The 1,074,898-nt window shown below is 35.2% G+C and overlaps 115 protein-coding genes, 6 long non-coding RNA genes, 1 other non-coding gene and 3 pseudogenes across 215 annotated transcripts; 73 read left to right on the top strand and 52 right to left on the bottom strand.

Annotated features, from left to right (window-relative positions):
- The first annotated feature begins 7,500 nt into the window (after nt 1–7,500).
- Nucleotides 7,501–12,520, top strand: LOC149743589 (sodium channel modifier 1-like). 2 transcript variants are annotated; one of them, XM_089887686.1, is made up of 7 exons: nt 7,501–7,697; nt 8,504–8,663; nt 9,328–9,404; nt 9,671–9,830; nt 10,332–10,532; nt 10,801–10,871; nt 11,447–12,520. In XM_089887686.1, exons 1-7 carry the CDS (start codon nt 7,647–7,649, stop codon nt 11,498–11,500), a joined length of 774 nt encoding a protein of 257 aa, XP_089743812.1. In that variant the 5' UTR covers nt 7,501–7,646; the 3' UTR covers nt 11,501–12,520. The 2 variants fall into 2 exon arrangements, with proteins under 2 accessions (XP_089743812.1, XP_089743821.1); XM_089887695.1 differs by having other exon boundaries at nt 7,507–7,697; nt 10,332–10,420.
- Nucleotides 12,521–13,572: 1,052 nt separating this feature from the next.
- Nucleotides 13,573–17,408, top strand: LOC149743588 (uncharacterized). 2 transcript variants are annotated; one of them, XM_089887677.1, is made up of 7 exons: nt 13,573–13,699; nt 13,752–13,892; nt 13,949–14,101; nt 14,598–14,720; nt 15,140–15,259; nt 15,898–16,020; nt 16,574–17,408. In XM_089887677.1, the coding sequence occupies exons 1-7, from the start codon at nt 13,621–13,623 to the stop codon at nt 16,720–16,722; spliced, it is 888 nt and encodes a 295-aa protein (XP_089743803.1). In that variant the 5' UTR covers nt 13,573–13,620; the 3' UTR covers nt 16,723–17,408. The 2 variants fall into 2 exon arrangements, with proteins under 2 accessions (XP_089743803.1, XP_089743795.1); XM_089887669.1 differs by having other exon boundaries at nt 13,649–13,892.
- LOC149743587 (uncharacterized) lies at nt 17,284–18,671 on the bottom strand. Its single transcript, XM_089887706.1, has 3 exons — nt 18,427–18,671; nt 17,949–18,158; nt 17,284–17,611 (listed from the first exon to the last, which is right to left on the bottom strand). The coding sequence occupies exons 1-3, from the start codon at nt 18,669–18,671 to the stop codon at nt 17,416–17,418; spliced, it is 651 nt and encodes a 216-aa protein (XP_089743832.1). The 3' UTR covers nt 17,284–17,415.
- A 1,147-nt stretch (nt 18,672–19,818) lies between these two features.
- Nucleotides 19,819–34,712, bottom strand: LOC149743586 (uncharacterized). Its single transcript, XM_089887650.1, has 20 exons — nt 34,290–34,712; nt 34,149–34,221; nt 33,276–33,426; nt 32,831–32,957; nt 32,566–32,600; nt 30,509–30,699; nt 30,372–30,441; nt 26,748–26,977; nt 26,231–26,367; nt 25,465–25,722; nt 25,163–25,252; nt 24,642–24,735; nt 24,370–24,413; nt 24,160–24,269; nt 23,887–23,920; nt 23,348–23,486; nt 22,764–23,003; nt 22,255–22,389; nt 21,627–21,770; nt 19,819–21,245 (listed from the first exon to the last, which is right to left on the bottom strand). The coding sequence occupies exons 1-20, from the start codon at nt 34,386–34,388 to the stop codon at nt 20,647–20,649; spliced, it is 3,000 nt and encodes a 999-aa protein (XP_089743776.1). The 5' UTR covers nt 34,389–34,712; the 3' UTR covers nt 19,819–20,646.
- Nucleotides 34,713–34,779: 67 nt separating this feature from the next.
- LOC149743585 (uncharacterized) lies at nt 34,780–41,137 on the bottom strand. 2 transcript variants are annotated; one of them, XM_089887727.1, is made up of 5 exons: nt 40,989–41,137; nt 37,701–37,925; nt 36,228–36,366; nt 35,680–35,788; nt 34,780–34,938 (listed from the first exon to the last, which is right to left on the bottom strand). In XM_089887727.1, exons 1-5 carry the CDS (start codon nt 41,032–41,034, stop codon nt 34,927–34,929), a joined length of 531 nt encoding a protein of 176 aa, XP_089743853.1. In that variant the 5' UTR covers nt 41,035–41,137; the 3' UTR covers nt 34,780–34,926. The 2 variants fall into 2 exon arrangements, with proteins under 2 accessions (XP_089743853.1, XP_089743844.1); XM_089887718.1 differs by lacking the exon at nt 34,780–34,938 and adding an exon at nt 34,952–35,220.
- Nucleotides 41,138–41,878: 741 nt separating this feature from the next.
- Nucleotides 41,879–106,266, bottom strand: LOC149743584 (uncharacterized). 28 transcript variants are annotated; one of them, XM_089887488.1, is made up of 151 exons: nt 105,673–106,266; nt 105,133–105,283; nt 103,617–103,709; nt 103,447–103,557; nt 103,248–103,349; nt 102,404–102,520; nt 101,750–101,857; nt 101,157–101,264; nt 100,894–100,998; nt 100,419–100,502; nt 99,937–100,071; nt 99,163–99,264; nt 98,612–98,722; nt 98,119–98,226; nt 97,665–97,766; nt 97,443–97,605; nt 96,894–97,057; nt 96,405–96,509; nt 95,856–95,975; nt 95,453–95,560; nt 95,284–95,391; nt 95,058–95,220; nt 94,832–94,995; nt 94,368–94,472; nt 93,944–94,063; nt 93,630–93,737; nt 93,463–93,570; nt 93,245–93,407; nt 93,026–93,189; nt 92,833–92,937; nt 92,599–92,718; nt 92,348–92,455; nt 92,181–92,288; nt 91,964–92,126; nt 91,745–91,908; nt 91,565–91,669; nt 91,375–91,494; nt 91,203–91,310; nt 91,031–91,138; nt 90,800–90,962; nt 90,574–90,737; nt 90,393–90,497; nt 90,204–90,323; nt 90,028–90,135; nt 89,784–89,891; nt 89,555–89,717; nt 89,332–89,495; nt 89,102–89,206; nt 88,904–89,023; nt 88,728–88,835; nt 88,562–88,669; nt 88,336–88,498; nt 88,072–88,235; nt 87,683–87,787; nt 87,378–87,497; nt 86,961–87,068; nt 86,561–86,668; nt 86,044–86,188; nt 85,610–85,770; nt 85,422–85,526; nt 85,176–85,295; nt 85,012–85,119; nt 84,564–84,671; nt 84,081–84,243; nt 83,339–83,502; nt 83,031–83,135; nt 82,837–82,956; nt 82,674–82,781; nt 82,372–82,476; nt 81,813–82,001; nt 81,217–81,342; nt 80,915–81,019; nt 80,517–80,636; nt 80,042–80,146; nt 79,045–79,152; nt 78,573–78,740; nt 78,019–78,174; nt 77,507–77,611; nt 76,884–77,003; nt 76,662–76,766; nt 76,196–76,303; nt 75,795–75,896; nt 75,249–75,470; nt 74,915–75,019; nt 74,532–74,651; nt 74,099–74,206; nt 73,686–73,790; nt 73,247–73,438; nt 72,645–72,770; nt 72,158–72,262; nt 71,436–71,555; nt 71,165–71,272; nt 70,744–70,854; nt 70,386–70,493; nt 69,950–70,054; nt 69,096–69,206; nt 68,703–68,807; nt 68,405–68,524; nt 67,921–68,028; nt 67,487–67,594; nt 66,895–67,002; nt 66,533–66,637; nt 65,841–65,948; nt 65,460–65,564; nt 64,748–64,935; nt 64,182–64,329; nt 63,767–63,871; nt 63,353–63,457; nt 62,822–62,929; nt 62,588–62,692; nt 62,083–62,196; nt 61,480–61,584; nt 60,982–61,089; nt 60,520–60,627; nt 60,322–60,411; nt 59,807–59,932; nt 59,325–59,432; nt 58,954–59,049; nt 58,592–58,720; nt 58,072–58,176; nt 57,533–57,742; nt 56,953–57,060; nt 56,254–56,358; nt 55,777–55,880; nt 55,137–55,239; nt 54,233–54,442; nt 53,915–54,044; nt 53,512–53,606; nt 52,997–53,101; nt 52,467–52,550; nt 51,933–52,061; nt 51,279–51,383; nt 50,891–50,983; nt 50,008–50,112; nt 49,679–49,786; nt 48,977–49,084; nt 48,448–48,543; nt 47,984–48,094; nt 47,386–47,493; nt 46,923–47,030; nt 46,530–46,631; nt 46,072–46,296; nt 45,767–45,871; nt 45,141–45,245; nt 44,761–44,868; nt 43,739–43,846; nt 43,564–43,665; nt 43,264–43,441; nt 42,380–42,742; nt 42,220–42,311; nt 41,879–42,144 (listed from the first exon to the last, which is right to left on the bottom strand). In XM_089887488.1, the coding sequence occupies exons 2-151, from the start codon at nt 105,241–105,243 to the stop codon at nt 41,968–41,970; spliced, it is 18,453 nt and encodes a 6,150-aa protein (XP_089743614.1). In that variant the 5' UTR covers nt 105,244–105,283; nt 105,673–106,266; the 3' UTR covers nt 41,879–41,967. The 28 variants fall into 28 exon arrangements, with proteins under 28 accessions (XP_089743614.1, XP_089743615.1, XP_089743611.1 ...); XM_089887489.1 differs by having other exon boundaries at nt 103,617–103,713; nt 105,140–105,283; XM_089887485.1 differs by lacking the exons at nt 105,133–105,283; nt 105,673–106,266 and adding an exon at nt 104,229–105,067 and having other exon boundaries at nt 42,380–42,490; nt 42,551–42,742.
- A 3,227-nt stretch (nt 106,267–109,493) lies between these two features.
- Nucleotides 109,494–113,941, top strand: LOC149743583 (carbohydrate sulfotransferase 1-like). Its single transcript, XM_089887660.1, has 6 exons — nt 109,494–109,885; nt 110,518–110,767; nt 111,386–111,584; nt 112,098–112,261; nt 112,822–112,930; nt 113,509–113,941. Exons 1-6 carry the CDS (start codon nt 109,606–109,608, stop codon nt 113,902–113,904), a joined length of 1,398 nt encoding a protein of 465 aa, XP_089743786.1. The 5' UTR covers nt 109,494–109,605; the 3' UTR covers nt 113,905–113,941.
- Nucleotides 113,942–117,588: 3,647 nt separating this feature from the next.
- Nucleotides 117,589–126,753, top strand: LOC149743582 (uncharacterized). The gene is made up of 7 exons (XM_089893651.1): nt 117,589–117,765; nt 119,687–119,862; nt 120,326–120,458; nt 124,462–124,613; nt 125,195–125,517; nt 125,840–125,925; nt 126,437–126,753. Exons 2-7 carry the CDS (start codon nt 119,692–119,694, stop codon nt 126,577–126,579), a joined length of 1,008 nt encoding a protein of 335 aa, XP_089749777.1. The 5' UTR covers nt 117,589–117,765; nt 119,687–119,691; the 3' UTR covers nt 126,580–126,753.
- A 5,169-nt stretch (nt 126,754–131,922) lies between these two features.
- On the top strand, nt 131,923–153,575 carry LOC149743581 (uncharacterized). 3 transcript variants are annotated; one of them, XM_089893649.1, is made up of 7 exons: nt 131,923–132,118; nt 136,047–136,208; nt 145,567–146,808; nt 149,432–149,585; nt 151,717–151,883; nt 152,283–152,402; nt 152,606–153,575. In XM_089893649.1, the coding sequence occupies exons 3-7, from the start codon at nt 145,737–145,739 to the stop codon at nt 153,292–153,294; spliced, it is 2,202 nt and encodes a 733-aa protein (XP_089749775.1). In that variant the 5' UTR covers nt 131,923–132,118; nt 136,047–136,208; nt 145,567–145,736; the 3' UTR covers nt 153,295–153,575. The 3 variants fall into 3 exon arrangements, with proteins under 3 accessions (XP_089749775.1, XP_089749774.1, XP_089749776.1); XM_089893648.1 differs by lacking the exons at nt 131,923–132,118; nt 136,047–136,208 and adding an exon at nt 143,176–143,335; XM_089893650.1 differs by lacking the exons at nt 131,923–132,118; nt 136,047–136,208 and adding an exon at nt 143,178–143,303.
- Nucleotides 153,381–155,473, bottom strand: LOC149743580 (uncharacterized). The gene is made up of 3 exons (XR_016387092.1): nt 154,855–155,473; nt 154,109–154,170; nt 153,381–153,482 (listed from the first exon to the last, which is right to left on the bottom strand). It is a non-coding gene; the product is annotated as an uncharacterized LOC149743580 (long non-coding RNA).
- A 4,030-nt stretch (nt 155,474–159,503) lies between these two features.
- LOC149743579 (uncharacterized) lies at nt 159,504–171,186 on the top strand. Its single transcript, XM_089872069.1, has 3 exons — nt 159,504–161,390; nt 167,617–167,764; nt 168,036–171,186. Exons 1-3 carry the CDS (start codon nt 160,688–160,690, stop codon nt 169,141–169,143), a joined length of 1,959 nt encoding a protein of 652 aa, XP_089728195.1. The 5' UTR covers nt 159,504–160,687; the 3' UTR covers nt 169,144–171,186.
- A 2,761-nt stretch (nt 171,187–173,947) lies between these two features.
- On the top strand, nt 173,948–181,857 carry LOC149743578 (SH3 and cysteine-rich domain-containing protein 3-like). 5 transcript variants are annotated; one of them, XM_089873911.1, is made up of 13 exons: nt 173,948–174,397; nt 174,761–174,863; nt 175,841–175,966; nt 176,022–176,060; nt 176,667–176,758; nt 178,182–178,254; nt 178,501–178,554; nt 178,871–179,098; nt 179,445–179,470; nt 179,944–180,026; nt 180,159–180,210; nt 180,268–180,408; nt 180,846–181,857. In XM_089873911.1, exons 1-13 carry the CDS (start codon nt 174,314–174,316, stop codon nt 180,951–180,953), a joined length of 1,209 nt encoding a protein of 402 aa, XP_089730037.1. In that variant the 5' UTR covers nt 173,948–174,313; the 3' UTR covers nt 180,954–181,857. The 5 variants fall into 5 exon arrangements, with proteins under 5 accessions (XP_089730037.1, XP_089729958.1, XP_089730120.1 ...); XM_089873832.1 differs by having other exon boundaries at nt 173,949–174,397; nt 178,498–178,554; XM_089873994.1 differs by lacking the exon at nt 176,022–176,060 and having other exon boundaries at nt 173,954–174,397; nt 178,498–178,554.
- LOC149743577 (uncharacterized) lies at nt 180,961–186,559 on the bottom strand. Of its 2 annotated transcripts, none has more exons than XM_089875627.1 (8): nt 185,845–186,559; nt 185,659–185,757; nt 185,357–185,447; nt 184,596–184,660; nt 183,692–183,833; nt 182,891–183,047; nt 182,191–182,287; nt 180,961–181,817 (listed from the first exon to the last, which is right to left on the bottom strand). In XM_089875627.1, exons 2-8 carry the CDS (start codon nt 185,737–185,739, stop codon nt 181,767–181,769), a joined length of 684 nt encoding a protein of 227 aa, XP_089731753.1. In that variant the 5' UTR covers nt 185,740–185,757; nt 185,845–186,559; the 3' UTR covers nt 180,961–181,766. The 2 variants fall into 2 exon arrangements, with proteins under 2 accessions (XP_089731753.1, XP_089731669.1); XM_089875543.1 differs by having other exon boundaries at nt 185,841–186,557.
- Nucleotides 186,560–187,615: 1,056 nt separating this feature from the next.
- On the top strand, nt 187,616–189,098 carry LOC149743576 (interleukin-17C-like). The gene is made up of 3 exons (XM_089875917.1): nt 187,616–187,849; nt 188,254–188,439; nt 188,694–189,098. Exons 1-3 carry the CDS (start codon nt 187,731–187,733, stop codon nt 188,902–188,904), a joined length of 516 nt encoding a protein of 171 aa, XP_089732043.1. The 5' UTR covers nt 187,616–187,730; the 3' UTR covers nt 188,905–189,098.
- A 258-nt stretch (nt 189,099–189,356) lies between these two features.
- Nucleotides 189,357–197,004, bottom strand: LOC149743575 (uncharacterized). Of its 3 annotated transcripts, none has more exons than XM_089871553.1 (14): nt 196,870–197,003; nt 196,287–196,471; nt 195,576–195,677; nt 195,027–195,158; nt 194,510–194,712; nt 193,907–194,047; nt 193,451–193,658; nt 192,911–193,164; nt 192,444–192,540; nt 192,111–192,222; nt 191,728–191,876; nt 191,290–191,395; nt 190,195–190,387; nt 189,357–189,815 (listed from the first exon to the last, which is right to left on the bottom strand). In XM_089871553.1, the coding sequence occupies exons 1-14, from the start codon at nt 196,958–196,960 to the stop codon at nt 189,764–189,766; spliced, it is 2,025 nt and encodes a 674-aa protein (XP_089727679.1). In that variant the 5' UTR covers nt 196,961–197,003; the 3' UTR covers nt 189,357–189,763. The 3 variants fall into 3 exon arrangements, with proteins under 3 accessions (XP_089727679.1, XP_089727843.1, XP_089727760.1); XM_089871717.1 differs by lacking the exon at nt 196,870–197,003 and adding an exon at nt 196,609–196,815; XM_089871634.1 differs by lacking the exons at nt 189,357–189,815; nt 190,195–190,387 and adding an exon at nt 190,394–190,756 and having other exon boundaries at nt 196,870–197,004.
- A 2,196-nt stretch (nt 197,005–199,200) lies between these two features.
- On the bottom strand, nt 199,201–203,158 carry LOC149743574 (uncharacterized). 2 transcript variants are annotated; one of them, XM_089875865.1, is made up of 7 exons: nt 203,004–203,157; nt 202,564–202,624; nt 202,090–202,163; nt 201,412–201,492; nt 200,736–200,875; nt 200,442–200,502; nt 199,201–200,203 (listed from the first exon to the last, which is right to left on the bottom strand). In XM_089875865.1, the coding sequence occupies exons 1-7, from the start codon at nt 203,070–203,072 to the stop codon at nt 200,084–200,086; spliced, it is 606 nt and encodes a 201-aa protein (XP_089731991.1). In that variant the 5' UTR covers nt 203,073–203,157; the 3' UTR covers nt 199,201–200,083. The 2 variants fall into 2 exon arrangements, with proteins under 2 accessions (XP_089731991.1, XP_089732003.1); XM_089875877.1 differs by lacking the exon at nt 200,736–200,875 and having other exon boundaries at nt 203,004–203,158.
- Nucleotides 203,159–204,520: 1,362 nt separating this feature from the next.
- Nucleotides 204,521–206,355, bottom strand: LOC149743573 (sperm microtubule inner protein 11-like). Its single transcript, XM_089876028.1, has 4 exons — nt 206,123–206,355; nt 205,854–206,015; nt 205,286–205,427; nt 204,521–204,800 (listed from the first exon to the last, which is right to left on the bottom strand). The coding sequence occupies exons 1-4, from the start codon at nt 206,214–206,216 to the stop codon at nt 204,752–204,754; spliced, it is 447 nt and encodes a 148-aa protein (XP_089732154.1). The 5' UTR covers nt 206,217–206,355; the 3' UTR covers nt 204,521–204,751.
- A 185-nt stretch (nt 206,356–206,540) lies between these two features.
- Nucleotides 206,541–208,641, top strand: LOC149743572 (lysosomal Pro-X carboxypeptidase-like). Its single transcript, XM_089872926.1, has one exon. It carries the CDS (start codon nt 206,760–206,762, stop codon nt 208,275–208,277), a length of 1,518 nt encoding a protein of 505 aa, XP_089729052.1. The 5' UTR covers nt 206,541–206,759; the 3' UTR covers nt 208,278–208,641.
- Nucleotides 208,642–209,638: 997 nt separating this feature from the next.
- LOC149743571 (small ribosomal subunit protein uS10m-like) lies at nt 209,639–210,831 on the top strand. The gene has a single exon (XM_089875741.1). The coding sequence runs from the start codon at nt 209,755–209,757 to the stop codon at nt 210,433–210,435; it is 681 nt and encodes a 226-aa protein (XP_089731867.1). The 5' UTR covers nt 209,639–209,754; the 3' UTR covers nt 210,436–210,831.
- Nucleotides 210,818–220,321, top strand: LOC149743570 (ubiquitin carboxyl-terminal hydrolase 5-like). Its single transcript, XM_089894102.1, has 20 exons — nt 210,818–210,957; nt 211,173–211,295; nt 211,533–211,596; nt 211,858–211,982; nt 212,239–212,333; nt 212,745–212,980; nt 213,729–213,823; nt 214,237–214,315; nt 214,665–214,782; nt 215,064–215,154; nt 215,445–215,567; nt 215,850–216,032; nt 216,369–216,474; nt 217,187–217,344; nt 217,942–218,050; nt 218,368–218,628; nt 218,947–219,059; nt 219,298–219,454; nt 219,614–219,698; nt 220,070–220,321. The coding sequence occupies exons 1-20, from the start codon at nt 210,853–210,855 to the stop codon at nt 220,155–220,157; spliced, it is 2,514 nt and encodes an 837-aa protein (XP_089750228.1). The 5' UTR covers nt 210,818–210,852; the 3' UTR covers nt 220,158–220,321.
- A 276-nt stretch (nt 220,322–220,597) lies between these two features.
- LOC149743569 (uncharacterized) lies at nt 220,598–231,915 on the bottom strand. Of its 2 annotated transcripts, none has more exons than XM_089894137.1 (19): nt 231,621–231,915; nt 231,021–231,155; nt 230,440–230,589; nt 228,307–228,421; nt 227,329–227,390; nt 226,963–227,011; nt 226,234–226,302; nt 225,975–226,013; nt 225,274–225,470; nt 224,770–224,913; nt 224,197–224,364; nt 223,833–223,942; nt 223,369–223,468; nt 222,958–223,062; nt 222,632–222,814; nt 222,155–222,308; nt 221,861–221,910; nt 221,632–221,680; nt 220,598–221,255 (listed from the first exon to the last, which is right to left on the bottom strand). In XM_089894137.1, the coding sequence occupies exons 1-19, from the start codon at nt 231,864–231,866 to the stop codon at nt 221,185–221,187; spliced, it is 2,196 nt and encodes a 731-aa protein (XP_089750263.1). In that variant the 5' UTR covers nt 231,867–231,915; the 3' UTR covers nt 220,598–221,184. The 2 variants fall into 2 exon arrangements, with proteins under 2 accessions (XP_089750263.1, XP_089750272.1); XM_089894146.1 differs by having other exon boundaries at nt 226,963–227,008.
- A 1,084-nt stretch (nt 231,916–232,999) lies between these two features.
- On the top strand, nt 233,000–236,973 carry LOC149743568 (sulfotransferase 1C2-like). Of its 2 annotated transcripts, XM_089874813.1 has the most exons (8): nt 233,000–233,184; nt 233,677–233,908; nt 234,296–234,409; nt 234,845–234,954; nt 235,216–235,357; nt 235,597–235,706; nt 236,019–236,169; nt 236,661–236,973. In XM_089874813.1, the coding sequence occupies exons 2-8, from the start codon at nt 233,743–233,745 to the stop codon at nt 236,768–236,770; spliced, it is 903 nt and encodes a 300-aa protein (XP_089730939.1). In that variant the 5' UTR covers nt 233,000–233,184; nt 233,677–233,742; the 3' UTR covers nt 236,771–236,973. The 2 variants fall into 2 exon arrangements, with proteins under 2 accessions (XP_089730939.1, XP_089731017.1); XM_089874891.1 differs by lacking the exon at nt 233,677–233,908.
- Nucleotides 236,974–237,123: 150 nt separating this feature from the next.
- LOC149743566 (coagulation factor V-like) lies at nt 237,124–258,439 on the top strand. 2 transcript variants are annotated; one of them, XM_089880144.1, is made up of 32 exons: nt 237,124–237,553; nt 238,065–238,264; nt 238,403–238,546; nt 239,056–239,207; nt 239,520–239,616; nt 240,050–240,264; nt 240,574–240,855; nt 241,157–241,312; nt 241,500–241,683; nt 241,971–242,173; nt 242,657–242,807; nt 243,342–243,466; nt 243,811–243,925; nt 244,348–244,464; nt 244,914–245,023; nt 245,465–245,651; nt 246,041–246,262; nt 246,533–246,619; nt 246,870–246,946; nt 247,328–247,496; nt 247,918–248,082; nt 248,342–248,535; nt 248,877–249,042; nt 249,310–249,422; nt 249,729–249,887; nt 250,317–250,431; nt 250,871–251,016; nt 251,390–252,225; nt 252,557–252,634; nt 253,065–253,160; nt 254,267–254,358; nt 257,331–258,439. In XM_089880144.1, exons 1-28 carry the CDS (start codon nt 237,435–237,437, stop codon nt 251,594–251,596), a joined length of 4,377 nt encoding a protein of 1,458 aa, XP_089736270.1. In that variant the 5' UTR covers nt 237,124–237,434; the 3' UTR covers nt 251,597–252,225; nt 252,557–252,634; nt 253,065–253,160; nt 254,267–254,358; nt 257,331–258,439. The 2 variants fall into 2 exon arrangements, with proteins under 2 accessions (XP_089736270.1, XP_089737017.1); XM_089880891.1 differs by lacking the exons at nt 250,317–250,431; nt 250,871–251,016; nt 251,390–252,225; ... (2 more) ...; nt 254,267–254,358; nt 257,331–258,439 and having other exon boundaries at nt 248,877–248,939; nt 249,729–249,868.
- Nucleotides 252,513–256,586, bottom strand: LOC149743567 (uncharacterized). The gene is made up of 8 exons (XM_089875427.1): nt 256,452–256,586; nt 255,919–256,091; nt 254,652–254,730; nt 254,245–254,323; nt 253,920–254,023; nt 253,419–253,483; nt 253,074–253,155; nt 252,513–252,701 (listed from the first exon to the last, which is right to left on the bottom strand). The coding sequence occupies exons 1-8, from the start codon at nt 256,573–256,575 to the stop codon at nt 252,685–252,687; spliced, it is 723 nt and encodes a 240-aa protein (XP_089731553.1). The 5' UTR covers nt 256,576–256,586; the 3' UTR covers nt 252,513–252,684.
- Nucleotides 258,440–258,748: 309 nt separating the features above from the next.
- Nucleotides 258,749–272,357, top strand: LOC149743564 (EF-hand calcium-binding domain-containing protein 6-like). 2 transcript variants are annotated; one of them, XM_089891034.1, is made up of 19 exons: nt 258,749–260,803; nt 262,976–263,005; nt 263,369–263,472; nt 263,922–264,100; nt 264,313–264,454; nt 264,861–265,033; nt 265,309–265,460; nt 265,738–265,883; nt 266,215–266,411; nt 266,846–267,022; nt 267,329–267,439; nt 267,687–267,773; nt 268,135–268,272; nt 268,638–268,760; nt 269,135–269,255; nt 269,980–270,152; nt 270,506–270,677; nt 271,265–271,373; nt 271,691–272,357. In XM_089891034.1, exons 1-19 carry the CDS (start codon nt 260,512–260,514, stop codon nt 271,819–271,821), a joined length of 2,757 nt encoding a protein of 918 aa, XP_089747160.1. In that variant the 5' UTR covers nt 258,749–260,511; the 3' UTR covers nt 271,822–272,357. The 2 variants fall into 2 exon arrangements, with proteins under 2 accessions (XP_089747160.1, XP_089747895.1); XM_089891769.1 differs by lacking the exon at nt 262,976–263,005.
- On the bottom strand, nt 263,959–267,462 carry LOC149743565 (uncharacterized). The gene is made up of 4 exons (XR_016384863.1): nt 267,321–267,462; nt 264,855–267,006; nt 264,302–264,468; nt 263,959–264,092 (listed from the first exon to the last, which is right to left on the bottom strand). It is a non-coding gene; the product is annotated as an uncharacterized LOC149743565 (long non-coding RNA).
- Nucleotides 272,358–273,141: 784 nt separating the features above from the next.
- On the top strand, nt 273,142–279,270 carry LOC149743563 (prolyl 4-hydroxylase subunit alpha-1-like). Its single transcript, XM_089872807.1, has 12 exons — nt 273,142–273,350; nt 273,696–273,847; nt 274,247–274,384; nt 274,798–274,979; nt 275,387–275,481; nt 275,950–276,088; nt 276,385–276,561; nt 276,880–277,050; nt 277,581–277,634; nt 277,739–277,801; nt 278,055–278,220; nt 278,623–279,270. The coding sequence occupies exons 1-12, from the start codon at nt 273,172–273,174 to the stop codon at nt 278,706–278,708; spliced, it is 1,602 nt and encodes a 533-aa protein (XP_089728933.1). The 5' UTR covers nt 273,142–273,171; the 3' UTR covers nt 278,709–279,270.
- Nucleotides 279,271–279,617: 347 nt separating this feature from the next.
- Nucleotides 279,618–283,276, bottom strand: LOC149743562 (uncharacterized). Of its 5 annotated transcripts, none has more exons than XM_089873499.1 (8): nt 283,074–283,276; nt 282,732–282,888; nt 282,060–282,198; nt 281,804–281,937; nt 281,345–281,582; nt 280,726–280,971; nt 280,188–280,303; nt 279,618–280,013 (listed from the first exon to the last, which is right to left on the bottom strand). In XM_089873499.1, exons 1-8 carry the CDS (start codon nt 283,117–283,119, stop codon nt 280,004–280,006), a joined length of 1,086 nt encoding a protein of 361 aa, XP_089729625.1. In that variant the 5' UTR covers nt 283,120–283,276; the 3' UTR covers nt 279,618–280,003. The 5 variants fall into 5 exon arrangements, with proteins under 5 accessions (XP_089729625.1, XP_089729491.1, XP_089729419.1 ...); XM_089873365.1 differs by having other exon boundaries at nt 279,618–279,927; nt 282,732–282,828; nt 283,074–283,274; XM_089873293.1 differs by having other exon boundaries at nt 279,618–279,927; nt 283,074–283,273.
- A 750-nt stretch (nt 283,277–284,026) lies between these two features.
- On the top strand, nt 284,027–289,944 carry LOC149743561 (serine/threonine-protein phosphatase 2A catalytic subunit beta isoform). Its single transcript, XM_089874696.1, has 7 exons — nt 284,027–284,211; nt 284,454–284,663; nt 286,650–286,823; nt 287,717–287,806; nt 288,220–288,381; nt 289,001–289,119; nt 289,438–289,944. Exons 1-7 carry the CDS (start codon nt 284,095–284,097, stop codon nt 289,508–289,510), a joined length of 945 nt encoding a protein of 314 aa, XP_089730822.1. The 5' UTR covers nt 284,027–284,094; the 3' UTR covers nt 289,511–289,944.
- Nucleotides 289,945–291,847: 1,903 nt separating this feature from the next.
- Nucleotides 291,848–296,323, bottom strand: LOC149743560 (progestin and adipoQ receptor family member 3-like). Its single transcript, XM_089874572.1, has 8 exons — nt 295,901–296,323; nt 294,709–294,857; nt 294,084–294,246; nt 293,592–293,747; nt 293,426–293,514; nt 293,050–293,149; nt 292,408–292,498; nt 291,848–292,061 (listed from the first exon to the last, which is right to left on the bottom strand). The coding sequence occupies exons 1-8, from the start codon at nt 295,985–295,987 to the stop codon at nt 291,928–291,930; spliced, it is 969 nt and encodes a 322-aa protein (XP_089730698.1). The 5' UTR covers nt 295,988–296,323; the 3' UTR covers nt 291,848–291,927.
- A 569-nt stretch (nt 296,324–296,892) lies between these two features.
- On the bottom strand, nt 296,893–300,540 carry LOC149743559 (uncharacterized). The gene has a single exon (XM_089892934.1). It carries the CDS (start codon nt 300,337–300,339, stop codon nt 297,721–297,723), a length of 2,619 nt encoding a protein of 872 aa, XP_089749060.1. The 5' UTR covers nt 300,340–300,540; the 3' UTR covers nt 296,893–297,720.
- Nucleotides 300,541–300,860: 320 nt separating this feature from the next.
- Nucleotides 300,861–305,064, top strand: LOC149743558 (apoptosis-stimulating of p53 protein 1-like). The gene has a single exon (XM_089890238.1). It carries the CDS (start codon nt 301,168–301,170, stop codon nt 303,958–303,960), a length of 2,793 nt encoding a protein of 930 aa, XP_089746364.1. The 5' UTR covers nt 300,861–301,167; the 3' UTR covers nt 303,961–305,064.
- Nucleotides 305,065–305,664: 600 nt separating this feature from the next.
- Nucleotides 305,665–316,564, top strand: LOC149743557 (solute carrier family 12 member 8-like). Of its 3 annotated transcripts, XM_089894155.1 has the most exons (18): nt 305,665–305,818; nt 306,344–306,487; nt 306,999–307,193; nt 307,503–307,635; nt 308,163–308,261; nt 308,714–308,915; nt 309,444–309,531; nt 309,833–309,899; nt 310,644–310,723; nt 311,746–311,946; nt 312,468–312,599; nt 312,686–312,740; nt 312,954–313,000; nt 313,411–313,479; nt 313,885–313,962; nt 314,291–314,386; nt 314,773–314,951; nt 315,411–316,564. In XM_089894155.1, the coding sequence occupies exons 1-18, from the start codon at nt 305,732–305,734 to the stop codon at nt 315,619–315,621; spliced, it is 2,163 nt and encodes a 720-aa protein (XP_089750281.1). In that variant the 5' UTR covers nt 305,665–305,731; the 3' UTR covers nt 315,622–316,564. The 3 variants fall into 3 exon arrangements, with proteins under 3 accessions (XP_089750281.1, XP_089727479.1, XP_089727561.1); XM_089871353.1 differs by lacking the exon at nt 308,163–308,261; XM_089871435.1 differs by lacking the exon at nt 311,746–311,946.
- Nucleotides 316,565–316,796: 232 nt separating this feature from the next.
- On the top strand, nt 316,797–320,391 carry LOC149743556 (small ribosomal subunit protein RACK1-like). The gene is made up of 7 exons (XM_089874457.1): nt 316,797–317,109; nt 317,545–317,716; nt 318,284–318,431; nt 318,782–318,877; nt 319,121–319,265; nt 319,734–319,954; nt 320,285–320,391. Exons 1-7 carry the CDS (start codon nt 316,998–317,000, stop codon nt 320,360–320,362), a joined length of 972 nt encoding a protein of 323 aa, XP_089730583.1. The 5' UTR covers nt 316,797–316,997; the 3' UTR covers nt 320,363–320,391.
- A 1,340-nt stretch (nt 320,392–321,731) lies between these two features.
- Nucleotides 321,732–327,398, top strand: LOC149743554 (uncharacterized). Its single transcript, XM_089875308.1, has 7 exons — nt 321,732–321,957; nt 322,701–322,871; nt 325,428–325,484; nt 325,751–325,840; nt 326,314–326,460; nt 326,771–326,870; nt 327,244–327,398. The coding sequence occupies exons 1-7, from the start codon at nt 321,844–321,846 to the stop codon at nt 327,321–327,323; spliced, it is 759 nt and encodes a 252-aa protein (XP_089731434.1). The 5' UTR covers nt 321,732–321,843; the 3' UTR covers nt 327,324–327,398.
- Nucleotides 323,551–325,309, top strand: LOC149743555 (ubiquitin-conjugating enzyme E2 U-like). Its single transcript, XM_089874339.1, has one exon. The coding sequence runs from the start codon at nt 323,952–323,954 to the stop codon at nt 324,972–324,974; it is 1,023 nt and encodes a 340-aa protein (XP_089730465.1). The 5' UTR covers nt 323,551–323,951; the 3' UTR covers nt 324,975–325,309.
- A 545-nt stretch (nt 327,399–327,943) lies between the features above and the next one.
- Nucleotides 327,944–332,864, top strand: LOC149743553 (endoplasmic reticulum-Golgi intermediate compartment protein 1-like). Its single transcript, XM_089875013.1, has 9 exons — nt 327,944–328,145; nt 328,471–328,532; nt 328,929–329,090; nt 329,375–329,499; nt 329,931–330,035; nt 330,506–330,569; nt 330,998–331,098; nt 331,557–331,679; nt 332,365–332,864. Exons 1-9 carry the CDS (start codon nt 328,126–328,128, stop codon nt 332,470–332,472), a joined length of 870 nt encoding a protein of 289 aa, XP_089731139.1. The 5' UTR covers nt 327,944–328,125; the 3' UTR covers nt 332,473–332,864.
- A 145-nt stretch (nt 332,865–333,009) lies between these two features.
- Nucleotides 333,010–357,535, top strand: LOC149743552 (signal transducer and activator of transcription 5B-like). Of its 5 annotated transcripts, none has more exons than XM_089893909.1 (20): nt 333,010–333,139; nt 337,993–338,075; nt 343,946–344,108; nt 344,435–344,594; nt 344,922–345,011; nt 345,214–345,391; nt 345,840–345,973; nt 347,229–347,380; nt 347,805–347,960; nt 348,341–348,520; nt 349,336–349,429; nt 350,467–350,589; nt 351,260–351,358; nt 352,171–352,312; nt 352,863–353,016; nt 353,317–353,453; nt 353,868–354,050; nt 355,293–355,344; nt 355,771–355,899; nt 356,913–357,535. In XM_089893909.1, the coding sequence occupies exons 3-20, from the start codon at nt 343,981–343,983 to the stop codon at nt 357,043–357,045; spliced, it is 2,424 nt and encodes an 807-aa protein (XP_089750035.1). In that variant the 5' UTR covers nt 333,010–333,139; nt 337,993–338,075; nt 343,946–343,980; the 3' UTR covers nt 357,046–357,535. The 5 variants fall into 5 exon arrangements, with proteins under 5 accessions (XP_089750035.1, XP_089750114.1, XP_089749960.1 ...); XM_089893988.1 differs by lacking the exon at nt 351,260–351,358 and adding an exon at nt 351,126–351,218; XM_089893834.1 differs by lacking the exons at nt 333,010–333,139; nt 337,993–338,075 and adding an exon at nt 343,186–343,420 and having other exon boundaries at nt 355,771–355,890.
- On the bottom strand, nt 357,348–366,356 carry LOC149743551 (epoxide hydrolase 4-like). The gene is made up of 4 exons (XM_089874225.1): nt 365,296–366,356; nt 364,902–364,991; nt 363,801–364,120; nt 357,348–358,028 (listed from the first exon to the last, which is right to left on the bottom strand). Exons 1-4 carry the CDS (start codon nt 365,618–365,620, stop codon nt 357,582–357,584), a joined length of 1,182 nt encoding a protein of 393 aa, XP_089730351.1. The 5' UTR covers nt 365,621–366,356; the 3' UTR covers nt 357,348–357,581.
- LOC149743550 (uncharacterized) lies at nt 364,884–369,706 on the top strand. Of its 3 annotated transcripts, none has more exons than XM_089875906.1 (5): nt 364,884–365,016; nt 367,414–367,526; nt 367,579–367,740; nt 368,284–368,382; nt 368,928–369,706. In XM_089875906.1, the coding sequence occupies exons 2-5, from the start codon at nt 367,491–367,493 to the stop codon at nt 369,120–369,122; spliced, it is 492 nt and encodes a 163-aa protein (XP_089732032.1). In that variant the 5' UTR covers nt 364,884–365,016; nt 367,414–367,490; the 3' UTR covers nt 369,123–369,706. The 3 variants fall into 3 exon arrangements, with proteins under 3 accessions (XP_089732032.1, XP_089732015.1, XP_089732022.1); XM_089875889.1 differs by lacking the exon at nt 364,884–365,016 and adding an exon at nt 366,905–367,226; XM_089875896.1 differs by lacking the exon at nt 364,884–365,016 and adding an exon at nt 366,907–367,129.
- Nucleotides 369,707–370,518: 812 nt separating this feature from the next.
- On the top strand, nt 370,519–391,805 carry LOC149743549 (uncharacterized). Of its 3 annotated transcripts, none has more exons than XM_089882568.1 (33): nt 370,519–370,828; nt 371,301–371,375; nt 371,634–371,741; nt 372,718–372,762; nt 373,581–373,668; nt 374,048–374,077; nt 374,327–374,469; nt 374,704–374,869; nt 375,356–375,472; nt 377,160–377,256; nt 377,457–377,674; nt 380,347–380,421; nt 383,080–383,145; nt 383,842–383,923; nt 384,197–384,272; nt 384,781–384,881; nt 385,425–385,476; nt 385,865–385,901; nt 385,958–386,008; nt 386,229–386,318; nt 386,374–386,445; nt 386,629–386,681; nt 387,018–387,127; nt 387,499–387,664; nt 387,811–387,839; nt 388,105–388,240; nt 388,644–389,888; nt 390,166–390,259; nt 390,589–390,777; nt 390,833–390,919; nt 391,243–391,344; nt 391,442–391,495; nt 391,551–391,805. In XM_089882568.1, the coding sequence occupies exons 1-33, from the start codon at nt 370,771–370,773 to the stop codon at nt 391,621–391,623; spliced, it is 4,185 nt and encodes a 1,394-aa protein (XP_089738694.1). In that variant the 5' UTR covers nt 370,519–370,770; the 3' UTR covers nt 391,624–391,805. The 3 variants fall into 3 exon arrangements, with proteins under 3 accessions (XP_089738694.1, XP_089738149.1, XP_089739451.1); XM_089882023.1 differs by having other exon boundaries at nt 387,496–387,664; XM_089883325.1 differs by lacking the exons at nt 370,519–370,828; nt 371,301–371,375 and having other exon boundaries at nt 371,696–371,741; nt 372,686–372,762; nt 387,496–387,664.
- A 139-nt stretch (nt 391,806–391,944) lies between these two features.
- LOC149743548 (uncharacterized) lies at nt 391,945–393,410 on the bottom strand. The gene has a single exon (XM_089874113.1). The coding sequence runs from the start codon at nt 393,408–393,410 to the stop codon at nt 392,199–392,201; it is 1,212 nt and encodes a 403-aa protein (XP_089730239.1). The 3' UTR covers nt 391,945–392,198.
- Nucleotides 393,411–396,516: 3,106 nt separating this feature from the next.
- Nucleotides 396,517–403,762, top strand: LOC149743547 (serine hydroxymethyltransferase, mitochondrial-like). Its single transcript, XM_089873049.1, has 13 exons — nt 396,517–396,676; nt 397,059–397,178; nt 397,463–397,535; nt 397,919–398,041; nt 398,347–398,431; nt 398,829–398,910; nt 399,540–399,662; nt 400,236–400,396; nt 400,770–400,914; nt 401,322–401,421; nt 401,795–401,950; nt 402,424–402,531; nt 403,008–403,762. Exons 1-13 carry the CDS (start codon nt 396,611–396,613, stop codon nt 403,133–403,135), a joined length of 1,470 nt encoding a protein of 489 aa, XP_089729175.1. The 5' UTR covers nt 396,517–396,610; the 3' UTR covers nt 403,136–403,762.
- A 4,834-nt stretch (nt 403,763–408,596) lies between these two features.
- Nucleotides 408,597–428,228, top strand: LOC149743546 (acid-sensing ion channel 1C-like). 2 transcript variants are annotated; one of them, XM_089894125.1, is made up of 13 exons: nt 408,597–409,049; nt 409,465–409,618; nt 411,107–411,254; nt 412,324–412,441; nt 423,240–423,387; nt 423,926–424,053; nt 424,357–424,513; nt 425,185–425,302; nt 425,535–425,627; nt 426,280–426,371; nt 426,580–426,668; nt 426,922–427,003; nt 427,319–428,228. In XM_089894125.1, exons 1-13 carry the CDS (start codon nt 408,756–408,758, stop codon nt 427,963–427,965), a joined length of 2,268 nt encoding a protein of 755 aa, XP_089750251.1. In that variant the 5' UTR covers nt 408,597–408,755; the 3' UTR covers nt 427,966–428,228. The 2 variants fall into 2 exon arrangements, with proteins under 2 accessions (XP_089750251.1, XP_089750243.1); XM_089894117.1 differs by lacking the exons at nt 408,597–409,049; nt 409,465–409,618; nt 411,107–411,254; nt 412,324–412,441 and adding exons at nt 418,199–419,503; nt 419,740–419,901; nt 420,978–421,180; nt 422,178–422,379.
- Nucleotides 428,229–429,410: 1,182 nt separating this feature from the next.
- LOC149743545 (RING finger protein 32-like) lies at nt 429,411–433,442 on the bottom strand. Of its 2 annotated transcripts, XM_089873520.1 has the most exons (8): nt 432,786–433,439; nt 432,461–432,644; nt 432,187–432,276; nt 431,686–431,870; nt 431,354–431,478; nt 430,968–431,171; nt 430,320–430,454; nt 429,411–429,740 (listed from the first exon to the last, which is right to left on the bottom strand). In XM_089873520.1, exons 1-8 carry the CDS (start codon nt 432,819–432,821, stop codon nt 429,440–429,442), a joined length of 1,260 nt encoding a protein of 419 aa, XP_089729646.1. In that variant the 5' UTR covers nt 432,822–433,439; the 3' UTR covers nt 429,411–429,439. The 2 variants fall into 2 exon arrangements, with proteins under 2 accessions (XP_089729646.1, XP_089729706.1); XM_089873580.1 differs by lacking the exon at nt 432,187–432,276 and having other exon boundaries at nt 432,786–433,442.
- A 413-nt stretch (nt 433,443–433,855) lies between these two features.
- Nucleotides 433,856–438,100, top strand: LOC149743544 (putative E3 ubiquitin-protein ligase HERC4). Its single transcript, XM_089889352.1, has one exon. The coding sequence runs from the start codon at nt 433,961–433,963 to the stop codon at nt 437,048–437,050; it is 3,090 nt and encodes a 1,029-aa protein (XP_089745478.1). The 5' UTR covers nt 433,856–433,960; the 3' UTR covers nt 437,051–438,100.
- Nucleotides 438,101–442,383: 4,283 nt separating this feature from the next.
- Nucleotides 442,384–443,747, top strand: LOC149743543 (uncharacterized; annotated as a pseudogene).
- Nucleotides 443,748–464,692: 20,945 nt separating this feature from the next.
- Nucleotides 464,693–468,846, bottom strand: LOC149743542 (uncharacterized). Of its 2 annotated transcripts, XM_089875197.1 has the most exons (7): nt 468,722–468,846; nt 468,574–468,659; nt 467,800–468,199; nt 467,255–467,359; nt 466,854–466,976; nt 466,365–466,490; nt 464,693–465,988 (listed from the first exon to the last, which is right to left on the bottom strand). In XM_089875197.1, exons 2-7 carry the CDS (start codon nt 468,618–468,620, stop codon nt 465,929–465,931), a joined length of 861 nt encoding a protein of 286 aa, XP_089731323.1. In that variant the 5' UTR covers nt 468,621–468,659; nt 468,722–468,846; the 3' UTR covers nt 464,693–465,928. The 2 variants fall into 2 exon arrangements, with proteins under 2 accessions (XP_089731323.1, XP_089731255.1); XM_089875129.1 differs by lacking the exon at nt 468,722–468,846 and having other exon boundaries at nt 468,574–468,698.
- A 134-nt stretch (nt 468,847–468,980) lies between these two features.
- Nucleotides 468,981–481,377, top strand: LOC149743541 (kelch-like protein 5). Of its 3 annotated transcripts, XM_089872528.1 has the most exons (12): nt 468,981–469,260; nt 469,712–469,876; nt 472,591–472,787; nt 473,277–473,333; nt 473,649–473,804; nt 474,106–474,283; nt 475,938–475,949; nt 476,422–476,646; nt 477,285–477,447; nt 478,762–478,974; nt 479,263–479,375; nt 479,932–481,377. In XM_089872528.1, the coding sequence occupies exons 1-12, from the start codon at nt 469,155–469,157 to the stop codon at nt 480,051–480,053; spliced, it is 1,707 nt and encodes a 568-aa protein (XP_089728654.1). In that variant the 5' UTR covers nt 468,981–469,154; the 3' UTR covers nt 480,054–481,377. The 3 variants fall into 3 exon arrangements, with proteins under 3 accessions (XP_089728654.1, XP_089728736.1, XP_089728810.1); XM_089872610.1 differs by lacking the exon at nt 475,938–475,949 and having other exon boundaries at nt 468,982–469,260; XM_089872684.1 differs by lacking the exons at nt 468,981–469,260; nt 469,712–469,876 and adding an exon at nt 471,197–471,350.
- Nucleotides 481,378–482,576: 1,199 nt separating this feature from the next.
- On the top strand, nt 482,577–488,479 carry LOC149743540 (FAD-dependent oxidoreductase domain-containing protein 2-like). Its single transcript, XM_089872176.1, has 8 exons — nt 482,577–482,846; nt 483,276–483,439; nt 483,773–483,986; nt 484,261–484,521; nt 485,123–485,227; nt 485,478–485,663; nt 485,889–486,070; nt 486,488–488,479. The coding sequence occupies exons 1-8, from the start codon at nt 482,630–482,632 to the stop codon at nt 487,112–487,114; spliced, it is 1,956 nt and encodes a 651-aa protein (XP_089728302.1). The 5' UTR covers nt 482,577–482,629; the 3' UTR covers nt 487,115–488,479.
- Nucleotides 488,480–488,751: 272 nt separating this feature from the next.
- On the top strand, nt 488,752–495,776 carry LOC149743539 (FAD-dependent oxidoreductase domain-containing protein 2-like). The gene is made up of 10 exons (XM_089871962.1): nt 488,752–488,771; nt 489,923–490,150; nt 490,572–490,735; nt 490,963–491,176; nt 491,789–491,908; nt 492,136–492,276; nt 492,752–492,850; nt 493,078–493,260; nt 493,896–494,077; nt 494,608–495,776. Exons 2-10 carry the CDS (start codon nt 489,934–489,936, stop codon nt 495,238–495,240), a joined length of 1,953 nt encoding a protein of 650 aa, XP_089728088.1. The 5' UTR covers nt 488,752–488,771; nt 489,923–489,933; the 3' UTR covers nt 495,241–495,776.
- A 1,256-nt stretch (nt 495,777–497,032) lies between these two features.
- Nucleotides 497,033–502,016, top strand: LOC149743538 (FAD-dependent oxidoreductase domain-containing protein 2-like). Its single transcript, XM_089871837.1, has 8 exons — nt 497,033–497,288; nt 497,509–497,672; nt 497,939–498,152; nt 498,516–498,776; nt 499,130–499,237; nt 499,669–499,857; nt 500,186–500,367; nt 500,626–502,016. The coding sequence occupies exons 1-8, from the start codon at nt 497,072–497,074 to the stop codon at nt 501,295–501,297; spliced, it is 2,007 nt and encodes a 668-aa protein (XP_089727963.1). The 5' UTR covers nt 497,033–497,071; the 3' UTR covers nt 501,298–502,016.
- LOC149743537 (FAD-dependent oxidoreductase domain-containing protein 2-like) lies at nt 502,016–508,181 on the top strand. Its single transcript, XM_089872295.1, has 9 exons — nt 502,016–502,240; nt 503,063–503,226; nt 503,550–503,763; nt 504,126–504,245; nt 504,731–504,871; nt 505,250–505,357; nt 505,654–505,839; nt 506,669–506,850; nt 507,214–508,181. Exons 1-9 carry the CDS (start codon nt 502,030–502,032, stop codon nt 507,832–507,834), a joined length of 1,947 nt encoding a protein of 648 aa, XP_089728421.1. The 5' UTR covers nt 502,016–502,029; the 3' UTR covers nt 507,835–508,181.
- A 33-nt stretch (nt 508,182–508,214) lies between these two features.
- LOC149743536 (FAD-dependent oxidoreductase domain-containing protein 2-like) lies at nt 508,215–520,968 on the top strand. The gene is made up of 9 exons (XM_089872416.1): nt 508,215–508,431; nt 508,673–508,836; nt 508,973–509,186; nt 509,427–509,546; nt 510,346–510,486; nt 518,526–518,630; nt 518,973–519,152; nt 519,461–519,642; nt 519,957–520,968. The coding sequence occupies exons 1-9, from the start codon at nt 508,215–508,217 to the stop codon at nt 520,569–520,571; spliced, it is 1,938 nt and encodes a 645-aa protein (XP_089728542.1). The 3' UTR covers nt 520,572–520,968.
- A 3,896-nt stretch (nt 520,969–524,864) lies between these two features.
- LOC149743535 (fibrocystin-L-like) lies at nt 524,865–576,455 on the bottom strand. 3 transcript variants are annotated; one of them, XM_089885090.1, is made up of 89 exons: nt 576,212–576,455; nt 573,510–573,593; nt 572,093–572,225; nt 571,703–571,811; nt 570,654–570,856; nt 570,059–570,246; nt 569,736–569,836; nt 569,118–569,295; nt 568,513–568,691; nt 567,775–567,931; nt 566,963–567,151; nt 566,334–566,465; nt 565,570–565,807; nt 565,084–565,222; nt 564,573–564,753; nt 564,116–564,247; nt 563,363–563,494; nt 562,963–563,042; nt 562,276–562,466; nt 561,862–562,039; nt 561,366–561,525; nt 560,847–560,999; nt 560,501–560,611; nt 559,893–560,126; nt 559,525–559,708; nt 558,707–558,939; nt 558,022–558,204; nt 557,268–557,434; nt 556,930–557,023; nt 556,476–556,592; nt 556,004–556,161; nt 553,418–553,566; nt 552,868–552,992; nt 552,311–552,457; nt 551,763–551,876; nt 551,349–551,567; nt 550,887–551,050; nt 550,420–550,504; nt 549,920–550,069; nt 549,468–549,633; nt 549,198–549,315; nt 549,007–549,144; nt 548,560–548,697; nt 548,199–548,390; nt 547,745–547,862; nt 547,439–547,528; nt 547,053–547,180; nt 546,610–546,752; nt 546,008–546,105; nt 545,422–545,580; nt 544,741–544,972; nt 544,245–544,503; nt 543,597–543,723; nt 543,082–543,227; nt 542,682–542,868; nt 541,830–541,983; nt 541,329–541,535; nt 540,792–540,906; nt 540,367–540,534; nt 539,761–539,863; nt 539,360–539,543; nt 538,831–539,093; nt 538,220–538,453; nt 537,802–537,905; nt 537,370–537,505; nt 537,040–537,209; nt 536,559–536,728; nt 536,154–536,302; nt 535,683–535,848; nt 535,196–535,307; nt 534,724–534,850; nt 534,056–534,232; nt 533,602–533,779; nt 533,034–533,188; nt 532,548–532,719; nt 532,071–532,148; nt 531,614–531,743; nt 531,362–531,461; nt 530,687–530,817; nt 530,063–530,179; nt 529,692–529,757; nt 528,741–528,920; nt 528,192–528,416; nt 527,728–527,783; nt 527,315–527,460; nt 526,639–526,811; nt 526,109–526,229; nt 525,725–525,794; nt 524,865–525,213 (listed from the first exon to the last, which is right to left on the bottom strand). In XM_089885090.1, exons 1-89 carry the CDS (start codon nt 576,270–576,272, stop codon nt 525,153–525,155), a joined length of 13,269 nt encoding a protein of 4,422 aa, XP_089741216.1. In that variant the 5' UTR covers nt 576,273–576,455; the 3' UTR covers nt 524,865–525,152. The 3 variants fall into 3 exon arrangements, with proteins under 3 accessions (XP_089741216.1, XP_089741226.1, XP_089741236.1); XM_089885100.1 differs by lacking the exon at nt 576,212–576,455 and adding an exon at nt 574,240–574,504; XM_089885110.1 differs by lacking the exons at nt 573,510–573,593; nt 576,212–576,455 and adding an exon at nt 572,588–573,390.
- Nucleotides 576,456–576,600: 145 nt separating this feature from the next.
- Nucleotides 576,601–583,189, top strand: LOC149743534 (uncharacterized; annotated as a pseudogene).
- Nucleotides 583,190–584,756: 1,567 nt separating this feature from the next.
- On the bottom strand, nt 584,757–594,187 carry LOC149743533 (DBH-like monooxygenase protein 1). 2 transcript variants are annotated; one of them, XM_089885289.1, is made up of 15 exons: nt 593,957–594,187; nt 592,534–592,644; nt 592,125–592,274; nt 591,592–591,682; nt 591,366–591,538; nt 590,810–590,887; nt 590,454–590,558; nt 590,056–590,158; nt 589,583–589,752; nt 589,085–589,182; nt 588,628–588,784; nt 586,980–587,116; nt 586,521–586,602; nt 585,905–586,003; nt 584,757–585,580 (listed from the first exon to the last, which is right to left on the bottom strand). In XM_089885289.1, the coding sequence occupies exons 1-15, from the start codon at nt 594,119–594,121 to the stop codon at nt 585,386–585,388; spliced, it is 1,914 nt and encodes a 637-aa protein (XP_089741415.1). In that variant the 5' UTR covers nt 594,122–594,187; the 3' UTR covers nt 584,757–585,385. The 2 variants fall into 2 exon arrangements, with proteins under 2 accessions (XP_089741415.1, XP_089741423.1); XM_089885297.1 differs by having other exon boundaries at nt 590,454–590,549.
- A 3,058-nt stretch (nt 594,188–597,245) lies between these two features.
- LOC149743532 (U5 spliceosomal RNA) lies at nt 597,246–597,360 on the bottom strand. Its single transcript, XR_016387397.1, has one exon. It is a non-coding gene; the product is annotated as a U5 spliceosomal RNA (small nuclear RNA).
- On the bottom strand, nt 597,334–602,832 carry LOC149743531 (uncharacterized). Its single transcript, XM_089885450.1, has 6 exons — nt 601,973–602,832; nt 601,311–601,414; nt 600,989–601,128; nt 600,586–600,739; nt 600,032–600,243; nt 597,334–599,505 (listed from the first exon to the last, which is right to left on the bottom strand). The coding sequence occupies exons 1-6, from the start codon at nt 602,426–602,428 to the stop codon at nt 599,393–599,395; spliced, it is 1,179 nt and encodes a 392-aa protein (XP_089741576.1). The 5' UTR covers nt 602,429–602,832; the 3' UTR covers nt 597,334–599,392.
- A 517-nt stretch (nt 602,833–603,349) lies between these two features.
- LOC149743530 (general transcription factor II-I repeat domain-containing protein 2 pseudogene) lies at nt 603,350–605,182 on the top strand (annotated as a pseudogene).
- Nucleotides 605,183–607,542: 2,360 nt separating this feature from the next.
- Nucleotides 607,543–610,395, top strand: LOC149743529 (uncharacterized). Of its 2 annotated transcripts, XM_089885603.1 has the most exons (4): nt 607,567–607,865; nt 608,253–608,291; nt 609,240–609,484; nt 609,996–610,395. In XM_089885603.1, exons 1-4 carry the CDS (start codon nt 607,670–607,672, stop codon nt 610,206–610,208), a joined length of 693 nt encoding a protein of 230 aa, XP_089741729.1. In that variant the 5' UTR covers nt 607,567–607,669; the 3' UTR covers nt 610,209–610,395. The 2 variants fall into 2 exon arrangements, with proteins under 2 accessions (XP_089741738.1, XP_089741729.1); XM_089885612.1 differs by lacking the exon at nt 608,253–608,291 and having other exon boundaries at nt 607,543–607,865.
- Nucleotides 610,396–610,477: 82 nt separating this feature from the next.
- LOC149743528 (phosphatidylinositol 3,4,5-trisphosphate 5-phosphatase 2-like) lies at nt 610,478–629,191 on the bottom strand. The gene is made up of 31 exons (XM_089885162.1): nt 628,846–629,191; nt 628,233–628,296; nt 627,359–627,506; nt 626,777–626,957; nt 626,298–626,387; nt 625,880–626,029; nt 625,576–625,666; nt 625,121–625,222; nt 624,865–624,951; nt 624,102–624,216; nt 623,698–623,895; nt 622,446–622,642; nt 621,792–621,891; nt 621,261–621,375; nt 620,723–620,842; nt 619,982–620,100; nt 618,504–618,674; nt 617,836–617,925; nt 617,391–617,516; nt 616,643–616,825; nt 616,068–616,188; nt 615,801–615,891; nt 615,152–615,240; nt 614,899–614,978; nt 614,605–614,683; nt 614,241–614,320; nt 613,571–613,761; nt 613,103–613,183; nt 612,281–612,407; nt 611,542–611,644; nt 610,478–611,481 (listed from the first exon to the last, which is right to left on the bottom strand). The coding sequence occupies exons 1-31, from the start codon at nt 628,980–628,982 to the stop codon at nt 611,388–611,390; spliced, it is 3,720 nt and encodes a 1,239-aa protein (XP_089741288.1). The 5' UTR covers nt 628,983–629,191; the 3' UTR covers nt 610,478–611,387.
- A 41-nt stretch (nt 629,192–629,232) lies between these two features.
- On the top strand, nt 629,233–630,251 carry LOC149743527 (uncharacterized). Its single transcript, XR_016385757.1, has 2 exons — nt 629,233–629,436; nt 629,515–630,251. It is a non-coding gene; the product is annotated as an uncharacterized LOC149743527 (long non-coding RNA).
- LOC149743526 (uncharacterized) lies at nt 630,228–635,778 on the bottom strand. Its single transcript, XM_089885361.1, has 8 exons — nt 635,207–635,778; nt 634,448–634,624; nt 633,972–634,029; nt 632,716–632,987; nt 632,065–632,157; nt 631,660–631,789; nt 631,070–631,133; nt 630,228–630,738 (listed from the first exon to the last, which is right to left on the bottom strand). The coding sequence occupies exons 1-8, from the start codon at nt 635,552–635,554 to the stop codon at nt 630,594–630,596; spliced, it is 1,287 nt and encodes a 428-aa protein (XP_089741487.1). The 5' UTR covers nt 635,555–635,778; the 3' UTR covers nt 630,228–630,593.
- A 2,049-nt stretch (nt 635,779–637,827) lies between these two features.
- Nucleotides 637,828–640,897, top strand: LOC149743525 (uncharacterized). Its single transcript, XM_089885575.1, has 5 exons — nt 637,828–638,771; nt 639,012–639,187; nt 639,731–639,925; nt 640,323–640,393; nt 640,604–640,897. The coding sequence occupies exons 1-5, from the start codon at nt 638,652–638,654 to the stop codon at nt 640,825–640,827; spliced, it is 786 nt and encodes a 261-aa protein (XP_089741701.1). The 5' UTR covers nt 637,828–638,651; the 3' UTR covers nt 640,828–640,897.
- A 1,962-nt stretch (nt 640,898–642,859) lies between these two features.
- On the bottom strand, nt 642,860–660,307 carry LOC149743524 (bile salt export pump-like). 2 transcript variants are annotated; one of them, XM_089885142.1, is made up of 32 exons: nt 660,005–660,307; nt 659,680–659,737; nt 659,148–659,198; nt 659,007–659,091; nt 658,487–658,580; nt 657,663–657,798; nt 657,073–657,160; nt 656,591–656,724; nt 656,153–656,324; nt 655,689–655,813; nt 655,104–655,281; nt 654,705–654,818; nt 654,239–654,349; nt 653,794–653,919; nt 653,252–653,455; nt 652,733–652,903; nt 652,014–652,175; nt 651,148–651,208; nt 650,618–650,699; nt 650,021–650,159; nt 649,682–649,861; nt 648,976–649,080; nt 648,425–648,586; nt 647,739–647,942; nt 647,262–647,362; nt 646,663–646,803; nt 646,147–646,303; nt 645,743–645,940; nt 645,196–645,402; nt 644,491–644,626; nt 643,888–644,007; nt 642,860–643,589 (listed from the first exon to the last, which is right to left on the bottom strand). In XM_089885142.1, exons 1-32 carry the CDS (start codon nt 660,099–660,101, stop codon nt 643,498–643,500), a joined length of 4,191 nt encoding a protein of 1,396 aa, XP_089741268.1. In that variant the 5' UTR covers nt 660,102–660,307; the 3' UTR covers nt 642,860–643,497. The 2 variants fall into 2 exon arrangements, with proteins under 2 accessions (XP_089741268.1, XP_089741276.1); XM_089885150.1 differs by lacking the exons at nt 659,680–659,737; nt 660,005–660,307 and adding an exon at nt 659,278–659,603.
- A 3,840-nt stretch (nt 660,308–664,147) lies between these two features.
- On the top strand, nt 664,148–673,425 carry LOC149743522 (pancreatic secretory granule membrane major glycoprotein GP2-like). The gene is made up of 9 exons (XM_089885349.1): nt 664,148–664,341; nt 665,158–665,271; nt 665,652–665,848; nt 666,229–666,377; nt 666,987–667,117; nt 667,582–667,693; nt 668,069–668,251; nt 672,562–672,737; nt 672,966–673,425. Exons 1-9 carry the CDS (start codon nt 664,278–664,280, stop codon nt 673,142–673,144), a joined length of 1,305 nt encoding a protein of 434 aa, XP_089741475.1. The 5' UTR covers nt 664,148–664,277; the 3' UTR covers nt 673,145–673,425.
- On the bottom strand, nt 669,073–672,265 carry LOC149743523 (52 kDa repressor of the inhibitor of the protein kinase-like). The gene has a single exon (XM_089885277.1). The coding sequence runs from the start codon at nt 671,361–671,363 to the stop codon at nt 669,393–669,395; it is 1,971 nt and encodes a 656-aa protein (XP_089741403.1). The 5' UTR covers nt 671,364–672,265; the 3' UTR covers nt 669,073–669,392.
- On the bottom strand, nt 673,341–683,680 carry LOC149743521 (protein sel-1 homolog 1-like). The gene is made up of 15 exons (XM_089885212.1): nt 683,545–683,680; nt 682,611–683,030; nt 682,261–682,422; nt 681,956–682,011; nt 681,307–681,422; nt 680,553–680,715; nt 679,817–680,012; nt 679,071–679,225; nt 677,813–678,016; nt 677,249–677,418; nt 676,774–676,903; nt 675,889–676,054; nt 675,282–675,444; nt 674,435–674,639; nt 673,341–673,991 (listed from the first exon to the last, which is right to left on the bottom strand). The coding sequence occupies exons 1-15, from the start codon at nt 683,594–683,596 to the stop codon at nt 673,863–673,865; spliced, it is 2,487 nt and encodes an 828-aa protein (XP_089741338.1). The 5' UTR covers nt 683,597–683,680; the 3' UTR covers nt 673,341–673,862.
- On the bottom strand, nt 683,647–684,711 carry LOC149743520 (proteasome subunit beta type-1-B-like). Its single transcript, XM_089885625.1, has one exon. The coding sequence runs from the start codon at nt 684,612–684,614 to the stop codon at nt 683,925–683,927; it is 690 nt and encodes a 229-aa protein (XP_089741751.1). The 5' UTR covers nt 684,615–684,711; the 3' UTR covers nt 683,647–683,924.
- A 619-nt stretch (nt 684,712–685,330) lies between these two features.
- LOC149743519 (solute carrier family 35 member G1-like) lies at nt 685,331–687,315 on the bottom strand. Its single transcript, XM_089885532.1, has 2 exons — nt 686,212–687,315; nt 685,331–686,080 (listed from the first exon to the last, which is right to left on the bottom strand). The coding sequence occupies exons 1-2, from the start codon at nt 686,585–686,587 to the stop codon at nt 685,521–685,523; spliced, it is 936 nt and encodes a 311-aa protein (XP_089741658.1). The 5' UTR covers nt 686,588–687,315; the 3' UTR covers nt 685,331–685,520.
- Nucleotides 687,316–687,468: 153 nt separating this feature from the next.
- Nucleotides 687,469–689,032, top strand: LOC149743518 (actin, muscle). Its single transcript, XM_089885487.1, has 5 exons — nt 687,469–687,685; nt 687,789–688,113; nt 688,168–688,329; nt 688,396–688,587; nt 688,655–689,032. The coding sequence occupies exons 1-5, from the start codon at nt 687,554–687,556 to the stop codon at nt 688,978–688,980; spliced, it is 1,137 nt and encodes a 378-aa protein (XP_089741613.1). The 5' UTR covers nt 687,469–687,553; the 3' UTR covers nt 688,981–689,032.
- Nucleotides 689,033–689,175: 143 nt separating this feature from the next.
- LOC149743517 (uncharacterized) lies at nt 689,176–692,057 on the bottom strand. The gene is made up of 3 exons (XR_016385754.1): nt 691,546–692,057; nt 691,178–691,273; nt 689,176–689,957 (listed from the first exon to the last, which is right to left on the bottom strand). It is a non-coding gene; the product is annotated as an uncharacterized LOC149743517 (long non-coding RNA).
- Nucleotides 692,058–692,199: 142 nt separating this feature from the next.
- LOC149743516 (actin, muscle) lies at nt 692,200–693,779 on the top strand. The gene is made up of 5 exons (XM_089885500.1): nt 692,200–692,417; nt 692,521–692,845; nt 692,900–693,061; nt 693,131–693,322; nt 693,390–693,779. Exons 1-5 carry the CDS (start codon nt 692,286–692,288, stop codon nt 693,713–693,715), a joined length of 1,137 nt encoding a protein of 378 aa, XP_089741626.1. The 5' UTR covers nt 692,200–692,285; the 3' UTR covers nt 693,716–693,779.
- Nucleotides 693,780–696,034: 2,255 nt separating this feature from the next.
- LOC149743515 (actin, muscle) lies at nt 696,035–697,594 on the bottom strand. Its single transcript, XM_089885475.1, has 5 exons — nt 697,382–697,594; nt 696,954–697,278; nt 696,736–696,897; nt 696,480–696,671; nt 696,035–696,412 (listed from the first exon to the last, which is right to left on the bottom strand). Exons 1-5 carry the CDS (start codon nt 697,511–697,513, stop codon nt 696,087–696,089), a joined length of 1,137 nt encoding a protein of 378 aa, XP_089741601.1. The 5' UTR covers nt 697,514–697,594; the 3' UTR covers nt 696,035–696,086.
- Nucleotides 697,595–699,328: 1,734 nt separating this feature from the next.
- LOC149743514 (uncharacterized) lies at nt 699,329–708,796 on the top strand. 2 transcript variants are annotated; one of them, XM_089885183.1, is made up of 20 exons: nt 699,329–699,476; nt 699,936–700,186; nt 700,877–701,522; nt 701,578–701,663; nt 701,729–701,873; nt 702,120–702,250; nt 702,644–702,880; nt 703,039–703,161; nt 703,572–703,691; nt 703,878–704,000; nt 704,058–704,180; nt 704,238–704,360; nt 704,484–704,618; nt 704,817–704,951; nt 705,207–705,335; nt 705,744–705,866; nt 706,232–706,354; nt 706,976–707,098; nt 707,800–707,945; nt 708,455–708,796. In XM_089885183.1, the coding sequence occupies exons 1-20, from the start codon at nt 699,409–699,411 to the stop codon at nt 708,551–708,553; spliced, it is 3,189 nt and encodes a 1,062-aa protein (XP_089741309.1). In that variant the 5' UTR covers nt 699,329–699,408; the 3' UTR covers nt 708,554–708,796. The 2 variants fall into 2 exon arrangements, with proteins under 2 accessions (XP_089741309.1, XP_089741302.1); XM_089885176.1 differs by having other exon boundaries at nt 703,027–703,161.
- Nucleotides 708,797–708,999: 203 nt separating this feature from the next.
- LOC149743513 (uncharacterized) lies at nt 709,000–712,032 on the top strand. The gene is made up of 5 exons (XM_089885667.1): nt 709,000–709,211; nt 709,795–709,819; nt 710,559–710,705; nt 711,086–711,155; nt 711,888–712,032. The coding sequence occupies exons 1-5, from the start codon at nt 709,128–709,130 to the stop codon at nt 711,931–711,933; spliced, it is 372 nt and encodes a 123-aa protein (XP_089741793.1). The 5' UTR covers nt 709,000–709,127; the 3' UTR covers nt 711,934–712,032.
- Nucleotides 711,906–714,797, bottom strand: LOC149743512 (b(0,+)-type amino acid transporter 1-like). The gene is made up of 4 exons (XM_089885319.1): nt 713,924–714,797; nt 713,210–713,397; nt 712,624–712,830; nt 711,906–712,352 (listed from the first exon to the last, which is right to left on the bottom strand). The coding sequence occupies exons 1-4, from the start codon at nt 714,726–714,728 to the stop codon at nt 712,101–712,103; spliced, it is 1,452 nt and encodes a 483-aa protein (XP_089741445.1). The 5' UTR covers nt 714,729–714,797; the 3' UTR covers nt 711,906–712,100.
- A 1,667-nt stretch (nt 714,798–716,464) lies between these two features.
- Nucleotides 716,465–721,466, top strand: LOC149743511 (tubulin alpha chain-like). The gene is made up of 8 exons (XM_089885331.1): nt 716,465–716,600; nt 717,769–717,979; nt 718,358–718,462; nt 718,841–719,037; nt 719,191–719,361; nt 719,567–719,893; nt 720,273–720,466; nt 720,634–721,466. Exons 1-8 carry the CDS (start codon nt 716,598–716,600, stop codon nt 720,767–720,769), a joined length of 1,344 nt encoding a protein of 447 aa, XP_089741457.1. The 5' UTR covers nt 716,465–716,597; the 3' UTR covers nt 720,770–721,466.
- On the bottom strand, nt 720,944–731,295 carry LOC149743509 (PRELI domain containing protein 3A-like). Its single transcript, XM_089885589.1, has 6 exons — nt 731,008–731,295; nt 730,574–730,748; nt 730,092–730,184; nt 728,478–728,548; nt 727,436–727,538; nt 720,944–726,564 (listed from the first exon to the last, which is right to left on the bottom strand). Exons 1-6 carry the CDS (start codon nt 731,040–731,042, stop codon nt 726,331–726,333), a joined length of 711 nt encoding a protein of 236 aa, XP_089741715.1. The 5' UTR covers nt 731,043–731,295; the 3' UTR covers nt 720,944–726,330.
- Nucleotides 722,192–725,299, top strand: LOC149743510 (tubulin alpha-1 chain-like). The gene is made up of 7 exons (XM_089890221.1): nt 722,192–722,252; nt 722,688–722,783; nt 722,965–723,161; nt 723,483–723,653; nt 723,892–724,215; nt 724,449–724,642; nt 725,113–725,299. The coding sequence occupies exons 1-7, from the start codon at nt 722,192–722,194 to the stop codon at nt 725,228–725,230; spliced, it is 1,161 nt and encodes a 386-aa protein (XP_089746347.1). The 3' UTR covers nt 725,231–725,299.
- Nucleotides 731,296–736,216: 4,921 nt separating the features above from the next.
- LOC149743508 (uncharacterized) lies at nt 736,217–742,950 on the top strand. Its single transcript, XM_089885225.1, has 18 exons — nt 736,217–736,378; nt 736,455–736,481; nt 736,553–736,609; nt 736,668–736,778; nt 737,053–737,187; nt 737,255–737,428; nt 737,660–737,777; nt 737,860–737,975; nt 738,378–738,560; nt 738,852–739,027; nt 739,394–739,484; nt 739,728–739,948; nt 740,171–740,282; nt 740,663–740,811; nt 741,373–741,538; nt 741,600–741,743; nt 741,970–742,092; nt 742,510–742,950. The coding sequence occupies exons 1-18, from the start codon at nt 736,330–736,332 to the stop codon at nt 742,557–742,559; spliced, it is 2,202 nt and encodes a 733-aa protein (XP_089741351.1). The 5' UTR covers nt 736,217–736,329; the 3' UTR covers nt 742,560–742,950.
- On the bottom strand, nt 742,708–749,268 carry LOC149743507 (deoxyribonuclease-1-like). 2 transcript variants are annotated; one of them, XM_089885542.1, is made up of 8 exons: nt 748,641–749,268; nt 748,048–748,197; nt 747,573–747,745; nt 747,129–747,229; nt 746,633–746,745; nt 746,426–746,580; nt 745,884–745,974; nt 742,708–744,043 (listed from the first exon to the last, which is right to left on the bottom strand). In XM_089885542.1, exons 2-8 carry the CDS (start codon nt 748,180–748,182, stop codon nt 743,996–743,998), a joined length of 816 nt encoding a protein of 271 aa, XP_089741668.1. In that variant the 5' UTR covers nt 748,183–748,197; nt 748,641–749,268; the 3' UTR covers nt 742,708–743,995. The 2 variants fall into 2 exon arrangements, with proteins under 2 accessions (XP_089741668.1, XP_089741676.1); XM_089885550.1 differs by having other exon boundaries at nt 748,795–749,267.
- A 1,157-nt stretch (nt 749,269–750,425) lies between these two features.
- LOC149743506 (potassium voltage-gated channel subfamily A member 1-like) lies at nt 750,426–763,356 on the bottom strand. 4 transcript variants are annotated; one of them, XM_089885238.1, is made up of 11 exons: nt 763,189–763,356; nt 758,891–759,028; nt 758,614–758,779; nt 757,204–757,401; nt 755,150–755,373; nt 753,831–753,957; nt 753,060–753,390; nt 752,497–752,632; nt 752,134–752,269; nt 751,675–751,884; nt 750,426–751,354 (listed from the first exon to the last, which is right to left on the bottom strand). In XM_089885238.1, the coding sequence occupies exons 1-11, from the start codon at nt 763,255–763,257 to the stop codon at nt 751,095–751,097; spliced, it is 1,995 nt and encodes a 664-aa protein (XP_089741364.1). In that variant the 5' UTR covers nt 763,258–763,356; the 3' UTR covers nt 750,426–751,094. The 4 variants fall into 4 exon arrangements, with proteins under 4 accessions (XP_089741364.1, XP_089741372.1, XP_089741383.1 ...); XM_089885246.1 differs by having other exon boundaries at nt 758,891–759,025; XM_089885257.1 differs by having other exon boundaries at nt 758,891–759,145; nt 763,189–763,328.
- A 3,051-nt stretch (nt 763,357–766,407) lies between these two features.
- On the bottom strand, nt 766,408–797,604 carry LOC149743504 (uncharacterized). Of its 2 annotated transcripts, none has more exons than XM_089885121.1 (53): nt 797,358–797,604; nt 797,004–797,045; nt 796,623–796,725; nt 795,962–796,151; nt 795,247–795,375; nt 794,656–794,841; nt 794,198–794,335; nt 793,814–793,922; nt 793,459–793,720; nt 792,903–793,113; nt 792,385–792,556; nt 791,907–792,085; nt 791,291–791,417; nt 790,846–790,948; nt 790,192–790,420; nt 789,313–789,525; nt 788,873–789,010; nt 788,262–788,476; nt 787,807–787,989; nt 787,307–787,421; nt 786,611–786,751; nt 786,024–786,323; nt 785,310–785,438; nt 783,656–785,122; nt 783,340–783,446; nt 781,561–783,201; nt 779,737–781,323; nt 779,291–779,551; nt 778,743–779,055; nt 778,234–778,404; nt 777,741–777,852; nt 777,325–777,490; nt 776,987–777,106; nt 776,442–776,649; nt 776,052–776,177; nt 775,564–775,666; nt 775,136–775,262; nt 774,551–774,661; nt 774,121–774,240; nt 773,622–773,808; nt 773,024–773,173; nt 772,459–772,606; nt 771,760–771,926; nt 771,242–771,340; nt 770,743–770,872; nt 770,221–770,391; nt 769,575–769,786; nt 769,172–769,336; nt 768,582–768,810; nt 767,975–768,120; nt 767,391–767,657; nt 766,931–767,063; nt 766,408–766,682 (listed from the first exon to the last, which is right to left on the bottom strand). In XM_089885121.1, the coding sequence occupies exons 1-53, from the start codon at nt 797,422–797,424 to the stop codon at nt 766,519–766,521; spliced, it is 12,789 nt and encodes a 4,262-aa protein (XP_089741247.1). In that variant the 5' UTR covers nt 797,425–797,604; the 3' UTR covers nt 766,408–766,518. The 2 variants fall into 2 exon arrangements, with proteins under 2 accessions (XP_089741247.1, XP_089741256.1); XM_089885130.1 differs by having other exon boundaries at nt 779,300–779,551.
- On the top strand, nt 770,268–771,824 carry LOC149743505 (uncharacterized). Its single transcript, XR_016385756.1, has 3 exons — nt 770,268–770,406; nt 770,963–771,005; nt 771,745–771,824. It is a non-coding gene; the product is annotated as an uncharacterized LOC149743505 (long non-coding RNA).
- Nucleotides 797,605–799,368: 1,764 nt separating the features above from the next.
- LOC149743503 (NEDD8-activating enzyme E1 catalytic subunit-like) lies at nt 799,369–805,752 on the bottom strand. The gene is made up of 12 exons (XM_089885338.1): nt 805,546–805,752; nt 804,920–805,083; nt 804,298–804,378; nt 803,864–803,907; nt 803,338–803,402; nt 802,823–802,981; nt 802,198–802,300; nt 802,049–802,134; nt 801,535–801,650; nt 801,125–801,307; nt 800,376–800,494; nt 799,369–800,109 (listed from the first exon to the last, which is right to left on the bottom strand). The coding sequence occupies exons 1-12, from the start codon at nt 805,660–805,662 to the stop codon at nt 800,006–800,008; spliced, it is 1,341 nt and encodes a 446-aa protein (XP_089741464.1). The 5' UTR covers nt 805,663–805,752; the 3' UTR covers nt 799,369–800,005.
- A 198-nt stretch (nt 805,753–805,950) lies between these two features.
- LOC149743502 (uncharacterized) lies at nt 805,951–814,814 on the bottom strand. Its single transcript, XM_089885195.1, has 17 exons — nt 814,571–814,814; nt 814,198–814,410; nt 813,843–814,043; nt 813,368–813,595; nt 812,796–812,946; nt 812,120–812,174; nt 811,347–811,540; nt 811,024–811,076; nt 810,809–810,905; nt 810,084–810,342; nt 809,794–809,841; nt 809,227–809,360; nt 807,951–808,812; nt 807,417–807,572; nt 806,884–807,061; nt 806,466–806,537; nt 805,951–806,379 (listed from the first exon to the last, which is right to left on the bottom strand). Exons 1-17 carry the CDS (start codon nt 814,805–814,807, stop codon nt 806,341–806,343), a joined length of 3,177 nt encoding a protein of 1,058 aa, XP_089741321.1. The 5' UTR covers nt 814,808–814,814; the 3' UTR covers nt 805,951–806,340.
- Nucleotides 814,815–815,045: 231 nt separating this feature from the next.
- Nucleotides 815,046–819,304, top strand: LOC149743500 (uncharacterized). Of its 2 annotated transcripts, none has more exons than XM_089885665.1 (4): nt 815,046–815,176; nt 815,714–815,868; nt 816,150–816,292; nt 816,573–819,304. In XM_089885665.1, the coding sequence occupies exons 1-4, from the start codon at nt 815,172–815,174 to the stop codon at nt 816,654–816,656; spliced, it is 387 nt and encodes a 128-aa protein (XP_089741791.1). In that variant the 5' UTR covers nt 815,046–815,171; the 3' UTR covers nt 816,657–819,304. The 2 variants fall into 2 exon arrangements, with proteins under 2 accessions (XP_089741791.1, XP_089741792.1); XM_089885666.1 differs by lacking the exon at nt 815,046–815,176 and adding an exon at nt 815,183–815,557.
- Nucleotides 817,111–818,592, bottom strand: LOC149743501 (uncharacterized). The gene is made up of 3 exons (XM_089885655.1): nt 818,359–818,592; nt 817,964–818,122; nt 817,111–817,643 (listed from the first exon to the last, which is right to left on the bottom strand). Exons 1-3 carry the CDS (start codon nt 818,510–818,512, stop codon nt 817,429–817,431), a joined length of 528 nt encoding a protein of 175 aa, XP_089741781.1. The 5' UTR covers nt 818,513–818,592; the 3' UTR covers nt 817,111–817,428.
- On the bottom strand, nt 819,255–825,596 carry LOC149743499 (uncharacterized). The gene is made up of 10 exons (XM_089885388.1): nt 825,341–825,596; nt 824,288–824,404; nt 823,692–823,789; nt 823,002–823,149; nt 822,477–822,586; nt 822,000–822,115; nt 821,526–821,654; nt 821,063–821,207; nt 820,717–820,861; nt 819,255–819,814 (listed from the first exon to the last, which is right to left on the bottom strand). Exons 1-10 carry the CDS (start codon nt 825,461–825,463, stop codon nt 819,716–819,718), a joined length of 1,230 nt encoding a protein of 409 aa, XP_089741514.1. The 5' UTR covers nt 825,464–825,596; the 3' UTR covers nt 819,255–819,715.
- Nucleotides 825,597–829,672: 4,076 nt separating this feature from the next.
- LOC149743498 (uncharacterized) lies at nt 829,673–831,769 on the bottom strand. The gene is made up of 4 exons (XR_016385755.1): nt 831,139–831,769; nt 830,816–830,960; nt 830,516–830,719; nt 829,673–830,137 (listed from the first exon to the last, which is right to left on the bottom strand). It is a non-coding gene; the product is annotated as an uncharacterized LOC149743498 (long non-coding RNA).
- Nucleotides 831,770–832,232: 463 nt separating this feature from the next.
- Nucleotides 832,233–836,532, top strand: LOC149743497 (uncharacterized). 4 transcript variants are annotated; one of them, XR_016385753.1, is made up of 6 exons: nt 832,233–832,400; nt 832,769–832,957; nt 833,625–833,747; nt 834,265–834,418; nt 835,102–835,181; nt 835,253–836,532. XR_016385753.1 is itself a non-coding variant. In XM_089885664.1 (5 exons), exons 1-4 carry the CDS (start codon nt 832,311–832,313, stop codon nt 834,370–834,372), a joined length of 510 nt encoding a protein of 169 aa, XP_089741790.1. In that variant the 5' UTR covers nt 832,233–832,310; the 3' UTR covers nt 834,373–834,418; nt 835,102–836,532. The 4 variants fall into 4 exon arrangements, 2 of the variants coding, with proteins under 2 accessions (XP_089741790.1, XP_089741789.1); XR_016385752.1 differs by having other exon boundaries at nt 834,265–835,181; XM_089885664.1 differs by having other exon boundaries at nt 835,102–836,532.
- LOC149743496 (cytosolic acyl coenzyme A thioester hydrolase-like) lies at nt 835,808–840,197 on the bottom strand. Its single transcript, XM_089885521.1, has 9 exons — nt 840,059–840,197; nt 839,697–839,820; nt 839,110–839,266; nt 838,590–838,808; nt 838,204–838,322; nt 837,764–837,854; nt 837,343–837,437; nt 837,074–837,178; nt 835,808–836,339 (listed from the first exon to the last, which is right to left on the bottom strand). Exons 1-9 carry the CDS (start codon nt 840,085–840,087, stop codon nt 836,250–836,252), a joined length of 1,029 nt encoding a protein of 342 aa, XP_089741647.1. The 5' UTR covers nt 840,088–840,197; the 3' UTR covers nt 835,808–836,249.
- LOC149743495 (transmembrane 6 superfamily member 1-like) lies at nt 840,126–843,320 on the bottom strand. The gene is made up of 5 exons (XM_089885510.1): nt 842,994–843,320; nt 842,285–842,724; nt 841,700–841,901; nt 841,232–841,315; nt 840,126–840,842 (listed from the first exon to the last, which is right to left on the bottom strand). The coding sequence occupies exons 1-5, from the start codon at nt 843,192–843,194 to the stop codon at nt 840,657–840,659; spliced, it is 1,113 nt and encodes a 370-aa protein (XP_089741636.1). The 5' UTR covers nt 843,195–843,320; the 3' UTR covers nt 840,126–840,656.
- Nucleotides 843,321–843,571: 251 nt separating this feature from the next.
- LOC149743494 (uncharacterized) lies at nt 843,572–847,721 on the bottom strand. The gene is made up of 7 exons (XM_089885561.1): nt 847,562–847,721; nt 847,111–847,169; nt 845,262–845,346; nt 844,744–844,890; nt 844,485–844,582; nt 844,124–844,227; nt 843,572–843,884 (listed from the first exon to the last, which is right to left on the bottom strand). Exons 1-7 carry the CDS (start codon nt 847,637–847,639, stop codon nt 843,667–843,669), a joined length of 789 nt encoding a protein of 262 aa, XP_089741687.1. The 5' UTR covers nt 847,640–847,721; the 3' UTR covers nt 843,572–843,666.
- A 425-nt stretch (nt 847,722–848,146) lies between these two features.
- Nucleotides 848,147–852,069, top strand: LOC149743493 (lymphoid-specific helicase-like). Its single transcript, XM_089885203.1, has one exon. The coding sequence runs from the start codon at nt 848,529–848,531 to the stop codon at nt 851,415–851,417; it is 2,889 nt and encodes a 962-aa protein (XP_089741329.1). The 5' UTR covers nt 848,147–848,528; the 3' UTR covers nt 851,418–852,069.
- A 31-nt stretch (nt 852,070–852,100) lies between these two features.
- On the top strand, nt 852,101–857,433 carry LOC149743492 (serine protease HTRA1-like). The gene is made up of 8 exons (XM_089885375.1): nt 852,101–852,477; nt 852,814–852,928; nt 853,454–853,540; nt 853,956–854,159; nt 854,580–854,709; nt 855,185–855,353; nt 856,004–856,192; nt 856,414–857,433. Exons 1-7 carry the CDS (start codon nt 852,101–852,103, stop codon nt 856,170–856,172), a joined length of 1,251 nt encoding a protein of 416 aa, XP_089741501.1. The 3' UTR covers nt 856,173–856,192; nt 856,414–857,433.
- LOC149743491 (selenocysteine lyase-like) lies at nt 857,430–861,984 on the top strand. The gene is made up of 7 exons (XM_089885463.1): nt 857,430–857,600; nt 857,795–858,037; nt 858,401–858,528; nt 859,130–859,282; nt 859,680–859,898; nt 860,337–860,430; nt 861,307–861,984. Exons 1-7 carry the CDS (start codon nt 857,489–857,491, stop codon nt 861,528–861,530), a joined length of 1,173 nt encoding a protein of 390 aa, XP_089741589.1. The 5' UTR covers nt 857,430–857,488; the 3' UTR covers nt 861,531–861,984.
- A 928-nt stretch (nt 861,985–862,912) lies between these two features.
- On the bottom strand, nt 862,913–865,176 carry LOC149743490 (hepatic lectin-like). 2 transcript variants are annotated; one of them, XM_089885637.1, is made up of 4 exons: nt 865,044–865,176; nt 864,441–864,716; nt 863,746–863,896; nt 862,913–863,599 (listed from the first exon to the last, which is right to left on the bottom strand). In XM_089885637.1, exons 2-4 carry the CDS (start codon nt 864,634–864,636, stop codon nt 863,311–863,313), a joined length of 636 nt encoding a protein of 211 aa, XP_089741763.1. In that variant the 5' UTR covers nt 864,637–864,716; nt 865,044–865,176; the 3' UTR covers nt 862,913–863,310. The 2 variants fall into 2 exon arrangements, with proteins under 2 accessions (XP_089741763.1, XP_089741771.1); XM_089885645.1 differs by having other exon boundaries at nt 862,913–863,248; nt 863,417–863,599; nt 864,441–865,130.
- A 91-nt stretch (nt 865,177–865,267) lies between these two features.
- On the bottom strand, nt 865,268–874,227 carry LOC149743489 (organic cation transporter protein-like). The gene is made up of 14 exons (XM_089885310.1): nt 874,041–874,227; nt 872,308–872,459; nt 871,911–872,026; nt 871,429–871,596; nt 870,805–870,908; nt 870,388–870,542; nt 869,875–870,067; nt 869,384–869,516; nt 868,995–869,089; nt 867,956–868,176; nt 867,487–867,595; nt 866,944–867,043; nt 866,407–866,570; nt 865,268–865,934 (listed from the first exon to the last, which is right to left on the bottom strand). Exons 1-14 carry the CDS (start codon nt 874,043–874,045, stop codon nt 865,868–865,870), a joined length of 1,782 nt encoding a protein of 593 aa, XP_089741436.1. The 5' UTR covers nt 874,046–874,227; the 3' UTR covers nt 865,268–865,867.
- Nucleotides 874,228–875,575: 1,348 nt separating this feature from the next.
- LOC149743488 (uromodulin-like) lies at nt 875,576–880,729 on the bottom strand. The gene is made up of 11 exons (XM_089885438.1): nt 880,601–880,729; nt 880,132–880,149; nt 879,305–879,338; nt 878,979–879,165; nt 878,132–878,292; nt 877,390–877,564; nt 877,022–877,092; nt 876,654–876,846; nt 876,322–876,435; nt 875,951–876,059; nt 875,576–875,779 (listed from the first exon to the last, which is right to left on the bottom strand). Exons 1-11 carry the CDS (start codon nt 880,650–880,652, stop codon nt 875,682–875,684), a joined length of 1,212 nt encoding a protein of 403 aa, XP_089741564.1. The 5' UTR covers nt 880,653–880,729; the 3' UTR covers nt 875,576–875,681.
- A 5,042-nt stretch (nt 880,730–885,771) lies between these two features.
- Nucleotides 885,772–896,489, top strand: LOC149743487 (alpha-tectorin-like). Of its 3 annotated transcripts, none has more exons than XM_089885414.1 (11): nt 885,772–886,072; nt 892,781–892,798; nt 893,277–893,319; nt 893,640–893,829; nt 894,238–894,398; nt 894,594–894,768; nt 894,947–895,017; nt 895,189–895,381; nt 895,602–895,715; nt 895,938–896,046; nt 896,283–896,489. In XM_089885414.1, the coding sequence occupies exons 1-11, from the start codon at nt 886,021–886,023 to the stop codon at nt 896,378–896,380; spliced, it is 1,224 nt and encodes a 407-aa protein (XP_089741540.1). In that variant the 5' UTR covers nt 885,772–886,020; the 3' UTR covers nt 896,381–896,489. The 3 variants fall into 3 exon arrangements, with proteins under 3 accessions (XP_089741540.1, XP_089741550.1, XP_089741529.1); XM_089885424.1 differs by lacking the exons at nt 892,781–892,798; nt 893,277–893,319; nt 893,640–893,829; ... (5 more) ...; nt 895,938–896,046; nt 896,283–896,489 and adding exons at nt 886,249–886,266; nt 886,579–886,618; nt 886,858–887,047; ... (5 more) ...; nt 889,884–889,992; nt 890,229–890,434 and having other exon boundaries at nt 885,913–886,072; XM_089885403.1 differs by lacking the exon at nt 885,772–886,072 and adding an exon at nt 892,554–892,651.
- Nucleotides 896,490–898,559: 2,070 nt separating this feature from the next.
- LOC149743486 (ZP domain-containing protein-like) lies at nt 898,560–905,192 on the top strand. Of its 2 annotated transcripts, none has more exons than XM_089884954.1 (13): nt 898,560–898,710; nt 898,840–898,857; nt 899,346–899,388; nt 899,709–899,898; nt 900,306–900,466; nt 900,662–900,836; nt 901,034–901,104; nt 901,276–901,468; nt 901,692–901,805; nt 902,088–902,196; nt 902,433–903,858; nt 904,444–904,601; nt 904,877–905,192. In XM_089884954.1, exons 1-11 carry the CDS (start codon nt 898,659–898,661, stop codon nt 902,528–902,530), a joined length of 1,224 nt encoding a protein of 407 aa, XP_089741080.1. In that variant the 5' UTR covers nt 898,560–898,658; the 3' UTR covers nt 902,531–903,858; nt 904,444–904,601; nt 904,877–905,192. The 2 variants fall into 2 exon arrangements, with proteins under 2 accessions (XP_089741080.1, XP_089741088.1); XM_089884962.1 differs by having other exon boundaries at nt 898,587–898,710; nt 898,840–898,941.
- A 373-nt stretch (nt 905,193–905,565) lies between these two features.
- On the top strand, nt 905,566–923,387 carry LOC149743485 (WD repeat-containing protein 44-like). Of its 3 annotated transcripts, none has more exons than XM_089884788.1 (23): nt 905,566–905,886; nt 906,405–906,459; nt 907,080–907,182; nt 907,514–907,596; nt 908,823–909,099; nt 909,518–909,665; nt 911,647–911,760; nt 912,180–912,256; nt 913,649–913,704; nt 915,339–915,401; nt 916,704–916,778; nt 917,249–917,447; nt 917,679–917,788; nt 918,133–918,342; nt 918,611–918,749; nt 919,225–919,430; nt 919,908–920,030; nt 920,500–920,610; nt 921,156–921,257; nt 921,655–921,762; nt 922,034–922,143; nt 922,630–922,754; nt 923,100–923,387. In XM_089884788.1, the coding sequence occupies exons 1-23, from the start codon at nt 905,816–905,818 to the stop codon at nt 923,285–923,287; spliced, it is 2,853 nt and encodes a 950-aa protein (XP_089740914.1). In that variant the 5' UTR covers nt 905,566–905,815; the 3' UTR covers nt 923,288–923,387. The 3 variants fall into 3 exon arrangements, with proteins under 3 accessions (XP_089740914.1, XP_089740926.1, XP_089740919.1); XM_089884793.1 differs by having other exon boundaries at nt 905,568–905,886; nt 908,835–909,099; nt 923,100–923,385; XM_089884800.1 differs by lacking the exon at nt 915,339–915,401 and having other exon boundaries at nt 923,100–923,386.
- Nucleotides 923,388–924,122: 735 nt separating this feature from the next.
- On the bottom strand, nt 924,123–929,910 carry LOC149743484 (cytochrome P450 4F1-like). The gene is made up of 12 exons (XM_089884897.1): nt 929,773–929,910; nt 929,103–929,300; nt 928,570–928,714; nt 928,097–928,229; nt 927,641–927,799; nt 927,082–927,241; nt 926,611–926,712; nt 926,272–926,359; nt 925,799–925,901; nt 925,272–925,488; nt 924,899–924,981; nt 924,123–924,686 (listed from the first exon to the last, which is right to left on the bottom strand). The coding sequence occupies exons 1-12, from the start codon at nt 929,773–929,775 to the stop codon at nt 924,518–924,520; spliced, it is 1,560 nt and encodes a 519-aa protein (XP_089741023.1). The 5' UTR covers nt 929,776–929,910; the 3' UTR covers nt 924,123–924,517.
- On the top strand, nt 928,612–932,536 carry LOC149743483 (hepatic lectin-like). Of its 2 annotated transcripts, none has more exons than XM_089885031.1 (4): nt 928,612–928,747; nt 930,844–931,119; nt 931,350–931,500; nt 931,712–932,536. In XM_089885031.1, exons 2-4 carry the CDS (start codon nt 930,924–930,926, stop codon nt 931,992–931,994), a joined length of 630 nt encoding a protein of 209 aa, XP_089741157.1. In that variant the 5' UTR covers nt 928,612–928,747; nt 930,844–930,923; the 3' UTR covers nt 931,995–932,536. The 2 variants fall into 2 exon arrangements, with proteins under 2 accessions (XP_089741157.1, XP_089741148.1); XM_089885022.1 differs by lacking the exon at nt 928,612–928,747 and adding an exon at nt 930,098–930,656.
- A 2,171-nt stretch (nt 932,537–934,707) lies between these two features.
- On the top strand, nt 934,708–960,300 carry LOC149743482 (telomerase protein component 1-like). 2 transcript variants are annotated; one of them, XM_089884776.1, is made up of 50 exons: nt 934,708–935,522; nt 935,814–935,966; nt 936,195–936,329; nt 936,625–936,786; nt 937,086–937,176; nt 937,455–937,504; nt 937,806–938,023; nt 938,351–938,508; nt 938,716–938,825; nt 939,014–939,104; nt 939,238–939,394; nt 939,720–939,886; nt 940,469–940,597; nt 941,063–941,258; nt 941,642–941,744; nt 942,101–942,311; nt 942,529–942,708; nt 943,174–943,292; nt 943,772–943,912; nt 944,199–944,387; nt 944,875–945,074; nt 945,439–945,566; nt 945,998–946,149; nt 946,804–946,931; nt 947,276–947,422; nt 947,884–948,078; nt 948,377–948,517; nt 948,821–948,975; nt 949,323–949,449; nt 949,799–949,935; nt 950,414–950,546; nt 951,216–951,394; nt 951,737–952,059; nt 952,540–952,676; nt 953,057–953,189; nt 953,443–953,585; nt 953,897–954,018; nt 954,303–954,491; nt 954,850–954,995; nt 955,351–955,480; nt 955,986–956,132; nt 956,342–956,526; nt 956,666–956,820; nt 957,072–957,198; nt 957,517–957,644; nt 957,967–958,101; nt 958,442–958,500; nt 958,693–958,817; nt 958,998–959,102; nt 959,322–960,300. In XM_089884776.1, exons 1-50 carry the CDS (start codon nt 934,953–934,955, stop codon nt 959,451–959,453), a joined length of 7,773 nt encoding a protein of 2,590 aa, XP_089740902.1. In that variant the 5' UTR covers nt 934,708–934,952; the 3' UTR covers nt 959,454–960,300. The 2 variants fall into 2 exon arrangements, with proteins under 2 accessions (XP_089740902.1, XP_089740894.1); XM_089884768.1 differs by having other exon boundaries at nt 945,436–945,566.
- Nucleotides 960,301–961,543: 1,243 nt separating this feature from the next.
- Nucleotides 961,544–969,437, top strand: LOC149743481 (ceramide synthase 6-like). Its single transcript, XM_089884975.1, has 8 exons — nt 961,544–961,773; nt 961,937–962,067; nt 964,095–964,200; nt 965,464–965,674; nt 966,043–966,171; nt 966,732–966,838; nt 967,366–967,525; nt 968,985–969,437. The coding sequence occupies exons 1-8, from the start codon at nt 961,598–961,600 to the stop codon at nt 969,111–969,113; spliced, it is 1,149 nt and encodes a 382-aa protein (XP_089741101.1). The 5' UTR covers nt 961,544–961,597; the 3' UTR covers nt 969,114–969,437.
- Nucleotides 969,438–969,593: 156 nt separating this feature from the next.
- LOC149743480 (alkaline phosphatase-like) lies at nt 969,594–977,313 on the top strand. 3 transcript variants are annotated; one of them, XM_089884886.1, is made up of 11 exons: nt 969,594–970,317; nt 971,447–971,560; nt 971,715–971,836; nt 972,233–972,407; nt 972,685–972,860; nt 974,383–974,581; nt 974,856–975,008; nt 975,259–975,438; nt 975,955–976,101; nt 976,394–976,538; nt 976,793–977,313. In XM_089884886.1, the coding sequence occupies exons 3-11, from the start codon at nt 971,723–971,725 to the stop codon at nt 977,073–977,075; spliced, it is 1,572 nt and encodes a 523-aa protein (XP_089741012.1). In that variant the 5' UTR covers nt 969,594–970,317; nt 971,447–971,560; nt 971,715–971,722; the 3' UTR covers nt 977,076–977,313. The 3 variants fall into 3 exon arrangements, with proteins under 3 accessions (XP_089741012.1, XP_089741003.1, XP_089740995.1); XM_089884877.1 differs by having other exon boundaries at nt 969,594–970,407; XM_089884869.1 differs by having other exon boundaries at nt 969,594–971,269.
- Nucleotides 977,314–977,441: 128 nt separating this feature from the next.
- Nucleotides 977,442–979,051, bottom strand: LOC149743479 (serine racemase-like). Its single transcript, XM_089885010.1, has 2 exons — nt 978,312–979,051; nt 977,442–977,993 (listed from the first exon to the last, which is right to left on the bottom strand). The coding sequence occupies exons 1-2, from the start codon at nt 978,793–978,795 to the stop codon at nt 977,512–977,514; spliced, it is 966 nt and encodes a 321-aa protein (XP_089741136.1). The 5' UTR covers nt 978,796–979,051; the 3' UTR covers nt 977,442–977,511.
- An 869-nt stretch (nt 979,052–979,920) lies between these two features.
- LOC149743478 (26S proteasome non-ATPase regulatory subunit 3-like) lies at nt 979,921–985,161 on the top strand. The gene is made up of 10 exons (XM_089884930.1): nt 979,921–980,156; nt 980,543–980,745; nt 980,901–981,020; nt 981,475–981,623; nt 981,873–982,063; nt 982,408–982,511; nt 982,862–982,976; nt 983,544–983,767; nt 984,126–984,281; nt 984,782–985,161. Exons 1-10 carry the CDS (start codon nt 980,021–980,023, stop codon nt 984,905–984,907), a joined length of 1,524 nt encoding a protein of 507 aa, XP_089741056.1. The 5' UTR covers nt 979,921–980,020; the 3' UTR covers nt 984,908–985,161.
- Nucleotides 985,162–985,786: 625 nt separating this feature from the next.
- Nucleotides 985,787–990,380, top strand: LOC149743477 (3-hydroxyisobutyrate dehydrogenase, mitochondrial-like). Its single transcript, XM_089884997.1, has 8 exons — nt 985,787–985,946; nt 986,194–986,334; nt 986,809–986,918; nt 987,516–987,637; nt 988,048–988,145; nt 988,573–988,685; nt 989,056–989,212; nt 989,598–990,380. Exons 1-8 carry the CDS (start codon nt 985,875–985,877, stop codon nt 989,751–989,753), a joined length of 969 nt encoding a protein of 322 aa, XP_089741123.1. The 5' UTR covers nt 985,787–985,874; the 3' UTR covers nt 989,754–990,380.
- A 400-nt stretch (nt 990,381–990,780) lies between these two features.
- LOC149743476 (stAR-related lipid transfer protein 3-like) lies at nt 990,781–1,000,407 on the top strand. 2 transcript variants are annotated; one of them, XM_089884916.1, is made up of 13 exons: nt 990,781–991,020; nt 991,748–991,975; nt 992,502–992,631; nt 993,147–993,242; nt 993,925–994,068; nt 995,693–995,813; nt 996,213–996,350; nt 996,700–996,872; nt 998,181–998,282; nt 998,681–998,740; nt 999,020–999,207; nt 999,476–999,569; nt 999,924–1,000,407. In XM_089884916.1, exons 2-13 carry the CDS (start codon nt 991,767–991,769, stop codon nt 1,000,014–1,000,016), a joined length of 1,548 nt encoding a protein of 515 aa, XP_089741042.1. In that variant the 5' UTR covers nt 990,781–991,020; nt 991,748–991,766; the 3' UTR covers nt 1,000,017–1,000,407. The 2 variants fall into 2 exon arrangements, with proteins under 2 accessions (XP_089741042.1, XP_089741034.1); XM_089884908.1 differs by having other exon boundaries at nt 995,690–995,813.
- Nucleotides 1,000,408–1,000,928: 521 nt separating this feature from the next.
- On the top strand, nt 1,000,929–1,003,121 carry LOC149743475 (zinc finger MYM-type protein 1-like). Its single transcript, XM_089890069.1, has one exon. The coding sequence runs from the start codon at nt 1,000,929–1,000,931 to the stop codon at nt 1,003,119–1,003,121; it is 2,193 nt and encodes a 730-aa protein (XP_089746195.1).
- Nucleotides 1,003,122–1,003,960: 839 nt separating this feature from the next.
- Nucleotides 1,003,961–1,009,927, bottom strand: LOC149743474 (uncharacterized). Its single transcript, XM_089890060.1, has one exon. It carries the CDS (start codon nt 1,009,925–1,009,927, stop codon nt 1,003,961–1,003,963), a length of 5,967 nt encoding a protein of 1,988 aa, XP_089746186.1.
- Nucleotides 1,009,928–1,011,186: 1,259 nt separating this feature from the next.
- On the top strand, nt 1,011,187–1,014,611 carry LOC149743473 (transmembrane protein 8B-like). The gene has a single exon (XM_089884857.1). The coding sequence runs from the start codon at nt 1,011,656–1,011,658 to the stop codon at nt 1,013,528–1,013,530; it is 1,875 nt and encodes a 624-aa protein (XP_089740983.1). The 5' UTR covers nt 1,011,187–1,011,655; the 3' UTR covers nt 1,013,531–1,014,611.
- Nucleotides 1,014,596–1,029,937, top strand: LOC149743472 (endothelin-converting enzyme 2-like). 2 transcript variants are annotated; one of them, XM_089884823.1, is made up of 22 exons: nt 1,014,608–1,014,730; nt 1,016,408–1,016,423; nt 1,017,749–1,017,859; nt 1,018,380–1,018,554; nt 1,019,002–1,019,188; nt 1,019,773–1,019,831; nt 1,020,581–1,020,705; nt 1,021,436–1,021,585; nt 1,022,582–1,022,650; nt 1,023,062–1,023,253; nt 1,023,780–1,023,931; nt 1,024,568–1,024,682; nt 1,025,246–1,025,356; nt 1,025,816–1,025,914; nt 1,026,167–1,026,244; nt 1,026,559–1,026,665; nt 1,027,014–1,027,072; nt 1,027,266–1,027,385; nt 1,027,806–1,027,930; nt 1,028,445–1,028,510; nt 1,028,673–1,028,771; nt 1,029,105–1,029,937. In XM_089884823.1, the coding sequence occupies exons 1-22, from the start codon at nt 1,014,708–1,014,710 to the stop codon at nt 1,029,279–1,029,281; spliced, it is 2,415 nt and encodes an 804-aa protein (XP_089740949.1). In that variant the 5' UTR covers nt 1,014,608–1,014,707; the 3' UTR covers nt 1,029,282–1,029,937. The 2 variants fall into 2 exon arrangements, with proteins under 2 accessions (XP_089740940.1, XP_089740949.1); XM_089884814.1 differs by lacking the exon at nt 1,016,408–1,016,423 and having other exon boundaries at nt 1,014,596–1,014,730.
- Nucleotides 1,029,938–1,030,224: 287 nt separating this feature from the next.
- Nucleotides 1,030,225–1,038,061, top strand: LOC149743471 (beta-1,3-galactosyltransferase 1-like). Its single transcript, XM_089884983.1, has 5 exons — nt 1,030,225–1,030,383; nt 1,030,718–1,031,036; nt 1,031,765–1,031,943; nt 1,032,967–1,033,150; nt 1,036,133–1,038,061. The coding sequence occupies exons 2-5, from the start codon at nt 1,030,770–1,030,772 to the stop codon at nt 1,036,640–1,036,642; spliced, it is 1,140 nt and encodes a 379-aa protein (XP_089741109.1). The 5' UTR covers nt 1,030,225–1,030,383; nt 1,030,718–1,030,769; the 3' UTR covers nt 1,036,643–1,038,061.
- Nucleotides 1,038,062–1,039,542: 1,481 nt separating this feature from the next.
- Nucleotides 1,039,543–1,042,136, top strand: LOC149743470 (transmembrane protein 60-like). Of its 3 annotated transcripts, none has more exons than XM_089885076.1 (5): nt 1,039,543–1,039,728; nt 1,040,319–1,040,417; nt 1,040,732–1,040,800; nt 1,041,204–1,041,391; nt 1,041,699–1,042,136. In XM_089885076.1, exons 1-4 carry the CDS (start codon nt 1,039,648–1,039,650, stop codon nt 1,041,357–1,041,359), a joined length of 405 nt encoding a protein of 134 aa, XP_089741202.1. In that variant the 5' UTR covers nt 1,039,543–1,039,647; the 3' UTR covers nt 1,041,360–1,041,391; nt 1,041,699–1,042,136. The 3 variants fall into 3 exon arrangements, 2 of the variants coding, with proteins under 2 accessions (XP_089741202.1, XP_089741189.1); XR_016385719.1 differs by having other exon boundaries at nt 1,039,545–1,039,728; nt 1,041,204–1,041,445; XM_089885063.1 differs by having other exon boundaries at nt 1,039,545–1,039,728; nt 1,041,204–1,042,136.
- Nucleotides 1,042,116–1,049,514, top strand: LOC149743469 (carnitine O-palmitoyltransferase 2, mitochondrial-like). Of its 2 annotated transcripts, XM_089884835.1 has the most exons (14): nt 1,042,116–1,042,237; nt 1,042,625–1,042,725; nt 1,043,154–1,043,296; nt 1,043,855–1,044,018; nt 1,044,272–1,044,402; nt 1,045,087–1,045,236; nt 1,045,622–1,045,807; nt 1,046,169–1,046,392; nt 1,046,594–1,046,747; nt 1,047,144–1,047,276; nt 1,047,866–1,048,004; nt 1,048,496–1,048,612; nt 1,048,852–1,049,166; nt 1,049,287–1,049,514. In XM_089884835.1, exons 1-14 carry the CDS (start codon nt 1,042,172–1,042,174, stop codon nt 1,049,289–1,049,291), a joined length of 2,028 nt encoding a protein of 675 aa, XP_089740961.1. In that variant the 5' UTR covers nt 1,042,116–1,042,171; the 3' UTR covers nt 1,049,292–1,049,514. The 2 variants fall into 2 exon arrangements, with proteins under 2 accessions (XP_089740961.1, XP_089740970.1); XM_089884844.1 differs by lacking the exon at nt 1,049,287–1,049,514 and having other exon boundaries at nt 1,048,852–1,049,171.
- Nucleotides 1,049,515–1,050,080: 566 nt separating this feature from the next.
- Nucleotides 1,050,081–1,052,040, top strand: LOC149743468 (coiled-coil domain-containing protein 112-like). Its single transcript, XM_089884941.1, has one exon. The coding sequence runs from the start codon at nt 1,050,463–1,050,465 to the stop codon at nt 1,051,840–1,051,842; it is 1,380 nt and encodes a 459-aa protein (XP_089741067.1). The 5' UTR covers nt 1,050,081–1,050,462; the 3' UTR covers nt 1,051,843–1,052,040.
- LOC149743467 (very-long-chain (3R)-3-hydroxyacyl-CoA dehydratase 2-like) lies at nt 1,052,018–1,055,579 on the top strand. Its single transcript, XM_089885042.1, has 7 exons — nt 1,052,018–1,052,157; nt 1,052,512–1,052,629; nt 1,053,056–1,053,163; nt 1,053,495–1,053,616; nt 1,053,932–1,053,971; nt 1,054,332–1,054,470; nt 1,055,109–1,055,579. The coding sequence occupies exons 1-7, from the start codon at nt 1,052,084–1,052,086 to the stop codon at nt 1,055,183–1,055,185; spliced, it is 678 nt and encodes a 225-aa protein (XP_089741168.1). The 5' UTR covers nt 1,052,018–1,052,083; the 3' UTR covers nt 1,055,186–1,055,579.
- A 91-nt stretch (nt 1,055,580–1,055,670) lies between these two features.
- LOC149743466 (uncharacterized) lies at nt 1,055,671–1,057,680 on the top strand. The gene is made up of 4 exons (XM_089885051.1): nt 1,055,671–1,055,789; nt 1,056,070–1,056,162; nt 1,056,476–1,056,545; nt 1,057,046–1,057,680. Exons 1-4 carry the CDS (start codon nt 1,055,783–1,055,785, stop codon nt 1,057,293–1,057,295), a joined length of 420 nt encoding a protein of 139 aa, XP_089741177.1. The 5' UTR covers nt 1,055,671–1,055,782; the 3' UTR covers nt 1,057,296–1,057,680.
- Nucleotides 1,057,681–1,064,431: 6,751 nt separating this feature from the next.
- Nucleotides 1,064,432–1,072,161, bottom strand: LOC149743465 (plastin-3-like). Its single transcript, XM_089878145.1, has 15 exons — nt 1,071,993–1,072,161; nt 1,071,370–1,071,521; nt 1,071,010–1,071,174; nt 1,070,555–1,070,646; nt 1,070,132–1,070,213; nt 1,069,682–1,069,847; nt 1,069,315–1,069,390; nt 1,068,736–1,068,922; nt 1,068,235–1,068,415; nt 1,067,637–1,067,715; nt 1,067,029–1,067,120; nt 1,066,497–1,066,641; nt 1,065,992–1,066,118; nt 1,065,540–1,065,661; nt 1,064,432–1,065,124 (listed from the first exon to the last, which is right to left on the bottom strand). Exons 1-15 carry the CDS (start codon nt 1,072,093–1,072,095, stop codon nt 1,064,989–1,064,991), a joined length of 1,905 nt encoding a protein of 634 aa, XP_089734271.1. The 5' UTR covers nt 1,072,096–1,072,161; the 3' UTR covers nt 1,064,432–1,064,988.
- Nucleotides 1,072,162–1,074,898: the final 2,737 nt, after the last annotated feature.

Here is a 1,074,898-nt window from a genome sequence, read left to right as displayed (position 1 = left end):
GGCAAAATATTGGTCCTGGAACTGTAAAAATGGTGTTGCTAGTAACAAAATATTGTTGCCAGGGACAAAATATTGGTCTTGGAACTGTAAAAATGGGGTTGCTAGTGACAAAATATTGTTGCCAGAGACAAAATATTGGTCCTGGAAAGGTAAAAATGTGGTTGCTAGTGACAAAATATTGTTGCCAGGGACAAAATATTGGTCCTGGAAATGTAAAAATGAGGTTGCTAGTGACAAAATATTGTTGCCAGGGACAAAATATTGGTCTTGGAACTGTAAAAATGGGGTTGCTAGTGACAAAATATTGTTGCCAGAGACAAAATATTGGTCCTGGAAAGGTAATAATGTGGTTGCTAGTGACAAAATATTGTTGCAAGGAACAAAATATTGCTCCTGGAACTGTAAAAATGGGGTTGCCAGTGACAAAATATTGTTGAGAGGGACAAAATATTGGTCCTGGAACTGTAAAAATGGGGTTGCTAGTGACAAAATATTGTTGCCAGAGACAAAATATTGATCTTGGAGCTGTAAAAAATGGGGTTGCTAGTGACAAAATATTGTTGCCAGGGACAAAATATTGGTCCTGGAACTGTAAAAATGGGGTTGCCAGTGACAAAATATTGTTGCCAGGGACAAAATATTGGTCCTGGAACTGTTAAAATGGGGTTGCTAGTAACAAAATATTGTCGCCAGGGTCAAAATATTGGTCCTGGAACTGTAAAAATGTGGTTGCTAGTGACAAAATATTGTTGCCAGGGTCAAAATATTGGTCCTGGAACTGTTAAAATGGGGTTGCTAGTGACAAAATATTGTTGCCAGGGACAAAATATTGTTGCCAGGGACAAAATATTGATCTTGGAGCTGTGAAAAATGGGGTTGCTAGTGACAAAATATTGTTGCCAGGGGCAAAATATTGGTCCTGGAACTGTAAAAATGGGGTTGCCAGTGACAAAATATTGTTGCCAGGGACAAAATATTGGTCCTGGAACTGTTAAAATGGGGTTGCTAGTAACAAAATATTGTCGCCAGGGTCAAAATATTGGTCCTGGAACTGTTAAAATGGGGTTGCTAGTGACAAAATATTGTTGCCAAGGACAAAATATTGTTGCCAGGGACAAAATATTGATCTTGGAGCTGTGAAAATAGGGTTGCCAGGGACAAAATATTGCTCCTGGAACTGTAAAAATAGTGTTGCCAGTGACAAAATATTGTTGCCAGGGACAAAATATTGATCTTGGAGCTGTAAAAATAGGGTTGCTAGTGACAAAATATTGTTGCCAGGGGCAAAATATTGGTCCTGGAACTGTAAAAATGGGGTTGCTAGTGACAAAATATTGTTGCCAGGGGCAAAATATTGGTCCTGGAACTGTAAAAATGGGGCTGCTAGTGACAAAATATTGTTGCCGGAGACAAAATATTGGTCCTGGAACTGTAAAAATGGTGTTGCCAGTGACAAAATATTGTTGTCAAGGACAAAATATTGGTCCTGGAACTGTAAAAATGGGGCTGCTAGTGACAAAATATTGTTGCCGGAGACAAAATATTGGTCCTGGAACTGTAAAAATGTGGTTGCCAGGGGCAAAATATTGGTCCTGGGACTGTAAAAATGGTGTTGCTAGTAACAAAATATTGTTGCCAGGGACAAAATATTGGTCTTGGAACTGTAAAAATGTGGTTGCTAGTGACAAAATATTGTTGCAAGGAACAAAATATTGGTCCTGGAAATGTAAAAATGAGGTTGCTAATGACAAAATATTGTTGCCGGAGACAAAATATTGGTCCTGGAACTGTAAAAATGGGGTTGCTAGTAACAAAATGTTGTTGCCAGAGACAAAATATTATTGCTGGAATTGTAAAAATGAGGTTGCTAGTGACAAAATATTGTTGCCAGAGACAAAATATTGGTCCTGGAATTGTAAAAATGGGGTTGCTAGTGACAAAATATTGTTGCCAGAGACAAAATATTGGTCCTGGAACTGTTAAAATGGGGTTGCTAGTGACAAAATATTGTTGCCAGAGACAAAATATTGCTCCTGGAACTGTAAAAATGGGGTTGCTTGTGACAAAATATTGTTGCCAGGGACAAAATATTGCTCCAGGAACTGTAAAAATGGGGTTGCTAGTGACAAAATATTGTTGCCAGGGGCAAAATATTGCTCCTGGAACTGTAAAAATGGGGTTGCTAGTGACAAAATATTGTTGCCAGGGACAAAATATTGGTCCTGGAACTGTAAAAATGGGGTTGCTAGTGACAAAATATTGTTGCCAGGAACAAAATATTGGTCCAGGAACTGTACAAATGGGGTTGCTAGTGACAAAATATTGTTGCCAGGGACAAAATATTGCTCCTGGAACTAAAAATGGGGTTGCTAGTGACAAAATATTGTTGCCAGGGACAAAATATTGCTCCAGGAACTGTAAAAATGGGGTTGCCAGTGACAAAATATTGTTGCCAGGGACAAAATATTGATCTTGGAGCTGTAAAAATAGGGTTGCTAGTGACAAAATATTGTTGCCAGGAATAAAATATTGGTCCTGGAACTGTAAAAATGGGGTTGCTAGTGACAAAATATTGTTGCCAGGGACAAAATATTGATCTTGGAGCTGTAAAAAATGGGGTTGCTAGTGACAAAATATTGTTGCCAGGGGCAAAATATTGGTCCTGGAACTGTAAAAATGGGGTTGCTAGTGACAAAATATTGTTGCCAGGGGCAAAATATTGGTCCTGGAACTGTAAAAATGGGGTTGCTAGTGACAAAATATTGTTGCAAGGAACAAAATATTGGTCCTGGAAATGAAAAAATGAGGTTGCTAATGACAAAATATTGTTGCCGGAGACAAAATATTGGTCCTGGAACTGTAAAAATGGGGTTGCTAGTAACAAAATATTGTTGCCAGAGACAAAATATTATTGCTGGAATTGTAAAAATGAGGTTGCTAGTGACAAAATATTGTTGCCAGAGACAAAATATTGGTCCTGGAATTGTAAAAATGGGGTTGCTAGTGACAAAATATTGTTGCCAGAGACAAAATATTGGTCCTGGAACTGTTAAAATGGGGTTGCTAGTGACAAAATATTGTTGCCAGGGACAAAATATTGATCTTGGAGCTGTAAAAATGGGGTTGCCAGTGACAAAATATTGTTGCCAGGGACAAAATATTGATCTTGGAGCTGTAAAAATAGGGTTGCTAGTGACAAAATATTGTTGCCAGGGATAAAATATTGGTCCTGGAACTGTAAAAATGGGGTTGCTAGTGACAAAATATTGTTGCCAGGGACAAAATATTGATCTTGGAGCTGTAAAAAATGGGGTTGCTAGTGACAAATATTGTTGCCAGGGGCAAAATATTGGTCCTGGAACTGTAAAAATGGGGTTGCTAGTGACAAAATATTGTTGCCAGGGGCAAAATATTGCTCCTGGAACTGTAAAAATGGGGTTGCTAGTGACAAAATATTGTTGCCAGGAACAAAATATTGCTCCAGGAACTGTAAAAATGGGATTGCTAGTGACAAAATATTGTTGCCAGGGACAAAATATTGATCTTGGAGCTGTAAAAATGGGGTTGCCAGTGACAAAATATTGTTGCCAGAGACAAAATATTGGTCCTGGAATTGTAAAAATGGGGTTGCTAAATATTGATCTTGGAGCTGTAAAAATGGGGTTGCCAGTGACAAAATATTGTTGCCAGGGACAAAATATTGATCTTGGAGCTGTAAAAATGAGGTTGCTAGTGACAAAATATTGTTGCCAGAGACAAAATATTGGTCCTGGAATTGTAAAAATGGGGTTGCTAGTGACAAAATATTGTTGCCAGGGACAAAATATTGCTCCTGGAACTGTAAAAATGGGGTTGCTAGTGACAAAATATTGTTGCCAGGAACAAAATATTGGTCCTGGAATTGTAAAAATGGGGTTGCTAGTGACAAAATATTGTTGCCAGGGACAAAATATTGGTCCAGGAACTGTAAAAATGGGGTTGCTTGTGACAAAATATTGTTGCCAGGGACAAAATATTGCTCCTGGAACTGTAAAAATGAGGTTGCTAGTGACAAAATATTGTTTCCAGGGACAAAATATTGGTCCTGGAACTGTAAAAATGAGGTTGCTAGTGACAAAATATTGTTGCCAGGGACAAAATAGTGGTCCTGGAACTGTAAAAATGGGGTTGCTAGTGACAAAATATTGTTGCCAGGGACAAAATAGTGGTCCTGGAACTGTAAAAATGGGGTTGCTAGTGACAAAATATTGTTGCCAGGGGCAAAATATTGGTCCAGGAACTGTAAAAATGGGGTTGCTAGTGACAAAATATTGTTGCCAGGGACAAAATATTGCTCCTGGAACTGTAAAAATGAGGTTGCTAGTGACAAAATATTGTTGCCAGGGACAAAATATTGGTCCTGGAACTGTAAAAATGGGGCTGCTAGTGACAAAATATTGTTGCCAGGGTCAAAATATTGGTCCTGGAACTGTAAAAATGGGGTTGCCAGTGACAAAATATTGTTGCCAGGGACAAAATATTGATCTTGGAGCTGTAAAAATGAGGTTGCTAGTGACAAAATATTGTTGCCAGAGACAAAATATTGGTCCTGGAATTGTAAAAATGGGGTTGCTAGTGACAAAATATTGTTGCCAGGGACAAAATATTGCTCCTGGAACTGTAAAAATGGGGTTGCTAGTGACAAAATATTGTTGCCAGGGACAAAATATTGGTCCTGGAATTGTAAAAATGGGGTTGCTAGTGACAAAATATTGTTGCCAGGGACAAAATATTGGTCCAGGAACTGTAAAAATAGGGTTGCTAGTGACAAAATATTGTTGCCAGGGACAAAATATTGCTCCTGGAACTGTAAAAATGAGGTTGCTAGTGACAAAATATTGTTGCCAGGGACAAAATATTGGTCCTGGAACTGTAAAAATGAGGTTGCTAGTGACAAAATATTGTTGCCAGGGACAAAATAGTGGTCCTGGAACTGTAAAAATGGGGTTGCTAGTGACAAAATATTGTTGCCAGGGACAAAATAGTGGTCCTGGAACTGTAAAAATGGGGTTGCTAGTGACAAAATATTGTTGCCAGGGACAAAATATTGGTCCAGGAACTGTAAAAATGGGGTTGCTAGTGACAAAATATTGTTGCCAGGGACAAAATATTGCTCCTGGAACTGTAAAAATGAGGTTGCTAGTGACAAAATATTGTTGCCAGGGACAAAATATTGGTCCTGGAACTGTAAAAATGGGGCTGCTAGTGACAAAATATTGTTGCCAGGGTCAAAATATTGGTCCTGGAACTGTAAAAATGGGGCTGCTAGTGACAAAATATTGTTGCCAGGGACAAAATATTGGTCCTGGAATTGTAAAAATGGGGTTGCTAGTGACAAAATATTGTTGCCAGGGACAAAATATTGCTCCTGGAACTGTAAAAATGAGGTTGCTAGTGACAAAATATTGTTGCCAGGGACAAAATATTGGTCCTGGAACTGTAAAAATGAGGTTGCTAGTGAATGAATGAATAAATGAAATTTATTTCGTCTCTTCGGTCACGATAGCGAAGAACAAGAGAGTTGACAAAAGCGAAAAGACAGGTAGTAACGGTAAAACAACAGTTGTTAAAACACGCTTATTGATAAAAAAGAAAGAAATATTGTTTTGGATAAAAGGCGTGACCGTTACACCCTACAGACGATACAATGTGAAAATTAAATAACATTTAATTAAACATATTAAAGTTCTAATTTGAAGAAAAGTGTGCGTAAGGACACAACCCGTACAATGGGGGGAGTCGGCCTTAAAGAAGATTGATCCAAAGATTGGAGCATGATGAAAAAAAAAACCCCCAAAAAGAAATTCCACCAAAGTTTACAGTAAACAGTTTCGAGTGCACACTTATGTAGGATTTAGAATCAAGTGCATTACATTAATACACATCACAGTAATAATAAACATTGGAATAGAAAATAAAACAAAAAAAAACAAACAATCATAATAACAAATAAATAAGAAACAAAATGGAAAAGGGGCAGCAAGTATAATTTCGGATTTGTTGCAAATTGTTTGAATTTGTCCATTGTTGTTGTGGATCAATCCTTGTGATGCCTGGAGCTCGGGTTCATGAAGGGTTCCTTCGATTTTGGTTTACACCTGCAATTTAAAGTATTTGTGGGCAGTAAATCTGTTTATGGTTTGCTTTGGAATTGGAAAGTTAGGAAGAATAAGATGAAAAAGTAAGGAAAAAATATATAAACAAATATTAAAAAGAAGAGACAATCAACAGAATTGAATAAATAAAAAAAAAATAAATAAATAAAAAAAATAAAAAAAATGAGCAAGACTGAGTGACATGCATATGGGTGTTATATAACGATAATGATGTGAGCTACAAAAATAGTAGCTTGATGGACAGAGTTCTATTAGGGCCGGCACAAGGATAATTTGGAAATTAAACAAACAAAACACGAGTGTGCCAACGGCTTGCCAAGTAATAGTACTCATGTCGGTGTGAACACTGAAATAATGTGCAACAAATTATGGTGATAGTGAATGTACATGCTGCAATAGAGTAAAAGTCGGAACATGCAAATGATACAAAAGTAAAAAATTGGGAGTTATGGTGTTTCACAGTGGTCAATTTAAAATAAATCAAAGTATAAAGTGCAACAATGGGAAAATAGTGCTGTGTGACATTGTAGACAAAATATTGTTGACAAAATATTGTTGCCAGGGACAAAATATTGGTCCTGGAACTGTAAAAATGGGGTTGCTAGTGACAAAATATTGTTGCCAGGGACAAAATATTGCTCCTGGAACTGTAAAAATGGTGTTGCTAGTGACAAAATATTGTTGCCAGGGACAAAATATTGGTCCTGGAACTGTAAAAATGGGGTTGCTAGTGACAAAATATTGTTGCCAGGGACAAAATATTGGTCCAGGAACTGTAAAAATGGGGTTGCTAGTGACAAAATATTGTTGCCAGGGACAAAATATTGCTCCTGGAACTGAAAAAAATGAGGTTGCTAGTGACAAAATATTGTTGCCAGGGACAAAATATTGGTCCTGGAACTGTAAAAATGGGGCTGCTAGTGACAAAATATTGTTGCCAGGGTCAAAATATTGGTCCTGGAACTATAAAAATGGGGTTGCTAGTGACAAAATATTGTTGCCAGGGATAAAATATTGGTCCTGGAACTGTAAAAATGAGGTTGCTAGTGACAAAATATTGTTGCCAGGGACAAAATATTGGTCCTGGATCTGTAAAAATGGGGTTGCTAGTGACAAAATATTGTTGCCAGGGATAAAATATTGCTCCTGGAACTGTAAAAATGGGGTTGCTAGTGACAAAATATTGTTGCCAGGGATAAAATATTGCTCCTGGAACTGTAAAAATGGGGTTAATATTACTCTGAGGTTAATATTACTGGGGTTGCCTTAACGGAAATTTTTATGTCCGATCACGTCTGCGTCACGTTCATGTCACGTCACGGACTATAAACACGCAAAACGAGTTATGTTAGGGACTTTCCCCGAAATAAATGTACCTTCTTACAACCATTTTGATACTGAGATTGTAATCTGTATACTATATGAATATGTCATTGATTTGTAAACGCTATATAACTTAATGTAAAACACTAAACCTTTGAGATCATTTCGATGTCTTTTAAGCGAGAAGGCAACGACGCAGCTTTGCTGCATTCTTTAAAGGTAATTATTATACACTTATTAATTTATTCAAAATCTTTATTTGTATATAAAGACTATGGTTTAATCAAAGAGATTTAATCTCTTTGGTTTAATCTTTAGCAAGGTTATTCTTGTTTAGTAATCATATTTACAAACTGTTTACCTGGATATTCATACGCTGCCAATTCAGTTAAAATCTCATTTCAAAAACTTTTGCTTACAAATTATCAATGTTTTGAAATACCATTCATTTTATTAAGATATAAAAGGTTGACTTAGGAAAGGCTAGTGTAGAGTTCTTTTAACTACTAAGCCTGCTAACCCCTAACCACCAACCTCTAACACTTTCCACCAGCCTAATCTAATTCTTCACACATGTGGCCGCTTCTGCATGCTTGTTGTTGCTCTGACTGGCATGTAAATAGTTAAATAATACCAATAGCGTTGTCAAGATACCTCATGTTTAGACACTAGTGAAGAATTTTCTGATACATTACAGATTAAACTGGTGTAAAGTGTTGGAGGTTACCAGATAACGTAGAGGGCGGGGCAGGGGGGGGGGCATTCTTTACTATAGCACCAAATATTTATCAAGTTTCCAACACATTGGTCTGTTGTGTTCTGCCTGAAACTGCTTTAATTATAACCTGGTGCTGCGAAAACATAGCAGACAGAAATCAAGTCTAACACACTGTTTAATATATAAGATCTATATTGTGTCTAAATGGCATTGACTGTCTCTTATTCAAACAGAATGTTCATGTTTTTATTCAAATACAATGTTTAATGATGTAACAATTTCTTTTATTATTTTTATGACATCACAGAGGCGAAGGCGTGATGAAATGTTCTCGTCTGATATCCCAACTGACGAGGCTTCATCCATGCGTGACGGTCGATTAACTTGTCTTGTGTGTCGTGCTCGGCCAATTCTAGATAATCTAGATATCTTAAGAATTCACCGGAAAGGAAAGAAACATTCACGAAGTAAAATATAATTGAAACCTTTGTAAAGAAAAAAATCAAAGTCAAATTGTTGTTGGCTTAGTTCAATTTATATTGACCCTTGTTTTTTTGTTCAGACATTTTTTTCGTATATGGCAGATTGTTTGTTGTAAACTGTAACATTTGTTTCTGCCACCAGGCATAATATTAAATGTTTTTTTTAGTTTTGCTGATTTATGCTTTGATATGAAAAATACCGCTTCAAAATTATTCAACAAATGACTTTTCCATGCAAAAATAATACTGGAAAGATTTAAAATATATAAACCCTTATTTTATCACATGTATGTATGTATGAATGTAACTTACTTTATCCTCGCGTGGCCGGAAAACGACAGTCGTTATTACACGGGTTTAACACCTCGTGCCAGCTTACGAGTTACCATGTATGTTACTTTATGGGTGATTATTTTTTTGGATTTTTTCTTTTTTATGTATGGCTGATAATTTGGACATCCCATTAGTGACCACTGGGTTGGAGCAATTGTCGTTAAGTGTCTTGCCCAAGGACACATAAGCCCACAATGGTAGCAGCGTCGAGCCTTGAACCCATTACCTATTGGTTACAGGCAGGTGCGCTAACCACTTTGCCAGGACGCACATATATACCCTTTAAATAATTTCAATATATTATCTTCTATTTTAGATCTAGAGCAGTTTAACAAACATAAACAAGAACATATTCAACTGCTTGATCAAAGAATAAGAGAAACAGAAGAAAAGGTTTATTTTTTACATTTGTTGTTTTTACATTTATTGTTTGCCAAGGAGTTTTGGAGGTCATGACCCCCCGTTTTGCAAAACAATTAAAATTTGTAATATCTAGTTTTTATTTTAGAAAAGTTTTGTTCCTTAATACAGTAGTGAATTAAGGTGTAAAAGAAGGGTTTCGTTGAAAAAAATTTGCTGCTTTTATAAACCTCGCGCTTATTTTTTCAAGTTTACCTGCCATGCTGCAATAAATATTAAATAAGATTATTTTATTCAAGGGTGAAGACACAAAGCAGTTAAAACAACAAAGAAACAAAGTTTTATCAAAATCTAGTTTTCAAAAACAAACTGTGTACAAGCCATGTAACCGAATACAGCGACCAAGAATAAAACTAAACTTAAAAGAAACATTATGCGAAGAAACAAAACCAGTTGCTAGTAAGATATTTATAACAAAATATTCAAATACAAAGTTGCATATGTGGTAACTCCTAAGATAGTAAAACTACATTTTGATATACACCAGTTTATCATATACAGCTATGGGGACTCTTTTTGATCAAACTTTTATACACGTCTCTTAACAGACCTAAGAAATAAAATCTTCCCCTGTTATAACTTATAGTTTTTCAGCCATGCAAGGGATATATAAAATATTTGCCATTTGTTCAGTGAACGTTATATGGCACAGATTTTTAAATACTCAGTCAATTAAGACATCTACTAAATTATTTTAATTTTGACCAAGGGATCAGAAATTTATTTCAATTCCGACTGAGGTATTTTAATGTTTTTTTTTGACTGAGGTATTTTAATGTTTTTTTTGGCCCAGCGCCAAGGCTCGGGCGCTTGCATTGTAACCGAATGGTATTGATCTAAATCCTAGGACCTTACCCATACAGAATATAATAGAAGTTTTTTTAACCTTATTTTTCACAGAAGCAGCTCCATCTAAACAACCAACCTCTCATAGCAGGGCTTCTTGTCTAGAGAAGGTGACAACAACTAAAACAACTGAACTCGTTCAAGTAATGATGAATTCTGCATTTTATAAACTTATTCATTACGTCCACAATGGTAGCAGTGGCGAGCATTTAATTGTAACCTCTGGGTTAGAGGCAGACAACCTTTGTTTCCCAGGTGCCAGACATTTATTAACATTAAATAATATTGTACAGTGAGTGGGAAACTTACCTTCTGAAAGGAAATACACATTCTTAACTTTGAGTTATTATAGTTACATGTCTAACAAAACCAAAATGGAAAGTCTGAAAATAAAGTACAAATCACTGACAAAGTTGTAAGCGGGTATAAGGTGTATCAAATAGAACACCTGTGTTATAAGTTATAACGACCGTCGACTGCCTTATTCGAAAACAATAAAGCATTGACCTTAATATTATTGTAGAAAAGAGATTTATCTCATTTAAACAAGGAAGAAAAAGAGAAACGGTTGAAAGAAGAAATGAAATACTTAAGGTATATATATATATATATATGAAATTATAGTTTTAGCACCACAAATGCGCTAGGTTTTTTAACAATAAAAAATTGCTGACATAAAATACCTGAAAAAACGAAACAGTAAATGAATGTTTACGACCCCGATTTTTGGAAAATAACCTTTCGAATAGTAACTTTTTAATACTAACACAGGTAGATATGAGAATATAGTGTTCATTTCGTTTTATAAACAATAAAAGATTTCAATATTTACTGTAAAAATGCACAGTTCAAACAGTACATTAAGTATATGTGTAAGTCCCCTGTTAGAAGATAGTTGATATTAATAAACTTATAATATTAATAAAGCAATATATATTACTATGGGGTAAGATGGTACACCTTTAACACATAATATCCGAGTAACAGGGATCGTTTTTCAGCCGTTTTTTTTTAACAATTAGGAAAATTTATGGGACTCGTGAGGATATGGTTTTATAATTCTTTAAATGTTTTTTTCTTTACTACCAAATGGGACGAGGAAAAAGAATAAAAAGGTGTCCAATCTTCCCCCACCTTACTACATTTATTTCAATATTTACTGTTTGCAGCCAAGGTTGGTTAAGAGACAATTGTGGGAATTGGGTTCAAGATCCAAGTGTTGAGTTTGATTCTGATGAAGAAAAACCATTATGATGTCACAACTAAGTTATGATGCCACAACTATATTATGATGTCACAACTACATTATGATGTATTAACTTTGAAAACTATTTTTAAACCAACTTTTATACATAGTGTGTTTAGGCAACTGTTTTTTTGCCATGGTGTATTTAAAACCTCCGCAAGGGTAAAAAAGCATCAATTTATTTATCACCGCTATCTCAAAACATTTGAAAATATTCCTGTCTTTTTTAATTAATATTACTTTATTTAATATTAATGGAACAAATCAATAAACTAAACATATAGATGTTTTAAGATAGAGGTAGACTACCAAATGAAAAAACGAACATATAACAAAATCTGTTTGTTTGCATGCGTTCCTAAAACATGATTGGAATGTGTTTTTTTGTCAAATTATTTTTTCAACTTTTTTCGTAAATCTGGAGTTACTTTAATTATTATCGTGTTTAAAACTGTTGGTTTTTGTTGCACATAAGTAGTTTGATTTATAATAAAACTGTTTTATTTCATTTTGAAATATTGTTGAGCAAATAGAAATATACTAACTGTCATCATGATTCATGATGTCATAATATTTTGGAAAAAACTTGGTTTTCTACATAATAATAATAACTTTAATAATAATAACCACACTTTTTATCTATAGTGCGTTCTAACAACTGTTTTTTGCTGTTGATTTCCTTCTCTTTGTCCTTTAAATAACATGATTTTCACTATCATTTTACAAAATTTAATTAAAAATTGATATGTTTTAAAACTCTAAAGAAGTTTTTTTAAGTGGCAGACACTAGTTACAGTAAAATTCACATTTTTCACAACAAAGAGGTCGAAAAATATTTTATCAGAAATATTTGAAGCAATTTAAACCGTTACTCAAACAATGAGCATCATTTAATATTCCAGATTTGAAAAATCATTTTTTTTTTAATTATATTTTACAACATAAAAAATGAAGTTACATTTCTTGTGACAATAAAAGTTGAGCTATTACATCATAAGCCTCACTATGTTTTATAAGAGACAACTTCCTAGTGGGTGGGTAAACGTATATCCTGTAACGCAACAAGTAGTTAGCAAGGTAGTAACTTCCTAATGCTAAATTATAAAAGCTTATTTACTGAGAGTAGCCTACTGTATATAAAAGTGGAATACTGTATACATAGTCAAAATTATTATCATTTTACTGAAATAGGTACTAAGTATGTACCTTTATAATGGTGACATTTGATGGTAGAATAGGCTATTAAAGTCTATATTAAGTTTATATTAATGAAGTACTGCGAGGTGTTTTATTTAATAGAATACTGCGTTTTGATACTGAATCATATAATTGTGTTAATTCGTTTGCACATTTATTAGAAATAAAGTTTATTTTAAGTGGATTTTAGGGAAATACGGTTCTTAGATAGTTTTATTTAAATGGAATTCTACGTCATCTAAATGAGTAAATTTGACTGTCGATTTATTAAAGTTTATTTAACTCGAAGACAAAACAGCCTACTATATATAAAGCCAAAAAATTATTAGATCCAATATTCATTCCAAAAGTTATTAAGGTCTAATATTTATTTTCGTGTATTCATTTTTTAAGCATTGTGTTTGTCCTAATGATTAAACTTGATAGTGAGTTTAATTAATTGGATACCTAGTTAGAAAAAGGGAAGTTAATTTTACTCAAAGACAGAGTAAAAAGTTGTTTTACTTGCAAGCAGATTACCGTTTACCCATCCCAAAGTATTTTAAATAGAGGTCTTATAACTATCGGAATCAAAATTTTATTCCGTTACCTCCATTACAAGGCATAATGTAAATAATCTTTAGCGGCTCATCTGGTATAAAAAGTTTTTACATCCATATTAAATATTAAAAAACGATGTAAAATATTAAATTTTAAACATTGTGGATTGGTTGCCATATTTTGTCTTTATATTTTAATTATTCTCTGATCTTCGCTAAGGTTATTGAAGACACATAAAGTTATTATCTTTATTATTATGTTGAAAACCAAGTTTGTCTATTTCGTTGTTTCGTCTGCCAATCAACAAGATATTAGGGAACTAATTACAATTTAATCATTATTTTCAGATACTTAAAAATAATGGAAATATTAAATTCCATTATTGTGTTAACAATTATTACTTATGCCGAATATTCTTCAGCTAATGTTCAAAGCAAAGGTGAGGTTTAATATGCTTACAATTCAAAGTAATAACAACATTATTTTTGCAGTGGTTCTGGGATTTACTATAAACATCGATACAGGAGTAGCAATCGAGAATTATCGTCCTATTTTTGCTTATGAAAACATTACATTGGCGCAAGAAGGTTCCAGAAAGTTAACTAATGGAACAGGAGTTATTGTCTATAAAAGTACAGTTTGTTATGGAGACCTAAACTCTTACATTAACAATTTGTTTTATTTTTAGTTCCTGACATTTGCTCACCAATCAATTATTGTGGAGACGCAAATTTAACAAATTGTCAACCATTAGAAACTTCTATTGCTAGATGTTCTTGCCATAGTGGATATTTTTTGATGGTCAAATTGGATAAACAAAACAAAACCAAAATTATTTGCAGTAGGTTTATCCTTTTATAAGTCAAGCTTTTTGATCCAAACTGTATTAAAATTGTTGAAACGCAGTTAAAGCAGGGCCATTTTTTACACCTGGATAACTGATATATAATTTCAAATAGATGAATGTAACTTGCTATATCCTAGCTTGAATGAATAAATGTAACTTACTTTATCCTCGCGTGGCCAGAAAATGGCAGTCGTTATAACACGGGTTAATACACCTCGTGCCAGCTTACGAGTTAGCATGTATGTTACTTTGTGGGTAATTATTTTTTCTAGATTTTTTTATTTTTCTTTGTATAGCTGATAATTTGGACAACCCATTAGTGACCACTGGGTTGAAGCAATTGCCAGTACGTGTCTTGCCCAAGGACACATACGCCGACAATGGTAGCGGCGTTGAGCCTTGAACCCATTACCTCTGGGTCATGCTCGCTAAATGCTGTGCCATGGCGCTGGACAAACAAATTTAATTAGCTAACATTTATTTACAATAGAACCAGGTAGATGTCTATCAGAGAAGCCTTGTAATTTAAACCAAATATGCGAAGATACTTCTGTCAATAATTACACATGCAATTGTCAACCAGGGTTTGAAATGAAATCTTCAAAATGCCAAGGTTGGATGTGTGGATGTTTTTTAACTTTATGTAACTTATTTTACCGCGATTGTTATGAGAGGCAATAGCAAAAATCTAACACATGCGTTGTCAGTGGCACAGCCAGAAACAAACATAACTAAATATTTAGATTATCTAGTTTTAATTTACATCTAAACTATTTATACTAGGACTAGACATAGAAAACAAATTTATTTCACTTATTTATCTAGTTTTACCACGATTGTAATGAGGCAATAGTGAAAATCTAACCCATAATTTATCCTTTTAAAACACTCTGTATTATAAACCAAGATAATACAGCTTGTATTTATTTCAATTACAACAGCAAGGGTAATTTATGTTGGCAGTTTTAACCTGACATAACTTATTATTTATCTAGTTTTAACCGACATCTAAAGTTCTAAACTATATACTAGACATAGATGAATGCACTCGAAACCCATGTAACAACCAATCTTCTACTTGTACCAACACTGTGGGAAATTACAGCTGCATTTGCAGGAATGGTTATGAAAACAAAGATAATATCTGCCAAGGCAAGTCACCCAAAAATATAAATTTTAGGTTCCCGTAAAATACACATGATTAAACAAATTTTGAACCATAAAGTTAAGCATCATTACTGTGGTAGAAAAATATAAATTTTAGTTCCCATAAAATACATACTAATATCATTGGTATATAGGTCAAAATAACCAACAAATATTCCATTTACCACAGTTAGAATAAAAACAGTTAACTTTTGTGCTAAGGACAGCCTAAGGACAAAAAATTAAGGCTTTTTTATCAGTTTAATATTAGCTTAAATAGTTAATACAGATACTTTGGTTCTGTACATTAGTTTCTATTTTTAATCCAATACATTTTACTCTTTTATACAAAATCTTGGGGATAAACAAATTATACAACTTCACCATTTAATTCTAACACTATTAACATCAAAATGCATTAAACATGCATAAATGTTTATGGAATGACAAAAAATAATAGAATATATAACATAAGCTATTTCTTATCTGTTCTACCCTATCTGTTATTGCTATTTCTTTCTGGTACTATTAAGATCAAAGTATAATAAACTGTATTAAATAGGCATAAATATTACTTGTAATTTCACAAAAAAAATAAAAGTCACTACATTATTTAAAACAAGATTTTTTTATCTGATACACAGATAAGAATGAATGTGACTTTGCGTATGACTTTTGTGATCTACAATCAACTTGCACAAACACAAATGGAAGTTTCTATTGTGAATGCGACCCAGGTTTCTATGGCAACGGGACTGTCTGCACAAGTATGTATATACTTTAACGCTGGACAAAATTTAAATAAATGTAACCAATTTAAACTAAAAGCCAAAACAAATGTGAACAGAAACTGCAAACTGATTTTGCACTAGTAACCTCCTAATTTAGTTGTGTAAATAACTTAAAATATTAGCTACATCGTGTCTTTGTCTTTAAAATCGTAACTAATTAACAGGCGGCATTATTTTCTATCCTATATCATATGCCTAAGGTCCTGGGGTTTAGGCCAGAGTTGGCCCATTGCCCTAACACCCAGAAAAACTGCCCTCATTCTAATTATTTTGATTTACATTGTATTGTCTGTAGGGTGTAACGGTCACACTTTTTCTACAAAACATTATTTCTTTTTTGTTTTACCAATAAGGCAATAAGCGTGTTTTAGCAACTGTTGTTGTACCGTTACTATATTACTCTAAACTGTAAAGAGTACTATAGTTACTATTTTCACTCTGAAAACTTTTCCAATTTTCAATGTTATCGTACCGAACAAACAAACTAAATTTTCTTTCAGTAATTTATTTTTATACCTTCTATTTACAGAAGAGATGCTGACATACGAGCTTGCAGAAAAGATAGCTTACGCAACTCTCATTATACATGGGGTGTATGCTCTTATGCTGGGATTTGTGTTCATGTCATACTATTGCCCCAACAAAGTGACCACAACTTTCTGGAAGTTTTGGGACTAAAATCACTTGTTTTTATTACGGCTCCTAAGAACCCATTAGAAAGAAATTGCCACAACTGTCGTTTTTCATGGGACGGGGTATTGGTAATGATTTTAACTAGCATCACTTGTCCATACGCTACTTAATGTATTTTTAACATTTTCTACTATAAAATATCTTTTTAGCAACAATGAACAGGGTGTTCAGAAAGTCACTGTGCGCTGATTTATTATTTCAATCAGTCTATTCCAAGGGAGCAGCTGATTAAGGTGTTTAGAAACAAAATAAGAAGGTCAAAGCCTGTGTTGATGCTAACGGGGTCACTTTCAACACCATTTATAATTGTCATTCATATTTACCTCCTGAATTCTATACTGAAACATGTCTGTTAATAAATATGTAAGTGGACAGTGATTTTCCCAACACTTTCAACCAGGTATAATTTAGTTGCACAGTGACTTTCCCAACACCTTGTACTTTCCGAATACTACTTCAATGTGTTTTACCAACTCATTATGTAATAACTAGCTTTTGGTTAACAATGTATTTAAGAAGTTGTGAGATACAATCACCTAGAAGTACTTTCTTTATACTATTGTAGTTTATTTTTAACAACTTTTATTACATTAAAAAACTTTAATAAATAATGCATTCAAGTTATTACAAAATAATATTACTAAAAATAAAACTTATACAAAAACCAACAACACCAGTTTACACATTGAGCACGCAGGTACAGCCTATTGTTACATTTTCTGTTACAACAGAATAACTGTTTGTTTTATTTCTTCTCATAACTTTGATTTGCGCAACTAAAGGCACCGACTTCCCAACAAGAGTCTCTCTACCTTTACTAGAAGCAATGCACCCGCTACACAAGCATTTACTTTGAGGGATATATCTTGGTATTCTGTAACAAATACATAACTCTGCTTGTTTTCTAATACTTCTGGCATTTATTTAGACATCAAAAAAATCTTTAAACAGTTGATATATGCTGGTAAAAGCTTAACCATTGTTTAAAACATTAAATAAAAAGGCTCTGTCGTTTCAGGATATATGGTAGACGTGGTAAATTAAAATACACACATATCTACATAAAAATAAAACATAGGCTAATCAATAAAAAGTCGCATCCGTCACAACCAGACATTGTATTTATCGTCATCTGCACATATTTGCGACAAATTTTTGTTTAACAGCTTTGAATAGAGCGGTTACAGTCAAATATTAAACTCTTCACTCACCGTTTGTTGTCATAAACTAGTTCTGTGACGTAAGGCGATGTGCTTCTCGCCGTCGGGGAATTTTCGTTTATGACGTAACTTTCAGTCATTGTTGGACACTTGGCGGTGCTAGTGCCCATTTTAGAATTTTTCAAAGCAGATTGGTCAAATCGTGAAAGTTTGTAGGAGTACTGAACGTACGCTTGCTTCATAATACTTCGACATTGTTTCCTTGAAGGTTTTGATTAACTTTTACTACGTTGACGTCGAAGTATGCAAATACGTGGTAACTCGTAAGTGGGCACGAGGTGTATGAAACAGAACGCCCGTGTTATAGCGACTGTCGTTATCCGCTCGCTAAAATAAATAAATGACATACGTGGTAACTCGTAAGCGGGTACTAGGTGTATAAAACAGAACACCCGTGTTGTAACGACTTGGCTGCTCCGCTACGCAAGGATAAATAAGCTACATTCATTAAACATTTCAAAAAAACTACCTGTTTTGAGAGTTTAACGGGATTCTGCATCTTTTTTCGTTCCTTCTGTATCTAACTTCGTTTCCATAACAAACACAAACAAATAAAACTAATAAAAATAGTTTAAACATGATTTCTGCACACTTTGCAACATAAATAAAGTTTCGTCGTTGCCACCATCGAGGGCACGTGTCCTTGGGCAAGACACTTGGCGACAATTTCTCCAACGCAGTGGTCACTAGTGGGGTATCCACAATGTCAGGCATACATAAAAACAGTCTGTCACAAAGCTACATACGCGCCAACTCGTAAGCTGACACCAGGTGTATGAAACAAAACACCCGTGTTATATCGACTGACCTTTCCCGTGCACGCGAGGATAAAGCAAGGTACAATCGTTACGCATAAACAACTATGAAACCGACGGCCACGGAGGACATTTTGTCACTGATCTTGTCGTTTCCAATAAAACACCAACAAAGGTGGCATCGCCGAGCCTCGAATCCGTAACCTTTCGTTAAGAAGCAAAGGCTCCAACCACAGAAATGTAGACTTTAAGTCTGCCTTCTCTAGGTTTAAATCGACACTTCATTCGCTTGTTTTTATAACCCGTTTCTCAGTTTCGCGAAAATTCCAATTTTCCAAGCTAACTTTCGTTAGAAATTTAAATTCCCCCCGCGCATTGTTGTTAAACGAAGCGACATTATGACGTAATTAGGTGTAACAATGCTTCGTTGCATCACAATGTCAACAGTTTCTACCTGTTTCGATTAGCTATGACGTCACATGCTACCCTCGAAGCTTCGCTTTCGTAATCTAATCCTACGGTCGACGAATTAAAGACTTCAAAGTCAATAAATACAGTTTAAAACCTATATAAGATTTCTTAACACTTAAAAATGCAAATAATGTAAATGCGCGGTCGAATTCAAATATTCTGTTACTTCTGCTACCTGGCATATTGTAACTAATCTTTTAACGACTCATCTGGTATGAAGAAACGTAGTGTAATTTTCACGTTTCGTACTTCTTTCTACTGCTGCCTTGACACATTGGTATAACATACAGCGCTCGCCTCTTCACTAGTAAGCATACATATTCTTCAGTAATAAAGGTCGCATATAGAACGCGTCTTGAAGCAGTTTATTGCGTTTTTCTTTTGCGTTTTGTCCATTTTTTACTTGCGTTTGCATGTTGCTAATATAAGAAAACGTTATTTAATGTTTTACAGCAATTAAACATCATACAGAATCTGACTCGCTTTGGACATCACATACGACTGCACTTACTCTCACTTCATGAGTTTTGGAAAATGCAATTCGCTCTGAGATTTGAACCCAGTAACCTCAACTTTCAATCCATCGTTCTTACCGAATAGGCCACTTAACGACTGCTGAAAAATTAAGGCAAAAATCCTGTTAGTTCTTTTTATTGTGCGGTAAATATGCATGATCTGGTACAATAGAAATAATGTAAAATCTTGGCCCAAGTTTCAGTATTTACAAATTTGTCACAATATTATCAGCAAGCAGCACCAAATGTCACTTTTTTCCAAATGTTGGTACAGTTATATAAAATGTCAATTTGATTAACAATGTTCCTTTATGACGTTTGATTGTTTGTTTCTTATTGTTCAGGAATGCTGTGTGTGACATCAAAATACAAAAAAAAATATTGCATCAACAAAGAAACGTACTATGATCTTTCGCATTATCTGCGTATCGTAATAATTGCAACTTAATCGAGAGATCCGCAAGGAAAAAAATTGCAACTCTAAAAGTTCTGCAACAAAATCTGCGCAAGGTGAACAAAAACGGGGTGCAAAAAAACAATCCGAAAATCCCATGCAATACATGAAGCGGCGTGAACGTACGGCAAGTGTGACGAAACAGTGCTCGATTATATGTGACGTCATGCAAGAATGGGGGTTCCCCTGCGCAAATAGGCACTTGGTTGACGCGCGTATGACGTAATAAAAAAGGCAAGCCGGAATTAGTGAAGAATATGAACGCAGTGACGTAATTAGTGATGACGCAATTCGGATGACGTAGGCGAACAGTGAAGAAATTAGGCAGCACGAAAATTATGACGTAACAATATGTACAGCGCGCGCGAGGGGATGAAGAAACGAAATGTTGAAGAAAACAAAGGCGTCGTACTAAGAACAAATAATATTCACGAATATAAAGCATGAAGTGAAAACGTCATAACCATGACGTAGGGACCATGCATCATGACCTTTCATGAAAGGTCAGCGGCAACTGGAATGTGAAGAAATGAAGCAGAACCTTTCAGCGTGACTTGGCTGTCTTCCGGCGCAATTATCGACATTTCTTGCGGCGATGACGACATAATAGAATGTGATGGTGACGTAGAAGGTGAAATTGTGACGTCAGAGGCAGAAATGAAATTTGTTTTCTTGTCTTCGCTTGATTTGCGAGGTGAAGTAGAATTAAAAGGTGACGCGCCACCTTGCGACTGTTTAATCGAGTTATTGTCCTCGCTTGGTGTCGCTGACTTTTCAAAATATTTTTTGACTGGGGACTCAGTCTTGCTTCGTTTCACAGATTTTTCATCTCCGCTACTGTTAGGGTCGCTGGTTAGGTCGTGTGAAGAACTTCCTGAATAAATACTGGATATACGAAGTTTCTCTTGTGCCTGTAGCATCAACTTTTCATAGATTGCAGCCGGTGTTTCGTCGGTAACAGGAGCCTTTGTTAGCGGAGTCTCTATCGCGTCTTTCCCGAAGAATCCACCGAAGAAAGAAGGCAAGTGGTTACGCGATGGGGAATTCCCGGTTTGGGGAGCCTCTGCGTTGTATGGAGATTGTGGGGAAGTCCCTAAAGAAAAATGATATTATCATTTTGAATACTGTGTAATACAATTAGAAGCGGGTTGTTATATTAAGCAATTGTGACCATGGTTGTAACTTATTCACCCTCGGATCAAGTGATGTTATACTCAATGTTTCGCTGATAATTTAGACAACAATAAGGGACCACTGGGTTAGAGCAATTGCCAATATGTGTCTTGCAAATAAACACATGTCCACAATGGCAGCAGCTCGGAGCCCGGAACCCTAAATTCTAGCTGAACGCAAGGGCGCTAAACACTTTGCCACGGCGCCGGACCATCCTCCATTTATATAGTATTACTCAATAATAGACCATGCCATGACGTTATACATTTTAAAATAATGACGTAATAGAACTCATTCTTACTTCGTTTTTTCTGCTTTGGGGCTACGTTTGGACTTGGTGATGTGACGTCACCGTTCTTTTTCATCTGCTGACGTAATTCTTGCATTATCGCATCTTCTGGTTTGCAATAAGCATATCTATGGTTCATATGTTGGGAGTACGAGCCTGAGGAAAAAGGGAGTTTACTACTTGTTTGAAATCATATAATTGGATATACCGTAAAAATAATAAAAAAAACGTACATTAAGGGCCTTGTAGGTGTATTTAAAATATTACAAAAAAAGCATAAAATTAAATACAATGGGAAAATTCATTATTTAAAATCTAAAATCATTATTAAAAAAAAATGCATGTTCATATAGGTCATTTTTAGCCATATAAAGAATAAGCCATCATTTTTGGCCATAAAATATAAGCCATCATTTTTAGCCATAAAGTTAAAGGTATATTTTTATTCATAAAGTTCAATCTATAATTTTTAGCTATAGAAAAGTAAGCCAAAATTTAGCCATAATATTTAGCTGTAAAGTTTAAGCAAAAATCTAGCCATAAAGGTAAGCCCCTAATTTTTAGCCCTAAAATTTGAGTCATAATTTTTAGCTGTAAAGTTTAAGCCATAATTTTAGCCATAAAGTCACGCAACACGTACCCGAATGTGAAAAGCGCTTCCCGCATTTATCGCACTGATACGGCTTTTCCCCGCTATGAAGCCGCTGATGTTCAATAAGATGATGTTTGTGTTTAAACGACTTCCCGCATTCGTTGCAATGGTGGGGTCTTTTGCCTGGAATGTGTATGAATAATCATTATGCTGTTACGCTCAAAATCGGACCCCGACAATGCTATTGTATAGAACTGTGGGGGAAGATGGGACACCTTTAGTACATAATATCCAAATATCCTGATCAAGTTTTAAACACTTAACAGCGGTCTATGGGAGCCGTGAGGATACAGTGTTATATTTTTTTGAATATTTACTCCCAAATGGGACGAGAAAATAGAATGAAAAGGTGTCCCGTCTTTTCCCATCCTACTATACATTATTACCGAACATTCAAACAAATTGAACAGACGCTAGATAGGCGTTTCACTTCTTGAGAAATAAAATGCTATACGACAATTTATTTAAATACATATTTGTAAAAGCTCAATGTTTACCTGTGTGTTCATATTTATGTCTTGTAAGGGAGCTTTGTTTTTGAAATGACTTGTCGCAGATGTCACACTTGTACGGCATGTCTGTTGGCATCGGGGAAATATGAGGTACTGCCGCCGAAAGTCGGTCGCCATTTTGCCGCGGACCAGCCAGTGAGAAGCCGATGTCTCGCTCGGAAAATGGCGGCCCACGTCGAGTTGGCATGGAGTCGTACAGAAACTGTTTGTTCGGATTGAGGCGATCTAAATACAAAAGCATTTTAAAATAACATAGTTTACTTTTTTTTTAAATTCAGTAACCAATATCAGATTAATTAAAACAGCAAAGAGAAGGGAATCACCAGCAAAACGACAGTCGTTAAAATATGCCGCGGGTAAACAAACTAAAACAAGAAAAGTGTAATTAAGAACACTGCGGTTATTTTCTATGAAGAATCTTATAAACTACATGGTTCAAAAATAGAAAATACTCGCATCTAAAGTACAGTCACGATCGAGCTAAATAGAAGATCCACAAAGTTACTTTTAGCACTATAATCTATATTAACATTAAGTACGGTCAACTAATGCACGTCCAAACTACATACTTGGCGAGTTGGCATCTCCAAACGACCTCTTCTTTGGCCGACCTCGCTTGACCGAGAAGTTGCTTGCAGCTGATTGGTTCATTTGATTTCGTAAAACATTGGCGCCATCTAACGGGTACAATCCAGTGGATAAATAATGCTGGAAACAACAAAGAATATATTTTAAAAATAATCTGCTTTAATTAAAAAAATGCTTTAATGGTAATTTATTCCACGGGGCAACCTTCCGATATCCTAATCAGATCGGGTTCACCAGGATAAAATTTGTCAAAATAAAGATAATGGTGAAACTGTTCAGCAACTAGCATTTAAAATACAGTACAATATTGCATGCAAAAATCAAACTGTTTCATATTCTATGTAAATGCAACTACCGTTTGGTTGGATTCATTTATTTAAACTGTAAAGGTGGCTGTACACAGTATCCGAAATTCGTCCGTTTTGTCGGTAATGGGTTTGCATACGACTTCGCAGGCGAATTCGCATGCCGGATACAGTGTACAGCCACCTTAATAAATAGATAACAATGTAATATTCACCTGTAGCTGTTGTGCGTACAATACTTCGGGGGGTCTGGAAAAATAAAAGAAAGTTATTAACTTAAACCCGTTCGGTGTTGAATGTTGGGACAGTATATCTTATATGTATTGTGGTCAAGGATATAAACGTCAGACGTCACAGTTTTGTATGACGTCATAGTTCAGTGTGACGTCACATTTTAGTGTATTTTACGCTTTGTAATTACTGTTCACGTCAACATGTTTTCGTACATAATTATATTTTTGTATTTATTGTTTGATTTGTTTACTTACATTGGCGGCGATAAGGCGGCTGGGCTGGTCAGTGTTTGTGGACTTAGTGGGATTCCACCGGGAAAGAGGCTCGTGAACGCATTCGATGACATTGCATTGTTACGGATCATCTACGTGACAATTGCTGTTATTTATAACAGTTCGTGTTATGACGAAATAACGCAAGACAATTAGTTATAACGACAATGTGATAATGTTTTCAAACAATACCTGCTGAAATGCTTGAACTGCGGTGTTGGGTGTCGTCATTACAGCTGTGTAAAAGTTTTGTACATTTAGAAATGGTATTTTATTAAAATAAATTTGAAAAATATCACATAAATTAATTTTTAATTATCTCTTCGAAAGCGATAGCGAAGATAGTGTTTATTAAAAAAACGTAGAGAAAGATGTCGACAGCAAAATGTCAGTTGCTAAAACACGCTATGGGTGAAAAGTGCAAAAAAGAGTGTTAATCAAAACGAAAATGTATTCAAATGTACCTGAAGAAGGGATACCGGATTCCGAAACTCGTTCGTTTCTTTTCTTAGCTGAAAGATCCAACGGTTCGTTTTGCGGATTGTTGGCGTGGTTTCCCTGGGATTAAAAATAGAACGTTAAATGGCACGTAGGAAAAAGCTGGGCAGACCATTGCATGTATCATGGTGTGGACGTATACGGAGTCATAGCCCACTTGGTTTTTGTATCATTTTGTGGAAAATTTTAAAACCTTTGATTTACAAAATTACTCACATACCGAAACTGTTTCATTGATTAATTTTTATTAGTGAAATTATATCTGAGACCGTTACCCCATACAGTTTGATACGCACTGTTTTACAACCACGGCGAGAGGTTTTGCAGCTCGTTATACGCGCAAACTTACCAGGTAGGAGTTTTACCAAGACGTTGTCATTAATTGCTTTGACACAACCAAAATTAATCACCATTAGAGTCATTTGTTTATTCTTGAACTTTACTAATTACTTTTAAAACTTCACTTATAATTGTTTACAGTACTTACTGAATCCCGTCGTTTTTCCATGGCCGGAACTTCCGTGCGGTTTTCCGTCTTTTCCATGTTCCAATTGTTGGCCGACACAATCGCGAGCGCCTGTTGAAAAAAATGATTAAAATAAAACATTTTTTTCTAAAATAAAAGAGATATTATTATTTTTAGAAAATAAACCACAAATGCGATTTTTTAAAAAATACAAACTATGGGATTTTTTGTATAAAATAAAAAAAACATATCTCGTTGTAGTTTTTTTCTAAAATAAGAATATATAAAATATATAATAAGATTTTTATAGTTGTGTGATTTACCTGTTGTAGAACACTGGGCTGCATCATTGGCACTCTGCCACTTGCGGCGTTAGCGAGCGCTGCTTGCATGATTTGTTGTTGCAGCATAAAGTTGTACGGAGCTATGTTTGAGTTATTGCTGTTGCTGTTGCTCCATGCGTCACGGTATCTTTTTGTGACGTCATAACTATGTGATGACGTAGTAACAGATCTTGGCGGTGACGTAGGCTCGGTATTGTGACGTGGTGAGAGCGACTTTTCGTCAAACAGGTTCGGGATCTGCGGTTCCGTCAATTTATATGAATTACGAAACTATAGTGTAAAATCTATGCCAACCAAAGTTAAACGATCAAAAACTTTTATCTCAGCCAAGGCTATAATACCAATAATTATTTATATTTTTTACCCTGGTTCTCTTACTGCTGAGATGACAAGCAAAAATTGCAAAAAATATTGGAAACAAAAATTGGGATTATTTTTACAGCTCAGGTTCAAGCTGTGCACAAGATTAAAATGGGTGCAAAAAATCTATTTTGGGCTGTTTAATTTGCTGTTTAATTACTTATTTTTACTAAACTGCACCTATTTTAAACCACACTCATAAAAGTGTCATTGAATACTTGCCCAGGAGTAAAATAAATACAAAATCCATTTTTGTCAAAACTACATTTAATCATTGATCTTATTAATTAAACGTTGAAATTACATGCCAAGATATGTATTTATTGTTTATAGTTTAACTGCTTCATTTACATAAAGATGTCAAAAACTAGGTTATAGGACTCACCCAAGGTCGGTCCCCATTTGCTTGTACACTGCTGAGAAAGTTATTCATGACGTAACTTTTGTTTGTGACGTTATCAGCCGATCCTTTCAGCTCTTGGAGAATATTTTGGTCCAGACGATGTCGCTGCTGCTGCTTGCCTAAATAAGTCACGAAATGAAAATACGATTTCAAAATTTGTCACGATCTTGTGACCAAACAATAATCATTTAGACAGGTTACAATCTCGTTATGACGTCACGGAGGCAGACAAACAAAATGTCTTGACGATGAATATGTCGTCATAATGTCCCGACGTTTTAGTGTCGAAATCGGGATTTCCGCGAAATATAAAGAAAACGTGACAATTAGAAACAGACGGTTTTACGAATGCATATACGCCATAATCACCTAAATGGTAAACTTCCCGCAAAAGCTAATTGGGCGATAAATTACTTCCACACAGAGATTATATAGGTCTTTTAATTAGATTCGCTTCGTTAACTTAACGCTACGTTAGGTTTATCGCAGTTGCGCTCACCAAACGGTTCCTGGGTGTTGTTTTCGGAGATTGGGCTGGTTTTCATTATTCGGCGGGCGGTAAAAGAGTCTTGTCCCCGCAGTGAGTCGTTCCAATTCCCAAAATTGGATTCGCTGGATGCCGCGGTCGATGTAATGACGTCAGGGTAATTTGACGTCACAATTTTATGACGTAACAGTTTTAAACTATTCAAGTTTTCGGAGCTCGATGAGCCTGAGCTTTCTGTTCCACTGTAAAGATAAAAAATATATTTAAAACATTCTCAAAACAAAGAATAAACAACAAAAAGATCCCGAAACTCTTCTCGCGGCGCTACTATGACGTAACAGGACGTCTTATCTATTGGTCATTCTAGAAACATGAGACCGTCTGCAATTTTTCAAAGATAGCGAAACGTGTTTTGAATGATAGACACCTGTCAGTCGGACACCTGCAGTAACGTCATCGTGACGTCATAACCATCAACAAAAGCATATGCTTAACGTGTTGTTCGTATCCGCCGTGGAATGAGCAAATAAAGTAGTTATCGCACGCAGGTATGCTAAGAGTTATACGACAACAACTGACACTTGGACGTCATAATAATAAACATAAAACAGCAAGGCTCCATGGTGCATAAACTTAAATTCTCGTTACAAACAAACTATGGTTTTCGTCCCTCAATATTATACACTTTAAAAAACAGCGGATAAAATATAAAGGACACTTTACATTTAACACTGTTTTTGAATAAAACTATAAACCCTCTCGGCGTTTTATATTTTCTAGATACCAATACCAACTGTACCATACAAATGAAGTACTACAAAACGCTTGACAAAAGTTACTGCTATAAGCGCGATCGTCAGGAATCGAATAAATATTGCGACAACTTTTGCAACAAAACAATTTTAGTCAGAATCTATCGCTAAACAAAGCGTTGTAGCGTTGTCTGTCGTAAACTCTAATGCCAAATGCATTAAAGTTGCTATACCTAAAATAGCTTTATAACTATAACTTTAGTATATCGTTCCCAACCAAAATAAGCTTTGTAAGCTTCCGCAACCTTTCACACAATGCCAATCATTCTACGATGCGCGCAGCTTGTATCTGAAAACTAATTTGCATTCAAAAACACGCATTGCACGCGAGTTGCTGTAATTATCAAAAATTACGTAATTACTATGAGCGAAACATTGAAAACTTAAATCACTGACGGGAAGCTAACGAAGTCCGTCGTGTGTCTCACACATTATTTTCAACTTTGCAACACCAAAATAAACCGATAATTAAATTTAAAACCACCCTTGATTACTTGCAATAAACAACTGTGAAGATACGGCGCTCCATATATGGCATTAAAGCCCTTTCGAAACTGCTGTACTGTCTGCTGTGTATCTTGTACAATTTCCCTTCGAGTTCCTGACCATACCTGGACCGAGCACCGAATGCTGTCGAGTCTCATCTTCCTTTGCTTAATATTCGCACCACACTGTCACATACGGCGAGGGGAAATAAAAGAGAAACAAAAAAGAGCAGAGTGAGAAGTGAGAGAATAAGGAGAGCGTTTCCTCTTTGTTACGATTACAATTAAGCTTTATCCTGCCCTGATCTAGGCGAGCGCTGTAATGGAGAAAGTCCACCACCCGCGGTGTGACGTCACGCATGATGACGTAGTGACAGGTTCACCCGAACTGACCTGCTTTGACCGTCCGGCTTGCTGACTCGCCGCTGTGTATGCAAATTTGCGTGACCTGCTCCAAAACATGAATTCGTTGACAATTTCGATTCCGCACTTGCAAGATTTGAAATGCTTACGTAAGGAACCCAAACAGATGACAATATATGTAAACGTTTCAATCTGAACAAACATTGCCTGACGGATCTAAATAGTCGAATGGGTGCGGTCATATATGGGGTTAAATCGACAGTGAGTATGAGGTGTACGAATACACCATGTGTGTCTGGTTTATAAGAAGACACCCATGTTATAACTCGACAGTGAGCATGAGGTGTATGAATATACCATGTGTGTCTGGTTTATAAGAAGACACCCATGTTATAACTCGACAGTGAGCATGAGGTGTATGAATATACCATGTGTGTCTGGTGTATAAGAAGACACTCATGTTATAACTGACAGTGAGCATGGGGTGTGTGAATACACCATGTGTGTTTGGTGTATAAGAAGTAAAGAAGACGTCCACGTTATAACTCGATGAGGTGTGTAAAGCCTCTACGCATCCCTAGGGAAAGAATATCAACTTTTGTGAGCGCGATCAACTTAATACGAAAACACATCGGGTGTAAAGTCTCCTCTGCAACATTCGAACTTCTGAACCAGCCCTTCATTGAAAAATATTTTTCCCATGTATTGCGGAATAATGCATGTCCTTATGACCTCACAATGGACAATGGAGAATAACCGTGTGCCAAGGTCGAAGAGCGAAACGCGTTTTGGCGCGATTATCATTTCCTTCCTAAAGGCGATGCCATCCAGTGTTCCCATCATACGCAACAATCGACACTTATACAAAACAGTTGGCTACTAACATATAGGTGTAGCGACAACTTTATTTTCTCTCGATTCAATATAAATATATTTCTAACTGTAAGCGTGTATTAACGACGGTTGGTTTGTCGCAAATATTTCTAAATCTTCGCTACCGTAATCGAAGAGACAAATAAAAATAAGATTATGACGAAACATATATGACGTGCAGTACCTACAGTCACGTGTATCATTCAACCAATCAAAAAGTTTCATTTCTTTTCGCTTTTACCTTGTGATACGTTTGTGATGTCATAATGCGGGTACTCAAATCTGGAATGCTTGTTGCGCTAAAATCGCGGCAATTGTTCACGTCAGAATGAACTAATCGTCTAAGTTCGATTTCACAGAAGCTAAGCGTTTGTAATTGATCCGATTGTGAGGAAACAGAGCAACGGATAATGCTCTGTGACGTCACAGAGCGTTACGTCACAGGGTGTACCTTATGAGCCACCTTAGCCGAAGCATCCGTCTTACAACGAAACCGCGACGAATCGCGCGACTTGGAACTCGGTCGTTCCCACAACGTAAATGGAACGGGGATTGTCCAGTAATTCCCCCCCGCCGAGGCGTCCAACGGCGCGACTCTAATATCCCTATCTCTTACAAGAGAAGCCGGGACAAGGACATATATCCTGAATGTAAATTACGAAACAATGGAACGTGTGACGTAACAATGACGTAGGCACAGTAGGAGCCGCTTTAATGAAAGTTTTTGACCTCGATTGCTTTCTCTTGTGACGTAACAACAACGAAAGTGATGTAACAATGGAAGCAGGTGACGTAACAAATACCATACAACCAACATATAGTAGCGGGAAGTCACCATGAAAGTTACGAACGCTTGGATACAATGTACTAGAATTATAATACAGTGGGGTAAGATGGGATACCGTTAACACAAAATATCCTAAACTTCCTAATCGTGTTTTTTAAAATTAACAACGCCCCTTCAGAGTTGTAAGGATGCAGTTATATTATGCTGTTAATATTATGTGTTTACTACCAAATGTGGCTGTAAAAGAGAACGAAAACATGGCCTATCTTACCCCACCCTACTACATATAACATTATAATAGAAAGTTTGCTCTTACGAGTTGTGATATGACGGGGTGTCCAGTGGATTGTTGTTGTTGTCCTTGACGGTTCCACTCGCGTTTTCGTCTGTGACGTACAAGCAAGAAAATAATTAGAAACCACGTGACACCTAAAGTTAATTTTTAAAACTCACCCGAGATAAAATCCCCTCGTGACGTAATAAACGTTTGTTGTGACGTTTGAACTTCGTTTTCCTTCGAAATCGTGAAAGATTCTTTCTCAATCACTGACCAATCGTCGTCTTCCATTCTCTGACCTTCATCGCGCTTCCGCGTTTCTTCATTATCGATAACGCTCGTGTTTTCCACAAGCTGCATCATTATGCTGAAAAGACGAGTTATTGCTTGGCGCTAAACGCACTGGAGACGCGTTGTTTTTCTGCAGCTTGGAAACAGACGGTGATCACGTGATTTGACATCTGCGTAATACTACACCTGTTTAGGACAGCCATTTCCCCGCTACCTGCCCGCGCGTGTGTACGGCTTCATTAACCCTATCATCACTATGTGCGCACTTGTTTACAATTAAATGCACGAAATATGCGGTGTGTTTTGAGATAATTTCTTCATTATTACGTCACAAACATGGTTATAAAAGGAAGCGCGGTGTATGGAACATACCTCACGCAGCGTTAGGTTACGCTTCCTGTCGCTCTGACAGACGCATCGGTACAGAGGTGTAAACGGTTTGTGATCGAATAATGCAAAACACACGGACGTTCTAGGATAAGCATAACTCATGTTATAAATCTCCCAGCGGGATATTTTCTGCATGACATGAGTTTTCCTCATCATAGAACACTCGTGTGTTTCGCATTATTTGATTAGCGCACAAAATGTGACTACTATCCCACAAGCGTTATATTGTTCGATCACCAAACAAGCAGTTATGCGACATCTAAAATTAATTTCACGCCAAAAGTAATAACTTTCGCTACGGGCGCTTACTCACCGAAAGCGCGTGCAATTGTGACGTCAACAAAGTCCCCGTTTTTTGACGAACGTCTGTATTGTTAGGTTTGATATTAAAACTAAATTGCGGCCTGCGCGTTTTGCTGCTTGATATCTGCTGAAATGTAACAGCGGTTTTGAGCGCGTTTCCGGTAAAAACAATTCAACGAGAATCATATTCCAAAATTAACAATAGAAACTCACGGTATATTGTTTACGTGACAATGGTCTTTTTCTAGTTTCCACTGCAGTGTGGCCGCCTTTATGCGCGATTACGCGAATTCGCCACACATGATTATTTGCATAATGTGATCTATGACGAAACTATGCAGCGACATATTGTTACGTCACCTAACGATTTGTTCCTAACAATCGTCATTATAATCCAACCGTTTGATTCGTCAGCGCTAAATTTCCATGCTTTTTGATTCCCTTGTAAAGCGTTTATGACGTCATAAAGTAGCATTGAAAATGAACAGTAAGCATTATTCCAAGGCAGCTAAATTAGGAAACAGCAGTGACCGGTGCGTCACGTGAAGACATTTCATTAAATCGCGTTCGTGTAGCGTTTTCCATTGTTTCCAGGAAATTCACCGATGTTGACAATTGATTGATTGCTGACGTAATAATGCAACCGCGCACGAAACAATGAAAAATGTTCCTAGTTTTTATGGCAAAGTTTTAAACGTTGTGAAAATAACTTGGACAATGTTTATTATTACCACGTTTGTTGCGAAGTAATGCAGCGTTCATTACGTCACAATCGGAACAAGAATTTAGCCGTTCTGGAATAATTAGAATCTTGTTTTGACGGCAAGATAGTTACTTAAGTCACGTGGTCGCTATTAATAAACCCACGATTGAGAATGCGACGGTGTATTTATGTCGTCATAATCAACACGATGATCAGGCAGATGCAGAAGAAACCCCCATCCCGTTTCATGAAATACAAATATGGAAGCATCCGCTGTAGCGTTCATTTAATAAAGCACGATTAATTACGACATATATTTGCACCAGCAGTCTGCTGTGGTGGCTACAAGTGTCCAGGTATCGGTACGAGGAAACTATAGTTTAATCTTCGCGAACGGAAACATGGTTTCTAGCAGAAGGAAACAGGCAACTAGTCAAAACACCACATGCTTACTGATGTTTGGTACAGTAAACAAAACCAACCTACTTTGTTGCAGTATAGGCAATATTGCGGTGAAAGAAAGTATATTGTGACGTAACAACTCACCTATTATTTCCATCCTTTTCCAAACTGGACTCGTCCTAGGAAAATTAAACAAGTTAGCCTCATAGTTGCATTTAGTACTGTTGGGTAAGATGGATACCGCTAGCACATAATATCTGGTTTTAGCAATTAACAACGCTTTTTAGAGTCGTAAGGATACGGTTATATAGTTTCGTAAATATTCCCCGTTTAATACTAAATTGTACGACATAAAATAATGAAAACACGTTATCTATCCCCAACATACTAAGGTATATAAACAACGTACCGGTTGTCCTTCATTCCATTCACGTTTCGACGTCACAAAGCCATATGGTGACGTCACAGACGAGTTTTGATGACGTGATAATTCCATTCTTGATGAGTTGATGCATTTCTTGCTGCTTACATGTGAGCTGAAAAATAAAAGCACCTGAGTACCACGTGTGCGTGTCGTGACGTCACACATGCTGCATTTGTGCGATTGACAGCAGTGTTTCCGAGAGTGTTGCCAAATAATATTTTGCTTTCAAAAAATATTTTTTTCCATATTTTTTTTCTTTTGTTATTTTATTTCAAAAGTTTTTTTTGACGGATAAATTTAATAACCGGCAACACTGTATCGCGACGCTGATTATTTGATTCGGAGTCGTGTTTTCGCGACTCATTATGACGTGAAAACAATTCTAATTGTGACGCTTAACACGAAACTGTTTCCCAACCGCATGAAATACCTGTATGAGCCAGAATGCGAAAACCTTTTCATGCAACGTGGATTCGGGCACATGTACGGCTTTTCGCCGCTATGGATTCGACTATGTTCCTTCAGATGATGTTTGTATTTGAAAGCTTTGCCGCACGTGTCACAACTAAACTTACGATTTCCTTTGGGATAAAATATGATTTGTTGGATGAAAAATATGATTTATTCGTGTTATATATGGTAGGGTGGGGGAAGATGGAACACCTGTTCATTCAATTTTCTCGTCCCATTTGGTAGTAAACAAAGAACATGAATGAATGAATGATTTCAAAGAAAACATTCAAAGAATTATAAAACCATATCCTTACGACTCCCATAGACCGTTGTTAATTATTTAAAACAGGATCAGGGTTTTTGGATCTTTCGTGCTAAAATTTTCCTCGTCTCCCCCCACCCTACTATAGATGTATGAATATACCATGTGTCTGGGGTTTATAATAGTGCACGAATGTCTAAACTGTGTCCATACAGTATAGCAATATAAACCACACGTACATATATATAAATAAATTGACAAACGGCTTACAAACTATTTTTGTTACGAAGTGGAAGTGGTTTCTATTTCAGTTACAACAATTGTGTTGTTGCTAAAATTAATTAACTTCGAAACTTGATAAACTGTACAAAAGTTCACTGATTATTTTACTCAATGCATATTGTGAGTGCATAAGCACGAAGTTATATACGTAATAAAGGTATTTATGACACAAAATCGTGACGACATATTAAAAGACATTTTCAGGCAAGACAGACTTTGATACATATTTCTGCTAGATGGCGGTAATGAGCAAATAAAAATTCCGTTAAATTTAGTTAGTTTAGCTGTTTTGTTACGACATAATACCTGCATTGTGCGTCAGCATATGACGTTGTAGGCGATAAATGTTGATGAAAGCTTTGCCGCAAACTTTGCAAACCTGTAAAAGAATCTGCATAAGACGTCATACTTCAAACAATGACGTAATAATTAAAACCATGACGTCACCTCTCGAAGAAAAAACTTCAAAACTTTCTTTTTTCTGCTCCAACGAAAAGAACCAAAATAGCAGCTTTCTGATTGGCTGGTTATTTTCGAATGAAACATTGGCGGGAAAATGGCGAAAAAAATATTTAAAAACTAGCATGCAATTTTTTGAAGTGGTTTTATATTTTATATTTTTGTTCGATTTTTATGCGAAAATGAAAAAGGAAAAGCAATAAAGAAAATAAAAACGAGAAAAATGAAAGTTACGTGATTGAATCTATGTTTGGCGGATCACGAAAAATGAAACGACGACTCAAAAACTGCTGCAATGAAAATAATCTGCTTTCTGACGTCACAATATACTGATCAGGTGAAATATGAAACGCTTGACTGATTTCTGCGATAAAAGCCATTCATGCGTGAAACTGAAGCATTATGATGTGATACCAGCGATTGTTACATGCGAATGACTGCTGGTTTAAACAGCAGACACCTAACATACAAATGCCCATGAGAGTTGAAAACAACAACTGTAGTAATTGCTCTAATGGGGCTTGGCCTCTGTCTAGGTGTTACGTCATAATAAACGTTGTCTCAAAGAAAGTACCAGATCGCAGGTTTCATTTTTCCATAAATTTCGACTTTGGAAAATTCGTCGTCACGACGTTCTCTAGTGACGTAATAATAAGAGGTGAACAGACCGTGATACGTATCGTTCGACCTCTGTATTTCGTCACAATGCCTTTTTGTGCTGTCACAATTGGACTACTTTGCGGTGAGCACGTGTAGTAGGGCACGTACGCATTAATTTTATAATGTCACAATCGAAACACAAGATATATTATTGTTTAACTGTTTCGTCACAATATATCGCGACGAACGTCTCGTTGGCTAATTGTTTGATTCACGTGGTGCAATTCCCGCGAGTTTTTATCTTGGCACACGGCGACAGCTGAATATATGTGATTATTACGTCATAACTATGAACAAAGGTGTTGGCAGCGTTACAACTATATGCACGATTAGCATTATGACGTCACAATATCTATCGAAAGCGAAATTGCAAGCAGGAAGTATCATAACCAGGGAATACCGGCGCCGTGGCAAAGTGGTATGCGCCTGCCTCTAACTACGGAACGGGTTCGAGGCTCGGTGCTGCCATATTGTTGTCGGCGTATGTGTACTTAGATAAGATACTTAACGGCAATTGCTCCAACCCAGTGGTTCTTTATAGGTTGTCCAAATAATTAGCCATCAATTACAGAAGGATAAAAGAATCTTATAAAAAATAATTAATACGTGGTAACTCGTAAGCGGACACGAGGTGTATGAAACAGAACACCTGTTTTGTAACGACTTCCACTGCCCCGCCATGCGAGGATAAATAAGTTACAAGCATTCAAACCTTCACCTTATCTCTCCCGGGTTTATGAGCAGCCATGTGTCTTGTGAGTTGAGTCTTGTACGCAAAGGTGTAACCGCAAGTTGAACAGGTGAAGTTGTCTTCGTTCTTTTCGTGTCTGGACAGTAAAATAAACCAAAATTGAACCTTTCGATTAACTTTTACTATTTTTAGGACGCAATATGCAAATCTAGCCTAATTCATACGTGGTAACTTGTAAGCTTGCATGAGGTGTACGAAACAAAACACCAGTGTTATAACGATGGTCGTTGCCCCGCCACGTGAGGATAATTAATATACAATATTTCTAAACAAATACATTTTATGAACCGGGTCATTGTAAAATATTAGTGAAAGCTTTTTTTTAACATATAAATGGGCACGAGGTATATGAAACAGAACACACGGGTTATATAACGACTGTTGTTGTCGGCCACGCGAGGTAAATAAGTGACAGCTAATCAGAAACATCTTGTAAAACGTCAAATCAATTTCGTGACGTAAAACTGCAATTTCATCCAATGTTATAAAACAGTTGACGAAAGAAAGTCTATTACCTATATTTGATGTGCTCCTTTAGTGATGTCATCCGTTTATATCCTCGCTCGCAATAAGGGCACGCCAGCAGGTCATCGAATAACGAACACGCCGAACTCCCATCACTGATGACGTCACACCTTTTCGTCACTGGCTGACCTGCGTGTGTGTGACGTCGTAACAAGTCATAAAGGATGTACTTAAGTGGTAATAATCTAAGGAATGGCCAAGTTTCAGAGTCCAGAGAATTTGACCGCCGTCGTCTCTCGTCGCTTACACTTATCACCACACTGAGTTTAAGGTGTATAATAAACTCCTTACGTTAAAGAGAATTGGCAAAAGGTGAAACAATATTAAAGATATATAGTAGGCTGGGGGAGATGGGGTACCTTTAACACATATTATCCAAATATCCTGATCGTGTTTTAAACAAATGAACAACGGTCTATGGGAGTCGTGAGGATACGGTTTTATAATTCTTTGAGTGTTGTTTGTTTACTACCAAATGGGACGAGAAAATAGAATAAAAGAGTTTTCCATCTTCCCCCACCTTACTATATATATGTATCGAAGAGTACATAATATTCCGTTTCGTTTTAAAATAAACAACACAGAATACAGAAAAAATATGAATCTTCATAAATCATATGCAAGATTTCAATAAACACATGATCTAAATTGTTTGACCATGTACTTTAAAATGACTCCTATATACCGTTGTTGGTTGGGTAAAACGCGGTCAGAATGCTAAGTGCTAAAGGTGGCACATGTTTTTAATCATGCGCCTACACGTTATATATATTGTTAAGATCAAATGTTATATAACGTTTTAAGTCAGACGTTATTTACCGTTGTTAAAGTCATGTGCTTGTACTTTACGTAACGTTTTAAATCATATGCTTATATTGAAAGTTTTGCGGCAAAACTTTGAAAACCCTAGTATTACGCTAAAATTTTTGCGAAACAGTATTGTGGGGTAAGATGGGTACCGTTAGCACATAATATCCAATATTTCCTAATTGTTATTTTTTAACAATTAAAAACGTATTTTTAGAGTGCAAAGAATACGGTTATATAATTCTGTAAATATTCTTTGTTTTCTACAAAATGGACGGTAAAAGAGAATAAACACATGGAATATTTTAATATTATTTCAAAATTATGATCTTATAAATATATAGTAGGGTTGGAGAAGATGGGACATCTTTAGCACATAATATCAAAATATCCTGATCGTGTTTTAAACAATTAAAACCGGCCTATACGAGTCGTGAGGATACAGTTTTATAACTCTTTAAAAGTTCTTTGTTAACTACTAAATGGGCGAGAAAATGGAGTTCAAGACTGTCCCATTTCCTCTTTTTACTATATTATGCACCCTAATAATATATTATAAAATCAGCTTACGCAATTAAGCCAGGATACATCTTATTCAGCGATACGTTATTCACACTATACTGTTACAAACACAACAAAAATACAACACCACTTACTTGTTAACTTATCACCATTTGCTGACGACACACTCGGGTTTATGACATCAACAATACTTGCTTCTGTCACGTCACTGAACTTCCCCATGACGGAATAAACTTCACTCTTGTTCTTAAAGTCTTCAATAAAATTTACCTTAACACCGAGCTGTAGGAAAAGTCCTGAATGTAGTCGACCGGGATTTTTCCCGTGGTTGGAATTGCCTTTCTTACCAACACCTGATTCTGGAACGAGAAAGGAACTGTGTTACGTCACAATATACTCCCGCGCGCACACTCGAGCTGACGTAGCAATTTTCGATCAAGGTGTTTATTAAGTCACATTCTAGTTTATTACTTAATCAGCAACATTGTTAATTACGTTTAAACACATTTTAATGAACATAAAGGTTTCGGAACAGGTTCGCGGAAAAACGTTTTCTTATTCGAACTTCCGCATTCCATTATTTCGCCATAACAGGTAGAATCTCATCGCTTTCCAAGCCACCCGGTGTTACAATGACTTCGAGTCACGACGTCACAATTTACCGTGTTGCGTCACACATCCGGCCGTGGTGACAAAACAAAACTGATTCAAGGTTGTTACTGTTACTAAATATAACCCATTATGGAGTCATAACGTTCTTTATGGCGTAACAAGCTCTAATTTTGTCTTAAACGATGCTTTCCCATCGTACCGGCTGAGGTCCAAAAACCTATGGATCAATGTATTGGTATTGCCCGACCTTGGACATGAAGTTAAATCTCGCTGGCTTGGCCTGTAATTGATATTCGCTGTACGTGCTCAAGCCAACTCTTGTTACATTGATTTTAAATCGCAGAGAAAAATAGGAATTTCGAGAATTTGTTGCAATCAATACCTTTAATATATTTCTCAGTGACATCACATTGTCTTTTGTCTTATCGGTTTTTAAAAGTCCATGATAAAATAATAAATTCTATTCTTGAACGAACTCACTGGAAGTAAATCGTCCAACAGAACACGCGCCTCTTACCGCGGATTATGCACGTGATTAATACGTCATAGTGCGCATTAAGACAGCACGTGATGAATATAAATCCCCAGTTAGTGCGAGTGTAAAAATAATTTGCAATAAAATAATTTATTTTTAGCGTGTGAACCATTTTAGCCTAAAGTCGGTTTTAAATACAATGTTATATTCTTTAACGATAATTTGGATTGTGACCTAACATTGGGTGTCTGTGACGTTTTATCGTTTGCAATTGACTTGCGGGGCAGTGCTGAAATATATCATTCATTTATATTCCGTTTAAATAAAGCGAAATGGTGTTAAGCTCCGTAATCTATTATTATTGATTAGATGACAGCGGTTATTAGATCTTAAAAACAGTAAAGCAGGTTGAGCAATAAACAAGATGTATTCGCAAGGGGGGGGCATTGGTTTCCGATATATAGCCAACCTGTTAACGTTATCGAAGGGCGCTATGCTAGGTAGAGCCCGCCCAGTGCTGCCTGCGGTGCGACGTATTGGCTTATCGGTGAAAAAATTTCATTGAAATCTATTGGAAGTTACATGAAAGCAAGGTAAGCTGGCAACACTGCCCGTGTGCTGAGAAACACAACAGGCTCTGGCGTCGAAGCGTCATCGCCTCGCAATTATAAACGACAATTTGATGGTGAACAGACGCAAGGTACTCGGTGTTGCACAATTCTTTAGCAGTGTTGCTCAATTGAAAACTTGCTTTCGTTATTTTATTAAAATTTACTTGAAAACTTTTTCTACCGGAAACACAAATTTCAAGAAAGAATTCAATTTATTCTTGAATTGATTTTTTAAACGGTTAATTCAACGTAAAAGTTAATCAACTGTTAAGTACTATGACGCAACAATCGATCAGCGCTCTTTAAAAGCGGGTGTATTTAATTAAACAAAGAACAAGGTGTTTTTAGAAGTTAAAACCTCCAATAAATCTACAACCTTTATTATCTCGCGTCGAATCAATAAACGCACCGTCGCCCCCAATAAGTTTCGCCGCGCTGCCGTGTTAAAGTTAATCAAGCCCACTTGTAGAAAAGGACCAGCCCTCTCGTTGGTACCTGTGTAGGTACTTCAACCTGCAGTTACCACGGTAACAACACCGTTGCCTCGGTTACAGAACGATAAAGGTAAATACGGGATTTGTGGAGTGGCAGTTGTTATGTCACAATCAACTAACGAAAGATTTGCACTTTAGAACGCCGTTAACAATTTCAGTTCACATTATCGCGCGATAATATTAAATATGACGTCATAAAGGTAACTCCATTACGTGTTCGAAAAGGGAGTCGGTTCGTTTTCGCGACTTCCCGCTGCGCTCACAGTAAGTGAGCAGAAATTCGTTATATGACGCAACAAAAGACATTCTCTGTGACTTTCTGACTGTATTCCTGCTACCTATGACGTCACAATGGTCACTGTGCTGCATGAAATTGATTCCGGATTACGCGGTCCTTCCAGAACATTTCGCGCCAATACATGGTCCCTAAAACTTTCGATTTAATTCCTTGTTGTTTAGAAACAATGCGCATTCAAATCCTTGTTGTGACGTAACAATAACACTTCCGATATTACTAATTCGACATTCTAGCATCGCGATCGTAGTAAATTCGGCCATTGTACGTCACAATCAGATAAACGACAAAAATACTCGAACACCGGAGGTTGAAACTCCCTCGGGATGCCCATATGACGTCAAAGATATTGCAGGTGCGCAGTGTTTACCAATAAAAAGGCGAAATCACATTTTAAAAGTTAGTTTAAACGAAATACATCGAACAAGGAAACACTGCGTGTATTTTAAGGTCCAGGTTGTTTGCTTCCTGTTTTCGATGCATTGTTACGTGTCAAGGTGTTTGCAAACCTAATTGTGACGTAACAATGGCACGGACAGATTGTTTATGATGTCCTTAACGCTAGATAATGCTGACTGAACCTAACTGTTTCGTAACAACCGACTTAGCTGTTACGTAACAACACACTTAATGTTTCACCTTAGTGACAATCCTATCACTGACATTCTCTCTGACGTCATAGTAGCCATTCTTTGATCACTATTATTACACAAAGGTTTAAAGCAGTTCGAGATACAACAATCTTGTAACAGTTCCTTACATAACAACCGTATTACTGCGCGTTTACTAAAACTCACTGGTTTGAAAAGCAACCCGACACCGGTGTGCAGGTACAATTCCCCAGGGAGCTTAGATAATTTATCATAAAGCCTATATTTCAACACGGCGCCTTGGTTTCGTAATAAAGCGGAATATAGGCTATTTGGCAGTCTTACCTTTCTTAATAGGAAAAGCTTGCTTGCGTCGGAGTCGCTTGTCCATGGCTGGAGAAGAAATGTGGACTGGTCTGCGTGTGCGCTTGTCCCAGACTGCTCGGCGCAGGCTTCGCTGTTATATGAAAATAAAATATATCAGACAATGGTCATGGCAGCCAGCTAAAAAAAATTTTTTTTTCTCTCATCGGAATTTCGGCAAACGGGTAAATGCAGGCCATTTCGCAGAAGTTGGTTTATAATTTTAGCATTGACGTCAAACAGTCGTATAATTTATTTGGTCTGTGAAATGCATGAATCATCGCAAAATAACATATATGGGAGCTCTGGTTTCATCCTGGTGGCGTATAAAACACACCAGGTTTACTTCGCCGTTTTACTGCTTTCCTAATATGAGTTACCATGTATGATGCATTGTTATTTGGTCGACAATAGCAGTGTCGAGCCACGACCCTGCAGTTAAAAGCCTTTAGTATGACTTGAACTTATTACCCTCTCGTGAGCCGGTTGTGAATGTATTTACCCTCGCATAAAAGCTTTAAGAAAACAGCTTCGTTATGTTTCATACACTTCTTGCCGGCTGTCGATTTACCACGTATGTAAACCGTATGGGGACTGTTTCGTTTTTTTTTATAAAATGTATGACTAACAATTTGGGCAACCCATAACCGTCCACTAGACTGTAGTAATTCCCTTTCAGTGTCTCGCCCAAAAACACACAAAATGGTAGCACCATCGGGACTCCGTTTTTTATACATTTAGATTTTTCACTTTTTCTGTACGACACTCTAGTTACAGCATTGAGCCTTGACCCCAGTACTCCCGAGTTAAGAAACTGGTGACCGAAGCACTGCTTCTTGTCACAGGACATCTTATAAAAACAGACACAACGATCACTGTTGAGTAGTTTTATTTAACCGGTGAACACTCCACAATATTTACAGAACATCATACAAACATTTTGTTATTTACAGAAACATGTTTAAGCCAAAAGTTGAACGTAATTGGCGGGTAGCATTCCCGTTGCACCAGTACGCAGTACAGTACCAAACATCCAACCGTCATCAATGGATTGTGCATTGATTATGACGTCACCATCCTTGAATGTGACCTCATCATCGTCAGCAGCAGCATAATCATACATCGCTTTGAACTGCTTCTGCAATACAGTGGAGTGGCATACTTAATCTGAACCTGTACAGACGCTTTGCAAATCACTGGCAACAAAACGTACCGATACTCCGCCGCCAGATGGTGCAAGAGCTATATGTCTTGAGCTGTAATCAAGCACGGAAGACGGCGCGCCGACGTGCTTATAACCGGACCCTGCAATTAGGTTTAATTAGTATATATATCCCAACGATCATTGTTCTATTATAGAAGTTATTATGCACCCATGACGTAGTTAGTCCAAGGTGTTGGGTGTTTATTTAGGTTTGTAGAATCCCATGTCACCAGACGGTTGTATATTTGTTCATTTTCGGCGCCACCAGTTTTTGCAGAAGCTAAAGAGAAAGAAAGAGAATAAGGAAAATAGGAAAGTGAAAGAGAATTAAAGAGAGTACCAGTAACGGTGTGAGGTTTTCCCATTTCGTATTCGGTATCAGTTTCATATTCAGAAGGATCATAGTCGAATATAGATCCAGGGTTTCGTTTCCAACGTCTAAGCGGCTCAGATTTTACAACTTGGTGTTTCGGAAGTTCAGTTTGGACCTTAATCGGTTTCATATCAAGGACAATGGCCGATTGTTGTTTCCCTGGTAACGTTGACGTCACAAGTTAATATATTCAAAGAAAAGTTTGAAAAAGAAAGAAATTTTGTTTTGTACGGTATTTGGGGTGAAGTGTTAAAAGGTATCAACTGTATAAACTGTTCTACTGCTTAAACCTCAAATGTGTTTGCTGGACATTTAAAACTTTTTACAAATATTTTATAAAGCATTATATAAATGGCCGCAAGAATATGAATGAATATAAATTTTTTTATCATATGAAAAATGACAGTCGTTGTAACGCGGATGTTCTATTTCATACACCTTGTGTGCGCCTACGAGCTTACGAACATAGGTAAATTTGTGGGTGATTGATTTTTTTAATATGGCTGACAATTTAGATACCCCATTAGTGACCACTGGATTTGAGCAATTGCTGTTCAGTGTCATGCCCAAGGACACATACATCCACAACAAAATAAGCGGTGTTTATGTATTCATAAATAATATCCTGACAATATAACATTATAAGATGAAAATCAAATTCCACAAAAGCGAATTTTTACCTTTTTGTCCTTCAATGGTCGCCCTCATTTTGTCCATATCTTCATTCTTTGCTTTCATTCCTTTGTATTTAAGATCTGAAGATATTCTAGTGGCGTGCTTCACTCGTTGCATGTTCAAGTCATCAGCAACTGGCGTGTACTTTCCTTTCATGTTGTTGAAGTCTGACTGGTACTTAATCTGCAAAAAGTTTGAATTTTACATTTATTTCCATCAAAATAGGAGAAGATATATTTAGGCAAACGAAAGGAATCGTTTGGTGGAGTTGTTTTATCCAAGATTGGGAAAAAGCAATAAAAGACCTGGCTGAAGTTTCTGCTATTTTGGCGAGCAGTTCTTAATTCTGGTGTGTCTAAGCAAGCAGAGACAGATTTTCCTTTGCTGGAGTTGTCCTTGTAGTTTATCTGTAGTTTGAAAGAAGAAAAGAATAAGAAAAAGAGAGAAAAGTAAAGAAAAAGGGAAGGGATAGAAACTAACAGAGCTGAAGTTGTAAGTGTTTTGTTTCACTCTTCGTAACTCCGGTGTGTCCAACACGCATGACTGAGCCGCTCGCTTCATGTTTTCAGCTTCAGATTTGTAGTTGATCTGAATAAAGCAAGAATATATATTTAATATATTCTTGCTATGGGCGTATTTTAAAAATATAAACATCTGTTTAAGAAGTGAAATATTAGGTTTGTCTGTATTGGGTAATATTAAGGAATATCAAACACCCTTATCAAATATAAAGTAATTTGTGATTGAGAGATAAATATATTTAGGTTGAGGTGTAATAAATTAGGCATATTTTAAAAATATTAGGTGATTTGTGATTGAATGAATGAATGTAACTTGGATTTTTTCATTTTTTTATGTATGGCTGATAATTTGAACAACCCATTAGTGACCACTGGGTTGGAGCAACTGCCGTTAAGTGTCTTGCTCAAGGACACATACGCCCACAGCGATAGCAGTGTCGAGCCTTGAACCTATTACCTCTGGGTTACAGGCAGGCGCGCTAACCACTACGCCTCGGCGCCGGGTAAAATTGAAGAGATAGGTATGTTTAGGTTACAGTGTTGTAGCAGTGTTACTAAATACTTCATATTTGTAGTTAGATATAAATATTGTGCAGACGTTTTACAAGTATAATTTGTTTTAATTATTTGTTCTTATTTAAGTTTAACATTATTGTTTTTAACCAGTATTTCCCATTTATCTGCACTACAGGACGCTGGAACAACTGTCACTTTTGCAGTTAAGTTTTGTCATTAGTGTTTTTAATCAAAGTAATATTTGGAACTGAAGAGATTAATTATATAATGGTAAAGTATCAATGTACACTACAGGACCATTTAACAACTGTCAACTTTATGCTTAATTTTTGTTTTTTAGTGTTTTGGTTGTGGCCACTTTATTAACTATTAAACTATTAATCAATGTAATCCTTGTAATTAAAGAGATGAACAACATAAGGGTAAACTATCAATGTAGCAGTGTAACTAGTAGCAATGACATACCGTGCTAAAGTTGTAGGTGTTCTTCTTCACTTGTCTCAACTCAGGAGTGTCAAGGATAGTCGAATGGTTTCTTCCTTTCATTGATTCAACATCAGACTTATAATTGACCTGTAAATTGGAAATGTGTTGTTTCAGATTTTTTATAAAGTTTTATAACAATTGAAATATGTAATGATGTAATAGTCCCAAAATTTGTGTTGGAATGTCATTTATACTCTCTAAAACAAGAGCGAAGATCATATTATTTAAACAACAAAAGGAAGGGAATCACCAGCAAAACCACAGTTGTTAAAATAGTCGTTATTTTATGCTTAATGTTACATATCCATTAATTAGCACTTAGTTTGATCAACCGCATGGTAAGAACAATGAAATCTCACCTGAGATAAGAAACTCTGATTTTCCCTGGCACGAACCATCTCTGGTGTATCCACCATCGAATGTACATGACCTCTTCGTTCATTGTAATCTTGCTTGTATTTAACCTGATGTAATTTGAATGAATGTAACTTGCTGTATCCTGGCTACCCGGAAAACAACAGTCGATATAACACGGGTGTTCTGTTTCATACACCTAATGCCTGCTTACAAGTTACCACGTATGTAACTTATTTATCCTTACGTGACTGGAAAAGGACATTGTTATAACACGGGTGTTCTCTTTCATACACATTGTGCCCACCTGAACCTACAAGTTACCATTATGTCTGTGTTAATATTATCCATCAATTGTTATAAATACCTACAACTCAGTGGTGGATGTCCATAGCTAGACAATTCATGTATTAGAAAGATAAACCTCATATGAACACATGTTCAAATATATAAAACACCATTAAGATATGGTCTTCCAAAAAAAAAATGTTCAAATTGAAAAGGTACCAATTAATAGATTGCCAACAATAATTTTGAGTTGTCTAAAGTGGCCACAACCAGTCATTTCATTCATTTTATAAATTTGAACTTGAACACTGGAAGAAATTAAACAAATATAAATTCCTCTTACATCACTAATAAGATCATTTGCTTTCTGAGCATTAATAATGTGCGGGGCGTCCATAACGACTGTTGGCCGACCTTTTGTGGCTTCATACCCTTCTTTATACAGAATCTGCAAGATAGAAATGAAGACAATCTTATTATATGTATGGGCTGTATGCTTATATTGAAACTTACTAAACAATTTTATTTTTCACTCAAATTATTGCCATATTAACTTACACCAGTGTTTAATATAAAGACAATTGTATCATATAAACCGACCAGATTATTTGTGTTTAATTCACCTGAGTCATTGCCCTAACAACTTACATCACTCTTAATATCCTCTGCATGCTTGATGTGACTCATAGACGGAGTTCCGTGAAGATCAAATGTCATTCCTTTGCCTTTTACTGTCCTCTCGTAATCAGCTTTGTATTTTCTGTCGTCAAGGATCTCTTGTGCTCTCTTGTGGTGAAGTGACGAAGGCGTGACATCACCAGACATATTCGTTCCACGAGCGTTTATTTCTCGCGCTTGTTTTCTGTAGTCGATCTGTTACAAAAGACAGTTTTACAATCAACTCAAGATTTATTTCTAAAGCCAGAGCTTAGAAAGCTATAAAATAATTCAGATAACAAAGAAATTACATTTATTGCAATCTGGGTTTTAAAGTATCTCGCTACTACTGAAAAACCATTTTGTTAACTTTAAATATTTATCGAACTCCTAAAAAAGCTCATTTTTTTGAAAACCAGTGATATTTTCTTGTTTGTCAATAAGCTTACATTGTCTACAAGTTTCTGAGCTTCCTTGAAATGTCCGAGAGATGGAGAATCTTCAACCTGCCAAGCTTTGCCAGTGTTGTCGTATTTTCGGCGATATTGAAGCTAAAAGTAAAAGCGAAACATTTTCATCTTAGAATGAATGCAAGAGTTTACATTATTTATCCTCTTGTCTCATGTGGTAGGCAACGACTGTCGTTATAACACAGGTGTTCTGTTTTATACACCTTTTGTCTTCTTACGAGTTACAACATATCCAATTTGTGAATGAATATTATAGATATGTATTTTTTTGTATGTATAAAGACAAAAGCAACCTTTTCAGCCCAAAAATATCAGAAATAGTAAACCAAGTATTATATTTTTGTAAAATTTTCGTTGTACATATCATTTTACCTCACTCTGTGTGTGTGTCACCTCTTCAACATGGGCCTGACTTGGGTTATCAGGAGTGAAGGTGTAACCTTTTCCAGTCATCGCTCGGTGCCGGCGTTTGTATTCATTCTTGACAAATAAAAGATGATTATAATAAATACTTTAACCCCTTTTTTTGGTTTAAACAAATTTTGTTTTAGAAAAATTCTTGAAAATTAAAAGTATATATTTATTATAAGCATATCATTAACATAAATCTGAGACCAATTTAATTAATTGGGACAAATTCTTGCTGCTAATGCAGTAAAACATTTTATTGTTAAGTTATTATGTAAAAACAAATGGTATCCTTACATCACTGATGAATCTACTTAAATCTTTGTGACAAAATATTATTTTTTTGAAAATATACCATGTATTTTAGCAAACGCAGTACAAAATTTCATAATTATAGTTATATGTACAAAACAAACGGTATTCTTACATCACTGATGACATCTTTGCATGATGTTGCATGGAGAATATCTGGTCTATCAGTAACACTTGTGAAACCAGTACCAACATTGTCTCGGTACTTCTTTGTGTACTTGTACTGAGATAAACAGTATTAAGTTAGAGTTGAACTTATAAGTCGAAATGTAAAAAGATCTGATTTAGGTTGTTAAATTAGTAAGAACCACACAAAATTCTTCTGATTCTAGACATAAAATAACCAAAGTTAATCAAAGTAATGAAACAAAATATTCTTCTTTCATTTTTCAAGCTTCTTGCTCAGTCACAACTGTTTGCATTACACCAATCATTTTAAAAACTCACAATTTTAGACCCGGCATACTTTATTTATCATATCTTTTTAGTTAGTTGGTGATAGTTCTGTAACACCAACGTTTGTTTTACAGTAAACAGTTTAAAAGCATTAGATATAACAAGCCTGTCTTTACACAGTGTTATTAATAAACTAATCGTTGTTAAAATTTTGTTCAGTTATGTAATTTACCATCTTTAGACACCACATGTCAACACTTTGTTATCTCGTTTTGATTTGATTTTTGATAGTTTTACAAGCACTAGATTAAACCAACCTGGCTTTGCACGTTTCCAATATTCTCCACATGCTTTTGTTGAGGAGTATCTTTAGTGAATCTCCAGCCTTTTCCTTTAATTTCTTTGTCGAACTCCTTTCGGTATTCAAGCTGTGAACAAACCAGGAATAAATCAAAACCTTCACTTTATTATGGTATAACATTTCACTACAGTGAGTAAAAGTATAAACACTTTTTTACCCTTAAGTTGCCGCAAGAACATTCCTTATAACATTCCTTATATACTTATAACACGGGTGTTCTGTTTCATACATCTCGTGTCTGCTTACGAGTTACCACATATGTAACATTGCAGGTGATTATATAGGTACACTTTTTATGAAGACCAAAACAACCTTTTGAGTGTAAAAAGTAATAAAAGCGCTAGAAAACTAATTAATATTATCACAACAATAGGCAGTTTAATGGGATATAGCCTCTTTGCTATACATATGATCACATACCTCACTCTGCAGCTTATTGGCTCCCATCACATGTTTCATTGAAGGCGTCTTTAGCATCTCAATGTCTTTACCTTGAACCTTCTGCTTGTAGTGAACCTGTAAAAGATGTTGCCGATATTAATGCCATACAATGATCATAAAGCTTGCAATAACTCAAGTCCTTCCCAAAAGAAAATTTAATTCTGACAAGCAATTAAACACAGAGATTTAAACTAAAGTGTCTTGCAAATACAATATTACAAAGCTGTTCTTCTTAGTACAGGTACACTATTCTACAAATACACTTTTATTTTACAGTTAAGGTGGCTGTACACAGTATCCGGCATTGTATGCAAACCCGTGTCCAATTCCGCATGCGGCAGCGAAATCCGGACAAAACGGACTAATTCCGGATACTGTGTATAGCCACCTTTAGGGTTAAGAACACTATTCTGATACACTTAAAAATACCTAATGTGTTACAGTAGGTTTAGGCTGAAATTTATCAGTGGGTCTAAAATTTGTGAATATGTTTGACTTTAATATTTACAGTGCTTTGCATCTTTGCCGTGTTCACTGCATGTTCAATCTCTGGTGATTTCTCCAAGATGGTGAACTCTTTGTCAGTTGAATCCTTGGCTTCTTTCTTGTACGTCACCTGTGTGTAATGTAATATGTTGAAGATGTAATATAGACATGCATGTAACACAGAACAATACAAGCAAACATAGAAAATAATTGAAATGAAAATTAAAGTATTTGAAACAATAATGGTGCTTATGCACAGTAAAATTAAACAGAGATAAGAAAATAGAGAAATGATAAAGTTTTATAGGCATGCATTTCACACGAACAAAGCATACATGACAATCAAAATAATTAAAACAATAACAGTGATTATTCACAGCAAAATTAAAAAGAGATAAAGATGATGATGATATGCTGGAAGAGTCCATTGTTTAAAGAAAAGACATCATGAAGTGATAGCTTAACTTTAAATGTTTGGTGAAAACTTGAATGAAATAGAAGAGAAGGAGGAAGAAGAAACAGAAGAAAGAGTCAGAAACACTACATGCTTGAAGAGATATTCATGATAGAAATATTCACGATCACTCCAAAATCATGATGAAAAAGTACTGATTAATCATGCTGATGAATCCACACTCATGATGAAAAGAATGAAGATAATCATGCTGATGAATCCACAGTCATGATGAAAAATAATGATGAGCCGACGCCCATGGTTACATACATCGCTGACGTTTCTTTGCACTTTTTGCATATGTTCGGTGTCAGGACGATTAGCGATAAGTGTATAACCTTCCTTCTGCATTTCTTTGTGCTTCTTCTTATATTCCGCCTGTGATTAAAATAATAAAATCCATAAAGTTACATACATGGTAAATCATAAGATTTACTGTCATTATTGTCATCCATTCATTTGTTCAATAAATGATTTGCCTTGCCATCTCAGCCATACAGAATACCCAAGTTTGTCTCGAACGATCGGGAACTACGGAACACAGGTGGAACCGGCAAAGCATCTTACCCCACAGTACTATATGTTATTGCGCTACAAACCTTGCTTAGCATCTTGTTAACTTGTGTTGCATGGTTCATATTCAAATCATCCTCAATCGTCTGATATTGGCCTTTCGTTTTTTCAAAATCTTCTTTATATTTATTCTGAAACATTATGGTTTAGATTTGCGGTTCCAAAGCAAGGATTCGAATATGCTTGAAAAGTAAGTTCAGTGGTAGCAGTTTTTTTATATTTTAAAACAAACACAAAACACTTTTTGAAACATCAGACAATGTACTGTTGTTTGGTGAAAACTGATTTAACTTCCAGTAAATAACTATCTTTGGTATGAATTTAAAACAGCTTTTTACAACCTATTTTATAAATTATGATCAATGTAATAAGGTCTATTCATCAGCGAGAATGCTGGAGGCAGCAAGAGTTTATAAATCCACAGAACACCTATGTTATAACGACTATCATTGCTCTATCATGCGTGAATAAAAGGTTACATTCTCTCCACATTAGTTTTTCACACCATGATCCAATTAACTATTAAGGTCTATTCATCAGACTAAATGATAAGAAGCAACAATAACATCATTGTACGGGTCGTGTCTTTACGCACACTTTTGTTTCTATTAGAAGTTTAACTTAATTAAAATAAATGGCTCGTCTTTCCGCTAGGTGTAGCGACCACGTTTATTATCTTCCAACTAAATGTAAATATGTTTTTAACTGTAAGCGTATTTTAACAAATGTTGTTTTGTCGCTATATCCTGTCTTTTCATTTAAAATATTTCTAAATCTTCGCTACCGTAATTGAAGAGACAAATAAAAGTTATTATATTATTATTATTGGTGTTTTTAAAACCATGATCAAATGTTCTATCCGCCTACATTATTAAAACAGCAATTACATTATTAATGTTATCCACAAACCTTGCTAACAAGACTTGACACTTCAGTTGCGTGTTTAATATCTGGTGTGCTTTCCAGTATGGTAAACTCTCCAGCTTTGTCCTTGTATTTCGACTGAAAAAATATACAGAATGATATTGATGTGTAGGCTACTTAAAATTTGACATGTGTTGCTCGTTACATGTTGCCAAAAATTGCTCTACAGTGCTTCAATAAATTTGTAATATATGAAGCCCAATTAAAAGCAATAATTAAAATTTCACCAACTGTCACATTTTTACGACGCAGAGATATACAAAATAATTGGGTTCACCAAACAGGCTATGACTAAAATGGCCATTACTAACAAACAAAAAACAAATAGTGGCAAATATTTGTGAAATTATGACATCATAATGCGAACACTCACCTCACTGACGTCATCTTTAACTTTCCTGAAGCGCTCGAACTCGGGAGTGTCTTGTGGGATGTGATATTTTCCTTTCATCTTACGAGCTTCTTCCTTGTATTTATTCTACACAAACAAACAGTATTGTAATAACTGGGGTTTATGAAGTTCATGAAGAAATTGAAGGATCATTTTTGTGTAGGAAAATGTAAGATCGTTTTTTGCACACTACGAGAGCATATTTTGTTTGCATATTTTTTTGGCAAAAAATTTAAGTACATAGTTTAAAACAATACTGGAATAACAAGATTAATTAAAGAACAACTGGCTAAGAATGAGTTCCATCCCATGTAATAGTTAATTGGGAACTATTTAAATATTACAAAATACCACAAGAAAAACCTTAATGTACTGGAATATTAAGACTAGTTTATTACAAGATTCCCCCACTGTAATTTACTATAATTTATGGGATTTAGATTTTTAGGAGGGATTTTCCTTTAACAATCTATATCAAGAAAAAATTCTTTCCCAACGCTAATTTATGTTATGACGCGTGACATAGATTTTTAGGGGAACTGAAATAGCGAGACTAGTTTAAGAATTATTTTCCCGCTGTAATTTGTGGGACTAAGATGTTTTAGGGAGATTTTTCGTCCACTGTAATGCACTCACCTGACTAACAAGATCTCCCACTTTCTTTGCATGAAGGAACTTTTGTTCATGTGGATGAGAAGACCAACAAACTCCAATGTTTTCATTAAAATCTTTCTTATAATTTGCTTCACTTATATTATCACGTACCTGTTACAATAAGTATTGTTGTGAATGAATGTAACTTATTTACACTGGCACGGCAAGGTAACAGCAGTCATTATAACACGGGTTTTTGTTTCATACATCGCATGCCCATTTACCGGTTATCATAGATGTAACTTATTTATCCACACATGGTAGGGCAACGACAGTGATTATATTGGTGTGTTCTGTTTCATTCACCTTTTTGCCTGCCTAATAGTTACCACGTATGTAACTTTGTGGGTGATTATTTTTTAAAAATTGACTCTAAACGCTGTGGTACAACTCCAGATAAGTCATACTTGATATTTATAGCAGGTGAAAGGAAAACACCAGTCGTTATAACACGGGTGTTCTGTTTCATACACCCCATGCCCACTTACAAGTTATTACTTCATAGCCGAATCTTACATTTTTAGCATGCTTCATGAAGTTGTCAGATTCCTTTAGTTTGTATTGGTGGGCCATGTCTTTGTCCTTTGATTTGTATGTAACCTGTGTAACAAATTGTGTAAAGATTTATATATAAGTGTTGGCATATCTTCTGATCTGCGAGTCGTTTTACATTAATTTTGAACTTTCTGTTATTTCTACAGAAATTATATCAGTAATGGGATAACCATTTGCCTCCAACGGGCCTTATACCATAAATGGTTTAAATCAAAAAAACTCTCTAGCTTAAAAAGTGCACCGATTTTGTTAGCCAGAAATCATATTTACCCTTTATACAAACAGCAGCCTGTTATTTTAAAGAATTTTGTTCTGTTACTTTTGCTAATAGATAAATAAAAATAATGTTTTAGTCATTCATCTGGTAACAAAATAGTGTATTTTCAAAGTTTCATCTGCTATTCGGCAAGAATTCATCAGAAATATGGGAAGGAATTTACATTTTTTGTACTATTTGTGTCACTAATATAATATTTCTAATTAATTCTTACATCACTTATATGTTTGTTGACTTCCTTTGCTTTCTTCATCCATGGGTCTTCCTCTGTTGGATGGACTTGGTGAAGACGTTTCTTTGCAAGCTCTTTGTACTTGATCTGGTTTAAAATAAAGCAATACGTTAATAGGTGCATTATAAAACATAACACACAGTATATGTTTTAATACCAAGCAAATTAATATATGTAATATGAAGACATAACAATACATAATATATACGGGTGGGACTTTGATCTGTTTCCAAACTATTTTGGTCTGTGGGTATTTGTTCTTTTCCAAAAAAAAGCATGTTAATCCTTGTATTATGACATAACAGAATAACAAACAAAGTAAAACTGACAGCATACACAAGCTGCCTGGGTGGGGGTGTAGGACCTCATCCATATAGATTAGAATGTGCATATACATTGTTGGGGTAATAGGCCAACTCGTGCCTAAATGCCATGTCCTTAACAAGAACCTCACCCACATAGAATTAATAGAATAATATAACAATGCATGTAATTACATCACTAATGGTGTGAGTGACTTTCTTAGCATGACCGGTTTCTCTCGTTTCTTTCATCTGAGTGAATGCAGTTGGGTCATGAACGAGCTGTTCAGCTAGAAATCAAAACACACAATTATTTTCTGTTAAAACCCTCAGTTTCACATGAGTTGACTAATAATGTTAATTTTAGAAACTAGACTTGCAACGTATTTGCTTATTTTAAATATTTTATTATTTTAACCATAACTGTTTCCTAATGACTGTCATTTTGCTGATATTTATGATTCATGCCTTATTGTAACTTTGTAAACTTGGTTATCGTAAGCACCATTTAAAATTTATTAACAGTTAAGATTTTGTTAACATTTTTTTGTTTTTTTGTAAGATTTTGTTAACTTTTTTAAAATTGGTTAACAGCTACCTTTATCTTTATACGCCTTGTCACTTGTGAGCGTTGAAGCATAACATTGTTGTTGCATTGTGGCGGTTCCTTCAGACGGAAGTTGGAAACCAGTTGCTAAATCTTTTTTCAAGTTTCCTTTGTATGTTTTCTGGATTAAAAATATAGGTACATTAGGTTGGTGGTACAAGTTTAGTGTTTAAACAAATTGGTTAATTTTTATGAAATATTTTGATGTTCAAATGATGTGTTAAACAAAATCTTTAAATAGAATTTAGTAAAAATAAAGAATTTACCTATAATTTTTTTATGTAACTAAGTATATAACAAACAAGTTACCTCGCTCTGCATTTCTTGGCTTTCTTTTGCTTTCACCATCGTAGGTGTGTCGGACACTGTTGTGAAATGTGAATGCTCTTTTTGTGCCTCACCCTTGTATGCAATATCACTAAGATATGTTGCTGCATCCTTCAACCTTTGGAACTCGGGATCATCAGGAACAAGAAGATAATGCTGTTGGTCTTCTTTTGCCTTTTGTTTGTAACCACTCTGTAATAAAATAAAGAAATCAAGCTTTTTTGTAACGACCACTTTTATTTTCTTTTTCCAATTAAATGTAAGTTTTTAACTGCAAGTCTGTTTCAACAACTGTTGTTTTGTCGCTATATTCTATCGTTTTAAATATTTATAATTTTCATGTTTTAATAAAAGTTATTTTACTGTTAAATCAAGTTGAAAATGTAATAAAAATAAAATAATAAGTGTTTTTATGTTTTTCTCAGCTGTGTAAAACTAAAGTTTAATAAAACACATTTATCTCAATATGTTAACTAGTTTATGCTTGTCAATTTAAAAATATGAAACGAACACATATAAAATAAATTCCATGTCTGGTCTAGTTACAGTAGAGTTACTCCAGGGAGCACACAAAACCTCAGCTCTTAAGATATAAATACTTTATTAACTTGCTAAACAGTTTACTCGTCTTTTTGTTGTTTCAATTTACACAATCAAAAGGTTTGTGGAATATCTATATAGTATGGTGGGGGAAGATGGGACCTTTAGCACATAATATCCAGATATCCTAATTGTGTTTTAAACAATTACAAACGGTCTATTGGAGTCGCAAGGACACAGTTTTATAATTCTTTGAATTTTCTTTGTTTACTACCAAATGGGACGAGAAAATAGAATGAAAAGGAGTCCCATCTTCCCCCACCCTACTATAGAAATACCGTCTTACCTTGCTAAACAGTTTACTATTCATCATTGCTTGCTTGGTCTCTGGTGTTTCAGGTATTGGTATCAAGTTACCACGGAAAAAGTTTTCGTAATCATCATGGTATCTGTATATAAGAATAAATGAATGAATGTAATTTTTTTATTTTTTTTATTTGTGCTACTTTTTTTATAGGTGTGGCTGATAATTTGGGAAACATATTATTAACCACAATGTTGGAGCAATTGCATATTGCCTAAGAACATACACTCACAATGGAAGCAACGAACGAGACATTAATATCAAAATATTGGAACATGCAATAAATAAAAGTGTGTCAGAGGCAACTGCAAGAACTTAAACACAGTTGTCAAGTGTCATAGTCTTCCAATTTAAGAGTTATTCCAATATGTAACTTTGTAGAAATTATTGTTTAGTTTCTTATTATTCTAGATTGATAGCCCCTTTGTAACTTATGGGTTGAAGCAATTACTGTTGAGTGACCTAAGGAGACATACACCAATAAAAGTGGAGCCATAAAACCATGAATCTGGTTACATCTCAATAAGACCCAAGGGCTCTCACTACTGTATGACAGCACATGTAATAGTAGAACATATATAGCCTTGTATTATACACAATACACACTATTATCACAGCTTACTTTGCAGCACTGATACTGTCGGTCACATTCTTCACGTGTTTGTTGAATTTATCCGGCTGGAACTTGCATTTCAACTTTCGTCCACTTTTCTGGCCGTACTTGATCTGTAACAATAGATTGGAAATTTTTACTTAAGTAGTTTTTACCCAGAAGGCCGTCATTTTGTTGCTTATTCCATTTCCTATGTGGTTTTAATTAATTTGATCTTTGCTATCGCATTTAGAAATAAAACTTATTTGTGTAATATATATCATTGAATAATTGCGTCATAAACTCCGATCAATATGACCTGAATATGACGTCAGCAAAATTCTCGCCAGACCAAAATAAAAATCATAATACAAGTATATACTATAGTGTATTGTGAAATATCCACACATGTGGTACAAGCATAGACTTGGTATACCGTGTAATACAAATTAATAAACACTACATATATCATGCTTGTATGGTTTATACACCAGAAAAAATCCTTACATGGCTGATGAACTGTTGAGCGCGTTTAGAAGTTGCCAACCAAGGAGTGTCAGCAACTTGAATGACTTTCCCACGGGAAAGAATCAAATCTTGTCGATATTTGTTCTACAACATAAAAGTTTAAGGGTACACAGTTTATTAAAGGAAATACCTGTATGCTTACTAGTCAGATATAGCCAGGTTTGTCTACTAATTCATAGCGAGTGATAGAATCAAATCTTGTCTATATTTATTCTACAACACAAGTCCAATGTTAAAAGTTACATTCTTACCACTCAGGGTAGAAAAAACAGTTAAATATCAAGTCATATCTTTGTAGCAGCACCTAATTCATATATATATATATAGTTTCAGTTTTAAATTGAAAGATTTTCAGTAAATACTATTACGCGTCCGTGTTTGTGTATATCCATATACATAAATAAGTTGTGCCTATTTTTGTATGTAATTTGTAAACACAGTAATTTTGTAGTTAAAGTTACTATCTTTATGTGAATCGCCAATCCTGGCCTAAATCCTAGGGTGAATCGCCAATCCTGGCCTAAATCCTAGGATTTATTGAACGCCACACTGGAATCTCACCCACTTAGAATAGAATAATTCTGTCTTTTTAAGTTTTCATCTCCAAACAACATTATATGTATTATGTTGCTTTCTAATGAAGTTATTTCATATATATTAATATTTTACATCTCATACTTCACTGAGTTTGTCAGGCATTGTGCGCATGTGTTTCATTTGAAGGGAATCCTGGTAAGTGTCAAAGGGTTGGCCTTTCTCCTTGTTGTATTCCTCTTTGTATGTTGTCTGGGAAGTAGAATAAATATTATAAAGCATAAAATATGTTTGTAGGAGTTATAAGTTTAAAAACTATTGCTACTATTAAAACAGTGTAAATAACTTGAAAAAAAGTTGTTAAGCATAAAGTCTGTTTGTAGAATTCAGAGTTAAATCAATAATTTTCTAAATTTGTAAAACATTAAGTTTTATAAGTGAGGATTATGGTATTTTCCCCATGCCCTAACAAGTACTAGTTACTGTTGAGCTCCATACTAAGTATATACAAATAAAAATGTTATGGGAACAGTCATACATTTATATTATACACTATACAGTTTAACTTTCTCAGCCAATCTTCCTTAAAAACCAATGGCAATCTCCAAAAAGACACCCTAGATCAAATTCCAAGTTGTTCTGGATAAGTAATAGACCTATGTTGTTCCTTTATAATACCAATAGCATTTACATGTTTCATATTAATAAATAACAGTATCCTTACATCACTTAGTAATTGAGATGCTCGCTTAGCGTTGACAATACTTGGTGTAGAAACATCAAGATGATATTTGTCTTTGATTTTTTCATATTCGTTCCTGTATCTTATACCACTGAACAACTCCTGCATTTTCTTTGAGTGTAAGATAGATGGGACGTCTCGGGAATCCTTTACTTTGGCTCCTTTGCCTTTGTGGGGTTGTCTGTACTTGAGCTGTAGGTAAACAAATATAAATTAAAAACAATTTCATAACTTGTAATAAATTCTGCGAATCTGACCCCTAATCTGGTGCTCATTAAGTTGAACGATTCTGGTGTCGAAAAATATAGTAAAGGAACGGATACTACAAAAACATAAGACATTTTTCAATTAGAAAAAAATATTTCTTATGAAATATTAAATTTGCCTATTCCAGTTTCTGTGGGCATGGTCCTCCAGCAGGGAACGACGTGGGTTCTAGGATTTAAGCCAGGATTGGCCGATTACCCCTGTTTAATTAGTCAGTCACTCCATTAATTTTTCCAAAGCTTATTTGTACTTACATCAGAAATAAGATCATTGGCCACTTTTGCTTGTTTAAAGTTTGGTTGGTCAGTTGTGAGTTTGAAGGTGTGTCTGCCTTCCTCTGCTTTCTTTGTATATACATTCTGGAAGCATCAGGTTGTAAAGATAGTTTTAATTACAGTATGTTAAGAATATTCTACATATTGTCAAACCTATGGTTTCATAATAAGATGTATGAAGATATTTTATCACTATATGTACAAATATTATTGTAGTGTTATAATTGTTTCATAATTTGTACAAACAGAACACTCGTGTTATACAACTGTCATTGCCACTGCGACGCGAGGTTTAATAAGTTACGTTCGTTGTTCTTAGCACATGTAGTAATGAGATGCTGAATCAATTGAAAAATTGGCAAAGATTGTAAAATAAAGATGTTGTTCCTTCGGTGGGGGTATAAACATAACTTAAAACATTTTCTTAATATAGGTTTGTTTATTATTAAAATAACAAAATTTTGATAAAAAAATGTAAGTTTAAGTTATTTCTTTTTACCTGGCTTTGAAGTTTTCCAGCTTTCACTTGATTTTCATATTGTGGAGTTAAAAAGTAGGGATAGAACACAATTCCTTTCTCGTTCTCATAAGCTTCTTTGTAACGGAAATCACTGAAGACATCCCTCATCTAATGTGAAGTTTCAAGGAGTGTTAATGTTTTGTGGTTTATCTTGGTTTGATATTTTCAAAATAAGGATAATAAAAAAGAGAAAATAAGGTTGCTTAAAGAAAAAAGAACAAGCTTAATTGGAAAAAACAGAGAAACTATCAATTGATGCTTTCTTCGTTGATAATGAGCAATTTTAATTAAGTTTAGAAAAGAGAGAGTAACAAAAAAGTTTAGAAGAAGAGAATGTTTACCTTCTTTGCGTGTTTCATCTTTGGCATATCTTCCAAACAAGTTAGGTATCCTTTGTTTGCTTCGGCCTCTTTCTCTCCTTGCTTTCTGTATTCAATCTGAAAAAACAAACAAACAGTATATCAGTTTTAATATTTGCATCCAAAAATGCTCAAGTTCAAAAAATCCAAACTAATAATAACGAAAACAGTATAACATTAGTTTTTGCGGATTGTTGCATGAGATTTTTAAGTTTTTTTAGTATTTAGTCAAAATCAGGTTTATAACTGGGTAACTTTCTTGATAATTTTAATAGATAGTTTATAACTTTACAATTATTTGAACTTTTTTAGATTTTTTGTTTATTGTATAGAGCTAAATGATGGCCACTTACATTGCTTTGTAGTTCAGTTGTTTCTTTGTTCTTTTTTATTAAAACCGAATCCTTTAGTTCTGAGGGTTGTCCAATGTCCTCTTTCTGATGTTGTTCTTTGTATTTAATCTATTGGAATAAATTATGAGCAAGAATTATATTAAAGGATTAAGCATATATTCTATATAAGTTTTATGTTGAGCTATAATTATACATATGATGTAATGTGTGAAATCTAGAATAATTCCCAGGTCATCTAGCATCTCATAACCTATTTCTTTCTTGTATAAAATATAATATAAAACCATATACATAAACAAAATTTAAACGTTTAATATATTCAATATGCCCGACAGCAAGAATTATTTACTTAATGCCCCGCTTGCTTTCTGAGAAACTTTTCTGTACATGTTAATATAACCATATAAAACCCATACATTGTTGTAAAAAAAAATATATAACCATTTTGGTTTAGGGTTTCAGATATGCGTGCAAAAGTTTACCTCGCTTGCTTTCTGAGCAACTTTCTGTACATGCTCAATATACGGAGTTGAAGGTAAAACACTGAACGCTGTTGGTATTTTTGAATCTTCTTTGTGTTTTTCCTTGTACACATTCTCACTTACAACCTGAAGAAATGAAAGAAAGAACTGGATAAACTATACGTTTAGGTTTATTATAATCCATTAATGTTTAAATTAAAATTTGAACATTTTTTTAAACTTTGAACAAAGTAACCATACTAAATTCAATAAAAAAATCCCATTTAACTATTTTAAATCAGTTAATTTTTTTACAAAATTAATATTAAATTGTGTGTATTAGTTTATACAAGATAGGTTGAGATAGATTCAGCTACTTAAGGGTAATAAGAAGGCATAAGAAATGACAAACGGTCCTATAACAATATATATAAAACAGAAGCTTTCAACCAGGGCCTTTCTTTATTCAAGATTCGTAAAAGCAGCTTCAAGAGATGACAAATTGTGATGAGATGAGCCTGGTATAGAACACAAACCTTGGCAATAGTAGCAGCATGGGCAATGGCTGGCGTGATTTCATTGCAACCTTGTCCTTTGGATTTCTCATGCTCTTCTTTATATTTGTTCTGTAATGATGGAAAACACAATTAGTTAATGTGGGTTATGAGCTAATGGTATCCAATTCATTACGAAAGGAAAGTTAACATTTGTAAATAAGAGTTAAAATAACTTACTTCACTGACAAGGGCAGTGGTTTCTTTTGCTTTGATAGCAGTCGGTGTATTCGTTGCTTCACTGCTCTGCCATTGATGCTGGTCCTTTGTACCAGCTTTGTATTGGTTCTATAAGTTTTGGTGGATTATAAGTATGGTGTTGTCTGGTTAAACATAACATGCATGGACAAACCTTTGAGTTTGAATTCGTGCATCAATTCACGGCAATCTGATGATTATTTGGTCACAGCAACTCAACAAAGACAGAAAGTATAAAAGGGTGAAAAATAAAGAACAAAAAAGAAAATGGAAACACTGCAAATAGGAATCACTGCAAATGGGAAACAAATGGAAACACTGCAGATGGGAAACACTGCAGATGGGACACACTGCAAATGGAAAACCAATGGGGAACAAAATGAAAACACTGCAAATGGGAAAAAAATGGGAAACCCTGCAAACTTCACGCATGAATAAACACACCTCGCTCAAGAGCGACACCATGTGTTTAGCATGATCAAGTTGAGGAGTAGTATCCGTCGTGAGGCCGCGACCTCTTGTGTGTTTTTCTAGATCCTTCTTATAAACGGCCTAACATATATGATAAACATTGTGGAAAAAGGTTACAATATGAAAGTGAGCACATATAGCTTTAAAAAAATAATGTATACTGACACATAATAGATATACAAGCATTGTACAAACATTGTATATTACACAATAATGTATAGTAACACATGATAAAAAGTAAAACACTTTACAGAAACAGTTTGAATAATAGTGTTTACAATAAACAAATTAATAGTGTTTACAATAAACAAAGGAAGATAAAAGAGAAATAGATCAACTATAAGCCTAAAACCTAGATCCCTTGGCAAGCATTGCCACAGGACCAAACTCATACAGAATAGAAACAAAATATTAAAATTGTTAAGACAACTTTTTTTAATATTTTCATAATACTGAATACAAGACACTTACATCACTTTGAATTTTCTGTTGTTTCTGTGCATGTCGTTGCTCAGGGGTGTCAACCACTGGAATAAGCTGCCCCTTCTGCTCATAGAAATCTTTCTTGTACTGAACCTGTAATGGGTATTGGGTTAGGGGAATAACCTTCAGTGGTATAATATCTCATAAAAATATGTGCAAAAAGGAAGAGGCAAGAAAAGAATGTGCAAACGAATTGGAAGAAGAAGATGCAAAAATTAAGTGAAGAATGAATAACTGTAAGCAAATGCATTTAAAACAACACAGCAATCTGTTTTACAATAATTGTTTATAAAAGTGAGTAAAACTGCTCTATTACAAAACTTGTTTAACAATAATTATAGTGCTTCAAACAAGTTCAAAAAACACAGAAATCTGTTTTACAATAATTGTTAGAAAAATGACTCTGGAATGTCACTCAGTTACAAAACAACTGCCATTGTTAAGTTTCATCTTAAATGATACTGTTTAGCACTTTAGCTTCTCATGATGTCATAATATTTCAACCAGCACAGCAAATTTCAATATGATGTCACACAATGCATTCCATTCATCTTTATGACAAAACAATCGATGCTTGTTCATGCTTGACACCTCAGATGGAAGGTCTTTTATTTTATCAAGTCTGTTCAACTGATAGTTGTCTTTTAGAGGCAATCGGTTGTAACCTTGCATCTTGTTTTCTAACGCATCTTTCTTGTAGGTGATCTGTAACAAAACATAGTTTGAAAGTAAAACTCAAATTTAAACTTTTTAACCCAAATCAGATTCTTGTAGCTGATCTGTAACATTATGTATATTTTAAAGTATCTGTTACAATATACATAGACATTTTCAAGTGATCTGGCACAAAATGCATTTTGAATTTTAAAACTAAAATTTCAACTTAGCTAACTAAGACACAATTGTGTATGTAATTTGTATAAAATATTTCGAATGTTATAATAAAATTTCCATTCAGAAACAAACAAAAAAATTTAAGCCAATTACGACAATACAATCTCGTTTTAACATTAAAATTGTAATTGTTTCAATAGAACAAATTTGAATAATATTGTTTGATTAATAGTTTAAAATAATAATGTTTCATTATACTTACATCACTAACAAGTTTTCCAGCTTCTTGGGCGTGCACAATTGTTGTTGCATCTTCGGGCAAAGTAACTTTTTGTAACTCTTTCAAAGCAACTTGCCTATAAGGTTTCTAAGAAAAAAAATGAAAAAAATAGATATATGAAAATAGGTTTCTAAGAAAAAGTTTCTGGGAAATAAAGAACAAAAAGTAATATTTCTGGAATTAATTCATATGTGACATCATAATGGCCATTCTTACATCGCTAGTGAGTTTTGCAACTTGCAATGCATGAACCATCTGTGGTGTTTCATGGATGTTAGCTGTTCCTTTGCCTTTTTCTTTTTCGTACTCTTCTTTGTATTTTACCTGTTATAAATATGCTAATGTTAGATCACAATTCTAGTTAGGAAGAATGTATGACATAACAATACATTCTGTTTGTCTTTATGATTACACATTAGAATAATGCGCAAGAAAGAAAAACAGGATATTCCACTAAAAGATGGTGCCGCCAAGTGTGTATAATAAGTCTAAAAGAGATCTTCTACAAATATGTAATTCCTTCATCCGTCATTATATATGTATACCTTATTGTTGTATTATATATAACTGTGATAATACCACATGTTGTAAACTTGTAATATATGTATATGTTGTTGTTATAATTGTGTTATAATACAATACTTGCAACTATCATAACATATAAATATGTTCTCATTGTAGCATGTAGATCTATTATAATATATGAATAAACTGTCGTTATAATAACTATTATAATATAATACTTACATCACTAACGAGGTCCATCGCTTGAATAGCTGTCACCATCCGAGGTTCATCAGTAATAAGATGATATTTATCCATTACATCACGGGCAGAATGACGGTACTTTTTCTGAAGTAATTTATTATGTCATATATACTATTAGTGTCGTACAGTACATTATTGACAGGCAATAATTGGTTTACTTTCTATTCTATATGGAAGTCCTTTAGAACATAGGATTTAAGTCAGTTTGCCTCTTGAATGAATGAATGTAACTTACTTTATCCTCGCGTAGCCGGAAAACGACAGTCGTTAAACACGATGTTCTGCTTCATACACCTCATGCCAGCTTACGAGTTACCAAGTATGTTACTTTTTCTACATATGAAGGAACATACTACACACCGGACATAGTACTAAAACAAAAGTTTTACTTACATCACTAAACATGTCTTTCATATCTCGATTGTGAGAGCGTTCAGGGGTTTCTGTGATAAACGGACATTTTCCAACATTTCTGTTGTATTCGGCTTTATATGCGATCTGTAATAAATAAAGAAATTAATCCTGGTTATACCAATGTAATAATACTAAAAAAGCTTTAAAAAAGGATGCAGTTAAACGACATTTAATAAAGGGATTCTATTCCATGTGGGTGAGGTCGTGCAGTGTGTCGCACCATAGGTCCTAGAATCTAGGCCAGGATTGGCCCATTGATTTGCCCATTATCCCACAATAAAGAGATCAAACTTTAACTTGTTAAACAAAATGTGAAACCCAATCTCCCAAACTTTGTTAAACAAAATGTGAAAAACAATCTTTCAGCTTAGTAAAAATAAGAATACCAACTTACTGCACTAATCTTCTTTTGTATTTCGCGTTCTTGTTTGTAGCCTTCTGTTTCATGAACTTTGTAGTTGTTACGGAATCTTTCTTTCAACCAGTTACGTTTGTATGTGGCAGGAGATGCGAACTTGTTTGCACGAATACAAGTTTCATACCTTAGGAAATTGTTGAAAAAATAAGCTGTGATATAATGTTTATGTATTTCAACTTTAATATAAGTTTTAACAATGCTTCCTCAGTATGTTTTAATGTAAACATAAAGACAACTTTCAAAAATTTCATATGATACACCAATTAAAAAACTAATATTCTATTACATGATCGAAGTCCTACAGCAAGGCATGCCATGGAAACTAAGACAGTTGGCCGTTTACCTCCCAAAATTCTTTACTCCAAAATAACAAAGTTGGCTCCCTACCCCCTAAAATGTTACCCCAAAAATATCGGAATGGGCTATTTATTCCCTAAAAATTTTATACCAAAAATAAAACAGCCTGCTTTTCACCTGCCAAAATTGTTACTCGAAGAGTTTATTAAGAGTTTATTATTTACCCCAAACTACCACAAACTCACCCATCAGTAAGATGAACAGGGAAATAGATGATGTTTCTCAGTTCATTATATTCCTCTTTATATTTAGCAGGTGAAATGAGGTCGTTAACTTTACTGGCGTGTGCCACGTCACGTTGTTCTGATGCCTTCAAAAACTGATAACCCCGAACTTTGGATGTAATTTCTTTTCCATCTTTTTTATATTCAACCTGTAATATTATCATGAAAACAATTGAAACATAACAATCACAGTTGTTTTTATAACAATAGAGCTTTTAATAGCATTACAGTTTTTAAAGGAATGCACAAGATAAGTTTTATTTGTATTAATATTATAACATGGGTATTTGTTTGACAGTAAATTTTGTTTTACAACAGTTAAAAACATCCCAACTTATATTATATGTAATATATATATATCCCAAATTAAAAGTTATATATATAACAAAGCACCCGAAGGTATATTAGATGTTAAATCACTATTAACCCTAATTTTAAACCATTTATTCCAAGCACTCAAGTAGTACAGAACAAACATCTTTCTAAATAAACAAATATGTTCACTTTATCTAACAAAAATTTGCAAGAGAGATTTAAGACCATTATCATGGCCTAAAATTTTAAAGTTTTTATACAAAGCCCTGCAAGTATGACAGAACAGATGTGTGTTGATTTAAAAAAATTAAACACAATATTTTATGATCCAACAATAGCATGCATTATGACAACATACATCACTGGTTTGTTGAGCCACAGTCTTAGCATGGGTAAGATGGGGCGTATCAGGTATTACAGAATATTGATGTAGATTTTGTGCGGCTTCATCTTTGTACAAGTTCTGAAAATACATTGTTAGGTTTAGTGGATGTCATAATAGTATTATAAAGGCAATGATAAAATAACATAATTTTGTTTAACTGTAACCTAATAATTGTTATGTTTTTTTATTTTTGAGATAAATAAACAAACAGTACGTTAAAACATCAACAATAAATGAAATCTTACTAAATATAATTATTGATGACATCATTCTATTCTGTATGGGTGAGGTCCGTGAGAACCTGGGATTTAGGCCAGACTTGGCCCATTACCCCATTGATGACATCATACTTACATCACTAACGATGGTTCTAACTTTCCTTGCATGTTGATAGGTTGGAATATCAGGATTATAATCCATTCCCTGACCCTTCTCTTTGTTGTGTTGTTCTTTGTAGAGATTCTATTAAATATGGCTTTAATGGAAATCTGACACATTTAAAAGTTATTTTAATTTATCTTAGTACACATTTCGGGGATATTTGAGAGATTTGAAGAAAAATTGCTACATTTGGAATAACTTGAATAAAACATATGGATGAATGACTAAGATTAATGTTTATTTAACCTGCAAAGTGGAGAAATTTTTAGTATTATTTTAGTTAATATGACACCAACGAGGTATATTATTTATAACATAGGTGACATTTATTATTTATTATAGCATGGGTGATATATGTCATACACCTTAAGCCCACACATACATCAACCATGGTACTAGCATCAAGATTTGAATCTAGTATTCTCTGGTCAGAAGGAGTGCTACTGATATATGGATTAAAAAATAATGTAACTTAATATTTTATTTTGTAACTGAAGCGAAGATCAAGTTATTTAATCATCGAAGAAAACGGAATTAACAGCAAAACAACAATTTTTAAAAGTTCTGGACAAAAAGGTGTGGGAAAGAGTGTCAAAAATGCGTGGCTCTTCTGCACAAATATTTCTTATATGTATTTTAGTAATAATTTATTGTTGTGTAGTTACCTGGCTAACAAGCTTTGATGATGAAAGTGCTTGTCTGATTTCTGGTAGCTCAGCAGTGATGTTGTATTTATCCATCACTTCTTTAGCAGCAGCTTTGTAAACATTCTAAACAAAATATATTTGGTTGGAAACACTGATCAGAAATCTATTCGGCAACATTATTTTATTATTTTGTTTAAAATTAGTGAGAAACATAATTCGTATTTGGTTGCTTCATTTTGTGGTCAATTTTTAAAACCTAATTTTGAATAAAAAACTATCATAAAAATATTACAAACAAAAAACAATTACTTGGAAAAAATTAAAAATAATAATTTATTCGGCAACACTGTAAAAATAATCATGCAACACTGTTAACTTACGTTGCTCAGTCTCATTTGGACTTCCCTGACATGCTGGTTGGTGACATCATCAGGTGAAGTGTGGTAACCCTTCAGGTACATTTCCCTTAGAGCTTTCCTGTCTTTATGCTGTAATGTACAAGTTTTGTTAGATGATTAATTTTCTGACAGATTTTGTATTATATTGAAGAAGTTAAAACCCATTTTAAGTTAAAATCCATTTGAAGTTAAATTCCATTTTAAGACTCTCGTAATGAACATGCATTTTTAAAGAAGATTGAATGTATGGTTGAATGCATTAATGCAACTTTTTTCTCCTTGTTTGGATGGGAGATAGTCATTATAACACATGTGTTTTGTTTAATACACCTCGTGCCCTATGTAATTTTGTGGTTAATCGTTTTTCTCTATGGCTGATAAATTGGACAACCCATCAATGAACACAGGGTTGGGGCGATTGCTGTTAAGTGTCTTAGCAAAGAACACATTTGCCCAAGATGGTAGCAGCCTCGGTATGCTTTAATTACAATACAACCACTAAACCTCAGTGTAGGATATTTCATATGTTATGATGTCATAATACTTATAACATTCATGATGTCATAATACTTACAACATTCATGACTTCATTAAGTTCTTTGTTTGATAAATAAGCAGGAATCTCATGATACTTGAAGTTCTGTTTCCCTTTGTTTTCTTCATAATTCCTCATGTAGTGAGCCTGTTATGTAAATAAATGTAACTTGTTTATTCTTTTGTGGCAAGGCAATGACAGTTGTTATACTGTGACGAACAGTAAATAAATGTAACTTGTATATCTCCTTGTGGGTGGGCAGTGGTTGTTATAACATGGGTGTTATGTTTTATACACTTTGTGCCCGCTTAGGAGTTGCCATGTATGTAACATTTTGGCTGTTTAAATGAATATAACATAGTTACTCTCGCGTGGAGGTGCATGACGTTCGTTATACCACAGTTGTTCTGTTTTATACAACATGACATAATAAACAGTGTATAAATCATAAGTCACAAGCAGAGGGTACCCACATTGCTGAAGAACTTATAAGCATCTGCCTTCTTCTCGTACTCTGGTGTAATGTGGTATGGGAAATAAACGTAATGCTTCATTTCATTGTATTCCTCTTTGTACTTGCTCTGTTGAACAATGAGCAATGTTAGAAAAAAAGATGAATAAAACTTATACTAAAATGGTACTCGTAAAACTAACAATACTATGAACACTGGGTTGAAGCAATTTCCATTAAGTGTCTTCCCCAAGGACTCACATGGCCTCAAAGGTAGAGGCATCAAGGCTTTAATTTGTAACCTATTAGCTCGAGGCACCACTTTATACTACCACTATATCACAGCGCAGAAACCATTAAAAAACACTTCACGATCGAGCACAGAAAAATAAATACCTATGTCACTGAAAGTACATGTAATGTTTTTCAGAAAAATCATTAGAAAACATTTAAGATTCAAAACCGAGCACCTGTGTTTTACTGAAAGTTACCAAACTATTACTCACATCACTGGCATTGGCAGCAACATCTCTTGCTTTCTGATATTGTGGAATCTGAGAAGAATTAAGCTTGAAATATCCTTGGCAAGAACCAGCCACCTCCTGCCCGGATTTCTTGTATTCAACCTGAAAAAGTAAGGTATATTTTAAAAGTGCAACTGTTAAACCATAAATATATTAATAATAATCGGAATTATTACTTTTTGCAAAATTATAAAACAAAATATGTACAGATAAAAGTGCATGGAAAAAAACAGTATCATTATAATTAAGTATTATTTAAAGTTGAAATATATTAACATACATCACTGGTAAGCTTATCAGCAACTAATGCTTGTTGGATATCAGTTGTGTCAAGTCCCAAGGTATAATTGTTCATTCCTTCCTCAGCAGCTTTTCCATATTCAACCTGTATGTAAAATGTGATGCGTCATAAGTATAACATAATGTAAAAATTTCTAAAATGATGTGCCAGAAGTATACATGTATTATCTGCTAGATTTTACAACTGCTTTCAATTTATTAAATTGAATAAACGTGATTTATCTTTTCTTTAAAAAACCTATTTTTCTGCAACAAAATGGGGCGACGACAGCGGTCCAGGTGTTCTGTTTCATACACCCCGAGTATGCTGAAGATACCTTTTTTTCTGTTTTATTAATATTGGTGCATGTCATTATATTTTAAATACACTTACATTACTAGCAAGTTTTGTTGCTTTAATTGCGTTCTTGAACAAAGGTGATGCTTCAAGGTGTTGTGCAGCTTTTCCTTTCACTTCATTTGCATAATCAAGCTTATACAATGCCTGTAACACAATTGTATTGTTACAGCTCGTTTTTTAAATAACAACTTCGCCATCGTTTTTGAAGATATAAATGCAAACTATGTTATGTTATCAAACATACAGTAGGGTGGGGGAAGATGGGACATCTTTAAAACATAATAACCAAATATCCTGATCATGTTTTAAACAATTAACAATGGTCTATGGGAGCCGTGAGGATAACGTATTTAGTTATCTCTTCGAATACAGTATCAAAGACCAGATTAATTATAACAGCGAAGAGAAGGGAATTCTCAGCAAAACGATAATCGTTAAAAGTAACCACAAGTAAAACTAGTTGAGCAAAAGTATCAAATAAAATCAAGGCTGCTGAACCACAATAGAGTATAAATTAACTCATGTAAGGTTGTATCTAATTAAAACAAATTAAAATGTAATTGGTATAAAAGTTAGCTCAAAGGCCTTATGTAAATACAACATAGCATAAGCAGTCTGTATCACCTATTCATGATAGTATAGTAGGGGAGGGGAAGCTGGGACACCTTTAGCACAAAATACCCAAGCATCCCGATCGTGTTTTGAACAATTAACAAGGGTCTATGGGAGTCATGAGCATATAGTTTTAACATTTTTTAAATGTTCTTTGTTTACTACCGAATGGGATGAGAAAATACAGTTAAAAGGTGTCCCATCTTTCCCCACACTACTGTATATATACCATATATATTCGATAAAGGATTCATAATTTAATATATATCCCTTACAGGGGAAAGCATTGCCGAGTTGTAAATAGCTCGAGCTATGACAGGAACCTCCACATCAAGATGATATTTTCCCATCAAGTCTCGGGCAGCTTCTTTGTAATGTTTCTATAGAAAAGTTAAAAATTCAAATCATTTGAATGCAAGTCAGTTTTTCCGGGGCAAAGACAGGCGTTATGAAGCAGATGTTCTGTTTTACACATATCTAACTGCCCAAAAACTAACGTAACTTTGTGGGCAATGTATGGCTAACAGTTTAGACAACTATTAGTCACCACTGGGTTAGAGCAATGTCTGTTAAGTGTCTTGCATAAAGACACATACACTAACAATGGTACCATCATTAAGCCTTAAAGACATACACTCTGGGCAAAAGGCAGGTGTACCAACTATTGCCATGGTACCATAACCGACCAATCATATATCTCAATTTAGTAACCTGACTCATCCATGGTTGAACGACTTTGAGGTTATGCATTTCATTTGCATCAGGGACCACAGTAAATCCGGAGCCTTTGCCCTTCTCGTATTCCTCTTTGTACAAACACTGTATATAAGAAATCGCGCAAATTTATCTTAACATGTTTGGTACCTTGTTGTATATTATTGTATACTGTCGGTGTTCTTACACACTGCAGGTGTCTTAATACACCTTGTACCTGCTTTAGGTACCATGCATGAAACTTTGTTGGCAATATTAAACTTCAAACCGGTATCCTTCAGTTACAAAGCATACAGACTACTACCATGTTGTATGATTCTCAAATTAAAAACTTTTTTTTAATATCTTACTTTACCTCACTGATATATGGCTTCATACTCTGAGCTTGTGCGTAGCCAGGGGTTAGGTTGACAGGAAAGTTGCCTTTACCTCGGATGTTCTTGTTGTACCACCTCTTGTAATCAGCCTGTTGAAGGTATGTTATAAAGGAGTTCTCTAAATATATATTAATTTTATGACAAAATTAGATTTTTGCTTGCACTACATGATTATTGTGACACAAAAGTTAAAACGGGTGTTTTTACAATAAAACAGGCTATTTACAATATTTTACAATAAAATGCAGCATTTTCAAAACAAGGAGTGTTTACCTACATTATGTTACAGCACAAATGTATGGCATACAGATCACAAAGTTGTGTTAATAGATATTGAATATATTGTTCACATTTTGCTGTAAGATACATCAGTTGAATGAATAGGTAATGGTTACTTACATCACTTGCAAATTTGTTTGAATTGACGCACGCCTCGTACCCAGCGGTTAGATGGACGGGGTAATATATGATATTTCTATCCTCCATATAATCTGCTTTATACTTGCGCTAAAAGAGATAAAGATTATAAAACATAGAAACATTATATATATGTATTTCTATTACCTCTATGTTAAAGTATCACCATTGTCCAAATAATAGTGTTTTTTCTTAATCTCTATCTTCACTGTTATGCTTAAGTAATTTGTTATGATATAAGATATCTATGAACCTCAGATATAAGATCCGCAGCTTTAATTCCATGTTGAACAATCGGGTGATGCTTGCTGTCCATGGTTTGGAATCCACGGTAATTGTCGATTGTTTGTTTCAAAGACTTTTTGTACTCCAACTAAAATGAAAATTAATGATGTGAATGAATGAAAGTAACTTGATTTATCCTTGCGTGGCTGGAAAACACAGTTGTTATAAGTCATTACAGTCGTTTTTGTACTGCAACTAAAATGAATTAATGATGTGAATAAATGAATGTAACTTGATTTATCTTTTCGTTGGCGGTAAACTACAGTCATTAGAAGTTTTAAGAGTCGTTTATGTCATTACAGGCGTTTTTGTATTCCAACTAAAATAAAAAGTAATGATGTCAGCAGTGATGATGTCATTTGACAATAGTTATAATGAATGAATTTACCTTTTTTATCCCGGCAAGCCAAAGTAAAGAAAGTCGCTATAATACCAGTGTTATGTTTTATACACCTCATACCTGCTTACGAGTTACCATGTATTTAACTTGGGGGGTGATTATTTTTTGGAAGTTTTTTTATACAACTCATGAGAGACCCACTGCTGGAGCAGTTTCGTTTAGATGTTTTGCCCAAGCATATAAACACTCAAAATGATAGCAGCATCAAACTTTGAACCTGTAACCTCTAAGCTGGCATACTTTCTAACCACTATATATGCCGTACATAGTTGCAATATCAATATACTTACATTACTAATCATATCATCAACTTCCCGAGCATGTTTAATAGATGGCATATCTGGAGGGATGGTGTAATTGTTCATTCCCTTCTCACTATCTTTTACATAGGCGTTCTGAAACATGAAGTGTAATTGAGACATTTTATAAGTTAAAGAGTTTTTTAATAAAAAAATAAAATATTACTTGATTTATAAACCAAGATTTATAAGAAACACAATACAATGTTGTGATTGTTTCTGTTGTTGAGGTTGAAATTAAAAAGGGAATTTTATAAATCAGTGAAAATTGGTTTGATAATTCTGTTCTATTGTGAAGACCTACTATTAGGGCCAGATTTAGTTATATTTGTTTTAGTTTAAAAAAAAATCGATGAAACTAAATCGATAAGCTTGCTTCAACACTGGTTGAATGGTACATGCAACTAGTATCCAACACTGGTTGAATGGTACATGCAACTAGTATGTCCAAAATTGTAAATTAAATGAATTTTCATACCTGAGAAACTTGCTTTCCAGCTTTAATAGCTTGTTGATATTCAGGATAACTTTCCAAGTTTTCATTGTTTCCTTTTCCTTTGACTTCTTTCAACCATTGGTTGCGATATTCAACGTCAGATGCCAACTGGTGTAAAGATGAGAAATTTAATTATAAAAAATTAGCAAAAATAATTACAACACTGTTAAGTTGGAAACCTAAGAATATATTATTAACAATAAAAAATGTCTGAAAAAAAAACGAAATATTGATTACGAAAAATTTAATTATTGATTATGAGCGCCAAAATTATATATAGTTACAACACTAATCAGTTAGAGCCAAAAAAGTATAAAGTTGAGTAACGTTTATGAAATATACAGCATATTCTATGATATTGTATGTGGGTAAGGTTATATAGCATGTTACACCATGGTTCTAGGATAAATATGTCTAATTGAAGTAACAAACAAACAGAAATAAAGATAAAACGATAGTAACAATGTTTTATATCATGTCGCAGAATGGTTTTAAAGGAATGTTGAACTCGTTAGAGTATCAGATTAACATACAAAAATCAAAAACACAAAAATAACGATAAAACGAAAGTAACACGAACTTACATGGTTTGCATGGAGTGCATGCACCATATGGTAGTCAGCCGAATCCACATTGTATTTATCCAGCATTCTTTTGGCTTCATCTTTATAAAACCAATAACTGACCAGAGGTTTGACAGCCCTCGCTCTGGCAAGATCAATGCTGTCTTTAACTGAAGTGAATTTACCACTGGCTGGGTCAGCTTTGTAGCTTGCCTATCACATAAGAACAAGGTATTGTTATAAATAAATGTAACATTTTATAAGCGTGTGGCAGGGCAGTGACAGTTGTAATAACACATATATAAATTTGTACATGATTATATGTTTGCATGAACATATTTTGAAATCACTGAAGCCTATTTTTACATTGTTGGTAAAATCCTTGGTAAGATCTTTAGACCAAATTTGACATCTCTTAGTTGTACTATTGCATCATCAGGGTTATTATTACATCACTTACATCGGATAATTTCTGCATCTCCACCATATTTTTGTAACCATCTGTCTTTGTGACATCATAATGCACATCGTTTCTATCACGGAGGTAATTCTTCTGATACGATTGCTAAAAAATTAAGTTTAATTTATTTGAAAGTTATTTATAACATAGATATACTTGTCTCAAGAAAATATCAGTAAAACAACAAATGGTATATAACTTTTGTGAAATACTTTTGTTAGCATATTGCTTAAAGAATTGCAATTATTTTGCCGAACTAAGTTACCTCTTAATTAATTTCATTAAATTCTCTAAATAATTAAAATTTTTAGGTAATCGAGTTAAACCTTTTTGATCAAATTTTCTAAATAAAAGAGTCAGCCCTAATTGATTTGACCATATTCCTTCTACTGTAGCAGGGGTGTATAAATTACCTTGTTCATGAATTGACTTGCTTTGGTTGCGCATTCATACCCAGCAGTTAGATGGACAGGGTAGTATATAAGATTTCTATCCTCCATATAATCTTCCTTGTACTTGCGCTAAAAAGATAAAAACGCTAAAGCATAGAAACATTCCAAAAAATATTTTGGCAATTTTTGTAATTCCAAAGACTCTGTTTTGACATTCTACTCTGGTAATCGGGGGATACCACTTAGTGTCTTGTCCAATGACACATACACCCACAATGGTGGTAGCGTTTACCCTCAAATCTTATTGAAAACATTATACTTATGATATAAATTAGTATGGTACCAATGTCTAAATAATTTTTTTATTATTAATGTTTTCCTTAATCTCTATGTTTAACGTTTTTCTTAATCTCTATGTTTGAGTGATTTGTTATGATATAAAATATCTATGAACCTCAGATATAAGATCTGCAGCTTTAATTCCATGTTGAACGATCGGGTGATGCTTGCTGTCCATGGTTTGGAATCCACGGTAATTGTCAATTGTTTGTTTCCTTTGTTTTGTGTATTCAAGCTGAAAAAAATGATATAAGAGTGAGAAATGTTAAATGATTTTAATTAGGTTTTGCATTGATGGTTTTTTTTAAAGAGATAAAGATATTTTTAGGAATTCTTGTAAAAGTGACTCATTTTTTCAGAATCTAAAATTTTCTGTGGATACTTTTGGAACATGGACAAGGAACTGTCGCGAGTACGTCAATAGGCCAAATCTTGCCTCAATTCCAGCTCCTCAAGGACCTCACCCTTACGGAATAGAATATGCACACACATACTTACATCGCTTGCATTAATAGCTGACTGCTTTGCCCTGTTAAGTTCAGGTGTATCCAATGGCATTGTGTATTGATGTAGAATGCTCTCCCCTGCTTTTACGTATTCACTCTGTATATTATCAAACAGTGAAGATTATGTTGTCATATATGCGAAAATTAAAGAAAACAGGAAATATTATGATGTCATATATGTGAACAAACAAAGAAAAATAGGAAAGAATTGGATGTCATATACATAAATAAACAAAAAAAAAATTTAAAATTTCATAAATATAAACAAACATAGAAAAACAGGTTAGAATATACTTTCATATGTGAACAATTAAAGTATGACAAACCTTGCTTGCGAGTTTGGTGTTTTCTTTTGCTTGAATATACCCAGGATAATGCTCAATGCCTGGTTTAGAAACACCTTTCCCTTTGAGCTCACTCAAGTACTTTTCCCTATAATTCACATCAGAAACAAGAGGAGATGTAGCCAACACGTGAGCTATTTGAATAACATCAGCACTAAGGTTGTATTTCTCCAAAAGCTTCTTTGCACTTTCAGTGTAAGATTTCTGTGGAAAATTTAAAAAATGAATGTAACGTAACTTATTTATCCTAATGTGCGGGACAACGAAAGTCATTATAACATTAGTGTTCTGTTTCATACAACTTTTGCAAGCTTATAAATTATTTCATTTGTAACTTTGCAAATATTTAATTTCTTTTTTTATAACATATGGCTGACATTGTAGACATCCCATGATGCACCATTAGGTTGGAGAAATTGTCATCAAGTGTCTTGCCCAAGGACACACAAGCCCACAATTATGGCAGAGACTAACCTTGTTTCCAAGGTCCTAGATCAGCAGTTTAAAACATGACTTAGTAATACTTACATGACTCATCATATCTTTCATATCTTTAAGATGAGATTGCTGGAGAGAGTCAGAGACGGGAGTCAACTTGGACATTTCTTCAGAGGAGACTTTGTAGTTTTGCTAAGAAGAGGGAAAATATGATTAATTACACAAGACAAGGGCGTATCCAGCTCTAAATTTTAGGGGGCAAATGTTTTATGTTTGTATTTTGGGTTTGAAACAATTGCAAATTCGATTATTTGTCTGTTTTTTTACCAATAACCTTAGTATGAATTCCAAAATTTGGAGGGCCTTTACTCCTGTTAATGTACGATGGGCACATCACAACATAATAAAAAGAAGTAACAGTGGGTGACTAGGATATTAATTTTAAACACATAAGTATAACACAGAAGCATATTTATGAACTTTGTTCTTACATCCAACAATGCCAATTGTTGGTCCTTTGTTTGCGCATAATGTTCAGTGTCAGCCATGTTGAACCGATGTTGTTGTTTTTCCTTGTTATGCTTAGCTGTATAGGTCGCCTGTAATAAAAGAACACAAATTTAAAGTAATACATAATTTGCAATTAACAAGAACTAAACGGTAGAGAATTGATTGAAGAAACAATGGTTTCTAGGGTCTAGTGAATTTTGACATAGCTTAGGCTTTAGACTAAGGTTTATAAATAAACTTTAAAAAGTGATCCATTTTTACATATTTTAGGAGTAGTAAATTTTGTAAAACCCATCTGCTTTACCTATACAGTTTAAGAATCCCTTTAGTATTAATAAAACTTACTGCATGAATAGGTTTGTAAATTAAACATTTTTTTTTAGTCAGTTATTTTATTTACCCAATTACACAATATGAGAAACGTTTAAATGGAAAAAAGGAACTTACTGGTTTGATTTTATCAGTTGCTTGTGTAGCTTCATATCCAGGTGTTAGATGGACTGGGTAATAGATCATATCTCTATCAGCCATGTAATCCTCCTTGTACCTTTTCTAAAGGAAAAAAAAATACACTTCACTCACAGTACAAGATGAAAATTTTAACAAATTTTATTTTAACAGATTTTTTAAAAAACTTTTGTCATGTATTTGTATGTATTTCTAACAAACCTCGGAAACAAGTTCAGCAGCTTTGATTCCTTGTTGTACAATAGGATGGTCATTGCTATCCATGGTTTGGAACCCTCTGTACTTGTCAATCACTGCCTTCTTTTGTTTCTTGTACTCAAGCTATAAAACAAAATTATATATTTTTTTAAGTAGGGTGGGGGAAGTTGAGACTCCTTTTCAGTCTGTGTTCACATCCAACTTTGTAGTAAATAAACAAAATACAAAGAATTATAAAACCGTATCCTTCCAACTTCCATGGACCAATGTTATTTGTTTAAAACACGATCAGGATATTTGGATAATATGTGTTAAAGGTGTTCCGTCTCCCCCACCCTACTATATATATACAAATGCCTCTTTATAGGTGGTGTTCATATTACAGGATTTTACCAGATGCTTAAAACAGCCTTGTATTATCTACTAGAGGAGTACTTTACTTATAAGGAGTCATGTTCATAATATAGACCTGTATATTTAATATTATATTCTGTAGGCCTGTCTACAATAATGGGCCAATCCTGGCTTAAATCTCGGGACCTGTTGCGTGCCACGTTGTGGGACAACAACCACATAGAATAGGATAAGGAATAATATTATAGAAAAGTTGTGAAACATATTCTTACATCGCTGGCATTAATGGATGCTTGTTTTACTCGGTTAAGTTCTGGTGTATCGACAGGAAGAGTAAATTTATGGCGGGCTTCCTCTCCACTCTTTGTATACTCAGCCTGTGATGTAACAAAGGGAATTATGATGCAAAAAGCAATCATATGAAACTAGAGAATATATATTAATGTTACTGAAAATGAATGTCACTCAATTATACTGTCATGGCGAGTCAATTTAAAGTTATTACACAGGTGTTCTATTTCATACACATTGCGTGTACTTACTAGTTACTGTGAATGCAACTTTACTTTATGATTTATTCATTTATTTTTGTTTTATCTGTTTTTTGCATGGCTTATAATTTGGAAAACACATTTGTGATAACCTTGGTATTATGTTATGAAAATTTCAACAAACTGCTAAAACACATATAACATCGTAATTAAATAAAACATGATCAGGATATTTAGATATTATATGCTAAAAGGGTCCTGTCTTCCCTCACCCTACTATATGACATTCTTACCTTGCTTGTTTGCTTGGATACATTTCGTGCATGAATGTATTCAGGGTAAGAGTTAGCAATATCTGCTGGTGCTTTTCCTTTCACATTCTTTGCGTAGTCATCAATGTATTTGTTCTTTGATGCCAATTGTGACACACAGATAGCGTGAGTGATTTCCTTTATGACAAAACGCAATCATAAGATTCGATTTTATATCAATCTAAATATGTATGTATTGTTGACGCTAGGTGCATTATAAGTGTGCAAAAAATCTGCCGATTGTTTCTGTACCGGCAAAGTTTGCAACATGACACAGAGGTTAGTAGAATTGCTTCTAGCCCAGTGGATACAGATTCAAAGCTGAGCCCAGCTAATATTCCGAGTGTAGTGTTTTTAGACAAGAAATTTAACATTTTATTCCAAGGGAGCAGCTAATTAAGATGTTTAGAAAACCAGTGAATACAGGTTTAAAGCTGGGTTCAGCTATTATTGCAAGTGTAAGGTCCTTAGTCAAACCGAATCTCTTTTTCACTTTAAAAAATACAATCTTTTAAACGCAACAGTCAATACAATACCGGTAGTTCGACGTTCAGATGATACTTGTGTTGTAACTCCTTGGCCAACTTTTGGTATTCCGCTGGTTGCAAAGGTTTAAGTTGTTTTGAAATAACCATCTCGTGCGTCTCGTCGAGCGGTGAGAATTCTGTTGCAAGTCGCTTCATACCATCTTCTTTGTAAGATTTCTGTAAACATAACAAACAAATTGGAAATAATTAAAACAATCAATCAACATAGAACATCATACATTTTTAAATGTCATATAGAATGTCAGATTATAAACAATACTTATAACGCATTGAAGAAAATACTCAATGTTTTGTCACAGTAACTTCGATGACCTCACAATTCTAACAAATATTTTTAATTAACGAGATGTACATATATTTTTTCCATCTAACTTTTATAGTCAAAAAATAGAAGAAACGATTTGATTTTTTCCATACATATTTAATGAGATTTTTTGATTAGGTTAAACCGTTGTCATACCTCACTGATTATTGCTCTTGATTGTTTCAAGTTTCCATATTGTTCTGTTGAAGTTGGGTCAAACTTGTTCGTTCCTTTCAATTTCTCGTATTTCTCTTTGTATTTTGGCTGAAAGAAAACAGTATGATCACTTTTCTTTGTAATTTGCTAAAAAAGATAGTATAAAAAGACAACACTGAAAACCTACAGTGTTTTATACTTGTAGTTTTATCATATTACAAAAAGATTTTACTACTGCAAAAAAGCAGGCAAAAAAGGAATGATAATTTCTGTTTGTAATTTGGCTGGAAAAAGGTAGTACAATAATACTACACTAAAATCCTACTGTGGCCTTCCGCAAGTTTGCATTGGTAAAACTGTGAGCGAATAAGCTGCAGGAGTAGACAAACATATCAGTTCTTCCTTTTAACTGGTTTTATCAGTTTATTGGCCCAAATTATGCCATTGCATTTTTATTTGGTACAGGCGTTTAAGCCATGTGTGGTTTATGGCTTTTTAAGTGAAATGAGGCTTACCAAATTACATATACTTGCCCACAGTATTATTTTTTACATAACTGTATTTTGACTTAAACTAATTACTTATATTATTTAAGTTTGACTTAAACTAATTACTTATATTATTTAAGTTTGACTTAAACCAATTACATATATTTGTCAACAGTATTATTCTTACATAACTGTATGAATGTACTCAGGGTTTGACTTAAACTAATTACATAAGTTTGACTTAAACTAATTACTTATATTATTTAAGTTTGACTTAAACTAATTACTTATATTATTTAAGTTTGACTTAAACAAATTACATATATTTGTCAACAGTTTTAATCTTACATCACTGTATGAATGTACTCAGGGTTTGACTTAAACTAATTACATAAGTTTGACTTAAACTAATTACTTATATTATTTAAGTTTGACTTAAACTAATTACTTATATTATTTAAGTTTGACTTAAACAAATTACATATATTTGTCAACAGTTTTAATCTTACATCACTGTATTGAGCAGCTTTGCTTGCAGCTTCATATGTAGGAGTGAGATGAGCAGGAAAATATATGATGCTTCTGTCAGCCAAGTAGTCTTCAATGTAGCGGGCCTGAAAGGTGAAAAAAAATAATAATATATTAATAAATTCATCTGTCTCATAGGTTCTGGTGGCGAAGATTGAAAAATATTTAAAATGAATAGAAGGGATATACATAGTGATAAAACAAAGAGATAAAAGAACAATTAATATCTAACAATAACAGAGTACATTGGTTTAGGGGATGACAGAAGTTAAACTTGTTGTCATTTTTTACTTAACGTTATTAATAAACGTCTTGCTCACTTCAAGGTTTTTTGTTATAACCAAATTAATTTCTGATAAAGCAGAATACAAATAAAGTCCTTTAAATACCAAATATAAAAAAGCAACAATACTAGTGTTAAAAACAACAATATATCAATGTGTTTATTGCACCAACCTGTGAAACTAGCTCTGCAGCTTTAATCCCATGTTGTACAATAGGATGGTCACTGCTGTCCATGGTTTGAAATCCTCTGTATTTGTCAATCACTTCCTTCTTTTGCTTTTGATATTGTCGCTGGAACGGAAGGTTTATTGTCAATAAATATTCCTTGACGCTTTTTGATGCATGATCACATAAAAGTCGAAACAGTTTGTTAGGCTCTGACAGTGGTAAAAGCCCAATCCTGACCTAATTAATTAGGACCAATGGCATGCCACGCTGCAGGGCCTCACCGGCGCTATTTAAACAATTAAAGAGTCTGCACGATTGTTTAAATATAGGTCTGGTGTCAAAATATGCAATATGTACATAATATTTCACCAAGTAAGAAACATTAGGGTCTTGGTACTCACATCACTTGCATTAATAGCATTTTCCTTTGCTCTGACAAACTCTGGATAATCAAGTGGAAGATTGTGATGGTGCATCATCTTGTCAGCTTCTTTTATGTAAGCAGGCTGCGAAATGGTTTAATGACAATTAAAATAAACTGTAGTCAATTGCATATTTTTGTTAAAATATATCCAATTATATACCTTTGAGAAAATGTGTTCTATTTCATAGCTTTGACAAAATGTACCCACTTATAAAACTTTTTCAAGTGAAAATTCATGTTGTAATTTTCATTTTATTTGTTTGTGACATTACAACTTACTTTACTGATCATTTTTCCAACTTCCTTTGCGTGTTCATATTCAGGGTGAGCTATTGTGACATCAGCAGGGGCTTTCCCGTGAGTTTCTTTCAAGAAACGTTTGCGATATAAATTCTCAGACCCAATCTGAAAGTTTGATCAAGTTTAATACAGAGCACATATCATCAGAAAAAACAGAGTAATACTATTATAATAACAGATATATATATAGTCTCAACTTTCGTTAATTTTTGTTAACTAATGGTTTATCAAAGTCAATAAAGAGATTTTAATTATTGCAAACTTTGTACTTTTGGACGTACAAGGGCGTTCGGGTAATGGGCAAATTTGACCTAGATCCTTGGTCACCCATACAGAATAGAATATAAAACTTCATACTGTCGACATTATAATAACAGTTATAGTCAAAGTTTTTGTTAAGTTTTGTTAACTACTGGTATATAAGAGTCAGACGACAAAGGAGTTCAGGCAATGGGCCAAATTTGGCCTAGATTCTAGGTCCTCACCTCACCCATACAGAATAGAATATAATTGTCAAACCATAAAGATTAACCAACCTGTGTTGCACCTATACCACCCCTATATTTTTAAATCACCTGTGTAGCATGCATAGCATGTGAGAGTCTTTGGTCTCCAATATCTACATTGTAGACATCCAATCTTTTCTTGGCATCCTTTGTATACTTAGAATGACTAAGTATGGTCTTGACCAAGTTTGAAATTTCCATCTCTGGAGTCAGTTCAATTGCAGTAAAGTCACGAGGGTATTCTCCTTTGTATATATGCTACAAATATATGAGATGTGAGCCAAAAAAAATTCAAAATATACAAAAAATAAGATAGGACAACTAGTCAATAAAAAAAGTAAAAAAACAACAAAATAAAAATGCCCAAAAAGGTAGTGAACAAAAATTTATCAAAAAAATAAATTATGTACCATATATCTTCTTATGTGCCTCTTGTAAACAGTGCATCATTTTTGGGCAGTCATTAGGTTTTAAAATTCACCAGTAAATCTTCATAGTTTAAATTTTTACAACTAGGTTAACTTAAAAAGCATATCACAGAATGTTTAGTAATAAATTATACATAGAATAGAAACATACAAAGTGAACATAAGCTAAGATTAATAAACGGTGCTTTAATTAAACTGACGTCTTTGAGTTTTTCCATTTCCTTGGCTCCCTTATATGTGTCTGTCTCGGCAAACTTGTAGTTGTTTTTCCCACCTTCTTTGTTGTGAGCTTTCTTATAAGAGGCCTGTAGGAGTAAAATAGCAAGCGATTTATCTTTGTACAGTGATATAGTCTAGTGGTTAGCGTGCCTGCCTTTAGCCCAGAGGTCACAGGTTTGATGCGTGACGCAGTGACTATTGTGGGTCTTATTTGGCAAGATATGTAAGGACAATTGCTTTAACTCTGTGGCCACAACTGAACACCTATGTTACTATTACTTACATCACTTTGATGTTCATTAGATTTTACTGCAGCTTCATACCCAGGAGTCAGATGGACAGGGTAATAAATGATGTCTTTATCTGCCATGTAATCCTCCTTGTACCTTCTCTGCAGGTGAAAGCAAAAGTGAAAGCTTATGTTATATAGTTAGTTGTGAACTCACATCTGATATAAGCTCAGCAGCTTTGATCCCATGTTGTACAATAGGATGGTCATTGCTGTCCATGGTTTGGAATCCTCTGTACTTGTCAATCACTTCCTTCTTTTGCTTTTGATATTGTCTCTGCATATATTACCAAGTTAACAATAAGTTTGACACATTGATATATTATGCAGATAGTTGCCAACATTACTTACATCACTTGCATTGATAGCATTCTCCTTTGCTCTGACAAACTCTGGATAATCAAGTGGAAGATTGTGATGGTGCATGATCTTGTCAGCTTCTTTTACATATAATGGCTGAAAGGACGTAAACATTACTATAAAGGGTTGCTTCTTAAACCATTTTTCCAATTAAAAAATTATCATAAAAATTTAAATTTGTCAACAGAATAATTACTAAAGCGCCTTTACATAATGGATTATTTCTGGCCACATTCCCAGGTACCCTTGTATTGCCATAAAACCTTAGCCATTAAAGAGAAAAAGCATTATTTAGTCACCTTGCTAATCATCTTGGAGACTTCTCGTGCATGATCGTACTCGGGGTAAGACCCAGTAAGATCAGCTGGAGCTTTCCCAACAACATTCTTCTTGAAGTCTTCAACGTATTGATGTCTGTTGGCAACTTTCTGTGATGAAAGAGCTTGGGCGATTCCTTGCATGGCTGGAATAAAGAACAAGCAAAGTTAGCTAATTGTAATAGATACATAGTTTTTTCTCATCGGCACAGTAGTTATTTTGTTTCTTCGTTCACAGTAATAAAGGTCAGAATAAAATACAATAGTAAAAAGATAAGAAGTACTAGTGAAACCACAATTGTTTTAAGATCACTTGTTGATAAACAGAAGTAAAAAAACTTATTTGATAAAACAACTCATTCAAGGGGGGAAAGCATATAATATTCTACTTCCTTGATTATACTATACGTGAGATAATGTATAGGCATCTTTTACACATGGCTAAAGGTGTAGTTTACAAAATACTTTCATATAACCAGTGGGCAGGAATATTAGAAAGCAAAATGACTTATTGAAAACACCAACTGCTAAAATGCAGATAAAGGGTGAAACAGTAGTTGTGGTGAACTATATACAGTGCATGCACAGAACTTATGCCTGGCTTAATAAACCATTTGGCTTTCATACCTGAAACTAAATTAGTAGACAAATAATTTACAGAATTTAAATAAGCTACAGATGTCCAGGATGGTAGAACAGAAACTGCTAAAATGTGAACACTTACAAGCATCAAGGTTGTATTTCTGCATAATTTTCCTCGCACTATCCATGTAAAGTTTGTTGCTCACAATCGGTCGAAGTGATTTGGACAAAACCATCTCGGGAGTTTCTTCAATTTGTTTCACATTCTTGCCTTTCTTGGATTCGTAATCCTCACGATATTTTACCTGAAGTTGTGGTAATATATTATGTAACATTATGAACAAAAATTATCATGCCTAATTTTTCGCAAATACTTTTACATTATGTCCAAAAACCTTTTTTGTGTGAAAAACTTGCGAAACACCAGTACTCCTGTTTCTTACAATTTCATAAATATTTTCTTAATCTTAATATGAGTTTTCAAATTACATTTTTGAAATGAACCATGTTTCAGAATCAATAGGTACCAGTTATCATACATTAATACCTTCTTTTTGAAATCATGTTCCAAGAGGAAAAAAGGTTTCACAAGTTGAGTTTTAAAACACAAGTTGTTTCAACTTACCTCAGAAACTAAGTCAGCAGTTGCTTTGTTGGATTTATATTGTTCAGTGTCAGTAACCTTGAACTTATTGGAAGCCTTGGTTTCTTTGTGGTTCTTCTTATATTTTGTCTAATACACAAAACACAGGATTTTAATTAATATTTATTTAAGCAAAACTGAATTTGTGAAATTTGATTTAAAACACACACATGGTGTATTCATACACCTAATGCTCACTGTCCAGTTATAACATGAATGTCTTCTTATACACCAGACACACATGGTGTATTCATACACCTCATGCTCACGGTTAAGTTATAGCATGGGTGTCTGCTTATACACCAGATATGCATGTAATATTCGTACATTTCATGCCCACTGTTAAGATGGAACCGGTATATTCCACAGTGCAAGGGTGTACCTTCATATAGCCCATCTCTACAACAGTAAGAATGTATATTTCACTTACATCACTTTGAGCATCACTTGCTGCAACAGTTGCCTCGTATCCAGGTGTTATATGGGCAGGGAAGTATATCATTTGTTTGTCGTATTCCCAATCTTCTTTGTATGTTTTCTGCAGATGCATTTACATAACAAAATAATTTAAACTTGTGTTCGAATATGGCTTACATCTGAAACAAGTTCTGCAGCTTTGATTCCTTGTTGTACAATAGGATGGTCACTGCTGTCCATGGTTTGGAATCCTCTGTACTTGTCAATCACTTCCTTCTTTTGCTTTTGATATTGTCTCTGAAATGTAAAAGTAATAATTGTATAGGTGATGATCAAAAAGCTAATAATTTACTACTACATAACTGGCAGATAAAATAAAGATTATGCTATAAATTACATTTTAGTATTAGTCTTGGTACTTACATCGCTAGCATTAATAGCATTCTCCTTTGCTCTTACAAACTCTGGATAATCAAGTGGAAGATTATGGGTGTGCATCATCTTGTCAGCTTCTCTCACATACCCTCTCTAGTAATAAAGTAAATATTGGATCACGGCCGAAGTAACTCTATACAAGTCCACTTATGAATATTAAAGCCATGGTTTCTTACCTTGCTTGCCATATTAGACACATCGCGGGCAAACTTATACTCTGGGTAAGACTCAAGATCCTTAGGACATTTTCCAAGCACATTCTTCTTGAAGTTCTCAAGATATTCCTGACGTGACATATTCTTCTGGCTGAGCAGTGCATGGGAAATACCTTGGGTGCCTTTGTGTAAAAAAACGGAATAAGATCATTACCTTTACATTGTAATATGATTGCAGTTCAAGTATAAAAAGAGTAAAAAGAAAGTTACACATTTAATAACTCGTAAGCGGGAACGACGTTTAAAAAACAGAACACCAATGCTATAAATTCACTAGCCCTGCCGCGCAAGAATAAATATATGTTACATTTACTTTATACCCGTGTTACAACAACTGACATGGACCCACCATGCAAGGATAAACACTTTACGTTTACTCATTCATTTACACTTACTGCTGTCTAGGTTGTAGTTGTTTAACACTTTTCTTGCTTCTTTGCTGTAAACCGTTTCCTTCAGTGGCTGAAGAGACTTTGCTCGTTCCATCTCATGGGTTTCGGACACAGAATGAAAAGGTCCAAGACCATCAGGGTAATTTTTCTGCCAATAATAGTTTCACTTGTATTACAGTTTTCTGGTTTTTCATGTAAACATATCATAACTATACAGCTGAAGTTTTAATGACGAAAATTTAATAGCCATTTTCGTCCTTTATTCCAATTAAACTTAATTATATTCCTTACAAGTTAGTATCTGTTGTAACATTGGGCATTTCAAAGAAACTTTTTATTGAAAAATGTTGAAAAATGCTTTAATTGTCTGACTATCACTTTTTTTAATAATTTTCATTGTAATTTTGAATAAAAATGTTCTTTGTTACCACATTTGTAAAAAATAAAGCCTACACAAGATTAAGCCTTTTTTTATAAATAGACCAAGATAAATGATTAAACATTAGAACAATAAACTCACATCAGAAACAAGTTCAAGAAGATTCTTTGCTGTCTGATACTGCTCAGTGTCGGTTACTTTAAACTTGTTCTTTGATTTGTTTTCATCATAATTCTTGAGGTATGCAGCCTGTGATATAATTTCAGATGAAAAATAAAATTATGTTTCTTTGACAAAATCAAAATTCAAAGCAGCATGACATTGTCATAATTGGGCCTCTATACAGTTTGGTTAGGTTATATACAAGTTGCCATTAAACAGGTGTTGTAAAAGTTGAAATGTGTTATATTAAAGAATAATAATACTTCAAACCAACTTCCCATTATAAATCTTGATACAGTCAATCTGAATATAGCATTATAACATTGGTAGAACAAATAAATTGGCAGAAATAGCTGTTGAAGAATAAGCTTTTCATTACCTTGCTTTGGTATTTGGTTACATCTAGTGCTTGTTCGTAACCAGGAGTGATATGAACAGGGTAATATATCATGTGCTTCTCGTATTCCCAATCTTCACGGTAGTTACGCTGTATGTAAACAAGTTGTGTGAAGGAATAAGCGCATTAGCTGCAATTGTATATTATCAACAGTATTTCATAAAAACATGTTTTTTATCTGATGGTAGGCTATGATCTATTATTTTATTCTTCTTCAATTCACTTGAAGAGACAAATAAAAAAGGTATATAAGCTTTACATATATACTACCGATACTCTGTCAAAGAACCATTATATTTACTTATGTTATTTTCCCATATTACATTCCTTTATACTTTACTTGAAGACACAAATGAAAATGATGTAACTTTTAGATGCATCATTATTTGTTGTACTCACATCAGAAATAAGATCAGCTACTCGTATCCCATGTTGTACAATAGGATGGTCATTGCTGTCCATAGTTTGGAATCCTCTGTATTTGTCAATCACTTCCTTCTTTTGCTTTTTGTACTCAAGCTAAATATAAATCAAGTTTCAAGAATTTTTGGGAAGACAACGTTTATAACTTGTGTGTAATAAATCCAAAGTAAAATTTAATACAAAACTGGTCTGAAAACCAATACTTAATGTTTTAATATAGTTTATTATTTAGTGAAAAAAGCTCGAAACCAATGCGATATTTAACAAGCAAGCTAACTTACATCACTGGCATTCTTTGCGTTCTCCTTTGCTCTTACAAACTCTGGATAATCAAGTGGAAGATTGTGGGTGTGCATCATCTTGTCAGCTTCTCTCACATATTCAGCCTACAAAGAGCAAGAGGGAAGATGTTTATTACGATTTAATTAGTAAAATTAAACAAGCCTAAATACAAAAATAATGGTAACAAGTGAACTTCTATGGTGGTATAATCTCTATATTGAGTCAGATTATCGGTGTAACACAAAAATTCAAAACCATTCTATGCTTCATAGAATCTGGTTTATTGTACAGTTTAGAAAGTTAGCACAAATCGCAACTTATTGGGCGTGAATGAACAGTGATCTGTATTAAACCACATCAAAAACTTTAACATTATTCATCAACAAACCTTGCTGGATTGTTTTGAAACTTCTCTTAGCTGTTTATATTCAGGATATGCATTGGCTACATCTGCCGGTGCTCGCCCCAGCATTTCCTTGTCATAGTTGGCATGATATGGAACATCAGAGGCAAGTTTTTGGGTGGAAACAGCATGTGATATTCCTTGAACATCTGGAAATTGTCTACAGTTAATACAGCTACACTTACATGGCAGAAGCACATTCCAAAAATGTATTAGTGTCTATTTTAATATAGGTTATCCAATATTTACCTGAACCAACATGGACATTTTTCTGCTGATCCTTAGACTTCTGAGTGTATTGTTTTTTGCTAAGAACTGGTTGAAGCTCCTTTGATAAACTCATCTCATGAGTTTCTGGAATCGAAGTTTGATTCTTCCCTTTGTTCATCTCATAAGCGCTTCTGTAGTTAACCTGGTTACACAACAAAAGTATTACAGGTGGATTGTTAGGATTTAACAAAATATATAGCATTACATCAGATGAAGTGTTTCCAAGTTCTTTTGCAAACTTATACTGTTCAGTATCAGTGACATTAAACTTGTTCTTGTCCTTCTCTTCATTGAATCCTTTTTTATAAATTGCCTAGAAGGTTTGAAATATTAAACAGGTTGCATTGTGTAACTTTTATGTAAAAACTTACATCACTTTGAACTTTCTTAACATCAGCAGCTTGTTCATAACCAGGAGTGATATGAACTGGATAGTAAACGTTCTGTTTGTCATAATCCCAATCTTCCTTGTACGGGATCTATTGTAACAATTGTCATGAAAAAATTGCAGCAAAAAATGAAGTCAGAATAATTCTTCATTACTTACATTTGAAACCATTTCAGCAACTTTGATTCCTTGTTGTACAATAGGATGGTCACTGCTGTCCATGGTTTGGAATCCTCTGTACTTGTCAATCACTTCCTTCTTTTGCTTTTGATATTGTCTCTGTACATATCACCATATTAATATTAGGCTTAACACATCTCATGGAGCCAGATGGTAACAGAAGGTAACATTACTTACATCACTGGCATTAATAGCATTCTCTTTTGCTCTGACAAACTCTGGATAATCAAGGGGAAGATTGTGGGTGTGCATCATCTTGTCAGCTTCTCTCACATACTCAGCCTACAAATCAATATGTAAAAAATTAGGTAAAGAAACAAATAGTAGATGTGGCAATGGCAAAAAAGTTGGATATTTTAGAAGTAATTGCACCTGAATATGTTTTTAATAGAGAGAAATTAAGTTACTTTGCTAGCTTGTTTAGAAACTTGTCTAAGAAGATCATATTCAGGATAGGATTTAGCTGGATCCTGAGGTCCTTTTCCAACAATATTTTTGTTAAAATCTTCTTTGTAAACTTGCTTTGATGCTTGCTGTTGTGTTGATACTGCATGAGAGATCTCTTGCACATCTGGAGAAAGCATTACAGCGTTAGTATTACAGAATTTATAAAGTTAACAAAAAGTCTACCTGAACCAACATGAACATTTTTTTGTTGTTCCTTTGACTTTTGAGTGTATTGTTTTTTGCTAAGAACTGGTTGAAGCTCTTTTGATAAACTCATCTCATGGGTTTCTGGAATAGAAGTTTGATTCTTTCCCTTGTTCATCTCATAAGCGCTCTTGTACTTAACCTGTTACATCAAGGTTACAAGTAAATATCAATTGTTTGTCGCAATTTATACAGGCACATGACTTACATCAGATGCTGTATTTTCCAGTTCTTTGGAAAATTTGTACTGCTCAGTGTCTGTTACATTATACTTGTTCTTGTCTTTGTCTTCATTGAATCCTTTCTTATAAGTTGCCTAAGAAAAATTCCGTAACATGTACTAAAACATGGGAATTATTTGGACATTTTATTATTTTCAAACCATAACTGGATCATTTATCCCAGTTTTGCAAGTATTTGTGGAGTTCAAACTTTAATTATATAATACTTACATCACTTTGAACTTTCTTGACATCTGCAGCTTGTTCATAACCAGGAGTGATATGAACTGGATAGTAAACATTCTGTTTGTCATAATCCCAATCTTCTTTGTATGGGATCTATTGTAACATGTCATGAGAATTTGCTGTTAAAATAAATGAATCTATATGAATTCTACATTACTTACATTAGAAACCATTTCAGCAACTTTGATTCCTTGTTGTACGATAGGATGGTCACTGCTGTCCATGGTTTGGAATCCTCTGTACTTGTCAATCACTTCCTTCTTTTGCTTTTGATATTGTCGCTAAAAATAAACAATATAAATTAACTGATTAAAAGACAGCAATTATGGTACGAATGTTGTTACACTCACATCACTTGCATTAATAGCATTCTCCTTTGCTCTGACAAACTCTGGATAATCAAGTGGAAGATTATGGGTGTGCATCATCTTGTCAGCTTCTCTAACATATTCAGCCTGTGTTACGTTATGTAAAGATTTAGTCATACACAGACTTTAAACATAAGTTTCTTCATTGTAATTTATAAAGCACCTTGCTAGCTTGTTTAGAAACTTGTCTAAGAAGATCATATTCAGGATAGGATTTAGCTGGATCCTGGGGTCCTTTTCCAACAATGTTCTTGTTGAAATCTTCCTTGTAAACTTGCTTTGATGCTTGCTGTTGTGTTGATACTGCATGTGATATCTCTTGCACATCTGAAGAAGGTGTTTTAATGTTATTAAAAAATATTCTTCCACGCAGGTTATCAAATATTTACCTGAACCAACATGGACATGTTGTTGTTGCTCCTTTGACTTTTGAGTGTATTGTTTTTTGCTAAGAACTGGTTGAAGCTCCTTTGATAAAGTCATCTCATAAGTTTCTGGAATCGAAGTTTGATTCTTTCCCTTGTTCTTCTCATACTCACTTTTGTAGTTCGTCTAAGAACAAAATATAGGGATGAAAATACAATGCAACAACTTCTTAATATCCAGCTGCATTAACTTACATTTGAGGAAGTATTGTCTAATTCTTTATTAAACTTATATTGTTCGGTATCTGTGACATTGAACTTGTTCTTATCTTTCTCTTTGTTGTAGCCCTCCTTGTAATTTGTCTAAAACATAAAACGGTGGTGTCATGAGTTTGTTTTGAAACTGCTTTTATGATGTTAAACTTACATTGCTTTGAACTTTCTTGACATCAGCAGCTTGTTCATAACCAGGAGTGATATGAACTGGATAGTAAACATTTTGCTTGTCATAATCCCAATCTTCTTTGTATGGGATCTATTAAAATGTGTCATTAGATTATAATACAACATTGATGGTGTCTTAGCTGTTTGCTACTTACATTTGAAACCATTTCAGCAGCTTTGATTCCTTGTTGTACAATAGGATGGTCACTGCTGTCCATGGTTTGGAATCCTCTGTATTTGTCAATCACTTCCTTCTTTTGCTTTTGATATTGTCGCTGAAATGTAAAGGTAATGATTATATATTTAAAGTTCTTTTATCCAAACAGCTGATGTTGTTACACTCACGTCGCTAGCATTAATAGCATTCTCCTTTGCTCTGACAAACTCTGGATAATCAAGGGGAAGATTATGGGTGTGCATCATCTTGTCAGCTTCTCTCACATATTCAGCCTAAAAAAACAGTTGTGTAAAAAATTTGTACAAACATGAAGTATTATATCACTTAGAAGTTGTTTTAAATATTACCTTGCTAGCTTGTTTAGAAACCTCTCTAAGAAGATCATATTCAGGATAAGATTTAGCTGGATCCTGAGGTCCTTTCCCAACAATATTTTTGTTGAAATCTTCCTTGTAAACTTGCTTTGATGCTTGCTGTTGTGTTGATACCGCGTGTGAGATCTCTTGCACATCTGGAGAAATAATTGTGTAAATAATACAAAAATCTTAAGTTAAGAGGGGGTCTACCTGAACCAACATGAACATTTTTTTGTTGATCCTTAGACTTCTGAGTGTATTGTTTTTTGCTAAGAACTGGTTGAAGCTCTTTTGATAAACTCATCTCATGAGTTTCTGGAATCGAAGTTTGATTCTTCCCTTTGTTCTTTTCATATTCATTCTTGTAGTTCACCTGATACACAACAAAGTTATCCTCATGATGTACAAATAAAACCAACACACTTACATCAGATGAGGTGTTTTCTAATTCCTTTGCAAATTTGTATTGTTCAGTAGCTGTTACATCATATTTGTTCTTGTCCTTTTCTTTATTGTAACCCTCTTTGTAAGTTGCCTGAAATACCCACATCAGAATTAGTTCCATTTATATTTTACTCCTGGTATCATACTTACATCACTTTGAACTTTCTTAACATCAGCAGCTTGTTCATAACCAGGAGTGATATGAACTGGATAGTAAACATTTTGCTTGTCATAATCCCAATCTTCTTTGTATGGGATCTATTATGAACAGTTATTATGAGCATATATGTCTAAGTAAATGCTTCTTTAAATTAATTCGAGTAAGTCCTAGTATTCAACACACCAGAGTTATAAACGACTATATGTAAGTAAGTCATTATTACATAATGATTATAGCTTACATTTGAAACCATTTCAGCAACTTTAATTCCTTGTTGTACAATAGGATGGTCACTGCTATCCATGGTTTGGAATCCTCTGTATTTGTCAATCACTTCCTTCTTTTGCTTTTGATATTGTCGCTAAATCGAAGGTTTATTAGTAAATACTTTTCTTTATAAATCATGCTTTGTACTTGTGAATGCTTGGATTAAAGCTGCTATAAATTACACTTTAGTATTAGTCTTGGTACTTACATCACTGGCATTAATAGCATTCTCCTTTGCTCTGACAAACTCTGGATAATCAAGTGGAAGATTGTGGGTGTGCATCATCTTGTCAGCTTCTCTCACATACTCAGCCTACAAAACATGTTTAATATGATATTTAGTTATTAACAAATGATGATAGTTGTTGTAAATAACCCAGCACGTATATTCAGTCATTAACCTTGCTAGCTTGTTTAGAAACTTCTCTAAGAAGATCATATTCCGGATAGGATTTAGCTGGATCCTGAGGTCCTTTCCCAACAATATTTTTGTTAAAATCTTCCTTGTAAACTTGCTTTGATGCTTGCTGTTGTGTTGATACTGCATGTGAAATCTCTTGTACATCTGGAAAATTTACCTTGTAAATAATACACAGTTAAGAAGTTAACAATAAGTTTACCTGAACCAACGTGAACATTTTTTTGTTGTTCCTTTGATTTTTGAGTGTATTGTTTTTTGCTAAGAACTGGTTGAAGCTCCTTTGACAAAGTCATCTCATGAGTTTCTGGAATCGAAGTTTGATTCTTTCCCTTGTTCATCTCATATGCACTCTTGTACTTTACCTGCGATGTTATTATTAGAAACTATGTTCAAAATAATGATAATTATGTAACTAACATCAGATGAAGTGTTCTCCAACTCTTTGGCAGCCATGTATTTTTCAGTAGCTGTTACATCATATTTGTTCTTGTCCTTTTCTTTATTGTAACCCTCTTTGTAAGTTGCCTGAAATACCCACATCAGAATTAGTTCCATTTATATTTTACTCCTGGTATCATACTTACATCACTTTGAACTTTCTTAACATCAGCAGCTTGTTCATAACCAGGAGTGATATGAACTGGATAGTAAACGTTCTGTTTGTCATAATCCCAATCTTCTTTGTATGGGATCTAATAAACACCATTAGAATTTTAAGTTATAGCTTGCTAAAGTCTCATATATACTGTATAGTACATACATTAGAAACCATTTCAGCACTATATACAAGTATGCGTTAAATATATTGGAGTAAAGTCCTAGTATTCAACACAGTTAGGAACCTGAGCTCTAAGTCTAAGTCTAAGTGTAGCATTGCCACAAAGTGGTTTCAACTTACATTTGAAACCATTTCAGCAACTTTAATTCCTTGTTGTACAATAGGATGGTCACTGCTGTCCATGGTTTGGAATCCTCTGTACTTGTCAATCACTTCCTTCTTTTGCTTTTGATATTCCAACTAATGAAATACGAAATGTATGTAAATGTGTAACACTTGATTTGATTAAATTAATATAGTTTGTTACTTGTACAAAAGAAAAAATTCTGATCAGTTTCAAGAAGATGAACGCAACCTGTTATACATATTGGTTGTTAGGTTTGTACTGATATATACTGACACTTTTTCTCATTCTTATTCATAGCGTGTTTAATGACTTGTGTACTGCTGTTGATTCCATTCTCTTTGTTTGTTAAATAATATGATCTTTTTGCTATTGTTTTTCGAAGAGATATGTAAAGTATTATGTTATAATATGACTTACATTGCTTGCTATCTTTGCGGCTTCTTTTGCTCTTATAAACTCAGGAGCATCAACTGGAAGAGTGTGGTGATGCATCATCTCTTCTGCATCCTTGTGATAATCCGCCTAAACAACAATTATAGGTAAATTATAAGTCGCCAACTTTAAGGGGGAACACCGGTGCACTTCTGCCCCAAATTTATTTATATTTATTTGAAAAATAGATATTGCAACAGCTTTATGTAAAGGGGTAGTTTTTTTTTTTTTTTAAATTTTATATTTATTAATGTTTAGAGATGGAATAGTAAACATTTTTGTTTAGATATTACTGTGTCATTATTTTTATCAAGAATTTGGGTCATTCTCAATCAGAGAAAATCCAGATAGTATAACAAAAAACAGAACATCCAAGTGTTATGTCACGCCACATAAGAATAAATGAGTTAGATTTAAAGAAAATACATTGACAGAGTTTATATACTTACCGAGCTGGTTAAGTTAGTTGCTTTTCTGTGTTGGTCATGCTCAGGATAAGCTTGCACTGGATCCTGAGGTCCCCTTCCAACAATGTTCTTCTTGTAATCTTTCTTGTAAACTTGCTTTGATGCTTGTTGTTGTGTTGATACCGCATGTGAGATCTCTTGCACATCTGGATAAAAAAGCACAGTGGTATTAGCAGAGTATTTTTAATGAAGGTTATCCAATATTTACCTGAACCAACATGGACGTGTTTCTGTTGATCCTTGGATTTTTGAGTGTATTGTTTTTTGCTAAGAACTGGTTGAAGCTCCTTAGATAGACTCATTTCATGAGTTTCTGGAATTGAAGTTTGATTCTTCCCTTTGTTCATCTCATAAGCGCTCTTGTACTTTACCTATGGCGAAACAGTAACATTAATGTTGTAAATAGTGAGGTAATAATACAAATTGTTACTAACATCAGATGAAGTGTTCTCCAATTCTTTGGCAGCCATGTATTTTTCAGTAGTTGTTACGTCATATTTGTTCTTGTCTTTCCCCTTGTTGTAACCCTCTTTGTAAGTTGCCTGAAGAATCCACAATACATTATATGTAATCAACAACAACATAGGCTGATGCCATACTTACATCACTTTGAACTTTCTTGACATCAGCAGCTTGTTCATAAGCAGGGGTGATATGAACTGGATAGTAAACCACTTGTTTATCGTACTCCCAATCTTCTCTATAGTTTTTCTGTAACACCAATGTTGTTAACTGTTTGTTCACTCTAGGCTTATCCCGCTTTGTTCTAAACATTTATTGCACAAGGTTGCTTTTGAGTTGGCTTGTGTACTCTGACCTTTCTCTAGACTTTAGTGTGCTGTGTATTGACCACATAGTGGTAATATTGTACAACGTAATAACGCCTATGTTGTTCAACCTTATTTTGAGGTTGCAACAAGCAACATAAATGTGTTTAATCCAATATCTCAAGGACCTTAACCATATAGAATAGAATCCAACATGTATGAAAAATTATGTGACTCACATCTGACATAAGTTGAGAAGCTTTACTGGCTTGTTGAACTACTGGGTGATCTCTGCTGTCCATGGTTTGGAAACCTCTGTAAGTATCAATGGCTTCCTTCTTCTGCTTGGTGTATTCGATCTGATAACAGAAACACGTTTAAAAGTTTTAAATTGCATTGTTCACTATTTTTGATGGATAGGGAATATTAGTGTTATTGACTTAAAATGGGAACTTATTGCACAGAAAATTCTGATTGTTTTTTAAATTTGCTGGTATCCAACTGTTCAAACTTGTAGCATGTTGTTTGATTTAATTTGGTTGTCAAACGCAGTGGTTTATACAAAGACTTTTGATTGTTTTTGTAAAAGTGAGGTTCAGAAGTTGGGTTGACAAATCTTTGCTACTGATATTGGCGTTGGTTTAGAAACGAACTGTAAAAGCACAGCAGCTCTATTCTTTATCTGTGATTTTTTGGTCGAGGACATAGGATTCAGCCCGGATTTGGCCCAACAAAGCATAGCAATACTGTTGTGTATTAACATCATCCCTATTACAACTGGGACTTACATCACTAGCATTCATTGCTGATTGCCTTGCTCTTGCGAAATCTGGATGGTCAGGTGGAAGATTGTTGCTTTGACGTAACTTTTCAGCTTCCTTTGTGTATTCCGGCTAAATCACATAACATGTTTATGGAGTGTTTAAATTCTATATAGCTGGAGTTCTATTAAAGAGATACGGGAACCTAAGATTTAGACCAGAGTTGGCTGTTACCCCCAATGCCCATTAATTTAAACCAGAGCTGTCCCATTATTCAAATATCCATGAGTTTAGGCTCTTATATTATTTTCATTTATTATAATGATTTAGGCTTTTATAATACTATTCTATTATTATAATGATTTAGATTGGCCCATTACCATAATACCCAGAGTTAGCCCTTTACCAAAGATGGTATCACATGAATCTAACCAGAAATGAGGTGCTCACTAAAATGTGTGTGACAAGAACTTTATACTTTTATGGTGAAATAAATACATAATTTCTTAGCCATACCTTGCTAGTGAGATGTGTCATCTTTTTGTGCAAGTCATGCTCAGGATAAGCAGCTGTGACATCAGAGGGGGGTTTCCCTACCACATTCTGCTTGTAGTCAGTCTTGTAACTGTTTTTCGAGGCTTGTTTTTGTTTCTCTACAGCATGGCTGATGTCTTGCACATCTTTTAATAGAAAGACTTGAATACAATAGATGCAACGAACACTTATTATAAATGTAATTTGCGTTATGCTCGCTGGGCGAAAAAAACAACACGCATGTTTTGTCTCATACACTTCGTGCTACCTTATGAGTTACCATGTATGTAAAATTGTGGGTGATAATTTTTTTTTGAGAGGCTGACAACTTCGACAACCCATTACTAATCGCTGGGTTGGAGCATTTACCATTAAGAGTCTTGCCCAAGGACACATACACCCTCAAAATGGAGCAGCGACGAACATTGAACCCATATCATAGGAAGAATCATGCTAGGTGCTTGGGGATGAGTTCGCCCATTACCCCAATATATGTGCTACAATAGTAACAAATACAAATCAAATTCTAACCTGAACCAACGTGGACATTTTTCTGTTGTTCTTTTGATTTTTGGGTGTATTGTTTTTTGCTAAGAACTGGTTGAAGCTTATGTGATAAACTCATCTCATGAGTTTCTGGAATCTCCGTGTGATTTCTTCCTTTGTTCTTTTCATATTCATTCTTGTATTTCACCTGTAATGGCACAAACGTTAGGCATGCCAAATCAAACTTGCATTAAATTATTTTCTTACATCGGATGTCATGTCAGCTTTCATGTCAGCATATCTGGAAGTTGTGGTGACATCAAACTTGTTCTTGGCTTTGTTCTTCTCAAATTCTTTCTTGTAGTATGACTGAAGAACAAAACAAGTTACTATTAAATGTGTTAACTCCTAAACAGTAAATATCATAAAAGTTATTTGTTATTTTGTCTTCAGAACTACAAGTTTATCAAGCTTTCTGCAATTTATATAACACTTCAACCACCATCAGTTTAAATATTGGTATCCAATTACAATATATCGAAGAAAGGAAGACATTATACAAATATAATTAATTACAGGCATTAGTTACAAAAGCAGAAAAAAATGGACAGGGCCTGACATACCAGAAGTTCTCTGACTGTGCCATTAAAATAGGCAATTTTAATGGGATTATTTCTATTTTACACAAGACCCTGTAGCCTGGGAAATGTTAGGTACTTACATCTTTTTGGACTTGTTTAACCTCAGCAGTTTGTTCGTAACCTGGTGTCATATGTACAGGGTAGTAGATCACTTGTTTATCGTATTCCCAATCTTCCTTATACTCTTTCTGGAAGCGAAAGTAAAAATAAATAACATATATTATATAAATTCTTCAGAAGAAACACAAGCTGTGCAACATTAAAGAAAATATTAATTCAAAAAGTATAAAGGACATCAAAAGATTGTTAAATGCATACTATTTAATTGTTGAATGATTGCTGTTAAAAAAGAGTAAATTTTTATTTTGAAAGAGTAAAAATGATTTTGAAACTGCGGAATTATATTTGTCTTTTGGTGTACTAGCGAATAATGAAATTATTAAATTATAAAAAGTATAAAATCTATTTGCATTTATCCCTGATACAACAATAAAGAACATATTAATTGATAAACTAAAACATAAAGTTTTTCCGGAAACAAAGTAGAAATATTTATCTTATTTTTATCCTCACATCGCTTGGTGTTTTGTTAGTTTTCACAAGTACAGGGTGCATGCTGGGATCAAGACGTTGGTAACCTTGGAAGTCAGCAATCGTCTTCGCTTTCTGCTGCTTGTACTTGATCTGTAACAAAGATTGATTAAATTGTGGCATATAAGTTTGGGCACAAAGTGAAGGATGCTAGCACGAACAGTGATGGTTTAGTTTTAAACTAAAATTTTTAAAAATTAAGAAAATTGTAAACTATGCACAGGCTCTTATGTTCTATGTTGAAGAGAGATTGTGGAAATTCACAACTTCTAATGCAGGGTATTGAATGTTGCCTAGAATGGCATAAAACAAAAACACCTCTGTTATTACCTGCCTAAATAGTAAAAAATTAAGTTGAGTGTGTCATAACTATGGACTGTTAAGTGGGTATTTAAACTAACTAAAAAAAATTATGATTTAAGCACTTAAGATAAATAAGTGATGTGATTAACTATAAAATTAAGTAGAAAACAGTAAAAAAGTTGGGAAATAAACTGTAACAGATTTTATGACTGGTTAAAACCAAAACTCACATTACTGGATTCAGCCGCCTTTTTTGCTCGAATAAAATCAGGGGCATCGGGTGCAAGGGTATAATGAGACATTGCTTTATCAGCAGCTTTGGTATATTCAACCTGTAAAAAAAATTTAAGGTAATGATTGTATCAAAAATTTATCAGAAAATGAACATTCTATTATTACTTTTATATATTTACATAATATAGTGAATAAATGAATGAATGAATGAATGAATGTAACTTACTTTATCCTCGCGTGGCCGGAAAACGACAGTTGTTATCACACGGGTTTAACACCTCGTGCCAGCTTACGAGTTACCATGTATGTTACTTTGTGGGTGATTATTTTTTTTGTTTGGATTTTTTCATTTTTTTATGTATGGCTGATAATTTGGACAACCCATTAGTGACCACTGGGTTGGAGCAATTGTCGCTAAGTGTCTTGCCCAAGTACACATACGCCCACAATGGTAGCAGCGCCAACCCTTAAACCCATTGCCTAATGGTGACAGGCAGGCGCGCTAACCACTACGCCACGGCGCCGGCAGTTGCAATACAAATATATTACTTCAGTATGTTAATAACAAAACAATATATTTCCATAACATTTTTAGAATTTTCACAGTATTTCAGTTGCACATATATTTCTACAGTATTTTTCAATACACATATTACTACAATATGTTTAATAAAAACTGATAGATCTTTGTAACATTTCAAGTATCATCAGAATTCCTTAGTTTGACCTATATTTCTACACAAATTTTAGTAAAACTGAAATATTTTCACCTTGCTTGCAAACCCTGCAGCTTTTCTTGCTTGTTGTAATTGCGGGTAATGTATTATATCAGCTGGTCCTGATTTTCCGATGCAATCACGCTTGAAATCTGCTTTGTACCACTTCTGTGATGTCATCTTGGCAGTCTACGCAACATTAATGGATCATTATGAATGTAATTTACATATCCTTGCATGGCGACGGCAGTTATAACACATGTGTGCTATTTCATTCACTTCATGCCCACTTACAAGTTACTGAAGTGTAACTTTGTTAGTAATTATTTTTGTTTCTTTTTCATTTTCTTTATTGTATTTTGACAATTTTTAAACAGTCCATATAGAACTGCTGGATTGGAGCAATTGCTGTCAAGTGTCCCAATCACACAAAAGTAGAATAGGCAGTTGCTCTAACCCAGCGACCACCAATGGGTTGTCGAAACAGTCTTCCCACACGAAGATAAATAATTGACATTCTATTAAAACAGACATACTTGTAAAGCTTGAGCAATGATGGGGATTGGGACAACAAGATGATAATGTTCCCATAACTTTCGAGCCTCAGCTGTGTACATGTTCTGTAAAAAGTAAAGGTTTAAATATTATGTCAGACTGGTGAGATATAATATTCCTAATATTCATTTGCACCAAACGCTTCCATTTAAATAAAAAAGGTAAATAATTTGCCCAACTGGGTTCGTCAGTCTTTTATTAGAAAGAAACTGACGTTTCCATTTAAGCCAAAAATAACTAATATATACATATATATACTGTTAGAATTTTATTTCTATTTTTCTTATTACAGTGGAAAGAATGTATTCTATATATTTTAAGAATGAATGGACAGTCATTAAAACACACATATGGTTCATAAACATAACTAATTAAACTGACGAATAAAAAGTACGGTCATTACATCTAACATGTAGGCCATTAGTTGTAATGTGCATAAGAATAAGCGAAACTTACCCAATTCATGACATTGCTCAGAGCTCTAAACCGAATCATGTCTGGTGTGTAGGGTATCGGGGTGTAGTTGGCTTTATTCTTCTCATAAGCAGATTTATATTCATTCTGTGAAGAAACAAGTTCGTGTTATTTGGTATGAGATTTTTGCAGCATGCACTTCTAATTTCGGGTATGCAGAGTAAGTTCACATAAATAGATTATAAGATCATGTGCATGGAAAACATGGGAAATATTATTTCCACATGTAGTTACATTAAACTTACACTGCTGGTTGCTTTCAAATGGTCTTGGATTTTCTTGTACAACTCTGTCTTAGTGACATCATAATGCACATTCTCAAGACTTTTTGACAAACCTTCTTTATAATATTTCTGAAAATACACAAAGTTATAACATAACATTATTTTTGAATTTTCTCTTCGAAAAAAGATAGCGAAAATCATATTATTTAAAAAATAAAGACAAGGGAATCAACGGCAAAACGATAGTTGTTAAAAACATGCGTAAAAAGTGTGGGATATATGTAGAAAATGTTTGGGGTGATAGAATAAATATAAATCCCTATAAATTTAGCTTAAATCTTTGGTCCCCTAAAGTATCTTCCGTAGGACCTCATCCACATAGAAGCAGATGCGGTTTATGGATATTATATGGTGAGGCAACATTGTAAAACACCTATATCACTAGCAGGCAACACGGGTGTTCTATTTCATGCACCTCGTGCCAGCTTTTAAGTTACCATATAAGTGACTTTGTGAGTCAAATCGTTAGTCCCTTAGTGTAGGTCCTTATCCGAAAAGAAATAGATATGCTTTATGTTGTATGGAAATATTATGTGCCTATAATATACACTCACATTACTAGCATTCCTTTGAGCCTTGGTATTTGCATCATAGGTGCTCGTAAGTGTGGCAGGGTAACACACGTTGCTTTTGTCATACTCCCAATCTTCCTTGTAATTTTTCTGTACATAATTTTGGTTAAATTTAGAGAAATTCATTATAACAGGTCCAACATAGGCGCAAAGTTTAGGAGTTGCAGGAGTGCTAGTTAACCCCCTAGAGTGTTTTTATGCATTGGTATAAAAGACGCATGCAGCTGTTCATTTCGAAAGGAGAGACGTAACAGACATGACTTAATCTTATACATATCAAGAATTTTATTGGAAAGTTTTTTGAACGATCGACCTGGTTGTTAGGCAACGGTTCTTTCCTCTTATATTGCTGGAAGGTATTTAAACGTATTGATTGCTCCGTCAAATCAGCGTTCGTTGGGATTATTAACCTGTTACACAAAAACCTATCACGTACTTCGGTCCACATATTAACGCATAAGTATCGGCAGGCATGACGTCAGACTTATGACATCAAGACTTTGACGTCATCGTGTCGATGACCGAAACATTGATACTCAGTTATTTCGTCGATCTGTCTACGCCGGTATGGCAACTTTTGCGCGGTCATTTTTATAACGTCTTTATTGCGATAGCGCGCGATTAAATTAAACTTACATCCGAGATTTCTGCCGCTTTCAAACTCCTTTGAACGTCGGCGTAGTCCTTATATTCAAGTCGTTGAAAACCTTTGAACCGATCCAATACGTCGGACAAACCACTTCTATACGCCGTCTGTAATCAGGTGGTGACGTCAGCAAGGTTTCTTGTGTTAATGTTACGTCATGAACTCACCCAAGAATCTTCACACCTCACCATGCGGTTTGTTACGTCACAAATGAAGGGTTACTTCATAAAGGTCAAGCAATGGAAAAATACGCGAATATTTTTGAAAGCACCCGTATGAAAGAAAATCAAAACACGAGCAAAGGAAATAAGTTATACAAAACACACTGGAAATGTGCAAAATATGTGGTGCATGAATCTAAATAAAAGCGAACGCGTGCAAAAGTAGAAGAAGTGCTTAAATAATAAAACTGAGAGCGTGCTGAAGTAAAAAATTAAAAAACTTGAAAAAACAAAAAAGCGACGGTGCAACATGGCCTACTAAAGATACATCAGAGATACATCTCTATAGTGGGCCCTATATGTGCAAAAGTAGAGGTAAGAATAAAGGAAAGCTTAAAAGACCCGAACCTTGCTCGCGAGTATTCCAGCTTGTTTAGCAATCTCGATTTCAGGGAGGTCGGGCAGACAAGCGTCGAGGTTGTATTTGCCTTGCAGCTCTTTCATTTCGCGCTGATACTCAAGCTAAGTCGGGGAAAAGATGGGAAGGGTAAAGTAAGAGAGATGGTGGGAAGATTATGAAGCGGTGGAAAAAGACGGAGTGCGTGTGTTTGTGTAGAAAGAGAAGTTTTAAGGGAGTGGCTGTAGGTGTACGTCATCGTGACGTCATACTTACGTCACTGAGGTGTTTTTGGCAACGTATTCGATGAAGTTCAGGCGTTTCGTTAACCGGGGTATAAGTTCCTTTTGATTTCTCAAAATTTTCGTGATATTTTATCTGGAATTGTGGAGCCTTTTATTTTAAACGATTTTTTTTTGTGGGAAGAGAGTTTAAGCCGGCGGAGAGAACCGGAAGGTGGTAGCAGAGAGCTCACCGAACTCTGAACTGCCGTGTTCTTTCGAACTCGCGCTGCATCGAGGGAATTTCCCGCAGCTGAGAAACCTCGCCCTTTTACTTCGTTGTTGTATTTTTGTTTGTATTTGTGCTGAGTCATTATTACGTCATGTGATTGTTATGATGTGTGAGGATTATGACGTCACATACCTGACTTTGTGTCTGCGACATCTTAAGCGCGTGCATCATCTGCGGAGTCATGAAGTTCCCTTTCCCTTTCCATTTGTCTTGAGACATTCCTTCCTGTGAGACAAGACAACGTTGTTAGCCCATAATAAATAAAGATTTATATAATGTTGCTGCATAGCATGTTAAATGGGTTTTGTAAAATGGTTCTTCTGGCACTTATTGGTGTAGCGACGTTTCGACGTCCTATAGAGGTTGTCTTCATCAGTTTGAATAACAACGGTAAATCCTAGTGTCATTCATGATTCACCCTGATGAAGACGACTTGTATAGGACTATAAATTTTCGACGCACTACTTAAAAAAGAGATGTTTTACGGAATACAATAACAATATTTGGGTGAAACAAGAAATGGACAAGGCAGTATTCCTGAAAAGTTTTATAAAAAACCAATGAAATGTAAATGGAAACACCGCAGCGGAATGCATCTGGCAACACTGTAAAATGAAATAAATCAACTTATGTTTAACAATGACAAAAAAATGACAAAAGCGGTTTCAATATGACGTAGAGAAGCGTTTATCTGCATTGAAGAGCAATCGTGACGTATGAAGGGGGCATTGTGACGTAATAAACCTCATTCATTCCGTTCATCTCTTCACTTTCTTCAATAAAATAATGTTTTTCCGAAGTCTCGCTTTCAGTTGGGGAAGATTTGTTTTGAGATTTTTCTGATTTCTTTTTTGCTTTTTTAACAGTTTTCCAATCCAACGATCTGCCGTTCCCATTTCGTTTCTTTTTTACCAAAAACTTTTTCTTTTTTCCCGATTTTTCTTTGCGGGCTTCCGGTTGCTGTTGTTGTATCATAATCAACAAAATAAAGAGAAAACACGACGCGTTCGGGAATTTGTTTGGAGGCAAAAGACAATGGAAATAACAAAGGAACTAACGCGTTACTCGTTAAGCAATAATTAGACGTAATAATTACCAACTAACGGAAATGCTAATTTGGGGTTAATCGGTTCTGGCCCCGGTCGGTGCTACACTTCTAGATTATGTTTACAGTCGCTATGATATAAATAAAAGCTTTGACCAGAACACAGAACAAAAAGCACATAGGTAGTAACTTGTAAGCGTGTTATTACAACCGTCGTTGTCCGCCACTTGAGGATAAGTTACAATCATTCATAACAATAAACCAGGTGTTAATAAGGGACAACAATATATATAGGACATAACCGCTCCACTGCTAGACTGTAATGCTTGCTGTTGTACCTATATGGTTTACATACAATTCTGCGGCATGTGGTGTATGAAACAGAACATCGTGTTTATAATGAATATGTTATCCGCCCCACGAGGATACAAATTACGTACGTGAGAGGGGAACGACGGTCGTTATAACACAGGTGTTCTATTACATTCACCTCGTACCAGCTTACGAGTTGCCATGTAATATGCTATACTATGTGGGGTAAACAGTTTTCTTTCAAACGAGAGGGAAAAGATAACAGAAAGAAAAAGTAATTTGAAGGAAAACCTGTTGTTGTGTTTCATCATCAACAATCGTTTCCTGCTGAACAAATTGTGCTTGTTGGGCGTCTTGTTCTTGTTGCAAGTTATCTTGTTCTTGTTGTTGTTGTTGAGACATGATGACTAACAGGCGGAAGAAACCGCTTGGGGAAAAGACACTAGAGAGGAAAAAGTAGAGATGGATATTGAAAGAAAGTTATAAGCAGTTTAAAACAGACTGCAAGTAAAGAGTATGAAGTCTTGAATAGGAAGCATAACATGAAATATGGAAAGTAAACGTAAAACCTACAGATCAACTGGTGTAGAACAGCAGTGACCCTATAAAAACTTAGACTGTATACTCTTGTACCATTTTTTTCTTTTATACAAATTTCGGATAACACCTACGAAACTCTACACTCTGCAAGTGCATATCCCGCCTTTATTTTATATATTGATAAATTATTTGGATTTTAGTGAATCTCAGTAGTTAGTGGTATAACACCAGGGTGGACCATCGTGTACTACAAGTGATAACCACATTACACCGACTGTTACAAACATTTACCTGTAATTTCAGTAACTCCAAACTAAACACAAATCTTGTATACGTGTGCGTTGTAAGATACGTTCCAATCGATTTAGATTCGTAAACTTAACCAGTTGGTCCTATTTGAAATAACCCTAATAAATAAACTGCAAGAAAACATAGATACCCAAACTATAACTCAAATACACCTTTGTATATCTTTCTGGATTTAAAAGAATCTTGCTTAGATGTAGTAGGGTAGGGGGAAGATGGGACACATTTCCATTCTATTTTCTTGTCCCATTTGGTAGTAAACAAGAACATTCAAAGAATTAAAAACCGTATTCCCACGACTACCGTTGTTAATTGTTCAAAACACGATCAGAATATTTGGATATTATGTGCTAAAGGTGTCTCGTCATTTCCCGCACTACTATATATAGGCAACTACATTTATAACTTAACCTTTTTGCATATCCTGTAAATTAACACGGCCCTTCCTTCGATATTAGGTATCGTTACTTAGACATAAAGAAAACTCTAATTCGCGGCTTACCACTCGTTGTTAACCAGTAATGGTTGTTCCACCACACAAACTGTAATTTAAATACTTCGCCGGCAACCATAACTAAACTAACTTCATTCTACCGGCGTCTGGCGCGTTACATTTAGAACGCCTTAACATTATCGCGATTGTGACGTAACAAACGTCGGCTGCTACTGTCAATCAAGTGACGTCACCGACCAAGGTGGCGAAGGGAAAGCCTGCGAACTTGCATGTCGACACTGAACTACTTGAAAATTAATTACCCGCGTAATCGCGGACTACTTTATTACACAATATCGAACGAACATGACCTGTAGTGACCCTGTATTCCCGCTGAACCAGGTTAAACGAGTTCGTTTAGACTAATAGGGTATTTGGTCATCTGTATTTACATTATGACCACACCACTAACCGCTGTTACTTAACTACATTATCTACTACTGGTATGAAGAAGCTCGTCCTAGTTTGAATAACTTTTCTTATCATTCCAAGTGCTTGTTATCTGTGCTTACAGAAGTAAATATAAAACCATGTCTTACGGTACTTGTATATGTATGTAGCCTACTCTATTAACCAGTTGCCACCGTGGTTAAGTTATCTGACATGACTGATACCGAGACATAAAGAACCAACTGCCGTATCTAACCTACTTTTAACCAACAGCGTGCATATGAAGAGACCTTATGCATAAGCTCATTTATAATTCATACTACGGCTAAGCCTTGTTCTCATTTACAGTTTCAGCACTCTATTTCAGCATGTTGTTGATAGAGTGCCTTGGAACCAAGACGCAGTGTAAAAGCAATCAATAGCGCTGAACAATGTGCTAATGTAAACGATTTATAAATCGCATCGGTGGTACGCGCATTCCGCAGTTTAAAAATGGATTTAGCCTTTTCATTATTTTATAATACCGTATTTAAAAAGATACCAAATAAACACGTCACTGAAAAACACCCTAAAACTTGGCTTAACCTGGTTAGCTAATGTTAATGATTTATAAATCTTATTCGGTGGTACACGCATTCCGCAGCTTTTAAAACGGAAGTTAACCCAAAGCGCATTGTTACGAATTTTCTATTATAATTTTTGGATTCTTGTTTATCCTAATCTTTGTTACCATATACGAAAGAAAAGAAATTAAATGCATTACTAAAAAACTTTTCTTGAAAATTACCAGCGCTATGCATGTTCTGTACTGTTATTAACCTGCGAGCAGTCACTTCCCAGTAGGAAAAGTTAACACGCAGAGGATGAATATATTATATGTAGTACGGTGGGGAAAATGGGACATTTTTTATTCTATTTTCTCCTTTTATTTGGTAGTAAACAAAAAACATTCAATCAATCATAAAACCGTATCCTCACGACCCCTATAGACTGTTGTTAATTGTTTAAAACACAATCAGGACATTAGGTGCTAAAGGTGTTCGATCTTACGCTACCCCACTAAAAATATTTTTCGGTCCTTTAAAAGGTGGCGTTTTAAAAAGGTTAAAAATCCCTGCATGGTCAGTTCTATTTGGTGCAGCTATTCTCGTGCACGCGGTCGCTTAAAATAGACCTGTTAGGTTCAAAACAACGTGGTTCAAACCAGAGCCCGAGGCACGCATGCAGCCCATTTGGCATACTAAGCATTTGGCCATTATCAGAAAATGTGAATAAATTGTTCAAGCTTTATAATATCCGGTTAAAAATAAGTGTTACTACGGGGCCGTTATTACCACTTCATTTTCATGATGTTTAAATGCATTTGAGAATATTTGAGAACTTTTGGGGATATGTCAAGACAAAATATTCGACATTTCTTATTCGTTTATTTAACAATTAACAACGATCTTTAAGAGTCCTGAAGATACGGCTTTATGTTTCTTTAAACGTTTATAGTTTACTTTCAAATGGGGCGATAACAGAGAATGAAAGCCTGTTCCATCTTACCCCAACCTACTATATAAGCAGGCGGTTGAACCAAGTCTTTTAGAGTCGTGGGATTACGGTTTTGTGATTCTATAAATATCCCTTGTTTTACCACCGAATAGGAGGATAAAAGTATAATGAAAATATGTACCATCCTACCCCGACCTAGTATAAATATAGGCGGTAGTATGTAATAAATGCAAACTGTAAAACATTAATGCATTTAAAGCTTGAGGTAAAATATAAATGGACACTAAGTCAAGAGTTCTTTATAAAATACTTCAATATAATAGCGCTGGTTTTAAAACCACTTGTTTCGTCACAAACGATCGGGTTCAATTTCGTCATAAAAGGGAACAATAGTAGCGCTGTGAGAGATCGCGCGAAGAAGGAAAGAAAAAGTTTCTTTGTCCGTGCTCCGTGCGATTGTTCCACTAAAACTACGATTGTGACGCACACAAGAGAAGTTACGAAGCTAGTTTTAACAGAAAGTTTTAGAAACTATGTTTTGCGTGAACAGTTTACATAACTTTACAAGACATCGCATAGTTTACATGTTTTAGTTGACCATTCACAAGATAAGCAATGTTTGGTACATGGTATATGTTTATAGTAGAACATATTCATTAATTTGAACAAAGTTAAGTCGGGCAAGAAAAGCTCTAATCGCGAAGTAGCGTTTCGGTTCCAGGAACATAAAAGCCTATCATAACAAAGAAGCAATATAGGAAATAGTTGACACAATAAACGAATGTTTGGGTGCTATTATTACGTATGAATCCAAATAAAGAAAGGCTGTTGTCGTTGAATTGCTGCATTATAACGACATAACGACCTTTGTACTTATTATAGCGTCGAAATCGGTTTACAATCTTGGCAGTTTGCGGTTAACGAGAAACTTTAGCGTCGTTACCAGACCGTGACGAAACGAAAGGTGCATTAAAGCGCATGGTTGGTTTAACATAATATAGGTTGGGTAAGATATGGCATGTTTTCATTCTCTTTTCTCGTACTTTTAGCGGTAAACAAAGAATATTTACAGAATGGTATTACCGTCTTCACACCACACTAAAAGAGCGTTGCTTATTTTTTAAAAACACGATCGAGATATATGTATTTAAGTGCTAACAGTATCCCACCTTACCCCACAGTGATATAACTTCTTTTTTGTTTATCTCTTTGAATAAGGTTAAGGTAAATGGTAGATTAATTAAAACAGCGAAGAGAAAGGAATTAGCAGTAAAACGACAGTCGTTAATGCATTAATTTTACTCATAGTTCTTAAAATAACATGATCTTCGCTATTGTTTTCCAAAAAATATGTTGATGTAATATGGTAATTGTTTATTTCCGCTCTAGAGAATCCTAGATTGCAAGGCCTTTTGTAAATATTTAACGTCAGTAAATACCGTCTGATTATTTCTCGCAGATACTTGTTACATTCCTAAGAGTAAACATAGAGTTTTCGAGATAGGCATTATCACTGTTAATGAAAACGAGAATGTGGAATGCGAGGGGCATTGTTAAGCGCTTGTGACGTAATGAACCCAACCGATATTTGGGCGTCGGACATGCGGAAACCAAATGGCAGAAAATCGCGGATCGGGCTTCCAGTGTTGCACAAGAATAAACGAATGATGACCTACCGTGTATTCACCGTGCAGTTGGTGTTGGTTGTTGTTTTCGTATTTGGCGTCACTGTAACGAGCAACCCGTTCCGCAAGCGAGATCATGCTATCTTGAGTATGCACAAGACGGACCCTCCATCTACAAAGACAAAATACAAAGGTTTAATTTCGTTTTGTTGTAAGGGATATTGCTTGGAAGTAGTTGGTGAAACGCTGTGGTTGTAATATTATAAGTAGCAAGCCAAAAACACTTTCAAAGAATTATAAAACCGTATCCTCACTACTCCCATAGACCATTTTTATTGTTTAAAACACGATCAGGATATTTGGATAATATGTGCTAAAGTTGTCCCATCTTTCCCCGGCCCACTATATCTACACAAATGTGGGGACTGAGTGGGTTAAAATAGAACACCTCGAGCACTAACTAACTTAAACAATTTAACTTCATTGAGAACAGATTTTTGTAATCACTGTATAACCCATTACATTTACAGCAAATTTAATAGTGATCAATAGGTTACAAAGATGCATTTTTCATGTGTTTTTAAAGAGCTTTAGTTACTGTGACCGAAAAGACAAAACAAAGTCATTAACTTTCTGACTGTTTATTATTTATCTTACCCTTTGATCTTAGCATTGATCAACTGTAAATATTTGAGATCCATAGATAAATGTATAAACATATCTGTTTCACATGCCAATGATGAGCAAAAATTGTACAACAAGTGAAACAAATAAGCATGAGTGATTGATCTTAGCATATACTAACTTTAACAACTTATCTTACAGGTGTCATTATTGTAACGAACCATCGTTCTGGGAGTACTTTCACTGGTGAGCTCTTCAATCAACATGAGGATGTCTTCTACATCTTTGAACCTCTCATCCAAGCTCGGAGTGGATGTGGGGATGAGGAAGATAAGATGAAGATCCTGATGAGGATGCTACAATGTGATCTTGGGAGTCCTGAAGGATTTGAGAGGATCACACAGGATGCGGGAGTCAGACAGAGATGCATTTCTAACAATTTCTGTTTTAGGTGAGAAGCTGAAACAAAATAATTTGTAATAAATTCTGCGAATCTGACCCTGATCTGGTGTTCATAAAGTTAAACGATTCTTGTGTAAAGAAATACAGTAAGGATCTGTTGCTACAAAATGCGTAACAGACAAAAGTCAACCAATTGTATAATTTCTTATAGCAAATGGTTGGACTTGATTTTTGTATGTTTAGTTTTTGTAGCACCAGATCCAGGCTGAAGCAGAGTATGAATAGTTTTCTACTACATCAAAATATGGGACCCATTTATAGTTTATGGTTGCTATGTGTGGTATTGCAATCGCAACATTTTAAGAGTTATTTAGAAGTTTGGTAATGGTAGAGTTATGTTCTCTCATTGTGAAGTTGGAATGTGATAGGCCATGATTTGCAAATTGATCATCACAAGTCTTATAAAATATTGTGTAGTTGGATAGGCTATGAATTGGAAACTGATTATCACAAGTAGCCTTACATGCCATCATTTTAAATATCATTTTTTATAAAACAGTAACGCGCCATCATTTTAAACATCATTTTTTTATAAAACAGTAACGCGCCATCATTTTAAACATTCTTCTATGCATAGTTTACTAACTTAACTTCATTATGTTTGCAGAGAAAAGAGTAAAGTCCTTTGTTCTCGTGAGTTCTGTCCGCATGGAAACCCACGTTCATGTTTAGGATGTGACGCAGTCGATCCAGTCATGGCATCAGATGCTTGTAGTAAAAAGAAGTTTGTCGTGATCAAAGTGATCAGGTTATGCGACCTCCAGAACCTCAAAGGTTTAATCACAAATTCAAAGTTTGATATTAAAGTGAGTTTTCTGGGAAAATGGAAAATCAAGCCTAAATTCCAGGGTTCTGGGGTAATGGGCAAACTCTGGTCTAAATCCCAGGTCCTAAACAAAGACCTCACCCACATAGAATAGTAAAATACATTAGTTACTTGATTATTCGGTGTAGTTTGGACAATATTTTTAAAATTAAAACTTAATTTCTGTTTAACAGGTTATACATTGTTTAGGAAGTAAAAAGATTTGTTTGAACAAGCAGAGAAAATTAAAACAGACTTATAGCTTGGGTGTTTTGTAAGATTTCAATTAGAGTCTACTGGTTTTAAGCTCAACGGTGCAAACATTATGACAGTGGTTACTTATGGGTGTAAATTGTCTGCCATACAAATAAAACACTCACCCACAAATGTACGAGGTGACTAGTAAGCTGGCATAATATTTATAAAACAAAACACCTGTGTTATAACGACTGTCATTTGCTTGCCACGCTTGAATAAATAAGTTACATTTATTCAAGATTTCTATGTTAATCAGATTCTTCATTTGGTTCGAGATCCTCGTGGAATCTACCACTCGGTGACAGCAGTGAGTCGCAAATCTGCAGATGGACAAATTTTACGAGTTTGCGAAAAAGTTCGAAATAATTTGGAAATAGGGGAAGAAGAAGATTGGTTGAGAGGGAAATATAAACTTGTCAGGTGAGAAAGACTATGTTTTGAACTATCTAGTTATAGTTTATTGGATTAAGGTCTTATGCCAGCTTACAAGTTACCATGTGTGTTACGTTTTTGGGGGGATATTTCATTTTTTTTGTATGGCTGATAATTTGGACAACCCATTAGTGACCACTGGGTTGGAGCAATTGCCGTTAAGTGTCTTACCCAAGGACACATAACCCCCACAATGGTAGCAGCGTCGAGCCTTGAACCCATTTTCTCTGGGTTACAGGCAGGCATGCTAACCACTTTGCCACAGCGCTAAACTAATGTATTTGAATGAGTGAATGCAACTTTTATTTCTTGTGGTAAGGCAACGACAGTGGTTATAACATGGATGTTCTGTTTCATACGCCTCATGGCTGCTTGCGTGTTACCACATACATAACTTTGTTTACTATTTTTTTTAGGGTTATTATTCCACATGAAACCAAATAGGAGATCATTTAAGAAGAACTTTATAAACTATAGCATGTTGTACCTGGGGAATAAAGCTAAATTATCAATTCTTTTTATTGGTAAATATTAAATTCAATTTACAGGTACGAAGATTTATGTCGCATTCCACTTAAGATGACTCGTGATATTTATGAGTTTATGGGCCTTAACATGACACAGCAGATTCAGAGATGGGTCGAATCAAATACAAACGTATGTTTTTGTTATGTTTGTGATAAAAAGAATTGATTGTTATGTAATAAAAGCAGAACCTATTTTACCTTAATTTTAAACACTTTTTTTATTAGATTTTCGGTATGTTTTATTTTTTGTATGCAACTTGGAGAGTTTTTGGTCTTTTTGTTTTAAATATTCCTAATCCTCGGCTACCGTTTTAGAACAAACAAATAAAGTGATTATTATTAGTTATTACAGTATATGAATGAATGAATGAATGTGACTTACTTTATCCTCGCGTGGCCGGAAAACAACAGTCGTTATTACACGGGTTTAACACCTCGTGCCAGCTTACAAGTTACCATGTATGTTACTTTGTGATGATTATTTTTTTTGGATTTTTTCATTTTTTTATGAGTATGGCTGATAATTTGGACAACCCATTAGTGACCACTGGGTTGGAGCAATTGTCGATAAGTGTCTTGCCCAAGGACACATACGCCAACAATGGTAGCAGCGTCGAGCCGATTACCTATTGGTTACAGGCAGGCGCACTAACCACTATGCCACGGTGCCGGACTGATATATATATATTACATAATATTTGTTTACAGGGCAGTTCAACAATGATGGACGCCAGAAGTTTCAGAGTTTTAAGGAAAATGAAAATGAGAAGAAGACGGCCAAAGACCAAGTTAAAAATATTAAGAAACTTGTCCAACTTTCGTTTAAAACGCACAGCGTTGATGCAAAGTGGGGTAAAGTTACCGAATGCAGTGTTAAACAGGATCATGAACGATCCATACACAACGACGCGCAACTCTACTGCCAGCTGGTGGAAGTGGTTACGAACGTTAACTCCCCAGCAGGTGGGGTACGTGCAGCATAAATGCTCGGCTACAATGCGATTGTTGGGTTATAACCTTATAGATAGCACGAATTATACATCAGACGGTAGTGAAGTGGTACTTGAACCTTTGTGCAATGACGTCACAATAGGAGATTGCTAATGCTTTTGTATTTTTGGAATAAAATTTTGTAAACACATTTCGGGTTTTTTGAGATTTTTAAATTAATAACAACTAAGAATAGGAACAATTTTTTTTGAGATACTCTTAAAAGAAAATTAGTGTTTGCTGTTTCTTATTGTGAAGGACAGACTAGTGCTCCAGCAAGATTTTACTGGTGTAAATATAAAATTAGTTAAAATGCTTTATTCTAATACCTATTACTTGTCTATATGTGGTAGCAGCTGTACACATTAAGCAAAGTATCTTTCTTAAAAAACAGGGCAACCAGTGTAAGGTAAAACAAATTGGCTACAACATTCATGTTTCCTTTTTAGCCACATACTGCCACCTGGTGTTCAGGGATATTAAAAAGTTTAAACACTATATGTCGCTGTTATGAGTGTTATATAAACATAAAAAATGGCAACAACAAGTTTAATAATTGTCTAAGAAAACTGTTTTAACTCAAAATATGAAGACTGTATGAACACAGGCTAATAGCCTAGAAGACGTTGCGTATGACCTTGTCAAGCTTACGTTGCCGTGACGTAATCGAAATGACGTCGTGTGTGACGAAAAGTGAAAACACAAGCCAGTGTGCGTAACAGTGGTGGCGATACGGGACAAGACACCAAGAGACGAAAGTTACACTAACGTTTATTGTGTATAATAACATGCATATCAGTAAGATACAGAATGCGTTATTTATCTAAAGCGTTTTTTGTTTTTTTTTCATGTAAACTGTTGATATAAATTGTGAAAATTTAATGTGAGTGTCTTGATCTATTTTGCATAAGTTGGGAAACGGGTCAACGCTTGCCTAAATGTCAGGTTCCTATGGCGTGTCACTTTGCAAGTCCTCGCACGTACAATAGGATGGAATATATTTTGGCTGTAGCTGTTCATTGAATAGATTGGGCCTATTTTTTCGATGTATATCTGTTAGAACGAATGTAGTGTATTTCGTCCTATGTTTGGTTCTAATTTATAATATTGTTCTATTTAGTATAGTAGGGTGGGTGAAGATGGGACAACTTTTCATCCTATTTTCTCGTTCCATTTAGTAGTAAACAAAGATAATCATAAAACCGTGTTCTCGTGACTCCCCGGACCGCTGTTTAAAACACGGTCAGAATATTTGGACACTATGTGCCAACGGTGTCTCCTTTACCCCACAGTACTATATATTATAACACACAGTCTTCTATATTGCAGTGTTTTTACACAATTGTTGTAGACCATAGATAGTGTATTTACTATATTAGAAGAGTCGAATAAATTTAGGTTTTAGCATCTGAACAGGTGAAAAATTACTTTCCAAAAATGTGCGGTAGACTTGGTGATAACGGTGGCAAAAAATCTCCAGTAAATTCGGGGTTGACTTTGCACCAAAGAAAGTGTTGGACAAGCGAGGGAAACCATTTTATCTCAAAAAAGACGGATCTACCGTGAACACAAACAGCGATAAATAACACTTCAACTTTTACCACAGCAAGATAACCTTGTGAGTTATCTTAACCAATGGTAAGCCAGGGTTACATAAGCAATAAGTAGTCGAAGAAAGAGTGAAAAAATCAATCATGTTTTGCAGGAAATGTTTTAAGAATTGCGCACAAGTTAAGGATTACGTAGTGTCTTAAAATAAACCTGAACATTGGGTTTGAATGGGTTGAACTAACAGGGAATTAGAAATAAGTGGTATAGTAAAGTAAACCATAAAATTATACAAGGAAATTTGCAACAATTTAATGTGAAACCAACTTTTACCCCAATAAGGCTTCAGTAGATTTATGTTACATTACGTGACTAATATATCTAACACATAACTTTATTTGTCACTGCGTTTATGGTAGTGATCAATACACTGTGGGGTAAGATGGGATACCCTTAGCATATCATCCTATATTTCCTAATCCACGCGGATACGGTCTTATAATTCTGTAAATATTCTTTGTTTATTTAGCAAATGGGACGATAAAAAAATGAAAACATGGACCATCTTACCCCAACTTAATATATATACCTAGTGTATGGCTACAAATAATTAATGTATTTTGTTATGCCTTGTTTTTCATTTTTAAACAATACACACTTTTAAACATTCGCACACAAGTTGATAAAGTAAGAAGGAAATCCACAATTTTTAACTTTGATTAAAACTCAAGGTTAAGTTTTCCGTCAAGGGTAACTAACTAAACAGAACCATTGACAGATTGATATTCGAACTTTTAAAGAGGAAATGGCTGACATTTTTTCGTGCATGATATCCCAAGTTCGTCCATTTTACTTGTGAAGTCGCATGATATATAGTAGGGTGGGGGAAGATGGAACACCTTATCATTTTATTTTCTCGTCCCATTTGGTTGAAAACAAAGAACATTTAAGGAGGTAAAAAACATATCCTCATGACTCCCATATAAGACCGTTGTTAATTGTTTAAAACCCGATCAGGATATTTGGGTATTATGTGCTAAAGGTGTTCCAAGGCGCTTTTTATAATTTATAACTTAACTTATTTTTAAACAAGTAATCGGTAATACGCGACCGAGAAAAAATATTATTTATTATAAAGTATTATGAAGAGCAGTTATTATTGTTTTGTAATTAAAAACAAATGTGCTTTTCATTAATTTATTTATGTCGCACAGCGAAGCACGCGATATGACTTGGGATTGGGGATTTGGGACAAAGTTGGCCCATATTACCACTAGCCTATACAGTATACGGAGCTATGGCTGAAACATGATGTATAGTAGGGTAGGAAAAGATGGGACACCTTTAGCACATAATATCTAAATATCGTGATCGTGTTTTAAACAATTAACATCGGTGCATGGGAGTTGTGAACATACAGTTTAATAATTCTTTGAATGTTTTTTTGCTTAACAGGTGTCCCATCTTCCCCCACTCTACTGTATGTTAATTGAATTTGAAGTGTTTTGATTTTCAAGTACTCGTAATTGAACCCGAGCCAAAGATAAAATTAAAATTTTACATTGACCACTTGAAAGGTAAGCGCGCTATATAACAGAATTGGTATTTTTATTATTGTGATTGTCATCATATGTGACATCACAGGGGACAATTACAAGATAAATGACGTCACAATTGTTTGAACAAGCTCGTTTATCGTCGTCACAAACTTGACTTTGTTATTGGAGCAGTTTACAACTTAAAACCTAAAACCGAGTTATTTTGCCCAAAATACGAAACGATTTGTAAAATTGCCTTATCTGTTGACCGAGCTATAACATTACCAGTTCAAGTCCCAACTCCCTATTTGCAGGTCCTCACTCAAGCCCTGGTCCGTCTCTTCTCACTTTTACGCTTAAAACAACCGGTTGATCGCTGAACTTTTAACCCGAGAGCCAAACCACTTTGGCCGGGATTTGTTTTCTCAAACCCGGCAGAATTGATCGATCACCCTCGACGTCCCTCGTCCGTCTTTTCGAGTGGACAGTATACGGTGCGTCGGATTCCAGCGACATTTACACCAAGGTTAAAGCGAAGTTCCAGTGGTAGCGTCTGCAGGGCTGGACATACGAGGACCTTTTCAATTCCTCTATGTACTTTTTTTTACCAACCCAACCAACTCAATCAGCAAGGGTATCGTATGTTAGTTTTACGCACGTTGTAGGCAGGTCGAAAGTTAGTTTTAATATTTTTTTTCCGATGAGTGAATTTAGAATTATTAGAAATATCGTTAATGACGTCATACGTGTTAAGTGTGATGCAATAGAGTAATGTTTGCGTCGAAATGAAATGAAAATAGTATGCATTCTCAACAAACGGATTATTATTACGTCATAAACAGTGGAAGACAACAAGCTATCACGTGACCAGCACCCGTGACGTTGGAAGGTAAGTGACGTCATAATGATGGATTGTTATGTGTCGTTCGAAAGCGAAGGCCCCGCGATTAGTCGATGGGAAGGCGAGAGAGTCGAGGAAAAGTAACGAAACTTCTCCAATTAGCGTCGATCAGTGGAATCTAGCGCCGATACAGTTTCAAAGTTTTAAAGAAATAATTACTTCGGCAAATGAGCTTTAATTACGAGGGGGCATCTTAAGAGTTCTGTAGCGGGATTGTGTGTGAACATATTTGGAATGGCTATCACGCTCAACGCGATGTGAACTTCTTCAAATTAATTTCATCCCAAGATTTAAACATCCGGTAAAAAACCCTCGCGTGCCTAGCTCATTGTCACGCAACAATTAATCACAAATAAGCAACGTTTGAATAACAAATGTCATATTATTACGTCACAATTCAGCGGATGTTTCGCTTGTTGTCCAGTTCGACGTCACAATACGTGAAATGCCACTCGAGGCTAAATGACAGCGAAGAATCGCGCTGCACCGCGATAAGAGTTTTGCCAAAATAATCAAAGTATGAACACATTATGACGAATGGTTCGGTAGCTTCGTTAACTATTGTTGGGGTTTCGTTGTTCGCGCGGTTGTTCGTATTTAGGATTTGATTAATTTGGGACATTCCATGGAAACAACTTGAAAGTAATTAATCAGTTTGTGGGATTCGAATGTTTGCGGGCAAGAAACCGCGTGTTTCGAGGGAAAAACACGACTATGAATGGTCACTTTTGTTACGAAACAAGACGATTGTGACGTAACAAAACTCGAACATGGTTCGTTCTTCCGATTCGTCGTCGCTTGAGGTTTCAATTGTGACCAAAAGCGCGACATAAGTTGTATTGTGACGTAATAGAGAAATTAATGGTCGATTGAGGTGTCGCGTTACGCGATGCGGTGCGAACTTATTTCACGTTAATTCCAGAATCCGAACAAACCACAGTCGCCGTTAGTTGTTCGAACTAACGCGATGCTTTGCAGTCAGATAAAGTGGAAATGAATGATAAATGCAGCGTGTCGGTGCTAACATTAATCATAGCAGGATTTTCACTTCAGAGGATGGTTCGGCCAACCAGCAGCGAATACACCGCGTTTCCTTGCAAACAGTAGATTAGCAGCGGTGTAGGAAACAGGACAGAAAGCGACTGCGCTGGAGATATGTTTGCTTTAACTTTACAAACGTTCTTCTGAAGAAATAACAGATAACGGAAAAGCGTTTTGTTGCGTATTATACCGGCATAGCGGGGGTAAAATAAACATGGAAAACGCGAGTGGGTTGCATAATTTCTAAATAAAACAGCTAAAGCGTCCGTATATTTTAAAATATATGAACAAAATTAGAACAACGTGGTTCTATTTATGGATTTTGCGCCATTTTTCATCTTAAATCGTGGAAATGTTAATTTATTTCCAGAACGAAACTGAAATATGCCGGACATGACGTCACATGTTTTACCAAAAACTTTACAAAATTATTTCCGAAATTAGAATTTTCAAAATAAAGTAAATAACTTCAGCGCGAAACCGTATGAACCAAAATGGCGGTTGAGTTGAAAAGAAGAAGGCTCTCTGACGTAGATTAATTTAGTCAGATGGGCAGCACCACTTCACTCTGCCAGTGTGTTATGAAAAGCAGAGTAAGAATGGCCGGCTAGTGTTTAGGGTCTAGACAAGCCCGGGTGAGAAGAATTTCAAGCAGGTGTAATTAATGAACGGCGGGTTTTCTAGAATATTACACAAGTTACGCGCTCTATAAAAAGCGCTTACCGTGTATTCTGGTTTCGGCCATTTTTGTAAATATTTAGTTTGTTTGCATTCTGGAATTTTCCTTTGTTAAGTGTTTGTTACGTGTGTTTATTGTTTACGTTTAATCCAGAATAATTCATTGTTATTGGTAATTCATTATCTCTAGTGACAATGTCAATAATTGATCAAACGGAATTGGATTTCCACAACCGTGGATACGTCACAAACGGCATTATCAAGGACCGTGATGTCATAGACCAAGGGTTGCCATTTTTCCCCACCCATCATGAATCGGCAGCGGCCTTGAACTTGGCCGATATGCACGGCCGTGGGAAAGAACAGGTATTTAAACAAATAATCAAAATCAAATGGTAAACAATAACGAATTCTTAAATTCTTGAAAATGTACATTTCAAATTCTATATGTCGCAAAAACTTAGTTTTTACGTGGCAATAACTCATAACTGAATATACAGTAGCCTAAGTGTATCTTTTCACAACTACAAATCACCTGGCGATTTACCATACAAATTATAGATAACATAAACACACAAATAATAAGATTTCTCAAGTAGAAAGACAAATACTGAAACTTCTTAACGCATATCTAAATTAAACTTAATCTTTAACTTTTGTCAAAATCTGTAAAGTCATTTTAGAAAACCAACGTTGTCCCATACTACGTTTGTATATTACCCGCTATACATAATTATTAGAAAAAAAAACAAATTTAATAAAAAAATGATGTTTTTTTCATTTTTTTAATACCTATTATCACACAACATACCTTACTGTGACGTCACAGGCGATCTCTTCCAGTAAGTCGAGTCCGGAGGGTGACAAGACAGATGAAGAATATCAAGCAATGGGAAGCAGGAGAAGCAGCAACGGGCCTCCCGTTGTTTATCCTTGGATGAAAAGGATTCATGTCAGTCAAGGTGAGGATATTGCATTTAAATTAATTCCCTTATTAGCAGTTGCTGGATGTATGTATGTATAGTAGGGTGGGGGTAAGATGGGTGCCATAGGCACATAGTACCCAATATTTCCTGATCGTGGGCAAATTATATCAAAAATACTTCCTTTTGAACCACTATATTTGGATATATGTTTACTGTGTTTGATGATGCATATTACTGTTGGGTAAGACAGATACCGTTAATACTTTGCATACTGTTTTACCTCAATCCTTTATATGTGTGTGTGTGTGTGGATTGTGTTATGCTGCATGTGTGTGTGTTACTTGCGTGAGCCTGTAGGTGTATGTGTTTGTTGGTGAGTACATTGACATGTTTTGTTGACTTTTACGCACAGTATGTATGTGGGGGTGATGTAAGATGGCACAATATCCAAATATCTTGATCGTGTTTTAAACAGTTAACAACGGTCTATGGGAGTTGTAAGGATACGGTTTGTAATTCTTTGATTTTTTGTTTGCTACCAAATGGAACGAGAAAATGGAGTGAAAAGGTGTCCCACTCTCCCCATCACACATGTTTGTGTTTTTATGCGTGCGATCATTGGTTGTTATGCACTGTACAGTGCTGTGGTGTTTACTGGTGTTAGTGTATTTTGTACATGTGCATTTCAGTGTTGTTGCCAGCCATATATACGAGTATGCTTGTTGAACAAGTGTGGCAGGGAAACAAACGTTAAAGGTACATATGTGTTATAGTAGTAGAACCTCATAATATGCTTCATCCTAATAAATTTTACCCTGGGAAAATTTTTCCACTGACGTAATAAATGGTGACGTCATAAATTCTTTTAGAATACCTTTTGTGAGAATTATGTAAACTTGGGCATACTTGCTAAGTTTTGGCAAATATTGCCGGCAATACCGATACCTATATGGCGAACTAACTCATCGAGGTGTAAAAGTGGTTGTATGACGCCACAATGCCCGGTTGTTGCGTATACAACAATCGAGTTTTGGGATTGAATGGAACAAAAGTATTACGCTGCAAAGATGCAACGCCACAAAACGCGGAAATCGCTTTATACATCGCATTGTTGGACTCTTGTCAATTTTAAGCGGAAATAAGCCATCAATTCTATCGGAAGTCACGTGTTTGAAGTCAACCAACCACGTTTCGTGACTGCTGTGACGTCATAACCCCGAGATTCCAATGGAAACTGTAGATCATTTTGAATTGTTACGTCATATTGTCGAAATTAACATCTTTTAGATGAAAAGGTAAATTGTGACGTAACAGAAGTCATTTTTTACTGATGTTAAGGGAATTGGCAGCAAAACGACAGTCGTTAAAACGCGCTATATTGGTATAAACTATAAATAACTTAATATGGCGTTTGGTTTAATTAAAACAAATTAAGATGTGATTAGAAGAAAATTGCGTGAGATTAATTTGGCACATTGATTGGCAGGTGGCCTAATCTAATACATGGTACTGTGGGGTAAGATAGGACACCCACTCATTCTATTATCTAGTCCAAAACGTTGTTTTTGTTAAAAAAAAAAACAATAAGAAAACATTGGATTTGGGTGGTAACATTATCCCATTTTACCCCACAGTACTGTATTAAAATATGCGATGATTGGCATGGAGGTTAGATAGCTGACCACTCCTATGATATGAATCATGTAGATAGACAAGATTCCACACACAGATAAATCCAAACCCCACACTAACCTATGTGAACGTATATTCCAAATCAAACATTCGTGTTTGCATTGCATTGTGGGGCAGCTTCTTTATTCCATTGTTACCGAATAATCGAATGTTCGAACTTGGCTTCTGGGCGTCGCTGTAAAGACATTGTAAAGGAACACACATTGTATTGTGACGAAACAATGATGTCTCGTGATACCCCTTATATATGTTCACAAAAATATAGGAGGGCTGGAAAAGATGGGACACTTTTCACTCTGTTTTTTTTTCGTTCCATTTGGTAGTAAACAAATAACATTCAGAGAGTTATAAAACTGTATCCTCATGACTCCCAAAGACCGTTGTTAATTGTTTAAAACACGATCAGGATATTGGGATAATATGTGCTAAAGGTGTCCTGTTTTCTCCCACCCTACTATATATTGGACGCAAAAACTCATCGTTGATTAATTAATTTCCTTAGCTAAGTCGAGCGACATTATCCAAACGTCGCACAGTAACAGAATACCAAGAATTGGCATTTCTTGCGACGGTTTTGTAATAAAACGTCGCAGCTGTAATTGTAGCTAACAGGAAACAAAATGGCGGCAGGCACGCTCTTTAAGGCCGGGGCACTCTACGCTCGAAACAAATGTTTTCTAAATAAGGAAATATCAACAAAATTCGCAAACCGCACCTGCTGTGTTGAAACATATGACAATAAAATAATAAAATATAAGTTTGGAATATAAAAATACGTCCAATATTTAGTTTGAATAGTATAAAAGCACGACCACATCTATTTCAATGCGACAACTTATACTTGTATAACACGTTATTTCTGTTTAAAACAAAGACAAACCATCATGCCTACATAATAAATTGTATTAAATATGCTTCTAACTAAAACGAGCGAATAAAATTTTAAAAAGGGCAACAAACGCCTATGACGTCACATTGCTTATTATGTTTGAGTTCTAGATTAAAGTTTAAGCATGACTGACTTTTGTTATGACATTATGACGTAGCAAAGAAAAGCCTGAATCATAAGATTGATGTACGAGAAACTTTCCGTGTATTACGTAACAATGACTATTGAAATTTAATTTAAATCGCGCGACAAAGTCTCTTTTAACAAAAGTTAATAAAAACAAATCTGTTAAATGCAGTTTATTAACTAAACATACCATAACTATATTTATCTTTTTTCACAATACCGAGTATAATATTATTTAGACTTACTGAAATTAACAGCAAAACGATAGTCGTTAAAACATACTATAAAACAAATATAAAAACTTAAGAAAAAAAGTAAGCCATAAACCGTGTCTATTTGTGCAGTGTATGTTTTGCAATGTCCAAAAAGCTATTGGCAAAGTTGTGAATGATCCTACCGTTTATCTAATAAGTTTTGTACTTCGAAATAAAAATACGCGTTGGTTTTACCGTTACTTTTTTCATTTGTTTATAATTACTGCGAGCTTCGTTACCGTAATCTAACCGACAAAACAATAGTTATGTTGTCGTTACACCTGTAATATAATCCGCGAATCTGACCCTGATCTGGTGCTCATAGAACGATTCTTGTGTAAAAAATACAGTAAGGATCTGGTGCTTTGAAAATGTACTAGACGAAAACCAAGTCCAACCAATTGTATATTAAAATATATATATTTCGCCTAAATGGCATCATCAGTCTTTTATTTAAAGAGGTATAAAACCAGATTTTTATAATATATTGGCAAGTATGACTATATTGTTTCCAAAGGTTTTACTAAATAGTTTTTAAGACGTTTTGAGCAATTTTCAAATTTGATTTAAAATTAGAAATTATACAGTGGGTATCAGGGAGACGTATAAAGGGGCATATTAATAGCTACCTAATGTTGTCATTATGGTATTATAAGTGTTCGGGCATACGTGAGTGTATACTGCATAACATAGGCTTGTGTACTGTTAGTTGACTCCAGTAGTCGGTTGGGAAGATAATGATAGCAGCTTCCGTAGTTTTACTCGCTACAGAGGAAGTTAATTCCATTCCATTAATTATATACGTCTCTATGAAGTGTCAATTCACTCTGTGACATCACAGTACGTTGCTCTACACTAGAACTGTTTCAAAACTTAAATAAATTTAGTTTCTTTTTCAAAGGTGGAGACAAAAACTCTTTTAAAACTATAAAATTAAACCCAATTTTTTGAGGATTGTACACTGAAACATTTTTACAGGTTCAGTCTCTGTTTTAAAAGTGTGTACCGTAAAAAAATAAAAACTTTAGATTCAAATATATATTTTTAAACGTCTATTTTTAAACCAATCTTGTTACAGTGATAAACGGGTTGGAGTCGGGTAAGAGACCAAGAACCGCTTACACGCGACACCAGGTACTTGAACTGGAAAAGGAATTCCATTATAATAGATACCTTACAAGAAGAAGACGAATAGAGATTGCTCATGGTCTCTGCCTAAGTGAAAGACAGGTATAATGAATTTGCATTACATATTGTTTTACCATTCTGGCTTAAAAAATACATACAGTGTTATATATAGTGGGGTGGGGTAAATTGGAACGCGGGGTAAGATGGCTCACATTCTAAAACTTGCATTACATAATATATCACGATCAGCCATAATTACTCTAGCAAGAGACAAGTATTATTTTTGTACCGACGTTTCGATAGAATATTAAACAAGCCAGCTAAATAAATAATTATGACAACCTCGAAACGTAGCGTAAAATAAACTATCTAAACCAGCCATATTTTTATGGGGCCCAGCACCGCTACGATTCCATGTTTTATACGCATACATTTTAATTTCCAACCATAGATTTTTGCCTTTTAAAAGTGTATACGAATCGAGGCACATAAAATATGCGCAAAACTTTGCATGTATAGATGGCAATATATAGTTTAGGTTGGGGTATGTTTTCATAATATTCTAAGAGAGAGTTTAGGTTGGGGTATGTTTTCATAATATTCTAAGAGATATATGTTTCGCCATGGCATCACCAGTCTCCTATACAAAATATCCGTTACGTCATTGCTTATTACGTCACCAGGTTAAGATTTGGTTCCAAAACCGTCGAATGAAATGGAAAAAAGATCACAAGCTGCCCAACACTAAAGTGAGGAACCCACCTACGTCATCACTGCCTATTCTCCCGACACCCAGTCCTCCTATGACGTCACTGAACCATATGTTACCTAACTTATCGCTGCCAGGGAGTCAAAGTTCACCCCATAATTATGATAAGAGTCCCCCTATGACTCCTACAGGAGGGGAATACCCGATACCCAACCACGCGTTGATGCACCAGCCGATGACGTCACGAGAGTTGAATGACGCAATTGGGGATTCCCCAACGACGGAAGCGAGTTACAAGTAAGTTCATGAATAAAAGTAGCTTGATTTATCCACACGTGGCAAGGCAATGACAGTCGTTATAACAAGGGTGTTCTGTTTCATACACATTGTGGTCGATTACGAGTTATCTCATAAGTAACTTTGCTGGAGACCAGTTTAAGCCCAAGGACACACATACACTAACAGCGGTAGCAGCGACAAGCCTTGAACCGCCACCCTCTGGGTTACAGTCAGACGCGCTGTCATTGACCCGAAAACAGTTCATTATCAATTACAAGCAATTTTTGCGTTTTGCCGAAAACATTTCGAAAAACGAAAACTAAAAACTTTTAACTTTTAGAAGCCACGATCGAAGGGAGTTAGACGCGATGACTTCTTTCCAAGAATGCAACCCACCACGCAACGACCATCACCCTCTTATGTTTGGTAAGTTAAACCTAATTATTTACAAACCTTAACTTTGCTATTTTGCATAGTGATGCAATTTTTACTAAAAAAACTCGGTTTAGAAGTAGTGATATCAGAATTTATAATCGTAAACATATTATTTTAAATAAAAAAGTTATACAAAAAAACTGTTCAAAAAGTTACTTCTGATACAGGCTGACACGGTTTTAGAAAATATGTGATTAAAATTGAAATCTTTTCGAGGAAAACAACGTGACTGAGCAACATAAGCAACATTTGCAAGCTTGTAACTTTACACAAACTATCAATAATACAACGCTGACAAAATACCGTTAGCACCTAAAACACATATATTCTAGTTCTATTTTGAACAATTAAAAACGTTTTTTTAGAGTCGTAGAAATACAGTTCTGTAATTCTGTAAATATTCGTTGTTTCTACTTAAAAGAAAATATGTAAAATCTTCCCCAAGCTACCATACAAAAATTTGTTTATTTCTAAAATAAATACACTATATCATTTGTTCCAGACGCCACGGGTATTCCACACTCTACTTTCTACGGCGGTGTGATGAGCATTCCCAATTCGTGGAACGGTGATCACTCACGTGCCTATATATCAGCCAATCAGAACTCTCCCTACCCCTCCTACCCTCTGTCGACCTTCCAGTGATCACGTGATCATATGACGTCATTTTGATCGTGATATATCGAGTAATTGTTGTGGCAGGTGTGACGTAATAAGACTGATTGTTTTGTGTGAATACTGCGCTTGTTTTGTAAATTACCGTCGCATTATTTAACAAGAGCTCATTCTTAACTAATAAAAGCCGCTTGTGGAAAAAAATTAACGAGTGTTACGCCACTGTAAGAGTCATTACTCTATACTCCCATCTACCGGCTGTTGAAATATGAAATATTACACGCTGGAGGTCGGTTACTTTGTAGCTTTACAAGACCAGTAGGAATTGAGATAAAAAGTAACAAACAAAATTAAATCTGAAACTTTAAATTGCTTGTCTGGTAATAAACCGTATGACCGACGAAACGATGGTATAAGAATATTTTTTACCAAAACAGAAACAAATGGATTATACCTTTTAACCTGAAAGTCAAAAAACTATTACAATATGCCTGGTATCAACACCATAAGGAATTATATGCTACACAACAATACAGTTGAGGAAAATTTTAAAATAATCTTAAACCCATCTTTCATATTATATTGCAGATACCGAATCGCGGCCGGGAAAAATTAGTTTCTAAGAATAATTTATTTTTTTAGATCCACCACTTATAAAAACAAATGGAAAATTTAAAAGCAAAACTCTTTGCATTGCAGTTTTTGTGAAGTTTTATAAATATAGATTCAATCTTACTAATGTTCAAAACTATATAACGTTTCATCATTTAGTTAAAACACTCCTGACTATACATTAAGATTTAATCGGGGTTTTAGGTTATTTTGTAAAATATTTATTTAAAGTAAGGCGAACAATTAAACGGTTATTTAACTATTTTTGTCCCAATATAATCGTCACAATCGAACCGTAAATATCGGGGTCACTAGAGGTCAAATATCAGCAGTGGACTGGGGTTAAAGGTCAAAGCTTGCCTGATGGGAGTAATGAAGTGGAACAGCCGCTAAACGAAGCAATGATCCCACTTTGTAAAACTTTACGCCAATAAGGAAACTCCTTAACTTTAATCTAATTGTTAAATCCGAAAAATTGTTGCCAAGTCAGCCACCATTCTGCCGCACTTAAGGCTTTTGTAACAAAATTTTAACAAAATTTTGCACAATTTTAAATTGTCAGAATATTTCACATCTTTAAATAGGAAAATTAAAATAAATTGTCAGAAATTTTTACAACTTTAAATAGGAAATATTAAATAACTAACCGTTAAAACTATTTCTGATAAAAATATAAACAGGTGTTGTAATTTCGGATGTTTATTACCATTGAAAGAGTTGTGTAAGTTAGGGTGATTTATTCTAACAAAAATCGATAAGTATTTTTAACAATTTTAGCAAAAACAGCTACTGTCCTGGGCAAAAAAAGTGATCATAAATTTCAGTTTGGCTACGAAATACAACTATTTTTTACCGATACTTGCGAAAATTCTGAATTTTTATAATTTTGATGGATACTCCGTAAAACCAACCACGTTTCGTTAAGTTTTGTGGTTAATATACCTTGTTAAGAAGCTAGAATATATAGCAGTACAACCACGGCCTACTAGATAACCAATATTCATTAACTGTTAAATTATGGTGTGCGAATGAAACGGCGCGTAACAGAAGCACAATTTGTTAGCCGTCAAATTACTGTAAAGCAATATCATTGTAATTTCAAGCTTGGTTGTGACGTAACAGTAACCCGTTGTCTTTACGACAGATCCTAATTAGGAAAAATAGTTTGAATGGAAACAAAGTTTCGTGGACGATTTTTCTCGGCGTTTTGAACGATAAATCACAAGTTCAAGACACTAAAGTTAAATGGGGCGATTAAAAACGATTTCCGCTTCTAGGTTTAAACATTTTGGAGTCAAATTCGCAAGGCATGTCGACATGGAAGTCACAATAAAGTTTAATAAACAAGATCGTGGAGCTCCGGGATGAAATACACCGTGTATTCATAAAAAGGTGTTCTTACAGTCAGTGCTAGTTAGACTATTAGTAAACTATTGAAAGTTAGATTCTAATATTTTAACCGAAACAGTCAAATTGGAATTAATTTTAAATTTAGGCAAGACGCCAGATGTAATGTTTTTGTTAAAAAATAATTTTAAATCTATTTCCGAAACTCTGAAACTACTAATTTAATTTACAAAAAAACGCTTGAAGATGGAAGCAAAATGGCAGAAAGGTTTACAAGCTTGTGTACCAGCAAGGTCAAATACCAAGTTCGGCCGCCATTTTAAGGTAGGTGTGTTAGAATTGTTTACTGTAGTTAAGTTTTACCTTATATGGGTGCAGACTGCAGTTTCTGGTAAAGCTAAAGCATTGAAAAGGTTGTTTTTGAACCAAATTTTTGTCACCGGTTAACGCGGGTTGTATACAAGTTAAACAAAGTAACTTCCCGCACTGAAAAGTTACAAAATGTGAGGAAAATTTTAATTGTTATGGACAAGTAATTTGCCGACCTTTTTAACATGACGAACACACGGTGTAAAAAACTTACATGGTTACAAACGAAACCACAATTGTAGTATGTGGCGTTTTTGCTCTTCTAATAAAGTTGTACATGTAATTCTATGGTTAAGACGAATACTGATAGAAGTAATATTGCATTATTTCCTAAACGTTTTTTTTTAACAATTAACAACGTTCTTTTGGGGTCGTATAAGGATACAGTAATATATTTCTGTAAATATTCTGTTTTTCCCTAAAAATGAACGATAAAAGAAAATGAAACATGGACCATCTTACCCCAACCAACAATATTCAATATTGTGTTAACAACATCCTCAGTAATATTTCAGGTAATTTTAAAATAAATTAAATAAACATGAATCGTGACTTTAAATTTATTTGATTTATTTTAAATTTAATTTGTTGTTTATACAAACAGCGTTTATTTCGTTAACTGTGCGTCACAGTAGTTGTTATGACGTAACAAACCGATCCCGCCATTTACTTGTTTCGATAAATAGAAAATGCTTTTGTAACGCTACTATTACGTCACAAAGCATATTATTGTTTAATATATTACAGAATAAGTAGAGATGGGCAAAATATTTGTAACTTTTACAAAGATACATTGTTATTTAGATGTAATAAAGTTGACATATCTTAACAAGACAGACTGTAATGACGTTTACCGCTATAATTATAAAAAAATATTGCTTCTTCTTAATAAAGTGACAAACCTAAATCAAAAATGTCAATGTGACAAAACTTATTATTAATTGTGACGTAATAGGTGTGATTGTTAAAGGGGCATACCAAAGAAAAAATGAAAATTTGGTTACTGATAGATATGCTCGATTGTAATCTAAAGGTTTCATCCAAGTTTCAATAAACGATACAGCTTCTAAAAAATGCTTAAAAATATGGTAGTTAAAAAAAACACCGCGTGACAATGTATGGGATTTCCTATAAGAAAATATATCACTAAACTTTGACTGTTTCTAGTTTTGAACCTGTTAATGAAAAATAAAATCGGATTTGGTATAAGTACCTTTATAAACAAGCAGACCAGTGTAAGGTAATTATTTTGGGCGGGAAACAGCTGAGCGAAAGTAAAACAAAAGTTCACTTGTTCAAACAATAAAGAAACCGCTCAAACCAATTGTTTAACCTCTGTGACGTAACAACACATTCAACAATTCCGTTTGTGACGTATATTAGGTTGGGGTAAGTGGTCCATGTTTTCATTATCTTTTATCGACTCATTTGGTGGTAAAGAGAGATTATTTACAAAGTTTTATACCCGCGTTTCCTCTACTCTAAGATCGTTATTAATTATTAAAACACGTTTAGGAAATATGGGAAATTATGTGCAAACGGTATCCCGTCTTACCCCACAGAACTATAAGGTGTTTAATATAAACATAACCGACAACCGCGCGACTCGAAGTGTTTATTCCGTAGCACTCAGAATCACGTGACCCAAAACTGCGACATAAGCGAAATATAGCCCGTTGTGACGTCACTGTATGACGAATTCTGGGCAAAAGAAATTCCAAAAATATTACATGAAGACTTGGATATCCACATTTCAAAGGCGCGTGACAGCTAAAATTTAAATCAATTTAAGCGTCATAATAAATGTGGGTAAGTCGCGAGTGCGACATTCATAATCGGCGACGCCAACTCCCATGGGCAGAGATGCACAATTTTCTCTGTGACGTAACAATAGCATAGCGCGATCCATTCCGACGGTGATTCGTCAACGTCAACGTTTGGAAAGACGTCGCAAAGATTCCTTTTTATTTTGTTATTGTTTAAAAGTGCTGAAGTCTTCGATTTTTTATTGTGACGTAATAATCGTTTTAAACCATCTTCTGTGACGGCACTATTTTAAAACGCGGCGTAATTCTTATGCTTGTGACGTCACAATACTTGTTTATAGAAACCTACTGGTGGTTTAATCTCGATAAACGACAACCCAGGTCCCATGGGGTTTAACGTCTGCGAAATAAAATCAGAATAAATATTTCACGATATTTTTATCAAAGTTTGAATCTTTTTTAATCAATACCATGTTATAGCGTGTTGGTGAGATTTGGAATGGTTTTCGGTTTTGCAAAACCTGGTTTCGAAGCTTAAGAATTTCAACGATTTTTTGCAGCTACAATATTGACTATCTACTTGGTTTGGGAATTTTTTAGATCCAACGAACCGTTTCAAGGTAAAAGCATTTTAATTGCTGCCAGGGCCTAAGTATATGAAAGGAAAGTACTTTACGATTATCGAAAGTTAAATTCGATAAATTTAAATATTTTATCTGCAGCTGAATTTTGCCCAAGACTGTGACATCATGTGGGCGTGGTAAACCTGTCAATCAAGCGACGGCCGGCCCTGATTGGACGAGAGAAAACCCCGGCAACGATTAATCATTCAGGGTTGAGTAAACGGTTGATAAGAAGCTGCGAAAGTTGAAATTCATCCCAAAGTTAAAGTGAGATTGTGACATAAACCGGTTTGTAATGTCTTTGTATTTGAACATTTTTAATGGCGGGGTGTGCGAAAGAAGATGGTTCAAAATATAAGTAAAAGGTGCAAAAATACAGCTTGCGAAGCAGCGGTTGTGTTAGAGAGAGAGTGAGTGTGAGGGTAATTAATCAGAATGATTGGTTTCGTTCAACTTTTGCTTCGTCAGCTCGCAGTAGAAGCTTTGCCCTAGAGCTGCAGAGTTAAAGCAGTGATTGCAAAATGGTTTTATTGTTGGATATCTTATCTTTAACGTCCATGCGATTTGGTTAAATCATTTTAATTAGTAGAGAATGCGTCTTCATAAAGCGAGTGGGCGTCTTGAGATTTGAAGTTGACAAATCACTTGAATTTCAGATTTTAAAGTTGATGTTATCACACTCTGTAACACCTGGACGCTTAAATCCCCTTGTATGATTTATTACGAGTGTCAAGACGCGCGTGGCTGGGAGTAACACCGTAGATCCATCAAATACTTCGTAGATATATCTGGGTTACAACTTCTCTAGAAATATTCAAGAAAATCGCGCATTTGGATCACCTTGAAATAGAGGTAAGTCTTGAATTAATATAACTCCCCGCCATTTTGTTTATTGGGTGTAGATTCCGAAACTGCTTCTTATTTTTAAGGTTATTGTTAACTTATAAGATATACTGGTTCGCTTTGAACTACTGAGGTATATCGATATGTTTGAGATTATTTGTTTGTTAATAAATAAGTAAAGAAACGACCATGTTTATATTAAATCTATGGTTTTCTAACCCAGGCTAAATTATTTTTTTTCAATTGCTAGAACATAAGAAATATTATTCGAAATAATAAAATATTTTTACCAGCACTTTTAATAAATTTTAATTTTATAAAACTGTTATTTAAAGTTTATTCTATTTGGTATTGTATGTTTTAACAAATTTGGACTTTTATATTTGTTTTCACTTATTTTGTCATAATGTTAGCAGCAGGTAACTTATGTTCGTCCATAAAGTGACATTAAGTAGGCTTGTGATGTAATAATGCGATGTAATAAAGTAGATTGTGACGTATATAATGCATCATTGTCTACTTGAGATATTTTAGTCCACGGAACAGACGTTATTTGTCACGTAGAGAACCTATCCCGTATGGTGTAGGTTTAATATATAGTGGGGTGGGTGAGATGGGACACCTTTAGCACATATTATCTGAATATCCTGATTTTAAACAATTAACAATGGTTTATGTGAGTCGTGAGGATACGGTTTTATAATTCTTTGTATTTTCTTTGTTTACCACCAAATGAGACGGGAAAATGGAAAGAAAATGTGTCCTATCTTCTCTTACACGACTGTATACGATTTATTTAAATGTGTTTTCAGTTGAAATAATAAAGCAAAAGAGTTCTCCAGTATAAAACTACTTTTGTATTTTTTGATATTCGATGGTAACAAAGTTCTCAGCTGTAATATATTTGAATATTAACAGTGAAAAATACAAGCGATTTTTAAAATAATCTGTGATTTGTTACAACGTAAAAATAATTTAATTAGTAATAACGCTCGCAAGACAAAAAAAACGCTCTTTTTAAATTAAATTTAAAAAATTTAAATACGAGATTTCAGCAGAGCTGAAATAGTTAAGCCAGTTAAGCTCTATATGAACAGATTCAAAGATTTTGGTGATTTTTTTTCCATTTTTTTGTTTAATTTATTACTTATGGCACTGGACCATTACTTTCCATTGCCTCACTTGGACAATGGAGGAAATCTCGATAGCGATATTTGACACTCGCCTTTGTTACGCAACAATCGCTCTGTCTGCAACACCATTGTTAAATTCCAGAATTCTTGAAGCTATCATCGCCGGCTACACTTTCAGTGAAGTGATATACGATCTCTATGAGTGATACACTGACCCTACGTGGTCAAAAGTACCAAAAGATCAAACAATAATTTCAAATTTTGATAGGTTTTAAATAGTTTTTCAAATTTGGAACACTAAAATATCATGCCCGCTAGACGACGCTAATGAGTGAAGGACCGTGATTTTAGGAATATATGTCCTTTTAAGGATCGAACTAAGCAGTTACAGCACAATTAGCGATTCGTAAACTCGTGTTTAACTAAAAAAACAAAGAAACCACCGATAGTTCGTTTGCTTGAGCGGATGAATTATTTATTGAACTAGAGGATCTTATCTCGAGACTGCCTCTCGTGTCAATTCGATTTTACGTAAGTAACAATGACGGTTGTGACATGACAATGGCTTGATTTTACCTTCAATAAGCTTAATTATTCGCTAAAAATCGAACTTTGTGGGAAGGATCGAGCGACTTAAACGTAAAAGTTGGAAACCGACTACAGTTGCTTCGAAATACATGGGAATTTATTGAATCAATGCGAATATTATGGGGATTAGAGCTTATTACGTGCCGCAACATCATTGGATAAAATCGAGTGCTTTATCAACGTCATAGTACCCACATAGATATCATATACAAGCAACGGTACATCGGGTTTTATGACTGTGCATAAGATGTTTATTTAGATTACTATTTTTCACTTTAAATGTGCGAAAAAAGTACTATGTGTTGTTTCTTGACATAAAAAGGGAGCATTTATTTGGACAAGTTTGAAACAGTTTTTATTTTGAAAGAAAACAAATAAGATCAAGTTTCACAAAATGGAGAATAAATAACAATGGAAATAACATACTGCAGGAATTACACCAAAAAAAAACAACAAAAAGCAAGAAAATATAACAAGAAAAAAAACACCAAAAAACATAGAACGCATATAAGGGAAAAAGTGAATAAATATGTAATGTAGGGGTTGCATTTGTGGAATATCTGAGTGAGTGTATGTGGGTGGCGTTGTGTCAATGTTATTGTTGCTTAGTGAGGCATGAAGTGCATTCAGGGTACAGAAGGGTTTGACTTGGCTTTAGGTTTACTGTTGTGGTTGTGAAGGCTAAAAGTTAAAAATGTGAAGTCCGCATATGACTTTACGTGTATTGCTGTGGTTGTTAAGGGTTAAAGTTGTGTAGAGTCCGCATAAAAGTTATATATACGGGCTATGCCACTATGGTAAAATATAAGTGCATTCCACCATAGGGTTTCCCTTGACTTTAGGTGTACTGCTGTGGCTCGAAAGGTAAAAGTTAAAAATGTGGAGTCCGCATATGACTTTAGGTGTAGCGTTGTTAAAGCTTAAAGTTGTGGTAACGTAGAGTCTAAATATATAGGTTTACATACGGACTTTGGTAAAATCCATTAAGTTAAAAGTGCATCAATGTCTGTAGGAATTAGTGTTTTGATTTGGAACAAATTGTTGTATAATTGCAAATATGATTGTTTATATACGAACTTTTATAAAATGTATGCGTGGCTGTAAACTGTGCAATACGGAAATCGTAAGATAAAAAAGTCAAACATAAAATGGAATACAAAATTATTTAAAAACTCAATTTAAAGGAATAAAAGTTTGGTGAAAGCAAAAAAAACGAGTTACAAAATAATTTAACACAGTAAAAAGGTATTGCATTTTACATAAAAAGAAAGATATATGATGGAAAATAATGGTAGATTGTAATGTACGGGAATAATAAATATTTCTGGTAAAGACGCGGCAGTTTAAGAATATTAAGTTATTTCATGTGTATATTTTATTAAAGTAAAACTTTTTTTCAGAATTGTTCTTTTATCAAGTGTTTTATTTAGTTGTAGTGACGTAATAGTTTACCTTTGTCAATTTGAATTGATTGTAGTTTGTTTGTTACGTCAGATCACTTTGATTATTTGTCACAATAGACATTGTTTATTCAACCAAAAACTAGTAGTCTCTTAGATTAGGGGTGTTGGAATAAAAATAAACTAAAATAAAAGCTTTTGGTATAAATTAACGAGGTAGGAGTGCGAACTACAAACTGTGGAACATTTTATGCTGAAGTCAGATGGTTATTTCACATTCTGTTGGAAATATTCAGTTTTAAACTTGAAGTGTTTTGAATTTTCATTGAGGATTGTTCTTTGTATTATGATGTCATCAACAGCATTGTGAGGTAAAGGACACCAATTGTTGCAAAGTGGTAAGAATTGTTATGATGTCATACACACTTTATGACGTCATAAGAAACCGACAATTGAGCTTAAGTGAATGAACAATATAAACAATGAAAATTCCTACTGTTCTGCAATGTATGGAATTTGCAATATGGTTAATTTAAAGCGAGATTGTAAGTTAGAAGTATTTCTTGGTATAATTCCAACTGCACTTTATACTTATTGCTAAATTCTTGCATAGCGCTTCGAAATTAGCGCCTTTTCCACGAAAAACACTTTAAAAGCATTCCATGCAAGCGCTGTTTCTCGAACTGGTCTGTTACGTCATAATTATGTTTCCGTAAACAATACATATAACAGAGCGCGCCATTTTTTAGTTTGGACTAAGCTCCGTGAAGTTTAAAAAGGAAAATATACCAAAGTTAATTTCGTCGCCTTTTTTAGAGAAAGTGAATGCTAAAGTTAAGCCCCGGGCTTGGGAGACCAGCGCATAAGTCGATTCGTCAAGTAAGGCGACGTCAAGCACCTACAGCTCTCTGCTGATTTATGAACCGTCCAGGTAACCGAACACTTGGAAGTGGACAAGCTGACAACTTTGGACTGAAGGTAAGGCTAAAGTAACAACTTGAGTTTATAATGCAAAGTCTACTGTACCAGACTATATCACTTTAAAGTTACTGATAACCGTGGAAAAAGCGCCAGTCCAAAATCCCAAAGCTGGAAAGTTAATTGGCAAAAAGTTTGACCGTTTTGTTGAACCTAATTTAATTATCGCTCTAATTTAAACCGAATTTAAGTCAAATTTAAGTTACGGATGTGTCAGGAAAGTTAAAATGGCGACTGCTGTGCGTGCGGTCTGTACTAAATTAGCCGTGTCTATGAAACTCAGATAACATTTTACTTTAAACCGCACTTTATAAACATGTTTTGTTACGTACAGTTTGTACTATGACGTCATTACAATCCAAAATTTACGTCAATTATAGAACAATAATTTCGTTTATTACGAAAACAAAGGCATTATTCTGTATAAGTCAAGCAACATCAAACATTGTCTACAATAGACTGCGATTTTAGACTTATCTTATTATTTAAAGAAAATGTGTTACAATCTACCAAGAAAAGCTAAATGTATTTGATTTAAACTGTTCATAGTTTGGCCTGTTTAAATTAGATCAATATGTAAGCCTCTCTATAAGCTTACTAAGCCCATTATGACAAAACATATCCATATTGTTATCTGAAGTTTAAATGGCAGAGTTATTATGAGTCATAATCAATGACAATAGGCGGCAAAGATTGAAAGGTTGCTAGCTTTGTGTGTTGGGTCATAAAAGACCATTTTTGACAGAGCAAATAGGAAATGTCACATTTTAAAATTAGAAACCAACAATTTGTTGCATTAAAATATACGACGCTAAATATTTTGTGTAACCAAGCACAAAATTGAAGATAGTATCTTCTGAATGTTAGGACTTCAAATATATTCACATTGATAGTTTACAATTTGTTTCTGTGGCAATACAGCATGTCATACCTTACCAATTAGGTAAAAATTTAGCTTATAAGCTAAAGTATCAACAAATATGTTACCTTAACATAAAATTTTCACTGACGCATATTAACTTATTGTAAGGTTACAATTTATGTCACTGTTTCTAAATTATTAATTTAAGCAAAGGCAAGTGAATGAATTTAAGGTACTTAACAAAATGGCGGCAGTTACCCGATCGCAACTATGACGTAATAAACAACACATAGCCCATGTACAAGGCTGTCGAACCAAGATAACCTGCTCGGATTTACTACCATTTACGGAAGTTTCATAAAGGGTGGATTAATTAATTTTTGCGGTTAATTTATGTTTGTGTTAACATACAACAACAATAAACAGGTAGCGTGAAAATGTTAAACTTTTTCCAATTTCTTTAGCGTCGATTTATCAAAAGTTTGCGGCGACTGTCTGCAAACAATCGGCCAGGTGTTTCGTCATAATTGGGGCGCAAGATTTTAAGAATATCCATCAGAAAGCGGCAAATGAAACGTTGTGAGAATAGGCAACCTGATACGTTCAAGGTCACGTGGGTTGGACAGATCACGTGGTTCTTTGATCCACCGCGCGGCAGAAGAACCATCATTGTGATTGATGGGCCACAGACCCGGATAAATTTGCGCGAATAACTCGCTAATGTAAACAGGCAAAAGAGAATTTAATTGGCCATCTGCTCGCCCGTCTTACCCCACACGGTCAAGATCGATTTCACGCGAAAAACTACGAACCCGGGCCAGTGTTTCCAGAATAAAAAGTTATTTACTCAATGCATTAAAAATTTCCGCGAATTTTAATAACATTTATATATTATATGCGTACAACAAGGCGTTAAAAAAGAAACGATTTTAAAAATAAATCTGGCAACACTTTTTTTACCTATGAAACGAATTTAATAAAGAGAGCAATCGTTGATTTTAGCAGTTACAAAGTTACATGTTATTACAGGTGGTCGAGCCATTCACGCGGGTCTGATTTTGACACACACGATTTGTCATACAAAGTGACGAAATGGGTTATTTTGGGGGCGTCCTTATTTTGCGTTTGCTTTCACGTACGTAAGGCGATAGTTTGAATGGTAGGACGACCTTTACATGCGGTAACCTCATTTAAAAACAATAAATCTGTTTAACTTTTAGAACAGAAATTGATTATCTATTTGGACTCAACTTAGAATAACAAAAATTTAGGGGACAATACTCTAATTTTATGTCTAAACGACCGTCGTTAAAATTGCACGGTGGCATTCAAATCTACTAATGGAGTAATTTAAAAATCGACCTACTCTCGTATGTGACAAACCGTGGCTTATTGAATACTCAAAACATTGAGTAGGGCATGATGGGCAAACTTCGGCAATATGTTTGACTAGGTTTAGTTTCAAAACACGAATTAATGAAACGACAATAGACACGCAATTTGCTATTTCGTCATTTAATTTGAATTAACAAAAAGAAACACACGTCTATTACAGCGCTACCTGGTGTGCATGCACCATGCATAACTTAAACCGCTAGGTAGTGCTATGCAGCACCTAAATTGCAAAGCTTCTCGGTTGCAGCATGGGTAAGTACGCACGCTTATGCAGTTGTTTCTAAACGACCTAACGATTCATTTCGTAGTTATAAATGTTTCAAGTATATTAGGGACAGGGGGAGATGGCCCATCTTTCGTTCTACTCTCCTATACGATTTAGTAGTAAACAAAAAAGCATTCAAAGAATTATAAAATCGTATCCTCACGACTCCAAAAGACCGTGGTTAATTGTTTAAAAAACGTTCAGGATATTTGGATAATATGGGCTAAATATGTCCCGTCTTCCCCCACTATACTCTGACCCAGTTATTATTATCATTTAATAATCACATTAATTCTTAAACTCACATATCCACCTCGGCCCGAGTACAAGTTCGGTGAACAATAAAATTCTTATTAAATATCGAATTCAAATTTTGTTTATTAATTATTTCTTTGATAACTTTGCAAAACGGATTGAAATGAAACATATATTGTTGCGTCTTAAAATTACCACAATTTAAATGGGTTATAATAAAAGCAAACCTATTTCCATGAATGGTCGAATAAATAATATATTGCGCTTATAGTATAGTCAACTAAACTTAACAATGCTATTTCCTATATAACCTTAACCTAAACAACCCGATTATTAAAACAAACATTTATTAAACAAGAGAGCTAATCCTGCAACCGTAAACCCTGCGCCTTAACCTTCCCCTGATTGGTCAATGTAAAGATTTCCATTGTCCTAACTACCAGACACCACCCTGTGACGTCGCAGTGTTTCCGGGTGAAAAATTTAAAACACTACCAAGTGTAAAAATACTCAAGTGTTGCACAGCGGAAGTGTAACGACGTAAACTACACCCGGCAACACTGAGCACAAAAACTTAAACTTCCGGACACCGGTCGCTTCCCTCTACATCCTTCTGTGACGTCACAGAGTTGAGTATGACGGATCACTCTTGACGTCATCTGCTCCACGCATCACTGGGCACCAGCTTTCCCATTGAAACAACAAAACCCCTCAAATTAAACAACTGAATTCGATTTTCAAACTTTATTCCCGCCCAGAAAATTTTCAATTAGCAACCAGTTCATCATCATTTAAATGACCACCGCATCGCCAAGACACATTGTCGCTTGGAGCGAGTTAACAGCCTTATATACGGTTACAACGTGATAAACGAGTCAGTGCTGTAACAATCGGGCATTATCACACGGACAAACATGTTCTGTTACGAGGAGGTACGAGTAGTTTAGAAGAGGCGAGCCAGATTAAGAAATTGCAGAATTACTTTTTGATGTAGAGTTAATTATTAGATGTTATCGTATAAGCCCTAAGCGCAAATGCGACTGTAAAAGTACATAAATCGCCGATGTTTTGTATTGTAATATATGAATTATTGAGTTATAGTATTGTTTGTGGCATTACATTGTGTTTAACATTGCTAAAAATCGTGTTACGTTACAAAGAATTTCCGCTCGGCAGGTGCATAAGGTATTTCTGTTTTGATCACTCGAATCAAAGATAAGCGGGATCACGAAAGCGTAATCTTCGTTTATCCGGATTATAATATGGTTTGTTGCCTCAATAACGCTGCGTTCGCGAGCAGGTGCAACTGTATCGAATCTAGAACGAAGTTTCGCGCTCAGAACGCGAGTTATAGTCGGCAACTCTCGAGGCTTGTAACGCGCGCTCGCTGAAGTGGACGCTTGTCGGGTTCGAGTGATAGATGGACGCTGTCGGGTCATACGGAGGTTAAGAGTTGACGAAAAGTCTTTTGTTTGCTTTACACCGACCCGAAACAACACGCCGAACTCTTCCATGTTGTCCTTGTTTAAATTCTCTGCCCATCTTCCAGCTACAACGCGTGGATTCAATTTTGTTCTAACTTATTTTTCCTAATAATCTATGCTCAACGTTCGTTCATTCGAAACAAAATATAGATTTCATTTTACCTCCCTATTAAAAACAGTACCGTCAGAGGTCTTGTTTTATCGCGTTACAAATTACCATATAGTTAAGTCATAAAACGCAAAATACATTTCCCCAAATTAAACCAATACCGAAATGTATTTTTAGTTTAACAACACAAACTTTACGACGCTATTTATTTAACAGCCGTGAAATAAACATTGCGATTATTTAAGACTAGTTACGCCATAAACCATTTTTCCCACACTCGTTGCGCCATCTTGTTCTCTTCCATCGTCACTATAACATTGAACTCGCCTCTTTTGTGACGTAACAATGATTAATCGCGACATGCGCGATAAACTTGCACAAGTTTAACACCAGCAAGTGAAGTCGTTGTGAGATAACAACACGTTATGTTACGATAACAATGAAATATGCGACGTGTGGAGTAATTTATAAACCCTATCCTACACATAATGACGCGTGTGTTACGTCACTCGACGCAGGAAATCTATTTATTACGTCACACAAGTTCAAGTAAAAGTATGTTCTTTAACGTCATATAAAAGATACATAGTATTCTAGAATTGCGCGGCCTTAGAACCACATTGTTACGTCATAGAACTAAAGAATTGCGAAATTTCGACGTCTTTTTCGCGCGTCATGATTTAAACAAAACCGCTGGTACGTATATCGACTGACAACGTCATTTCCGTTACTGCGCAACGCAAAGTCGCTCTTTTTAAATTGAATTTCCGGTTGATTGAACATACCGGAAGTAGCTGCGTGGGAATGCAACGCGAACACGTGACGGCGATTCCGCGATCGCCCGAACCTTGCCTTCTGCAAAGAACGTGCAGTCGACATCAAAGCGACGTCTCGAAGTGATAAATGAGGATTGTGACGCATCAATGAGGCTTGTTTACGCGCAATAAAGCAAGGGGTAAAGGGTCGTGCGGCTCCCGCGAGACGCAGCGGTGTTGCGAGGCTGTTTCGCCAAATCTGTCATTATAAATCAAACCGAAATTTAATAATAATCCATTAAATCTAGAAGCGTGGCTCGCAATATGTTAACAGCTTGGCGTAAAATTATTTTTAACATTTTTTCGTGGTCTTTTGTAACTTGGGAATAAGAGTGAAAATTTTATCTCTGCATCCCGTGCAACAAAATCGCTGAAATTCTTTCGTTTTGCGATCCGTAGTCGTTCGATCGATGAGGTTAAGTAGTTCGAAACATCAATCTTTAAATAGGAATCTTTGATTGTGATGGATTACCTGCGTTTGTTCCACGTCACAATCGAACAATAGAAAGAAAAATCGCGAGGTTCCGGAGTGTTCCCGTGTGTTTTAACCGACCAGTGTTTCCAGCTCTAAAATTCGACTTATTCTGACGCTAAACCTAGATTGACTTGGTACAAAATTGCGCAACACTGCCGTAGGAAGCAGCTATACCACAAAAGTGATATAAAACGAATCCGACTTCGGTGTTTATTTAATCGATAGAACTGGTGGAGCGTCGCTAACTAAGACGGATGAATTGTGCTTCGATAGTTTGGAAACTTTATAGGATGAGACAAGGCGAAAACAACAACAATTGTCTGATTTTATTTAAAACTTGTAAAACCTTCCTATTCGTTGTATAAAAATATCCTTCATTTATTACATGGTTGCAACAGTTTAAATGAAGTAAGTTGCGGTAGGATGAACCTTGTTTTTAATCTGATTCATCGTCTCTTGGTGGTAAACAAAGAATATTTACAAAATTATATAACTGTATCTTTAAGACCCGTGGTTAACTGATATATAGACACGATTAGAAAATATGGAATATTATGTGATAACGGTATCCATTCCATCTTACCCCACAGTAGTATATATTATAAAGCCAGAACACGTCCCATATTAACGATAAGGTTTTATCAACTGTATACAACTATACACACAAAACATATATATTCAAGTACTTTCATAAAAAGGGAGTTATTTTGATCATTATGCGCTAACGGTATCCAACTTACAACACAGTACAGTTGATGTACATATATTCCAATACAGTTTAGTTAAAAAATATATTATTTTTAATATAATTATTTTACGTCACGCCTTGATTCGCTTGCAAGTAGCCCTTGACAAATTTGTACAAAGGATGTAATCGAAGACAACTCGCCTCGCGCTGATAAACCGGTACCTAATGATCCGTACACTACCTTGAACGTGACGTAACTATGCCCTTTATTATATGACAATGGACCCCAAGATGTGTCGATGTTTTATAGTGTGTGATGTCACAATGTATGGCAGGTGTATTTGTATAGAAGGACAGATTAATAGATAATGACATATGTATTCTGTGACGTAATAATTGAAATAGTGTTCGAATAAAGGTTGCGTTCGAGATTTAGCTAAATAGGAATACGATTGTGACAAAATTTTGATGGATATAAAACTTTGTAATATTAAACATTCTTGTCTAAATTGTATTTAGTTATTTTATTGCTTGGGGCAAAATATTACCCTTTCAAACGTCACAAAGGAATTTCAAGTTTAATTTTGATGAACACCGACGCCATTTTGTTTTCTAACAATATCATTGTCTCTTTAGTATTACGTAACAAGACATTTTATGACGTATTAGATCAGTGATAATTGTTAAGTAAAATTGGAAATCGCTATGTTACGTCACAGTGGATTTTATCACCGAACAAGAAGAAAAGTAAGACCGATCAAGTTTGAATAAATATCATGGTATATATATCTAATATTTCATCTATTTAAATTTTGTTTGAAAAAGTATTTTTTAATTTTAATACACATAATTTAACAACCATAATTATAACAAATTTAAGTTGTGACAGTGAAAAGTGTTTAATAAAATTCGATAATAGTACGTTGGGGGTAAGATGGGACATGTTTTCATTCTCTTTTGTCCCTCCAATTTGGCAGTTGACAAAGAATATTTAGAAAACTACATGCCCATATCCTTACGACATTATAAAATCGTTTGTAAGTGGTCAAAACACGATCAAGAAATACGGGGCATTATGTATTAACGGTATCTATCGTACCCCACTGTACTATATAATTTAAACTAACTTTTAAAGAAATAATTTTGTTTTACAATGCTATTATACTTCCGATAATATACGAAACGTTGGTGTAAACATTACTTAATGGATTATTCTATTTGATCTTGGGTTTATGGCGGCTATAGCGCTTCCATGTACAAGGTTTATTCTTCTGTTTATATAGATAGAGTAAGCCGATTATTGGTTCGCACAGCTGTTTCACGCGCTCGTTACAATCCGCGTTTCTTACGAAACAAACATAGGCGACTATGACGAAATAATGCAGAAGTAGAAGCAGGTGTAGGGCAAATTTAAAATTCATATTCTTAATAAATAATTTTAAAATAATAAAAACTAAATCACTTGCGGTATAAACCTAATTTATTGACTTCTGGGTCGAAATGAAACTAAAATACGGAAATCTTTATATAGTTTATGTTTCCCTCGGTACTGGCGGGCCATGGGCTTTAATAATTTAGTACTAGGTTTTATTGAAATGCAGATATAAGTAAAAGGGGTTATACTGAATGCTGAGGTTGTAAACTAAACAGAATTAAGCCCTGCTTTGATGGATGGAGCTGTCAATACCATGCACTTACAGGTTAACCTTGCTTTAGTAAAGAACATTTACTTAGCATGGATTTAATTATAGAGATTTCGTTAATAGAATTACACATGAGACACAAATTCGAGAATATCAATTTAAAAGCGAAAACTGAATTCTCGTAAAGGTATTATACATTTATTTTTTCAAGCGTTTTTTTAAATTTGCAGCAGCCAGGGCAGGAGTTTTATTTAGAAGTTTAAAACAATCGTTTACATTTCCGTGTTTGGTGTAAACCACTTAATTCGTGCCTTGGCTGGCCGAACTACTTTGTGCATCTGCTCAACTATGTAAATGCCCACTACAGTCCTAATAATGACCACTATGACGTAGAAATGTGCATTATCACGTTTGCAAACATTATCTTTGCCCCATGAAGCGTGTGCTCTAAGTGTCGTAAAATTGTTGTCCCAAACACTCCCCTCCGATCAAGCAAATTTATTCCCCTAATGTGCTGCCACCAGAACTCGTATGCGTGTTTACACTTAGACATCACCTGTAGCTAATTTCCGCACGTAATTTGACCTTCTTTTAAAGTCAGTGGTATTCAAATTTAAAGCAAAATAATATTTTTTGTATTAAATTTACAGCAAAATAATATTTTTATTACATAGTCTGAGCGTTTACGTAATACATTTTACAATTTTTCTTGGATAATTTTTAATTATAAGATAGACATGCTCAATTAGTTTATCACAGTCAATTATCGAGTGGAGCATTTAAACAAAGTACTCTTGAAAAAATAACTTGTTTAAGCTTAGCTGCGATTAAATCGACGATTATTAGTATATAAATACCTTCATCAAGTCGCTATGGTTTATCAGGTAAACCTGAGAAGGCAATTACTTGCTGTGACTAATCTGGAATGCTGTTTTACATGTAACAAACGTTATTATTACGTCATTAAGATTTACTACGTCATAACAACCAATTAAAATCTACTTGAGGAAAACGATATTGTTGCGAAACAATAATCGCATTAACGATAAATCTAGAAACACGGGTAGCGTGAACGTTAATGAGTTTCCTCGTTAGCGCTGAACGGGAAACGTTCTGGTCATAATAATCGAACCACATTTGATGCTTGCGCGGTTACTACGAGTTCGGATTTGTTTACAATTTGCTACAATTCTCAGACTGTTACAACGACTTTTTAAATAAAATTTTGACCTTTTTTGAACAAAAAAATAACAAGTACATTTAAACTTATTATCCTAGAATTCAAGTTATTACAAAATATTCAATAATTAAGCAATATATTAAATGTATTTCATGTGAAATATTGAGAATAATTTTAATTAATGCAGGGCGTCCAGTTTGGATTTGGAACCTAATCTCGGAGATCAATCAACAGTCTTCTTGGGTTTAAAGGAATTATAAAAAAAACAAACAAAAAATTGGATTTACGTGAAGATACGTTTCACCGTAACGTCACAGATTGATCGACAAAGTGCATTATCAACAAACAATCCGAGCAATGAAGAATGGGCAAGAGAAAGCACCAGCTGCGACCAAATATAGCGTCGCCGCGTCGAACACCCAGAATAGTGGAGATTACTTTGGTAAGAAGCGAGCGGGCAATAATATAGAAGATCTTGGTAGTTATTACATGGGGGTTGAAGGACATAACACGACGAATGCAGCAATTGAGAATTATCAACATACAGAATCAGCGAAAGGACGAAATCAGTCGAACGGAACGAGCTCGTCGCGAATCGACCAACCAGGCTACACCGAACAATCAACTCATACTATTGCGTCACAGAGAGTTTACAACCTAGACTACGAGGTGGAAAGAATCGATGGTGGTGACGTCATAGATGAAAACAGTACGTCAGTGACATCACAAGAATGTCGAGGTTTTGGAATTTACTCAGGCTGCGATTCTGTTAGCGAAGCAATCAACGCGAATAACAGTAATAACCGAAGTTCGTGTGGAGCGAAAGAAAATGGAGTCGTGATACCCGCGGCGATATTTCATGATAACGACCTTCAAAAACAGAGCCAAGAATCTATCGGCAGCCATAAGAGTCAACAAGGCGAGGAACTAGCAAGACTATCGACGTCGGAGTTACTTGCAAGCTCTGTCGTTGATGCTAAATCTGATCTTTATTCACCACTCTCTCCTAACTCGGGTGCTGTGTTAATGTCGCCCAGGGGAAGGACACTAATTCAAACGCCGGGTAGCGAAGGGTCGCCCGGCCCTGAAATGAGCAAGTCGCCGGCATCGGAGCTTCAAATTGGCGCCGATCCTAGGCTTTCGGTCCGAGGTTACGAAACCGGACAAGCTGCACAGAGTGGTGCTGTATTGGATGCAACAATTACAGATAGTGGAGCTAACCAACAGTGTTCTAAAGTTAGATCAGGAGCAGAAGACAGCATGGACCTTGATATAAATAGCAAGCAAACGGGAATACGAGAAAATGGCGGCGCTACAACAAACCCTAAACACCAGCAGAACAAAGATCCTGGCATCTTTGACTGGATGTTAGAATCAAGGAAAAATCAAAAGAAGAAACATTCAAGTTCTGAAAGCAACTCATCGTCTGGTAAGAAATAAAATTAGCTTATGTTTAGTAAGAGGATATATAACGACACATTTTCAACTCAATCCTCTCTGTTCAAATTTTGTGTTCCACGATTTTAAACACCAAGTTAACTGGGCTGTGGTTATTAGTATGGAGTTTAAGATATTTTGAATTAGGAAATAACATTTAAAATGTAAAATACATCTTTTAAAATGTGGTACATAAATAAGATAGTTTGAATGCGGTTAAATGCTATAGATTGTATAGAATGCTTAAGATGAGTCCTTCTAAATGGAAAAACTATGCTTTTATAAAAGTAATGGTTTATGTAAGGTAGCTATGGTGTATCCGTATTTTCTATATAGTCTTATGTAGTGTTTTAGTGGTAAATGGCAACTAAAATTATATGGTTAAGTACATTGGTTGGGAAAATTAATCTCTGCTAAATAGTAAATGGAAACCATATGTAAATACTAGAGACAGTATGTGTTTTTACAGTGATGTATACAAATATTAACTAAGCACACATTGACACCTTACAGCGAATATATGTCATGTCAATGCTTATACAACACTAGCTCATCTTAAAACTAACACAAATTTAGTGAAACCACTTCAAAACTACTTGACTTTTAGACTGTCAACAAAATGTACAGACCAATTTAAGGGAGCACGCATAACTGCAATTCAAATACCACCATTATTTCGTCACTTAGAGCTAAATGATGGTTATAATATAGGCTCTGTTTAATAACAGAATCCCTTGTGAGAAAAGCAATATTATACATGAAGTAATAGTCACAATAAATTACATAATAAACCCCTTTATTAGACTATAAACATCAATTGTCATATATTGTAGAATATATTTTCTGTCTTTATAAGACGTGTACATTTCTGACAAGTTCATTAGTTTAATTTTTGCTGTAAGGTTGCTTTGCAGTTATCTCTACATCAGCCTATTTGAATGTTGCAATGGAGATTTACAAACTAAGAATGTAGTAAATCATATATTGAACATGGTATACGTTTGAATTGCTTTAAAATAAGGCATTAAACATATTTTGGGAGACTAGTTTATTAAAAAATTAAATTTAGCTGCGTAACGTGATCATGTGTGATTAGCTAACATCACTGGTTGGTACATATAGGCTAAGTTGGGTCGTCCATTAAAGCTGGGTCGAATCATGTTACAACATCTGAAAAGAACTTTACGGTGGTGATATTATGCTTTGTGCGTGGCGTTAAATCGGCTGAGTTGCTACAATTTTATGCGTTGGGTTTAGCGGTTGAATTAAGCTGTATGCATATTTGGTTTATAGCGTTCTATAGAGTATGTGGATCTGCTGCTATTTCATATGTTGTTTTCAAACGGGGTTTTATTCGTTATCTTACACAAAGGAAAAAGTTAACCTGTATCATTTTAAACATAAAATTGTATTTACATACACTATTTTGAAATGTACATTTTAAACATCTTCACCATAAATTAAAGACAAAACATTGAGTAAAAAAGTGTTTTTAGTTTAACTGCTTCAAAAACTATGAACCGTCAAATTTAACCTGGCGCCCTATAGGTCAGTGACCGAGAGGTTGCGACTACGTGTGTCATGATCAGGATTCTGGTGTTTTCAGCCATAAGCAAGTGGCTAACTTAATTATTTCACCGTGTTACGTAGCACCCTAGACATGCGCCGTGGGCGTAAATTAAATTCATGATCCTCGTTCCAGGAGAGGAAAAGTTGCTCTTGTTTATTTTTGGTCGATATGTTTGAAGTTTTTCGCAGCTGTCCGCCAGGTGGGGCAATAAACAATGAACGCACACTGAATTCTTAGATCACAAACGGAACTGTGATTCATAAATGTAATGCCAATTTTACGCGTATTAATGCGTTTACAGAAAGTCGGTAAACAATAAAATTGTCAAGCTTTTTTCGGTCTATTCATCTCATATTTCTATTCCAAAATAAATATCAACGTGCCTTGGCTAGGTTTGAGATATAAACACAAAAACAAGAACCTATTGTGGCAACTTTAGCAAATTACATGCGAAATTTTAGAAGCCTTTTATAATTTTCTCTACCATATAACCAATCTAAATATTGTATTGTTTTGAAACAAAGGTATCTTTGTTGCGTTTAACGCCTATCATATTTGGTTACCAAAGTTGTTGAATTTGCAAACATATAATAAACTAATTGTTGACATTCTATTGCCAATATGACGTAACGATGAAATCGAAGTTCATATTCCGCGATTCAGCGAAGCGGTAACACAATTAGTTACACGGAAAATGTTAGAACCTTTGACGAATAGTCTCGTCAGTAAAAAAACCACAGTCGGGGTCTTATGACTGGTGAAGTCCGAACGACTGAAACGTCCAAGCCGCGATTCGTAATCGATGTTACGCCTAAAATTTATCGCATGTTCTCGGTATAAGCCTAAACACGCGCCGCAAATCCATTATAATCAACCGAAGATAGATAAGGCTGGAAAAGAACGTCGTGCTGTTATCTCTATCTTTATCAACCTCATAATTAAGTCGGACAATCGCTCCACTAATACGTCACAATTACCTTGTTTTCTTTGACAACAACTTTCACTGATGGTTTATGACATTACAAGATTGATTATTACGTCACAGGGGACGGAGACAAATGCTATTCAGCTAGCAAACGCGAAAGAACGGCATACACCAACTCACAATTGGTGGAACTGGAAAAGGAATTTCACTTCAGCCACTACCTGTGTAGACCACGAAGAATCGAACTTGCACAGGGGCTTGGTTTAACAGAGAGGTAAGGCTGAAGTTGTTGTGTATACAGCGACGATTTTAATACATATAGTAGGGTGGAGGAGATGGAACACCTTTAGCACATAAAATCCAAATATCCTGATCATGTTTTGAACAATTAACAACGGTCTATAGGAGTTGTAAGAATATAGTTTTATAATTCGTTGAATGTTCTTTGTTTACTACCAAATGGGACGAGAGAGTTGAAAGGTGTCCCATCTTCTCCCACCCTACTTTATAGTTCCAATAGAATTGCATGTTTGTAAATTATGTTATCGGAATAATATAATTCACAAACGTAAACCATCAACACAGTTTTAATCAAAAATATGGTCTTACTATCCATACAACTTGCAACCATATTAAATGTTAGAAACGTATAATTTTAGCTGGTGCTTTTACAAAGATAAGGAACATTATATGAATTGCTTATGCCACGTCGGTGTAGAACGAATTGTGTCATGAACATGATAAATTATATGCCTGTCTCATTCGGTAGTAAACAAAAAAATTCATTGAAAGTCAAAGGAAAACCCTACCTTCACGAGTCTCATAGACCGTTGTTAATTGTTTAAAACACGGTCAGAATATTTGGAATTTATGTGCTAAAGGTGTCCCATTTTCCCTCACCCTACTATAATTTGCAAACATAAGTTATTAACACAAGTTTATCTAAAAATATTACCCAAAATAATATCCATATATATACAACTTAAGCAAAAAGTAATCAGCTGGTGCTGTTATAAAAAACATCCGGATTAGATGAACATTAGATAAATTGCTTACAGCATTATCCCACTAACACCATGTCAGTGTACTGTAGGGCGTTGTGGTAATCCAAGGTTACTTTGGTGTACTGCGCGGTTGGAGCTTACGTAGATGGTGGTTTAACTGTGTTGGGGTTGGTTGGGTATTCTAGCATATCAGGAGAATTTCCATGGATGTGCAATAAGTGGTGTAAACTAAATTATACACATGGGGGTTTTAGTAACTTGAGAAAACTTAAAAGCTCCCCGAGACCACAGTAAGGTCGAACAAGTTAAAGCGACTAGAAAGGTTCTAAGCTATATAAGAAACGGAAAAGAAAGTACCATGAGATGGGGATTTACTTGACAATTACCAAGTAATTCCAATACAAGCGATAACGCTGATTAAAACAGAGTGTTACGTGTTATATCAATAAATTTTAACGGAACAAATTTAAACAAGTGTCTAGCTAATTAAGCGACTGTTAATACATGGCACTTGGTGAAGATTTTGCCTGTTAACTTTTCCCTAACTGTGATAATCTGAACTCAAGATTTCATGATAAAATCTCGTGTATTTGTTGTAACCATTACTTGTTAATTAGCCTTTCCTGTACACCCATGTTTAGATTAAAGATACCAAATGCATAGATGTAAAAGATAACATACATGATAATGCTATGCTGTTGGTAACGTTAAGGCATTTGCAAAGGGCTTAACAAATATACGATCAAGTAGATATGATTGATTTTTTTTGCTCAACCGTTTCGTAATACTTGCTTCAGAAATAAGTTGCACTTCAAATATTTATGTTCTAAATAATAGATCGAAAACAAACACTGTAATTACTGAACAATCTTGGTCATTATTGAAATAAGAAAACAACTTTAGTGTGGTATTTAAACTAGAAATATTATATTTTGAAATAAATTCTGACGTTTAAATTCACGGTTACTAGGAGAGTTTAAACAAAATTATGCACATATTTCCTGATTTAAAAAGACAAACATGCTTTTGGGAAAAAACGTTTGTTTTTTTTTTGGAAAAACTAACTACTTCATTGTATGTATTGACAAGCGTAGCTGTTTTGTACATAGAAAATCCAAGCGCGTTTAGCAAGTGTTTTATAGGGTTTTAAACCACCACCCTGCTTTTTATGCAGTAGGGTGGGGAAAGACGGGACAACCTTAACACATAATATCCAAATATCCTGATTGTGTTTTAAACAATTAACAACGATCTATGGGAGTCGTGAAGATGAGGTTTTATAATTCTTTGAATGTTCTTTGTTTACCACCAAATCAGACGAGAAAATAGAATGAAAAGATGCCCCGTCTTGCCCCACTTTACTATTATTATTATTATTTCAACACAAGAAATCTTTTCCAGGCAAATAAAGATTTGGTTTCAAAATCGTCGAATGAAGTTTAAGAAGGAGCAAAAGCAGAAAGCGGTTCTACAGAGGAATAATGGGGATTCGGTTATGGGGGCACATGGTCACCAACACCATTACCCACCTAATCCTTACTTGAGAGCACAACCTATTCTATACCAAGGTATTATTATGGCGTGTACATGACGTCATTTAACTCGCGTGAACGTGACGTCATATTATTTTATTGGTTTTATGGTTGCCATAAACTAAGTTACGTAGCTTTTTGTAAAATAAATTTTATCAATCCAATGTATACCCTACTAGTAATGTTGTGTAACGTTGTATCGGGTTAATAAAAGCTAACACCTATAGAATACAACATCTCTACCAACACTTTCGATGTCTTATATACCTTCTTTTAAAGTGGGGTAAATTGTAATCGATTCAACAATACCGTTTTTGTAGTTTACTAAGTTTTAAAATAAACTGAATATTATTTGAAACGCCTTGGTTTAATAACGCAACAAATTAATCTTGTTTAAAACGACCTATATCAATAAAAAAACTTGTGTGTTTGCAGAAGAAATGAATGGGAAATGCATCCAGAATAATTACATGGGACCAGAAGTTAATGGTGGGCACTTTACAAATGGAGTTGAAGCCATACCTGATCACAATATGTGTGATATGTCTAATACAGGTAATTTACTATTCTTGGTATTTTTAATTCTGGCCCAAGTCCTAGGTCTTCGACAAGGTTTTGTATAGAATAAATTCATTATTTATTACATCACAATATTCTACATGGGTGAGATCCTACAGTGTGACACGTAAAAATAAATAAGAATTTAAGCCAATTGGCCCATAACTTCAACATCATATTATTTGTTTGTTACGTCACAGTGTCACCGACCCACCAGCTACAAGCGTTTGTGACGTCATCAACAATGGCCGCGCGACAAGCAGCTCCTATGCACCGCCATGCGGTCAACTCGCAAATCACTCGATCGCCATCTAGCGGCGCCAGCAACGCGTCATCACCACAAAACATAAAATCAATCTTCCAACAAGATCAAACCTCTACGTCATCGGTCGTGACGTCCCCAATGAACGATCAACGACGTCACAATGACGTCACGGGGTACTACCAACCTCACAGAACGAGCGATCACTCGAATTTCTTCGAAAAACAAACGGAAAGAAACCGCGACGATAAACGCGATGATGACGCAATATACAGATCGGCAGCGAGACAAAACAACCACTCACAAGCAAACGGGTTACGATACCATCAACATCGTCCTATTACGTCATTCAGTGATTACGTACATGGGGGTCGGGGTCAAGAGATCGGGGAAATCCCCCCGCTTAACCCATTCACCCATGCCAGCCAGCGAAACCTGCCTCACCAGTTCCTACCATTATACTACGGTTCCACACCCGAATATATATCCTCATGCTCTGCTATGGGTGTCACAGGGACCGAAAAATCACCTGCGACCCCTCTCGATTATTCAAGGTCTGCCTACCCAACACACGGGGAAAAGACGATCTTACCGCATGGCCACTTCCAACGTCTTACACACTTATAAGACCCCACCCTGCCTTTCGTATTAAAAGTTCCATTGTATCGCCAGTGTTCTTGCGCGCTTGCTTACGTCATAACCGCTATTAATGTGTAACAATCAACAAGTGTTAAATATAAACTTAATGCAGCTCACCGCAAATTTCATCCGTGCAGCGCCGAATATTCTTGATCGAGAAATACTGAACTTCTTTCCTGTCCAATGCAATAGGAATTGAACGATTGTTAAACAGTATTTAACGAGTTAAAGAATCATCAGTGTTTTAAATAAATTTGATTCCAAAACTTTGTGCCGATGAAATTGGTTGGTGTTTTTTACTTGTTATTTTTTTTTGGGGGGGGGGAGGGCAAAATAGGCATATATGCACCACATCGTAGTATTTAATCGTAGTATTTAAAACTTTACATTAAAAAAATACATTACAAATTCATTAATTAGCATACAGTATAGTACATGCTACATGACAAAGCCATCAACGCAATACAATAAACCACATATAGTATGTTGGGGTAAGATGGTATATGTTTCCATTCTCTTATTGTCCTATTAGGTAGTGTGAACGATTGTAGCTTGCTTTATGCTTGCATGGCGGAGCAACGACAGTCGTTATAACACACGTGTTCTGTTTCATACCCCTCGTGCTTGTTTACGATTTACCAAGTATGTAACTTTGTAGGCACTAAAAAAATTACGTTCAAAAAATTATATACCAGTATTCTCAGGACTCTAAAATAGCGTTGTTTATTATTAAAAATATGAAGCGAGGTCAGATGAGGCGAAACATAAAACATGATGACGTAACAAAGCATTCGAGAATTACCTGAAATTTGTTGAATGATATTCTTTTGGATAGCTTCCTGTAGGTGGCGGTGTGGAGCTATTCTAAAAAAATGAAACAAAATTAAACAAAGTGCAATATTTGATTGGCTTTACTGTGGACAAAAGTTGAACACCGCCAGCTAATTTTGGTAATAATTTCAACTAAAATGTCAATAAAATGAAAATTATGATTACTTTTTATTGAGATTACTAGGTTGGAGACCGATAAGGATTGCTCAAGATCTTACACGTTTACAATGTTGGGACTGTCAGAGTTTTGTGCAACTCAAACAACACCGACGTTCTACTACTCTGGTTTTCATACATTGTTGTTACATAGGATGGGTCCATTAACAAAATGCAAACGAACAAATATAACTGGTTGCTATTTGATGTAAGAATTATCGCTTCTAATTTAAAGCCTTAAAATACTTGACCTTTGTTTAAATGAATGAAACAAGGCGGCAACAATTATTATCAACATACATTTCTGTATATATGCTACTACTGTACGGTTAAATTATTTGTACTTTTTTGTAATTGTAATTTCAAGGGTCCGACGTTTCGACGTCTGCATAAAGAACATAAACACCGATAAAAGCGATATGTATACGCGCCGAAACGTCGGTTCTTTAAGAATACAATTTCAAAATTTGTCAGAATGTTCTTTTGCAGTTTTTATATGTGTATGGTTGACATGACACAAAGCCAAAGTTTTGTAATTTAACGCATCACACAGAAACTTACTTTTTTTTCTAAAAAAAGGGAACGATGTCAACTGTATTAATTCTCCCCCGCAAGGTGGGAACGAAGAGCTATTAATTTCATTTTCTTTCACAGTGCAGAACTCAAGTTTGTATTTCCTACTTGCTAAGTATAACTGTGGAAAAGAATGTTTTAGGTTACAAAATACTTCCTACATAAATAAGGTAACGTAATTACGTGTATAATGACTGGAATTAGTGCCCTATTAGCTGTCATGATATAGCAAGTCATTTTGATTAACCATTCGGCAAAACTTAAGATTGTCTAAACAGTATAAGTTGATAAGTCCATAAAGTGTGGTCTATTAATTGACTGCGGTTAATACATGCTGATAAGAAAGATTGATGGTGTTCTAAATTCACTTGAAACCACGATCATGTTTCGTTTACTTTGCATTTGTTAGTTTAATCCTGGTTGTTATCTAGCCCTGCAACACACACACCATCAATCATATTTCTCACCTGACATACGCGTGTAACAAACTCGGTTCAGCAGCATCATACTGAAGTACTGCCAACACCTCTTAACCGCTGCAAAATAAACGAAGCGCTGCGACTGCGATAAAACAAACGCACAAGGAGTAATTAATGCAGGCCAGCGTTGATTATTCGCGGCGCTTGCTTCTAGTAATCGTGCGAAATACATAGAAATCTAAATTACATTTCCACTAAGTACAGTGGGTTGGAGGGGAGATATAACATCTTTTCATTGTACTTTTTGGTCTCATTTGGTACATAAAGAAAGTTAAAGAATTATAAACCCGTATTAACACGACTCCCATAGTTGATAATTGTTTAAACCACGATCAGGATATTTAGACAGTAAGTGCTTTAAGTATCTCATTTCCCCCCCAACCCTATACTATATTACCACTAATACACAGCACTTTCTAATTTTTTTTGTTCCATTTACTACAATTTCAATTTATTATTACGTCAACGTTATTTCGGGAATGTAAAGTGGTTTGGAGTTTCTATAAACCTCCATGACGTCATTTCGAGAGGTCAAAAGGTCACAGACCAGACGGATAAAAATGAAATCGAATATTTGTGCAATCGCCAAAGAAAAAATGCTTGCTGCTATCTTTGAACGAATCTTACAATAACAAGACATTTATGTAACACGTTCTTTACGTATATACATCCCATGTCTACCCCTTTCGGGAACATTTCGCAAAGGGCTCCAATTTGACAGCGATTTAGAAATCAAGACGACACGCGTGCGCAGTGATGCCAAATGAATCTCATATAAACTATTTCCCAACATTTAAACTTATCCAATTTTAATAAACAAATATTTTATGTGCAACACTGTGAATTTTCGTTGGCAACACTGTACGGTAAAAAACGAGGTGCTATAAATTACCGCCTTTTTGAAGTTCCGTGTTTTATTTTCCCAACAAGGGAATCTAAACACAACATTGATCTCCTTTTAGTTGAGCAATCTTGCGGCAACCGCTAGGGTGAGCTAATAAGCGCTTTAATTTATCAGTATGCGTTGAGTAGAAAAAGATAAAACTAAAATATGCGGTTTTGTTGCAGACTATTGGTTGTATGGATCCAGTCAATCACAAACATATTCTACATTTAATTTAACAACCTTGTGGCTATTTAGACACCAAGCAACTTTTGTATGAGCTACAATAAGGTGCAACACGTCACAGGTGTTATTTCGCCAACATTATCAATTATTTATTTGGGTTTTTCACCTGCTGTGTAAATGTAGGGCGAAAATAAACTTACAATAAAAATAATCTATCCCGAAAATTCTATAAAATCTTTTCAAAACAAGCAAAAGGAAGATTATCTAAAACAAACGACTATACGATATATTGTTACACCTAAATTATAACGGTCATTTTACATCGGACTGAACTATGTTAAGAAATTTATGCAACATAAACAGTGTATTTCCTAATTTGTAGTTAGAGACACAAAAGAAAGTTTTTAGAACTTTTTAAAAACATTTTGAGCGAGTAAGCGCGACTAAAATGGCCTAACCGAATCACACCCACGCTGTCGAGCATAAATCTTAACTGTATAGCAAATATACGATGCATATGTTTCAAACACATAGCTACCCGACATTTTGGAATATGACTTTTCTAAAAATAACTGTAGACCGACCACTATAGTGAATTTGAAAAATTACTTCTCTAAAAATAAACCATACATAACACGACTACTCCAGAAAATACCAAACTAGCCTGTTATCATTTGTTTTGTTTACTTTGTTTAAAAGGCTGTAACTATTATACTGGCGAAAATTTTATAAATAAAGTTTCTAAAGTAAACCGTTATTATACCTCTCTAAATTAAACCTGGCAGTTAGAGAAGTTTTTGAAACTGTTCAAACAAACCCTCGTTCAAGTAAAATATAACGTAACTAAATCCAAGTATTCAGCTGTTTTCTTATCCTTTGTAATCAAAACTAATTGGAAAACTTGAATGTTTACCAAAAAAACTAAGCGCTCTTGTTAGAAAAATCCTAAATGAGTAACAGACGCAATTGTCAAAATAGTCTTGACTTTGAAACGCAACAGTGGCAATCGTGACGTAAAATGAAAGATCAGAAAATCAGCTACTCAAATATTAATCATAAAGTGAATTGTAAAGTCATAAAGTAAATTTTGAATGTCGGTTATGACGATTTAATGTCCATTATTCACTCATTATTGCTTAAACTTTGAGATTTATGTTGATAAAAAATAAAAATGAAAACGGCGGCCAAAATTTGACCGCTGGTAAATTGCCATGACAACCATTGAAGCAGTGTTACACGAAAAGTGTCATTATGATGTAACATGAGTATGACGTATGAGCTGCCATGGGTTGTTATGGTAACTGAACACTGCCAGTTAGTTGGTAGCTCAAAAAAAAACGGTGAAAAAGTTTTTTGCTGGAGTATCCCTATGGTGACTTTTGCGTGACCTTTCTCGTTCTACGTCACCGAATACGTCATCACGCTCTGTCGTTTTCGAGTGTACGTAAGTGGGATCATTCAACGGACAAATTATTAGGAAATTAAGCCTATTGTAACGTCACATTGGCATGCTGATTCTCAAGTGTTTGTTTTAATTAGTAACAATGACGATTCTGACGTCATAGAGAAAAACGTTCTTTGTTTTGAAATATTTTGCCAATATCGGGAAGATCTAAACATGAGTTTATTTTGGTGGTATACGATGAATCATGTTTCCTTGTATAATGCATAGATAAAATTCCTTTTGCCTTTGGAGAATTACCCCATGTTGTACATGTTTATACTTGTCAACTTGTGTACCTATAAAAAAGAAATTTTACTCTAGTATATAAATGGTTCTTTTGTACAGACTGATGATGCCCTTTTAGGTGAAATACATATATCTCATAGATTACAGTTCGTCAGAATTGATTTTTGTCTGATTTTCGTAGCACTTAATTCCTACCTGGTAGTTTCTATATGAATTAAAGACTGAGGATGTCGTTTTAGGCGAAATTTTCTCGTACTGTTGGGTAAGATCGAACACCTTTAGCACATATTATCCAAATATCCTGATTGTGTTTTAACCAATTAACAACGGTCTATGGGAGTTGTGAGGATACGGTTTTATAATTCTTTGAATATTTTTTGTTTACTGCCAAATAACACGAGAAAATAGAATGAAAGTACATTCTCGTTTGACTGGATTTTCGTCTGTTTATAGGTGTTTTTTACAGCACTTTGATCTTCCCTATTCCAGCATGTATGAGATTTTTCAATGTTATTTGAAATGTGTTCACATAATTGATCTATAGCACGGTCGTGTGTGAAAAACCAAGAGGTCATTAGCTCAAATTTTCCGCTTCGGACGTCCTTTGATCGCGGCAGGATATGCCTCTTATTGTTTGTTATGAGCAATTAGACCTTAACCTGACTGCTCACTTTTACATCGTCTTGATATGGTTCATAAACTGACTCACACCGTTGGACATAGAAAAATTATAAATGTGATCAATTTTTGTTTGATACATTTAAAACAAATGTTTTCGTGACCCAACAAAAGGGGATTGTTACCTCAGAATATAACTTTCTAGACTTTTAGGATAAATACCACTGCTGGGTAAGATGGATATACCAATAGCACATAAAATCGCATGTTTCCGAATCGTGTTATTAACAACTACCAATGCCCTTATTGAGTCGTGAGAATACAGTTTATAATTTTAAAATATTCTTCATTCACTACCAAGTGTGACCATGAAAGAGAATGAAAACATAGATCTCACCCCAACCTATATTATAAAGGTGATTTTATGTTTGATGAAAAATTGAAAGTTGTTTTCGTCAGTGAACAAGGGGTCATTGTCAACGACAGAATATAAGATACCTTAGAATTTCAATTATGGTCGGTACAATACTTGATATCATAATAAGCGCAACTGCTGATAGAGAAGTGCACGTAGCGGCACTCTAATCATATTGATATCGAAATAATAGGACATTGTGACGTGTATTGGCTCCAATTCAGCTTGGCAAGTTATCTTCCGGTACGGCATCCACATTACGTGACCTGTCAATCATTCGTGTGTCCATTCACAAATAAAACTCGAATTCAAAACAATCATTGAAGCACGCGCGAAAGACACGATTCGATTGTAGACATAATAAACGATCGTTGCAACCACGTTTGATGTATTGTGAGTAAGAATGAGAAAATATGGGACCGGAGGTTTCAATTAATGCAACGGCTGCTCCGCCACCGGTGTTCTATCACGCCTTCTCTGTGACGCAATAGTCGATTCGCGCGAGTGCGCAGAGTGCTCGGAGCGTCAATAAAGCTTGGTTCAAAATGATGGATGAACGAAAAGAATGGTAGACAGAGATTGCATTTCAATATTTAGTGATTTCAAAACGAACATTACGTTGCATTACTATTTGCTTAGCAAGTTAATTATTATCGAAAGTAGGTCAGCGTAGCCAGGCATCAAAATATTGCTAGTAATTGAATTAGCTGGGTCGTATTTAACAGCTACAGGTACTCAGTTAAACGCAGGCATCGCTAAAAGTGAAAGGTTTCTTTCCGCAATTCATCTGTTACGCAATAATGGCGTTTGCGACGTGATACTTTCATCCATTTTGTTGTGCGTTAGTTTTATCTTAATTGTATCTATTTGTTAACTATATGAAATTTGTTCATAATCTTGATTGCAGTGTCATTGTTATGATGCAGCCATATTATTTCACAAATCTAACTTCGACGTAACAATCATTGTATTATGAAGTAACTTTACTTTTTAAGTATGTATGCGACAACAATATTATTTTAATATTTCATTTATGCGACAACAATCTCGATTTATGACAAGTACAAATGTGCAATTGTGACGTATTTACATCAGACGTAAGTAAATTGGAATACCTCCAATAATGCTTGTATTATTACGTCACACAACTCCTTCTTGTTTGTCGTGATAATGCATAATCGTGACGTCACAAGTGCATGTATGAGTTATTTCACCTTGTTCGTATTTTTTAAATTATGTTTTAAAAGCTAGATATAGTTTGAAAAACAACACTAATTAACTAAGTATTCGCGAGTCTTCTAGTGTACTGTTTGATGACGTAATAATACATCGTTTATTCCGCGAATAGCTGTCCTGCGATTCTATATTTATTTAAAATCGCGAAACATTAAACTCAAAATCTGGCAAGTTCAAATGTAAACAAAATGGCGATCGTGCCGCTCGACGATATCGCCGTATCAACCAATCTAACCACTGAGCACTTTATTTCGTCACTGATATATCTTTGTTACGTAGGTTAAGTTAGGAAAGATGTGAGCCAGGATCCAGAGATGATTCGCGAGACTGGGTTCATCAATTCGCAACCTACGTTCGCAGAGTGCCTTAATATTGTGAGTTCGGGTATAGAGGACAATGCTTCTGACGTTTATCGAAAGTCGCCGATTGCAGCCGCGTTTGATCGCGTACAACAGAAGGAAGAGACAATAGCAGATTCCACAGGCAGCAGCTTGCACAGCGACTGCAGCCCGACGTCTTCGCGACCAGTGTCGCTCGCCTTCTCACCGATATCGACGGTTTCGAACTCGCCCCGCGGGAAAATGGGCTTCGTCGGCCCGCAGAATAACTCAACAGTTCCGTGCGCTTCAACTTTAGCCACAAGCCAAAGTCATCACTACCAACAAAGTCATATGTCATCGGAATATATTCAGGGTTCCAACTTTAGACCCCATAACCCACCCTATGCACCAAGGATACAGGAACCTACCCACTTCGACCCCAGATTTAGCTACCGGCCCCAATTCGATGCCCCTCACAGTGCATACGAAGAACCCCAGGATCACGGAGCGTTTACGTTAGCCCCACCTGACCCACCCTACAGGGGAATCCCCTCTTACCCCACAGCTCATGTGTACCCAGTGGATCCATTCTTGCAATATCAAAGAAGTGATTATGACGTAATAAGAGACGAACAATGCCCGGATTTTCCATGGATGAGAGAAAAGAAATCTGGGAAAAAAACGTCAGAAGGAAGAAGTAAGAAATTTATTCTAGTTTCATTTTTAATAAATATTTAACAGATTTTTGCGGGTCCACCTTTTAAATAAATATTTAAAAGATTTTTGCGTGTCTACCTTTTAAAACAGCTCGTGGCAATGTGAGCGCGTGTTTTGTTTTAAAATATCAAACGAAATATGTTCAATTCCGCTGAGCACTTTTTGCACAATAATATTCAAATAACACTGGTGCTCAATACTTTATTGTTTGAATATTGTGACTTATTAGGTAACAGTTTCTTTTCATACGTCATAAATCGCGTACGAATCGCACGCCGCTACCACGCCTTGTAACGCGCGATGCTTCATGTTTTACACGGATTCTTTGACACATAAAGTCATAATATATCATAGGTATGAGTCAAGACTAATGACTCATTCATGAACCGTTAGCACTGTGGGGTAAGATGGATACTTCGCTTGTATAATCCTATATTTTCTGATCTTGTTTTTAACAATCAACAACACTGTTATAGAGCCGTAAGGATACGGTTATTAATTTTGTAGATATTCTTTGTCTATTACCAAATGGGACGAAAAAGTAGAATGAAAATTCGACTCCAATTAGTACAATAATGTAAAATATGAAACTTCTAGAATTTCTGAATATTTTCCCTTGCAACTGCTGAAGTGGCAACCACTTGTCACGTCACAATGTCCATCATCACGTGACGGGTCAGCAATATTTGCCTTAGAGCGGAAATCGCGTAAAATCCGAGAACGCCATTGTTTTGTGAGAGAAACGTTTAATTCAGCGTCATAAAGACTTTAACAAACGCCAGGCCCTAAAATTAATTTCTAAGTAGTTTAAATGAAATGAGTGTTTAAATGTGTCTAAAATGAAATATATTATTCGTTAAGTGAAAAAAGTTGTTCTAATCTTAGTGTATACCTATTGATAGCGCATTTTGTTGGAATAAATTATACTAAAAAACTTCAGCAAGCCCCGAAACTCTTAGGTAAATAATATATATAATAAATACCACTTTGGGGTAAGATGGATGCCGGTAGCACATATAATATCCCATATTTACTTGTTTTTAAAAATTAACACCGCTCTTTTAAGGTCGCAAAAACATAGAATAAAAACATGGACCATCTTACACCAACATAATGTATATATTTTATATCATTGGTGTATTTTATGGCTTTAGTATTATTCAATTACACAGCATATCTTGACTATATTCAAACATACTGCATTGCATTTGTAGAATTCTACCAAAGTTTTGCGTAAGTTTACAATCATTTTTTAAGTTACCATTTTGTTTTTTAATAAAGGTTTACATATCCTACTTTTTATGGCAAATTTATTTTGTAAAACCTGATTAAATATATTTTGGGTTTCAATCATGGCTTTCACAAATCGAACTGCATGGTATGCGAGTTTGGAGTAAAGAAAAAACTAAGTTACGCGCTAACATATTAGTAGGGTGGGGAAGGATGCGACACCTTATCATTCTATTTACTGGTCACGTTGGTAGTAAACAAAGAAAATTTAAATAAATATAAATCGGTATCCTTCGGGTAAGATAGGACACTTTTTGCACATAACATCCCAATATCTTGATCGTGTTTTAAACAATTAACAACGGTCTATATGGGAGTCGTGGGGATACAGTTTTATGATTCTTTAAATGTTATTTGTTTCCAACCAAATAAGACGGGAAAAATGATTGTCTAACTCTACCAAACAATTATTAACTTAACACGTTCATGAACTGTATGCGTAAACTGTGTGTGACTTCTGCTGGCTTTTTGCAAATACGTCTTGCAGAAAATAAGAATATTATTATTCTACAACGGCACTTTTAAAACAAGGTTCTGTAGGTTTACAAAGGGAAAAACTGTCTTCGGTAAAAAATATTTTTAAAAATGTCATAGAATCGATTTACGATGCATGACCGATTTTTAGGGGGCGCAGGTTTTGAAAATGGATACGTTTTTGTAGATGAAACTATCGAATCTGCCAAAAAAACATTAAACGCGTGGTTGTGGTTCATTGTTTGTTGTTCAGTTTAATTCTCTGTTTCGTCAACTCTTCGAATTATTCGGGTCATTTAAGTTAGGGGTGTCAGTAAGAATTATCCGACAGTTAACTTGCTGCACTTAACAAAGCCAAGTATCTGGTGTGTTTACGCTCTACATTATAATACTCCCACACTGTCAGAACTTCAGGATTAATTGAGATTTAAGCGAGCGTAAACCACGTGATTAATGAGACGTCCCGAGGAACCTAAACGCTAAAACAACTAAACTTAAATTTTTGACATGATTTTTTTGACAATGTTATATTTTGTAGCAAATTCTTTTGGCTTTGGGTGTTTTTTTTTATGTGACTATATCTACAAGTATAGCAGCAAGAGTTTTGCTCAGTTAAACCTTCAGCCTTTACTTCCCTTGCGGATGACTTAAAATGAGCAGTGGTCTAGCTGCTACCTTTGAAGATGGGCTGGTCATCCGTCATTGTCAACCAACTGTCCGCGCTGTTTACCTGTCCGGCGGCCCGCGCACTACTCGCTTTGTGACGTGTAGAAAGGAGATATTGTATCTAAACAGACGAAAGAATCTTTGCACGAAATGCAGGGTATTTATAGAAAGTGATTGCAGCAAAAACAAAGGTCTGTTTCTCAATTTCACTTAGCGACGTGACGCCATTTTACGATTTGTGTCATTTTTACCGCTGACATTTTCGGCACTTTTACAATGTTTTCGCACATCGCTGGTGAAAGTGGTGAACTTATGATCACTAATTCTGCAGAAGCTGCTTAACTTTTCGCTTGGACCACATTTTAGCAAAACTGTTTGTGTTGGCGGTTCAAGTTTCGAATTTCACTTCGCCTCGTAACTAGAATCGCAGTTTGGGTGGGCGAACGCTTGGCTAAGCACTGTGACCACATTCTTGACTCTAGCAGCCCCTAAAGTGGGTTGCCGGCACAAGTTGTATGTTAAACCAAGGCACCATGCGCTTTTTAAGGTCTTTGGTTTCAAGCTATAAGTTGCAGGGATATGGGAACCTCTTATGCAGTTGTTTTTCCTGCTTGTTTTGCACAAGAAGCCTAAACAATCACAACATTTCATCTAGTATTTAATTTCAACAAAAATACGTTCACATAAAAACTCAAGTTCCATCACAGAGCATTTGAACCATGCAAATACGTCATAATTCACACCATTATGAGCGCAACAATTGAAGCATTGAGCGAATTTATAAACATTGGTTTTGTTTTCATTCAAATTCAACCAAACAAATCAAGCACTGTGACGTAACAAGACATACTCTCTTCGCATTCTCAAACCATTTTGAGCTTCATAATTTATATTGTGACGTATGTACACGGTGTATATGTTTAAACTACATGTTATCTGACATAATTCTCACCTTTACGCCCACACTAAGTTAACAGAACAGCAGTCTTGTTCGCTTATCGCAACTTAAACTAATATTTGCCAAACTTGTGAACTTCTAAATACTTCAATGATAAACTTGCGAATCTATGAACAAACAATGAGCTTGGTTAGTTTGACAAATAGCTATTCTTACATCACAATTCCAGTTAAAACCAGTTGAACTTTGGACATTCATGCATTTTTAAATGCAAAAACAAGCAGGGAATTTAAATTATAACTTGCACCGTGCGCTTATTTATTTAATGTCTATATATGTAGTGTCTCGTGCCATGCCATATTTAATCACTCGCCCACATGCGATAATATAGTTAGTGCATATACTATGAACAAAAATTCAATTTAAGATATTTTTGATTGATGATTAAAGTTTTTTCGCGTTGCAGACATTTAATCAGTGCCGTTTATTGCTTACAATATCCTCTGACAAGCGCTTTATTAAAAAGTAATATGTCACAGCCAGTCTAAATGTCATAACAACGGTCATACTTCGTAACAGTCGTTACAACTGACGTATCAAATTCTGATTCTTAAATCGACTGAAGAAATGATAAGAGCATAATTTTCTCAGCTACCATAAGTCGCACGATATCTTTGTTTGTTCACAGTAGCAATTGTTTGCTTTAACTAGTAGCCTATTGTTTAATCATAATGTTTTCTGCAAACATAGTTTGCAACTTAAGTCACTGAAACAGTTAATCTTCGTATTAAGTACCAACCTGGGCTGTCAAAAACTTAATTTAAGACGAACTCCCAAATTATTTCAACCCTTTTTCCAATTGGTCGTTTTAATAAATAAAGACCCCTGATTGGTTGTTTTAAAATCGTTTTTAACCAATAGGTTCTCGAGTTAGACTTTGATCAATTTGACCCCGCCCTGGTGTTGTGTAATTCGTGTATCGAAGTAATTAACAGCTGAATAAACACTCTTATCAGCTATACGAGTCGCAATATATGTACGTCATGTTCAAACAAATAAGGAGTGAAAAATACCCGCACGCGAGGGTTTTACATTTTCTTTTATTCTACGTGAGTGAGGTCCTGCAGTGTGACTCGTCATAGAACCGGAGATTTATGTTAGAATTGGCCCAATACCCCCTAGACTGTCACATTCTGTAAAACAAATAAAAACTGAGAGCAGCACGCGGAAGGTTGTCACATTACTTGAACCTTTGACGAATGTCAATCCTAAGTGACAAGCATGACAGTTGCAATTGACTTTAACTCGCTAACTCTCAAAGTAATCGGATTAAAAAGATCGCTTTCCCGAGATTTTCGCGCTCAACCGCGATAAAATGAAGATTCCGCACCCTGGCCAGTGTTGCCGGATTAAAAAATCAACTATTTTCAAAAAACAGTGTTTCCATTATTAAATTATATTTTTAACCAAAACTTAAAATTAATTTTAACTGGCAACACTGCTTTTCAAGAGCCTTGAAAGGTTAATAGGCTTAAGCTTATCCGACTTAAAGTGGAATTGAAACAATGTTTCACACTTAAGTTTACTTTGGCTATTCATGTGCTACAATGCTGCTTTCCCACCACCACACACGTGTTTAAGTTTTTCAATTCGACATACATATAAATGTATGCGACATAAAGATGTTGTTTTAAAATTTTAAACCAGCATTTTCATAATAAAAAGTCTATATAAAAACTCCCTGCGTGTGTGCGTATTACGTTGAACTTACACATATTTTAATAGTTAAGATGGACTTTGGACTACAGCTAAATTTGTGTGCGTTTACTTTATGTTACATTTAGTAGTGTGAGGAAAAATGGAACACCTTTTAATTCCATTTTCTTGTCTTATTTGGTAGTAAACAAAGAATATTCAAAGAATTACAAAACCGTATCTTCACGACTCCCACAGACCGTTGTTAATTGTATAAAACACGATTAGAATATGTGGATAATGTGTGCTAAAAGTAGCCTATCTTACCCCACAGTACCGTATGTGTTTACTTTATGCCATATATGCGTAAGTGCGTGTTTTTGTGCAAATGTGTCTACTGCAAAATAACTAGAAGTAAAGGAAAAAGTACCTACCGTGTTTTGAGTGTGTTTGCGTCGATATTTACACATGAAGGTTACAAATTGTTGGTTCAAAGAACTGAAATTAAAATGTAAAAACATATTACAACATTAACCTAACCCCCTTGTAAACAAATCAAATCGTATAAAACATAACACAGTCCCATTACAAACAAAACACTAATGCTTAGCCAAGGAAGAACAGAACGAAAGCGAGCAAACACCAAAACTTAAAACTTGGCGGCGTGCGCGCGCCTAATTAAAAGTGTTGCCATTTTAGAAACTTTTAAAACATGTTACAAATTTCGCGCCGCATTCATCAAAATCGAAACCTCAATGATTGTTTGTTTTGTGTCTATCTGGTTTACTAGTGGTATTGTTATGTTTAAATTAACAAGAGAGCAAACCTTCAGTTTGTTGTGATTCTGTTTCAAAATTATCTTTGATGTATTCATGTGATTAAATATGATGAATAGCGGCCATTGTTGTAGTGATTTGACAGCGACATAAACGCAATTGTTATCAAACAAACGACCCATTTTGGGGTGGAAAACATTCTTTACATACTGCTTTTGTTAAAAAAATTACAAAAATATGAATAATAATAAAAATATGAATAAAAAACTAAACAAGCACAAATCAAAATGGCGACCCAAGAACCACATAATGCAGTGAATGCGCGTCGGCCGTTTCAAATTTGCAAACTTATCAATTCCGGAGTCAAAGCTACGATCAAAGGTTTTAATAATTTGATAAAATCTTAGGAGTTCGGCCCGCGGGCGCATCCAGGAGACTACGGACTGCTTACACCAACACCCAACTGCTGGAACTAGAGAAGGAGTTTCATTATAACAAGTACCTTTGCCGACCAAGAAGAATTGAAATTGCGACCCTGCTCGACCTGACTGAGAGGTACAGTGTATGGCGATTGATTTCAATTGCTTCAAACCTTACGGGTTGACTTAATTTTCAGGCATAAATTACAAAACAAATAATCTTCTAAAAAAATAATCACCCACAAATTTACGTATGTGGTAACTCGTAAAACAAAACACCCGCGTTATATCGTCTGTTGTTTCCCATCGTGCCATGTAAGTTTAAAACAGTTACATACATTACATTTATTCATCCTACAATATTAAGCGTAGTGCAATTGTAATATATTGTCCCGTTATTTTTCCAGACAGGTCAAAGTTTGGTTTCAGAACCGTCGAATGAAACACAAACGTCAACAATTACAACAATCACAAAAAGACAATGACGATTCTGACGTAACAAGCGCCGACGAAAAAAATGACGTCAAAGAAACCGGTAGTGACGTCGAGTCGGATAAAAACGATGATGTCACTTCCCTTGAAGCATCGGAGAGCGGAAATGGTAAATCACGTCATTCTTCAAGTGATGACGTAACTGATGACGAAAGCAAGATAGCTGTCCCTTCCTCCCCAGTCGTTAAAAGAGAAAAATACAAAAAGTCGGAAAAGAAATTTGAAAATATTCAATGCGGTACTGAGAGTGCCAAGTCATCGGTGCATGACGCTGCAGTTTCCGAAAATGTCAAAAGCGAAGAAGTATTAAGTCCCAAAGACGAGACAGTTGATGACGTGTTTAATATGTCACAAACCTCCCACGTCACGACCAGTGTTTCCACACGTTGTCATCTGCACATGAAGTGCAGTGTTGACCACAGAAAATTTGACAATAACTGGCAACACTCTGTGAATGAAAGCACAAAGACAGCAGACCAAGCAGTCACATGCACACATCCCATGAACATGGAACACTCTTTTCCTCAAGCAACGTTCATGCAGCGCCACCATACGACCACTGCCAACGGAATGTATAAACCGCTAGATGTCATAACGCAGCAGGACGAATGGCATAGCCACACACTGCAAGGCAAGACACATAACAATGAATACGCTTACACCACTCAGCATAAACATGAAGTGCCCCATCCCACCTACCCCCCATGGAAACCCCCACCCCAACCCATCACCCATAACTATCATTCAAAACCCTTCCCTTTATTCGATAGCAACGTAAACTCTTACAACTACAACAACGGTTTCGACTCCAGCTTTCGCCCAAGTAAATACCGACCCTTCATTCCCGATAACGGGTATTCCCCAACTCATGACGTAAACCGGCAGCAAATCCCTCACCCCGAATGGAAAGCCCCTATGGGGAAGTACCCCAAACCGTACACCCCTCAATATGAGAGCCACGGTGTTAATATATCGCAAACAGCTGGCTTACTGAGCAACGCTCAGAAACTGCTGGATTTGTAATTTATATCATTTGTACTAATCGTTGTGTGACGTCAGCAATAAAAGCGCTAAACATAGAACTTGTCACATAACTAAAGTTAAGATATGAATTGTTTGGTTCATAATTGAATGAATGTAACTATTTTAACCTCGCGAGGCGGCGCAATCGCAGTCATTGTAACACAGGTGTTTTGGTTCATACACCTCGTTCCCGCCTATGAGTTACCATGTATCTAGTATGGAGCTTTTGTTGGTCACTTTTTTTCGCTTAATGTTCGAATGACAATTTAGACAACCCATAAAAGAACTGGATTGGCGCAACTCCGAGGAGTATATTCATTACGTAACAAAAGAATATTCTGATTTAAACACGAGCGACCTTTGTTTATTTTTAAAGTTTTATTTCGGAACAATCATACCCTTTATGTATATTTAGAGACGTCATAACACCAATTAAAGCGCCTTGTCTTTGACATCTATTTATAAAAGGAAGTTATTTTAAAACTGCTGTGCCGCGGTGCAAGGGTCGCTGTTAGTCTATTGTTCTATTTAATGATGTCACAATGCACGTCATAAACCACCGCGCAAATCATCGATTCGTTTTAAAAACGAAATGGCATTTTATTTTTAACGACAATCAGGGATAAATTCTTTGAAAAAACATTTCTGTTGTAAAGAGAAGAAGACCTCGATGAACAAACGGCATTGTAGTAGATTACTACGTCATAATCCCCCGCTATATTCGATTGTTTATAAATAATGAGTGGAAGTGCCTGTCGTCATGTCTTTGGCGTCGAGAGTTTATAAATCTATGCTGGAGATTTACCGTCTCAGTCAGCGAGACATTACTTGGAAGACCTCAAGCCGATTAAGTTAAATAAAATGCGGATTTCAGACTTGATGGAAAGTTTTAATGAAAAACAACTTCTTTGAAGATTTAGGTTATAAGTTAAAAACAAGTGTAACGTTATGTGCAGCAACATGTTTTTAGTATACGTCTTGATACTACAGTTACATTTGCATACAATGAAGTGAAATGTAGTTTAGTAGTTGCTCTTGTTAGTTAGTGTTTTTAAAGCTGTATCAAAAGTAAGCAAGTAAAAAACTTGGTTTTAAAAATCGTTGTCGATAAACAGTAAAACGTTCAAGACTGCAGTAAAAACCGTTTGGTTGTTTTTATTGATTAGTTTTATTTAAAGCTATAGCTGTTAAGAAAGTGAAAACTTTTTTTTAAGGAAGTAGTTACTAAAACTTAAACCTTTCGTTATCGGAATTAAATTTAACTTTGTATAGTCGATTTTATTATGCAGAGGATAGGACTCTTGATGTAAATTCGTTGCAGTATGGTTTAAGGCTCGTTAACTAATCGATGTTGTAACTCAATTATAGAGACAACGTACTACGTTATATTGATAAATACTTACATTGAGGCTTGCTTCTCTACCGAGTCGTAAAATTTACATCGCAAGATTAATTAATTTAGTTCCTAAAACGGTTAACTTTTTATTTGTAGTTTAAGAATTCTGACCTAAATCCCAGGTCCTTGACAAAGACCTCACCTACATAGAGTGTAATAAGTGTAATATATAGGTTAAGTTGCAATAGTATATATGTGAAGGAATGAAAAGTACTAGATTTCAGTTTAGACTGTGATAGTACAGTGGGAAAAGATGGGACACCTTTTCGTTCCATTTTCTCGTCTCGTTTGGTAGTAAACAAAGAACGCGTTTAAAGAATTATAAAACTGTACCCTCAAGACTTTCATAGGCCGTTGTTAATTGTTGAAAACATGGTCAGGATATTTGGATTTTATGTGCTAAAGATGTTATATCTTCCCCAAAGTACTGTACAACCCTATTCTATAGTGCCCAGCATAAAGTTGGACGATTCTTGTAACGAAATAACAGTCACGGAATTATAATCTGTTAGATATATATTTCGACTAAATGACATCATCAGTTTCTTATTCAAACAGTATGTTTGGACCTTCGTTTTAAAAATGTAACTAAAAACGCTAAACATAAAATTTGCTCAAAACGCTAATCCTAAAAAGATAAAATAAAATTTAGAAATTTACTATAAAAACTGCAAAGGAAGTAAAGGGGGTAAGTGCAACGTCTCAAAAAAGCAAGATTATTATGTTTCAGTTAAAGGCCATGTTTCAAAACTGAACTAAACACGCAACCAGCATGCAGGTCTCCAAAGATGAAACGAAATTATTGATTTTGAATATAAGTGAATGTCTTGAAGCCAACAAGTCGAACGTCAATAAAAGCTCAACGTTGTTGTGGGAACGATATAGACTATAGAGAACATAGTAGGATCGGGGAAGATGGGACATCTTTATATTATTTAGGCATCTTAATCATGTTTTAAACAATTAACACAATCTATAGGAGTCGTGAAGACACGTTTTTATATCTTTTTGAATGTTCTTTGTTTACTACCAAATGGGCGAAAAAATAGAATGAAAAGGTGTTCCATCTTCCCCCACAGTACTATATATAGTTATAGCGGACTGTAGTGTATAGTAGGTTGGGGGAAGATGGGACATCTTTCCATTCCATTTTCTCGTCCCATTTAGTAGTAAACAAAGAATATCAAAAAATTATAAAACTGTATCCTTACGACTCCCATAGACCGTTGTTTATTGTTTAAAACACGATCAGATTATCTGGATATTATGTGCTAAAGGTGTCCCATCTTCCCCCACCCGACTATATAGTTATATCGGATCGCATGTCATTCATAGAGGGATGCAAGGGATTATTAGAAGTATACTTGTGTGTCAACGTATGGTACTGTGGGGTAAGATGGGATATCGTTGGAGTATATGTTAATACTCCGTATTTTCTAATCGTGTTTTTAACAATTAACAACGCTATTATAGATCCGTGAGGATGCGGTTACGTAATCCTAGAAAAATTTAAATTACCAAATGGAACGATAAAATAGAATTATAATAGCACAATGATAATAATATTAACACTCCAGATTAGAGTAACACTGGATAACTATAAAAATTACACCATTAAATATAATTCGATTATAACTCGCAGAATACATTTCATTAAAAATGATGTTGGCGGCATACATTTGATAAATGATTCACGAAAACCGAGGGACCTTTTTACCCAACTAATGCCTGTTTCAATACAGGACCGAGAAATACACCTGAACTGCACGAACTTAACGAAACAATGCATTATAATAGGCATTGTTCGCGTACATAGGCCTCCTATTTTTTGAGAAGTATAGGTGTATTCCTGTAATGAAACATGTGGTTTAAGTATGTTATTATTGTTTTTGTAGTTATTCGGTGCTATTATAGCCTGGCGTGTTATATTATTATTAATATTATTCCTATTGCGATTATAACTCTATCTATCGCCCCTTTTATAATTAATAAGGAGTAATCCTAAAATTACATAACCGAACCCTCACGACTCTAATAGCGTTGTTAGTTGCTTAAAACACGATTACGAAATACGAGATAATATGCTCTAACGGTATGCCATCTTACCCCACAGTACTATACGTAGCCCCAACCTATACTGAAATGAACCATATATAATACCTTTGGCACATAGTAGTAAAATATTTTGATAGTGTTAACAACAGTCTATGCGAGGAGTCATAAGGTTACGGTTTTATAATATTCTTTGTTTACTACCAATGTCCAAATGAGACGAGAAAGTGGAACAAAAAAATAGTCCCGACTTCCCCACCCTACTATACACACTTTTAATTGAATCTATAAAAATGACCAATAGGTTGACCATCTTTATATATACCCCACCCAAATAAGCTTCAAGCGTTCCCATCGACCCTTAGCAGTGTAAACCTCAATTACTGAATCGCGTCGCTGGAAGAAGGCAATAATATTGATTGAGCATTCCCTGTCGTGCTCTATACAAAACATGAGCGGGTTTATGAGGAAGCGTAGACGCATGGCAGGTTATGAGAGAAGGCGATTTCATTCACATAGTAAACATTAATTGAGAAAAATAGAATATTGCGATAGAACGAACATATTTTAAATAACAGAGGAGGATGTCGTATTTAATTATATTTTAATATTAGTTTAAGTTATTTGCGAGGATTTCAAAGGATATATACAGCATGTGTTACGATTTCATTAAAGAACAGAACGCTATACGAAGATTTTTTATTTAATATTTTCGTTTATGTTAAAAGCATCTTATTCTGTGATTAGAACACCTCGCATTAATCAACTTGTATGAAATGAATCCGATTTGTCACCGTTTGCGAAACGTACTCTAATCAACTTTGTCTTTAATGACGTATAAGGTTACTATGACGTCACATAGGTAGTTAGGAAGGTTAAACACGTCACCACCTTATTGTTACGTAGACATGTAGCGATTGTTTAGACATGTAGTTCGTGTATGAGGTCATAGAGTGAGAATGTATAGACGAACGTGGTCTATTCTAAAACAATTTGACGCTTTGGTATTTATATTTAATTGTTTAAATGCAGATAAATCGAGGTACAGAGTGTAAAGAGTTAGTGAGACATAAATGGTTTAGTTATTAGGTATATGGTTACGTATAGAACACCTGTGTTGTGAGATTGTCGTTGTCCGCCACGCAAGGATAAATAAATTACATACGTGGTAGCTGGTAACGAAAATGTAAATTTTACGGTTGAATATTTCTTGTTTACAAACAAATAGAAATGTTTAGAATTCAGAGCAACCACATGCATAAACACTATGCATTGTTACGTCATAAGAGCAACAGTCTTGAAGAAAGGGCGCGATTTTAATCGGGAATCGATAAATATATAAGAGGCTGAAGCGTCGGCGTCCAACGAATGATGTCGTTCGGAAATAACAAAATTTGTAATAAGTCGACAAAAGATATTGAAAATCGAAGAAAATAATATATGCAACGAAAACGAGATCGAAAGCGGTTCTTTAGTTTCAATACAATGCTATATTTCCCCACGGTGTTCATTACATTGCGCAGGTTCTCTTTGTACGTCACAGGATGGTGTATGACGCAAATAATTACTTTTGTGTGGTCATAAACTTGAAATAATCAATACTTTTTTCTTAACCGAAATTTCTAAATTTTAACTGCAAACGTTTCAAAGTTTTCCATTTCTTTAAAATGTATTATATTTGCAGATTGTAAGTGTATAGTGGGGTATCATTGTTTGAAAAAAATGGAGCCGCTAGGTGGTGTGAAGAGAACGCTTGTATGGCCAGCCAAAGCACTCGTCGAATCGATACCCGAGATATTAATTGAGGTAAGAATTAATCAGCTAAAAGTGAATTAATGATATCGTAGCCGCATATGAAATTTTTAATAGGCTGTATAGAGCGGTATAGCTTTATTTATAATGTTATTGTAATTTGTGTGTAAGAACATACGGTGTTATAATATATAAAATATATTGTGTATAATAGAATAGGTAAGCTAAAGTAACTTGTTTTTTTAACTAGTAATACAGATTAGAGTCAGATCATAGCATTGTAAAACAAGAACACGTAAATTTGCATTAACTGTTGCAACTACTACGTCAATTATGCTTATATATGACGTCATATCTTTAGGACGTCAAACTATATTTTGGAAAAAATGTTTTTATTTGTTTTGATTTTTTTAATAGGGCGAGCGATCTGGCCAGTCACGTGACGACGACAAGGAAATTGCGTCAGAGATGAGAAGAGAGCATCGACCGAAGGGGATTTCCCCTTTAAAACATTTACCATGTATGACGCATAATCAAAACTATGTCGTAATAATAAGGGGACAATATGTACCACTGTTACGCAAGAGCGGCAAATCTAACTGTATGTAGTATGTATACAGCCCAAGGCACAAAGTATAGGAATGTATGTGCGTATAATCTGATTGTATGATGAAAGTGAGATAATTACGTGTTGTGTAGAGACCGGCCCAGTGATATTTATTGTATATATCTTCCTAACCTAAAAACATATGCCCAAAAGGTAAAGTATTTGCAATGTATAGTACCGTGGGGTAAGATGGATACCGTTAGCAGATTGTGTCTCATATTTCCCAATCGTGTTTTTAACAATCAACAAGTTAAGTGCTTGTTTATAGTCGTGAAGAATAGAAAATTCTTTGAATGTTGCAGAGAAGAGAATACAAGCATGTCTCATCTTACCCCACTCTACTATATGCTTAACTGCTATACATTTATGACCACAAATAACATTTTTACTATCCTTAACAGAAAATAAAACATCCAATTCTAAAATTACATTAAAATGTTTAATGTGCGATTTAAATCAGAGTTAATCCTGGCGTTTAATGTCCAATTCATGTTCGTGAAAAAATCCCAAGATTTCATAATCGATTGATTAAATATTCGACGACCATAAATGTATACGCATTTCTATCTTTTCTGTCAGGATGAGATCCTTGCCTGAATTTAAAATCATATTTTGATAGTTTTCATCGTTATCGTGATACTGCTATTTATAGGCCCCTGCCTATATATAAATAAGCGTAACTTATTTATCCTCGCGTGCGCGGGAAAACGAAAGTTGTTATAACACGTGTGTTCTGTTTTACACACCCCGTGCTCGTTTTCGAGTTACCATGTATGTAACTTTGTAGATAATTTTTTTCTGTATGGTCCACAGTTTAGACGACCCCGATATTATCCATTGTCATCCATTGTTTTTTGAATAATTCCTAATTATTACGTCATCAATTGCAGTTTGTGGGAAATTCGGGCGGCATTTGTCTTTGGAAAAACCGGAAGTGATTCAAAACGGTCACGTGTTCTCGAACCACAGCTTTAAGAAGGCGACCTTCTGTGACGTATGTCATCGACTGTTAGTAGGTTGGTATAATGACCTTTATTACGTCACTGCTATATAACAATCAAATGCTTCCAGATGCTGGATCGAAAGAATTTACCCTAGGTCTCCCTTCAGGTTAATGAAGGTTATGTCTGCAGTGTTTCCCAACCGTAATTTGCAGTGTTTCCCAAACCGTAATTTGCAGTGTTTCCCAACCGTAATTTGCAGTGTTTCCCAAACCGTAATTTGCAGTGTTTTCCAACTGCAATTTGGAGTGTTTCTAAATTATAATTTGCATGTTTCCACATTATAATTTGGAGAGTTTCCTATTATTATATTTTTAATTACAGCTTGCAGTGTTTCTAAACAACGATTTGAAGTGTTCCCAAATTATAATTTGACATGTTTTTCAAACATGTTTTTCTGAAACTGAATAAAGTAAAAAGCTTGTAAAAAAATTTATAAAAAAATCCAAAATCTATAAAATCATAATTTAAAAAAATATTAAATCTCCAAAACATCCAAAATGCACAAAAAGCCACCTTTTATATGCAAATGTAAGCAAAGAACTGACGTTCTTTGTAGTTCATTAACTTTCGCGATTACTTGGCTCACAGCCCATTAAGTTTTACCTCATTTGGCGCTGGCTTAATGCTGCCCACGGTCGATATGGGCCTACACGAATAATGTGCGAAATTGCTTCAAAAATCAATAAAAGTTTTAATTAATTTTTCGTCGCAGGTTTACAAAGGCAAGGCCTTCGATGCAAAATATGTAAAGCAAATCTTCATAGCTCGTGTACGAATCAAATAGAAGAATGCCAAGGAAGCCCGGTGAGAAAAATCAATAGAAATCTGTTAAAGAAATTGTGATGGCGCCAAAATGTATTACGTGCTTAAAAAATGTTTTGACCCCCAACCTATAGAATGTCGTGCAGCTCTTAAAGGGTTATCAACGGAGGCCCTACGAGTCTATGACGTAACAAATCCTGTATGTTACATAGTTAATGTTTATTGACTAGCGTAAATCAAAATAATACTTTCATGTGTAAAAAATGGGGTTAACCGTCGGCAAATAAGTGCAAAGGTGAAAATAACTAAACAAGATTAAGACAACTGGTATGAACAATTGCGAAGTAATTACATTTTATCTGATTAATGGCAGGATTAAATGATACGATTCTAAGCATTGGCATATGTACGGACGAACCATAATGATAAACGATATACGGGATAGATCCGACCTGTTTAATGCATTAGAAGAGTCGATCGATTGCCACAAATCGCATGGGGATCACGAGACAGGAATAGGTCAGGCAGCCAAAGCCGCGCGCGATCGCGTCATTTGTTTCGACTAAGCGCCATGGAAGACACGATTTTTGAAGAGGAGACGTGTCGGCCTTTGGAGATGACTCCGGAGAGGGCAAGTCCCAGTTGCGGGACCGGGGAGGAGGAAAATAGGGAGCGAAAGACGAAGTTGAACCGAAACAAATCCATGGGTAGTTTTAGAAAGTTTTTTAAGAGACATTCGCGAAGTTTTAGCGAGGATCACAAAAACAGGGAACGCACGACGACGTTTTCTGCTTCGTCAGCAAAATCGGACGTCACGAATGCATCGTCATCGGATGACGTGTTTCAATTCACAAGCACTGCTGATGACGTAGGGGAGCAAAATTCAGCAACAATGACGTCAGAGCAAATGACGTCAGAGCCAAGACATAACACCCTGCCTCGTAGAAGAAACAGTAAATTAGGGGGAGACGGGGAAAACCCTAAGTCAGGAGCAAGATTATGGCAGAAAGCCAGAGAACGAATGTTCACGGTATATTTAAACTACCACGGCGGGGTTTCGAACATGTAACCCCTTGCAGCTTTGATGTTTATTAAATGAGAAAACTTTGAAGTACAATATGCAATATAAAATATAGCAGGGCAAAATAGCGCTTTTATGAACTTTGTGTAAACCTACAATAAAAACGAAACATTATAACTACATCACGAACTGTAATACTAATAAATCTGTATTGCAATATACTGGAACTAAAAATATATAACACAAAGAAGCAATAGTTAAGATCAGAATAAACTGTAAAATACCGGCTTGGCTAAAGTAAATATAAAACAAAACCTAAATAAAAGAATGTGCGATAAAACCGACATATATAGTTTATGTTGCTTTCATGCATGAACTATATTAACATCGTCATAAACATAGCTACTGTTACGTAACAATCAAATAATGACGTCATAATTTCAGCTTGGATCGTTCAGCTTCAGCAGACAGTTATCTCCCAGTGGGTCGACGCCAGAAAACGGATGTTTCGCGTCGGGTAATTATACTTGATTGTGACGTCACAATATTTTTTAACGTAACTATATTTTTTGACGTAACTTTACTTTTTGACGTCGCTATATTTAAGACGTCACTTCTTTTATGACGTCAATAGTTTTGTTGCGTAACTATATACAGAATAAATCATAAAATATATATATACACATATACTTTGTTATGTAAATCTTATTCATAAACAGGGATTGTTACGTAACAAACAAATAATTGTTCTTTTCACTAGAAGCCAAGGTTGACAGCGTGTATCAGGTTCTGAAGGAAGGATTAGTTTTACGTTCAAGTAAGTTTGGGTTGTATTTAACCTTCTTTTGTTTTTATTTCCACCTTAACTTTTGATATCACTGAAGGTGGTTTTGGTTTTTAAATCAAAATGTTTGAAAATAAAGACAATCGTAAAATAGACTATACTACGGGGAAGATTGTACACCTTTAGCACGTAATATCTTATTACACTAATCGTGTTTTGAACAATTAACAGCGGTCTATGGGAGTTGCGACGATACGGTTTTACAACTTTTTAAATGTTTTTTGTTTGCTACCAAATGGGACGGGAGCATAGAATAAAAAGGTGCGAATCAAAAGCCTTGTTTCCACAGCAACAGTGAGTCCTGGGTGTTCACTCAACCGTAACCAGTCCATCGACTCGACTACGTCATATCCGGGTTCGGAAAACGGGAAACCTTCTGCGGGGAACAGCCCAATAATGAACAATAAATTCAAGAAGCCACAGTTGGGTGAAATCTGCCAAACATCAGCAGATGAAAGAGTGACGTCACCTGCCACGAGGTCGAATTGTTCTGGTGATTGTGTTTCGCCTATCTCAGGTGAGAAATAAAGACCACGAACGAATGAATGAATGAATGAATGAATGAATAATTAAATGAATGAAAGAAAGAATGAATGGATGAATGAATACATGTTTGAAATGAGTAAATAAATGTTTTGAGTGAAGAAATAAGTAATATAAGAATGAATGAATGAAGTTTGAAATGAATGATTGGTTCGTATGGAAAATGGAATAAATGAAACATGTAAACAAAAATGAAATACATATCTTAACTAAAATGACCCTTTATTTGAATATAATCTGTCGGGTGAGAATTTATATAATTGTATAATCTATACGTCACATATGATACCTCGGTTATTTATAAGATGTTCTATTTTTAGATCAAAGGCCAGACAAGAGGAGACAGGTAATGAATTGTGTGAATTGTTCTTCGTATTTTATTTTGTATATTATGATGGGGTAGGATGGGACATCTTTAGCATATAATATCCAAATATCCTGGTCGTGTTTTAAACAAACAACAACGGTCTATGGGACTTGTGACGATATACGGTTTTACAATTATTTAATACTTCTTTGTTTACTACCAAATGGAACGAGAAAATAGAATGAAAATGTGTCCCGTCTTTCCCACCCTACTGTATAGGTGAGGTCCTTGTTAGAGGACTTAGTAATAAGGTCAGATTTGGCCTATTGCCGAATAAATTGTTGCTCTAACACCTTTACCTACAACATGTTTTTACTACTGTCGTTTCGCTGTTAATTCTCTTTTCTTTGTTCTTTAAATAAACTTGATCTTAGCTATCGTTTTCGAAGACATAAATAAAAAAATATGTTATTTAAGTCAGTAGAATATATAACGCCGTCATATACCTTTAGAATGACCGAAACGAGACAGGAGAATACACCATGGTCGCCCTACACAAGTTCGATGCTCAACAAAAAGATGATTTATCATTAAAGTAAGCCGGTGTATATGTGACGTCATAAACGCGATTATTACAGACATTATAATATATTTATTTTTTACATGGTAAAAAAACTACATTCGTGTTTTTGTAAAAAAGGTAAACAAAAAATATTTTCTTTTTTAGACCAGGTGACGTCATCACAGTAACAGACGACCGCGACGAAGCTTGGTTGATCGTAAGTGACATCATAATAAAACTCAAATTCTAATTATGACGTAATAAATAAACACAGGGGTCACGTGATGGTAAAAGCGGTTTCTTCCCCACCAACTTTGCAATGATAATAAACGCTGGGGAAAGTATATGTTCTTGTGTACGATCAAGTTATATAATGGATATCAATAACAAAGAGGTTCAACTGAAAAAGAACCAGGTTAGTACTGCATTGTTTTGGCACGGATGCAGGACTAGTAATTTTTCATTCTAAACTAAAAGGATACAGTTCTATTTTCTCTGTTCTGCATTTTGTACTGTGGGGTAAGATGGAATACCCTTAACATAAAAATCCTAAATTTTTAACCGTTTCTTAAACATTTAACAATGTGAATCGTGGGGTTATATAACTATGTAACACTTTGTTTCTGTGCCATCCTACCCCAACAGACAAGAACGCTGTGCAAAAGTGTAATATTGAAAATCAACACTACAGTATAAATGTTAAGAAGCAATACAGTTCAAGAATTTACTCTAATAAAACCCGAGTGGAACATTGTAACGACGGTTAGACTTTACCGACGTTTAGACTTTTTTGGCAGAAGAGTCAAAATACAAGTTCACGTATAAATTCTCTAATAGTATTTCATGTTTCAGATCGTGGTAGTGGTTAACGACGCCCAAGTTCCCGACCACAACTTTTTATACACAAGGATTCCTAACGTGGAGGGTTATGTAAGAAAGGAAGATCTAAAGCCACTGTGACGTCATACAGCCGTGTGAAGGTAGTTTATTCGTGACAATTATCAGCGCCACAGACACGGTAGTGCAAACGCTTGTGACGTCACAAAGCCCGCGAGAGAACAGCTGCGCTTCTTTCGCCACATCAAACTTACGAGGTTCGTTTGCAGAACAAGCTTCCGTGACGTCACCGGATCCGATTTGTGTTCCTAGCACACTTTGTTGCGCAACAATTATCATTGTTACAAAGGAAAAATGCTCTTTGTTCGTTAAGAGCGTTTTGTGACTATTATAGTACTATGGGATAAGATGGATACAGTTAGCACATAATATCCCATATTTTCTAATTGTGTTTTAACAATTACCAATGCTCTCTTTTAGAGTCGTGGGGATACGATTTTATAATTCATTGTTTATTAGCAAATGGGACTATAAAAAAGAATAAAAAATGTACCATCTTACCCCAGCCTACTATAATGCAAATGTTCCTTCATGCAAAAGACAATAAACCCACGGGAAATTAATATCTTCAAATTAACTACGATATCTATGTTTATCTTACAAAGCGAGATATAAAACTAAACAAAACTAATATTAACCGTCAACAAATTGAAGACATTTTCGTTAAATTGAAAAGAATTGAAAATGCGGGAATTACAAAGTTGCTTAGCTCATAATATCACTCAATTGTGATGGAAACATAAGCGTTAATGACATCACAATAGTGACTATGAGGTTAAACTGGTAAAAGGAATAGTTATTACGTCACCCTATAAATATATCACGTGTGTGTTATTGCGTTTGTGACGCAATAATAGAATTGTTATCTTGTTTCTTTTATCTACTTCTTTTATTCTTTCTTCTGTTTTTTCCCTTCTGTGGCGAATTCTACACAAAATCGCAAAATAAACGAAAAGAAAACATGTTATTTTTCTGTATAAATAAGAAATTGATAGCCATAAGAATTAAATTATATTTAAAAAAGAGAGTAATAATGCAATGTTTCAATGGATATGATTTCTTTGTTTCTTAGTTCCTGGTAGTTCTTAGTTATTTTCACAATATACTTTTATATTCAACAAAATAAAATGTTGGCCTGCTGTGCAGCTTACCACGTATATTCTATATTAATTGAGAACTTGGACCAGAATTGACGTATTACCGCAGTCTTTACAGCGTAACGACTTTAAAAAACAGATTCTGCGTCGTTTTTCAATTTCCATAATAGTATTTATATAGGGGTTTCCCCATACAAACGTACCTCTCTTGAGCGCCCCCCTGTGCCCGCGTCACGAACATTTGAAGCGTTAGTTTCTTCGCTGAAGAAATCCTGAGGATACTGGTTTCCCGCGTCCGATCTGACAAACAAAAGGCATTATGACGCCAAAATAAAGACCAAGTTTAAATCGAGCGACTAAAATGCGCGCTATTCATAGCGACACCTACCGGCTAGATTAAGTCGGTTTGTTTTCAATTTTAGTTGCCGACTGTAAATTGTAAACCAATATAAAAGTTAGGCGGTCAAAATCTTCAGACTAACTTTTAGTCCAGCGACTCAAAAAATTTAAATCTAAATCAAGCGATAGCTAGTTAAGTCGGTGTACTGAGATATCTCTCCTGTTTTCTAAACCAACTCAGTTTTATAAACTTTACATAGATGGTAGATATACTTCTCAACCCCTGGGCCGCAACCAAAAATTGTTTCATCATTTCATTTGGTTGGCTCGCCTTCTACAACGGATCACAAAACATGTTTACTGTCGTTGTGAACTAAAATTTCAAATTATATTTGATTGGGTTGCCTACTACAATGGTTGGCAAAACCCTTTGGCTGTTATTGTAACGTATGTGAACTAACAGTTAAAAGAGTGGTTCACTAAACATGTTCACTGGTATTGTAAACTAAAATTTTAAATTACACCTGGTTTGGTCCCCTACTTCTATGATCCACCTTTCCTCACCGTTTAATTGGCGGTAATTGTCTTCCACCCGCCCCGTTATAATAATGATGGTGTGTCCCTGTTTCACCATCGACGGCTGCTTGACTTTTCTGCAGCGTTTGCGTCATCAACCATTGTTGCATTTGTGCATTCTGTATCAGCATCAATTCCATGAGGTCTATGACGTCATAAAAGATTTTATTGTGACGTCATGAATCATATATGTTACGTCAGAAAATGGAAGCTATAAAAGGTTTCAAACCATGCAACAAACAGTTAACATTATTCCATAAACAATCAATGTTCCAGAAGGATTGTTACGTAACAGTGCTTGTTAGTTCGTAACAATACATGTCAAATATGATTGGTGTGTTCGCATTATAAGCTTTATGAGAGAATAATACCTCTATTATTACTTTCATTAAGATAATATTTATTTTTATTTAACATTTGTTATTGAACAAAGCCACTAGTTAGTTTGCACCTTTAAATAAACAGAGATTCTGGCGAAACTACAACGGGAGTGAAATAATGTTTCTAGTTCTGGAAATTTCTATCTAAACGTTAAAAATCGTTTATATTATAACTTGCTGGTGAACATTAGGTGTATGAATACACCACGTGTGTCTGGTGTATAAGAAGACACCCATGTTATAACTTGACAGTGAGCATGAGGTGTATGAATACACCATGTGTCTGGTGTATAAGAAGACACCAATGTTATAACTGGACAGTGAGCATGAGGTGTATGAATACACCATGTATGTCTGGTGTATAAGAAGACACCCATGTTATAACTCGACAGCGAGCATGAAGTCTCACCCTTTTTAGTATTCCCTGTTTTATTCCAAGCCTGATCTTCCATCCAGGGAGCAACAACTTCAAGCCTTGTCATTGGTCGAGGAGAAAGTGGTGGTAGCGACCTCGCGTGGCGATAGTTCCGTTGATGTGGTCCAAGCTCTTCCTTATGACGTCATAAAAGAGTTACAATTAATCTAGTGACGTCATAATAGAGTATGAACGTATAGAAATAATTGTCCACAAATAAAGTTGCTGTATGTTCGTAAAAAGATGAATATTTTGGAGCGTTTTTTTCTATTTTTGGGGGTTATACGGCTGAAAGACAATCCATAATTTAGACACCCCTTTAGTGACCACTGGTTAGGCTTTCGTTATACACTCACAATGATATAGCAGCATCGAGTCTCCAACCCTTTTAAACTCTGGGCTATAGAAGCAGACATGTTAATCTTTTTAATTGACATGGCGCCGCAGAGTAACAATTACTCTAAAGTTTTCGGATCCGAAAACAATCCTTCTTACAATGGCTAGATTACGAAATATGGCATATTTGAGAAGACAAATTGAGGTTTATAAATATATTTAGTGTAGGATGTTGAAGAGAAATGAACGATTACTGTAATGATGAGAAAAGGTTTTTCTCCTCTTGCTTATCATATATGGCAACAAATTAGGCCTTTTTTTACCATGTCACTCTCTCGCAATTTACTTAATAAATGATACGGGAATGTATAAATATTTAAACTATTCGTATAATATATAGGGTATTAAGTATGCGTCATGTCCTTTGTTACTATACAGGGCATTATGACGTAACACATCCAGTCTGTGTAGTAGCGACGTTTAGACAATAATCAGGTTCTGGCAACATTTTTGTAAAAATATGACGTAATATATATTTTTATATGATTATAAATTGTATTACCCATAGTTTCTGTAGCAGTTCGTTTCTTTTGTCGATTTTTCTGTTGAAAATATCCCGTCGACGTTCTAAAAGACAAATTGCTGGTATTTTTGTAATTATGATGCAACAATAATCTCTATTTTTAGAATTGCGTGTAACAATAGGTCATTGTTGCGTGGAGTAAACCGAAATTGTGACGTAACACACGCCGGTTGCATTGTAAGTTATGAAATATGCGGTGACGTTTAGTTGCCGCGTCTTCAGACAACTGGTTTTACTTTCACGCAACGTCGTTCGACGCTATGGTTCATAACGCGAGCATTGTTCTGAGACAATCCCGGGAATTATTTCACGGCGCGAAACTCTAACTTTAAACTTTAAATGGTAATAACCGAGTTTTTAATAATATTACCCGATTTTTTAAAATAAGAATTCCACCCATTTTTTGTCTAAAAATAACTTTGCAGTTTTTTTGTTCAAATAAACAATGACCCAATATTATTTCAAAAATAAAAACAACCCACTATTTTCTGTTTAAATAAGAATACGACTAAACAATTGTTTAATATACAGTATCTGTGTTATGAGAAAGGATATTGTTAGCACCTAAGCCCTGATCGTGTTTTAAACAAATAACAACGCGCGAGTCGCGGGCTCCGGTTACGTAATTTCTTAAACAACTTTGTTTTCTACAAAATGGGACGATAAAAGAAAAAAAACATGTCCCACCTTACCCCACTCAAAACCCCAAAACATTTTTATTGATAATATTCTAATATTACCAGGTAGCAGAGGTGGTGTCGGAGAATAATCGGGTGAGTGCGCCCTCCTGCGGTAGTGACGTGCCGAATGATGATGGTTATGATGTAGTTTCTATGGAAACAATGACGTCACATAACATATTTTTACTCCTTCAAAAAAAGTTTTATTTTTCACAATCTTTTTTTCTCACTTTTGTTACTACAATGTATTTCACCTCGCTTTACTTTTACGTTTTACTACGTGTTTCTTTTTTTATTAAATTTTATATGTACATATGAACACATATATTGTTTTTACTATTTATTTAAACCACGTGACTTACTTTGTCAATAAGTCTCAACTTTAACCTCGTGAGGTCATCTAATAGTCTTATGTCGTCACCATACTCGGAATCGGTGGGCATTATGACGTCACAATAACCCTAAAAACACAAAAGTTAATTTACGCAAAGTTACGTTATGCTGTAACAATAGCTAGTATAGCGTAAATATGACAATTACTCACTAACTCGTGATGATTTTGACTCAACAAGGACGTTTGTGATCTAATAATAGCCTCCGGTGATTTTGAATTATTACGTAACTATTAGGTTTTAACTAAAATAAATTAACAAAGTTTTTAAAACAATTAGGATTCAAAACTTTGAATGTGGGAAATACAGACTTTTGGTTTTACATAAAACCACTTATGCGCCACAAGTGAAATTTGACGCGCTCGAAAACCCGTTGTTTTCTTTATCGTCACCACCAAAGCATTGTTTATTGCGAAATGGTTAAAATTCAGTTTCAGCAAAGCCACGAAATCTAGATTGTTCAGACTCTTGCTTAGCTTTAACAATGTCGCAACAATTCATGCGACAATGGTGTAATTATGACGTCCACAAATCGTCTTATTACGTATGCAACATTAATTCACAACACGATAATCACACTTATGACGAAACAATGGAATGAAAACAATCTGTCTTGTTCGGTTAAAACGACTTGACCTGTAACTCTCAACTCAAAACAACAAACAACAACTAAAACTGAAATTAATCAAGACTTAACTTCCAGAACTATAAAGTAAGTTGGGATACCTTTATCACACAATATCCTATATTTCCTAATCGTGTTTTAACAAAAAACAGTAAGAACTTTCAGAGTCGTGACCGTCTTGTTATATAATTCTTTGTATATTCTTTATTTACTACCAAATGGGACGATAAATAGAACGAAAACGTGTACCATCTTACCCCACCTACTATATAACCGACGGTAAGTCAAAGCAAAGTTAACGAAATGAATTGTCAGCTTCCTATACGCCCGATGATGTTTCGCTTGTTGCCCTAGCAACTCAGTGCCAAGACGACTGGTGTATCCATTCATATATCTCGACTCTGATTGGCTGCTTTACTGGTGTATACATTGTGACGCAATAATGATCAAGCATTCATTAATCTCTCTGCATAGCGGCTCGATTACGCTACTTTGAGTCATAACACATGCATACTGTCACGTCACAGTACTTGATAATTGTGAATCGAGCGTTTCGATTTTACGCAATTAACGATTCCTATTTCAGTTACTGGTTATTAAATCTATCCTATAATGAACGGTTATGACGACACAAAGAAACGCCGTCGTCACAATCGAAGGCCCATTGTGCGCCGCTGTGTATACAATTATCGCTACCTGTCTATTCAGTCATATAGCCCATTATTGTTGCCATTATTTCGTCATAAAAGGACTTATAGAAAAAGCATTTGCACAGGGAGCCCGATACGTGACTTTATTAGAAGTCCGTGGTTCCTAACTCGAATGAGTTTGATATTAATTTCACAACTACCGATGTATTAAGTTAACAGCTACCGGTGTGAGACTTTTTAAGACAGTGTGAAAGCAAAACTTCCAGGAAATTCAAAAATTACCGCTTTAATAAATGGAATAAAACAATGGCCATTATATTCTTAGACAATCAGTGGAATTTTTCAACCCTACTATTGTGACGTTCCAAGCGCGTATTATTACAAACAAAACGAAAACAATCGTCAGCGCGCCAAATTTTACCAAAAATACTACAGACTTTTTGTAGATTTCCATGATTTTAAAAATTATATAAAATTAACCGAGCGACCCGACACGACGGTCGTGACGCGACGCCAATACCTCTAGATTGTTACGTCACAAGTATTGCATTATGTCATGCGCAAGAAAGTGAAAACAATACGTCGAATGATCTCATCGCGTTTTTTGTTTCTTGCGGCTAAACAGCGGGGAAATATTCAAAACGCCGGGGAAAACGTGGAGGGGAATATTTTTTTTAGTTTCCGACGGACTATATAAAAGGAGAAGAGGACCGAGGTAGGCATCATAATCTCAACAGATACAAGTTCGAAAGATAGAATCTAGAAGAATGACAACTACAATGCAAATATTGATTGTGCTTTGCGCCGTGGCCGCTATAAACGCGACACCTGTTCTAATTAAACGATTTATAGAAGATTTGAAATGCTCGTCCTCAGTTGCAAATAAGTAAGTTATTTGAGACGTAATTTACCATCAGCCACATTTATTTGCGTAATAATTTCACATTTTTCCTTAGGTCTTTTTTATTAGCAGCGTGTTTTAACAATTATTTTGCTGCTAATTCATTTTCTTTGTCGTTTTATTATTATGATCTGCGCTGTCGTATTTAAAGATATTTTAGGGTGGGGGATGATGGGACGCCCTTTCATTCTATTTTCTCGCTCCATTTGATAGTAAAAAAGAATATTCAAAGAATTACAAAATCGTATCCTCACGACTCCCATAGACCGTTGGTAATTGTTGTTTAAAACACGATCACGCTGTTTGGATATTATGTGCTAAAGGCGTCTCGTCTTCCCCCACTCTACTATATAAAAAATACTTTATATCTAATTTAATTGTTTTTGCAGAGAAATATGTGACCTATTAAAGAATCAAAGCGCCGGGAACGTGACAGAAAACCAACATGGCATCCGACATAAAAGGTCGCAATCAACATGCCCCGTTTTGTCCGACGAATATTTACTAACTCACACAAGACAAGAGGAAAGAAGTTTGTCGCCATATGTGATAGAAGATGACATTGATAGGTTAAGGTAAGAATATGTTTCATTCATGAGTGAAATATTCATACACCTCATGCTCACTGTCAAGTTATAACATGGCTGTCTTTTTATACACCAGACACACATGGTGCATTTATACACCTCATGCTCACTGTCAAGTTATAACATGGCTGTCTTCTTATACATCAGACACACATGGTGTATTCCTACACCTCATGCTCACCGTATAGTTATAACCTGTATGTCTCCTATTATAGCATTATTTAACTTAAATTATTTTACAGAATCCCTATGGTGCTTCCACGAGCAAGATGTTTATGTGATGGCTGTATCGACATGTCCAGCAGACGAGAAAACTTCTCCTTTGCGTCTGTGCCTTTGAAACAATCATTCACAGTCAGGAAAAGAAACACAGAAAACGGTCCATTGGAAACTGTTACACAAACCATTACCGTTGGTTGTACTTGTGTTGTGCCTCGTAGAATTAGCCAATAATTGCCCGGTGCTTATTCATTTGCCTATATTTATTACCATATCAATTCCTACATATTTTTATTACCATACCGATTTACAAATATGCATTTTTTAACTTTTGTAATTAAAACACTGTAGTTATATAATAACGTTTCTGTATGTTTAAACGGGATTTGAACAATCTGTTAGTTGCCACTGGGTCGTAACGAACACAGTAAATGTCTTGACCAGACAACGTCGAACCTGGTATCCACATAAACGACTCTGGCGTTTAACCGGCGTCCGACTCAAAAATGCAGACTTCCCGGTACATTTGTCGTTTCTATACCACCACCTAGCGACTACTATATTTCAGAATTTTAACAACTTTCATAGCAAAGTACGGTAACCCATGAACAGTATGCGAATACTTACCGAAACATTTTGTAGGATGTAGAGTAATATCTGGCAGGGATTTATAAACATACACAACGTCACTTGGTGCATTTTGTGCACCTGATGTTATAATTTGTTCCATGGGCGTATGGAGAACATTCTGCCAATTTAAAGCTATCCAAAGAAAGTGTTATCATTCAAGTAACATGTAATCCTAGTTGGTATGTTACCCATCGTCTAAGCGTGTTCATTTACTCCATAAATACATAACACTGAAGCGCACAATAGGGTAAATAAGATTACAATAGTTTAAATTTTAGACGAGATTTGAAGAAAACAAAATAGTACGAACTTACGAAATGTAGAAAAGAATATACGAACTTTAAAATTTATAATTGCAGTTGGCAAATACGTCTTTAAAAAACATGATATTGTCTAAAAAAAAGTGGTTCGGAAAAGAAATAGAAAATTATATAAATCAAATGTAAACCATCTTATTTATTATCTACACTACTTGCAAGAGACCCAAAATAAGAAACACAGTGAAGTTCCATGATCTGGAAAACAGATATTAGTATGGTTAGTGACAAGCATCATGCTCATTGATTATGGATGTCTTAATATACACCAGACACACATGGTGTATTCATACACCTCATGCTCACTGTCAAGTTATAACACGGATGTCTTCTTATACACCAGACACACATGGTGTATTCATACACCTCATGCTCACCGTCGAGTTATAACATGGGTGTCTTCTTATACACCAGACACACATGGTGTATTCATACACCTCATGCTCACCGTCCAGTTATAACATGGGTGTCTTCTTATACACCAGACACACATGGTGTATTCATACACCTCATGCTCACTGTCAAGTTATAACACGGATGTCTTCCTTTACACCAGACACACACATAAAGTCCAAACCTTGGTGTTAAAAATGCTGCTCTCCTTCCTAAAGAAATTGTTTCTGTTGGACTTGCTGCAGTTGTTGTAGTTGTACTGCTTGTATTTATAGTAGTTGGACAACTATCACACGCATTAAACGGGTACGGATCATTCTCTTTGCAAGTTCCAGGATAAGCAGTGCCAGATGGAATGCTGGCAGTAAGATCTGCGCCTGGTAAAGCCATTTGTCAGAAAAACATATGTGGTAGCAAATTTTTAAATTAAGAGATATTTGCTACTATATATTTCTGCAATGTTTCTGTTTCTTGCAGTTTTGAATGTTCAACTTTTCTGTCTCTGCCTGCACAGAAAATACTTAACTTTTCTGGCATTACAGAAAAATTAGGTATTTCTGCTTTCAAATACTACCTTTTCTGCTTTTTCTTTTGTTGCGTTTATGCCTGCCCTACTGAATACATTTTTCAACATGTAACGTAAAACTTCGAAAGTAAAGAATATTCTCCTATAATCTGAGCTGCTGCAAACTACACTTTCATTTATCAACTAAACTGCTTGAACTTGTTGCATTCATCAGAGTGAACTAAAAAGGACAAAACATTAACACTTTAAATAAACTTTGCGATTAAAATTATCAGAGGATTTAGAAATACTGCACACACCATATGTTACATTATCTTTTATTATATTCTTATATATTGCAAAAACTGATTTTCTGGCATAAAAGTTAAAAAAACATTAAATATCTTTACTTATGTTGCGTGTATAGATGAATGTAACTTGATTTATTATCTCGCGGCCGGAAAACAACAGTCGTTATAACACAAGTGTTGTGTTTCATACACCTCGTGTCAGCTTTCAAGTTACCATATATCTTACTTTGTAAAGATATAAATACTATGATTTTAGAACAATTTAACATATGCCATTGGATCAGTCATTGTACACACTATATGCTACAGTATCTCTTATATATGATAAGAACTAATCTTATGACATGAAAATAAATTATGAAATTAACATATAAAATTATCATTTTTTCGTGCTGCAGATACATACCAAGCTGTTTTTGTGACAGTTTACTAAATGCCAGAAGATCAGTTATTGCCTACATACCTTGATCCACAATATCTGCTGTTAACATCATACCAGTATCTTCATGGTTAAGTAAGTGACAATGAACCACAACCTCCCCTGTGTATTTATGTGCGTTGAATCGAATCTAAAAGTGTTGTGAATATGTAGTTAGAAATTATATTGTTTTTTGATGGTAAAAATACAACTATATATGTAGTTATTAATGATCAAGAACAGAAATGTACTGTTTTTAATAGTCAAATCGTAGAAAATAAAATTATATATGTTTTAACAGTAAAATATAAAATATTTAGTTTGTAAAGGTCAAAAATTAAAATACATAGGTTTTAATGGTTTAATGGTCAATACATAAATATAAAAATATACTGTTTTCAATGACCGAAAATAGAAACAAGTTGTTTTTACTGTCAAAAATAGAAATATATATAAGTGTTGTTTTTAATGGTAAATACATACTGTTATGTTAACCAAAGGTGGAACAAGTATGGCGTCTCTAAACAAGCCAGCTTCACTATAACCAAGCGTTCCTGTTCCCCCTGCAGCCCATCGTGCATCATGGCCAAGATACCGTAAAGGATTGTTTGGGGTTTGAACGTTTTCATTGCCTAAGGTGAATGAGTTTTATTATTTGAATGAATGTAACTTATTTATCCTCTTGTCACTGAAACTTGTTTTATTTTTGCGCTTCCGGAAAATGACAGTCGTTATAACACTGGTGTTCTGGTTTCAAAAAAAACATTTTTTTTAAGTTTCCTTAAAAATAAAAATTTCAAAAAATGTTTTTACACCTATGACAGCTGAACCGCATATTGGTAAAACACAAAGTATAAACAAGTCACCAGTATAAGCAGAATGTTGGTGAGCACATACGGAGTTGTCTTGATCAAAGAACACATAACCTGTCCTTCCACTCACTGAATAAGGTCCCGTATACGAGTTGTAACTAATCACCTAAAATTAAAAGATTAGTTTTGGCAAAGTAAATATTTCAAAACATAAAACCATTTTTTACCTAAAATTAGGCATCACAAAAAAAGGATTTTCTAGTAAAATCTGGGACAAGGTGTTTTAGTAAAAGCTGGCACAAGGTGTGTGATACAGTACACCTGTGTTATAACGACTGTCATTTTTTGGCCATACAAGGGTTAAGCAAGTTACATTCATTCATTTACCTGAAAATGATTGACATGAATATGAATGGGATGTGCTGCACCTGGATCAGAGTTGACAAGATACCATTCTTGGTTGGTGTTCAACTGAGCTTTGAACCTGGAATGTATTGAATCAGTAATTGTTAAATGTTGCTTGTATATACTTTAGATACGCGTGGGACTAAACTAATCGGTCACGGTAACTACTGGTTACTGCAATTTTTTTAGTCGGCCAACCAAAATTTAGTTGGTGTATTTTTACATTTAGTTGGTGTATTTTTACATTTAGTCGGCCGACTAAGTTTCTGTGCATTACTTATTCTAGAAGTCAGTCGGCCAAAATTAAGCAAATCAAATTTAAATCAGGCGACTAAAAAAGCAAAATCAATTTTAGGCGGCGACTAGTTTTTTTAATGACTGTCGTTTTGTCATTACCTCTTATCACTTAGGTTATTTGATTATTTTCTTCTTTGTAAATTCAAATTCACCTGTAGTTTGTATTGGATTGAAATCTCTCCCTATTTAACCTTGTTCCTGGGCTTGCTTCGATAACAAACCTCCCAAACACTTGATCTTGAGTTAAGGAACGGAAATCGCCGACAAATGATGGACGAGTGGGAAGGGAGGTTGGGACGGTGATGGAAGAGCTGGTTCCCGTGACAACGATTGTCAACAAGTTTTGGTTGAGGCGTTGAAATCCTCCGATTGAAAGGTTATCAACGTTTGATGATAAAGAACGTAGCTGGTTGTTTTAGAAGGGAATTTTTGTTAAATGTATATTGTATATAGTAGGGGAGGTGGGGAGAAGATGGGACACCTTTGACATATTCAAATATCCTAAGCGTGTTTTAAAAAATTAACAATTAATGAATTGTCAAAATTATCAGTCATACATAAAAAATACTTGGTAACTCGTAAGCTGGCCCGAGGTGTATGAAACACAGGAAATAGAAAACCTATGTTATAAGGACTGTCGTTTTCCAGCCACGCAAAAATAAAGCAAGTTACATATAAAATAAAAAACCCACCTCGTAAGTACCAGCAGTGCCACAAGCAACCAACCAATCAACTTTCCCCGATGGAATAAGAAGAGTTTTCCCAGTTAAAGGGGTTCTAGCTTCATCGAGATATACACCATCGTATGCTATCTCCAACACACTACAAGCTGATGTTGGCTGTTGACTTGTGTCGGTGATTAGCAACTCAAGAATAGCACTACCTCCAGCATTAACCATTCTGGGTAAAGTAAATTGGGTAAAATTCTGGATAATGTAAATTGGGTAAAATTCTGGATTAATTGGGTAAAATTCTGGGTACCTCTCTTTTTTTCCAGTCAAGTTACTAAATCTAATGCAGTCAATCTGTGTCCCCCTTAGCACAGAAAAAACATTTTCGTTTTTAAAGGACCCATGTCAAAACATAAATAAGGCATTCAGATTCAAATAACAATAAAGTTGTTTCACTTCATATTTTACTCAACAAACCTAAATCGTTTGGTTTCTGTCGTTGTCATTGCTAATTGTGGCCAAAGCTGCCCGTTTGTTGTGAAGTGGTCAATCCCATTCGCTTGATTGGTCAACCATTCTTCTAAATTACCTCCAGCAGTTACTGGGTATTGGTTATGCCTGTAGGCATAAAATATTATGTAATGATATATTTGTTAGACTATGACAAAGAAGAAAATAATCAAATAACACAAGTGATAAGAGGTAATGACAAAACGATAGTCATTAAAACATAAGATTGACATGCAAAAAAAAGCAAACTTTAAAAATTTATAAAGCAAACTGCAATGTGTTTTAGGCCCGCTGTTGCTATCATTGTGGGCGTATGTTCCCTGGACAAGACACTTAACGTCAATTGCTCCAACCCAGTGATCACCAATGGGTGTCTAAAAGTTTTAAAGTAGGCATGTAAAGGATATATGAAGATTGGTTGTGTTTGGTAAACGCAGCTGATTGGGTGCCTCAGTTTTGTGCGGTAATTCTAGAGTGTTAACCTAGGTGGAAAGTCAGGAGATTAAAAATAGATTTGAATTTTAATAGCAATTCTACAAGTTATATTCATGCATTTATCCTGTTGCTAACCTATAATTAGGATTATCTTGAATAGTCTGTTGTATGTTTGCGAAACCCCTTCCACCATTGTTAATATATTGCAGTGTTGGTTGAAACATAAGTTGAATATCATGCGCGCAATTCTCGGGGCATGATACTGCTCTTAAGTGGGAGGGAGTTGTTGCATCAGCATCATCTTCAACGATGATCATTCCAGCCATTCCACTGTGAACCTGCAAGTCAATGGTGTTATATTAATTCTTGATACTTTTATTTATAAATAAAGGATTTAATGAATAATTTATTTATGAAAGGAGTTTTCATATGAAAGGATTCTAAAAATTTGTTGCCACAGCCTATAGATTGTTACTGCTAGACTGCCCAAGTATATTACACTTGTTTATTAAATAGTGCTTTTGCTATTTATTTGTGTATCAATATTTTGAGAATTTACAGAAAAACGACAGTCGATAAAACACGTTTTGGATGAAAAGGTTTGGAAAAGAGCGTCAGTTGAAGTGTTGAACCCAAAGTATATATAAGCTACCTGCAACAGGGTGGCTCCATGCAAATGGGGGTGGTACCAATAAGTGCCAGATGGATTCTCACTGTCAATCTGGTAGGAATATGTATACGACTCCCCTGGGTGAATGTGGACAAACACATTGTCCTGTGGTTCCTGCAAAGAAAAAATAAGTAATTGTTTACCATAGGCTCCAATTTAATTTTGCTTTTTGGTGGCTGAATTAAATTGTAGTTGGTAGAATTTAACCACTTAACTTTTGTAATGTTTTCATTTAGCAGGCTAAACGCAAAAATATTACGAGTGAATTTGGTCGAAAAATAGAAATACTATCCCTAGTAAGAACTTAATTGTTTGTTATAGTCTTTAATTTTACCTTTTTGTCACTATTTGCTTACCTAACTTATGTAATGGTTTCACTTAGTAGACTATGCGCTAAAAAAAACGACTAGCTTTGGTCTAGAGATAGAAATACGACGACTGGTCAAAACTTACTAACTGCTCTTTATGCCTTAATACATTCCAATTCCAACGTTAATATCAGCATATGAATTAATTTTAATAAATTCTCACCTTGCTGCTAATATGAAGTCCATGCGTATGAAGATTGGTTGTGTTTGGTAAACGCAGCTGATTGGGTGCCTCAGTTTTGTGCGGTAATCCTAGAGTGTTAACCTAGGTAGAAAGTCAGGAGATTAAAAATACATTTGAATTTTAATAGCAATTCTATATACATGAGAAAATCTGGGTGTTGATAGTTAGGGGTTAGGGATGACCATACGAGTTTAACAAACCAACTTTTGGTACGATACCTCGAATGGTTTTTGAGTTATCGAAACAACCAAAATATCTGCAACCGCGTAATGGTTTTTTGACTATAACTCATAAACCAATCGAGGTATCCGACCAAAATTTGGTTTGTTACACTTGTATCCAAGTTGTATGGTCATTTGATATCTATTGGACGTGGCGTTTCTGGTCGAAATAACCAAAATATCTGCAACCGTTTGCAACTGCGTAAAGGTTTTTTGGTGCTCGTGAAGAATCTCCCCCCCCCCACCTTTTTGCTTACCACTAACTACTAACCCCTATAACCACTAACCCCTAACTATCAACACCTAACCCCCTGGCCCCTAACCTAGGGGTTAGTGGTTAATAGCAAATAAGGTGGAGGGAAGACTCTTCACTAGCACCAAAAAACCGTTAGGCGGTTGCAAACGGTTGCAGATATTCAAAATATATATAGCTTAAGCTTACTCATATTATACTTTGCAAACGACGTACCACTGTAACATTTACTACATCACCACGTTTCACGCGCCATGTTGGGCCGGGGAATACCCCATCATAGCAACGTCGATGCAGCGTCAACCAATCTATTTTGATGTCAGAAACTTGCACTGTCAACGTCATAGAAAGGGAACCCCCTGATGACGTCAGTTGTTGAGGTGACGCAAGGTTCTGACCTCCTACAAAGAATTATTTGATTTCGTTTAAATATACACGAGATACAAACTGACTTTCATTTGAACGAAGATCATATTAGTGCATACAAAACTAAAAACCAGACATAAAGCAACAATTCAATTGGTAAACCTACACTTACGGATAAAAAAGATGCGTAGTCAGAAGTTACGGATTCATGGCTCGACGCTGCAACTATTGTCAGCGTGTGTCCTTTGGCAGGTCCATGTACCAAGTCATAACATAACAAAATATCAAACAAAAAATATCACACAAAGTTACATGGTAACTCGTAAGCGGGCACGAGGTGCACGAAACGGAACACCCGTGTGACCTTTAACAACTGTCGTTTTCCAGCCACGCGAGGATATACTATAGAGCAAGTTACATTCATCATACATACCCATTAAAGCGCACGGGGCGCTGTGAGAACATTGGCCCTCCGCTTTATAAATTCCCACTAACAACACGACAAATAGAGTTGCCAAAATCATATTTATTGTGTAAAGTAAAAACAACTGTAAATAAACTGGGTTATTGTTTTTAGCGAAATAATAGATTTTATAGCTTGTCTTAAGAATTTTCTGGTATTTGTCCCAACATACGTTATGACTCAAATACGTCATGACCCAAATATGAAGTATACATTAATTAAAACTCGCACAAATGAATGTGCATTTTTTCACTTAATTTAACAAAAAACCCTTGCTGCTGTAAGCGGCTACATCTTATTCTTGGTAAAACTCTACCAGTATGTTTCACCCCACCTTCGAGATACAAACTCTTTGTAAACTACGACAGAGAATAAATGGCATTGTCTTTTGAACAGGTTGACTTCTCACCTACAGAGAGGGCCGATTGAACACGTGACAGTTTACCTTTGTCTCCGTTAAAAGCCCACACACAAAATAGCGTTTCAGACATACCGTTCCGTTTCACGTGCGAAACCAACATAAATATTTCTTCGTATACAATATGGTAAGATGGGACACCACCTTTAGCACATAAATTCCATTCTGATCGTGTTTTAAACAATTAACAACGATCTATATGAAAGTCGTGAGGACACGGTTTTATAATTATTTGAATAACCTTTGTTTACTACCAAATGGAACGAGGAAATAGAAAGATAAGGTTTTCCCATTTTACCCCGTCCTACTATATACTTATTGGCACCAACAGCATATATATCATTACACAGCGGTCCCGGATATTTCGAAGAACTAACGTTCCAGTTTATTTAAATCCGGTTGGTTTAACAGCCACGCTTTTATTTGACACTTTACTGGTGCAATTTTTTTCTCGCTGCGTGTTTTTAACGACTGTTGTTTTGCGACTAATTTCCTTCTCTTCGCTTTTTTTCAATTATTCTGTTACCCGTAGCGTGTTTTAGCGACTGTCATTTTTCTTCTAATTACCTTTTATTCGATTTTTTAATTAATGTAATCTTTATTACTGTATTGGAAGGAAGCTATAACTAGAATGTTCCGATTTGTCAGCCCAGTTCACGTCTCAGATCGCCTTACGTTTTGTTATTAATAGCCCGCGCTTGCCCGGCGTTTTTTGTTCAAAGAATCGGTAACTACGTTTGAAAAATATTGCTTTTGTATTACAGGTTTCTATGTGCTAAATAATGATGGATCACGAGGGGTTGGGTAATTGATCCTTCCTTAAGTGGGTATGTCAAAGAAACTATGTGATTTGCTAAATAATGAAAAATGCTGCAAGGTAAGATGGGATACCGTTACCATCGTTCTACATCCCACATTTTCGAAAGTGATTTGAACACGCGATCGTAATATACAAAGTTAGTATAGACCAAGTTAGGAAACGGATTGTAAAACAACGAGTTTTGTTATCCATTGTCTCCGCGTCTAGGACGTCATAGTCGCCGCCATTACGCAGCCCACGGCATAGCATTTTATCATTGCTGAGAGCTGTTTTTCGTCTAAATATTGCAATTTTTTAGGAACCAAGCACTTCTGCGCGTAAAAATGGCTTTCTACTAATGTTATATCACAATAATAAACCTCACATAAAGAATCAATTTTTTTTAAACACTCAATCGATTAAAGAGTAAAAAAACAGAAAATATCAAGTATACCAACCAAAAACATAAAAGAACATGTTTAAAATATAAAAATACAAACAAAAAACGCATAACATTAACATACACTGGTGTATCTAGCTGCAGTTTTGCATGTAAATTGTCGTGACTTTACTTTTTGGGTCACAAACTTAACACGTATACCCAGCAACGAAACTTAATGTATGTTTGTAAAATTTGCCTAATATCAAAGTGACATTGAGGAAAACAACACTGAGTTACTGATTTTGGTCCTCTGCTTAAATTAATAAGCTACCTTTTCTGCGTTCAGGTTCTTTATGAAATCGAAAAACGCGAACACCTTATCTGCTAGTATTAAGCAGTTGGAGCTGCATGTCCACTCATGTTGGATTATAAATGTAGTATGTAATGGTTCTGTAGATTCGTAGGTATGATCATATACTATTGTAAACTAAGCTAATTGCTGCTAATTTTAATCGCTAACGTAAAGTACCATGTTAAACCACACTTAACGCTCTTAACAGTCAAAATACTAATTTACTCCACTTTAATTCTTAGATTTAATATTATATAACAACACTTATATTTAAAATTATATTATAAATATTAAAACAACCGCTATACGTGTTTTCTAGCTTTGCATCGCTTCCAAGAATCAAATAAACACACGCCGACAAAGCATTTGTATTGGCGGTTTACGCTCTGTGGGCTCCATAATGGCGGACACAAGCGCCGTTTCCTGACGCGACGTTGGTAATATATATTGGCCATCCACACTAATTCAATAGTTTGTTTGCTTTCTCCAAAAAAACAACCAGCTTAACAATAGTGTACAAAATATGACAAAAAGAGATTTTCTCAAAACGAAGGAGTTATAATATATACCTCAATCTCACCATATTGTAATCTCAAGTGGATTCAGCAAAAAAATAGTAACAAACTTAGATTCTGTGCGAATATTTCTAAAAACAATAAAAGAAAAAACGCACTATTCTATTTTACTATAGCAGGGGGTGATATAACATAGAACGAATCTGCTATTAAGAAAATCTTCACAGTTTTTAACCTCTAACCCCAATTTTCAAAGATGATCAAATTTCAATATTTGTCACCTAAAATCTTTTTTAAATTAACCTGGAAACAGCTTGGCTTGCAAAGTTACTTTTTTTTACCGCATGGCCATATATAGTAAACGGGATTTTCCCATAGCGGACACGTTCTATGATATAATGGAGTGGGGGGAAGGTGGGACATTAGCACATAATATACGAATATCCTGATCGTGTATTAAACAATTAACAACGGTCTATGGAAGTCGTGACGGTATAGTTTTATAATTATTTAAACGTTTTTTGTTTACTACCTATTGGAACGATAAAATAGAGTTAGAAGGTGTCCCATCTTCCCCCACCCAACGGTATCCCTTCTTTTTATATTAATATTATATAGGTAGCAGTAAAGGAATATGAAAATAATGTAATATGGAACAAAAGAGTGCAAATTTAGGGAAAAATAATAAATCATAGCAACAAACTAATAGAAATAAGATCTACTTCTGGTGCGGAATTAAGTCGTCGCATATTTTAACAAGTTCCGTGTTTTGATGCTTAGTTTGATCTAGTTCAACTTTTAGAGATCTTTTCTTTGACTGTGTCATCTTTAGTTGCATCTTTAAACAATGAAGGAATGTTAATTGTTTATACTCGCGTGTTGGGGTAACCACTGTTGTTATAGCACGGGTGTTTGGTTTCAAACACCTTGTGAGTTGTGCCAGCTCACGAGTTAGCACATGTGTAACTTTGTGGGTGATTATTTAATGAGATTTAAACATAATGTGTGGCTGAAAGTTTAAACAGCCCATAATAAAACACACACATTTCAACAAAAACATAAGATTGAGTCTTCACCTGTAAACTTTGTAGTTTGGCTTTGTTCTGTTTTTGCCTCAATGTAATTTCTTCTTTCGAACTGAAAACAATAGGATTAATAGACCAATGTAATATAATATAATTATATAACAACATATAATCTAATCTTTAAAGTTATCGGTCCCAGATGTGATTTTTATAAAGGCAATCATAAAATACGGCATCACAATAAAGTAGAGAAATTGAACACCAGTGTGTAGTGTGTACAACCAAATTATTAAATGACACCCCCTTTTTGGTTGCAACCCAGGGGGTTGAGAAGTAGTAACTTACTTGGCAATATTAGTTTCAAGGTTTTTAATTGTTGCTTCTGTTTTTTGTTTGGTTTCTTCATCTAAACTTTTAACGTAAGCAATTGCTTTCTTTAATGTTACTTTGTTGGTGTCATAAGTTGACGAAATATCCTTCAACCTCTGCAGACAGTGTATGTTAGAAGCATAGACGTAACACTACAGTGAGGAGTCTGGGGTGACAATGACATATACCCACTTTGAAACAATGGTGACATTATATTTTGCTGCCTAGTTTTACAACTAATTCAGCTTTTTCTTTGCTGTTAAGTCTCTATACAAACAAGTCAAGTCAAAGTATATTGCATTCAACACATTAATCAATGACAATAAGGTTCCCTATGTTCAACAACTATATGTGTAACTGCCTTTTACCATTGGCATGGCAGAATTTGTTCAAAATTGCAAAAAAAACTGTTACATCTGCGATTAGAAGCCGTAAATTTAAATTAGAAGCAAATAAGAAGCGAATAATAATGAAATCTGCTGTGTATATCTGCTTAATGAATGTCACGTACTCGCTAAATGGTCAATACATTTTCGTAAATATATTTGCCTTTTTCTAATCTGACCCTGGTTACAGTAACTACAGTAACCTAAAGGAATAGTTTAATATAAGTTTTGTTGGTGATATTTAATATTTATCTGACAATTTTTACCTTATAATGTTCAATCACTTTGGTGGTCTGTGCATCAATGACGTTCATTGTTTCAGATAATTTACTTAAGACTTCATTTCCCTGCAATTAATTATTGTTGATATTATTTTGAACAATTTAAAAATTAACTAAGATTAAGTTTAATAATTGAAAATAAAATCAATAAACCAAGCGCCCACAGACGGAAAAGTCTTTCTTTAAGTTATTGGCAACAATGGCATATATTTTAATATTTATTTATCATTTGAGTTATGTGACCAAGATTTTTAGCATGGGCCAGTCTGCAGAATAAGGCAGTTCATGACGAGATCACATAAAAATCTACTTTCAAAATAAAAAACGTACATTTCTAATTTTCTTATCCACTTAAAAAACTCAACACATCATTTACGATTGTATTTGGTTTGTTGTTTAAACTAACGTGCATGGTAACTCGTAAGGTGAAACAAGGTGTATGAAACAGAACATCCGTGTTATAACGACTGTCATTTTTTGGTCATGCGAGGGTAAAGCAAGTAGACTACATTCGTTTATTCATTACCAAAAGTTTGTAAACAAAATCACGCGTGTACCTACCAATGCTACCATACAATGCAGTCATAGCGTGGTAAAAAACGCTCGACAATTTATACAACATAAAACATAACAGGTTATGCTTCTTAATATTTAAAAACAAACCTTTGTTTTCTCATCTTGTATTTCTAATATCCTGGTTACTTGTAATTCATAAGATACAAGTCGTTGTTGCAATTCTGTAAAAAATATAAAAACATATTAAACATATTATGTTTCTTTTTAAATTACATTTAGATATATATATATATAACCAATAGCCATGCATTGGCAAACCAGATTATGCGACGCATACATCAGAATACTATTGGGGTAATGGGTCAACTCTGGCCTAGATCGAACGCCGTAGCAAAGTGGTTAGTGTGCCCACCTTAAACCTAGAGGTGATAGGTTCAAGGCTTGTCACTGCTACCATTGTGGCAAGTTACATTCATTCATTCATGAATCCCTTCCCAGACCCCGTGGCTTGCCATACTTAATGGAGCTGAGGACTTTTACAAATTAAAATGCATATTTCAAGGGATTTAAAATAACAACTGTAGATTATTAGACAAGACAGTATACAGTATGCAATTTTACCATCCACTAATTCTTGGTGCGTTGCTTTTGATTTTTCAATCAGTTTTCTCTTTTTTTCAATCTGTATTGTTAAAGAGTAATTAGAATTTTATATGAATAAATTTATCTGTATCCTGTATCCTCGCGTGACAAAACAACTGGCTAATGGCAGTGTTTACACAGGTGTTCTGTTACATACACAACTTGTGCCTGCCTATGAGTCCTATGAAGTTGAACATCACATGTTTTAACGTATACAGCTGACAACTTAAATTCATAAGAAACCACTGTATTGGAGCAATTGCCATTACGTGGCTTGCCCGGGACATTTTATGCAGATGCGCCCACAAAAGTAGCAGAGGCGGGACTTGAACTCAGTGACTCTGGGCTATTAATATGTAAGTAAGCTAACCAAAGTTTCACAGCGCCGAATAAGTCGGTTAAAACAAAAATGCTCAAACCTCTAATTTTAAAGCATCAAGTCGGTCGAAGGTATCGTCTGTATCTTCCTTATCATATTCAAATATCATTTTGAAACAGTACAACTTAAATTTAAGTTAAACTGTAACAAATTAAAGACTGGTCGATAGACGGAGAAATAAAAATTTATTTCTGGTAGGTGGCGCTAACAATTATTTTATAATGTTTAGGGAGCTGTTTGTTCCTACTTTTAAGAATTATTTTTACATTTTTTGTAAATCATCTTTTAAATCTTAACCTGTGTTCGTTACTCGTTCTGATCAACACAAAATTAAAGTATACAGAAAACTTTTATACAATACTTTTCATGGAGCGGCCTCCAATACTTTTCATCAGAGTCCGTACTGCTTTTCATGGAACCTGGTAATAACAAACCAATAAGTTCCAAAGATGACACGGCAACTAGTCACTGACATTTTTTATGTTTTGGTCGATTTTTCTGCAAAGTATAGCATGTGACTATCGCCTCGCACCAGCTGATTATTTCCTCGTTTTTCGATGATTGGCTCTCTTGCAACGCGTGGCATTTAAACAGAGTTTTAGTTTAGATGATGTTAATTCCATACCAGTGTAGCGGTTGATTGTGCTCTAGCACAGATTTAATGATATAAAGATAGCTAAATTTAACACTAATGCATAAAGATTGAATATAAAGCAACGTTGTATAGCGATAACAAAAGCATGACAGGAATGGAATGCAGTTTCGCTGCTTTCGTAACATCTACTTTCCCGTCATTCTAATCGTGATAATAAAACAATTACCCAGTTGTGTGTATGCCAGGCGAGGCAATTGCCACATGCCAATGATTTATTGTTTTGCTACACGTGTTTTTCGTTATATAAACCTTTCACTTTCCTGAACTGGAGGCAGTACGGGGCTTGCAATACCCTGCTGTTCGCACTTTGTCTCTAAGCTCGATGTCGCACTTTCACCGTACAATAAACTGAGATGTGCCGTACAAGTGTCATACATCGGTGTGCAATGCGTTGCGGAGTCGGATAGCGTGTGCGTCGGGGCAGGATGGAACAGCGTCGTCGCGAGGCTTCGGAGCGCGAACCCACAACTTCAACATTAGCCGCCCCCCACACCAGGTTACAAGTTGGAAGGTTTCAACAAGTCTCATGCGGGACATAAGTTAAGTATTAATATCATTAATTTATAACTAATGTAAGGCATTGTAGAAATGTATATTCATAGTACATTACTACTTTATTACACTGATTTTTCTTCTAATTAGAATTATTATTTGTAATTTGTATTGTAACCAAGTTTTGTGCTATGCGCGCAGGACCAGCTTGTGTTTTATAACCGCCGCTTGGTCGCGCTAGGTGTAACCCCATGTTATAAATAAAAAATTTAAATAACAACGCGAATCTGTTTTTCGAGTAAATGAATTTATGCATATATTAACTTATCACTTTGCTATATAATATGTACTATTATGCTAACTTCTGCCACTCCACAAAATAAGTGGCAGTTATTAAATCAAATACAAAATTTCTTTATAGAAGTTATTTATTTATTATCAGTTATTTATTACACCACAAACAACAATTAAAACTAGTAAGCAAGATAAGCAAAGTTAAGCGCTAGATCACAGTAAACACATTTAAAAACTAACAATCCACTAAACTAAAGTTGTATTTAAACTGAAGAGTTTTAAAAGCAAGAGTGCATGAAGGAAAACAGTGGAAGTATTATGGCTTGAAAGGCAGCGGCAAGGTTAAACTAAAAGAGCGAAAATTCTCGATTTGTGAGGGCCATGGCATCCACAAAGCTGTAATAATAAACAGTTGGTGTTATTATGTTACTTATGCTACTAGGCATAATGTCAAAAAATTTATCTGTTATATAAAATTAGTTTGTGTTAATATTTTTTCTTAATTTTTTCTATTCATTGTTTGTATTTTTTTTATTGTATTAAAAAAATGATAATATTTTACTTTAATCTACTATGCCTAGTCATTAATACATTGGCTATAAATATACAAATTGTATATCAGTATAATAATAATATGCTTCTCAAAAAAATTAGAAATTAATATATATATTATATACAGTAGGGTGGGGGAAGATGGGACACCTTTTCAGTCTATTTTCTCGTCTCACTGGGTAGTAAACAAAGAACATTCAAAAAATTATATAACTGTATCCTCACGACTCCCATAAACCGTTGTTAAATGTTTAAAACACGATCAGGATATTTGAGTATTATGTTCTAAAGGTGTCCCGTCTTCCCCCACCTTACTGTAGTAGTCTAACCTTGTCATCTCACTACTGCAATGAACATATCTAGCTGTACGGGCCCATGGATAAGTCTTAGCAGGTGGTGTCCCATCGTTAGCAATCCACCAACCAAAGTTGTTGGCATCGGTAAGTGGGATCCGATATAATTCGTTTGGTGCTAAGTGCATTGTGTAAACATTTATAATAAACTCATGGAATATAGGCCTAGTTGACCCTATATGGCCTCCTGAAATTAGCCATTTGGAATTAGCTTGGTATTAATTTAGTGCTGAGTTGTATTTGTTCACAAATTCAGACATTGTTTAGGTGAGTTATTGTTTCAATTTAAATCTAAATCCTGAGACCAATGATTTGCCATAGGACCTTACCCATACAAAAACAATGCTGGCAAAAAAAACAAGATATGTTCCTTGAGTGAATTGTGGGAGAATGGAACTGCATTATATTTTTTGATGTCTTTAATTAGTAACGCACAAGCATTATCATGTACATTATTACACGCTGCTTTCATGTGTACCGCGCTTCTCATCTTTCCTTTACAGAGTTACTAACTTACTATATCAACTACATAAACCAAACTTACAATATCCAGATCTGACATGTTTCTTCAGCAATGTTATGTGTTTAGAATAACTTCTTTCATTTCCAGCGGTTGGATTTGTGTAGTTATTAAAATGATCTGTAACTCTGCCAGTATTGGGAATTGGCGGCAGTTTAAGCGGTGCTGGTTTAGGTTCTGATGACCCTAAAATGGGAAAAACATTTCTTTAACTGTTTGCTGCATTAAATACCATGCAAACTACTAAAATGTACAACCGGTGCAAATTAATATAAAAAACAACGTTGCATTACCTGTAGATACAGGGCAAGTAGCTGGACGTTTTTCTGCCAACCTTGATTTAATAGAATCCTGATAACCAAGACCGGTTAAACCAAAAAACGCCATAATTAAAGGAAAAAAATTCGGCAGTAGATTTGCAAACTACACAAGTCGTTAAGTAAAGAAAAAGGAACGCGCGCTGGTTGTCATGGCATCACTCTTGCGTTACGTTACAGAAATAGTATAAATTAAATTATCACATGAGCGAAATCGTAAAGTTTGCTACATTTTTGCGGGGAGAGTGCTTGATATGAAGTGTATAATAATTTTGTTATCTACTACTACTATGGACACCTTCTCAATTTACTGAAGCTAAGCGCATTGTTTATTATTTCCCTTCGTATTTCCTGTAATGAATAACGGAAGGTGTGCGTTCATATTTTTCTGGGAATTGACCAACTCACATGCATGCAAATATCACAAAGGTCTCTTTAACCCGAGTATATACTAAGCTGATGGTTTAACCTAACCAATGCATATATATACTACATGTAGGTATAACTAACTATAACTATATGTAACTGTATATATAATATTTGGTAGTTATATTATACATTGGTTTAGTTATATAAGCATTGATTTATCTAAATGTTGCTTGTATTTTAGCGCATGGTGTTAAAAGAAAACGTAGGGTTATCTATTATGGCACAGTTAAACTTAGCTGCATTACTATTGCTGTGCTGCTTGTCGGTTGGATTTGGTTGGAGAGTTACAAAGAACGAAGGTTACATTTATCCAAAGGAACTTTACTTTAAGCAGAATCTTGACCACTTTGATTTTACCATCAATGCAACTTTCACACAACGTTATTTTGTTAGTGAGCAATACTGGACAAAGGTAAATGGACCTATATTCTTTTATACTGGAAATGAAGGGGATATTGAATTATTTATTAAGAACACTGGGCTTATGTGGGATATTGCTCCAATGTTCAAAGCCATGGTTGTGTTTGCAGAACATCGTTATTATGGGAAATCTAAACCCTTTGGGAACCTGAAACCTTCCACAAAAACTATTAAAGAATTCTCATACTTAACAGCTGAACAGGCTTTGGCTGATTTCGCAATTCTTGTTAAGCATATAAAGTCGACTGATTCAAAAGCAAAGAATAGTCCAGTGGTTGTGTTTGGTGGGTCCTATGGAGGAATGCTAAGTGCTTGGTTCAGGTTAAAATACCCCCATATTGTGACAGGAGCTATTGCAGCATCTGCACCAGTGCTTTACTTCCCTTCTACTGTAAAATGTAGTCAATACAACGAAGCGGTGACCAATAATTTTTTGAGTGTTCAGAATGGTGAGACTTGTGTTGCCAATATAAGGAATGTCTGGAAAACAATGAATGAAACGGCTAAAAAACCTGGTGGACTTAAGTTGTTGGGAGAAATATTTCATCTCTGTTCAGCAATAAATTCCTCCACAGCAGTGGAAAGTTTTATTAAAGACATCTTTGGCAATATGGCAATGGTTGATTACCCTTACGCAAATAACTTTTTGAGCAACATACCGGCATGGCCAGTTAACAAAACTTGTCAGCATTTAAGTGAGCCTAACTTGCAAGGGTTGGACTTACTGCAGGCAATGCATAGTGCAATAGGGGTGTATCAAAACTATACCGGGTCAGTCAAGTGTTATAATGTTAAGACAACAGAAACATCAAAACTATCTACAACACTGTGGAACTACATGACATGCGGGGCAATGGTCATGCCATTCTGTGCAAACGGCGTAACCGATATGTTCCCTGTTAAAAACTGGACCCAAGAAAGTTTCGACAAGAGTTGTTTTAAAAAGTATGGTATTAAATCCCGCCCTGAATGGGCCCTTACTGACTTCGGGGGCTCTAAGGCCGTAGAAGCCGGTAATATTGTATTTACAAATGGGCTTCTTGACCCATGGCATGTGGGTGGAGTACCTGAGATGAAAAGTGAATCCGTGGTGTCCATTTTAATGTGGGGTGCGGCTCATCACTTAGATCTACGACATGCAAATGATGCTGACCCGAGCTCTGTGGTGGAGGCACGCAAAACACAAGTTAAGCACATTGCTAAGTGGATAAGTTCAACTCAAGAGCGCTTAAGACCTTCAACGGCACATCGTGTTCGCAGAAAGAGAAGAGCATGTGAATAATTTTTTTCATGTGTTATAGAGAGGGTTGCATGTTAACTTTTATCTCAAAGCAGTTTTACCACTGTAAACATTCATATGACATGACACATGAATATTAAAATCAAGCCTATCATTTTGTTATATTTACAATCTATCGTGGACGTGACATTATCTTTGCTTAACTGTGTGCAGCAGTGACTAATTCATTACATTACTTTCCTATTTTGGGCAGTAAATACTATTTTCTGCTCCGTAGTGCAATACGTTAAGACCCTATTGAAAGGGAATGTATCAGTACCAGAAATTTATAAATGTGTCAGAAACAGTTTTGATTTTTTTGTTGATTATTTGTAAATTTAAACGAAATACACAAAGATTTTTCACAGATTTGTTTTGAAAGTGAACATTATATAAATATAGACGTGGTAGGACTTTGATACACCCACGACCACACTGTTAATTTACAGGGTGATAAACCATTGGTCCAAGGATAAGAAATATCAAAGAGGAAGTATTAGAAAAATATAATTTTAACACAAAAAAAAACTAAACAAAATTCACAAGTGTAGCTTGGAATTCAACTGAATGAGTATGACATAACTGTTTGCAGTTTGTCACTTAACAAGAAGTGCAACTCTTTGGTAAGCTTACAAATAAACAAATGAAACTTAATTATGACTTCACAATAATGATTATGATACCATGAAATTCCAGGGAAACACCCAGGGATTTTCCCATTTTTTTACCAAATTAAAGCTGTTACAATGGTAGCAGCGTCGAGCCTTGAATCCAATACCTCTGGGTTAGAGGCAGGAGCGCTAACCACTTCGCCACGGCGTCGGACAGGCGTAAAGTTAGGGGTGCCAGGAAATCGTTTGAGTATGACACCACAGTGTCTAAATATATGAAATATAACTGCACGAATATGACATGACAATGTATCAGTACTGTGATCTTTCGAATCACCTCGCGACAACAATGTTAACAAAGGTAATGCTTTATTGCTTTTACACATCGTCTATGTCAATAATTTGATAACACGACGTGCCTACTCATTAGGGCTGGGCTCTCTTGTTTACTGTATTCATATTTGTGGTAATTGATATTACACCAACCCTTATATTTATATGTATGTTAATTGTACGTCGTATTTTAAATATATTTACAATTTAAGTTGTCAAACACTTACCAGATTACAGTTTCGCCTTTCGTGCAGGCAGTTTTTCGCGGTAAAACGAAAACAGGTGGCGCTAATTGGTCAATTTATAAGTTGTTTATAGACAGGCATGTTCACTGTTGGTTTATATTGCAAAGTAATAGTAGACCACTTAATCGTGTATTTTAAACTATAATTCTCGTTTGGTTTTCGTTTTACCATTAAGACTTTAAAATGTTTGAATTTTAGGTACTAGGGTAACGGAATTTTGCATAATTTTACTCTGAAAGACGTGCGAATGGTCTGAAATGAATTGATAAATTCGTAAGACACAGTTGTACAATGTTTAGAAGTAGTGTTGCATTACTGACGAAACTACTGCCTCGTACAATACCGAAACCTGGACTTAATCCTCATAACAGCATAAAACTATTACCTGTGAAATGTTTATTTTCTACTAGTAACAAATTCAACGAAAATGGACAAACTGACAGTTTTGAAGTATCTGATAAAGAAGAAAAGCTTTACAGAGCTATTGATGTTTTAGTCAAGGGCCATGAAGCTGAGGTCCTTGAAAGTTATGTTAGATTTTGTGTTCTTGCGGCAGAAGAACTGGATATCCCAGTCAATGGCGTATTAAGACCTAAGTTCATAATGGACCGATTAACATTGCTAAAATCAAAACATATTTTCAAGAAACACAGAGTTCAATATGAAATGCGTACACACCGGAGGGTTGTGCAACTGGAAAAATTAACTGAATCCACAGCGAACGTTTTTCTTGAATATTTACAACGAAATGTTCCAGCTGGTGTCGCTATACATGTCCACAAGTGGGAGCTGGAGCGCATTCCCGCTCACATCCGAGATGAGATGGTGAAGAATATGAGCAAGATGACTCCGGAGGATTGGAAAAGAGAGAGCAAATATGCAGAGAAGATGTCAATTAAGAAGAAAACATCAAACAGCGATTATGAAGAATACCACACAACCAAGAAATATCTCTTAGGCACTACTATATAAACTCTAAACTTTCATATATATATTTTAAGTTGAAACAAGCTACAACTTTGGTATTTATCTAGTGTATTTTAATTATCTGTTTTGCAGAGTTTGCCAAGTGCACAGTTTTTTTGATTTTCAAATGTTTGGTAATGATTTGTCCCTTGCATTTTAAATTATTATCACTGAACACTAAACCAAATCTGTATGAAAGTATTTTCCCAATAGTGCACAGAAGTATACTTTGGGTGGCCATTTAGCGATTTTTAACAATTCTAAGCATCCACTCGAAAAAATATTCATTTTGCAACTTTGTCCATTCATCATAATACCATTGTTAGGACTGACCAGTTCTCATGAAGGTTGTTACACTTTCCAAACTTAAATTGTTGTCAAACTCTCAAACCAATCTAGAAATATTTAATATCAATAGGCAGGATGCCTGATACTGACTTGTTGGTGCCACTGCTGCCTTGTGTGAGGGTTCCAGGGTTGGGAGACAATGTTTATAAAGAAGAATGCTGCTTCTCATTTGATACACCGGTAATCATGCCTTAAATTCTCTAAATAAAGTTTTATAAATAGAATTGATGAATTACCGTGCTAATAGTAATACAGTTGGTAAACAATTTCAGCATCTGTTTATTGAATTAGATGGATTAAAGTGATATTTAAATGTATTTTCATAAAAGGCTAAGTTATATAGATTAGTTCCTTAATTTTTTGTATCCTAATTGACTGTATATACTTTGCTACAGAAATCTGATGATGGTTTATACATCTGTTTGAGCACTTTTCTTGGTTTCAATCGCAAATATGTTGAGTTATTCCATGAAACTACTGGCCATAAACTTTTTCTTCACGTGAAGCAAATAAAAAAGGTTTGTATGTTCATGTTTGTATTATAATACCACCTTTGCTACTGTAAATATGAATTATGAATACTGGGGAACAAATGAACATTCATTGGTTGTTTTTATGCAGTGTTTATTAAAACTTAATTTATTTTTTAAGATATTTGGATCTGTTACTTTCTATTCCATGTTTGTTTTTAAGCTGCAGAAGTATGTTTATTAATTCTTAATTACTATATTTAAACATGTATTGTTTTATTACAGATTTTGCCAAAGTCAGAAGAAGCATCTCCAGTCGAAAAAAAGAAACCAAAACGACTTGCTATTGGTGAGAATACGCTGTTATATCACTGATTAAATGAATGTAACTTGCTTTATCCTCGCCAGGCCGAAAAACAGTAGTTGTTATAACACGGGTGTTCTGTTTTATACACCTTGTGCTAGCTTACAAGTTACCAGCATATATGTTACTTTGTGGGTAAATAATTTTTTTGAATTTAAAAAAAAAAAAAGAGTTGGAGCTGGGTTAGAGGCAAAACCACTAACGCTTCGTCGCTACGCTGAGCAATAATATTTATGACCCTTTCAGGTATAGAAGGTGGGTTTGATGCAGCTAATGGTGAAAAGATTGAATATGAAGATGTCAATGAACTTGTTATTCTACCCGAGTTTAAAGTTATTGGTTTAGATAACATAGAGGAAATTCCATCAGTGGTAAGTTTCATTAAATGCCCTTTTGAATACATCACTATCCGTTTGATGGAATTTACTTTCTTGTTTTTTTTGTTTTTGACGGTAAACTTTTGTTTGTATGCTAAAATTGAATGCAGGTTATTTATTCTCATATGGAAGGGTAATGTCCACACCATGGGTCCTAGGGCCCCAAAACCTGATTCACATCTATTATAGTTGCGCGATCATGGGTAATCATATGCTGATTGTTTAACACAATACCCTGTTATAAATGTAGGTGCTTGCCAGTGTCAGTGGGATTCTTGCTTCAACTTCTGCATCAAAAAAAGAAGAAGAATTATCGTGGGATGGAGAAATAAGACCTGTGTCAAAGTAAGATGGACAAGCTTTTGTTTTAGTTATGTACGATGTGTAATGAAGTGTGTAAGAGATAGTGTCAGAATAGATCTGTGATTTCTTGCTGGCTTTTAATACAGCAACAACAAATATAGTAGGGTGGAGGAAGATGGCTGGTACTGATTGGCTTATGTGTCCTTGAGCGAGACACTTTGCTTCAACAGTCCAACATAGTGTTTACTAAATAGAATTTCGTACCCTTTTGACTTGGGTAAGGAGCCAACTCTGGCCTAAATCTCGGATCTAAAGGCATGCCACACTGTATGACCTTACCCACTGACAATGTAGCATAGAATAGAAATATGTTGCACAAGCTTTGGGGCTTTTCTCTTAAAATAAACTTCATCCATTTTAAAATTTAACATTAAAAATTGTTTTTATTTATAGACATGCAGAGAACCTACAACAACTCGATAACGGGGTAAAGATTCCCCCTAGTGGCTGGAAATGTTGCAAGTGTGATTTAACATCGAACTTGTGGTTGAATTTAACTGATGGAAAAATTTTGTGCGGTCGACGTTACTTTGATGGAACAGGAGGAAATAATCACGCTGTGGATCATTTCAAAGAAACTAAATATCCACTTGCTGTGAAGCTTGGAACCATCACTGCTTTTGGTGCAGGTAGGCTTGAGTATAGGCAACATGTTTTAACTTTTTTAATAACATTTTGGGTGACATCGTTAAAATACAGTTACACTCACAGTTGTCAAACATTGGAAACCTCATTGATTAATGTGGCGAATGCAATATACTTTGGCTCTGCTTGTTTGTATAGATAGCTCACAGCAGGGTAAAACCTGGGGTGACATTGTTAAAAAACAATTACACTTATAGTTGTCAAACATAGGGAACCTCAGTGAATAATGTGGTGAATTCAATATACTTTGGCTCTGCTAGTTTGTATAGACACCTAACAGCAGGGTAAAATCTGGGGTGACATTGTTAAAATACAGTTACACTCATAGTTGTCAAACATAGGGAACCTCATTGATTAATGTGGTGAATGCAATATATTTTGGCTCTGCTAGTTTGTATAGACACAAAACATCAGGGTAAAAGCTGGTTCTTGTTTAAAAATATCGGGTTCAATGGTCGTTGCTGCCACCATTGTGAAGGTTTGTGTATTATATGGCAATTGCTCCAACCCAGTGGTCACTAATTGGCTGTTCCTGAGATATCATCAGTTATAATGTTTATATTAGTTAATACCTTATATACCAGACGTTCATTCATATGATGTTTTTTATTTATATAATACAATACAATGACCTCTAATCCAGTGGTCACTAACTGGCTGTGCCTAAGATATCACAATGGCACACACATATATATATATCACTTGTTATAATGTTTATACCATCTATACCAGACGTTCACTCATATGATGAAGACACCATGGTAGAAGATCCTCATCTTGCTAAACATCTTTCACATTTTGGAATCAACATGATAAATATGCAGAAGGTTGGTTGGTGGCTAGCTAGTTTTGAATATGGCAATAAATGGGTTTTATTTCAACAGTTTATTTTGTGTTTTCAGTTTATTTTTTCTGTAGCATGGCATAAAAATTACAAAGGTTTTAAAATGTAGGAAAAACCAGATTTAAATGTATTATCATTTTCAAATGAACAAAAAATAAAATTTTGTATTTTAATAAACAAAAACATTTATTTTTATTTTCTTATGACAAAAACATGTATTTTTGTTTTTTAATAAACAAAGTCAATGTCATTCTGCAAAGTGACTAATAATTTTGACAGTGAAACTCGAGGCACAGGGTCTAACTTACGCCTATATTATGCCTGTTGTAAACAGAAATAATTTGGGAGAAAAGCACCATGAAAATTGACATATTAACTTCTTTAATTTTTCAACAGACAGAACAAACTATGACGGAACTAGAAATTGAATTGAATGAAAAAGTTGGAAACGAATGGGATCTCATACAAGAGTCAGGTTCGCTGTGATTTTTAATGACTTTGGTTTGAATCGATGAGTGCATGTCATTTTATACACCAGACACACATGGTATATTTAGATACCTCATGCTCACTGTCGAGTTATAACATGAGTGTCTTCTTTTACACCAGACATACATGGTGTATTCATACACATCATGCTCACTGTTAAGTTATAACATGGGTGTCCTTATATATAAAGACTGTCGTTGTCCTCATATAGACACCATGCTCACAAAAATGCTTTTTTTCAGAATACACACATAGCGTATTCATATTCCTTTTTTCATACACCTCATGCTCACTGTTGAGTTGCTAATATCGTTTTATTTTAAATTTTCTTTCAGGAAAAAATCTAAAACAACTCCAAGGTCCTGGTTTGGTAGGTTTGAACAATATGGGGAACACGTGTTATATGAACTCTGTTATACAAGTCTTATATAGCATACCAGAGTTTATGGAGAGGTATTTAATATACTACTTATATATATGTATACCCGTGTGTGGTTTGTGTATGTACTTTATGCCAATTTTACCACAATCTGGTTTGATTATAATAAAAAGAATGAGACATTTCATTATATGTAAACGCTTGATGAGAACATCTGACCTTGGACGGGCTGTCAAGGGAAGATCTCCCATCCACTGCCATTAAATACCTTGCCTCCTACCTTTGGTGAAGGGACAGATTAAACATCTAGTGAGGACCATGCGGTTGATTAAAAAATGTTGCCATTTTGTTTAAGGTACACCACAGAAGATAGGTGCAGAGATTTGTTCAAGAGAAAGTTGTCAACACTGGCTAACCTACATTCTAATGGTTGGTCTGCTGCAAAGGTAGCTACACCATGCTCGATGTCAAGTTATAACATGGGTGTCTTCTTATACACCAGACACACATGGTGTATTCATACACCTCATGCTTACTGTCAAGTTATAACATGGGTGTCTTCTTATACACCAGACACACATGGTGTATTCATACACCTCATTCTCACTGTTGAGTTAAACATGGGTGTCTTCTTATACACCAGACACACGTATTCATTCATCTTGAGCTCACTGTCGAGTTATAACATGTGCTCTTTACACACCCACAAAATTACAAATTGCTCAAATAATTTCAGGCTTCAAATGAAATCCAGAATCGAGTTTTAGAATCCTCGGGTGACTTCTCGATACAATTATGCAAATTAGGTCTTGCACTTACTTCACCAGACATGTTGAAACATCAAGATTCAACAAAACAGGTATGTTGTACTGGTGTGGAGGCTGCTATGAATGAATGTAACTTGCTTTATCTTCGCATGGCCAAAAAAAAGACAGTCTTTATAACACGGATGTACTATTTCATACACCTTGTGCCCGCTTACAAGTCACCACTGTTGTAGTACACATCAAACTCATAGATATATTGTAAAATTTAGAGTTACACCATTTCGATTATGTACTATATATGATGTTATCTTATATTCACAAAAATAAATGACTATATAACTCAACATACAAACTCATACAAATCATATAAACAGGAAGTGACCTCGTGCTCTGTGACCCCACGAACCATGAAAAGGATTGTGGGTAGGGGTCACCCAGAGTTTTCCACCAACAGACAGCAAGATACGCATGAGTTTTTACTTCATGTTCTCTCAGTAATCGAGCGTTCCGAACATAAAAACGGATCAGTTTCTCCAGGGGAGGTCTTCAGGTTTATGGTGGGTAGTTTGTGTGGTTGTATTTTGTTATCTGTATGTGATCTTGTAAAAAATTCCCTGAGAATCTGACCCTGATCTGGTGCTCATAGAGTTGAACGATTCTTGTGTGAAGAAATACGGTCTGGATCTGGTGCCACGAAAAACACACAAAATCAATTTTAACCTAGTGGATACAATTGGCTTGATTTTTGTTTGTTATTGTTTTGTTTTTTATTTGCAATCCTTTTCATGCCTCCCTATCTAATTAATTAATAACCAAAACAATTTATTCTATTTTACAAATGGAAAGCTATATTTAGTTTTCATAGTAACTGTTTACCTCTCTACTGCAACCAGGTGGAAGACAGGATTGAGTGTCAAGCAAGCAAACAGGTTCGTTACACCAAACGTAGCGATTATGCTCTTGCTCTACCAATACCCCTTGAAGCTGCTACTAATAAAGGTAACTTGAAAGCAATAATATATGTAACTTATCTATTGTCGCATGGCCGGAAAACGACAGTCGTTATAACACATGTGCTCTGTTCCCTACACCTCTTGCCTGCATACGAGTTTTCATGTACGTTACTTTTGGGTGATTATTTTTTTAATGAGTTGTTTGATTGGTAGTTAATGGGTGGGGTGTTAGGGCCTGAAGGGAACTTTTTTTTTAAAGTAATTTTTTTTTTTTAATATTAACTTGGCTTTTATGATGTCCTTACACCTACATGCTTACTGTCATGCATACACCAGACATACATGGTGAATTTATACACCTCATGCTCAATTTTTGGTTAGTACATCATTATTATACTAATACTTTCTTTCACCATTTATTTCCACACTACCCTAATTAGATAATAAGGAAACCCTAATTCGGTATGGATTTATTAACATACTAACCAATGTTTACTGAGTCTGCAAAGACGATTAACGGTAACGGGTAAACATGAGCGAAATAAGTAAACACATTGAAATGCAATAATACAACGTTAACACAACGAAATGAAGCTCGAGGCAAGCGAGTGACGTAACAAACGACTCGTTCTGTAGTTAGCCACGCGCGAACGATCAAGTAACAATGGGCGACATAAACATATATATACAATGAATAGTGACGTGGTTCGCTGGCTGTAAACACAATATCATCTACTAATAACCTTCCTTTTCCACAGCTGCTGTAGGTGAATACCAAGCAGTGGTTGAAGCAAACAAGAAAGATGTTTCAGTCAAGGTGGGCGAGGTAGTTCGTCCTTCTATTCCATACACAGCTTGCATTGAAGCGTTCGCACATGATGAACTTATCCAAGATTTTTGGAGCTCAGCAGTAAAGGTGAGGATATATATAGTAGGGTGGGGGAAGATGGGACACCTTTTGAATCTATTTTCTTCTCCAATTTTGTAGTAAACAAACATTCAACGATTTTTTTATAAAACTGTATCCTCACGGCTCTCATAGACCGCTGTTAATTGTTCAAAACACGATCAGAATATTTGGTTATTATGTGTCAAAGGTGTCCCATCTTCCCCCACCCTACTATATGTTGTGATTTGAAATGCTCTTTTGCATGTTGTGATTTCGTCCTTTGACCTGTGCCATTTGGAAAATGTTATAGATTTTGCTATAGATAATGCAAAGATATATATTATGTTATTATGTTTTATTCTCGTCTAAACCACTGAGACACGGCCCACGGCACCAGCCAAATATATATATGTTGTGTTTTACTTGGAAATGCTCTACTGCATTTGCAAATGTTATAGGTTTTGATATGGATAAGCTAAGTCCGTGAATTTTTTTTATAACCTATATACACTAAATCCTGAAATGTCATCATTTTAATTTAATCTTTTTGCAAATGTGTGCCAAATTTGCAAATGTTAGAAATTTTGTAAAGAAAAGTCTGTGAAAAATGATTTTATTGTCTAGGAAAAAGCAGAAGCAAAGAAACGAACTCGATTTGTGACGTTTCCTGATTATCTCGTTGTTCAAATGAAGAAGTTCACAGTTGGGGAAGATTGGGTGCCAAAGAAATTAGGTTTGTGCGATATCTCTTAGTTTGTGTGATGGAATGTTTAACTAAAGAGATCTCATTATTTGTGAATAAACGATAAAGGCGTTTGCAATATTTGGAGTTTGGGTATTTTCATTAAACATTTAACCTTCCTTTTTTGGGCTGTGCCACTGTTGTCACCATTTGGGGTAAAATTAAGATATTTTAAGTCTTTATTTCTCAACGGCTTTTTTTTTGGATTAAAAATGCAGTTGTGATACTTTTTTCTATGTTGAGGAAACACCCCATATATTATTTTATGATTTATTTTTTTCTGACATTGTCGCAATTGTCACCACCAGATGTCAGTGTTGAGATGCCGGACATTTTAAACTTAAACGACCTCCGAGGTGGGGGGTTGCAGAAAGACGAGACGCTTCTCCCCGATATTGAGCCCCCTTCAGCCCCACCTAGTGAGCCGTTAATCGAGATTGACGAGGAAGCCGTGATCGCGATCAGCCAGATGGGATTTCCCCTAACCCGATGCCGTGACGCGCTGGTTGCCACGGGTAACATGGGTGTCGAAGCCGCAGTTATGTGGTTGATGGAAAACAATATGCCAGGTGGGGTTTTTGATAAAAATGTTGGTAAATTTAAATAAAAATTGCAGATAATAAAAGCATCTAATTACAAAAATGCAATAAAAAGTTTTAAAAGAAAAATTACACACAAAAAAAATAAATATAATGGAATAGATAAGATAGTAATATGGTTTATGGAAAAGTTTTAAAGGTTGTAAACATTACATGTAAAGATTACATCTTTTTTCCAAAATACTTTATGAATTTTTAAAATGTTAAAATCACTTTAAAATTTTCTTTTTAAATTACTTAGTTTTGGAAATAAAATAGAAATAAAAAAAACTTGACTTTACATCACAGAGCCAGCAGGTGCAGCAGCAGCACAACCTAGTGGAGCAAGTGACGGGAACGTAGCTTCGATTGTTGCAATGGGGTTTACTGAAGGTCAAGCTAAGAAGGCTCTTCACGCTACAGTGAGTTTATAATTAAATCAAATCTTCTGGCAAGATTTATTTTTCTAGTCACTTCAGGGTCCCAGGATAAAGGGCCAGAGTTGGCCTAACACTCAGAAGCTTATATATTCCTTTATGTCACTGTTTCGGGATATTTGTTTTGTTATAATATTTTTGCAGAATCCACAAAATCATAGTGCATTGGATATTTTGCACGAAATTGTAATATATTTGATGCTTTAAATCGATACCATTTTAGGGCAATAACCTTGAAAGAGCAGCTGATTGGATATTTTCACATCTCGACGAATTAGATTCAATTGAGGTGGACACTCCCCTTGAACCAGCCAATCAGGTGGCAGCTGGTGACACACCCATGGATACAAGCGCCAACCATTTAAAAGATGGTTCAGGAAGTAAGGAGAAAATTGAATAGTTTTTATAAAATTTAATTTTAATTTTTTTTATGTAAATATGTTATTTTAAAAAAAAAGTTTTAATTTCCAGACAGTATTTTTTTGTGATTTTGTTATGTGTTAAAAAAAACTATTTGTAAAATGTTATTATTTTTCTAGATTACGAATTGTTTGCATTTATTAGTCATATGGGAAGTTCTACCATGTGTGGACATTATGTGTGTCATATTAAAAAGGATGGGAGGTAGGTTGAATGGTTTATTTATGTAGGTCAGATTTATTGTTAATTGAAAATCTTTTTTTGATGTGTCATATCTAGTGTATAACTAGGCAATTTTTATCAAGTTTTTAAATAAACTTTATTTATCCTTGCGTGCTGGGGCAACGACAGTCTAAATAGCTTGGGTGTACTGTTTATACACCTCGTTCCCACTTCGAGTCACCACAATTTAAACATGTGGGTGATCAAGTGATTGGTAGGAGATGTATCTACCAATAACAATCTTGATATTATCTTCTAAATTATTTATGCAAAACTAAAAGTGCATTTCATACACCTCGTACCATCGATTGTTTTACTGGCGGATTTTAAGTTTTAACCCCCTAATGTTCAAGGTGGGTGATATTTAATGATGAAAAAGTAGCTGAATCGGAGCAACCACCGAAAGATCTTGGGTATATCTATTTCTACAAGCGAGCGTGAGATTTCTATGTCAATATTTCAATCTACTGTGTCCCCTGCTACATAAACATCATATATCTCAACTCTAAGATATCTATGGTGCAATGCTCCATGCATGTTGTGTTTATGGTTCACCCATGTTAGGGCTGAAGCATGAAATTAAAATAAAGTTCAAATTTATCTCATGTTTGTTTATTGATGGAAACGAAGGACATTATGATGTCATAATGATTTTTCTTTTTGGGATATTAGTTTAATTTGACAACAATTTTAAATTAATGTAACTTATTTATCTTTGTGTTGCGGGCAAGGATAAATAGTTACAACGTCAGTCATTATAACCCGGTGTTTTTTTTTCTTATACAACTTCCCGATTAACACTTTTGTTGGCAATTTTTTTTGTTTTGATATCAGTGTCAAGCATCTTTCGTTACGATGTAAGCACTTAATCACTGAGTCACGACACTGGACTTGTTTTATTAATTATGTTATCATGCAGAAGGACACACGCACATCGTATCCAGCCTTGTACGCACTCTAACCATTAAAACTTCCACAGTCCATTTAAAGATCCCACTATTAGATGCAGTATAGACACAGGTTTAATATAGGATTTTTCATGTATATGGCTAACATTTAGATTTTAGTCAAACCACTAATGAACACTGGGTTGAAGCATTAACTATTACAGCCAATTAATAGAGTTAAGTTTCCAGTTTATAAAGCAATATAGACACATATGTTTAATATCAACACAGTAAGTACAGGTAAAGCTTACAACACTGGTAAATATACTTAGCATACAAGCATAGAGAAGCATTAATGGACAGGCCAGTCTAGTTTCTAAATTAAACTTTTAGTTTAAATATTAGATCTTATTGTTGGTGAACGAAAGTGTTGTATAATAATAAATAGTTTTCTCTATTTGCTGTTCTAGTTTCTATTATCAATCGGATAACTTAAAATTCTGAATGAATTCATCAATCTATACTGAAGATAAAATTGTAGTCATTGTTGCAAAAATGTTTTGTTATGATTTGATGTTGCGTTAAAATCCCACCACTAGAGGCATGATCAATGTTGTCATGGCGACGAGAATAAAAGATATTTTGTTGGCATCTAAGAAAATTGTTAAAATAAATGCATAAAATAAAGATTTTCTGGTTAGTTTCAATACAAACATGACAGTAATTATGATACATTGTTTTTACAATATTAACAACTCTTTAGTGATCACTGGATTGAATTAAATTCTTTAAGTTTTTTCCCAATACACTATAGTGACCAGTTTATGACAAGAAAATAATAGAGATATTTAGGAAAATTAGTGAATATGACACACCATGGTTTAAATAAATGCCAAATTTACCACTTTAGAAACCATAGTACTCTTGGAGTCTGCTGTTATACAGTTATATTTCATACAATCACATAACTGGTGCCATTAAAAGTTATATATAAACCCAAATATATAAATTTCAAACCACCCCCTTACCTGCTCCACCACGGCCACCTCCGTGTCCAGCTGTGTTCACGTTACCAGACTATAAACAAAAACCTAAGTTACAATATCGCACATAACATAAATTCTAAGAAAATTTTATTTATATCTTTGAATTTAGTATCGAAGGTCAGATTAATTAAAACAGCGAAGAGAATGGAATTAGCACCAAAATAATAGTTGTTAAAACAGACTTTGGATAAAAAGTGTGGACTTAATTTACCTGCTTTGCTGGAGACGGTTGTTGAACTATTTGCGCTTCTGCTAGATTGCCTGAAATTTATATTTAAAGTTAGGTTTTTATTTAAATGCTACCACGCATGTTAGAAGCCTGATTGTTCTCATATTTAAGCACTTGAAAGAATTTATGAATTACTTAATAATAATAACTTATTCTGTCTCTTTTTATTTGCGACTTAATTAAATAAATGATTAAATGTAACTTTTTAATCCTTGCATGTCATTGGCAAGATGCAAGTACTCTACTTTGTCACGCCGACTTTAATGTAAAACTTACCCTGCTCAGTTGAACGGTTAGAATTCTCCGAAATAGCTGGTCTCTCCTCCCTCCCTCTCACATTCTCCTCCTCATTTTCTCCTGGTGTTTCTCTTTCATTCTCTTCACTCACCACTCCATCTCCTTCCAATGAGATCTCATTTGAATCTTCAACCTTGAAAATTAATCCTTTATTTTTTATCTTTTTTGAAAATGTCAGAGTGTTTATGTTAAGTATTCCAACATATCAAAGCATAAAGAATAAGGTGTATGAGGCCAATAAACATGGTGTTTAACAGGAAGAATACCCAAACCATGAATGAACTGGTCATGATGTGCAATAAGACAGCTACAACCTGGCAGTGGGCATAAGGTGCATGCAGTCACAGTTTATGGTGTGACACCCTGTATGCGTATGACATGAATTTTTTCTCAATTTCTTTTTTTTCTCAAATTCAGCGAGCATGAGGTATATGTAGTCAGACTAAAAGATGAAACCTGGATTGGAGAATTAGTCGTCTCATGTTCAAACACAGTAGTTGAAGGATTTGGCAACTCCATGGCGCCCTCTTCAGGAAACTCCCTTACAATATCACTGACACTTGGTGTCCCCTCTTCCACATCATGAACTAACATGATTGGTCCGGCGGAAATATGAATTCTCTGCGTTTCATTTGCACTCTGTAAATCAAAATAACACAACATTGTTAAATGCATGGGCGCTAACCACTGCGAAACGTGGCCCAACAACTGCTGTCTTGATGACTGTTACAATACTGTATCCCCATGGGTTAATGCCAAGTAACTGGAAAATAAACAATCACCCCGACATTTCTTCTTCTACGAGACGCATCCTCACAATTGTAAGGACATCTTGCTGAACTTTCACTTCCAACAGTACAAACTATGAGCTCACAATGAACATAGATCTGTAACAATTAAAATAATCAGGAAATAATGAGTGTTACTTATTTATCTTAGCAGGGCAAGGCAACAGCAGTTGTAATAACACGGGTGTTCTGTTTCATAAACCTTGTGTCTGCTTACCAGTTATCACATATATAACTTATTTATTTTCGCATGGCAAGGCAACAGCAGTTGTAATAACACGGGTGTTCTGTTTCATACACTCCGTGTCAGCTTATGATTACCACATAAGTGACTTTGCCAGTGATTGTTCCTGTATATGAATTAATGTCACTTATTTCATATCAATCAGAACTTAGCATCCTTACCTTGGTGTTGAATCCTAGAAAGCGAAATGCTTGGACGCTAAACCGAGATATTTTTCCTGAGTCACTTGGCTCCAAACGAAATGTCTCATCAAAAATACAGCTGTAAAAGTAATGGCTTTTGATATGAAATCATATTATTTTGATTAAAATCGATTTACATGATGACTAATAATTCTCACATAGCGTCTGCCATATAATCTGTGCTTTTATTTTGCTGGTGTCTGATTATTTCCTTAGGCAACAGATTTCTTCATGTTTTTTTATGTATGGCTAATAATTTGGACAACCATTAGTGACCACTTGGTTGGAGCAATTGCTGTTAGGTGTTTTGAGCAAGGACAAATCCGCCAACAATTGTAGCAGCGACAAGCCTTAAATCCTTAACCCCTGGGCTAGAAATAGGCGCGCAAACCACTTTGCCACGGCGCCAATCAAAGACACAAGCTGTATGAATACTAACTTACCCTTCCTCCATCATACGATAGTTGTTTGCATTGTACGGATCTTCGTTCGGGGTTGCTATACACGTTACCGGGTGTAGCTCCACTTGGTTGCTCGTCATTCTTAAACGAATCTTTAACAAAAAATGTAAAAAAATGTTTTTTTGCTATTTGTTTACAAAGGTTTTTTTACTTTTTAAAGCATTGGGCAGACTTTAGCCCCCATTTCAGATTTCACAAAATACTAAAAAAACAAAATTAGTTTACTCAAATATAAATGTTAACAACCATTTTTTCAAATTAAGTAACTATTGCGCAAAGTATATCACAAAGGTGTTTATTATAACAACAAAGATTTTCATTATTACATAACAAGTAACATTCTTACTTCAAAATACAGCCGTTGGTTGATGCTGATTCTTATTGGGTAATCTGAGCTTGGATAGGGACAGCCATATGTGCTATTCTTGTAAATAAGAAACACATGTGGGAGATTTGGACCATTCTGGACGGTGACGCGAATCCTTGGTCGACTCTCAACAGGTCGGAAGTTTTGCTGCAATGTAAGATTTATCTTATTTAATATAAAGTATTATGTTATTTAATGAATTAAGTAACAAATTATCTTATTTACCATTGTCCTATTCAATCAATTATGTAAACCTCAAGGACTAAAACCCACTGTTCTGACTTCTGATAGCCATTATGTACATACCAAAATGAAAACCATGTGTGGATGAATGTGAGTGGCGAGCAACGACACTCGTTATTTATCCTGCATGGCGGGGCAACGACACTCATTTTATTTTTATACACTTCGTGATCGCTTTTGAGTTACCACATATATAACTTCTTAGATAGTTTATAACAGCAGCTTTGAAACAACATTTCATGTTATGTTTTGTGAGCATAAAAATAAATATTTCCAACAAACAGACAACAGCAATAACTCCCCACCCACCATCAACATATGTCTTTGTGGATATCTACAGTCCAATACCATATACTCCAATGACTCAGTGATTTCTTGTTGAGTCCGCAATATAGAACCACGACTCAGCAATCGAACAGTGTTGCTAAATGACATCTCGTCACCTCGGATGTTCTAAAAATAATAGGTTCGTCGTTTCCGTTTTTTTAATTAAAAAAGAGACTATGATTGTAGCCTATATGAATAAAAGAATGAATAAATGTGAATAAATGTAACTTCAACACCAGGATGTTCTGTCTTATACATATCATGCCTGCTTACAAGTTACCACGTAGGTAACTTTGTAGGTGATTGTTTTTCATTCTTTAGTCTGGTGTATAAAAACACAACAACGTTTAAACTTAACAGTGCTGACCACAAGATTTATAAATCCATGTATGAAGTGCTATTGGACACCTATCTGGTAACAAAACAACAAAATATCCATTTTATAATCTGTCAAGTACAAATACCCAACCCTAACACCCTTCTTACCCTTGCTACAGTCCCACACCCATCCAAAGTAACGTGTACAATAAGATGAGTCGAATTACGTCTCGGTTGGCATGAAGCGTTGTTTAACACAATAGTTGCTTCTAACATCTGTGGGAAATATTGCAGAGGGCAGGCAGCCTTCATAATGTAGGGGGTACATTCAAGGTGGCAGGTAGGTCTGTTGTAAGTTGGTGTTTCTGCAATTAAATGTTTAATTAAATACTGAATGTGCGCCCTGGTGTATAATATAATTTCAAACTTGATCCTTGAAATAGTATAAAAATATAAAATAATACAAATATAAGCAAGGCGCAAGAATGGTGTTTCTAGATGTAAATGTAACATAGTATTTATCTCTTTGAGTATGGTGACAACCATTAAATTATTAAAATAACAAAATGAAATGGAATTAGTAGCAAAAAAAAACATTCAATAAATAAATAAGTAACTAAATAAATGTATCTATACCCTAAATCTTTTAAAATGTTGAAAATAATTTATTTGTAACAAAAACAAGAAAATACATTATAATCTTATGACAGGAAAGTGACTTAGCAAACCTAAAAAGTAAAAATGTTATTATTAAAAAGATGTGATTTTTTTTCCGACAAAATTGCAACACAAAATATATTTTGGGTTGAAATAAACACAATTTAAAACATTTCTATAAATATCTATACTCTGTACATATGTATTCTCACCCATATCTCCTGATGATGTTTGTTCAACAGATTCTGCTTCTAATGAAACATAAATGAAATACTTCAGTTATTATGATAATATATAAATCAAATCAACGTTTTTTAAATATTGGGTTGAATTTACATCGTTAATATGGCTGGTTCATGAATAAAAAAGAAAAGAATCTTAAGAAACTTTTAATTAACATTAAAGAAGTTAAAAATGTATAAAATATTTAATAGTTTTAGAGATTGAATAAAACAAATATAAACTTGTGACCTTGTGTTGAATTATCTTCAGTTGAATTGTTGACACCAGGTCCGTATGCAACCACAGTTAGTGGGAGATCTGAATAAATATATTGTTGTTATTTGTCTGATGTATCACAATAATCTGTATTAAATAAACTGACAAACTGTAAGTGTAAATGTAAGTGTAAATACAATAATAATATAAAAGTATAATAAAGTATAATAATATAAAAAAATACAGGTATAATATGCCTGACAACACCATTTTATATATTGGTATTTCTTCTGACAATCTTGTCCGACAAATGTCACCATAATCTGTATTAAATTAACCGTAAATGTAAATTCTTTGTCTGCTAAATATGTTGTTGTTATTTTGTTTTAGTCTTTGGGCAAGAGTTTTGCTAACAGGTGTTTTTTTTGTAAAAGAGCCGAAGCACAAGTTTAATATGCCTGGCAGCAAGAGTACATATATATTGTTATTACTTCTGGCAAACGTCACAATAATCTGTCTTAAATAAGCTGTAAATGTTATTCATTTGTCTGCGGTAAAACTTTTAGTCATGCATTTGAGTTTTAACTAATATTTTTTCCACCGACCAGTCTTTGGAACATATTTCTTTGCAGTTGGGATCCCTTTTTTAATCTATATTGTTTTTAAATTTATATACAACAATTCCATTGTCTCTTTGTTATGAAAATTTTTCATAAAGTTAATTGTATAAAGTATAAGAAACACAGTATAAATTATAAATACCTGTTTCGTTCAACACTTGACTGGAGTTGGTCACTTCCCATGTTTCCTGCTGATAAACCAGGTTATAGTCTGACTCTGCTTTGTTAAATGTATGAAAGAATGAATGAAACTCATATTTGTCCTTGCGTGTCAGGCAACGACAGTCAATATAACACAGTGTTCTGTTTCACACACCTCGCACCTGCTTATAAGTTTTTTACTTTTATTATTTTGTATGGGTGCGATCTTTGAGGACCTGAGACTTAGGCCAGTTGGGCCCATTACCCCATTGCTTATGGGACACCACGTATGTAACTTTGTGGGGGATTATAATGTAATACGAGTGTTAATTTTTAGGAATGCATAAGTGTAGGATAACTTAAGTACCACTGGTATTTCAGGAGTTCCTGTCGTTACTGAAGGTTCTTCTGTAGTTTGTAGAACAACATCTAAATAGAAACCATATTAAATCACGGATAATTTAATCTTCAATTTAAACAACACAAACGCACAATCTTACTGTGTTACTGTTATGTTACAATAAACTGTATTTATTTCTTTGGTCACAGATTAGAATATTATTAAAACAAAACACTTAAGTAGTGGTAAAACAACGCAACAACATAATATAAAAGCTAAAAAATAAATAAATATCAAATAAATTTACACTAAACTGTTTCATCATTGGTTCCTATACATTGTCATTGCATTTATTTTTGATCAAAGTAGGAAAGAAACTTAAACCATGAAAAGTATTGGCAACATTTTTTTTGGCTTAAAGCAATTTCCTATTTTCATTAATTATTTATTCTTGCAGATTACTTTAGGGGTATATAAAGCACGCAATCGCTTAAATCCTTAATTATAACAAGCTTAATTCACAACTTAACACAGTGTATCCTTATGTGTGACACCATTATTGCATTAAAGCTGAGATTTGAACTGAGATTTGGGTCCCTTCCCTAGACTATTAATGTGCATTTAAAGACAAACCAGTGTATACACTTTGTACTGTATGCATTTAATCCGAATTTTTCTTGTCTTCTTCATTATCAAGTAATACCATAGGTCTCTTTTTAAATATCAGGCTCATTAGGATTTTTGACTTATATTTATAACTTTTATATACTAGACTTATAAAGAGGGGAGTGGGGGAAGATGGGACATTTTTAGCACATAATATTTAAATATTCTGATCGTGTTTTAAACAATTAACAACGGTCTATAGGAGTTGTGAGGATATGGTTTAATAGTTTATTTTAATGTTCTTTGTTTACTACTAATAGGGACGAAAAAATAAAATAAAAAGGTGTCTCATCTTCCCCCAACCTACTATATTATAAGACTGTTCAGCACAACAATTACCTTGTATTTGTGGGTGAGTGACTTGAACTTCTTCTGGTTCAACTTCACATATATAAGCTTCCCTGCCCGCGCACACAGTGTCGTACCAGTTAGCGATGCTACGTGTGCCAACCAGCTGTGGATTAATTGAATAATAGAATGAATGCAGTTTAGATATTTTTACGTGGCGGGGCAACGACAGTCGTTATAACACCGGTATTGTGTTTCCTACACTTCGTGTCCGCTTACGAGTTACCACGTGTATGTAACTTATTTATCCTCGCATGGCAGGAAAACAACAGTCGTTATAACACGGTGTCCTGTTGACCTGTTCCATACACCTTGTGCCAGCGTACGTATTACCATGGACGACAGTCGGTATACGTGATAACTCGTAAGCGGGCAGAGGTAGAAACAATACACCCGTGTTATACCGACACGCAAGTTACATTCACTTTTTGCATTCAAGTAATGAAAGTATTAACGGTGTATGTGTCTTATCGCAGGAAATAGATCAAAACAAATGATCACTAATGGGTTGTTTTGTTATATATACAAAATTATATAAAAAAATAAAATAATAAATAGGCCTTTACCAACGAATGTGCATACGTGGTAACTAGTGTTAAGCGGACACTGGGTGTATAGGCTATATGAAATGAAGCCACACCTGTGTTGTAACGACTACGATGGTTTGTGTTTACAATATTTACTCAGTCACTCAGAAAAAGGTTTTTAGACTTCTCACCATTTTGAATTATCAATATTTCATGAATTGGTTGATTATTTGTTTATACTACGTAATAATGGGTTGAACAATTAACCTCAGACGACTTATTGTTCTGGTTTCACTCTAATTGTAGGGGACAATGCTAAAAGTCCGCTGCACGCGTTTAAATGATCGTTTTGGCACATCTGTAACACATAGCGTTAGATTTTGATAAAAATTGTAAAACGTTTTTTTTTAAATCGAGTTTTTAAAGAAGTTTTTATTAAACTCGTTTACAAATAGTCCTTACTGACCCTTATTTTTTTAAATAAGAATTCTAAATTTCCTTAACAAATTAAATTACCACAGCCGTTTAAAATTTTCGTTTTTGTGCATGTTTTTTGTTTATTTTCTCATTTAACGAATGTTTTCAGAACTCACATTTAAAAGCATACGTATAGAAGGGTTGGGGAAGATGGGACACCTTTTCATTCTTTTTTAACTTGTTTAGGACATTTAGACGTCCCATTTGGTAGTTAACAAAGAACATTTAAAGAAATTTAAAACCGTATCCTCACGACTCCTTTAGACCGTTAGTTGTTCAAAACACGTTCAGGATATTTTGGATAATATGTGCTAAAGTTTTTCCGTCTTACCCCAACATATCATATAACGCTAAAAAAAATTCCCGCGTTACATGTTGGTATATGAGTTATATAACTTTGATATTTCTTCCCATTATAGTAGATCATATTCCTTTGCATTTCCCTGCCCACGGCATTGCATTATTTACGACCTAGCGACGAAGTATTTATCCAACATAGCAACATGTACAGACTCATTGCAAAGGTAAAAACGGTGGTCTTTCATATAAGTCGCTCAATTTCATTAAATGGTTTGAAATATAAATCATTCATGAGTTTTCTGTCGCGTGTTAATACATCACACAAGTAATTGCATTGAACTCCCACGTAATAAGTACATGGCGTGTGTTTGCAAACCACTATTTCATAATCGATTATTTTTGGTTAAATTAGAAACGTTATACACAATTAATATACGAATGTTTGCTATTAGTTTACACAATTTAACGGTGGACATGAGGTGTACGAACACACGGGTCTAATATTTACTAGAAATTACAATATCCATTAATATATAGAGGAGTGGGGGAAGATGGAACACATTTTCATTCTGTTTTTTTCTTTCCATTTGGTAATAAACAAACAATATTCAAAAAGTTGTAAAACCGTATCCTCAAGATTCCCATAAACCGCTGTTAGTTGTTTAAAACAGGATATTTGGATATTATGTGCTAAAGGTGTCCCATCTTCCCCCACAGTACTGTACATCAGGATATTTAAACACATATAGGCTTCCAATGCAATTTAACCAAGTCTTATATCCAATATATACCAGGGTACACGGTGTATATTTCAACTTACCATGAATGTTATTTTGACGCAGTCTTGTCTATCCGCCCTCTCACCTGATCTCGCCCCACCACTATCGGGTTCTTGAACCATCCATGGCGCAAACGAACCGTCAACCAACGGTTGTTGGTCGTCTATCCATGTTAGGGTTCCTTCCACTTCCTACAAGGAGCATGTTAAATGATTAGAACTTGTTTTATCCTCGCGTGGCTGGAAAACGACAGTCTTTATAACACAGGCGTTCATGCACCTCCAACTTACGAGTTGCCAAGTATGTTACTTTGTGGGTGATTATTTTTAGCTCTTAAGGTCATAGTTAGCGCCAAATTATCAGCCATACAAAAAAAATAAAAACAAACAAAAAATAATCACCCACAGAGTAACATACGCGGTAACTTGTAAGCTGGCACGAGGTGTTAAACCTGTGTGATAACGACTGTCGTTTTCCGACCACGAAAGTAAGTTAAATTCCTTTATTCGGTTTCCTAAATAAAAACAGCCCCTTCCCCCCAAAGAAAGACAGGAGCGCTAACCAACTGAGCTACCTCACAGGTACATTATAGGCATATAATGTCATTGTATATTTGACCCACTCTGTCAGAAAGGCCAATCCATGCTCTTTGACTGAGTCCATTATCCGTGACGTATTTCGCCAACCCTGTAATCGTTAATCGCTCCTTAGGTGTCGCTAGAGTGGCGCCTATTTCATCGCATTTGTCGATTGCATTCTGTGATTTATGAAAGTTTAAGCATAAGAGAAAATAGCGGAAATTATGATGGGATGTAGAGTGTCGGTCTTGCTGGAAGTTTTTCAGTTATATATTTCAATTTTTTTTTCGCTTTCTATCGATATTTTTCAGAATGTATAGTAGGGTGGGGGAAGGTGGACCTTTAGCACATAATTTTATCGTGTTTTAAACAAAGCTCATCGTGTTTTAAACAATTAACAACGGTTTATGGGAGTCGTGAGGATACAGTTTTATAAGTTGTTGAGGGTTTTTTGTTTACTTCCAAATGGGAAAAGAAAATGGAGTAATTAGCTGTCCCATCTTCCCCCAATCCTACTATACATTTGTGTCATTGATTGTTAGCTGATAGCTGATAGTTCCCGTTTCTTCGTTAATATAATTAATATGATATTGATATCAAGACAGTTAAAATATTATAGAACAGGAAATGTTAAAAAAACTTACTTGAAATGTTGTTTTCTCGCTGAAGAACTTATAACATTTCGGGTCGCCTTTTTCACCTGGCACGTTGCTATGACTAGGTTCCACGTATACGAAGCCACTTGGGCAAAGATGGTCATAGTTTTCCTCCACTGGTATAACAGGTTGGGCAATCACCACAACACTTTGTGCTTGGTTTGTTATTGTGTTTAACACAAGGAAAGCTGAGATCATTCGCCAGCCTTGCTGGGTTAAATCAAAACTTGACATTTTTAACTTCTATAAAAACCCAACTTAATCAGTCTTTGTCCTGTAATAGTTATTGTGGTTTTTGTTTCATTTCGTACAGTGTTATAAGACTGTTTGGATACCACGAGCACATAATATTCTATATTTCCTAATCGTGGAAGATGGGACACCTTCAGCACATAATTTCTAATTATTTTATCCTGTTTTAAACAATTGACAACGGTCTATAAGAATCGTGAGGATTCATTCGGTTTTAAATTTCTTTGAATGTTTTTTGTTTAATTCCAAACGAGACAAGAAACTTTAACGAAAAAGTATCCCATATTCCCCCACTCTACTATATATAAACTAAAGCTTAAAACTCTACGCTCTTATTCTTTTTAACGCACACAAGACTTCTCCACAGCCTATCTGCATATACACCACTAATAAACACTCCTAAATGCAGCGCTCACATACGAACTTGCACAGCCCCTTCGCTGCTGTAGAACCGTTGGAATTTTATTTGTAGTCTAAACAGCGTCTTCACGTTTGCATTAATATTTTATCATCGTTTCAACTTGAGCGGGCTGTTATCGCTTCAAAGCGGAGCCAATTTAAACCGGTACCTTTTCCGTGTTGCTCGATGGAAAGCGCTTATGGATTTTTCTGCGCATAAGAATCGCCTGTACGATAGTAATTAAAGTTATGCCTTGTTATTTAAAGCAACTTGGTGATTTACATTACTTTTTTCGAAGTTGCTCTGTAGTAACCGCTTATGGATTATCGTATATATGGGAGAATTAAACATATAGTAGGGTGGGGAAAGATGGGAAACCTTTTATGATATTTTCTCGTCCAATTTGGTAGTTAACAAAGAACATTCCAAGAATTATAAAACCGTATCCGCACAACTTCCATAGACGATGCAGTCAAACTCACGACCAACTGCAGCGTTGCTTAAAGTTTTTACCAAATAAGGAGATGCACACGTCGACGCTTGAAAAAAATCAGCGTAGCAGGAATTCTGAATTGGGTTAAAAAAACTTTAATACCGTAGCTGGTCTCGCATTGCGCATTGTAGGGGCAAACGCTCCGTATTGTAAAATATGTTTTAACCCGTTCTACTTTTACAGCTCGTACTAGATCGTTGGGCTAAGTAAACACAGACCATACATGAATATAGGTCGGAAACACAGTACAGGAAACAGCAGATGATGGAAATATGAGAAGGCTGGAGAAGTAGCCGGTTAAGCGCGGTTACGGTTCAAGACACAGGGCACCATTAAGACGCATGCGAAGAAGCTATAGTGTAATAATTGTAAAGCATCTACCTCTGGATATTTCATAACCATGGCGGGTAAGTTCGTTAAATTTACTTTTAGATTTTTACGTTTTTTGGGAATTTACGTTTTCGTTTGGATAATTATTTTGCCAGCACACAATTCTCTTCTAATTATACATCTTAATTCGTTTTAATAACATGCCTCTTAGTATAAGTTTCTATGCTGTTATTTGACGCTTTTCCTCAAGTACTTTTAACCCGTAGCGTGTTTTAAGAACTGAAGTTTTGTTGCTGAATCTTATTTGTTTTAATTAATTTACTTTTTTCGCTGATGCCTAATTGAGTGGGGAAGGATGGGACATCTTTAGCACATAATGCCAAATATCATGATCTTTTTAAACAATTAACAACGGTGTATTGAAATCGTGAGGATACGGTTTTATAATTATTTGAATGTTCTTTGTTTTACTGCCAAATGGGACGAGAAAATAAAATGAAAAGCTGTGCCATCTTCCCCCACAGCATTATATATAAAGAAACAAACACACCTTCGTATTAATCACGCAGACACTGAAAAGGAAAACATTATTAATAACGTTCCTAAGTTACTTACCGGAAGATGAGAGACCGGACATGACGTCATTAAAGAATTATTTTTACAATGGATTGTTAAACCCGACAATAACGTTTTGGGACGGGTTTCGATTTCTGCCCCGTTTTAACCCAGAGACCGCCAAATTCGCGTATGAGATGACGTACAAGAATAGTGACGTAATAGTGGCTGCATTTCCAAAATCAGGTAAGACTAATTTTATCGTAAATTTTATTGTGTGTCGTTTTTTTCGGTCTCGAAGTTAATTGAATTTAGGCCAGAATATTAGGTCAGAAGCTCGATGCGGCTACCATTGTGGGCGTATATGACTTTGGGCAAGAGGCTTAACTGCGACTGCTTAAACCAAGTGGTCTCTTTTCGATTGTGTAAGACTATAAACTGTTATTACAAACAATACCCCATAAAAATTAGTTACTTTACTTACATACATGGTAATTCGTAATCTGGCTCGAGGTGTATGAAACAGATCACCCGTGTTAAACCACAATCGTTTACTAAACGCGAGAGGATAAATAAGTTGCTTTCATTCATTCATTGTTGCAAACCTCACATATGTGGGATCATTGTTTTCAGGAACCACCTGGATACGAACAATAGTCCAACACCTTGCGTACAAGAGCGACCCAAAGCAAATGGAAATAAGTTCGAAGCTCAACATGCCGTTCAGTTACCTTGAAACCGGGACTCGTACGTTAAGAAAATTGCTGCAAAATAAGTTTTTTTGTTTTTACTTCCCGCGCGCCGTAGCACGGTGGTTAGTGCGACTCATTGCTACAAGCACAGTGGGCGCTGGGACCCAGGGCAAGTCACTTAACGGCAATTGCTCCAACCCAGTGGCCCCTAATAGATTTTCTAAATTGTTAGTCATGCAGAAAAATACAAAGTGTGGTATGTGGTATTACAAAAACTGGCACGAGGTGTAGGAAACAAAACAATTCTGTTATAACGACTGTCCTTGCCCTACCATACAAGGATAAATAAATTACATACATAGTAACTGATAATCGGGCACGAGTCGTATGAAACAGAACATCCGTGTTACAACGACTGCGTTGTCTCACCGCACAAATATCAACTAAGTTATGTTAATTTAATAATTCAATCAATTACTTTGCACCCCAGCGATAAAGTTTGAAGTTGTAAACAAACTTCCTTTATCACGGAGAGTATTCTCTACCCATTTAGACGCTCAACTTGTGAATTTAAAAAAGATCAAAGAATCTGGGGCAAAGGTGAGCTTCGTGACGTCATATGTAAAAAAACTGTGACGTCATATGTAAAAAATCTGTGACTTTATATGTAAAAAATCTGTGACGTCACATGTAAAAAATCTGTGACTTTATGTCAAAAAAATCTGTGACGTCATATGTAAAAAAACTTTGACGTCACATGTAAAAAACTGTGACGTCAAATATAAAAATGTATGACGTCATGTGTCAAAATATTTGACGTCATATGTCAAAATATCCTGACTTTATTTATCCCCTTGGCAGGTAATTTACTGCATCCGCAACCCGAAGGACCAAGCTGTATCGTGGTATCATATGTACCCAAATATAAGGTGTATAGACCATCCAAACTTTAAGGAGATTTGTCCGAAAACTTGGGAAGAATTTTTCAATATGTACACTTCAGGTTAAATTTTAATGTAACATTTAAACCCATTGGAAATTTAATTTTAAACTGAGTGATTATAAACGAGAATTCCGCTAGGTGTTGCGGCAACGCTTTTTAGCCGTTTATTGGTTAATATGATTATAATCGTATAAGCGTATTTTAACAACTGTTGTTTTGTTCAATATAAATTTCTTAATTTCTGCTGTCGTTAAAGAGACAAATTTTTATTTTATATTTTAACCTTTATTACGTCATAGGCAAACAACCACTATTTACGCGCGATGGAGGATGGTATCCTGATCACGTGATGTCGTGGTACCAACATCGTGATGACGTCATGTTTGTTGTTTATGAAGAAATGAAAAGGGTTTGTAGAATATTAACTGGCAACACTGTCTTTATTTACTTAGCAAAAACAAAAACACTTTATTGAGTGAATTTAACTTAGTTATCATAGCGTGGTGAGGCAACGGCAGTCGTTATAACACGGGTGTTCTGTTTCATACACCTCGCGCCTGTTAGTGATTATATTGATGTCAATGATTGTTTTCTTGATTTTTTTGACCAAGTTGAATCAACTGTCGTTAGAAACTTGCCCAAGCACACATATGCCTACAATAGTCGCAGCAACGAACCAGAGAAAGTTTTACTTGCGTTACTATTCAAAAAATCTTCACAGGACCCTGTCAAGCAAATATTAAGAATAGCAGATTTTCTCAACATTCCGGCAACACTGGAAAGGGTTGAAGAAATAGCGAGTATGACGTCATTTAGTAAAATGTCGGCCGAGTTGAAAGATCGCGCACCTGCCGATAACTTCTATAGAAAAGGTGGGGAAATATTTTAGCTTTTATATTAATTATTAATGATAACCTAAACCATTTTTTTAACTTTTACAAAAAGGTAGGAAACTTTCTTAGCTTTTATAATAATATTAATAAATTTTGACTTGTGTCTGCGGGTAGGTGTGCTTCTGCTTTAATTAAAAGCGAATTATGGTAGGGTGGGGGAAGATGGGATACCTTTTTAATTTATATTCTTGTCTCACTTGGTAGTAAACAAAGAACATTTAAAGAATTATGAAACCGTATCCTCACGGCCCCCAAAGACCGTTGTTAATTGTTTAAAACACGATCAGGATATTTGGATATTACGTGCTAAATGTGTCCCATCTTTCCCCACCCTACTAACATGAGTGGTAAAACGACCGTCGTCTTTTCGCTTGTGTAAACTTTTCCGATCTATTACCGTGACCGAAAACACAAAATAAAGTAACTCATTTATTTAATCTTTTATTCCATTCATCCATTTATTTAAACAGGAGAAGTGGGCGATTGGAAGAACTATTTTAGTGATGAGCAATCAAAATTAATGGACAAGTTAATCCAAGAAAAACTTGGAAACACTGGCATAAAGTTTATATACGAGTGACATAAAAAATATGTTTGTCTTACAGCTCGTGTGTATGAATAAGATGTCGAAACGTCAAATATGTTTTCAGGGTGGCAACATTAACAAATTGCATACTACTATACTAGATGTCTGGAAACAACAGTTTAATTGTTTGTTAAATCGAACATTTGTTGCAGCTTGCGCGATTATTATGTTAGCAAAAGATAAACTGTGCTAAATAAGTTATCTGTTTACTGGAAACACCATCATAGATTGTATATGTGTATCACGCTTATTTATCCTTGCATTCAGGGGAAACCACAACAGTTATTGCACAGGTGTTCTATTACACACACCTCGTGCCCTCTTACGAATTATCATACATAATTTTCTGTCTGTTTGTTTTTCTTAATGGATGCTAATTTAAACAACTCATAAAGGACTACAGGGTTGGGACAACTAACGTTAAGTTATTCAATAACACACTCACATGTACTGATGTTCATGTCAGGCCCTTTGTTGCTTCAGACTCTAAAGTTTATAGGCACGTCAGCTGACGTCATGTTGCTTACGTCATGCATAGTTAGGCGCGCGTTGAAGCGTCATACGGGGTAAATATTTCTGCTAACATTGCAAAAGTAGTCGCCGTATTTTGGACATTTGCGCCGAAAGTAAACGACTATGGTTTAAGTTTATTTGAACAATGTTAATTTTGAGGTTATTTTACCTGCTTGGCCTTACCTTCTCAGCAAATAGTATTCGAAGAACGTATTATCTTGCAGCAGTGGAAATTGACTGGGATTACGGCAACGCAGAAAACAGGTTCGTAGATTATTTTCACTTCGTCGTTTTTTATTCGCAAATTCAAACACAATTAAGCTATTAAGCTTTTGTCTTAACTTACCCCAAAAATGCTGTTTTTTATCGTTTGCCATTTCCGCGATTGCATAACACTACTGTGAAAGGAATTAAAACTTGCATGGTAGCAAAACGCCAATCATCGAGAGAAGAAAGACGACTTTAGTTTAATACGTGTAACTTGGGTAAAACGCATGTTAACTGGGCTACTGGGTACTTACACATGTACAAGCGCAAATATTTTTGCTTTATCATATAGTAGGGTGGGGGAAGATGGGACACCTTTGACACATAATATTCGAATATCCTGATCGAGTTTTAAACATTTAACAGCGGCATATGGGAGTCGTAAGGATACGGTTTTATAATTGTTTGAATTTTCTTTGTTTACTACCAAATAGGCGGAGAAAATAAAATAAAGAGGTGTCCCATCTTCCCCCATCCTACTATACATTTACACATATTTTGTTCGAAGAGAGTTGGTCCCCTTTCGAAAATCCGTTTTTCGCCAATTCTCAGACGGGTATTACAGAAGGGAGATCCCCCATGTCGAATCTTTGGGGTATTTTGGGCCAACTTTGATCGCTGAAGTTGGTGACGCGCTGGTCGTTAGATTACGTAACTTTGCTACGGTTTCATGTAACTTACAAGCACAAGGTGTTAAAGTTACTTCTGGTAAGAATGATATTGTGGTATTTATATATATATATTTATATATATATATATTTATATATGTTTAATAGTAGGGTGAGGTAAAATGGGACATGTTTTTATTCTTTTGTGTCCCATTTAGTAGTAAACAAAATTTTCCAGAAAATCCTTCGTATGTATTACCTCACAATCAGTCAACTTATCAGTGGGAAATCCCCCAAGAAAGTTCCCCAACCTATGACGACCCTCCATGTGTTGCCAGACTTTATTACAGCAGTGTTGACCAAATAAAAGATATAAATTCAGGTAAATACTAGTTTTTATAAATAATTTATAAATTCAGGTAAATACTTTTTTAATAAAGTAACCACGAGGTTAAAGCAAAAAACAAGCCACTCATGTTAACTTATAACATAACTTAAATGAATTATATGTTATATTAACTTATATATATATATACATATAAATCTGTATAAATTTGATATATAAAAGTTATATAAAAATCTTTAGAAGGGTCTTGCTCAAGGACACATACACATACAATGTAGCAGCCTTATTACTGTTACCTCAATAAGTCAGTGGCTCTAACCCCTTTCAGTACATGCATACTTATTTATGCCTATCCATATCTGTACCTGTACTAATGGGTTTAGCAGCCATGCCTTTATTTGGAACTTTCGATTAGTTTTTCCTGCAGCATAATGGCTATTGTTTTGCAGCTAATTCCCTTCTTTTTGTTGTTTAAATTAACCTGATCTTCGTTACTGTTTTCAAAGAAAGAAATAAAATGTTATGTTATGTCGTTACCACCACAGGTTTGGTTGGAAGTTTAATCATCTGCAAACCTGGTTGGATCTGGACAGTAGAAGAAGAAACTCCAAAAGTTTTGGTATTCGCTATTTCTGTTGAATCCAAAAGCCTTTTCCATTACAATCACGTTGTGAATAACACCCACCATCATAATGAAGTATGTTATTTACCAGCACTGTGGCATAGTGATTCACTAACTAATAAAACAATAGTTTTAGATTGGATGCTACATATCTGTCTTTGGCCAAGACACTTAATGGCCATTGCTTCAATGCACTTACAGGTTGTCTAATTTGTCAGCCATACATTAAAAATGGAAAAGATCCCTATAAAATAATTATAATCACCCACAACTTTGCATATGTGGTAACTTAGGGGCACAAGATTTGTGAACATCTGTGTTATTAAGACTATTGTTGCCCCGCTTTCGATGGTCATCAGTTACATTCATTTGTCATTCACTTCACAGGTGTCTTCCCTTCATTACACCATCAATGGGTTCAGTTTCAAGACATTTCCAGCTTTATCAACTTGTTCTGGGGAATCTACAACATTGTTTTTAATAGGTTGGTTTAGTTACAACCAAAACTTTTATTTCTTGCTTTGATAGACCCGTAACTGGAGGCTTCCAGGTTCAAGTCCCACCGCCGCTGTTAAACTATAACTTGTCTGTCTCTCTGCCCGTTGACAAGTTATTACACTACTATTCTTTTGCACACTATAGGCATTAGGCAAACATGGAGGATCCAGGCCTCATATCTGCTGCCGATTTATAACATAGATTATTAAACACATTACAAATTTGTTATAAAATAGGTGCCTCCTTATACATCGGACTGAAGTTATAACACGAGTGATTCCCTATAGCCATTATACCTGCTACAAAGGTTTATTATTGCAATCAACCTACACACTATCCATAGTGGATTCACAGCCACTATTGAGTTATAATATAAATATGTTACTTTATTGTAAACAATACACCCTTTGTACTTCCAGGGCTCTCCGCTAAATCCACATCTTTTTCCATCACATTTGAAAATCACGTGATCCAAATGAGATCTTTTCATGTGACCAATGTCGTGAGTCTATTTACGGGATCAACTGAAGTTATTGAAATAACCCCCCATCAAGATATTCAGGGTCGTTTTAGTTTCTACAGCTTTGCTAATGAACATTACATGAATGGAATGGTAGCCAACATAGATATCTATGTAAGTAATGTTTAGATTTTGAAATTGGGACATTTTTACATAAATAAAGAATGTCAATTATCTGTTTAAATGGATAGGCAAGACCCCAAAATTCCAAATGAAGTTTTTTTTACAGATTTTTAAAAAGTAGCGATGCATGCCAGGGAGAATCTTGAACTGGTCCATTACCCCAACACCTAGCATATAGTCACAATGCTAACTGTATCTTATGGTGTGACTGACCAATTAATAAAAGTTTAGGATAAAATAAAAAGAATATGGAAAAGTATCATTTGTAACAGTATCACGATTCATGTTCGTGATTTTCAGGATTGCTCCTTTCGAGATGACCACCATCGCAAAAAGCGTCACGTTTCACGATTTCATCCAAAGAAGAAGAAATCACGTGACAGAGATCATGGGAACCAGCGGCAACAAGACGTTTCACGAGATTTCGGAAGAAGAAGGCTTAACTATGGCAGATGGAGTTCTTCATATGATCCTTATGATCAACCTCATGGATTGTATCATGAAGATGATGAAGAATCATCACATGAGCACGAGCATCAGCATTCACATGATCAGGATTCAGATCATGATGCTCAACCCCAAGTATGTATAAAATAATTTTTTATATTGTTATTTTAGAACATTTTGTTTGTACTTTCAAATTTTATGAAAAAAAGTTTTTTAAATATTGTGACACTCTCTTGTGACTTTACTTATTATCATTATTTATGAAAAGAAAAAAAATGGTGGGTGTTTTTGAAAACTGTGACTTTCAAACTTTAAGGTGCTGCAAATAGATTCAGACTAAAATTGTGAGGAGCCTAAAAGTTTAAGAATCATCGGACTAGTAGACACAGCACATTTGATAACAGTCTTTGTTATTTTCTTTTATTGACTTTTTTAGGTCCGAAGTTATTTCATTGCAGCAGAAGAAGATTTATGGAATTATTCACCAACTTCATATGATTTGTTTACTGGGAAGAAACTTAAGTTACGAGGTGAAACATCTTACGCATATTATGATGATGGAAGACATAGAGTTGGATCAATATACATGAAGGTATGATGAATGTAACTTCCTTTATCCTCGTGTGGCAGTAAAACTACAGTGTTATAACACGGGTGTTCTGTTTCACACACCTAGTGTTAGCTTACGAGTTACTGCGTGTGTTGCTTTGTGGGTGATTATTCCTGTTTTTAGGAGAAATAAGAAAGCATAACTAATAAGATGAATACATACTGTTCAGGCTCATTATGTGGAATACACAGACGACAACTTCATCACAAAGAAGCCAGGATCCAATTCTCATCATGGAGCATTAGGTCCAGTGATCAGAGTTGAGATTGGGGAAGTGCTGAGGATTGTATTCAAGAACTCTGCATCCAGGAACTTCAATCTTCATCTTGATGGATTCCCTTTTAACAGAACAAGTAAGAAGAAGATGCTTTTTAGCTCCCTAATTATTTTTACAGTAAAAAATTATGTGTTTATAGATTTTTTATTTTTCTATGAAGAATCCAAATTGATCTTTCCAATTATTATTATTCTATAACAATACCTACGACACAACTTATTTGTCCTTGTTATAAAATGGGTGTTCTGTTTCATACACCTTCACTCACTTACAATTTACAACAGATTCAACTCTACTGGTGATTTTTTAGCTATTACTTTTTGTTGGCAACAGTTTAAGTTTATTTAAACATTTAATATTCAGACCTTCTTGGAGTCTCACCCGATGGCAACATAACAATTTACCAATGGATGATAACTCAAGATAATATCCCAACACTGGATAACATTCAATGTTTGACACGAATGTATTATTCAAATGTTCACCCTATAAGAGACACTGCCACTGGGTTGGTTGGGCCTTTCCTAATATGCAGGCCTGGCTCACTGGGTGAAAATGGTGAACAGGTGGGCTGTGTTTTGACTGAACGCATGTATTTGTGTGTATAATTAAAAAGTAACTAGTATTATATTATTTGCCAGTGGCATTATGTGTATTAGTACACCATGCTTGTCTGGTGTATAAGAAGACACCTATGTTATACCTTGACAGTGAGCATGAGGTGAATGAATACACCATGTGTGTCTGGTGTATAAGAATATACCTATGTTATACCTTGACAGTGAGCATGTGGTGTATGAATACACCATGTGTGTCTGGTGTATAAGAAGACATCCATGTTATAACTTGACAGTGAGCATGAGGTGTATGAATACACCATGTGTGTCTGGTGTATAAGAAGACACCTATGTTATACCTTGACAGTGAGCATGAGGTTTATGAATACACCATATAAGTCTGGTTTATAACAAGACACCCATATTATGACTGAACAATGTACAAGAGGTGTTTAAAGCCTCCATTTCCTAACCAAACTCCTACTTACCCAGAGAAACGTGGACAAAGAAATATTTCTCCACTTTTCAACAATCAATGAAAACTTGAATTGGTTTATCAACGAAACAATATCAGCAACAACAATTGGTTCCATGGTTAAATTGAAACAATCACCTGCCTTCTATCAGTCAAACCTAATGTCAAGTAAGTTGTTTATTAATTATTACGTCATAAGGCAAGATGGTAAATGTTTTAACTATAAAGATAGGTTCTGTTCTATGTGGGTCTTATGACGAGGCATGTCATGTGACGTGGGATTTAGACCAGGGTTTGTCTGTTCTTGCTATAAACAAAGAGTACAGTTATGATTTATACTGTAATGGTAACACAACCAGGCAGAATAGGTTATAGAACTCAAATTGTATGCTTAGATAACTAGAGTTAAGGCTGAATGCTGATACTGTTGTTGGCATGTGCGCCCTTGAGAAAGACACTTAATTTGTTAATTGAATGAAAATATGGAAATCCAGTGATCACTGATGATTGCATACTTAGCAACGTATAGGCACGCAAGATGTGTGAACCCAAACATCTGTCTTGTAAAAGTTGTAGTTTCCCACCACACAAGGTTATATAAATAGCTACATTTATATATTTTTTAACAGACATACAAAACTAAGTATAATCTGTTAATGTTTGTATCAGTAAAAACTTTGCATGAATAAAATGTTATCGCAGGTATTAATGGGTTTGGGTATGGAAACCTCATGCACGTGAATGCTCATACTAATGATCACGTGAGTCTTCATATGATATGCACGGGATCTGAACATGATGTTCATAATATTAGGATTGGTAATCAAGTAGGTATATTGGTTATACTTTTGTTAAGTAAATTACTTTTAAATGATTACTACACTGTAGTAGATTTGTAAAGATGGCGTAACTCAGCATAGGTGTCTGTGTAAAGTAGATCTTGTGTAAATGAAACCATGTTGTAACTGACCAGTGAGCATAAGATGTATGAATATACAAAGTGCTTCTGTTGTATATCCAAGTTATAACTTAACAGCTTGCATGAGGTGTTTAAATACACCATGTTTGTCTTGTGTATAAGGAGATGGCTACTAGAATTCTGCAGTGCTTATACATAAGACCTTAAAGAGGACAACAACAAAGTTACAAAACCTTGTTCTTTTTTTCTCAGACTTTCTTCAGCGAGATATCAGCTCTTGATTCCTCTAGTGGTCATTCTGGCATCGGAAACATAGAGATCGTTCCACTCAGCGGGAAAACAGTTTATTTCAAACCTGCTGTACCAGGTTGGGATTACTATTAGATAACCAACACATTATGTGCATAAATGTAAATAAATGTAACTTGCTTTACCGTCCCATGTCAGAAAACAACAGTTGTTATACCACAGGTGTTTCAAACACCTCTTGCCAGCTTAATCCAAATATTCTGATCGTGTTTTAAACAATTAACATTAACAACCGTCTATGGGAGTCGTAAGGATACGGTTTTATAATTCTTTAAATATTCTACTAAATGGTTTGAGAAAACAGAATGAAAAGGTGTCCCATCTTCCCCCACCCCACTGTATGATCTGTTTCATACACCTCGTGCCAGCTTACGATTTATCATGTATGTTACTTTGCAGTAATTATTTTTATACATATACATTAAACTGTTTTTACATCATATATGAAAGCACAGTTTAAAATATAAAATACTTTATCAGGAAAATGGAAAATATCAACAGACAACTTGAAACTATTTGGAAACGGAATGTCAGCTTATTTTAAAGTTGAAGGAAACACAACAAACACTGATCACACTTTTACAAATATCAATGATGGTAAAAATGCATAAATGTTGTGATATATTAGCAGGCTGTTATGTTTCTACCTCTTCTAACTAATAGTATGAACTTTAACTCGACAGTATCTTTTGATAGACACCTTGCTCTATCATAATATCTACAAATAGATTACCCGTTTTATAACAACTGTCGTTGCCTCTACCCCATGCCAGGGTAACTAAGTTAACATTCAGGCATTTGTTAATTCATACTACTTTAATCTACTTTTAGCTATATGTATGAACTATACCTTAAAAACCCCTTTTTATACCAACTTGTTTTATCATATTATATACAAACAGAATACCTGTGTTATAATGCCATTGCCCGCACGAGGATAAAACAAGTTACATCCATTCATTAAAGCTTTTAACTGCTTTAACCGTTCGTATTAACTAACTACACATCTATAATTTCTATTATTAAGCACCTTATTATTTATACAGATGCCACAGTAAGATGGTATTTCATTGCTGCCATTGAACAGACTTGGGAATATGTTGGAAGTGAAAACCAAGGTGGTCAAATGCGAGGAAACAATACTGTGTACAAAAAGGTGGGTAGTGAAAAAAATGGCTATATCGTCGCTGCTACCATTGTGAGCGTATGTGTCCTTGGGCAAGATTCTTAATGGCAATTGCTCCAACCCTGTGGTCACTAATGGGTTGCCCAAGTTATCAGCCATACATAAAAAAAAAATTACCCACAAAGTAACGTACATGGTAACTCGTAAGCTGGCACGAGGTGTATGAACACCTGTGTTATATTGACTGTCGTTTTCCGGCCATGCGAGGATAAAGTAAGCTGCATTCATTTATATATTTGGTTATAGCACCACGTTTTTTTCTGCCTAATTTATATATATTTTTACCCAAAAAGGTCATTTAACCAATTGTCATTTTCATCGCTATGTGTCGTTTCATTTTAACTAATTTTTTAATTTTTGTCATCGTAATCGTAGGGACAAGTAAAAGTTATTATATTATTATTATTCCAGGTTTTATATGAGGAATTCACAGACGCTACATTCACTCACCGCAAACCGCGTGTTCCATACAATGGAATATTGGGGCCTGTGATTAAAGCTGAATATGGAGATATCATTAAAGTTGTGTTTCATAATCAAGCATGTCGACCTTATTCCATACACCCGGTTAAACTGATGCATTCTGTTGAAGATAATGGTAAAGTTATATTGAGTTAAGTTCTAAAACCCCAAAATAATCATCTTTAAAGTAACATATGTGGTGACTCGTAAGTTGACAAGAGGTGTATGAAACAAAACACCCTTATTATATGACTGTTGTCCGCCATGCAAGGAAAAATAAGTTACATCCATTTCTTTTATATGGGTAGGGTTCTATGACAATGTATGTCTGGGATTTAAGCAGAGTCTTTTTTATTTGACACATTTTTTCAAGTAGTTATTACTAGTTTTGTTTTTACCCATTTTGTTACTTTTCTTTTTTATTGTGTTTCAATTAAATTGATTCTCACTACCTTATTCCGACAGATAAATAAAAAATATTGTTTCTATGTATGTTGTAAAAAATATTGTTAAATTTCCTTGCAGGTGATTGGGTTTTAGAAGGTAACGGAATCCAGACAGATTTCCGCCATAGAGATCCCATATTCGTTAACCGGGGATCAGTTTTTACGGGACGGACTCGGACTTATACTTGGAAGGTCCCTCCGGTGGCTGATTATGACAGCTCGCTGAATCCATCGGAGTGCGCTGTTTCATATTATTATTCAAATGCTGACGCGACACGGGATGTTCATTCTGGATTAGTAGGTAGGTAGGTGGGTGGGTTAGTGAAATATCATGTCTCCCATTTCTATAGTCAAATAACCAAATAGCATTAATTTTGGTTGTGGCTTGAGTGACTTATCCATGGTTGCCACTTTATCCGATAATTTTATTCAAGTAGTTTTTACCTGCAGCGTATGCTTAACAACTGTTATTTTTGTTGCTAATTCCCTTCCCCTTGTTGTATTAATTAGCTTGATCTTCGCCACTATATCCAAAGAGATAAAAAAATAAATATTATGTTATGTGTTACAGGCCCTTTACTGCTTTGCAACCAAGGAGTATTGAGAACACACAACATCAGATACGATATTGATCGAGAATTCTATTTACTTTTCAAAGGTAAATAAGAAATCAATCGTAAGTTCTTTGGTCATTTTGTGCCTTGTTATTTTTGTTTGTCAGCCCATTAGAAATGGTTAACATTTTTTCTATTTATTTTTATTATGTTTCTATTCTATGTGGGTGAGGTCTTGCAGCGTGGCAGCAATTTAAACCGGAATTAGCCCATTTCCCCCCAAATTATTATGTTTGCATAAAAAATTATTTCTTTACCTCTTGTTGTTTTATGATCTTTTGATTCTTTTTACAGAATTTGATGAAAATCAGAGTTGGTATGCATCCGAGAACCAACATTATCTCAACCAGTGGAATCTAAATGGAAGCAATGTAAGAAATAAAAATGAATGATGTAACTTATTTATCCTCGTGTGGTGAGCAACGGCAGTCGGTATAACACCGGTGTTGTGTTTCGTACACCTCATGGCCTCTTACGAGTTACCACATATGTAACTTACTTATTTTTGCATGGCGTAGAAAGATGTTCTTTATAACACGGGTGTACTGCCTGATACACTTTGTGCCTGCTTACAAGTTACCACATCTGTGTAATTTTTATGTTGCTTTTTTATTTTTTTTGTATGGCTGCCAGTTTAAACAGCCCATTAATCGTAATTGAACTGGAGAAATTGTTGTAAATTTTAAGTACAAACACACCCACAATGGTGGCAATGCTCTATAGTTATTATATATTATTTAATCTCGCTTCAGATTTTTCACACAATCAATGGTTTAACGCATGGTGGTCTGGTTACCTTGGAAACAGAACCAGGTGAACGAATAGCATGGCACGTGATCAACATGGATAGCCAACCACACTCAATCAACTTTGAGGGGAACTCTGTGTTGACGTATATGAATAGTGCATCACTGTTGTCAGGTGGGTTTGTTATAAATGTAAATAAATAAAAGTAACTTACTTTATCCTCACATGGCCGGAAAACGGCAGTCGTTATAACAGTGGTGTTCTGTTTCCTCGTGCCAGCTTGGGAGTTATCAAGTATGTTACATTGTGGGTCAATATTTTTTAATTATTTTTCTTTGTGACTGATAACTTGGACAACTCATTAGTGACCACTGTGTTGAAGCAATTGCCGTTAAGTGTCTTGCCCAAGGACACATATGCTCACAAATGATAGCATACCCTGCTGTACGACTTCACTCACACAGAATGGAATTTCAATTTTCAACAAATTTGAGGCTCCATTGCCAATTGCCAACCAACCAGTTTGAGGTCCATTGACAAATAGTGTTTTGAAGATATATCAAAAATAATATGTTATGTGACTGCTTTATTCCAGATTACCTCAGCACTGTAAGTTCTGTTTCTGTCCGACCATTACTTCCTGGTGCGTCAACCACCGTTACCATGGTACCAACCAACCCTGGTGCCTGGATGGTTCAGGATTTTGCTTCACAATCCAGTGTCATGGGGATGTATTGCATCTATCATGTCAGACCAAAAGGTAGGAATGTAAAAATTAATGGATTTTAAATTTAGGTTATGTGATACAAGAATTGTAACATGCGCCAAACTTTTTAAAATTCAAGGGAGGCAAGGATAGTTAGACATGCTGCACTGTCAAATAAATCAACTGATTATTTCTAATTTACTAAGTAATAAAATGCTGGAAACTTCCTGGCTGGTCCGCCCACCCTATCACCCCAAGTTTTGCGCCTAAAAACCCCACCATTGTCATTAAACAATGAACTTTGTCATTCTAGAATGCCGGAAACCTCTGGGTTTAGAATCGGGTCTAATCGCTGACCACCAAATTACTTCGTCCTCTGTTTACATCACAAAGGCTGCGTTCGGGTTCATAATGGGAAAGTGGTCAGCACGTTACGCTCGACTTAACACGCACGGTCATATTAATGCTTGGATGCCGAGTCGCTCCGATCGTAGACCTTGGATACAGGTGAGGAACCTCATGCCAGCTTTACTTTTGTGGTGGTTAATTTTTAAGTATTTATATAACTCATGTTCACTGTTGAGTTATAACATGGGTGTCTTCTTATACACCAGACACACATGGTGTATTCATACACTTCATGCTCACTGTCAAGTTATAACATGGGTGTCTTCTTATACACCAGACACACATGGTGTATTCATAAACCTCATGCTCACTGTCGAGGTATAACATGGGTGTTTTCTTATACACCAGACACACATGGTGTATTCATACACTTCATGCTCACTGTCAAATAAACCAAATCTATCAGTGTTTGCATTTTACCAATATCCACAATTACACAGGTAGATCTCGGTTCACCAATGCGCATCACTGGCATCACAGTTCAAGGCACCATGGATGGCCATGTAAGGAAATACGTCACCAGGTTTAAAATACTCTACAGTGTAAATAACAGAGAATGGGCTTTTTACAGCAGGCAGGGCAGTAATGTAGATATGGAATTTAAGGGTAAGAAAAAGTCATTAGAATTACTGTTTTTTTTATTGTAGGTTTTGTTTACTGTTTCATTGAAAAATACAGTATTGAGATTTTTACATTGTCATTTTTATATAGATTGGCCTAGCAAAGTATAAAGAGCTTCATAAGAATTATCACATTTTTGAAAATTTACGAACAAAAGAACATCATGCTTAACTCTTTAATGTTCATACTTTTTCCTTTTTGTATATATATTTTTTCATATATTTTTCATTACTTTTTCCAACTCCATTGCAGGCAACTTATTCTTCAATGTTCCAGTCACTCGTACATTCTCACCACAACTTCTAGCCAGATATATCCGGTTGGTACCCGTTAGATGGCAGAACCAACCAGCTGTCAGGATGGAGGTATAAACATGGTTTTGAACATTCTACATCTCCTTATTTGTGTCTTAACTCAACTTTTGCATGGATGCCTAGACAATGCACTTGTTCATGAAATACAACGTTGTTATACATAATTTATAAATTAGTTCTCTACATTTTTCTTGTGTTTTTATTTTGAATATTTGTTAAATTAAAACCACCTCTCCAGCTTCTCGACTGCAGCTTGTCTGGTATAATTGTCTTACTGGATGTCAGACAAAGCGCAGGAAACCTTTTATACCAGATAAGCCGTTAAAATATTAATTATTGAATAAAAAACATTCCCAGCTTCTTGGTTGTTCCATTGAAGGTCGGTGTGAGGAACCACAAGGTATCGGGTCGGGGGAAGTCCCTGACACCTCCATCACAGCATCATCTGAATATTTATACAAACGGAGGATTTTATGGGAAGCAAGATTTGGGAGACTTAACTACAGGCCTCCTAATGTAAGTGTGAAAAAGAATATAAAAGTATGGAAAAGGTTTTTTGTTTTAAATTTCCTCTATCTTTTTGTGGTCGTAAAACCACAGTTGTTATAACATAAGTGGTGTTTTTTTAAAAGTATTTTATGTCATGAAGGCTTAACTACAGGTTCTCCAATGTAAGTGTGAATGCCCAGCTAATGTGATTCTGTTATGTGTTGTAAATGTGATGTGTTTTATGTTGTACATTCTATTCTATTCTGAGTAGATGAGGTTCTACAGTATGGTTTGCCATGAGCTGTGAGATCCAAGCCAGAGTTGGCTTATATCTCCAATACCAAGGGTGAAAAAGTACACTTGTGACCATTGGGTTTAGGCATTGTACACTAAGTGTCTTCCACATAAACTCCAAATTATTATTGTGCTTGTGATGCAATAATGGTATATGTTTAGAGTGAATCAGGGAGACTGGATTTATTCACTGCAACTCGAGATCACGTATTATCAGCAGCACCAGCGTGGAGTCCAAGTCGTATTAACAGAAGGCAGTGGATTCAAGTTGATTTTGGTGAGTCAGACTCTAGAAGTTACTTGTTTAAGGCTTGATACCATTGTATCCATTTGTGAATTGTTTCAACCTAGTAGTAACCATTCAGTTGTGACTTAATGGTGACTGTTTTAAGTCAAACTATATATAGTGTGGTACAGTGGTTAGCACAGCAGCCTAGAGTTTTCAGGTTCGATGCTGCTACAGCTATGTCTATATATAGCCAAACACTTAACAGCAATTGCTCCATCCCAGTGGTCACTAATCGGTTGTCCAAATTATCAGCCATGTATAAAAGAAAGGAATCAACCATAAAGTTACACACCTGGTAAGTGGTAACTTATACATGGCAAGAGGTGTATGAAACTTAACACCTGGGATATAACTCCTGTTTTTGGGCCCTAGAAGTTACAATAATAAGTTAGATTTATTTTTTATTCGAATTATACTTACATTATAGGACGAATCATAAAAGTTGCGGGTGTGATTACTCAAGGGGCAAAATATGGAAGGTGGAAACTTTATGTCAAAAGTTTCACGTTAAAATATTCAAGTGATGGTTTGAGGTGGGAGGTTTATGAAGATCCTGTTTCGCATCGGGCAAAGGTAAATATTGTTTAACTTTTATCTGAGAAAGAGCTGTTCAAAATATTATTAATATGTTGATATATAAACAAATTCTAAAGGAAAAATAACAAGCACTATGAATAAATAAATAAATGTAACCTATTTATTCTTGAAAATAAAGTCATCGACAGGTGTTATAACACAAATGTTCTGTTTCAAAACCTTGTGCCCACTTACAAGTTATCATGTATGTAACTTTGATGGTTAACAATTTTGACAGGCTATAAGAGACCACTGGGTTCGAGCAATTGCAGTTAAGTGTCCAGTAACATCAAGCATTATTATTTCAAGATTTAAATTAGTTGATAATATAAGATATTATATATTGCTGTGTAAGAAAACATCTGTGCAGGTATTTCGTGGTAACATTGATCCAGACACAGCAGTTACACAAACCTTGCAAAATCCAGTTCAAACCAGATTTATCCGGATCCAACCTCGATCCTGGAGAAGCAGGATTGCTCTCCGGTTTGAAATCCTTGGTTGCAGTGTTGATGCAGAAAGCAGGGACTTGTTAGATGCTACCCCTTTCCCTGACAATTGCAAGAATTCAGAGTAACTTTGGGAAAACAACTTTTTTGTCTTTTGCATTGAAAAACGCTTGATTTTTTTGTTTCTTGATTGTGAGTTTGTTGCAGTTTCTTTTTTATTCATGCAACAGTTATAAACATTATACTTTTTTTGTATTTCAGTAGTAAATTAAATGATTTTTTTAGGTTTATTTTAATTCTAAGCCAGCAACTCCCAAAGTTCCTACCAATATATCCTAAACACTTTCCACTTACAACTATTCTTTAACCCTCAACCTTGCTTTTGTCGTTCTTTATTTGTAACAAGTTTGTAGCTTTGAGCTGTCAGTACACCAACTATCTTTAATCAGTTATCTCTTTGTTTCATTTTGTCCAAAGTGTTTTAAACACTCCATCTTATTTGAAATCAATGATTACTCTGTTTCTGATAAATGCTTTTGTTTTTCAGGAAATTTAAGCATGACTATTTTTCTAGCAGTTGCTGTAATATTAATAAACGACAAGATACGCACCAACATAGCCCTGAAAACTGTAAGCTGGCAGAAGGTGTAAGCAGGTACTTATATGCTATGCAATGTAACAGCCATGTTATAACTCTGAGTTGCACCACCATGCAAAGAACAATAATTGATCATCATCAAGATATGACGCCAATGAGGTAACTATTACCATCTCGTTTTTTTAGATATCAATACCAAGATTAATTTGAACTAGTTTAAATCTAGCAACATAAGTGATCTGTCTGATTATTAACTTTTTAATTACAAAAATCTAAAGTAATTTTACCTAAAATGTGTTGTAATGACAATGTTTCCTTCTGTTTTAAATATCTTTTGTAATTATGATTTATCTTCGTATTACCCAGAAATCAATATTATCGTTTCACCTCAATTTTTTCCCATCATTTGTCTTAAATCTCCTGTGTCTGCAGTTTTGAAACAAATTTTTGATTTTTAAAATGAAGAATTTATTATATTTCTATTTTACAGATAGACAGTGTGCAGCGCATTAAATCGACACGAATAAAAGTTATGTGCAATAAATTATCGATAAAACAACCATGATGGGTGAGTGCCAGCTCATGTATTATGACATCACAAATATAATGATTACATCATCATTTCTTGGATTGATCTGAAAAAATAATTTTAATTTATTTCATTTTTTTAAATAAATGTAAAGTTTTTATCTTCGCCTAACGGGGCAATGAATGTGGTTATAACACTGATGTTCTGTTTCAAACACCCTGTGCCAGCTTTTTAGTTCGCACATGTGTAACTTTATGGAGATAGTTTTAGGTGTGTTTTTTTCAATATAGGGGTTATGGGTTATCATGTATGTAACTTTGTGAGTGTTGTATTCTGAGGGCATATTTATGTATGGCTGATCATTAATGACCACTGGGTTGGGGAATCATAGTTAAAGGTCTTGCCCAAAGACACATACACATGATATGGTTTTTATAGTGTTTTTTTTACAAAGAGTTTTATTTTCTAGGCCGCTTACTGCTAAATTGAAGATTCCAAGGTTGGAAAGGAACTTGTAGCATTCTTGTGGCAAGGGGAGGGTAGGGGGAGGTTGTCGGCAACTAAAGTAAGAATATTTTTGTAAGAATGTTGAAACTTAATCATAGATTAAAAAAATTGCAAAAACATTAAAAAAAAAGTGTAAATTCAAACACTTAGATCATACCAAAAATATTTAAATAATAAGTTTACCAGATAGTTAGGTCTGACAGAAAAAATGTTTTATGAGAAACTAAATCAAAGATTTAAAATTTTGCAAAATGAAAAAAAAAAAAAACTATAATTAAATATTGATTTTACCAAAAGTATTTTAAAAATAAGTTACCTGGTAGTTTGATCCCCTGATGCTCAGATCCAACATTCCATGAATATTTGGTTGAATGAATGGACCTTGGGAAATATTGGGTATTACATTCTTGTTATTTTGCTGAGTTTCTCTGTTTTATGGGGTTTCCGGTCAAGCCACTAATTAAACTGTAAACATTTTAGTCCCCTACCAATTGCTGTTAGGTGTCTTGCCCAAATACTACACACCAAAAATGGTGGCAGCATCGGACCTTGAACCCTGTATCATCCAGTTATCCCTACTACTAGTAATAAAGCCACAACTGGTAGGGTGGGGGGAGGCGGGACACCTTTAGCACATATTATCCAATCATCCTGATCGCGTTTTAAACAAATAACAAAGGTTTCTTGTATAATTCATAGAGTTTTCTTTGTTTACTACCAAATGGGACAAAAAATAGAATCAAAAGGTGTCCCATCTTTCCCCACCCTAATATATACATGCAAGCATAATATAGTATTATAGAACAAATCAACCAACCAGCAACTAGAGGCGGGGGCAAACTGAACGGATTCTTTTCAATTTTTGGTTTCGTATCTTTTTCTGGGAAACCATCGTCTTTTGTTTCGTCACAGTCACTTGTTCTGAAAAAAGATTTTAATTTAATACAGTTTAAAAACATTTTGGAGAAAGAAACAAATAAAGGTCAAACGACAGTCGTTATAACAGACGCAAAGCGTAAAATATATATAAAAATAAAGAAATGAAGAAGCACTCTTTAAAAAGTGGCTGGTAAAAACTTGTAGGAATAGTTTGCGTTTTTGGAACGTTTTTTAGACATAGTTCGTTGTTACGTAATAATTACCTTTCTGTTTTCACTCTCACAGATGTTGTCGCTGATTCATTGTTTAAAGAATCAGCTTTGTTGGATGTTTCGTTCGAATCTATTGGAAGAAAAAACGTGAAGTCCGTGAGAAAGGTATTTGTATGTACTATATTACTGTGGGGTAAGATGGGATACGTTTAGCTCACAATATCCCATATTTTCGAATTGTGTTTTTTAACAATTAACAACGTTTTTTGGGAGGAAGTTCAGACGGTACGGTTGTATAATTCTGTAGAACGAAAGGGGTATAGCAAGAAAACGAAAGTCGGTGAAACACGGTCGTTTTGCGAAGCTGGCACGAGGTGTATGAAGCAAAACACCCGTGGTATTGCGACTGTCGTTTTCCGACCAGGCAAGGATAAATAACACGTATTCCTTTCTTTTACCTGTAACGGGAACACACTCCTGCGTTTTCAACATTCTCTGTTGTTTTCGATATTTTGCTCTTCGGTTTTTAAACCAGACCTGAATAAGTGGGAGGTAAAAAAATAGAATCATGGCGTAACACTGTTGTGTTCTGACATTTAGAAAGGTTTCGGAAGCAATGCACAAAAAAATAATTGTTTCAGCCTCAAAACGGCCACTAATTTCTAGGCAGCGGATTTTTCGTATTTTTAAATTTTGACTTTAATCGAAAAAAACTTTCAGTTTTTGACATTTCGCCATTAGCACAACATACTTAAAATCAAAGCGAAAATACAAGTGTTTTTTAATCCGGCTGAAATATCCAACCACGGAAAAAACAGATGTTTTCTTGTTTAGTTTTCCCACCGTACTCGACGATTAAATCCCCTTGTACAAGATTAACGCGCTCGGTTATCTCAGTCAACCAAAACCCTTAGTAACAGCTACAAGGTTTAAACCTTGCAACGTGTACAGCCTGGTGTAGTCTACCGAATGTATCCGATGCTAATGTGTACGAATGTAACTTGTTTATTCCCGCATTGCACGGCAACGACAGTCATTATAACACTAGTGTCGAATGCATGAATACATGTTATTGTTTATTCTTGCGTGACAGGGCAACGACAGTCGTTATAACACGGGTGTTTCATACACCTCATGCTCGCTTACGAGTTGTAACGTTTATGTAACGTTGTGGGTGCTTTTGTAAACCATGTATTCAAATATCTAATCGTATTGCATCGTATGCTTTTTGTTGTATAGTAGGGTGGGAGAATATGGGACACATTTTCGTTCTATTTTCTCGTCCCATTTGGTAGTAAACAAAAAAACATTCACAGAATTATAAAACCGTATCCTTACGACTCCCATAAATCCTTGTATTTGTTTAAAACACGATTAATATATTTGAATGCTATGTGCTAAACGTAACCCGACTTACCCCACCCTACTATATATGATCGCATGCACCTCCATGTGTACTATCGCCGAATAATCTCACCAAAATAAAATAGTAAAAAATAATATACCCTTATTTTGGTCGCTTACATAACTTTACAGTAGTAACAGTTTTTTTTTAAGTATAAATACCGTATTTAACGCAACATTACCACAACGTATCTACAGTCCAAAATATGCGGGCGCAATATTTCTTCGAAAAAACGTTTAGATTTACGGATTACCACGTAAGGCGTGTCAACTTATTTCACCCCATGACAACATAATAACCAGAAAAGTTGCAACTCCGACCTGTATCCTGGCTTCAGCTAAATTTGTACAGATTGCCAAATTTTCCCGCGTTTCTACGTCCGGGTACTGCCCATCTTTGAACGTTCTTTCCAACGCGTCAAGTTGCATGGCAGTGAAGGCTGTTCTGCTGCGTCGGTGTTTGCGGGGGAAAGTCCCGCCTTTGAGTATTAAATCTGTAAAATAACGTTTCTTATGAATGATTGTAATTTATTTATCATCGCGAGGCGGGGCAACGATAGTCTTTGTAAAAATACAATGGTGTTTCATGTACCCCTCGTGCACGCCTTTGAGTTACAATATTTATATACTATAAACATTTAGCACACATAACCAATACCGACCTAGTAATCTATATACCACGTTGTTTTTAAATGGGTACAACGCATTTTAACCTTGCGTGGCCGGAAAACGACAATCCTTATAACACGGGAGTTCTTTTCATATACACCCGTGCCAGCTTACGAGTTACCACGTTTGTTACTTTATAGGTGATTTTGTGGCTGACAATTAGACAACCCATTGGTGAATTTTACCTGCCAGAGATCCAGCAATTTGCCCGTTACTATTGTAGCCGTTATAAGGGTGTTGGGTGTTGGGGTAATGTTGTTGTAATGCGTTGAACACTGACATTGCACGAATTGCGTCATAATAATTCATTATGACGTATAAAAGCAGTGGAACTTTATCTAATCTTAATAAATTGCAAAAATCTGAAATTTGAACAAATTTATTAAATAAATAAGTACTAGATCTGAAAAAGCATAATTTTATAAAACACATGCGCTTTTTTTCAAATTTTAACGATTTGTGCGTTTCAGATTAAACTTTTCTTTTCAGTTATAGGATGAATATAAAATTATAAAAACGTAAATAACGGAGATACGAAATCGCCAAACGACAGTCGTTATAAAACGTGGCACTAAAACATAGTAAGGTGAGGTAATATGGGACACCTTTTCATTCTATTTTCTCGTTTCATAGAACATTTAAAGAATTTTTAAAACCATTTACTTATACGAATCACATATAGACCGTTGTTAATTGTTTAAAACACGATTAAGATATTTGAATATTATGTTCTAAAGACGTTCCATCTTACCCCACGGAACTATTTTAATCTTATAACGTTATATACCTAAAAATCGTAAATTTCTAAAAAAAGCGTTATTCCTAGTTTTCGAAACGCGAAGCATAAGTTCCGTTATATTCAGCAACATAACAAGAAAATTAAACTTCTAAATACCCGTTTCCTATAATGGCAGCTGGTATTAGTTAATATGACAACTCGTAGTAAAGAAATTATCTGTTTTATTATTACAGCTTACTTAAAAAACTAAACAAAACCTTAATTAAAACAGTTTTATGTATAGTTCCTGTCACCCTAACTGAACCAAAGTACGTTTATCGCACAGTAATTCGTCGGGAACGAAATTTCAAGAGGATTAAATTCAACTTCTCACCTGCACACCCCTTGTTACGTCATAATCCTATCACCGCCTCTATAATACTTTCAGTGTTGCCAGCAACAAATTTTTTTTTTATTTCGCGAAAAATAAAAAAAATAAACCAGTGATGCCGAATTATAAAACAACATTTTACCTAAAAAATTTTGATTATGTTTTTTTTTTTTTTGTCTGGCATCACTTTTGCCACTTACGTATGTACGTTACACTTGATGTATTTACCTACCGTCTAAACAGGGATTAACAGAATCCTGAAGTCACTTGATAGCCCGACAAAACTTCGCTTAAGTTTTAAAGCCCACTACTGATGTATCGTGATGTAAAAACGAGAAAGACAACGAAACTTTTGCTCACAAAAAATATTGTTTAAAAAAATTAGTTTTTTTCGTAAAAAAAATGTAGACAGATAAAAATGCGCTACAGAACTGTACAAAACTATTTTTGAGTTTTTTCGAAAAAGGAATCGTAGAATCGCAGACAACGCCCTTATTAATCACATGTTGTTCTTATATAAGGAAATTATAAGCAACATATTTTTAAAATATTCGATGTTATTTGAATCTGACTTTTACCGAGTCTGACCTAAATATCATATTAATCTGTTACTTCTGCTACCAGGAGCATGGTCTATCATATTCTTTCAACGACTCGCCTGGTATAAAAAACGTAGTGTATTTCCGACGACTTTTTTCGATGAACTTTTTTAAATAAATTTTAAAATCAGAGAATGTGGGAGATCATTTTCTCTGATGAACTCTTGCCGGATAGCGGACGAAACGGCGCAAATGCACTAAATTTTTCCTACTATTTCATACTATATCCGTATTCTACTCTATATGTCGTAACGAGAAAACTTCTACCGCGAGTCACGCAAGTACAATTGGGATAAACGCAAAGTTTTTACCCCAAACACGTCTTTTGCATTGTTCCCATGCATGGCTGTTCTATTTTATATAGGCATACCCCAAGTCTATAATACCCATAACATGCCCGTTATATATAGCGATGCAGGGATTTGGTTAAGATTTGACCTCCTTTTCGAAATTCCGGTTTTTTTTTTAAATAAACCAAAAGTTCTGGTACTTATTACACTACACGATAATATGCATAACCTGTTAATACCACGGCACCGCACATTTAAAATATCTACATACCACTACCGCCTGTTGTTTTGGTTCTACAAGTCTGACCTTCTCAACCCGCGTGTTCATAACACCAGATTATTACCTGCCTCGCGTATCGAAACAACGTTTGATTATTTTGTCGTTAACTTAGCGAGAAATTCATCCGCGTTTACCGTTCAACCGGAGGTCGCTTTAATAGAACAGAACACGCCGAGTACTATGACGTTACAATCCTTATTGACGTAACAATGCTGATTGTTAACCACGAATGAGTATTCTGGTTATTTACGCTCCTAAATATACAGGAATTCGTGCTCGCTAGATGGCGTTAAAGCGAGGTTAATTATTCCCAGCGCGTCGAGCAATTTCGCGCTTCGTTTGTCGCAGATCAGACGCGTTAATTGTGAGCTCATAATGGCAGATGATTCACCTTTATTACGTCATCAATAGCGGATTGTTAAGGCGTGACGTCACAAATGTGTCTTCGATTTATCGGCGACTGCTTGTTAATTCGAATAAATTAAAATAAATCAACTTTAAATTCGAAACTTTATGTGGCTGAATTGTATTCTTATCCATGGTTAAATACGATCAACCTGATCTGTTTAAAAACTTCTTTTAATTGATTAGTTTTTGCTTATTATAAAAACGTTTTTTACTTCTTTATACTAAATGGGCCGAGTAAATGCAACTTATTTATCCTCGCGTGGCCGGAAAACGACAGTCGTTATGACCAACGTCGTATATAACACGAGTGTTCTGTTTCATACACCTCGTGCCAGCTTACGAGTTACCATATGTATGTAACTATGTGAGTGATTATTTTTTGGCTTTACCCCTTTGTATGACTGACAAATTAGACAACTCCTAAGACGTAAGTGAATACGAAGTTGAAACAATTGCCGTTTAAAGTACTAAAGTTTAATTTAGTATTTTCTTTCGTTAAACATTTTAACAGGTGGTGTCGAAACATCGCGATTAAAACAATCGTCTACCCATATGACGTCATAACGATTTAATTGTTCTTTCGCGAAGTGTCGATTAACAAGTCAATATTTCATTAAATATTAACGATGTAGAATACAATCAAATTGAGGAACGCAGGGTGCGAAAATAGCGAATCCGACCACGAAATTTCAATTAGGCGGTTTCAATGGCATAGTATGGTCCGGTTAATCGTCATTGTGATAAAACAATAAACGCTTCTGTCGCGTTTTTATAACAATCAACAACTTTTAGTATTTTTAGTTTGTTTTTTTATCGTTTTTAACTCTTCGAAAAATTTCATTTTGTGCCCTGTCGATTTTCTTTCCCTTGCGATTGGCGGAGTTTCGATATCACGTAACAATGAAAGAAACATTACCTCACAATGGGAGGGTCGGGTCTCATTGTTACTATTGTGAAGTGGGTTGCTAGGGCGACCGGGTACTCGAAATCGAGCATCGGAGCCGTAGCGATTCTTGTTCTATAGTTAAGAACGGGTTGTGAAAATATTGGAACTTATTTATTCAACTAAAATACTAAGCTAATGTAGGCAGATGAGTGACAAGCAGAGGGGTTCGAATTTAGCAAAAGTTTGCAGCGAAACAAGGATTTGGGTTGCCGCAAAATGGTTTATAAAGAAACAGTGCGATTATTAGAAGCAGCAAAATTGACATTTAAGAATTTAAAGGTAGTATGCTTATAGTGCTTAAGGTTATAAAGTCGTTTTTTTATTAAATTTAATTTATAATATGTGATATTATGAAAGTTAAATATTTAGAAATGCAACTTACTACAGATTTAGGCGTCAATAAAAAAAAAGAAATGAATTAAAAATCCAAAAATATGATAGGCCTACAAAGTTTGGGCTGTTGTAGTTACGAGATAGATTACGCAAAACAGACATTAGTTTTGTGTAGCATATAACAGCTACGGATGTTTAGAATATAAAGAAAATAAGCACTAACTTAATTTTTGTTCAAAGGTTGCGCTTAATTTGGGCGAAAGTTTCTTAAAATAGAATTATGTCGCAAACCATACTCAGTAGACCTGCCAGCCAAGCCAGCAGGGTGGGCATGTTACCCCGCATAGAACACCCCTTATCCCGCCTTGAAAACCCTGGAAACATGTCGGTACGAGGGGTAACAAGGGGCAGCAGTCGGGCGGGTGATGTCCCAAAGCCCCACCGTTTATCACGTGACGCTATGAGCCCCAGACGAAAAGATTTAGACCCGAAGATGCCGATTGATTCGATTCCTGAGGGCATTGAAGTCGTTCACTCAAAAGATCCGAATAAACCGACGTTACCTGTGTTCGGTGAGTCATCAATCATATATTCGTATCTGTTTATCATATACAGTCGAGTTTGGTAAAATGGGACACCTTTTCATTCTATTTTCGCGTCCTATTTGGTAGTAAACAAAGGACATTCAAATAATTATAAAACCGTAGGCTATCCTCGCGACTTCGATAGACTGTTCTTAATTGTTTAAAAAACGATCTGGACATTTTGGTATTACGTACGAAAGGTGTCCCGTCTTCTCCACCCTGCTTTATATATACATGCTTCGTATATGTTTTCGTTCGTGATTAAGACAACTCTGGTTTAAATCCCAGTTTCCCTCTCTGCCTCACTATATGACCATATAGAATATATAAGAACCAGGTTTATTCTCGTGCATACTGAATGCGTAACCATATATCGAATAGGGTAATATGTCTCTGGTCCAAATCCCAGGTCCCCTGGCTTGCCTTACTGTAAGACCTCAATCACCTAGAATACGTTACGTTTGATTTAAATGTCGTTATAAATGCTAACACTACACAAGAGACAATCAGGTTAAAAAACGGCTGTAGGCATTAAATGTCAGAACATATTTTGGTGCATATACCCACGGCGGGTCGTATGTTTTACATATAAACTGGATCTGTTTATAAATTCCAAGTAGGCTTCCCAGAACATCATAGATTGCTTTTTTTTTGACCTGGATTCGGATCCGTAAATGGTTTATTTGCCTCACATACGTCAACGTGTTGATAAAAATTTGATGTCACGAAATTCGTGGAATGTTCAGTCTGTCCTATTGCCCGGCATCCAAATTATGCGGCGTTTATTTCTCGTTAATATTACTGGAATTATAATTACCTTATATAATATGTTTACGTACAAACAAGCAGAGCATGCGTAATATACGTGTGGGCCTACGTTAAATTTATTTTTCTCTTGGAATACGGTATACATCGATCGTTTCAACGGAATAAAACAACTACCGTTACTCAACATAAAAAAATAAACAGTCGTTAAACACACGCAATAACTAATTTTTGTTATTCATTTTTTTCAAAAACGGTATCGAAGATCATGTTTTTAAGGGACGATAAAAAGGGAATCAAAAAATGACAGTAGTTAAAACGCTTTCGATAAAAGGTGTGGGAAAGATTGTATAACATTTTTTATCTCTTTGAGTGTGGTAAAAAAGCAACAAATTAATTATAGCAATAAAGAGAATGGTGTAACAACACAATTAAATGACAGTATAGTTATAACATGGATATAACTGCATTGTAGGAGTAATTAATAAGCATGAATGCTAAATCCAGAATAAGTTCCTGATTAAAAAGGTTTTGTTTAGTGTTTGGTTCATAGATCAATTTATAAACTTAACTATTCGTTAAAATGCGTAACCGCTCTACCTATTTATAACGCGTGAGTATAGTAGGGTGGGGGAAGATGGGACACCTTGAGTACGTAATATTCAAACATCCTGACCGCGTTTTAAACAATTAACAACAGTCTATAAAAGTCATAAGGATGTGGTGTTATGATTCTTAGAATGTTTTTTGTTTACTAATAAATGGGACAAGAAAATGGAATGAAAAAGTGTCCCATATTCCCCCACCACACTATAAATATGCATTTTGCCCGGTCATAACATACCGAGACAAATACAGTCAAATAATGAACTTTGGTTTAACTTAGTACTCCGTATGTTTAATCTTATGTGTGTTCACTTCGCTACAGTACCATTGTGGTTTCAATGAAAAGAATATCAACGCCGCTCTAGAGAAAGATTGAAATATGCTTTGTAGTTTTACCGGCAATCGGATTTATTTACTTAATAAACAATAGCGATCGTAGGAACGCGAATACAACGCTCAGGTCTAAGTTATGTTACCGACAACCCTGTAGCTTTAAATAGGATGACTTAAGAATGAAACTTAATCATTTTCGTCGATATTATCTGCAAATGAATGATTGTAACGTATTTATACTCGCATGGCGGGGCAACGACCGTGGTTATAACATGGGTGTTCGGTTTTATACACCTTTAGCACAACTGAAAATTAAGACAATGTACTATCACTGGGTTGGATCAATTGCTATTAAATGGCAACCATCGAGCCCCACACTCATAACACTGGACATAACAACTCCCATATTACCGTTTAGCCACTTGCCCCACATATTATATCACGATTCTGTTACAGGACCACGAGATTTTACCCGGAGTGCGTACGGTAAGACGTAATGACGTCATTAACAGTGACGTCATCACTAACGGTAGCCAAAGCTCGAAAATAGCTGTAGCGCTATTTAGCTGATAGTAATAGCACCAACACGGGGAAAAATGACTGCAAGTAGATTAAAATTGCATTTTATTTACATCTGCAAATAAAATAGCAAAAAGCATGTTGATAGTAAATATAGTAATGTTTACTGTAATTATAGAATACATTACAAAGCGACGTAACCCAACCCTGGTGGGGGTAATGGACTAACTCTGGCCTAAATCTCAGACCCCATAGCATGCGTCACCTATATAGAGTAGAACAGTTTTCCCTTTCCTTATACATTTATATCGTTACATTTCATCTTGACAGGTAATCGAGCTGTTATGAGCCGAGCGGAGTCACGTGGTAGCAACGTCAGTAAAATGACGTCACTGTCAAGACCTGGAACACAAACGCGAATTGAAATTGATGAAGTGAGTTGTGAAATTCTATATATATTCTGATAAATTAAAGAATGTACATTTTATCCTCGCGTTGCCGGAAAACGACAGTCGTTATAACACGGGGCTCCTGTTTTCATACACCTCTACCGCTTACGAGTTACCACGTATTTTACTTTGTGGGCGAATAATTTGTTTAGTTGAAATGTTGTATATTTTATGGCTGACAATTTAGACAACCCCTACGTGATTACTGGGTTGGAGCAATTATTGTTAAACAAGCGTATGCTTACAACGGGAGCAGTGTTAAGCCTGGAATCCGTCTGTATCCTCTAAACTTAACTTTTCACCAGGGGGAAATTCCGTAAAGGTGTTTTTATTATTGTAGTGTCCGTGTTATAACGACTGTCTTTTTTCCAGCACACCAGGATAAATAAGCGTCATTTATTAACATAGGCAACTTACGTTCAATTATTTTACAGCTTGAAATGTTGCTACGCGACAAAATCAAGACCGGTGGTTTCTTCAGTGTAAGACAAGCATTCAAAAATAACGACCCAGAAGGTAAAGGAAACGTCACAAAGGAGGCACTCATGCATATCTTGACGTCATTGTTGGGTAGAGTTTTGTCTTCAAAACAATTCCATCTTTTACTAAAACGGTAAAAAATATCCTGCTATTTTTTTTTATTAATAATGTTTATTGAATGTAACTTATTTATCTTCGCGTAGTGGGCTGTCTTATCTATTTTGGCCAGTTGCTCTTATAGTGCATTCCACTAAATAATATTAACTAATACCACATTCGAAGGAACTAATAAAATCAACACAAAAAATAAAATGCAAAGTCACTTATTTTTTACCTAAACCCCAGACTTCACCTTGATGATCGAACTGTCGTCAAATTCGAGGAGTTTTACGCTCAGTTTCGTGAAAGTGTTTCATCTGAATATCCTCGTTGGTTGGACCCGGTTGCAAGGACGCAGACGGAGCGTGCGAGCATGACAGCGTCACAGGTTCGTGTTAACGACTGTAATTTGTAACTTACTTTATTCTTGCTTGACCAGAAAACGAGGGTTGTTATAACACAGGTTGTTTTATACACCTCATGCAATCTTAAGCATGTGACTTTGATTGTTGTTGATATAGTTTCTTTTTTACGGTTTAGTGTTAATTTTATACACAGGTGAGGAACATTGAATTTAGGCCAGATTTAACTCCTATGGGCAATACAATCCACTACTGTTTATGTAACTTGTGTTAAGCCCCTTGATATCAACATACCATTGTCCTTTACTTGTTAAGGACAATTATTAACTGTCGCTGATAGTTTTAATGACTACACTATACCTACCCCCTTAGCTTCAACCACACTAACCCTTACCCCCCCTAGCTTCAACCACACTTAACTCCTACCCCCAGGTTCACGCCCAGCTAAAGGAGAGAGCCAAACAGAGGTTTCTGGATCTTGCTGATCTTGTTCCACAGATGAATCCAGGAGGCTCTGAGAGGATCATGGCTCCGGAGTTTAGGAACGTTCTTAATAGACTCGGATTCTTCATGAGCGATGCAGAATTTGATAAAATTTGGAAAAAGTAAGAAAAATTAATATTTTTTTGTAAAAAAATGTTGTTTTTTATTAAATTGCAAGTTTTTCTTTACAAAGAAAAACAGTATCTCAGAGTTTTCTTATTTATCGAACATTCTGTAATAAAAAAAAAGTTTTCAAGATTGTTTACTTTAGTTTTTGTCATGTTTAATAGAATCACAAATAATAAAGAAGTTTATCATACAAGAATTTGATACCAGACAATACAACCATGTATGACATCAAAAATATCCAATTTATGTTGTCATATTCCATTCCCAGATACGACACATCAAACCTTGGTGTAGTGAAAGCTAGTTCATTGCTCAAAAAACTTGGAATCGAATTCCGAGAATCAAAATCGCCGTCAGCTTCTGTGGCGAGGTCTACAGGAAGTAATAAGAAGGCACAAGTTGTTACTTACGACTCTGCACGTAAGTCCTTGTTTGTTATAAGAAGGCATTACCTTAGTGGTTCTGTTCTATTCTTTGTGGGTGAGGTCCTTGTTAAGAGCCTGGGATTTAGGCCAGATTTTGCTCATTACCTCAAAACTCACTAAGCCAGGTTGTTACCTACAAATACTCATGTAAGTTGTTGGTGTTTTCTGTACATAAGATGCTCGAACTTAGAATTACTTGTTGACTTCTAAATTCGCACAGTTGTCATTAATAGCTAATAACAAATTGTTCATTCATATTTTTAAATTTTCAGCTCCAACCGGGCGTTCCATGAGACCCAGTGAAGCGGAACGACAAACATCCATAGATATCGAGAAATGGTTAAAAGATAAATTTCGTGAAGGATTTAAATCAATGCGGAAAGAGTTCAAGAAAGGGGATTTGAAAAATACAGGAAAAGTGAGTTTTGTTGCAAGTTTAAAGTTGGTATTTTTCTGTGTTTGAAATCAAAACTATTTTTATATTTGTTTCTAAACTGGTGTCTAACCAGGGGATACCATTCACAAGGCCTAATGCTGTCAACAGAGTGAATGTGTATGCATCTTTGGACAAGATACTTAATGATAAAAACTTAGTAATCGCTAAAGGTTGTCCAAATGGTCAAACATATAGGAATACCTGTTCTAACATAAATGGTTTACAGTAAATTATTATTGATTTTTTCCTTTGGTTGCTTGAATTGCATAAAAATGATTTGGTTTTAATTTTACAACTTAAATGTTTTTTTCAGGTACCACGTGATGTTTTCCGTCGAGTAATCTCGCAATTTGATCTTTTCCTCCGGGAGGATTCATCTTTAAACATGTTCCTTGCAAGATGTGGATTACCAGAGCATGGTGAGATCTCTTACGTCGATTTCTTGAATAAGTTCCAAGACAGAAGCGCGACAGGGATGGCTCATAATATTCTATCCAACCCAAAACACAGGTAGGCTGGTATTGTATTATGTGGATGAAGTTTGTCATTAGCATAACTGGACTAAATATTGTAAAAAAGTTTATACACAGTAGGACACACAGCACAGTGTATTTGATTTGCATGGGCACAAAAAAAACTACATAATTAGTTTTTATTAGGGAAGTAGCCATAATTAACTTCTTGCTGCACCCTTTGGTAAGCAAACATAATATTTCGATTTTTTGGTCAGAATAACAAAATCATATTAGATAAAACAACAAAAAGATCAAAATTAATGACAAAAATGCAGTCTTCAAAATGGGCTGTGATTATAAATACTAGAAAAAATTGTTACATTATTTTTTAATTATTACCATACACTTATAATACACCTGGCGGCAACAACATGCACATTAATATTTTAGAAAAATTTAAAACTGAAGCCTTTACTGTTTTACCAACAGATTCAACAAAGAGCCTCGCCCCATCAGCCCCAAATCCACTGTTACAGCTGTCGAGTCGAAAATGATGACATTATTTCAATCAGACTTCCTTGCTTTGCTTGGAATGTTTCATAAGATTGACAAACATCAAGAAGATGTGATTTCTCAACAAGAGTTCAGAGCTGCCATTGAGAGCAGGTGGCATGTTTGTATTATTGAATATCTTATCCGAAGGTTGCCAGGTTCAAGACCTGAAGCTGCTACCATCATGGGGGCATATGTCCTTGCACAAGACATTTTACTAATATACTATCATTGCTTATGTAACTTTGTGGGTGATTCACTTTTAAATATTCCCCTATTTTTGAATGTTTACCTGATAATTTAAAAAATTTAACTTCTAAAGACCGCTATCACCCAGAAAGTATTAGTAACATAGACCCACAAAAATATTGAATAACATATGCCCATCAAATCAATACTAAACTTTACTTACCCCCGTAGATTCCAGCTTGAAATGAATGATGATGAATTCAGTCACTTCCTTGAACAAGTTCCATTAAATGAAGATGGTGCAGTCAAGTATCCAGAGTTCATGGCTCAGTTTGATACAAAGTAAGTTACTAGTTGTATCAGTGTTTCCCAACCCAAAATCTCAGTGTTGACCAATCATAAATTTCAGTATTATTTTTTAATGACTTTTTAGTATTTTTTAACTCCAATTCCAAAAATATATATAAAATCTTATTTTATCAAATCTTGGTGTGTTCATACCAAATTAAAAGTGTATTAGTCGGTTTTCATAGACACAAACAAAGTTTTTCCGGTCCTAAGCTTATTGTTTATTTTATGTTTTTTACAGACAAGGTGCAAAGAGTTTATGGGATGGCAAGTCTGTTGTTTCAAAAGCTGCTGTGTTTGTTCCTACATCTGATAAACCAAAGGAAAGGTAAGAGCATGCATGCCATGCTAATTATGCAGAAGTTTTTTTTGACTTATACCCCAAGGCAACCTTATCTATATATACTATCTGTGATATGCAAGAAATCTAATAATGGTATAAAGGGAATTACATGCACAGTTTCTATTTTTTGTGTTGTATTTTAGTTACTTTTATCCCTGTAATTTGAGTTGTGTCACAACATGAAACTGCCACAACTTTTAAGATGTGTAATTTGTGTTGTATTAGTATATTTGTATAATAATAAAGTGAAAAGAGTAACTGGCGCAACCTAATAAAAACCCTTATATACCAAAATGTTACCTTATACATTTTTAGTTTGAATTTAATCATAAGATATTTTCTTTAGAACTGTTGATGACCTTCATTCAATATTGAGGGTGATTGTCCGTAACGACATGGCAAAGCTGGAAGGAGAATTCAGGCAGCTGGATGAATACAATAGTGGGAAGCTTACACAAGAAATGATGTTCCAACTATTATCAAAGTAATTTATGGTGTTTAATTGTGAGCATGAGGTGTATGAATACACCATGTGTGTCTGGTGTATAAGAAGACACTCATGTTATAACTTATTAGTGAGCATGAGGTGTATGAATACATCATGTGTGTCTGGTGTATAAGAAGACACTCATGTTATAACTTATTAGTGAGCATGAGGTGTATGAATACACCATGTGTGTTTCGTGTATAAGAGGACACCCATGTTATAACTAGACAGTGAGCATGAGGTGTATGAAAACAAAAAAAAACTTAGTTTACCAGTGCCAATTAAGAATCTGCTTCGTAAGCTGTATAAAGACTCAAAGACTTATTTGAAGTCCGTATATTAAATTCTCCCGTTTATTACAGAATGAACATTGTACCGTCAGTAACACGAGGTGAAATAAGAAGGTTGTGGGAAACTTTCATTGTCAACAAAAACCGAACATTCAGTTTTCTGCAATTTGTTCGACATTACGGTTACTCACTCAAGTAAGTGTTTGAACACTGGAACTAAATGAGCTTAAATGGATCAGTGTAAATGTTCCCATACCTCTATCTTTTAAGAGCAGTCTAGGGATAATATTATTATAATGAAACAATAGCTATTGGGTGTTGAGGTAATGGACCAACTCTGAACTAAACCCCAGAACCCAAAGCATACCTTGCACAAAGTTACATATGTGGTAACACATAAGCAGGCAAGAGGTCTATAAAGCAAAACATCCATGTTATAACGAACGTTATTTTTCGGCCAAGCAATGCTAACTAAGTTATACTTATTCGTATCTGGTCTGCCTATTTTAATGTACAACTATTTTAACCCCATTTAATATTAATGCTACAAATGCTTCTTTTTATCCTAGATCTGCAGCATTCCCGAATGCCAAGATAGCTCCACCACAACGAGGGGATAATGACTTCATGATTAGGTCAAGGAAACTTAACTGTGCGGCAGATATGTTAGAAGATAGTCTAAGAGCTAAGGTATGTATGGGTATTATTATGATGGTGTATATAACACACCTTCATGCATGATATGAAACATACATTAATGGTATAACTTAATAGTGTGTATAGCCTGTAGGTGTAAAAATACACCATGTGTGTCTGGTGTATAAAACGACACCCATGTTATAACTCAATAGTGAGCATGAGGTATACCTTTCTAGTGAACTGTACCAATACACCATAACTAGCACTTCCTATTCATCATGGCTAAAGTATACCTATATATAAATTCCATATATATCCATACATATTACTACCATATACATTCATATATTTTATAATACTTCCATATAAATCTTGTCCGGCGCCATACCACAGTTGGTTAGTGGTAACTCCGAGGTAATGGGTTCAAGGCTCGTCATGCTACCATTGTGGGAGTATGTGTCTTTGGGTAGGACACGTAACGGTAATTGCTCCAACCCAGTGGTCACTAATAGGTTGTCCAAATTATCAGCCGTACATAAAAAAATGAAAAAAATCAACAAAAAAATAATCACTTACAAAGTCACATACTTGGTAACTCAGAAGCTGGCGCGAGGTTTATGAACATCCGTGTTATACCGACTGGCGTCTTCCATATATATCCATACATATTGCTTGCATATACATTCATATGACCATATATAATACTTCCATATATATATCTCCATATATAACTTTGTATACTCTATAACCACTTTCCATATTTTATCACTCACAGGTTGATTATTTATGGGAAGACCTTCGTCGTGAGTTTGTTGAGATGGATCCTTACCACACAGGGTTTGTATCACGGGATGAGTTCCGTGATGTGCTCATGGAGCTGTGTGTTCATCTCACGAATCATGAAGCTGAGATCATTTGCAACAAGTTTGAAACAAACACGGATGGAAGGTAAGAGTTGTTTAAACATTTTTTCCAATTACACCTTAATTTCTTTTATTTGAATAAACTTTAGTATGAGTTAATTTATACTGTATTGTGGGTTTAACAGCCATGCTTTTATTTAACACTTAAAATAAGCGATTGTCTGTTTGTCTGTCTGTTTAAATGTGTTTGGATGTTTTTGTTTCTATACATTACTATTACTGAGTTTTTTTGTTGTGTATCTATGTTTTTGTGTGCATGTTATTGTCTGTGCTCTTAACTTACAGTTTGTATCTTTTGTACATATTTTTATGTTATAACATAATACGTTAGGCACAATCAATATATTCCCCCTGTATTAACAACCCTCTTTCCTTCAGAGTTTCATATGTTGAGTTCCTGCGACCATTTGCACAACGTCGGCAGTTATGGAAGGAAGGAAACAACATGCACTCTATACTAACTCACCCACAAGCTGAACTACCTGGATCCATCACTGCAGGGAAACCAACTAAAGGTCTTGAAGCAGTGACTTCTAAACTAAAGCAGCAGGTATGGGTTTAGATATATTGAAAATTAAATAGCATGCTTTTTATGCAATATTGATTGAATGTTTTTTTTATCCTGGTGTGGGGGTGTAACGACAGTTGTTATAACACGGGTATTCTGTTTTTTGTAATGTATGGAAAACAATTTAGACAGCCTAATAAGTGACCATTGGTTTGGAGCAATTTCTGTTAAGGGTCTTGTCCTAGACCAACCTTTTTTTGATTGGTAGTATCCAATCTAATATTTTAATGCAAATATTGGACATGGCGAATTAAAAGTAGGAACTTGGAAACGTTACTTCATTAGTCGATAATTGGAGATTCCTGTTTAAATCATTTAAATAAACCATGTAACAAAATCTAAAGACCCGGCGTTAGTTTGACCCGCATGTCATTCAGCCTTTTATTTAAACGCTACAATGTTTCTTGTTAAAACTCACACGAAACTAAATCCTTTAATTTTACCATCGCGTGGTAGGGAGTTGTAACATCTCACTGACAATTGTTCCGACTGTAACTTGAGACTCGCTACAAAATACCGGGACTATGTCAATTACTTACAATTGCTTTTCTTTTTTTTATTGTTTAAAGCTTGCGGGTGATTGGCGTACTCTAAGAAGGGCGTTTAAAAAGATGGATGTGTCTGCTGATGGAATGCTGACTCTGCCAGAATTTCGAAGCGTTCTTCGACTCTGTAATGGTATGTATCTCTAGCCCCACCATGAGGTTGAACAATTTGATAATGTTTGCCACTATGAGTAACTAAATGTAAATTTAATCTTTTCTTGTATATGTGCTGCTGCCAGGTGTAAATGTCAAAACCAACAATTGTTATAAGATCTCTTTCCGACTTTTGCTTGTTAACTAATTTTAAGTGAGACCTAAAACTGTAAATGTTTGCTTTGACAGTTAATGTCATAAATTTGTAAAGTTCCTTAACCTGCACTTGACATGGGTGTTATGTATAATGTTATTTGAATTTAACTTGTAATCAACATAAAATAATCTTTTTTCCAGTGGTTTTAGATGAAGACGAAGTCTACCATGTTCTTACACAGTATGACAAAGACCTGTCTGGCAAACTGGACTACAAGAAATTCCTGACAGAAAATTTAAGCCGACCATCATCAAAATTATCGGGTGTCTGATGTGGGGGTTTATACATGAACAATGTATGTGCTATTCTGCTGATAATTTGATGGACTACTTTCGTATTTCATTACATTCACCTCAAATAACCATACATACTAAAGTGCTGGTCAAATATTACTGGATACAAGTGTGTGGTTCAAATTTTATTGAAAAAGTTATCACATTAGTATTTTACCTAAGTATTTTCAAAGCGTTTTCCTTTTTGGATCTAATTGCCAAATTTGTGTGAAATATGACAAATTCTCAATTATTATTTAATTCTTTGCGGATTTATTTAGAGATTATATTGTACAAACTTCTGTATTACTTAATTTAACCTGTTTGCCAAATGTAATATATTTGTGCTTTGTATTTTTGCGACAAATCAGTGTTTTTATTACGGTACTTAAGAGTTCAACAAGTTATAGTTTTACCTAGAGTAGGTGTACATTGTATACGACAGTTCAAAACGCACACGCCGTATTTTGTACAGTATGTATCAAATTCTGTGTTTTAAATCTGTTGTCAGCGCAAATACAGACGCGAAACTGTGTCGGTGTGTATGTACAATATATCAATGCTTCTGTAAACGTCGTGCTGTGCAGGACGCCAGACAGTAAACCTCCAATTTACCGTCTGTAACTAGCACCGTTTTCCTGTTGAGCGGAACGGAGAAGCGAAAAAAGCGACAGCGTCCGATTTCGAGAGTATTCTATAGAGCTGTCAGCTTTTTTCTCACAAACTTTAAAAGACAGACAAGTTGCGTACGTGACTTCTTACATTGGTGCTAAAGAATTTGACCGGATTTTACTGAATATAAAACAGCTGGAAGCGTAGTAGACGTAGTAAGATTGCAATCGCACACAACAATAAGATGGTGGTCGCATGCACGCCGTAGTAAATTACTTAGCTTTGCAGCGAGACGCGCAGAGTGTTGCAAGCGTGCGGCGTATATGTAGGAAACCAAGTTTAAGATAAGAGATAAAACATGCGTAAAAACGGGTATTTTAGGTAAAATAAAAGCAATGTGAATTCAACAATTGTAAATGGGCAATGGTTAAGTCGTGAATAGGCTACATTTAAATTCAAGTTGAATATTTTTAAATAGAAGTTCTGTTGTTTTGCATTATATAAAATATTTTTGGGGGTTTAAAATTTGGTTTCAATTGGGTACAGTGACATTATATTTTAAAACAAGTTATATATATCTGGTAATTCATTTATAAACAAACCTAGAAACCAAGCTAAAAATAACAATTGTTGTAAATTAATACTTTATTAAAAACTAACTTGGCTATGAAGCTTTTTTTAAACACATTAACAAAATTAGAACATATATAAATTATTTTGTTGCCACAGATTCAACGATGGGATCATTTGTTCTCCGTAATTTGTTTTTATTCAATTTTATTTTAATCTGCACGAAGGCAGAATGGTTTTCTTCGCTTGGTCAGATGGAAGATTTGGTATATGACGAGTTAGACCTCATTACTTCATTGAAAGAATATATTAAAGCTGAAGAAGCTAAACTGGATAATATTAAGAAGTAAATAAAAAACTTCAACCCTTAAGTTATTTATTTTATAGGAACGTACAATTCAAATTGTATGATGTGTTATTTTGATGCGTCTATATTAATTTTCCATAAGTCTAAGAATCAATGGACAAGCTACTGCTCATTTTTAGCCTGTAAAAGCTAACCATATTTGTCCTGTATTAAAAGGTTTGGCGCATACGGTTATGGCCACTGCAGCATACCACAAGATTTCTGGACTGGGGTAATGAATTATCTTTGGTGAAAATTTCCGTTCTCTAGGTGTGGCACGCTGCAGGACTATACCGTTGAATAGAATAGCCACAAACAACAGTTAAATTATATTTGTAATCACAGAATAGCGGAAAGGTTTCAACATATATCGGAAAATGCGAGAAGTAACATGGATAAATATCTCGGACATCCTGTCAATCAATATCGACTCGTTAGAAGGTTGGCCACCGAGTGGGCAGATATGGAGGATATTGTTAACGAAAATGTTGCCGAAGGTATAAACATGTTTCATGTAATTAAGGGTACTTCTATAACTAGAGTACCCTTGAACAAACCTATAGAAACCTAGATGCACCAAAACATTGTTACGTAAAGAGCAAATTGAACGCCAATTTATTTTCAAAATAACACAGCAGTTGCAGTTGGACTACTCGGTTTTTATATGACTCTGCCCTGTCTGGAGCATCTACCGTTTAAAATGGTTCTGAACGACATTTGATCGTTAAATAAAATCTTGCATCAGATTTTTGAAAATTTAACAAATTTCTCAAGATCCTTGTGATCCATTATAAGTGGGAAGAAGGTAACGTAGACATAGGCAACCTATCTGCTCAAAATTGACAAATCTTCAGTTTCCGACTTGAGTTTAAAATTGAACTTTTTTTATCCCACAGTGTTTCTTACCAACTTAACACAGAAACAATCACATTTTCCTGGTGAGGAAGATGTTAAAGGAACAGCTGAAGCAATCATGAGGTTACAAGACACGTATCGTCTCGATACACATGATGTTGCACGTGGTATAATAAAAGGTGAGGTTTCTCCATTGACCATGCTATTGATTTTCTGTGATAAGCTAATTATATCCCAAGTCAATAACCCAATGAATACATTACAATAAGTCTACTGTGGTAGTGTGGTGGGAACATTTAAAGTCTGTGTGAGTCACAAAATATCACAGTAGGAGTTAGGTTATGTTTTCTTTGTCTGTGCCAACATTTAACAAGCCAAAATAAAGGTATCTCTTTAGTCTATGTCCACTTTTAGCAATTAAACCCATATATTTACATTCTAAGTAACAAGCTGCTAGTATAATAAAAAAATCTGCATTAGTGAATTTTACATTTTAAATCTGGTCTAAATCCCATGTCCCCAACAAGGACCTCATCCATATAGAATAGAACATTTGACTCCAGATTCAAACCAAACCTTTTTTTACCCACAGGTTTGCAGTCGAACCAATCCCTCACAGCAGACGATTGTTTCCACATCGGTCGAACTGCTTATCTTGAAAGAGATTTCTACCATTGTAGGTTATGGATGAATGAAGTTCTCAACCATCAAGAAAATGGATTGACTTATTCAAGATTTGATGTCTTGGACCATTTGTCATACTGTACAGCTCAAGTAAGTTAAGATTAAACTTGTAATTGTCAATCACAGGAAACCTCATAAATTGATGTGGTAAACGCAATTTACTTGGCTGTGCTTGTTTGTATAGACTGTAGGGTGACGTTTTTATTAAACTCGTAATTGTCAATCACAGGGGGAACCTCATTGATTAATGTGGTGAATGCAATATACTTTGGCTCTGCCTGTTTGTATAGACACCTAACAGGGTAATGGCTGTTTTAAGCTTAAAACTGGGGTGCTAAAACATATGATGTCACTCCTGTTTTAAAACTTGGAGTAGCATCACCAGTGTTACAAAAAGACAGTTCACATGTGCAAAAGCACATAAAAGCCAATGAATTAGAATTATGCAAACCTGTATGTTTTTTATTTAATTTGATTTAAGTACGATTCCATTACAGGGCGGTAACATACAGAAGGCTTATGAGATAACAAAAGAAATGCTCCAGATTGATCCATCATTGGATAGAATACGAGGCAACCATGAACATTACAGGTGATTAGTCTTGGTGTGTTTTGTATTCTATGATGGGACTAATATTGGTATTTGGTTTGGTAAAGTTTTTCTCAGTTTGTTTGTTGGTTTTGAAAACAACACATTTAACAATCGCTGGTTTAATTCAACAGGATCTAAATGGTATCTAAATTTGTGTGTGTCTGGTGACTAGTGCATAACAACACACATGTTATAACTTGACAATAAGCATGCGGTGTATAAATGCACCATGTGTATCTAATGTATAAGAAGAGGCTCATGTTATAAATCGACAATGAGCATGAGGTGTATAAATACAACGTGTGTTTCTGGTGTATAAGAAGACACCCATGTTTTAACTCGACAGTGAGCATGATGTGTATGAATACACCATGTGTGTCTGGTGTATAAGAAGACACCCATGTTATAACCCGAAAGTGAGCATAAGATGTACACACAAGTTAATACAAAAAAACACAATCTTCCCAGGCAACTCCTTGGTGAGCGTAAACGAGGAGACGATGGAGATGTTGAAGAATTTCAACAATCCAAGCAACAAGCTGAATATCCATCAACACCTGAGAGAGTGGATTATGAGAGGTTGTGTAGAGGGGAGGGAATTCATATTGTGAGTTAGTTGTTTGGTTTTGTAACTGATTGTGATTGCACTATGAATGATGTGGTAATTAGTAATTACAGTAATATGTATATGTGAATTTGAATAAAGTTGGTCGTACATTTAAATTAAAACTTGGTTATTATAAATATTTTGAATCTCAGACTTTACTTCTATAAAAAGCAATGTTTTCTTACAACATCTATTATGTTTCTATTCTATATGGGTCAGGTCCATAGTTAACTTATTACCGTGGTGTATTTCTTTTATTTTAGTGATTTTTATTTTTACTCTTTGTATTTGAACAGCCCCCCTCAGTGGAACGAAAGTTGAAATGTTATCTTTATACCAACAATGGTCACCCACGTCTTTTGCTTCAACCTGTTAAACTAGAAGAGTTATGGCATTCACCCCACCTTGTGAGGTTCCATGGTATTATGAGTGACAAGGAGATGGCTATGATCAAATCACTTGCTAAACCAAGAGTGAGTTGTGAATTGCTTGGTTTGTTATGAAGATCATGGTATCTGTGGTTGGGAATTGTTTAAACACAAGCTGCCAAAGGGCATATGTTTAAAGGCCAGTCTATTCAAACTGTAGCGTGTATAAGATGACTTACAATGTTATAACTAAACATAAGCATGAGGTTTATGAATACACCATGTGCGCTGGTGTATAAGAAGACACCCATGTTATAACATAACAGTGAGCATGAAGTGTATGAATACACCATGTGTGTCTGGTGTATAAGAAGACACCCATGTTATAACTTGACAGTGAGCATAAGCTTGTTTTCTACTCAGTTACGCAGAGCCACAGTCCAGAACCCCGTGACTGGTGTGTTAGAGTTCGCTCATTATCGAGTTAGTAAAAGTGCTTGGTTGAAAGATGAAGACCACCCTGTTATAAAGAGAGTATGTCAACGCATATCTGATGTCACTGGTTTGTCCATGGAGACTGCAGAAGAGTTACAAGTATGTGCATTGTGACGTCATTTACCATTGCATCATCATAGTCGAATGTTGCATTAAATTTTATATAATATATTTAATAAACAAACCTTTTTGGTTTTTCTTACAAAGCATAGCAGACATTTATTTTTAGAAGGGTTGCATTGTGATGTCATGTGTTTATTGTTTTGTCAAAATCTAATGTCGTATTAAGAAAATGTTTTATCATTATGGCACTTAACAATACTCTCTATTTTTTCATGGTGTTTAAATATATAGAAGAGTGGGGGAAGACAGGACAACCTTTAGAACATAATGTTCAAATGTCTTGTTTGTGTTTTAAACAATTAACAACAATCTCTGGAAGTCGTGGCGAAACGGTTTTATAATTCTTTGAATGTTCTTTGTTTACTACCAAATGGAACGAGAAAATAGAATGAAATAGTGTCCCATTTCCCCACCAACTATATAATAAAGTATTATATCTGTAGAAGAAGCAGAATCATTCTTGTTATGCATAATATAATGTTCATGATAAATGTATTTGATCTCAGATTGCCAACTATGGAGTGGGTGGGCAATATGAACCTCATTTTGATTATTCAAGGGTAAGTATTTGCTCTCTTGTTTTTAATATAACTGTGCCATACCATCACATGTTAAAAATTTCTCAAATACATATATGATATTAATGGACTTTTCATTCAACCAGAAATCCGATTTTGGGAAATTTGACGATGAAGTTGGAAACCGTATTGCTACTTTCCTGACTTATGTAAGTTCTTTGTAACTAATTTTACTTTCATGACAAAGTTTACATGAAATCTTTAACTGAAATACACAGTTTACACATTTTGGAATATAAATTATTAGGAAAACATGAAATTTTCTTGATCACAATTTTCATCCAAAATTTTCTTGATCATATTTTTCATTCCAAATATTTCGTTTATTTTAGTGATAAAAATGTCTTGATCACATTTTTCATCACAAATTTTCATAATCACAAACTTTTAATTACATGATAGATGAGTAATGTAGAGCAAGGGGGAAGCACGGTGTTCCTACACCCTGGGATCGCTGTTCGACCAATAAAAGGATCCGCCGTGTTCTGGTACAATCTACTGCCCTCTGGTGCTGGAGATGAACGAACACGACACGCAGCGTGCCCCGTGCTTACTGGGGTCAAGTGGGGTAAGTGGGGCAAGAGAAAAAGGTGTCAATTGTGTAGGGAGAACAAGAGAAACAATATAAGGGAATAAAACCCGAAGCATCTTACCCCAACCTACCTTTTAGATCAAACTTATTCTTAAAAAAGTTATTTACCATCGCCATCAGTTTGATATCTGAATAAAGCTCATCTTTGATTTTGAAACTAAACTAAAGTAAAAACTTGGTTATTTTAATCGCGTTTAAAAGACGATCAGGATATTTGGATATCATGTGCTAAAGGTGTTCCAATCTTCTCCCCACAGTGCTATACTATGACTATGTGTGAGGTCTTACAGCAAGGCATGCCTGTAGATATACCTTGTGGACCAGAGTTGCCATTACACCAATATATTTAAAGTTTAAATAAGACATTGTTTTCCACAGTGAGCAACAAATGGATCCATGAGCGCGATCAGGAATTCCGAAGATCTTGCAAAACAAACATCAAAGCTGACAACAGAATCTTTTAATTGATTCCCATAAAAGCTTATGTTTTAATGACCAGGGTACTGACACTGAATTCACACAAAGGTAAAAATGTTTTCACCCCACTATGGGTACTGCAGTAAAAATTGACAGATTTAATCTGAAACACAATTTGTGTTTTTATACCTTTTTCTATCCTGCCCATTTCTGTATTAAAGCTAAAATGAACTTGTTTTGCTAAATATGATATCGTGCTTTTTCAGTTTTTTCTATGCTTGTGGTATGTTAGCTTATGACCTCGGGTGTATCCAGGTCTGGACCACATTTTCATAAATTAGGCATCAAGTACTCATAAAAAAAATGGTATAAAATAACTATAAATATAAGTCATAAAATAAATTTAAAAAAAACGTTTGAAAGTAGAGTTAACCCCCTGGTAAATTCCTGGATACACCCCTGCTTATGGTTACAGTTTTTCATATATTTTGTGCCATCATCAACTTTGCGCAGCTAATCAGTATTACGCAGTTCTTTTCAAGTTAATGATCATATGATATTCGGTTATATTCACCACATACATGCAATACAGTTAATAATAAAAATGCATTTTTTTCTCTTTTATTTCTAACAACTTTTTAAATAAGAGTCATCAGTACAACTCGTGGGACTTGATTTTGATGCTTAGTATTCACATACCCTTTGATCCTGACCATTATTTGGTTACAAAAATTTATGGGATTTATTAGGGATGTGCTGAAGTTGTAAAAGCTCGGGTTCGCCGAGCGCCGAGCTTCAACGAAAAGCTCGGCACGAGCCGACATTATAGCAATAGCATATGAGGCTCGGCGCTCGGCCCAGATTTCAGCCGAGCGCCGAGCGTCAAAAAAGGAGACGCTGGGGCACGAGCTTTTGAGTTCGGTCTCGGCTCGGCACATCCCTAGGATTTATCACAGTTATTTCCAGCAATTTACATTTATTCCATTAAAATCATGAATATAAGTATAAAAAAATTAAAATTACTGATATTGAAGAGTAAAATTCGCCTATTTATTGCACCTTGATTACAACTAATCAACTTTATAAAAATTGCCAGCATCTGAGAGATCATATTCATCATTTTTATAAAGCATTAAATTAAATGTTCGTCTCTGATGGCACAAATCGTACAATAGTCTCACATTGTCCGTAATCCGTTCAATCCCGCATAGATCGGCAAGATCATTGTTATAATTCCATTGGCGATGTCCCATTAAGTGTGCATGCCTGGAGCAACGTACAGGTTAATTGAATCCTGACCTTTACTGGGTTCGACCAACTTTTTTTGACTTAACATTGAATTTTAATGCTTCCTTAAAATAAGATGAAACTTATTTATTTTCGTGTGGCAGGGCAACAATAGTTGTTATAATGAGTGTTCTGTTTTATACACCTCATGCCAGCTTTTAAGTTACCACGAATATACTAATCATACCATTTATACACTAGCAAGTAATATTCAGTTTTCAATCCTATATCATCCTCACCTTGGTGGTAAACCACTTTCAATGCGAGCTTGGAAATCTTGTTTTTCATCTTCCAGCATTTCTTCCTCACTTAGCAGCTTTGCGGAACCATCCATTAGAGAAATGGCATAATTCACCTGTGTTTACATAAAGATGGTGTTTGGCAACCACATTCAACATAGACTTAACGGGTATTCTATTACTTCTGCTACAAGGCATAATATAGTATAGATCGGTCCTTTTTTAAACATATATCATGATACAAATATTGGATGTACCAAGAGATAAATGTGGAATTTTTTTGAATACCCAGCAATTAAGGTTAGTTTTGTATATAGTTCAGTCAGATGTACATGCAGTAGTCCAACATGAATGTAACTAGAATGAATATTTTATCTGGGTCACACGTTATAACATGGGGTTCTGTTTCATACACCTCGTGCCCGCAGTAATTCGGTTAGTGAGTGACCAGAGTGAGTATAGTTTTTAGATTCCAAGGTGCCAGACATTAATTTATCGCAGGAATAGTAATATAACTAATACAGTAGTATCTTCCTACCTGGCAATGAAACTGTGGGAATGGACAGATTACGCAACACACACCAATCAACGATAGTGTTGGATACTTAATGTTGATCAAGTGTTTATAAAGAGGGGTTATCCTGTTATTATCAACTGATACAAGGTTTCCAAGGAATGGGAATGTGTATTTATATCCAGTACAAAACATGAATACATCACATTCTATGTGGGTGCCGTCAACAAAGTCAACGCCGGTTTGTGTGAATCTTAAAGGTACTGGTCTCTGCAAAAAATTGTAGATTATAAAGTGAAATTATAATTGACTATAATAAATTTATTTAAATGAATGAATGTAAGTTATTTATGCTTGGCAGAGCAATGTCAGTCGTTATAACATGAATGTTGTGTTTTATACAGTGCTTGCAAATGTAACTTTGTGGGCTGTTCTTTATGTATAGCTGACAATTTAGACAACCCATTAGTGGCCACTGGGTTATTGATAAGTGTCTTGCCCACGACACATGCGCTCACAGCGGTAGCATAAACAAGCCTTGAACCCACAACTGCTGGGTTAGAGACAGAGGCATTAATGTTGTTAGTTTGATCTTAAAAGTAAATTTGTGTAAAGCAATTAAAATATAATGGTCAGTACTAACCTCTTCCACATTCGATGGCAATTCAGACTTAAACTGTGATCCTTTATGACTCATAACAACCTTTGTTGCATGAGGTGCCAAATCAAGCGCTATGTCGGTACCAGATGATTTAGCTCCAAGAATAACAACGGTTCGGTTTTCAAAGTCCTGTGGTGCCCGGTATTCGTGGCTGTGTAATAATCTACCCTGGAAATCGGACATTCCTTCAATGTCAGGAACACATGGGACGGAGAAGTGTCTGGAATATGGTTACATTGAAACTGTTGTACTAACTTGTATATGATGTTGATGCCATGCGTATTATTAAGTACAATGAAGCTCTTCTGCCAATTTTTACAAATTATAAACAGATCAGTAATGTTTTTAAACATTAAACATTCATTTATTTCCAAATTGTAAATCACTTGTCAAAACTGATGAAGCATTTATGTCAAAAATATTTATTATACAACCACATACCCATTACAAACCATTACTCCATCAAATATATTGCGACTGGTTTGCTTTGTAGAGACATGGTATGTGGTAACTTCCCATTTAGTGAATCGATTATCTGGTTCTAATGGCTCCACTTTTTCCACAAGTGTGCTAAACTGAGATATACATAATACATTATTATCTATTTTTACACTGCAATATATAATAGTAACATTTTTAACAACCACAAATGAGATAGGAAAACACATAACATAATACAGGCAATCAAGCTATGTACCTCAATATGGTTCCTTAGTTTATATTCATCACAATAACTTTCAAGGTAGTTTAAAACATCTGTGTGCTTTATAAATGATGGAAGGGATTTATTGAATGGAAAATCAGGAAATGCCATGACTTGCTTGGGTAGATTGGTCCTGTGGAGCGGTAAGTAGGTATGTAATATATGTAAGTAACATGCGTTATCCTTGCGTTTTTTAGGTATACACTGGGTTAGAGCAATTGCTGTTAATTGCCTTGCACAAAGACACATACGCAATGGTAGCAAGGGATTAAAGTCCTATATCTTTTATACATATTGTATAGATGTGGTTTCTGTAAGACACCCCTTAAAATAGAATACAGTAATTTTTGTAAATCCCAAATTCTCAGGCCAATCTTTGGGTGTTAGACGTATATTTCAACTTATAATACACAGATAACTAAAATGTTTTTTTGGGATCGTGTTGTACCATGGGAGGAAAACCAAGCCAAGTTAAAGAATTAGTAAACTTAAGACCTTAAGTGTTGACTTGGGACCCAGCGTTGGGTCACTTTATTTATAAGAAAGTATTCTGCAACCCCACAAAGTGCGATGTTATCTGAGTCTTTTATATGGAAATCATTGCTGTAATTCAGCTTAAATTATTTATATAAACAAACTCACAAAAGCCCCACAAATATTAGGTACCTTAAATTTTTATACATAGATGAATGAATGGGAATTCCATATTCATCCTTCCCTGTTTGTTCTGTGAAAAACCAGGTACCTCCAACATGGTTTGTACCTTCATAAACCACTGGTGTAAAGTGAGGTTTGGACAAGATGTTTCGGGCTGCACACAAGCCTAAAATGAAGCAGATTTAGGACAGAATGTGTGAAAATAGGTATAGTAGTGTGTAGTATCATTTATATGCAAGGAACCGTGATTCTGCCAGATTGAGTGAAATTCGTTCGACGTAGTTTAGAATAGGCTATCCAAAAAAATACGATATAGGTCACAACGTCGGTATATGTTAGTGTGTTTCGTACCTGCCGCCCCTGCACCGATTACTGCAATTCTTCTTGCAGGAGACATCCAATTGAACTAAGTAATGAAACTAACACTGATTCACATATATAACTACACCATATACACCAGAAAGCTCCAAAAACACAATGCAATCACATATTACGACTCACGTACGCAGATTGTAAATAGAGTCCCCAAATATTTGCGCAGCTCTGTACGATGTCTGTGGCGACAGAATTGCATCACGATTTTTCAAAAGAAAATTTTCTCAATACCTCACTTTAAAAAAGTGGCCTGTTTCTTCAAAATACCGTTTAAAACGTAACTTTAGCGTGAGTAACCCTGGTGTTTTGCAAATACATTAAGATATGCAACAGTTTGTTATAAAAAATTTCGCCTTTGTTAAAACATAAAAAATGACATTTTAATTAGCTTGTTAAATGCTTTTATAGTAACTTTTTATATTTGGCTACATTCTAAAACATTTTTTATGTGTAGTCATGGTAAATTTGCCTTTATTTGAAATAAATGATGTCATGCCCTTCAGGAAATAGAAGTAAAATTGTACGCTTGAACCGTTGTGAAAATGCGTTCAATTGATTTTTATAAACCGTAGCGACTCCCATTTTACGTCATTCGTTCGAAAGTTGAGTTGTGTTGAGTAGTTAAAAAGAAGTGAGATAAAGTTTTGCAATATCCTGCAGTTTGTTGCGTCAGGTTATTCAGTTTTAGCTAAAGATAGCGTTCAATAATATAAGTTTGGAGTAGCGGACGTATTTGTTGCGTTAAAAGCGGTCGTACTTTGTTTGGTACTTCGCAAATTTTATGTTGTTTTTTTAAAGCTTTTAGAGTATAATCATTCTAAATATTTAGCGTTCAATTTTATACGCTTGGTTTATCGTACATTTGCGGACGTTTTTGGTCGCCTGGAAAGCTGACGTTTTTTTTGGTTAATTTTTTAAATGCTTAGAACATAAAGTCATTATACCTCTTTTTAGGTTTTTGTTTTAGTTGTTGAAATTACAGATAATTGAATAAAAAATGGAGGACACGACAACACCTCCACAACCAAGTAGCAAAGATCTCGACGAATGGATTGAACAATTATTTGATTGCAAACAATTGTCAGAAAATCAAGTCAAAACTGTGTGTGATAAGGTAAAGTTGTTGTTAATACTAAATTAAAGCTGATGTGTAATTGCTAATAAACTAAAAATTACCATCCTGTTGGTTTTGTTTCCGGTATTTAAAAAACTTAGATGATTTTTCGCAAATTGTCTCTTGCACAATGAATCATTTATGAACATTCCATTTTTTCCTATTAAGGGTTGTGCCAATTCTGGCCAACATTATATATGTTCCTTTTGATGATAGGTCACAATATTGCGTTTATATTGCAGGCCCGGGAGATATTACAAGGAGAATCAAATGTTCAAGAAGTGAAATGTCCAGTAACAGTGTGTGGGGACGTACATGGACAGTTTCATGATCTTATGGAGTTGTTTCGAATTGGAGGAAAATCTCCAGACACAAACTACCTTTTCATGGGTGATTATGTGGACAGAGGTTACTACTCAGTGGAAACTGTTACGTTGCTTGTGGCTTTGAAAGTAAGTCTGTTGCATCTTAGGTTTTTCATTGGCTAAGAAAAATATTTTTGCAGTTAGCATTGTTGTAGTTTTGACAAGTGTTTTATATTCGAGAATATATAACTGAAAACAGGTTGTCAATCTCCAAAATCACATGACATTATAAGCGCGACAAAATCAAAAAATAGTAAACAAAAATGATAAAAAAATTTCCCAAAAAGCTTTATTTTGCCCAAAAGGAACCATAAATCCTATTTAAAAATGTTCAAACAATAAAAAAAGGTAAACTTGAGTGTTAAACAACAAGCATTCAGTCTTGTCAAAGTTTGATCAATATTTTCTACAATAATGATTATATGGTTATAAGAAATGATTTTTACGACCGAAAACAGCATGTTATGATGGTAGATTGTTGATAAGCTGCAGTAATGTTCCATGAAATAAAAATCAATATGTTTGATGCCCGGCTAGTTGGTATGTCAGTTTGTACAACCGTAAATCTTGAACAAATAAAAAAATGTATTTTGGTGTAACATCTAAATCTTGAGAAAATTGAGTTGTGGGTAAAATTAAATTGTACATTTAAGCTTTAATCATGGTCTGTAAAAAAGTTCTATTTTTAAATACTCATTCCGTTTGTAATGAAACAGTTATTTTTATCATGACAATGACATTATATCAATGACAATGACATTATATCAATGACAATGACAAGTGTTTTGCCAAAATGCCATCACACGCAGGTTATGACTAACAGGAGTTAATACAAATGCCTGTATTGGTATTGGTCATATAAGTCGTCATTAAACTTCTATATTTTCCCAAATGTCAATACTATAGGTTGGGTAGCAGAGTAACACTGACAGGTAGTTGGTATTTGGACAATACTGTTCAGAGTTACTGTTACATATTTCAATCTCTTTAGTTAATCAGTAACCTTGTGTTTATATGGGTTGCCAAAATACACAAAGCAACCAAATGTACAAGGTTCACTATATCAATGCAAATATTAAAACACATATTTTAACTCCACAAGTATTGTCAAGGTAGTTAACCCATTGTAGCATGTTACTGTGTGCTTGCTGAATTTAAAATAGCTTTGTTTAATAATTAATGCTGTTGTTAAGGCTGCATTTAATAAAAAGCTGAATACACAGTTTGCCAAATACATTAAAATGTGTAAGTTGGGAAGAGTATAAGCCCACATAATATATTGCATGGATGCAACTTTCAAGTCAACATTATGTTATGAGTATTGACAGTGTTATGTATGTTTATCCATAGTCATTTTTAAACCCTGGATTCTCACCAAGTATTAGTTGGAAGTAAAAAATAAAACTTCATTTTGTCATAAAGTTTATGGTTGAACATGCTTTGACAAAATGTTTCTAAAACCACTTATGTATAAAAGTTAAAATTGTACAATAACTGTGCTGTTTATTAATATGTATATTATAATGTTAAACCCTATTGACTGCATTTAAAACTTCACCCAACCCACACAAACGCGCTGACATTTTACGTCATCTGTTATGCTCCCACAGACTGAATGACGTTTGAATCATGGTTTAACATGTCATGTGTGGATAGACATGTATCGTACATTTATGTATTGATTGTTTTAAACATGCATTTACATCTATTATGCTCATTTATGTCTTTTTATATATAATATGTGTGTTATACAGTATTTATCCTCTGTTATTTTTGTTTATAAGTTATTGCAACTATTGTGTTCAATCTTACGCATGTTGGTATAATGGTATATATATATATATTTTATTACTGTTCAAAAAATATAAATTGCCAAAAGGAAAAGGCCCAGAAGATTTCTTTCAGGCTTATATTATATAGTTATGTACTTAACTTATATTATATACTTGACTTATATTATATACTTGACTTACATTATATATATAATATACTTAACAACAGCAGCATTGTCAGCATATAAACCACTGTGTTCTATATTCAGCAATGTTAAAGCTAACCATCTTTCCAACATAGGTTCGATACCAACACCGTATCACCATCTTACGTGGAAACCATGAATCTCGTCAAATCACCCAAGTTTATGGGTTTTACGATGAATGCTTGCGGAAATACGGGAACGCAAACGTTTGGAAGTATTTTACGGACTTGTTTGATTACTTGCCTCTTACTGCGTTAGTTGACAGTCAGGTTGGTGTAAATTATATTTCTATATCATATGTATTGTATACCTATTTTTATGTCATAGTTCTACTCTTAACTGTATGGGTCTGATTCTTAAGGGTTCTGGCCAGATTTGGCTCGTTACGCCAACACCATTGTTAGGCTTGTACCTCTGAAAGAGTCGTGCTCTCGGTTGTGACGTCTTTACAACCTTTCTTAACGTTCTATCACTCCAACTTTTGTAACAAGGGTGATATCATACCGTTTAAAACCAAAGTCTAAGACTTAAAACAACTTTTCTCCGCTGTTACGGGTCTATGCAAACACGCAGAGCCAAGTTATTGTTTCCACATATTAATCAATGCAGTGTCCTATGTTTGACAACTGTGGGTTTAACCGCTTTTTACAAAGTTATTCCAGATACTTTTTTAAGTAAAACTAAGTGCCGCCTAAGGCTTTATTAAATAGTTCTTTACTTTGGTGCTACAAAAGAAAATCACACTTTTCATTATAGATTTTAATAAATAAACATGCCTGCTACCACTTGGATTGTCCTAACTTTATATTTTATTGTTTCCCACATTTTTTTACTATGGTGCTACAAGGGAAAACAAACAATAGAATTTTCATTGTAGATAATTTATTAGGTGTTCCCCTGGGAGGCCTGCATGGGACATATGTGGCCACAACAGTTCGGGTGGTCTTACTTTACATTGGGTTTACTGTGGAATTTTTTTTCTTACTCTAAGAGTTTCAATTTATATTTACACTGTGAAAACCAGTCTATATTCTTCAGAAGTAATGAAAACCACTTAATAATAAATATGTGTTGGAAAAATGGAGTTTTTAACCAAAGTCCAAGACACACCAATATGTGTGTTTGGTTATGTATGTATTTATGTGTGTATGTTTACATCCAGATATTCTGTCTGCATGGTGGTCTATCTCCATCTATTGATACATTAGATCATATACGAGCATTGGACAGATTACAAGAAGTTCCTCATGAGGTAAGTTGGCTGCGTGGGTGGTTGTTTTGGAGTTTTTTATTATTTTTGTTAACTTTTGACTATATGAATAACCCATTAGTGTGTGATTACGTTTTGATTAAATTTTGGTTTGTAAGAGAAAAATAATTTTAACATGTTTTTAAGATCTTTGAAAAAAATATTAACAAATAACAGTCAAATGGTCAGTAAACAGTTTCATAAACCCTGTTTTAAACAAAACTTTGTCCCCTACAAAAGTTAGGTACACAAAAAACAAAAATCTTGAAACTGCGGCCATTAAATAAAAGTTTCAGAAACCATAATAAAGTATAAATAGGGTTTGTGAATCACTGTTAAATCAAACGCGAGTCACAAAAATTATATCCGTACTCTTAACCTCGTACAATTGTTAATGTCATTTGTATCCCACCCAGGGCCCGATGTGCGACCTCCTCTGGTCTGACCCCGATGACAGGGGTGGTTGGGGTATTTCCCCTCGTGGGGCGGGGTACACCTTCGGACAAGATATATCGGAAACTTTCAACCATCACAACCACCTTACGTTGATATCGAGAGCTCATCAACTTGTTATGGAGGTAGGTGTATGGTTTAATGAATGGGTAATAGGCAAAATAGGCATGACAGTTAACGGACATTGCTCCAGGCCACTGGTCACTGATTGGTTGTAGAACCCTGGGTGTCAAGTGTAATAGGCCAACTCTGGTCTAAATGCCGGACCTCATATTCCTTAGGTTCCATGGCTTGCATCACCCGTATAGAATAGCATATTATATTTCTATTCTATTCTGTATGGGTGAGGTCCGTGAGGACCTGGGATTTAGGCCAGACTTGGCCCATTACCCCAACACCCTTGTACGTCCGGAAGTGACGTGCTCGCGGTAGTGAAGTTCTTGTTATCATGTTCCGACTCCAGTGTTCCAACCAAGTCCCGTATTCTGTCCCGATTCTTGACCCGTAGGACTCCATCTGCGGACTATTAAAAATATATATATTATATTTACTGTAAATATAAGTTATCATGTTTAGTAAGTCAACTATGACCTTAATAACAGGTACCACAGCTTTGTGGCTTTAAAAATATTTTGCTATTAAGCCGCTAAAATGCTTATTAAAAATATTTAAGCTTATTCTTTTACTGTGTTTTTTTATTTTTTAAGATTTTTTTGTGAAAACTAATCAGTTTATTTCATGCAGGGATACAACTGGTGTCATGATCGTAATGTTGTAACAATCTTTAGCGCTCCTAACTATTGCTATAGATGCGGCAACCAGGCAGCTCTAATGGAATTAGATGATACTCTACGATACTCATTGTAAGTTGGATTATAAGTTACTTGTAGTATATTTAGGGTATGGTACTTTGGCTTATTGGTTTAGGTGCTTGTATTTTTTCCTCAAAGGATACAGCCATATACGGTTCAATGCTTACGGATAAGTGATAAGCATTTGTGCTTGTGCAAGACACTTAACAGACATTACTCCAACCCAGTGGTCACTAATGGTTCGTAGCACCCTGGGTATCAGGATAATTGAGCCCATGCTGACCTAAATCTAAGGTTTCATGGCATGACATGCTGTAGGTGCTCATCAACATATAGAGCATAAATAAACTTATAATTTTGTTTCCACAGTTTGCAGTTTGACCCAGCACCAAGACGAGGAGAGCCCCATGTTACCCGCCGTACCCCTGATTACTTCTTGTAAATGAGCCCCCACTTATGTAGATATCACCCATGGCCCATGCCACACCCCAGGCGTGTTTCACCCCATAATTTTTTCACTCAAAAATTCTCAAAAAAAAATCCCAATTCATTGTCCGCTGTGTTGTAGTTAGCATGTGTCTGTTCTGTGTTTCAAATTCTCAACAAAAAGCGTCAGATTTCAGATTTTTAAATCTTTTTTTTCGAGGGGAAACAAGTTTTCGGTTATGAAAACTTTTTTCTTTCCCAACACAGATGCTACTGTTACATGTGCGCCAAGTATAAAAGTTCTATATTATCTAGTGAATGCTTTAAACTGCTGTTCGCTTTGCCCTGTGCTAATTTAAGAAACTTTGACCAACATTAGGTATACTGTAGCGTATTCGTTTGTAATTTGGAAGACAATTTTATCAAATAAAATACTGTACGACCCAATAATTTTGAGGATACAAAAGATCTTTATTTGTTCTGTTCTTGTTATAAGTGCTTTTATAGCATGGTAACATGTATAGTTGGATGTTCTGTTGTATACATAATGTGTTGGTGTCACATTATGCCTAAATACCAAGTTATCACTTTAGCCTCTCCTTTACACCTCATTTCGAGTTATAACATAGGTGTCTGGTTATAACCGGTCACACATGGTACATTCATACACCTCATGTTCACTGCTAAGTTATAACGTAGGTGTCTTTTATACACCAGACACACATGGTGTATTCATACACCTCATGTTCCCTGTTAAGTTATAACATGGGTGTCTTCTTATACACCAGACTCATACACCTCATGCTCACTGTCGAGTTATAACATGGGTCTGTCTTCTTATACACCGGACACACATGGTGTATTCATACACCTCAAGCTCACTCTTGAGTTGAGTTATAACACGGGTGTCCTCAAACCAGACACACATGGTGTATTCATACACCTCATGCTCACTGTTAGGTTATAACATGGGTGTCTTCCTATAAACCAGACACACATGGTGTATTCATACACCTCAAGCTCACTCTTGAGTTATAATAGGGGTGTCTTCTTATACACCAGACACACATGGTGTATTCATACAGCTTATGCTCACTGTTAATTTATAACATGGGTGTCTTCTTATACACCAGACACACATGGTGTATTCATACACCTCATGCTCACTGTCAAGTTATAACATGGGTGTCTTCTTATACACCAAACACATGGTGTATTCATACACCTCATGCTTACTGTCAAGTTATAACATGGGTGTCTTATACACCAGACACACATGGTGTATTCATACACATCATGCTCACTGTTAAGTTATAACATGGGTGTCTTCTTATACACCAGACACACATGGTGTATTCATACACCTCATGCTCACTGTCAAGTTATAACATGGGTGTCTTCTTATACACCAGACACACATGGTGTATTCATACACCTCATGCTCACTGTCAAGTTATAACATGGGTGTCTTCTTATACACCAAACACATGGTGTATTCATACACCTCATGCTTACTGTCAAGTTATAACATGGGTGTCTTATACACCAGACACACATGGTGTATTCATACACATCATGCTCACTGTTAAGTTATAACATGGGTGTCTTCTTATACACCAGACAGACATGGTGTATTCTTACACATCATGCTTACTGTTGAGTTGTAACTTAGGTGTCTTATACACCAGACACATGGTGTATTCATACACCTCATGCTTACTGTCAAGTTATAACATGGGTGTCTTCTTATACACCAGACACACATGGTGTATTCTTACACCTCATGCTTACTGTTGAGTTGCAACTTAGGTGTCTTATACACCAGACACATGGTGTATTCATACACCTCATGCTTACTGTCAAGTTATAACATGGGTGTCTTCTTATACACCAGACACACATGGTGTATTCTTACACCTCATGCTTACTGTTGAGTTGTAACTTAGGTGTCTACTTATACACCAGACAGACATGGTGTATTCTTACACATTATGCTTACTGTTGAGTTGTAACTTAGTTGTCTACTTATACACCAGACATACACATAACATGCATAATGTAACAGTACAAAATATCACACTCCCCAAAACTAAAAACAAACAAAAAAGCCTCCAATTCATGTGATTTTTCTTTAGGGTACTTCCCCATCTAGCATTTATTAGAACCTGTCATAGTGCCTGTACTAATAGTGTGATGGCATCCACTAGTTTGATTTATTACAGCAAACTTTCGAACCAGTGGACCTTCAATAGTTTGGTTTTCATCATAGAAACCCAAATAAATTTTTTATTTAGATTTTCAAGTTGTTGTCAGTAGTGTAGTAACCCCAGCTAGTTTGCTTTATCACAACACACTCGGTAAAAGCCAATTTTATTGATTGCTTCTTTTTCAGTTAATAAAACACTGGATTACGATAAGATAAATTAAACAACGCTAAGATGTTTGGAGGCAGGTAGTGTTTAATCTATAAGCAAGCACGCTTATTGCAAAGTTCCTCCAGTGCCATAAAGAGATAGCGACAAACACATGCCACCAGTTATGGCTGTGCCCAATGTAGTTAAAGCGACCTGTAATAAAGGTATGAATAAAAGGTTGTTTTGTTTAAAGTTTTTAGTAAAGATGGCAGTTAATAAAAAATTGCGAACCAACGTCTTGTTTGTTGCTATACATGAGTTACAGAGGAAAATTGGTTTGTTTGAAACCATATATAGATTCATAAAAGTCTATTTTGATGTTTAGTTATTTTAAAATTTTGTTTAAACATTTTTTACTACTTATTTCTTAATTGACAGGGCAACGACAGTAGTTTGATTCGATATGACACTATTCAGTATTGTCTTATCTTTATACACCTCATGCTTGTTTACAAATTACCAAGTACGTACTGCTGTGAGCAATTTAAATGATATTTACCTGGAAAATATCTTTCTGGAAATTTAGATAAATAGAAACTTAAAGCAACTCCAAGTATGGCGTATAATATAAAAACACTGGACAGAAACAACTGAAATATAAAGATTTAGTATTTACACAGGAGCAAAACACAGATTACTGGTCAGTTTTAATACATATAAAACAGCCAGCAATATAACACATTTATAATACGCCTATATATATCACAAACTCTTTTTTTTAAATGTTTTAAAATGTGATATTCACACAAACAGATTTTATGGTCACTTTCAATACATACAGAACAGCCCATAGTATATATTTATATATGATATATATAATACAATTGTCTTCATATTTAAACGTTGTGGTATGGTACAAAAATACAATAATTGTAATAACTGCCATTAATAAAATCATACATCACTGGTGCATTGCAAACAAAAAGGGTAAAACCACTGGGTTAGACAACAAAACATTGTGCCTGATTTGCTACATACAGAACTCTCCCTTGCCATAATTAGGGTACCGGCCAAGAAGCCATGATAAAAAAATCAGTGAAAATTTGAGGTCCAACATAAAAGGTGATGCTTATGGTTTAGTAGCATGTATAAATATAGGTAGCAAAATACTTATTTCTTGGTATTCACTGCTTATAATTACCTTGACTTCCATTTCAGTTGATACAATGGACCAATGTAAAGTTGGAAGCAAACCTGAGATTGTGATCATTGAGAGATGGAGTATACGAGTGTTTCGCCATCTGGGATATGGGGTGGGTTAGTGGATTTATTGCATGCCGTTGATATAATTGATATATTGCATAGCATTCATATAGGTGTTGTAGTGTCGGACTTATCTATGATTGCCATAGCAATGGCAACGTGTGGATAATTTTTGGAAGCTTATTACATTCTTGTACATTTCTAGCAAGCGGCAGTAGTGCTACATATTTGTCCATGTTCATTGTCGTGTAAGGCACAAAATATTTCAAGAACTTTACGTTTCAAAAACATTAACATTTCACTTTGAGTTTCACCTTTTTGATAAATATTTTGGATGAATCATGAGCGAGATTGAAACTACAATCATAGAAATAACAATCACTTGATAAAAGAGTTTCGTCATCTGTGATAAGAAAGCATTAGATAAATTACACAATACACACTTTTCATTTATTTTTTATTTGAGTGTATAATACTTACATTAAAACAGTAGAAACCATAGTAAAGTCCGATCATATAACAACCCAGCATTCCCACAGTAATCCCAACTAAGTCAACTGAATACCAACGTGTGGCTACTTTTTCATGAACGTGACAGTTAAACGTGTGGTAACCAGCGGAGCATAACATGCAAGCCTGGAGATGTGATAGTAGAATAAAAGTAGAATAAAAATATGTGCCATCTTTCTCTACCCGACAATATAAACTTTCTAGCAGATCATTTTTACTATTTCTGTTACAATAGACACAATCCGGAATATATTTTTTTTATCTATATTTGAGAACTGTCGATATCATTTATTATTTTATTATATTTTTATAACTAGAACTATGTTTGCAAGCAAATAGGTGGGGAATGAAAAAGAATCTAATCTAACAGCCAATTTTACTTTTGAAAATAAAGAAATTAAAAAGTAAAAAAAATCGGGAAGCAAAAAAAGTCAAAGTAACAGCCTGAGCTGTTCCATTTACCTGACTACACACAGAGAAAGTGAGAAATATGAAATGGTCGGCCACCGATGCTTTTAATGAAGACAGAAGATAGAATTGGTCGTAGAATAACAAGATGAAGAGATAAACAAACATCCCACCATGGGTCCATATGTTCACCAACTCATTTGACTTTATTAAAACACTGGAAGTTAAAACATATTCCGGGTAAGATGGTACGTGGGGTAAGATGGGTTTAATTTGTAAGTTCTCTGCCTTTTAAGTTATTTTCATGTTTTGAACCGAAATTATGCTCTTGCTAAAATATGTAGTCAGAGGGCATAAAGTAAACGATCTTTTAACGGCTCATCTGGCATAAAAAATCTAGTGAATTTTGACAAAAGTGGTAAATTGCCGGTATTTCATCAACTAGGTAAACAGGCAATAGTATGAGGCTTAAATAATAACCTGATTCTAAACAGAGAAGTCAATGTTTAAAAGCCAATATAACATTTAATCCATTTTGCCAAGTTTTAAAGGCAATATCTCATTTGATCCATTTTACCCATGTCTGAAAGGCAATATAATATTTCATCCATTTTCCCCATGTTTAAAAGATAATATCGGCTTTCTTTATATCGCATTTGATCCTTTGTTTTATTTCTACCTTTTACAGCATTGTTTAGCCGATAGATACGACCGATACCCGTGCGTGAGGAATGGATTGTCTTGCTGGAAGGAAGGAACTTCATCGTGTGAATAAAGGTGGATGTCCGAACGTACGTGGAGGAGGGAATGTGAAGGGGTGCGTGAAATCTGGGGTATAACATATTGCTATATAATGAATCTCTTTTGGCGCCGTTTTTGTCTCTTTTGGGGCCGTTTTTGTCTTTTTTAGGGCCGTTGTTATATCAGCGTGTTTTGTTATGTTTATTACTGAGGAAAAATGCCAGGGCTTGAAGGGGTTTTGGATAATAGGATATTATAGATGTAAGATGCTATGGAAGCTATGTCCCTATACCTTTAAACCTGACAGTGACAGTGTATATTACCATTTAAACCTGACGGTGTATATTAACTGTTCCATGTTGTACACCTTACAAAATTAAATATGTGTATATGTATTTATAAATTAGGTATATGTAAAATAAGGTATGTATATGTATATGTTTTTTATTTACCCTTAGGAATTACAACATGGGAAAGACAATACATACTGCCAGGTTTTAGAAAAATGTAGGTATAGGGTACATGTACTGTTGTTGCACTTGCTTTTAAAAAGAGTATATAAATTTGATTACTTTAGAAGGTGTGTGTGATAATATGATACTGCATACTGGTATATTGTTATATGTACAATGTGGTGTAGCATGTCTAAGTGATTGATTAGAAGTATGTGTGTTAATATGATATTGGTATAACGGTATTGTTATTATATTAACTACTAAGGAAATAGGCTAACACACTAAAGGCCTCTCACAGTAATGTGATAATACAGGCATGGGTGTACACTACTTAACACACATGATGGCTTCGTGCTACTTATACAGCTGTCAGCGCTGTGGTTAGCACACCTGCCTCTAGCCCAGATATTACAATGATGCTGCCACTGCAGGCTTATGTGTCCTTGGGCAAGCCTTAAATTGCTCCAACCCATGCCCCTTTGTATTGTCCAAATTATCAACCATATGAAGCACGAGGTGTATAAATTAAAAATTACAACACCCATGTTATAACAACTGTTATTGCACTGCCATGTGAGAATAAGTAAGTTGCATTCAATCATTTACATACCATACCCAGTTATAACAAATGTGTCACTTAATAAATGTATAAACTTCAAACAGGAGCATATCTACCTTGAAAAACTCCCATGCTTTCTGTTTGATCAAAGGTGGTGCATAATCAATGAAAACAGGTTTGTGAAGAGCATTTTGTGCAGACATAAATTATTAAAATATCAACTATAAACGTGTAAATACTCAATGCATAGCTAAATTATGAGGACCTAAAATGAAAAAATATATAAAAATAGGTTAAACATGATTGTAATAATGTAAATTGGAGTTTTAAATTACTAATACTAAAATAGGTGGGGTAAGATGGGAAATGTTTTTATTTTCATTTACTATCCCATTTGGTAGTACAGAAAGATTTTATTAAAAATTATATAATCGACAATCGTATCCTCTCAACTCTTTAAAATATCATTGGTAAATGTTTAAAACGTAATCACTAAATATGGAACTTATTTGGTTACAGTATCCCATCTTACCCAACATTACTATACTTTTAATGTGTTTTCTTGATTTTTTAGCCACCCATGATATAAATTCAATTTATGGTCCCTTGGTTTTACTAATCTCCATTCATTGATACAAAATATTCTGTAAGAGTCGTTTCCATATTTTCCAATCCCGTATAATTCGTTTGGATATCTCCAATCCTTTGTTAAGTAATCATTAGAAAACTTGATAATAGTTTGTGCTCTCAGCTTCTGAAGTCCTAATGGTTTCAGTAACTCAGCAATATGCTGCCATTTTGCTAATTTTGCGACTTCAGGGGAAGGGTAAAGCTGGAAAAACTGCCAGAGTACTGGTATTGCAACGGAGCCTTTAGTTTTGTTGAGAAATATCGTTGCTATAAGCAGTTTCCAGGGATCATGAAACAAAACCTCTTGAATTAAATTATGTGGGGACTTGGGTGGGATCCATAACAGTTGTTTCGTTACAGGTTGGTGGAATTTATATTTTTTCTCTCTCACGAAATAAATGCTTCTTGTCCCCTCTTTATGCTTTAGCGTACACATTGTCAAGTTTTGAATCCATTTTAAACAAATTAAATATTCTGCCTATAAAATTAGAAACATTGCTTTTGGTTAAAAGTTAAAACTGATAAAAATATATAATTTGTAGAACCATATACGAGTATTTGGTAAAGAAACACAATTCCTATTATAAAAATACAGTTTTGATTAATAATTTACACAAAACACAGTGCATTACAGTTGTAAGAAACAGGGTAATGACCCACAGTACTTGTCTATATAAAAAAAACCTGCCATGCTGCACTGTAGAACCTCACCCATATATGGGTATTGAGAAGCTCATGAAGGACGAAGGTAACAAATGTAACTTTTAAACAGACATTACACAAGCTACACCAGTTACAGGCAAGGCACCTTGATAATAAAGCACAATCTTTTTTTGGAGCAGAGTGACAATTCTAATTTTAACAACCTAACAGTTATGTTTAACAGCTTTTGACTGTAATTGCTGCGCAATAACATTAACCAATAGTAATAATGCTGTACAATTTATATTAGAACACAGTGTGTAAGAACAATATGAAATTTGAGTAGATTCGTAGCATATGTACTGACTAACTATAGGCGCCATAGGTATGCATGAACCTATGTTTGCCCTGGAATAGGTTATGATACAGGTTATGTTATAATAATATGTTATGATACTATGATACCTTTTGTAGATGATCTGTATACAATTCTTAATGGATAAATGTAAATTGGTGATATTGCATCTATTAAACAGGAGATATGATATGGTCAAACCTAAAGAACTCCCAGGTTTTCCAAAAGATAGGCGTATATGGTATTAACATTGAACTATTGAACTCACAATTATAAGTGACAAAATAAATATTCAAATCTAAGTTTAGATCACCACATATACCCGTTCTCCCCAGCTATTGATGGACTTGATGGAGCTTGGTCAAGAATCTTAAACACGTCGTTTAACGATGTATTGACACTAGAGGGCATACTTTGTTTTGTCGTCATGGCAACATCACTTCCGCTTTGCTCTGTGGTGACATCACGTGTTGGAATTTGTTTCCTCTGAGCAAAAGCGAGTTGTTGTTTTGTGAGGTCATACTGTAGGTTCTCCATCTCTTTTAACTTACTCTCTTTTTCCCTTTTTTCTTTTTCTTCTTTCTTCTGGAATTCTCTTCTTTCCTTCTCTATTGTGGATTTATTTGGTTGTTTATTCTCATCATCATCGTTGTTTTCCTGAAATCCTCGTAATTTTAAGCGTAAACGGTTCCCTAATTCAAGCAGTCGACTTTTTTCTTGAACCAAACTTGATATTTGTCCTTGTGCTTGTTTTAACTTTACACGCAGCTGTGTATTGGTAAGATTATCAAGCTTTTTAGGGCTGAGTTCCAATGCATGTGATTTTGCAGCTAACTGTGCTTTGAGCTGCGTATTTTCAGTTGAAAGACTTTGTACCAATGGTGCTTGTGATGTTTCTAGTGTCCACGGTGTCTTTGCAGCAAAAGCAAGCGACATTTCGGAGATTTGATTCCGTAACTTGGTAACTTCCAAATTATCGTGAATTCCTTTGCGATAGAATTCATCACTTTCTCTTTTTGCTTCATTGAACTGAAGCGTCAGGTCCGATATTTTACTTCTCAAATTCATAGCCTCTTCATGACCTTTATGTTTCATTGCTGTCAACTCAACTTCAACTTGTTGTAGTTTCTGCGACAACTCTTTCCCAGCGTTCTCGTGTTGCTGGGATACAAGCCTATGGTGATTAACCTGCAAATTCAGCTTCTGTACCTCGGATTTTAGCCCCAATTTTTCAGCATGTAAGTCACTAATTGTTTTATTCAAGGAACCAATGTGACTTTGTACACATGGGTGATCAGAAGACACATCTGCAACTGTTTTTTCAATTTCCTTTTTCTGTTCCAACCCAGAAAGTCTCTCACATTTTTCTTCCAACGATCTTTTCTCTCTCTTTACAAACAACAATTCATTCTCTAAGGATTTCACATATGAGCCATTATCATGAGAGGGGAAGTCCCTTGTTGGTGCTTCATTAAAACCAACAGGTGTATTTTTCTTGATCTCCGCAATTTCATGCAATTCACTCGTCATTTGCCGAATGACTGACTTCAACTGCTGGTTTTGTAATTCTAACTCATTTGCTTTTTGTAGTGGAGCTTCACATGTGAAACACCTTTGATTGTGACTTTGTTCAGAATGTATATCCTCTCTATTCCCGATAGCATTTGGAAAAATATTCATGTGTGTTTCGGTTTGGGTAGTTTTAGAAAATTGTTCATGTTTTTTACTTTCTTCTGATGCCAACATCCTCTGAACAGTGGCTGCTTCCAGTTTGCACTGTAAAGTCACAACTTCTTCTTGTTTTTCACTCAAAGTTTGTTTAAATTGTTGCTCAACTTCTGTTTTTGACCAGATTGCTCGTTCCAACTCCAACTTTGTTGACTCCTGCTGACTTTGCAGTTTTCGGAACTGATCTACAAAGCTTTTTTCTCTGTCCAAGTTTAGTTGTTTCAGTGCAATCAACTTTATGTGCTTCTCATTAACTTCTTTATCCAATTTATTCCTCTGTTCGATAAATTCATCTCGTGAAGTTGTAGATAGCGCCTTTAGGTGTTCAACTTGGGCTTCTAGTTCAAGAATCCGGTCGTTTTTAATCGAAGAAACATCGCAAATATTCCACTTTGCCTTTTGGAGTTTTGACTTCAATTCTTCAACTTTTAGCCTTGATTCTTCATTCTTCTGTCTTTGGTCATTATGTTTACTTTGTAGAATTTCCATTTCTTTGCTTAGCACCTTATGTTTCATTAACAAAGTCGAATTTTCAATTTTAGTTTCTTCGAGCTGTTTTGCGAACTTAGATTCCTGCGTGTTCAAAATATCTTCAAATTCACTCATTAATTCAAGTCGCTGAGATTCGATCTCACCTTTGAGCAATTGAACGTTTTGTTCAAACTGAATTTTAACTTTGTTCAATTCATTCGTCGTCTCTCGATTTTCGTTACTTTTGGTTGTTTTTAATTTTTCCATCTGCAGTTGTTGATTTAGAATTCTTTTCTTGTAATGGTCGTCTAATAGCTCTCTTGCTTTATTTTCGTTTTGTAGTTTCTCTTTTAATTTTTCGACTCGTATTTTTTGTTCACTAAGTTCAACAAGACACGTCTGCTCCAAAACCTTCACACGATTGTGATCTTTGTCAAGAAGCGCAAGTTCTTTATCTCGATCATGTAAAAGTCTTAAATTGTATTTAAAATCCGCTTTTAGTTGGTTAAATTTCTCAAATAAAGTGTCGTATTCGACTGTCTTAGAGTTTAACACTTCTTGCAACGTTGTTACTTGGAATGAAAGAGCAGATTTCCATTCCTTTTCTTTCTCTAAAGCTATTAATTCAATTGCTTTTAAATCCATCGCATATGGTCCATGGAAGTCTCTCACACGTTTAGAATTTCCACGATTTTGAACAGAACGTAAGTTTAGATTTCGAGTTCTCATGTAAACAAACGGAAATCGTATCCCCGAAACTTTTTTTTGCCCTCTCTCGTATAATCTTACTTTCTTCTTTCGCAAAAAGCAACCTCTCTCGAAACATGAAAGAGACCGAGAACATCAGAGAATTATCCAGATATTATTAAAATGTAAATTGAAAAGACATTTAAAACGTGATTTCCCCTCCATTGATAACATACAGAAAAGCTATCAGAATGTATATTTTAAAAATTGTGTCGTAAAATCAAAAATGGTATTTTATAATCGTGTTGCAAATTTGTATGTATTAAAGTTGTTATATTAAAGAAAAAGTAAACATTTCTAGTAAAAAGTACAGAATCTGTTCAATTTTGCATCAATCAGCATAGAAATACGAATTGCCAGATTTGAACATAAATATCTTTTTCGTGCAGGTAATGAGAAAATCCCCATCAAAGCGAAATTACATGTAATCCGAATTGTGTCAGGAATTTTAGACTTTTAGTTAACGACCATGTTTTCATAGTTATTATTATTTGTATTTTACGTATATATACGTATTTATGTTGCTAGAATTGTATGCTGGACATAAATTAGTCGTTTCAAGTTAAAAATAAGCTTTAGCATATACCGTAAGTTTTGTTACGTCGCCGCCTTTTAGAAAAGTCATTTTTTTGTTGCTAAATTATATTTTTCTTCGAGAACTAGATTTGTGGAGGTGTAAAAATATTGCTTTTTATGTCAAATGTGTCGGAATATTTGACCATTTATTTTCCAAACAGATCTTGCATTTTGGATGCTATTGCAGGCTGTACTTAATTATAAGGAGCTGCTGTGGTGCTGTGGGCCTACATTATGATTCCTACTGTGATAAAGGTTTATTTAAGTGACGACCCATCCTCAGTTGTTGAGGTCCCCATCACACCCAACACAACAGCATTGGATGTTATTGATTGCTGTAAAGAACCTGGGGAGACCAACTGTCACCTTGCAGAGTTATGGAGAGGCAAGGAAAGGTTTGTAAGCTTGAGTGAGAAACCATACACCATCTTACAACAGTGGGGTTCGCATGCCCAAGAGGTTCGGTTTTGTCTTCGTCATTTTGTAAGCAACGATTCCAACCCAGGTGAAGGGAGTTGGGAAGCAGGAGATGCATTTAATAAATTAGATGGCGCAATGTTGGGGGTTAATAACTTCGATATGACGCTTTCAGAGCTGAAGGATATAGCTCAACGACAACAGCAGCAAATTGAACAGCAACAACAGACGTTGGTTGGAAAAGAACAAAGATTGAGGTTTTTAAAACAGCAGATGCAGCAGCACCAGGCTGCTATCGGGGAAAATGAAAAGCTTCGACGATTGAGAGAAAAAGCAGAAGCACAAGAAGCAAAACTGAAAAAGATTCGAGCTCTAAGAGGAAAGGTGGAACAACAGAGGTACCAGAACTCTAATATTTCATCTGAACTGGAAGCTGTGAGAAGTTTGTTTGAGGAGAAGCAGAAAGAGTTGAATGGAGCTATTAATAAAGTCCATGATTTGACGCTTCAACTAGATGAGTTAAGAAAAGGATTTCAGTCTGGGAATCAAACCTACAATGGTACTGAGAATGTCACTGCTACAGTTGCTGATGGAAATGCTAATAATGATGAAATGGATAAACTTAAAAAAGAAATGACGATCCTTTACCGAATGAATGAGGAGCAGCATAAGAGGTTGGAAGATCAGAGAGTGTTGTTAAAGAAGAGAAATGATGATGCAGGAGACTTGGATCGGAGAATTGAGGAGCTGACTAATCGTTTGAAGCAAAAACGAATGATGGCAAACGGATTTTCTGGTGACTTTTACAACAGAGATGGTTTCAACTCACAATCTGGTGTCCCAAACATGAAAATGCACACAATAGTTGCAGCGGTAGAGCCTTTGGTTCAACAATCTGACCCTAAAGTGTCCGAAGCACCGAGGATAAATGATAAGTTTAACTCAAACATGCAGCCAGGAAAAGGGGGGATGAATAGATTGGACAGATCGCCAAATAAACAAATAATCAGACGACAACCAGAAGGTCATTACGATCCAGGAACCAACAAAAGTTACACTGAGGATGATGCAAATAATCAACAAACAAAGCAAAACCGATTCATACGACCACAATCAGCTATGGCTCAACTTTTCCCTGAGGTTTCACAACCAAGCACCTCGGAGTCATTGACAGCTAAAGTCCGACCTATGTTTTCAAAAAGCCAAGCACCTGAACCATCCCCTAATGCTTCCAGTGGCTACTATGTGCTTAATACATCAGATAACCAATCTCCAAAGCCAACTACTTCTGCCGGTATTAATCTGTTTGCTTATAAACAGCCCCCCAACACTGCTGTTGATGGACCAAATTACCCCCAGCCTAATATAACAGTTTTACCAAGTGGTAACATTAAGTACATGCATACCCCTGTTGGACATCCACCACCCCCGTACCCTAAAGCCATAAATGAAAACCAAACCCAACCCAATGGTAATATTGTTAATCAAAACAATCCGGTTGCAGAAAAGCCAATACGGGTTGATATTGAAGCTCTGAGAAGGAAATTTGCTCACGCTCCAAGACCGCTTAAGAAACGTAGCTCTATTACGGAACCTGAGCGCCCACAAGGTCCTAATCTATCCAAGTTCTTATATGATCAGATCTATAAGAAGGCGGATACTTTGTTTTATCGGCCAAACTTGGAGAATAGTCAAAGAAGTACGCCCCCACCTGCCTATGTGGATCCTGGTGCGAAAAAAGGAAACGACAAGTCAGATGAAGGAATGGAAGATCTACAAGCTGATGTACAATCTCCGACAGCTGAAATTTCCAAGCAAAATGGAAATGAACAGAGGTCAACTCATCTGGAAACTTTGCAGGAGAAAGACAGCAATGATGATGAAAGAGATATGGATTCTGAACCGAGATTTAAACCTTCTACAGCGCTTGCTACAAAAGGAATACTCAAACCCAAAAATGCTCCTTCTAAAGGACCAAATCGTCGGATCAGATTTGATCCTCTAGCTTTGCTCCTCGATGCTTCTTTGGAGGGTGAGTTTGATCTTGTGAAGCAGAATATTGACCAAGTTGATGACCCAAGTGGAGCAAATGATGAAGGAATCACTGCCTTACATAATGCAGTCTGTGCTGGGCATTTCGAGCTTGTGAGGTTCCTTGTTCATTATGGTTGTGATATCAATGCATCGGATACAGATGGTTGGACACCTCTCCATTGTGCAGCGTCTTGCAATAACCTTGTAATGGCGAGATTCCTGGTCGAAAACGGAGCTTGTATATTTGCAGCTACGTTGAGTGACGGGGAAACTGCAGCTGATAAATGTGAAGAGTTAGATGAGGGTTATACAGCATGCTCTGAGTATCTCTACGGGACGCAGGACAAACTTGGTGTAGTGCGGCAAGGGCAGGTGTATGCCCTGTACACTTACAAGCCAACCAGTGATGATGAATTGGAAATTACTGATGGGGATTTGATCGCAATTATTCGGAAGGAAGACGAATTTGAGAAGGAATGGTGGTGGGGTAGACTTGGTGAGAAGGAGGGTTATGTGCCACGTAACCTTCTTGGTATGTGGCCCAGGATTAAGAATAAAGACCATGAAGTAAAGTAAGCTGTATGTGTGGACAGAATTCCTTTAAAGTGTTGATTGACCAAAGTTTTAAAACTTTTTCTTTATTTGTAAATTTCACCAACTGCCTAAAACACTCTGTGGTCATTACACAATGTATTTAAACATGATAATGTTCAATTTTTAACAAACCGTATTATGGTATTGCATAATGCTCAAATTAAGTAAATTGCATTTTGATTAAAGCTAATAACTGTAAAATTATTGAGATTTATATAACAACTGCAATTTAACTAAGTATGGTTGCCAAATTATAAAGTTGCTTAAATGTTTGTAAGTATTTGTGTTTAACTGTTAACAACAAAGACACTGGTACTGGTATGTAGGTACTGTTTGCTTGTATTCAATTTAAATACCAAATTTTGATGACATATTGTTGTATTTTTGTATGTTCGTAATGTTGCATTGTTTTTTAATGGTACAGATTGCATATGGTGCTTACATTCTGATTCATAGGCGGCAAACTTTTAAAAACACAGGGGGGGCGGGGATAATTAAATACACATTCATATGAAACAACTGTTATTGGTTGTGATGTTTACTGATTAATGCAGTGCAGAAAATTCCAGGGTTAGTTTGCCCACCCTGCCACCCCAGGTTTAACGCTTATGCTAAAATTAATAATTCGGTGCTTATTTTAATTTTGTGGTACATTGTTTAAAGCTAGTACTGTGAAGTTACAGATAAATCTATATAAGGTACTGTTTCATAAAAATTACATGTCTGAAAATTGTACAAAACACTTCATGCTTCATACATTACTCTATTTTCAATAAGTTTAAGTGTTGTTTTCTTTGGTTGATATAAAATAATTCAAGTTTTTGTTATATGTTAATTCATTTTTATGTTTACAAAATTTTTCATATAGTGTAACTTGTAGCAAACCCAGAACAAATTTCCCTTTGTATTCATTTTTTTGTTAAATTTTGTGGCAAGTTAATTTAATGTTTCATATTTTGTTGTTTCGTTGAGGGTGAATGATTTTTCATCCAGTACTGAACGTAGATAGTTATTATTACGTTTCAATCATGCTCACATTACTAACTTGTTCATATCGCTTGTGTCATCAGTATTTTTGCTTTGCAGGGTGATTTAGGATCTGTATAAGATATTTTAATAACTTAATACAATATGAATGGAAGATTTAGCATCTGCCATCTGTACTCTTTAAACATGCAAATTTGAAATACTGATATATCCCCTCTTGTTGGCACCTAGAAAACTGAAATGCACCCAGCCTTTTTGCCCAGGATTGTCAGGAAAGCATGTTTAGTGATTGCTCATGTATAGGAGATTAGGAGTATAGAAGTTTATGTATAGGAGTTTCACTCGCCCTGTAAGGAGCATTAAGGTGGCTGTACACAGTATCCGGAATTCATTTGTTTTGTCTGTTTTGTCCGGATTTCACCGAGGCATGCGGAACTCGGTAATGGATTTGCATACGACTTTGCAAGCGAATTCGCACGACGTTTAATAAACCCTGGTGTAAAATGTTAATGTTTTCTCTCTGGATGTGTTTATAATTCTACCTTGGAAAAATGTAGGGCCTATATAAAATATATATATATATTTTATGTGGTTAAAGTAGGGTAGAAAATTCGACCAAGCAATCTTATGTAAAAATAAATAAATGTAATATTTTTGGGGAAAATGTTTGCATGCTTTAATTTTATGTTTTCTGTATAGTTTCCACTGTAGTTAGGCTTGCATGGGATGGAGTGAAGCTTGGATTGGTTGATTCTTTTAGTTAATAATGGAGGAGGGACTCGTTGATGGTGGTAGTCAACACAGCGGTGAAACGCCCGTGCAAGATTTATTTCATGAAGAAGCCGCACATCAGGTGGGTTTTAACAAGTTGTGTTGATTGAGAAGAAGCCTTTGTTTGGAAACCTTTTGTTCCTTTGTTTTTGATGTGCAAGGTGATACAGGCTATAAAAAGACAGAGCATGTGGTGTATGAATACACAGTACACCATATGTGTCTTGTGTATAAAAATATACTATAAGACACACATGATATAACTTGAAAATAAGCAGAATACACCGTCACTTTGTATGTCTAATTAAGTAGCAAAAATATGCCACTGAATTAGTTCAAGGTGAAGCATGTACACATACAAACACTATAACACTGGCCTACTTGATTTATAGTGGGGTAGGGAAAGATGGGACACCTTTTTAACCCTTTTTCTTGTCCCATTTAGTAGTACAGTCAAAGAATTATAAAACCATATCCTTAGGACTATTATAAACGTTAGTTGTTGTTTAAAACGCAATCAGCAGTCGGGATATTTGTGTATTATGTGTTCAAGGTGTCCCATCTCCCTCACCCTACTATATATCTAATTTATTATTACCCATTCTAGCATGGTAAGAGCCACAAACCATGGTGGAAATCCCAGTTCTTTGTGATTGAGCCTGTGTTATTTGGAACATGGGACGGAGTGTTCACATCTTGTCTCATTAATATATTTGGAGTCGTTTTGTTCCTGAGAACAGGGTGGATGGTGGTAAGAATTGTTTTGTTTATTTTTGGCAGTTCATAGTTTTTTTTCATTGAATATCTTTGTATTGTTTTTTTTTGCTTGCTCAAATTGTAACAATTATAGTTTTAGGTTCAAAACCCAACGTTTTGTTAAATTTTTTTTTTAAACAGTTGTGAAAAAAACATAAGACAAAACTTTGGTATGATAAAATTCTTGTTTTTTACCAAAAGATTTTGCAGAAAATAATGTCTAGATAATTTCCCAACTTGACATTTTTACAAGCATCTAAAGTAGCATTTAATTTTAAATCCAAAGTTTTGTCAAAATTATACAAAGGAACATCCTTGAAAATGTTATTTTTATGTTTTTACAAGCTTTTTACTAACTCTTACTAACAAAGTTCGTTGAAAAAAACTTTATTTTTTATGTTTAGGCAAGTTTTATTTACCAATACTTTTGACCTCTGACATTTAAAGAGCATAATGTTTATTATTAAGAAATCTTGATATAAATGCATTTATTTTCCCCCACACAGGGAAATGTAGGTATCGGGCTTGCTGTGCTAATCGTTATGATCACAATCACTGTGGCTGCTCTTGCCTCGTTATCAGCGATAGGGATTTGTGAGCGTGTCAAAGACATGGGAACAGGGGGTGTATATTACCTTGTGTCTAAAGTACTGGGCGGGAAGATAGGGGGAACTATTGGAGTCATGTATGCATTTGGATTGGTGAGAATAGATTTATACTGTTGGTTTATTTAAGAAATGTCAGGGTCCTAGTTTAGGAGTAGACATTATTCTTTTGCTTTACGTAGCGGTATGAAGAACTATATAAATGTAACTGAAATAATGTTTATTAAAACAAATTTTACTATATCGAATATCGGGTCAGTTATTAATCGGTGTTTAATTGGTATACGACTATTGAGCCAATTTTTTATACCTCAGCCTAAATCTTAAAATTAAAAAATATAATATTTTACTACTTTTTCAATCTTACAAAAAAAGGTCTTAAAATTTTATACCGTGCTCTTACAGTGTGTTGTGTCAGCTTTATACTGTACTGGTTTCGCTGAATCTGTCACGAAAACTTTCCACTGGGACAATGAATGGGCTGTAAGGGGTGTTGCTATTGGCACTCTATTGTGTTTGCTGGCAATTAATTTGGCAGGTAACATAATTCTTGTTATTGTTTGATCATAATTATCGTTCTGTGGTAACAATGATCATTGTATTGTCGCGAAAGTTTAACATTTCATGAATGTTTGCTATAAAGTTATTGCTGCTATTCAATATTGTAAAATTTAGTATATCTATTATATATGCATATATAATAGAAATTTTAACAGTGGTCCAACAAAAGTGAATATCGGCCTACTTGTGTTTCTATTAGAAGTTTAAATTGATAATAATTAAACGTAAATGGCTTGTTTGTCTGCTAGGTGAAGCGACCATGCTTCTTGCTTACAATTAAGTGTAAATATGTTTTTAACTGTAAGCGTGTTTTAACAACTGTTATCGTGTCTTTACGTTTAAAAATGTTTCTAAATATTCACTAGTCACTAACATAACAATTAACAACATACACAAATAAAGGTTGAATATTATTACAGTCCAGTCACAATTACCTATAGTTCCCCAAAATCTGCTAATACTATGTTTCCAAACTCCAATGTTCACATCTTATCCTCCACCCAGGTGTTAAATGGGTGATCAGGTTACAACTTCTACTTCTACTTGTGCTTATTGTTTCAACATCAGATTTTATCATTGGTACCTTTGTTCATACGGACCCAGGCAAGACTGTTTGTTGTTTCTGTAAAAATATACCACATTGTCATTACCAATTTATATTATTAACAATATTGCGTGGTTCTTATCCCCTGGTTTGCCACACAAAGTCATTTTATTCCAATGGTTTTATTCTATGTGTGAAGTGCTACAACATAGCATGACCTGAGATTTAAGTCAGAGTTGGTCCATTACTCCAACACCCAAGGTACAGCCTATAAGGGACCACTGGGTTGCAGACCACACGATATGCATATTAGTACCATTGTTTGTCATTATCAGTATCATTTAACAGTTTAAAGATAACAAAACACCACTTTGTACCTCTTAATTAAGCATGCATTTTAAGCATGCATTCCAATAAGCACCTTAATTAAGCATGCATTCCAATTTCCAACTAGCTTTTTTGGCCTCAAACCACCCACCCCATGACTTAGATTTTAAACCATGCTTCCCAGGTGCTGGGTATGTGGGATATTCACCTCAAGTTCTCCACAATAACACTGGCCCCTCCTTACAAGTGGGTGAAACATTTTTCACTGTATTTGGGGTGTTTTTCCCCACCGCTACTGGGGTAATGGCCGGGGTAAATATGTCGGGAGATCTTAAGAACCCAGCCAAGAGCATTCCTGTTGGGACTTTATCAGCTATTATGATAAGGTGAGTGAAATGTAGGGGAACGGAGATCTGATTTAACTGTTTAAATTTTGTAAAACTATAGTACCGTGGGGTATGATGAGACACCTTTAGCACACAATATCCAAATACTCTGGTCGTGATTTAAACAATTAACAACGGTCTATAGGAGTCGTGGGATACAGTTTTATAATTCTTTAAATATTCTTTGTTTACTACCAAATGGGACAAGAAAATGGAATGAAACTGTCCTACATCTTTCCCCACCCTACTATATATATAGATTTGATAGTTTTCTAGAATAGTAAACTAAAGCAGTGGTCTTCACATTTTTTCCTATTTAATTTTTTTTTTTTAAATACAATAATAAAACCTTAAATTTCAACTGGTGGTATTGTTTATACTTCAGTTCACCTTATTCGGTGCAGATTTTTATGGATATTTTAGCAACATTTAAAAATTCTCCAACAATTTATATTGGTTTGTGATTTTGAAAAATCCTGCTCTGTATTGATGTCATAGTTTGTACTAATCACTGCTTTTTATTTTCAGCTTCATTTTATACTTAGTGTTCGTTTTATTACTTGGTTCAACTTGCACAAGAATTGCTTTACAAACTGACTTCATGATTGCTGAAAAGGTAAAATGTCACTGTTTTACATTTAAGTGAATGCAACATATTTATCCTTGCGTGGTATGCAATGACATTGGTTACCTGTGTAACTTAGTGGGTGATTGTTGTTTGTATGGCTTCCACTTTAGATAATATTATTAATTTATTATGCACATGGTTGGAGCAATTGCCGTTAAGTGTTTTGTCCAATGATATAACTATATATGATTGATTTCGATGCAATCGTTTATCCACAAAGCCATGGTGTCAGGCTTTTTACCTTAACTAACTTATGAATACCCCTTTGTTAATTACCTACCACACACAGGTATCAGCAGTTGGTGTATTATGGCTTATTGGTATCTATATGTCAAGTACCTCATCATGCAGCACAGGTAATGTTTATTACTTTAACTGTGGTGAATATATTTTATTTAAATATGAGACTGATGATGTTAGTTTTAGTTGAAATATATTATATCTAACAGTATTCGTTGGACTTGATTTTTTTGTTACATATTTCGTAGCCCTTGATCCTGATTACTATTACTTTGCAAGAAAATGAAGTCTTTGTAACTTTTTTTTACTGGTTATTCTATTGTATATGGGTGTCTCCTTTGAAAAGATTCGTCTGGGAACGTGTTATTTGGCCAGAGTTGACTCATTATCCCAACATTGTATATACATTCTACTTTTTATGAATAAGGTCATACAGCGAGGCATGCCTGGAAACCTGTCATTTAAACCAGAATTATCCAATTACCTTCCAAACACCTGTGTATTAAACCAGTTTATATTATTTTGTTCGTGCAACAAGCATGCTGTAACTGGTACAATATCTTCATCTTAGTTGTGATTTTCCATTTTTCCGTATGTGTAGTTTTGTATCTCTTGTTTCATTGGTTGTAACAAACACATCTTATTTTTCTGTTACCCCTGCTACCAGTCATAATGTAAAAAATCTTTCAACGGCTCATCTGGTATGAAAAATTGTAGTGTGTTTCCACTTTCGTCCGCTATCTGGTCTAAATATGGGAAATGCGCTTCCTTTTTTTTTAACCAAATGGGTCGTTGAACCATCTTAATCTTAACATATACGTTCCACATTATATATAACAGTTATATTCCATTTTATATAGGTTTATATGGTGCACCACGTGTTCTACAAAGCATTGCCAACGAAAATGTGATTCCAGCTATCAGGTTTATGGGGAAAGGGGTAAGTGATGTCATAATGCTTGCAACAGTGGCTTTTATGATGTCATAATAGCCCCACCAATGTTTAAATAAGGGGTGGCATGGTATGTGATTAAAATCATCATTAAAATTTTGTGTATGCTTGTTTGGTTGGTGGGAAATATTATATAAAATACTAAATTTATTGTAGTATTGTTGTTAAAAACTGGCATTTTTTTATTATGTTGTCTAAAGTAATAAAATATAATCTCAAATCCTATTTTATTGTATTTACAATATTATTATTTTTACTTTATTATTTAGTTCCACATATAAATTTACTTTTAATAAAAAGTTACCCAACTTCAAAACTTTATATTTCATTCTCACCGTAAAGAAATCCACATTTGGTTTTCCATTCTTATATGTTTATACAAAGGGTGGCATACGCTGTTGTGTAAACTTACGCTACAGGTTTTCATACAAGCTTTATCCATAGTTGTTTATTCAGTCAACACATGATAGTAGGCGATGCTGTGTAAATGGTAGCAGTTATTACCATGTTAATTATACTACTATGACACATTGGGTATATTTCAAAGAATTTGAGTAAATAAAATTAAAAAAATTAATCAAAAAGGATATGAAAACAATATTTATAATATATATATAAATATGTTTATAACATTTTTATGGCTTTTAATTAAATTATTTAACAAAACAAAGGGACTACCCGTCTACCCAACACACATATATAAAATATTTGGTATGGAAAACATTTAGGGCATTTTTAAATTAAACATTACAATCAACCAATAAAGTGAAAAACCTCATTGGTGTTTCCAACCTCTGTGCTAAAGGTGTCCCGTCTTACCCCATAGTTTTATATAGATTTTACTTCAGCGGTTTGATTCCATCCAATTTTCTTTAGAGCATGTTTCATTTTATTTAAACTTTGGTGTAACCTATATTCTATTTGATCATTTCTATCTATATACAAATTTTGATATTTTTTGTTGGTGTTTCATTTAACCTAACCTCCCCACTGCATGTTGCATGTTTCAGTTCGGAGCGAACAAGACACCCGTGATCGCGATATGCGTCGTTGGGCTCGTCTCGTTATTGTTCATATTCATCGGAAATTTGAATCTCATTTCTCCCGTGATAACATGTAACTTCATGTTGGTGTATGCTTCCGTGGATTACTCATATTTTGCTCTTGCTATGAGCTATGACAAACGAATTAAAAATTTCAGCAAATATAAGGTGCATATTTACACCAGTAGTGTCTGCTATATTAGTGGCAATCTTTTAAAACTCTCAATGACAAACTAATTAGGACTGCAGTAGTAATGAATGGTAATTTTTGCTATTTTGTTTCACTGCATTTTCTGCCACTCTGCCATTTTTTTGGAAACTGTGAAATGTTTAACCGAAATGGATTCCCTTTAAACAATCCAATATTTTATAAGATTTTTATTTTATGCATGTATTTTGTCATGACCCATGACCCATGAGCATGGTTTATTTGGTTGCTACATTATGTTCCAATATGTTGGCATGAGGTGTTTTTATTAAGGTGTATATATTATTATCTTCATAATGTAACCCATGTGTTAAACTATTATTATAAAGATATTTCATAAAACATGTCCTGTTTTATTGAGTCTGATTTCCAATGTAATGTTTTTCACTTAGTAACAAAAGTAACGCAATTTTGTCCTAAATTTTGGTGACCACTCTCAAAATCTTAACACTAAGTAAGTACAAACATTCAATCGAAATAGGAATCCAGCTCACCCAACCAACGCAAGGCAAGCCCCCGTGTAAGACACGTAAGTTACGGATCAAACGAGATAAGACCTGGAACTATGGATGAATTTACTAAGGACCTTGACACCATGGAAAAAATATCAAAGGTATGTCATTTAACTTTAAACTATATATAATATATATAAAGTAGTATAGGTTAGAAATTTAAATAATGGAAGTTGTTGATTTTCAGGAGAAGGAAAATGAAACAGCAACAGCCACACAGAAAGACACAATACAAAGAACAGGTTAGGTAGTAATGTTTATTTCCCATGCCAGCATTAAACTTGGTGGGGTTGCAACAAATAACAATAACATAATCTTAATTTATCTTTTCTATCACCATCCAAAGGTCTCTTAATTAACATAATAAAGAGATGGGAAATAATAGTGAAACAGTACTCATCATTACATGAAATTTTTGTAGCCTAGATATAGAAATTAACTGACATTATCAACAGGTAGAGAGTATTTAAAACAAAGTTATGGTTTGGATGAAAATGAAAAGGTAATTTTTTTATAGTTTTTGTGGTGTTTGATATTTAGGCATAAAAGAATAAATATTTGCGATTTTGTGAATGAAAAAATCTAGTTAATGTGGCCAAAATTTCCTTTTGAGGTTTTCAGAATCAAACCTTCAAATCAAACTTTATCTTCTATTCAAATCTTCTATTCAAAAAAATTATCTTCGATTTAATTTATCTTCTATTCAAAAAAACTTCTATTCAAATCGAACTTTATCTAGTCTAGTTTAAATAAAATTAGATTTTAAATATAGTAATTTATTCTTTTTTATTCATTAGTTTTTACAAAGGCCAAAAAAGGTAATTTATCTAAATGTTCATGGTTAGTTGAAATGTTCACATAATTAATACGGTTGATTTACTTATATTATTCTCATATATATTGATTTAACAGAACGTTGATCAACCTGATGATAATGCAAGCGATGCAGTGGAAGCTACAGAAGAACAAACTCAATATCAGGTTTGTTTTATAAACTGTATATAATTTATGTATGGATGATTGTGGACCTCATTCATATAGAATAGAATCTGCATATACAATGTTGATGTAATGTGCCAACTATGGCCTAAATCCCAGGTCCCATGTTATGCCTCAGTCCGTCACCCATATAGAATAGAATAGCAGTTTCCAAGTTTGGGTCCGCAGACCAACTGGGGTCCGCACAGCAGTTTTTAGAGGGTTATCATATTTGTAAGTTTGTGTTTTTTTTTTCACTTAAGTGGTTTTTGAATTTTTTTCTATAGCACTCTTTGATTTGTATAGGGCTGCGAAATATCATCAGGCAAAATTTTTAGAAAAGTTTGATAACCTCTGGAATGGAGTAATGTTCCTTCTAAACTAGTTGTAAGATTAAGTATTTACCAGACACCAACCCCACTCGAACCAACAGAAGATGAATTTGTGAATCAACCGGAAGTTGATGAAGATGATTCTACCAACGATGTAAAATATTAAATGTATTTTATCATCTTTGTTTTTAATATTTGAAAGGAAAATTTAAGACAATAATAAATTATGTGAATATACTGTAGTTAGATTTGTCATTTTTTTGCATTAACTGGAAAAAGTGCTGCATATTAATTATCGGTGTGAAAGCACATTGTGTATGAAAATGATTCGTCGTCGCTGGGCACGAGGTGTATGTAACAGAACACCCATGTTATAATGACTGTCGTTGTTCTCCTACCATGCGAGAATAGATAAGTTTTTACCCAAATATTGCTGTCTTTTATATTCATTTCAATTTTAAACAATTTAATTTACTCAACAGAGTGAACATTCAGACTTTAACGACATGGATGAAATATTCCAACAACCACACTCGTGGTATTCCTTCATGTGCAATAGATGGTCCTCATTGTTCGCGGTGAGTATTAACTTCATTAGAAACATATGGGATTCTATATGGCCAAATCACTAAGCTTAACAATTTTTTACGTTTTTTTGAGCATTTTTTGTTGTTTTTTTAGTAAAATCTGGAGTGACACTGCTATGATACAGTTACACTTATAATTCCTAAAAGTATTAACTTAATAACTAACATAGGCTTAACATTAGTGGAACCTAGGGTGTCAATGTAACCATAGGTTTTAAAAATAGCTGTAACTCTGCTGTTAAGTGTATAAACATACTTACATAGGCAAAGTGTATTGCATTCACCACATTAATCAATATGTTCTGACACAATGTAATCTCAGAATTGGTCCAGTCTAATTTTAAATAACAAATAAAATTTATTTCATTTATTTCCAGGCATTCCTCAGCATAGTAGTGATGTTCCTTATACACTGGGTGTATGCACTTGCGAATATTCTTGCTTTCATTCTTATCTATCTTTATACATCGTTGTTTAGCCCGGGTTTAAACCCCGGAGCTGCCGCGCATTTTAGTTTTGTGGAGTGGGTGAAAGAAGTGACCAGCGGGTGGTGCAAGTGAGTAGTGGAATGGTTTAGTATTGGGGAGTGCTGTGTGACTGGGAAGGTTAAATTGATTTATTTATATTGCTTTTATACACACTGTGTTTACACCAGACACACATGGTGTATTCATACACCTCATGCTTACTGTCAAGTTATAACTTGGATGTCATCTTATACACCAGACACACATGGTTATTCATACACCTCATCCTTACTGTCAAGTTATATCATGGGTGTCTTCTTATACACCAGACACACATGGTTATTCATACACCTCATGCTCACTGTCAAGTTATAACATGGGTGTCTTCTTATACACCAGACACACATGGTGTATTCATACACCTCATGCTCATTGTTAAGTTCTAACATCTTCTTATACAGCAGTACCAGTAATTTTTTAATAGTTTTTAAATAATCCTGCTTGAAAAATAATAATCCCACTTGAAAACTCACCCCTCTTATTTCTAGCAAAAAGCCCCCGGTCCCCGAGCAGTTTGTGGTCACCCCGATGACCACGGCCCCCTACACCATGGTACCCACCCAACTTACTGTCGATAATGAAGATTTCGCCAACAGGGGTCGTTTCCATCAGTCGGCAGTTGGCGATTATGATTACGCTTCACTTGCCACTGAAAATAAACCACTCCTAATGAATGGGTCAAGGAAACATAGTAATTGAAATATTTTGGTAAGGGTAAGGGGTTGGCTAAAATCGAATTATAACATTGGCGTATGGGTTGTTTAAAATAATGACATCGCCCATTTCTCTTTGTTTAAGAAGAATATTTCTTAAAGAAGAATATTTCTTTAGGAAGAATATTTCTTAAACAAATACCTTCTTTAGAAAATTAAATCATTGAAAGGAATATCAATTTAAATACATTCTATGGAACAAAAATTAGGATTATCATGTGAGACACACTTCACTATCTGTATAGTTTGCGATGATTAAGTAGCTCATTTGCTTGCGTTGAGAAAGTCTATTTGACATAGATTGTGTTGAGCTTTTTATAAAAACACAAGTTTAATATTTGTAAGCTTTTATATACAATGTTAGAGTATTTTATTTGCTTTTTGAAACGCTACAGGCACCAAGAGATACTTTAATGTCAAACATATTTAAAGTAACAATATTTTCCAATTATTATTAAGGTTCTCTATTTTTTGTTTTGTAAAATATTTGAGTGCTATTTTTTGTGAGGGTAAATTCAGTTTCGTGAGTGTTGGCATGTAAAACTAATATGTAGTATCTGCAGTTGACTAATTTTAAAGTGGGATTATCATATTTACCATGCTTTTAACAGTCTAAAAATGGTTTCTATTTTTATAAATTTCCACATTTATTTGCACTTTTTAATTCCTATTTTGGTGCCAAAAATCATGTGTCTTGCAGTTTTCATACATTTTTTAGCCCACAATTTTGTTTCCATTTGCACATTCTTACAATTTCTTCAACTTTTTGTGTAGTTTCTTTCCTTGTTACTGTTTGTACGTTGCAGTTCTAATTTAGCGTAGTGTTTAATCAGTTTCTTCCGAATATTTAAAATTAGTACTGTTAGAATGTAACGTGTTTTGTATTTCTTAATTGTAATTTTAGAACAAAAATAAAAGTCTTCCTGCAAGTTATTGTGAAGATAATTTAACCTTTATGGTTTTAATAATGTAGTAGACATCAGAGTCCGTATATAAACCGTTTATACGGACTCTGGTAGACATAAGCAAACAGCTGTCTGATAGAATCGGTGAAAATCGTTTCAAACAAAGATAATATTATAACAAATATAAAAAAATGCTTTTTTCCTATTTTTTAGTCATATATTCTGCCTCATTTTAATAAAACAAAACGGTTTGTTATTTTTTCAATTGCTAATAGCTGTAACGTGGAAGGGGACGAAATAAATTTACTCGCTAGCCACCTTGCGGATGTGGACTCCATGTTTCGCTGGATCGAGTGTGGTCTTTCTTTTCGTGGCTGCCGAGTTATGGTGGCTATTGTAGGTTAGTTGGGAGCTTTATCTGCCGGAATCTGACCAACTACAGATTCAATATTAAAATATGGCTACGGAACAAATGACCCTTAGGGGTACCCTTAAAGGGCATAAAGGATGGGTGACAAAAATCGCTACAACCCCAGCTATTCCAGAAATGATTCTGTCTGCCTCCAGGGGTGAGTTTCCTACAGTAGTCGATGCCTCGGCTCGCGTTTTCGACTTGTAGTCAAGGGATAGCTTAATATAATAAAGAAAAGAGTAAACATATGTATTTTTAAGTTTAGTTACTATAGATTGGATAAGTAAATCCGTTTTTATTGACGAATTTTGTACGGATTAACGTATAACCGTGTACATTCGGTTGTAAAATGCACTGGGTTTGCTTGGACTTTAAACCATTTTGCGGCAAATTGTTGGCGTAGAAAATTCTAAGATTTATACAATTTTATGACAGGTAAAAAAAGTCCGTAAAAATATTTAAAACTTCTTTGACCTGTGGATTTACTGTTAAAACTTATTAATGTCCGAGTCAACCCTGTATTTTCCACTTTAAAATATTATTAAAATCTATTTTTCATTTTAAAATAGTAATAAAACCTATTTTAAACCAGATCAGTCTCTGATCGTATGGAAACTGACTCGGGATGAGAACACGTACGGCGTTATGAACCGAAGACTGTGTGGTCACTCACACTTTGTGTCGGACGTCGTTATTTCATCTGATGGACAATTTGCTCTCTCTGGTTCATGGGATTTCGATCTTAGGCTCTGGAACTTGCAACAGTAAGCTGAAGATGTTTTTGTAGTGATATGTTTACTGTGTTCAGTGGTGGACAGAAGGAAAGGATTAGGCTTTCATGTACATGGCAGGAAACTTGTAGTTACATGACTTCACATCATATGAACATGACTCATGAGCATATTCCTTGAAACACTGCCATAACTTGTTTCAGTCTTTTTTATCTTGGTGCGCCACTGACTGCAAAGAGCCTTCATATTTAATTAGGGGCATTTAATGCTTAGTGGCTTCATTATGGACCCACACCAGTTTTTATGTTAGACTCAATAAGGTTATTCTGCTTGGGATGATGTTTTTAACATGTTAGACTACTGAGTCATGATGTCACTTTATTTACTGACCAAGCAGAAATAATAATGAACACTTTGTCTCAAAACCTGTACATGTGATTTTAATAGGGGGATCTAAACCTCCCGTTAACGAACATAAGGGCTGATATTACCATGCTATGCACATCCAGTTTTTGTGTGGTGCGTAAAAATGTTTAAAACTAAGTTCTCTTTTTTAAATTCCTGACTACACTTTAAATTTTACTACCTTTCTTTACCTAGGGGAGTTACCACCCGTCGTTTCTGCGGGCACACCAAGGATGTTATGTCGGTCGCTTTCTCCGGTGACAACCGACAGATCATTTCCGCTTCCCGTGACGGAACCATCAAGTTGTGGAACACCCTCGGTCAATGCAAATATACCATCATGGTGGGTGGGGGTAAACAGTTATATGTTTGGTAATTAGGTAACTCTGGTCTAAATAACTGTGTTGGAGTAATTGTTAGGGTAAAATAATAGGGCACTGCAGAAGCGTAAAATTTGAAAAAGCTTTTGCCAAGCTGTTTAAAACAGCTGGTTGATTTCCAATTAAAAGGTTTATAGTTCTGGTAAAATAAAAGAATAAAAAGCTTGTCCGGTTTATCTACTTGAAGCACAGATCTATAAACAATTATAGTCACAAGTTTCTTGTTTGATTCCAATATAAAAGCCCATGACAGAGTTTTCTTCTGACTCATATTTGTTCATTACCTCATTCACATTATACTATCCCGCTACAGGAGGACAGTCACACTGACTGGGTATCGTGCGTTCAATTCTCCCCGAACCCCAACACCCCAATCATCGTTTCCAGCGGCTGGGATAAAGTGGTCAAGGTAAAAACTAAACCATAACTGTTTGGGATTTTTCCTCAAAGGCTCATCTGGTAGTAGTTTTTACAAGCTGTGCCTACATGATCTACATAATGGCTAGCTTGTATGCAACCCTTTAAGTGTCAAGAAATTATTACATTTTAGTTTGTAAAACAATGAAAGTCATAAGGTATATGGGTTAACCATTAGCTCTACAACTATATAAATGCATTGAAAGTTCTTTGTTGATTAACAAGACACACGCAGGTTTGGAACTTGACTAACTGCAAGCTGAAGACCAACCACTACGGGCACACAGCGTTCATTAACTCTGTGACTGTCTCACCTGATGGCTCTCTTTGTGCCTCCGGTGGTAAAGATGGACAAGCTATGTTGTGGGATCTTAGTGAAGGTAATAAGATGTTTATGTTGATTTTCTATGCCCGCTTTCGAGTTGCTGGATAACTGGACATGCCTTTTACTTGGTTTGGTCATTTATACCCTTTTGGGTGGGAACTTGAACGACTTATCCATGGTTGCCACTTCATGCCCACGGTCGAGTTGCTGAATGTATTGCAGTTCAAGGATAAGCAGACTTTTGGGTTTGAGTGTAGTTAGATAAAAAGCTCAATGATTACATCAATATACACTGTCCTGATTATTATGATGACAGTTCTGCAATGATGAGAGCTTGTAGTTTCTGTAGGAGGGATGTTTATAATAAAAACAATATCCAGAGGGCCAGAGGTATAAGTTTACCCTTCCATAAAGTTCTAAGATTTTTTTTCTATAAGCATTGTATATACAAGTATGCTCAACCGTACATCACTTTTTAACTATTACGACCATGCCATAGTTTTTACACCTCAACTATTTACAGGCAAACACCTTTACACTTTGAGCAATGGTGATAGTGAAATCCACGCTCTTGCTTTCTCACCCAACCGATACTGGCTTTGTGCTGCTTGTGGGCCAACCATTAAGATCTGGGATTTGGAAGGCAAGGCTCTGCTTGATGAACTACGACCAGAGTTAATCAACCTAAACAGCAAGGCTGGACAACCTGAGTGTTTGTCATTGGCATGGTCACCTGATGGACAGGTATGATAATAAATAGAAAATAGATTTTAAGGTATTTGACAGATAGGCAGTGATAATCAGGAACAGACATTGCAATACAGATTGAAATATGATTGTTTTCTAACAGTAAACCAAGTGTATTTACAGATTTAGATAACTGTTTTTTTAAAAGAACGTTGTCAATTGAGAAAACCCCTATTAGGAAATATGGTATATTTATGTGATGATGGTATCCATCTTACCCCACAGTATTATATTTAAAAATATTGCTGTAGAACCCATAACTTAAGCAGTAAAAACAGGTAAAGTTTCTTGGTTATACTAAGTTATCTAAAAACTTCTATTTTTCAGACCCTATTCGCTGGTTACACTGATAACCTTATCCGTGTGTGGCAAGTTTCAATCCTGGCTAGCCAGTCAGCACAGTAATGTGACGAATAAAGAAACTTAAACTTGAAGCTCGTGTTTTTTTTGGTGACTATAGGAGAAAATCAAGCTCCAGTATGTTAGTTTGAAACGCCACGCGAATGAGTGTTTATTTAAAGTGCTATGAAAAGATACATAGGCGTAATGAATAAAAGGTGGGAACGGTTACAAATGACATGCTTTAATAAAAACCGGCATATGCTTATGTATTGGAGTTGCCGGAGTTATGCTAGGGCAAATAGGTAATATCTAATTACACAAGAAAATACAGAAAGGCAGTTGTTAAAATGGTGTTGCTATATGTGTTACTTAGTGGGTCACAATTTAGACACTCCGTTTAGAGCAGCGTTTTTTAAAGTAGGTTCCCTCAGTTTCAGAGGGTTCGCAATGTATCACATTAAACACTTACCCTATTCAATTGTTTTTACATTTTCCTACAGCGTTCTTGGATTATTATGCGCCCGCGAATTTTCTAAATAATTGCAAAGGGTTCACCAGGAAAAACTTTTAGTGAAGTTTGGAAACCGCTGCGTTAGAGGTCATTGTGTGAGCAACTGCGGTTATTAGCAAAGAACATGTCAGTTGTATAAGATGTCAGTAGTATACCCATTTACTTTGGTTATTATAGGGTCTTGTCATAGGACACACGCTCACGATGGTAGCAGCGTCAAGTCCGACCCGTATAACCTCTAGGATAGAGTCAGTAGTGCCAATCACTGGGCTACGCGGACGATTAAACAGGGCTTTGTTCGACAATTTTATTTTGAAATTAGGAAATGATTTTAGCAATGGCGTTGTTTATGTTTAATTAACGCGGTGGTGATTTAAGTATTATTTGTCAGTATTCGTTACGTTTGCTCTCCATAACAGGTCTGTGGGAGCTTAGTTATAATGTTGCTAGAAAAGAGTTATTTGTATATTAAAATAGTCGAATCCTTGGACTTTATATCTCATGCTCACTGTCAAGTTACAACATGGATCTGCACTAAACGATAAATTTCTGTTTATAAATTAAAGCAAGCATTATGTCACTAAATTTCCGTTATGTCACTAAATGACTATTATATTGACAATTTAACGTGAATGGTTGAACGTAGATATTTCGATATATCTTTGGCGTGGTAACAGTATTAATGGGTTTTTATTAATTAAATATTCTTACGTTTGCTATTTCGCAAGGTTTAAATTTCATACGGCATACTATCCGAGGCATAATAACGAAGGTCGTATTAGTTACAGCAAAACAACGAAAAGATTGGACTTTACAGCAAAACAACCATCGTTAAAACAGATTGAGTGTAAGTTGGTAGAAATAAGGATCTGTTACAAAGTGTGGCTGTTATTAAACCCAACATACGGTTTAAACAGACAGTGAATTGTTTATGTTTAATCAAAACAAATTTCACTGCTGGGATCTTATATCTGTATAGAATGTTGACTGTTTAGTAAAACCTGTTGTTTTGAGATACTTTTGTATTTTTATTATGGAGCAATTAACTCGGTCATCTTATATACCGGTGTTGGAGCAGAATGGGAATCAGGGCGCAGGGCATTCTATTGTGGCTGCAAGGTATAAGGGAAAACTAAGAAAACTATCGGTAAGTGTTTTTAGAATTTAGAGGGTTGTCCAAATTATTAGCCACACCTTGCAACTTGACGGATGAATGAATAAATATAACTCGCTTTATCCGTGGCCGGAAAACGACAGTTGTTTTAACATGGGTGTTCAGTTTCATACACCTTGTGTCAGCTTTTGAGTTACCACGTATAACGTTGTGGTTGATTGTTTATTCTGTGTCACTGACAATTTATTTTAGACCAACCATTAGTGACCGTTGGGTTGGACCAATTTCCGATAAGTGTCTTGCCCAAAGACACATAGGCCCACAGCGGAAGCAGCGTAGAGCCTTTAGCCGGTAACATCTCGGTTGGAGGCTGGCTCGCTATAACCGACCAAGACGACCGGAGGTTGATAGGATTAAAATGAAAAAATAATTCGAGTACATGTTTGGAACCGCGGCAGAATGGTTCACGCGCCTGCCTGTAGGCCGCAGTTTAAGAATCCTGTTGCCGCTATTATTGACGGCGTAAGTGTGTTTTGGCAAGCAAATTTGCGACAAGAGCTCCAACACAGCAGTGGTCCATTATGTGTTTCTAAATTGGCAGCCACACAGAGAAACAATCACCCACAAAGTTACATATGTGATAACTCGTATAAGCGGGGCGTATGAATTAGAATGCCCGTATTATAACGACTGTGCCTTATCGCCAAGCGGTGATAAACCAACTTTATTCTTTTACTCATTTAAAAACGTTTTAAAAAACTTGTGTTCTGTTATAGATCGCCCAACTCATCATTGGTTGTCTAAGCGTTCTCATTGGTGTGATTTTATTCGTGTTTACAAAACTGGAACAAAATACTGGGCGATTAAATACCTTCACTGGCGATTCTACACAAAAGAAGGAAAAGGAATATCTTAACATTGGCGAGGGCATTTGGTGTGGTATTTGGGTAGGTATATAGGCAAATATTTTGTACGTTTGCTTATGTTATAGTAGAGTTGGGAAAAACGGGACACCGTTAGCATCTAATGTCTAAATATCCTGATCGTATTTTAAACAATTAACGACGGTCTATGGAAGTCGTAAAAATACGGTTTTATAATTGTTTAAATGTTCTTTGTATACTACTAAATGATACGAGAAAATAGAATGAAAAGGTGTCCCATCTTCTCTCATCCTACTAGATTGGAAAGTAAGAAGCGATATATGCAGGCTAAATGACGATTACATAGATTTTGTTCATCTCTTTAATTACAGTTATAAAGATCAAATTAATTAAAACAGCGAAAAAAAGGTAATTAGCAGCAAAATGACAGTCGACACGTTAGGGGTAAAAAATACTCGAGTAAAAGTGCAAATTAAAAGCGTGGCTGCTAAACAATGATTGTTAAACTACACGGTTAACACATATACCCAATTAATTAGCCAAAAATGTGTGATAGGTAAATTCAAGTAACGTAAAATACCTGTTTTTACAATGTAAAATCGTCCCCATTTTGTAAGTCGTTACAGCGATTTCACGGAACAGCTGTTTGTTCCCAAGGAAATATTAGAAGCCAAAACAAAAGTAAGAAATATAAAAAAAAAACGACAGCAAAGTCAGTATAATTCCTTGAAATGAGGTAATATTAACATAGAAGTGTTGAAAATAAGTGATTTTGTTCTAAACAACAAATAGTGTGTATAGAAAATGTTGGAGTAACGTCTGTATTTAATAATTCGTACGAACGAAAATATATTGTACCAATTTGTACGTTTAAGTTGTATTAGTCGTTTAAAAAACACGTTTACATGGACCAGAAACGTAAAATTACCTGTATAGTTGTGTGTTAATAGTTTATGCCTTAATCTCCAATCTTAATATTGATAATCACAATTAGTTTTTCATTGTTTATACATTTACCAATTTACCATATATATACACAGATATATTTTTGTTTTCTGTGTTAAACAATATTGTATTTTAAGTTTAGTACGATATGAAGTTTTAAGAAATGATTATTTCGTTTTGTTTAACTGTTTGACCACTATGCACTGCCGAGCTGTGCTGCTTCTTCAGCATGAATTGTTCGAACTTCACGAACACCCTCTTTGGGGGATTTCCCTACAATATTACCCAAGTAGCCCCCTTAATTTATTCGTGAATTTGTCGGGGTTACAAAATACATCATGGGGTGATGGGCAATTTCATCTGACTTTACACTTTTCTGAACATTATAATTATGAAGTTCCAAGCATTACGTTTAACACCGTCCCATTTCACCCCAATGTTGACCCACTGTCAGGGAGGCTCTCAGCTGGGTTTCTGGAAAGAGAAGGGAAAAGAGTCACTTCTGTGAGGGGGATTTTATTGGGGGTTCAAGCACTTTTATCGGAGCCTGATTTGGATGATGTGGTGAATAAGGAGGCGGCTGAGATGCTTCAAGATTCTCCTCATGGTTATGAAGAGATGGTGATGAGCTGTGCAGCTGAGAGCAAGAGACTGCAGGAGGTTTTAACTGAGAAGGTGCTGCAGAATATGTCCGAGGCAAAGTATGGAAATGTAAAAGAACCTGTTGAAATTATTCGAGAAGAAAAAACTAATTCGTCAAGTCATACTTCCACTTTGCCGACTCGGCAAATTTCTTTTGATGTTTATCACCGCACGTGGGTCCAGGTCGCTACAACAAAGCCGGTCTCGACTTATATGGAGTCTGCTGTTAATGATGATGATCGTGTTTCACTTCGGATGTGGAATCCAGACTACGCGAACATCCGAGCCTTATCACCAATGTCATCCATCAAGCTCGGACCTAGCAGGGTCAAATCCCCAGGAACGGAAGTCAGGAATCCTAAGATTAATCGGATGCGGCAGAAAAAGCAGGAGCGAATATCAGCAATGAAGCAATTGTATTTGAACCAGACATCAGAGAGAGCTGAACCCGGAACTGCAGCCCCTGCCACTTCCATGACAGATGTAACACAAAGTGAATCTCCTGTGTTAGAATCGTGGGAAAGTGAAGCTGATGAATTGGTAGCTTGGGCGGGGAAACTAAATGAAAACACCATGTAACTTCAAACTTGTGTTAGTTATCTGGAAATGGACGCTGTGTTACTGTGAATGCATTCTTAACTTGGTTATTGTTATTGGAAAATGCAATGTAAAAATTTGGATGTTTGTTAAAAGGACATTATTTTTAATTAAATATACTGAGAACATTCAATGTAACTTGTTTGCTATTTGAAAATTGACACTGTGTTACTGTAAATGCATCCATAAAAGTATTTGAAATAACCACACCAACATTAAGAATATTAAAGTAAGTTGAAAATGTCGATAAAACCGTTCATTTCTATTGAAATGTTATATGTGAGGATGCCATTTAATACAAATTTAAGCAACATTTATATAGCCTGTTGGTTTTAAAATGCATTAAAGACAATTATTGAAAGCTGATTAAAAAATGAGGTAAAATAAGATTCAAATAAAAATTCCAATTTTGTTTTAATGTTTTTGTTTTTCCAGATAGTTATTGCTGGAGCTTCAGGGTTGGAAGTTGGTGGGAAAACCAATCGTCATCAAGTTAGTAATTACCATTATTTTTATGTATATATACTGCCATTATATATTTATATATATGCCGTTGCTGTCAGGCATATCGTAAGTCTGAAAGGAATCCTGGCAATTTACTTAAAGCCCTCCTATTCTGTTTCAATCCTTAATATATTTTTTATTTGGATACTTTTTTGTCAATGCTTGTCATTGGGAAATAAAACCCCATTTGTTAAATCTATAAATGGTCTTATTATTCCATGTTTGCACCTATTTTTAACAATGTTATTTTACAGATCATTGCGAACATAGTGGTACAAATTGTAAGCTGCATATTTTCCACTGTGATGGTTGGGATTTCATTATGGCTCAGTCTTGCCACCAATGTAAGAGTTTCAATTTACATAGGACATATATCAACTAAATTATATATATAGATATTAAATACAATGATTGTGTCATTGCAAAAAAGTTCAGTATTTACATTCTGCTTGGTTCGAAGATTAATGCTGTTACTAATGTGGGCATATGTGTCCTTGGGCAATTGCTGGAATAATGGTAGTGCCCCAATTTATTTGACATGCATTGATTGTAGTTCTGATGAGAGTTTGGCAATTGCTCCAAGCCAGTGGTCCCCAAATGTCCAAATTTGTAATCATCTAAAAGAATAACCATCTTGAAGTTGCTGAAATGCCACAATATACAAAAGTTGTAATTTAAATGTTTGTAATTTAATTAGTGAAAACCCCTCCCCCAAAAAAATGAGCGAAAGAAAACTTGTGTTAAAACGACAGCCATTGCCCCACCAAGAGAAAAAGATAGATTCTTCATTGATTGTATCGTTTTCTTCCTTTTGCAGAAATTATTCTTCATTGGTTGTTGCATCACTCACATTATACTTGGTGTCCTTGGGTTAGTGGTTTCAATATTAAATGCATTACTTACAATTCATATTCATTCAGTGTTGGGTGGTGGAGATGGGATTAGTTGCTGTTCACTAAATAAGGTATAGAACTTTGTTATTTCTCATAAAAATGGAAAGAATGAATATTAAAATTTTTTTTTACAGTTTTTTCTAGGTAAATATTTGGGGCAATGACAGTCATTATAACATAGGTATTCTGTTTTGTATACCCCGTTCCCACCTAAAATAAAAAGAATAAATGTAAAAGTCAGTTTTATTTTACAGTTTTTTTAGGTTGTAAGTAGATATTTAGGGCAATGACAGTGGTTATAACTTCTGTTTCATACTCTTGGCCTGCATAAGTTAGAAGAAATGAATGTAAACAACAAAACAAGTCTCTTGTATTTTACAGTTATCGTTGGGCAGAGATATCGGGCGAAATGAAGATTTTTCGTCCTCACGACTTCAGTTTGTCAGAATGTCAATTCAAAATCCTTCTATTGTGTCACAAAGTAAATATTATTATACTAGTTCTATTGTGCTTTGAAGATTAAGATGATGAAGTATTTGTTATTGTTTAAATGCTTCATATCTAAACAAAGAATATACCATATTTGGCACAACTAACAAGTGCTATGGTATGTAATGTAACTTGTTTTATCCTCGTGTGGCCGAAAAACGACGGTTGTTATAACAGAATGCTCTGTCTTATACACCTCGGACCAACTTACTTAGTTAAATCTGTGGTTAATATGTTTTTAATTCGATTTAATATTAACACCCATTCTAGATTTTTAATAATGTCTCATAATTTTAATAATCCCTGCTTTTAGACAATAATATTTACATTATATTATACAGTCATGTCATTTATATTTTATGTAGAGACAGAAGCCAGGCAAACTCCTTCACATCATGGCCGTCCAAGCATGGCTCAAAACCATTACCAGAGTTCTGTACAATAACTTCAATATTATTATTAATGCTGTTTTATAATTGTATGCACTTTCCAGATTTAATGAATAAATGTATCTAATTTATCCTTGCGTGGTGGGAAACGACAGTCGTTATAAAAAGGGTGTTTTGTGGACATCATAGCTGCTACCACCATGTGTAATTTTATGGGTGATTCAGGTGTTTTACTGTTTGCAATACATTAGTCTGTAAATTACTTCATTTGTAGTTCCTTTATCTTATACGTAGTGTCTGCTAAATGCATTAATCTGCAGTTACATTTCACTTGTAAGTTTAAATAAAAAAAAGGAAACCAAAATTGTTTTTATTTAGCTAATTTTTTATAAAACCAACATACGTCACTTGATAAGAGAATACGTATACTGTGCATATGATTTTACGATTAAAAAGACAAATTTACCTGTTTACGTCTTTATTTACTATTTCACCCCAAATTAAATACCTTTTTTTATGCAAATGAATAAAAACTTTAGAACCAATCAAAACAATAACAGCACGCATGAGTGATTTTGCCGGGAGCGTTGACACGTCAGTGAGGTCAAGAGATTTCTAAACCAATAATTCGGCAATTTTCCTCGAAAAGTAGCGTTATTTTCGGTAATTAGGTTGAAGAAAGACATATTTTTGCTTCAACATTTATTCAGTAGTAGTTTTGTGGCGGCACGCTTTTCTACCGCAATTTATAAGTCCCTATTTTGCAGGCGGTCGCATTTTTCTTAGAACATTTGGTAGGGGGTAGTTTAGTGTTTTGGTGTGTTTTATTTATTTGGGTGAGGGTATACAATCTTTGCAATGGTGTTCGATATTAGAAGGTAAGAAAAATATGTAATTTTGATGTGTTTTTAACTAAAATTCCCATGTTATGTATGTTGTCAAATTTTGTGTGACGTCTGTACATTTGCTGTTATTTCTTGTTCCAATGCTTTGCACTTCACCAAAAAGTGAAATTATGCATCTTATATACATATAAAATATCCCCATATTGTGTCTGTGTGCAACGACTATAAGAAATGATGGCAAATGAAATATGCTGTGTTGCTGTTCATTTGACCATAATTTCTTGTCTGTCAGTAATATGATCTTTCAAAAAGAAAATGTAGTACACAATTTATTGAACCACACATTCTTTTTTTGCAGGTTTGATATTTACAGGAAAGTCCCAAAAGATTTAACGCAACCAACCACCACTGGTGCAGCAAGTAAGAAACTAATTTTTCTGTAATGTAATGTTATTAGGCTTGTAGGAACGAAAAATAACATGCAAGGTTTTTCTGCCACACAGCAGTAGTTTGGGAGGGGGTACCTCTAAAATGTCAATATGGCAGTCTACAGAGTATGGCAGGTGAACAGGCGATTTTGTTTACAAACTTTTGGGTATGGACGCAGCACACCATAAGTTGTCCTACAACACCAATTTATTAAACAATGAAGCAAATTAAGTGGGACTTCTTAATGTCGCATGGAAATATACTTTGCAAGTTGATTTTCAATGCTAGCTTGCAAGCAAAAATAACCGTCTTGCACATGTGAGGTCTTGTCAGGAACTGCCATACAGTGCAGACACCACTTCATTCTAAATATTGTTGTTTCCACAGTTTCCGTCGGTTGTTGTTTCTTCATCTCTTATCTTCTTATCTCCGAGTTGTTGGGTTTTCTCACCATAGATGTCGCCAGTGAGCTGTACGTGGACGACCCACAATCTGGGGATAAAATTCCTGTTCAAATTATTATTTCATTGCCAAAAATGAAATGTGAATGTAAGTGCTGTGTTCTGCATTAGGAATGTCTTAATTTAATATTTATTATTATATTCATTTAGGTTCTTTATTATTATATATTTTTTTATAGTTTTTAAAATTAAGTGAACTTGGTAAACAAAGTTTTTAAAATCTGGTGCGGTCAATGCGGTAGCACCTTGGGTGTTGGGGTAATAGGCCAATCTTGGCCTAAATCTTAAGACCCAAGCCATGCAGTACATCACCCACATAGAATAGAATATAGAACGGTATATCAGTAACCTTATGGAAATTTTATTACATAGACTTGGGAATGGATATCCAAGATTCCATGGGAAGACATGAAGTAGGAATGGTGGACAACAGTGAAAAAGTTCCTACACATGATGGCAACGGTTGTCTGTTTACTTCAAGATTTCAAATTAACAAGGTAACTGCATAGATAAATACTGTTGAAACCATGCCTGTTGCATTGCTTATATTTTATTTAAAATTCAAGACTGATATTGTTTAAGTTTTATATAAATTAAATACGCTGATACTAATAGTAATATTGTTTTTTGTTTTTGCAAAATTAAAAATTTAAAGTCATTTTAACATATGCTGATTTTATTTCAAATGAGTTCACTTTTTGCCATGTACTTCTACTTCTGTTAGTTTTATTAGATTTATAATATATTTTTAAATCACAAGCATTTTATATATGCTAAGTTAACTTCCAGTAGTTTTTTTAATAATTTTTTACTTATAGATTTTTACTGGTACATTTTTTCCTTTTTTTGACCAGATTCCTTTACTCCAACTTTGTTAAAATTGTTACTTACCTGCTGTATTCCTATATCATGTTATACACCCCTGTAGGTGCCGGGCAACTTCCATGTTTCAACTCATAGTGCGAGGTCTCAACCAGACAACCCTGACATGACACATGAAATCAAAGAGTTAAGGATTGGAGATAATATGGTGGTAAGTGTATAATGATCTTGACTTCCTTAGGTTCACCTGACCTACCAACTCAATCATAGGCGCCAAACCTATTAAAATGCAGAGGTATCAGGGATAATTAGATGCACAGTCTCATGCCAAAAATCAAACTATTTGGTCGTAATATTCACTGAATAATGCAGTGCAGAAAATTTTATGGTACCCTACCACTCTGGGTTTGGCGACTATGAACTGGTTGTACTTTATGGCGTTTCCTTTGCACACAGTGAAAGTCATAAACCTAAACAGTAATTATGCATTTATTTTTGCAATTGCTAAAAGGAAGAAAGATTTATGTTAATCGGTAAAGGTCTTTTAAAATCTAAATTATTTATGTATTAATATTAATATATTATATAGTACCCTAATAAAAATGATCTTTATTTTATAATGTACTCTATATGTTTATATATGTTAGGAGAGTCGACTGAAACAACTTTAATTTATTCCAGATCCCAGGAGTTAAGTCTCAATCATTCAACGCTCTTGAAGGCAAAACAACATTTGATAAACATCGTAAGTGGTCACCAACTTAGCCTAATTGATCAACCACTTAGATTAAATAAATCTTGTTGTAGCAGAATAACAGACCTTAATGTTAAGCTAAGTGGATTGCTTCAACCCAGTGGCACTTCCAATTTATCCAAATTGTTAACTATACAAAAAAAAGGAATACTAAATAAGCAGTTCATTACAAACTATGTAGTTGATAACTTGTAAGCAGTGGGGAGCTGTTTGAAACAGAACACCTGCGTTATATGAAATATATGTGTTACTAAACACCTGTATTATGCCTTCTGCATGCCACACTCAGATAAATAAACAAAAGTCATATATATTTCATAACTCATGAACACCTATGTTATGACTTCTTGCATTGACCTGCCACACCTAGAATGTTAAGATAAATAAAGCAACTTTTAAAATCATGACCTTTTTTGCAGCTCTATCATCACATGACTATATAATGAAGATTGTACCAACAGTTTATGAGAGCATTGATGGGAACTTGCGCTATCTATACCAATATACAAACGCATATAAGGTAAAACATTATTTTTTGTTGTCTGTTGTGTTAATTAAACTAGTGAAGAGGAGAGGTGCTGTTTTAAGAAAACTAGTTCGAGATAAATTTAAGTTTGCATTACTCCGCACAATTATTTCAATTAAAACTTTTTCTTTAATTTTCCATGACGAACATTCCCCTTGTAACAATTGTATTAAAAATTGCCAGCGTTATTTCGGCTTTGTGCCCCAAAATTTCGGACCACTGGTCTTTGGTCTAAGTTTCTAGTTTCTAGGTGCAGTTAGTCAGAGGAACTGACAGCTATTTTGTTGCTTTTTTATTTAAAATTCCAACGACCCTTTTTTTTAAACATTTAACTTAATATCTTACAAATTCAGCTGTAGTTGCTGTTGGAAATAGAGGTTAAGAACTCACAGCTTTAAGTTTGTTGCTTTTTGACTTGAAATCCTAAACTCTACCTTATGTTTGTGTACCAGGATTATATTGCATATGGCCATGGACAGAGGGTAATGCCAGCAATTTGGTTTCGATATGAAATGACACCGATAACAGTAAAATATACAGAAAGAAGGAAGCCGTTTTATCACTTTATAACCATGGTTAGTTCTGTCTTTGATTTTAGGCATTTGAATTGATATAAAAAATGAATAAATTTAAATTTACTTATAACAAAATCAGTAATATGGTATGTGCAGTATAGCTGTTTGAACTTTTCTATTACAAATGGTATTGTAGCATTAACCAAACAGTGCAATATATAAAATTTGTCTGTAAAAATATATTTAATATCATGAAGCAGTGTATTGTAAAAATATTCATTGACTGTTGTATTAAATTAATCCAATACTAAGTGTGCATGTAAACTGCAATCATGAGAGTACCTTTGTGCAATACTAAAACATTCAACTATCAATGGCTGTTAAATAATGTGCTGGTGCTAGTCAATGTTCAATTTTTCAATACCAACATCCTGTGAACGTTATGAACATTGTACCCATGATTCACACCATAATTTAACAATTTATACAGTAAATTTTTGTTACCCTTAAAAATGCTAATATTTACTGCTTTGCTATTGCCCAAAAACTGTGTGAGTTTTCTCACACCCAGTCGACTTATTTTTTGGACTCATGTCTACAAGATGCAGTGAAAATGTAGCTATGTAGTATGTAAACTTAAAAATAATTCCTATTTTTATTTCCCAGGTGTGCTAGTCATCCCTATAGATTCAGTGAAATGTAACTGTTTACTTGCAGTAAAAATTAATCTATCCTTTTTCCCCAGGTGTGTGCAATCATAGGGGGAACTTTCACAGTTGCAGGAATTATAGATTCAATGATATTTTCAGCTACAGAGATGTACAAGAAACTTACAATTGGAAAACTATCATAAAATAACAGTACATGTAAAATTAGAACGTAGTGTAATATTCTGTTAGTGTTATTACTGCTAAGTTGCTATTTCATATTAATCTTCTTGTTGCAAAAGAATGTAAAACGTTGCTCCGATTCTGGTGTATTTCACTCTAAGATCTCATATCTATATTATTGTTGCATAATGGCCAAATAATATATTACTCAATATCTGTAAACGACATTTTTAACCCAAAAAGCGCAATTTAATCTATTCCTTTGTTCGCAGTTAATTCTATTTCTGTAAAAATAGTACTTAGGCACATGTTTTATGTAAAGAGATTTTATTATTTGATTGCAAATTCGACAAAATGTTGACGAAATTTTATGTATTATACATTTTGTATTCTTTTAAATAAATATGTTACCAGATATTTTGCACTAATGTATATTCAGGCAAAAAGGTAAAATCCGTACTCAGAAATAGAATGCGTTCGTTTAAGCCACGTTTTTAAAAAAATATTTAAAATTGGAAAGGCGGGAAAAATTAATTCGTCCCCTGTCATGCTGAGAATTATTTGTTTACTCTATAATTACGAGACCGCACGTGGGCGCTGCAAACAACATGTTTATATGCGGAGCGTTTGCAGGTTGCCAGAGCAGCTGCTCGTATGGTGCTAAGGCCAAATGATAATCATCTGCAAAACGTAAGTAACATTTTACTATATATATCTGCATGCTACTATGTTTAAAATACATCACAGCATTGTCACTGGTTAAAGTCTTCCGTCACGTTACACTTTATGCAATAGATTAGGTGTAAACGTGTATTAAAGTAATTAATTATTAGGGTTTAGTCAGCAAGTCAGGTTAATTATTAGGGGTGTTGTTTAAACTTTAAACTATCTCCACGATTTTGCTAAGTGCAGAGCAATGCCAAATGTTTACGTATTGCCAACAAGTTTATCGATTAAACGATCAGAGGTGTAAATAAACGTGTGTAACCGCCGTGTATGCCTCTAGCTACTACCTGCCCACATTTAATGCCAATATTGCATCCTTCTTTATAACTGCTATAGCAACTGTTGCTCCATGATGTAACTTTCATGCATTATTAGGTTAGTTGTTAAAACATGATTTTGGGTTCCAAAGAGAGTATGTCACATTGCATTCTGCTGTTACTATACAAGCATATGCCTTTATCGGACAAGCGAGCAAAGAAAATAACAGAAATAAAACCAGAAACTTTCAGAGACTTGACCTCTAGCAAAGCTTCTGTTAGACTGTTATACCCCATTGAGTATGACTTCCAGGCGAGGATAAAAAGTGATGAACAGTCTTTTAACAGAACAGTGTTCAGCAAAGGCATCAGAAATTTAAAATACCTTTGTGTTTTTGCAATTGCAATAACTGTACTGTAGCTTGTTTCGCTGTGTTGTGTTGGCTTGAAAGGACTTATTGTTTTATAGGTCTCCTAAAAACCCATTTAATTATTTCACTTATGTTCAATATTACATAACGCTGGTCACATACAATCTTTTGAATTATGTTTGCATTTCATATATTGTATACACATTAGCCGTAAATTAATTAGTTAATAAGTGACATGTATGTTTAACACATTTTTAGCCTAGATAAATGTGCCACTGGTTTAATGATTCTTCTTTTTAAGAAGGCAAATTATTTTGGTTGAAGCTGAAATGCTTATAACCCTAAGGAGAGGTTCTAACTAGCAAAAATATTAAACAATTATGTGTTTTGTAAAATATATAGTAATATATGTGTAAAATATATACCAACCTTAAATTTTTAAGTATAATCCAAAATGTATGCGTCTATTAATTATGAAATCACCAAATATCTTATAAAAATATATTTTCTATACTTCTCGGCAACTTTTACTAAAATAAGTCTCTATTCCTTATGTAATGTGTTATATACTTCCTCCAAACTTACTTGTGTATTCTTTCAGTACCAATGGTTGGGCAGGCAAGGGACCTGCCATGCATGTCAGAGTTGTTCATCATATTTTTATAGTTAATCAGTCATTCATAAATATAAAACTAAAGGAGTGGTAACCACGCATTCTGTGGTTACTTTTATTGTCACACTTTATGCGGCTGTTAAGTTTGCGAATGGATGATCAAGTTAATGTTTAACTGAGTTCTCACAAATTACTTCATGTTTCAAAGAATGGCAGGAGTAAATTTTACCAAGGTTTTCCTGAAAATGTAGGAACGTATTGGAATCTGATAGGGGAGAAATTCACAGTAAACATAGTAATATGGGGTTTTATCAGAAAAGCTTTCATGTTTTTATAAACCAAGGGAAGGAGACAAAAATTAATTGTGAAATACGTGGAATATTTTATTAGGAGAAATTTGTCTTTCATTTGTTTGGTTATCCTTTTATTATGACCCAGTTTTAAGATATTATAAGTGAGAGTATAGTACATACTTGAAAGAGTAACAGGCAAGACTAGCATTGTATCAAAATTTTACAATAGATTTGAAAGATATTTTTTAATAAATGACACACTTTGAATTATACTAAGTATTTTGCTGTTTAATTAGAATTGTTATAATTGGTAAAAGCTTGTTACTAAATAGGACTTGCAAAACATATTATACTGAAATTTAGGGGTTCAGTTTAGAGTTTCAACTGTCGTTTGCAGGATACATGATAGCCATATGCTTCCTTACGACTGAGATTGTAATTCGACTGCTGAATCTAACCAGAGTTTTAATGTCTGAATAGTGAGCGTACCAAGAAACATGGTCAGCCAGCCGCAGTTACTTTGAATGAGGTTTATATGAGTTAAATATAAAACATCTGCAAACGAATGCAATTTTTAAGTGCGGCTTCGGCTTGTGTGTGTAAATTATTTTATAATAAACGGTAGTACAATAACGCAGCGTTTTTTTACGTTCAGGTAAATCGTTTTATATTTGTGCATTTGCACGCAGCAAAACTAGAGCGCAATGATGGTGCATTTCCAACCCACGAAAGGAGTGAACACGGCTGATATTGCTTCGAATGCACACAAACACAGCATTATCGTGGCCTCAGGCGTAGTTAAGCTAATACCAACGTTAGACCAGTTTCGAAGTCGTTTTGTTTGATCAAGATTATTAAATATGGTTTTCAGACGAATATCGCTCGATAGCTTAAAAGGCGCGGCGCCGTTGGTTACTAGCATTTATGTGTAAAGGTATTTTAACGGTCTGTGGATAGTAAGATAATACACAAGATAGGTGAGAAAAAGATGTAGCTTTATTATAAATAGACAATGTCGATTTTGTGTTTATTTTAATTATTATCGAAAATCAAAATGTTAACTCTTACGTTCCTTTATAGGCGAAACCAGAGTCGTATAAACACCGAGTAGTCCAACTGCCGTCTATGTGTGTCCAAAATAGAGCAAAAGTGGTGACTTTGACAATGGGTTTAAACGAACTTGTTAAGTTTTGCTTGTGTTTTCCTTTTGTGGGAAGGTGTAAAACAGCTTCTATTTACCTTACCAAACATTTTTTTAAAAAAATGTATAAATTTACCCGCATTAAATGACTAAAATGTCGCAAATCAACCGCTTCTAATTCTAATTTTTGACTTTTTTTGACACAGAAAACAAATAACACATGTTTTTTACATTTTTCAACCTTTAAATTTGTTTTTAGGCCCAAGTTTTTCTGTAATTTACCGAAAAACATACATTTTCCCTATACCTACTGTGTTATTTTGGAACCAAATTGCCGTTCAATTTGTGTTTTACGTAACAATGGGTTGGACTACTCTGTATTTCTATGGCTCTGGGCGAAACCAGAGCCCGTATATAAACATGTTTATATACGAACTCTGGGCGAAACTATATATAACTGTGATGTAATGTGTAACGTCACAGCGTGGTTCCTATATTGTATTTGCGTGCGAATTCATATTCTACGCCAGTTTTAACTCTGGCGATTGTTTTGTTTATATTTTATATCCGTTAGACGGCGCCCGTACGCCTCACTCTGGTTTACAGAATTTGTCGTTTCAAATTCTTAGGACGATTTACATACAATATACAAAGTATTTGACCAACTCTTACGAAGTGAAAATATTCCACTTAAAATCGAAGTCTGTTTAGTACGCAACTGCTTACGCTGGTCGCTGAGTCTAACTAAAGGTGTGACTTGAATATATAAAACAACGTTTGACAAGCAATGTATAAAATTGCAAACAAATTTAAAAATCAGGGCTACTACAAAGTACAAACACATAAATTATCTAAAGTGCCAAAATTAAAGTTAAAGAGTTTTAAAACCTAGCCTAGTCTAATGTATGATGGAAACATTTAAAGTACAAAGTAAATAAAACCGTGAAGGTAACTTGACTATAGTGCTCAGGAAAAGCACGGCTTGTCGTTTCCCCTCAAATACCTTGTAAATGTCGCCGTCACAACCTGTGAGCTAAGATTATGGCTTACGTACTGTAGCAAGAACATGGCCATTATGTTTTCTATGTATAGACTGAACCAATGTATAGTAGGGTGGGGGAGATGGAATACCTTTAGCACATAAAATCCAAATATCCTGATCGTTTTTCAAGCAATTAACAACGGTCTATGAAAGTCGCGATAATACGGTTTTATAATTCTTTGAATGTTCTTTGTTTACTACCAAATGGGACGAGAAAATAGAATATAAAAGTGTCCCATCTCCCCTACCCTCCCATATAACGAGTACCTACTATATACCTGGATTATTTACAGATCCAATGAAATAGTGCTAAAAAATCAGATAACCTTATTTTTTCTGTATAACTATTTTATTAAAGCTGCGAAAATAAAACCCCAAATGTAAAAAAAGGAATGCGATTTAGATTTTTTAGACCATAATATTATTTACAATGTAATGTCTTTCTCTGGAAATCTTTCATATTTTAATCATTCTTCAAGTCCGTATAGTGTAATCACTGGTTGGCCGATCGAGCAGCATATTTTTATCTTTGTTTATAATTGTATAGTACTTGGGGGAAAGATAGGACACTTTTAGCTAATAATATTCAAATATTCTGATCGTGTTTAAAACAATTAACAACGGTTCATTGGAGTCGAGAGGATACGGTTTTATAATATTTTGAAAGTTCTTTGTTTACTACCAACGGGGACGAAAAAATAGAATTAAAAGGTGTCCCATCTTTCCCCACCCTACCGTATAGTAGGTTGGGGTAAGATGGTCTATGTTTTCATTCTCTTTTGTCGTCCCATTTGATAGTACAGGGCCACCACCAAAGAAGTATTTAACCGTAACACCAAGACTCTAAAAGAGCTCTGTTAATTGCAAACGCGATCAGTATTTATGGGACATTATGTGCTAACGGTATCCCATCTTACCCCACAGTACTTACATTTAATTAATAGAAATACTAAGACTTACGTCGTCAGTAAGCTTAAGTTAAAATCGCATGGTATAACACGAACTAGTGCGACAAAATATAACACGAGTGATCGTGCTTTCCCCCCAGTTCGTCACGAAATACATTCTTAACACATTATGTCACGAAATCCTTTTTACAGCTGGTTAGACCTTGCCGTAAAAAATCTGCATGTGAACGCGATGATTTTTGCAACGACGGAAGATAGAAAAACTTCATAACCAGGTAAGTTTTATATTTTATAACGTATAACGCTTACTGTAATAGATTAGTTTTGTGTCTCTTATAAGTTATATAGCATGGATTTTATTCATTTCTTCGAATATACAGTACCAAACATCAGATTCATAATTAAAATAAAACAAAACTTGTTAAAACCAGGCTAGGGTAAAAACCACTCGAAAAAAGTGTGAGATAAAAGCGTGACTGCTAAACACATAAACTCAAAGAAAGTTTTCAAACTTTGAACCTGTTTGACGTCACGACCATGTGTTTGTGACGGCACAATGTTATCAATTGCGTCAGCGTTACATAGCGTAATCAAGACGGAATTAAAACCAAAAGAAACGTTGACAGTTATCGCGCTACACTGACAGATGCAGTGTCGATACCGACACGTAAAGGACGTTTCAAAACAACTGATTTGCCGTCGCTTTATTTCAAGGAAAAACAACGGTTTTGCTCGCTGTCTGTGCTCTGTTGGCAGGCCTATTAAACCAGGCACCCATAGTTAGTAACTGTTGGCAGCATATGTTCTCAGATTCACAAAGAGACATGGGAAACTGATTTAGAAACAGTCAGCGGGAATAAGTATTTCGTGCGTACCAGTTAGCGTCCAGGCATTCTGGCCTTTTCTTTACCGCCTACCAGTAATTCGTATTATAACTGTAGGTTAGGTAAGTGCTAAGAAATTGCAAGACACCGTAGGATTATTGGCTACTACGAAAATTAGTAAACCAGTAGTGCCCTAGTTATAAGTATTTTATCGACATTCAACGTATATTCCAGCGTTCTGTTCTAGATATTTTAAATACAAAGAAATGGACAGCTCTCGTAAAATAATTTTTCTTCTTAAAAAAAACCCAAATCGTTGACGTTGTATCGGTTAGGTTTTGTGTTTTAAATGTAGTAATCAGGAAATTTGTTTAAAAACCAAAACTGTAGTGTTGAGCAAATATATTAAAAAAGCAAAACTGTAAGAATTAGCAAATTTGTTTAAAAACCAATTATAACCAAAACCCAAAATGTAAAACTTGTCAAATTTGTTTAAAAGGGTTCATAAATAAGCTATACGGCAAGGTATGCCATGGGAACTGCAGTTCAGTCCAGATTTGGAACATTATCCATACAATATAGGTATAATAGTAGGACGGGGAAAATGAGACACCTTTTTATTCTATTTTTTCGTTTATTTTGTTGTATTTTTTTTAAGATCATTCAAAAAATATATAAAACCGAACCCTCCGCGACTTCCATAGACCGTTATTAATTGTTTAAAACATAATCAGGAAATTTCGATATTATGTGGTAAAGGTGTCCCATCTACCTCCGCAGCAGTGCTACAACTTAGCCAGCAGTGATAAAACAGAATTGGTAACAATGCACGTATGTGTTACCATCGCCAGATAGCATGTAGCAGTTTATAACGACATATTTCCCCTGAAACATAAATATACGCCATGCTTCTTGTAGCACAAAAAATAATCTTTACAATTTGTTTAATTGCGACATGCACAAATATTTGTATCATCGTGTCTGGCGGTCGTGATACAAATGTATTCTGCCGTCTGCACACCACCTCTTTTGTGCGTAATTCGTGTTGGTTAATTAAAACGCTGCACGAACTTATAGGGCTCAACCAGCCCTTCTTAAATTACAAGAGTTCCGAGTGTGACTTATTGGCTGTTCGTTCTTTTCCTTGCACAAAACAGGCTTTTGATGTAGTGCGACAAAATCCGAAGCTTATTTGTTTTACTTTTATTACTTGGACAAAGGCAATCAACTTCTTAAAGTTAATTTTAAAATTTAGTTTTTAGGAAAGGCTGTAGTAAATAAATAGGAAATTTAAAAAATAAACTGCATAACATAAACGAATCTCAATGTAGTCAGGGCGTTTTAACTAAACGATGAAATGTGCTATAGTTTTGAACATTATTTAATTTTTTCGGTCAATTTTCTCGTAAAGCGTGTCGTTAGTAGCATCAATGGCTTTAAAATATTTTAAAAAAAGTTTGCTGAATTTTCGGCGCACTAGGGATATAGGAATCGTTAATTACCGTTATTAATTATTTAAGCACATTCGGGGTTTTTGGACATTATGTGTTAAATAGCTAAAAGGTACTTAAAGGGTAACAATATGAACGCTTCCTTCATGGCTTGGTTATATTTGCGTGTTTATGCATAAATCGTTTAAAGACTTTAAGGAGAAATTTCAGGCGAAAACTTAAAAAAAATCTGTAAATAATCAAATACTTGTTATTTTGGGGGGCATAACATACCGTTTTTGCAGCATAAAGTTTAAGTCGCTGATGCGATATTAGTTTCCGTAATAGATCGAATTTGTAGCCAAGCTGTTATATTATGTCAAAGGTACAGAGTTCTTGCACTGTTGTACAACTAATAGATTTAGAGGTTTAAGTCAACGCTTACAGTAATACTGGGTTCCAAGGGGGCTCCTTTTTTTGCCGACGTATTTTTTCCTACTGTTATACCTCTGGTTTGAGGGGACCGCGCTGACCACTTTGCCGTGTGCCACGGCGCAGGATAAAGTCATATGAAGTTATAACTGTAACTTTTATATCAGAAGGTTGGGGGAAGTTTGTTCATGCTTTCATTCTCTTTATCGTCTCTTTTAGCAGTAGAAAGGGAATTTTATAACTTTCGCGTATATTAAAAACACGATCAAGAATTATTAGTTGCTGATATGTGCTTTCTATTTTTTTTCGCCACATTACTTAGAGTATTTTCACTGGGTAGCACAGTATTACACAACTAAGAAACGCACAAATGTTTGCATATAAAGTTCCGTATTTTGAAAAAGGTAAAAATAACGGTTTAAATATTAATGTTTGGAAGTCGCTATCAGTTAAACATTAACAACTAGTATTGAACTTACGCGTCTCCCTTAGAAGACAATGTGGGGACTTTTTACATATAGCTTGTAGCTTAAGATAAAAGTTGCTGCGTTGTGTATACAGTGCTTAAAGCGTTAAAATTATTTTTCGTATTTAAAATTAGTTTTCGCACTTAAAATTAGTTTTCGTATTTAAAATTAATTTTCGTATTTAAAATTTGTTTTCGCATTTAAAATTAGTTTTCGCACTTAAAATTAGTTTTTGTATTTAAACTTAGTTTTTGTATTAGATCGAATCATAAGCCAGATTTTTAGGTCTCACGTCGGATTTAGGTCTCACGTCGGACTGTATCCCAAACGGCACAGCCTAAATTGTGCAATTTGTTAATCGGTTATAGCAATGTAGTGTAGCTACCTATACAGTAACTAACAGGTTGTTACATAAAATGTAATAAGTTATAGCTATATATGTGCGAACGAAGACGGGACACCTTTTGCACAAAATAATCAAATATCCTAATCGCATTTAAAAAGGCGGTCTATGTGAGTCGTGAGGATACGTTTAATACTTCTTTGAATGTTTTTTTGTTTACTACCAAATGAAACGATGAAATACAATAAAAAGATGTCTCACCTTCCCCCAGCTTAATATACGTGCACATTCTGGAGAGCTTTTGTCATCAACGTGCCCATTTAATACAGATATATTTTATCGCTAATAATTGTTTACTCGTTATCAAACTAAACTGGGGTGCTACCACATAGGCCAATTACGAAATAATTGTTCGTATTATGTCAACCTGATATTCAATAAACCAGAGGTCGAACTCATAACAGTATTTTGTAATTTTACTACGAAATCGGTTTAATTTCCAAAATTACCCTTCTTATTTAAAACATGTTGTTTGGAATGTCAAAATACACCGTTCGCAAGCTTTAATGTTCCTAAAATCAACGGACGTAAGAGTTGTTAATGCTTATTATAAATTCGCCGAAAAAGCGTGAAAAAATCAGATACAAATAAAGACATTATTTAACCGATACAGTTGTGATTGTCAGCGGATCGCAATTATGCAATGGCCCTTAATCGACACATATACGCCGATGTAGCGTTTAATTACAGTGTGAGAGCAACCTTGCCTTAAGCTCCCTTTGAACTCGATTCAACTGTCTGTTTCATCAAGACAAGGCGGAAAGTTAAACGGAAAACAGTACAGTTTTACAGTCGGGCTGCGCTGCGATTTTATAGCTTCGGATTTTGGCTTCTGATGTTCTTACTGTTGCTATCTCGTAGTAAACTTGTATATAGGCACTTGTTAGCGCCAGTTCCGTAGTGAAGTTATCCGTTTCCCCACCGCAAGTTCAATTTACTCTCATGGGAGTGATATTTGCACGCGTTACATGTTTATTCGTTGAAACCTTGTCTTCTACCGCACTACAAGCCGTACAGACCCTTTTCGCACGCCCGACCCGTTCTGTTTACAGCGCAAAATGCAATCCGTGCGCGGATTTTAGCACAGTATGTTTTCCGTCTCAGATTCCAGCCAGGGTGTAAACAATTGATCATAGCCACACACCGGCTATGCATAGCTATTTCCTAGCCAGCTTGCAACAGCCACTTACACTTAAAAGCTTTCACTCGTAGGTTGGATGTAGTTAGTGCAAGGTGTTCAACAGTAATCGCCTTTACCACTCGCCGGAGTTTGATGCAAGCTTTCATACTCGTAGAAGTCTGTCAACTGTTGTCTAATTTTTCGTGAAATATACTTTAATATTGATATATAGAGACAGGCGAGGGAGTATAGAAGACGCGCTTAATAATTTGGCACAGACAGGCTATAACGCGGCGAGTTTCCTAATACTTTAGTCAGATAAAAAGAAAAATATTAAAAGTTCTATTAGTGCGTCGTCTTCCCCGTTTTTCAAAGTGTTAATTTTTTTATTTTGCGTGTTTTATTTACACATGTTTTAATTTTCTTTCATCGCTATATTTGGTAGTAAACAAAGAAAACATGAAGAAATATATAACAGTCCGAACACCACTCTAAAAGAGCGTTGTTAGTAGCTTAAAACAAGATCCGAAAATATAGAATATTATGTGCTAACGGTCTCCATTTTAACCAACACTACAATATATGCAAGTATACAGTAGGGTGGGGGAAGATGGGACACCTTTAACACAAAATAATCAAATATCCTGATCGTGTTTTAAACAGTTAACACCGGTCCATGGGAGTTGTGAGGATACAGTTTTATAATTCTTTAAATGTTTTTTGTTTACTACTAAATGGGACGAGTAAATACAAAAAGTGTCCCATCTTCCCCCACCCTACTATATAGGAAGTTATAAAGATAACATACTTAGAGCATTTTAGTCTGGTAATCACATAACAACAATAAATGAGCGAAATGCTTCAATGTCAGAACCCAATGTCTCTGGCTCAAGCTGCATACGATTACAGTGGGTTGAGCATTAAACAAGAACACGACTCTGTTGGTAGGTTATACTGTAGTTCTGTTACGTCTGCTACCAGGCATAATGTAAAAAATCAAACCAGTGTTTTAGGTGCTGTGTAACTACAGTATATTTAATCTTTCAACAGCTTGTTTAGTATAAAAAACGTAGTGTATTTTCATGAAATGTCAGAAATACACTAGGTTTTTTTGTACCACACCTTATAGTCACTGTCGAGTTATAACATGGGTGTCTTTTTATACACCAGAGACCAGACGCACATGGTGTATTCATACACCTCATGCTCACTGTCGAGTTATAACATGGGTATTTTTTGTACACCAGACACACATGGTGTATTCATACACCTCATGCTCACTGTCGAGTTATACATGGGTATTTTTTATACACCAGACGCACATGGTGTATTCATACACCTCATGCTCACTGTCGAGTTATAACATGGGTGTTTTTGTACACCAGACACATATGGTGTGTCAATCATGCTCACTGTCGATGAACTTCTTTGCTTTTCCTGTGTTTGATTCAAACATTGTTTCCAAATAGACCAACTTCATTCATCAGCTGGCGGATACACAAGGATGTCATTATGGGCCAAAGTTCGCGAACTGGAAGGAGATTCTTTAAGGCAAATCCAGAATTTATACGGACCAAACTTCCCTATTGAGTTTCGTCATTATTTTGCTGACATCATAGAACGACAACAATGGTAATGATTGTTGGGTAACAATGATATAAGAAAGTACTATTACTCACTTTATATACGGTGTGTTTGTACATCTCATGCTTATTTTCAAGTTATAACATGGGTGTCTTCCTATACACCAGACACACATGGTGTATTCATACACCTCATGCTCACCATCGAGTTATAACATGGGTGTCTTCTTATACACCAGACACACATGGTGTATTCATACACCTCATGCTCACTGTCCTGTTATAACATGGGTGTCTTCTTATACTCCAGACACACATGGTGTATTATACTAGTGATAATACTTCATATAAATACATTTTTCTATTTTTCCACAGGGACCAATTGGACCCCGACAATATTCCCCAAGATGAACCACACGCAAAATACATTCTTGGTTTATTCCTTGAGGAAATTCAGAAACAATGCGATTCCTTGACAGAAGGGAAGGACTTTCTGCAGAGACTTCATTTCAGTGAGATTGCTTCACATTTTAAAGTAAGATAATTTGCTGATATTTTTGCCATTCATTTGTGAATTATTTTTGTCTTATTTTTATGTTGTTCAGCTGCTACTGTTGTCGGTATATTTTCTTGGGCAAGACACTTAACTAAAAATTGATCCAACCCAGTGATTTATAGGAGTTGTCTAAATTACATTATAAAAAATTAAGCGATTTAAAAAATAAAATCACCTCATACAGTTAAATACATGGTAACTCGTAAACGGCACAAGGTGTATGAAACAGAACACCCTGTGTTATAACGACTGTCGTTTCCCAAGTACGTAAGCATAAATAAGTTACATTTTTTTCTCTTGTTTCAGAATGTATATGGACCCGCACCATTGGAGCTTGTAAGGACGGTAAAGAAGATTCTATCGATTGAAACACGGCTTGTTCAACATGCAAGTTCGGTGAGATATTCTTGTTTGTTAACTAACCATTAAAATTAACTTTGGGAATTCATGTAATAACTGTCATTTATGCATTAATCATCAAGTTATACACCTCTGTTTCATCCTCCGTTTTTCCGCTTTTAAGTTACCACATATGTAACTTCTAATCATGCAATAATAAAAAAAGTTTAAACACTTTCTACAATATACATTGTAACAGCTTATGGATGGTGGAATGCATATGAGGAACAACCAACAATCTGAGAAGGTTTCCCACATTAACAGTGAATTGGAACGTTTAGCAGCCATGACGCGAGACACCGAAAATGATTTGAGGCAACTGCAATCGAAACAAGAATATTTCGTGATCAATTATCAGGACAGTCTGAAGATATCTTGTAGGTTTTTCTCTAGTTTTATGATAAACTAACCCTCTTTCTTAGTAGTTAAAAATACATGGTGTAAAAATATCAGTAGTGCAACTAAATTTTTAATTTATTAAGATATGCATAATACAAATGGAAATATATTTATATCCTTTTATCCAAAAGTTGTCTTTCTGGCAAAACTTTAAAAAGCCGCCAAAAGGACACAATCTGTCATGAGTTTGTAAAGAAAAAATTTATGTCTGCCGTAGACATGCCCTGGAAATTATGGTGGGTAACTCTGGCCTACATCTCAAGACCCATAAGAGTGCCTTTCTGTAGGTTCCCACGCTTATTGCATAGAATACCACAGCGGCCCATGAAGAGAAATTTTGGTTTTTAAGGATTCAGTTTACAGACATATGTTTGGACATATTAAGTCGATATTTTACTAAGAAACTTCATTATTGCTTCCCCCCAGCTGAGCTGCAACAGATTCAACAACTTGATCCTTCTAACCCTGCCAGACAGTACGAGACGCAACTAACAAGGAAGCAAGCTGAGGTAGACAAACTGCTACGTGCCGAAGCGCAGAAGCTGCAACAGTTACGAGCGGTGGGTAACGCTTATCATTTGGAAAACATTGGGAGGTCCCAAAACGAATGCATACACAGTGTGTAATGCTTATCATTTGCAAAACATTGGGAGGTTCTGAAGTAACATCCAAATATTGTAGCTGATTATATGTAGGAGGGGTCTAGGACTTAACATGATTGCGGTCACGTATGCAAAGATATCTGCCGCAACTGATAATGTGAATAAGCTATAACAGCTGTGTTTTGTTTTAGCATTTTGAAAGATTAGGTTTTTTTTATTTCTAAAAATATTTATTATTTAGGCTTTTATTTTTTAAGTAATTTGAATTTTATATATTTAAAAAAAAAAAAGATTTCTTTATAAAATTGTAGGATAAAACAGACACAAAGTACATTGAATTTTTTTTTTATTATTAGTTTTATGTTTGCATTAGGATAACATTAACTTTTATACCAGACAAGCCAAAAAGGATATTTTACATTGCACTACTGCCATACTGTATGTGCCATGTAAGTGGCCTACAGATTTGTTTAGACTATTGCTAGTCAGACATGTTTGGGTTTATTCTGATGTTGGCTTACTTGTAAGTGGAAATTCACAACCAACTTGTTGCTTTGTGTGTATATTTCACTCACTCTCTGTTGTGGGGTCACAGTCAGTGCTAAATGAGTCTTTATTCGTATTAACATTCATTTTTGTTGCTTTTTTGTTAAACAATTATAATTTAGATGCAAAAACATAAATATATAAGTCACCACTAAAAATAGTCTAATTTAATACAAATAATTTAAATAATTTTAACCTTTATTTATTTTTAATTGATTAACATCTGATAAGGCTCACTTGAAAAACTATTTATCCTAAAAATTGTTTTTAATAAAAAGTTGCTAAAGAGCAAAAACAGTTTTTGTTCATCATGCACTATGGTTTTTATTTGGGTATTTTGTACTTTTGCTGTTTCTTTTCCTAAAAACAAGCAAACAAAATACAATTTCTCTCAAACTGAAGTATTATTGTTTTTTCTGCTTTGCATTATCATTTTTTAGTTAATAAATTAAAAATGTATTTGTTACATTTCGAACATAATTTAAACTTCTGAATTTAAAAAAAAAATTTTTTACAGTTTTTAAACCGCTTCCCCACACCGTTTCTGTATTGGATTTTTAATACCCATTAAATTAAAAACCTTACAAAAAATCCACAATATTTTTTTTAATTACCTTCAATTAAAAAAATCTCATTAAATCAAAATAATCCTTACATATCTAAATAGAGTCTTGCTACTCGCCATGAAGAAACATTCAACCATCTTAGCCAACTACAGAACCAAATACTTGATGAGGAATTAATCAAATGGAAAAGATCGCAAGCTCTCGCTTATAATGGGGTCCAACATGAGAGTAACTTGGACCAACTGCAGCAATGGTAGGAAATAAAAAAATAAAAAAACATTACCCAGAAAGTTACATATGTGGTAGCTCGTAAATGGGCACAAAGTGTATATACCAGAACACCTGTGTTATAATACTGCTGTTTTGGACCAACTGCAGCAAAAGTAGGACATGCACATAATAAAAAATCCCCCCAAAAAGTCACCAAAAATCACCAAACAATGACATGCATGGCAACTGGTAAGCGGGCACAAGGTAAATGAAACAGAAAACATGGTATAATAACTGATGTTGTCTTGCCACAAGAGAATATGTACATAACATTCCTTCATTCATTCCTATTTTATAGGCATCTCAGAATGTACTATCCTACAGTGAAAATGATACTTTGTGCTTGACTAAATATATATGTTACATTTATTTGCATTAATAATATTCCAACCCTCTATTAACAACAGGTGTGAACAACTAGCGGAAATAATCTGGCAGAACCGACAGCAAATAAAGAGAGTTGAGCTTCAACGCCAACAGCTTCCCATCAACAACCCTGGTAGAGACATGCTGCCCGATCTCAATGCTACAATCACTGCTCTGTTGTCTACTTTGGTTACCAGGTAATTATAGTGTGATCTATTCTAAATGTAGAATAATGTAGCACTTCTCAAGCATATTTACAGAGTTTTATTAAAGGTATTAGTTACTGGGTAATGTCATAGGTGGTTAACTTTTCAAAATGCAAGGGAGACAGGGGTTCTTGGATACATATTTATAAAAACACATTTGGTTCTAATGTTTACTGATTAATGCAGTAAAAGAAAATTCGGGGTGTGTCAGCCTACCGAACCACCCAAGGTTAGGTGCCTATGGGCAATTTAATATAGTTTGTTTTTAAACGTTTAGCATTTGGAGTTTTCTCACAAATAAACACGTTTTTCCCTGTTTTTTCTATCCTTTTACACCAGAAAATATTTTTTAAAAAACATTTTTTTGGCAGCACCTTTATCATCGAGAAACAGCCTCCTCAAGTGTTGAAAACACAGACAAGGTTCGGAGCTACGATCCGTTTGCTGGTTGGTGGAAAGCTTAATGTTCATATGAATCCCCCCACAGTTAAAGCGAGCATCATAAGCGAGAATCAAGCAAAAGCTCTGCTCAAAAACGACTCGAGCAGAAGGTATGTTAAATATTCAAACATGTTTAGCAGGTTTTTTTATGAAAAATGTTTGTTTAGTTTTTTGATCTCCACATTTAGTTTTATTTAGTTTCTTTTAGAAATATTTATTTAAAAATATAAAAAAATATTTAGTTTTTTGGAAAATATTGATTTAGTTTATTATGAAAAACGACTTAAGCAGAAGGTATGTTAAACATTGAAACATGTTTTCCAGTTTTTTTTTAAAATCCTTGTTTAGTTTTTTTATCTCTCACACTGACACTGTATATACACTGGAACACTTCACATGACTTGTATGTTAAATATCTTGCTATTTTTTTCCACTTCAGCTACCTGGCATAATAAAAAAGATTATAAAAGCCGCTGAAATATTATATCTTACACTTTTTATACACTGGCTCCTTTAAATGACTTATATTAACTGGCCCCTTTACATGACTTATATAGTATAAATGTTGGGTGTGGTTACTGGTTATATTACGCGAAAATTGGCTAAATCCCAGGTTTAATGGTGTAGAACCTAACCCATATAGATAGAAGTATTTTGTTGTGTTACTTGTGCGATCAGGCATAATGTAATTAATTCTCCAATAGCTTTTATACCAGAAGTTCCATCAGAAGTATATTATCTAAGACTGTAAGATTCTTTGGATTTTTATTTGGCTTTTCGCACATAAAGCCACTATCCATGTATTTGTAACTTTTGTTGTGTATGGGATTTTTGCCAACCAAAAAAATTATTTACATATTCATAACTTTTATTTAACCCATAACGAAGTCCCATTATGTAATTATAACTTACGTTATACACGCAGCATCACTGAGATGAGTGGAGAAATATTGAACCCGGAGTCAGTGATGGAATATCACACACAATCTGGAATTTTAAGCGTCAACTTCAGAAACATGGTAAGTATTTAGTGAATGAATGTAACTTACTTTATCCATGGCCTGAAAACGATAGTTGTAAACCAAAGTTGGCACATTATCCCAACATCCAGAAAAGGTTTTCAAAAACAAAAAAAATCAGCATATTTTTCCACATTTGATTATTCTGGATATTCTATTATGTAAATAATGTGGTAATATCGGATCACAATTCACATTATGTGGTCACAGTGGTTAATTATGATGTCACAAAAAATGGTTGATCATTGTAATTAAGTACATGTAAAATAACTGTACATCATTAGGTGTTTGTTTTATGAACGTCTTTGATTAATCTATTTAAATATATTTTATTTACAACACCATTATTTTGATACGATTTTTTTTATAACTTACAAAATAAATGTTCTTATTCTCAAGGAATGTCTGTATAGATAATTGCACTTATTGTATATATATTACATTATCTTGCACATAATTATGACATAATAATCTTAATTATGGCACAACATTATACATATTGATTACATTATATTGGTATTCCTAATTATAACATAACATTAAACATAATTACAATATACCATTGACCAAATTACATTAATTTTGACATTATGGCGATTACTCCTTTTACATTTAGTATTGTACAATTACTGTCATTTCCTTTTATACAAAACTCACAATTTTATTCTTTCCTATTGTTATAGTTTTACTGTAAAGTCTGTTTTTAAACATAAAGTCTTGTCATTCTAATAAACATTCCAGCAAACACTCGGAAATGTAAATTTAGGTTATTCTAATTAATTTTTTTATAAGAAACACTATTACTATTGCAACAGCATGAATCACAATATATATTTTGTTTTATCACAATCTTATTTGGTGTGGGCAATTATCGGCACTTACTTATTTACAAAACTCACAATTGCCTTTTTCTTACCGTTTCACACTTGTAAATGTAAATTCTGGTATTTTAATTTACAAAATCTTATAAGAATCAATATTACTATTGCTACGACATGAATTATGACATCACAATAATATGCTATATTTCATCTCAGTCTCTACGGCGAATCAAACGTTCGGACAAGCGAGGAGCAGAATCAGTAACTGAGGAAAAGTTCACCATTTTGTTTCAGTCTCGATTCAGCATCGGTGGAAATGAGCTCGTGTTTCAAGTCAGGGTAGGTTGGTGTGAAGGGAAAGTTTTCATAAATATTTGATAAAAATATGGCATTTTATTAAATAAAAAATTGTGTTCGTGATTTTTTATATAAGTTGGCGTAAAAGTTTCTCAGAGGAATTTTGAAGTTTTTGAAATTATAGGTTTATTTAAACTTTTTATTTTTTGCCTTTTCGATGACATTTTATTAAATATTTTGTGGGAAACTTGAACAAAATTGAGATGGGGAATTTTTTTGTATTTTCTTATTCATCAGTATTTAACATTAATTGTTAAATCTGCATTACTTGAGAAGCTTGCGAAAAAATTTGGTGTTGATACATTGCCACTAACTAACTTTATCTATCAATCCAGAAATCCAGACAATGTGTTTTTTCATTTTTTTTTAATTCAATTAGTCTTTAACACCTAATATTAAAGGTCCATATTTGTTTTGTATATATTGTTAATACAATACCAGTAACTAATCCTATACATATATATTGTTAACACCTTGGTTTATACAACAGCATTAATTACCTCTATGCATCCATTCAGACATTATCATTACCAGTTGTAGTAATAGTTCATGGCAATCAAGAAGCAAATGCTGCTGCCAGTATTCTATGGGATAATGCATTCGCTGAGCAGGTAACCAACATTTAGATTATATTAACCTTCTTATGTTACAGCCATTTACTGTTTCTCTACCAGTGGTTGTGATTGTAAATGTTAGTCAAGAATCAAACGCAAAAGGGACAATTTTATGGGATAACTCGTTTTCCCCTAAGGTATCATACAGTGGGGTAATTTCCACGGCAAAAGAAAACAATTTCATGTTATCATGGATGTCATTAATTGGTGGATGATTGTTCCTTGTAATTTGAAAATATACAATTTAACTGCATGTGTATAAAACTATTTCTTTTTAAAGAGAATTTCTGGCAATTTTTTTATTGTTGTCTTACGAAAAAGACGAATATATTTGTTTTATTACAAACATTTTTGTAGTTTATGTTGATGTCCCTGCTATCAGGCATAGTTTTATATATATATACCTTCGCTATAAAAATGTTAATTTTATTTTACCAATATTTTGTAATCCATATAAAACTTATGATGTAATTTTATAATTATGATCAAAAAATTAAAAAATCAGTTGTAGTAAAGCATTCACGCGGATAATTCATAGATAATTTTGTTTTCATTTGTAGGTCATTAATGTTGCACTTTATACACCTCCTAATCTATATATAATATTCAACATAAATATATTTTAATTTAAAAATTACAAAAAAGTGCTTTGCAAATTTTGAATAAAAAAGTTTACATTTCAAGTTTTCACTTTTATTAAATTAATTTTGTTTAAACGTAAAAAAAATTTAAATACCAATAAAACTTTTTTTTTTAAATTACCCTAAAATTATGCTATTTTAAAAAATCCAAATTATATTAGAAGATTTTATTTTTATTGGAAGATTTTATTTAAATGTTAAAAAATCCAAAATTCAAAATTTCACTAAAAAATTTTATAAAGAAAATTTTTAATGAATCTAATTTCAAGTTAAAAAAAAACTAACCCAGCCACTTGGTGTCACTACAGGGTCGAGTTCCGTTTCACATCCCGGACAAAGTTCCATGGTGTAAGTTGATTGACACTCTCGATTATAAATGGAAGCATGAGTGTCATACGTCCAGAGGTCTCACTCCACAAGCAAAACAATATCTCGCTCACAAAGTTTTCAGTGAGTTCATGGTGTTTCTATTTAAGTACTTAAAAAATTGTTACAAAACAATTGTTAAAAAACATCAAAAGATGTTACAAATATGGTTACAAAAACATAAAAAATGTTACAAAAAAAACAAAAAAAAATGCTATAAAAAACAGAACTGTTATAAATATAGTTATGTGAGTCTTTGATACCAAGCACATTATAAGTTTTCACTCAAGTTTGTAAACAGGGTATTGGTGCAAATTGTATTATAAGTCTGATAGATTTGAACTATAGTCTTTTATCGATTATTTTAAATACTAATACATCCCCTATGTATGCTCCACATTGCATGGTATACATACCATTTCATTATAATTGTGATTTTCCACCAATCTGTCCCTAATCTGGTGCTTATAGAGTTGAACGATTCTTGTATAAGGAAATACAGTAAGAATCTAATGTACTAAAAACGTAACAGACAAAATTTTTCAACCAATTGTATATTAAAATATACATTTCGCCCAATGGCATTATCAGTCTCTTATTCGAATACCTTTTCATATGGGGGCTTTTTTCACAGGACAAAATGTCTCCAGCAACTCAGACAAGCAAATATCATGGGCCCAGTTCAACAGGGAGCCACTACCTAACAGAAACTTTACTTTCTGGCAATGGTTCAACGGAGTGATGGAACTTACTAAGAGTAAACACCTACAGAAGCATTGGGATGATGGGTAAAGGGTTTTGATTTATTTTGATATGTTTTAAGTAAATTTTAAATGAGATCTTTTGGAAGTGTTTGTTTTGTTTATAACATGTATGTCAAGTTATAACCCAACCGCCCTAACAGTGGTGACTGCTTATACACCCATAGGCATCATTATATACCTCATGCTCACTGTCAAGTTATAACATTGGTGTCATACACCAGACACACATAGTGTAATCATACACCTCATGCTCACTGTCGAATTACAACATAAGTATCTGCATACACATCCCTACATTGTTACTTACACACTTTACATCCACAGAGCCATCATAGGCTTCATTGGCAAGGGCGATTCTCAGGACAAACTTGTTTCAAAGTCTCTCGCAAGTTTTCTACTCCGATATTCTGACTCTGAAATTGGAGGTCTGACTATTGCGTGGGTGGCTGACTCGGATAAAGGTAAAATATTCATGTGTAATATAATTATGTGTGAAGTATTTTCATTTGATATAATTAGACAATATTGTATAGGGGTGAGGTCCAAGGACCTAGAATTTGGGCCAGATTGGCCCATTACTCCAAAACCAAGGCTGCGAATGTACTTCTTTTATGCAGCTGGTGTGATTCAGTGTGACCATTATAACCCAGTACTAGACTTTCTATGTATTAAACTTTCTTTTATGCGGTCCAATATATCTACTCAGACATACAATTTGAATTTGTTACCCCAGGCCCTTAAAAATGAATGAATTTGTTACTCAAACTGTTAAATAAATAAAATAAATAAATATGTTACCCCTTTTCCTTGTGTGTATTTAAAAGAATGAAGTCTTACCATCAGTGGAATTTGTAACCACTTCCTCTTGTATTCAGCTCCTGGAGTTCCTCGTGTTTGGAACCTCCAGCCCCAAACCTTACGTGATTATGGGATACGTTCGTTGGCTGATCGTATCAAGGATTTGGATCAATTGATGTACATAATTAAGTCTGACAACACAACGCAACTGAAAGACGAAGTGTTCGGGCAATATTACAGCAAGACAATAAGTAGTTCACGTAAGTGGATTGTTTTGTTGTATTGATTGGGTTTTTGTGATATTGAGGTGTATGAATACACTGTGTGTGTCTGGTGTATGAGAAGACACCCATGTTATAACTTCACAGTGAGCATGAAGTGTATGAATACACCGTGTGTGTCTGGTGTATAAGAAGACACCCATGTTATAACTTCACAGTGAGCATGAAGTGTATGAATACACCGTGTGTGTCTGGTGTATGAGAAGACACCCATGTTATAACTTGACAGTGAGCATAAGGTGTATGAATACACCGTGTGTGTCTGGTGTATAAGAAGACACCCATGTTATAACTTCACAGTGAGCATGAAGTGTATGAATACACCGTGTGTGTCTGGTGTATAAGAAGACACCTATGTTATAACTTGACAGTGAGCATGAAGTGTATGAATACACCGTGTGTGTCTGGTGTATAAGAAGACACCTATGTTATAACTTGACAGTGAGCATGAAGTGTATGAATACACCGTGTGTGTCTGGTGTATGAGAAGACACCCATGTTATAACTTGACAGTGAGCATAAGGTGTATGAATACACCGTATTTGTCTGGTGTATAAGAAGACACCTATGTTATAACTTGACAGTGAGCATAAGATGTATGAATACACCATTTGTGTCTGGTGTATAAGAAGACACCCATGTTATAATTTGACAGTGAGCATAAGGTGTATGAATACACCCTGTGTGTCTGGTGTATGAGAAGACACCCATGTTATAACTTGACAGTGAGCATAAGGTGTATGAATACACTATTTGTGTCTGGTGTATAAGAAGACACCCAAGTTATAACTTCACAGTGAGCATGAGGTGTATGAATACACCATTTGTGTCTGGTGTATAAGAAGACACCCATGTTATAATTTGACAGTGAGCATGTGGTGTATAAAAAGACACCCATGTTATAATTTGACAGTGAGCATGTGGTGTATAAAAAGACACCCATGTTATAATTTGACAGTGAGCATGAAGTGTATGAATACACCGTGTGTGTCTGGTGTATAAGAAGACACCTATGTTATAACTTGACAGTGAGCATGAAGTGTATGAATACACCGTGTGTGTCTGGTGTATGAGAAGACACCCATGTTATAACTTGACAGTGAGCATGAGGTACATGAATACATCATGTGTGTCTGGTGTATGAGAAGTATATGCTACCTGTCTACCTGTTATTAAGGTGTTGTATATTTAGTTAATCCATTACATATATGTATGTTACAGCGCAAGGAGATGGATATGTGAGGACTGAACTGATGCAGCATATTCCTAACAGGTAAACTTTAACCAGTTGTTGAGCACCTTATTCTGCTTACCCACAAAAATAAATGAATATATATCGCTTAGTTATCCTCCAATGGCGGACAACGACGGTCAGTATACTCTGGGTATTTTATTTTCTACACCGCATGCCCACCTATGGGTTACCACAAATGTAACTTTATGTGCGTTCATGCATCTACAGTGGTAGTATTGTGACTATCGTCCAGCCATAAATGTGTAACCACTGAGCCCAGGGCCAGACTGCCCATATATATATGTAATCTCCCATATATATATATATATATATATATATATATATATATACGCATATATAAGCACCCATACAAAATTGTACCCATATACATATATATATATAGGCACTCCAGTATAAAGGTACCCACATAAAGGTACCCACCCATATAACCCATATATTTTTTAGCAACCAATTGAACATGAGCAACATGGGCGACCACAGCGCACCCAACACACCAGCAAGCAGCTACGAAGCTCAACTATCAATCCACAGCCCCAATAACGTTCCACATCACAACAACATACAGTATGACGTGTGAGTCTCTTATGTTCATGTTTAGTTTTTTAAGTTATAGTGGGGTAGGGGATGAGACACCTTTAGCACAAAATATCCAAATATCCCGATCGTGTTTTAAACAATTAACAACGATCTATGAAAGTCATGAGGACAAGGTTTTATAATTCTTTGAATGTTCTTTGTTTACTACCAAATGGGACGAAAATATAGAATGAAAAGGTGTCCCATCTTTTCCCATCCTACTATATCTTAATTTAGTTTATTTTGTTTTTTATCTTTCTTTTATATATTTTTGTTAATAAAATTTCCTGTTTTTATTAAGTTTTGTTATTTTTTACTTGGTTTTAGTATTTAAACTTTTAGTCAAAATAGTTCTGTTTGCGCCACACCAATTTAATAAAACCTTTTTCCAGTGTTACATAACGCTAGTCAAAACTTGGCACACCATGGGACCTGAAATTTACCATATTACCATTTCTCTTATCACTACCTTACTTTTTGTTCTATTTGTTAAAATATAAATAGACTTCATAACAACCTGTGTTTGGGTTAATGGGCAACTCTGGCCTAAATGTCAGGACCCAGGGCGTGCCACACTAACCTCACTCACACAGAATATGAACAACAAGAATAAACCTGATAGTAACCTATCATAGCACCATATACCCTACTTACTATTATAAATTAATTCCAATAACCATGTCCTCACAACCAGAATTAACTTTTTTAGTGAAAACGTCACCGTCATTTTTCTAATACAAAATATCCTATTTATCATAATAAGTAGGATAGGGAAAAGTGGGACACCTCCTATTTTCTCACTTGATACTAAACAAAACAAAAAATCCAAAAATTTTAAAACCGTGTCATCGCGACTCCCATCGACCGTTGTTAATTGTTTAAAACCCAATCAGAATATTTTGATATTATGTGCTAAAGGTGTCCCGTCTCCCCCCAGCCTACTATATAGACTTTATTTTCCTGCTCACAATATACCCTTTACCCTTATAACCATATGAACTTTATTTCAGACCGGACATGAATATGGTGAACAACTTTCAACAGCAGAATGACGTCACAGGCAACATGGAGTATGACGAAACACTTGAATGTTTCGGGCCCTGCAACATTGACGTCAATGAACTACTCAGTCGCCAGCTGTGATGACGTCATCACTGTACTCTGACGTCATCTTGACGTGACATGTGTGGTCGCTAAGGTTCGTCGCTTTTGACGTCACGTTCTCTTGTCGCTTCTGACGTCACGATTCTGACGTTATAGTTTTTTGTTGCCTTGGTGACGTCACGCGGGCGAAGGGGTGTGTCATAATCTTTCATTGTTTGACTATTGTGACGTCGTACTAACACATTCCTGCTCAGCACGCTTTCTGACTTCATAATAATAGTTTTTACGTACTTGTTTCGTCGGTACATATTTCATTTTAACGCTTAGGATGCAATAGAGGCTACGAACCGTACTAGAGTATAATGCAATGCAATATTATGTTACGTCATTCCGAATACATAAAGGGCTCCACGGGTACTTCGACTGTAAATTCGTTTCATTTTTACCGTGGCAGACACGTGTTTAAACCGCTTGATTTACCCATTGCCACGACAAGTATTGCGTCATAATAAACACTTATGCCGTGCAACCATGTTTTGTAACGTCACTAATTGTGATGTATGTTGATGACGTCATTAATCTTCTAAATCGGCAAGAAACTGCTTCACCATTTTCGTTATAAGCTCCGGCTCGTCTTGCTGCAGAAAGTGGCCGGCATCGGGGACAAGAAGCACCTCGCTGCGGGAATTCGAGCTCTCAGTTCCCGGCAAATAAACCTTTGTTCGCTCGGCCATCGCCACGTCCATGTAGGGATCTTGTGTTCCCCATACTAAACGTATTGGAAACTTAACAGTGAGCGAACGGGTCGTTTTAGGCGCGACACCGTGCTGGTATATTGGCAGTACCAGCGCTCTGTAGTAGTTGATTGAAGCGTTGATGCTAGCGCCATCTAGCGAGTACTTGTAAACGTCCATCTCGTCCTGATCGACAATGTTTTTCTTCCATTCCCCGCCCATGTTTAAGTTTTCTTCCAAAAACCAGAAGTCGTTATGGGAAATATAAATCTCCGGCAAAACTGGCAACTAAAACAAAAGGTTTGTTATTTTAAACTGTGGGGTAAAATGGTTAACGTTAGCACATAAATCCTTGCGGACCTAAAAGTTAAAAAAGGTTTATTATTTTGTACTGTGGGGTAAGATGGATAACGTTAGGACATGTGCTTGAGGACCTAGAAACTAGGCTTGACATAATAAAAACATTCAACGAGTTATAAACCGTATCCTCACGACTCCCAAGACCGTTGTTAATTTTTTTAAAAACACGATCAGAATATTTGAATAATATGTGCTAACGATGTCCCATCTTACCCCACAGTGGTATGTAGCAAAAAGGGTTGTCCCAAAGCGGGCACATTCTATAAAAACGACTATCCAAACGGGAAACACTGAAATAATCAACGAGAAGCGCAATTTAATCAACGTTTTATCAAAAAGCCAAATGTTAGAGCCCTTTAAGTGCAGTAACAGTAAACCAGGTCTTTTGGTTTAAATGATTGGATTTTAGATTTGATTTAGACTTTTGATGTTTTATATTTGTTTAAGGGAATTATAAGACAGTTGTTATAGCGGATCAAGAGTTGTATTCTTGATAACTATATGTGTGTACCTGTATATATATGTGTGTACCTGTATATATATATATGTATATATATATTATAATGTGTTTATATGGCCACAGCATGGCTGTTATACTTATGCGCCACATCGATTTACTATGTGCCTGTTAACACATTGTTTAGCTGTATATATGTATTATAGAAAGTTTATATATGCCTACACAACATAGGCTGTTTAACTGTTACCTATGCGCCAACCTGGATCACTGAATTTCCACGCAAGCAAGAAATGTCGTCAGAAAAGGTAAATTAAGTGGTTTTAGTCGCTTAATGTTCGTTCATTCTTGGACTAAAGAGAACTGATCAACTTTGGTCCGGGTTGTAGGAAAGTCGTTAAATACGCAAGGTATGTAGATTATCATCTAGTCTTATGTGTATAACCGGCGTGGTGGGCGCTCGCCCAATAACCATATGGTATACCGAGTTCAAGACTTAATGCTGCCGCCGTTGTGGGCGTACGGGATCCAAGTTCATCCTTAACGGAAGTTGCAAATCTATAGTTGCCTATGTTCATTAGAGTCGTATTTAGCGGGCACGCGATGTATGAAACTGAACATTCGAGATATATATCGACTGTTATTGCCTGCTACGATAGGATGCAGTTACATTCATCGAAAGTTTCGTAGGTATAAAATATTTTATATAAAGTTAAACATTTGTTTGCGTGCCTAATACCTCCTCAATATACGTATGGCTGATACCTACATATTAAAAAAACTATAACCAGAAAATAAATGTTAAAATAAAGAATAAGAATCATCCACTTCCTTGTCTGTTAAATTTAAATATTAATGTAATTTTGCGAATTGCTGTTTTGGAATGTAATCGGTTTTTGTTTATAGTATTGGAAAGTATGCAATGTATACGTGGTAACTTCGATGGGTGTTTGGTTGAAATATTTATGTCCCTGTTGTTTATTATATAGGGAGGAAACGTTATGACTATAACTGCTATGGGTGGGGTTTATATGGGTTCAGTGGCGCAGTCAGGGGGTTCGGGAGTCAAGCCCCTCTTTTGAAAAAATAAATATTCTAAAACACGTGTTCTAACAGTTATAACATCGGGTCTCATTGTAATGCTATAGATATAGTAGGGTGGGGGAAGTTGGAACACATTTTCATTCTATTTTCTCGTCCAATGTGGTAGTAAACAAGGAACTTTCAAAGAATTATGAAACTATATGCTCCATAGACTGTTGTTGATTGTTTAAAACACGATCAGGGTGTTCGGATATTATGCGCCGAAGGTGTCCCATCTTCCCCCATCCTACTATATAGTAGTGTAGGGGAAGATGGGACACATTTTTATTCTATTTTCTCGTGCAATTCGGTAGCAAACAAAGAATATCGTACTCTCGCGCCCCCATAGTTGGTAATTGTTTAAAACACGATCTTGGTACTTGAATATTATTTGCGAAAGTCTTTGCTTTATATATAACGTGACTGTATTTGAAATCGTGTGGGAACTTCATGGTAGATTCAAAAACATAAATATTTCGCTGATATTTTCTCATTTTATTCGTCAGACACACGTGCTTGCTGTAGAGTAATAATACGAACACGTTGAATCCCTACACCTCGCATTTTCGTCACGCGTTAAGGCCTAATACATCAGAGACAAAATATTCGTTATAATTAGTATTGGACCTAACGTGCAGTGACTTTCGAGGTAGTAAGTCAAGTCACCGTGAACAAAAGTGTCACAAATTCTAACTTTACATGAAAGCATGGTGTAATTAGTTTAACCCAACTATTTATAGCCCAAGAAATGTCTGAAATGCAGCAACTAGTCATTTACCGGGTATAGTTTCAACATTAATCACGATGCGAAGTGCTGTATGCAGTTATAAATATGAATTGAAACTTTCCTTTACCGATACAATGACATAGTATCACTTATTCATCTTCGCACTGCGGGGCAACGACGATAGTTATACAGAAGGGTGGGATAAGACGGGACTCTCCGATTTTTGTTCCAGAGATAAACGTAAAGATTACTTCACCAATATAAATAAACAAGTCGCCAAAAGCAGGCATTTATTATTTATCCGATTCGGCAGTTTTTTCAAGTTGATTTTTGATTAGCTGATGGCGTATGAAAACATACACCCTTAACATTTTGAAGTTTCTGTTCTGAAGTGTTTTACAATATTTTACACGCGCAAACCAACCAAAAGTCACGTCTGCTTAGCCACTCACTGCAATAGCTTCAGCAACTCGACTGTGATGAGCACGGGAGTGGCAACCATGGATAATCTTTAAACCTCGCCCCCCATGTAATAGTGACGTATGTGTACCGGTAGGAATGCAAACCAGATTTATGTTTCAAGATTTTGAGATTCTCCTTAATAAAAATTCTCAACACCCAAAGTCCAATTCTTACGTAAAAGGTAAATTAAACAACACGTTGTGTCCAAAATAACGCGGTAGGTCTAGGGAAAACGCATGTTTTTCGGTAATTCGAAGAAAAACTTGGAATAAAATACAATTTTAAAGGTCAGAAAGTGTCTATGTATGGGTTAAGACTTACGCGAGGCGTGTCAGGGGATTTAGACCATGGTTGCCACTGACAGCAGCACAACAAAGCGATTATTTAGATTATACAAAGACAACATAACCACGGAGTTCTGCGTAAAATGTATATTTGGGGTAAGTCGAGATGATTCATAGTCCCCTGCCTTAAAATTCTTATGGGGTCATTTGAATTTAATTTAAAAACAGCTCCTTTTAAAGTTGTTTTGTTACGTTCGCGAAGACTGCATCACCTCCATGGATCCGTTAGCACACAATATCGCCTTATCGTGTTTTAACAATTAACAACGATTTTATAGAGTGTTTACTACCAATTAGACGATAACAGAGATTAAAAACATGAAACATCTTACCCCAACCTACTATAGTTGTTAAAATGTTTTAAATCATTTTTACTAATTGTTTAAAACATTGTTAATTGTTCAAAACACGATAATTTAATGTTGGATTATGTGCCAACGGTATTATGTGTATTATGTGCCAACGGTATCCATCTTACCCCATAGTAGCAAATTGAACCGTAAAGTATGTGTTTATACACCCTTGACGTTCCACACGTCAATACAACACGTTACTCATTGTGTTGTTGCCTGCGTTCCAACTGAAGCAGCATATCATCAATCACCACCGAATTGAATGAATGAATGAATAATTATAACACGGGTGTTCTGTTTCATACACCTCGTGCCAGTCAACGAGTTATACCATATACGTTACTCTAGGAGTGAATATTTTTTGTATTTTTTTTCATTTTTCTATGTATATGGCTGATAACTTGGACAACCCATTAGTGACCACTGGGTTGGAGCAACTTCCGTTAATTGTCTTGCCCAAGGACACATACGCCGACAAAGGTAGCAGCGACGAGACTTGAACCCATTAATTATAATTCATGCCAACTAATCATAGTGTACTTGACTTCTAAGCGTTTGGGCCCAAGTTCGCAAGGTCAGGGTATATAAAGGGCCTACAGGGAGACGCATATACATTATACTTCTCTTAAGGCTTAATGTGTGCCTATTTGCGGTTTAACCAGGGAATGCTGTTGCCCCAGTTGTTAAGAATAGGACTGCATTACAGACGAAACACCGATGCTCAATCAATATTTTAAGTTTACTGAAACGACGTTCGTTTAATTGCGAAACGGTTTTAAACCCGGATTACAATAAATTGAATCGCTTTTTATCTGAATTAAATTATAACTCCGGCAGCTCTCATCTTGTGTCATGGCTTTAATTAGGCAAAACCGAAGGTGTGTGTGTAGGTATGTAGGTTTATGTAGCTCGTTGCATAAGTTGTACTTGAATTATGCATAGAATTTACTTGCTGGCAAGACGTTGCGCATGAGTTCCAAATACAACAAACTATATACAGAAAAATCCATGCGCTTTGTTTTCAGTTTTAAAATCGGATTTCTCCTGTAACTGTTTATAGACCTTAATGTTTGCTCATTTATATCCTCGTGGGTGGAAACTTGAGTGACTTATCAATGGTTGCCACCTATGCCCACAGTCCAGCTGATGAAACTACTGCAATGTGTGGATAAGCAGACATGATTTTTGGTTGGTTAAGTCATTTGTATCCTTGTGGGTGGGAACTTTAGTGACTTTAGATCCATATAGTCGCACTTCAATGCCCACAGTCGTGTTGCTAAAGGTATTGCAGTACGGATAAGCAGACATGATTTAAAGTCGTGTTGCTGACGTATACATGTGACTCCCATTAATTACGCCTCACGTTTACAACTTATGATGTATGATGTACCACACGCACCTTCACTTACAAAACATACACAAAACTAAGCTAAATATTGGTAAAATACGAACGTTACAAAACTTAAATACCTAAACAATATAGTAGAGTGGAGAAAGATGGGACACCTTTAACACATAATATCCAAATAGCCTGATCGTGTTTTAAACAATTAACAACGGTCTGTGGAAGTCCTGAAGATACGGTTTTATAATTCATTGACTGTTCTTTGTTTACTACCAAATGAAAAGAGAAAACCAAACGAAAAGGTGTCCAATCTTCCCCCACCCTACAATATAAATCCAAGCAGAATAATAATCAAATTGTAAATGCCAGGGAGCATTCAACGTTAAAGTCCTATTTGTTATTCAAGTGACCGTATTATTTTCCGTGCTTGTGTAACAAACTAAAGGTGGCTGTACACAGTATCCGGCGTGCGAATTCGCTTGCGTCGTATGCCAACCCATATGGCCAATTCCGCATGCGGCAGCAGCGAAATCCGGACAAAACAGACAAAACGGACGAATTCCGGATACTGTGTACAGCAGGCACCTTTAGAGGTATGCGCCAAATGAGGCGTGTAGTACGAAGAAATAGGTTAAATTCATGCAGCATTTTTTAAATTTGGGGTGATCCGAAAATAGGGGCCTTATACTGAGAGAAAGCCTTATCTTCGGTTTCTTATACACCGTTTCTTATTACTTCCCATTTGGTAGTAAACAAAAAACATTCAAAAAATTATAAAACTGTATCTTTACGACTTCCATAGACCATTGTTAATTGCTTGAAACACGATCAAGATATTTGGATATTATGTGTTAAAGGTATACCGACTTCCCTCACCCCATTATATTATGTCCCATTTCCCCATCCTACGTTATTAATTATTAACTTACCGCGAAGAAAAACATGTACCAGCTTCTAATGAGAGTTTGTTTCAAACTAGATTTTCCAATATCTGTTCCAGCATTCGGGTGAGGGCAGTTGATCACAAACAGGCCGTCCAGAACTTCCGGGTATCTTTCCACTACTTCCCACGCTACAACACCTCCCCAATCGTGGCTCACCAGCGTGCATACGTCATATCCTAATGACGTCACGATGTTCTTGACGTCAGAGCTCAGGTGGGAGAGGTGGTACGATGAGACACCGGATGTGACGTCAGAACCGCCGTAACCCCGCGAATCGATAGCAACAACGAAATATGACGTTTCATCTGGATAGGTGGGATGGTTAGTCATATATCCTAACTATCTTATGTTCTGCACTTATTACCCTAAATTTAACCGTTTGACTTTAATGGTTAATTGACTCTTCCGGTAATTATAAGAATGTGGGGGAAAATGAGACATCTTTACTCTTTAGCACATAATATCCAAATATCTAAATCTAAATTAACAATGGTCTATATGGCAGTCGGAAGGATACGGTTTTATAATTCTTTGCATTTTCTTTGTTTACTACTAAATGGGACAGAAAATAGATGAAAAAGTGTGGCATTTTTCCCCCACCCCATTATATATATTTAATTATGTGATTGATTGAATTTAACTTATTTATAATTGTGTGGCAGGGCAACAACAGTTGTTATAACAGTGGTGGTCTGGTTCATATACTTTGTTATGGAGGCGTTTAGTGTCATGCCCACAAACACCCACGCCTGCCTCCTCTAGTCCAGAGGTTACGGATTCGAAGCTCGCTGCTACCATTGTGGGTGTATGAGTTCTTGGGCAAGACTTATTTTTTAACCCAATGATCCCTGTTATGGTTTTCTAAATTATCAGTTATGCATAAAGAATGAACATGTGCAAAGTTACATACATGTTAACTCGCGGACACGAGCCGTATGAAATAGAATATCCGTGCATAACGACTGCTGCCGTTGCCCCGCCACGCAAGGATATTATTCATTTCTTTATTATTAAATGTAAACGTTTTCTATACAGTTTCTGTCACTTTTGATTGACATGTGAGGTCACAAGATACCCTGTTTCTACCTTCGCTGTCGAATTCACGAAGTAGATGTCTCCACGAAAACCAACATTCTGGAAATCCATGAAGACACAGAACAAGTTTTGGACCACGACCTGCAGCAAGGGGGGAGTGTTAAAGGTACTTTAATATAAACGTGATTTTGTATATCTTGGCGAATGCAGTAACGAAGATCAGATTAATTAAAAAAGAACAGAGTTAGAAGTAGCAGCAAAACTACAGTCGTTAAAAAACGCTACGGAAAAAAGCTGGGGGTAAAATGTCAGATAAAAGCGTTGTTGCTGAACCCACAATACGAATTAGCCGTATATATTTTTTTTTTATTCACATGTTCATTCTTTGATCCATTCATCATTCATCATTCATTCAATCATTCAACCCATTCAATCATTGTCTTACCATTAGCTCGGCTTTTCAGTTTAGTTTGTCCATTTGCTTCGAAGTTTAAATGATCTGGCGATTGCCCCGACCTCACGAAGTGAAATCGCATTCCATTGTTTGGTGTTTTGACGTAACTATGCTTCCATTTTGTTTCCAATCCCGGGTCTTTTGATGGTTTCCAAGATTCGTAAAACTTCGGAATGTTTCGGCTTTTTTTCTCGAAAGTTTTTTCCGTCCCATGACGTAAGCATGACGCCATAATCTTCATTATCGCGTAAATCGACCACAGCGCACCGACAAGCATAAGCAAGAGTGAGCCAATTATTTTAACAGCTAGATTCATCTTTATAATATAAATCACCCCTACGATAGGATAAAGCTAAAATGTTACTTTGTTAAACTACAACACAATAAAATTGGATGGGGAATATGGGACATGTTCTCATTTTTTTTATCATCCCATTTGGTAGTAAACAAACCGTACTTACAGAATTATATAACCGTATCCTCACGACACTGAAAGAGTTCTGTTAATAGTTTAAACCCAGATCAGGAAATATCAGATATATAGATGGGATTTTGCCAACAGTATTCATCTTACCCCACAGTGCTATACACTATAACTCGTCGCTTACTAAACCTGGGGGTAATGAGCTAAATCTCAAATACTAGGTTGCCGACAAGAACCTGAATAGGGAAATGGGTCACCTTTTATTCTATTTTTTCCTTCTATTTGCTAGTAAACAAAGAACAGTCAAAAATTATAAAACCGTATGCTCACGATTTCTATCGACCGTTATTTATTGTTTGAAACACGATCAGAATACATGGATATTATATGCTAAAGGTGGCCCTTCTTTCCCACCCTACTACATATGAAATATAATGCATATATTTCCTTTGCACGCAACATAGATTTAATTGAGTTAACTGACCACAGAAATGTGGAACTTCTTCTTATCTTACATACCAGTATCCACTTATCCCTATAACCAGCCAAGTGGTCTGCCAACTAACTATCATGACAGATTATAAATGTGAGCAACACCACACGCGTATTCCGTAACAATGACAACCGCCTACGCCCACATATAAGCATACACATAAAATGACCTGCTGTGAGGTAATATAAATTATTTGCCATGCCTATTTTCAGTTTATTGACTGACGTATTTCTGTTCGTCGAACTGCTGGCTTCGCTTTGCTTTCTATTTTTAAATGCGACGTTCTGTCTGTTGTGAACCATACCTTCGCTAATGAGACGTCACAAGTCATTAAGTAAACAAAGTCGTGTGCATTCCTGCATTACAGCTTGTGTTTATGATACGATTTTTATCATTTTAAATTCGGACAGTGATTTTATTCTTTAACCGAAACATTTTCTATGATACATGTATTGGCCGTCATGTTTATATTCAAACATATACCGGACATCCTTTTACAAATTCTGTTTGTTACGTCATAGTCAGTTCATTCGCGTCTTCGAGTTCAATTGTCTGAAACAGAATCGCGACCTATGTCGACCCAAAGCGTCGATAACAATAAACAATTGTTGTGTTTTATTAAATCAAGGACAATTGTGAATAGCGTTCGTCGCGTACACGCATCACTCTTTATACGCTCCTTGTTTTTTTGCTTTACCTTTCCTTGCGAGCAAAGCCTAGAAACTGCTGACTGTGTTGTGAAACAATATCTTATAAGACTTGGCTTCCGTGTTCATTCAGCGCAACTTTTGGTTAAGAGATGTCATGGGCCAGAAGACTCGAAAGAAGGTTTTCTTTGACTGACAGATATACGTAATTATAGTTCCAAGAGGTTAAGTACTGGGAAAAAGAAAACCCTTCTTATTAAGGTCAGAGCTACTACGATTGTATGGGGTGTTAAACGAACCGCATAGCTGTCTGCTTACTCAGCAAACATAATGCTGAAAGATATGCTTTGTTGTTTTGGTAAGGCTGGAGCGGTTAGAGGGTAAATATAGACTTTATAGAATTAAGAAGGGCCCTCGCTTAAGTCAATTTTTAAGTGGAGAGAGACTTGTAATGCAATTTAACGTTGTTAAAGTGATAAGATCGTTCTTTGGCTTTGCTTTGTTATGCGATGTGTGCACAGAGGTTTATTGAATATTTTCAACAGGAGTGCGAAAGAGAAGAAACAGAGAGAAAGAAAAGAGAAAAAGGGAATTAGAGAGAGCTGAAGAAGAGAGAAAGAATATGGAAAAGAAGAAAAGGGAGAAGGATGAGGAAAATGTTTGTTTTCCCGCAAAACTCATCAGAGATCTTTAATTCCTCTTGTGTTTAGATTCCCGCCTCCAATGATATATTAACTGACCACGTGATGTCGTACTTGAGCAAGTATATCGGGTATGAATGGGCGCTCCTTGCTTTTAACTTGGGTCTCACAAGGTCCGATGTTGCTCAGATAGACAGGAAGTACACGGGACATAAACAGAAGTCTTACCAGGTAAAGTGAAGATATGGAACACTAAATGTAACTTTATCCTCGCGTGGCCGAAAAACAACAATCGTTATAACCCGTTCTTCTGTTTTAAGAGTTACCACGTATGAATCTTTTCGTGATTCTTTTGTGTGTGTCTAACAATTTAAATTTGTTGCCACTGGGTTGGAGCAATTGCCGCTATGCACATATGCCCATATGGTAGCAGCTTCGAGGCTCGAACCCCTAAACCTTCGGGGCTAGACCCCGGCAAGCAAACCACAATAAATTATTTCATCCTTCAAGCGCGTGACTACAGAAGACACCAGGTTCAAAGCTCGATGCTGCCATAACCGTTATGTCTCCATGAAAAAGACACTATATATCGGTGATAAACCTAACGCCGTAGTAACTAATAAATGAATAAATAAATGAATGTAACTTGTTTTAACCACGCGTTGTCGTTATAACACTGGGTGTTCTGTTTCATATACACTTGGTGCCCGCTTAAGAGGTGCCACGTATGTAACTTAGTGAGTGGCTTTCTAATGAATTGTCTAAATCCTTCAGATGCTTTTGTTGTGGTTGAAACGACACTCTAGTGACTCCAAGCGGTTATTGAGTTTGGTTTCTTCACTGGAGATTTGTGGACGCAAAGACCTTGCGCAGGCGAGTTACGTTTGGAAATTTGTTTTATTTTCCTTGGGACTGGAAATCCATTACATTTATAAATTGTGTAAATTTTGTTTTATCCTAGAAATTTCATAACGACTATTGTTTTAATGCTGCTTCCAAAACGAACATGGTATATATAGCAGGATGGGGAAGATGGGACACCTATAGCACATAATATCCGAATATCCCGATTGCGTTTTAAACAATTAACAACGGTCTATGGAAGTCATGAGGATACGGTTTCATAATTTTTTGAAAAATATTTGTTTACTGCCAAATAGGGAGAGAAAATAGAATAAAAGTTATTCCATCTCCCCACCTTTACTATACGATTTAACTTAGTGAGCACACAAAGGATAATGTATTTTACGCAGTGAATCATCAAGTGTAACCTAATTTGAAAGCGTGGCGGTCAACAACAGTTGTTATGACTTCTTACCAGTTACCACGTTTGTAACTATGTGGGTGATAAGTTAAAAATACCGGTTTTATCCGTTCATCTTTATAACCCATAAACTCAACGATTTTGCTCATTTTAGAAAATCCACTGCGCTCAATGGTCGGAACAAGATTTCAAGAGGTTAGAAATGCCACAGACTTTCCCGATGATGGTTCTCATCAACAAAGTTCGACCCAAAAGTCGTTCCTTAGCTTTCCCTCCAATTAACGACTTAAACCCATCAACTTGTGAACCTGTTCATTCTCTTAGTCCGCGTTTCGTACAAGTTATGTAATGCATGACCAGATAGGTCGTCGTTGGAAGCCTTCCTACATTTATATTTTATTAGACCTATATAGTTTAAATGAGCTTCTCGGACCTATTTAAATGTGCCCCCTTTAAAGACATTTTTGTTTGTACCTGTACTGCTTTTGGGTGGTTTTAAAATGCTAAAACTCGCTGTGTATTGTTTATTGCATTTTTGATAAAATTAACAGTGTACGCTTGTCAAATACAAAGTGTTTATTAACCAAGCAAATTAATTAAAATAAAAAGCTGTTTGATTATTACACATTGGTCCCCCTAAAATAACAGGGATGTTATTTCTATGCCAACACAAGTATTGGTATTAAATTGGATGCTACTAAAGTCTTCTATTATTTTATTTCAAATTTTATGCTATTTTTTAAGCTTTTAACGGGTTTTAAGGATACCTTTAAATACCAATACTTACGATACATCAATTAAATTTGAATATATCCGTCTTTAAGATAAAATGTTAATCTTAAAATATTTTATCTATAATTAATCAGCTAAGCATTGCACCTGGTATCATCTATTTTATCCACAGTGCCAAAAATGCAAATGGCCTAGCTGAAACTTTTGTAAATTGTGATTCTTATTTTTTCGCTTGCAGAGTACAGTTTGAGCTAGGCGTTAAATTATTAATACAATGCAGATTCAAGATCTTCAGGTTCATTGTTATCTATATGCTGTATCAGCACCATAAGCTTTATATTTTTGTGTGCTGGTTTCTGTGCGTGCTGGTTTCTGTGCGTGCATCTTATGGAGTTACTGCACGCTGCAGAATGCTAGTTTAAATGTTATTTTATTGAATAAGTCCGTAGGAGTGCCAGGAAGTTTGCCACCAAATTAATAGTCGGTAATCCTTTAGCTGGTGGCCACCTGAAATTTTTGTTTCAAAATGTTCCTTAGGTCTCCCTGATACCCACTGTATAATTTTTTTTTCAAAAAAGTCGGGCGTTCGTGTCGAAAATTAACTTTGAAAGTGCACGAAATCGTGCTGCGTCACCGTATTTTCCACACCGGCCGTTATGAATTAAACCAAGGTTAGATTATTACGTCATAGAATGCGTATTGTTACGTTTGATTCCTACGTTAAAACAGTGGGAAAAAACAAGGCTGTAACGTATGTAATATACCACTATTGTGACGTAACAGACCGCGATTGTGACGTAATAAATCGTTAACCTTACGCAAATCAGACGAATTACGGTGACGAAGCATGTTTTCGCGCATTTTTAAAGTTAATTTTCGACACGAACGCCCGACTTTTTTGAAAAAAAAATTAGACAGCAGGTATCAGTGAGGGCTATAGAACATTTTGAAACCAAAATTTCAGGTGGCCACCAGCTAAAGGATTACCTTAATAGTCTCTTCATTTACGTCATGATAAAGCCAACCACAATAAAACATGCATGTTGGCGTTGCTAAGATGACATTTTGTACATCACATCTCTGACTAACTGTTGGTCCATTTGTGTTAAACTTTATGGCACGCTCTAGATGTCAAAAGAAATAATCCCATATTCAATAATAATTAATCATACATGTTACATATATATATATATATATGATTGTGATTTGTGATCACAGTGTATTAGGAACTTAGAAATTAAATCTCTGGATTTAGTTTCTGTAAAATGAAGTCAAAACATCGGCCAAGAGTTTTCTTTGACGTTGATATTGGTGGTGTGTCAGGTAATTTATTACTTACCCACATAATTTTGTACGCTTTTAATTATATGTACTATCCTTGGGTACCCAGTCAAAATCTACATGCAAGCATGTACAATTCCAAGCCACATTTTTAAATCTTTTGAACAGATTTGGTTTATTGTTTAATTTATTGGCCTGTAGGACAAAATGTGGAGTGCGTAACCAAAAGTTTGTAAATGTGCACCTGTCATACTTTGCGGACAGGCTTATACTGTTGCTTGTATTTATAAATTCCTCATTGTAATACAGGAAACAGTAAAATTAGTTATACACATAGATGCCAAGCCCGGGGTTGCAGCGTGAGCAGGTCTACCCTGTTGTTTTGTACTGCATTGATCAGTAAACATTACAAACAAACTTGGATTGTTTTTTATAGAAATGTGGACTAACCTTGCCACCCCTGCACTTTCAAAGGTTTTTTGGCACCAACGTATATTAACTTATATTCTTGCAGTTGGAAGAATTGTCTTCGAGTTGTTCAATGACATTACTCCGAAAACTTGCGAGAATTTTCGATGCCTGTGTACAGGTATGTGTTGCTTTTGTGGCTTGGTAATATTTAACTGTTTTTAAAAAGGGTTAGTTTTAGAAGCAAATGTATTATCTATTCATGAAACTAGCGGTTTCCAAAACTTTTCTAAAAAGTTTGCCTGGTGGACCTTTTGCAATTACTTTGATATTTCGCGGCCGTATAAGAATCAAAGAATGCTATAGGAAAAATGCAAAAACCATAGTTTCTATCCATTAACTATAAGTTTAAACACATAGATCTATGTATTTATTCCAGGTGAAAAAGGTATTGGCAAGACGACAGAAAAACCTCTTCATTACAAAGGAGTTCCATTCCACAGAGTTATCCATGATTTTATGTTGCAAGCGGGGGATTTCTCCCAAGGTAGAGATAGAGATCGAAGTGTTGTAGTTTGGACCTATTGCATGTTGTTTTTACATCTAAAATCTTTACTTCATATACTATAAATAAGATAAAATATCATTAAGCCTACGTGTAAATAGTAGGGTGGGAGAAGACGGAATACCTTTAGCCTGAAATATCCAAATATCCTGATCGTGTTTCAAACAATTAACTATGGGGGTTGTGAGGATACCGTTTTATAAGTCTTTAAATGTTTTTTGTTTACCACCAAATTGAACGATAAAATAGAATAAAAAGGTGTCCCATTTTACCCACCTTACTATATATACATAAGTAGCCTACTGTTCCAAAATGTCCACATATACCAAACTCTTAAACCCATACTGCTATGTATGAAAACATAATTGATGTTTATTCAAGTGATGCTGTTAAAGAATATTGGTTCTTAGTGTTTTGTATAAGGTTATATTGTTTGTATATTAGGTACAGAGTTGATTTAACTTACAGTGAAATTTGGCTAAATGTCCGAAGTTTGGCATGAAATTTAAAGTCTATGCTATATTACACTACATGTCCAAGTGTCTGTGCTGCAAAATGTGTTAGAGGTTTTAAAGTTTGGTTTTGCTTTAAATTTGGTATGTTACTATTTGTTTATTGATATTTTTATTATAATCTAAATATTCATTAATCTTAACAAAATGATATTTTTAATGCAATATTCAGCTAAAATAGTAACAATATTTTCATGCAATATTTAACCTAAATATTAAAAAGAATACCTAACTTTATCACCTTAACTAATCAACTTATCTTATTTGTGAAACTGTTTTGTTTCTAAATAGAATTAAGGCTTTAATAAAGAGTTGAATGGTGAGTGTTAGGTACCGTGTTACTTTAATTAGGTGGCTGATAATTTAGTTTGTCGTTACTTTTCTTACAAATGAGTTTAAATTTAACCACACCAGTTGAGCGCAAGTTTACTTCATACATTGTACAGGGAATGGTCGAGGTGGGGAAAGCATATATGGGGGATATTTTGCTGGTAAGTCTAATTTCTAATATGATATGTTATGGTATATAAAGTTTATACTAGTAACCTTTTAGCAGCTCATCTGAAAAACATAGCAAAACAGCAAACGAAACGTCTGTACAGTACGATTTTTTATACCAGTTAAGCTAAAAGATTATTTACATTACGCCTGGTAGCAGATGTAACAGAATATCATTGCTTAAACTGTATGTTTGGGTACATAATTTAAAAGGGAAATGAAATCATTTTTTTCCGTGATTAAATTTTCTATATGTAAATGTGATGTGGTTTTTAGAATCCTAAGGGCCCAATCAATAGTCCTAATTATTTGGCTTGAAGTACCTGTCTAATAATGTCTACGTTTCACAAATTATGAAATTTGCCAATTCAGTATTCACGCTAAACTAAAATAACAGTGTAAGCTAACAAAGCAAAAACGCCAAAAAAGTTAATCTTTTAAACTAAAATCGACTATGGTTGTAAACTTTAATGTTACGTCTACTACCATGCATGGTGTAAAGTAGTTTTTTTACACTCATTTGGTTTATAAAACATTAATAAAAATATTATAATAAATTGTTTTTAAGTAACGTATAATAGCCTATACCAGATGGGACGAAAAACAATTGTTTAACTCCTTCTTTGTTCAAATATAAATATGTAGATTTTATATAGGAGAATAAGGCCTACTTTTTTGTGCAAAAATTCATACAATGAGACATAAATGTAAAATGGTATTTGCAATGGTAGTTGTTATAATACAAATTCTTTTTCATACACCTATGCCCGTATATAACTCCTTTGTTTGAATGCAAATATGTTTATTTCAGATGAATCTTTTGAAGTAAAACATGACAAACCTTTTCTATTATCAATGGCGAACCGGGGTAAAAACACAAATGGATCTCAGTTCTTTATGTGAGTGTTATCTTGTTACAACAATCGTTAAAACTTTCAGTGAATAAGTAAATAGAGGTTTAACCGCCAAACCTGGGGTGGCAGGGTAGGCAGGTCAGCCCTGGAATTTTCTGTACTGTATTTTTCCGTAAATATTTGGAAGTAATTAATTGAAAAAGTTTAGTGCCCATGGATGCAGCTAAAGACACAACATGTTATACCCTAATAAACATGACATGAATAAAATGCCAAAACATTGGTTCTTTAGGATTACAGTTTACCAAAGTTGCTAAATATTTAGAATTACAATATGCCAGGCAGCAATAACTTATATATAATACAAAACCAATGTTCAATAATGATACCAATATTACAAGTGATTGATATTTAATTTCCACAGAACAACTCAAGATGCTCCTCACTTGGATGGGTGAGTATATGCTCCTGTATTTACTCCCTAAATGCTACTACTGAGTATATTCTCTTGTGTTCACTCCCTAACGTTTACGGTTAGATTTATTACCAAACAAGCATGGTCAAAATTCACAGTATTCCACACAGTGAATAATAAGGTTCCTTATCTATTAAGAACAAGAAATTTTTTATATTATTTACCATTTTCCTATTTTGACCATGTCACCCAATATTTTAGTAAAAATTAAAATATAAATTACAACAGAGTTCATGTCGTGTTTGGACGGGTTGTTGACGGAGAAAAAATTGTCAAACTGATTGAGTCGCAACCTACCGATACAAATAGTAAGCCATTGAAGGAATGTAAGATTGTTCACTGTGGAGAGCTGGTGTTGGCTTCAAAGAAAAGTGAGTGTTATGCAGATTTATTAAAGTATTACATTTTAGGTTTTTGGCAGTGTTCTTTAACCAGTTTTTCTATTTTTAAAAATAAAGTGTTTTTATTGTGTGGTTTTGCTTAAAAATAATGAAAATGAATGATTTAGCATTTGCCTTTACCCCTAATATCAAAGTAATGGTACTATTAGTTTTTTACACCTTAATTACTGTTTATAAATGTTGCGTGATTGTTAATATTTGTAGAAAAACACAAGGAATCAGCGGAATCGAATGATGAGTCAGCAGAATCCTCGAATGCTGACTCATCCAATGAGGACGAGAAAGCAAAAAAGAAAAAGAAGAAAAGGAAACATAAAAAGGAAAAAAAGAAGAAACACAAGAAGAAGCAAAAGAAAGAATCAAAGCAGGAGTAAAGATTTTTCTGTTTTGTGTGTTTTAATGCATATCCTAAACACATTTGCACAGTTCACCTACCAAAAACAGTTAAACCTTTTGTGGCAATTGGGACATTCTCTGATTAGTGATTAATATGAAGAATGTGGTTATACTCTGTTTATTTTTAGACACCTTTCACACTGTAGTAAAAACTGGAATGCTGAAAAGTTGTATAAAAATTATTATACACCCCTAACCTAATATTACGCCTATTCACTTCAAGATATTATGTGCTGAAGGTGTCCCGTCTTCTCCCACTCTACTACATTGTTCCGTGCACTCCTAAAAGGCCCTACATTATACCTATGTCCTCTCTGTTTTTAAATAACACCTGAAACAATCAGTGATACTGCTCATTTGTTTAGACACTTTTCACTGTAGTATAAACTGCTAAAATGTATTATACCCCTAATGTACAACTTATGTGTTTTCTTTTTTTAACCAACACCTGACACCACAGATCAGATGAAGAGGCAAAGGAAGAGGAGCCGACTCCATTCAGCACGATATCTGCAGAGGAAGTCCCTCAAGTTCCTGAAAGTCGATTCTTACAAAGAGTTAAATCTAATGATGGAACGTGAGTAGTAGATAAGTTTACTGTTATTTTAACTCTTCATAATTTGACTCAACTTAAAAAAATGCTGATCTTACAAAACAAACATAAGGTTTCACTTTATTAAACATAGGTCTACAGTGTTGGAACATGTTTGTTGCGTATTTTAGTTTAGTTTGGACATTATTCACAAAAACCTTTAATAGCCTTGCAGGATTGTAAAAGTTGTAAATCCGGACGGTGATCGTTTAATTTTATTGAAAATCCGGACGTAATATGTTTTTACGTGCGTCTGTCACCCAAGCTACCAAATCTTGTTAGAAAGCGTATTACTGACCATCACCACGACACCATAGTCTAGTGCGGGCGCCTGTGCGATAGAAACCTTTGTTAAAGCTGCGATCTAATGTTTTATGTTCTTCGCGTGTTCATAATAATCAGCTAACGAAGTCGCTCGAGTAACAAACATTGCCGTGCTGCAATTTGACATTTTGCGTTTAATTGTTACGTCACATGTCTTATTGGAACATAACTATTAACTATGACGTTTCATTATGTAACAATCGGGAGGAATGCCCACTGCCCAACGAACCACGAGATCGAAACATCGTGTATGAACGTCACATTTTTACGCTCTGCGCGGGCGTAGGAAATAAAGGAAGACGCATGCGGTAGCATACATTCTACACCTAACAAACAAAGCAATCGTTGTGAATTTATTCTCGTGAAAAGTGCCGTAATGAAACTCTGGTTCTCGTGCGGTGCCAGCGAACGATGTTTTTTGGCTTCTGTCCAAGCTCGGCCGGGAAGATACCTTACTTTGTAATATCATATTACAATTTGCGTTGGTTCTAATTTACTGATAGCGTCGCTCCTCACTCTAATATTTGCACCAATTAAAATTCACATAAACCCAATTTACCTGCATTTATTAAAGTTTAAACTATTCTTGGTTGCTTGCTTAAAATTATATCGGGAATAAAACAATTATATGAAATATAGAAGCACATAAACCACAATTGTTATCTAAAATTTTAATAGTTTATCAAAGGTATTATGACGTAATCATCGTTACATTTTTAATCCACGATGAACGTGCGTAAAACTTTTCAATCTACCGATTTAGATACGTCGTTTTAATAAATGTAATATCCTTTTAAATTCACCACATAAAGGTTCCATGTGACATGATTTGTGACAAAATTAGTATAGTGGGTGTTAGGAAAATGCATTTTTTTTAATGTTTGCACAAACTGTTTCGTCATTTTAACTATTCGCCGTGTTCTCGCAATGTAACCGATGCGGTTAAAATAGAGCGCACGTTTATGTCGTCAATAATTACGGAACAAAGAAACCAAAGAGTATATTGTCGGCCGAACGTAAGAAAGTTGATTTTAATATAAATAGGATTTATTTCTACTAAAAAAATCCGGTCGTTTTTCGACGATCCGGACGGTGACATTATCACTGAAAAAGGGGTATTTTTACAATCCTGTAGCCTTGTCAAGCACATGATTTATGCCAGATTTGGCCTATTACCACACAATATAAACTTGTAAAGTAAAAAATCAGGGTATCACGTTTCACACATGATTGTGTGACTAACTTTTACTGCCTCCACAAGTTTGGTGTAGACCACTGTAACGCCTAATATGCTTGATCATGGTCATCATCATATACTTACAACTCACGTCTAAATCTCTGATATTAGATCAACATCAGAAGGGCAAACACCGGCTTCCGAACGCAGCCATGCTCGGCAGTGGACAACAAGGTCTGGAAGAACCATTAAAGGACGGGGTGCACTGGTAAGTTTATCATAAGTTGTATAAATACATTATTTCAATTTGAAAATGTATGATTTCAGTTCCTTTATATATTAACAAAAATGTATTAAGCTGTTATTAGGTGAAATTATATTTAAAACCTTACTTTTCTTTACCAGATGAGCCATTAAAGGATTATCATGGTTTTTAATCTTAGTTTTAAGATTATTCTGTTTCCATAGCGATATAGAACCCCATCGAGGTCTCGTTCCCGAAGCCCCCGTCGTAGATCCGATCGTTTCTCGTCACGATCTGCTCGACGGGGAAGTGAGACTCCTCCCCACTGGAGGGAAGCACAGAGAGGTCAGAGGCCTCTTCGGCGCCATCGTGAGTCTTCAAACGAGGAAGAATCGTCCACAAGGTGGAAGCAGACGTCGCCGTCGGCGATGGACAAGGACAGGTCGATGGATAATAACGGGGATAAGTCTGTAGAGGGGGGTGGGAAAGATGGGGTCGAAAACGGGGTTAAATCTGGGGCTAGGGGGGGTGATGGTCACAGGGAAAGGGCACCAAGGGAGGGAAGAGACTCTGGGAGGCGCGGGGTTGGTGAGAGGAAATCTAGGTACGAGAACGGAAGGTTTAATCGAAGAGAGAGTGAGAGGGGTCGTCGTGACGATCGGGGTGGGAGGTTTGGGAGGAGGGAGGAGAATGGACATGAGGAGTCTTCTAAGGATCAAGAGGTTGGGAGGAGAAGAGAGAAGAGGAAGTTTATGGAGACAAAGCAAGAGGAGGTGGAAGGGAAAGATGTTGGGTTGAATGAAAAGAAGAAGGGAGAGTCTTCGGAGTATAGTTCAAGTGATGGGGAGAAGAAACCTGCTGCTAAGTTGCTTGTTTCCAACTTCTCTTCTCCCAGTGAGAGTGAGAATGAAGAGGAGAAAGAAAGAGAGAAGGAAGAGATAAGAGAGAAGCAGAAGTTGGAGCTGAGGAAAGGAATTGAAAGAGAGAAGAAAAAGATGGAGATGGAGAAGAAGATGAAAGAAGAAGCGATGCAGGTTGATGTGGAGGAACAACTAAAGGATGTTGGGCAGCAGGATGTTGTTGTTGAAGAGAAGAAAGATGAAAAACATGAGGAATCTGGATGCGAGGAGGTTGTGGAGGAAGAAGTGATGGAAGATGAGACGAATAAAGATCCTGTGGAGGTTGGGGGTTCTAAAGAAGATGTTGAAGTGTCTGGTGTTGATAAGGAGATTGCTGCGATGGAGTCGATTCAAGATGAAGTTATCATGCTCAATGTTACGGAGACTCTTGCTGATCCCGCGGCGAAAGTGCAACTTCCCGAGGCAGTGGTAGAGGTTGGAGATCAGGAGAAAGTTGAGAAGAAGAAGAACATTCGCCCGAGAAGGGAGTCGAGTGGGGAGGAAGGAGAGGAGGGGAAAGATGGTGGGGTTGTGGAGGGGAAGAAGAAGTCAATGTCGCCAAGCAAGGATGTTGAAAAGTCACGTGAGAGGAGGTCTCGTGAAAGGAATCGTTCCCGTGACAGACGAAGATCACGTGACAGGAGAAGCACATCACGCAGACGCCGTTCTCGAGATAGACGAAACAGCAGATCGCGGGATAGAAGAAGAAGTAGATCACGTGACAGACGAAACAGCAGATCACGGGATAGAAGGAACAGCAGATCACGGGATAGAAGGAACAGTAGATCACGGGATAGAAGAGGTAGCAGATCACGTGATAGACGAAGAAGTAGGTCAGGTGATCGTCCTCCACGTCGACGAAGCAGATCACGTGATAGAAGAAGATCACCGGTTCGTCGACGAGGGAGTTACTCACGATCACGAAAAAGGTCAGAAAGAAGTAGATCACGAAAACGATCAAAATCATCGGATAAACGCCGCCGACATAGATCTTCATCCTCATCTAGTTCTAGTTCAGATGACAACAAGTCCAAGAAAAAACGAAGTCGTTCGAGATCAAGTTCATCTGATTAGTTAAAAAAAAACATGAAACAATTATAAAGAATTTTAAATTGAAGGCATCCCTGTTAGGTGAAAATTCCCTGTGACCATTCCTGCCCAGGGGTTGATACTTTGGGGTTTAAGACATTCTAACCAATTGAATAATATTCGTGGTATAATATATCATTTACTTGGAAATAGTTTTTAAAAGTAAACTATTCGTAGAGTTTTTATAATTACACTGACATCTTGTTTAATGGTGTTTTATGTTTTTCCTCCCCACAAAACGTTATTTCGGCGCGAAATTGAATTGCAAGTCTTTTAATGGTTTATATCAATACTGTGGTGGCCATGAGCAAAAGGAACATTGTTAGAACTTTAAACTAAATAAATTGCCAAGGTTGATCAGTCTGTATATATTCTGTTGTAGCTGTGTGTAAATAAACTTAATTCAGTTGCTTACATGTTATCTATTCTAATATAATGTAATGATCAAATTTATTAATCACCCACAAATAACTTGTAAGGTAACCGGTAACTTGTAAGCGGGCATAAGGTGTATGAAACAGAACACCTGGGTTATAACGACTTCTATTGCCTGCCACCCGAGGATAAAGTAAGTTGCATTCATTCATTGAAGTCACACATGGTAAGTCGGTTCTAGTTTCCCCACAAATTGCAGATTTCTTTACTCATTTGTTCATACAGGTTCGTTGCAGGAGCATAAGGTGAGAAAGTGTTTCACTTTTTAAAAACTCTTTTTTAAAATTATATCCGAAGTCCCATGGCCACCACACTATGATATGTAAACATTAAATGACTTTTTTTCAGCCGAAATATAGTTTTGAAACAAGGTTACCTTATGGAGGTAAGGAGTGAATAGTTAATATTATTAATTTTAAATTTTTGAAAACATTGCTTTTTAAACAAAAATTAGCATGACTTAAAAGTCAAATGTGTTTAAACGCTTTTTGTAACAAAAGTTTTCAATTGTTTAACCTAATGTTTTCTACTCATATTTATGTTTCTATACACTAGTAGTCATTGTTCTGCACTAGTATTAATTTCCGCTGCATGCTAATCCCACAATAATATTTCAGTTGATTTTGCATGTTTAGTGTTGAGCTGCAGTGTTACGCAACCAATTTAAACAAATTTTGTTTACATTGATTAGATCCTACATCAACTCATGGCTTAGTGATGTGGACAACACTGAATTTACTGACAAGGAATGGTCAGCAAACGAAGGGTATGTACTAAAGATAATTGATCTGATTTTATAAATGTAATTTTTTTATATCGGGAAAAAGTTAGGTCCGAAAAAAAGTTATACTAATACCCTTTTTGCATGGTCACTTTTATGCGCGTAAGTACTCGCATATTTACTCGCAAAAACAAAGTTAACACGCATAACGTCATAAGCGTGTCATCTGCTGTAGGAGGTTGGTTGTTACTCGCATTATGCGAGTAAAGAAAAGTATGGTGGAAGTACAGTTTCACTTTTAAGAGCCCAATCTTTTTCGGGTATTATTTTACAGGATTTAGTTGGTAATAGCACCACGAGGTGTTAAAACTTATTTTATACTAGATTCAGGGGCGTATACAAGGGGGGGGGTCACGGGGGTCCGGACCCCCCCCTTTGAATATTATTTAAAAAAATTTTTTTTTTTTTTGTAAAATTGTTTTTTTTTTCTTTAATCTAAAGTTCCACTATTTCTGTGTTAATATTTTTACCCGGGGTTAGTATAAGGTGCTTAATCACGTGTAAAAAACTAGGGATGGGCCGAATCAGGATTCCATCAATTCGGCGTTATTCGATGCATTTTTTATTATGCAATCGAATCCGAATATGCGTGGTTGAATACGTGGGATTCGAGTTTGTAACAAAACCTAGTTCAAACAAATTCGTTCGTTAGGAATTTACTCTTGGAAAGTCAGGAACAGCAGCACCTGCGAGTTACTGAGTGGCATGTGTGTCCGCGTTTGATTTCGTAATTAAAGGCGAAAAATTGTAAAACTACTCATACTTTAATATTGCAAAATCTTTTGTAACAATTATAAATAATTTTTTTTACATGAATTCTACATGTTGCAGCACTGCAATTCACGAAACTCGTGTCTTGTGCGGTCTCTCTGATCGTAAACCACATGTTCGTTTGATCGGAAACCACGTGTTCTGTGCGATTTTGATTAGCGGCTCCTTCCGACTAAAACCGAACGTGTTCGCGTGCGCCTTTTCTCCTTAATGGCGTCGTTAGCGCTCGGGCCCAGGCCATTATTAACTGTTAACAGAAGCATATTAATAAAACTATAACGATTTGCACGTTTTACATGCCTGGCTACAGGTGCAATATCATAAAACAAAAAGTGAATTAAATATTTAAATTCAACCGTATTGATGTAGAGACCAGTCGTCAATACAACATTTCACTCTGCCAACTTTGTAATTCTGGATAATATGTAGATGTAATATCGAGTTTAACCTTTCATGGCATGTGGTCAATGATGGTGCATCGCCTTATATCGGCACTCGGCCGGCGTTGATAGACAGGTTTTTAATTAATTTCTCGGCTTGTAGAAAACGCTAAAATAAAACGTTACCAAGAGAAACGATGCTCGATTTGCACCGGTACCTACGCAGCACCATGCGTCAAGATCAGTTTTATTAATGCTTTGGGATGTTGATCTATAACTGTTTCGCATGTGTAGAAATCATGACGTTATCTCATACAATCGACTATCAAAAATTTTGATTGCGGTCGTCTTTGTACCCATTTTTGCTACACACGCTGTGTGTCACACGGTGAGTAGACTTAACTCGATTACGACTTTTTACTGAGGTATAGAAAGTTGGGTACTATCACAAAAAGAACAAGGAACGTAATTCTAACGTGTTTTTTACATCCACGATGTAGCTAATAACGGACGCGTCAATGGACATTATGACGCAATTAACCACATATAAATTGTTGTTACGTCGCAAAATAAGCTTCGCCGTCGTAACCCAATAACATGACAACGTACGTGGTAATTTAAAAATTTAATTAGGTTTGTAAAACGGGGGGGTTTTACAGCAGAAAGGTGGGGGTTTAAGCAAAATTTTTTTTTGCGCCTTCGGCGCAAATTAGATAGCCTCCCTTTGAACACATCTATTTGCGCCAGCGTGTGCGTTATTATTTATGCTAGTCAGGGGGGGTTTTTATCGAGCACGTTACGTTTTATACGCATCCATTTTCTAAGCAAAAACTTGCGGACCCCCCCCTTTATAAATTCCTGGATACGCCCCTGACTAGATTTACCAATATTGCGCTAAAATAAGCTTACTCAATGTTGATACGCGCATAAACCAATGACCATGCAAAATAACGCGGTTAGCGAGTTATCATATGACGAGTTAATGCGGATCGTTATTCACATTAACTTTTTACCATGCAAAAAGGGTATAAGTGAGTTTATTTCAAAATTAGTAGAATTTTGTTTAATAAATGTACAATTTTTTTACACAATTAGTAAACTATGCTCATGCTAGGATTCAGTAAATATTAGTAAAACTATTGTTTTTTAATTAGTTTTTACCATTTAGGTGTTAAGCATAAGTAAAGCTGTGATTTTACATTTGACAAAATAGTTTATAAACATATTCGGTTTTGGCAATTTTTCACAGAATTTAGGGTCTGGTGCTACAAAGTGCTTAACAGAAAAGTTCCATCAAATTGCATAATATAACAGATACATATTTTGCCTAAATGGCAACCTCATTCACCTAATTAAATGAATCTTTTATTTATTTTTTGTCTGTTGTGTATTCCGTAGAACCAAATCCTGACTGTATTCCATTACACAAGAATATGGGAACCAGCTTTAGATTCATGGAAATATTAAAGTTAAACGTTTACTTTTACCACAGAAATGATGATGAAATGTTTGGGCCTTCCCCCTTTCCTGGTAGTGGACGTCAAAACAGTGTTGCCAGGTAAAAATGATACCACTTAATAATATGCAGTGTTACCAGATCAAAATGTTACTAAAACATTAAAATTATTCAAGAGGTGTACTCTGACCAACATCTAACCCATATACCCACTAACCCCTAACTAATTAGGTCCGGCGCTGTGGCTCAGTGGTTCATGCGCCTGCATCGAAACCAAAGTGTCCCCGGTTCGATGCTCGGCAGCGGTACTAAAACTGATCGGCGTATGTGTCCTTGGGCAAGACACTTAACGGACATTGTTCCAACCCAGCGGTCACTAATGGGTTGTCCAAATTATCAGCCATATCAAATAAAAATCATACACAAAGTTGAAAAGTATGGTAACTCGTAAGCACACGAGGATAAAAATGGTGCCAATATTACGCGTCTGACTGCGATGCGGTGTCGCGCCACCGGTCGCAGAAGGACTTAAATGGGCTTTCCGGGTGTTGGGGTAATGGGCCATATCTGGCCTAAATCCTAGGTGCTTGACAAGGACCTAACCCATAAAGAATAAAAAAAAATATAAAAAAACCCTAACTAAAAAACTAGCAACCAAAAACTTTTAACTCCTAACCTGTATAACCACAAGCTCTGCTCCCGGACTACCAACCTCTTAACACTTTCCACCAGCCTAATCCGTAAGGTATGCAAAGTTCTTCACTAGTGCTAAAATTAGTTGATTGTTTTTTGTCATAGAAACGTGGACAATGGAATGTTCGGACCACTACTACCTCCCAACACAGTTCAAAGAAATAAATCGAACAAAGTCAAAAATAATGTAAGTTGTCTAAAATATTCTTTTTAAAGTATTACTTTAAAACCTTAAACTTGGTAAAAAAAAGCATCCAAAGGTAAAAGAATTTCTTAGATTTTCTCTTGAATAATTTGAATAGTTTACTTTAAAATACCCTTTTCCCCTTAAATGTATAAATGTCCATTTTTCCAACGTTGTATCTATGCCTGTTTGAAGAAAACATATATTAAATAATATTAAAGGTATTCATGTACATGGCAATTCTACTTTTTGTGATTTTTTAAATATTTCCTGCAGTCTGATGAAATACAAGGTGATTCTCAACATTATGACATCACAAAGAGCAAATGGGACAGTCCAAACTCAAATGAAGGTAAATATTTTAAAACACAATTGGTTGGTGCAGTTTTTCTAAATCAGTATTTATGATCTCTCAAACACTTGTTTTCACTTCCATTCTATGGGTTCGGAAATTTAATTGTTTATTTAAAACGCTCTGGACTGTACAGTTTGAGATTTAATGATGTTTTGCAGTTTTTTGTAAAATATATATTTAGTTCAAAAACATGAATGATGTAGAGAAATAACGGAAAATTTATTTTACATTCTGTTAACCTGTTACCCTGCATGTATTTTACATTTGGGCTGTACATTTTGAGATTTAATTATGTTTTGCAGTTTTTTGTAAATCAACGGCTCTTCTGGTATAAAAAAACAAGCGTGTTTCCGAAGTTTTGTCTGCTATGCGGCTAGACATATTCCCTGATAAAGTCTTGTCGCTACATCGGAATTACAGTTTTTTTATACCAGATGAGTCAATTAGGCATTAATAACATTATGCCTGGTAGCAGGAATAACAGAATATGTATTTTACATCCTAGATATAAACGCACCCACGACCCCACCCCAACCCAATGCAAATGAAGATACAAAAGTTATCAGTGGTGTGTTAGGTGTTGAAGATTTGGTGGTGCAGCAAAAAGTAAGTTATCTATGTTATTAGGCCGAACCAGGGGGTATTTAAGGTTTCACTTCCCCCCACTTAAAAAAAAACAATTTTTTAAAAGGTACAAAAAATGTGTTTGCGGAAACTTTTCCCGCCAATTATTCTGCCAGTCAGTTGTTGTTGTATATAGATGTTTTTAAGTTCTATACATCACCAGTTGTCTCATCAGTGTGAATGACACTCAACAGTTCAAAACCATGCCAATATGTAACTTTGTGGGTGATGAAGGTTTTACGACCCCCCACTTAAAAAAAAAAATTTTTAAAAGGGTAAAAAAATTTTTTTTGCGGAAACTTTTCTTGTCGTTTTTTTTTCTGCCAGTCAGTAGTTGTTTTTATTGTATGTGTTGCAGACACAAATATTACGCTTGTAAAAAATAGCTCCACTGAAAATTGATTGTATATCGATGTGTTAAGTTCTATACAGGTTTCTGATCGGTATGAATAACACTCAACTGTTCAAAACATAATAGATATTAAGTTATATCATGTTGTGTGTTATGTAAATATTAATTCACAGAGTAAACATCGAAGTAAAAGGAAGAAAAATTCAAAAAAGAAATCCCACAAAAGTAAGTTTTTGTTAAAATGTTAATTTTCCAGTTTTTCACTCCACCTTATGCAGCAGGGTAACTGTAATAAATTCTGCGAATCTGACCCTGATCCATAGATCGAAGGAGTCTATGCCCTGATCTGGTGCTCATAGAGTTGAACGATTCTTGTGTAAAAAAATACAGTCTGGATCTGGTGCTATGAAAACGTAACTGACAAAAATTAAGTTCAACCATTTGTATAATAAAAAAGATATATTCTAAAATAAAAAAAAGATATATATATTCTTTGTCCAAATGGCATTGTCAGTCTTTTATTTAAATATAATCTGATTCTTAGCACCAGACCGATATAGCAGGATAGCTAAGTCATTATTTGTCTTACACATTTACATTTCTCTTTCCACAGATGACAAAGAAAGTGGATCAGCCTGTAGCAAGTCAAGGTATGATTGTTGTTGTTGTAACACAACTTATTATGATGTAACAATGCATGTTCTAGGTCAAGGCATGTGTCAAAGGAAGGTCATCATAGAAAGAAGCATAAAAACAAGTATGTTTGTTTACAAACAATATTTTAATAGTTTGTTTATCCTTTTTTGTATGTCATACAGTTCATGTTTTAATATATCTCTAATGTACCAAATATATTAGAAATGGAAAAAAAAAACAATGTTTTAAAACAACAAAATTATGTTACTTAATGTGAAAATTTTATTGCTTCAAAAGTTAATTTTATATCAAAAGTTTGAAATCAACATTATTTTGCTCAGAAAATCTCATCATAAATCACCTGACTCCCACTCCTCGGATGAAAGAGAAAGAAAGAGAATACGGAGGAGATCCTCCTCCTCATATCATAGGTTGGTTTATGATGTCACAATGTTTGTTTAATATTTAAATCTAAATATGTTTCAGGCGGCATCACTCTTCCAGTGTTCCCAGATCAAAAAGTCGATCACCTGATAACATTAAACAACATATGCAGAGGTAAAATTTGGCAACATTGATAACTAAAACTGTTTCTTTAACAATTAACTCAGGTAATTTAAAGTGCTAAACCAAACACAACATCTTCTGCAATGCATTAATCAATAAACATTTCGTTTAATGTGGCAAAATAAAACCAACCTAATATTTGATTTTTCGCTTATTAACATTTATATGTTTCAGGCCACCACAATCTTCAGTGAGTCCTATTTCAACATCCAAACACAACAGCAAAGGTATTTTTAATATTAATATGGGTTAATTTGTATAATTTCTATGTAAAAAGTTTGTGAAATGTAGTTGTGGTTTTTTGGTTACACCGGTGGCATGTGAGGTACTTCCATTATAAAAGCAGTCTGGGGTGTTTGGGTAATGGATTGTATCTGGATTAAATCCTAGGTCCCTGAAAGTTTCTCACCAACATAAAATAGTTTGTGAAGTTTGTACAGTAATGGTTTAATGTTAAAGTCTGAGAAGTTTTGCAAAAAACAATGTTTACTGTTTTTTTTATATTTTAAGGGCATAGTTTATTAGTTTTTTTTAACATTGTACAACCTGCATATTTTTATTAGAAACCCCCAAAAAAGAAGAGAGCAAGGCAAAGAAGAGAATAAAAGAAAAAAATAATTTGTTGGCATGGCAACCACCACTCGAGGACGATGAAGAGGAAATTGTTCTCTTGGTTTGTTTTTGAATATTTGTTGATGATTTTTTAAATAAACATCTCAGTAAAGAAGGTACCATTGCAATTTACGCATGCCTGTTTTTGAGAATATAATATTATACTTAACAAACATTGCTCTAACCCACAAATGGGTTGTCTAAATTGTCAGCCATACATAAAAATCACTCATAAAGTTATATATTTGGTAACTTGCAATCAGTTCTGCCGTGTTAAGATAAAAAAGTTACATTCATACTTATATGTGCAAGGAACTTGGATTTTTTCAGTAATGAGCAAAATCTGGCTTGAATCGTAGGTTCTCTATAGACCTCACCCATATAAATATTAAATGCCTAGTGGACTGTAATTATTCTTCATTTTCTTAGAAGAAACACAAAGAGAAAAAAATCACTTCTTCTGCGGAAAAAACTCTTCCTGAAAATATGCTGACTAATAATAATGTGGGGCAAGATTCAAAATTGATTAGTCATGATATGCAAATTAGCAAGAATGAAAATGCGGAAACAATAGAAAATAATGCCGTCACTTCTCCTAGTAAGTGGTTTATGTATATATTTTGCATATCATCTTTTAAAAAAAATCAAGAAAAATAAAAAAGATTTTTTGATTGAACATAATAAACCATAGTTGTAAAATTTCCAAAATAAAAAAAACTGAAGTTTTAAAACATTTTCTTGCAGCCGAATCCACCCCTGAAGTTAAAATAAAGGTGAGACTGTTTTGTTTTACCATATTTACCAATTATTTTTGTATAATAAATAATATTTAATAAATTTTATAAGATAATTTTCAAAACTGATCTTTTGGTCACAAGACAAACAAAATTTTTCTTTTCAATAAATTATATAACTTATATCATTGATACACAATATTAATATTTAATAATGTGTATATATTATACCAAAATCAATTTTCTGCCAAGAATTCTTGAAAAATATTTTTTGCGTGCTAATTTTTTAATTTTTAAACAATAGGTTGATGATGATGTCATAGATGAAATGTTGACCTCTGCACTTGACCTTCAACCTGAGATCAAACCAAGGTCAAAGGTCAACATAAGGTCACGTATGTTACAACTACAACAAGCACAACAGAACAATGAAGTAAAAGGTGACGATAGATTTGTAATTTGTGTGAATATTATTTATGGTTGAATGAATGTAACTTATTTATCTTCTCACCCACAGCAAAGCAACGACAGCCCTTATAACATGTGTGTTCTGTTTCATATACTGCTTACGAGTTATAACGAATGTAACTTATTTACCCTTGCATGACATGGCTACAACAGTGGTTGTACCACGCGTGTTCTGTTTCATACACCACGTGCCGGTTTACAAGTTACCACATATGTAACTTGGTGGGTGAATTTTTTAGATTTTCGTAGAACCAGTTTTTTTTGATCTGAAGGCAAGCTTTCTATTCTTTTCCTAAAAAACAAATATTTTTTGCAATTTAGTGAAAACTTTCTCTCTAGCGGAAATTATTTAAAGTTTAAATATTTATTCCACAGTGAACAACATTGAGTTAGAAGTAAACAATAATGAAACCACGAACAACAAAGCTGAAGCTGTTTCTCCTGATGTGATACAATTGGGTGTTTCACCCATAATTAACGGGGTAACCCCTATCACCCCCATGGAGGTGACCCCTATTACTTCTGGATTAGGGGTCAATCCAAAAGATGTTGAGTCCCATCTTACCCCGGCAGTGTCCCAACTTACCGGGAGTGAAGGTAATTCCCCTGAAAGTGTGGGTTCGACGGGTGAATATGGTGATTCCCCTGAACCACCTAAAGATATTGGGATTTGGTCGGATGACGACGAAAGTAAAGTAAAGAAGGTATCTGTGAAGAGAAAGAAGCATAATCGACGAGGTGACTCAGCGAAATTAAAAGATGATTCGGCAAAATTGACAGGCAACACAGAAAAATTTGAAGACGACCCAAAAGTTGACCCAGCAAAGAATGCTTCAGGTGCCAAATTTCAAGATGACTTAGATAAAATTGAAGTTGCTTCTGAAAAAAATTCAAACAAGTTGGAAGAAAGTTCAAAAGTTTTTCCTGCAGAAATTGTGAATGAACCAGAACATACTGAAACTGTGGTCATTAGACCAGAACCACCCCCACCACCCCCAACCAAACCCACCATGATACCTACCCTGACCCCCGCGTTTACCCCGGCAACAGTGGGTCAGTTCCGGGTAAGCGACCCCGGTCGTGTCATCGAAGATCAAGTAGAGGAAGAATTACAACTCCACGACGGGATTCCCCACAAAAAAACCTTTGTTTTCAACATAAAACTCCCCAAACCTGAGGATACCGGGAACCCCCTGAATAAGAAAAAGAAACATAAAAAGAAATCGAAAAAAAAGAATAAAGAAATTGAAAAAACTTCAACATCTGTTGAGACCTTACCCACTGCGTCAACCACTGTTATCACTTCAGGGATTTCCCCTTCCAACCCGATTCAAACAGCCGGAAATCCCCAGACAGCAATTCCTGGGGCTTCCCCCTCTTACCCCGCAATGGGAAATACCCCTCACCAAAACATGATGTACAACGCCCATTATTACCACACAATGCAAATGCACCAGCACTACATGAGGGGAATTCCCTACCCGTACTACCCCCACCATATGATGGGGTACATGGCTTACCCCAATCGACCCCCCTTACCCATCAACGGACGACCCCCGCTGCCCTCGGACCCCCCACCCTTACCAGACGAAGCATCAAAACCACCGGAGCCAGTTTTCGGTTCGTTGTTTTATAATTTTACATAACTGTTTGTTCGTATTTTATATTTTTAATTTAAGTTTGTTTTTTTTTATATGTACATAAGTTTTACATTGTTATTTATATATACATTACTTTTTATTTTTTTTTATTTTTATATATAGCTTAGCTGATAATTTGGACTACCAATTTTACCCATTAGTGACCATTGGGTCAAAGAATTGCTGTTAAGTGTCTTGCCCAAAGACACTTACGCCTACAATTCTTACTCACCACTAACCCCAATTTTTACCCACAGACTCGAAGAGATTAAGCGACCACGCTGTCTTAAGTTTGTTTGCAAGTAAAGATATCACTGAGGAATCTTTACAAAAACAGTTCAATCCCGACAAGTAAGCCTTTGTATTTTATTTTCCATTTGATCACATTTTTTAACGAATTATAAATAGCTTTTGTGAGTTGTCTGTCTGCTCATAGTGAAAATGTACATATGTTATAAAAAGCTTTGTGTTTATTGTTTTCAGTTTTTTGTTTGATCAGTTGATGTACACTTGTTTTTAACTACATAAGTAAAAGTTTTGAATAAAAGCGGTCTGATAAACCCACAATACAGTATAGTTTGTTTTGCATTTCATTCTAGCATTTTGCCCATGCAAACAAAAAGACACAGTTTAATTTATTAATACATTGTATTATGACAATATACATTATGACATCACAGAGATGACGTCAAACTTCCTTCCCCCGCATCGTCACGTTCAGTCACGCCTCACCGAACACGCAAACGTCATCGACGACGTAAGTCACGTGGTCGTCATTCATCATCAAGCGATTATACGTCACGCAGTCGAAGTACGTCACGTCATCGTCATAGAAACAGACGACGTCATAGTTACAGCAGTAGCAGCAGGTTGGAAAATATGTTCCCATATTTTGTTCAATCAATAATATTCACACACCTTTAGATCTTCGTCGTACTCACGATCGCCATCTAGCGACAGAGATTCAAGCAGAAGTCGATCGTCATATTTCTCTTCCTCGTCGTCGCGAAGGTTGGTTTTTATTGTAACTATCACTGTATCACAAAGTTATATACGTGGTAACTTGGTCACGAGGTGTATGGAACATAACATGGATAACAGATGTCGTTATCCGCCACGCGAGAGCGAATAAATCTCATTTATTTATTCATACTTCTATGCATATGAGCATTCTGCGAGTGGTTTTGTAATGGGTCATGTCTGGCTTTAAAACCACCAGTTCTTTAATGAGAACCATACCCATATAGAATAGAACACGCAACCATCACTGTAATGTTAACTGATACACATATTGCTTTTATGACGTCACACAAGAAATCCATAATCCTTTTCAGCCGCTCACGTGACCGACGACGTCACACCCGTTCACCGTCTACGTCATCATCGGATAGCGACCTTGATCGACCTTGTCGTCACTACCGCTCCACTAGATCAAGGTAACTTAATGACGTCACATACAATGACGTCATGTTGAATGACCTAACATTTAATGACGTCACGTTTTATTAACACTTTCCGCTTCCTTGATTTTAGACGTCATAGCTCACGTGACTACTCTTCCGACTCCAGCGCTTCTCGTCGTGGAAGGTTAGTATTATGACGTCATGGTATGTTACGTCATCACTAATTTTTATTTTAACAGAAGCCGGTCGCGTCGTAGATCACGTGGTCGGTCGTACACGTCACAATCATCGTATTCGAGAAGTTCATCGTGATTATGACGTTACTGTAAAGTTTCAACAAAGCATGTCTGTGACGTCACTTTGTTTAACAAGAGAGATTATGACGTCATTTAATTTCGACGCGCGATCGAAGATAGAAGCTGCTGTTATGACGTGGTACTGCCACCTACGTAACAATGGTCATTATGTGAATCAATAAACTGATATCTCTATTATGACGTCATTTTATAATAGAATAAAAATGTTATGTCAGTTGATAAATAGAAAGCGGGTAACGAAAATGCAAAGATGGTAAAACTTAAATAAACCTTATTTATACGTAGTAAAAGAAAATTTGGAATAAAAAAAAACTTCGCTTGGTAAAAATACTGTTCACTGTCGCAACTATTAACAAAGTTTTATCAGAATTCAAAACGTACAAGATTTGTTTTAGTTCTTTTTAAAATGCGGTTTTCGTTCCAAATTACCGGCTTCAATGTATCGCATTTAATAACAAAAACAAAATATACATAGTTATAAAATGTATGTTCAGAATATAAATCAATTGGAAGTTCCATAATTGTTTAATAAATATTCGCAGTATTGTCTAATAAATAAACGCTCCCCGCTTATTTGGATGTCAGCTCATTGTTCTGTGTCGTGCTTTCCTCTTTCATTGAGGGCGGTGACGTCGAATTGTTGTGTGTTGACGTCACATCAGTTGGTGACGTCACTTTTCTTGTGCAACACGAAAACATCATCGTCACGTAATTCTCGAATGAAAGGATTATGCAAATGAGGTTCGCAAGCAGGCTGACGTCATATGCTACGTAACCGAAGTTTCTTGAACCTTCTCTAGGCAGTGCCTGCGTCGTAATAAGCATGGCTGTCAGGTCAGTAAGAAGACAGATTGAAGCGAAAATAATCGACCGTTTCAGGATCCGGACAACTCGGTTGCTTGGCCGGGATTTGTGTTTCGAACCCGGGCGGTTTCTGGTAGAAACTGCCGATCCCATTCTCGGTCGGGAAGCCGGCAGCTTGCTCATTTTAGAATCACCACGTTCCGTAATTGTCTGTGGTCGGGGTGTCTTCTTACGGAAACTTTCCCTAGCTGAACAAGTGGCTTTTGGAGTTACTAAATGCCGACGCAGAGGAATAATGAACAGTACAAGCAGCAGGATTTGAGCGGTTACCGTTATAACCGTAGCTACTAAATTAAGAATATTTGTGCTTGTATCTCGATGCTCACAACCGCTGTAACCTGATTTTGACGTCACAGGCACGACAAAAATAAACAGCGTAGCCACGCTAGCAGCCAATAGAAACACTATACTAAACCAACTGAGAAATATGATGAAGTTGCTGTACGACTTGGCCATCGTGGGATGAGAGTAAAGCGCTCTTTGTCTCATCCATAATAAGAAGTACACTGGCAGCAAAGCGAACATGTAAAGTGCGACAGTCGCATCGGTCACACGTTCACATTCAGCATCAAACCCAGGCAAGTACGTAGGGAGTGAAATGAAGACAATAGAAGAGCAGATTCTTGCCAACAATGTTACAGTAGATAGAACAGCGAATATATAAACAATACCGCCATTGAAATCCGTTCCACTTCGACGTTTAAATCGGTTGGTTCTGATGCCATAATGAATTAACGAAGCTCCAAGCCACATTGTACACGACGCAATAATAGCTTCCACTATCAGCGCAACAATGAACTGGACTTGGAAAGTTTTCGGTACAATAATGACGTCACTGATTGTGGTGTTTCTTGTAATGACGTCACTCATGGTGATGTTGCTTGTGGTGACGTCAAAAGCTTGAGTCGAAACACCCATAATCTGTATGTCTCTATATCTATAAAAGTAAAAGTTAACATAAACAACATAATATATTAATTTGGCCTTTCTTTTCGAATACAGTAACAAAAAAAAACTTAATTATAACAGTGAAAAGAAAGTAAAGTACTATATAGCAGCAAAACAGCTTATACATCTCTCTGTAACTTGCATAGGTTTTATAGTTAACAGTTTATAGTATATAAGAAACTATTCTGTCTACTGTATACACATCAGTACACAAAGTATAATGCATTATGTTTTGTAGCTCGCGTAATTGTTATGTAGCGTAGGCATCCATACGCATGCAATTCTTTACTCATAAAGCGTTGGCGAAATTTATTCATATTTTCATATAAATAGAAACGAAATGATGTGAATATAAGTGACATATTAGTGACATTATTATTGCGTAATACTGCTTATTGTTCATGGGTTTCTAACTATAGAATAACCTTTAGCCAACCTAAATTAATTCATTTTTTTGTAGGCGTGTATCTTTTGCAAAGACGTAACGATATTTGTTCCAACCCGGGGTCACTATTGGGTCGCCTAAATTATGTAGTCATGTAGAACTAATTTATCCCCGTGTGGCGGTACAACAGCAGTCGTTATAACATGGATGTTCTGTTTCACATACTTCGTGCCAGCTTACAAGTTACCACGTATGTTAACTTTGTTGGTAAAATTTCTCGCGAGGGATTTTATTGTCTCACATGGCAGACAATTTGGACAACTGTTAGTGACCACTTGGTGGGAGTCGTGACCGAGTGGTAAATAAATATAAATTCTTTCCCGCTAGGTGGCAACAAAACTCGGGAATCGATACTGACCAAAATTGACGGTAAAATCTCGTGTTTTGGAACGTAGGTCAATGCAGCTTAATTAATAGTAGGTTAGCCGACGTGTCAGAAAGAGGTGTGTAGCAAAAGCAACATAGGCCAACGCTACGTTCAAATAAACAACACATATGTGGTGGTAAACAAAAAACATTCAAAGAATTTTAAAGCGTATCCTCACAAATGTCATTGACCGTTGTTGATTGTTCAAAACACGACCCTTACCCAACAATATACCATTCTTTATTTATTACCAAAAGTGACGATAAAGGAGAATGAAAACAAGAACCATCCTACCCCAGCCTACGTATATATATTAAAATATATTAATTCTTTGTTTTATTGCCGACATGGCAGTAACACGTGTTTGAAATCATTTAGTGTCTTCAATGTTTTGTGGGCATATCGCAAATATGTATTTATCATTAAATGTGGGCTATGTACATATGATATGTGTACGTTGCGGTTTCGTCTACAACTTATCTAGCTACAAATATGCCGTTAAAAAATATTGCATAATATAATGGGTGTTATTAAACCGCGATTTCGTCAAGACAATTTTGCACCAATGTTTTTGTGTAAAACATTTTTTTGTGCCCGTAGGCGGTTTTTTAATTAGTTTTCTTGCTGGGGATATCCCTGACCGGAAGATTTATTAATTGCAAGGGTATTCAAAATCGTGGCGCCAACCATCTTTATTTTATTTAGGCAAGCCTAATACAGGAAGTTTGCAGCACTGTAAGTGCATACTTAACAGATAATACTTGTAAACTTAAGTAGATTGTATAGCGCATAGCGGTGCGCGGCTATCGAGTTTCCAAGAGTGGAAAATCACCACGAAAATCACCCGTCACGCTACGCTGCACACTATAAAGGCACTAAAAATGTGCGAACGTCAGCTGGAATGCCGCGTGCAGTTGTAGTAATAGCAATGATTGCTATTACTATAACCATCTATCGGTAAGATAAGATAACAGGCCAAGTTTTGTCGCAACCAGGTATTAAATTTGAGCCTTATAAATTGAAATGGTCAAAAAAGTGCTTCATGAACGTAAAGCTGAGATGTCGAATTACTATTGTCGGTGTAAGGTCAAATGTCAGGGCATATCATTGTCTTGTATTCTAGAATAAAATATGAGATGTATATATATATACTGTTTGTACATTAGCAGGAATTTATACGCATTATGACGATCATAAAACAATTTATTTGCGAGGAAAGAATTTATGCGTAATTTATGACGTCATTAATTAGAATGACAACAATTTCAGCTGTCAGGATGTGACGTCAGCAATTTAATTTCGAATTATCGGCATAGGATGTTTTGATTAAAAACATGCTGCACAGTTGTTCGTTTAAATTGTCAGGAAGTGGGCCATTTAGCGTATACATGTAATTTAGGCAGGCTAAGTTAGTTTTATGGACATTTAAGCGATTTTAAAATCGGTTATAACAAATTAGACAGTTACAGTATACGTTTGGTGTTATAGTATTGCTTGTATTTAATCTTTTTTAAACAAAATAAACTACGGTAAAACGTTATGCAATTGCTTATTACGTTATTAGTAAGCAATTTATAACATTGGCATAAAACAAAGTTCTTTTGTTCGTATATTATCATAATACTAGATTCAAGTTACAAGTTTGTATTGACCATGACAATGAACTGTATACTGGTTTAGTGACATAATAAAATGTAGACTATTGGTTTGTATGATGTAATAATAGGAGCACAAACTAGATCGGCGCCTTTTATTGCGTAAACAATATGGCTGTATATTTAACAATGCTATTTTAAATTGAAAAGCCATAAGTCATATTTATATACTGAGTTTAATAATCATAATTGTACCTTTATTTGTCTCTTCGATTACTATATTTAAAAATATTTAAAACAAAATGACTGGATATAGTGATCAAATAACAGTCGTTAAAACACGCTTATAGTTAAAATCATATTTACATTTAAGAATAAGCGTGGTAATATCTTTGGATAGGGCACTTAAGGGCATACAGTGATAAAGGCTTGGTTTTTAACAATAAGATTAACCGACTTAAGTTAGTATATAATCCTTCAACTGGTAACCAGTATAATTTTGGTCTAAAAATGTTCCTTAAGTCACTGATACCGGCTGTCTAATATTTTTTAAAAAGAGGCATTCATTTTGAAAATTAACTTTGAAAATGCACAAAAACGTGCTGCATCACATTGCAGGGAGATCTTTGTCAGCCTACAACATGATAGGCAGCAACAATGTATATATATCTATATTATATATTATGTTTAATATATTGTATTTTGTTTGTAGCGTTTATAATTTGTCGATAATTAAAACATCTGGAGTTCTTCAATATTCAACATGTTAAGTAGATTGTATCCACGCCTTATTCAACAAGTATATGCTGTGAACGCTTCACCACTATCTGTAAGTATGAATGCCAAATGGAGTGAATAAATGAATTAATTTAACTTACTTTATCCCTGATTGTGGAAACAACAGTTGTTATAACATGGTGTTCATACACCGCGTGTCAGGCTGTCAGCTTACAAGTTACCATGTATGTTGACAATATAATTTAAGTGGGTGATTATTTTTTAGGGTTTTTATATGTATGGCCGATAATTTGGACAACCCATTAGTGACCACTGGGTTGGAGCAATTGTCGTTAAGTGTCTTGCCTTGCATACGCCCACAATGGTAGCAGCAACAAGCCTTGAACCCATTACCTCTGGGTTACAGGCACCAATTGTGCTGCGGTCAGCTAACACTTTATCCTAGTTATATGAACACCTTCTTATATCTACAGAGATTCAGTTCCAAATGGACCGGAAGAGAATCTTTAGAATCTGAAGATCCAGAAATATTAAGAATCATCAAGAATGAAAAAGATCGTCAACTAAGAGGGTTGGAACTTATAGCATCGGAGGTTGGTAATGTTATGAATGAACGATATCATTTTGTCTCGTCGGTCAAGATAAAGTAGATAGGAAAAGTTTTCAAAATCGAAGACCTATGTCGTTCTTGTACCGGCATTTGCAATTTAGTGTAGTACCCTTTTTCCTTGTTATACACCAGCAGACTATTAAGGGGTAAAGAAAGTCAAAACCTTTGAAAAAATCTGATATTAAGGACCAATTTTTGTGAACATGTACTGAATCGATAGAAAAAATATCCAGTTTTATTATGTTTCTAATTTGATGTTTGTTTCAGAATTTCTGCTCACGAGCTGCCATTGAAGCAATGTCGTCTTGTTTAACAAACAAATATTCAGAAGGATACCCAGGTGGTTTTGTTATAATATTGTAAATAATATTAAGCATATTAGTCTTATTGCTATGTTGCGTTTACTAATTCAAACCATGGTTCTATTACCTAGACTGAGGCAGTTTATAAACATGTAATAATAGAGATTCTGTTCTATATGGTTGAGGTCTTTGGTAAGGCACAACTAAGACCAAAGATGTAGGTCTATTACCCAACACACAGGAAACTACCATCTAGACCCTCCTCCCTACTGGGTAGTTAAAAATACAATCAATAATAGAGATTCTATCCCAAAAACCCTGCTATTTTTTGGTCTGGACCCCAATGAGTCAATTTAATGTTTATTATTCACTCATAGATTTATATTTCATTTATATATATTTAACACAATATGTCTTCCAGGCCAGCGTTATTATGGCGGTACTGAAAATGTTGATGAACTTGAGCTGTTGTGCCAGAAGCGTGCTTTGGAAGCTTTCCATCTTAACCCTGATGAATGGGGCGTTAATGTTCAACCTTATTCTGGTGGGTGTTGTGGTATAATTATAGACTTAACAATATAATTGCTTATTCTGTATAAATGCATCTGTCACACTAGACCAAAAATGTCAGATATTAATGCATTTCAAAAATCTCGAAGGCCTGTGTCATGTTATGTTTGAATATTTCTTTTTTATTGTTGCGTACAATGGCAATCATTATTACACGGTTGTTTGTTTCATACACCTCATGCCCACTTACAATAACACTGTGCACCAATGCCTATGCATTTGGACATATGCCTTCACTTTATGTTATACCACCACATATATAACAACACATACCTCTAGGTTCTCCTGCCAACTTTGCAGCTTACACAGCAGTATTGAAACCGCATGATAGAATAATGGGGTTGGATCTTCCTGATGGTGGACAGTAAGTTATTAATAAATATATTGTTATTAAAATACAATATGGGGAAATATTGGACACTGTTTCATTCTATTTCATGAACCATTTGGTAGTAAACAAAAAAAAACATTTAAAGAAATTAGGAAACACCAGAAAATAAGTTTTTTTTATACCAGATAAACCACTAATCGGTAAAAGTTTTTATACTGGTTAGTTATAGCAGCGGTTTTCAAACATTTCTAAAAAATTTGCCCAGTGGACTCCTGCAAATATTTTGATATTTCGCATCCCTATTAAAACCAAAGATGTTATAAGAAAAATGCAAAAAAACCGACCCCATTCTGGAAATTGCTGAGTTAGAACATAACCTTTATTTGACTTTCCTGGCTTAAAGTATAAACATACTCTTTGTATTTCACAGTTTAACACATGGTTTTATGACGGACGCTAAGAGAATTTCTTCCACAAGTATTTATTTTGAATCGATGCCGTATCGACTTAATGTAAGTTTATTTTAACATCTTGCGTTCGTGTACCGGTGTATGTATGTACATAATACAAGGCAGTATTAAATGTTTTACTGCTGTTACCTACTACTTGTAGCCTACAAGTAGTTGTAGGTGCCTTATGTTATCTATTGCTTTAAAAATTAACCTAACAGTCCATAGACGTTTTGTGCATATGTCTAAAATGGGCTGTCTAAATGCATTTAAAAGTGGGTGTGTCCAAAAGACATGTCTTTTAAAGTGGGTGTGTCCAAAAGACATGTCTTTAAAAGTGGGTGTGTCCAAAACACATGTATTTAAAAGTGGGTGTGTCCAAAAGACATGTCTTTAAAAGTGGGTGTGTCCAAAAGACATGTGTTTAAAAATGGGTGTGTCTAAAAAACATGTGTTTAAAAATGGGTGTGTCTAAAATACATGTGTTTAAAAGTGGGTGTGTCTAATTGGCATGTGTTTAAAAGTAGATGTGTCTGAAACTGAACTCTGAAAATGGATCTATTTAACCCATTTTAAACATCCTATTTTGTTAAATAAAACAAATGTGTGTTTTTAAAAAGATGGTTTCTGAAATAGAAATGTATACGCGTAGATGTGTTCCGAATATAAACCTAACTTATTGCTCTCTGTAGCCCTCTACTGGCTACATTGACATGGATGCATTAGAGAACAGTGCCAAGCTATTCCGTCCGAGAATGATCATCGCTGGTGCGAGCGCTTATTCACGCCTCATCGATTATAAGAGGATGAGAGAGGTAAGATGATGGGAAAGTTACCGTAATTTTCCGTTGGTTTAATACTGTAAGGTTGGGTAAAGTGCAGAGGAATAAAACTGTGGAATTCAATCTGTTTATTTGGCTCTGATGTTATACCTTGACAGTAAGCATGAGGTGTATGCATACACGTGTCTATTATGTATAAGATAACATGTGTATAAAAACAACATAGGCCTTTCCTGGTGTACAAAAAGACTCATGGCAAACATTATGTGTTTGTGCCCAGATTCCAAAAAAATACTCTCGCCATAACACATACGGAGCCATGTTATAACTGGACAGTGAGCATGGTGCATCTTAATATTGGTATTACTCAAACAGTTATTGTTTAAATATGTCTTTATGACTAGGTGTGGCGACCACGCTTTTTTAAAAAACAATTTTTTTTTAACAAATGTTGTTTTATCGCTATACCCTACCTTTTCGTTTAAAATATTTTTGAATCCTCGCTACCGTAATCGAAGAGACAAATAATAGTTATTTATATTATATCATCCAATCAACTGTTGTCTAATTGCATTATATTTATTATCACACATATCTATATTACAGATAGCAGACCAACATGGCGCATATGTGTTGTCAGACATGGCACATATAAGTGGATTAGTTGCCACACAACTTGTACCTTCTCCATTCGAACACAGTGATATCGTGACAACTACCACACATAAGACATTGAGGGGGCCAAGAGCTGGAATCATTTTCTTCAGGTTTATACTTGTTTTTTGTTTTCGTTGTACTTTGTATAATTCTATGCTGTAAGTGTAATGCATTCTGACCTTATAGTGAGGGGGGAATTTACCATATTTGCCTGGTGTGTAACTGGAAACATGGTTAAACCCGTCAGTGGTTGTGAGGAAATGGGGTTATTGCCAAATCTGGTCTCAATACCAGGGCCTTAAACAAGGACATCAGTTATGTAATAGCAAGCATGAGGTGTATGAATACACCATGGGTGAGAAGAAACACGTTTACATTAAACCCCTTGGTTTCCTACAAAAAAATAAACAAGAAAGCATTATACTTCCACCTTTGTCCATAACTTTAGCTTAAAGAACTCCATATAAACAAGTTCCCACACAGGAAAGGTGTACGAAGTGTTCACAAGAAAACGGGCAAAGAAACGATGTATGATTTGGAGAGTCGTATCAACTTTGCAGTGTTTCCAAGTTTACAAGGAGGACCACACAACCCAGCAATTGCAGCTATTGCAGTAGCATTAAAACAGGTTTGTGCAACACTGTTTGAAAAAAAATGTTTTTTTAATGGAAGTTTATTTTAATAGTTTTGTTTTTACATTTTACTTTTTTATTAGTTGGAGCCATAGCTCAGTCATTAGAGAGATATTCTCGATGGACTTATGTATCCTTGGACCTTGTGCAAGATATATAACAGTAATTGCTTCAACCCAGTGGTCACTAATAGGGTTGTACTTGTAGCACCCTGGGTGTCAGGCTAATAGGACAACTCTGGCCTAAACCTTGGGTCCCATGATGTGTCACACTGTAAGATCTCCCCTACATAGAATAAAATTGTTTTTTATTTTTATTTTTATGTGTTTTGGTCTATTGTGTTGAAATATATAGTAAATTACTAAAATTAGTATGTACTTAAAAAATGATACCCTTTTTTTAGTCAATGGAACCATTTTTCAAGGAATACCAAATTCAAACTTTAAAAAACGCGGCAACCATGGCCAGTGAGTTGACAGCAAGGGGTTACAACCTCGTTTCAGGTAATTTGACATTTCCTAATGATATTTGCATTTAAATGTACGAAATATATGAAGTACAAAAATTTAACAAGTTAGTTGCTTTCCAGCAGTGGTGATTCACTACCATTACCATAATACAAGTTGTTTTCCACATTATTTTTAATATTAGAAATTAGAAATTGTTGCATTACCAATTGTAAGTCTCAGATGCACAGATGACAGGTGTATGACACTTTAAACCAACTTCCAAAGTATTGATTTGTTCGCCAGATGTTTATCATATTTGTGTAATAGCACAACGGGTGCTACTTGGTCAGGGCCCACAGAGTGGAAGCCACTATTGTATTAAGTAAGTTTTATAAACCAAGTATAATACATTTGCACTTTACGTCAGGTGGGACAGATAATCACCTCGTGCTCGTTGATCTGCGTCCCAAGGGAATCGATGGAGCGCGAACGGAGAAAGTTCTCGAGCTTGCTTCGGTTACCGTGAACAAGAACAGCGTTCCGGGGGATAAAAGCGCTCTCATGCCAGGAGGGTTGAGATTGGGTGGGTGGTGTGCCTCATGCTCGCTGTTCGGCTGTAACATGGGTGACATTATGACACACATGCTGTATCATACACCTCATGCTCAATGTCAAGTTATAACATGGTTTATACAAAAGACACACATGGTGTATTCATACACCTCATGCTGACTGTCAAGTTGTAACAAGAGTGTCTTCTTGTTATATAGTAGAGTGGGGAAGACCGGTCACCTTTAGCGCACAATATCCAAATACCATGATCGTGTTTTAACCAATTAACAACGGTTCATGGGAGTTGTAGGAATACAGTTATATAATTCTTTGAATGTTCTTTGTTTACTACCAAATGGGACGAGAAAATAGATTAAAAAGTTGTCCCATCTTCCCCACCATACTATACCTTAAAGTAAGCATGAGGTGTAAACACAACAAACCTGGTATATCACCACCATACAAACCACCCCTCTACAAACATAACACCCCTTTTATACCCAGGTGCCCCCGCATTAACCTCCCGTGACTTTGTTGAAGAAGATTTTGTGAAAGTTGTTGATTTTCTTGATAAAGGGGTTGAGATCGCTATTGAAGCAAAGAAGAAAACCAGTGAGTTTGTGTTGAATAGATGTTGTTGTGTAGTTGTTGGTTCTATTCTATGTGGGTGAGGTCCCTGTCGAGGCCTGGGGTTTAGGCAAGATTTGGCCCATTACCCCAAAATTGTATGTGTAGATTCTATATACATTGGTAAGGTTCTTGTCATAGACATGGAATTAAGCCATATATAGGTCCACCCAAATATTACCTCAATACCCAATATTGTACGTAAGGAATTGTTACTCTATTAATTTTTTCTATTAACCTCCTGAGATGAAACTTGCACAATGTATGTATTAATTAAAATGTTGCTGCATGGCATAATATAAAGTTAACATTGTGGGGAGCTCAGAGTTTCTTGTGTTTCGTTATAACATGGGTTTTCTGTTTCATACGCATGCTTACGATTTACCCGTTGAATATGTAGTTAAAATATATTATATATTTGTATCTTACCTATTTTTTTGCGTTTTCTTCCAAAATTGCAGAAAAACTCGCGGACTTCAAATCATTTATCGAAACAAATCCTGAAACAGTTGAAAAAATCTCAAATCTTCGAAACGAGGTCGAAAAATTCGCTCGTAGTTTCCCAATGCCAGGGTTCGAGGACCATTAAAAGTTTTTATTCATACAGCAACAGACCATGTCAGAATTATTGTAAATTCTCCTCCAAAAATAACTAGAACAATTATTAATCAGTCTTTTTTGCACTTTTCAATTCAAAATCTTCCGTATTTTTTTCGCTTTAAAATTTTAATAAACTTTTACGTTTTAACCCAATATCATATTACTTGCACCTCTTTTGCGATTTTATTCTTACTGGTGCTTCAACAATATGGTATTGTGACGTCACAAGCCCATAACTCCTGCCCCGGTTTACCAGCAAACAGTTATATATCATATAACATATCCGCTATTAAGAAAATCTCCACAGTTTTTAACTCCTACCCCCCACCAAAAAAAAAAAAAAATTCAAATTTTGATAATCGACACCTAAATCTCCTTAAATTGGAAACAGCTTGCAAATTACCTTTCTCCTAAATACGTGACCATTTATAGCAAAACGGGGTTTCTCAAAGCGAATACGTTCTATGATATAACCAACCTACACCAGCTTTTACTTGCAAAATTTTCTTTTGCCTGAACGTTGTATTAATGAATGCCGACCAATTATTATTGCAACTTGTATTTCAAGAAATTGTAGCACAAGACACTGGTACACAATAAATTTTCAGCGTTCCGACCTCCGTTGTCGTGTCGTTTGTATTATATAGTAGGCCAGTATAGGGTGAAGGAAGACGGAACACCTTAGCACATATTACCCAAATGTCTTAAATGTGTTTTAAACAATTAACAACGGTTCATGCGAGTCCGGAGTGTACGGTTTTATAATTCTTTGAATGTTCTTTGTTTACTACCAAATGGGACGAGAAAATAGGACGATATAGGTGTCCCATCTTTTCCCACACTACTATATATCTTGTTCGCTTTGTAACCAAAGTATCCGGCATTCAAGGCTCGGCGCCACCTTTGGGGACATGTGTGATCTGGCCACTAATGTTGCACAAAAATGATATTAATATAAAAAAACAATCACGCACAAAATTGCAAATTGTTATCTCGTAAGTGGGCATGAGGTCTTCGTAACGGAACACTCATTTTATAACGACTGTCGTCGCCACGCCACGCGAGGATGAGCAAGTTACGTTTATTCAAAACAAGTCACATGAAGACGGTGTTTTAGTTATTACTAGAATATCAAAACGTGCACTAAGTTATGGGCTTGCGGTAAGTGCGGGGAGTTTTGCTTGTATTTAAAGTTTGGCGAAAGAAAAAACGTTTCAGTGGCGCATTTGAACGTCTGAGATTGCGTTATCCGGTTCGATGTAATAAGATAAGAAAAGGCGAAGTTAGATTGCATAGCTTAGACTTGTTTTGGGCGAACGACAGTGAATTGCACTTCGGTGGTTTTGTGTTTTACGTTTGGCTGAAAATCCCATTTTGTTGGCTTGCTCGTTTGGCTTAGTTTGGATGTTTCTTAATCCCCAAACAAGCATGTTAGGATTATTTGGGTTGCTGGTGGAGTGACTTTTGTGCAGGCATAACGTACCCAGGGATTCAATATCGGTGAATAATTTATGAGGATAAGCGGCAAAATTATTTCAACCCTGTAGCGCAGCTCGGTGGGAGCTTGAGGTCTCAAGGGATAAAGTCTGGTCCGCTAACGATTTTGTGACGTACCATGATGAGGCGTACGCGTCACAAAGGACAGGTTGCAGCGTCACAATATAGCAGAGTTAATTACATGTCCGCTTCTGTTTAATTTGACAGTCGGGATTTCATTAGGCAAGCGCGGGGAATCAGGGCAAGCTGTGAGGCCAAAAAGTTCGATTCTTGAGACCTTGTTGCGAACAATTATTGGGCGCAGTGTAATCATTACTCGACAATTGTGAAGCGCGAGGCAATGCAGAACTCGTTCCATATTGATTACTATTTCAAAGCGCCAAAATAGAATCTGCCGGTTTGGACTCGACACTTGTAAACTCTGCGTGGTTAGTAGTGTGGAGAAGTTTTAAGTAAGGGCGGCAGGTTAGGGCGTTAGAATGAAAACTCTGCGTGGTGGAGAAGTTTAAGTCAGTGTGGCAGGTTAGGGCGTTAGAATGAAAGCATGTATTGTTCTGACTTGATACTGATATTTATTTTATTACAGCAGAACTAAGTGTGTATTATAGAAGCATACTGACGTCATATCCGTGTACCATGGTTTTATAGTAGAACTTAGTAGTAGAACGAAGTGAATAAATGAATGCATCTTGTTTTTTCCCGCATGGCGGGGCAACACCAGTCGTTATAACACGGGTGTTCTGTTTCATACACCTCGTGCCGCTTACGAGTTACCACGTATGTAACCCTGTGTGTTCACCTGGGTTTTTGGTCATGAAACAGCAGTAAAGTTAGGAATATGCGATGTAAGGAGAACGGCTCTTTGAAGCTTTATAACTGTTCCAGGTCTAACACATTATGTATATAGTACAGTGGGGTAAGATGGTATACCGTCAGCCCATATATCTTCCATGTTCCCCGGTCGTGTTTTTAACAATTTACAACGCTTTTTGTTGTCGGTTATTTAATTAAATATGTTGTTGTTTATTAACAAATGTGATTGAAAAGAGAATGAATGAGTGTTCTTAATTTTGTCTTACTCTAAATGCAGTCAAGTTATGTTAAAGGTTTCGAATACCCTATATCTGCCATACATATTGTCTGCCTGTACAATAGGGCAATATACGTAACAATATTTGGTCCAAAACTATATACAATCTGTATTATATTGATAAAATCATGTGTTAAGTTGTTAGGTATATATATATATATGGATGTCAGGTTACGTTTGGATCTTTAAATAGGTAGAATGCTTACGCTATTGGCCGCTGTAGAAGTTACTTTTGAATATTATACTGTGGGGTAAGATGGATTCCGTTAGCATATAATATTATATATTTCTTAATCGTGTTTGTTTTCTAATAAATTGTAAGTGAAGCAATGTATCGCATCGCATACCGCTATCTAAAGGTCTACAAAATAACGTACAACGCTACGTTACAAGAATATAGGTTCTGTACTGTAGGTTACATTGACCTTGACCCTACAATACAGCGCATGCGTTAAACTAATTCCATGCCAGGGTTGCAACAAAACTAAGTAAAGCGTATACGATTTGCGATTTTCTAAGTAATACTACATCAGTGGCTCCGCATGTTGTTATTTCTGCCCCGCCAATCCAGATCATGAAAATTTTTAAACTTGGTCAGCGCGAAGGCGACCAAGGCGTGACGAATTATCAATCGATTAAAATTAATTTGTGAGGTCCATATGGTTGGTGTTCGCGCCTTTTGTGTGTTATATTACTTAGAGAGAAAATTTAAACTAGATTTGTAAACAATGGTATTTTCGTTTATTTTAAACTTTGCTTGTTAACGATTGTTGTTTTGCTGGCAATTTCTTTTCTTTCGCATATTGTTTAACAAAGTAGGGTGGGGAAAGACGGGACACCTTTCGCAAATAGTACCCGAATTGCCCCGATCGTGTTTTAAACAATTAAAAACGGTCTATCGGCGTCCTGAGAATACAGTTTCATAATTCTTTGAATGTTCTTTGTTTATTACCAAATGATACAAGAAAATAGAAGCCCATCTTCCACAACTATACACAACCTTTGATAAGGTAATCGAACAACAAGTTTATTTAATGTAGTTCCTTGTAACGGTAACAATTCTTTGACCTTGCACACAATATGCATATTCACCGTAAAAGTGTCTTGCCCAAGGACACACACGCTCAGAATGGTAGCAGAATTTTACCCTCTAACTGTGTCACCCCTTAACCCATCCAACCCAGCCTACAATATTTAGTTTTAGGTTTAAGAACTCTTTAAGAGTTTATGTATGTTTTGAAGTATTGATGTCTAAAAACAATAAATGTCCTTGTGTTTTTATACAAGTTACCTAGGTAAATATAAGTTATAGTAGGGTGGGGGATGATGGGACACGTTTAGCACATAATATCCCAATATCTTGATCGTGTTTTAAACAATTACCAACAGTCTATGGAAGTCGTAAGGTTACGGTTTTATAATTCTTCGAATGTTTTTTGCTTACTACCAAATTGGAAGAGAAAATAGAATGAACAGGTGTCCCATATCTCCCCCCACCCTATTATACATTCATTTATTCATTCACTTACCTTTTTAATCATTTATATCTCATTTTATTACCTCATTCATATATTCATTTTTTCATTTCTTCCTCCACCGTATTATTATTCATGCGATTTCGTAAAGCAATTTAGATTCAGTATAAATATTCTCAATAATTTTTGCGAGATAAAAATTTAAATTTTAAAGCGCTTTTATATCGTTATGACGTCCCATGAGATAATTTATAAATAGAATCGATTAGTTTATATATTGAAACTATTATTCAAGTGATTATATTAACATGTTATAGTTTAAAATGCGGTTTATTTATTTTATGCCAATGAACATCAGTTTTTTTAACATTAACTATCATTGAACCGTTAGATTATAGGGTCACGTGCAAAACATACGAATACATTAAGTGTGCCTAGTGTATAAGAAGACACCAATGTTATAACTTGACAGTGAGCATAAGGTGTATAAATACACCATGTGTGTCTGGTGTATAGGAAGGCACGCAAGTTATAACTTGACAGTAAGCACGAGGTGTATGACTACACAATGTGTGCCTATACTCCTATAGTGTATATAAAAAGTTTCCTATATGTTTTAATTCGACAGTGAGCTTAATGTGTATAAAAACTCGACAGTGAATATGATCCACCCAAAGTGTATATATTTGCCAGTATTCCAATATAGCTCTTCTATAACATAATTTAACACCCACGTTCATTCATTTCTAATTATCCTGTCTTCGTATATAGATCTCGCATATCGATTGCTTTAATATAGAGACCCCATGCAACTGTAGGTATTAGTAGATTAGAGTAAGATGGTCTATGTTTTCACTGTCTTTTATCGCCTTATTTGATAAGTTTTATTCCCAGATTTATAAAACCGTATCCTCACGACTCCTATGAATGAATGAATGAATGTAACTTACTTTATCCTCGCGTGGCCGGAAAACGACAGTCGTTATCACACGGGTTTAACACCTCGTGCCAGCTTACCAGTTACCATGTATGTTACTTTGTGGGTAAGAATGAAGAAGAAGAATGTAACTTACTTTATCCTCGCGTGGCCGGAAAACGACAGTCGTCATCACACGGGTTTAACACCTCGTGCCAGCTTACGAGTCTCCATGTATGTTACTTTGTGGGTGATTATTTTTTTTGGATTTTTTCATTTTTTTATGTATGGCTGATAATTTGGACAACCCATTAGTGACCACTGGGTTGTAGCAATTGTCGTTAAGTGTCTTGCCCAAGGACACATACGCCCACAATGGTAGCAGCGACGAGCCTTGAACCCATTACCTCTGAGTTACAAGCAGGCGCGCTAACCACTATACCACGGCGCCGGACAATACCACTATAATAGCGTTGTTAATTGGTAAAAATACTATTAGGAAATGTGTGATACTACGTGCTAACAGTATCAATCTTACTCCACAGTATCAAATAAGTAAAACACTGTTCTTAGTAAAAGTAGGTTTTGTAGCCTTTTGACGTCACTAAGCGTTACGTCATCACACGTCACAATGCACTCAATTCATAATCGTGACGTCAGAGTTTCGTCACTCTCAGCTCACTTCGAGCCCGTTGAAAACTGCGTCGTGCACTCTGATGACGTCACAGTCGCCGATGACGTCAGTTATACGTCATCATCGATGTCGTCGGACCTGGAATCCATGAAACCTTCCAACATCCACGTGTTCTCGTCATCTTCTACCCTGCATGGGTTCAACCATATATTCGCATTACATCATTCATCTCTAAGAAGATTCGCATGGACTGTAGCTTTCCTTACAAGTTTAAGCATCTTACTTTACCAGGTGAGGCTTTATACTTAAACTGTAGGATAGTGGAAGGGGAAGATGGAACCTTTTATTCTATTTTCTCATCCCATTTCATAGTAGATAAAACACATTCAAAGATGATGAAACTATATCTTTACAACTCATATAGACCGTTTTAAACACGATCAGATATTTGGATATTATGAAATAAAGATGTTCTGTCTTCTCACACTGCACTATATATGTTAGCCTTATTCACCAATACAAATATTGTGTTCCTTTAATGGGTGTGTTCGCCCAGTCCAGCGCCATTGCTCCTTAGCGCTAGTAAAGTCATTCTAACCGTAGTTACACCCAACCTTGTACCTCTAAAAAATAAATTTCTCAAGTGTGTCTTGAGCCAAAACATTTAAGAACAACTGACTTAAATTACTCTTATCTTTTCACTCAGAGTTCGAATCGAGCAATCTATTATCTCAGCTACCCACACGTCACAAGGTTGGATGAAGTAGCAGCAGGGAACCTTACGTTTCCTGCCGTCACCATTTGTAACCTCAACGAATTTCAATTCTCAAAGATAACGAAGAATGATATGTACCACGTGGGTGAGTGAACAGTTTGACTTGGTTTGAATTTTATGTTGAAGTGGTTTGTTTTTTATGCTATGGTGATCGAGTTATAACATTGGTGTCTTCTTATACACCAGACAAATATGGCGTATTCATACACTTTATGCTCACTGCAAAAAGTGTAAACCAATTTTAACTCGCATGGTGGCAGTATTGAGTCGTACCTCTTTATCAGTCTATCAGTAGTAGATTTAAATTTTCCACCTGTTGCAATTTTAATGGAATTTTGGTAAAAATGTTCAAAACAAATCATTCGAGTTTCTGAAGCGAAAAGAAAAGAATTCTCTCTTGCGGAAACGATTAAAAATTTAGGCAACATTGATTTTCTGTCAGTTTCGAAGTTTTTCTGCAGCGGACAAACTTCTTACTCTGACATTCCGAATCTTTATATATAATATAAATAGGCTGGAGAAATATGGGACACCTTTTCATTCTATTTTCTTGTCTTGTTTTGCACTAAACAAAGAACAATCAAAGATTTTTAAAACCATATTCTTACAACTCCCATAAACCGTTGGTAACTGTTAAAACACGATCAGGATGTTTGAATATTATGTGCTGAAGGTGTTCCATATTCTCCCACCCTTCTATATGTTAGCCCTTGCTATCTTTATACACTTGCCCTTTGCTTTTATTTATCGTACATCCTTCGCCTGTTCCATTATATTCCTTATAGATCGCTGTCCAACCGCATTAGTTTAACACCTATACTACCCTTTAAGCGTGCCCTATACCAGTGCTCTTCAACCGGTGTGCACGGTGCAGGGTGCACCAAAATATGCCAGGTGTACACCAGAACAAAAGGGTATACAAGGGTGCATCACAAACTTCAACAATTTTCAGCAATAATATTCAGTTTTGAACATTTTTAACAAACTTAGCCCCTTTCCTACAGTTTTTTTTTTATATGAATTCTATATCTTGTATCACTGGTAATCGCGAAACGTCATGAGTTTTACGTTAAAACAATCAGGGGTGCATGAGTTTGTCGCAACAAATTTAGGGGTTGACCAACCCAAAAAAGGTTGAAGAGCACTGCCCTATATCATTTTCACACATCCCCTGCCGGATAACATTAATTTTTCACATCTCAGTATTTATAAATCTTGGGTACTTAAAGCCATATTTTCTATGGTTAGGAATTTCCAACCAAGTGCTCACTAATTGGTTGTCTAATTGTCAGCAATGCAAAAAAATATTACCAATAAAGTTACATACGTGGTATCTCGTAAGTTGGCACGAAGTGTATGAAATAAATCATGTTTCCTTATGGTATATTCCAAATTATCAGCCACATATATAAATATAATAATATTTACTCACAAAGTATAACATACATGGCAACTCGTTAGCTGGCAGAAGGTGTATGAGAAACCCCGTGGTATAAAGACTGTTGTTGTTTTCCGATCACGTCGGGGTAGAGCAAGTTACAATACCAACAGTTAAAAATAATTATAATTTTAGGTGAACTTCTCGGATTTCTCGACAAAAACGACAGCTTGATAAAACCATCTTTCTACGATAATATCGACAGCATAGATGAAAGACTGCAACCGCAAATGCGAGCTTTAAAGAAGAGAATCGAGGACATAACATACTTCAAAAACTTCAGGTAAGGATAAACACCCCTGGCCTAAATAATTATTTCCACATATCCCCCTGGCGTATGCCATTAGTTTCAACACATCTCAATTTTTAAAAGTTTGTGCCATATAAACTGCCACCTAAACCATTATCGTATTTTGGTACCCGCGTGTATAGCGGGGCAAAGGCAGCGGTTATATAACACGAGTTTTCTGTTCCATACACCTCGTGCCAGATAACGAATTACCCTATGTGTAATTTTGTGGGCCTAACCTCTGGGTTGAAGCAATTGCCAGTAAGTCTGTTGTACAAAACAATGGTAGTGTCGAGCTTCGAACCATTACCCTCTCGCCTAGAAGCAAGTGATTTAATCACTGTGTACAACATGGCTGATAACTTGGACAACCCACGAGTGACCACTGGGATGGGGCAAAAACGTTAAGTTGCTTGCTTGTGCTTTATGCTGCAATACCATTGTGCCAGAGCGCCAGACTTTAAATTTTTTAAACATCCAACGTTCAAGTTTCCGTCATTTTAAATGAAAACATGCGGCAAATGATTGATTGCAGAACAAATTTCGTCTTCATGGGTTTAATTTTAACCAATGTGTGTTATGGGTTAGGTAGCATCGATTAGCTGTCACTTTAATTAGAAAAACAGGTTAACTCATTTGCCTCCAATATAAGACCCATGGGTTGACGTTATTGCAACGAAGCGAATTATAAATCGAACTGACACTCTACTCTCTATACTGTTCGTCATTGGGCACGTCTAGTGTATTACAGATCTTTTTCGTCCATATTTTGTTCTTTTTTTTTTTGTTGAACTCCTGTAATAGCTTTTCACAAGAGAAAGGAATGGTCTTTCTATTATTAAGTCTTGCTATAGATGATAGACAAAACTTTAGATGATAGACAAACTTTCCTTTTTCATACCAGATCGGCCACAAAAAATTATTGTCAATTATTTTTTTAAATATTCAAAGTTTTTTATACTAGATTAGAAACAACAAAAATAACTGCCAACTCAAGCTGTAAAACCTTATCTATTAAGTTAACTCTACACTCAAAATTAATAGTTGTCTTATATCTCAACAGCCCACGAGGAACATTTAGCATGAAAGAATTCTACGAACGTGTCGGGCATAATTTGTCAGATTTTCTGCTTGCTTGTAATTATAGAGGAAGATTTTGTAACGCTGACAACTTTACTACTGTAAGTTGCGAAGTATTTTATAATATTTTAGACATTTTAATTAAAAAATCAAAAAGTCAAAAAAAGCAAAAAAGTTAAAAAATGTTGTTAAAAATCAAACATAACAGACACAATGTCACAAACCGCTGCTTATTATGCAGAAGAAGCTAATATTGTTCATTACGAATGAAACTTAATAGCCTACTGGCCTTTTTTGGGTGGCTTCGACTTGTTATTTCATGCAAGTCTGTTATGTATAGATTTGACTTTCAAACACATTCTTCATTACATTAATATTGAAACTTTTTATTTTTATAAAGCTCGCCATTAAAAACAACTAAAACCGTTTCACTTTTTATTTACGCTTTGCATAGAAAAAGGCAACTATATGCCAGAGTTAACGACTAAAAATGTTCGGAAAAATAACCATAATCCAGTAACTATTTTTGTTTTTTAAAGTTTTGCCAAATTTTATACTTTTACTCAAATCATTTAATTTTTGGCCTATAGTCACTTGCTGCCCATTGTACCCACAACATAACACGAGCATTATAAATCGATGATCTGTTTTATAAGAATGTATTAAATAAAGCACGTCCCGTCTATGCAACGCTACAAGGCCTCTTGCCGGCGTTGTCTAATTTTAGCGCATGAAGGCCTGAACAGACTGGCAGACAAGGAAATCGCATTAAAGTTTAGTCGCTTTTGTGTAAGCGGTTCGTTCGGGTTAAAACCGGTAATTTATAAAATTAACTTTATTTATTAGGGATCGTAATTTGCCTACCAGGGCGTTGCGCGTAATGAGGTTTAATCTAAACATTTAATTTAACAGAAAAAAAACAACATTTTTTTCTTAAAACGATGTCTGTGCATTTTTTTGGTAAAATTAAAACCGTGAGTTGGCGGTAAAGAGCAATGCGTGCGGTTTTTAAGGTTGCGTGAAGGATATAGTGTTGTTGGTTTTAATGTTTCTGTAATGGATGGTCCTACCATGTGATGTGTAATCGAAGTTGGATTTCGGCCAGAGTTGGTTCATTGCCCTAAATGCTTATGATTACTCTAATGCGGGTTGTTTTTTATACAAAAAACGGCTTCACTTATTTATCTTCGCGTGGCGGGCAACGACAACAATAAGGATGTTCTGTTTCATAAATCTCGTGTCCACTTACAAGTTACCACGTAACTTTGTGGGTGATTATATTTTAGTATGTATATGTGCCAGCACCTTTTTCTAAAAATTCTCAAAAATATTTCTATTTTTTGATTTCGCCTAATATATATAGATTTCTTTATTGATCGTCACAATGCCCTTTAACACGTCATAAAATATGCAAGTGTCTATATACCGTGGTAGAACAGATCAGCCATTATGTCGTCACAATGTGGGTTTATTACTTATAAATAAAGACTGTCAGGACGAATTAAGTCAATTTTGTCTTAGAGAAATTTATCAAGTTCAAAAAACGCAAATACTTAATGACCATTTTAGCCACGGCCTACTAGCGATATCTCTATAATTCTTGTTTTAGCTCCGTAGTGTATTTTCGACTATCATCTGGCAGACCAACCGTCGGAAATACACCAGATTTTTTTATATAGTAGAGTGGGGGAAGATGGGACACCTTCTCATTCTATTTTCTCGTCCCATTTGGTAGTAAACAAAGAATATTCAAAGAAATATAAAACCACATCCTCACGACTCCAATAAACCGTTGTAAATTGTTTAAAACACGATCAGAATATTTGGATATTATGTGCTAAAGGTGTCCCATCTTCCCCCACCCTACTATACCAAGAGTATTTATATTATGCATGGTAGCCGCAGTAACAAATAGCATGTTTGAATCTCAATCTACAGTCAATTAGTGTTTTACCAAAATGCAAAATCCTGGCCTACTGTTCATGCAAACTTCATTCATCATGAACTTAATAAATAATATCGAATGAATGAATAAAATCTAACTTAAATTTATTTATTCGTTCATTCAACTTGCTTTATCCTCGCGTGGCTGAAAAACGACAGTCGTTGTATTACAAGCGTATTCATACACCCGCTGACGAATTACCATATATGTAACTTAATTAAGGTATTAACCAACATCATTCATCTGCTCACAGTTAGTTAGTAGCAAGACAACCACTGGAGGTTCCAATCCTTATTTTTCCGCTTCACTTCAACTTTGTCGTCGTTTCAAGATGGCTTTAGAACTAATCAGGCGATTTTCAGGCGAGAATTTTTTCTTGAAAACGAAATATTTGAGAGAATTTCCCCTAACTTAAAACAGAATCAAAATTCCACATGGTTCACGATAATGCATTAGTTAAAGTAGTAACTTGAAATAGGGGACTTAATAAGACTTTACATTGGAAATTTTCACCCAACGTATTACACAACGCATAAGAACATGGAAAACCGCACAGTCCACGATAGAATCCATTAATTAGAAAAGTTGCTTAAAATATCCGAAGCGAGTTTACGTTTTCTTGTTTAACCATATGTCGGGCTCTACAAGGATGACGTTGTGACGTCACAGCGGATCTACGCAAAGCTCCGCGGTGCGCGAAATCTGGCGTTCATTAAATATTCATTCGCTGCCTTCTAAGAATTATCCCCGCGAGTCAATGACGTGTTCGAAGTACAGATTCTTGGTTCCTTCGATAATTTTGCCGAAACGACCTTCTCTCAAAATATCACCGGTTTCGAAAGAATTATTTTACGTCAGCAGTTTAGAGCATTTATTAAAGTTTATCAATTTAGGTAAACGTGCCCAAATTAATGTATAATGAATCGCCTACCTTAATGGTAACCAATTAGGAAAAATCCTGAAAATACCGTCTGATTTAGCGCCTATTTTAAAAATTTTGTTTTATAAAATGTTAACGAATCGTTTGAAATTTAAAAAAACAATAAATTACGAAAACCGTTTAAATTACCCATGCTGCCTTGTTCCGGAAGTGACGCAAAGCGACATCCGTCCATCTAAATTAATGCAGAATTCGTAAGTTTGAAGTTCATCATCGATTTTAGATCATGCGTTGCGGTTATGTAAAGACATAGCGACGTGCTAATGGAAAGAATGTACTTGTGGTGTTTTATGCGGGCTGGTAGAAATGTATTCGTTGATATCTATGAGAAAAATGTAACTTTACTAGACGTGAAATAATGTGGATATGTCGGTATATAGGTCCGGGTAACTTGCGTTTTAACATCGCTCGGATTTCATATTACTGGAAAATATTATTTATTGCTTTTGCACTGTTACGTACCGTGTGTCTGGTCTATAACAAGCCCCCGTTTTATAACTCGAAATTAAGCACGAGGTGTATCAATACCACATGTGTGTCTGGCGTATAAAATCATAGTACACTGAAGTCACTTCAGTTGAAGTCACTTAAGTATAGTATGATAAAATGGCACCCAGTATGTCATAACTCGACATAAAGTAAGCATAAACTGTAACTATTATAACTTTAAATAACAAGAAAGTAAGGTATATTATTTTGCCACAACAACAGTGTGTTTTTAACTAAACAAAAACGTTCCGTATATCGGTATAAACATAAAGATCTTACACCTATCATCACAGCTCTGCTGCGCGGTGCATCAAATGGGCACGAGCCATTTAGCAAATCGACAGGCTGTCGGCTTTCACATTTAAAAGTCGTGATGCGAACATAAGTGTCTTCCCCAAGGCGCAATAAACAGCCCTGATTAATGAGCATGCAGTGAAGCATTTACGGATTCTTAATTAAAATGTAAAAGTAGGATTTAATGGACTTGTAATTTATGCTTAAAATAATGAAAGACACATAAAGAGACACAGACACACACATTTTTTTAGTATGGTTTTAGTCCTTTAAAATAGGCTCACTTACTGTATGGTTAGAAGTTTTATAAAAAAAAAATTATAGATTCTATAATTAAACATAACATATTTTTTATGTATCTTTTTGAACCTATTAAAAATGCAACGAAAATAAGGGGATTTACAACAAATGACGTTTATTAAACGCATAATGTATACAAAATGTCTGGAAAACAAAATTTATTAAAAAGTAAAACTCAACATAAAATGAAATATATGAAGTAGTATTTTTTATAAAAACAATAATTTTAAAACCTCACCTTGACTCTATATCAGTGTAAGCCATATGTCACTCAAACCTATGCCTTAATTAAGGAATAATCAGTAATTATTTCTAAAAATAAAGACGTCTTGTTAACAACAATGACTTTTTAGTTCCATACCCGGGGTATGGCCGTACAATTCCCCTGACTATTTATACCCCTATTATACTAGTTGACTGATGATCGATCGTTGTTCATATTCTATGCTACGCGTCGCGAATCCCCTTTGGGGGTTACTTCATTAACTAAAGGCGAAAGATTTCTCATGCAAGTCCAGAATTCGTTGGGTGTTCTAGAAATGGTCATACCGTTGTCCAACCCATTGTTGTATCATTGTGCGGTCTCGCGCGTACGCGGCGGTCGCTTTTCGTTCTGGAGTTTGGGTTCTAGAATAGATTTCGAGCATATGTATGTTAGGGCCAAAGGCTACGAAGACGTAACAGATAAAAACCAAGCAAAACAATTAGTCTAAATTACCATTATCATGGCCTACTCAATACACGGCCTAGGAATACACCGAAACTGCTCCGAAAATAAGAGGCCTATTGACGCGAATAATGCCCATTATAATACATTGTTACGTCACGGTTTTATGAATGGATTTTCTTCATTTTGAATGCAGTTTGCAGTTGTTGGTAGGTTCAATACCAGTTCTAGGTTGTTTTAACTTACAGTTTATCACAGAACGTGTCGCCGGGATATTTTCTTGTTTAGTTAAAATCATACCAGACATATAAAGCAGCGCAAAAGGTTTATTAGTATATAAATATCAGATTATTAAGCATAAAGAGAGACGAGCAATCAGATTCAGTTTACCAACACAGAAAACCTACGTTTTGATTATATTTAATTTAGTAGACAGGCATTTGGCAAGTTTTATAATGCAGCACACCTTTATAATTTTATTTAGATTAATTTGTAAGCCACCAGAATTATTAAGCAAGCTATTTAAGCATGGTCAATAGGTGTTCCGTAGTTGGATAAAAATATTTGGATAAGGGTACCATCTGTGCATGTTATGATCATGAAGAAGTGGCAAGAAGATCTTCAGGAAGGAAGACTAGTCAAATTTAAACAGCGACAAAGGTCTAAAGTTAGACACAACACTTAAGTACGAAGGGAGGCTATCGTGAGTTTGTTTGTATTAAACAGTCTTAATTTATGATGTGGTGTATGACCCATTTTTTGACCTTGAGGAAGAGCCTCTGTCCTGCTTTAACAAAAAAAACCTCAGGTAGAAAATGAGTTATGAGCAGCAGGACAGATCAAGGCATAAGCACTTTGAGACAAAAGGCTGATGCTTGTGTTTATCCAATATCCTATATTCATATTGTTTTTAAGGACCGGTTTTAAAAGTCCGCAACGGACATATCAATTAACTTACTTGTTGTTACTGCGGTGTTGTTTTGCTAGATATGCATAGGCTGTCTTAAAAAACTTCTGTTTTAAGCCAAATACTATTTTCACTCAGCGACTGAGCCAAACTAAACTGTCGGTAAAACTTACTTGTATGCCGCACGTGGTTAAAACTTAAAAGTAACTCCTATCTGTTCAGTCATGCTTAAAGATTTATAAAAAATATAAGATGTTGACAAAATAACCCGAAAAATAAGGTAATTTAACCGGGAATGGTAAATAAACTGTTATTTGATGCAAAACCTACAGCCAGACAGCAAAATCCATTCATAAAACCGTGACGTAACAATGTATTATAATGGGCATTATTCGCGTCAATAGGCCTCCTATTTTCTGAGCAGTTTCGGTGTATTCCTAGGCCGTGTATTGAGTAGGCCATGCCATTATTCGTCTATTTTTAAATATAATTCAGAATGTTTGTTGCAATACTAAAACCGAGTTTTAAAATGAGCAAATAATCAAAGTACAGAAAGTCGAAAGTTATTTTAGGAATAGAATAAAGTTAGTTTAAAGTTTATTTATGAGAGTGGAAGTGTGCGGATAACTAAAACGTGTTCTAAAATAAAAAATGCTAAAATTAATTAAGTGATCTTTTTTGTAGTAGGTTGGGGTAAGATGGTCTATATTTTTATTCTCTTGGGATATTACGTGCTAACGGTTTCTATCTTACCCCATAGTACTAAACATAAATACGCTGTTGTACAAGTTAAAAAAGTTCTTCGAGTAATAAAGCGATGTTAGCAGTAGTAACATTCAATAAATTGTTAAAAACTAAACCAAAAAAATTGGTAACAAAGTTTTAAATAAAGTCGTTATTGTTCATTTTAGGTCTTTTTATTTCACAACTCATTCCATCTATCCAGGAATAACCGTTGTGTGTAATTTGTTCATCGAACCGGCGAGGATAAAAAGAATATTTTCCGTCCTTCATTAGTTTTTCGTACGCTAGAAGAGAGTAATCAATACTGAGACAGCACCTCTGCCTTACGCTCTCTTTTCATATAGCAACTTTCACATGCAAAGCAGAGTTTTAGCTCTACAGTATAAGATAACATAACAACGGTAGTTTCAAGAGTTTTTTAAAGTCCTAACGTATTATTCAGTTTGGCAAGTTTAGTTTTTGGTCTATAATAAGGAAAAAGTATGTGGAAATGCAATAATGTTAGATAATATTGCAGTTTTAATGTTTGCAGGCGAAAATAGATAAAAAAAGGAGTTGTAAAATATACAAAGTTTGCATTGGTTTAGGTGGTTTACCTGCTCTGTGACACGTAACAGTGCGTTTTATGATGATACAACCTAACGACAACGAAAGGTTTGTGACGTCACGATCAGCACCCCATAGCATGTTAAGTTACGCCTCCGGAAATCGCTATTCCGAAACCGGAATGCCAGAAGCAAGGCACAGCAATAGATACAGTTTAACGATGTCCACACACCCGGAATCGGTAGAGCTTTCGCCAGTCGATAAAAAGCAAAACACAAACGACCTAAGAAACGAACACGTTGTAGATGATATGCCGAACAACAGAAAAGAGGTATGCGTGTTATTTTAGCAGGTATATAATCGTTCTATTTGTAGAACATTATAATAATGTGGATATAAAATTGCACTCGTGGTTTATTTCATATATGCCAAAAGTTGGATAATCGTAAAAACCTCCGGTCCTTTGCCGGCGTGCCACGCTTTTTAGATTTTAGAACCTATCCCACAAAACAAACACAATAAAATACACCAAATAATCAGTCGTGAACTAAAACTTATATTTTACAGGAAAATGAAGAAAGACCACTAAAACCATCGGATTTTGTATTTTTTGCATCCAATTCAACATTCCATGGTATCAGCCATATTTTTACTGATGGAAAATTTACATTGCGCCGGGCACTGTGGGCAGTTGCCTTCTTCTCGTCGCTATCTTTATTCCTTGTTCAGGTAATATTTTGATATCACATAACTTTGTTTTGAAAACGTTACAGTAAAATAGTATAAGTAGCATGTAAATAACAAACATGCGGAAAGTAAAGGCAAAACATGGTAATTGGCCAACTCTGCTTGCCTCCCTCCCCGTCAAGGTCGTCACCCATATCAAACGGCATATCTTTATTGTAGAACATGAGTTGCCAGGTATATAGTAGGGTGGGGGAAGATAGGACACCTATTTATTATATTTTCTCGTTCTATTTGGTATAGTGAACAAAGAGCAATCAAAGAATTGTAAAACCGTATTCTCACGATTCCCATAGAGACCGTTGTAAATTGTTTAAAACACGATCGGGGTATTTGGATATTATGTATTAAAGGTGTCCCATCTTACCCCACAGTACTATATGACTTTGTGGGTGATCATTTATTTTGTATGACTCACAATTTAGACAACCCATGAGTGAATATTTAAGACACTTATTAAATTGTGTCTTCATTCTAACTTTTGATAAAATATTTCTACACTTACAGAACACTTAAAAAACGATGAGATTATTTTTATAGACAGTAACCCTATTTCTATCTGCTAAAATTAAGTCATTAGGTAAACATAAAAACAACACAATAATTTTGGACCCCTTAGCATGACTAGGCATAGTAATTGATCACTGTCTAATAGCAAGGCCGCATCAGGCAGGCCAGACTGATGAAAATCGATACTAAGTTACACCAGACGGTCAAAGTTTACTTTATACGATGCCATGAATGTAATAATACAGCGTTATTGGTATTGCGTCGATATTATATACACCACCGGGTTATTTTTATAATAACTATGATGAGAATAGAGTAATAGAAATTAAACATGTGGTGTATCATGAGCTACTTTATACATTGCTGGCCAGCATCCAGTGGGTATGAAAAAACATCATCACCCACAAAGTTACATTTATGGTAACTTAAAATCACCGGGCACGGGTTGTGATAAACGGGACACTCGTTGTTATAACAAATGTCGTTACCACGCCACATAAAGGTACATATTTATTCATTTATTTGTATATTAATTTACATTACATTTTTAGGCATACGACCGATTCATCTATTATCGTTCCCACCCCCATGTTACTAAGTTAGACGAAGAAGAAGCAAGCGAAATTAACTTCCCAGCTCTCACAATATGTAACATGAATTCCTTTCGACTCTCTGCTATAACAACCGATGATTATTACTACGCTGGGCAATATATGTTTGATATATTTGATAATCAGTACAATTTAAAGCCGAGGTAAGTCTTAAATTTGTGTTGTTTTCAATATATTAGGGTAGGGGGAAGACGGGACACCTTTGGCATATAATATCCAAATATCCAGATCGTGTTTAAAACAATTAACAACGGTCTGCGGGAGTCGTGATGATACGGTTTAAAATTATTTGAATTTTCTTTGTTTACTACCAAACGGGACAAGAAAAATAGAATTAAAAGGTGTCCCATCTCCCCCCACCTTACTATATTTATTTGTTAGGTTTTGTAATGTGTTTGATATACGTATGTGTAACTACCTGCTTATGTGTTGGCCCATACATATTATGTTACACACAGTATTAAAACGCTCCTGTTAGACTTTAATAGCGACATGGCTAATCAATACAGATCCTTAACTATCACGAATCCTATATTGCACAGAGACGTATAAAGTTTAATCTGGTATAATAAACGTGACTTGGATCACCCTATTTGCCCAATCACTTTCCGTGTATTGTCTGAGCTTAAAACGTCAAGTTTTCCCGCTATATCGGATCGCCTTTAAATATTCAACAGCGGTTTAGTCATTTTTTTGGGATTGCGCCAATTAATTTTCTCTTAAACGCTTCTAAATTTGAACTTGTCTAAAATTAAACTTTAGCTTTGCTAATTAGTTTTATATTAAAATTAGAGACAGTCGCCTGTTCAATCTATTTTGATTACTCGTTCAATCATTTTTTAATATTGCTTTGCAGTAAAATGGCGGGTGTAGTTACAATCCATTTATACCTCTGTGTGTATGTGCTTACTATTTTTAGACCAAACCAACTCGCAGTGGGTTTAATATATAGCGGGTTGGGGTAGGATGGGACATATTTTAATTTTTTTCTCGTCCTATTTGGTGGCAAAAAAACATTCAAAGATTATAGAACCGTATCTTTACAACTTTAAAATAATTTGTTAATTGTGTAAAACAAGACCCACACTTTATACATATAATCTTCGTTATCGTATTTTAATGGACTTTTATATTTTTCAGTGGTTATCGGGACAACAAAACGTGGCCATATGTATTGGATAAGATACGACCCATCTTGGAGCAAAATAACGACTACCAGCCAACTAAACAGGACTTCAGTATGTTTGAGTTTTACAACCGTACTGGTTACAAAGTTGAAGGCATGGTTAAAATGTGCAAATATAGAGGAATTAATTGCACAAACATGAACGACTGGTCGGAGGTAAGAGTTTGGACACATTGCTTTTATTTCTTTTAATTGTTTTGAGCATTTTGAAATAAACTTTCTTCATGAAATTGTGTGATGGTGTGTTCGAATCTAGACAGCTACCGAATTTTCTTCCTTATTAACAAAAAAAACTATACATAAATATTCATACATAAACCAAAGCATATATAGTGATAGTATAAACGCCCTACATAAACATTTCGTTTCGCGCCGTTTAAGTTAAACAACAAACCGCAACGGAAAACGATTCAATCAATAGGCATTGTATGACCTTTTCTAGTTACTCTGAAACTATGTCTTTAAACCTTATTCTTTTTAATAAGCTTTTAATAAAACCGGTGGCCGTAGCGCACAAGTATTGTATCGACTGACTTAATTACTTTTTGAGTTCAAGTACAAAAGATGCTTTCTTTTCTAAGCCGGTTTTCCAATTAAAATTAATTGCGTTTCCTGTGTAGATAATACTGCTGTGAAAGTTCACCAATCAAATTTACTTGGTTATGTGAGCCGTTTGACGGAACAATGGTCTCAGTTTCGTCATAATATTGGCATTCTAGAATGCTAATTATTATTCAAAATTGAAATCCCAATTTAGTTTAAAAAAATGCATACCAAAACTACAGTATTTTTATCTGTATGTATGTTATAACGACGACTTTAAACGTTTTTTTTTATAAAATGTTTTGAAAGGGTTACACTATATACAAGCAAAGGCAAAAACATCTGTAAAATATAAAAACCCTGTAAAATATAAAAACTGTGTTTTTATACTGATGAAGTTCAATTTGTAATGATGTAACGCACATACCGATATCACTGGATTAATGATATCATTTAACCTACATATAAAATAGGTGTACACGAGGTATGGGAAATGTTACACATTCAACTCTGGAGTGAAACAACCACCGCTTAAAACTTTGAAAGGCGGAGTCGACAACGGACTGGAACTTCTGCTTGATACTCAACAGAACGAGTACATGCCCGTGTGGAAGGAAACAGGTGATAAACAACTAATGCATGTTTATATTTTCCGTGAGTGAGACTCCGCAGCGTGTCACGCCATGAGACGGAGATTTTTTAGCCATAGTTGGCTCATTTCCTTGACGCGCTTCCATAACAGCGAATTTGTAAGCCCGACTCATAATCCATTTATGTGGTGCCGTGGCACGGTGGTTATAGCGCGCTGTTCTGGAGCGATTCGGGTACGAGGTTCCACGTGGCTATCATTGCGACATATACGCATGCCGTTGCTCCCAAATAAGTTGTATTTACTCATTGACTATTGTAACCCTATGGAAGACCGGATCTTTCAGAACTATAGAGTTAATTCGGATAACAATAACAAAGCAATTAAATTAATTGCAATCTGGCTTTAATATTTAGGAACTACCAGAACGCCGTTGCGGTAAACTCAATGTGTTTAAATACTTCCGGAACAACATTTTGATGGGTTCTCGCTAAAATCCTTTCTTGATTACACCAATCCCCTAACGGCATGGAACTTAACTATTTCAAAAGTAAATGTTGTTGTTTTCAGATGAAATTACAATCGAAGCTGGGTTCAAAGTTCAAATTCATGTTCAATCTGAACCCCCATTCATCCATGAGCTCGGATTCGGCATTTCTCCCGGATTTCAGACCCTGGTTTCGACGCAGGAACAGAGGGTGAGATGTTGAGTTTGTCTAAATATAACTCGGAGCTTCTGAGTTCGAAGCTCACTGCCGCTGTTTCGGCGCCGTAATCATTGGATATAGGTTGTGGTCTGCTTTAAGTAGTAGCTGGTTATGGAAGTGTTCTTAAAATTAGAATTTGTAAAACGTGTATTATACCTACGTCATGACATGAGTACAGCAGGGTCCATGTTTCCAAGCTCTTTTCCTCCCATTCGGTAGTAAACAAAAAAATATTTACAAAGACAGATAAAAACACACAAGTGGGCAACTGTAACTTCGATTTTCAATTTACAGATCACATTTCTACCGAACCCGTGGGGAAAATGTAGGAACGGATTCGATAAATCGGAACATTATCATTTTCCAAACTACAGCATCTCTGCTTGTAGAATATCATGCGAAACATTGTACGTTTATCTACACTGCAACTGCAGGATGATACACATGCCAGGTAACGCAGTTCTTTTATTTTACCTTGAGTCCAGAATTATCGACAAATGACAATCGTTACGAATGAAAATATATGCACAAAGTGATTTCGGTAATGCGCCAATTCTGGGCTACATCCCGGATCACACTTGACTGTAATTGCTCTAATTAGTCACTAATGTCGAAATATGTTTAGTTCAAATATGAAGTTTTCTACTGGGTAGCTTGTAAGCAACGCGGTGTATTCTGTTACTTCCGCTACCAGGCATAATGTAGTTAATCTTTTAGCGGCTCATTTGATGTAAAAACATAGTGTATTTCCGACGTTTCGTCCGCCATCCGGCAACACTTAATCAGGAAACTGAGGCGATGTTTGTTGAAACCACATCATTTAGGTTGTTCTTATCAGGGTCAAAGCATTAAATAGCGAAATATTATATAGTAGTGTGGGGGAAGATGGGACACCTTTTCATTCTATTTACTCGTCCCATTTGGTAGTAAACAGAGAAGATTCAAATAAATATAAAACCGTATCCTCACGACTTCCATAGACCGTTGTTAATTGTTTTAAACATGATCAGGATATTTGGGTATTATGTGCTAAAGATGTCCGATCTTCCCCCACCTTACTATATTTCCCAAAAAGTTATGTTGTTCTTGCTTAAACATGATCTACGTTTTTTACCCACACAGGTAAGGAGCGTTACTGCACCCCAGAGGAGTACAAGACATGCGCCGATAAAGCGTTGGACTTTCTTGTGATGACGGACGATCAACTGTGTGTGTGTGAAACTCCGTGTGAAGTCATCAGGTGATTACGTCATGGGTATTTCGACGTCATCGCCATGTCTGACGTCATGAGATCATGAAAATGTCTGACGTCATGAGATCATGAAAATGTCTGACGTCTTTAAATTGGTATATATACGGATACGGTTCTAAGTTGTGTAAATGTATTTTTTGTTTACTACCAAATGGAGCGATAAAACAGGATAAAAACATGAACCAATTTACCCCAAATAATAAAATCACTTTAAATTTAGATACAACCTGGAAATGTCGACGCTTCAGCTCCCGAGCACGCAAGCTTCCAGTTATTTGGCTTATAAATACCAAGTATCGGAGGACTATGTGAGGTAGGAAGGCGGTCCATTAGTCTCGTATCGATCCTGAGTCAGTAATCATCACTACTCCCTGAACATGCAATATTAAACAGCCCTGGGAGTGCCAGGATCTTTTAATGTGTTTTAAATCCGTTGAATCCTGTGTAAATGTGGGGGCTCCACACCGAGAATTTAAATTAATCTGCACGTCTTGTTACCTGCGCAACAGCCGTCTATAATTGGCTGAGCCACGGGCTATACTTAATGTTAATAACTTTGCTGCAAAATGACGTTAAAACACCACTAGTACATTTTCCACTAAAAGCTTTGAACCTGGGCTGTCACTCACAAATAAATTCGGACGTAATGAATTGTCCAAATATAGTGAGTGAGATTTCCGTCATGTTTGCTGTCGCGTTGTTTAATATGCATATTCGTCTGCATGTTAATTAAAGTCCATTTGTAATTGAAATCAGGGAAATAATTACAAATTATTGCACATAAAAAACTAAGAAAATTCACAAATTTTATAATCAATGATTTCTACATTAACTAGTTTTGATCAGTATATTTTGGTTATTTTTCTTTACTTTTTTATAGTTTATTTTAAGTCCATTTTAATTGCGCTTTTAGAGGCTACTTAACTTTAAATTAGTTTTAATTCTAATTTAAGTATTATTTTCAGAAAAAATTTCGCAAAGTTGAATATATTTTTTGAGGCTTTGAACTATGAAACTATTGAACAGAAGGTGGCGTACGAGATCCCGGGTTTGTTTGGTAAGTGGGGAGCAACATCAGCTCATGTTCAAACTAAAGTGATAACATGGCTCTCCTCTTATACACCAGACACACACGGTGTATTCATACACCTCATGCTCACTGTCAAATTATAACATGGGTGTCTTCTTATACGCTAGACACTCACGGTGTATTGATACACCTCGTACTCACTGTTAAGTTATTTTAATCAACCAAATAAACGCAGGTGACATCGGGGGGCAGATGGGTTTATTCATTGGTGCAAGCATTCTTACGATTCTCGAACTAGTTGATTATTTCTATGAAGTCGTAAAGGTAATTTTGACGTATATAGTACCATGGGGTAAGATAGGACACTTTTAGTAATAATATCCAAATATTCGGATTGTGTTTTAAGCTATTAACAACGGTCTATGGGAGTCGTGAGGATACAGTTTTATAATTCTTTAAATGTTCTTTGCCTACTACCAAATGGGAGGAGAAAATAGAATGAAATACTGCTGTCCCATCTCTCCGCCCATACTAATATATAGAAAAGATTACACGCTAACAATGGTACATGTTACAGGATAGGACATGGGGTAGAAAACTGCGCAAGAATACAGATAGGAGTCCAACAAGAGAAGAAGCCAACAACAAAACCGTGTCAGGTAAATTTAAACAGCGATTTTTGTCTTTGGTTATGGTAAGAGAGCAAGCCATTTTTCCTGTGATTACAAACCTAATTTTAGGAGTTGTTTGTTGTTTATACATATATATCGATGGTAGCAACGTCGAGCCTCGAACCGCATCACCTGGAGTAGCCAGCGCGCTAAGCACTGCATCGCGGCACCGGCCAAATTAAAGCAATCATTTGAAACTTTTTGCTAAGAACTGGACTTTTCTATCTTTGCCAGATATACCGAATTTATAAAATATTTCAGTGATTTACAAATGTTGTAATGTTCCGCATATCTTAACAACAGAGAGTGGATCCGGTGATATGAACAACGGGTTCACCATGCCAATCATGCAGTATACGGCACCGCAAGTAACAAGTAGAGAAGATACCTTGGCTTGCAATGAGAAACCGTCTTCATTGAGTACATGCGGCCATCTTACACCTCTCCAGGAGTTTCAAACATCATCTTGCAGCAATGAGCCAACTTCCCGACCTGGGTTTCGAACCCAGCCTGGAGATTTTCGCAGCCTACCCCCGCCCCCGTCTCAATACCTCGGGAATTCTTTAATGACCTTGAGAGAGAATAAAAACGAAGGTGGAAGATTTGAAAATGCTCCCAACAATGTTACAAGGCGTCTTGCTCCACGTGGAGGACGAGAGGCAAGCATGAGTTACAACGACATCTACCGGGCTCCGGAAGAAGGGTGGCCGAACGGCGGCAGCGGTAGCGATGCGGCACCGACATTGAGATATACCGCGAACCGATGCGGGAATTCGACGCGCGAAACCCCGCCACCGACCTACAAATCCATGGTCCCAGTCACACAGCCAAGCCGGCCGTATAATTTCTATCCAACAAGCGGTGACAAGCAAAATGCCATGGGAAGCCCAACTCGACCTCTTCCTAATCTCCGCGAGTTTCCAGCATCCATCGAGACAGATATTCACTAAATAAACACGAAAACATTTTTATGATTTCCGTGGCAACACTTCCGCAAGAATACTTAAAACGGAAACACTGTTTGAAATAGATGCTTATCGGTGCACGAAGCCGCTTGACACTAACTGCTTAACCACCTAAATGTAACTTGACTGAATTTGTACAAACTTGTTCTTCGTCTTTTCGTTTTCATTTCTATTCTGTAAATTTCATTGGCTTTCGATGTCAACAGCGCCACGCAGTGGTAGATAACATGTGTCGCTTGTATTTTAAACTGGGGAGTCTTGATTCGGTTGTATTACGACTAAAAACCAGATTTACTTTTGAAATATATTTTTAATATTCACTCCCCAATATCAGGATGCTGCGCCACCAAGCGCACAAGCTACATGAAGTGCAAGTCCAATGCAGGGAGATCAAGAAAGTCGCATGTAAAGCGCAAAGAGCAAGAAGCGACGTTTAATTATTGGCACCACGAGGTGTATGAAACAACACGTGTGCTACAACGATTGCCCTGTCACGCGCGTGTAAACACGTTGATTCAGTTAAAGTGAAGCATAATAATACCCACTAAGTCGGTGCAAGAGTTTACAACTATACGCAACTTCTTTGCGGTGCAATGAAAAAAGGTTGGCACTTGTTACGTTATGCGTTGTGGTACGGTTGGTAGGACAGTATAGCTACATAGGTACTAAATATCACGTTGAATTAAGGGGAATGTAGTATATTAGCGATCAGTGTTTATGGAACCCGGTTAGTTGGTTCGTTAATGGGAGTAAGAACATAGATACGTTACCCATCTATGGTAAGAATACGAGTGCATTGAAAAAACGATTGACTCTGAATATTTGTTATATGGTTGAAAAATCATCGTTGTAGTATGATCGGGATTGCAATTTTGACGGTCTCGTAAAACGATGTTTTGTGTCGTCGTCGTTGACGCTAACTCGTTATGTGAATCGTTCCACCATATTGTTTGTCCACTGCTGTTGCAGAGTGGTTAATCCATCTGCCTCTAGCACAGAGTTTATGAGTTCTCAATCTTTCTACCTTGGTGGGCGTGTGTGTTCTTAAGACATTTAACGGGCATGCTTATAATTTGACAAAGTGTCACTCCACGCAAGGAGAAATAAGACGATGCGTTTCAGCTCCGCGGCGTTGGGCGGTTGGCGTAGCAGTGGCAACCATTGCTTAAGGTTATCATGTTAACAATTGTAACTTGCTTTATACTCGCGTGGCCGGGAAAAGGTCAGTGTTATGTTGTATACACCTCGTGCCCACTTGCGTTACCACGTATACAACTTTGTGGGTGATTGTTTTACCATGTGGCTGGTAATTTGGACAACCCATTAGTGACCACTGGGCTGGAGCAACTATCGTTAAGTGTCTTGCCCGAGAACACCATATGCCCACAATGGTGGCAGCGACGAGGCTTGTGGTATAAATTACAGCAAAATCAGTTCGCATTTAGAATTTTTATTTTGGTTAACATTCAACTATTCTTTTCCGATACAAAGAACGACAAACCGGACATTTAAAACTGAGAGGTATGTCTGGTGGTTGGTCGGGGTTACTCAGGGTCATAAGGTTACTTGAGGTCAGGTTGGATGACGGCCCAGTGACGTTGGGTGTTGACGTCATCACGTCGTGACTATAGGAACTGGTGACGTCATTATCCATCGAGAAAGACTCAAGTGCGTTAAGACAAGTGGCATGGAACACGTGACTACAGGAAAGCAACGCGATTGGTTCATTCTTGACAATGGCGGTTGTTTCGTTTGAATGCCTGGTAAGAATAAGAATACCTGAGTATTATGACATAATAATAATAGTGGGGTGGGGGAAGATGGGACACCTTTTTATTGCATATTCTTGTCCCATTTAGTAGTAAACAAAGAACATTCAAGGAATTATAACACCGTATCCTCACGACTTCCACAGACTGTTTGTAATTGTTTAAAACACAATCAGGATATTATATGCTAAAGGTGTCCCGTCTTCTCTCACCCTACTATATGCGAAACAAAAAGCTTTAACAGGGGCAATGGCTGCTTTGACCCGTACTATCCTAGTGCCGTGACTGTCACACCTGCCACCAGCACAGAGGTAACAGGTTCAAGGCTCGCTATTATACAAAGTGGATTGAAGTAAGATAGTTTATGTTTAAATTTGGTGGTAAACAAAAAAAATTACAGATTGATATGGTCGTGTCCTCACAACTCCAAAATAGCATTGTCAATTCTTCAAAATACGAAAATATTGTATATTTTGTGGTAACGGTATCAATTCCATAGTACTATATTATATATTAAAGACTGTCATCTTGTTTATCTAATCATATTTATTATTCCTAGTATAATCTTACCTGCAATCTGCCAAACCACGAAGACATATTGGACATTCTGTTACCCCTCTCTCCGTGGCTCTCAATTCAATATCTGTCCATTGCTCTCTTGTTAACGTGTTCAACTGAGTGTTCTCAAAATGCCGGAAAATATTTCTGGATTTAAAAGAAAGTTAAGGTGGGTAGTTATTATATTTTAAGCTGTACTCCATTGTAAATTGGTGTATAATCATACTGGTCAAGGCTTATTGTTGCCACCATTGCGGGTGTAAGTGTTCTTAGGCAAGATTTTAACGGCAATCGCTCCAACTCAGTGGTCACTAATGGGTTGTCTAAATTGTCAGCCATGATGTTTATATGTTTCAATGCAGTTAAAGGCAAAAACCAAGCTTAGATGTAAGTGTATGTAACTTACTTTATCCTCGCGTTGCCGGAAAACGACAGTCGTTATAACACGGGTGTTCATACACCTCGTGCCAGCTTACGAGTTACCATATATGTTACTTTGTGGGTGATTATTTTTTTTTTGTTTTTTTCATTTTTCTATGTATGGCTGATAATTTGGACAACCCATTAGTGACCACTGGGTTGGAGCAATTGCCGTTAAGTGTCTTGCCTAAGAACACAGATAAATTAACAATCATTAGCAAAATACTAAATTTAAATCACCTGCTGCTCTGCACTGATTGGTCAATGTCTTGTAGAAATCGGTCAACCGTGTCACCCATAGTTTCTGCCACAAATCGATCCGTTATCTCGGCAAGTTTATCTTCAAAAAACTTTTTTCTTAAAATTGGATTTTTTGGTGGGTGGCTTCTACGTAGCTCTTTATACCATTTCCTTACAACAAAACCTCTCCATGTGGATTGTATTCTGTAGAATTAGTTTTGGAGATAAAAAAATGAATATGTTGTTGCTCGATGTCATTCTCACATGGTATATTCATACACCTCATGCTCACTGTCAAGTTATAACACGGGTGTCTTCCTATACACCAGACACACATAGTGTATTCATACTTGATATACACCTACTACATAAGATGTAAAACTAACTTGGTAGCAGATTTATGCTTGAAATGCTTAGTTCCTTCATGAACAACTCTAGTTTGATATTGTTGCCTTCTACACATGGGACATGTCTTCTGACCACTGAACCTTTCGAATGCTTTTAGGCATGCCTAGGAATCAAAACAACTGTTAAATTTTTGTTTGCAATGTTTACATGGGATTTATAGTTAAATTTTTAAATCGGCCACAAAGTATTTTCGAGTGGCTAATGGTTTTGATTAATTTTTAATTCATCCCAGACATAAAAATTACAAAATTTATTTTAAGGAAAATAAATCTTTTTAGAGATAACTTCTTAATCATATAATTTAATTCACCCGATGAAAAACATGCGAGCAGCTGAGTAGGACTTGATCTGCAACCCGAAAATCATCTTTACAGATCACACACGGACTTTTGAAATCATCTCTTAACATCGATGTCTTCTTAACTTCTCCCCATTCACTTTCAGTCAGTAACTTCTTCTGGTCCTTATTGTGAGGGATCAAACCAAATTTCTGAGCTGAAATACAGTAGTTGGTTGCTTTGTAATATAACTTTACTAGGTTTAGCAGCCATGCTTTTTAATTGACACTAAAAGCCTACTTTAACAACTGTTGTTTGTTGATCATTTCCTTATCATCATTTTGTAAATTAGTTTAAACTTTTCCACCGTATTCACATGTTATCTTCTTGGTTACAACAACGTAGCTTGCAGTATAAAACAAAAATGAAAACAGATAGGTAGCCTAATATATGTTCTCCTACCTAGGCTATACTGTTATACCGATTATTATTAGTAAAACATTAGGCTATCAACTTTATTGCATTAGTTTTACCAAGAGTCAGAGGCCTTGGTTTTGGATCAAGAACATATTCACTTTGTTTGTTGGCAGTTTTCTGAGGCAATGCCTTTTTTCTCTTGATACCTGAATGGAAATCAAATTTGTATATGTTTCCTTGGGCAGTATGTGACAACTTGTAATTGAGCATGGAGTGTATGAAACAGATCACTTCTGTAATAGGCTAAAGTTAGCCCAGAGCCCACATTATAAATATTAATTCATTTATTAAGTGTAACTTTTATTTTGAAATATATCCATAATTATAAACCTGTGTCAATTGTAGACTTTGCATTCTTAATTGCAACTTTTCTTCTGTGTTCTTGTTCCTTTAGTCTCTGGCTTAATGAAGGTCTATTTGCTTTAAATGGGTCTACCAACGAAAGATTGTTGATTGCTAAATCTTTTAATAGATGATCTTGGTATGCGACTGCTACCAGAGCTGTAGAAGGCACCTATAAATGCAGAGAAAATTTAAAAGGTTATTTTTTATAATAAAATTTTTACACAAATATTGAAATTTAATATTTAAAGTCTAATTTAAAGAATAAAACTATACAAATCTAGTTTGTTTTTATAATATGTATTTTACTAACCTTTTCTGATGTCTGAAGTTGTTTTTTGTTCATCATTAGGTAAAATAACAGTAAATAAACAAGAAATTAAAATTCATAACAAAAACTTAATTAGCGTCATTTGTAACTATGATACTTGTAATGAACTCACGCGTAACGGTTCTGTTATTTCTATGTTTAGTGGTTTTGAATAAAAAATCATTTTAATTTGCGATTATAGAGGCTAATGTAAGTTTCTTTAAGCTTTTGTTTTAATTATGAAACTTTTCTACTGTTCCAGTATTTTATTTTTACAGTAAATATAAATTATTTGTTTCTGTATTTTGTTTTTTACAGTAAAAGGATTTCGAGTAAGCATGAGGTGTATAAAAGTAATTCATATGTTTTACATTTGTCTATAATTACGACAATGAACGGAGAAAGCACGAACGCAGTGGTTTTAAAAGTAATCTCCCATAGAAACAAAATACAATCCAAAATTCGATTTGTTCTTCGTGTGTGAAGAATCATGACGTCATTGTATTTACCATTTTAAACTTCTGATGGTAGAGTTCGTGGGATGTTGTTATGTATCGTGTGTAGGCTCGTTTAGTTCCGTGTTTTGTGGATAACAAGGTATCTTCATTACGAAAATTATTTTTTTACATGATTTGTATTTGAATAAAGATTTTTTTGTTCATACTATCCGTGGGTCGTGAGTCGTGACCGTATCGTATCGGTATCGATCATATTCATATGTTTCAGTATAGATTTAATATCTAATTACCTTTTGTAAGTTAAAGTAACACTTTTGTGTATAGACTGCAATTCGCGCGAAACTATGCATAGGGAATGCCCCTGCATGAACACAATGCACTCCGCTACTCCATGCTTTGGGTTCATTGGTTAAGTAATGTGTTCAAGTGTCGAAAAATAGCGTTGAAAATGGCCGAAAATAAGTCTAACTTTATATAAACAGCATTGGTATTTAATGTAACATTATGCCAAGTTACATGTACATTAAAACATTAACATGCATACTATAAAATTTCCCAACCTTATATTATTGTGGGTTTAGGGTTTTGCTTTTATTTGATACATTCAGTCTCATTTTTTATACTTTCCACTTTTCCAGCAGGTTATGGTTTCTTTTAAGAGTTACATTGTGAACTGAAATTTTCAGATTAAGTGATCTTGAAATTGTTACATGAAACATCATGTATGCGTGGGGGAAAAGCATTATTGGGAAGTCATTTGGAAACGGCGCCAATCTGCAAGTGCCCACAGAAATAAACTGCTTTGGAAAAACAATAATAAAATCAGTTCGAGTCAGCAGGACAATTGCTGTGTTCTTACTCGAAGATGGTACAGTTCATACTTTCGGAGCCGAAAATGACAACATTGGACATTCCGCAGGATCGACCAAAGTTAGCGCCTTAGAAACTGTTCATATTGTGGATATTGCTCTTGGAGATTCCCATATACTAGCCATTGATGACAAGGGAAAGGTATACGGGTGGGGTGGTAATGATAAAGATCAACTTGGGTGGACGGACGGCAACTGCTATCCTTCCCCAAAGAAAATCAAATCGCTTTCAAATAAAATTGTCCAAGTAGCTTGTGGGCATTCTCACAGTCTGTTTTTGGGCAGCAATGGAGCTTTATGGTCGGCTGGTAGTAATAACTATGGTCAACTCGGGTTTGGTGACAAATCCTCCACAGAACTTCGGCCATTGATCTCACTCAAAGGGATTCCATTTTCTCAGATCTCTGCTGGATTCTGGCACAGTTTTTGTGTGACACATTCAGGGGCGGTGTTCTGCTGGGGTAGAAATGATAACGGCCAGCTTGGTCTTGGTGATTGTGTGGATAGAAATGTACCGGTGCTGCTCAAAGCATTAAGATCCCTGTCTGTTAAGTACATATGCGCAGGAGAGCTACACACTGCAGCACTAACCTTAGATGGTGGTGTGTTTACCTTTGGCTCAAATCAGTTTGGTCAGCTTGGCCATGGGAGTTCCGGGCCTGAACCATTACCTGTCTCCACACCAAGGAAAATATTTGAGCTAATGGGTAATGAGGTGACACAAATTGCATGCGGTGCCCAACATACCATTTGCTATGTTGGCAAAACAGGGAATGTTTACGCTTTTGGGAATAACAACCATAGTCAGTTAGGGTATATACCGAAACACCCAAGAAGTGAATTTGTGCCTCACCCTCTTTCAAGTGATATGTGGACAAGTAGTGCTTCAACGTCATCTTATCCCAAGCTTAATTCTGTGTTTGTAAAGGAAATTGGTGCAGGGAAAACGGAGTCATTCATTTCAGTTTCAACAAGACCAAACTCATCTGATTTTCGCCGAATCCCGACCCACCAGCAGATTTTTACTCTTTCTGACGAGTTTATCAGCAAACTACAGAGCTTAGAAAACACCAAGATCACTCCTGATGTTGCAAACTATCTTGAAACAATAATGGGTTCACAATCTTGCATGAACGCGTCTTTTCTTGCAAGCGACCACTACAAAACCAGCAACAGTTATCATGGAATAAGTTTAATGTCAGTTCGACTCCGATTTTCAAAGCTTTGCAAATGCACTTGTAAAGATGTGCAGTCTATTATGGTAAAATCAATGCAAAGTAGCTTGTTACCCAGTATAGCAAGAAGCCAACCAGATATTGAGACATTACGGGTATTTGTTCTACTTCCCGAATGTGACTTGTTTACAAATTCAGAAAATTACGGCAAAATCACATTCCCATTTGCAAACCTTGTAATGTCACTTGATGTTGCGCCTTCTAAGATTCTGGATCGCTGGTACAGAGCAATGGAACCCCTGTATTTTGCTCGCCCCATTGATATATATAAGCAATCCATTAAAAATGTGTTAGACCGCCCTCATTCTGTTGATGCGAGAGTAGCAGAGACAGGTGTACGCAGTGCTCTGGATTTTCTTGGTAAATTAAACACTGTGAACAACACTGGCGAGGTGCCAATAGTTCCATACCAAAGATTCTATCTTCCAGAGATCACTAAGCTCATAAACCTGGAAGATGATTATGTTCGATGGTTAAGAGGCAATTCACAAGTTGTCATCTTCTGCAATTACCCGTTTTTATTGAACTCGGTGGCCAAGTCTTCACTGCTTCATATTGATGCAGTGTGGCAGATGAGAGCTGCATACAGTGAGGCACAGGATAGGAACATGGCTTCTTTATTTAGTTTCAGCACACATGCAATGCTAGAAACTCCTGTTTTGGAACTGGAAGTGCGAAGGTCCGACCTGCTACAAGATGCATTGAACCGCTTAGCTATGGTGGATGTACGCAGCTTCAAAAAACCTTTAATGGTAAAGTTTGATGGGGAAGAAGGCCAGGATGAAGGTGGAGTTAGGAAAGAATTCTTCATGCTTATATTGAAAGAGGTTCTTGATCCTAAGTACGGGATGTTTCGCTTTTATGATGAGTCTCATTTGATATGGTTTTCGGATTGGGAACTTGAAAGTGAGATGATGTATTTCCTGGTTGGGTTGATATGTGGGCTCGCTATATATAACGACACCATCATCGATATTTGCTTTCCGTTGGTTCTTTATAAAAAACTGCTCGGTGAGCCACCTTTGTTTACAGATCTGGCAGAATTAGATCCAACATTGTCACGAAGCATGAACCATTTGTTGGAGTACCAGAGTGATGTCCATTCTATTGAAGACACATTCTGTTTGAACTTCACAGTGAGCCGCGATAACTTTGGAGAAACGACAGAGGTCGATTTAATAGCTGGCGGATCCAATATTCCAGTCACTGCGGACAACAGAAAGGAATATGTTCAGAGTTACATCAACCACTTGTTCAATACATCCGTACAAAGGAAATTTGAAGCTTTTAATAAAGGTTTCCACAAAGTTTGTGGCGGAAAAATCCTCCAGTTATTTCGTGCAACTGAGCTGATGGAAATGGTGGTTGGAAACCAGAACTATAATTGGGAGGAATTTGAAAAGTCTGCAGATTACAAGGGGGAGTATTATCGCCAACATCCAGTAATTAGAATCTTCTGGAGGGTCTTCCACAAGTTTTCACTCGAGGAGAAAAAAGATTTTCTTCTTTTTCTTACAGGTTCGAACAAAATTCCGATAACAGGCGTGAAAATTATCATCCAGCCTGTTAAAACCTCTGAGAACCATTTACCAGTCGCACATACATGTTTTAATTTGCTTGACTTACCGTACTATACAACTGAGCATATAATGGACATGAAACTAAAGCAAGCCATGTTAAATAATCAAGGGTTTTATCTAATTTGATGACCCCAGTATTTAAAGTAGTTCAAGCTAAAATCAAATTAGTTCATATTGTAACCCACATATCTATGAAATACTAGTAGTTCAGTTATTCAAGCCATGTAATTTCACACTGTAGTCAAAATTGCTTCATTAATTCTATGTTGATAGTGAAACTGATATGTTGAACCTACATTTGCTTATTTGCATTGAGCTATTTTAAACTATTTCCTTGGTGGCCTCTGTCTTAGTTGCTTCATATTTTTGCCTTTTGTTTGTGGTGTTACAAGTTACCTTTAACTAATGCACTGCAAATAAAAAACAAACTTTATTTTACCGAGAAAAAACAGTAGTAAGCTTGTTTACAAACGAAAATAGGAATCCATTTAATGTTAACCATTTCCATATAATTTAACATAAAGTCACTCACTAAAGTAAACTATGCGGCTTCTATGCCACATAAATATTCTTATCATACTTAAAACTTTACTGTTTTACATTTTTTCTTTCTATTTGTTGGTGTGTGCAAGTTTTCTTTTTATTTAAAATGCGTAGTTGACATTACCGAGCCTTCTATGCTGGCCTTCCATGTTTTCATGCATTGATGCAGAAGCCTAATATGAACGTTTACTTCGTTATATATCTTTGCTTTTCAACCTTATGGCAGGCACAAAAATATCAAACTTGATTTAGAAAAATAACCTTTGGTAATCTGACTACAAAATATGCCAATTTTTGTAAAAACACCCAATTTTTTTTGTATCCACTAAAACTTGAAAAAAACCTTTGATAACCTGACCAAAAAAATTATGCCAATTTTGTAAAAAATGATCAATATAAAATAATTTTTACAACAGTTTTACATGTTGATGTTATATATATTGCAAATTTAGTAAAATTTTAGTCAAAGTCTTTAAAATTTGTGAAAATTTAGTTTAAATTTTAAAAATTTGTGAAACTTCTTTTTTTCCTTTTCTTTGTTTCATTGTAATTAAATTGTTACGAAATATCGACTGCAATAATTTCATGTCAGGTTACCGATTGTATTTTCACCTGTTGTTCTTTCCCACTAAGGTGTAAAGTTATGGAAACCAATGTTTCTGTGATGCAAGGGGAAGAAAGTTTTATTTCTCCGTATAATTCACCAGAAAAACCTGACATTTCTCGCTCCCTAGATGGAGCAGGAGAGCCCATCTTATCCCCAGGCTATAGTAATGTTATAGAAGATATCTATGAGCATGGGGAGGGTGCGAGTACAAACGGAATCGACAATCATAACGATCATTTTGCTGCTGGAGGTATGGAGTTTTTAATTTTGTGTAGTGTTTCTTTTTTCTAACCTATTTTTTTTTTACAAAACTTTGTTTTAAATTATTTTCAGATCAAATTGACATCGAAAATATTACAATTCATAAACCTTTAAACAACCATGAGGTGAGAATTTGGGGAGCAAAATGTTGTTTGGTTTTTTTGGGGGGCTAAACCAGTTTAACTCACTACTTTCATATTTTATTAAATTGTGTTTTTGCTCATTGTCTTCAATTCGGAAAAACAATATTTACCCGCCCAATATTCATTTTTTTCCTTCATTAAATATCTCGTACTTATCTGAATCAAGACATAACAGAGTAACAGTTTAGAGTTATGTTTTTTTTGCAACAAAAATCTGGCCTAGGTTAAAACAGGATAACAACTTAAGCTTCAAACTAATGTAAAATTAACATTGCTTGAATTATTTCATTGTTTCATATTTCCAACTGATTTACAACCTGATATCAAGTTAACATCACTTCATTTGCATACAGGTTCCTGATCATTCTGCCGGAGATACATCTATGGCAGTGTTGCTAGATGAAAAAGTTCAACCATCACTTACCACTGCCACTGAAGTAATCGACAATCATACTGTTAACACTGCCACTCTAGATACAGAAGTTAGTAAATCATTCCAGTTTTGTAATTATTGGAAGGCTGAACCAGTTCATATTTATTTAGTGTATAATTTGCATCTGGTATAATAATATTTGCTGATGATGGCAGACTTAAATGTCAATAATACACTACGTTGTTAGACCACATGATCTGTTATAAAGATATTTGCATTATGCCTGGTAGCAGAAATAACTAAACCGCCAATTTCTGCAACTAAGCAACTATAAAATATAAAATATTATTTGATTGAATTAACGACCAGTCGGCCACCTATAACCACTTTCTATAGTATTGTAGGGTGGGGGAAGATGGGACACCTTTTTATTCTATTTTCTCGTCCTTTTTGGTAGTAAACAAGGAACATTTAGAGAATTAATAAACCACACCCTATGACTCCTGTCGACCGTTGTTAATTGTTTAAAACACGATCAGAATATTATTAGGTGCTAAAGGTGTCCCATCTTCCCCCCACCGTACTATATATCTGGATCTAAGAAACGCAATGATAAAGTTGGCTTTGCTTGAACAAGCTTACAACCTGATATCAAGTTAACATCACTTCATTTGCATACAGGTTCCTGATCATTCTGCCGGAGATACATCCACTGCAGTGTTACCAGATGAAAAAGTTCAATCATCACTTAATACTGCTGCTGAAGTAATCGACAATCATACTGTTAACACTGCCAATGAAAACTTGCCAAATAATTCTACCGAGAATACCTTTATTGTTATGTCATCGTCGGAAAACAAAGAAAATGTTGAGAACAGCGAACAGAGTATTGAGGATATGATTGCATCTTCGCCGAGAGAAATGTTTGAAGTAAGTTCTGTTTGATTATATTATCTATAAATGTAAGTTATTAATCCTCGAGTTGTGGGGCAACAACAGTCGGATTACACAGGTGTTCGTGTTCTGTTTGATAATACCCTGTTTATTTATTTGCATTGTGATACTTGTGCTATGGACCTTGTACCACAGTTGTTATAGGGCTTTATTTGTAATCGGATCATACCAAGTTTACAACTCATTGTTGCCAATAATATGGGTTTGTGGAATATGTGCCTATGTTTGTCAGTTGCTCAAACCCAGCGGACACTTTTTGTCTACCATATAACTCAAGTGATCTGTTTAAACACCTTGACCCCTTAAAATGCGTAAACACACCCTGCGTTACTTCTATTTATTGTGGTAAATTCAAAAAGCGACCGTTTTATTGATTCCAAAAATACTTTGCTTATTAACATTGGTCCAGTATAGGCGTAGATATTCGTCCTCAAACAGTGATCTCTAGCGCTATCCTTTTTTTACTAAGAGCTCCAGGGTTGTGACGTAGGAACGTACTAGTCACGTGACTGATTCTGGAGTGATTCATTTGTAAACAAGCAAAACCTGCGTTTTTTTTGTTCTCTCGTTTTTCACTAAAAACACTGCCTCTCGCCTTTCTGAATGAGAGCGGCTACGCTTTAACAATTCTGTGACGTGATTTGTCACGTGGGTAGTACACTTCTCAATTTTTTTGCCACGCAACTTTCAAATCAGTTTTATGAATTTCACAATGTTTGATTTGGAATTTCTTGGGTTATACAGAACCGATTAAAACAAGTAAGGTGTCGTTGGAATTAGAAAAACACAATCTATCGATTAAAGCGATGTACATTTGGGGTGTGTTTAGGCCCTTTAATGTTTGCAGCTTAATCATGTTTGCAAGATTGTTGTGAATTTCTTTTTACACCTTGGAGCATTTATTCATTTATTATTAAACTTTTAAATCCATCTTCCAGGACATGTCTAGCTCGGAGATGATGAGCGTTTCACAGAAGATGGAAGTCGAGTTCAAGGAGATGTTGCTCCAGGAGAAGATGATGAAGAAACGATCCTCAGATGCGGTGGTTGAAGGGAAAGGTGGGTTTTGTTCGATGAAACGAGTTTAGTAAAGTAAGAATCTGGTGTAAATGTAACCGACAAAAGTCTAACCAATTGTATGATATTATACAATTGATTAAACTTGCTTTTTGTTTATTCCTTTTATGTAGCACCAGATCCTTAGTGTATTTTTTTACACAAGAATCGTTCAACTCTATGAGCACCAGATAAGGGTCAGATTCACTGAATTTATTACAGTTAGTTTAGTAAAGTGGTTGTTCTCTGTTTATGCAAAGATGCTGTATTTGTGGTACTGATTATTATGGTCCAGAAAATTCCAGGATAAATGATACGCCATGTATCATAACAACCTTTGGTTGGCTGCATGTATTTTTGGTTGACATATTGTATGAATTACACAATTTTCAATTATGTGGTAGGTAACTAGGCTGTTACTACTAAAACAGAGAAGACTTTAATACATCAATATATACGGTGAAAAACAGTAGTTCTCCAAAATTAGGAATGAAATTGAACATTTTTTGAAAATTATTTTGAATATATAATTTGTTCAACAGGTTAATAGTTTAATTACAAGTTTAAATGTAAACTGTAGTAAAACTGATTGTATCTGCTTTGATGATAAAGTATATACTGAAGTGTGTATGAAGTTTGATAATATTGATTTTATACACAAGCTGTAGGCAGTATAATGGGACCAGTGTTTCCAAATTGTTTTTTAAAAAATTTACATTTCTTTTGCTTTATATATATGTCAGTGCTGCAAGATTATTTTCTAAATGTGGTGATTTGTTGGAATAACTAGGGAAACACTGCTGTTTAAATGGCTTTATGGTTTAAAGCCAGGACCTACACATGATAATATCACTACACCATTATACGGTTAATGTAAAAATATTGAGTAGTTTTTACCCCACTGTTATTATAATCTTGGGTGTAGTTGATTCAGAAACATTAATAGCATCGCACAATTTTCGTGAAGAAGAAGAAGAAGCATTTGTTATGAAAATCAAACGTAAATTTGGTCTTTCTTTAGTATTTTAGAAACTAAAAACGATCAAAGTTGAGTGATTTTTTTTCTTATTGGAAATCCCATGCATTGTCCAAACAGCCAAATTTTTTTACTCGAGCCGTTTTTTTACGCGATTTTTTTAGAAGATGTATCTTTTTAGGAAACTTTGATGATACCTTTATATAACATTTGAGCATCTCTATCCATACACAAATTATCATTTTTTCGTTGGTATGCCCGTTTAATCGATCAGTGCAGTTAACTGATTTTGAGGTGTGTGTAATAAGTTGGGCTAAACAGCTAGAAATCCATCAATTTTCTTTGTCGTATTTATCATTATGCATGGCAGATATGCATTGCATTATATTCTACACATACTGCGTGTGGTAAACGGTATACTATACTTCCTGTAATGTAGCGCGTAAAAAAACGGTCTTGATACGATAAAAGTAGAAAACGCTAAAAATCCTGTCGTAAGGTGGCGCAACCGTTCCACGTAATAATGTGCCAAACGTAATACGTTTTTTAATGATTCACGTTTAGTATGGCTAGCGGACGGTTGTCCGCAAGGGCAGCACCTGAAAGGGCCAGCTTCGCTCAGATGGTGGCAGCTAATACACCAGGAATAGTGTTTAAAAGACCAACATGCCTTATGTTTAGAACGAACAAGCTAATGTCAAGAAGCGAGATAATATTTCTGTTAAAAGAAGCAGGTTTTACAAAAAAACAGAATAGCTGGCATTGCAGCAATGAAAGGTAACAAAGTGGATGTCACCTGTGTTACCAGGCAGAATGTTCTGGATCTGTTCGAAAAGTTAACGACAGTAAACGAAATTTACGGCCTTCGACTGTACGAATCCGACATTGTAAATGTAGTAATAGGATGGGTTCCAATACCCTTTCCTGAGAAAACGCTGCTGGAACACATTGAAAAGGAATATGGCAAACCAATTAAAAGCACTCACAAAATAGATAAAGATGGGTTCAAGACCGGAGTCAGATACATAACAATGAAAAGAGAAGATGTGGAAAAAAACCCGATTCCCAGTTATATCGTAGTTAACAATCTTGAGTTTTATGTCTCATACTTTGGCCAAAAGATTACATGCAAATATTGCTCAAAACCAGGTCACAAACAAGCAGACTGCAAACAGAGAAAAAGCGACTTCCCTCGTCTCGAAACTGCCACGCTCGAGCAAGAGTCCGGCCTGAAGCTGAATACTCCGACAGCCAGTGCGAGGCTACCTGACGTCAGAGATAAGAACGCCAGCACGCTGCCGCAGGTAGCGCGTGACTCGCAGGAGGCGTCAACTGCTATGGAGAGCGAAACAACCGCTGCTCGAATCAAGAGAGCTTATCCCAGCCCTGATGACCAAAGAAACACTAGAGTCAAGTCGGCTAGCGTCAGTGAAAAAAAACTACCGGTAAACTGCCCAAAGTGCAATATGGAAGGACTCACCACAGAACAAACCGAAAGCTACTTCTGCTGGAGCTACAGCAACGAATTTTTGATATCCAAAGTGTGCTGTGGAAGCGACCTATTCCTCACAAGCTTCGATAGTGAATCAACTGCATGCCCAGTATGCAAGGAAACTATGCTATTGATGCCGTGCTGTAAAACGATACAACCAGAATACAGATTGGAAGATGGAACATACGAATGTGCGAACTGCCAAAGGTACTCCACACATTGTAAATGCAACCAATTTAACGTTCTTCTTGGTAAACCCTTAAGTAAAGCTTGCACTAACGCTAAATGCAAATGTCGCCTAATCCACTGCGATTGCGGAAAAAGGTATATCAAAGAAATAGAACCGCAAGCACCATTTAAATGTAGCTGTGGCTTTGAATATGAATACGATGTTGATATTGGTGTTAGAAAACTTTAATAACAACTTTCCAATGACTGTAAATTTTGCAACCTTTAATGTAGCTGGTCTAAGAAATGATAAAAAACGTAAAACTATTTTTCGCTATTTACAAAACAAACGATACTGTATAACTTTTTTACAAGAAACGCATTGCTCGAGAGAGAAACAAAAACTTTGGGAAATGGAATGGCAAGGGGAAATTCTGTGGGCCAACGGTACCAATAACAGTAGGGGGGTAGCAATACTCTTTAACAAAAGACTGTCATATGAAGTGCTTACCCACGCTGCGGATCCTATCGGACGGTGGTTAATGGCAACGATAAAGATTAACGGCACGATATTAACCATCACAAACATATACGGCCCCAATAGGGATGAACCTCAGTTTTTCGAGGACCTATTTCAAAAGCTGCTTATTACCCAATATACCGGAGCTACTATAATAGGAGGAGATTTCAATGTAACGATAAATCCTGCGCTAGACAGAAACATCCCAACCCTTCGAAACAAAAACTCCCACCGCGTTTTAACAACCAATATGACTGCTCATAACCTTTCAGACCCACTCAGATTTAATAATCCTGGTCTAAAGGTTTTCACGCGCATCCAAAACAACCCATACGCCGCTAGTAGAATTGATTACTTTTTAGTCTCCAAACTCGTCCTATCAAAACTGCGTGCTGCGTCCATAGTTCCCGGCGTAAAGTCAGATCATTGCGTCGCTACATTTGAGGTTATGCTTGATCCTAACCCACGAGGTAGGGGTACTTGGAAACTGAACTCGACTGTGTTATCTGATGTTCGCTACATAAAAATGATTAAGGCAGAAATTAAAGAATTTTGTACATTTAACCCCCCACAACAGTTTAAGCCGACACTGAGGTGGGATGCGTTAAAATGCCATCTGAGAGGAGTAACAATCAAATTTTGCGCGGAAAAGACACGAGCTCTTAAAGCTGAACAAAAAGAGATTGAAAATAAAATTAAAAAAACGGAATCCGAAATAACGAGTATAATCAACCCGTCGACGGAACTTTTACAACAAAGGGAAGCTCAAAAGAACATGCTTAATACCTTAGTAGAAAAGCGGACCATGGGCGCAATCGTGAGGAGTAGGGCGCTTTGGACCGAGAAGGGAGAAAGAAGCACAAAATACTTCCTAAACCTGGAAAGAATACGCAGAGAGAAAAATACTATCTTTAGACTTAAAAGCGATAACCGGGAAATAACAAACCAATCGGCAATAATAGCGGAACTAGCAAACTTTTACCAGGAACTATATGAGCCAAATCGCACAAATTGGAATACTAAACAAATCGCTGCTCATCTCGCAAGCCTTTCCCCGCCTCGCTTGACCCCAGAGCAAAGTATGGTGCTTGAAACCGAAGTTACAGAAAAAGAGTGCTTATTCGCAATTAATTCAATGCGGAACAATAAATCACCAGGCAACGACGGCCTTCCTATCGAATTTTACAAAGCGTTCTGGCCGACATTGAAACCCGTATTCATGCAAGCCGTTCAATTCTCGGAAAAAACAGGTATTTTATCCACAACCCAAACACAAGGTGTCATTACACTTGTACAGAAAAAAGACAAGGACCCACACTATGCGACAAACTACAGACCGATAACCCTTCTAAATTCAGATTATAAAATTATCTCAAAAGTAATAAACAACCGCATGAAATGCTTCTTAGACGATCTGATCCACAAGGACCAGAACGGTTTCATAAATGGACGATATATCGGAGATAATATTCGGCTCATGTTTAATATGATTGAGTACTGCGACCTAAAACAGATACCGGGAGCTATTATTTCAGTAGACATGTATAAGGCCTTTGATACAATAAGCTGGGAATATATAATCGAAACGTTAAAAGCATTTGGATTCGGTAGTAGAATTATAAAGTGGATTCGGACAGTGTACGATGCGCCAAAATGTGCTGTCACAAACAACGGGTATGTGTCGAAGTATTTTGATATACGCAGGGGTGTCCGGCAAGGCGACCCTCTGTCTCCTACTCTGTTCGTTATGGCTATAGAAATGCTGGCGATCGAGCTACGAGCATCACCCTTTCAAGGTATAAATATTAATAGTCATGAAACAAAGCTCTCTCTACTGGCCGACGATACGGTAATATACACGAGGGGCAATCTACAGGATTTTAATCTAATTTTCCAAATACTGCGACGTTTTGGTCATGCCTCTGGCTCTGTGACTAATCTGAATAAATCAAACGCATTCTACGTAGGAACGAAACGGAATTGTACAATGCGCCCAATGGGCAATGAAGGTCTCGCATGGCCTAATGATCAAATAACATATCTCGGGGTTGTCATTCCACTGGAAATGCAAAGTAAAAGAATCTTCACGCTTAACTCCGCCACTATCATAAAAAAAGTCGACATTCGTTTAAACATTTGGTCTAGTCGTGCACTGACGCTTCTCGGGAAAATAACGGTCATAAAATCCCTCATCATTCCCATCCTCACCTACAAACTTACAGTCTTACCCGAAATACCACCGCAGACGTTTATTAACAAATTAAAACAGAAACTATTTCGTTTCGTCTGGAAATCTAAGTGGGAAAAGATAAATCGTACAAAAATGTGCACAGACATAGAAAGAGGCGGGGCTGGTATGATCGACATCGAAACATATCTTTTAACACTGAACCTACGATGGATAAGAAACGTACTAGACCCAAATTACCACGCTCCCTGGAAATTAATAGAAAAAGAGTTTGTCGACCAAAACATCATGACCGTCGCTATGTTATCACCAATGAGAGATGGCTGTGCCGACTTTCGGCGCATATTCCCACTGCGCGCCTCACACAAATCAGTAATTCTACTGCGGCGATTGTTTAAGAAAGGGATAATTTCGGACTACCGTACGGACCCACGGCCATTGTGGTTAAACCCAAAAATTAAAACGAAACAACAAAGCTTTTTAATCGAACAGTTTTTAACTCATGGCATCTCCTCCTATCATGACCTTATTAACGAAAAAGGCGAATACATGGGATACAACGAAATAATAAAAAAATGGAAGGTCCCATATAAGGAGACAGATTTTTGGAGCTACAACCGGCTTATAAAAGCTATCCCGGACGAATGGGACAGGGAGGAATCGCCTCCAGCAAATCAAACAGAATATAGAGAATACCCCGAAAAACTGCTAAAAACGGTGATGGACTGCCATAACACCAAACATCTATATAAGACATTAGTGAATATATCCTGCGAGCAGACAAATAAACAGGGCCAAACGTGGGCCACGTTACTAGGTATCGACCCTGATTGGAAAAAAATATACAAAACCAATTACTTCTGTACCTTAAAAACAAAATTCCGCTCATTCCAAATAAAAGTAAACAACCTGGCGATAATAACAAATGATAAACTATTCAAATTCGGAACTGTTGACTCAGGCCAATGCGTTTTTTGTGAGAGTGCACTGGAAACAGTGCATCATATTTTCTGCACATGCCCTAAAATAATTTTATTCTGGAAAGAAGTTTCCGACTGGATATGTGCCACTTTACGCACCCCTTTTGTATTTCAAGATGAGCATTTTCTTTTTGGTGTGAGTGATAACCCGATAGTTTCTTGCTTATTACTATGTGCTCGCTTTTGTGTATACCGCTCTAAAGTAGCAAAGAATGAACCGAAATTGCACATGTTCTTAAGTGATGTAAACAGAATGAAAAACGAAGAATGGATAATAGCAAAAAGCAAAAATAAGAAAGATGTGCATAACTTAAAATGGAGTAACTTTTAAAAGTCAATTATATACATCGTATTTTCTATTTGCTGCTGTGTATTTTCAACCAACTGTGCTGTTGCGCCTTTTTATTATAATAATAATAAAAAAAAAAAAAAAAAAAAAAAAAAAAAAATACGTTTTTTAATATGGGTTATTTATTCAATAACAATATATCAGTATTACAGCCTGTGTATTAAAACAAAATGGTTTTTAAAATTGTTTTTAACTTATTTATTTTAAGTTATTTGTGAGGATACTTAAAGATAGAGTTATATAATTGTCTAAATATTCTTAGTTTACCAACCAATAGGACGATAAAAGAGCATGAAAACATAGGCCAACTTAACCTATTTTATATACGCAACTTTAAAAGCTACCTAACTTTATTAAAATCTTTTTAGTAATACAAAAACATAAACTTGTGTCCCTTATTTTGATAAGCCAAAATTAAGAATATTACAAAACCAGCTCTAAACGCCACCAAAGTTTATATTATTTTTATGTTTTATCTTGTAATATAAAAAAAATGTTTATATGTTGTTTAACGATAGCCAAAATTAGGAATAATGCAAAACAACAACATAGCCAAAATTAGGAATAATGCAAAACAACAACGGTATACAGCTAATAGAGCAGTACCAAACACCCTACTCGCAACACCCAAAAGCGTAACGTGCGGTACACCGAAATGTCTCCCAGTGCATTTTTTTACTAATATAAAGTTACTACTTTCACTCAACATTAAAAAGGTCTGTGTATCTATGAACCTACCATATGTGTAACGAATGCAGTCTAGTGGGTTGGGGTTATTTAATTATACGGTTTCTCGTCTGTCTATTTTGACCCTTGTAACGTCTAGCTAGGGTCTAGACGAAATATACCAAGCCGACACCATAAGGCTAATGTAGCGTGAATTTCTTGCGCTGTTTACTACGTTAACGGGAATTGTTGTTGTGACCAAACATGTTAACCTTTTCTGATAACGTACAAAGTTATATAGTTATGCGTGTTGGATTTTTAATACTTAGGTTACCATTTAAAAAAAAATATTTAGAAATTACTGCTGCCTATTAACTTTTTATTTATATAACATGAGTGCGCATTAGGCTTGAATGGTAGCACACTGGGTGTTGTGGTACTGGGGCAACATAAATATAAAGTACGTCTTATGAGTTAGGTGTACCTTGCTGAAGGCCCCACCTTAAAAGATTAAAATTTGTATTTATGAGTGTCTGCCTTAGTGTTTTTTGGGTTATAAATGGTAGCACCCTGGGTTTATTGGTGTCATAGACCTGCATTCCAGGTCTTCGTTGTGCTTCACTGCAGACCATACGTTTAAAGCAGCTCTATTATTGAGAGTCTACATGAAAACGCTTGTAAAACATACTTATAAACCGAATTTACAACTTTGGTAACACATTGTAATATCTATATAAGTACAACTACTCTGTATACGTTTATGTGTACAAAACAATAAGATCTAATCTATCGAATATTGACACGATACTACACACTCACATGGCAGATATACCTCCTTTCAATATATTGTTGTCACAACCTAACCGCTCCAAGAGAAGTGTAAAGTTTCGTTTGTGGTAACTTGTGTTACAATACTAGATATTTATGCAGAAACTGAACTATTTTAAGCGCAGAATCAACGCTTATTTGGTTTTAGTATAAGTTCGTTTGTCGTTATTCGGTAAGTTATATCGAGTCGCTTAAGTGTATTGATTTTTAATTAAGGTAAGGACCAGAGGACTAGCTTAGGAAAGGAATAGAAACTGCTGATATGTGTTTGTATTATGAATTATAGGTACTAGGTTCGAGTCCCACTGAAGAAGCATGTATATAAATACTAACTTAGTATTAGTACAGGTATATTATAATATTGGTACGAGCTTTGTTTAGTGTGTAGCAACTAGCAAGCATTACGAACGATATAAACCTTGCTTGCCGCTTTAGTAGCATAATATGTAAAGCAGTACCTCAGGTAATGGGCCAGCTTTGGCCTTAATTGAGGCCCCGTCGCGTGCCACACTGCCGGACCCCACCTATATAAAATAGAATGCGTATATGGTATATACAATGTTTGGGTAATGGGCAAAGTCTGTTTTAAATTTCAGCCCATAGTGTGTCTCATTGTAGGACCTCACCCATATAGAATAGAATGCGCATATACAATGCTTGGTTAATGAAGCAACTCTGGACTAAATGTCGGCTCTATAAAGTGCTACGCTCAGAATAGAATGCAATACCTTTATTAATGGGCCAACTCTGGCTTAAATACTAGTCCCATGGCATGCCACGCTGCAGGACCCCAACCCATGTAATATATAAAACAATATCGAAATTCATATAAACAGCTTAACCACGACGCGTGGCTGGCAACCCGTTTATCAATTGGAACATTTGTCAATATCTTGCTGAGACAAAGTCGTTGAGATTCCAAGTAGCTCCTTGCACTTCATAGTAGCACTTGAACAGCAATATTTACTTCGTGTTCACCAGTTAGCTGATGCCTCTGTTACTCATTATAGGGTGTCCTAAATTTGATCATTTCGCAGGTCATTGAGCAATCATTGTTAAACGTAAAAGTAACCTTATTTTTTGACTTGTGCGAATTTATTGTCTTTGTTTTAAGATTGTTTATTTCCCTAAATTTAGGCTATTTAGTTTTGCAATACGATTAAAATAAATAACCTTAAATGTTCAGCTGTGTTTGGACTTAACCTAGACTTCTATTGCTTAGAAATGATGTTTTTTGGGACACCGTGTAAAGTTTTTCGTATATCATCACTTTATATTGAATGTCATTATAAAACGGTTACGCAGAGACAGGTAGCTAGCGTATATCATAGCGCATTTTTTTGGATTTAGCCAATTTAAGTAGGAAAGGGTCTTAAAGGTATAGCGTTGTGTACTAGGTGAGGCTAGTATATGCAGTAACCTTGTCTTACAGTCTAAGTGTTCCAGAGATTCCTTACTACAACACAGTTGCAGTTGGCTATCTCTATTTTCGCTTATTTTCAGGTCTCTAAAAGTATTCTCTAAAAACTGCAGTTACAGTAAAAAAATTGGAAAAAAACGTTTTTGGAGCTTAAAATACTGTAGCAAATGGTCATCAACGTAGACGTTATGCCCCTGGACTAATATTATATGCTACACACACACACACACACACACTAATATTGCATATTGAACCGTAATCTCAGTGGATCGATAATACGCAATTTGTGAATTTAATTCATTCCGCTTCGTCTATAACCAATCCGTGTCGTTCAACGTTGGGCGGAGGTGCGCCAAGCATTCGTATATGTTTGAGTATGATATTATACAGTATTTTGGGGTAAGATGGTATATAGTAGGTTGGGGTAAGTTGGTTCAGATTTTATTCTATTTTGTCGTCCTATTTCATGTTAAAGAAAGAATATCTACAGAAGTTTTCGGTTAAAGGAGCAGATACCAGGTGTTAGTTTTGTTGCATACAATTTGCTAGTTTACTATTTTCCAGCAGGGTATAATTCGCTCAGTAGCATATATTATGCTGGAAGGATCTCAAGCATGCAATTTAATGTTGTGTGATTCACACTGTTTATGTGAGGCTTGCGCCTATATTAGAAAGTATCAGTAACATTATAATGTCGTTATAAGACTCAGGTGTCCCTCACTGAAGACCTCACTCTTATTTAATATAATTCTTATTATTAAGTGTCTATAAACTGCCTCAGTTGGGTCTGGATGGTAGCACCCTTGGTGTTGTCGTAATAGACCTACATATCAGGTCTCACGTGTGCAGAACGCAAGACGTCGTTAATAGACAGTTATTACTACTAAGTAAGTCTATACAATTGTTTGCACTTTTAGCGCAAAAATAAACGAGCACCTAAACAGCGATAAAACGACGGTCGTTAAAACGTAACTAACTGGTTTGGCAAAAATACTAACCTGTTCGGTTTTGCATTGCAACAGTTTTTATATTTGACTATCGCGAGCACACGTCATTCATATATGACGTCATGATGTTGCATCACGCGGCAGTTCCGTGTCCTAAATAAATTCAATGCAAAATTGCAGTTCAAGTTTAGTATCAGTTTTAGTTATACGATAACGCAGTGCACCATAATAATATAGATAGGATTAAATCTAAACAATAAGCACTGTGCATGTTGTATTTAAAAGTTCAAAGTAGGGTCTTTTCTCTTGTTTGTTTCTAATTAAGATTATCACAAATACATTTACCGTAGTTCAGTAATATAAGCATGGTATATAAGTGGCAATAAATATATTAACAAAAGGCACGCTCTGCAGTACAATCTCATTTTTTTCCTTTTTTTGTCAAAAATAACATGAAAAATAAACTTGCGTAAACAACCACTAAATCTTTTTTTTTACTAAAATGTGGGGAATTTTTGAAGCGATCTTTTAACCTCTTTTCACAATATGGAACCTTTTGATATGAAGCGTCATATAAGTTGTTTTGACAAGGTTTAAGGCTCGTTTCAATGACTGTGTTTTGATAAACCTACGCCGTTTCGAATAAAACTTGAGCGTAATGCGTTACATTGGTCACTATGGTCATTTTAAAGGTGCGATAACAGTTTTGTGGCTTTGTTGGCCAAGTTATTCTTACCAAAATCAACATAGGCCTGTTAGCAACACGAAAAGACGTCGTAAAGGACCGGAAACAGAACTCTTCGCGAACGTTCAGCAAATTCCCGGCCAGTAAGCGGTTTCCAGCCTTCCAGGTGTTTCGTATTTACAGGTTACTATGGGAAAAAGCGTAGCATATATAAACAGTACTGACTAGGTTTTACGGCTATCGGTTGCAGTGATCGTTGTGTACAATTCTTTGATTCGTATTGATATTTCGTACTTGTGTTTTATGGTAATACAAAAAGCTTTGCGGGTTGTTTAGATGCCAAGGTAAATAGGAAAGTGTATCACATAGTTGCAAGCTGTGTTAAACTGTATTATATTTGTAACTTTACCCATATAGAATAGAAATGTACCGGAGGAGCAATAGTTATTATCACAATGTGCCTGGCAGTGACAGCTTTTTTACATAATAATTTATGCAGGGCATGACCAACGTTTTGCCCTACGCGAATGCGTTCGTTATACTTTACATTCTTTCAGTTCGAGTCTCATATAACGGTAATGGTAACTTTAATAATACGAACACGGCCCACTACCGATATTTCTAGATGCGAAACATACCACTGAGCGTAAAAACGCAATTTTTTTATGAAGAAAACTTTCTAACAGAAAAATCGTTTTGTCGTATTATGAATGAATGTAACTTACTTTATCCTCGCCGGAAAACGACAGTCGTTATAACACGGGTGTTTCAAACACCTTGTGCCAGCTTACGAGTTACTATGTATGTTACTTTGTGGGTGATTATTTTTTTGAGGGGGGATTTTTTTTATTTTTTTTATGTATGGCTGATAATTTAGACAACCCATTAGTGACCACTGGGTTGGAGCAATTGCCGTTAAATGTCTTATCAGTATACCGCATTAGGGTATTTAGGCTTGTACAACCTATACCACGTTTATATCTGTTTTGGATTTGCGTTTATTCTGTAGAGAAGGGTGGTTAATTATAATACACACATATTGATGTATTTGTACGTGTATGAACATATTGCTGATGGATAACAAGCATTTGTATATAGGGATATTGATTTTGTTTGTTGAAAATACATCTTGAAATACCGTTACTTTTGCTACCAGGCATAATGTAATCTTACAACAGCTCATCTGGTATAAAAACGTAGTTTATTTTCTTTAGCCATTCGGCAAGACTTCTTCAGGGTATTAATGGGTAGGTAAAAACGTCAGAAATAAAAACGTCAGAAATACACTACGTTTTTTTCACACTAGATCGGCCATTGAAAGATTAATTACCGTATTTACCTTTTTGTATATTCCAAGCTACAAATGCACGCAAACACCAAACATAGTAGCGTTTCTTAGCTTCAATAGGAAATTACATTATCGATTATTACATAAGCTTTTAATCCCAACCATAACAGCATGCATAATTCTCTCCAAAGCGCGATATAGCAACTGTCGTCTTCCATTAATTTTAATGTGAATTTCCAAGATCTGACAAAATACGTTGATTTTATTAGTATTAGACGAATAGCAATGCATAAAATAATTACAAGTTACGGTATCCATTATTAATTTATACTTTTCCTTAACATTTTTCCAAAGCTTGTTCTAAAAAATATCGTTTGGTCGTTAATTGCTTTCACTTCGTTGTTTTAATAATTAAATCATCATTATCGTGATCTAAGGATAAAGCAACCGTTTGTTAAGTTACCTGCGGTTTCGTGATATTTTTGATGAATTTAACTTTGAATCCTCATGTGGCGAGGCAATGATAGTCGCTATAACAGGGCGCTTTAATCCAACTTTCGTTTTTTCCGCATTAAATTCGAAGTTTTCACTCATGGCCTTGTAGCTTACTTGTCGATAGCTACACCCGAAGATCATAAATTATTTAACTATGGTGTCTCAAAACTCGTCCTGTCTTCGCAGATTTGCCTAAACCTACAATCGCCTGTTTACGTTAGCTTACAACAACATAACGTTTCGTATATCTCTTCGATTACAGTAACGAGGGTCAGGTTAATTAAATCAACAAAAAGAAGCGAGTTAGCAGTCGTTAAAAACACGATACGGGTAAAACTACTTCAAAAAAGTGTCAAATAAAGTCTGATTACGTAAGCCTTTAAAAACATAGCGTTTTTCATCTCTTCGAATACAGTAACTAAGGCCAGGTTAGTTAACAGCGAAGAGAAGAAAGTCAACAGCAAAATGACAGTCAATAAAACACTTTACAGAGTAAAATCTACTTAAGTAAAACTTTTACTGTAAAAGTGTCAAGTAAACGTGTTCACGTAAGCTTATAATACCATAACAGTTTATCTTTAATACAGTAACACAGCGTTGTGAAGCCAGTTTGCAGCAAAATGACAGTCGTTAAAGCTACCCCCCGAGTTAACTACTAGAAGTGTCAAATAAAGCCTGTTTACGCGTTTAGAATGCGTCGTATGTTTCACCTCGATCAGGTTGTATATTAGGACGGGTAGCGCATAGGTTTGACCCGGTATGTCCTTCTATTGGGACTGTATAACCGCGCGATAGGTGTTGACAGTTCAATGTAATCGGCATGGGACTTATCAAACTATGTAGTTAGTGCAGTATGCGTAATGTGGTTGTTCAATCGGTTGTTTACTGTATGTGTAACTGTTGCTTATGCAGTTTTAGTTAGTTTTTTTGGCCATTTGTATATTATTATATTAATCACAGCAATAAATATTGGTTAGGATGTGAATATATATCATAACAATAATGGGTAGAGTGGTTAGCATGTTGATATTATTGATTCTTTAAAAACTTGACGCATTTTATTAATTATTTGCAAAGCTGCAGCTAAATAGTTCAGTGTATTGGAATATACAGTAAAGTAACAGCAGGGTCAGTTACTTTCGTGTAGGTATAAAACTGGTCTATGCTTAAATAACTAATATTTATGTACTCCCCCTTTTACAGAGTAGCTATTTGATGAATGTAATATTAATAAAGCCGCATGTTTATTATTACTAGTTAATAGCCAAACACCAGTGATACCAGCCATACAGCAATATATTTTGACTTTTGAGTATAACTTGAGTGTAAGATTTTGAATCGATTAAAATAATATACCTACCTACCACTTCAGATACTACCTGGTGTTCTGTGTCGTATATTTTCAATGTTTAATATTTCTATGTTACGTTAAAGGAGCCACCAAGCAAGGTTGTAACATCCAAGTGACAACGACAACTAACGTGAGTTTATGATGTTTTATTACCTAACAATGCAGCTTGTTGTGAAACAAGTTATTGTTATATTGGGGTGGGCAAGCAATTAAGTTTATTAAATAGATTTTATTGATCAACTGTAAGCATGAGGTGTATGAAGAGTGAATACACCGTGTGTGTCTAGTGTATAAGAAGACACCCATGTTATAACTCGACATTGAGCATGAGGTGTATGAATACACCATGTGTGTCTGGTGTATAAGAAGACACCCATGTTATAACTCGACATTGAGCATGAGGTGTATGAATACACCATGTGTGTCTGGTGTATAAGAAGACACCCATGTTATAACTCGACATTGAGCATGAGGTGTATGAATACACCATGTGTGTCTGGTGTATAAGAAGACACCCATGTTATATCTCGACATTGAGCATGAGGTGTATCGTGTATAAATATACCATGTGTTTCTGGTGTATAAGAAGACACCCATGTTATAACTCGACATTGAGCATGAGGTGTATGAATACACCATGTGTGTCTGGTGTATAAGAAGACACCCATGTTATATCTCGACATTGAGCATGAGGTGTATCGTGTATAAATATACCATGTGTGTCTGGTGTATAAGAAGACACCCCTATTATAATACCACGATAGGCATGAGTGGTCTTAATACAACAGACATAACAATATCTTATAATAAATTCCCTTTTTTCTTCTCAGAAAAAAGAGGAAACGCGTAAAATAGCGAAGGATCCGAAAGTACAAGGGAAATCCCCCACGAGAAAACCAATAAAGAAAACTGAAATCAAGTTCACTGGAGCGGAACGAACAAAATCAACCCCAGTGAGAATATTTGATATCTATGGTTTTTATTTAAGTGGGTGTTTGTATATGCCTGCTCTATATGTATGTTGTAGATAATGTGTAGCTATATGTGTGTACTTTGTATGTGTGAGTATATGATTGTTGTTGCGTAAGTGAGTTGTTTTAAGTACCTAACATTCACATTGTCGATGGTTCTTGTTGCGTTATAACAGAATACACCTGCTAGCTACTAAATATGCAGCAAAATAAAATAGAGTTGAACTAATAGCATAGCAGAGATAAAATCAAGTGTTTTATATTAATATATATTGCCGTATGCATGGTATCAGAGGTAATAGTATAGTTTATATGATTAACTTACATTTGATTGACAGACAACAATACGAACTGTGACATCACCCACTCGTCAACCCCCGATAAGAAAACCTCTCTCTGCTGCCCCCGTTGGTCGACCCAAGCGTATTGACCCTTCGCGAACTTTGACCCCCACCACCATCCGTGTGACCCCTTCGTCGACCCCTACACATCGACCACTTGGGACGAATAAAATTACAGACGAAAAAGTAAATATAAACTGTTGATGTATGCTATAATATACATGAATCTACTAACTACATGTATAGGCTAATATATGATAGGCACCAAACCATGGGAAGCAGGGCCTGGAACTTTATGCGCTACATTAATGTTACTATGATATACATGTAAGTATTGGCACCAAACCTGAAGTGGCAGGAATAGGCAGGCCAACCCTAGAACTTTTTGCACTACATTAATCAGTAAATATTACTACCAATAAGTTTGATTTGTTTTATAGACATATGTGTTCAACTATCTCTGCCCCTGCATTTTCAAAGGTTTGCTGCTTTTGCATGTAATGAAGTTTTTCTGGTGACATTTTTGTTCACCACTGTCTAGGCAAGACACTGTACAGTAAAGCCCAATGATGTGCAAAGTCTGATTGATTTTTTCTTATAACAGACAAACGTTGGTCCTTAAAATCACAAAATTATAAAAGGATTGTATTCACAGCAGAAAACCCCCACACTTACAAGGGGACGACCAAGTTCTGAAGGAAGAATTAAATCGGCAACTTCTACTCCAAGAAGAGAAAGACCTCCAAGTGCTGGGGTAGGTTGTGGTTGTTATTAATGCTACGCATGGGTAAAATGTATTTATACGGCTTTGGCAGGCTTTAAGATCCAATTAGGTTTTTGCAGTAGCACCTTGGGTGTTGGGTTAATGGGCCGACTCTAGTCTAAATCTCTGGGTCCCGGTATGTATTATGCTGTGGTATCTCATGTAGGGGAAAATACAAGGGTGTATTAAGACTTAGGATGGCATAACTACACAGTGAGCATGACCTGTATGAATGTGTGTCTGGTGTATAAGAAGACACCCATGTTATAACTTGACAGTAAGCATGAGGTGAATGAATACACCATGTGTGTCTGGTGTGTAAGAAGACACCCATGTTATAACTCGACAGTGAGCATGAGGTGTATGAATACAGCATGTGTGTCTGGTGTGTAAGAAGACACCCATGTTATAACTTGACAGTGAGCATAAGGTGTATAAATACACCATGTGTGTCTGGTGTATAAGAAGACACCCATGTTATAACTAGTCAGTAAGCATGAGGTTTATGAATACAACATGTATGTCTGGCGTATAAGAAGACACCTGTCAAAACTCGACAGCGAGCATGAGGTGTATAAATACACCATGTGTGTCTGGTGTATAAGAAGACACCCATGTTGTAACTCGACAGTGAGCATGAAGTGTATAAATACACCAAGTGTGTCTGGTGTATAAGAAGACACCCATGTTGTAACTCGACAATGAGCATAAGGTGTATGAATAACATTAATAACTTTAATACACTGCAGTCAACTGGTAGCGGAAGAATGACGACACGGAACATTCAAAGTAAAGTTGGTTCATTGAACAATATCACACACACCCCTGGTGGGGGGAAGGTATGTGACCATACTGTGCTTTTTAACTACTTTGTAGTTGCACCTACATACTATATTTTCTATAAGTTTAATATAAAGTTGGGTAGACAGGCCGTTAAATATTGGCTCTGCATTAATCACTAATCAGTATATATTACAATGATAAGTGACATTCGTTTCACAGAATTGTGTGTCCAACTATCATAAGTTTGGTGCCTAGGTGTAGGTCTATCAGTCAAAAATATACTCAGCCTATTTTGCTTTTAATATACTAGATTTCAAAATTGTTTTTTTTTCTTTTAATACAACTTTATAGATAACATAACTCCATAAATAACATTTCAGGTTAAAATAGAGAGCAAGAAAACAAGTTACAACAACGTGTCTTCGAAATGTGGTTCGCGAGCAAACTTAAACCACACCCCTGGAGGTGGCAAGGTGGGTATTTTTGTTATGTTAACATTCTTTTTACAATATGTTATATTTTATGGCACTTGATGTTTGATATGGCAACCATTGTGGATGTGTGGGGCTACATATCAGGCTCACCACCAGATTTATAGATATACCCTTACCACTTCGAGAACAGTGAGTCTGTGTGTCTTTAGACAAGAGCCAAACACAACAGCAATTGTTCCAACCCAGCGATCACAAATGAGCTGTCTAAATTATCAGTAATAGAATTATTGAAGGTTTTAGCATATAAGATTTCACAACTTTTTTATCTCAGGTTAAAATTGAACATAAGAAAGTGAATGTGTCGAATGTAACTTCTAAATGTGGATCGTTCAATAACATTACACACACACCTGGAGGGGGAAAGGTAACGCCTTATTTATATTGTTTCTATGATAAGTTAACAACCCACAATCCCATGTTATACTTGGCAGTATTTGTATTGTTTTATACTAAAAGGTATAAGGACATAGTTTGACTGTTTTTGCTAAATTCAAAGGGTTTAGGGACAAAGTTTGTCTTTTGCATGTTTTCTGCTAGAACACTTGTAGATGTACCTAGTGTTTAAACCAAGTTTGTTTCTATTCTATATTTGTTAAGTTCACAGGGGACCTAGGATTTAATCCAGGTTTGTCCCAATAATCTACAAAATAAGTGTAACATTATAACATGTCTATGATATTAATGTGATTTGTTATGTCAGTTATCCTATTTATTATTTTTCTCCAGGTTAAAATTGAAAGCAAGAAACTTGACTTTGGTAAAGTGTCGTCTAAATGTGGATCCAAGGATAATATTCATCATACACCGAGTGGAGGGAAGGTGGGTGGGGTGGTGTTACCATCTTAATGTAACTTATTTATCAAAATGGCCCGGCACTGCCAGGTTAGCACTGCCAGTTAGGTTAATTTGTTGGTTATTGTTTTTTCTATATCCCTGACTATTTTAACAACGGATTAGTGACCATTGGGTTAGAGCAATTGTTGTTAAGTGTTTTGCCGAAGGTTATGACATCAGCACCCAACCAATGAGCCAAGTATCTTGCTAACAGCCATGCTAACTTTAAAAACCGAATTATATTTATTGCGAAACACAGTCTACTGCATTACTTTACACAGGACTGTGTTTTCTGTGTCCCTGTAGCTTGTCTTAAGACTTATATTTAACATAATTTTTTTCCTCTAATAATTATCTCTGCTTAATTTAACATTTGACATCCCCCGCAGGTAAAAGTGGAACATCATAAATTAAACTTTGCGCACGTTCAATCTAAATGTGGATCCAAGGATAATCTAACTCACACTCCCGGTGGTGGAAAGGTAATTATATTATTTCTATTTCTTTACCTGACTTTGTTTAATAAGTAACATACGACCATACATGGTAACTTGTAAGCGAGCACAAGGTGTGTGAAACGGGAGACCCCATGTTATAACATATGTGGTTGCTTCGCCATGCACAGATAAATAAGTGTCATTTATTCCTTAGTTTTATTGACATCAAATGTCGATATGTAAATAAATTTTGTGTAGATCCGCCTAGCAGCAACAGTTAATAATATATTATATAAACTTTATAGAGTGCTGCAGTATTCCTTACCGAAGGTGATTAAAACTAAATCTTCTTTTCAATTCTTGTTTAGAGTTACCATATGCCAGTTACAAGGCATTATATTTTACAAAAATCCATAAAAAATTCCAAATTAATTTAAACATTCTTGTTATTTCCAGGTTAAAATTGAAGCGAAGAAAATGGATTTAAGTCACGTTCAGTCCAAATGTGGGTCCACCGACAATATTAAGCATGAACCACAAGGAGGAAAGGTAACAACATTATTTATTCTCGTGGGAAATCATTTATTTCTGTGGTTTTGCATTGACTTTTCTACTCTCTGAAGAATTGATAATTTATTTAAATAAAATATATATATATACATTTTTTGCAATTTTTGTAAGTGTATTTTTTATTCTGCCCAAAATACAATGAGACATACTTATTTTGTGGCTCTTTTTGGCCAATTTTGTTGGCCTAATGTCCTGTGTTGGGCATAAGTGTCTTGTTTTATGATGTTTTTCTATTCTATATTGAAATACATATGATATATAGTAAATAGCCATGTAGAAAAGCATGCCAGGGGACCTGGGGTTTAGTAAGAGATTGACCTATCACCCCAACACCCACAAAGTTGTTTTCATTTCAAACCTATCCCATTTTTCAGGTTAAAATTTTCAAACAGCGAAAGTTAAATTTTTCCAACGTTCATTCTCGGATAAGTAGTTTGTCAAACATGAGCCACAGCCCTGGTGGGGGGAAGGTAGCTTTCAACGCAAACCTTGCACTAACCTGCCCATGTTAACTTAAATAATATTTCCGGTGCTCTTGACTACTAACTCAAAAATTGCTAAAAAATAATTTTAACAAAAATAAAATTGTGCAAAACATCTTTAATAAACAAGAATAATTTATACAAAAAAAATACTTTTTTTTCTGAAAATCCTTCGTTTTTGGTGTTCTAAATCATTTTTTTCCTTTAAAAAATATACCATTTCTGGTGCTCTTTTAACTAACTCAAAAAATCAAGTTAGTTTGGTAAACCTTATTAAAAATTAATAAGAGTTGCAAAAAGGTGTAATTGATTATACTGATTATTCTGTTAAAAATAGCAAACATTGGGCTAATGGGATACATTTTGTATCTAATCACAAATTTGGGTTTAGTTTGTGTTAGTCAGTCTGTGTTAAATTAATAGATAATGTTGATAAATTAGATCAGTTTGTAATAATTTCTGTCAGTCTAAAGTGAAAGATTTTCCTTTTAGTAACCACTGGACTAAAGTCAAAGATTTTGCTGTTTCATCACCATTTACTAAAAGTTTTGTAATTCAATCAATCTTTTAATCTAAACTTCAAACTAATCCAACTTTTTAACCAAGAAAACTTTAAGGTTTCAACCTAGATACCTTTAAGAAATAAATTGTTATAACAAAAATTAAAATTTGTCAGAAAATTTGTAAAAATGTATGAATTATCGTTTTAAACACAGTATGGTAATTCACATATTACTCGTCGCAGGTTAAAATATTCTCTAAGAAGCTCGATGTGGCACAAGTGTCATCCAAGGTTGGAAGTAAGGACAACCTCAAGCACACCCCCGGTGGTGGGAATGTAAGTGGGGAGTTTGTATATGAGTTGCAAAGTGTGTTCAATGTAAAGTAGGGAAGAAAATGTGGTCCCAAAATACCTAGGGAACACACTTTTAATTTGAAGGATGAAGAATAAGTAGTCTTGAATAGTTAATAACTTTTAACAACAGAAGTGGTTATTACATTCATATATAATGAAAACACTTCAAAAACTTCGTTAAAATTTATTTTTTTTGTAACGTACACAGCAATATCAATAAAGTGTTGAAACTAAACTTTAGAATATAATTAACTTTTATACCAGAAAAGCCAAAAACATTATATTGCAATATGCCTGGTAGCAGAAGTAATAGAATTTGGAAATTTTGATAGAAAATGTCTTTGTCATTGTCGTTACCCACTTACCTATTAGTGGGCGACATTGTGTTAAATAAAAATATTCGCCACAGACAAAGATAATTCATGAAAAGGTTGACGTCTCAGATGTTCAACCAAAAGTTGGCAGTAGAGAGTTCATTGACCACCAGCCACTAGGAGGCGATGTAGGTCATGCATGGGTAGTCGCACAGCTGTCGCACAAATTTGATAAAAAATTCACATTTTTAATGAGTGGAACAATAAAATTATTTTGTCACACAAATGTGGCATAAATTTGATAAAAAAATGCTGAAAAAGGTCACTTTTACAAATTATCTATTTGCACAATGAAAAATCACTTGTAGTCACACAAATTATGTGTTAGCATGTCGCAAAAAATCACTTTGTCGACCAATTCAACTGTTTTAGTTTGTTCCACAAATTTTGACTGCTTTTAAAATTTGACAAAAAAAAAACTTTTTCAAATTAATTATTTGTACAAATGAAAAATCACTTTTAGAATGAAATCAGTAAAGTCACTTTCACAGAGAAAAATTACAACAAAAAATAACTTTTACAAATTGTAAAATATTCCTTCCACATGCAGAAGTAGCGTATCACACATGGTTAGTGAATTTTACCACAAAAAAATCACTTTTAGAACAAAAAAACAATTTTTATTATTAAACCTCTTGTTTTTGTTTATTGCACAAATTTGACCAAAATCACTATAACAAAAATGGACAGAAAAATCACTTTGCTGCCCAAAATTTGCCAAAAATCACTTGTGTTTGCAATCATATCTGTTCTTTCCACACATTTTAAGATGCGTTTCCTTCTCATAAACCAAAACAACATTTTAATTGTCGGCAAAAACTGTATTTTCAATCATTGTTATATTGACTTTGTTCTATTTAGGTAAAGATTAAATTTTAGAGCAAATTTAACGAAAAATCACATCAAAAATAATTGATTATCATGACATGTCACTTGTGTTTGCAACAAGTTCTTTCTACTTGTTGTGTTTTCAATCATGGTTTTACTGACTTTATTTACAGGTAAAGATTAGAAGCAAGAATCTTGACCTAAGTAATGTTGGGTCTAAATGTGGATCTTTGGATAATGCAAAACATAAACCAGGTAATGATGGCTTGGGGTCATGGTTAATTGATGGAAATTGGGCTAAAATATTTATGTACATGGTACAAGAAGATTTAGTTTCTACATGGTTCATGCAAAAATATTTTGTTCAAATAATGGCAAGAGTTGGTGTATTTAAAAATGCTGCTTATTTCCTTTCTCTTCGTTGTTTCAATATATTGTGATCTTCACTATCTTTTTCCAAGAGATAAATAAAGTTTATGTTAAATAACAAACCCTTCCCATGCAGGTGGTGGCAATGTTCAAATATTTGATGAAAAACTTGACTTTAAAGAAACAGCCAAACCAAAGGTGAGTAGGTGGTATATATATTATTTGTATAGTTTGGACTCTGGACTTAGTAAAACAAATCTTTAAAAACAAACTGAACTGCTTCGTATAATATAAACAGCCATCATCCCAAAGTATTCTAAAAGATTCTAAAAAATCTAGCATGGGCATAACGTAACAATCCGTTTCTAACACTCAACCAAAACGAATGATCAAGCTAAGAAACACCAGATGTTATTTGCCGTTACCTGAACTTGTCTACCAACATATTCTTTGCCAAAAAAGTAATATAAGCAATCGTGTTATACAATTACTTTCTTTCAGGTTCCTTTCTCGGAGAATGCAAACCACACACCAGGTGGAGGAAACATAGAAATCTTAAACGAACCGCTTAAATTTCGTGACAAAGCTTCGTCGAGAACTGACAGTGGAGTCAACATGTCAGCTACATGTGAGAGGGTTTATTAGTATGTGGTGGTTATGTGGGAATGATTGTTACTTGTTTATCGAGGAGGGGAGGCAATGACAGTCATCATACCGCGAGTGTGTTCTGTTTCATACACCTCAAGCCCTCTAATGAGTTACTCTAATCAAGTATCAAACTTCTTTATACTTGCGTGCTTCTTTATACTTAAACGAAAGTCGTTATAACACAGGTGTTCTGTTTCATACACCTTGTGCCGCTTACAAGTTTATGTATGTTACTTTGTGGGTGATGTTTTTATGTATGGCTGATAATTTGGACAACCCATTAGTGACCACTGGGTTGGAGCAATTGTTGTTAACTGACTTGCCCAAGGACACATACGCCAACAATGGTAGTAAAGCAGCATTAATCCCTAAACCCAATATCCTCTAACTGTCACTTACCTAATTCTGTCAAACCAAAGCAAAATAATTCACAAATTACTAAAAAGATGACAAAGAACTTTTTTCAGCATCTGAATCCTGACTTGAATGCAAGACAACTCTATGATGCAACAATCGCACTTTGGTGACGTAACAATGAACTCTGTTAATCCACAATACTACGTAGCAACGTCAATGTTGTAAATATGTTTTTTACTTTCCTAGATATTTGTATTTTACCAGCCAACATGGTATGTAGCGTTTTATATTTTTAAGCACATATCTTACCATTTATTTTACCAAAAAAATCAAAATCAAATGTACAGGGTATTGGTACACAACTTTTGTGGTGCGTTAGTAACAGTACAATATTTTAACTGTATACATGATTAGATTTCTACTGCTTTTTAATGTACAACCAAATTCTACCACTTTTCGGTAATTTAGCAATTTTCTTACGTAACTTAACCTACAACACTGTTTAATCAAAACCTAAGAAAAATGAATTGAGTATTGCAACCTACTTTAGTATTCAAATCAATTAAAATTCTAAACAAATGTAAATCTAAACTTAAAAGAACAATATTTTGTACTAAATTTTTATTAAACCTCCAACAGTCAAAAATTCTGTAAATAGTTTTAAAACAATCAACTATGTACATATGTAATGGACACTACCGTTCAGGTACTTTTATTTTACCTGTGGCTGCTTTCATTTTAACAACTGTTTTATAACAGCTGTAAAGAATTTCATTTTTGGGTCCTTGTTTTTTACCTTTATTGTCAAAAATGTTTTTCTAAAAAGTTACTTTGTCCCAAATATCAACATGTTTTGCACCGATGTTTGAGATTAGTATAGCTGCTTATGATGTCATAATGTCCAGTCTTCTTGAACAATGTAACATAGCAGGTTTGGGTGTTAATTTGCGAATATAAACTGCTCATTTTTACTGACAATAAACTGTGAATGTATTCGTGTAAAAATACTTGCTTGATTCTTGAATAGCAGTCGTGTATTGGTCAAAAACATACAATAGATTATGCCCATAAAGATTATAAAAGTCACGAAGGTCTTTAAAACACTGGTGTTTACTTTTATACACCTTGTGCTCGCTTGTAAGTTACCACCTATGTAACTTTTTGGTGATTATTTTTTGTTATTTTGGTAGATAGACTTTTATTAATAAGATGTTAACTATTTTGACTTATATTCACACAAAGATTGCACTTAGTTTGTTTAATATAAGATTTTTATTAGGATTGCTTATAAAGAACTAGTGATTGCCCAAAGCCAGTATCAAACTGATTCAGTTAAAGAACTTAACATTAGTAAAGGTTATGCAGATTGTGGCAGTCATTAAATCAAGTTATACTCACGTATCAAATACTATTACTGCAAAGAAACAGGCAAGCAGTAAGATTCAGCATTAATCAGGAAATATGATAAGGTGTTACAGCAGTAATGTGTGTGATTGTTTTAAATACAAAATAAAAATGAAATAGAAAGTTATGTTTGATGTGGTAACTGCATGGTATGATTGCTTCTTTGAATAAAAGTTGGTTTAAAAACGATAAAATGTTTTCGCTTAGCATCTCCAAGACTTGGGGCTTTCTTCTATGGATATTGGAGATGTTTTGTGGACGGCCTGTTTGGAAATGGTGGGTGATTGTGTGTAGGTATTATAGGCGCCACACCTGGGGTGGCAGGGTGGGCAGACATACCCCTTGAGTTACTGCACTGCATTAATTAGTCAACATTATTTCACAAGATTGTGCGTTTAACTATCCCTGCCTCCCCTGTTTTTATAAAAGATTGGTGCCCATGGAGATTGCATTTGAACACTCTATTATTTAGTAGTCAGGCAGCACCACTTTCAAACCTTGTAAACCAGAAATTCAGCGGAACACCAAATAAATGCTTAAATGTTTTGTGGACATAACAGTCTATCACAAAGCCTATGGACTTCTGCTGTTAACATGAGTTATACACCTAACTACTTCTAAACATAAAAAGTATCGAACCTCAAACTTTTTCTTTAACGCTCTGGTAAACGCTGGTGTGAGTCCAGTTCCAGTTGATTGGTTTTCATCTTTCTTAACCAATGGTGTGCCACCGGGACTTCGAATAATGTTCGTTTTCTTCAACGACTGCAAGAAATTAAAAGGTTTATGAGGTGAATAACTGTTTAATGGTGGCTACAATCTCGGTAAGTTATATTTAAATGGTTTAGTATTTTAGTATTTTATTGTTATTACTAAAGGAAAAGGTATTTGTGATTATTGTTTATGAAAAATAATACAGGTTTGGTAACTGTGTATTATTTTTATAGGCACCACATGCAGCGGTTTAATTTTTAGTGAAAATTGCTGTCAATTGGTAATATCATACCAAAATACTTTAAAACCAGGTATTTTTATTGATAGAGTTAGAAAGGTAAAAAGTCAATTATAAACGGTTGGGAAACACTTAAGATATAGCAGGAGAACAATTAATGATTTTCTGTAAATCACCTTTGTTAACTTGAGTTTACTTAGTGGCAAAATATTTTTATTTTCATCTGTTTGTTTGGTTCGTCGTTTCAACTTTACATTCTGTAAATCCTGTATTGTTACCAGCTGTACTTTGTTTGATTTCTGTGAATTAAAATAAGTGAGTTTACATATGACTGACAATTTAGACAACCCATAAAGGACCACTAGGTTGGAGCAAATGTTGTTAAGTGATTTTCCTAAGGACACATACACCAACAATGGTGACAGCTTCAAGCCTTGGTGTATAATTTGTTATAGGTCTAATTGCCTACAATAAAACTTTACATATATAATAAAATACTTAGGAACCTTGTATGCGTTATAAAACAAACCCACTGGTCTATCAGTTCACTTCTTTTGAATAAAATTAACATATTTACCTCTCCAGGCTTACTGCCTTCATTCTGTTGGTCGGAAACTTTCTTTAGTTTCAAGTTTTTAATCGCGTCAACAGAAATACCGATTGGTGCAGGCAGAAAGGAACTCTGTTACATTAAATTGAAATACTATTATAATGATGCAACTTTTAAAACAAAAATTTGTATGATATTTGTTAAAATAACACTATACGAATTTGTTTATTTCTTTAAAAGTCATAATAGAAAATATACAATGATTAACAAAAACTGTTATGAAAAGTATCACACCAAATGCGTTGTGTGGCTGTTAAAAACAAACAGTATATAGTACTGCAGTAGTCATAAGTTATATTCTTTTAAATAATTTTTGACTCTTATAATTTAAAACAGTTTGGTTTTAAAACCAAACCAACTTTATTCTACTTGAATAAGAGACTGGCGATGCCATTTAGGCAAAATATATTTCTCTACTACCATTAGTGGTTGGACTTGATTTTTGTTGGTTACGTTTTCGTTACACCAGATCAAACCAACTTTAGTGATTTTAAACTAAAACCATGTTTTACCTTTTGTTTCTGAGGTGCTTGGGCAGATTTCTTGTATTTTGGGAGTGCAGGAATATTGCCTAGGGGAGGTGGTGGTGGTGGGGGTGGAATGGATAGAATGGGGGGAGGTGGGGGAGGGGGTGCTAAAGTAATTGTGGGTGCTTTTGTGTTAGAGAAAAGGGGTGGTGTAGAAGATGAAAACTTCTTTTCCAGTTTTACAATCTTTTTTGAAAGTTTTGCGACAGTGGTTTCGAGTTGTTCAATTCTATTTGTTAATCCTGAGTTGCTTTCAGAATTGTTTATTTTTGGACGGAAAAATAAAATAAGGTATTGTATAAAATTATAAAATATGGAAAGAATAAAAAACTTTCTAGAAGGTTTCTGTTGGGGTGTGTCTTCCAATACAGTGCTGGCAAAAGTTCTGTGGATTTAAAAAGTAAAAAATCAGGTGTTATGTGAAAAACTTTTACGAAAGGTAGGGCATATTATTAAGTTAAAACATAAAAATTATTTAATTAAGCTTAACACATATACAACGAGACTAGAAGGATATAACTATTATATTTTATTTATATTTGTGAAAACGTTTACAAAAGTCAAAAGGTGACACAAAATGTTAATAATGATAAAGTTAGAATAGTTAATTTAACAATTATATCTGTGGTAGAAGAACGCAAAAAACACTGTTAAATATTATTGTTATACATATAAACAATATACAGAAGTTTTAAATATTTAGTAACGCCATTTTAGGAAACTATAGTAAACGATTTAAATAATATAACTCACGCATACCTTCGTTGCTTTTTACCAAGCCTTCGTTGTTGAAATCTACGAGCCATGTTTCGTTTAAGTTTTATTAAATAAATAAATTTACACTATATCATATATATATATATATGTATATATATATATATATATATATATATATATATAATAGTGTATATATATATATATAACACTTTGCAGTAACCGGAAATTACCGATTTTAAATTTCCCGGTCTTTGACGTCACGTATTATGGGTTAAAGGTCAAAACATTGCTATTTTATGTTTTGAAATAAAAATATTTACAATACAGAAAATCGTTGCTTATTGTTTAAAAAGCTATTATTAAATTTAAAAAAATTATTTTATTTGAACTTATAGTGCCAAATGTAAGTATCAACAATGATATTCAATCGTCTCTGATGTCTATGTAGCTGTCAGCTGTCAATCAAATATTCGCAACTAAAGCAAAGAAATAACTCGTTCATGTTGTTTGTTGGTTTTGTGACGATATATTGAAGCAAATAATTATGAAATTGTGTTGTTTATCGCAAAGTTAAACAAGTTTAAACTTGAAGTCAAGAATTCCCGATATTTTGACGCCTGGCAATGGATCTGATTGATCATTCAGTTGAAATCGACCATGCTTCGTCCATGATGAAGAAAATTCATGATCATCTAAAAAGAGAACAACTATGTGACGTCATTATTATAGGTAATAATTTGTAATTGTTTAAATGGCTTAATTATGAATTAAATGTTATTTTTGTTGTATCAAGTCCGGTATATGTCTTAAGTTGTTTGTTGGTTTGGTTTTGTCATACTGTAAAACAGCCACAAAATAATAACAAAACGATATAATCAGAACATACCTTAAAGAAATTAAAATTATTTAATGCACTTCGCCATAGCACAGTTAGAATACTTGATTTGTATTGGTTAAAAGCTCGATGCTGCTAAAATCATTAGCGTTACGGCAATTGTTCCAACCCAGTAGTCAGTTGTGGGCTGTCCAAATTGTAAGCTATACGAAAAAATAACCACCCACAAAGCTACATAAGTCATATCTTGTAAGTGGGCCTGAGTTGTTTGAAACTGAATACCTGTGTTTTAAGGACTGTTGTTGCCTGCCATGTGAGGGTAAATAACTTCATTCATTCATCCAGCTGGATCAAAAAGGATACCAGCTCATCGTCTCGTGTTGTCCTCGGTATCGGAATATTTCCGTGCGATGTTCAACAGTGAGGTGAGAGAGGCCGTTGAGGAAGAAGTCGTGATGTCGGATAACGATCCTGATGCGATGGAGAACTTGATCAAGTATATGTATACAGGTGAGTGGCAACACTGTCAATGTATTTTGAATTATGAAGAAAACTCAAATGACTTTGTTTACTCCAAGTCATATTTGTAAAGCATTAGAAACTCATTGATTAATGTGGGAAGTGCTTTGTATGTTTGTGATGCAATCAAATGGCTAACATATAGTGTAGATTTAGATAACGTACACATGTGAGCACCAACATTTTTATATCCTAAAGAACACTGGGGTAAAATTGTTTAATTTAGTCATTAAACATAGGGAACCTCTTTGATTAATGGGGCAAATGCAATATACTTTGTATGTTTTGGATGAAGAGCGATCGGGAAATGTTTAACATGGGAAATCTACAATGGAAAAAGTTATTACCAAAGTCTGTAAAGTATGGCAGTTCGTGAAGAGATTGCGCTAGTTGCGACATATATTTTTTGCAATGAACACATTCACCCATAAGATACAATTATTTAAAATATGACCACTGCCTAATAGGTACTTTTGCAAGCAATGTTCAGAAACGCTACTTAATTTTGATACAGATTTGTTTTGTTGGGGTGTTTAATTAGTTGGCAAATGCTAGGTTACATTATTAGGTGGAAATTGGTAATTAGAAAGGGTTTGTTTCGTTAGTTAGAAAAAGGCATATGTTTATTTGGTTTATAGTAGGTCTTTAAAAGCACTGCGTGCTTTGAATACCATCCTTTATGAGAGTAAAACTTTTTGAAAAAAAAAAACAAAACAAAATATGAACTTTTTAGATTTTACAACTGTGGCTGTGTTAAGAATGAATAAATTCCCCCCCCCCCTCCACAAAAAAATTAAATCAAGTCTTTCTGTCGCTGGCTGAAATGCCACAGTAGTTATTAGGGCTGTGGTTTCATATTAGTTTTAATAATAAATATACCCCTCCCCCCATTATAATCAAGTTTGTACACAGCCAGCTGAAATACCACAATGGTTATTAAGGTTTCACATCAGTTGTAATATATAGGTATATACCTCACTTCATAATAATTGAATTATGTGTTTGCTTGCGCCATTGGTTTCACACCTTTATTTGTTCAATTGTATTTGTCCATTGGGTATAATGGTGATTGGTGATATGGTTTCGAAGAAATTAGTTGGTTATTTATAGATGTATGTGTGTGTGTCTCTCATTCACCATATGCGAACATTTGATTTTAATTGATCATTAATTATTCATTTACTATCACTGCACTGTTTTAGCAGCTGTCAAAAAATCAATAGTAAGTGCAGCAGTTAGTCATTTAAAATAGCATTTTCAGTGATAGGTTTAAAAGCTTATGTTTGGTGTAAAGATTTTTATATATGCACAAGGCAGATATTTAAGCTAAGTATAAAGTGCTTAAGTTAAGTGGGTACATTTCAATTTATAATTCATGTGGGAATTACACAGGACTCATTTAAAAGCATTTATTAGCGAGAGTTTTATGAGGTTTCTATAATTCATTGTGTGACATTATAACAAGGTAATCTTAATTGGCAATTGTTGTTTTTTGATTTACTCATAACATATATAATTATTTTATTATCTGATCTAAGTCCATTAACATAACATTCGCACAATTTTTTAAATACAACTTGATGGTAATTAAGTGCCATACCAGTATAGGGAATTTGAATAAAACTTTTTAAATTTCTTACTCAACAATATAGTAGGGTGAGGAAGATTTTTCGTCCTATTTGGTAGTAAACAAAGAACATTCAAAGAATATTAAAACCGTATCCTCACGACTCTCATAGACCGTTGTTAATTGTTAATACATGATCAGAATATTTGGGTTTTATGTGCTAAAGGTCCCGTCTCTTCCCACCCTGTTATATAGTAACTGTTTATTCAATAGGGTTCTTTACTCATACTATATACATAATGTTGCCAGTTGCCACCAGATGTATTATAAGTGTAAAAGGGATTGTTTGGCACTTGTGTTTGTTACACATGTCTTTGGACAAGACACTTAACGCTAATGGCATATCCTGATTATGTCTCCCTGTATGGCAGACCAAAATGCCAGTCCTTAAAGATTACAAGAGAAACCCAAAATTGCCGGAAGATCTATTTAACACTTAGAAAGTTACAGTCACTAATCAAGCGGTCCCCAAACTGGGGTCCTTAAAGCAGTTTCACAGAGTCCACAAAGTACAGCAATGATTATGATTTAATGAAAAAGTTTTCATTCATTTTTGTGGTTTTTGAATGAATGAATGTAAGAATGAATAAATGTAACTTACTTTATCCTCGCGTGGCCGGAAAACGACAGTCGTTATCACACGGGTTTAACACCTCGTGCCAGCTTACGAATTACCATGTATGTTACTTTGTGGGTGATTATTTCTTTGGGATTTTTTCATTTTTTTATGTATGGCTGATAATTTGGACAACCCATTAGTGACCACTGGGTTGGAGCAATTGTCGTTAAATGTCTTGCCCAAAGACACATACGCCCACAATGATAGCAGCGACAGGTCTTGAACCCATTACCTAATGGTTACAGGCAGGTGCCCTAACCACTACGCCACGGCGCCGGACAATTTTTGCATTTTTCCAAAGTATACTTTGATTTTTATAAGGTTGTGAATTATCAACATAATGGGCAATGTCAAAGGGTCCACCAGGCAAACTTTTTACAAAAGTTTGGGAACTGCTGTACTAATCGTTTGTTAATAATTGGAATTTTATTTCTTAATTAATTTCCATCTAAACAACAGGAAAGTTGGAGTTAAAGGAGGATAATGTAGAGAGGACGTTATCAACAGCTAACATGCTTAGGTTGGACGCTGTGGTTGAATCTGGATGTTGCTTCCTTAAACAACAACTCCACCCATCCAACTGCCTTGGTATTCGATCATTCGCTGACATGCAGTCATGTAGAGGGTTGTATGAGGAAGCACATCAGTACACCATGGTATGTGTGAATGTGTCGGTGGAATGTTCAAATTATGGAAATATTCTGGTTGTGATTGTGAGGCCTCATGGTACACCTGTGTCGGCTGTATGTTTGTTATTTGTGTATTGGTATGTGAGTATAGCTTGTTGGAAAGTCTTGTAAATATATTATGGTATGTGAAGGTTTTATTTTTTGGATATAATCTGGTGTGGTTACTAATCCTAATGGTATGTTAGTTGTTCGTGGAACTCTTAGTTTTAAAGGAGAGTCTTGTACTCATGTACATCCTTTAACAAATGCTGCAAATCTGTACTGTACAAAAGTTTAAATAGGTTGTGATATTGAGAATTGAGATGCCTTTGAACTAGATCGTTTGTTTTGCGAATTCAAGACATTTGCTAATATGTAACCCATAGTAAATTATACCGTATTATGTTCATTTCTAAATCTGTATTTTTCTTAGCTAAGTTTACTATTACTAATAATACTAAACGCTTTATTTGACAGGAACATTTCACTGAAGTTATTCGTAACCAGGAATTCTTGATGCTGCCGTTACCACAAGTGAGTTTTGTTTTAATATGAATCACACCTAACGGGTGCTTGGTTTGTAACTGGTATAAACTGGTTGGTGACATGAATATATAATGTATTGCTTTAGGCATGTTTTAAGCTTATTATTGCTTGTTAAAAAGGTCTAATACCCCCTACTTAACTGTAACCTTACCACAATGCATTCCAGGTTAACAAGTTGTTTAGTTAGTGCATATTAATAATGCTTTTCCAGTTTTTTTGCAAATTGTTTTTTTTTGTGCAAATTAAAATTTCACCTATTTCCCCAACACTGTTATACATTGAAGTGACCAGGATGCGTTTCAGGTATGCGAGTTATTCGGCAGCGATGAGGTGAATGTAACAAGTGAGATCAATATGTTTGAAGCTGTGTTGCTATGGGTGAAACATGATGTGGGGGAAAGGAAAAAGTTGATGGCAGAACTACTAACAAGAGTGAGGCTTACACACATGCCTAAGGAGGTGGGTTAATAGTGCTGTGTCACCCTGTGTGTATATGTGTATGTAGTGGCAAAGTCAGGGTGAAGGAATTTTAGAGGCCACAGACTCACAGCTTCCCTTTAAAAGGCAAAACATTAAAGAAATTGTCAAAAATGTTGTAAGAATCTGGTGTTGCAAAAATGTAATAGATGAAACCCAACCAATTGTATAATAAAAGAATAAAAAAGATATACATTTCGCTTAAATGGCATTGTTTGTCTCTTATTTGATTTATTGCAGTCAACAAATAATATTACAAATTTATATGATCTTTGTGTCACAGTACGTCGCTGATGTGGTTCAATCGAACCCGTTCATCCGTGACAACCTCGACTGCGAGCATCAGGTCATTGAAGCTTTGATCCATCACTTGTTACCTGAGAGACGACCTTGTCCTGTTCGGCCGAGGAAATCAACAACTGGCCATCTGTTTGCTATCGGTGGAATGGATACTTCCAAAGGTGGGTTGGTATAATTGGGTGGGATTTTTAGTTTATAGGAAACATTGAAATTTAGGTTGTGAGATGATGGTTTTAATTGATATTCTCGCTATGCAATAATGAATTTTTATATACCATAGTGATAAGTGTAAAAGATATCTTCATGTGGGCAGGCATGTAAAAAATAAAAATCCGGCCGATACCAGTTTGCATTTATATTTTTCCGGCAGTTTTTCCGGCGCGTGTGTTCTGACGTCAAATTTTGCATCTCTATCTATAGCCCCGCGTTCGTGTGCCGCTTTCACCATGTACGAGGCTTTTGGATATAAGCCTTATGGTTTCTCCCGCGGTCCTTCGTAGCGTAGGAATTTAATTAAAAATGTGTCAATCATGTTTCGTCTTTTCCCGATCAAAGTCTGTTTTCCGCGACGATTTCCACGTGTAACACACGCGTAAGTGTCACAGGACTAAACATTTAGCCGTAAAATTAAAGTTTTGCTACTGAGCTTTTCTAATAAATACGGTATAGTGTCATTTATACTACGCGCGACAAACTTTGTCCGGTCAACATTGAAATTAATAACAGACGCTAGTTTCAGCAAGGAATACTTTACTAGGATTGCTACTTTAATAAAACTATAAAACTAATCGGCGATTACCAACTACAGTTTAAAAAACTCACATGTTTCTACCTACAACGAATTTTCTTTGTAATAATAATTACCGGGAATTTAATAGTGCTTTAAGATTGTCTGTGTTTTATATTCCGTAACACGAGTTGAAATATTTGTTCGTCTTGTTACGTATTACATTAGTCACAATCCCTATTATGGCGCAATCAAATACCGCAAGTGCATTACGACATAGCTAGTAATGTTACGTCACAATTGCCATAGTCTCCGCATAAATGCCGGATTTATGATAATATAAAGCTGTTTGTTACGTCAGAACTGCACGAATAGGTAACTTACGCATACGTTAACACAAAACAAAATGTTACGCAGCCGGCGAAGTAAATAAATTCCGGATTCCCACGCCGGCCGTTTTTTTTGCCGGCAGTTTTAAAAAAATCCGGCCGATGCCGGCGGCATCGAAAATAGGCACTTTTTACACCGCTGCATGTGGGCTTTTATAATGGGGTTTGGTAATGTTTAGGTTGAAGCTGGATTGGGTGTATATGATGTTCTTGCGGTACAAGTTACATGTGTTTAGTGTGATATAGATCTTTTGGCAATTGTTTTTTTTAATCTATTATTTGTGGTCAATCACACGAACACAAACAATTTCCAGAAGATCTCTTTCACATTTATATTACACCTGGCGGCATTAACAGCATTTTCATATTTAAAAAGCCCAATGATACATAAGATGTAGAAGAAATGGGAATTTCGGTTAATTAAATAATGTTTAATAACGTACGTAATTGTAAAGAATAGATTGCCAAGTGTCTAGAATTGCTGAAAAATTCCAATTAGGCTGGTTGCAATGTTTTGAAATAAATTTGTATGTGGACACGACAAGCACACATCAAATAAATTAAAAAATGCTTTTGTATTACTTCATGTCCTTTAAAATTCTTTCTGTCTTTTTCTATAAAAACAACAACAACAAATACATTGCCTTTTTCCTTTCTCACTCTTCTTTTCCTTTTTTCTCTTGGCTTCTCTCACACCAGCTGGATTTTCATGTAAGTAACTTTGTCTGCATGAGCAAAATGTTGCTTGCTTGCCAGTGTTGCACAAACCATGTGTTTAACTTGTCTTGGACTAACCTTCTGCAAGTGCCTGTTGTTATGTGTGGCAACACTGTAAAATAAGTGTGTATTTTGTGATATTGAACTTTTGTATAAGCTTGTTATTGAGTGAAAGCCCTCAGATTTTGAGCTAAAGTTGTTGACTTGTAAATGCATCTCAACCTAAATTGGACAGTGTGTGTATGTACACATGTATATTATGATGATTCTCTATTCATGAAAGGTGCGACATTAACCATAACCCACAAAATTGTAAGGGAACTTTGTAGCCTAAAACTAAAATTCAATATACCAGATTTCAATTAAATTATTATACAATTGCTTGGACTTGATTTTTGTCTGTTACGTTTCGTGGCAGCAGATCCTTTCATACGGTATATGATATCTTTATTCTTTTCACTTGAAGGTGCGGTCAGCATTGAACAATACGATGCACGAATTGACCAGTGGTCCCAAGTGGCGAACATGACGGGCCGTCGGCTCCAGTTTGGCGTCGCCGTGCTTGATGACAAGTTGTTTGTTGTTGGGGGGAGGGATGGACTCAAAACCCTCAACTCTGTGGAGTGTTTCAACACGAGAACCAAGACATGGAGTGTCATGCCACCTGTCGCGACACATAGACACGGTTTAGGTTAGTATTGTTACAACTCCATTGCACTAAAATGGCAACCTCTAATAAAAAGCTTCTCAACCTTTTTTAACTTACCCACTGTAAGAAGTTAATAATAATGCCTATGTTGCTTTATAATTTTTTTAAATAAATCTGTAAATTTAATATCTGGAACTCCTGGGTGTGTTAGGCAATCTGTCAATTCTGGACTAGATTCCAGGTTTCATAGGTCGCAAAGTTGTTGGACCTTACCCATGTTATAGTTATATAAGAATAGTGGGGATATGGCAGAAGTGTTTATGTAAGTCATTAGCAATGTATCACACACTACACTAATGAATGTAACTTTATCCTCGCGTCGGCGGAATCACACGGGTTTGACACCTCGTGTCAGCTTACGAGTTGCCATGTATGTTACTTTGTGGGTGATTACTTTTTGGGGGAATTTTTTCATTTTATGTATGGCTGATAATTTGTACAACCCATTAGTGACCACTGGGTTGGAGCAATTGCCGTTAAGTGTCTTGCTTAAGGACAGACATACCCACAATGGTAGCAGCCTTGATCCTCGAACCCATTACCTCTGGGTTACAGACAGGCTCGCTAACCACTATGCCACAGCGCGGACGAAATAGTATGTAACAATACACCACCCGCAGGTGTAGCTGTCCTCAATGGCCCCATGTATGCTGTAGGCGGCCATGATGGTTGGAGTTATCTTAACACAGTGGAAAGATGGGACCCTCAAGCTCGTGCATGGAATTATGTGGCTCCCATGTCGGTTGCTCGAAGCACAGTTGGTGTGGCTGTCCTACATGATAAGTAAGAAATTCATATATTGGCATGTCGTATCAATCCAAAGCCTAATTTATTAAAATAAGACGAGAAATTAGTAGTGGAAAGAAAACTCTAATTACAATAGGTAGGATATTCTTAATGTGTATATTGCTAGGTTTATATCTATTTTTTGAAACAATCAATGTCCAATTTGAAACTAAAAAGATAAGTTAAAGTTGTTATATTAGAAAGTCTGGAAATTTGTGTTTAAATTGGTATAATTGGCATGTATTTGTATATGTTTAATTTTTTAAAACAAGCAATGACAAATTATAAACTAAAAAAAGAAAATAAAAATTGAAATGTTTAAAAACTAGGAAATTAGGTGTTGTATTTTTTAGGTGTTGTAAAAGATAAAGTCTGGCATATAATACTAATATTGCCAAATATCTGTTTTAATTTAGTTTCACATTGAAGGTTATCTTTGGTTATAGAACAGACATTAGTTTTTATTATGTTTTAAAATAATCTACACCTAAAACTTCACTCTTCAGTCTATTCTTATATCTACACCATCTTCAGACTGTGTTATTTACTTATTTTTTTTATCATTGTAAAGATGGCAGATTGTCTCATATCCTTAACTTTATCAGGAAGTACTTAAGTTGTGTAAATGTTCCTCTGGTCTGTAGCTTGTCTCAACTCATGGTTTTGTGTTAACAATGTGATAACATTTAAGTAAGAGACTGTTAATGTCATTTAGGCAAAATCTATGTCTCTTATATTATACAGTTTGTTGGACTTTTTGTGTTGTTTTTTGATAAGGGTTAGATTTAAGAAATTGCCTTTATTTTGTATAATCAATATGATAACATATGTACATTGCCCACACATTCATTAATGCGCAAATATGATGTACTTTAGCTCTGTTTGCTTGTATATACACTTAACAGTAGCAAGGTAAAAGCTCTTGTATGTGTGAAGTGCTTGGTGTTGGGGTGTCAAACCCTGATAAAATTGTGACAAATGGCAGAAGAAGCGTTTGTACAAATTAACCACTTTTTATACCAGATGCAAAAAATACTATTTTACATTTTGCCTGGTAGCAAAAATAACAGAACATTTGTAAGTCATCCCTATTTCAAAAATTGTGCAAAACTTAGGCACTTATATTTACACTGATGTTTTACACTGTTGTGCAAAAATAAAGGAAATCGCTTTTAAATGTTAGGATAGCAACACAGACACAACTAAGGGCATTTAAACACTGAGAGTACATTGTTTTGACCAAACTGTTGTGAAAAACACATTATTGTGACATAGAACTCCCAATGTTATTTAAACACTGTTGTATTACAGGTTGTATGCAGTTGGTGGGAGAGATGGAAGCTCTTGCCTTCGTTCTGTTGAGTGTTTCGACCCCCATACCAATAAGTGGACCAACTGTGCCCCTATGTCTAAGAGGAGGGGTGGGGTCGGCGTTGGGGTTTGTGGGGCTCACCTGTATGCCATCGGGGGTCACGATGCACCTGCTAGTAACCAGATGTCGAAGTTATCGGAAACCGTTGAAAGGTGGGGAAGTGTTTTATTAACTCAGTGTTTTTTATTCTCATATTACAGCAAGAGAATTATTCATCCTAAATTAATGTAATAATGCGTCAAGTCGGACCTAAATGCCAGCATCTTAATAAGGGCCATCGCTCATAAAATACAATAGAACTCAATGCTTTCCCTTCTTATTTTGCAGCAATCAAATATAGTAAGCAAATATTATTATCATTATTTAAAAAAGCATATATTAACAGAGAAAATTTAAGAACCCAAGTTTTTGGTTAAATCATAAATCTTATTATTTTCCAGGTATGATCCAAAGACGGACCAGTGGTCAACTGTAGCACCCATGAGCGTACCACGTGATGCTGTTGGTATATGTATGGTTGGTGGGAGGTTATATGCATGTGGGGGATATGATGGTAGGTTGAGGTTGAGGTTGTTGTTGTTTTGTATTCATAACTAGAAGATACTAGGTTCAAAGCTCGATGCTGCTACCATTGTGGTTCTTGCCAGGTGTGAATCGAAACAAAAAATATATCTCACTAATTTACTGGTTTAGAGTCTGGTGTAAATACTGTTCCATCACTTTGGCAAGACTCTTCCCGGCAATTGCTTAAACCCAGTGGTTGCTAATTAGTTGCTAAATTGTCAACATTACAAAAACATAATGACCAACCAAGTTACATAAGCGGGCATGAGATGCATGGAACAGAACACCCATTATATAACTAAGAAACAGAACACCCCTGTTAGAAATTTTCCTACCACAATAAAACAAATAATTACGAACTAATCATCATTTACATATGTTACCATACATGCTATATATTTAAAGATATAAATAAAGATGTTCTGTAATGATAAATAGTTCCCCTGTGTTTTTTCCCTATACATGCTATTCATTGAAAGATGTGAATAACGATGTTATGTCATGTAATGTACTAAATAATTACTCTGTATTTTCTCCCCATATAGGCCAGTCATACCTTGCCACATGTGAAGCATACGACCCACAGTTGAACGAGTGGCGTAACATCGCGTCCCTCAACACAGGAAGGGCAGGCACAGTGGTTGTGCACGTTCGCCATCTGCATTGAGATGTTCCAATTACACCAAAGAGATGTCGAGTGTCTTAACGCCAAAGACGTGGTTTCCACATTGTTAATTCAATGGGTCCCATTGGTTTAGCTGAAGTGTGACTTTTTTACGTCACAACAGCTCGTCCTAAGCGTGATTTTACATTGTTACGTCATAGTGGTTTATTTAAAACGTGACAAACTCTCTTAACCTTTGAAATATAAAGTTTTACCTACTGTTTACGAACAATTTCAATTATGTGCAAAAAACATGGTTTTTCGGGTCATTTTTAATATTTACATTACAGCACCCCACATGTAAAATACGATTTTTATCTAAAACATTATAATTTTTAAACAGAAACTTTTAAAATAATATGGCTGGTATGTTCTTTTAAAATTAGCCAGAAAATCTGTGTTTTATGCAAATAATTGAAGTTGTTTGTATGGGATCACTATCATAATCTTTGTATGATACTTGTGACAGCTATTTCATTCTCTAACATAATAGCTGAGTTTCCTTCATTATAATAAAACCAGGAAATACTAAGCGGCTGCATCTGTCCAAAGTGTCCGTTATTTTATTCGTTCACTTCCTGCTTTGGACACCCCAGACTTGTTGTCTGTTTTAATCCTTTATGGCTCTGATTCTTAACTTATAACAAGCCACTTCTGTTACATGGAAAATCCTTAAACAAAACAGTTTAACAGTAAATGAAATATAATCTTTTTGTCAGCTGCACTCAAATTTTAATATGTGATTTAAGGTAAAATGGCACACTAGTAGAAATTGTAAGAACCATTGGTTTAATGCATTTTTCTAATACTTTGTCACTTTAAAACTTTATAAACCTAACTTTTAAGCAGCCATCATAAACTTAATGGTAATCACCTTGATAATGGTAGCAATAATATTTTACACTGTGTTTATATTCCAAACATAACTTTTCATTTGTTTTTATGCGGTTTCATATGACTTAATCATCATGCAAAGATATTTCTTTTATACATCATTCGTGGCATTTACAGTATGTACATTGGCACTTTATTATATTGTGTCTAATGTAGTAGAGTGGATAAAGATGGGACACATTTAGCACTTAATATCCAAATATCCCGATCGCGTTTTAAACAAATAAAAACGGTCTATGGGGGTTGTAGAAAAACAGTTTTATAATTCTTTGAATGTTCTTTTTTATTGCCAAATGGCATGAGAAAATAGAATGAAAGTGTGTCCCATCTTTCCCACCCTGCTATATGTTTGTTTTAATGGTGCAACAGAAACACGCAACGAATTATTAAATGCAAATACTATTCACCAATAAAGTACCAAATGTTAACATTATATCACGATGTATTAAATATCACGAAGTTACCACACACTGCCGTTTTAGCTCAGTTTCGTTTTAATTTAAAGCAGTTATAATCTTATCCCCTTAAAACAATGGTACAACCACATAACGCACATGGCAGGAAACTGATTGCTTAGCCAGCTTCCGTGTTAAGGCTTTAGCGTATGGCGTATAGCAGTTACTAATCTATGGAAGGCGACACGTCGTTCATTTTAACTCTGGCATGGTAGAGTGTCTTAGGCATTTGGTAGGAAATAATGTCTTTGTAACAAATGTGCTAAGTTAGGAGTAAATTCGTGTGCTAATAAGCTTTTGTATGCGAGGTACGCTTTTTAACTAAAAGTTTGTGACTTAATTTATATACGCATGTCGCATCATAAGTAGGGTCGTTTTGTGGTGTATTCGTTTTAATCAATATAAACTTTGTTACATTGTTTAAACGATACATAGGATCAGATAAGATTACCTAACGGAACTATATACTTGATGATTAAATTGAGAGATATGCATGAATGTTTGCATTGGCACGTAACGTCTTGATTACCAGACTGAAAACCACTAGTACGTCACGAAAGTCGTGACAAATGTTAATTTTTATCTCGAATTACGCGTTAGATATTAAGACTGGTTAAATCAAAGCGACAGTGATAGTTTTTTGTCAAAAGAGATAAATGAATATTATTGACTTTGATTATGTATACTGTATATGCGCTTAAGTTAAAGTACCTAAAGGGGGTTTTATTTTTTTACAATACTAGGTAACAAACGTGTTTAATCTTGTACCAAAATAACAAACTATATACTTTTGGAAAAGTTCTTGAAACGTAAAAGTTGGAAATAAGTCCAAAATAATAATTAAAACCGTAATGCTTAAACATACAGTTTGAATTACGAACGTTATCTTCCATAGCCAGACTTAAAGTTTATATATTTGCTTGAGTGCCGCCCCGTCAAGCTGTGCGTACTTTTGTGGGTTTTATGATTAAAACTATCTTGAGTTTGTTTGCATAGTCGTCTTAAGTACCACCACTTTATAGCCTTTATTATTAAAGTACCTTTATAGCTACGGGTTTAATATTTCAGTCAGTTCCCGTGAACTGAATTGATACGTTTGTAGTTATATATTCCATTCTATAAGATTTAGACCAGATTTGGTCCATTTCCCTTAAAATGTATATTAATTTAGGTGTTTTAACTTGCTGTAATTAAATTTGACAATCTTTAATACAGTGGTTAAACAAGATAATGCAGTTAAGCGTCTTTGTGCTTGTTCTGTTTTGTTTGTGTTTGTCTGTTTATGGAAACAACAAACACGATGGTAGTATCAAGCATGATGATCCAATGTTGAACACTGAGACACCAAACTACAAAGAATATTGTGTTATTGGTGCTGGACCTGGTGGACTTCAAATCGCTTATTTCCTTGAGAATGCTGGCAGAGATTATCTTGTATTCGAAAAAGGTAATTTATGGTAAAATTGTTAGATAAACGTATAGTTAAGATTACATGACATAACTCTGGTCTTTTGGTTTGGTCATTTATTCTCATATGTGGGAACTTGAGTGACTTATCCATGATAACTACTCCCATGCCCACAGTAAATTGCTGAAGCTACTGCAGTGTGTGGATAAGCAGTTTGTTCTTGAGCGTTGGGCAAGATATGACGATTACTTCAACCTAGTGGTCACTAATGGGGTGTCTAAATTGCCAGCCATACAAAATCACACCCACAATGTTGCATACGTGGTATCTCGTAATCTGGCACGAGGTGTATGATACGAACATCTGTATTATAACAGCTGTTGTTTTACGTCCACGCAAGGATAAAGCAAGTCTCATTCATTCATTTAAATACAGTTCACACACAGTAATATATTATTTATACAACAGGATATGGAGCTGGTACTTTCTACTTGAAGTATCCAATTCATCGACAACTGATCAGCATCAACAAGAGAAACACCGGTAAAACAAACAAGGAATTCAACTTTAGACACGATTGGAATTCACTTGTCAGTCATGATGAGTCTCTGCAGATTACTAAATATTCGGAGGTATTTCGAATTCAACTTTAAAATATTTTAAATTATTTAAAGTATTTTCAATTCAACTTAAATATTCATTAAATATTAGCTTTTCAGTTGACCTTTTCAGTTATCATTAATCTTCTCAGACTCAACATAGGGTAAAGTTATTTGCCTAAGTAGGCTAGTTCAAAGTTGTAAGTCACTCATTTTAAAGCTAAAAACTCAGTCATAACTTGACAGTAAGCATAAGATGTTATAATACATCATGTATGTATAATGTATGGCGTATAAGTAGACATCTATGTTATAACCTGACAGTGAGCATAAAAACAGTAAACAAGATGTTCTTTCTTTTTCCAGGAGTTTTTCCCACCAGCAGATGTGCTTGTCCAATACTTAAACGATTATGCCACGAAACTGAACCTGAAAATTCAATACAACTCAACAATGCATGATATCTTGAAACGAAAAGATGGTTTATTCCAAATGTGGGATCAACATAACAATGCATATACTTGTAAATACATGATTATTGCAACTGGAATAGCAAAGCCGAATAGACCAGATTTTCCAGGTACTGATAAATTTTGGTAATGTAAACTTTTCATTCTTATTTTGCTGTTAATTTCTCTATATTAGATTTTGTAAACTTTTCCATGACCAAATAGACGAAATAAAATTTATTCATTAATTTATCAACTACTTGTAACATATCATAGTAACACAAGACTTTTCATTGTCTTTTAGTAGTTTTTCATATTTATTCTTCCGATTTTTGTCAATTTTCCCAATCTTAGTTACTGTGACTAAAGCGACAAAATAACCTTTACTCAATAATTTTACGACAGGACATGAATTGATGACCGGGTATGAAGATCTTCCGTTAAATCGCTCCGAGTACGAGAAACAAAGTGTTCTCATCATTGGTCGTGGCAACGCAGCTCATGAAACAGCTCAACACATCATGGGACACACGAACCTAATTCATATGATGTCACGCTCCACCACACGGTTGTCATGGGCAACGCATTACGTTGGAGATTTGAGAGCGTTGAATAACGGGATTCTCGATACTTATCAACTGAAATCACTGGATGGATTGTTTGAAGGTTTGTTGTTGTTGTATTTTAAAGAAGTGCTTGTCAATCTTTTTGTTTGAGTCTTGAATCTTGGCTATGAAATAATAGCTATGCTTCAGCAATTTAATTGGAAGCTACCTTGTAGACAACTTTTTGTAGAAGAAAAATTAGAAACCAGAAGAAAACTTTGCTAAAAATATATTATGTCTGCTATCAACAGAATATTTTATATTATTTGACCAGTAGTATCAGGTTGAAATTTAATTTATTTTTTTTGAATGTGGTTTTCTGTATGATTGACATTAAGACAATAAGACCATAAGTGAAGTGATTTTGCGCTAAATCTGGTGTTAAATCTCTGGCCCAATGGCGTGACATGCTGTAGGGCCTCACAAAAATAGAATAGAAATAGTGACCACCTTGTAGCAGCATTGAGCCTCCAACCCAGTATTTTCTAGTTTTAAACGCAAAAAGTTATTTTGCAAATCTAAATGGTTGATCTGAAGATATCAAATTATTTTTTGACTCATTTCAATTTCACAAAAGTTGAAAAGAATATTTAACGCAAGTTTTTTTGTTCTTCTGTTGTTTTTTAATTTTACACAAAGTTCACAAAACTGTTTCAACATAGGTGATGTTAGACAACTAGTCTTGGTTCGAAGTCCAGTAGACGGTCGTCTCTACATTGAAGTGACAAACACATCCCAATCAACTCCTGGAAAACCAAATCTTCCACGTATGAACCCTTTTATAATTTATACTGTTTATTATACATTTATAGTTTAAATTTTTTTTATATTACACATAATAGTTTATGTTTGTAAGATATACCCCAAAGTTCATCTTATTAACACGATTTATTCAATATTTTTTAATCAACAAGATTTTAATATATTTATATTATGGTTTTAGTTTTTTTTTAATATTTTTTATCAGTTAGATGTTTTTCAACAAGACCATAATATCTATTATTTTTTATCAACTAGCAATTGACAACGACGCCACAAGAGAAGGTTATGATCGCGTCATCAGCTGCATGGGATTTAAGTTCGATTTCTCAATCTTCCATCCTTCTTTGAAGGTCAAGGCTGCTGGAAAAGCTCGCAAAAGCAAATATCCAAAAGTCAGTTATATGTACGAAGCCATTGGCGTCAGAGAACTTTACTTTGCAGGTTAGTCATATGTCATATGGTTTTGTATTTATAAAAGTGCTTTCTAACCTTTCTGCCCGATACCTTCTTTCTATGGTCTTACCTATTCTCTAGGGTCTTATAATGAACCGACTTGGATTTAGTTCCTTTCTCAGTTGGCCTATTACCCGAACACCAGGGGTGCTGCTACATGGTGTGTGCATTCCTGGTGTTGATATTAAAGTTAACATGTACTGTTTACCACAGGTACAAACACACACAGCTTGGATTATCGTAAATCAGCTGGTGGGTTCATCCATGGCTACAGATACACAGTACGTACTTTACATCGGATCATGGAATGGAAACACCATGGGGTTCAATGGCCGGCTGTCAAATTCTCAAACCCACTCGATCTCATACCACATATGTTGAAAAGAATCAACGAGGTAAGTGGATTATTGTAACTTGCATTTAAATGAGGTTTCGTGTTACATTCTATGTCTTTAAAGCAGTTGCATATGATATATAAATGACTAAATGAATATGACTTGCTTTTATCCTCGCATGGTCGGAAAACGACAGTGGTTATAACATGGGTGTTCATACACCTGTTGCCAGAATACGAGTTACCAAGTGTGTTACTTTGTGGTTGATTTTTTATGCATGTCTGTCGGCGACCCATGAACCCATTACCTTTGGGTTTCTTTACAAATACCAAGTAATAATTTTTACAAAAAATCCTTATAACCAAAAAGAATGTTTTTTTTTTTAGTTTATACTGAAAATTCTTTCAGAAAAAGCACTTTTCATTAAAAAAATATACTTCTAAAGAGCTTCTATTAAAAAAAACTTTATTCCATCAGGCCTCCGATATCTACCAGATGTTTTCCGTTCTTTGTGAAATCGTCATTTTCGGTGAAGACAATTTATCCTCCACCTATCTCGAAGCTTTCCCATGTGGCCTCATCAGTCGTCTTGAAATTGTATCCGGTCACAAAGTACCAGGAGCAGTGATGGTGGTTGGTATGGAGTACGGGAAGAACTTCTCCGGAGCAGGAAAAGACCCGTTCCATGAAAATCGTGTTAGTGGTGAAGCTTCCCAAGCTCACTTGTCCAACTTCTTACACCCTGTTGTTTATTACTACAAGAGGTTGCCAACAGACCAAGAATACATCCACAAACATAAGCAATGGATTCTACCAGTACCAGATCGCAACTTCCATATTGTTGAAGACTTCACAACCAAATTCGACGGCTACAACACTCATGTCTTAACTTTACGGAGGTTCATAGAAGACACTCTTAAAACTGACTCTCGTCACTGGTTTGCGGACCATTGCCTCACTCTGTCTCTCACATCCACCAAGCTCCCAATTGGATGCAACTTAACTTCAATAGATGGTTCCTCAAGTTTGGCAGCTTTAAGCCAAATGCTCAAATCTAACACAATCCCAGCAAAGTTTCTTCCATATGAAAGTCTGAAATATTAACTTGTAAAGTATGTTGAAATATCAAATTCCCCACAGGCATAATGGAATATAAGAAATAGCTCTTTTGGTAAAAATGCTGGTGCAAAAATAATGTTTTTACCAAAACAATTAAAAAAAAGGAAAAAAAAATTGTTGGGCTATGCTTTTAAAAAAAACCCCAAGCATTCTCTATAAAGCCAAAAATGCATTATAAAGTTAAACTTTTTACCAAATTAACTCCTTTTTGCAACTCGGGCCTTTATATAATTTACTTGTATATATTTTGTAAATGTAGATTTCAGTTTATTTGCCAAATACTCACTGTACATGGCTGAGCTGTTTTTATGGGAAATTTGTATTTGTATAAAAGAACACAGATTCTGTTATAATGGGAATTACCCTTTACTGAGAAGACAGTGTTGTGGGGATAAATTAATGTGATCTCTATTATGCAAAGCATAAACGGAAAAATTCTGCGTAGCACAATTTGTACTTTGAATCAACTTATTAACATACCAAAGTTAAAAGAAAATACATTACTTATAAAGTGGTTAAATCACCTGTATATACCCATTATCATTCCTCATCCTTTGAAACAAGATGATAAAAATGTTTGTATTTATTCTTTCAGCTTGAACCAGTGTTTCTCAACCATTTGCTGATCCAAATATTAAGTTTAAAAGATTTCTTGTACAAATTTCCAAAATTGTGTTTTACACAACTTTTTAAAAGCATAGAAAAATGAAAACTTACAAAATGCTTTCGGCACCATTGTAGTAGAAGACCTAACCCAATTAAATAATTTCTAACTTTTTTGGTGGCAAAAAGGGAATGAGAAGCACTGCTTTCAACTAAATTTTAACTTTCCAAGTTAAACACAAACATAAAGAATCTAAATTGTGTAATTTTTTCAATGCATTAGCAAGTATGATTTTGTTGTTCCGCTGCAGATTTCACTTATTTTTATTAATGTTGTTTTGTGCCTGAACTGTTGCCATAAGAGATTATTTTGTACAACCTTACGATCACTTAATCATTTTTGTGCAATGAATATAAAAGTAATTTAACAATTCATGCAATAATATCTATTATGATGTCATCTATGCTCCGTATGTTATGTAATAGTTACCAAACAAATTGGAATTAATACTTTTAAATAAAGTTGCAAGTATCATAAATCTTTTTATAAAATTTTTATTAAATGTTCCTGATTAAAAATCTTCAATTTTCTTAATTTTCAAATAATTAATAGAACTAATTTAGTTTTTGAACTAAATATTGAACAAAAAGTAATTTGTGTTTTAGTTTGATGTTTCTTTGTATAAAAATTCATTGTTTTATTTTCATTTTGTTCTCACGGAAAGTAAAATTAAAGTTAGAAATGTATGGATGTTGTGGTTATAGATTTGTGACAAGGTTTACCTGTTAAAATAAAAATATTTTAACTGGTCTACCAGCACTTTTAATCAAAAAGTAGTCAAATATTCCAATTTAAAGGAACAGACAGAAAAGAGCTTTGTAAGACATTTTACCTGTTGTACAATTTTGAAACCCTTATTTTAGAACATTCACTGGTAATGTTTTTTATACAATAACAAAGTGTTTTGCTTTACAGGCATAGGAGCTTAGAAGGCTAATGTCTAATTAAAATATCTGATGCTGTTTTACCTTAAACCTGGTAAGAGAGGTTTGCTGTAGATTCTCTTTGTTTTATAAATAATATGATTTTCGCTATCATTTTCGAAAATGTAATAAAAGATTTATATATATTATGGTATTGTAATAATTAAATATAAATAGCTCAACCTGATTTATTTTGGGAGACTTGGCATTTCAACGTTTTAATTAAAAACCTCTTCACCAGGTAAAAACGTTCTGATAAAACATTGATTTGTCTAGAAACAATTTGCCAAGGTTTTTTGTTTTTAAAAAAGCTTTTTTGATTTTTTTTTTAAACGATTTTCCAGCCAAGCCTTATCAAATTTAAAACACGCCTGGCAGCAAAGTTGCTACATATGTTAGTTTTCTGTTAATTTACTTCTAAAAAATGGCTTAAAATTTAATCAAGTTTTTTCTAAAACAGGTCTATTGTTTTAAGTTTATATAAACCCCTAAAAACTTTTTTTTTCTCATGATGGTTTCATGCTGTGTGACATGTTCTGTTAATAACTTCCTTCTTCCCGCTAAGTTTTAACAGGAAAGCTTCCATCTGTTGTTACCAGATGCTCTTACTTACCTCCTTGTAGCAGTGCTTGAATAAAGTCACTTGTGGTGTCTTATAAGTGTTCTGTGTTTCATAGAAAATATGATACTTTTTGAGATTAATTATAAATTAGTAAACAGGAAAAGTTCTTTTACTCAGAAAATAACGTAAACTCTTTAGATTTAATAGAATTTGTAACAGACGGCTTGTGTGTTGAAACTTTTTGTGATGCATGTTATTATCTTGTCAAATAAGATAATTTATTTATTTGCTGTTAATATAAATATCTTTTGGTATATGTAACTTTTCGTTATGATTATTATAATCAGTTTGATATTTTTTTACGATTTTGTTCCTATATGTTCAATTTGTTGCGAGATTGATTTTCATACTAATACTAATTGTATTAATACTGCATCTAATTAAAAGCAGAAGTTGTTTCAGTCCAACAGAGTTGTGGAAATTGTCAGGCGTTCGTAACAAAAGTTTGAAGGTTGATACATGATAACCAAGTCAAGAGTTTCATAAAACATTTATGTATATAGCTTTCACGTTTTCCCCACCACGCAAGTACATACATGTTTAACTATTCATTCACTAACTTTTTATTTTCAATATCATTTCAGCTAATAGAAGCATGCAGTTAAGTGTCTTTGTGCTTGTTCTGTTTTGTTTGTGTTTGTCTGTGTATGGAAACAACAAACATGATGGTAGTATCAAGCATGATGATCCAATGTTGAACACTGAGACACCAAACTACAAAGAATATTGTGTTATTGGTGCTGGACCTGGTGGACTTCAAATCGCTTATTTCCTTGAGAATGCTGGCAGAGATTACATTGTCTTTGAAAAAGGTAAATCTTGATAAAACGACTAATAATTAAAGTTTAAAGAATAGAGATCTGGTGTTGTATTGTACACCTTGTGTGGGGACTTTGTGCACCCCATTGCTCATTGAGTCTCCTGCTATTATAACCTTAAGCACCATTTTTTACTACTTGTTGACTGCCAATTTAAACTACCCATTAGTGTCCAATGGATTAAAGCAATTGTCATTAAACTTGTAGTTCACACACACTCCCACAGCAGCAGTAACAATGATTTTATACCTGGTGCTTAAAAAGTTAAGGTTTGTATACAAATTTTACACACGCTACAATGACAGCAGCATGAGGTTTTAAACCTGATATTCAACAAAAACCGTCAATACTTTGTTAATGTGTTTTTTACCAATGCAGCCAATACAAACTAACCAACAAACCATTTATACAACAGGCTATGGAGCTGGTACATTCTACTTGAAGTATCCAATCCACAGATTACTGATCAGCATCAACAAGAGAAACACCGGTAAAACAAACAAGGAATTCAACTTTAGACACGATTGGAATTCACTTGTCAGTCATGATGAATCGTTGCAGATGACCAAATACTCAAAGGTAAAGATTTTAAATTCTCCGTTTCTTGTAGCAACGTTTTACAATTATAACATTTTTTATACAATTAAAACAACTTTTTCCAATCATTTTTTAATTTTCTCACAGTGTTTACTAGAATTAAAAAAAAATGAAAAAAACAACTCTTGTCATTTTAAATAATTTATATTTAAATAATTCAAATTGTCCGATATATCTAAAAACTGGTAAAAATTTAGTATATTTTTCAGGACTTCTTTCCACCAGCAGATGTACTTGTACAATACTTGAACGATTATGCCACAAAACTGAACCTGAAAGTTCAATACAACTCAACCATGCATGATATCTTGAAACGAAAAGATGGTTTATTCCAAATGTGGGATCAACATAACAATGCATATACTTGTAAATACGTCATTATGGCAACTGGCATAGCTACTCCCAATAAACCAGATTTTCCAGGTACTTTAAACTTTAATTAATATGCTTCTGTAAGAGTGGGGTTCCTGTGGACCTAGGATTTGGCTTATTACTCCAGAAAAAAAGGATATTTTATATTGTATTTAACAGCCACATTTTGACCCAACAATTTTCCATAATTTTTTTTCTCAAAAAAACTGCTATAAAAATAACATTGGGTTTTAACATACATGTTACTCTAAACTATTAATACTAAGGTTTTTATATACATGGAAGTTTTAAATATTTCAACAGACTTGTAAATGCAGAAAATTTTTAAGCAAGCCACCATTCCCATACTTTACAGCTGGCAAAGCTGGCTTTACAGGAAATATTAAAATTGTCTAAAAGCTTAGAGTTTCCTGTATAAGAACAGAGGATTAAGTGTGGGCTTCCATATGTGATTGTGTAGCTTGATCTATTGTTACATTAACAATCTCCATAAAGTCAATTGTTCATTGTTCAAACATAACTAAATTGTCTTGTCAAGAATGTAACTTACTTTATCCTCGCGTGGCCGAACAAATGACAGTCGTTATAACACAGGTGTTTTGTATCAAAAGCCGCGTGGCAGCTTATCAGTTACCAAGTATGTAAATTACTTTTATATTACAGGTAGTGAATTGGTTGATGGTTATGAAGATCTTCCAATTGATTTGGATGAATATGAAGGACAGAGTGTTCTTATTATCGGGAGAGGGAATGCTGGTCATGAGACTGCTCAACATATCATGGGTTCGTGATTCAAGTTTTAGAAAACTGGAGTCCTCACACCAGTTTTCAAAGAGTTAGGCAGTTAATAGTTTTTCCTTTTTTTTCGTTGGTGTGTTTTTGCATTTTTCCTAAACCATTCTTTGATTTTTTATAAGGCTGTGAAGTATCAAAATAATTGGAAAGATTCCACCAGACAAATTTTATGTTATGCATTCGACATGAATTATTAATTTTATTGTAATTTCCAGGTTCAACCAACGTCGTTCATATGATCGCTCGTACTGCAACAAAGTTAGCTTGGGCCACTCATTATGTTGGCGATCTACGAGCGGTAAATAACGGGTTGTTGGATACTTATCAATTAAAATCTTTGGATGGTTTATTTGAGGGTAAGTTTATATAAAAAATAGATAAAATAACCTGTGTGAACAGTTTTTAATTCAACTATGGTAGAGTTCACTACAGCAGGTTAAACAGGCCTGCGGTGAGTAAAATTAGAGTAAATACACCAAAGAAGTTAATAAATATAAAGTTAGATGTTCTATGCCAACTATGGTGGGTTAAACAGTTTTAAATTTATATGAAAAAAAATGGGTTAAGCAGTTCAACGTAAAGCATTCTATAACAACTGCTGTTTAACCATTACTTTTTTTCTATCTAATATTTGGACCTTTGTCACTGTAACCAAAGAGGCCACAAAAGTTATGTAATAGCTTTACTTTTTAAACAATAATTTCCAAACTTTCGAACACATTTCAGAGTTTTTTTGCTCATTTAAAGTAATGTGCTCACCTCGTTAGTTAACTAATTAAAGTATAGTCAACTATCATCTAAAGTTGATATTTCACCCACTTTGTATTTCAGCTAAAATTGAGGATCTTAATGTTACTCGAAGCAGTTTGGATGGAAGATTATATTTAGTTCCAGATGTTGATGTCTCTCCTGGGGGCTCCATTGTTTCTGGTACGTTTTGTGTGTTGGAAGTCCTTAAAACTCAACAGTAAGCATGAAGTGTATGAATACACCATGTATGCCTGGTGTTTAAGGAGACACCCATGTTACAACTCGACAGTAAGCATGAGGTGTATAAATACACCATGTGTGTCTCTATGTCGGAATTTGTGTATGAACATGTACAGCAATAAATCTTATATTGTAATTCATCAAACAATTCCATTGTTCCATCACAGAGGCGGACAATGATGCAACAAGGGAAGGTTATGACAGAATAATTCGATGTGTTGGCTTTCAATTTGATAATTCTGTTTTCCATTCATCACTGAACGTAGAGCGTGGTGTTGGAACCAGGAAAAAATACCCAAAAATCAGTTTCTTGTATGAGGCACTTAATGTCAAGAAACTCTACTTTGCAGGTTTGTAATATGTGTATACGTGTGTAAGCAGTATGGGTGTTTTGGTAACAAGGCAACTCGGGCCAATGCTGGCCTAAATTCTAGGACCTGCCTGTCATGTTGCAGAACCTTACTCTTGCTGGGGCAGTTGTTAGGAACTCTTGTAGGGCAACTAAGGCCAATCCTGGTCTAAATCTTAGGACCTTTGGCGGGTCATGCTGCCAGGCTTAACCCACATAGAATAGAATAATGGGCAACTGAATTTCGGGTTCTTTCACAAGGACCTTATCCAGATCGTTAAAGCTTTAGCCACAGGTGTTCAGTGTTTCGGAATGAGAGACAAAGGTTATTAAACATTGGTTGAAGGATTAAACAATATGGTTGGGGTCATTTTCTATAAGCTGGGAAGTCTATAACAATAAATCTGACACATTTTCATGTTGTTTTTAAACAACATTCTTTACTTCAGATTTTTTAGGTACATGCTTCTAACTGAGACTTCTTTACATCCTTTATACCCATAGTGTGTTTAAAAACTGTTAATTTGTGGTTGATTCCCTTCTCTCTGTTGTTGCAATAGTATGATTTTCGCTATCGTTTTTAAGGAGATACATAAAAAGTTATGTTACCGCATTTAAGCAACATTTTCACCCCAGGTACAAACACACACAGCTTGGATTGGCGTAAATCAGCTGGTGGGTTCATCCATGGCTACAGATACACAGTACGTACTTTACATCGGATCATGGAATGGAAACACCATGGGGTTCAATGGCCGGCTGTCAAATTCTCAAACCCACTCGATCTAATGACTCATATGTTTAAACGAATAAACGAGGTAAAGTTTTCTTTTTTTTTACTCCAGCATTATGTGTCTTTTAGCTTTAAGAAACTTATTTCTTTCCACATTACTACTTCAGAATATAAATTATTGTATTATATTTGAACATTCTTCATGTCAAAGTAAAGTGCTTGACTTATAGTAAAAGGATGCTGGGTTTGTGACTGAGCACTGAAAAAGGTGTACCTACCACACTTTTTCCTTCCAAATAAACAAAAAATGTTTTTTTTTATTGTAAACGCGTTTAAACAACAATTGTTGTGTCGCTTTACCCTGTTTTTTTGTTTTAAATATTTTTCAATCTTTGTTTTTGTAATCAAATAGACGAATAAAGTTGTTGTTATTATAAAAGCTACACTATCTTTTGTTGTGGTTAAAATACTTCATTACAATAAAACATGATTTCTTTTAAACATGCTTCTGATTTTCAATAGTTTTATGTTTATATTTAAACTTCTATCAATAAAAAGTGCCTTTCAGTAAATTTCATTTAAAAGTTCACATTAAACTAACTTTTATTCCAACAGGCTTCTGATATCTACCAGATGTTTTCCGTTCTTTGCGAAGTTATCATTTTCGATGAAAACAATTTCTCATCTACCTACCTAGAAGCGTACCCGTGTGCTTTGATCAGTCGTCTTGAAAAAGTCTCTGGCCATCCTGTCCCTGGCTCCATCATGGTCACTAGTTTAGAGTATGGGAAAAATTTCTCCGGGGCAGGAAAAGATCCTTTCAAGTCTGGGCGTGCCGCTTATGGGGCAAGCGTGTCTCACCGCTCTAATTTCCTGCACCCAGTCTTGTATTACTATAAGGAAAAGTATAACGACACAGCGTTTATCTCGAAGCATAGACAATGGGTGCTTCCAGTTCCTGACAGAATCCATCACATCCTAGAAGAGTTTACGACAAAATTCGACGCGCATAAAACCCATACTCTACAAACGCGAAGATTCATGGAAGAATCGCTTGGCGTTGATCTTCGTAATTTTTTCGCCGATCAATGCTTTGCGCTATCACTTGTCTCTTCTTCCCTTCCTGCCGGGTGCAAGGACAGAAATGAATCTTCCGCTCTTACAGTTGCAACAGATCCCCTTACCGCTCAACTTGACAGATCATTTGATATATTTACCCAACCGCTGGTTCAAACTCATTTACTTTAGGTATATTGATGTAGGGTAAGATGGATACCGTAAGAACCTAAATCACAAAACTTCCGAATTGTGTTTTCAACATAGCAACGGTATTTTAAAGTCATGAAAATATGGGTTGTGTAAATGTTTTATTAAAGTTGTATATTAAAAGGTAAAAAAGCATGTATCATCTTACCCTGCTCTACTATATTACTTCTAGAGTGCTAAAAATTTATGTCTATAACACAAAACAAATAAAGGTACTGTAATCAATAACTAAAAAAGAGTTTAGATCATGACTTTAATATTATTTAATACATGTAATTCTGGATCTATGTAGTTTTTAAACTAAATTTTAAACTTTCTTATGAAAAAAATTACCACCTTAACCTATTGTGTGAGATTTTACCAGATACAACGTTTTTAAGATGTATGTGTGATGTGACCTATTTTTCAATTTGCCAAATGATATATTTATTGTGTTTTACTATTTGTCTATTTTCGTATGCTGTAATGATGATGTCACAATAAGTATTGTGAGTGAATAAAAGAGAAGAGAAGTAGAATACATATATTTTACTTAAACTGTAGGGCATCTATATAATATATGCCATTTTTATAGCATCTATATAGTATATAGCATGTTTTACTATAAATTTTGTCTTTTACCACCTTTTTTAAAAAAAGATTAACAATCAGATATATTATCAAATTAAAAAAAGCAAAAAAAAACAAATAAGATGATTAGAAAAAAAGCAAATAATAAGATTTTTTGTGTATTTCGATGAATACTACTCAGTTTTAATGTTTTAAATCCTACTACTTTGGCAAGAAGTGGTCTATGCTCAGTTGAAACTCTAAAAACATATGGATCTCATAGAAACTGTTGGTTTAAATTACAGGAAGCAATCAAAGAAGAAACAGAAGTAATAGATTCATATAGACACATTGAAATACCATATTGCGGCAGACACTGTAATAGTGATGAATGTTAGAATGTACCAAGCTGTGGAATAATGTACATCAAGTGGTTTTACTGTTTATGCAGATGGAACTTTTTCCATGGTTAAGACTTAGTAGGCAGTGTTTAAATTTGTTCTGTGAATAAGATTCTTAGCAGGAAATAGAGTTAGGTCTCAAGACACCAATGTTTCCTTTTAAGATGCAGGTTTTCAGAAGCTGTTTTTAGGAAGTCAGTTTGGTTTCAGGATTTGGAGGAGCATCATTGATTTTACTGCTAGTAGTCTAAAAATTGGTAGTATACTAAAAATAAAATACTACCATTAACATCTCAGTTGGCACATAATGCCCTATGTGCTTTGTTCCTACATAAGGAGGTATAACAGCAGATGGTATGTTAAGGAAGCCTGTGCAGGTCTTGCAGGAAGCAATTAAAAGATATATCAGCAATAAATGTATACAGATACAAGTATATGAAGCAGCAGGGAGTTGTAAGACATTAGCAGCGTATGCAATATTAGCAATGACTTGATATTTTGAACTACCATTAATACATACATTATTGTTATACTATATTATTTTATATCCACAGCACCATTCTTAGTGGTTAGAATGCATGTAACCAGAGGACACCAGGTTCAAAGCTCGGTGCTGCTACCATTATCTTCTGCTGTTCGTTTACAACAGAATATTGTGACATAGAATACCATGTTTGAAACTGTTAGCTTTGGTGTGGTGTGTTTTGGGCATGATGGTTAACGGTAATTGCTCTAACTCAGTGGTCACTAATGGGTTGCCCATTTGTTGGCAATGCATAGAAATAAAACAGCCTTCCAAAACTTTTTAATAACTATATGTTTATGTTAAAACAAATGTCTTATTCAATTAAGCAGAGAATAAGATGCAGGCAAGCGTCTTTGTGCTTGTTCTGTTTTGTTTGTGTTTGTCTGTGTATGGAAAGAACAAACACAATGGTGATATCAAGCATGAGGATCCAATGTTGAACACTGAGACACCAAACTACAAAGAATATTGTGTTATTGGTGCTGGACCTGGTGGACTTCAAATCGCTTATTATCTTGAGTCTTCTGAAAGAGATTATATTGTCTTTGAAAAAGGTAAAATTATTTTTTGAAATTTTTTATGGAGTTGTAATTTCACAATAATATAATGTTTCTCATATTACGATTTCCTTCCAAAAAAGAGATTTGTTTTTACATTTTCTTATTTATTAATGCATATATACAGCACTTGGTATAAATACAGTTAAAAAAATGTTATTTAAATGACAGTAAACTATAATAAATATCAATTCAACTAAAACTATTTTAACTTTAGGCCATGGTGCTGGGACATTCTACAACAAGTTTCCAATCCATAGGAAATTAATCAGCCTTAATAAAGTTTACACGGGTAAAACTAACAAGGAGTTTAACATGAGGCATGACTGGAACTCACTTTTAAGCAATGATGAAAGCCTTCTTATGACCAAATACTCAGAGGTATAATGTTAACTTTTGGTTCTAGTTAATAATCCATCCTCTACGTTATCGGCTAATCATTAACCCCTAATTACTAACCCCTATAACCCTCAACCAATACCCACTAACTACTATCAGTCTATCCTACAACACTTTCCACCAACCTAATCTGTTTTTTCACTAGTGGCAAACTTTTTACACTTTTTATGTATTAGGATCCATAGGATCTAAAATTTAGACCAGAGTTGATACATCCGTGCTCTATAATTAAGATGTTCATTTTCCAGGAGTTTTTCCCACCAGCAGATGTGCTTGTACAATACTTAAACGATTATGCCACAAAACTGAACCTGAAAGTTCAATACAACTCAACCATGCATGATATCTTGAAACGAAAAGATGGTTTATTCCAAATGTGGGATCAACATAACAACGCATATACTTGTAAATACGTTATTGTAGCAACTGGAATAGCAAAGCCAAACCATATTGACTTTCCAGGTTTAAATGCTTTTGTTTCTACCATAAACTTAAATACTTTAAAGTCAAACTTTTAGTATTGCTTATTGCTTAAATATTAGTTATAGATTATTAGCAAAGTTTTGGCAACCTAATTTAAAAATTTCAATTTAAGCATTAAATGAAGTTACATAGAAATTACATATTTTAACCAAAAACCTGAACCACTGTAATAAACAGCTCAGCTAAATCAAATGGCAACGTGCATTTGGAAGTGTTAACTTATGAGATGTACCGATATTTGTTAACTTATATAAAAAAATATAAAACTACAATAAAACACATCTATCTAAACTCTAACTTTCATTGTATTTTTGTTAATTTTTTTATATTACTTATTTTTAGGATCTGAACTGACTGTACCTTATGAGGATTTAACTCTTGATCTAAAGCCTTATGAAGGAAAGAATGTTTGGATCCTCGGGCGTGGGAACTCTGCGTATGAAGTCGCACAACATATTATGGGGGTTACAAACTTTATTGCAATGATGGCGAAAACAAGGACAAGGCTAGCTTGGGCAACTCACTATGTGGGTGACTTAAGAGCCATTAATAATGACCTGCTCGATAATTATCAACTCAAGTCATTGGATGGACTATTTGAAGGTAGTTTTTTATTCTTGTTATGCTACATAGCCAAGCAATAGCTAAATTATTTTTATTCAAGACACTTAACAGCGATTGCTGCAACCCAGTGGTCACTGATCGGTTGTTTAAATTATTAGCCAGCATAAAAAAGAGAAAAAAATCTTAAAAATATTCATTATATAAAAATCCTAAAAAAAATAATTACCCACAAAGTGACATACGTGGTAACTCGTAAGCTGTCACAAGGTGTATGAAACAAAACACCTGTGTTGTAACGACAGTCGTTTTCATGCCAGACGATGATAAACCATGTTACATTCATTCATCATACTTATACTGTGAATATTCACTCAATGAACTTTTCATCCTAGGTGATGTGACAGTGTTGAACTTAAAGAGAAGCAACCTTACAGGGAGAATATACACACTTGAACCTGGTAGCGATAGAGATACCATCCCGGGTGGAAAAGATGTAAAAAGTAAGTTTAAAACTTTGAAATGGTATTTAAAGTAATATGTAGCTTAATATATTGATAAAATAAAACAACAAATTATAATATGTTTGTATGGCTATAATTTTTAGAGTCTAATTTAAGAAGGTTTAATAATGCTTTTATATTTCTATATTTTCAAAGAAAAAATGCAATCATTTAACGTTCGAATAAGGTTTCGTTCTATTCTTTGTAGGTGAGCTCCTTGTAAGGACGTTGGGTTTAGGCCAAATTTAGCCAATTACACACACCAGACTGCCTTCATTCTTGTATATGTAAAATGATCCATTAGTGACTTATGTGCTTCGGGTGCCACAATATACCTTGGGGCCTCATGTGTCCAACATGTGCAGGGTGTGTTTATTATGGTTAAATGTTTCATTCATGTTCTCATTCAAATTCCACCGATTTTGTTCCAGAATTCCAAACCGACCCAACACGAAGAGGGTTTGATCATGTCATTACCTGCCTTGGTTTCAAGTTCGATGATTCAATCTTTCATCCCTCCATTAAACTTAGAAAAAGTGGCAGATCCACCTCTAAAGGAAAGTATCCACTCATCAGCCCAATGTATGAATCCTTGGATGTTAGGAACTTATATTTTGCTGGTGAGTTGCCAGACTCAGTGATGGTCCGGCGCCGTGGCACATACTTGTGCTCCTGCCTCTACCAGTAAAATAAAAAATAAATAAAAATATTGACCCACAAAGTTACATACCTGGTAACTTATTATCTGGAACGAGGTGTATGAAACATAACACCTGTGTTATAACGACGGCGTCACCTTGCCACGTAAGAATAACTAAGTTACGCAAAGGGTAAATTTTGCGCCGCACGAGGTGTATAAAACAGAACAAAGGTTTTATAACAACTGTTGCTGCCCCTCAACGCGATGATAAATAAGTAATACTTTTCATCAAGTTTTTTTTACCCCAGGTACAAACACACACAGCTTGGATTGGCGTAAATCAGCTGGTGGGTTCATCCATGGCTACAGATACACAGTACGTACTTTACATCGGATCATGGAGTGGACACACCATGGGGTTCAATGGCCGGCTGTCAAGTTCTCAAACCCGCTGGATCTACTGCCTCATGTTTTAAAGAGAGTTAATGAGGTATGAATAAAATGATTGAATGAAACTCGCTTTATTTTCGCATGACCGGAAAACAACAGTCGTTACCACTTGAGTGTTCTGTTTTATATAGGCCTACCTCATGGCACTTAAGACCTTTATTTAACTTAATTATCCTCGCACGTAGGGACAGAAACAAACAAAAATATCATTTAAATCTTATCAGGTAACAGAAAATAATAAAAAATTATAGGTAATATGTGAGCAGAATTTAGTTGTATTTTTTGTTTTATACTCTAGGCTTCGGATATTTATCAAATGTTCTCCGAGATTTGCGATGTCATAATCTTCGGCGAGGACAAGATTTCCTCCAAATATCTGGAAAGTTTCCCGTGCCCATTGGTCAGTATCCTGCCGCATGTAAGTGGTCACAAAGTCCCAGGATCGGTAATGGTCCTTTCAATGGAGTATGGTAAAAATTTCTCCGGTGTAGGAAAAGATGTTTTTCATGGGAAAAGAGCGGCCAGGGATCCAAGAGAAGGCCACAAAGCCAGCTTGTTACACCCTGTGATATATTACTATGGAAAGTTGTTTACAACTGCAGACCACATTTATAAACATAAGCAGTGGGTTCTTCCTGTCCCTGATCGCATTGTGAGTTTAATCGAAGAATTCACGACAAAATTCGACGCAGAGAGATCTCATGTCCTTATGTTCAGAAGATTTATAGAAGACAGCATTGGTGTTGATATGAGACATTGGTTTGCGAACCAATGCCTTAAATTGTCACTCACCGAAACAAACATCCCCCTTGGTTGTCAGACTCCATCCTTACCTGCTGTAACAGATATTATCTCAAACACAGTGAACGCAACTCCTACATACCAGCAGCCATTAGTTGAACTTGATGTTACGAACAATCATAGAAATTACATCAAGTATCTTCCTAGATATGTAACTAAACTAAAATAGAGGTGTAAATACTCATTATTATTGATTTATGCATTGTAAAATTACAATTTGACAACAACAGCAGCATAGAACCTGAATATATAAATATTTTTAAGTAGAGAAAGAATAAATACTTGTTTTACAGTTATTGATTCTTGTAAAGTACTCTTTATGGTAAAATTACACCAAATTTAAATGTAATTTCTAATTTGGAAACAGTAGCAGAACGGAGAAAATTTCTAATGTGTATAAAATATGAATTGTATTTACTTTGAATGCAATGCCAAAAGTCATATTATTTAAAAATTAAAAATCTATAATTGATGATAAAACAATGGTTGTTCTGACACATTAATGTTAAAATATTGAGCGGTTAAACCAAAGTCATAGTGAATTCCATAACAAAAATGAATCAAATTGTACTAAAAATAATGCAAAAGTTCTAAATGTAACTATTGTGATGATTGTGTGTTTTATTGATAAAGATTTTTTTTATTAATGTGTTTCTTGATATTATGCAGACAGCAGTCAACTGAATATAATGCATTTTTTACTGGACTTTTCATAATCTGCAAGTTGTAATTTTTTAATTAAATGGCTAATTACTAAAAACTGTTTTATATAAAAATTGAACCACAGAAATTGTTTCATAATTTATTTGAGCACTGCTATTTTTGTTAAATGTGCCAATATACAGTTGAACTAATCAAGTTCATAATAATGTTTTAATTGAATTGCAGGGTTAAGGTGAAAATGGAATTGGTTAGGCTTGTGTTAATCTGTTGCATTGTATCTGTGTATGGAAAGAACAAACATGAGGGTAGTATCAAGCATGATGATCCAATGTTGAACACTCAGACACCAAACTACAAAGAATATTGTGTTATTGGTGCTGGACCTGGTGGACTTCAAATCGCTTATTTCCTTGAGAATGCTGGCAGAGATTATCTTGTCTTTGAAAAGGGTAATTTGTTTAACATTTATTTTATTTTTGGAATATTTAATATTTACTTTCTTTTTTTGAAGTAACTTATTTTCATTAATTTTGTTGAAAGTGTTTGTTTGTTCTTACATTAAAATAGACATTATTTTTAATAGATTTAACTCTGCTGCTACTTAAACTTTACTTCAATAAACCTAATCCCAACCTAACTATGCAACTAATATTTAAGTATCCACCCACAAAGTTACATGCGTGGTAACTCGTAAGCTGGCATAAGGTGTATGAAACAGAACACACGTGTTATAGCGACTGTCATTGCCCCACCACTCAAGAATAAAAAAGTATTATATGTGGTAACTTGTAAGCGGGCACGAGGTGTATGAAACAAATGTGTTCGGCCACGCAAGCGTTAATAAGTCACATTCATTGATTTATATATTTATTCGTGGCTCTCTCCCACGCGGCCCGGGTTCGATTCCCGGTCTGGGAACACATTTTTTTCCGGCGCCGTGGTATAGTGGTTAGCGCGCCTGCCTGTAACCCAGAGGTAATGGGTTCAAGGCTCGATGCTGCTACCATTGTGGGCGTATGTGTCCTTGGGCAAGACACTTAACGGCAATTGCTCCAACCCAGTGGTTACTAATGGGTTGTCTAAATTATCAGAAATACATAAAAAAAAAGAAAAAATCCCAAAAAAATAATTACCCACAAAGTAAGATACATGGTAACTCGTAAGCTGGCACGAGGTGTTAAACCTGTGTGATAACGACTGTCGTTTCCCGGCCACGCGAGGATAGAGTAAGTTACATTCATTCATATTCACTAAACTGATATTTCTACCAGACCATATGGCAGCAAGTTTCTTTCAAAAGTACCCAATCCATAGAAGGCTTCTCAGCATTAACAAGATATTTACTGGAAAAACTAATAAAGAATTCAACATGAGACATGACTGGAACTCTCTTATTAGTAATGATGATTCTCTCAAGTTTGGGAAATACTCAAAAGTATAAAATATGATTTATTTTGTCGGAATTTTGCTGTCACAATATAAATGTAATACATATTGTACATTAGGTTTAGTCGCCTTTTTTCTTTAGTTTAATTTGTTTGCTGCAGTATTTTATCCCATAGCATGAACTTAACTGTTGTTTTGTTGCTGGTTCACTTCTCTTAATTAGTGTTTTATCAACTCACTGTTATACAGTAAGGGGTAAACTATATAACTGATAAAAGTACTTGAAAACATGGTTTATTACAAAATTTACACTCATTTATAATTGAATTTATTTATTGGTATAATTAGGTTGCATTTTATTCTTACCCACAGGAGTTTTATCCAAATGCGGATTCTTTGTTGGATTACTTGAATGATTATGCCACGAAATTGAACCTGAAAATTCAATACAACTCAACAATGCATGATATCTTGAAACGAAAAGATGGTTTATTCCAAATGTGGGATCAACATAACAATGCATATACTTGTAAATACATGATTGTGGCCACTGGTGTTTCCGAACCCATTGCCCCTAAATTTGCAGGTGCTAATAATTTAATTTATCATAATATTACTTACTTTTACATTAAGTTCCATGTTTACCTGTAAGCCATCTGTGTTACAAATTGACAAGGAACATGAGGTACACCATGTGTGTTTGGTGTATAAGAAGACAACCATGTTATAACCTGATAGTGAGCATAAGGTGTATGAGTATGGAGTAATACAAAACGTATGTATGCAAAAGGATTCATACTCAATAAAATACGATCCCATGTTATAACAGCCCAGCCAAGATAGAACAGATAAGTGGTCATTGTTATTTTTAAAACAATCACTAAAAATCTTATTGCTTTGAGTTATTTTTCCAAGTAAAAGTAAATGTGATTTTTATTTTCTTTCTAGGAGATCATTTAATTGAAGGATATGAAAATCTGTCAACCAATCTGTCTGACTACAAGGGACAATCAGTTTTTATATTCGGTCGTGGAAATGCCGCAAACGATGTGGCAAATTTTATTAATGGTTTAATAATTTTTCTTACTATTTTTTTTTATTTTATTTTTAGCAAAAATAGAAAAAAAAAATGAAAAAGTGTCTTAATTGGCAAATCTTTTTTAATATTTTTTTTTATTTTGTCAGTACAATTTTAATTCCTTGGCAGTTCCAAATACCATACCAATAGTTTGACCTTAAAATGTTGTCTTGACTGTAAGACTGAGGTAATGGCTAACTCTGGCCTCTATTCTTTTAGACATTATATCTTTAATGATCACACTTACTGTAAGGCAATGGACCTATCCTTGCCTAAATCCTAGGACTTAGGGCATGCCATGCTGTGGGACCTCACCCACATAGAATAGACTGTGGAACTTACACTGATTGTGGAGATAAGACAGAATACACTGACTGTGAAAAATAATAAATTTATGTTTTTAATAAAATTTACTGACTGTTCATCTGCATCCATTTAAAGTTTATCTTGAAATTTAAAAAATATTATATTTCAGGTGTTACTGCTGTTGTTCATATGTTGGGGAGATCCCCCACAAGATTAGCTTGGGCCACTTTATACCCTGGTGATACAAGAGCTGTGAACAGTGGGATTCTGGACACTTATCAATTAAAGTCATTGGATGGTTTATACGAAGGTGGGATAAACTTAAACATTTGGAATCTCAAAATTTCATTTGGAAGTTTCATGTTACCTTCGAATTTTTGCAGTTTCATGGCACAGATAATAATTTGTAAATAATTGTTTTTCGTGGACTCTTATAGTATGTCTGCTCACCTGTTTGATGCTTGTTACTGTCACCATTGTGCCTTTGCCAAGACACTCATGAGTTGTCCAAATTTTCAGCCATGCAAAAATTGGCTATAACGCTACATAGGTGATAACCAGTAAGCAGGCACAAGGGCTATGAAATGAACGACCAATGTTTAGACTATCATTGCCCTGCTAAACAAGGTTCAAATATTGACATGCATTCATCATTTGGCTTACTTTAAAACCAACCTATTCCACCTAGGTACACTTGACGATCAAAGCATCTTAGTTCGTAGTAAACTTGATGGGAGATTGTATATGGACATATTAGTGGATGGTCACACTGTACCAGGGGCTAATGGAACTTCAGGTAATTTGGGGGTATAGACCAGGAGGTAATAGGTTCAAGGCTCTTCGTTGCTATCATTGTAGGCGTATGTGTCTTTGGGAAAGCACAACAGCAATTGCTCCAACTCAGTGGTCACTTATAGGCTGAGTTGTTCAAATTATCAACCCTACAATAAAAAAATAAAAAAATCCCCTTCAAAGTAATCACCCACAAAGTAACATACTTGGTAACTCATAAGCAATTCCAGCCAAGCGAGGATTTAGCAAGTTACGTTTAGTTATATTCAAGATTATAAAGATGTGTAAATTTTATTTCAGAATATGACAATATACCAGACAGGGAGGGATATGATCGTTTCATTCGTTGCATCGGTTTTACTTTCAATAACTCCATTTTCCATCCCTCTATGCAACCAAGTATCTTGGAACATCTATGGGATTTCAAGTTTCCAGGGATTACATATTCCTACCAGGCCATGAATTACTCAAATATGTATTTTGCTGGTTGGTATAGTTGTGTTGGGTGATGGTTATAATAGAAATTATAAAACTGATGTCTTCTAAAACACTTCATACAATCATACAACCTATTTTAATGTTACACCTTATGCCTAGTTTACAAGCCAACTGATGATGAATTAATAAATTTTGCTGGTTGGTATTATTGTGTTAGGTGATGGTTATAATAGAAGTTATAACACTGGTGTCCTCGCTTACACTCCATACCAATACACCTTATTTTATCATGAAAGCCATCTGTCAGAGAACGATAAAAAAGAATGAAAACATGGACTATCTTCCGGCGTAGTGGTTAGCGAGCCTGCCTGTAACCATTAGGTAATGGGTTCAAGGCTCGTCCCTGCTACCATTGTCGGCGTATGTGTTCTTGGGCAAGACACTTAACGACAATTGCTCCAACCCAGTGGCCACTAATGGGTTGTCCAAATTATCAGCCATACATAAAAAAATGAAAAAATCCCAAAAAATAATCACCCACAAAGTAACATACATGGTAACTCGTAAGCTGGCACGAGGTGTTAAACCCGTGTGATAGCGACTGTCGTTTTCCGGCCACGCGAGGATAAAGTAAGTTACATTCATTCATTCATTCATTCATGTTAATTGTGTTGAGTGAGGCCTTCATTATTGTGTAGTATAGAAAATTCGGGTAAAACCGTCCTAAAAAGCTTTCATACATCTCATGGTTATAAAAAAGCGAACCGACTATGAAATACAGTAGTACGACAGTGTTGGAGGTCTTACCCAATAATTTGAATTTATATTTTCTAGTATTGATTCTGTGCATAATTTTTATTTTCTTGTTTTTAACCAGGCAGTAGTGCACACAGCTTAGATTATCGTAAATCAGCTGGTGGGTTCATCCATGGCTACAGATACACAGTACGTACTTTACATCGGATCATGGAATGGAAACACCATGGGGTTCAATGGCCGGCTGTCAAATTCTCAAACCCACTCGATCTAATGACTCATATGTTGAAGAGAGTTAACGAGGTAAAACAAAATAATTTTATAAAACGCTTATTTTAATACGCCAGCACTATGCCACAGTTGTTATCATGTCTGTCTCCATTCCAAAGAATGCAAGTCCAAGGCTCCCTGCTACCATTGTGGGCATATGTGCCTTTGAGTAATACATATAAAACATATACTTTTCAACTCAGTGATCCTTTATGGGTTTTTCAATTGTCTACAATACATATAAAACATTGAAAAATAATCACCAACAGAGTTACATATGTAGTATGTAACTTTGTGCCTAGTAAGCGAGGCGTATGAAACAGAACACCCATGTTATTGTAATGATTTTCATTGAGAATAAATTAGTTACATTCATTTATTTAATTTGATTGACAGGCAGCTGACATTGCTTCTATGTTTAAAAGTCTTTGTGACATTGTTGTTTTTGATGAACAAGGAATCTCATCATCTTACCTTGAAGCCTTTCCATGCCTTTTAATCAGCCGTCTTAGTAAAGGTAGTGGGCACAATGCAAACGGCCCTGTTATAGTAATATCAATGCAAACTGGAAACTTCACTGGTGCTGGGGTTGATCCTTTTCCAGCAGAACGTACCATCTTTGCAGCATCAGCCGCGCACAGGTCTAACTCCCTACATCCTGTGTTCTATTATTACAATCAGCTGAGCACAGACCAGCAGTTTTTAGATCGTCCAAAAAAATGGATTTTACCCATTCCTGACCGCTTGCTCCACCTCATGGAAGACTTTCATTTCCAATTCGACGCAGAAACCACTCACGCTCTAACTTTACGACGTTTCTTGGAAGACACACTTGGACGGGATCTTCGAAATTGGTTTGCTGATGATTGTTTAAAGATGTCTATGACAGCATCATCCTTACCACTTGGTTGCCATGGAAACAATCCTTATGACATCATAACCAGAAACAATGACTTGATGATGTCATCAGTTCAACTGCCGGCAAAATTTCTCCCTTTTCCAGTTTTGTCTTATTGAGCGTATTTAGTAAAAAATCTTCTGAAATTTGTTGCAGTTTAAAGATATAATGGAAACATTATTATTTTACTTATTTATAAAAATCTGCGAAAAGTCTTTAAAATTCCTTTCCTAATAATTGGACTTTGACGGCAAATTTGAGCATGTTCTAGAGCTGTTGTTTTGTATTTTTACCCTGTTGTTTTGCAAAGCAAAGTTTATAAATAGGAGATGTACTTTAATGTAATATAGAAAAAGGAGTAGTGGTGGGAAAAAAGTGCTATAATTTTAAAGATTTTGTACATTTAAAGTTTTTGAAATGCAGTATGGTTTTGTATATAAGTGAAAGTGAAAATTGTTTTTGTTAGTTTTAGAAATAGAACTTGTCTAAATGAGATAGGATGTTGTCTAACTTGTTTTCTCTGCTTCTGTTTTGTTTGTGTTTGTCTGTATATGGAAAGAACAAACACGATGGTAGTATCAAGCATGATGATCCAATGTTGAACACTGAGACACCAAACTACAAAGAATATTGTGTTATTGGTGCTGGACCTGGTGGACTTCAAATCGCTTATTTCCTTGAGAATGCTGGGAGAGATTATCTTGTATTCGAAAAAGGTTTACTATTTACCCTTCTGCTTGTTTATATCTGTTTATTTTATATGTCTTACTGTATTGACTTTACCGAAAAAAATAATATTTTTAACATTTTAATTTTTACTACCAGTTTTTGTTTATAAACTGTATTTCAATTTTGAGGTATCTATAAAAAATTTATTATCATAATCCAGCAAATAAGCATTTATGCTTACTCTCTCTCTCTCTTTCTCTTTTTACAGAAAAAAACTCACTTTTTCAGGTTACAAAGCTGGTACATTTTACTTGAAGTACCCAATACACAGAAAGCTGATCAGCATCAACAAGAGGAACACAGATAGAAGCAACAAGGAATTCAACTTTAGACACGGCTGGAATTCACTTGTCAGTCATGATGAATCGTTGCAGATGACCAAATACTCAAATGTAAAGATTGTTATTGTTTTTTGAAGTTTTTCTTGAAAAAATATTTAATTGAATTAATATTATCTATACGGTAATTAAGTTGCACAAAAATCAAAAAAGGTTAAACATATAATGATATTTTTATTCTTTTCGCCAGGAGTTTTTCCCACCAGCAGATGTACTTGTACAATACTTGAACGATTATGCCACAAAACTGAACCTGAAAGTTCAATACAACTCAACAATGCATGATATCTTGAAACGAAAAGATGGTTTATTCCAAATGTGGGATCAACATAACAATGCATATACTTGTAAATACATGATTATTGCAACTGGAATAGCAAAGTCAAACATACCTACAATACCAGGTAAACCTATATGATTTTTTCCTATTATTTATGATTAAACTCTGGTATGCTGATTAGAGTGTACCTTTGTTTTGCTTTAGACATAACACAAATTTTATTTATTCCTTCGTATGAAGTAGCGAAATTAAATTAATTAAAACAATATAGTTTAAAAAAAATAATTACCCAGAAAATAAAGCTGTTAAAAATTTACTAGGGAAAAAAAAAATAATATAAGAAAAGATACATTCAACTTCTTAGGTAGCGAACTTCTTGTTGGATATGAGGATTTGTCAATTGATCTTCCCAAGTTTAGGAACAAAAGTATTTTGATTGTTGGGAGAGGCAATGCTGGTCATGAGACTGCTCAGCATATTTATGGTAACAAAAATCCTAATAACACTTGTATGGCACTACTTGAATGTAATTTGCTTTATGCACATGTGGCTGGAAAACGACAGTCCTTATCAGATGGGTTTAACACCTTGTGGCAGCTTATGAGTTACCATGTATGTTACTTTGTAGGTGAATATTTTTTTTGATTTTTGATTTTTTTTATGTATGGCTCATAACTTGGGCAATCCTTTAGTGACCACTGGGTTGGAGCAATTGCCATTAAGTGTCTTGCCCAAGAACACATACTGTTCAAACCCCCTCTGGGTTACAGGCAGGCGCGCTAACCACTATGCCATGGCGCCGGACTTTTTGAATGTATGAATGTAAGTTGCTTTATGCTCGCCTGCCTGGAAAACAGTCGTCATAACATAGCCGTCATGTTTCATACACCCTGTGCCCACTTACGCGTTATCATATATGTAACTTTGTGTGAGATAATTTATTTGAGAGTTTTTATGTATGGCTGATGTTGTACTGTGTTAGAGCAATTCAGTGTCTTGCCCAAGGACACATACGCCCACAATGTTTGCAGCACCAAGCCTTGAACTTTTATACACATCAAGTCTGCTAAAAATTATCACATGTAACTTTATGAGTAATTTTTTTCTGTTTACAATTTTGGAAACCGAATATGGACCACTTGGTTAATTGTATTGTCCAAACTTAGATTCTCTGATCAAGAGGAAAATGCTGCAAGCACTGTGCCATGACAGTGTTATTTTTTGCCATGTAAGCCATTTAAAATTAAGTTGTTTTAAGTTTAAAAATAATATTTGTGTCGTAGGAGTAACAAGCAGTGTTCACATGATGTCAAGGTCCAGAAACAAGTTGTCATGGGCGACGCATTACGTTGGGGATCTCCGTGGTGTAAATAATGCAATGCTTGATACCTTCCAACTTAACGCTCTAGATACTTTGTTAGAAGGTAAGTATTTTTTATGCTTAGTTAAATAACATTGTCACCAGCTCCGATAGACTGTTATATAAATGGCGGAAGTGTTAGGTTGAAGAAAGGTATAGTAATCAATGACATGTGATGTAAATATCAACATAACATATTTTTTTATGTTTAAAAAAACGATGGGTGTAATCACATTTTTTTGACTTTAGCAAAATTTTTTTTTTTTTAAATTTTGGTACAAACACATGATACCTGGTATCATGTGTTGGGGTAGAATACCATTTTTTTTAACTTTGGCAAAAAATCATTTTTTTAAGATTTGATACAAACACATGATACCTCATGCGTTGGGGTAGAATCTTAATTTTTTTACTTTGGCAGAAAATCAATTTTTTTTTAGTTTTGGTACAAACACACGATACCAGTATCATGCGTTGGGGTAGAATCTCATTTTTTTGACTTTGGCAAAAATTCAATTTTTTTAACATTTGGTACAAACACATGATATCAGTATCATGCGTTGGGGTAGAATCTCAATTTTTTGACTTTGGCAAAAATTCATTTTTTTTAGTTTTGGTACAAACACATGATACCGGTATCATGCGTTGGGGTAGAATCTCAATTTTTTGACTTTGGCAAAAAATCAATTTTTTTTTAGTTTTGGTACAAACACATGATACCGATATCATGCGTTGGGGTAGAATCTCAATTTTTTGACTTTGGCAAAAAATCATTTTTTTTTTGAGTTATGGTACAAACACATGATACCGGTATCATGCGTTGGGGTAGTATCTCAATTTTTTGACTTTGGCAAAAATTCAATTTTTTTGAGTTTTGTTACAAACACATGATATCGCCGGTATCATGCGTTGGGGTAAAATCTCAATTTTTTGTGTTTGGCAAAAATGCAATTTTTTAAGTTTTGGTACAAACACATGATAATTGTATTGTATCATGCGTTGGGGTATCATGCGTTGGGTTAGAATCTCAATTTTTTTAATTTGGCAAAAATTCAATTTTTGTGAGTATTGGTACAAACACTTGATACCGATATCATGCGTTGGGGTAGAATCTCAATTTTTTTGACTTTGACAAAAATTCAATTTTTTTGAGTATTGGTACAAACACATGATACCGCGTTGGGGTAGAATCTCAATTTTTTTGACGATATCATGCGTTGGGGTAGAATCTCAATTTTTTTGACTTTGACAAAAATTCAATTTTTTTGAGTTTTGGTACAAACACATGATACCGGTATCATGCGTTGGGGTAGAATCTCAATTTTTTTTACTTTGACAAAAATGTAATTTTTTTGAGTTTTGGTACAAACACATGATACCGATATCATGCATTGGGGTAGAATCTCAATTTTTTGACTTTGGCAAAAATTCAATTTTTTTGAGTATTTTCACAAACACATGATACCGGTATCATGCGTTGGGGTAGAATCTCAATTTTTTGTGTTTGGCAAAAATTCAATTTTTTTGAGTATTGGTACAAACACATGATACCGGTATCATGCGTTGGGGTAGAATCTCAATTTTTTGACTTTGGCAAAAACTCATTTTTTTTGAGTTTTGGTACAAATACATGATATCATGCCTTGGGGTAGAATCTCAATTTTTTTGACTTTGACAAAAAGGCAAATTTTTTTAGTTTTGGTACAAACACATGATACCGGTATCATGCGTTGGGGTAGAATCTCAATTTTTTTACTTTAGCAAAATGCGTTGGGGTAGAATCTCAATCATGCGTTTGGGTAGAATCTAATTTTTTGGCTTTGACAAAAAATCAATTTTTTTAACATTTGGTACAAACACATGATACCGATATCATGCGTTGGGGTAGAATCTCAATTTTTTGACTTTGGCAAAAATTAAATTTTTTTGAGTTTTGGTACAAACTCATGATACCGGTATCATGCGTTGGGGTAGAGTCTCAATTTTTTGTGTTTGGCAAAAAATCAATTTTTTTGAGTTTTTGGTACAAACACATGATACCGGTATCATGCGTTGGGGTAGAATCTCAATTTTTTGTGTTTGGGAAAAATGCATTTTTTTAAGATTTGATACAAACACATGATACCTCATGCGTTGGGGTAGAATCTTAATTTTTTTACTTTGGCAGAAAATCAATTTTTTTTTAGTTTTGGTACAAACACACGATACCAGTATCATGCGTTGGGGTAGAATCTCATTTTTTTGACTTTGGCAAAAATTCAATTTTTTTAGTTTTGGTACAAACACATGATACCGGTATCATGCGTTGGGGTAGAATCTCAATTTTTTGACTTGGCAAAAAATCAATTTTTTTTGAGTTTTGGTACAAACACATGATACCGGTATCATGCGTTGGGGTAGTATCTCAATTTTTTGACTTTGACAAAAATTCAATTTTTTTGAGTTTTGGTACAAACACATGATACCGGTATCATGCGTTGGGGTAGAATCTCAATTTTTTTTACTTTGACAAAAATGTAATTTTTTTGAGTTTTGGTACAAACACATGATACCGATATCATGCATTGGGGTAGAATCTCAATTTTTTGACTTTGGCAAAAATTCAATTTTTTTGAGTATTTTCACAAACACATGATACCGGTATCATGCGTTGGGGTAGAATCTCAATTTTTTGTGTTTGGCAAAAATTCAATTTTTTTGAGTATTGGTACAAACACATGATACCGGTATCATGCGTTGGGGTAGAATCTCAATTTTTTGACTTTGGCAAAAACTCATTTTTTTTGAGTTTTGGTACAAATACATGATACCGGTATCATGCCTTGGGGTAGAATCCCATTTTTTTTAACTTTGGCAAAAAATCATTTTTTTAAGATTTGATACAAACACATGATACCTCATGCGTTGGGGTAGAATCTTAATTTTTTTACTTTGGCAGAAAATCAATTTTTTTTTAGTTTTGGTACAAACACACGATACCAGTATCATGCGTTGGGGTAGAATCTCATTTTTTTGACTTTGGCAAAAATTCAATTTTTTTAACATTTGGTACAAACACATGATATCAGTATCATGCGTTGGGGTAGAATCTCAATTTTTTGACTTTGGCAAAAATTCATTTTTTTTAGTTTTGGTACAAACACATGATACCGGTATCATGCGTTGGGGTAGAATCTCAATTTTTTGACTTTGGCAAAAAATCAATTTTTTTTTAGTTTTGGTACAAACACATGATACCGATATCATGCGTTGGGGTAGAATCTCAATTTTTTGACTTTGGCAAAAAATCATTTTTTTTTTGAGTTTTGGTACAAACACATGATACCGGTATCATGCGTTGGGGTAGTATCTCAATTTTTTGACTTTGGCAAAAATTCAATTTTTTTGAGTTTTGTTACAAACACATGATATCGCCGGTATCATGCGTTGGGGTAAAATCTCAATTTTTTGTGTTTGGCAAAAATGCAATTTTTTAAGTTTTGGTACAAACACATGATAATTGTATTGTATCATGCGTTGGGGTATCATGCGTTGGGTTAGAATCTCAATTTTTTTAATTTGGCAAAAATTCAATTTTTGTGAGTATTGGTACAAACACTTGATACCGATATCATGCGTTGGGGTAGAATCTCAATTTTTTTGACTTTGACAAAAATTCAATTTTTTTGAGTATTGGTACAAACACATGATACCGCGTTGGGGTAGAATCTCAATTTTTTTGACGATATCATGCGTTGGGGTAGAATCTCAATTTTTTTGACTTTGACAAAAATTCAATTTTTTTGAGTTTTGGTACAAACACATGATACCGGTATCATGCGTTGGGGTAGAATCTCAATTTTTTTTACTTTGACAAAAATGTAATTTTTTTGAGTTTTGGTACAAACACATGATACCGATATCATGCATTGGGGTAGAATCTCAATTTTTTGACTTTGGCAAAAATTCAATTTTTTTGAGTATTTTCACAAACACATGATACCGGTATCATGCGTTGGGGTAGAATCTCAATTTTTTGTGTTTGGCAAAAATTCAATTTTTTTGAGTATTTTCACAAACACATGATACCGGTATCATGCGTTGGGGTAGAATCTCAATTTTTTGACTTTGGCAAAAACTCATTTTTTTTGAGTTTTGGTACAAATACATGATATCATGCCTTGGGGTAGAATCTCAATTTTTTTGACTTTGACAAAAATGCAAATTTTTTTAGTTTTGGTACAAACACATGATACCGGTATCATGCGTTGGGGTAGAATCTCAATTTTTTTACTTTAGCAAAATGCGTTGGGGTAGAATCTCAATCATGCGTTTGGGTAGAATCTAATTTTTTGGCTTTGACAAAAAATCAATTTTTTTAACATTTGGTACAAACACATGATACCGATATCATGCGTTGGGGTAGAATCTCAATTTTTTGACTTTGGCAAAATTTCAATTTTTTTTAGAATCTCAATTTTTTAACTTCGGCAAAAATTCAATTTTTTTGAGTTTTGGTACAAACTCATGATACCGGTATCATGCGTTGGGGTAGAATCTCAATTTTTTGACTTTGGCAAAAATTAAATTTTTTTGAGCCGGTATCATGCGTTGGGGTAGAGTCTCAATTTTTTGTGTTTGGCAAAAAATCAATTTTTTTGAGTTTTGGTACAAACACATGATACCGGTATCATGCGTTGGGGTAGAATCTCAATTTTTTGTGTTTGGGAAAAATGCATTTTTTTAAGATTTGATACAAACACATGATACCTCATGCCTTGGGGTAGAATCTTAATTTTTTTACTTTGGCAGAAAATCAATTTTTTTTTAGTTTTGGTACAAACACACGATACCAGTATCATGCGTTGGGGTAGAATCTCATTTTTTTGACTTTGGCAAAAATTCAATTTTTTTAGTTTTGGTACAAACACATGATACCGGTATCATGCGTTGGGGTAGAATCTCAATTTTTTTGACTTTGACAAAAATTCAATTTTTTTGAGTATTGGTACAAACACATGATACCGATATCATGCGTTAGGGTAGAATCTCATTTTTTTTGACTTCGGCAAAAATTCATTTTTTTTGAGTTTTGGTACAAACACATGATACCGGTATCATGCGTTGGGGTAGAATCTCAATTTTTTTGACTTTGACAAAAATGTAATTTTTTTTAGTTTTGGTACAAACACATGATACCGGTATCATGCGTTGGGGTAGAATCTCAATTTTTTTGACTTTGGCAAAAATTCATTTTTTTTTTAGTTTTGGTACAAACACATGATACCGGTATCATGCGTTGGGGTAGAATCTCAATTTTTTTTACTTTGACAAAAATGTAATTTTTTTGAGTATTGGTACAAACACATGATACCGGTATCATGCGTTGGGGTAGAATCTCAATTTTTTGACTTTGGCAAAAACTCATTTTTTTTTAGATTTGGTACAAACACATGATACCGGTATCATGCGTTGGGGTAGAATCTCAATTTTTTTGACTTTGACAAAAATGTAACTTTTTTAAGTTTTGGTACAAACACATGATACCGTTATCATGCGTTGGGGTAGAATCTCAATTTTTTTGACTTTGGCAAAAATTCATTTTTTTTGAGTTTTGGTACAAACACATGATACCGGTATCATGCGTTGGGGTAGAATCTCAATTTTTTTTACTTTGACAAAAATGTAATTTTTTTGAGTATTGGTACAAACACATGATACCGGTATCATGCGTTGGGGTAGAATCTCAATTTTTTGACTTTGGCAAAAACTCATTTTTTTTTAGATTTGGTACAAACACATGATACCGGTATCATGCGTTGGGGTAGAATCTCAATTTTTTTTACTTTGACAAAAATGTAATTTTTTTGAGTATTGGTACAAACACATGATACCGGTATCATGCGTTGGGGTAGAATCTCAATTTTTTGACTTTGGCAAAAACTCATTTTTTTTTAGATTTGGTACAAACACATGATACCGGTATCATGATACCGGTATCATGCCTTGGGGTAGAATCTCAATTTTTTTGACTTTGACAAAAATGCAAATTTTTTTAGTTTTGGTACAAACACATGATACCGGTATCATGCGTTGGGGTAGAATCTCAATTTTTTTACTTTAGCAAAATGCGTTGGGGTAGAATCTCAATCATGCGTTGGGGTAGAATCTAATTTTTTGGCTTTGACAAAAAATCAATTTTTTTAACATTTGGTACAAACACATGATACCGATAACAAACACATGATACCGATATCATGCGTTGGGGTAGAATCTTAATTTTTTGTGTTTGGCAAAAATGCAATTTTTTAGGTTTTGGTACAAACACATGATACCTGTATCATGCGTTGAGGTAGAATCTCAATTTTTTTGATTTTGACAAAAATGCATTTTTTTAAGTTTTGGTACAAACACATGATACCGGTATCATGCGCTGGGGTAGAATCTCAATTTTTTTGACTTTGGCAAAAATTCAATTTTTTTGAGTATTGGTACAAACACATGATACCGATATCATGCGTTAGGGTAGAATCTTAATTTTTTTGACTTTGGCAAAAATTCAATTTTTTTGAGTTTTGGTACAAACACATGATATCGGTATCATGCGTTGGGGTAGAATCTATCATGCGTTGGGGTAGAATCTCAATTTTTTGACTTTGGCAAAAACTCATTTTTTTTTAGTTTTGGTACAAATACATGATACCGGTATCATGCCTTGGGTTAGAAACTCAATTTTTTTACTTTGACAAAAAATCAATTTTTTTAACATTTGGTACAAACACATGATATCGGTATCATGCGTTGGGATAGAATCTCAATTTTTTGACTTTGGCAAAAATTCATTTTTTTGAGTTTTGGTACAAACACATGATACCGGTATCATTCGTTGGGGTAGAATCTCAATTTTTTTACTTTGATAAAAATGCAAATTTTTTTAATTTTGGTACAAACACATGATATCGGTATCATGCGTTGGGGTAGAATCTCAATTTTTTGACTTTTGCAAAAAATCAATTTTTTTGAGTTTTGGTACAAACACATGATATCGGTATCATGCGTTGGGATAGAATCTTAATTTTTTGACTTTGGCAAAAATTCATTTTTTTGAGTTTTGGTACAAACACATGATACCGGTATCATTCGTTGGGGTAGAATCTCAATTTTTTGACTTTGACAAAAATGCAAATTTTTTGAGTTTTGGTACAAACACATGATACCGGTATCATGCGTTGGGGTAGAATCTCAATTTTTTGACTTTGGCAAAAAATCAATTTTTTTGAGTTTTGGTACAAACACATGATACCGATATCATGCGTTGGGGTAGAATCTCAATTTTTTGTGTTTGGCAAAAATTCAATTTTTTGAGTTTTGGTACAAACACATGATACCGGTATCATGCGTTGGGGTAGAATCTCAATTTTTTGACTTTGGCAAAAATTCAATTTTTTTGAGTTTTGGTACAAACACATGATACCGGTATCATGCGTTGGGGTAGAATCTCAATTTTTTGTGTTTGGCAAAAATGCAATTTTTTAAGTTTTGGTACAAACACATGATACCGATATCATGCGTTGGGGTAGAATCTCAATGTTTTGACTTTGGCAAAAATTCAATTGTTTTGAGTTTTGGTACAAACACATGATACCGGTATCATGCGTTGGGGTAGAATCTCAATTTTTTTGACTTTGACAAAAATGCAATTTTTTAAGTTTTTTGACAAACACATGATACCGGTATCGTGCGTTAGACAATTTTTTTGACTTTGACAAAAATGCAATTTTTTAAGTTTTTTGACAAACACATGATACCGGTATCATGCGTTAGGTGAAAATCATGTTACTTAAAGAATGAAAAGAAGGGGAGTCGACATCAAAACAACAGTCATTAAAACATGCTATGGATAAAAAGTGTGAGAAAGAATGTCAATTAAAAAGCATGGCTATTGCACCCAGTTTTCTGCACTTTTTTTTGAAATTCTATTTATTTGGAAGGGGAACTCTTTTAGTAATGTGTAAAAACTACAGTGTAAAATAAATAATATTTTACACCAGTTTTCTAAAGCTGTATAATACGTCAAAAAGAAGATAATTAAGTCACATACATTTCCATTCAATACATTCATAGATGACATCACAAAGTATTCTGTCAAAAGAAGCAACCTAACAGAAAAACTTTTCTTGTTGGATTCTGGAGTCAGAAAATATTTACCCGGGGGAAGTGAGACACCAAGTGAGTTACTTTTATAATAAAATAATAACTTTTATTTGTCTCTTTGATTACGGTAGCATGATTTAGAAATATTTTAAACGAAAAGACAGGATATAGCGACAAAACAGCAGCTGTTCAAACTAGCTTATAGTTAAAAACATATTAACATTTAGTTGAGGAAAATAAACATGGTCGTTACATCTAGTACCTTTTCTTACAGTAAGTTATATCTGCCATGTTTTGCCCATGTTTTGCCGATGTGCTTTTTTGGATTTGAAAGTACATTAATGCAATAATATTTATGCCCAGATTCAAGTAATATCTGTCTAGTTATAGATATTTAAATCAGATATTTATGCCCAGTCACAGATAATGATGTTGGTCGCTATGGTTACGACCAAATCATCCGATGTCTTGGATTCTCGTTTGAAGATTCTATCTTCCATCAATCACTTATTAAGTTGGTTGGGACGAACAATCAAAAGTATCCTCCAATTAATCAGATCTATGAAGCTCCCAATGTAAACAACTTGTTTTTTGCTGGTAAGTGTTTTCATTTATTCTTAATTTATATACCAAATTTTAATAGTTATAACACAGTGTTATATTACATACAGCTAATGACTGATTTTTCTGAATTTACACATATGTTGTGAGTTTTATGGGTGTTTTTTATGTACGGCTGACAATTTTTACAACCCTTCAGTATCCGTTGGGTTGGAGTAATTGCTGTTAAGTATCTTGGCGTCTTGCCCAAGAATACCCAAATTGTGTCAGCATTAAACCCTAAATCTAGTATTCTGTTGTAAAGAGATAACAACTCCAATGAAACTACTTCATTTTCACCCCAGGTACAAACACACACAGCTTGGATTGGCGTAAATCAGCTGGTGGGTTCATCCATGGCTACAGATACACAGTACGTACTTTACATCGGATCATGGAATGGAAACACCATGGGGTTCAATGGCCGGCTGTCAAATTCTCAAACCCACTTGATCTCATACCACATATGTTGAAAAGAATTAACGAGGTGAAAAAGAACAATGTTTTTTCTAATCTAATCACAGTTATATAATTTATTTATGCAACATTGTGGTTCAGGTTTTAATAATTTTTTATGTTTAATATTAATAATCTGTATTTTTTCATATACTTTTTTATTTCATCATTTACTAATATTTTTTAGTAAACTGTGTAATTTTCAGATTCCTTTAACTTGTAGCACAAGTTTCCAGATTTTTTGCAACATTTGTTTTTAAAACGTTTCACCACCTCAATGTTTGTTTTTTAATTTTTTTTTACCTTAACCTATTGCACAACAACGTCTTTAATTTCATCGCACAGGCTTCTGATATCTACCAGATGTTCGCAGTTCTGTGCGAGGTCGTTATTTTCGCTGAAGACAAAACTTCTTCTTTATATTTGGACGCCTTTCCTTGTGCTTTGATCTCAAAGCTGCCACAAATATCTGGCCACAAAGTTAAAGGGCCTGTACTAGTCGTCGCATTAGAATACGGGAAGAACTTTTCTGGTCCTGGAAAAGATCCGTTTCGGAGTCACAGAGCCATTGGCGAAGTTTCTGAAGCCCACAGAAGTAACTTCCTACATCCAGTGTTCTATTTCTACAACAAATTATTCTCAGAGGAGGAATATGAATCAAAACACTCACAATGGATCCTCCCCATACCCGATCAAATCCTGCATTTCTTTGAGGATTTCACAACAACCTTTGATGCAGAAACAAACTTCATTTTGAATCTCAGAAGATTTCTGGAATCAAATTTAAGCAAAGACTTAAGATACTGGTATGATTCCCAATGCATTAAAATTGCCCTTACAAGTTCAGAATCACCATTGGGATGTAATACATCGTGGATTGCTGAAAATAAAATACTACAAAGCAACTCACTAGAAATGTTGTCAGCAAACATTCTTTCAATACCGTCATACAAAATTTAGAAATTTTGAACTGAAAATTATAAACCAAAATTATCTAACTATATTTCTGCCATATGTCGAAGTTTTGCCAAATTTTTATCTTATTCCAAAATTTTTACCTTATTTCCAAAGTTCTTATCAATATCGTGTTTTTACAACTGTTGTTTTGCTGTTACTTTTCATTGTCCCTAAATAACACGATCTGTGTTATTATTTTTCTAGAGATAAATAAAAGACATGTGACGTTATGTTATTGCTTTCGCACATGTTTTATGTTTTATGCTGTTAAATTCTCTGGTATTTTCGGTGTTGGTGGGGGGCAGTACGAACTCATACTCTGCTGCCCCCACGTTTTGTGTGTAACTTGGTGCTGCTTATTGTTAGTTTGTTTATTAAAAAGCAAGTTTGAAAATCTTGAGTACCCGAATACATCAGATCTTGTGTACAAAAAAAAATAAAAATTTGTGAGTGCCTGAATACATCAGATCTTGTGTACATGAAAAAAAAAATTGTGAGTACCCAAATACATCAAATTTGTTTACTTTAAAAAAAATTAAAAATTTATAAGTGCCTGAAAACATAAGATTTTGTGTACAAAAAAATAAATAAAAAGTTGTGAGTACCCGAATACATCAGATCTTGTGTACATGAAAAAAAAATAAAAATTTGGGAGTACCAGTATACATCAGATCTTGTTTACTTTAAAAATAATTAAAAATTTGTAAGTGCCTGAAAACATCAGATCTTGTGTACAAGAAAAAAATAAAAAGTTTGTGAGTACCCGAATACATCAGATCTTGTGTACAAGAAAAAAAAAATAAAAAAATTGTGAGTACCCGTATACATCAGATCTTGTTTACTTTAAAAATAATTAAAAATTTGTAAGTGCCTGAAAACATCAGATCTTGTGTACAAGAAAAAAATAAAAAGTTTGTGAGTACCCGAATACATCAGATCTTGTGTACAGGAAAAAAAAATAAAAAAATTTTTAGTACCATTATACATCAGATCTTGCATACATGAAAAAAATTAAAAATTTGTGAGTACCCGAATACATCAGATCTTGTGTACAGGAAAAAAAATAAAAATGTGTAAGTGCCTGAAAACATCAGATCTTGTGTACATAAAAAAAAATTTGTGAGTACCTGAATACATCAGATCTTGTGTACAGGAAAAAATATTAAAATTTGTGAGTACCCGAATACATCAGATCTTGGGTACATGAAAAAATATTAAAATTTGTGAGTACCCGAATACATCAGATCTTGGGTACATGAAAAAATATTAAAATTTGTGAGTACCCGAATACATCAGATCTTGTGTACAGGAAAAAAAAAAAAATTTTTAGTACCATTATACATCAGATCTTGCATACAAGAAAAAAAATTAAAAATTTGTGAGTACCCGAATACATCAGATCTTGTGTACAGGAAAAAAAAAAAATTTAGTACCATTGTACATCAGATCTTGCATACAAGAAAAAAAAATAAAAATTTGTGAGTACCCGTATACATCAGATCTTGTGTACATAAAAAAAAAAATTTGTGAGTACCCGTATACATCAGATCTTGTGTACAAGAAAAAAAAATAAAAAAATTTTTAGTATTATTATACATCAGATCTTGCATACAAGAAAAAAATTCAAAATTTGTGAGTACCCGTATACATCAGATCTTGTTTACATGAAAAAAAATAAAAATGTGTAAGTGCCTGAAAACATCAGATCTTGTGTACATAAAAAAAAAATTTGTGAGTACACGAATACATCAGATCTTGTGTACAGGAAAAAATATTACAATTTGTGAGTACCCGAATACATCAGATCTTGTGTACAGGAAAAAAAAATAAAAAAATTTTTAGTACCATTATACATCAGATCTTGCATACAAGAAAAAAAATTCAAAAATTGTAAGTACCCGAATACATCAGATCTTGTGTACAAGAAAAAATATTAAAAATTTGTGAGTACCCGAATACATCAGACCTTGTGTACAAGAAAAAATATTAAAAATTTGTGAGTACCCGAATACATCAGATCTTGTGTACAAGAAAAAATATTAAAAATTTGTGAGTACCCGAATACATCAGATCTTGTGTACAAGAAAAAATATAAAAAATTTTAGGTACCCGTATGCATCAGATCTTGTGTACAAGAAAAAAATTAAAAATTTGTGAGTACCTGAATACATCAGATCTTGTGTACAAGAAAAAATATCAAAATTTGTGAGTACCCGAATACATCAGATCTTGTGTACAAGAAAAAAATTAAAAATTTGTGAGTACCCGAATACATCAGATCTTGTGTACAAGAAAAAATATCAAAATTTGTGAGTACCCGAATACATCAGATCTTGTGTACATGAAAAAATATTAAAAATTGTGAGTACCCGTATACATCAGATCTTGTGTACAAGAAAAATAAAAAAAATTTGTGAGTACCCGAATACATCAGATCTTGTGCACATGAAAAAATATAAAAAAATTGTGAGTACCCGAATACATCAGATCTTGTGTACATGAAAAAATATTAAAAATTGTGGGTACCCGTATACATCAGATCTTGTGTACAAGAAAAAAAAAATAATTTGTGAGTACCCGAATACATCAGATCTTGTGCACATGAAAAAATATAAAAATTTGTGAGTACCCGAATACATCAGATCTTGTGTACAAGAAAAAATATCAAAAATTGTGAGTACCCGAATACATCTGATCTTGTGTACATGAAAAAATATTAAAAATTGTGGGTACCCGTATACATCAGATCTTGTGTACAAGAAAAAAAAAAATAATTTGTGAGTACCCGAATACATCAGATCTTGTGTACAAGAAAAAAAATGAAAAATTTTAGGTACCCGAATACATCAGATCTTGTGTACAAGAAAAAATATCAAAAATTGTGAGTACCCGAATACATCTGATCTTGTGTACATAAAAAAAAAAATTGTGAGTACCCGTATACATTAGATCTTGTGTACAAAAAAAAATATTAAAAATTTGTGAGTACCTGTATACATCAGATCTTATGTATAAAAAAAAAAAAAGTTGTGAGTACCCGAATACATCAGATCTTGTGTACATGAAAAAAAAATTTGAGTACCCGAAAAGATTAGATCTTGTGTACAAGAAAAAAAAAAATTTTTTTTGAGTACCCATATACATCGGATCTTGTGTACAAGAAAAAATTTTAAAAATTGTAAGTACCCGTATACATCAGATCTTGTGTACAAGAAAAAAAATTAAAAAAGTTGTGAGTACCCGAATACATCAGATCTTGTGTACAAAAAAATATTAAAAATTTGTGAGTACCCGAATACATCAGATCTTGTGTACAGGAAAGAAATTTAAAAGTTTTGAACACCCGTATACATCAGATTTTGTGTACATAAAAAAAATTAAAATTTGTAAGTGCCTGAAAACATTAGATCTTGTGTACAAAATAAAATATTAAAAATTTGTGAGTACCCGTATACATCAGATCTTGTGTACAAGAAAAAATAATTAAAAAATTTGTGAGTACCCGAATACATCAGATCTTGTGTACAAGAAAAAAATTAAAAAATTTGTGAGTACCAGTATACATCAGATCTTGTGTACATGAAAAAAAATAAAAAATTTGTGAGTACCCGAATACATCAGATCTTGTGTACAAGAAAAAAAATTAAAAAATTTGTGAGTACCCGAATACATCAGTTCTTGTGCACATAAAAAAATAATAAAATTGTGAGTACTAGTATACATCAGATTTTATGTATATGTACGTATATACATCAGATTTTATGTACATGAAAAAAAAATTGTGTGTACCCTATACATCAAACTTTGTGTAAAAAAGTTTGTGAGTACATTTATGCATCAGTTCTTAAGAAAAAGAGAAAAAAATTAAGAGTACCTGTATACAACTGATCTTTTAAACATAAATTTAATAATGAATATACCCTTGTAAAAAAAACATCCTGTGGACAAAACTTGAACAGAACATGGACAAAAAAAGGACAGAATATGAAGAAAAACATGGACAAAACTTGCACAAAACATGAGCAAAAATAGCCAAAACATGGACTTAATGTTTTATCAGCAATTTTACTGTACGAGAGCTCCTACTTAGACCTGCAAATCCTAATCTTTGAGGCAAGCATATTACTGCTGGTAGGATTAACCAGATTACAACTACACACAGTTTTGTCTTTCATAAACACACCTATAAATTTTTGTACACCACTAACCCTTTTGTCTGTTGCTGACTGTGTTATCTAGTGTTTTATTGTAAGACTTTCTAAACACCTTAATTACATATCTGCAAATCAACACAAGTTTTCACACAACAAATATTTATTACTACATACATGGCACGCCTTTTTACAGTAAACTAAATGCACAGAAAACTAAATGCAGTGTGAACTAAATGCACAGTGTTTGGTTGATCAATAACTTGATAAACTTTAAACTTAATGAGAGTATTAATTGAATCTTAATCAATGATCACAGTTTCATAAAAGGTATGGGTAAAACATAGAAAAACTTTTTTTAAAAAGGAACAAAAATAATGAATCGCAAAAAAATATTTTAGTCTGTTTGTTTTCCGTGGTTGATGAAACTCCTTTAAAAGTTGACAGGAGCTGCAGGTGGTGCTGGGCTGCTTTTCTCTGATGACCCTGTTATGCTGAAAGTAAATGGTGCAGAGTTAAATCTGTTTGTAATTAATTAAAACTTTCATTTAAGTAGGAAGAGACACTTCACTTTACCCTCAACAAAATTTAAAATCGTTAACGGTGTTTCACCTTAAAAATATTTTATGAATAAACAAAAAAAAGCTCCAAAAATATCTCTTTAGTATTTGTACACTGTCCAGATGATTATAAAGTTAGGTATCCAAGCAAAAAAATATCGGTTTTGAGACCTAATGTTGCTATCATTATAAGATGTATTTTTTGAAGACACTTAACGCTAATTGCTCTAACCCGATGGTTACTAATGGGTTGTCTAAATTGTCAGCCATACAGAAAACAATCTGATACAAAGTTGCATACCTTATAAAACTAGTAAGCAGACATGAAGTGTATAAAACAGAACACCCATGTTATACCTGTTGTAGTTGCCCCACCAGATCAGAATAAACAAGTAACATTCAATTCAATAACTGGAAAATAATGAAGTTTCAAATTGCAACTTACAAAGCACTGGATCCAAGTGAGCTGTGAGAAGAATTCATGCAAACTCCTGAAGCGACTTTACCACGGTGTGCTGGGAAATAAACATAAGATGAAGGTTTACTAACAGCAGGTTGTGCCATAGTTTATTGGCTGGAACACTTGCATTGTAAAGATACAGGGTTTAATACATAAGGCTTTCACGCTTGTGGTCAAATTGGTCACTAATGTGTTGTCTACATTGTCAGCCATACAGAAAAAGAGACCATAAAACACGAAAACAATAACACACAAAGTTGTACACATAGTAACTAGAAAGTGCACTAAACGTTTTATTTAAGGTTTCCATGCAAGATTATCATTCATGGATTTAAATATTATCTGCAGAACACATTGTTTTCCACTCACCTCGTTTCATGTAACAAGAGAATCCAATGAATCCAACAGCAAGCACCACTGCCACTGCTACACATGCAACAATTATAATCCAAACTCCTGGTACTGAATCCACAACAATGTTGTTGGTTTGCTAAACAAGAGATCAATTATTACTTGTTATAAAAACGCTTCTTAACCGGTGAGTGATAACCAAAAATTGGTTTACCATTAGATAAGTACATAAATTGGATGTTCAGAGTATTGCCCACATTATTAAAGTGCTAACAAATATAAAATTAGGATTACAAAAGCTTGGTTGTAAATCATTATTGAACATTTGCGCCATCAGTAAAAAAAGAAAATTACATAAATTTGGGATGAATCATGAGCTTTACATAAGCATCAAAACCTTTTGTGTATTTTTCATTAAATTTAAATTTTAGTTATGAATCATATTTATGTTTCAAACACATTTTTTTCAAGCATAAGAAAATATAAACACAACAAAAATCCTTTATTATTCATAAAAAATCCATTATCGTAAAGTGGTTGCAACTTACAGCTGAGCAGATATCATCAATCTTCACAGCACAAGCGGGGTCAACCACAGTAAGTTGATGACCATTAAATGTGAGTCCAAGATCACTGGTTTTGCTTATCAAAGTTAGCACTGCTTCATCAGCAATGCTGTCATTGTATGCATTGATGGTAAACTTAACAACCGTGTTGCCCTCTGGAAATATTTCAGTAATGACCAACTTTTTTTTAATAGAAACAAAACTTTTTTCAAAGGAAAAGTTTAATCTCATCCAACTATGATGATATAATAATTATGACGATATAATAATTACGAATATACAATAATTGTCTATTGGTATGCTCTGTCTTTCTGGTTTTGCAGCATTTTTTATCCTTTCTAGGGTAGTTGTAGAGAGTATTAAGTTCATTCCATGATAAGTCTTCAGAATGAACCTAATTAGTTTATCATTGGTAAATGCACTGATGCAATGGGAACTTGTATGTGACAAAGTCCCAACTTGTTTGTGTACATGTTATATAGCAAAGTTATAGTTATAAAAATAAGAGTAAATTTCTGGTAAAAATGATGGTGAATTTTCAAGTATTAATGCTCCGACTGTACATTTTAAAATTCAATCATATTTTTCTTTTTTTTGTAAAATCTTTATTAAATTATATCATAAAAAAACCAGAAGTATTTTCTCTTCAATCAGGTACCTGTGTTAACAGTTGCAGTAAGTCCACTGATCAGGACTGTTGGTAATTGAGTGACCATAGCATTGTGCATGTAGGTTGTGAATGTTGTAAATCGTGGCACGCTGGATCTGGCTTTATGCAGGAAACTCTGTCCGTCCAATTCAAGTCTGTTTCAATGGAATAGAAATGGTTGGTTTATTGGGAATATTTTAGGTTATTAGTGCTTGTTAAATAATTTTAAAATGTCCTCTTAAAAAGCTGAAGTGATTAAATAGAAAAAAAAATGGCAAAAAGTTGCTTTTAACTGTCAAAACAATTGCATTCTTCTATTTTCAGAATCAGTGCTTTGGATAATTTCAATTAATTCGATCTTAAATATGTTTCAGAAGATTTAAACCTATTTTCTTATAATATTTATTATAAAACCAACTTACAAAGCTTTGCGTATGACTGTGGTGGAAAGATGGAGAGTATCAGTTGATGATTTGAACTGAAAAATTGAATATTAACTGTAAAGATTTAATAAGCTCGGTGTTTTGGTATCGTGATGCGGCCCAGTAGTAGTTTGAATTGTTACCAAAAATATTTTGGGTTTGATACAGAACAAAAAGAAGTAGGTGTTCGATTTGTTACTAAAAGTCTTGATACAGAAAATAATATGTTCATGGGTAAGATACTTAACAGGCATAGCTCCAACCCAGTAGTTACTAAATGGGTTGTCCTATGCCGTATCACACTCACACAGAATTTAGGTATATTTAGGATTGAAGTAATCAGTTAACTCAGGTCTGAAATCTCAAAGCCCGTGGCATCCTTTCTAAGGATCCCAACTATACAGACCAAGGTGGGGGGGGCTATCAATGAAACATGAAAAAGAAAACCTAGAATGGTTTCAAACCTGAATAGGTTCAGCTTGAGCAAATATGTTGTAAAGTGCAGGTTCAGTTGTCACAGTGAAGAGAAGGTTGTATTTATGATAACTTAGTGTGTTCAATATCTTGAGGCCGGCGGTTGAAACACTTCCAGTTGATGGGTCGAATGTGAATGTTGTGATTCCACTGAGCTGGGCTCCTTTATAAAGGCTGGGGTCATCAAATGAGACAGTGGCTTTCCATGTATGGCCCTGTGAAGAATTTGCATTGAGAAAACAGAGCTAACAAATTTTTCGTTATAAATAGAAGGAGAATTCATAGGCCTCATACCCAACACATAACTAATTATTTGTGCTTTGTAGCCATTTTAATTCCCAAAAGTTGGACACTGATAGTTTAAGAAAATGTTTTTTTGTTATTAAACTTAAACAGGAAAGTTCAATTTAAGTTTCAAAAAATGCAATTTTCTTCCGATAAAAAGCATTTGAATAATAGGCAAGCAATTAAAAGTAAATGAAGAAACTTTTTATTAAACAATTCATTTTTAAATAACTAATACAATCTTTATTTGTCACCTTGTACCCAACCATTGGAAGGGGTTCACCAGCATTGTTTTGTAATTGCATTGTCATCAAAGCATCGTCATTGTGATTAAACAATGAACCAACACCAGAAGTGAATCTGACGTTCACAGTTCGTTGTGTGATTGTTATGCTGGGGCTCGCTTGTATGTTGACACCAATGGGTTGCGAGATCTAGGAACAATAAGGCTGGATATATATACATGCAGTGGCACAACCAGAGAGGGGTTTCTGGAGTTGCGACTACCCCTCTTTTTTATTTAAATAAAAAACTCCTAAAACAAAAATAAATAAAAATGGAAAATGTAATTTTGGAACCCTTACTTTTTTCTCATATTATGATATTGTTAGAGTAATTGCTAGGTTAATGGTGGGAGTGCTGCAGGCAGTGGGGAAGCCAGAAAAAAACGAATAGACAAATAAAAGTTATTATTTTTATTATTATAAAATTAGAAGAGGGTTTTTCAATTTTTTTTTAATTAAAAAAACACGAGGTAGACCTGACCCTTAACCCCCCTGTCTTTGAATGCGGGTGTTTGTGTTGTTTGCAATCTACTAAGAAATGCTCCAACATGATGGTTCTTTACAAGCTGTTTAAATTGTCAGTCATATACCAGAAACTATTTACAAAAAAGTGTGGGCCTGAGAAAGTTTTTTGAGTTTTTAAGTCACCTATCATGAAAGAACTACTGAGATAATCAATGAACTACTGATGTTATACACCTACAACTATGAGGTGCCCCAACATGTAAGGATAAATACATAACGTTTAAATAGATATAGTAGGGTGGGAGAAGACGGGACACATTTAGCACATAATATCCAAATATGATGAGCATGTTTTAAACAATTAACAACAATCTTTAGGAGTCATGAAGATACGGCTTTTCTCCCCACCATACTATACGGCAATGTAACACATCACATATCATATACTTAGTTTACATTGAATCTGAGAACATATCCATTTCCTGAGTGAGTTATCATCAGGTCAGTAAAGGTTGCTGTGCCCTGTAAAGTTGAAAACAATTTAAATAACCTTGTGCAAAATGTCCCACAAATCTGAGGTGTTTTACTTTTTGGAAAATTGGGCACTGTGACTACAGGTCAAAAACTTGCTTTAATAAAAGTGCGCGACATTTTGTTCTAAATTCTTGGAAAAATACAGTTTGCCAGTATAACCTGAACATGAGTGTTAAGTGTCTTTAAATGAAACACGAATCGTGTAAGATTAAAAAACATCGACCAAGTCAGGAAACACAGAATCATTCCAACACTGTAGGTTGTACAATGAACAGAATTTATAAGTTTCTTACATTTTTGTTGAAAGTTGCAGTTGTTGTTCCCATCAAGGTAGCTCTGTTGTCTCCATTAGTTGTATCGAGAGCAACACTAACTGACCAGATGCCTCCAAGTGTTGTAACCGGAATGCCCTGTTTGTAAAACATAGACTATTTTAGTATTTCTAGTAGGAAAACAACCATGTTACAACGTCTGTCGTTTCCTGCTCCCTGAGGATAAAGTTACATTTATTTATTCGTTCAAGAAACCATTTCAGCCCCTTAAAACACATTCAAGTCACTGACCATGTAATATTCATCATCTCTGCATGTTAGTTTAAAGATAACACATAACATAATTAGTAAAACAACAAAGAGACAAGTTTGACAACTAAAACACAAAAATATTTAGGAAAAAGTCTCAATTAACGAAAAGCTAACGGGTGGGAGTAAGAAAATACTCATAAACATCCTATGAATAAAATACATGCAAACCAAATTACTGCACTTAAACTTACAACTTACTTAATTTTACAAAACATTTAAAGTTGAAAAGCTCGAGGCAAAATAACTTTTACTTGTAACTCGTAATGAATAAAATACTTGCAAATCAAGTCCCTGTACTGAGCTTTAAACCCAGTAACTGAGTTACAACATTACCTCGCTATCAAGCATGGTAACAACAGGTTGTGTTGGGAAGACAAGATATTCCTCAGCAGTTGAAGGTAGGAATGCAATGCTCATTGAGGTTGGGATCTTGTGTTCAATCAGGTAAGTCTCGTAATCTGCACCTTAAGTTGGGAAAAATTAGCAATTGTCAAATGAAAGATGTTTAAAACCAGCGGATCACAAACTTTTATAAAAATTTTGCCTGGTCGACCTTTGTAATTATTTTGATAGTTTGCAGCCCTATAAAAATAAAAATATGCTAAAGGGAAAAGCCAAAAACCACACCAATGAAAGAAAAAGTATGGTATAGCATAATAGTACAGCTATAATGTTGAAAACATTCGCTAACCAAAAACCAATATCAAGCAAGCATTACACCGAGAAAACTTTATTATCGAATTACAATCAAACATTAAGGACCCTCTGAAACTGCCTTACGGACACCTATTGGTCTGCTGACCGCAGTTTGGGAACACTGTTTTAAACATACTGAACACTGTGTTTTTTATTTTTTTTATACCATCATACTTTATTTATCTCTTGAATACAATGGTGAATATCAAATTAATTAAAATAACAAAGACAAGAGAATTAGTGACCAATGACAGTATTAGTTATATATACATAATAGTTTGATAACAAATTAATTTAGCGTAATGTAAGTACTTGTAGTTAGGTTAGTTGCTGCTTGTGTGGACGAGAGAGATATTCCTTCAGTAACGTTAAGAATTTGCCACAATTTCCCCGTTTGGTAATCAACAAGCATCTGTATAATGCAATTTTGTAAAATTTTTAAACAAAAAGTCTAGTAATTTAATAAAGCAGACTATTTTGCAAATCGTGTGTGTTTAGAACTTTGTTTTTAATATTGACATAAACATTTTAAACAATATACACAGAAATCTTATATAACTTCACCTTAGTCACGCCTTGGTTGAGGAACTCAGCGGCAAGTGAAGAGTTTGAAGTTACGTTAGATCCGGTTCCGTTAACAATTTCATCTCCATACTCGATGTTGTACGTTACTACTTCTGTGCTACGTCTCAATCTGTAAGAGTGATGTTACTTAAGTTTTTAGTTTGCAAAATCTAGTAAGGTAGGTGCAGTAGAATCTGAATATGGCAGGAGAGCATTTTTTTAGTTACAAACATATATTACCAAAAAAAAAGATATCGACATTTTTCCTATCTGTATCATGTGTTATGGTAGAATTGCTTTTGTAGAGTTTTTGTACAAACACATTTTACAGTTTATCATTTTGTAATATATTATACTTTATATGAACTAGATGTTTTGTCTTAGGAAGCATCATAAATTCTTCCAACACCCAAGTTTCAATACAAAAGGTTAGTTTATAAACTTGTCATGAACTTACCTGAGATCTCGCTTTCTTCTAGAAGTTTCTCTCACAACGTTTACCACCCGTATCTTGTATGATGGAACACCAAGGTATCTGATGTAACAAGAATCAGTATTAAACACAGTCGTAATGATTATTAAAACACTGCAATAGTTTTAGCAACTTACTGTGGACATGGGAGTGGCAACCGTGGATAAGTTACTCAAATTCCCACCCACAAGGATATAAATGACCAAACCAACCAAAAGTCATGTCTACTTATTCACACACTTTTATAGCTTCAGCAACTCGACTGTCGGCATGGGAGTGGCAACAATGAAATAAGTCACTAAAGTTCCCACCCACGAGGATATAAATGACCACAAAGATATATCCGCTTATCTACACCTTGTAACCATGAAAATTCAAAATAATTAAGATAAAGAGTTGCTTAAGCCTACAGTTGACTCTTGTCATCCACTCCATTTCCACCTACAGCAATAAACAACTTACACAGCGAGATTCTGGACAAGGTTTTCCCCAAAGAAATCGTCAATAGAAATAGCAGGGAACCCGATAGCGATCTGGATCATTGGTACCGTGACAATCTTAACAGGTTCTGGTCCTCTAATTGTAATGTAGAGGAGACGGGTCTTCAGGTCAATATAGTTTGCTCCATTTACACCTGAAGTAGGGAATCTTTAAAGTGAATGAATGTAATGTAAAGTGACAATGTATCTGATATATCCCATCTCTTATTCTGTATGGGTGATGTTAGAATTGAGGAAAACCAGATTTGATGCTGCAACCATTGAGGCCATGTATGTCCTTGGGGCTACAGTTGTTAACATTTGTATTTTACTGTTTCTTTACTACCAAAATGGGATAAAAGAGAAATAAAAGAGAAAAAACGCCCGATCTTATCCTACATTATTATATTATAGCTTTTAAAAATGCGCCCATCGCTCATTAAACACATAGTTCAACATAGAAACAAACCTGAATCAATAGGTGGTTTGTATTGATCCGGAGTGCTCGTGGCTGGGTGTCTTGTGTTCCAGAGGTCTCTTGTTGTGTCATAAAAAGAATTCTGTGGGAAGATGTAAAGATCTTTCTCCGCTTGGTAAACGTCAAGTCTCTCAGGTCTTGGAAACCTGTGTAGTATTGAATACATAGATGTGTTCAGTGGCGCAGCCAGAAAAAAAATAAGGGGGGGGGGGGGTTTAATCAACAAATTTCCAAAAAAAGTTAAAAAAAAAGTTTTTTTTTAATTAATTTTTTTTTGGGGGGGGGGTATAAAATGGGAGGGGGTCACGACCCCACCAACCCCTGGCTGCGCCACTGGATGTGTTTTACGGTTTAATAAAGATTATCTACCAAAAGAAACTTTAACAATGTGTTAGTTCTATTCCTAAAATGTATTAGTAGGTTAGATCAGTTGTCGTAAATGTCTTGCCCAAACACATGTATGCACAAAATGATAGCAATTTCGGGCCTTGAACTTGTAACTTCTAAGCTAAAGTCAGGCAAGCTAACCACTGTGCCAGGGCGACCGCCATAAACTTACCAGATGGCAACGCGAACAGTCTTATCATTCGCAACGTTAAGAAGATGAAGCTTCATTCTCCTTGGAGCATAACCAGTAAAGAAAACGTCGAAGTGGGTTCCGCTTGTTACAATGACATAGAAAGTAGAGATTCTCTTCTGACAGGTGTAGCCGGAGCACCACCCATGATCTTGTGGACCTGGAATATTTAATTAATATCTCATTTTTATGCATAAACTATGGAGTCGACATAATGTGTGAAAGAAAAATGTTGTGTAAATTTTCATTTTACACTTAGGTTGCCAACAAGCTTTATAAACATCTTCTAAAGTTGTGCTCACAATGTTTTGTAAAAAGAAGAAAATCCTTGGCATAATTAGGCCTAACAATTGGGACCCCACGTAAAAGGCTAAAAAGCACAGGCCTATATATAAAGCAGATTTAATTTCAAAGGCCAATGTGGTCACAAGCTTACCATTGTTAAGATCAATAGTTCGGCCACCAGTAAGTGCGAGAGGTGATAACCTCCTTGTTTCAGTATCACCATCCAAACTCTCAATAACCAACATCTGGTAATCAAGGACTCCATCGCCATGGCAGTCATATGCTTGCCAAGCTGGTTTGTAGGTGCAGGCACTGTTTCTTATGATACCTGTGATCATAGGTGTTTTTTTGAATGAATGTAACTTACTTTATCCCCGCGTGGATAAAGTAAGGACACATATGCCCACAATGGTAGCAGCGACGAGCCTTGAACTCATTACCTCTGGGTTAGAGGCAGGCGCACAAACCACTTTGCCACGATGCCGGACAATTATATTATGAGAAGTATTACAAGTTGAAGGAATGGAGTCAATATTTCAATGGTTATAATTTCTTAAAACCGGGAGGATAACCATTGCACTAATAGTTTGTGGGCCCATCATGTGTGTTGCTCAATAGCACATCAACAATATAACATGTTAAGTTGTTTAGTTGCATGGAAAATACGTAATAGTAACACTCCCCCCATTATATGTATAAGAAAATAATGTTTAATTTGAGATGTTTTGCTAACAAGAATATACATACATTATCTATTCACATACAATAAATGATACAGATGTTAATAAGTCATACATTATTCAGTCACAAACAAGATACCTCTCTGGTCAGCAATGGAAGACACAGGGATCCTGGTCCCTTCAATTCCGGTCAACATCGGCTTCGGGATTCTGTAGTCTCCCAATCCTCGTGAACGTTGGCTGTGGTCATCCCATGCAAACTCAGCCTGGGTGACAAATCATTAGGTTCTTACACTATGTATTGAGTTGTAACTTGAGTATCTTCTAATACACCAGACATACATAGTGTATTCATACATCTCATGCTTACTATAGAGTTATAACATGGGTGTCTTTTTATACACCAGACACACATGATGTGTTCATAAATCTCATGCTCACTTTCAAGGTATAACATGGTTGTCCTTTTATACACCAGACACATAGGGAGTTGTCAGACACTTCATGGACACTCTAGTAGTGTAAAATAGGTGAAGGGTACACACTCATGACAGGATACGAAATGCTGATGTGTATCAAACATTCTCAATAAAATATTCACAACAACTGACTTGTGGAATAATTGCACCAGGAGCTGTAAGGAAACCACCATCCATATCTTTGATGAGAACTTTCTTCTTGGCATCACATTCCATGTCCACACAATCAGCTGGGTTGATCTTACTGTAAACAACATAGAAGCAACATTTTAAAGTCAAGCCATGATTGAAACTTCAATGTAAAGTAGAGCATGTTTTTCACAAACCTATAAATAAAAAACATAGCTTGATACTTCTGCATATATCTTGACCTAACGTTTCAACCAATTGTTAAATGTTAAAATACCCAGCTTGCTTAGTCAGCAGCCCCAAGATTGTTTAAATGTGGTTTACCAAAGATGTTAAGCAAAAATTATTTTATAGGAAAATGCCGTCAATTGTAGTCACGTGTGTTAGCCAATAAAAAACGCTGTACATCTATCAATTATTTAAACAAATATTCTTTTAGAAATAAATATAAAACTAGATAAACGAATTGAAATAAAATATGATTCATCACCTAAGACTTGGCCGATCAATGAAGACTTTGCTCTCCTCTTCCACATTTACAAGAGAGGTTTGTGAGAGAATGGTTGGATGAACAGCATCTTCATTTGAGGGGTTTGTCCAGAAAACAAGATCTCTGGTCCCGTCTGATTGCAACTTGACGTTGTTTGCGGTGAACTCTGCAACATACATTGACCATGGTTGATGTGTTGTATCTTAACATGAACCTTACCAAGTTTAGTGCTAGCATCATGTATCTAATGCGTTGTAGGCCTACATATATGAATATAAAAGTTCTTAGTTTTACCCAATGCTTATTTAAACTGCTTAGTACACGGTTTGCAAAATTAAAATGAAATATGCAGCTTTAAAGATACTTTTACTTTGAAGTATCTTTGTAACAGAATTTATTTAAAATTGTAAATTACCATTGTAAAACGTAATCATTTATATTTGACTTTTACGTATACAAATTTTGTATTACTTGTGATATTAAGCAAGCCGTGCAACATTGGGTAGTTCTTGTTTGCAATGAATGGTTTGAATGGAGACCCAGTGGCTCCACTTTGGAACAGAGGCAGGAGAATACATGTCTTCCCTCCATGTGGGTTTCGTGGTGCTGATCGTTGTGGGCTGTTTACAAAATAACCCCGTAAACACCAATGTGATAACTTGAAAACTCGTTAGCGAGCACAAGTTGTATGTAACAAAACACCCATGTTATAAAGAGGACCGTTTTTTTAGTCACTCGAGGATAAAGCAAGTTACATTTATTCATTCACTCAACTAACACAATAGTTTATTAAGGTTTAGTTGTCAACATTCTTTTTTAATAACGGCTGATTGTTGTTATGAACTCAACCAAGATCTTGTAATAATAATCATTCACCCAAAGTTTCTGATGCGAAGATTTTTGTCGGTTGATTCATTCATAAAATCCTGACTTGGATCAAAATGATTACTTCGAGCAATACACAGAACATTATCCAACTTAGAGAACTTGTTAATATATGTATGCGACAATGCGGGCGGTCCAAATAGGACAGGAGCAAAACCAATCTAAAAGATGAATACAAATTTATTTTAATAGGAAAATAAAGAAACATTGTCAAATAAAGTATTAGTTTATAGTAATTTCGTTTTTGGTTATCATTTAATCACAAAAAAACAACTATTTTTAACCCAACACCTGAATATTTATCACTGCCACACATTCATAGAAACAACAAACTAAAGATTAAAACGTTTCCTATTTAATGTAGCCTTTAGGAAACGTTTGAGTTACTTCCATTCTTTATTTTAAGAAGCACCAGTTTAAGTTTATAAAATAGTTAGAACCAACAGAAAAAATTATTCAAATATTTATAAACCGTTGAGTCGGCAATAATTGTATCCTTGACAATAACACTTGTCTGCGTTTGATGGTAAATACCAAAATCCCACGACTTGTAAACCACAAAGTTACGAAGCATTGAGCACGGGGAGATACCATCAGATGTAAATATCTGAATGCCATGAAGACAGCCATGTGCCACGTTGCCTGCAAAACATGTTTAAATAAAAACAAGCTCTTTGTTTGAAGTGCATCATATGCATACATGAAATTACAAAAGAAATAACAAATATAGTAGCATTCTACATAATTAAAGACGCTGCTGCCCAAATATATACGATAAGTTACACCATAAAAAAACACTTGCCCATCCATGCATTTTCATCTCCAGCATTACAAGATTCTCCATCTACACGGAAACCAATACGTTCCGATCCCGCAGCTGTGTTGTTCATTACAACCACGTTGGTAGCTTCGGAAAGTTGGAAGGCAGCTTGCCAATCCTATACCGAAAACATACACAGTCCATTCATATACATTACTTGGTTACGGTTGAGTTATAACACAGGTGTCTTCTTAGACACCAGAAAAAAAGAGCTCACTTTTAAATTATAGCATGGGTGTCTTTTTATACACCGGACACACATAGTGTATTCTAACACCTCGTGCTCACTATGGAGTTATAACATGGGTGTCTTCTTTTTATGTTTACTGTTGGGTTATAACATAAGCGTCTTCTTATACACCAGACACATATAATGTATTCATACAAATCATATTCACTGTGATAGTTACTTACCATGAAGTTATCCTTATCGAACCGATCACCATATGATCCCCTGAAGAGTGTGACAGTCACCAAGTTTCCAATAACTCTGTGTTTACTTCCAGTGATTCTGATACCTGCAACAGTTTATTATTTTAACTTTAATTAATACTATGGTAATATCATTTGTATATATGTATAAATGAAACTTTCTTTCATGGCAGGGCAATGACAAGGTTTTAACACAGGTTCTCTATTTTATACATCTCATGCCCGCTTACGAGTTACCACAGAAGTAACTTTATAGATGATTAAAATTTAGTAACAGGGCTAGGATTATATTATTCAATTTTGAATATCATTGCAAAAAAACTAAACCAACAAATTTGTTTTTTTCACTAAACCAAACTCAAACAAATTGTTGAGTCATAAACTAGATTATGATAAATACCGTCATGAATTGCTCTGTGAACGACATTTCCAGTTATGTTAATTCCACTTGCTCCAAAGATCCCAATGGCGGTTGAATAGGAATCATGGAATGCAGAATTCTGCACATAAGACGGACGGCTGGCAGAAACTGTTCCAGTTCTCACAAACGCCACGCCAAACCTGGGATCGTATGGTTCTGTCCAACCCTCCTGACCAGCTCTAATGAACTCAACGTTGCTGATTCTAGCCCAACCTTAGGAGAACAAAGGTAGAGTTAACTGTTTGTTGGAGGGTACAAAACATAACATATTTATATTGATCTCTTTAAATGATAGCAACGATTAAATTATTGAAATAAAAAAGAGAAGAGAATCAACAACAACACGTTATGGACAAAAATTATGTGAAAAAGCATTAGTTAAAAAAGCGGGGCAGTTAAACCCCAAAATTGTTGCTTTGTCATTGATATTTAGCTGTTCTTTTTGCTTAGTTCTTACCATTAAACTGTGAATAGAACGTTTCTAATTTAAAAGATTACAAAACTAAAAACTTTTGAAAATAGCACCGTATCACCGGATGACATTCCATGAGTTTTACAACTTTATATTTTAAATATTTCATACAACTCACCTGTCATTCGGTCACCAGAGCTACTTCTGATGCTCCCAACCAATAGCCTTGCACCAAATGCTTCCTTGTCAATCATATCATACCATTCGCCAACAATCTTAATGTTATGTGTCAGCAAAGCCACTTCGGCTCTCATATCAAAGCGAAAACCATTCACTGAGTATGTCTCGCCCATGTGCCGATACTCCAATGCACTGTTAAGTCCGATTGTCTTCTTGTCTTCTGATACAGAGATTATTGTCTTCTTCTCTGTCTCATTTGATCTTAAAATTTAAAATATTTTTGAAACTTCGATTCTGTTACAAGAGTCTTGATAAACGTTTTTTAAATTTAGATTTTGAGTTTTTTTTCACCACCTGCCATTAGCAGAAAAACAAGTGTCTTAGTGTGTGTTACAAAATACTTAATACACAATTCCTATTTTTAAGCTATAATGGCTGTCGTTGCCTGGCAAACACAGATAAATTAGTTCCCAAACATCAAGTACAAAAGCTTGTGGGAAATATGGACCCATATGACAAAAACTCACCTGTAACCTGTTGTTGTGATCACGATCTCTTCCCCTACAACCCAATCCACAGCATCACGTAATGTGATCGATTGAGCTCCAATGTTAGCAGTTGATGCAAGGTCGCTCCTCAACACATTGTGTTTCTTCCCATGCAAGTCAAGTCCTCCAAAACACCCAATGGCTTTGGTTCCAACTGATATTCCTATGGAAACAAATTAATCCTAATTGGTATTATGTTTGTTTTTATTTAAACGAGCGAACAGCAAAAATCAGTTTGGTTTTACATAAAACATACTGACAAATCATTTTGATTAGAGGCAGACATGCTATTTACTGTGGTTTCCACTGGGGCCCTTATCTGGGACACCCAGTTGTAATACAACATTGATTCCATTAATACTAGATGTCGCTCAAGATACCTGGGTAGATTGTTCCAAGAGATGAATGGTTTCCTCGCAAGTTTATGACAAGTTCATTGATGTAGGGTTCTGTAGGTGAATACCCAGCAATAACACGACCTCCCTGGAAGGTGAAGTTTTGTTGTTATTTGATTGGTCTACATATTTGACTGTTGCCACATATGTTAACTGATGAAATAAAAAAAAAACAAATAAACAAAGAATAAATCATCAATGAACAAATGCATTAATTGTCTCCTGCCGTGCCACAATGATTATTGCGCCTGCCTCTTTAACCTACAGGTTAAGAGTTCAAGGCTCGTCGTTGGTATCGTTGTGGGCATATGTTCTTGGGCAAGACACTTAACAACAATTTTGTCAGTGGTCACTATTAGTTTGTTTAAATTTGTCAGCCATACACGAAAACTAAAAAAAATTTAAAAGAATAATCATCACAAAGTTACAAACGTGAAAACTCTTTATAAAAATCTTGTTGTTGCCAAACAAGGGTAAAAAAGTTACATTTATTCACACATGTATAAATAAATAATGAATGTAGGAGTGAATGCTTAGATGCATAAATGAGTGAATGTTTAAAGGAATGAGTAAAAAAGAATAAATAGGTACCAAGATCAGTAGCTTTTCCACGGTAATGTTTGATGACTGAACAAATTCCAGAACTCCTTGGACAGTTATTGATTCAACATCAAGAGTGAAAAGATCAAATAATACCCAACATATGGCCTTAACTCCATTAATAGTAACAGTGTGTAGAATCACCACATTTTTATCATCCTGAAATACATGATCATTACTGTCTACTGTATATACCTTGGTTAATGCTGAAAGCTAATATCAGAAACCAATGTTTTTTGGATAATGATTAGTCCTCAGTATTTGGGAGCTGTAGGTCAAACCGCATGAAAGCCCTGTCAAATTTGTTTGAGTCTAGCGGTTCAACTAATTTAGAAATTAAGTTAAAAAAATTAGGATTTATTTAAAAATCTTGTAAATGCTTAGCTAAGTGGTGAAACTTATGCATTAAATCTTACCGTCCATTTCATGCACGATGTGTTTTGTGACCACATTTGAGTGACAGCTGGCTGATCTCTGATTGGTGGAACATTTTCCGGATCGGGCGGAGGTATACATCCCTCGTAGTAACATCTACAAGCATGGGGTGAAACAAATGTAACGATTGAATATTATACAATGTATGAAAGGACAACGTTTTCAGGAAATCAATAATTCTTTCATGCCTGTCACTATTCTTATTTATTAACCAAACAAATCATACTGATTAACCGAATTTTTCAAAGTAAACTCAGTAAAAATAAAAATATTTAATAGTGCTATTATTTTTAATAGCAAACAATGTATAGTATAGGCACTCTTCCATTTTTAAACTTAAAAAGGTTTTAATAATTTTATATAGTTCCCCAATGTTCCACTTTAATCTGTGTCATGCATAGTTGTAAATCACTGAATTGATATTTTTGCAAGTATTCTGTTCAATTATACCAACAGACAAGTCAGACACTCCATAAATTTCTATCTTTTGAATAAATTGACATTTTTAAACAACGAACCTATAAATATTTGGACTAATCGGTCTATCAACTTGAGCGTTTGCTTCTGCCTCAGTGATCGCCCTCCTTTTCCTGGATGACGCTTGTCCGGCGACCTTAATACTAAAACCCCGTGTGTTGGGGTTAAAGTAAGAAGAACCATGTGGACTCTTATTGGTAAGAGGGGACGATCCATTAACATCAGTCTTTACTCCGTTAACTGCAATTCTGTGAGAAAAAAAGGTTTCAAATAAATAAATGAATCACACATTGCAACAAAAACTGGGGTGACAGGGTAGGCAGACAAACCCTGAAACTTTCTACACTGCATTAGTCGGTAAACAATACAACAAATAACTTTAGCCAGAAAAGAAGTATCATATTTCATTTGTAATATGGCTCTTTAGGCCAAGTATGAGTTATAGTAGTTGGTTTTTCATCGTACATATGTCAACATTGGTACTTTTATGTAATAGTCAATCAGCCAATGTATCTGTAACCATTGTAAGAAGCAATACTTACACATCAGGTGTTTGCCTCAATATCATAGTGACATACAAGTAATGCTGTGGACTGAATGAGTAGTAAGTTGACTGGTACGTGATGTTGGTAAATTGTGCCCCATTTTTGAAAGCCATCGTGTAATCTTTACCATCAGGAAGAAGAAGCATGTGACCTGGTGGAAACTGGGAGTGAGCATGAAGTGTACGATACACCATGTGTTATTGTTGTATAAGAAGACACCCATGTTATAACTCGATAGTGAGCATGAGGTGTATAGATACACCATGTGTGTCTGGTGTATAAGAAGATACCCATGTTATAACTTGACAGTGAGCACATGAGGTGTATGAATACAGAATGTATTGAATGTAACTTACTTTATCCCGCATAGCGGGAAAACGACAGTCGTTATCACACAGGTTTAACACCTCATGCCAGCTTACGAGTTACCATGTATGTTACTTTGTGGGTGATTGTTTTTTGTTTTTTTTTTCATTTTTTATTTATAGCTGATAATTTGGACAACCCATTAGTGACCACTGGGTTGGAGCAACTGCCGTCTACCAGACGCCCACAATGGTAGCAGCGTCGAACCTTGAACCCATTACCTCTGGGTTACAGGCAGGCGCGCTAACCACTATGCCACAGCGCCGGACAATACAGCCCTTTTATTTTTGTATAAGAAGGCACCCATGTAATAACTTGACATAGGGCATAAGCTGTATCAAAATCTGATGCAAACACATTTATTCAACAATAAACTAATTTTGATTAACATTCTTATGCCTTACAGCATTGTTAAATAACTATTATGCGAAAATTCAATTGTGTTCAAGGTTTAAAAGCATGTTAACTTCTTAAAACACTTACCAAAAGTATGGGTAAGACGTTTTTTGAGGTACCGGGATGTGGAATTGCCGTGTTGGTTTGTAAAGATTAAGTTCTTTCCATTCAGTGATGTTGGCACAGGACTGTTCAATGCAAACCTGTGGAAATCTACTCCTTCATCACAAACAGCACCTTTTACTCCAGAAGAAAATGTAGGGCCTTCTTGAACCTAAAACAGGAGTTTATATTAATTAATGAAAAAAACTTGCTTCATCCTCAAGTTGCCGGAAACGACAGTCGTGTTGCCTTTAAAGGTCTTGCCCATGACATACACGCCCATAGTGGTAGCATTGACGAGCCTTGAATCTGTAATCTCTGAGTTAGAGGCGCGCCCCATAATCACTGTGTCACCCATACTAAAGTGAGATCTGATCCAATTTACCTCACAATCAATAGGGTCAAGTAGACCAGATGCTGGAACAAGTGTAGACCATGCCTTTCCAGTTAAAGTTCCATCTCTGTCCAGGATAGCAGCCTCATGCTCCCAACGGAACCTGAACTTTCTGTTCGCGTTGGTGAATGACAAACCTGCGGACATTTTAGGTCAGAATATTAAAGGTCTTGTGATCATTGGATTTACACCAGTGTTTCTCAACCTTTTTAGCTTGTGTGTCGGTAAAATTTTGAAACAAATTTTGCGGACTGGTGGACCTTCAAAAATCAAGCCAATATGTAATATGACAAAGGTATGCAACTCAAAAACAAAGTAGACCATGAACTCTATGTTACGTCACATGTTGCATTTTACAAAACTGGAGAATTTCAAAATCAGTTTAAAATTTTATGTTTTATTTCTTTAATCAATGGACAAAACTATTTATTTTTCTGTATGGCTATGACAACCTATTAGTAACCACTGGGTTTAAGCAAAGATTCCCAACAGACCACATAACTCACGTTGAGTCCAGTAGTAGTAGCCACCACAAAGAGAACATGATCCACCAACACCAAATGGTATGCCACCCCTGTTAAAGTTGTAGAACTCTGCTCCATCAATTAATAATTTTGGATTCATTGGCATAACCTGTTCAGAAATATTTTAATATTAAATTATAAAAAATTTAATTATTTGCCATAAGTCCCAAACCAGTGTAGCGAATAATAATAATAATAATTACTTTTACTTATCTTTTCGATTACGGTAGCGAAGATTTTGAGGTATTTTATACGGAAAGACAGGATATAGCGACAAAACAACAGTTGTTAAAACAAGCTTACAGTTTAAAACATATAAATTTGAATTATTTAAGCGCGTGTGATGGGTAAACAGCCTTAAACCTGAAGCCTCTAGGTTGTTAGACTTTTACCCACTGTGCCACGAAATTAGTGTCTTATTTTGGAATTCTGTTAAAAACCAATGGCATTCAAAAACTCGCTGTTTATATATAAAGTTTCTGGGACAGTTTATAATAAAACAGATTCAACCGCTTCACTGTTTAAATGAAATTTAGGTTCCAGAAGCTTTGCTTGCAAAAATTCAGCACTGCTTAGGTGCACTTGCATACCTCAATATTTAAAAATATGAGATTCATTCCGGCAACTTACAATTCCAGTATTGGTTTGGAAACTTGATGAAACAACTGAAGAGTAACCAACTATAACCGCATCTTTAATTACAGCCCCTTTTTCTTCACCCCATTTAGTTCCTGAGATAGAATGAAGGTCCATGCCAGCTACTTCATTGTTAACCATGAAGAAATCAATGAACTGTAAAGCCCCACCATTCACCCACTCTGCCCCTTTCTCGCAGTTCCATGTTGTAAGGCTACGAAAGTGGGCAGGACTTGGCACATTTGAACCACATCTAAGTAATTGCAAACAGAAGTTGGTTTATCTCAATTGATGAAAATATTATCTAGATTAAAATCTTCAGCTAACAAAATATGTAAGCGTATAATTGATGTGCGACGTGCCTTAAACCCATAATCTATAAGTTAGAGTTAGAAGCAGGCATGCCTAACACTGTGTTACGGTGCCAGACTTATTATAGAATAGATAGAATAGAGAACTGAATCACACACAACATCACACATACACATACCTTCCTCCTTGCTTAGGGAAGTAGTCCTGGAAAATCCAAAGACCAAACCATCCTTGTGAATGAACCGTGTTGTTTTCGAATTGCCCAAGTTCAACGTTCTTTTGACAAACAGATGGAGTAAATGAAGGACCATCGGGGTGGGTGTGCATTCTGTACCATGCACCAAAGTGAGTTCCTCCAGCAGCGTGGTTGTGTCTTATAATGTTGTTAGGGTTGGTGACCCAGTATGCAGCTGGGATAGAAACAATATAAAGTTAAACAGCTGAATTACTCACGTCATCAGCATAAAACGAAAATGCAAAAAATACGCATTAGGGATACCACTATATTAAACAAAACAAAAGTTCATAACCACAGGATAAGTAACGGTAATATGTTAAAAATCTTTCAACAGCTTATCTGGTATCAAAAACAAAGTGTAAAGAGAGAAGTAATAGAATAGTAATAATATTAAGTAGGCATGCCTTGGAAGTCGATCAGAGATGGGGAACTGGTAATGGGCCAACTCTGGCCCAAATCTCTGTAGGACCTTACTCATGTGGACAAAGAGTTATAGTAGTAAGTAATTACTGCAAAAACCAAAAATTCCCAAAACTATGCTGGTATTGTTGCACCAAAGACAAGAAAAGTCAAGTTAGGTTGGTTATAAATAGTTTGCAGGTAAAATGGCATTTTCATTACCTGGTGTGACATCATCATTGAGTAGCGATGTGCTCTGTTTTACAAAGATGGCAAGATTGTATTGAATGACGTTGTTGGTTTCAATACCATCCTCAATAAAGATGGCTCCTCCCATGACATCATAAACAACATTGTGTTCAACAGTCAAGTTGTGAGTGCCTGGGATAAAGTAGAAAGTTGGATAAACACAAATACACACAGGTTTATGAAACTATTAATTTCAACTTTTTCTTTATGTAGATTATAACTAGTAGCATTTTATAATATGTTGTGAAACAAACTATATACCAGCAAGTCATAAAAAGACTCTTGATGTTTTAGAGGGCAAAACTGTACAGTTAATAAACAAATGTGAGCCATTCTATTAAAATAAACATTCCAATACCAGCATAAGGCCTTTTTAGCTTTGCTTCTGTACTGTAAAATACACCATGAAATATTTTATATTTATATACTACTATGAACAAACTACAATTTTTTTTATAAAATTGTTTATTTTAATAGAATGGCTACAATGTCGTATACAAAGCAAACTACAAAGGACTTGAGAAACCTACTTAAGACTTCTAAAGTTGAAGTAACTAACCGTGTATAGTGACAGCTCTGTTGAATGAGCGGTGGATGGAGCACCTTCTAACATACATCCCCTCTACTTCACCCATCAGGTGAAAATGAATTGGGTATCTGTATTTAAATGATTCGTCATGCAAACTTTTTTTGCCGACAGTTTTTCGGAAGTGGAGTTCAAATAAAGATTAAATACCTTTTGCCAAGATTATAAATATAGTTGTTGTTACATCAGGGTCAAATAAAGTTACAAAAAGCTTAGTGGTCCAATAGAGGACACTTAGAAACCACTTTAATTTAAGCTAGGTGGTCAACAAACACTTGGAAAGCGGTAATGGATCAATGTCCCCAGCTCCAATGTCATGTCATGCTCTAAGAACCCCCCTATATTTAATAAAATGTACATACAAAATGCTAGGGTAATGAGCCAACTCTTTTTTAAATCCTAGCTCCCAAGGCATGCCATACCGAGAACCTCATTCACATAAAATAATATATACGGAACACTTGGAAAATTAATACAGTTCTTGGGAGTTTATAAAACATTAACAGGAATTGGCTTAGTAAAACTTTAGGTAAATAAGACAGTATTGAAAAGATTTGGGCAGAAAAAACACTTACCTTCCTAATCTAAAGGCCTGACCGACATAAGTTGCTTCTATTCCTTCAATACGAGCAAGTGCAGTTCCTTTGCTTTCATCAGCAGCGTGCATCATAATAGAAGCTCCAAACTGGTCCGCACCGGTTTCATCTCCAAAACGACCCTGAATGCATATTGGGCATATTATGATGAAGTTTACAAAAGAGAACTTTAGTTACTTTCACACTCTTTCAAGTTATAATTTAGGTGTCTTCTTATACACTAGACACATATGGTGTATTCATAGAATGCTCGCTGTCAAGTAATACTATTGTCGCATTTTTATACAGAAGACAAATTTAATGCATCAAAACACCCTGTGCTCACTGTCGAGGTATAACATGGGTGTCTTATTTTAGACACTTGTGGTGTATTTATACACTTTCTACAGAAACGCGCATTGTATGGTAGATATCATACCCACCTGGAAACAAGTTTGTGTTGCAAATTGTCCAGTGTTGAACCCATCTGGGCAAGCAGGGATGTCATCGTGCCATACATGATCATCCGAACCACGAAAGACAATGTTACGCGTCAACAAACCAACCTCAGCTGTCAATATCACAATAAATTAAATAAATGTGACTTATCCTCGCTAGGTAGGGCAACTTCAGAATTTATAACATGGGTGTGCTGTTTTATATACCTCGTGTATGCTTACAGATTATTTTTTCTATTAGTTTTCTCGCGATTGAATTTTTTCTGTAGGCTGACAATTTAGACAACTCATTATTAACCAGTGTGTCCGCGATAAAAACAGACACACCTCTAACATAAACCAAACATCACGATTAGCAAAATATAACAAACCTCTGAAATGAATTGTGTGATTTCCAAATGATTCACTTACACCAAGATGTTTGTAATTCACAGCAGCTGTTAAATTGAGAGTTCTTCCATCTGAAATAGAATCCTTTACTTAAAAATACCAACTGGCCATGTAACAGTAAAAATAAATAAACCAAAGATGTCTTTTGTCAAATTGGTTACATACTAATACAGTAATAGAAACACTAAAAATGAAACATAGAATTAAAAAAACAAAAATGAGAACTACTTCCAGGTCACTATAATTTTTTTTGCTTTACCAATTATTAGATAACCTTAATAACCCACCAGCAGATACAGCAGAGATTGTCCTTTTTTCAGTTTGTGACTGTGAATGACGTAGACCAGTTGTTGCAATGACAATCTCATCATTAACTTGCCAAGTAACTGAGTGTTCCAATGTGATCTAATACAAAACAAACTTTAGTTATGATGTTTTAGCCTATGTACAGCTTTTGATGGAACAAAATCTATTATTTTCTATTAGTAATCAATAGGTTGGAGCCATGCATGTTAAGTGTCTTGCCCAAGCACACGGATGCCGACAATGGTATTAGTATCAAGTATAGAATTCTTCAGTTACAATGCAAGTGCCTAGTCACTGAGTTATAACACCAAATAAAAAATGTTCAAGATTAAATTTAATAGTACCCAGTACTTCCCAAGTAGACTACTATAAATCGAGTCTTGAACCTCATCAAAGATGCACACAATTGTAATGAAATACACAACAGTCCAACACCTGTGTGGCACCAGCTTCAGCTGTGCTTGCAAGTTTTGACCAAGTCTGTGGAATAAACTTTCCATGGAGGTCCAATGTTCCATTCCTCACAGCTAATGTTTTTGCTCCATATATCGGAAGCTCTTGTGACCTTAAGTGACCGTGCATCTCTATGATTGCTTTGTGTTGAAACGGAGCATCCTCTGTTCCAACCTAGAGATTAAACAATTTATCTTGGTCACTTTCAAGTTATAAAATGAGTGTTGTCTTATACACCAGACACACATAGTTTATTCATACACCCCAAGCTTACTGTCGAGTTTTAACATAGGTATCTTTTATACACCAGACACACATGATAACATCTAAATTTAAACCCAACCTGGAGTTTTCCCTGATTGGTTATGAGAATGTTCTCAGCCTTCAAAGACACATCTTTCTCATCAAATATAAGTTCCCCTCCGTTGATCAACAACATTTTAAGAACAGCAGTGTCAGTGTCGAGCAAGACAGTTTGGCCCTGAGGTATTTTAAATATGAATGATAAAAACATAATCATTGGAAAATATATATAGAGATATGAACAAAGGTTTTATAAAAGAACTTAATATATTATTGATTGGAACAAACAGACGTTTTTGTCCTTGTGTGTTATGTGTTTATTTATGGACTGTGATATCATGATATCAGCTGTTCTTTTTCACATATTTGTTACAGAAAAAAAGTATTATTTATGTTAACTTGACCAAAAATGAATGAATGAGTATAACTTGCTTTATCCTAGCGTGGCTGGAAAACAACAGTTGTTAAATTCATGCAAAATGGTTACCTTATTTATGACAACAAAATCTGATGTGGTCGGAACGGTGGTTCCTCCCCAAGTAAAGATGGAAGACCATTTGTCAATGTAATAAAAGTCAGCGACTTCCTGAGTCGCGATTCCGTTTGTTCCAACAGTAACTGCAACCTGATATTAAACACTTTGATTAAACAACAACTTTCTGAGGTACAGCAATGTACTTTTGCCCTTTTTGATCCTGTATGTGCGTTTGTGACGCACACAATGCTTGTGTTTGTTGACCTCTTAATGTCACAATTGCTTCCATCGATCTTTACGGTTGGTGTCACGCCATTAAGCCTAAAAATTTATGAAATTTCATCATGGGTGTGCTCATACACACACCAGAAATACATGGTGTATTCATCAACTTCAAGTCCAGTTTCAACATGGATATCTCTTTACACACCATACAAACACACTAAGATCCCACAGTTACATGAGACACTCACTGAAACCCAGATCCCGTGATCGTGATACGAGTTCCACCTGCAGTTCCTCCAGATGATGGGCTCACGCTCGTGACCTTAGGTGTTAATGATGTCTTGTATTGATATTGTGTGATGTGGGTGACAGAATCGTCACCGTTTGCGATCTTAATGTCGCAAGCAGTTGTGGCTGTGAAAGCAAAAGTTTTAAACACGCTTTTGTCTCAAAGAGACATTTTATAATGTTATAGTGTTACTAAAGATTTTAGCAAGTCTAGTATTGGGGAATCAGTTTAGATGGTATGCTGCGAAAAGGGTTTTGAGCTTATTTTCCAAAAAATAATCACTTACATAGCTACATCTGTGATAAAGCTGACATTACATGTATGCATCAAAACATCCATGTAATAAATTACAACTGTCCTTGCCACGCTGCGCGAGAATAAATAAGTTACATTCATTTATTCATAACTTACCACTACTGTTATCATTAGATGGAGTGTGGCAAACAACTTGCATGTTGGTGTCACTTGCCACCATGCATGCGTTGCCGCAAACAGTGATAACTGTATTGTTTGAGAACCCTTGTCCACTTACAGTAAGTAATTGACCACCGCCATAGCTACCTGCAATGGTATTAATTTAACAAAATTTGTAAATGTTAACTTTGTTCATGTTATAAATCTAAAACAGCTTTCTTTACAAAATTATATATAATCTAAATCCGGCATCAAAACAACAAATTTAATTACTATAAGGTATGTTGTAATAAATTACTTGCACTAAGTGATTTGACATGCCAAAAGTGATTTATCTGTAGACTGGGTAAAGCAGCCATACATATTTAAAAAGTTGCATATTATTTTACTAAAGCTGTTGTTGCTATGTTGTAATTATTTTTTGTACACTAAAAAAAACTTTTTTGGATAATTAACACAAACTTTGTTATTAAAAATAAAAATTAACAATATGTTACCTTCCAATGGAGCAACAGTTGAAACACTGAGAATGTAACTGAAGTTTGCTGAAACTGTTGCGTCTCCAGCAGCACCAACGTTTACCTGAGATTAAAATTGGATAACAGTTTCATACATAAAAAATTAACTTGGTATCAGCAGAACAAAGACAGCTATAATTGAAAGAATATTTAACGCACAAACTCATAGGCAAACACTCTAATCTAATAACCGCCCACAAAGGTATAAATGTGGTAACTCGGTACCGAGTTTAAGAGACCAAACACTTAAAGCAATAACCAAATCTTTAAAATGCTGCTTTAGGTGTTGTTTACTACCAAATGAGATGAAAAATGGAAAGAAAAGGTGTCCCATCTTTCCTGACCCTACTATATAACAGTTTAAGAGTAATACAGAGCAGACACATATATAAAATTGTGTTTTAAGCATAGTTTGATATATACTACAGTGTATATTAAGCACATACAGCTATAGGAGCGGTTCCTCCTTCCCTCGATCCCAATGTGCATTCCAATTGTGTGTCACTGACAGTTGTAACAGTGCAAGCAACTCCACCAACAGTAACTGCCACATCATTAGCAAAGGTACCAAACCCAGTGCCTGTTAATCTAAGAGTGTCACCAGACATTCCTGGAAAATTAACAAAGTTTAACATTGAACTGGAGCTAAAGTTAGTAAATTAGTTGGCACTAGCAATTTAATTAAAAAATTAAAATATTTCTTAACCTATTCAGGCTTAAGCGTAAGTGAGCACAAAGTTCATAAACTCTCGGCAGATTTTCTTCAAATAATGTTTATTTGTAAAAGTTTTACATGCGTGTGTGCGACGTTGATAAACCATGGTCAGGAATGTATACAGACAACTCTGGGTATATTTTTTGTATAAAATTAATCTCTAAAAATTGTTTTTAATTTTGATAAAAATTACCTTCAGTTGGGTTTGCAGCATTCACACTTGGTGTCGCTGTTGCCGAATATACAAAATTCTTAGATGGAAAGTCGATTCCCCGTGATCTCACATTGACAGGGACCGTTGCAGCAGAATGGGCGGCTGGTGTGCAAATAATTGTTCCAAAGTCAGATGACATGATTGGACACTCCGTTCCGTCAATCTTAACCGAAACATCGCTGCTAACGAACCCATTACCTGTTTCGGATTTCATAATTTAGTTGTTTATTATGTCATAGTTAATGCGGTCACATTTATTGTGTATACCACTGTGTTTAAATAAACTTGACGTATCCACATCAAATGCGTATTTATAAGTGATCGTAAAAACTTTCTTTTCTGTGTTTATCTTGTTTAGTTTAAATACATAGATCTTAATAATTCACACCATACCAGTAATTGTAAGTTTGGTTCCACCATTTGTGCTCCCATTACTTGGTGTTAGGCTGTCAACAAGAGCTGGGTTGCTGATGCTTGAATCAGCATTGTTTGAAAACTTTGCGTTACCTGTGAAAATTCGAGTCTGTAAAAACTTATAACTTGCTTTATCACGCGTTGCCGGTAAACAACAGTCGTTATTACACGATTGTTTGTTCTGTTTTATATACATCTTGTGCCAGCTTACAGTCACGACTTAAACTTTGCGGTGATTGTTTTTTCTGTATGGTTGACAATTTTGACAGCCCATTAGTGAACACTGGGGGGAAAAAGTGCTTTGGCCAAGAACACATACCCCACTAGTAGCAGCGAGGAGTCTTAAACCCAAAACCTGTGGGTTTTTTTGCCACGGCGCCAGATATATAGTGACGGAAACTGCTCCAATCCTGCTGGAAACGACTCCAATTCGTAGATTACCAAACGAATATCCATGTTTCAGCCAAAAACACTGATAAAGTTTGACAGAAATATTAATTAATGTAATATTGTATTTTATTACCCACCTTTTCCAGCAATATGCACAACGATGTTATTGTCACCAGCTGCAAATCTTCCGATATCACAATTGATTGTTGTATCACTGACATTGCTCGCAACACAATTAACGGTTCCCACTGTGACAGTGACATCACCAACAGTATTTCCAAACCCTAAAATTTAAAAAAAAATGATTCAAATTTTTTAACCTTTCCTACTTTTTAAACCTTTTAGTTTTTTTTTGTTATATGGCAACTTGAATACTATTTATTGGTCAATAACAAATTTAACATTAAAACATATTCTTGTTGCAAAAAAGTTAATGAAATTTGCAGGTGAAGAAAAACTCTTTAATTGTTCATTCAGCACTTTATATCTTGCCTAATGATGGCTTGAAAATTTTTTCCCACTTAATATTGTTATAACATTATGCAACTTGTGTATAAATTGCTATACCCTTTAATCTGGTAAACAGTTTACTATAAAATACAAACATCAGTTAAGCAAGCAAGCCGTAAAATGTTCCTGCACTCTTAGTGTTGACCAATCAATACATGATTTTAACAAGTACATAGTAACTTACCACTTCCATTAATAACCATGGGAACACTGGATCTATCCGTGGTTGTCTCACTGCGGTTTGTTACACTTGGTGTAGATGCATCAGCAAAGGCAAAGTCGCACAATGTGCATGTTGCTACCTGGCCACTGGATATAAAGTAAAGTTTTACTTTGTATTAGTATTTCTGTTCTATGTAGGTGAGGTCCTACACCGTTGCATGCCATGGGACCTGAGATTTAGACCAAAGTTGGCCCACTTTCTAAACACTCAGGGTGCTGCAATCTATTAGTAAACACTAAACTGTTAAAATAAATGGAAAATGAACAACCCAGCTTTAAAAAAACAAATCTAATTGTTTTTTTAACAGAGTTCAATAAAAAAGAGGGTTACCACTTTCCCATTTATTTATCAGATTTTACCAAAGAATTAATATGACCGTCAGTACTTTTATTGAAGAAATAAATTAATATGTATGTAAAATTATGTTAAGGTCAGAGGAAACAAAGAATTAAAAATATGGGTATGAGTTTTACTTTTTCTAGGGAATGTTTACAAATAGAATCAATCTTACCTTTGTGTAATTTTCACTACACCACTGACTGCAGAGCCCACTGCAGGAGTTGTGCACACAAGCTTTGTATAACTACTTTCATCTGCTATCACTGTGCATGAAGTTTCCGCTCCAATCATGACTTTGCTGCTCGTTGTAAACCCTGAACCCTGTTCGTACAATATAACTAGAATAAATATAATTTACTTTTTTCCTCGCGTGGCCGGAGTTACCATGTATGTAACTTTGTGGGTGATTATTATTAGATGTAAAGATGGTCAATATACACAATCATCACTAACTTATCATTCTTAAAAAGTATAGCTCTAGGGTGCCAAATTTTATACACTTCATACAACTTAGGAGTTACTAGGTATGTGGTGTTATTGATTACCACTAGGTTGAAGCAATCAATGCTAGCATCATGTTCCCCAAAAATAAATAAAAAATAAATATGTGCTTAATGGTAAGTGTGATAGTGTTTAAGTTCTATGCCCCACTGAGTTAAAATAAATGTTATGGCCCATTTGGCAACACTAATAATTATTGTGTGACGCGTACACTTAAACGCGCGCCATTAACATTCCTGTGTTTTTTGCATATTTCTTCGTACTGGTGTAAAGTCCTACTGTTGTGTTAGTTTTACTATTGTGTTTTACTGAGACGTTCATTTTAAGTTGAATGAAGCCTATGATCAATTTCGTTCATCTAATAGGTTTCCGACAGTAGACACCAAACCCAGCACAACATAGTCGTCTAGCAATTTAGACAACCCACTAATGACTGATGGATTGAAGCAATCACAGTCATGTAACTTATTCAAGGTAAACTCAAGCGTTATGGCATTAAGCTCTACCTCACAGTTACAAGATAAGCCCTCTGATCAGGGGCGTATCCAGGAATTTATAAAGGGGGGGGGTCCGCAAGTTTTTGCTTAGAAAATGGATGCGTATAAAACGTAACGTGCTCGATAAAAACCCCCCCTGACTAGCATAAATAATAACGCACACGCTGGCGCAAATAGATGTGATCAAAGGGAGGCTATCTAATTTGCGCCGAAGGCGCAAAAAAAATTTTGCTTAAACCCCCACCTTTCTGCTGTAAAACCCCCCCGTTTTACAAACCTAATTAAATTTTTAAATTACCACGTACGTTGTCATGTTATTGGGTTACGACGGCGAAACTTATTTTGCGACGTAACAACAATTTATATGTGGTTAATTGCGTCATAATGTCCATTGACGCGTCCGTTATAAGCTACATCGTGGATGTAAAAAACACGTTAGAATTACGTTCCTTGTTCTTTTTGTGATAGTACCCAACTTTCTATACCTCAGTAAAAAGTCGTAATCGAGTTAAGTCTACTCACCGTGTGACACACAGCGTGTGTAGCAAAAATGGGTACAAAGACGACCGCAATCAAAATTTTTGATAGTCGATTGTATGAGATAACGTCATGATTTCTACACATGCGAAACAGTTATAGATCAACATCCCAAAGCATTAATAAAACTGATCTTGACGCATGGTGCTGCGTAGGTACCGGTGCAAATCGAGCATCGTTTCTCTTGGTAACGTTTTATTTTAGCGTTTTCTACAAGCCGAGAAATTAATTAAAAACCTGTCTATCAACGCCGGCCGAGTGCCGATATAAGGCGATGCACCATCATTGACCACATGCCATGAAAGGTTAAACTCAATATTACATCTACATATTATCCAGAATTACAAAGTTGGCAGAGTGAAATGTTGTATTGACGACTGGTCTCTACATCAATACGGTTGAATTTAAATATTTAATTCACTTTTTGTTTTATGATATTGCACCTGTAGCCAGGCATGTAAAACGTGCAAATCGTTAGAGTTTTATTAATATGCTTCTGTTAACAGTTAATAATGGCCTGGGCCCGAGCGCTAACGACGCCATTAAGGAGAAAAGGCGCACGCGAACACGTTCGGTTTTAGTCGGAAGGAGCCGCTAATCAAAATCGCACAGAACACGTGGTTTCCGATCAAACGAACATGTGGTTTACGATCAGAGAGACCGCACAAGACACGAGTTTCGTGAATTGCAGTGCTGCAACATGTAGAATTCATGTAAAAAAAATTATTTATAATTGTTACAAAAGATTTTGCAATATTAAAGTATGAGTAGTTTTACAATTTTTCGCCTTTAATTACGAAATCAAACGCGGACACACATGCCACTCAGTAACTCGCAGGTGCTGCTGTTCCTGACTTTCCAAGAGTAAATTCCTAACGAACGAATTTGTTTGAACTAGGTTTTGTTACAAACTCGAATCCCACGTATTCAACCACGCATATTCGGATTCGATTGCATAATAAAAAATGCATCGAATAACGCCGAATTGATGGAATCCTGATTCGGCCCATCCCTAGTTTTTTACACGTGATTAAGCACCTTATACTAACCCCGGGTAAAAATATTAACACAAAAATAGTGGAACTTTAGATTAAAGAAAAAAAAAACAATTTTACAAAAAAAAAAAAAAATTTTTTTAAATAATATTCAAAGGGGGGGGTCCGGACCCCCGTGACCCCCCCCTTGTATACGCCCCTGCCTCTGATCACAAAGTGCAAACAAACCTGGATTGTTAGTTTGGTTCCTCCAGCAATTGATCCTGATGTTGGTAAGATGGATGAGACAAGAGGAAGAAGAGCAAAGTATCGGTTGGTAAGCTTTTTGATCTCCACGAGAGCGTTTCCCACATGTGCAACATTGACTACTACTTCTCCATATGTTGCTGGTGGTATAGGTGAATTAGATTAGTAATAAAGAATAGAAAGTTTAAGACAGAGTCAATTATTTAGAGGTCAATATATAAAATAACAGAGATTTAGAGGTACATATATATACATAAAACAGCCTGTTGATGATTTTACATTTTGAGGAGTGTTTAAAAATGTGGTATGGCTATCTTAAATACACAACCCAGTTCTTTAAGGTTTAGTTTCAGAAACTACATTGATGCCCTAAAGGAGAACAATAATAGATCACTCGAAAAAGAAATCCCTAAAATTTTTAAATATTTACAAAGCTAATGCCAGCAGTTCTTACCAACTGGCATCTCTTCTGATGTTAGGACTTTACATGTGATGTACGTGGAAGAGAATGTAAGTACGCCGCATGTTTTGCCTTGAATCTTAACACTTGAGGCATTAGTAAATTGAGTTCCTGTTTAAATACATTGATTACATATTGAGTGGGTGATAAAACATCTGTTATGAATACGACCTACATCTCTAATACTGCACCACCAGCCATAATGAAACATTAAATGAATATTGAAAATTCTGCTCAATGTTCTTAGTAGCACACCAATAACACGTATTGCATAACTAACTATGTGGTAGCTTAGGTAGGATATATAAAATAAACAGGTAGGATTCTATAGAACAGAATACCTGTGTTATAACAACCATCGATACCCTGCCATGCGGGAGTTCAAATTACATTTATTTAACATTTATTTAAAGAAACTTATAACAAACCTACTAATGTAGTAACTTACCATTTATAGTAATTATGGTGTCTGTGGTTCCTATTAGTGGGGAGAAGTTGGTCACTGTGGGCGCGTTACCAAATGAATAACTCGGTGTTCCAGACTATTAATGTAGATAGTTTAACCGCTATGATAATATATGCATGTTACAACAATTTTATAATTTCATCTTACAGTAGTGTTAAAAACAAATGTTATAGTGCATGAATTTGTACATACATTTTACATTATCTTACCCTTAACATAAAAACTTGTTGTTACTTAACGTAGTAATTATATATAGCACAAGTTATTATAGTATTACTTGAGTTCCGTATATATTGGCATTGTTATAATACTTTACATACCGGGTACTGAGCCTCATGGCCTCCAAGTTTAACAGATAAAGTTTGTGTCTTCGCTGTTATAGGTTTAACGACAATCTTTCCCCTCATGAAGATAGAACAAGCATCGTCAAGGCAACCACTGGCATAGAAGTAATCCCCAGCCACAGTGAAGGTGTAGGCGAACCTACCTGAAATATAGCTCAACCTGTTATACAAAGTAACGGTTTTGGCGGCCATGGTAAATCTGGCATCACGTTCTTGCATAACTTCATTAGAATAGTTTACACCAAGTTCAGTATATACTATGTGATATTGTACTCCTTTAAATGATAGAAAAAGTTTTCTAAGTATTCTTATTCGTAAAGACTGGAATTAGTTGCAAAAAGACAGTCATTAAAACATGCTACAGGTAAAAACTACTTTAGTGTAAAATAAAAGCGTGGCTACCCGACGCCGTGGCGTAGTGGTTAGCGCGCCTGCCTGTAACCATTAGGTAATGGGTTCAAGGCTCGTCACTGCTACCATTGTGGGCGTATGTGTCCTTGGGCAGGACACTTAACGACAATTGCTCCAACCCAGCGGCCACTAATGAGTTGTCCAAATTCAGCCATACATAAAAAAAAAGAAAAAATCCAAAAAAATAATCACCCACAAAGTAACATACATGGTAACTCGTAAGCTGGCACAAGGTGTTAAACCCGTGTGATAACGACTGTCGTTTTCCAGCCACACGAGGATAAAGTAAGTTACATTCATTCATATTAAATCTTCTTACCAGACATGGCTGCTGGAATATTGAACCCATCTTCATCGTGTCCCTTACTAACAGCATTAGCTGTTGTGTAAACCCCAATCTTTTTGCCTCTAACCATCTTTGGAACTGACCACAAGAATCGAACAACGTCTCCAACCTCAACCTCCAAGTATGAAGGGTTCCATGCGTAACCAATCCCATAGGCTGGGAATTCATTGTTGTTAATATGGGAATAAAAATTATGAAGAATTTTAAAAGGCACGCCTATAACTCTGTAACTCCCCCAAGCAAGCCCATTACACCATGCCTAAGTTAATCGCCGTGGCATAATGGTTAGCACGCCTGCCTGTAACCCAGAGGTAATGGGATAGAGGCTCGACAATGCTACCATTGTGGGCGTATGTGTGTTTGGCAAGACACTTAAAGGCAATGGCTTCAACCCAGTAGTCACTAATGGGTTGTCCAAAATATCCGCCACACATACAAAAATCACTAAATCAAAAAAAATATAATTACCTACAAAGTAACATACATGGTAACTCGTAAGCTGGCACAAGGTGCACATCCGTATTATAACGACTGTCGTTTTCCGGCTATGCGAGGATAAAGTAAGTTACATTCATACATTCATGTAATCATTGTGTATCAATTCAAATGTGTTAAATAAAACAGAAAATGAATAATAAAACAGATACATGTAACTCACTTGCATGTGCCCCATCGTTGGTTACATTGTGTACAGTCCCTGACGATGATGTCACACAGGTCATTTGTGTCGATGATGTCACAGTGGCATCACAAGTGATGTCACCAAAAGTAACACTAGTGTCAGCAGTGAAGCCTTGACCATTAATAGTAATACTGGTTCCCCCCATGTGAGAACCAGTGGTTGGGGAAATAGAATCCACAGAGAATGCATAAGTTACTGAGGCAGCAACGCTGTAAGGGTTGTGTTAAAGTATATTAAACTATATACTTTATTCGAAAGATGTAAAATGATTAACTTTAAAAATTTGTTTTCTCTTTTTTTAGTGTTTTCTTCTAAAGTGTTTATTTTACTTTATGACAATGCTGTTGATGTTTCTAAACCGTAACATTTAATAATGAAGACAATTTTGTCATACATATGAATTGTAATGGAATAAATGTAAACTCTGCCGCTTTTTGGTAGGACTCGTTTCATGGACTCTCAACACCCATTGCCCTCTGTTTAACAAATAAAATAACCTAGATTTGTTTTAACATCTTTGCGTCTGATATTTTGTTTACCATTTTTTATCAAATAAAAACAATGCCACAAGTACAAGTACTAGTGGTTCATCATTGCTTGTATTCACTAAATGAATATAAACTGTGCTTTATAATGTATTGTCCTATAGTGTAATAAATTATAGCTTTTACCTAATGCTTTCTAATTTAGTAAAACACTTTTTTTATTTAAAAAGAAATAGTAATTTTTTTATATATAAATAAAAGGTTAAACCTTAACGCAAAAATGTATTCTGTACTTTGGATTACAATCACCTGTTTAAGGCGCAACCATTAGGTTGGATGGTAACCTTGAGGTCATAGCTTGCGGGTGGCAATGCTGGGGTGTCAATCTCAATTAAGGTGTCACTCCAGGAGGCCACTGTCACTGAGTTGGTACCAAAAGTTACAGCTCCTTGTGTTGTTCCAAAGCCAGTTCCAGTTATAGTGACCCTGGTTCCTAAAAAGACAAAACATTTTATAGAGATGATTAAATATATGATCATCCTCCAATGTTGGAGACAGTAATCAAGTGAAGAGTTACTTTCCGAAACATATGTTGACAATAGGTTTAGTATCCAGTCAGTTACTTGGTCCTGCATCATTGTAAAACAAGTTGCCATCCACGAAAATACATTACATACCTCCGTTTGAAGTATACGCTTTGGATGAGATCGCAGAAATTGTGGCAGCTCCAATGTCGCTGTATTCGTACATCACTGATGATGACACAGTAACCGATGATGTCGTCACGGTCACTGCAACGCTGGAAGCATTTGAGGCCGCTGAGGTTGTACACACGATGGTGCTATAGGTTACCGCAGAAATTATACAAATATTTCCACCAATCGAAACCGAAGTACTTGAATTATCAAACGCTATAAAGCAAAAAAACAATATTACAATATAAACAAATAACCTCCTTTCTATTCTATTGTATTCTCTTTGGTTAAGTTCCTGAAGGACTTTGTATTTAGGCCGGATTTGGCTCATTACCCATATACCCAAACTAAAATTAACCTTCATGCAAATAACTGTCTTAAATTGTAATAATATTGCTTTGCTCTAGAATTATAATTAAACAAAAATACTATTGGGTTATTCTGTAGAATAATTAAGTTTCAATTATTCCAACACAAGTCAGTTTAATAAAATTAGACAGTAGCTGCAGCATATTCAGAACAACACATGTGCCCACTATCATAAAACAGGTAAAGTAAACATGATACTGACATAAACAAGCGGATCATACCTGATCCTGAGATTGTGACCGTTGTACACCCATTGGTGCTGCCATTAGTTGGTGTTATAGAAGTGACAACACTGGTCACTGTGAACGTACCAGCAGTCGATAAAGCAGAACCTTTGAACATTTAAGAAATATATTACAATGCCAATAGTGGGGAAGGAATAAGATGTACTATAAATAAATCAATTTTATTTAATCTCACGTGTCGGGGAAATGAAAGTCGTTATTACACAGGTGTTCTGTGACACACACCTCATGACAGCCTATTGCTAACAATTTAGCTAGGTAAATAAAAGACCACTGTGCCATGGTGTCTGTCGATGAAGTAACACACCATGATCTTGTTTACCTTTCCTGGCAACTTCAACTGCAACTGTTTGTGTGCCACCAGGGGATTCCCCTAAAATGCAACCAACAGATGTATCTGAAACCGATACCACAGTACAAGCTACTCCACCAACCTCAACAGTAACATTGCCGGCTGTGGTGCCGAACCCTGTACCTGTGCACCACAACTTTTAATTAAAGCAGTAGTGTTAATTAAAAAACAACAATGCAAAGTTTTATCATAAGATTGATGTGTGTTTCAAAGCATATATACATAAAAAAAGGAAAAAACTCATGAAAATAATATGTTCTATTCAGTGTTTTGTTCAACATATGTGAGATTGACATGCCATATGAATTGACATTTGGCCACAGTTGTTCCAATATCCTAACAACTATAGTGCTACAACCAAAAAGTGCAACTGGGTTGGATCAAAGTTTAACTCTTGCCCAAGTACAGTTACACCTGTCAGTCTCAAGCATTAAACATTAATTTCTAACCACTGAGTTAGGGTGTTAAACCTAATAAAATCTATGTTACCTGTTAAAGTAATTGTTTCCCCTTTCTGGGCACTAGTAGGTGCTACATCTGTCAAAGTTGGGGTTGCCGCTGACGACCATTTAAAGCCACACGATGTCCCTGCATCGCTGTCGTAATCTCCGTCACATTTTGATGGAATATTGTTGATGTAAACTTGAACCTGAAGTTACATGTGTAGATGTGTTGCCTTTATTATAGCTATCTTGCATGGTATATGATGTGTAGAAGACAACTTTAGTATGAAATATTGCTGCTAAGCATAATATAAAAGTAATTTTTTACATTTGGTGACTAATAACTCCCATACATTTGGTAAGCAAAGTTATAATAATTTTTGTCCAAATTGTGGAACATATTAGTACAATCACCCAAAAAGTTACACACATAGTAACTCATAAACAAAACACCCATGCTATAACGACTGCTATTGCCCTACCACGCAAAGATAAATAAGTGATATCTTTTACATAAACTTCATAGCTATAGCTATACTAACCTGGGGCTGACTATGTCCAGTGCTGAAGAAATCTCCATAAATCGGGTTCATGTTGATGCCCCCCTCTGTTACTACAGTGGGTGTCAATACAGGAAATTTCCCAATAATGTTTGTACCATTAGCTGTGATGGCTGGGTACTTGCCTCCAGGTGATAAAAATGTCATTTTCCAAGAATATCTATGAAAGGTTTTAATTAAATATATACAAGATAATTTGCTTTTTAAATGCATGAAGATATGGAGCATAGGTTGCTTACTCCATTACGCCAGCATCTAGGGTGCTACCATCTAGAACCTACTGAAGGCTGAAGCATTTATAAACACTCTATTAAAGTGATTCTTTTCTATAAAGAAGTCTTCTTCAGTAAAGCCTTTCTTAACTCTGGCACCTATAACGTGTACACATCAGCTTACCCAAAACAGTTTCCACTTTTGACAACATGCACTGTATTCACCCCAGGCAAGCTTTGTAGTTGCAGAGTTAAATCATCCGCAGATATGTTGGTAGGAAGAGCTGATAAAGAACCATATGAAGCATCAGAAAATGAGATATCGAATGTCCCGGTCACTGCTGGTGTGGCTGATACCAACCTTGTTACTCGCACCTGTGTGGATTGCTTGGTGAGAACCGATGGTTATAAGGGTCACTAATGGGTTGTCTATATTGTCAGCCATACAAAACTAGCAATCACAAAGTTATATCCCTAGTAACTCATAAGGAGGCATGAAGTGTACGAAACAGAATTCTCATGTTATACCGATTGTCATTTCCCTGCTTTAACTTCTTTTAAAAGTAATTTAGAACACAATTATAATAAATATTCTGAAAAGTGCAAAGGTTTTTAACAATAAGTATACAAGGACAGGGCATCACTTGCCATCTTATTATAGTTAAATAATGATATCCAGAGCTTCAAACCAGAAACCGTTGGAATGGCGGTCTGTAACCTCTAATCAAATATTATAAGTGTATCGATAGTTGCCAGACACTTTGAACCTGATTTATTAATAGCTTTTTTACCTAAATTAATTTAGAATTCAAAAAACGCTGATCTTACAAAACTATCCCTGGTTTAAAAAACAATAGATCCCATTACTCACTCTGCTGGTAGAGTTCCAGTCATTTCCATAAACAGCTTCATCTGAACTTACTTGAGTTGTTTGGTTCGAAAAGGCCACACCTGGGTAAAGATTATTTTGTTGTCAAAATTGTTTACTAACAATAGTTAAACCGCTAATTTAAACAAAGTAAATGGGCATGCATTATGTTAGTATTAAACAGAAACATCATTTAAAGAAGGTAGAAATAAATGGGCACGTAATATGTTTGTATTGAACCGAAATGTCATTTTAAAAAGGTAAAATGAATAAGCACGTAATTTAAACATTTCATAGCAAATTTGACCTGTCAACCAAATATCATTAACATGTATACTTTATATTTTAGATTATTGTAAATGTTTTTTCAAGTAAAATGATGTTGCAAAAAGAAACTTCTTACCTAGAAGAGGGAAATGGCTGCCACAGTTGGTTGGGTAAAATGTGACATTAAAAGTGTTGTTTGTTTTTGTCACAGTGAGACGTTCAAGTTTGATTGAAGGAACAGCTGAAGGCTGGATTCGCCTCTGCATTTCTGATGTTATAATAAAATCATTGTAAATTAACAATAGTAGTTGTATATTAAATATTAAATGTCTTAAAATAAAAAGGGGAGCATTAAAACCGGCAATCTTTGTTAATAGGCACATGGTCAAACCCTTAGCTAAAGGTAGCTGTACACAGTATCCAGAATTCGTCAGTTTTGTCTGTTTTGTGCGGATTTCGCTGCCGCATGCGGAACTCGGTAATGGGCTTGCATACGGCATCGCAAGCGAATTCGCATGCCAAATACTGTGTACAGCCACCTTAAGGGGGCTATTATTGTAAAATAAGATCATTCATTTAAATGAATAGAAAAGTATTTACTGTACATATGTGTGTGTAAGTTTGCACGATATATTACTTCAGATAAATGATTTTTTGCCTTATTTATTAAGCTAGTAGGGACATTATTTGCTTGAAACACACAAGTTCAAATTTGTAACATTCCTTTTTAATCTATTTCTTTGTATGCAGTAGCAAAGAACAAATTTTAAAAGAGAAGGGTATTAGATGAAATACAGTAGTCTTAAAATCTCGTAAAACTGTCAAATACAGTATGGCTTTGAAACATCCAATCATTCATTATTATAGAAATAAAAATTATGAAACATACCTTGAATTTTGTGGTCTAACAGATTGACAGAGCTAGCAATAAAGAAGTTATCAACATAGAGGTCAGTATCTGGATCTGAACCATGCGAGATGTAAAGTTGCTGAACCATAAAGTTGTAGCCATTTGCGTGTCCTGTAATATTAGAACTGATGAGACTTATACAAAATATGAATAAGCAAAATTTATTCATACTCGTGTGAGGCGGAAATAGTAGTTGTTTATGACAATTAACCATTAAGTGTGTGTAACTTTTTGGTGATTGCTTTTCTGTATGGAGGACATTTTTGAAAAACCATCAGTGGCCGCTGAGTTAGAGCAACTGCAGTTTTGTGTCTTGTAACAAATATGCCCACGATCATTGTAATGGCCAAAGAAAATTAAATCTTTATTTTAAATCTAAGAATAAGCAAGCATGGTGTCTATGGTGTGCGCAACAAATAAAACACAAACTACTTACTCCCTTTAAGAAGCTGTTCTACATCAATGCAGACGTGTTTCCATATTGTTGTGTCTTCCAATCCCAGCCCATTGAACGGAACAAGATATTGTTGCACGACGGCATTATCATTGTCAACATCTTCAAACAGGTAACTTATCCATAGGTGGCTGTTGATGTCTCCAATATAAGCAAAGCAAACCTGGATGTTAATTGTTAGTTGTAAACTACTACAACTAGAATTCATGCTTCATGTCGAATTATGACATGATTGCATCTTATACACCAGACATACATAGTGTATTCATACACCTCATGCTCACTGTCAAGTTATAACATGGGTGTCTTCTTATACACCAGACACACATGGTGTATTCATACACCTCATGCTCACTGTTAAGTTATAACATGGGTGCCTTCTTATACACCAGACATACATAGTGTATTCATACACCTCCTGCTCACTGTCAAGTTATAATATAAGTGACTTCTTGTACACCAAACATACAAAAGTATAACTCAACCCAACAACCTTTTTATAAATTGCGTTCATGTAAGAATGACTCCATTGGTTGAAAAGAAACCTTGGATTTTTAAGTGAACGGGTTCCACAAAATGAATTCTCACTTGAAATACCACCAGAATAAACACCACTGTTTGTCTCATAATCACTGAAACAAATAAACAGAATAAATGTTTCAAAATATACATAACATGTCATATACATGTCATAAATGTTTTTATTTTTTATAGATTTTAGTTTAAAAACTGACATTACAGGGGTTAGTTTGGTTTAAAACTGATACTTATGAAAATAAAAACAATCGTGTTATACATATATGGTTGTTCGTATTAATACTACATACTAAATTTTAACTTTAAAAGTTTATTTGAAAGGCAACCAAAAAGGTTGCATATACAAAAAAGTATCAAAGATATTATAGACTATAGATAATATAAATTAAAGATATTTATAAACTAAAAGGTAAAAAGCTTCATTGAAGACCAATGAACTTACAAATGCTTGAAAGCATTCTTAGCCAATGCTGGTCCAAGTTCATTCGGACATCTTGACCCAAACAAACCATAGATGGCATTAGTAACAACCAAAGCCGGAGCATCGTAAGCAATTGGTGCCGATATGTATCCATCAACAGTCAGGGTGAAGGTGTCTAACTTTGGTATGCCAGCCTGGACCTCTGTAGTTGTCACCAATAAGTCAGGACTGTTACTGGTGGCGCTGAAATCATATTGGCCTGTACGGAATATGATATTGTTAATCACCATTGTTAATATTTAACAAAAATAGTTTAACTTGAATTTTAAAAACAGGTTTTACATATTAACATGCATAAAAATTATCTCAGTTTGCTACAATTATCAAAAAAAATTGTTAACAGAACTTGGCTAGTTAAACTAGGGTTCCGACCAATGTAGTACCAGCAGATATTACACTTGGTTTTATTTAAATAAACTTATTCTAAAATAATTCCACCATCTATTTTCAAAACTTCTACCACCATCTATTTTTAAAACTAAAAACATATACTGCTGCTGCCAGGCATAATATATTTGTTTTGTAAAACACATTTTCTCGCATTTATATAAGTACCAACTTTTCACTTTTTATACAGGTCGTTTCACCCTGATCAAAACGACCTGTTTAAAATGTTGAAACCTCCATACGCAAATAAATGCCAGAAAGTCTGTTTTATAAACAACTTTATTCGATAAGCTACTAAATAAAGTTAAACGCATAATCACTAAATACACCTGACTAACCTCTGGTAGTTTCAAAAGTGACATTATATGTTCCATTTGCATGCGTCACATTGACAGCTTCATCATTTATGGCAATCAAGGACATAATCGCAGACTTTACTTCGATCTCTGAGGCTCCAAACCAAATAGGATCTGTAGAGATGATTTGAAAAAGTGTAATTTATTTATCCTCGCATGGCGGGTCATCGACGGTCATTAGAGAACAGAATTGTTTCTTTTTATACACCTTCTGCTCGCTTACAAGGTACCACGTACACAACTTTGTGGGTAATTATGTTTGCAGCTTTTCATTTATTTTGTAATGTAGGCTGACAATTTGAACAACTCGTAAGCAACCACAGGGTTGGATCAACTTTCGTTAAGTCATTTGCCCAATGACACTAATGCCCACAATGTAGCAGCATCCAGTAACAATAATCACCCAACCAGTAATCCCATCAATTTGTTACATCACATGTGGTGCTTTTATACACTTTATGCTCACTGTCAAGATAGGATATTTTCACATTATCCTTGAAAACCAAAGAAAAGGCAATGCTAATGCAAACCACAGATGGTGGCTTCATACACCTCATCATGTCAGACTCATATTCCACCCCTTACTGAACACATAACAAGCAAACTCTGACCTGTTGAAGTCTTAAACACAGTGATGGTGAACGAATGTCCAATGCATGAACTGATGTTACACGTTGTCTCAATGGTCCACTGCGACGATACAGAAGTCTGTTCAACCCAGTCCTCAAGTGAGATTGACTGATGCTCCTGATCAACTTGGGATGTGATGGCAATGTTTTGAACTTCAGTGACTGCAAGAGCTGTAAACGAAGAAAGAAAATTTTATTCGTATTCATTTGTTTGTAATAATGATAATATAATAATGTCTTCTCGATTGCGGCTGCGAAGATTTAGAAACACTTTAAAAAAAAGACGGGATATAGTGACAAAACAACAGTTGTTAAAACATATTCACATTTAATTGGAAGAAAATAAGCAGAGTCGCTATGCTTAATAAAAGATAGGCTACCTTATTACTGGTTTTGGACAACCAATAATTGAATAATTTAATTCGTGTTAACTGTCTTGCGGAAGAACACATGCTCACCAAGATATTCTTATTCACTATTAAAAAAAAAAAGTGGACAAAGAAGAATCTGTGTCATACAGGTTTAAGTCGTTCACTCTAAAGCATTTTTATAAGTTGAAGTAAAATGTTTTAAATAAAAAGAAAACATCAAGTCGATACATTTACACAAACTTTGGTAACCTTTAAGCATGCATGAGGTATATGAAACAAAACACCCTTGTTATAAAGACTGTCGCTGCCCAAGCAAAACAATAAGTGTTATTATTATCATTAAGTTGGTATAAATGAAGCTTGTTTAGGATAATAAATGTGACCGTTACATCCTACAGACTATACAATGTAAACAATGTAAACCTGTGTTTTCTGGTGTGTAATTGGTAGTGTCAACCTTTACCCTCAGTTTAAAGTTAGCACCCCCACCCCCTTGGAGGTGGCGGATCTCAAAGTAATGTGGAGTCTTTGCTTGTAATGTTACCGAAGCACTGTAGCCACCAGATGTGATTATCTTTGCCTGTAAATGTAAATTTCAACCTCATTAGAGGGTGGTCTTAATGCAGAGGTAGGTAACTCAAGGCTGGCAAGTCAGATTTTTTTGTGTTAAAAATATAGGTAGCAGTTCATGTCAATTAAAAATATGTACGCTCTATGGCAGCAATAGCCAAACAGGATCCCCGGCCTAAACTGTGTGACAACAAACCACCTACACATGGTGACTTAAATGAAGTTTGAAACAGACTTTTCCACAGTTCCACAAGGCATTCTTTAAAAACAAACCCGGAATACTTCAGTATCCGATTTGGGCCTGTGGGCATATGTTTTTAAACCAGACAAAATCGTCGACCATGTGGTGCCTTTGAATACTGGGAGCAGGTTCATAAAAGTACTAATCTGTTCATGTAACTTTTATACTGCATTACATTGAATATTGCACTAATAAAACTTTATCCTATGTCATGGCACCACACAATGTATAAGAGAAAGAAAAATCCTAATCTTGTACAACTTAATTCTGAATACACAAATAAAAGTTATATATTGAGCGGTACTGCACAATATATGGGAGATAGAAACTAAATTAAACATTAAACTAACTTTTCCAGCTTCATCCTCTCCATTAGTATTAATATAAAGGTCTGCCTTGTCATCAGCAGTGAGATGAAATATATGCCCTCCAGTGACAGCAGGGTAATAGAAACCTCGGGTACGGGAGACAAAGTTATTTCCATTGATGGATCCCGACTCAGATTTGTCAGTGTGGCGAGTGAAGTAACCTGGTTGGACAAAGGAATTGTAAAGAATTCACTAAATATGATCTTTTGGTTAAAAGGGTTTTATTCGAAAAAACTTTTAAGTAACTAGGTACATGGAAAAGGCAATTTTAACCTTGTGCATACTTATAAGTTACTACATGCAATTTTGTGATGATTAATTATGGTGGATGTTTGTAATGTATGGCTGACAATTTAAGACAACCATTAGTGAGCACTAGGTTCAAGCAATTTTGGTGTCCCAAGGACATATTCGGCCAACAAACTGCAAATCACTACACTGTAGGCTAGAAGCAAGTGCTCCAGCCACTGCCCTACAGTGCGGTATAATCTGGACAAGGTTTTGGTCAAACGATTGGGATGTTTAAAAACATAATAAGTTAAAAACCATCTGGTTTGAATTAGTGGAACTACCACTGAATAACTTACCGGACACGGTGGTGTTCAATGTCGCATTAATATCAGTAATGGCCGGGAAAACCTCCACCTTTAGCCCCCGACCCCCGGCGTAGACACTCTTGTTTGTCACGGGTTCGGTGGCAGTCTTACAAATGATTTGGTTGTCAGTGACGCTTGTCACTGTGCAAGCTACCCCTCCAACCAATACCTGTTGAAACCAAGTTTAGTAACCTGGGTTTGTATTAATGTTTATATGGCAATAACTTTATGCATGTCCTCAATAAACAAATAAACGATTAAATATAAAAATACCCATAAAGTAACATATATGGTAACTCGTAAGCTGGCACGGGGTGTATAAACACCCGTGTTATAAGGACTGTCGTTTTCCTGCCATGCGATAAAGTAAATTTCATTCATTTATTCAAATATTCTTTCAGCGCCTGGCAATGGCAGTCATTGTAACACAGGTGTTGTGTTTCATACACCTAGTGACTGTTTACGAGTTACCACGTATGTAACCTTGTAGGCAGTAAAGCCCTATAACTTTTTTATTATTATTTTGATTTCCATTATGTCAGGCAAACAGAGAAAATGCGGAGTTATGTCGGAAAGCAGAACAAAGGTAATAACTATTAAGTTTATTACTCGAGCTCTGATCCCAGATTGATCATCAAAGTTTCTCCCAGATATAGTAAGCATGGTCCCACCAGCAGTGCTCCCTTGTTTTGGTGACACATCCGTCACAACTGCAGAGAAAACATATTTGTTTCAAACAACTCAAAAGATATATGGCTGATGGTATATTAGAGGTTTTTAGTGGAAGTGTAAAAACAGTTCTTTAAAAAAAAACATCAATAATTTATAACTGTAACATGTATATTATAAAATTGGGTAGCTAAGGTGCATAAAACACAAACGAATTGAGCAGCACAAAAGCATTTGCATTATAATTCCACCCCAATACCCACCTGCATAGGTCTGTAGCATGTAGATCCTGTTATCTGCACTTAGATGTTTGGTTGATCCATACGGCCGCGATCGTCCAAATCCATCACTGACGATGAAGGAAAAGTTTTGGTTGCCAACATATTTGCTTCTGATCTTGCAAGTGATGGATCCCCAGTCTGAATGTGTTCCATCAAGGGAGAGGTCATACCTGGTGTTCATGAAGAAAAGCACAAATGTGAGGGTGATTATATAATGAACTACCTGTAATATTATATACTTTTGGTTCCTACAGTTAAAGAATCTACTTTATCTCAACGTTTTATCGCCATTCAGTAGGACTTTATTGGAGTTTGACACCACAACACCATGCTTGTACTATTGCAGACGAAACGTTTAAATTAATTTAATATTTTACACTAGAGGACAAAGATGTTACATACCACAAAGATGTTACAATATCCCTGGTAGCAGAGGTAAGAAAATACTTGTATCTTATTGTAAAGTGATATAAAATAAGTGCCACAATAAAGTCTGACCCCATAATAACACACTGCGAATAAATATGTGATGCCTCTTATATTTTAATATATAACCTAATTAAATTTATAAACTCACGGAACGTCGGTGTCTTTCAAGTGATCACATTGCCCTGAAGTCAACCAGATTCTGGCTATATTTGAAGTTTTTCCGTTTGTTGCTGCAGCTACAGCGGAGCTTATTTTGTTTGTGAAGATTCGGCCCCGAACTTTAATCAGAGATTGAGGTTCCAGTGTGGTTGCATTCAATGATTGAACCAATGGAGTGTGTCCATTGTTCACCTGTTGTATTATGCATTGTAACAAACTTGAATATAAAATATAGTAAGGTGGGGAAAGACAGGACACCTTTAGCACATAATATCCAAATACCTTCGTTTTTTTAACAGTTAAAATGGGTCTATGGGAGTCGTGGGATAAAGTTTTATAATTCTTTGAATGTTCTGTTTACTACCAAATGAGATGAGAAAATAGAATAAAAAGGTTTCCCATCTTCTGTCTGGCTTAGTCTCAAGTCACATGACAAATCAATTTATAAGATAAATCATTTATTCTGCTAATGTTGCTACCAGGCATAACATAATAAAGTAACGTTTTGGTAAAATAAATTATATTTTACTGCACTGACTTTCATGTGTGTCATGTTGATTAACCAAAGTTAAATATAACATACAAAACACCCTGGGTGTCAAGGGTAACAAGGTAACTCTGGCCTAAATCCCTGGTCCATGCTCTAGGATCTTGCGCATGGAATAAAATAGAATACTACAGTGGTACCAAGTTAAAATTCAATTGTCTTATTCATGAAAACTTACTGTTCCCATTCTTCCTATTAGTATTGATTAACCTTTATATTTGGTTAACCCCTCAAAGATTGTGAACTGTAATATGTATTATAACTTATTGAATATGAATAAAAGTAACTTTCTTTACCTTTGCATAGGCAGAAAACGACATTTGTTATAACACAGGTGTTCTGTTTCATACACCTCAAGCCAGCTTATACAAGAATAGCAGTGATGAGTCTTAAACCCACAACCCCTAAGTAAGAGGCAGATTCGCTCACCACTGTCGTACAGCGCCGGACAATATTTTTATAACGATTGGTATTATAACATAACAACCCACATGAAATCTACAATTCCAGCTTGTATAATCATTGTTGCAGTAATGACTGTTTTCCAACCACACTCCATTTAATTTCATTCGAATGTAGTATGTTCCCTGTGTCATCTCTCTATATATAAACTTTATGTAAAAATCTTACACAAGATACACTCTACATAAAGTATAAACATGACAGTTAATGGGTACATCCAGGTTAAAACATAACATAATGTGCATATACAATGTTAGGGTAAAAACAAATCGCAGCTTCCTTGATGTGCCTTGCTGCAGGACCTCACATATATAAAATAAAATGTGCAAATACAATGTTCGGGTAATGTGCCAACACTGGCTTATCTAGGGTCCCATGGCTCGTTATAGAATTTCACACTGAATATAAATATGGTTCACCTTGTGTAGCAAACAGTTTGTGTTTCATCACTTTCAGCTTCGTGGATGTCACAAATATACTGGTTGACTGAGTTGACAAGAAACGCCTCTTTACGCGGATCTTCTCCTGGGAATGTCATTTGAACTGCAAACCCTGGAATACATTAGTTGATTACTATGTTGTGTGTAAGGAGGTGGTTATATTATACCTCGACGGTGAGTATCAGGTGTATAAGAAAAGGCACCCGTGTTATAACTAGACAGTGAGCATGAGGTGTATGAATACACAATGTGTGTCTGGTGTAAAAGAAGACACCCATGTTATAACTTGACAATGAACATGAGGTGTATAAATACACCATGTGTGTCTGATGTATAAGAAGACACTCATGTAATACTTGACAGTGAGCAAGAGGTGTATGAATACACCATGTATTACCGGTGTGTAAGAAGACACCTATTTTATAACCAGACAGTGAGCAGATAATGTGTGAATACAGCAAAGGTATAAGTTACCATGAAAACAATAACGGTGCAACAATAAAGGTCATACAGCAACACAGTGTGATAATATTGCACAAATCAACTTCTGGCCTCTTTATTGTTTAAATTATCGCATTAATTATGCGCAAATATGCTGTGTTAACCGCACTGCCCGTAGGCTTACCCAACGTCTGTTCTGACACGAAGTGTTAAAATAAGGACGTGGGGTAAGATGGATACCATTAGCACCTAACATCCCATAACTTCTAATCCGGTTATAACAACCCTATTTTAGAACCGTGAGGATACGGTTTTATAAATCTGTAAATATTTATTGTTTACTACGAAATGGAGTCAGAAAAAGTAATGAAAACATCGGTAATTTTACTCCAAACGACTAACGGACTAACCGACCATGTAAACCTGTTTGACCAATATTGAAAACTAAATGTAACTAACTTGCTTTATCCTAGCGTGGCCGGAAAACAACAGTCGTTATAACACAGGTGTTCTATTGCAAACACCTCGTGCCACCTTATACAATCTACGACGTATGCACCTTTGAGGTATGTTTTTTTGTTCTGATACTTCTACTACCAGGCATAAAATAATATATTGGTGGCTCATCTGGTATAAAAACGTAGTGTTTTCCAACGTTTCGTCTGCCTGGGTTAAAGAACTTGCCGTCAACTGTATTGTCCAGAGACACACATACGCCTACAATCGTAGCAGGGACAAGCTTTGAACCCATAAACGATGGGTTACGTTAGAGGCACCAAAGCTAACCACTGCACTACGACGCGGAAGGAATTATGTGCATTAGAGCAGCGTGGAAAAATATCATAACTGCTGATGGGGAGGTCTACTCTATCATTACTTCTCCAATATTCGTAGTTTTATTTTTTTTTCATTTGCATTGCTATAATAGTAAAATAACAAAAACAATTTTACGTACCTCGGCCAAATATCTTGATCTGAGTCGCTCCATTTTCTCCGCCGTACTTCGGCGTCATGTATGAGACATACGTGGTTTCCTGGGCTGCAAGCAAACGTATACAACATGCCAATTGCAATTCAAAAAAGCCAAAATTCAACATGGGTTGGGGTAAGATGGGACATGTATTTATTCTAAATTGTCATCCCAATTGGTTGTAGACAAAGGATATTCAGAAATTCCATAACTGTAGGCTCTCGACTCTGAAAGATTGTTGGGAAATGTTTGAAACACAATCAGGATATTTGCATAATGTGTGTAAAGGTGTCCCATCTTACCCCACGGTACTATATTATGCTTAGTGCAATATAAATTATCTATAACTCAATATATAGACTGCAGTCCTTATCCGTATATCAACATATTTTTTTGAGTTTACTCTTAACTCTTAATAATCTGTATCAACTCTCTTGCTTTACGCACACACATATTATCATTATATACAAGTGCCCATTTGCAATGCAACGGCTGAGTAAGTTATACGCTCGCGATATACGTCGCTGATTAAAGATAAACGATCAGTGTGCGACACTTATAAATCTAGCCATCACCGCGTCTTTAATTAGTTGTCCTTTAGAAACTAAACCCAGGCAGCGCAAAACATAATAATGGGATGTTTCTTTATGCAAGGCACGGCAGTTGGCGTGTTGGCCCCAAATATTAAGTAACTTGGCATGGCCGCGCATCTTACCGGAGACGCGGTCGAAATCCAAAACACGCTCACCGCTGACGCACGAGGGGACTACAACACGCTTGTCTCCACGCTGGACCAACACTTAAGTGAGGTGAACGCGTCTCGCGCGAGAGGCCAATTCCACGCCGCGACGAGGGTGCCTGGGGAGACATATGTGAGGTTTGCCACGCGTCTACGCCATCTAATCAAAGACGCGCACCCGCAGCTTCCTTCCAGTTGTCGCGAGACTTACTTGGTTGAACAATTTATTGCCGGGTATTGAGTAGGCCATAAACTTGGACATTTACATTTTTCTTATTTATACTCGCGTGGATGGTAACAGCGTTGTTATCAGACGAGAATGCTATGATCATAAAATTTTACGTTGAGGGTACCTTGCTTTCAGAACCGATTCTGTATTTGTATTAGCATCGAAGTCTTGTTTGTAACATACAGTAGGGTGGGGTAATATGGGATACATTTCACAAAAATTCCATAACCGCAAGCTCTCGACTCTGAAAGAGCGTTGGTAAATGTTTAAAACGCAATCAGGACATTTGCATGTTGTGTACAAAAGGTGTTCCATCTTACCCCACAGAACTATATACCCTCTAAAGGTGGCTGTACACAGAAATTCGTCCGCTTTGCTTGTTTTGTCCGGATTTCGCTGCCGCATGCGGAGTTGGACACGGGTTTGCATACGATTTCGCATGTGAATTCGTACGCCGGATGCTGTGTACAGTCACCTTAATGCATGCGACTGTTAATGCAAGCCACGCTGCTTTGCAGTGCAAACTGCCCTGCAAGAGCAAAAGTTACATGAAAGGATATTTTTAACCATTGTTAGTTTGAAAGGTCATTCTATTCTTGATCCAATTGATTGTCCGATTGTTTACATTCCTGGCATTACAATGGTGGTATCGACATAATAAATGATACGTTGTCATCACATTTGTATTGTTAAATCACAAGATAAGAAAACGTAATCTCGACTTTATTTTTTCCCACAGTGTCTGGTGTCCGCAATGAAAGGGCATTGTTTGGTCACTATCGGCGCAACAAACAAAAGAGGTTCTTAAAATAAATTGATACACAATATGTTTATTGTATCTATTCGCCTCGAATCTATGGACTGTTGGTTTCACTATTATTTATGTTTTATTTATTTAAAATGCCACGTATAGGGGTCACGAGGTAATGTATAATTGAATAAATGAATTATAATGAAAATAAGCTTTATCCTCGCGTCGCCGAAAAACGACAGGGTATTTTGTTTCATACACCTCGTGCCAGCCTACGAGTAACCAAGTATTTTACTTTGTGGGTGACTATTTTTTTTTATTTTTTTATTTTTTATATATGGCCGACAATTTGGACAACCCATTAGTGACCACTAGGTTGTAGCAATTGTCGTTTATGTTTTGCCAAAGGATATACATACGCCCACAATGGTAGCAGCATCAAGCCTTGCCTCTGGGTTTTAGGCAGGCGCGCTTCACTTTGCCACGGCGCCGGAAATTACATAAACAGCGATGAATTGTGAGCACCAGCATCGTTTGGTAACGCAGTTTTGTGAGAATTCTGACTTGGCAGACCTTACAACACACTCGTACTTGGACCGGCAAGCAACGATATTTTATTCTTTAACAGACATAATATTGTTAATATATAGAATGAAACACTTAACAACTACTATCGTTACCTTTACAGCGTACAATATGGAATAATATCACACACTGTTACGACTACATAACTTCCTGCTCATTGCAACTTATATGATTGCAGTTCGAATACGACTGCTACATATACGCGCAAAATAGTGGCTCGGCCACGATGTGTTAATCTTCTTCACTTCTATCTACAACCCACGGTCATAACACTTTTGTGACAATGCTACTTCACTAAATATGTTCTACGATATTTTAACGTCCTTGGGATTTTTTTCGATTTTGTTTAACATTTTTTTGTTTTCTTTTATGGAAAAACTTACCTTCTGACGTCACAAGAATCCCTATGACGTACAACAAAACGTACGGAATGACGCGCCCCATTTCGACGCGACGTCCTCCGGCAATATTTGTACGCAACTTAACTCTTAAAGTTAAATTCAATTCCTTGAATCTACAGAAAGAATTCGACAGTTACTTTTCTTTAGGTTAAAAAAATCAGCGATTTTGCAACAACGTTGATAGATCCGAATGAAGAGAAAATTCTGTAATTACTCTTTGTTTAATACCAAACGAAATGATAAAAGTATACGAACAGGAACATCTTACCCCGATCTTAATATATAGTGGGGTGGGGAAAGATGGGACACATTTTAATTCTATTTTCTCGCCCCCTTTGGTAGTAAACAAAGATCCTTTCGACTCCCATGGACCGTCGTTAATTGTTTAAAACACAATGAGAATATTTAAATATTATGTGCTAAAAGTGTCCCATCTTCCCCCACAGTACTATATATATGCTAACAAAAAGTTTTTTTTTTGTTTGTCCTCATATTTACGGTCAGATTTTACCATTTTATTACTTCATCGTATAAGCCTTATGCTCAAATGAAATAATTATGACGTTCCAGTCTTTAAATACGGTTTGTGACAAAAGACACGGATCTTACGTTACGAAATAGAATCCATTATGCAACATCTCTTTGTAAGTAATACATAGGAGTGTTTTAATTCAAAACAGAGGCTTTATGTAGCTACCAAATTCAATATAACTTGCTTTATCCTCTCATGTAGGCGGGAAACGACAGTCGTTACAACACTGGTGTTCCGTTCAACAGGCCAAAAAAGAAGGGATAATTTTAGGCCAGGATTGATGTGCGTTCACATGGCCATTTAGCCTCATTTTTTAAGCGTTGGAATCAAATATTTGATTTCTCCCCATATATACGCGACACATTTGAAAAATATTTTCACAGTATGAGTGATTTTGAAGTTAGAATTACTACTGCAAAAACCAAAAAAAGTCGAAAATATCATAAACACAAACTTGGTAATAAAATCTATTCTTCACAATGTAATATTATTATTATAACCCGTCCCACAACGTTGGTCCCACACATATAAATTTACACAATCTACGCAAAAGATGAGCAGACTGTACAACAATATAGAAGCAGACTGTACAACAATATAGGAGCAGCCTGTACAACAATATAGGAGCAGACAATACAACAATATAGGGGCAGCAATACAACAATATAGTAGCAGACTGTACATATAAAGTAGACTATAAAAATACAACTCTTTGTTCAGCATAAAAGGAGTTCAAAATAAATGGGGACTTCACAGTAGTGTTTTGACAAAACAAAAATTGTTGGGATAAGTTTTATTTGCCGTTTGCTCTAAAAAGGTCAGCAGTTATCAAAATACATTCATAATGGAAAACACATAGAAGCACTGAAACTACTGGATGAAGTCAAAGAGATGATGCAACCATACAAAAATAAAACAACAGTGGCGCACATGCTCTTATATAAATTATACTCAGTTTGCTACCATGATACCGACAGATATTATGGTGCATTGATGTGTTGGTTGGAATATGTAGAAAACTTAAGCACCGAATACATGATGACAATAAACCAGGCATAAACCTAACATTTTATATTTTATAATCCCTTACATTTGTGCAAATCCACTGCAACAATAATGACAATAAAATATACACAATAGCACTGAAACTTTTGTATGAAGTTAAACAATTGATGCAGCCTTACAAGAATACAATAACATTGGTGACTGTATACATGACTGTATATACGATTTTTATGCAGTTTAATACAACTATACCAACAAGATATTTTGAGGCATTGATTTGAGCAACCAATATCTGATGATATGAATCAAGGCATTAAGCTACAATTTCAACAGTTTGTATTCCGTCATCCCATGAAGTTGTGTGAATCTGTTGAAACACTGATAGACAACAGAAAATACACAGAAGCAATAAACCTATTGGATGAAGTCAAACAGATGATGCAACAAGTATACAAACACAGTTGTGCACAGAGAACTATATCAGTTATACGTACTATGCTACCATAATACTGTTAGATGAAAGAATCTGGAATGAACTTAAGCAACCATTACCTTATTACATCAAACAATGGATTAAAGAAACATTTTACAGATTAAAAGAAGTATGGCAGATGATTTTGCATCTCAAAAATTAAAATAATTAACTAATAGTAAACCTCGATTAAGATCCGCCGCATTACTTTGTTTTCTTTACACTACATTCTTATTTGCAATTTTATTTCTACTTTTATCCTTTAAAATTTTCATGGTTACCATGGTGAATTGAAATTGCATAATGTGTTTATTCCTATGATAGTCAACATTATCCGACAAAGAGCATTATACAAATATTGTATAATTAAATCTGCTGTATAAATACGTCATGCTAATAACTCAATTATGACACATACACTAATATAACATAAAACTCACCATAATAAAGATGATTCTTCCATCGATTCTATATCTTCCTTTCACGATTCTCTTGATATTCACTAAATGTTTGTTAAAAATTTCGCGCTATCAGCACACATTTAAAATACTGGTTGCAACACTGAATGCAACGATTGAAGCATGGAGGTACCATGTAACACAGAACATTTGTTCACTAAAAGGGCTTTATAGCTTTACATATATAACAAACCAAACACAGTGTTTATCCTCATGCATCTCAAATATAGACCAGGTATTATAGTTTAATCATTATATAGTAGGGTAGGGGAAGACGGGACACCTTTAGCACCTAATATCCAAATACCCTGATCATTTTTTAAACAATTAACAACGATCTATGGGAGTCGAGAGGATACGTAATTTCTTATAATTCTTTGAATGTTCTTTGTTTACTACCAAATGGGACGAGAAAATAGATTGAAAAGCTGTCCCATCTCCCCCTACCCTACAAATGTTTTATTCCTACATTTTAAAAGTGGCGCAGACAATAATAGAGATTTAATTGCATTGTTAGGCATCAATGTGCATTGTGTTGTAACAATGAAGCCAAAGGTGTTCCATTATTAAACAAACAATCCCCATTATGATGTGATGTCAAAGTAACAAAGGGAACAATCATGATGCTAGACTGTTTAAACAAATATTGACTTTACTATAAACACCATGGACCTATTACAGAGCGGTTTCTCATGAAATATATACTCTTTGTCCAGCATGAAAGGAGTTCAAAATAAAGGAGACTCCACAGCAGTGTTGTGGCATTATAAACTGTGTCAAGGGCCTACTGATACTATAGTCATTTTTTGGTAAAAAAAGTTTTAAAATGGAATTGACTGAACATGATTTTATACAAGATGAGGTTGGTGAGGAGGAAATTAATCTTGCCCAGAAGTTAAAGGATTTGTGTAAAGATGGAAAAGAAAAGAAAGGAACCAAACTTGAAGCAGCTTTATTATTTCATAAGTTGGCAAATATATATGAAAACAAAACTAAACATAAAAAGTTGAACATGACTCGTAGTGCAGCTCTGTATAATGCAGCTATTGTGAGAGATCCAGAGAAGCAAATATTTAAAGATGAACTTAAAGCTTTGTGCTCAGCAGTTTTGGTGAAAGCAAATGCTGCAAAACCTGACTCTGATTTGATTTGTTTAGCAGTTGAGGTAAAAAAAAGGTTAAAGAAGTTTCGAAAATATTTTTGCAAAAGATTTAATCAGCTTGAAATAACCCCAGATGATGTAAAAGATGAAGAACTAATGAAACTACAAAGGAAGAAAATCTTTGATGTTAAACACAGACAAAATGAAGTTATGAGAAGATACACTGAGTTAATGAGATTTATTTCTGATAAATGCATCAAGATTATGGGAGCACCACCATGCAAATATGCTGTAGTTGGATTGGGTTCCTTGGCACGATCGGAAATCACTATGTACTCAGATTTTGGATGGTAGCCCACGCTTGCATCCGCCCACTTGGACGACCAGCAACTAAAAACAAAGAGAAAACAGAATTCATTAAACCAGTCGATGAAATGATTCAATACTTGGATAGTGATGAACAAGTAAAACAGGGATACCATGTGGCTGATGCTTTATCTAAGGCTTGCTTTGTAGCTGGTGATGAAGCAATATGTGAAGAATATAAAGAAAAGGCTCATCTTCGGATTACAGCAAACAACAGTAAAAGTGATTTCTCCACTGTGTCTTAACAAATAGAACAAAATTTACAGAACTTGAACTTGAAGAATCTACATACAAATGCATTTTTGGGTTTTCAAAACTACAACATAAAGAGAGCAATTTATAGAGGTGCAACCCTCTTTATTTCATACATAGGTCGATTATGTTCACTGCAAGCATCATCTTGCTTTGATGCCATTGATGGATTGGAAAATAAAGGCATATGCAGTGAAGGGATGGCCCACCAACTCCGGTTCATGGTGGCAGTGGCTTGTGAGGTTCGCGCCAAAGTTTATCATTCAAAGGGACAACAAGAAGATGTTTTTATGGAGGGTTCTCTACATGATTGTGTTATCCCAGGTTTAATTGAATTTGTTGGAAAACAAAGCCTTGTTTGCTTCGTGGAAGCCATATTTTTTCTACAAGACACCTTAAACCTGTGTAAAGCAGATTATCGTAAATGGAGGTTTGTAGGGTATGTTCCGAAGAACATTAAAACTAAAATGCTAACTTTACTCTTTCTCGAATTAAATAAAGATTTGGTAGAACTTGTCAAACAAACAATTTCCTCACCACAAGCTGATGAAATTCATATTTATGCTGTTGCAGCTTCAGCTGTATTTGATTGCAATGAATATGATCTAGTTTTGGAAATATGTTCAAAGATTAACCAGTTTAAACTTACTGCCAATCAGCAATTTGAATGTAAAGTTTATGAGTTTGCAAGCATTGTAAATCGATCATACAACAAGGAGACAGAATCTTTTGAAGGTTCAAGAACAGAAGTTGAAGCTAGGATAGTGGAGTTAGAACAATGGGTTGGATCTCTTATACCAGAAAGCAAAAATGTTTTTGGAATTATAAGCACATACTCTACAGCTTTGATGTTGCTTAACGATGGCAAGATTCCAAAAAATTCCAACGTTCATGAGATTTGGAAACAACGGGTTTTAAAACCTGAGTGTCGTACTGAGAATGATTTATATGAAAGTCTACTCTTATCTGAATATGTTAGAACAGCGATGGAAAACCAGCCCGCAGAAGCAATAAAACTACTGGATGAGGCCCAACAAATAGTGCAACCACATGATAATTTATCAAAATGTGCACATATGTACCGATGCCATGCATATGGAACTTGCTATCACAATACTTGCAGATATTACGAGGCTTTATTAAATGAGTTGGAATATTCAAGAATGCGTAAAAAACTCAAACAACCTATAGCTGATGGCTATAAACAAATGATCAAAAATACTTTTAACCTCTTCATGTTCCGTCATCCTAATAATTTGTCAAAATCTGCGTTAACGTTAACAGTAAAAGGAAAACCAATCGAAGCAATAAGACTGCTACATGAAGCCAAACAATTGATGCAACCATACAAGAACCAAACAACTAGTGTGCATATGCTACAATATATTTCATTTGCCGTTTGCTATGAGACGTCTGGCAGGTATTACGAGTCATTCATATGTTGGTTAGAATATGCAAGAATCTGTAAGAAAATTAAGCAACCAATAGATGAAGCCAATAAGCAAGGAATAAAAGATACTTTTCAACAACTGCTCATATTCCACAATCCCACCAGGTTGTGTAAATCTGCTGACACACTGCTAGATTATGAAGACTACACAGAAGCATTGAAACTACTGGATGAAGCCAAACAATTGATGCAACCATACAAGAGTACAACTACAGAGGTGCACAGGCTACTATGTCTTCCACAACATGCAATGTACTATCATAATATTAGAATATATTATAAGGCTTTAATATGTTGGTTGGAATATGCCAGAATCTGTAACGAGCTTAAGCAACCAATACCAGATGACATTAAAGAAATGATAAGAAATACTTTTCACCGATTCATATTCCGTCATCAGCTAAAACACTGATGGATAATGGAAAACACATAGAAGCAATGAAACTACTGGATGAAGCCAAACAGATGATGAAACCGTACCAGAATACAACAACAGTTCTTCACAAGCGACTATATCGTGCCTATGCATTATGCCAGCGTAATACTGACAGATATTACAAGGCATTTATGTGTTGGTCGGAATGTGCGAAAATCTGTAAGAAACTTGAGCAACCGGTACCTGATGACACTAATCACACTAATAGTTATCCTCATCATGAGATCTGCCAATAAATCTTTTTTTATCATACTTTACAATTCTGTTACAGTATTTGCAAGTTTCATGGTTACCATGGTGCATTCAAACTGTTTATTTGTGTTTATTCTTATAATTATCAACCTTGTCGTTATAAAAAGCATTTTACCAACATTTAAGTTTTTAATGTCTGGTGTGCTGTAAAAAAATCTTAGTTCTGCTGTATAATTCCTTCATATTAAGTTATAACTTAATGGTGAGCACACACATTACTATGGCACCACACTCACCGTAATAAAGTCAATCTTTTCAACGATTTTGCATCTTTTTTTTTCGATCTTCTTAATGTTCACTAAATGTTTGATAAAAATACTTTAATTCTTTTATGTATGATGTCTGTAAAATGTTAATCATTATTAATTATTAAAGTGATAGTTAGGTACCGTATTTTCTATGTATATTTTAAACTATCTACTTTTATGTTAACAATGTAAACCTAAATTCAAAATATGTTGTTTACTAAATATGTTTCGATGTCCTTTTATATTTTATACTTTCGTGTAAATATTATAAACCTATTAAAGTGATCGATATGTTGTGTACCTGTTTCCTGTATATTTTAGACTATTATACTCTCATGCCAATAATATAAACCTAAATTCAAAATATGTTGTGTATTAATGTCTTGAAAGTTTTAGTTAGACTGTCATACTTTCATGTCAATAATATAAATCCATTAAATACCCTGATAAAGATGACCTGAATTGGACACCCAAGTCAAAACTTTGGATTCATAAACTTATGAACAAAAAATGTTTAATGACTATTATAAGTGCTTGGTATACATCCAGTAATTTAAAAATAACAGTGTAGGCGACAACCATTAGATTAACACGGGTATACAGGGGTGTATGGTGTACCTCGTATTGTGCAGATATGAGCATTTCCCGTTCCACACTCTTAAGGATTTCGGGCACATTTTTTGATCAGCAACAAATTTATGAATGAACGTGATCAACTAAGAGATGCCTGGTTTGTGAAGTTTCGAACAAATTCTCAATGTTTAACTGTTTGTCTGGAAATACAATGAGAATTAATAATATTGCTTCTTATAAGGTTTAATAACTAGCCTTCTAACCAATGCTATTTTATTTAAATTTCTCTTAGTATGTCATGCTGTTATTTCCCTAAGTTAATTAATATTACATTTGTTATTTTATTCAAGGGAAAAATATATATATGCTATTTTTTATAATTTTGTTACAGAATGAATGAATGAAAAATATTTATACATACTTACATGGTGCATTGCAGGAAATACACACACCAATACTTCCAACAGTTGTATAACTGAATATCTTTACTCAGCAAATAAAAATAACCTTCATTACAAAGTTCGCATTCAGTAACTAACTTATCCTAAACCTAGTAAATACACACTGTGTATATTTTTTCCACATATAAATCAAAGACACTGAAGGTTTAACACATAAATATCACTTTTAGATATAACGTAACACAACAGGTTAATTAATGCAAGAGTAAACACTAAACACAAATAAATCAAAGACACTGAAGATTTAACACCTAGCATCAGGGAGTCGATACCGTTGAGATGGGCACGAGTTTAAACTTGAACTACTGCATCCCCAGCAAAGTGATTAACCACAGACGTAAGGGGTATAACAGACGTACAGACATAAGGGGATACAGACGTACTGGTACAGTGGTATTAGAAAATTAATAACATCATGCGCTACCATATCTTACTAAAATTGTCTGCCGAATACAGTAATGAACACCACATTAACGAAACAGGAAAGACAAATGAATTAGGCCCAAAACTACACTGTTTAAGAACATGCTACGGTTAAAAGTACTTGAGTAAAAATTGTAATAAAAGTGTGGCTGTTAAACCAACAAATTTATATGTCTAATTGGCATGCAAGATAGTCCTCGGGGATAAAGTGCACATATTGCAAACCTTGGTTCTTAGGCAGTGTTTTTATAATCACTCAAACACAGTTGTTTTTATTTCATTTTTTATTAACTATTAAAACAATTAACAATTTAATGTTATTTGGGGAAATAGTTACTATCAAATACAACCACAAAAAAAACATAAAGACCGGCACTGTTAAAAAGGATTTAGTCCGTCGGCTTCTAGCCCAGAGTTTACAGTTTGCTGCCACCTGCTCCAAGGATAAATAAAAGACATTTTTCGTTCATAAAACAAAATGGTTTCACAGTCTCATTGATTTGAAGTTCTTTATTCATGAATCATGATTGTTAATGATAAAGGTAATGCATGATAAAGAGATTGTTATGGCAATTGCATATAATAAACTAAAACAAAGCAGCATACTTTACATAGTTAAAATGTGCATTAATAGGTCTAGGCTTGGTGTACAGAAGTTTTCTATAGATATAAAACTTAACAGATTATGCTGGGTAATAGGGTAAGGTAGTTATCATTTTTTTGCAATCTCATTATTCAGTGTATATTTCATTTAGAACGATATGTTTAAATCTGTTTAAAATATTCTGATAGCAAAAAATGGCTGTTCCGGTTAACTGCTTGTATAAAAACACGACAAAACTACTGATATTTTTAAACAGGTATATATTTCATGCCTAACAGAATGCCAACATCATTGCACATTCTCCAATCAACTGAAGTTCTGGTTAATAAGTTAAAGTCAGAGCTTAATTTAGGCAGAACTCGTTGTTCTAAAAGCTTGTAAATATTTCAAGTCAGCTGCAAGACAGTTTTAAGATTGCTATTAATTTGATTGCTTAGTTTTCTGAATTAACTTATAGTATAAAAAACTTTGGTCTTACAAGTCCAGTAGTGGCTAAAATGGTTTGTCATGCTAATACTAAACTTATGCAGCTGCCATTAAACTGAGTAAAACAAACGCCAATGTTGTAAACATAAACCCATTCATGCTGGGTGAGCCGGAGCCTCGACACGGTTTTTCTGTTTTAGAGACAGGGAATCCAGTATTGGGTACCGCGCATGTAGCAACAGGTTGTACATATGCTTGAGTAACATTCAACGCAGGAGCAGTATTGCCAACCTATACAAAATGGAAAACAATATAACTTGAAACAAGTAAAGTCTTAAGACAGTTATTTCTGGATAATTAAAACAATTGATCAATTTACATCTAAAACAAAAGTTACTTTACCAAAATGGTATTTAGATTAATTGCAAGATACTTTTGATACAGATTGCAATAAATTAATTGCTTTGTTACATTAATTACCTTCGAAAGCTCCAGTCTAAAAAGCCATTGTTTAACAATAACAATGAGTTAGGCTATCAGTGCTGGCATGCAAGCATTGTGGCTTCATACACCTTATGTTGGTATATGCGAAACTGGGTGAATATGAATACATACCCTTGGATGAGGTGAGCCATTTACTCTGCAAAAAACTCTCCTTTCCATATGTTGAACAGCTGAGCTTAACATACTTCCTGTGGTCTGATTCCAATGCATCTGTGGATTTGAGTGTGGAAGAATGTAACTTATTTAAGTTATTTATCCTAATTTGGCAGGGAAAGTTTTAAATCATGGGTTATGTTTCATACACCTCGTGCTCACTTATGAGTTACCACAAATGTAACCTTGTGGGTTATTTTTTTCGTGAATACCTGTTAATTAGGATGGTCTATAAGTGATTTGGAATAATAACAAATTAGTATTTTGCGTGCCTGCCTGTAATGGGTTCGAGGCTCGACGGGGGGGGGGGGTTATGTGTCCTTGGGCAAGACACTTAACGGCAATTGCTCCAACCCAGTGGTCACTAATGGGTTGTTCAAATTATAAGCCATACATAAAAAAATGAAAAAATCACCCCAAAAAATAATCACCCACAAAGTAACATACATGGTAACTCGTAAGCTGGCACGAGGTCTTAAACTCGTGTGATAACGACTGTTGTTTCTGGCCACCCGAGGATAAAGTAAGTTACATTCATTACATTACATTTATTCAACCCAAAGTATTAACTTACAGAGTTAATGATGTCCAGAACATTTCTGTTGGTTAAAATATCAGTGAAGTCACTTAGTCTGGTCCAGGGCCATGAGAAACCCCTATATAGAAATTGTGTGTGTTTATCATAAGGTTTTATCTTTTATTAAAATAAAAGAAAGTTGCTATTCTTGACTATTTCACTTACCTATGAGTTATGACTTATGATAACCTTATTTAAAATGTTTGTGATAACTTACTTGAATAGAACAAGGCTTTCCAAACTGGAGGTTCATGAGCGTGCACTTATTTAATAGTATTGCATATTTTACTATTAACCATTAAGGGTCGCATAAATTTTTAGGAAAATAAAAAGAGTCGCTAGCTAAGAAAATTTGGAAGCCCTTCAATATAGTTGGCAAATTTAAGTGTGGTTGCGCATCTTATTTATTAAAAATGGTCAGAATGACCATCCCAAAGAAATAAAGAAAACACTTACGTCCTCCTGACATTTGTAAGATTAAAGTAGTTCAAGATGTTTCCTGCTATGGGTTGGGTTTCACAGCGTTTTAATGCAGTCTTTGGATAATACAAAATGTATGCAATGCACATCTCATTTCGAGTTGACAATCCACCCTATGAGATAAAAACGTTATTTCTCTTCATAGTTAAACAACATGATGCAGAAAATTTGTAAACAATTTTACTAACAACTGTATTCAAGATTTTTTGTTGACTGCCGCGCAAGATTAAATAAAGTAAATAAAAAAAAGATTAATACAAAAGATCAAAGATCTAATGCGCGAGCTTGTTAATTAAACTAATTAGCATAGTATTATTTAACCCTTTTACTACAACGGTCGACTGAGCTTGATCAAAAACTTTTATTGCGTCCCCACTTAACTGGAAATAGTTTGATTCAGGCGTGAATCGATGTGAGGATTTCTTATCTCTCCAACACGTGCCTCCAAATTCCCAGACAATACAACCACTGTCTCGACAGTGCTGTTTACTAGACCTAACGGTTATTGCGTGCGCTTTACTAACGTCATGTCCCGGGTTCGATCCCCGCCTGCCGCAGCAATTAGTTTGGATTTGTTTTCTTTTAATAAAAGATATATAAGAATAATACTATATATACTTTTTGTTTATATTTGCATACTAACGTAAACAAAGCCAAAAGTTACCGATTACCAGCGACTTCCCGATGCATTGCAGTTTACTTGACTCGCAAGCGTTACAATCATTTTACTCATTAATTGGACGATTTTATACACTATGGTTTATAAGGCTAAGCTTAGTTTAAATTATTGTATCGAATACAGTCGAATAATCAATGGTAAATTACATTTTAAAGGGCCTAAACACACTCAAATGTACATCGCTTTAATAGATAGAGTGTGTTTTTCTAATGCCAACGACACCTTACTTGTTTTAATCGGTTCTGTATAACCAAAGATATTCCAGCTCAAACACCATGAAATTCATAAAACTGATTTGAAATTTGCGTGGCGAAAAAAAGTTTCGCTTTTACGAATGAATCAGTCACGTGACTAGTACGTTCCTACGTCACAATCACGAAGCTCGTAGTAAAAAAAAGGATAGCGCTAGAGATCACTGTTTGAGGACGAATATCTACGCCTATACTGGACCAATTTTAATAAGCAAAGTATTTTTGGAATCAATAAAACAGTCGCGAGTTAGCGCCTTAGACAAACTGAAATGTAATCGTTAATTACTCGCTGATTAGGCGATCATATGCAATATGGTTTATAAAACTATGCTTAGTTCAAAATACTTTATACAGTACAATCATATAGTTTAAGGTGTATTTTAAATTTGGCACATTTGATTAAACAGTAAAGTAATTGTTAATTAATCGCTAATTATGCGGTTTCAGTTCTGAAAATTTAGTCCAAAAATTATAAATATATATCATGATTTGATTTCAATCAAGAGATTAAAGAATAAATGCTAGAACTAAAAATTGAGGTAAGTGCGGAAAAAAGTCGTTCAAAAAACAACAACAAGAACAACTGTTCGACGAAAAAGGATCTATATGACCACTAACGTGCTCAATAAAAGAACATTTCAAGTTACATTCATTTGTTCATGCGGCATATATTCAGGTCACTTGTGGAACTTACCACAGTAAAATTGCTTCTATCCGAGCTGTCATAATCACAAACCATCTGCATAGAATCGCCAGAGCTGATGTGTTTTTCTGTTGTGAAAACCCTCATTTCTTGGTAGTTGAAGTCATAATTATCGTCGTTTAACAAGAATGGACCTTCAGTGCCATTTCTATAAAAAAAATAAGTCATACTTCAGAGAATGTATAACATATTTATCTTTGAGTGAAGCCGCAACAACATTCATTTTTACTTAAGTGTTCTGTATTGAAAATCTTATGCCCACAAGTTACCATGTATATAACTTTTTCATGCATGGATGACAATTTGGACAACCCATAAGACACCAATGGATTGGGGCAATTGGTGTCAAGTACCATGCCACAAAAATGTATAATCTGTGTTATATATGGAGGATAGCAAAAGAGGTTTATAAGTAAGATAACAAGCTACTCTTGCTACAAACACTCACCCATAAATATGGCGTAGTCGCAATTTTCTACCAAGCAAATGACTGTGTAACATTCCTCCAATGAGTTTAATCTCTGAGAGTGAACTGTCATTCATTGACTGAAAAAAAAGGTTTCTAATCATGCTCACTGTCACTAGATGTCAGCTTATACACCAGACACACATAGTTTATTCATACACCTCATGCTCACTGTCGGGTTATAACATGGGTGACTTCTTATAAACCAGGCACACATGGTGTATTCATACACCTCATGCTCACTGTCAAGTTATAACATGGGTGTCTTCTCATACACCAGACACACATGGTGTATTCCTACACCTCATGCTCACTGTCAAGTTATAACATGGGTGACTTCTTATAAACCAGACACTCATGGTGTATTCATACCCCTCATGCTCACTGTCAAGTTATAACATGGGTGACTTCTTATAAACCAGACACACATGGTGTATTCGTACACCTCATGCTCCTTGTCAAGATATTTGTAATGTTTACTTGAGCCAAGCAACCAGAAGTGCATTCACCATATTGAAGATACGATGAGGTGTTCGGTGGAATAATTTGACTAGTAGGAGATACATTATGTCCTACTTGCATAACCTCTCCATCATATTGCCTCAGTTGATCAGTGTAAGACATTCGTATGCCTGAGTTATCGACCAAACCTGTGTGATAATGAAAGGGTAAATACATGTGTACCTCATGCTCACTGTCGAGTTATAACATGGCTGTCTTCTTTTACACTAGACTCACATGGTGTATTCATACACCACATGCTCACTGTCAAGTTATAACATGGGTGTTTTCATATACACCAAAAGCATGTGGTGGATTTATACACATCATGCTCACTGTCGAGTTATAACATGGCTGTCTTCTTTTACACCAGACACACATGGTGTATTCCTACACCTCGTGCTCACTGTAGAAATATTATATGAATAGTATCCTCTCATACAAACAAGTACCTGTTACAAGGTTCGGATTATCATAGTGAACCTCCATTAACACATGAGTTGGTGAATCTGGCTCCCCTAATGGAATACCAACATGATCAGGTAATGTGAATGGCTGAAATGTAAGGATTATATCAAATGTTACTTCCAGGAGTACTGGATATTGAAAACAACTAAAAAATACAACAATAGGCTATGTATAGGGGCCAAGTAACTCACGTGTCGTGGCCCCCATATGCCGTGACCTGCACATGCCGTGACCTCACATGCCGTAGACTCAGGTGCCGCAAGCTTATGTGCCATAAACCCCCTGCAACACCTCATATGGCATGACCCTAACACACCGTGACCCCCTAGTGCCGCAATCTACCTCCACACTTTACCATTATAGAATAGAAGAAGTTACTTACCCCACCCCCTATTGCCCACCCAACCACCACCGAGTTGCAGCTGTAGAAATCCAGTGGCATGTTGGCAGAATAGCATTCAACACTTTCACCAACCCTCTGTACTGACTAGAAATAACAGGAGAAGATTAAAACCAAAAAAAACAGGAGAAGATTTAAACCAAAAAATATTCATTATTCATGCGGGTGGGAACTTAACTGACTTATCAAAGTTTGCCACTCCCATGACCACAGCCAAGTTGATGAAACTATTGTAGCATGTGAATTAGCAGACATATATTTAGATTCAAATTTGGCGAGATTCATAATTTACTTGGGTTAGATAAATCAAGTAATATATTTAGAAAGATAAAACTTACTGTTATATTTCCGGTGCAAGCATACACAATAATATGATGAACATTCAGTTCGTGTCCTTTCTGGACCAAAGCTTCAAACTAAATAAAAAAGAATTATCATTTCATGGTTGCTTGGATTTAGTTTATTTAGAACTAATTTATTCTCATGTGGCAGGCAATGGTAGGAATGTTATGTTTTACACAACTTATGCCAGATACAAGTTACCACATACATCAACTGTCTTGCCCAAAGACACACACATACCAACAAGGGTAGCTCCGAGACTTAAACTCGCCACCCCTGGGCTAGGAGCAGGCGTATACCAACTATGCTCGGTGCCAGGAATTTATTGAAGTAAAGAATATCAAGTTTATACCAGTTGCTGAGATTGTTTTGTGGCCCAAGAAAAATTATATTTGACAAATAGGAAGGGTTAATGAAATTAAAACACAAAACAGACTCTGTGCACAAAAACAGACCATGTGCACACAAACGCTGCTTTTTCAGAAAAAAAATCTGGTGCCAGTTTACAAAGATTAACTATGTGCACAAAACACAGTCTGCACACAAACTTACCTTTATAATATGATGCTTTTTAGTAAGACGGGGCAACTGAAATACTTTGCAACTGTAGAAAGTTTTTTTCTGTGGTAACGGAAACTGGACATTCAACATATCATAAGTCAATGCATTTGTTATTGTTTGTGTACTTGCTCCACCATTGTTGAGAAATATGAGACTCCTGGCACCTGTACAATACATAGGGTTAAAAACAACAAACTTTTTGGGTTGTATTAATTACCTCTGTTTGTGGAATGATAATTGGATCCCACTATATCTGATCCAGTAGGATCTGTGTTTCCATAAGCATATATCACTTTAATTGTGTCGGCCTGTAATAATGTTGTGCATTTATATTACAATATATTTATTATATGTATGCCACCGTTACAAAGTTTTATTTGGATAAATTGTTATACACATACATGGTGTGTATTCATACACATCATGCTCACTGTCAAGTTATAACATGGGTGTCTTCTTATAGACCAGACACACATGATGTATTCATACACCTCATGCTCACTGTCGAGTTATAACATGGGCGTCTTCTTATAGACCAGACACACATGATGTATTCATACACCTCATGCTCACTGTCGAGTTATAACATGGGCGTCTTCTTATAGACCAGACACACATAGTGTATTCATACACCTTATGCTCACTGTCAAGCTATAACATATGGAGTTAATTAATTATCCACCATTCATAAATATTACACCGTATAACATTAAATGAGCAAAATATACGCAACACTGGCAACATTATTACCGTAATGGTAAAATCTGAACCACTTTCACAACCAGCAAGTTGTCTTTTAAACTTAACAACCGTCCAGCCATCACATTCGAACCCAGACAACAGTTCGACATTCTGTTCCGTGTCTTTTGGTGGAAAAGTGTTTCCCACTCCATGCCTATCCTGTGGATAATCACGCAAAATAAATAAAATTAGCAACCGGTTTTGTAAAAAAATAAATAATTACAATTTCTAAAGTCATATGCAGCATTTTTTCTTGTAATAAAAGAGTCAACACAGTCTTAATAGCAAAAAATAGGGTACTTTATTTTAGTGTATGCACCTCATTCCTGTTTGCAGGACACCATACACAGAAGCTTAAATAATTTCTTATTGTTGTTTGAGATGTTCTTATGTCTTTAAATGCACCATAGATACTCACCGTTATATAAGCGGTACCGCTCGCCACCCAACCTACGAACATATCAGCTCCAGTCATGGCACCGTTAGGGGAAAACCCCATCCCGATCCAGCCAGTGGTGTTTCCATGAAGCTAAAAAGATGTTTTAGGTTAATATCCTGAAACATTTAATCAACCGTTAAAGTGTGCTCCAAAAACACGATATCTAAGGTTGGCAGACCAAAGTTCAAATCCACAATGAAGTGTATTGGATAAAACAACGCCAACTGCTTTAGGCTATTAAGGATCACGATTACGCAGCAAGTGCTAATTATTAAGCGCGAACTATTGTAGGTCATCTCGTTTGACCCGATGACAAGGTAGTTTATTCGATCGACATAGAAGTATTGTAGTTCATTTGTTACACTTATTTATTTTCTTTTATTCAGAGGCAACGACATTCGTTATAACACGGGTGTTCTGTTCCATACACACCCTACGCTTACGAGTTACCACGTCTGTAACTTTGTAAGTGACGGATTTACTGCCGCGTAGCGGGGCAATGACAGTCATTATAAAAAGGATGTTATGTTCCTTATGCTCCATACCCGTGTACGAGTTACCGCATATCTAACTTTGTATTGAGTATTTTTTCAGAGTTGTTTTTACGTCACTCGGTCTTACTTCCCCCTTTTTCGTTGTTTTAATTACGATGATCTTCGCATTTAATCATGAATTCACAAAAAAACGAATAAACCAAAATAACATAAACAAATCTATAATTTGCATACACAATTCGCTTTTAAAGACATAAACAAAGTTTCGAATAGTCTTATACTATAACAGCAACATTACGCATGATATTTGCATTCGTTTAGGACACCGAGTGTCTGCGTTCAGCGCACGACCAAACTACGATTACTTAATGCGACATATAATGTAAAGATGATAATATTTACGTCAATATTTCCGGGTGTCATTACAGTCTCCGGCGTGTTGCGTGCAAAAAAGTTAAATCGTGGAAAGGCGAGTTGGCGTGTATGTTTATTGTACAGCAAAAATAAAATCGTGACATGCGATGTTGTTCAGAATCGGTTGTTTATTACAAACATTGCATTACATGTCACTGTCGGGGAAGAGCATGGGAGAACATATAAAACTAAATACATAGAAGGTTGAGAAAGATGGGACACCTTTTGATTCTATTTTCTCGTCCCTTTTGGTAGTAGAAAAACATTCAAAGAATTATGAAGCCGTATCCGCACGACTCTTAAAGACTGTTGTTAATTGTTGTTGAAAACACAATCGGGATATTCGAAAAAATGTGCTAAAGGTGTCCCATCTTCCCCCACGGTACTACATCAGAATTCGTTCATAATTTGTAGGTCGTACGTACTATGAGCACTTGGTATTTTCCTTAGCCAAAAAAGCATTCATATATAGGTACCCGTGTATAATTTCTTACCTCCAACGTAATATAAGATCCGTTCACATTCCAATACAACTTCATTTGTCCATGCAAGTCCAATTCGCTATGGTGAGAATACGGTTCGGTGGTATTAGGCGCTCCATACACAACAACAACGATGCTCGCCAATACAAAGCAAAAGCAATGCAATTCCTTTTGCATTATTGCCAATATATTGAAGACCTAATCTAATAGTTTATTATTCTGCACAAATACAAACTTTTTACACAATTTACTTGACATAGCGTACTATAAATTGTAAACTCGTGCAGTGCGATGAGAAACTACGCGTCAATTAAAATGAGCCGTATAGCCTACATACAGAAACCAACTACCACTAGTGAGAATACAACACAGCCTACATACAGAAACCAACTACCACAACTGAGAATACAACACAAACATCCTGTGCTAACTCACAGCTTAGAGATATCACGACCTGCTATTTGCATTAAAATTATAAATATAGGTAAACTGCTCAAACCTTCGCTTTAAAAAGAGAATCATCTGTTATAACTGCATGGCTTACGAAACATTTCTCACTGAACGAAGAGTTTTTTAACCCAAGGAAATAAATATAGTGGGGTTGGGAAAGACGGGACACCTTTAGCACAAAATATCCAAATACCCTGGTCGTGTTTTAAGCAATTAATAACAGTCTATGGGAGTCGTTAAGATACGATTCCTGCTGCGTAAAGTAAAATACATAATAAAATTATGCTGATCTTATGGTTATAATGCGGTAACATCCTATAATGCGGTAACATCCTATAATGCGGTAACATCCTATAATGCGGTGACAAGTGAGTTCGGTTTTGCTAACTTCGTGACAGACTGGTTTATGTAAATGTACGCATGTAACTAAAGTCACAGCAGCATCTGACATATTTAATAATTAAAAACTTTGAACGTTTTCCTTTTTAACACAGACGGCACGTATATACATTACGACAAATCTACGTTTTAAGCTAATGGCAGTCATAAAACCTAGTAACTGCAAAACATCTGGCAAAATTTAGTATAAAATATTTAACAAAAAACTGTAGGTGACGTAATAAAATCGTTTTTAAAACGATAACACAGAAAATGAAAGCAAAAAAACAAAGATTTGCGTAATAGCAAAACTATTTAGTGTTGGATTCTACAAATATTGAATACGAACTAATCGTTTAAAACGCAAGATTACTCAATCATTAAAATGTCAACTAAATAAATGATCCATCACAATTGTAAATATGATGTTCCGACGCCTACGTTTAAACTGCTCATTTAGCACCTGCAGTCATGCACTGGTTTAGAAGTAACTACCTTTTCTGTCCTCCGTTACTGCTTGCTGCGGCTTATCTGAAGTAGCCAAGTGTAAATGGCTGTTTAATGGTAAAAAAACCAGCGATATATCACGAGACTCACAACCATGTGGCGCAAGTTGTTTTTTTACTGTGACGCTTCAGTAAATTCCTACTATTCTATTCTAAGCACGAAGCGTGGACACTCCGTGACCGCATTATATGCCCCAGGGTTATATAAGCCTAGTAGCCCAACCTAAAGCAATTTAACTTTGTCGAAGCTTCTCCGAGAAAGTATAACAACAGCGTAAGTTATTGGGAAATGGGTACGTCACATGATAATGACGTAATGTAACAACCAGTTTTGTTTCAGGTATTTTTCACGCAAGCGATCGAACGAATAAAGTTATTTATTTAACCTTGCGTGGTGAATAACTCATGCATAGCCTCGCGTGGCGGGACAACGACAGTTGCGACTGCTTTAATACATAAATACACTTTAGTAGGGTTGAAGAAAATGGGACACCTTCTCATTAAAAACGTATCCTCACGACTCCCATAAACCGTTGTTTATTGTTTAAGCACGGTCACGATGTTTGGATAATATGTGCTAAAAATCTTTTCCCACCCTACTATATAACTTTGTACGTGAAAATTTGAATAACCAGTTGGTGACCACTGGGTTGGATCACTTAACGTTTAGTTTCTCGTCTAAAGATATTCATTGCACAAAATCAACACACCAACAACGTGAGGAAATGACTCAACTACCAAAACTTTCCACCACCAGTAAAGTAAAATTTCCCACAAGAACAACAGACATACCATTGACATGAAGAATCAGGTTACGCAAGCTAACGTTGGTAAATTAAACATTTCCATAAGTTGTTTATCTCTTATTGTGCGACAGTCCCACGCGTTTCTATTTTACGTGGTTGTTTTACGTGGTTGAGGTCTTGATGCGATATACGCCAGAGATTAAGGCCAGAGTTGGCCGATTATCTTGTTCTGTGTCATCACACAGAATCATATTTCAAATATATATGTTAGTACGTTTCACAGCAGTTCAAATGCGACATGTCATTAACATATTACATTCTTGTTGCTGCCATGCGATGAAAAATGTAGCTATGTTTTTCTAGTTGAAATAAAAAATAACATTAATTATAACCAACGTTTTTTATCTGTATATGAATCACAAATAAGACAACCCATTAAGAAACATTTTGTTAAAGCATTTACAAGTGTCCTGCCCAAGTACACTCATATTGGTAGCAGTATCGAGCATCGTCGTATGCAATGCCGGCAAAAGGTTCTATTTTGCTTGACCTTAAGCAACATTTGATAAAACACGTCACGCATGCATTATAGCAACCACGTTTGTTTTCTAGAAATCATTGCAATGTATATTCCCCTAAACGTGACGTAACAACTGTTATTTGGTCTGGCGCCGTGGCAAATTGTTAGCGCGCGATTGATCCAACCAAGTGATCTCTATTAGGTTGTCCATAAATTATCAGCCATACATTAAAAATGCACAAATCCCCCAAATATCACCTACAAAGTAACATACATGGTAACTCGTAAGCTGGCACAAGGTGTTTGAAACAACCGTGTTATAACGACTGTCGTTTTCCGGCCACGCGAGGATAAAGTAAGTTACATTCATTCATTCATTCATTCATTCATTGTATAACTGTCTGTCACATGGCACATGCGTAATTTTCTGTTACGTAATGCAAAACAAATCATCCAACCAGAAACACAATTCTTACACACCCAAAATATACAAATATTTTAATATTAACGAAAACAACTTTCTTCTACAACTGGATTACGGCTAGTGTCTTGCCGAAAGACACATACGCATATGGCAGTGCCGAGCCTCGAAACCATACCCTCTGATCTATAGGTAAGCGCCCTAACCACTATGTCGGGCATTTAGGTGTGTTGTTGACGTTAATTTTTTTTTATTTTTATGCGTTTTTACGTTTTTTTTATCCTGACCAGAGTCAGATGTAAAAAAATAGTTGAAGGACTCATTGTAATACTCCTTTCCATGAAATTCTTTAACAAAAGGCGAAAGAATCATGCGTTGAAGCGGGGTCCAATTTATTTTATTTTTAAACAGGAGCGCCACCGTGCGGTATTTTTAAACTTAAGCTACGCATTGTCGAATGGTGGTGAAATTAACCCTTGAATGGAATATTATAATTTACACGGTGATGCCAACAACTTTGTGATTTCTATTTTATCTGCTTAATAAATATTTTACTTGGATTCGCAAGAATAAAAGACCGATGGTCATCGCAGTTTTGTCATTGTTTTCCTTCTAAAACGAACACACAGTACTGTGAAGTTCATATAGTTAATGTGACTTGTATAGGCTATACTGAAACTGCTTGCCTATAGTTAAGGCCGTGAAACGTTTTAAAAGTTTCCGGTTCTGTTTCATATGGGCTTTTATGTTTTAGAAGAAAAAAACACGAAACAAAATATTAAAATCTTAAAACAGAAATTTAGTACGGTAAAACGAAAATATAGGTAACTATGAGAAATTTGTTTCTCTTAAACTATTGATTGTGTCATCGTAACGCTTTCCGCTAGATTATGACAGAGAGAAAGTAATCACATGTTTTCAAAAAACGAACTAACTCAACGAATTTTCGTTTCAGAAACAGAATTACCGTTTTGGATACAAAACTACGTTTTTTTGCTTTTGCAAGTATATAGTAGAGTGGGGGAAGATGGAACACCTTTTTATTCTATTTTCTTGTCGCATTTAGTAGTAAACGAAAAAATTTCAAAGAATTAATAAACCGTACCCTCACGACTCCCATAGACCGTTGTTATTTGTTTAAAACACGATCAGGATATTAAAATATTATGTGCTATAGGTGTCCCGTTCTACCCTACCCTACTATATATAATGCGACAACCTGCGTTCGTAACTACAATTGATTGTAGAACGAGTTTTTTTTGATTAATTTAATGAACGTGCTGTATTTTGGTCCTGGCTGTCAATCAAACTAAATCATTATCTTTTATCAAAATATTATTTTTTCCGATTTTCTGCATAGGAAGTGACTTTTCAGGGCATGCGCAATAGAATTCGGACAAAATCTTGCACTGTCTTACACGATACCGAACAAAATTCGTGAAAGTAGAAATCTGTTACTAAGTAACATGTCTACAGTGTTTATTACATATTTGTTACTATTTTGGATATATAGTAGGGTGGGGGTAAATGAAACACCTTTTCATTCTATTTTCTCCTCCTAGTTAGTAAACAACATTCAAAGAATTATAAAACCGTTCTTACGACACTCATAGGCCGTTGTTAATCGTTTAAAACAAGATCAGGATATTTAGATGCTACGTGCATAAGGTGTCCCGTCTTCCCCCACCCTACTGCATATAATGTGATTATACAAATCAATACAAAAAGTTGTCTCCGTTAAATTGTCCGCCCTTACCAGACAAAACGCAGGAGTCATTTGGTAAACCGTCAAAAATTACCTTATAGCGCGCAAAACGAAGTTTCCCCAAGTTTTATTTTAGCAGTACATATAAGCAAATGCGACTTTTTTTAAGCATTCAGTTTCAACAGTGGATTCCAAGCAAGTTAATTCTCAGTATTTGTCGGCTTTCTAATTCTCTCGAAACCTCAAGATAATTTAACGTCGCAACCGAAACATGAAATTCGGGATTAAACACCGCGCATACAACAAACATGGTGTAGGATGTTGCGTGAGTCATGCGTGGGCCAGTATGAGCCGCATATTAACGTCGTCTATAAATAATTATGTTTACTGATAACACTAAGATAGAGTTATCAGCAGACAGGTTTTGCAACTTTCAGAAAATAAGTATACCTTGGGCTTTAGCATAATATCGAAATATCCTGATCGCTGTTTGAACAATTACCAACGGTTTGTGGGTGTCGTGAGAATACAGTGTTATAATTCCCTAAATGTGTTTTGTTTACTACCAAAGGGGACAAAAAAAAAACAGAATAAAAAGATGTCCCATCTTCCCTAAATAAGGTTTTAGCTTTGCTAATATGTTATGGCAATTTTCGTTTTTTAAATCATAACAATTGAATTGTTATTACATCAACAATTGAAATTGTTATTACATAAGCAAATCACGGTTGTTGATATCCAATGGTAAAATAGGCATTTTCTTCTGATGTCGACTGAGCGCCAGGGCTCGGTAACGGCTGCAGGTACAACCCGTTGGGGTTCTGGGTTGAGATTTCTGTTGAACAAATCAAATTAGTGTTTTGTTTGCTAGAATTTTTCACAATTTTGTTTTTATGTAGCATTAGCGACATACTTAATGATTTGATAATTATAAAGTAAAGCTCTGCGGGGTAAAATGGGAAACTGTCAGCACCTAAATTCTATATTTCCCAATCAACAATTAAGCAACAGTTTTTAGAGACGAGGGACCACAACTTCCTAATGTTCCTTAATATTCTTTGGTTAATAACAAATGGAATAAGAAAGAAAATGAAAACATGTCCCATCTTACCCCAATCTCCTATAAGTGCCAACATTCGTGGCGTACCCGATACATATATATAGAGCAGGCTAAATATAAGAGGAAACACTTCGCTTATTTTCGTCTAACTAAATGCAAATATGTTTTTAACTGTAAGCATGTTCTGCCAAACGTTGTTTTGTCGCTATATTCTGTTCTTTTTTGTTTAATGTTTTTTTTTCTTCGCCACCATAATTGAAGAGACAAGTAAAGTTATTATTATATTATTGACGAAACCCACCTTCGTTTTCACCAACCGAGTGATAAAGAGTGTTCTTCACCGTAAGACTTACACCAGTATGAGCTATGCCGTCACTTCTATTTTGCACCGGTGCTATTTCAGAATAGTTTGGCTGTTCGGGCAGACTTCGATAATTTAAAGGCACGGTTGAAACGGATTCATACCCAGCACCCTCTGTTAGCGTGACCGGCTCACCAGCAGCGCTGCAATCTCTTCGCAAACAAAACTTTAGTTAAATCGTGTGCATATCGCGGTCTAGCACGAAATACTTTCCGGGTATCGAAACTTCTTGATAATTTAATTTTTAAGACTCATATCCGCTTGTTTATCTGACGCAGATTTTACATGATGCCATGCAAATGTTTTGTACAGCAATCACCCACAAAGTTACATTCGTGGTAACTCGTAAGCTGGCACGAGGTGTATGAAACAGAACATCCGTGTTATAACGATTGTCGTTTTCGGTCACACAAGATTACAGCAAGTTTACATTTACCATTACTTTACATATAGGCTATGGTTTAGTTTAAACTCTATAGGTTATTTATACATACCGTTGTTTTGGTTTTCGAAGTCTGCAAATAATAACTATGGCGATTAATGCAAAGCATAATAAAGCCACGGAACCCAGCACAGCAGCAAGCAAAGTTATATTAACCGCTGTTCCAGTTGGCTTGCTTTTCGTTACAGTAGTGGTTTCTTCTAAAACTAAAGGAAATTTTTTACATTTTTACAATGTTTTCATGTGACACTTTTTATTGATGTACAGTACTGTGGGGTACATTGTTACACCTTTAGCACATAATATCCAAGTATCTTGATCATGTTTTAAACAATTACCAACGGTCTAGGGGAATCGTGAGGATACGGTTTTAATTTTTTTGTTTACTACCAACTTGAACGAGAAAATAGAATCAAAAGGTGTCCCATCTTACCCCAAACTACTATATATATTACCTTGGGCAGACAGTGTGGTGACGTTTTGACGAACGGCGTTAGTAGCTAATATTACAAAAGTAGGCGGAAGAACAACTGTTTTTGTTTTTCTTGTTATTGTTGGCATAGTTGTTTGTGTTGTAGTTTGAACAGAAAAAGTCCTAAAAATAAAAAATTACCATAAAGAAATTACCATAAAATTATCACGTTTCATATAAATGCCATGAAATATCACATTTTAATGTATTGACGCAAAATTAGTTTAGTATGTAAGAATACATGCATGCGCGGGCTGTGTATATTTTGTATACACTTTATAGTTACAATTTTATGATAAACTTACATTCCTGGCGCACATCTAAGTCGTGTGCAACTCTGGGTTCGTCTTTCTTCAGAAGAACCATTTCCCCCAGCGCAGTTGTATGCCAGCAGATTGTGGCTTCCGCTCTGAAGTCATTTTGGTTTAGTAGTTTTAAATACAACATAACTATGGGGTAAGATGGGATGCAGTTAGCACCTAAAAGCGATATTTTCTGACCGTGTATTTTACAATTAAGAACGCATTTTAGAGTCACGTGGCCACGGTTATATATTTCTGTAAAAAAAATTTGTTGACTACTAAATGGGACGAGAAAAAGATAATGGAACATGTTCCATTTTCTCCCTACCCTACTATATAGTAGTGTGGGGGAAGATGGGACACCTTTAGCACGTAATATCCAAACATCCTGACCATGTTTTAAACAATTAACAACGGTCTATGGGAGTCGTAAGGATACGATTTTATAATACTTTGAATGTTCTTTGTTTACTACCAAATGGGGTGAGAAAATAGTATGAAAATGTATCCCATCTTCCCCCATCCTACTATAATATAACTTTTATTTACTTCTTCAAATAAAGCAGCGAAGATCTTACTTAAGATGGCAAAGATAAAAAACATTTTTACTATAACATCTTTGTATTACACCCAACATAAGCGTGGTATTGGCGCATATAAATTACCTTGTAGCATGATCTTGCTAGTGTTTGAGTTCCTCTTCCACAGTTGGTGCTACATGGCGTCTGTGCACCCCAGACACTCCATTGACCAGTACATGATGATTCATCGTAACAACTTTTCCTTTCCATACAAACTGCCATAGTTGTGCTGTTCACCATGCAACTTCTCCGCCGAGATCTCTCCGCATTATAACAGTTACGAAGTCCTCTAGCGTTGCCAACGCATCGACTCCAACTTGAAATAGCATCAGAAGGCGCCCACGTTTGCTGCAGCCCAGAGCAATAACAGGTAGGCTGACAATCCCCAAGTTTCAGTAAGTTTCCAATCATAAATCCAAAGAACAAAGTTTCTTTTAACCTAAACATCTTAAAGTTCCGGCCTAAAACAACTAAGGTATCTTGTAAACGGTCCAAGATTGTTTTTGCCCAGTCCAGGAACTCTGTCGTCGAAACTACCATATAGAGAATGGAGAAAGGGAGTTATATTAAAGATACGTGCAGCTGCATCTTATTATTGACGCGTAATTAACAACGCAACATTGGTCGGGTCGTGGCAAGACTCATTTCATACACAGTTTCCGCCGCTACGTCAGAGCATATTACTCCCGAAATAACTACGTGCAATATTCTGGTAACTTCTCGGAAAGATTGTATAAAATCTCCCACTGTTCTAATTAATATCTGTCAATATTTTGAAGTTATGTATTGACAGGTAATCCCTTATGAGGGATACATTGGTGGCAGAAATGCTGCAGGCCTGCATTTATAACAGGTTTGTCAAACCAACAGTCGCTCGACTTAGTAAAGTTTAATATTGTATTTTGAGTGTTCAAAGTTACATACTCTGTTTTAAGTGATTAAGCAAGTTATACCCGTTTATCCATTTAACAACGGTATATAGCATGGTATTAAAATATAAAACACATGCGGTAAACCAGGAGTGTGCAACCTGCGGCCCGCGGGCCAAATGCGGCCCGTAAAGAAAAATTGTGCGGCCCGCGACGCAATATCAATTTTGAATGCTGTGCGGCCCGCGAAACGAGTAATAATTTAATTGAATTAAGGATGTGCGGACCAATATCTTTTGTGTTGCAAAACCAACCGTCTCTACCAACTTTGCCAAAACCTACACCTGAGTCTAATGTATTGTATATGACGTAACAATTCTCCAACGGTTAGCCTCCTATGACATAACCATCCCCGAATTACTAGCTTGTACAAAATGAACAACACACTTCACAAAGCTGTCGATTGCTGAGTAGTGAGCATTCTAAATATCGTCGTGTGGAATAAAACTAAGTCTATAACAGTCCTAACCAACGCATTGCAGTCTAATACTGTTTTATTGTAAACTTGTTTTCAGTTTACTTATTACTTGCAATGGCTAATTATGTAGCTAACGTGCAGAAAACTAAAAAGAGGAAGGTTGAGGAAGAAAAGCGAATGTTTCAGACAAAATGGACTTTTGAGTACTTCTTTATTGAAAATACAGATAAAAGGCCTTTGTGTCTGATTTGCAAACAAACTGTTAATGTTACTAAAGAGTACAACGTTAAACGACACTACGAGTCAAAGCATTCTGAGGGTGTTTATGGTAGGCTAGATGGACAGAACAGAAAGCTGAAAGTGAGGCAACTACAGGAAGAGTTAAAGGCCCAGCGGTCGATGTTTCAAAAAATCCACAGTGATAGCGAAAAAGCAGTCCGATGTAGTTACCTAATCGCACAGAGAATAGCTCAAACTATGAAACCTTATTCTGACGGAAACTTTGTGAAGCAGTGTCTTATTGATGTCGCAGAAGAAATGTGCCCTAAAATGAGGATTGAGTTCGAGAAAATAAGTCTGTCACGGTGGACGATAGCGAGGCGCATCGATGATCTTGCTTGTGACATTAGTGACACTCTCAGGGATAAGGTGAAGAGTTTTGTTTCATGGAGTTTTGCAATCGATGAAAGTACGGACCAGAGGGACACAGCACAGTTGGCCATATTTGTAAAAGGAGTGGACAAAGAGCTAAACGAAACTGAAGAACTTCTGGCACTACAGCCAATGAAGGGTACGACAACTGGTGCTGATATCTTCACCAAAGTAGTTGATGCCTTTAACAATTTTGGACTAGACTTGTCCACCTTATGTGGAATCGCAACTGATGGTGCTCGATCTATGTCTGGAACTGGCATTGGATTTGTAGGTCTCATGAAGTCTGCATTGAGAGAGAAAAAAATCAATGACGATATAGCAATTTTTCATTGCATTATTCACCAGCAAAACCTGTGCGCAAAATCCTTAAAATTCAAACACGTTTTAAGTCCGGTTATTAAGGCAGTAAATTTCATTCGAGCACGAGGGCTCAACCATCGCCAGTTTCAACAGTTTCTGGATGATCTCAATACTACACATCGAGATCTAGTGTACTTTTCCGAGGTACGTTGGTTAAGCAAGGGCTGCATGTTGCGGCGATTTTACGAACTGCGGACAGAAGTCGTAAACTTTTTGAAACTAAAAGGGCACCCAATAGCGGAAATGGAGGACGAAAATTGGTTATGTGACCTAGCTTTCTTGGTTGATATAACTACTCATCTGAATGAACTTAATACAAGACTGCAGCGAAAAAGCCAGTATGCTAATGAAATGTATGGTCACATAAAAGGTTTTATGAACAAATTACGACTTTGGAAAGCTCACATACAAACAGGAAATCTTTTCCACTTTTCAACTCTGAAGGAGTGTGGAATGCATCATGAGAAGAAAATTGAATTTGCAGACCAACTTGAAAAATTGTTAAATGATTTTTTGGCTCGTTTTAAGGACTTTAAATCTCATGAACATTTGTTTGATATTTTTTCTTCGCCATTTAGTGCAGACGTTGACAAAGCACCAGTTGATATCCAACTTGAACTTTTGGATCTCCAAGAGAACACTGATTTAAAAGCTAAGTATTTGGAAATAAGTCTTGGCGACTTTTATCGAAATCATCTCAACCAAAATAACTATCCACATTTGAAAATATACATGGCTTCAAAAATGGCTCTTTTCGGCTCAACATACTTGTGTGAACAATTTTTTTCTAAAATGGGCGTTATGAAATCCCCCTATCGATCGGTTCTGACAGACGAACACTTGGAAAACGGTCTTCGAATTGCGAGTACTTCGATTAAAGCAAATTTGGAAAAAGTCATCGGGAAAAGAAGCCAGCTGCAAATTTCTCACTAAAATGTTTTAAATTCTATGTGACAATAAATTTGAATACCAGTTTTCTTTAGGAATTTATGCGTCATAATATTTTGTTGCAAGGAGATATACCTATTAAACAGTCAACAAGAAAAATAAACTATTTTTTTGTCCGTGCGACTACTAGATAGCCAATGTTACATAAACGTGTGGCCCGCGGTTTCACCCAGTAACTTATATCTGGCCCTTCTGTATCAAAGGTTGCACACCCCTGCGGTAAACCATTAGAATTGTCAGCCATAGAGAAAAAAGCACACCCACAAAGTTAAATATGTGGTAACTTGTAAGCGTGCAGAAGGTGCATGAAATGAAACACCGGGGTTATAACGACTGATGTCGTTTCCCGGCCACGCGAGGATAAAGCAAGTGACATTTATTGATAACTCTCATATATTAAAATACCGCAACCACATTTTTGTCATGAAAGTTACCAAAGCGAGACCAAAATATGTCACTAATTGCAGTCGGCGTTTATTTATGTCTAGTAATTCAGTCTCGGACGCGTTTGCTTATACTAATGGTCTGCAGTACTATAGATTGAACTAAATGACTCATAGGACGATTCAGACTTTCGTTGTCTAGCTAAAAGTTTAATTATATAGGTCTTATTTTTCTATCGCATAAAATTGGATTTGAAAAACGAACTTTAGGCAAGATGGGATACTGTTAGAACATAAAATCCACATTCTATAACCTTTTTTAAACAATTAACATCGCTCTCTTAGATTCGCGGACAACAGCTATATAAACCCCTATAGAACGCAGAACACGATTATGTAAATTATTCCGTTGAATGTTGCACCACTAAAAGGACTAATGACGTTAACCGAGCTTCCACAACTATATGACAATGCATGGCGTGCAATAACGCATACGTTGACAACTTGCATGGAAAGTTGTTGAGTGTCAAATACATGGTATTAGTAGAAGTACACATACTTGAATGTGTCCTTAGGTACATACTTCTTTCAATTAGAACTTAGATTGTTTAATTAAACGCTGTTTACTTAATTTAGGACAGTCTTTTCTTCTCTTTTTTTATTAATAAGCGTTGTTTAACAATTGTTGTTTTACCGTTACTAACCGACTTTTAACACTTTCCGTTTTTTTTTGTAATCGTGACCAAATAAGAGATAAAATGAATTTCGTTCATTCATCCTTAAACATTTCGGGCGCCTGTAGTTTCCGACTGGTTTGTAATTTTCCACATCCAAATCGTAAGTGGTAATTAACACGCAATACGAACGGATCTGCGGCATAGAAATAACATGATAAAATGTTTGCTGCCTCGGGGAGGATGTTTTATCTTGCATATCACCGCAACGACACACCCACTCACATACCAAACACTACCACACAAGTGGGCCAAGCTGGATGACTGAGATAAGCAATTAAATAAGTTACCATTCTCCTAATCCAGCAAAGTGCACGACTTATACAACATTTTCGTCGGTAAAAAAACTGAACATGTAGGCTATGGTAACTCGTAAGCTGGCGCAAGGTGTTAAACCCGTGTGATAACGACTGTCGTTTTCCGGCCACGCGAGGATATAAAGTAAGTTACATTCATTTATTCACATTCATAGTAGAGTGGAGAACAACTTTTTATCCTATTTTCTCGTCCTAATTAGTAGTAAACAAAGAACATTTAAAGAATTATAAAACAACATTCTCAAGACTTCCGTAGACCGTTCGTAATTGTTCAAAACACGATCAAGATATTTGGACATTATGTGCCAAAGGCATCTTATTTTAGCCCACAGAACTATACCTGCTACTATATAAGTAAGGCGTGGTGTTAAACAAGTGACAATGCGTATTTAATGTGGTGATATTTCGTTTCCTGACGTTCAATGACTTTATCGTTGACGCGATATATCGAAATAGATTGTTCACCGTTAAGAACGATTAAGTGTTTTAATCTGTCAGTATAATTAGCACATATAAAGAAGTGTGGTATATTCGTGCGTATTAGGTGGGTGCTTACTATTCGTCATCAGGATAATTATTCGAAATGTGATTGCAAATCCTCTTTAATCCGGACGCACTAGCAGACATAAGGTTGAATCATTTTTCTATCGCATTGGAACATGATCTAAATTTAAACTTTGTTTCTGAGATTATAAAGTTAAACTGCCAAGTGTGATTACTGGTTCAGGTCTTTTACGTCAGAAAATTCGCCGGAACGAAAACCAGTCACTTACAAAGAGCCTTCTAATATGTATTTAGTGTTTATGATGACTCTTGCCAATGTTAATTGCGGAAACATAGATTTTCCAGCACGCGTGGTCCGATGGTCTTTTTCTGACGCATTCGCGCAGTATCTGTGACCTCGATTTTGCGCCCGCATTACTTTTTCCCGCTGCGAACGCTAGCTATAAATACGAGATTATGACGATACGGAATTCACTTTATACGTTTATAGTACAGGTACTATTTTGAGTCGAATTTCGAAAGAGTTTAGGAAAAATGAAAAGTTTAGCGTTTGCGTTCGTGTTTCTTACCATGTGCTGGTCGTTTGTCTCGTGTGAGAATAACGACGTTTGTAGTAATGTAACTGAGAGTTACAAGATATGCACAGCGGTTAGAACATTAATACGACATCAAAACGCATGCGATCCGAACCATGTGCGAGTGCTAGAGCGTCGTATACAAGTTTTAACAGGTATAGGAGTAACTGAATGAATGATATTCCTATTTATAACGTTTTTTTTTATTCTATTTTTAATAAGTTGCTGACAATTTTTATCTTGCCCCAAGACGCGTACGTCCAAATGCTAGCAGCAGGGGACCTTAAGAACCCATACCCTCTGGGCTAATACGACGCACTAAGCAATGTGCAATGGCGCCGGGCAACTAACGAATATAGTTTAATACATTTTTATGTGGTGGAATTTAAATCTTGGCAATCATGTTCCAAAGCTATGACCCAACCCTTTAAATGTTTGTTTGCTAAATTAGAAATTGATCAGATTAAATTAAAGCGAACCGAAAACGAAGTGAATATTTTAAACCCAAGAAAAGATAAATATTTACATTGTATTTTACTCAGGTACGCTTAATCGACTCACCATCCAAAAACGCAGGGGAGGTAAGTATTGCTTATAATCAACTACCCGCGATTTTGTGTAATAATATGTGGTAACATGTATAAGATGGGACACCTTTTCAATCTATTTCTCCTCCAATTTGGTAGTAAACAAACATTCAACGATTTTTTATAAAACTTTATCTTCACGGCTCCCACAGACCGTTGTTAATTGTTTATAACACGATCAGGATATTTGGTTATTATGTGTGAAAGGTGTCCCATCTACCCCCACCCTACTACAACTATACCCGCGATTTTGTGTGATAATATGTGGTAACTATAAGTAGGGTGGGGGTAAGACGTGTTTTAAGCAATGAACACAGATCTATGGAAGTCGCGAGGACACGGTTTTATAATTATTTAAACGTTATTTGTTAACTACCGAATGGGACAAGAAATAGAATGAAAATATCTGTCTCCCCCTTATTATACAACTAACTGCAAACATGTGAAATTTGTGATAACATACTTTAAGTAAACGGACTAATATTAAAAATGAGCGATATCATGAAATTTAATCTATAGTGTGTCGGTGGTTATCATAGATATGCGGAATACAAATTATGCGGTAAATCCATATTAGACTTCTAACTGTGTAATTAAGAACGTTTTGATTCAAATCTGTTCTGAATATTAAAAAGATTTAAACAAATTTTATGATGAAAATGGAAAATTTTATTTATGAATTTATGAACATTTTATCTGTTAACTTTACTGAATATGCTATAATATATATATTAGTGTGAGGTAATATGGGACGCGTTTGGCACATAATATCCAGTTGTCCTGGTCGTGTTTTAAACATTTACAAACGGGTTATGCAGGTCGTGAAGATACGATTGTATAATTTTCCGATTGTTTTTTGTTTACTACCAAATGGGACAAGAAAATATGACCCATTTTCTCTTACTTTGCTATAATACGACTCTGATGTTATAAAATTCGCAGAGTGTTCTGGGGTCATCTACCGCGGAAAATGCTACTTCCTATTGGACGACGGTTGTGAGCCAAACATGAGAAGTTATCAAGAATCTAAGGAGGCTTGCGAGGCCCAACAAGGGCATCTAGTCAAGATAAGGGACGCAGCAAATTACAATTTTCTTTTCAACTACGTTCTACGCAACGCTTATGACTTTATGAGCGAGAACCGAGATTTTGTTCTGGTTTGGACGGGAGGGGCATGGGATTACGAGGTGAACTTTAGATTGATGTATTGAATGTAGTTCCACAACTAATTCCCTATTCTGTTTTTATTTGGGATAGATTGTTTTACACCGAGCGACTTCACAAACGAACCAGTGGCATGAAAATATAGGAAACTTTAATAATAATCAGAAGTAGGGTGGGGAAAGATGGGGCTCCTTTTTATTCTATTTTCTCGTCTAATTTAGTAGTAAACAAAGAACATACAAAGAATTATAAAACTGTATCATCACGACTCCTATAGACCGTTGTTAATTGTTTAAAACACGATCAGAATATATGGATATTCGGTGCTAAAGGTGTCCCATCTTCCCCCGCCCTACTATATGTTAAAAAACACATGCCTAATAAAACAAAGACCCGAAAGACAAGTAATGCGAAACACAGCATCATGTGCATTACTTTTTGCATCTTTTATATTTACCAAACAAGCTGTAGTTCCACCAAAGCTCACGTGTTATTTGGTTACACGAAAAAATTAAACACTTTTTAACTTTCTAGCGTGGACGGGTGAGGTTCGAAAACAACCAGACGACGACATATTCCCCGTGGAATGTTGGTCACCCACTCAACATGACTGACCGTACAAATATTGCTATGGCAGTCGCTACTAGGCCCATACTGCGCGGTATGATTGACGTGCCGCCATCAAACCAGTTTTATCCACTTTGCGAAAAAGTCATGAGGTGTAGGTACGGGAAACGTAATAGGTAATTCTGGTTTCGCATCAAAATTGCCAAATTAATTTATTAATCGATTACCAGGATGTTATTAAACGATGCATAATTACTTATATGTGGATATGCCCATAAGCCGTATGCTGATATATGCGTGCTCGTGTGTAAGCCTTATTTTAACATTGTCGTGATCTTTTCTATTAAAAATATCAAACTTGAACGTAGATCGGTTTGTTTCATTGCATGATAGTGGTTAGTAAGACAAGAGTCACGTTGTCATATACCAGTAATGACTATGCTCGGGTCTAAATTTCATGGTTCATAAGTTTATTGGTCAGAATACAAAGTCCAATTACGGTGGTTACGTGATTCGGAGACGTGTACATTACTACATTGCACTTACGTAGGCGGGGTGTGGTATCGGGTGTAGAACGAGTTTCAAATAAAAAAAAAGTTTTAAACCGCCGGATTCGACCATGGCGACTACGAATTATTTATGATTGTATAGGATTCACGTGATTTTTGTGTTGGGGTAATGGGCTAACTGTGCCCTAATTCCGATGCCATGGTTCGCTGTAGGGCCTTACACTTGTACAGAATTTTCATGAATAACGGGAAACAAGAATAAGACGATACGACGATAATTACGGAGATAAAATTGGGAAGAAAATAGAAAGATTTGAATTAAATACTGCAATGATTGAAAAATTCAACATTAAGGCAATTATTTATAGTACTGTGGGGGTAATATGGGACACCTTTATCACATAATCTTCAAATATATTGATCGTGTTTTAAACAACTAACAACGGTTCATGAGAGCCCGTACGGTTTTTAATTTTTTAAACTTTCCTCGTTTATTAACAAATGAGTCGGGAAAAAGAATAAAAAGGCGTCCCATTTTACCCCAACCTACTATATACGACATTAATCTCCTTGGCCGATATTGAACAACAAACTGAAGAAGGGATGGGAAACATGATAGGGTAGGTAGGTGTTTCGCATAGACTTGTATACAGTGGACACTGCTATGACAACGCTTGTGTGTAATCAGAATTGAAAAAAAAGAAAAATTCTTAGAATTGTTAAAAAAAGAAAGAATTCTTAAAATTTTCGAAAAAAAAGAAAAACTCTCAGAATTCAAAAAAATCTCTCATTAAATTAGACAGATTTTTGGCAGATACATTATTGTATTCCTAGAACGTAAAGTTCATATTTACAAAGATAAAGTTTGAATAAGGTCGATTATGCTGCGGCAATGTTGTGGGTTGGTTATGCCAGAGTCTTGAAGATCTTCCTCAGTAATATCGCTGGGAATAAATTAATGAAGATTTAAATATGTCCAGCGAAAACATATGTAATATACTCACCCTATGAACTCAATACTGTCCCAACCATTCTCTTGCAATGCAGGAGCATATTGTTGCAACCGAAGAATGGAAAGTAGCTCGGTTACCGTGCTTGGTGGACTGACTAAAATAACATTTAATGAACGAATTCTGTGACGTACGATGGACGTTTGGAAAACGGTTCGTTTGGTTAAAAAACGCTTTGAAACAATGTTTAAAAAGCATGAAATTCGGCTCCGTGGCACGGTGGTTAGCGCGGCTGCCTCTAACCAAGAGGTTAGGGTTCAAGGCTCGTTGCTGCGTGGGCGTAGGTATCTTTGGGCAAACATTTTATTAAACCACACACCAACTATTATTGGCATGATAACCATAAACAAAGCCATGTAAATCCCAAGGACAAAGATTGTATCTTTGGGTAAGAAACTTTAACAGTAATTTCTTCAACACAGTGATCACTAATGGCAGCAAAACAATATAAAAACACAAAAAACAATTACCTACAAAGTGGTAACCCATGGGCTGCCATGAGGTGTATGAAACAGAACACCCGTGTTATAAAGACTGTCGTTATCCAACCACGCGATGCTAAAGTAAGTTACATAATGCAACTTGCATTCATTCCTAAAACAATCATTTGTTTAACATATTCATAAAATAAATATGCCAAACGACTGCACGCGTTTTACTGCATTCCTATATCAAAAGATAAAAAGACAACAACGTCAAACAATTTTTTTTCAAACTAAAAATATTTGTTTACCTTCAGCTGAACGAACACGAGGGCCACCATGTGGTGGGAGTAACCGTGGATTGACTGGGGAAATCCTACCGCTAGATGGGGCTGATGAGGCGTGAACAGTTTGTGGGATTTGTTGGTTTAGTTTTACCTTTAATAATAACACGGTTTAAAACGGTAGATGCTATTAAATATATCAGCGTGGTTGGGGTATGATGGACCATGTATATAGGTTGGGGTAAGATGGTCCATGTATATAGGTTGGGGTAAGATGGTCCATGTATATAGGTTGGGGTAAGATGGTCCATGTATATGGGTTGGGGTAAGATGGTCCATGTATATGGGTTGGGGTAAGATGGTCCATGTATATAGGTTGGGGTAAGATGGTCCATGTATATGGGTTGGGGTAAGATGGTCCATGTATATAGGTGGGGGTAAGATGGTCCATGTATATAGGTTGGGGTAAGATGGTCCATGTATATAGGTTGGGGTAAGATGGTTCATGTATATGGGTTGGGGTAAGATGGTTCATGTATATGGGTTGGGGTAAGATGGTTCATGTATATGGGTTGGGGTAAGATGGTTCATGTATATGGGTTGGGGTAAGATGGTCCATGTATATAGGTTGGGGTAAGATGGTCCATGTATATGGGTTGGGGTAAGATGGTCCATGTATATAGGTTGGGGTAAGATGGTCCATGTATATGGGTTGGGGTAAGATGGTCCATGTATATAGGTTGGGGTAAGATGGTCCATGTATATGGGTTGGGGTAAGATGGTCCATGTATATAGATTAGGGTACAAATAAGAAATAGATTAACAATGCAAGGTAATTGAGCAACTTACCTGGTTATGATTTGATGATTGACTGAATGTGGATGCTTGGTTACCCTGGTTCACATAGAAGGGCATTGTTTCAACAGCTATCTGTGAAAAGGTTTATAATTCTATAAGGAAAAAACCAGGACACTTGATTAAATAACATAATTTTTTATCCTCCAATGATATTGAAGATTATGTTATTTAAACTAAGAAGGGAAGGGTATCAACAGAAAAATGACAGTTGTTAAAACAAGTTATGGATAAATGCATGACGTATCTTGGAATTTAGGTAAGAGTCCGTTTGGTAGTAAACAAAAAAAATTTAAGAATTATAACTGTATCCTCACAACTTCCGTAGACTATTACTGATTGTTTAAAACATGATCAGGACATTTAGATAATATGTGCTAAAGGTGTCCATCTTTCCCCACAGTAATTTAACTGCTTTTTATTAATTATATCAATACTTATTACAATTTAATTCATATTTACATTTGTTTGCTGCTGGTTGAGAATCAACTGCATTTTTTCGAACTCTGCAAGTGCGTCATCCAATACATTCGTTACGGTTGCACTCGACGAATTCGGGTTCGGAGAACTTCTTGCAGGGGGTATTTTTGGCCTCGGGGCCGGGACTGGCACATTGGCGCTACGGGGTGTGAAAGTGACCCGTTGGGGAACAACTGGGGGTAAAGTGGCGTTAGGGGTAATTGTATAGATCAGGGTTTCCTAACCAGGGTACGAGTTCTAGAGGGTGTGGTTTTTAATCATTAAGATTGATTTGGTTTTTCCATATACGCAATTCTAGAAGGTGGGCGAAATTGGTTGGTAATTTGAAAGAGGTGCAGCAAGGAAAAGGTTAAGAACCACTGGTATATAGCTTGTAATATAAGCGCAGTCAAAATGTGGTAAGCGCTCTTGCCTCCAGGAGGGTTGGGTTCAGCGCTCGATGCTGCTACCATTGGGGTGTCTTTGGCCAAAATACTAAACTGCAATTATTTCAACCCAGTGGTCCGTTACGGGTTGTCTAAACTGTCAGCCAAGTACATTACAAGAAAAACACCCAAGGATAAATAAGTTGAAACAACAGTATATATTATGTCTTGCGGGAAGAGCAAAACACTCGTATAAACAAGTTACATGCATAATAGAGTTAAATTACCTGGTGGATCTGCACTGAACTGGTGAAGCAGATTGTTAAAGTTGGGGCTTGTACTTATGGTTGTTGTGGAAGCTGGTGGTCTGTTGTGTTACGTATTATATTATAGTATATGTTTTATATTAATGTATTATAGTAAATTTATGTAGTAATATGTATTGTATTACTTCTACCAGGCATAATTCTTCAACAGCTCTTCTGATATAAAAAACTTAATGTATTTCCAACATTTCTTCTGTCATTCCTGCCAGAAACGTCAGAAACACACTCGTTTTTTATACCAGATACCAGATAAACCGTTGAGAAATGATCATAGTATTGATCTGTTATATATTATGGAGAAACTCATTTAAGCTTATAAACTTACCCCGAAATAGTTCGGTTTACGGCTGGTTGGGGTGGGTTCAATTGGCCACGAGGTGGAGCCAGAGAGGTTTGTGCGGCATCTAGAAAAAAAAGTGTTTTTTTCGGGGTAAAGATTTTATATTTAAAACGTGTGCATTTTTGAGTTTTTTGATGCATGTAAACAAGTAAGCATTTTTTTTGAGTATTTTTGTTAGTCATGCAGAAAAGAGTTTTTAATAATTTTCAGAAGTTAACAGTTAGCGGTAAAACGTGTTTGTTGCAAATATGTAGAAACACATAAAAAATGTGGATTTACCATTTTCAGTTTCTCCGTAAACAGCAACTTCTGGCGTATGTTGTGTGCTGGAAGTGTCTGCTATGATTCTATTCGGGGAACTGGGATTGAGAAAAAACAATTAGTAAAACAAGAATGTAAGGTTGCTAGGAAATACCAGACAAAAAACCAAGTCCAACAAATTGTTTTTTACTTTATATTTTTTATGGAATTTGGCAATAAAAACTTGGCAGATATAGAATATTAAAATCCAATTACAGTAGTTTATACTTACGGGGCACGAGGTCTTATGTTGGGTTTAGTTGGGTTTAATCTTTGTTGTTGTATTTCATTTAAATCACTGTATGCTGCTTCTGGTATAATCTAAGTAGAAAGTTAAGATTTTATTTTTATAATGTATTACTGTGGGGTGTTTTCAAGCTAAACTTTAAATGTAAAAAAAATTAGACATAAAGATATGAACCATACAGTCAGTGGCGCAGCCAGGGGGGTTAGGGTGTCACGGCACCCCCCTTTTAAACCAAAAAAAAAATTAATTAAAAAAAAAAAATTTTTTTTGCTTAAACCCGCCAATATTTTTTCCAGCTGCGCCACTGCATACAGTACTGTGGGGTAAGATGGGATACCATTAGCACCAAAATATTTTCTATAGGCATTTCAACAATTAACAACGCTATTTTATAGTCAAGGTGAAATAAATAAATAATTTGTAAATATTCTTTGTTCATTGCCAAATGGGATGAGAAAATAGAATGAATGTACCATCTTACCCCACCAGTCCACCCTACTATAATACTCGTGTGTGTGTGTGTGTGTGTGTTCAATTTTAAAATTAAATTTTGCAACTCAAAATATTTTTTTCAATTTAAAAACTTAATTCTCCGATTAAAAATATTTCATCCAATTTTAACATTCTTCCTTACCTGGGACTTGATTCTTCTACCCTCTTCGTCCCGTGGTCCTCCGATTTGGATGAAGTCGTAAGTTTTCTCTCTCGGAGCTCTTGTGGATTCTCTGAAGGAAAAATTAAACTTTTTTAAAAGTTCAAAAAATTACAAACGACAAACATTATAACAAAATGTTTCAAAATGTTAGTATATATACTGAGTGTATAAATTGGTATTTTATATAAATAACGTATATATTTCAATGTTGGTGTATACAAATAGTATATAAAATATATTCCCCACCTAGCTTTTACATGCATCCTTCCACGTATTTGACCCGATTCTTCTCCTCTTCTTGTTAATCTTTCTTCGAATGGTTGAGCTTCCGTGCCAATCATTGAACGGAGGGCGATCACGCACTCAGCTGTCAATCAAGATAAAAGTTTCTCAGCTGTCAATCAATAAAAGTTTAAAACATCACAATGTACACCTAATGTTTTGCAGATTTGCAATACACATGTAGTAACACTTTTTAAAAATCATACAAAAATATAACCAACAAAATATGAAATGCAAAAATTCAATATAATCATAGAAAATATAAAAAATAACAAAAATAACCCCAAAAAATGTAAATTTTGATATATATATATAAATAGATAAACATAAGCCGGCATACTACATTACAACTTGCATTATTATATTTAATACAAGCAATTTAAGAAAAAAATATAAACATTAACATTAACAAAATATAAAAATCTCCTCAAAAATTTAAAAATAACCAAAATAAATATTAAATTTTATGCCTGTAGATTCTGTGGGAACATTACAAATGGCTTCATTATATAACACATAATACAAGGAATTCTACAAACCATGAACTTCATTGTCATCTTCTGCACGCACAGCCACCAATATATGTTGGTCAACCAGGAATGCTTTATCTGATATGATGGGTTCTAACTGTTCGATGGAATCTTTGTTCCACTTTATACGGGCAAGGTTTGGCCCTACATCGTGCGTGTCGAATTTCGTGTTTCGACTGCTTCGAACTGGTTCTGGATTTATGGAATATTGAGTTTAGGTAACTTGAACTATTATGAACTACTTTACTATTATAATTTACTTAGCCAGGAAAAAGTAAGGTTGCTAATAACTAATATGTTTGGGAATTTTTAGTTTTACAAGTTAAATTGAGTTTTAAATTGAAGTTATTCCGAGTTTTTACAAGTTATTTTGATTTACGACTTTTTTGTACAGCCTTTTTATTATAGGAATTAAAATGAGCAATATGAGGATCTGGTGTTATGAATAAGTAACAGACAATAAATAAGTCCAACTAATTGTACAATATAATATTGATGACTCAACACCTGCCACGTTGCATGTTAAAAACCATTAGAATTGAAATGAACATACTTAATGCGTTTACAAGTATAACACTGTAAGGATACCTTTAACACATAACGTTGTATAAATCCAAAATTAGTTTTAAAAACTAGTAAAGCTCTTTTAGAGTTGTGAGGATAACTATGTTAACATTTTTTGTAAACTATGAATTGAACGATAAAAGAGAATGAAAACCTGGACTATTTTACCCCACCCTATCATATCAAAACTTACTGTTTAGACAAACGGAGTAAAACTGAAGGAAGAAAGATGTTTTTCCTGGAACTTTTAAGATGACTTCCACCCATTCAAATGTAATTGTGGATTTCATGTCAAATGTTGACGGATTATTCCGGATTTCTGTGAAATTACATTAAATAAACATATGGAAGACAACTAATTAAGGTTGATTAGGTCTATGGTCTACTATATAAATACAAAAAAAGCAATACATATGGTAAATACTTCAGAAAGTGGATTAATGTAATTTATTTCTTTGCTTAGTTAAATGGAAAACTAACTCACACTTTGGTACCGTGTTGTCAGTTAGTAATTTTATTAAATGCAGTGTATTTCTAACATTTCATACGAGTCTTGCCAGATGGCATAAGAATCGTCAGAAACACACTATATAGTATTGGTCTGACGCATGTTTTATGACGTCATCATAGTTAATTACCTTCGTTTGATACGTATTGACCTCTTACTCCAACTTGGAAATTGGAGAAAAGCGGGGAATGATCACTGGACATTATATCGTCACTGCAACCTGAGAAGAGGTTACATGTTTGTAATGTTTAGGTTTATTTATAGTTTGTAGTTAGGTTTATTTATCCTATTCTATTGTATGTGGGCGAGGTCCCGCAGCGTGGCATAGAATAGAATAGAATAGGTTTATTTACATTTCCTCACAGCACAAGCACATGTTTAGAATGAATGGCCAACAAGTCAAAATCACTGAACATAAATGCACATGATTGGGGGGTTAACAAGTTTATAATTATTATGTGCTTACTTTGAAGGTTCAATTCGATTGCAAGGCTGACGATGCCATTTAATCGGTTAGAAGTTATAAGTTTAATTAAGTTAGTAGAAGATATTTATGTCACTTTCTGTGTGGTAACTGGTTAGCGTTCATTGTATTTAACAATTTATGACGCAACGCCATGTTATATTGATAATGTCAACAGGTTTGCTTTTCCTGTGTTTTAAACAATGAACAATGGTCTATGAAAGCCATAGAATACAGTTTTATAAATAGAATGAAAAGGTGTCCTATCTTTCCCCACTCTACTATATAATATACTAGCATCACTTACGTTGTCATGAAACGAAACTCATGCTTACCGTAAGCCAAACAAACATTGTGTGTTTCGGGGTAGGATCTCCACAGCACACGGTCACACCACGATGGGACGTTAATACGAATCCCTGTCTTCTTAACCTTAAGATGTGAGTAAGCTTCCCTGGTGCCTCGCTCGTATCGATAAGTTGGTGGGAAACAAATTTCATCCTCGCCTGTGAAAGTAGAGAGTGGTTAAATAACTGTTATTTTGTTAGATAAATAATCTTTAAACGGCTCTTCTGGTAAGAAAAATGTAACGTGTAATTCTGACGATTCGTTCGCCATTTGGCTAAGCATTATTATGGGAATGGTTTATTCGATGTTTAACATCATTTTATTATTTATCTCATCGTAAACGTTTAGCAGTCACCAGTGGGGTATATAACAGATTTAAATTTTTTTTTTGTTTAAATTGAAAAGAGGAACTAATAATATTATAATAATAACTTTCAGAGTCTCTTTAATTACAGCCGCAAAGATTTATAAATATGTTAGAAAAAGATAGGATATAGCGACAAAACAACAGTTGTTAAGACACACTTAAAAACATATATATTTGTCGTATTTTAAAAACAAAAATATATTTGTATATTAAGTCGTATTTACATTTAATTGGAAGAAAATAAGTGTCGTCACTACAAAAAAATTTAAATTCCTAACTTTTTTTCTAATATCTATCTAACCACTAACCTTAATAACGTATGATATGAATCAAAAGCTTTCTAAAACTTAAAGATCATAGTTATTAAATAGGCTTTTTATGACTTAGGGTTATGACTATTGTATCTGTGTCTACGTAAATACATTCTATGAAACGAGGAAGAAACCGGTTGCTTTGTTGACCAATCCCCTTAATATGAATACACCATCTCATTATGTCAATAGAATAAAGAAAGTAAATATCATGGAATGTTTGTACAATGTATGGAGCTGATAACAGAGGAATATTATGGGGAGGAGAATGGGACACCTTTAGCACATAATATCTAAATATCCTGATCGTGTGTAAAAAGTTAACAGCGGTCTATGGGAGTCGTAGGGATGCGGTTTTATAATTCTTTAAATGTTCTTTTTTTTTACTACTAAATGGGGCAAGAAAATATACTGATAATGAAAAGGTATTTTTTTCAATATTAGTTGTCAATGTAACTCACTCTGCTAGGTATGATGGGCTTACTCTGCAATAAACCTCACCTAGCATGCTTTACACTAGAATCTCACCTATATAGAACATAATTCTCGATTATACCATTATGGCTGTATATCATGTCATTTGGCAAGACACTTAACAGCAATTGCCTTAACCCAGCGGTCACTTATGGGTTGTCTAAATTAACAGCCATATATAAAAAATATAGATTTATGAAAAAACTTACAATATAGAAAATAACTCACTAAGTCTATGTGTATTTTAAACTTGATTAATTTGCATTGCACCCACAACAGTAAATAAATAAGCAGATTTTCATAAAAAACTCACAATATCCAGCAAAAGCTTTATTTAATTCCTTTTCTCTTCTAAGTTGGTCAACTTTGTATAGAATCGGATATTCCTTCTTCTGTATATGCGCAAATATTTCAGTGGCCTCCATTTCCAACCTAAGAACAATAGTTCGTGTAAAAAACTTGTATTTATTTAATAGAATAATCTTTTTGCGGCTCATCTGGTAGAAATCGTATTTAACTTGGTATATTTTTGTCCGGCGCCGTGGCGTAGTGGTCAGCGCGCCTGCCTGTAACCATTAGGTAATGGGTTCAAGGCCTGTCGCTGCTACCATTGTGGGTGTATGTGTCCTTGGGCAAGACACTTAACGACAATTGCTCCAACCCAGTGGTCACTAATGGGTTGTCCAAATTATCAACCATACATAAAAAAAATGAAAAACTCCAAAAAAAATAATTACCCACAAAGTAACATACATGGTAACTCGTAAGCTGGCACGAGGTGTTAAACCGGTGTGATAACGACTGTCGTTTCCAGCCACGCGAGGATAAAGTAAGTTACATTACATTCATTCATTTTTCCTGCATCGTCGGCCATTAGGTAAGACTTCAGGAAAAGGGTTGTGGGACAGCAGGCAAAACGTTAAAAAATACACTTGGTTTTATACCAGATGAGCCACTAAAAGAATATTTAGATTATGCCTGGTAGCAGAAAAGGAACAATATTTGGTAATATAATAATATTTAAATTTAAATCATAAGTGATGACACATGTTACCTGTAATTTAGATCACCCAGAAAATAAAGATGATCAAATCTATTGGCGAGATCAAACACACTGAACCTGTCTTCACCAAGGTTTATTGATCGTGAAATATCGTGATAGTTTTGGTTTCGTCTGCGATTTACGTGATTATATAATCATGAAGCTCATGGTGTGCTCATAATTATAATGGTGTTATTAATATTTTATTAACTTTTTATGACTATTTAAAATTTTACTTGGTATTTTCTCTTTAGTCTTATGCCAAAAAATAGGTTAAAAAATAATATATATTTATCTTATATTAACAATTTGTTGGGCTTTGTTTTTTGTGTCTGTTACGCCACCAGACCCTTACTGTATTTCTTTCCATAAGAATCGCCCAAATCTATGAGCACCAGATCAGGGTTGGAATTACGGCATTCATGACAGTTAATGTGCATTGAATCTTAGTTAAGGCTTTTCTTGTAGTTGGGTTGTTGAAGGAATTGTAAGTGAAAAGGCCATAACAGAATAACAGTTAGATATTTTGTCAATCGTTGAATTGACATACCGTGCACATTTCTCTGCTCCAGAGGTTAGATGAGCGTTAATAAAACAGAATGACGTTCCTCCAAATTGGAACGAGACACCCACAGCTCCTTTGTTTCCAAGAGCATTTGCGATTCCTGAGGTTAAACAAAGAAATCTAAATGTGGTGAATGTTGTGGCAAGGTATAGTAAAAAAATAAGGGCAGAAAAAAAAACATTTAGATTTTTTCTATACTTTTTTTAAGGGGGTGTTCAATTTTTAAAAAAAAGTGGGGGGGAGGATAAATAAATTTACAATTTTTTTTTATATTTTTGTTAAACGAGGTTTCAATTTCCATTGTTTTAAATTTTAAATTTTTAAAAAAATAAAAATCCCTTGATCGCCCATATTGTGCATAGTTGTAGATAAATATACATTGACATTTTAGTATTTTCTTTTTATAGGTAAATACCATTTTCCTAATTAGGCTATTACATTTTTAATTCTTGTTTATTTTATGTTGTTTTAAGTTTAGGTATTTAAAAACATTTTGTTTAATTTTTTTAAATTTACCAGTTTTGACACTTGATGTTTTGACATGGCTGACTCTATGCTTGTGTTCTTCTTTAACAAATATAAGTATCTTAATGTGCCATAATGCATCCATTGCCACCTACAATGGTTTGAAAAAATACATAGTGTAAAAATAGTTAAAATTTTAAAAAAAATTATTTAGGCATATTTGTATTAAATAATTTCTCTACCAACTTAGTTTATATAGTGAAAAAAATGTAATCTTAAAATAGTTGCACATTTTCTAAAAATAAATTTAAATATTTTTTAAATTAAAAATGTTTTTCAAAAAGTATGTCTTGAATGTTTCATAGCAACTATAATGTTCCTAATTAAAATCAAGCGGTTTAAAAATCATGACCATTAAAATGCTGTATGCTTAGCAAATATAGTAGGGTGGGGTAAGATGGGGCATGTTCTTATTTTCGATAGCCCATCTTACCCCTTAGTAGGAAATTAACTAAATACTTTTAATTATAATACTCCAAATGCCAGTTACAATAAAATAACAGTTACAACAACATACTGTAAATTGCTAAAAGCATGATCAGAAAATATGAGGTTTAGGTTCTTACAAGTTGTATTAATCTTACCCCAAAGTACTACTATACAAGAACAAATATTTTGCTTTAAAAGTGATTCTTAATAACATACCAGATGAAAAGACATGTTTGTGATATCCTGTATTGTATCATGGACCTTGTGCATCCAATCTTTCTCAGGCAACCCCGTTTCTTGCGTTCCAACCACGTATATATCATGGGGAATGGCTTGTAATGTGTCATCTAATGTCTTCCCACTTCCACTGCATAAAAACCATGAACTAATTTCATTTGGAGGAATTTCATCACCTGGAAATAATAAAGATGAATAAAATTATCCTATTATATAGGTTTTGGTAAGGTGGGGGAAGATCAGACACCTTTTTATTCTATTTTCTTGTTCCATTTGGTAGTAAACAAGGAACATACAAAGAATTATAAAACCGTATCCCCACGACCATAGATCGTTGTTAATCGTTTAAAATTTAATCAAGATATTTGGATATTATGTGCTAAAGGTGTCCCATCTTTCCCCACACTACTATATGGATATCCCTATCAGAGGAAATAGGATTAAAGCCACGTTTTACTGTATCAGCCAGATGAACAAAATAATTTTATGTTCAATTGAAATGCTTAATTTATTAAAACAAATGTATATATATATATATATATATATATATATATATATATATATATATATATATATATATATATATATATATGTAAATATATCTTCAAATGTTTTTTGTTTACTGCCAAATGGGACGAGAGATGTCCCATTTTTAATATATGTATATTATTAAATTGTCTTTAATTTCACCAAATTTCATCCTTATTCAAATTTTACAATAATTTTAATTAATAAAGTCCATTTATTAAATCAGTGTTGAAAGTTGAAACTAGCAATTTCTAATTTTAAAATCTTAGCTGTGATGACAACAATAAAGCTGAGTTTACTCATTCTCGATTGTTAATTATTACAAGGAAATAAACTCGCTGGTGGAGAAATTAATTAGCAGACAAACATGCCTAAGTAAATTTTTTCTCAGAAAAGAAAATTTAATATATGTGTACTTGTGTAGTGAATGAATAAATTTTAACACCAAAACAGAAAACACATCAGCTTGACAGAATATAAAGAATAGTTATAACGCTAAGCAACTATATAAGTCATAACAAGTAAGAAAGAATGGGCCAACTTAAAATTAAGAAAAAAGCATAACATTATGCAACTATGTAATAATATTATATTAAGCAGATATATAAGAAGTGAGGGACCCAAAACTCGCCTAAATCTTAGATCTCCAAGGACCTCATCTAAATAGAATAAAACTATAAAGTAAACAATCACATCATCTCACCCATATTCCATGACCCACAGAATATTGAGATACAATCTGGTTCAGCAGAAGTGTTATGGGTGTTCCTAACATGCTGCATCAGTTGGCAAAATACTTCACGTAGAGAACTTTTATCAAATATATAATCTCTCTTCTTATGTCCCTCAAGCACAATTCCGAGCTTGTTCTTTGATTTGTTATTTTTCACAATTTGGAGAACTAGAAATGTATAAACAACGTTACATGAATTCTAAAAGCGTTTGGAGGGATAATTTTTAATAAAAAAGCGGTAAAATCCATTCAAACAAGAAGAAAATCCATTAAAAAGTTGGCCAACACACAGTAAATATTTTATAAAATCAATAAAAAAATCTACAAAAAATTTCTATTTTTTTATAAAAGCAAGAAAAAAATGTAAAAGTCACCTTGTGAATGATCATATTCCACCGAACCTTCTCCTTTAACAATTGTTAGTTTTCCTTTTGAAGCATTTACCTTCAGTTTTTGTTTTGAACTTGTGAGGGCTCCTTCTAATTTCACCTGAATTGGAAACACGTAATCAGTAATCACACAATCAAAATACATGCTAGGTGCAATTTTTTTTCTAACTGTGTTAAAAACCATTTTTTCCTTTTATTTAATTCATTTTTTTATAATTTTGTTGCTATTTTTTTAAGCTTAATTAGTAAACTTTTTATTTTTAATTTTGTTGGTACAATTTAAACGATTCAATAGTTTTGTGTAGTACATAGGCCCATTGTTAGTGGTGCATAGAGTTGCATCTCACCTAAACTTTTGAAACAGGGGTGACACAAGAAGTTTTAGCACTCTAATTTTAGACCTAAAATAGGTTTGCTCTACTGTTAGGTGCCCATACAAACGATCATGGCAAAAATTGGCAACTATGAGTGCAACATTTACTGAATTAATCAATAAGGTTCCCTACATGGCCATCCGTGTAACTACATTCATCACTAAAGAGTTTGTTAAAAGTTCAAAACGTGACGTCTTTTGTGTAGCACCAATGTTCAAAGCAAAAGCCTTGCATATAAATATGTCAATATTATCACAATGACTTCCTTAATAGTTTGGACGTTATAAAAGAAATTAAACAAGTACAAGTAGCAGTTAACATCCATTTCCTGCAGCAAACTATTCATGATTGAATGACCAGTTAAACAAACCCACCTCAAATATTCTTTCACTTAAAGTACTAACTCGTGATGGTTTACGAGTGATGGCCACTGACCCTGTCTTGGCAACTCCAAGCATTTCCTAAAAATATTGTATTTTTGTAATTTTATTACCGTTTTTATTTAATTTTAATTCTGAAAATTTTTTTAGCGAAAAAGGGACCTATTTAATCAACCCCTTATTTAATCAATTATTTGAATATATGTTAATATACTACTAATAATATTTTTTATTTTTGGGTCAGAAATACCTGAAGGTTTATGCACGCACGCTTGTTTAGCGTCTTAACCACCGTCCCACAATCCCCCAAACGACCAAGGAAAGTATCAAGGTCCACATCTTCATTTGAAACCTAATGTAAAGTAGGGCGGGGTAAGATGGGACATGTTTTAATGCTGTATTTTTTCGAATAATTTTGGTAGTAAACAAAGATTATTTAGGGGATTATAAAACCAACTTTTTATAACTGTAAAAGAGCGTTGTTAATTGTTAAAAACATTATTAGAAAATGTTGGATCTTATGTGCTAACTGTATCCATACTCTCTCTCAGTACTATATAAAGTATTAATTAAGAGAAATTAGGTTGAGTGAATTAATTACTAACGTAGGCACTAGGCACCAATATATTGGTGGCAGATAAAAGCTTGTGTGGGATGCATACTGCAGTGCCTGCACAGGAATTTGCTAAAATGACGTAAGCTTACCCTTTTAGAAGATAACGGCTTCCGTGGTGGGGAGCCCAGGTCAAAAAGTTGTCGTAAAATGTCAATCTTAGTGAGGAAGTTTTCTAATTCACTAGAAATATATTACAGATGTCAATTAAGTTTGGTATTTAATTGGTTAATGTATTTTATCATGTGATAATACTGTTGAATGGAATAATGAAATAAATCAATATTAATTTCTAATTTTCAACCAAACCAAATGTTTATCAGTACTTAGCAAACATTTTGTGTTCATAAAATAATTCATTTACTAAGTTCCAATTAGCTGGCAGATGTTGTTTACCTTTGAAAGACTAACGCTTCTTTGGCAAGTAAAGTTTGCAGTTGCTCGCATTGTCCTACGCCACGCTTTATTGACTGCATGTCAGCTGTCAATCCACCATCTGTGGTATATTGGCTAACCAACTCCATGAAATTTGTGTTCAACCCGGGACTGAAATCAAATAATGGTAAGGTAAAAACGATTAATTGAGTAGATGCTCAAGGTGTTTGCTGGTAACAGTTGATCTATATGTATTTTTTTTTAATTCAAACAAAAACAGATAAATGACAGTTCTTCTACAACAAAAAATAACATTTCAGCAAAGGCATAGGAAATTTGTTTTTCTTTTTATAGATCAAAACTGTTGTGGTTAATACTAATAATATCATTTAATAAATAATAATAAAATAATTAACTAGCAATAATTGAAGGGACATACCAGATTGATTGTAATTCCCTTAAACGCGTAACCAACTTGTTTTGAACTATTGTCTCTTTACTTGCAGTTTCCGTTCTACTTGGTGCTTCCCTGCAATTAAAAACAATGTTATTAAAAAGATATTCAACAGAAAATACAAAAAATATGATTTTTTATTTTTTTAACAAGCATTATTTTACTCAGTGAAAAAATGCTAAATGTAAAAGAGATATATAAAGTTAAAATCTGAATTAAATAAACAATACCGTTTGGTGGCATTTGCCATAGAAATATAAATTATAATCTATGCAACGTTTCCAGAAAATTTCAGGCAAATCAGGAACAATTTAGAGACAATTTAAATTTTTTAAAAACGCGAAAGAGAGAATCTACAATTCAATATTGGGGATCTGGGTTGTCATAGTTTAGACAATAAAAAAAAACTCTGTAAAAAAAAAACATTTTGACCCAATAAAAAAAAATGTCAAAAAGGAAAATACCTTGTTGGTGGAGACGGTAATTCACGCTGTTTGTCACCAGCTAGAGATGTGTTGGATTGGGATCTGGGTATTGGGGTTGGTAATAACCTTAGAGCGGGAAAAGTTGTCCCCCTGGGTGTGGTGGGTAGGGAGGGTGGGGTGGCTGGCAGAGTTTCAAGACGAGATATGGCTAAGGTGGAATCTGAAATGATAACTTTTAGCGCAGCGGTTCCCAAACTCTTTTAAAAATGTTGCCTGGTAGACCTTTTAAAATTAAGTTGATATTTTACGGTCCTATAAAAATCAAAAATGCTATAGGAAAAATAAAAAAAAACACGAATGAAAGAAAAGACAAAAATTAACAAATACAGTAAGCGTCGTTGCTGTAAATAAATTGCATATATATATAACATTGCATTTCAGTATGCAAGGATTTTAGCCTAATAAGTGTAATCAGTGGCACAGTCAGGGGGGTTTCACCGGTGCAATCTGTCCTTAATTTAACTTTTATATAAAAAAATAAAAATTTTATATAAAAAATATTTTTGTAAATTGAGCCATGTAATACTATTATTTACTGTTTACCAAAGATCTAAAATTTACCAAATGCTGAAGATGTTGAAGGCCTTGTTTTGCTATCCAACCCCACAGGATTAGATAAACCACAAACCAATCCATTTTGTGAATTTCTATATTCATGTACAAGTTCGGTCAAACTTTTAAATTTCCTTTGTTGAACTCCGTTGACGGTCTGACAAAATAAATGTGAATGAAATTTAGTTTGTCTCTTGTGTGAGGATAACATATATTAAAAACGGTTATAAAATTAAAAAGACTACAAACAAAAACGTTTAAAAAATTTAAAAAAACTTACAAACAATGTAAAAAATAAACAAAGTGAGCCTAAAGAATTAAGTTAAGAATAAAAACACCCCAGTAATTCAGATATTTTGCACACAATATATTATCCTGAATTAGGAAGCGGTTGAATGAATAGGAAATTGATGATTCAGCAGGTGCAGCTAAATACTATATTTACTCATACTGTATATATATGATCAACTATTACAACTAAAACAGTAAATATTCGTTGCAGACCTTAAGAGCTGATTGGTGTTTTAACATTAAGAAATATCAATATTATAAATTGTCCAGCGCCGTGACACAGTTTTTAGCAGGCCTTTAGCCAAGAGGTAATGGGTTCAAGTTCAATGCTTATCGCTGCTACCATTGTGGGAGTATGTGTGTCCTTGAGCAAGACACTTACTGTCAATTGCTCAAACACAGTGGTCACTAATGGGTTGTCCGAAATATCAACCATATTTTTAGGCTATGCGAATAAAAAGTTCATTTATTCATTCAATTACAACTCTGGCCTAAATCCCAAATCCCCTGATGGTCTAGGCGTGGTATAAAACTTGCAAAAAATAGAACAAAACTTGTAATACAAAAACACAAGCAACAGATTATGTATTACCTGTACTGCCAAGGTATTATTCTCAGTTGGCAGTATTCTATATGTGTGTACAGAATTGTTGAATCTGAAATTAAAGAAGGCACCGGTCATAGTGAAGAATCCTATTCTACATTACAGATTAGGCTGGTAAAAAGTGGTAGCGGTGATGAATTAGTGGTTAGTATTTGGGGTTAGGGGTTGTAGGGATTGCAGGGTTGAGTAGTTGGGGATTACAGGTTACCTATATAAGTATTTAAAGTAGTTACGATAATACCGAAGGGGGTGAAATGTGAAGTGTTCAAACAAAACGCCATGAATTTGTGAGATAAAATCTAGGCTAGGGAAGGGTCCTCTGGTACGTTACATGCTAGTGAAAAGTGTTAAAGGTTGGTAGTTATGGTGGGTCCCTTTAATTAGTGTATGTCCGCTATGTTCACTATGTCCGCTATGTCCACAATATTCAATACATAATTAGTGGACCTAGCGAATATGCACTAATTAAAGGGACCGGTTAGGGGTTAATTGTTATGTTTAGCAGTTAATGTTGGGGTAGTATTTTTCACTAGGATTGACATTTTAGCCAAGTTTCCATAATGGTGATCTAATAAATTGTATAACTAATTTATAAACTTACAAAACACTCAACGCATAAGCCCCTGCCCTTGATTCGCTTGCTCTAACAACAAAACTACCATCTACTGCAGCAGAAAGCAATAGTTCTTCTGATTGCTGTCGATTAACACGCCCATGATACCATATTTCATCGCTCATTATTTATATCCCAACAGGTTTACCATAACGTAAATTGAAAGATACTTTTAACCTAAAAAAAATCAATTTAAAACTGAAACACGCGAATTAAATCACTAGATCGGAAATTACTGTACTCATAAACCAATAATCTAAATTATAGTAAGGAGGCAAAAACAAAATATGCAAATAATCAAAATGTGCAGTATAAGAAAACCCTGCAATAGTTCAAAATCTGTTACTACACCCAAACCAACAAGGAAGCTTATACACGCACCGCACACTATAAACATAGGAGAGAATCGTGGTGATTCATAACAAACCACGAACGAAAATGGCAAACTTTTTTCTTATCTCTCTCATTTGTTTCTCACCTTGCGGGACAAAATCCCAAACGTTGCTAAAATTCTTTATTTCCATTATTATTTTCACTTGCTTACATCAGGTTTAAGAATTTAAATGAACACTATAAAAAGTAATAACACATAAGTGCATAATAATAATATTAGTAGAGAAAAATACTTTCACAGTTAACTAGTATGATACTTTCCAGACGTTACAGGTTCAAGCTTCAAGGCTCGTCACTGCTACCATATCTATGCTGCTACGATTGTGTACGATTCTGCGTTATGTATTTTGAGAAAGACACTTAACTGCAATTGCTTTAACTCAGTGGTCACTAATGAGTTGTCCAAATTTTTAGCCATACGGAAAAAAAACTGCCATAGAGTTACATAGGCCTATGTTGTAACTCGTAAGCGGATACGAGTTGTACGAAACAGAACACCTGTGTGATACCGATACTGTCGAGCAAGTTACATTTATTCTTAAAATTTAGTTCTAACTGTTTGTTAAAATTGGCTGTATCGCATGCTACTAATTGTCATTAGACCAATTTAATTAACAACTATAGGTATAGTAGGGTGGGGGAAGATGGGATACTTTTTCATTCTATTTTCTCGCCCCATTTGGTAGTAAACAAAGAATATTTACAGAGAAAACCAAACTCCAATGATTCCCATTCACCGTTGTTAATTGTTTAAAACATAATCAAGGTATTTGAATATTATATACTAATGGTGTCCCCTCCTACCCTACAGTACCAGTTAGTGGCATTTCCAAGAAACTATATACTTATAATTCACAAACAAAATGATCTTACCAAATCACAGAATCATTTTAAAATTTTTAATTAACTGGCATCACCATTTATAAACTGCTTTCAGATTTTACATTGAATGTTATTAAAATATTTTTGTAAATGCATTTATTGTTTTCATTGTTTGTGATGTTTATTAAGAAACAATATTTTCATAACGACAGAAAAAGCTTTATACAGTTTGTATTCGCAACATTCAGAAAATACTAAAACATGAATGATTCGATCTATTTAAAATACACCAACCCAACTCCCCCAAACCTTCTTTCTATGGTGATGAATAAAATATTGAAACACTTTCAATTGTTTAAAGTGAAAACAACCTTGAAAATTGATCAAAACATGATACAATTATTACTCTTGACTGTAAATTTTGAGTCCAACACTAGGCAATGTCTTTACATTCGTGTACGTTTTATCGGTAACTGTTTGCTTTGCAACAAAGTAAAAAAATCATGCCGTTTGATTCATTTTTATATTTTTACAGTGAATGTAACCGGCCTTGTTGATGTACCAGTACTCCCTCCTTTAAACAGTGCCCTCTGTAGAATATTTGGATCAATTTCAGTTATATCGGCACCAGCAGTAGAACGGCGTGGGGTAATATCTGACATCCAACTAAAAATACCAGAAAATTTTAATATTTTAATATAAAAAAAGAAAACCTCCGAGTTGTTATAAAAAAATCATAAAAAACACCCTAAAATTAATAGCCATCAATAAAGAGCATTTAGTTTTAAGTAAAATATGCAATATTATAGTTAAATGTATATATATTATTATACATTGTTTTTGTGTATTTTATAGCAATTCTGTCGTTCTGAGAAAACAGAAAACTTGTTTTTCCTAAACTAGAGTTAAATCTGTGTATGAAACAGAACACCCGTGTTGAACGACTGCAGTTTTTCTATCAAAGATAAAGCAAGTTACCACCATTCATTCAACTGACCTGTATTGTTTATTACACTGTGGGTTACTTTCTTGCAATAAAAGCTTCATTTGCATTGGCTGACCTAAAAAATAGTTATTTCTGTAAGTTTTAAAATATTTATATATAATGTTTTATTGAACTGCTTTATTTATTTGTAAAAAATTAGCAGGAGGTGTATTATTGTAGAAAAAAAATAAAATCTTTATTTGACATGTTTAACCTATGTGAAGACACAATGTTTTATTCCAAACATGACAATGGCCTCAGTATTGGGACTAAGTAACTGTGTAGTTATATAAAAAAAATGTTTAGTTAACCAACTGAAGTACATTGCAATAATTTACACAAAACTTAATGATGAAATGGCCTTTCCAAGTAGCCCACCCCCCACATATAGCTTCATCAACTTATTAATTCACATAACCAATCAGTTGGTACAGTGGTGCAACCATGGAATGCTGCTATCATTGTGGGAGTGTGTTTCCTTGGTTACGACACTTAAGGGCAGTTGCTCTGACTAATTGGTCCCTTATGGGTTGTTCAATTTATCAATCATACATTACAAAAAAAATAAAAAAGTCCACCGGAACTTTTTACCCTTCACTTACCGTCTAAATCACGATTATTATATTTCTGATAAGCGAGGATTGCGTCATCTCTTCGGATAAACACAATTTCAGCTTTTCCAGGTCCAACCATTCGTGCGCGCCGTACTGGGCCAAGGACACTGAATAATTCCTATAAACGTAATGTCTTATTTTGATGCATATAATAAAACAATTGAATACATCTAAGTCTCTAAGGTATGCACTGTATGCATAAATGTCCTGGAATATGGCATGATACCCCATCTGAAAAGTTTGGGTACACGTAATACTCCCATAGACCTTTGCTAACTGTTTAAAACCCGATCACGATATTTGGATATTATGTGCTAAAGGTGTCCCATCTACTTCCACCCTACTACATGAAGTTTACAAACAGTGTCATCGATATTTTTATCCCAGTCTCACCAAAATATCATCTTCCACTACAATTGGGTGAAGATTGGAGACAAGTATCTTTGTTCCTTCAAATGGACTGATGTATTCATGCGAATAACCTGTCTGTTGAATAATAAAACATATTAAACCTTGGTAAAATAAACTGTTGTTAAGCCAACTTGCAAAATACGCTACTAGAGCTAGCATTTGATGGCAAACCTTTTGTTGATTGTTTAAATTGAAAAATAGTTTTAAATGGTTATGTAGTTATGAATATATGTACCTTTTCTAATTTTTAGTTATATATTTATAATATACATAATACATGAATTTCCACTTTGTAAATACAACGTGGCAAACATCTTGCCCAAAGGCATGATTATTATAAGCAAGTTAAACAAAGTAAAGAGTATCGTGGGACAATAAATTAACAGCTTCCTTTTATTCAATACGAACATCTGTGGTGTAGCAAATCGCTAAGGTGCATAAAAAACACAGATAAACTAAAACCATCCTCTGTGACGTTTTTAGTTTTACCTCACTTAGCCTGTCGAAGTTTTTAAACTGAAACTTTTGCAACAAAGGAAATCGTATCAATCCTATATTATATAAATGCAATTTAAGGTTGGCTTTGAAACTAAATATCTCATAATAATTGTTAACATTATTTCCCTGACTTACCTCTGCTATTGGTGGGTGTGGATCATGATGCCTTACTCTTTCTTGAAAGAAAACGCTATTTTCACCGGAATTCATCGGCCTTGGATGATTATACTGATGTTTCGGGCGTTTTTGTTCAAGTATTAGGTCAGAGTACATTGGTGCGGATGGTGCCATGTATTTTCGCTTTGGAGCAGGAGGGCTTTCGTGCGGGATATGGTGGTGGTGGTGTATCACCTCAGGCTCAGGGGACGGAGTAGGTGAGGGGGGTGGGGGCGGCAGTGACCGCTTTTCTATAAAGTTGGATTATAAGTAAAAAAAACGAATAGTAACACAACAGTACAATGTTTAATAAAATAATAACATAGCATAGGCCTAATTTTTATTAATCGCTTCGAAGCAATAGAGAATACCATGTTATTTAAAGAACGAATAAAAGAGATAACTAGATTAGTTTGTTGGGTTTATGTAGCAAGGAATGGTAGCAAATAGCATATAATTAGTACAAACAATTAGAATATTCAGTTGGTTATGTTGCCAATTTTCTAGTAGATTTGACTTCATGTTAGTTTGCCTTTTTACAATTTAAAAAGAAGGAGTAGCATACAATCAGTACAATAGCTTAATTTAGTTTTAAGATTTCAATTGCAAAGCTACTACGTCTAAAGTACAGCCTTATTTTGACACAATATCATGAATATTATACGTTATAGAAATTCTATTGTTTTGCAGGTGGTAATAACACTGCATTTATAGCTGATGACTCAATTCCAGTTATAAAAGTGGTGGGTGGGAATGTGGGATATGTGACACTGGCTATTACTGACTGCTGTTACGTTGTACAATATAAATAGATAGATAGCTGTCATAAATGTGTAATCACTTTATATTTTCTGTTGCAATATCATTACGAACTGTACAAACTATTTTCACCACAATACAAATATTGCCAAACAAATAAAAACAGTGGTGCAACTAACTGTTTTTTTATATATATTATGTCACCATGCTTATTAATATTATTATCATAATATCATTATATATATATAGTAAGGTGGGGGAAGACAGAACACCTTTAGCACATAAAATCCAAATATTCTGATCGTTTTTAAACAATTAACAACGGTCCATCGGAGTCATGAAGCTACAGGTTTATAATTTTTTCAATGTTCTTTTTTTACTACTAATGGGACGAGAAATGGAATGAAAAGGGGTCCCATCTTCCCCTACCTTACTATATATATGTATAATATATTATGTATTAAGTTCTCACTTACTTGGTTTAGGTGGCTGTTTTCTCTGAACATTAGTTTTACTTGGTTTCGGAGAGGGCTTCTAAAATTGAAAAAATGATAATGTATTATGGGATCTTTCTAAACTACTAAAACCAGTATATGACATAGACCAGGGCAACTGGCATTTGGAATAAAGCTAGCAATTAAATTTGATTCACATTTCAGTTTAACCTAATAGAATAGGAATAGAAAAAGTATCGAAAAACAAGTATAATTATATCCACGAAAAGTACAACTGCTTGTTTTTGTAACATTGGTATCTTGTGTTTTGTAACATTGGTTCACTTAAGGTTTTACAACAACAACCATGCTCTTTTTGCTGTATATATAGTTTAAATGTATACATATATTATACTTGATATACAAACAATATTCTATTTGGGTAACAGTAAAATAATGATTTCAATATGATTTCTGTACATTCGAATTCCATGTTTTTTAAAATGTTATTTATTTACCTTTTCAGCATCTGGGTTTGTCATTGTGATTTTAATTCCTTTATTCACCTTGACAGAGCTATCACCTTGTTTGTTGTTGTTATTCTTTCGTCTGGTAGGTTTTTCTTTCATTATATCGTTACGTATCGCCACTTTTAACCCAGCGTCATCCATTGTAACTTTCTCCATTAGGACTCTCTGGAAAAAATAGGAATATATTATCATATTTATTTATTTATTCTGAAGGAAGGTGAATTATTTTAAGATAAACTGAGTTATGGCGAGTTGCCAAATCATCGGATCTTGCTAAATGATATTCATACTATAGCTTTTAGGCTAATGGAAATAGATAGATGTTTGGGTGATAAGTTAGACCTTATACTACATTATGTCCAATATATTCATTTGATACAATAGGCCAACTTGTTTCGTCGCAAAATAGTTTTTAAGGGCAGCCCAACCAGCAAAGTAGGGCACACTACTGTTTTTGTGTCCAAACTTTAGTTATGCATCCCATAATTTGTCCCACATCGCCAATAAATTAAACAGAACTAAATCTGTATCAAATTAAGTAGAATTTCCTAAAACTGCTCCAAAATATACATACATCAAACGCCAAATTTTAATGATGTCACATGAAAAATAACCGCCTCACATGAAAAATAACCGCCTCACATGAAAAATAAAAATAACACCTATAACTTTGCGAAATTGTTTACAGAGTGGCCTACTTTTAAATGGAAAACATTGCAGAAAAACAAACTTAAAGTTACCACTTACAGATCCATTGGTGACTGAAATGAAACCGATTTGTTTTGATCGTAGCAACAAATTCTTGCCAACAGTTTGATTTTCTAATGGAACAATTGCACCAGGATTACGAATTGTTCGAGTCGTTAGTTTCAACGATTTCTTTTCTACTGGCTTTTCTGGTTTGACTTTTATTGGTTTGTGTTCAATTGTTATTGGGCTTGGAGCTTTTTTCGCTTTAATGGCTTGCCTGGCATCAAAAACTGGCTCGTCTTTTGGCCTCCGCTTAGTCAACTTTGATCTGGCATCATTGTACTTGGATTGTAACCTCAAGCGTGCATCAGGCACTCTTGCTTGCTTTTGCCAGGTTGTATACATTTTAACACATCAACATTTATTTACGCTCCAGTTTTCAGTATATGCAAAACGTCTGGTGTCAATATTATAGGCAGTAACAAGAATACTATTTTTTTTGAACAGAACTGAAATAAAAAAGAAATAAATAAAGCAGCCAACAGTGAATTCTGCAAATACAAACAACTACCGACCACAATCCTACGCCATAGTGGACCAGCTATCCACCTTAAGCTATAAATATGCACAATTTTTCCCTGCCAACTTGTTGATTTTTAGATAAATACGGAACAATCTCTTCTGTCTTCGTTACCAATTCCTAGAAAATGATTAGTTGCTCCGCACTGCCACACAGTGGCGATCACACTTTTATGTCAGCGGCATATAAGTACGATTTTCAACACGAACACGTCAGCTGCCATTAAAATAGACAACGACCAAACAATGTCGACATGACACCTTTGGTATACCTGCATTTTTAATTTGGGTCACTAACTATGCAGAGCAGTTTATGAATATGGAAACGAATATGGAACAAGAGATCAAAGACCTAATATGTGAGCACGGTGTAAACCAGAGTCTGGTATAAACTAATTCAGTGCTTTTTGGGCTGGCGACCCCCTAAAGTTGTTGTGACAAACTCATGCACCCCTGTTTGTTTAAACAAAAAACTAATAACATTTCGCAATTCCCAGTGATGCGAGATATAGAATTTATATAAAAAAAAAACTGTTAAGGAAAGTGGCTAAATTTGTTAAAAATGTTTAAAACTAAATATTATTGCTGAAAATTGTTGAAGCTTGTGATGCACTCTTGTATACCCTTTTGTACTGGTTCACCCCTGGCATAATTTGGTGCTCCCTAGGGTGCACCGTGCACACCGGTTGAAGAGCACTGAACTAATTAGCATAGTAATATTTAACCATAGTAGGCTATACTGAAGTGACTTCAGTTCACTTCAGTATACTATGATTTAACCCTCATGAAACTTACTTAAGACGTATAGGAATTAAACGTTTGGTAAAGAATATGTGAAAATACGATTTGTATAACTCTTGTACCATGTGTTGACTTGTAAACTTTTGTTTTTGTGAATTTGGATAAACAATAATCACGTAGTATTATAGGTAATGTTAGAAGTGAATATTATTCATATTGTGGCGGCTGTATAATTATTTATTTCGAGCGGTAAATTAAAAGAGCAAAGAAAAACGAGATACGCAGATTTAAAACGGAAGATAACGATAGGAAAGGGCATCCGTTCACGCTTCCGCGCACACAGACTAATTGTGCGGTTTTAAATCTGAAAATTTAGTCTAAAAATTATTAATATATTTTATGATTTGATTTCAATCTAGAGATTAAAGAATAAATGCTAGAATTGGGAAATGAGATAATGCGGAAAAAATGTTCGACGAAAAAGGATCTGTATCACCACTACCGCGCTCAAAAATTTGCGATTATTGAGAATTCTCGAAATTCTCTTGTCGCGCACGTAAGTGGCCATATCGACCCTTTTTCGCCAAACAGTCGTTTTTGTTGTTGTTTTTTGGGGGGCGACTTTTTCCGCACATATCTCAGTTCGTAATCTCAGTATATATATTTTAATATCTTGAGTGAAATCAAATCATATTAGCTGCCAACGGTTTTCCATTTATTCCACAGTAATGAATAAACGAATGAAACTTAATCTTCGCGTGGCCGGAAAACGACAGTCGTTATAATACGGGTGTGTACCTCGTGTCAGCTTACGAGTTACCATGTATGGGACTCTGTGGGTGGTTATTTTTTTGAGATTTTTTCTTTATGTATAATATGTCTGATAATTTATAATATGTCTGATAATTTAGACAACCCATTAGTGACTACTGGGTTGGAGCAATTGCCGTTAAGTGTCTTATTTGTCCAAGGGCACATACGCCCACAATGGTATAGCAGCGTCGAGCCTTGTACCAATGATCTCTGGGTTACAGGCAGGCGCGCTAACAACTATGGCACGGCGCCCGGTTTAACGTATGGTAGCATATTACATGCCAGGTGCGCCTTCTGTTAGATAATTGGCAATTTCGAATTCTGGACCTGGGTGTTTAAAAAACAATCAACGGTTTAAAACAATATCTGTATTGGAATTCGCATGTCACACCACACGGGGATCATATTATTTGCAGCTGTTTTCATTTCGTGGAGATGAACAAAACACGTGCGTTAACGTTACATATGACGTCCATGTGCCACATGTGACGTATGCCACAAGATTAGATTTATTACAAAAATTTTAAGCTTTTTCCTTATTTATTATAACCGAATTATGCAATATGAAATGACGTATGCCACACCACACGACTATGAACTTAACACGAAAAAAATTAAGCTCTTGTTGTGTTTAAAAGCGAGATTCCATTGGCTTGTTATTCAATTTGTAAAGGCGGTTAAAAAAATAGCTAAATTTCGGCAGATTCGGGCGCATTCTAAAACAGTATTGAGCGTACATGGGCCAGGGTGATATGCTTCATCAGATAATGCGGAATTTAATAGACGGAGAAGTAATGTTTGACTATTAGCGGTTGTTGGTAAAGGGTTTGAAGTTTTAGTTCCGGAGTTTTTTTCTGAAAATGGTGTTCCGGCAGAGAAAAGTTTTAAACAAATTTCCATTAATTTAGTCACTTGAAGTTAACCTCATAGCTGAAGTTAAGCTCATAACATTTTATATTTTCTAATCGTGTTTTAAACAATTAAACAATATTTTTAGATCGTGAGGATACGGTTATGCACTTCTATGAATATTCTTAGTTTTCTACCAAATAGGATAATAAAACAGAATGAAAACATAGACTATTTTATTCCAACCTATAATGCACGTGTTTTCATTATATAGTAGGGTGTGGAAAAAAAACTTCTTTAGCATATAATATAAAAAATATTCTAAACGTGTTTTAAACTATCAACAACGTTCTGTGGAAGTAGTGAGGTTAAGGTTTTATAATTCTCTTAATGTTCTTTTTTACTACTAAATGGGACGAGAAAATAAAATGGTGAAAAGGTATCCCATCTTCCCTTACCGTATTATATTTAAATATAATTAAATTTGTAAAAAAAAACAGGATAAAACAGTACATACATTATGCTAATTGCTTGTATGCTGGTGATTGGGCTATTGACGGCGCAAACACTGAACCTGGCATCTACCTATGTGTTGGTCAAACACAAAAAGCTTAAGAGTGTTTCCAATTGTTACCAACTGGTAAGAGATATATAAGCTATTATGTTGCTGTTCTTACCATTGTGGGCATGTGAGCCTTCAGGAAAGAACAATTATTCACAAAGTTATACACGTTACTAAGTAACTTTATGGGTGACAATTTCCATACCCCGCGTAAGTCACTCGACTGGAACAATTGACAATTGACAGCAACTTTATCCATATAACTCTACTTTGAAGCGTGATATTTGGATAGAAACTAAATACATTATTTATACGCAGAGTCTTTCTACATGCATGATAATATCTATATTGCTTTCCGCATGGCTGCACCCGTTACGCATGACCTACGGGGACCTCTATGAAAAACACGTCATATTTCAAACGATCCAAAATTGGGGCGAAACCTTCTTCCTAAACTGCGCAGTGCTTAATCTATTCGCACATGATTTTACAAGGTAAAACCAATCGCTATATCATGTACAGTGGAGTGGGGGGAGACGGGACACGTTTGGCACATAATATCCAAGGATTATGATCGTGTTTTAAACAATTAACAATAGTCTATTGGAGTCGTGAGGATACAGTTTTCTAATTCTTTGAATGTTCTATGTACTACCAAATTACACGAAAATAGAATAAATAGATTTCTCATGTCCCCCTACCCTACTATGTATATATCTAAACAATACATTATGATTTACATACGTAAGTCGACACTTTTAACCTAAATTAGATGTGTTTTTACACACAGTTATGCCTTAAACAACATCATTAGATGACTTTTAACAATACATTACAATAATGAAAACATCCAAAACAAAATTCAAGAATAATCTCTTAAAAGACGTAAGGCGTAAGCGCGTGACGAGGTGTATGAAACAGAACACTCGTGTTTTACGACTGTCGTTTCCCGTCATAAGAAAATAAATAAGTTACATTCATTCAACTACTTGAGCAAAAGTGTCAGTAGTGTATATTTCTTATTATTGACATCGCAGATACATTGGACTATCCCGACCTCTCAAAGCAAAGACTCGAATCAGTTTAAACCGAACGTACAAGATTATATGTTTTCTATGGTTCATATCCACTGTGACGTCAATACCTTCGCTCGTGTGCGGTTTCACCCACGAATCAGTGAACTCGGGTGACTCGGAGGGGAATCAGACTTTGAACGTTGTTCCCACCCTAAGGTTGGTTGCGTTGTGTGTTGATAGTAGGGTGGGGTAAGGCGGAACACCTTCAACGCATTATACAGAACGGTGGGGGGAGATGGGACGCGTTTTGCACATAATATCCAAATGTCCTGACCGTGTTTTTAATAATTAACAACGGTCTATGCAAATCGGGAGTGTCCCAAATGTCACAAATGAGTTGTCGAAATTATCGGCCATACATAAAACCAACAACCCACAAAGTTACATAAATAGTAACTCGACAGGGTGCAATGTGTTCGTCATCGAAAAGAAAATTATTTTGATTGATATACGTCACATGAAAGTCATATTCAATATAACATACATCATTCGTCAAACAAGCCAGAATTGCATTATAACACTTCAGTTCAACTTTTGATATATTTTTTTGCAGCCTTAACGCCACAGTCGATGTTGTAAGCCATAACAACCAAACTAACACGGAGAAGCATTGCCAGTACCAAAGTAAGAATATCTTGATGGGTTTTTTTTATTGAATTAATGTAATTTATTTATTCTCGATAACAACGACAGTCGTTATACCATATACGCATGTTCTGTTTCATTAACCTCACGCCTGCTTACGAGCTGTGTCTTGCCAAAAGACACACGCACCCGCACTGGCGGCAAGGTTTTATTTCCATTCAACTTAAATATATACTTTATTACATTTAGACACCACACTGGCCAGCATTTGTCGACAGAGAGAAAACTTATCACCGGTGATTTGTTTTATCATCTTATTCTGCCTACCCCTACTTTCTAACTTGTACATGTTCGTCTCCATTATTCGGCGAATGCGTACAAATGTCTGCGGAAAACGATGGAAACTCACAGCCGCAAGAACCGGGACGTTGGCTTCGACCCACAGTTCGCTACAACACTGTTCGCGAGATTGAGAAAACAATGTCAGTAAATTCAGCAACCGAAACGACAGGTGCTAATCTTGGACCACAAAAACTACTCAAATCAAGTGATGATACACGTAATGTGAGACACTCGTTCATGCAGTTAGAGATGAGAGCAAGGACGACATCAGATATCCGCCCTCTTGCTCGTAGCGGCCTAAACATAGGACTTGAAACCTCGGTTAGGACATCTTGTTATAAGAAACGGGACGACACGGAATTTAGGAGGAGCGCGACGTTTGGCAATATTACTGGCACTAACACTAACCGCAAGGAAGGTCTATATGCTTTCACCGAAAGTCAAAGCGTGCAAAGGATTAATGCAGGGCGGTCATTACGCAACTATTGTTACACTACAGTATTTCCTGATGCGTCATACGAGCTACGTCAGTGCAGTTCCACCAGCAGTGTAAGCAACGTTAGGCGAGTTTTGAAACATAAGAACGACGAAGAAAGCTCAGCGGTTTCGGCTAACTCAAACCCAGGGAAAAGTTGCAAAAGTAACTTGAGCAAAAATGATTCAGTTTCTGCTTGTTCGGTTGGTTTGGAGATTGCACCAACTTGGTTGTGGAAAGTTAGGATGAGGGCAGTGAAAAAGTTAGGTGAGTGAATTTGGGAATGAATGAATGTACCCTTTTTATCCCCCATGGTGGGGAAACGACGACAGTAGTCGTTATAACACGGGTGTTCTGTTTCACACAACTCGTTAATAATGTCGTATAACGATTTACCACACGTGTAACTTTGCGTTTTATTCTTTTTATTCAACAACGTAAAAAGTTTGCATATTGGTTGATACGTCTAGCTTTATTAACCTGCGTTTGTGTATTTTCAGCTATCAGCTTCGCATTTTACGTAATGCATTGGCTACCAGTTCATATAATACGAATAAATTCGGCGCGAAGTTCATCAAATGCAGACAAGACATGGTACGTATATATATGAGAATTGGCCGCAGAACGAAAGTCATAATACAATCCACTGCTAACGTACACCCAAAGTGTAATATAGTGGGGTAATAGGGGAAGATGGGGCACCTTTGACACACAATATCCAAATATCCTGATCGTACATTTACAGAAATATATCACCGTATCCTCCCAACTCTACAGGAGCGTTGTTAACTGTACACAGTTGAAAGAATGGGATACTATAAGATGCTAAGAGTATCCATCTTACCCCACAGTTCTATATTTGCACCACGATATTGGCTACCTGCTATAATAACAAGCTACTAAGCACACCATTACTGTATTCACATTACTTTACAGTACCTGTTGTCCCACGTCCGTCGGCGGGATTCACCAAACTGTATTTGGCTTCTGGATGTTCATTATTGCTGCTTCGACACCTTTCCTACACTGTATATGTTCCAAAAAGTTTCGCTCCATTTACCTCACTTTGCTACGAACTATAGCGAACAAGTGCATCCCAAGTCTAAAATGTCTCAGAATAAATTAAAGTTCTTAAGAGTATAGAGTGCATGTGTCGAGTTCTTATCCCTCAAAGAGCGCCTCTCGCCAAATTGTTTGCTGCAATCGCAATTATTAGTTGAAACCGTTCGTTTGCTTGTTTCTACGGGCACATATAGCCTGATAAATGAATGTAACTTATTGAGCACGTAAGTGGTCATATAGATGCGGCGGCACTGCATTTTTGGTCGTGCGAAAATTCTGGGTGACAGGCTAAATGTCTGACTACAAGCATGGATAAAACAGCAGAGTCTATTCTTCGACACCTACAACGCTATCTGACTGAGGTGACGTGTTGGTGATGCTGTGAGTCTGGCGCCGTGGCAACGTGGTTAGCGGGCCTGCCTCTAACCCAGAGGTAATTGGTTCAAGGCTCGTTGCTGCTACAACTGTGTTGGCGTAAACGTCCTTAGGTAAGACGAAATTATCAGCCATACATAACCCCCCCCCCAAAATGATCACCCACAAAGTAAAACACATGGTAACTCGTAAGCTGGCACGGGGGGAGCATCAACAACGGTGTTATAACGACCGTCATTTTTCGGCAACGCGAGGATAAAGTAAGTTACATTCATTTCCTGATGATATCTTCTATTGAATTATCATCTTTTTAAGGAAGAGGAAAAAGTTTGGAAACCGAATGGATGGTAGCCAATGGAAACTAGATTCATCAAATTTTACCGACAACAGCTTCATAAGAATGTTGAAACAAACAAACAAAAACCAAACTACTCTTGAAGCAATAATTTTTATAAAACCTAATTGACAGTCAATTGCAAGCGGCGATTAAAAAAATTAAAACAATAAATTACACAAAACTACAAACAATGAAGTGAAAAACGATTGTTCACAGGATTATTTAGAATTTAAAACACATTTATATGAAATGTTAACTTGTTAACAAACTAATACTTTTTACCCTGTGTAATAACGTAGCACTTGCAAAATTGCGTTTTAGGTTTTAACAGGATTGCAAAATAAAATAAGTTAGGTAGATATTTCATTTAGTTTTCTTTAGTTAAGAATATTTCTTTGTGAGAGTATGTCAATTATTAAAGGTATTCTCATTTTGTTTTGAGATATTTTGTATCACATGTTTGCAATTGAAGGATTTGAGATCTGGTAACATTGCAAGAAAAGGCGTTGTATAACACTGAGGTTGTTATGAAACATTTTCTTGGCAGATTGTTTAACTGAGAGTTGCATTGGTTGTGACAAGTTTATAGTAAGCGCCTTCCAACGACATCAAGTAATCATGGTCGCCTTGTTCAATCACTTGACCTAATTATAAAACAAGATGCACAACTGCTTAGAATTTCGTGGCACAGTGGTGATTACCTCTAACCCAGAGGTTATGAGTTCAAGGCTCGTCACTGCTACCATTGGTGGGCATAAGTGTCACCCATATTATAACAAATGCGTTTTTTTCCAGTCACGCGAGGATAAAGCAAGCTATATACATTACTATGCCAATATAATTTTCTCTAGGTACTCATAAATATGAAAAACAGGTTAAAACTCAAGCTGTGTTTAAACTTTTGAGCAAAAGATAACAATCCAACACTAAATTATTGCTTACCTTGTGAAACAACTGCAATTTTATCAGCATTCCTGATAGTAGAAAGTCGATGGGCAATCACCACGCATGTTCTGCCTTCACGTGCTCGATCCAACGCGTCCTGCACAATTTGTTCACTCTCTGCAATGTTAATGATTTTGAATGAAATACATCGGGTTCACAACAGAACACTTGTATTATAACGAATGTTGTTTTGGGACCACGCAAGAACTGAGCAAGTTACAATAATGTATTTATAACAACTTTGATGTCTGATGTACTAAAATAAAAATACCTATAACACAACAGTAGCAAATAAGACTAAACATACATACCATGTTTTAAGTACTTTGCTGGTTGTTTGAACAAAAATGACCGTAAACATTAGGTTTGGTATACGTACATTACAAATTGGATAAGTTGACTACAATAAATGGCACTAAGATACAATGTTGCTGCTACCATTGTGGGCATATTCAGCAATACATAAAAAAAAATCATCCACAAAGTTACACACATGGTAACTCGAAAGTTGGTATGAGGTGTTATAACGACTTTTGTTTCCCGGCCACACGAGTATAAAGCAAGTTACATTCATTCTAGCCAAGTGTATATAAGACCTACCTGTATCTAATGCAGACGTAGCTTCATCAAGGAGTAAAATCCTTGGTTTTCTTACAAGTGCACGAGCGATCGCCACTCGTTGTTTCTGACCACGAGAAAGTTGATCTCCTTTGTCTCCCACACTCGTGTAGTAACCCTAGTTTACAAAATAATACTGGTATTAATTTTTATGCAAAAAAGTTTAGGAAATTTGGAAAAAGAATTGTTCATTTCTACATCAGTTTTTAAAATAGCTTAGGTAAGAAAAAAGTAAAAGTAAAATTATTTTTTATTCATGATAAGTTAAAGTCCAACTAGAGGAATGAAGTTGGAGCAATGTCATCAGTCTCTTGCAGCTTGCAGGGACAAAATATAATAGCGGGTAAAATGCATTTCCCCTACCACCCCTGATATAATAGCGGGTAAAATGCATTTCCCCTACCCCCCTAACAAAAAATGAAAACCAATGATTTAAACCACATTTCTCATTCATACATAGACAAAACTTTTTGTAGCTGTTTGAGCACCCTTGGCAAGCACAAACCATTCTACCCTATAAGGCGAGTCTTAGAAAAAGATCCGATTGAGGGGTCTTATTACATAAAGATGTGCCCTTAGGGCGATACATAGTAGGCCCTTTTTAAGAATTTCAGACTTTTTGACCTTTTGCCTCATATATTGATAAAATAGCAAAAGAATAAAGTTGTTACGACTAAAAAAACTCACATCTTTGAGAGCGAGGATGAACTCATGCATGTTTGCGAGCTTGGCGGCTTCCTCCACTTCTTCCTTGCTAAGCTCCCTGGAGTTGTCGCCATAAATAATATTGTCGTACACGGAGCCCCCGAACAACACCGGTTCCTGAGAAACGATACCAATCTTGCCACGCAGAAACCCAACGTTGGTTTTTCTAGTTTCGTGTCCATCAACGAGCTGAAGGTAAAGATTGATTTTATAAAAAAAGAAATAATTTTGGTAAACACAATAGATTGATAATGTTCAAACAATTATGTCAACTTGAATTTTTCAATGAATCAAGTAAACAAACAAAAGTATTTCGTATATTTTCATTTTTCTAACTTTATCGAAAATAAAACTTTGATCAAAATATAAAAAAAATTATTTAAACAGAACCTAAAAAAACAGAACCATTATTTAAAGGACAACTTTAAAATTTAATTTTCAAAACACAACATAAAAGTAAAACATTTTCTAAAAAACACTAAAACAACTTAAAAAACCAGAAAAAACTTATTTAAACCATTACACTTACAACAATGCCTTCATCTGGGTCATAAAACCTTTCCAACAACTGAACGCTCGTACTTTTACCACACCCACTCTGTCCAACTAACGCCAATGTTTTACCGCTGCCAATAGTCAAGTTTAATCCTTGTAAGACAGTAATGTCCGGCCTTGTAGGGTAAGTGAACCTGCAGTTCTTAAACTCAATGTCTCCTTTAAAGTTGTCCTGTGGTTTAAAGAAACATTTAGGCTAAGATTTTTTTTTTCTCTTTTTTTCTACATAACCATAAGAATTTTTTATATTTCAAACATTTTTTTAACACAACCCAAAAAATATTCTCCACGTAATAAAACTAATTTACAAATTATAAAAGCTGCATTTTTTGCTGAATAAACAAATTCATATTTTATCCAAATACAAATCATTCTTACCCATTTGTCGCCCTCCGTGCTGTAAGAATCAATGGCAGGAGTTCGGTCGAGTAGTTTAAATATTCGAGCTGCCGAAGTTTTTGCTTTCGCGTAATCTGGTGCGTAGTTAGACGCTCGACCAAGCGCTGTTCCACCAAATACAATGGATGAGAAAACTCTGGCATAAAAGGATGAGTTAAAAATGTGTTTCAATAAATTTGGGTAACTTTTGCAAAATTCTCACTAGCACCCATTCACTAGTCGTATAATACAGTTTCAATGACAGTATGTTGCAGATTAGGCTGGTGGGAAGTGGAAGACATTGGCAGTTAAAAGTTATATAAGTTAGTAGTTACATTTAGTGGTTATAGGATTCTCCACAAGCATATCTTGGTTTACAGTACTTGTACAAAAACACAAACAACATTGTTCTGTTATTTTTCCTCAAATTGTAGAAACTCATGGTAGCCTCTACTATCCTCTAATATTTATTCTTTAAAAAACAAAACCATTCGTTCACATCAAAACACAACCAACCTAAATACATATTGAAATTCCATCTCTCCGTGCGCGACCAAATAACCACCGAAGCGGAAAGAAGCTGCGTATGCAAAGAAAATGATCGAGTTTGCGATTCCGAAAGTTATTCCGTAGATTTGAGCGTTCTTTTTACCATCTCTGTCACATAAATATATTATAAATAAAATAAATATGATGATAAATATCTGTCTTTTACATAAAGTTTTAAAAAAACAACCGTCTTTTAATCAAATATTTATTATACAAACATTTATCTTTAAAATAAAATTTGGGTTTAATCTAATTTTTCTCTCTCAATATTCCCATAAAACAAAATTAGCTTTCAAATACTTTTCAAAATATGTGTTAAGAATAAAACTAGTTTTGTGGCTAATATAAACACATTTCATGATATAAACAAAAAACACTTTAATAAACACACAAATGAATAATATGGTAAGGTGGTGTATTGGTGTTTTATTTACCAAGTAATTTTCAGGATTATACTGCAGTAGTGCAAACATTAAGACTAAATTAATTTTAAACCAAATCTGGTTTAAATTTAGGGTCCTTGACAAAGACCTCACCAATATAGATTAGAAATGTTGAAAACTTACATGTACGGTCCAACCAATACTTCATTATATTTTTCAGTGAAAAACTCTTCTTTGTTGAGTGAAGCCACAGTGCGAATAGATTCAATAGCTTCAGACACAACCTTTAAGAATGTATAGTTTAAAACAATGCACCAAAACAATTTTCTATTCTGTATGGGGTAAATGGACAAAAGCAATCTCTATAAAGTTACATACATGGTAACTTGTAAGCCCGCATGAGGTGTATGAAACTGAACAACCCGATTATAACGACTGTAAATGTTCTGCCATACGAGGATAAAGTAAGCTACATTCATTCACCACAAAGTTACATACATGGTAACTTATGCCGGCATAGGGTGTATAATACAGTACACCCGAGTTATAGCTACTGTTGTTGTCACGCCATGTGAGGATAAAATAAATTGTATTCTGTATGAACGAATACACATGTGTACGACTCTAAAACAAATAGAAATATTTGCTTCATATAATAACCTTCGATGCTTCCTCTAACGACTCTTTGTCCCTACGTGCGCTGCCGGTCATCAGTCGTGCTTGAATGAGTCCTGACATCACAATGAGGGGGAGAAAAGCAACGACAACGAACGCGAGTTTCCATCCAAAGTAAAAAGAAATGATTAGCGCGCTCCCAATACTCGCAATCGCTGAAACTATGATCCCAATCTGACCGCCTGTTGCCTGGTTTTTATTAAAACAGTTGTTTAAAGGTAAAACAAGTAAAATTCCAGCACCAAACTTGAAATTTTTTTAAAAAGAAACCCTGGTTTTAGAAGTTAAATTAAATACATATTTTACCCTTACAAGGTGTACATTTAATCAATTAAACTAATGGTTTTCCCAAACAACTAAGCACATACTGAGTGTTTGGAAAGTCACTGTGCACTGTTCTAATGGTAGCAATAACAGTGTTTAGAAACAAAATAAAATGGTCAAAGCCTATATTTATGCTGATGGTGGTCATTTATAATTGTTATTCATATTTACCTTCTGTATTCTATACTGAAACATGTCTGTTAATAAATATGTAAATGCACAGTCATATTTTTGGACACCCTTGTAGTTCGAGTATACAAATAAGAAATTAAATTTTCAAGAAAAAAAAAGAAATTTGAATTTTTAGGAAAACAAGAATTTAAATTTTCAACAAGATTCCTACATACCCCTTTTACAAGAGCAGCATCAGTGGCCAAACGAGTGGATAAAGCCCCGGGATTATTCCTATGATCATCATACCAACCAATATCTTGCCGCAACATGCATTCAAAACCCATTTTTCGTAAACGCTTTGTCAGAATTTCACCAGATTTTGCAAACATGTAATTCTAAAGATAAAGAGTAGTAAATATTCAGGATATGGTTTAAGTAAAAGTCACAAAATAAAGGTCGGCCAAAACTTTTTTATACATTCAGGATCTGGTGCTACGAAATACATAACAGACAAAAATCAAGTCCAATTAAGTTCTATTTAAACAAGAGACTGACGATGCCATTTTGGCAATACAGTTGGCTGAACTTTTTTGTCTGTCAAAGACCTTATAGTTAGTAATTTGGTAAATATCTATTGTTCCGAAATACATAACGTGCCACGTGACGGCACGTAATGGCAGTTAAGTTTACTAATTTTTATATCTATTATATCTAAAACATGACAGACCAATAACCTGTAAGAAATGGTGGTATCGACATAATAAAGATACTAATAGTGCTTTACCTGTAAGAAATAAGTGATAAAAGATATAACAGCGATACCAACAAACAGTAGAGCGTAAAGATCAACCCCTTGTTGTTGTTCTTCTAAACTAGGCAGTGCAAACACCTAAAAAAATAATTATAATATAATAACTTTTATTTGTCTCATAGATTATGGTAGCAAAGATTGAAAAATAGTTACAGAATTTAGTGTTAAAACAAAACTTAATAAAACACGGTTCCAGGTATTTACATTTAATTGGAAAAAAAATTGCTTCAACCCAATGATTCTTTATGGGATGTCAGCAACACATTACAACAACAGTCAGCAACACATTACAAAAAATGAAATTCCCTCCAAAATAAAAGTCTATAAAGTTACAAAACTGATAACTCATAAGCCGGCAGCAGGTGTGTGAAACAGAACACCTTTATTATATCGGCAGTTGTTGTTCCACCCCGCGAGGATAAACAAGTTACTGTAATTCATTCATACAAAATAAACATTAAAAATTCAGTTAAAAAATTCTTCATTATTTATTTTTTCTTTTGAACTTACACCCTAGTAAATCAGAAAATAGAAACTCATATGAGATCTCAGGGTTGAAGCAATTCTTGTTAAATGTCTTGCCTAAGTTACATACAAGTTACAACCACAATGGTGACAGCAACATGGAAAAACCTTGAATCCTAGTCTTAATAATTTATAAATATTTCTAAATACTGACCCCCAGTAAACCCGAAAATAGAATAGCGAACACCGGTTGAATTGCTCCGTTGATTGCCGATCCAATCGTTCCCCATAAGATGTACGGCCACTCGGTGATGTTTAGTTTCATGATCCTCTTCAGAGGAGCGGGTTCAATTTCTTCTTCGTCGCTAGAATCACTGGAATCATCGTCAGAATCCTGGAAACCATTAAAAAACGCAAAATAAATCAATTTTCTAAATTCTTTCCTACATTCATTTTCTAAACTGTAATAAATTTCAGGTCATCCCTTTAACAGATGCTGGAGCACTTGCCATAAATTTCCTTTTTTAAAATTTAATAAAAAACAAATACTTACGCCACTGTCACTTGAATCATCAGGTGGTTTAGTTGATGAGATCTTATATTTCTTTACTGGGCTGGGCGAGCTGGTTATTCCGATCGGTGTCATGTCTGTTCCCGACATTTGTGACTGAGTTCGATCTCTTAGACTACGTCTGTATAGTAAGAGGGAATTAACCTAACTACGCAGAAATATTTAAAGTAATGTCATCTTCATAGTGTATACATATGAAATAAATGGTTGGAAATGCTGTGTCAAAACTAATATAAAAATGTCAAAAATGGAAACTTATTTATCCTTGTGTGGCAGGGCAACAGTTTTTTAACTCGGGTGTTCTGCCCACTTACGAGTTACCATGCATCTAACTTTTTCGATGAATGGAATATTATGTTAGTGCAAAATTTAAAGCACAAGTTAAAACATAACATAATTTATATTTATCTTTACGAAAAAGATATGATAGATCATGTTAATTAAAGAACGAAGAGAAGGAAATTAACTAAAATCAACAATTGTTGAAACATGAGAAAAAAGCGTGGAAGAGGAGAGTCAATTAAAAATCGTGACCCTTGGGCCGAGAACATTTGCAACCAATCAACCATACATAATTACCTGAGACTTCTTCTATGGTGGCCATGAACAAAATCAGTGACGTGTTCTAATGCTGTCTCAGGTCCAGATTGAAGAATTTCAGCTGTTTATGTGAATGATTAGTGCACTGCATGCTTTTCCAACGTTAAAAATATTGATTGGGTAAATGGAAAAACAATAATATAAAGAACACAGCCCATCAAGGTAAAATACCACCCACAAAGGTGTTTTTCACAAAAACAAGAATATTTTCATTTTTCAGAACTGGCAGTCAGATACATGAAAAAAGATAATTTTATTCTAACAGCTAACATTTTTTTTATTTATCAGAAAGCAATAATATTATTAATTTACATTTAACACATACATAAGGACAAAATTTACAACTGCGAAAAGACAAGTAGTAACGGTAAAACAACAGTTGTTTATGCACGCTTACGGATAAAACAGAAATTGTGTTTTCAATAAAATTCATTTTATAACTGTTTCAACCCTCATGTATTATGGCTGGTACCGAAAGCTATAAACATTTTAAAATCGAAAAAACTTACGTTCATCAGCATTATTGTCGTCACTTGAACTGTCTTCGTCAAATTTCTTACGTTTAGTCGTCTAAAACACAGATGGGTAGACATAAGAAAATGATCAACATAAAAAAGGGCTAATGTAAAATAAAAACCAACTATCAGAAAACGATTAACATAAAAAATATATCGACCATTAAAACTGAGCAATATTAAATAAGTACCAAATATTAGAAAATATTAAACATAAAAATTGATCAACTCTTGGAAAATGACCAACATAAAAAATACCAACTATCAGAAAATGATTATTTTTATGGAAATGGGGTGTCTAACTATCCCTACCTTTCCTGCATTTTAAAACATTTGGCGCCTATCCCTTATGCCCTTACATATCTAATGGTTATCTAATGTAATATGTTTATTATTAGAAAGTTATATTTATTTTTATATTTATTTTTATATTTATTTTTCATAGTTATATATAGTATATTTATTTTTTTTATAATTTAAAAAGGCGTATTTGTTTTATATTAGTACATATATATATATATCTTATACACTATGTGGTAAACAGTTTTAACGAAGTAAGTGTTTTATTACTTCTGTTACCAAGACATAATTTAATATTTTTTTAACGGCTCTTCTGGTATGAAAAAATGCAGTGTATATAACATAAGGCAAATTCCCTGAATTCTTGCTGAATGGCAGAAAAAACATCAGAAATCTATTTTAATACACTACCTTTTTTCATACAAGATGAGCCTTTGAAAGATTATTTACGTTATGTCTTGATGGCAGAAATAATAGAAAAGTTTATAAGGTATATATTCTAAAATAAAGTAAATATAAAATACATGGCAATTCAAACAGTTTAACATTATGATGGCTACCTGCAATGTAACGAGGGTAAAATACACCCCATTGTTCCGCATCAGTTCGTCGTGTGTGCCTCTCTCTACCGCCCTCCCATGCTCAACACCAACGATGACGTCAGCATTTTGAATGGTCGAAAGCCGATGAGCTACGATCACTGTTGTACGCCCTTGTCTAGCCTAGAGGGGGGGGGGTGTTTTTTGTAAGTAGCGATCACGCTTTTTGAGTTGAATGAAAATATGAAAATACATGCTTTTAACCAAAAACAAGTTTTACAACTGTTGTTTAGTCGCAATATCTTGTTGTTTTGTTTTAAATCTTTTCAATCTTCGCTACCGCATTCAGAGAAACAAAGTTATGAATATTATTCATACTTTTAATAGAATCTGTATTTATTTCTTATTTATCACAAATTTAACCAAAAATGAAAACAAGTGTATACTATATAGACCATAGCAGAAACATACTCTATTTGACTGATAAGTGAATAACTTTGTTCAAGGACCTAGGGTTTTAGGCCAGATTCGGCCATTTTTAGACCAGATTTGGCTGTGCAACTACCAACACAGTAACAGATTTCGCTATTTCAGTAACATAAAATTTTCATTGTCATTTAACGTTGCTTTTTGTACAAAGGTTGCTTTTGTTCTTCTGAATGGAATGTGCTATACATGTGACTATGTGTGTTCGTGATATTTTATAACTTGCTTGAAACCAAGTTAAAGCAGCAACGTACCTTGTCCAACTCACTAAGAACCATCGCTTCACTCTCGGTATCGAGCGCTGAACAAGCTTGATCTAGAAACAGGATCTTGGGATCACGGATGAGAGCACGTGCGATTGCGATTCTCTGCTTCTGCCCCCCACTCATGTGCCCACCACCACTACCAACTTGAGTTTGAAATTTCTACAAAAAGTTTTTACTTAGTTACAAATTCCTACGAATCGTTTTTACCTAAGTTTAAAATTTATATAGAAAAAAATTCTTCTTCAGTAAAAAAAGAAACAGTTTTATATTTTTGATTTATAACCGCTTATAAGGACTTCACCCTTCTAGAATAAATGAATGGAACTTACTTTATATTGCTGCTTGAATTTTTCTTATGTATATATGATTATTTTGACAAACCATTGGTGACCACTTTGTTAAAGCAATTTTTTGTCAGGTGGCTTGCCCAAGGACACATACGACCACAATGGTAGCAACGAGGAGTTTTGAACCCTTCACCTCCACGGTGCGTATAATAAAACTTACATCAGGCAGATCCATGATGAAGTTGTAAGCGTTTGCTGCCTTTGCCGCTTTAATGATGTCATCGTCAGATACACCTTCCTTTCCAAACCGGATGTTCTCGGCAATCGAGGTGTCAAACAAACATGGTTCTTGTTGCACCACGCCGATCATGCGACGTAGCCACCTAGTGTTGAGGGTGCGAAGGTCATGACCATCCAGAGTCACCTAGTGGTCGAAATTAGTATCGGCAGTTAGCAGGTAAAGTTAAATAGGATCTTGGTATAATTTAATGGTATAGTAAAGTGAGGGAAGACGGGACACCTTTAGCACATAATATCCAAATATCCTAATTTTGTTTTTAGCAAATAACAACATTCTATGGAAATCATGAGGATACTGTTTTATAATTCTTCAAACATACGGTTTTAATGTAAAAAAAGAAGAGGGGAGAAGGTTTACAATACAATATGGGGGCGGGGTAACAACCCCCCGCTAACCCCCTAGCTGCCCAGTGGCCACAACAAGCAAAGTTTAACGACAAACACAACAAATAAACCACTTACAACTCCTTTATCTGGATCATAGAACCTCTGGGCAAGTTGTAGTATGGTGCTCTTTCCCATTCCACTGGGACCAACTATGGCAGTTGTTTCACCAGCATTGAAAGCTAACTTCAGGTTGTTTAAAATCTAGAGAAAAAAATCAAACTATATAAAAGAAAAAAAAAAAACTTAATTAAAAATTTCAAATAGTAAATATGTGAAAAAAATGTGTTTTTTTATGAAGACACTCTCTTTCCCACATCTTTTGCCCATAGCGTTTTTTAACAAATGTTGTTTTGCTACTAATTACCTTCTCTTTGTTCTATAATTAACATGAACTTCATTATCGTTTTCCAAGAATGTTATTATACATGGGTGAGGTCCTTTTTAAACAGGAGACATAGGACCCTAAAATTTGACCACATTTGGTCTATTATCCAAAAACAAATATTTGATACAATCTTACCACTTGGTCATCCCTGCTTGGGTAAGTAAAGTCCACATCATGGAATTCAATGTCACCCACCAAGTGTTCAAGTACATGACCGGATTTCGAGAATGGGTCAATCAAGGATTCCTGCGAGTAATTGAATGACATTTATACAGCTGTGGTCAGCTCGCATACCTCTAACTCTAGCCCATATGTTTTGACAATAAGCATATGAAAGAAGTTATAATCACTGTTCTTGTGGATTTGTGTTTTATCAAAGTATTAATTTAAATGTGGATTTGTGTTTTATCAAAGTCTTAATTTTTATCTAAAACTGACGGCTGTTGACATGTGATATAGTAAATAAATTTACAAATGGGTTTGATCAATAAATGAAGATGATACAAATCAATAGTAGTCCAGAGAGTTTCATGTGTGTATTTTCATTGATCTGTTTCATTATATAGGAAACCTATTTTACTAAATAAGAATTTAGTTTTACCCGTTCAATAATCTGATAAACAAGAGCTGCAGCTGATTTTCCAACAGAAAAAGCTTCAAGGTTTGGCGCTGCCTGTCCGAGGTTAATCGCTCCGATTAAAACGGCAAAGAAAACCTGCATGAAAAACAAAAAAATCAAGATAACTTTTATGTATGAGACAATCAACAAAGAACAGATGCTTTATCTAAAAGTATTACTTTTAATATTCTAAATACCAATTTTTAAAGAATTTGTTTACTTCAGCATTTTATCTGCAGATATAATTTGAGATTTTGAATTTGAGAACTCAGCAAAAATGCAATAGAATTTAAAATAAAGTAAAAGCATGTCAAGATGTAAAAAAGCAAATACCGTAAAACGCAGATAAAATAAACATCAAATAATATGTTAAAAACTCACAGTCATTAAATTTCCAGGTGAAAAATTGATGTTTGGGTCAAAGACAAGAGTTGAACCGTACCAGAACGCTAATGCGTAACTTAAGAATATCAGACACCACATGTAACCAGAGAAAAATCCTTGAGTCATGCCTTTTCGAATGCCCTGTTTTTCCGCTGCATCAAGCTTCGATGTGTACCTTTCATGAGAATAATTTGTTTTTAATGTTCTAGTATTGTCTTGCGATTAGTTTTGTCAATAACAAACAATTTAACGATAGTATTTTTACACTTTTTTTTCCTGATGAACATTGTTGTGATTTTCAAGGTTTAAATTTTAAAAAATGTTTGTTTTGTGCTCTTTAAGGAGTTCTGTTTCAGCTGCCATTCAGCTAGACATCATCAGGGTATTTTGTTAAGTTCCTTTTCCTTAAACACTCGTCTTGCCTCTACCCCAGAGGTTACAAGTTCAAGACTTATCGCTGCTACCATTGTGGGCCTATGAGTCTTTGGGCAAGACACTTAACAGCATTTTCTCCAACCCAGTGGTCACTAATGGGTAGCCCAAATGTCAGCCATACAGATTTTCCCTAAAACCCAATCAAACCTTTCAACTTCTTTCTTTTCGCCTCCAAATGCAGCAACCGTTCGTATTGAAGAAAGAACTTCCTCAGCCACGGCCCCTGCTGCCGCGTAAGCCTGCAGTTCTTTTGACGTCATGTTTGCAACAAACTGCATAGAAAGTTTTTCAGCATAAGCATGATTTAGCAACGAATGCCTTGTCACTATATTCAGTATTTTCATTTTAACTACTCTTAATCTTTACTACCATAATAGAATAGATAAATAAAAGTTATTATTATTTTGCTTGTTTTATATTAAGTTTAAAACTTGCTAATGCTTCTATATTTGTTGAGGAACCATTTTTATATCCCTCGCAAAAAAATAGTTTCAATGTTTGGTTACCTGATCTAAACGTTCTATACTGCCATAACAAACATACATATGTTTTTTTCTTTTCTAAATACTGCCAAAACAGAATTACAAAAGGCAATATGTTTTTTAACTTACCCTCCCCATTAGTGCAGCACCCACCCCAAGTAAGGGACTTATAGCCATAATAACAAGAGTGAGTTGCCAACCATTGACGAAGCCAACAATAAATCCACCAACAAACGTTGTCAAGCGTTGAATGAAGACACTGAATTTATCGGCAATGGCATCGCTGATTTTGTTTACATCACTGAGGAAAGACAAAGGATATGATTTATGGTGATTATATATGTAAGTGAAAGCCAACTTTATGTCAAGCGCCTCGTAAGTTAGTAGTTTTACAAGAGGTAAAAGGTTCAAGGCTTGGCGCTGCTACCATTGTGGGCTTAGGTGTCCTTGGGCACGATACTAGTGGTAGTTGTTCCAACCCTCATCAAGGGTGGTATAAAAGCAAAGTTGGCGTATGCACATCGCCAATTGTAAAAAAGGTTTAAAATTACCGAACAAATCACTCACTCGCTCATTCTGGTGTTTAGCTCCCCCATGTGGTGAACGTCAAACCACCCGATTTCTTGTTTCATGATAGATCGGAAAAAGAGAATTCGGATCTTCCTCGTTTGTCTCGTTGAAGCAAGAACCCAGTTTCCCACCTAAGTGTAAAAACATAAGTGACGCCATAGCAGTTGGTTAGCGTGCCCGCCTCCAACCCAGAGGTTATAAGCTCAAGTCTTGTCGTCGCCACTGTTGTGGCCATATGTGTCCTTGGGCAAAACACTTAACTTCGATTGTTCCAATCATTTTCGGCCACGCAAGTATAAAGGAAGTGTGTGTGTTCTGTTTCATACACCTTGTGCCAGCTTAGGAGTTACCATGTATGTTACTTTGTAGGTGATTATTTATTTTTTCAGATAATACATGTGGAGCTTCAAAAAAGAAATGTACAGGCACAAGCTTTTGAGCTTAGAGTCTGCACATTCCTATCACACCAACAAACTTACTTGTAAATAACCACACACAATTACAGCACATGCAATCCCAATGTAATAATAACAGAAACCGGTCAATTCTCCTTCCACGTCAATGGGTCTGGTAAAAAACAAATATATATAATATATATTAATTACATAGAGCAAACATGAATTAACAAACATGAAAAAAAAGAATAATATATATAATTAAAAAAAAATAATAAAAAATATGTATACATAGAGTAAAAATAGAAGTAAAAGATAAAAACAAATATTTATTCTTAATTACATGGCAAAAATAACAAAAATCAATGAAGACATGGTGTACACACACAATTATCTAAAAATACACTATGGATAAAAATAAATATACAAAGCCATCTGAATTGATGAGGCCTATGATGAGCTAATCGAAAATAAAAATATATTGGAATTTTTATATTTAAATGCCGGTTGCTTACTATTTTATGGTTAATATATTTATTTTTACTTTATAGCTGATCTTATGTGCAATAACGGTAAGGGGGGTATTAGCACAAAATAAATGAGTGGTTGTTTTGAAATTAGTTGCATAAAAATGTTAAAACAAAATGAATTTTATTTTTACTTGATTTACTTACACCAAGGTTTGCTCGGTTGCATTTGTGATATTAAGACGAATATAAGTTTCATTTATTTCTGCTGCTGTACAAGTTCCTTCTGTCATTTGTACGCATGTACTGTAGTTTATAAACGTGTCAATCATCTGGCCAAAAACTGGGAAAAAACAAGACTTGTTTTTATAGAAGTATTAAAACTTCTATATTGGAAACTTCTATTTAGTAACAGGCAACAAATGTCTAAAAGGAAAAAATCTCCAATTCAAAATGTTTGCATATTAAATTATGTGCTAAAAGTGTCTTTCCCCACCCTACATATAGTAAAGATTATTTTATGTTTTTAAGGTCAAAGAAGCCCAAGAAGCATGTAACATGCGCAGGTGTTTAAACTAATAAATTCCTTGCTGTGTGGCTGATAACCATTCTGTTGTCAGGTGTCTCAAACAGAAAATTATTGGCAAAAAATATTGATGAATGCTCAATTAAATTTTTAAGCATGACTGATTGTTCAATTTAGTGCTTACTGGCAGCTTGTTGCTAGGTAAAAATGATTATATGACTAAAAAGTAGTTTATTCTTTCTACCATGGTGATAGAGTCATTATAACACAGCACACGGAATTCCTGTTTTACACATCTCGTGCCTGCTTACAAGTTACGACCAATGTAACTTGAGGGGTGATTGTTTTAGGCGGATTTTTTTCTTATTTTGGTAATGTATGGCTGGCAATTTGAGAATTTTGGTTAAGGAACGAATAAGTTAAAACTGCCACAGTAATAAGACTAACACGGAAATTATAAAATGCTGAGACATATCACAGATAGTATATGATGCTAATTCTTTACCCGTCATCATAAATGGAAAAGCTGCTCCATGGACCATTGCACCGAGTGTACCGATAAACATTAGTAGCCAATCAAAAGATTCAGCGTAGCGGAACTAAAAAATAATAAAGTTTGAAAACTTTTGAAAAAGGTTCTTTGCCGCTATATAATGTGGAGAATGTATACAAATATCCATGCTTTTGTATTGAAGTCGGGCACTAGTGAAGAATCCTATTGTATCGTACAGACTGGGCTCATGAAAAAAGTTAGAGGTTGGTAGTTACAAGTTATTATTTTCGGGTGGCTCAATGGTTTAGGCACCTGAATTTTGTAAACAAATTGTATATATCGATGGCATCAAAGTCTTCAAATGGGCTTTCCAAATGTTGGGGTAATGGTACAAACCTGGCCTAAATAAATCCCATCTTAGGACCTAGGTTTTTGACAAGGACCACACCCACAAAAAATAGGGTTATTATTAGGGATTATTACTAAAGCTTTAATAAATCCCAGAAAAATCGGAGCTTTTTTTTGTATTTACCAAACTAAGAAAAGAAACTTGTGGGGGCTTCTCTAATTTTGCTTTTTTCTTTTTCCCTTTTCCTTTCTTTTCTTTTTTCTTCTTCCTGTAATAAAGTGATTTTTAATTAATATGAATGAGTTGGCTTAAAACTTATCTTACTTTGTTTTCTTTCTTTTTTGTCTTGCAACCACTTCTTCTAGAGATTTTCCTCTGTAAAATATAAACACATTATAAGAATAAGATATTTTATATAAAATTAGAAGATAAAAAAGATTTATTTTAATCAGACCTCTCTGGTGATTAAAACACACGCCAAATCTCAACGTGGGCTTTTAGCAGATGCCTCATGACAATTTGGACTCCACTAAACCGAGGGGTCCAGACGGTAAAAACAAATTTTTGACATGTCAAACAAGTCCTGCCCAAATATAATTGCCAATTCTTCACAGGGTGTTAAAATGTTGTTTTTCCATGTTTATCGATCGCCGAGCAGCGGTAAACACGTGTCAAAATATTTTGTAAGTCAAACGCTAAAAACGCGCGAAAAAGTTGTTGTGTGTGATTTCTATATATTAGAGTCCGTATATAAACATGGTTTTAAACATGTTTTATATACTTTACTTATAAAGATGCTTAGTCATGGTGTTTTCCATATACACACAGTGGAATTTAAACTATACAACGTACGCACCCTTTAAACGCGATCTGTTTTTCATCAATCACTTTGTCTGGTTTGTGACTGCTGAATCCTGCAGTTGAAAATATTCACGTTAGATTAAAAATAATAATAAAATTTAACTACAAGGAATGCATCAAACAAATATAATGTTAACCCCCCTAAAAAATCATCACCCACAAAGTAACATACGTGGTAACTTGTAATCTGGCACGAGGTGTATGAAACAGAACACTCGTGTTGTAACGACTATCGTTTTCCGGTTTCCCAAGGATAAAACAAGTTACTTGGATCCATTCATTAAAACAACACGTTCTCAATTTAAGACGAAAGCAGTTACCTGTTTCGTGCTGATACGCATCGTTTTCATATGACGTCATCTTAAAGCTACCATTTCCATCAGTACGATCCTCGTCTGCTGCAACTTGGTATTTCATTTAGAACAGATAGTTTATTGATTATTTAAATATTGGCATATTCTATAGGAAAAGTAAAAATAGATTAAGTCATACGCGGCTGTGCTTTGCTTATAGTACTGTGGGGTAGCATGTTTTATATCTAAAGATCCTAATCGAGTTTTAAACAAATAACAAGGTGGGTCTTGAGGATACGTCTTTATAATTCTTTAAATGTTCTTTTTTACTACCAAATGGGACTAGAAAAAGGTGTCCCATTTCCCCCCGCCCTACTGTACAAAAGTTGGGCGTGTTATCTGTGTTTATATGAGGCTTAAAATCTAAAAATCGTAAAAGTAACAATAATACTACACTCAACCAAGCACTTGGAAAATGTTGAGCAAAACTACATATGGTAAAATATATATAGTCCAAGAAAGACGCCCGATTTGCTAAAATTATTTACGCGAAAATTAATGTTGGATACACGACTAGTAACACCCTGACTAAACCAAATCATTTATGTTTTTGTTGGTCTTTTAAACACAGTAGGCCTATGCTGATTGGTTAGGTTCATCAGATTAATAAATGAACGCGATTAGCTTTCGATCTGAAACTGGAAGTCCCACGTATGCCGCTTGTCCTTTGTGTTCTAAGAACATAGTAACACTTTCTTGTCATAATTTCCTGTCATTCATCACTATCAGATAGCTGCACTAGATATGATGCACAGACTTGCTTACGGGCGATTAGGAAAAATGGTTACTAAAATTAGAGTATAGTATAGGGTGGGAAAAAATGGGACACCGTTTCTTTCAAATTTCTGTCCCATTTGGTAGTAACAAAGCAAATTTAAAGAATTTAAAACTCTATCCTCATCATAGACCATGTTTATTGTTTGAAACACGATTAGGAAGGTTTAATTTTACGTACTAAAGCTGTCCCATTTTGCCCTATCCTACTTTATATAACTTTAAGTTTTAGTAACAATTTTATAGACTAGTGTGCATATAACTATGCACGATAAGTCTAGGTCCTTGGGCTATACAGGTCTATATGCTTCTAAAATTGACAACAACTTTATAGTCACAATCTAAGCGCATAATTCGTAACCTACACTTAACTGCGATTTAGAAACAGTTACTCGCTTATAAGGGAGCTAAATTCTCTTCCTAGCGAAAGTGCAAAAAGGTCTCACTCATTACGCCACTTGGAAAATAAGCGCAGAACCCGCCTGTTCATCATTACCCTACAGAATAGTTATGAATATGTAACAAAGGCCTTGCGACCTAGAGGTCGTTGAACCCGTCAGTCATAACTTAGTCAAACATTGCTCCGGTATCAGAGCATACATACAGATATGAGAACAATATTTCTCGTATAGCGCAAGTCATGGCGGCCAGACGTAGTCATCGAAGCGAACAAATAGATACAAAAAACACCGTTTGTTTACGTAACTTGTAGGTGAAGGTTCTGACCTAATACACGGCGCTTTATCATCTATATGAGTTCAACCCTCAAAATATAAATATTACACAGGGTTTATTATTAAACTTAAGTTAGCATACATAGCAGGGTAATCACCAATTAGGGTGGGTAAATAATATATAATACTGCGGGGTAAGATAGGACACCTTTAGCACATAATGTCTAAATATCTTGATTTTGCTATAAACAAATAAAAAAACGGTCTATGGAAGTCGTAAGGATACGATTTCACGATTTCACATTTTTTTTGACTGTTCTTTGTTTACTACCACATAACAGGAAAACGGAATAAAAAGGTGTCCCACCTTTCCCACCCCAGAATAATATATACGACAGGCACACTTAATAGGCAGTTATACTACTGACAGTAACTTCGCTCTATATGCTCAAGCCGAGAAGTAGGGTACAGTATTTATACGTTAAAACCGTGTAAGCATTGCCAGATACATATGTCATGTTTAACGCCCGCATACCGTTCACCTCCAAACTCACACATACCCATGCGTTCAATGGCCCGACTTGGCGTAGTTTTGCTGAATCGTTATGAGAGTCCATTGCCCGGTAAGGGGTTAGGCGATGTTAACAACAGGTCTATGATAAAACCAAGTTTTACAGAAACGAGGCTTGTAAATATCAGTGCTACAAGGCGCCGAGTTGGGTACAACGAACTTTAGTTTAAACCGGGAGAATTCCTTATGTTTTATATGGGTGTAAGATCGTGCGGCGAAGCAAGCCAGAACCTGAGATGTTGGCCCGTTGGTTCGCACAGAAAGAGAACTCTTTGCCTACCATATACTTCGTATGGATGGTTTAGAATAAATCTAAAAGTTACATCAATTCCGTTCAAATAAAAAGATAATTACCGAAATAGATTGCAGCCAAAACCGAATGTTTCCCATGATTTTGTTTATTTTAAAACATACATTCTACATCGACGTTGCGTGACTTTGCACACGCCACAACAACAGAATGTAACAAAAATAAATCAGTTTAAAGCTAGATAATCTTATTATATTAATTGATAACCTGCGTTTATATGTGCAAGACAAGTGGCAACAAAGTTTGGAGAGTAAATAAAGTTACAAATTTGCGGATGCAATATAGGGAGCAACCGTTTTATGTGTTTCCGAAACTTGTAGGGCGATGCATTAATACAGAAAAGATCAAAAGGATAAGATTTGGCAGAACCAAGGGCACAGCAAGTGACATAAACACATACAGCCACAGTGTCTTCCATGCCCTTTATGTATTCCCTTTGAACTTTCTCGTGAGTTAGTGGTTTGCGAAAGCGTTTCTTTTTTGGGTATCTGACATTTTGCCAATAATACGGAAGAGCTTCCAATAAGAGCGCGTACAGAAGCGCGACTTGGACCCAGCAAATATTTTTTGGTATCCTTAATGATGGATCCATGTAAGCGAACGGTTTACGAATCGCCCATAAGAACTTATGGATACATCTGCCCAGATAGCCCGGCTCCATGGCGATCGGAGGTGTAAGCCGCGCCATGCGAGAGTGAAGCCCTCGTTCAAGATTAAACACAACCATGAAATGTTTCCGAAAAGCTTGTTGGAAGTTTTCCATCGAATGCGAGCTTTCATTAGACTGCGTGGTTTCTTTCATCATCTGACTTCGAAATTCTGTGATGCATTCGTTTATATTCAGTGGAAACCAGCGCGGTAGATTCGGCTTTTCGTCACTTGTGTCCAATGCTGGCATACTTTCGTCCAAGTCTTTCAAAAACAGTTGCCGCGTTTCCATTAGGTTACATCGCACAACCAATGGAATATAAACGTCATCTTTTAAAAAGGTACCATCGGACTCACTACTTCTTCTTGAAAAAAATTGTTTCAACCGATTCATTGTTTGGGCTTGACTGACTTGCAGGTGCCAAGCGTCTTCTTATATAGACCCACAATCGCCCTTTTTTGTTATTTCTCGAAAAATAAAAGACACTTGTTCAAAAAAGGTTTAACAGGCGCCATGGCACAACAGTGCTATTATTGTGAGCGTGTCCGAGGACCGCTTGAAGCGCTAAGTTGGACAATTTTAAGTTCGCTTGAAGCGCAGGAAAGTTGACGAATCGGGTGGCGTGTCTTTGGGCAAGAAACTTAACGACAATTACTTTAACTTCATAACGTGTTGTGCAAATTATCGCCATGCATAAAAATTCCTCCCCAAAAAAACACTTACAAAACTACATATAGATGGTAACTCGTAAGCTGACACAGGGTGTATGAACAACCGTGTTATAACGAATATCGTTTTCCGGCCACGCGAGGATAATTGAAGTACATAACATTCATTCCACCCGGTTTAAAACAGTTTTAGTTCATTGATTTCTTTATAAACATCAAATAAAACTTAATTTACTTTGCGGTAATAAACAAGCCCCCAAGGCAGTTAAACCCCTTAATGAGAAATAGCATGACGGTGAGACACAATAGCATTGCTATTGCATGGCGCAACATTCTATATCGTTCTTAAATATAACCAACAGCTTTTACAAGTTGACTGGCAAGGTTCTGTTGCCCCGGGCGATTATTTCACGAGCTTTGTGTTGTTAGACAGGTATGTCAACTATAGCACATCCGTATGTACAGGTTTTATCAAGGTCTTATTACAGTTAATGTTTTAAAAAATGATAATTTATTTGTTTTGATTTGTTATAAGTTATTACACTAGTGGGGAAAAAGAATGGTATAGGAGTTTAATGTTCAAAGTGAATTAAAATGACTTGGCGAAAGTTTAATGTTTCCGTTTTGCTGTGTCTTCTATTAGCGTTACAAGGCTTGGGTAAGTTTTCTTATATTTGGGCGCTTAATTGTACTTTTTTGGTTGAGACTGTACACAGTAGGGTGGGGGAAGATGGGACACCTTTTCATTCTATTTTCTCGTCCCCTTAGTAGTAAACAAAGAACATTAAAAAAAACGTATTCTTACTTTCATAGACCGTTGTTAATTGTTTAAAACATGTTCGGGACATTTAGATATTATGTGCTGAAGATAGGCTACCCTGTCTTATCCTACGTTATTATATTAATATTTATACATATATAAAACACTATATATAGTATGGTATATTCTCATTCTATTTGTTATATAGTATAGAAATAATATTTAAATAAATATAGAGCCTTGAGATTCTAAATACACGTGTTGTTAATTGTCCAGAACAAATATGGGATTTGGGTTCTAACTTTGTCCCAATTTACTCCACAGTTGCCATATTATATTAAAACAAATATATATATTAGGGTGGGGGGAAACGGCCCCCTTTAGCACATAATATTCAAATTTCCTGATTGTGTTTTAGACAATAAAAACAGTCGATGAGAGTCATAGGGAAATAGTTTTATAATTCTTTAAAAGTTTTTGTTTGCAACCAAATTGGACGAGAATGAAAAAGTGTCCCACCTTCCCCAATCCCACTACATATTAGAATAAGCTGATAAGAATAAATTAAGAGGTTGGGTAAGAAAAAAGATTCGCCTCAATGAAATGTACATTTAGGAGAGCTGATAAAACGTCTTTCTAATTCAGGTCTTAAATAGTTTCAAATTGATACCTCGCAAAAGCAGACGTGCGTACGTGACAATTTTTTTTTTGCAGCTGCCCCTTGTGATTCTAATCCCTGCGAAAATAACGGGGAGTGCGTAGTAACGTCTGCCAGCGAGTATTCTTGTATTTGTCCATCCAATTTTGCTGGAATCCATTGCAATTTGCGTAAGCCGTTTAATCTAAAAATACTAGTTCTAGTGTTTATCACATAAATGTTTTGCAATTAATTCTATTTTGAAGAAAATTTCGTACGTTTGGTTATTAGGTTTACGATTTAGATTTGATTAACGTCCTTTTTTAGCAGAAGAGTGGCTACACGCCTGCCTTTAACTCAACTAAATAATCACCCACAACGTAATATACATGGAAACTCATAAGCTGGTACGAGGTGTATGAAACAAACCGCCCGTGTCAAAAATTATACCGACTATATCGTTGCCCCGCCACGCAAGAATAAAACATTTGACGTTTATTCATTTATTCATTTAAAACACCTTTGTACATAAAAAAAGTGTCGCTTACATTCCAATACACTTCTATTACAGCTCCACCAACCGTAGTATGTGGGGAGGAGTTTATTGAAGTGTCTATTGACAAGAGAATAGTGATTGAACAAGGTCTTGCGGATGATACCAACAACGTATACTTTAAGGGTACCACTGGGTGTAACGCCGAAGATAGAAATGGTGCATATCATTTATCGGTTGCTGCCAGATTTGGTGAATGTGGCATTCAAGTAGAGGTATGACATTGAAAGAGTTGTTTGTTTATTTTGAAACGCAATTTAAAAAAAAGGCGAAAAATGAAAAATTTGAGCAGTTACCCTAAAAATGGTTTAACAATTTTCTCATTTTTTTACAACCATGTATTATAAGAGCGATTGGGTCAATTATAACTCTTTGAAGACTGCTTTGGTAACTACCAAATGGGACAATAAAATAGTTTGAAACGGTGTCCCATCTTTCCCAACCCTACTATGTACTTAAATTCATAACGATTAGTCGGCCAACGTTATGGGAGCATATTGCATAAAAGGAGTTTTAACCATTTACATAGCAAACATCTCTTCAAACGAAATAACTTTATCCAAACGTGCGAATATATTCTTATGTCATTCTACAGCAAAGAGAAAACAGTTACATGTTCAAGCAGCAAGTAGTTTGGAACATGATATCTACAAGTGTGGAGCGACCGACTGTACTTGTGGATATAACTTGCAACTATACAAGGGATTATGCAGTATTGGCAGGACCCATCATTCCCACTGTCAAGTAATTATAAAAATAAAAAGAATATCAATTGTTTTCTTCGCCTGTGATTACAGCGGTGATGCCAAATAATGTTGACAAAGCGGATTGACACGTGGTTATTTTGTTGCACGTCACTATATATGCACGTTCAATTTATATTTTTAAAATGTAATTTTTTCGTATTTGCGTTGAGCTATACCGACCTGAGCATTACTGTATAGTAGGTTGGGGTAAGATGGGACACCTTTTCATTCTATTTTTGCGTCCCATTTAATATAAAACCGTATCCTCACGACCCCTATATAGACTGTTCTTAATTGTTTTAAACATGACCAGGATAGTTGAATAATATGTGCTAAAGGTGTCCCGTATTACTCCACAGTAGTATACCAAACATATCGGTTTCCAACACGTTTTTCTTGACTTTTTTGCATAAAGTTATTAATTTATGATTATGACAAGGCAACGCCGAGTGCATCAAAATTATCCAAATGTTCGCTTCATAGTTGCTGATTCCGTTGCAACATAATATAAACGTAATACGGCAATATAACCTTTATGTTCAAATCTATATTCCTAAATGAAAAACTATATGCAAAAAGTAATTTATTCTTTGTTACTTTTCTACAGCAAAGTGGATTTTCAAACAAGCTACGGTGTCTTTACAGTTCAAATGGAACTTTACCGAAACCAACAATTTTCAGAAGATGCAAAGTTTGGTAGACAACTTATGATACCAATAGAACAAGAAGTTTGTGTGGGTAAGATTATATCACTAAGGACAGTAACCTATTTGGTTTTCGTGATTTGTACAAAGTAAACCGCTACAGTGTTTAGTGATCTACTTAAGTGGACCTATATTTGTTCTCAGTAATATGCTATAACAGCATCTATATGTTATAGTTGTTGCTGTCACACGGCGGTAAAAACTCTTGTAACCAGTAAAGATTTTACACAGTGTCCAAGTCCATTATGGGTTGCCTAAGTTATTAGCCATGCATCACAAAAATTGAAAAAGCACCCCCACAGTAATTACCCATTAAGCTACTCACATGGTAACCCGGAAGCATCAGACACCAGGTGTATATGAAACATAACATACGTTCTGTTCTTTCTCAAATACCGTCGAAGGTGTTGACTGTCAGTATTCGACTTAGAGTGTCTTTGTTATGACGTGCAATATGACGTTTGACGTAATTTACCAATGAGATGCCTTCTGTTTCAGAGCAAAGCCTGATCAATGTGATGCCAGACCATTTAGTTTTGTCGCTATTAAGGTGCTGGGCGTCAACTGTAAGCGATGGTACCGGAGACGTACATGAACTAATATCTGAAAAGTAAGCGAACGTTGTTGCTACATAGCAGTATGCTTAAGTTGGTATTTATTTATGTGTTGTGTAATAGTTTCGCGATTTTTTAACACAGACTTTCCGAGATGTTGTGTATTATGGCAAAAGCAAGGTTTCCGTGTTTATTTTCCAAAACAACAAATTTTTATTTAAAAAAAAAATTTAAGCACAGGATTTTTTTATAAATATTATTTTTATTATTTGTTTCGTGCAAAAATGCGAACACCTTTGAAAAAATAACAAACAACATTTTGGTAGCAAGATATTCCTTCTTTTAAGACAACGATTTTTTTATAAATATATATTTGTTTGTGCCGAAATGCGAACATGCACAAATAAATATCAAAAATCTTTTGTAATCAGATGTGCCTCGGATCCCACCGCACTAGTGATGAGCAACGGACAAAACGACACCGCTCGTTTCTGTTTCACAATGTTTAAATGGCGAGAATCAATGAATTCAGTTTACTTGCATTGCATGGTGAACGTATGCAATGTAACCGCATACCCGGAATTTTGTCAGTGTCAGTCGGAAAGAAAAAAGAGGTAAGCTACGTATACGCATGCCAGAGAATTCTTCAGTTAGTTACAACAAACGTATTGTTTTTTAGGGTAGGTTAAATCATTCCTATATTTATCGTTTATTTTTATAAAATTCGAAAGTTTTTTTTTATATGTAATAGGGTAGGGGGAAGATAAGACACTTTTTCATTCTATTTTCTTGTCCCAATTAGTACTAAACAAAGAAAATTCTAAGAATTATAAAATCGTACCTTCACGACACCAATAGGCCGTTGTTAATTGTTTAAAACACGATCAGGATATTTGAATATTATGTGCTAAAGGTGTCCCGTCTTTCTCCACCCTACTATATAGATTCTATAGAAGGTTGGGAAACTTAACCACATACTCGAGGATATTTTAACACGATTTTTAATGAGTAACATTAATAACAGTAATCGGCTTTGACGTGCCCTTAGTAAGTCGTGGAAATACTGAAGAATATTTTATTTTGTTTATTATCAAACTCGGGTCATATAAGGGCTTTTTTCAATGTCCCACATTAATCCGTGACCCAATTTACCTTCATTCTACTATATGCAGTGGCGCAGCCAGGGGGGGGTTTCGGGGGTCGCGACCCCCCCCTTTTATAAAATAAAAAAAAAAATATTTAAAAAAAAAAATTTTTTTTTTTTGAGAATTGAAAATTAAAAATTTTTTTTTGAGAATTACAAAATTTTTTTATGCGGCCATGACTTTGAAAACGTATAGGTTCGTTTTAATTAAAACATGCACTACGTCGAGGCTGTGGACTATGCTTCTGAAATCTGATAATATCGTTTTTCAACCAACGAAACCAACAAACCTTTAACGAAAACGAGATTTTTATTACGCGATAACGTAAGTATCAAATGTTTTTTTGTATACAAAGAATACGTTTACACAAGTAACTTTAGTCTTCTTGCTTTTTGCTGACTAAACTGCATAACAATTTCGTCAGAATCGATATTAACGTCCCGATGAACTGCGAGCAATGCCAGACCGTTTAGGCGTTCCTGTCCCATTGTGCTGCGAAGGTATGTTTTCAACAGTTTTAACTTTGAAAACGATCTTTCCGACGATGATGTTGTTACAGGAAGGGTCGCTATTATCTAAAAAATACAAATCGTTCGTGGATAAAGGTCACTTAACCCGTGGTAAGCAAGTGCTTTGGGACCAAACGAAAGCAGGTCATTGCCCTTTGAAACAACACAGAAAACCGCTCTTCCATTTGTTTTAATATGTCAACTATGAATGGTTTAAAAACGGAATCGTGTAAATGATCTTCTGCTGTTGCTGCCTGAATTCCTCGAGGTAATATTAGATTTGTGGAAATATTGTTATTAGATGCGAAGTCAAGACATTGATGGTACAATTCAGAAAAAAAATGCCGTGAATTTTCGTTCACACTTTTTATTTGTTGAAGCGTCGTGGAGAGCATGTTGTAGCACGAGATCAAGTCAACACTTTTACCTTGCAATGCGATGGACAGTCGGTGAGAGTATGACAAAACACTGGCCAAAATTCTTGAACGGCAGATGAGACCAAAATCCGTTAAACTAGACTTAAGACTGGATGCTTTGTTGGCAGTTGCAGTATTTGGGGAATCCTTCAGCGAATCCAAGGCATGGAGTATAGAAGAATGTAGCTCAACAAAGATTTGCACAGCCTCATGGCGTTCTACCCATCTTGTCTCGCAAAGTAGTTGTAGCCGTCGCCGATTATTCCTAGGTATTAAAGCTTCAATCGAAGAGCTTAAAACCTTTTGCCGTTGCGGGGTTTTGAAATAAATTGCTGCATCTTGGATAAACGCAAAAGTGCGAGCAATTGAAGGTACTTTGCAAGCATGTGAAACAATCAAATTTAGAACATGTGAATTGCAGTGTGTGTATGTCGCTAGCGGATATTTGTTCAGCACGTGCGCTTGAACACCACGAAACTGCCCTGCCATGTTTGCCGCTCCATCATATCCTTGACCACGTAATTTGGATAGATCGAGCCCCCATATCTTTAACGTTTCAATAATTGAATTAGCAAGCGCATGTCCTGACATATTTTCCACAGCCACAAAACCCAAGAAGTCTTCTCTAATTTCTGGTTTATTGTCGTTGGCCACCTCCACATAACGGACACAAATAGATAGTTGTTCGATTAGCGAAACATCGCTAGTTTCGTCTGCTAGAACTGAGTAAAAGACCGCATCTTTCACCTTGTTCACGATGCATTGCCGAATGCTGCTCTCGTACAAATTAATAATTTCGTTCTGGACTTGCCAACTAATGTAGGTTGCATTACGCGGGGAAGTTTTAATGTGATCTAACAATATTTTATCTCCAGAAGAAACCTTGTAACGTAGCAATGCTCGGAAGTTCCCTTCGTTTACACCACTTTCAAAATCTCCGTCATTTACACTTAAAGGGCCGCTATCTCTATGACCTCTCAGTGCAAAGTTTTGACGTCCACACAATTTCACGGTATCGATGACACTCTTTAAAAATTCTCGATTCTGTCGTACTATTCCACGTTGTGATGTCCCCATTTGCTCAATCACATTTCCTGTTGATGGGTTGTATGAAGCGAGGAACCCTTCTGCTCGAGCCTGAGCTATTCGGTGGTATTCTTTTTGATAGTGTTCTTTTATTAGCTCTCTAGCTTTTTTGATATTTGTCATTGGTTGATTAACGAAAGTGCCTAATGCACTCCCGCCTGCTCGTGTTGGGGCAAAAACGACGCATATTTTACAGAAGGCCCCAAGCTTTACTTCACTATATGCCAACCAGGGATATTGTTCCAACCACTGTCTCTGGAATTTCAAAGAAACCGTTTTGTCTTTCACATTCCGAACAAACTTTGGAAAATCGTATTGTAAATTTGGCTTCCAACATTTCGTCAGTACGTTGAATTTAGCAACATCATCCAGATTTGTTCTGCCCTCAACAAAAGTTCCAATATCGTTAATATTTAAAACTGAAAGGTTCTCAGCAGGTTCAACTAACTGTGCACTTGGAATTGCTTCTATTCTACTCGGGCCTGCAGTAGTGTCTAAGTCACGATGCTGGGTAGATTCGCCTCTTTTAAAAAATGTTGTTAACCTTGCCTGCTTTGCTGGTCGCTGCATATTTGTATACTTGATTTTAACGATATTGATATACTATGGTAATGTGGTATATTGCTTCTTTGTATCATGTGACTTGCAAGCCTTTGTCTTTTTTCTGCGTATGTATGACCTCATAATAAGAGAAAGAAAGATAAAAAAAACGAAGAGAAATCATTAACTTGGACGCATCTTGGGTCGGAGGGAATGCCTGCAGAGTCTGTATATTTGGTTTTGATAAATTGTGTCTGATTTTTGAACGCGAAATGACGCTATCCACTCTTATACATTAAAGGCGCGAATGACATTTTGTCGTTGTCTTAACCCAAGTTAAAATTAAAAAATGAAGAGCGCAATAATTTGACAGCAGACTAAGCAAACGTGAAAAATTAGTTTCTCTTTAAATTTTGAAATAAGCATTGTAGCGGCCCGTCGTAGTATTAAGTCACACAAATTCTTTTGTCCCCAATATTGACCTCAATGTTTGACGTCGCGTGCTAACTTTCCCACAACGTGGTCCGAGATTTCTCCCGTTCAGAATAAAGAAACATTATATCGCTCTAAATTAGTGTCCGAGATTTCTCCCGTTCAGAATAAAGAAACATTATATCGCTCTAAATTAGTGTCCGAGATTTCTCCCGTTCAGAATAAAGAAACATTATATCGCTCTAAATTAGTGTCCGAGATTTCTCCGGTTCAGAATAAAGAAACATTATATCGCTCTAAATTAGTGTCCGAGATTTCTCCGGTTCAGAATAAAGAAACATTATATCGCTCTAAATTAGTGTCCGAGATTTCTCCGGTTCAGAATAAAGAAACATTATATCGCTCTAAATTAGTGTCCGAGATTTCTCCCGTTCAGAATAAAGAAAGGGGGGGGTTTTCAAGCGAAAAGGGGGGGGTTTTGAAAAAATTTTTTCGCGCCTTACGGCGCGATTGAAACCCCCCCCTTTTTTTTTTCCTGGCTGCGCCACTGACTATATGTGTACCCAAACTTTGTATTATACAGTAGTAGTTTTATAAACACAAATATTTATAGGCCGTCTTTGCTTTTAAAATCTATACAATATACATAAATAGCGGGCAATATTTATTTATAGGAGTGCAACAACAGAGCTTATAGCGACATTTTTTTCTTCCTTCCGACGGCCAGTTTTTTGTTTGCATCTAATTAGAACCGTGATAAAAACCAATAACATATTATCGAAATTTCTCAAATTAGGAACGCTCCGATGACAAGTGAGCGGCAACGTCGAGACAGCACGATGGTCAGTACAGGCTTAATTAGGATTGTTCCGAGAGGGACTGTAATACTTGCCGACCCCGGGTTGAACAAGGGAGTGCTAGGAACAGCTGAAAGCCCATTGATACCAGGTTCAAATCCCGTTGACGGTGGAGGCAAGTACAGTTTTATTTGATTTTTATTTTCTTTAAATGCGTCGATTTTTAAAAGCGTTGTTAATTGTTAATGACGTCAATGGAATTGGCATGATTGGATCGTAATAAAACACAAGGTGCTAGAATTGGTAACAGTGCGTCACACGCGGTGCTAAAACGTCATAAAAGGCATATGAAATGCATGTGTATTAATTACATGTCTTAATGATAAAAAACACTTTTGTTTAGGCTCCAATTCGACCGTACTTATTGCGGTGGGCGTTGTTCTGGTGACAGCTCTCATTATACTTGGAGTAGTGATTGCTGTTTACGTCAGCCATCGGAGAACGAACATGAAAAAGAAACAGAGAAAACGAGGAAAGCTGGCGGAAATGGTGAATCGAAGAAGACAGCTGCCTGTTGCGTAACTAGAATCCCATAAAAAATCGATCATTTAATCCGAATACCGTTGTAAATTAAAATTTAAGCTGCAGGTCACCTGGACGTTTTAATTTTCGATACGTCAAATCCTTGGAAAAGGAAAAGGTCTATCGCAGATTTAGCTTTGTGCATTTTTGCTTGTGTATGGTTGTCAAACGCAGCATACTTCACGAAGATTTCAACTTTGAAGTAAAAAACAATTTATTTCATGCTCATTGCACTATAGTAATAACCTTAAGATCCCCGAATAAAGAAAATAAAATTGTAAGCATTGAATCGTCTCCCACCCAGCAAGAAAATTGGTGAAACAATAAAAGACTCGTCACTTCCGGCTCAACTAAGAGCTATACAGTGGGGTAAAATGGAACACCTATAAAACATAATATCCAAACATCCGGATCGTGTTATAAACAATTAACAACGGTCTATTTAAGTCGTGAAGATATAGTTTTATATAATTCTTTGAACATTCTTTGTTTACTACTAAATGGGACGAGAAATGGAATAAAAGGTGTCCCATCTTACCCCAACCTACTATACAGTAATGCGCACCACGGCCAAATAAAGACATATCTCTAGTAGGCCGTGTGGTCAGGTCAGTATAGCTCAACACAAATACGAAAAAGTTACACCCTATATATAAATGTAATCCCTATATATAAGAGAGCGGCACAGTTAACCGTTGATGACGTCATCATCATGACGTCACCTGTGATGACGTCGGAAGGCGACGGTAAAAGCAAGCATGAATGCGAGTATTAGAATAAGATAAACGTCCCAGTTTTCAGTAACTTGAGGAAAATATGAAGACTTGCCAACAACGGAAATCCAACGCTAAAACAAAGTAGATTAGTTACATACCTATAACGCAAACGAATGAATAACGTAAGTTGTTTTAGCCTCACGTAGAAAGAAACGACAGTCGTAATAACATGGGTGTTCTGTTTCATACACCTCATGCCCGCTTATGAGTAACTTTGTAGGCGATTTTATTTTATAAAGTACGGCTGACAACTGAGACAGCCCATAAGTGACAACTTGGTTGGAGCAAATTTTTTTGCACCTAAACACGCCAGGTTCACCAAACCAAAAGAAGATTGAAGATCACTGGCTTAGTGTTATCCATGCAAGTCTTAAAAGGTATTAACTGCCTTTACAGAAATGCAACCAACATTAATAATTAGCTTCATTATTTCAAAAACTTTGAGCCAATTATTGTGACTCAAAGCATGGCTTCCCATATAGACTGCATTCAATAAAAACTTTTGCAAACGTACTTGATTCTGTATAAACTCAAGAGCGTATAGAAATCCTATTTTAATCAATGCCATGGTCACGGGAACAGCGGCATCAGGGCTGTTAACAGCAGCTTGATCGTAATGTCGCTTGGCCAAGTGGATATCTTGTTTAAGACCCAACCCTCTCTCATGCATGTAACCAAGGTTGAAAGTTGCTTGTGCGTTCTTATCAGCACTTGCGATTCTATTGAGTTCAAACAAATAATTATTGCACAATTGACAAAGCACAACGCTTACTTTTTTACATAAACTCAATTGCTCAAATTTGGAATGAACGAATGAGTTTTTTTTTAAAGTAACTTATTTGACAGTTGTTATACCGTAGATGTAGAAGCATCAAACCTTCAACACCCCAAATTCTAATCGCAAAGCTTTGGCGATTGAAGCAAATTAAATGGGAAGCTACGTTAATATTTTAGAAATAGGTACAAAACCATCTTTTAGCCGCTGATCTAGTATAAAAACTTAAAAAGATATAGTATTTCCAACTTCTGCCAAAACGGACAACAGAGAATGTGAAAGGTCAAAAATACACAACATTTAAACCAGTTGGGCCACTAAAAGATTATTTACATTATGCCAGGTAGCAGAAGTAACAAAAATGCATAATTGTTAATCAGTTATGTGCATTTGAATGAATGAATGTATGTATGTATTTATGCACCTCGTGCCAGCTTACTGGTTAGTAGTTACCATGTCTCTTTATGTTTTATGTTTGGCTGATAAAGTAAAACACATTAACTCTAGGTTAGAGGCAGGCGCGCTAAATTGTGCCATGGCACTCAACATTATCTAATAAGATAGATAGAAAAGTAGATATGCTTACTTATAATGACCAGCAGCTGCTTCATAATCAATCTCAGTACCTTTACCATAGTAATAATAATCACCAAGTTTAATACGGGCAATGGCGTAACCTTGTGAAGCAGCTCTGTCCCACTGTAGCAATGCTCTTGCATATGTTTGGTTTAACACAAGAGTTGACAAACCTAAAACAATTGATTGGATTAAAACTCTGCAAATTAATTTGGACATTGTATTACTGCAATCATAGGCGCCTAACATGGGTATGCACCGTACGCATATATACCCTGAAAATAAATCAGAGTACTGAGTACCAAGTATAAATGCATAAACAATATAATAATAGCTTATAAACATGTCTTAAAATAAACACTTTACACAGTAGTGATAGTGCAATGACTCAGTCTATATCCTAAATAAAAGTTATGTGTCACACAGCCAACAATGCCGGCATCCAGTACAAAACCACTATCCTCTAGGTGGGGGGGTTTCAACTATTGTTCTATGTAATGTAAAAAAATAATGTAAGAATTGTAATGTAATGTAAAAGGTGTAATGCTATGTAAAGTAAAAACAGGCCTTACAAAAATGCATTGTAAACAAGCTTCTATACTAATGTCTTATCCTACCTTGGTCAAGTATATGGGCAACATTACTCTGTGCTACTTCATATCCAAGCTCAGCCAACATCATATAAATGGCTAGTGCAGAATTGATCTTGCCAGCTTTGTACTGCGAGTATGCCGAATCAAACTGTGTGGCCCATCTTCCACGCTCACACACATTCTTATAAAGCTGAAACAACGGGTGTTTTATTTGCTTGCTTGCCAAATACAAGTACTGTATTACAAATGCAAGTAATAAAATAAATATAGTGTTACGGGGGAAGTTAGGGCACCTTTAGCACACAATATCCAAATATCTTGATTATGATTTAAACAATCAACAACGGTCTATGGGAGTCGTGAGGATACGATTTATATTTTTTTTAATGTTCTTTGTTTACTACCAATTGGGATGGGAAAATAGTATGAAACGGTGTCCTATCTTCCCCCACCCTACTATACAAGTAATACTGTTGCCTTCAGACACACATTGCCAAAATACAAGTACAGTGAATGGCTGCCAGGCATATTATACTTAAATTTTGATTCTTCCGAAAACAAATCTGCTGACTGAAGTTTTGATGTTCTGTTTAATTCGGCTTCATCAGAGTAAATAATGACCTCAATAAATACTTTACTTACCAAGATAAAGTACAAGTAACAGTTGTTTTAATATGGTAGAAAGTATTAGGGCCACAAATCTGAAGATGTTCCAAGTTTAGGCTATGCAAATTTAAACTACCTAATTAATAAAAGAAAACATTTTTTTTGTTTAAAAAAAAGCTGTATGAGATAAATAATAAATATATAAAAAAGTGGGACACAAGAAACATGTGTTTGTTAATAAAAACTTTTTGTAAAATTTGTTAATAAAAAAAACTGTATATATATTTCGTTTTTATGATAAACCTCAACAGCAGTTCTGCATGAGCGCACAGCACCAACACCAGTGGCGTGCATTCGGCCGAGGTGGTATAGCGCCAACAAGTGACCATTCTGTGCAGCAAGGTTGAACAGCTGGACAGCCTTGCTATAATCCCTGTGGTATAAAATCCAATTAGAAATAAATACCAACGTGTTTTATAGAAGTACACCGCAAACTTCAGCACGGAACACAGATGTAACAATCTTTGAATTTTTAACAAAATTAAAGGTTTTTCAAATGCAGTTACACTAATAGTTGACAAACATAGGGAACCTCAGAATGTGGATATACCACTAAAACTGTAGTGTGAATGGAAGTTTTCAAGCAAAACCTTTTCTATTTTACAAGTGTGAGTTAGAGGCCTTGGGTTTAGGCTAGATTTGGCCTATTACCCCAAAGCAAAATTTTGGGGCAAAAATAAAAAAATACAAACTTTTTACCAAATAAACATTTCTGTACCTTTTTACACCGTGTCCATGAAAATACATGTTTCCCAGGTGAAGTTGGCCTTCTGGCCACCCCTGGTCTGCAGATGATTTGAAATGCATAAGAGCCTTTTCATGATCAACTAGAACCCCTTTCCCATAGAAGTACATGAGACCTAACCCTGCTTGTCCTATTGGGTTGCCCTGTATAGTAATATAATTGTTTCATGTATACGTACAGTACAGTATTCGTTTAATTTATAGAAGTATCTAGGTTAACAAATTTGTGTTTAGAAAACATCATGTATTTAAAAGAAGTAATGGCTTTATTGACACATAAGCCTTTTTTAACAGCAGTTTGTGTGCAGTATCAAACAGATAATTTTGTTACATTTAATTTACATAATAAAGATATATCATGAAAAGAAACTATTGAGGTAACTAGTTTTTCTTGTTTATATTGGTAATATATATCAGTATTGCAAAATCGAATCTGCACAGTTATGTTTCCGTATCAACAATTTTTAAGCGAAAAAAACAAAAAAACATTTTTGTTCAAAATTTTTAAAACCAAAAAAAGAAAAAAAAAATTCAAAACCTGGTCTGCTGCCATTTTATAATATTTCAATGCCGTTTGATTATTTTGTCGAATGCTCTCCGAACCCTCTGCGAACATTTTTCCCAGATAAGCTTGACCATTAGCATTACTGGCTTCAGCAGCTTTACTGAAGTATTCGTAAGCTTTTCTCGAGTTTTGTTCAAATCCTCGCCCACCTTGGTAGTAAAGCTGGCCCAGTGTAACCTGCATGAAAATATGATATGTTTTGTTTCATACACCTTGTGCCACAGCTTACGAGTAACCATGTATGTTACTTTGTGGGTGATTATATTTAAGGAGATTTTCTCTTTTTTGAAATACATAAAAAACCTGCATGAAAGACAGCCATAAATAAATATAAAAAATAAAAAATTTCCCCTAAACTTGAAAGCTGGCTTAAGGTGTATAAACAGAATATCTGGGTTATAACAACCGTCGTTTTCCGGCCACGCGAATATAAAGAAAGTTACATTTATTCATTATATGATTGTGTTTCTTTACAAATACCACGTATGGAACTTGTTTATTCTCATGTGGCCATTCAACGACAGTCGTTATAACCCAAGTGTTCTGTATATACACCTCATGCCCCTTTACAGTTACCAACTGTAACTTGCAGGTGATAATTTTTTTTTTGGGGGTGGAGGGTGATTTTTTTTAATTAGTAATCCGCCTCATTAGGAACCACTGGGTTGGATCAGTTTGTGATGCTTATCTTGCCCAAGGACATATGTGCCACAATGGTAACAGCGTTCAGCTTTGAACCGATAACCTCTGGGTTAAGAGGCGGGCAAAGCTAACCAGTGTGTTTTGACGCCATTGAGTTAAAATAAAAAAAAACGCTTTAGTTTTTTGACATATGTAGTAACAGTATCGCAATATATGGCAATTGGCAAGAAAAACATAAAACAGAATAGTTTCTCTGACCTGTGTTGACCGACATTTATAATAACAGTGACTTTTCTTATGTAGGATTGGAAAATTGATTATGTACGAAATATTTAAAAAAGCCAATTAAAAGAGCATTAAATAGGAATTACTTGACAGCAATTTATAATCCTCAAAACAGCTTATAAATGACACAAAACAAGTTGATTCTACTTGTCAAATTTTGTACTAAGAAAGTGTTTAAATAATTACAATGTAATGCTTTTTTTAATTGTCTGTTTTAATTTTTTTTATAATTAATTTCCCAAACCCAAATAAGACAAAGTCACTTTTGCTATGAATCTCAAAATGTTAAAAACAACAGAAGTACCTGAGCAGGTGCGTCTCCTTTGTCGGCAAGAAATTGGTAATATTGTATTAAATCATCGTCAACTCTGCCACTAGTGGTGCTAGGGTTCTCTTCTTCATCAATCAGTCGAACCCTACTAACCATCGGCCCGCCAGCTAATGTTACTTTTGAAGCAACTGGAAGAAAAGGTAACAATTAAAAGGGATCAGGAGTTAAAACCACAGGATCAGGGGGTAAAGGCATCTAAACCTGGGTTGTCAGGTTTTTTTTACATATTGCAATTTTGCAATCAATTTCGTCCAGAACGAGAGTTTGTTTTATTTACAGGTGCGAATATAACTCAAAAACCTTACCATTTAAAAAAATTAAGCTCTAAATCACTTCAGTAAGACTATTTGTACACTAGTTATACCTTCAACAATATGGAATTTGGGTAAAAACTTATACATTTAATTATTTGTCACTTGAGAATTGTCACCCAGGATTATATTAAAACTTTAAAAATCTGATACCTGTTACGATATTACGTAAGTCCCAATCACTTACATTTCTTTGTTATAGCGCCACCAGGTGGAACTTGATAAGTCAGGTTTTATTAAGTTGTCGAATGACATTGACTAGGGTTTTTGTTTAACATTATTACATTTTATATCATGATTCATGACGTTAAGACACATTTTGTGCGTTTTTCTTCTTTTCTGGGTAATAAATGACGGAGGTTCACAGCATAAGGCCACAAGGCCCACAGCGCACCTAGTTAAGTTTACCTTCTTCAGCTACTTTTTTATAATAGGTTAAAGCAGTTTCACAATTTTTAGAAACTCCAATTCCGGCCCAGTATCGGTAACCGAGCATCATTCGCCCCATTGCGTCGCCTCCAAGTGCTGAAAACGTGAGGTAGATGAGAGCTTTGGATTGGCTAGAAGTCAAACCAATTCCACTGCCGTACATAAAACCAAGACCCTGCAAAAAAATATTTTATTTGTTTTAAATTTTTCTTTTTAATTTACTCATTTTATTTTTTTTCTGAATCTTTTTGATTCTTTATTTTCATTTTTTTTTAATTATAGGGACTTAAGATATCCTGATAATCATATAGGTTAGGCATATATTTAAAGTGAAGATGGCATATAACAAAGACGTTTTGTCATCCAGAATTGCAACTTTATAAACATGTTTATCCTTTGAATAATTTTTTCTTTTTAACAAACAATGCATTCAAATATCAAGTCAAATAGTGGGGCATGAAATGGAACAATTCATATTAATATGATTGACAAAATAAACCATAACATTATATTAATCATAGCGCTAAACTTGTTTAAATGCATTCTCTGAAACAAATCCAGCTCAATGGTTCTATGTAATAATGTGATCATGTTTACTGTTTACTGCAGTGTAGAAAACTCCAGGGGAGGCCTACCTGCCCTGCCACCCCAGGTTTGGTGCCTGATATATTAATATAAGATCTAACTTATATTTATAAATGAGATTAAAACTTACTGCTTGAGATCTTGGGTTCCCTTTCTCTGCTTGTCTGTGAAAGATTTCCACAGCTGCATCAACATTATGAGGTAAATGTTGCCCCGTTAAATAAGCAAAACCTATTTCTACGTCAGAGTCAGCGTGACCTAAATTGGAAGCTTCTTGTAGTTTCTGATAGCCCCTGAAAAGTTAAACAAAATGTAAAAGGTGACACCTTATTCCTTCTATTGGTAACATGCAATCAAACTTGGGGTTGCAGGGTAGACAGGACAACCCTAGAAATATTTACGCTCACAATAAGCTTTAAAATAAATGTGGCAAAAATTGTTTAAAATTTTATATTAATAAAAAGTTTGTCGCTGATAGTAGTAGGCAAAATGCAAATTTTAAAAATATAAGGAAATTGTAAAGCAATACAAATTTATTGACACCAAGAAGGCAAGAAACCAATTCATATATCACATATATCTGCCATTTAGCAGTGACATTCCAACACATATCAATCAATGCCTATTCAACCTTTTTATGGTCTTTAAGCAGTGTGTGATTGGTCAAGATATATAGTGGGGTGGAAAAAGATGGGACACCTTTAGCACCTAAGATCTTAACATCCCAATCGTGTTTTGAACAATTAACAAAAGTCTATTAAAGTTATGAGGATATGGTTTTATAATTTATTGAATGTTCTTTGTTTACTACCAAATGAGAGAAGAAAATAGAATGAAAAGGTGTCCCATCTTCCCACCCAACTATATATAGGAATTTTGCTTACTGTAAAATGCTTGATTTAATATTAGAGGAGTTAATTTTAGTCATCCCTTCGAGATAAAGATCATTTAACATCTTCGTCTTTGCTTCCTCAGCCTTTTCCGCTTCCGTTAATTCATGCTGGATAAAAAATTAAAACAACTTTATTATAGTAGGGTGGGGGAGATGGGACACTATTAGCACATATTATTATGCAAATATCCTGATCTCGTTTTTAACAATTAACGGTCTATGGAAGTCATGGCTTGTGGGTGTAGGAGTCGAAATGGGATGGGAAAACAGCATGAATGAATGTCTCATTTTTCCTCACATTTCTATCTAATAAATTTAATGTCCGTTTTACTCTCCTAGCTTGCTCGAACAAAAACTTGACAAAAATGGAACTAAAATTCTTTGTTTCGTTAATATTTTTCTTTAATTATTGTTAACAGTACCAATACCAGTTGTTTTTAAACCAAGGGGTGTAAATGATTTGATAAATACGGGCTGTGACTGTATTATGAGCAAACAAAAGGTGGGGGAAAATGTGGGTTTTGAATGGCAAAAAATACAATTGTAATCTTTTTAATTTCCAAAACATTTTGAAATAAAAAAAATGAATTACTTTTACTCAAAATGTATAATTATACATTCCTTTCTTTCCATTTGTTTACCTTTTGTGGTTCTTCCTGATCTTGTGGTGTTGTAACATCATCCTGAACTTGATTGGCTGAAAAGACAGGAAATGTGTTTGCTACAAAACAGGGTACACTTTAAAGTCCTGACCACACTTATACGTTGGTTTTAAACGAAAATATACACTTAACTATCTGTGGTATTTTCTTGAAAAAAATGTTTGGTTTAGTTTGGAAAAAATGTTATATTATATATATATATATATACTGGTTTTCCTAAATTCCAGGTCCTTTAAGACCTCACCTAAACAGAATAGAAGAAATACAAGTAAAAACAAGCTTACCATCAGGATGTGTCTGTACTATTTCTCTCTCACGTTCCCGGTCCAGGAATTCTTCAATGTCTCGCGTCAGTGAGTTTACCCTTGGATCTGCCGATGGATCAAGGATCTCATCTTCCGCAGCATTGGGCTTCTTTTTCGACGGAAGCGGTTGTCCTAAAAAGTCTGAAACATTCGCAATACTTCAACTAAAACTAAGCAGTGACAGTTGCAAATTCAATTTTTAAGGTAACTGCTAACAATCTCACATTTATTATTATTTTGGTTGTTCTCACATTTAATATTATATATATAAGCTATATATTTTGTTAGTACAAAAACATACCGAACATAATTACAGAATATAAACAAACCTTTTAACGAGTGTTTGTTAATCAACGTGTTCTTTAACTCAGCTTTAATTTTCTCATCAATTTCAGGACCCCCAACAGCTTTATCAACTAAATCAAACGCTTTTTCCATCAAACTATGAAATTCTTTTTCCAAATCATCATGCATTTGCTCTTGGCCCACGAATTCTGGTTCGGACATTTTTTTAATAGGTGGCAGGACTTCGTTTTCAGATTTTTCTGGAATTTTTGATTCAGGTTTTTCTTCAGGTGGTGGGACTGCATTTTTAGATTTTTCCGGAACTTTTGAATTTGATTTCTCTGAGACGCCATCTTCTTGCGAAGCTGGTTGTCTGGGTTCTTCAATCTGTGTTTCAGCATCTTCATTGCTTTCCTCACTGACATCAACTATAATATCTTTTGGTACCACTGCTTGCGATTCAACTGAAACAAATTGTAGGAAGAATATAAAGATTTGATCAATATTATTGATACTAAATGATAAGTTATCTGGTGTACCTTGCCGTAAGACCTTATCAATATAGAATATGCCAACTTTATCAAACAAAACCAAATTTTACTAAAAAAATAATAATAAAGTCTTTTAGTACCCAATGATTGCGATTGCACTAAAACAACTCGTATAAAAAAGATTAATAAGGTTTGATTATTGATATACTTCATTGCAGGGATTTAATAAGAGTAAACCTTAGGTTCTCTGATGTGACTGGCCATAGGACCTTATCTATATAGAATAGGACTACTTAATCAAACAAGCGAAGCTAAATTTTACCAACACAAGCCAAACGCACTTAAAAATAACTTTCCTATGATTGTAGTGAACAATTATTAGTTTTAATGTTCTGTCAATAGTAGCATGCAAGCGAGCAAGCCAATGGCAACACTATTTAGTAGCAGTTACCACATATGTTATTATTTTTATTTGACATCGACTTACCTGCAATTATTACTGATAGAAAAAACAGAAACAAACATGTTGTAGAATTCATTGGTTTGTTCTATATGTAAAAATATATTAAACCTACTTCAAGACCAAACATTTATCTAAAGAGACAAAACGCACACATTAAATGAACTGTCGGTTAAACAAGTTAACTTGACTTTTTTAATAATATGCATTAAATTTGGACCAAGAATTCGAGTTAGAATAGAAGCAAGTAGCTTGTAACATTGAACTTTTTACTGGATTCACTTATACACATATATAACGCTTGAAATATATAATGCCTTTAAGTGTAAGAGCGAACAATTTAGGCCGAAATAGTATTTTCCAGTGAAAAATATTGTTATCTCAGAGTTTTAGCAGTTTTGTGAATGTTAATCTCTTCTAAGTGGGAACTTCTTTGTTTCAACTCCATCTTTGTCAATGACTTGTATGAGCACGCAATCGCCAGTCGTAATATCTCGTTCAGCAGCTGATATGAAGCAATCAATGCAAAGTTGGACTGCACGCTCTTTGCTCAGTGGTGGACCAGCCTCAGACATATTCTTGAACCCGATTTGATTATCAAGTAAAGGTTGCAGAAGCTCATTAGCAGCACCAGCAGCTCTGTATTGCTCACGTTCATAGCTCCCTACAGGATCATAACTATAGACGCAACCTTTACCTTCATTATCCAAACCAGCCACAATGTTGTAGACGTAATATGGGAAAAACCGTTTGTAGTAAAGCATCTTTGAAATCATTGCTGCAATAGCAGAAGTGGATGGTGTTTTACCATGGTTGTGTTCATACATTCCAATTCTCATCTGAACATGTTTTTTGAGTGTCAGGCTATCACCTTCAAATCCTGACTGGGCTAACACTGTGTTCGCAGTTAGTTGTACAGCTTTTGGGTGGTCACGAGTGTGAATCATAAAACCTTGACTTAACCTTGTGTCCGACGCAACAACAGCAAAATCTCCACCTGCAACAGCTAGAATGTTTCCTCCATTAAAAGCATAAGGCTCGAACCGATGCTGTTTTGGTCCAACGGACGCTTGACGGTGGACTTCTGTCATTGACATTCTTAAACTATATATCTTACTGTACGGTACCAGGAAAAGCTCTACGAATTTAGTTACTCGTAAAGAAATCTCTGTGACATAACATTACATTACAGGTTAATTATACTATAGCACATATGACGCAGGGAAAGATTTTCACCAGCTTACATAAAAAGTCCTTCAAAAATTAATTATCCACAAAGATACTATTTAACATACTTGGTAACTCATAAGCTGGCAAGAGGTGTATGGAACAGAACACCCGTGTTATAACGACTGTCGTTTTCTGGACATGCAACATGCAAGGATAAAGTAAGTTACGTCATTCATTCTTAAATTTTTGTTCATTTACTTTAAGTAAAATAGACAAAGTACTAAAGTATATGTACTGTAATTTACGAATATAACTAACTTTATTGAATGATCTGAATCATAATTTAATAGCGCATATCACGTGACAAATCACAACCAATTATTCGAGCAAGGGTATCTGTTATCTGTTATCTAAGATGATTCGGCATGTTTCAAGTTATGATGTGTCATGGTATAGAAATGTTATTTTAGCTGATATTTATCGCCCTTTACATAACAAGAGAGCATAGCTATAATAAACGAGCACATCATTCTCAGTGCGATGCCATTGCGACAATCGTTGTGGTCTCTCAGGCGTGTGTTTGTACGGCGAAATTCTATATGATTAGCTACAGATCCTATATTGGCCAACAGCATACTAGAAGTACGTGCTCAGTCCACAGTTTTATTTTAGCTTTTTTTTTTAAATAATAACAATTTAAAAAGAAAAAAATCATGAAAACGGTGACGAAATGGTGTAAAAGATATAGGCATATAAGTATTTCAAGCTCTTTGAAATTCTAAGTAGTATTTTGATAGTGTTGTTTTACTTTAGCGTGTATATCCCACCACCAATCATTCTGTCGGGAACTGAAATTGGACAAAAATCGTTCCGATTGAACCCAACAACACAAGTAATGCACCGATCACGCTGGTGACCAGAGGGACAGTTTTTAACATAATACTTTCTAAAATAAAACTGAATACAATTAATGATGTATAAACCATTGACACCGGTCCTGCACGTTCAAGCTGAAGTGCCAATGCCAGAATCCAGTTAGATAGCAGAGTACTTAATGCGCTGGCGATCAAAAGTCCCCAATCGTACGTACATGGAATGTACCACCCTTGGTTGGTAATAAGTGCATATATTGGAAACGCAATTAAAGCTTGTATACAGACAGAAGTCATCATTTGAGAGAGATGTACATTGTCTTTTAACTTTCTGCCTGAAATGAATTTTGCCGAAGCAAAGAAAGCGGTAGAAACGGCTAACGCAACTCCCAAAGCTCTGTTTTGATTCGGATTGACGTTAATTCCATCGTCGTCACCGAACAGGAACGTTGGACGAGCGACAAGGAACACACCAACCATGCTAGCGATGGCCAGAATAATAACCACTGGGTGATGTTTCTCTATAAAGAAAAGTTGAAAAACGGATTAGAGAGTAACTTTACTGTGGAAATTATATAGGGTCACTGATTCGCGACGAAAAATCAATTAACTAAATCTGTGTGAAATCAATACTTTTAATTAACTTATGTACCTTTCAAAAATACATAGGAGAGCACCAGCGTGATAACGAAGTGAGAATTGCATATAGCGAAGCTGTCTCCTGCAGAAAGCTCATCGAGCGAAAGGTATAATGTAAGGCTAGATGCAACGGAAAAGAATCCAAAAGCCACCAAGTACGATATAGAATTTGAACTTAAAACTGGAAGCTCTTGCTTTACTGATTTAAAACTCAGATACGGAATGTTCAAGAAGTACATTAATATAAAACGTAGGAACCATACTTGTACGCTGACTGAGCCTTCTGTCAATTTATAAATTACAGCGCCGAGAGCAATGAAGAAAGCAGCAATGACGCTGCATGTAATACCGGCTAAACGTTTCAAGTCAAATCTTTTTGATTCTACCATACTAGCAGTAGTGTTACATAGACTAATGATGAATAACTTTAACAACTTTAAAATTAGTTAATTATTAACTGATTTCATTGTCCGAACAAACTTTTCTTAACAAAACTTAAAAGAGAATGACGATGCAATTTGGCGAAATATATCTTTTATTGTAGAATTTGCTGAACGTGGTTTTTGTCTGTTACGTATTTCGTAGCAACGAATCCCAAGAAAGTCTACTTTCTGCGGTTGTGTGATGACAAATAAAGCGCTGAACCGTTGTTAAATCGATAAAGTGGCATACCAGAAATCAATATAGTGGCGTACCAGATTTAATAAAGGGGTATACCAAAAACAAATCCAAACTGTTATTTAAATAAACATTCTACAAGTGATTTAACGGTTTTCACCAAAGTAATAAAAACCAGCAGCAAAAAGTAGTTCGATTTGACCAAGCTGCATAAACGTTCAGTTTTATTTCTATGGCGTTTCTATGCCAGCATAAGGTGGTACGGTACAGCGGGTTCTGGCGAATTTTTAACGATAATGATTAAGCCGAACACCAAACTTTTTTATAAAATATATATGGTAGCCTATTAGAGTAAAAAAGAACACTTTAAAATTACAAAAAATCGGGCGGTTGGTTCGATATTACGCGATATTTTTAGATTTTAGAAAATAAATTCCAGAAAATTCGATTTTAAATACAATTGGTGAATATGCACTAAGTCTTCGGTTTTATGCAAAAGACGGCCCTCGTATTCCATCATCTGTTGTTTTTAGCACCAAGATCCCAGCCACAGAGTTCAATGAACTTCACCAAATAAGGGCAAGCGCTGTTTGTCCCTGCGAGTTGATTTGAAAGTGTCGACAACTGTAGATGTGTGAGCGTCGTATATAAGAGTCGTGTCGAACCATTCCAACCACATTCACTCGCTTCAAGCTTTAAGTCTTCACTCAATCAACTCAAGCAAGCAAACTTTAATCATGTCAGACTCCGAAGAAGATCAGACCGCTCTGGTTTGCGACAATGGATCAGGATTAGTGAAATCAGGATTCGCCGGAGATGACGCACCTCGAGCTGTCTTCCCATCCATCGTTGGTCGACCCCGCCATCAGGTAAGCTTTCAAAATTGGAATATTTATACATTTCATTGCTTATTCTCGGCAATAACAAGTTTACCAACTATCAATCTAAATCTTGACATTTGTATACCAACAGGGTGTCATGGTCGGTATGGGACAAAAAGACAGCTACGTTGGTGACGAAGCACAAAGTAAGCGAGGTATCCTGACCCTGAAATACCCGATCGAGCACGGTATCATCACCAACTGGGACGACATGGAAAAGATCTGGCATCACACTTTCTACAACGAACTCCGTGTTGCTCCCGAAGAACACCCGACTCTGCTCACCGAAGCCCCACTTAACCCAAAGGCTAACCGAGAAAAGATGACCCAGATCATGTTTGAAACCTTCAACGTACCGGCCATGTATGTTGCCATCCAAGCCGTACTCTCTTTATATGCCTCTGGACGTACAACAGGTAAAGCACGACAGGAACGTATTAAGTTCGTTAGTTTATTTAATTAATTTTCAGGTATTGTTATGGATGCTGGTGACGGTGTTTCACACAACGTCCCAATCTACGAGGGATACGCGCTCCCTCACGCCATCGCCCGGTTGGATTTAGCTGGACGAGATCTCACAGACTATTTAATGAAGATTCTTACAGAGAGAGGCTACTCTTTCGTTACAACTGGTAAGTTAAATATTTATTATCAAATACAAGAACATATATTTTAAGATTAATTTTTATTAAAACCAGCTGAGCGTGAAATTGTTCGAGATATCAAAGAGAAGCTCTGCTACGTGGCGCTCGACTTCGAGCAAGAGATGGCCACCGCAGCATCCTCCACCTCCTTAGAGAAAAGCTACGAACTTCCCGACGGTCAAGTCATTACCATCGGAAACGAGAGGTTCCGATGCCCGGAAACTCTCTTCCAACCTTCCTTCATCGGTAAGAAATGCCCAATCTCTGATAAATTGTGATGTTTAATGTTTTATTCATGCACTCGTGATCTCAGGTATGGAATCTGCTGGAATCCACGAGACAACCTACAACTCCATCATGAAGTGCGACATTGACATCCGAAAGGATCTTTACGCCAACAACGTCCTCTCCGGAGGTACAACCATGTACCCTGGTATCGCTGACAGAATGCAGAAGGAGATCACTGCTCTTGCTCCCAGCACCATGAAGATCAAGATCATTGCTCCTCCAGAGAGGAAATACTCTGTCTGGATCGGAGGATCCATCCTCGCTTCTCTCTCCACCTTCCAACAGATGTGGATCACCAAGCAAGAATACGACGAAGCCGGTCCATCTATTGTCCACCGAAAATGTTTCTAAATATTTATTTTTCCGTCGACTTTTAAGAATTAAAATATTCGGCTTTATAAAATGAGTTATATATTATACGCTAATTTAGCAGAGAGAGCTTGACTTCACGGCGAAAGTGTTTATATAACTAAAACACGCTACGCGGTCATTTACGAAACTTTCCTTGAAGATTTAGTGTAAGCCTATACACGCAGACGGTGATATATCGATAATATATTATCGGCACTTACTATCCGAGAGCGAAACCAATTGATTTCCTTGACCTAGAGTATAGTATGACATGATCAGAGTGATCCAAACATTATTAGTGGCGTTCATTTACTGGATTGTGCTCCTTGAATGATATTGGCGAATGATCTTAAAAAAGTGACGGTTGTAAATGCGCCACCGTGAAATTTTTAAAGTGCCCATTAAAACAATCTTCTGTTGCATTACCCCTTTAAACTGAGGTTTTTAGATTTGTTTGTACTTTTTATCAGTCCTTATCAAAGAAAATATCTTTAAGTATTCGAGGATAATTGGTTTAAAATAGTGGTCGTGAGTCTGTTGTTTACCGCAAGATTAAGCACTACAAACGACATGTATGTTCAAGAATTCCGAGCTTGTTTTTTGTTTTTTTTAGTTGGTCAGATAAAAATAAGCGGTATATTCATATAAAATTTGTAAAAAATGTTGTCTTACCATTAGGAAAATTTTAGATAGCCCGAAAGAGAAGGATTACCACACTCGTTACGCAAAGTTTTAATCTACTTGTTTTATTTACATTTATTTGCGGCTACAAATATTCCAAAAGCGGTAAGGACGTGTTAATTATACACAAAAGCCAAACATGTTAAATGCGTGTTAGCTCGCTGGTTATTATTTCGAAGAATTTGCAAATACAAGGTGTTAGCCACAATTTGAAGACCCGCCCAAGATTGTTGAACATTTGTATCTGATGGTTCCTGGGCATACCCTTGCCTGGCAAATGTGACAATAGCGATGGTCTAAAAAATGATAAAACAAATCAAATCGTTGATTCTATATATGATATATGGTGCAATATAAGAAATGTTTATGTCATGGTATAGTAGGACGGGGGAAGACGAGACACCTTTACCAAATATTGTCCAAATATTCCATGTTTTAAACCATTAACAGGGGTTTATATAGAAGTCGTGAGGATACGGTTATATAATTCTTTGAATGTTCTAAGTTTACCGACAAATGAAATACAATGATAAGGTGTACCATCTTACCCCACTCTACTATATGAAAACAGCAGTACAAACGTAATAAACAAATCGTTTACTGTTACGTGGTAAGAATACCAAATTTGATGCTCGATGCTGCAACCGTGGTGTACGTGTGTGACTTTCCATAGGAAACGGTATTGTATAAAACCAAGTGGTAACTAACAGGCTTTTTAAATTGCCGGCAATTCAAGTAAAAAAAATACACTAAACACAATATCAATTACGTTATTAATTCGTCAGCGGATGTTAGGTGTATGAAATTGTTCACGTTTTAACCTAAGGCTCTTTATAATAGCTCTATAATAGCTTTGCTTTTAACCCATATTGACATTACCACCCATGTGAGGATAAATATACATGCCTCAATTCAAGTTTAATTCACTAAACTAACTGTGACTATACCATATGGGTGCCTTTGTGGGCGGTCGGGTAAAAAATGTATGTTTATGACATAGCAATTTTAAGTGGTAAATTGATAATTATACAGATAAAAAACGCGAATACAAATAAAAGTAAGACGAGTTCTGGTAAGACGTGGTTCCTTAATTCATAATATAATTATCATTCACAAATAGGCGGGCGCCCGTATTTTACGGTTATCAATTCTAACGAAGCCACGTTATATTTGCCAAGCTTTTCCATAACAATTCTCCATAACAATTCTTTATCTGTGTATTTGTATAAAATATTCAGGCGCTTGAGAATGCAACTTTAACTGTACCGAAACCTTATTGCACTCTGCTGGCGTTGTTAGCAAGCGAATTTTATATATACCTATCTGAGACAGAAAATCCCCCCCCCCAAAAAAAATACAAAGAAATACCGGTTTTCAATTTTTTAAATATATAGATGTCCCATCTCCCCCACCCTACTACGAGAAAATTTAATGAAAAGATGTTTCATCTCCCCACCCTACTATACAATGTGTTTTGATGTAGCCTATCGAAAAAAAAATAAAGAAATATACTTACGGCGTGACCTAGCACATGTTAATTTTCTTGCAAACCATTGTTTACTGCAGTACGAGAATATACAACCCACAAAGAGAGTCCTACGTCGCGAGAAAGCTGTGAGGTAAAAATCAATCAAATGGAAATTTAACGATTAAAGCTTTTAGAGGCCACGGAAACATCACAATTTATGCAGTGAACCAATATTTCTATATATGTCATTATTTATGAACAAGGTTTGTAGGTAGGCCTACACCGTATAAACAGGATCGAGGTATATGTACGAAACAATTAGTAAGTTTCATGAAAAAATAAAACGCATAAGTTATGCAAAAATATTATTGGCCACAAAATATTTTTTAATTTTTAAAAACTAGCAATTGACTTACCAGCGGTTTTAATGAATCCATCAAAAGTTAAAAGTAAAGCAAAAAAAAGAACCAGAGATTGCTTCTTGTTCAACATTTTAAAAGCACTTTCCACCAGCAGGTTGCCAAACTCACATGTATTTCGCGAATTCAGCTTTTATATAAGACGTCGCAAAAAACGCTTTTACATACGTCAAAGTAACTTTTTTGAACTCGGTTTCAAACGAATAGTTAAGTCGCCATTTTGTTGAACAGAGTTTGGACATGGTTGTGATTGCGCTGTATTTGTAGGAAATGTTGTCGGGTTTAAGGAGATTTGAAACTGTTTTATGGAAAATCCCACTAAGCTATCATGAAACATTTATGTTTATAAAGACAATAGACAACAAATAAATATTTACTCCAACTTGTTGCAATCTGCTTGTCGTTCTAGAACAGTTTAAATGTATGTTAAACAAATAACAAAGCAGATACGTTTCAAATGCCCAAAGAATAATATGCCCAAAAACCTTTCTGTAGGGCATGACAGAGCTTCTTTAACCATCTGTTGTTTTTAGCACCAAGATCCAAGCGACGAAGTTCAATAACTTTACCAAATAAGGGCATGCGCTGTTTGTCCCTGCGAGTTGATTTGAAAGTGTCGACAACTGTAGATGTGTGAGCGTCGTATATAAGAGTCGTGTCGAAACATTCCAACCACATTCACTCGCTTACAAGCTTCAAGTCTTCACTCAATCAACTCAAGCAAGCAAACTTTAATCATGTCAGACTCCGAAGAAGATCAGACCGCTCTGGTTTGCGACAATGGATCAGGATTAGTGAAATCAGGATTCGCCGGAGATGACGCACCTCGAGCTGTCTTCCCATCCATCGTTGGTCGACCCCGCCATCAGGTAAGCTTCCAATATTGGCATATTTATATATTTCATTGCTTTTTCTCGGCAATAACAAGTTTACCAACTATCAATCTAAATCGTGACATTTGTATACTAACAGGGTGTCATGGTCGGTATGGGACAAAAAGACAGCTACGTTGGTGACGAAGCACAAAGTAAGCGAGGTATCCTGACTCTGAAATACCCGATCGAGCACGGTATCATCACCAACTGGGACGACATGGAAAAGATCTGGCATCACACTTTCTACAACGAACTCCGTGTTGCTCCCGAAGAACACCCGACTCTGCTCACCGAAGCCCCACTTAACCCAAAGGCTAACCGAGAGAAGATGACCCAGATCATGTTTGAAACCTTCAACGTACCGGCCATGTATGTCGCCATCCAAGCCGTACTCTCCTTATACGCCTCTGGACGTACAACAGGTAAAACACGACAGGAATGCGTAAAGGTCGTTAGTTTATCCAATTATTTTTCAGGTATTGTTATGGATGCTGGTGATGGTGTCTCACACAACGTTCCAATCTACGAGGGGTACGCGCTCCCTCACGCCATCGCCCGGTTGGATTTAGCTGGACGAGATCTCACCGATTATTTGATGAAGATTCTTACAGAGAGAGGCTACTCTTTCGTTACAACTGGTAAGTCAAATATTTAATATCCCCTAAGTCTACGTTAACAACGTTAGAAATATTTTTTCACCTAATCAGCTGAGCGTGAAATCGTTCGAGATATCAAAGAGAAGCTCTGCTACGTGGCGCTCGACTTCGAGCAAGAGATGGCCACCGCAGCATCTTCCACCTCCCTAGAGAAGAGCTACGAACTTCCCGACGGTCAAGTCATTACCATCGGAAACGAGAGGTTCCGATGCCCGGAAACTCTCTTCCAACCTTCCTTCATCGGTAAGAAATGCCCAGTCTCTGATAAATTGTGATGTTTAATGTTTTATTCATGCACTCGTGATCTCAGGTATGGAATCTGCTGGAATCCACGAGACAACCTACAACTCCATCATGAAGTGCGACATTGACATCCGAAAGGATCTGTACGCCAACAACGTTCTCTCCGGAGGTACAACCATGTACCCTGGTATCGCTGACAGAATGCAGAAGGAAATCACTGCTCTTGCTCCCAGCACCATGAAGATCAAAATCATTGCTCCTCCAGAGAGGAAATACTCTGTCTGGATCGGAGGATCCATCCTCGCTTCCCTCTCCACCTTCCAACAGATGTGGATCACCAAGCAAGAATACGACGAAGCCGGCCCATCTATTGTCCACCGAAAATGTTTCTAAATATTTAACTCTTGTGTTTATACTTTTTAAATAAACCAATATAATCGCCTGTTTCACAAAAAAACTACTACTTCGTTATTCGGTCTTTCTAAAGGTGCGAAGTACCGGAAAAACAAAACGGCGCAAAATGTCAATGGCAGAAACGAGTTTTACATCTCCCCACTCGTGCGAACATACTTGGTACTTTAGGAAGTTTTGTTTCGGTTAATGGAAAATTAAAAACACAGCAATATCGTCTGGTTCAACTAACGATGGACGCGTCAGATATAAATACCAGGTATAAACGTTCAACGGTATTCATTGCATGATGGAGTCGCCGATCTTGCCAGTTATACTCGTTGTGGTGGTCGGTTGTTTTTGCACAAAACCAGTGTCAGTGACGTCAACGGAATTGGAAAAGGCAAAAAAAGATGGCTTAAACGACAATATTGATACAAAAGCCTGAGCTACTAATAGTATGGATATACCAGGAAGGTACTACAAAAAAACATTGGTGTCTGGTTCCCTGGCAGCTATACAACCGTGGCTGGTTCCATGACAACAACGAACCAAAAGATGGTTGGTACCATGACAACAACCAGCTAAAAGATGGTTGGTAGTATGATAACAGGGAACAGGGTTTCCTTTTCTGGTTCGGAGATCGTATAGAACTAAAGAGGCAAGAGTCTGTAATTTGTTGTTTGTACAACATGCATACGCGCATATTAACACTAGCGATTTCATCATTATTTTGGCGGGAAAAGTACCGCCAACCACGACCTACTTGAGATAGTAGGCCGTGCCCCAACCAACGCGTTTTTAAAGTTAAGTCCTGCAGACGGAAGTGCGATCAAATGAAAACCAGACTGCGCAAGTCCTACAATTGGGATTCCTATAGCTAACTATTGTCACATGGCCTGCACGAGTATATATACATCCAGCAAAGATAACGAATTACTGACAAAATGTGCAAAAAGGGCAGCAACGTCTGTTAGGTTAATTACAAGCAAACATTATTAAATGTTTATGTACACACATACAGTCATACACTATTACATATACATAATAAAATGCATTCCTTACCATGTCAAGAACAGATCCATAAAGTGATTCACAGGTCACAGGGCTGGTTCGAAAATCCTAGAAGTTAATCACTTTTGTAAAAATATACAGGATGTACGCAGATACAAAACTACATTACTCGCTTCAATCTTAAAGTAACAAGAGCCAGAAACTCAACGTCTAAAGTTAAAGCAGTAACTGCCTTTTTCTTGCGTTTTTCCCGCGCGCTTATGGCGTAATCTGTGTATGTTTGTGACGCCATCGGCCAACTTTCGTTAATTCCTGGAGGACCAGAAAGGTAATTACTATAAAAAAATTAAATAAAAACGATTACAAAAATGATTTTGAAAGCGAAAGGGATTTTGACTTTCTTTAAGTATAGCGTAGCTCTATTAATCACATGTTTTAATCGATTGGAGCCGTTAATAGCTTTAAAAAATGAGTTTTAAAACCGTGAATTTGACCGCTGGAGTAAAAAAATGGCCGTAGCGCAATGCATGGGATTTCCCATTAAAAAAATCATTCAACTTTGATCGTTTTTAGTTTCTGAAATACTGAAGAAAATTTATTTATCTTTAATTTGGTATAATGAATGCTTGTTCTTTAAAAATTTATTTAAAAAAATGTAAAACATAGACTTTATTATGTTTTAATTTTTGATTGAACATTGCTACATAATATGCTGACTCAGTACTTTTTTGCTTATTTGTTAATTTTTAGCTTTTTGGCACTTTGTTTTAAGTAAAATGTTTATTATGCCTCACAGGTAACTACAGTAGCATATTTTTAAAAGCAGTTTTACTTGTTTACCAATAGGTTCAAACCATGGCGCCCTCTATAGCGTTATAGATGGCGCCATGGTTCAAAGATATGCTAAGTCAGCATAATCTAGTATACCTAGACTCAATCGAAAAACTAAAACATAATAAAGTCTATGTTTTACAATATTTTTTATTATGTCCAATGCAATTTATTTTATACATCGGGCGCCAATAACAATGTACTATGTTCGTATGTTTTATTGTTTTTACTTGTGTGCGCATGACTGACAATCTGGACTATCTATTAGTGACCACTTGGTCAGCTCAACTGCCTAGAACCACTTTCAATGATAACAAAAATGTTTTGCTTACTCTAACAGATAATAGAATACCAAAAAGTTTAGCGTTTTACTAAAAACAACCTGTTGTTAAGAAATGTTAAATTTGTACGCCTGTTCTCTGCGGTCGTACACGTCTAGCAAAGTGCGCTGTTGTTCTACCAGATAAGCAACTCATGTTATATAGCCGAATGTTTTAATTCATTTCAAACTTGCCAATAAAATAAATATTTAGAAACATTTTCGGTGGACAATAGATGGGCCGGCTTCGTCGTATTCTTGCTTGGTGATCCACATCTGTTGGAAGGTGGAGAGAGAAGCGAGGATGGATCCTCCGATCCAGACAGAGTATTTCCTCTCTGGAGGAGCAATGATTTTGATCTTCATGGTGCTGGGAGCGAGAGCAGTGATTTCCTTCTGCATTCTGTCAGCGATACCAGGGTACATGGTTGTACCTCCGGAGAGAACGTTGTTGGCGTAAAGATCCTTTCGGATGTCAATGTCGCACTTCATGATGGAGTTGTAGGTTGTCTCGTGGATTCCAGCAGATTCCATACCTGAGATCACGAGTGCATGAATAAAACTTTAAACATCACAATTTATCAGAGATTGGGCATTTCTTACCGATAAAGGAAGGTTGGAAGAGAGTTTCCGGGCATCGGAACCTCTCGTTTCCGATGGTAATGACTTGACCGTCGGGAAGTTCGTAGCTCTTCTCTAGGGAGGTGGAAGATGCTGCGGTGGCCATCTCTTGCTCGAAGTCGAGCGCCACGTAGCAGAGCTTCTCTTTGATATCTCGAACAATTTCACGCTCAGCTGGTTTTAATAAAAAATAATCTTAAAATTTGTTCTTGTGTTTCATGATAAATATTTAACTTACCAGTTGTAACGAAAGAGTAGCCTCTCTCTGTAAGAATCTTCATCAAATAATCTGTTAGATCTCGTCCAGCTAAATCCAACCGGGCGATGGCGTGAGGGAGCGCGTATCCCTCGTAGATTGGAACGTTGTGTGAGACACCGTCACCAGCATCCATAACAATACCTGAGAATTAAGTGGCTAAAAACTAACGAACTTAAAACGTTCCTGTCGTGCTTTACCTGTTGTACGTCCAGAGGCATATAAAGAGAGTACGGCTTGGATGGCAACATACATGGCCGGTACGTTGAAGGTTTCAAACATGATCTGGGTCATCTTTTCTCGGTTAGCCTTTGGGTTAAGTGGGGCTTCGGTGAGCAGAGTCGGGTGTTCTTCGGGAGCAACACGGAGTTCGTTGTAGAAAGTGTGATGCCAGATCTTTTCCATGTCGTCCCAGTTGGTGATGATACCGTGCTCGATCGGGTATTTCAGGGTCAGGATACCTCGCTTACTTTGTGCTTCGTCACCAACGTAGCTGTCTTTTTGTCCCATACCGACCATGACACCCTGTTGGTATTCAAATGTCACGATTTAGATTGATTGTTGGTAAACTTGTTATTGCCGAGAATAAGCAATGAAATGTATAAATATGCCAATACCGGAAGCTTACCTGATGGCGGGGTCGACCAACGATGGATGGGAAGACAGCTCGAGGTGCGTCATCTCCGGCGAATCCTGATTTCACTAATCCAGATCCGTTGTCGCAAACCAGAGCGGTCTGATCTTCTTCGGAGTCTGACATGATTAAAGTTTGCTTACTTGAGTTGATTGAGTGAAGACTTGAAGCTTGTAAGCGAGTGAATGTGGTTGGAATGGTTCGACACGACTCTTATATACGACGCTCACACATCTACAGTTGTCGACACTTTCAAATCAACTCGCAGGGACAAACAGCGCATGCCCTTATTTGGTGAAGTTTATTGAACTCCGTCGCTTGGATCTTTGGTGCTAAAACCAACAGATGGTACAAGATACTTGCCTGTGCTTGATAGCTTACCTTGTGGTATATACATAAAATAGATAACAAAACATCCAAAGCTCGTTCTCACGAAAATTCTATACCTTAGCGTTTTTGTGGACTTCACTATTCTATTTGAACAAATCAATCGAATTAATGCGTTATGTGTATCGATTACTCCAACTTAATAGAAATAAATTAAAGTGACAAAAAGAGCAAAGTGTCAAAAAGCAGATTATTACAATAATATTCGGCATTCCTTTACTTTAAATTGTGGACGTATAGGTGCGATGTATAGCGCTTTGCCGATGGTATTGGGGTCCTGGTATAAGCAATGACATTGTCGGTGGTTTTAACACGAACCCATGGTGAGTGTAGACACTAAACCAACCGGGTTAGTCGGTAAGGTCGGGAGAGATGTGACACATTTTTATTCCATTTTCTCAATTTTTTTGGTGGTAAACAAATAAAGACATTTAAATACTTATAAGACCGTATCTTCAGGACTTCCGGCGTAGGCCGTTTTTAATTGCTTAAAACAGGATCGGGGTATTGGATACTATGTTGTAAATGTGTCCCGTCTTACCCCATAGTGTTATATATGCTGTGCAATGCATACTACCTGTACATTCGGCTCGAACTCATCACTTAATTGCTGCGAAGGAGTTTCGACCAGAAACTGCGTATTCAGTTGCTGGTTAATGCATCTTGCACGATCACGCGCCAGTTGCATTATATATAGCACATTGTTAGCAAAATAGGAATGACGAAACACAGCAAGTGTCATTCTTCCTTGTTTATATTATTCCCACCCAGAAGGTACAAACAATAGATGGTATATGGAAAGAATACAAGTGATCTGACCTTCCACGAGCTAAAATAATACAGAAACACTTAAATATTATTTCAATGTTGCCAATGATTTAAGTCGTAATGTAAAGACACAAAGAACAAGTCAGTAAATACTTACGAATTACACGGGAATCATGTATCGATAGTGATGTTGGTTATTTATTAACATTACAATATACAACACGCCTACTGCCTATGCATTATTTAGTTAAACGTACTGTTGCACGTTCAAACTACACGAAAGAAATATGTTTGCAGGTTTGCAAAAAATGATTGCAGCAACGCAAACATATTAATCCACCATAGGTCCATAATCAGAACTTTATTGCCATAACTAATTTATTTGGCAACAACATACAAAGTGCATGTAATATATACACGTGTGTACAAACGTCAAGAGCATGGGATTTTGTTTAAACCTGATTCTCAAATAGCGTGCTTCGGATCGACAATGCTAATAAATAGCAATACAAGCAATATAATGGGTTAACTCCATTTACGGCAAAAAAATAGCATTGGTTGCATAGAGGGAGTGCGAACGGTACAAATATTTTCCCTGTTCTAAAAATCTGCTTCTTTATTTGGGTGAAAACATGGTGTGTTAATTACCTCATATTATTATAGACGAAACATTAGATTACTTCCGCGTTTATACAACAATATAACGAAGCAACCGCTGAGTGCGCAAACGGGTTTCCAATGGGGACTATATATATTCCCTAATTAGCATCAAATACCACCATTGGTCTGCCTCCCGACGTGTGGATAGATTATTGAGGAAGCCTTTAAAAAAGAAATTAGCGTGCTGTATAATTAAATGAAGAAAAATGAGAATTCTTAATCCACTTTTCTGCTCAACGATTTTGCTTATATGGGTGTCAGAAGCGCACGCCTTGTAAGTTAAAAAACGTAGCATTGATAAAGTTTACAATTGGTGAGATAGTGTAGCAGTATAGTATAGCGGGGCAAACTAGCCCCATTTTTAATATATATTTATTAGGCTGGGAGGAGACGGAACCCGTTTTTATTTTAGTTAAAAAAATATTCTCACGAGTCCCAGCATAGTCCGTTGTTAACTGTTTAGAATACGATCGGGATATTTGGACAACATATGCTTAAGGTGTCCCGTTTCCCCCACAGCCCCACCATACTATATTATATGTTTATTTTCTTCGTATGAACATATTCGAAAAATTAATGATCCATCTCTAACAAACAAGAAGGTTGAGTGGGGTTTTAAACGTCGATAACTGACGAAATATTCGACCGATTTTCAAAAAACTTGGTATTACTATATTGACGAATTCAGAGTTACATACACTTTTATACAACATTTTAACCTATACGACTGCAGGATTGTTGCACCTAGTGTAAAATTATGGGGACGACGACGGAGTGAACAACGAAGTAGTGGCAAACGTATTAAGAATTGGCGGTTTACTCGACGTCGGTGTGATACAACGTCCTGCGAGTGGCATTGGGGGTCGTGTTCGGAAGAATGCGGGGGCGGAAGACAGTCGGCTGTTTTAACACGAAGCCAAGGTCAATGTGGATCCTGTAATAGACCATCGGGTTCGAGACCATGCAACACGCATTGTTGCGCAGGTAAACGGTATACCTTTATGTTGGTACAGAGTATAGATTAAAATTAATACGGTATAATAAAACAGAAAATTCGTTTATACGGCCCACATTGCCCCACCACCCGAGAATAAACAAACCACATTCGGTCATTCAACTGTAAATGTAAACCCGAAGAATAAGTTCACACACCCCATACGCTTATCGCATCAGATTTTTGTGTATTTGAATGTAACATCTAATAGTAGAAAGACCGTTAAAACGTTTGTAACAAGAACTAGAAACGCAGTGTTTTAAATCCCAAACTTGTCAACTAAGGCATTCACTTGTAAGTTTTCACGTTTAGAGTAAAACGTTTTCATGTCTTGAAAGAGATTGAAACATGTTTACTATTACCTCTAAATTTCACGTACATGGTTGATGATTTAAAAAAAACACACTAACGTATCTTGAAAAAAACCTCCAAGTTTCTTGACTTAAACATCTAAAGTTTTCTGACTAATCCTTCGAATGTGCCACGAAGTTTTTATTAATATATATTACAATCACACAGTCACAACATTAATTCGTTTTTATGATAGGAAATTGAATCGCACACGTTGTTTTGTCAGCCAGAAGTCAGATACTACGAAGACATTTACTTATAATCATAGGCATTTTAACGAACTGATAATCAGCTTTGAGCTTTATCGTTTCGTGTTTTGGTCTTAACAGTAAATTGTCGATGGGATTCGTGGTCAGGATGGGAGCAATGCTCTCGCAATTGTGGAGGTGGAACACAATCTAGATCAAGAGATTACTATAGATCCGCAAGATGCGGGGGATCATCCTGCTATGGCCCAGGTAGTCAATCTCGATCTTGCAATATTGGTTGTTGTCCAGTTCATTGCTCGTGGGGGAGTTGGGAAGCATATGGGTCTTGCTCAGAACAGTGTGGTGGTGGAACTCAAACTAGATCTAGAAGCGTTGCCATTTCTGCTTTCTGTGGCGGGTCTGGTTGTTCTGGCTCAAGCACTGAATCTCTGCCGTGCAACACCCAATGCTGCCCTGTGGACTGTCAGTGGTCATCTTGGAATCCTTTTAACACTTGTTCTGTTTCGTGTGGAAATGGGACCCAATCCAGATCTCGCAATGTTGCCATTTCTGTTTCTTGTGGTGGTAACTCATGTGCTGGGGTTCCAACAGATACTAGATTGTGCAACACTTTATCCTGTCCCATACATTGCACATGGGAAAACTGGACACACTGGGGAGAATGCAACGTCACATGTGGTGGGGGGACGCAGGAACGTAAACGAGAGATTGCAATTGAAGCAATGTACGGAGGAGTTGGTTGCAATGGATTCGCATCAGAAAGCAGGTGAGGAAATAGGCTGTAATGTTTAATATGTATTTATAATGTAACTATAACACAGATCATGCAATGAGATTTGCTGTCCTGTAGCATGTGAATGGGAAGTTTGGGGTTTGTGGGAAAAATGTTCAAAATCATGTGGTGCAGGTAGGCTATCATATTCATACTGTCATGGTCGACTAGAAACAACACTAATTTTATATTTCACCAAGGTGTCAAGGAAAGAAAAAGATATAAGTTGGTGAAAAAAAGTTGCGGCGGTGAAATGTGTTCTGGAAACGCAAACCAAGTCCAACTATGCAATGATGCTTGTTGTCCAATTGATTGTAAATGGACCGAATGGACAAGCTGGAACAGGTATGTTAAAGAAATGTGAACAAAAAGTTATATTTAATAACTACAAACTGTTTATACAGTACTGGTAAGATGGGACACCTTTAGCACATTATAGCCAAATATTCTGATCATTTTTTAAATAATGAACAATGGTCTATTGGAGTCGTAAGAATACAGTTTTAAAATTCTGTAAATAATATTTGTGTCCTACAAAATAGGACGTAAATAGAATAAAAAGGTGTCCCATCTTACCCCAACCTACTATAGATGTTCCATGACTTGTGGTTGGGGAATACAGAGCCGTAAACGTGAAGTGGCAACTCAGGCATTTTGTGACGGACTGCCATGTACTGGAGCCACAAATGAAACAAGAACATGTAGTTTAAACTGTTGTCCAGGTATTACTATTAATACAATCAAATAAAAGGTTAGCACACATTATACACAAAATTCAAAATCTTATGATTATGGTATTATGATTCACCGAATAAACCAAAGTTGACCCACTCCTGGATATTATACTTGCTAAAGATGTTTGACATTATGATATTTTCATTTAGTGTCCAGGTATTACTATTAATGCAATCAGCTTTAAGTTTAGCACACATTAAACACAAAATTCAATAATCAATGATTACCTAATAAACCAAACTTAATCCACCCTTGGATATCCCACTTGATAAAGATGTTTTCCTATGATATATATTATATTCATGCTAAAATATCGGTTTGCATATCGGGTTACCAACAATAATGTGTTGGTTTATTTAAAGAATTTTTTTCTATTACAGTTGATTGTGTCATCAGTTATTGGTCTGAATGGGGTAGGTGTTCAGCTACATGTGGACCTCATGGCTATAAAACTAGGACAAGAAACATAACAAAGGAATCCCAGTGTGGTGGGCAAACATGTAGCAATGACTTGGTTCAAACCTCAACTTGCAACAGAGAATGTTTAAATGGTGGAAATGTAACAACAACTGAATGCATTTGTAAGGCAGGGTGGGCAGGCATATGCTGTGAAACAGGTAAGATATATCTTTTCACTACCAACCACATGTACTATTACTTAGATTTTTATATTAATTTAACATTATAAATGAATTTAATATGATAACTAACAAAGAATATGCATGGTAGTTAACTCTGTAGTAAGAATGCGAAAATTATTAAGCCAACAAAACAGATGTCAAAGAATGCCAAACCAATCTACACAACTGTGATGTACATGCTGACTGTATTAACACATTCGGGGGATTTTACTGCATTTGTAAAGAAGGTTACACTGGAGATGGAATAACATGTTTAAGTAAGTGACCAGAACCAATATTTCTAGGTACAAGTTTAGTTTATTGCCTGATAACTAGAATATAAATATTAATTCGTCCGGCGCCGTGGTATAGTGGTTAGCGTGCCTGCCTGTAACCCAGAGGTAATGGGTTCAAGGCTCGATGCTGCTACCATTGTGGGCGTATGTGTCCTTGGGCAAGACACTTCACAGCAATTGCTCCAACCCAGTGGTTACTAATGGGTTGTCTAAATTATCAGGAAAAAAATAATTACCCACAAAGTAACATACATGGTAACTCGTAAGCTGGCACGAGGTGTTAAACCCGTGTGATAACGACTGTCATTTTCCAGCCACGCGAGGATAAAGTAAGTTTCATTCATTAATTAAATACTGTAAAATGTTCAAGTAATTAGACAAATACAACATAGATATCAATGAGTGTAATGCAAGTACAACATGCCATACAAATGCGAAATGTACAGACAACCAAGGAAGTTACACATGTGCATGTGATGATGGTTATACTGGTGATGGCCAATCATGCAATGGTAATGTACTAACTTTACTTTGAAAACTTTGTTCTGTGGGAATACAAATCAATAACCACTATTGACTGTGTGTTATTTTGTATTTAGACTTATGTAACCCTGTAAAATTAGATAAGATGTTGTACCTGTAACTTCGTAAGCCGTAGATGTTCCCTGCTCATGCTAATAATCTTATACTAATTGCAGATATTGATGAATGTTTTGAAGCACAAAATGAATGCGATATATCTGCTATTTGCCAAAACACTGAAGGCTCATACACTTGCACTTGTAATGCAGGGTATACAGGAAACGGCACTTTATGCCAAAGTATTTTTCACACAACATTAACTTTGTAAAAGTTTTAACAAATGATATTTTTTTCAGATTTAAACGAGTGTAATTTTGATATGAATGACTGTGACCAGAATGCTGATTGTGTTGACAGACCTGGAAGTTTTACTTGTATCTGCAATGATGGTTACTCTGGCAACGGAACTGTTTGTACTGGTACAAAAACCAACCAAGACATCATTTTAAAAACTGCCAATCTTACAATTTTTACAGATATAAATGAATGTGAAGCAAGTCTTTCACCATGTCACAGTAAAGCTACATGCATAAACACAGATGGAGAATATCAATGTAAATGCAAGGATGGATTTACAGGAAATGGGACAGACTGTAGCGGTAACGAACATAATACTACTGATTTACTGCTACTCTAACACTAAACCTTAACAAAATATAGTTGAAAGTTCTGTATATAATGGACCAATAAGTGGTTAAACTAGATCTACACTGGTATTTTAGACATAAACGAGTGCATTGAAATTGGAGGATCGTCTTCATTATGCTCTTACCACTCTAGCTGCATCAATTCACATGGATCATATCATTGCGACTGTAATTCTGGATTTAAAGCAGACATGCTTGGACAATGTATTGGTAAGAAGTTTAAAAACTAAACTGTGAATATAAACAAAGGCAACAAACCTATTTTTAAATAAATCACAAAGAAAATATTCAAGCTTATTATATATGCAACTAACATAAACAATTTTCATGGCCTAAATCCTATAGAACCCATGGCATGCTTTGCCGCAGAACCTCACCTACATAGAATTTTATTGGTTATATCTACAGATATTAACGAATGCATACAAGAAACACAAAACGTCTCAGTTTGCAACCTTAACGAGTATTGCTATAATAGTGTTGGAAGTTACAACTGTTTATGCAAAGCGGGATATGAAAGAAATAGTGAAACAGATTGTGCAGGTAAAACTATGACTACATATTTTTGTTAAACTTAAGACATTACCGATTAAAGGTATCACTATCACAAAACAGATTTTGTATTTAGAAACTTTAAAGTATCTTATGAATGTATAAAATGACGAAAAACCACATAATGTCTTGATAAGAATTAAACCCAAGGACTATATTTAATATACTAGACCATAATAATGTTAGCATGGCTATTATAAAAAACCACATAAGTTTTGCATTAAAATTTTTCTACTTACATTTCAGACATTGATGAATGTGCATTGGGGAGTCATTGCTGGAACAATTCTTACTGTCAAAATACAATTGGAAGCTACGCATGCCTGTGTGATACTGGATACACTAAGACTAATGTAACAAATGGAACATGTCAGGGTATAGCAATATTTAGTTTGCATGTTTATAAGTAAAAACATAAAGTAACTTGAAAATAATGTAACAATCTAACACCATTTGGGTATTTACACACACAAACTCTTTTTTTGAGTAGTATGAAACAAACATTTGTATCAGAAATTTGTAATGACTGCAGGTAATATCATTCAGTTAAATCAGGTATTATCATTCAGTTAATATATATATAAAAGAAATTTGTATTGTATGAGCACATAATAAACAAATATCCATGTTCTTTGAATATCTGTTTACTTCTATGAATGGGACAAAAAATTAGAATGAAAAAGTGTCCCATTTTTGCAAAAATGTTTGCCATAATCAGTTTATTCTCACATTTTACTTTTATTTGTTTGGCACAATATGCATAAATTAATCTTTTATCAACAGACATCAATGAATGCTTGCTACTAAACCATGGTTGCCACACCAAAGCAACCTGCTATAACTTAGATGGAGATTATGTTTGCGAGTGTAATGGTGGTTACAAGGGGAATGGAACATACTGCGAAAGTAAGTTTAAAATACAGTAATCTAATGTTTTACAATGTATATATTAGATATATAAAATATATAATAGGACTTAAAAGCTTTGTAACTAAGCTATGGGCATGAAAAATGTATACAATGATAAAACTGCAATCAATTTATAACTTTCGGTCTAAGACAAATAGTAAGCACTAAGCCATGACCCCAAACAAATAGGAAGCTTAAGGCTTAAATAACATATTTATATACAATGAAAAACTGCAACCATTTTGTAACAAATACCCCTAAAAACGAAGAGTCAAGAATGTTCAGAATGTCCAGTATGACCAATAGGTTACATCTGCCTTTATATTGTAACTTTGCGCTCCCAGGTAATTTATTATGTTTAGATATAGATGAATGTTTAGAGAACACAGCTTACTGCCATAGAGATGCAACTTGTAGCGATACTGAGGGTTTCTATGCTTGTATTTGTAAGCAAGGCTACACTGGTGATGGCTTATATTGTACAGGTTTGTATCAAATTGTATGTAAAGTTACACAAATTGATTTTCATTCAAAATGTATACAAAAATATGAATGCAGATGCAGTATTCCATCCAGTATAATAACAATAAGAAACAATAACAAACGTATAACCCAACTGGGGTAACATAATTGAATTATTAGGGATAAACTAAACAGAGAGTATTTACCACCGTTACATAATTAACATTAAACACAATTTATATAATTCTATAAGTACTTGCATGACTGCATGCTGTAGTTTCTAATCCATTTTGGCAAAAATATAATGCACACAATTCTAAATAAAGCACAGAAATACAGTATCCCTTGAATAAAACTACTGATTTTACCTTTAACCTTACCAATGTTAAGCCTCGTGTATCACCAACGTTTTCTGAAATTTAAATTTTTATTTTCAATTGTTTAAATACGTAACGTTCTAGAATGTAGTTAAATTGCCGCCGAAAACTCATATCGTTGTAACGAAATACTTAAAAAAATAAAAATCTAAATTAAAATAATTATAAGGGTAATATTTAGGCAAATTTTGAGGCAAAGTTGCAAAAACTAATTACCTTATAAAACATGGTTTTACTGTAAAGATAAAATTATAAATTCTGTTACAGACTTGAACGAATGCAAAGATCCTAACAGCTGCCCTGCCGTAGGATCCGAATGCACCAACCTACCAGGAAGTTACTCTTGCGGTTGTAAGCAAGGATACTCTGGGGACGGAAGCCAATGTTCAGGTTCGTGAATTTTAATTACAAACCTATTTAATGTTTTAAGCTTAACAAAAGTGAAACTAAATTGTATAATTTAACGTTTCCAAAGCGATTAGAGAAATTAGTTAAACAAAAAAGAACAAAACGACGGTCATTGTAACACGGTAGTGATAAAAACAACCGTAAAGTCCAATTTTATCAATAATATTTTATCTGGCGTTTTTCTTTGTTAAATAAGGTGAAGGGGCCATTTTACAAGATACCCTTACGTGGTATGTACGATATAATGCCTACACACTTTGCGTTAATTTAAGTTTACCAATTAGCATAACAGTACTTCCGGACCGTATCTTTATACAGAACGACGAAAGAGGTGACCTTACTTAAATTGAAGAGCCAGGCTATATACCTCCACGTTATTCTACATCTCTTTTCGAGGCAGGGCATTAGACTTATAGGCCAGAGTTGGTCCATTACCAATGTAGAAGGGTGGTGTGGGAGACGGGACATATTTAGCACATAATATCCAAACAGCATGATCGTGTTTTAAATTAACAGCGGTATATGACATGCGTGGAGATATATCTTAGAATGTTCTTTGTTTACTACAACATTGGACGAGAAAATATATAGAAAATGCAGCCCATCTTCCCCATCCTACCATAATATGCCACAAGCAAATTTAAATTACGTCAAATCCCTTATAACTTAGCCTTTTTTTATAGAAAAATCCCCACCAAGACCGGCGGACCAGTTCAGTGCAGAAGCTATCGGATCACAAACCAAAGCACAAAGTGCTTCTACAATGCTCGCTCTCTTTGCAACAGTGGGGGCGGTTGTGTTCTTTATGGTTATGTTCATCGCTGTAAGGGTAAGAAAAAATACCACCTATATTGATTGCGGTTATGTTTACATATAGCATATAATAGTCCACCTACTGAAAAGTACGTTAGGAAGTACTCGTTTTAAATGTACGCTGCAACTTTATATCTATGCGTAATATTCAATGCGAAAGCTTTATACCCTGTGTTGGCTTTCACCCAATAGATTAAACTTTTAAGACCAGAGCCTTCGTGTGTATATTACCGCGGGGTAAGATTGTAACCATTAAAATCTCATATTTCTTAATTGTGTTTTGAACAATTAACAACGGTATTTTGAAGTCGTAGGGGTATAAGGTTATATAAGCCCGTAAATAGTCTTTGTTTACCACCAAATGGGACGAGAAAAATTGAAATGTCCGATCTCTTGTCTTACCCTAACATCGATGTCCCATTTTACCCCGCCGGAAAAGTCTAGTAAACAATCTTAGCGCATGTCTGATTTGTATAATGCTGTACTGTACTTGCACTTATATAAACAATATACATCATGTTATAGATATACAAGATACGGAATAAAAAACAATATACGCCACAAAGTGAAGGAACCTCGAACCCAATGGCTATCAACGGGGAAATAAACGACGACGACTTGTAAAAGGAACCGTAATTATATTGCGAATATTGTGATTTGGGATTTATACCAGCCACAATGTTGTTTGAAACTTTGAGTGAGGTTTTACCCGTGGTGTTTTAACGACTGTATAGTGTTGTTGCTAATTCTCTTTTCCATGTTGTTTTACTTAAACTGATCTTCTCTACTGCTATTAAAACGATAATTTATGTGTTAAGTTTAATATTTACATGAAGTTAAATGTAAATAAATATCTCATATAATAAGTATGTATAGCTTACCAATTAAGACAACTGGTGTATTGGTAATTACTTCAGATTACTTAGGATTTTCATAAAAGCTTCTAAAGAATCTAAAGTTAGTAAGAAAGTGACAATTATTGCCCAGGGTTTATAAATATAACATAGCCCGAAGGCATTTCTCGCATAAAGTGCGAATAAAAGCGCTAATTTCTTACCCTGCACCGGTATTGTCACAAACGTGCCTCACAGCGAAACACGTTTAGAAAGTGACTGCAAGGAAATATTATCCACAACAAAGTTTTAAACGTCATTTGTTCATACGGTGCGCTTAAACAACAGGCAGTAAAATAAATAAGATGAGAGTTATTGCCTCAGTGACGTTGTTTTGTTTTGCTTTGGGTCTTGTTTCGGCAACTGAAGTCGAAATGGCAGATATGAAGGTATAACTTGGACTATTATATAACTATAAGTAATATGTTTGAAGTATACGGTATAGGGTGGGAGAAGACGGGAAAATGTTAGCACATACTGATCGTGTTGTAAACAATGGCAACAGCAGTGTATGGTCGTCGTATGATTTTATATTTCTTTGAATACTCTTTGTTTTTTACCAAGTGGGAAGAGAAAATATATAAAAAGGTGTCCCATTTTTCCCCGCCCTACTATACTAATTTTATAAAGGAGTACATATGTAGCCTATTATAAGTACTTTAATCTCTCAGTATAAACTAAACCGTTGTAATGTGTACAACACTTGATACTCAGTTTGCAACCATATGATATGCATTCTACGTATTATACTGCGGCTCATTTCGTGGCAAAAAGTTTACTATACAGAACCAACTATAGAGATATCTCTATAAGCCGTGTTTTTTACTGTGGCAAACTTCGGATCACAATGGTTTCCATTTTCGATTGAATAAAAAAATTATGTAAACGTCCTAATAGTTATAAAAAGTCCTGTTCCAGCGTCTATGCTCTTATATTTTTTTCACTAACGACATTCGTGCGTTTTTTTTACAGTCACTGCAGGAAGTCATCGACGCAGGTAAGCAATCATTTTGTTTACATCAAGCACGAACTATCTATACATTGTGAAGTCCAGTGCATGCTATACTTGACTTGCACAACGCCTTCTAATTACTTGCCCTGCACTATCAGAAATGTTTACTGTAAAAGTCACTGGTAGCACTTGTTACGTGTATCACTTAAACATACGTGTATTTTCAAAATAAAACTAAACCGTTTGTCAATTCGTGGCAAGAAGTTTATACCAAGCACAAACTACCTATGCATTGTAAAGCAGAGTTCATGCTATACATGTCCAACGTCTTCTAAATATTTGCCCTGCGGTCAAAATCGAAACTTTATAAAACCTATATTTCGTGCACAACGAAAAAGATTGTTGTTTATGTTGGGTGGTGTATTTCCCATAGTGGTATTTTGGGAATCAGGTTAATCCATAAATTCAAATGACATATAGATTGTGCCTTGAGATATTCATATTTGATCTGAACATTGTGGTTTATCCAGTGTATTGTTCCTGCCATTCAAATAATATAGAAGGTTGGGAGAAGACGAAACACCTTTTGCACTAACTATGTACAAATATTTGGATCGTGTTGTAAGCGATTAACGACGGTCTATGGGAGTCGTAAAAATACGGTTTTATAATTTTTTAAAATGTTCTTTGCTAACTATAAAATGGGACAGCAATATAGAATGTAAAGTTGTCCCATCTTCCTCTATCCTTCTTTATAATTAATTCCACTAAACATTCATTGCAGCAACATCCACTGAAGTAGACACACTCTATAATGGAAAGTCATCAAGCATTCATGATATGCTGGTCATAGTAAAGGAGAAGACCAACATTGAAGCTTCTTATCTTGACAAAGTATTTGTGGAAGCTTCCAGCTCAAGGAATGTACAAGGTAGTGATGACGTCATTGTGACGTAAATGGAGTTGTCGTAAACGTGACGTCAACATTTCGAATGATACCCTTTAAGATGATAATATAAAACAGATGTCTTTAACCATAATATGACAAAGTTAGCGTACTAGTTTAGCAAATACTTGCCAAATTAGCTTTACTCGAACGATAAACCTACATTGAAAATTTAAATAGGTTACCTAATGTCTGTATGGGTTCTGAGAGTGATAAATAATCACCCACGTGTAAAAGCATGTTCTCAGCGGATAATTGTAAACCAAAGTGCCGTTTTATAAATGGGCCTTAATAGGTAGTGAAACACAATTGTTTAAATTCTTAATGTTTAATAATTTGATCCCTGGTACTTTTTTCATTCGCAGAGTTGAAGAAAGTAATGCTGGATATGACGAGTGCGGTCGATTTCATTAATGAAGTAATTAAACATTTTCAGTAAGTAATGTGCGTTTTAACAGTAACTTGCTTGACATGAAACATATGAGGTCCATGCATACAATCCGCGTGTCTGGCACATATAAAGTCAACCATGTTATAACTTCACAGTGAGCATGAGGTGTATGAATACACCATGTGTGTTTTGGTGTATAAGAAGTCACCCATGTTATAACTTGACAGTGGTCATGAGTTGCGTGAATACAGCATGTGTGTCTGGTGTATAAAAGACACCCATGTTATAACTCGACAGAAAGCATGAGTTGTATGAATACACCATGTGTGTCTGGTGTATAAGAAGTCACCCATGTTATAACTGGACAGAAAGCATGAGGTGAATGAATACACCATGTGTGTCTGGTGTATAAGAAGTCACCCATGTTATAACTTGACAGTGAGCATGAGGTGTATGAATACACCATGTGTGTCTGGTGTATAAGAAGTCACCCATGTTATAACTTGACAGTGGTCATGAGTTGCGTGAATACAGCCTGTGTGTCTGGTGTATAAGAAGACACCCATGTTATAACTCGACAGAAAGCATGAGGTGAATGAATACACCATGTGTGTCTGGTGTATAAGAAGTCACCCATGTTATAACTTGACAGTGGTCATGAGTTGCGTGAATACAGCATGTGTGTCTGGTGTATAAAAGACACTCAAGTTATAACTCGACAGTGAGCATGGCGTGTAACATTTCGGCAGTTTAGTTTATTCATGCAAATATTACAGAGCTAATCCAATGGCTGGAAGAAAAATAAGAAGCGACGAGTTGTAAGAAGAAAGCAAACAGATACAGCGTTTTTAAAATCTTGCTGCTGCGCATCTTGAAGTTGTATGACGTATAATACAAATTACATGAATAATGTTCACCAAATGCTTATTGTGTTGTTCAAGAAAAGATTAAATAATCACGAATTTGATAAACACAGTATACATATATAGCTACCTTTTATCGTTAAAAGGGCCGCCCTCCCAATCTGTTTCTGCAACTTTTAGAAGTTTTTGAATAAATTTGGTAGCTACGTCACTTCCCGGTAGCTCTAACTTTTTGACGACGAATACGTAATAAATAATCAGTGACGTAATATAGAAACATACGGGGAAAAGGTATATGGGGCTTGGGTCGTGCACAAGGGGTGCAATCACAAAGTAGAGAGAGAACACCACTGTTAGTATGGGAACAAATATTGGGACCTGGTAAAAGAAAAGGTTATTGTTTATGTTTATAAACGATTTGTTTTAGGTATAACGAACGATCTAAACAGATAAATGAACCTTATTTATTTTTTGCAGTCAAGTTACGACATTATAACACTAGTCGTTATAACACCACTGTTCCGTTTCACACGCTCTTCTTGCCTGATTGTACGACTTACCATCCGTTTCACAACTAAAGCGTATTGAGTCTATTAAAATTTAGCCCGGTCCAAAATGATGTTCATTTAAAACAAAAAACTTTATTTACCTTGTATGGTCTATGCAAGTTTGGCATCTTGTGTCTCAAAACAAGAAGACTAACTGCACTTAACCCGTAAAACGACCAAAACACAGATCCTTGTATGTATATGAGGGCATCGAAGTCACCAAGTATTATAAGAAATATGATGATTCCACCGTTTAATAAATTAGCAGGTACCGGGGTGTAATGATCGACGTGTATCATCCCGAATATCTAAATAGAGATTTAATATTGTATAGTGGGGTAAGACGGGACATCTTTAGCACATAATATATAACATATCCTGGTCGTGTTTTAAACAATTAACAATGATCTATGCAATATGAGATTCGTAAGAATAGGGTTTTATAATAATTTGAATGTTCTTTGTTTACTACCAAATGGGACGAGAAAACAGAACAAAATGGTGTCCCATCTTCTCCCGTACCGTATTTCTTTACTTTTGTTTATACTGCTATCCATATACGCGTACAAATGCCTGAAGTGTGATTAACCATCCTTGGAAAAAAAATCACAATTGCTCCAACCCAGCGGTTACTCATGGGTTGTCCAAGTTGTCAGTCACAGAAAGAAAATAACGCATCAAGTTTACCTTTGGTAAGTTACCGTCTCTAGCTGCGACAAAAGGCAGGCGGGCACGCAACAGGTAACCCCCGTTTTGAGATCCAACTATTGAGATGCATACAGATACAGGAATAATCCACGCGAACGAACCGAGGATCTTGTTGGCAAATACCACAGCGAGAGCTTTTGATGAGAGCATTTCTTCCACTGTTAAAACTGCAAAGTGCAAATTGAGTTTTTGATGGAATAGATGATATTACTTATTTATTCACTTGTGGTTTTAAGGTTTGTTTTATAGATATAGCTAACAATTAAGAAAAGTGTTTGGTGACCACTGGGTTGAAGCAACTTAAATGTCTTACCCAAAGACAAACATAAATGTACAAGCATCGGCGAGCCTCGTACCTCTTATTCTCTTGACCAAGAGGCAGACCAACCACTGCGTTCAAGTATAGTCGACTATTACATTCTATATGTGAAAGGTATGTCCGAAAAGTCACGCAATTGGACATGATATTTAGGCTACAGTTATATTAACAAGTATTTCATATGGTGTGTGAGGAGAGATGGGACATCTTTACCACATAATATCAAATATCCTGACCGTGTTTTAAACAAGTAACACAAGTCTTTGGGAGGTGTACGGTTTTATATTTCTTTGATTTTTTATGTGTGCTACCAAATGGGACGAGAAAATAGAATAATAAGGTGTCCCATCTCCCCCCCCCCTCATCTATCTTACCCGAGAAATATCCAATGTTGACGAGCAAGTAAACGGTCATTACTAACACCACGGACACGATAGAAGCGCGTGGCAACGTCCGCTGTACGTTGGAGATCTCTTCAGTAACAGAGTTAATGAAATGCCAACCGTTATATGCGAATAAACCTTGGTAGCAGGCTCTGCCTATGTCTGGTACTGTCAGGCCTTCAAAGTCTGATGAATCAAATGCATGCTGGAAGTTGTGGGTAGCTACCGGGTTGCCTTGGATCGCGACTACGATTCCTCCAGTTGCGATAACTAGCATAGCCAAGAATTTAGCAGCAGTGCATGTAAGTTGAAAATAAACTGATCCAGTTACGCTTCTGCAGTTGACATAGATGAGGACAAACGCAAGTGAAATTGCGAACAGTTTAATTACGCTTTCTGGCGGGTTGCATCCAATTGGGTAAAATGGACTTGACAAATACCGGGCGAAAATTAGTAACGTTGCAGGCCCTCCAGGATATATCGCTATTGAAGACCATATGTAAACGAAGGAGAACGCTGGCCCGAATGCAAGGTTAAAGTTTGTGAAATCACCTCCTGAAGCTTTCAACATTGTGCCAAGCTCACAGTAGCAAAGGGAGGAGCACATTGCAACTAAACCGCACACAACCCATATCACCAAACTTAAACCGACGCTCCCGTTCACAGATCTCAATACTCCGGTCGGAGAAATGAAAATCCCAGCCCCCACTATCATACCAGCTACGAGGGCAACGCTCGCAAAAAATCCGATCTTCTTTTTTAGTTCAAATTTCGTTGAACCGTCATCTTGATTCATATTGAACTAAATATTAATGTGTACACTAAAACTACAGAACACTGAAAATATAAATCGGCCATACACTATACATGCCGTAGGCTTAATATACTCTTAGGTATGTATTAGTGATAAAATACTCATTGAAAGAAAAGCATTATTATTTAAAGAGCATTTTTCGAATCACCTAAGAGTTAATTTGTGACCCAACGTTTTGCGATCCGATTTAAATTGACCAGAATACTTTTGAAACCTTTATAAGCAAGTTCAACTTGTAAAACGAGCTCAATCATATTTATAACATGCCTAACAGCATAAGTATACTTTACGCGATAGGTTAGTCAATATTTTGACAATGCCGACAAAACTTGAACTGCCTGCAGAATGCAAATAAAACTGATTATAGTAATTCTCTGCAACAACTTTTCTCTTTTATATTAGACCGAGTATACCGCAATACTCGTGGGGCATTATAAATGCAGGCTAAAGTTCCATTACACAATAAACTTCCTTGCTTTGCCGTCTGGTTAAGAGTTAGATGCAACTCTGTGTATTCGCAGCTAACCAAGCATTTCATTCTGCGGGATAGTGAACGTTACAGTTGAGGTATTCCACTCTACACGCTTCACTGAAATAAACTGCCTCGCCTAAGGTTAAACTCTCTTTTACACAAACGAACTCTTACGGTCGAATGGCTAGTATGCAAACCCAAACTTAGCTAAAACCGAACATATTGTAAATTATATTTAGTGCACAAAATAAATCAGCTGAAAGAGTTTTTGAGCTGAAAGAGCTTTTGCAAAAAGTTTCGTTAATCTGGCCCTGGTGATATATAGAACTCATATTGTTGGAGGATTCTCGTTACATTATAACAGAATACACCACGTTCTACGAATATGCAAAGATTTTTTCAAAAACTAGCGTCATAAACGAGACTAGTTTTTTTTGTTGCGCATTTTATAGCAAACCATCTCTGTTCTAGAAGAGCCGAAATTTATAATGCATTTATTCCACTATAATATTTTACTTTTTACTGAAAGTATTAACCCAAACTAAAAAGCGTAAATCTGCTGAATACCTATATGCATATTAAAGAATAAGTGTTAACTTAATCGCAAGTGACAGGCAACGACAGTAGTTATATTTACATTACACAGATGTTCTGTTTCACACGCGGTAACGCGAAGCGGTGCAGTGCAGTTTACCGCAATCGGCCCTAAGCAAATTGACATTGAACGAAAAAGTATAAAGTTAAAAAAGTGCCTTTTTTGTGTCAATGAAAATGTCATATAGTAGGGCGGGGTAAGATAGATACCGTTAACGCATAATATCCCATATTTTAATATTTCATTTTTTCGTTTATAAATACAAAAATGATTTTGAATTTTAGAAAGACATAAAAATATGTTTTTAAATTATTTTTTTGAATGCAACAGCGAAGAATAATAAAACAACAAAAATAAGGGAATTAGTGGTAAAACGTCAGATGTTAAAACACGCTATGGTTAGAAAGAACGGGAAAGAGCACCAGTTAAAAGGCGTGGCTGTTAAATGGTTGAATATAACTTGTTTATCTTCGCGTGGCGAGGCAACCACATTCGTTACAAACACCGGTGTTTTTTCATTGAACCCAATCTGCACGCTTTAAAAAATAACGCGATTCGGTATTTGATATCAACTCAGTTGTCACGCGTTAATTTGTTAATTAATCGGAAAAGGAGTCACATGACTTCTCTCAGCGAATCACCGATTGAGGAAGCCATGACGTCATTTCCGGACCGCGATCGTGCAGACTAAACCTCTCTGTTGCATCACAATAGGCTAGCTGTGCGCACGTAACAGACTGCAAAGTTGGCTAAGTTTGATCGAATTTTAAACTAAACGAACAAGATGGTAAGTTTATGTTATTTTACTAATCATAATTTTCGTTTTTGTCACATTATTAATACACCAGGACTAAAATACGAGTACGTAACATACAATATGTAAAGGCATGTTTTTGACAGCATGCGAACCGTATTGCATTTTAATAACACGCGGCAGGCACGTGAATATCTAAATAATACAGAGTGATATTACTCTTTTGAAATTATTAATATGTCTAAACTAAAGACAATGTATTGACATATGGTAGAGAAATATTCAAATACTCAATGGAAACTGTAACGGTATATTATGTTAACAACACGCAACAAATATGGACCATGCCATTTGGGCGAAATATATATCTATGATATACAATTTGCTGAGCTTTGTCTGCTATATATTTCGTAGAACCAAATCCTGAATGAATGAATGAATGAATGAATGAATGAATGAATGAATGAATGAATGAATGAATGAATGAATGAATGAATGAATGAATGAATGAATGAATGAATGAATGAATGAATGAAATTTATTTCGTCTCTTCGGTCACGATAGCGAAGAACAAGAGAGTTGACAAAAGCGAAAAGACAGGTAGTAACGGTAAAACAACAGTTGTTAAAACACGCTTATTGATAAAAAAGAAAGAAATATTGTTTTGGATAAAAGGCGTGACCGTTACACCCTACAGACGATACAATGTGAAAATTAAATAAATAACATTTAATTAAACATATTAAAGTTCTAATTTGAAGAAAAGTGTGCGTAAGGACACAACCCGTACAATGGGGGGAGTCGGCCTTAAAGAAGATTGATCCAAAGATTGGAGCATGATGAAAAAACAAAACCCCCAAAAAGAAATTCCACCAAAGTTTACAATAAACAGTTTCGAGTGCACACTTATGTAGGATTTAGAATCAAGTGCATTACATTAATACACATCACAGTATAAATAAACATTGGAATAGAAAACAAAACAAAAAAAAAACAATCATAATAACAAACAAAATGGAAAAGGGGCAGCAAGTATAATTTCGGATTTGTTGCAAATTGTTTGAATTTGTCCATTGTTGTTGTGGATCAATCCTTGTGATGCCAATCCTGACCCTATTTTTTTAATATACAATTTGCTGAGCTTGATTTTTGTCTGCTACGTATTTTGTAACACCAGATCCTGACCCTATTTTTTTTACAGAGAGAATGCATTTCACTTCATATTGGGCAAGCTGGCGTTCAGATCGGTAACGCATGTTGGGAGCTGTATTGCTTAGAACATGGGATACAACCCAACGGTTTGGTCAAAAGTGGAGACCAAAGCGACGCGGTTGGAACTTTCTTCCAGACTACGAACGGTGGTCGTCATATACCAAGAGCAATATTCGTTGATTTAGAACCAACTGTAATCGGTAGGTAGAAGCTTTTGAACAAGTGCAGTATATTTATTCTCGTGTGGCGGTGCAACGACAGTCGTTATAACACGGGGATTTCATTGTGGCTCACTTAAAGCTTACTGTATGAGTGTATGTTGTGTAATGTATTCCTAATCTATATGAATGAGTTTCGGCACGAAATGAAACCGGCCACTTTTGGTTAATATTTGTTCATCTGGTATAAGAACGCCGTATAAGTTGTATGTGGCAGATATACGACGTAAATTAATTTTAGGTAATCCTACTTAAAGTTAACTTGGTTTAGGTAATCCTACTTAAAGTCACTTGGTTTGGTGTTTTCCTTTTTATTCTTGATGTCTGGTCACATCTTAACCTTATACGATTTATTTACAGACGAGATTCGCACGGGTGATTACAAGGAGTTATTTCACCCTGATCAAATGATCACTAACAAAGAAGATGCGGCAAATAACTACGCTCGTGGTCACTACACCGTCGGTATGTTACTGGTAGTGTATGGGATGCGATATATATAGTAGGACGGGAAAAATGGGACACCTTTACCACATGAAATCTCAATATCCTAATCGTGTTTTATATAATTAACGACGGTCTATGAGAGTCGTGAGGAAACGAGTTTATAATTCTTTCAATGTTCTTTGTTTATTACCAACTGGGACGAGAAAATAAAATAAATAGGTGGCCCATCCTCTTCTCCCCTACCATACTATGGTTGCATTTATGATATGGGCCGCTGTTTACAGGTTTGTTGAAGATTATAAATTTTTTAATAAAGGCTATGTTTCAGGCATGTGAGGATAAACAATACTACATAAAATTAATATTATTGAGCTTTCAAATATTGTTTTTTTACAGGTAAAGAAGTTATTGAAAAAGTTACTGATCGTATTCAAAAACTCTCTGAAGGATGTGAAGGACTGCAAGGTTTCTTAATTTTCCACTCGTTTGGTGGCGGTACAGGGTCGGGGTTTACATCATTGCTGATGGAAAGGCTTTCGATTGATTACGGACGAAAATCGAAACTGGAGTTTGCCGTTTACCCGGCCCCGAAGGTTTGTAAGACTGTGGATATCGTAGATTCTTATTCGATTAAACTGACTCTATGCCTTGTTGCATAAAAGTGTGCCGTCTATTAGACCCCTAGCCGCTAGCCATATAGAATAGTGATTTCAAATTTTAATATTTACTTTTGATCTAACCTACAGATCTCCACTGCCGTTGTCGAGCCTTACAACTCGGTGTTGACAACACACACAACACTGGAGCATACAGATTGTGCGTTCATGGTCGACAACGAGGCAATCTATGATATTTGCACCAACAAGCTTGAAATTGGTCGCCCAATATACCAGCATCTTAACCGAGTCATTGCTCAGGTAATGAATTAAAGAATAAATAATTTTAAAAATGAATGAATGTAGGCCTAATTTTTTTTTATCCTCGCGTGACCAGAAAACGGCAGTTGTTTTAACACGAGTGTGCTGTTTTATACAGCTCGTGTCAGCTTACGAGTTGCCACGAATGTAACTTTGAGGGTGATCACCTATATAGAACGTATATTAAGACATAATCTTCTAACAGGTTGTTTCTTCAATCACTGCATCTCTAAGGTTCGAAGGATCATTGAACGTTGATCTAACAGAATTCCAAACCAACTTGGTGCCGTATCCACGAATCCACTTTCCGCTTGCCACCTATGCGCCAATCTTATCCAGCGAAAAGGCCAAACATGAACAGATGACGGTTGGTGATATCACCAACGCTTGCTTTGAACCAGCCAACACCTTGGTGAAATGCAACCCTCGTGATGGGAAGTACATGGCGTGTTGTATGTTGTACAGAGGTGACGTGGTGCCGAAGGACGTAACAGCAGCAATAGCAGCCGTTAAACAAAAACGATCTATCCAGGTAAACAAATTCACAACGTTTGATGGACCAGAGATACTTTTAACATATAGTTGTTTGGGGCAAGGTGGGTGCAGTAACATAATATCCCGCATTCTCTAACCGCATTTTAAACCATGAATTATACGCCCTTTAAAGTCCCTTTGATACAGCTATGCTATTCTGTAAATGTTTTTTATTTACTGCAAAAGATAAAAGAGAATACAAACATCATTTTGCCACAACATATTAAACTCGATATCGTCGAACAAGAAAAAAAAATGTTTAATAGTTGTCTCTTTCGCACACATAGCAAAGTTTAAGACAGGTTTTTCTAGATTTTAAACGCTACAACAAACTTATCATGAAACCAATTTTATTTCAAAGTATTTTCTCGTTACAGTTTGTCGATTGGTGTCCCACTGGTTTCAAAGTTGGGATCAACCATCAACCGCCTACACAAGTTCCGGGAGCAGACATGGCGAAACTAGGCAGAGCTCTCTGCATGCTAAGTAACACAACTGCAATATCAGAGGCATGGGCAAGGCTTAACCACAAGTTCGACTTGATGTATTCAAAGAGAGCATTCGTCCACTGGTAAGTTTAAATAAAACCTACGACAGTTGTTATAACATGGGAGTTCTGTTCCTTATACACTTCACTCACATAGACCGTTGTTAAATATTTAAAACACGATCGGTATATTTGGATATTGTGTGATAATGGTACCTTATCCCACCCTACTATATATCTTCGATCTATAGGTACGTTGGAGAGGGAATGGAAGAAGGGGAATTCTCGGAGGCGAGAGAAGACCTCGCTGCTCTTGAGAAAGATTATGAAGAGGTTGGAATGGACTCGACCGAAGACGGACAAGAAGACGAAGCCGAAGAATACTAGAATATTCACCCTATGTGATGTAATACACCCTACACAACTGCTATTATTCGCAAAATTACTAGAATATTTACTCATGTATGACATAAAAAACCCATTGTATTACGTAAGTCACTTAACACACTTGATACAGTTTGTATTACTTGCCGAAGATAACCATTGTAAACTTATATAATATTTGCAAGAAAAGGAGTTTATTCTGGAAAACTATAACGTTGCATTTTATTGTAAAGTTTTAAACCAGAGCGCCATAAAAAGCGAAGTGTCTTTAATATATTTATAGCTTTGCTTTTCAGCCCTTTTGCCCCACCCAAATTCCAACAAAAAAATGTAGTTTTCCCAACTTTTTTGTGACTACGTGAATTTACTTTTACAATACAGTAAAAGTCAAAGGCTTTGTAAACTACAATTTAACGACTCGACAAGATCAAATAATGGTCCATTTTAAGTAACGGCCAAAAGGTTTAAAAGCAATGCTATACAAGTATATTGACAAGATATTTGATATTATGTACATGCGACAACCTTAACACAAAATATTTCTAAAAAAAAACAATTTGAAAACCTATTTTTGTGTACATTAAAGTCAAATAGCTGGTCCAATGTATTTAAGAGATATAATATATTTCATTTTGCCACAAATATGTAGCCAAGTTGCACATGAATATAAAATAATAAATACCATAAAACAATATGAAAATGTGGTATTTCCGTGAGAATATATTTATTTAAAACAAAGGAATTACGTCATATCCGCCCTTCAAAAGCGTCGACTTTGACCTGTTAAATCACAATGGGCGCTACTGCATTAGAATAAAAACCAAATTTAAATTATTTTGGTTGGTTTTAAAGAGAAGTAAAGAATATGGTGAGATTTTTACACTAATGGTAAAATACTTTATACAGTTTAAATACTTTATACATATGCTAAGTTTTACCCGTAGTGTGTTCTGTTCTTTCAAAGCAATTATCGGAGATTTTAGGAGTTTTACAAAGCCTGTTTTAGTTGTCGTCCTGATGTTAATTCTCTTTTGTCGGTAAAATAATCTCATCTTCGTTACTGATTTGGAGAAATAAATAAAAATGCTGCATATTATGTGTGTATATCAGCAACATAAATTAATCTGACCTTTGTTGAAAAAAGTTTCTATATATTAACTGAAATATAAATGCTGTATAATAGGAGTCTATATTAGCAACAAAACGAGTCGTTAAAATATCATTTTTCAGAGCGAAATAATATCCATTCACGTTGGGGAAGCAGGGCTACGGGTTGGACAACGTTGTTGGGAAATATATTATGCAGAACATGGTATTTTAAAAGATGGTATCACAGATGGGGCTACTTTACAAAGCAACAGTCCTAATGCTTTCTTTAATAAAACCGAAAGCGGGGCTTATGCTCCAAGAGCGCTTTTTGTTGATATGGAGCCGACAGTTATTGGTATGACTATGAACAAACTTCTGTATTGTAATTACTCGTTAGGTTTGAGTAGAGCGTCGTTTTTGTGTTTTTATTCTTAGCTTTTTTATTGTTTTATTTGGTGGCAAACAAGAAATATCTTAGATTTATAAAACCGTATCCTCACGACTCCCATGGACCATTGTTAATTGTTTAAAACACGATCAGGATATCTGGGTATTATGTGCTTAAGGTGTCCCGTCTTTTCCCAACTTAATATATAACTGTATTCTCGTGGATTGTAAATACACAGAACTCATTATAAGTTAGGTTTACTTTAATGCGAGTTTAGCCCACACGCCCTATTTTACTCAAGTAGTTTTCACCCGTAGATTGTTTTAACGACTGTCCTTTTGCTGCTGATATCACACAAATTTCCCTTCTTCGCCATTTGAACTAACTTAATCTTCGTTAGTGTATCCGTTAAGAAGAAAAACCGATGATGTTATTTATTTAAAGATGATATTTGTGTTGGTGATTACAAAAATGTGTTCCAACAAGTCGTTGGAAAGGAGGATAGTGGAAGTAACTACGCACGTGGAAGCATTTCAGTTGGTAGGTATAATAAAAACGTTATGATACAAATAACATAAATGGTAACTCGAAAGCTGGCACGAGGTGTATGAAACAGAACACCTGTGTTATAAGGATGATACCATCCCGCTTTGAACCGAGTATCTTATAATCTAAAAGGCCCGAATATTATTTAGTTTTTATATTTTTTGACGTCTTTCAGGGGGGAATTACTGTGATTTGATAACGAATAAGATAGCAAAGATTGCAGAGGCATGCGACAACCTGCAGGGTTTTATAATTTACCATTCTGTGGGCGGGGGAACAGGGTCGGGTACTACGTCATTGGTTATGAGAAAACTTTCAGAATTATACCCGAAGAAAACAAGAATGGAGGTCTCTGTTTATCCGTCGCCTAAGGTAAAATTAAGTTAGAGAAATAGGTCAAGCAGGAGGAAAAAATATAAAATAAAATTGTGATAGCTTTTCCTGTTTCTGTAATTATACTAAAACACGTAAATATACGTGGTAACATGAAAGTGGGCACAAGGTGTATGATTCACGATCAGAATATCTGGATATTATGTGCTAAAGGTGTCCCATCTTCCCCCAGCCTACTATATATAACATAATTTCATAAGGTAATGAGCCAATTCTTGTTTAGGTCTTATTTCAAATTGCCTGTTTGTAGATTCTCATAAAAATACAACAAAACAATTTGTTTAAACTTTTCATCTCAAGATTTCTACGTCTGTGGTGGAGCCCTACAACGCTGTATTGGCAACACGGGACAGCATGTTATACGCAGATGCTTCGTTCGTTCTGGATAACGAGGCCGTTTATGAAATGTGTAAAAACAAACTTGGCATCGAAGAGCCAACTTACAAGAATATAAACAACGTTATGGCTCAGGTAATATTGAAAAATATCATTTTGAGGTCATCGATATTTTGATGATGTCATCAACAAAAAATATTAGGTTGATGATAATTTACCCTGTATAAACTTCTTAAAGAACGTTTTGCTCAAACTGCTATATAGCTTGGCTGTAAATCCAACAGGCTGTACAGCAAGTGAATACTGCTTTTAATCCTGTATAAATTGCGCTGTGTATTACTGGAAGAATTTGACTTTCCAGTTTTATTGTTAGGTCGTATCCACAGTGACGTCAAGTTTAAGGTTTGAAAGCTCTATCAATGTTAGTCTCAGCCAAATGCAAACTAATCTGATCCCGTATCCGAAAATGCATTTTATTACTTCATCGCTTGCACCAATGACGTCATCAGCGAACGACATCGAATCGATGACGCTTAATGACGTCACAAATGCTTGCTTCGATCGCCAGTTGGCGTCAGCGAACTGTGACGTCAAGAACGGTAAATTTATGTCTTGTAACGTGATGTACAAAGGTGACGTCACGACTGGTGACGTCAGTTCGACAATAGCGGAGCTAAGAAAAGACCAAACGCTGAAGGTAATAAACTTTATGAAATGGGAACTTATTTAACAAATATAGAAAAGCAACCTTTGAGTGGTATTTTTAAGAAATGCTACAACAACAACTAATTCTATATAAGGCGCCAAGGCATGAAGATGACCCGGGATTAAGGCCAGAGTTTGCCAATTCATCGATAAATGACAAACCGCAGTGTAGTTTCAGAACCAATATAGCTTAAATCACATATTTCATAGACTTATTTTTTATAGTTGGATGAATTTGGTCCTGATCGCCTAAAGACTGGAATCTGTCACGGAGCAACAAAAGTGTTGCCAGATTCAGGATTCGCTGATTATAAAAGGAGCGTTTGTATGATGGCAAATAATACTGGCATCACTGATGTGTTCAAGATATTGGAAGACAAGTTTGATTTGATGTTTTCGAAGCAAGCGTATGTTCACTGGTAAGAGAAAAAAATTGACTGGACATTGCATTTGTGCGTTACCCCTATTGTTACTATAGTATAGAATGGGAAAGCAGGGCGGAGGAATCCTCTGGTTCGACAGCAAAATTTATTACAATCGGTCTAAACCCGATACAGTTTATGGCTGACAATTTGGACAATTCAGTTTAAGTGTCTTGTTCAATGCACAAACACGCACAAAATGACACTATCAAGCTTCGAACCCAGAATCCGTGGATTGTGATAAATCCTTCTAAACGCTTAACCCAATATTCAAAATCAAATGGAAAGCATGCCAACACTATAATAATAATAAAAATAATAATATATAAGTTTATTTGTCTTTTCGATTAGCCAACGGTGGAAGATTGTAAAATATTTTTAACAAAAGGACAGGATATAGTGAAAACACCGGTGGTAAAAAGAAAGAAATATTTTAAACCTTTTGAACTGAAAATGTTATATTCCAGGTACGCTGCGGAAGGCATGCAGACAGATGAATTTGAAAGTGCACGAACAGATTTGACATCATTGTTAAAATATTACGAGCAAGCGGGAGTCAATACAGGAGTTGAATCAGGATACTGATTATTGCTATTCCAACATATTTAATTTGTGATTGTTTGTTGTAACAGAGAAAAATACACACAAAACTGAAGTTCAAAATTTACTTAATATAGGGTGGGGGACGACGGGACATCTTTAGCACATAGGCCTACTATTCTGATCGTGTTTTATTTTTTAACGGTCAGTAGCAGTCGTAAGAATAACCTACGCTTTTATAATTCTCTGCATGTTTTGTTTATTATGAACTGGGACGAGAAAACAGAATGAAAATGAGCTTCACCTTACTATACAAAAGTATGCCTAAACATTTCAGAAACGTGTGTAAAACCAAATATCCTATAAGATGGTCAGAAAATTCTCCCCCGTTGCTCGAAAATCAATGGTAGGAAGCAATGTAATCTACCAATGTATAGTTATATATACATTGGTAGGAAGGCACCTCTGTGGTTAAAATGATAAATATTAACCTGCTGATGTAAAAGTATAAGTTATTAATACATGGCTAGCGTAAACGTTAGTATGAAATATAATAAATTGATAACAAACAGAAGATAGATTACCGTCAATATATTACGACATCAAACTTTGATCTTGCTTAAGAACTAATTTATTAAACTTCGTTTTCTATTTAGCTAAGCTTTCTTCATATGTTCTCACCCTTTAAATAAACTGACTAGAGCGGTCTCACTACAACCTTATTTTTGTCACTGCGCTACTAAAAGACCCCTTAAATTTTGCACACTTTGTAGCTTAAAGATCATTGAAAAGACCAGCAAGCAGTTTCAGTGCTCATAGCTAAATTAAAATTCAATAGATAATTTGTAGAGAATAACCATTTATTCAACCTGCCATAAATATTTGATGTGTTAACTGCCTTTGCAGTGGTTTTAATGCAATAAAACAAGTCCTATGTTTAATGTTTATGAAACCAAGTAGGGTTGTTGAAATACAAAAATACCAGAAGAACATCAACAAAAGATTATGGTTTGTTTCCAGCAAGAAATGTGAAGTAAATATGCATAGAGATACTTGCACACAAAAGGGAACATAAATAAAAAAAGGAAAAATATTCTAAAAGAAAATCAAACTCCAGTTGACAACTTGTACTATGGGAAAAAACTTTAGTTTTGTGGCTGTTCGATTAAATTTGAACCTGATTTTGCAATAAATTCATTCAGTTCTTCGTGCAAATTTTCCTCCCAGCGTCGTCCCATACCACCAATACTTTGTTGGAATGAATTAATTTCTTTCATCGTGTTCGTGGCTAAGGTTTGCATCTCTTCAATCGGCGCTGACGCAATTCTTTCAACTTCTTCTCTTACTTGGTTGATCACATATTCTATCCCTTGTCGGCCCTGGGTTTAAACAACTTGATTAAAAACCAACAAAAACAACGAAGTATTGGTAAAAGTCTAAACATATATTAAACGCTAAAAACAAGTTAAAAATAAAATTCTTAACCTTTATTTTTTTAAAAACAAATTTAAAAGTTTTGTCTACAAAGGGTTGTGTGAATAAAAAAACATAAAAGAATTATGTTATATTACATATTCACTAGAATGCACCAAAAGTTTTTAAATTTCATTTACCACAAGGGGGCGACAAACCAATATAGAGTATCAGGATTTTAATCTGATTAATCCAAAATACCCTAATTAGTTATAAGCTAAAAACAAAGCAATTTAAATACACCAGATCTGGATTTAGCATTATTTATGTGAGTACATTACAGTTGCTGTAAATAGATACTGCTGGTATGGTTTACAAATAATACAGCGGAGACTTTAACCATATAACCTAAAATACCCTGTTGTAAGCAGAGGACACTAAAGAGATTTAATTAATCCAGATCTAAATTTAGCATCAGGTAACACACAACTAATGTGAGTAGGGATGGCTGGTTTTGATTACAAAGGGGTGGAATGTGGGCGTGTTAGGTCCATGGCAGAACTATGGCCTGCGCGCCTGCCAATACAGTATTATATGACTGGAGCCATGGTACTGTACTGAAGTTGGTGCTTCTGCCTCCTAACTTAGAGGTTAATGGTTCAAGACTTGCCGTTGCAACTATTGTGAGGGTATATGTATGTGGTAACTGGCGCAAGATGTAGGAACTAGAACACCCATTAACAGTAGACGGCTTGCAACGAAAGGATAAACAACTTTCATTTAATTATATATTGTAATAATAAACCGAGTGATGATAGTAGATTAGTAAGCACCAACCTTCACAGAGGCCGCCATCATAGTTGTCCCCATGGCATTTTCAAAGAAGCTTACAAAAGACAAGTTCTTGCAAGTTATGTGCCATTGCTGTTTCAATACAGTCCTGTATAAATAAAGAGAAAAAATGGTTTAAAAACACGCATTTTACATGAAATATTGTATCTAGAAGTTTATAGCTTGATGTTATTGCTTAAATCCCAGCCCCAAAGGTTCCAACACTGTGTAAGACCTCACTCATAGAGAACAGAATGAATTAAACCAACATTACAAAAGGGATTTAGGTTATTGTGGATTTAACTATTGTTAACAGAATAATGGGCCAAATTGGGGTCAGATCTCAGGTATGGCATGCCTTTGTAGACCTCACCAATAGCCACCCATATAAATAAAAAAAAGATTTAACTATAGAAAAAGAGAAAACTATGTCAAATTTCATGTAATGTTCATACATTGATATTGTTAAATGTTACATTGCAGTATAACTATGACAAGAGTGACACATAGGAAATGTAGATTCGTGCAGATCATCACAACACAAAACTTGTTTATCAAAACAACAACTACGTATGAAACATACAACAGATTTTCGGAATCTTCCATGAAATTATAGTAAAGACTTTATTAGTATTAATACTGTGTTATGGTGTGCAATAATCTAAAAACTGGTGCAATTATAAACAAACTTAAAAAATAAATCCGAATTCAAATGCAGATGTAGTACTAGTATGCGTATCATTAATACTAATATCAAAATACATTGCAAAACTAAAAGTGATTTTACAACCATTACAGCGATATTAAGACTTTAAGTTCTCTTTCAAAAATTACCTTAATATAAAGAATGGCAGTCTAACATCAATGTTAACAGACATTGCGTAACATAAAACACCCTAAAACTTCAGAATATTTTAAACTATTAATGCCATGTATGGTATCATATAGCTGTCAATTTATGTAACTAGATACTAAAATTAGATGCAATTCCTTTTTTGCAACTGATCATTTATAGAAAATGAGACATTGAGATGAAACAGCTACTCACATGTTAGGGTCTGTTGCATGAGGCTGGTAAACCAGTTTTTCATCAACAGTAATGTAATCCATGAAGTTGTACTGCAAATAAAAGGACAATAGTTAGGCATCATTTCCTGGTTTAAATTTTAAGTGATAGGTCCCATAGCGCCGTGGTTCCCAACACGTGGGGCGCGACCCAAAGTTGGGTCGCCTGATAATTTTTTTGTGTCGTTTGGTTTTGTCAGTTTGTCATAGTTGCGTTTAAATTAAAAGTAACTTGCCTATTAAACATTGCAACAGGCGGTGGTGAACAACCTAAAAATGTTACAGAAGTAGAACTGATTCATATTTACGATGTTTTCCTCAACCAGGCAGCATGTTTATTACGTAATAGGAGGGATTCACACGTGGATTCATTGCATCATAATAGCGATTGTTTGACCTGGCAATTAATTACGACATAATAGCAATTCACACGTTGATTGTTTGCGTCATAATAGCGATTGTCCCCTTGATTATTTAGCTTGCAGGTGCTTGAAAACAGTTTGGATATTTGCTTTTTAAGTAAAGTATACAAATGTTTGCAAAAAATGCTTTGTACGCGCGTAAAGCAACGCCAAAACTCACCGATAGCCAGCGAGCACAGCTATAGCTCATTAGTGATTTGATAAACATATTATTTTCTGAAAAAGTTAATGCTTTTGCAGTGCTGCTTGTTAGGAGTTAGTGGTTGGGAGTTAGGGGTTAAGAGTTAGGGCTGGATTAAGCAGGGCTTTAACTAACATAAAACACTGCGAAAACAGGATTATAACGTACTGTAACGTACGTAATATATCACTATTGTGACGTAACATACCGCTAATGTGACGTAATAAAGCGTTAACCTTACGCAGGTCAGGCAAATTACGGTGACGAAGCATGTTTTCGCGCATTTTTAAAGTTAATTTTAGACACGAACACCCGAATTTTTTGCAAAAATAATTAAACAGTGGGTATCACTGTATCAGTAAGGTCTATAAGACATTTAGAAACCAAAATTGTCACTGACCACCAGCTAAAGGATTACCCGTTTGCAATGCAATCTTGTATGGCTTTTAAAATTTTACGACAATATATGCTTGGGTCGCAAGATTTTACCGAACTGAATTTATTTTTAAAATGGGTCGCCTTAAAAACGAGTTGGGAACCACTGCCATAGCGTATCATGTTGTGGGTCTGTGGGACCTCGCCCCTATGGAACAGGCATCATAGGCAAAACCATGTAAGCATTAGGTGAAAACTTTTGAAACAGGGGTGACGGCCCTGACACGTGATAACAAATGTTTTAGAACCCCAGTTTTAGTCTAAATTAGCTTTTAATCTGCTGTTAAGTGTCTCCGAACAAGCAGAGCTCAAGTATATTTATGTGGTTGAGGACATGCAGCTTTAACAAGTCATGGAACACTAGATTTAGTCCACAGTTGGCCTGTAACCTGTTACTTCTGAAGTATATTATACATTGCCAATTTTTTGAATTTAGAATTTAAATTTTTTTTTTTTTTAAGTACTAATGTACCATTATAGGCCTATATGAGCATCAAGAAACCATGTATACTTGATAAATAAACGTACTACATTATGTTACTAATAATACAAAACATACATTTCTTGAGCTGAGTTCGAATGACCTTTCTTTTGGATCAAGGACAGAATATTCAATCGCATGAAAAGTTTTTTTCATGTCGAGCCCTGCTACCTAAACATGGAAACAATACAGTAACTATATTAAGCACAAAAGTGTAGTATATATATCATATATGTACTCTGTACTGTGAGCTTATAGTTTTTTTTATAAAAATCAACAACACATTTAGTGGTTAAATAACTCTGGGTGACGGCAAACTCTGGGCCGAACCTAAGATCACACGGTGTGCCATGCTATATGACTTCGCCCAGTAGAATGGAAAATGTAATAGACAAAGACATGCAATAACACCATGGAAAAATGTATATATTATTTTCAAAGTAAAAAAACTTTAAAAAATTAACAAAATTATCTATTACATTATATACATGCACTTAAACAATTTAAAATTTAAAATCCTATTGAAATAATTAAATCATTTATTTTCAACTTTGTCTCACTTTTTCAATAAGATTGAGGTAGGAGTTTGACCATAGAGATGATATAATACGTTGTGAACACAATCTTCCTTTTTCATCTACTTTACGTTCGAAGACATCTGTCCCAGTGACATTGGGAGATTCTGGGTTCGGATATTTTCTTAAAGCGGCTTCAACCACTTTTTCCCAAGGGTGGCTGCAAAAAAACAAATAAATAAACACAAAATATTTAGAAACAGTAAATAATATAAAGCAGTGGTTTCCAAACTCTAGATCTGGGCCAAGTACATCAGACCGACATTTTCAATTAGGTTCTGAAGTACCTTATACTTAACAGAGGACTTTGGCATGGTAGTAGTCCTTAGCTACAGAGCTGTTTGAACAAATTACATATTTACAATGTGTGGTAAACCACAAACCGGTATTAAATACACAATAACAGAACTTTAAATTACCTGAATACATGTTCATCAAATGAAAAAAATACCATCTTACGACAACCAACAAGACAAGAACAATAATTTACCTAATTTTATATAACACTTAAAATACACCAAGTTTGTGCAAAGTACCTAAAAAGACAGATAAATATTAGCTACCGAAAATACACAACACAGTCATTTATATTAGTATAGGCCTAACCTAACACACGTGCTAATAACTTTTAAATTAAAGGCACTGAAGCACTTCATACTGTATAATACCACATTCACACTTTATGCTATGCTAATATGTTTAATAACCTTAAAATTACCATATAGGTCATGCTATGCCAATTATTTACACAAGTTACACTGCAAAGTGCGTGACATTGTGACAGTGACATTGTGACAGACTCCGACTACTGACTATGTAACAAACTTTTCGATGTTTTGCGGATATATATGAAATAGGGTATATAATTATATAGCAGTTAATGCTTAGTTAGTTGGTTATTTTAGTTTAAATCAGCATGTTCTAAACAAACAAGAAAAACATGCAGCAATAAAGTAATTACTAATTAATTAGACATAAAAAGCTTACTAATTTTATAAGTTAAGCAGTTGATTTAAATTAAATGATATTTAAAGTCAACTTTACAGTTTATACCTTAAAAAACCACTAGCAAACAAGTTTAAGCAGTCTGGCAATAACCGGCAAAAAAAAAGGCTGATAGTTAAAGGCTTACTGACTGAACTATGAAACTGTTCTATAATCCTAAACTACGTCAATGTAAAAATTAAGTCTGACGTCATACAGAATATTACTAATTTCAAGTACGAAGAAACTTTTTTAAAGCTTTTATTTCGAAGACCAAAACGACTGAACCGTTCATGATAATAACACTGTGTTGAACTGAGAATAATGTTTATGAAATAGACTAATCGTATCAAGCTCGTTGATCATATGCCCTGCGTCACGTTTACTTAAATCATCTAATGCATTTTACAATGATACAGCAACTTATATAAGAGATATAGCGTATCATATGTGACTAAACTTTTACGTCATGCCGCGCTTAGGACGTTTCAAAGGTCGATTGCGAAATTTGACTTACGCAACGTGACGCAATCATCCGTGATGTAGAACACAAATATTTCCAAAGGGGAGAAATTTTATTTCTTCGATAAAAGTAACGAAGATCCTGTTAATTAAACCATAGTTTAATAATACAACTTCTTCTTTATTAAACTATGATTGACCAAACGAGTAAATATTACTTGCGGGTGAATATTACTTAAGAAAAAAGTGCCAAACAAAGGCGTGATTGCTAAACCTACAAAACGGTGTATAGTCGGGTGGGGGAAGATGAAACACCTTTAGAACACAAATTCCAAATTTCCTAATCTGTTTTAAACCATTACCAACGATATATGGGAGTTGCAAGGATACGGATTTATATTCTTCGAATGTTCTTTGTTCACCAAATCGGACGAGAAAATAGAATGAAAAGTTGTTCATTTACCCTCACTCTACTATATACATGAAAAAAAATAGTCACCCAGTTGCATAAGTTACATACGTGGTAATTGTAAGCACACGAAGCGTATGAAAAGAACACCGGTGTTATAACGACTGTCGTTGCTCCGCCACGGGAGGGTAAATAAGTTACATTTATTCATTTAGCACTTGCCTAGTGCTTTAAATATAAATAGCTTTTAATTTAAAACAATTTTTAAATCAACGTGTGAAACGTACGTACATTAAAATATCAACGCATCCCAATAAAATAGTTATGAATGACTACGTAAAAATTATTGTCAAATTCTCCTTGGTATTAAAAAACATTATTTCCTTATGAGGAAACCGCAAACTTTCTCTGTGTTCTGGACTACGATGAAATTTGCTGATCTTTGTCACCGTCTTGCGGTCGGATTACTTAAAGATAAATGAACACGAGAAAGGATAACATGTGACGTGTATGCAAATTAACATTCCGTAACGAATGTTTACAAGAAAGTGTATTCTTTAAAGTAAATAGCGGTATAGTGGGCACGCCTTTTACCTATTTACTGTGCCTATGTTTTAACCATTTTTTTAACGACGTACGTTTTGTCGCTCTATTACTGTAGGCTGTAGGGGTGTGGAGAGGTTTTAGGCACCTTAATTCAAAATGTCTTAATAATGTTTTTAACTGTTAGTGTCGCGGGGCTATGGTCATATATTTCCTAAAAAACGTATTTTTATTAATTTTTCCAGAAAAAGAATAAAGAATGCTCCATCTTACCCCACCCTACTAGATATCTCCTCTAGTTCTTGTGAACTATTATTAAACATTACTACTTTTAATAAATAAACAAAAAAGTTAAGTTATAGATTACTCAACATTGTTTATCCTGTTATGATTAAACACCAAAAATAAACTACACTAGAAAACTAAGTAGCATTTTAACCAGAGATGTTACTACTTGTCTAATTACCGTCATTACTTAAATTATTTCCTGGTTCGTTGAAGGTGTGATGCGATATTACATATGTCGGATCTTGAAGCTTATTTCCGTGCCAGTCCCTGCGCCGTGGAGAGAGGAAACATGGTGCCATCGTTACAACGAGTTCGCCTCAGGCTTGCTAGTTAGTAACTCCGAATCGTACGCTTACCATGGCCATTATGACAGAAATATGTCATAATCAGTACTATAATGGGACAGTTTCAATTGTGATGTAATAATGACTCCTATGAACTTTGGCGGGAGATTTAAATCTGTTTACACGTTTTTTAAACAGTGTTTCTTCTGCAGTACCTAATGGCGTGATATTTCGAAAGAGTAATGTTGCAATAAGCATAATTTAACTGTAACCTTCACGCAATAAACCGATTAGTTCACGCAGTAAATAACATATGCGGTTCTTGTTAATGAAAAAAGATTAGTTTACAACGTTCACGTAGCAGCTGCATGTATACGTCATCCCGTTCAAGCTCCGGAAGGTTTAGAGCCTCGGGTCGAGTTGTTAACTTCATAACACTTGCCCTTGAGCTCTGTCCGCAGTTATAAACAGGCACAGTTCAGTGGATACCGGAATGCGAAAATGACTGCATTATTTCGGGGCTAATTTATGGTCGACTTTAAGTGTTAACAAATGCAATAAACTGCTGCTTCTTGTCCTGGTACGCAATTGCTCTGAAACAATCTTTTTTCGGTCGTAGGTCATTCCGCCAATTGCTGTGAAAATAAGCATGTGAAATGCGCAGAACGGATAAAATGTTTTTGTTGTTTCAGTATCATGACACAGTAAACTAGCGTTTCCCATACTACGGCGAGCGTACAACTTGCGTTACAACATCTTCCAGGTGATACGCGAGCTACTTTATATGTTTAGTAACCAAACAAAGCGTAAACGAAATAGAAACATAAGCAAAATATATTTTATATATTTTTAATAAAACGAAAAATGATACGCGAATAAAGAGAAGTCCATGTTACTGGCTTTAACTTTAATGCATAGTATTGTCCATTGAATGAACACATGTTGTGTTTGGGCAGATATTTGGATCACGGATTCGGCGTCCGCTTTCGTGTTTTACTATTATTCGATAATTACCAGCTTTGTGGCGAGATAATGCCTAATGTTAGCAGAGAGAGAGTTCGCGAGAAATTCACTGCTTTCTATTATTGGGAGATGCCCAGGCGAGTAATTAACTCCGTTGAAACAAAGCTAAACTGACCTTCTAAATCGCCCGAACGACTTTAGTGGTTAAGGTACAAAGAACAGCTGGAGTTCGTGTCTATCGGATGTTACCTTTTCTAATTACCCTAACGAATCATGTTCATAACGTGCCCATTATCTCAATAGCATTTTGGAAAAAGCAAGAAGCTTAGATTTGTACTTGCTTACAAACATACCCATTTTGTTAAGCACAACAACTTAACGAGTCCAGGTCAAAATGACCGCAAATATCTCGTTGGCTTAGTTAGAAGGTCAATTGCAGTTAGCGGGCAAGCACCTCACGAAAATCGTTATTTTCTTTGACACACTTCGTTTGAAATACGACGCGGGGGGAAAATAAATAACCGCAAGAAAGCTGTTATTCTTGTTCAGCTGTTGGGTGTGACGCAATACATAATCATCGCCTTTATTGCACAATAAAAGTTGTAAACAAGACAGATTGTGATGAAAAGTTCCCGCGTTCACTATGCGTCATAAGGTGTACACACGTGGGCGTTGTTTCATCGAAAATATCTTCAAAATTATTTGCATTTTATCCATATTTTGTATGAATGGCTGTAGCGTATAATGCTCGTGGGTTGGCCACGTTAGAAAAGGCAGTAATTAATGAATGAATTTAACTGGATAAATGTAACTTTTATCTTAATATGACGCGGGGTAACAACAGTCGTTATAAAATAATACAGGTGTTCTGTTTCATACACTTTGTGCCCGCTTCCACTTTGAGTATCAACACATATACAACTTTGTAGGTGATCGTTTCTTGGAAAAATAATTTTTCGATTAACTTGTATGCATGGTTATTTACCAACACGGACCACATACATACTTAAAAATTCTGGTGAAAATAAATAAAATTTTACCAAAAACTGGTTTATCTAGATTTGGCGAAGATTAAGCACTTTTTAGGTTAAATTGTATTTTAGTGAAACCGCCTAAAAAGTTGTACATGCGACATGAACGGTAGCCAAATTGTATGTGTTCCGGGACGAAAGGGGCCGTGACTGGAAAAAAAAGATTCACACTTACCAGGTTTCTAAAGTCAAGTAATTGTAGTACGCCCCGAGGAAACGAAGTGAGAATAAGAAGAAAATGCATGGCTTTCTAAATCTATGAATTTGAAATCTTACCAAGAAAAAGGAGAAAGCTTTTTTAAACAGATCTTTGTCACAATGTTACCATCACTTCTCAACGAGTTAGCATGGGAAAGAGTTTCATAGAAGCGCTTATAGCAATGTAAATTGCAGCTCCGACCCGCCGATATTGTATAAGTTGGTCGGAGTAAAGATATGTTAGTATTTTGTTAAGTGGTTTCGTGTAATACGTATAGAGGGTGTTAATAATCACTAACGATATTTTTGCGGGTGTGTCGGTCATCGGAAAGACATTTTATTCAGATCAAGTTTCCGGTTAAAGCTTTGATTGTAAGAACCGGTTTTAAATGCTTGCTATCGATTCACCCACATCGAATTCGTTGCAGTCACGGGCATTTAGGGCGTTCGTACCAACCAGTGTGAGACGATCGCACCGCACGCCCTGGCCCCAAGCGATACGACTTATCTCACCTTCGTTTCTTTTCGTAGATTCAGCCAGTTGATAGATAAGTTAGCGAGCTGGTAGCATACAAAAAAATGAAGGTTTGCTGTGTTCTCCTTGCCGTTTTGGTAACAGCGTATATTGGTAAGTATTTAAGCAAAAGCTAACGAATACGAATCACCAGCAGCAAATTTTAATTCATTTATTGCCTTTTTTGCAGCTGATGCCAATGTCCCACCATCATACGGTAAGTAACATTTTAATCAATGTTTTTTTTCTTATACTTTAAACTTCTAACATAAACTCTCTCTTATGCAGATGTAGACAACCAAGTTATTCTTGTCTTTTCATTAATCAGCGCCCAAAGGTCGGGAGGTAAGCTACCGTTTTATTCAAAGTAACTTCCCGTGCAATTACACCTTTAATTTCACAGTAAGCCCGAACTCTGTGCTTGAAATGATCTTCCCAACTTTAATGGACAATAGCATCGACCTTTCAAGAGAAATGCAACTCGCTCTTCTCGTCTCTGCTGGGTTTACCCGAGGTATACCACAATTTTAAACCTTTTCGTATATATCAAACGCCACGTTTACACCATATTTTCGTATACACCATATACCACGTATACAACATATTTTAGAAAATGGTCTTTTTATAAAGTGGCGTTAATCATTAATCAAATATTCTTTCTGTTAGAAGTGTGTTTATTATTTAATGTAACGTCTAAAGTTATACTCGACATGCAAGGATAAATTAGTTGCATTCAATCTAGAATGTCGACAAGCAAAATCTCTGGTTTAAACACAATTTTATTACAGAGCTCGCCCACGCAACTTTAAACGAAGTTATCCCCATGATGGCACGAGATGGCAAAAGCAATGAAGAACAAGTGATGACTTTGCTTCTTCTTACCCGACAATTCTGCCGAAAAAATAAGGGCAGCAGCACTACTTGTAAGTATATTTCAGTCAACATGTTGCAGCCTCTGGTTTCTTATTTGAACGCCACAAATTACACCAGGCCCAGAGGATGAAGGCACAGTTCTCCCATTGGTAGCAATGAAGGAGGAACGTGGCTGCAAGGGCGGAGATATCTACAGCGAGTACCCAGTCCATGAGAACGATACGTGCAGATGCAACGAACAAGGAGATGCCATGTTCTGGGTTTCACTCTTCGACCGATTCTCGAGACAAAGTAAGAATATACACACGTCATTTTTTACTATGGAAGTATCATTTCCCAAATATATTAAAACACAATGAATCGCTTTTTTAAACGGCGAACTTAACCTATTACGATTTAAATCAGGTTTGTGAAACCGAACTTCTATGCTATAAACTTTCGTTATCCCTCCACGCCAAAAAAGCAATTTACATTTATTTATTTACGTGTGGGCAATTGAATAATACCGATCTTGTATTGCAGTTAACTCCTCCTCTGTCGTCCAAACCTACAATACTACCACACACCAGCTTGTTGATCGCATCGTACCCGACCAAATGCCAATCATTATGATGATGATTTTGGATGACATGCAGTGCAAGTGAGTTTCGTTACATAGTTCATTAGTTTCATATGCGGTACAGTTTGGACCATGGCTAACATAATGAACACTTTCGTCCCAGTGGTACTTTGAAAGTCAACCCAGGAAGCTGTACATGCAACAGAGTTACCGAGGGACATCAGGCAACACTTCTCCAATATGCTGTTACATCCGAAGAAGTACAGGCCAGTCTTACACGTAAGTAGCATACGTTGGTCATCTTATTAAAAGGCGGTTCCGTATTTAGTCTGTATGTAAAGATATAGCATTACACCTGCCCTGTTTACAATTGGTTGCGATTTTGGAAGAATGCTGTAGCACCCTGAGGGCAAGCCAGGGTGGAGGCTGAGTGTCGCACATGCCTTCTATTATCCTTGCCGCCAGTACCTGTCTGTGCGACCCGGCACCTCGCGCACCGAATCTTCTATACCTCCCGGCTGTTCAGTAGAGAGTTGCATACGTAGCCGCGATAACCACACCTGAAACACAATGCTCGTTTCGCCGTCCAAAACCACATCGTAAAGCCATAACACATTTTGGTACTCTCCGAAATCAAAACCGTCTTGAACCTCATTCTAATCAAACTACAACCTTTTACAGCCGAACAACGCCGAGCAGTTCGACAAGCATTCGGTGAACCAGTGCCACGTCAGTCCACCACCCTCAACGATTACTTTTTGGCCAGCATGGCAGGAACCACAAGCCCACAGTTGCTCTCTATCTTGGTAAACAGAGGCGAATCCCAATCCGTTATGCTTCGTCAACTCATTATGTCCAGTTTCGGTGAGTATTTATATCAAAAAGTCAACTCTAGAAATATTGTGCTAAATTCCTTTGCAAATAAAGTGCAAAATCGATGTCATATTTTAAACAACAATGTAACAGTAGTCACGCATACAGTTTTGCGGGTGAATTTACTTCTTGTGGCTGGGAGTTTTAAAAAAAGTAGTGGACATTGGGATTGATGCAATAGTCGTCAAGTAAAACACACGACAAAATACAACACAATACCAACACCATTTAAACCTTGACCACCTTGATGTTTTTAGTTTTACACTTTGAAATATTTCTCAGGTCTTGACTCTAGCATGGTACATCTTCTATTAAACGGTGGATTTGGTAACGACGCTAACAAAGTAGCAATGATCAACTACCTTGCCAGCATCGGTGCAGTCGACCCAACTATTCTTCCATTGCTCTTGCAAGTAAACCAAGGACGGGATTTCTACATCAGCAGTCTCATTCAAGCTGTAAGTGATTGCTGTACTTCGTATATAAACTGTTTCTACCGGACATGTTAGACTAGTTTTGTAAAACAACTTTCTTTTCTGACATTGATTCGCGCGCTGACGTTTAAACGTCCTATACATATCGTCTTCATTAACGCGAGCGACACACGCTAAGCAGCACTTTCACTCTTCCACTTATATTGCTAGAAACACTTGACCACAACATGACCGTAACGTCTATTTTCCAAGGGCACAAATGCCCACAATAGCGGCAGTAACAGCCGTCTCACCCGGTATCCTTTAGTTTACGTTACAAACGCTCTACCAACTGTGCTAGGGAACATATATCTGTACATACATTCGTATTAAACATAATGTCCCTTACAGGGCCGAATCAATCCTTTGATGGGCATGATCATTCTCGCACAACAAGGAGGCGCTTCCCAGTCTCAACTCCTCAGTTACATCACCGAAGCAGGTACGTAACTTTACCAACTAATCGTACCCATATTTTACCACCTTCATATTATAATTCCAGATACTGTTTTTTATACAACTCGAAACGCGGTGCAGGACATAAACTGTTGCTGCCATGCGTATAGTTAAAACAGTTTATCTGACAATCTAATAAAACGTACCAACGTATGCATACCTTTCTCATTCAGAAATTGTAATGCCAAAAAAATTACGAATCAACTAAAATTATTTTTAACTTTTACAGTTGCTGGCTCGTCAAACCCAGCTTACTTTGAGAGTTTGACCCGTCCTTACATCCCCGCATTGCCTTCCGGTATTTTCCCTGGTTCTAAGCTTTACTTTGCTCATTTCGAGAGCCTCGGTGTCAACACATGCGCTCTGCACGATCTCAGAAACCGAATCCAATGCGGATACCTTGGTATCACTGCCGCTGCTTGTGAAACTGCACCATACTGTTGTTACAACGTAAGGACAGTCATAACTTCAAACTTTACCTAATATACACGTATGACTGTGATTTATTTGTCCTTAAGTATCGGGACACTTATAATATTGGTATAGCAGACAACTAAAGTTTAGTCAAAATATAGCATTCCGTGCGCTTTGTCTCGACATGGTTTGCACCTTTTCATTATATCTAATTCACTATTAACGTTAAGACATCATTTAACAACTATAACTTTACAGCCCATTTTCCTTACTGACGTTGAAGTACGAAATGCAACCAACAACGCTATTCTTTCCGCCACAGCAGTGCCATGGTGTTACTACAACGTTTTCTTTGTTTACCACAACAGCTGTAAGTCTATACATAGTTTTAACAAAACGCATAAGCAGCAATATGATTGCAATTTTTTAAATATTTTAAAGTAACTGGATGCTCTTATTTACTGCAATCTGAATTTAAAATGTCCCACAACTATCCGAACAGCATTCCGATAAACCTTAACTATTCATGAACTTCTTAGAGATATTTTAGTGGTTTTAAACCAAAATCCAACTAAAAGGCTTTTACTATTTTATAAGATATTATGTAAAGCTAACCTTTTACCAGTTTTTGTGACATAGGGAACAAATTATGTATATGTAGTTGTAATCATACAATTCTTTATATAGCTGTATATATATAAACAATTTAATATATTTAGTTGTTATCATGTAAAAATATTTGTTTACCAGACTACTTGGAGGTTAAGAAACCAACAAAATTCGCATCACCAATTCAATGTCTTGGACTATTCAAATACGGTTTAACCCTTGATAACACTTTCTACCACCTTTATGACCCAGCAAACCCAGACAATGGTGTTGGAAGACTTGTTAATCCTGTAAATATGAATTATTATTTAAAACTGCCATATAAAACTAACTATATTCAAGGAGTCTTAACCAAAACTAGTAAAAAAACACCAAGTTTTAAGTTTTGGGAGATTTAAAACCAATTTTTATCACTATTTTCAAGTTTTAAGAATTGACACCTTTGCATTAATCTTATTTGAAATAATATTAAAAGGAGTGAACCCCATGCTCTCCCCTGGTGTCCACCACTGTTACAAATTTTAAAGCCTAATTGGAAACATTTTAGTAACAATAAGTTAACCTTTAGTGATCTTGAAGTTTAAATAGATGATATAGTAGGGTGGGTGAAGACATGTCACCTTTAGCCCATAACATCCAAGTATCCAGATGTGTTTTTAAACAATTAACAACAGTCCATGGGAGTCGTGAGGATACAGTTTTATAATTCTCTGAATGTTTTTTATTTATTACGAAAGGGATAATAAATTAGAATGAAAAGGGGTACCATCTCCCCTCACCCTACTATATATGTCAATGTCATATGAGTTAACATAAAATAGTACATGTTTTCACCGTTTATTATTTTCCAGCGATATGAATGCGGTTTCCCCGGTGTGACTCAATTCCACTGCGTTGCTATTAGAGGATGTTGTTGGGATGAGAACTCACCATACAGAGTCCCACAATGCTACCAACCAAATGGACCATCAAACCTTGAATTCAACTTTGATCAAATCCCAGTTGCTTACAAACCAGGTATATACTATTATTTTTACAAAGTTATCAACTACAAACTCTAATCAATATTTTTCAACAGCAAATGGATCCTGCAACGTAAACATTCACAAAATCCCAATGCTCTACTACTCAAGAGTGGCTTGCCACTACACCATAAATTACCACATTATTGGTTACAACATATTATCTATCCCCAATAGAGTGGATTGCCTTACTAAACTAGGTAAGGTATTTTGAGTCTTTAAACTTTAAACACTGTTTTTAAGTATATATTATACATTACCTCTATTAGCCCCACTTCATCATGTGCCCTTTTTTGATGAACAAAAATTTAAAAAAAGAATGTTTTCCGTCAGAATATTACTATGAAGCTAGTAAAAACATGTTTTCTATGTTTGTAAAAATGATAAAAATGTTTTCTATATTATTGTAAAAAAATATTTTTGCAGGATGTTGTTATGAAGATGACGAGACTGTCGTTGCTCAATACCCATCTATTCCACGATGCTATTCAAGAGAAATCGGAACAATAGCCGGTTTGCCAGCAATAGGAAGTTTAATTCGTTCTGGCAGTAAGTATTTTTAGTTAACCAACTTTATTTCATGCATCTATATGTTAGTGCTCGAAATTCACGGTAGCTTTATAAACTATAGATATCGCAAACCTTCTCTATTCTTCCCACATTTATACTTAGACGACCTAAATTATATGTAATTTATTTCATGCTTAAAGATAAGAGACTTTAATATTTACATTGAGATTGATTTTTCCTATGAATTTTTATATTTAATTATGGTAAATATATAGTAGGTTGGGGTAAGATGATCCATGTTTTCATTCTCTTTTATCATCTCATTAGGTAGTAAACAAACAGCATTAAGAGAAATTATTAGAAAATAATGGTTATTATATGCATATTTTCTTTAGTAATTTATAGTAAATGTGCTTGTCTCTTTAGTCAGTATTATAAAAACACTCCACTTTTTAGGCACATCACCATTTGGACCTGAATTCCCACCAGTTGGAGGCAAAAAGTGAATCTGAACTATATACTTGCCTATTTCTTGTATAATGTAACTTGTCGTATGTTGGGCGACTTCTTTCCTTTTCATTTTTATATGTTAATGTCACAAGACAACTGAATGGCTGCACAATAAGAAAAATACTAGAAAAATTGTACAGTTAATATTACTATTCAAAGCTTTGATTATTTATTCTGAGCAAAATGATAACCTGCTGTAAACTAGCCCTCAGTCAAGTTATTGTACTGCCGTTACTGCCATGCCAATGTAGTATGCAGATTAATGTTAACTTTTTAACAAATATTACGAGCTTTACTAAATTTTGGTGATACACGCCCACTAACGCTGTACTGTTATGTAATAAAAAATATCACGAAAGGTTTCTTGAAGTAAAAAATATCACGTAACAGTGTTGATACTTTGGTCGGTTAAGATGCCAAGCGACAGTCAGTAGAATATAGTAGGCAGTTGTAGACGAAAATGCTCGAGTGTGAGCTAGTTTTTTCGCGTACGCAATTTACTTTGCTAAAATTCGGCATACAGAAAAAGTATTTGCCAGCAGCTCTTACGGAAAATACAAATATAACAAGGCATTTTAGAAATAATTTGTTCAGCTAAAGTAAAGGTGCGTTGGCATTTGATAATACTACACTTTATTTGGGACTGTAGATAAAATTCATACTTTTACCGGGATTTTGCCGTCAATCTTAAAAATAGACGAACCAAAAAATGCCGAAATATACACGACAAACTAAACAAACTCAACTGTTAAACTCTGCTATTCCCCCAGAACATTACCGACCATGGTGCTATTAACAGAGTCGTATAAACACCGAGTAGTCCAACTGCCGTCTATGTGTGTCCAAAATAGAGCAAAAGTGGTGACTTTGACAATGGGTTTAAACGAACTTGTTAAGTTTTGTTTGTGTTTTCCTATTGTGGGAAGGTGTAAAACAGCTTCTATTTACCTTACCAAACATTTTTTAGAAAAAATGTATAAATTTAACCGCTTTAAATGACTAAAATGTCGCAAATCAACCGCTTCTAATTCTAATTTTTGACTTTTTTTGACACAGAAAACAAATAACACATGTTTTTTACATTTTTCAACCTTTAAATTTGTTTTTAGGCCCAAGTTTTTCTGTAATTTACCGAAAAACATACATTTTCCCTATACCTACTGTGTTATTTTGGACCCAAATTGCCGTTCAATTTGTGATATACGTAACAATGGGTTGGACTACTCGGTATTTCTATGGCTCTGTACCGACAGCCTGGACCTCAAAAACTTTAAGTACCGACAGCCTGGACCTCAAAAACCGTTTCAATGAGCAAAAACAACTGTATGACATTGTTTACCATGAAACTTGTATCATTTATAATTTATATTGTATTTAATGATTTATCACCAATTATTACGATCTGTATGTACACTTGCTGATCATATACATCTTACTGCAAGTAGAATTCGACTGGGTAATGGTCGCTCACATCTTTCGTCTGAAATAAATTAAAGTACCGAAAATTAAAACAAATAAGACCTTGGTATAGCAGGACGGGGAAGATGGGACACCTTTAAGAATTATAAAACCGTATTTCCACGACCTTCATGGACCGTTGTTAATTGATTAAAAAAATCAGATATTTGGATATTATGGTCTAACGGTGGCCCAAATCCCCCACCCCACTACATAGGTGAATAAACCATGGCCTACTCAATACACGGCCTAGGAATACACCGAAACTGCTCAGAAAATAAGAGGCCTATTGACGCGAATAATGCCCATTATAATACATTGTTACGTCACGGTTTTATGAATGGATTTCCTTCATTTTGAATGCAGTTTGCAGTTGTTGGTAGGTTCAATACCAGTTCTAGGTTGTTTTAACTTACAGTTTATCACAGAACGTGTCACAGGGATACTTTCTTGTTTAGTTAAAATCATACCAGACATATAAAGCAGCGCAAAAGGTTTATTAGTATATAAATATCAGATTATTAAGCATAAAGAGAGACGAGCAATCAGATTCAGTGTACCAACACAGAAAACCTACGTTTTGATTATATTTAATTCAGTAGAGAGGCATTTGGCAAGTTTTATAATGCAGCACACCTTTATAATTTTATTTAGATTAAATTCTAAGCCACCAGAATTATTAGGCAAGCTATTTAAGCATGGTCAATAGGTGTTCCGTAGTTGGATAAAAATATTTGGATAAGGGTACCATTGTATGTTATGATCATGAAGAAGTGGCAAGAAGATCTTCAATCAGTAACATCATCAATATATTCTTTAACAACAAACAGACATGTGTAAATAATTCTGTCAGGAAGGAACACTAGTAAAATTTAAACAGCGACAAAGGTCTTAAGTTAGACACAACACTTAAGTACGAAGGGAGGCTATCGTGAGTTTGTTTGTATTATATAGTCTTAATTTATGATGTGCTGTATGACCCATTTTTGGACCTCGAGGAAGAGCCTCTGTCCTGCTTTAACAAAAAAACCTCGAGTAGAAAATGGGTTATGAGCAGCAGGACAGATCAAGGCATAAGCACCTTTAGACAAAGGGCTAATGCTTGTGTTTATCCAATATCCTATATTGTTTTTAAGGACCGGTTTTAAAAGTCCACAACGGACATATCAATTAACTTACTTGTTGTTACTGCGGTGTTCTTTTGCTAGATATATATAGGCTGTCTTAAAAAACTTGTTTTAAGCCAAATACTATTTTCACTCAGCGACTCAACCGAACTAAACTGTCGGTAAAACTTATTTGTATGCCGCACGTGGTTAAAAGTAACTCCTATCTGTTCAGTCATGCTTAAACATTTATAAAAAATATAAGATGTTGATAAAATAACCTGAAAAATAAGGTAATTTAACCGGAAATGGTAAATAAACTGTTATTTGAAGCAAAAACTACAGCCAGACAGCAAAATCCATTCATAAAACCGTGACGTAACAATGTATTATAATGGGCATTATTCGCGTCAATAGGCCTCTTATTTTCTGAGCAGTTTCGGTGTATTCCTAGGCCGTGTATTGAGTAGGCCATGAATAAACAAATAAATAAATATACACATGTCTATTATAAAACTCTGATTTAGCCCAGCGTGATGGGCAACTGCAAAAGTTATAACATAGTTGTTCTATTCCACACACCCCATGCTCGTTTTCGAGTAACCATCACGTATGTACCTTTGTGGGTGATTTGTTTCTGTATGGCTGACGAATTGAACAGCCCATAGAAGCATTATCCGTAAGTGTGTGGCCCAAAAACACAACCAAAAATGGTGACAGCATCAAGCGGCCACATGCACACAAACATTTATTTACCTCTTCATACGAGAGATTGTAAGCAAGATCGAACCGGAATACACTTCCCATGCCAGAATTCTCCGTCATAGCTTTACCAGCAACAACGATTCTATAAATTTAATATACAGTGGGATGGGGAAGATGGGACACTTTTACCTCTATTTTCTCGTCCGTTTTAGTAGTAAACAAAGAACATTAAAAGAAATATGAAACTATGTCCTCATAGACAGTTGTTAATTGTTTAAAACACGATCAGGATTTCTGGATATTGTGTGCTAAAGGTGTCCCATCTTCCCCCACCCTACTATACGAAAACTTAAAATATAGCATATGAATCATAGGTTTTCGCCTCGTTTCCATTCATATTTTGTCATAGGACGAGGCTCCTATGAAACAGAATCGCTCCTACGATGAGTGTCAAACTGCATCAGTGGGGGTAAAGGTAGTAGCAACCTGAGTGTTGGGGGAATGGGGTAATACCCTTATATTCTCAGTCCTATGTGTACCTAATTAAAGACCTCATTTTATACAATGGAATGTAGTCATTATATATCATTCACCTGTCGTAAGCACAGTCGGTGCTGCTCACAGTTGTGTCCACGTCAGACCCGATAAGCCAGGTAAATCTTGGATCGGTCCACATATCAATGGTTTGCCAGCATGATGAGCAAACGTAGCTACAATCAGCGTTGAAGTCCCCAGCTATCAGTGCGTCCTAAAAATAAATTTGTCATAACGTGTTTTATAGCGCTGTTTAGCGTCATCACCTCCCCATATTGCTTCGCCACTACGTCATATACGTCATCAAGGGCGTCGATTTCAGCGACTGCGTCATCAGGTTTAGCGTGGATTGAAATGTAACTGAAAGTTTGTTGTTTACCTGCGATGTGTAGATGAATGAGCTAAAGGAATAAATGAGTGCAATTCATTTATCCTTGTGGGGAGGGGCAACAACACATTCGTTATGAAACGAATGTTATGATCAATACAAGCACCTTGTACCCGCGCACGAACTACCACAAATGTAAATTTGTGAGTGAATGATTTTCTATATGACTGGCAACGTGGACAACCCATAAGTGACCCCTAGGTTGAAGCAATTGTCGTTAAGTGTCTTGCCCAACCACGTCCATATTGGTGGCCGCTTAAAGCATCGAACTCGGTACTATCTGGTTCAAAAGCTAACTGTGGCCTAAATCCCAGTAACGTGACTTGCTTGTAGAGAGAACTTCACCCATATAGAATATAATAAATGACACCCACCCGAACTGCTTCTTCCGAACTTAACCGAATAAGGTTCTCGCTCGAACACGTCGCTGTTGTCTGGGTACTGGTATTCTGACATTACGGTTACTTTGTCCGCCCTTAAAAACAAAAAGTTAAGATAAGAAGTTTGCATTATTTCCAAAAATGCATACGAGAAGACCTGCACGTGGGCGCGAGGTGTGTATAAAAAAAAACAACTGTGAAGATTTTTTAAAGGGTGCCACTTAGAGAGAAATGATTAACATTTAAATCGGCAATCAATAATGTTTTTTACATTGATAATTCATATATTATAGTAGCCGTTAAACATACTTACGGTTAAAAACATATTTACAGTCGAATGTTAGAAAAAGACGCTCGAGACTACACTCCTATATACCGCTGATGTAGACGAATATAACTTTTTTGTTTAAAAAAACTTTGGTTAAAAACGTTGCCCACCTATAGATGTAGCCATATTGTTCTTTACTGCTCGTTCTACCGGTCCTCGGGCTCACTACGTAACTGTAAGGGACAGATGAAACCCCGTTGACTTCAGTTACGAGCTCAGGAAGCGCTGTTCCAGCAGAATCGCGAATTTCTTGAATCATTATGACGTCATAACGCTGTACGATCTGTGACATCACATAAGGTTGAGATAATTTGTGCGAAGAATTTTATATTAATAAAGGATACTTACTGAGTGCATACTGCATACCACTTATTTATCCTTATATGGCTGGGCAAAGACAATCGGTATAATACGAGTGTTCGGTTTCTTATACACCTATAGTATCCGCTTAGTAGCTCCACCATGCAGTGGCTTCTCACACGGTCTTTAAATGAGTGAGCATTTAGCTTTAAACTTGGTATGCTACGGGCCAATAAACGACCATGTAAACATAAAATAATTATGTAAGTTAGCAATTTGTCTTACTTTTACAAGAGTGGCGACTACGTCAGGTTTGTCCATCTTTGATTGGCCGAATATTTGAACGTTGAACGCACCAATCAGAAGAGGAGTAGCCGAGGCCGACCCCAATAAGAAACAAAGAAGTAAAACAGACTTCATGTTTGGTTGATAAATCTAGGAAAACATAACCGTCAGGTAGCGGTAGTGGTTTATTCAAAACAGTATAAGATTGAGAGCCCATCACGGCGGAGGGACTGGGATTTAGCATAGGGTTGGTCCAGTTGGTTCATTATCGCGATATAGTGAATGAACAGGTGTACCGAATAGAATGAACAGGTGTCCCATCTTCCCCCACCCCAATGTACATTATTTAATTACCCATCGAAGTCAAATTTAAAAAGATAACCGTTTAACAGCTCGGACCCCATTGTAGCTTCTAAAACTCTATCGTTATGAGTTTTAATTTCTTCACACTATGTCTGTCTGAGTCAGTTCCAAAGCGAATGCATTGAAATAACTTTTAAATATTTTATATCAAAGAATGACTATTCCTTTGGGAACGTAAGGCAAGTCCGATATAGGCTAAACTTTTATATTGGGGCTAAATTACAACTGACCTCTTTGCAACAGCAATGCTGCAAGTTCTTGCACACGCGTCTATTATATATGATACGTCGTGGGTTTAGCGGCTACGCTTTTATTTGAAACTTTTACCTAAGGCTTAAGCAGTATTTGCGTATTTTTAACGACTGCTGTTTTGTTGCTAATTACCTTCCTCACGTTGTTTCAATTAGTTTGACCTTCGTTACTATATTTGAAGAGTTAAATACAATTGTCACTATAATATTGACTTAGGCACAAGCGGAATAACTTTACATTATATGAAGTCCGTGCCTTCCAGCTATACTTGAACGTACCAATCAATGCGTTTAACCATAATATACTGATATGTTTTAGCAGTCACGTATTAGGAATCACGTGTTTTATGTTTCATCACACAGCTATTGTTTTTCTGTGAGCGGATGACATTTTATGATACACCATAAAACAGTCATAGCGCCGATACTACATCACAAAACATTGCCCACAACAAAAACAAAAGCAGCCTCTTCTGATTCCTGAAACTTGTGCAGCAATGCCCACTTAAAACAATGTTCTATAAGTAGAATACTAAATACACGTTCGTGTAATCAGGAAGCATTCCAATAGATGTATAAACCACACAGCACCTGCCTATCTCCCACAACAGCAGACTCAATATAGTATCTGGTATTGACATTCGATATTCGTGACGTATATCTCTATAATACGTCACTTGTTTACCAAGTTGTATAAGCGTAAACAGCTCGTCCATATCAACGATGTAAAGTAAACGTAGTTTAGCAGTTATGCAAACAACATTAGCCACCATGTGGAATATTCTGGGATATACTTTTAATATAATAAGAGAGTAAGGGAATATGGGACACATTATTATTCTATTTTCTGGTCGCATTTGGTAGCAAGTAAACAACATTCAAAGAATTATAAAAACATATCCTCAAGAATATTTGGATATTTTGTACTAAAGGTGTCCCGTCTTCCCCACCCTACTATACCTTTGGACCAACTAAATTTTTTAGTAATCTCGCTTTGGAACCAATGTAAAGGCACACCCAGGCACAAAAGTTATACATCCGCTAAACTTAACACGGTTCTTGGTTTGTTCTATTGAGTCATAATTCGTTGAATCGTTACGTCACAATGTCAATGACCAACAGCTTCCGCTATATTTCCAAGAATGTCAAGCCATGTGTTATACCTAACTGGTTGTTTGTTTATGTAGCTTAGTACACGACCTCCTAGGCCGTATCTCTACAGGCCGTGCTTGGTAAATATACTCCATGTTGCTTCTTACATAGTTTACCAGCCACACTTGAAGGCTTTCCATTCATTACGTCTGGTACGTGCTGTACGGACAGTGTTGTTGCTGTTAATTCTCATTTCTTTTCTGCGTTAATTTGAATATGACATTTGAAAGTATAATTAAAGTGATAAATGAATAGTTTAATATATGCTAACAGCTGTACGCTGGAAAGTCGCACTCCGTTGTTCACTCCTTTGGCGCCGTGGTATAGTGGTTAGCGCGCCTGTCTGTAACCCAGAGGTAATATATTCGAGGCTCGACGCTGCTACCATTGTGGGCGTATGTGTCTTGAGCATGTGTGTCTTAAACTCAGTGGCCACTGATGGGTTGTCCAAATTCTCAACCACACAGAAAAAAACAAGCACCTTAGTTAAACACGTTGAAACTCGAAAGCGGGCACGATGTGTCCGAGAAGAACACCTATGTTATAAAGACCATCGTTGCCACGCGTGGATAAAAACTTTCATTCATATAAACTTGATATAAAAACACCAAAAACAGTATTATATATATTTAATATTTCTATAACATTCCGTCAGCGCAAGTGAAGTGACGTACCCACGATAATCATGATGGTGATTTAAATAAGTACAAAAAAATGACATTCAGCGTAACCCACTTAACCAACTGATGTCCTGGGATTCTAACAACATTAAAAGTTCGCTGTTGGCAGAAGTTTTGATCTAGATTATAGACCTTGTTCTTTGCGCTCATTTAATAGTTGGCAATTTCGTATCAGTGCCAGGTTATTACGCCAACGCTAGGCTATATCGTGGCGCTGTAGGTCCTCAACAGTACAGAATAGAACCAGCATTGCATACAATGTTCAATAAACACAAATACTCTGATTAAGTATGGGAACGAAAGCACACCTTAAAATATAAATCTAGATACAATATTAACATTGTTGCATTGTGAGTAGTATACAGTAACTTGGTTCAATTAATAATACAAATATGCCCATCTACCCTGGCATGGATTTGAACCAGAGATCCTTGGTACTTTATACCAAATAGTTTACAAAACAAGAGAATGTTACTCACAGTTGGAACATGTCTGCATTTTTACTTGGTGAGAAAATATCTTAGTACGCATGTCTGAATAGGTAGTTTGGTATAACTATACAGCTATATAGCTTTGCTTGGGTTGTTCAATGATGGTTTGATCATTTCATATCGTCCCTCGTCTTGTTGGCCACAGCTCTTTGGTAGAAATACATGAAGTTTGAAACAATAACAGGAACCGGTAACGCAAGACATAAGATCCCCGTCAATGCACATACACTGCCAACCATTTTCCCTGCTACTGTTATAGGATGCATGTCACCATACCCCACTGTGGTCATGGTTACTATAGCCCACCAAAACGCATCTGGTATGCTCTTGAAGTAAGTTTGCTTGCCTTCTGGAAGCTGAGCGTCGATTTCTGTAGCAAATTAAGATTAGTATGGCAACTTATGTATTGAACTATTGATTTTTCATTGTTGTTGGTGTGAGTGGGTGAAATGCAACAACAAGATTCAAATACACCATGTGTGCCTGGTGTATAAGCACTCATGTTATAAGTCAACAGTGAGCATGAGGTGTATATGAAGACACCCATGTTATAACTTGACAGCAAGCATGAAGTACATGAATACACTACATGTGCCTGGTATATACAAAGACAGGCTAGACAGCCATGATATAAATTAACAGTAAGCATGAGGTGTATATGTTAACAATATGTATAAAATAAACAGTAACCTGCAAAGTAGACTGCGCTGGAAAACAAGATAACCCCGATAAGAACAAAGAACAATAGAAGCCCCAACTCCCTGAAACTTGACTTGAGTGTCTGGCCGAGTATCTGCAATCCGGTGGAGTGACGCGATAATTTAAATATTCGAAAAACTCGAACTAATCTTACAACACGGATGAACGCAAGAGAAATCCCTTTCGATGAATTCTGTGTGTCTGTAATGAAAGGAGGGTTATCATTTCTACTATGTTTAATGAATCAAATTTATTATCTTTATGTGATGGGTAACTACCAAAGTTATTTGTTAACTAAACAAGAACTTCCTCCTAGTTATTTGTTAACTAAACAAGAACTTCCTGCTTATTTTGAAGCACATCCTGCCTTAAGGAGGGGTAAAAAGCCAACTTTTGGCTATAAAAGGTAGGGAATGGCGAACCTGTTACAAGTCACAAATGGTTTTTTACCTTCAGCTTCATCAGTGGCTGTAGCTAGTGATGCAGTTGTTACAAAGTAAGGAACAATCGCCACCAAGTCAATAATATTTAAAACATCAAAACAAAAACTTGTTTTGGTCGGACAGCTGAGAAATCGGCATGAAAGCTGGAAGGTGGTATATTATATTATGGTAATGTTGACAAGGTATAATGGTGTAAGAAGTAATGCGATAAATGTAGCCTAGTTTTCACATGGCATGCGATGCCAAACCACTTACAAATTGAAACAAAAATCTTAAATGTACAGTTTATCAAATAAAAAATAAATAAAATAAGACAAGAAAAATTGTTTAAAATTTATTATAACACACAACATAATGTATTTCTATATACCTCAATAGTGAACCAACATATACATATGGTTTCAATAATCCAGAAGGGGTTCTGCGTAAAGTGAGGGACCCATCTCTTACTTGAGATACCCGTAACATTTGGATTGCTGGCGTTGATGGCATTGGGGTCAAGGTTACTGCAAGCGTAGTTTTGTTAGGTCCCATGAGAGCAGCGTCAGAGTTAAGTGCTATGGAAGCTATTTAAGTATCATGTGCAGAGTTATTCTTAATGTGATGCGTGTAAGGTAGTATCACATGATGTCTGTGATGTGGTGGGATAACAACTCACAAAGAAAACACAGCTTTATATATACAAGCAACAGTTTTAATATAAAGCTATAGGGTATTGACAAAGTACTGAAACAGTTTAAAGCACAAGTTAAGCTAATTTTATCAAGTGTTTTCATACTTTCTATGACAGGCCTTGTGTAAACAACTAACGAAATAGGCTAGGCCACAAACTTAAAAAATACCTTTTTGAAGATATATGATGATCCAAAATCTTTCCAATATAACAATTAAAGTGTATGACATTACAAACCATACACTATGACATCAACCCACCTCATAATTAGATTCTTTTTATCTGTAACATCCCACTGTGGAGAACTGGTGATTTCACTTGCTGTCTCTGCTGCTGGCATTGGACGACTTGCATTAAGTTTATCTATCCATGCATGCTGTAAGCTTGGTACAGTCTCAAGACAGAAGCAGATGATGGAAAGGAAGATCACGGAGATGCTCATGACGGCAACAACACGTGCTGGGTTCGAACTCTCAGGTTTTTCAAAGAGCAACCAAACAGTTCGTTGATATTTATTTTTCGGGAGTTTTTTTCGCTTTTTCTCGTACATGGCTGGGGAAAGTGCGTTCCCATACTTTGCATATTCTGAATCTGTGAGATGTAGTCAAACCATGGGGCTTTTAAAACTTTAACAGTATAATAAAAGGCTAGCTTTAAGTAACTTGGTATCCCTTAGGTAGCTGGTGGTAATCAATCTTACGGAAAAATCTCTGAAAAATCAAACAAACTTAAACTACATTTAAAGGTACTAATTTCAATTACACAACATGCCATTTTTGTAGGGAACTTCATTGAATAATAGGGACACTGGGACAGTACAACATACTTTGGCTATGCTTGTTTGTGGACTCGAAATAGCGGGGCAAAGGCTTTTATAAATCCTAAAACAGAGTTTTTTTTGTTTTAAAACATTTTTAAGTTTTACAACTTTTAAAACATAGAATGTGTTTAGAATGTGTTTTAAAAGTTAGCCAACATGAACCTAACATTACACATTTGTACAAATCCAGTATCTATCTACAAATACTTACCATCAAACACATATCCTTCAATCTCTTGATACTTAGCCATTGCTTCGGTTCCAAGTTGAAAGAATTTGATCTCATCAGCAAACACATCAACAGATATGTCCATTGGTCGTCGTAGGCGACCGCCACTCTGTAAGTTTATAAAGAAATGCTTTCAATAAACATAACATAAGTTGTATATAGTACTGTGTGTATGATGGATACCCTTAGTACATAATATCCTTGATTTTCTAATTGTTTCATATTTGAGAAAACAACGCTCTTTAAGAACCTTAAAAGTTACACTTATACAATTTAGTAAAGATTTATGTTTACTACTATGTAACGATAAAAGAGAATGAAATCATTGTAGCAACCAATCATTGTAGAGTAAAAATGTCCTACTATATATTTACCTACAGTTTTGATTGCAACTAATGTACAACCATTTGATATAATACTAAGAATTGGCAGCATCTATACAGCCTATAACATCAAAGTTATGTTAAGAACCTTAATCCAACCGTTCATTACTTCGAAAAAAAAATCCTAAATCGAACCGAATTTTAACTTGATATAACATCGAAGTAAGATTTAAGATCCTAAATTCAACCGTTTTATCACAAATTCACAAATTCTACAAAGTCTTTTCCAGCTTGATTAAAGTACGCTAGTTTCGGCTAAAAGGCTACAATCGATTGAACCATGATCAAAAATTGAAGAGAAGATTAATGGTCTCCACATTTATGTGGGCTAACTAGCTTAACATTGATCAACAGAGCTCCATCTTCAAGGAACCAATAATGTAACAAACTCTATTATGACATCATAACAATCATCCCACAGGTTCAAAGGCTTGTGTGTTTGCTAATAATAGACATTATGAATCTATAACAGATGAAAGAACGCAATGAAATATAAGTTTTGTATTTTGCTTCCTACTCTATGTTCAAAGGCATAACATCTATTTTTGATTTTTTTTAGCAAAATCTGAGGTGACCTCTAAAATACAGTTATACTCATAGTTGTCAAACCTACAAAATTTTGTTAATTAATGTGGTGAATGCAACATTATTTGGCTCTGCTGGCTTGTATAGACAACAGCATGGTAAAAGCTGTTTTACGGTAAAAGCTAGGAAGCTAAAAGTGGTTTTACAAGATAGGCTAAGAAGCATAAGAAAGGGTAGAAAGTTAAAACATATAATGTCAACGCTCTTTCAAGGGTGACCCTAAGTCTTATAGTTATGCCTACACCCATATTTCAAGGCTTAATTTTCCAAATAAGTCAATATGGTTGTACAGGTCGATCTTAACCAAGTTATCTATTATCTGAATAAAGTCACCTGGTAATAGTGAAGAATGGCATCAAATGCTCGGCGGTTCCTGTCAAAGAAATACTGGTCCCTTATTCTGTCGTAAAATTTCCTTCTTTTATCCGCATGGCCGAGTAATGTTTCAGGGAATTGCTCCAACGTCCGAAGCTGGGTTTCGTATATTTGTCCGGATACATTAATGGACACACGAGAGCAGCAAACGCAAGCTCCGTAATTTCCTGGGTAGTTGGGCTCTGTGGAGGTGAAGGTGTTATAACTCTAATGTAAACTAATACCAATGTTATATATAACTGTTTCAGTATATGCACACTCTATTCTGTTATAAATCAACAGTTTTACAGTTATAGTTAATAGTTACATCACACATGCTTATAAAGAAAGTATAAGACATATTATTCATGTGTACACTGTTCGTTTTGTACTCCAATCATTATCCTGTAATGTTAAATTGTGAACAATATGCAGTTAATATTCAAATGAAGCAGAACATCTTTATTTAATATTTACCTTGCCAGAGTGAACTATGTCGAACTTTCTTATTTTAGTAAAAAATGTCATTTGCTTTCCTATAGTATTACGAACACAAAGGTAAAATTGAAACATCTACACTGATGACTAGATATGTTTTAAAAAGTTTAAGCATGAGCTTGAACAAAGGGCAAATAAACAAAGCGGGGCAAGTGACCCCGGGCTCGAATTTTATTAAATTTCAAAGAACTTATTGATCTGGTCTCAATTCAAGTTTCCGATTACAATAATTTAAAGATGACAGAGAAAACATAGAAATGTTATTAACCAATCGATGAGGCAAAGTTCGTGCAACGGTAAGTGGGGAAGGTAATCACGATGGGACCAGAATTACTAGACTCGATATTTCTTTGGAATAATTAGGTACCGATTTTAAACTGAGGACAAAATATTGATTTGCTTTATGTAAAGGATATAAGAAATAGTTAAGCCTGCAAGGGGGGTTGGGAAAATAATTCAATTTCTTAACGTTGCCTTAATCACTGGACTGATCAGAAATAAAGTGATTTTTGATAAATTATTCACGACAATCGGTAACGTTACTGTTCAGGCTTATTAAGAAAAGAGTTTCTTTATTGCTGAAAAGATTCTTATTTTAATACATCTGCAGCTGGATTAAGTAGCTGAATATTTTGGAGAAAATTCAAACTTTAGAGTTTAAACTTTATTAACTGACAATACTGACCATGGAAGTTTACAATATTTTGTCTTAATTCTAATTGTCAAGACAAAGATTTAAATAACAAGTGACCAAGAGACTCAACACACACCTTAAAATAAGGTAAATTAACAGGTGTATTGATCCTTTCTGTTGTATAATCATGGGCCATGTATGAAACTGGCTATAATATAACTAAATGAATCTGATACACTAAACTCTATATGTCAAGGGTAACCAACAAAATTAAAGGTATTGTTCCCCATGATAGTAATAGGGCAAATAGGCGTAACATGCCTAAACACATTAACCAACAGTCCACAACCTTTTTCGACTCATAGCACACATGAAAACCTTTTAAATATCTGTGTCTAACCTTAAAAATCATAGTTCTTATGTACAAAGTATTCATTGTGAACGTGGCAATCACTAGTTGACCCCAAAAGTAAAAAAGCATAAATAATGAACATGTCAATTGCTATTATGACACACTGAATCTACAGGTCAATCCCAGTCTTAACAAACATTTTGCTTGGCTAAGAAAAACAAATAACACAATGGTACATTTGGGACCAATCTTGGTTGTTTATTTCTGCCTGTTAAATGAGCAAATTACATTTATTTTACAGAAACTGCCAAGAAAGCAACGTCAAGTTTATGTTACAAATACCATGACATCAAAGTAGCATACATGGTAACTCTTAGGTTGGCACGAGGTATAACCGATGTTGTAACAAGTGTCGTTTTCCAGCTACGCAAAGTTAGAGCAAGTAACATTAATTCTAAGTGAATGTGAAGAATATATTCAGAACACCTAGCACGCAACACTCAGGAGGACAAGTTTCATACAACACACATGAAGACAAGTTTGACTTACCTTCATCGTCCACCCCATTATTAAGGTGACCACACGAATATCCAAGTAGCATGGGATCAGTAGGTGCTTCAATTAACGTTGTTGTGTCTTTGATCGTTTCATGTGAAGCTTCAACGTCTCCATCAGATTTATGCCTTCGGGGAACTCCCTCATATTTTAGCTCACTCGAAGGGTATTTCCCCAATGTGGTACTGGAACCTTTAGAACAGAAATAGGTTAAACATTTAAGATAAATTTTAATATATAAGCATCTTTGAATACAGTAGTGAAAATTCATAAAAACAAACAACGCAAAAAAATTAAATAAAACAGCAAAGAGATAGAAATTAGCAGCAAAATAAACTAATATCATATAGAATGGACAAATGGTTTAGCTCAGTTTTAAGTGATATACTTGGTGTTGGCATAACAAATAAATTTGATACGGTTTTAAAAGTAAAACATAAAAGTAATATTTGGAAGCTTGTCTTAGATGGCAAAATTTGTTTGTTTTTTGTTTTTTAATTAAATTGTGTAGTTTCTAATTTAGACTGTGCAAAAAAAAAACATTTTTTGTAAACATCTTTCATGGAATAAATTACACAAACCTAATCTTGCCCAAACATTTTAATTTGAACTTCAAAAATGCATTTAAATCCATAGTTGAAAGTTGAAAGAGAGGCCAATAATATAAGACAACCCAAGAGAATAAAAAAGCAATAACTCTGCCACATTCCATTTATGGCAACTTATATTGCTTTATTACAAAGAGAGATCTCTTGGTGACGTCACATACGTCATAGTAGGATCAATACAAGGTCTATGCATGACATTCATTACTTTTGTGTTTCAATACATCCCTACACGCCCACCTGGCTTTCAAACTTATATTTCTTAACGTGAAATTAATAACCAAGTTTATATACACCAACTGGAAAATATTTAGTGAATGTATAAGCAAATTAAACTAATTAAAAGCCAACAACTTTTTACCCACTAAAATTGCGTTTTTTTAATGTTCACAAATTTTAAAAAGAAGCGAACTAGTGTACAATCTGTCAGTTAAACCACAGCTAAAAGTCAAAACCAAAATGCAATACATTATGTTTGAGTGGTTAACAAACTACATATCAGGCAAAAAACACCTTGAACAGTAGGTGTCTTCTATAAAAAAGTTTCTTTCTACAGCTAGTCCAATCTTTTTTTCAGAGGCTTTTATTAAATTTTCCTAATTTATGACAAGTATTTGGATTATAATGTCGACGGATTTAACTTTAAATGTAAACACTTAATCTTAAATACCTACAAGCTGCAACAAATACATTTATTTATCCAATGCATACACACTAATCTTTACGATTCATCGTCACATTCTTTAATCAATAGCAACGCCAAGCTTTACTCTAAATGTTTTGAACATAATCGACCAACCTTTCTTGATATCTGATCGCGATTGATCCACTTTTAACGATTCGGGTGGCGATTCCGTTCTCGAATCGCTGCCATGGTAACTTCTGTGGCGATCTTTACCCCTAACAGAAGGGGAGTTTCCTAAGCTACCAGAAGATAAATGACTTCCATTCTCACGGTGCGATATCTACGTCATAATATCCTTTGTTACGTAAAAAAAAGTTTTCAATTCAAAAAAGTTTTGAATCGTAAAATAATTTTCCGCGTAAACTTTAACATAGATATCTTAAAAACTCACTACTTTCGGGGAGTTGTTTTGGTCTGCCCTGTCTGCGTGCATATCCCTCATCCTGTTGTCATCATCTCGCTCAGACAATTCCTGGTTATTCATGCGAACTTCATCCAACAGACTTACTGCCCTTGCTGAGCCAGACTGCTTGAGATCAAAATCGAATTTTAACCGATTTACGAAGCAGATCGTTTTAAGCACCACAACTTTGTATTATCGTAGAATAATTGATGTTAGAGCCCAAAAAGTCCTTTGCCGATCAAACTACGACAGGTAATGGAAATTAACTTGATCTAAAATACCTTAGAACAAGGGAGCGCATTTTAAAAAGGGGCAGTGCTACCGTCAACAACGTATATGGGAATATAGTTTTCACTTCCGGGTGTGTTTTACATTTACCACATAATATTCAAATATATTTTGTTTACTAGCAATTAGAAAGAGAAAATAAAAAGAAATGGTGTCACACCTTTTCCCAACCTACTATACCAATGTTTCGTCTACCACTCGACCGTACGGCGAGAATTCAGTGTCAAAATACTGTAGCCGTTAATGTTTATAATATCAGTTATAATACTTAAAAAGTTTTAAAAGCTTTATGTAAAAGCAACAGCTTCTAGAAACTCACTATAGTGCTGTGTGGTATAAGATTAGAATCGATTACCACATAATATCACATATTTGCTAATCATTTTTAACTAATAAACAGCGCTCTTTTAGAGTCGTGTAGAAACGGCTTTATAATTCTGTAAATATGCTAACAAATGGGTTGATAAAAGACAGCGAAAACATAAACCATCTTACCCCTACCTACTACAAACAAACCGTAGCACTTCGTGTTATTTATGTATGCATGTAAATACGCATTATACGCAATATGACCTATTTTATAAACTAACCAATTATAAACAAACGTCTAAAACAATATTTTATGTATTATACAATTACACAGAAGGTATTTAAAATATAACACCTGCCATATAAACGTATAATTATCCCTATTTGGTTACTCTTAAAGGAAACAAAAATAAATCCAACTCGCCCTATAATAAACCCCATACCGGAGCTACATATACACCTGCTGCATATAACAAAGCATATTATCAAACTGAGAATCTAGCTACCCTGACCACGCCGGATCTATAGCTTGTTATAAGAGCTCAGACTAAAACGAAGGGTCCGCTTATAGTGGTTTATATAGAATCGATAGCCCGGTATCTTCCGGCTAAAACTGCTTTGCGATATATGGATTTTATTCGCGAGTTGAACCACTTTTAAAAGGGGTGACAGAGGCGACAACCTAAACTTATTTTTTATATTTAATTTAAACTGGGTCGAGTCGCATATAAGGTTAATCAACAACAGGTCTTGTCACAACCAATACTAATAGGTTAATGGGTTTAATTAATACTATTTTCGTTATCGTGATCTGATAGATAAACTATATATTTTATTGTGCATGAACATTTATAAAATCTCTCTGATGTTTAAACAACGTTCATAATACCATATGCACTAAATAGTTATATTTTTTAAGTTAGAGTATTTTTTTATTATTCAATAATAAATTAGAGTTAGTATAAACGCTGCATTTAATTATCTACGGCTGATTTTGGTATAATTTTCCTCTTGGATAAAATAGCGCGTTTTAATCTTAAAGTCTTTTTATTTACTCTATATTGCGACTCTGATGTCTATCCATTAACAACATGCGAGCAGCTATACAGGCTAAAATAGGCATGACTTAACCATTGTTGACATACACGCCCTTTATCATATAGCTTTACTACATTCTCTAAATTTACCTTTAATAAAAACTATTTGTTTGACCTTGCATTAAACAAGGCCTGTTTTTATTCCTGAATATAAACAAGCCAGTCCTTAATTGTTCCACGAATTAAAATTCCGTTTCCCCAGTAGTTTATGAGCCTTCTAATAACTCAAAAGAAGCCTTCACTTTGCGTAACAGCTGAAGACATACGTATGGTCCCGAGACGGTGCGATCTATATATCCGCGAATGCTTCGCAACGTTCAAATGATACCTTCGTAATCAAGAAAAGATTATTCTGCCTTGCGTAGCCTCCGTAGGGAATGCGGCTCGCCAATGCGAATCACAATGAGACATAGTTTTAATTGCAGCGTTACTTCACGCTCCGATATTTTACTTCCAGTGTTTCCGTTTTATTTTAACCAAATTTACGAATACTTTTTACGTGGGTAAAAACCTACAGCGTGACACGCCATGGGACATGAGATTCAGCCCATCAGGTGCCGGGATTACGCTTAGTCGGGTACATGTGATAACTTTTAACTGATTTGCTTTGGGCCACTTGCCAATGACGCCATTTGTTTCACGTCACACAGAGCTCTTACGTCATATTAATTTCATTTATTTATATTTTTGCTTCGTCAACGAAGGCTATTAAAGACTGCCGCTTGTATAATACCCAGCATGACGTCATCAAGATATAAAAAACCTTGTGTATTATCCAACGTTTTATATTCTTATATTTATATAACTTATTATAATAGTACTTATTTAAAACTGTAGATTTACCGAAGACACAAAAACAAGTATGAAATTGTCCTAATAGGGCCAACTTATACCGAAGAAACAACTCTCTTTTATAAATCTCGTATTAAAAAAGAAGGAGGGGTAGGGCTTAGACATTCGAGTTAGGGAGTTTTATACGGTTCAGGCACAAGCGGGGTTAAAAATATCCGGCATCACTTGAGTTTAATATCAGTCCGGCAACACGTTTACCTGCAATACGCTGCAGTGACAAAGGGGAAATCCTACCTTTGCTCGAATCGATAAAGGACGTGTATTACACAACAAGTAATCCGTTCAAAGAGTTGTTACATCACAATGAAACGATTAACACGTAACAACTTAACGATTATGCATCTGTGTCGTCACATCAAATGACGTCACACGGGTTCAGCGAAAAGATTCCATAAATCAAACCAGAGACTCAACTTTTCACTGACGTTGCTATCCTTGTGTTTATTTCCGTGGTGCGTACTACATTATGTACAACATAAACACACACACACTCGCGACTAAAATTTACACAAATGGTCGCCTTTGTTTTCGCTTTTAATCCTCTCCAACTAATGAACAAAAACCTAATGAACAGGGTGCATGGCTACTGAATGATGAATGATGCAAAATAACGAAGCATGGCTGACAATTAGGGGACGTATTAGTAACCTAATCAAAGAAACCCTTTCGCGCAACACATGCGGTATTGGTAACTCGCTAAACACCTGCAAACGTAAATAATCAGATTTGATCAAACGTTACAAACATTATTGGGCACGGTTAAAATGGTTCGCCCTACACCGTAAACGTAAAGCACTGCTTTGAAATAGAAATAACATATGAATTATTAATGACGCCAAAGGAAATAATTATAAACGATAGACACAGCGCATGCGGCTACGTTAAAAGTTTACTGGTAGTCTATTGAACGGGTACCACTGTAGCGTAAAATAAGATCGAGTGACGTATCCTTCAAAATGGGTAATATATACCCGAAGCGAATTAATATATTTGATCGGCGTTTAATTTTGGCAAATGACAGCCGATACTCGTAGAAATGTATACCCAGAGACATTAATATAGAAACTTCTATTTAGATACTCGTTATAGTAGGGTGGGGGAAGATGGGACACCTGTTCATTCTATTTTCTCATCCAATTTGGTAAACAAAGAACATTCGGAAATATATAAATCCGTATCCTCACAACTTTCATATGGACCGTTGTTAATTGTTTAAAACACGATCAGAATATTTGGATAATATGTGCTAAGAGTGTCCTATCTTCCCCGACCTCTTTACAATATATTTGTAAAAATAAAGTCAAATCCACGCCCGCCATGACCGTTTCATCCTAAATATATTTTCATTGTAATACAAGGAATAAAAATCATGTTATGATGCGGTAACTACTAATCTACGTTAACATGTTATGCGACAAACCTCCTTTTTCGTATAAGTTAACTAAACAGCGCAGGATTTATATTGATTATAGATATATTTATAAAAATAAAGTAAGTCGTTTGCACACTCAATTCAATAACATCGGCTTTACCGATTAATTTACATTGTATATAACTAAATGCTTATTTACACCAAAGCAGAAAAGTTGTCCGTCAAAAGATTATTACTATCTTAATCTTTAAAAAAACAATGATAAAGATTACTGTTATACGTAGTCAGACAAAACAAGCGAACGAATTCGGCCATTTAAAAAAGATATATTTTCATGTAAAAAATAAAAAAAAATAAAAATATTTTACCTGATCTCTTGTGTAGGGTGGTGAATCGCCTTGACGTGTATGTACGTTGCTGGCGGCAACAGATATCATTGCACTTACTAACTTTAACTCATTAGGACAGTGCTCCTACTTTTAGCTAAGCTTATACTGAATTATTGAAGGCCTAAGAATAGATTGGTTGCGTTAAGAAACTAATAAGGTAAGTTAGGTTACTTTTTACGATGTAATTACGACGGCAGTACAAGGCGTTAGCGAAAGCCTAAATGGACCGAGCTTATAGCATGATACATTTCGTACAAAACTAAAGATAAAAAACCTACATTCGAATAGACACAGAGCGTCTGTAATATATAGTAGAGGGTGGGGGCGACGGGACCTTTAATTAGCACTTAATATCTAAATATCCTGATCGTGTTTTAAACAGTTAACAACGGTCTATGAGAGTCGTAAGGATACGGTATATAATTCTTTGAACGTTCTTTGCTTACTACCAAATGGTTCGAGAAAATAGAACGGGAAGATGTCCCATCTTCTCCCACACTACTATATACAACAATGTGGTTATTCGAATCATTGGTTATTAACTATATTTAAACGTTAATACCTTTACGGAAGTTTATTTCCTCTGCACCAGTATTAACTCTGGCATTACCCCAAACTTTAGAAAAGCGGAGAACATAGGTAAAGCATACCTAAATTTCCAGACACGATTTTTGGCAGTAATGGAGTTTTGATTGTCTTTCGATCGATACTAATGTTGTTTGCAACGCAGTTTTCGATGCGCAATTTTCGGGGCCTAAAATATAAGGCAATAATTGCTGTGGATTTTTAACATTTCCCAACAATTCCCTTTTTGTCTAATTCTGATCTTCATATCTTGAACTGACGCTAAATTGACCCTAATAACCTACATTCTATTGTTATAACATAGCGACGGATTTACAAAATGCCGCTAAATCCGAGTGCGAGTCCATATATAGGGAAAACGCGTTAAAAAAGGTGTTTATCTGTTAAAAAAAGTAGACGTGAAGGCGGGTCGAATATCGTATGTCCAATCGCAGCTAAAAATAACAACGTCAGCTATTCCTGTCTTAACGAACATGCAGAGTTCATTTTTGAAAGCAACTATTTTCAGCTCATAATACACCACCGCTGCTAAATATATCGCATATTATAAATAGCTAATGCACGAAAACTGCAAACCCAATCCTACTTTACCCATTAAGGGAATAAATGCAGGTTATAAAAACACCAGCTAGGTACAGAAGATATCGATTGAAGGGCAGAGCTTGCAAAGGAACGTCTTGGGAAAAAAAGAAAGAGTTTTTACAGAGGTCGATCGTTCTTTATTAAGATGAACGTTGTGTGTCCATATTGAATATCTCCCCGAACCCCTGACGTGAAGATGGCTACAGGCTTCGAAACCTAATTATTGACCCTACGCTCAGTTACCTGTAGGAACTTGTCCAACTCTATCTTGGCGGTTAAACCTTCGACTTAAAACCTTAAGATTCTAGTTAGAACTGAATTCTTTTTAATGATCACTGACTTAGACAACGGTAGCTTTAGAAATAGCAAAAGCTCTTTAGGGCGAATTAATAAATAATTCACAACCTTTTCTGGCTACAACAATAACTGAACGGCCACTTGTTACAGTTGCGTTACTTTGTACCGTAAGTCTGCGCTTCAATTAACTCTCAATTTTTGCTTCTGTCTCAAATAATTCTTCCCAGAATAATTCGTTTCTTTTCGCGATATTCCATTGTTTAAAATTGTCCATAACAATTGACCAGCTTATGGAACCCGCGGTTTCGCGACGATGTGATTGTGACGTCATAGTAAGGACTGTCGCACCGATTGTTATCAATGAAACACTGTGTTCGAAACCACATGGGCTCTAGAAGCCGTAAGAGAACAGAACGTTCGCGACAGAACAAAGATAAGACGAGACGAAGCAAAGATCTTTTACAGAGCAGTAGATACGATGTGAAGATATAAAACAACAACAAATGTTTTCTTATCATTTCCAAGATATTCCTAAAAGTCAAGTCCAATCAAAACACAAGACAATACTCTTCTCTGTTACGTCACAAAGCTGCGCAAAATAGATCGCCCTTTTAAAGAAACGCTACCAAACAAAGCAGATATAAAAAACGACGAAATCTAAAAATTGCACGCAACATAATCGCGCTGCGGAAACTTACAAGCTGCGACACCCGCTACCATGTTCTGCAAAGTCGGCGTCGCTACTTCGCTGTCGAAGTCTCTTCTCGAAACAAAGTCGACAAAATAATCGACAATCGATCGATTGTTCTTTGATGTCTACGTCATAATGCAACGTGATTCAATTATTAACATAGAAATAGAATAAAAACACCCTGGAAAGAAGTTCTTTATGACAATGGGAGACGATTCCAATTGTTAACAACAAACGGATCATCAATCAAATGTATTATGACGTAAAGGAATAAAGTGACAACGCGACACCGAAATCGCGACAGTAAGTGACGTCACAATATGAACTTTGTGCCACAGTGTTATAAAACAAAGTCATTTCGCGAAACAATACTCACCACAATAGATGTATTTGCCAGGATATGACGTCGTAAACGACAAAATAAGAACGTCATCAGGATATTTAAGAAAATAGTTTTGACTCTTGATCCACATTCGACGCTTTTCTTATTCGATAATGACGTAACAACCATTAATATTAATTCCGGAAATAAATGATTATGACAGACGCGTAATTACTTTTGTTAAAATTTCCAATATTCTCGCTATCCACGCTCTTGACTGCCGTCTTGCGGTTAAAACTTAATTAACTTTTGACAACTGCCCTGAATGAATGGAACTTGTGTCCTTGCATGGCCTGGGAAGCGACCGTCATTATAAAACTGGTGTTCTTTTTAATACACCTCGTGCCACATGACCGCGTTTTTACCTCTATAGGAAACCGTTTTTAGATAGAGTTTTTTAATGTATGGTTGATAATTTAAACAACCCATAAGATTGCTTGGTTGCTCAAGCATATCTAAGCCAACAATGGTAACAGCGTTGAGTCTCGAACCCACTGCCCCTTGTTTATTCGCTGTGCCACATCGCCGTACTTTCCTAATTTTATTTAGTTCCTAAACTTGTTTCCATAAGTTTTAGAACATTATCGATTATTTAAAGTCGCTAGCGCAGAATGTGAGATACCTGCTAGTTAAGCCCTAAGCATATTCATGAGACTTCATATGAATGAGCGAATTGTATTTTTTTATCGCGAGCAAACGGCTATAATAAAACAAGATTACATTTAACACTGATAGGGAGTCCGGATCGTGATGTCATCTGTGATGACGTCACTTAGAAAGTGATCGACGAGGAACATTTGTTCTCGATCAACCCAGTGTAGTAGTTTGCCACATGACAGGTACATGACACACGTGACCCGAGCTTCTGCTGTTGTGACGTCATAATAGAAGATGCAAGGTCACGTGCTGATGGTTGTTTGACGTCAACACAAGCTCCTGTGACGTAAACAGATTACCAACGTTATACAAAAGTTTTCTTTGATTATACGCCTTGACATAAATTGTATTAATTCTCTTCGAATATAGTAACTATTACTATGGACGAGTTGTATGAAACAAAACACCCGTATAAGGACTGTCGTTTTTTGGTCACACGAGGATAAACAGCTACATTCATTCATTCATTCGTTTTTTCCATTTATTCATTCATTCATCATCCATTTAAATAAATTAAGTGAACACACCTCCAGTCCTTCTAACAGATTCGATTCCAAGTTCCCCACATAACTCTGTTGTCAGGGGCGACCACAGGTGCAATGATGTCATATCGTTGTTGATGATGTCAATCAAACCATTCATGTTGACTTGTGCGATATTCTGGAATAAAGGGGTCAGATAAATATTGGGGTCATTATTTATAACCCCTTATGTAAGAATAGGTTAGATGTTGGATGGTTACGTTGTAAGCGAAGGATATCTGGTTCACCGCTTGATACTGACTTTTGCAAGACACTTGCTCCAACGTGGTGATCACTGACCGGTTGTCCAAATTAGTAGCCATATTAAAAACATTCACCATCAAAGTAACATATGTGATACTCATAAGATGGCACAAGGTTTATGTAACAAAACACCCATGGTATGATGACTGTCGTTGCCGCCTACACAAGGATAAATAAGCTACACTAACTCAAATTCGCCCACCTGTTCACGTGATTCTGGAGCGAGTACGAGCAAACTCTTCACAACTCCTGAAGTGGCTTGCATGGTGTTTTGCATGGCAAACTTAACAGCAGCAACAGTAGAAGATGAATGGTACTGTGGTCCATTGAATTCCAGTTTCTTTATGATGCTAATAATAGCGTCTTGATCGCTACAAGTTGTGTTGTCGTTTATTGTGTTAAACATTGGTTGATAAAGTCCACCTTGTCCACCGTATGTTATAAGTCCAATGCTGGCTCCATTTATTCCCTGAAAAAAAAATGTTACCGTTATTTATGTTGAACACTGAATTGGGAATTAATAATATATTTATCTCCCATGGCATAATACTTAAAGAGACTTAACAAGAATTTGCTCCTGTCTAGTGGTTCCTTATGGGTTGTTTGAATTGTCAGTTATACAGAAAAATAATCAACCACAAATTTACATAATGTTAACTCATATGTTATCACACTATTGTTAAGCAATCATGCGAGGATAAGGCAAGTTAAATTCATTCAAAAGAAAACAAGTTTAAGATACAATAACATGTAAAGATAAATAAGTTTCATCTATCCCTTACTAACCATTGCCTGATATTTAGCAAGTGCCTTTGAAACAAGAAGTCTAAGAGATCGTTGAGGATCAAGTTGTTGTGTGTCTTGACTCAGTGAAACAAGAATGTGCAGTTGTGGTGTGGTAAGGGATGGGGTGGGTGTTCGGTTGCATTTCACTGTGAAGATAAAAATTCTGTTAATATAAGTCAACCATATACTTTTACATAGAGCATCATGTTACTGTTGTTGATAACTTGTCTGTTAAAATAGGTTGGCAGTATATTTTTACACAAAGCGTCATATTACTGTTGTTGTGTTATAAGTTGACTGTATATTATCTACATCAAGCCTTACTATCTTTAGAAATAAAACTACAAATTTATATACATTCATTTATAATATATAATATTTTAAACTGTTATATAGTAGGATAAAAGAAGATGGGACACCTTTATAATATATTTTTTGTCCCATTTAATGGCAAACAAAGAACATTCAAAGAACTCTAAACAGCATTCTCACGGTTCCCTTTTTAATTGTTTAAAACATGATCAAGATAATTGTACATTATGTGGTAAATGTGTCCCGTCTTACCCCACGATACTATAGTTATTGCTTTTTTTGCGAGAATACTTACAGCAGGCTGGGCTCTGTTTTGCTGGGATTCCCCTAAAGCGCAACTCATCCACAAGTTCATTAACATAGAGACAAGTATCCTCTTGTGTTGCACAACCATCTGTGCAAGCTTGGAGGAATGAGTTGTAGTAAGTTGGTTGGTTTCGTGCGATGGTTTGTATGCTTGGATAGTTGAATGCTTGTTTGCAAACCTGGAATCCTGGGCCTTGATGAGATCGGTCGTGGATTCTCTGCAGAAGGGTTTGGTTTGAATAAGAGTTTAATATTTGTTAAGTTAATAAATTGAAAATGTTTTGTTACTAAACTAAGTTCTAAAGTTTTCAAACAAATAACTGTTTATTATAACATATTACTCTACTTAAAGAAGCGGGCACAAGGTGTATGAATCAGTTACTTAAAGTATTACTTATTAAGATTAATGAATATACATTGTTTAACCTTAAGTGGTTAGGACAGTTGTTATAATACAAGTGTTTGGTTCATACACCTGTTTTTTTGGGTATTTTTTTCTTTTGAGTCTAGAACTCTTACCAATTTAGCATGGGAATGAAGTCCAAGGTTAAATAATGTGAGTAAAACAAATGACATTACCTGCTGTGACACTACACACTGACTGCTTCCACTGAGACTAAATGAGGTTTGGAAGTCAGCAACATCAGCTGCAATTGAACCATCAGGTTTTACAAGGGGTTGCTTGACCTCGTAACCCTCATTGTATGTTCCCATCAAACCAGTTACATAAATCGGGTTCTTGATCTAGAAAAAGAACATAAATGTTATTCCGTCCTTTCGATTGAAATATTTCTAAATCTTCGCTACCAAAATGGAAGAGACAAATAAAAAGTTATTATAGTCCCACCTTTGCCCACAGTACTATATTGTTATCGTAGTTATAATGTATAGCTTGCAATGTGATTGGGTTTGTAAAATGTAGCCTAAACGGTTTTATTTTGTTTCTAGAAGTTCATTATTGCCACATAATTTAAATACTTACCACGATGTGGTTAATTTGTATCCTCTTTGGCAGGTATTTCATGAATACTTTGAAATCCGCAGTTTCACAATATCCATATTCGTTACTATACACCCCACATTCAATGGTATTGCCTCCAATGAATGGGAATTGTACCTTGGTACGAACACCTGTGTTGTCGGTTACGTAGATCTGTTGATCGAATGTGGCTTCAACCAAGTATCCAGGAACAGCTGTGGGCACAGAGTTTATGTCAGAGATTTGATAATATATCGATATGAATATTACTTTTTTATCGTGGCGGAGCAATGAGAATCATAATAACACAGGTTTTCAGTTTTACACACCTTGTGCCTGCTTACGAGTTACCACGTATCTAACTTTGTTTGTTGGGTGATTGTTATATTTTTTATGTAGGTCTACTTGGTTGGAGCAACTGCAGTTAAGTGTCTTCCCCTGACACACAAATGCTTGCAATGATAAAAGTATGAAAACCTATATTCACTAGACTATAAGTAGGTTCTCACTGTGCTACAGCACTGTGTGCATTAAATATGAAGTTTACAGCATTAAAACTTAGTGTTACATGTATATCGTATTGAACCAGTCTATATTGTATGTGTTTTGTATTAAAATGTGTAATGTATTAAAACTTAGCATTACATACCCAGGAAGCTGCTTGATCCTTTAACATATCCAGTGAATCTATTATAGATTGGATCGGTGTGAAACACGTATGCGCATTCATCCATTCTCCATTGGGGAAGTTCATAGTATTGGCCGTCATAAGTTATCATCTGTTGGCTTATTGGAGAGAAGATAGATTTGCTGATCGCACCTGGGGACAAATATGGTGGGTGGTGTCACTACTGTTTTTAAAAACTCTTTGCTGAATAGGTAATAAGAGAACTTTGGTTGGTTCGGTCATTTATATTCTAGTGGGTGGGAACTTAAGTGACTTGACCACGGTTGCCACTCCCATACTCACAGTCGAGCTGCTGCAGCTATTGCAGTTTGTGAATAAGCAGACATGACATTTGGTTGGTTTGGTAATTTATATCTTTGAGAGTGGGAACTTGAGTAACTTGTTCATGGTTGCCACTCTCATGTCTACAGTCGAGTTGCACAAACTATTACAGTGTGTTTATAAACAATGCCATTAATAATAACAACACATAAGTAATTTTACCTGTGTTCATGATGTATGACCAAACAAAGTCACTGATGCGTGCATTATCATAGAGATCTAAATACACAGGAATAACCTTCTGTGGGGAGCAAATCACTTTGTTTAGCAAGTACATGGTGTTGTAGTAAGTCTGAAAAACAATAACTTATTAGGGCATTATTTATCAAAATAAATTTGCTAGAAAAATTTAAGCATGCCTGATGATATACTATAATTGCAGAAATTGGAAAGTCAAACTTTTTAAGGAGTATACGTAGAGTAAGGTGGGTGTTTTGTTTACTATCAAAAACGTTCTTTGTTAACTAACAAATGGGCTAAAAAATAAAATAAAAAATGTGCTCCTCCCACCCTATAATATATTTTTTGTTTTCTTTTTATACATTTACTTATATGTAAATTCTTTATTAATAAACCGAATGTTATCTTAAAAAAGGCTTGATAAACACTAAGTCAATGAAGGTATGTGTTTAATGTTCATTTTTTACACGCCATTACTAACCTCTGCCATTTGGTAACCACCGTCGAGAATAGCAGAAACATTTATGTTGGTCACACTTCTACTAACAGCAGGAGACAATCTGTTAACGTATTGTCCAACCTGTACAGAATAAAGATGTGGTTAAACAGAAAAATGCAATATTGAAAAAAACTTTAGCATTTGAAGCAAAAGCTTTATTTTTTTGCTATTATCTGTTTTGCAATAAGGTCTGTAAACTTCAAACATGTTTAGATCTTCACCTTTATAGTATCAAATCTTGAACCCACTAAACTATACAGTTAAACATTCAAAAAATCCAGCAAACTTGATCTTAAAATCTGCTAAGCTTCACTATAGAAGCTCACTTATATCAATGAATGTAATCTGCTTTATCCTCATGTGGCCGGCATACGATAAACGTTATAACACGAGTGTTCTGTTTTATACATCTCATGTCTGTTTAAGAGCTACCACGAATGTAACTTTGTGGGAGATTGTTTTTTTATTCATTTTTTTTATTACAGAACAGTCTATCTTACCTCACATGCAGTCTTCGATAGTTGTATAGCAGGTTGTATAACATGGTATGTTATTCCTTCAAGCAAGCTAACAAAGACTTGTTCAGGTGACCTGGTGATTCCTCTGCCGGGAGCCATCCATACATAGTCACTAACCATCATGTTTACCAATGCACGAACAGCAATATCTAGATGTAATGGTCATATGTGATTATAGGACATTGGTAAGTCAGTGATGCATTTGGATAACCAATACAGGATTACTGGCTTACAGCAATTGTCGTTAAGTATTTTGGTAAAGGGCTGAAACGTATAAGGCTTTGCGCGGGGTGTGGTTAAAAATAGTGGAAAGGGCCAATGCTTGTTTAACTGAAACAGTGTTTATAACAACAGATAGACAGAGACAAGGATGTAATATATGTTCCAACATTTAATATGAATGAAAAAAAAGAACGAATACCCTCTGAGCTAGAAGTAGGCAGACCAACCATTGAGGCTTAGTGTGGGGAGTATACACATAACATATGTTTTATTTTAATAAATTTATGCGTGCTTTCAAATTAACATATGTAGTTTTGCTACATACTCCGACAATGGTAGCTGTATACAACCTGTTACCTTTTGGTTACAACGCAGGTGTCCTAACTCTAACTACTGAGTTTGGGAGCAAGAACATATATCAAACCCCTTTATTATATTCTGTATGAGTTAAATATTTACCTTCATCAATAGGCAAGCCTGTTCCTCTCACAACTTCATGCATAGCATTGTTAATATGAGAGTGGACATTGTTGACCACTCTCCTGCATCTCTTGGTCAGGTAAGTTGCTATAACATCCAATGAGTGTTCATCAGTATAGTGGAAGTTCTGGAAATAAATTGAGTTTAAATATTTAAAATAAAAGTTATATGTTCAGTTTGGGAAATCACTTTTTTTTATTTTAGTATAATTTTAACAAAAAGCACACATTTATATTAACTACACATTGTAGGCTAAGGGTCTTGGTAACTCTAGCCTAAATTCAGACCACAGGATCTCACTCATATAGAATACTGTACAAAACCAGTTATATTTGTTTGTGTGCTAGGTGTAGCAACCTGTAAGCATGTTTTAACAACTGTTGCTTTGTCCCTATATTTTATATTTTGGGTTATAAATATTTTTTTATTTTTCGAAGTTATAAATATTTTTTTAATTTTCATTATAAATATTTTTTCATTTTCGCTACTGCAATCAAGGAGACAAATAAAGTTATTAGTATTACATCCACTCCTATATTCTTACCTCCCTTATCATTGTCTTCAAGATCTCTGGTTTATATGCAGCAGTATATACAAGGGGTGGGATCATGGCAGCACAAATGGATTGCTCAGTTAACCCAAGCCAACGAGACGGGACGATGAAGTGACAAACCTCTCTTGGGGTGGATGACACCTGGGTTGACATAGATGTTTCAATAACTCTTCGATATAATATCTATTTTCTATATATGCAAGATGTTAGTTAAACCATCCCATTGGACTTTGGATTTAGGCCAGACTTGGGGTAATGGGCAAATCCTGGCATAAATCTTGGGACCATGCACCTCACGCTGCAGGACCTTACCCATATAGAATAGGTCAGACTTGATACAATACATTATAAGACTATGGAATATTATTATCATACGCAGCAGTATTCCTTTGCATGTCTTGCAGTAAAACCCCACTCATGTAGAATTATGGTAATCCATCCAATACTAATGTAAGACTATTATACTTACTGAAAGAAATGGGCTTCTTGGGTGTTGGGGTAACAGATCAAATCTGGCCTAAATCACAGGTCCTCAAAAGGGCCTTACCCACATAGAATAGAAGATTATTATACAAACTATTAAACTAACCATTTTGTTACAAGTGACAGCCATGTTGTACGCGATATCGATGTTGCATTCGTATCTCGTGTTTTCTGTGTCAAGGAACCCCGCAGTGAACCCTGTGACCCTGCCGGTGTTTCCCCTAACAGGGGTCATGGTAAGTTCATTCGTGTCATCGGTGAACCCAAAAGCTGATCGGCCGATTTGCCAAGTTCTAGAGTTAACAAACAATGGGTATTTAAGTTTTATAATATTTAAAACATGGGTGTTTCGTTTGATACTTCTTATATCTGCTTACAAGTTACCATGTATGAGTGGTTATAATTTTTATGCTGACAAAGGCTTAAAATTTTAATAATTTGTAAAAAACCACTAAGTTGGTACAATTGCTTGCTCAGGGGCGCAAATGTGCGCTTGCCAAAAGACACCTATGTTAAGAGTCAGATTCTAAATGGACAACATTAAATTGTTTGCTTTAAACAAGCATTGAAATTCTAATATTCATAATGTTTTACACAAACTCAACCTGAGGTTTATTTCTGTTGACATTTTCCACAAGTTCTTGTTGTCTGTGAACCTAACCATGGGTTGGGAAGCTTCATTCCATTGCATGTCCATTCTGGTTGTACCAGTTAGCATTGGGAACCTGGGATGTTAAATATATGAGGTTATGTTGCTGTTAGGTGGAAACCTTATGTTATAACTTGACAGTGAGCATAAGATGTATGAATACACTATGTGTTTGGTGTATAAGAAGTCACCCGTGTTATAACTTGACAGTAAGCATGAAGTGTATGAATACACCATGTGTGGGGAATGACAGTTGTTATAACATGGGTGATCTATTTAATACTTGTCGTGCCTGCTTACAAGCTACACATTTGTGATTACAAGCTACACAACTATATGGATGATGGTTTGTTACAAATGTATACAGACCACTCATATAATCTTACCTTGGTGATGTAATATCAAGAACTATTCCAAATGCTTTTGATTCTATATCTCCAATATCAAGGTATACATCAGCAGTGTATATTGGGTTTTCAATGTGCATAACTGGGACTCTGTAAATAAAGTTTAGTTTATATGGCAATCTTGTTAAGAATTCTTTAACTATTAGGGCAGCACACTAGTACCCTCTGAATATGCTTGTAGCAAAAAAATGTATTTTACCATTTTACACATATCATACTTAAACTAGTTTGTAAGTTATTGTCAAGTAATGGAAATTGTGGCAATTTGTAAACAATCCGTTCCAAATATGTACAAGAAAAACGACAGTTGTTATAACACGGGAGTTCATATACCTCGTGCCAGCTTACGAGTTACCAAGTATATTACTTTGTGGGTGATAATTTTTTGAGGGACTTTTTCATGTGTGGTTGATGATTTGGACAGCCCATTAGTGATCACTAGGTTGAAGCATAATTATTTTATTATTATTATTATTCATTACCTTGTCAAGGACCTGAGATTTAGGCCAGATTTGGCCCATTACCCCAACACGCAGAAAGGCCAAAAAATAGAGCATAACTAACCTAATTCCTTGTTCACCAGCTTGTTGTTGGATTCTTTCCATTATGTTTTCCACCAAAGCCAAGTAGTTGTGTTGGTTCATACTGCTAGCCATTCCGTAGATAGATATGATCATTTCTTTTAGTCCATCTGTGTGCATATTATAATATATGTTATAATGATGGAAAAAGATAATAGTAACTTCCATGGTTTCCACTCCCATGCCCACAGTCAAGCTGAAGCTACTACAGTGTGGGGATAAATATACATAAACCTTAGTTGGTTTGGTCATTTATATCCCTGTGGGTTGAAACTTGAACGACTTATTCATGGTTGCCACTCCCATGCCCACAGTCAAGCTGATGGAGCTATTACAGTGTGTGGATAAGCAGACATAACCACAGTAGGTTTGATCTCATAGCTAACTTAAACACCCTAAACACCAACTTACCTTGCACATAATAGTTGTGAATTCCCTGCCATGACTTAATGATATGGATGACGGATGAAACAATGTTGGAAAGTTCCTTATCAGAGTTTTTGATCAAAATTCCCTGAAAAAAACAATTATATTAAATAACATCTATAAAAGCAGGGGAAGCAGAGATAGTTTATTACACGATCCTGTGAAACAAATTCACCTTATTAGTATGTAATGTTTCTGATTTTTGTAAGGCAGAAAATTTTAGGTTGGTCTGCTATTGGCACTTATGTTAATCTAACTAAGAAATAATAAAAACTTTAAAAATATATTTATTGTTGATTCTTATAGGCCGGACACCCTTAAATAACTTTGTGTGACAGTAACTTTTATTATTCAATAAACATTGCAGGCACACTATTTGTCTTTCCAGCAAGTCTTTCCATAAAAGTCAGGAAAAATTAAGAAATAATAAACATATGTTTATTATTAACCCACAAAGTGCATTATTCACTTACATCTGTCATACGAACTTTTGGTTTTGTTGACATAGTTGACATTATGACATCGGCGGTGCGTTTGATTAAATGCGGCCATGTTAGCGGAAGATCGAAACTCGCCACTTGAGGGCCAATTGTTGCTCCCTGCATGAATCAGTGTTAAACTTATATCATAGAAATCATATAAGTCGGATTGAGTTCTTATGATTTTTTTATTAATAGTCGACGTCACATCCTACTCAGATCAGATGCTTATTTATATGAAGATGATTAGTATGGAAAAATACATTCTCTCTCCCCATGGTGGTTTTTACAAAAAAAAATATATTTTTACATTTTGTCAGGTTTCCTAAGATGTACTTGCCTAGGGGCACATACGCCCACAATGATAGCAGTGACCAGTCTTACCTGCATTTTGTTGCATGTCTCATGCATGGTGGTCAAGGCATTGTCGGATCTTCCATTACATTGCACAACCTCCCCGTTTACCTCATGCAGAGTGATGGTGGTGGTTACTGGGCCAGTGTCGGGTAAGTGGAAGTCAATCTCTGCTTGTGGGCTCGTGGTTGGATTGCTTAACATACGGAGACCAAAGTGGAGAGGCTTCACTGGCATGCTGTGTAAGATTGCAGATGAATGATGGAACTTATATATCCTTGCAACAACAGTCAATAAAATACGGGTGCTATGTTCTATACACCTCATGCCTGTTAATAGGCTACCACGTATGTACCTTATTTTTCCCTGTGTGGCATCGAAAATTAACAAAATACGGGGGTTTCGTTTCATACACCTTGTGCCCGCTTACCCATATGTAACAAGTTTTGATAGAAAATTTACACTTTATATTTTAATAAATGTAAAAGTGGAATTAGATTAACCCACAACACACAAGAATGTCTAAGACATCACTACAACAAATGTTTCTCATTTTTTCATCACTAATATCTTACCCTGCATTCCAGATCATGTAAGTGACCATGAATGGTGTAGATAATGAAGTGTTGACAAGTATATGAGGGTTGTCGGCTAACATGAGTTTCAATTCCATGTTCGCCACTGGCATTGCACATCTGGATAAATTAAGTGATTTGAATGAATGTAAAATAAATAAAATCAAACTTCTTTATCTTTGCTTGTCAGTGCAGCGACAGTACACTCTTACGAGTCATCCCATATGTAACTTTGTGGGTGATGGTTATTTTTGTTTTTAATGGTATCAATACTGAGCATTACCTATGCTAGCCTTTAGTTCAGAGATAGTAACAAATGTCTAGTTATAAAGTATTACCTGGCACAAGTGACATTTGCTTGCAATGCAATCCAGTTGTTACCAGTTACAACTCCAGTTCTAATAATGTTGCCTGTCACTTGTCCAAAAACTTGCTGCAACAAACCAGCACTGTCCATGATCACTTCATAGTTAGATGGTTCCCACATGTATTCCATAGTAGGCACTGTAATTATGTTCAAATTAACTTTTATATCCAATACAGTTTGTAACTTTTTAGGTCTTTTATTGAGGTACACCAGGAGACTTGCAAATTTGGGTCTACGCTCTTTTACTTTACTTATTAACAGTAATTTGTATGTGCTGCTACCAATTTTAGTTCTGCATACTCTATACAGGTGTGTATACCAGGGGACCTGGTGTGTAGGCCACAGTTTGCCTTTAACTCAATGAAAGGTATATATTTCAGTGCTTACCACCATAAGTTTGTTTCCATCCCATGTTCCATCTTTCCAACATTGTTTTAGCTTCACTTGTAACATATCTGGCAACGCGAGCAGCCAATTCTTCGTCTGTGACATGGCATCTCTGTTTTAAATAACAGGAACATTAAGTTGTAGCAACCACTAAACGACTTCTATTCTATAAGAGTGGAGTTTTACACCCTACAGCGTGCCTTGTCATGAGATTTAGCATGAGTTGGCCAAGTAACCTGACATTCAGGGTCCTACAACTTATTATTGGGGTCTGGGTTAAAGCAATGTATAAGTGTTTTTCCCAAAGACACATACATCTATCACTTTTGTGCAGCAAACCCAACAGAATAAAATAAACAACTTTTACAGTTTATGTAAATTATGTGCCAAAATACAGTCGCATTGACAAAGAAAACCCACAGCCATTTTCAAAACCCACATTCTACACTACAGTATGCCACAGTAGATTTCGTCATCTACATTGTCAACTTACAGATCTCAGTAAATCTTCAATTCCTCTTTCATCCTTTAATTGTGTAAAGTTAAACCTGATAACTTGGGTTATAATGGTGACCACTGCAGTAGATGGGTTGGTAAGTGGGGCAAGGTTCATCTGCCAGTTTGCAACTTCAGTAGTGAAGGTCGGTACCTTTACTTGGCGTGGCTGATAACATAGGTTTAACAATTAAATTCATAATAAAACTTAAATTTACCTGCATAATTGATTTAAATTTATAATATAAACTTAAATGTCCTCGCACGATTTTAACTAAAAACCTAAATGTCCTCGCACGATTTTAACTAAAAACCTAAATGTTCTCGTATGATTGACAACAACATGATCTAACATGGGTGATCTGTTGTATACATCACATACCTGCATACGTGTTACCACATAAGTAACTTATTTTTTGGAATTTTTTCCTTTTTATAAAAATGTATATACTTATTGCACATTAAAAAACCTATTTCGCCACAGAAATATAAAAAAACGTATTTCACCTGTGCCTTGTAACATCTGATCTGGTAGGTTATTGAGTTTGCCGTTAATGGAACTGCCTCACATCTGTACAACAATGTATCACTCCAAGTTAAAGTCCAACTCTGTCTCCTTGGATCTCGGGCAACATCCAGTCCTTTAGGACTGTCTGGAAGACCAATGGTTGCGGAGATTGGAGTGATGGCCCAGTTACTGATGCTCGAGTTAATCCTTGTCCATATGAAGAGGTTGCTGATAGCAGAAGAGCAAATCCAATCATTGGAAGCTTGTCTCCATCGAAGATCAACCTCAACTATTTGTTTCCAGATCGGGAAGCTGAGATAGAAGATTTCTATTTTAATATATCAGTACAATATGGCCACTCGATGGGATTGTTTTGATGTCATAATTAACCTTGGTTTACCAAAGAAAATATTTTGTGAAATTTTTCTACAAATTTACTGTAATAAATGTGGGTTGTGCAGTAAATAAAACAAACAGGGTTTTGAATTAGATCGGAATTGGCCCTTAGCATCACTATTGCATGCTATTTAAAAAAATGTACCCTCACCGATCAGACCTGACATCCCAATGAACAAAAGATCTCATCATTGTGTTGTCAAGGATGAAGGAGACATTCATCTTCATCAGGGATGCAAGATCAAAGTAGAAAGATCGGACTTCCAACATCCAGGAAGGAGCGTTCTTCTGCCACTCCAAGTCGATGTCCATCGGAATAATTCTTCCGAGTTCTCCGAGAGTTTTCACACGAAGTACCAGAGTGTTCAGCCTTAGGATGCCAGGGGAGTCAACTCGAATGTGGTTGATCAACCTGTGAAATATAAATGGGAATAAAATTCGGAAATATTTCCAGTAATCACTTAATGAAATTATTTTGGCTTTTTGGTCACAGCCATGAAGCTTAAAATATTAAAATCCAACTGAAACCTAAATTTATTAATTTAAAAAAGAAAAAATGTTTAAAAAAACTATATAATTTAATTATCCAATACTTACATTGGTGATGTAATACTGAGGTCCATTGTCATTGCCATTGTGCTTGGAATAAAAGTAATTGTCCACGTTTCAACCCACTTGTTCATTGTTACTGTGTTGGTGAAAGTTGTTGGCGACCAGATCGTATTTGTTTCCATTCTCAATGGGGTGATTAACTGGTTGCAGTTGATGGTTGAACTTGTGGAAACCGTCCACGAGTTGCCGGCATTGTTGATGTTGATTGTTGTTGATGATCCTGTCAACTGAAGATCAATTTCCGGAGCATTGGAAGGAAGCAAAGCATCCACGACTGGGATGATGCGGATGATCCTCGTCAATGGGATGTTGGTGTTGATGTTGGTAAGAGCAATAGTGGATGGGAGGCAATACTCTGTGATGATTGGAAGACGAACACATCCGGATGTAGCAACATCCATAGCTAAGATTTCCATATCCAGAGCTGTGATCGTCATCCTTTGAGGTCCGGAAGTAGTCCTTGGAGGAGACAACACAATTTTCGTTGTCGGCCATCTCCCGATCCTCCATGATGATGTCACAATCCTGTTTCTTCCATCTGTTGTTGTGGTAACGGTTGTGTTGGTTGACATTGTCATAGGCCAGGGTTGATTCAAGTTAACTGTCATGTTCCAGTTGCCGGTGGTTAGAGTTGTGGGAGTTGGAATTGTAACATTCATGTTGGCTGCCATGTCAAGTAATGGTGTCCATGTAGTAGTCATGAGGTTCCATGTGTTGAGTGTTGTTGTCATGTCAGTTGCGTAGTGTGTAGGTGTGCATTCGATCACATTGTTAGTTGTAATCATTGGAGTACGTGCTGCGTTCCTCATGATAATACTGCGAGGAATACACATTCTTATTCCCTTCACTGCGTTCCAGTAACCTCTGCATTGGTTGGAGATCATAAGTTGTGTGCTGAGGTATTGATCATCTGTTGTCCATGTCCTCATCATTATTGTGGAGCCAGTGTTGTCAGAGGTTGGGGAGATGACCAACTTTGTTCTCATGGGGTTGTTATTCATCCAAACTCCCCACATCATAAAGGAGCTGCTATAACTTCCTCTCCACATTTGAGCGGTTGTATCTTTGTTGAAGACAGCCTGGTAGTTGGTAAGGATAACAGGAACCATCTTAGATGAAGTTGGGTTTCTCATAACCAAAGATAAGTTCAAGTTATCAACATATCTTGTGTCAGAAAGCAAGAAGTTTCCAAGCATCTCGTGCCTCAGCATGGGAAGGTCCATCAATACATCAGTGTGCATCTCCCATGTTGCTCCCGGATGAGCAGTGAGGATGATCTTGATGATCCTTGATGTTGTGTCCCTGATGTTGATGTCCCATTCTCCTCCAATCTGCATCACCGCATGTCCAGTAACTCTGATAGGATCCGCCTCCAGAGGAGTAATGATCACCGTAAGATCATGCATGTTGATTCCTGTCCATTGGCCAAGATCATCTCTAACTATCTGGATGTCCATTCTCTTCAGGTTAACATTCATGCTGGGAATTGGAATGACCAAGTCTTGGATCTCGATCTCGCGTCCTCTGATTGTGATGTCCATTCCTAAAGTTGGGGTTGGTGTGTTGGGGGTCCTGAAACAATGAAAATCATGTTATACTAAGCATTCTATTAAAAAATTAAGAAAGAAAGAGAAATAATTAAGAGCCTCTAACACTGTGAAAACACTTTATTTCAACGAAAACAAACATAGGTTATAACATAAGCCAGTTTTGAACTTTTACTTTCCCACCTTTGAGCAAGTTACAAGTATTGGTTAACCTCCTGATTAAGAATCCCTGGTTTAAAGTTTATATTATTTAACAGCTTACCTCAAAACGACTCTGATGATGTCATTTCTCCATGCTACTAAGTTCTTGATGGAGAGCGATTGTGTTTCTATGGTTGCTTCGTTTTGGATGATTTGACCAACCGTGGATGTGAATGTTTCGTTAATGTCTGCAGACAAGTAGCCCAAATTCTCCGACAAGATCCTGGAGTTGAGGAAATATCGTTGACCGGACAGCATTTCAACTGTGGTGGCCACACGAATATGTGGGTGGCATGTCTGGTCCATGTTGAAAATCATCTCAGTGTTGCCAGATATAAAAGCAGCTTGGTCTGTTGCCCTTGTTCCCATGTTGTACATCATGCTCAAGAGGTTTCTTTTCGATAACAAGACGCGCAGCATTGCTTGTTTGTTGGTTGGGTTGGTTGCGTCATAAGCCATTTCACCATCAATTTCACCCAAACAAGCAGTACAAGGCCAGATTGAAGAGAAGAGTTTAGAAACCCCAGTTTGAGAAACAAAAGGCCAGATGTTAGTAGTGGTCGTCCCTCTGGATTTCAATAACTTGGAAGTTCTATCAGCATACTGGTTGACCAATGCAAGACCATAGGGGTTGTAGCAGTTAGTTACACTGACATTGAACCCACGTATATAGGTGCTTGGAGCTGCATTTGGTTGGTGTAGGGTCGCAGTTGGTACATTAGGACCATGGTACATAACCATTCGCATGTCTGTTCTATTTCGGAACCTCCATTGGCATATAACCTCAATGTCTTCATTTTCTTTTTTGATTGTGTTGAACCAACTATATGAAGCAGCCAATGGTAGGATGTAGATTGATCTGCCTTCCATTAGCATTGATTTAAGTCCTCCGTTTCTGATCCTCAAAATGTTAGAGAAGGTAGAGCTTGAATTGCAAGTGGCATCCATCCAAAGGCCTTCTCCGGATGGGAATTTTGATTCAGCAGAGATAACCAGAGGTTCATTGAACATGGGAGTCATCATGCTGTTGCTGGTGATGATGTTTAATCTGTTGATGTCCATATCGAGTGGGATGAGCATGGTTGCTGTATGGTTCCACTGCCTTATGTTGATACGAGAAATCCACCTTAAACCGGTTGATTCCAGTTGTGAGCGTGCATAGCAAGGTGAGGAATGGTCACTTGGGTCACCGCATGCGATCACCCAATCATAAGCTGCATCATGGGATTGGAGGTTCATGTTAAATACTTGGATGTTGTTGCTGCTCTTTTGTACCTGCATTTGGACTGTATTGGATGATAGTGAGTTGAAAGTTGACCTCACACGAATGTTAAGTGGTTCAATGGATGGGTATGCAACCCTGCATGTTGGGATATTGATGTTTATACCTTGTTGGCTTCTAACCTCAGCTCGGCAGTTCAATCGCAGTGGAATCTGTCGGGTTTCAATCTGAGCTTGAATTCCTTCATTGTAAGATAGACCCACAGTTGCGATGTCTGTGTCCAACGCAATGGAAGGTGTTGCACCTAAGGTGGCATTGAAACTGAACTTAGCAGGAAGGTAGGCTGATGCTTGAGGTTGCTCAATGTACAACTGCATGTCTTTTTGGGGAGTAGATTGTCCAAGCACTAATACAAAGTGGTTAAGCCAAGCATTGGCGTTTCTGGAGCCATCAAAGCGGAGAGAGGCGTTGAATTCAGACCTAATAGAAATAATAATAATGTTAACTTTTGTTTGGCTGTTCAGTTACCGTAGTGAATAATAAAAACAAAAAACATATGTGAAAATGACAAATTAACATTCCTTAAACTTGCTTACTATTAAAAATACATTTACGAACCTTGTGCTTATAAGTTTGCCACTGAGTGTTGTGCAATTGGTTGCAGCAAAGTTGTTGACTCCACCTTTAGCTGAGTAATACTGGGTGTAGTTGGAGCATTGGGTGGTCTGTAAAGAAAGTGTTAAATTAAAAAACAGCTTTTATTAACAAACACATAGGTATGTGCAGGTTAATTATAATTAGACAAATGATTAAGAGGGTGTCAAGTTAAAAACGAGAAGAAATAGGAGATTGACCTAGTTGGGCAAAATGGGCCAACTCAGTGTTGCTTGCTGTAGAACCTCACCCATATATAGTAGAAAAAAGGGAAGCTTACCTGAACTAATTCAATAGAGTTTAGTCTGCAGGTGCCGCTAGCACAGAACTCAGGGGCAGCAGCATATGAACCTATACGCCCAGTCCTCAAAATACCAACCCATTGTGGTGAGTCAGGATAGATGCCTCCTTTCATGGAAACAGTATATTCTTGGCCAGTGCTGGCGTAGTTTTCTTGGTCACGAAGAACTGCTGATCCAGATAAAGAGTATTTGTATACAGACTTGGGGAAGTAGTAGTACAAGAAGACACCTCGGTTTGCGGAGTACATTGCATTTACATTGGTGTCCACTTTGAACAAAGTGTTTCCAATAAATGCAGTTGCAAAACCTGCAGACATGTTGTATACCAGCCCACTTTTGTGGATAAACGATGAATCAATTTGGAATAAATTGTTTTTCGTTGATGCTGGTACTTCTGTGAGCTCAGCAGTTGGGGTGTGTGAAAGACCCAGGTTGTATTTAAAGGTGGCTGGCAGTATTGGTACACAGTTGTCGCATGTAGTGTTGAGTATTGCCCGGAATTTCCAATCATCTTGAACTTGAATTGAAGTGATTGCATCAAATGCATTATCGGCTAAGGTGTAACCAACTTGGCCATCAAAGTTATTGTCCTGGAAGTTGTAACCACAGTGGTATCCCACCTTCAGTCTGTCGTTCTTCTTCAAGTAATAATTGATCTTATGGGAGACACTGCGTGGTATCCTTACCAAGTCAAGTAGGGAGTGGTGCATGTCAACCAAGGCTGAGTATTGATGGTAATTTCCAGCTGACTTGATGTGTTCCGATAGTTGAATCAGTGGTAAGTTAACAGTGATTGAGTGGCATCTGTAGCATTCATTTGGTTGGTGTTGGAATGTGACTTCATATTCAGGTTTTCGTGCATGGAGTGAAACACCCATGATGCTTCTGTCAGCATAATAGTTGTTGAATGTGAGAGAGGCAATTGTATTGCCCGCTGCTTGTTTGTTGACAATTGCCTTTGCTTGGTAAACATATGGCTTAAATGTGATGTCATACTCACTCACTCTGATGTCATCTTGACCTTGGTGAGACATCATAGACCTAGGAATTGGTATCTTTGGGATAAGAAGTCTCTGCGTGATGTTTACATGGCTGATGTTTTGTGAGCTCATGTCCCATTGAATCTGTGCAGAGTTGATGGTCGTGGTGGCCCTCCATGTAAATGGTGATGGCTGGTTTGGTCCTTGAGTGTTCAGATCAAGCCTTGTGTTCAAGTACACAGGTTCCCGGTTGTTTCTTCTTGTAGCTTCCATGTGTAGCTCATGCTGAAGGAGCTGCATGCTGCTGTTGGTTGTCCTTAGCATTAAGTGAAGGCCAGAATATGGGATTGCTTGAGATGTGATGTCGTTTACATTGATTGATGTCAAATAACCAGCTTTGCTGTTTATTGTGACCTCACTACCACTGGCATTGATGGAACATAGTTGATTTTGTCCTTGGTTCACCTGGAATTATAAATTATTGTAAACTTGATGCTCACTGCTGAGTTTCTTACACACCAGACATTCCTGATGTATTTATACACCTCATGTTCACTGTCAAGTTATAACATATGTATCTTCTGATACAGCAGACACAAATAGTTTATTTAGACACATTTTGTAAAGTAATAAATAAACATGTAAAACTCACTTGAATATTAGCCAAGTAACCAGAATAATCCGGTTTCAACTTGATCATACCAGATGCAGTCATCTGACCAGCAAGTGGGAGTTGTAGTTGAGATTGAACTTTATATTTGTGTGAAGCATCAATGGCTTCCTGGGTGGAAAGTCAGATTTGTTAAATACAGTTTAAAGTACCAATGTTACTGTAAACTTAGATTATGGAATTACATATGTATAGTATTAGGGGCACACATATATATAGTAGGGTGGGGGCAGAAAGGACACCTTTTCATTCTATTTTTTCATCCCATTTGGTAGTAAACAAAGAACATTTAAAAAATCATAAAACCGTATCCTTATAACTCCCATAGGCGGTTTTTAAATGTTTGAAACACAACCAGGATAATATTATGTACTTAAAGTCTTTCCCCACCTAACTATATATTAAATCAGAGTATTACTAAGTGTCGATCAGACTATAACTAAGGATAAGTATAAGAGGGCACAAACATATATTAAATCAGAATAAAACTAAAGTTTCATTTAGGTTACTGTAAACTTTACAGAGTTAAACTTTGGTTACTGTGTATGGCAAATTTTTCCAGTATTAGCCAAACTTTAGGCATTAAGTTTGGAAACCAGAACGTTTGAGATGAAAATCATATCATATATCAGGGTTGTCATGTTTCTATTAAAACTGGCCTCGAAAACTGTGTAAATGAATATAAGAGCAACTTACATTGTGGAAGAAAAAGCTGAAGAATTCATTTGTCTGTTCCTCAGTTTTTCTGATGTTAAGCACGTTAGTTGCAATCTGCTGCCCTGACGGGTTTGTAATGTTCATGCTTGCTAGCAATCCTTCAATGGTTTGTGATGCCACCTCAGGGGTTCGGTAGATGAAACCGTTACCCCTAACCATCCAGGGGGAACCACCATTCACCCCTACTTCACAGCGGATTTCATTCACGGATGGAATGTAAGATGTTGTGATTTTAGCAATGCTGTTCAATGCTTGTTGGTGTGAATCCTGGCTGGCAATCTGTGTAAAATAAGAAAAGCATGAATGTAACTTACTTACCTTTGCATGGTGGGCATGACATTTTTCACAACATGGGTGTTTTGTTTTATACAATTTGTATGTGCTTATGAGTAAAGTAACCATATAAGTAACTTTGTGTGCGATTATTTTTACACTAAATTCACATCATGTGTTAATACAGTTCATGCTCACTGTAGTGTTATAACCAGGATGTCTTCTTATATACCAGACACACATAGTGTGATGCTTAGTTTCAAACAACACAACCAGCCAACCAGTGTTCTCACCTCAATGTTAATTCCACGGCTTGGTACATTCTGCCCATCAACCATGGTTTGCATGGCACCCCAAGAGGTAGCTACTTGGTAGTGGGAAACTGCATTACTTTGAACATACAACCCAATATCAGTGGCAGGAGCATCACAAGTCTGTGAATAAATAACAGTAGTTGAGTTCTATATATTCGTGTGGACTGTATCTACAACATTGGATCGATAGCTCTAAAAATGTTTAACCTTTTGAGAGAAAAATATATTGGAATAGGTCGACCTGGAAATTATGCTGATATATATATATATATATATATATATATATAATTATTACCAATATATTACTAAAGGTAACAGAATAGTAGTAAACACAATTTCTATCTATTCAACGTGCGCACAAGGTTAAGTATGTTAAATGAGTATTTTACTCTGGGATTTAAGTGCAACTTCATTTGTATTCTAAATAGAAATTAAGCAACCAATAATAAACATTCTGGTGTTATAGTAGGGTAGGGGGATGTGAGACACCTTTAGCACATAATTACCAAATATCCTGATCTTGTTTTAAACAATTACCAATGGTCTATGGAAATCGTGAGACAGTTTTATAATTCCTTGAATGTTCTTTGTTTACTACCAAATTGGACGAGAAAATATAATGAAATGGTGCTCCCTCCCCCCCCACTCTACTATACAACTAATCATAGAACATACTTTGTAGTAAATGCTGGAACCACCTTCACAGTTACCCACAATGCATTGCTTCGAGCATGATTGCTGGGGCGTGACTATAACCAGTTGACCAGAACGAACGTCCAACTGATCAGCTCTGTTTAAAAAAAGAGAAAAAATGACAACTTATAAGTCAGTTATACAAATCATGGTTCAACTCGTAAATTATACGAGTGACTATTTTAAGGCTGGCAAATTTAGACAACCTATAAGTGGCCACTGGGTTTGAGCAATGTTCGTGGTTTGTTGTCAGTGGTATCAGTACCAGGCACCAAAACTATAAAATATTTACTCCTTTTTACCAAAAATTTTAAAAATTGAAACAACTGCTGCTTATAAAAAGACTGTTATGTTTGCATTACATTTAATATTTACTGTGCCAAAATTTTTTTCATAAGTCATTGATGAGTTTATAATGCTAGCACCTAACCACTGAAGTGACTGAACCATAATAAAACTAGGGTATATTAACTTTTACTCACTTGAATCTGAGTAGTTGCATGGAGGGTGGAAGGGGTTCAAAATGTGCGACAATTGAGCTTGGTGTTGCCACAATGGAACCATCGATACTGCTGTTATGACTTATTGAGTATTGGTAACCAGATCCTGAGAATTCAGCGAATGGAAGTTGAACACGATTGTGAGAAGATGTGGAAACTCGGATGCTGAAAGAATAAAATAGTTAATAATACTGAACTGATTCATTCAAATTGTCACAGCTTTTCCAAATTGTCAGTCACAAAGAAAATTATTTGCCCACTGATACATAAATGGTAACTCGGATACATAAATATACATAAATGGTAACTCGGAAGTAGGCACAAAAGTATATAAAAACAGCACATCTGTGTTATAACGAATGTCAGACATTGATTTATTTCAAGCAGTAGTCATGCTATCTTTTTTAAATCAAAACCACATCAACCAAAATACTCACTTTGGTTTGAACTTAAGGTTAACCCTTCCAGCTCCAGTGAGAAGAAGTTTCTTTGCCTCAACAACAATATTCACATCAAGATCATAATAAGTTGACATGTCATACACCATAATATGAGGTGCACCAATGGAGGTGGGGTGGGCCATTGTACCTTCCATTGCTCTTTGGAATGTCACACCTTTGTAGACCAATCCTTGCTCAAGGGTGTCAATTAACTGTTTATGGATGAATGAATAAATGTAACTTAATTTCTTTTTGTGTGCCGGAGATGAAAGTCGTTATAACACAGGTGTTTTGTTTCATACACTTCATTCAATTAAAATAAAATTGAATAAAATAAAGAGTTTTATTATTTAGTTTTATTTTTAACCTAATTTATATAATATGTTCTGTGCCATGGCACAATGGTAAGCGTGTCTGCCTTAAGTCCACCATTATACCACATTTTAGGTTATCTTGTTTAATATATATGTATTATCAAAAGCATAACTTTGATTGCATTATATCATGATTAACTAAACTCTTTATATTAGACATGCTATACAAATGTCTAAGCTTCACTGCACACACATTTTTAAAAGTTTTTGTTAATTCTAAACTAAAAAACTCACCTTCCACAAATTTAAGATGTTGAGATTTTTAATGTTTGGAATTCGCAACAGGGATTCTACCTTGATGGGAATCCCCAGGATTGTAATATCTACTGGTGGTTTGTTTTGGAAAGCCAGGATATTGTATGCCATCCATGCCTGTATGGTAAAGTGTTAGTTTATATTTAAGTCACTAACTTTTAATGTAATTTTCCAACTGGCTATATATAAATCTAATATCATCTATTTTAAATGTATATCTTTGTCCCCTTATAATATACATATGTTCTATGCAAACCCAAGTTCAGAAACATTTGACAAATTCTTTTAACTGTTATTGTAAAAGTTACTTGCGTGTAGTTTTATAAATTAGCATCAAAGCTTTTCAATTATTTACACTTCATGCTTGGGTCACAGTAAAAAAAGCTAAAAAGCACATAATTGTTCAGAAATAGAGTCACCTTGTCTTGTATTTTCCACAATTCTGATTGTTCTGATTCTGGAATAACATCCAGGTTGTTACGGGTTACGAGTTGCATGATTGGGATTTGAAGAAGAGCGCTCAGTGATTGGTCAGGTAGCAATCCATTGTCACCAAACAATGGCTTAACAATGGACATTATCTTTTCAAGATCAAGGGTTGCTTGAATCACAGTGATGTTGTTACCAGCAACCTGAAACAATGGGGTTTTATTATAGGATATAATATACAATGTTACATGTAGGAGTATGTTGGAATTGGTAATACCTCATGAATATTTAATTAATTAAAGTAAATAATGTTTTCAATGTGGAAAAGTAAATCATGTTTGGAATTGTTAAAAGTAAAGATGTTTTATTTGTGTATATAAATTAAAACTATCTGTGTGAGGCTCATTTTTAGTTAAATATTTTTAACAAAACTCTTTAAACTCAGATTGCAAAAACGAATTACTTTGTTATCTGAATTAACTTATAGTTCCAAAGGCTCTGGTGTAAAAAACTTGTAACATGAAAGCCTGGCTAACATATTTTACAAATCTCTTTAAGATTGATACAACCAAAATATCATGAGGTATTAGTTTTAGGGACTAAGAGGAGTGTTGACTTACCCATTTAGAAATGGATATAGAGTACTGTGGGGGAACATAGGACACCTTTAGCACATGATATTCAAACATACTGGTCATGTTTTAAACAATTAACAACAGTTCATTGAAGTCGTGAGGATACGGTTTTGTAATTCTTTGAAAGTTCTTTGTTTACTATCAATTGGGATGAGAAAATAAAGCAAAAGGTGTCCCAACTTTCCCCACTTTACCATACAATAAAATAAAATTATTTCACTTATTTCCCCTTACCTCAGCAAGGATAGTTGCATTCGCGAAAACTGGGATGAATTGGTTGTCAGCAAACATAAGTTGTGTTTGGAGGGTGAAGTTGACTTCCTGGTACATGTATGGGATGTAGATTGCTTTCTTCTGGCTGTATTTCTTCTCATGAACATTGGAGTTGGCTGCTGCGCGAATTGCTTCTGTTCCTTCAATGAATTGTCGACTTCTCGCAACTCGAAGAATTGTTTCAACGGATCTATAAACAAAGATGGACATTGAGAAACAGTAAAAAAATTACTGAAATTAAAATAAACATAGTGATACTTTATAGTGACATTTTGCTAAAGTCTGTTAAGATGAAATAGGCAAAAAGTGAACAAACTACATAAATGTTACTCATTTCTTGAATAAAATAGAGAAGATCTAGTAATTTAAAGAAACTAAAAAAGGGGAACAAATTTAATGCTTTTTTTAGGGAAAAAGGTCAAAAGGAGAGATTATGATTTAAAGAATATTTAAAATAAAATTATTCAAATTTTTATTTTAAAAAATAAAATTATTTAGTTTTAAAAAATAAGTTATTCAAAATTTCTTAAATAAACAGATAGAAGGTTAGACAAAACAGTCACAACAACATAGTCAGCAAATATGATTAATAAAAACCCCATGATATCAACTCACTCATATGGCAAGATAGACATTGAAGTTTCTTGCATTTTTACAGCAGACACCAAATGCTTTTCGATGTAAAATTTCAAAGCTCTTTCTTCAGTTGGTGATGTGACTGTGAATATTTAAAGAGTTTTAAAACTATGGGTTGTAGGTTCAAGTCATATTGAAGTAAGTTTGGCCGTGCAACATTTTATGTAAAGGGTGGTATTTCTGAGTCTTGTAAAAATATAAATAGGAAGTTTATTAGTTTGTGCTGTAACGTAAATCTAACAGTAATCACAAGGCATATGAAGCTACCATGTATGATATGCAATAAGTCGCTCATGTTGCATAGGAAGACACCCATGATGTAACACGAAACAGAGCATGAAGCCACAATAAAAGAAACACGGTGGCCCACTCATGCAACAGCCCCTTAATTTCCCATCTTACAAGAACAGACAATATAACCAACCTATTGTCATTATTTCCTGGACCTCGTTTTGGCTTGGATGTTGCAACACAAGTAGAAGATATGCGGCAATTCTAACTTCAATGATTCGCGAGTTATCGACCAATATTCTCAGGATGTTTGTTCGAAGCTGTGAAAATTTAATGTCCAGCTTTTTAATGCATTACTTTTTTTTAATTTTAAAAATAACTTTAAATTTAATGTCTGGTTATTAAGTGCTTTCTTATCAAAGAGCTTAAAAAAATTTTAAATTTAGTGTCTACTTATTTGATACTTTTTTCCAAATACCCCATGCTTATTAGTAACAATGACAAAACTAGCACTCGGATTTATATTAAATAAATGTCGTATTAAAAAATATTAATATAGAGCTTATAGGATTACATGGTCAATATTTTGAAGCTTGATAGTAATAACATAATAGGTGTACACATCCTTCGGCAAGAGAATTACTGGGAATTGCTTTAGATTAGTGAACAAATGATTGTAGCGCCCACGGTGACGTGGTTACAGGGCAATGGGCAAACCCTGGCTTGGATTCCAGGTAACAGCATGCTTCAACCGATACTTATATAGATTTGAGTACCTATCTTTTAGGTATTCAGTTAATTTCTTTTACCTGTGGTTGATCAGCATATGGCATGTCTTTCAATGCTTGCATGCCAGCAAGAGCGACCTCCCTGGATGACCTGGGGTTACGAGCGCAATCCAAAAGGTCGTTGACCCCAACCATAGCTGCTTCTGGTGCAGCAGCTAATGCCTTCATTGCAGCAATCATCATTGGTTCCTTGATTGCAGCTGAAATATAAACGAAGTTAAAATGATAATGCGATTGTCAATTTATCACTTAGATGAGTAAAACAATAACAACAGTGTCAAACTAAGTTTTAAACATAAATAAGTGATATAAGCATGCGCTCAATGTGAAATCACAAGTAAAAAACAAAAATACTTTTTATAACAGTAAAAAACACAAAAAAACACTATTCAAAAAGCAAATAAAAAACAGAAAATCCTTTTTTAAAACAGAAAATCCTTTTTTATTTGCGACCGTAACACGCAAGCGATAAAGTATATGTGAAACACAAAACTCTCACCTGCTTCACCACTTTGAATGCTGCATCGGTTGGCAATATGTGTTCGGAGGTAAGCAACCGTTTCCTGGATAATTCTTTCTTGATCTTGTTGTTCAGAAATCTCCACATGACGAGCCAACACTTTTCCCAAAGTAAGAACTGTTGCTGGGGTTGCTTTAACTCGGCAGATGTTCTAAAATTTGGAAATTATAATTTTTTTAAATCTTGTTAATTTAGTTTTATCTTTTTTCAAATTTTTTACAAATACTTAATCAAGCCAAGAGTGATTGCCCTGTAACTGGAGGAAACCAGATATGAAGCTCGACACTGATACCATTGTGGGTGTGTAAGGTTACAGCAAGAGACTTACTGGTAATTGTTCCAAACCAGTGGTCTCCTACAAATTACATACATCGTAACTCGTAAGCGGGCAAAAGGTGTATGAATCACAACACTTGTAATATACGACTGTTGTTGCTCAGCCACATTAAAATAAATTACCCCTCTACATTTGTTCAATATCTATACACACAGCTTACCAGTGCAGTAGTTAGGATTGTAACATTGGGGTTTGGGATGTAAGTCAAGGCATTCATCACTCCTCGCTCAAATGAAGGGGTCCATGAGCGAATTTCCCTGGGTGATATTATCTGAGCCAAACTATCTTGGCAAGCGGGGTTTGGGTCGCAATCTTCCTGCAAACACCAGTTGGCAGTGGAGCACTCTGTAAGAATTCGAACCCAGATATCTCTGTTGTAACAAGATCATATTATAAGCAACATGGTATAGTGACAGAAACATATTACAAGCAACAAACTTTACATAAACAAATATTTTAAAATACCCTTCTGGTATAAAAGATAAATTTATTGTAGCTAATGTTCTCTATCATATGTAATGCGGTAGGAAACATGACATCACCAATAATATGACATCACCAATAATATGACATCACCAATAATACGACATCCCCAATAATATGACATCACCAATAATATGACATCACCAATATTATGACATCATGAATAAGACATCATAAATGATATGACATCATCAAAAACATAACATTACCCCAAACTATAACACCCTACTTACGTTGCCTTAGTAACCAACTCATCATTCGTGCACGAGGCTCGGATATTGCTCCATAATGATGTCATCTCCTCTTGTGACATCATAGCCACAGATCTAGTTAGTTGTGTGAGTATTGCACCTGTAGATCGGTTGCTAGGCAACATGATGACATCACGAAAGGTCGCGGCGGGGTCAAAGCTCATCAGGACTCCCTTCATTGTCTCGTCCCATTGTTCTTCATATACCAACCAATCTTCACGGTACAACTTCTTGAACTTACGAGCTGCAATAGAGTTCGGGTGATATTTGGAAAATAGAATAGAAAGAAAACATTAAAGTAAAATACACACAAGTTGAAAATCTGGTTTTGACTTACATAAAGTGACTCGATCACTGGAGCTCATTCTGCCATCAGATGTCTGCTTAACGTTCAGTTTGATCCTTACTGGTTTGTTTTCGGCAGAGAACAGATGTCTGTACATTGGCTGTTTGATGTGAAAAACAAAAATGCTTATATTCATGTGCTATTTCAGATCTAACTACAGACATGGGAGTGGCAATCATAAATAAGTCACTCAAGTTACCACCCATTAGAACATAAATGTCCAAACTAACCAAAAGTCATGTTTGCTTATCTACACACTGCAATAGCTTTAGCTGCTTGACTGTGGCATGAGACTGCCAACCATGGTTAATCACTCCTAGTCAAGATAATATTGTGAGCTAGAGGATTAAGCATTATATCCTTTATGTTACTTACTTGGAGGAAACAGTCAGCATCCAATAGTTTTGGGTGAGTTTCGATACATCTTGCTTCAGTGACATGGCGACCTCGTTCAAGTGTGTAATCACATGACTGACTGCCACGGTTGAAAAAGGCTTGGGATTTTTCCATTGACTGAAAGTCATAAAAGAAGTGTTTTAGAATTTTAAATGATTTAAACATTTCCAGAAATTTAAAACTTTTTTGGTATTTAGATTTAAGTTATTTTACATGTATGAGTTACCCAGAGGGGAATGCCTCAAATGCCAGGGCCTTATCACGTGTTACAGTTGGCCTTGAAGATAGTTTAAGTGTTTATACCCTGAATGTGGTTTTAACTTGGATCTATGCTCATATAGTAAATATGGTCGAGTTACACCTTACCCATGTATTATTATATATTAATAGTATATTAAATGTTTGCCACATTAAAACAGACACATGAAAATGCATACCCAGTCAGATAGCCAGTCCACCAAGTTCGGTTTATGGTAAATATTATAGAATGAACCCCATTGTTTCTGTGGAACTTTTAGTTGTGTTAAGTTCCTTTCAACACGAATCCCCCTTCCATATCCTTCCCTGTATGATGTCACAATCCTATCCACTGGACCTTGACCGAAGATGCTGACCTCATCAATCTAAACAGTGATGTCATAATGTTATGTAAGTAACATACATGGTAACTTGTGAGCTGACACTAGGTGTATGAAACAGAAAACCTCTGTTATATAACAAATGTTGTTTTCTGGTGATGAAAGGATTAGGCAAGTTACATACATATTTAGTGAATAAAACATAGATTTTCTGGTCACTTTTAATACAAACATAACAGCTTAATGTATGATGTGATTTACACCTATCACGCTTTGGTTTAAAAACTAGGTAAATTTATAATATTTGTTTCAATAATAACTCACATTTTATTTGTTTTTTAATAACTGTTGCTTTAATGCTAATTCCTCTTTCATTATTGTTGTAATTAATTTTTCGTTAAAGAGATATAGATAAATGTTATTTTTTAAAAGTTTGAAACTTATTCTCACTGTGGTTCGCGTTCTAAGTGGATTCCTTACGCCAACACCAGTGAATTTAAACTGAATGGCCGACAAGATTCCCCTTTTGATGTTTGAGACGTCACTTGGATCCAAGTTGCTCAGGAAGATCTTTCCAATCTGAATATTCAAATGTTTTTAGATTATATACATATTAGTGTGGGGAATACATAGTATGTTTATAAGTAATATGGGGTAAGATGGGATGCAGTAAGCATGTAATATCCCGTGTTGCCTGATACTGTTTTTGACAATTAACAATGTTTTTCTTGGGTCGTGAGGATATGGTTATAGAATTCTGTAAATATGTTTGTTTACTGGAAATTGGAAGGAAAAAAAGATTAAAAACATGTCCCATTTTACTCCGCCCTGTTTATACATGGTAAGGGGTGTCTTTTTATACACCAGATACACATGGTGTGTTCATACACCTCATGCTCACTGTCAAGCTATAACATGGGTGTCTTCTTATACACCAGACACACATGGTGTATTCATACACCTCATGCTCACTGTCAAATTATAACATGGGTGTCTTCTTATACACCAGACACAAATGGTGTATTCGTACACCTCATGATAACTGTCATGTGTAAACATAAGTGTCTTCTTATACATCAGATACACATGAGTATTTTGTGCAAATATTTGACAAGTTGTCAACCAATCAAACAACTATAGAAACCAACACAGGGTATAACTTTACCTCTCCTTGATTGAAGTGAAAGTATATCTCGTTACGCCTGAGTGACTTCTCGGTCGCACGTGACGTCGATGATACCACGTCATAAGCAAGTGAACCGTTGCTTAGCAACCGACCTTCGTAGACATTGCAGTCACTGATCTTCAGTACACCAGTACACGAAGATGGAACCGTGATCACAACGTTGCCGCATCTGTAGATGACGTCATTTGTTATGTAACTGGTGTGGATGACGTCGTGTATTACGCCACAGGTTCGCAGCGTTGGAAAACAAAGAATGACGTCCCAAAAATTGGGATAATTTAACGCCGCTGTCTCTTCTCGTTCAAAGGATATGGTTCAGGGTTGGATGCTTCTAACATTTTTAGCTTTTTATATCGTTTGTAAGGCGCTTTTCGAAAATAAATCCAGCCCAGTGGTCACTAATGAATTTTCCACATTGTCAGTAATACGTTTACCGTGTTATGACAACTGTTACTTTACTTCCGTTTTCTTATAATACTGCAAGGTTCGTCACCGTAAGCGAAGAGATAAAATAAAAGTTATGCTAGTATTTACGTCACATATTAGATCACAGCGTCTCGTAAAGAGTTGTCGTAACAATAAATATGGAGATAAAACATTATAAAAAGTCGTTATGGCGTCATAATAAATGGCGACTTACCGAAGTCGAACGCCGTTGATTGGATTCGATTGATCATTCACATTTTCCACTATTGCGTCATAATCGTAAGTATATTTGTAACCGCGTTCGAAGCTTTGAATATCTAAAAAATAAAATTAAAAAGTATAAGGTTCAAATCTCGGTATGGTGACTTACTAGAATGTAAAACGCTTAGTACCTGGACAATAGGCATAAAGGGAAAAGCCACACCCCAAACTAAACAGGCTTAGCTATAAAAAAATGTTCCACGCAAAATTTTGAAGAAGTGAATGGTTAGCAAAAACAAACGTAAAAAGTGAATAGCAAATGCTTGCGTTGAAGTATTTAGAAATAATTAAAATGATTTGAATATTACTTCGACTTATTTGAATATAAACTTACTTGAGCAGTTGGCAGGTCGTGGTATACGACGAGCTGGTTTATCTGAAACAAGAAATGAAATGTTTAATTAAATACTCTATGTGGTACTGTGGGGTAAGATGGATATCGTTAACAAATAGTGTTCGATATTTAGGTGTTTCATTTCATACAATCGTATAGTCGCTTTAAAGTTAGACCTACAATAAACGTAATGCATTTATCCCATCTTTGTTGCACAAAACATTTTTCGATAAATAAAATTAAATATACATTATATAAGACGTTATAAGAACTCATAGATTAAACAGAAATACAAAATCCATCCGATAAAAGACATGATCGTAACCCTATAATATAAATATAAAACACACTCACTTGCATTGAGTCTTCTAGCTTCAGTAAACGCAAGTAAAAGCAGAGCTGAGAAGATTAAAAACCTCATGATGAAGCTTCGTACTCTTCTGGAATGAAGTAAAATCTCAGCGCGCCTCAATTTATAGCGGAGTTTTGAGTTCGACTTTGAACGGAGACAGAAAGTCGCGACAAATCCGCTGGTCCCGGCTCGGTGCAGCGCAAACTAAGCGATAAACACAGCGCTTTTATTGCTAATAACATCTGCATGTTGCCCCGAAACCTTTGGTCTGTTTAATATAATGTTAAGGTGGACAAGAAACTTTAAAGTTAAAGATTTATATTGCCTCGTTTTTTAGCATAGAATATTTTGGTTATTTTGTGCCTATTTATTTGCTTTATAGTAGGATGGGGAAAGATGAGACACTTCTTTATTCTTTTTCTCGTCCTTTTTGGTAGTAAAACAAAACATTCAAAGTATTATAAAACCGTATTCAGGACTTCCATTGACCATTGTTAATTCATTTGTTTAAAATCAATAAGAATATTTAGATATTAAGTGTTTAAGGTGTCCCGTCTTCCCCCACCATGTTATATTATATTTTAAACAGAATAAATGAACTTCATGCTCACAGTCGGGTTATAACATGCGTGTCCTATTATATACCATACACCGGTGTTTTTATACACCTTATTTTCACTGCAGGTTTATAACATTAGTATGATCTTATACATCAAATGACAGCTAATTACATACGGTATATATACACTCGTCGATATATAACAGACAATACCGTTTTAAAAAGTCGAATAAATAACAAACTTATAGTTTAGCCCAAATTGAGACAACATTTTTTATAAAGCGTGGGATCGAACCCTGAACCCCTAACCATGCCCACATCCGAGTAAAACCGCAATGTGGGCGACGCAGACATATATGCATGTACACACTGTGAACGGGGAGTTCATTCTATACAAGTACTTAGAATGTTTAGCCACAGGTGCCAGCATATATGTCGTCTCTACTTCTGCAGACGTAATGTCGGGATTTTATGCAAGGTATAACATTGCGGTTGCATTGTTACATTATAACGAGCATTGTACACACACAGTGGCGACAATGACGGTTGTTGCAACTGAAAAAATCAACGACGCCTATGACGTAACAAACATTATTCTAGAACACACAATCAACAATGTCCTAGAACATTTTATTGTTATCTTTATTACGTAACAAACGTTTAACTTGACTAACCTTTTTCCTTTCAACACAATAGAGAGAAAACAACAGCAAAAGACAGATTATTTAAGAACTTATTCTCTGGCAAAAATAATGCCAACTTTTCATCTGTCAATCAAATGAATCTTTATTTAATTTGTTGCCAGAAAGCGGTTCGAAAATATATATAATGTCTGATAGCAGCAATACCACAAACCAGAATGCGTATTTCTGATTAAATATATTTTTATTTCAAACTTATTTTATTTAATGTATACAAGCCTACTCCGTTTCCTATAGTTCTTAGTGTTATAAAAAAAACTATGTATTAATCTTATATTCATGGGTTTTACATAAAGTTTAAACAAAGGTAATTTGCCAAGTATGTAGATTTAATTTATTATTATTATGGAATAAATAAAATTATCTGCTGTTCAAATTAACATAAACAACCCAATTGACATTTTCATTAACGTTTCATCAAAAATTGAAATGACATTTTATTTCTCCTGTTAAAGCAATTGAACTACAAAATTTAACAACTTGAACAACTTCCTGATTGCAGTAAAGTGATTTTATTTTCTTATGTTACTCAATCAAATTAACAAAAATTTAATTTGGCATCAATTTTGTGAAAATTCCCACAATTTTAAATTTAGTAAAAGCTCAAAGTCCATTGGGGTGGGTGTTCGGAAAAAATGAAACCAGGTACAAAGTCTACAGACGAGTTGCTGCTTTAGCAGAAAATCTTTTCGATTTGATTTAAAAAGACGTGAACAAATATACTATAGAAATCATATAACCCACATAAACAAGCACGAAACCAAGATCTGTAATTTATCATCACCGCAACAATATATGTCGAGTTTATCGGCCAGCACTTTGTCGTAATAAAGGAAAACTAATCTAAGATATATTGAACCTTATCCCACAAGTGGTGCCACACTGTACATAGGTCACACAGGTTTATTAGTCTTCAAGAAACCACACAAGTCAAGTCTACATCGAGTTCATTCAAAGTAAATATTATTTGAACTTGAGACAAGGTTCGATCTTAAAGTGCTAAAATTTTCTACTTGTTTGCATTTAACGGCTAGAGTTGAGATTTGAACTCAATGTATATGGACAACTTGTGATAATCTAAAGCCGAGTTAATTTGTTGCACTGCATACATAGGTGTATCACTAGGGGTGCTCGAGTGTTTTTTTCATTAAGGATGACATTATATCTACTGAGCACCTTGGTTTTGGGGTTAAAACAGCTTTTGTCCTGCTGTTAGGTGCCTGTACAAACAAGCAGGACCAAAACAGCTTTTTGTCTGTAAATAGCATAAAAGCTGATAAATATCCTCACTCAACTATTCTCATTGATATTGTGACATCACACACTGCATTGTCATGTCTATTGTTCCGCATTAATATATTATGATATCATAAGTGTCATTGTGACATCATCAAGAGGAAGTGACATCATCATTGAACTTTATTTTAAACCGAAGTGAGTTTGGTGTCGTAACGTCGGCAACAATCACTTCTTGTCCATCAACAATGCCAAGATCTGAAGAAACAATGACAACTATGACATCACAATATTTGCTCAGGTGAAAAGGGTCCCAAATAAATATGAGACCCTTTCAATATTTTTTCAATTTTTTTTTACAATGTCAGTTATTAATATTTAAGCTTAAACTAACTGTTGCTTTAACTGATTTCTTCTATCTTGGGTAATGATCGTATGCCAGTAGATTGTTTCATTTAGTATAATAAAATATGGCATTGCTGTTTATTAATAACACAATTTTGTTTGTGTTTTAAACCCGTTACCTTTTAAAGATTTTGAAAGATTGGGGCGTGTAGCGGCCTCTAGTGATGGGATATTCTTCATGTACAAAGTTTTGTTTAAACCCTCGATAGTTGTCGTTAACCCTGGACTCTTCATTTGCCTGCAGTTTAAAACAACCACAAGTTTATGTCATGTATGATGTTTCGCATATTTGCAACTTTTTTAAAAGTTTCACTTGTATGTCCAAGTGAAAGCTTGATATTTATTGGAGCCATAATAGAAAAATATGAGCTACCACAAAAAACAGAAAATATAGGCTAAGATAGAAAAAAACTCTTATAAGGTTAAGATGTGAAATAGAAAACTTAAAACTACCCTATAAATAAACTACTTCATAAAGTTGTTTACCATTCATGGGTATCTGATACATTATATGTTTATTAGGTACATTTGCAGCTCAATCTGTTAGCAAATTGGCTTTCCATTAGATTTATACATTACTCCATTTAATAGTATTTAATCTAAAACATACTTTACAGTGAGTAGTGTGACATGGTTAAAAACCTTTTATTGCATACACCCCAACATTTACACACAACAACTTTAGGACCTTAGCACATTTGTGTCCTATAAATAAGTTAGCAGCACTGCAAGTTCTAAAAAACTCCGATTTTACTATATTGCCAAAACTTTCCATAAAGGTATTGCTAATTAGATTAAGATTAAAAAACGCTAGTTTAAGAATTGGTGATTGTTACTTTTAATACTACTTTGCCATGTTGTCACTTACAATGAGTTGTCTTGACACAAAAAGTCGACAACCTCCCTCAGCAAGGCATCAGGTTTGAAACTTAGGTTCCTTGGTGTGTTGTTGCAGGCCAAACATTGCTCGTTTCTCTCTGCCTCGAATGTGTAAGTGTACACACCATTTGTGTCGTTGAACACCATGTAGTTGTTTAATGGGATGGAACAACTTGAAGGAAAAGTTGGTTTTTGTGTTTGTATTGGACATCTAAGTTAACATGCAAGTTGCAAAAAAAATATATATTTTTTTTTATTTTTTTTATGTTATTTGAAAACTGACATATATCACTACTTATAAATTTGTACCTTTGTAAAAACTTTTCTTTAAAACTCTCCTAATATTAAATATGCTCATCGTATATATAGATACCAGTCTACCACCCATATGTCTGGTACCTGGTAGCAAGCTTAAACACCTCATTGGCGCACGCAGCTGCAATCACTGCATTAGTCGACGCCACCGCTGGTATAATACGTTTAATCACTCCCTGAGTTAAGCGGTAGTTCACTCCCTAAATATAAAAAAAAATGTTTTTTAAAACACTAGGTTCTTTAAAAGGAATTTTTAGCGAAACCTATTTCAAATTTATACCAGTGTGTTTATAAGAAAGTAAATACGATAAAACCTTAACTACTTAACAGAAAAAGTTTTTTTTGTGAGAAAGAAAAACAAAGGAAAAAAAGAAGTAAATGAATGTAACTTACTTTATCTTCACGTGGCTAAAAAACGACAGTCGTTACACGGGTTTGACACCTAGTGCCAGCTTACGAGTTATCAAGTGTGTTACTTTGTAGGTGATTAATTTTTCAGATTTTTTATTATGTATGGCTGATAATTTGGACAACCCACCAATTACCAGAAGTAAAACGCAAGACAGCTGAAAGCTCGTTATAAACAGAGTTAAACAACCTGTATCCCATATTCATCAGCTCTTGTGCTTGCTGCTTTACAAATCCACTTAATATGGTCCGGATCATCTCCGTCTATTGCTATGTCTGAAATATTAATTCATGGGTTATACCTGGACCACAGGATGCATAGGCACCAAATACACCAACCTCCAAATGGTTTTTCCTTCTCCCATTGAAATATCTTGACGTATTCAATACAATGTTCAGGTTGCCTTGGTGTGTGGGCGATTGTACACATCGGGAAGTTAACCTGAGAATAATAAAACTTATGTTTTCAATGTTTTTCAATTACATTTGTAAGGTATGCAGTTTGGTTTATTTCTTTGCAGCACAGGCACATATTTGGGATGAATGACCAACAAAGTTAGTCAGAAAAAAGAAAAAGGCAAAATCACTGAGGCAGAACATAAATGCACATGATTGGGAAGGGCACCACTTAGCTACAATAGCAACTAAAACAATGGTAATTTAACAACATTTTCTACTATTACTGTGTAAGGCCCTACAGTGTGGCACCTTATGGGCCTTGCCATTTAGGCCAAAGTTGGCCCATTACCCCACAACACCTAGTGTGTAATAACCCACTTTAGTGAACACTGGGTCGGAGCAATCTCTATAAACAATCTTGCACAAGGGCACATATGCCTATTAGTATCCAACATTAAAAACAATGTCTACGATTTCAATGCTAGTATCTAATCACTAGGCCACATAGCCTTTCAATGTACTTTATGCAATATAAAAAAAAAACAAGAAAACACATTCTTTTTACCTGAGGTGGGTAGAGATCAAGCGTACAATCCATGCAAGCGTTCATTCCTGGCAAAATCACTCGAGCGTTGCCTTTAAAACCTTCCGTACCTCCGTCCACAAGAGGGATTAGAGAGCTAGGGTCGAGGTTTCCATCCTCGTCATATTCGAGTAAACTTATCTGAGGAAAGTTGGTTTAGATGAATATAATGCAGGGGTGCGGCGTGCGGGGATTATTATGGTTGGTTTGGTCTACTCGATATAAGCAATTTTAGAAGGGTGAGCGAGCATTGGTTGGTGATTTGAAAAAGGTGAAGCGAGAAAAAGGTTAAGAACCACTGGTATAATCTAAAGTAGAAGGTTAACCAGCGATGTTACCTGTAAGCTGGCATGAGGTGTATGAAACAGAATGCCTGTGTTATAACGTCGTTTTCCGACAACGTGCAGAAAAAGCAAGTAACTCTCGATCAACACACACACACATAAAACAAATGCATATTGTACATTATTTTGTTACAAAGCTTATTATGACCTCACCAACATTCCATTGATCCATCTTCTCGCAACAATTGAATCGAGTCCGCAAACAACGATATGGAATTCTAGAAACAAATACTTAATTACAAAGGATTGGTATAAATGAATGTAATGTTCTGTTTTATTTTCTCATACGCCTCTTGCCAGCTTACGTGGTCCTCGTATGTAACTCTGTAGGCAATTGTTTTTTTCTGTATTGCTAAAATTTAAACAACCCATTAGGGACTACGGGTTGGAGTAATTACTGTTAAGTGTCTTTCCCAAGAACACAAATGTCGACAAGGGTAGCAGCAGGAAGCCTTGAATCTATAACCTATTGGTCAGAGGTACACTTGCTAACCACTGTGCTAGGGCTGATTAAATTCATTAAAAACACAATCTGATAAATCAGATTGTAGAAATGTCAAGTATTAAAGTGTGGCTGCTACAGCATGCAACACAATAGTTTTACACTGTGTTGTAGTTATTAAAGAGAGAAAGTAAAAACATGATTTCTATGCTATAAGGCTATTACTCAGCAACTTACGTTTATAAAATGATGAGTCATGGTCTTGTATTCGACAGAAATGACTGAATGTTTTAGTTAAAGGAAGTTAAACCAACTATTACTAAATAAGTTCATATTTTACATCATAAACTAAACTTACAGAATAGATTAGTTACAATGTGCCTTTCATGCATAGCATAGCGGATGCTTTTAATTTGATACTAAAGAAACAATCTGTTTGTGTGGATCGAAACAAAAGTCCAGTAAGAAAAGCTAAAATATTTAGTATAGGAAGACGGGAGGTTTAAATGACTTATATTGTTAGCTCCTTCAATGTTGTATACAGACATATATGCAACAGCCAGTGAGGTTCAGGGCCCCTTATTTAAAAAAAATAGAATGAAAACATAAAAATTTAAGAAATAAAATGCGCCAGTAACTGTAACTGTATGGAATATTATTGTAAAGGATACGGAACACATTTCGTTCCTTTCACACGCTTGTTGATGAAAGAAGCAGCAACTTCAGCTTTTGGTTTACCAATGTCACATTGTCTGGAATAAAAACAAAGGGACAGGTAACATAATCAATAAGTATGTAACAACACACAAGACTAAGTGAATTCTACATTATATGGGTAAGGCCCCACAACATGGCATGTTATTGGACCTAGGATTTACCACAGAGTTGGTCAATTACTTCAATACTCAGGATATCATAACCCTTTAGTGACCACTAGATTGGAGCAATGTCTGTGCACAAAGACGCATACACCTATCAGTGTCAAGTATATTTAGACACTTAACGGCAATTGCTCCAACCCATTGGTCACTAATGGATAGTCCAATGACAGAAATAAAAAAATCAAAATAATCCTTGACCAAGTAACATACGTGGTAACTCGTAAGCCATAAGGTAAATAAAACAGAACACCAGTGTTATAATTGTTTTCCAGCCAATAGGGATAAAAAGTTTGTTTATTCATTCAACCGGTTATGATACTAGTGTCCTACCACTGAAACTGCAGCGAAAAAAAAAAAAGCCATGTGACCTGGGTTTTAAGCTGGAGTTGGCCTATTACCACAATAAACTTACCTGAAAAGAAATTGTCGGTTTAAGTTTGAAAGATCAATGGTGTCCATATCAATGACATGAATATGACGCAACCCCATCAGTGAAAGATCCTTAAGTAACTCACATCCCAACCCCCCCGCTCCAACCACCAACACTTTACATGAGTTTAACATGAAATCAAGAATCTGTTGAATTAAACAAGTTTATTTGGCAATGGCGAGCATTTCTTTCCCACGTTAACTGCTAAAACAAACAACCACCAACCCTAGCACTTTCTACCAGCCGAATCTATAACATACCAGAGAACTCTTTTAGTGCTTTTTTTATCAGATAGATTGGAAAGAGTAGTTACATAAATGTTTTTACTCAGGGCAATTTCAGTAATATGGCAGATGGAAAGATTTAGACATAGGCTGCTAGTAAGAAGTATTGTAAAGCCTTTTAATCAATATGTATGCAAAAGTGTCCAAAAACATATATATAAAATGTTCTGCTGTTTCAACATTGTTCTACAGAGATAAGTGTGGAAAACAGACGATTTTATTATATCAATAGTGTTTTTAAAACTATGTAACATTACAGAATAAGATGGTGGGTAAAGTTTAGAATTAGTGGGGCTAAGTGATTTTGTTAACATTAAAACTTACGTCTGGACTCGGTTCAAAATCCGGGTGAACGAAAGGTCCATTTCGTTCTAGAATCTTCTGTAGATGATTCCATCTTCCTGACCATCTTGCCCCATCATCGCAATCGTCCACTTCCATTATTTTAGAGCGAAAAAACTTTGAAAATGTTCTTAAATTTGAAAAATGTGAAAACTACGGAGGGGAATACCCGACCGCATATGTCCAATAGATATCATAAAAAATGTATTTATTTTCTCTAGGTTAGGAAGTTAAAAATCTAAAAAACATTCATATTAAACATTTAGTCATGTATTTATTTGAACAAAATCCGACTAGGAAAACAATCAAAGTATAAAAATATTTTTATCTTTATTAACGAATATATCTTTTAACTAAACCACAACCGAGAAACAATATCACAATATCTTGCACAACCAAGAAACTTTATTGCAAATAAACAAAGGGAAAGAGAATGGGGGGAAACACTTAAGTAGCAAAAATCAATAGTTGCAACAATAAATATTATTGATGCAACAATAATCACAACTTCTAAAGCTGGGATTTCTTTTCTAACCAGTGTCAGATTTATAAAGTGGACATAAGAGATAACTGCCTAAGTACAATGTGAGCTATCACGTTCCACAAACCATACAAAGTTGATAAAGTGTGATATTTAGCAGGAACAAGAGCAAACTTTTCTCTTGGATAAAAAGGGAAATGCAAGTTTTGTAGGCATCATTAAGAAGAGAGTATCAGGACATTTGAGATCAAGTTAAATTTCTCAATATACTTTCATTTCTTCAGTTCTTGGTAAAATCAAATATGATGTAGATTTGGTGTGCTGCCAAATTTCACCTGTGTGGAATAGTTTGTATGATAATAAAGCTGTGGCTTAAATAAATAGGAAAGTTTTAACACAATAGTTGGTACGTTCATGTTACCTGTTTTGTTTTTAACTCCTTGTCTGAATGTTGATCACTGAAGCGAAATGACTTCGATCTTTGAAAATGATTCTGAAAATTATGAATTAAGTAATAAATAATGTTTTCCGGACCACAGGAATACATCTTTTATCCATGCATCCACTCAAACACCATGTGTGTTGAAAACCAGCCTATTGCACTCATGATATATTCATATGTAGGCTAAATTGCTAACTAATGGGTTGGGTTACTACTTATACAACTGTTTGTTTTGCACAAGATAAGTATAAAATAATAAAGCTTCAAATATGTGTATGCATTCATATGCCATTAGTTATACATCCTATTACACAGCCTCACAGTACAAGTAAATCTACATATAAGGTGCAAGGTACTTCTTCATGACCTAAAACCTTAAGAAATAAACAGTTTTTACCGGGGACTTTCCTTTATACGGTACCAGCGCTTTTGTCCCATCCAGTGACGATTCACTGCTTCGTAAAATTGAGCTTGGACGTTCCTTGCTGATGTGTTTATCAGGATAGGGGTCATGACCCCCAAATGATGGCACCCTTGGTGGAATCACTGGGCTACGAGGGGGTAAACGAGGGTTCCTGAATATTGTGGTAAAATTAACATATAGTACTGGTCGATAAGATGGAGTACTATTAACACCTAAATCTCATGATTTTTAAACATGTTTCTAACAGTAAAAATTCCCTTCAGGAGTGAATATTCATTGTTTACTAACAAATTGAACAATAAAAGAGAATAAAAACCTTATATAAAAAATGAATAAATGTTACTTGTTTATCCTCAAGGTGGCCGGAAAACGACAGTTGTTATAACACAAGAATTTATACACCTGTGCCAGCTTACGAGTTCCCATGTATATTAACTTGTAGGTGATATGTATATTTGTGTATCCATACATGAACATCTGGCACTAAATTATTGTGATATACAAACCTAGATGGAAAATCTGAGGATAATCTCTGTGATGCTGAAGACTTCGGTCGCATAGGAGGTCTACCACCGGGGGAGCTAATGAGGTTGAATGTCGAATAAATACTCCCCAGTTCCTCGTAGTTTGAAGCATCGTCACCGATGTTAAATGAAGCGCGACTGTCAAGTATAAACATTGTTAATATTAATTTGAGGTCAGACAAGGTTCATACGCTGTTAGTTTAATGCTACAAGGCTATATATTGGCAGATTCAGTTATTTTTCAGTTTATACAGCAAATCTGAATAAATGATACTTTTCCATACAACTTTGGAGTTGTCATAATCACTGTAAAACGTAATCGGGTTATAATTTATACAACTCCTGCCGTCTTACTAAACATATAGGTAATTTGCGGCTCCCATAATGGTGCAACTATACTGGATCGATAGATCAACCACCTGACATTCTTTGCTTGGCTAACTCCTAACATCCTTTGTTTGGCATTACCACAACACCAATGCATCATAAAAGAAACTGAACAGAAACAATGTTTACCGTGATGTTTCGGAAAAACTCTTCGTCCTTTCTCGTTTGAAACTTCTTGAACCATCAGCAGTGTGGGAAGTTCTGTTCCTAAGATCACCTGTATGGTATCCACTGTAGTTACTTACTCTTCTCTCATCCTGGATGACCTCAGGCAGATGGTCATCAGCAAATGAAGAAGATCTGCTAACTCTTGTAGCTTCCCGTGGCGAGGGAACGACAAAAGCTGGAGATACCGGCGCCCTGTCCTCACTTAAGTAAGATGGAGGTCTCATTTTTAGCGGGTCCTGGATATTTGGGAGGCTTTTGCTTCGTTTAAAGGTGGGTGGGGGTGATGGGTAGATGGAATAGTCATCTTCTTGTAGGGGAAACCAAGTTGGGGTAATGCTTGTTCCACTAGTGCGCCGTGAAGGGGTGTAAGGGGGGTGCTTGGGGTAATTTGGGGGCAATGTGTGTGGGGTTGGGGTAGGGTAATTTGGGGGTAAACTATGTGATGGTGGGTTGGGTGGGTAAAATTCACCGTAACTTCCATAATACGACCCATAGTCACCGTATATACTCCCGTATTCACACATGCTGCATTCGCTGTCATAATATATACTGTCATCATAGTAGTTATTGCTGTGGGTTGAATAGGGGTAATGATGCATGGGGTAAGGAGGCGGCGGTTCCGGGTAATAGTTACGAGGGGGTTCACGCATGAGTGGTTTTGGTGGAGGCCGATAACCGGTGACCCGTGACTGGGGCCGGAAACCATTAACAGGTTCCGGTCGGTTGAAGTTGTGAAATTGATGACGGTAGAATCGATCATTGTGATGTAATGAATGATCATTATAACCTCCATACATTGAATGATCGGTGTATATGTCATCGGCTGGAAAAAAATTGTTTGTACAAAATTATTTATATTCGTACTGGTCTTAATTGTACACACAAAATGGTAGCACCCAGGGTCTTTGGATAACATACCGATTCTGGCCTATTTTCTAGGACCCATCACATACCACGCTGCAGGACCTCATCCATATATAATAGGATAGTGCCTAAATACTAATATATAATAGGTCAATTGAACAAAAATGTAACCTGCTTTTCATGTCTGCTTTTCAGTTACAGTGAATTTTGAAGTGACCACTGGGCTGGAACATTTGTTACATAGGAACTTGCTCAACATACACCCACAATGTAAGCAGCATTGATCTCGGAACTCTTTATTTTCTGATTATGAGATGGGCCCTAATCACTGTGCTACAACACCTATTAACACAACACACTAAACATAACTAACCTAATAATGGAAACTGCTGTGGTTGAGGTTGTTGAGCAACCGGTGGTGGAGGATTCACCTCATATTCAAATGGATCTCGCACTGAACTTATATGGCTTGTCCTTGAACGAACATCTTTGTATGATTTAAGATACCTGGAGAAGTAAATGGTAAAGTATAAAGGTGATAAATGTATATTGTTCATGCAAGGTAACTTTTTGGGTAAACAAGTAATCAATAAGTAAATCTTAGGCACCAAGCAAGCAAAACAAAACCCTTCTATGTTATGGAACTGTTTTAACGGAGATCTTAAAGGAAGATGACAGAAGAACTATTTTAAAAACAGGGCAACATGTATTAGTATATAAACCATTGCTGTCAGGCACATAGGATAAATCTGAGAGGGATCTTTTTTCATCGCTTATGATTGGTTACATAAAAATGCCAGTATTTTTAGACTTACACTTGTAATAAGCCTGTTAGCAACAGTTTATATTAAGATGATACCCAAATAAATGCCAAAAGAGCTAAACAAGTTTAATATGCCAGACAGTGACAGTTTATATACAGATAACTAAGACAACCCACCTCTCACAGTTCTCTGGATGTTGGTCACACAAACTTCCTCCAAACAACCTGAACAATACTAATATTAATAACTTCATTTGTCTTCGATTACGGTAGCAAAGATTTAAAAATATTTTAAATGAAAAGACAACAAATAGCGACAAAATAAGAGTTGTTAAAACACGCTTTAAAAAAATCACATTTAGTTGGAAAAAATAAGGGTGGTCATTAGACGCAGAAAACAAATGAGCCATTTATGTTTAATTTTTATTAAGATAGTCTTCTAATAGAATCAAAGTGTGCGTACAGACCTAAACATTTCTTCCATAGGATTTCCACCATTCGGATGCGATCGTTCCGACTCCAACCTCTTAAAAAACTTTGACACAACTTCAGGTTGAATGTCAGGTTTAACTGGCTCAGCCTTCTTTGGGGGTTGCTTCACAGGCGGTCTTCGTGTCATGGGTTTTATCGGGCGAGTTTTAGACTCGAATGAGTTGGAATGTCGGGGTAAGGTCGACTTCTTTAGGATTGGTGGAAGGGTTGATGTCACTGATGATGTCACAGTGCCTAAATAATGATTAAAGTATTTAAAACAACAGAACAATTATGAACTATATCTTAATGTTCAGTGTCTAATAACTCTAGTCTAAAAAGTGTGGACAAGAGAGCGGAGCTCTATTAAATGGGCACATTTTATTATAAACTGATTGGTTAAGAATATATGTAAATATACATTGTACAACTATGGACTGCATGATGTATTGCAACTAACATGCACAATAGTTATTATTGAAGATTTTAAAGCAAAACAAATATGAAGACCATAGCATACTTGACAGTGCCTAATTATTTATGTTCCATAATGGTGAGGTCCTGCATGGTTTTCCAGGAGACTTGGGACGTAACTATGTAAGCATGAGTTTCCTATCACCCCTTGCGTAATAATATATACTGTGCACAAAGTACAATATGTCCTACTTTTTGTTATTTTAATTACCACAATCTTCACAACTATAAATTGTACAGAACTTACTTGACTTTATTTTTGCTTCTTGTCGTTTTAAAGAGTTCGATTCGATATCCAAAGTTTTGGAAACAGATGGAGGCTTTTGTTCAACCTTTGTCTCAGGCTGTGAAATAAAACAAGTAAAACAAAGGAATCAATACAGAACTAAAGTTGGTGGGTTTTGAACCTGGTAACCTTTGGGTCACCCACCATTTACAAGGTAGAGTAGGTATACTACAAACCTTTGGTTTTTCTTTACTTTTATTTTCTTCTTTCTTTGGTTCGACTGGTGTGTCTGTTTTAAAGTTTAAACACATTAATGTATATACATGTATATATATGCATGAACACATCATGTGTGTATGGTATATACGAACTAAAAAGACACTTATGTTATAACTCATAATGAATGATACCACACAATGGTAAATTAAGATGTAGTTTTTAAATTAGGAATACACTAAAGTAGTAACTAAAATAAAAACTGAGTACACAGTTAATAAAAGTTTAAAGAGCCAAACAAGGATGAATAGTTAAATAGTTACATAGCTGTCAATCAAATTACCATCATATTGCTCCTCTGGCGGCAGATCATAGATACTCGACGTTGCTGACTTTGCTTCATCCGCAACGGCTCGACTCGGCATTTCTACAACTGTGACATCACTTTTTGCAGCATCATCCTTTTTCGGCCAGTTTTCATAAGTGTTATCAGGTATGAAGGCAGGATTTCCATACGTTGAACGATATAAGTCAGCACTATAATAACAACATATAACATAAATTAAATTCATGAGTTAATAATCCCTAGTTCCCCTGCTTTTAATTAAAAATGCATACAAGCTACTATGCCCATTGTAGGTGGCAATAGGTAATATATTGCTTATTGTAGGAAATCACACTTACAGAGCAGAATGTGCATATAAAGTTGGGGTAATAGGTAAACCCTGGCATAAATCTCAGGTACCCTGGTAAGTTTCTCATAGGACCTCACCCAAAGAAAACAGATCAACTTTTAATAGTTTGTAAGTAAGTACTGTATTTGTAAAGAATAGATTTTATCAGCCAATATGACATTACATAACTTTCCAATATGTATCTTTTTAGGTAAAACCTCAGGACATATTTACCTAAAATATTTCCCTTTAAATAGTTGTGTTAACAATAAAGGTCATATTCCTAAGCATAAACTTACAGCTTAGCCCAATTGCATTCTTGTATATTTTTTTAATAATAATAATAGGTCACACACCCTAGGCATTAATAATGTATTTAGTTTTAGAGTATAGTTGTATACAATATAACAAGAACACCACACTATAAATAGACCATAACTACCTTGAGGCATAAGAACTGGCTTGTTCACTTTGCTGCGACATATTTGACCTTTGACCTAAATTTGTTGTGCAACATTATGATGTCATAATAATAACATGCTCATAAACAAAACCTGCATTTAGGAAACTCAGATGTTTTTAACAAGATTTTAAAGTAGATATTTATTTATGTTATAAGTTTTAACATCCAAGTCTGTACTTAAGTTATGCATTGTTCTAATGTGATGTATACTATCCAAGGAAATTTTGTCTGTGTGCTAAAAGTATTTCACAATCATGTAACTGTGTAATAGATTGTGATCAAAAAAAAATGTGGAAAACAGTCATTTAAAAGTATTTAGACAGGAGGAATAAGTAAGAACCAACTTTCTTATTTCCCTTTCATTGAAGGAGTGTATTTACATATGTTATATTTAATATGATATACATAAATTTAACAATTTGCCCTTTTAAGCAACAAGGTCACGAGCAGAGGTAATGTCATATGCTGCTTCATGAATTCTGGTCTAGATACAAACACTCTTTCTTTTCAAAATTGAATATATGGTGTTAAAATATTGCTAATAAAGTAATCCCCCCATATTTTTTGCCAGGAATAAGTAGATTATGGTCAAATTTATGATCTACAGTAATACAGAGATATATAGACAAAAAGGAAAAAGGTAAAACATCTTTACTTCTTCTTTCATTGAATGAACTTTGTTGAGAAGATCGTTTCAACACCCCAACAACCTCTTCATCGCTACCTGTTGGATCAACTCCTACTTTTGGAGCTCCTTTGTATTTAAGGAGGCGTAGGTATGATATTACCACTATTATGAGGTATATCTGTTGACATGAAGAAAAAGTATATGTGTTAGTCAGCCACACAATTACAACTGCTGGACTCTTACAATTGCAGGCAGTTAGTGATAGTTAAAATCCAAGGTCACATTAGCCCTAATATTGATACTGATAGCAAAAGTTAAGCTTTAAACTTTTATATTTTGGGCTATAGGTAGGTTAGCTATGGCACCAGGCTATTTGTTCATCCAAATAGAAGTAGTGTGTTCTTAAACAAGACACTGAACGATGATATCTTATTGCTAATAGGCAAATATTAACCCCTTAAAGCTCTTAAAAAAAGGGCCAGGAATATCTTTTTCAGACTTACAATGTTTACTCAGTAATGCAGTGCACAAAAATCCAGAGTAGGCCTGCCCACCTTGCCACCCCATGGTAGGTGCTTACATATAAACATTGTACTTACATAAAATACAATGTGGCAGCCAGTAAGGCCCCACAAGGTAGCCATGTTGTTCTTTATCTTTGAATAATGATGATAGTTGGTTGGTGAATAAGGATTTGAATCATGAGGGTTGAGTTCTTTCCAAGGAATAATCGTCACATAAACAGCTTCACCCACATTGAATATAATAGCAATGGCAGTAACTACCATCCAAATAATTGAAGAGTTTCTCATCTTGATGTAATGTTCCTAAGAACATAATGTACAGTTGATAGCATGTTAGCATGTATAACAAAGTAGCATAGCTTGAATAAAACATATGATAATCGTACTTATGTTTGCAATAATATAAAGTACAAGAATTGGGGTGTAGGAGTTGAGGGCAAACTGTCTTAAATCCAAAGTCTTCTGACTAGGACCTCAGTTATACAGAATAAAACAAATTTAGGTATAGAGCCAAAAGTTTTTTTCCATAAAAACCTTAAGCTTAACTTACCTTTTGTCCCCATATGCACGAAGCAATCATTATAACAAGAGCTCCCAACATATTCAAGGCTGCCGACCCCATTCCTACTATCAACATAATCCTCCAAATGTTCATAAAGATTCCATCTGAGCTCGACCAAATTGTCGACTTTCGTCCACTGGTTTGTCTGAAGTCACTCACCCGTAACACTGTGTATCCAATACATAACCCCTGTGATCAGAATGGATTGGTAAAACCTCCATAAATATGAATAGGCACGAGTGAAGACTCCAATACGTTACAGATTAGGCTGGTGTAAATTGTAAAGTGTTAGAGGTTGGCGGTAGGTGTTATTAAGTTATTAGTAAAGTATCATTTTACTTACAATATATATAAGGCCCGTTAGCAAACTCCCAGCACCAAGACTACAAAATCCACAACAAGAATAAACGATTGGATCTTTTTTACTTCGTTTCTTCTTATACCATGGACGTTCTGGTTTAGCAATACGTCCTGATTCGCGCGAACCAAGGCTACTGTTCCTTCGTGGTTGATCGATGATGACATCGTCAGATTGTTTTTTCTTTTCTTTTTTAACCTAATCACGAAAAACGTTCTGTAACATTCGAAATTAGCGTCCCTTGTTACGGAGGTGACGTATAATTAATGAAAGTTAGGTTTCTATGTAGTTTTGTCATAGATGTTTGTATCGTTGATATTTTTTAGCCCACGTTGGGGTTTGTTTAACATATACTGACCTTTTTTTTAGTTTTCTTCTTTTTTCGCCGTGACGAATTATTTCTTGAATTTCTGGAAGAATCTCTTGAGTTACTTCTACTTCGTGCTTTAGTTTCCGATTTTTGTTTAGGTTTTCTTGACTTTCGTACTTTTTTATCCTTTTTCGTTTTAACTTTGACAGCTTTAGATTTACTTTTCTCTTTTGGGGCTTTAGATTTAGCTTTAACAGTTTTGGCAGATTTGCCTTTAATTTTCATTATGAATCTACCTTCTTTTTACGCTAAGTGATCATATACATTTTCACACTAAAACAAATACATTTCTTTACATATTTTTTCTTTCATATACCACTTTGCTTTTTCGTAAACTTTTATAAACTCACCATGCCAAATTGAGGTTCAACAAAAAACTGTCGCTGTTCACCAAGTGAATTATTTTGACCTACGAAACTCGTTAAACAATAATGCTTTAACAACTCTTTTTATGATCAAGAAACTTGGACTTTCGAGAGCGGTGAAACAACGAATCTGTGTCGCTTTCTTTTGCCCAAGGCCATTTACACGTCGGAGTGAATGATAATTACAGATTACCACAAACACACCGCCATTCGTTCTAGAGCTAATGACGTACGTATTTATAGGCACACAAAGTATCGTTAAGTTGTCATGGTACTTGATTAACAAAATATTTTCAGCAATAACCGGAAACATTGGCAGTTTTTCAACAATCTGTATTCGAAGCTGGCAACGGAATTTCTCTGTTAAGCTCCAAAACCTAATTGATTACAAATAAATAGTTTCACCCACAATTTTAAATAAAATGTATATTAAGTTTGTTATTAGAATTTTTTATACCATTTTTATACCACCCAGATGACGTCAAACACAAGATTCTTTCGTCACAATGCTATTCGTAAATTATATATTTTTAAATCAGAAAACTTTTTTTGCATTAAGACAAAAAATTAGTATAAGTGCGTAGTTTATCCCTATTTATACTAAAAACAGGTAAGCGAGTATACTTTAATACCGTACAAGTTCATTTACCGTGATGGTTTATTATCATATCACATTTAACTAAATAAAAATATTCCGAATTTTACTACTCGAACATCTGATGTTTGGCACTAAAACTTTAAATATACGATGTATATTTGTATACAGAATGGCAACAGAAAAGGCGAATAATGTCCCCGAAACAAGCAATACTGATAAAGACGTTGAGGTACAGGATAAGGAAACTACTGAAGGTGGCAGCAAACGCCACTCATTCTATAGTGCAATACCTCTGACGCGGCGAATGCAAGAAGGAGCATGGGGTAAAACAAACTATTAGAATGCGGTTACAATTTAGCACTGTAAGTTACACGGTTACAAGCTTAAGTAAATATAGTGTTTTAAAATTACTATCACGGTTATAACCACATAGATTAAACAGGCTGCATTATCTTCGTTTTAGGGGGCAATGCGCATACTCTGTCTTAAATCCCAGGTCCCCTGACGTGCCCTTATAGCTGCCGTAGGGCACGTAGGACCTCGCATATATAAAAAAGGCTCTTTTCTTTTTATGCCAAAATTTACACCATTTTAATATTTTTAGGCAAATTTCAGGAAAGAGGTCGAAGGTCTCTTGAAAGATTACAGAACCGAGTTTCGTCTCGTTTTATGGGACGACCAATTAACTTATATATTGCGATTGTTGGCGTGTTCTTTGCTATCATAGCTACAATAGTTTACGTGGAGGTAAAACTATGTACTCGTTAGTTTTTAACTAACAGCTGATAAAACTTTTATTGACAGTCGAGTTTCTAAATCTATGATGGTGTGTGGATAAGCATACATGACTTTTGGTTGGTTTGGTTATTTATATTCTCGTGGGTGGGAACCTGAGTGGCTTAACCATGGTTGCCACTCGGATGTCCACAGACGAGTTATTAAAATATAGTATATTAGTATGTTGCATTTTATACCAGATTTAACCATCGTTTTACAATTTGCTATACACATTCAAACATTTCTATAGATATACCTACGGCCTAAATGGCGAACCGCTGAAGAACAACTTCTGTTGGACCTAGCGGAAACCCCTGCCCCCCTTGAACGGTAAGGGCGCCATCTGCCGAATGGAAATTTTGACGTTATTACGCGAATCGTTTTTGCTTCGGCGTCAAAAATTGGTTGTGTGACATCACAAAGCGGGTGTTTCAGTTCATTTGTTTTATATTGTTTCTATGTTTTTTAGTTTTCGAAGATAGCTTGAATATAAAAGGAATTACGCTGTAATGTTACCATTAAAGCCCTGGACCATCTTCGCGGAAGCGACAGGCTTCAACGTCTGGTGAGATCCATGCGATATGGAGTGTCAACATAGTACTGGTGTTAGGGTAATGAGCCAACTTGGCCTAAATCCCAACATAGATACCTAAACATGATCCCAGGTCTCATTTCGTATCATAATGTAGTACTTTACATATGTAGAGTATAGGTTACGCTGTAGTGGCCTTAAGCTAATCATTAACTACATAATTACGCCATAAATCTCTTACTCAGAAACGCGCCACTATCACAAGTAACGTTTATTGTTTAACAATAAAGAACAATGAGGTCGCGCACGTGAGGAGCATGCGCCTGTGACGTCATAATCACGCAGCGCTATCGGCATTAAATACCATTATTAAAGAACAATTGTAAAGCGGGTGGTGACCTAATTCAACGAATTATTAGCTTAAACACACTAAGTAATAAATAGGAAATATATGGACAAGTTTGCATTGAAACGGAACACGCGGTGTATAAGAGTGGAATTTCAAAGGATATAAAACTGTGTACAGGAGTTTTAAATTAAATTAGTGACGTAATAATGACGTCATACGGATGGTTTAAATCACGTGAAGCATGCACGAGTTAAAGGCGTCACATAGGGGCTTTGTGACGTCAGAAGAACAAAGTTTTAAGGTATGTGAAGTGTTCTGTGACGTCAGAGGTTTCTTTTGTTGCTTCGAGCGGTCCTTTTGTGACGTCACTGAATCCACTTGTGACGTCAATGAGCCGTTTTGTGACGTAGGTGGTAGAACATTTTCTTTGATTATAATTCCTGTGAATGAAAGGGGGGAAATAAAAATGGGTCATGTTAAAATACCCATAAAGTGACGTACGTCGCAGCTCGTAAGCTGCCACGAGGTGTATGAAACAACGCCCATGTTATAACGACCCCGCTACGCTAGCATGCATAAGCTTAACTGTGGGTAAGAACCGAGCAAACAACTTAAAATTTATTAATTTTTTCGGTTAGAGTAAGAAACGTAAAAAGATAATAGGACGAAAAGAATGCAAAATTAACCATAAATAACAGCCATTATAACGTGCCAATAATAAAATAATTTATACCAAACATTGCACACCAGATATTCTTACCTTTCTTCTGTAGTTTTAACTTCAAGCTTTCTGGCATTTCTTTTGGTTCTCTGGGTGCTGTAACTCCTGGTATGATCGGGAGGCTGGGGGCAACTCTCGAGGTGGGGGAATCCCGGAATGCCATTAAAGAGTCACGAGTGTACACAAGTCTGTTGCCACCTTAAAATAAAAGATTGATTCGTTTATAAAACTGTAATTTAAAGTGTAAGTCCAAAAACACTATATTTTTATCCCCATATTCACTATGAACCAAATTAAGAATATAATGTTAGAAGTTCCAATCCAGTCGGGGGTAACTTAATAATTATGTGGTATAGTGGTAATCGCCTAAATCCCGTAAAGTGGCTCGCGGTAAGTTTTCACCCATAAATAATACGACTAAATAATTAACTTACATATTTCTTTCGTATCAAGTTTAAGATCTTGTTCATTTTTTCGATTATTTCTCGGTGACTTTCTTGTTCGTTTCGGACTTCTAAGCTTTTTCTTTTCAACTTTTGGCTGGCTCTCATATACCCTCAATACTATATTTGACGTCACAGGCGGCATTGTTACGTTTATATCAGTCTACGAATGAAACAGAGAAGCCCGACTTCGCGTTTATAACGACGATTTCGTTCGCTCGATTCTCACGCCACTCGCGCGACCTGGAGTAACCGATTTACTATTCGACCTAACGTAACCTCTGAGCAAACACAGCGAAAGAATGGCGAGAATTGCAGCGAGTGGTCCGAGAAAGAGAATCGCGAAGGCGGATTGACAATCTTATGACGTCATAATGAGAGTCGTTCTGTGAATCGAAGGCTTCGCGATAGGAGAGTTCCAAAAATATCCAACACAGTAATGGGAATTACTGGTAACAAGAACTTTGGTTTAAACTTAAAACTACGCGAGGACGTTTAGTAAATTTGCCTGAACCATGAACTTGTGCATTGCAAGTTTTATTCATAAAATTTACATCAGCAAGATAAGTGATGACGATGCAATGACGTCACATTTGTTTTGCAGCATGGTTGCAATATTTTAACTTTACAAACAAATAAAGTTCTAAATGCATGTTATGGGTAAATATAAATTATTATCTTCGCGTGATGGAGCAACGAAAATTGTTATAACACGGGTGTACTGTTTCCCCTACCTTGTGCCAGCTTATGAGTTACCATGGACGAAATATGAAGTCGAAAATGGTCAAAATACATTTGTTATTTGTCCTTGGTGGTTTCGTGTTTGAACAACTCATCCGACGAGGTCGGAAAGTTGAAATCATGGAATGCTAAATACGCATTAATGGTTAACATAGCTTAACTTGTATTTGTTTCGGATTACAGTAACAAAAAATAATACACGGAAAAAGGCATGGTATAACAATAAAACACGTTTTCGATTAAAACCAATACTAAACACGCTCATTATGCTTTGTAAGCGTTTCAATCTATCACATTCGTGTTAAATTGCTAAATGTATTACAAAAAATACATAATACTTGGCAAATTACAGCTTAAACCAATGGTCCAGCTATTGCTCCTATTAGAGGCTTGAAGAACGTTAACGTTCGTCAATAGCAGTGTAAATGTGCGTCTACATATTTATCCTCGTGGGGCGGGACAACAACTTACGAGGCGTAGTAGATAAATATTATGAAATACTGTGAAATAAAACACTGATTATTAGCAACAGCCTTGGATTCAAGGCGTTAATATTTTGGCAAAAAAAGATCTTGGATTCAAATCCAAGGCGGGTGACTTGTATGCTTTACACTCGGTTGATAAATTTTGGTGGGACAGGTGGTTTAGGTCTGCATGGTGTGGTTGGTGCACTGTATGTGTTTGGAGGTAGGAACCTTCGCCCTTCCTGTGAGCATTTAGGTATTAATTAACCAAAAAAGAATCAAGCACAAAGTAACATACATAGTAACTCGTAAGCTGGCACAAAGTGTATGAACACCTGTGACCTAATGATCATATATACCAGGGTGGGGAAAGACGGGACACCTTTAACACTTAATATCCAAATGTCCAGACCGAGTTTAAAAAAATCAACAGCGGTCTGTTTGGTAGTCGTGAGGATACGGTTCATAATTCTTTAAATGTTCTTTGTTTATTACCAAATGAGACAAGAAAATAGGATGAAAGGTGTCCCACCTCCCCACCCTGCATATATAAAAGCGCAATAAATGATTGCTACACTTTGTTATTGCAATCTTTTGCAAACGTTTGTACACACACAGTAATTCAAACATTGCTATCAAACATTAGTCGGAAATATTAACTTTAAGCAAACAGTCCTTGGTCAAATGAGGGTATAATGTATACAAATATATGTGCACAGCAATTTTATAGCTAAATCAATGTTATCGTAAATGTTTGCTGGCAAGGTTAATTGACTTTTAAAAGTTATATTCAGGTCAGTTTGATCGTAGAAACGAAGGGGGCAATTTTGCCGGAAGAGTTTTGCTTGATAAATATTCACTAGAACGCGAATCACATTAAGTTTAATTTCTTGAAATAAATGAATTTATCCTCGCGTGGTGGAGCAACGACAGTCATTTTAAAACGAGTGTGCTTTAAAACAAGTGCGCGACAGTCGTTTTAAAACTAGTGTGTAAAACGAGTTCTGTATGGCTGACAATAAGACAACTTTATTAGTGATCACTGGATTGGAGCACAATTATGATTTCGTATAAGCTTTGGTTTCATATAAGATTTACACACTACAATATATAGCAGTTTACAGCGATACACCCAGTCACCCACCATTCGTTGCACGATGATAGCAGGCGACGATGATTTTCTTAAGTTGCTGTTGCCATGCAGTTTGTTCACATTCAAACTGTTGTTGGAAATTATGGAATGACGTTTTGGTGACGTAGGTCTCGATGGGACAGGAGTGTTTTGATTGCTGGTGAGAAACGAAAGTTGTTTAACGGTCACCATTATTGTAATTGGTTTACAGTGGTTGCGCAGTTCAAGCAATTCTAGAAAGGGGTGGGCGGAAATAAGTTGACCATTTAAAAGGAGTGCAACGACGAACATACGAATATTGCATTATAGTAGGGCGGATACACAAAAATTTGAGTTAAATCTGCATTTAAATCATCACCTGAACCGTGTATGTGCCGTGGACGCTTTAGGGTTCATCACAGTAAGTCTGGTGTTTAACCTTGACCTCTCACGACGTAATGTGTAAAACAAGAGAGCAACCAAGAACAAGGATAATATGACCACTGCTGCGACCAAACTCTTGCCTGTAATAACACGATGATGGGTGCAATAATTCATGTTATCAATTGTTAAACCTCGCGTGGTGAGGCAGAGACACTCGTTATAACCTGGATGTTCTGTTTCATACATCTTGTACACGCTTACACGTTATACCATATATAGTATTTTGGGACATGTACTCTAAAATAGTGTTGTGAAATGTTTAAAACACGTTCAGGAAATATGGGAACTTTTGTGCTGACGGTATCCCATCTTACCCCATCCCATACTATACTTAAATTGGTGTTATTATAAGTGTGTTATTATAGATACAGATATTGATAAATGCTCCAACAACATACCTGATGACGTCTGCATGACGTCACACTCAACTTTATCAGGTGACAATGGAGCCAGGGGTTCTAAAGGACCAAGTGTTGGGGGGTTTTGTGGGGGAAGGTTAAGATGGGTTGTATCTCTGAGCGCGTTTGCTGTAGATAAGTGTAGGAGATTGGTTTAATCAACATATTAGGGTTCTTGGTATTGAAAATCAATGGTATACCGTAACTCTTCCACCCTATGCTCACTGTGAGTAATTGCTAAAAACACGATTAGGACATTTTGAATGTTATGTGCTATATAACTGCACCAATTTTACCCCACAGTATACTATACCAACATACAAACCTTATTGCTGTAAATAAAAAACACCCAAACCTTTAAATATACCATATGTTTTACATTTCAAAACATCCGCAATAATAGTTTAACGCATTATCGCTGCTATCCTACACCTACAATACTATACACATAACCCAACCACCCCAACACCTTACCACACAGTTTATTGTTGCAAGTATCCGTTGTATCCTCACACTTAGAACACGCCCCTCCCACCAAGAACGGGGTCATCATCTTAGGCTTGCCATCCACTGAACTATATACGTTTCCCCTGCATGAAAAATGTTTACGTCAAGCTAGTAACGTATACCTATGACGTAAACAGCAGGTACAATACACAATGTATAAGTAACATATAGTAAGTTGGGCGAAGACGTGACACCTTTAGCACATAATATCCAAATATCATGATTGTGTTTTAAACAATTAACAACGGTCTATGGAAGTTATAAGGATGTTCTTTGCTTACTATACCAAATGGGACGAGAGAAAGGGAGTGAAAGGTGTGTGCCTTCTTTCCCCACCCTACTATAATCCTTATACACACTTTGTTTAATTACAGCAGAATTGTTTTAAATAGCTAACTCAGTGTAAGTTTGTGTTGTATCGTGGGCAGTAATATTTCAACTTACGCTGGTGAATAATTACAAATAAAGAGATGTGAATCCTCGTGCTCAAAATCACTGACGTAATCGCACATTGTGAGCGAACAACCGATCTTGTATGACGCAGCCCATGCTACCTTATATGGAATAAAAACAAATTAAACGGAATTGCAACAAAATTATCGCAATATTTGCAGATTTAGGCCGGTCAGGAAGTTGTTTAACGAACACTTGGCTCGTCGTTACAAACCGGCGGTTGACACTATGTACGTAATTACTTATAACTGGTACAGTTTGGAATTAGGATATCAGCAGATAATATCCATATAATAGGGTTGGAAAAGATGAGACACTGCTGGGAAAAGATTTTATTCTATTTTCTTGTCCCAAATGGTAGTATACATAGAACAATAAAAAAGTTATAAAATCGTATCCTCACGGCTCCCATAGACCGTTGTTAATTGTTTAAGGCTGCGTGGCCATCAAAAGATAGGAAAACATTGTAACATATATGTACTTCTAACATGATACAACTGTAGAGTTATCTCATACTTGTGTATAGTGTCCACACTTCTTGTTAGCTTCACACGTTAAAGTTGCGTAATCGAAATCTGATTTCTCATCAAACCACATCTGTGTTGCTGCAACGGGGTCGAATCTCGACAGCGGGGAGCGAGACACGTATATGTTTTCCCCTATGCTGCAAAACAAAGTTATATATTGTAGTATTTACTGTTTCTGCCAGGCATATAATTATCATTAGCAGGGTGGAGGAAGATGCGACATCTTTAGCACATAATATCATCCCAATATCCTGATCTTGCTTTAAACAAATAATAACAACAGTCTATGGGAGTCGTGAAGATGCGATTTTATAATCTTTTGAGTGTTTTTTGTTTACTACCAAATGAGACAAGAAAATAAAATGAAAGTGTTTCATCTTTCCCCACAGTGTGGTGAACTAAAATTGTATTTTGGCGCAAGAATTTTACAGAATTTTGACTGAACTTCCTGCAAGAGTTTCACTGAATAGGACATCGAAACTTAAGCCCTCCAAATTCTTGCCGACAGAGCCAAACATAAGTATGTATAGTAGGTTAAGGTAAGATGGCCCAGGTTTTTACTCTCTTTTGGTAAATCCATGTGTAGATGTCACACACTTCCAATTTGAAAGCCGTATATGTAAATATAGAATCACTGTATGTTTAGCATATATGGTATCATATACAATACATGCCACACCTGTTTCTAAACTTGGAGTGGAACCCAGCTCTATTGTGAGAGAACTGACATTTCGTTCCGTATTCGGTGGCTCCTCTTGCTAGTTCGTCGTCCCATGTCTGGTGAACAAGGCTTCGATTTACATTGTGTTGAATAATGAATGTGCTGGTGTAACTTATTGATTCCTGCGTGGCCAGGCAACAACAGTCGTTTTAAGACGAGTGTTCTGTTTTATATTATACACTCTGTGCCCGTATATACAGGTTACCACGTAAGTAACATTTTGGGTGACGCTTTTTATTCTTTGGCAACTTGGCCAGCCATAGGTGACCACTGGTATTTTTCTAAGGACACATACAACCACAAAGTTAGCAGCACCATGTCACGAACCCAAAACTATGAGTTTTAGCTGCTGTATAAGATCAAGTCACCCATGTAACAACTCTACAATGCGCATTAGGTCTTTAAATACATCATGTTTGTCTGGTGTAAAAAGACACCCGTGTTATAACTCGACTGTGAGTAATACAGCATTTGTGTTAGGTGTAGAAGAATAATCCCCCGTTATTACTCGCCAGAGAACATAAGGTCTATATACACAAACATGCATCGCTTACCATGTATCTCATGTTCGACGACGACAACGACCTTCGTAGTTTATTATGTATGGAAACAATCTTTCTTATATCAGTGGGAGATAAAGTTATTGTGGTTGGACCTCTTCCAGCAATTACCTGGGTGATAATGCAGGAGGTATTCATGATTCCACGTGTTATTTTACTAGCTATACTGTATGCGATCAAATATATAAACTGTGGGGAAGACGGTCATTTTTAGCACAAAATATCCGGATCGTGTTTTAACAATTAACAACGACCAATTAACAATAACAAAAATGGTAGTCGTTGGGGTATAATTTTATAATTCTTTGATCGTTATTTGTTTACTACAAATAGAACGGGAAAGTAGAATAAAAAGGTGTCCCATCATGCCCACCCTAATGTAAGTTTTGTTAATTTATGTATTTATTTCTATTGATAACATGTAAAAACTATGAGATCGTCTACAGCTTAATAATATGACAACAAGGAAAACATTAATTTCAATTATAGTCCCACTCAAGATAAGATCTTATAGCGCGCTATGAAATTAAATTCGTGCCTTTATTAAAATGTGTAAGTAGGCTACATACAATATGCATCGTGGTTATAACACGGCTGTAGACAAAAAGGGAATACACAAACGGATAAAAATTTTCTAACATTGCAAAATATAAGTATAACATTTATTAATTCTCATTATGACATATAGGGCTGCAAAAATTGAGACACCATTTCATTCTATTTCTCCCATTCCAGGTTATAAACAAAGAATATTCAAAGAAATATAAAACCGTATCCTCACGACCCATAAACCGTTGTTAAATGTTTAAAACGCGATCAGGATATTTGGACATTAAGTGCTAGAGGCGTCCCATCTTCCCCCAGTCTATACCATATTTAAATATTGCTTTTATTACAGTCCCGAGATGTGCGTTATTAAAAGTAAAAACGCATAATACAGTCTTTATAACACTGTAAACAGCCAATACGTGACTGGATATTCCCAACCTACAAAATTCCATAGTAAAGCATTTAAAGCCTATATTATATATTAACATAGTTACTCACATTTTGCCAAACCAAAGCCAGCAACACCAACACCACCCGTGCCATCCTGCTACCTGTGTGCTGGATTATTACGTCACACAGCACACTGTTCGACAATACAGGAAAACGGAAACGTGACGTCATATGCCAGACTTCCAAGGGAGTTTCTCTTAACCGAAGTTCAATGGCATGGGTTGGGAGTTTTGGTTCGTATCTTCTAATGGAAAGTTTTATGTGAATGATTCACCAGAAAACTGAACGATATCTTTCACCTAAAATATCTTTTATCTAAAAAGTTGAAATAAGTAAATATCACGTTTTAATATTAGGTTAACGGTCACCGCTTTCATCCAATAATTTGTAAAAATTTTACTCCTATATCTACAAGAGAGCAAAGCTCTAACTAATGAGCATGTATATTTAAGTTAATAGGCATAATACTAATTAACCGTTTACTACAACGGTCGACTCATCACAATAAAACATAATTTCCATTATAAGAGTAGTGCTTTCAATGCGTTTCCACTTAAAGTTAAACAGTCCATTTAAAACGGTAAAAGTGTGACTGTACGACCATAAGCAGTGACCTATCGATATATCGTCATGGTTATAGCACAATGTCCCGAGCAAGACCGTAAAAATCGTCAGAAATAAACCCTGGACTGTATTTAATCAATTGAACAATTCCACATTGCATTTTAGCCCTCTACTGCCCACGTGCGGAGGGAATCAAGCTACACCGTTTAAAATGAGAACTACCGTAAATAGCTTGCCTGATTGTTTATTTGTTAATGTTAAACGCGAGAAGAAATTTACAAATGCAATTTACATACAATAGATTAAATGCCAAATAAAATAGGTGGCGTTTGTCTACAGGTTTAATAGAGGCGGCTTTCTGTAAAATAAGAACAGGATTAAAATACCTTCATAGTTTATGTGGCTGGCGTTGGTGGAAAGCCACTACGGCACGACAAGCCCCCAGCCAATGGTAGTGGGTTTCTACTTAGGTGAGAAACCCTTGCGGGATGTTACTGTCCACACAGGTTAAAGAAACCCCAATAGACAAAAATGATACAGCGAATGCACATACACATGTGCACGACAACGACAAAAAGAAATAAATAATACAACGATGTGCAAATACAAAATGTGCAACAGAGCATGCAATAAACACAACAGCTCAATCATAACAAAAAATGGTCGATTACAAAAAAAATATTTAAGTGGACATAATCATTGAAATATATTCAAAGAAAAAAGGTTCAAATTCTGAAAGATAATCATCTGCAGTGTACACCATATTGTATGTCCGACCGCAAGGAGTCGAAGCCAACAACGGCTCCGCATGTCCCAATCGCAGGGCAAGTCTCCATGTTGGTACCGCGATACTCTCGTCGTATTTTCACACAATATAATAACGTCCGGATGTTACGCACCGCATCGACCGTTACGAAACTGCGCCAGGTTGTTACGAACCGCATTGACAGTGACCTAAATATCCGAGCGTAGCATCACTGGCGGCGACGTCCACGCAACAACCCGACCGTGACGTAACTCAATTCAAAACTTACGTAACCGCACCGAACGCGGGGTCATGACACTGCTCTGACCCACCGTATCGACGTCGTAGCGTAACTGTGACGTGGCCATCGCCCCAATCACGCTACACGACGCTTTATTGTAAACATTAGTCTCATGGTGATGGTTATACATTATATCATAACAATAAAATGGATACTGTTTATTTTATGCGCATATTATACGGCGTGTCAATATTACTCGAGTATATGTGTACCAACAAAGCTTCCTTATCAAGCGATTAGGACAATACGGAATCGTTGAAAGATTCGACCTTTGTAGACGAAGTACACAATAGAGTGTACAACAACAAAATCTGATCCAGCAAGATGTTCGCCATAGTTTCAATGCATATATTTTAGTGACTTGCAAAATGCACTATAGTAGTGACTGACAAAAACAGCTGGCAACACTAGGTCCAGCAGATAAGGGATCTTTTTAAAGGCAACACTGTTAAGGGTGTACCAGTTAACACGCTCACACATACGAACACACACATAATATACTTTAAACGCCAAACCATTTATCCTATATTGGCGTCTTCATCTTTGTTCTTCGTCTGCAAAACAAAGATGGTAGTTACGTCACAAAATGGTTTTAAACGTAATAGTTACGTCGATGTCTAAAGTTTAAGTTTATTTGAAACTGTACTACGTTTTAATTGTAATATTTGGTGATACTTGGGTATATTAAGTTCCAGAAGACTTATTATTTGTATACCGAATTTGTTGTTATGTTATATTGTATAGTGATAATGTTAAAACATAAGTTACCTTGCGCTTTCCTTCTGCAGCTTAATTCGCCGACTTTTCTGTAACGATGTAATGGGTAAATACAAGTGTATATTATTACGTCATAATTACCTTTGTTCTTGCTTTCGCTCGTGACGATCCAGGTTGTTCCTCTGTGACATCACATACCATATTCTAAAAAATATTAATCTTTCTAAGTCTGCATTATATAACAGTAAAGATTATGACGTAACAATAACTTATTATATAACAGTAAAGATTATGACGTAACAATAACTTACGAAGTGGGTTCTTCTGTTGCATCATCACCACTCCGTGACGTCACATCATCGATGTTTCTATAAAAAAAACTCGTGTACGTAATAATGCCAATTGTAACTATACTTTACCAATTCTTTTGATCTTCTTTCTTCACGCTCATGGCGCAAATAAAATTATAATATACAAGTAATGTGCCTTACGCCGACGCAAAACGCGCATGGGGCCCCATTATAAAAAGTCACGAAGCGCATGCGCATAAGTAAACCGCATTGTGACGTCGTCAAACCAACACTGCACTAAACGAGTTTGACGTAACGATGACGTAGTAATAAGAAGCGATAACGACGCGGCGACGACCCGACTCGCTACTAATGTAACAAAATCAATTATGACGCAACGGAAGCTAAATCGGTGACGTCACGTCGCGACTGACGTATAGTGACGTAATAACGATACGTCGCGAATCTGCAAAAATAAGAATCGAATAAGAAACTAAAACGTTAAGTTATGCGCAAGGCACAATACTTTAATTAAATAATGTTAGTATGTTAAATAATCCTATTAAGATGAAATGTATTGTAATGGAATACTGTGTAGAATAAGTATTAGGATTTATAATAACTGCTGTCATATGTTATTATAGTTTAATAATAAAGAAGTACTTAACTTATATCTTGAAATATAATTCCAATCTGGTGCAGAACAAACTTGATCCAAGCTGCCACGTCGTGTAAAGAACCCGCGTTGTAAGGTTGCTGTTTTATACCCAAGGATTAATCAACGAAAAGCGGGGGTAATCAACTAAAGTGTTCCTGATTTTGTTTCCTATATTTCTTTTCTCCCCGGGCATTTGTAGTGTAGGTTGCGGTAAGATAGAACGTGTATTTCATAGCTATTTACCGTCCCATGTTAAAGTAAACAAATAATATTTACAGAAATATGTAACCGTTACCCCGCTACTCTTAAACGCGTTACTAATTTTTAAAACCCGGTTAGGAAATATGGCATATTATGTGCAAAGGGTATAATGTATGGATAACAATTTAACAACCAATAATGGCTCCCTGTGGCCAAAAATGTAACTTGAATCAAAATATATAGTAATGTTATGATATGAAAGTGCCCTCGTGCTTATCCCACGCAACAAATAAATTTAAATAAGATCAGGACATCGTTTACAATACTTTATTTCGCTGTTTAATGTAGGGGAAAACCAAAATCATACGAAAGAGACAATGTGAGAGAATAGAAGAAGAAGGTAACATTCGTTCCCGCCATAGATATCATATATATAACTAGATTGCGCATCTGGTGTTCAAAATTGAAGTCAATTGAAGCGCGCCATTTTGAATCGTATGTGACCCACTCGTCTATTATCGCATATTGGTAATGTGTTTTTTGGGTTAGTTTTAGGCAGGAAAAACTAATTTAATCTAAACAAAAAGTTAACCTACGGCAGATATTCCTTTATCGAGTCTGTATTTATATACTTTTAAGTTTTTGCGTTTTTAAAAGCGACGTTTGACCCGACTTTTACTGACGATTTACGTGAGAAACTTTAACTCTTAACACAGTTTAGCAAGGTGTTGCCATATTCAGGCAGTCTTCCACTTGGTTATTTAAAATTTACTTGTTGGTGATTCATTCTAGTGCGTAGCAATATTTATTAAAGTTATAATGTCTAAACAAGGCAGGTGCAGTATCTATATATAGGCCAATTTAAGTGTGGCAGTTATAGGCCCCAATGTATAATGGACTCGCATCAAGTTGTGTAGGTCTATTTATTTAAAACAAATGTATTCAAAGCAAGTAGACACAACACATAAAATGAGAGATCGAGCTGTAAAGAAGTTTGATCCAAAGATTGGATCATGATGGAAAAACAAAACCCCCAAAAAGAAATTCCACCAATAGTACACAGTATACTGTTTCAGGGGCACACTTACAGATAACATAATTAATACATTATAGTAACATATTATCAATATAAAATATATTTATATACAAATAAATGTACAAATTGGTGCAGGTAAATAATTTTAGGAAGAAATATGTGGCTTTAGTGAATGTTTTAAGTATATGGTGGTGATAAAGCAAAAAGAAAGTTTCGCTGTTTGGTCCAATGAGTATTCAGTTGTGTGTGTGTGGAAGGTTTCTAGTGAGGAAGAATATCCGGACAAGCATCAGTGGTGGAAACTAATCTCAACCAGCCAGTTGATCCAGGTCTCTGCGACACATATTTTTTAGCTAGTAAATCTGTAATCTGTATATATATATATTGTTAATTTTACTGATAATTTTACTGTGAACTGGTCAATCATAGTTTTAAAAACAGCTTGTTGGTTCCAACAGGATAAAGAAAATATGCTTTCTCTGTATATGCAACTATTGACCACAAATTTTCAAAATCTTTGTGTTGATTTTAAATTTATTTTAAAATTTAATTTAAAAAACAAAATTGACCAAAACATGCTGTAAAATGTCTAAACCTAATATTTCTGGGAAACAAAATATAAATAACTTTTAGTCTACTATAAATTGTCTTATACTGCAATAAACATTATTGGTGATTAAACAGAACCAATTTATTTAACTTTTTTCGTACCAACTGTCGAGCAATAGTTTGATTAAATTCCTTTCCTAGATGATGAAACCGAATTTTCCAGTATGTCAATGCAAGTGATTTTATGAAGTGAAATACATGGTTGTACATTACAGAAGAATCAGTCATATGATCATTTAGTTCTTCAAATAACACAGGACTGTTATCTTCCAAAACAGATGTAGCAATGGCTAACGATTGTAAGATCTGAAAGAATAAATTAATCTTTATTGTTTAAATTTAACTTTATTAATTATTGTAAATATGGTTTATGAAGAAAGAATTGCAAAGTTAAAGCCATACCTTGTGGTAATTTCCCCTTGCTAGTTGAAAGAAGCCTTTGAAATCCTTTTTCAGTTTTTTTGAAATTTTTAAACCTGGTTGGTACGGCACTTTTATCCAGTTTGACTCTGGGCTCTATGAAATTTGATCCGGGCTCCATGAAAATCTTTAAAATATATATTTGAAATATGTTAACCTTACTCTAATCAAATTTAAAATTAGCTACGGTTTTCATCTGTTTATTTTACTGTATAACTCTTTTCTCTTGTATGTTTAAATAACAATAAAATATGATTTTCTTGATTTCAGTTGCAAACACTCTCTGTATAATCATCTTGACTTACGAGTGATAAGTTCGTGGATGGAGTTTCTTTATTGCGGTCTCATCTGCACTACCTTCACTATCACTTCTCCTCAGGCTTTTATACTGCATCCAAATTCACTGCATTGTGTTCCACGTTTTGACTTTTGAAATAATTTTGATATAAAATTTCTCTGAAAATAAACTTGTATGTACAATGTAGTTTGTTCTCTCATATACTACTCTACCACTATATTATATTTGTATGAAAGCACCATTCGTAATTAATAACTATTGACTGATACAACTATAAAAATAAATTGATAAAAATTCTCACGTAATCTCAAATAACCGAGAGGCTGAATAAATTAAAAGCCTTCACCAATGACCGTTATATGAAATCTAGTAAAATACAAACATTGCAAATATTTTTTCGCTGCTAGTGAAGAATCCTTACGTTATCCGCTAACTATTAACCCATAACTTCCAACCTCTAGCATTTCCCACCAGCCTAATCTGTAACGTATTGGAGGACTCTTCGGTAGTGTCTACTTTCCCTTTACTATAAAATGTAATATTAATATAAATATTGGCTGTCTGGATGATACTAGTACAAATAATTTAAACTTTTCAGGGCATTTTAGATCATATGTAAACCTTTTTGTTCGGATTAAATTAGTTTTTAACCTTTAATAAATATTATTCTTAACTAGAATGAATCACCAACAAGTAAATTTTAAATAACTAAGTGGAAGACTGCCTGAATATGGCAACACCTTGCTAAACTGTGTTAAGAGTTAAAGTTTCTCACGTAAATCGTCAGTAAAAGTCGGGTCAAACGTCGCTTTTAAAAACGCAAAAGCTTAAAAGTATATAAATACAGACTCGATAAAAGAATATCTGCCACAGGTTAACTTTTTGTTTAGGTTAAATTAGTTTTTCCTGCCTAAAACTAACCCAGATAACACATTACCAATATGCGATAATAGACAAGTGGGTCACATACGATTCAAAATGGCGCGCTTCAATTGACTTCAATTTCACATTGGTTGAAAACACAAGATGCGCAATCTAGTTATATATATGATATCTATGGTTCCCGCCCACACAAATATGGTTTAATTTTATACGAAGCACTATACGTACTCTCATATACTGTTACCCTCGTGTCTATATTTCAAAGTATTGTGTACAGTGTTAGCAGAAACTATAGAAATGGTGGTCGTATCAGATTCTCGCAACAGAGTTGGGCAAGATGCAGGATTCTTTACTTCTTTGGATGGCATTTTAAAAGCTGTACAATTCGTAAGTTTTTGTCTTATCTTACTTATATCAACCTATAGCCGCGTTTTAACTGGTGCTGGTGGTTATGAATCCTTTTATAATATATACTAACCAAACCTTAATAAGTACTATCTGGCAATTAATCTTTAGTTACTTCCCTATTCTGTAATCTGTGTGTAATGTCACATCGTCACGTATGTTTCTTTACCAGAACCGGTCCAGTAACATACAGTTTTTACATTTGCGTCAACTTTTTGCATATTTATCAAGCCTTTAAATGGCACTATAGATTACTAACGACCTATGTCCGACTTTTTTTTCAGATTTTTCTAGGATTTTGTACCGCATCTAAAAATTTAATGGAAGCCCTTAATTTTTTACATTTTCAGGTGTTGAGCCTAATCACACTCATATTGGTTTCCTCTTCACATTATTGGACGATTGTTGGTGCAGGGCAGATGTCATACGTTACATTTGTAGCATCTTTCTGTTGCACTTCCCTTGCCATAAGTGCTTTCATTTATTTCTGCAAATGTTATAATGGATACTTGTTGAACAAACTGCCATGGGATAAACTTGTAAGGTTTTTGTACTACTGTACATGTACTTCAAACAGTGTAACACACATTCGCTTTAATCTTTGTGGAAGTAAAAAAGAAGTGTTGATATTGCTTAAACCCCTGTCTGAATTCCCTTCATTCATTAAAAAGTAAAACTAAAGAGAGATTATCTCTACTTTTAAATTTAATAGTCATGAAAATCTTTTTATTTTTATCCACAAATTAAGCAGCTTTTAAAAGCTACAGGTTTTTACTGTACAAAAGCCTAGCCACCTCCATATCCTTTTTTTTAATTTTAAGTTTTTAAGCTTTGAAACTTCACAGAACTTTTGTCAAACGGGTGTTTTAAGTGTTTCAGCACCCAGTAAATCAGCTGTTATCGTGCTGTTAGGTATCAATCAAAGCATATTACATTCACCTCATTATTTAAGGAGGTTCCCTATGTTTGATAACTATGATTGTAACATCATTTTAGCAACGGGATGCCAGGAACATTTTAACGAATCTAAACACCAGTGTTATAACGACTGTTGTCGTCTCACGGAGGTGCCAATTTTACACAACACATTACACCTGATTAAAAATTAGTTTCACACAAGGCGGAAACCAATGGTTATTGTGCGGCTAATAGTAATATGTCTAACAAATCACCGTTATTAAAATTTTAATCTTTTTTAAACTTCAGGAGCTTTTCTACAGCCTTGGATGTGCGTTGATGTTTTTCATTGGAATGTGTGTATCTGCTAACAGTGCCGATACGTTCAAAAACACAAGAGGAACATTTGACGAACTATTTATAGCATCATCGGTAAGATCTATGTTATAACCACAGACCTATAAAATCACATTCCATTCTAAATAAATGGGTTAGGTTTAACAGTAAGGCACACCGTAGGGCGTAGGATGGGGGCCAGATGTCCATAATTCATATTGTAAACAATAAGATTAAACACATGACAAAAGGTACTTTACTAAATTTAGTATAAATATGCTAGAAATTCTATTCTAAATAAATGATTTATTTGAAGGTCTTAAGAATATTTTTATATTTAACCAGTTTTGGGATCTTTTTCTGTTAGTTTCATTATTATACAATATACATGCTATTCTGCTTTTCCTACCATGCATTATGTAATATTAGAAACAGCTCTTCTGGTAAAATGCCAGTAGAAAGGTGGTGGAAAAAATTTTTTTTCTAACCAAAGCGTTATTTTTAATATACCAGCTTGCCAACTCTAATCTCCACTTGAGTATTTACTTCCACATCTTATCTTACCCCACACAGTACTATATATATATAAACACAAACTACTCCTTACTTCCAGATCTTCTGTGTGCTTGCAATGTTCGCTTACTTGGTTTATGCTTTCCTTATCTTTCGTGGTAGGAAGCCACGCAGTGTCCCACCTCCCCCCATCCCTGATAGTGTTTAATTAAGTGTAATATTATTGACATCTCAATTATTTGGTTATGTTACAGGTAATGGCCGAATTGTTTTTTATTTGCCAACTTAACCATATAAGAAAACATTATTTGGACCGAACTTCTCAAATATTTGGTTATGTTACAAGTGTTTGCCAAATTGTATTTTATTGGCAAACTTGAAAAACAGTTCTTGTCCAACCTTTTCCAAACCTATAATAACATATCTCACCTTTTCATTTAAATCAGTTTAAAATCACTTGTTTATGATATCTATCGAGGTTCATATAGAGACACTTTACTCAAGATGTTTAAAAACTGGACTATAACATTTATTTTATATTTCAATATACTGCACATAACATATTGCAATATTCTGACAGTTTTAAAAAGTTTGTATAAAAACACGTAACACTCAAACAACACAAAATTTGAAATATATAATATATGTGCTAGTGTTGTTTGAAACATGTAATATTATTTTGGAATAGCAGTACTGTATGGCAATACCAAATACTAAAAAAAGCAAGCTGAAGCAATCTAAATTAAAAAGCGAAAATCATGTTGTATAATGAATTCTACCTGCTTTTAGCAGGGTTTTTTAAAATTATGAAAAATACAATTGTCACCTTGACTTGGCATGTCAAGTAACATGGCCCAGTCGTCACGTAGACAAGGTGAAACCTCGTTAATTTCTCTTCTTTCCTTCTTTTGCCTCTCGTATCTTTCACGACCCGCAGCATCATTCTCACCACTAGGAAGCACCATAGAAGGCACGTCGGCAACCACACCTTTGGATTTAAGTGGGACGTACCACAAGGTAGCGCTGTTGGTCATCCTACGAGCACCTGGTAAAACATTGAGGTTATTTCTCCGTTCTATTTTACATAGGTGAGGGTCCTGCGACATTTGCTTGCTACAGTCCAGAGTTGACTTATTTCTCTGATACTCAGGGTGCTACAGTCTATTAGTGACTACTGGGATGAAGCAATGCTTGTTAAGTGTCCTGCTAAAATAATATTTTTCATACTCTAGAATTAATATATTTTCCTTATCATATATAAAAAGAAAATAACTTTTTTTAATTAAACTAAATTTATATTTTAACAACCAATTTTAACATGACAACATCCCTGATAGTGTTTAATTAAGTGTAATATTATTGACATCTCAATTATTTGGTTATGTTACAGGTAATGGCCGAATTGTTTTTTATTTGCCAACTTAACCATATAAGAAAACATTATTTGGACCGAACTTCTCAAATATTTGGTTATGTTACAAGTGTTTGCCAAATTGTATTTTATTGGCAAACTTGAAAAACAGTTCTTGTCCAACCTTTTCCAAACCTATAATAACATATCTCACCTTTTCATTTAAATCAGTTTAAAATCACTTGTTTATGATATCTATCGAGGTTCATATAGAGACACTTTACTCAAGATGTTTAAAAACTGGACTATAACATTTATTTTATATTTCAATATACTGCACATAACATATTGCAATATTCTGACAGTTTTAAAAAGTTTGTATAAAAACACGTAACACTCAAACAACACAAAATTTGAAATATATAATATATGTGCTAGTGTTGTTTGAAACATGTAATATTATTTTGGAATAGCAGTACTGTATGGCAATACCAAATACTAAAAAAAGCAAGCTGAAGCAATCTAAATTAAAAAGCGAAAATCATGTTGTATAATGAATTCTACCTGCTTTTAGCAGGGTTTTTTAAAATTATGAAAAATACAATTGCAATTTTAAACAACACATGCCAAAACTTTTTGCAAATTAAAAACAAACAGTTATTGTGACAGACCGAAGACAGAAGTTTTAGATTTCCCGCCTTATATTTTATTATTGTGCATGTTATCATTAAGTTTCACATTTGCGATGTAAGTCTCATTTTTTTCTGCATTTCATATCTTAGTTTGCCTTCTTCAAATCTCTCATGATCACTTGGGGTTGTAAGCTTTAAAACAAAGTTACTTGTCATATGCCAGGTATGATGTTAAGTTAGTAGCAAAATAACTTTAAAACAAAGTTGTTTTTTTGGTCCAGTGGCATTCATTAATATAACTGGTATTTGAACCTATTATCTACTGCCTTGGTATGGTGTTTAACAGTGTTTCTTGTACTAATAAACATATCTCAGTGATAAGAAATTGTGTTCTGTGTTGATGGCCTAGTGTTACTATAAATAAATCATATAGTATAGTGGGAAAAGATGGGCCATCTTTAGCACATAACATCCAAATATTCGGATCGTACAATTACGAATGGTCTATAGGAGTTGTTAGGTTACAGTTTTATGTTTCTTTAAATATCTTTTGTTTATTACCAAAGGGGACAAGAAAATAGGTGTTACATATTTCCCCACTCTACTATACATACTTTGGAAATGTTTAAAATAAGCTAATACTGTAAGTCTATAAATACAGATAGATGGAAAGTATGAAGAAAAGCAGTTCAGCTCAATGTTTGTTAGGTTTTTCTGGGCTCAATACTGATACTATTGACTACAAGTGTGTCTTTAGGCAAGTCACTTAATAGACATTGCTCAAACACAGTGGTCTGTAAATGGTTGTAGCACAATGGTTGTTGGGTCATGGGCCAACTCAGGCCCTTACCTCAAATTTATACCATGTCACACTTTAAGACCTCTCACATAAAAAAAGCAACCATAAGACAAATAAACAATTTTACCTTGAGAGTTGGTACTGGGATTGTCTTTTTCTGACTATCCAATGAAACATAAGTAAAGAATGCTGTACATGCACAGAACACTGAGCTTGGGTTCACTGCTTCTCTCTGGGGAAAGGAAAAAGTTTTCACATAAAATGCAAGTGAAGAATCTTACCTGACGTCATCTGCTACCCCCAATTACTTAATACAGTGTGAGTGCACACAATTCCAGGGTAGGCATGCATGTAGGGTAGGCATGCAACTTTTTACAAAGAAGATAAAATTCTTACCGATCTATTTCTTTCTTCCACAAGAACAACAACCTGGATCATCAGAGACTTGTTGCTTGTAAATATTGGGCGACTACGAAAGTGAAGAATGTTTCCTGTGATTGTTGCATAATAAAGTTGATTATTACATCACTATAGCTATATTAATTTGAACTTATAAATGTATTTTAATTTTGTAAAATTTTAAAAAGTTATATTAGTGTCATACTGGCAGTATATGGTGGCTGTTTACATCTCGTGCACGCATGTTATATTTAAGCATCAAGTTACTTCTCAATGTTTGGAAATCACCCAATAGGCGGCCAACTTTTATAATTCATAATTCTAAGTGTGTTTATGAAACAAATTTAACACAGTCTAGAAAATTCCAGGGTAGCCCTTCCCACCCTGGTTTGTAGCCTATATGGTGCTCCTGGTTTACCTTTGTTGATACTTCTATGAAAGTTTGTTGCATCCATTGAAGCGGTCACTACATTGGTGTGGCAATGTCTCACTGCACATATGCCTGCTACCTGTGGTAGTGTGTTGGTAGTGAACATAGTTATTATGGCTAAGTATTTATCAATGGTTTGTGTGCACAAGAGACAATACATTTTGTATGAAGAAAAATACTATGTCTGTGGACATAGGTTTGTAAAATAACATGCATAAATCACTCAAGTTTCCACCCGCGAAAAAAATAAAAATAATAACAACCAAACCAACTAAAACTCATTTGCTTATTGACACACTGCAACAACCAAAAGTCATGTCTACTTATCCACACACTGCAATAGCTTCAGCAATTCGACTGTGGGCATGAGAGTGGCAACCATAGATAAGTCACTCAAGCTCCAACCCAAAAAAGACAAATAAAATTACCTCATCCATTAATTTCATGGTAAATCCCCCTGTTGCGATACCTTGTAGGCCACAATCTTGTACGCCAACCAAATGTATTAACGTTGATTGTGCGTATCCTACTGTGTGTGGTTCATGACCTGGAAAAACAAATAACTGATAAAATAAATACTACAATGTTTAAAAACAAAAATGATTTTATATTTGAATCTAACTTGCTTTTGCTACTAGTATTGATTAAACTTTTGCCCTGTTTGGTTGTGTAGATTGTAGGCATATCAATCGGGTAAAAAGTATTTCAGATCCAAAATTGTAGGGATAAAATATATGATTATACCCATGATTCAAAGGCCCTAACTATCTTCATGTTCGTGATAAATTACAAACAATATAGTGGAGGTTGTCACCTTGACTTGGCATGTCAAGTAACATGGCCCAGTCGTCACGTAGACAAGGTGAAACCTCGTTAATTTCTCTTCTTTCCTTCTTTTGCCTCTCGTATCTTTCACGACCCGCAGCATCATTCTCACCACTAGGAAGCACCATAGAAGGCACGTCGGCAACCACACCTTTGGATTTAAGTGGGACGTACCACAAGGTAGCGCTGTTGGTCATCCTACGAGCACCTGGTAAAACATTGAGGTTATTTCTCCGTTCTATTTTACATAGGTGAGGGTCCTGCGACATTTGCTTGCTACAGTCCAGAGTTGACTTATTTCTCTGATACTCAGGGTGCTACAGTCTATTAGTGACTACTGGGATGAAGCAATGCTTGTTAAGTGTCCTGCTAAAATAATATTTTTCATACTCTAGAATTAATATATTTTCCTTATCATATATAAAAAGAAAATAACTTTTTTTAATTAAACTAAATTTATATTTTAACAACCAATTTTAACATGACAACACCTCCATGTCCTTATTTACCTGTTAACACATTTTCCGCATAAACTTTGACCTTTACTTCCACCGAGTGGCTCGAACAGAAAGTTACTTTGGCCACTAGGTGGGCTAGTTCACCAACATACATCGGGAGTAAAAAGTCTGTTCGTTCAACTCTTGCAAGAACACACAAGCTTCCACCCTGTGTGGAAAGATGGGATGTATCAATTTATAACACAATATACAAATATTTTGTTATGTTATTTAAAGGATTTAGCTGCGACACATATAGAAATACTTACTATATATGAGAATCTCAATAGAATATGGTTTTACACTTTTAATTAAAAACTACTCAATATATTTTTACTACACAACTGCAATGAACAAAAATCAAGTCATCATTTTGCTCCTAATTGATAGCATCAGTGTCCTTCAAAACGAACAAATTGCATTTTAAATCAGGGGTAGATTCACGAAATAAAACAACTGCTGTTGAAGGATCTTTACTTTCGCAATGAATTTTGGATGCCCAGTGGTGTTCTAGGCCAAACTGGTCTAAACCCTGGCCTAAATCCTCCCCCATATTGCCATATATAATAAAAATGAAAGACACCGCCACACCAAGTTACCTCGTCACTACCCCCAACATTACAGTGTCTGGTACCAACTATCATACCAGCTTCCTCTATCATCTTAAGTATCGTGCCTCCGTGTACGTTGCCCGATATATTCGCATCGCCAGGTTGCATTGACCTGTTTGAATAAATGAAATTGATGTTGTTATATGCTACAGACGTGCCCGTATTGCCTATTATTTACTATGATTCGGCTGTGGAAAATTACAAACCAGTCGAAAAAAAACAGGCGCCGGAAACATTTAAACATAAATAAATGAAATGTATTTTATTTCTTAAGTCCTGATAACGAAGAACGCAAAAGTTCACAAAACACCCAAAGAACATAAATGTATTAATATAAGCAAGCAACTTACCTGCACAGTACAAGTGGTATGTCTTCCATTATGTACAAATATTTATTATAAAAACTAAACTCTGGAACTATAAATTAATCTAGGTTATAAATATATAGGGTTTATAAAAAGGTTCAACTTAATAAAGTTAAAAGTTTTTATAATGCTCAATGCTGTACTGAAAAAAATTATAAGGTTATAAGTGTTGTTCGAAAAAGATTCTTTGATTACAGAAAACTTATATTATTTAAAGCAACAAAAAATTAAATTTGAACATCAGTTGTAGAAAAATACTGAAGAAAAAAGTGTGGCTACTAAACCTATAGCTGTAACCCGTGATTAAAATAAATAATTCAAATTTTATGAAACTTTTCTTAATTAAACTTATTATAAAATTGTAAAACAACAAAATAGTATCGAATGATGTCCTTAAGTATACAATTGCTCATTTAAAAACCATGCAGGCAAGATAATACTAAATCATGAGATGAATAAATGATTTATAAAGAAGAAAAAATGTTTTATAGTCGTTAAAAAAAGTTCTTGATTATTAGTTTAAAAAAAAAGAATACTATTTGTATAGACCTAAGCCCATATTATATCGCAAGTTTAAATAAAGTTAATTCTTCTTGAGTTTCCCTTTCACAAAATACTGAGGTTCAGCAAAACATCTCCAGAGCAATAAGTTTGAAATGAACACAAGGAAGACATTGATAGCAATAACCATGTACATTGATGCTTGAGGAATGTGATATTCAGGATTGGACATTGGGAACCAGGTGTAAGCCATATACACGCATGTACCCTGTGCATCAATCAATGTCATGTATGTTTATATACTGTTGCTACCAGGCATATTATACTTGTATTTCGGTACTTTGGGCAAGAATTTTGCTGACTGAAGTGTCGTCGGCCAATTCAGATAGTTTGTTTTTGTGTTAGGGTTGTTAAAACATGGGTGCTCTACTTTATACACCTTGTGTCCATTAGGACCTACCTCTTATTTTAACTTGTGAGTGATACAGTGGTCACCAATCTTATCTCTTTTCTATTAAACAATCCTTGGTACTTGTCTTAAGTATTAAAGAAGTTTTGTTAAGTTTATGAATATCAATAATTAATGGTCAAGACACATGTAATAATTATATCTACCCACCAGTGCACTCTGCATGAAACAATTAAAACTCAATATACCTGTAGCATTCCTGCTGCATAAAATACAACCAGGTCCATCATCCATTCACAACCAGAATGTAACAAACCATATATTGCAAACAACTGAAAAATAGAAATAATAAATCAAATGTTAGGAATTATGTGATAGCCTCATATGAATAAGATCCACAAATATTTAAATTGCTTGTAATGAAAATGAAATATATCACTTTCAGTGAATGATACTAATACCATTGTTGGTGTGTATATATAAATATTGGCTTTACATTTAACAAACATTATGCCAACCCAGTAGACACTATAGGTTGTGGCACCCTGGGTGTTTTGGTAATAGGCAAATTATGCTTAAACCTCAGGTGACAGGTCTACTGACGATTGGCACTATAGGATCTGTCTGTCTAACCATATATATAATAGAACTATGTAGTACAGAAATAATACTAGAGTTCCAACAAAACAAAAGTTTTCCTTAAAGTCAAACCTTACCTGGAATGGCACTCCATATATGAAACCATACAACACCCAGGTAGCTCCAAACTTTCCAGGTTCCATAATGTAAGGTTCATGTGTTGTGACATAATACTTAGTAAGGGGGAAGGGTGAATCAAGCGCCCCGAGGCCCCGTATTATCATGAAGAAAGAAGCAACGAGTAAACCGGTGATAAGGAAAATATCCAATGCTCGGTATCTGGAATATAAGAAAATACTGATGACTTCATTACATTAGAAGAAATGTGACTTATTTATTCTTGTGTCTTGGGGCAACTAGGACTAAATTAGATATACTGCTTTGAAGAGACAAGTTATACATATGTATATACCGCTTACAAGTTAATAGTTATGCACATGTAACTTTGTGGCATTGTGGGTAAATTTTCTTTGCTCCTTTTGCTGTATGAATGGCAAATTAGACAATCCATTAGTGACCACTAGGTTGGAGCAATTTTGTTAAGTGTCTTTGCCCAAATTATTTTATAACTCCTAGGAATTATTTATGTCCTTATAGATAAAAAATTTATTCACCCATTAGTTTATAACTCAATACCAAAGTATGGTAGAAAGTTGACTTACTTGGTTGAATTTATCGCTTGGATCTTGTCTGATCTTGGTTTATTCAAGAAGTGAAAGAATACCCACATTGGAAAGACGACAAACACGATATTCATTGCAACAGAGGGAGGAAGATACGTCGCAAAGCTACCACTGTATGCTCCAACAATCACACAGAACTGACTTGTAAGTATTCCTCCAGCCCAATATATTGCAGTATATCTCGGGTCCTTGTTATTATCAATGTTATATATGATGTGAATGTACAAGAGGTAGTTCACGATGGCATTCCAGCCTTGAACACCAAGCCCAAATGGAGTATCCAGGTATGGCTCACCATGTTCAAAATAACCAGTACCTGATTTTAAACCAAACAACCCAAAGCGTTGACCTTGAAGAGCTAGGTCTGTCATGCTTGCCCACATAAAGAGACAGCATGTGTAATACAAAACACCTCTGCCCTGTAATAGTTGGTTTGAATTAAAAACTTTATTGTTAATATTATATAAATAATTATCGGCACTAGTAAAGAATCCTCTGGTACGTTACAGATTAGGCTGGTGGAAAGTTTTATAGGATAGTAGTTAGGGGGTATTAGTTAGAGTTCTTGGATGAGTAGTTATGTTTAGCAGTTAGCAGATAATGTAGGGAAGGATTTTTCATTAGCATTTTTACACAATAATGAACAGTTCACACAAATCTATTTTTTGTAAAATTTAAACCAATTTACCTCTTTTCCTTCCTCTTTTTTGATTCCGTTAGGTGGCACCACAAGGTACACAAACACCACTATTGTCGCCATTGAAGTAAAACCGATCGCCATCAAGTTAATGGGTTGTGATAATACATCACTATTAGTAACGAAAACAACAAGCGGTATGCCGCTTAGACTAATAAAACAAGACGCCAAAACACCGATAAAGTTGGCCATTACTGCAAGTAACTTAAAATCTAAGGCTGTTTTAAAATATGCGAAGGATATTACTCAATTCTCGTGATCAGACCACGCAGACAAAAAGTAAACAAAACGATCCTTATTCGAGGGGAAGTACCCGTTTATTCGCTGAGTCATTATAACTTAATAGAAATCTTAAGAATTTATAACTATGGGGACTAGTTTTACTTAATTGCCTCAATTTCATAGTTTTGTGAACTTTTATTTATAAACAGAAAAAGATAACAGTCTAGTTTTGTATATTCTTATTTAGTTTTTGCGTGATAAATATGAGTACAATTTCATATCACCTTAGCACAGTCATGCTTCCATAAAAGTAGTACAGTAGTACATACTTCCATAGTAGTTCATACTTTCATAAAAGTAGTACATGTTGTTTAATGGTGCCATCAGAATACAAACGAATGCTCAAACTTAATTTCAATTTTATGAAAAACAAATAAGACTTTCATTTATTCTCAAAATGTTTCCAAAAACACAGGGCTTGTATTAACGCATCAGCCGTCTCTGGTGATATGTGATTTCCATTTTCTCCGCCGTAAAAAGTTGCTTCGCTTGATGTTTTTAAGAATTCAGGTGATATTTCAACGGGCCTGCCTTCCCACATTCCCTCTTGTACAATACTGTGAACAAGTTTCAAACTGCACATGCGAGATGCCGTACCTCCTGAATGGATAAACATATGTGAATAAATTTAATGTAACATTAGGTGTTTAAAATTTAGCAGAAGATTAGATTAATCAAAACACTAAGGAGAAGGGAGTTACTTTAATTTGCATGGCAGGACAAGAATAGTAGTTATAACACATGTGTTCTGTTTCATACACCTCATGCCGAGTTACCATATTTGTAATGTGATTAAAAAATTAAACAAAATAATATTGGTTGTGACACTCATTACTTACCGACTCCCAGCTTTGCATACTTTGCTACACTTTGTCTACTACCACTAAATATACAACTTTCCTCCGGTTTCTCCAACATTCCAATTAAAAGCATCGCAACTGATCTGTAATGATAGAGGTTAAGTAGATAATAATGCTTGATCTAGAGTACTAATTAATGATGGTTTAAAACATGTTGCATATATTCTTCGAATGTGAGGATTGTGTGGGTTTTATTTTACTTGGGTGAGGTCACCGATGGGTCCTAAAATTTAGGCAAGAGTTGGCCCATTACCCTGATTACGTTGGGCAGATTTATTTGGGAAAATTAGGCGAATATTGAACTGCACAATATAAAGAATAAAAAAGTATATTAAATCACCTCAAATGTAGGTTGATGGCGTAGTATGTTGGTGGAAGATAAGGGCGTTCTATGATATGTGCGTCTACTTGGGGTATCTCTTGTATAAATGGGTGAATCTGAAACAGAACATTCTTTACAACTCAACTCCATAGTTTTTTTGCATCATTGTTCACCCTTCTAATTATTTTCTGTTTTAAAAGAAGTTAAACCAAACCATTTTACTAACTAAGGGTTTAACATTAAAGTCACGTAATGCCTACTAAAAAGGTCTACTCACTGTTGAGAAATATTGGCTAAAATTATTTCCGCTCCATTTTCGTTGTAAAGATGTTGTTAAAACGCTTGTTACTTGAAAGTCCCGAGTCATGGTGACGCATGAAAGCTCTTGTGACGTTGCAACGAAAGAGGAAATGTGGTTTATTGTCTGTATATGTATTTAAGAAAAATTTACTTTCAATCCGATGCAAATGTTAGGAACTTAGGGGGTGCTTTGGTGACAACTTTTAAAACAACATATGCTTTGCTTTCACATTCAAGTTTTGGTCTTAACAGAGCTTACAGCAGCGTTTACCTTGTTGTTAGGTGTCTATACAAATGAGTAGAACCAAAGTATATTTCATTCACTAAATTAATCAATGATATTCCCCATGCTTGACGACTATAAGTTAGTTAATTGTATTTTAACAATGCCTTCCTAGACTTTATTACAGTACAAATTTTACATGAAACACTGTATGAATAAAAAAAGCAAAAAGTTTGGCAACTCCTATTGCAATGTTACCAACAATATTATACCTTGACTTTGCTCTTTGTATTTCTACGGCCATGATAAAAGAATAAAGCTCGATTTTTTTTCTTTGAGGTTGATGTGGTTGGTTCTCTATGAATGAAAATAGTTTGAAATCACCTTACTTTCCTGTTTATTCAATACCATACATATTATACAGCATAGCATGCCATGGCCCATGAGTCATGATATTTTTGCCAGAGTTGGCACTTTACCCAGGGTGCTACAATTCATTAGTAATCACTGGGTTGGAGTAATATTTATTAAACGTCAATGTCATGCTAACGAAATGCATGTCTATGAAGTGTGAATGAATGAATGAATGAATGAATGTAACTTACTTTATCCTTGCGTGGCTGGAAAACGACAGTCGTTATCACACGGGTTTAACACCTCGTGCCAGCTTACGAGTTACCATGTATATTACTTTGTGGGTGATTATTTTTTTTTTTTTTGATTTTTTCATTTTTTTATGTATGGCTCATAATTTGGACAACCCATAAGTGGCCACTGGGTTGGAGAAATTGTCGTTAAGTGTCTTGCCCAAGGACACATACGCCCACAATGGTAGCAGCGACGAGCCTTGAACCCATTACCTAATGGTTACAGGCAGGCGCGCTAACCAAAGTTAGTATAGACCAAGTTAGGAAACGGATTGTAAAACAACGAGTCTTGTTTTCCATTGTCGCGCGTCTATGACGTCATTGACGCCACCATTACGGAGCCCACGGCATAGCATTTTATCATTGCTGGGTGCTGTTTTTCGCCTAAATAATGCGATTTTTTAAGAACCAAGCACTTCTGCGCGTAAAAATGGCTTTCTACTAATGTTATATTTTATCATAATAATAAACCTCACAAAAATAATCAACTTTTATTGAACACCCAATCGATTAAAGAGTAAAAAAACCAGAAAATATCAAGTTTACTAACCAAAAACATAAAAGAACATGTTTAAAATATAAAAATATAAACAAAAACGCATAACATTACCATAAACTGATGTATCTGGCTATAGTTTTGCATGTAAATTGCCGTGATTTTACTTTTTGGCTCACAAACTTAACACGTATACCCGGCAACGAAACTTAAGGTATCTTTGTAAAATTGGCCAAATATCAAAGTGACATTGAGGAAAACAATACTGAGTTACTGTTTTTGGTCTCACAAACTTAACACGTATACCCGGCAACGAAACTTAAGGTATCTTTGTAAAATTGGCCCAATATCAAAGTGACATTGAGGAAAACAATACTGAGTTACTGTTTTTGGTCCTCTGCTTGAATTAGTACTTTACGGGTCTTTATGAAATCGGAAAACGCGAACACCTTATCTGCTAGTACCTAAGCAGTTTGGAGCTGCATGTCCCATGTTGGATTATAAATGTAGTAAAGAATGGCTCAGTCGATTCGTAGGTATGATCATATACTATTATGTAGAGTAAGCTGATTGCTGCTAGTCTTAATCGCCAACGTAAAGTATCCTGTTAAACCACACTGTACGCCGAAAACCGGTCAAAATATTAAGTTACTTCACATTAATTCTAAGATTTAATATTATATAACAAGATTTATATTAGAAATTATATTTTAAATGTTAAAACAACCGCTATACGTGTTTTCTAACTTTGTATCGCTTACAAGAGCTAAATGAACACATGCCGACCATGCATTTGTATAGGCGATTCACGCTCTGTGGGCTCCGTAATGGCGGACACGAGCGCCGTTTCCTAACTTGGTCTATACTAACTTTGGCGCTAACCACTACGCCCAAGTATCTCACCACTGTAGTACAATATTTGTTTTTTATAATTTTCTGTATTAATAAAAATTATACACAGATTTTATTATAACTTACTCCTTTGTTGTTGGAGTAACCGATTCATCTAATTTGTTTTCCACTTGTTGTTCTGCTTGCTGTATAGAAAACAAAGTTAATGGTGTAATATCAGTGTAACATTATGGTAAATTTAAATGTAATGCCCTAGTAGCGGGTTCATAACTTGGGGGTGTGTCAGGTTTATAAAGGGGTGTGGCATGTTTTCTTATAAATAAATGGTAAACATGCTTTGTTGGGCAAAAGGTGGGGAAGAGTCTGGTGGATATAATATTAATAATAAGTTTAAATTGTCTCTTCACTCACGGCAGTGAAGATAAGGAAATCGAAAAACAGGGTATAGCGACAAAACACAGCTTTCTGAAACACAGTTACGAATAAAATCATAACTAGCTCGGAAAGGTGGCCGAAAACCATACAGTGTAATTGTTAAGAAATAATCATTTAAATATAATAGATATATTTATTGTACCTGGTATTTAGGTAAAGCTGTTGTAAATGTGCGAAGATTTAATTTCAAAAGGTTTCTGTATGGTACGATTACCAACATTGCTACTTCAGTATCTAATTACAGAAATATAAGAAAACGATTCTGTAAATGTTTAAAGGAACAGTATAGTTAAAGTCGATGGCTAACATATTCTACGTGAGGTTATACAGTGAGGCATGTCATAGCTCACAGGGCCTGGGTCTTGGGCTAAAGTTGGCCTGCTTCCTCCAAAACGACTTAACAATCCTAATCTTTTTCTTGGAACGGTATTAATTAATGCTTAACATGAGCTACTAGAGCTAACGCGTTAACAGCCCGTTGGCGTTGTTCTTTGAAAGTTTACGCACAATGTGAAATCGAACAGCACGTACGCATACAACATTGTTTTAGTTTTATATGAAAAAAACTGGATTGAATCTTTTTAAGGGTAATAAGAATAATTTTTATTTTCAATCTAATTTTTCATTTATTCCGTATCTTAGCGACTGTAAAGCAAAAGCAAACTTGGTTGTGTCAAGTAAAGAATGTCAGCCATGTGTTCGTATGGCTGGAAAGTTTATAACTCCAAAGTTTTCCCGCGTTTTGACTTTTTTTGCCGAGTCAGTAATATATTTGTTGTGATGCGATGGTGCAACGTTTTTATGATGTGTTGAATTGTTAATATTTGTTATTGATCGAGAACGTCACGTCAGAAAAAAAGGGTTTGTTTGTTATGTAAATAATTGTTTATTCCATTATGCTATTTTTGAGAAAGTGCCAATTTATATAACCCATGTAACGTTATTAATTGTTAGTTAGTAGTTGCTATTAGTACATTATACACTTTGTTTCATTGTTACGTACGAAAGTTATTTCTTTCCTATAACAATGGGTATTGTTGATAAAATATTCAATAATCGTGATGTTACTCTGTTTGTCTGAAAGTAAATAATTAAAGTATGAATTATTTATGTGTTGTGTTAATTTAACAGGCGTTTGTCACAGCAGTTGGTGTGACTTGAATGTTTTAATTCTTGGTTGGGATAAAATGTCAACAATTGTAAAACAAGAAATGGATGACAATAATGATAAAGAAAATCAAGGTTTGAATACGAGTCGGCCTGGATTAAAAGAAGAAGTCGTAACCAAAGTTTTAAAAGATAGCGGTAATATTGGTTGTGATGATGTACAAGGTGATGGCTCTGGATCAGAATATGAAGATTGTCGGGACGAAATATCTTCATCACCTGTGTCAACTACATCTGACGCTTGGGAGTCGTTAGCTGGGGATCCGGTTAGTGACAACCCCTTGATGACGTCATCGATGATGGAAGAAGAGAAGAAACTTTCAAGCGAAGGGCAGAAGTCAGAAACGGAGTTGAAACAAAGGTCTTTGAAAGAGTGGAAAGAGATTTCTGAAGAGAAAAGATTGAAACAGCTAAATCATTTGCTTGAAAAGAGCAGTGTTTATGCCAATTATCTTCTAAATGTGATTGACACTTGTAAAGAGGAAGAGAAAAAGAAAATGGAAAGAAGAGAAAAGAGAAAAAAGAAAAAGTTGGCTTCAGCCAAAAAAGTTGAAAAACCTGTAAAAAATTTGCGAGCTAAGAAACGAAAAGCTGAGGAAAAAGTTGTCGTCGAGAAATCACAACCTGTAAAGAGGAAAAAGAAAAATGAAACTCCAGACTCTAACTTTAGCATTGGTGATAAAGTTCACGTGAAAAAGATAAGTCACGATCACGAGGAGGATTTGGTTGAAGCAAACGTCACGGATGTTTGTTTCATGAATGATGTTTATAAATACCAGGTTCATTACGTTGGTGCGGGGAAAAAGGCAAATGAGTGGATTGAAGAAAAAATGATCTTAGTGTTGGATGATGAAGATCAAGATGAGGATGGTGTTAAAAAGAAGAAAAATGTAAGTGAGGTTGATATTGGGAAGATCAATAAAGATGATTTGCTTGCATCAAAGTTGTACATGGGTGATGGTGGGAAACAAGAAGCAAGAATTAAAGTTATAAATGGAGTGATGCAAATAAATGGCCAAGATGTTCCACCAAACCAGCCCGAGTATTTAACTGGTGGCGTGTTGCGACCGTACCAGATCACAGGCTTTGAATGGTTAAAGGTTCTCTTTGATAATGCTGTGAATGGGATTCTTGCTGATGAGATGGGTTTGGGCAAAACTATTCAATGCATTGCAATGATATGTAGGCTTGTTAAGTCAGGGTTCACCGGTCCTTTCCTTGTATGTGCTCCACTTTCAACTATTTGTAACTGGATTAATGAATTCAAAAGATTTGCTCCAAGGATTCCGGTGTTATTATATCACGGTAGCGCAGCAGAGAGGTGCATTCTCGCTTCTACTATTTCTCATCTCAGTCCTGATCTTGGATGTCACCCAGTGGTTGTTACGTCATATGAAGTTCTAATCCGAGATCGCCCAACTTTGGGAAAACACTCGTGGGAATATTTGATTGTGGATGAAGGACACAGGATCAAAAATATGAACTGTCGGCTAATTAGGGAACTTAAAGCTCTTAAAGTAAATGCAAAGCTGTTGTTGACTGGCACACCACTGCAGAACAATTTATCAGAGCTGTGGTCTCTGCTTAACTTTCTTCTGCCTGAAGTTTTTAACGACCTCAGCACGTTTGAAGCGTGGTTTGATCTTAAGAAGATACAGAAAGGAATTGAATCGCAGCAGCAACAAGATGTAGTGATAAAACTGCAGAAGATTTTGGTTCCTTTCTTGTTGCGTCGCACAAAAAGTGACATCCAGATATATCTTCCCCCAAAGAAAGAGTTAATCGTCTTTGCACCTTTGTCTGAAAGCCAGAATGAAATCTATCAAGCTATTGTGAACCGAACAATCAGACAGTATTTGCACGAGGATAAAGATAAAGATGAGCAGAATGAACTTGCTCTAGAGAGAATCTCCAACGACAGCAATCAAAGTGATCAAGGTTTCTATGAGAGAGAAACAAGAAGTTCAACGTTGGCTACACGACAAGGGAAGGAGAGAGAGGATAGGATGACATATGATGATGAATCTGTTGTTAATGTTTCGCTCAGCAATCTCATGATGCAGCTAAGGAAGTGTTGCAATCATCCTTACCTTATCAAGTATCCTCTCATACCTGGTACCGACATCTTCCGGGTTGATGAAGAACTCATCTCATCAAGTGGAAAGCTCCAACTCCTGGATCGGATGCTGCCTGTGCTCAAGAAGAAAGGACACAAAATCCTCCTCTTCAGCCAAATGACAAGTTTGCTTGATATTCTCGAGGATTTCTGTAACTTCCGAAATCACTCGTATGTCCGACTAGATGGGTCAACGAAATGTGAAGTTCGACAAGAACGAATTGACGAATACAACCGTGATCCTGACCTGTTCATCTTCTTGTTATCGACGCGTGCAGGAGGTCTTGGCATCAACCTCACCTCAGCTGACACCGTGGTCATCTATGACTCAGACTGGAACCCACAAAACGATCTTCAAGCCCAGGATCGCTGCCACAGAATCGGGCAAACACGTTCCGTCCTGATTTATCGATTTGTCTCGTCGAACACGGTCGACCAGTTCATGGTTGAGCGAGCAGAAGCGAAGCGTGTCCTTGAGAGGATGATTATTAACCGGAATAAGTTTAAAGGAAAACTCGCAGAAGATTTGAATTCCAAAGAAGGAACTTCGAGCGTTTCAACTCAACTTCTTTCCCTGCTTCAACAAAATAAAAGCGAGAAGACCATGCCAGCTATCAGCGATAAAGATTTGGTCGAAATAATGGATCGGGAAAATGTGATGAAAAGTGAAAAACTTGAAACCAACCACTGTCTTATATCTAGTTCTGTTGTTTAGACAATTTTAAAGACTTTTACAACTGCCACATTAGAAAACTTTAGAACAATTTGTCAAAAAAATCATCTTTGGAAAATCCAGGATGCTCTGTGTGCCATGTACATGTAACATGTTATTACTTTAGCAATTTGTATTCCTGATTCTTGGTTATTTCCATATGGTATCATATTCCTTACCTGTTAGGCCTATCATCGAAATGCATAATTAATATTATCCATATGTGGGTGCTCAACTGCTCTCTTTGTATGCCCATACTGCTTAATAGCAAAGCAATGTCATCACATAGATACAATTTATGGCGCAAGTATCAAACAGCTAATATTTTCTTCCGATACAGTATTTTTATACAAATTTCATTTCTATTCATTTCAAAACAATCATATTTGTCTAAGTTTAAGACAACACAGTTTTTGCATATACTTGTTTGTTCTTTTATATGCTTACCCCTCCTGCTATACTACTTATTATTAATATAACCTCTTACTGCCTTACAACATTACTGCCAAAACAACATTTTTTTATACTTATAGGGCCATGACTTTATATTCTTATTAATTCATTTCCTAATTTTGCAATTTCAATATTTTCAAAGTGAACTTCTTGCCGTGGCAAAATGATTTTGAGCAATTTTAACCGTTTTGTTGTTTTCTAGTTGTTAGAGATTTTTGAAGTTAAGTTTAACAATGTCGAAAGTAGTCAAGAAATGTGTAAATGAATTTTCAAGACGTGGATTTCTATATAGTTTACTTGACCCAAAACCCTGTGTTATTCACGTGAGAAAGCAAACCTTTTTTTCATCAAATTATTCACATCATGATCAGTCGAATCACGGGAGAAACAGAAAATGGACTTTAGCTTTCGGGGTTGGAGGGGCACTTGCAGTGTTTGCTGCTCATAAATCCAATGACAACAAAGCCAGTGCTGCCAGGTATGATCCAAGCTCACCATTTTTGGGAGCTGGAAACACTGGTGGCAACACAAGAAGAGGAGCGTTTAATTTTGTAGCTGATGTTGTCCAAGTTGCCGGCCCGGCTGTTGTTCATATTGAGAGACTTGTAAAGTAAGTTTGTCGCGATCTTTATTCACTTATATCTTTGGGATAAGCTCAGCTCTGGCCTACATTCCTAGTCTCCTGGCATGTATAATTTTAGCCCCCCAAACAAGCAAGCCATTAAGATATTGCATTCACCACAATAGGCTAATCAATGAGGTTTCCTATGTGTCACACATAGAAAGTGTAACTGCATTTAACAATGTCACCCCAAATATCAAAAATGTTCTACCTATGATTATATTACTTTCTTTCAAGCATTGTTCTACTAAAACAACCTAATTATTCCATGTCTTAGTTCTTATACTTAACCATTAAAGTAACATTCAAGTGACTTTCACACAGTGTCCCATTCACAAGGAGGGCGGTAGCTGTTTCAAATGGATCGGGATTTCTTGTTGAATCGAATGGATTGATTATAACTAACGCTCATGTGGTGGGAAACCAATCTGCGTTAAATGTAAGGAATGACTTAAACAAATTCGGCGAATCTTACCTTGATCTGATGTTCATAGAGTTGAACTATTTCTGTTTAGTAAAATACAGTAATGATCTGGTCATATAAAAATGTAACCAACAAAAATCAGGTTCTATTTGAAAAAGAGACTGACAATGCCATTTAGGCGAAATATATTTCTCTATTACTACTAGTGGTTGGACTTGATTTTTGATGGTTACATTTTGTAGCACCAGATCATAAATGTAAGGAATGATATATTTCATATAAAGGGGATTTATGACAATAATTTTTTCTCAGTCTGCTATACGCAATGCAGATACTCTGTAGGGCAAACACTGGCAAAAAAAACGCACAAATAAACATATTATGTTTTTAATTAATTTGCACCGTTGTTTTATCATTAAATGAAATAGTTATAATGTATGTTAAATTTGGTTTCCACCCTATATTTTTGACTTTGTTGGTCCATTTTGGAAAATAAAGATTGGAAATAATGAATTTTACGATCACATATTTTAAACCCAGGTTAAATTACAAGATGGAAGGGAATTTGAAGGACAAGTTATTGGGATTGATGAAGCTCGAGATATTGCTGCCGTGAAAATTAATTGTGTGAGTTTTTGGAGTAACTTTTTAAAATGCAGGGAAGGCAGAACTAGTTGCTTCAGGTTGATTTGAAACATTAGGTTCCAATGTTTAGAAACTGAACTCAGTCCAGAAAATTCACCCCCAAACCCACATTACACCCCATTCTTGAATAAAAGTTTGCAATTTTCAACAACCAATTCAGCGGATTTGTTTATGGCTTTAGACCACACTAGATTTTTTCTGAAAACATGTCAATTAATGATTATAGCATGTTCTTTTTTGACCTATTACGCGAATGGTATAGTTCGCCTGCCTACCTTGCAACCACAGGTTTGGCGCCTATGTACATTATTGTACAACATATTTTATTACAGCTCTTATAGCTGCAGCCTGCAACAGTTATGTAACAGTTCACATTACACAACATACTTTATTGCAGACTGGGTTACCCAAGATTCCCCTCGGCACGACCCGTGACCTTCGACCTGGCGAATGGGTGGTGGCGATAGGGAGCCCTCTAGCGCTCAAAAACACGGTGACGGCTGGTATTGTGAGTAATATGTGTCGAGCGGGGAAGGAGCTTGGGTTAAGAGACGAAGAGAAAAGGGACATGGAATACATTCAAACCGATGCAACTATTAATGTAAGTTTAGCAGAATAGTTTATAGCCTGTTGTATGAGTGTTTTAATAAAAAGGTTTTCAATTTTTATTATCAATGTTTTTATGAAATATTTCAACCTAAATAAATGTAGTGATTATGGCTATCCTATTTCATAAACAATACTCGTAAGTCGAAATGTTGCTTCTGTTCATGGCCTTTTTAGAGGCCGATTGCTAGGAAGTAGTGAATCAAATATGTGAATGATAAATAATTGTTAATAAAAAAGGTTAATTTTATAATTTTTTTGGTCCCGGCCATTGGTCTTTTAACCCCCGAACATGACGGTTAAGAAATGCCCAGTGCCGTGGTACAACATAAAAAAACTGTTGTTTACCTGCCACGCGAAGGTAAAGCAAGTTACATTCATTTATTTAACTTATTAACACTATATGTATTATCAGGTTGGCAACTCAGGAGGTCCTTTAGTAAACTTAGATGGTGAAGTTATTGGTATCAACTCAATGATGGCTTCAGCTGGGATTGGTTTCGCCATTCCAATCGATTACGTCCGAGATTTCCTACAACAACTAGGCAAGTTTGGTTGTTTGTGACCACTTTTGTATAAAATTAAAGAATAAATAAATAAAACCTGCAATTATTCAACGTATCCTGCCATGCTGCATTGTATGATCAAAAATTTTTCTATTGAACATTTTTTTCAGCAGTTTTAAAGATTGACTGTTTTGCCACTTATTTGCTTCGCTTCATTGATTTAATGTAATTGATCTTTGCCATAGTTTTAAACAGAGAAATACATTTTATTATTGATTTAGGTTATGACATTACAGAACATAGGCATCTGACAACAGTGTACTAATTTGGTCTTGGCTATCTTTTACTTTTTTTGTCTATTTTCTTGTCCCATTTGGTAGTAAATAAAAAACTCTCATAGACCGCTGTTAATTGTTTAAAACAGGATCAGAATATTTGGATAATATGGCCTATAGATGTTCCCACTAACCCCACAGTACCATATATTAATTTGTTATTTGTTATAACACCACAGAACATGGACAGCAGACCAGGGTCCAACACACACGTCGATGGATAGGTGTAAGTATGTTGTCACTCACACCAGAAATATCCTCACACCTCAGGGCAAGGAATCCTGACTTTCCTGACGTAACTACGGGTGTTTATGTTCATAAAGTAACCCCTGATTCACCTTCTGACATGTAAGTTGTGTTTTTTTTTTATCATAGGCACCAAACCTGGGGTGGCAGGGTAGGCAGTCTAACCTTAGAGTTAGCAAATATTATAAACAGCAGATTAAACTAAGGACGAAATGGTAATGTTTAATATTGATGTTTGTCTAAAAACCTAATGTAATGAACCTAATGATAGAAACCAAACCTGGTGTGGCAAGGTAGGTAGACCAACCCTAGACTTTTCTACATTGCATTATTCAGTAAACATTACAACCAATAAGTTAGATTTGATTCACTGGTGCTTCTAACTACCCTGCCTCCCCTACATTATTAAAAGTGTGGCGCCTGTGGTGTTTATGTTGTTTAAGTATAAGACACACTGAAAATCTGGGGCTTTGAAATATACCCAATGCAAGTAAAATCATTTGAGTTTTAAGTTCTACAGCAGTGGTTCTTAAACTTTCTGGGGTTTTAAACAATGCTTGGATCTTGGATTCTATGGTTTTTTCTCAACGCATAAAATATTATACTTTTGATAAATTTTACATTTTTGTAGCAGATTACTTATTTATATATTACACTATGCCTTGTAGCAATAACAGCAGAAAAACCAAACGTGTTTTCTAAGTTTCTATTTAATGTGTTTTAATTAAACTTAAACTAATTACCTCTCACAGAGCTGGTGTCCAAAATGGTGATGTCATAATAAAGATTAACGGAAAACAAATAAATGGTGTCAGTGATGTGCTGGAAACTCTTAAGCAAAACCAAGTTCTCAACGCGTCAATTTGTCGCAGAGGAAGGACAATCGTTGTTCGAATTATCGCTGAAGAAATTGTTCATTGATGAAATTGTTCACATGCAAAGTGAGTTTTGAATTCTTTCCCTTTAACTAAGGGGCCGTTTCTTAACTTTTTTACCACGACAAAAATATTAACCCTAAATTATTAGAGAAGTTTTAGACAGAATTTTCAAAACTAATTCTATCACACAACTTCTTGATGTTATAATAAATATTTTTTCCCTGTCTAACAAATTTAAGATCTTATCCCAATCTTTATTATTTAAACGTACATTCCAATCACAGGTCACTGAATCAATGTTCTCCCAATATTTGTATTGTTGGAATTGTTATTTCAGCGTAACAACTCATTCAACTCAACAACATTCTTTTGCTCCAGTTTTATTGTTTGGATTTTGTTGTTGTTTCTATTTTATTCCTTGCAATAATTAGAATTAATATGTACTATGTAGTGACAACACTGATTAGCTGATAACATTTATTTTAACTAAAAAACACTTTTTATTTTCAACTCATTTCTGCAAACTTGGAAATTTCCTGATGAATCTATTTTTTTGAAACATCTTAAAACTTGATGGCTAATTTTCACTCACTTCTACTGTTTTCATCCATTGTAGGCTAAAGTATTGGGGTAACTCAAACTGTAACTATTCCGTGGCAAATTGATGGTATTTGCCACCAGCCACTGTGAATTTCTAAGGCAGACTGGTTAAGCAGAAATCCACAATACTTGATATTTTACTTTCCCAGGTTACCTACAACTTGTGTTTATGTGTTGCATATTATGGTAGCAATGTATGGTCCTTTATATTGTTTCCCAACTACCTTTTGTAGCAACTTTGTTTTTTTCTTAACATTTTGTGTTTTACGCAATAGTTTCATGTGAAATATTAATAATAATATGATTATGAAAATCATGAGTTGATAATTTCATAATGTTTCTTACATTTTCTTGGTTTAATTCATGCAATGGTTTGTACAACAACAACTAGTAATTCCACTTTAAACATTCTTAAGTTAATACAGTGGTTCTCAACCACTCTGTATGGAAATTAACATTCAAGCTATTTAAGTTCATTCACAATAATCAAAAATATGTTTGTTTTTTGTTTTGTTTTTTTCTGTGTTGTTTCAAACTGTGTTGCTGCTTGTACTGTGTTCTGTTGATTAATTTAAATTCCCTTTGACTAAATTGGTTTCTTATAACTTGGTGAAGTGCTACGTTTGAAAAATTATTTTATGAAAACCTTCAATTTGTTTTAAATAATTATCATCAATGATAAATATATTATGTTGTTTCTTAAGGCTATGACGTAAATTAGTTTTAAACTGATTTCAACTGTTGTTAAATATCAATGTAATGGTATATTTGGATTACAACGCAACAGCGCCTCTAGCGGACGAAGTGGTTGAAGTTATAACAAAGTCTTTAACTGAGGGTTGGGGAAACCCCAGTAGTGATCATGGGCCAGGTATTATACGATTTCTATTAAAATTATTGTGGGGTTATGGACAAACTCTTTTCTAAATCTTAGGTGCAATGTCGTATTTTTAAATCTGTTTGTATGATTTTAAACATCGACACTCGTTTGATATACACTATTTCCTCATACCTGATTATGAGTTACCATGTATAAACAGCTTAATAAACTCAAAATTGTCACAGGAAGGCATGCGAAACAACTGATATCCGAAGCAAGAAGTAACATAGCCGACTGTATTGGTTGTTTTGCATCAAACATTATCTTTACATCTGGTGGCAGCGAGGCTAATAACTGGGTGATACAATCTGTATTGTCATGTCATAATGGAGGCGAACCGCATCATAAACCACACATTGTTACATCTTCAGTTGAACATGATTCAGTGTTGGTTCCTTTGATTGTTTTGCAACAAAGAGGATTAATAGGTAATATTCATATCTATGAGTTTTTAAAAAACATGATGTTTCATAGTTTATTGCTTAATCTAATTTGTTTATTTCCATCAATACATTTATGGGTTCGAAACTTCGATGCTGCTACCATTGTGGACAAAACCTTAACCACAATTGCTTCAACCCCGCTTATGGGATGTCTAAACTGTCAGTCATACAAAATAAACATCAGGCACAAAGTTGCACACATGGTAATTCGACAGCAGGAACGATGTGCATGAAACAGAACAGCGTGGTATAACGACTGTCCTTGCATCAATCTTTTTGGTATTGCATTTGGAAAAGATAAATTAAATTTATTTGAATTCTAAAGTTTATATAACTAGTTATTTACAGAGCTTACCAAAGTTTCTGTAAATCACAGTAGTGGGGAAATAAGTTGTGATGATGTCATTAAAGAGATCAAACCAAACACAGTTCTTGTCACGGTCATGATGGCTAATAATGAAACTGGAACAATAATGGTAATGTTTGTTGTAAATTGTAATGTGTTTAGATATGTAGAACTTATATATCGCCAACTCTGTCAAAAAAACAAGCTTTCCTAGCGTAATGCACTGCTTAGGACTTCGTACTCATATAGATAAAATATTTAGAACATTTTTAGATCTTCATTTTGAATTTGCAGAAGTGTTAAACTGTAACTTGTTTCTTACTCTTGTATGATTGCTTCGAGTTTTGAAGCCAACACTAGGATAATGGGATAAATGTAGTCTTTGTGCTGCTAATCCACTGGTGCGTTTCGCTGGTACATCCTTACTAGTTACTACGGTGGTGAAAACCAGGAGAAGGAAACTACAGTTGTCCAATTACCCTGTTGCTGTTTCCACAACTTGTTTCTGTTTTGGTTTAGTCATTTCTCGGGCAATATTTAATAGGAGATTGGTAATATTTGACTAAAACAATTTTATATATGCAATGATTTTTATATGTTGCAGTGACTCATAGGTGAGGGTTTCCTTCGTCTGCAACTCACTCTTATAAAATAGATTATTTACAACCTTTAATGGCTACATTCTATAGCAATTAATTTGACAACCTATGATTAAACCCAAGTATTCACAGCCCATCAAAGACATTGTTCGTGATATACGAACATTGGAGGAAAAAAATAATCGGAAGATATTAATCCACACGGACGCTGCACAAGCTATTGGGAAGATAGGAGTTAATGTTGGAAAATTGGGGGTGGATTTCCTCACAACAGTCGGCCACAAGGTGGGGCAAGCAAGGAACAATCCTTGTTGTCCTAAATGTCATCTGAATGTAACTTGCTTTATCCGAATGGGAAAGTTGTAATAACACGGGTGTTCTGTTTCATACACTTTGTGCCTGCTTACAAGTTATCATGTATGTTACGCTGTGAGTGATTATTTTTGGGGGATTTTTTATGTATGGCTGATAATTTGGACAACCCATTACTTAGTGACCAATAAGTTTGAGCAATTGCCGTTAAGGGTCTTGCACAAGGACACATACACCCACAATGATAACACTAACAGTGCTGGGCCTTGAACCCATTCCCTTTGGCTCAGGCAGACGTGCTAACCACTTTGCTACGGCACCACCTAAAAGTAACTTTAAAATGTAGCCGTTTAACATATTTTCTGTTTAGTTTTATGGACCAAGAATTGGAGCTCTTTATGTGAAAGATGTCAACGCATTAACTCCTCTTATATATGGTGGGGGGCAGGAGTGGGGGTTGAGGGCAGGGACCGAGAACACACCCATGATAACCGGGCTCGGTGAAGCAGCTAAATTAGTAAAAGATAATTTGAATTTTTACGCTGATAATATGAAACTAACGAGGGATTATTTAGAAGAAAGACTGAAGGTACGTTAGGGCCTAAAATATTTGGTATGTAATTCTTATTCTGTATACGTTCCTTATTTTGTAAGTTTGTAACAAAAGACATATATTATACTGTAATAATATATACACAGCATGTTGGCATGGCTCATGGCGCAGTGGTTATGTTAAAGCATTCCCCTTTTACCAGAGGAAACCGGTTTGGTTGCTTGATGCTGCTACCGTTATGGTCTTATGTGTTCTTGCACGAGAAACTTAACTGTAAAAATATGCAACTATTGGTGATAAGTTGTACTTTAAAGGCCTTACTAATGTTCACCTGCAAAGGTACATATGTTGTAACTCGTAAGGTCGCGTGTTATTACTGTTATAAATGTGTTACTTTTATTGCCCGGCCACATAGGATAAATGAGTCACATTCGTTCATACTCTGAGTTATAAACTTGTCTTATTTTCTTTCAGAAAGAATTTGGAAGCCGTATAACTTTTAACTGTAAATCCAACAACAGATTACCAAACACTTGTAACTTCTCATTTGTTGGTCAAGGATTTGAAGGTATGAGATTTCTATCCTGCTCAGTTGTTTATATGTTTTCTATGGCAACCATGGATCAAAGTTACAGCAAGGATATAGCAGAAAAAAAATGGAAATCTAGGATAGAAAGGTTTAAATATAAAAAGCTCATCAAGAACACAGAGGCACTTGCTCAAAGTTTTCGTAATTCTTGTTTTAATTTCTTCTATTATGAGCTAACATTTAGGTTAGAAATTTTCAGACATATTTGGAGAAGTACAATAACACAGACAGTGGTAATGCTTTTGTAATATTCTTGTATGCTTTTTATAGGCTACTATGCAGTTAGTATATTAATACATATGATAAATATTTAAATTATTAACATTTAGTTATATTATAGGCTATATGATTATAACACTAATATAATGAACTGGCTATATATGAGTTTATTTATAGACTGTAGGCTAAAAAACATATAAATAGTCATGTTTATTGTAAGGAGTGAAAGGTGTATGTAGATTTAAACAGTTACTGGGTTTTACTGAATGATATATTAGCGGCAAAACTGAAAGAAAATTTTAGCTAAGTCAACTCTAGTTCAAGGCTGATGCAATGCAAGTATGTCTCTTTTTTCTGTGGAAATTAAAGTTATGTCTGCTTATCCTTGAACTGCAATACCTTCGGCAACTCAACTATGGGCATTGGAGTAGCTAGCAACCATGGATAAGTCATTCAAGTTCTCACCTACAAACAAGGATATAAATGACCAAACCAACCAAAAGTCATTGTTAACATGGGAGTGGCAACCATAGATAAGTCACTCACGTTCCCACTCGAATATAATTGACCAAACCAGCTAAATACCATAATTTAGTCACTTTCAACACATAGCATTGGTTATGTTAATACATGCAGGTTACAAAGTAGTTAAGATGGCCAAGAGCTTCACATGCAGTACTGGATCTGCTTGCCATGCAAGTGAATGTTTGCCTTCTAAGGTTTTACTCAACTTTCATATTGAAAGAAATGTGGCAGCAAATGCACTTCGTTTATCAACTGGAAGAACAACAACTATAGAAGATATTGATTGTGTGATTAATGAATTAAAATCAATATTTACGAACATACAAAACACATAACTTCATAAACATTTCTTCCTATTTAGCAAAAAAACATAATTTTTCTCTAACACAGTGATCACTAACTTGATTCATACAGTAGGGTGGGAAAGATTTCTTACCTTTTTTTTCCTATCTCAAAATGACTATTCAAAGAATTATGAAAACCCATTCTCATGACTCCCATAAACCGTTGTTAATTGTGTAAAACACGGTTAGGATATTTGGATTTTATGTGATAACGGTGTCCCATCTTCCCACCACACTGTAATATTTAGGACAAAAGGAACTAAATATCCTATTTCCACAATGCTTTTAAAAGAGTGGAGTTCTAATTGCTTTGTTATATATTTGATCTGTCATGGAACGATACACGATTTTGTTTGTCATCCTTGGCTTTGGCCCAGAAAGTCCAGCCCTGGTTATTTAAATGAAATTAGTGCATTTATAATTCATACAACACAAAGCATTGCAATGACTAGATGGAAAACGCTTATAACATGTAGTTTACCAGATTCCTTTAATACCATTGTGAGTTAATGAAGGTTGTACAGCATTGCTGTAATGTGGAGTGACGTTACAAGCGTCCACGTTTACCCCTTTAATTTTTTAGAATGTACTTGACATGCATGGTGTCGCATTGGTGGTTCTTAGCGTATATATTTTAATATGGTGCAATAAACGTTACTTTCAATTGTTCGTATAATTCAATACACCAGGACATGGGCTGTCGAAATTGTCAGCCAAGCAACAAGAAAAATAATCCACAAAAAGACATGCGTAGTAACTTGTAAGCGGCCACGAGGTGTATAAAAGTGAATATCTATGTTATAACGACTTACATATATACACGTTACACTAAACGACTAAAGTATGTCTTTCTTTTTTGTTGTTGTTTCAATAGTTAGTGGGAACAAGGTGTATGAAACAGATTACTCGTGACTACTGTTAGAGGAAGGAATGTCGTTTTCCTGTCATAGGGTTGATAATGGGCTCTTTAGGGGGCTATTTTTCTTCCAATTAAATTTTAATTTGTTGTAATTAAACACTAATCATTATAAATATACACTGTATTATTGGGTTTTCAAAAAATAAAATGTGATACAAATTCAGAAAAGTGATCACTAACTAAAATAATTGCATGGAAACCTGTTAAGGTATACGAGTTAAATAAAACAGAACATACGTATTATTTAATGACTGATGTTGCGCCGCCACGCGGGATTAAATAAGTAACATTCATTCAGAGTATATAGTAGCTTTAAGCCTAAGGGGTGGGGGAAGATAAAATACCTTTTCTTTATATTTTCTTTCCCCATTTTAAAATAAACAAAGAACATATAGAGAATTATAAAACCGTATCCTCACGACTCCTATGTTAATTGTTTAAAACACGATCAGGATATTTGGGTTTTATGTGCTCAAGGCGTCCCGTCTTTTACCATCCTACTATACATCATGCTTTCAAATGAAAGAACAAAGTCAAAATGTTTTTTTTTTGTACAATAAACAACACTGTATACCTTTACATAATTCACTCGGATGTTGTATACACATTTATGGCTATGCATAGCAATTATATAAAGAAGTTCCTATGTAATACGTCACACATTTATAAATTTTTTTTACTGCAACCCATTGGTTTTAATTGTGCTGCTCAAACTGTCTGCCTTACAAAAAGACAAAAAAAACTACAACCAAAAAAGCGTATGTGGGAAATTTGAAAGCGGGAACAAAATCTGTAAGAAACAGAACATGGTTATAGCGACAGATGTTACATTAACAAGCGAGCATAAAAAGTTTATGTTTTGTTGTTATTTCGATTGTTGTTTTGCTCCAAGTCTGGCCTTTCGCAAAGAGTTTGATATTTTGTATCCAAGTTGCAATTAATATCATACCACGCATACCTCGTCGAAATAACGCAGTTTGAATTCTTTTGTCCGTTCGGTTCCCCCTCTTTCCATCTCAATTGTGATGAATCGACCGCTGTCCAGTCATCCCATATCCATTCCCCTTCTTTATCTTTATCAGTCAACCCAATCCAGTAATTTTTATTGTTTAACAGTGATCTATATCGCTTCTTAAGTTGTCTGTAAAAAATAAACACATGCCTAATACATGTTGTATAGTTTGTGCCAGCAGTAACAAGACACTCGTATTATAACCCGGGTGTTGTACATATCCCACGAATATAATAGGAATTAAGGTCAGTTGTCAGTACATTACAATTACTTACTCTCTAACAGTATGGTCAATTTCTCCGTATATTATCAACCAACCACCCAACTCTTCACAAGCATCACGTGCAAGATTATGGTTCGTTTTATCTGGTAGGAGCTTGTATAAGTATCCGCTCCCAGGTCTGTACCAATCGTCTCCTATTTCATCTGCAATATAAATAAATGTATAACGTTTATCCTCACAATAGTTGTTAACACTGAAAGACATGAATGAGTTATTGGCTACATTTATAAAACAATCAACAAAAAGTTATATATAGTAGGGTAGGGGGAGATGGGACACCCTTGACACATAATAACCAAATGTTCTGATCGTGTTTTAAACAATTAACAACGGTCTATGGGAGCCGTGAGGATATAGTTTTATAAAGAAATCGTTGAATGTTTGTTTACCACAAAATTGGAGGAGAAAATAGATTGAAAAGGTGTCCCATCTCCCCCCACCCTACTATACTTCGTAAATTGTAAGCAGACCTAAGATGTATAAAGTTGAACATTTACCCCCCGTTTGTTACCTCATGCGCACTGTCGGAGTTGAGCGAGCTTACTGAACTTTCAAAATAAACATTATTCGTTTTAACATTATATTTTCATAGCTCTTGATTCTAAATATTATTTCGTGACGCAAATCGTCCAACGGCACGAGTACTAGGTAAGATTCATGGCATTTATAAGACATTACCGGTCTTACCTGACGTGTAAATAGTGAATTGGAATGTCAGAGACATCCAATCCCAACCCGATGTGGAATCCAGTCGTTCTATTTCAACGATGGCGCTATCATGAAACATTTCATCGACTTTGACTCTGAATTTATGCGGCAGGGAAGTGTTGGTTGGTTTGGCTTTGACGACAAGAGCATGCGGGGTGGATGGGAGACATACCATGTATGATAGTTGGAATTTATTCTTCTGGTTGGGTGAGTAGGAGAAGACATTCACCTTGTTTCTTTCAAATGTATCATTTCCTATACAAGGAGAAACGATAATTAACGCATATATTTGGTTAGGCTAAGATGGACACGTTTTCGTCCCAATTGGTATAGTGGGGTATGGGGGTTTAGGTCCTTATGACACCCCGCCGTGTACTGCACAGTACTATAAAACTACTTTTCTGTTTTTTTTTATTAAAAACTGGTTCTACTATAAAGCTAAATATAACTTACCTGTCGCTTCACATTTGTAAAATAGATAAAACAACACAGCACATCCGAACCACATACTTATTTTATGTGAGCTTTACCTTGATTGAATGGTTCATAATTTGTATGACAATACACATCCACAGTACGTACGTGGTTAATTTAAACAGAAACTCAGAGCTGTGTGTGACGTCGTCTTGTATACGTTACAAGTTACATGAACACGACCTCATTTTAAACTTAATATCCTCTATAGTACGCAGAATATCACAAGTGGAGTTACAACGTATGTAAGTTTGTGGGTGGTTGTGTTTTTTTACGGCTGACGATTTGACAACCCATTATTGACTTCTGAAATGACGCAGTTGAATAAATACTTGAATGAAAGAATATGCTTTATTCTAAAGTAGTCAGAAAACGACAGTCGTTATATAACACGTACTGGTACGTTTGAAATATAGTAAAGTTGGGGAAGATGGGACACCTTTAGCACATAAAACCGAGATATCCTGATCGTGTTTTAAACAGTTAACAGTGGTCTATGGAAGTCGTGGGGATGTGGTTTTGTAATTCTTTGAATGATTCTTGTTCACTACTAAATGGGACGAAAAAATAGAATAAACAGGTGTGCCATCTCCCCCTACCCTACTATATACATTCTAATATACTTCAGTTCAAACACAGAGGTTTATTGTTTACTTTGTTACTTCTGCTACTATGCTCAATAACATAATAGTTATTATTAAGAAAATATAAACTTTACTTTAACGTTTCATAATTTATCGCTCTTTTAACACTTTGCAAAGCAGGATTGATTAAGATCCGTATTCCAACTCTAGTATTCTAACTTGTGATGAAGGTCCAATAATGTTTCAACCACTTTATAAAACCGAACCATTTTCAGCAAGTCTTTAATATGAGATATGCCTATGTGTTTTTCCTTGTGCTCAAAAAGTCCAGAGCATTAAATGCCTGTTTTAACTTTGGCTCGATTCTTCATCCTTCATAAGTTTCTTAGATGACGGTGAATCTTTAGGCAATCTCCTGCGTTAAAACTTAACATTAATTTATTGCCACGTATTAAAAATCCCTAGGAAATATTTACCCACAAAGTTATATATAGTAGGGTGGGGGAAGATGGGACACCTTTGTATTCTATTTTCTCGTCCCATATGACAGTAACCGAAGAACAGTCAAAGAATTATAAAAACGTATCCTCACGACTCCCATAGACTGTTGTTGGTTGTTTAAAACAAGATCAGGTTATTTGGATATTCAGTGCCAAAGGTGTCCCTTCTTCCCCCACCCTACTATACGTGGTAAACCGTTCTCCAAATAACAAACCAGTTTATTGCGATATGTGTTTAAAATGTCTCGCAACTATATTTAAACTGCCGATATGTCATTAAAAAGCTTCATGCTCCGTTTATTGTGATAAAAAATGTAACTCTTACAGAATAGGACCAGAGACATGTTCTGTTTATAAAAAAAGACTTAAAAACCCAAAACATCTCACCGAATCGTTGGCAAGAAACACAACCTCGACACAAACTTTCCGTGGAAATGTTTTGAGAAGTTTCCTTCTGCGTCATGGAATGACATCATCAGCTGTTTACCTTTCGTTTCGGGAAAAGTCCCCGCCAAACAAGCAGCAAGAAACGCAAGGACGCCAAATATTGTCTGCAAAGAATATATAGGCTAACTAATTTATCCCCAACGACCATTGTTGTAAGTTTACAAATTATTACGTTTAAATTTGTAGATTATGGTCAATTGGGATATGCATTAATGATTGGGATATGAATTAATGATTGGGATATGCATTAATGATTGGGATATGCATTAATAATTGGGATATGCATTAATGATTGGGATATGAATTAATGATTGGGACATATTTATCTTTATTGCATGGCGTCCAGTGACAGTTCTAATAACATGGGATTTCTTTTTATACACCTCGTGCCTTTTTGTAATTCGGGCACAAGGTGGATAAAACAGAACAACCGTGTTTTAATTATAAGTTACAAATGTATGAGTTAAACACATTTACCGGTGTAAGCCATGGGATTGTTAGTTGTAATTGGACGGTAAATGGTGAAAAGATGCTTCCAATACGAGCCGCCATTGACGATAATCCTAACGCTGTTCCCCTGTGTTGAAAGTTTGTAAATACGATAAGCTGTCAGTGGTTCCCTTATAAGTCAAGACTTATTAAGCCATGAGAGATACGTATGACGATTGCATTTTTTCCATGTGAATTATGCATAGTAGTCAGCATATAGTATACTGTTACGTAAGATGGGACACCTTTGGAACGTAATATCTATACTTCCTGACCGGGTTTTAAACAATTAACAACGGTCTGTGGTAGTCGTGAGGACTGGACGAGACTTGGACGAGAAAACAAAATGGTGTCCCATCTACCCCCACCCTACTATACCAACTTATATCCACGTTTGTGGAAATACATGTAACATAAACGTGGCTTTATTCATTTTACACCAACGCTGGTCAGTTACCAAATACGCAACTTCATTACATTTGTAGGATTTAATTAGCGGAAGCCATAAGAACGTACTGTTTTTATTCTTACCTTCCTACTGTAGGAAACATCTCCACTGTGTGGACATATATTACCCCAAACGACATACTGGCCCCGAACCTTCCAACCATTGCAAGAACTGTTCCAATCGTTTGAAAGGCTAAAATATATCAATGGCAGCTTTATTTGGTGTAGTACGACAGTGTGCACCTCATTGTCAAGTTATAACATGGATGTCTTCGTTATCCACCAGACACACATGGTGTAGCCATACACTTCATGCTTAGTGTTGTAGAGTTATAACATGGGTACATTCTTAGACACCAGACACACAGACTATATTCTTACACCTCGTGCTCACTTTAGAGTTATAGCATGGGTGTCTTCTTATACTCTAAATCAGATGTAATTATATACCATGTGCTTACCGTAGAGATAACCAACTTAGATTATAAACAACATTGACTTGTGCAGCAAAACCTTAAATATTTATCTTCGTTATGAGTAAACCATAACTTACGTTCATTCCCGTCACCAAGTTGAATACAAACAGTTGAAAGCAGACACGCGAAGCTCGCAATGTATAACGACGATGAGGTGCACTTGGTGAAACCGAATCTCTTTACAATAACGATTCCTAATATACAAGCAAGAAACTCCATAAGTCCTCCCATCATGTTGTTGAAGTATAAATTTCCTGGTAGCGACCCAGCGTTCAGTAATAGACCATAATATACAAGGCTGGAATAATAAAGAATTAAAAAGACCAGGATAGAGAGAATTTTTTTTTGCAAACTTTTCACTTTCACTTTACAACGGTGTTGTTAATTCAGTTTTAATAGGTAAGAAAAATAAACATATAGTAGGGTGGGGGAAGATGGGATACCTTTAATTTCCAATCTATTTTCTCCTCCAATTTGGTAGTAAACAAAAATTCAACGATTTTTTATAAAGCTTTAACCTCGCGGCTCCCATAGATCGTTGTTAATTGTTTAAAACACAATCAGGGTAATTGGTTATTATGTGTGAAAGGTGTCCCATCTTTCCCCACCCTACTATAGTATAGGGTGGAAGAAGATGGGACACCTTTTCATCCTGTTTGCTCGTTCAATACGCTAGTAAACAAATAAAATTCAACGAGCTATAAAACCGAATCCACACAACTCAAGTATAGATTGTGGTTAATTGTATAAAACAGGATCAGGATATTTGGATATTTTGTGCTGAAGGTGTCCCATTCTCCCCTTCCTATATTTGATTAGGTTAGGATGGTTCACCATTTTATGTCTCATTTAATGTTTCATTTGGTAGTAAACAAAGAATATTTAAAGAATTGTATAACGTACGTTCAAGATTCTAAGAAAGCGTTGTAAATTGTTAACGTTTAGGAAATATGGAAGATTATATGCTAATAACAGTACAGTATTAGCCCAACCTACCATATTTGTTTGCATTATACTAAAGCGAAAAGATGGAACGTAATGACAAAGATATACCGCCGTTAAATTATAACAAGTCTCGCTTGTAACAAAATAAACTACCAGCCCATATGGACCCACCTAGTGACCATCCAAACAAACATATTGCTCACGATGAGAAACCTTGAACATGGTCGACTAAAAATCTCTTTGAGTGAATTTCCTTCTTTATTTTCCTGAGGAAATAAATTGCCGTGGCCTTTATTTTAGATACAGGTGTACTAATTTTTCTCATGTCTAAAGTTGAGTCATTGCATGTCTTTTTACACATAGTGTATTCATACACCTCATGCTCGCTGTCGAGGTATAGCATGATGGGTGTCTTCTTATACACTAGGCACATACGGTGTATTTATGCACCTAATGCTTACGGTCAGGTTATAACATGGATTTCTTCATACACAACATTCTCAGTTTTCAAACATGTTGTTTAAACCTAGTCGCCTCCATGCATTCTATGCAACATTTACCTTTTTTTCTGATTCTGCAAAATGTTCTTCAGTTTTCCGCCAGATATCGTCCGAGAGCACAGTTTTGTTTCTTTTCGCCATCATCTCGCAAGTTCTCCTGGCTTGTCGCCATTTGTTCTTCGCAAATTGCAATCTATAAACCAACCTCACGGTTTCATTATAGATATTGAGAGCAATTTTTCCACAATGGTGAATTACAGTAGGGTGAGGGAAGATGGAACACCTTTTAGGTCTATTTTCTCGTCTCATTTAGTAGTAAACAAAGGACATTTACAGAATTATCATACTATATCCTCACGGCTCCCTTCTTCCCCCACCCTACTATATTACGTTTCGTTCATAGTTGTTTTTAATATTTTGGCAAAATTACTTTGACAGATAAACATTTCCTACTGCGATACACCCCTTATGATCGCTTACAATATCACATATAAAAAAAACTATACCCACACATTTCAGTTGAGCCAGTACAATAACATCATCAAGTTTACCTCGGTGATTCTGGAATGAACCAGCTTAGTAGAACGAACGGTCCAAACCCGATGATAGTTTTCGCCAATTGCAGCGCCCTCCAATCCCTCCACGTAATTGCAAGTAAGGAGAAAACCATTGAACCAAGCCCAAATATGGAGTTAAACACCATTCCCACAAGTGTGCGCCATCTTTTCGGAGAAATTTCAATCACTGTGATATATAACGTGTTATGATTTTTCTATGTTTCTTTGGTTCATGTACTGTGCATTCACACACCGCATGCTCATTGTCGCATGACAAGAGACGCATGTGGTGTATTTTTCATAGACAAGAGACGCATGTGGTGTATTTATACATTAATACACCCTATGCTCACATTTTAGTTTTAACATGGGTCCTGTCTTATACAATAGACACGCATGGTGTATTCACACCTCATGCTCGCTGACCATATATAACACGGGTGACTTCCTATGTACCATCTTACAGCAACGCCGCATAATTACATACACCAACACTTTTCTACTTACCATATACGAAGCCACTAACCACACACGGAAAATATACGAGAGCCATTATGAGTCGCAGTGCTGTGTAGGTTTGAATGTTGGGTGAAAACGAAATAGAAACACCAACCACCAAAGCCAAGATTGTGCTAGCTCGATACACTGTCATACGACCTATTCTGTAAACGGTAAATATTCCGGTAAAAGGGCTAAAAGTTCTACGAGCTATTATAACATGTGAAGCAGCGCATAATGTTCAAATATCCTTATCGTGTTTTAACAATTAACAACAGTCTGTATGGGAGTCGTGAGAAAACAGTTTCATAATTCTTTTAAATGTTTATTGTTTACTACGAAATTGGACGAGAAAATTGATTGAAAAGATGTCCTTTCTTCCCCACCCTACTATATGATCTTTATAGCAACGTACAGCGGTCTCACCTGTCAGACACGAAACCCCCATATAGTGACGCAAACAAAACACCGAGGTAGAACAAAGACGATGACGCAAATGATGACGTCATCTTATCGCAGACCAGGTCCCACTGTATTTGGAAAACAGAAACAAAGCTGTTTAACTTTTAAAAATAATGCTATTAAGAACAAATAATATTATACGATTTGAGATAATGCTGCCATTAAGGCAAAACATACATCTCGTAAATGTTTTTCAATGTGAGAACCGTTCAATTTCGTGAACACCATTTTGGTATTACTTTTAAACATTATAATCAGAAATGCAAAGAACAGACAATACTTTGACAGAAAGAGTGCTCTTTGATCTTTTGGTTCAAATATTAAACGATCTAGTCTATAACTAGGACAATGGTTTATTCCAAATTTTTAACAACTAAATGTAACTTATTTATTGATACGTGGCGATTAACTATAGCCGTTATAACACGTCTGTTCAGTTTCATACACCTCGTGCCAGCTAGTGGGTAATCAGCTATGTAAATTTGTGAGTGAATTTTGTTATTTTTTCGCTGTATGGCGGACAGTTTAGACAATATGACAACTGGGTTGCAGCAATGCTCGTTAGATGTTACACCAAAGGACTCTTACCTCAGTGACAATTGTTTCTTGAAAAAGGCTTCTGTCGAATATATATCCTGCATCACAGTTTACCATTGTCTTTACATTGTTTGTGTCATTGTTTCCGAACAAACATGTTGGATCTTGAGTATCAGAGCATGTGACGTTGTACAGATATTTCAAACACCGGTCTGGTTTCTGTAATAGTAATGCACCATGCTTACTGTCGAGGTGGAATATTTGTGTCCTTCTATACACCAGACACACATGGAGTATTCATACACCTCATGTTTACCGTCTAATTAGGGTGGGGAAAATGGGACACCTTTTCGTTCTATTTTCTCGTCCATTTTAGCATTTAACAAAAAACATTTAAAGAAGTATAAATCTATATCTTCACGACTCCCATAGACCATTGTTAATTGTTTAAAACACGATCAGCATGTTTGGATATTATGTGTTAAAGGTGTCCCATCTTTCCCCACTCCACTATATAAATAAATGACATCTACTTTAGTGAGTTCGTTGATCGGGATAAACATCTTAGTAATTTGATCGTTGGTTGCGTTTGGAAAGATAGTAGAGTTGTCGTATGGTTCAATCCTACATCTGCTGTCTGGCATTCCACCTGGGTGTATGGAAGATGGGTTAGGAATCTTGTTTTTTATTAATGGAGAATATATTTGACAGCGAGCATGAGGTGTATGAATACATCCCATGTGTTTTAGTGTATAAGAGGAAACCCATGTTATAAGTCAACAGTGACCATGAGGAGTATGAATACACCATGTGTGACTGGTGTATAAAAATATATCCACACTATAACTTGACGGTGAGTATACGTTATATTACACGACATAAACATCGTTCACAAGAAACTTGATTAAATTAATAACTTAAAACGCTCACCGATAAAAACTGATGCAGTAATTGTAAAACAATTGGGACACGAAATGCAGCTTACGAATAAGACGAGCAGAATTTGAAATATTCCATTGCCCGTAATGTCATCTATAACATTATCAAAGGAAAACATTCTTGCACACGGTGTATTATTGTCCCTTTAATATATAAAGATACACTATTACCGTTATAGATATATAACCTGCATGCCTTATAGTAGTAGGGTGGGGGAAGATGGTACACTTTGTCAGACGAGATTTTTTTTAAATTTTTTTTACGGACCCCCATTTAATGATAATCAGGAAAAAAAGGTTACAGAATTATTCGACAGTATTATCACGACTTTATAAAACGCCCGTCAAAGCTGATTACTGTTTTTAAATATTAAAAAAAATATGTAAAATAGAAACAGTATACTTTGAATAGGTAAAAAAATGCGAAATAGTAAGGTGCCATTTTTTTAATGCTCGCTAAATCATAGTAAAGCCGATGAATTGTTCCAGTTTGCGTGTGCGAATGATTAAACTAGTTTCATAGCTTCATAAAACAACCTTGAATATTTCGTACAGTTTGATTTTTTCGTACAGTTTGACGGGGGTCAATATGACTTTAATTTGAAATAAAACAACAACAAAAATATCGGTTTAACGTTATATAAAAACCTCAGGGGATTTTCAACCATAAGATACTGATATAATAAAAAGATAACATTTTACAAATATTTTCGAAATTTGGTCATTTGCACTTGGTGATAATTTATGAGAAGTGGCTTGTGCCAAAAACAGTGCAGTTATACTTAATTTGTAGCAAAAATAAAAACTTTATCAATAGTTATAATCAATTTTCTTTTATTACAAATTCATATACATTTGTAGGATACAATATTTATCCATTGATGTTCGAACATTACCCACTGTCGTTCTAACAATACCATTGTTATGCAATAATATAATGTATAGGTAACATGTTAAAACTATAGCAGTAGGGCAAGAAAAAGAATGTTTAGACTTAATTTTCAAAGCGTACAGTATTATTTCGTGTTATTTACGTATATTCCTATTTATAAATACACTTAATAATCAAAATTAACAATGATTTTAAACTGTCCCATCTTATCCTGTGTGTTTTCGAATTTGTAAAATTTCACTTGTTGTTCGGATTGCTAAATAGCTCCTCGTGTGTCTTATTATATTTAATTAAATTGTTGTCAATTAATAAAGGAATGATAGTACTAATTCGTGGTATTACCAAAAAAACGTCATCTATTTTGATTTTGGAAATATTTGGCAATGTGTGCTAAGTGTCCTATCTTCCCCCATTGTACTATATATATCCTATATTTGAGACATACAATCGTACATACATGAAGCGCGTTAGCTGAACTGAACTTCACACTATAGGCTTAAACTGTAATGATATAACGTCCGGTTTCGCACACAATACTTAAGTCAGTTACGTAGATTTATTTAGGCGACAAATGATATATTAGAGCTATGTTATACGCATTTTTATTGTCCCATCTGGTAGTAAAATATGGTATTTACATCAATTTTGTAACCGTTCCCACAGCTCTATAAACGCGATGTTAAATATTGAAAACACGATTGGGAAATATGGCATATAATGTGCCAACGGTATCCCATCTTACCCCACATTATATACATATTTATTGCATGCATTGAAAGTACAAAAAGTAATTTGCAGTTATATATTTCAGGTGAGAAAGTGAAATATCTTACGCCATGCTCACAGCACGCGCCACCGCGCTGGACTTTGTACAAACTCTTGTCTATATGTCTTTCATAGCACATACTAAACGGTTCTGTATGGGATAAGTAAAAGAACCTGAAATTTAGTTGAAGAGTTGGCCCATTACTTTAAAACTGCAAACTTTTCTGTCTGTTCACTGATTTTGTTTCTATAATGACTATAAATGCCAAATCCCCCCTTTTCTATATTTCTTTGACTAATTTACCTTGACTAAGTTTAGAAGTCTCTGTTCACAACTCAAACTAAACCGTTCTTTCAAATAAAAGAAACAGCACGACTATAATCGTTTGCTCTAAATAAACAAGTCATTATAACGCGTTGCAAGTTTTGCAAATTGACAAAATTGATTTCAATAATTCTGAACTGCTTTTTTGTAGATATTTAAACGTTGGTTACAATATTATTACATTGATTACACAAAACGAATAATTTTAAAATCATATTTTCCATGATAAAAAGTGTATTTCAGTTTATACGATTCGTTTTATTTACTTATCTGTTGTGTATATAACACAACCATATTTTAACTAGTAAACCTGTATGTATTTTATCTACACAAAATGATATATGTAATTTTAATTTATCTCTTCGATTATGGGGCCTAATATGCACACGCAAAAAACGGGGTAATCACATCTGCGCAGAACACCCGTGTTATAACGAATATCGCTACCCTGCCACGCGAAAACAAGTTTTACATTTATTCGTTCTTTAATTTGAGCCATTCGCTTCATATTTCAAACTATATGCGTTGCCTGTATACCCCCGACCCAACTAAATCAGCGAACTTGAACAACTGAACTACATTCCTTATGTCGACATTTTAAAAAAGCCATGTAAGCGATTTTTGATCATTTACAAACACGCCACTGTGTACTGAGTATCAACAGCGGTTTAGTTTACAACCGCTGCCGGTAATGAACCCCGGGCATGTTAGACACCAATATAAGTGACGTAAATTATGACGTAATGGGCTATTGCGTAATAAATGATGACGTATTTAATTTTCCGTTATGTATATGGATGAGGGCCTACGGCGAGGCACGGGAGAGACCTAAGATTTAAGTCATCAGTCGGCCCATTTTGCCCCCTTTGTATAATATAAGTGTATTTTGGGTGCGGTACGTATTGTAGTTTATAAACAAAGATGAAAATGAATGAGATTTTTTAACCCGTGTTATGACGTAACATGACGTCATGAGGACGTAGGTTCTTAAAAGACTGATTCATGACATGGATAATACGGGTGAAAACGATACGCAGCACTTAACGTGAAGATAGCTATATAATCAGGAGCCGGCAGTACAGCGGTGAGCATAGTATACTTTACATGGTCATTAACCGTAATTATTGGCTGCACCGAACAGTGTCGATATGCCTATATAGCTGTCGTATATTATAACGGGGTCGCTAAAATGCATGTAAATTTACTTACCCCCCTTGGCGACGAAATGCCGGATTAAACTTATCAATCTTACCCAAGCAAACAAACGACACAAATAACCATTTTGATTATATTTTTATTCTTGAGTAGTTTTAACGAAATTTACTGATTACAGTGAATTATTGAAGCAAGGTTTTTATCATAATAGCGTGAAGGGCCGTTTGTTTTACTTTCTGTAGTAATACACCAAGAAGACGGTGAGTGCGACCATGAAGAGGGCGAACATTGCGACCGGCGAGTCGACTGTCCATTCGCTGGATTTGCCTGGAATTGTAAAGATGGCTGTGTTTGACTTGTTGTGTTTGAATATCGACTGTCGTAACATATATGTGCGTATACTTATTATGCCCACTGTCGAGCTATAACAGGTCATAGTGCCTTAAGTTTGGAAACAAAGACACAAAGTTCAAACCCAGGGTAAGCAAGTTAACTTACGTTCAGACATGCAAGTAACTTGATCCGCACCAAGAGTTGAACCGAACGGACACGAACATTTTGCGAACCCATTGATATCATTACAGTAACCATGGCAACCTCCGTTGTTCTGCATTCAGAGTTTATAAATTATACCCTACTATTATTTCAGAGAATGAAGCTTGGGGGGGATTTATAATTGACGCCTTTAGTCGAAAACGATTTGCAAAATTTATTTATAGTTAAAATACTTCAACGGCTGGTGAAGCCATTGTCACGACAGTTTGGCAATATTTAAGTTAATTTTTGGCGGGGAGATAAAATTCGTCACTACAAATGGGGCTTCACTGAAGAGTTAGGAAACATAAAGTACTGAGCTGGTTTAAACTTACGAGGGCGCATGGGTTTGGTTTCTTGAAGTAAAGAGGTCCGGAACTGACCAGGTGATCTCCCTTGTAATTCTCGCTAACATCACGACGTCTACGTCCCGTAGGAGCGGCGCAGGCCTGTTGTTTGTTGGAAAGTTGTTAGAAAAACACTTATATTTACACATATATATATACACCTGCTACCATCAGGCATTATGCAAAATATAGTCTTATTTTAAACTCTCATTAAGTCTTGCCGAATCGTAGACGAAACGTTGGAATAAAGTTAACGTTCGATAAACCAAAGAAGTGGGGAAGAATCTTTAAGGGTAACAGGTTTGACAGCCATGACTCACGTGTTGGTTGCATGTGCTGTTGATATTGATGTCGCACACAGATACCATACAGTGGATGTAGATGGATTGCATTGGAATGCTAACGTTTGTCCATGTGAAGGATTTGAATTTAAACTGAACCTCAGTCGAGTTGTAATTCTTCAAGATTACAATAGATTTAGCTGCATCTCCTGCGAGTACGGGTGCCCTGCATCTGTAGGGGTTCGTGTGGTTATATAAATATTCTTCGATATGAATATGTAAATATAACTTATTGTACTGTGTAGTAAAAATTGGACACTTTTATTACATAACATCCCATATTTCTTAATCGTGTCCATTATCACGTCACATTAAACACTTTTCATATTTAATTGTTTGTAACTTACCCGTTCTGGATAAGATCGTATCTTTTGGAGTCAGAAGGTGACGATGTGTGTGTAGCCCAACACATCATACCCTGCGAATAACATTTCGTTAAAAATAACATAACTTATTTTTTATATGTCTCTAATTAAACGATGGCGAAGATCATATTATTGAAACAGCGAAAATAGGGAATCAATAGAAAAACGACAGTCATTAAAACATGCTTTAGCTAAAAAATGAACAATGTTATCGTATTTTACATGAAAATGAAACTTAAAACTATTAGCAGAAACAAAACTTTAAAGTTGGTGTTTTAAGAAATCTTGGATTGACTGACAAGAGTTAGCCTCGAATTCACAACCTTCTAGTATTAGAAACTAAGTCTTACTTGTAAAATAAAGTTAGCTTGGAGTCCATCAGCTTTTGCTTGGACGAAAACATAGTCGGGAACTTGAACAGTTGGCGGGTTTCCTGTGAGTGGGGATTGGAAAGTTGTGCTGTTGAAGAAGCCGAAGGAAAATTTGAAAGCTCCTTCGCCAGAGATCCCGGCCAACTTGATTTTCCTGTAAGAATATACAATTTAGATTTTTTTACCAAAAAAACTGAGGCATGTATCTCTTTTAATGGTAACAAAAACTTATTAAAATCAGCAAAGAAAAGAAACTTAGAAAGAAAAGCAAAACAACAGTCGTTAAACAGGCTACTGGTGAAAACTACTAGAACAATAGGCATATGTCTAAGATGGGTAAGATAGGACACCTTTTTATTATGTTTGCTTGACCATTTGTTAGCAAAGAAAGAACATTCAAAGAACTATAAGCCGTATTCTCACGACTCCCCGCATTGAACGTTGTTGATTGTTGAAAACACGATCAGGATATTTAAACATTAAGTGCTAAAGGTGTCCCGTTTTTCCCACTATATTATATGTGAGGTTGTGACAGATGTTAAACTACACCGTAGCGCCACTGTTGGCCCTAAAGACTTTGAAAATGGTGCGAGCGGTTGGTAGATTATTCGGGATCGTAGTTTATATTCTATGTGGGCGAGGTTCTTTTATGGGCTAAAATTGGTCCAACACCCAAGACACTTTATGTAGTTCGGGAGTGTGTTTATATAAGGTAACTTACTTAACAACAGGTACAAGCATCGTGCTGTTCAAAGTGTATTTCTTAATGAACGAGCAAGTGAAGTTCATACAGCTATCCTTGTAACGGTGGATAACGAAAGAAGCGTCGTAGGCAGGAATCTTTGACAAGGTGTAAGTGAAGTTGATGTGTGTCGCGGATTCCTGGTGGCAAATAAAGTTAAGCTAAAGCAAGGATACTTTAAGTTAAATTTATATATATTAGCGTAGGGTAAGATGGGACACCTTTAGCACATAATATCCAAATATTCCGACCTTGTTTTAAACTACAACGGTCTATGAGACAACGGTCTATGAGAGTCGTGGGGATACGGTTTTAGATTTCTTTGATTGTTCTTTGTTTACTATCTAATCGGACGAGAAAATAGAAAAAAGTTCCATCTTCCCCCACCCTACTATTTTGGTTAAGTTGAACACCGGTTATTTTAGAGAGCTTTAGAAGCCCTGGTTGTTTTTGTAATAAATAGGCACTTGGTCTTTTAGATAAGGTAAAGATATTCGTTCATTTATTCATATTGTTGGACTGGTTTAGGCTTAGAATGGTATTATGCAAGCCTTTAGGTAACTCTGTCTTAATTACATTACAGGATTTTTAATAAAGAAGAGCAGGTTATACGAATAGTGTGCCCGCGAATCCTTATAGTTGTAGTGTGCCCGCGAATATTTTTTATTTTATAGGAATGAATGAATGTAAACTTATTTATACTCCGATGGCGGGGCAACCACAGTCGTTATAACACGGATGTTTTGTTTCATACACCTCTTGCCCGCTTACACTTATACGACTGTAATTTTGGAGTTGTCCATTTTTTATAATTATTTTTTTTTACCGTTACATAAACACCACAGGTTTGGAGCATTGTGAGATTGAAGGTGGCTATTGTGGCGTTTTTATGGCGAGGAAGGCAGTTAACCGGAATCCCTGTGACACCGTTTGCTGGGTTGACTGGGCCTCGTGTTATCGCCAATTTATCGTTAGATTCAAGGCCGAGTTTTATAAAACCCGGTTTTTCAATCCTGTGACATAAGTTTGGTACCTTTAAAGTCAACAATAAGAAAAGGCTTCTATGCTAAAAAAACAATAATTGCTTTGTTATTCTAGTTATTTCAGGCCGTTTTTAACTTAACTGTAATCGACACCAAAGTTTAAACTTACGTAATTTGTGGTGATTCGGAGCACTCAACGGTGGCTGGATGCAGGAAACAGTAAAAGTTTATTTGATAAAAAAAGGTAAATAAAGTAAAAAATAAAAAACTGTTTTCTAAACCATTAATCGTACTGGTTTGTTCTTGCGTGGCCGGGCACGACAGTCGTTATAACACGGATGTTCTGTTTAATACACCGCGTGCCCGTTTACGAGTTATAGCCACACACTCACATATATATATATATATATTGAATGGAACTTTTTGTTGTATTTTTTACAATTTTAACAATCCACAAAAACGAATCGCTGGCTTTAAGCATAGTACACTGTTAGTGTACTATGGTTTAAGCTATTGTCCTTAAGTGTCTTACCCAAGGATACACGTACCAACAATGGTAACAGCATTAAACCGCTTGACCGTATTGGGCCAGACAGGGATAGGTTCACGACCATTATGCTAAAGGGCCCGGAGAATATTTATAGAATAATCAAAACAGAGAGGAGTTCAAATCCTTCCCGTATAAATAGTAATATCAATACTTTATAGATTAGGTAAAAAGCAGTAAAAGACATGCATTACTATTGGGTAAGATGGGATACTAATACCATCTGAATACATCCAGAGGTGGGAAGTATGGGATACTGTTAGTATCCCATTTCATAATCGCTTTGAATAATTAACAACGTTCTTTTAAAGACGCGGGGCTATATGGTTATGTAATATCTGTAAATAGTCTTTTATTACTACCAAATAAGCCGATAAGATAACGAGAATATGTCCCATCTTACCCCACCCTACTATATGACAATATATATTTATGGATATTATACTTACATCCTTGGGCGCTTGTATCTGAAATCAAAACAAATTGTTAAATTAAAATATGTAGTAATGGCCCAACATATATAGCCTAAGTCTATAGCAGCGTTTCTTAAACTGGAATAAATTCTTTGTATTTAGAGGGTAAATAAGCTACCAATTAAAATCCACATCAGTTGACGGGACAGAAAAATTGTGCCAATTGTGGTACTTTACAAGTCATTGAACAACTCGTTGCCAAAAAGCTAACACATCCGTCGCATTAAATATAACTGATGTAATAAGTTGTTTTCGCTTTTTAATAAATTAGCGCAATATTAAATAATGCTGGGGGTAAATCTGATATAAGCATCTTTGTTGAAAGGGTAAAGCATAAAAAAAGTTTAAGAACCACTGGTCTATAGGGCTTCATGGCGTGTTACGTCTCAGGACGTCATTCATATATGCATAATTAAGTGGGATAGAAATATTAAAATATTCTTACCTTGAATAAGAAAGGCAACCGCCACACAGGAGAAAAATAACTTAATGTTCATTTTGATGTTTAAACTATTCTAAAGGATAAAAATCTAGCTTATTAAATATTCGCTCTACACAATAAAAGGGGAAATATTATTTTATTTAGACACAGACGAACAGTAGTTTTAGTTAAACTTGTTAAAAAAGTCGCATTCACATAATTTGCCCCCCGATTGCAACCATATTAACTACCCTGCTAACTGTACGCGACAGCCACGATAAATTGACATTAAAAGCGCAACAACCTATGTATAATAGATACATGCTTACACTGTATCACCAGGATACAAATACATATCATCCAAGATCTACAGCGTTTTATAATCAAGATTATGAGTCAGAGCTTCCACAGCCATGCATCCTGCGCGTGCTTCTTCATTGTTTGACGTTCATACACCTTATGCTCTCTGTTCAGTTATAGCATAGGTGTATTCGTATACATTAGAAACCCATGTTGTATTCATACCCCTAATGCTCACTGTCAAGTTATAATATGAGTGTCTACTTATACACCAAACATTTATATAGTAAACTCATACGTCTCATGCTCACCGTTGAGTTTTATCATATGGGTTTCTTTTAGACACCTGAAACACATGTTGTATTATAATACAACGTATGCTCCCTGTCGAGTTATAACATGGGTGTCTACTTATACATCGGAAACCAATGGTTCATACACCTCATGCTCACAGTCAAGTGATAACATGAGTATCTTCTTATCGTAACCGGCTATTTCCCCCCCAGCCAATTCCCCCCAATGACTATTTCCCCCCGTGACCATCCCCCCTCCTGGGTGTCTTGTTGTTATAATTGTTAACTGATCATCATTGGAGCGTGTGCCACACTCAGATTATTATGCCTGTTTCCAATCGCCGCTCGTTATTTACCTAATTATTCGTCGCGTTCCGTCCCTTGGGCGCGTGCGGCACACGTGTGTTTTGGTCTTTCTGCTTTGGAGCCAACATTTCCTTTGTCACAATGCAGCTGTTTAGTTGGATATAGCACTTGTAAGTACTGTGATAATGTAAGAACTTCTTTTTAGGGGAAAAATCAGTATTTGCATAGAGACTCGAGCGACAGACAAAAAAAAAGTCCCGAGGACCAAAGAATGTATGTATAAACTTATATTCTGTGTAATAACAGTATCCATATTTAACCCACAGAATTATACATATAGTTCCGTGAGGGTTAGGTGGGACACCTTTAGCAGCACACCATATCCATATAACCTGATCGTGTTTTAAACAATTAACAACGGTCCATGGAAGGCGTGAGGCTACGGTTTATAATTCTTTGGATGTTCTTTGTTTACTATCAAATGGGACGAGGAAATAGGGAAAAAATGTGTCTCATTTCCCCCACCCTACTGTACATATCGCATAAATAATAACTAAACGGTAAATTGAAAATAACAGGAACACAGATACGACTGTATATAACTATTAGTAGCTAGCAAGGAATAGCATTACAACCATAGATTAATCTGAGAACCGCATAATTGCAATGATTCATTGTTATAGTTATGATTCAATGCGTGCTACTGTTGCCGGAAGCTCGAAGCGATTCGTTCCTTTGTCTTCGATCTCCGTTATTCTTGCAGCGGAATATGATTCACTGAATATCGCTACGATAATTTAACGGGTAGGAATATGCGTGTACACATTGGTTTTTCCTATGCTACATTTTCAACGTGAAGTTAGTATAGATGTTGTAACTTATTTAACCCCGCGTAACAGGGCAATGGTAAGTAAAACACGTTTTGTGTTGTTTTATTTCATATACACCCATGTTTATTACATATGTACATTGTTGATAATTATTTTTTTACCTTTCGCTGGCTGGCACGTAAGACAATCTATTAGTGACCAATGGATTGGAACAATTACTGTAAAGTAACTTTCTTAAGAAAAAAAAACAAACGTCAACAGTCATTGAAGTTCAAAGTTATGAAAAAGGGTACAGTAGCTCTGTAGTATATTCTGTGTAGAAAACATGAAGTGTGCAGTAAGAAAAAATGTCGCACGAACCGAGTTAAAAAGAAAATATCCCACATGCAAAAAAAAAAAATCCTACACTGGGGGAAAAGAAAAAAAGGTAATGTGTGTACATTAAAAAAAAGAAAGGTATTACGTGTATTTAAAAAAGAAAAAAGGTATGATGTGTACATTATAAAGAAAAAAGGTATTATGTGTATATTAAAAAGAAAAAGGGTATTACGTGTACATTTTAAAGAAAAGGGGTATTACGTGTATATATTATAAAAGGAAAAAAGGCATTACGTGTACATTATAAAAAATGCATCTTACGTCTAGAAGCAATTAGAAAAAGATCTTCAGTGTATAATAAGAAAATACAAAACGAGCATGCGATATTGCTATTCTCATGAATCATATCCTTCGTCGTCGTGGTACGGGTCTCCGATTCTATGCTCGGAAACAAATCTTATCGTTCTTGTTATTCTCTTCTTTATAACGAGCTATGATTTATCCTACTCGTTAAATTATCGTCGCTATATTCAGTGAATCATACTCCGCTGCGAGAATATAACGGAGATCGAAGACAAAGGAACGAATCGTTTCGAGTTTCCGGCAACAGTAGCACGCATTGAATCGTAACTATAACGATGAATCATTGCAATTATTGCGGTTCTCAGATTAATCTACGGTTGAATGAATGAAACTTACTTTATCCTCGCGTGGTCGGAAAACGACAGTCGTTATCACACGAGTTTAACACCTCGTGCCAGCTTACGAGTTACCATGTATGTTACTTTGTAGGTGATATTTTTTGGGGATTTTTTCTTTTTTTATGTATGGCTGATAATTTAGACAACCCATTAGTGACCACTGGATTGAAGTAAGTGCCGTTAAGTGTCTTGCCCAAGGACACATACGCCAACAACGGTGGCAGCGTCGAGCCTTTACCTCTGGGTTACAGGCAGGCGCGCTAACCACTATACCACGGCGCCGGACAAAAGGTGTCCAATCTTCCCAACCCAACTGAATGTAAAGTTATGTTGGGTAATAATAATATGGTTGCTGTTCAATTATAATGTCCCATATATAGTAGGGTGGGGAAGATGAGACACTTTATCAGACGATACTTTTTCGTTAACTAGTGTAAGTTTACAATAAACACATGGTACAGGAGTTGTACAAAGCGTATTTACACATATTCTTTACCAATCACTCAATCCTCATACGTCATAAGTTTCATAAGTTATAATACATGTATAAATACATTCTGCCTACTGCTCCACAGTCACCAATGGCGACTAGAACCCGTTTTGTTGGTTACTTCAGATTTGTTTTTGATCGAGCCCAGTCGACCGTTGTAGTAAAAGAATTAATTAATATAGCAGGGTGGGGGTAGATGGGACACCTTTTCATTTTGTTTTCTCTTTTCATTTGGTAGTAAACAAAGAACATTTGAATTATAAAACCATATCTTCACGACTTCCACAGATTGTTGTTAATTGTTTAAAACACGATTAGGCTATTTGGATTGTATGTGTTAAAGGTGTCCCATCTTCCCCGACTCTACTATCTTATGCTAATATATTTCATTTTAGAGTCCCATCTTCCCCCACATTGTAGTTTTGTATGTTATCATTACCAAACTTTGAAAGATTTGCTTTTAATTTAGTAATGTATACCTCAGGGGATATTCAAATATATGATCCTGATATAATAAAAAGATAATATTTTGAAAATATGTTCGAAAATTGGTCATTTGCACTTGGTGATAATTTTTGAAAAGGGGCTTGTGCCAAAACCAGAGTAGTAATAACCAGTTTGTAGCAAAAATAAAAACTTTATCAATAGTTATAATCAATTTTATGTTATTAAAGAGCCTAAACAAACTAAAATGTACATTGCTTTAATAGATAGATTGTGTTTTTCCAATTCCAACGACACCTTACTTGTTTTAATCGTGACAAAACACGTCACAAAATTGTTAAAGCGTGGCCGCTCTCATTCAGAAAGGCGAGAGGTAGTGTTTTCAGCAAAAAACGAGAGAACAAAAAAAACGCAGGATTCGCTTTACGAATGAATCAGTCACGTGACCAGTACGTTCCTACGTCACAACCACGAAGCTCGTAGTAAAAAAAGGATAACGCTAGAGATCACTGTTTGAGGACGAATATCTACGCCTATACCATAGATACCTTGTAAGGTACCTATGCCTATACTGGACCAATTTTAGTACGCAAAATATTTTTGGAATCAATTTTGGAATCAATTTGAATTTACCACAAAACGTAAAAGTAACGTGCAAATGACCAATTATCGAAAATATTTTCAAAATATTATCTTTTTCGTTCAAACAATATTTTCAAAGTATTATCATTGTCGTTCAAACAATACCAACTGTTATGCAATAATATAATATATAGGTAACATGTTAAAGTTAAAAACTATAGCAGTAGAGCAAGAAAAGGAATGTTTAGACTTAATTTTCAAAGCGTACAGTATTATTTACGTATATTCCTATTTATAAATACACTTATTTTTCTAAATTAACAATGATTTTAAACTGTCCCATCTTATCCTGCTGTGTGTTTTCGAATTTGTAAAATTTCACGTGTTGTGCATTGCGACACGGCTATGTATATTGATGCTTATAGTGCTATTGAGTGAGATGGGTACCATTAGCACATAATATCCCATGTTTTCTAATCTTTTTTTAACAAATAACAACGCGTTTTTGCAGTCGTGAGGATACGGTTATACAATTCTATAAATATATTTTATTTACTACCACGTGGGTCGATCAAATTGAATAAAAACACGCACCATCTTACCCCGCCCTACTATATAATAAACATGTTGTATTATTATAAACTACATAAACAAAACATAAACTATACTTATGGAAAGGTGTAAAGTATAAGCTGGGCTAAAAACCTAATTGATCATAACGCCTTTATTTTTCAGATCAACAAAGACTGTACAAGGAGACCTCTCTCGTTTCTTTCTTTTATGACAACGATATACGTTCTATTCTTCGCGGTTAAAAATACTAAAGGGACACTACTGGGTGAATCAAAGGAAGTTATATGACACAACAATCGGTATAAAACGCGGAGAATATAAACCATATTATTACCATGCTGGTATTACAACAGTAAGCAGACAAAGCTTAAGTGGGGTTGTAGTTTTCTATTTATTGAGACCTCTGTTGCATTAAAAGTTTTATAGGTTGTTTTCGTAGCACCATAGTTTTTGTGTTCCATTTATTGCGAATATAATGTTGCATGCAATGCTATTATTGTTGGGCTTCGCTACACTAAACAGCTGAGTAATATATTTATCCGTATCGTGTGCGAGCAGATACTTATTTAGTTAGATTCTTATCTTATAGTATACTTTAAATATCAAAATGAATATTAAATTAATTCTTTCCTGCGTGGCGGTTGCCTTTCTTATTCAAGGTAAGAATATTTTAATATTTGAAAATTTGAATTAACTTTGTTTAGGGTTGTGGGCTACGGCGACGAGGCACGCCATGAAACTTAAGATTGTTGCCATAAATATATAGACCAATATACTCATTATTGAAATTAATAATGAAGATCAAAATTTATTTAACATTATGTTTTTATTTCAGATGACAACGGATCCCTAGGTAAGCGTTATTTATATTAAAATACTTTGTTCGCTAATCTTGACTGTATATATATATTTACGCGCATTACTCAGCACGTACACCGACTATAGTTTCCAACTGCCTTGTTCCTTTAAAAAAAAAATAAAAATAACAATCACCTACAAGTTGCATATACCTGGTATAAATTCTGAGCACACGAGTTGTATGAAATAGAACACCTTTATTATAACGACTGCCCCGCCACGCAAGGTTAAATAAGCTACATTCATTCTACCCAATCCATATCCAATTTTTTTTAAATAAATTTACCTCTTGTTTTATTCCACACAGCGGCAAATCATGTTATCTGCGCCGAAGCACCAATGCTGATGTAAGTTTAAATTTATTAATAGGTTACCTATCACGATAAGTATGTTACCCATCACGATAAGTATGTGTGCACCAACGTATACACGGTGCCGAAACGGACCATGTTATAAGTTGACGGTAAGCATGAGGTGCATGAATACACCATGTGTGTCTGGTGTATAGGAAGACATTCATGTTATAACCCAACCAATGTGTCCCCTTGTTTTCGTTTAAATCGTGAAAGTAAAAGTTATTTTACAGCGCTGATGCAAACTTATTCACGCGCATGACTGTCGGGCCTAACGATAAAATGGCTGTCTCCCGAAACCCAATCAACCCAGCAACTGGGGTCGCAGGGATACCAGCCAACTGCCTTCCTCAAGAGCGAACAGGTGTCACTCACGCCAAGTTCAATCTTACGATGCTCCAGACGTGTGGAGCGTATGTAGCGGTAAAAAGTGTTTTTAGAATAAATCTAAAAATAATCACCCACAATTAAAGTTGCATATAGTAGGGTGGGGGAATTGGTACACCTTTTCATTTTATTTTCTCGTCTGATTTGGTAGCAAACAAAGACTATTTAAAGAATTATTAAACCGTATCGTCACGACTCCATCATTGTTTACTCTTTAAACCACGATCAGGTTATTTGGTTTTTATGTGCTAAGGGTGTCCCGTCTTCCTCACCCTAATATATTTGGTAATGTGTCAGCGTGAACGAGGTGCATAAACGAGACCCTTCGCGTTATAATGGCTGTCATTGCCCCGCCACGCGGAGTTTATTTACGTGGGGAAAATATTTCTTCTTTTTTTAGATGATTTTTTCCAGTTTAAGATAAGTTCTCGTTGGAATAATCTATATAACATACCGGCTAACCGAAGCTTAAACCTATATTAACTCAATTCAGCTAACGCTAACCTAATTCTAACTTAATTAATATACCAGGGCTTAACTTTACAATCGTAACTTTAAAGTAACTTAACTTGAACTCAACTTAACTTAAACTCAACTTAACTTAAACTCAACTTAACTTAAACTCAACTTAACTTAAACTCAACTTAACTTAAACTCAACTTAACTTAACTTAACTTAAACTTAACTTAACTTAAACTCAACTTAACTTAAACTCAACTTAACTTAAACTCAACTTAACTTAAACTCAACTTAACTTAAACTCAACTTAACTTAAACTCAACTTAACTTAAACTCAACTTAACTTAAACTCAACTTAACTTAAACTCAACTTAACTTAAACTCAACTTAACTTAAACTCAACTTAACTTAAACTCAACTTAACTTAAGGTGAACTAAACTGCTCAAACCTAACATTAGCATAACTTAATTTACAACCCAGGAAAGCGCCACACACATCAACTTTACCTACACTGTACGAAAGATCCCAAACTACAACACTTCTTTCGTTATCCACCGTTACAAGGATAGCTGTATGAACTTCACTTGCTCGTTCATTAAGAAATACACTCTGAACAGCACGATGCTTGTACCTGTTATCGAGTAAGTTATCTTATATTATTTACAAACTTACAAACCAAATGCTGATCATGATTCTAACGACTGTTTTGCTGCTACTTCCCTTTTCCTTGCTTTTTTTAATTGATCTTTGTTACTGTAATGAAGAGATCCGCGCAGCCGCTCATGTCTTCTGTAAATACTATTGCCCTGTTGCTTGCGTTTTTGTTCTGATTGCCTTTATGCTCAGATTTTGCAGCGATTTAGGAAAGATTTTTGCCTTTTCTTTAGACCTTTACGAAAATCTAAAGTTTAATCTTGCAGGAAAATCAAGTTGGCCGGACTCTCTGGCGAGGGAGCTTTCAAATTTTCCTTCGGCTTCTTCAACAGCACAACTTTCCAATCCCCACTGACAGGAAATCCACCAACTGTTCAAGTTCCCGACTATGTTTTCGTCCAAGCAAAAGCTGATGGACTCCAAGCTAACTTTATTTTACAAGTAAGACTTAGATTCTAATACTAGAAAGTTGTGAATTCGAGGCTCACTCTTGCTACTCATTCTAATCTCAGTCTAAAACAATACGGACCCAAAGCTTTGTTTCCGCGAAATGTATTAAAGCCACATTCTCAAAGTTAAAATATTTTAAGGTATTCTTTAACGTGTAAGTTTTATTTCCAACGAAATGTTATTCGCAGGGCATGATGTGTTGGGCTACACACACATCGTCACCTTCTGACTCCAAAAGATACGATCTTATCCAGAACGGGTAAGTTACAAACAATTAAATATGGAATGTTTTAAAATGTGTTACGTTTTATATAGTAGGTTGGGGTAAGTTGTTTTGTTTTCTTTTGTCGTCCCATTTAATAGTAAACAAAGAACATTTTAACGCAGTATATAAACGTATTCTCATCAGGACTCTAATTAATGCTTAAAAACACGACCAGTAAATGTGGGGTATTATGTGCCAAAGGTATTCTATCTGACCCCACAGCAATAATGTATGTTATATTTACATAGTTATGATAAACAATATATCAATATAACCACTCGAACCCCAACAGATGCAGGGCACCCGTACTCGCAGGAGATGCAGCTAATTCTATTGAAATCTTGAAGAATTACAACTCGACTGAGGTTCAGTTTAAATTCAAATCCTTCACATGGACAAACGTTAGCATTCCAATGCAAGCCATCTACATCCACTGTATGGTATCTGTCTGCGACATCAATATCAACAGCACATGCAACCAACACGTAAGACAAGTCATGGCTGTCAAACCTGTTACCTTTAAAGAGACTTCTCCTCTTCTTTGCATATCGAACGTCAACTTTATTCCAACGTTTCGTCTACGATTCGGCAAGATTTAATGAGAGTTTAAAATAAGACTATATTTTGCATAATGCCTGATGGTAGCGGGTGTATATATATATGTGTATATATAAGTGTTTTTCTAACAACTTTCCAACAAACAACAGACCTGCGTCGCTCCTATCGGACGTAGACGTCGTGATGTTAGCGAGAATTACAAAGGAGATCACCTGGTCAGTTCCGGACCTCTTTACTTCAAGAAACCAAACCCATGCGCCCTCGTAAGTTTAAACCAAGCTTAGTGTTTTATTTTATCTTCCCGCAAAAAGTAAATAATATCGAATTGTTGTGACAATGGCTTCACCAGCCGTTGAAGTATTTTAACTATAAAAAAATTTGCAAATCGTTTTCGACTAAAGGCGTCAATTATAAATTCCCCCAAGCTTCATTCTCGTATAAACTATATAGGCAGTACGACGTGAGTTAACATACTTTTCACGCAGAACAACGGAGGTTGCTATGGTTACTGCAATGACATCAACGGGTTCGCAAAATGTTCGTGTCCTTTCGGTTCAACTCTTGGTGCGGATCAAGTTACTTGCATGTCTGAACGTAAGTTGACTTGCTTACCCTGGGTTTGAACTCTGTGTCTTTGTTTCCAAATTTAGGGCACTATGACTTGTTATAACCCGACAGCAAGTATGAGGTGTACTATGTGTATCTGGTGTATAAGAAGACACCCATGTTATATCTCGACAGCGAGCATAATGTATAAGTATACGCACATATGTTACGACAGTCGATATTCAAACAGAACAAGTCAAACACAGCCATCTTTACAATTCCAGGCAAATCAAGCGAATGGACAGTCGACTCGCCGGTCGCAATGTTCGCCCTCTTCATGGTCGCACTCACCGTCTTCTTGGTGTATTACTACAGAAAGTAAAACGAACAGCCCTTCACGCTATTATGATAAAAAATCTCGTTTCAATATTTCACTGTAATCAGTAAATTTCGTTAAAACTACTCAAGAATAAAAATATAATCAAAATGATTATTTGTGTCGTTTGTTTGCTTGGGTAAGATCGATTTGTTTATTCCGGCATTCGGTGAATGAGGGGTTACGTTAATTCACATGAATATGTCATAGTTGGGTGAAATTATATGGATAAAAGGTCCATAATATTTGTTAAACATATTGCAATGCTAGGAAATTGAAAATATAAATAAAATGCTTCGTTTACTTTAATCGTATCGGGCGAATTTGGGGTTTTCGTTGTGTCTTTGCTTGTTTTGCCAAAGCACCCGTCGCCCAGCTCTGTAGAAAGAGCGTTTGTCATAGGATTTAGGTTTTCCGGATTCGAGGCTTGATGTTACCACTAATATTAATATATTTAACAAAAAAATGTTCGTTTTGTGTTTTCTCCAAAACCTGTTGCATGTGTTTAGTTTGTTGGTTTGCTTTTATAGTCTTAGTTTTTCGTTACATACTGACAATTTTTTCCGTTGTTCTGTTACTAAGCATAATGTAAAATAAACCATTTCGGCTTCTCCGGCAAAAAAAACGTTCATCGTGTCAGCCGTTCGGCAGGCTGTTAGGGTTAACAGAAAACGTGTTTGATCAAATTTGCTTGCGTGCGCTTTAATATAATCCCGACTTTGTGCCGGTGACATGATTGCGGCGTGTTGGGCGCTTTTTGTGTCTTGCTAAAGTTAAAGTGTTCTCGGCCGGATCGCCATTTCTGATTTTACTGCTGGCCTGCAAGGCTGGTTGTATTGGTAACAGCTGATGTGTGAACATCGTTAACTTGGAGCATGTCAGTGTAACTTGTAAGTGGAAGAGTTTAGAAGTAGCTATACCATCACGAATTTATACTCTAGACGGAAAAAGGTCGGAAAAGAGCCCGGAAACTATTAGAACTCAATTTTTGGTAAGAACTTAATTTGTAGTTTGTCAAAGTTTAGTATACAGAAGGCTATTTAAGATATAACTTAATATTTGTAACCTATAGTGTAGTCCTAATTTTAGTAATATTAAAAAAAAAGAGGAAATGGATATTAAGCATTCAACGCAAACATTCCTTTGCCCCAAGTCTGAGTTTGTAAGCAACTGTTCATAATTGAAATATCTGTCAAAATGTTATTTAAACGAATTGGGTTCTCACTTTGTACCGGGCATGTAGCATACGGAACCGCGATTTAATGTAATTATGCACACACGGTTTATTCCTTCCGGTTAAAATGTTAAATTATCGTCGCGATATTCAGTGAATCATATTCCGCTGCGAGAATAACGGAGATCGAAGACAAAGGAACGAATCGTTTCGAGTTTCCGGCAACAGTAGCATGCGATGAAACGTAAATAACAATGAATCATTGCAATTATTGCGTTGTTTCCAATTTACCCACTGCCGTATTGTGTATGAGATATATACAGTAGGGCGGGAAAAGATGGGACACCTTTTACCTCTATTTTCTTGTCCCATTTAAACAAATAAGTAAACAAAGAACATTCAAAGAATTATAAAACCGTGTTCTTACGTCTCTCATCGACCTTTGTTATTTGTTTAAAACACAATCAGGATTCTTAGATAGTATATGTGCTGGAGGTGTCTCACCTTCCCCACCCTGTAGTATAATATGGATACTGCTAAATAACAATGTTCCATATATTTCACACCCTACGGAAAAAAACTTTATTCTTCAAATCAACAAAGATTGTATATAGGGACCTCTCTCGTTTCTTTCTTTCATGACAAGGAATATACGTTCCATTCTTCGCGGTTAAAATTACTAAAGGGACACTACTGGGTGAATCAAAGGAAGTTATATGACACAACAATCGGTATAAAACGCGGTGAATATAAACCATATTTATTACTATGCTGGTATTACAACAGTAACCAGACATAGCTCGTAGTGGGGTTGTAGTTTTCTATTTATTGAGACCTCTGTTGTATTAAAATATGATTATAAGACGCTGTAGATCTTGGATGATATATATTTGTATCCTGGTGATACAATGTAAGCATGTATCTATTATACATAGGTTATTGCGCTTTTAATGTCAATTTATCGTGGCTGTCGCGTACAGTTCGCACGGTAGTTAATATGGTTGCAATCGGGGGGCAAATTGAGCACACAGATATTTTCCTTTTTTTATAGTGCAGATACTTATTTAGTTAGATTCTTATCTTATAGTATACTTTAAATATCAAAATGAATATTAAGTTATTTCTTTCCTGCGTGGCGGTTGCCATTCTTATTCAAGGTAAGAATATTTTAACACAGTGGTGGTAAAGTCCCACGGCGAAATTTAGCCATATGTTTATACCAAATACTCCATGTTGTAGTTATTAACAAATACCTAAGTTTATTTAACATTCTGTTTTTATTTCAGATGCCAACGGAATCGTTGGTAAGCGTTACTCATAGTAGGGTCGGAGAAGGTGGGACACCTTTAGCACATAATATCCCAATATCCTGATCGTATTTTAAACAGGTAACAGCGGTCTATGGGAGTTTCGAGCATAAGGTTTTATAATTCTTTAAATGTTTACTACCAAATTCGACGAGAAAACAGGATAAAAAGGTGTCCCATCTTCCCCCACTATACCATTGAAATATTATGTTTTCTTATCTTATCTTAACTATATATATATATATAAATGCATATACTCGTGTACACCGACTATATTTTCCAACTGCATCGTTCACATTAAAAGATTGTAAAAATAACAAATATACGTGGTAACCTGTAAGCATACGAGTTGTATGAAACAGAAAACCTCGCCGTGTTATAACGACTGCTTTTGCCCCGCCACACAATATAAATAAGATACATTCATTCTACTGCCTCCTTGTTAAATAAATTTACCCGCTTTTGTCCCATGTAGGAATAGAACATGTGATCTGCACCAGCAAATCATCGATGTTTATGTAAGTTTAAACTTGTTATTAAGTTGAATATCACGAAGAGTATGTAATCATTAAAGTATTCAACTGTATGGTAGCTGCCCCGTTCAGAATCGTTAAAAAAACGCTTCCATATAGTGTGTAAAGGCTGTTAAGGGACTAAAGTGTAAGTGGTGCAGAAAGGCGTTCATGTTATAACTCGACAGTGAGCACGAGATGTATGATATGGGTGTCTGGTGCCTTAGGAGACACCCATGGTATATTTTGACTGTAAGAATGAGGTGTATGAATATGTGTCCTTTTGTTAACGCTTAAATCGTAAAAGTAACAAAGTTATTTTACAGCGCTGATGGAAGCGTATTCAACCTTTTGAATGTCGGCCCTAACGATAAAATGGCCATCTCCCGAAACCCAATCAACCCAGCAACCGGGGTCGCAGGTATACCAGCCAACTGCCTTCCTCAAGAGCGAACAGGTGTCACTCACGCCAAGTTCAATCTTACGATGCTCCAGACGTGTGGAGCGTATGTAGCGGTAAAAAGTGTTTTTAGAATAAATCTAAAAAAAACCCAGCCACAATTAAAGTTGCATATGTGGTAAACGTAAGCAGATACGAGGTGTATAAAATAGAACACCCGTGTTATAACGACTATCGTTGCCCGCCACGCGAGGTTTTTTCATGTGGAGTAAAGATTTCTTTATTTTTTAGAATTTTAGATGATTTGTTTCAGTTTAAGGTTAATCCTTGCTGGCATAAAAGAAACCTTGGCCCAATTTAGACCAAAATTAACCTAATTTAGCTTAACGCTATCCTATGTCTGACCTAATTTACCATCTTCCCAGTAAACTCATATAAACGTTATTTTATAACATAAAGTAGCCTTAACTTAACTTAACTTAAACCAACATCTTAACATAAAATTAACTTAAGTTACAATCTAGGAAACCGCAAGTCACATCAACTTTACCTACACTGTACGAAAGATCCCAAACTACAACACTTCTTTCGTTATCCACCGTTACAAGGATAGCTGTATGAACTTCACTTGCTCGTTCATTAAGAAATACACTCTAAACAGCACGATGCTTGTACCTGTTATCGAGTAAGTTAGCTTATATTATTTATAACGTTACAAATCCAATCAGGATTGGGCTTGCTGTTTTATTTAATTTTCGTTAGTGTAAGTAAAGAGATCCGGAACCGCTCGCGCCGTTTTAAACACTTTTTCGCAAAATAGAAGATCTTTGCCCCTTTATGCTTCAGAGTTTTGGAACAAATGTAAGGTTTAATTTTACAGGAAAATCAAGTTGGCCGGACTCTCTGGCGAAGGAGCTTTCAAATTTTCCTTCGGCTTCTTCAACAGCACAACTTTCCAATCCCCACTGACAGGAAATCCACCAACTGTTCAAGTTCCCGACTATGTTTTCGTCCAAGCAAAAGCTGATGGTCTTCAAGCTAGCTTTATTTTACAAGTAAGACTTAGTTGCTAATACTAGAAGGTTGTGAATTCGAGGCTCACTCTTGCTACTCATTCTACGGATCCAAAGCTTTGTTTCCGCGAAATCTATTAAAGCCACATTCTCAAAGTTAAAATATTTCAAGTTATTCTTTAACGTGTAAGTTTTATTTCCAACGAAATGTTATTCGCAGGGTATAATGTGTTGGGCTACACACACATCGTCACCTTCTGACTCCAAAAGATACGATCTTATCCTGAACGGGTAAGTTACAAACGATTAAATATGAAAAGTGTTTAATGTGACGTGATAATGGACACGATTAAGAAATATGGGCTGTTAAGTAATAAAATACCCCATTTATACACTATTATACGTTATATTTACATATTTATAATAAACAATATATCAATATAACCACACGAACCCCAACAGATGCAGGGCACCCGTACTCGCAGGAGATGCAGTTAATTCTATTGAAGTCTTAAAGAATTACAACTCGACTGAGGTTCAGTTTAAATTCAAATCCTTCACATGGACAAACGTTAGCATTCCAATGCAAGCCATCTACATCCACTGTATGGTATCTGTCTGCGACATCAATATCAACAGCACATGCAACCAACACGTAAGACAAGTCATGGCTGTCAAACCTGTTACCTTTAATAAGACTTCTCCTCTTCTTTGCATATCGAACGTCAACTTTATTCCAACGTTTCGTCTACGATTCGGCAAGACTTAATGAGAGTTTAAAATAAGACTATATTTTGCATAATGCCTGATGGTAGCAGGTGTATATATATGTGTATATATAAGTGTTTTTCTAACAACTTTCCAACAAACAACAGACCTGCGTCGCTCCTATCGGACGTAGACGTCGTGATGTTAGCGAGAATTACAAAGGAGATCACCTGGTCAGTTCCGGACCTCTTTACTTCAAGAAACCAAACCCATGCGCCCTCGTAAGTTTAAACCAAGCTTAGTGTTTTATTTTATCTTCCCGCAAAAAGTAAATAATATCGAATTGTTGTGACAATGGCTTCACCAGCCGTTGAAGTATTTTAACTATAAAAAAATTTGCAAATCGTTTTCGACTAAAGGCGTCAATTATAAACTCCCCCAAGCTTCATTCTCGTATAAACTATATAGGCAGTACGACGTGAGTTAACATACTTTTCACGCAGAACAACGGAGGTTGCTATGGTTACTGCAATGACATCAACGGGTTCGCAAAATGTTCGTGTCCTTTCGGTTCAACTCTTGGTGCGGATCAAGTTACTTGCATGTCTGAACGTAAGTTGACTTGCTTACCCTGGGTTTGAACTCTGTGTCTTTGTTTCCAAATTTAGGGCACTATGACTTGTTATAACCCGACAGCAAGTATGAGGTGTACTATGTGTATCTGGTGTATAAGAAGACACCCATGTTATATCTCGACAGCGAGCATAATGTATAAGTATACGCACATATGTTACGACAGTCGATATTCAAACAGAACAAGTCAAACACAGCCATCTTTACAATTCCAGGCAAATCAAGCGAATGGACAGTCGACTCGCCGGTCGCAATGTTCGCCCTCTTCATGGTCGCACTCACCGTCTTCTTGGTGTATTACTACAGAAAGTAAAACGAACAGCCCTTCACGCTATTATGATAAAAAATCTCGTTTCAATATTTCACTGTAATCAGTAAATTTCGTTAAAACTACTCAAGAATAAAAATATAATCAAAATGGTTATTTGTGTCGTTTGTTTGCTTGGGTAAGATCGATTTGTTTATTCCGGCATTCGGTGAATGAGGGGTTACGTTAATTCACATGAATATGTCATAGTTGGGTGAAATTATATGGATAAAAGGTCCATAATATTTGTTAAACATATTGCAATGCTAGGAAATTGAAAATATAAATAAAATGCTTCGTTTACTTTAATCGTATCGGGCGAATTTGGGGTTTTCGTTGTGTCTTTGCTTGTTTTGCCAAAGCACCCGTCGCCCAGCTCTGTAGAAAGAGCGTTTGTCATAGGATTTAGGTTTTCCGGATTCGAGGCTTGATGTTACCACTAATATTAATATATTTAACAAAAAAATGTTCGTTTTGTGTTTTCTCCAAAACCTGTTGCATGTGTTTAGTTTGTTGGTTTGCTTTTATAGTCTTAGTTTTTCGTTACATACTGACAATTTTTTCCGTTGTTCTGTTACTAAGCATAATGTAAAATAAACCATTTCGGCTTCTCCGGCAAAAAAAAAACGTTCATCGTGTCAGCCGTTCGGCAGGCTGTTAGGGTTAACAGAAAACGTGTTTGATCAAATTTGCTTGCGTGCGCTTTAATATAATCCCGACTTTGTGCCGGTGACATGATTGCGGCGTGTTGGGCGCTTTTTGTGTCTTGCTAAAGTTAAAGTGTTCTCGGCCGGATCGCCATTTCTGATTTTACTGCTGGCCTGCAAGGCTGGTTGTATTGGTAACAGCTGATGTGTGAACATCGTTAACTTGGAGCATGTCAGTGTAACTTGTAAGTGGAAGAGTTTAGAAGTAGCTATACCATCACGAATTTATACTCAAGACGGAAAAGGGTCGGAAAAGAGCCCGGAAACTATTAGAACTCAATTTTTGGTAAGAACTTAATTTGTAGTTTGTCAAAGTTTAGTATACAGAAGGCTATTTAAGATATAACTTAATATTTGTAACCTATAGTGTAGTCCTAATTTTAGTAATATTAAAAAAAAAGAGGAAACGGATATTAAGCATTCAACGCAAACATTCCTTTGCCCCAAGTCTGAGTTTGTAAGCAACTGTTCATAATTGAAATATCTGTCAAAATGTTATTTAAACGAATTGGGTTCTCACTTTGTACCAGGCATGTAGCATACGGAACCGCGATTTAATGTAATTATGCACACACGGTTTATTCCTTCCGGTTAAAATGTTAAATTATCGTCGCGATATTCAGTGAATCATATTCCGCTGCGAGAATAACGGAGATCGAAGACAAAGGAACGAATCGTTTCGAGTTTCCGGCAACAGTAGCATGCGATGAAACGTAAATAACAATGAATCATTGCAATTATTGCGTTGTTTCCAATTTACCCACTGCCGTATTGTGTATGAGATATATACAGTATAGGGCGGGAAAAGATGGGACACCTTTTACCTCTATTTTCTTGTCCCATTTAAACAAATAAGTAAACAAAGAACATTCAAAGAATTATAAAACCGTGTTGTTATACGTCTCTCATCGACCTTTGTTATTTGTTTAAAACACAATCAGGATTCTTAGATAGTATATGTGCTGGAGGTGTCTCACCTTCCCCACCCTGTAGTATAATATGGATACTGCTAAATAACAATGTTCCATATATTTCACACCCTACGGAAAAAAACTTTATTCTTCAAATCAACAAAGATTGTATATAGGGACCTCTCTCGTTTCTTTCTTTCATGACAAGGAATATACGTTCCATTCTTCGCGGTTAAAAATACTAAAGGGACACTACTGGGTGAATCAAAGGAAGTTATATGACACAACAATCGGTATAAAATGCGGAGAATATAAACCATATTTATTACTATGCTGGTATTACAACAGTAAGCAGACAAAGCTTAAGTGGGGTTGTAGTTTTCTATTTATTGAGACTACTGTTGCATTAAAATATGATTATAAGACGCTGTAGATCTTGGATGATATGTATTTGTATCCTGGTGATACAGTGTAAGCATGTATCTATTATACATAGGTTATTGCGCTTTTAATGTCAATTTATCGTGGCTGTCGCGTACAGTTCGCAGGGTAGTTAATATGGTTGCAATCGGGGGGCAAATTGAGCACACAGATATTTTCCTTTTTTTATAGTGCAGATACTTATTTAGTTAGATTCTTATCTTATAGTATACTTTAAATATCAAAATGAATATTAAATTAATTCTTTCCTGCGTGGCGGTTGCCATTCTTATTCAAGGTAAGAATATTTTAACACAGTGGTGGTAAAGTCCCACGGCGAAATTTAGCCATATGTTTATACCAAATACTCCATGTTGTAGTTATTAACAAATACCTAAGTTTATTTAACATTCTGTTTTTATTTCAGATGCCAACGGAATCGTTGGTAAGCGTTACTCATAGTAGGGTCGGAGAAGGTGGGACACCTTTAGCACATAATATCCCAATATCCTGATCGTATTTTAAACAGGTAACAGCGGTCTATGGGAGTTTCGAGCATAAGGTTTTATAATTCTTTAAATGTTTACTACCAAATTCGACGAGAAAACAGGATAAAAAGGTGTCCCATCTTCCCCCACTATACCATTGAAATATTATGTTTTCTTATCTTATCTTAACTATATATATATATATATATATATATAAATGCATATACTCGTGTACACCGACTATATTTTCCAACTGCATCGTTCACATTAAAAGATTGTAAAAATAACAAATATACGTGGTAACCTGTAAGCATACGAGTTGTATGAAACAGAAAACCCCGCCGTGTTATAACGACTGCTTTTGCCCCGCCACACAATATAAATAAGATACATTCATTCTACTGCCTCCTTGTTAAGTAAATTTACCCGCTTTTGTCCCATGTAGGAATAGAACATGTGATCTGCACCAGCAAATCATCGATGTTTATGTAAGTTTAAACTTGTTATTAAGTTGAATATCACGAAGAGTATGTAATCATTAAAGTATTCAACTGTATGGTAGCTGCCCCGTTCAGAATCGTTAAAAAAACGCTTCCATATAGTGTGTAAAGGCTGTTAAGGGACTAAAGTGTAAGTGGTGCAGAAAGGCGTTCATGTTATAACTCGACAGTGAGCACGAGATGTATGATATGGGTGTCTGGTGCCTTAGGAGACACCCATGGTATATTTTGACTGTAAGAATGAGGTGTATGAATATGTGTCCTTTTGTTAACGCTTAAATCGTAAAAGTAACAAAGTTATTTTACAGCGCTGATGGAAGTGTATTCAACCTTTTGAATGTCGGCCCTAACGATAAAATGGCCATCTCCCGAAACCCAATCAACCCAGCAACCGGGGTCGCAGGGATACCAGCCAACTGCCTTCCTCAAGAGCGAACAGGTGTCACTCACGCCAAGTTCAATCTTACGATGCTCCAGACGTGTGGAGCGTATGTAGCGGTAAAAAGTGTTTCTAGAATAAATCTAAAAAACCACCAGCCACAATTAAAGTTGCATATGTGGTAAACGTAAGCAGATACGAGGTGTTTAAACTAGAACACCCGTGCTATAACGACTATCGTTGCCCGCCACGCGAGGTTTTTTCATGTGGAGTAAAGATTTCTTTATTTTTTAGAATTTTAGATGATTTGTTCCAGTTTAAGGTTAATCCTTGCTAGCATAAAAGAAACCTTGGCACAATTTAGACCAAAATTAACCTAATTTAGCTTAACGCTATCCTATGTCTGACCTAATTTACCATCTTCCTAGTAAACTCATATAAACGTTATTTTATAACATAAAGTAGCCTAACTTAACTTAACTTAAACCAACATCTTAACATAAAATTAACTTAAGTTACAACCTAGGAAACCGCAAGTCACATCAACTTTACCTACACTGTACGAAAGATCCCAAACTACAACACTTCTTTCGTTATCCACCGTTACAAGGATAGCTGTATGAACTTCACTTGCTCGTTCATTAAGAAATACACTTTGAACAGCACGATGCTTGTACCTGTTATCGAGTAAGTTAGCTTATATTATTTATAACGTTACAAATCCAATCAGGATTGGGCTTGCTGTTTTATTTAATTTTCTTTAGTGTAAGTAAAGAGATCCGGAACCGCTCGCGCCGTTTTAAGCACTTTTGCGCAAAATAGAAGATCTTTGCCCCTTTATGCTTCAGAGTTTTGGAACAAATGTAAGGTTTAATTTTACAGGAAAATCAAGTTGGCCGGACTCTCTGGCGAAGGGGCTTTCAAATTTTCCTTCGGCTTCTTCAACAGCACAACTTACCAATCCCCACTGACAGGAAATCCACCAACTGTTCAAGTTCCCGACTATGTTTTCGTCCAAGCAAAAGCTGATGGCCTTCAAGCTAACTTTATTTTACAAGTAAGACTTAGATTCTAATACTAGAAGGTTTTTGATTCGAGACTCACTCTTGCTACTCATTCTAATCTCAGTCTAAAAAAATACGGATCCAAAGCTTTGTTTCCGCGAAATGTATACAAGCCACATTCTCAAAGTTAAAATATTTCAAGTTATTCTTTAACGTGTAAGTTTTATTTTCAACGAAATGTAATTCGCAGGGTATGATGTGTTGGGCTACACACACATCGTCACCTTCTGACTCCAAAAGATACGATCTTATCCAGAACGGGTAAGTTACAAACAATTAAATATGGAAAGTGTTTAATGTGACGTGATAATGGACACGATTAAGAAATATGGGCTGTTAAGTAATAAAATACCCCATTTATACACTATTATACGTTATATTTACATATTTATAATAAACAATATATCAATATAACCACACGAACCCCAACAGATGCAGGGCACCCGTACTCGCAGGAGATGCAGTTAATTCTATTGAAGTCTTGAAGAATTACAACTCGACTGAGGTTCAGTTTAAATTCAAATCCTTCACATGGACAAACGTTAGCATTCCAATGCAAGCCATCTACATCCACTGTGTGGTATCTGTCTGCGACATCAATATCAACAGCACATGCAACCAACACGTAAGACAAGTCATGGCTGTCAAACCTGTTACCTTTAAAGAGACTTCTCCTCTTCTTTGGTTTATCGAACGTCAACTTTATTCCAACGTTTCGTCTACGATTCGGCAAGACTTAATGAGAGTTTAAAATAAGACTATATTTTGCATAATGCCTGATGGTAGCAGGTGTATATATATATGTGTATATATAAGTGCCTTTCTAACAACTTCCCCACAAACAACAGGCCTGTGCCGCTCCTATGGGACGTGGACGTCGTGATGTTAGCGAGAATTACAAGGGAGATCACCTGGTCAGTTCCGGACCTCTTTACTTCAAGAAACCAAACCCATGCGCCCTCGTAAGTTTAAACCAAGCTCAGTGTTTTGAAAACTTAGTACGCATCTCTTAGTTTTTAAGTGAAGCAGCATTTATAGCGACGAACTTTTTCTTCCAGCAAAAACTAAAGTAAATAATGTCGAATTGTTGTGACAATGGCTTCACCAGCCGTTGAAGTGTTTTAGCTATAAAAAAATTTGCAAATCGTTTTCGACTAAAGGCGTCAATTATAAATTCCCCCAAGCTTCATTCTCGTATAAACTATATAGGCAGTACGACCTGAGTTAACATACTTTTCACGCAGAACAACGGAGGTTGCTATGGTTACTGCAATGACATCAACGGGTTCGCAAAATGTTCGTGTCCTTTCGGTTCAACTCTTGGTGCGGATCAAGTTACTTGCATGTCTGAACGTAAGTTAACTTGCTTACCCTGGGTTTGAACTCTGTGTCTTTCCAAATATAGGGCACTATATATGACCTCTTATAACCCGACAGTAAGCATGAGGTGTACTATGTGTATCTGGTGTATAAGAAGACATCCATGTTATATCTCGACAGCGAGTATAATGCATAAGTATACGCACATATGTTACGACAGTCGATATTCAAACACAACAAGTCAAACACAGCCATCTATACAATTCCAGGCAAATCCAGCGAATGGACAGTCGACTCGCCGGTCGCAATGTTCGCCCTCTTCCTGGTCGCACTCACCGTCTTCTTGGTGTATTACTACAGAAAGTAAAACGAACGGCCCTTCACGCCATTATGATAAAAAAAACTTCAATATTTAACTGTAATCAGTAAATTTCGTTAAAACTACTCAAGAATAAAAATATAATCAAAATTGTTATTTGTGTCGTTTGTTTGCTTGGGTAAGATCGATATGTTTATTCCGGCATTTCGTCGCCAAGGGGGGTAAGTGAATTTACATGATTATGTTATACGGGTGTAAATATAAATTTAAAAGGCTATAATATTAGTTTAACATATTTCAATGTAAAATTATCAAAAAAAAAGTTTTGAATTTCCGTTGTTGTTGTTGTCGTATTGGTTGTTTTGCCAATAAGGCACTCGCGCTAAGAAGGAGAAAATGTTCTGAAAACGAACACGCCATGGCAAACTCCACTATATTGATTGAGTGTCGGTTCATTCTTCAATCGAAATCACTGGAATGTTCTGCGACGTCAACAATCCTGAATATATTCCAGAATTAGGAACTTGCGGTCTCTCGCGTTCAAGAAAACAGCACCCGTTCTTTCAATCTTCCATATTCGGGAATGGTTCGAGAGTTCTGGAATTGACAGATTATTACGTCACAGGTGGTAAGGGCGTGCCGTCGTCTGGAGCGGTTGGAACTCAATGTGAGTTTCGTCAAATTTGGTATACACCAGAAGGGTATTTCTAGATAAAAAGCACAAAAGATAGAAATTGTTTATTAAGCATTAAGAGAAAATATTTCCTTGTTAAAATCTGCGTTTTTTCAAGTTCAGTATAAAAAGGTCTATGTCCGAAAAACATGAGCTGTATAACAGATTTTCTGCTGAATATCTGCAGCGGCCATATTAATGTTTATAACCTACAAGACCTAACAGAAGATCTATACTTATCTTTGAGTATACGATAGTCTATATAAGGACATTATAATATAAAGCAGATATATTCTGCTATATAAGTAACTGCAGAAAGTTTGGTTATATAAAACCATAGTACACTAAAGTGATAATACCTACAAAACAAAGAGTGTATCCAGACTAAGGTTTCAATATACAGAAGTCTATATATAGGGCCAATAAAAGACGTAAAACAGATATATTTTGATATATTCTGCAGGTATATTCTGCTGAATATCTGCATGGGCCACAATAAGTTCGGTATATAAACCAAGACATATAGAACAATATTTGTACCGTACTTGGGAGATAAAGCAGCAAAGATGCGTTGGGAAGTTTTGTTGGTTTGTGTTTCGCTTTGTATTGCAGGAGCAAGTAGCTTGCAATGCATACCGTGTACATACGGACAAAATTGCCCAACATTAAACTGCAAGGGGGGTAAAGAGCTTGGTCCTTGCGGGTAAGTATACCCATAGTTTGAATCTGTAAGTATAACTGTAGTTAAATCTGATAAATAAAAAAATATTACTAATCTAACACAGTTACCCTCGCAAGGCAGGTAATCACACTTTCAGACACCTTGTGCTCGCTTAGAAAATACGGCGCCGTAGCACAGTGATTAACGCGGCAGTCTCTATAACCAAGCGGTAATGGTTTCTATAGGCTCGTCGATGGTGCATTTGTGGGCGTATTTATCCTGGAGCAAGGCACTTGCTGGCAATTGCTCAAATAGTTGTCACTGATGGATTGTCCAAATTGTCAGCCATGCAGAAAAAATAATCATCTTTAAAGTTACACATATGTGGTAACTCGTAATGGCACGAGCTGTATAAAAAAGAACATCCGCGTTAAAGCGAATATCGTTTTCCGGCTTATGTAACTATTGTGTGATAATTAAGTTACGTTCATTTATTACATTGCAATGTTCGTAAATTTGAGGGTGATTGTTTTTTTTAATTTCGATCCTTGTACCCGTAACAAGGAAGGAGAGTTATATACTCAATATATACTGTGTTATATATTTAACTGTTTCTTATGCACTCAGGTGCTGTGATGTATGCGCTAAGCAGCTTGGGGAATCATGTGGAGTTGAGTTCAGCTGGTTTTATGGAACGTGTGACGTTGGTTTAAAGTGCGTTGTTCCAAAGCCACAATTTTGGAGCTCATTCGTGTATTTCAACCAAATCGGAGTGTGCAAGTATGGTAAGGTTTTGTTTCATAATGTATAGGCCAAGTGCAAGGAATGTATAATGAAAATAAATGGACCGTTATACTTTAAAAGCTATTCTTCATCGCTTTCTGCGGATGCATCGGCCAGTCGTTATAACAAGGGTCGTTATATCTGCATTTAAACTGCCTCGCAACTATCGAAATATTAATCTGCATTTAAACTGCCTCGCAACTATCGAAACGCTGTAAACATAACACCTTACATACATTCACTTTCTTTATTCAAACTGCATTGAAATGGGTTACAGATTACTATCTGCTAGGAGCTACAGAACCAACAACATCAAGTGGTACGCAAACATCAGCTTGAAGCACTTCCAATGTTTGAATGGTTTTCTAATGCCCTAAGCATTAGCAGTAGTTGCATTTACTCGTGTATGTAGTATAGTAGATTGGGGTAAGGTGGGACGTGTTATTCATTCTTTTTTCTCGTTCCATTTGGTAGTAAACACAAAATAATGTATTTTTCATTTGCTAAAGATATCCCATCTCACCCCCATATGCTTTATAATATAAACATGTGTCGCCAGCAATAAATTGCATTTAATAAAAAACTTAACAGTATCTTCGTTTACTCTTATCTATCCTACATTGGAAGAACGGCGCCATGCAGTCGGCCATTTCCAGTAAGTCCCATATTTGTTCGTTGTCGGTCAAAAGAGGTCAAAAATATTATTCACAGAAATTACATCTTCATAGTGGGCTCTTTACGGTGGATCATACCGCTTTAATTTAGAACTTTCTAAAACTTAAATTTTGGGGGAAAATGTTTCAGATACAACAGTAAACCTTAGAAATGTCATAAAACTGTTAAACATGACAAAAAAACTAAAGAATAGAATATAAACATGACAGTTTCTGAAAAGCAGTAAAAATACGGTTTACGGAATGCCGAAAGATGACATTTCCTATAAATGAATGTCTTTTGTTCCGTAATTGTGGAATAGCTATTCCGTACACCAGGTTTTGCGGTAATGTAAATCAGCTGATAACGTTGCAAGCTTAGATAGGGAAAGAAATTTTAAGCTGAAAACAAATTAGAGATACAGTTAGTACACGTTTTCAAAAGATTTTAAGAAGCAGTATAGTTTCTCTATTGTGCAAAATCGTGTCAAAATGGATATGGCGAAATAAATCACGAACTAAAAAGCGTCTATTTCACTGCTTTTGTTGTTTTCAAGCGTTATATGATGTCGCACTGCAGTAACAGCGATTCTGACGATTTTTTCGATGCACGACCAGACTTTGGGTCTCCAAAGTGAGTTTTCATATTTACCTATATGTACTGTTTACTAAATTTGGTATAATTGTGTCAGATGTATTGTATGTACAAAGTACAACTTCTTTGTTATTGCCATTATTTGTAATTACGTACTTTGTTATTAGAACAAATTATTTGTAATTATCATTTGTACTTACACAAATAGGTTGCACGCTTTGTTTATAATCATAAATGTACCGTAGGTAGTTTATTTATTTCGTTATATTTTTTAAAAACATTTGTGGAATGTAAAAACAATTTTTTTCATTATATATTTTTATATATATATATATATTTTATTTAGTTTGTGCTCAACATAACATATCATCCACAAAGTAGCTTACATGGTAGCCTATAACCGGTAACAATGTATACCTACAGAGTATGGCAGGTTCAAATGGGTCATGTACACCCTTTATGTGCACAAGTGTAGTTAAGCGGCATTGATTCATTTCATATTGTTGATGTAATACTAGACATTTGAATAATATTTGCATAACTTTGTTTCTATTCAGATGCCCTTCTTCCCCTTCATTAGTTGTAGATGATGGGACAAATGGAACAACCAAGGTAAAACATTGATATATTATATATGAATAAATAATAATATGTATTATACTACAATTATAACTAAGTTAATAAGTCATACACTAAACCCAACTTGCCCTACTGAAGAATATGTTGAAAGGAATGGGCTGTTTGTGGATTTAGTCTTCCAAGCCCTATTGTATTGTGCCATAGCCCTTATGGAGTCGTGTGCCTCCCAAGCACTAATAACTCACAAAGTAGTCATAAGCTGAAACGAGGTGTATGAAACAGAACACCCATGTTATAACGACTGTCGTTGCCATGCAACATAAGGATAAAACAAGTTACACCTATTCAAGAAAAACTTAAAAAAACACTAAAAAACGAATTCTGAAAGTGTGTTGCACTGTAGGCCCCTATTTGTAAAATAAATATTATATATATGTATATATATAATATATTCAATGCCCTAATTAATGTTTGTGTCTATCATCCAAATTACATGTCTGAACCAATGTATTTTGTCATTTTGTTATGGACATTTGCATTTTAACCAATTCAAAAGACAATCCATGTATAGACCGAGTCATTTAGTCAATAGTAATCAATATTGCCCTTTTTTATCCTTATTAAATATATATATACAACATATTTTATCACAGAATAAAAACCCTAACTCTCCGTGTCATCTTGGTGGTGATTTATCGCTCGATAATCTTCTAAAGTCGGCCACATCCAGTACGTCAGTTGTATCAGAGGATGAAGGTAAAGATGCTTATTAGATAAAATATTAGATTAAAGTATTTCCCCTAGAATAGGTCTTCATTCCATTCGTATTTGCGAAGGTCATATAAGTTTAGTAGCTTACAGTTAGTGTTAGGCTATGAGAAAGGGTCAATGGCTGGCACGTACATTACTACATCAGTCATCAGTACATCTGTTATGTATTATATGTCTACTTTTTATTCATTTTAAATATTCTCTATGTAAATTCTTTGTTCTTATAAAAGTACGTTTTATTACATAGTTGTGTGCATTCTTGCATACCAATAAATCAAATACCGTTTGACGTTCGTTTACCAGTTTATTTTTATAGGTTCTTATATATTGAACAACAGCAGTAGCAACAATACAGATCCCATCAGCCACGACGACAGTGTTTTTCTGGATAAGCATGAAGTGAGTGTTGTGTAATGGTCTGTGTGTCATATATATGTTATATACTAACCCTTGAATGGAAGGTGACGCGCACCCAAGCTTTTGAAACAGGGTGATTTTTTATCTATCTGGCAGAAACTCCAGATCCTTGACAGGGACCTCACCTCAGCCACAAAGAATCCGTAGTAAATGTAGATTATATACAACTTAATACAAGTTATCAGTGACAAAATATAATGCATAGGCTAATGCTATATTAATCAATGATGTATAATGACTTTGAGTGTGATTGCATTATGGCAATGTTACCCCAGGTTCCCTTATAATAAAATAGTTTACTAAGTTGAGTTTAGGCAAAGTTAATTAACTATATGGGTCATTTTCTATATGGGTGAGGTCCTATCGCAGGGAACCTTGGTTTTAGACCAGGGTTGGCTTATACTTATATGGGTTACCAATGTTACAAGTATTTTCAATTACTTTGATGAGTAAAGAATCATGCTATGAATAAATCCTATGATTATGTGCTTCATGTCACACTGTAGTGTGTTGCATTAAATATATTTACAGTCACCTGTCTATATTTATTCAAGGTATTGATTGCATTGCTATGTATAAAGTATTCTATTACTTCTGTTACCAGATTTACCAGCCATAAATAAAGTAAATAAACTTTAAAGTCTTTGCTGGATGGCAGTCAAAATGCTTAAAATAGAAATGCACTAACTTTTTTCACAGCACATGTGACATTGAAGGATTTTTGAAAATGTATAGCGACATAGCGTTTTACTTTATGAAAAAAGTGGTGTGAATATAGGTTTGGTAGCTTGGGCAAGATTCCACGGGTAATGGGGCATAGTATTTGTGCTCCACATTTCATTATGTACATTCCATGGCTATGGTGTAACAATCATCATTCAAGCTGTCATAATACTACATTGTGTAACCTTACAATTTCCCGCTAAATGTTCTATTAATTTTATAAAATGGTAATTTTTTTTCAATCTAAATTTGCTCTTTATAATATTATGTGTAGTACCTTTTTTTGGTACTATATATTATGGGGACAGTTTTCGTTATTGTGTATTATGTTGTTATTGTCCATATACAACGAAGTATATTGTAAAATATGGAAACAGCGAGCTTAAATTTATCTATTTTAATATTTAATCGTATACAATTGATACACACTTAGTAATTGAGTTGTTATCTTATGTTTTATAAAATTATTTCTATTTAATCGGAAGTTTTTTCTACAGAAATTTGGTGCAGACAATGCTAAGTTATGTCATCACAATGATTCAAGTACCATTGACCAATCAGAGGCAAGCACGAATGCTGACCAATCAGAATCCAACCAGCCTACTGTATCGCATGAGGGGAACCACCCATGTACCAGTAATGACACCTCACTGGGTAAAAGAAACTCGTCGATATCAAGCAGCAAACCTGACCTGGTGGCTTCTATAAGTGAAAGACCAACAAATCTTCCTGGTGTTAAACCTGCTCTACTATTTACACAAGGTAAATCTGGAAAAGTTGTATTATGTGGGGTAATACTATATCATGTGTTATTTGTATTATGTGGGGTTATACTGTATCATATGTGTTGTATACTTGTTTCATATAAATTAATAGGCAAATTCTGGTCTAAAATCTAGGTTTTCTGGTGTGCGTTGCGCAGGACCTTACCGCTTACCCATTAAAAAAACGCCACAAAAGTGTTGATAATTTAATAATTTGGCATGCACGATGTAAGTATGTTTTTTGATTAGGGGGGGAGGGGTGAGATCCTGAAGTATTTAAAAACTACAACTACCTTTATAATTTGCATATATTATTTTTGTTAGATTTGGCAAAGGTAGGGGAACTTAAAATTTTCAAAAAATCATCAAATTATCATATTAATAGCCTGCATAAAACTAAATAGTTGTCTTTCCAGAAAACGAAGCCCCAGAGTCAAAGTTAGAACGAAAAACTTCATCCAAAGAATCTTTATCCCGACCTAAGCGACCCCCTCCCCCAAGACCCAAAGCTCCCCCTAAACGACCACCCCCACCTAAACCTATGGTTCATAAGAATTTAACAAGGTATGTATGAAGTGAAGGAATGTGATTTATTTTTTATTCTCACATGCTGGGCTACAGCAGTCGTTATACCATAGGGTTTTGCCAATTTTGTAGAAATCTATGTTTTATTTTGCTTTTTTTGCAAACTGATATGTTTTCATTTTTTAGCCTAGCGAAAATCATGTTTTATTTTGCTTTTTCTTGCAAACTGGTATATTTTCATATATATATATATATATAAATTCATGTTTTATTTTGCCTTTTTTTTGCAAACTGAAAATTCATTTTATATTGCAAATGACATAAGTGCAGCTTTTTATACTTATTTTACAGACTATGTAAAATGTAACCCGCATAAATGCTGTTATATATCAATATATTTCATAGCTGTTAATACAATATCATTCCCTCTTAATTGCAAAACAATAATAAAGACTGGCAGCCTAGGAAACCAAATTAAAATCTACCGTATTAGTATTTGAATCCAATCAGTTTAATTACTCTACTGGGGTTTATTATACACTGCCACAGTGGTATTCGTTACTGTATGCTCTATTGATGTAGCATTTATGCCTGTTTTTGGGTATCATGGGTATTTCCAGCTCTATGTTATAGCATGTATGGTATTTTAGTATAAGTTAGTATTATATTATAGGCATTTGTTTTGTAAAATACCATGTAGTTTTATAGGGCTAGTCTAATCAATATGCTTGTCTTTTTAGATTATAATATATAATATATATTATACAACTGCTTTTATATAACATTATTGCTTATAACTGCTTACTCAGATGTGGCATATAAAATTCTTACTAACTACCCTGGCATTACAGTAATAAAAAGGTCATGCGTTTTATCTGGCTTCACTTTCTGACAGCACATTCATAGTTTTTGCAAAATACCGCAGTAAAATGCTGCTTAAACAAAAATACCAGAGCTTTAAAACCACGCTTTGTGCCTTTTAAACAAACAACACTCTGTTTAACTACCGTTAATAGTTTGGTATAGACTGTAAATGAAGTGTTTTATTGCAGTTTGTTGCAGCTACACCTATCTATAACTGTCTACTTTTGATCAGAATGCTTTGTTTTCTATGAGTAACAGAGAACTATTTCTATCTTTTAATAATTTTTATGCAAAAACCAGTTGTTACTTCTAGAAAACTATTTAATTGGGTGCAACAGCTATTATTTAAAATATTTAATATTTAACTGGGCCCCAACTATTTTTAAATGCCGCCACTCATTATAGTATATAGGTATATAAGTATACAAAATCTGTAAAATAATGTCATATTGCACGCCATGGCAAAGGACTTGAGATGTTGGTCAGAGTTGACCCATTACCTAGTTTACAACATTATATTTACCAGATTATTCAATCACAATCTTATATTACATTGTAGTGTCTGGTTACACCCGTTATACTATCCAAAGGTGTGGTATGTTGTATTATCACCTACCTTATTTATTTAACTTCTTGAGTGAGAATGACCAACTCCCAGACATACTAAGTATCACATAGTGAAATACTAACCATGTGAAAAAGTTTCAGTAATGTTCACAAATCACAATTATATAGTAGGATGGGGGAAGATGGGTACATTAAGATTCATGTTTTGATTTTGTAAAATGTTTTTTTAGTTATTAAATAAAATAACTTGTTGTCCACACTAGCTTTAAATTTCTTTGAATGTTGGTTATTAAATTTCTAAAAATATGAACAAGTCCCAAGTTCTAAAAATATGAACAAGTCCCAAATTCACAAGTTTTTATATTTTATCATTTAGCTCGCTGTACGTTAAGCTTTTATCACGTTTTGTAAACTATTTATTTAGTTATATTATTAAATAAAATCACTTGTATTGGTCCCCAATAATATTCACAGTTATATTAATTAATTTAAGTCACTTGTTAACTCAACTAACCAGATTTATGTCAGAAGTGTTTTGGAAAATAAACCTGAAATGTAGATTTTGTTAACACTAACTTTACATCCCCAGTTCAATAGACGACCCTTTACTCACCCCCAACACTACTGTGGACAACATCACACGGGAGTTTGCAGCAGCCCTATCAAAAGTGACAGCAACAAATAACATTGATGACCAACAATGGTAATTATGATGTCATATCCACGTTTACAAACTAACAATATAAAGTTAAATACAGTTTTTTATTCTTATTTTTATTGAAACTTAAGCGACAACTTGATTTTATTGATTTTAATACAATAATAAATTTAAGATTACAAAATAACTCCAACGTATGGTGCATAAATCATTTACGTGTCTCTAAACCTTAAAAAACTTTAAAGGAATGGTTTATTAAATTTTAATGATATACCAAGCTCATGCAAAAACAAACAAAACCTGAACCCAACTTCTTGCTTTGAAAATTTTAGTCATAATCCATACAACCGGTGTTTCCCTGATTTTGAAATAATTGTTCCCACAAAATTCCTCACTTCTATTTATTAATATTAATTGCATTTTTAATCTTCCCATATTTAAAATTGCACAACCTTTATGTTCAGCACACATGAGAAGGAGGAAAATACCAACGTTGACATTGATAAACCTGATAATGTTAACCAAACACCACCCACCACAGGTATGCTACAATATGATAAATTTAACTGCAGCGATAGGCAAATGCTGAAGGTAATGACCATTTTACACGTATTCTAGTTATTTTAAAATGTTTAATACAGTATGATCAATTTCACCACAGCGATAGGCAAATGCTAATTGGCCGTTCGCTAGCGATTTTTTACAATTTTTGCGGTACTCACCAATAAAAACATATTTCAGTTCTTAAAATACTACATGTTTCATACAATATTTCAATGAATTTAAACATAGCATTAGGTATTTGCTGAATGTAATAACCATTCGAAACGTATTCTACTTATTTTAAAAATGCCTGTTTAATACAGTATGATCAATTTTCACCACCGCGTTAAGCAGTTGTTGAATGGGTATTTGCTACTACAGCAGAATTTCTATGATCCTAAAGTATTCTATTGTATGTTGGTAAGGCCCTGGGATCAGTTTCATTATGGCTGTGTCTCCCATTTTTCGTGAACAAAACATGAGATGAAATAACCTCATTGTGCCGCAGATCTGGTATTCGCATGTTGCGCAAAGCAATATATGTTTTCTAAAAAAAAGTTTTAAAATAAATGTTTCCAAATAGACAAAATAAATAGGTTTTAAAATAATTTTTAAAATAACTGTTTCAAAATTGAGTTTGAGCCCTTGTTTATAAATTCATGAAAATGTCTCCGGTTATAATAGCAGTTTGACTTATGAATTGTTATTAAAAAGTCAAAGCATTGACAATATGACAGGATATGTTTACACCCTTGTTTTACAATTTAAATTAACACCTTAGCTGTCAATTTAATGCTTACTTTGATCCTGTGTATTTGTATAATGTGTTAAACAGATGTTGTGTAATACCAATCAATCTGGTGTCTGTTATTTAAATAACATAGAATCAAAACAACTAGCCAGAATGAGTTGTGATATTTTTCTGAGAAGTTGTGACTTCTTGGTATATATGCATCATAAAACTTTGTAGTGTTTATGTAAAACAATAGCTATTACACTACACAGGTTTAATGTGACACATTTTTTTTGTAATCTCGTTTTTTCACCTAATATCCCGCTTTTTCTTGGTGTACACATAGGCCCCAAACCAGGGCCTAGACAAGCTACTGTAGAAGGTTTGTTTGACAGGATCCTGTGTCTAACTATCACTGCTTCCCTTTTTTTTAAGTTTGCTGCCTCTGGACACACAATACTTCCTTTCATTCAGTTAGTTATAACTGAAGGCTATTATAATGCTTACAAAATGACATTCATTGTCGGTATAAACATTTAGTAAACTAGGATTTTGTAACACCTTCTTTTCACTTAATATTCGGCTATGTTTGTTTAATACACATAGTAAATGCTGTGACAATGCTTACAGTAATTAAACAATGACCTTTATGTTTAGATGAACGAAAGGAATCAACTTCAAGCAACAAAAGTCACCGACCAAGTATAGACGAGGTGTGTATAGTGATAATATGTATTATTTCGTATATGACATGGGTCACTGGATACCTTTGATTATAATTATATATTCCCTATCTTGGTTTATATAACTTGGTCTACCAGGCAACAGATCTTAGTACTTACAGGCCTGCTGAAAATTGAAATATACGTGGTAACGGTGGTATTCATATACAAATACTACGTATTTGTGTTCTATGTGTTTGTGCAAATAGTAAATACCATGTATTTGTACAATGAAGCCTATCTTTAACTGTATGTATTATTTGTATAGGAGATGTTATGTACAACAAATCTTTAGTTTAGAAATGGAGGTTTAAACTTTGTCAATATAATGTTAAGAACATATTCTGCCTCAGGTGTTATACTACATCTTTACTGTTTAAATGGTTAATTACCCGCAAATACAGTCATACGTGTTGTATTGGGTATAACAAGTAGCTTATGTTTACATACAGCTTGTTCAACCACAGTTCAACAAATACTTACTTGGTATTGGAGTAAACCCTGTACAAACAAATACAGAATAAATAAAATAGATAAGCTGCAGAGCTTATGCAATATTAATCTGTTTCACATGGATTGAACTGCAACTGTGCGGCAACTAACAGTGACTTATTTGTCTTACTTTAAAATACAGATGATTCAGATGTTTCAAACTGAATTAATGCATTTTTTAATAATGGTTTACTAGAAATAGTAGGTGCCAAACCTGGGGTGGTAGGGTAGGCAGGGTAAACCTTTAGTTTTCTACACTACATTAATTACTACACATTACAACCAACATTATTTTACTAGAATGCGTGTCTAACTATCCCTGCCTTCCCTATATTTTAAAACTTTGGCGTCTACGCTAAAAATTAAATATAATAGTAACTAACAGGGCAGATTTTTTGTTTTGTTTTATAAGAAGAAATTTATAAACTGAATATACTGATGTTTTTTAAAGTTATATATGATTCAAACAAAATTTAATTATGCTTATTATCCGATTATTACACCTAAGTTTCTAAGAAAGATCCATGTCTATAATATTATTTATTACATTTGGCTTGCTTCATATTTTGCTTTGGGCCATAATGGTGAAACATATAACACCCAAATACATACATACATATATCATGCCTATCCCACTTTATAACTATGGCAGGCCATATTTCTTTGCTAAATCGCTTTAAACCCATTGTTTAGATTTGTTTACTATCAAGCATATTGCTACAATGTCACTACTTTCAGTCACCCATAGTCGTTAAGCATAGGAAACCTCATTGATTAATGCGGTAAAATGCAATATACCTTGGCCCTGCTTGTTTGACACACCCAACAGCAGGGTAAAATCTGATTATATTTAAAACTGGTAGGGTAAAACGTATAATGTCACACCCGCCCCTGTCTCTTACCCAGGCACATCTAAGGTGACACCTTTGCTTGCGGGATAGTTTAGAGGGCTTTATGGGCCTTAGGTTGGGAAGCTTTGCACTACATGGCTGGTTTGTTGATTAACCTACACATTTAACCAACCTAACCCATACTCCTCATACCCTCCATGAAACGTTATTTTCAGTTGATTATAATCACATTTTAGTTTTATTTAATTCCCCCATTGATTCTTTTGGTTTCTCCCCCTACAGGGCAGGCAATGGTCACAAATGACAAAGAACACTGTATTAAGGATAGATTCATCCCCGGGACTTGTATGTTTTGCTTTGGTGATATAGAATCCAAATGATTTGCTGCATGCTAATTAATCAGATTTCTATGCCTTGAATTATAGGATTTCTATGCTTTCTATTAGATCTTTATGCAAGTTGCAGCTAACCAACTAATCTTTAATTTTTCCTTAGTTATATTTTCAGTAACACAAGTTATTATTTTCTAATTGAATGGGTTGCATTTTTTATTTGTTTCACAGAAAGACCTAAATTTTTCATCACAACAATATTCGATACTAACTGAGTTTTCTGAATCCAATTTATCTTCCAGTGTTTACTTATCTTAGTGTATAAATGATAATTAGCATCGTATTAATATTTTTTCATAACTTTATATACAACATACCCCTAACTAAGTTCATAACTATAACTTTCTGTACATGTCCATATTGTCTCATTTTAAAAAGAATACAAGCAATTTTACATAAAAAGTAAAAAAATATCCGCACCATATAAAAGACATGACCTATTAACTGTAGGTTAGGTAGTTATATAGTTATTCCACAATTTTATTATAGTTATAACACATTAAAAATGTAGTAACAATAGAATGCTATAAATATATAGCAATGTTAATAAGAAAATATTTTATTCAATAGTCTGCATTTATTCAAGTACTTGAGTGTCCATACATAGCATGCAACAATCAATAATATGTGTTGCTCAATATTACTTTTACTTGTGTTGTATTTAAATCCAATATTTACGACTTTTTGGGATTTACCCAGTAACCAAAGCCTTGAACGTAGTATTTTAACTAAAAACCGGTAATTGTTTGCTTTGGATTAATTTTTATAGAATTATTTACATGTTTTTCTAAAAACAAGCAAATTTTATTTATTCAAGCCATAATTTATCCCAAACGCCAATTAACTAAACAATGAACCAAATCTGAATCAAAATAATTATAATTTCTTTTAACATCCTTGTCGTCGCTTGAAAATGTACGTATTTTTTGCACGCTGATATTTACAGAAGAAAAATAAACATCTTACATGCGCGAGATCCAATCAAAAATTGCCATATATTACAAACTGATTTATTTTAGTAGCTTCGTCTGTTTCTTACTTATGTGGTGATTGTGGTTACGAGTATGACATCACAATACCAGTTGTAGTAAATAATTTGCTTTGTCTCTTTTAATGCTTGTTTGTAGTGTAACAATGCATCTTTAATTAGTTGAATCAATAGAATTAATCAATGCTTAAATTATGTCGAATAATTTTCTACTAATTAAACTATGGTTGTTTTGATTGTCTAGTTTAATTTGAATTTGTTTTTTAGGAGATCTTGTCGACTGTGATCGTTCGTAATTTGGACACGGGGCAAACTATGCCACTGAGTGTCGCTGCAGAGCAGGTGGGTTTGGTTACCTCATGCTCACTGTCGAGTTATAACAGGGGTTTCTTCTTAATTTCTTATACTCCGACACTGGGTTCAGTGCTTGACACATATACCGATACTGATTAGTATATAGGAACTTGGGCAAGATATTTAACAGACATTGCTCCAACCCACTGGCCACTAACAGGTTATCCAAATTGTCAGTCAAATTTTCCCACTAAAAGCAATCTTGGAGTTTGGAGTAATCGGTCAAGTCTGGTCTGCATCCATAAGAACCTCAACCTCAACCATGGTGAAGAGAACACTGGAGTTGCATTTTTAATATTTGATTTTTATACATTAAATTTGGGTAAAATATAAATAAATCTGTACTCCGATTTATATTTTAAATTATTTTGCCAAATATTTACCCCCCCCCCCACTTAACTTGGTGGCAGATTACTTTTTCTACTTTACACCTTATTCATCCTACCCCTGCTATCCAGGTGTCCCAGTGTCTCAACCCCCTTGCATTACAAATCATGAGTCGTACCAAGGAGTTTGCGTGTGCTGGGTCCGATGAGCCCCAACCCACTGCCCCACCCTCATCAAGGGGAATACCCACCCCAACCCCCGCTGATGTTACCCCAATTAATTTATCGGAAGACGACAACACCTCTATAGCTAGCGATGATATCACTATAGGTTGGTGAATGCTTGTATGTTTAAACTTATAGATAGCTATAATACCTATAATACTTGTTAGACACTGTATTGACAATTGAAATTGTGTTTATTATAAGCTTGATAATATAATATGCTCCAACCCAGTGGAAATATTATTCTATTTTGACAGCTATACTAAAATAAACTCGTTGATACCTAATTGAATTGTAGTTAAACTCGTTTTTTCATAGTTACCTAATTGAATTGTAGGAGCTGAAGCTTCGTCAAAGAAAGGTTACAACGACAGTGGGCGAAAAATACGAACTAAAAGTAAAAGATTTAAACGAATGTTGGGGAAAAGTGCAAGGAGAGTTAAAGAGGTGACTTTGTTTCTTACATATACTGATGACGTTTCCGAAGTTAGTTTTAAATTCTTTCTATCTATTTTATGTGGGTGAGGTATTACATCATGGCACACCATTAGGCATGAGAGCATATGTCTCACAATCCCAAGGTCACATAAATGTTCACAATGGTGATAATATTTGTGCAAAAGTGCAGCAATGCTTCTTTAAAACACATTCCACAACTCTTACGTTTTTTAAAATCCCCCAAACATATCAAAAAAACCCTTAACCAATTTACTAAAATACGAGCTTGCATCTTAGATCCCCGACATGCCGTATAGTGATAATAAAAACAAATCTTTTAACTTTAATCCCAGGTTGCCGAAACACAAGTTGAACGTGCTGTACACAAAGTAAAACACGGTAAACACGAAACAACCAACAGTGAGTCGCTCAATGTTTCAAGCGATGAAGAAGTTTCAGACTCGCTCGCAAACTCCTCAGTTAAAATAAAAGCTTCTTCCACTAATAAAGGACCTTTCCAGTTCCATGGTTTAAAACAAGTACAGGATATAGCAGTTCATGTGGTGAGTATGTTTGTGTATGTGTATTCTAATATAGTGTATCTGTAAGTAGGATCTCACGCATATAGAGCAGAATAGCTGCTTTAAACAAAGTGTATTTGGCTTCTATAAAAACTGAGATAGTGGAAAACACAAGTTCTAGCAATTAATCATATGAGCATGTGTGTCGTGCGTATCTGAAACTTTAAACACTTTTATCATTTAATAAGCCCAAAGCCACCATGTTTTAAAGTAACCGTCACATTTTAACAAGTTTATTTTCCTCCACTAGGGCGCAGTATGGAGCATGAAGTTTAGTCACTGTGGTCGTCTCCTCGCAACAGCGGGTCAGAACAACGTGATATGGGTTTGGGTGTTGAAGGATTATTATGCTTACTTTAATGAGATGAGAAGCAAGTATATAAGCAAAGGTAACGGCATAACAAGTGATTGTTGCGACTTTTTAGGGGAAAGTGGTGTTAAAGTTCAAATCAGTTCTATGTATAATGTTTCTATTTTTACTGTATTCTATGTTTGCCTCAACCAGTGTGTGTTTTATATTATGTCTGTGTTGGTGTTTATATTGTGGTGATATGGCAGTGATTGAAAATATACAGTGCTTGAATTGTGCATGGTGTGCTGTTAACATCAAAGTGTTGAGCTAATAGATAAAGACTAATTAGTAACAGTCAAAGACTACTGTGGATAAAGACTTCCAACTTAGTATACTAGTATTTAGGAACAGTTAAAGACTACTGTTACTTGATCTGAATAAAGATTTCCAACAAGTGGATGTTTTATGCAGTAACTTGGTGGATAGTAAACTTTTCACACTGATGATGAACCAAGCTATCATAAGTGTGTATTATTAATGTTATTACCCATAATACATCACTTCACCCTCAGAGCGAGGTGCTGTGTTCGCTACCCCTCCCCGCAACACCATGGAACCCCCGACTCGTGACCCCCCCAACATCGCATCGGAAGATGGAAGCTCGAGGTACGAGAGTTCGGATCAATTAGATGAAGAAGAGGAAGCTCCGTTTCGATCGCTTCCGTTCTCATCTTATGTCGGACACAGCGCCGATGTTCTTGACCTTGCGTGGTCTAAGGTGAGTTTGTTGTTACGTATCAAGGTTATATGGTGAATGTAAGAGTTGGATTTTTTAACAGAAAAAAGTACTTTTAGTAGCATTTAAAATGGTTAAGCTGATGGTGATAAAGATAAGCTCTGCCATGGCTGTTTAATGAAAGCTTGTATGGGTTGGAGGATTTCATCATATATGGGTGGGGAATGGGGATATATGTTTAGCATTTATCATAAATATAAAGTAACACCGCAGGTTTAGACTTGTGCGGCCTTAGAGACCTAGATCCACATACCAGTATTAACAGTGTTGGCATCTGATCAGTTTTCGGCAAATTATTGGGTAAAATAGCAATTAAATTTGGTTCCTTTTTATGAAGTATAAGTAATTATATTGTTTATGACAAAGTGTTATTGGTGGGGCATGAGACATGGAAGCCAAAATGAGCCAATAGAAAAAAAGATTGCAAAATCATTAGTTTCCATTTCCTTTAATCCACAGAATTACTTTACTCTGTCTTCATCTATGGACAAGACTGTTCGTTTATGGCACGTCTCACAAAAGGAATGTTTATGTTGCTTCCAACATATTGATTTTGTTACCGCGATATCATTTCATCCAAGGGTAAGTCTTATTGAGACATCAGGTTCAAACCTCGGTGCTGCTACCATTGTGAGTATCAGGGTATGTGTGTCTTTTGGCAAGATACATACCGGTAATTGCTCTAACCTAGTGGTCATTTATGGGTTGTCTAAACCAGGTCTTCCAATAAATCAGGTCTTGTGGGTTGCAACCCTGTAAATGAAAGTCTAAATCACGTCATGTCACAATTCTAAAAGTTGCCACGTAATAAACTTCAGTGGCTGCCAAAAATATAAAAATATAAATGTTGGAAGCTCCCAGTGTGGAATGTTTAAAAAAAAAGTTTTTTTGAATTATCTTTGTACATAACTTTAAAACGAGGGAAACTCAAGCACTTATAGGTTTCGGAAAAAGCTTTCCCAGTGGGTGTAAGAAGCTGCACTTGTAGATATAAAACAAAACTAATGGATTTTGTTTTAATATTGATTTTATGAGATATTTATGTTACCAGGACGACAGATACTTCCTAAGTGGTTCGTTGGACAGTAAGTTACGCTTGTGGAATATTCCTGAAAAGAAGGTTGCTTTGTGGAATGAAGTTTCTCCAGATTCCTCATCAAATGTGAGTAAAGTTAAATATAGCATGGAGAAGATGGGAGACCCTTTCATTCTATTTTCTCGTGCAATTTGGTAGTAAATAAATAACATTCAAAGAAATATAAAACCGTATACTCAAGATTCTAATAGATTAATGTAATTTGTTTAAAACACAATATGGATATTTGGATGTTAAGGTGTCCCATCTTCCCCATCCCCTATATATGCGCAATGCAGCAATATGCCCAATACTGTCACCATTGTAGGCTTGTGGTGGCCCGCCACGTGTGTGTGCGCCGACGCCTACACTAGTGCCTTTTTCTCACTTTTATCTTCCGTATAAATACCGCTTCTCGTGTTCATTCACCCTCTTAGTTTACCGCTCGCAATACAACATCCTGCAACCGCTACAGGCTTGTTTATCTTTGGTTAAGACACATTGCTGTAACAGTTTAGTCTATATGTAATAGGCTTAATGCTTCTACCACTATAAGCATGTGTCCTTGGGCAAGACACTGGAGTGAATAACTTGAGTGAATACCTTGAGTAAATACCTTGTGTTTATTCCAGTCATCAGGAGGAGCGCTCATCACAACCGTCAACTTTTGTGAGAATGGAAAGTTTGCCGTGTGTGGAACTTATGATGGGAGGTGTTTGTTCTATGATACTGAGGTGGGTGGGTTAAAGGGTTGGGGTTTGAAGGGGTTGGGTTAAAGGGTTAGATGGTGATGAGTTAAAGGTTCCACAGTATAATTGAAGTTGAAATGTCAATCAATGCCATTATATTGTCCATGTCAATTCATTGCACTTTGCCAACATGCTCAGTTTCCAAATTTAATTTGAGGTTCTGCAAAAGCATTTGATACTAGAGTATGAACAGATCGTAAGCCCATAACTTATGTTAACAAGCCAACTCTGACCTAAATCTCAAATCCCTTTCTGTGTCACGCTACAGGACTTAACCCACATAGAATGAACATTTAAACAGTAGAGCTTTGGTGTCTTACTTGTATTTTTCCAAGTATCAGCCAACGTAGTATATGAATAATGCAACCATTACTTACCCCAGCACTTGAAGTATCACACCCAGATTCATGTTCGTTCATCGCGTGGTAGGAATACAAAGGGACATAAGATAACTGGAATTGAACCTTTGCCTGCCGAGCACAAGATACTGGTAAGTTATTGTGTTTCACATTCTGCTGCATGATATAATGTTAAGTAAATAACTTTTATTTTAAAAATCGGTAATTTTATTTTACAAGTGCATGGCATATGACGTCATTATCAGGGTAAATTGAAAGTTGTTTTACCCCAACGAATATTTAGTTATTTATTTTGTTTCACTTCATTACCTAATAGTTTTCATTGTATATTATGTAAGTAATGCGTGCTGTCTTTGTAATGTAGTGTTTCCAGGTTCATTAAAGTTTGGTTTATATCCACAGGTGACCTCTAATGATTCTCGTGTCCGACTTTATGATTTAAGGGATTTATCACTGACTTGCAAATATAAAGGACTCACAAATATGAGTAGCCAAATCAAAGCAAGCTTTAGGTTGGTATAGAATAATGTGTGGACATCCCATTATATATGGGTTAGATCCAAAATATGCTACATCAGGGGAAATGTGATTTAGGCCGTAGTTGACCAACAATTTCTAAATGTATTTTAAAGCACAGAATCCGTTGTTATTGTCGCCAAATTCTTGTGAGGGAAGGCAGTGGTAGTTAGACACATAAACATAGGAAACTAATTCACTTCATTGGTTGTAATGTTTACTGACTAATGCAAGGCCAAAAAAATCTAGGTTAAGTTGCCCACCATGCCAATTAAAAACTGACTATTTTGTATGTAAATACTAAAAAGTACCAAATTTTCAATTACCTTTGGTTTGTGCCACCAGCTACCTCAGTTATGTAGTTTTGTTGTTAGAAACCTTAACTGGCGTATCGCTGTATCTGTCACAGATAATTTCTTCACTTGTACTTTGTTTTGTTATGTTTTAATATATTGGATTTAAATTCTTTTTTATTTTTATAGCCATGATTGCAAATACATTGTTTGCGGTTCTGAAGATAAATCAGTTTATATTTGGAAAACAAATGTTCCTCAAGATGTGACAAAGTTTCGAAGAGATAGAAATGATTGTTGGGAAAGTATACGAGGTAAACTTGTGATGCTATGGGACAGTGTTTAGTGTGACTGCCTCCAGCCTTATGGGTTACAAGTTTTCGCTGCTACCATTAAAACTGTGTGTTTCCTTGGGCAAGACTTAACCACAATTGCTCCAACCCAGCAGTTATTTATGGGCTGCCCAAATTGTCAGTCATGCAAAAAGCAATCGCCCACGTTATATAGATTGTCAATTCACCCCCATGCAAGAATAAATAAGTTACAATACTGTAAATATTCTTTGTTTACTTCCAAATGTTACAATAAAAAAGTAAAATCTGGACCATCTTACCTTAACCTACCATATGATGTAACAATGCTATTCATTTCCAACAAAGCTCATGACGCCGTGGTAACTTGTGCCATATTTGCTCCTTACCCCCACCTAATGGCTCGAAGTGACGACAGAACTGAAGGAAGTCGATTGTCGTTCTCGTCAAAATCACGCTCTTCACCTAACACAGACAGTTGCTGCATTATATCAGCGGACTTTAAAGGAGTCATAAAAATCTTCATGAATTCTTAGCATATTTCTATGATTTTTGTCAAATTTCTATTATTTATCATTATTATTATGTAATAATCAAAATCAAAATACAAAAACTTTTAAAAAATGAGCTTTTCTTTTATGTTTGATTTATTAAACATTTATTCTTGTGTGCTGGAGAACTTTTGCAGAAAAACCTCTACACCATGTTGCTTATAAGGTTACAACTGCTTCAACCCAGTGGTCATTATTGGGTTGTCTAAATTGTCAGTCATACATTAAGAACTTGAAAGCAGGCCAGAGTTGTATTAAATAAGACATCTGTCCTATAACTTCTAAGGTTCCCCGTCATGTGAGGATGAATAAGTCCCTGATTTATTCCACATAGGGGTCCAGTATACTACACATTCCAATAGTTACCTTCTAAGTTGTAATATTTGGTAACTCGTAAGCGGCAAAAGGAAACTGGACACAATTTTAAAACTATAAATACCCATACGAAGAAGTTTTAAAAAGTTACATTTATTCAATTAACACTTTTGATTCACTGTCACTTATCCAAATTTTTTAAGGGACAATGCAAAGATAAGCGCTTTGTCATATTGTGCTCGATGTCCAATACATGGCTTCCAAGTTACTTATTGAGACATTTTGTTGTTAAATATTTTTTATTAAAGAGGCACCAAACCTGGGGGGTGCGGGGGCACGCAAACTCTGTTGTTTTTAAACTTCATTAATCAAACTTTATTACAGGTTTTATTATTGGATTTATCTAACACAAACAGCTTTCTTGAATTTAAATGTTTGGTAGCTTATACATATCATGTTTACAATGGTGATTTGCTTAAAACAATCAGATTACGACAAGGCAAACTTGATTGTGCATGAGGTATTTATTAAAAGATTGTTTACAATTGCATAGTTGAAGGTGGAAAAATCATAATAAAAATCTTAAGTTAAAATTGATTAAATGCAAAATTTTGTAAATCAACAGCAGTAACGCTATTGGTAATAAAGTTCATTATGACATCATGAAGTACATGGGTAAATGCTATTATTATGATGATAAAATAATGTGTAAAAAACAATCAAATAATGAAATATGTATAAATTTGCTTAAAATTTTAATTTAAATCATTTATTGCATGTGTTTAAAAAAATACCCTTATTTTATTTCTTGTAATAACATACTAAATAAGCAAAATTATCATAGCACAATTTCTTTCCCAATAAATAAATTTTCTATTTATTCTCTAAATGCTAATCCGTTTAGATCTTCATTAATTTTATGAAGATTCCATCTTTTGGCCGAAGAACCACCTGAGGTGTAATGGAAGGTTTCGGGGATGATTCATCCGGGATCACCTTGAATCTACGAAGGGTTTGTCCGATAGCAATCTTCATTTCGTTCATCGCAAAGTTTTGCCCGATGCAGTTTCTGCGGTTAGGGTAAGTGTGATATGTTTCAATCTTTAGGAAATTGAATGTTAAGGCAGAGCAATGACAGTCGTTATAACATGTGTGTTCTGTTTCATAAACCCTGTGCCTGCTTACAATATATCACATATGTAACTTTGTAACATTATGGTAGCAGCATCAAGCCTGTAATCTTTGTGCATTTATTTAATAAAACATCATCCAATGTTTTACCTTGGACCTGCAGAAAAAGGTAGGTATGCATGAGGCGACCTTCCCTTCATATTTTCTGGTTTAAATCTCTCTGGGATAAATTCCTGTGAAAGTTCGTTTAAATATTAAACTTTAAATATCTGTACATCAAGTATTCAAGTCCCTATATAATTCCCCAGGCTGGCCAGGGGTAATCGGCCAATCCTGGTGTCAGAAGTGTATCTGCTACTTTAATGCTGCTTAAATGAATAATGTACAACAGTCGTTATAACCCAAAGAACTGTTTCATACACATTGTACCCGCTTACGGCTTACCAGGTATGATACAATAGCGCTTCAATCGATATTTAAGTTTCGATGTTTTGCAACTTTAAAATAGATGATATATTCTTACCTCAGGAGAGTCCCAGACATGAACATTCCTATGCAGTGTAAAAATGTGAAGCGCGATGTTCGAGTTTGCGTCAATCGTTGTTTCATTTGGTTCTTTAAGTTTGCTTCGGAACTTGAGTGGTTCATTTAGTTCCCTTCCGATAAATGGGACAGGAGGACATAAACGAAGACTTTCTTTGATGCATAACGTGAGATAACTTAACTTCGATAAATCCTCCCTGCGGGTAAGTTGCTTTATTTATTTTGGAATTTGTATTTATGGATACAAGTTATAACATAGGTCTCTGTTTATATATAAGAGACACATGGTGTATTCATACACCTCATGCTCACTGTTGAATTATAACATGGGTGTCTTCTTATAGACCAGACACACATGGTGTATTCATACACCTCATGCTCACTGTCGAGTTATAACATGGGTGTCTTCTTATACACCAGACACACATGGTGTACTCATACACCTCATGCTCACTACCAAGACATTGCACCTATATATTAACTGTAGTTCCAGCATATCAATCTCACCATTCAATATTCTCTTTATCACCAACCACACTTTTCAATTCTTCCCGACATTTGTCTTGACAATCCACATTGACAGCAAGGTTATACAAAGCCCAGGCTATTCCTGTGGATTAACAACAATGTATAACATCCATGATTATATCTATATATAAAGAGTGTGTTTTATACAATAAATAGAACTTAATTTTCCTGACTAATGACAGTTGTTTTACTTTTAACTTATAATGCAAGATTGTAAGTTTTTATTACCTAGGTGGGTAATTGTTTTAATAGAAAAGGCATATTTTATTAGATTGAAGCCAGGTTTTTTTTAAAAGATAACTATTTGATATCCAAACTTACCAACAAATGATATGTCACACACACGCTACTGTTTTATTAGGAATTATCATACATTATAATATTGATACCCTAACCCGAAGTAATGGGATAACTTTCAATCATCTATTTAATACCCAATAGTAGATGCTTACCACTTGCTGTAGTATCATGGCCTGCAAATAGGAAGGTATCAACTTCATCTCTTATTTCAGAATCATTTAATCCTTTTCCATCTTCATCCTATAAAAGTAAATATAAGTAAATTTTGTTTGTAACAGAGTAATAACATCTCATATCAGAAAAAAAATTAAAAAACAAATTGTATTTTCCCAGTTCGTCTGCCAGACGAAGCGTCAACTTGGTAAACAAGACAATTTGTTGCAAATTCCTGAAACTTTTACCAAATTGTTATTTTCTTATAATTTTCTCACAATCTTATTCAAAAAAAGTATTGTGACATCATAAGCACCATTGTTACAAAACAAACAAACCTTTGTATGCAAGAGAATATCAAGAAAATCCAGGCGTTTCTTCCCAAAACTTTCTTCTTCAAATTTCCTATTTTCCAAAGTTTTTCTCCGTTCTCTGATTACCTTTTTATTTAAGATAAAAATACGGTCATTAACCTTTTTAAATTTTTTTTTACTTCAACTAAGCTCTCTTAAAATGTAGATAGATCATTTATTTTTTATCCATCCATAGTATTTTAAATTGTAATTTAATATTTTTTTCTACACTTTTTTAAAGGTTCTTATTGCTTTCTAAATAAATGAAGTTTCACAGTACACTATGAAATATAATGAAGTGATTTACAACATAGTTACTCATTACCCTGTTAATTATTATTATTCATTTATTAATTTTAAATATTAACTTTAATAATTCATTTATTAAAACTTCATTACATAAATAAGAAATAGTTTAAATATTCAATGCAAGTTTATAGATATAAGATATAATACCTTTTCTGATTGATCGTGCAGAACTTTTACTAAATGTTTAAACTTTCTTCCTTCAGCGGTGAGCCAGTATATCCAGTCAATATGAAGCAAAGGTTTATGGACTCGCGACATAATGTATTTGGAAACATCATGAACTGCTTCAATGTATTCGTTCTTCTTACTGTCAATCAAACACAATAAGTGACTAACTTAGTAAGTCCTATCTTTATTATCGTGTTGTCAACTTTATATTAAAATCGTTATGATGATTCAAGCTCATAAGTAAGATTAAAATGTGTGTTTTTTTCACATAAGCCACATATTGGTTTATTTATCCACACACCGCAATAGCTTCATTAACTTGACTGTAGGTGTGGAAGTGGCAACCATGGATAAGTTATAGGTTAAGTTCCCACCCAAGAGATAAGTTAAGTTCTCACCCACGAGAATATAAATAACTAAACCAACCAAAAGTCATGTATGTTTATCCACACACTGCAATAGCTTCAGCAACTCGACTGTGGGCATGGTAGCAGCACTAGCAAATAGCAACTATGTATAGGCCACTTAAATAATTCACCTCCTATTTTGACAGTCACTTTTAGTTGACATAGCACATTGTAGTATGGTGTCTAATGTCATAAGGTTTACATCCAAGTAAATCTCCATTGATGTCCCCACTTTCTTGCTCCATTTATCCAGCATAACTCTTACACAAGCGTTAGATACATTGGTATACCTGTCAAACAGAAAGGCAAAACATAATGTTCATGTTTAAAGGTTCATAGATTATAAATAAAATGCATTTGTATACTCAACACAGCAACAAAGATTGTATATTAAAATTTGTATTCTTTCTTTTAACTTTTTGCAAGTGGCATGAGGTGTATGAAACAGAAAACCCATGTTATAACAACTGTTGTTGCCTACTATGCAAGGATAACACAAGTTCATCTTTTCCCTACAGGGCTTTGTGTTGAACTTGTTCAGATGGGGACAAGTTTGGCAGCCATCAGCATAGTAGAACAGAACTCACGGTTTAAGAATACTGAAATGAAATGCTGGGGTGAGTAGTCGTCGGTTTCGCTGCCATTTTCTTCCACTACTTGTAAGTAACCCATCTCCAATCCAAGGATGAAAAAAACCATATACAAGGTTGTTTTTAGGGGCTGGATAAAAAGTAATATAAAAAAGTAACATGAATAGCATTATTTTTATTTCTTGTATTAGATATTAGATTGAGTAGTAAAGATAAATACTTAAAATGCAAGCTTTTAAAGTGGTTTATTTACAAGATAGCCATGTTATAACTACACAGTGAACATGAGGTGTATCGTGTATGAATACGCCATGTCTGCCTGGTGTATAAAATGACACCAATAATATACCTCGACAGTGAGCATGAGGTGTATGAATACAACATGTGTGTCTGGTGTTTAAGAAAACAACAATATTGTAGCTTAACAGTGAGGTGTATGAGTATGATAAAAAAGTTTTATGTATTCTCACCAGAGCTGGACAACAAAGTAATAGCAAGATCTGCGTGATGTATTACGACTTCACTTATGTACGGACCAAACCAATTCACTGTCCAGACAGGTTTCTCAAAACTAGAAGCAACTCTCTTCATGAGACCTTCTTCATTTTGTGGAAACTGTTTAAAAAAAATATTTTGGATTAAAAAAATGTAAGTTTGAATACTTGCTTTTAAAGTACATTGTCCACTCTGTTAGTTTAGATTCAACAAACATAACTGAACTTAAATTTTAAGTAGAAGCAATTGTAATTAGTGTTTTGCCCTAATTAACACAAGTGAGCAGTATTAAGCCTTGAACCCAGTATCTTCTGGTTACAATACCAGAGCCAACAAATCAATGTAACTTATTAATCCTAGTGTGGCAGGACAATGTTAGTCGTAATAACACAAGTATTCTACTTCTGTTTCATACACCTCGTGCACGCTTACAAGTTACCACATATCTTGCTTTGTGATTGATTTGTAAAAAATACTTTTAACATGCAAATAACTACACAGCACGTACCATCTTAACACTTCCATACAACCAGTGTTTCTTCACTTCCCCAACACTCCTAGCTCGTTTCTTAGCATCCTGGTATCCTCTTACAGCAGGGATTATAAAACTTTTAATGACAACCACTATACATGCCACTAGTAAGAAGTCACCAACCGCAGTTGTGGTTACAATCCCGCCTACACTGGTCCAAGCCATTTTATCTGCCTATACAAAACATTTACAAGGATTAAATCATTATATAAGTAACTTAAGTTCCCATCCACAAAGATATAAACGTCCAAACCAACCAATCGTCATGCCTGCTTATCCCCATATGCTGCAATACCTTCAGCAACTCGACTGTGGGCATGGAAGTGGCAACCATAGATAAGTCATCCAAGTTCACACCCACATTGATATAAATGACTAAACCAACCGAAAGTCATGTCTGCTTATCCACACACTGCAAGTTAGTGCCTGTGCCAATCATGGAAAATGAACAAATAAGTAAACCAACATCAAGTTTCATTAGAAGCTTGTCAATATTTTATACCTCAAATCAAGACACTATCCTACACAACACACCCACGTATGACATTATGCAATACAAGTATACCTATTTGCACAGCATTGCAAACATTTGCTTGCCATGATTAGAACAAGCGTAACCGGTAACCGTTTGCAAACATTTGCTCACCATCTGTATTTATCAGCTCTGTCCACAAACTAACGGTTGCAGTCACTATTCATGTAACTCTAATCGTCCAGGCAGCATTGGTGGTAATATGGTTAGCTATTTGCACACACAATAGGACAGTTGGGAACCACGAATCAGTAGAGTTTTAACGGGACAAGTACCCCCTTTTTCCCTCTCGCGCAACCCGACTTCACATTACACGGCGGCAACATATCTCCCGTTAAACAATGCTACGTTAACAACTACGTGGATAGGTGTCAGATAAATGCGTGGCTAAACCCGCAACACTGTATAAACTGACTCATGTCGTTCTGTATTCAATTAAAGTGGGCAGGACAGTGGGCGGCATTAACCCGCTATAGTATTTACATATCTATAGACCGTGCCATATAAGCATTTATCATATAGTTACACCGTGATGTGAATTAAATTGTAAATGCACCAATTTCATTAAATTTTACTTAAAAGCCACTGTGTTCGAATAAAATGTACGTTGTTGTAGGGTGGGGTAAGATGAGACATGTTTTAGCTTTGTTGGTAAACGCCCAAAACTTTATAAAACTTATATTGAGTTGTATTTAACTAAAAATGCAATTTAAAGAAAAGTGCATCTAAAGAATTGTAAAGCAGTATGGAATACTAAACCATAGGCACGTGAGTATCGCACTTAAGACTACCCTTTGTTAAACTAAGGTCACTCGTACATATAAATGCCAGGTGACGTCACACTGTGCTCTAATTTTCTTTTTAACTAAGCAACCGCGTTTGCGTATTGTCGATGTCCTTTGCATAACACAATCATTCAGTCTTAGTATTGCTCACAATAAGTATGTGGTTAGCGTACGCTGTGTTCTTGTATCTGCTATATGGATGTGAAGCGACAGGTAAATTATATCCAGCTCTAACAGTAGAACCATTTTTAACAGATAATTAGTGTGTGGTACTCTGGGGTAAGACAGGAGTTAGCAACTGAATCCAATATGTCTTGATCGTGTTTTTACAATTAATATTGCTTATTTAGAGTCACTGCGCTTTATAGATAACCAACTACTTTCGTTTCTCTTTGTATAGGAAACGGTACGTTTCAAAGAAACAAGGTGAATGTCTCCTCCTACTCACCCAACCAAAGGAATAAATTCCAACTATCATACATGGTATGTCTCCCATCCACCCCGTATGCTCTTGTCGTCAAAGCCAAACCAACCAACACTTCCCTGCCGCATAAATTCAGAGTCGAAGTCGATGAAATGTTTCATGATAGCGCCATCGTTGAAATAGAACGACTGGATTCCACATCGGGTTGGGAATGGATGTCTCTGACATTCCAATTCACTATTTACACGTCAGGTAAGACCGGTAATGCCAATTAAGGACGTATAGTTATGTAGCACTTTCTCACAGTTCGACAGTGAGCATGGCGCACAAACCAACGCATATAACTTATTTATCCTTGCGTGGCGGTGTAACTTAAGCTTTTTTATAACTATAACACGGGTAACCCATTAGAGTGTCAACCCGTGTTATAACGACTGACGTTACCCGCCACGTGAAGGTAAATACGTTACATTTATTCACAGATGAAATAGGAGACGATTGGTACAGACCTGGGAACGGATACTTATACAAGCTCCTACCAGATAAAACGATTCATAGTCCCGCACGTGATGCTTGTGAAGAGTTGGGTGGTTGGTTGATAATATACGGAGAAATTGACCATACTGTTAGAGTGTAAGTAACTGTAATGAGAACCTATTTATTCTCGCGTGGCGGTGCAACGAAAGTCGTTATATAACACGGGTGTTTAGTTTCACACTTTCGTTCACGCTTACGAGTTACTACGTATATGTAACTACAAGCCAAAGTGTTCTGTTTATAACACGGGTGTTCTCTAACTGACATAAACTACTCAGCATGCATTATACATGCGTTTATGCTGCAGAAATATTACGAGCCAATACGCCAAGCTGGAGGTAAACAGCAATAGATACTGGATCGGGTTGACTGATAAAGATAAAGAAGGAGAATGGGTATGGGATGACTGGACACCGGTAGCTCCACAGCAAACCAGATGGTATGCCGGAGAACCAAACGATAACATAATGCAGGAAAACTGTGTGGTCTCGCGCAGCGAGCTCGGCTGGTATGATATGCAATGTAATTTGGATATTAAAAAGTTTTACACCTTGTGTGAAAGGCCAGACTTGAAGCTCAACAACAACTGAAACAACAGACATAAATGAATGTAACTGATTTATATATCCTTGCGTGGTGGCAGCGACAATCTTTATAACAAGGATGTTCTGTTTCGTACACTTCGTGCCTGCTTACGAGTTACTACGTATGTGTTTTTTGGTGATGATTACTATATATTTGTATTGTTTGGCTAACAATCAAGACAACCCCTGCCCTGTATCAAATTATACGAACAGTTTAAAGTATATATTGTTTATTGTACTGTAATACAGAACCTCTTTAAAACAGCACAACGTATTTACGCTAAGATAAACATAATCACCAATATTTACGCTAAGATAAACATAATCACCAATATTTACGCTAAGATAAACATAACCTCACCGACACCATGCATGTCGATTACATTCTTCAAACTCCAAGTGTCAAACGTAGGAGCTTGAAACGTCACTTCACTTCCTTTCTACTTCACTACATTTTATCAGCGTTTATTTACCTATATGGTCATTGCAGTGCCTATAGCTTGATATATATGATTTAAAATACACTTTTAACAAAAGTTTACTTAAAAGTTAGGCTATTTTAAGAGCTAAATACAATTTATTGTACAGTAACGTGGGGTAAGATGGGACATTTTTTGTCCTATTTATTAGTAAACAAATTATATGACCGTATTTTTACGACTCTAAAAGAGCGTTGTTAATTGTTCAAAACTCAATCATAAAATATGGATATTTTGTGCAAACGGTATCCCGTCTTACCCCACAGTTTTATATTTTATAAGAAACGTTATTCAAACTTCTCATGCGATATTTGTTTGTCAATTCTCTAGTAATTCGTCGTGAAGATGTATATCGCTAGAGAGTGGAGACTGTTAGGTTTACGTTTTTACCTTTTATACCCCGAAAATAAACAATCTTTTAAAACTTTTATCTTGGGGTATTCCCCTTTATCGCTGCAATTTTGATTGACAACTTGTTTGTTTGGATTTATTCGCCGAATGGCCGGTGTAGTTACTTAGTAGTTAAAAGTTCAAAACATAACAAATTTTTTTAATACAGCAACGAAGATCAAAATAACTAAAACAACGAAGGGAAGGGAATTAACAGAAAACACAATAGTTAAAATACGCTCTGAGTAAAAGAACTTTTGTAAAAGTGTCATACAAGTTTGGTTGCTAAACCTACAAGGCTAGTAGGCTACCACACAGTTCAAAAGTTTAAATTAACTTATATTGAATTGTATTTAGCTGTACACATACTTATAGATTAAGAAATTAACACATGTATTACAGTAACGGTGTCGCGGAAATCTGGTTCCCATTGGCTACTAAGAACTTATTTTTTTTAAGAAATCTAAAACTTTGGTTCAGACTACAAATAACAGTTGTTGGATGTAACATACTTTGTACATTGATTTTTTAAGATTTATCCTCTCAATAAAAAATTGATGCTGTATTTTACCTTAAATTGTACATTATGACGTATGACCATCAGTGACCTCTACCGTTAACTTGTTATCAACAACGAAAAAGGACGATAAAACATACATTTTCACATTAAATAAATTATACTGTCTAAAAACATGTATATATTCAAGTAATCTTCATTCGGAACCAGATTTTCGATAAAAATGTCTCGTGTCTGCGCATGCGCAGTAGCCGATGGGATTTCCGGGGAACCAGATTTCCCCGACAACGGATTAAAATTCATTAAAATGCAAATAGATAGATCTAAAATAAGAACATATACACACAAAAACAGAAATATGTACAGACATACAGTTATAGTTGAAGCAAGGATTGAAGGACATGAAGTAAATATGCTTGTTAGAGTCTTGGTAATTGTACATACACTATTGAAGGTTGGGGTCCAATAATATATATTTAGATGATTTAGCTGTGAGATATTTCAAGAATTGAACAGAAGATTTTCATCTTAAAGACTCGTCAAAGTCAGAAGGATTCTAGCTTCTGTTAAACACATACATTTAGACTAGTAAATCTGCACATTAAAAGTTCAAAAAAAAAGTATATAAAGACAGCATATCCGCCAATTTTTATAAATGCAGGGGAGGCAGCTAAATTCAAACACACAATCTTATGAAATGTTTATTTGATTGGTTGTAATGTTTACAGATTAATACAAAGTTTTAGGGTAGGTCGGCCCACCCTGCCACCCCAGGTTCACACCTATGAAAGAGAGTATGTGATTTGGGTCATGCGGATGCATTGTGGCATGTTAAGTGTATCAGTGAGTGAAGCTATGTAAACTCAAAGCTAACATAGTGATGTCAGTAGATTTTACCAGGGAGTAGCATAAACATAATTTGTGTCATGCTTAATCAGTATGCAAGGAATAATTGTAATTGGGAGGTAAAACTACATTGGCAGAACACAGCGTAAAATCATATTTACAAAAACAAAGCAGTGAGGCAGGAAATAATAAACATAAGTGCCAATAAACACATAATAAACCAAGGTGGTAATGTTGAGCAGTAAAAGGAAGATTAGAACATTAAGAAAGTTACAAGGCGGAAAAGACCAATAAGACTTAGAAAAAAAGAGTCGTTCGAAGTTTGTTGTTATTGCATCTATTCACTATTGAGAACTTCTAGTTGGTAAATTTGCTGGCTGGTAATTGCCTATGTTTTTGCTCAGAAGAAACTGTTATCTCCATCTTCCCAAGGTTAATATCATGCAAATAAATTTATTACATATTCGTTGTAATTTCAAAATCAGCTGGCTATTCCCATTGCACCATGTAGATATACAGTACTTTATGTAACTTGGAATTTTGAGGACAATTTGTTATCCATTATTGTATTTGAAACTGCATGTATGCTAGATCTGTGTCGGATTCTATACAATTTGAGTAGTATTCAGTATTAAACCCAATAAATTGATAGATATCCAATAAATTGCCAGAAGAGCTGTTTAACATTAGACATCTTAAATGTTATTCTGAAGCTTTAAAACTGATTTGAAAATGAAAGAAACAATGACTCGGGAGAAACGGTTGCTAAGTGGAGATTTGTCAAATCATCTTTTACACCAATGCTCAACCAAACGTTTCAAATCTTTGAGTTTAATATCTGATCAACATCAGAACAAACTAAATAGTACAAACACTACACATGTTCTACCACCTTCTACTACAGAGAAGCCATCATTCTCACTATCTCAGAAAAAATTGATTAAGTCTCAAACAACTAAGTTGGAAGGGCAATTATTACAGCAAGGCCCCAAAACTTTGTGTCAGGGTAAGGCCCTAACACGGGACCTGCAAGGGGACCTGGGATGTAGAACAGTATTAACCCATAATGACATTGAATTAAAAGGTTCTTCTTCACAATTATCATTTCAAAATGGATATTTTCAATCCGGGAGATTAAAACAGCCTGAATTTCTACTTCAACAAAACCTTAGCAACCAATCACTTTCCCAAACTTTCTTATCGACCAGAAACCTTATTAACCCAATGTTGGCGTCATCTTCCATCATTACATGTCACAACATTAATAACAAGACTACAAATGCTCATAAACCAATATCTAAGGTGAGACTAGGTGTCATCTTATGCTAATTTTAGGTCTGGAACAACATATAAGACCATGGAATCTTATACTTAATCCAAAAATAATCATTTTTAAATCAAGTTATAAAAATGCAGAATAGTAATATAGTTAATCTGTTCCTCCCTTTTAGTAAATACTGTGCAAGTATTACATACCATGTTACCAACTTTTGGCTGTTGTTTGGGAAATTTGCAACTCTGCTGAATTTCATCTAGATTTTATAAAATACTTGTTGCTAAATCATTCGTAACAAACTCATTAATTATTCATAGACAAACAAAGCTGTGGCGAATACAGCAGAGATACATGACGTTGAGCTTGGAGAAATTTCTGTTGATATTCACACAGAAACAAAAGCAATAACATATCCACCCTTACCACAAATGATCACTGTGTCTCAAAAAGATGTTATTATTAACTTGAAGGTAAAATAGTGTCCAAAGTAGGCCTTAGCCATGATTTGCCATGTTGCCAATTAAGTCACTTCTTGGGGATAATTTATATTTATATTGGACACAAAAATATTACTTTTCAAAACTACAACTATTTAATATGAAAAAGTATAATTAACTTATATCAAAACTAGAAATTTGTTATGAATTTTTAAATTGATCAATTTTGTTTTAAAATTATGCTTTCTACTTTCTTTCCAGATGAAATTATTGGATGAAGTTTCCTCTTCTCTAGTTGGTTCATCCAATTTGAAGAATCCCAAGGACAAAATGCACCAAATCATCCTTGATAGTTGCCAATGTTTGGCAAAGTTAGATCCAGAGTTTATTCTTAAGGTAAATCTAAGTTTATTTGCCTTGAATAGCTTCTCTAAGCCTAAACTTAAACCTATTTTTCTATTTACTACTACAGTAGCTTCCAGTTTTCTGCAAGAAGTTTTCAAACAATTTTTAAAAACAATTTCGCCACCTAAATGTTACTTTTGTGTTTCCCGCTTAAAATAGCAGAAAATAAACCAGTGAAAGAAATTGTACAGTGTGGTGAAAATAGAGATACTAAAACTTTAGACATTCGTATTACATCTGTAATGTGCCAGTATTTTAGTTTACACCTAAGTAATTGTCTTCCCAGGTTGCCTTATATGGTCGTCATGACCTCAACATTCGAACGACGGCGAATCTTCTTCTTGCAATCGCAGCTAACTTGGAGGAGTGTCGATCTTTTATTAAGAAATATTATTCGTCATCCGTTCACCTCCCTACAGATTGGATTGCTGTTGCAGAGTTGTACCAGGTATACCTTGAAAACATTTGCATCAATAAAAAAATTAAATCTTTTCTTTTTCGCATGTTGGGCAACTTTAGAAATTATAACACAGATTGTATTACAAGGTACCACATGTGTAGCTTAATGAGTGATCAGTTTTTCTTCTCTATGACTGTAAATTTAATAACTCATTAGTTACTAATTGTTGTTGAGTGTTTTGTTTAGGCACATACACTCACAGTGTTAGCAACCTTGAGCCTTAAACCTGGTATCCTAATCACTACATAATGGCATTTTTAGATAATCATTACAATTAATATTCGCAGGTCATTGCTGGTTGTAAGAAGAAAGCTTTGCCAGCAGCTTTAAGAAAAGCCATGGTGGAAAAGTTTAAAAGTTTTGATAAACATCAGCTAGGTAGGTTGGATGTGTGTTTGGGTGATGTGTCGAAGGGTCTAGGTTCAAGTCTTAGGAAGGGTACCTTTTACAACTTTATGTTGTGTATTGACACGTTGTGGGAAAGGTAACCATGCTCAGTGTGCAATCCAAAAAATAATTACCCAGAAAATACAATCTATTACATGGCAACTTATAAGATGCATGAGGTGTTTGAAATAAAACAACCGTGTTATGATGACTGTCATTGTTTTGCCACGTTGAGGATGAAAAGATTTCATTCAATATTCTGTCCCCAGCAAAATACAACAAAAGCAAGAAATCTAAACAAAAGCCAAAGAAAGCAAAGGTACTTTTCTTTTCTAGTCTTATTATCTTATATCTTAATAAAAATGTTAAATTTTCAACCAACAGCCGTGTTTTATGAATTGCGTTTCTGCTAGTTATCCCTGTATCAAAAATTCCGGTGACATGTAAACTGTAGAACCCATTACATAACGTCACCCTAAGCACCTCTAAAGTTTCAAACGTATGACATGTAATTCTAGATAACCCTGGAAAACCCTAAAACTGTTTCTTATTTTGTGATTGCATTCCATCTCAAATTAAGTTAACATAACATTGTCTGATTGTCATGAACATTCATGTAGTCACCCAAGAAAGTAATGAACGAGATAAATGAAAGTGGGAAGAATGGGGAAGAAGGTCTTGATGTAGATAATCATGATCAGGAAGACATGGAGGTTGAACCTTGCGAGGATGAAGAGCTGGCGGGTGTTGTGGATTCATCTTATTCATTGAAACAGCTGATTCGACAGCTTCATATCACTCAACCTGCATATAATGTGATGTGTCTTATCGGGAAAAAGTAAGTGTAGTATTATAACCACTAAGAAAAACCTGGGGTTGCAGGGTATTTAAAATTTTGTTGAAAGTACGATACAGCGATTATGAACTGTAGGCTGTTTGAAAATTGTTATCATCGCAGACGCTTTTACATTTTCCTCGCTTGGCATTTTTAAAACACATCTTCATTTAAAACTGCATAGCATTTACTTAATTCACCTAGAAGGTCGAAACCAAAATAAAAATTTCTGTTGGAATGCTGTTATAGGTTTTTGGTGTTTTGTTCATGCCGTCATGCAAGTTTCCAACAGTGATTTTTGAGGTGATTAGGATTTATATGATTCCACAGATACCCATTAAGTGTAGAGGAGTTCTACAGAAGTGGTTTGGAAGGTTCGTGGGATTCTACCTTGTCAGGCAAGCGGATGAAACTTCCTGTTCCTGAGACTTGGGAGACGCAAGTTTCATTGAAAGGGAATAATGCAAAGACATGGGAAGAACTGCTTGGTGGGTTGTTTTGTGGCTGCCATTTTATTCTCTATAAAGTCATAGACTCATAAGGTCATAGTTTGCCACCCCCATGCCCTTGCCATGGTTGCCACCCCCATGCCCACAGTTGTGCTGCTGTAATGACACTGTACCCCCACTGGCCGGCTGACTGCAACAGCACAGTGATTACCCTAATCTTATATCCAATAATAATATACATTACAGATCACAAGGCTGTTCCATACATGGCAATGTTACGAAATATTCGAAACATGATCAAATCGGGAATATCCGTCAAGCATCATAATACTGTTATAAGATTTCTATCCAACGAGGTAAATGATTCATTGATGTATTACTACTGCCCAGTATATTTATTTCTTTTTACATTAAACCTCTTTTGGCACAATTATTACGAAGAAAACATTATTAAGGTCACTTAAGCCGAGTTGAGTTGTTTTTTGAGAACCGCTTTATACATGAACTACAAAAAAACTACAAAAATTATATTTTATTCCACCAGAAATCTGTTGCAAAGAGTCGACAATTTCCATTTCGATATTTCTCTGCATTTCAAGTTTTATCGGACATGGAGAAAGAAATTTCCCTTCAAGGTGGTGTAAAATATGTGTGTGTACCTCTTAATTAATCTCAATTTTTATACTACTCCTAATTTTTTATAATAATAATAATATAATAAAATGGAAGTACAAGCTGTTTATGACATAAAAACTAATTGTGTTACAGAGCAATACAAACAGAAGGGAATAAAAATGTTTCTAAAAGGAAAATTACTTGAAGTTTTCACCACACAGAAAAGAAAGTTTAATGACTGGAAGGGGGAATCCCCTGAATGGAGACAGATCAATGGTATAAGAAGAAATCTACAGCGAAAATATGAGAAGTAAGCATGTGCAGTTAATTGTTGTCCTAGGACATATACTTTTGTATATAAGAAGTAGGTGTATGGTGTTTCCATCATGTGTATTATAAGTTTAACATGCCCATTTAATGGTAAAGCTAGCATTTATATAAGCAGTTTATACAAACAGATAAAAACATTTTTTATAATGTAAAGGTAGAGTTATATATGTGATAATATTATTAATTATTGTAACATGTTATACAAACAAGCTACAACAGTTCATATAATGTATAGATAGAGATATATGTGAAAATAATATTAATTGTTTCAACTTTTTGCTTTGTTTAACTTAACTTATTTTTAGGCCATTGAAATATGACCTAGAAATCCTAAATCGATACCGTGCGGCTCTCAACGATGCCATCGAGTGTGCAACTCGATTAAACGTGTCTCCGATAAGTGGTCACACGATGGTGCTATGTGAAGTGTCAGGGAGAATGGATAACCCTTGCATCAGCGCTAATTCACTTGGTATGATGTTTAACCAACTTTAAAATTAAAGATTCCTTGTCCTTTGAGTTCGTTTCGCTACCAGTTCACATTTATATATTTGGTAGTTTAGCGTGTTTATACATTCAGCAACTGATTAAGATCATAATACACTTAGCGACAATTGTTTCAACCAAGTGGTTGCTGATGGGTTTACTAAATCAGTATTTGTTTGTATTCATATACTTCTGCATGGATATGGCAATTGTAATACAAACATAACTCACTGAATAGTGTGTCAGCAGCTTTTTGCCTAGGTTTTTTTTAATACAGAGCAATATTCGCTAATTCACTTGTTATAGGACGTTTATAAAGATTAGTTGCTGATTTATCATATAAGGTTTAAACAAACCTAAAATGCAATTACATTGTTGTAACTTATGAGTGATTGCTCTCAAAGTGTATGCTTTAGTGGTAATATTTTGTTGTTAGACTGGGTAGTACATATTGCAATTCTCATGTGTCCCAAATTTGTAATTATTATTTTTGTCTTGTGTAGTACAGACCTAACCCTTGCAAAATAAATATCTTATATTGTTTTAACTTGTATTGTTAAAACATCAGGAACGAAACGAAATCTTCGTGAGATTTCGATTCTGCTTGGTTTGATGCTTGCTCGCTCATGCGAATCATGCTCTTTCTTCATTCATAAAACATCGAAGCATGTGAGAGAAGTCACAATTGAAAAAGGAGGTAAAACATATCATGATGTGTTGAGTATATTTCAGTGTATATTTTTTTACTTTTCAGCAAAAACTGGAAAACACTACTTTTTTTAATTTTTTTCAATAAATCTAATTGAGGTTCAGGAAGGCAGTTTATTCTGCTCTGTTTGTTTATATATACATATAACAGCCAGTAAAAGTTGTTTCACATTTAACAGGGCTAAACATAAAATACTTCCCTTATTTTAAATATTACTGTGTAAACTTTCCGTCACAAAGTTAACAGTAGTGGTAACTTAACTTTATCATTTGATTTTATTAGTTCCGTAGCAAGCCATATTTCTTGGTAATTTTGAAACTTCTCCAGTAAACGTAGTTTATTACCTTTCACTTTAGTAACGACTAACCAGTAAACTTTTGTGACCGACAAATAAATTAGTAACTTAACTTTATAATCTTCAACTTCAACTATATAACAAACAATATTCTCCAGGTATCCTCAGTAACTTGACAAGCATCCTCAAGTTATCTGAGTTGATGACTGAAGATGAGGAAGACGAAGATCGTTTCATCCCTAGTGATCTGTTGAATGAATCTCTCATCGATGTCCATCACCATGACAACATGGTTGTCCTCTCATCTGGAGTAACAGAGCATGATAAAGATCATCTTTCACTCTTCCTAAAGAGGTATACAGGATAAACTGGAACTGGTTTAAAACTGTAATAAAGTAATTTGAAATTCAATTTAACAAGATTTTTCTGGTTGTAGTTTCGTATCAAGACCAAAACACTTTTCATGAGTATCCAATAAGTATCCAATAACTAGATTAAGCAAATTAAAGTAATATAAAAATAATTTAAAACAAAATTTAAGTAGATTGGGCAAGTGATATTTACCAGACCTGCAGAGAGAGTATAAACCATTTAGTATTTGAAGTATGAATGTGATAACTATTTTGTACCTGATAAGTGGCAACTCATATTTTAAACCAAAAATATCTCATTTAAACAAGATTGGTTATAACTAGTTTGTATCCTTTCGATTAATGTTTAATGTTTATTAAATGCAGATACCGTGAGCAAGTGAACAAAAAACTTATGTTTTATGAAGTTGATTTGACGGGAAAAAAAGTTGGGATGTCTCTTAGTGAAGCAGGAGCAAGAAATGTGAAGGTGGATATGTTTTGTTTATGTGGGGTATTTAACTATTTGTACAACTATAATGGTGCTAATGTAACCTGCAAGGATTGACTGCGAGCATGTCAAAACTTAATTCAGTTTTCAATTAGGTTGCAAATTCAAAGGCTGCATGGAATATAAAATATATCATTTTTTGGGATAACCGAAAATGTAAAACTAAAGATCAAAGTTTTTTTAGTTTGTTATTTATTTAAAATGCTGCTGTTCATATTTTTAACTTAATTGAAAATCAAATCATATAATGTTATATTGTACAAAGTTTCCTGCACATTGTTCGCACTTACAAGTTACTACATATTTAACATATAGCTGTGTTTACCTTCTCCCAGATATCTGGATATAGTGACCAGTTGTTAAGATACATAGCAGAGGGTGGGGGTGAAGCACAGTTGAATTACGTGGACAATATTGACAAAGTTAAAAACCTCAGACAGTTAAAATCACTTGAACCAAAAGAGCCAGAAATTATAGTTGAAACAAATCAACATTTGGTTAAACAACCAGCAATTGTGAGAGTATTCATATCATCAACTTTTAAAGGTAAAAGTATTTGATAGACAACCACAAAGAACACAATAAATAAAACAATAAGAGAGATTAACAACACCATAATAAAATTGTTTCCAAATTCTAATACAACTAATATAAATAAAGTAGGCTATATAATAAAAAGACGGTAGTACAACAACAAATAAATGTCAAAGGGTTATTTTAGAAAAAAATCCAGATTTTTATTATTTGCATTGTTACTTCACAGACATGCACAGTGAGCGAGATCTTCTTGTTCGAAACATTTTTCCTGAGTTACGACGACGTGCAGCCATGCGAAACATCCAGGTGTACGAGAGCGACCTCCGGTGGGGAACCAACCCTGAACATCAACATCATATATTAAACATTTGTTTGAATGAAATTGAACGATGTCATTTGTTTGTTGGTGAGTTTGTGAATGCTCACTGTCGAGTTATAACATGGGTGTGTCTTATACATCAGACACACATGCTGTATTCATACACCTCATGCCCATTGTTGAGTTATAACATTTATGTTTTTTATACACCAGACATACATGGTGTATTCATACACCTCATGATTGTTGTTGACTTAATACATAGGTGTCTTCTTATACATCAGACTTACATGGTGTTTTCATACACCTCATGCTCACTGTTGGGTTATTACATAGATGTCTTCTTATACACCAGACGTACATGGTGTATTCATACACCTCATGCTCACTGCTGAGTTATAACATTGGTGTCTTCTTATACACCAGACGTACATGGTGTATTCATACACCTCATGTTCACTGGCAAGTTATAACATGGGTGTATACTTATACACTAGCAGATATGGTGGGCTTATACACCTCATGCTCACTGTCATCTTATTTTTATCTCAGGTATACTTGGTGAAAGATATGGTCATGTGATGAAGAGATCTGATCTCTCATTGGTCGATATTTCATGGTTAAACGAACTCCCAACAACACGTTCAGTCACCGAGTATGAAATGCTCGCTGTAAGTTGTTCATATTTTTTTTGTTGTTGTTTATGTTTTGGCTGTTTGTTGTTTTTATTTTTCTTGTGTACCTGACAACTTTGTATAACTGAGGTTCAGTCACAGAGAATGAAATGCTTGCTTTAGGTTGGTTTTGTTAGACATGATTTGGCTTTTTGTTTTGGTAATCATTAGCTGACAACCTTCATACACCTCGTGCCAGCTTAAGTTACCGTGTATGTTAGTCTGTGGGTGATTATTTTGGGGGATTTTGTATGTATGGCTGAAAATTTGGACAACCCATTAGTGACCACTGGGTTGGAGCAATTGCCGTTAAGTGTCTTGCCCAAGGACACATACGCCCACAATGGTAGCAGCATCGAACCTTAAATCTGTAAACTTTGGAATGCAGGCTACCCACTGTGAAAATAGTTCTCTATGTTATCCAATACTGAGTGATTGTTGATAATAATTTCATTGTTCACCCATTGTTTTGACAGGGAGGCCTCAATGAAGCGGAACAAAATGAATCAAAATCTTTTTTCTATTTCCGAGATTCTAATTCATTAAAGAAAAAAATCCCGAACAAATTTAACCAAGATTTTTATGAAACAAGTGAAAAGAAAAGAGAAAAATTAAAGGTAAAGTTTTCATGCCAATTATGTTACTTTGTTTGGGTTTGAACCCACAACCTTCAATGGTTTATTGAAATTAAAAGTATATCTATAAATTATATTTAAAGATGCCATTGTTATGCTTAAAGCAGCAAAGCCTAGTATTGTCTATGTACCTGCTTGTTTACATCCTTTTTGATGGGAACTAGTTTATGAATGCAACTTCCATGCCCAGAGTTTAGTTGTTGCAATGTCTTTGTACAAGTTTTTTTTTACTTACATGTTTTTAGCTAAAGAAATTTTTATTATATAGAATCTCAAGAAAAGAATTATTTCATCTGGTCTTCCCCTTCATACTTACACTTGCTCTGTTGGTGAGGAAAAGGAGGGGAAACTGGAACTAACCGGTTTAAACAAGTTTGGTGAACAGGTGTTGGAAGATTTGTGGCAAGCAATTCTTAAATTGCATCCAAGTGAAAATGTTGTTTCAGAGGTGGATGAGGTAAGAATGGTATTTCTATTTTCAGTGATAAAAGTAATAATGTAACAAAAATCTTTTTTGAGATTGATATTTTTATTTTCAGTGTTAAATTAAGTAAATAACTAATTGTAAATACTGTAATCTACTTTGTTTTGCGTGTCGGTGTTGCTATTTATATTGAATAAATCAAGTAAATGCAGTAGGCTATTTATTTTAATTTATTATTGCTGTTTTAGTGATACATTAAGTAAATAATTTAAAGTAAATACTGTAATCTATTTTGAGTCGGTATTTATATTTTCAGTGAATAAATCAGTTAAAAAATGTAAAGCAAATATTCTGATATATTTTAAATCCGTATTTCTGGCAGTTTGAGTAATCTATGTTTCATGCTTATTTATTAACACGGGGATAAATAAGTTATGTTTATTCATTTAATACTTTGTAAATATTCTTATTGTTAGACTTTAGTTTTTTTATTACCTTGTTTTAACAAGTTTTATTCCAGATGTCACTTATTCAAGTCCAGACCCAACAAACCTTTTCATCTTCGTTTGTTGGTCGTGAACCTTTAATTAAAACTTGCTTACCTCATATGGGATCTAATGATAAGACCGATCATGGTGGACTTGTAGTGTTGGTAGGAATGGAAGGGGTGGGGAAGTCAAGCATGATGTCAGCTCTTATACATCATGCACAAAGTAAAAGGTAACATACAGCTATATTGCATGGGTTATTAAACTTTTATAGTTACGGCACCTTTAGGTAAGTAACATGAGTATACAGTTACAACTTTTAAAACAAGGGTAACACCATATTTTTAGCGAAGGGTAACTTACAATAGGACAACATACGGTTGGATCCTTAGCCTAGTGGAGCAGACAAAATGTAACCTCTGTAATGTCAAAGAAAGGAAAATTTCAGCTTTCCTATGCCAAAATACAAGTAATTAGTGTAACTACTAATGTTTTTTTTCGAGGGTTTGGATTTGTTGGGCTTGTTCTTCTATTTATTTTTTCTTTTTTTTTTAGTTATATTTTTACTTAATTGATCATTTCTTTGTTCACAGTAGAAAGGAACACGTTTGTGGGAATGCAAATCTCTTCTATTACATTGGAAACTCATCTCCACATTGTAAAGATGTCAAGTTTATGTTGCATTATTTCACATTAACACTGCGGGACTTACTTCATAACACAGGTAAAGGCAACAAGAATACTCTTTCTATCTCATTAAACTTAAACGTGTAGGTCTGGAACTTTGAATAACGAGTGTGGACGTTTTTTCCCTATACTTATTTTTTTATATTCTAGCTCAATAAACTTTGACTAGTAGGTCTGAAACTTTAAACATTACATCTGTTGTAACTCCCAAGTGTTATGAGACTCTTCAATCCTATATTTTCCACTGTTTTGCCAGACAATAAGTTTTCTGTATTTAAAACAAGTAAAAAGCACCATGCGATTTAATTTGTAATTTTGGTAAAGAGAAATGATGTTTGATAACATGTTTAAACTGCTTCACAAAGTAGTAGAATACTCTTTTTAGTTTTAGAACCACTTGCTACTTCTTAAGTTTGTTACTTTAATCCAATTAAGGAGAACTGGTTTTGAAATTTATAATTTTTACAGAGGATCAAGCAGAGCTGAGTAGTTATGAAGACACAGTCAAATTATTTTGGTTTTATGTCGAAAAATTTACCAAGAAAACAAGAAATAAGATTTCTATGTTTATTGATAACTTGGATGGGATAAGTGATGAAAATTTAACACGAAATTTACAAGTTAGTTATGTGTGTATGTATAAGTCCTAGACACACTGTTAACACTGGTCACATAAAAATACTTACGTGCCCTGGGCATTGGTATTATAGGCAAAATCTGGCATAAATCTCAGGGACCTCCCTCACCCTCATAGAATAGAATATATATTATTGGGTGTCAATATACTGTTTCAGTTGGGTTTGGATGGTAGCACCCTGGGTGTTTGGGTAATACACATATATTCTATGTTCTAAGTCTATCTTCTTTATACACTGCTGATACTAGGAAACAAAACAGAACTTGAATGAATGAATGAATAAATGTAACTTACTTTATCCTCGCGTGGCCGGAAAACGACAGTCGTTATCACACGGGTTTAACACCTCGTGCCAGCTTACGAGTTACCATGTATGTTACTTTGTGGGTAATTATTTTTTTTTTCTTTTTTTTTTCTTTTTTTTATGTATGGCTGATAATTTAGACAACCCATTAGTGACCACTGGGTTGGAGCAATTGCCGTTAAGTGTCTTGCCCAAGGACACATACGCCCACAATGGTAGCAGCGTCGAGCCTTGAACCCATTACCTCTGGGTTACAGGCAGGCGCGCTAACCACTACACCACGGCGCCGGACACACCACGGCGCCGGACTCCAACAACCCTTAATATTAACAGTGGTTACCTGACCCCATACCAACCAATGTTACTTTGTTTGTTACTTGTTGTTTGGACACTGAAATACACCGGGTGTTGCAAAACAGAAGGAATGTCGTGTTTCTCAAAATCCCACCATTAAGTATAAGGTAAGTCTGAACTTTTTTTCTTTTTTTAATCTAAATCTCTTTTACAATATTTGTTGCAGATATTTGGTATTAATAGGTAGCTGCTTATATTTTCTTTATATATTATTAATATCCAACACAGTAATATTTGTAATAATTGTGGATAAGATGGTCCATTTTTATTTCCTTTTTCATTAACAAAGACCAAGAATATTTACTGAATTATGTAAACGTATCCTTATGCCTCTAACACACCATTGTTAATTGTTAAAAACAAAATTGAGAAATACAGGATATTTCTACTAACAGTATCCATCTTACCCCATTGGTCATCACTCCTATGATCAACGCATGATACATTCCAGGGACAAATCACGAGTTATCCGAACCATGTTATCACATCATGGGAAATCCCTCAACCAATCAAACTTCAACAACCAACTACAGCGGATGGTATCTAAACATGGGGCAAGTAACCCGCTTTATCTACAAACTGCTTGTCAGTACATGAGGTTAGTATATAGCTTATATAATCTGTGTCAGTGTTAGCACCCTGGTTGCTGGGATAATTCTCCTAGATCTTGGGTGTTTTACTAAAGACCTTGCCTTTATTTGAACATTTCTATAATTGGTATCGGTGTTATAACCCCGGGGTTTGGGGTAATTACTAATTATCCTAGGTCTCGGGTGGGCCTCAGTAAAGACCTTACCTTTGTTTGGATAATTATATAAACTGTATCAGACGTTAAGTGGCGTCTCCCTGGGTGTTGTGGTGTTCATTAAAACTATATCCCAGTTTTTTGGTGTGCCTCACTGAAGACTTTACTCTTACAGAAAGGTTATTGTAATTTACAGCATTTAACAAATCTACAATAAATCTAAACTGCTTTAAACTTTTATAAATATTTTTCCTCTCTTAATGATGGAACAAACTTACATAGAAATCAATTATATTAATAAAAATCCTATACAGGTTATTTTCTATTTACGAAACTCTTCAAGAAGATATAGATTCATTACCCCACGACCTACCCAAGTTACTAGATGCATGGTTGACAAAGGTGGAAGCAGGATCCAGTACTCTTATACTTGGGTTGATATATTGCTGTGTGAATGGGGTGGGGGAAGAAGACGTATTTGAAGCTGTTCAACTGTACAAGAAGTGCATGTTAGTTAAGATATGTATCAGTGTAGCTGTGTTTAAATGGCAACTTTCATACATACATATGTGTATAATCATGTATATCTGTATATATCCGTTGAGATTTTAACATTAAAGTTAAAATGCATTCAATTAACACCTTCACTAAATATGCAACAGCAAATTCCATATATTTGTCGGTAATGCCTTTATTTCACTACACTACATTATATTCTATATGATATGAATGATACTAAAGAAGTTTACATCATTTATTCATCAAATAACTTTCATTTTAAACTTGGAAATTCTCCATTTAATCCAGATACCCCGAGAAACCAAGAAAGTTAAAAAGATCAACTTTTTGTCGGATTTTAAACAATCACAACATCTTCTTCACTCGATCTAGGAGTGGAAGTTTCATCTCGTTTGCTCACAAGATCTACGCTGATGCTGTAAAGTTAAGGTGGTGATAAATTAGTAGTTTGAGGTTTACCAGAGTAACAAAAAATAGAACTAAGTTTTATTGCCCAAAAAGTATGAAAAGAAAACTGAAATTGTGTCAATTTGTTTTTAAATTTTGTGTAAAATTCAGTTTATTTTTAAATTTTGAGTAAAACAATAAAATTAAAATTGTTCTATGATTACCGTGAGTGTATAAGATTAAACTCAGTCAAAACATCTGGTACAGTTTGGATAGCAGCATTTAGCGTTTGTACTATCTTTCTGCAGAGTCAATTTAAGCAACTTAACTTTATTTTTTCTGCAGATACTTCAGTGGCTTAGCTGGGAAAAACAAGCTTACACTATGCCACAAGTTATTGGCGAAGATCAAGGCAAACAAACTAACGGCCCGAGTTGATTTGACTCCAAGTGCTTATTCCAATGCATTGCTGGCTTTACCACAACATCTTGCTATGTCTGGTGAGTATTTGTGCAGTAATATACTGATGGGTGGAAACTTGAGTGGTTTATTCATGGTTGCCACTCTCATGCCCACAGTTGAGTTTCTAAAGCTATGGCAGTGTGTGGGTAAGCAGGCATGACTTTTGGTTGGTTTGGTCATTTATATTTTCGTGGTTGGGAACTTAAGTGATTTATTCTTGGTTTCCACTCTCATGCCCACAGTCGAGTTTTTAAAGCTATTGCAGTGTGTGGATAAACATACATGACTTTTAGTTGGTTTGGTCGTAAATATTTTTGTGTGTTCAGAAGTTCCCATTTGTGTAAAACCAAAACTGGTCCTTTAAACTAATATTGGTAACATCCAGGTAATGGGAAAGCGTTGGTGCATCTACTGAGTGAGGTAAACTATTTAAAAGCAAAATGCCACATTGGACAAACTACTCAACTTATTCAAGAATTCAATTTATTGAAGCAGCTTAAAGTGGATGACAGGTAGGTTTTCTGCATAGACACTTATTATCCAAACAATGTAAAGAAGAATTCCTGAACGAAAAATTAATCAGAATTAGAAGAATGTACCTGTATCACATTTAGTTAAAATTTAGTTAAAACAAATGCGACTGTATGTTTCGAGATTTAAAAATGTTTTGCAGTTTTTTTTGTAAATCATTTATTTATTTAGCAACAACACAATCTTTACTAAATATTGTTAAAAAATGTGATGCATTTCTTTGAAAACTACTGTTAGTAAATCAAGATAAAAATTTATCGGTGATTTTTATTTTTTTTATGCTTATAATTTTTTTACCATAACCTTTTAATTGCTAATTTTTCTACACAGAACATGCATGATGCTACACAACATACTATCTACTTCACACCATATGATCAAACCAAACCCTGGGATATTGGACCAGATGATAGTTAATGTGTTACCAGGATCACACCTCGCTTGTGGTGTGTTGGATAAATATAAAGGTGAGCTATATGAATAGAAAATTGATTCTGATAAAAAAAATTAGATTTAGACCTTGAAATTTTCAGCTAAATATATTTTTCTTAAGTAACAAAGTTCCAGATAAATATAATGGTGAGCTAAATATAATGGTGTGAAAAGGTAATTGATTTTATAAAAAAAAAACTTAAAGTATAAAATTCAGGAAAATTCGGAATTTGAGAATTTTATATACTTTTTTAAGTAACAAAATTGCCGGTTTTTAGAGATGTCCTAATACTAATTAGTCAAGGTGTAAGATATTAAAAAGGTAAAGTTTATTGGAAAATTATTTAAAAATTGGAATTATTCTCTTGAGATCCAAAAATTCAGAAAAAAATAGTTTGTATAAAGTAGACAGATTTTTGAAGCTTATGACATGTCTGGTAAAAATACTTTTTTTTTAATTTTCTCTTTGTTCTTAAATTTCTATTGTTCACTAAATCAAACCCTGTATTCCAGAATCTCATCTCTCCACCGTAAGTTCAACTTACATTGTAGAATGCATGACAATGAAGCAAAACAGAAGCCATTGTTACAAAACATTCAATGATTTCAGCAACAATCACCCAACCTTTGCAGCCATTTCTACAAAGTTTGTCATTTCTTATTTTCTACATTATATATAAATATTTAATTTCAATATATATTTTTTCTTTTGTACCAATTCGTTTAATCATTTTAATAGTTATATTGTTATTTATTTTTAATATTATAAATTGTTCCAACTAAACCTTATCAAAGGTGTTGTAACAGCAACTTAAAAAATTGCTGGTCTGTATCACAATTTCTAAGTTGTACAGTTTCAAACTGCACAGCCTGCATTAAAGCGTATATGCAGTGCACACTTCATCTTGAGAATTAATCATGCATAACATAAGGCCAAATTAACAGTTTTAGAGAGCTTGTCCCTTTTTTTATTAACACCTGCAGATCCAGATTTATCAACAATGAGCCAAAAATTACAAAAACTCTTTGTTGTTAAAGCCAAAATATCATAGGTTTATTGGAGGCCATACGCATCAGATAATATATTTTAAAGCTTTTTTTATCTATGTGTGCTTATGAGTTATCACTTTGCAACTATTGAGTTGTCGCAATGGTTTATAATTGGACAACCCACTAGTGACCACTGGTTTATAAACATATTGCAACTTTCAGTGGGAAGCTCGTGTGGGAGCAACATTTTTATTTTTTTTGGCTGTCGTAACTGCATCAAACAAGGATAAACAACTGACATTCATTTAATCCATTCAATTTACAGTGGGCAACTCCTTGCATGTGGAACAACATCAGGTGACACCAGTGTTTATAATATCAACGATGGAACAAAACATCAACATCTTCCTTATGGCAGCCTTGTCACTTGCCTCACCTTCATTAATGATCAGTTTCTTGCATCTGGGCACAAAGATGGCGGTCTTATCATATGGGATGTGAAAGGTGAGGATTGTTTTGAATATTTATTTATTTTAAAAAAACATTTATATGATTTTTTCTACTTAGTTATCAAATTATTTTCGTAAAGGAAAAAGTTTAATTTAGAATGGGATTTAAGCCAGAGTTGGGGCAATATAATAATAGTTGTGATAATTTTTATTCAGTTATTCATATGAAAATTGACGTGATGGAACTCCTGATATCATATATTCACGATAGGTGGTATTCGTAACATATGAACAAAATAATTTGTAAAAAAAGTTTTAACAAGACATTCATATGATAATCTTTGAATTGTGATATGGTATTTTTGTGATAGATCATGTTCATTATACTCATTTCCAGGTGGGTTCATGGTGAACGAATTAAAGCATCACCATCACGAAATATCATCTATCACCTCCAACCCCCCAACATCAACCTTAATATCCACATCATATGATCGTAGCTTCTCTGTGTGGCAGCTGGCCTCAAATTTAAAGCGGACGTCAAAACCAGTAAAGCGGGACGTCATAAAATCGATTCGCACGAATGATTTCGTCCCGAATTATTCGGCACTTCACCCAGTGATGCGGAAAGTAGCGATCGGGTTATGGGATGCAAGCATCAGGATCTGGGATCTTACTTCTTGGAAGAGAGTGGCAGTGTTGAGAGGTTCAAAAGCATCGGTATGTTTTGTAATGGCTTGGTGTTTTATTGGTCATCACTGGTTTGAAGTGAAATGTATAACCTGGCAAGGCAATGGGGTTATCCCGATTGACACTAACCCAGAATCTACAGGTTCAGGCTTGATGCTGCTATCATTTTAGGCAGATGTGTCTTTGGGCAAGATACTGAAAAACAACTGTTATAACCCATTAGATTATGGCCATATAATAAAACCCCAAAACATATTCATTAACACCCATGGGCCGTGTTACAACAAAATAAGATCCTCCCAAAATATCACCCACAAAGTTACATGCGTGGTAACTCGTAAGCAGCACAAGGTGTATGAAACAGAACACCAGTGTTATAACGTCTGTCGTTTTCCTGCCACACGAGAATAAATAAGTCAATTCATTTATAATATAGAACGTATCCGATTTTTACTTTTTAAACTATTTCAAAGTTAAATTCACACTGAGGAATCATTACATGTACAACAGGTAACATCATTGGTATATTCACCATGTGGAACTTACTTAATGTCAACTGCATTGCACAAAGATGGCATCAACGTATGGTCGGCTTCAACTGGTTCTATAGTTGGTACATTCGGGGGCAACCAGGGTAGTGTCTACAGGTAAGCTAAACTATAAAAGCTATAAATGATCTTCTGTTGCTACCGGACTAAATGTAATATTGGAAATAGATTTTTTTGTTGGGAGGTTAAGTGTCCTTAAGTAAATGGGCAGGACAAAAATATCAGACTTGGTTTTAATCCAGTGGTCACTAATGGGTTATAGAACCCTGGATGTCTCGGTAATGAGCCAACTCTGACCTAAATCTCAGATCCCATGTCATGCGTTCTGTAGAAACACACCAACACAGAAAAGTGGATGATATTTCTAAACAAACAGGTTATGTTGAAGTAACAACCTAAAATTTCAGCTTACATAAACTGTAGCCTTCTACTGGCTTACAAACATATGTTAACTTAACAATACCAACTTTGTTTTACAGATCTCTTTCATATTTACCTGGGAACTCTCTACTGGCAGCAAGTGGTGGAACACGGGGTGCACAATCTGAAGGAATTTTAAAACTTTGGTCGGGAAACCTTGGTGTGAAAGTTAATTCATTCACAAACCATGAGGTAAGGAACGTTGATTAAGAATTTTGAATATTGTTAATATTATCATTGTATTCATGCAATAAGTGACTGCACCTCAAGGTATTTTATTTCGGATTGTTTTTTTATAAAGGTGTGGTCTTCAGTGAGACACACACAAGACCTGGGATATAGGGCTATAACCCATTATATATATATTTCTCCACATATTTTTTATCTTTTGTTTCTAAACTCTTTTGCTTGGGTTACTACGTTTTTAATCCTACAAATTTTCCAGCACTTAGGAAATGCATTGTCCTGTCGATTCAATTGTGACAAAACAATGGTTGCTGTCGGATACCACGACAACCAGGTTGCCGTGTTTAACGCTGGACTCGGAAAACTGGTCAGTCATGCATCACTGCACAAGGGACCTGTGACGTAAGATTTCTATGTTTTGCAGAGTTTGAACTGATATGCATGATGTAACTAAGACAATGTGATTCCAGTTATTGGTATTTCCTTTTTTTTTGTATTGGTGACAACATAGACAGGCACACCATGCGACCTGAGGTTTAAGCCAGAGTTGCCTCATTAACTCAACACCCAGGCTGCTACAAGTACAGCTCATTAGTTACCACTGGGTTAAAGCAACTACTGTTATGTATCTTGCCCAAGAATGCATATGTCTACAAATGTTCTAGTAAAAAATAATACCAAATTAATATTGAGCCATGGTCCCATTATTCTAGGTGTGTGTCATGGATTGGGAGCAAACATGGCAAACTTGTGGTCACTGGTTCTGTGGATTCAACATTAAAAGTATTTTCCATTCAAAGTGAAACATTGGTGGCCACCTGCAATGGACATACAGGTAAATGGGTTGTGTAAAACTTTTGTTTTGTGCTGTAAAATGTATTTCTTGGTAGTTGTTAAACAAGCAAAACGATAAATTTTATTGAAATATAAGTAAAAAATGGAAAGAATGTATTTTATGTGGAAAAAAGGAAATGTATAAAAAAGATTTATAAAGAAATAAAGAGTTTATAAAAAAATAATGTGAGCAAAAATGACTAAAACTTACATAAAAAACTTATAAGTAATAAAAATTAAAGTTTATAAATATATAATTCATTGTGTATCATTTTTTTCTTGCAGATGAAGTGTTATCAGTGTCAACCTCTGACACATGGATTGCATCATCTTCACAAGATGTTACCATCATGTTATGGTGGGTTAATGGTGTGGTTAAGGGTGGGGTGGTGTCGCCTACATATATTCTACATTCACATGTTGCGGCACCACTGTGTGTGGATTTCAATCAAGATGGAACTCAACTTGTATCTTGTGAGTTGGTTTGTTGAAATATTAAATGATTGTAACTTATTTGTGCTCAATATTTAAGGCAGTAACAGACATTATAACACGGGTGTTCTGTTTCATACACCTCATCCCGCTTACGAGTTATCACGTATGTAACTTTAAGAGTGATTGTTTTGGGGGAATTTTTAGAACAAAATATTTAGAATTTAGGAGAATTTTTGGAATCAAAACTTTTTTAGAATTATTGTGTAGCTGACAACACATAATAATTTACAAAACTCAATGTTCTTACTTTTTGTTGCTTGTTATATTGTAAAGAATATACAGTGCACTTTTACATTACACAAAATGTGCATTTAGTTTACAAACAAATACATTCAAGGTGGAAAAGATAGATCGCTCATCTACTGGATGGTACCACCTCAGGGGAACCCCCATGACAAGTCTATTGAACCGCGACTTAAGAATCAGGACGCTCATCAAGATTGGATAACATGTTGTTCATGGAATACATCATCTGATCACTTGGTGAGTTATCATTTCATGGAATACATCATCTGATCATTTTTCATGTGAAGCGTTCACAACCATTAGATATCGGGTAAATGCTCAATGTTGCCATATTGTAGGCCTGTGTGTCTTAAACAAGATCCTAAATGATAGTTGCTCCAAACCAGTGCTTACTAATAGATTGCTTAAATTGTCAACCAAAAATAATCTAAAATTTCATCATTCACAAAGTTACATGTGCTGGCTCGCAAGCGGCGACAATTTATACAAAATTGAACTCGCATATTACACCTATAAAGTGTTTTTATAGGATGACTTACATCCAATCATTTAAGTTAAACATGCAAACACAACAACATGATGATATTTACAGGTTACTGGATCGAATGATTTTACTTTGAAGATTTGGTTGAATGAAAAATGTTTATTTCATATGAAGGGACATACAACATGTGTTACTTCAGTGGCTTATTCATATGGTTGCATTGTATCTACTGCAGCAGGTATGAAATACTGTGTGTAACATGTTAGAGATATGCTATACTATATAAGTGAGGTCTTATGGCAGAGATGGTTTTAAGGACGCAATTTCTGGCCATGCGAGGATAAACCAAGTTACATTCATTCATATAAACAAACTGTTCTATAGTTTCATCAAAGTAAAAAAAACAAGTTTTGCAAAGGATACCCAGGTTCAATGCTCGACACAGATGGGCGTATGTGTTTATGGGCAAGATACTTAACAGATATTACACAAACCCAGTGATGACTAAAGAGAACACATGGTCCTAAAGACAATGGCCCAAATCATCCTAAATCTCAGCTCCAACATGTGACAAGCTGTAGGACCTCACCCATATAGAATAGAATGTGTATATACAATGTTAGGGTGATAAGATAACTTTGGCATAAATCCCAGGTCAAATAGTCTGCCACACCTAAAGACCGCACCCATATAGAATAAAGAAAACCTCCTACATGAGTGTTTCAATGAAATACATTTCACAGATGGTGAAGTGAAGTTATGGTCACACCATGGTGTTGCCATAACTACAATGAACAACAGTTCAACTGTGAGAGTGAACGCATGTGATCTAATTGTAACAACTAAACAACAACAACAAGTAGAGCAAGAAGAAACTTTGGATTTTAAAGGTTTGTGTTTGTTTTAACATAAACCTCATGCTTATTGCCGAGTTATAACATGGGTGTCTTCTTATACATCAGACTTACATGGTGTATTCATACACCTCATGCTCTTTGTTGAGTTATAACACGGCCTGCTAAATTTGGTAACCATAACCTAAACTTTGTTTTGTCACAAGCAAACCAAACAAAGTTCATAATGATGTTATTACATGTAGCAACCAACGATGAAACGAATCAACCTGATTGGTCGGTTCAAGTTGATATTGACGAATGGGACGACAAGCACAAAAGTAAGTTGCCGGGAGCAACAAAGAAGACAACCAATGGCATGGAAGTAGACGTTGTTACCGTGGTTACGGCTCATGATGATGGACTGGCTCATCTCTGGCACCCACTGGTGGTGAGTTTCAGGATAAATGCAGACATTTTTGTAGTTTTTAACTAATAATGGATTTTTATTTGCTATATTTGAAAGATTTATAAATTAACAATTAAGACTCTGAATATAATATTTAATTTTTATCGTTTATTTTTTGCAGGGTGAAGAAAAATTGTCACTATTCGGACACACAGCGTCAATCAACCAGGTTGCCACATCAGATACAACCCTTGTATCTTGTTCATTGGATGGAAGCGTTAAGTGTTGGGATGTTACAATGCTAGATGGTGATAGTGGGGGGGTGGCTGGGATAAGGTGATTATTATGTAGATGTTATCTACCATGTCAGTATGTTAGCCCATCTTTGCAAATAAGGGTTATGTATAAATCAATGTTGTGTAAAATTAAAAAGGTTAATGCAGGGCAGTGGTGTCTTACTGCAGGAACCTAATCTTTTAGAATATAGAAAATTTATAAGCTCTTTCAGTGGGGTCTAAATGATAGCACCCCTTACTGAAAATCCCTTACATAATAAACCTCATAAAACCAATTATCTTCTATTCCAGCCATGATGCAGAGATAACCTCACTAACAACAAGTTACAACCTTGTTATCACTGGTTGTATGAATGGCTGGTTGAAAGTATGGGTGATGGGGGTAGATGGGGAGGCATCACTTCAGTATTGTTTGCAGGTGAGGGTGCGGGTGAATTAAAATAAAAGTTTTAAAGTGAAAAACGTTAAAAAATATGAAATAAATTTAAACACCGTTTTAAATAAAACTATGCAAATTTAAATAAAAGGATTACATACGTCCTTATTGCTACATTAAAAAAATTGGATTATAATGCATTGTAATAAATTGTTTGTAGAGTGCAAAAATCGCTTTTATATTAAATAAGTTATGTATTTCTCTTTTAGCCGTAAGTTTGTTATAACAATGGCTTTTTTAATCTTTGTTATCTTGACCAAAGAGAAATAAAAATAGTCCATGCATTCTTATACATCACAGGCGCATAAAAAGAAAATCAACTTCATTGAAATGTTGGAGTTTGAAAATAAAAGCGACTTTATACTGGTTACGACTAGTTTTGACCAGTTTGTTAAAGTCTGGAAGGCAGGTAGAAGAAATGAGATGAGGTGAGATACAATAGGAGTGGATGTTTGTTTTGTATGCAGAGTTTGATTTTTAATAACTGGGTAGCGCTCTGGCTTAGTGGTTAGAACACCTTCTTCCAATTCCGGGTTTAAGGCTTGTTTCTGCCATTGTTTTATGGGTTGTTTCCACCATTTTGGTATATGTTTCCGTGGCCAAGACACTTAAAAGCGAGCATGAGGTGGGTGAAACAGAACACTAGTGTTATACTGCTTAGTGTTACCTCAATACATGAGAATAAAACAAGTTACATTTATCCACTGCACATCGTTAGCACCTCTACTATAGTGTGTGAAATGTTTTCAGATTACTTAAAGCAACTTCTTTCCAATCTCCAATCAATGTATTCATGAAGAAAGAAGGAAGCTACCTTGTATCTGATCTAAGAGGAGTTGTTCACTTACTTGACATCAATCAAATGAACTATGTGACAATTACAAGGTTTTGATTTATTTGTATAATTCTATTAAAAAACATTCCACAAAACTTTGTATTTTTTTTTCAGTTAAATGTAACTTTTAAAGATACAAAGTTAAATTTGTTATTTTTACCACTGTTTTGGCATCCTGTTCATGTCAACTTAGTCATATTATATTGAAACTTTTGCCACAGCATTTAATTACTTTTACGATGTATCTGGTAGCAGCAGTTTATTTGTTTAAGTATGTTAAGTTTATTGCAATACTCTTTTGTTAAGTTGGTACAAATGTCAGTACTTTACATTTATAACTGCCTTTAAAATACTGCACATTAAATACCTTTAATTTCTTTACTTTTACAGCAAAAAAAGTGACCTTCCAGTTCAATTCTCTTTACTTTTGGATACAAACAATTACAAAGGTTTGTTAATAACAATATTCCTTATAATTTAAATAACAGAACTTCTAATTTAGCTCTTACAAAAAATAGTTCCTATTTAATCAACATAATGAAGAGATGAGAATTAACAGCAAACGACAATCACTCACACACGCTAATGATGAAATTATAATTTGTTTATTTTTATGGAATTATTTTTATTGTTTTATACAGATATTCCAACAAATGTAGATAAGTTCCACACAGTGAGTTGCACGTGTGATATCAGTGATGGGAATATTATATATGGAGATGTGGAGGGTTGGATTCATTTCTATCCATCCAGGGAAAAGAGAAAGGTTAGATTTTGTTTAAAAATTATTTTTTTTAATGCAAAACTTTCATATTGTTTTCTTCTGTGATGTATCTTAACCACACGTGTAAATCTTCTGTGATGTATCTTAACCACACAAGTGCCAAACTTAATAAACATAGATTTAAAGTTAAATGTAAAATAAATTGTTTATGATGTCACACAGGTTCATAATGGAAAAGTAACATCAGTATTACATCATAATGACATCATTATTACATCATCATTGGACAGAAAAATCAAGTTATGGAAAAAATCCCCATTTGACCAGGTGAAGTATTATATGTTCATGACACAATATAAAAATGATCCAAACAACCAGAAGTCATGTCTGCTTATCCACACACTGCAATAGCTTCACGGCTTCAGTAACTCGACTACAGTCATAGGAATGGCAACCATAAATAAGTCACTTAATTTCCCACCCACAAAGATATAAATGTCCAAACCAAAAAATCATAGTATTTTACATTTATTATTTTATTCTCAGGTCGGGGAATTCACCACTCCAAGTGCAGTGACTAGATGTCATCTGATGTTATTTGGATCTCAGTTAAAAATATTAGCAGCAGATATCAGGGGGAGCGTTCATGTACTCAGGGTTTTTGAAAACTCCCTTTAACTGTTAAATCAGTGCTGCATATCTGGTTTATGGTGAAACATAAATGCAGCATTACCTTTATTGTCTTATAGCAAAACTAGTGTGTAGCATTACAATGTCTGTAACATTAGGTTCCACTTGAAAACCACAACACTTTTTGTAAGTTTGGTAAAATGGCATTCTAGTTGCAGAACCCTTTAAACCTAGATGGCAATTAAATTTCCACTTACCCTGAATTAACTTACAGTTATGAAATATCTGATTTAATCAAGGTATTGCTTTCACAAATGCAATTAATTCTGTTTTTACATTAAAATTGGCTGCAACAGAAATTACCACAATACTGTGTTTACAAAATTTGTGCAAAATTTGTTTTAGGTGTTTAACCCCAATATACTGTTTATCACACGAGCCTTTTTATTGAAAAATGATTATAAGTTATGCACTTCCTTAGTTTTAATTCATTTTAATGAAATTTTCTTGTACTTTTTTATTGCAACATGTATAATATGCACTATTAGTAAGGTTTGTTTCACTTTACCGGATATACTTCACTTCAATGAGTTTTAAAGTTGCTGCATTGCTTGTTACTCTGTGATACATGAATTATAAATCGACATAGATCATATATCATATAACCGTCACCCATCAAACTGACATTTTTTCATTATATCAATGAATTTATTTCCAGATAGTATAATAAATACTTTGTGTTTTCGCATATATCGCTATAATAGCCAATGCTATAGTTCCATGTTATTTTACCCATGCATGATTGAGTGTAGCATACTTGCACAACTGCATGAAACACTTTAATTAATATATAATGTCACTATCAATCCGTATAATACACGTTAATAAATGTTTAGTATAAGTTTATTGTATAAAAATATAAAACATTGTGCTGAAAACTCATTATTAGTTTTTTTTAATAGAAAAAGACAACATCTCCTTTATTGGTCTAAAGATATGGCAATAACAATTTAAAAGATGGTCAAACTGTGGGCAATCACTCAGCACAATGTTTAAAAAATGCCCACCGAGCTTAAAAGGGTTATCAACCATGCATAAAGTGCTGATCGCTCAAAAAGGATTAAAAGTTTTAGAATTCTTTATGTCGCGCCATTATGGTGTTCCACTAGTTACTCAAGCGTATCAAACATTACGTCATTATCCACATGCTCAATAGCGCGACGCGAGATGTTTTACAATCTTCAGAGTTTACACAAGAAGCGTGCTTAGGGTTCGTTTGCCGCATATATCAGTAATATCGCTATAGCTTTCCGAGTTTGGTTTTTATATTTCAACGGAAGCGTATGCAAATTAACGTTTTCCGGCGCGCGATTAAGTTAATTTACGACGTAAAGTTTGTTTACCGACTGGATGTTACGACAAAACGATTAAGAAAAATGCGTAACATCCGCGTTTTGATATCTGGTTATGGTTAGTTTGATATCTATGTGATACTAAAATGGAAGCAATGCATAAAATTATGTGTATTTTAACCCAATAACCTTAGATATATATACTAAATAAAATAGGTACGTGTGTTTTTTTACTCCTTCATGTTTTGTCTGTTGTATATTGTTAAAAAAGTAAATCTGCTTTTTAGTGTTATTTGTATTGCATTCATGTAAAAGTTTAGCCATTAAGAAATCTTTGCTACTTTATGGATTAGGTTAGTGGAAAGTATAAGAGGTTGGTACTGGTAGTTAGGAATTAGTACTTAGTTTATGGTTTCGTGGGTAGGACGTAGGAGGGTTAGTGAAGGTAGTTGTTTCGGTTAGTAAATAGTGGTTGGTGTTAGCAGATAGTGTATAGGGCAATAGGAGGAAGGTTTTTCACCATCACCACAACTCGGCATAAAAGTTATCTATATCCATATTCCATATATATACTTGCAATTGTCTAGCCACGTGGCTTGCTCCTAGTCCAGAGGTAATAGGTTCAAGGCTTGTCGCTGCTATCGTTGAGGGTGATGTGTCCTTGGGCAATACACAATGAAATTTGCTCCAATCCAGAGGTCACTAATGGAATGTTCAAATTATCAGCCATTACACTATTACAGGCTTACGGCTAATATCTAAATTATCGGTCAATATCCAAGTAATTGTAATTATTTCATTACACAGGTCTTAGTGTTTGTTTGTTTTACCATAGTTGCCATGGCAACTTCTTCTTTCCTCGCTTGGTTTTGGAACGAAAGATTCTGGCTTCCTCATAACACAACGTGGGCAGATTTAAGAAACACAGAGGATGCAACTTACGCCCAAGCCACTGACTTATGGGTGATGATACCATATTCAATTGTTCTTTACATCATTCGATTTATAATTGAAAGGTAAACCTCTTTTTCGCTGAAACCCACCTAATTTCAAAGTTTTTTTCCTAATTCCTTGGTAAAGAATCCTGCGAAAATGTTGCAGAAATGTAAAGCTATATTTCCTGCAATTTGGTGGACCTATGATAAACATATTTTGTTTCTATGATCATTTTCTTTGCAGATTAATTGCTCGTCCCCTTGGTCGAAAGTTAAACATATCTGATATACCAAACCGACCACCCTCCAGTAATGCGGTGCTTGATAAAGTGTTTAGTTCTATAACAAGATATCCAAAAGATGAAAGACTTAAAGGTGAGATTTGTAAGGTATATATTGTTAAAAGTTTCAAGTATATTGTGTAATGTATTGTAGTTGTAAAAAGCCCACGCATATTGAAATGCTATACTGTGTCCGGGTGTCTCTAGAATTAGGCTATGTGGTATTTCCTTGGCAAAGGAACATTCATCACTTTAACACTCAGTCAAATTTATAATATGATTATGAATATTCTTTGGGTAAATATGGGACAGAACTGTTTGGGAACAGTTTTTATATAAACAATTTTTAATATATAATAATAATAATGATGGAAAGTTTCAAATATTTTGCTACATTTCCTGTTAAGATTGAAATAGTATCTTTAATTTATGCTCCCATTTGTTAAATGTTAATTGCTAATATTTTCATATAATCTTTGTGTGTGGATTTCTGGGTCATTTTAACGGCTTATTTTGAACGACAATTACGTGTTGTTCAAAGCTTGGAGCGTAACTACCATGTGTACATCCTTTCAAAACCTCCACACTGTGATAGATTTAGATGCTGCCATTATCTTGTGGTTTTCTTGCTTGTGTAGTCTGCTCCTGTATATATTTGTAACATAAATACCGGCGCATTGTGCTTTGCAGTTAACATGACATAGTAGAGTGAAGTAAACTGAGTATATTTAGTGCAGTCTGACACTCTGAATTCTATGTTGTTTGGAAATTAGTAAAAAACACACGTTTTAGCACCATGTTTCAGTTACTTTGATGAATGGGATTAGTTTCAAAATTGCTTGGATAATTAATTACAAATAAACCCATTTGTCATTCTTAAAAACGTGACAAAAGCACCCTGTACATAGTTGACATTGACAGCTCTGTTGTGTACAATCCTTCTATGCTATTGCTGTGGTCTGTTTTTCGTTGTCATTTTTAAATGGATTTGATTAATACTGTAATAAAACATGGGGCGGGAGGAAACTTTTGCAATCACGTCCCAGATTAGCCTACAATTTCAATTATACAGATCAAGTATAGTTGCCCAAAGCGAGGCCAAAACTGAGAACATCTGTTTTTTCCAAGATTTATAAGCCATTGTGATTTTGTCATTGAATTTGTAAGACTTGTTGTTATTAGACCAATGGGGAGCAAAGTGTTTACACTTTTGAATGTTTCTTCAAAATCTATTTATAATTGTGCAACCACAGCAAAATTTATAGAAACTGCCCACTGTGTTAAAACTAGTAAACTACTTAAGTAAAGCTTTGACAATCTGGACCGATGATATTCGTAATTTAACTTGAGTATTTGGGAAATGGAAAGTCTTGAGGGAAAGCCATTTTATTCTACTTTAATATGTTGTGTGTATTTTAAAATATATTGGATATGGACGTAGAATAATTTTACATTTGTTGTTGTCTTTATTTTCATTAAACAAATTATTCAAATGTAGTTTAAATGAGTTTCTTCATTAAATGTACAATGCAATCCATAATCAATACAATTAAGTGAACAATAAAGTTTGCTTTCGACAATTAATCAATTATATAATTAAGGAATGAATCTTTAATTAGTTTGACCTTCTATCAACTTTCATTTAGTTCTAATGTATAAAAACATTAATTAAATTGTGCCATTAAAACTGTAACTTTATTATATATATATTGTTTAATGTTTACTTTTAGGACAATATTAATAATTAAATTGACAACACCACAATATTATTATATTGGTTTACAGACCATAAATATCATGGGTGTATTATATAAAAAAATATTAAAATCTTTGAGGTGTAACAGCCATGATATAGAACTACGTAAATACTTGTTTATATACGCAATAAGTCATGAAATGGTTGTAATAAATATTCTTGTTTAAAGAATTTACTTTTATCACTCTGAATAGGGCAATGAAACACTGTGTCAATATTAATTTGAAAAAAGGCCTTCATTAGAATTAGATTAATAAATTATGCTTTGCCTGTTGGCAGCTAGTGGCAACACATTTTATGCTGCATGTTGCAATTTATGTTGGCTGCATACTTGTTTAAAATTAAACCCCCAATGTTATTACCAGGTTTATGTAAACAACTTGACTGGAGTGAACGGCAAGTTCAAAGATGGTTTCGAAAAAAAAGGGAAATCCACCGTCCTTCAAAACTTATAAAGTTTTCCGAGACTGTGTAAGAAAGAATTACCTTTACTTGGAGCAGGAATGTGCTGCTGTAACAGGCCAACTTAGACCTAAATCCCAGGGCCTTGCCCTGTAACGTCACTCTCATAGAGACACAGTTGAATGTGCATATAGCATACACAATACTGCTGTCACAGAATAACAGGCCAACTTGGGCATAAATCCCAAGGCAAAGGCTTATGTCTTGCTATAGAAACCCACCCATATAGTGTATAGCACAGCTTTTCAAGCTGTATCATGGTTAATTTTGGGGTAATTTTGTGTACTAAAATTAACAGAAATGAACAATTCAAATAAAGCTTCAACAAAACATACTTTTTAAACTTTTTCGAAAGAAACTTTTGACCCATTGGTTAGAAAATATGCTGATTTAGGCCTAAGCTATCTCCCAAGAGCAATATACAGTGGTCCCTATAGGAATGTTGAGAGTGGAAAATAATGACCAACCTATTGAAAAATCTGGTCCTCAACTCTGACCATAAGAGCCACTTAAAACATGGAGAATTAAGTGTTGGATGCTTAGGCTCGCAAAGTTGTTAGAGGCTGATGTTCATTACCCTTAGTGTGGTACAGGCATACAATACTAATCAAATTACTTTAGTAATTTCAAATTTTTAATTTTGTTGTTCCTTTGCTAAATGCCATATTGTATTTTTTCCATTGGCATAAAAATTGACATAATTTTTACTGAAACCAATATTTTATTTACCTTATAAAACATGCATTGCAAGAATACAGATACATTACTTTATTTCTTTACACATCTTAAATAAGATGATGTTATAACCATATGGTTCAATGTACAGCTTGTTTACCTACAATAACAAGATAAACACCACTTACATTTACGTTTTACTTCCATGATTTACAATTACACTTTGGACCCAAACACAGCATGTTGTGGTTTAGTTTAAGCTGACAAATCAATTTAAGCAAACCTAACTAATATTTGATGAATTAAAGTAATTTAAGATGAGTATTAAGATGAAATTGAGGGACTGGTTAGGCCAGTGTTCCCCATCGTTTTCACAACCAAATACCCAGTGTTTACCAACTTATTTTTACAACCAAACCTGCAGTGTTTACCAACCTATTTTCATAGCTACACCCGATTCTAGTACAACTGTAATACATGGCCAAACATTCCCTATTCTTGCCACATGCAACCTGAACAGATGTTTCACAGCCCTTTTTATTTCTACAACCTATTTTAGTATTACTATAATTTTCATACACGTTTTATATTTTCCAGGTGGCGCTTATTATTCTACACTGGTGTTCTTACGTTTGGTATATTTGCCATGCATTTCACTTCACCCAAATGTCCATGGGAGACACGCATGTGTTGGGTGGGCTATCCAGATAAACAACAACTAACACTGTCTAGTTATTGGTACTATCAAACTGAGTTAGCATTCTATGCATCTTGCACAATAACTCAGTTCTTTGACATCAAAAGAAAGGTGAGTTTTGATTGTATGAAATTTATTTCGTTGATAACAAAAAGCGTAAAGTTTAAAAAAGCGAAAAGTCGGGTAGTAACGGAAAAAAATATTGTTATAGCGCTCATGTCACCCAAATTTTAAAACAGAAGTTACATCATATGTTTTGTACCTCTTAAAGCTTGAACAGCTTTTACTCTGATGTTAGGTGTCTACATCAAATAAAAAAGCCAATGCGTTTTCTACATTAATCAATGGGGTTCCCTATGTTAGACACTATAAGTTTAACTGCATGTTATTAATGTCACCCAAGTTTTTTGCAAAATTTAAAAAACATTATCTGTGAGATGTGATCAAGCGTTTTAACTCAACCAATTATTTTGTTCCAGGATTTCTGGGTAATGTGCATTCACCACTTTGCCACCATTTTACTCATTTGTTTTTCATATTCAATAAACATGCTTAACATTGGTATGCTTATAATGCAACTCCATGACTTCTCAGATGTATTTTTAGAGGTGAGAGAATTGTGGGTCTCTGTATAAAGGGCTTTTTTAGGGATAAAGTAATGCCAATGTATTTTAAGGCAATATACCTACATCCCATGTCTCAGGTGTGCCTCACTGAAGACCTTGCCATTTTAGAATAAAATCTGTATTATTGAGTGTCTATAAACTGCCGCAGTGCGGTCTAGGTGGTAGCAGCCTGGGTGTTGTGGTAATGGACCTACATCCCAGGTCTCAGCTATGCATAACTGAAGACCTAACTCCCATAGAATAAAGTCTCTATTATTAAGTGTCTATAAATTGCATCAGTGGTGTGTATGTGGTAGCATCCTGTGTGTTGGAGTAATATGTACCTACATCCCATTTCCCAAGCCTGAGATATGTGTTAAATGTGTTTTAGGCAGTAAACCCAATCTGTTTGTTTACAATATTCGGTGTAATATGGTTGATATCCACTATGTTCAAAGCAACAATTACATTTAACATAATTTAAAACCCTTGCTCTACTCTTACATTTAAAAACTTTGTTATAAATCAAGTCAAGCAAATAATTTCCATTGACCACAACACAGGCATCAAAGATTGCGAAATACTTGAAACATGACGTGTTAGCAACTACTGGTCTTGTGTGTTTCTCTCTCACTTTCATGCTTGCAAGGATTGTTTATTTTCCATTCTGGTAATTTATCAATTTAGTTTTTAACTTTTTTATATTAAAATAAATAAAAATGGCTGCATGTTTTTATAATGCAAGCTAGACTGTGGACATGACAGTAAAAACCATGAATAGCTCACATAAGTTCCCACCCATGAAAATGAATGAATGTAACTTTTTTATCCTCTCATGGCGGGAGACAGACAATTGTCCATAACAAGGGTGTTGTTGTTGTTTCATACACCTCGTGCCTGCTAACAAGTTACCATGTATGTAAGTTTGTGGAAAAATATAAAGATAAAACAAACCAAGCAAGAGTCATGTCTCCCATACACTGCAATAACTTCAGCAGCTTGACTGGGGGAATGGGATTAGCAACCAAGTCAACCATGTTCCCACCCGTAAGAATATAAATGCCAAAACTAACCAAAAGTCAACCCTGCTTATCCACGCACTGCAATAATATCAGTAGCTCGAACGTGGGAATGGGAGTAGAAAAGTCCCTCCAACCCATGCTCTAACCACTTCCCAACTAATATTTACACTCTCAGGGTTTTAAATTCGATTTACTTTGATGCATGGGAGGTGGTTGGTCCCTTTCCTTCATGGTACATATTCTGTGTATGGTTGTCACTACTGCAGTTCCTTCATATATACTGGTGCAGTTTCATTGTGAAGGGTGTGGTAAAGATGGTAAAACAGGGAGGCGCGGTAAGTTGTTTTCTGATTTGATTTTATTGTGAAATTTGAACACTCTCAGACTTAAAGGTGTCGCATTGTTAAAATTGGGTTACATTTATAGTAAACATGGGGAACTTCTTTGATTATTGTGTCAAATATTAAAAATGAGTAAAATTACTAGTCTCTAGGCGTTGAGTTTTTAATTTTTACCGAAATAACTTTAATTTTGAACGGGTCACATTTTTTAATGTGGTTACATTCATTGCATGAAAATTAAGGAACCTTGTTAAATAATATGTCGAGGTCAAATACTGTATAATTTGTCTGTACTGGTTCGTATAGATACCCAAACCCAACAGTAGGGTAAAGCTGTATAAAGGTAAAACTACAGTTCTAAAACACAAATGTCCCGACAAGCCATGCCATCTTAACTTTAGAATTGTGTTGTGACTTTAAGCACCCAATATAATTAAATGTTAAAAATGTCAATCATGTTGCGTGATGAAAAGGTTTCTTATCAAGATTAATATTTAACATAATCACTACTTGCCTCTGTTGGTTATTATAACCTTTGGCCCTGTGACCAGTTGTAATTTATGCGACAGCTTATAGGTAAATAATGAATATTAAATGTAGAGAACTTATCTTGAGTTGGTACAAATGTTGTTTTTAAATTCACATTTTTATGAACTGTTGCTGCTAGAGTGCTAATATAAACCAAAAAAAAAAACATTAATAAGTAAAAAAAACTTTTTTCTATAAAAATTGTTGCTGCAAAGCATAAAATAAACCTAATAAATCTGTGCTTGTCAATTTTTCTTACATAGATACCAATCTGGATGCTTTAATAAAAAATTCTATGTTAAACCTGGACACAACAACGAACAACCTGTTGTAAATTAATTAGTTATGTATATAGTCTGACATTGCATGAATAACATTTGAGATTGCATTACATGTATGATTTATAGTTTCATGTATGTCAGGGCAGGCAAAACATTGTTTATTTTGTTTGACATCACATGACTTATATGTATGTTATGGCAGATACAGTCTCATATTTCCCAGCAGACAAAAACGTTTACAATAAATCATTTCAGCATTTGTGCATTAAAACAGCAAATTCCAAATTATTAACAATGTCTCTGGTAGCAACAGCAGTATAGTTTTATCTGAATTCATAGGGTCTGTATATTTTTTTTAGATTTAAATAAATATTCTTTTTATATCTGCAATTTGTACAGCTGATTTATTGTGTATAATCAATGTATAATTATGTATTGTGGTATTGTAATATTAAGTTATAATATTGTTGTTTTAGAATAGGCAACATTAGATAGTAAAACAGGATGTTTCTAGTTTGATAAAAACATTTAGGAAATATGGGATATCATTTACTAATGGTATCCATCTTACCCCACAATACTATAACATTGTGTTGTATATACAATATATTATGAAGTAATAACGTCCCTTTATTGCATCATAGGCAACTGATGAGCGAAGTGAAAGTGAGGCGACAGATTCAGACGAAGGAAATGAAGAAAATCGAAAGAAGTCTGGCCTGGGTGATGCGCCATCCAATGGTGTAACTTTAAGAAAACCTGTGGCCAAGTGATGGCGGTAGAGAGCTTTTTCAATTCAAAGTATTAGTTTGCATAGTTTACCATTAAACACGATGCCAACGCACTGTCACTTAAAATTTGTTTTAAATTTTAACTTTTTAACGTCTGGTGTGCAAATTAACTTTCTCTTCCTAATTGCCTTGTACGTTTGATTTCGACTCTCCCGGTACTTTATGAATGCAATTCAGCCAACACTCTTAACTGAGTGTTAAATTAAATAAATTTGTATTTTTCGTTTCTTTTGTGTTTGTTACTGATTTCATTTGTTAACTTGGCAATAGTTGATGTTATTAAAAGTTATGTTTATTTGCAACAAATGCCACAAACATCTTAAATATTTTGTAGTTTTGTTTTTTAAATTTAAACCCATACACTTAGAAACTTATTTATTCTCGCGTGGCCGGGCAATAACATTTTTTTTAGGTTTTACAGATTGGATTATCCCTGACCACGCTTGTGATAAATATCTTTTTGTATTTAAATACTATTACTTCAGCAGATTTAGTTTTAATGGGATAAGTAAAATATAGTTCTTTTTAATTGGTTATATTTCATTTAGATAGGCAAATACATTTCATATTAAAATTAATTAGCAAAGCTTCGAAAAAGTCCTATTTCGAGTTTAAGTTACCTCCGAATTAATTAAGATGTCTATAAAAATGACGTCATGTTTTGTTAGGATAATACCCTATGGCGCGCTTTGTTTAAATTTTCCAACAGCACGTGGTAATAGCACAAAACATAAAGTTTATAAACAAATAACATTTAATAAAAATCGATTTAATAAAGTAACGAAGGTCGGATTATTTAGAACAACGAAGAAAATGAAATCAACAACAGAACCACAGTAGATAAAACACGCAATGGATAAAAGTGTAGAAAAGAACGTCAGTTAGAAGCGTGGCTGGTGAATCCAAAAGGTTTAGAAACCTTCGACAAACTATGAAGGCTATGGATTAAGATTTAATTAGTTTACTGTGTACATTTACGCTGTTCATACAATAAGTCAAGCAGAAACAAATATTTATTGATCAAACAACGTGAAGTGTAATTACAGAAAACCACTCCTGTATAAATTATAATAATAAAGTTAATTCTATAGCCTTTAATAAGATTACAGAAACTCCTATTACTGTAAAGTAAATTATAGTTACTGCTCATGTCGCACCACTTGACGATAACCAATTCTATACTAAGGTAAAAGTGCTTTGTTCGTATTACAGCATTATGTACACTTACAATTATACATGGAATTTCTAAATTGTCGGACAAACTTTTCAACTCTTTGTATGTATCTTTATCCATATTGTATCCTAATGACTGATTTTGTAAGTATTGTTTGTTTATTCTTATAAGTTAGTGTCTTTTTAGTTATTATACTGAAAGAAATAACTATTTATCTTAAAGTTATGTCTAGTTTGTTTGCTCAAAGCAGGGGTTTCTAAATCAACAAGAGAACCCTAACAACTCTGTAGTGGTACATAATCTTTCATGCCCACTTGGACTTTAATTTTTTAATTGTTGTGGTTTCTTGAATTTATGGTAATTGTACTTTCAAATACTTCTGAACAAAAGAATTTTGTTATAACTTTCATTTTATGTGTATTAGTGCAAAAGGAATGTGTAAAGATTTTGTGTTTGCACAGTGTTGTGCAAGGGATAAAATGAGATTGTTAATGCATAAACTGTTTGTTTAGTGGTTATAATGCAAACAATGATGAATAGCTATGTGTGAATGGTACAGCATGGTTGAAAAATAGGAGTGTTTGTTTCATTAGTTCTGCTGCAAATAATAGACAAAGATTTTTTTTAATTTACAGAAAGTTTTAATTTAGTTAAATGTCAAGTACTTTGTGTAATTGTGTGGTGAAGCAAAAAAAGTTATGAAATTTATCCAGATATAATAAATAGAGCATGTTCTGTGTAACTGTAACTGTAAAAACTTATCGTTAAATATTGTTAAGTAATTGAAACTTTTTATGATGTTTAAATTGTAACTTGTCATTTGTTGCGGAAAGTTAAACAATGATTAGTAACAGGCTGTAAGAATATATCAACTTGTTTAGAGGTTGTAAAATGAATAAATTTGTTATTGGGTTATGTTTCATGTGTGGGTTTGTAACTATTTCATCTGCTAGAGGATGGACAGGTCAGTAATTTATAACCTCGTGGGTGGAAACTTGAATGACTTATCCATAGTTGACAACTTTAGACAAAGTTGGTGGCAAAAAAAAATGGTGTGCCTGTATCTAGCACAGAGTTACGGCTGTGAGGCTTTATGCTGCCACCATTGTAATCTCTAAGTTAAATTTATTCCTCCTCTCAGATGAAGAAGAAACAACAGAATATTGGTACAAACTCGGCCAAGAAGAAATTGATATTGCTCTCGAAAGAGAAAACTTAAACAAGAATGTTGCAAGAAATATTATTTTGTTTCTAGGTCATTTTTTTTTAAACTTTGTAGTTGTCTATTTTGAAGTAGAATCTTCTAAAAATTAAGATTTCTGTGTTTTCTTGGTTAAAAGTTCTATTTTTGCCCACATATGCAGCTGTTGTTCGTTTTAATAATGTATTGCTTTGCAAAATCAACACAGGTGATGGCATGAGTGTGGCAACTATAACTGCTGGTAGAATCCTGAAGGGACAGTTAGAAGGCAAGAGTGGAGAAGAATCCACATTAGCCATGGATCAGTTTCACTTTGCTGGTCTTTCAAAGGTTTGTTGCTGGTATACAACTGCTAATATTCAGACATTTAATTACACCATAAGCCCCACAACTTTGAAATCTGTAGCATATCAATGTTTTAGTTTGTACTTGTTTTGTGCAAAATCTAGTTTAAATGTAAATTCTCTGGGGCCTCACACATTGATCAGATATAATATCATTTCATATGATTTCCACTGCTTCAATATTTACAGCCGAGTCAGTGCTAGTTAGATGCACAAGTGTATGAAACAAACTTACCCCAGTTTTAATAACGTTTACTGTTTAATGCAATGTAGAAACTACCAGGATAGATCTTCAAACACTGCCACTTAAAGCCTCTTACTAATAAATATTATTTAACTATTTTAATATTACTTAACATATGACTCAATATTCTTTCCACAGACATACTCAGTTGATCAACAAGTGTCTGATTCAGCTTGCACTGCAACTGCTTATCTGTGTGGAGTCAAAAGCGATTACTCTACAATAGGTTTAAATGGCAATGTTGAATATGGGGATTGCAGTTCCGTCAAGGGCAATGAGGTGGAATCTACATTAGTGAAGGCTTACAAAGCAGGTAAGACTATAATATTTGATAAAGCTCTCCTGGCTAACAATTTGTCACCCATAAGTTCCTATCTATTCACTCTAGCCAACTGTCTTATTTTTGTTGTGTATGCATGGCTGACACTTTTATTAATCAATAAAAGACAACAAACAATCCATGGATGACCACCGTAACTACTGCCCCACACCAGACAATTTTTGGGATACCAAGATGTTACAATGTATGATGGCTGTGCCGCTGTCTTTACGTGATTCACACACTATAATATTTTCTCATTGGGTTTTAGGCAAATCAACAGGAATAGTTACAACCACAAGAATAGTCCATGCATCACCTGCTGGCACTTACGCACATACACCAAGCAGGGGGTGGTATGGGGATAACAACTTACCTGAAAGTGCAATACAAGAGGGGTGTAAAGATATTGCGCAACAATTCATGGATTCATCTGACATGATCACAGTAAGTTGATATTAATGTAGCTTGACTAATTAAAGCTGTTTTAACATTAGTTCGTTGGCTAACTCACCTAATTGGTATATACTGTAACTTTCTGAATGTTTGTTTAATATAATGTATGGCTGACAATATAGACTACTTATAAATGACCACTGGGTTGAAACAATGGCTTTTAAGTGTCCTACCCAAGGACCTATGCACTCACAATGGTAGCATTGATACTTAACTCTTTAACTGCCCATGGCGACTAAAGTCGCTCTGGGACCCCACACGTCACTTAAACGGTGATTTTGTGGTCATTTCTCCATTATCGATCCCAAATTTGGTTTCATTTGAAAGAGGAAGCAATTTCCTTTTGATTTCAGCAATAAAAAATATATCAACGTATTTAAACATTTTGAGTATTGTTTTGTCAAAGTTTTTGAAGATTTTTAGCCAAATTTAGCCATTTTCCTTTAGTTATGTCCCCAATTTTGCTGTAATCTCCTGTTCGCGCCAATTCGGAGTTGCAGTAGGGGATTCCCCTTGTATTCAAGCGTTGTTTAGGCTTCGCAAAGCATTTTTAGCTTTGAAAACTCATTGTAGGGGTACTAGAACAGAATTTTTGTACAAAGTAGCTCAAATGGACACTGGGACACATAGGCTTGCATTTTCTTTGCTTTTATTTGTTGAATGAGCTGGTATTACTCTAATTAGTGTGGTTTATATGTCCAAAATAAGCAAATCTGTTTGAAAATTAAAAATTTTAAAAATTTATGACTATTATGCCTGACTACTTTTTATGATATTTGTACTAAAGTTGATGGGTAAAAAATATATATATATTATGTTTTGAACGAGATTTGATGTTGTATTCAGCAGAAATAGGACCTATAGGATATTGAAGTGAGGAAACTTTACTTCCTTTCAATAAAAATCAAGCGAATCATCCTGAGGACACTTCAAACTATGTTTGATGTTTCAAAGCTTTGTTATTTACTTTGTTTTGTCATTGAATTTGTGTTTTCTAGAGCCTCATTGATGAATACAACAGACCACAATTTACTTTATTCACTGAAAACAATAAGTTTGTCAAAAGCACCAATAGCACCATCATTAGGAGGCTGAAAGTATGACGCCAATGGCTCTTTATGAGATTTTTACCTGTATGAACATGCTAGAAGTACATTTTATACATCAAAAGAAAGATAATTTGATACTGATTAAGTTTGCAATGCATTACTTTTGGATATTTTTGTTCATTCCTGAAATATTCTATATTGAAAAATTCATTATGACGTCATCGTTATTTTGATGACGTCATCAAAAAATTAAAAATATGAAGTTGAAAAGAATTTTATACTCTTCAAACTTTCTATAGCATGTTTTGCTCTAACTGCTATAGTTTGGCTACAAAATCCAATTAGATGATACTTGGTCAAAAATTAAAAATTTTGAAAAAATAGGCGGCAGTTAAAGGGTTAAACCTGAAAAAATTGGCTGGAGATAGGCATGGTTATCACTGGGAATGTTCTGTTCATTGCAGGTTGCTTTGGGTGGTGGACGAAAATATTTCCGACCCCAAGGCGTCCCAGATGAAGAATACCCGAAACAAAGTTATGAGAGGCAAGATGGGCAGGATCTTATATCAGACTGGCAAATCAAGTATGGAAATACAGCCAAGTTTGTTTGGAACCAGGAACAGTTTGATCAAGTAGATCCGGTTACTACAGATAGGTTACTGGGTAAGATGTTTGAATGTTATATCAAAATGGTTTAAATCTTCTGTTTCTGTGCATTTATTTTGTCCTGGACTGTGGCTTGCTTTTTAGTCTTTTAAATCAGAATATAAACCAAAATACCACTAAATGAAATTCTTCAACCACAAAATTGTGATGTTGCGATAATGGGTCAGCTCTGGTCTAAATATCAGGTCCAATGGCGTCTCACACTATAGGACTCCCATGTATAGAATAAATAGTACAATAAAAAGTAACAAGCTTATATTTTAACTTACAGGAATGTTCGAACCATGTGACATGAATTATGACGCAAGGAGGTTGGATGATTCAGCTGGGGAACCTTCACTTGAAGAAATGACAGAAAAAGCAATCCGGATGCTGCAGAAGAATACGAAAGGATATTTCCTTTTTGTTGAAGGGGGAAGAATAGGTATGGATGTGGTTATGGGCTTACTTTTATGCTAGAAGTTGATGCATTAAATATTCAGGTAGGTTAGGGCTTTGTAATAAATTATACAGCCTGATTTGTTACTGTGTCTTGTTAATGTGGTCATAAAATTTTGTTTTATATATGCATAAGGTACTTCAACAGGAGCTGACCTGAAATAAAAGTGCAAAATAATAAACTACCTTTTCAAGCTTAACCTTTAACTTCATATATTTTACAAATATTCGTGCAGACCATGGACACCATGCATCCAACGCACACCTGGCACTCACAGACTTGGTGGCTTTTGATAAAGCAATAAAACGCGCTGTTGACTTGACAGCTGAAAGTGACACACTCATAGTAGTCACAGCAGATCACGCGCACACCATGAGTGTGGGAGCATACAGTGAAAGAGGAAATCCAATATTCGGTACCTACTTTTATATTTCAACCACTTTTATGCGGCCTACTAAAGATATCTTCAGTAGACCGTGATTAGTCTTACACCAACTAAGCATAATGCCTTAAACTGCGCAGTTATCAGTCTTGCAATTTTAACGCTTGTGTATTAGCCATGTTATTGGATTTGTTTCATTGGAAACATGCAGGCAAGCTATCAAGGGAAGATCTCCCCTTTATTACCATTATTTTCCTTGTCCCCTTGAAGAAGGGACAGACTTTAACATCGGGTGAGCTTTATGCAATAGAACCTTCATGTAGGACCAACCTTGGCCCAAGACCCAAATTACCTGCCAGGCCACGTTGTACGGCCTTGATCTTTTTTGCAAGTTTGGTAAAAAATAGTTAATACTCTGTTTCTATACTCAGATATACTCTCTGTCGATACTCTGTTCCTTAAATAACCATGATTAGGTTGTATTTTGGTTAAGTTAGGTTTGTTACATAATGTTTATAACCCTATAAGATAACCCATTATATTTTACAGGACTAGCACCATCCAACACTAACCCTGCATTAGCGGAAGATGGGAAACCGTACACAACATTGCTGTATGCTAATGGACCTGGTTTCCAAGGTCCAAGGACATTTCGGGGCTCTCATGTGAGGCAGAATCTTACCAACGTAAATACAGGTTAGCGTGCTCCATTCCAGGGGATATTGGGTTCAAAGCTTAATGCTGTCACCTTTGTGGCTTATACGTTTTGGGCAAGACACTTTTAATTGCTGTAATTGTCATGCATAACATGCTGAAAATAGTTACTTTAATAAGCGGGTTATGCAGTATAACAGCCATATGTCTAACAATTAAATGTTATTTAACCAATTTAGCAAAAGTGGAGCAAAACTTATAAAATAGATGTCTATTTTAATTATTTTACAATTTTCGTGCCCATCCATTAAGGCCATGCTCTCTTGTTTCACAGAATCTTTAGCATACCTCCAACAAAGTTCAACCCCAATAGATTCCGAGACTCACGGCGGTGACGACGTTGCTATCCTTGCTAGAGGACCGATGTCCCATCTTTTTCATGGCGTTCACGAACAAAGTTATATTCCCCATGTAATGAGGTAGGCACGTAATATGCGCTTTTTGTTTATTTTAAGTTGGTAGGAAAAGTTTAAATTACCAAAAAAGCGGAAAAACGGTAATTGTATTGGCACGCATACAGGTGGATATTCATAGATGACGAATGGACTTATTTAACCTCGCCCAGAAAGACAGCAGTTATTATAACGCGGAAGTTTTGTTGCATATACACCTTGTTCCCGCATTCGAGTTACCACGTATGCAACTTTTTGGTTATTTTTTTTTTTTTTTACAGGTATGCTGCATGTATTGGTGACGACACATCACATTGTAGCGGAACCCGTAATACATACGCTGGGGAAGATACGCCTTCTAAATATGTGGCTGCTGATTTCCTCGGTATTAAACTAACAGCCACTGATGCAGTAGTTGCACTTTACGTTCAATTTGTCCTCGTAATTTGCCTCGCGTTGGTAATTCTCGTTCTTATACCGATTGTTAAGAAACCAAAACAAATGCAATCTGACGCCATATACGAGAACAGCCACATTCATTCAAAGTCGGTAACGAATTTATAATTTTATAATTACTTTTTTAAAACTTCCTAATTAATATTTTTACTTTTATAATTATAAACTTTTGAGATTTACTGATTACCTTTAATCGCTTATCGAGTGTTTTTTTCTGTTTGTGACGTAATTGTCTCTTAGTATTGTGGATGTGCGGTAATTTTTAGCGAACATTATGACGTAAATTACTTAATATATTCGCGAAACATTGCTGAACTTAAAAAAAGAGAAATTGCGGAGAGAAAAAGTTTTTTATCAAATTTATCAAATTTAGCAGGACAAAGCTAGCATGGGATTTTACAGGTATAGCGAACTAAATGTCCGCGACTATATTGCAGTCATGCTGCGGAACCAACTGTTTACTGCACAGTCATGCTACGTCACTGACCGTTTATTGCACAGCCATGCTACGTCACCATCCCTGCTGTAATATCACGCCCATATATTAAAAAATATTACTAAAGCCTACATTGCCGCCTGTTAGTACGACGCCGACTTTGCTTATCCCCGCCAATCCCTTCGCCTTTGAATGGCTTTTCACAGCAGCTAACGCGACCGCAGATGAAGGCTCCACGACTATTTTAGCTCTTTCCCAAATCAGCGCCATAGCTGAAGCAATTTCGTCTTCAGTCACCAAAATTAAGTCATCAACCTTTTGTTTTATAATTGGCCACGTAATGCTACCGATGTTGGTACGTAGACCGTCAGCTATAGTGTTCGGGTATTCCTGTAGCGTGGTTCGTTGCCCGCTTCGTAAGGACTTGTAACAGGAGTTCGCAATCTCGGGTTCAGCTCCATAGATTTGAATGGACGGTTTAATTGCCTTTGCAGCTGTAGCCACCCCACTTAACAAACCCCCACCACCCACAGGGACAACTATGGCGTCCAAGTCCGGTTGTTTTTCCAGCATCTCAAGCGCTACAGTCCCTTCAACATAATATATTTTTATCGGGTAGAAGTGTATCTCCTCGAATACAATAGCGAAGATCAGATTAATTAAAACATTAAAGAGTTTGAAAATATCAGTAAACGCTAGCCTTTAAACCACGCTAAAAAGCTGGAAAACTTACATACGTAGAATATATAACTCGTAAGTGGGCACGAGATGTTTAAAACATAACACCCGTGTTCACGACTTTCGTTGCAGTGCTACGCGGAATAAATACTTTACATTCATTTATGACTGCCTTTGAGTAAAAGTATTAAAAAGGCGTGGCTGCTAAACCTACACTACGGTATACCTACCTTGACCTGCGATGACTCTCAGATCCTGGCTGCTGGATACAAACATAGCTTCAGTGTTGCGTTGAACTTCTTCACATTTTCGTTCCCTCTCCGCATGCGTTGGTTCGCATTCAATAACTTCAGCACCAAACGATGTCGCCGACTTTCGTTTAAAAGGTGGCGCAGTTTTCGGCATGACAACGGTCACTGGTATATTAAGAACTCTCCCGAACTTTGCTAAAGCTACGCCATGGTTGCCACTACTGTGTGTGACAAGCGACTTCACCCCATCTTTCTCTAAGGCGGATAAAACAGCATTAAACGCCCCTCTCACTTTAAAAGATCCGGATTTTTGAAAATTCTCTGCTTTCATAAATATTTTTCTTCCACACGCATCATTTATACTTCGGCAAGATATTAACGGAGTCTTTTCAATGTGATGAACAATTCGTTCCCTGGCTGCTTTAATATCGTCCAAAGTTGGTGACATTTCGCTGGAGTCCATGATGCCCAACCCATGTATGTATCAATGTTGCCACTTTACCACCATGCACTTTATACAAGCCGAGATATAAGAGCTCTTACCATACTTGTGTTCAAAGTGGATGTGAGTGTCATGTCGGTGGTGTCGATATATACGATGGTATTGGATCTTTGTTAACTAACTTTATTTGCTCGTTTATTCCCCACGGCCCTTGGAGGAATCACACACCCTATATGTGTTATAATGACTATATAGTTCAGACCGCATAACGTATTCCTATGGTTATTCGGGATAAAAAAAATGTTTTTAAAATATGTTATAAGTATACATTGAAACGAAATATTTTATGCTGGTCCCCTAATAGAATCTGTATGGGTAAGGGTCTACGACGAGGCACACACGTGTAGGCTAATTTAGGCAGGAGTTGACCCATTTTTATCTACTCCCAAAGGCAAGTCAATTTACTCGTTTGACATTTGTAACTCATCCTAAACGTGGCAGAGCAACGACAACCTTTAGAATACGGGATAATTTAGGCTACCTATGTTAGTATCAATGTTAATATGAAAATATATTAACATTGGTTAGTACAGACATTTTCCCGTTTTACGTACTCACGCAATACCAACTAAAGTTCTTTAGTGAAAACGCCTTTGCCTTTTTTGGGCTGTAAGTAACGACCCACTTGTTTATCAAAGTACGACCTATACGAGCCCAAAACAGATTTTTTTGTACAAATGTGTTAACTGGTGCTGTAGGCTAATCTCTTTAGTTTTATGTCCCACGGAGTATTTTTACCTCCCACATGTTTTATATATATGCATGTTATGGACGATTATGGATTAATTAGACGTATATAATAAGTGAAAAAATTTAAATCTTCAACTTTTGACGTCCAGTTGGCCACTAATTTAAATTACATACCAAATTTTAAAAACTTTGTTTTCAAACGGGGAGTTTTTCTTTGTGTTACGGTAACAGAAATATAAAAGTGACTTTTTGTTAGAATTCAAAATCACAAGTCATGCCAGAATAAATAATTGAAATTTCGTTTTTGTTTTTGAGAAAGGTTAGAAGTTATGAAAGACCTAATTTTTTAAATTGGATTGTAGTTTTACTATGTAGCTGTGTATGATATGTAGTGGCGATAGTGTATTTAACAGGAGTTTTACAGCAGGTTACCGTATAAGTAGGGAAAGTCGACACGTATCCTAATTTAGTAATTTAAACAACATCTATTATAACCATGGCCCGCAAAATTGCTGCAACTAAATCTAAAGCAGTTGAGAAAGAAGAAAAGTCAAAAGCAGACCAACCTGAAGAAATGGAAACCAAACAAACTGAGTTATCCCAAGAAGAAATTGACGTTCTGTCTGTAGAAGGTGCATAGCTTTATTTTTATACAATTGATTTTTCAACCTCGAAAAAGTATGCTTATGAAAATAGCATTACAGCAGTAGGTTATAGGGGTCAGGGGTTAGTGGTTAGCAAATAAGGTGGGGGGGGAAGACTCTTCACTAGAACTGTAATAACGTGATAATTAGTCTGAATAGTTTCCTATTTATTTTATTATAACTTCTAATAAGATGTTGCTAACCATTTAATAATAACTTAATCAATATTCTCCCATTTTGACCCCTTTTTGGGTATGAAATATTAGAAATAAATTGTATTGCAAGGATTCAGACTATTTTGGCATAATTTAATGAAAATTTCAAAATAATTTTATCATATTAATAAAAATGATGAAAGGTTTGAATCCTTTCAGATGTGAGAGAACAACTTGTTTTAATCGAGAGATCAGTGAATTCACGTGAACATCGTCATACACTTCGTGTTATCCGTGTTTTGCCAACTACTCGTAAAAAGTTGAACCTTAACATGGTGTCAAGGATGGTTAAAATGTTTTTTAACGGTCGGCAACCCACGGACGAAGCTTCAAAGAGTGAACTCTTCTCTTGCTTGGAAGAGGTAGGATATTTATATTGAATTTTGTTATAAATGTGTTTCTTTAACTAGTATTATGGTTTTTAAATAATTTTATTTTTTTTAAAAGATTTGAGTTGTTGAGTGTTAGTGGTAAAACACCTTAAACATTATTGTAAATTGCCTTTGTTATTCCAAAGAGCATGGAAACAGAGACTGGTGAACCAGTGAAGACTTCGCGACAAGCTAAAGTACCAAGGATACCTGAGACTGAGATCTATGTTTATCTACTTGTTCTTATTTATCTTATAGATAGTAAGGTGAGAACATATAAGATTTTTTTTATTTATTTTTCAGGATGAATGGTAAATAATCTGTGTGTGCTTTATATTTATGTGTATAAAAAAGGCCACTTTACACAGTCTGGAAATAGTAAAGCCATAGTTATGTTATGCAAAAAACAATGTTCGTATATTGACAAAATAAAATTTCCAGTAAATGCCAGTAATATCAGATAGTACGGCCCTGTATAAGATATATGTATCAGGGCAATACTATCTGATATTAATAGTTTATGGTGAAAATTCCATCATATGTATTGGCTTTTACTTATTGTTGAGTTTTATTCTATATTGGTGCGGACCTTTTTATGCCAGACCCATTTTCCCAATACCCAGACTGGTTTTTGTACTTAACAAAATAAATCACAATCTGACATAGTTATTAGTTAGCTCCCCACCAAAGTTAATTTTATTCCAAACAATTTATTTTTAGTCTCACAGTCTCGCAATGAAACTTTCCAACAAAATTGTAACGAAACTCGTGAACGAGAATCGACGGTCGCTTGACTCTCTTGCTGCAAAATGTTATTTCTATTATAGTCGAGTCTATGAACTTATAGGAAAGCTTGAAGACGTTAGAAGGTGGGAGTTTGTGTTTAATGTATCATGTGGTGTAAATTTTATAAAATTAAATTGCTTGTAAGTTGCAACAATAAAATGTGTTAACTGTAGAAACAGGTTTGTATTTTTAGTAAACATTTTTTTAATAAAATTATAAATTAAAAAAAATACCTGAAGGAAAATTACTTTGACAGTTAGAATATCCAAGAGTTGTTATGACACCCTCAAATGTTTCATTGCTATTTTAATTGTAATCACATTGCTTTCCAGTGTTCTCCATGCCCGACTACGTACAGCAGCGTTAGTGCACGATACTGACACACAGGCAACACTGCTCAACTTGTTGTTGCGTAACTACCTGCATTACAACTTGTACGAACAAGCAGAGAAACTTGCTTCCAAATCAACCTTTCCAGAAATGGCTTCAAATAATGAATGGGCACGTCACCTTTATTACACAGGTAATGAGCATTGTTGTAACTATAACAGTAGTTTTCCTGTTATAAAATATTATTATAAATAAATATTATCATTGATGTTGTTATAACAGTTGGCTACTTTCTCTGTTATGTTAATACTAGGAAAAGTTCATTGGACCAAATAAAATTAAAGTTTTTTTTTAAATTAATATTCTATAAGTCTTCTATAAATATATTGTGCCAAAACACTTTTAATCCAATTTAAAATAAAAATGTTTGCTCTGTTATAAGTTATACTTCCAAAGGCTCTGTCTTGCCTACAACCATATTATATATATATATTACACAAGCTTTGTGGCCTAGCACAATCCTCATATTTATTCCAGGTCGCGTAAAAGCGGTCCAACTTGAATATTCTGAAGCTCGCCGCACGCTTGTAACAGCTCTAAGAAAAGCTCCACAATCAAGTGCTGTTGGATTCAAACAAACTGTATGTTATTTATTTAACACTATATCTGGTGATAACTAATTTTGCATTACGTAATGTTCGCATTTCAAAGTACAATAATGTATTTATAGGTGGCACATTTATTTTATTTGTTTTTTCCTAAGTGACATTGCTGAAATAACCTTACACACATATTTTTACTTACACACATCTTTTTTTGTGTCTACAAGCGAGGCAAAATTATACAGTAATCAATAAAGCTTTCTATAATTCATGATATGAATGTTACTGCATTTTAACAATGTCACATTTCACACAGATTTTGTATAAGTTTAAAAAACGTGATGTCGAGTGCGCCTGTTTATTAACTCTATTTCCACTCCCTAAAACAGGTTACCAAGCTTTCTATTGTGGTTGAGTTGCTCCTTGGGGAAATCCCCGAGCGTGCCCAGTTTAAACAGAATGACATGAAAAAATCACTTGTCCCTTATTTTGATCTCACTCAAGGTAATTACTTCTTGTTTTGAATGAATAAAACTTATTCATTTTCGTGTGGCATAGCAACGACAATTGTTACAACACGGGTGTTCCCTTTCATACACCTATTTTCCGCTTACAAGTTACCACCTATGTAACTCTATGGGTAATATTAGTGAAATTATTGGCAGTTATAAAAAACTATAATTTTAATTTTAGGCAAATTATTATGACTTAAACTTAGCACCTATCCATACACTGAAATTATTATGACTTAAACTTAGCACCTAACATACACTGAAATAGCTTCAGCAACTTGACTGTGAACATTGGAGTAGCAACCATGTATAAGTGACTCAAGTTCCTACCCATGAGGATATAAATGACCCAAACAACCAAAAGTCATGCCTGCTTATCCACAAACTGCATTAGCTTCACCAACTTCACTGTGGGCATGAGAGTGGCGATTATGAATTAGTCACTCAAGTTGCCACCCACAGGATAAAATGACCAAATGTGTCTGCTTTTCCACACACTGTAATAGCTTTAATAACTAAACTTTAAAATTCTCAAATAAAACTCTCACGAAATCCCCAGCGGTACGAACTGGTGACCTAAGTGCCTTCAATGTTGCGTTGGAGAAGCATGCTGAAGCTTTCCAGCGTGATCGTAACTACACGCTGATACTTCGTGTTCGACACAATGTAATCAAGGCTGGTGTACGTCGTATATCAAGCGGCTATTCAAGGATCTCGCTCTCAGATGTTGCAGCTAAACTACAATTGGATTCAGCAGAAGATGCAGAGTTTATTATTGCTAAGGTCGGTTCGGTCTTTTGAAACTTTATGTTAACTTTATACCACTGTTAACTTTATGGCCAACTAGAAGGTTTCGTGGCATGCCATATTGTCATGTGGCATCTTACCTTAGAGATTAAACACCTGAATATAAAAAGTAATTTATTTATCCTCTCATGTTTGGCAACAACAGTAAACAGCAACTCATTAACTATATGTAACTAATCAGTATCCCCACATTTAAAACCAACAAACTATTTTAGTAATCTCATGAAGAATGTCTGCATGGGAGATAAAATAAACTTTCCAGTGGTACTATGTTAAACTTAGTAGTAGCAGAATTACTATGATATATGTATGTATATACTGATACTAATCACAGGCGATAAGAGACGGAGTTATTGAAGCTGAAATGAACCACGAGGAAGGTTATGTACAAACCAAGGATGTTAGTGATGTGTACAGCACACAGGAACCACAGAAAGCTTTCCATGATCGAATATCATTCTGTCTTGATATTTATAAGAACTCAGTTATGGTTAGTTGTGTGTTTACTACCTTGTAATGAACTTGAACCTGATACCCAATGGAATTGTTGTTTAATTGAACTGGTGTGTAGATGGATGTCTTTTCGCAAACACTGTGCTCATAGGATCATGAATACCTGAATACCCTAATGTGGCGGTATACCCTAATTATACCCTAATGTGGCGGTAACTCCTGACAGTGTAACTCGTGGTAACTGTAAGCAGGCATGCAGTATATCAAACAGAGCACCTATGTTTTATAACGACTGTTGTTGTCCTGCAATGGGAGGATGCATACTTTCATTTTTTTGTTGTTTTTACTGTTTTGAACTTTGTAATACTATCCATCTATCTGCATTACAGATCTTGCATTTACAATTATGAATTCCCGCCACGTGTCTTGTTCAAAACACACACGCCCACAATAGTAGCAGATTTAACCATTTTCAAAAATTTTGTGTAATGTCAGCTAATATATCCCCACCCACAGTAACCTTGCATTGAATTCCAGGCCATGAGGTTTCCACCCAAGGCTTACCACGTTGACTTAGAAAGTGCTGAAGAACGTCGTGAGCGTGAACAACAAGATATCGAGTTTGCGAAAGAAATGGCCGATGAAGATGACGATTTCCCGTGATCTACTACGCCGTGAACTCCTCACGATCATAAGAACGATTTTGTATTAACGCATATATGTTTAAGTTCAAATTGTAGGAGATTTTGGGCAAAAAATTGTTTTCGCTGCTTCGAAAAAGGATTGCAACAAAATAAACACCTTTTGCGTTTGTCGCATGTTGTGGTATCCATTACTATTGTATGTTAACTGTAACCTTACTGCAGCGTTTGTATACTGAAACCCAGGGCAAAAATACACGGTTTCTATATGTTGTATATTCTTATGCACAAGGGACTACGCGGCGTTGCCGAATTACTCTCAGGGACTATGCCTTTACCACTGTGGGTTGGTATGGTATATGGCACTTTAGTGCTCCAAATGGACATTCGTTAATACAATGTCCATGACAGCTACAACTTATACCAACACGACATTATGTTGATGTCGCTACAAAATCTTAATTATGACATATTTTCTTTCAAGTTTGTGTGTAATAAAGTTCACTTCAGAGTGAAGTCAGAATTTCAAATGCATATATCTCCATAGAAATCACACGTTGAACAACCCTTAGAATGTAAAAATTTTCAGAGAATTAAAGCAAACACTACGACTTAGCCGTCGGCGTGTTGGTATTTATTATTATCTAAATTTCATTAGGCATAAAGATTGTATTTTGTGTAGTGTAACGATAGCCACTGGCCAGCTGGCATAACGTGGAATGGCTTTGAGCGTTTCCTGTAATTCATGATATAACAATGAAGAGACTTCTCTAGTCTATTATAGGCTATTATAGAATGATGGCGACATGATTCTAATACAAAATGCCCTGTATTACATTATATAAAACTGAAAATATTGTTTGTTTAAAAAGTTTGTGTGTATTGCACAGTTGATTGGGAATTAAATAATTACGTAATATGAAATATGGTCAAACTATTATAACGATTGTGTAACAGGTTTTTCCACGTTGTAAGTTGAATAAATCGTGATGGCTTTTTTATTACGTCGTGTTTGCAGCAAGGCTGTACCTGCTGCATACTCCCAAATATCAAGAAATAAGGTATTTGTACTTGTAGAAACTAAATACCGCTTTAAATCTGAATTAATACCTATACTGCATAGTCCCATAGTCCCATATATTAAGAAATTAGATATTTAAACTTAATCTGTTGTTAAAGCTATGTTCATGCTAATTGCATGTCCTATTTATTCCAAAATAAGGCTATAAAAAAGTAACGAAACGACTTATAACGCTACATATTTTAAATTTATTCTGTCAAGTTAATATTTAATTGATCAATTTTCAGTGCACTGGGACAGTTGGATTTATTGGTCTTGGTAACATGGGAGGCCCCATGGCAATGAACTTACTGAAGAGTGGTCATAAAGTTGTTGCATTTGATGTCATTGAAGCATCAACCAAGCCAATAGTAGAGGCTGGGGGACAGGTATTATAGAGTTGGTAATTTTCACACATACATTTTTAAAAAAATATAATCCCAAGAATGAATGCATGTTAACTAGGTAACAGTTTAGAAGTCAAAACTTATGGCAGTCCTGAAAAACTACCATGTACATGGGCAGATATTTAAAGTGCAAACATGCCATTATATGCAAACAGTCTTTAATCTATGTGGGTGAGGTCCTTGTCGACAACCTGGGATTTAGGCCAAATTTGTTCCAATACTTTACATAAGAAATTGTTACTCTATTAACTTATCTTTATTAACCTGCTGAGATGAAACTTGCATAAAGTATGTATTAAAATGTTCTATTTTATATGGGTGAGGTCCTTGTCTAAGGGTTTAGACCAGATTTTGCCAATTCCCCTAACACCTAGGCCGCTTATGTAAATTGTTTATGCAACCAGCACAACTCTTTCCCGGACCCATCCAACATCATAACTCCCATCATTTCTACAGATAGTAAGTTCGCCATCTGAAGTTGCAAAACATTCAACACAAATTATAACCATGCTGCCGAACAGTTCACACGTGCAGGAGGTTTATCTGGGCAGTGAAGGAATTTTACAGTAAGTTTGGTCATTAAAGTGTATGCGACAATGATGCCATAGGTTGGTGCGTCTTTCTGTAACCTAGAAATAATGGATTTAACACTCGTCGCTGCTACCATTGTGGGCGTATGTGTCTTTGGGCAAGACGCTTAACGACAATCGCTCCAACCCAGTGGTCACTAATGGGTTGTCCAAATTATCAGCCATGCATCAACAAAAAATCCATAAAATTAACCACTTATAAAAGTAATGTACATAAGGTAAGGTAACTCGTAAGCTGGCACGAGGTGTATGAACACCCATGTTATAACGACTGTCGTTTTCCTGGCCACGTGAGGTTAAAGGAAGTTACATTCGTGCCTGCCATCTGCCAACAGAACAAAAAATGCATAATAGGTTGATCCTGATACTAATGTTTCTTTATTGTATGTTGTTTGATCCTCAAGTTACTCCACCTGTGTAATTTTTACTGGTAGGGACTCCTGGTTCCCCGGATTGTTTTCTAGGGTAGGCCTATTTTTTTTTTCAAATTGGTCATGGTCATTAGCATAACTACTTACACTAAATTTTTTACATATATAAATATTACTAAAACTAAATATCCAATGCCCACAGATCTGTACAAGCTGGCAGTATTTTGATTGACAGCTCAACCATTGACCCAGCCGTGTCACAGAATGTTGCAAAACAATCAGAGTTAAAATCTGCAACCTACCTTGATGCTCCTGTCTCTGGGGGTGAGTGGTTTGCATTCTTTAAATGAATTTAAATTTTCAGGGACAACAGACTAGGCAACATAATATACATTTGAAGTTTTTTACAATGCTTTCGCAGCAATTGGTTCCAGTTTCACTTAAACAGATAAATATAAATAAAACTGAACTCCCGTGTTATAACCACTGTCATTGTTAGAGCAACAACAGTTGTTATAACACGCATGTTCTGTTTCACATACATCGTGTCCGCTTACAACTATTTACAAGTTACCACATCTGACTTTTTAGAGATTTTTGTGTATAAAAGTATTTATAAAGTGATTTTCTGTCATTACCAATGGCTATGATGGTTGAAAAAAACTTACATATCTCCAGTAATCAAATGGGTATGTAAAGGTTTCTAACTGCTATTGATATTGCTTATAATACAGGAGTTGGAGCGGCACAAGCTGCTACATTAACATTCATGGTGGGTGGAGAGAAAGAAGATTTTGAAACAGCTTCCCACATACTTAACCATGTAGGCAAGGTAAGGAGGGTTACTCAGCTACATATGATGTTCTGTTGCTAAGTGTTGTTACCACTTGTTTACATAATGATTGTATTACTGCCGACGGTATTAAATTTGGAGAAAATGGGTTTGTGGCCTGATGCTGCTACTATTGTGGTTTGTGTCTTTGTGAGCATATGTGTCCCAGGCAAAACATTTTACCACAGTTGTTCCCAATCTAGTGGTTCCTTATGGATTGTCTAAATCGTCCACTACAAAAAAATTTGTGGTAACTTGTAAGCAGGCATGAGATGTAGGAAACAGAACACCTGTGTTATAACGACTGCGGTTGCCCTGTCACAAGGCCAAATAAGTTACATTCATTTATTCAACCAGCTACAATTTACCGTAAATTTAACCTAACAAGGGCAAATAAAACGAAGTTTCAAATTTGTCATTTTTATAGAATGTTGTCCACTGTGGTGGTGTGGGCACTGGACAAGCTGCCAAGATCTGCAACAACATGTTACTTGCTATTTCTATGATTGGAGTATCCGAGTCAATGAATCTTGGAATAAAGTAGGTTTCTATGTTAATTGTTTCCACTACCAATATTCATATTGCCCAGTGGGGCTTACATCTTGAGCCCCCCGTCATATTATGCTCTAGGACCTCTTACTGTAATAATTTTAGTATTTCTGTGCTTAATATATGCCTGTGCAAGTTATGTTTAATTTATGATTCCATTATTATCATGATCAAATTTGAAAGGACGAGTTTTCTAAAGAAGGGATTTTGTATATAAAAATTGTATATGTTGTTGTTGCCAGGTGTATTACAGGTTAAAGATCTTCTGTTTTTTAAGTTGGTCCTTTAAGACCAGAAAAAAAGATCTTTTTTTTCACACATTACAACCACTTTACCACTTGAATGCATATTTTATTCCCAGGTTAGGTTTGAATCCCAAAATATTGGCCGGTATAATCAACACCTCAAGTGGACGGTGTTGGTCATCTGATACTTACAACCCTGTACCTGGTGTTCTACCTAATGTACCTTCAAGTAATAACTACCAGGGGGGTTTTGGTACAGCACTCATGACTAAGGTATGGTTTATTATATGTATAGTAAGGAACCATCATAGCTATAGCATAGAACGTTTGCATTGTAATTAGAAGATATCAGGTTTGATGCTCAATGGCACTATTATGGGCATGTCTTTGGCGAGACACCTAACCGCCATTTCTGCAACGTAGTGGTTATTTAAACATGGTCTGAATTTGTAAAAAAAACATAAAATTTAAACTTTAGAAGCATGTCTGCACCGTCGACTGCACGTGGTCTAAATATTCATTTTATATTGTAGCCCTATTTTTTCCTGGTAAACATTTTTACAGCTTTTTTATTCATGACATACCTTTCTAGTGATCTTTAACAAATTTTGTAAAAATTATGCTGCAGCAAATAACCTAATTATCACATATATTGTAGGATCTTGGTTTGTCCCAGCAAGCAGCCAGTGCCACCAACTCCCTGACTCCAATGGGAGCATCAGCATTACAGATGTATCGCATGCTGTGTGAAAAAGGGTTCGGAGAAAAAGATTTTTCATCAGTTTTTAAGTTTTTGAGTGAAAAGGATAAATAATGAGTTTATATACAGTGCAACTATAAATGTTACCAATCTTTGAGGTTCATATAACTAACCTACCACCCCTGAATGCCATAAAAAAAACTTTGTGCAAATGCTATTTAAATTATTTATAAATGAATGTGTTTATAATTATTCCAAAACATATTTTTACATTTTGCCATAATGTCTTCCCAATGTTTCATTTCAAAAAAACAGTTCACAAATTTGCAAAACTTTAATAGCTTATTATTTACCTTGCTATATTTTACCTGTGGTGTGTTGACATAACGTTCCTGCATCCCAAGACACAAACTATGGCCCAATATTTTAACATTCAGAAAATGCACTTAATATTTCATGTTGCTTTAGCACAATGTTTATTTTTCGAGATTTTTTAAACTTTTGGGAAAACAACTGCCTTAAATTGGTTAAAGTATATCATTTCATAGTTCTACTCAACAGAACACATCTGGAACTTTTTTAGAAGTTCTTGTTATTTATTTAAGATTTAAGACAACTAAGACCTCTTAAACTATTTGAGAAGCTCTGATTTATGTTTCAAAATATTTTTCGAATCATGTTTTGGTACAACTTTGTTGTTGTGTTTTGTATTATCAGGAATAAACAGAATGATGCATTAAATGTTTGAATTTTGTAAACATGGGTAATTAACCGCAAAGTAACATTCCAAGCAACCCAATGAATCAATACCGCAATACAGCTTAAGTGTTTTTAGTAGGGGTGTATGACTACAATATGTGCGACCATGGCCTACTAAAAATATCTTTAGTAGGCAATGGTGCGACCATTGTGATTTTCACATATATACCATACAAAAATTTTACAAGGTTTAATAATGCTACAAACAAATTTTAAAACTTTTTTCATCACCCTAAATGTTTTACAGATTCAGTAAGCCGTAGGTAACCAAATAATTAAAATATGAATCCCCAAAACTATAGAGTACCCGCAAAATATTCCGCAGTGTTACGCCAATTTTACCTTTAACCCCAATGTGGTACGATTTCTGCTTGAATGATTTTGATCAGCTGATCTCACGCTCGGCTGATCATCGTGCTTTGTTGATAAAAATAAAGTTTTTCAAAAAAGGAGCATGAATCTTTGTAATTGCTGCGAACATATCGTTTGAAAAGCCAAAGAGAGAAGATCGAATGCTAAATATACTCTGTACAGTGTATATAAAACAAATCGAAAGTTAAATGCGCACACAGAACATCTACACTTACCGCAAATTTGAAAGTCGCAGCCTAACTAAGCCAAGGTAAGATTACGTCATTCTGATTACATCCTTTGCGTGGGTGTTTTGAAACTTCACGTTCAGAATGAACATAAGTTACTTTCACCCTCTTGTGTGGTAATTTTTTTCATATTTGTTGATAAACAGTACGTTTATTTTGTTATTCAGAATATAAACTGTTAACTATCCCTCGAAGACATATTACACTGGTCAAATCGCCGTTTAATTAAATAAATTTAGTTTGTGTATTTTAATTTTGTTGATTACAGTGGTTTTGGCGATATATAATTTAGAGTAATATTTTATTCTTTTTAGTAAACCAAGTGACGTAATATAATACTTAGACCTTAATTAAGTGGGTGTAAGTTAGTTTGTAGTCTTGTTATGTTATTGCATGTTGAGAAATATGAGAACTTATGTGTAGGCAGATTGGTTGAGCATGAAATAAATAACAGATGTATGAATAGTATCTTTCTGTTGCTTTGTCTTAATGATAAAGGTTTAGTGTTTTAAGTTAAAAGTGTCTTTTTTGTATCTTTATCATTTGAATCTGTATGTTCCCGCACAGTGGTGGTTAACATGTCAAGTTATAAAATCTGTCGTTAGTTTCCAAGTTATATATCTTCAAGTTATAGACTAAAATATTTTTTTGTTACTTACTACAATTATCCAGAATAATAATATTTACTACTCTTTTATATAATAATATTTATTACTAGTACAATTATTGGAATAAAATATTTATTTACAGGTGTTTTTAAACCAAAGTAATGTCGTATGCGGATCTTAACGATGATGATACAACTCGTCCCTTGCTCCCCCAAGTGAAAGTTATGCAAGATCATAGAAATCATAATAATTGCAACGATGCCCATTCTGCTGAGAACCATGCGATAACATTTTATGCAACACCTGCCGCTCCTACACCTGGTGTTGAGGTTACTTCACCAAGTCAACATTGGCATAATCAAAGTCAAAGGTTAGAACAAAAGCATGAATGTAATATTAGGGTTGCTAGTGCAACATGTTAAGTTTGTAAACTTTTTTGAAACTGCATGACATCAAATGTGTTAAGATCCCTTAACCAAGGCCGACATTCGAGCATGGTGATGTCTTTCATTAAATGCGAATGCAATATAAACCTAACACCAGGTTAAGAGAACAAAAGCATGGATGTAACTAGCAATTAGTCCCCACAGTTATGTGTATGCCGGTAATGCCGGGTCAATCAATAATTAACATTATTATAAACAGGAATAGTCAGCTTGGTGAACACATAATGCCAATATTTTCTATTAATATTTTAGTGCTAACAATAACTTATTGGAAATACTACAGTAATAACTAATATGCTTTTAATAATAATTACTTGTCAGGGTATTTGGATATTATGTGCTAAAGGTGTCCCATCTTTCCCCATAGTACTTTATATATATAAATGGTTTTATGCTTACTTTAAACACTGTTATTTATAACACCTCATCCTCACAACACCCACCCACTAGGAGTGAAGAAACGTCATCTCTGCTGACGTTAGCATCTGATAGAAGGATATCGGATCCAAGAAGAACTTTTTGTCTTTTCGTCACCTTTGACTTTCTTATTACGGTTCTATTGTGGCTCACTGAATGTGGGGTGGGTTGTTACTTCTTTCTTTACAAGTTATTTGAATAGGTTTTATTAAATTTTATCTTAATAAACTGTATATAATTGTCATGGCCTAAATCATAATTACATAAAGTTACATTTGTTTTATTACTACAATATTGTTTTATTTAAATATGATTTGATTCTAATTATTGTACATGGATTTGGTAGTAAACTAGATATCTAGGAAGGCTATCTAGTTTACTCTCCTGTTGTTGCTACTTGGCATAAAATAATGAATAACATGATACAGACATTATGACTTGCTCGACTTTCTGTATGGCAGACCAAGCGTTGGTACAATAAACTTTTTTTACCACGAAAAAAGTAAAATATGTATTAAAAATTGGGTATTTAACAAAATCTGGCATAAACCCTAGGTTCCCAAGTTGTCAAGGACCTCACCCATATAGAATAGAAGTTATAATAATGTAATATGTTTTATCTAGTAGGTCTGTGTTACTTTTATATTAAATCAATAACTTATATTAAATATAATTCAGATCTCAAGCACAAACGGGAAGGATCTATTTTTCACAATCCTTAATTTCCAAATGTCACATTTTTATAAACCTTCCGAATCATTGTTTGATGTCACAGTAAGTATTGTTACCTAACAAGTTTAACTACCAAAGCCAATGGTATTAATAATTTAATAACTAGTTCCCCTAACTGTGTATCTCTTACTTACACAGTAGTGTAATTCTTCAAACACTTGGGACAGACATGGGGGAATTCCTGTAAAGTTTGTATTATGTTTGTCTATCATTACACACTTGGTTTACATGTATAATATATATATATATATATATATGCTGGTGCCAGGCATATTATATGTCCAATATAACTCTTCTGGCTTAATATTTAATCATAACATACACACTTTTACTTGATATAGACATGTTGAAATGTTGTAGGGCTTTATATTACATCGCTGGATGTTGTATATAACATTAAAAAAGAGGTGTAATACAGTAAATACACTTTGTTTTGTAAATTACGAGTGTAGCGAAATGTTTCTTTAAGGTCTGTCATTTAGAAGCGCTCTGTTTACATTACACCATTTACTCTATTAAGTCTATTTATGGAATTTTTTAATACATCCTTTAAAAAAGTATTATTTCCCCATAACCTGCACCATGACAAAGTGGCTAGCTTGGCTGGCTCTAACCCAGAGGTAAAGGGTTGAAGGCTCAATGCAGCTACCATTGTGAGGATAAAGTTACACTCATTCATTTAAATGTTTTAAAGCATTGACTTATCTAAGTTTTGTCCCCACAGATGTTAGCAGCAGTACGTTTCTTGTTCCTGGTGTTATCATATGCGATACTGCGCATCAAACATTATTGGCCAGTTGCTGTGAGCACTGCTGTTAGTGATGTTCTGCTTATTCTGAAAATATTTGGAATATTTGCCATGAGCAAAGTAAGAAAATGTTAAGTTTCATAATTGTTAATATTTTATTTTATATAATATATATATATTTATTATTTCCTTTTTTTTACTTTCAATATTTCTGCCTAATACATACTGGCCACATCCAATTTCTCAGCTATTTTAAGTCAGTCACCACTAAACTGAATTTTGCATGTCAATGTTACACTAACTTTGAGTGTTATAAGTATAACTTGTGTTGTTTCTGTTTCCGCTGCTATATATGGCCAGCAATTTTTGGTCGGTCACTACTATAGTGCATTTTGCATGTCTATGAAATATATGAGTCTTACACAGTCCATAGTTTTCTTGCTTTCCCCATGACAACTACCATTGTACCATAGGACCTCATATTGAACACAATAGAAAGCAAAGAAAACTATGCCTGGACTCGTTTTACATGATAATGACAAATAAATGCATTAGATATTTTAGTAATTTATACAGTGCGTTGACATAGGTAATTTTAAGTATAATTCAGGAACCGATGAAACCTAAAACTTCCGTGTAATGAACATGTTCTAACTTACAAGATTTGACATTTTAAGTAAATGCCACCAATTGTTTATTTTGAATCCGCTTGAATAGAGGAAATAGTTGGAAACATTGTGTAGAACTCACTAATAAACATTGTCAATCTGATAACATGGGACTAAATATGAATATGTATAATTGAATATGTATATGTATACAATATTAGAACAAAACTAAGAATGTGGAATTGTGGAATCTACCAACTCTGGTCTAAATCAGCAACTCTAAACGTTTGTTATTGTGATTTAAGGGTTAAATCAGAACCTCTTTATTTCTAATAAGCGAAGAACCCGTTTGTTATGATGATATTTCCTACTTACTCATCATAATAGCGATTGTTATTTACAATGATTTATCTTGTATATATATGTGTGTAGGTGTCTTATTATGAAGAGATTGTTTATTGCAAGCAGGTTATTTGTTGTTGTGATACCTGTACTTAAATGCATGAATACTACGTAGTAACGTATCAATTACATAATACCAACGTATTGTTTTGCATTAAGGGCTCAAGTGGTAGGATGTTATAACGCGAATGTCAGTCTTTGTTTAGAACAGTATGGTTTTTAACCTTTTAAAATACTTATGCAAGGTGTAGACTGTAGATGTGTAGAATATATGATTTGTAGCTAAAAGATAGCAACTTTTATATGTTATTAAGTTTGTTTATGTTTCCTTTTAAGTGGTTTTATGTTTGTCAAAATAACTGTTTTATAAAAACCTTTTTACAATTCGTCTAGGAGTGAAAAAGTAGTTTTACTTAGTCTTCTTACATTTGCTTCTGTTATAACTACTGTGTGTCTTAGTTAAAACCCCTTGTAACTTAGCATATATTAATCTTTGGATATGTGGGCATAATCAAAAGACAAAATAAAACATATATATGTATCAAACCATATAACCATAAAAATGATTTGTATTAGAGTTTTTTTTAGATAACAGTTTTGCTAATTAAAGTTTCAACGGCATATTCAGGTTGCTTTCATCAGGCTGCTATGACACTGACTGTTATTGTAGATTTACTGAATTGTCTTATTTATTGCATATTCCTTATAATTTTAACAACTTTATACTTCAGCAGACCTCAAGTTTGAATCTTCCCATGACAATAGTTGTTGTGTTGGCTGACTTTGTTTTAACTTGGATTGAAGTTTGGTTCGTGGATTTTAAAGTTCTACCTGCTGAGATGAAACTTGCACAAAGTATGTATTAGTTAAAATGTTGCTGCAAGGCGTAATATAAAGTGAACAATGTTGGAGCAAAGTGTTTTCTTTGTCAGAGGACACAAGATTTAAGCCAGATTTTGCATATTACCCCTGACACCCAGGTAGTTACCCATAAGTGACCACTTGGTTGGAGAGTCAAGAAATTTTGTTGGGTGTATTACCCGAGGACATGATGCATCAATTGCTATCAAGCATCAAAGCTCTAAACCACTGAGCCATGGTGCAAAACAAGTGACAACATTATTCTCATAGACAGTCCCTAAGTTTCTCCAGCAATGACATAACAAAACTTATATTTTAACCAGAAGAGCTACATACCTATATTTTTACATTATGCCTGTAAGCTACAACAACAACATAATATTACTCCCACAGAAACAGTTCGTGATTTCCTCCAGCAGTCTTACCAATCCACTCCTCCACAAGATGATGGTCGTAGGTTTGTTCCTCGTCCCTTGTACGGAGCAACATCCGAACGTGCCTCGTTCTACTCACCTGCTGCTACACCACCAGGTGAGCATATTTCCAAATCTTTTAAAACCCTTGGATATTTTATAATATTAATGCAACACTGTGTAATAGGAACACCCAAATTTGTAACTTAAATGCAGCAGCTTAAAATTTGTTTAACTTTTCTGACTTACCCAAATATTAAGGCCTGCTCATATAAAAGACAAGTATGATATAGTAATATCATTAAAATATTATTGTAAAAATGTGTACTATGATTAAACAATGGTCCTTTATGTCAGGGAAAACTAAAGGAATAAAAATTAAATATTTAGTTCACAATAATGCAAAAAAGTGGTGAACTTTGTATAGGATTGCAATAATTTCATCCATGAACTTTTAACCTCCGCAGGTTCAGAGTGCGGTCATGCGGAGTCAATGTATTACTCGATGCATGGTTACCATAGAAACAACTCAAACTGGAGCGAGGCCGATGTCGCAATCGTAAACGAGGGGAAGAACGGGCTCGACCAACTGTGGGAACTTTATCAGAATAATACGATATGGAAGACTGAGAAAGTTCTGGTAAGTTGATATAAGTTAACTAAATTGCAGTTACTTTTAATGGGCAGTAGGCATAAATGACTTTGTGAATGCAGCTGCTTATAAAGGTGCCATATTTTACTCAGGAAAGCTTTGGCTTTGTGGCTTACAAGAATTTCTGCCTATACTATGATAAAGTCCGCTGTATTGTAGTGTGTGGATACGTCAACATGACATTGGGTTTAATCTTGGTTGGTTTAGTTCATAGCTTTGATGACATGCAAAATGCACTATAATAGTGACTGCTTAAAAAATAGCTGGCAACATTAGATCCAGCAGAAAAAATACAGCGCCGGGCAGTCATAGACAACTCATACTTATAAATTCTTGAGTCAACTCATACATATATGACTTATCCATGGTTGCCACTCCCATGCCCACAGTTGGGTAGTTGGAGCTATCTCAGTGTGTGGATGAGCAGGGATGAGTTTTGGTTGGTTTGGTCATTTATGTTCTCGTTGGGTGGGAACTTGAATGACTTTCTCATTTACTCACAAACAAAATATTGGACCTTATGACTCACATGTGTATCATGTGGTGTTACCACTAACCATTACTAACCAGCACACAACAACAAACAATCACAAGACTTAAGTAAACAGAACAAAGTCCTTACAGCACATGAAAGTCAACCATTCATAAAACACTTGTTAGTTTATACATTTCCATTGTTTTTATTATCATTCCCTTTTTATTTATCTTGATTAAGAATCAAAAATGCATTTTTAAGAAACTTAATTCTCTTGTTAGTTTTTGTTAAAATCATCCACATAGCAATTTACTTATTAAATTATGCAATGTAAGCAATTGCCAGCTTCCAATATAGACCACTAAAGTCCACTATCATACACAGATTATCCTGACTAAGGTTATAATTATGGTTGAGATTTAAAATGGACCTTTGAAATGTGTATACTGTAGTTTGGAAGTAATCCTAACCGAGGATGGGATTTCATATCAATAAGACAATCATAATATTTACATAGTAATACATTTGGCGAAGCTAATTAGAAAATTATTGAAGCTCTATATCTATGTTTTTTTTTACCAACATTTTTATGTTATATTTTAGAACACTTTTTCAGGCTAGAAATACTAAAGGACTAAATTTTGAACTGTTTTAGGTTGTCACTGTAAAACAGATAAAAAGATCAAAATTTGTTAAAAACAACACTGTTTTTAAACTAGTGAGCAGTCTTTTGTCTGCATGCAAACAAATTGTCTGAAAGGCATTTTTACATTTAGTACTATTTTTTATTCTATTATAACATTTCTATTATTTGTATTCAGAGCAACGGTGACACAGTGTTCAGTTACGACAACAAAGAATTTGGAAAAACTTTTAAAATTGTTGCAAATATTCCTGCAGTCACACCAAGTGTGCTATTTAATGTAAGTAATAATTCTATGCTAGCCACTAAAACTAATTCTGTGTATTTGACCTTGTGTGGCGAGACCATTAGCGAACCTTTATCCAACCCAGTGTCATTATTGGGTTGTAGCACTCTGTCCTTTGTAATTGCATGTTTGTTATAATTGCATGTTGGTTAGGAGTTTAAGGTCATACTCTTCTTTTAATTAAAATAAAATGAACAACGCTCTTTGGTTATAAACTAGTGTTGGGCAAACTTTCATTCTGTTTCCTTAAATTCTGCAGCAAAATTTAATCAGCACATGAAATTGTTTATATATTTTCAAAACAAAGATTAAATCAAAAATAAATCCCTCCTCCAATTTTTTTTTGTGGCTGCACCATTGGGCCAGTATGATCTTAAACACTTCCTTTGCAGGAAATAATAAGGAAACCGGAAGAAATGCCACAGTGGAATAAAACTGTTTCAGATGTCAAGGTAAAGATCTGCGTTTACTTTGAATTGAACTATTCTGTATGTGATAGGTCCTACAGTGAGACATACAGTGGCCTTGGATGGGGCAGTGACTGTTACCACTCTATAAAGAAAAGCACTGTTGCTGCCTCATACTTATACAGCACCGGACAAATTCAGAATATAAAACCATAATTTTTAAAACAATTGTTTTTTGTATAAATTTCTGTACTGTAGTATCAGTGCTTGAAAAGTAATATTTCTTCTAGAAAAACCCACAGATAAACTTTTGATTTTTCACAGGTTCTTGGTAAAGTAGGTGAGCAGACGTTCATCACACTTGAAGTATCGGCTCCTGCTGCCATGGGGTTGATATCGAGTCGTGAGTTTGTTACGGTTCGTCGAGTTGATAAGTTTGGTGACGATTACGTCAGTGCAGGGATAAGCACCAACGCATGTGAACATATGGTGCCCAAGTCAAACTTTGTAAGGTGAGGTTGCTGTGTGTTATTGTGAGCCAGAGTGCTGATACATGTTTTACTGTTAACTGTATTTGTTTTGAATTTTCTTTTTGAAATTTTCTCTTTTATAGTCCTATTTGGTTCTAGAAAAAGAATATTTAAACAATTATATAGCCGTATCCTTATGACTCTAAGAGTGTTGTTTATTGCCTAAATATGATCAGGAAATGTAAAATATCATCCGCTAACGGTAACCACTTTACCCCACAGTGCAATATTTAACTATTTTACACCACAGAGGGGTAAACGGACCAACGGGATTCGTGGTAGGACCTGGTGCTGATGGACCTTACTCAACTAAGTTTATTTGGATTTTAAACACAAACCTCATGGTAAGGCTGGCATGCAATGTTTTTTGTATTATTAATAGATTATGTTTGGTGTGCATTAAAGTCTGTTTTGTTTCTTGTGTAAATATTGGTGGGCAATATTTGAACTTTTCCTTTAATAAAACAGGTAACATACATGCTAACTCGTAAGCGGCACGTGGGGTATGAAACAGAACATCGGTGTTGCCCTATCATGCAAGAATATCTATATTATCTATATTGTTAAAGTATAGTTAGTCGTTCTAGCCCACTTTTTTTACTTTTATTAATGGGACTCAATAGGATGTTGTGTTTCAACTCCTTAAATTTCTGCTACACAAGGATTAATAAATTTCCTTTATTAATTTTACTTCCCAGGGAAATTTATCTCGTTCTCTCGTAAATCGAAACTTAACTTCTACCATGATCAACTTTGTATCTGCAATGAAAGAAAGATTAAAGGTGCTTTAAGAAGACAAACAAACCAATATACCACAGTTAATCACATTTTAAAACTTAACATTAGAGTTCAGTTATTTCCAAATTAACTCATTCCAACCACGTTCCATATTACCTGGTTTCAGTTTCATACTAAACATATTTTAATTGCACTTGTGATGTAATAATGACATCACAAAACATGTGTTTAATGACGTCATATAACACGTCTCTCTTTAATGATGCCGTGCACTTTCATGTTAGACTAATTTTGATATTTTATTGTTGATATACCTATCAAAATTTTAAGCGATTTTATTTCCGAGTGTTTTCGTTGCAGCTATGTGAATTTAAAAGTTTTAAACTTTTGTGCGTATTTTGTTATGCCGTGTTTCATCTCGCCAATAAAATAGTGTTGAAAGTATACGCATGGATATTCTTACTCAGTTTGGGTATGGGCTTTGGTACAGCACACTGGCGCCGACTCCCAGAGGTGCGAAGGTGCGGCGCACCTCGTGAATTTTCGAGTATAAAATAAATGAACGTCTAAAAAAACGAGATAATTCTTTAAAACTTACGTTTTGTATAAACATTGTTGATTTAGGCAACTAACGATATTACATACTTTAATCGCGCGTTAAAAGCGCCCAGTATAGTTCTAATAAAAGCCGTATTATTAAACTATGGTTATGCGATTTTTGTTCGGGTAAATCATCATGCAGTACGGCATAAATATAATATAAAATAAGTAGTTAGTTACTGCAATACGACATAAATATCAAATAAAACAAGTAGTATTAAAACATACATGTGAATTGTGATAACACTAAGACTAACAATGCTTCTCATTGTTACGGAATTCAAATTAAAACATTTTCTGCATTGGTAAAAAAGTAGTATACGTGGCAAAAATACGTTTACAAAGTTTTTAAAAGTAAAAGTAGAATGTCTGCTGCAAAGCAACGTAAGCTGCAATCGCAATCGATATCCAATTTTTTTGCGCCAGTAAAGGCAGCAGGCAGAGCAGAAACATTTGAGCCTGAAAGAACGAATGCGCCGGATGGTGTTTTGTTAACAACAGAACCAAGTAATTATTCCTCTGGAAATCGTGGCCGGTACTATCAGCCTTCTTGGAAAGAGCAATTTCCATGGATACATTACGACGAAATAGTAGACGTACTTTCTTGCACCTACTGCAAATGGTCTGTAGATTCCGGTAAAGCAATGCCCAAAACACGTGAAAAACTAACAAATAAATCGAAACGGTGGGTGGATGGATTTAATGAATGGCACAAAATGAAGTCAGAATGTAAATTACATGAAAACCGTCCATACCACCTTGAGTGCGCAGCAGCCTATTTGGCAAGAAATTCCACATCACCTGGTACGACACAGCAACAAGATACGATTACAAAAATAAACACCGCTGCACTTGCACAGAGGAAGTTAAACTATGAGGCACTCGTGGCTATATTCGATTCCGTGCTCTTCTTGGCGGGTCAGGGGATAGCTTTTCGTGGTCATGACGAGTATAGTTCAAATTTTGTACAGACCGTTCGTTTGCTTTCGGTTCACTCGTCCCATGTTCATCGTTGGCTAAACAGACCCGACAAATACAAATGGATGAGTCACGATATACAAAATGAAATGCTCCGAATGTGCAGCGATGCAATAACTAAATTACTTCTAGGACGTATTCGAGAGTCGAAATATTTTGCAATAATCGCAGACGAAACATCAGACATTTCACACACGGAGCAACTTTCTCTGTGCATTCGGCACGTAGATAGGGAGTTTATTGTTCACGAGAGTCTTATTGGTTTGTTCAATGTGGGGAAAACTGATGCATTGACGCTGTTTACTACCATCTGTAATGCGTTAAATGATTTTGGTTTAGATATTGCCAATTGTAGAGGGCAGTCTTATGACGGAGCAGCAAATATGCGAGGAAACATAAGTGGTGTCCAGGCCAGATTTCGTCAAGTTAACCCACTCGCACCGTATGTGTACTGCTCCGGCCACAAGTTGAATTTAGTTGTTCAGGAAGCATTCATGTTGCACCATGAAGGAATAAATGCCCTTAAACTTCTATCCGCCATTGTAAATTTCATTCAAGTTTCCCCTAAACGCCTGGCAAATTATAAAGAATTTCTAGAAGTTAATAATGAATCAAATCTAAAGTCTAGTCTTCGTCCCCTTTGTCCAACACGGTGGGTGATGCATCTTCCAGCTCTTGATGCCTTTCTCGCAAACTACAAAAATATTCTTAACTGGCTCGAAAAAGTCTGTAACGATACAGAACTCGACAGACTAACCCGAAGTACAGCTCGGGCTCACCTTGGTTCCATCGAAAAATTTTCCTCATACTTCATGCTTCGATTGTTCCAAAAAATTTTGGCTTGGGTGCATCCGGTTCATACCGCGATGCAAGGACGTCAAATGACCATGGGAAGGTTTAAGCTACTTTTAAACAACCTGATCTGCACTTTTTCCGCAGCCACCGCTAACACATGTAACGCTAAACACTTCACTGACTCGGTTGTACAATATGCAAAGGAACCGACGACTCCACGGGGAAATGTCAATTTCTCTTCGATAGAATTTTTTTGCAGTATACACACCAGTCTTGTTGAACATGTCACAAATTCTATTCTGGAACGTTACGATAAGGAAGGATTAGAACACCTGGTAAATATAGAAAACATGATAAACAACGACCCTATTCCAGAAACATTTATATCTGACAATTTTCCCGATTTAGATTCGAAACGGTTTACAGCAGAAAAAGAGCAATTTAATTTGTACAAGATTCACCACAAACTGGATAAAAATTTAACATTGCATGAAGTAAGCAAGATGTTTGAAAATGACAAGACTCTGGAAATGATGCTGCCTAATATCGCACTTCTAATTCGCTTGTATCTCACTCTCCCTTGCACGACTTGCGAAGCTGAGCGATCTTTTAGTTGTCTAAGAAGAATAAAGACTTACCTTCGATCAACGATGACACAACAACGTTTGAATCATGTGTGTATGTTAAACGTACACGCTGATATTATTCAAAAGCTCAACAAGACGGAAATTATTGAAAAGTTCGTTGCCAAAAATTTAGTTCGAAAAAATACTTTCTCGTTTTAAAACCGAATTTAGCTACGTTATAAACTGTTGTTCTTGCTTTTTATATTAGTTCCTGTTATTTTCTTTTATCTTTTTGTTTGCACCGTTGTGTAGAAGTTAAATAAATGTATAAACAAGAAGCCAGACATGAGTACGCACTAAAAAGTTCTTTTGTTGGACAGTAAATTAAACGGAAGAGAAAGCGTCTTTGATTGCGTATAAACTGCATAGAATTACGAAATAATATTCCTCCCGCGAAACTTATTGTTACGGCGGTCTTAAAGGGCGCGGCCCTGCACCCAAACCCCGTAATATGGCTTCTATTTAAATCGAAAAAAGTCCATATGAAAATACACTCTGACTCTTGCTTGAAGTTTATTACACGTTGGTGGGGGACTGAACAGTACTGACGAGTGACGAGTACTAAAGAGGTTTTCAAATTGTGACTAAGTAGGCCAACGGGTACGGGAAACAACAAAACAAATACGCACTTATCACCTTATTCAAATAGAATCAGTGGTTAGACACATAAAGTAATAAATATTCTAATACAGCAGACACTAATACAGTATAGGCACGCACTGACATCTAACTATAAATTAAAAAATGTCCGACACAGATAAAATGAAGAAATGCGTAACAATGACGCTAATTGTCTATATTCTAAAATTGTCACGTGCTGGCCCGGGATTGGTCGTGACGTAAGTTGTAGGATTCTACACTCCCCCCAAATTGCGGAGTCTCAAAAACAAAGCAATTTAAAAAACAACAAAAGAATTCAAAACGAGAAGTAAACGAATCGGGAAGGTATATGCCGCGTGGGCAGAAACAATAAATAGTTCGGGGCGCGTTCATCAGCGCTAGTGACCGTCTTCTATTGAAGCGGTCGTAGGATCGTCGGACTTCTCCCTCGGCACGGAATTTTCGGGTTCGGCGGGGGCGATTAGACAAAGTTTGTGGATCGGTCGTCTCAACTCGGTGGCACGTGATGTCACGGTTACATTACGTACAAGGCCGTGCGCATCAGGGAACACGGCAGTAATCCTCCCAATTGACCACTGGGAGCGGGGCATCGAGTCATCCACAAGAAGGACGACGTCATCGATTTTAAAGTTCTCCTTCCGTTTGTGCCATTTTTGACGGGCGATAATGGTACGGAGGTATTCTCTGGACCATCGGGTCCAGAAGCGGTCGGACAAGTACTGGATATGACGCCATCGGCGTCGGGCAAAACAATCCGTTTTGTCGGTGATTGTCGGAGGAAGCTCAGGGGTCGGGTTCGGTCTTAACAGGTGATTTGGCGTTAATGGCATCTCTCCGGCGTCGTCTAGGGTGACGGGTGTGAGAGGTCGTGAATTAAGAATCGACTCAGCCTCCAACAGGAAGGTCTGCATCTGATCTTCGTTCAGTATTCGGTCACCTGCAAGAGAAAGCAAAATTCTTCGTGTTGATCTTATCATCCTCTCCCAGGCACCACCCATGTGCGAGGCGCTTGGAGGATTGAAGCTCCATTGAACTTCTTTCTGTAAAAGAAACTTGTAAATTTGTTTGTGGTTCCAACCCTGGATGGATTCACGGAGCACCCTTTCGGCTCCAACCAGGTTGGTTCCATTATCGGAGTAAATGTGATCAGGGGTTCCTCTTCGGGCAATAAATCGTCGCAATGCGTTAAGTAGGGAATCGGTTGACAAATCTCTGGCTAGCTCCAGGTGTACAGCTCGGGTGGTCATGCAGGTAAATAGGCACCCGTAGCGCTTCACTTCGCTTCTTCCCTGTTGAACTGGGAGCGGGCCAAAATAGTCGATGCCTGTGTAAGAAAACGCGGGTGAATCCATCTGCATTCGGGGCAGTGGCAGGGCGGCCATCATTTGCTGACCGGGTTTAGCATTTTTACGACGGCACGGCAAGCATTTGCTGAGGACACGGCGAACAGCGGCGTTTGGTTTGACAACCCAGAAGCGCTGACTGAGCAAATTCAGGGTATGGTTTAGTCCAGAATGACCACCAATCTCGTGATAGAGTGCGATGATCAGGTCTGTAAAATGTGAGGTGTGTGGTAGAATGGCTGGATGGCGTGTTTCGTACGGTACGGGGGCTCTCTCCAAGCGACCACCCACTCTCAGCACGCCGTCTGACAGCATCGGGTTAAGCTTGAACATAGGTGATGAGCTGGCGGTTTTCGGGGGAATTTTCTTGTCTTCACGTAGGACGTTCAACCACTGCGAGAAGTGCTGCTCCTGTACGTATTTCAGCAGCTCGGTCTCTGCTCGTTTAAGCTCGATGACGGTCAACAGATGGGACGTCGTCTTCATCTCTTCTTTCTTGTGTCGGGCAACGATGTAGTCTTTAAATCTCAGAAGCCAGGCGGTTGTTCGTTTCAAGCGGTGCAAGCTCGAATAACGGGTCATCAGTTTATCGGTCGCGGGAACGGCAATCTGTATGGAAAAAACGGTTGGGGTTATTTTATCAAATGCCTTAATGTCGCAGGACGACATTTCCTTCTTTGAGAAGTTGTTTGGCCAGTGCTCTGGAGCAAGTTTCAGGAATGGGGGCCCTTGAAACCAGAGTTCGCTCTGCAACAGTGACTCAACAGATGCACCTCTGGATGCACAGTCGGCGGGGTTTAGTTTCGTAGGTACATGTCTCCAATTGCTAATGCAGGTGTGCTTGGAGATTAAGGCGAGGCGTCGGGAAACGAACAACGGGAATCGCTTCCGGTCGTTGAACAGACTCTGCAGCACAACCGAGGAGTCGGACCAGAACAACGACGGGTACCGTTCTAGACCGAGTTCTCTTCGCAGCACTTGGTCCATTTTCACCGCCATGACGGCGGCCATCAGCTCAAGACGGGGTATGGAGACGTCATCTTGCGGGTTTAAACGGGACTTTCCCATCAGAAGAGTGCAGTGGGCATGGCTATCGTCGTCGAGTGTGCGCAAATAACACACTGAGCCATAAGCAATTTTTGATGCATCTGCGAAGTAATGCAGCTGCACATCATCAGTGTGTGTTCGTTGTCCAAAAGTACGGGGAATTGCGACGTTGCGGAGTTGCGGGAGGCTTGAGAGCCACTTTTCCCATCGCTTGAGTTCGGGTTTCGGGATCGGTTCGTCCCACTCCAGCTCTTGTTGACAGAGGTTGCGGTAAATGAGACGAGCTTCCAGCACAACGGGGGTTACGAAACCAAGGGGGTCAAATAACGAGTTAACCGTGGACAGCAGTCCGCGGCGGGTACGGGGTTTCATCGGTAAGGCAATAGTAAATCGAAATTCATCGGCGTGCACGTCCCAGTTGATGCCGAGGATTCGCTCGTTAATCTGTTCGTCGAATGAACGTACTTGTAGGGACTTAGAGCGTTCTTCTTCGGGAATAGAATCCACCACTTCTTTGCAGTTAGATAGCCACTTCGTGAGTCGAAATCCAGCCTTGGACAACAGGGCTCGTAGATCGTGAACCATCTTCACACCGGCCTTCGGATTCGGGACGGAGACAAGGCAGTCGTCGACGTAAAAATTATCTTTTATTACGGTGGCCACACGGGGATCGAATTCGCCACCAAAGTCGGTGGCGGCCTGCCGTAAGCAGAATGACGCGCAACTAGGAGAAGACGTTGCGCCGAACAGATATACCTTCATTCTGTAGGCAGCGGGTTCTAACGAAGTATCACCTCCTGACCACCACCAGAACCGCAGGGAATCTCGGTCACGTTGGGCGACACGCACCTGGTGGAACATTCCTTCAATATCGGCCACCAGGGCAACGGGTTCTCGTCGAAATCTGGTAAGAACGCCCACGAGGCTGTTAACAAGGTCGGGTCCTTGCATAAGTACCTGGTTAATTGAGATTCCGTGATGTTGCGCAGCGCAGTCGAACACGACGCGAAGCTTATCAGGCTTATGGGGGTTCATGACAGGGTGGTGCGGCAGGTACCACACACGGCGGTCGGTTTTCAGTTCGTGCATCGGGACTTCCTCTGCGTAGCCCTTCGTAAGCATCGTCTGCATCTGTTCGTCGTACTTACTCTTCATGTCGGGGTTACGGACCAACCTCTTCTTTAAGCCAGCCAAACGTCGAATTGCCATCATTGTATTGTCGGGTAGAACTTGATAGTCGTGTCGCCACGGGAGGGGTAGTTCGTAATGGCCAGCTTCAAACTGGACTGATTGCTTCATCATTCTGTACGATCGTCTATCCTCTGCAGAAACCGGGGTATGCGGTAGCTCGTCGTCGCTGTCGGAATCGGCGGTGATCGGTCTTAGGTCGCTCTCATCACTCAGGAACATGGCGTGCGCTTCCTGTAGTCTCGCGCCATGGATACTAGCAAATATAAAACTGGAACTCACGTGGTCGGTCGCGGGTGTGTCGGACGAGGGGCCTAGGAGGGACCATCCTAGTGGCGTCTTGACCGCGTCGGGACATCGGCCATGGCCGCTTCGGGTTGTCTCTACACGGAAGGCTTGCGGGGCGTTGGCACCGATCAATAGTTGGACTGATCCGTACTTTATCTTCGGGAAGTTGTTGGCGTTCAGTTGGTGATGCTTTATCGTCTTCGGGCTGGGAACAGGATTTGGGTCTACGGGGATTTTATCGATAGCGATCACGTCGGGGAGCTCGATCCAGTCACCGCCATCTAGCGGTCGAACTGAAAGATTAATCGATACTGTATTTAATACCTGCGGTGATGTCAGGGTTTTCAGCGTCAGGTGTCTCGTTTCTCCGCTAGCTTGTAGCTTGTTGACTAGGGAACGGTCACAGAAAGTTGTCGTCGAACCTTGATCCAGAAATGCGTACGTATCAACCACCTTATCTTCGAAGCGGACCTTAACGGGAACAACATTGAGAAATACGTTGTATTCGGCCGATTGAACAGCCGCGTTGGTTGCACTACTCTCGGGCGGCTTCGGACGGGGAGGTAAATTATGTAATAATGTATGGTGGTAGTTACCGGTACAACCTTCGACCTTACAGCGTTCACGGCTTCGGCATTCTCTGGCGCTGTGGTATCTCATGAAGCATTTAAAGCACAATCTCTTCGTTTGGACGAACTCTTTTCTATTTTGCAGCGACATCGATCTGAATCTTTCGCATTGGCTCAAGCAGTGGGAACCTGCACAACAAATACATACGTTAGGTTTATTATTTAGTCTCGCGGGCTCTTCCACGACCGAATTGTAGACGGACGACTTTGCCCTTCGTTGCAGGTTGGTTCGATTGGAGGCGGGGTGCATTGCTCTTCCAAATATGCTGTTTGCTTCGGCACTCTTTTCACAAACAAAGGCAGATAAATCGGCAAACTTCGCTCGGCTCTTTCGCAGACGCTCAACTTCGAACGACCGCTTTACCCATTCTTCTCGTAACGTCGGTGGTAGCTTGGCTATAACATTTAGCATGATCTCCATCGAATCTATGCTTGATGACTGTTTCAGGTCTTGAAGCGAGGTACAGCAACGGTCCATCAGTACGGACAGATTCTTTAGACCGACGGGGTCGTGCTCATTTGCTCTCGGGGCGTTTTTTAGATGCTCTTCGCAGTAGCGGGCGATCTCATGCGGTTGTCCATATTCTTCGTACAGCAATTTCCATGCGCTGCGATATCCAACATCGGGCGGTTTCGAGGTAAGGTGACTTATTTTAGCTCGTACGTGGGGGTCACAGTGTTGTAGTAGGTAGACGAGTTTGAGGTCGTTGCCTTCGGTCTTTCTATTGATATGAGTTTCAAACTGTCTCACGAAAGTCCAGTAGTTCATCGGGTTACCGTCAAACTTGTCTATTACGGGGCGGGGTAGGAATCGTTCGCCAACATCGGTTACTCTGTCTCGTCTTTCGGGTACATGGTGAGTCGGGATAGGTTCGGTTTCAGGGAAGGCGGTATATCCGGGAACGGGGACCCGGTCGGGTTGGCGGGTATCTTCGTGCGGGAGGGGACGTGGATAGCGGTCAGTGGTACCGATCCTCGTTGGGAGCGACGAGTAAACAGTTTCCATGTTTAACGGGGAGTGGCGAACTTCTGGCGGGGGGTTGGTTTCTCTTAAATTTGCGAGTTGCGGCGACGGGAGATTATCGGGACCGGGAGGATATGCGGGCGAAACATGGCGAGATATGACGGCGGCAGGGGGCGGTTGACTCAGGGGTACCTGGTTCTGGTTGCTAACCACGAAGGTTCGGATATTTCGAGGAACGGGCGTCGACGATGACGATTCTGTGGCTTCGCCGTCTTCTTCTGTCCATGCTTCCATAGTGACACGGGCTAATTCTAATTCTCTTTGTTTTTCGTTGAAGGCTAGTTCTGCTTCTTCTTCCTCTTCGCGGGCTTGGCGCTCGGCCTGTTCCTTGGCTTCGCGGGCTTGGCGCTCGGCCTCAAGGGCTTGGCGCTCGGCACGCAGTCTGGCTCGTTGTCGGGTTTCATGTAGCCTTTCTTGCGCTTGCTCCTTGGCTAATTTAGCTTGCGCCAAATTTACGCGACTGCGTCTCTGCTGGCTCCTTACGGAGCTTGTGGTCGAGGCCAAGCTGGGGGAACGATGGGACTCACTGGGAGTGGGTCTATTTAAATCACTATCGGTGGTTTCGATCCATGAACGAACGTGTGCATCGAATTCGTCCTTTTCCTCTTGGACGGTAGATTTACATATTTCCGTGCCTTCAAACAATTCGAGCTCGGTAGACGTTTGGCACAGGTTCATCAAACGATCAAAGTCACTGTCGATGGCGGGAATCAATTCACGTAAGGGCGCCAGCCCTGCAGGCTTCAACATCAGCTTCTCGGCATAAATATATTTGTCCTTCAAGCATTTGAGGACGTCGGGAATACGGGCGGGAACAGATGCCATGGCTATGCGGGGCTATCGTACTGCTGGAATCACTGGATACGGGAATGGGAAATTGAACTAAGTAATTTGAAAACGATGTTACGGCGGTCTTAAAGGGCGCGGCCCTGCACCCAAACCCCGTAATATGGCTTCTATTTAAATCGAAAAAAGTCCATATGAAAATACACTCTGACTCTTGCTTGAAGTTTATTACACGTTGGTGGGGGACTGAACAGTACTGACGAGTGACGAGTACTAAAGAGGTTTTCAAATTGTGACTAAGTAGGCCAACGGGTACGGGAAACAACAAAACAAATACGCACTTATCACCTTATTCAAATAGAATCAGTGGTTAGACACATAAAGTAATAAATATTCTAATACAGCAGACACTAATACAGTATAGGCACGCACTGACATCTAACTATAAATTAAAAAATGTCCGACACAGATAAAATGAAGAAATGCGTAACAATGACGCTAATTGTCTATATTCTAAAATTGTCACGTGCTGGCCCGGGATTGGTCGTGACGTAAGTTGTAGGATTCTACACTTATGTAAGAATCAATTGGTGAAGAATAAAAATAACGCGTTTTACTGCGCATAAAATTTACTATTCGAATGACGTAAACGGGCCGTGACGTCATAGTTTTCGATCCGCACCTCGACGATTTTTTTGAACTCGGCGCCTATGGTACAGCACATAACATAAGCTTTCCTGTTTGGAGTTTAATGTATGGCTATTAACTAGGGCACCAATTTTGAAAGTCTGGCACACATAGAAGTTTTGTGTATCTTTAGACAAAATCAGATGTAAAAGATACAACTTGGTAGTTACCGATGTGTTGTTTTAACTAATGTCATTTGCTATATAACATTGGCCATTAAAAGATTGGTCAATAAGTTTAACGTAGAACAACTGTGCACATCGGAAATAAAATGCATTAATCCACCATGTACGCCAGAAATGGATTACACAACACCGGTCGTTTTATAATTTTTCTGTTGTACTGGGATAAAATAGTAACATAGTTTCGCTAGACGAGAGGCAGAAAATCAGTATTATTGATTTTAATTGCAAAATTAAATTGCGGGCAAGTCATGTTCAATCTTTAACTATAGATCACCGTATAAAAAATCATTTAATACAAGAAACTCACGAACTAGTATAGCAAACAAAGCCCGGTAACTCGTAAACATTATTGTATTGTTTAAAATCGTCCCCGAATGTTTGTCGTGTTATGAGACATCAGCTGATTGACGCATCGGGGAATTTGTTTTGGCAAATTTGAGTTTTGGAAATAATAGAGTTAGGTGGGCTGTGTTTTGTAAGTTTTTTGGCGTTCGTGGAGTACTAGATAGGGAAAATAACACATCTTTGCAAGTATGATCTGTATAAAATATCTCATTGGAATGACCTGTTGTAAAATCGTATGTCTATAAGTTTATAACTATATTTTTGTGTAATAATGAAATGTGGGTGCTGGTGAAGAATCCCCCCTCCTATGTTAGATTCTGGTCATAAACCTATATATCCACTGACTTTAACACTTTTTACCAGCATAATCTGTTAATTTCATTTCATGGCCATGTTGTATTTAAATTAACCTTTGCTATTGTAGTCTTGGAAATATATAGAAAATTATAATTCTATAATATAATGTATGTATATATGTATTTTAACTAAAATTTTACAGATAAATAACATTTAACTTTCCTTTAGCTTGCATGAACACAGTTTCATTGTAATGTATATTGGAGTTGCAATATTACTTATAAGTTTATGTTTTCAAACTACGTATGTGGATGGGACAGTTTATGAAGAAAAAACCCAAGTTTTAACGAGTATCGGTTCAAAACGACTTCGGCAATTCAACGGAGTTGGGGACCAAGAAGTTTTTTTCTGGAGGATTGAAAATGCTGTTGATAGGATCTCTATGATCCTTCATGGAAGTGTGTCACAGTCAGGCGGGGGTATCTCGGTAAATTGCCCGGACACTCATGTACAAGTTGTGCTCCGAAAAGGGGGGATACCAATTCCTAACCCCCTTGGTGCAAAGCTACCAGAAAATACTTTTGTGTGGACAGATGGCGTGATTTATTCTGGAAGTTTTGTAGTTTCAGCAACTGAAGGGTCACAGAATGAGCTTTATGTCAATTTAACAACAAACCAAACAGGAGATTACTTTGCTGCAGCCTATTTACCAATTGACAGCCAACACATTGGTGTTGATGGCCTAACTAAAGATTGCAGATACTTTGCAAGTTTAGAGGTTATTGTTGTGAATGCTTTTAATACATCAACAACAATAGCTTCTGTTGATGAAATTACAACTCACCCAAATTCAATATTTTTGAGCAGAAAGCAACGAAATTTATTTGATGTTTTATTTACAACATCTAATGACACATACATCATAAAATACAATGAATCCACCAGGTTTTTCTGGGATATTAACTCACTTTCTGACTCTGGAGGAACTGTGAAAATAAACATCAAGTCCCCTGAGGCACTTGGTAGTAATGAGGCTATTTTTGGATGCTTAAAACCTGGGTTTTCATCCAACGGGGAATGCGGCAATAACGACACAATATTTATTAATAACAGTCTCCCTGGAGCCCAATATTCCTGGTACCTTCCATTCCCACATTCAGGGCAGTGGTTTATAGACGTCAAGCTAGCCTGTGAGGCCTCTGCATGTGAGAACATATCGCAAAAGATAGAACTGTCAGTGAATATAATAACTTGTATTAACTCATGTCAGTCAAACAAAGGGCATGGATCATGTGGTTTATATCGAAGTGATGAGTTGTTATTCGGTGCTTGTAAATGTAAAGTAGGTTGGAAAGGCTTGGACTGCAGTGATGGTTCAACAGCTTTAAGTTATAACACACAGTTGCTGTATACGCTACTTCTTACTATGAGCAACCTTCTGTTTTTACCATGTGTATGTCTGGCTGTTTATAGGAAATATTACACTGAAGCTCTAGTTTATTTTTTTGTTGCATTTATGTCAAGTTTTTACCACGCATGTGACCAACCTGGCCAAGTGGTCTACTGCCTTATGCCCTATGAAACTTTACAGTTTTCTGACTTTTTAAGTTCCTTGACAGCTATTTGGTTTACGCTTATTGCTGTAGCTAAGTTTCCGTTAAGTATTGAAGCTTTTTTCCATGTGTTAGGTTGCCTTGCCTTTGCTGTTGTAATTTCATTTGACCGATTCAATTTATGGACTGTTGTTGTGCCTGCAATTATTGCTGTTGCATTTGTTATATTTTCATGGGTGAGACAATGTCGTATAAATAAGGAATGTTATCCTGGTAAAAAGAAAACTCTTGTTAGCATTGTACCTGGTATTATATGTGCTGGCACAGGGCTTATACTTTATGCATTTGTAGAAACAAAGGATAATTACTACATAGTGCACAGTATGTGGCATATTCTTATGGCACTTGCAGTGTTGTTCTTATTACCAGTTGGCCCTAAGCGATTAAACTTATCATATAATGTAGTTGGTGACGCTTCTTTTACATCACAGTCACCACCTCTTACCTTATCACAAAATGAAACCAACATAAGGTTCACACCATATGGGGGGAGCTCATCTAGCTTAAACCTTTAATGTTTTTTAGTTTCTTTATCTACAGTGTGTTCGGAAAGTCACTGTGCACTGTCTAATAACAGCAATAACAGCATTCATTCAGTCTATTCCAAGGATTGAGGTGTTTAGAAACAAAATAAAAAGGCTTCAAGCCTGTATTGATGCTAACGGGGGTCACTTTTAACATCATTTATAATTGTAATTCATGTACCCCCTGGATTCTATACTGAATCATGTTTGTTAATGAATACGTAACTACACAGTGACTTTCCGAACACCATCTACCTAGGCTATTGTGGTACTGTATTACTTTATCTTTTATTTTTCATTATTTTTACACCTCATGCGCATGTGATACATAGATAATTCTAGTATATTGATTTCATTCACCACAACATTTTATGAGCAATCAGATACCTAAGCTACAAGTAACTGTGCAACATCTCCTTTATAATGTTCCCTAACCCTAACTCTCAATTGAAAAAGATATCAATGTTTTTACCAAATTCTTTTTTTGCCTATTTCTCATGTTCGCCACAGGAATATACGTAGTGCAATCTTAATCAAGTTCCTTAAACACATTTTATTCAATACTAACCAAAATATAACAAATTCAATCCTTTTCTCTGTACCCCAATCCACACTTATAACTTGGTTGCTTAATTTTGTTTAATTTAAAATTTAAAAAAAAAATATTTTTGAGTTTTAATATGCACTACAGGCCTTGGAAATTCACCTAAAACGGGTAACTTGCTAAAGTTGACCCAACCACAAAGGGGTTGCTTTGTTTGACCATACATTTATCTGCCACCTGGTATTTGGAATTAACTGAATTATGATCTAAAGAGGAAATCATAAAAAAAATCCTCTTTTTTACTTTAAGAATGCTTATCATTAAGTTTCTTTATATTTCAAGATTTATTGTGTTTTAAACCAATAATTTCTATTCTTTCCTTTCTGTGTTTTAAATTCATTACAGCTATCAATATTATGCTTTTAATAGCCACATATTTTGCATACAATTGCTGCAACAATTTACTGTATTATTATATTACCGTGAGCATGTTTATCTAAATTCATGTTTTTTCACCATTGTGTAGAACTAGGTATATATGGTTTAACTTAACATCCACACACCGCTGGTGATAATCATTCTCTTGAATCTTATTCTTGGAGGATTATATGTCGAAAGCGAAATATGCCCCACTTGCACAGCACGAGGTGAGGTTGTTGCATAATAATGTGTTTGTATGACATCATAATGTCATTGTTCAAATGCAGTTACACTTATAGTTTTCAAACGTAGGGAACCTTATTGATTAATGTGGTGAATGCAATATATTTTGGCTCTGCTTGTTTGTATTAACACCTAACAGCAGAGTTAAATCTGGGGGACATTATTGAAATGCAGTTACACTCATAGTTCCATTGTTCATTTTTCGCATATGTTAACTAAAGTGATTATGGATAAAAAAGTATATTATGGGAAACCTATTGGTTAAAAACTTAATGCAGGTATTGAGTGAGACATTCAAATTTATAAATATAATACATGTAGCCCTATCCCTGTGATAAATCAAAATAAAGTATAAAATATATGTATAATACATGCTGATGAGTTATTACAAAAAAATGTTACAATTACTGATAAAAAATAAACGAAACATCATTTTTGGCTGCTATAACCAACAGTCAGAGAACTGACAGTGACAAAATATGAATAAAAATATGTCAAAAATACATATATGTATTAATGTAATATATATATATATGTATATATACACTTTATTATAAAAAATTATAAAATTTTTGTTTAATTATAAAAAAATGTAAAAATTATCAAAAAAATGTAAACAATATAGTCAGAAACTACAGTTTCAAGCATTAGTTGATGATTGACAGCTGGTGATAATATGAAGTTCAACTCATCAATCACAATTATGATGTCATAGTAGAAGTCTGTTTACCAACAATGCCCATCCTACCCTGTCCCCCCTTTGTAAACTATGCAGTAACAGTGGTAACTGTGTTAGAATAGGAATATGGTTCAGTGGGTCTCAGTTTTTTTGTAGATACAGTATTATTATTACTATTATTGCTATATATGTATAAAATATATATTTTTTTTAAATATCGATTTTTTAATTAAAAACGCAAATGCGATGTCTATTTTGTTTTAGAAAAGTTCAGTTATTTCTCATTATAAGGGACGTCAAGATTTTGGATAAAAAACGTGATTTTATTAAAAAGTCCCCCCCCTAACCCCGAATATTGAACCCCCCTAATTAGTTGTTGTATCCACAGTTCCCTATTGTGGAAGTGGTGGATTAGTGGTAACCCAAGTCTGTTGTGTTGGCATAACAAGTCAGTAAGCCCAACTTAAACAAGATCAGTTGCATACCAGGGAATAGAGAGAGAGATAATCAGCATAACTTGAATGCAAAACACTTATCTAGCTTTAAATATACCACCCTGCTCTAGTAACAGTCATTCTTGCAGTGGAAGGTTAGCCATGGAATATGTTAAGAGTTGTCAGTAATGCAGATATAGATAATTGCAATGATGAATTGCTACATTTAGACTTTACCCGCATATATATATATATATATATATATATATAATATATGGTATGGGCCTATACATATATATAAAAATATTTTTAATAGAAGTTATGAAACAGGTATTATATATAATATATAACAGTTTGATAATTTCTATAAAAAATAATTAAATGGTTGTATTAAAATTTGAATAGGCTAAATAATGTAATTGTATATTATGGCCTTTTTACAATTCAACGTAATTACAACATTGGCTTTTATATAGCTTGTTTGTATATAAGTATTATATAATGAAATCTGACAATGATAATGATATTAATGATAACAATTCAAACAGTTCTCTTCAATTGGTGGTAAGTTATGGACATAAATCCATTTTGTTGTTGTTTTGATGTGTGTTTTTGTTGTTGTGTCTATTTGTGTGTATGTTGCATTTTTTATGGCAATTGATGTTTGTTTCTTTTTTAAATTTTTGGATTTATAACTGTTTTCTTGTTGTTGTTGTTGTTTTGATGTCTGTTTGTAGTTTTGTCTTTCTATTTATTTGTTGAGTTTTTTTGTTATGGAAACTATATTAGACAGATTTTTTATGCCTGTGTTTTAAGTTTTAAACTAGAACTGTGTTCTTGTTATTGTGCTTGTTGTTCTGACTTATTGTCTGTTTTTGTTGTTCTATCTATCTGTGTGTGTGTGTGTTTGTTGCATTTATTATTGTAGCAACTAAAAATACATTTTTAATTTATTAATAAAAGGGTTGATTGTTGATTTGTAAACATTGCCAATTTACATTAAACTTTTCCACTTTATATACTGCAAGTGTCCCAGTGCAATGTTTTCCGTGCCATTAAAAACGATTGTTTAAAATTAAATAATATATGTTTAGCTTGGTGCTTTACTTGTAAAGGAAATGAGAATTTCAGCAGCCAAAATCCAAAATAACTGAGCTGTAATTGTAATATAAACTTTGAAAGGCTGCATAACATTTTACTAATGTAAGGTTTATGTGAATATTCTAGTAGAATTGTTGACTACTGTCTCAGTGACCCACGACTATGTTGTGCCCATGTTGATAGTAGGTGTAATGAAGCAATGTAATAATGTAAACCAGGGGTTCTGGAAAGAACTTGTAGAGATACTTGTGTGTAAATGTTTTGAATTCATTAGCATCACTTTGTTTCTCAAGTACAGACGGTTGAACTTTTTGACCTACATTTTACTACCCAAAAGTTTGCTTTGGCTAGGTCGCCTAGTATACTGTTTCATAAATCCTTTTGACTGTTATTTAACAATTTCAAACAGTTATGTGTAGTTGTAGTTTTCTTTATCTTACAATTGTTTCTATATTGAACATAGTTCTATTATCTTACCTACAAGTTGCTAAAACAAAATACATTAAACAAACAAAATTTTATTTAGAAAAATAGTTATTGTAGTGTTTTCACTTCTACAGTGGTTCACAAACCCTTTTGACTATTATTGTAAAAACTAAATCTTTTTTATATAATTTTAATTAAATATATATATAAATCATTTTGAAAGTGAGTAGGTAATTTTGTACAAAATTAATTTTAAAATTTATGCCATGCTTTACTAAACAGGCATCTAATTAAGCCGGCAAAATATAATTTTGCAAAATAATGATTTTCAATTAATTGTGACGTTGTTATATTGATCCCAGGTAACAGCCGTCCAGCCTGGTGAGAATGGGAGGACCAGTTTATGTGTGAGAGGCGAAGGAAGTGAGATGGAGGAATCGCTTTGCTCGCCCGTGGTGGATTCCCCTGATGAGGTGGGTATGGTTAGTGGCGGAATTAGGGGGTTGGATAGTTTGTTTGACCTTTGTTATAATTTCGAAAAAATTAAAATTAAAAAAATTAACCTATTTAGTGCAGAAAATGAGTATTTAGTTTTAAACATATCTTTTATATTTTTTAATATATATATATGTATTTTAGCTCTTTCATTTTTACTTTTTGTAAAGTTTTTTCTTTATTTTTCACGAAATTCTGTCTAACATTTAGTTCTAATGTTTACTAAATAATACAGTGTGGAAAATTCTATGGTATGCTTATGTACCCTTCTATCCCAGGTTTGGTGTTTATCCTTTGCCCCCTATTATAAAAACACATTTAAGAGCAGTTTATTAGTGTGTTGCTACATTAGACCTATTTGCCACCCCAAGGTTTAACGCCATTGATTGTATTCCATTCTGTATGGGTGAGGTTCTGAAAGGTCTAGAATTTAGGCCAGATTTGGCCCATTACCCTAAAACGATGAGATTTATTCGTAAATAATTTTTTACATTTCAGGTTGATTTCCGCAGCTACAAGCGCAGATCTGAATATTCCTGTATGAGGATATGCTCCTATTGTAACAAGGTATTCAGATCAATGACAAAGCGGGAGAAATTGTTGTTGTTTCTTGTTCTTGTGCTTGCTATTCTCATGCTGTCAATGTTTGGGTTTGAAATGAGTCGACCTAAAGGTTAATATTCTTGTGTGTTGTGTTTATAATATATATATGTGTAAATAGATAGCAGGGTGGGATAAAGTTGAACACCGAGTAATATAGGACAATGCTTTTAAAGAGTCCCCATTTGATAATAAACAAACAAAAATGTTGCAGGTTTATTTGACAGTATTTTTAAAAGCTTCAGCCAAAAATTTAAAATCTGTGTTAAAATGTTTATCATTGGACTAATTAAAACAGCAAGTAAGTTAATCTTGACTAAATGTTTTTTTAAAATGTGAGACCTCAGGAAGGTTTGCCGCTAAGTGCCTTTTCAAAAGATAAATTTGCCCACAGACACAGTAATAGCACGTCAGATTTTAAGATTTGAAAACATACCTCAGAAGATCTGTGTCACACTTATAATACATACATACATACATACATAGGTGGATATTTTGTGCATCTTCTATTTATATCCAGATCCTCAACCATCAACCTGTCGTCGTAGTAACATCACTGCTCAGCCATGCACGACACGCGCTTGTATCAACGTAGCGAGCAAAGTTGCTCTCTCATTGGACGAGAGCGTTGATCCGTGTCAGGATTTCTACGAGTTTGCATGCGGGGGGTGGGAGGAATCAAATCTTCTGCCTTCGGGAGAATCAAGGTGATGTTGGTGATGTAGACCAGTGGTTCTCAATCCTAACATTTTTGTTAATTTTTGTTAATGTAGGGTAGAAGTTCGCTTATGTCATTTTTGTTGTTTCAATAGATACAACTTAATAGACTTTGTCTATTAGTTGCTAAACATTTAAACACCACCGTTCTAAAGGTTATTTGATGTTAGCTTGAACCATTCTACTTCTGAGTAATGTCTGAAGCAAATAAAGCAAAAGTTATCTGCAGGGATTTTGATCGTGTTTGTTTATTATTTTATTAAACTTTGTTGATTAAGTTTCTAAAACACAGATTTTGTGTCAAGTTTTTAGCCCATATATATGTCTGGCATAATTGTCTTTATTTTCATTCATTTTGGATTAGAAGTAAAATCTTCATTTTACTTTTTTAACTTCGATTTCATCATGTTCAAAGTTAAACTTTTATTTTAAAAATTTGTAGATAAATGACATTAAAACCTAAATGCTTGCAAGTTGTTGCAACCGTATTAAAGTTAACAAATAACAAAAGATTTTCAACTTTTTTATAATCTAAAATCTCTTTGATAATCTAAACACATTCCTAACATTCCAGATGGAGTGGGTTCAACGCATTGCAGCAAAGTAATCACGCCATCATGAAAAATGTCCTTGGTACGTATCTCGTTTAATTATTCATATCCTCACAATCGCAATTCTAACCAGATTGGAAAATGGCCAAATTAAGCCCATCCTCTTACCCTAGGCTCCTGTGCTTAATTTAAATATTGATCCTTGTGTAACAGTACTATGCCACCATCACCATGTTAACATGTACTTAAGCCATAGCTGCCAAACAGTTGTAAATGCAGGGCAGGCAGTGATATTCTGCACAATTAAAAGATTTGATTAAATTTAGTTGGTCAATATTTGTGACAGTTCTCAAAATTAAAAAAGCAATTTTTGCAACAAAAGTAAAACTTCTTATAGTTTATGTAAATGGCAACTCTTTCTATATGCATACTTACAAATTACCTCATCTCATATATTAAATGGTAATCACGGTTTAAATATTCTATATGCATAATTATTAAAAATCTACATGTTATCATACTTAATCAACTTGGCTCAAAATCTATGTAAATAGCAAAAGTAGTCTAAATATTGTCTATTTACATCAATTAGAGCACTTATTTGCGGCGCCGTAGCACAGTGTTTAGTGCGCCTGCCAGTAACCCAGAGGTTAAGTTGTTACCATTGTGGGTGTATGTGTCCTTAACCAAGACTCTTATAGTAAAAAAATGCTTATAAAGTTACCTACTTGGTAACTTGTAAGCGAGCACGTGTTCATGAAACATAACACCCATGTTAAAAAAAAACATCCAAGGATAAAGCAAGTTACATTCATATATTCATTTTTCCAGAGTTAAACACAACACAGAACAACAGCGTTGCAGAGAAGAAAGCCAAGATATTTTATGAATCTTGCATTGATTTGGAAGCCATCAACAAACGTGGGGCTCAACCATTGCTCACTATGTTAGAGAAGGTAAACTAATTTGTTACTCCTGCCATCAGGCATAGTTGACTTATTTGGCTAAAATTATTGACAAAACTTGTAAAACACATATGCATATGCCTCACTACAGTATAATTCTGTGCATTTAATTTGTGCAATACTCATGACTCACTTTGTTAGATGAGGTAAAGTAACATTCTACTTTTTGCTGCCAGGCAAAATGTTATATAGACTTTGGCTTCTCGGGTATAAAATGTTTTGAAAGTTTATTTTGTTTCTATAGATACCTTACAGCAGGGTTACAGCTGTTTTTAGGGCTACTGTAAAACATAGGAAGCTCTATTGATTTATGTGTTGAAGGCAATATAAGCGTTTTCGTACAAGCACCTAAACGCAGGGTTAAAGTTGTTTTAAGATTTTAAACTTAGGTGCTGCCACCAAAGATAACCTTGCCATACATGCATTCTATGTAGGTGAGGTTCTTGATGAGTACCTTGGGTTTTGGTTCAATTTGGCCCGTTACCTAAAGCCCAGGCTGCTTATATGTCATTTTGAGCATATATATATAAAAAATGACACATAAGATGCCACCCTTGTTTTAAAAATTCACCTGTCCCTAAAGGCACCTTTATAGGGTAATCCTGGCCCAAATCTTTGAAACAATGATGAGCCTCGTCACCGAACCTCACCCACATTAAATAAAAAGCCACCCTTACCATTATAATGATGAATTAAAGTTGAAACTTTCCCTCCACTATAGGTTGGGGGCTGGCCCGTTCTTAATAATTGGGATGAGTCATCATTTGATTTCAACGCCACGATTCAGCAATATTTTCCATATTCAATTTATCCTTTCTTCTCAATTGGTGTCAACACAGATTCAAAACATTCAAACTCAAATATCGTGATTGTGAGTAATTATTACCATTGTGATGTCATGTATATAAAAAATTAAAAGAGTGTTTAAAGTTGTTTAAAATCTGTGATTAAAAATTATGTTTTTATATATAATTAGGTATTTTTTACCAAAAAGTACTCAAACTTTTTTACTACGTTAGTTTTTGTAAATAGAACAATAAACTTGTATCTAAATCATCCATAAATAAATACTAAAAAGTAAAATATATTTTCTGTTCCTACTAAAGTACTACGCCTTACAGTGGACACGCCATGATACAAAGCCACATTTAGCCCATTACCCATAGTAACATATGTATTATCATGCTGCTAGCTAAGTTCAACATAGTGATGAATTTTAAAAATTTGTAAAAAAATGTAGAATGTCCCATGTCCCATGAGAAATGCCAAACGGATCTGGAATACCTTCGCACTTGGTGCTTTTCCCATATTAAAATATGCTATGTCATGCTGCTAGCTAAGAGCAATGTAGTGATTTTTACTGTGGTACTTTCCTTCACCTTTAACTGTGCAGTGACCCATGCTTATAAGCCCTGGTTCAGCTAATGGGATCATGCAAATATAAGAATTGGATTTTTAGGTCAAAGTTTAACCTGCATATGTTGTGGTTTCGTATTTAAGCACGTCTTGACATTTTAGTCCAAGAAAAAAGAAGCTATGCACAGCAGTTGTTTCTAAACCTATTTTTCAGTGCTTTCAAACCTTTTTCTCCCAGGGTTTTAAAACCTTTTTCTACAAGTTTTTCCAAGCTTTTCCAGAGCAGTTTTTCTAAACTTTATTACCAGTGTTTCCAAACCATATTTACCAGTGTTTCCAAACACTTTCTACCAGCATTTTTTAACCTTTTCAACTTTATTTTATGCAATTTTTTCAGTACCTTTAAATTTCTCATTGTTCCGAAGTTTTTTCATGTTCTAAACAATCTCTGTACTTTTTAATAATTATTTTAAATTTATCTTTCATTTTATTAATCCATGTTATATTAAAGGTTGGAGAGTCAGGCCTCAGTCTTGGAACAAGGGACTTCTATGTTAATAAAACAATAGAAGATGACAAGGTATAGTTACTAAGAAAAATCATAAATGTAGTGAAAAATGTGGCTTGCTCCAACCCAGTGGTCACTTATGGGTTGTCTAAATTGTAAATAGTCAGCCGTAACATGACAAAAAAAGTTACATACACTGCAACTCATAAGCGGGCATAAAGTGTATAAAATAGAACAGTCATGTTATAGCGACTGTCTTCACTAGCCATGTGATAATAAATTAATTATGTATATTGCAACTCGTAAGCAAGCATAGTGTGTGTAAAACAGAACATCTGTGTTTTAAGTTTTCCTGCAATGTAGCAAAACCTTTAGTTATAAAGTTCTCCGATCCATCCACTCAGATACTCCATGAGAATGCGAAACACCCTAAAATAAGCAAATAATGCACTAATACAAACAAAATGAGCCATCCATCTACAGATACTTCATGCTTACTTGGACTATATGACTGAGGTGGCGACTCTTCTCGGAGCAAAGGATCGCAACATCACTCGTTTCAGGATGAAAGAAGTGCTTGAGTTAGAGAAGAAGTTGGCGATCATATCTCTTCCTCTTGAAGAGATGAGAAACGAGGAGAAGAATTATCACAGGATGGTGTTGGCTGATCTGCAGGTAAGATTTATTGATTGGGATTTTTTGCACTAAGTTTTTTTAGGAAAAAATAGTGGTCACTAACGGGTTGACTAAATTGTCAGCTATATAAAAAGATAATACAACAAAGTTACTTACATGGTAACTTATTATTAATTAGAATTACTACTTTGTTGTAATTTTTTGAAAGGGGAGGATTTGAATTATTTTCAAAAGATATAAAAAAGATATCCTGTCCCTGTGGCAATCAACCTGATAAACAAATTACTTATTAATTAGGCTTTTTTGCTTGCAGTTTTCTTGTATTTACTTTTTTTACCTATGGACAAGTCTGAAAGAGATCAAACCTGGTGATCACTAATTATCCAAACCTAAACTGTTATCCAAACTGTCAGCCATACAAAGAATCACTCACAAAGTTACATACGTGGTAATTGTAAAGATCAGGAAATATAACATCTGCATTTTATCCCAAAATTGTCTTTTATACTAGGATGAACAAGCTACCTTTTTTTAATTTAAATATTCGTCCCATCTTTGTTTTCAGGACTTAGCACCGGCTGTTGATTGGTCCAATTTGGTTCCAGAATTATTTTTGAAATTAGCGAATGAGACGGTTGGTACAAACGAACCAGTGATCACGTTTTCACGCCAATATTTGAGAAACTTTTCAGATATTGTTTACCAAACTCCAAAAAGGTGGGGATTTGTAGTTTATGTAGATACAAATAAACATGTCTTGTGTAAAAGCGTCTGGGCTAATAAGACTATGGGCTATAAAGTACATGTTCAGACCGGGTGTTGGGTGTAATCGGCCAAATCTGGCACAAATCCCAAGTCCCTAACCTAATAAGCAATCACTTTTTTACCAGTATTAATATATATATATATTATAAGTGTTACTGAAAATTTCACCCCTTAGTATTTTATAATGTACTTAAGATTGAGCTTCAACTAAATCTTGTCTGTATTTAAAACTTCCATTTTAAAATTCTTTCTTAACCTTATGAATGTGATTCCAAAATGAAGGCTCTTATTTTGGTTCGGACTCCAGAGCCACAACAAATCCATTTTTCTGCCCGACTCTTGTTTTTAGTGGTGAGCCCTGCTGCTAGCAAAGTTCAGTATAGTGATTATTGCCTCGGTACTTTCCTTCACTCTTAACTGTGCAGTGACCCATGTATTCAAGCCCTGGTTAAGCTAATCGGATCATGCAAATATGAGAATTGGATTTTTAGGTCAAAGATTACTCTGCATATATACTTTATATTTAATTTCGACTTTTACTATATTAACCTATATGTATAGTTGTGTGCCTAAAACCTCTTAACTTAGGGTCCTTGGAAATTACTTTGGTTGGCGGTTCGTTCATTCATTCGTTTCCGCACTCGGACAACCTTTCCTTGAGGCTCTGAATAAATTTCATAAAGTTCAATACGGATCTAACATGGTATGTGGGTACAAGTTGTAATTATGATCGTAGTTCGTACAACATGACACAGATACAAGTTCATGCACGCATATAACACAAGTACAACTTAATATAGACTGTTCATGCCGCTTCCCCGTCATGCTCATGCATTGTACTTGTTGCTTGGCTCTCTGCCAAAAATTTGCTGAACTACATTTTTCCCTGATGGTGACTAGCTAAAAAATATGATAAAAAAAAATATGATAAAACGCAAAAAGGCTGAATGTGAATTTGTATTTGTGTTCGTTATATGTGCGTAAGAACTTGTATCTGTGGTATGGTGTATGACAAATGAACGGTCCCTTATTTAGTTTTGCTCCAACGGTAGTTGCTCCAATCCACTGGTTCCATGCTCCCATATGAATTGTCTAAATTGTTAGCCATGCACTAAAAAATCACAAATATTATTCCCACAAGTTAAATCTGTGGTAACTCTAAGCGGGCATGAGGTGTCGAAACAGAACAATCGTGATATAAAAAACTCGTTTCTCCACTATGTAAAGATAAATATGTCACATTCATTCAATATTCCTTACAAACAGAACTGTGTTGAAAGATGGAGAAGATGTTTAAACACAGTTGATTCAGTGTTAGGACTCGCTGTTGGTCGCCTGTTTGTGCAAAAGAAATTCGACAAGACGAGCAAATCATCCGTAAGTAATGTGGAAGCTTTTTATTGCTGTATTTGTATATGTTTGTCAGTCATCTGCATAAACTCAACACTTTCGACAACACTTTCCACTACTACAATGTAATGAAGAAGATGAGACATCCTTTTAAATGTTGACATATGTCTAGCCTAGCTGCCTATGTCTTTTAAACGCGGATAAAAAAGTGCAAGACACACTTAGTATCACAAAGTGGAATACTGACAGTGTATAAGAATTTTTAAAGGAGAAATTAATCAGAGTTTAAATAGATAATGTAACTGTATCACATTTCATCGTTTAGTTAAAGCGCTCTTGGCTGTACAGTTTGAGATTCAATCATGTTTTGCATTTTTTTGTAAAAATATTTATTTAATTATATGTCTAGTATTTGTTGAAGCTGCTACCTGTCCATGACTTAAAAAAACCTAAACAACTTTTCAAACATTACCTTGTCTTCACCAGGCAGAAGAAATGGTTCGTGAAATTAAAGCAAGTTTCCAGAAAAATCTTCCAAAAACCTCATGGATGGATCCAGTTACAAGGAAGAAAGCTTCTGAAAAGGTGCATTTTTCTTACTTACTCTATTTTTATGCCTTTTCTATTCCACATTTTTTCTTGGTTTTGTCTCATTTAGTTCCATTTTTTCTTTCCTTTTCCCATCTTTCATATATCCCTTCTTTTTCCCAGTTTCCCTAACATTTTTTCTTTTTTTTCTTTTTCTTTACTTTCATATAGTTTGCTATCACTCTTCTAACCAAGTTTAATGTTCCTCCCAACACACAACTTCCCATATTCACCACATTATAATTACAGTGTTCAGCAGTTGAAGACATGATTGGATTCGACGACAAAATACTCAACATTACTTATGTTAATGAAAAATATAAGAATGTGAGTTATTTCTATCATAACTGTATGTTTATTCGTGTATAAATGAATAAATGTAATATAACTATCCTATTGTGGCGGGCAACAATAGTCCTTATAACATGGGTGTTCTGTTTCTTACACCTTCCTGTTTAGGAGTTACCACCTATCACTTTTTAGATTAATATTATATTTTTTAAGTACCACTTCTATTAAGTTAAAGCAATTGCTATAATGTTTTCTGACTAATGCAGTATAGAAAATTTTAGGGGCAGGCATATCTTACCACCCCGATTTGAACCTATGTATTCATCACAACTTTTTCGTCCCTCATACAGTTAATCGTTGACCCGAATAAAGGTCACTTCGAACACCATGTTAGTGTGGTGAGATACATCACTGTAAAAGAGCTGAAACACCTCAGGAAACCAGTCAAACGCAAAGAGTGAGTGTTATTTTTGTCCATACCGTGTTTTACCAACTGTTGTTTTGCTGTTGATTTCCTTCTCTTCTTTCTTTAAATAACATGATTTTCGCTATTGTTTTCAAAGAGACAAAAACAAGGTATGGTATGTAGTAGGCTGGGAAAAGGGACACCTTTAGCACATGATATCGAAATATTCTAATTGTGATATCAATAAACAATGGACTATGGGAGTTCTAAGGATAAGGTTTTGTAATTCTTTGTATATTCTTTGTTTACTATAAAATCGGATAAGAAAATAGAATTAAAAGGTGTCCCATCTCCCCCTTTCCTACTATATATAAAATCTGACACTTTACCAATCCACAGATGGTCCATCACACCACCCACTGTAAACGCTTACTACTCACCCACTAAGAACATTATAGGTGAGATAATGATATTTCTCACTTAAGTTTTGCAGTGCTTCCATGTTATTTTCTCATCTATGTTTTGTAGTGTTTCTAGAATATTAAGTATTTTTCAATGTTTTTACATTGTTTCAGTGTATCTAGCTCTTACGTGGCTAAAAAAAAGATTTTTTCAGTGATTCCAGCTTTTTTGCATTGTTTTTTTTTCCAGTGTTCCCAGCTGGAATCCTACAGCCCCCATTTTACAGCAGTAACTTCCCAAAGTCGATCAACTATGGTGGAATTGGTATCGTGGTTGGTCATGAACTTACACATGGATTTGATGATCAAGGTATGCCATTTAGGGCTAATCTTTTTTTCAAGAGTGATACGGCACAAAAGGTTTAACTAGGTGGTATCACAATGTTTTGTCTATCCAATTTTTTTACCGCTCTTTAGTAAAGATACAACTGAACCATTGGTTTTAAAAAGGTAAAATGTTACCAAAAAGCACCTAAAACTTGCTAACATTTGGACCTGCTGATGCAGTTTATAGACACTCAATAATAGAGATTGTATTCTATGAGGTTTAGGTTTCTTCAGTGAGGCACACCTAAAATGTGGTTCTACTGCCCCGTCCACCAATGATCCATGGTGCCACCATCTAGACACCAACTAAATGAAAATGTTAAATTAATAGAATAGATAATTTTTCGGGATATTTATTCCCCGATAAATGACATCACAGTTAAACCTTTGACATCACATACAGGTCGTCAATATGATCTGAATGGAAACTTAAACAACTGGTGGCAGAAAGATACGCTTGCCAAGTTTAAAAAGAAGGCTGAATGTATGGTGGAACAATATGGGAGTTTCAACTTTGGAGGGGCTCAGGTATTTTTTAAGTAAAATAATGGATTGGGCGTTTATATTCTCGTGGGTGTGAACTCGTGTGGCTTATCTATGGTTGCCACTCCCATGCCCACAGTCGAGTTGGGGAAGCTATTGCAATGTTTGGATAAGCAGGCATGAGTTTTTGTTGGTTTGTTCATTTATATTCTCGTGGTAACTTAGGTTACTTAACCATGGTTGCTACTCCCATGCCCACAGTCGAGTTGCTGAAACTATTGCAGTGTGTGTATAAGCAGACATAACTTTTTGTTGGTTTGGTCATTCATATCCTCATGGGTGTTAACTTGAGCGACTTATTTGTGGTTGCTACTCCCATGCCCAGAGCTGCTGATGCTATTGTAGTGTATGGATAAGCATACATGACTTTTGGTTGGTCAGGTCTTAAATGACTTCTCTATGGTTGCATCATTTACCAAGGGGACAGTTATATACAGCACTATAACTTGAGCCCTATAACTTAAAATGCCTAATTAACCATTCCCTGTTGATATTTCAGGTAAATGGTGTCTTAACACTGGGCGAGAACATTGCTGACAACGGTGGTGTGAGGCTGGCATATAATGTAAGTGATTTTGTTGTGATTGGATGTAATTATGATGCAGAATACACAGAACCTTACTCAAAATGTATGTTTTGTTATTTCTAAATGCTATTTCTATTCTACACCAGGCATACCAAAATGTATGTTTTGTTATTTCTAAATGCTATTTCTATTCTACACCAGGCATACCAAGAATGGAAGAAAGCCAATGGTTCATTAGAAACTCAACTACCTTCACTTAACTACACTCATGATCAATTGTTCTTTATTTCATTTGCTCAAGTAAGTTCCATGTGTGTTCATTATCGTGGTGGGAAAACTCAGGTCCTAACTTCAGTGAATTCTACATATAACGGCTCATGTCGTATTACCCCTAGCATGTTTTGAACTATGGTTTTGCTGCTAATTCCTTTCTCTTTGCTCTTTTAACCTAGTTGTTTATTGTATTCGAATAGATTATTACAATTTGAGTTTTTACATTTGTTCCCTGCTACACAATACATTATGTGATCTAAACATATTTTTTTTATTGAATCAAAGATACACTGAATTACTGCCCTAGAAGCAGCAGAAACTTGAGAAATCTTTATCTAAACAATTATTCAAACCTTTTAGCTTTGGTGTTCTGTTAGCACCCCTCAATTCCGTAAACATCAAGTGCTGGTTGACATGCATAGCCCACCTAAAGCTAGAGTGATTGGAACCTTATCCAACTTTGAGGAGTTTAGCAAAGCTTTCAGTTGTCCCAAAGGAAGTCCAATGAACCCTGCAAAGAAATGCAAAGTTTGGTGATCATGTTATACCACAAAGTCATGGACATTTTAACTCTTTTAATTCATGTTCGGCCAATTTTCACATTTTTTGACTTGTTGATGTAGATGTAACACTCTGTGTCAAATTGGTGTACTCATAAATCACCAACACATGTCTAACCTGTAAGGGTGCCGTTCTAAAGCATGGTAAACCATGATACCATGTGGTGTTATTCAAATTTGGCCCATTACCATGCGATATAGGCCTGATCAATCTTTACTGCAACATATTATCAAAAGTTTGGAGCTACGGCTAGGGCCTTGGAAATGTTTTTATTCCCCACAATGAAGCAAACTTTAAAATAAATAACCTTCCTGATTTTTTTAATTGTATTCTCTTGTGAAAAATACTTTAAGTGAATTTTGTGTCCCTATTTTATCATCACATTGTTGTTTATATCACAGTATTGCAACTGTTTCTCGAATATCATACAATTGGGTGTTATACTTGTACACAGGCTGTTTTTATTGTTTAATTCCACTTTTAATGATGCCACATTTTTGTAAACCGCCATTTTTTATGTTCCGAACAGTTAATCATATACACATACATAATACACACGCACATATGCTTTTATGTGCAATCGTTTTGTAAGTTGTATAGATGTTGAAATATATGATGTGCAGTGTTTAATATTTTATGTCTACTCGGTAAATTGGAAGGACAACAAAGCAGTAAAAGAAAAAGTGGCAGATTTAAAATTCCAAAAAAAAAAATTGACAGAATTTTCGCAGCACATATAATTTGTTGTTGTTTTATGTCTATGAAAAAGAAAAAACAAGAATATAAAAACTTAACTAAATTTTGGATTAAGTATTCTTTGCTTTTATAATAGTTAATAAGAAATCTCCTTTTACACAAAGTCCACAAACATCACTTTACCTTTACCAAAGAAAAATATATCTTACAAAATGTGCACGTAGAATAGCCCCTAGCGGTAACGTACTTGTGCGCAACAAGAAACAGTTGGGGGATTTTTAACGACAAGTTGCGAATGACGCGTTTACGATTTATTGGATGTTAAGAATTTGTGTAAACTGTTAAAGGAACAAGTAAAAAGGTTACTGCCGCCGGTTTTAAGGTAAACGGAATTCTTAATACCCATATCATAAATTTATAGTCAATTGTATTTGTATATTTCGCAAGAAAAAAAAAAATCTAAAAAATTGTTGTTTGTGACTGTTTATATTTAAAAGCAAGGAATATTTTAAATTACGGGTTTTCATCGACAGATGTAATTTAAAATTGTTGTTTTTGATGGTTTATGTGGCCTAATAAAATACCATTTCCTCTTAGAATGTACAGTGCAAATTTACAAAATGATTATATTAGCCATATGTATAACTTAAATACACACTTCATTGTATTCGACTAAGTTGTAACAGAAACCTGATTTTACATCTGTATTTTAAAAGGTCTCATCAAAGCAAAGTGTTATACATCAGACCTTTGAATCAAAACAAGATAATGGCAGCAAAGAATGGAAGTAATGGGAATGGTTCAACTTTGTCGTTCGCGTGGAGATATCGTTCAATTTGCTTCAAGGCATTAGTTTCCATTTTACTCTGCGCAAATCTCTTTTACTTTGCGTATCGCTTCCATGAGTTAAACACCACAGTGAAAATATTACAAGCGGAGAAGTTACAATGGTCGCAGCAGAAGGGGGGAGCTGCTGTTGTTAAAGAAGTCACGAAAAAAGTTGAAGAGCAAGAACCACAGCTTGAATATTCACAGGTTGGTGTTTAGAAACATGTAGTTTGGACAAAAAGAGGGAGGGACAGTCATAACAAAGTGGTTGTGTATAGCCTATACTGTTAGTATATAGCCTATACTATACCAAGCAATTCTCAATCCTGACTATGAATTTCTTGGTCACCACTTTGTTGGTGATATTTTGAAAGTCAATATTAGTAATGTATGAGAACCCTTATGTCTATGTTTACACAAGAACAGATAAGATAATTGTTTGATGTCCATCTGCACAGTTCCCACATGTGTTAATGACTTTATGCATTTTAATAACATCATTATCAACAGTGTTAACCTGTCCTTGTTTTCATGTTTGTATTACAACAAATATTATTGTCTTAGAAAGCGAATACAAGACATTTACAATATTTCATTTACATTTTGGGTGTTATTTTATTATATTATTGCTATTTTATCATTATAAAAACTAAAATATTATTGCTATTTATTATATTATTGCTATTTTTTATTATTGCTAATTTTTATTATTGTTATTTTATTTTATCATTATAAAAACTAAAATTTTATATTGTAGATTATTATTACAAAAACAATAGATCGTTTATAGCTATGTTTAAACAGCCTGTTAAAATAGCTTAAAATTTCCCATTATAGGCTATACACTCTAAACAGACACTAATATTTATAAACACTTAAGCTTTAGAAGTGTGACTCTACAAGTATAACAACAAACAGTGTCATTTATTTTGCAGAAAAAGTACTATCCCTATATATTCAATGAACAATACAAATGTAGTGACGACGAGGGGAAGCCTCTTCCTGTGTTTCTGCTTATCGTAATAAAATCAACAACTTCGCAATTTGATCGAAGGAAAGCTATTCGACAAACATGGGGAAACGAAAATAATATTAATGGCATCACAGTTAAAAGGTAGGGGTGTTAATTGTGTGAAGATATGTCATTGTTTAAGGGTCTGGTAAAAACGGTTCAACTGTTCAAAACTATTTAACTGTTCAAAATTATAATCCAATAGCCAAGTTAGGAAATCCACTTTGGCACAATTTAACACCCCTGTGTGACTTGTTGTTTATGTTTTCAGTTTATAAGGTTTTTTAAAGACTTTCAATTGGCCGTTTTACGACTTGTACTATATTAAGCTAACTTAGTTGTATTACTTTCATAAAAATCTTATATGACCCCAAACCCCACCTTATTTGTTTATTGTATTTCTGATGAAACCTGTTATTAGTTTTTAAGTGGAAGATAGGAATATAAATATGTATAATATATATATATGTATATGCTTAATATGTTTAATTGTATACAAATCATTTGTCTCATTGTCCATAATGAATGCTTAGTTCTTATAATGTATAACAATTAGTCAACGTAGTACACACAAGACACAATGTTTTTGCATGTATGTCTATATATATTCACCAGTTAAAATAAATATCAAGTGTATGACATAATCAGTAAAGCAGGTAAAATACCCTGCCCTATGCTACTATACAGTCTGTTTACATAGGTTAACTTAAGTCACTTAAGTACCATTCTAACTTTCATTTTTCCAAGGCCAAATACTAGACTAGGTTTTACGGTCGTGTTTTTGCCATTAGTTCAACGTATACTGAATAATTAATCCTAATCCTTTTACTTATTTTACGACTTCCTGCCATTTTCTCACAGTAATGGTAAAGTGTTTTACCATGCAACCTAAAATTGGCTGATCAAAACCTTTCGGTTAATTCTGACTTCAACATTTTTACTTGTTTTCAAAAACTTTAGTTGTTTTTGATATTTCCCATTTTAAATTCTTTACTTATTTTTGACTTTTTCGATTTTTAATTTCTTAGATTTTTTCCTTTTGTCATTTTTAATTCTTAAGTTATTTCTGGCTATTTCCATTTTTATTTCTTTGTTAATTTTTCATTTTCCATTATTTCCCTGCAGGATATTTCTCCTTGCAAGAAATCCTGATGAGAAGAAACAAGCGTTGCTCGAACGGGAGCAGGAGGAATATCATGACATCATACAAGGTGATTTCCAGGATTCGTTCCGCAACCTCACGGTGAAAGACATCATGTTTATGAGGTGGATGATCAAGTATTGTCCACAAACAAAGTTTATATTTAAGGTAAGATGTTGAAATATGGCATCTATCGGCAACAGCTTGTGTGATATAAATAGTCAGGTTAGAAGAAAAATACATATATAGTAGGGTGGGGGGAAATTGAGCCACCCTTTATTCTATTTTTTCTTCCATTATAAAACAATATCCTCATGAACCCTTAGATATGGTGTTTGAGGCTTTTTATATTTGGTAAATGTGTTTGGAATATCCTTTTATATATAAATATATCTTGTATCAAAATAAAGTGATTTCTGATAGTAAAACAACTGGTGAGTCACGTTAATTCTCTGGCTGTAATCCGTCGCCACCTCATCTGGCAAATGTTGTTAATATTATGGTCAGTTTATAAGGTTTAATTTAAAGGCAGGTTCTACAATGGACCTTGCCTATTAAGTTGACCTTAGTTATATCACATAAACCCCTAATTTTTAAACCCATCATTATATAAAAGGTGATGGAATGTATACTTTATTATGGGTGGAGCTGGGTGGAGTATATGTTTAATTAAATTGTTGGTTTCTTTATATTGTGCCTGAGATGCTGTGTCTATTATTATATAGTACACAATGAATAGATATCAGTTCTTGTGTGTAGGTGGTTTATGGTACTTTGTTTAAATATATTTACCTACTAGAGTTAAACCAAAACACCAAGTAAATTGAATAGGTAAACAATGGTATTTGTCTGTTAGAATGAATAAATCTTATTTAAGAATATGTTAAACTTGTTTAATATGATTGATTGCCATTTACAACAGTTTATCAGCTAACTTAAACCTTTGGGCCACGTTATTCACATAAATTAAATAAGTATATTGCTACAAACATTCAGTGTGTATAGTACATTAGTTAGCCTGAATAAACATGTACATACAAATAATAGATACACACAATATCTTGCTGTTCATATTGTGTATAATAGATCATACAGCAGTTTACTGGGCTACCCTATTCAAATAGATTACATTACTGTACCTCATGCAATCATACAATACATAATGTATATAAAGCAGGTCCGTGTATTATACAATGTCTTTGCAGCTTACAATGTTTATTCGCTTCTACTTTTTGCACAATATTTGTCGTTGATGGCTGTTGTTGTCAAAACTTTACCGCACACATGAAACATATATATATGATGTCATATTGTCAAATATAAACATTACATTGTGTTCTGTTAAGTCACTGACAGTCACAGTTGTGATTATTATTTGTGATGTAACAATTGTCCCATAGGCCTAAGGGCTGGTGTATCTGGTATAACATTGTCTATTTAATAATTTATGATAATGATACGCGTATGTATGTGGTGTATCGTATATATTGTCTTGGGGCAATTAATTACATGCTGTATGTGCTGTATGGTGTCGCTCTGGTGAAAATCTCATTAAATATGCCTCCTGATTTAAATAGTAACCAAACAGTACATTGTAGTTAGGCTGTGTTGTAATTAATTATCCTAACCAGTAACCATATTGTATGGAGAATCAACTTTATACTTATTATGTTAGTTTTACAGAGTAGCATGACATGGTTTGGTTTTGTATTCTTTTTGGTAAATTACCTCTTTTTTAAGTCAAAGCAAATAAATGTTTTTGCCCAGAAAAATAACTTGTTCGTTTAGTAGACACAAAATACTGAATGGTTACCTCTGTAAAATTTGACATTTGTTTAGCTGTCATATATAGTTACTTTGCTGTTATGAGTGATTTGGGCCGTGTTATAATCAATTGCCTGTAATCTATTTCATTGTATGGAGAATTTGCTTTGAATTTGTTGTGTAGGCTAAGTTCTCCAGAGACCAGAGTAACATACAATGTTTCTTCATGTTTTTCTTTCTATTAAACAAGTTGTTTTTTCAAGCAGTGACAAACATTTTTTGTTCTTACTGATATTGTTAAATCCACACAATTCAATGAATGGTTTACCATTGTAAAATATGACATGTTTTTTTAGCCTTCATGCTCGCAATACTTTGCTGTTATAAGTGATTTATTAAAGCCCTTAAGAAGTGCTTATACACACAACAACCCAACACTTAAAACTTACTCACAAAAAGTTTAAATACACTCATCTTATTCTTACTCTTTTTTTAAAGTAAGAAATAAATGAAGAAGTCATTTTAAACAAAGTGTCATGCATAATTAATTATTTAACATGAATTTAAATTCTTAGTTTGCAAATACTCAGCTTTAAGAACAAAGAAATACTTTTAAATCAATATTTTATCTGTATGTTGTAATAATGGTTTGGCACAAACATACCAGACACTCCAGCTTTTATGACTTGATATATAATGTATTTTTTTATTTTTATATTGGATGCCTAGTCAATGTATTAATGTATGGATAAACAAACTCTTTCAGTTTTTAACTAAATGCCATAGGTTTTGGTGTATGGAATAAAACATCTGTGATATAAATTCAGGAGTTACACAGCTAAGCAAGAACACCCAAGTTAAATTGAATCATATACCATGTATTGTTATACAGCTGTAATCTTGCCATAACTCACTAGTAACCAAAAGCAGTGTTACGTCACTATGTCTGTGTAATAGAAAACTTCTGTTGGAATTCTTCAAATTTCACCACCATGCGAGGATAAATTAGTTTTAATATCTATTAATATATTTAAACGGTGGCACGGCCAGGTTTTTGTAAACGGTGGCGCGGCCAGGGTTTTTCGGGGAACTGACAGCAGTTTGTAAATATATATATAATATATATATTAAAATGAAATATTTTTTTAAGATTCAAAAACGCATTTGCGATATCTAGTACTTAGGAATATTTAGTCGTTTTTCATACTACGTTACATCAATCAAAGTGTACGTTACGTCAATCAAAGCCCACCTTATTTTTCTTATTTTTACGGCTGTATATAACGATATAGGAATATTTTACCATATTATATAGATTATTATCTGTTAATAAGCATAAGATAAACCCTTGTACAGAATAATAATATTTTTTCCAAAATACCACAGGGAGATGATGATGTGTTCGTGAACATCGAGAACATTGTGTATTATCTGCTGTCATTATCCAAGGAACAAGCAAAAGATTTATTCGCTGGAAGTGTTTTGTATCCTTCCCCGCGTATAACTGACCCTAAGAGTAAATATTACGTGTCAACCAATCTATGGAATGAGAAATATTATCCGCCGTATGTTTCTGGGGGAGGTTTCTTGATGTCTTCGCTCGTAGCAAAGAAAATCTTCGAAGTTACGAAAGTGACCCCAATTATTCCAATTGATGATGCGTTTCTTGGGGTTTGCCTTCGCAAACTTGGCATGAAGCCACAGAATCATAAAGGTTTCAAGAGTTGGGGGGTTAACAGGCCCAAGGATATTTGCATATATAAAGAAATTATGACTCTGCATAAATTGAACAGCGAAGAAATGGTGGAGATGTGGAAAAAACTTCACGAGTCAGATTTTAACGACTGTGCAAAAATTTTTGAAAATAAGAATACTACAGTCACAGTGAAGTCCTGAAACTGTGTCCTTCATTTTTGCGTTTCGTGGCACTTAAGTTCTCTCTCTCTTCAAACAACATTACTCACGTTTTTACTGCCCGCATTAGGAATATTAAATCTAACGTAAAAGGCCTTCATACATGCTGAAAGTTGTTAAAGTAATATTCATGTAACCATAGGCACCAAACCAGGGGTGGCAGGGTAGGCAGGTCTATCCTTGAAATTTTTACACTGCATTAATCAGTAAACACTGAAAACCATATTTAGGTTTGTTTCATAAAAAATAGGCATCCTACTATCCCTGCCTCCCCTGCATTTTAAAATGTTTGGCGCCTACCTTTGTAGCTGTAACATGACAACCTTATATCAGCTACAAGTTTTTATTTTTGTATTCCATGTCCTTGTCCTTGCATGCTGGTTTTATTACTCATTTGATTCCATGCACCAAGCAATCTCCCATATATCACAGTGACTAACCTATGGTTTAAAACTCCTGCTATATTCCTATATTGATGTTTCAAAATTACTAACAGCAACCTGCTTCAAGATTAAAACTTACCAAAATCCTATCAACCCAAAACTAATAACACATTTTTAGCGTAAGTTCATTTTCGAATATTTACTTCTGTTCCTTGCACCCTCTTATATACCCTGTAGGGTTGGCTGGTTTTATGGCCACTCTGTTCTAATATTACAATGAACACATTGCAGTCTTAATATTTTTTTGTGCAAGCTGTACTTCTAAACTTAGTAGGGCAATACAGTGGTCCCAAAATTTATTATTTCAACCCCACTTTTCAAAATAAGTTTTTTTTAAAACAAATTCTGTGATGTCGCTTAAATTCAGTTGCATTTATAGCATAAAACACTCTGAGAACTCCTAATGTGATGCCCATGTTTAGCTCATTATTAGTCACGTTTTCAAATTGAATCATATCTGGCCAAAAATCAAAATAACACGTAAATATTCTAATTTTTTCAGCTGCAACCAATTGCTTGGGCACAAGTCCTTTTTTGAGTATTTACCCTATTCTGCTGTTACATATTAAATGTTTGGGACCACTAAAGTGAAAACCAAACTTTTTTTGGAAACGTGTTTTATAACCGATTCATACTGTGATGTGAAGTTGTGAAATTTTCTGATGATCTTTTCTTTAGCACCTTATCTTGCAATTGCAGATACTCACTTGCCGTTTTTTACTCTTTAAAATCTACCCAGCACATATTACAGTAATGCTGCAGGGTCTACAATATATGCCTTGCATTGCTTGTAAAATAGGACCTAAATTTAAATCAATTCAAAAAATTCGGTGCTGTAATAAAATCCTTGCGTAGACTATAGTAATTATTTTTTATCTGTATTGAATTCTATATTTCTGCGTATTTTTAATCAGATTTCTTGTGTTTTATAACTTTGAAAACTACGTCATAGAAATTATGTTAGTCGTTTTGTTGTCTCCTTTGCAAAGTGTTTTAAATTTCAGTTTTTTTAGTGTCATATGCAGTAGTGTGCAAGCCAGAGGTGTCTTTTGCTGTATGTGTTCTATCAAGGTGTCTTTAAACGGGAGAGTGATATTATAGGAATTGTTAGACGTATTGGAACTATAGCGTAGCGGTTTTGACGATGCTACCGTATGTATCCTTGGTAAGACGGAGATTGTTCCAATCCAGTAGTCACTAATGTGGAATTGTTTATCTTTACATTCCTGTATTCGCTTATGTGTAACTTGCTTTATCCTCGCATGGCGGGGCAACGACAGTCCTTATACCACTGGTATTCTGTTTCATACACCTCGTGCTTACCACGTTTGTAACTTTGTAAAACTTCGTGTGAACGATATCCGGTGTCCCAGACGTTACACCGAATGATAAATATTTCTTGTGCAGTTTATCATGTCGAGTTACAGGATTTACCAAAATGTCTGAACCAAAACTTTCTCTAGTTACCATCCATTATGACATATTTTAGAATGTGCTCCACTAATGTGTAATGTGGTTTCGTGGGGTAAGATAGGCTACCATTATAGCACTTAAACTCCTGACCGTGTTGGAACAGGCAATAAAGCGCGAGATGCGTACAGGTATCTAGTTTTTTAAATATCTTTGTTTTACTATCATAAGAACATGTCCCGTCCTACCCCACTATACTACATTGTTGTAAAAATGCAGTGCGTATAAAATTAAGCAGCAACCGTGTTGCTGTGCTTGCGGCTCCCATTGTGTGTTGCGTAGGAAACCGCTCTTTTCGTATTCTGACACCTCCTACTGTTTAAAATAGGACAAATTGCGCCGAAACAAAGAGCGGTAAACCTAAGTGATATCTCTATTACCCGATCAGAAGAGCGGTTCGTACACAGTATGATAGACTCTTTACTCATGGCGAAATGCTATTAAGAAAGGACCCGGCAAGCACACAATTACATTTACAGTACGGTGGGGGAGATGAGACACCTTTTCAATCGATTTTCTTGTCTCATTTAGCAGTAAACAATAAAGAACATTAGAAGAATAAAACCGTGTCCTGATTGTTTAAAACAGGATCAAAATATCTGCCTATTATGTGTTAATAAATGTGTCCTATCTTACCCCACAGTGCTATCTCATTGGGCTGTAGCACAATGGTTGGATGCATCGCTGGTAAAACTTGAGATATGGATTCGAAGCTTCATGCTATTTTCCGTAGCTTCAAATTTACACAGGCGTTAGTGAAAATGGGGTTATTCGCCCAGGATACGCATAGCCATAATCCGAGCCAATGACTTTGCCATATTAACGTGAGTTTCAAACACGTGAGGCACATAGCATTGTACTATTTGACCAAATAATAGTATTCTTTGATTTGACGTAAATAAATCGCAAACTTTATAATACTCCCAGGTAAGTTTCAAACTATATCATTTCCATGATAAAAAGAGGGGAATCCCCTTTACCGGCGTTAAATATTTATTTATCTTCAATATTTTTGTGCAATTTGTAAAACTAGTTTTAACCTGAAGTGCATTTTCAAGCGACTAAAAGTAGATTATGGCATTCATAATTTTTGCCTGGTTTTGCTCATTCGCTTTCCTTATCATGATATCGATGAAACTTGACGAAAGAATGCAGGTTACCATATGTTAATGTTGTCGCTTATTTATCAACGAAAATCATTGTACAGTTATAACATGGGTACCGCACATTCATTATTTTAACTTGTTACCCGTTAAGGTTTAAAAGTTAATTTTCCATGCAAACGCCAAAATAAAAAAAAACGTTTAAGGAGATTCAATAACATTAAAAGTAAAACGCAAATTTTGTGCTAGTTAAACAATATACACCCACCAACTAATAAACTACACCCATAAAGTATGGCATTTTCTGTACTGTCATGGGGTAATCTTCATTTGTACATAAGGTATTAAATAGTCACCAGCTACACTAGACCATTCAAAACATCCCCATACAATTAATGTATTTGTAGCTGCATCTGCTGAGTGTTAAGTATATAAATATATATATATATAAATATGGTGCTCTCCTCTTGTCAGTCGTGTGTATATATGCAACCTAGCACACACCAATTATAATTACATTGTCATTTAATACAAGTTTAGGACACACATGTATACATAAGGACACATATTCCCACACTGGTGGCAGAATTATTAAGGCTTAAACCTGTATTTAACAAAAGTATCCATTTATTTTTTTCCCAGGTTTCTTGGTTTGTTGTCCTGGTCCCTCTTTTCGTTCTCAGCCTTGTTCAACTTCTATACACGACGTTCAAAATCATTCTACACATCAGGAGAAATAGAGTAAGGCTACTAGGGACATTTAAAGTTAACCTATTTAAATAATTGGCCAAACTTGTTAGGTTTTGCTTTCATGTCATGCAAGGAGGTATTTCAATGTGTTTGCAGCCCCTTTTGTGTGAATTTGTACCATAAGTCTGGTTTTCACATGTTGTGTAAGTAAATATGTGTTTCAAAACACAGTTGGACATTCAACCTCTTGTAAATTCCTTGGTAAGCCCGAGATGTCACGGAATCCTATCTTAATGTTTGTTATTTTATGTAAAAATATTGTTACACTTCATCTTTTGTTTTCACATATATACATGTTTGAACAGGGTATGGAAATTCCACTTCCAAGAAAATGGTGGAGTTTTGCACAATATGTTCTGGTTGCTATATTTGAGGTGAGAGAATTGTGATAGACTAGTTATAAATGTCAGTACAAACACATTGCAATGTCCCAGGCGTATTACCCTAACTGTGTTGCTCATATGACATAAGATCTTACCCTTGAATTAAACTTAAAGAAGACTTTAACTTGAGACTTCTAAAATTTTCCATAAAATAATAGTTAAGGCAAGGCTAATGGGCTAACAATGGCCTAAATACTAGGACCCATGGCATATCAGGCTGCGGAACACCACCTACCTATAATGAAAAATGGTTGTTTCTATTTAAAAAGCTAACTAGGATTGTTACCCTTTTTATGAACAACGAACATGGTTTTAAGTATGAGGTTGTAAACTTGTTAGTGACCATCACATTATTTTTAAGTTATGTTGATTGCTGTTCTAATTGTTCCTACAGATCCTAATTTGTTTGTACTTGGACAATCGAGTTCCTGGAATGAAACTGTCCATGGCTCTCATACCAATGTGGGTGTTTCTTATCGGGAATTTGATTGACATGTTTCGGTTTCAACTTATGGTGGTGAAGTTTGGTAGAAGGCGGGGAAGTATGTGAAGATTTATCAAAATGGAAGAGGTCTATGGCAAGTACAGAAATCTGGGATCTAGGCCAGATTTTGTTACAGCAAGATGATAAAGATGGTAATGAAGCTTCTCTCTATATGGAAGAGGTCTTGTGGCTAGTGTAATATCTATACACACTTGCAGTTAAGCTTTGAATCTAGTCTGAAGAAAGCGTTCTATAGGGGAGGTCGTAACGTGCATCAATAGACATGGGTTCTAGACCATGTTGACTTATTTTCCCAAAACAATGATTAATGATGATGTTTATAGCTACGCGTGCAGACAAAAGACATTTTCTTAGAATATCTTCAATGGCTGAAAAACATTACAGATTCCAGGAAAATCCTAAGTCCGAGAAAAATGGCATGTGAGGGGTGGTGGGAATTGATATTTGTCTCATTACTCGAAGATGGCGTTAAAGCTTGAATTATTTGGATAAAGATAAACGTATTTTAATACAAGGACACTAGTAGTGGCAGCAAAGATAAAACTGACATTATTATCATTTTATCATACACAGAAAATAACCAGACTCATAATTGTACTTTCCATTTAGGCAAATATTCAATAAATTCAAACCATTCTTTTATAACTGCTGCTCTTTATTGCAACTATATTTTCACAAGTTTTGAATATTCTATTCACACTCTTTATGTTTATAGTGGATTATTTATTTCTTCTTTGAAAATGTTTGAATATTTACAACTGTGGCATTCTGTTTTACTTTTTATGTAAGAGCAACAAAATTTATGTTTATTCTATTATTTAGTTGTAGATTTTGTTTATTTAGTTAGATTGTTTAATATGTTGCATGTTCCAAAGTTAAAGACCACCAAAGAAATAATGAAAACAAGTTCAAGGTTAAAACAGGTAGCTCTACTTATTTTACAACATACTTTGGGGTCGGTTCTTTTGTTTATTTAATGTTAACTTACTATTAAGCCAATTTTATCAAATCTATCTGGGTGTCATTGTTGCACATGTGGTTTGTTAAAATATAAATGATTTGTGCTCAACAAATTTGTATCCTTTAAAAGAAAAAGTTAATTTGACCCATGGAGCAAAATTGATAAACATTTATATAAATCCAGTTGAAAACCACCCCCATTGGAAGTTAAATAATAACAAATATAGATTTTGTTTCTGTAAAAGTGTGATAAGTTGTATTTAATTGAAACAAACTAGAATGTAATCAAAAGAAAATCGCATGAAGACATGTATGAAGCTAAACAATGTTTGAATTATCATTTATTTCAGTTGGTGGCACCAGCAATCAGTTGCAGATATTCATCAAGTGCATCAGAATATTTGCACAAGAGCAATCTACCAACATACCACTTTCAAAACTGCTTACCAAGGTAAAGTATTCTATAACATTATTATATAAGTATGGTCTTACGGCATGACACACCATGGGATCTTGGATTTATACCATAGTTGGCCCATTCCTCTAGAATCTGCTTAACATATAGTTATATTTCTGTCTTTGTGCTTATTAGTTAGAGTGCTTGCATTGTACAAAGAAGATACACGGACTTAAAGCTCAATGCTGCTTCTAATGTGTTCATATTTTTTCCTTTGCAATACATTTAAATAGCCTTTTTAACCTAGTTGTCACTATTGGAAAAATAGGTTGATCAAATTTACAGCTACACTTTAAAAAATAACAACAATTATTCACCAAGTTGTATAAATGTAATTAAACATGAAGTGTATGAAGCCACAACATATTGTGGTCAGCCACCTGTGTTATAACTCCACACTTAGTGGTGTTTTTATATTCCAGGTTACCAATACCCAAGCTTGAAGACACCATGTCAAGATACATGCGGTCACTTAAAGCATTGAAAGGCCATCCTAATATTGATGAAGCTGCTATCATGGAAACACAAAGAGCTGTCAATGCATTTATGAAGTTTGAGGGACCAGGTATTTTTAAATTTTTTTTTTTAACTTATTTTATTCTCGTGTTGCCGAAAAACACAGGTTACCATGTAGGTTACTTTGTGGGTGTTTATTTTTGTTTTTGATATTTTTATTTTTAATGTATATTTGTGCAGATAAGTTTCTATATAAAATATTTACTGCATGCTTTCTATCCTGGCATAACGTATGAGTTATGACCCCAATTTTTGTAACAAAACAAACAAAGCTAAAGTGTTTAGCCACTGTATATTATTCAATGAGGTTCCCTATGTTCGATATTAATGAAAGCAGCTGTATTTTTAACACTGTCAACCCAGAATCCAGATTTCACTCAAAATTATAAAAACCGGACACTGAATTGCTAACCATCGTACATTTATATTCAGACGTTCATTAGGTTTAAATAAAAAAATAAAACACGAGACACCTATGTTTACTTAGCATTTCTGTCAATATGCACATGATATATTGCAAACAAATCCAGAATAGCTAAGTGTTTTATGATACATATAAGAATAAACCTGTGGTATATAAATACTTACCATGGCACTTTTTATTCAGCCATCCATGAAGTCCTTATTGCTGAAAACGCAAAGAACTCTGGCACAAGTTACATCACAAAACCATGGTTTGACATGTACTTGGAAAGCAGGTTGCCTCTGCCATTAAACTACAACCCCTACCTTACATATAAGAGAGATCCCGTTGAACAGATGAATGAACAGGTGTGTATATAAACTGTTGCTGCTAGGGTTATTAATAACCTATAGATGTTTTTATGTCTGTACCGTGTTATAATGGTTAGTGTGCTTGTCTAAAGCCGAAGGGTTAAGAGTAAAAATGATACACATTGGCCCAAAAGAGGGGTTCACACATGCCCAAAAGTTCATAGGAGTAAATATGTGCCTCAAAATTAAAGGTGGGGCTAAAAAATAATAAACTTAAAAGTTAAATTTCAATCCTGCATCCACATTCCAGGTTACCAGATCCACCAACCTTATAATATCTGCCATGAAGTTCAAAAAAACATTGGAAGCAGAAATTCTTTCACCTGAAGTTTTCTACATGAACGACAAAGCTAAGTCGCCATTCATACAAACAAGTGTTAAGTAAGATTGTAAATTAATACTTTTCCTATTCAGTATATATATACCACAAAAAAAGTTTTATTATATATAATCATCCACAAAGTTACATCTGTGGTAACTTGTAAGTGGGCACGAGTATGAAACAAAACATCTGTGTTATAACGACTGTTGTTGCCACGCCACATAAGGTTAAATAAGTAACATTCATTCACATCAAAGAATATGTGTTTTTTTGTTTCTATGTTAAAACGTATGATACCAGAACGCCTATCCCTTGGTGGGGTCAACATGAAACAGTCTTTCTAAAAGTGTGTGACCAATTATGGTCTATCACTTGTTAGTTTAAAGCTGCAATAGTGTTTTTAATATTTTTTTTAAATATATTTAACCTGCTTACCATTTACAAAGGTACCTTCCTAATCAGTTACTATTACGCTACTTACCATTTAATGAAATATGTTGTTGCTCCTCGTCCCCACGCTAGCATCAATAAGTTACATTCGTTCATTTAACTCAATATTAATCACATTTTTTGCTCAAATACATGAAAACTCCTTAAACAAATTGAAAACTTTACGTATTGAACTTAATATGTGACACAAAAACATCATCTATATTATTGTTTCTGTATAAATTCTTTTTTACAAGTTTTTGGGTTAAAAAGCATAGCTTCTATATACCTTTTCCAACTTCTTATTTTTTAAGGTACCTTCCTAATCAGTTGATGTTACGTTACTTACCCATGGTAATGTCACAAGCTTACCCACTTGATATGAGTCAGTTTAAGAATCTATTCAGTTCGACAAGGATTCCACAAACTGGTAAAGATGTTTTGGAAACATATAAAGACTCAAGGTGATATGTTTCTCATTGACAATCTAAACTGATTTAGTGGGGTTTAATTGGTACAGGGTAGCACCCTGGGTTTTAAGTAATATACCTATATGTAATATACCTGTAAGTAATATACCTATCTCAGGTATGCCTCACTAAAGACCTCAGGCTTATAGAATAGGATCTCTATTTTTGAAAGTCCATGAACTGTTTCAGTGGTGTCTAGTGATGATAACACCCTTGCTATTGGGGTTATTGTGTAAATGGGTAATAGACCTACATCCTAGGTTTAGGAGTCATGTGCTTCAATCAAGTATAACGTTTTTTATGTCAAGTGCTAATATTTTCATTTACCTAGAATTCATTTTTGCACAAAAGTTTAGTTTCAATATTCTCATACCCGCAGACACATCATTGTCATCCGAAACGGTCATTTCTACAAAGTGACCACACTAAACACAGATGGAAGCATAGTTGATCCTTTGAAACTGAAATCCTGTTTAAACCAGATAAAAGCAGATAGAAGGTCACCACCTGAACATTCAGTTGCTTACCTGACAACCACTGAACGTGATACATGGGCGGATACAAGGTACTTGTATGTTAATAGAAGGGTTTATTTAATACAGCAAAAGTAGGAACCTATGTCTCATGAACCAGAGTGGCATTTAGCACAATTGTTAGGAACAAAACTTTTTCTGTAACTTTTATAATGTAACCATATATTTGTATAAAATTACAAATAAAACTTTTTTTTTGTAACTTTTTTTAATGTAATAATTTGTTACAGTCAACCAAAACAATCTATTTGTAAAAATTGTGCCAAGAAATACCACAGGTTATTAAAGTCATTTGAACTATATCAATATATTTCTGTTGGTTTTTCAGTTGTTTGATGACAGGTTACAGATGAACAGAATATCTTTATAATAACTTTTATATAACATCTACAGATCCCATCTTCTTCAATCAGGAAACGAACAATCGTTGTTGGATGTCGACTCAGCAATTTTCTGCCTTGTTCTTGATGACTCAACAGATGTTGAAACTCCCGAGAAATCTGCCGAGACTTTTCTGTATGGTGATGGTGCCTCCCGGTGGTTCGATAAAAGCTTCTCGCTCATCGTGGCCGGCAACGGCGACACAGCACTGAACTTCGAACATGCATGGGGGGACGGTAAGTGTGATATTTACTGGAGTAGTTTTTAACGTAGCCATGTTTTTAAAAACTGTCATTTTGCTACTAATTCCTTTCTCTTCTTTGTTTTAATCAATTTGGTCTTTGTTATGGTATTCAAAGTGGTTTATATATGATTTATATTATGCACACCACAAACTTACCCTGTCTATTATAACCTCCCATATTACTTTCCACTAGGTGTTGCTGTGATGCGATTCTTCAACGATGTATTCTCGGACTCCACCAGCCACCCCTCCATTTCACATGACACACCCCCGCATGATGGTGACTTAAGTGAACTGATTCAACAAGTGGAGTTTAATGTAGATGAGAAAACCAAAGAACGCATCACGTATGTGCTTAATAGGGGTAATTGTTGCCTTTGTTTGGGGTTATTTTTGACATTTTTCCCCACTGAGGAAAATGTTTCAGATATAATAAACCAAATTTTTTAAGGGTGAGGTTTTTAGTGAGGCACACCTGAGTCCTAGGATGTAGGTGTAATACCACCCAGGGTGCTACTATCTTAATTCCACTGAGGCAGTTTATAGACATTTTTTTTCTATAAGGGTAAGTTCTTCAGTGCGGCAAGGCACACCTGAGACCTGCACTCAACCCCTAACGCTCAATAAGTTATACCATCTGAAATATAATGATTATTTTCTAACACTGTCGACCCCTTTTTTAATTCTTAAATAATCATTTTTTTTGTAACACAACGTTAACTTTGGTTATTTTCCATCCACAGGCAAGCTAAGGCCGGTTATGATAAAGCCACCGGTAGCTTAAGAGTTGCTGCGGGTCAGTTTGATAAAATGAACAAAGAATATTTAAAGAGGAAGAAAGTTTCTCCAGATGGGATTATGCAACTTGCTATTCAAGTAATTGCTGATGGAAAGATTTGTATCATTATTGTATGAAAGTGAATAATTTAAATAAACAATTACCCACAAAAATTACATACGTGGTAACTCGTAATACAGCATTATTAATAAGGTGTATGAAACATAACACTTGTGTTATAAAGACTGTCGTTTCCCCTCCATGCAAGGATATAAACGTTAAATTCTTATGTTTACTGTTAAAACATGTTTTGTTATACATTAGCTGTAACATGACTATTTAAAATCGTGTAGGAACAATTACATTATATATAGTAAAAAAATTTTTACATAGAATTAGATTTAAGCATAAGACATATGTTAAGGTGGGGGAAGATTGGACGCCTTTTTTTCTATTTACTTGTCCTAGTAAACAAAGAACATTCAAAGAATTATAAACCGTATCTTCACGACTTCCATAGATCGCTGTGAATTGTTTAAAACACGATCAGTATGTTTTCATTAGGTGCTAAAGGTGTCCCGTGTCCCCCCACCCCACTGTTTAAATGTAGGTCACCAGTACAATACATGTATTTACCTCTATATATAAGTGAGGATAAATAAGTTACATTCATCCATATTTCAACAGGTTGGTCACCACAAGTTCTGTGGCCATCCAGCCCCTACGTACGAATCATGCAGCACTTCTGCTTTCAAACATGGGAGAACTGAAACCATCAGGTCGTGCACACTGGAAGCACAAGAAGCAGCACGTGCTATTGTGGAAGGTGGGTCAACTATCTGTTTAAAATGTATGGTTTATGTTTAGCTGGTGTGTTTGGTTACCGCTTACATTTCTATTCTATGTGGATAAGGTTCTTGTAAAGGACCTGGGATGAGGCCAGGTTTGGTCCATTTGCTACTCCCATGTTCACAGTTAAGTTACTAAAGCCATTGTAGTGTGTGGATAAGTAGACATGACTTTTGGTTGGCTTGGTAATTTATGTCCTCGTGGATGGGAACTTGAGTGCCTTATCCATGGTTGCCACTCCTAAGCCCACAGTCGATTTACTGAAGAAAACTAATGCAGTGTGTGAACTAGTAGACATGACTTTTGGTTGGCTTTCGTTTATGTACTCTTAAGTGGGCACTTGAGTGACCTACCTGACTTTTGGTTGGTAGGTCATACATATACCATTGTAGGACACTTAAGTGACTTATCTATGGTTGCCACTCCCATCCACAAGCTCTTACAGATGATAACAAACTTTCACACCAGGTTCATCTGGGTTGGTGAACAAATTAAAAGATGACGCAGACTACAGGTCAAAGGTGGATGACCTTATAAGGAAAAGTTGTAATCGTCATAATGAACTCACAAAGGAAGCAGCAATGGGTGAGTCACGATCGACAACAATGTTTGATTTTTTTATAAATTTAAATTTTTGATATTTATCTTTTACATGTTTCAAATTTTTTGTTTGGGCTTTTTTATTTGTTTTAATTTTAATTTTGTGAAATTTTTTTTAGGGTTTAAATTTTTGTTTGAAGGAATTTTTATTATACTAGTTTTGGCAACTTTGATATTTCGTCCCCAAACCACAACATAGAACTTTTAGCTGTGTTCTGTCACAGGGAAGGGTTTTGATCGCCACATGTTCGGGTTACGTCACACAGCCGAGAAAGTTATCGGTCGTGAGATTCCGGCAATTTTCCGCGATTCTTGTTACACTACAATGAACCAGATTGTTTTGTCCACTTCTACGTTGTCTAGCCCAGCAGTTACTATAGGGGGCTTTGCACCAGTTATACCTGATGGTTTTGGGGTTGGATATGGGGTGAAAGATGAAATGCTGGGGTGCAACATTACAAGTTACGATGTAAGAGACGTTAGCAGTCTCGTAGAAGCAATTATGACATCATTAGACGACATTCACACTGTACTGGAAGGTTAGTAATTGATGTTTGTAACTTATTGCGCAGGTAGTGGCCATTTAGATCTTTAAACTGTGCCCATTTATTAGAACTGTACTCTTTTATATAAAATATTGATTCTTGTTTATTTTCCAGGTTAACATCTTCTTGGAATGGTTTGTAATTTAATAGAGAAATTTCCTTTGAATATTATTTAATACATATATATAAGATTATTCTACAATAATTTCAGTTTCTATTTCTTTCCCGTATGAGATTCTTTGCAATAAACCTTAATTGGTATAGAAAGAATGTTTATTATTACTGTAGCTTACATTCAGAAAACAATGTTGGTTTGCTTATAAAATAAACGAATTCAACATATTTATCTTCGCGTGGTGTGATCAGATGGTGTTTTAACATGAGTGTTCTGTTCTAAAAACATGAGTTACCACATATGTAACTTTGCTGGTAATTAATCTTTTTGACTTTTTTTCTGTTAAGCAGCCCTTTGGTTCGTTCGAGGTGTCTTCGTCGGTAAACTTTAAATTTTTGTACAACGGTTTAGGATTAAAACAATTTTGAGTGCGTTGCATTTATCTGTAAAGTTGTATGTCGGTTACAGCATTGAAGCAATGTCCTAACCCCATATACCAACTACTTCTTACTGCTTGCAAACAATACTGAGCAATTAGTTCTGGTTCTTGCTTTTATTACAAAAGTAGCAACAGCATATTTACAAGCATCATACAATTAATCCTCCTTTTTTAAATAGAAATTAGAACACCATTAATCAATATTCTGCTTCCAGTAACACACGAATGACACATATATATAACTTGGTTGTTACATATTGATCTGGCAACAAATATATTATAGACGATTATACATTGAAAATACGTAATATTGGACCTTAGGTGCATTTGTTGTTAACATGAGAGTGTTATGACATTACATAATGCGTTGAGATGTTTCACAGTATTAGGAAAAGTTCACCACACGATTGTAAAAAAAAAAAGTATTCAAAAGACAGAACTTTCAAGACAAAAGCTTGGTAAAATTTTTACTGTTTTAATAGTTTGTGTAAAAATGAAAAAAAAAACAAGTGCCAAGATGTCAGAGTAAACAATCTATGCCTAGCTCTCTTGTTTTTACCCTGGTGTATAAAATACACACCATTTTCGTACCCTGTACAAATAAGGTTGGCGTAAATTTGTCAAAATAATCGGACTTTGGAACTGAACGGATTTTCGAAAATATTTTTTGTCACATGCACAGCAGTTGATAGCGTAAAGTTAACTAAAACTTTAATGTTTACCGCATCGTCTTAAAATGAGCGTTGAAACGGCAAAAAGAAACGTATTTATTAGGGACTGGGACAAATTGCGTTTCCAAGTTAAAACTACCGAGCGAGATGTCCTTAGCGCTGTCAATACGAAACATCAAGGTTTACGAACGTTTCACGAAGCAGAAGAAACGCTGGTGGTAACTCGTAGGGACATAGAAGTTGAGCGGAAAAAAATCAACGAAAATTTGTTAAAAATTCGTGGAAAAGTGATCGCGTTTCAAAAGCAACTTTCTAAAGTAAAATCCACCCCCGATTTTGTTGAAAAACTAAAACGGATCATGGAAGATGTAGAAATCACCATCACTGGCTTTAAGGAAGGGCAGAGGAAACAGTTTGAGCGTCTTGTAGAAGAAGAAGAAGAACTGAAGCAAGAAATTGGGATTCTCGAAAAAAGGATAGATAAAACGAAAAATCAAACTTGTTTGGCAACCAGTGGGTTTGTTGGGAAAGTTGCAGTTCGAGCAAACAGTAGTTCAACCTTACCAGCAGAGGTTGATGCTTATGAGAAGTTTGTTGCTGCCAATGGGGCACAGGGTGGTTGGGATGATTATGATCATGGGTTGTTTTTAAGGATACGGACTAAATATAAAGGAAAGAAGGGGTTTGAGAATGCTGCTGTGAGTGGAATACCTGGTAGGAGTTTGAGGGAAGTTACCAAACATGAGGAATGGTACAAAACTTTTGAAGAGTTGAAAGAGAAAAAGAAAAAGGCGATTTCCGACTGGAAGATGGAAAAAGAGAAAGAGAATGTGAAGAAAGAGACTGAGAGCATGCTAAGAGAAAAAGAGAAGGAAGAGATGAAAAAGAAAAAAGAAAAGGAGAGAATGGAAGAACAAGAGAGATTGAAGAAGAAAGAGATTGTTGAAAGTTGGAAACAGAAGAAAGAAGAACAAAGGAAACTTGAAGCTGAAGAAATACGACAGAATGAGCTTCGGAAAAAGAGGATTAAAGAAAATGAACAAAGGGAGCTTAATGAGATGCGGGAAGCTGCTAAGGAGCAACTGCGTTTGAAACGAGAAGAAGATGAGAGAGAACGCTGGAAGTTGGAGCTTGAAGAGGAGGAGAGGAGATTAGCCAAGAAGGAGGAAGCCCAGCATCAAATAGCGAGGTTCCAAAACCGGGATCAACTTAACTTAAAATGGAAGATGAGAGAAAAGAGAATGAAAGAAGAAGAGCAAAAGAAGAGAGAGGAGAGAATCGGAAAAGCGAGAGCAAATATTAAAGTCGAGTCGGATCGTAACAGACTATATCAACCAACTGATGCATGGTTGCATAGGAATCGACAAAGGGACAGCAAAGAAAAGATGCAACCTGGTGTAGTGTTGCCACATAAAGCTGTACCTTCATGGAGGCAAGGGGTTTAGGGGGTTAAAATATCTTTGTTTTGCTTAAAACTGTAGAAGTGCAAGGCATTCTCATTGTTTTACAAATAATATCCAATTTAAAAACGCTGTTTTTGTAACCGTTTTAATTCAACTTAACTTATGTTATTTACTGTTTAGTATTTTCTACATTGGTACTATGTTATGTTTACTTTCTGTTAAAATCATGTATTTTTCTAGCTAGTTAGAATTGTTTGTTTTAATACTACCTACCGTTGCCACCATGTCTGGTGTAAAGAAGCAAAACTCCGCTGCACAGGCTTGGCTTATTATGTACAATGTTGCAATGACTGCTGGGTAAGTGGTGTGTTGATTTATATATGACTGTCTGTCCTTTAAAATGATCATTAACCACAAAATGTTGAGATTTATTGGATATTCCGGGAGAAAAATGTAGTTTTAAATGTAAATTATGTTTAAAGTAGCATAAAGTATTTTAAGTAAAATTTATATGTATGTATATATCATAGGGTATTAAATATATATATATATATATATAATATATTCACAAATATTTATTGAAAAAATTTAAAACTATGTCGAATTATCTCTTTACACCAGAATTAGCATTGGCCTAATTAATGCTATTATTAACATAACCAGCTAAGCCATACTGATGACAGATATAAGTGTTAATGATATTTCAAACAGATGGTCGTTTATCGGTATAGGAGTTGTAAGTCACTTCTACAAACATGGAACATACAAAGGATTATACGATCAAGTGGAAAAACAACTTCTATTTTTCCAAACCTCTGCAATATTAGAGGTATTACTAAGTTGGTGTAATTTCAAACAAACATGTTTAAAAATCATACAAAATATTCTATTCAACTGGTAAACAATTTATTAAACTAGTTGGGAAATTTTTTCACCCCAATATTTTATGTGAAACATTTGTCTCATTATAAAAATGGTAGACTTAGGTTTGGGGTTAGGTGCAACTAAACTGAAAGATTTGTTGAATTATTAATGTATGAATAACATTTGTCTTGTTACAAAAAAGTTCAAAATCAGGTTAAACTTTAGTATAATTTCAAAATAACTTAAAATATAACAACTTACTGTAATATTCACAGATATTCCTTGCTGTGTAAACAATTTGTTTTTATGGGTTTTAAAGAATTTATTATAACAACAATAATAATTTTTGTTAAAATTTGGCTAACGTGACAATTAACTCAAATATTTCCAGATATTCCATGCCATGTTCGGATTGGTTCGATCAAACGTCATGCTGACAACATTACAAGTTTTCTCACGGGTTGGAATTGTGTGGGGTGTTATACAACCAGTCGTGCAGGTGGAGTATCTTTAATTTGGTTGTTAGTTTCATCTTTCGGTTGCAGCCATAGGTGCCAGGTTTTGTAAAATAAAAGATAAAAAAATAATTATACGTCATGCAAGAAGTGGGATATTTATTTCACCATGGGAGCGAAATATAAAGTTATAGTTAAAAGTGTACAATCAGGACTAGCAAATTTCTAATAATGAAAGTGTACTGGCTGTATAAAGACCCATATTTGCCCACAATGTTACATATACCTCATCAATAGTTTGCTGTGATAATGACCAAATCAATAGTTTGCTGTGGTAAAGTCCACAATAATGGAAATAATGTATTTTCCCCACAGGTCCACGATAAAGAAGGAATACCAATGGTCCTTATTGCATGGACAATCACTGAGATAATAAGATATTTGTTTTATACCTTTGTGTTACTTGGAGTAACGCCAAAAGTCATGCTATGGTTGAGGTAATTTAACCTTATTAATATATATATATATAAATTAAGGGTAGGGAACCTATAAGAAGTGGCTGAGAAAATGCCTAGTATTTCTTATCCTAATTGTTATAAATAATTTTTTTTTTAAATTTGTTACAAATAAAAATCCATAGTGTTACAATCTTAGTAAAGATGCCAGATTTCCAAGCATTATTTTTTTGTCATTTGAACTTGTAAGTACAGTTTAAAAATATGTAATAAATAGGCTACTGCATAAGCATAATTAAAATTGTTTGGCATGAAAAAATGTCAAACTTGTAATAAAATGATTGTTTTTATTCAAAGGTACACTCTGTTTATCGTCCTCTACCCCCTGGGAGTTACAGTAAGTTACTTACTTTGTTTAAATTTATTTTTACCACCAGGTTCCATATACATAAGCGATAGGTGCAGCCTTACAGGTGTTAATATTTGAAACAGGGGTGACATTATATTAATATATTTGGGCACCCTATTTTAAGTTTTTACCTTGTCATTAGCATCTGGTGTATATAAGATTTACTTTATCAATTGAATATGTTGAGTAACTCTGGTGAAATTTATTTTACCCCTAAAATTTATCTAAAATCATCATACATTTTTATGTGTTGTGAAAATAAGTTTTTACCTCTTATTTTAAAGGTGTTTTTAATTATTCTTTTAGATAATTTTAAGGACAACATTTTTATATTTTTTTCAAATACAGGGTGAATTACTGTCACTCTACTACAGTCTACCCCATGTTCAAAATAGTGGTTTATACAGCCTTTACCTGCCCAACAATCTCAACTTTTCATTCAACTACTACAACGTTCTCTTGGGCATGTTTCCTGTGTATGTTATATGTAAGTATGTTTCTATAATATAAATGAAATGTAACTTGCTTTATCCTTGTGTGCACGGAGAATAGGAAATTCGTTATAATAAAAGTGTTCGTATAATTTGCACATTAATTTAGGTGTTTTGGGTAAAGGGCCAACTTTGTCCCAAATCTTAAGGCCCCACCATGCCTCGTAAAAGGGCCTCACCCATATAGAAATATCAAAATTCAAAAACAAATTTAAAGTTTGCATATAGTATTATTGAAATATCAAAATTTTGTTTCGCCAATACCTGCACTTATATTTGGCACAGTATCTATGCAGTAGGTGTGACTACCTCAGTGAAGGATGTTTATTAGGAAAGTAAGAGTGTCTGTCTTGTTTGGTGCTGTGGCAGTGGTTCCTAATGGGTTGTCTTACTTGCCGGTAATGTACCCACAAAGTTACATATGTGGTACCTCAGAAGCATTATTGTCCCGTGAGGATACATCATTCACATTCATTCATATGTATACAATAAACATAAGTAGCCTGGGTGTTATAACATTCTACCTGTTCAACTCTTAATATAAATTTCTAGAAAGTATTTTCCTTTATAATATGCAAGTCAGCATTAAGTAACTTTACACCACATATCTGAACTAACCTTGATTTTTTTCTAGTTTTTCCGCAACTTTACTTCCATATGTTCGCACAGAGGAAAAAGTCTCTTTCTCCACCAGCAAAGAAACAAGAATAAATCAATTTACTTTAATTTTTTCATTCTTCAATTTTCCTAGTTTCATTTTATTGAATAATTGTTGCTAAATGGTTCTCTCTGTGTTTTTAATTATTTGCCCTCTTTATGCGTTGGTGGGTTTTTTCAAGGCTCACCAATATTAATAAAGTGAATTATGTCGTAAAATTGATAACAGTGATATAACAAATGCATTGTGACAATAACAATAGCTTGTTTTTATTTAAATGTAATGAGTATTTTTCGTTTCGTGAAATTCACCAAGATAAATCAACCAAATATAAAGAATGTATTAGAATCTGGAAAAAAAGCTAAGCTGATAATACCTGAATGGCTAGTAACCAACGCTTGAAAAATAGCGAAATACAAAAAAGGCACAAAGAGTGTTTCATAAAAATGTATTTACTTCTACATTTAGTTGTGTAAACATGCTCCAACACAAATCTATAAAGGAGATCTCATATACTGATACTCCTGTACTGGCAGATATTACAAAGAATTTGTTTGTTTAAATCGGTAGAAAACTTAAACTGTTTACAAAGTGCCAATAACTGATGTCAATAAATGGAAAATAAACCTAGCTAGCTACTGGATGAAGCCATGAAAGGTACACAACAATAAATAAATACACATATACACATGCTACTACACATTATGTGTGTGCAAATTGCTGGATATTTGGACTGACTGAGTTTAAAGTAACCAGTTTAATGATTTGTCATTAATGAATATGACCTGCTGTTAACAAAGATTGTATTAGTTCTTCCTATAATTAACCTATTGTTCTATATCGTATATAATAATAATTATGTGTTAAATCTTTAGTGTCTGTTATTTATTTGTGGCTAATATAACAAAACAAACCAACAACATTATTGTGGACCCAGTAACAGGAGTTTGGATTATAATTGTTGCATGTGTAGCAGTGGCAGTGGTGCTTGCTGTTGAATTCATTGGATTCTCTTGTTACATAAAACGAGGTGTGTGGAAACAATGTGTTCTGCAGATAATATTTAAATCATGAATGATAATCTTGCATGGAAACCTTATAAAATAAAACGTTTAGTGCACTTACTAGTTACCATGTATACAACTTTGTGGGTGATTGTTTTCGTGTTTTATGGTCTCTTTTTCTGTATGGCTGACAATGTCGACAACCCATTAGTGACCAATGGGTCCCCACCATAAATCAACATGCATGTAACCCTATATCTTTACAATAAAAGTGCCCCAACCAATAAACCATGACACAACCTGCTGTTAGTAAACCTTCATCTTATGTTTATTTCCCAGCACACCAAGGCAAAGTAGCTTCAGCAGTGTGCATAGGATCTTTACACAGCTCACTTGGATCCGGTGCTTTGTAAGTTGCAATTTAAAACTTCATTATTTCTAGTTATTGAATTGAATGTTACTTGTTTATTCTTTACTGGTAGAAGAACTACAGAAGTTATAACATGGGTGTTCTGTTTTATTCACTTCATGCCTGTTTACTAGATATCATGTATGCAACTTAGTATGAGATTGTTTTCTGTACGGCTAACAATTTGGACAACCCATTAGTAACCATCGGGTAAGAGCAATTAGCGTTTAAGTGTCTTCAAGGAATACATCTTATAATGACAGCAACATTAGGCCTCAAACCTGATATTCTTTTGCTTGGATACCTGACTTTATAATTATCCGGACAGTGTACGAATTCTAAAGAGATATTTTTGGAGCCTGTTTTTGTTTATTCATAAAATATTTTGCGGTAAAACACCATTAAGATTTTTGTTGCGGTTAAGGTAAAATGTCTCTTCTTGCTTATTTAAAATTAAAACACATTACAAACATAGCTAATCTTGTACTATTTACTTCTAGCATACTGAAAATCATCAGAGAAAAGCACCTCAGCACCATTAGCAACTCCTGTCAACTATTAAACTTTAACCACAGAAAACAAAACAAAAACAACTTTTGCGATTTAACTTTTTTATTGCTTTTTCATATTTTTCTATGTTTCACTTTCAAACACTGTGCATTCAGTTTCCTGTATGAGTCAAGCGCCATGTATGTAGTAATAAATATTTGTTGTGTGAAAACTTGTGTTATTTTGAAGATATGTAATTAAGGTGTTTAGAAAGTCTTACAATAAAACATTAGATAACACAGTCAGTAACAAACACAAGGATTAGTGGTGGACAAATTGTTTGAGTGTATCTATAAAAGATAAAAACAGTCTGTGATTGTTGGCCTACCTGGTTGATCCTGCCAGAAGTTATAAGCTTCTCCCTAAAATTATGCCTTGCAAGACTAAGTACACGCTCTCATAGAGAATACAGGCACACACATTTTTTTCATGTACACAAGATCTCATAAATACAGATACACAAGGTTATTTCATATACACCAGATCGGATATATATCAGTATACACAATTTATTTTATTTTCTTACTTGTACACAAGATCTAATGTATACGAGTACCTAAAATTTTTCATTTTTTTATGTACACAAGATCTGATGTAAACAGTTACCAAAAATCTTTCATTTTTTTCATGTGCATAAGATCTGATGTATATGGCAACTAAACTTTTTCTATTTTTTTTCATGTACACAAGATCTGATGTATACGGGTACCTAAATTTTTAACTTTTTTTCTTGCACACAAGATCTGATGAATTCGGGTACCTAAAATTTTTTAATTTTTTCATGTGCACAAGATCTGATGTATACGAGTACCTAAAATTGTTAACTTTTTTCATGTGAACAAGATCTGATATATACGGGTTCCTACAATTTTTAACTTTTTTCATGTGCACAAGATCTGATGTATACGGGTTCCTACAATTTTTAACTTTTTTTCATGTACACAAGATCTAATGTATTCAGGTACCTAAAAGTTTTCATTTTTATTCATGTTCACAAGATCTGATGTATACGGGTCCCAAAATTTGTAATTTTTTTTTCTGTACACAACATCTGATGTATAAAGGTACCTAAAATTGTTCAATTTTTTTCATGTACACAAGATCTGATGTATACAGGTACCTAAAATTTTTCATTTTTTACATGTACACAAGATCTGATGTATACGAGTACCTAAAATTTTTCATTTTTTTCATGTACACAAGATCTGATGTATTCGGGTACCTAAAATTTTTCATTTTTATTCATGTTCACAAGATCTGATGTATACGGGTCCCAAAATTTGTAAATTTTTTTTTCTGTACACAAGATCTGATGTATAAAGGTACCTAAAATTGTTCAATTTTTTTCATGTACACAAGATCTGATGTATACGGGTACCTAAAATTTTTCATTTTTTTCATGTACACAAGATCTGATGTATATGGCAACTAAACTTTTTCTATTTTTTTTCATGTACACAAGATCTGATGTATACGGGTACCTAAATTTTTAACTTTTTTTCTTGCACACAAGATCTGATGAATTCGGGTACCTAAAATTTTTTAATTTTTTCATGTGCACAAGATCTGATGTATACGAGTACCTAAAATTGTTAACTTTTTTCATGTGAACAAGATCTGATATATACGGGTTCCTACAATTTTTAACTTTTTTCATGTGCACAAGATCTGATGTATACGGGTTCCTACAATTTTTAACTTTTTTTCATGTACACAAGATCTAATGTATTCAGGTACCTAAAAGTTTTCATTTTTATTCATGTTCACAAGATCTGATGTATACGGGTCCCAAAATTTGTAATTTTTTTTTCTGTACACAACATCTGATGTATAAAGGTACCTAAAATTGTTCAATTTTTTTCATGTACACAAGATCTGATGTATACAGGTACCTAAAATTTTTCATTTTTTTACATGTACACAAGATCTGATGTATACGAGTACCTAAAATTTTTCATTTTTTTCATGTACACAAGATCTGATGTATTCGGGTACCTAAAATTTTTCATTTTTATTCATGTTCACAAGATCTGATGTATACGGGTCCCAAAATTTGTAAATTTTTTTTCTGTACACAAGATCTGATGTATAAAGGTACCTAAAATTGTTCAATTTTTTTCATGTACACAAGATCTGATGTATACGGGTACCTAAAATTTTTCATTTTTTTATGTACACAAGATCTGATGTATACAGGTACCTAAAATTGTTCAATTTTTTCATGTACACAAGATCTGATGTATACGAGTACCTAAAATTTTTCATTTTTATTCATGTTCACAAGATCTGATGTATACCGGTCCCAAAATTTGTAATTTTTTTTAATGTACACAAGATCTGATGTATACAGGTACCTAAAATTTTTCATTTTATTATGTACACAAGATCTGATGCATACGAGTACCTAAAATTTTCATTTTTTTCTTGTACACAAGATCTGATGTATACGGGTACCTAAAATTTTTCATTTTTTTATGTACACAAGATCTGATGTATACAGGTACCTAAAATTGTTCAATTTTTTCATGTACACAAGATCTGATGTATTCGGGTACCTAAAATTTTTAATTTTTTTGCATGTACACAAGATCTGATGTATAGCGGTCCCACAATTTTTAATTTTTTTTCATGTGCACAAGATCTGATGTATACGGGTACCTAAAATTTTTAACTTTTTTTCATGTTCACATGATCTGATGTTCCTGGCTATCAAAAAAAAAATATTTTTTTTCATGTACACAAAATCTGATGTATACAGCTACCTAAAATTTTTTTCATTTTTTTCATGTACACAAGATCTAATGTATACAGGTACCTAAAATTTTTTAATTTTTTTCATGTACACAAAATCTGATGTATATGGGAACCTAAAATTTTATTTGTTTATGTGCACAAGATCTGATGTATACGGGTACCTAAAATTTTGAACTTTTTTTCTTGTTCACATGATCTGATGTTCCTGGATATCAAAAAAAAATTATTTTTTTTCATGTACACAAAATCTGATGTATTTGGGTCTTCACAAATTTTTTTTTATGTAAACAAGATCTGATGTATACAGGTACTCAAAACTTTTAAATTTCTTTCCTGTACACAAGATCTGATGTATATGGGTACCTAAAATTTTTTATGTACACAAGATCTGATGTATACAAGTCCCTAAAAGTTTTAAATTTTTTTCATGTACACAAGATCTGATGTATACGGGTACCTAAAAGTTTTTCATTTTTTTATGTACACAAGATCTGATGTAAACGAGTACCTAAAATTTTTCTTTTTTTTCATGTACACAAGATCTGATGTGTATGGGTACCTAAAATTTTTTAATTTTTTTTATGTACACAAGATCTAATGTATACGGGTACCTAAAAGTTTTTCATTTTTTCATGTACACTAGATCTAATATATACGAGTACCTAAAATTTTTAAATTTTTTTCATGTACACAAAATCTGATGTATACAGGTACCTAAAATTTTTTCATTTTTTTCATGTACACAAGATCTGATGTGTATGGGTACCTAAAAATTTTATTTTTTTTATGTACACAAGATCTGATGTAAACGGGTACCTAAAATTTTTATTTTTTTTATGTACACAAGATCTGATGTATTCAAGTACCTAAAATTTTTCATTTTTTTTCATGTACACAAAATCTGATGTATATGGGTCTTCACAATTTTTTTTTTATGTACACAAGATCTGATGTATATGGGTACCTAAAATTTTTACCTTTTTTTCTTGTACACAAAATCTGATGTATTCGGGTACCTAAAAGTTTTTCATTTTTTTATGTACACAAGATCTAATGTATACAGGTACCTAAAATTTTTTATTTTTTTTTATGTACACAAGATCTGATGTATACAGGTGTTCAAAACTTTTAAATTTCTTTCCTGTACACAAGATCTGGTGTATATAGGTACCTAAAATTTTTCAATTTTTTTCATGTACACAAAATCTGATGTATTTGGGTCTTCACAATTTTTTTTTATGTAAACAAGATCTGATGTATATGGGTACCTAAAATTTTTACCTTTTTTTCTTGTACACAAGATCTGATGTATTCGGGTACCTAAAGTTTTTAACTTTTTTCTTGTACACAAGATCTGATGTATATGGGTACCTAAAATTTTTACCTCTTTTCTTGTACACAAGATCTGATGTATTCGGGTACCTAAAGTTTTTAACTTTTTTTCTTGTACATAAGATCTGATGTATTCGGGTACCTAAATTTTTTTCATTTTTTTATGTACACAAGATCTGATGTATACGGGTCCCAAAATTTGTAATTTTTTTTTTCTGTACACAAGATCTGATGTATAAAAGTACCTAAAATTTTTTAATTTTTTCTTGTACACAAGATCTGATGTATTCGGGTACCTAAAATTTTTCAATTTTTCACATGTACACAAGATCTGATGTATACGAGTACCTAAAATTTTTCATTTTTTTATGTACACAAGATCTGATGTAAACGAGTACCTAAAATTTTTCTTTTTTTTCATGTACACAAGATCTGATGTATACGGGTACCTAAAATTTTTCTCTTTTTTTGTATACAAGATCGGATGTGTATGGGTACCTAAAATTTTTCATTTTTTTTCATGTACACAAGATCTGATGTATACGGGTACCTAAAATTTTTACCTTTTTTTCTTGTACACTAAATGTGATGTATTCGGGTACCTAAAATTTTTAACTTTTTTCATGTACACAAGATCTGATGTATTCGTGTACCTAAAAATTTTATTTTTTTTATGTACACAAGATCTGATGTAAACGGGTACCTAAAATTTTTATTTTTTTTATGTACACAAGATCTGATGTATTCAAGTACCTAAAATTTTTCATTTTTTTTCATGTACACAAAATCTGATGTATATGGGTCTTCACAATTTTTTTTTTATGTACACAAGATCTGATGTATATGGGTACCTAAAATTTTTACCTTTTTTTCTTGTACACAAAATCTGATGTATTCGGGTACCTAAAAGTTTTTCATTTTTTTATGTACACAAGATCTAATGTATACAGGTACCTAAAATTTTTTATTTTTTTTTATGTACACAAGATCTGATGTATACAGGTGTTCAAAACTTTTAAATTTCTTTCCTGTACACAAGATCTGGTGTATATAGGTACCTAAAATTTTTCAATTTTTTTCATGTACACAAAATCTGATGTATTTGGGTCTTCACAATTTTTTTTTATGTAAACAAGATTTGATGTATATGGGTACCTAAAATTTTTACCTTTTTTTCTTGTACACAAGATCTGATGTATTCGGGTACCTAAAGTTTTTAACTTTTTTCTTGTACACAAGATCTGATGTATATGGGTACCTAAAATTTTTACCTCTTTTCTTGTACACAAGATCTGATGTATTCGGGTACCTAAAGTTTTTAACTTTTTTTCTTGTACATAAGATCTGATGTATTCGGGTACCTAAATTTTTTTCATTTTTTTATGTACACAAGATCTGATGTATACCGGTCCCAAAATTTGTAAATTTTTTTTTCTGTACACAAGATCTGATGTATAAAAGTACCTAAAATTTTTTAATTTTTTCTTGTACACAAGATCTGATGTATTCGGGTACCTAAAATTTTTCAATTTTTCACATGTACACAAGATCTGATGTATACGAGTACCTAAAATTTTTCATTTTTTTATGTACACAAGATCTGATGTAAACGAGTACCTAAAATTTTTCTTTTTTTTCATGTACACAAGATCTGATGTATACGGGTACCTAAAATTTTTCTCTTTTTTTGTATACAAGATCGGATGTGTATGGGTACCTAAAATTTTTCATTTTTTTTCATGTACACAAGATCTGATGTATACGGGTACCTAAAATTTTTACCTTTTTTTCTTGTACACTAAATGTGATGTATTCGGGTACCTAAAATTTTTAACTTTTTTCATGTACACAAGATCTGATGTATTCGTGTACCTAAATTTTTTAAATTTTTTTTATGTACACAAAATCTGATGTATACGGGTACCTAAAATTTTTAACTTTTTTTCATGTACACAAGATCTGATGTATACGAGTACCTAAAATTTTTCATTTTTTTATGTACACAAGATCTGATGTATACGGGTACCTAAAATTTTTCATTTTTTTTCATGTACACTAGATCTAATATATACGGGTACCTAAAATTTTTAAATTTTTTTCATGTACACAAAATCTGATGTATACAGGTACCTAAAATTTTTTCATTTTTTTCATGTACACAAGATCTGATGTATATGGGTACCTAAAAATTTTATTTTTTTTATGTACACAAGATCTGATGTATACGGGTACCTAAAATTTTTTCATTTTTTTCTTGTACACAAGATCTGAAGAATTCGGGTACCTAAAATTTTTTCATTTTTTCATGTGCACAAGATCTAATGCATGCGGGTACCTAAAATTTTTCATTTTTTTCATGTACATAAGATCTGGTGTATTCGAGTACATAAAATTATTCATTTTTTTTCTTGTACACAAGATCTGATGTATTCACATTCTTGTACACAAGATCTGATGTATTGTGCACAAAATCTGATGTATACGGGTACCTAAAATTTTTAATTTTTTCTCATGTACACAAGATCTGATGTGTATGGGTACCTAAAATTTTTAAATTTTTTTTATGTACACAAGATCTGATGAATTCGGGTACCTAAAATTTTAAATTTTTTTCATGTACATAAGGTCTGGTGTATTCAAGTACCTAAAATTTTTAAATTTTTTTCATGTACACAAGATCTGATGTATTCGGGTTCCTAAAATTTTTAACTGTTTTTCATGTACACAAGATCTAATGTATACGGGTACCTAAAATTTTTAACTTTTTTCATGTACACAAGATCTAATGTATACGGGTACCTAAAATTTTTCATTTTTTTATGTACACTAGATCTGATGTATACGAGTACTTAAAATTTTTCATTTTTTTCATGTACACAAGATCTAATATATACGGGTAACTAAAATTTTTTAATTTTTTTCATGTACACAAGGTCTGATGTATACGGGTACCTAAAATTTTTATTTTTTTTATGTACACAAGATCTGATATGTATATGAGTACCTAAATTTTTTTACTTATATTATGTGCTCAAGATCTGATGTACACGGCTATCAAAAATTGTTCATTTTTTTCCTTGTACACAAGATCTGATGTATAAAAGTACCTAAATTTTTTCAATTTTTTTCATGTGCACTAGATCTAATATATACGGGTAACTAAAACTTTTCAATTTTTTTCATGTGCACAAGATCTATTGTATCATATATACATTTATAGCAAAGGAGTTCTGCAAAAAAAAAGCGACAACTTTTTTACATAACAATTATTTTATTGCCATTCCAAAAATACTGCACATATAGCCTTGATAGGCACGGCAATGTTTTGTATTGAGAATATATTAGGATCACTACATAACATTCTGCATATAAATTGTACACAAAACTTGCGACAGAAATATTCAAACTCTGTGCTATATGAGAATATGTTAAACCTATTAATAAATCACTGTGTTATTGCATTTCCAATAAATCAGTGTTTATCTGGATTTTTTTGCTAAGGAAATTGCAGGTTATAAAATACCGGAATGTAACATGCTTAAACGCTGGTATGTATATCAGAATAGTTGTCTCGGGTAAATGTAATAGAGATAAGATATATAAAATAAGTGTGGATAAAATGTATGAAAGTACACGATGGTGTACGCAGAATAATTAGAACGTTTAAAATGAAATAATTGGAGCGTTTAAATTCTATTTGACAGAAGTGCATGGAGAATATGATGCCAACGCAATGTTTTAATTAACAAGAGTGTAGTGTAACAGCTTGGTCCACAATTTGATGGTTTTCCCGTAACGACTACAGAACTTATTCGACTTCTTTCATGCCACGTCCCATAAGACAAGCAAAAATAGTTGCCACCATTTTAGCTTTGCCTTCAACCAAGTCATCGGGTAACGCGTAGATACGAGCGCCAATCTTTCGAGCCATAGACACAGCATATCTGGTAATCGAGTAATAAATGGTTTATAAAAATATTTTTAGTTAAAACGGATACATATTTTTTTTATATGTAAAAATGCACATATGTATGTTTTTATGTTATAGGCCTATTTAAAAATGTTTTTAAATATAAAAAAATTGGAAAAAAACATTGTCACAAAGAAACAAATTGAAAAAACATTGTCACTTCGCTGGTCATGAAGACCTAATAACATTTTTTACATTTTCAATATAATTGTACACTTTCTTTATAAAAAACAAATACTTTTTATAAAAAAAAACAATGTGACAGTTTGTAATTTTGACCTTTTTAGGAATTTCCTAAAAGTGAGTGAAATTACACAGTTTTTTTAGGCATTTATTTTTATTATTTTTTTACATAAAAAAATATATACTATTCCTATTTTTATTCTTACTTAGCATTGCTGTATTGATCTTCTTCCGTTTCCCCAGCTGTAACAACTTCATATCTGATGGAACCGGGGACAATCGCATCGATAAGGTCGATCACTACCAAGGATTTTTTGATCTCAGAATCCTGTAATGAGTTTAGATTATAAGAAAAAATATTATGATATAGATATTAAATGAATAAGCATTTTTATTAATGGGTATTTTTTTTATTTACTGTAGAACTGACAATGGGACAATCATTAGTGACCACTGGGTTGTAGCAAAGAGCACCAAGTGTCTCGCACAAGGATAAATACGCCCACAATGACAGCTGCGCTAAGCTTTCAACCCATAAACCGTGGTCCACAAGCAGGCACGCTAACCATTTAATTGAATAAATGTAGTGTGCATTTAAAAACAACTTATGATTTAAAAAATGCAAAACAAATTTCATACAAAAAGTAGAACTATTTACCTTGAAGCTGGAAATCTGTGTTTCTTTCCCACTATCGCTTAGTTTTTGGTTGACCCAATCAACAATAATTTGTTCCTTAACTGGTTTTCCATCCTCACTGAGTGTTTCAAGAATCTTGAAGGTGTAACTGTAAAAATTGTTTAATAAATTATAAAGTTGTTTCCACCAGTCATAAGAAATTATAAGTTTCTCTTGAATTTGTTCATTGATTATAAAGTCAAACGCTTTTTGCTGTTGGTAATAAACAAAAACATCCAAAGAATTTTAAAACTGTAACTTCGAGACTCCCGTAGACCGGGAGTCTGTAACTTCAAGACTCCCGTTTAAAACAGGATAAGTATGTTTAGATATTATGTGCTAAAATTGTCCCACTACCCCACACTACTCTTTAGGTATCCCATCAAAATTAACTTTTTTGAAAACATTCAAAAGTCACAAAACATACAAAGTGATCATTTATAATTCACAATGATATCACAATCATACTCACTAACTATTAACTTACGCTCTCATAATCTGCCATACAACAGCAAGAACCAATGTTTCGTTTTCTGCAAGAATATCATTCCCTTCAATCCCCACAATCACAAATCCAAGTTGTTTTGCAACCTCAACAGCATATTGAAGATTCTGCAGTTTTTGAAATCTTCCTGAAAATTTAATTTAAGGTTAAATATTTAAAATATGTTGAAAATAATTTAAAATAATGGAAAAATTACAATAAGTTAATAAATGTCGTAAATTATAAATATATATTTATTATCATTTAAATACTATTATTATTATATAAATTCACACTTAAAACCAACAAATATTAAACTTTTACACAGGGACAAATTACCAATTATATTAAAAGACTTTTATATTCTTTTTTACTGATTCCCTTATAATAGTTAGGAGGAAGATGGGACACCAAGTAGTAAACAAAAAAACATTCAAAGAACTATAAAACCGTATCTTCATGATTATGTGCTAAAGGTTTTGCTTTCCCCACCTTATCATATATATTAACATGACTTGTTTTGTATAACTCTCACCTTTGCACTTTTTATCAACCTTGGACCAATCCACGCAACCTGGCTTAACTTGCTCGTATAGTTGAAACAGAACAAGTCCAGAAGTTAAGTCTCTAAATAATAGTAAAATGTTTTGTGATTATGAATGAATGTAACGTATTTATCTCTAAAGGGTGGGGTATTGACGGTCATTATAACATGAGCGTTCTGTTTAAAAAATTGTAAATATTATGTAAAACGGTAACTTATTTATTCTCATGTGACTGGGTAATGACATTTGTTATAACATGAATACTCTGTTTCATACACTTCGTACCCGATTACGAGTTACCAAGTATGTAACTGTATGGGTGAAAATATTTGGTAATTGTGTGGGTGAATATAACTGGTAATTGACAACCCTTATAGAAAAAATTGACACCCATTTTTAAAATAACAGGTTTAAATTTATTATTATTTTTTTTTATTAATACCTACTTAGGAAATTGAATTTAATGAGAAGGTAAAAACATGTTTCAGTTGGCCGAAAGCAGTAAATTAAATATATGTTGCTTTAAAACTAATGGTTATGAGCAATAAGTACAAGCAGGTTGTTAAATAAATAATCTAGAAAGGTTGTTCTTATTTACCTGGTGAACTTGTTGACACGAGGAGAAACTCCCAAACTGTTCATCCAGTTTCTATATGTCTTCACTTCTCTCTTTTCCTCTGTGGGTGGAGATAGTTTAGAATATGAAAAATTCTAATAACATAATTTGTATTCGTTTCTTCGAAAAACGATAGCAAGAGCATGGTGTTTAAAGAACAAAGATGAGGGAATCAACAACAAAACGAAAGTAGTTTAAACACGTTACAGATAAAAGGTGTGGGAAAGAGAGTCAGTTAAAAAGAGTGACTGATGCACCCCATAAATTAGAATAAATGAATCAAATTTATTAACCCTTTCGTGGCGGGGCTTAGCAGTCTTTATAACACAGGTGTTCTGTTTCACACACCTCGTGCCTGCTTACGAGCTGCCACAAATGTAACTTTGTGGTAAATATATGAATGAATGAATGTAACTTGCTTTATTCTCGCATGGCAGAAAAACAACAGTTGATATTAGTTTTTGGATTTCTTAAACATGCTACGAATAAAAAGATGTGGAAAAGAGCGCCAATTAAGGAGGAATAACTGTGGCACCCCATAAATTCGATTAGCTAACTTACTAAACCCAGTAAACCTTACCTTCTATCTCTTCCATGTCTCTTGGTGTAAGGGCAGGGTGTGTGTTGAATAGGTTTGCCACGAAAGCCATGTTGAGTTTAGCATTTCCTTTGGTAATGTCTTTAGCGGTCACAAACTCTCGGCAATTCATTCGCTCGGCATCTTCAAGCATGGATTCAGCTCTGGCCGTGTTGGATTTTGCCTAAATTTTAATTCAAATACGTTTAATTAAAATAGACATATTATATTTCACATTAAATTAAATAAAAGTTAATATTAAAATAAACAATCCATCATTTTTTGAACGGATACATAAATTCGGGCTGTATTGGATTTTGCCTTAATGTTATTCACATAAGTTAATGTAATTCAGATTCACAATTAAATAAGTAAAGTTAATATTAAAACAGGCATACTATATTTAATATTAAAGTAAATGAAAGTTAATTTTAAAACCAACATTTTTTAAATTAACATTAAAAAAGGGGTAAAAAAACTCTGTTGTTTCCAATAAATTCTTACTTCAATTTTGGCACAAATTGGTGGAGACAGTTCATATTGTTGTGTCTCTTCATCAATTGGTTGGATTCTCTCCAATAGACAAGTGTAAGCAATGGAGTCCTTAATGTCTGCGCTGAAGTTTGTGATAACTTTTCCTCCAGTTGCCTCTTTGTATTTGTCAGATTGTTGAAGATGATAATTCATCCACCTGAAAGGATAAAGGGATGTTAACTTGGTTTAACCTTTGTCTTGTTTTAAACATGCCAACTTATAAATTACCACGTATGTTTTCTCTATATAGCTGATAACTCAGACAACCCATTAATGAATAAAAGTATCTTGCTTTATCCTCGCATGATGGGAAAGCGACAGTCAGTATAACACGGGCTTTCTGTTTCATACACCTCGTGCCCGCGTATGAGTTACCATGTATATAACTTTAAAGTGATTGTTTTTTTCTTCCCCAAGGATACAAATGCCCACAACGGCAGCAGCGACAAGCCTTAAATAAACCTTACTATATACGACATTAATTTTTAATAAGATTTTGTCCAAAACAAAAAACTTTAATAAGATGTAAAAAAATGGGTGCTACACTACCTTAAAAGGAGATCTTCAGGTGACATTGCCCTAAGGTCATCCAATGTTTCACCTTCTAACAGAAGAGCACTAATACCTGGTTAAAAAAGAATATTAGTAATAATAATAACTTTTATCTGTCTATTCAATTATGGTAGCAAAGATTAAAAAATATTTTAATTGAAAAGACAGGATATGTTTCATACACCTCGTTCCTTTTTACAAGTTACCACAGATATCTTCGTAGGTTACTATTTTTTTTTGCATTATTCATGACGATTTGGCCAACCCAATTCCATTCCCACTATGCGACTTTGTGGGTGATTATGTTTTTGGTAACTTTTTTGTCTTTATTTATGGCTGACAATTTAAACAACCTAATTTATACCTGGGTTGTGAATCAAATCGATCTTTCTGAAAAGTCCGATTCTGATGACTTGCCATAAAAGACCGAGGATGAGATGCTCTTTCTTTTGAACAATATCCTCGGCTCCTATGTTCACAATGTTGCATCCAATGGCAGACGCAGAGTTGAGGGCAAGATTGATATTTTCCTTAAGTTTAAAACAACCTTTTCACGATTTGCTTACATTTTCATTTTTTATTATAATTTGTTTTAAAGATTTTTTTAATTTAAACTAATGGTGAAGTAATTTAAACGTGTTGTGGAATGAAAACAATTATATATATTAGTAATTGTAATAAAAACGAAATGATTGTTTTTTTTAAACAATGTATATATAAAGATATACCTTTTTACTGGACTGAGATTATGAGAGTTCAATGTATGCTTTATAACAGACAATTGTATTTCTAACTAAGCATGTTATATAAATACCTGTTCTCGATAAATGTTAAGGTTTTTCTTATTTATTGTTCTCTCATCAATGGTGTCTGGTTGAGAAAGATTTACCATCTTACTGTAATTATAAAATATTTATTTAAATTTTTGTATTTTATATCTGAAAACAATTGATCTCATAAACAAAAAAAAACTGCGACTAAATGATTACACAAACAAAATGCGAAAATAATTGAATAAATGAATGACAGTTTTATTTTTTTGTTTCTATAATACAAGATATCTTGCATATCATGTAACTGTGTGGTTGAATTTGTTATTCTTTCTGCATGACTCAAAAAAAAGTTATGACTCAAAAAAAAGTACACACACCCACAATGGTAGCACTCTCAAGTATCCTTTAATTACAATGCAAGCGTTCCAACTACTGCACCAAGACATTAAACAATCTTATCCTACCATAGAATGATTCCATCTTTCATCCGTTTAAAGAAATCGTTAGCTTGCATGTTCTTCACTCGATCTTTACAATCATCATCGTCTTTCAAATTCTAAAAAAAATTTAATTGTAAAATAAGCTAAAGTATAAAAAATTTTAAATTTTAAATTTTTACTGAAAGTTAATTTAAATCATTTTCATCAAATAATTAGTTTAAAAAAAAATCAGTATTACATGGGGTATGTTTAGCAAATAACCATAATATAGTACAGTGGGGTAAGATGGGACATGTTGTCATTATATTTTCCCTTCCCTTTTGGAGAATATTTATAGAAATATATGACCATAGCCCCAAAATTCAAAAAGAGTGTTCCTAATTGTTTAAAACAAGCTTAGAAAATATGGAATTTAAGTGTCAACATTATCCCATGTTGCCCCACAGTACTATATAACATAATATGAACATATTTAAAACCTTTGTGATCCATTTGTTGAACGCAGCACATTCTTCTTCCGAATAAGAATGTTGAGTCCCTTCAGCAGACGCATTGGATATTTCTGATTTTTTCAAGTTTGACTTTGTAGTGATTGCAGTTTTAAATTGACGGGAATATTCTTCAGATGTCAGCTGGGCATAGATCTAAAATGTCAAAAGAAAACGTTTAATCGTTTATAACTTAATTTTTTGTTTATCTCTTTGAACAGGATAGCGGAAATCATGTTATTGAAACAACAAAGAAAAAGGAAGCAACAGCAAAAGGGTAGTTGTTTAAACACGATATGTAAAACATTGTGGAAAAATGTTATTCATTTATTCACGCATACAATGCATTACCCGGGCAAATTCTGTTGGGCTGATGGTATTGTTTCGATCCAAATCAGCTTCCTTCATTAAATCACGGATCTTATACTTTGGAAGTTTTAAACCCGACTCTCTAAACAAGTCTTCTACTTCCTCCTTCTCGATGCAGCCGTTCTGGTTGGTGTCTGGAAAATATGTTGGTTAGAAAATGCTTTGTTAAGTCTGTAATTAATAGCGCAGCCAGAAAAAATAAAGGAGTGATTTCAAATCTAAAAAATAAGGGATATTTCAATAAAAAATAAAATGAAAAGGCCGGTTTAAATTTACAAAAAAAAATTTAAAAGGGTAGACGGAACCCCTAAAACCCCCTTGGCTGCGCCTCCTGAAGTAACTCAAATTGTTGTTGCCAAGTTTAACAATTTGTAACTCGGATGTCCTATCTTGTACACTTTATGCAATAATCATGTTTACAACTTTGTGAACTGTGGTTATTTAATGTGTATTGTCAAAGAATAAATGCTCATTAAGATAGCAGGATCGAGCTTTGAACCTGGTGTCCTGTTGTCACAGGGTAAGCACTAGAACCTTTGGGCCGCAGACAGAATTAAGCATTTAAAATACTAAACGATTCCTATATGGAAACAAAGAAAACTTACCAACAGTTATAAATGCATTAACAACAGTGTCCACATCATCTGTTCCAAGTGACATATTAGCCAGTGCTTGTCTGATTCCGGATTCATATTCATCATTTGCCATGTTTATATTAACACTTTACTTAAATAGGATTTCTTAAAGATCTAAATTGTAGATACAGTTTAAAACACTTCTAAACGTCTGCCGGTTACGTCTCACAATTCTGTATACCTTTTAGTGCAATTATGACGAACCGATTTACGAAAGCTATTACGTAATTACGTGTTTCTAAAACAAACCGTTTGCGCTTATGGTGGCTTAACTGAAACGCAAAGTGACACAACGCCCAACAACCAATCGAGTAACGAATCGGATAAACATCCTTCCTCGCTGCAACGCGGTATGACGCTCACATATATCATTTCCGCGCGAATTGCACTGGCTAGACGCAGCAACGCAAAGCGCCCAGCAGCACACACATGTTTCGCTGCGATTTGTTTTTGTTTGGTTTTAATTGTGCCCGTTCGCGAGTTTGTTTGCGGACAAAAAGTCAGAGCATTGTTTGTTAACCTTGCATAAACCAATTAATCACTTATGTTTCTAGTGCAAATACAGATTAAAATATATACGGACCGCACGGCTGGCCGGCTGTAACAATACTTTTGCCGAATACTGATATTATTATTATTAAGTTGATGAGTACCACCTTGCAAATAAAGCTCGTGCTGTGCGTCTTAAAAACGCACATAAGAAATCGTTACATTTGCCTCAATCGGTATATCAAATACTGAAATAGATTTGCGATCATAAAAATCTGACGCTAAAGTATTTACAAGTAAGCTATAAACAACATAAAAGCGACATTGATTGCCAATACATTTATTGCACGTCATACCAATTATTGACATCATGCTCGGGCACGCTCGTGTAATTAAACGGGTAATTTGACTTTATAGCGGCAAACACGCCTAGTGACTTATGAGCTTCAATAAAATCGTGTTGTGGTTTATCGCACTTCATTCGGGTCCCTATAATCAAATTACGCTGGCAGATATTTCGGTTATTTCTACTGGAAACGTTACGCGGTCACGTCCAATGGAGGCAATTATCATAACATACGAGTTTAATAAACACTTTTAGTTCAGTACCGTAAAGTTTAAACCATTTGGTGACCAAGACCGCATTGGTCGAAATGACCGAAATAGCCTGCTCGTTCAAACCGTAGTTTTATTAGGGCCCCAACTTTATAGGAATTTGTTGTTGACAGTCATCGTAATACGGTTTTAAATGTAGATCATAGGTAAACATGGAATCTTTTAACTTCTAAAGGCGCATAAAAAAGCTTTGTTTAAATGATTCCCTGAGTGGCAGGGTTAATCGTTTATGACCTAAATCATGGATCTAATAAGCGCACGCATGTTAGCTTAGCAAACGCACTTCAAACAGTTGGGAATTAATGTAAAATAGATGACCGGTGTCACGAACTTTTATGGCCCGAGTTTTCTAGCGCGTATGGGGTGTTGTGAGACAAATTCTCATTCTTTTTCCTCGCTCCATTTATTAGTAAACAAATAATGTTTACAGAATTGTATAACCGTATCCTCGGCTCTTATAAAAGAGATAGTTGTCCAAAACACGAACAGGAAACATGGAATTAAGGTGCTAACAATACCGCATCCTACCCATACTTTATATCACATCTTACCGGTTAAGGGGCTTATTTTTTTTTACAATAACCTTATTAAAATAGAACTGGGTTAATAACAGAATAAAACGTATATAATTGCCATCGAACCAAGTTTAAGCTCTGAGCTTACAAGTTTCTTTTACACTGCAAATATTTACGTTTAATAACATAACGCCACATGCCAAGTTGTTGAGGTTTGCGTTATCGCATGCAAACGTTTGGCTTCATGTCGCGGTCGTGTTAACAAAAGATATACAGTGGGGTGGGGAAACATGGGACATCTTTTCATTCGGTTTTCCCGTCCCATTTGGTTGTAAACAAAGAACATTTAAAGAATTATAAAACTGATCCTCATGACGCCCATAGACCGTTGGCAGATGTTTAAAATACGATCGGAATATTTGGGTATTATGTGCTAACGGTGTCCCGTCTTCCCCATCCTAATATATTGTACTGTGAGATAAACGGAATAGCGTTGGCACCGAAACCCCATATTTCCCGGTCATGTTTTGAACGACTAACAACACACCTATAAAGCCTCAAGAAACGGTTATAAAATTCTAAAAATATTCATTTTTTACGAGTAAGTGCGACGAGATAATAAAATAAAGCGTGCCCATCTTACCCCACTTCAATATATCTGACACATTCTGGGGAACTGAAATTACAGAAGCGCTTGAAACGGAAAAATATCAGGCAAATACCACGCCAGGTTGTTTGCGCTTACTGTTACGTTTTATTCGCCTGGTCGCACAAAGCAAATACATGATTCTTTGGTAGGATTGTCAAGTGTCAACAACGCCACAATGATCCGGGACGCTTTGCTTAACGATTGTGTATTTAAACAAAACATAGTCCTATTTTCACTCCCTTAAAGGTGAAGGCTAACAATTGGATTGTTATTTTCAAGAATTGGGGAGAATAATAATAGGTAATTGATACGGCTATTAAGTAATAGAATTGGCACTGCGCTAATTTGACAAATACGCTTTCGGAACCTTTGTTCTCAAGTTGCATGACTCGTCTGATTACATCAGTAAACAAATTAAATAAAGCTTCGACAATGGCAACTTTCATCGATTCATTCAACGCTTACAATGATAATCTGTCATATACAAAGCTAACATCATACTGTAGTAAGTGCACAGCTTTCTTTTTAATGCATTGACGAAACGAGGCCAAGCCGTAGGGCATAATAAAGTGAACTTATACGTTAGTGATTAGTATGGTCTATAAAAA

The sequence above is a fragment of the Ciona robusta genome, chromosome 1 (assembly GCF_009617815.1).
Source record: "Ciona robusta chromosome 1, ASM961781v2".
NCBI classification, from domain to species: domain Eukaryota; kingdom Metazoa; phylum Chordata; class Ascidiacea; order Phlebobranchia; family Cionidae; genus Ciona; species Ciona robusta.
The sequence above is the reverse complement of the archived record's forward strand: the minus strand, read 5'-3'. Positions and strand labels throughout refer to the sequence as shown.

Bases quoted from the DNA above. Each gene is read 5' to 3' on its own strand.
- LOC149743589 (XM_089887686.1), top strand. From the start codon at position 7,647: ATGTCTTTTAAGCGAGAAGGCAACGACGCAGCTTTGCTGCATTCTTTA. The intron at 9,831-10,331 runs GTAAGATATTTA...TATTTTTCACAG, and splicing joins AGAAACAAAACCAGTTGCTA to AAGCAGCTCCATCTAAACAA. The intron at 10,533-10,800 runs GTGCCAGACATT...ATATTATTGTAG, and splicing joins AGACAACCTTTGTTTCCCAG to AAAAGAGATTTATCTCATTT.
- LOC149743588 (XM_089887669.1), top strand. From the start codon at position 13,664: ATGCCGAATATTCTTCAGCTAATGTTCAAAGCAAAGGTGAGGTTTAAT. The intron at 14,102-14,597 runs GTAGGTTTATCC...TATTTACAATAG, and splicing joins CAAAACCAAAATTATTTGCA to AACCAGGTAGATGTCTATCA. The intron at 15,260-15,897 runs GCAAGTCACCCA...TCTGATACACAG, and splicing joins CAAAGATAATATCTGCCAAG to ATAAGAATGAATGTGACTTT.
- LOC149743587 (XM_089887706.1), bottom strand. From the start codon at position 18,671: ATGCCTGACATTGTGGATACCCCACTAGTGACCACTGCGTTGGAGAAA. The intron at 18,159-18,426 runs GTAGTTTTTTTG...AAAACCTTCAAG, and splicing joins CCGTTAAACTCTCAAAACAG to GAAACAATGTCGAAGTATTA. The intron at 17,612-17,948 runs GTGAGTGAAGAG...TATTTGTTACAG, and splicing joins CTAGTTTATGACAACAAACG to AATACCAAGATATATCCCTC.
- LOC149743586 (XM_089887650.1), bottom strand. From the start codon at position 34,388: ATGTTTCATTCGAAAATAACCAGCCAATCAGAAAGCTGCTATTTTGGT. The intron at 25,253-25,464 runs GTAAATCACACA...TTTTTTCAACAG, and splicing joins AGCCCAGTGTTCTACAACAG to GCGCTCGCGATTGTGTCGGC. The intron at 21,246-21,626 runs GTAAGAATGAGT...ATTTTTCTTTAG, and splicing joins CCCAAAGCAGAAAAAACGAA to GGACTTCCCCACAATCTCCA.
- LOC149743585 (XM_089887718.1), bottom strand. From the start codon at position 41,034: ATGGACAAGCGACTCCGACGCAAGCAAGCTTTTCCTATTAAGAAAG. The intron at 35,789-36,227 runs GTAATAGACTTT...TTTACTGTCCAG, and splicing joins AAGGAGCACATCAAATATAG to ACACGAAAAGAACGAAGACA. The intron at 35,221-35,679 runs GTGAAGGTTTGA...ACATATATTCAG, and splicing joins ATAAACCCGGGAGAGATAAG to CTGTCGCCGTGTGCCAAGAT.
- LOC149743584 (XM_089887484.1), bottom strand. From the start codon at position 104,459: ATGATACAACAACAGCAACCGGAAGCCCGCAAAGAAAAATCGGGAAAA. The intron at 67,003-67,486 runs GTAAGTATTATG...TGTACATTACAG, and splicing joins TTAATGAAGTCATGAATGTT to CATAAAGACAGGAAAGCTCT. The intron at 57,061-57,532 runs GTAAGGATACTG...TCTACTTCCCAG, and splicing joins CATCTCAATTACTAAGTGAT to ACAACATACAAAGAGGAATA.
- LOC149743583 (XM_089887660.1), top strand. From the start codon at position 109,606: ATGCGAGGGGCATTGTTAAGCGCTTGTGACGTAATGAACCCAACCGAT. The intron at 111,585-112,097 runs GTGAGTTTTCTG...TATGTTAATCAG, and splicing joins ATTCAAAGTTTGATATTAAA to ATTCTTCATTTGGTTCGAGA. The intron at 112,931-113,508 runs GTATGTTTTTGT...ATTTGTTTACAG, and splicing joins GGGTCGAATCAAATACAAAC to GGCAGTTCAACAATGATGGA.
- LOC149743582 (XM_089893651.1), top strand. From the start codon at position 119,692: ATGTCAATAATTGATCAAACGGAATTGGATTTCCACAACCGTGGATAC. The intron at 119,863-120,325 runs GTATTTAAACAA...GTGACGTCACAG, and splicing joins ACGGCCGTGGGAAAGAACAG to GCGATCTCTTCCAGTAAGTC. The intron at 125,518-125,839 runs GTAAGTTCATGA...TTTAACTTTTAG, and splicing joins ACGACGGAAGCGAGTTACAA to AAGCCACGATCGAAGGGAGT.
- LOC149743581 (XM_089893649.1), top strand. From the start codon at position 145,737: ATGAAGAATGGGCAAGAGAAAGCACCAGCTGCGACCAAATATAGCGTC. The intron at 146,809-149,431 runs GTAAGAAATAAA...ATTACGTCACAG, and splicing joins TGAAAGCAACTCATCGTCTG to GGGACGGAGACAAATGCTAT. The intron at 152,403-152,605 runs GTAATTTACTAT...GTTACGTCACAG, and splicing joins GTGTGATATGTCTAATACAG to TGTCACCGACCCACCAGCTA.
- LOC149743579 (XM_089872069.1), top strand. From the start codon at position 160,688: ATGATTCGCGAGACTGGGTTCATCAATTCGCAACCTACGTTCGCAGAG. The intron at 161,391-167,616 runs GTAAGAAATTTA...ATAAAATCTTAG, and splicing joins AAAAACGTCAGAAGGAAGAA to GAGTTCGGCCCGCGGGCGCA. The intron at 167,765-168,035 runs GTACAGTGTATG...TTATTTTTCCAG, and splicing joins CTGCTCGACCTGACTGAGAG to ACAGGTCAAAGTTTGGTTTC.
- LOC149743578 (XM_089873685.1), top strand. From the start codon at position 177,288: ATGGAAGACACGATTTTTGAAGAGGAGACGTGTCGGCCTTTGGAGATG. The intron at 177,747-178,181 runs GTATATTTAAAC...TCATAATTTCAG, and splicing joins CCAGAGAACGAATGTTCACG to CTTGGATCGTTCAGCTTCAG. The intron at 180,211-180,267 runs GTAAGTGACATC...AAATAAACACAG, and splicing joins GCGACGAAGCTTGGTTGATC to GGGTCACGTGATGGTAAAAG.
- LOC149743577 (XM_089875627.1), bottom strand. From the start codon at position 185,739: ATGCCCACCGATTCCGAGTATGGTGACGACATAAGACTATTAGATGAC. The intron at 184,661-185,356 runs GTAATATTAGAA...TTTGTCTTTTAG, and splicing joins GACACCACCTCTGCTACCTG to AACGTCGACGGGATATTTTC. The intron at 181,818-182,190 runs GTACGTTTGTAT...GATTTTGTGTAG, and splicing joins CAGGGGGGCGCTCAAGAGAG to AATTCGCCACAGAAGGGAAA.
- LOC149743576 (XM_089875917.1), top strand. From the start codon at position 187,731: ATGACAACTACAATGCAAATATTGATTGTGCTTTGCGCCGTGGCCGCT. The intron at 187,850-188,253 runs GTAAGTTATTTG...TTGTTTTTGCAG, and splicing joins TCGTCCTCAGTTGCAAATAA to AGAAATATGTGACCTATTAA. The intron at 188,440-188,693 runs GTAAGAATATGT...ATTATTTTACAG, and splicing joins GATGACATTGATAGGTTAAG to AATCCCTATGGTGCTTCCAC.
- LOC149743575 (XM_089871553.1), bottom strand. From the start codon at position 196,960: ATGATTTTGGCAACTCTATTTGTCGTGTTGTTAGTGGGAATTTATAAA. The intron at 194,713-195,026 runs GTAGCTTATATA...ATTGACTTGCAG, and splicing joins ATGGAGCCACCCTGTTGCAG to GTTCACAGTGGAATGGCTGG. The intron at 193,659-193,906 runs GTTTGTTGAGTA...TACTTTACCCAG, and splicing joins ACAGAAACCAAACGATTTAG to AATGGTTAATGCTGGAGGTA.
- LOC149743574 (XM_089875865.1), bottom strand. From the start codon at position 203,072: ATGATATTTGAATATGATAAGGAAGATACAGACGATACCTTCGACCGA. The intron at 201,493-202,089 runs GTTTGTTTTTAA...AATTAATTGCAG, and splicing joins TACAAGATGAGAAAACAAAG to GGAAATGAAGTCTTAAGTAA. The intron at 200,503-200,735 runs GTAAGTTACTAC...TATTGTTTTCAG, and splicing joins CTTGAAACTAATATTGCCAA to TTCGAAAGAAGAAATTACAT.
- LOC149743573 (XM_089876028.1), bottom strand. From the start codon at position 206,216: ATGGCGTTTTTTGGTTTAACCGGTCTTGGTTATCAGGATTCTATTAAA. The intron at 205,428-205,853 runs GTAAGTTTGGTT...CAATGCACTTAG, and splicing joins ACATGTCAGATCTGGATATT to CACCAAACGAATTATATCGG. The intron at 204,801-205,285 runs GTTAGACTACTA...TTATTATTACAG, and splicing joins TGCAGTAGTGAGATGACAAG to CTTTGTGGATGCCATGGCCC.
- LOC149743572 (XM_089872926.1), top strand. From the start codon at position 206,760: ATGGTGTTAAAAGAAAACGTAGGGTTATCTATTATGGCACAGTTAAAC.
- LOC149743571 (XM_089875741.1), top strand. From the start codon at position 209,755: ATGTTTAGAAGTAGTGTTGCATTACTGACGAAACTACTGCCTCGTACA.
- LOC149743570 (XM_089894102.1), top strand. From the start codon at position 210,853: ATGCCTGATACTGACTTGTTGGTGCCACTGCTGCCTTGTGTGAGGGTT. The intron at 215,568-215,849 runs GTATGTTGTACT...TCATATAAACAG, and splicing joins ATCAAGATTCAACAAAACAG to GAAGTGACCTCGTGCTCTGT. The intron at 216,475-217,186 runs GTAACTTGAAAG...CCTTTTCCACAG, and splicing joins TGAAGCTGCTACTAATAAAG to CTGCTGTAGGTGAATACCAA.
- LOC149743569 (XM_089894137.1), bottom strand. From the start codon at position 231,866: ATGTCAAGTTTTGATTTAACCCAGCAAGGCTGGCGAATGATCTCAGCT. The intron at 227,012-227,328 runs GTACTTAAGTTA...CTGGTTTATCAG, and splicing joins GAACTCCTGAAATACCAGTG to CAGGAAACATGGGAAGTGAC. The intron at 224,914-225,273 runs GTAAGAAGGGTG...TATTATTTTTAG, and splicing joins GGTGTGGGACTGTAGCAAGG to AACATCCGAGGTGACGAGAT.
- LOC149743568 (XM_089874813.1), top strand. From the start codon at position 233,743: ATGACGTCATTAAAGAATTATTTTTACAATGGATTGTTAAACCCGACA. The intron at 233,909-234,295 runs GTAAGACTAATT...CATTGTTTTCAG, and splicing joins GGCTGCATTTCCAAAATCAG to GAACCACCTGGATACGAACA. The intron at 234,410-234,844 runs GTACGTTAAGAA...TTTGCACCCCAG, and splicing joins TTACCTTGAAACCGGGACTC to CGATAAAGTTTGAAGTTGTA.
- LOC149743566 (XM_089880144.1), top strand. From the start codon at position 237,435: ATGTTAATTTTGAGGTTATTTTACCTGCTTGGCCTTACCTTCTCAGCA. The intron at 240,856-241,156 runs GTATGTATAAAA...TGACTTTTTTAG, and splicing joins ATCATGATGCTCAACCCCAA to GTCCGAAGTTATTTCATTGC. The intron at 243,467-243,810 runs GTAGGTATATTG...TTTTTTTCTCAG, and splicing joins ATATTAGGATTGGTAATCAA to ACTTTCTTCAGCGAGATATC.
- LOC149743567 (XM_089875427.1), bottom strand. From the start codon at position 256,575: ATGAATTATTATGACGCAATTCGTGCAATGTCAGTGTTCAACGCATTA. The intron at 254,324-254,651 runs GTAAAAGAAAGG...TTCTTCCAATAG, and splicing joins GGAGTGTGTTCCCGTTACAG to ATTCGAACGAAACATCCAAC. The intron at 253,156-253,418 runs GTAACTTATTTT...TTCTTACTTTAG, and splicing joins TCAGGGGATCAAACTACCAG to TTGCCGACAACCTCCCCCTA.
- LOC149743564 (XM_089891034.1), top strand. From the start codon at position 260,512: ATGTCGCAAACCATACTCAGTAGACCTGCCAGCCAAGCCAGCAGGGTG. The intron at 263,006-263,368 runs GTAAGACGTAAT...TCATCTTGACAG, and splicing joins TTTTACCCGGAGTGCGTACG to GTAATCGAGCTGTTATGAGC. The intron at 263,473-263,921 runs GTGAGTTGTGAA...ATTATTTTACAG, and splicing joins CGCGAATTGAAATTGATGAA to CTTGAAATGTTGCTACGCGA.
- LOC149743563 (XM_089872807.1), top strand. From the start codon at position 273,172: ATGGGATCATTTGTTCTCCGTAATTTGTTTTTATTCAATTTTATTTTA. The intron at 273,848-274,246 runs GTATAAACATGT...TTTATCCCACAG, and splicing joins TAACGAAAATGTTGCCGAAG to TGTTTCTTACCAACTTAACA. The intron at 274,385-274,797 runs GTGAGGTTTCTC...TTTTACCCACAG, and splicing joins TGCACGTGGTATAATAAAAG to GTTTGCAGTCGAACCAATCC.
- LOC149743562 (XM_089873293.1), bottom strand. From the start codon at position 283,119: ATGTCTCCTGCAAGAAGAATTGCAGTAATCGGTGCAGGGGCGGCAG. The intron at 282,889-283,073 runs GTACGAAACACA...GCTTCATTTTAG, and splicing joins AATCGGTGCAGGGGCGGCAG to GCTTGTGTGCAGCCCGAAAC. The intron at 280,304-280,725 runs GTAGGAAGATAC...ATGTAAACACAG, and splicing joins TCCCACAGTTTCATTGCCAG to GTGAATTATGCCATTTCTCT.
- LOC149743561 (XM_089874696.1), top strand. From the start codon at position 284,095: ATGGAGGACACGACAACACCTCCACAACCAAGTAGCAAAGATCTCGAC. The intron at 287,807-288,219 runs GTAAGTTGGCTG...TATCCCACCCAG, and splicing joins TACAAGAAGTTCCTCATGAG to GGCCCGATGTGCGACCTCCT. The intron at 289,120-289,437 runs GTAAGTTGGATT...TTGTTTCCACAG, and splicing joins GATACTCTACGATACTCATT to TTTGCAGTTTGACCCAGCAC.
- LOC149743560 (XM_089874572.1), bottom strand. From the start codon at position 295,987: ATGTCTGCACAAAATGCTCTTCACAAACCTGTTTTCATTGATTATGCA. The intron at 293,748-294,083 runs GTAAATGGAACA...TCACATCTCCAG, and splicing joins CTTTCTCTGTGTGTAGTCAG to GCTTGCATGTTATGCTCCGC. The intron at 292,062-292,407 runs GTAAATATCATT...CCTTTATTACAG, and splicing joins TCCAGAAAGATATTTTCCAG to GTCGCTTTAACTACATTGGG.
- LOC149743559 (XM_089892934.1), bottom strand. From the start codon at position 300,339: ATGAGAACTCGAAATCTAAACTTACGTTCTGTTCAAAATCGTGGAAAT.
- LOC149743558 (XM_089890238.1), top strand. From the start codon at position 301,168: ATGATTCCTACTGTGATAAAGGTTTATTTAAGTGACGACCCATCCTCA.
- LOC149743557 (XM_089894155.1), top strand. From the start codon at position 305,732: ATGGAGGAGGGACTCGTTGATGGTGGTAGTCAACACAGCGGTGAAACG. The intron at 310,724-311,745 runs GTAAGTGATGTC...TGCATGTTTCAG, and splicing joins TCAGGTTTATGGGGAAAGGG to TTCGGAGCGAACAAGACACC. The intron at 311,947-312,467 runs GTGCATATTTAC...CAATCGAAATAG, and splicing joins AAAATTTCAGCAAATATAAG to GAATCCAGCTCACCCAACCA.
- LOC149743556 (XM_089874457.1), top strand. From the start codon at position 316,998: ATGGCTACGGAACAAATGACCCTTAGGGGTACCCTTAAAGGGCATAAA. The intron at 317,110-317,544 runs GTGAGTTTCCTA...ATTTTAAACCAG, and splicing joins GATTCTGTCTGCCTCCAGGG to ATCAGTCTCTGATCGTATGG. The intron at 318,878-319,120 runs GTAAAAACTAAA...AGACACACGCAG, and splicing joins GCTGGGATAAAGTGGTCAAG to GTTTGGAACTTGACTAACTG.
- LOC149743554 (XM_089875308.1), top strand. From the start codon at position 321,844: ATGGAGCAATTAACTCGGTCATCTTATATACCGGTGTTGGAGCAGAAT. The intron at 326,461-326,770 runs GTATAGAACTTT...TGTATTTTACAG, and splicing joins GTTGCTGTTCACTAAATAAG to TTATCGTTGGGCAGAGATAT. The intron at 326,871-327,243 runs GTAAATATTATT...TATTTTATGTAG, and splicing joins TCCTTCTATTGTGTCACAAA to AGACAGAAGCCAGGCAAACT.
- LOC149743555 (XM_089874339.1), top strand. From the start codon at position 323,952: ATGCACTGCCGAGCTGTGCTGCTTCTTCAGCATGAATTGTTCGAACTT.
- LOC149743553 (XM_089875013.1), top strand. From the start codon at position 328,126: ATGGTGTTCGATATTAGAAG. The intron at 329,500-329,930 runs GTAACTGCATAG...ACACCCCTGTAG, and splicing joins CAAGATTTCAAATTAACAAG to GTGCCGGGCAACTTCCATGT. The intron at 330,036-330,505 runs GTAAGTGTATAA...AATTTATTCCAG, and splicing joins GGATTGGAGATAATATGGTG to ATCCCAGGAGTTAAGTCTCA.
- LOC149743552 (XM_089893532.1), top strand. From the start codon at position 343,324: ATGAGCGAAATGCTTCAATGTCAGAACCCAATGTCTCTGGCTCAAGCT. The intron at 344,109-344,434 runs GTAATGATTGTT...ATTTTTCCACAG, and splicing joins ATCATAGAACGACAACAATG to GGACCAATTGGACCCCGACA. The intron at 352,313-352,862 runs GTGAGTTCATGG...CTTTTTTCACAG, and splicing joins TCTCGCTCACAAAGTTTTCA to GACAAAATGTCTCCAGCAAC.
- LOC149743551 (XM_089874225.1), bottom strand. From the start codon at position 365,620: ATGAATCTAGCTGTTAAAATAATTGGCTCACTCTTGCTTATGCTTGTC. The intron at 364,992-365,295 runs GTAAGACAATGA...CCCTTGCTGCAG, and splicing joins ACTGAAAAGCCGAGCTAATG to GTCGTGGTCCAAAACTTGTT. The intron at 358,029-363,800 runs GTAAGTTAATAA...CTTTTGTTTTAG, and splicing joins GGTACATGTTTTTCTTCGCG to TTGCCAGTTTTGCCGGAGAT.
- LOC149743550 (XM_089875889.1), top strand. From the start codon at position 367,199: ATGCTGAAAGATATGCTTTGTTGTTTTG. The intron at 367,527-367,578 runs GTTTGTTTTCCC...TCTTGTGTTTAG, and splicing joins GGGAGAAGGATGAGGAAAAT to ATTCCCGCCTCCAATGATAT. The intron at 367,741-368,283 runs GTAAAGTGAAGA...TAAATCCTTCAG, and splicing joins ATAAACAGAAGTCTTACCAG to ATGCTTTTGTTGTGGTTGAA.
- LOC149743549 (XM_089882023.1), top strand. From the start codon at position 370,771: ATGAAGTCAAAACATCGGCCAAGAGTTTTCTTTGACGTTGATATTGGT. The intron at 374,470-374,703 runs GTGAGTGTTATG...TAATATTTGTAG, and splicing joins GGTGTTGGCTTCAAAGAAAA to AAAAACACAAGGAATCAGCG. The intron at 386,009-386,228 runs GTATGTTTGTTT...TATTTTGCTCAG, and splicing joins AGAAAGAAGCATAAAAACAA to AAAATCTCATCATAAATCAC.
- LOC149743548 (XM_089874113.1), bottom strand. From the start codon at position 393,410: ATGGGTGTTTCGACTCAAGCTTTTGACGTCACCACAAGCAACATCACC.
- LOC149743547 (XM_089873049.1), top strand. From the start codon at position 396,611: ATGTTAAGTAGATTGTATCCACGCCTTATTCAACAAGTATATGCTGTG. The intron at 398,911-399,539 runs GTAAGTTTATTT...TGCTCTCTGTAG, and splicing joins CGATGCCGTATCGACTTAAT to CCCTCTACTGGCTACATTGA. The intron at 401,951-402,423 runs GTGGGTGGTGTG...TTTTATACCCAG, and splicing joins GCCAGGAGGGTTGAGATTGG to GTGCCCCCGCATTAACCTCC.
- LOC149743546 (XM_089894117.1), top strand. From the start codon at position 419,252: ATGATGATACAACCTAACGACAACGAAAGGTTTGTGACGTCACGATCA. The intron at 425,628-426,279 runs GTAGGAAGGCGG...TATTATTTTCAG, and splicing joins GTATCGGAGGACTATGTGAG to AAAAAATTTCGCAAAGTTGA. The intron at 427,004-427,318 runs GTAAATTTAAAC...TCTTAACAACAG, and splicing joins CAACAACAAAACCGTGTCAG to AGAGTGGATCCGGTGATATG.
- LOC149743545 (XM_089873520.1), bottom strand. From the start codon at position 432,821: ATGATGAACAAAAAACAACTTCAGACATCAGAAAAG. The intron at 432,277-432,460 runs GTTTATAATTAT...ATTTCCATTCAG, and splicing joins AAAGTCTACAATTGACACAG to GTATCAAGAGAAAAAAGGCA. The intron at 431,871-432,186 runs GTAAAACTAATG...ACTGTATTTCAG, and splicing joins ACCAAGGCCTCTGACTCTTG to CTCAGAAATTTGGTTTGATC.
- LOC149743544 (XM_089889352.1), top strand. From the start codon at position 433,961: ATGTATGCGTGGGGGAAAAGCATTATTGGGAAGTCATTTGGAAACGGC.
- LOC149743542 (XM_089875197.1), bottom strand. From the start codon at position 468,620: ATGGCTCGTAGATTTCAACAACGAAGGCTTGGTAAAAAGCAACGAAG. The intron at 466,977-467,254 runs GTAAATATGTTA...TTTAATTCACAG, and splicing joins AAGGCAGTAAGCCTGGAGAG to AAATCAAACAAAGTACAGCT. The intron at 465,989-466,364 runs GTTCGATACTTT...ATTTCCAAACAG, and splicing joins CGTTAAAGAAAAAGTTTGAG to GCCGTCCACAAAACATCTCC.
- LOC149743541 (XM_089872528.1), top strand. From the start codon at position 469,155: ATGGATCTGATTGATCATTCAGTTGAAATCGACCATGCTTCGTCCATG. The intron at 472,788-473,276 runs GTATGTGTGAAT...TTTATTTGACAG, and splicing joins AAGCACATCAGTACACCATG to GAACATTTCACTGAAGTTAT. The intron at 478,975-479,262 runs GTGGGGAAGTGT...ATTATTTTCCAG, and splicing joins TTATCGGAAACCGTTGAAAG to GTATGATCCAAAGACGGACC.
- LOC149743540 (XM_089872176.1), top strand. From the start codon at position 482,630: ATGCAGTTAAGCGTCTTTGTGCTTGTTCTGTTTTGTTTGTGTTTGTCT. The intron at 483,987-484,260 runs GTACTGATAAAT...ATTTTACGACAG, and splicing joins GAATAGACCAGATTTTCCAG to GACATGAATTGATGACCGGG. The intron at 485,664-485,888 runs GTTAGTCATATG...TGTTTACCACAG, and splicing joins CAGAGAACTTTACTTTGCAG to GTACAAACACACACAGCTTG.
- LOC149743539 (XM_089871962.1), top strand. From the start codon at position 489,934: ATGCAGTTAAGTGTCTTTGTGCTTGTTCTGTTTTGTTTGTGTTTGTCT. The intron at 492,851-493,077 runs GTACGTTTTGTG...GTTCCATCACAG, and splicing joins TGGGGGCTCCATTGTTTCTG to AGGCGGACAATGATGCAACA. The intron at 494,078-494,607 runs GTAAAGTTTTCT...TTATTCCAACAG, and splicing joins TGTTTAAACGAATAAACGAG to GCTTCTGATATCTACCAGAT.
- LOC149743538 (XM_089871837.1), top strand. From the start codon at position 497,072: ATGCAGGCAAGCGTCTTTGTGCTTGTTCTGTTTTGTTTGTGTTTGTCT. The intron at 499,238-499,668 runs GTAAGTTTAAAA...ATTTTGTTCCAG, and splicing joins GGGTGGAAAAGATGTAAAAA to AATTCCAAACCGACCCAACA. The intron at 499,858-500,185 runs GTGAGTTGCCAG...TTTTTACCCCAG, and splicing joins TAGGAACTTATATTTTGCTG to GTACAAACACACACAGCTTG.
- LOC149743537 (XM_089872295.1), top strand. From the start codon at position 502,030: ATGGAATTGGTTAGGCTTGTGTTAATCTGTTGCATTGTATCTGTGTAT. The intron at 503,764-504,125 runs GTGCTAATAATT...TTTTCTTTCTAG, and splicing joins CATTGCCCCTAAATTTGCAG to GAGATCATTTAATTGAAGGA. The intron at 506,851-507,213 runs GTAAAACAAAAT...TTTGATTGACAG, and splicing joins TGTTGAAGAGAGTTAACGAG to GCAGCTGACATTGCTTCTAT.
- LOC149743536 (XM_089872416.1), top strand. From the start codon at position 508,215: ATGTTGTCTAACTTGTTTTCTCTGCTTCTGTTTTGTTTGTGTTTGTCT. The intron at 509,187-509,426 runs GTAAACCTATAT...TCAACTTCTTAG, and splicing joins AAACATACCTACAATACCAG to GTAGCGAACTTCTTGTTGGA. The intron at 519,643-519,956 runs GTGAAAAAGAAC...TTCATCGCACAG, and splicing joins TGTTGAAAAGAATTAACGAG to GCTTCTGATATCTACCAGAT.
- LOC149743535 (XM_089885090.1), bottom strand. From the start codon at position 576,272: ATGGGGCGCGTCATTCCGTACGTTTTGTTGTACGTCATAGGGATTCTT. The intron at 564,248-564,572 runs GTAAGTAGTTTG...CTAATATTACAG, and splicing joins AGAACAGCTTCTTAAAGGGA to GACACGCAAATGGCTACAAC. The intron at 540,907-541,328 runs GTTCGTTGTTTA...CCATGCTTGTAG, and splicing joins ATTAGTCCAAATATTTATAG to ATGTTACTACGAGGGATGTA.
- LOC149743533 (XM_089885289.1), bottom strand. From the start codon at position 594,121: ATGCAAAAGGAATTGCATTGCTTTTGCTTTGTATTGGCGAGCATCGTT. The intron at 588,785-589,084 runs GTGAGTGTTTGT...TTTTTTTTATAG, and splicing joins CGACTACGCCATATTTATGG to AAATGGCACTGAAGGTCCAT. The intron at 586,603-586,979 runs GTAAGTGTTTTC...ATTTCTATATAG, and splicing joins CTTACAAATGTCAGGAGGAC to GGGTTTCTCATGGCCCTGGA.
- LOC149743531 (XM_089885450.1), bottom strand. From the start codon at position 602,428: ATGGTAGTTTCGACGACAGAGTTCCTGGACTGGGCAAAAACAATCTTG. The intron at 601,129-601,310 runs GTAAGTTTATCA...TTTTATTTTTAG, and splicing joins CTTAGATGTGCGCCAGGAAT to GACTTTTTCTGTTCAAACTA. The intron at 600,740-600,988 runs GTAATATATATA...AATTTCCTTTAG, and splicing joins CACCACACTGTCTGCCCAAG to TTTTAGAAGAAACCACTACT.
- LOC149743529 (XM_089885603.1), top strand. From the start codon at position 607,670: ATGAAAAGTTTAGCGTTTGCGTTCGTGTTTCTTACCATGTGCTGGTCG. The intron at 608,292-609,239 runs GTAAGTATTGCT...TAAAATTCGCAG, and splicing joins CATCCAAAAACGCAGGGGAG to AGTGTTCTGGGGTCATCTAC. The intron at 609,485-609,995 runs GTGAACTTTAGA...TTAACTTTCTAG, and splicing joins GAGGGGCATGGGATTACGAG to CGTGGACGGGTGAGGTTCGA.
- LOC149743528 (XM_089885162.1), bottom strand. From the start codon at position 628,982: ATGAGCGATGAAATATGGTATCATGGGCGTGTTAATCGACAGCAATCA. The intron at 626,388-626,776 runs GTATTTTCCTTT...TTTTAATTGCAG, and splicing joins TTACCGTCTCCACCAACAAG to GGAAGCACCAAGTAGAACGG. The intron at 613,762-614,240 runs GTAATTTAACTC...CTTTACCCCCAG, and splicing joins GTTCAGTGCAGATCCACCAG to TTGTTCCCCAACGGGTCACT.
- LOC149743526 (XM_089885361.1), bottom strand. From the start codon at position 635,554: ATGTATACAACCTGGCAAAAGCAAGCAAGAGTGCCTGATGCACGCTTG. The intron at 634,030-634,447 runs GTAAATAAATAA...TTTCAATTTTAG, and splicing joins CAAACCCAGATGCTGAAAAG to AAGCCCTCTCCGAAACCAAG. The intron at 632,158-632,715 runs GTAAGTCAGGGA...ATTATTCAACAG, and splicing joins CACACCCACCAATAGCAGAG to ACAGGTTATTCGCATGAATA.
- LOC149743525 (XM_089885575.1), top strand. From the start codon at position 638,652: ATGCTAATTGCTTGTATGCTGGTGATTGGGCTATTGACGGCGCAAACA. The intron at 639,188-639,730 runs GTAAAACCAATC...TTGACATCGCAG, and splicing joins TTCGCACATGATTTTACAAG to ATACATTGGACTATCCCGAC. The intron at 640,394-640,603 runs GTAAGAATATCT...TATTACATTTAG, and splicing joins GAAGCATTGCCAGTACCAAA to ACACCACACTGGCCAGCATT.
- LOC149743524 (XM_089885142.1), bottom strand. From the start codon at position 660,101: ATGAAATACCAAGTTGCAGCAGACGAGGATCGTACTGATGGAAATGGT. The intron at 647,943-648,424 runs GTATGTAGGAAT...AATAAAAACCAG, and splicing joins ATGCTGCTCTTGTAAAAGGG to GCAACAGGCGGTCAGATTGG. The intron at 643,590-643,887 runs GTAAGCAATAAT...TTTTATAATTAG, and splicing joins AATTGCAGTTGTTTCACAAG to GTCAAGTGATTGAACAAGGC.
- LOC149743522 (XM_089885349.1), top strand. From the start codon at position 664,278: ATGACTTGGCGAAAGTTTAATGTTTCCGTTTTGCTGTGTCTTCTATTA. The intron at 667,118-667,581 runs GTAAGATTATAT...CTTCTGTTTCAG, and splicing joins AGAACAAGAAGTTTGTGTGG to AGCAAAGCCTGATCAATGTG. The intron at 672,738-672,965 runs GCAAGTACAGTT...ACTTTTGTTTAG, and splicing joins AAATCCCGTTGACGGTGGAG to GCTCCAATTCGACCGTACTT.
- LOC149743523 (XM_089885277.1), bottom strand. From the start codon at position 671,363: ATGCAGCGACCAGCAAAGCAGGCAAGGTTAACAACATTTTTTAAAAGA.
- LOC149743521 (XM_089885212.1), bottom strand. From the start codon at position 683,596: ATGAATTCTACAACATGTTTGTTTCTGTTTTTTCTATCAGTAATAATT. The intron at 678,017-679,070 runs GTACTTCTGTTG...ATTTTCATGCAG, and splicing joins AAGGAGACGCACCTGCTCAG to GTTACACTGGGCCAGCTTTA. The intron at 677,419-677,812 runs GTTTTGAATTTT...ATTACTATACAG, and splicing joins ATAAAATGGCAGCAGACCAG to GGCAACCCAATAGGACAAGC.
- LOC149743520 (XM_089885625.1), bottom strand. From the start codon at position 684,614: ATGTCAATGACAGAAGTCCACCGTCAAGCGTCCGTTGGACCAAAACAG.
- LOC149743519 (XM_089885532.1), bottom strand. From the start codon at position 686,587: ATGGTAGAATCAAAAAGATTTGACTTGAAACGTTTAGCCGGTATTACA. The intron at 686,081-686,211 runs GTACATAAGTTA...TTTTCTTTATAG, and splicing joins CTCCTATGTATTTTTGAAAG to AGAAACATCACCCAGTGGTT.
- LOC149743518 (XM_089885487.1), top strand. From the start codon at position 687,554: ATGTCAGACTCCGAAGAAGATCAGACCGCTCTGGTTTGCGACAATGGA. The intron at 688,114-688,167 runs GTAAAGCACGAC...ATTAATTTTCAG, and splicing joins TGCCTCTGGACGTACAACAG to GTATTGTTATGGATGCTGGT. The intron at 688,330-688,395 runs GTAAGTTAAATA...TATTAAAACCAG, and splicing joins CTACTCTTTCGTTACAACTG to CTGAGCGTGAAATTGTTCGA.
- LOC149743516 (XM_089885500.1), top strand. From the start codon at position 692,286: ATGTCAGACTCCGAAGAAGATCAGACCGCTCTGGTTTGCGACAATGGA. The intron at 692,418-692,520 runs GTAAGCTTCCAA...GTATACTAACAG, and splicing joins TTGGTCGACCCCGCCATCAG to GGTGTCATGGTCGGTATGGG. The intron at 693,062-693,130 runs GTAAGTCAAATA...TCACCTAATCAG, and splicing joins CTACTCTTTCGTTACAACTG to CTGAGCGTGAAATCGTTCGA.
- LOC149743515 (XM_089885475.1), bottom strand. From the start codon at position 697,513: ATGTCAGACTCCGAAGAAGATCAGACCGCTCTGGTTTGCGACAACGGA. The intron at 696,672-696,735 runs GTAAGTTAAATA...TATTAAAACCAG, and splicing joins CTACTCTTTCGTTACAACTG to CTGAGCGTGAAATTGTTCGA. The intron at 696,413-696,479 runs GTAAGAAATGCC...TCGTGATCTCAG, and splicing joins CTTCCAACCTTCCTTTATCG to GTATGGAATCTGCTGGAATC.
- LOC149743514 (XM_089885176.1), top strand. From the start codon at position 699,409: ATGAGAATTCTTAATCCACTTTTCTGCTCAACGATTTTGCTTATATGG. The intron at 700,187-700,876 runs GTAAACGGTATA...TGGTCTTAACAG, and splicing joins CAACACGCATTGTTGCGCAG to TAAATTGTCGATGGGATTCG. The intron at 703,692-703,877 runs GTAATGTACTAA...TACTAATTGCAG, and splicing joins TGATGGCCAATCATGCAATG to ATATTGATGAATGTTTTGAA.
- LOC149743513 (XM_089885667.1), top strand. From the start codon at position 709,128: ATGAGAGTTATTGCCTCAGTGACGTTGTTTTGTTTTGCTTTGGGTCTT. The intron at 709,212-709,794 runs GTATAACTTGGA...TTTTTTTTACAG, and splicing joins TCGAAATGGCAGATATGAAG to TCACTGCAGGAAGTCATCGA. The intron at 710,706-711,085 runs GTAGTGATGACG...TTTCATTCGCAG, and splicing joins CAGCTCAAGGAATGTACAAG to AGTTGAAGAAAGTAATGCTG.
- LOC149743512 (XM_089885319.1), bottom strand. From the start codon at position 714,728: ATGAATCAAGATGACGGTTCAACGAAATTTGAACTAAAAAAGAAGATC. The intron at 713,398-713,923 runs GTAAGATAGATG...TGCACTTTGCAG, and splicing joins CAACATTGGATATTTCTCGG to TTTTAACAGTGGAAGAAATG. The intron at 712,353-712,623 runs GTAAATAAAGTT...TTCTTTTACCAG, and splicing joins ACTTGCATAGACCATACAAG to GTCCCAATATTTGTTCCCAT.
- LOC149743511 (XM_089885331.1), top strand. The intron at 719,894-720,272 runs GTAAACAAATTC...TTCTCGTTACAG, and splicing joins AACAAAAACGATCTATCCAG to TTTGTCGATTGGTGTCCCAC. The intron at 720,467-720,633 runs GTAAGTTTAAAT...TTCGATCTATAG, and splicing joins AAGAGAGCATTCGTCCACTG to GTACGTTGGAGAGGGAATGG.
- LOC149743510 (XM_089890221.1), top strand. From the start codon at position 722,192: ATGGAGCCGACAGTTATTGGTATGACTATGAACAAACTTCTGTATTGT. The intron at 722,784-722,964 runs GTAGGTATAATA...GACGTCTTTCAG, and splicing joins ACGTGGAAGCATTTCAGTTG to GGGGGAATTACTGTGATTTG. The intron at 724,216-724,448 runs GTAATAAACTTT...TATTTTTTATAG, and splicing joins GAAAAGACCAAACGCTGAAG to TTGGATGAATTTGGTCCTGA.
- LOC149743509 (XM_089885589.1), bottom strand. From the start codon at position 731,042: ATGGTATTTTTTTCATTTGATGAACATGTATTCAG. The intron at 730,185-730,573 runs GTGAGACAAAGT...TTCCATGTTTAG, and splicing joins ACCTCAATCTTATTGAAAAA to GTAGCAGGGCTCGACATGAA. The intron at 728,549-730,091 runs GTATGTTTTGTA...TTTTATTTGCAG, and splicing joins TCGAACTCAGCTCAAGAAAT to TACAACTTCATGGATTACAT.
- LOC149743508 (XM_089885225.1), top strand. From the start codon at position 736,330: ATGAAGGTTTGCTGTGTTCTCCTTGCCGTTTTGGTAACAGCGTATATT. The intron at 740,283-740,662 runs GTAAGTCTATAC...TTTGTTTACCAG, and splicing joins CTTTGTTTACCACAACAGCT to ACTACTTGGAGGTTAAGAAA. The intron at 741,744-741,969 runs GTAAGGTATTTT...ATATTTTTGCAG, and splicing joins GGATTGCCTTACTAAACTAG to GATGTTGTTATGAAGATGAC.
- LOC149743507 (XM_089885542.1), bottom strand. From the start codon at position 748,182: ATGAAGTCTGTTTTACTTCTTTGTTTCTTATTGGGGTCGGCCTCGGCT. The intron at 747,230-747,572 runs GTGGGCAACGTT...TTTGTTTTTAAG, and splicing joins CAATATGGCTACATCTATAG to GGCGGACAAAGTAACCGTAA. The intron at 745,975-746,425 runs GTGAATGATATA...TTAAATTTATAG, and splicing joins ACCGACTGTGCTTACGACAG to AATCGTTGTTGCTGGTAAAG.
- LOC149743506 (XM_089885238.1), bottom strand. From the start codon at position 763,257: ATGATATCTGTTGCCGCCAGCAACGTACATACACGTCAAGGCGATTCA. The intron at 752,633-753,059 runs GTGGGTTGATGT...CTACGCTTGCAG, and splicing joins AAAAAGAATCTAATTATGAG to TAACCTTGACCCCAATGCCA. The intron at 751,885-752,133 runs GTAAAAAACCAT...CTTTCATTACAG, and splicing joins AGCCACTGATGAAGCTGAAG to ACACACAGAATTCATCGAAA.
- LOC149743504 (XM_089885121.1), bottom strand. From the start codon at position 797,424: ATGAGGTTTTTAATCTTCTCAGCTCTGCTTTTACTTGCGTTTACTGAA. The intron at 796,152-796,622 runs GTAAGTCGCCAT...CGTCATCTACAG, and splicing joins ATCAACGGCGTTCGACTTCG to ATGCGGCAACGTTGTGATCA. The intron at 787,422-787,806 runs GTGAGTAAAAGT...TTTTTTAAACAG, and splicing joins ATGCAACTACTCAGATTCAA to AGCTGATCAGTTGGACGTTC.
- LOC149743503 (XM_089885338.1), bottom strand. From the start codon at position 805,662: ATGGAAGTGGACGATTGCGATGATGGGGCAAGATGGTCAGGAAGATGG. The intron at 802,135-802,197 runs GTTGGTGTATTT...TTAATATTTCAG, and splicing joins GAAGGAAAAACCATTTGGAG to ACATAGCAATAGACGGAGAT. The intron at 801,308-801,534 runs GTACCAGACATA...TTTTCCTTCAAG, and splicing joins GTGTTTAAGCTTGCTACCAG to TTGTTCCATCCCATTAAACA.
- LOC149743502 (XM_089885195.1), bottom strand. From the start codon at position 814,807: ATGAAAATTAAAGGCAAATCTGCCAAAACTGTTAAAGCTAAATCTAAA. The intron at 810,906-811,023 runs GTTTGTAGTATA...TTTATTTCACAG, and splicing joins AAAGTAAAGAAAAACCAAAG to CCTGAGACAAAGGTTGAACA. The intron at 806,380-806,465 runs GTAACATGAACG...TATTCCACACAG, and splicing joins AGGAGTTAAAAACAAAACAG to GTGAAATTTGGCAGCACACC.
- LOC149743500 (XM_089885665.1), top strand. The intron at 815,869-816,149 runs GTAAAACAAACT...TAATATTTTTAG, and splicing joins AATGCAAGAAGGAGCATGGG to GCAAATTTCAGGAAAGAGGT. The intron at 816,293-816,572 runs GTAAAACTATGT...ACATTTCTATAG, and splicing joins CTACAATAGTTTACGTGGAG to ATATACCTACGGCCTAAATG.
- LOC149743501 (XM_089885655.1), bottom strand. From the start codon at position 818,512: ATGCCGCCTGTGACGTCAAATATAGTATTGAGGGTATATGAGAGCCAG. The intron at 818,123-818,358 runs GTAAGTTAATTA...TTTTATTTTAAG, and splicing joins ACTTGATACGAAAGAAATAT to GTGGCAACAGACTTGTGTAC. The intron at 817,644-817,963 runs GTAAGAATATCT...TTTCATTCACAG, and splicing joins GTTAAAACTACAGAAGAAAG to GAATTATAATCAAAGAAAAT.
- LOC149743499 (XM_089885388.1), bottom strand. From the start codon at position 825,463: ATGACGTCACGTTTCCGTTTTCCTGTATTGTCGAACAGTGTGCTGTGT. The intron at 824,405-825,340 runs GTGAGTAACTAT...ATTATCACCCAG, and splicing joins TGGCTTTGGTTTGGCAAAAT to GTAATTGCTGGAAGAGGTCC. The intron at 819,815-820,716 runs GTGGGTGACTGG...AAATGCTCACAG, and splicing joins CTATCATCGTGCAACGAATG to GAAGGGCGAAGGTTCCTACC.
- LOC149743497 (XM_089885664.1), top strand. From the start codon at position 832,311: ATGGTGGTCGTATCAGATTCTCGCAACAGAGTTGGGCAAGATGCAGGA. The intron at 832,401-832,768 runs GTAAGTTTTTGT...TTACATTTTCAG, and splicing joins TTTTAAAAGCTGTACAATTC to GTGTTGAGCCTAATCACACT. The intron at 833,748-834,264 runs GTAAGATCTATG...CCTTACTTCCAG, and splicing joins AACTATTTATAGCATCATCG to ATCTTCTGTGTGCTTGCAAT.
- LOC149743496 (XM_089885521.1), bottom strand. From the start codon at position 840,087: ATGGAAGACATACCACTTGTACTGTGCAG. The intron at 838,323-838,589 runs GTGACAACCTCC...TTGTTTTTCCAG, and splicing joins ACTTGACATGCCAAGTCAAG to GTCATGAACCACACACAGTA. The intron at 837,179-837,342 runs GTAAGAATTTTA...TCCTTTCCCCAG, and splicing joins TGGAAGAAAGAAATAGATCG to AGAGAAGCAGTGAACCCAAG.
- LOC149743495 (XM_089885510.1), bottom strand. From the start codon at position 843,194: ATGGCCAACTTTATCGGTGTTTTGGCGTCTTGTTTTATTAGTCTAAGC. The intron at 841,316-841,699 runs GTAAGGTTTGAC...TCTATTTTTCAG, and splicing joins TATATGGAGTGCCATTCCAG to TTGTTTGCAATATATGGTTT. The intron at 840,843-841,231 runs GTATATTGAGTT...ATTGATGCACAG, and splicing joins ATGCAGCAGGAATGCTACAG to GGTACATGCGTGTATATGGC.
- LOC149743494 (XM_089885561.1), bottom strand. From the start codon at position 847,639: ATGTTGGTAATCGTACCATACAGAAACCTTTTGAAATTAAATCTTCGC. The intron at 847,170-847,561 runs GTACAATAAATA...TTTTCTATACAG, and splicing joins CAGCTTTACCTAAATACCAG to CAAGCAGAACAACAAGTGGA. The intron at 844,583-844,743 runs GTGAGTAGACCT...GTTCTGTTTCAG, and splicing joins TTAGCCAATATTTCTCAACA to ATTCACCCATTTATACAAGA.
- LOC149743493 (XM_089885203.1), top strand. From the start codon at position 848,529: ATGTGTTGTGTTAATTTAACAGGCGTTTGTCACAGCAGTTGGTGTGAC.
- LOC149743492 (XM_089885375.1), top strand. From the start codon at position 852,101: ATGTCGAAAGTAGTCAAGAAATGTGTAAATGAATTTTCAAGACGTGGA. The intron at 854,710-855,184 runs GCAAGTTTGGTT...ATAACACCACAG, and splicing joins AGATTTCCTACAACAACTAG to AACATGGACAGCAGACCAGG. The intron at 855,354-856,003 runs GTAAGTTGTGTT...TACCTCTCACAG, and splicing joins CCTGATTCACCTTCTGACAT to AGCTGGTGTCCAAAATGGTG.
- LOC149743491 (XM_089885463.1), top strand. From the start codon at position 857,489: ATGGTATATTTGGATTACAACGCAACAGCGCCTCTAGCGGACGAAGTG. The intron at 857,601-857,794 runs GTATTATACGAT...AAATTGTCACAG, and splicing joins CAGTAGTGATCATGGGCCAG to GAAGGCATGCGAAACAACTG. The intron at 858,038-858,400 runs GTAATATTCATA...AGTTATTTACAG, and splicing joins GCAACAAAGAGGATTAATAG to AGCTTACCAAAGTTTCTGTA.
- LOC149743490 (XM_089885637.1), bottom strand. From the start codon at position 864,636: ATGGTATGTCTCCCATCCACCCCGCATGCTCTTGTCGTCAAAGCCAAA. The intron at 863,897-864,440 runs GTAAGACCGGTA...TTTATATTGCAG, and splicing joins ATTCACTATTTACACGTCAG to ATGAAATAGGAGACGATTGG. The intron at 863,600-863,745 runs GTAAGTAATTGT...TATTTTTTACAG, and splicing joins ATTGACCATACTGTTAGAGA to ACAACTTAAGAAGCGATATA.
- LOC149743489 (XM_089885310.1), bottom strand. The intron at 870,068-870,387 runs GTAAGTAGAAAA...TATATATCACAG, and splicing joins GGTTAGTGGCTTCGTATATG to TGATTGAAATTTCTCCGAAA. The intron at 868,177-868,994 runs GTGGGTCCATAT...TTATTATTCCAG, and splicing joins TTTGTTTGGATGGTCACTAG to CCTTGTATATTATGGTCTAT.
- LOC149743488 (XM_089885438.1), bottom strand. From the start codon at position 880,652: ATGAACATTAAGTTATTTTTCTCCTGTGTGGCGGTTGCCTTTCTTATT. The intron at 876,847-877,021 runs GTAAGTTACAAA...GAACCCCTACAG, and splicing joins TACGATCTTATCCAGAACGG to ATGCAGGGCACCCGTACTCG. The intron at 876,436-876,653 runs GTGAGTCATGGC...AACAAACAACAG, and splicing joins ACAGCACATGCAACCAACAC to GCCTGCGCCGCTCCTACGGG.
- LOC149743487 (XM_089885414.1), top strand. From the start codon at position 886,021: ATGAATATTAAATTAATTCTTTCCTGCGTGGCGGTTGCCTTTCTTATT. The intron at 895,018-895,188 runs GTAAGTTACAAA...GAACCCCAACAG, and splicing joins TACGATCTTATCCTGAACGG to ATGCAGGGCACCCGTACTCG. The intron at 895,716-895,937 runs GTAAGTTTAAAC...CTTTTCACGCAG, and splicing joins AACCAAACCCATGCGCCCTC to AACAACGGAGGTTGCTATGG.
- LOC149743486 (XM_089884954.1), top strand. From the start codon at position 898,659: ATGAATATTAAATTAATTCTTTCCTGCGTGGCGGTTGCCATTCTTATT. The intron at 901,105-901,275 runs GTAAGTTACAAA...GAACCCCAACAG, and splicing joins TACGATCTTATCCAGAACGG to ATGCAGGGCACCCGTACTCG. The intron at 901,806-902,087 runs GTAAGTTTAAAC...CTTTTCACGCAG, and splicing joins AACCAAACCCATGCGCCCTC to AACAACGGAGGTTGCTATGG.
- LOC149743485 (XM_089884788.1), top strand. From the start codon at position 905,816: ATGATGTCGCACTGCAGTAACAGCGATTCTGACGATTTTTTCGATGCA. The intron at 918,750-919,224 runs GTAACGGCATAA...CTTCACCCTCAG, and splicing joins AAGCAAGTATATAAGCAAAG to AGCGAGGTGCTGTGTTCGCT. The intron at 920,611-921,155 runs GTGAGTAAAGTT...TGTTTATTCCAG, and splicing joins CTCCAGATTCCTCATCAAAT to TCATCAGGAGGAGCGCTCAT.
- LOC149743484 (XM_089884897.1), bottom strand. The intron at 927,242-927,640 runs GTGAATTATTTA...TTTGATTGACAG, and splicing joins AGTGACTGTCAAAATAGGAG to TAAGAAGAACGAATACATTG. The intron at 924,982-925,271 runs GTAAGAATATAT...GAACTTTCACAG, and splicing joins ATGTCTGGGACTCTCCTGAG to GAATTTATCCCAGAGAGATT.
- LOC149743483 (XM_089885022.1), top strand. From the start codon at position 930,602: ATGTGGTTAGCGTACGCTGTGTTCTTGTATCTGCTATATGGATGTGAA. The intron at 930,657-930,843 runs GTAAATTATATC...CTCTTTGTATAG, and splicing joins ATATGGATGTGAAGCGACAG to GAAACGGTACGTTTCAAAGA. The intron at 931,120-931,349 runs GTAAGACCGGTA...ATTTATTCACAG, and splicing joins ATTCACTATTTACACGTCAG to ATGAAATAGGAGACGATTGG.
- LOC149743482 (XM_089884768.1), top strand. From the start codon at position 934,953: ATGAAAGAAACAATGACTCGGGAGAAACGGTTGCTAAGTGGAGATTTG. The intron at 943,913-944,198 runs GTAAAGTTTTCA...TTTATTATATAG, and splicing joins AGAAAAGAGAAAAATTAAAG to AATCTCAAGAAAAGAATTAT. The intron at 957,645-957,966 runs GTGAGATACAAT...AAATGTTTTCAG, and splicing joins GGTAGAAGAAATGAGATGAG to ATTACTTAAAGCAACTTCTT.
- LOC149743481 (XM_089884975.1), top strand. From the start codon at position 961,598: ATGGCAACTTCTTCTTTCCTCGCTTGGTTTTGGAACGAAAGATTCTGG. The intron at 962,068-964,094 runs GTGAGATTTGTA...TGTTATTACCAG, and splicing joins AAAAGATGAAAGACTTAAAG to GTTTATGTAAACAACTTGAC. The intron at 964,201-965,463 runs GTAAGAAAGAAT...TATATTTTCCAG, and splicing joins ATAAAGTTTTCCGAGACTGT to GTGGCGCTTATTATTCTACA.
- LOC149743480 (XM_089884869.1), top strand. From the start codon at position 971,197: ATGAATAAATTTGTTATTGGGTTATGTTTCATGTGTGGGTTTGTAACT. The intron at 972,408-972,684 runs GTAAGACTATAA...ATTGGGTTTTAG, and splicing joins AGTGAAGGCTTACAAAGCAG to GCAAATCAACAGGAATAGTT. The intron at 974,582-974,855 runs GTAAGATGTTTG...TTTAACTTACAG, and splicing joins TACTACAGATAGGTTACTGG to GAATGTTCGAACCATGTGAC.
- LOC149743479 (XM_089885010.1), bottom strand. From the start codon at position 978,795: ATGGACTCCAGCGAAATGTCACCAACTTTGGACGATATTAAAGCAGCC. The intron at 977,994-978,311 runs GTAGGTATACCG...ATTATGTTGAAG, and splicing joins GAGAGTCATCGCAGGTCAAG to GGACTGTAGCGCTTGAGATG.
- LOC149743478 (XM_089884930.1), top strand. From the start codon at position 980,021: ATGGCCCGCAAAATTGCTGCAACTAAATCTAAAGCAGTTGAGAAAGAA. The intron at 981,624-981,872 runs GTGGGAGTTTGT...ATTGCTTTCCAG, and splicing joins AAGCTTGAAGACGTTAGAAG to TGTTCTCCATGCCCGACTAC. The intron at 982,977-983,543 runs GTAATTACTTCT...CGAAATCCCCAG, and splicing joins TTATTTTGATCTCACTCAAG to CGGTACGAACTGGTGACCTA.
- LOC149743477 (XM_089884997.1), top strand. From the start codon at position 985,875: ATGGCTTTTTTATTACGTCGTGTTTGCAGCAAGGCTGTACCTGCTGCA. The intron at 986,919-987,515 runs GTAAGTTTGGTC...CAATGCCCACAG, and splicing joins GGCAGTGAAGGAATTTTACA to ATCTGTACAAGCTGGCAGTA. The intron at 988,146-988,572 runs GTAAGGAGGGTT...TCATTTTTATAG, and splicing joins TACTTAACCATGTAGGCAAG to AATGTTGTCCACTGTGGTGG.
- LOC149743476 (XM_089884908.1), top strand. From the start codon at position 991,767: ATGTCGTATGCGGATCTTAACGATGATGATACAACTCGTCCCTTGCTC. The intron at 994,069-995,689 runs GTAAGAAAATGT...TTTATACTTCAG, and splicing joins GAATATTTGCCATGAGCAAA to CAGACCTCAAGTTTGAATCT. The intron at 998,741-999,019 runs GTAAAGATCTGC...GATTTTTCACAG, and splicing joins AAACTGTTTCAGATGTCAAG to GTTCTTGGTAAAGTAGGTGA.
- LOC149743475 (XM_089890069.1), top strand. From the start codon at position 1,000,929: ATGTCTGCTGCAAAGCAACGTAAGCTGCAATCGCAATCGATATCCAAT.
- LOC149743474 (XM_089890060.1), bottom strand. From the start codon at position 1,009,927: ATGGCATCTGTTCCCGCCCGTATTCCCGACGTCCTCAAATGCTTGAAG.
- LOC149743473 (XM_089884857.1), top strand. From the start codon at position 1,011,656: ATGTATATTGGAGTTGCAATATTACTTATAAGTTTATGTTTTCAAACT.
- LOC149743472 (XM_089884814.1), top strand. From the start codon at position 1,014,692: ATGTCGAAAGCGAAATATGCCCCACTTGCACAGCACGAG. The intron at 1,019,832-1,020,580 runs GTACGTATCTCG...TCATTTTTCCAG, and splicing joins CATCATGAAAAATGTCCTTG to AGTTAAACACAACACAGAAC. The intron at 1,026,245-1,026,558 runs GTGAGTTATTTC...TCCCTCATACAG, and splicing joins TTAATGAAAAATATAAGAAT to TTAATCGTTGACCCGAATAA.
- LOC149743471 (XM_089884983.1), top strand. From the start codon at position 1,030,770: ATGGCAGCAAAGAATGGAAGTAATGGGAATGGTTCAACTTTGTCGTTC. The intron at 1,031,037-1,031,764 runs GTTGGTGTTTAG...TTTATTTTGCAG, and splicing joins CACAGCTTGAATATTCACAG to AAAAAGTACTATCCCTATAT. The intron at 1,031,944-1,032,966 runs GTAGGGGTGTTA...ATTTCCCTGCAG, and splicing joins AATGGCATCACAGTTAAAAG to GATATTTCTCCTTGCAAGAA.
- LOC149743470 (XM_089885076.1), top strand. From the start codon at position 1,039,648: ATGGCATTCATAATTTTTGCCTGGTTTTGCTCATTCGCTTTCCTTATC. The intron at 1,039,729-1,040,318 runs GTTACCATATGT...TTTTTTTCCCAG, and splicing joins AACTTGACGAAAGAATGCAG to GTTTCTTGGTTTGTTGTCCT. The intron at 1,040,418-1,040,731 runs GTAAGGCTACTA...ATGTTTGAACAG, and splicing joins TACACATCAGGAGAAATAGA to GGTATGGAAATTCCACTTCC.
- LOC149743469 (XM_089884835.1), top strand. From the start codon at position 1,042,172: ATGTTGCATGTTCCAAAGTTAAAGACCACCAAAGAAATAATGAAAACA. The intron at 1,045,237-1,045,621 runs GTGATATGTTTC...TCATACCCGCAG, and splicing joins GAAACATATAAAGACTCAAG to ACACATCATTGTCATCCGAA. The intron at 1,048,005-1,048,495 runs GTGGGTCAACTA...CTTTCACACCAG, and splicing joins AGCACGTGCTATTGTGGAAG to GTTCATCTGGGTTGGTGAAC.
- LOC149743468 (XM_089884941.1), top strand. From the start codon at position 1,050,463: ATGAGCGTTGAAACGGCAAAAAGAAACGTATTTATTAGGGACTGGGAC.
- LOC149743467 (XM_089885042.1), top strand. From the start codon at position 1,052,084: ATGTCTGGTGTAAAGAAGCAAAACTCCGCTGCACAGGCTTGGCTTATT. The intron at 1,053,972-1,054,331 runs GTAAGTTACTTA...TTTCAAATACAG, and splicing joins TCTACCCCCTGGGAGTTACA to GGTGAATTACTGTCACTCTA. The intron at 1,054,471-1,055,108 runs GTAAGTATGTTT...ATTTTTTTCTAG, and splicing joins GTTTCCTGTGTATGTTATAT to TTTTTCCGCAACTTTACTTC.
- LOC149743466 (XM_089885051.1), top strand. The intron at 1,056,163-1,056,475 runs GTGTGTGGAAAC...TTTATTTCCCAG, and splicing joins CTCTTGTTACATAAAACGAG to CACACCAAGGCAAAGTAGCT. The intron at 1,056,546-1,057,045 runs GTAAGTTGCAAT...ATTTACTTCTAG, and splicing joins TCACTTGGATCCGGTGCTTT to CATACTGAAAATCATCAGAG.
- LOC149743465 (XM_089878145.1), bottom strand. From the start codon at position 1,072,095: ATGGCAAATGATGAATATGAATCCGGAATCAGACAAGCACTGGCTAAT. The intron at 1,071,522-1,071,992 runs GTAAGTTTTCTT...CATATTTTCCAG, and splicing joins TAATGCATTTATAACTGTTG to ACACCAACCAGAACGGCTGC. The intron at 1,069,848-1,070,131 runs GTATTTATATAA...TTTAAACTTAAG, and splicing joins TTAACATTTATCGAGAACAG to GAAAATATCAATCTTGCCCT.